Below are 1,153,433 nucleotides of genomic sequence, written 5' to 3' on the forward strand. Positions count from 1 at the left end.
CTCTCTGCCTACTTGTGATCTCTCTCTGTCAAATAAATAAATAAATTCTTTTAAAAAAAATTTTTTTTTCTGAAAAACTTTTTAAGTACCCCAAAATAGACACACAAGAATATTTTCAATTTCCCCATGGGATAGAATATAAGGGAACTTTTCAAACAACAGTTTTGAAGAATTTTCAGTGGCATGGGAAAAATCCTCCTGATACGAACTGAAGAAAGCAGAATATAAATTTATACAGGGTTAAGGCAATTATGAAAATATACACACATACATATATTCTCTGGGTGTTTGGATTACAAATGATTGTATTTCATTGAGACTTTCCTGGGTTTTCTAATTTTCTAAAACAGATATATGTTACTTTCATGTACATGAAAAAATTAGTAAAAATTACAATAAGCCATAGAAGTTTTACAAAAGAATAAAAGTCATAAAAAGAAAATTGATAACCGCACAGGTTAAATTACAAGAATAGAAGCCCCCCACCCCCAAAATACAGCCTTTTCTGGGGGGGTACCGTGGAAGAGGATGGTCTGTCATTGTTCTGTTTCAACTAAAACATGTAGCATGGGGCACCTGGGTGGCTCAGTCATTAAGTGTCTGCCTTCAGCTCAGGTCATGATCCCAGGGTCTGGGGATCGAGCCCCGCATCAGGCTCCCTGCTCATCAGGAAGCCGGCCTCTCCCGCTCCCACTCCCCCTGCTTGTGTTCCCTCTCTAGCTCTCTCTCTCTCTCTCTCTGTATGTATCAAATAAATAAATAAAAATCTTTAAATCTCTAGAAACTCTAAAAAATAAATAAAAATAAAAAATAAAATAAAACAAAACATGTGACACCACATGTGAGCAAGGGGCACAGCCACCAATGGGAAGGGCTCGGTTATCAACCACAGAAGCAGACCTGTGGGAAAGACCACCAGTCACACACCCTCACTGCATTTAGCCACCCCTGTCTTTATCTTTTTAAAAGACTTTATTTATTTATTTATTTATTTATTTATTTGACTTATTGTCAGAGAGAGAGAGAGAGAGAGAGAACACAAACAGAGGGAGCAGCAGGCAGAGGGGGAAGCAGGGTCCTTGCTGAGCAGTGAACCCGATGCGGGACTCGTTCCCAGGACCCTGGGATTAGGACCTGAGTTGAAGTCAGATGCTTAACCTACTGAGCCACCCAGGTGCCCCCTTTCCTGTATATTCTTCTTTTTTTAAAAGATTTTATTAACTTATTTGACAGAGAGAGACACAGGAAGAGAGGAAGCACAAGCAGGGGAAGTGGGAGAAGGAGAAGCAGGCTCCCCACCGAGCAGGGAGCCTGATGTGGGCTTGATCCCAGGACTCCGGGATCATGACCTGAGCCAAAAGCAGAAGCTTAACCAACGAAACACCCAGGCATCCCTTCTCTTTGTATTTGTTTTTGGTTTTGTTTTGTTTTAGTGGCCCCTCTCTTTAGCAAAAGGAAAGGAACAGAATTAATTGTAACATTAGTCGAAATGTTACACTTGCACAGCTAGGTGTCACTGCATTATGGTTTAGGAAATATCTGGTCTAAGAATAAAGAGACTTGGGCTCCTGGACTCTGTGCTAAACTCCTAATATCTTGGGAAAATCAGAACCTCAGTTTTCCTTATCCTTTGAAAAGCACAGTGCTAAAATAAGTGATCTCTAAAACATTTTCCATCCTTAAATACTATGGCTATTTTAAATCCATATTAATTTCATGACAAACCAACCAATAAGTTAACGTGTATACAAAATTCTCAATGAGACCACCTGCCAAATCAAACTGAATTGGAATGTTTTTCTATGTGCCCCTATTCTGGGTGCCATCCTAAATTAAAACAGTGCCCTTTCTCCAGCTTCTAACATTTCCAAAAACAGATCGTAGGTATAAAAGAAAAGTTAGTTGTTAGATTTTTTTTTTTTTTACATTTACAATGGAATTTCTTTCCCCAAAGACTAAAAACAGTCCAGTCAGAGGTGGAAAATGGGAAACACATGTCAACACAAACACACCACAAACAACAACCCTTCGGTGTTACCCACCTTGTTAGATAGGATGAGCTTGTCTTTTTTCTTTTAGATACCATTGTCTTCAAATAAAACATTTAGGGGAACATGAAAATATAAAAGGCGACTTAATTTCATTAAGTAGGGATAGGAGATCTAAAACCAATCCAAATTGCCTGAATTTCCAAATAAAGAACAAAGCCTTCACTTAATACAAAAATATCTTAAAGCAAGATTCAGAAAACTTCTTGAAAAACTAGATGGTAAAAATACGGCTTTGCAGGCCAGAAGACCGTCTCATTCATGACTACTCAACTCTGTCTCTGTAACACAAAAGCAGTCATAGACAATATATGAACGAGTGAGTGTAGTCGCTATGTTCCAATAAAACTTTATTTTAAAAGCAAATGGCCAGCCTGTTTGTCTTTCCCTGTTATAAAGCATATTTCCTAGTCATGCATCCAGTTAAGGTGAGGCAAGAAGGGTGAAAAGAAAGAGGAAGAAAAACGTAAGGAGCTGGAAGACAGGTGAAAGGGAAGAACCAAGGGGAAGGGAGTCAGAGCATGCCAGGAGGGTAGTGATTTGAGCCTGGAGAGGAAATTAAGAAATACCCACACAGAAGAGGACAGTGTAGAAATAGGGAGAAAAAAAAAAAGGGGAGGGAAAACAGAGAAAGAGAGAAAGACAAAGTGGTGAAGAGAAATAGCACAGAAGCTGGAAATCTATTTCTACCATGGGCACTGGGCCACAGAGAAAAATGCCCTGCATCATTTATAATCAAGAAACACATAGAACTAAACTTAGCAGATTTTTTTTTCCCTAAGAGGTAAATTTAAAAAAAAAAGTCTGACTTACAGCTTTAAACTTTTATTAAATAAAACAATTTTAAAAAATAATTTGCAAGAAACACAGACTGAAGGAGAAAAACTAAAAGTGAAGACATGCAAAGAAAAGGGAGGTACGGAAGGGAGTGCCAAGTGGGGACAGGGGCAGGGTGGTGACCACCGGCAGGGAAAAAAAAAAAGGTCAATTTTCCCTGACCTTGGTCTTTGTTCTCTGGAATTCAAAGTGCCAAGTTAGATCTGAAACCTCTGGTCTTTCTGGAGACTTCCTGGGAAAAATATTCTGCTGGAATAGGCCCCGCCATGACATGGTAGCTGTACCTGCTCCCCGGGCCTCCCAACCCATCCCGAGCCCAGTGGTCTCAGCCTACCAACCACTTGTCCTTCCACAAATGGCTCAGTGTCCAATTCCCCACTGGCACACCACGAACTCAGTGTGTACGCTGGTCTTCAATGATAAGGGTGGAAAATTAACCCTGGGTCCGCTTCCTCATAAATTGGCCACACCTTAGCGTTTCCTTCCAATTATAAAATATACCAAAAGGACATCCAGACCTAGGGGTCCCCTGGCATTTTAGTTCTAATGACTGAAGTCTATCTGTTCTTCAGGTCTGACCTTCTAAGCCTCATAACCTGAGATGGGAGTGTGAGAAGAGAATGAAGCCCTCATATCCATTGGGCAGAATTATACTTAAACCATCTTGATTAAGGGGGTTATCTCCCACTCTTCGGCCCCCTTCCATTTCTTTCTCTAGCACGCTCTCTCTCCTCCAGAGACAACTCAGACAGCCTCTTTTCAATCCATACTTGGCTTTCAATCACACTCACATTCAGGAAGTTCTTCTTTACATTTAACCCAAATCCCTTCTGCTACAGTTAAAACCCGTTTCGTCAGTGGAGATTTGGAACAGCTGGTTCCCATTCTCTTTATGGCAACTCTTCTTAAAGATTCATAGTCTTAGGCAGAACGTCCATACCAACTACACCTAAGGCACAAAGCTTCCTTTTCCTTAGCATTTTCCAAGAATATTTTCCTATACAGTTACTGATAACCAATTCCTTAGTTTGCGAAGAGCTGACTCATGGAGCAAATTTCTACAGCTAAAGAAAGACAATAGCTGCTCTCCAATTACTCAAGGGTTTACCTGAATTTTAAATACTTTGGCTTTTGTGAAGACACTGTCAGTTTGAGGTTTGGGACAAAACAAAGACTAAAACTAGGGCAGAATGCTTATGGCTGAGTAGCAAAGCATGTGGGAATGACCAATCTTTGGCCAACTGCCTACAGCTCTGGTCAAGAATATCATCTCTTTTTGTAAGGCGAGGCATTTTAGAATTTTGACAAATGGCGCCCAATGTTGGTCTTTCACTTAAATTTGTAACTCTACCCCTCACCCCACCATCATATCTCTCAAACCATTTCTTCTCTATAGGATTAACAAACAAAACAAACAAACAATCAAAAAACCCTGGAACAAGACAAAAGATCTTCAGCTGACCCTTAGGAGCAAACGACATATGTTCTTGAACATCTGGGCTTTTCCCAAGCTATTTTTTTCCATTATTGTCGAGAGAAAAGAACTTGAGTGGAATGTTTCTCCACAGAGGCACAAGTCTATAATACTCCCTGTTGATTACATATAAAAGACACAAAATATTAGTTTATTAAAAGCAGCTTCAACTGTTGCTGTGCAAAGCAGTTCTCCGATGGAACAGATTTATGAAGTAACAGCTGAAAGGTATGCAGATCACAAGAGACATGACAAATGTACTTTATTACACGGATCAGAAATACCATATGTACTAGCAGTTACTGTACAATGATACACAACACCAAACTAAGACCCTTTAAAGGTTTTGCCGATATTGAAAACTTATAAAGGAACAATGTGAGAGTGAGAAAGTGTTTCATAAGATAGCATAATGCCAAGACAAGTCATCGCTTTAGGAAATTAAATACATTCTGCATATTATAAACAATGTATAATAGAACTATGCCATTCTCAAAATTAAAATGCAAACAACTTTACCCCATTCATTGTTTAAAGCAGATGTTGACAAAGATTTTCCATCCTTTACAGTGGAACTTAAAGGAATAAATACCAGACTTACCAACATTAACAAATTTAAGATCTCAGATTTTGTTATTTTCACCCAAAAGAGACTTAAGCCTGTAATCATGGGGCACCAACAGATTGTAAAGAGTAAAATAAGCACAACACGTTTCAGACGTGACAACTTCCAGCCAGCCATTTCTTAGCCAAAAAGGACTTTTGCAGGTTTCAACCCAATTTCCAAGTACCACGTTTGAATCCATTCTGCTGTGCTCCAGCCAAGTGGCTCTCCAACCTCCCACCCAAGTTTGATAGGATAGGGCCCCGAAGGCTGCCTATTCCATTTTCCATATCAGTTAGAAGATTCTTCCTTAGACTGAATCAAAGTCTGACCCTCTGAACCCACCATCCGGGCATTCATTCCACAGTCTAGGGCAATCTTGCTCACATCTTAATAGGTGCATAACTTGAGGCATGTATACTGACCTCTTCAAAGGTGTTTCCCCTTCCAAAAATCAGGACAAGGGTATTGATCCCACAGTATCATTTTAAAGATTAAATGAAATAATATAGGTAGAGTATTTAACACAACATGCTCTAAATGTTGGTTGTGATCACTACTATTATTCTGCCAAATGAGTCTTATTTGGTAACATATATTTTTCTCTTGCTCTGAAATAGGTGACGACTCTTGGCATTCAACTACATGAATTTAGGGTTTTCTGTAAGCAGACACAAATCTGGCCCTTGCTCTCCTGTTGCCTCATGAGGCTCCGGGAACAGTCGAGTGGCCTTTGACCTGGCCTGAGTCCCTAACAGTTCTCCACGCACACCCCTCCCTATCCAGCATTTCCTTGTAAAATTAGTGTGTGCTGCAGCGGCATTTCAGGGGAAAAGGATCCTTTCTTGTGCCTAGCATGGACTTTAATCACTCTGCCAGGTGGCATCACAAGTTAGTCACTTGGCTAGCAGACTGCTTCACAGCCCAGCATCTGCTTCTTGAATGCAATATTTATAAACTTGGGAATTCCTCAACATGTCTTCAGATGATGCCCATTTATGGTGTGGCCAGGTCTGTGCTGATTAAACTATACACCCCTAACCCTCACAGTCACAAACAATCCATTGCAGGTATTTAAATCAAGGAATTTATAGCCACTTATTTTGAATTTTCCAACTCCCCCAAATCATATCCCAGATATAGGAATTCAAATTTTGAAAATATCTAAATTTCCTAATGAGCAAATATATTCCATGGTGTATCTATTCTAGGCAGCATAGGGGAGGAACAAACATATCTACATCAGTGTGACAATAGGGAAAAAAAAAAAAAAAAAAAGATGTACTCAAAGCCACTCCTTGACTCGGCCTAGAGCTTCGACTGCGGCTCGTGTGACTCTCTGGGCGGTCCCACACCACTGACTCAGGCCCACACCTTTAGAATTGGGGTGGCCCATTCTATAGGAGTACTACCTATGGAGCTCTGGTCTGGGTTAGACTGAAATTTGAGAAAAGGTCTATAAGTCATGAGCCTGCAAACAGATTGAACCCAACAGAGGTGCTGCTGGGAGGATTAAGTGAGTTAATACTTTGACTGAAGAGTTTAGGATTAAGTCATATAGACAAGACCTGTTTAACAGATAACAAATAAATGAAATCAATTTTGAGTCCCCTTATTTTAATTTCTTAAAAACAAAAATGGAATGTTCTAGGAATGTTCTATTCAAGTCCTATTGTGATTTAGGCCCCTCTACTTCCAAAAAGTGATTTGGTGCTTAGCTTGAGCTCCATCTGGTGGTTTTACAGCAATTCTCTGGAACACGGGAGTCAAATGAACAATTTTAAAAAGCTAATTGTATAAAAGACGAAAGGACGATGCTGTACTTAACGTAGGATCCTTAAGAATAAAGCAACAAAGAAAAGAACTTTGGTGGACTATACCCCTGTACAGTACTGATATTTTGGAATGTCAGTCTAAATTTCCTACCAAGCTTTGGAGGTGGGATGAATCTTGCTGGCTATCCAGTTCAGGACGCCTCAGAGGCCCCAGTCAACAGCCTCGTGCAAGACAACTTCTCTCTCAGACCCACCTGTTGAGAAGCCCTAGGATATCCGAGAGCATGTTTCCCAAGTATGTTTTCCAAGAGTGCGTTTTTGATTTATCATCTTAAGTGAAATCCTGAACAGACACATTTGTCATTGGACAAACATCAGTGAATGTCCTAATATCAAGAGGCCCTGGATGAGAGCTCAGAGCTGTTACCACTGGAGTCAAATTAGAAGTTACCCACCACAGAACACATGAACATATCCCGGGCATTGGCCTCTGATGTCAACTTCAGGAATATCCAGGGGCACCTGGGTGGCTCAGTCGTTAAGTGCCTGCCTCCAGCTCAGGTCATAACCCCAGGGTCCTGGGATCAAGCCTGAGCTGCAGGAAGCCTGCTTCTCCCTCTCCCACTCCCCCTCGCTCACTGGCCTCTGTGTTGTGTTCCCTCGCTCACTGGTCTCTGTCAAATAAATAAATAAAATCTTAAGAAAAAAAAAGAAAAAAAGAAAAGAAAAAGAAAAAGAAAAGAAAATCCAGCTACAAAATACCGGACAACACTGCTAAATTTTAAGTAGGCACCAAGTGTGTAACATCATCAATACGGTCAATTCCTATGATAGTGTAACAAATAAATAACTCGGCTAGTATATTTAGGCCGATATTGCCATTGGCTTAGATATTGTTAGCAATTTTTTTTCATGGATACACATGTATTTACTTTTTCCTCACAAACTATTTGTTGTGTGCAACTATACCAAAAGGCAAAAAAAGACCACGGGTAACATTTTCTTCCCAACTCTTTTCTATTAGCTTTGAGAAAAATCTATTTTAAATATTTAAAAACTATCCACTAAACTTTGGTGAACTAGTCACTGAGTAAATTAAGAAGAGTCTATTATATAAGATAATCTATATAATATAATCTACTATATGAGATTTTACTGGCACTGAATTTTATTAATTCAAATCTCCTCAAAGACTTTGGTCTTGTCCTCCTATTCCTCTCTATGATGGTGTCATAACCTAGCAGCGTGCCTGGCATGAATCTGTGTCTTGATGACTAAGTGACTTTATTCTAATAAGTTTTACTTTTAACTTGGTTACCCTCTAAGCTAACAGCCTCTTCTGAGTAGATGCCCAAAACCTCCTCGGTCTCCTTCCCTATGTCCTGAGCACGTGGAAAAGTCCCTAGCACTTGGTAGGCATTCAATCAATGTTATTCCAGTGAACATGTAAGGATGGTTAAAAGGACTACAGTAAAATTTCAGAGGGAATAAAAAGTTTAAATTCCTTAACTAAAACTAAATTTAAATAAGGGTGAGATTAGTAAACTGTAGCAAGACATGACTTAACAAAAGTCATCTCATTTTAACAGCATTTCTGACAGCATATTCTATCCTTCAGAACACTAGTTTGAAAGTCAAAGTTGAACAGTTTTCTCGACTGTTAGATCTCTAGAATACTATACTAATACTTTCTGTGAATCTTCAAATATGTGGCATTTCCCAAACTGATGTGACTATCAAATGTGTTTCTCACCATGCATTCAGAAAAACTGCATCTGAGAAACATACTCTGGGGAATGCTGTGTTATACTAGGATACATAATATAAAAACTGAAGACCATTAAACTAGTTTCCAGGATATTCTATCTCCTGAACAGATGGAGCATACAAATTGTAGATGTTAATACTCTACCCAAAAACTTCAGTTTTTTTTTAAACAATTTAACTGAAGGTGGTCTTCTCTACTACTAGAAAACCTGAAGGATAGGTGAAAGAAAAGTTAAGATCTTGACAAAATATCTTTTACTCTGAATTAAACAAAAGGAAAACTCCAAACAAGAAATGCTTCTACTCACATTGTATTTTAAATTGTATAAAAATTTTCTTTAAACCTGAATCACCTCAAATTTGTCAGTAGGTCTTTTTTTCTTCATCTTTACTGAGACCAAATAGTCACAGCCACAGTAACACTTGAGAGAACTGTGATATCTGAGAATCCCTTCACACTGGACAGCATCCAATTAAAGTACCAGCATAGCTCTCATTTATCAATGAGAATATTTTATTCAAGATCCCAAAACAAAGTTGAGGAGTTAAGGTAGGTTTGAATTGAAGAACAAGGTCAAGTTAATTCTGGAGACAAAGTTTTCACTTGGTGGAAGTTGAAATCCATGTATACATTGTAATCAAAGACCTGTCCCATGTAGGAGTTTTCAAGTTTTTAAGAGTCTACCAGGCCAAACCCTTGGGCGCCTTTGCTGCTTTTGCTTTGCTTTTCCCCTTCCCTTTTTCTCGCTTTGCCTTCAGCCTTTTCCTTTGTCTCTGGTTCATCCATATGGGGTACTGTCCATGCTGGTCTAGAAGACTCTTTTTGTTTCTCTTAATTTCAGTCTCCATTTTCATGTCATCTGAATAAGAGACAGAAAACTATTAATGCTCATCAATGAAGAAACAATCTTATGAAAAAGCATGTTAAGGCAATAACAACATGAGACTTGAAAGTGGTCTGAAACTACAAAAGGAAAAAAAAATCCCTTTTTCTGTGGAGCACTCTTTGACTAACACTGAAAACTTCTCACAGCACATTCAATGGACTGGACATCCTCTGATGTATTCCTACAACTGTGAAAGACATAAAAAGTGCTTATAAGGAACTAGAGATGTCATTTAGTCACTAAGAAACTTTCTGAAGAATGTGTCATGTGTGCCCATCTTTGGAATAGAAAAGTTAAACAGGAAACATGCATTTAGGCAGTGTAGGTTTGTGTCACTGCATGAAAGGTAAGTGTATGGCTGTGAGGATATGTGCATTAGAAGAACATTTCTCAGTGCTTTCCTGAGCTAAATAAGACAGTTGAACCTATTAAGAGCAACCACACTTTCAAAGGACAGGCCTTAGATGCAAATGAACTATCAGGAATGGCTGGCCACTTCCAGAGAAGTGTACGTGGAAGGAGTGGGGTAGGAAGCAACAAGACTGTGATGACAGAGATGGGCAGATGACAAAGAAAAATCTGGATGGGGGGGCTTGGCTAGCTCAGTCAGAGGAGCACGTGACTCCTGACCTCAGGATCCTGAGTGTAGAGATTACTTAAATAAATAAAGACTTAAAAGAAAGAAAGAAGAAAACCTGGATATACGGGCACCTGGCTGGCTCAGTTGGTAGAGCAAGTGATTCTTCATCTTGGGGTCATGAGTTTGACCCCCACAGTGGGGGTAGAATTTACTTAAAAACAAAATTATATGAAAGAAAAGACAGGAAAGAAAGGGAAGGAAGGGACAAAGAGAACGAAAGGAAGACCTGGATATACACTGGGCTGCGTCTCTTTCTTACCCAGAAAACACGCAGAGATCCAGCTCCACTGAATAGAAGACCTGGCAGGAAGCCCAGTGCGGCCACACTACGGTACATCTATCACCAGCCTTATCTGCTGTGAATGGTCTGCCCAGAATGTCCCTCTCTGGGAACTTATCAGGGTATACAGGGTCTTTCATGATCGCCGCTGCCTGACATAACATTAATTCATTTATCTGGTTCACTTTTAGTCTCCTCCGATATAATGTAAATCACATCAGGATGGAGGCCAGTTCCCTTGTATGTATCATGTTTCCTCAGTGCCTAGAATAGTACCTGCTACAGATCAGCCATTCAATAACTAGTTGTTGAGTGATTATTTTACGTACTGCACTAGGTTCTGGGGATACAATGGTCCAAACATGCTGTCATGGAGCTTACAATGCTCTGTAGAAGGGAGTATAACAAAGCAAACTGTAGCCTATGTTAAGTGGATTTAAAAAAAAAAAAAAAGTACCAGAACCAGATTACTTAGGACCCGGTAAGCTCTGATGAGCACATGGAAAGACAATGAGATGTTTTAAGCAAGGGAATGCCATAACTTACGGTAGGTAAAAGAAGTCAGGCACAAAAGGTCACATGTTATATGATTTCTTTTATTTGAAATAGCCAGAACAGGTAAATCCATAGATACAGAAAACACATTAGTGGTTGCCAGAGACTACGGGAAGGAAGGAAGAAAGGTACAAACTGTACAGGTTTTCCTTTTAAGGTGATGAAAATGTTTTGGAAAGACGTGATAGTTGGCCAACATCATCAATGTACTAAATACTACTTACTATATTTTTAAATGGTTAATGTTATTTTATGTGACTTTTACCTCAATGACCAGAGAGCCAATGGGTAGAGGCAGTGTACCTATGAGGAAACACGAGTGTTAAGAAGCTTCAAGGAGAGCTGAATAAAGCAAAAGACTGAGAAATGTGAGATCAAAGGGAGGATTTTTTTTTTCAGAAGGAACATTCCAGAACACAATGGTTGAAGAAACAACCCAAGGGAGAAGAGAGATTGATAAGCAGGATGCATGCATGCCGACAGCCTTTGAGAATGGAGAAGATTCAGAACACAAACAGAGAAACTGGCCTTTGAGAGAGTATCGGCAAGCGGGAAAACGTCTCTGATTGGAGGGCTGAGGATTGCTGCTCCCTTCCTTGGACACCACATAAAATAATTCTATTTTAAGAAACTGATTATCATGCACGCTTATTTCAGTTTGTTGCCAAACTGTTACAGTATGCGAAAACCAATGAGTCTTTTCCCTTGCTGAAACTAATATGCTGATATACATAGCGTCCCTCTGCAGACTATGATTAAGACAGAGATACCTAAAATCTATCAAAATTGAATACAGATTTTGAAAACTCCTGTTTTTTTCAGGAAAATGACATAATGGTGTACAAGGATTCTTGGAATGGGAACCAGATGTTGCAAAGGATAAAATGAAGAAAGATCTCCCACCTTGCCTAGTCCCTGACTGAATAGTGTACCCTTCCAATGAGGATACGTCTACGTCTGTCTACTCGTGTTGTACTTTGTACAACTGAGACACTCAGGCTACTGCATAAGCACCTGAGGCACACTATGAATAATCCAAAACACGCCTATTCACATGAACCAGCTTTAAAATAGTTCAGCATAAACTACCTAGCAGCATTATAAGTCTTCAAAAAATTACACGGGCATGGCAGGAGGCTTGTATGAAGCATGTGCAGCAAAGAACGGAGGGCAGTCAAAAAGGGAAAAAGTCACAAAAGAAAACGGATAGAATTACTATTTGTAAAATGAAGCACATAAACTCACCTTTTTCATCTTGTACCACACACTGAGTTTTCTCTTCACAATGTTTGGGTACCACCACAGTTGCTATCTCTTGAACATCTTTCATTAAAACATCACTATCTATTTTAAGAATACTTTTCAGTCGGCTGAGTTCCTTTGGGGCATTCTTTTTTCTCTTTTCTGCACGCATCTTCCTCTTCCACTTACTCCGTAAGCTTTTAGCCATATTTTACCTGGAAAGCTAACAGAAATACAAATACCAAAGCAAAAATTTGCTATTAAAGAACGGCAAATCCTTGGAAAACCAGGTCAAAAGGTATCTCTACAGAACATGAACAAATGGAAGGTAAAATCACTCTGTTCATGATTTATGATGGCATAATGAATTACGTGAGGGTCAACATGTCATATACAGCCATTAAATAACAAGAGCACCAAGTTAAACTCCCTGTGGCCGCTGGCAAACTCTAAGTCAAGCCAATTTCTGAAAACTCCTGGTATTTCCATACAAGATGCAAAAATTTAATTTCCCCCCAAATGCAAAGAGCATCATCAACTTATATTTACACAACTTACAAATTACAAAATGTTTTTTTTTTTTTGGGGGGGGGCGGTATTTTTAAAGTAGGCTCCATGTGCAGCTTGAACTCAGCAGCCTGAGATCAAGATCTGAGCTAAGATCAAGAGTCTGACTTACCTGACTGAGCCGCCCAGGTGCCCCTAAAATGTTTTTATAAATATTTTTAAACTTGATTTCCTCCAAGCCTATAGGACATCCCACCTGTCTTCCTCATTATCCTCCCCTCAATTCAATGTAGCTATTTTAAGGTTGTCTATTTCCACTCCTGCTGTTCTTCACCCTCAGCCTCAGCCCTGAATCCTCCACAAAGCAATAGTATGAGCTTTTTTGTTTTTTTTTTTCCTTCCTTCCTTCCGTCCTTCCTTCCTTCCTTTGGCAGGGGTAGGGGCAGAGGGCGAGGGAGATACAGAATCTTAACAGGCTCCAATTCACAACCCTGAGATCATGATCTGAGCTGAAATCAAGAGTTGGGACGCTGACCCAACTGAGCACCAAGGCACTCCTAGTGTAAGCTTTTAAACTTTGAGCTTTTCATTTTTTTTTTTAAGATTTTATTTATTTATTTGATGACAGAGATCACAAGTAGGCAGAGAGGCAGGCAGAGAGAGGAGGAAGCAGGCTCCCTGCTGAGCAGAGAGCCCGATGTGGGGCTCAATCCCAGGACCCTGGGATCATGACCTGAGCTCAAGGCAGAGGCCTTAACCCACTGAGCCACCCAGATGCCCCTGAACTTTTCATTCTTTCATGGGATTCTTTACTGATATCCCACCTCATACTCATGATCTACAAGATTATTTTGACCGAGCCCTGCCTCCTTCAACTCTTTTCATGATCCAAGCTCCATCCCATCCCCAAGCAACAATTACACCTGAAAAGAGTTAACTCAATGAAAACCTAGGGACAGGGTGAGGAAGGAAGGAAGTATGGGTATTACAGAGGGCCTGGAGGACGGCTTCTGGGAGTGATGTGCAACATTATCTTGATTGTGCTGATGGATGTTTGTATACATATAGGAAAACTTATATTACATACTTTAAACATGTGTAATTTATTATACACAATCAAGCAATTAAATAAAACATTAAGACATGATTTTAGAAAAAAAGAAAAATTTACAAGTCCCAATCAGGTCCACTTTAGCACCTTTCCAATGTGCTGCCCCTAAGCCTGGGAGTGATCTTCCCAACGCTTGCACCTTCACTTAAGTACCTCAGAGAGAGCTTCTCTGACCCCTACCCCTATAGACTCCCCTCCTTTTATTCTCCACCATATCACCATTTTCTTTCCTTTTAAATGGAATCTGGAGTTACATTCTTTATTTTCTGTCATTCCCTGTGGACTGTGGGCTCCACGAAGGCAGAGGCTAAGTAAATAGACCTTGCTCTCCGTTGGATCCCCCAAAGCAGTGCCCATGTGTTGAATGGCTAACTAATGGGAGTACCAGTTTTTGGACGTCAGCAATCACAACTCACTCTGTTTCCCTGTCCACAACAACCCAAAACTTCGAGGTATAGAAGGGTTCCGGTAAACGACCTCGAGGGCCCAGATTAACCTAAGCGAGACCACCGAAGAAGGAGGGCTCCACCTCGCAAAAAGCACAGGGAAGCCGGGGGCCATCACCAAGACCACGGGAGACCCTCGTCCTGGAAACAGGTCTGCGTCTCTCCCGGACTCAGTCTTGTCCAGAGACGGACCGGGCTTGAGACGCGATTCTCTAGCGGCGACGGGATCCAGCGACAGGTTCCACAGCCCACTACACCGAGAAAGCAGAGAACTCACCGGGAAACTCACCGACGACACTCAGAAGCACGCTGACCGGAAGCTTCCGCACTTCCGCCTTCCGGCAGCCCCGTCCACAAACCGCAGGGAGTCCCGGGCGGGCGCACTGCACGCCGGGAGCCAAGATGCCCCGGAAAGCCTCAAGAGGCGGGGTCTCCCGAGTCCGGCGCTCGCGTACTTCCTTTGATGGGCGGGCGACTCTGGAGCTTGGCTCCTCCCTTGTGGGTTTCCAAGGGGCATTTGGACAATGCGTAAAATAGCGGTGGAGGCTGGGCGTGAGCGAGTTAGCTCGGACCCCAACAGCGATCCTGGCCAGGTGACCCTGCCTGCCCAAGAGTGAACTCAGAGCGGACCTTCGCTGAGCAGGTACTGGGTCAGATAACGTGTTTTTCGAGAAGCGTTATTGAAATCTCTTTTGCTTGAAGCCCTTAAATTTTCCCATCTTGGGTGATGATCTCAGGAATGTGCCATTTGTCAAAACTGATCAGGAGGGCGCCTGGGTGGCTCAGTGGGTTAAGCCGCTGCCTTTGGCTCAGGTCATGATCTCAGGGTCCTGGGATCGAGGCCCGCATCGGGCTCTCTGCTCAGCAGGGAGCCTGCTTCCCTCTCTCTCTCTCTGCCTGCCTCTCTACTTGTGATCTCTCTCTGTCAAATAAATAAATAAAATCTTAAAAAAAAAAAAAAAAAAAAAACTGATCAGGAAACAGAGGGCAAGTTGAGGACAAAGCCTAAGCCGACACCCTGCAATCTCACCTCCACTCCTAGATGGGAAACGTGTGACATTCTTCCAGGAATTTCCCAAATGTTATTAACATTAACATTAGTGTTAATACCTTGCTAGAGGGAACAGAACCTTAACCGACAATGTCAAGACGTTGTTATATTGTGGGTACTTTGGAGGTCCGTCCTCTTTAGCATATCAAAGTTGTTTTGAAACCTCCCTTTTCCTTACTACCCCCAGTCCGGAGTATATACGCTCAAGACATTGTGTGGTGCAGCAGCTCTTTCTGCACACAGGTCCTGTCCCGGTGCTTTAATAAAACCACCGTTTTGTACCAAAGACGTCTCAATAATTCTTTCTTGGTCCTCGGCTCCCAACTCCACCCCACCAAACCTCACTCGTATTGCAAAACCACAGTCAGTATATTTGAAAATCTTTAATTCATTCCCTCATTCCTACATGAGTATGCATTCTGTGATAGGCTCTATGTTGGTTATACAAAGATGACTGAAACTCAACTACGGGTTTCAGGAATCTTTAGCCCCTGAGGGAGGGTCGAGGCTTAAGAGTCACTCAGAGCTCCAGCGGGAAAAATCCCCTGGGACCCCAGGCACAGTGGAGAGCCTGACTGGAAGCACACTGGTTGCTACACAGCAAGCACCAGTCAGTAGGGCCCATGGAACGCCCAATCTGAATAATCACTCAGTGAGGACTACAAAGGCTTCCTGGGATTCAGCTGGTGACCCCATAATCACTCAGTGAGGACTACAAAGGCTTCCTGGGATTCAGCTGGTGACCCCATGATGTCTAGGTTGTGGACATATAGGTGGTGGGGACTTCAAGGCAAAGCTCTGCAAAGATGAACATACCTCTCTGGGAAAAGAGAATTGAGGATGGGTGGTATGTCAGGGCCTGCACAGCTATTTTTTTTTTTTTTAAGATTTACTTTATTTATTTATTTGACAGAGATCACAAGTCGGCAAGAGGCAGGCAGAGAGAGAGGAGGAAGCAGGCTCCCCGCAGAGCAGAGAGCCCATGCGGGGCTCGATCCCAGGACCCTGGGATCATGACCTGAGCTGAAGGCAGCGGCTTAATCCACTGAGCCACCCAGGCGCCCCAATCTATTTCTTATTATAGAGGGAATAGCACTTTTTTTTTTTCTAATTGTATGTTTATTACTTTGATAAAAAACACACTCTGTCATCAACCTGCTCTTCCCTCCTGTACTCACTGGTACCTGTATCTGGACTGGTCTTACCTTTTTCTTCTCACAGAGAAAGTAGTGTTTTCCTGTCTCATTATCTGTGGCCTAGATCAGTAGTTCTCAGACTCTGCTTCACTTTGTAATCACCTGAGCCATTTTAGAAAATCCAACTGTCAGACCTCACCTCAAGTAATGAAATCAAGTATCTGTGGGTGAAGCTTAGGGATTTTTTTAAAGTTCTACAGGGGATTCCAGTGTCCAACAAGTTTGAGAACCAGTAGTCTAGATTCTTGCTAATCTGAGATCTACAGAATAGTGGTATCAGCACCACTTGGGAGCTTGTTAGAAATGCAGAATGTCAGGTTGCACTCCAGACTTACTGAATACATTTTAGTAAGACAACCCAGGGATCCAGGTTGAAGTTTAGGACTCTTTAGTCTACATGTCATCTCATTCCTTCTCTTTTGGATATTTCATCATTGCTCCTTCTGCATCTATCAATTTCTTCAACTGTCTCCACTGATTTCTTCTCCAAACACATTCAATTCCTTTATATAATAAAATAAAACAGAACAACAAAAATACCAAAAAGAACAAAAAAATTTGAAAACAAAAACTCTAGAGTACTCCCTGTATTCCACTTTTTACTAATTACCTATATGCCTCCATTTTCTTCATAATCCATTTTATTGAATATATTATGTACACATTTTCTCCTTTATTTTGGATCCAGTTATTCATTGCAATCTGGAATCTTCTACCATGACATGGAAACTGCTCTTCAAAAACAGCCAGTAAATTTTAATGGACTAAAATATCCTTATTTTCACTATGTGTTACATTTGACTATTGATGTCATTCCATACACAGCCCTTTTAAGCAGTTATCCCTCTAACTTCATGATACTGCTGAAAATACACATAAGCAGGCTCTCATTGATCTTGATTGCTTCTAAATCCTAGGTTTTGTCCTGTTTTCCCTTAAAAAATTAATGTAAAAGGTATATTGTAAATGTTTCAATGAAAATAAAATTATAATACAAAAAAAAAGATGAATAAGCAAAATTCCCAACTGTTCCAAAAAGGCCCACAGCTGGCTGCTGACACTACAAATCTCCCAAAGTGCATCAAGTGGATCAAAGTGTGGTGTGGAGAAGACTGCAGGAAAACATGTAGGCAGCCAAGCAGAGTCTACTGCACCTTTCGCAAAATTACATTCCGTACAAACAGTTCTCAGCACTGCTCTGTCTTCCTCCTACTTCTGGCTATACTTTGTACCTTGCGTGTGGAGTTGATCACTCTGTCCAAGTCCTGCTAATTCCACTTTTTAATATATTTCTGGAGTTTGCATATTTTCACCTTTACTTTTTATTAGAAATTGAAGTTGTATGTACCCTTTATCCAGCAATTCCGCTCTTAGGTATATCCCCGTCTAGGCAAACTAGTATCTGTGCACACTGTGACATATAGGGACAAACACAGCAGCACTGATTTTGCCAGTAAAAAAGAAGGAACCCCATAAAATTCTTCAACAGGATAAAGTACAAATAATTATGTTTCACTGACCGAATATAATAATCTGCATCAGTGGTTTTCAAACTTCTTGGTCTTGTGATCTCTTTACAGTCTTAGAAATTCATCATTTGTCATATCAGAAATTGAAACAATTTTTAAAATTTAACTCCTTTAAAAAGATAACTGAATTACATGTCTAAATTATTTTTGTTTAAAAAAAAACCTATTTTCCAAACCAAAAAAAAAAAAAATTAATGAAAAAGAATGGCATTGTTTTACATTTTTTAAATGTCAAATATGCATTTGCTTATTTACTATCTTTAGTCACAATTCAATGCATTCTGCTTTTGGACTGCCTATAAGAATTAACAGTAGCTGACATTAAGCACTTAGTTTATATGACACATCCATCTCAATTATTCCTTACAGTAGTCCAGTAAGGCAGGTATTATGATTCTCATTATAAAGATGAGGCAAAAGACCTAAGAAAGGATAAGTAACTTGCCAAAAGTCACATCACCAGTTGGTTGCACAGCAAGGATTCCAATTTAAATGCTCTTACCCACTATGCTATGTTAAACTTGAGTATAACACCATGCAACTGAGGATTCAACAATTAATTGATAATGATGGAGCCAAATTTGCATCTAAAATTCACCAAAGGCTAAATCTCTATTATTAATTTACTTCAACTTAATAGCTGGAGAATGATGCTTAGTGAGTGTTATGGACCGAGTTGTGGTCCCCAAAATTCAGATGATGAAGTCTGTCTTAAGTCATTTGGGCTGCCACTACAAAATACTAGAGCTAGTTATAAACAGCAGAAATTTATTTCTCACAGTTCTGGAGGCTAGGAAGTCCAAGATCAAGGTGCTGGCAGATTCAGTGACTAAAGGCCCTTTCCCTGGTTTGAAGACTGTGTCTTTTTACTGTTACCTCATGTGACATGAAGGGTGAGGGATCTCTGTGGGGTCACTTCTATAAGAGCACAAATCCCATTCATGAAAGCTCCATCCTCAGGACCTAGGCATGACCCAGATGACCTACCTCCTCATACTTCTACACTGTCATTAAGTTTCAACATGTGAACTGGTGAGGGGGCAAGGGAAAAGACAACAAACATTCAGACTGTTAAAAGGTCCTAACCTCTAGTATCTCAGAATGTGTCCGTTTTTGGAGACAGGGTATTTAAATAAGTAATTAAGGTAAAATGATGTCATTAGGGTAGGGCCTAATCTAAAATGACTTGTGTCCTTTTAAGAAGAGGAAATTTGATATATGTTTATAAAAAATAAAAAAATAAAAGTTCAAAAACTAAAAAAAAAAAAAAAAAAAAAAAAAAAGAAGAGGAAATTTGGACACAGACAAGTACAGAGAGAAAACCATATAAAAACACATGGAGAAGATGACCATCTACCAGCCAAGAGAGAGATCTCAGAAGAAACCAAACCATGATCTCGGACTTCTAGCTTCCAGAACTGGGAGAAAATAAATTTCTGTTGAAGCCACCCAGTATGTAGTACTTTGTTAATGGCAGCCTAGCAAATTAATACAGTGAAGGAATTCATGAAAGTTTGCTTGGCCACTGGTACACTGCTATAATTTCTATACAGAACCTGTAGTTTAAAAAAACTAACAAAGTCAATTTTATATCAAAATATCTGACTTTCAAGAAGATGTCGCACTTTTAATACATCATTTTATAAAGAAATGTCAATCACATTTTAATATAATGCTGAATAAGTCAATGGAATTTATCTTTTATACGTTTTCCTCTCTAATAAATAAGATCAAAATCTTCTAGTAGAAAGAAATTTATAATTTTTTTTAAGGATTTTATTTATTTATTTGACAGAGAGAGAGATCACAACGAGGCAGAGAGGCAGGCAGAGAGAGAGGGGGGAAGCAGGCTCCCTGCTGAGCAGAGAGCCCGATGCAGGGCTCGATCCCAGGACCTTGAGACCATGACCTGAGCCGAAGGCAGAGACTTAACCCACTGAGCCACCCAGGCACCCCATATACTTTCTAATGGTAAGAACCCCAGTACTTTTAAATCAAAATCAAATCTAACATTAATTAAGGAAAAATTTAGATAAAATCACTAGACACAGATAAACTGACATTCTAATCTACCCAGGAAATTATTTTTCAATTGCAGATAAACAATCTATATATGGCAAATTTTGGATTGAAAAAACTGAAAAACAGAATTTTGATTATCTCCTGAAAATACAAATCAAGGATTCAGAAATAAGACACCATAAAGAATAGTAAGATTTATATTATTAGTATATAATCTAGTAATTGTATCACATATTTAATATATTACACATAATCAGAATTATTATAATCCCTTTTATACAACAGTAATACAGATACTACTACTATACTATATAATAGCTCAGAAGTACATAGCATACGAAGAAAGTCACAGAAGTATTTAATAGTTAGTTTTATCTCAACCTTTATTAATTAATCAGTTTCCACATACTGCTTTCAATCACTTTTTATTAATTGCTTCCAAAAACCGCAACACATGCATGAAGAGGTTGATGACATCCAAGTAGAGGCTGATGGCAGCTAATACATACTCTTCAGGTGACAGCCTATGCATCAATGAGTGTGTGTCATAGATGATGAATCCACAGAAAAGAAGGGCTCCCATAGCAGCCAAGACCAATTCCATTGTTTGACTATAGAAAAATAACTACAGGCAAGAGATTAGTAAGTTTATATTTAAGAACGCTATTAAGAATACTTAAGTTACTTGTTCTTGAGTTACATATAACTATATACATATTTAATAATGCTTTACAGTTTGAAATGCAAATGTTAAAAAGCAGAAAACGACAAGGCAGGTTCATCCTCATTTCTGTTGGATGTAAAGATGAATGGATGAATTCATTACATCCTTTCTATGCCATTACCCACAACTTTGAACAGCAGCATTCCAAATATAAATTATTTAAAAATATATTTCTTTTTCAGAATTTTATGTGCCACATACAACAGTAATTACAAGTGGGGGCCTCTTTCTTTGTAATTTAAGTCACATGTTTATCTTTCTCTCAATCAATAATATTAACATAAGATTTTGATGTTTTTAAGATTATTTTTCACAATTTATACAGAATTTCACAATTCTTTAAATCATAAATCTTTATATAGAATTTCACAATTCTATATAAAAATGTTCCAGATAATCATAACTAAGTGTCCTAGCATAAGAGTACCTCTTACAGTTTTTGAAATTATTTATAGTGACATGGCCAGAATTATATAGTTCAAGTTACCAATTTAAAACAACTTACCTTCAAGATTCCTGACAAGCACAAAATCCATAAAACAGCAAACAGTCTATAAAAACAAAATATTAGTAATTTAGAATATTGTTCCTTTACAAGCTATGTAAATGGATATAACATTTACTGAAAAAATAAATCCATCCTGGTATTTGCCAAAGAATAAGTAAAATATAAGAGTTCATAAACATACAATGAATACTACAAATACTCAGAAACTTAAAAAACAGCCATCCGCTCAACATTTGTTTTTATGGTGAACAAAACTAATTGAAAGTACCATTTTTAAAGTTTTTGACTGGAATACAAAGAAAATATTGATATAAGCAGAAATAACACTAGAAACATTTTAAGACAAGGACCTGCAAGACTTCTAGAAAATATATACATGAACAAATGAAAGATAACTGCATTTTTAAACCAATAACAATAGCAAATTAGTTTGTGAACATGCATATCTGTTAAAGTACCCGATGTACTCCCTATTTTATTTTAATGTATTATGGAAATTAATATACACAAATAATAAATTTGCCACTGGTATAATGAGTTACCACTCATATATATTATATATAATGTATAGTTATTATAATATAAAGTATAAATATATGACAAAGGACACCTACGCAATCAGACCTTTGTTATCAAATATGTCTTAGAAGCCCAAACACACACCTGCTGCTTCAGACCACAAGGAAGTACTGGAGTCAAATTTACCCTCCCTCCTTACATAAAAACCACACAAAACATATGACTGAACAGCAGGCAGCACAGTACAGTAATTCCCGAGATAAGGGAAGCAAGGAAGGTAAGCTCTGCACCTGACCCAGCTACAAAGTGTTTCCAGACCATGAGAACCCATATGAAGCCCCACAGTCTCCCTGAATTGAGATGGTGAGAATTCAGAGGTCAGAGAGGCCACGGGGGCTAGAATTTGTGGAGCAAAGTTCCAGAAAGGGGAAAGCTAGAAAGAGAGCTAGCTAGCTCTGGTGATATGTAGAGAATTCTTTTCAAGTCGTTAGCTGAGCACAGATTAATGCATACATATGAAGAAGTGACAAAGCCTGCAGGAAGAAACACCGTGGAGAAGCAGGCAGAACAATCCTCAAAGCTCATACAGGGCCAGAAATAGTTCATGTTCACCCCAGCCAAAGTGGAAAGACTTCCTAAGACATGGGGCTTTGAATAATTCTTAGAAAGTTACTGTCTCAAGAGAGTGGCCAGATTAGCGATTAGCTCTCACCTAAATGTTGTTCTGGACCCACCTAACAAAGTGTGTAAAAGCAAGTGTCAAAAGGTTCAGACAGTTTCCAAGAAACGTAACAGCTTTCTAGAAGAGTAAAACCAACATATTTAAAGGAAAACAAAAAAACTCACTATCCAACAATATAAAATTTACAATGACCAGCATCTAATAAAACATCATAAGGCATGCAAAAGAACAAGGAAATATGACCTATAACAACAAGAAATATTAGTAAATAGAAACAAATTCAGAAATGACACAATGATAGAATTAGTAAACAATGACATTAAAAAAATATATTCTGTATATTCAGGAAGGTAGAGGAAAGCATCATCATGAGAAGAAAAATGGAAGACATATATTTTTAAAAGACACAAATTAAATTTCCACAAATGAAAAATATGTCAAAAGAAAAATATTCTGGTTGGACTTATAGATGCTGAAAAAGAAAAGATTATCAAACTGAAAACAGCAACAGACATTGACCAAAATGAATCCCAGAGAGAAAACTGGGTGGTGGTGGGGGGGATAAACTGAGCATCCCATGAACCACAGGACAACATCAAGAAGTCTAACATATATGGTGAAGTCTCAATAGAGAGGAGAATGAAGGGGTACATAAAAATGTTTGAAGAAACAATTCTATTGGTGAAAACTTTAAACTGATAAATCCAAGGGCCAGAAGAAACATGAAAAAACCACACCGAGGAATATGATAATCAAACTACTAAAAATGTTAATCAAATTACTTAGAAAATATAAAAGGTGGCTGGAGGATAAAAGATACGGTGTACAAAGAACAAAGATAAAGATAAAAGACTTCTTGTTAGAAAATATATAAACCAGAATACTACGGAATGGCATCTTTAAAATACTAAAAACAGAAAAATAAACAACAACAACAACAACAACAACAAAAGACCTAGAATCCTACACTCAGCAAAAATAACAAATTCAAAAAACAAAGTTGAAATAAAGATTTTTTTCGGACATGCAAAAGCTGAGATCAAGACACCACCCAGCACTATAAGAAATATTAAAAGGGGGCACCTGGGTGGCTTAGTTGGTAAGCGACTGACTCTTGGTTTCAGCTGATGTTGTGATGACCTCAGGGTTAGGAGATCAAGTTTCCCATCAGGCTCCTCACTGGGATGGAGCCTGCTTAAGATTCTATCTTTCCCTCTTCCTCTGCCCCTCCCACCCCCGCCCCCACTTATGTGCATGTGTGCTCTGCCCCACTCTAAAATAAATACATAAATAAAATCTTTTCAAAATAAAATAAACATTAAAAGGAAATCGTTTGGGCAGAAGGAAATACAAGATGGAAATGTGGATTGACACAAAGAAATGGAGAACAGAAATGACAAAGTAGTGGGTGAACATAAAAGTCTTCAACTATTTTTTAATCTCATTAAAAGATAATTTAATGTGGGCATCTGTGTGGCTCAGTGGGTTAAAGCCTCTGCCTTCGGCTCAGGTCATGATCCCGGGGTCCTAGGATCGAGCCCCACATTGGGCTCTCTGCTCAGCAGGGAACCTGCTCCCCCCATCTCTCTCTGCCTGTCTTTCTGCCTACTTGTTATCTCTATCAAATAAATAAATAAAATCTTTAAAAATAAAAAAAAGATAATTTAATGTTTAGAACAAAAATAATATTATGAGGTGTATAATATATGTGAAACTAAAAGTCATAGCCACAATAGCACAAAGGTAGGGGAGAGGAGATGTAACTATGCTCTACAGGAAATGGTATATATTATTTACAGGTAGACTATGGTGATCTAAAGATATATAGGGATGCCTGGGTGGCTTAGTCAATTAAGCATGTGCCTTTGGCTCAGGTTATGATCCTAAGGTCTTGGGATTGAGTTCTGCATCTGGTTCCCTGCTCAGCAGGGAGCCTGCTTCTCCCTCTGCCTGCACATCCCTCTACTTATGCTCTCTCTCTCTCTGACAGATAAATAAAATCTTACATTTATATATGTATTTTTTAAAGATTTTATTTATTTGAGAGAGACAGACACAGAGAGAGAGGGAACAGAAGCAGGGGGAGTGGGAGAGGGAGAAGCAGTCTTCCCACTGAGCAGGGAGCCCAATGTAGGGCTCAATCCCAGGACCCCATGACCATGACCTGAGCCAAAGGCAGATGCTTAATGACTGAGCCACCCAGGTACCCTATATATGTGTGTGTGTGTGTGTGTGTATAAATATAAAATACATTAAAATATATATATATATATATATATATGTAAAAAAATACACATACACACACACACACACTCACACACAGCCCCTGTAGGGGCAGCTGGTTGGCTCAGTCCATCAAGCATGCAACTCATAAGTTCGAGCCCCATGTTGTAGAGACCGTTTAAATAAAAAAGCTTTAAAAATCTGGAGTAAGAAGAAGAAAGGAAGGAAGGCAGGCAGGCAGACAGGCAGGCAGGCAAGCAGTATACTGTTTACAGTATACAGTATAACCTAGAGTAATACTTATTTAAAAAAGCTATAGCTAATGACTAATAAAGGAGATAAATCAAATCAAATAATCCAAAGAGAGGAAAAGAGGTACAAAGAACAGATGGGACATACAGAAAGAAACATAACGGCAAGATCGGAGGCTTAAATCCAACCAGGTCAATAATAACATTAAATGTCAGTGGTCAGGGACGCCTGGGTGGCTCAGTTGGTTGGACGACTGCCTTCGGCTCAGGTCATGATCCTGGAGTCCCGGGATCGTGTCCCGCATCGGGCTCCCAGCTCCATGGGGAGTCTGCTTCTCTCTCTGACCTTCTCCTCATTCATGCTCTCTCTCACTGTCTCTCTCTCAAGTAAATAAATAAAATCTTTAAAAAAAAAAAAATGTCAGTGGTCAAAACATTCTAAGAGCAGAGATGACCAGACTGGATAAGAAAAAAAAAAAAAGCAAGAGCCAACCATATTCTCCCTAGAAGAAAACCATAAAGCTACAAAGAAGCTAAAAATAAAAGGCTGGAAAATGATATACCATGTTAATGCAATCAAAAGAAAGCTAGAGTAGCTGTATTAATAAAGTAAGTTTCAGGGCAAAAACATTAACAGAGACAACTACTTCAAAATGACAAAGGAGTCATCAAAAGGACATAACAATCCTAAATGTTTATGCATCTAAAAACAGAACTTCAAAATAATATGAAGCAAAACTTACAGAAATGGTAAGAGAATCATACTCTAAATCCGTAATTGTAGTTGGAAATTTCAATATTGCTTTGACATTAACTGACACAATGAGCATGCAGGGATTACGAACTGTGCAGGGCACTTAAACAATCCTATCGACCAACTTGACATGATTGACGTTCATCACTTGTCCAACAGCAGCACAATATATGATTCTCTTCAAAAAACATTTACCAAGTACCACAAAATGAATCTCACACTAAATATTACGGGACTGATAATAAGTAAAATATGTTATTTAACAACACAAAAATAAAATCAGAAATTAAGTATACATAGTATTGTAGTCACACACGGCGAACTGAGGGCATAGTGAGGTTCCAGCTGTCAATTCTCATGCTGGAACAGCCACAAAATTTCTCTGGATACATCTGGAATACCTACTTAGAATGAAGTATCATGCCACCACATAGTATAGATCCTTCAGGATTAAAATGGACTCAGGACTTACTTGGACTTACTTACTTACAGGACTTACTTTTTATTTTTATTTTATTTTATTTTTTTAGATTTTATTTGAAAGACAGAGATCACAAGTAGGCAGAGAGGCAGGCAGAGAGAAAGGGGGGAAGCAGGCTCCCCGCTGAGCAGAGAGCCCGATGCGGGGCTCGATTCCAGGACTCTGGAACCATGACCAGAGCCGAAGGCAGAGGCTTTAACCCACTGAGCCACCCAGGTGCCCCCAGGACTTACTTTTTCATACATAAACTGCACCAAGGAGTGTGGGGAAGGTGGTACTAGTAACTATTTATCTGAGGTTTTACCCTACTCTCTGGATGTCTGCACAAGACAGGGGACCACCGGGTCTGAGGAAGAAGTTGATCACAGCAATAGCAGCTCTTAAGGAACAAGCACAACAGAGAGGTATTGTGGGCACAAAGAAATGAGAGAGCTAGTAGAAGGCGTAAGAAAGAAAGTCAGTGACTGGCATTTAAGATTTCTTCAGCGCAACAATCTCTAGTGGCACTGAGTCATGGCAGGGAAATGAAAAGTTGCTCAAGAAGAGCTCCAGACACACTGAGAAGCCAAGGTGACAGATGAGCCTCACATGTAGTTTGATGCTAAAGTCTTTAAAGAATGAGGATGGGCTAGGGCGCCTGGCTGGCTCAGTGGAAAAGCCTGAGACTCTTGATCTTGGGTTGAGAGTTCGAACCCCATACTGGGTGCAGAGGTTACTTAAAATTAAAATTTAAAAAAAAAAAAAAAAGAGGGAGGCTTGAACAAAGGGAATCAGTGGCAATAATGGGGAAGATTGGGAAATGTATACCCAGATACTCAAATGTTAAAACATAAACCTTAAAGCATTGAATTTCCAGCATGCCAAGGAAATAATGAAAGCACAAGGAGACTGGTGCAGTTTTCAATACTAACGCCCCACCTGAAACTATACGGGGTGGGGGAGAATAAGGAGCTAGAGAACAGTGTTCTCAAGGAGGAATCAAGTTTCAGCTGAAATAAGAAGAAAGAATATTATTATTATTAAGATTTTATTTATTTATTTAACAGACGGAGATCACAAGTAGGCAGAGAGGCAGGCAGAGAGAGAGGGAAGCAGGCTCCCTGCTGAGCAGAGAGCCCGATGTGGGGCTTGATCCCATGACCCTGGGATCATGACCTGAGCCGAAGGCAGAGGCTTAACCCACTGAGCCACCCAGGTGCCCCAAGTAAAAACAATATTATTATGAAGAGACTGAAATATGGGCAAGATTGTTTATTAGAATGGGATTTCTAGAAACTATACTAGAATGGATGGGAAGAAGCAAACAGCAAATCTTCCATCATATATACCACATAAACGTGTATCTCCTCCAAAACACGAAAAGCAGGAAGTAAAAAAACTGCTGACTCTCCCGACATCACACTTCATTCTAATATAACTAGTTAAGCATCTTGCACAATTGTTAGTGTTGGCTGACCACTTATACTTTATCGCAATAAAGATTTCTGGTAATCTGGATTACCAGGGGGAAAAGGGGACAAAAAATGTTTTGCAAGAGCTTTTGTAAATTTTTAGTGTTGTAACAGGAAAAAAAAAAACAGAAGATGTTGACTAAGTGTCAACAGGAAGCCACTGTGAGCTTAGAACGGAGTATATACATTCTTACCAGGTGAGGGCAACACTGTATCATTATCCTAACATAAAAAGCTTCACCCTTCATATTTAATAGTTTTAAGAAGGATACAGGTTAATCTACATAGGTCAAGAAGTTTTTGTTTTTTTTTTAAAGATTATTTATTTGACAGACAGAGATCACAAGTAGGCAGAGAGGCAGACAGAGAGAGAGAGAAGGAAACAGGCTCCCTGCTGAGCAGAGTGCTGGATGTGGGGCTCGATCCCAAGACCCTGGGATCATGACTGGAGCCAAAGGCAGAGGTTTTAACCCACTGAGCCACCCAGGCACCCCAGTCAAGAAGTTTTTAAAGTTCATGCAGATATCACCATCACCTGGGTCATTTACCCTGTTTCTGCCAAAGAAGCGGATGGTCTTAGTAACATTTATGTTAAAACAAAGACCTACATAATGTAGGCAAGTTCCATAGAGCATACAAGCCTAGCCTCTCTAGAAAACTGGGGAGATTTTTTTGGGCATTCCCTCTCTTTTCAATATAGAGAGGAAGCAAATGACTCAAAGCCACCTTCCATCTCCTTGTATGTTCTAAAAGCATAGAGCCTGGCTTTAGTTAGTACTCAGAGAGATGTCTTCTCATCACCCTCCATTTTATTTATTTATTTATTTTTAAAGATTTACTTATTAGAGAGTGCACGTGCACAAGAGAGAGAAATGCGAGTGGGGGGGCAGGGCCAAGGGAGAGGGAGAGAGGGAATCCCAAGTAGACTCCCTACTGAGCACAGAGCCCCACTCCCAGGCATTTATCTCAAAACCCATGAGATCATGACCTGAGCAAAAATCAGGAGTTGTACACTTAACCAACTAAGCCACCCAGGTGCTCCTCATCACCTTCCATTTTAAAAGACAATATCCAAAGCTAAAGGTACAGCCATTCTCTTAAGATGACCTATAATATAATGTTAAAAATATTTATCTAACATAGCCATGAATATGTAACTTACCCTGCTCCAAATTTGCTGAAATCTCTCTTAGATTGCAGAGTATACATAGTCAAACCAAGAAATACAGCAGTAGTCAGTATAAACGCTTGCAGAACAATATATACATCATAGAAAGTAACTGTAAAATTAAAAAAACACTGATTAAAAATACATTTAAACATACTCTATATAAAACGGCTTTTTTCCTGGCGTTTAACAGAAATCCTATACTTGCTCCTGTACTACTTGTGAATAAAATTAACTATGAAAATATTCCTTATTCAGCCTTTAATACTGATAGAGTAAAACCACACTCATACTGCAATAAACAGTCATTCACACAAAATAAGGTAGCCACATTATTATGAAGCTAAAGAAATGACTGGAGAGGGAGGACATAGCCAGCAGGTTTGGAGTTTGAGGGATATGTTTGGAGTTTGAGGGATATGACAGAATGACTGTCATCTATCTCTGTCCCTGCTTCATTTTATTACCATCTGTGGTGACTGTTCTTTATGACTTAAATATCAATAGGGATGACTCTGAGTCCTGTGACTGGCTGGGAATTTCTGGGCAGTAGCAGCAATTTTAGCAATCATCTGGTTAATTGCATACCCAATTCATCGATCCAATCAAAGAAACTAGGCAAGGTTGCCATTCACCAACCCTGCAAAGAACAGGAATGAACCACTAATTGCTTTACATCCAAAAATGCATACGATGAATACATAATTGGGGGTTTCTTGAATACATACCAAATTCCCTTCTCAATTTTTAGAATGAACATCTAGATTGACTGTGTCTATTTTAATTGTAATAGAACTGCTTAGCATTTTAAAAAGAGGCTACATCCTAACCCCTTTAAAGGAAGTTAAGTGCTTTGAACCCAAAACCATTTAAATAATTTTTAATCTGCGAAGGTTTAATTTCTATTCCTAAATACTATATTCCTGGACAGGATTAGGAAAGTGAATGCAGAAATGAAAAAACAAGAGATTATTTTGCTTGTCAACAATTTAAGTGTAGGATTAGGTAGAAGGGATATTATAATTAATGAGGAAAACAATGTTCTCAGATTACCCCATCTATGTATTTCTACCCCCAATTCCAATAACTTTGAAATAGCTCTCTCTCCTTTATCTTTTACAAATGGTGGGAGCCAAGGAGGACAGAGATGGACTTGATGATAACATTAATAGATAGTAACCTTAATAAGTAAATATTAATAACACTTCCTTTCTATGCTGAAAATTTCAGTTCTATTTAATAGTTATTATTACATATATTACAGTTCCTTTACAAAAGGAATAAGTGAATTACCAAACAATATATAAATTTAATAAAACTGGCACAGAAAGGTTAAAAGCAGTAATGACAAAAGGAAAAAAATATATTAAACTGAGATACATGCAACTTACTATTATTGACAGTTAACAGTTCATTCTAACCTTTTTTGTATCCCAGGTTAATCATTTTGAGACAATCTGAATCTTTATTTTTAATAAATCATGAAATTTTTTACTTGAGACATTACATATGGTACATCAAACAACTCTAACACACACTTCCTTTCAAATACAAATTTAACATAAAATATACAGTAGAAATTACTAAGTTTCTTATGGGGTCATCTGATGAAATATGAGACTATAAAACAAAGCACAGTTCAGTGCAGCAATTTGAGAGGCTGGGCTCTGTACTGATGATATATGGCTCAAAATATATTTTATCAGGGGCGCCTGGGTGGCTCAGTGGGTTAAGCCGCTGCCTTCGGCTCAGGTCATGATCTCGGGGTCCTGGGATCGAGTCCCGCATCGGGCTCTCTGCTCAGCAGGGAGCCTGCTTCCCTCTCTCTCTCTGCTTGCCTCTCCATCTACTTGTGATTTCTCTCTGTCAAATAAATAAATAAAATATTTAAAAAATATATATATATATATATTTTATCAGTTCCTTTGAGATCCCTCTAAATTAGGGGGAAAAGATTAGCTACAGTTGTCTTGTTTTTATAAATGGATAAACACACATGAATATTATTCTCATTATTTTCCTAGTTCTTTTCCACTTCCTCTAAGCTTAGTTGAACTAAGTATAAACCTTTAATTTTGCATATATTTTAAGAATTCTTCATCTGCTATGTATTTGAAATGTAATATCCCATGATATTAAGCTTTAGTCCTGAACACCTTTCAACTCGAGATTTATCTACATTGAAACATTATTGTAACATACAGAAGCACAAATTATGACTTACCAACAAAGGCCACAGTCAGAGCTTCGAATAGCGTCTAAAAACAAGAAACTAAAATTACATAAATGCACATAACATTTACACTATGTCATGTACATGTTCTAATTTCTAAGAGTTCCATGTGATTCCATATGTATGATCTCTCCTTAGCTTCAAAGCAGCCTTGTGAATTACATGGGACACATGATACGCCTACCACAATGAAAATGAGACCTCAGTGTATTGAGTGAGAAGACTTAGATTCTAAGAGTGATCCTATCACTCTTTAAACCCTAACTAGATTTTTTATATTTGTAGCAGGAAGATACAGAAATAGTATGGGAAATTCTATTTTTCTCACTCTGTGTAAGTAAAAATGAAACTGCAAATGATATGCACGTTCACAAAACTCCAACTTCACACATAAACATAGGAAGAATAAAATATTTATGTAGCCCTTTAGTGTGGCAGTCCTGAAACTGCCTCCCAGTGTTCATTCTCTTTCTTTCCTAGTAACAGAACTTTTACCTGGACACATAGGCATTCAGATTAAACATTACATTTCTCAGTCTTCCTTTTAGCTACCTCTGGTCATAGGACTTTATTCTAGCCAATAGAATGTGCGTGGGGAGGGGTACAAGTGCTAAAAGCACAGTGGCTGGGGCGCCCGGGTGGCTCAGTGAGTTAAATCCTCTGCCATCAGCTCAGGTCATGATCCCAGGGTCCTGGAATGGAGCCCCAACTCAGGCTCTCTGCTCGGCAAGGAGCCTGCTTCCCCCCACCCCTCTCTACCTGCCTCTCTGCCTACTTGTGATCTCTATCAAATAAATAAATAAAATCTTAAAAAAAAAAAACAAAAACAAAGGGGCTTGCTCTCCCTTTTCTCTTCTCATTTTTAAAAATAACTGGATGGCATATGGCTATGGCGGTGAGCTATCTTATGTCATACACTGCTTCAGGAGTCCTTGAACCATAGCAGGTGCCTGAACCCCTAACAACTTCACTACACAATCATGCAGACTTTTACATGAAAGAGAAGCATCTTGTTTCACCCATGTCATATGTAGCTGAACTCATATCCCAAATAAAAGATTTAGGGATGTTGAATTTTTATCCTCTAGCTTTTCTTTAACTACATACCTTTATTTTGCTTTAAATGCTTATTCTAGGGATGCCTGGGTAGCTCAGTCAGTTAAGCGTCCAAGTCTTGATTTCAGCTCAGGTCATGAGCTCAGGGTCCAGAGATCAAGCCTCACTTCAGGCTCCATGCTGAGCATGGAGTCTGCCTGAGATTCTCTCCCTCTCCTTCTGCGCTCCACCCCACTCTCACACATTCTCTCTCTCAAAAAAAAAAAAACATTAATAAATGCTTACTCTAGTTAGATTTTACCAACTACTTAATAGACCATATCATAAAGGCAAATCCAGAAGTAACATCTGTGGCTATGTACTCATACTCTTGGTAGAAGCACTCCTTCTAACTTTCCCCACCTGAAATCAAGAAACCTATCAGAACTAGAGCAAAAATGGCATTAGAAATTGCACATGGATGTGGAGGCAATATTTTGTCATAATGTTGTTGACAGTGTCAGGGAAGTGGTAGCAAAAGACGGCAGAAATATTTCTTTTTTCTGGAAAAATAAAATTAAACCTCATTCTTGGTATTTGTGACATGATTTTAGGTAAGAAATCCTACCCCATACTCAAGTATCCAAAAGAAACAGAAGAGGATGAACAGGAGAAAAGGTAATACTAGGAAAACATACCACCACCCCAAAACAGTACTCAGGAAACAAAAGAACCTAAGATTTAAATGAATAATCTTTCCTATAATTGAAATTTCTGAAATCATAAGCTTTTCTTTCATCATATTAATATAAACTTGTTACCAGAATTCATAATCTTTCTTAAGATTAAAGCAAATGAATCTCGTAAATAGCATTTTCACTCTTATTTGACTATAAATATTATTAATATTAGTTTGAAATATTTTGAAGTAAATTTTTGGTTAGAATCCAAAGTCATACTGGATAAGAGAACAAGAAAAATAATTTAAAAAAACATGTAATTTGAGCTTTACCAACTTATTCTGGTCATATTACAGACTGGGTTTTTAAACACAGTGGTTTGGGTTTTCATTTTCACAAATATCTAAATAGACATGACCTAAAGTGAAGTTCCCCACTCGTGATTTTAAAACATATTAGTAGAGCACATTGATTGAGCAAAGAGGTTCTTTAAAAGAACAGAGTACTGAGGCACCTGGGTGGCTCAGTGGGTTAAGCCTCTGCCTTCAGCTCAGGTCATGATCCCAAGGTCGTGGGATCGAGCCCCGCATTGGGCTCTCTGCTCAGCAGGGAGCCTGCTTCCTCCTCTCTCTGCCTGCTTCTCTGCCTACTTGTGATCTCTGTCTGTCCAATGAATAAATAAAATATTAAAAAAAAAAAAAAAAAGAAAAGAGTACTAAGATAAAAAGTAACACTGAGGGATTAATCATAAAGATTTTACTTTAAGGTCTATGAAACTAAGGTTACAATTTCTTCCCAAGAAAATCACAGAATATTAGGGGTTCCAAGAATCACAGAGATAATCCACTTCAACATGTCCATTGTACATACAAGCAGACTTAGGTACAGAATGGCTAAACATCCTGCCAAATGTCACATAACCAGAAAGTGGCAAAGCCAGGTCATGAGATCCTACTTCACTATTTTTTTCTACTGTACCATTATTCACAGAAAAAAAAACACTGAAACTGACAAATGTTAAAAATTCTAAAATTAATTGTAATTTCCTAAAATATTTGTTTACTAAAAACATTAATTTTGTTATGCTACTATTATATATGTATTTGCATTCAATTAAATAAATAAAGTTAAAATACAGAAATAAATGCTAAAGTAAAAGATATTGTCAAAATACTCACAAATCCAAAAAGCAGGTACAGGTTAAGGGGATGCTTATGTCTGTTTACAGTCAATACTAAAATCAAACTCAAAGATCCAAGGGCAAACACCAAAATTAAGGCAGGACTGAAAGACAAAATTGAAAGCATTTTTAAGTTTAAAAACAGTATAAATAGTGGGGTGTCTGGGCACCTGAGTGGCTCAGTGGGTTAAGCCTCTGCCTTCAGCTCAGCTCATGATCTCAGGGTTCTGGGAAAAAGCCCCACATCGGGCTCTCTGCTCAGAGGGGAACCTGCTTCCCCCTTTCTCTCTCTGCCTGTCTCCCTGCCTACTTGTGATCTCTCTCTCTCTGTGTCAAATAAATAAACAATAAACAATAAACAATAAATAATATAAATAAATGTTATAATATAAATATAAATTAATAAATAATAACCTTTAAAATAATATAAATATTAACAAATTTAATAAAATAGCAATTTAATAAAATATTTTTTAATAAAAAACCAATTTAATAAAATATTTTGTTTGTGAAGGTAAGAAAAGGAAATCTGGAAAGAATGACACTAAACTGTCAAAAAAAAAGATTTCTCCATTCAGGGAATGTGAGGACTGTGAGCTGGGGAGGGGAGCAACACAAAGAAAAGAGCCCACAATGAATGAGGAAGACTTTTCCTTTTTACTTCACGAATTTCTATCATATTTGAATAATATTTACAATTACCATACTGTTTTTAACAGAAAAACAATAAAGAACAACTATTAAACAGTAAGTAAATTTTATATACATTTACTATATAGCTGTAATCTAAATTAAAGAACTTGAGCCCAAAGAGCAAACGCATTTTTTTTGTAGGGGGAGGGATAATAGAAATTGTCTACTTCTAGGAAAATATGCACTCCTTATTTTCCTTTAATATACAAAATCTATATAACTTTTAGCCATGGTAATCATTATTTTGGAGGTCAGATCCTAAACAAATTAGGGATGAACCATACAAAGCTCCTTTTTCTCAGTGAAATTTCTCAGTGAAATTATCTTAGTCATGAGCCAACATTAAGAAAAATTACATATACATTTATTAAGTACCTTTATTTTTCAAGCAGTCTTAGGCTTGGGGGACTAGGCATAAGTGTAATAAAAGCAAAAAACAAATAAATAAATAAAACTTCAAATAGTTGCATACAGTAAAAATTCTTACTACTACCTGGGAGATGAAAGTTTAAACCTACAAAACTATAAGGTAAAAAGTTTAGAGATAAATATCATGTTGTAAGAACATTTTCTCAAAACTAGTCTTCTGTGTAAGAGTTAATAAGTGTTTTTTTACATTCTAACCTCAGGAGTTAATAGAAAAAAGAAAAAAACTTTGCGTATAATATGGCCTTTTGATCATAAGCAGCAGCTAGAAAGGTTTCAGAATCATCAGCTTACTTTTCATGTACAACTGTCCGTATAGACTCAAAGTATAAAAAAAAAGCAGCTGTCACTGTAGTTAAGAGAACTTGCAGAGAAAGGATGCTGTAGACTTTTCTTAGAAAGGCTGAAAAAGAAAAATAATTATACATGATTATTTTCTTAAGCATTTATCATAGAACAGCAAGATCAAATCTCCTCTTAGAAACATTAAACTTTTATATATCATCTTTAAATCCTAATCCAAATAATGTAGTCTATAACTTGAACTAGACAACAACAACAACAACAACAAAAAAAAAAAAAAAACAAGAAAAACACTTCCAAAGAAATCACAAATTGTAAATAAGTGTGAGTTTAAAAAAAATTAATAGCCCTGGGTGGCTCAGTGGGTTAAGCATCTGCCTTCAGCTCAAGTCATGATCCAAGGTCCTGAGATAGAGCCCTGCACCAGGCTCCCCACTCAGCAGAAAGCCTGCTTCTCCCACTCCCTCTACTTACTGTTCCTTCTGCTTGTGCTCTCTATCAAATAAATAAGTAAAATCTTAAAAAAAATTAATAGCCCATAATGAAAATGTTTTCAGCAATGGGGCACCTAGCTGACTCAGTCAGTAGAGCATATGACTCTTGTACTTAGGGTTGTTGTTCAAACCTCCTGTTAGACGCAGAGCTTACTTTAAAAAAAAAAAAAAAGTTTTCATCAAAATAAAAAGTATAAAACACATGTTTGTACACAGCAGCATACAACAAAGAAAAAATATTAAAAATAGAACATTTCTAAATAACAAATCTATCTTGAGACTGAAAACCAGGAAAAGAGGACATATGATTAGACATATATTTTAAAAAGAAATCCAAATTTCCAAGCAGTACAAATGCTTCCTCAAAATGAAAACTTATCCCTAAAAGGCAAATAATATATAAACTTACTTTTACTCACCTCCTTTTATTTCTCACACATAGTACCTCTGCCTCTTAATTTCTTCTACACAAAAGAAATTCTTACCTTCAGTGTATTTTATTACTAACATCCATAAATCAACTCTAAGGCCTAACGATTAAAAAACTTAGTAAAGTCATCTGCCATACAGATGATATAAATATGGTGAACACCCAACTCACCACCATTTTAGAAAAAAAGACATTTTTCCACCTCCTCTATGTACACATACTGATAATAACATCCTTTTCCCCCTCACCCCCTTAGATGCTAATCTTTCAACATTCAGCCTTTCTCATTTCCCCAGTCTGAATTAAATGCTCCTTCTGTTCCCAGGAGACCCTGAACATACATCTAATTGCTTCATTTTATAATTATAAGCCTACTGGCCATTAACTCTCATTAAACTCTAAAGACTAAAAACCTCCCTAATTACAGGGAACACATCTCACTCGTTTTTGTACCCCAAACACCCAGCCAAGTGGATGGCACACAATGCTCAGTACATTTTATTTGCTTTTTAAATAATTTGTATTGAATTTATGAAAGGTAAATTTTGCCACTCGACTGTGTTACTCTAGAACAATAGTGGAGGCACGTAACTTTTGTAGAGCACCGACTGTGCTTAGAGAGGCAGTAAAAACATTGTTGAATGGGGATGCCCAGGTGGCTCAATCGGTTAAGCAGCTGCCTTCAGCTTGAGCCATGATCCCAAGGTCCTGGGATGGAGCCCCACACCAGGCTCCTTGCTCAGCAGAAAGACTGATTCTCCCTGCCACTCTGCCTACTTGTGCTCTTTCTCTGTCAAATAAATAAATAAAATCTTTAAATAAAATCTTTAAAAAAAAATTGTTAAATAACTTTCACCCAACAAACCAGATGAAACATCGATTCTTGCTTGTCATGACAATGCCCATACAATAAAAGTTCTCTTTGAAAAGAATCCCTACTAGACCCGGCTTCCCAAGTGAGGATGAAGTACTTTGATGGCAGGTCAGCTAAATATCAAGTAATAAATATTCTGTGAGAATAAAGGAATTTTCCTAAATGCCAAAGATTTAATCCTTAAAATGACCCCAAATTAAATCTTAATTAATGTTTCCCACTGGTACCTTTTCCAAAATATACGGTCAATTTTTCCTGATGTCTTAAACAGGTTTTACTGAGCATATAAGTTAACCAAAGACTCACAGTAACACTGATTATCATGTGTATTCTGGCCTACATGTAGGTATATGACAGAAAAGAGACCAAAAGGGCTAACTTCCACCATAGATCTATAACTTGCTTTCTTAAAAAGGCCCTGATGTCTGCATGCTGTGGAAGGTCATTTCCACCTTTCTCACAAGAGCAGAGAAAAGCACATATTACTGTCGTGGACAATGTTATTTGGGCTATCTTTCTGCAAATTTAATTACTAAACTAAAGGCCAAATTATTACTCGCTCAAGGGATTTTCCAGACTGCAAAAAAAAATCATACATTTAATTTTGATACCATATTATATACCTCACATAACTCAAACCTATTCCATATATTTTCTCAATTAAGCAGTGAAAGTTAATGTTAATTTTTACCATTTCCTGGAACTGTTCCATAGTTCAAAATACTGTATTTAATGTTTATTTGGATATGGGTGTGTGCACACAAGTGCATATATAATGGAAGTGTGGGAGAATATACACTAAGGTATTAATAATGGTTTTCTCTGAGCACAATGACTGAAGATGATTTGCATGTTCAGTTCTTTGCTAATCTGTGTTCTTTATATATCACCAGTAAATATTTATTACTTTTGCAATAAAAAAACATTTTGAGGAAACCTGTGCTAAGCTGGGGCACCTGGCTGGTAGGTCAAGAGAATGTGACTCTTGATCTTGGGGTTGTAATTTCAAGCCCCACACTGGGTATGCAGATTACTTAAAATCTTTTTTTTTTTTTTTTTTTTTTTTTAATTAAAGAAGGGTGCCTGGGTGGCTCAGACGTTGAGCATCTGCCTTTGGTTCAAGTCATGGTCCTGGAGTCCTGGAGTCCTGGCATTGAGTCCTGCATCAGGCTCTGTGCTCAGTGGTGAGCCTGCTATTCCCGCTCCCTCTGCCTGCCACTCCCCCTGCTTGTGCGCTTGCTCTCTCTGTGTCAAATAAATAGAATCTTTTTTAAAATTAAAAAAGACTTATTGTGCTAAGCCAATAAATTCATATTCATAAAAATAATCCTTATGCCAATAGATTTCTAGTGTCTAGATTTCTAGACACTTTTTAAAAGGGACCTTAGCAGTGCCTAAGTGGCTCAGTTGGTTAAGCTTCTGACTCTTGATTTCAGCTCAGGTCACGATCTCAGCATTGTGAGATCGAGCCCGGCAGGCTCTGCACTCAGTGAAGAGTATACTTGAGATTCTCCCTCTCCCTCTGCCCATTCCCCCATGTGCACATGGGCATGTGCACTCTCTCTCTTTCTAAAATAAATAAATCTTTAAAAAATAAAATGAAAACTTAAAAGGACCTTTAATCAGATCCAAAGGAAAAGCAACATGGGACACCCATTTTGAATAACTAATACAAAACATGGCACAGGCTATTCATACTTAGCTCACAGAGCAAAATAAAAGAGCCGACAGGAAAAGAATATAAACCAAACAGCAATTATCTTTCTTTTTTTTTTGACCCCTGATCTCTCCCCCTGCTACTTTAATTGCCCCCTTTTCTTCTACTCAAACTTAACATGGCCAGAACGGCAGCTCTTCATTTCTACCCAGATCTATCCTTCTCCCAGTCTTCTTATCAGTAACCAGCACCAACATTCCCCACACCAAAACTGTGGGGGCATCATCTCTGATTTGCCTCCCTTCTTCCAACTATCCACAACTACTGAGCCTTCACTCATAAAGTACAACAGGTCCTCCTCGTTGGTCTCTGCTACCTGTTGGCTGTAGGAGCAGTCACCTACTACTAAAGCGGTCCTCTTATGGTCTCCATGCTTCCATTCCTGTCCCACATCCTTCACACAGTGGTCTGAGTGATCTTTTTATAAAATGAACGATGTCATTTGACTCCCTGCTTAAACACTTAGAATAAAATTAAAAGCTCTGAGGTCTACAAGGCCCTACCTGATATACAACTTTTCCAACCGCATCTCACACCAACCACTCCTTCCTTTCCTCACTAGCTTCACCCACACTAACTACCTCTCTGTTCAGCAAGCATGCCAACTCCTTCTTTGTCTGGGCCTTTGCCCTTGCTGCTTCCCCTGCCTGGAATGCCTGTGTTCTTCTTTACATGGAATGGTAGTTTAAAAGGGAGTTTTTGACACTCCCTTCAAGGGACTCACTTCCAACAAAAAGAATAAGGCAGAAGTGACAATGTGTATTATTTCTAATACTAAGTCATAAATGGCAATTTTTTATACCTCAGTTGAAAGAAAAAAGTAATATTTTTTTATTACTTTATTACTATTATATTGTAAGAGTCTTCTTAGAAGACTCACTCTATGGCATTGTTTCTCAACTTTTTTTACTGTGTACCTAAGAAGCCTTCTGGACATTATTTTCCTAATAGTCCTCCAATAAAATTTTAATGGCACAAACATACTGTACATCTGTTTATGTATCATGATTCTTCAGGAGGCTACAAACCATTGTAAAATCTGAAGGTTTTCTGCTCTCCACCTCAAGAACCAGTTTTCACCCTCTTGGCAGCCATTATTGGCCCCACTGAGAATGAATGCTACAGGAGAAGCCAGCTGCCAATGTTGTGAGGAATCTCAAGTAGTACTATGGAAAGATCCACCAAATGGGAAAGTGAGGTCTCCTGCCAACAGCCAGTGAGAAGAAAGTCTGTTGCTAATAGTGATGTGAGTGAGAATTCTTGGAAGTATATCATTCAGTTGACTTCAGCCCCACCCTATATTTTGACTAGAACCTATGACAAATCCTAATCTAGAGTAAGTAAGATGCCTGGCTCTTAAAAAACTGATAAAAAAGATATTTATTCAAGCCATTATATTTTGTGGTAATTTGTCACACAGCAACAGAAAACTCATTTAGACCTTGGTACCTGAAAGTAGGGTGCTGCCACACCAAAAATCTAAAATACGGAAGAGGCTCTGGAATCAGGCAGTGGATGGCAGATGGCAGGTCTTTGAGCTAAAAGCTAAAAAAATCTTGAAAAAACTGTTTATAGAAGGAAGCTGTGGGTCACAGCTTAGAGTAAAGTGAGGAAAACCTTATTGGAAACTGGAGATAAGAAAATCCTTGTTTTGTACTGGCAAAAAAAAATTAGCAACACTGTCACCTGTGGGAACACAGAAAGTAGAAAATGTACCTAACGAGGTGTGGGTTCGAACTAAAGGAGATTTCCAGACAAAATACTGAAGGTACTTGCTGGCCTCTTGCTGCTTATACTAAAATACAAGAGCAAAGACAAAGGATGTGATTGTAAAATCCTTTGTTAAAACTCACAAATATCTAATTTTGCACCTCAGAAAAACCATTCAAACGCAGGGCTTCTGAGAAGCTTGAGGAAGCCATCTCTTCTCTAAGCTGACTCCAAGACATTTCTCGGTGTAGCTTTTATCTACCAGAATGAACCTCAAGAAGAACCACAGGAAATCCAAAAAGGTTCTAAGAAATTTTATTGGAAAAAAATACCACCACATTATGCCTGTCCAACCACCACATACTGGGGGTGTGGGTACAGATCAATTTGTCTCTTTAGTTCCGAAGTCTTCAAAAGGAAATATACTCAGAGGATATACTTAAGAAACTACACCCAAGAGGCCTCATTCACATCTGAAATTTATTTAGATGACAAAAATGCTGGATCTTGCATTGAGGCTATACTCGAATAAGACTTTCTGAGGGTATTAGCCTTTCAAGTGGAAAACAGAAAAATCTGTAACCAGAGAAAAGGCTGTGGTAGTTTAAAACAATTATTTTATTTGGCCCACCAATTATTTGACACTTACCTTCTAAAGGTGAGGCCTAAATCCCCTCCCCTGGAGTGTGGACTGGACTTAGTAACTTGCTTCAAATGAATACAAGAAGGAGATGTGATGGTGCATGAGTACCATGACTTAGTTCAGTAAAGACACTGTGGCTTCCTTGTTGCTCTCTAATGGATCACATGCTCTGGAGGAAGCTAGGTTCCATGCCATAAGGACACACAGGGGCCTATGAAGAAGTTCATGTGGCAAAGAACTGAGGGGCCTTCTGTCAACATCCACATGAGGAAGATTTTCAGGAAGATCCTCCAGTCCACTCATGCCTTCAGCTGACTACAGCCAAAGTCCCCATCTTGGCTAGAATCTCATGAGACACCTTGAGCCAGAACCAAGTCAAACCTCTCCCAGAATCCTGACCCTCAGAAACTGTGAGACAATAACTATATGTTGTTCTAAGTTACTAAGTTTAAGGATAATTCTTTATAAAGCAATAGATCATTAATAAATGTAGCTAGCTGCTTCTCATCACAACCACCATCTCCTTTAAGAGTGCGTTCCCTGACCATTCCTTACTTATACTGCTGCCAAATTACAATTCATAAAGACTGAAATGTTGTCTGGTCACTGCTATATCATAATATCAGTACAAGGCCCAATAGTTTTGTAAATAAAGGAAAATGCTCATCTTTACTTACAGAGCTAAAGAAATGCAAATTAAAACAAGGCAATATTTTTTACCTACCAGGAGAGTCAGTAACCTAAGGCTCCTGGGCTAACTGGAGCCCACCATTGGATTTTGTAAGTAAAATTTTCTTGGGCAAGATAGTGCTCCCAAGTATATATCGTGTATGTATCATCTCCAGCTGCTTCTGCACTCCAAAGGTAGAGCTGATTAGTTGCAACAGAGGCCTCATGGCCCCACAAAGCTGAAAATATTCACCATTTGGCAATTTGTAGAAAATGTTTGCCAACCCCTGATCCAACAGACTGCCAAATAAGAAAAGAGTCTGATGATATTCCGTGTTGGTGAGGGTGCAAAAAAGTACCCTCATATATTGTTTGTCAGGAGTCAACAGGTACAATCTCTTTGGAGACTGATAAAGCTACATGTACTGCTTTTTTTAAATAAAAAAAATTGTAAATGAAAATAAGTTGTAGTAACGTATAATATCATCCCAAAGATTATAATGTTGTGCTTCTGAGTCTATAAAATAGTATGTTTTAGTGTTTCACAAATATACACATAGCTAAAACAGACTAGCTTAATAGACTACTATGCTACATATATATTACAACTAGTTACATAAACTAGGTTAATTGGTACTGTAAAGAGCTCAAGACAGAGACTTACTCAGAAATTCATTCTCACATAACTTTCCTGTAGCTTCACGATTTGTGCTTTCCACCAATGAGTAATGACATTTTAGATATGATGTTCCGAAAGCATTTCCCAGAAAACATACGCATTACATTTTTAAAGGAACCTCTTTTTTACGCATCTAAAGGCAGTGAGGAAGTAAAATTTTGAAGTCACAGTGGTTCTCCTTAAGGCATTAGGTTACCTAACTTATCCTGCTTTAAAAAAATAGAACTTAATTTGCTTTAAGTCAGAGGGAGGGTTCACTTTGTTTTACCATTTATTTAGTAAAGAACCAGAGACAGATGAGAACCAGTTTTTTAATACAGACGTAGTCAGCTTAATTACCAGCTCAATTATCAGAGCTCCTAAGTAAAATGCTCCTGCATTATTTAAATATTCATGAATTATTGAGTTTCTGGTATTTGATCAGCATTGTTATAGTGACGTTGAGACCTACGGAGGTAAATCAAGTATAAGGCTTATTATTTCTTTAAAAACAATCTACATACGTAGACATGTGGAAAGAGCATTCACCTAGGGATTATGAAACCTGGTTTCTAGTTCCCCTGCCTCACTCTCAAGAACTATGCTATTTTAGACAAGTGTTTGGAAACTTAGTTTTCTGTAAAACATATGTGTATATTATGTTAGGGACTGTAATTCCAGAGAAAATAACAATATTGTTATTACAAAATTTTTTCAGCATTTATATATCCAAACCAGCCCTCCACTGGGATTCTACTTCCTCCTTGAAACTTGCCTAGATTATTCTGGTTTACACAACTCTCACTTCCTTCCTTAAATTCCCTCCAGACTTGGCACTTTAGAATTTCATTAAGTTGCTATCACAGATTAGTTTGACCACTGGCTTACCCAACTAATGCCTTAAGGACAGCAACTGAGACTTCCAAAACTTTAATTTCCTCACTTCCTTTACATTCAATAAAATGTACTTTTTTTTTTTTTTTTAAAGATTTTATTTATTTATCTGACAGAGAGAAATCACAAGTAGACAGAGAAGCAGGCAGAGAGAGAGAGGGGGGGAAGCAGGCTCCCCGCCGAGCAGAGAGCCCGACGCGGGACTCGATCCCAGGACCCTGAGATCATGACCCGAGCCAAAGGCAGCGGCTTAACCCACTGAGCCACCCAGGCGCCCCAATAAAATGTACTTTTAAAAAAATGTAGTGTATCTATGAAATGAATATTAATGATTCAAAATTTTCCTAAATGGCAGTATCCTAACTCACTAAGATTTCTCTAATAACTGCCTTCTATTCACACATCTGATACCACCTCCACAGAAATGTAATTTGCCGCACTAGCTGCAGTTGTCTATCCCTGTCCTTCCCTGAAGTAACTGATTCTCTTTCTTTATCATGTTTGGGATCAGCAGAGACCCTCATGTTCCCTCTGGAATCTATGCCATAGCCAGGAGTTCTAATCCCCTGGGTGTTCTTGCAGTAACAATTCTTAATTACTCTAATGTATTACATCGTCACATCATCACTGTGCACTTCACAGATGAATGGAATCTGACAGTGCCTTACTGGTTTAAGCAAACATATAGTAAAAAGCTGAGTTTGAAAACCAATCTTCCACAAACTATCCCAAAAAGCTGAAGAGGAAAGAGTACTCCCAAATTCATTCTATAAACCAGCTTTACCCCAATATCAAAGCCAAAGACACTAGAAGAAAAAACTACAAACCAATATCCTTGGTGAATACTGACTTGAAACTCATCAACAAATACTAGCAAGACAGACATACAGAACAATGGAACAGAAGACCAAAAGTAAACCTGTGCATATATGGTCAAGTGATTTTCAACAAGAATGCCAACACCATTCAATGAAGGAAAGCCCTATCTCTTCAATAAACAGTGCTAGGAAAACTGGATAGCCACATGTGAAAGAATCAAGTTGAACCCTTACCTTATGTCATACCCAAATATTAACTCAAAATAACTTCAAGGCCTAAACATCAGACTTAAAACTGTAAAAACCCCTAGGAAAAAAACACAGGGGAAAAGCTTCATGATATTGGGTTTGGCAATGATTTCTTGAATATGACACTAAAAGCACAGGCAACAAAAGTAAAAATAGATAAATTGTCCTACATCAACATTTAAAACTCTGTACATCAAAGGATGTAATCAACATAGTAAAAAGGCAACCTAGAGAATGGGAGAGAATTTTAAGTCATTATATATAAGAGGTTAATATCTAGAATATATAAGGAATTCTTACAATTCAATAACAAAAAAATAAATAACCCAATTAAAATATGGGCAAAGTCAAGAGAATGAGATGCCACAGACTAACAGAAAACATTTGCAAAGATGCATCTGATAAAACTACTGTTATCCAAAATATACAAACTCAACCATATGAAAATGAACAACTCACTGAAAAAGCAGGCAAAAGACCTAAACAGACACCTCACTGAACAAAATATACAGATAGCAAATAACATATGGAAAGATGCTCAACATCATACATCAGGGAAATGCAAATTAAAACACTACACACCTATTAGAATGGCTGAAATCCAAAACCTGACACCACCAAATGCTGACAAGAATGTCTAGCAACAGGAACTCTCATGCATTGCTGCTGGAATGCAAAGTGGTATAGCTATTTTGGAGGATGGTTTGACAGTTTCTTACAAAACTAATCGCACTCTTACAAGTTCCAGCAACTGTGCTCTAGCAATGTCTTACAGAACTAAACATATTCTCATCATACAATCCAGCAATCATACTCCTTGGCATTTATCCAAATGAGCTGAAAACTTGTGACTACAAAACAATCTACACATGGAGGTTTATATAGTAACTTTAGCCATAATTGCCAAAATTTGGAGGCAACCAAGATGTCCTTCAGTAGAGGAATGAGTAAACTGAAGTACATGCTGACAATAGACTATTATTCAGCACCAAAGAGAAATAAGCCATCAAGCCATGAAAAGATATGATGGAGAAATCTTGAATGCACATTACTAAGTTAAAGAAATCAATCTGAAAAGGCTATATACTGTATGATTCCAACTATACAACATTCTATAAAAGGTAAAACTATGGAGACAGTAGAAAGATCACTGGTTACAGGGGCTGGTGGGAGGGAAGGATGAACAGGCAGAGCATAGAGGGGTTTTAAGGCAATGAAACTATCCCATATAATTCTATAATGGGGGATCTTTGTCATTACGCATTTATCAAAACCCATAGGATGTACAATAGTGAGAGTGAACTCTAATATAAACTATGGACTCTGGGTGATAACGTGTCAGCTTAGGCTCATGGATTATAACAAAGTGGGAAAAGTTATGTACAAGTAGGAACAGGTTATGCAGGAACTCTGTACTTCCCACTCAGTTTGCTGTGAACCTAAACTGCTTAAAAAAATTAAGTCCATCTTAAAAAAGGGCGAAGTATTTAAATAACATTTTTACAAAGAAGATACAAATGTCCCATAAGTATATGAAAAGATGCTGAACATTACTAATTATTAGGGAAATGCAAAGCAAAACCACAATGAGGTATCACCTCATACCCATGTGGATGGCTACCTTCAGAGAAACAGGGAAAAGAACAAGTGTCAGTGAGAATGTAGAGAAACTGCAACACTTATGCAATGTCAGTTAGAATTCGCAATGTAAAACAGTATCTTAATTCCCTAAAACACTAAAAATACAATTACCATACCATGAGATGATACAAAATATATATTGGTTTCTGCCCCAGCTTCCTGGCACTTGAAACCCTTGTAACTTCCGAACTGATAAGAGCAATGAACAAAAAAAATCTTTTGTTCTAACATTTGGTCTTTCACCCCAGTTGCTGACACAGGGTTCCTGAAACCCTTATAATTTTCTGTGTAACAGGTGTGTCTTTTGTTCTACTGAGGTGATCCCACATGAGCTCTTAGATGAGGGCTGGTCACCAGAAAGAACAAGCCATAAGCAAGTGCAGAATTTTCAGCCCTGCCGAAGTGGGGAGAAGAGAAAAGGTTGAATATGGGGCTAATAACTGATATCCCTAAATGAGGAAGCCTCCATAAAATATTATGAGTATGGGGTCTAGAGAGCTTCCAGGTTGGTGAATGCATCCACATGCTGGAAGGATGACACAACTCAACTCTGTGGGGACAGAAGCACCTGTACTTGGTGCAGACCTCCTCCCAGACCTCCCACTATATCTCTCTTCATCTGGCTGTTTACCTGTACCTTTTAATAAACTGCTAAATATAAATGTTTCCTTGAGTTCCGTGAGCTGCTCTAGTAAATTCATCAAAACCAAAAAGGGAGTCATGGGAACCTTCAATGTATAGCCAAGTCTGACAAGTTATGGGTAACCTGGGGACCTATTACTTGCAATAGGCATCTGAAGTGGCGTGAGAGCAGTCTTCAATGGGACTGAGACCTTAACCTGGGGGATCTGATACTATCCACTCAGAGAGAGCATCAGAACTGAGTTCAGACTCATGTCTCACGAGTCTCATGAGTTCATGACACTGAGCGGGTGTCATGGAGACCTGCCTGATATAGGGAAAACATACACACACACACACACACACACACACACACACACACATACTTTTGGTGACCACAAGTATCAAAACTGAAGTGTTCTGTGTAAGTAATAAAGGAGAAACACAGGAGGAAGAACTGGTTCTTACTCTACTCAGGTGGGAAAAAATGGGTTTTTCACTAAAACACATATGATCCAGCAATCCCACTTCTGGGTATACAGACAAAACAACTGAAAGCAGGATCCCACGTGGGTATTATATACACATGTTTATAGCAGTGATTCCTAGTGAGGTGGAAGCTATCCAAGTGTCTACAAGTGGCTAAACAGAAAAACAAAATGTGATTTTGTCACACAATGGAAAATTATTCAGCCTTAAAAAGCAAAGTGTAACACATGCTACAAAATTGATACACCCTGGGGCATCTGGTGCCTCAGTGTGTTAAGTGTCAGACTCTTGAGTTTGGCCTAGGTCAGTTCTCAGGAATCCAGCCCCAAGATGGGCTCTGCCCCAGGCATGGGGCTTAATATTCTCTCTCTCTTCCTCTCCCTCGGCCCCTCCCCCAACCTCCCTCTCTTAAAAAAAAAAAAAAAAATGGATACAACCTAAAAACATGCTATCTGAAATAAACCAGTCACAAAAAGATACACACCGTATGGTTCCACTTACATGAGGTATCTAGTGGAGCCAAATTCATAAAGCAGAAAGTAGAATGATCATTGCCAGGCACTGGGAGAGGGGAAAACAGCAAGTTCTTTGATGATACAGAATTTCAGTTTTAGAAGATTAAAAAGTCCTGGAGACTGGTTGTACAACTAGGTGAATACCTACTGAACTGTACATTTAAATATGGTTAAGAACGTACATTTTTAAGGAAATGTGTTTCACCACAATTAAAAATTTAATTGAAAAAACTATGCTCATATGCCAAAATCATTCCAAAATTCAATTCCAGAAATATCATAGATATCAGGGATCAAGATTCTTAGCGCATCAGATTGTCCTAATTCTTTTTCCAGAATAAGTTCCAGCCACGGGAACAGAATGAAAATATGGGACAACCTCTGTAATGAACTGGCTGAACTAGAACGGACAATGAACTCCACTTACGTGAAACTAAGCATTTTATATTTTTAAAGCATTTTAAATTCAGTCAATACTGCATAATAACTTAAAACTAATACTGCATTTTGATTGGTCTCTAAAGCTTCCATTTCCAGCAACCGCCTCAATTAAATCTCAAACTTATGTTGAGTTCTAGGTCTTGCAGACTCCAAATAGTGAGGAAGAACAGAGAGGGTCCCTGTCCCCACACATCCTACAACCCAGCAAAGGACACACCCGAGTATACAGAAACTTGAAACGCGATCACACCCCTAAACCAAAAACATGTAAGCAAATAACTGCATTCAGGTACATGTCACAATAACCACCTAATAAACTTTTCACCTTAAAAAGTAACCCTGCATTTCTTTTTAATATCAAGATGCCAAATAAAGGCTGCCGAAGTTTTCATGTCCCTTTGTAGGGGGAGTAAGTCAGGATTAAAGCGGGATGGGCTTGGGGCGCCTGGGTGGCGCAGTGGGTTAAGCCTCTGCTTTCAGCTCGGGTCTTGATGTCAGGATCCTGGGATCAAGCCCCACATCGGGCTCTCTGCTCGGTGGTGAGCCTGCTTCCTCTCTCTCTCTCTCTCTCTCTGTCTGCCTCTCTGCCTACTTGTGATCTCTCTCTGTCAAATAAATAAATAAAATCTTTAAAAAAAATAAATAAATAAAATAAATAAATAAATAAAGCGGGATGGGCTTCAGCTCCGGTTCCCGAAGGGAGCGCGCAGCTACCCGACCACCGCGCCTCCCTAGGGCCGCGCTCTCCCCGGGAGCGCTTCTTCCCGACTCCCGGGGGAGGGCGCTCTTCCGCGGAGCCCGGGGGGCGGGACGGGGAGCCGCAAGCAAGGCTTTCCTCTGAACCCCACGGGAGCTGCGCTCAGCCAGCGAGCCGAGCCCCGGGAGGAGCTGCCGGCGGAAGCCGAAAGCCACCCCTAGAGGCCGACAGCGCAGCAGGCTCGGCGCGGAGCCGCCCGCAGGGACCGGGCTGGGGGAAGGGGAGGGGGGAGGGGAATGGGAAGGGACGAGGGGGATAGGAGGACGCACCCATTCGGATGTGCACACTGGCCGAGGCCACGCAGCTGCCGTAGTTGAAATCATCCTCGATGGAGGAGCAGGGGTAGGGGGGGTCGGGGTTGGCCATGTCGGCAGCAGCACCCCAGCGACCCCGCCGAGCTAGGGCAACGACGCCGAACTCAACGGCCTTCAAGCCACTTCCGGGATGAAGCGCTCCAGCCCCAACTAGCCGAGCGCAGCCCGCGCTCATCGATGCGCTCCCCCCCCCCCGCCTCCGCCCCGGCGCTGCGGGAAGGCTGGGAGGGAGGAGGTTGCTTCAGCTTGGGGCGGGAGAGAAAATGAATGACGTTCTCGGCGTCATCTAAAATGCAGCTTTTCTCAGATTTTCCCTCGACAAGCTTTTTTAAATCCTCTGACCTGGAGAGTTGCTGAAAGTGATAGAAGCGAGGTCCCATCCATCTGTTCTTGCAACAAATACTCAGCTCATTCACATGGTCCTTCAGTAATCACACGGGAGATACACTTTTTATTATTTTTAATATTAATAATATTCCCTAAATTTCTTGAGCACTTTCTATTAGCCAGGCTTTCCGAATGAGGTAGTGCCCCATGAGCACAGAAGACAAGCGCCAACCAGAGAAGACTGAAGTGATGCAGGTAGGTTCAGGTGAGGGGCGAAGCTTAGGGTTAAGATACAGGTGACAAAGAATGAGACAGGGATGGGAGGGCACAGACAGTGCGAAGGACTGTTTTACCAATCTCTCCTTACCAATCGGAACTTACTATGAATGCAAAAATAAGGCGGTGGTGTTCTAAGAAGCATGAATGTTCAAGCAATCCTAGCCTATCCTTTTTCACTTGTGTTACTTCCCAATATTAGCCAATTACTAACACTAAAATGAAGCTATTGAGGGAAAGGAAAAGAGGGCCAACCATAATTTCTTTTCCTGTACATCCTTGCCAGTAAGCTGAAGGTAAAGAGTGTTAGTAGAATGTGTACATCTCAAGAAGTAAGATAAAAATATTTTGAGTTTGTTGTATATAGCTGTTCCACAGTTCTAGTAAGAATGAAATGCTTATGTATATACAGGCTAGGAAATACAAACTGATTTTGGTGATCTTTATGAGCTTGCCTTTAAAACTGGTATTATGCCGTATAAGGATCAATGATAAAATTAGTGCTAATAATTTTTTTTAAAGATTTTATTTATGAATTTGACAGAGAGACACACAGCGAGAGAGGGAATACAAGCAAAGGGAGTGGGAGAGGGAGAAGCATGCTTCCTGTTGAGCAGGCTCCACCCCCCCATGTGGGGCTTGATCCCAGGACCCTGGGATCATGACCTGAGCCAAAGGCAGACACTTAACAACTGAGCCACCCAGGCACCCTGTGCTAATAATTTTAAGTGACATTTTTCCTTCACTTAAGCGACATTGAGTAGCAAGGTAAAAAAAAAAAAAAAAAAAAAAAAAAAAAAAATCATGGTAAATGTGGAGACTGCAAAAGAAATGAGAGCTTTGGGAAGATTATAAATGGCTTCACAGTGTTTTAGTTTGCTAGTACTGCTGTAATAAATTAGCACAAACTGGTGGCTTAAAATAACAGAAATGTCTTCATTTACAGTTCTGGAGGCCACAAGTCTGAAATGAAGTTGTCAGGGGCTTAGTTCCTTATGGAGGTTCTCACGGATAATCTGTCCCATGCCTCTCTTCTGGTGTTGGCAGTCCTTGGATTTCCTTGGCTTGTGGTTGCATCACTCCAATCTCTGCCATCATCTTCACCAGGCCTATATTCTGTGTTCCTGTGTCCAAATTTCCCTCTTCTTATAAGGACACCAGTCTTATTCCAGTGCGGCCTCATCTTAACTCGATTACATCTGCAGAGATTTTACAGGCATACCTCATGTTATCGTACTTCAGTTTTGAAGATACTGTGTTTTTTACAAATGGAAGGTTTATGGCATCCCTGCATTGAGCAAGTCTATTGGCATCATTTTTCCAATAGCATTTGCTCACTTCTCATGTGTTTGTCACATTTGGGTAATTTTCATATTTCAAACTTTTTCACTATTAAAATATTTTTTATGGTGATCTACACAGTGAGTACTACCATGTGAAAGCTCATATGATGGTTAGCATTTTTTAGCAATATTTTAAATTAAGAGATATACTTTTTCTCTAGTGATGCTATTGAACACTTAATACACTACAGTAGAGGGTAATACAGTATAGTGTAATATAGTATAAACTTTTATATGCTTTGGAGACCAAAAATTTATTTGACTCACTTTATTGCAGTATTTGCTTTATTGCAGTGGTCTGGAATTGAGTCTGCAATGTGTTCCATGTATGCCTGTTTTTCCAATTGAGGTCATGGTCAAAAAGACATCAGTAGTTAAGCCTTAAATGTATATCATGGGAGCCCACAAGCCAACCTACATCAGAGGTGGTGACTTTTAAATAGGATCTTGAAAGATAATTAGGGGCTCATCAGGTAGGAGATGCTGAAAAAATCCAAACATGAAACAACTAGTTGAAATTGGAAAAGATCCAGACACTCATGAAGGACATTACAGAAAAATAACATTTGGTGATTAATTGTATATAAGCATCAGCAAGCATAATGTCTGACATAGCAGGTGCTCAGTAAATTCTAACTATATCAATTAATCAATCAGTGGAACAAAAGTACAGAGTTCTTTTGGCTCCTGCGACCAGACAAAAAGAAGCTGATTTTCTAGGAAATGATCAGATTGGGGCATGCTGAATTGGGATGAAAGAAAGAAATCAAAATGCAATTATTCAGTAAACATTGGAGGCGGGAGTGAGAAGAAGCCTACAGGGCAGGTTAGGGCTAAGGACATATATATGAGAGTGGCCCACATAGAGATATAGATGTAGAGTGGATTATATGAAATCTTCAAGACCTGGAATAAAAAGATCAATAGAATTCAGCCTATGGGTGCACAGTACAAGCCAAAGGAAGAGTTAGTATTGTCTGAAGAGACCAAAAAAAAAAAAAAAAAAAAAAAAAAAAAGACCAAAATTCACAAAAGATGGTGTGGTGAGGGACTAATGCTGTGAAACTGTCAGAATAAGCCCTAAAGAAAGACCATTTGATCAGAAGTTACTAATAGTTTTAGATCCAAATATGCCGGATACTTTCCTATACAGACATATTACCTTCAATATCAAGGCACCAGATTGGATATCCAAGCTTTTGTTTTTCTTTCAAAAAAACGAATGAATAATGAAACAAATTCAGTACAGAACAAGAGGAACCATGACCACTATGAAAGGCCAGAAGATACAGATAACTAATTACCAAGTATTGTTAGAACGTGTACTATGAAACCCAATGATGTGACATTACTTCTTGAACTTCTGTGCAGAGGGTTTGTTATGGACTGAATGTGTGGCCCCATTTATATGTTGAAGCCCTAACTCCCCTTGTGGCTGAATCTGAAAAGGGACTTGTAAGGAGTCAAGTAAGGTTAAGTGAGGTTATAAAGGTAGGCCCTGATAAGATGGAATCAGTATCCTTATAAGAAGAGACACCAGAATGCTGGTGTGCTCTCTCTCTCTTGCTCATTCTCTTTTTGAATGTGTGTTTGTGTGTGTGTGTGTGTGTGTGTGTGTGTGCGCGCGCGCACACCTCCAGAAAAGGCCATCTACAAGCCAGAAGGAAAGATTTTACCAGAAACTGAACCTTGTGGACACCTTGATCTTGGGATTTGTAGCCTCCAGCACTGTGAAAAAATAAATTTCTCTTACTGAGACCATGCAATCTGTGGTATTTTTAATGCCAGCCTGAACAAACTAATACAGGATTTATTGGGGGGGGATTTACTAAATAACAAGGAAAAGAAAGCCAAATCCTTGAGAGGGAAAAGGCACACGATTTGTGCTGATAACTTGACAAGGAAATTTGGAAATCCTGAATGAGATTTTGTGTGTGTGTTTCTCCAACAAACATTGCATCCAGAGTTCACATAGCCCGCAGCAGTTTTGCTATCTGTAAAATGCAGTACTTGGATTAATATCCCTAAGCCATTTTCCATTATTAAATTGCAAATAGTCTGAGTAGAGTCTTGACTCCAAAAGAAAAAATTTGTGCCATAATCTCAGATTTATGTCACATGTTTGGGGTACTTCTAGAGATAAATAAATGATTGTGTCAAAAATATAACTTTAGCTAATATTGAAATTATCGTGAAAAGCCCTTGACTGAAATCTCTTCAATTAAAAAATCAGATTTTAGAAGTTAGTGGTGACTGGGCAAAAGTTATTATAGCAACACACTCTAGGGTGAACAAATACTTTGAAAATGATTTAAAAAGAAAATGGTGAAACAGGATGAAGCATGAAAATGTTGAAAGAAATTATTTTCTATAGTTGAGGGTTCTCTAGTTGAGACAATACACGTTAACTTTAGAAAGTGTGGAAAACACAAAGTAAGAAAATAAAATCACCAGTTAACATTCCATCAACCCTAAAAGGATAATTGTTAAAATCATAGTATACATCATGTTATAAAATAATAGGGTTTTTTTTTAAGGATTTTTTTTTAAAGATTTTATTTATTTATTTGACAGACAGAGATCACATGTAGGCAGAGAGGCAGGCGGAGAGAGAGACGAGGAAGCAGGCTCCCCACCGAGCAAAGAGCCCAATGCGGGGCTGGATCCCAGGACCCCGGGATCATGACCTGAGCCAAAGACAGAGGCTTTAACCCACTGAGCCACCCAGGCGCCCCAAAATAATAGGTTTTTAGAACAATGTTTTTGATATCTTCGATGGGAAAAAGTTGAGTTACAAGACAATGGAAGCCTAATGTTCTTTATAAATACACACACATACACATACATCAGGGGTGCCTGTACCTGTGTTCAGTCAGTTAAGCATCTGACTCCTAGTTTTAGCTCAGGTTGTGAACTGCTGGGTCCCGATCTCATGGGTCCCGAGATCACCCAGCGTCAGGATCCATGCTCAGCTGAGAGTCTGTTTGTGACCCTCTCCCTCTGCCCCTTACCCCACTCAAATAAATCTTTAAAAATACACACGCAATAAACTGGAGGAGTAACTATTGCATGTTATTATTATTAGGTCATTTTTCTCTTTTTTAAATCTTTTATTTAAGTTAGATTTAATGAACATATACTTTGTTAATAGTTCAGAGGTAGAATTCAGTGATTCAGCAGTTGCATACAACACCCAGTGCTCATTACTTCAAGTGCCCTCCTTAATGCCCATCACCCAATTACCCCATCCTCCCATCCACCCCCCCTCCAGCAACCCTCAGTTTGTTTCCAAGAGTTAAGAGTCTCTTATGGTTTGCCTCCCTGGTTTTGTGTTATTTTATTTTTCTTCCCTTCCCTTATGTCCATCTGCTTTGCTTCTTAAAGTCCACATATGAATGAAATCCTATGGTATTTCTCTTTCTCTTTTTCTGATTCGCTTATTTTGCTTAGCATAAAACCCTTTAGTTCTATCCACGTCATTGCAAATGGCAAGATTTCATATATTTTGATGGCTGAGTAGCATTCCACTATATATATATATATCTCACATCTTCTTTATCCATTCATCTGTAGATGGATATCTGGGTTCTTTCCATATTTTAGTTATTGTAGACATTCCTGCTATAAACATTGGGGTACATGTGCCCTTTGAATCACTGTGTTTGTATCATTTAGGTAAATACCCAGCAGTGCAATTGCTGGGTCATAGGGTAGCTCTATTTTGAACTTTTTGAGGAAACTCCACACCATTTTCCAGAGTGACTGCACCAGTTTGCATTCCCACCAACAGTATTATTAGGTCATTTTTAAAATAAAGTTGTTTTTTAAAAAATTTATTTATTTGACAAAGAGTGAGAGAGCACAAGCAGGCAGAGCAACAGAGGGAGAAGGAGAAGCAGGCTCTGCACTGAGCAGGGAGCCCAATGTGGGGCTCGATCCCAGGACCTTGGGATCATGACCCAAGCTAAAGCCAGTTGCTTAACTAACTGAGCCACTCAGGCACCCCTTATTAGGTCATTTTAATGAAAGCCTAAAACTATCCAACTCTTACTTCTTAAAATTACCAAGTAATATGCCCTACAAACATTCTTACCCCATACTGATCTTTACCTCATCCCGAACCCCAGTGCACCTAGGACCTTCTAAAGCCCAGGGAAGGGATAAAGCTCAAAGATGGCATAGGCTAATGACCTTTATTTTGGAAATTATTTCCCAAACAAAAAAAAAATCTATGTCCCACAGTTGGTTGTCCTTTGAGCATCCATCCTTAGGGATGCTGGGTAAATAGCTTATAGTTTTTCATATACACGAAGTGCTGTTACCTGACTCACCTGATTTTTTATTTCTTAGACTTCAATTCCTGTGCTTAGCTGGGACTTTGTCTCTGATAATACCGTGTATCTGTGCCATTATGCCATCTGTGCTCTGGCCTTCAGGGTTCCCTCAGCATCTCAATTGATTATGATTCTCCAGTGATCATCTCCAGTGATTGTGATCATCTCCAGTGATTCTTTGCAGTTCATTACTCTCTTGCCTCCAGCTGGGGTGGAAACTCTTTCTCTTTCTAGCATCTGAAATTTGGGGCGGGGTTAGGAGGGTAAAAAACAGTGAAAGTGTTTGAGGGTTAACCACAGCCACGTCCTTGCCAGAAGCATGTATGCTAGAAGTGGGTGCATGGATTGCCAGGCTGGTCTGGTTCTGCATGGATTTTCACTGCAGTCTCACGCGCCTCTAGAACTTCATACTGCTTCCATCCATGCTGCCAGGACCATTCCCTACTAACACTTATTTTTTCCAAGACACCCAGTTGTCTCTACAATGCAGTTTTCATACCCATCTGACATTCCAGAGATAGAACTGTATAGATCTGAACTCCAGTTTTGGACAGAGGTTAGTTTCTTTCCCATTCTCTTACAGGCCATCAACAAACCAAGAACTATCACCACATGTCTGTTTGGTGTATCCATTAGGATGCATTTGTCTGTGAATTACAAGATTCCCAGTTTAAAAACTGACTTACTAAGGAATTTGTGTGATATAATTTTAAGTCCAGAAGCAGGACATTCTCTAGGCATAGAACAAAAGAGCTGCTTAATGCCATTATGAAGGATCTGGTTTTCTCCCTCACGAGACCATCCCCAGGGCTCACTTCATTCTAGTATTTATATCCATGTGGCTACAAAATGGTTCCAGAGATGACCAAAGCTGCTGCACGTTCCTATTCAGATTCGGAGAGAAGGAGAAATCTCAATGATATTTGGTCCTCCAAGCCATATATTATTGCCATTTCAGTCATACGCCAGCCTGACTCTCAGTGCATGGACCACTGCAGTTTTAAATATGGAGGTCAGGGTAGACTGTAGCAAGATGGGAAGAGCATCCCTGGCAAGGGAACAGCAAGTGCAAAGCCTTTAATGTGGGACTCTGCCTGGTGTGTTCAAGGACCAGCAAGGAGGCAGTGTGGTTATGCAGGATGAACAAGGAAACAAGATCAGAGGGTAACAGCGGAGTGGGAGAGGGAGAGTGAATGCACATCGGATAAAGAGTTTGACTTTCATTCTGACTGAAATTAGAAGCCATTGTTGGCTTCTAAACAGATGAGAGACATAATCAGATTTGATTTAAAAGGATGAATCTGCCTGCAGTGTTGAGGAAAGTCTATAGGAAGCAACAGTGGAAGCTGCTTTAGTTCTAAGATAAATGTAGCAAAGCAGGCAAGATACGATGATGGCTCAAACCAAGGTGGCAGTAGCGGAGATGGAGAAAAGGATGATTTTAAATATATTTTGAAGAGTCAACAGGGTTTGGTGGTGGATTGAACACGGGCTGGGAAAAAAAAAATAGAGGAGCCTAGAATGACTCTAGATTTTGGTTCAAGCAACTGGAAGCAAGAGTGACTTGGATGGGGGGGAAGAATGTCGAAGAGCAGGTTCAGGAGGCATGATCAAGGGTTCACTTTTGGAGATGAGTCTGAAGTTGAAGGGAGATGTCTGAGCTAACCATATGCATTTGGCAGTCCTTGGTAGGTGGTATTTAAAGCCTTGAAACTGGTTGAGATCATCAAGGGAGTGGGTGTACATAGAGAGAACTATGAACTGAACCCTGAGGCACTCCAGCATTAAGGGAGAAGAGAAAGGACAGCAAGGGAAGGTGACCAGTGAAATAAGTTAAAATGTAAGACAATTTGGAAGACAAAGTGTCACAGAAGGAGGGGGGTGATTACCTGTGTTTCAAAAACTACTGAGAGGTCAAATAAGATGAGACCTAAAAACTGTTATATTCAACAATGATGTGGACATAGATGACCCTGACAGCAGTTTCAGTGGCGTAAAGTAGGAGGGGTGGCTCTAGAGTTGGCTTAAGAGAAGATAACAGAAGAAAAGTTGGGAGACAGTGAGAATATTCAACCCTTTACTATGGAAAGGAGCACAGAAATGGGGAGGGGGTAATAATTATGGCATCAAAGTAGGGGAAATGGCATCAAATAGTTTTTTGGTTTGTTTTAAGGTGGGAAAAATAATATCGTATTTGTATGCCAATAGAATTGATACTGTGAAGAGTGAGAAATTGACGACATAGCTGAAACTGAAAAACACTGCCCTTGATGTCTTTGAGGAAGAGGCAGGAAGGAAATCAGATCTAGTGCAGGGGTGAAGGGATTAGATTCACATAGGAACCTACATAATCTACCTATAGAAAAGGAGGGAGGCATGTATGTCTGTTCAGATACTGGTAGGTAGAAGATGTGATGCTGAGATTCTGTGGAAGGTTTTTAATTTTTTTTCTGATACATCAGTACTCTTAATAAATATTCTCAAGATCATTAGTTGAGCCCAAGGATGGAGGAGAGGGTAATGGGCGTTGAGAAAAGAGAAGGCATAAAACAGTTGTCAAGGGGACCAGCAGGGTAACAGTGTGACAGCCCGGTAGCATAAAGGACCCATTTGAAAGTCATGGTTTTGATTTTAAATTAAGTCCAATCAACGGGTTTTTATTTCCCACCCCACTCCCAGCTACATTCTGGTACACAGGTATGCAGCCCAATATTACAAACTCGTATCTAATCAGGATGGTAGATTTAAAAGAGCTCAACAAAGCCAGAGAGGAGCAAGAGAATGGAAAGCATATGCAAGAGAGGGATTATAAAAATTGAGTGTGGACTTTATGGATAAAGAGAATAGCAAGGGCATCAAGAGGGCAGAGCCAGAGAAGAGGTAGCAAGATTTTGGAATTGGTATCCTGGTAAGGGAGAAGGATTGTTGGGGTCAGAGTACTAGAATGAATGCACTAAAAGGGCAGGAGGTGTGGTCAGAGAGTGGATTCATGAAATAGAAATTACAGAAGGGATGGTCATTGATAACGACAAGATCTAGGGAATTTTCATGGGAATGACTGGCTAAAATAGGGTGGAAGATAGGATTACTGGAGGAGAGGAGAGCCAAAGAACTGGGAGAACGGGTCCTGGAAAGATCATCATTTGCCCAACAAATATTTCAGATCACCAAAGATTAAGATAGGGTTAGTATTGGAGAGGACTGCAGGGAGCAGGAGCTATATAGCCTAAAACAGAGAAGGCAGAATTAAGGTGGAGAACAGTGGATGACAGCAACAGCGAAGCTGTGAGTGATACAACCTGACGATTTAAAATTCAAAAGTCAAAGGCAGTTTTAAGGAATAGGGAGGGAGCATGGTCTGATACTAGCTGCCAACACTGAAAATACAAGAATTGTCGCATAATCCATATAGATTTCACATAATCTGGCTTTCACATAAAATTCTTGCTTCTCTTGAAGTCAAAAGATCTGGAAAAGCAGGCCATGTTGACTGCTTCACTCAGCGACGGTGATTCGCTCGATCACGGTCCAGCGACTGGTTCCTCTTCGTGGGAGAGGTTAAGTTTGGGTCCCCTGTTCTACCAGTTCACCAACTCAACAGCTGTCAAATACTTGGACCCTGCCTCTCTTGCTCAGTTTACTCGGGTAGTCCCTTTGAGAGGTATAGGGCTTCTTAAGCGTGTACAGATCGACAATAAAAGTTTAGCTATTCAAACAAAGGGATATAGAAACCTTTTCCCAAAAAGTATTGTATTTATCAATTTTCAAGTGTATTTTGTGGTATATTCTAGCTGAGAACGACCTGGGACTACAGAGAGTGGTAGGGGTACGAAATGATAATGTAGCATCAATGTTGGTCTCTAGGGGGCACCATAGCCAAAGAGTACAAATCTGGAAGCTTTCAAATAGGGTTGCTATTTTTCAGTTGATGACAATTGTCCACTCTACAGTCATTAAGGTTGGGATTTTTTTCTCACCACTTTCAAAGCATCTCCTCTTTTCATTAGTAACATTTGTATCATGCCTGTGATGGGCTATTACAGCACACACGATAGAATATTTTAAAAACAATACTCAATTTTACTTAAACTCCATGTTGGAAGCAAACGACTCCGTCAAACACTTTGGAGAAAGAAAAAGTAGTGGAACAATGTTTTATCAAGGGGCGCCTGGGTGGCTCAGTGGGTTAAACCTCTGCCTTCAGCTCAGGTCATGATCCCAGAGTCCTGGGATCAAGCCCCGCATGGGGCTCTCTGCTCAGCAGGGAGCCTGCTTCCCCATCTCTCTCTCTGCCTGCCTTTCTGCCTACTTGTGATCTGTCAAATAAATAAATAAAATCTTTATAAAAAAAAAAAAAAAAAAGAAAGAAAGAAAGAAAGAGAAAGGCCAGGGAGGGGGCGCCTGGGTGGCTCAGTCCTTAACCCTCTGCTTTCAGCTCAGGTCATGATCCTGGGGTCCTGGGGCTGCCTTCTCAGCGGGGTGCCTGCTTCTCCCTCCCCCACTCCCCCTGCTTGTGTTTTTTCCTCTCTCTCTGTCAAATAAATAAATAAAATCTTAAAAAGAAAGGAAGAAAGAAAGAAAGGCCAGGGAGAAAAGGATTTAGTAAAACCAAGTAGCAATGTGGAGAATGGGCAGCCTCATGAAGAAAATGAATACAAATTTTCTTCTGCTTTGTTCTCTTTTTTGTTTTCCTGTTGTTGTTTTGTCTTTCCCAACATTAACTTCATATATGCACATTTATCTGTTCAACTTCAGTAAAAGTAACAATGTGCCAAACCTTTTGAATGGTTGTCTTCAGCTAAGTGTTTTCTTCCTTCAGTTTTTCTGGGGTTTCCAAGTGTTCCTCAATAAACATGTGTTGCTTCCTGGCGGGGTAAATAAAAATGCATTTTTCAAAGAAGTCGTGGCAGGTCTCTGTCCATCCCGCCAGGAGCCGGCCCATGCAGAGTGTATGATAGACCCCCGCCTCTGTGAGTTCTGCCCTCCGGGTCTTTCCCCAGCTCTCTGTCTCTCCCGTCGCGCCCCAAACCCAGAGCAACGAAAGGGCCGGCCAAAACTTAAAGCCTGTGACAAGGGCCACACCGAGGCAGGGAGACCCCGCGGGCGCCCTCCCGGGCATCGCTGCCGGGCAGCGCTGTGCGTCATGTGGGGCCCGCCCCTTGCGGGGCTCGGCAAGTTCTGCCGCCTTGGCCGCCGCCGGGGAAGCAGGATTTCCGCGGTTGTGTAATCGCACCTCCCCGGCGCGAAGAGGCCTGCGCTCCGCATCCGTCCTCCGACCGGCCCCTGGTCTCCGGCGGCCGAGCCATGGCCTGGACGGCGGCGGCGGCGGCGGCGAGGAGCTGCGGGGCTCGCGGCGCGCTCACGGCGCACACGCTCCTGTTCGACCTGCCGCCGACGCTGCTGGGCGAGCTCTGCGCGGTGCTGGACAGCTGCGACGGCGCGCTGGGCTGGCGCGGCCTCGGTGAGTGCGGCCCTCGGGGGCGGCGGCGGGCGGCGGGCGGCGGGCGGGGGCGCGGGGGGGGGGGCGGTGCGCTGCGTCGCGACGCGCATGCACAGTCCGACCTGCTTCTCTTTCACAGACGTTTTGGGTCCCTCGGTGGGATTAGGCGGCAGCTACCCTCCTGAAACCATCCCGTGTTTATCAACTGTTCCCGCCTTGCTTGGTTCAGAATATTTTAAGTTAAATCGCCCATGTGATGCCTTCTTATGGCAAAATTACCCTAGAATATAATTTTCATACTAAAACATGTTTATCCCTTTAAATTTATTCTTTGGTGTTTTCAGGGCACTTGCAAGTGCCCTTCTTAATTAAATTCGAGGTGAAATGGTAACGTAAAATACTATTTGTCATCAATGTGGCTCCCAGTTTTCTTAATATTTTTTGCTTAGTTATCATAGTCTGTGGCATGAAGGTTTATGCTAGATGATGTCTTTTTATATCCATGTGGAAAGTTGGCTTTACAACCATTCTCTGCAGTCATTGGGAAGTTGAGCAACTGCCTTTTGGAAGTCTTGAGTGTGATCACTGGAAATAATTCAGGGGGAAAAAAATCTTTGTTTTATTAAGTACAGGCACTTTTGTTAGATTTGATCTTCCATGGTGACACATTTAATGTTAGTTGAAAATAAGCACAATCATGTCAAAACAACTCAGCCTTTATTCTCTGAAACATCTTTTTTTTTTTTTTTAAGCAATACTAGCAAAAGACCTATGAAAAAAAAAGTTTTGTTGTTAATGAACAATATGGTCACACTTTGTGGAATGTGGCCGTGGGCTTCTAGGTATATTTAAGAAGCAAAACAAGATCATAGGGAAAGGGAAAAAAATAAGACGGAATCAGGGAGGGAGACAAACCATAAGAGACTCTTAATCATAGGAAATAAACGGGGTTGCTGGGGGAGGGGGGAGGAAGTTGGGGGATGGGGCAACTGGGTGATAGCACATTAAAAAGGGAACGTGATGTTATGAACACTGGGTATTATATAAGACTGATGAATCTCTGACCTCTACCTCAGATGCCAACAATACATTCTAAGTTAGTTAATTGAATTTAAATTAAAAAGTGAAAAAAAAAAAAACCCTAAAACCATTTGTATATTATAAGGCTCTGTAATTTTAAAGTATGACCCTTATGTAAAAATATCAGAAAATACTTGACTCTTTGACTTCTGGAAAACATAGAGTATGCATTTGGGGGATAAGATCCTTCCCATACCAGATCTTTTGGAAATGGATGACATGGACGTTTTAGGACCCACTGGTTTCCTAGAATGACTACATTCATGAGAGAAGAATGTTTTTGTTGCAGTCCACAGTTAGTCAGTGGGGCCAGGTGGCTATCATAAATGAGTAAAGCACGATGAAGACTGAACATGGAAGAGTGTATGTCCCATCTAGTAGGGGTGGTTAGTTCTCAGTCCCACATCACTGGTGCTTTTCAGGAAGTCCAGCCCAGTATTGCTGCAGTCACTCTCTCTCTCTCTCTCCCTCTCTCTCTCTCTTCTCTGCATTCAAATCCAGACATTCACATTTTACATGGGTTGTCTCATAAAGCATTAACAGTTGCCCTTTGAGGCAGGCGCTATTATCATCACCGATGTGTTAACGGATGAGGAAACTGTGGTACACATTCATTAAATGACACTTGCCCAAACTGACACAGCTAAGGAGTAGCAGAGCCAGGATTTGAACCATGGCAGTTTGGATCACTGCCTGTGCCCTTACCCACAGCCACACTATTCTTCCAGACCATGACTTCCTCAAGTTCACAAGTACTGACTGCTCTGCTCTTTCCGCTCTAAAGTACACTCTCTAAAATAGCCTCTCTAAAGTACACTCATTTCAGCTGTGAAAGAACAATTCAGTGAGCCATTTCAGACATGCAGCCCCATTTTTGTAGTTGTGGAAATAAGTGAAGACCACCCAAATGAGAATAAGCAGAGGCTATTTATTCAAAGCAAGGGAGTTAGCCACCATCACTTGCATTTCACAGAGACCCAAAGGCAAGCAAGGAGTGGAAAAGCTTTGTGGTAGAAAAAAGAGAAGGCTTCAGGTCTTCCACTATTGGAGGAGTTGACATGGAGAAGCTATGGACAGGCTAACTAGCAGAATTGTTTAGGGTGTATATTTGGCTCTTTCAAGATGGTCCTGAATTGGAAGCAGGGGCGAAAATCAGGGAAGTTGACAGTTGTTAATTGAATCGTAACTATTTGGGACTGATTGCTACAGAGATTATCTTTTGGTTTCTTGGACTAGCTGCTACAGATGCTAACATGACTTCTCAGACTAGTTACTGTGTATAGTAGATTGGCATTCTGGACTGGGTAACGCATGTTGTGAGTCACCATTCTATTTTTGTATAGAGTCTGGCCATTGTTCCTTTGTATATTCTTTCATAGGAGAAGAATCTGAAATGCCTATTTCTTGATTCTCTAGCTATAATTTACTGTGCACATAGCTAGACTACGTAGCTCTGAAAGGAGACCTAGTACAGAGCAGCTGCTTCATGAATTATTGGCTCAGCCAGAAGGGAAGCCTGACTCAACTCAGGGTGGTTGAGGGCACTGCCCATGTTAAATAGATGCTGAGTTTCCCTATTGGCATGGGGAAAGGAGAAAGACGGGAAGAGGTAGAGGGAGGGAAAACTTGACCTTAGAGGGTGAAGGCGAGAGTGCTGGAAGACTGAATCAGGGACGCAGTCCCTTTTATGCTCAGGACAGCAAAGAGCCTGAAGATACAGAGTGTCCAAAATTCCATGTAGAAAACAATGCAGTGTAATAGTTAAGACTGTCTCAAGCTGATCATGATGCTTGATGATGGTGAATATCAGATGACATTTACAAAGGCAGCTCTGCCATAGATCATATGGCAGCTTGGTTGTTCACAAACCGGAATCATCTGTGTGATCTTTTAAAGATACAAATGCCAGAGTTCCTGGGTGGCTCAGTCAGTTAAGCATCTGCCTGCAGCTCAGGTCATGATCTCAGAGTCCTGGGATCAAGCCCTGCGTCAGGCTTTCTGCTCAGCATGGAACCTGCCTCTCTCACTCCCTCTGCTTCTCATTCCCACCACCCCCCACTCCAGATTGTGCGCGCTCTCTTGCTCCCTCTCTATCTCTCTCTCTCAAATAAATAAATAAATAAATAAGATAGAAATGCTTAGGTCCCACACCCAGAGCTGTTGATTCAGCATTTGCTTTAAGGATCCAGCATCTTTCTGTTTTTTGCAGAGGTGAGTCTGATGCCCAGCCTGGCTTGGGAGCCATTGCTCTGGCCAAATTCTCTACTTTAGTAGCATCTTAATATAGCAGTTATTTTACCACACTCTTTCACTTCTCCACTTAATTGTTTTTTATCCTTAAACATATTCTTCATATTACTCCTCAAGTCCCTTTTGTCACATATGGTTATTAAGAAGAGGAAATCACAAGGTAATACATTCTCTGGTCGATGATGATTTTATGGCTTTGTAATGAAAGGAGGAGCCCAAGCTGAAAATGTTACTGATCTTATACTCCCTTCCAGACGTGGTAATAGAGCCTCTGGTGACAAGTCATTTCATTACATTATCATAGGGTAGTACTTGAATTAAATTATTTGGAGAAGTGCACACCATGACCCATTTCAACACTTGTGATACCCTGGGAAAGAAACCCTTTTACAGGTAGTCTGGAATGGGTTGTATTCAGTTTTTTTCCCTCTGAAAAAAAGAAATGAAATTATCATAGAAATTATTATTAATCACTTTAAAGCAAATTAAGTATAAAATCACATTAAATGTGTCTTTGAATATTCAACAAAGAATCAAAATAATAGTCCTAATAATAATAAAAGTTGCCATCTATCCAGGGCTTGCTCTTTGCCAGACACTCTCTGCTAAGCACTTCTTGTGGATTATGTCATTTGTCACAAAAATTCTATGAGGTAGGTATTTTTCCTATTTCCACTTCATAGGTAAGAAAACTGACTCTCAGAGAATTTAAGTAACTTAAGTTACGGTCTAGTAAAGTGCAGACTAGGATTCTAATCAGATGGTCAGACTCCAGAGCCTATGTTCTTTAAAAAAAAAAAAAAAAAATTAGATAGATTTTATTATTTAGAACAGTTTTAAATTTACAGAAAAAATTAGGAGATTGTACCAAAAATTCTCATCTTTTATATCTTCTGCTTATACTCTCCATCCAGTTCCCCTGTTATTAACATCTTACATTAGTATGGCACAATTGTTACAATGTCAGTATATTATTATTATCAAAGTCAATATTTTATTCAGATTTCCTTCATTTTTTTCCTAACCCCCCTTCTCTCTCCCAGGATCCCATCCGAGATTACATTTAGTCATCATGTATCCTCGGGCCCCTTTTCACTGTGATCGAGTCTCAGACTTTTCTAGTTTTTGATGACCTTAACGGTTCTGAGGAGTACTGGTCAGTACTGGCCTACCATTTTGTAGAATGTCTTTTGATCAAGATTTTACTGATGTTTTACTCATGATTAGACTGAGGTTACGGGTTTCTGAAAGGCAGGGGCACGTGGGTGGCTCAGTTAGCTAAGCGTCTGCCATTGGCTCAGGTCATGATTCCCAATGTCCTGAATCAGGCTCCCTGCTGAGTGGGGAGCCTGTTTCACTGCCTGCCACTCCCCTCTGCTTCTGTGGTCACGTGCTCGCTCTCTTTTTCTGAGACAAATGTATAAGCAGAATCTTTTTTAAAAAATTTGAAAAACAGATTTTTTGAGAGGCAGACTGCAGAGGTAAAGTACCATTTTCAGGACATCATATCAGGGATACCCACTGTTTACGTGACTTACCCCTGTTGACATTAACCAGAGTTGAGGCCATATCCATCGATTTGCTTTGCTGATACTCTCTCTCTTCCCCTCTTCACATATGCTTTGGAAGGAAGTCACTAAGTGCAGCGTACACTTAAGGAACGAGGAGTGATGCCTCCCCACCTTGAAAGTGGAGTAGAGCCTGTGTTCTTTTGACGACCATGGAATTTCTCCCATCTTACAGTGTTCTTTCTAGATCTTATTTTTAGTCTAAGTTACCACCCCATTTCTCTGTTCCCTTTAAGGTGAAATTCTGTAAAAGGGCTACTTATATTTCAGGCCCTCCATTCTCCCTGGAACCTGCTCCAATATGGCTCTCACCCCCACTCTTCCATTAAAATACCTCTCATCCTGGGACGCCTGGGTGGCTCGGTTGGTTGAGTGACTGCCTTTGGCTCAGGTCGTGATCCCGGAGTCCTGGGATTGGGTCCCGCATCGGGCTCCCAGCTCCATGAGGAGTCTGCTTCTCCCTCTAACCTTCTCCCCTGTCATTCTCTCTCTCACTCTCTAGCAAATAAATAAATAAAATAAAATAAAATAAACACCTTAAAAAAAAAAAAAACCAACAACTCCAAGTCCTAGGGGCTAAAGCCAATGGTCAGTGCTCAGTTTCCTCTGATTTGATACACTTCCTTCCTCCTTGAGGCACTTTCTTTCCTTCTAGAACTTACACTGTTTATTTTCTTCTCATCTTGCAGGTTCCTCTTTATCTCTCTGACATCCCCGAGTACCCATGGAATTAGTCCACAGACCTATGTATCTACCATACCCACGATCTTGCCGGTTCCATCCATATGCTGGTAACTGCCCCGGGTCTAGCTTGCATCTCCCTCTCTGACATCAGCACCATCTCTTCTATTTGCCTACTTGACAGACGTCTCCAATGTAACAGCCCAGAAAAGCTTCGCTCCACCAAAGATTTTCCCCATCTTGGCTAAGGGCAACCCCATCCTTCACTTGTTCAGGCTGAAAATACTGGTCTTCTTGCTTTCTTGCCAAACCACATTCATGTCTCTAAGTCTATGTTGTTAATTTTGCCTTCAGGCTCTATCTAATAATCCGACTGTTTCTTAGGACTGCCGCCACCACCAGCCTGGTCCAAACCACCATCAGGTCCCACTGATGCCAGTGGGCCAGGAGCCTCTTTTAAAGATTATTTATTTATTTATTTATTTGACACACACACACACACACACACACACACACAGAGAGAGAGAGAGAGAGAGAGAGAGAAGGAGGGAGAGAGCAGCAGAGGGAAAAGCAGGATCCCTGCTGAGCAAGTAGCCAGATGCAGGGCTCCATCCCAGGATCCCAGGATCATGACCTGAGCCGAAGGCAGACGCTTAACGACCCACTGAGCCACCCAGACACCCCTTTCAGCAGCCTCTTAACTGGGCTCCCTGCTACTGCCCTTGCCCTCCTGGAGTTCCTTTTCAGCCAGCGGCCAGTGAGCTAAGGTCATTGTCGTATTCAGAACCCTTCAGTAGCTTCCCTTCTCACAGTAAACCCCAAAGTCCTATATGGCTTTTCTCCCTTCCTTCTTGTCTGCCCCATGCCAGCTGCATCGGCCTCTCCTGGCACATGCCAGAAACATTTTCCCTGCAGGTAACCCTGAGGCTTATTTCTTCACTTCCTTTGTATTTTTAACTATTATCTACTCTGACCACTTTATAAAAATTGACACCACTGTGGTCCTTATGCTCCTTTCCTGCTTCGATTGCCTTCACATCACTTATTGTCACTCAAACACTTTATCTCTCTTCATTTGTTTTTTGCCCATCTAGATAACAGGCTTCAAGGGGAAAAGAGATGTTTTGTTTGCCTTGTTTCTTGCTTGCTCCTCCAGCATCTAAAATTGTACCTAGCACAGAGTAGGCATTCCGTAAATATATGTGATTGAATGAATGATGAACAGATGCCTGCTAAACATCCAAAGCTCATGGGGAAGAGTATTAAACAAAGCACTGTACTAGATACAAGTTGTGGTCCCTGCTTGTCGAGATTTTCCAATTTGATTTTGCCAATTGGTAGAGGCAGTAGGCCTATACAGATTCTATAAAGAAGTTGAACAAAGGAAGAAAGTGAGGAGAAACAGTACCAGTCATTACCCAGGTATGGAATCACACAGCTTCTGAGCTTTAGCCTGAAACGCTGGTGTTGAGGGTGAACTGTTCTTAAATTGTTTCCCAGAGGTAGTTAATGTTACATGTGTACCTGAATCTGGGCTTGAGGGAGCAGGGCACATGGAAGGATACCTGAGAAATCACGCACAGCCCTGCCATGGAAAATAAGTCCTGCTCAAGTATGGGTCAAAAGTAAACATAAGCTTAAGTATGGCTCAGAATTACTTCTCATAAAATGTATTAGCTGGTGGGTGTTATTGCGGTAGTCTGGTAAGAGGAGTTGAGCCAACTCACACATTTGACTTTTGTTTGACTTCTTTTGCAATTAAAAATATCTTCAGTTGTGTGTTGTTTTAAAGAAGAAGGCCTTGGGGCGCCTGGGTGGCTCAGTGGGTTAAGTGTCTGCTCGGGTCATGATCCCGGAGTCTGAGGACTGAACTCTGCATTGAGCACTGCGCCAGGCGCTCTGCTCGGTGGGGTGTCTGTTTTCCCTCTCCCATTGCTCTGCCCCCTGCTTGACACTCTCTCTCTCTCTCAAATAAATAAAGTCATAAATGAATGAATGAATGAATAAATAGAAGGCCTGTGTTGTGTGCTTTGTAGAAAGAAAGAACAGAGGCATCTTTTCCTTTTCCCATCATGTTATTTCAAAAACAAACTGTGCAGTCTTAACTTACTAGGGATTTTGGCTTGGGGTTTTATGCAAATACAGATTCCAAACAAGGGTGTGTTGCCTTATTCTAAAAAACCCCTTCAGAGAGCTATTTGCATATGGAGTGATTTCTGCAGTTGAATTCCCCAGTGGTTAGCACCACCTAGATAGTTCTGCCCTCTCAAAACAAAGCCTGAAAGGAACTTTGAACATTAAATGATTATTAAGCAATCAGTGTCTTCAGGTAAACTAATCTCTGAACTTTTCAGGTGGACTTTTTGGCTTCTGTTCTGCCAAGATGCCTTTCAAACGAAAGATTTGCCTTCCAAAAAACAATGTTTGGGGGTGCCTGGGTGGCTTAGGGGGTTAAAACCTCTGCCTTCAGCTCAGGTCATGTTTCCAGGGTCCTGGGATCGAGTCCCACGTCAGACTCTCTGCTCAGCAGGGAGCCCGATTCCCTTCCCCTTCTCCGCCTGCCTCTCTGCCTACTTGTGGTCTCTGTCTGTCAAATAAATAAATAAAATCTTTAAATAAAAACAAAAACACCCCCCCCAGTATTTTAAATAATGCTTAACTGCAGCATATTTTTCTTAATTTATCTTTTCCTTTAGAATGCTCGAGTTTACCAACGCAATTAGTCATTGAGAAGTTTACTTTTTGTTTAGTACTCTGAATAAACAAAGTTCTGTGTTCTGGAAGAAAACAAGGAAGATTAGAGAAAACCATGAATACTGAAGGCTGTAACTAACTTGTCAGGAGTCTGCATTCCTCTCTCATCACTCTGAAGCTCTTGTTTTCTAGAATCTGTTCCAAATGAAGTATACATTTTATGGATGCTAAATAATGCTGTTTCGTGGTGTTTCTGGGCAGAATGCATCATCGCTGAAGAAAAGCTATTAAGATTGCACTGTGAATCCCCAGTTAGAGAAAGAGAAAATGTATTTCATGTCTCATCCTGAAAGTAACCCCACACATGCAGTATCCATTTCAGCTGAGCCTGTATCCGTTTTACACGGTGAACTAGTACTATTGGAAAACACTTTGCTGGGCGCCTGGGTGGCTCAGAGGGTTAAGCCTCTGCCTTTGGCTCTGGTCATGATCTCAGGGTCCTGGGATCGAGCCCCGCATAGGGCTCTCTGCTTAGCAGGGAGCCTCCTTCCCCCCTCTCTCTCTGCCTGCCTCTCTGTCTACTTCTGATTTCTCTTCTCTGTTAAATAAATAAATAAAATCTTAAAAACAAGAAGAAAGGAAGAAAAACACCTTGCTTTATATAGACCTGGGGCAAACCCAGAACCCTCTGACCCTGCTCAGTGTTAGGAAACCCAAACCTCAGCTCTGTTGGCATAGGTGGTGCCTCAAGTAACAGGATGACAGGGCCCAGAATTGTGGCCTGTTGCCCTTTTAAAAGGGAAATTCAGAAAGTTAAAAATGGTAATAGAATTATGTGGGAAATCTGACTTGAAAAGTTAACTCCAGATCTCCTTGGCAGCTGTAAGCTGTTCTTTTCCTACTGTGAGGATTGTGAGCCATAGAGTGTTTTTACCTTTCTGTGTGCGAATATTGTTGGTGACATGCCTGCTAGTATTGCCACCAGATGGATTCTCCCACAACTGGAGCTACTCTCTTGGCGTCACCTCCTCAAAAGTCTACTGACCTCGAGTTTGCTTTCAGGATGTTTTCAGTCTGTATGCTATCACTCAGGGCCTCTGTCTGTCACTCAGCAAATCTGCTATGTGTCGAGTGGTTCGTACCAAGGTAACACAGAAACTCTATGGGGCTTGTTCACCCTTTCTTTAACATGAAGCCTCCGCTGTAAGCCTACCCGCCTCCTCTTGACCCTATCAGGCCCTTTCCTTCCCTTCTGGAACAATTCCCCACCTGACTGATTCTCTTCTTTCAGCCCTTAAACCTTGCCCCAATCTATCCCCATTGTAAAGGGAGCGGATGTTGTAACCGAACCAACACGAGTCCGCCACGCCTTGGTGAGTCAGGCACCAGGTTCAGTTGTCCCACAAAGAAAACTTTCATCTGCAGCAAATAAGAAGATCACAGGGGTGGGGTGGGGGTGGGGTTGGTTTCCAAAGCCAGGACTCCTACAGAGAGGGTGAATGGGTTCCTCTTGTTTAGGGTTAGGAGGAATATTTAGCTAGGGAACTGTGTTGTCCTCAGTAGAGGCAGGCAAGAGGTCACATCCTCTACGGATCTTATGTGCTGTGTTAAAGAGGCTGAAGCTCCCCCTTGGGCAGAGATCTTCATATTATGATGAAGTAAAGGTAACTGTAGATCATTCCAGAGGCCACTCCGTGGTCTACCTGCAGAGACTCATGCCAGGTTTAACTCAAATGGTCTGGGTGGTCTGGACCAACAGGAGGTCTTGTGAGGGCAGAAGCCATACCCTGGAGGAGTGGTTTTGGGGTTTCACTTCTCTGAGTTAAGGGGAAAGCTGGAAAGAAGAGCTTAGGGAAAAATATAAGAAAAAGTGTACAAGCAGGGGGGCAGGCAGTAAAGGCCAGGTCTTGGGGTCTAACTGGTGACAATGTCACTCCCTCACACTCCTCCCTGACTGTGGGACTCCACAAGGGTGTCCTCTCTCCTGTCTATCCCAAAGTCATGTCATGTCTTATGCCAAAGATTCAAGTTGGAGAGGGACCTGGGGTTTTTTTAAGTTTATTTATGGTTTTTTTTTTTAGTGACCTCTACGCCCATGGTGGGGCTTGAACTCACAAATCCTGAGCTCAAGTGTCACATGCTCTTCTGACCAAACCAGCCAGGTCCCCCCAGAGGAAGCTGGTTTTTTTTTTTTTTAAGCCTATTGTATTTTGCATAGATATTAATAACTGATAGAGTTCATTATGCCTATTTTATGCATAATACTCTATAAATAGTAGCCACTAATTTACTAATAGAAAAAGTAGAAACCTAAATTTTCACTTTGCTGAAATTTGATATTTAGTGTTCCCCTGTTGGCATGTTAATTTGGAGACTGGGAAGTGTTCTAAACACTGGGGTATTTTAAGGTCATCCTATAAACAGTAGACTAGAGAAACTTGGTGTCTGTTTTGGGAAGGATTTCAAATGGATTTCAAAGGATATTAATTAATGACAAGTTTGAAACTGCTCAGTGACTTGCCTGGAGTTGCACCATAGGTCAATGGCAGAGCCACCACTAAACCCACATTTTCATGCATATATCCAGAGGCCACAGGGTCCTTGGTCTTGACTGGTGACTTTCTCTTCTGAAGACAATATAACCTCAGAGTTCATTCTTTTATCTTGTTTTCCACTGAAAAGTCTGGTGATTCTCTTTTTCCTCCCCAATGTAGTATATTCCATTTAATAATTCCTTGACAATTGGTCTCTCTTTAGAAAGACTTACAGTTTTCAACTTGGCTTATGCTCCAGAAACTACTCCTGTAAGAAGCCTTCCATAATGGTCTCATCTTTTTTTTTTCTTTCTAAGACTTTATAAGATTTTATTCTTAAGTAATCTCTACACGGAACGTTGGGCTTGAACACACCACCATAAGATCAAGAGTCCCATGTTCCACTGGACAGAGCCAGCCAGGTGCCCCCAGGATGCCTCCATCTTTAGTTAGGGAAACCTCTTCTTACTTCACACATGCTTTTTTCTTTTCCTTTTTCTTTTCTTTCTTTTCTTTTCTTTTTTTTTTTTTAAGATTTACTTATTTACTTGAGAGAGAGAGAGAATGCATGAGCATGGGGAGGGACAGAGGGAGAGAGAGAATTCAAAGCAGACTCCACACTGAGCATGGAGCCTGACATGGGGTATGATCTCATGACCCTGAGATCGTGACCTGAGCTGAAATCAAGAGCCACCTGACAAGAGTCAACTGACAGAGCCACCCAGGCACCCCTCTACTCACACTTGATGTATGCAGTTACTGTACTGCTAGCACATCAAACCAATGTTCCAACTTGTTAAAAAAAAAAAAAAAAGTGAAATTCAATCAAGTAAATCTGAAGATCTAATTGGCTTTCTTTAGTGATTCATGAATCAGTCTGTATCCCATCTAGCAAACAGGGAAGTTCAGGGAGTTGTACAAGATGGAAGGTTTCTATAGGAAAGATGGTGGGTCAAGAAAGTTATTAGCAAAAGAAAAGGATTTGTCCTGGCAAGATCACTTTCCCTTAAGGAGAAGAACAAAGTTTCTTATCATGAAGATGATCTCATCTTCCTTTGGGGATAGAAAGGGCCCATGTAACAGATTACTTCATTGGCCCTGATTAGAAAATTTCTGACTGACTACGATTTATATTTCTGGGGGAGGTTGAAACTCCAGTTAGATTAGATATTAAGCCCTGTTTGGTGACTTGGACTACGTGACGCCCTTTGGGGCCCATGGTTTTCTTTTTAACAAACTATACTGATTTGCACTATTTCCCCTAAGAGCTTCTAGAAATAGTGAAATAAAATGTTTATGAAAATTGTGCCTCAACCAAATAGGCAGACTACGTCATCAAAAAGAAATACATTAAAATAGTTACGATGTCTTGCCAAATAGTCTTGCTTTGAAGGTCCCCTTCCTTTTTTTTTTTTTTTTTTTTTTTTTTTTTTTTTTTTTTGTAGTGATAAGCTATCTAAAATATATATGGACATTTGGATAGTCCTTGTCTCTTGATGAGACATCATCTCTTCTAAGAAAGAAATAATAAAAATATTCTTGCCAGAACTTAAAATATGGAAGAAAGGCAAAGACATTCCAACTTAATGATGTCAGATAATTTATTGTAGCTGTTTTTTCCTCTGCAGCCTAAGCATCCACTCATATGGAATGTCTCAACTTCATCATCCTTTGACATGTAGTCACAAAAGCTGCCACTTCCTTTCACTCTTCTCTGAGTGACTGAAGCAATAGAACACCCAAGATAAAACTTTGTGTGTATTAATGAGGGTGGACCCAAGTGAGACTGCAGGAAAATCACCACTAAAATCACTCAGTGGTTGACATGATAAAAGTGTGCCTTTTGCTCATGGGAAGAGGGTTGAAGGTCCAGGCCTCCATGTGTTGGCCCAGCATTCCAGGCTGCTTTGATCCTGAGGCTCTCCCATATCGGCATGTCCTGCCACAGCAATCTGCTATTGCTGTGGCAGGAATGGGAGCCTGGTGCGTTGTGCCCTGGCTCTTCTGTGTTTCTGGCTGAAAGAGATACACAGACATAACTAACCCAAGCCAGGACCCAAGGTAACTAACCCAAGACCTAATCCTTCCTCTCTGGTGGGGTAGAGGACAGAAAATGTTGGTGGGCACTGGTAATACTTACCACATCATTTTTGGGTTCACAGAAAGAAGGGCAGTTATGATTTCATATTGTGATCTCTGTCAACTTTCAGGATTTACTTATACTGTTAGCAAAAACATAAAGCTAGAGGAAATAGAAGGACCCAGCAAAAGGTGGAGGGATGGAAAATGTGGGGAGAAGGGATGCCATATTGGATCAGAAGATGTTTGCCTTTCTGATATCTTGATTGAGATACTGTAACTGGTGTAGGAGCTTCCTAAGAAATTGTTTTTAAACTTCAGAGTCTGAAATAGAACACAGATAGTTCCCTAGGGAGTTTATTACGTGTCTCCGATCTGAGCCCCTGTTCGTCTTTTAAAAGGACAGCAATATTTGTAGAATATCATTGATGAATAGGTACATCCTTCAATGAGATTACCTTGGTTACTGCTGGAGAGGAGCTTCCAAATTTATGTGCGGCAGAGGAAGAGAAGGCTGATTTCCATGACCAGTTATGGTGAAATATGGGGGTCCCCATGACCACACTCAGATGATGATAGGATTTTATCTACTGATGTGTATCTGACTTCCTAACTTTTTTAGACTTTCCAGAGGATAAAGGTAGGAGAGAATGCTGCCATCACCATCACTGACTCCCAATCACATTGCTAATTTTAGTGCTCAAGATGACTGGGTTAATCTGGGAGCATTGTCCCAGGGGCCAGAAAGACACCCATTTGATCTGTCATTTGGTTTCTTTCCCCCTCCTTTGCCTTAAAATACACTTCAAGATTTGGAAGTTGTGCAGAGAATCCCATTAACTTGGGGTGTCATACAAACTCATATACTCTCAGTAAGTACAGCTTCAAGATATTTATACCAGACCTTAAATAAGTCATATATGCTGTTTTTGAGCAATTGAAATCCTAATATCCCAGTAGAACGTTTCCCCCGATGCTACCCAGATATTAACTTTTAATTGCTCAAAATGTTTCAGCGGCAGGAGAGTATTGAACAAAAATTTAAAACAGCATTCCATTAAAACTGCAACACATGAACCTAACTATGAGTAACCACACCAAAGGGAGTGATGAAGAAAAGAACTAACCTAGTAACTTTGGGAAAATAAGCTCTTACCTGAATATTCTTAAGCTGAGGGCAAATAGAATGATACGTACATAATGTATTTTAGTTAAAGTGTTTCTCAGAGGGACAAAGAACAAAGAAGTAAAGACATTATAAATAATGAGAGCAAAGTTCCTTGCTGTTTGGGAATAAAGTTACAAATGAGAAAGAGCTGAAATATGCCATGTGGTATTGATTTAGAATTACAGGTATCCGTATAAAATCATGGTTTTCAAGATGTATACAGACAGAGAAATATAGGTGTGTGGGCTCATGCACATACCTAAGTTTCTTAGCTCTGTCTGCTTGGATGGCCTAGAAGCAATGGAACTCTGGCAGTCATGAAAGCATTTAGCACCTACATCTTGTCCTCTAAATACATTATCTAATAAAAGCAACCAGGACTCCTGGGAAAAGCAATCAATTCCATGGCTGGGGTGCAAAATGAGCCTGGAGCTTCTCATAGGGTCAGAAAATAAGGAAGTGTTCCAGAAACCATGCGGCTATCGGAAGAACGTGGGATCCAACCTGAATGGACAGAGCTGGAATAATTGTGACACCAAAGTCAATAATAATAATACTGGATTTTAATCTGTAGAATAAAATAAACATTCATGAGTCCCTACTGATTTAAATAAGTTAAATAAAGGGGGGGGGGGGAGAGTGGAGAACACTTTCTTGCAGAAGAATTATAGTAGGAGGAGGAAGGGGAAATAAAAGATCACCATTAAGCAAAGACCACAAAAATTATGATATACACGATCCACTGGTGGATGCAAGTGTTTATGGGTAAAACGTGAGGAGAAACAGCGTATTTCCATAGTCTCAAAGTATCTCCGCCAACATAGTTATTAATTTTACAGGGAAAGGTAATGTCATAGTAGAGAAACCCATTAAGGTAGCAAATACCACCTTAACTAAGCAATCAAGTCAGGATCACTAGTATAGGACTTGGACACCATGAACCTCTTGATACTAAGCCCTGAAGAAGACGTAATCGTATTACGCTGTCCTTAAACTCAAGGAAAGACTGAAGTCCATGAGAATCAGGATTAAGAAGTGCCAACAGGGGCGCCTGGGTGGCTCAGTGGTTGGACCGCTGTCATGATCTCAGGGTCCTGGGATCAAGCCCTACATCGGGCTTTCTGCTCAGCAGGGAGCCTGCTTCCTCCTCTCTCTCTGCCTGCCTCTCTGCCTGCTTGTGATCTCTTTCTGTCAAATAAATAAATAAAATCTTAAAAAAAAAAAAAAAAAAGAAGTGCCAACAAATGGCACTGTGGGAAACTGGGTAGGATCATAGAACAGGAAAAGGACATTTGTAGAAAGAACTGGTGAACATAAAATAAGGTCTGCAGTTGAGTTATGACTGGTTCTGAACATTGTACGAGGTAATGTAAAATGGTAACATGGGAAGTTGGGTGGGAAGTAGATGCTGAAATTAGTTCAAAATCAAAAGTATAAATAATATGAAATAAATAGATAAAATACCCCCAAACAAGTATCCCAATCAAAGTAAAAAAAAATTATTATTATTTATATATATATATATATATATATATTGGTTCTTCCCATTGCAATTTCCACAGCGGAGCGACTTTCAAACAGCTGGCTGGATGTTCGTCATATTGAAAAATATGTAGACCAAGGTAAAAGTGGAACAAGAGAATTACTTTGGTCCTGGGCACAGAAAAACAAGACCATCGGAGACCTTTTAGAGATTCTTCAGGAGATGGGGCATCATCGAGCCATCCATTTGATTGTAAACCATGGTAAACATTTTTGATTCTTAAATGTGGCTCTTGGTCCATTTTTGGGCGATGTAATTTTTAAATATAAATATTGCCTTTTATTCAAGATATTGACTGGTCATGTTGTGTCATTTGATTCCATACCTGAGGCTTTCTCTAAAGGCTTTTATTACTTTTTGTTGTTGTTGTTGTTATTTTCTTTCCTTATTGCCTAAGTTATACAACACATTCCTTTCTACCACTTGTTCAGTTTTTAAAATTTTTTACTTAGAAACTATATGTTTTAAAGTGTAGAATCAGTTCTCCACCCAAAACTCTGAACCTATTTGAATCATAACCAGAATCACAATATTTGAGTAAAATATACTTTTATAATTAGTTTTATTATATGATTAGAAGTCAAAATATAATTGGGTTCCCCTCCCTGTATTTTATTTTATTTTTGAAGATTTATTTATTCATTTGAGAGAGAGAGAGAGAGAGAGCACTCACACACACACGTGTGTGCGAGGTACAAAGGGGGAGAGGGACAGAGAGAGAGGGAGAGAGATAGTCCTTGTGCAGGACCCAGGGCTCCATTCCAGGACCCTGAGACCAGGACCTGAACCAAAACCTAGAGTCAGCAGCTTAGCCCACAGAGCCACCCAGGCATGCCCCACCCACTCCACCCCACCCACTGTATTTTAGGGCAAATGATACCTACAAACTAACCCTGGGATGTATCTTTTATCTTTACTGCTGTGTTTATGCCATGGCCTCTAATTCTACCATACTTATCTGCTATTATTTCACAGTGGCCTAACCTTTCCCTCCTGTCTGTTTCTGATGCTGTGTCTTGCCTTCCATTTAGAGCAACCTGATAAGTAAAGCTCATGAAGCTCTTTCCATTCATCTTTATCAATAAAATAATTTACTAATGTCACCTGTTCTGTTTATTCCCCTTTAGATTTATTGACCTCAACAAGAGTGATCTTGGGTCTTACCTTACAGACTCTGGGCTCTTAGGCTGAAAATTCTTTTGAATCAGCATCCTTATTCTTTTGGCATTTTCATCCAGACATATTTTTAGTCCTTGGTCTCATAGAATGATTTGGGTGTTGTTAACTTCATCTTCTATTTTGGAAGAATTTGTGAAGAACCGATGTTAAATTTTGTTCAAATGTTTGGTAGGATTCACCTGTGCTTTTGTTTGTGGGAAATCATAGATTATTAATTCAATTTCTTTCCTTGCAATACATCCATTCAGATTGTTTCTTCTTGAGTTAGTTTTGGCAGTTCGTGACTTTCTAGGAATCTATCTGTCATTTCAATTATCTGATTTTTTTACATACAGGTATTCATCACCTTCTCTTATAATTCTTTTTATGTCTATGAGGTTGGTGGTTTTGTCTCCTCTTTTGTTTTTGGTTTTAGCAGTTTGAATCTCCTTCTTTCTTTCTTGGTTAGTCTATCTAGAGGATTGTCAATTTTGTGATAATTCCAAAGAACCACTTCGGTTGCATTGATTTTTCCCTTTGCTTTTGTTGTCTATTTCATTTATTTCCACTGTAATCTTAATGCTTTCTTTCCTTCTGCTTCCTTCGGTTTAGCTTACTCTTTCTTTTCTAGTTCCTTAAGGTGAAAATTCAGGTTCTTGATTTAAGATTTTTCTTCTTTTTTAAGGTAGACATTTACAGCTATAAACTTCCCTTTAAGCACTGCTTCTACTGTGTCCCATAAGTTTTGGTATGTTTTGTTTTCATTTTCACTTATCTCAAAGTATTTTCTGATTTCCTTTGTGATTTCATCTGAACTCATTGGTTCATCCTGAACTCATTGCATCTCCCAACCCTTCCAGAAGATTCCACCAGTGGTTGCTTGGTTGGATTTGTTGTTTAATTTGGTTGCTTATGGATTTGTTGTTTAATTTTCATGTATTTGTGAATTTCCCAAATTTCCTTTTGTTATGAATTTCTATTTAGGTCCATCATGGTCGGAGAATATGCTTTGTATGATTTCAATCCTTCCAAATTTATTGAGGCTCATTTTATTGCACAGGATACAGTCTATCCTGAGGCTTGTTCAATGTACAGGTGTGAAATATGTGTATATTCTTCTGGATGGAATGTTCTAGAGAATGTCTGCCAGGTCTATTTGGTTTATAGTTTGCTCAAAAAGTCTGTTATTAACTGATTCCATTTTGTTGTCAGTCTTCTAAGCAAAATAATTTTGAAAACACTAGAATACAATCTAAGAAAAACTAGATGAAATAAAATTTTTCTGAAGTCTAAATAAAAATGTCAGACGTGACAGCGAAATAGTTCAGAGTTTTCATCTTTTGTAGGAAGCTACACAGACTGCCTCAATTCAAACAAAACAAAAATTACAGTGTGTATTCGGGAGGGGGTGGTAGGTATTTGTGGTTGAACACACACGTGTGCATGCACGCACACACGCACACATCTCTAACACCTTAAGGCATAAAATGGGATAAAAAATAAACTAATCTCAGGAGATAAAATCCCATGATTGTAAAACTTCAAAATATATGGGCAAAAAGCTGATACAGTGTTGCTTTTTCCTTTCCGTTTTCTGCTTTATGCTCTAATATATTTAATGATATCTAACAATAATTTAAGGTAGGTCTTTGTGTGTTAAGTGAACAAAAGCATGTTTGTATCATTTTTGATCCTTAGAAAGCTATTCACATATGCATACTTGTTACCATTCAGAGAATGACACTGAATTTTAGAAATTAGCATTACTAGGAAGGTGTTTATTTTCACTGTCTAAGACAGAAAAAAACCCTGCTTATTAGAGACATCAATTTTTTTCTGCATCTAGCTCCCCTTATTTCTCTTTCAGGAGCATCCGTGAATCCTTCAGAACAGAGGCATCAGGGAGATGGATTTCCAAACATGTTACCCAAGGTAGAGTGTATGTGCATAGATAACGAACCTTGAACTCAGTTGCATGTATAATTGAGCATGGGAAATGAAACTGTCAGGCAGAAAAAGGCTGGATTTGCAGGTACTTTCCTAAAGCCAGAAAAGCCTTAGTTCTCTCATTACTCTTTGTTTAGTTGGGGATTGAGGAAATTAGAGATTTGTGAATGTTTAAAGAGTGAAAAGCTTTCTCCTCATGGTGATCTGTCATAGATGAGGCTTGGAACTATTCAGAGCGCCATGAGTTATGCATTTGTCTTAATTCAGTTTTTAATTTTCCTCTTTTAGTTGGCATTTTGCATGTTGCTGTTGGTTTTTATTGGAGCAAATAAATTGGCAGTAATCATCTTTTATAGCATTGGAAGTCATTTAAAATTGACTATAACCATGACATTGAGTTTTTGCAGTGGTATGGAAGGCTTAACTGTGTATGGCAATGAATACTATTGGATTAAATAAAGTAACTTTGCTTTCCACTAGATTTCTTCTAAATTAGATTCTACTCTACTGCACTGTATAGTCCAGGGGGAGCTTTGGATTTCTGTTAAGATTCTGTTCTTTCTAGACTTATGAAATGGAATTACTTCAGTATGTATTTCCTCTCTTAGGAAACAGCCCATGTCACAGTGGATAATGTTAGTATTCCTGAACGTAATGAAAAAGGTAAAAAAAAAAATTTTTTTTTTTTTATTTTAAATCACGTTTTGCTTTAAGTTAACTTACAGGGAGAAATAACCAATAAACCTATTGATTATTCGTTAATATGCAGGTGTAGGGTAAAATTTTCATGGATATTGAAATACTTGCAGTTTTGACTGACACAGAACTCTGATGGATGATATCTTCTGGTGATATTTTTAAAAAATCCATTGGCCAATGGGGAACATAATGGTGGTCTCTTCCCTTAGAGGGGTTTCATATTTTCCATTAGTGAAATTTGCATTTTTATATGTCATTGGAAAACATTTAAAAATTATACTGAGTTTAATATAGTTTTAGAAATTTCCATAGCCCTTGCAGAGATCTTTAGAGACGCCTGTAGAGCAATGCTGAAGGTCACTATGAAAATCCCGTTATTTTCCTTATCAACTTTATTACTGTATTAGCAGGGAGAATCATTCTGATAAACTTTAATGGCTAGTTAAGGCTCTTTGCCTCCTCTTTTACCACTAGATTCGCATCCATTCTTTGGTTCAGAAGAGAATTAGTAAAGATGGATAAGGTTTTGCTCCTTTAAGATTTAACAGTAAGATCTAAATCAAACATCAAATGTGGAAATACAGCCAAAATTGGGCCTGGAAGGATTTAGCTAAGATTTTCCCTGTAGATATGTATTTGATTACCTTTTAAATATTTTCTCCCAATCTCTGCTTTAGAGGATTTTTTGAAAAGCTGAAACATCTTCCTAATTTACTCTGAGGAAGTAAGTTAGGAAGAGAGAGGATTTGGCTCATGAAAAATGTTTCCATCAGTCATGCTTGGAGAAAATTGTTTAGTCATAACAAAATTTCCCTATGGTTTTTGGGTTTTTATGGGTTTTGGGTTTTAGGGTTTTTTTTCTTCATGGTTTTGGGTTCATAGTGAATCAAAAGCAACCCATTGATCTAATGACAAAGAAACCAAATTTTGGAAAACTTTCCCCAGCTACGTTCTTTGGGTGACCTCTTTGGAGGGGTGAGAGAATCACAGTGCTAGTGTTCAGATATCTTAAAAGCCATTTGCTCTCTGGAATGGTGGGTACCAGACCCGAGTAAATGGGCAGAGAGCACATGGTAGGCTTCACTTTTGGTTCCTGGGCCTAGCCCTGCTGGCTCTCTGTTGGACTCTGATGTATTTCTAGTATGGAAGTCCTGGTTCTTTATAATGGCAGCATTGATTCTTAAGAAGAGAAAAAGTAATGGGGCGCCTGGGTGGCTCAATGGGTTAAGCCCCTGCCTTCGGCTCGGGTCGTGATCTCAGGGTCCTGGGATCGAGTCCCGCATCAGGCTCTCTGCTCAGCAGGGAGCCTGCTTCCTCCTCTCTCTCTCTCTCTCTCTCTCTCTGCCTACTTGTGATCTCTCTGTGTCAAATAAATAATAAAATCTTTAAAAAAAAAAAAAAAAGAAGAGAAAAAGTAACTTCTATTCTCCCTCCTTTCCTTCCTAAGGAATATTGTTTAAATCCTCCATCAGCTTTCAAGATATCAGTGACGGAACCAAAAATTTCCACAAAGACTTCCTAATTGGAGAAGGGGAGATTTTTGAGGTCTACAGAGCAGAGATCCAAAACCAAACCTATGCCATTAAATTATTTAAACAGGTATGGAAAGAATTACTATCCCAGGATGCCCATTCCATTTATTTGCTCATATTTCATACTAGAATGTGTCACTTTTCATCAACATTGAAAGGAGGTATATTTGAAAATAAAGTTTCATAAATGGAAAGAAGATCTATGAGCTCAGGTGACTGGAGAAAGACTGTGAAATGAATGCCTGTCTCCTAGGAATGTGGAAGGGAAATTCTTCCCATCCCCAGATGTGTCAAAGGAGGGGGACTTTACTGAAAAGACTTGCAGGACCGTTGGCCGTTTGTGCTGGTCTGCTCTGGTTCTCTTGTTCTTTTTAGGATGGGCGGTGTCCTCTCCAGGTAGCTTCCCAGGTTAAGGCACAGGCCGGTATTTATAAACTGTCATGTATCACGGTTATCACGGTTCAGGAGGGCTGGAAGAAAGAGACTTCGGGTAGGAGGAGCAAGGCAATGATCAGAGTAGGAACTTAAGAGAAAGCTGAGCGGCCACCGGCAGTGAAGCAGAAAGGGTACTGGAAGGTCAAACTCAGGAGTCAGGAGGAGATAGGGGTGCAAACAGACGCCCCAGAGAGCTGCTCTTCATCCTCATTGTTAGTCAATGGTCAGTAAGCCTTTATTAAACTCTTGCTGGGCTGGGTGCTGGGCAGGGACAGTTAAGGCATAATTCTGTCCGCAGGGAGCTCAGTCTTCTGGGGCAAACAACCGGTCAGGTAAAGACAAGGTGAACCTGCAGGGTGAGAAGCAGTTGAGGAGAGATTTGTAGAGAAGGTCATGGGAGCCCAGGAGACAACCAGCCCAGGGTGTACCCAGCACCTGGAAGAGGGGCTGGCCCAGAGGAACTACTCCATACACATTTCTGCAACACACACATGGGAAAGTGGGTGAAAGGAAGTGACCTTTCAGCTGGAGTTTGAAAGATGACTATGGCTTTGGCAGGCAGCGAGGGACGGGAGGTGCTTTCTGGGCGGAAGAAAGAGCAGGTGCAGCCGCATGGAGGTGTGCGCGTGGCGGCATACGTCTTAAAAATAACAGATCATTCGGTGGAGGAGAGCTTGGCGTCGGGGGTGGGAAGCTTGCGGCAGGCGCTCCTGGAATGACCGGTCAAGTGTGACTGGTTTGCTTCTATGTGGGAGAGTGAAAAGACTACGTATTGTGTTTTTGAAATAAAACTTAGATTACAGGTTAGATGATGGGCTGGAAGTTGGTAGAGGCATTGGAGAAGAGATGACAAGGGCTGGATAGGAGATGAAATGAAGAAAAGAGGGATTTTTAAGATGTATAATGAAGACACGAATGGGGCTTAAGCCAATGTCTTCAACCCTATAGCAGAGTCACCTTGGGAGCTTTCTGAAGTGAGCGGCCTCAGGTTAGGTCAGAGTACTGGGGACAGTGGCAGGCATCAGCATTGGTGAAAAGCTCCCCCCATGGTTCAGATGTGCAGCCAGTGTTGAGACCCAGGGCTGGGGAGCCAGGGCAGAGGCAAGGAGAAGGTATGTCTAAGAGCTGAGGTGAAATGGACCAAATCTCATGACCAGTCAGATAGAGCTGCGGAAGTAGAGGAGAGGATGGATCTGAGCCATTCCTCCTCTGCAGCTTGGATTATGGGCCCCCCTTTTTCTTTTATTATTAACCTGATGTTTCCAGTTCCCCAAAGTGCATTTTCGCCCACTAATTCTATATGGGCATCTCAAGATTCCTGAGGAGATGAACGTTCTAATAAAGGAGTGAAACTATTGGGGCATCTGGGTGGCTCAGTCAGTTGAGGGTCTGACTCTTGATTACAGCTCAGGTCGTGATCTTGGGGTCGTGATTTCAGATCCCTGTGTTGGACATGGAGCCTACTTTAAAAAAAAAATTGAAAAGAAAAAAGATATGAAACCATCTATTGGTAAAACCACTCAAGAGGTTGCTCTAGAGGTGGCCTAACTGAAGCCTCTTTCCTAGGGTCACATGTCCCTCCCCCATCTGTATGGTCTTTCAGGGTTGAGCCCCAAGGCCACCTCCCCAAAGGCTCCAGCCATCTGCTTTCCTCTTCTCTCTGCGGCTGCCACAAACTCACACTCCCTTTTGGGAGGTTTTTGGGTTTTAGGTTTTTTTCTTCAAGGAGTCTGGCTTCAGAATGAAATGTCATTGACTTTAGATCTCCTTTGCTTCCTGTCCCAGAATTCCTGTCCCACAACGCTCATTTCCTTGATTGCCTTCCAGTATAGTTTTGGTGACCCACCGACGTGCCCACACAGCATCACAGCATTATCTCCTAATATTGATTCTTCACCCACCTCTCCCAATGAACTTGATGGTTTTCTTGAAAGAGACTCACTTATCTTTGTTCCCTAGAGCCTCGTACAGGGCCTGACCCATGAAAGTTGCTCAATAAATGTTCATTAGGGTGGCTTGGATGAAGCATGTATGTCCTTTTCATGAATTTAGTGGCTAATCTCTAGGGGTAAAGAGACAGGAGCTGACAAAGTTACCAAAGACTGTATAAAGTCCTACACACACATCAGGAAAGATGCGATAATTTAATGAACACTTAGCCACAGAGCATTTGTTTTTAAAGAAACGTGTTTTTGTAAAATTGGGACATTAACTTCAGTAACCTGTCTTCAAGGGACAGAAGTGGGGAAATGTACAAGATGTGTTAGATGGGTGCGCACAGATCACCTGGAGATCCTACAATGCGGATTCTGATTCAGCGCACCTGGGCAGGACCTGAGCGTCAGCATTTCTCACCAGCTCCCAGGGAAGCCTATGTTCCTCACACACAGAAGACCAGACTTTGAGCATTAAGAGTGCTAAATTAGCATGAACACAAAAAAAACTAACCCCTTCATTTTTCAGATTAAGAAAACAACCACCTCAAGGATGTTAAGTGACAAAAAGTCACAAATATTGAGTGTTGGAAATAGGACCGAGACCCAATACACCTGACTCCTGGGACAATGGCTTTTTAAAATGTAAATTCTCATAAAGTGGTCCTGGAAAATGATTTTTTAGCTTAGTTTACTGTTTCTGACTTCCTGGATTAACTTTTGGAAAATAGCTTCCAGAATTCCTATTGGATTTCTCTCCCTTTCTTCCTGAGAACAGAGCTCTAAAAACTCTGGCCAGTCTTAGAAACTTATAGCTGATGGAGCTTAAGAATATTTAATTCTTTTGTGGTAGAAGTTAGGAACTGGAGATGTGGAGACATGGCAGTGACATCAGGTGTAAGCCATCAAGAAAAATGTCCGGTACCAGGAGTAGGTGCTCATACAATAATACTGAATTCATCAATCTGGTCAATAAATACTCATGTGTCAGATACTGAGCTAGCTTCTGAAACTCCTTTGAAGTTCTATTTCTGAATGTCTTGGTAAGACCTTTCCTTTTCTTTCTTTCTTTTTTTTTTTTTTCTCAAAATCAATACAAAGGTAAACAGAGTTGCCATCTCCAAATGACCCAAACCAGAAATGGCAAATTAGTGAAATCACTTCTAACCGGAATATAGCAACAACAAACTGGATTCTTTGTGAGACCAAGTGGGGAATATCTATCCCCAAAATAAATAAATAAATAAAATAAAAATCTGATGAAAGCTAGGGATCCTCTCCCCGGAGATATATTTATATGCATTTACATGAAAAAGGGCAGCTAATTTCCAGGAAGGCTATGGGCCCTGGGTTAAGAATCCCAGAAATAGAGAACCTTTCCTTAATTTTTTTTTCCTCATTTTTCTGTACGATATTTAGGAGAAAAAAATGCAGTGTAAGAAACAATGGAAGAGGTTTTTATCTGAGCTTGAAGTTTTACTACTGTGAGTATATTTTGTCTGGAATTTCTCCGTCTGTGCCTGTTTTTCAGCTTTGTGCATCTTTGATGCTAGAACACCATGTTTGGCATGGTCGGCATGTAATAAATGTGGGTTGGCCGTGAGAACACCGGGTACATTTTTGACATCTGCTTTAGTCTTTTCCTTAGAATACATTTTAAAATAGACCATTCGCGTAATTCACTCGAACATATTTTAACAAGAAACTGTCACAAGGCAGTGGGTGAAATCATGTGTGACTAACGTGGCTCAAGGTCAAGTAACTCCTAAAACATGAGAATTGCATATATTTGACCATTTCCCCCTTCCTTAGAGACATTTTAGTCCAGAAACTGTTTCATCCATATAACTCTCTGCAGGAAGAGAGTTTAGACAAAGAAATCAACTGCTTTTGATGTGCATATTATTTTCTGGGAATTCATTCATGAGCCCGGGAGTCCTCGGAGACAAACTAAAATGACTTCATTTTCATATATATTCATATCTGCAGCTGTGCATCTGCTCAGCGAAGGCCCTTAACCCTATAGAGCTCACTCATCACCCTTTATGAAAAGAAAATGTTCTTTTCAGATGTTTTCTAAAGCAATAAGTGAAGTGGGTGGTGGTGGAGGAGACTTTGTGCTAAATCCTTCTTTTATCCCCAGGACCAGAAATCAACACATTAAAAGTCTGATCATAAAAATTTAATGTGTATCATTTAGTCAACCAAAAACTAAGACCCAAATTGTAATAGCAGAGGGTTTCTATAGTTCAACTTTATTTATTTGCTAATGAATAAGTCATAAGTTGGACGATTTCAAAATTCCAAAATTACCAAAGGGTAAACCAAGAACAGATTTTTTTTTTTCCGCACTATTATCTTTAACTACCCCATCAATTTCCCCAAGGGCAACAGTTGCCTGTTTTCTGTATCTCCTCCCAGAGATACTTTATGCATAAGCATGCATGTATTTTGTTTTCTTATTTTCACACCAGGGGTAGCAAATATATTGTTCACTTTGCTTATTTTAACATTTCATGGTGTGCTGTACTGTGATTTAATTAACCACTCTCATATCGACGGATTTTTAAGGTTTTTTCTAATCTTTTAATATTAGAAAGTAAGATGCTGCAACAAGAAAAGCTCATATATGTTATTTTGTACCTGTTTGAGTTTATCTAAGTTCCCATAATACAATTGCAGGGTCTAATGGTTATATGCATTGCATAATACCAAGCTGTCCTCCAAAAGACATACCAATTTACATATACAAGGGCTCCTGGCTCCCCATGTTTTTGGCAACATAGTGTTTATTCTTAACTTTTTTTTTAAACTTTTTATTTTTTATAAACATATATTTTTATCCCCAGGGGTACAGGTCTGTGAATCGCCAGGTTTACACACTTCACAGCACTCACCAAAGCACATACCCTCCCCAATGTCCATAGCCCCACCCCCCTTGTCCCAAACCCCCTCCCCCCAGCAACCCTCAGTTTGTTTTGTGAGATTAAGAGTCACTTATGGTTTGTCTCCCTCCCAATCCCATCTTGTTTCATTTATTCTTCTCCTACCCACTTAACCCCCATGTTGCATCACCACTTCCTCATATCAGGGAGATCACATGATAGTTGTCTTTCTCCGCTTGACTTATAATTTTTGCCAATGTGCTCAGGGAAAATGGTTTCGCATTTTTTCTATGGTGTGGTTTAAATTTCTTTTTCTATTATGGGTGAATCTTTTCACATATTAAGACACCTTCCAGGATGCCTGGGTGGCTCAGTTGGTTAAGTAGTCGCCTTCGGCTCTGGTCATGATCCCAGGATTCTGGGATCAAGTCCCACGTCAGGCTTCTTACTCAGCGAGGAGCCTGCTTCTCCCTCTCCCTCTGCCCCTGCTCATGTGCACTCGTTCTCTCTTTCTCTCCCTCTCTCTCTGTCAAATAACTAAATTTTTAAAAATCTTTAAAAAAATAGAGACCTTCGTTTTCTATGAAATATCTGATACTATTCTTTGCCCATTTCTTAAAAAAATTAGGCTGTTGGCATTTCTCTTAATGATTTGTAGGAGCATTTTATATATTAGAGAAAATTCACATTATTCCTGTTTTGAGATTATTTTTTTTACCAGATTGACAACTTGTCTTTGCCTTTTCTAGTGTTTGCTATCTGGAAATGGTTTTAATGTAGTGAATTTTTAAATTTAAATTCAATTAATTAATATATAATGTAGTATTGGTTTCAGAGTAATGTAGTGAATTTAATCTATATATTTTTTTTTCAAGACTCTACCCATCTATTTGACAGAGAGAGAGAACAAGAGAGCAGGGGGAGTGGCAAGCAGAGGGAGAGGGAGGCAAAGAGAGAGGGAAAAGCAGGCTCCCTGCTGAGCAAGGAGCCTGATCCCAGGACCCCAAGATCATGACCTGAGCCAAAGGCAGACACTTAGACTAAGCCAGCCAGGCACCCCAGATTCTGAATTTTATATCACAGTTTGAAGGAACTTCCCCAGTGAAAGATCATAAAATAATTCTACCATGGCTTTTTCAAGTCCTTTTATGGTTTTATTTTTTACATGTATACATCTGATCCTTTTGGATTTGTTCTGATGAGGTGTTTATGTATGACTTTAGAGAGAATTGGCAACTCTATGATGGTGAATATTCTTGGTGTGCTATTATTATTACTTATATTGCTAATATTTATTTAGTTTTAGGCTTTATACCAATTACATTACATGCAGTAATTCATTAATCCTCACAACAATCCTGTGAAGTAAATACTGCCCTTATCCCTATTTTGGAGATGAGGAAGATGAAGTAGATCCTACCTTTTTGATCCAACTCATCTCCTAAATCATCTTCAGTCTTCTTCTCAGGTATTTACTTGTGAATAAATCAGGTGCAGCCCTCTCCTTTCAGAGCATGCTGCGTGGTGTGGGGTTAGGAGAGAAGTACATAAGTCAACAGGCAATTTCAGTAAATGAAGGGGTAAGATGGGGACATAGAGGATGCTGAGGGAGGGAACATGGTGACCTGGGGGCTGGGCAATAGAATAGGCTTCTTGGAAAACGTCACATCCAAGCCAAGACCCGAAAGTGAGTTTTTTTTTAGTTCAATATTAAGGGAATCGCTTAACCCCTGTCCCTTAGACAGAATTGTAAACTCCTTGAGATGTGGCTTCTGATTCCTTTTTGCGCTTCTTTCCCAAGGGGAGAGGAAGCGCTAATAATTTTTGAGGATCCGGTACTTGGCTAAATATTTAACTTTTCACTTAATTTAATTAAGAAACTTGGGAAGGGGTATCTTAATTATTGTTTAAGTTGAAGAATGTTCATCTGCTAGGACTGCCGTCACAAAAGAGACAGGGTGACTTGAACAAAATCTATTTTCTCGCATTGCTGGAGACTGAGAAGTCCAAGATCAAGGCTGATCTGGTTCTTGGTGAGGATGGTCGCTTGCAGATGTCTGCCCTCTGATTCTGTCCTGACATGGTGGAGAGAGGGGGAGCAGATTCTCCAGTATTTCTTCTTATAAAGGCTGTAATCCCATTGTGAGGGATCCCATCCTAACCCTGACTAGCTCCCCAAAGCCTCTCCTAACACCTTTACATTGGAGGTTAGGGCTTCGATGTTGGAGCTGGGTGGGAGAGGAGAGGAGGGGTGTGGGGGAGAGACATAATTGCGACCACAGCAAAGATACAGGCTTACAGACACTAATTCACGTGGCCAAGTTCACAGCTTGGTCTTTAAGAAGACCAGAGATTCAAACCCAGGTCTGTCTGCCACTCGAGTGTGCCTGCTCTCCCACCCCGCGGGGCCCTGCATCATGTTTCCTCTGCAGCAGGCACTCACAAATATGTGGCAAAACGATTTTAAAGCTTTTGTATCTGCAGACCTTCGGATCTATGTAATCTAAAATCCCACCAACTTAAAAACTTGCAGTGAAAGGATGGGTGAGAAGCGTCTGTAGATGTGAAGCCAGAAATCTTCTTCTACGGCTGCCCCATCTTCCATACCTCGCTAACTGGTACAGTGTCCAATTTTCTGCTGGATTGGTAATATCTAAAAATAAGCAAATGCAAGCAGGCAGAGCAGGAGAGCAGAGCACCTGGCCGTGGCTGTGTCTGTATGAGGTCTGCTATCCGCTATCCAAAAAGATTTCTGTCTCTTTGAATTATTTTAAGGGGCAGGACTCCCAGATAGTGGTACAGATCCATTGTTTCGGCAGCCAAATATGCCAGCTGAATTCCTTTTCAGTCCCTTGCTTTTCATTGTACAATGATCGTCTGGATTATAGTAGGTGTAGGAATTTTGAGTCACGGGCATTTTTTGCCATATTTAAAAGAAAAATATGTCTGTGTTTGTGTATGTACACACACACACACACCACACAGACACACACACTTCTTTAAGGAGGGAGGAATAAAAGAAATCTGGAGCTGTGTGTGTGTATGTGTGCGTATGTGCGTTTTATAGGGCAGTTTTGCTATTGAAGAAACTAATAATAAGTGTTTATAAATAGAATCTTTAAAAAAAAAAAAAGCTTTATTTTAATATCCCCGAGCATGCCTGGAACATAGTAGGCATCCAGTAAATACTTAAGTTGAACTGAGTTCCCAGTATGGGTGAATTTCACATTTTGTATTTCATAGTTGTTACCTGAGTTCTCCTGGTTTTCACAGTGATGATACAGGCATTCAAGAAATAGTGTTGAGGGGGTCGGTGCCTGAGTGGCTCAGCTCGGGTCATGGGATCAAGCCCTGTGTCCGGGTCCCTGCTCAGTGGGAAGTCTGCTTCTCCCTCCGATCCTGTTCCCTACTTGTGTTCTCTCTATGTCTGTCTCAACCAAATAAATAAAAATGTTAAAAATAAATAAATAAATAGAGTTTTGGGGCACCTGAGTAGCTCAATTGGTTAAGCATCCGTCTCTGGGGCTCTGCTCAAGTCATGATCTCAGAGTTGTGAGATCGAGCCCCACATGTGACTCCATGCTCAGTGGGGAGTCTGCTTGAGATTCTCTTTCTCCCTCTGTCCCTTTCCCTTCTTGCATATTCTCTCTCTCCGTCACTTTCGCGCTCTCTCAAATAAATAAATCTTTAAAAAAAAAAAAAGAAATAGAGTTATAAAAGAAAGGAGTCTGAAAATGTCTGCTACACTGACAGAACTCTGGCATTTACAAATCAGTGACATGTTCTTCAACATCAGACTTTATTAATCACATGAATTTTAGATAACTGTACAGCTTTATGAAGACACTAGATGTCACAGCCTTTAACGGTGTGACTGGTGCCTCGCACAGTATCTGACAGAGTGGATGATTAAATGGACAAATGAAAACAGTATTCTGAACTCTTCTATTTTGGTGACTTACACAGTGTACCTAAAACAATGAAATAAATAATCTCATTTGTACCATATTTCTTTACTTAATAAATAAGTTGCATTGATAAACAATTTTGATAAACATAATTTAATATCAGATAGTGTCGTCTATTTATTATAAAGTTCCTAAGACTGCCAAATCTCCAGAAATCATTACTTTCTTAAATTTTCTCTTATATTTGGGTATTTTATTTATAGTTGCATGGTCACAATGAATCAGAGTGGCTAGTGTTTGTTAGATCTCTTTAGACCAATTTGGGAAACAAATCTGTGCTATGTGTCCAATGAGATTACTTCTCCCTTGGCCAAATTTATGTTTTGCTTTAGACCTATTCCCCATCCCACCTTATCACCCCCAAACCACAGCACTGTTCATTTCCTATTTGCATAAACAATCTGATGGATTTGAATATCTTTTCTTTCGAGGTTTCATCATCCGAACATACTGGAGTTGGCTGCCTATTTTACAGAGAGTGAGAAGTTCTGCCTGGTTTATCCATATATGAGAAATGGATCCCTTTTTGACAGATTACAGTGTGTAGTAAGTCATGCCTATGACTCTCCCTGGCCCTCTGACCCCCTGAAGCCCTGAAGAAGCTGCTGAAACGTTCTGTGGGATCTAGGAGGCCAACATGGATTCGCAGGAAGGGATAGCCTCCAGTGGCTTTCCCAAGGAAGTAGAAGTCTTTTTCATCCATTAATATTTTACTCTTAAAAAAGACTGCCTAAATACCCGAGTTGTGGTGTGTTGTGCAGCACGGTGGCCAAATGATTTGCTGGGCTCTTACTCCTTAGCGCTTCCATATCTCCAAGGAGTTTACATCAACTACCCTTATTTCTTAGATAATTTTTATTTGCATAACTTCACACAAAGTACCATTCAATACAAAGGATAGACATAAATGTGATACAGACTCCTTAAAGAGAAAGCGGTTGAATACATGCCTTGATTTCTCATGTCTTTGAAAGATAAGTTTAAAAATTCATTCTGAATAGGTTACATTTCAGTTAGGATAAGAATAAAAACATTATTCTTGATAATCCACACTATTAGGCCACAGATAATTTTAAGTCTTATTTAATGAACTTTTTTTTTTTTAAAGTTCCACACCCAGTGTGGAGCCCAATGTGGGGCTTGAACTCCTGACCCTGAGATCAAGACCTGAGCTGAGATCAAGAGTCAGATGCTTAACTGACTGAGCCATGTCGTGCCCCTTATTAGTGAACTTTTAAACATAGTTACTGGCCATATTTTGATTAAGCTAATGTTAAAATTATTGGGTATTTCCATTGGCTATAAAAAGGCCTGGTACCGTTGGCAGCAGAGGAAAATGTATCTTGAATTACAAATAGGTTGTGGGAAATCAAAGTGTTCATTGCCTAGCCTTTCCCCGCCTTATCATCTGCTTTTCTTCTGGCACACTCCTATGTAATGAGGACACACGTTTCACTCCCATACCAACTACTGCTGTCTTTTTAGGGTAACACGGCCCCACTCCCTTGGCACATTCGGATCAGTGTTTTAATTGGAACCTCCAAAGCCATTCAGTACTTGCACAACACGGAGCCATGCTTGGTCATCTGCGGCAGTGTATCAAGGTAAATTATCCCAGAGATTTAGGTGGCACCCAAAAGCCCCTTTCATCATCATGGGTGAGTCAGACTTCACACTGTTCTCTATCTGTAGCTTCCCTGGTATGTGTATGTGTGTAAGGATTAAGAATTCTCATCTAAAGGGTGCCTGGGTGGCTCAGTGGGTTAAAGCCTCTGCCTTCGGCTCAGGTCATGATCCCAGTATCCTGGGATCGAGCCCCGCATTGGGCTCTCTGCTCAGCGGGGAGCCTGCTTTCTCCTCTCTCTCTGCCTGCCTCTCTGCCTACTTGTGATCTCTGTCTGTCAAATAAAAAATAAAATCTTAAAAAAAAAAAAAAAGAATTCTCATCTAAGAAGGGTGTCTGGGTGACTCATGGTTTTGGCTTGGGTCATGGTCTTTGGGTGATGGTCCCAGGGTTGTGGGATAGGGTCGTGGGATCAGCCTGTGTCGGGCTCCGCCCTCAGTGTGGAGTCTGCTTGGGATTCTCTCTCTCCCTCTCCCTCTGCCCCTCCCCCACCCACCTCCACAGGTGCATGCGCAACCTCTCAAGATAAATAAAATCTTTTAAAAAAAGAAATTCTCATCTAAGTATTTACAACCTTACTTTTTTTTTAGTGAAGTATAATTGACATATAGTACCCAATTAGTTTCAGGTGTACATTACAGTGATTCACATTTTTTTTATTAATGAAAATTATCTACCCAATTTAAAAAGCCACATTTATATGGCCAAAGGGAGAGTTTATATTATCTTTGGGAATTATTAATGAACAGCGTAGAATAGACACTATTTGTGTAATTATTCCTGACACTAAACTTTGAAATGAACCTTATTACTCTCCCTTTTTCCCTTTTAAGTGAGTTTGAAGGAAAGGTTAAGTGACTTAAACAGAGATTCCAAGCAAGATAACAGCAGTAGACAGTAGACGGTAATTAAAATTCTCTGTCCCTGAGTCTCCAGTGTCTTTATGATTCCACTGAGCCTAAAGGCTCTTAGCTGTACGTATTCATCTGTGACAAGCCAAGCAGCAACTCCCGGTGTTCATTTTTGAGACACGAGAAAATTAGAAGCAACATCTTCCATCCTTTTTTTTCAGGAGACCTAAAGAATCATTCAGACAGAGAGTAGATACTCTGTAGCAAAATCCCCCTGGTAGATTTTTCCTGTGTGCCCTTCATCTCTAATCTGTCCAAAAGTAGGTAAATACATCGTGGCTGAGAAGCGGGGATGACTGAATTTAAAAGGCTTCTGCCTCTTCTGAACCATCTCCTGGTATCTTGAAAAAGCTTTTAGTGTGCTTTTGAGTTGAGCAAAGAGGGACCGATTGCTTACTTCTTTGTTTTTCTGGTGGAATGAACTCTGTATCAAAAGACTAGATTTTTCCTGAGTCCTGGGTGTGTGCGGAAACCACAGACAGGTGTCTGCTCCCATGGTGCTGGGGTAATTCATCAACTCTGCTGAGAATCAGCACAGAGTGGGTGCTCCCTCAGGAGACCTGGGTCAGAGATGCACAGCAACGGAATCAGGGATCTGTCCCAAAGGGCTGAGGTGGTCACCCCCAACCAGAAACGACCCACCTACCTCACCGCCAACTCAGCCTAGTATTTTATCTGATAAATAAATATCTGGAATATTGCTGTGCATATATTCTTTTGGTTTAAACTTAAAGTAAGCCTAGCTTCTTTTCCGTCCCAAGGGGTAACACATTAATGGTATTAATTTTTCTTTTGTGTGACTGAGCTCATCACATCCTTTCCTGAACGTGGAACTTGATGGAAGAGTGTCAAGGTTCTGGTCCTTGACAGACGAGGGAGACAAGGAAGGCCACCAAGGGAGTGTCAGGATGGAGAGCTACACATCCAGTCCCTGCCCATGGCCAAGGTTTTCAGCAGCTGGGGATGTGCCCCGAAGCCTCTTTCTGCAGGGATTAGGTGAGAGCTCAGGCAGTGGTCTGACACCCACTTTTTCATTGTAGATAGGTGTCTTCAGGCACGTTCCCAGGAAGTAGGCTCAGAAAGGAATGACTTGGCCACAGGAGGGTTTTAGAGTGCTCTCAGGAACAACAGGAGCGAGGAAGGGAGGAAGGAAGGCAGAATTGGGCAGTTGGAGAAGCTGAGCTGGGATATGGTGGTAGAGTCTGACCAGCCCTGTGTGGGACTGTGACTTGGACTTTGACTTGGGTGAGGTAGCTCCCCTCAGCCAAGGGCAGGTTCCAGGTAGAGGTTTAGTTGTGCACCGTCAGCAGCTGCTGGAGTTTGTCTCCCTAAGGAGGGATCTGGGCCGTACCCCTGCAGTCACTGTCGTCCCAGGGAGAGAGATGACTGCCTCGTGCTCTGCAGAATGGACCCAGATGAATCTTCTTTTTCATCTGCTTCCCTCCCCACTCACCTTCTTCCCATTCTTTCCTCTTATCTCACTATCCCCTAATGTTTCAGAGACATCTGATTTAAGAAACCGACTTTCTGCTAATTGTGATTCTGAGCAAATTGCTTAATTTCTGTAAGCCTCAGTGTTTCTCTGTGCAAAATGCTAATAAAAGACTAACAGCATCTATCTCTTAGGATTAGGTGACATAAACTACATATGGTGCTTGGCAAAGAGACTGTGCTTATCAAATGGTCAAATGGTGGCTTCTCTTATAATTGGTGGAGATGTGGTAGGAAGCCCGTGGCAAAGGCTAAGAGATACCATGGCCAATCTGTCCTTTTGCTTACGCTCTTAATCCATTCAAGATGCTATAATCAAAATACTAGAAAGTGGATGACTTAAACACACTCTTATTGCTCATGGTTCTGAAGGCTGAAGTCCAAGATCATGGCACCAGCTGATTCTGTGTCTTCTGAAGATCCACTTTCTGACTCATAGGTGCCCATCTTTCCTCTGTCCTCATAGGGTGGAAGGGGAAAGGGATCTCTCTGGGCCTTCTTTTATAGGGTTACTTATCCCAGTCATGAGGGCTCTGCCCTCTTGACCTACTCCCCTCCTGAAAGTCTCACCTCCACATACCATTCCACTGGGGGTTAGGAGTTCAGCTTATGAATTTGGAGAGGAACACAAACATTCTATGCATGGCATTCACTTCCATCATTCGCTTACTGTGTTTGGAAAGTAGGACCCACAAACCAAGCTCTGTTTTAAGAAAAACAACTTCTTATTTATTGAACATCTTGAACATCACTTTATTTTAGGTTACAAATATTTAGGGAACATCTGTTGTATGGAGAGTGTTGTATTAGACCACGTCAGGTAGATGCTGGTGGTCATGATATTGGCCTTGAAGGTTCCACCTGGTGAGCAGAGGGATAACACCAACACAGAAAATAATATGCTACAACGCTAGAGAAGCCCTGCCTGGTCTGAGAAGGGTCATTCTACTTGCAGAGTTCCAAGCCCAGCCTTTGAGGAGATGGGTCATAGCAGTGGATTGGTTGAAAGAACAAGAGAGAATATTCCTAACAGAGGCAATAATTTGTTCAATGGAAAGATCAAATAAAGAGTGTTTAATGAAAGCAAGAAAAATGGGTTGACTGGAGAGGAAGGGATGAGACTGGAGAAGGAAAGGGCTCCTGGGAGGGATGAGGAATGTGGGGGGCAGGGCTACAGTGGGGTTGCATGCTAAACAGGCTGGAGGGACTCTTGAGACGTTCCTGGGACTGTAGGTGAGAACAGAAAGATTCTGGAGTCTCTTACGATGTCTCACCCTTAGAAGGAGGCTATTTCTTCCTGGCTAGTATCTCAGGTACTTGTCTGGATGTGGCCAACTATAAAATAATTACAGAGTGCCCAAGAGAAAGAGCCAGTGGCATAATAGAGTGCCCAACAGTATCACAGATACAGAGCAACCAAAAGAGATCTGGTCAGAGACAGAGAATTTCAGGGAAGAGGCAGAATTCAAACTGGATATGCACTACCAGCACATTTTATGTTTTTTAGGTGGTGAAGGGGCTGCTGAGGGTTGTTGCCTTTCTGGGTTTTCCAAAGGGATCGAGGACTCAAACATAGCCATCAATCAATTATGCCTGCTTGGGCATGTGTCAGGGTGTGGCATTCCGGGGCTGTGGGCATTTTTTTGAGATTATGGTTTCACAGGGCTCATCAGTGTGTCACTGTCTGTTCCAGAGCAAATCAGTCCCTTCTATGGCCAATGAACTCTTGGCCTTTCTGCTGAGCTTGCCAGCGAGAATGTTAATTAGTACCAACTATAACTATGGGTAGACCCTCCCCCTCCCCCTTTCCTTGTGTGCACCTGTTCTCTAGAAGCTGGAATGAGATCAACTTCTTTCATTTGGGGCACTGAACACCTAATGGTAACGACATTCAGCCTCCAGCAGTCTTGACTGAATGTGGATTGGTTGACCCAGATTATCCTCCTGATTCTTTCAAATGAACTCTTCACTTTGCTTTAAATTTCAACATTCCTGATTCTTGGTCCCTGTTAGTGCAGGCTAGTGCTTTGAGGAAGGTCTGAGATTTCTATTCTTCTGCCCGTGTCAAATACATTTTCTCATTCTTTGGAAGGAAAGGCCACTTCTAGGAGAGATGTCATTTTATTGCACGGCCCTGATAATTGGCTCGAAAAAAGACATCTCAAAAGGTGTTCGGCAGTGACCTTTTCTAAGACTAAGTCAGAGCTCTGTTTTTGATGGAGTAAGAAAAGGAAGATATCGTTACCTTTATTTTCTTTTCTTCATTTGGACCTCAGATTGATAAGTCGCAGGAGAGTTTTCTGTATATCATTTGACATCACTAAATAATGTTTTTAATAGTATGAAATAACATGGAACAATGCACGCAAAGTAAAATGAAGTTTAAAAAGCCAAATTGAACTAGTATACAGTGTACAGTTATGACTTTGCAGAACTACAAATTCATGAATTTTTCAAAAGATTAAGGGGTGCCTGGGTGGCTCAGCAGGTTAAGCCACTGGCTCTTTCTCTTGGCTCTCAAGTCTTGATCTCGGGGCCATGAATTCAAACTCTGTGTTGGACTCTGTGCTGGGCGTGGAGCCTAGCTTAAAAAAAAAAAAAAAAAAAAAGCTTAAAACATACCACACTATGAATTTAGATGGAGAGACTATGGCTTTTTCACGAATGGTTTGTTTTTTCCTTTTCTATCATGTTTTAAAATTTTTTTAATTAAGGATTATGTTCTACTGTTATAATAAAGTAATACTCCTTGTCTGGAAATGGGTAGGTGACTTCTGCACTTCTTCCCAGAGTTAGGGGGAGGCAGTGAGGTAATGAGTGTGAAGCCCAGGGCCAAGCTTGGCAGTAAGCTCTCATTCCTCCCACGTCATGGACAGTGTCTCTAAGCATCTCGTCCAGCCTGTCCTTGGACCCTTGCACAGCACGTTATTAGTACTCCATTTGGATGCATCTCTAACCCCCTGGAACTTCATTTATTTTGAGCTAAAATCTGTCTTCCTGTAACTTGCCCATTAACCGTTGTTCTGCCACTATGATTATCTGTATATACTCCAAGGAAACACAAGATGAATTTCATTTTACATTTGCTTGGTAATCAAGAGTTTCTTATCTTTTATGAGTAGCTGTATAAAAAGGTTTTTTTCAGCCAGCTATGGTAAATTGAAAGAGTAGCAAATGGGAAAAAAAAGGAGGGTTAGGCTTTAGTCCTGGCTCTGCCATTAAGAAGCTATTTTGCAAAAAAAAAAAAAAAAAAGACAAATCTTTTTCATCCCACATTCCATCATTGATGGATTAGTAATGACTTCCCACCTGCAGTGTTGAAAGGGAGCCTGGGGTGAACTCAGTTAGTGATGTCTGCCAAGGAACCTGGAAGATGCTTTGGCAACATTTGGGCCATCTATTCGCCATCGAGGGAGTGGTGTGGGTCCGCTTATGGTTTCAAATTCTCTTAATGAACAAATTGATCAGATCAACACATGTTTGCTTGATATCGCCTATGGACTCAGCATTATGCTTATGTAAACAACATAAGCTGGTTTCTGAGTAAGTGCCAAATGGTATCGTTGGGGCAGCACAGTGGGAAGTTGGAGAAAGGAACACCACTGGAATTCAGGGTAGCAGAGTGAAAACTTCAGGGAAGAAGTGAATCTTGGGCTGCAAAGAGGATTTGAAGGAAAATAAGGATTTGAATGAAAAATAAAATTTCATTTGAATGAATATGAAAATAGGTACCTTGCAGGTGAGGGGAACAGTATAAAGAAAGTCCCCAGATGGACAGTACTTAGCACTGCCTACGCAGACTGCCTTGGTGAGTGCTAATGGATTCAGGGGGGCTGATCAACTGCAGACAGATTAAGGAACTCGGTGAAGGTCAGCCTGACTTTAGACATGACATAAAAGCTCATTGAATAATTTACTCCTCCCAACAGCCCTGAGTTTGGGTATCATTGGTCTTATCTCAGTGTGACAGAGGAGAAAGCAGACTTAGAGAGGTTTGTAATCGGCCTCTATCCCGTGTCTGCAGATGGTGAAGGAGGTAGGGTTCCAGGTTTGTGTGGGTCCAACAACCACGGTCTTACTAAGCAATTAAGTGTTCGGAGCCAGGATTCCTGGGAGCATGTTGGTTTTTTGGGCAGATGGAGAAACTGGGCAGGAGAAGAAACCATCACGAGTGCAAACTTGGGAAATGTTGACATTGAGCGCCTAGTGAAAATGGCAGTAGGCAGCAGACTTTTAGGGGAGATTAGGCCTGGAGGTCTATTTTGGGAATCTTCATCTTGTTCAAGCAATGAGAATAACTAGTCTTCTAAGGAGACACTGAGGACATAGCTGTAGAACACCCAAGGAGGAAGCCAAGCCCACATTTCAAAGGTATTTTCAAGAAGTCTGGTGGTTTAGTTAGCCCCAAAATGTCTTCGTAATTTGAACTCTTCAAAGAGAATGTTATAAAAACAAAATTCACTTCCAGATGGTGGAATTTAAGGAGGAAAAGGATTTAAAGAAAAGAATCTTGCAGAGTTGAAGTCTCTGTTCTTGGCAAAGTCTCTGTTCTTCGGGAAACGAAGATGTTTTTGACTTACAGAATCACATGAAAGCATCTGAAAGCAGTAAACCTTCTTGTTATTTCCATCCTATCCCTTAGCCGGCTTAATTGTTTTCACATTTATGAGTGATTTTAAAGTGAAATGCATTTTATCCTCGGCATTTTTCATCCCAGGCATTCATTCCTGTTAATGTTTCCAAAGCCGAGATAATCTCAGTGAACGTTTCTAATGTTTCCTCTAAGATCATGTTCTCTGTCCGTATTGCCATGTGTCTCCTGCCAAGTCAAACAGCATTTCATACAAGGGAGGTGGTTTCGGAAGGAAAGGAGAGGAAAAGCCATATGCTTGAAAAGGAATTCTTTCAAAAGGGAAAATGATCAGAGATGGATGGTGGTAGTTAATGCGTGGAGAATTCCCGTTGTGAGTGACTAGAAACACTGAGCGGCTGGGTGGGAGGCCAGAAGCCACAGATAGGCCCCTTCCTACAACCCTGACACCTTTGCCTGAGGACCCAAGCTCCGCCTACATTTACCCCCCAGACCTGATGTGTGTGGCCAGGACTCTGGCTCAGCTTTGTGTTTGGTAGGGTTGTAAAACCTGCCAGGAATGCAAAGTCCATTTGTTTGGTTGATTGTTTCATTAATGAGTCCTCTTCCCTCTCCTCTCCCTGCACATCCAAAGACGTACTTTTGTTTTTCAGAACCATTTTAGACACGAACAATTGCTTTTCCTCAGATTTCCCTATTTCCCCCGAATGTCTCCCTTCTACTAAAATTTCCAGATAGGTTCATTTTTTTTCTCAGGGCTGCCAGCACAATGAAATAGTACATAAATTTAAATTTGCCCTATTAATTATGTTTGCCATCACTGTCTCTAAACCCCAACATTCACCTATTTACGCACATGTGTACAGATGTGCATGCACACATTTATGCCAAAAATTCTATTTTTCTCTCCACGATCTGGAGTATCTGGAAATGTTACTTTAGTCAGGTCAGAAGGTCTCTGGAAGTCTTCTGGAACTCAACAGATGCCCTGACACTAATTCACCCGAGGATCCTCAGCTCTCCAGGGTCATCGTGCATCCGTCCCTCTGTACTGCGGTGACTTCAGACTGGTGCCTTGAACCTCTAGAGCTACCCAACCAGTTTCCTGGGATTTTAGGGTGGGTGTAAGATGGACAAAGGCCAGCCTACATCCTTCAGAGTATATTTCAGGGCCCTCCCTGTGTAGCAGGACTTCTGATTACATTTTCTCATTTAATACTTACAATAACCCCGAGAGGCGAGCCTTTTCAGATCTTTTACCCAGGAGGAAACTCAGCCTTAGGGAAGTTGTGCTGGTTTGGTTAGAGACAAAATTTCACATTAAAGGTGGGAATATGGGTCACTGGCTGGGCCTTTACATGGAGAGCCTAGGACTCATGAAGTCATCAAAAAGCAATAACCACCTTTAATACTGTCTCTGAGTTCTGCCTGGGTTCAATGGAAAAGAAAGAAAAGGTCATGCAATTGGAGGGAAAAGAAAGGGCTTCAGTTTCGACAGATGTATGGCTTGCTGAAGTGGTGGGGGAGAGGGTGTGTGTGCCCTTTTCCGGTAACCTATAGATTCCCTGAGAAGCTGAATCTTGCCTCATCTGGTGAGGTATCGGTATGGTGTCATAACAGCAGTGACAGATAGCAAGATGTCCTGTTGCCTCAGGCTGTCACGAAGAGGGCAGTGGGTCCTCTATCTCTGCGACCAATTCGTGGGAGACCAGACTTTTCTGGAGAATTACCAGGCACTCAGAGACTGGGCTACTTTGTATCAATAACTCCCCCTAAAATCCCTTAAAAATACATCTTTTTAAAAACCAGTTGTGTGCTTCCCTGTCAAATGTGTATTTGCACTTCCATTCAAAATCTGCATTAAAATCTAGAGGTATCATCATGCTTTAGATTTTAGGCCCAATGGCTTTGACTAAATCAGGAGAAAAACTAGTGTGCAAAGAAAGCAAATCTTGTAGCCTTTGGGAGGTTCAGGTCCCCCAGAAAGAATTGTCCTGAAGACCCCCGGCAATAGAGAGATGGAGTATGTGACTCCCCAGAGGCAAGATACATATTGACCATCTTGTGTAGGATCTTCCCTGTCTCCTCAGTGTACCACCACTGATACTTGTCCTAGGAGAATCAGCTAGAGAGGTGATGGTCTGTGTTATAGTAAGTAGCTTTGTGGGAAAGAATAGAGAAGCAGGTTGTGGAGACACAAAATTGAAGGTGTGGACCATTACCTGTATTTCTCGTCTGCCTCGTTGGTAAGCATGATAGCTAGCAAGCTGCCCTTTTGTTCAATTAATTATAGGGTTATATGATTGCAGTTAGTTTATGTTGTCTTTCTTTTATTAGTCTGTTTTTACACCCATATTATTACTATATTATATATTATATATTATCCCATATTATTATATAATATATAATTATTTATAATTATATGATATTATATGTTATATATTACCCCCATATTCCATTGACCTGCTTGATAGTTGAAGGCATAGCGTGTTCTATTCAAGGCTGCAGTAAGGGAAAGAATTAGGATGGAACTTACTGTTGAAGGGTCTTTTGCAATTCCTACTTTCTTAAAACAGAACCTTCTTCTACGTCAGCTCCTGCTGACTTTTGTTTAGAACGGGGCAAATCACTGCACTCAAAATCCGTGTTACGCACTCAAAAGTGTACTGGTCTTTTCACCAAATATCATCATTAAAAGTGTAAATGCGGTGCCCTAGGACAATTTCACACTCTTACTGTCGGCCTCTCACTGACCCGAAGTCCTCTGTGGGTGATGTTGTGTCACACATTGTGGTTACCCGTTCCCCCAAAGTCTGTTGGAAGCATGAGTCAGTTGCTGACAACTTCCCACTCACTTTGCTGAGGGCCAAACAAAGGGATTAGATTACGATTTTGTTTTTGATGCTTGGTTGTTTTCTTTTCTCCTGTGCGTAGAAAAGACCCATTCTTCAGGAATTCTAAATGTTTTACAGAATCAGCTTTTGCATCCTCGTGGGTCTAGCATTTTAAGTTATGATTTTATTATACCTTCCTTAGAGCTGGAGTTGAGGAGGAAGAGGGCGAGATGTTTGACACTGAAACTCTGGCCTTCGGAGCTTTGCTATCCCTCTGTGCTGAAATCCAGTGTGTGCGTGCAGGGGGAGGGGGTGTGTGCAGAAGAGAGCGAGGCTGTCAGTGCGGCAGAAGCTGGAGAGGCAGAGGATGGGGTCCTGGTAATGGCAGTTAGTGAACCTCTCTGCCCATCTCACCTCCCGGCACATGTGGCAAACTCCTAAATTAAGTATCCTGGTGCTCTGAAATGATCAAGAGATCTCCAGAAGCTGCCTCCTTGGTCAGAACACAGAACACTTGACGTGTACACGTACCTATGGAAGAAGTAATTATGAACTCTATGTCTATTCTTATCTGGAGCTGGAGAGAAGGTAGGGTCTGCCTCTAGGGGGCGCACATCTTCAGAGGTTTGTCAGGATAGTCAACACTGTTTTCCAGAAGAGATAGAAGGTGAGTGACCTAGTTGTACGTAACCCAGGCTGCCCTTGGGAGCTACCAGGTTTGCCACATATGGAGAAGAGACAAGACCAGGAGAAAAATAAGGACTGGGATTGATACAGTTGAGGACTGATCCAAGTCTGGAGGGCTGGACCCTCTCTAACATTTTCATACATGCCTGGGTCCCACAATAGGTGTGGGCGCTGGGACTGACACATGAGGTGGGTTCTTTGGATTTTGCAATTCTCCTGCCACCCTTAAAGGACAGAGAGTGACATCAAGTTGAGAATGTGTTCTTCTGGATCCCTAAAGGGTCCTGTGGAATGTCTTCATGCTGTTGTTGGCAACTCAGTTCTAGACAAAGTCCAGGCTAGAAATCTTTTTTTTTTTCTTCTTTTTTAAATATTTTACCCATTCACATGAGAGAGAGAGAGAGAACAAGCAGTGAGAAGAGGCAGAGGGAGAGAGGGAGAGAGAGAGAGAGAGAGAGAGAGAGAGAGAGAAGTAGACTCCTCACTGAGCAGAGGGCCTGACACAGGGATTAATCCCAGGAACCAGACACCGTGACCTGAGCCGAAGGCTGATGGCCAGCCAACCAACTGAGCCACTCAGGTGTCCCCAGGCTGGAATTCTTAAAGACCCCAGCTTTGAATCCTTGAAACAGAACTAGGACTCTGAGTACTCTCGATTATTAGAACACCTGCAATTCAGACCTGTGAAACTAGATTCTGCCTATCAGCCTACCTGTACAGGGCCAGCAGGGGACTTCTAGAACTTTTGTAAGATGCAATATTTTTTCAGGATTAAGAATTTCTTATTCTTTTCCCATAGCTATTAATACTATTTTTAAAAAAAGATTTATCTATTTATTTTAGAGAGTCAGAGACAGGAGTGGGAGGAGCAGAGGGAGAGGGAGAGAGAATCTCAAGCAGATTCTGCACTGAGTGTGGAGAATCAAGAGTTGGACACTTCACTGATGGGCCACCCCAGGGCCCCGCTGTTACCACCTTTTTTTTTTTTTTAAGATTTTATTTATTTATTTGATAGAGAGAGAGAGAGAGAGATCACAAATAGGCAGAGAGGCAGGCAGAGAGAGAGGAGGAAACAGGCTCCCCGCTGAGCAGAGAGGCTGATGTGGGGCTCGATCCCAGGACTCTGGGATCATGACCTGAGCCAAAGGCAGAGGCTTAACCCACTGAGCCACCCAGGCATCCCATCCACTTTTAATCACAATATGTAACACTGTAACTATACCACTTGTCATTTTTGGATGGGCAGGCCTGGTATTAGAAGCTTTGGTTTCCAGGAACAAAAAGCAAACTCTGAAGACCTCCCCAAGCAAAACAGAGAAACAGAAACTTTCTCTTGGCCCACCCACCCCTTTATCAACATTTATCTGCCCTCTTATGATTCGTTACTAATTTTCATCTTCCTCACCATTTATTGGGCATTATTGTATGCCAGGGAGTGGGCTGTTTGTATTCAGGTCCGTGAGTCCTCTTGTTCGCCTCATTTCACAAGCAAGGAAAACAACAGGGAGGGGAACGGGTCGAAGTAAGCCAGCCACAGTCAAGGAGCCAGGGAAGGGCAGAGCTGGGTCTCCCAGCAGGTGTGGGCTGTGTGAAATGCACGGGCTTACCCTTTCCCATCCCTGCTCAATTACCTTTGAGGGTAAAAGTAAGCTGAGGCTCACTTTACCGTCAGCCACGATGTTAAGTGATTCTTAAGGTTTTTATGGGACAGGTAGCTCAAACTGACTCTAAACACTTCAGCTTTACCGTGGCAGGTGTTTATCTTCTAAATAAGTCTCAAACACATTTTTGTCTTTACTCCATAGAAAGTCCGTAGAGATGGGACAGTGGACTAGGGTTATCCTTAAGGCAGGAGGATTCCTCACCTCACGGCAGGTTAGTGGCTCTCCGCTGATAGGCTGGGCATTCTGTGGCAGGGCTCTAGGCACCTAACAGGTACTTGATTATTAGCTGATTAAAACCCAGTTCATGTCCTCGTTGTGAATCAGAAGAGCACAAGGAAAGCTGCTTTGGTTTAACTTTAGTTTCTCTTGCTGGCAAAGCATCAACTTTTCCCAGCAATTCCCTATATGTATCTATAAATTTGAAAAGCTCACTGTTCCTAAGTCAGGTTTCCAGCATACCTTATGTTTTTAGGATTGACCGATTGATTTGAAAGAGAGAGAGTGAGAGCGTGTGCACAAATGGGGTGAGGGGTGGAGGGAAAAAGAATCCCAAGCAGGTGCCCCACTGAGCATGGAGCTCAAGGGGGCTCAATCCCAGGACCCTGAGATCACGACCTGAGCTGAAATCAAGAATCGGTCGCTCAACTGACGGAGACCTGCAGGCGCCCCTGGTTTTCGTTGTAGAGTCTCATATAATACTTGTATATATACTTTAAGAAAAATGAGAAAATATCCTCTAGTTCATCGAAGACTATGTATGTCTTTGTGTTGTTGGCATTTGGAATTAACTGAGCTTGTCATTTTGTTTTTCACCAGAATGCCTTTATGTTTTTTCTTGTTGGTCCTTGATTATAATTTTAGTGCAAACATACTTCTGGATGATCAGTTCCAACCCAAACTAACTGATTTTGGCATGGCACACTTCCGACCCCACCTGGAACATCAGAGCTCGACCATAAGCATGACCAGCAGCAGCAGTAAACATCTGTGGTATATGCCTGAAGAGTACATCAGACAGGGCAAACTTTCCATTAAGACAGATGTCTACAGCTTTGGGATTGTGAGTACCAGCTCCCAGTCAACCAAGGAGGAAAGCTGATGGCCAGGAATGCTCTAAATTCTAAGAAATTTTTTTTTAAGGGTTTCACTTTTAGACCTATTGATTTCCTGTTGCTCTTGTCTTATATGTTAATGTTATGTAATCAAAGAGTAAAACGTAGTCATTGAGTAGAGTGAACGTTATCTATTGTCAAGGTTAATCACTGCAACTGACTCTATGTAGGTGTTTAACATATGTAACTCATTTTATTTTATGTTTCCCATAGGTAATAATGGAAGTTCTGACAGGTTGTAAAGTGGTGTTAGATGATCCAAAGCATATCCAGCTGGTAAGAATTGTCTTTATTTCTGTTCCTATCTCTCCGTCATTTCGGGGGTAGAGTTCTGAAAGATAAAGTTGTCTTCTTGTCTTCCTAGAGGGACCTCCTTATGGAACTGATGGAGAAGAGAGGCCTCGATTCATGTCTTTCATTTCTAGATAAGAAAGTGCATCCCTGTCCTCGGAATTTCTCTGCCAAGCTCTTCTCTTTGGCAGGCCAGTGTGCTATCTCGCGGGCAAAGTTAAGACCATCAATGGATGAAGTGCGTACACATGGTTTTATTCAAAACCAAGCCCACAGAACAATGGAAAATCTAAGCTGGATAAATTGTGTCTAATTGAATTCTTTATCAGTGGGGCAAATCCAGCCCCTAACAGAGAATTCTAGTCTCATAGTTTTTGCAAGTCACCAAGTCACAGTATTTGGTACTCTGGCAGAGGTCATTGCTAAGTAAGACCAGGGCACCACAAAAATTTAATGAAAACACTTGAGTAGTCCGAAGAGAATTTTATTCAACACTCTTTTAGAGATCTGGCCCATTAAAAACGCATTCTATATTTCCTCTATTGATTTTTTAAATTTACTCATCAATTTAATCATCCATTCACTGATTTGCTTATTTGTTCACCAAATATTTAGCTAGTGCTTACTTGGCATGTGCCAGACTTGGTTCTGGGTGCTGAGGGTACAATAGTAATCAAGAGACAGTTGCTGCCCTCAAACTCACAGTCCAAAGTGAGAGTCAGATTACTTAACATGGCATTCCAAGATGGAGACATAAGCGTGATTGTAGGTGGAAGCCTAGATCAATATGGGAGCGTAGAGTCGGAACACATACCAAATCACAGAAGCCCTTCGATGGAGGTGACGACTGAGCTGTAGTCTAAAGAATGGTGAATTTAGGCAACAGTAAGGACAGAAAGACATGTTAGTCAGGGAGAATCCAGCTCAGAGATGATGGGTTTTATGGCACTAATACCGCAGGCAGTTCATGGATGTGGGATATAGTGATGGAAAAGCTGGGGTGCTTAAAATGATAGAAAGTTTCAGGTGACAGAGGGACATGAATTCCATTCTGGGATTTGGGGTTTTACCCTGAGTCTATCGTGGAGCTATGAAAGGGTTTTAAACAAGAGGTCAACAGAATCTAATGTAAGGAGCACTGGCCTGGGAGTCAGAGCTACATTTTGGGCTTAGCACCACCAGTAAGAGCTATAAGACCTGGAATCTTGGGCCCAAAAAGAGCTGTGAGATATATAGTGGAAGAAACATGGAATTGGGAGCCAGATCTGAGGTCAAACAACAGATCTGCTCCTTACTGGCCAGTGATACTCATTCCCTTTATCTGAGCCTCAGCTTTATTATCTGTGAAATGGGAACAATAATGTTGTTTGTGCGGATTAAATGAGGTGATGTGTATGGAAGCATTTTGTAAGTAGTGAAGTTCTCTAAATGTATTTTAAAAATTACACGTGTGTGTGAAGAGATGTTACATGTTCTTCCAGACAAGGTCAGCAGTTTTCTCAACTTGGACTGCACATCCAAATCAACTGTGAAGCTTTTAAGATACAGATTCCTGGGCCCCTATCTTCATATGTTGTTGGTGATAATCTTTAGGTTGGGGCCAAGGGATCTGTATTTTAAGAAGGCTCCTAAAGCTAATTCTGGCATTTGACAACTACAGATTGTGTCCCCTGGACCCTGACCATTTCTAGTACTCCACATATTAAGGTTGAAGTAGAAAATGTACAGAGACTCACCCCAAGTCACACAGTAGTTGGTGGCAAATCTGAGCCTCAACTCAGGTCTCTTGGTATTTACTTCAGGCAAGTATCTTTTATATTTGGCTTTAAGTCTTTTAATTTACTCATTAAACTGAAGGAGTTTAGCTAATTTTTAATACCCTCCCATTCAGAACTCTATAGTTGAACTTAATTCATGAAAATAAGAGAATATTCCGGAATAGGTAGATAGAAAAAAAGGTAAAAGGAGAGGCTATGGAAGTTTAACGTAAATATTTCTTTGCTTCTTGGTGAACTAGGTCCTAACCACTCTTGAAAGTGCTCAAGCCAGCTTGTATTTTGCCGAGGACCCTCCCACCTCCCTAAAGTCCTTCAGGTGTCCTTCTCCTCTGTTCTTGGAGAATGTACCGAGTATCCCAGTGGAAGATGATGAAAACCAGAATAATCATTCATTGCCTCATGATAAAGGTTTGAGTAATCATTCATTGCCTCATGATAAAGGTTTGAGAAAAGATGGAGTGACTCGAAGAGTTCCATTTGAATGTAGCCAGTCTGAGGTGACATTTCTGGGCCTTGACAGAACAACAGGCAGCAAGAGAAATGAGGATGCTTACAACAGGCCCAGTTCTTCTTGTCCAGAAAGTTGGTCTCCTGAGCACGCAGCTGTATCCCAGGACCCAAGGACCTATGTTACAGATATGGAACCTTCGGCAGAAGCACCAGGCCATTCATACAGGAGCAGGCCAGTGGAGACCAGCAGTTCCTGTGAATTTTCCTGGAACGAATGTGAACCGTGCAAAAAGGAATCGATTTCACCAGAAGATAAAGAAGGAAGCAAGTATTGCTAAGGCACCTGAGTATAGGTACCGTCTTGGGAAAATACTGTCACCATAAGTCATGCTAAGAGGACCATCAATGCTGAGTTTAGGTGATGGAGATCAACTATCTGCACAATGCCATTCCTTTCTTCCCAATCCCTAGGCTTAAACCTAGGCTAAATTAGAGCCATTCAAAATTACTTCAGATCATGAGCTCTGACTTCAGACAAACAAAACCTACCAAAAGGGGACTGGGTTCTACTGGCTTCTTCCTCATCAGCGCCATGAGCCCTCGGAGCCTACAGTCTGCTAAGTGGGTTCAGTTCAGTTAGATCCCATTGTCTGGTGTAGCTTGATAAGGTTGTAGGAAGTGTCTAATTTGTAAATGTTAACAGATGCCTTTTTAAAGAATTACCTTTTGGTTTGTTCTAATTAACTCTTAGTATGTTTTCTGTTCATCCCTGTCAAGCCTGCCTACCTGAAAATGAACCAGATTCGCTCTTGCCTATGACATGTTTGCCATAGAATGGGGATTCTTGCCCAAGATCTGGATTTCTGTATTTAAATTCTTAGGATAGTTTATCATATATCATATGTTGTTGGCTATTACTACTTTTTTGTAAACAAATTTAGAGACCTATTATATCCTGAGAAGAATGTATGAAATTTTACTCAAGTAATTTTTGTTTCTGAGAAAAATGGCTGGTCACAAGGTCTGTGTCAGCTTTTTGTTTGATACTCTACCTGCCAACTCTGTGCCTTTACTCCTCCTGTTTACTGGGTCTCCCCCTATTGAAATCCTACCGAGTCCATCAAGGCCCAGCAGAACTGCCTCTTCCGGGAAGCTTCCCTGATCTCTCCAGCCAGAAGTACACACAGTTCATCAGCATTCCCATAGCATTGTTTTGTGTTTCTATTTTATACTTGTTACTTTCTGAATTGTAGCAAAGCTGCCTGTGCCACCTTCTCTCTCACTAGATTATAAACTACCTGTACTCATGTCCTATTGTTGCTATAATAAATTTTGACAAACTTAGTGGGTTAAAGCAATGTAAGTTGGGGTGCCTGACTGGTTCATTCAGTAGAGCATCTAGCTCCTGACCTCAGGGTCATGAGTTCGAGGCCCACATTGAGTGCAGAGATTACTTAAAAAAAATAGATATATATATATTATTTTTAAGTAATATGTATATAAATTATTTTACAGTTTACAGTTTAAAAATATATATGTATATATTTTGAAGATAATATATATATATATAAGTTGTCCTTGGCATTCTTTCTGGAGGCTCTAGGGGAGAATTTGTTCCCTTGCCTTTTCTAGCTTCTAGAGACTACCTGTATTGTCTTGCTCCATCCTCAAATCCAGCATTGTGGCATCTCTGAATCTAGATTTCTCTTTCTTTCTCTCTTTGATCTTTTATTCATCTCCTCCTTCTCTTACTTTGGCTCTCCTGCCTCTCATAAGGATCCTTGTGATTGCGTTGGGTCCACTCAGATAATCCAGAGAAATCTCTGCTTCTCAAGACCCTTAATTTAATCACATAATTCACAGATTTCTGGGATTAGGACATGGATATCTTGCAAGAGGGGTGGTGGGAGAGGTGGCGGGGGAGAAAGCATTACTCTATTAGATTTCCCGAGTGTGTAGGAGCCAACTCTAAAAGGCCTAGTATGTGAGCCTGTACTGAGCTGTTTTTTCCTTACAAGTGAAGTTGAATTAAATTATCCCTAAGAACCCACATACTAAAAAATTCAGCCACAGTAAACATTGCTGAGTCAAGTGGGGATAAGGACTGTCTTTATGATGATGGATAGAAACATTTCAAGAAAGCCATTACCACGGGTTAATGGAATTTCCCTATCTAGAACATTTATAATAAAAGGGTAGACCTGTAGCCTTCTATGCATCAAAGGAATAGGCTCACACATTTTTTTCTTTTTCTTTTTTTTTTTTTTTTGGTGAGTTATTAGGGTTGGGTTAATCATAGATTGGAGTCCAGATTTAAGAACAAATGATTAAAGAAGGAAGTCATCAGGAATCAGGGTCAAGTGAACAGACCAAGATCAGAAACATGAAGCTACAATTTGGGAAAAGGGCCTCATGGTGAGGTTGAAACACAATAAGCCTTAGTCTCCTTAGTCTGATTGAGTCTGATTGGTGGGCCACATAAAGACCCAGGTAAGCAGTTGGAAGAGGTCATGCTCAGGCTGGTCCTCAGGGACCCTGACTACCCCTTGCTCTCTTCCCCATATGTTCATGGCACCTGTTAACAATGCTCCCAAATTGCCCATGTCCCCAAACCAACAGGGGCAAAAGGGTTGAACTAGACTTTGGATGATTTCAATTCCTGCGACCTGTCCTACTTTGGAAACTCTTGATTATCCATGTTAATGAAAGGAAACATAAAAGCCTTTGATGTTTGGCTTTATTTATGTAAGCCATTACAGACCGATTTAGCTTATCTTAGAAATATAGTCTGAAAATCTTTTGGCTGAACTGGGGAATTAGCCTGGGATTGCGTGCAGTTGCCATTAATAACACAAAAGTGGTAATCAAGACAATCAAGGATTGACTTTATGTTAAACTGCTTTTCACTTTGAATACGGGCCTCCCAGAACCTTCTGTGAGAGGTCATAAAGGAAGCTGGGGTGAACACAAGCCCGCCATGACTCAGCCCATGTGGAGGCTGTTGGAATTATGTTGATCTGAATGTGCTTATTTGACTTAAAGCAGTGTTTCTCAAACTTTAGTGTGCATCCAAATGATGTGGAAGCCTTGTTAAGAACACAGATTGCTGGAGCCTGCCCCTTTCCGGTGCATGAGTTCTGCGGTTAGGAATTGGGCTTTCTGACAAGTTCCCAGCGGCTGCTCATGCTGCTGTTGTGTATACTCTTGGAGAAACACCACTTGAAAGTGTTCTCAAGTCTTTATAAATCAGTAGCTTCTACCTTTCCATTTAGGTGTACGTTTTTTGAGAGAGTAATCATTTTTAAAAATTCTTTTGTATTTACCCTATTACTTAGGATTTTGCTTAATTGGAGGAGGAGCTCTAGAAATATTATTAATCAATAATCTTTTTTGATAAGGTCACCTTGCTAAGGTATGACTACTTTGGAAAACTTAAAGAGCAAGTCAGATTGGCTGGCAATAACCTGATCAGTGATCCAGCAAGCAGATGTCACTATGGCTGGAAATGAAAAGAATCTTCTATTTGAGTGATCTAGTCCTTGATTTGCCTTCTGGTGAGTGTGTCAATAAATGTTAATCGATAGGAATTCAATCTTTCATCCCACTATGGGCAATAAGAATGTACCCTCGTAGCTTCAGGAGGTAGAGATTCAGGTACATGAAGAAACTGAGAATGAGCTTCCAGTGTTCCCTTCGATCAGCAAACATGAATTAATAAGGAATGTCGCTCATTTTCATCCTTATAACATACCATGGGCAATCCCCAAGGCCGATCCCATTTGCTTGTTAGGTTTTTCTTCCATTTTATAAGGCCCCATAGCATAGAGAAAAATACTTTGTTGTTTTTGAAAATAGGTATGGGATTTCTGGCACTGTCACTTTTATTGACTTCTTGAGAATTGTTATAATGATCCGTGACTCACGGCATAATGGTGTAGTTTCATGGGGTGGTACGTTAGCCTGTGTAAAAACAGCTTTTAGGACCTGAGGTGTGGTGAGGGTAGGAAGTGATGGTTATCACGAGTAACATCTATTAAACATCTGCTAGATCAAGGCACTGTATTGGCTCCTGGGATACACCAAAGGAGGAGGAGAAGGCAACTGGCCCACTCAACAGTTTGGTGACATCTGTCTTTCGAACCGCATACCTATGGAACTGAAAGTAAAATGGTGAGGCAGTTACTGTGCACTTTCAAGACGGGAAGGAAGGCTTTCGGAGAAGCTTGCTGGAGAGAGAGAGAGGGAGGAGAAGAAATAGCGAAGGGGGCCCAGGATGGACATCCGGGGATTGGGGGCCCAGCGCTATTGCAGAGTTCTGCACAACACCAGCTCTGAGGCTGGAAGGATAGGGCAGAGGGAGTTGGGTCCAGAGCTTTCTGTATTTTTTCCTGTTTATCCTTCACAGTCACCCCGGAGGTCCAAATCCCACTTTAGGGCAGAGAAGACTAACTTAGGTTAAGGAACGTGAATGGGGTCGTCCCAGATCTGGAAGAGCCACGATTTGAATGCACATCTGTCTGACTTCACGGCCCATGCTCTTTCTCATACTCCACATGGTACATTAGAAGCCCCCGCAGATTCAAGCTCTGATGAAAAGGAATGGATGTGAAAAGTCATTCGTTGATTCCACAGTGTTCGTAAGCACACAGGTCTCGCTGGGTCTTTGGCCTTTTTCACTGTGCTGCTCCTCTGTTAAAGTTACCCACATCTATAGTCATTAGATGTGAGCTAAATATACTCACTGATCCAACCATTCATTCCTTGAATGAATGTTTATAGACTGCTTCCTTTGTGTCAGGGCTGTTCTGGGAGCCGGGGACACAGTGAGGATCACAGCCAACAAAGATCCCTGCCCTCAGGGAGCTTATGTCCCAGTGAATAAATGAATGAATGCGTGAAAGGAAACTATTGTGGGGGAGTTTTAATTTTGGTTCTAATGCTCACTGGTGGCTCTCGGAGAGCAGCTTCACGGAGCTCTGTCAAGGTGTTGTCTGGAATGAGACTCTGGCTTCTTCGCCAGCTCTTTCTAGGGATTCACAGAGGTTCCTCCTTATGCTATCATACAGCTGATGTCTCCATGGTAGCTGGCTGCTTTGCTAATAGTGAGCACGAGGCGCACTCGTGCCTTGTGGCAATCATAACAGACCTGATTCTTCTACTGACATGGGGTTTCTTCAGGACCTTTATTTGGCTTCTAATGGCGTCTTCCACTGGCCTCTTTTAAGAACTCTGAAGTACCTACATGTACCTCGCCTCCCTATAGCTCCATCATGTTAATTGTTGACTTCTCTCTTCTCCACAAAACTGAGACTTCCTTGAAGGCAGGGGCTATATCCTGCTTCTTTTTGTATCTCTAACAACTAGCATGGTACCTGGCACATGATATGGTTCAATTAAGAAGTTGTAAAATGAATGAACCAAACAGTCCTTTAAAACATCTTCAAATCATTGGCATCAAGATATCAAGACTGTCATCTACCCATCATCCAAAGTGCATCTTTCTTTTTTTTTTTTTTTTTAAGATTTTATTTATTTATTTGACAGAATGAGACACACACAGTGAAAGAAAGAACACAAGCAGTGGAGTTGGAGAGGGAGAAGCAGGCTTCCGGCTGAGCTGGGAGCCCAATGTGGGGCTTGATCCCAGAACCCTGGGATCATGACCTGAGCTGAAGGCAGTTGCTTAACCAACTGAGCCCCCAGGTGCCCCCAAAGTGCATCTTTCTAATACCCATACTACCAGCATTCATTAGCCTAGATGGTTCCATCCTGCTATTCGCAGATAGAAAGTTTTTAATGTCAAATAGTAATGTCTGAGATATCTTGGAAAGGAAGAATTAGCCATTGTGTACATTGCTTATAAATTTGCCTCATGGTGGAAAAATTCCCAAACCATTTCTAAGCAATGGTAAACCAACATTTTGACAGAGGATAAACTGGTATTTGTAATAGTTTGTTTCCATCTTTCTGTCATATTATTTATATATATTTGATGGTCTATTGAAATTGACATGCAAGTATTTTCTTGGAAAACATTTTTCCTCCAAAGATCTACATTGCCTACCAAACCTTCACTTCAGAGCCTTCTTATGGATGTCATCTGTCTCATCCAAAACTTTGCGGTTATCTCTATAAATAGCAAGGGAATATTTCCAAAGTTTGTTTTATTGGCTCCTTAATTTTAAAATTTCCTGTAGAGCAACACTGATTGCAATGGAGAGTAAGCAGGTGGAAAGAGCCACTTGTGGGAGATTCAAACTTAGTCAACACTGAGGTGTCTAATAGTGTGGTAGATGCATTCATCACTTATGCTTTGAATGCCTACTATAAGGCATTACTATAAGTTCTGTTACTATAAGATCAAGGAAAATGATATATTTTTTTAAGATTTTATTTATTTATTTGACAGAGAGAGATCACAAGTAGATGGAGAGGCAGGCAGAGAGAGAGAGAGAGAGGGAAGCAGGCTCCCTGCCGAGCAGAGAGCCCGATGCGGGACTCGATCCCAGGACCCTGAGATCATGACCTGAGCCGAAGGCAGCGGCTTAACCCACTGAGCCACCCAGGCGCCCCGGAAAATGATATTTTTAAAAAAATGACTCTTCTCTGGAGACACACCAATATTGGAATGAGGATGCAAACTGAAAAATTTTTATTCAAATCCAGGAAAACATCTGCTCTGAAAAGGGGTGACTTAAAAATTAAAGGTATCCCCCACTTGAAAATAAAAATAGCAACAAATATGTGTTTATTATTTCATTTGTTTTAATTGTATCCTCCCAGGTTGGCAAATATTAAAGTAATTGACAAGAATATGAGCAAAGGGGCATTCTTGTTCATTCTTGGCAGGAGTGAAAATTGATACAACTTTTCTAGAAGACAATATGTATCAAATTTGACAATATGTATCAAAACTTTAAATGATAAACTTTTACCCAGCAGTTTGTTTAGACTTTATCCTAATGAATAAAAATTGCACAAGTATGTAAATATGAGGGTAAAGAAGTACTTTATGATGTTTATGATACTAAAACTTGGGGGGAGCACCTGGGTAGCACAGTCGGTTAAGCATCTGACTCCTGATTTTGGCTGCAGTCATGATCTCAGGGCTGTGAGTTCAATCCCTGTGTCAAGCTCCACGCTCAGTGTGGAGTCTGCTTGAGATTCTCTCTCCCTCTCCCTTTGTCCCTCCTTCTTGTTTTCTCTCTCTCAAATAAATAAATACATCTTAAAACAACAACAACAACAACAACAGCAAACTTTGGAAACAGCCTTTAGAAATATCCTTTAGTAGAAAAAAAAAAATATATATATATATATACCATTGAGTCATATATGACTGTCATTAAAAATTATTTAGATCTTGTTTATTGCTATGGAAATTTGTTCTTGAAATATTATTGAATGAAAAAGCAGGCTATAGGATAATGTGTTCAATATGGGCCCATTTATAATACTGAACATTTTAAAATAGTATATGTTTCATGCAGAGATCTTTTCCAAAAATTGTCTTTTTCCAGGCTATGGTATTTGGTTGACCCTTAGTTTCTTTAGACTTTTATGTATATGAAATTTTTATAGTGAGCATGTATCGTTTTTGTTACCAGGAAATAATACAGCTATTTTTATGTTGGAAAAAATATTCTATACATTTCTACATTTGCCTGGCTCTTCGCTTCATTCCACCTCGATAACAACTGGCAACGACCAGTAATCTTATATTCCATTGCCCTTTATTATTTCTGTGTTCCAATCCTGGTGGCCGAAGCCCCCAGGAAGATCTGTCTGCTAACCCCTGAAAAACAGGTTTTGAGAGGACTTAGAGAAAAGCAATGTGAGATGCAAAAACCAGACAAGCCGAAATACAGAAGAGTGGAGAACAGATCGCAGCGCACAGCTGAGAATGCTTTATAATTAATATTAGTTGATTTTGGTAAAATCTTTCAAAATTACCCTTAAGCTCTATACTTACAAATCAGTACTTCAAGGAATAGCCTATAGTTAAATTTTAAAAACTTTTTTAAAAAGGTCTTTGGAGAAATAGATTTTTATTAACCATCAAATATCCATTCTTCAGACTTGTGTCCCACTATCCCTTTTTAGCCTATGTAAAATTTTTAACTTGATAAATTTAGTAGGCTCGGGGCTGTAGTTATCAGTTGAACATAAAACTTGCCACAGTGCAGAAAACATGTGACGAAATACCACGTTTTTCTCCAGCAGGTAGAGTTGGAACCTATGTAACAAGGCTAATGGGGCCCACAATACATTAATTATTATTTTTTTTAAAGATTTTATTTATTTATTTGACAGAGAGAGATCACAAGTAGATGGAGAGGCAGGCAGAGAGAGAGAGAGAGAGGGAAGCAGGCTCCCTGCCGAGCAGAGAGCCCGATGTGGGACTCGATCCCAGGACCCTGAGATCATGACCCGAGCCGAAGGCAGCGGCTTAACCCACTGAGCCACCCAGGTGCCCCATTTTTCTTTTCTTTTCTTTTTTTTTTTAAGATTTTATTTATTTATTTGACAGAGAGAAATCACAAGTAGATGGAGAGGCAGGCAGAGAGAGAGAGACAATACATTAATTATCCAGGGAAATAGCAAAGTGGACTCCAGGGTAAAATACCAATTCTAATGAGTTCTATCTGGAAGGACTGTTTTGTGGGCACAAGTTACAGAGGTAAACATGATAAAAACACTTCCGAGACAAATCCCGGCTAAAAGATAAATTAGTGCTGGCTTCTTAAGAGCGTAACACGGCCATGAATTTTTTTTCTCTTGGAACCAGATAAATGTGTCACTGCTATTTTCGTGTTTCCTGGAAGAGAAACACCAGGTAATACCATGGTACCATCACTGCAAAGATTTCACAAAAGAGCCGTTAAGGAGCGGTACCTGGGTGGCTTGGTCAGTTAAGCCTCTGACTCTTGATTTTGGCTCAGGTCTTGACCTCAGGGTGGTGCGATGGGGCCTGACATCAGGCTCGGTGCTGGACGTGGAGCCTGCTTGAGAGTTTCTCTTTTCCTCACCCTCAGCCCCTCCTCCTTCTCATGCACATGATTCTCTCTCTCTCTCTCTTAAAAAAAAAAAGAGACAGTGAGAGAGAGAGACATTAGGGAATCTAATACATAAACATAGTGTAAAGCGAAATCATTCCAACAGCACACTTGGGAGAAGCATACCTAACTTCTGGTACTCTTCTTTATCCGATTATTCACTGATGATAATTTCATGTCCTCCTGAAAGTGTATTGGCTAATTATAGTGTACTTGCTGGACCATTAAACATTGGATCTTGTGATATTTCTTTTTATTTTACGTTTGTAGCATGGAATTTTTTTTTTCAGGAATTTTTTTTTTTTTTTTTAAGAGCTGCAGTGGCTTTAGCCAAAGGCAAATATTAAGCTGTGACCTTTATTATTTTTATTTCATGTACCCTGGAGGAAAAATGTAAGATTCTGGTCTGCCTACAGAGCCAAGTATGTGTGTTTATATTAGGTCACTGCCAGCAGCTCTAAGGTGATTGCCTGAGACAGGAGGAAGAGCCATCTATGACATTTTCATTATGCATTTGTCTAGCAGTTTGAAGAGGGGGAAATAATTCATGTGACTACTGGTATCCCATCTCGGCTATGAAAGGGTATTTCCCTAGGGGTGCCTGGGGGCTCATTCTGTTAAGCCTCCAGCTCTTGATTAGGTCATGATCTCAGCATCCTGGGATGGAGCCCTGTGTCTGGCTCCCTGCTCAGCCTGGAGTCCCCTTGAGGATTTCTCTCCGTCTCTCTCTGTGCCTCCCACCACTCATATTCTCTCACTTTCTGAAATAAACAAACAAACAAATAAATAAAAGGTATGTCTCTAATGAAAAAATTATCATATTTTAGAAACCGTGGTCTGACATGTCCTCATCTCTCTCCCTGTGTCATATCCCAGCATCATCGGTCCTTGTGTCAATGCCATTTGAGCGAACCACGTAGTGTCTCTGCATCACAGTTAAATGATCTTATCAATCCCAGTAAAACTACACCTCCACTCTACTTCTGCCACTATTTCCAGGGCACACTCCGGACCCCATTCTTACCCAAGGCTGCTACACATCAGATATCGTAGCACGTTGTCCTGGACTTGATGAAGACATCAAGTCTGACTTCTCCAGTTTTTCCTGGCCTGTCAATGACCATCCTTTTCCTAACCATCTGTTCCATGTTTCTCTTTGCCTAGGTTGAGCCATGGGTTCATCTGTATCAGAGTTTATCCTTATGGAGAAATGGAACCCCTAGTAATGGTTTCAAATGGATGGAATTTAATATTGGGAATTGGTTATCAAGGGCTTGGAAAGGCTAGAAGAGAGAGAGAGAGAGAGAGAGAAGGAAAATGCAGTTATCCAGAGATTAATAACTACGGGAAGCCATCCATTGTCACGGTTCTGGGTGGAGGAGAAAGAAGAGAAAAGGTGTAACTAAGAGCCCATGATCACTGTTCTGCTAAGGTTGCAGTGCGCTTGCTGCTGTTGCTTCCGAAACATGCTGCCATGGAGGAAAGCAGGAACATGGACCACCATGGACCACCACCTGTGCAACTCCTACATGACTGCCAGGGGCCCGACAAGAAGCAGAGAAAGAAAAAGCTTCTCCCGTTCTTCTATGTTCCATAGGGAGGAAGCCAGCTGTTGGGGGCACCCAGGATGTGGTTTTCTCTAAACTACAAAGGAAAGCAGAGAAGGGCAAGAACAGACAAATCCTGCCCTCTGGCTATTCAGCATTTATTTTCACCTTTCTACTTCAGGTTTAAACTTCCAGTAACAGTAACAAATATTCCTTAACTAACTGAGGATGCTGTCACTCTTTCAAAAGGGGAGACACAGGATCTCATCAGTCATGATCTCTGTCTCCAGGTGATTTTAATTTATCTTCTGCCTAAACTTTCTAAGAATAAAGGTAACCATCATCAACACTTCTTATATACTACAAGAGAAGAGAGAGGGAAAATCGGTAATTGGTGAATGTACACGGATACACACAAAGCAAAGGAAACCTGCAGGGCTGCTCTAGTCTTTGTTTCTGTAATTTGTCACAGGCTGCAACGTCACTCTCCTTCCAGGTTCCCTGTGCCCTGGGCCAGCACATTTGTTGTGTAGGGCCCCCTCCCGGAAGGTGTGCACCAAACCTTCATTCCTAAAGGGTGTGAGTCATCTGCGGTCTTTAGGAGCGCTAGGACCACACACTAGCTTTCATCACTGGATGTGGAACTGTTAGTAGGCAGGGTTCCCTGGATGCCAGTCGTAAGCCTTCCTGTCCTGCCTGTGCTCACCAGTCTGATTTCCCTCCTCAAGAGCTACAATCAATACCCAGAATCGGTATAATAACCTGTGTCTTTCTTCTTGGCTCAGTGGCGTACAGAGCCCAAAATGGAAGTCTCGACCTTCAGGCTTGTAAAACCACTATGCCTACATGGGATAACTTCTCACTTCAGATCTGAGAGTTTTAAATTAGCAGAGCTCATGGGGCAGCTGGCTGGCTCAGTTGGTGGAGCATATGACTCTTGAGCTCAAGGTTGTAAGTTTGAGTCCCATGTTGGGGTAGAGTAAGTCCATACATATAAACATAAATACATAAATAGAGGAATAAGCAGAGCTCAGAAATGACAAGATGAGAAGCTGAAAAAAAAATATATGAGTGGGTGTTTCTATTTTTCTCAGCACCCTTGTCATTGAATAATGGGAAACATTTAAAATCATCAATAGCTCTCTCAAAATTTATCATACCAAATCAAATATAATACTTTAAGTATTGTATGTAAAAAGAATATTAGTTTATTCTGTTAATTTGGGTCTATTTCTGTTACTTTAGTCTCAGTTGGTGCTAAGAGTGCATCCCGGTGTGTGTTAAAGCCATCACTTCATACTAGCTCTCACAGAGCTTGTGGGCCTACCAAGGCCTTGAGATCTTTTTCATGTAAACTGCTGATAGCATGTATCTCCTTCATTTTTCCCTTATGCAATGGATTGTCACAAAATAAAACATTGAGTTTATTATATTTTTATTGTCCTAACACTGTCCAACTATTTTTCAATGACTTCATATGGTTGTCTTGTGTGTTTTGAGTCACTGATCCAACATTTTGAGGTAGCCCCTGTCTGACTCCGTTTCTTATCACTCAGCCTGTTGTTCGGCAACCGAAGCCACACTAGCCTTCCTGTGTGCCGACCTTGTTCCCACCTCAGGACTTCTGCACTCGCTGTTCCCCTGCCTGGAACTCTCTTTCCCCAGAATTTCTCTCTCTGCCATTACTCCCCCTCCTCTTTGACAATGTGTCGGTATCCTTCAATTCATTTGTCAGTGCAGGACACTATATTATACACTTAGTTGTTTATTGTCAGTCTTCTTCCCTAGAATATAAGCTCCATGAAACTAAGGCTATTGACATGTTCACCACTAGATCCCCAGCACTTAGAAAATTTCTGGAAACATACTACGTGTTCAATAAACACTTTTAGAATGGTGGAATAGCTAGTTCTTCAAATTTTTAATTCCGTCATCCCAATGATTAGCTCATTTTTTTCAGGTTTGCATTATTGGCCAGTTGGTGAAGTTATCTTCTCCATCCACAAAATTGTTGATAAAAAGTGCTCTACATGATAAAGTCAACTTTGGAACCATGAGGCACTTCACCAAGTATCCTCTTCCAGGTTAATGTCTTTCCAGTAATTAAAAAATCTTTAGGAGGGGTGCCTGGAAGCAGGAGGCCCCCGAAAGGGGTGCCTTGTACAAGCAGACTAGTTCTTAACGTTTTCTTCCTGGTTAAAGTTTTTTTTTTTTCCCCCAGAAGGCTTAAAAGTAATCTTGAAGACATTATTCTTTTTAAGTTTTTATTTAAACTCTAGTCAGTTAACATGCAATGTAATACTAGTTTCATGTGTACAATGTAGTGATTCAACACTTACATACAATATGGGGTGTTCGTCTCAAGCGTACTCTTTAATCTATTTCCCCCATCTCTCCACCCATCTCCCCTCTGGGAAAGATCAGTTTGTTCTCTATAGTTAAGGGTCGGTGTTTCTTGGTTTGTCTCTCTTTTCCCCCCTATGATCATTTGTTTTGTTTCTTAAATTCCACACAAGAATGAAATCATCTGGTATTTATCTTTCTCTGATTGACTTATTTCACTTAGCATTATGCCCTCTAGCTCCAGCCATGCCATTGCAAATGGCAAGATTTCATTCTTTTTTATGGCTGAGTAATATTCCATTGTACATAGATGCGCACCACATCTTCTTTATGCATGCATCAGTTGATGGACACTTGAGCTCTTTCCCTAATTTGGCTCTTGTAGATGCTGCTGCTATAAACATCAGGGTGCATGTATCATTTCAAATTAGTATTTTTATACTCTTTGGGTAAATAACTAGTAGTACAGGGACACATGGCTGGCTCAGTTGGTGGAGCATGTGACTCTTGATCTGGGGTTGTAAGTTCAAATTCCATGTTGGGTGTAGAGAGTACTTAAGAACAAACAAACAAACAAATAAATAAATAAATAAAAATAAAACTTAGTAGTGCAATTGCTGGATCATAAGATGATTCTATTTTTAACTTTTTAAGGAAACTCCATACTGTTTTCCAGAATGGTTGCACCAGTTTGCATTCCCACCAATAGTGTAAGAGTATAAGAGGGTTCCCCTTTCTCCGATTCTCACTTTGAGATGTTATTGACATCTATGAATCAATCCTATGGAAATAATCATAGAGGTGCAAAAATTATTGTTTTAAGGATGTACATTTCTACATTGTTTATAATAGCAAATAGCTGAAATCATCTAAATGTCCAACAATCAGAAATTTTAGTTAAAAAATAAACTTCGGCTAAATGTAGTCCTTGACATAATGTTATACAAGAATGTCTGTCTTAACCATAAGAGACTCTTAATCTCAGGAAACAAACTGAGGGTTGCCGGGGGGAAGGAGGTAGGAAGAGATTGGTTGGGTTATGGACATTGGGGAGGGTATGTGCTATGGTGAGTGCTGTGAAGTGTGTAAGCCTGACAATTCACAGACCTGTACCTCTGGGGCAAATAATACATTATATGTTAATGTTAAAAAATTTTAGAAAAAGATAATATATGAGAAAAAAAAGAATGTCTGTCTTACATTGTTAACGGTAAAAGGCAGATTACTAAACACTGTGTAAAACAGGATCTTACTTTTTGTAAAAAGGAAGTGTATGGACACATAGTTGTAGAAAAAGGACTAGAAAAAATTAACAAATTTATCTAAAAATAAGTGGATGTTAGGATTATAGTGATGCCACCTTTCTTTTCTGCTTATCTATATTTTAAATTTTCTCTACAATGAACATGTGTTATTTTAACTTTTAAAATAATTGTCACTATTTGAATAGTTTTAAAATTACTTTTTTAATCTTCTTTGATGGGGTTTAAATAAAAAAATCATATGCAACAATATGTCCGTATTTTCATGATGCAGCTTTCTGTATAAGAAACTGCTTTTATTTTATTTCACGTGTTATTAACATCCTGAAGTGATATTTCAGTACAGAAGCTCTTTAAACTTATTAATCGCTTGTATTTCTATCCGTATAAATGCAGACAAGGCTTTTTTGTTGTCGTCCTCTGGGAGAGACTAATGTAAGAGCAAGGATAATGACTCAACTGAATATATACAAGGGACTAAGTTTAATTTGTTAGAGCACTACAGTGATGTGATAACAATTATGATTTCGTTTCCAGCGTGGAAGAGTAGGCTGCATAATAAAACTTACTTACTGCATGGACTGGAACCGACACCACAAGAGAGCAAGGGCAGATCAGCATGAAACGTTTTCCCACTGGTCAGTCAGTAACACCGTGATTGTATATGAAGGGCAGCAGCCGGTGGATGGAGGAACGTGAATATTTCATTATAATTCAGTTCCATTTTAATTTAATTTCTAAATTCTGGGAATTAAAAACCAGCGTACTGAAAAGTACTGAAATGTAAAGTCCTCCGTCTCTCTTCACACTCCCATCCCCGTGCGCTTCTCTTCTCGCCAAAGTTTATCTGCTCACTGCTGACCTCCCTCCCAGACGCTTCTCCTCTCTGCGGTGGGATGTTCACTTGTTTGCAAAGAAACTTTTCTTCATCCTCAACCCGCTCAAGGGCGTTTTACACCTTCTTTATTATCTTAACCAAACCTGGTTCTCACCAAGAGCCCAGCTTTGCTTCCTTTACAATCTGTCCAGGGAAGGGTGCTCATTCTGCTAGGAACCTCTAGGTCCGGGTTGGGGGAGGGGGTCCGAACCTTCCAGCTCCACACTGTTGCTCCTGCACCACGCATCTCCCAGTCCAGGGCTGGCTTCATGGGCATGTCCGGTGCCATCACCCAGGGTCCACGCACAGAAGTACCCCCTGCGTGGGGCTCAGCGCTCTGGTGTTGCTATCTAGAAACTTGTTATGGGCTGAATTGTGTCCCCCTAAATTCATATGTTGAAGACCTCACACTTAGTACCTCAGAATGTGACAGTGTTTGAACATAGGGTCTTTATTTTTTATTTTTTTTTTTTAAGATTTTATTTATTTATTCGACAGAGAGAGATCACAAGTAGGCAGAGAGGAAGGCAGAGAGAGAGGAGGAAGCAGGCTCCCCGCAGAGCAGAGAACCCCATGCGGGACTCGATCCCAGGACCCTGAGATCATGACCTGAGCCGAAGGCAGCGGCTTAACCCACTGAGCCACCCAGGCGCCCTGAACATAGGGTCTTTAAAGAGGTAATGAAGGTTACTGAGGTCACCAAGGAGAGCCTTAATCCAATATGGCTGGCATCCTAATACGAAGAAGAGGTGAGGACACAGACAGCACAGAGGAAAGAGCTGGTAAAGACAGAGAAATAAGTTGGCTGTCTACAAGCCGAGGAGGGGGGCCTCAGATGAAACCAAGCCTGCACATGGGACATCTTGAGCCAGGACTTCCAGCCTCCAGAGAAGTGAGGAAATACATTTCTGTTGTTGAAGCCACTCACTCCCTGTTTCTGTGTTCCCGCAGTGTTAGCAAACTAAGAGAACAATTTTACCTTTTAATTTGTGTTTAGCTTGTAAGTGAAGTCTGATGGAACAGTACTCAAGGGGCATGGAGCCATAGCTCACATGGAATCTTGCCTCCACCCGTGTCACCACCTTCCCTAGTCAGATTCTTGGTTGCTGTACTCCCTCTTCCCCACCCCCAGCAATCTCAGTAATGCCCAGTCTACCCCTTCCCGTCCCCTCCCTGGGTCGTTCAGCAGAGCAAGTCCACCTGTGTCCCATCATTTCTCCCTGTCCCTGGTTGAGGGGACATACATGCACCAGTAGGCTTAACGTTGGGGGAACATTCTCTTCCACATACATAGGGAAGGCACAGAAGCACAATCTCTGTTCCAGGAAGACAGTTGGCAAGGGCGAGCATGTTGCCCACCCTGATCCAGGCCCCAAGTAGGTCCTGGGACAGGGACTGGCTGTCCCTCTGCTCTGGGCTGGGGTGGCAGAACTGGGAAGTCAGTGGGCCACACACTGAGTCATGAGGTGGAGCCCCCATAGGGCATCTGTGAGGGTCTGCATTCACTCTCCAAGTATCCCCGTGTCCAAGGAACCATGACACAAAACTGCAAATAAAAACACCATGACAGGTCAAGAGACCGCAGGGGCAAAGAGAGAGTCTTTTATATTTTAGTAATTTTAACAGCTTTATATTCAAATGAAAGCCTTCACAGATTCATTTTTTTAAGATGTATTTATTTTATTAATTTAATTTAATTTATTCATTTAATTAATCCATTCATTTATTATTAATTACATTATAAATTATAAATATATAAATATATCATAAATAATTATTATTTATTAATTACTATTTAATTCAATAATTTAATTTATTTAATTTATTTATTTTAGGCGGAGCTCGGAAGCAGGGGGAGGGACAGAAAAAGAGAGAGAGAGAGAGAACCTCAAGCAGACACTCTACTGAGTGAGGAGCCCCAGGCGGAGCTCAATCTCGTGACCCTGAGATCATGATGTGGGCCAAAATCAAGAGTCAGAAGCTTAACGGCCTGAGCCACCCCACATTTTCATTTTGTACTGGGCCCTACAAATTATAGAGCCAGCTCTGCCCAGGCCCATCCATTAAAAGTACCACTTTTAGAGCTTAAACAACCTGACTTTCAGTATCCCTGCTTCTGTGCTTAACCAAATACTCCCTTTGCTTCTATCTTCATCTCTGCTCCTGGCCTTCAGGGGGTGGTAATGCCTTATTAGTGAGTCAGAGCCAGCTACATCTCGCTCTGTCTCCCCGACCTTGAATCCAGTCTAGGAGAGCAACTCACTCTGTTGGCCATCCTCGTCTTCCTTAGCCAGCCGCCCCACCTCTTGACCTCACGTTGCGATTTGGTGTACGACGTGCTATGGCGGAGAAGAGTGATGTTGACTTTATAGGTTTGCCGTAAGGCTCAATAAAATAATAAATAGGATGGGCTTAGCACGGGGCCTGGCACTTAGGCCTTCTCCCTAGGAGGCTAGCATTTCCCCCTTCGCTCACGACCTCCAATTCTTCAGTTCCTCCCACTCTTTTCCTCCCACCAAAGTGGCCTCCAACACTAAGATCTGAGCTTTCAATTTTCCTCTTTCATGTCAGTCTATCATAATACCTCTCACCATCCCCAGGCTTCATTTTTTTCTTTTCTTCTTCTTTTTATTTTTTAAAGATTTTATTTATTTATTTGAGAGAGCGAGAGAGCACAAGTGGGAAAGGGGGTAGAGGGAGAGGCAGGATTCCTGCTGAGCAGGGAACCCCATGCGGGGCTCTATCTGAGGTGGGGATCGATCCCAGGATCCTGGGATCATGACCTGAGCTGAAGGCACAGGCTGGCTGTGCTTAACTGAGCTAACCAGGCGCCTCCCCCTCCACCATTTTTTTGTCATGTTGGTAGTATTCTCATTTTTTTCTGCCATATCTGATCTGCAAAATATGTGCCCTGTACAAATTTATCTGTTGCCTGAGGTCGGCTATCTATGTTCTGGGACCAAGTCCAGCTGTGTAGGCCTGGGCCAACACACCAGGGCAGCGGCTCCAGCCGGCCCCCTCTGGCCGGTCTCCGTGCTCGTGAGAAGGCTTTTCTTCCGGCTTCTTGTCCTTTCCTATCTGACTCTGAGCCAATGTCCCTGATTTCTACTTCAGAGGGGAAAAGAAAACAAAAAACAGGCATTGGACTTGACTCTTCCTTTCCTCCTCTGCCTAAGGGTGGATACACATGTGGTGGGGTCCACCTTCCTTCCCTCTCTTCCAGCATCTTCTTGCCCGTGTTCCTCTATGCTCTGGATCCCCCTTTTCTCCCAAACTCGGTCAGTCATTCTTTCTACTTACCTTCAACATTTGTCTCCTATGTTTGCTTCTTCTCCATGCAGAAACTGAATTATATCCTCTTCAATATTTATGGGGGAAACGCCTCTATTCTCCTCAGCCAGGCCCTTGATAAAGCAGACTGGCTTGCTCCCCTCCCCCACTTCCAGCACATTCCTCAGTTCCCCTCATAGATGGTTGTCCTCCATGCCACCAACATTTCTCTCTGTGAGACCATCAGTGGGCTCCTAGCTGCCAAACTGTGACCGACATTCAGGCTTGTTTTCTCTGCAGTGTCTGACATTGTTGAATTCTACTTCCTTCTGGAAAAGAATTCTGGAATTCTCATTTCTTTAGGTGCTCTCCCTCTTTCTCTTTCTGCTCTCTTTACCTTCTCCTTTTGCTCCTTCTCTGCCATGCCCTCAGACAGGGCTTCCATACTCCCCTCTTCTCTTTTCCCCTCGCAAGCCTCCCTTGATGAATTCATTTGCTCTGGTGGCTATGTTGGCCCTCTCGCTTCTGATGACCCCGGTAGTGCTTGGGGACAGGCCCTCCAGACTAGCTTAGCACAGTGGCCGTACAGTTGATCTGTCACACTGCTGATCAGCTGAAGGGACTTGGGGCAAATCATTAACCTATGCAAGTTTCACTTGCCCTCCATGGTACAGTGAGACTAATAATATATAGTTCATGGGCTTATTGTGGGGATTAAAATAATGCACATAAAGCCCAGCTCCTGGCACATACAAATGACTTAATAGATAGTAATGACCCTGCTGCTGCTAATGGCAATGATCTTTAAAAGCTGCAGGGACTCGAGCCCTGATGGGTCCTTGTAAGATCTCACCTACACGTGTTAACCTGCCACCTGCTAGTGGTAGTAACGGCAGAATCTGGGTTTGGCCGCTGGCCCCGGCTTCCGTCCACACTCATAGCATTTCCAAGTGTTGCATGGTCTCTGCTCCTCTCCTGTATAACCCACTTCCCCTTTCTGTCTTTACTTCCTGACTTCAATACTCTTCTATTCTAGCTGACCTGATCTTCCCGAGATCTGCAAACTTAAAGAAACCCATTTTTAAACAGTCTCCCATGTCTAGGTAAGGCCTTGTAACATTCTCCATGTGTCTTCCTGCAGGATTTGCTACAAATCTGTTAATAGCCAGCAAAGACAGCATGAGGGACACTATGCAATAGGATGAAGACAGGTTCTTGCCTACTTTTCCACTTTCTCCGGTCTCCTGTAAGGGCACATGCACCAAATGAAACTGCTGACAAATTCTAGAAGGTACCAGGCTGTACTAGCTTCTCTGCTCCAAACAGCTCGTCTCTGTCGCTACCCTCCTCTGCGTACCGACCCCCGACCATCTATCCCCAAGCCCCTTGCCAAATTTGCTACTTCCACCAACTCCTGCAGCTCTGATCAGCTTTTTTTTAGATAAAGGGTTGTCTCTCAGCCATACTGAACTTCGCTTTTGTCATGTCTTTGTCTCCAGAGTCCAGCACAAGGCCTGGCACACCGACCTTTAGTCCCTCTCCATAGGGCCAAGAGGGAAATACAAAGCCCTAGAGAAGTGCTTCATCAGAATTCCACTAGGGGTCACTTTCTTTCCATTTTCGGAAGAAACGGCACAGGCACTTAGTAAATCAATTCTTTATGAAAAATTTAGCTCTGTGTTTAATTTTTAAAGTCATTTATTGTTTACTTAATGGAAACTGAAATTCTGCCGTGTTGTACAAGCCTCGGAGCACTATACAATCTGCAGCTCTTCCAGATTTTATGGATAATGTCAAAATTCATGTTTGGGCAAACAACAAAATTGAACGTGGCATTTAATTTTGCATATGAAGAATTCAGATCTCTGAATTTATATGAGAGTTTCTTCCATATTTTTTAGGTTAATATCTTTAGATAGGGATATTAGTATTTCATTAGTTCCTTTCAAATATGTTTATAGTTTATCCCGAAGACCTAATCTTCTAAAGCTTTATTTCTTTATTCATCTCAGTTGCAAAATTAATGGTGTATTCCTACCGATCATCTTGATGCCTGGCTTGCAGTGGGCACTGTAATTTGTATCATTATCATTATTGTCTCTACGAGAAGTGGCCACACAGAATGAGAAACCTGTCTTCTAGGGAGAGTCAGGGAAGACTGCCTTGAGGAGGTTACACTTGTCCAATGGTCTGGAACAAGAAAGAGCCCAACATTTGGACGAACTGCCCCAAATTCAGTGTGGCTGAAGCTTAGGATGGAAGAGGGCAGTAGTGGGAGAGAAGATAAACTCAGGGGTTACCTAAGTGATCCCAGTAGTTAGCTGGCACCAGCCAGCTCAGAAAGAAGCTTGTAATCACGTTTCATCTGCAATGAGCAATGAGAAACCATTAATGGGGCTCGTTCTAGGATGACTCTGATTGCGTTGTGGAGAAGGGATCAGAGAAGCATAAGAAGGGAGTCAGCAAGACCTTCTAGGAGGCTGTTCACAAAGACATACTGGTGGCTTGGACTGGGGTGGTCCAGAGAAGCGGACACTGGAAGCTTATTCTTGGGAGGTAAAATTTATATGACTTCATGAAAAATTGCAGGGGTAGGTAGGGTGGAGAAAGCCAGGATATGAGGTGGCCTCTAGGATGCTAGCCTGGGCGATCGGGTGGAGGAGAGTACCATTCAAGGAAGGCCAGGTGTAATACACCTGTCATGACACCGCTTCTTGACCCAGCAGCTGATACCCATCACCCATTTCTCTGCTCATCCGGTGTATCATTTCTCTTTTAGCTGGAATACAAGTAACCTGTAGGAGTCTGTGGAGTACATAGACTGTCGGAGCGGGACAGGGTCTCACGGATTAGCAACAATGTCATTTTTTAAAAAAAGATTTTCTTTATCTACTTGTTTGTGAGAGACACAGAGTGAGGGGTTGGGGGTGGGTGGGAAGGAGCGGAGGGAGAGGGACAAGCAGACTCCATGCTGAGCATGGAACCCAGTACAGGGCTCGATCCCACAATCCTGAGATCATGACCTGAGCTGATGCCAAAACACTCAACCGACTGAGCCCCCCACAAGACCCAGCAACAGCCTTGTTTTATATGAGCTTGAAGAATCACAGAATTCATCAGGCCTCTGTGGTCCTCCTATACACATAAAACATATCAGGTCCCTATGCTGTGTAACTCTAGGAAATATAGTGAACATCCAAGTATCTCTAGTTATTTCTAGGAGGATGTTTACACGGCCTCTTGTAGTCTAGAACCACCAATGCTCCATCCTTTCCTTAATCCCCCCCCCGACTGCCTCTTCCTCGGCTCCCCTTCATGTTCTGGCTCTCTCGGAATCCCTTCATTCTAAGTTGGCTATAAAGCTCCAGACATTTATTCCTAGGACCTATGAACCTAGCACTGTTGTCTGTAACTTGCTTTATGAAAGTAGGATTACTAAGCCAATGACGGAACTTTAGACTCGGGTATCAGACTGTCCCTTATTCCTGGGCCCGGCCAGCTGCCATACTTCTAGGCATGCTCTCATTTACAACAGGTGTCTTCACCTGGCTTCTCTCCTCCCTATCTTCTAGGACCCCAACCCCTCGTCTCCAGTCCCATTCCTAAATCAAGGATCATCCAAAGCAGTCCTCTAAGGACAACACCCTTTTCCCTATTATCTACAGCAGTTTGATCCGTTTTATTTACTTGTGTTTAATTTTTCTCATCCTTGTTAGCTCTGGGTCCTGGCTTTGCGTGGCCACGAGTTTCCCCAAAGCTGTTATCTCTAGTTGAACTCTGCTGCGCTTTTCAAATAGTCATGATTTCCTTCCTTCTGTCTGTACTCTATTTTTGTTTTTAAAGATTTTGTTTATTTGACAGAGAGAGAGCCAGAGAGGGAATACAAGTAAGGGGAGTGGGAGAGGGAGAAGCAGGCTTCACGCTGAGCAGGGAGCCCGGCACGGGACTGGATCCCAAAACCCTGGGATCATGACCTGGGCCAAAGGCAGACCCTTAATGACTGAGCCACCCAGACGCCCCTGTCTGTACTCGATTTTAATGAGAAAGCAGAGCCCCCCAAATCCAAGTGCGTAGCTTGTGAGTGATAGGTATTTGAGCAGAACATCTCTTTCTGAGACATCTGACCTTGAATCCAGTGTGCTTTCTGTACAGATCTCTTGTCTTCTAGCCGGGCACTTCCCTGAGGGTGGGGAATTGCTAGCTAGCTCAGCACAGTGCCTGGAAGGAAGGAAGATCATGCTCTGTGAATGTTTGCTGAATGGACATGCTTCGTCCTGGTTCCCTCAGAATTCTTTAAACCCCAGCCAGCCTTTCCGGTGCCAGTGACCAGCTGTGACCATTAGAGGGCAGCAGAGGTACAAAAGCACTCCGCAGGGGACAGCGGAAGTCCCTCAGAAACCTGCAGAACCTAACGTCAGGGGACACAAAGTGCAGGGCTGTCAGGGTTAGGTAAAACCAAAACCAAAACCAAAAACAAGAAATAGGAAACTCTGGGAATACTTAAATTGGAAAATGTTCATTGCTAAAAAGAAGAAGAGGAAGAAGAAGAGGAGGAGGAGGAGGAGGAGGAGGAGAAGAAGAAAATTTTCATTGCTTATCTGAAAGTCGAATGATCCTGGTGTCCTGTATTTTATGTGGCAACTCTAAAAAGTGCTCAAGAGGTGGCTCTGGTTCCTCTCAGGAACCCGTGGGAAGGAATTTAATGGGGAAGGTGTATGGTGAGCTTACAGAAAACAACTGTGGGTGCTCATCACACAGGGGGATTAACTAACGTGTTAGCTTAGCCCAGGCTGATTCTGCCGGGCAGAGAAAACTGTAAGGGGACCTGGAGCAATCAGGATGACACATCCTTCCTCTGTCTCTTCCTGCAGGAGATGAACCAGTGCAAAAGATGGCAACGGCTGAAAGAAGATGGGCGACATGTCCACATGCGGGCTCGGATTGAGCAACCACTGTTGAACTCCACACAGTGACAGCTGTGACTCCTGTTCGCCCTCCTCCTTGATCTTGGCCTCTTTCGACTCACATGACATCGACCGAGTCTCTTATTCCAGAGTCTGCCATTTTACACATAGTTTTCCTGGGACACCTCCTTTCCCCAAGGTTCTTTTTCTTTTTAGAGACCTCATAATTGAAGTTATGCTTTTTAAATGTACCGTTCTCTAATTAAGCAGAGACATCCATTCTTCAGCCAAATGAGAAACATAAACATTGAGTAAGTGGAGACACATTTGTTTCAATACATATTGATGGAGGGCCTACTAGGTAGGAGAAAGACTTCACCATGAAGAAACTTGTAATGTAAATAAAACATGCGAAACCAGAAGAGAACCCTTCTCCCCTGTAAAAAATGATTGATCCAGGTAGGAGAGGACGACTGGTTCCTTTACAAATCACTGTTCTCATAGTCCTGTGAATTTACTTTTGGAAGTAACTTCAGAGTAAGAGAATTTATGATTATGTTATAATTGATCTGTGGAATTAGGGAAGTTATCAGTAGAGGCTTCTTTTTTTTAAAGATTTTATTTATTTACTTGAGAGAGAGAGAGAGAGCAAGAGAAGGGAGCAGAAGGAAAGGGAGAAGCAGACTCCCTGCCAAGCAGGGGCTCAATCCCAGGACCCCAAGATCATGGCCTGACCTAAAGGCAGACACTTAACTGACTAAGCCACCCAGGTGCCCCAGTAGAGTTTTCTTTAATTTCTTCCTTAAGGAGAAGTTGCTTGCATCCTCTTTTCGTGTAGGCAGATCTGTCAAAATCTAGCCTCAGTTATCATTCTATATATAGAAGCAACTGAAACACACACACACACACACACACACACACACACACACAAGCACACACACCTGCATGGCTTCAGGATGAACAGGCAGTAGTGACAACTGGCTGAAGGAGGAGGCTTCTGAGTATTCTAGAATGTTAGTACCTCAAAGACTAGCGATCCATAACCTGGCCCAACTTCCTTATTAACAGATGTAGTAACTGAGGCCCAGATATTAAAAAAAAAAATTGTGTAAGGTCCAACACCAAGTTGGACATGAGCCCAACACTCCCATCTGTGTCTAAGATTAGGTTCTGAAGGACTAGATATGATGCTTGGTGACATCTAGCTACTAACCTTTTCCTCCTTGGAATCTTTAATTTAATCTTTAACCAAGGTCCTTGGCTTATATGACCATTTCTCCCTGGGCAGTCTCCTCCCCCTCCTGGATGTTCATTCTCTGCCTCCTTTGCCAGTCCCTTCCTCTAGTCTGAAAGGAATGTTCTTGAGGGTTCACTCTCCCACCGCCCTCTACGGAGTTTCATCATCTGTCATGGTTTTAGGCACTATAAAAACTACCTCTTCAACTCCCAAGTCTTTCTCTCTTGTTCTGACCATTTCTCCAGGATCCATATGTTCAACGGTTACTTGGATGTCTTTTTTCCAGATGTTCCACAGACATCTCAAACTGTCCAAAATGGAACCCTTAGCTTTTCCACACTGGGTTCTCTTCTTGTGTTCCATGTCTGACACGGTGATGTCATTATCTATCCAAGTCTCCTTGTCCCTACCCCCTTCCTACATGCAAATTGGTCACCAAGTCCTCTCAAGTTTGTCCCCTTAACACCTCTTTAAGAAGTGCTTGCTCTGCATTCACACACCCCTGCCTTAGTTTAGGTCAGGAGTTAGAGAGTCACATGCATACAGGAGGTAAACACGTGAGAGGGGACACTTCTGTCTATGAGGGAATGCAGCCCCAGTATCGCCAGATACTCTAAATTGAGAAGCCTAAAACTTTAATATAAAATATTCCGATTTTTAAGTGGGGCAAGTCATTTAACTCTTAAAAGACACAAATATTGGATGGAAAACAAGCACACCCTCCCTGTCTCCCCACTGCCATCACCGTCACCATCACCAGGCTTTATCTGCCCTAGAGCTCTGCGTCTAGCACAGTGCCTGAAACACACTAGGTGATCAGCAAGCGCTTGATGAATGAAAATGGACTGTGAGGTTGTAGAAGGAAGTTCTTATTGAGTTGTTTGTAGTTAAAACTTAAAAATAATTGTAATTACTGGATCATTATGTGCACATTTTAGTGAATGAAACAATCCAAAAGTATTTCAAGAAAAAGTCGATTATTTTCCTGCTCCATTCCTGTACCCTACAGGTAACTGATATTAATAGTTCAGTGTTTATCCAGTGACACGTTCCCTGTGGCCTTAAGAAAATTATGTAAAATTTTCTTTTTTCTTTTTTTTTTTTTAAAGTGTAAAAGTACTTTACACATTACTCTGCAATGTGCAGTTCCCAGTTAATTATCCAGAATCGACATCTTTTGGCTTGGTAACTATCCACCTAACTTCATTCTTTTTAATAGCTGCAGAATGCTCTTTAATATGATTCGCCATAATTAATTCAACCACTTTTCTATTGATTAACACTCAGATTGCTGCTAGCTTCTTTTTGCTCTCAGAACAATGTATAATAAATATCTCTATAAATTTACACAAGATGCTTCCATGCTTTCTATTTCCATGGGAGATATTTGCCAAAATGGCATCACTATATTAAAGGATGTGTTAATACATTTTAAAAGACACTATGCAATTACTTTCAAAAGGTTGTAGCAATTCACATTCCCATCAAGGCCTTTGGCAGAGCGAACAGAGAAGTTCCCACTGAGAAAATGATGTATGAGCAAAGACTCAAAAGCTGGTGAGGGACCTAGCCACACATATCCCTGGGCAAGACAATTCCAGACAGAGGGAACAGATTGTGCAAGGACCCTGAGACTGATGTGTTCAAGGAACAAGAAAAAGGCTGGTGTAGCGGAAGCAGAATGAACAAAGGGAGAACAGGAGATGATAGAGTCAGTGAGATTGACGGTAGCCCAGAGCAGGTAGAAACTTACAGGCTTTGCCTTTATCATGAGTATGATGGGAAGTCATTGCTGGGTTTTGAGCAAAGGAGTAATACACTAAGACCTGTTTTAAAAGGATCACTATGGATCTTAAATTGAGACATACTCTGTAGGGAGAGCACTGGAAGCAGGAGACCAGTTAGGAGGCCACTGCAATAACCTAGCACAGAAAGGATGGTAGAGATGAGACTAATGGGAAAGTAGTAGAGACGGTGAAATGTGTTGGATTCTGGGCATATTTCAAAGGGAGGGTCAGTGGAATTTGCTGATGGGTTGGTGATGGGATATAGGAACAGTGAGGAGTTGGAGATGAATCCAAAGAGTTCGACTAGAGCAACCAAGAGGATGAAGTTGCCATCCATTGTGATGGGGAAGAGTCTAGGTGGAGCAGATTTGAGGGGAAAAGGTCAAATTCATATTTGGTCATATTAAGTGTTAAATGTGTATTAGTGATGTAAATGGAGGTGTTGAGCAGGCAGTTGGAAATACAAGTCTGTAGTTCAAAAGAGAGGAAGAAGCAGTAATACAAATTTAAGAATTGCAGCATATTAGATGCTGTTTAAAGACAGAAGACCACGAGTGAAGAGACTGTAGAGAGAAGACCAAAGACAGAGAGCGCAGAGAGAATAGGGGGGACCAGGAATGGAAACAACATAGAAGCAGCAGCTACAAGACGGGGGGGAAATCAAGAGCCTGTGGTGTCCCAGAGACCGGGAGCCCCAGATGTATCAAGGCAGAAGGAGAGATCAAGTGTGCCCAATACCACTGGCTGGTAACATGAGAGGACAGCTGGTCAGGGCCCCTCGATTATGTTCACAGCTTAGTCCCCAGAACCTGTGAATATGTGACCTTCTGTGGCAAAAGAGACTTGGTAGACATGATCGTGTTAACAGTCTAGACATGGGGAGACTATTCTGGATTGTCCGAGTGGGATCAATGTCATCACAAGCATCCTTAAAAATGGGAGGCAAGAGGTTTGGGGTCAGGCACAGAGAAGAAGATGGGACAGTGGAAGCAGAGGTTAGAGTGACGTGGCAAGGACCACCAGAAGGAAGGCAGTCCCACTGACCCGGTTTGAATTTCTGATCTCCAGAAGTGTGTGAGGATAAATTTGTGTTGTTTTCAGGCACAAAGTTTGTGATACTTTGTTATAGCAGCAACAGGAAACAAATAAGCCAATCCTTGGATTCACCCATGTGAATGTCACATGGTGACATTGGACCAGAGGAGTTTTAAGGGGAATGATGGGGAAAGTCTGACTGAAGTGGGCTAACGAAGTCCAGGAGGATATGCAGGACCGTTGGGCAAAGCCAGTTTAAAAAAAAAAAAAAAAAAAAAAGCCTGCTTCAGGCTGGCCAATTGGAAATAGTGATGCCTCAAGGCAGATCAATTGCAAATGTTGTTCCTCAAAAATGACAAAGTGCTGTGTCAAGCATTTTGCTTGTCAAACAAAGAACGAGGGAGATTTCAGCCTCTCCCCATCCCTCCTCTACCAAATGCCTTTGTGCAGAGCACAAGTTAGCAAGGGAAGAGAGGAGCCAAGGATTCCTTTTAAGTGGTTTTGCTGCAGGAGAGCCACACAGTGGGCTAGTGGCTGGTCGGGGGAGCAAGGACAAAGAAAGGATTCTAATAAGTTGGCATATTAGTGTGATGATGGAAGTAATTTATGAGACAGAGAGAAATGAATGATACAGGAGAGAGGGGAAGATAGCTGGATTGATATCTTGAGACAATGAGAGGGGCTAGGATCTAGACCATAACCTAAACGAGGACCACAACGGAGGGCTTCATATTTGATAAAATCAGTAAGAAGGAACGTGGTACAAAAGGAGATAGTGGAATATTAATACTATGTTTGCACTATGAGGACAATGCGCACAAAAGGAGGGAAAGGGGAGGGTGTGAGATAAAAAGGAGGGAGTTGTAATGAGTTCGGCGAGGAGGGACAGAGGAAACTGTTGCTGTAGCGTTTACACTTATAACTTAGGGCTCCTAACGAGGGCCCCAGGCATCAGGGGTTCTCACTATCTGAAGGGACTTCCTTTAGTCTTCTTAGACCCTCTCCGGTACCTGGATCTGGCTGAAATTGAATTGGCAACCATCTGGATGGGGTACATCAAGACCGAACTGGGACCCCATATGGGCTCAGTTGGTACCACGTTTTCTTTGGGGGGATGATCTCCCACCTCCTGTTTAATGAATGGACTTGACCAGATCTCTCCAGTTGCTCAATGATTCATGCTTATGCAGTCATCCTGGGGTTCTGTGGCTAGGTCCTCGCTCTGGGAGGCTGACCTGGCAAGCCAAACACACCTGTGGGGAAGTCGGGGGTGCTGGGTTTTGTTTTGGTTTTATTTTTGTTTTTAGGATTGTGGGAAAGTGAGATTGGACTGTCAGAATGACACTGGCATGCTGATTTCGGGTGGCTTCAATTGTTATATAGACAGGGGCCCTGCAAAATGTATTTGCACATGGCTCCATACACCCTAGGAATGGCCCTGAGTGTGGCATAGCAGTAATGAAAAGGCAATCAAAGAACCATTTTAGAGGAGGAGGAAGAGGGGCACCTGGGTGGCTCAGTGGGTTAAGCCTCTGCCTTTGGCTCGGGTCATGATCTTGGGCTCCTGGGATCAAGCCCTGCATTGGGCTTCCTAGTTCTCTCTCTCCTTCCCTCTGTCCCTCCCCATTGCTCATTCTCTATCAAATAAATAAATAAAATCTCTAAAAAAATAAAGGAAGAGGAAGAATAGACACAACTTAGGGATTAATTAGATGTTTTGATATCTGAGTGTCATCTTTTTAGATAAATCCACCCCCCTGACTACACACATAGCTCAAACCCTGTGTTTACCCCCATCATTTGGCAATAATGTGATTTAACACAGAGATAATAGGTGAGGCTTTTTTAAGAGCAGTGTGGGAGCTGTAAGGAAGTAGTTTTTCTCAAAATATGAAGTAGTGGTCAAATATTATGGGGAAGGTATCAGCCAACAATAATCTTTCCCAAACAGAGCTAGCCAGGAAAGAAGGAAAGAACATTCATTTCTCCCATGTGGACCATTGGTCTTAAACCACTGAGTGTGGAGTTGTTATAGGTTGATCCAGCAGCTATGTGAAATTAACAAGCCTCCGTGCAATTTGAGTTATTTATCACGTACGGATGACATCACCGTGTGGCCATCTTTTTATAATTGTTTTATATATACAGTAGGATCACAAAGAAATGTGTGTATGTGTTACAAATCTCAAACACATAAGAGAAGGCAGCACATCAAGGAGTTTTATTTTGCAGTAATGTGCGTCCGCCCCAACGCTGTGTCCTCACTGTGTGTGTAGATGCTGAGAACATAGCGCTGTGTCTGAATGCGTAGCTGCGGAGAACTCAGGCACGGGAGCCAGACTCCCTGGGTTCAAATCCTGGCTGGGCCACTTCCAGGTATTCAACCTCCTCACAGCCGGTTCCTTGTAAGGAAGATGGCCGTTTTATTGATACTTATTTCACAGGGCTGTTGGGAACAGCCAGTGAGTTCACAAATTAGGTATTTTTGTTGTTCATAAATAAGATAAAAATACATAAATGTTCTATTTTTCTCAGTGTGAAAACCTTTTATGCACCCTCTTCAGATTGTTTTCTTCTATTAAAAATGGAATTTCACAGATTTTATATCCCTGAACGAAATAAGCCATTGGGTAAAAGAAGCTGTTGTTAGAGCTTTATAGCCTTTTTTTTTTTTTTTTTTTGCTGGGGGTGGGGGGAGTGGGGGAGAATTTTCAAATTCTTTTTTCTACTGCCCTGCATATGATGGCTTTATCCTCAGTGTACTTCTCCTCCTGTACTACTCATTCCCTCCCTTTTTGCTCCTTATCATTCTAACCTAGTTCTTTGCACCTTATTCTTCTCTCATGCTCCATAAGCTGGGCAATTTTTTTTTCCCTCCCTGTCTTTGGCCAGAGGTATGAGTCATATGTAGAATCTTTTCACAAATGCAGTGGATTTTCCAGTCATTTAAAATGAGCCCAGGAAAACACACCTTCTAATCTGAAGGCAGTTTGACTTCTGCAACTAGGCTGACCCTGTAGAAAGCGCAAAGAGATTTCCATTTCAGGGAGTCAGTCTTATCATCTGCTAATTATGGATTGCATAAGTGCTACATTTTTCACTTGTTCCTCAGTGTGCCTTGCTTCTGTTCAATAATTCATCCCAGAGACAGTATAACACACTCTCTCATCAATGTCAGTTTAATAATATCTCTGCCTCTATTTCCGTCAATCACCACTATCTGAAATAACAAACCTCCAGTCATCCTCTGTCCCCTTGATCTCTTTTATTCTGGCCCCTCATACTCATCACTACTTGGTATTTATATTTACTTGCTTTTTGACTATCTCCTTCCACTAGAATATGCAGGGACTTTTTTTGTTCGCTGTTCTTCTCTACTGCCCACAACAGTTACTGTCCTCGAATAAGTACTGACTGAATAAATGGATTATAACCACTTGCTCTTCTCACTAATACTTTTCAAACTTCTGCTGCTTTTTTTTTTCACTTATACAGAATGAGATTAATAATTTTCATAAAATGCCTAACAAAGACCAAGATGGCCAATGAGGGATCGATCGGGGGCATCATACCTCTGTGGTAGCAGAGCTGATCTGCTTTCACTTTGGGGCTTATCTCATTGGCGGCATATTTCTTAGGAAAGGAGGGCCTAAGAATATATTTAAGAAAGCAGTAATTTTTTTAATCAACAGATTGTCCTATAACTTGAAAACTTATATACTAAAATAGAAACATAAGGGCATGGATTGAGCCCTACAGATATTTTAGCTTGAGTAGACTTACAGAGTAATGCAGACTAAGTGGAACTGTAATTGAGGTAACTGGGGCCATTGCTTTGTAACATTTAGAGAGAAGGGCTTAACATCAATGGCGATTAATTATATCACTATTTCCACTGAGGCACCCATGTGGCAAAGAAGAGGGCATGAAGTCTTCATGGGATCTTGCAGTATTATTAACCTGTCTCCTCAGAGGGAAAATTACTTTTATCTTTTACCTTAAAAATTTGTCACTTTTTCATTCTGTATATCATTTTTTAAAAGATGTACTTACTTGGGAGAGAGAAAAAGAGAAAGAATGCTTGAGAGCCAGGGAAGGGGCGGAAGGAGAGGGAGAAACTCAAGCACTACCACCCCTACCACCACCTAGCCCTGCTGAATGCAGAGCTAGATGCAAGGCTCAATCCCGCATCCCTAAGATCATGACCTGAACAGAAATCAAGTGTTGGTCATTTAATCTACTGAGCCCCCCAGGCACCCCTCTGTATATCATTTAAAAAATATATATGTAGCTATATAGGTGGCTCAGTGGATTAAGCGACTGCCTTTAGCTCAGATCGTGATCTTGGAGTCCCAGGATAGAGTCCCAGCATTGGGCTCCCTGCTCAGCAGTGAGTCTGCTTCTCTCTCTGACCCTCCCCACTCTCATGCTATCCCTCTCTCTCAAATAAATACAATAAATCTTTTAAAAATTAAAAAATATATAAAGACATATCTTACATATTAAACAATATAATATGAGCCAACTACACACTTCCCAAAGCCTTTTAGCTTCAGTCTTTTTGTCCCTTTTTGGTGTATTACTAAACTACTGAGAGTCTGAATTCCTGGTTGGAGAATTATGGAACTAGCTATCAGCTCTTTGTGGGTAGGGCTTTATGCGGCCTTAAATCCATTTCCCTACTGCACAATGCTGTCTCAGTGTTTCAGCATTTAAAACTCCACTGAATCACGTCCCCAGGTCAGTTTTGCAGCCCCGTGGCTCGTTAGCTTCTGATCTACATACCTTAATTAATTTACAGGAACATTTTGGCAAGGGCTATAATTGTTTCTATATGTCTCTCACTGTGCCCACCAGCACGACCACCTAGTGTAGATCAGTCTTAAGTCAGGAAGGGTAGAATAGGTTCTGTTGACAGAGAAACAACTCCGTAATCTTAGTGGATTAACACAACCAAGATTTATTCTTACTCACAGTTGACTGTAAGCCTACAGAACTCTCCTGGGCAGTTGTCCATGATACAAGGGCTCACTGTCACACCTCACACTCCCACAATCATCAAGGTAAGGAATAACCAAGGATAGAGAGCTGAGCATGCCCCATTAAATGTTTCCCCCTTGAAGTGATGTGCTACTCTTAGTTCATTGGCCAAAACAGGTCAGATGGCCATGACTCACCTTAGATTGGTAGGAAAGTACAGTTCTACTGTGTGCCTAGAAGGAGAGGGGAACTAGATATCAGGTGACAATAAGACTTTGTGCCATACACATGCGTATGTACTGACTGAATGAAACTGAACGCATTTTTATTACAATTTCTGCTCTGTATATAATTACCAATCTTTTCTGTCATCCTGTTACTTAAGTCCTTTCTTGTTTTGATTCTACCATTCCCCTTCAGACATTACTTTAATAAACAAAAGGGGCAAATTGCTAATTCAAAAACACTCCTCAGGATAAATGAGTCGGAATCACTTTCATATAGCTGTGAAACCATCATGATCATGACTTCACATTAATTGCATGCTTTCCTTCATCATATTAATTAAACAGGTCACTACATCTCATTCCCTTCCTGCTCTCCTGATAAAATGTTTAAGTTTTACTAATGGTAACTTTACAGTTACCTGCCTTGATACCATCCAGGCATTCGAAAACAAAGACATTTCCAAAATAACCAGAGGACACGATACATATAACATAGAGAAACAACTTCCACAGGAGAAACGGTATGAATGAAATACCAAAAATTCTTTGCTTCATGATTTAGATTGATTTATTTAACAGGCATTTCTTAGGGTAGATTTCAAGGGGACATTGAAATGAGAGCTTGATTAGTATGAGATGAATAGCCTTCGTTTCAGGAGAAAATGGTTAAGCCTTCTAAAACCTTCTACGGCTTCTTGCTACCCTTACTGTGACCTCTCAAAGCACTGCGTGGTCTGGCTCCTGCACTGTTCTAGAGCCTCAGCTTGTACCTAATCCTCATGCTCTGGACTTCGGGCACTGGCCTCATGTGAATCCTGGAATCCCTCTTGTCCTTTCCCACCTTTTCCCCCCATGACACTGACTTTCTGGAAAACCCAGGTCTGTTGTCTTAGAGAATGTCACATATGCCAGATAAAGTTGCCCATATTAGGGCCTGTTTTTGTACAGCACAGAGCTAAGACTAGTTACTATATTTTTAAAGGTTGTGAGAAAGAGGAAGAGGAGAAAGAAGGAAAGGAAGGAGGAGGAGGTGGGAGGAGAATGATGTGATAAAGACCATATGGCCTGCAAAACCTAAAATATTTACTATCTGGCCCTTTACGAAACAGTTTTCTGACTTCTGTCTTCAATCTTTCTGTTTCCTTGTGGTATTAGTAGGTACCTTGGTTTCTTCGATTTCAGACAAGTTGGAAATTAGATCTGGAAATGTGCTGTCCAGTATGGTAGTCAGGTGGGTAGATGTAGTACTGGGCACTTGAAATGTGGCTAGTTCGAGTTAAGATGTGCTATAAAGGTAAAAGACACACCAGATTTCAAAGACTTAACATGAAAACAAGAGTGTAAACTATGTATTTTTAAAAAGATTTTATTTATTTATTTGACAGAGAGAGTGATCACAAGCAGGCAGAGAAGCAGGCGGAGAAAGAGGGGGAAGCAGGCTCCCTGCCAAGCAGAGAGCCTGATATAGGGCATGATCCCAGGACCCTGAAATCATGACCAGAGCCAAAAGCAGAGGCTTAACCCACTGAGCCACCCAGGGGCCCCACAAGTATAAAATAACTCACTAGTGATTTTTATGTTGATTACCATGTGGAAGTAATAGTATTTTGGATATATTAAATTAAATTAAATGCATCATTAAAATTAATGGTAGCTGTTTCTTTTTAAAATATGGCTACTAAATTTTTTAAATTATTTATGTAGTTCACATTGTATTTTTATGGACAATTCTGGTGTAAAGCCTTAACTTAAATCAGATTAAATGTTTCTGGCAAGAATGCTTCTTAGCTGATTTTACATACATCATACCATGAGACATACAATATCAGTTCCTCTCATTAATGACACTAAATTTGACAACCTGATTCAGGGGTGACTGACGAGTATCTTCATTGTAAAAGTAAATTTTTCCCTTTGTCTTTTGTAATCTTTTATAGCCATGAGACTGCTGAGCCGTGGTTCCCCACTGACTTTTCACTTAATGGTTTTAGTAACCTTTGGTGGTCCTCGCTTGAATCAATTATGATGTCAGGGATTGCAAAATGGTGTTTTATACTTTTTGAGTTTCTTTTTAAATGTCTTACCTGGTATTCTTTTCTTCCTTTCCTTTTTTTCCTTCCATTTCTTTCTTTCTTAAAAAGGTTTTATTTTTGTTTTTAGTGAATATCACAATGGACACATCCTTCTAAAAAAAAAGATTTATTTATTTCAGAAAGAGACAGAATGTGGGGGAGGCGGGGCAGAGGGAGAGGGGAAGCAGGCTCCCCGCTGAGCATGGGGAGCCAGTGTTGTGCTAGATCTCTGGACCTGGAGATCATGACCTGAGCCGAAACCAAGAGTCAGATGCTTAACCTCTTAATCAACAGAGTCGCCCAGCTGCCCCCACATCACTTTTTATGTACTCAGTGTGTTACAGTCAAGTGCAGTAATTATTCTTTTTGGTTCCCAAACTTCCCTAAATTTGGCTAGTGGAAGTCCCTTCAAGTTGACTCCTGAATCCTTTCACCATAACCGCATTAGTTTTTGAGGGCTTCCTTGGCATCTGATTCAAGAAGTCCCAGGTCTGCCTTGTATTTTCCTTGTTTTGGAAGTAGAAACAGCTATTCCTCAAGAAGCCTCTGCTTCCTTGAATGAGAGATGGTACTCCAAAGCCAAGATTATGATGGTAGATGTGATCAGAGTTACTGGAGTGACATTACTTTTAGGCCCTCTCAGTAGACAGAACTAGAAAATATATTTTAAGAAATCACAAGATCATACTGATGTTTCTAATTTAAGTTTAATATTATAGGAGTTATTCCTATTTTGTTTGTATTTCTTTTCATGTACATTAAAAAACTTCATTTGATGAAACAAAAAGACATTTACTTATTTGCTTTCTCCTATAATATGTAATTTCAAAATTATAATAACATAATTAAAACTAACATTAAACATAGTGTGCGGTGAAGTTTAAGATTACTTTGTGGATCTTTTGTCCTCAGCGTATACCCTATTAAAGGTATATAATCAGAGTAACTTAAAATATTTATTTGAAGTGTTCAAAAGTTACTTGAAGTAATTATTTTCCCTGAAAGGTTATGTTATACATTTGAGAGACATTTTGATTTGTTTCTGTTTGTGTTCCGTTTTAGGTTTGCTTTTGGTTTATTTATTTTTGAACATATGAACATTCATATGAACATTCACATGGCTCAGAAGTTCAAACCATTACAAAAAGTTAAACTCAGGGCACCTGGGTGGCTCAGTGGGTTAACCCTCTGCCTTCAGCTCAGGTCATGATCTCAGGGTCCTGGGATCGAGCCCCACATCGGGGAGCCTGCTTCCCCCTCTCTCTCTGCCTGCCTCTCTGCCTACTTGTGACCTCTCTCTCTCTCTGTCAAATAAATAAATAAAATCTTTAAAAAAAAAGTTAAATTCAGAAATTTTTTTCCCCATCTTTGTCTCCTCTATCTTGTTTCCATTATACCTGAGGTAACTATTTTCATTAATTTCTGTGTTCATCTCTCCGGTGTTGCTTTTCCTTCCTCCCTTCTTTGCTTCCTTACATCCTTCCTTTTCCCCAAAACAAGCTTACCCACATACACATAAATTAGACTATATGCACTGTTTTTGCTTTTTCTTATTTAATATATCTTAGAAACCACTCCCTATCAGTTAAAAGAGATATCCCTCTTTCTTTCTTTTTTAAAATTACTGAAGACTATTCCCTCGTGGGGATATGCCATATTCTATTCAATAAATCTCTTAAACACGTTTCTGCTGTTTCCAGCCATTTGCCACTCCAAAACTCACTACACCGTGAATAACCTCATGTCTGTGTTGCTTTGTGTTCATGGAAATATACCTTCAGGGGAGAGCCAGGAATCTTATTTTTAGAAACATCCCAAATGATTATAATGCACAGCCAGATTTGAGTACTATTGCTTACTGTGTAAAAAAGGTAAAAATGGTATTCAGGAACATAGAATTGCTAATTTTTTTTTTTTTTTAAGTGAAGAAACAACAGGTAAGGAAACAAAGTTCTCACCATCCTGAATCTTCACCTACACTACTTAGAAGAATGCAGTTGAGTTATATAAACAGCAGCTTAATTTCTGGAGTCTTGTGCCCAAATCACCATGTTGGTATCAAGAACATCCTATGTAGACTACGTACGCTTATGTGTATAAGTGACCTGGGTTTGGGGAGAAAATACCTTTTTGTTTAGATACACTGAGTCTGAAGCAGCCATGGGCCCTCCACGAGTGGCATCTAACAAGCAGTTGTGGGCACCTGTTTGCAGATCAGGTTAGGAGTTATGAGCATGTAGATGACAGAGTAGGTCAAAGATGATCGAGGGAAGGATTACAGAGTGAGAAGGTGCTCAGGATGGAACCCGGGGGAATAGTAGTACTAAAGACAACAGTAGAGGAGTGCAAGGGACTATCCATGGCTAGAGAGGTAGGAAAACCTGAGAACACAAGTCATGAACAATGTATTACAAGAAGAAAATAGTTACTAGTGTCAAAGGTTGTTGAGAATTGAGGTAAGACTCAGGCAAGAAGGTATTCACTGGATTTAGCAACAAGGAGACCAGTAGTGTGACAGAGCAGATTCAGTGTTGCGGAAACAATAGCCATTAGGAGTGTTAAGGAAGGAATTCAAGCTCACATAGTGGATTCTTGGAAACAATGGTGTTTTGTAAGCGGTAACACAGTTTTTCTAAAAGCAACAAAGGGACATACTTGTACCCAAAGGGAAAAATCAATTTTAGTATTTTCTCCCACAATTTTTCTTAAACCTTTCGTGCTGGCTGTTGTTCATGTATATTAGAATCATAAAGTGCTTTAGGATTTAGCAGTGTCTGCTTACTTATTTTGGGTTTATTACTAATAGAGTAATTCCATAATAAACAATACAAAAATAGTGAGAATAATATATGTTATGGTGTTCCTCAAAGAGTAACAGGACTTTCAAACAGTATCCCCAGCAGGCGTGGAAACCATGGCTCCAGAATAAAGTTTTTAAGCCACTGTGCTTCTCTTCTACTTCCCTTCCCCAGTCCTTCTCTAAACTCTTGGCTATAATCAGGTGTTTTTTTTTTTTTTTTTTTTTCCTGTTTTGTTTTGTTTTGTTTTGCCCCCACTGTGAGCAGGTGTAGTCCAGCTTAAAGAAGCTTGGGAGACCAGTTTGTACTCAGAGAAGAAAAGATGAAAAGACTTTGAATGTCAGGTAATCCAGCTGTTCCCAGACCTGGCTGAGCATCAAAATAGACAACCCTGGGACGTAAATTAAAAAGACAGAATCCTGGGGTCCCTGCCCCAGATCTCGACACGGTGTGTATAGAATGGAGCCTTGAGAACTGTACCTTGATTAAGAGCCTTTGCTGACATAAGTTCAAGTCCTTAAGGAAACGGAGGACAAGAGCAGTCCTGAGTAAACGGGTCTCCCATCTGGAGATTCGCGGCTCTGTGCTTTGGGTGGTGGCCGTTTGCTCTGAAGTGCATCTGGGCTTTCGTTCCAGGGTGTTGGGGAGGGCTTCGCTTTTCCGGGCTCTCCAGGCTCTCTAGACACGGCCTTCCCTCTCATTTCTCTCTCCGGAAGTGCGATAAGTTCTGCGGATGCCACACCTGACGCTGCCCAGCGGGCGGTGCAGTCCAGGTACCGCTCGGACCCTCACTTCTGGATGCCGAGTGCGCAGGTTCTTCTCCAAACCCCCAATCGCCCCGCCTTCATCCCGCCCCTCCAGGGTCTTATCCCCGCCTTCCGTGGGAGTTTGGGGAGGAGCTTCGCCACTGCCCCGCCCCTCCGCACATGCTCGCCGCCGTGGGGGCGTTCCCGGAAGTTCTTAATTCGCGGAGCTGATTGGCGGATCCTGGCTGTGTGCCCTGCCCGGGTTTTCCGGAATTTGGGGAAAACTGCAGGGGGAATAATATGGCTTTTTCGAGTCAGCCCTTGCGGGAACTGCAGGGACCTCTGCTCCCACCCAAGGACTTGTTGGCGGAGGACGATGACTGTCTGAAGGAGGACGTGGAGGAGGATGAAGACCTGGAGTTTGTGGATGCCGAGGAGCTCTGCAGTGGGGGCGTCAAGGCTGGTACCCTCCCCGGGCGCCTCCACGGTGAGGAAGCCCCCTACCCCGAGGGGATGGGATTGGTGGGTGGAATGTTTCCCGTTCTGGCCTCATCCTAAGTAAGACGCCCCATTGCTGCTAGCAGACGTGTTTTGGGGATGGCCTAGCTGTTTCCTCCTACTTAGGATAGGATTCGGTAAGTAAGTAACAATAGCCGTGACTTGAGAATACTTGACTTGAGAATACGTGACTTGAGCTTGTGCTCAACGTGTTTGATCTCATTCGATGTTCACAACTCTTTGAAGTAGTTTTATTTTTATAGTCCAGGAAACAGTTGGCTGTCGAGCCTGTATTCATACCCAGAATTAGAGTTTTTTAAACTATTTTCCTATCCTACCCGGAGACAAATATTTATTTACCAGCTACTTAGAAAATACACACACTCACACACACACACACACAAACACCTCAAGGCATTGTGGATTCATTAACTTTGTGTCAGTAACGTTGTGATGAGAGCTTATCTTGCGCCGTTTCCTGTGTTATGAATAATACCTTTTATGTGTATGTTGTGAGTGATAGCTAGGAAAATTTTATGGGTAAGACCAGAAAAGTGTTGTGTGTTGATGGCATTGTTCTGAATTTGCGCTGTCCAGTACAATAGTCACCAGCCTCCCGTGGCTCCTGAGAACTTGAAGTGTAGCTGGTGTAACTGAGCAGGTGAAATTTTAAATTTTGTTTAATTTTAATTAATTTAAATTTAAATAGTCACATGTGAGTGGGCAACACAAGTTTAGACAGAAATTTTTCAAGTATTTGTGGAGGGTTTAGTCATTTATCCTAAAAGTATTAGTGACTGGATACCATGTTCCAAGCAGGGTACTGTTTGTTGCCGGGGGGATACCCAAGAGCGGTAAGATAATAAGGTTTCTGTCTTAATGGGGCTTGTTCTTTGGTGAATAAAATAAGACATTTTAAAAAATAATTACAGAAGTAACTGTAATATTACTTAATGCGTAGAATGAATAATAAGTATTGCTCTGAGAGGTTATAACCTTGAGATTCAAGGAAGACTTTCGTGAGGAAGTGGCCATTAAATTTAGAGGTCAGTAGTAAATGGGGGTAAACAGTAAGGAAGAGAACATTTGAGGCAGATGGAACAACTTACGTAAAGGCCCTGTGGTGGGCCGGGGGAGGGACCATGGGATATTTTAGAAACTGCATGAAGGTCACTTTTGGTTTAGGTCAGAATAGCAGAGAGGTGGCTGTTTTTAGAAGACAAACAGCAGACTTGCCATGTACCATATGTACCTCTTGGAATACAAGGACAAGTGGAACATTATCTTATTCTAGAGAGCTTACAGCACAGTGGAGGGAGACTGATAAATGGGTAAGTGGAATGTATATGTAGATACCCTAATAAACATCTGTACAGGGTGCTGTGGGGAGGAACAGAGTGGTAGATTTGGTAAAGCATTGAAAAAGAGGTTTTAAAATGTCTTAAATTAACTTTTTTTTTTTTTTTAAGTTGTAATTTGTGATGAAAACACTCAAGAGAAATGTGACGTGTTTGGACGTTTTCCAGTAACGGGTCCTTGGTGGCGAGTGAAAGTGCACGTGAAACCTGTGGGATCAAGGAGCTATCAAGTTCAAGGATTTCCATCTTACTTTTTACAGTGTGATATGTCACCGCCAAATCAAGAACATATCTGTTCCCTGTTTCTTAAAGACTGCAATTTCTCCAGTGATTATATAAATAAATTTTTAGCATGGGTAAGTGCTGTATCAAGCTATAAAAACCTCAACTTTGGAAATATTAGGGAAACATTAAGAATGTTCCAAAAGGAAACTGGAAAGAAGGGTCAAAAACAGTCTACACAGAATGAAGAGGAAGAGTCTCTACTGGAAAATGAGATGTGCCTCCCTGTGGAAAACACGAGTAGGTGGGATTTTATCATCCAGTTTTATTGTAATTGAAATACTTAATGGCTAATGTGTTTTAAGATATCACCACTATAGTATGTTGGCACACTATTCTTTTTTAAAATCTGTTTTTGAAAATGTGTTTCTGTTGCTTTTGAGTTTGTCATTGTAATTTCTAGGTTACCTCATCATTAAGGTGGAGAGGTTGGGAGAGAGGATCTTTAAGCTCTTTTCAGTTCCTCCCCAGCCCTAAAGCTATGTTTCTCTCTGACTTTTGTGTGAATTGGATTATCTTGAGTCATTAAGAAAAAGTTCAGTTGTTAACTATTCAGTTCCAGTTATTACTCTGTTTAAGAAGGCAGAAGAGAAAAAGAAGAATACGAGTATTCCATTTTGGAAAGATTTCAGTCCAAAATGGTATAAAATAATTTTTTAGGTGTTTTATCTGGACATTCACCTGAATGCAATATTTCATTTCTTAATTATTTGAAATAAATTTGGCAGGACATCACCGAATGACATCAGTGACAAAAGAATCTTGATAACAGAAAAATGATTATAAAGGTTAATATGTCAATGATTTATTTTTTGTGCTTAGCTTTAAATTTATCTTTATAAATGGAATCACAAATTTTACTCTGATTATATTGTACACAAAAGTAAACAGGAGGCTCAGAAGTGGTTGTCTAAGCATTCGAAGAACATAAATTTTGGAGTTACATACAATGATGAAAACCACTTCAGTGCAAAATCGATTGTTGTAATACAATCAATTTTCTTGCTGGTTCAAGTAAATTTATTTATCTCTCTTTGATTTGGATTTTTGGAACTGGTTGTGCTCCAGAAGGACGTTCATCACATCGTTGTTCTGTGAGCTCATCTGTATGTTTTGATTTGTTCTTTTCTGTTATCCTGTAGTTCCATTTATAAATGTAATGACAGCTTTGCAGTTTCCAAAAGTAATGGAATTCCTTCCAGTTCTTCTGCCTCGACACTTTAAACGGCTCATAAGCTCGGGTTCTACGAAGGTGTTGGAAGACATAGAAGAGATGTTAGGTACGCATCCATGGAAACTTGGATTTAGTAAAGTAAGTAAGACACTCACTTTAGTAATCTTGTGTAAGGGAGGATTTCTCAAACTTTACATCTTTACAACTTTACATTTACAAACTTTACAGTTTTTGCATCTCTTTCAGAGGAAGAAAATTTGTATGGATCTCAATGTTGATTTTTCTTTTAGTGTTAGAACCAACTAGAACTTCTTATACTTGTAGCTCTTATGCAGGAAATTTATGAAGGACAACAAAATAAAAGAATTGATGACATTGAAATTGTCAATAATTTAATTATATAATTTAATTTAATAGAAAACATCTTTTTGGTTACTGGTCATTTGCAATGTGAATATAGATCTCATTGAAGACACAAGTTCTTAGTAATTTGGCAAATCCGTTTAATCCCTCACTTTTCTATTTGAACTTTTGAAAACTTTCATTACTCTTGTGGTACATCATGATATGATTGGAATTTTTATTTGGCACAATAATACCACTTACATATGAATATGAATCCACTTCTGTTCTTACCATTAGAAACCAAGAGGAGGAGTGGCACTATGAGACTTCAGGGGTGTTGGAAACCAAACTCAGCACTAAAATGTTGGCAGTACTTGGTTATGGGTGGTTTTCCAAGTGAAATACAGTTTAAAAATTCTGAGATAATTCTTGGATCCCCAAGAATGCTTTCCAAACCTCTTTCCCCCCAATCTGAGAAATACTGAAATGATGCATTTGTTCCCTATGTCAAATGATGATGACTTCAGTATATCTTGCAAAATGAAATTCTGGAGCATTAGATTACTATATATATCCAGTAGAGAAGAGAGACAGAACAATGCACATACTAAGACTCAAGTGGGAACAGGAGACTTGAAATCCTGCTGTTCAGTATGGAAACCACCATCAAGAATAAAGACCATTAGTGAGGTATTAGATGGCTGAGGCTGCCAACCCTCTAAGTTGGTGCTTCACCCCATGGTCTGGGTTTAAACAATAGAATTTTATTAATAGAAATTTATTTTAAACAATAGAAATTCATTTTCTCATGGTTTTGGAGGTTCTAGGTCCAAAATCAAGTTGTTGGTTGGTTGGTTTCTTCTGAGTCCTTCTTAGCTTATACATGGTTGTGAGAAGACACTTCTCCCCAAGTCCTCATATAATCTTCTTTTTGGGCCTATCTGTTGTAATTGCCCTTCTTGTAAGGATACCAGTCATACTGGATTAGGGCCAGTGACCTCATTTTAACTTAATTACCTATTAAAAGACTGTATCTCCAAATATGGCCACATTTTGACATACTAGCAGGTTAGGATTTCAACATATGAATTTTGCAGGGACACATTTTAGCTCATAAAATGTATAGAGGGCTCCAGGAGGGATGTCTCTGTGGGTGGGGGAGAGAAATGGAGCTGGTGGAGAACCTACTGAGGGGATCATGGTGAAGGAAGTTTCATGCCTCTTCAGCAGAGTTTGGGCAGAATGGTTGAGAGGGATGTCAAAACCTAAACAAGCCAAGAAAGTGAGGCAGTCATGAACTTCACTATATATGCAAGAGTTTGACACAAAAGTTAATATAATTGTAGTATATCCTGTCACTCAGCTGTGAATCCTAAAATCGATTTAACCAAAATTGATTCACAAAATGTATAACTTTTTTTCAGAGATGGGAAGAGGAGAAGCATGTGTGGAGGTGATGGTGTGAAAAATAGAGAGCTTAAAAAAAAGAAAAAGAGAGAGAGCTTCCCTAGAAAAAGACTTACCATAGGAGGGAGTTAATATTAAATAGCAAAAATTAAAAAAAAAAAAAAGGCTAGTATAAACAGTACTTAGAACAGTGTTGACTTTATAAGCCATGGAAAGGGTGAGTCAGGGGATTCCTATCTTTTGTGAGAAGCTGCATAGTGTTATTTGACTTTGAAAACTGCATGTGTATTGCTTTGAGAAAATATAATTTTAATTAAAAATGTATATAGATCTTTAATTACAGTATGGCAAAAACTTGGTAATGTATTATGTACCCAGTTTTTTTCCCCCAAATTTTGTTGATATACATGTCCTCTGGGACTTAACCATTACTAACAAATAATACAGTTTCATGTAATTCTGATAATATTCATCAACATTTGTAATTTTTATAAACCAACTTGAATTTTATTTTCTTAAAGATAACCTACACAGAACTGAAGCTTTTGCAGTGCGAGGCAAGTTGGACATCATTTTGTCAGTGCAAGTCTCTTCTCCGGTTGATGAGTGATTTGGAGAAGAATGCATTAATAATATATTCAAAACTGAGGCACATATGTCGAGACCAAGGGCACACATGCATTGAAGAAGCTGACTTAACTTCTAAGTTGTCAGACCAGATGTCCTTCCAAGAGGCTTGGCAGTCTCTGAAGTTTTTGAAGGACATTGGTGTGGTGACATACGAGAAGGGCTGTGTCTTCCTTTATGACCTCTACCAGGCTGAGCGAGGCATTGCCTCTTCCATATGTGACCTGATGACGAGGCCTCCGTGGCATTTACGGGTGGATGTCAAGAGGGTGCTGGCATTAATTCATACCACGAACCCTGAGAATTCAAGAAGCAACGAGACGCTGAACGAAAGCCAACCGGACGAATCAAGTTTAGAAAACTCTGTGGATGTTCTGGACCCCCAGGACAGTGGTGACCACATTTGGGAAAACGGTGAAAATGATGTGAACGCAGAAATAAATGAAGCTCAGCTGGACCAGGGTCAAGTGGCTGCTTTGGAAATGGTTTGCTCCAATGCCGTGACGGTCATCAGTGGGAAAGGCGGCTGTGGGAAGACCACCATCGTTAGCCAGCTTTTTAAGCATATGGAGCAGTTGGAAGAAAGAGAGGTAAAAAAAGCCTGTGAGGATTTTGAACAGGACCAGGATGTCCCAGAAGAATGGATCACCTTTACCAAGCAAAGTCTTCCGAAGGCCGACAAAGCGCTAGAGGTGTTACTCACTGCCCCGACTGGGAAAGCAGCCGGCTTACTGCGGGAGAAAACTGGTTTTAATGCTTACACACTGTGTCAGGTAAAACTTTGCCCATTTTTAAATTTCTTCCTGATGGCACTCAGTAGGTACTTCTTGGATGTCTTAGGGCTCCCTTCTTTGTAGTAGAACATTTAGATCAGAGCCACTCAGAGCAGCCGGTCTATAAACTGCAACTGGTTTGCAGGGAGGCGGAAGCTGGTGTGGGAAGGTCAGTCAGTAACCTGCTTCTCTCATGGAGAAAGTCTTGCTGTGAAAAGGAAGTTGGCCAAATGGAAGTGTAGGCATCACGTCGTAGTCCGTGTAGATTCTGGTACAAGCTTTATCGGGGTGGGGCTGCTTACAGGCATGTTATTATCCACAGACCTTTTCCGAGAAGCACTTGTGTGGAAAGGACAACGTTTTATCCTATTTTATAGAAGGAAAACTGCATAGAAGTGAATGCTTTGATCATCGGGTTCAGTTCTTTAGCTCCTTGACCCACAACAACGCATGGCCCACAGTCACATAATAAAATTTTCAAATGAATTGATATGCTCAAAAAACATAGTTGGGGCTGTAGTTAGAACTCATGGAATTTTAAACTTGTCAGGAACTGAAAAGGTTTTTCTAGGTCTGACCTGTGATTTTTATAGATCAAGGAACTCAGTTGTTGGAAGATTTCTGAAGGAAATAATCATTGACTTGGACTGTAAAGGACAGAGAGGTTCAGGTGAGAAGGACGTTTTGTTTAGGGGGAAGGCCTTTCCACAGGCATTGAGGAGAATGATCATAGTGTGGATAGATGGTTTTGAGGTGATGGCATTGATTAGAATGAATTGTGTGTGCTGTAAAATAATGGAAATTGAATTTGGTTTAGACTGGGAACTTGAGCTTTAAAGTTTGCAAAGTATCTCATTAAATCCTTGGTAAACCAGTGAAGTGAGTAGGTGGTATCATCTCCATTTTACAGAAGAGCTCAGTTGAAAACTGGGGGTATTAAATGACTTGGCCAAGATCGGAACCAGGTGTAGAGCTACTGGCCCTTGGATTCAGGTTTGTGACCTCCCCTCTCATTGCACTTCCTGTGGTGCCACAATTCCCTCCTTTATTATAGATCTCGTATACCTAACGGAGCTTGGACTTGGTTTACTGGGGAGCCATTTAGGATCCTAAGCAAGAGAATGAAATGAAGAAAGCAGTTTTAAGGAAGATTACATAGAATCATATAGCTATGAGCCACCTCAGAAAGGACATTACACATTACCTTTATTTGTCACATGAGTGAACATAGCCCTAGAGAAGTTCAGTGTAGCTCACTGATGGTAGAGTCTTCTGATTATTTTATGATTTTTCTCATTATGCCTTCACATCTGGTTAGTCTGAAGGGTTGGCTTAGAAGAGGAGAGCTAGAGACGCATTGTTACTAAGTTTCATCTTATGTTCTAACTCTGATCAATGAGTAGTATCTTAATATCTGTCTGGGACGCTGGGAGAACATTTCTGAAGTCACATTTAGGGTCAGGAGAGAGTGTAAGGCCACAGGAAAGGCACGCCATTTATTTATCCCTTGGGCTTCGGGTTGCCAGATGGAGCAGATAAAAAATAAAAGTATTTTTTCAGTATAAGCAAGTAGCAAATACTGCATCAAACATAGTTGTACTAAAATATCATTTATCATTTATCTGAAATTCCTGTATTAATCAGGCAATCCCATTTTGGGTTAGAATATAGGGGAACATGATTGTAAGGCTGTGGGAGTAATCTAGGCTCATAGATGGGGCCTATATTGGCCTATATTGGCAACACCAGAAATATAGTGGAAAATGTCAACCAGGCATTTCTAAGATAACTGATTGAATATATAAAATCAAAGGAAGCAGTTGGCCACGATTCAGATGTTCTTTTGAGACAAGGCCAATTGAGAGAATGGGGGTTTTATTGAAGGGAATTGATGCATTTGGGTGGAAAATATGAAGGCTTTTACTAAATAGTAGACATGTTGAATCTAGCTTCAGTAGAAAAATTAAAGATAGGATACCATTTAAGAAATCTGTGTACATATATAGTTGTACATACTTGCAACGTAGAAACATTTTGAGAATGATGTATACCAATATATGTAATGTTCTCTGGTTTTATTTTCCAGATTTTTCTCCTCATCTGAATTTTAAATTTTTATTTATTTTTTAAAAAAGATTTTGGGGCGCCTGGGTGGCTCAGTGGTTTGGGCTGCTGCCTTCGGCTCAGGTCATGATCTCAGGGTCCTGGGATCGAGCCCCGCATCGGGCTCTCTGCTCCGCAGGAAGCCTGCTTCCCTCTCTCTCTCTCTCTCTGCCTGCCTCTCTGCCTACTTGTGATCTCTGTCTGTCAAATAAATACATAAAATCTTTTTTTTTTTTTTTTAAAGATTTTATGTATTTATTTGACAGAGGGAAATCACAAGTAGATGGAGAGGCAGGCAGAGAGAGAGAGCGAAGCAGGCTCCCTGCTGAGCAGAGAGCCGGATGCGGGACTCGATCCCAGGACCCTGAGATCATGACCTGAGCCGAAGGCAGCGGCCCACCCACTGAGCCACCCAGGCGCCCCGTAAATAAATAAAATCTTAAAAAAAAAAAAAAAGATTTTGTTTATTTTTGCAAGAGAAAGAAAGAGAGAGCACATGCATGAGTGAGCATGAGGGGGCGGGTAGGAGCAGAGGGAGAAGCAGGCTCCCCACTGAGCAAGGAGCCCAATGCAGGACTCTGTCCCAGGACCCCAAGATCATGACCTGAGCCAAAGGCAGACGCTTAACCAACTGAGCCACCCAGGCGTCCTCATCTGTATTTTTAAAATAGTAAATATTATTACATCTTTAATAAATAATTTTAAGTTGTTTTGTTGGCGGTGGTGGGTGGGTTTTTAAATGTTGGGGGCGTAAGGGAACTAAGACTATTAGAAGAAAAATAGTGTTTTCATCATTAGGATGGGAAAGCAACCTTATTTCCAGAAGGGAGAGTTACGATTAGGAGGAAAGGAGGGCTGAAGTGACCGGGCCGTCTCCGAAGGCCAGCAGGTTTATTTGGGAATGGGAAAGAACAGGGAGCTCTGTCTGGTCGAGAGCGACAGGAGAAGGGTTGAGATTCTGCCAGTACTATAGTACCGGGTGTGAAGCTTGTGAAAGTAAACACACGTAGTACTTAGCAGAAAACCCTTTTTAAAACTGTTTGATCTTTTTGTTGTTGTTGTTTTTAGATTTATTTGATCTACTTCTCTGTGTGTCCATCCCTTTAGGGTTTTAAAAAGCTTTAACTTGTGTGTCCTCCAGTTTTTTAGACTGTCTCCCTGTGTGGCTTTACCTACATCCTCCCCCCCACCCCACCCCATTTAAGTTTTGTTTTAAAATTACATGTTGTTAAGATTTTGTTCTGTGAACTTTATAACCTGAACTTAGAAATGCCATACTTTGCTTGTAGGTCAATTACAGCTTTTATTTATGGGAGAAGAAAAGCCCGGACAAGAACCGTCCATGGAAGTTTTCTTCAGTTAGAGTTCTGGTTGTGGACGAAGGGAGTTTGGTATCCGTCAGAATCTTCAAGTCAGTTCTAAAGTTATTGTGTGAGCACTCCAAACTTTCTAAGCTTATTGTCCTTGGTAAGTTAAAGAGTGTTGGAATCCTAATTGTTTAGTTCAAAGCGTTGCAGTTGGTAGCCCGGCTTACACCATTTCACTGTTTCAGTATCCATATCCTACAGGCAGGAAGCCGTTTCTTAGAGCCCACCCCCTCAGCCCACCCTGAGTTCAGTCCGACCTCTCCCTCTATCAGCTCGGGTGGTTCTTCGATTGGGCCGGGATATTAGAAGAGCAAGCTGCAAAATGAAATAGAGTTGTCAGGGGTTTCTGCTAATCACCTGAATGATGACCATTAAAACAGTAAAAATGTCCCGCACTTAGAGCAAATAATGATGTAGATCGTTTGGAAATAATAAGAAGACTGAACTATAGACCACTTAGGAGTGCATTTATGATTTTCGCTAATAACTCAAGTTGGATATCAGTAGCTGCTTAAATCCTTTCCCATTCCAGTGAGATTTAGATTCGGTTGGGTACCACTGGTCTGTAGACAGTATGATTTCTTGGAGAATCCTGCCTTGGAGAATCATACCGTGAGAAGCAAATTGTATGCAAATAATTCTCTTAGGTCTTTGAGGATGTGCTGTAAGCAGTTGATTCTGTTAATGGCTTAAGCATTTCCTCAGTTTCCATTGAGAAAATAGTTGTGGTTTGCTTTTTTCTTTAAACTCCAGGGTTGGTTTGTTTCAAGAGATTTCTAATAAAGCCAAAAATGATTAGTTATATTATGGGAATTTATCTCTTATCAAATACGTAGGGCTTGTTTGTGTTTTATATGTTCACTCTATTTATTTGAGGCCATGGATTCTTCTAGGTCCACTAAGACGTGAGCAAGATTGAGTAAGTGACTGAATACCATATACCTGAGATTCTAAGGCACGTTTTTCTCTAAAATGTATGCCCCTAGACAGTTTGCCCGGGGTTATAGGTATGAAGGAAGTTCAATTCAGATGTTACCTTACTGTGTTATCACTGTTTTTTATATCTCAACTGTTCCTTCTGAATGCTTTGTTGTTAAATGTTTTTAAAGAGTTGATGTTCTTAAGTAAGTTGGGGGACGCTTTTTTTCTTAGAATAACTCTTTATAATTATAGCACATGGCAGTAGGGAGAAATAAAAACAACTTCTAAATTTCAGGAACCCCATTACCGAATACCTACTATATCTTATTCTCCTCTTAGGTGATATTAGACAGTTGCCCAGCATCGAACCTGGTAACTTGCTGACAGATCTTTTTGAGACTCTTAAGTCAAGAAATTGTGCTATTGAACTAAAGAAAAACCATAGAGCAGAATCTGAGCTAATTGTGAACAATGCCACAAGGTATAGTATAATGAAAATTTTGCATTTTCTCTCTGTTGTATTAGAGATTCAAAGTAAGAAAATACCTATTAGCTTTTCTATTAGGGCAGTTCAGTGCGGTACGTTTACTGTGCCCTTCTAGCACACTTATTCTGGCCTTCAGGCATATATGCACTCTTTGCCCCAGAATTAGAAAAACAAGGTAATGTTTTTCATTACTGGTCCGGCATGAATTATTGAAATTTAAGAGCAAATGTATTTTCCCGATTAAAAAAAAAAAAATATATATATATATATATGAATTAAAATTACATCAAGCTTAGAGACTAGAATAAGCCCAAGGGAAACAGAGACTTGGAAATGAGTTCATTAGACTTCAAGGGAGAATGGGAAGAATTATCCCCTAATTTTTGTAAGGGGAGCCCCAAGCCAAAAAAAAAAAAAAGGAATATGGTATTTTCCGTGATGAATCCTGGTGGTACCCATGGCATATTATTCCCCTTAGAGTAGAAGAGAATCCTTCTCTTCCCTTAGTCTTTGCATACACCTTTAGAGTGACCCTCTGTAATTGATGTGATGGGATCCCAGAATACTAAGACTGTTTTATTCATTGGGCCAAGATTTATCTTTGTTTTTTGACACTCTTTTACAAAATGTTGGTTTTGTTGCTTGAACATTTTCATGGTTGGCTTCAGCAGAAATGAGAACATTCAAAACTTCCTTTCTCTATGCCCGTCTGCCCTGGGTAGGACTATGGCAGTATAAGAAGGATTGACAGGGATAGGGCGGATATGGTAGGTTCATATTAATTCATTAAGCACAAGAATGCAGTTGGATGTGTAATATCCTTTTTGTCTAACCGGGGTCCCAGGATCGAGGTCCACATTGGCTCCCTGCTCAGCAGGGAGTCTGCTTCTCCCTTTGACCCTCTTTCCTCTCATGCTCTTTATCTCTCTCTCAAAAAAATAGATAAAATCTTAAAAAAAAAATCTTGGAGGAATCTAAAGCACATTAGATTTCTTAGAAGTTAGTTTATCTGAAACGTAGGAATTCCTTTTATTAACCCTTTTAGTGTCATTTGAGCTGTGCTGCTTTCATCATTCCTTCTTAATTGTCATCACCAAATATTTAATGTCACATAGAATCCCAGTGATAGCAGAGAGGGGCTCATAGAGTTAGAAGTGTTTCAAGTTCTGGGTCAGAAGCAAAACAGGAATTCCATGGTGATTCTCAGCACCCCCAGATTTAGTTCTGGGATATTTATATATCTGGGATATATAACAATAATAGGACATTGCCCATGGAACTGTTGTGAGAGTTGAGGGCATTCATCTGTTTTGAGGCACTGTATAATTTAGTTTTTTGTGAATAACAGATATTAAATGATCTATTGCAAATCAGTTAAACCTTTTGATCTTTGTCTTTTTGATCTTTGATCTTCTTCCTTTTCCTCCCTTTCAACCCTATGAGGAAAGGTTGAAGATGGCAGTAGGGTACCACTAGCTTTGAAGCAAGGTTGCCATTAGGTCTTTTCAGGGAGTTGGTCTTCTTCCAGATAACCAAGGGGAGACCTTGTTATGACAAGGCACCTGCCCCATGCTCTGTTTTCTGATAGGATTTGCTAGTCTTGGGAAATATAAGAACAAAAGAAGGAGGAGGGCATAGAAGCAAAGAGAAGATGTGGATACTTGGTTCAACTGAGAAAATGAGGCCACATGTATGATACACACAAAAGAAAGGTGGAAAAGAGTGTGATGTAAGCCTATGGAAAAGGCCCCAAAGAGTTGGGGAAAGGGCTATGGAGCCAGAAGGGCCCAGATTTACCTCCTAGCCCTCTGCTTTCTACCTCTGTGTCTGGAGGCAGCCCACCGCAGTTGCTTAAGCCTCATGCTACTCATCTGTGAAATGAGGATAATACCTACCCTTGTATTGGTCTGGAGGAGACTAGGTCAAATTCTCAGAATGGTAAATTCCCTGGCAGTTTTAGCTAATGCTTTTAATTTGCTGGGGGTAGGGGACTAACTGATACATGTAACATTACAGTCTTGCTAGTTCTATTTTCAAACTCATTTGCTTTTTATAATGCCTATATGAGTAGCCTTTTCATCTTATTTATTGTCTATTAGCAGATATCAGTTATTGTAATGCCATTATCTCTGATAATATATGAGGACACATTTTTGGATGTTAATGTACTTGCTCTATTATTTTATCTTCACTTAAGAATCTCAAGACGCCAATTTCCAATATTTGATGCAGAGCTGAATATCTCTGATAATCCAACATTCCCTGTGTCAATACAAGATAAAACATTTATTTTTATCAGACTCCCAGAAGAGGATGCCAGCTCTCAATTATCGAAAAATGATCCTCACTCTTGTAAGTATAAACATCTGTATTATGTAGCGTTACGATTTCAGTTTTCTAATATACTTACTAAATGACTAGTTGCAATTTTATCTGGTGGTAAAGATAAATATTGCTAGTAAAACATTTAGGCACTGTTAATAAATAAACTATTTATTCATCATCAAATGCAGAGGACCTTGGATTTTGCAAAGAAGTAAGTTCTCCAGCCCAATATATGTAACCATATATATGTATATTTTATTTATTTATTTATTTATTTTTTACGGTTCCAAAGAAGTTGTTTATTTGCAGATACAAAACAAGGCCCTGGCCATGGGAGGGCTGCCCCTTGGGCTCACCCACAGCAATTTTTCCCTGGCCAGAGAGAATGAGTAAGACTAGAAAAACTTCATCTCTCCCATCCCACCCACCAACTCCTAGTCAAAAATAACTGGGACCCCAGCAGAAGGTCCCGTCTCTCCCGCCCCGGTTAAAACTTAAAACCGAGCCCAGTATATGTAACCAGATCTGCCTTAACAGATCCTATGTGTAACATCTCCTGGTGGAAGGATCTTGGAAGGACTAATGACCCACATATAAATACACACATACCCAAGAAGTAAGCTCTTGACACATACATAGTAAGAGCTCAGTATTTGTTGAGTGAAGAGGTGGATGTAGATGATAAGTTTAAAATGAAGCAAAGCCCCAGGAATCCAAGTTCATTCAGGAGAAAGCATATGCTAATTAATGAAGATTTTCTTTTATAGCAGTTGGAAAAGTAATTACATTTGCTATTGGGTACATTTGAGAATCAAAAATAATGGTTAAACTGTTGCCAAGTTGAGTTCCTACTAGTTCTTTCTGTTTCTTATCAAATGGACAGGGATTGCTTCCAATTATGGGTCTTAGGATGACAACGTAACAGGGTCAAAAAGAGCACAGGATGCGGAGTCTTTTCGCTTACGTGTATGACCTGTGTCACATCACATAAGCATTTGTAAAATGGGATTAATAGGACACTGCCCATGGAGCTATTGTGAGGGTTGAGGGCATTCATCCATTTCAAGGCACTATATAACTTAGTTTTTTGTGAATAATAGATAGTAAATGATCTATTACAAATCGGTTAAACCTTTTGATCTTTATTTGTATTCTGAACATACCTAGCAAGCTTTTTTAAAATAGTGTAACGGTTTCCTCAAAATTGAATTCATGAAGGTTTAAATGATTATTACCGAGCATTTATTGTAGTGTTGTCATCATTCTTCAGGGTATATCCTAACCACTTAGCAACTTTCACTCTGATGTGAAATTCAGGGTTGTACTGCTTTATGTGTAAGCCTCTCCTGCTTTGTGGGTCATAGTCACAGTTCCTTGGGTTGGGTTCCATTCACATGGTATAATAATTTTTTTCTCTTTTGAAATGGGATCATATAATACATAGTATTCTATAAATGCCTTTTTCATTTTTTAAATTATGGAAATAATTTCTATTCCTTAAAAAACGTCAAATAGGGGCGCCTGGGTGGCTCAGTGGGTTAAGCCGCTGCCTTCGGCTCAGGTCATGATCTCGGGGTCCTGGGATCGAGTCCCGCATCGGGCTCTCTGCTTAGCAGGGAGCCTGTTTCCCTCTCTCTCTCTCTCTCTGCCTGCCTCTCCATCTACTTGTGATTTTTCTCTGTCAAAATAAATACATAAAATCTTAAAAAAAAAAAAAAAGTCAAATAATTCAGAAGTGTCTGAAGTAAAAATGAATATTTCCCTGTTGTCTTCCTCTCCATTTCCCCCAAGGCAACCCCCAAAGAGTCACATACTATTTTTCTTCCTCATCCACTACTCTTACTATGCTGTAAGAATTTGGTGTTGATCCTTTAAGCCTTATTATATCCAGACACAAACATATAGTATTTATTTAATCTTATATGAATAGGATGATAAGCTGCATGTTGCTTTGTGATTTTTTATTAAATATATTTGAATCATTAATAGGTAACATTTATTCTCACAACAGCTTAGTTAGGAGTAGGTACTAGTACAGATAAAAAAATGAGACTTAGCTGGTTAAGGAATGTGCCCTCCTTGTCACTCCATTTGAGGCTACCTAAAATAGGATTAGTTTTATTTCCGGTGCCCATTCTTTATGTTAATGAGAATGTACTTTAAGAAAAGAGCGGTCTGCTTCAGAATGACAGCAGAGCTCAGCCGATGCTGTTTTTCCATCTCAATTATAAACTTCAACTGGGAAGTTAGTCCCTTCTTTAAAAGAACTGAATAAATAATATTCTATAGAGAGAGGCATGTTGTGCTTTTCTATTAATAATTAAGTTACTGAGTAAATGATTCCCATTATTACAAAGTAGAGAGATGGAAGACAGGCTTCATAGCTGGGCTAGAACTTCAGAGGTGCTGAAGTGTGAGAAAAATGCGTGTCTTAGAATCAATGAAATACAGTGTACGTATTGATCTGTAAGATGTCGAGAGAATAAAGAAAGCAAGGAGCAGAACAGCGCGATCCTGTATGTGTAGAGGAAAACAATATCCTGTGAGACCTTTGGAAATTCCTGCTCTGGCAGGCCTGGGGTTGGCTGACCCGCTGAGTGGCCATTTGTTAGTCAGAATCTTCCCTTCATCTGAACAACGAAAGGCTCATAAGCAACTAATTTAATCTTCCTCGAGCAGGGCCTCACAAGGCCTGGGTTTTTTCATTCCACGTGATTCATCTGCTACAAGGGGAAGGCACATAAGCCTAGAATGCTCTTACCTAAGTTTTTCTGTCTTCTCTCTCTTGTGAGAAATGTTCACTGTTTTGCACTATTGGTAAGACAGATGAGAGGAAGTCTCCTTCTCAGCGCTTTGAGGGAGGCTCTAATCATTGTCAGTGATCCGAGGTCTAAAAGGGAGGCCGGCCACCTCTGCCATTTGGAAAGTGGCTTTTACTTCCAAGAGCCTCAGCTTCACATTTCTAACTAGAATATAATCGGTGTCTGCGTTCCAGCTATTTCCTAGCTGGCTAGGTTTGGCCCCTCTTGGGATGGACGCCCCGGCTGTCAGGGGTTAACCTTTTAGTTGCTGGCTCCTGGAGGTCTGGGCATCTTAGGGGAGCAAATGAAATCAGTGCCGAGTGGTTATATTACAAATTAGGAGCTGTCCTGGCTAGTGGTTGACGCCTCTGTTGAGGATAGGGCATCTGGGATCTTCATCATCGTTCTCGCTCCTGGTGCTCTGGCTGCTGTTGCAAATGACGTTGGCGTCCCCATGGCCTGCTTGAATTCCATTTCCCAGAGCCCCCTGAGCAGGAATTCTGAGCTGCTCCGTCAAAACAATGTTGTACTTTGGTGCTTTTCTCTATTAACTTTCTTCTCTTGAATTACCAGATTTATATTCTGCAGTTAGAACCCTACTCAAAGAAAATGACCTACAAGATGCACAAACATCACAATTTATTGCATTTAGAAGGTAAAGCATTTACAGCATTTTAATGTTCTCAGCCTTGCCTTTAAATCTCATAACTTATATAGATGCTGTTTAAATGGGAGACTCTCATCATTCATCACTGTGAATTCTCTCTCTAATCTTGAGGTCTTTCTTTGTTAGACATGGCAGAAGGCAGTTTTTAAACAGGGCTCTTTGTGTGGCTCAGTCAGTTAAGCCTCTGACTCTTGGTTTTGGCTCAAGTCATGATCTCAGGGTTGTGGGGTCCAGCCTGCATCAGGCTGTGCACTGAGCGCTGAGCGTGGAGCCTACTTGGGATTCTCTCTCTCTCTCTGCCCCTCTCCCCACTTGCACTATCTTTCTCTCTCTCAAAATAAATAAATAAAATCTTAAAAAAAATAAATAAGGCTCTTGCTACCGAATATTACCTTTGGAAACTCCCATGAAATCTGAGCGGAACAAAGATTTACATTGAGATAAAAATGACAGAGGCCCTTGGCTTGGCTCAGTCAGTGGAATGTGGCGCTCTCGATATCCGGGTTGTGAAGTCAAGCTCCATGTTGGGTGTAGAGATTACTTAAAAATAAAAACTTCAGAAAAAGAAAAGATAAAAATTAAAATGGTTTTTTCTGGACCTCTTCCTAGAAACTTTTAGTCTTGTGTAGTACATTGACATCGTGGATAATAGGAGTAAACACAGAACAGATACCATTATGGTGACCCTCGCTTCTTGCTTGTTCCTGTGTTCCAGGCAAGACTGTGACGTCATCAACGCCTGCTGTTGCAAGCACTACACGGGCCACCTAATCAAGTGAGCACAAAAGATCGGAAAGCTCCAGGACAGTCCTTCCTTTAGTCACTGTTCTTTTATTTGTCTTGACCTTTATCATTGTAGCCACATATTTAAAAATCATTTTTATTCTCACTTGTGAAGTCAGACGATCTCTTCAATTAAATATAATGTGTATGCTTAGGCACTGACTGTTTTGGCAATCCGTGTCATCAGAAAAATAAGGAATACAGTTTTCCTTGTGGTTTTCAAGTTGGCAACCTCCAGCTTCTCCAGGATGAGTGTGGGGAATTCAGAATGGTTTCCAAATACGATATGTGCCTAGGTGTGTCTGGGAACCTTAGCAACTGGATACCTGCAGAGAGCATCTTTGTGGACATCTGTCAGAGAAATATGAGTATGGAAAAGTTGCTCTGTTTACACACCGGAAGAATTAACTCACTTGTCTTGCATTTATCTACACTTACTATTTAATAAGTGTAGAGAACGTAGAGATATGAAAGTTCTAGAAGAAGCTCCCTGTCTGTTGAGGGAAGCCACAATGAAAACCACCTGAGGTAACCTCACAGAGCGTTAGGGAACACCAGCAGGAGGTCATCCAGTCTGTCCCAGTGACTGTGATCTTGGCGGGGGTGGGGGTCAGTTTCATTTTTCCACATATGTAAAAAGAGGATACCGAGCAGCATTTCCCTTGTGCAGTTGTAGTGAGGGTGAAATGAAATAATATCTCTAAAGCACTTAGCCTAGTAACTGGTATATCACCAGTGTTTATTCAATTTGCTGCTGCTGTCCTGATAAAAATCATAATTATTAGACTAGAAGTATGTGTATGTGGGGTTAAGACGTGAAATAGGGTAGTGATAGGAGAGATTGGCGAGGAGAGGATGAGTTTAAAAGGTAGACTCAGTAAGATCTTGGGTAACTTTTAGAGCATAGAGGAAAAGAGAGATGTCAGCATTTATGCCAAGATTTCTAATTTGAAAAAAATTGGCTGGGATGGGTCTTTGGGTTTGCAGTGCTGCGGAGGGGATAGGAGTTCAGACCATGACCGTGGGAGCCCGATTTCTTGTTGGCATTTGGAGAACAAAAGTGAAGTAAAGAGAGTGTGGAAATCATCTTGAAAATTGGATCAGATCTGAGTCGGGATTAATGCTTAAAATGAAATCGAGTTTTTCTAAACCTCAATGACATATTCTCATTTTCTGACCCAGAGACCATCGGAATAGGCTTCAGTTTGGAGTTGGTGATAAAATTTGTTGTACCAGGAATGCATATCTCTCGGAGTTACTCCCTGGAACTGCCTCTCCCAGTCAGGAAAGTAATGAACGCGAGGCCAGTGGTGACGATTTCAATGGTACTCCTCATGGTTTTGCTAAAAATAAGCATGACTTTGAAAGTGATATTCGACTCTGCAATGGAGAAATATTTTTTATAACAAAGGCAAGTGATAACAGAAAAATAGTACCTTTTTACCTATTAGAGATAGGTGTGTGGTTTTTTTTTAAATTACCCTAGGTTTGATTCAGAATCTAATATCAGAGTTGACATTCTTCCATAATTTTTTGCTAAAAAGATTTTTGTATTCACTTTTTTTTTTTTTTTTAAGATTTTCTTTATTTGAGAGAGCACAAGAGAGGGTAGGGTCAGAGGGAGAAGTGGATCCCTGCTGAGCAGGGAACCTGATGTGGGACTCAGACCCGGGACTCCGGGATCATGACCTGAGCCAAAGGCAGTCACTTAACCAACTCAGCCATCCAGGCACCCTGTATTCATGTTTATGAGGGATATTGGTTTGTAGTTATCTAGTAATATCTTGTCTGGTTTTGGTGTCAGAGTAATGCTGGCTTCATAAAATGACTTGGGACATGTTTCTTTCTCTTAAATTTTCTGGAAGACTTTGTGAAGAAACATTTTTAATAAGTTCGAAGAGCTTGGGTAGCAAAAATAAGGGACAAATGACACACTTACTGTATTTTGCAAAGCATCATTTCCTTGGTTGCTGCTTACCTGTAGAAACAAGAAGTTACGTTGAATTTGTTCTCATTGTGTAAATGTCCTCTTAAACTTTGAGGTTATTCTTTACAAGCTGTGAGGAAAAATTAACTTTTTACAAAGAGTATATGCAGACTTACAGTGCAAGAAGTGAAATGTGTAGACTTCAGAGTAAGTCAGACAACACAGACTGTTCTCCAGAGAGTCAAACTGAGGTCAAGTTTTAAGCTGATTAAAATTTGGCTGTATATGTATTCAGTTTGTGCTCAGGTATAGGTTTTCAGCCTTTTGAAAGTTCTTAATAATCGTGAATATACATGCTATTTTATGTTCAACACAAAAATAGAGTATCTCTACAGTGTGCATATTTGAAAACATACAAAATAGTTCTTTTTTTTGGCTATAGGATGTCACTGATGTAACTTTTGGAAAGAGAAGATCTTTGACTATTAATAATGCAGCTGGTTTGGAAATAACTGTGGACTTCGAAAAACTAATGAAATATTGTCACATAAAACATGCATGGGCAAGAACTATCCACACTTTTCAGGTAACAGTGGACATTTATAAAGCTATTTGGACAGGTTTCCAGGCCACAGAGTGCCTTCAGTGATTTTCTTCTTAACCTTTGCTGTCTTTATTTGTTGAATGAGAGACAAGGTTACCAAGGTTTACATAAATGGTACCGGGGTGTTTATTTTTGCAGCTTGCTTTTTTACTGTTGTATAATCAACTTTATTGGGGTATAAGTTGCATAGGCATTTATATTTATAAAGCTGGGTGCATTTTGATAAATTTCTCCTCTTCCTTTGCTCTTGTGAGGCACCTACTTTCTACTTGGGAATTTTAGTTTTCTATAAGAGTTGGAAAGATAGCACAGACTGTCCCCACGTACCCTTCCTCCAACTTTCCCTAATGTTAACATCTTATACAACTATGATGTTTTTGTCAAAACTAAGGAATTACCATTAGAAGAATACTATTAACTAAGCTACATACTTTATTTGGATTTCGCTCGTTTTCTACTAATATCCTTTTTCTGTCCCAGGATCTTATCCTGGATACAACATTGCATTTAGTACAATTTGCATATAAATTCTGTTTTTTTTTGTTTTTTGTTTTTTGTCTTTTTTTTGGTGCTAGGGGAGTACACGATGAAGGGTAGAAGGAGACTGAGAATCTTAAGCAGACTCCAACACTGGGTTTGGAGCCTGACATGGGACTTGATCTCACAATTCCGAGATCATGACCTGACCTGAAATCAAGGGTTGGTTGATTAACTGACTGAGCCACCCAGGTGCCCCTTCGCTCTATTTTAACACTTTTGAATTCTTGTAAGTTTTTTTTGTTATTTAACTCTTTGTTTTGAGCACACCTCTTTGATGTTGGTATGTTGCTTTAATCATGAAGCTGCGTCAGCCTACATTTGCATGGGGAAAAATTTAGGTTAGCCTGTATCCTCCACTGGTAGGCAAAAATTAATTAGCATAGGGATTTTGTTTTTTTTAAGTAGATGGTGTTTTATTTATTAACCTACTCCATCTCAGCTCCAAAAAGAATTTGAAATGACATACAAAAAAGCTCACAATTCAGCCTGATTTTTTTTTTTTTTTTAAATACAAAGTAATGATGTGAAGTGGAAAATAAAGGTAAGGCTGATAAAAGGATTCTTGCCAAGAGTGGGATGGAATGCTGATCTGCGCACTGACCTATTTGCCTGCTAGTGTTGACGGCAGATTTGGCTCTAAATTTTCAAACCAAGAGAGAGGCAATCAGTGGACTGTGTCTGTGGGTTAAAAAACACAAAACAAAACAAAATGAAACAGACAGTTGTTTAGAAGTACAAATGTTCGTGGCTGTGAGGTCCTGGCACAGTTTCTCCCATGGATGTTTATGATGGGCTCTCTATAATTCTGAAAACTTGTATCATGCAATTTTGGGGAATTTTCTTGAATAATTTCATAAGATTTCTCGTCCTCAGTTTTCTCTGTTTCATCTTTGTAGAATTTCTTCTATGTTCAACCTCCAGACTGATTATCCAAATATCCTGTCTCTGTCCTGTTTTCCATCTCGTTATCATTTTGCTGTATTTTCCGAGAGACTTGGTCAAATTTATAATCCAGTCTTTTTTTACATTTCTGGGCAAATGGAGTATGAAGGGGTCTTTTTAGTACTCGATTAAGGTTGTAGTAACTGTCTCTAAATGTTCCTTTTATTGAGTCTGGCTCTTATTTTGTGGTTGAAATAGCATCTCTTACCTCTAAGAACATTCACGATTGCTCTCTTGTATGAGTGTAGTTTGTTTCTTCCAAGTTCAGTTCAGTTCAACAAATACTTATTGAGTCAGACTGTTCTTGGTGCTTGGTTGAGATCAGTCCATGAAACAAAGGTACCTGCCCCTGTGAAGATTACATTTGGTGGGTAGGAGGAAGGAGACAGACACAGTAGTAAAACACTAAGTAAACGGAAGCTAACCCTTGAACACTGTGGGTGTTTGAGGCACCGACCCTGCCTTGTAGTCAGAAATCTATGTACAATTTTTGAATTCCCAAAGATTTAACTACTAGTAGTCTACTGTTGACCATAAGCCTTACCAATAATGTAAAAAGTTGATTAACCACATATCTTGTATGTTCTATGTGTTATATACTGTATTCTTTTTTTTTTTTTTTAAGATTTTATTTATTTATTTGACAGAGACAGCGAGAGAGGGGACATAAGCAGGGGGAGTGGGAGAGGGAGAAGCAGGCTTCCTGTCAAGCAAGGAGCCTGATGCAGGCTTAATCCCAGGACCCTGAGATCATGGCCTTAGCCAAAAGCAGATGCTTAACAGCCGAGCCACTCAGGCACCCCTGTATACTGGTATTCTTAACAATAAAGTACATAAGGAGGTGCATGGCTGGCTCAGTCAGTAGAGCATGTGACTCTTGGTCTCCAGGTTGTAAGTTCGAGCCCCATAATTTTAAAAACAAAGTAAACTACAGAGAAGAAAATGTTATTAAGCGAATCATAAAGAAGAGAAAATACATTTGCAGTACTGTACTGTATTTATCAGAAGGAGAAATTAATATATAAGTGGACCCATGCAGTTTAAACCCATGTTCCACGGTCAGCTGTATGTGTTACGGTAGAGGTTGGCAAATGCTATGGAAATGGGATGGGGATAGTTGTGGGATGAAGCTGTCATTTTAAATAGTAGTTGGGATAGGCCTCATTGAGAAGGTGGCTCTTTTTTTTTTTTTTTAATATAGTCTAAAAGTATTTTGAACTTTATTTTTTTAAAAATTTCATGTTACTATTTATTTTATTGTTTTATTATGTTCAGTTAGTTACTGTGTAGTACATCATTAGTTTGAGAAGGCGGCATTTGAGCAAAGACTTGAAGGAGGTAAGGAAGTTAACTGTGTGGGTGTCTGGGAGAAGAGCATTCTAGGTGGAGAGAATAGCTAAGGCCAGGGTTCTTAGGTGGGAGCCTGCCTGGTATATTTGAAGAACAGGAACAGCAAGGAGGCTGGCACTGGAGAGTGAGAAGAGATGAGGTCAGAGAAGTAACGTGAGGTAAGGGAAGGTAGAAGGATTGGGGACTGGGTCACCTCCTTCATCTTCTAGTATCTAGTATCTAGTATGATATCCATATCTGGCCCACTATCAATTTTTTATAGATAAAGTTCTATTGGAACACAGCAGCACTAGTTCATTTACATATTGGCTATAACTGCTTTTGCATTGCAAAAGAATTGAGTAGTTGTGGTAGAGAACATCTGGCCTGCAGAACCTAACATACTTATTTTTTGACCCTTTGCAGAGAAAGTGGTTTGCCCCCCCCCAACTCCACTCTAAGGTCCATATACACTTTTACATTCTAAGTCTATAAAATCTCAAAAGAAATGAATGTTTTGTGTTTATTTTTCCAAATGTTGAGTTTCGGGTCATATTTAGAGAAGAGAAGTAAATGTATAAAAACTTGCCTCCTTCAAGAAGTTCAATAGTTCTAATGATTCAAGGAAGATATGAAAAGAGGACGAATGATTTCTAGTAGGCGATGGAGGTGAAATTCGGTGTCCCCATCCTGCTTTCCGAGCACATCTTTGGCATGACCATTTCATTTTAGCATCATTCATTCAGTGAGACACTGGATAAAAAAGAGTGAATAAGGAGGAGCTTACAGTCCAGTGAGGAATACAGCCAGGGAGGTGGAGAGTTCTGTTCCGGCTCGGTGAGCATTCTGTGACGGAGGAAGTACAGGGGACTCGAGAGTGCACAGTCCGCAATTGGGTCCGCCCTGGCAGGACCACAGACAGGTTCCTTGTGTCCAGTGGAGCGTGGCTCGGGGGGAAGGAAAGAGGAAAGGGGAAGGGAAGGCAGCAGGCTCAAGGCTGGCCTTTGAAGGAGCAGGTGAGCCATATGATGGAGTCAGGACTTCGTTTTGAGCGCTTGGGAGCTGTTTATCAGCTCTAAGCAGAGTCCGATGCGATTGGATTTACTTTTTACAAGTATCACGAGATGCTGTGTGGACAGAGGGTGGCAGCACGTGTGAGTCTGAGGGAGACTGACTGTGACGCTGTTAAGTTTTTCTGTGTTCGTTGATGATTAGGAACTCAGTGAACTAAGTTTAGGTTAGGCATTTAGCTGCCTAGGAATATGCAGTACGAAGTCCACGGGGGGAAGTGGTGCTGTGTATCTATAAAGTGTATTTAGTATTTGATCAGGTGTCATTTAGGTAGATTTCTGAGACTCAGCGGCACCTGAAGGAAGTGCTTATCACACTTTTATCATCTGAAGACTGGGTACCCGTTCTCTGTATCTAGAGAGCTAGAAGTGCTTGCTGAAAAAGAGGGTTTTAACTGTGGATCTGTATTTTCTGAATGCCCCGTCTTGTCATTCGTCTTCCCACAATTCTTTGGTCTAGGGGGATGTGGGGACACGAGATAATGATTCACAGCACTCCCTGGTTTATGTTGGCACTGAAAATATAGGGACTAAGAATAGCCCTGAAACTTGAAGTTGTTTTCTTACAGTTATGTGGTGACATTGGGCATTTTTCTTGCCTATATAATTCTTGGCTTGCTAAACTTAAAAACCCAATGTTCATTGTTCTTTTGCATTGTTTATCATGATGAAAGCAATAAATGGTTCAACAATGGGAGAATACAGAAAAGTAGAAGAAAAAAGAATCATCCATAGTGCCCTCCATTTTTGGAGACAGACTAGTTAATTTTTTTTTTTTTTTAAAGATTTTATTTATTAGAGCACAACCAGGGGGAATGGCAGGCATGGGGAGAAGCAGGATCCCTGCTGAGCTAGGAGCCTGATGCAGGACTTGATCCCAGGACCCTGGGAGCATGACCTGAGTTGAATGCAGACACTCACTGACTGAGCCACCCAGGTGCCCCTAGTTAAATTTTTTTTTTTAATTAAAAAAAAACTTTTAAAAAAGATTTTATCTATTCATCTAAGAAAGAGCGAGCGAGCAGGGGGAGTAGCAGGCAGGGGGAGAAGGAGAAGCAGACTCTCTACTGAACAGGGACCCTGATGTAGGGCTCAGTCCTAGGACCCTGGGATCCTAACCTGAGCAGAAGGCAACCACCTAACTGACTGAGCCACCCCAGTACCCCATCCCTAGTTAAATATTTGATAGAATTTTTCCTCCTTTTTTGTGACTTGTCTTGTCAGATATTTATGTTCATTTTGTATGTACTTTTTTGGATCAGAGTAATTTTATTTTGTGTTACATAGTTGTGATCATTTTCTACGTGAAAGTATCCAGTTTTTAAAATGTTGTTAGATTTCAAAGCATCTTTGATATTTGCAGAATAGTTTATCAAATGTCTGTATACAGATACTTGATATAAATGTAAACAAAGAAGCAAATTTATCTATGCGCTTATTACTGAATATTTAAGGTGTCTATTTTTTGCTATTTAAGTACCAATGGGTCAACACATTTGTACATAGAGTCCATACGATCACTGAAAATTCTTTTATTAGGGAAGATTTGGCACTTCATACTGTCTTTCAAGTTTATTGTTGGGTTTCTATACTCTAGTTGCGCATCTCTAAGACCTGAACCTAAGCACATAATTAGGAAACATGAGTTTTTGGGTGATGAATAAACTGGAACTGTAAGGTGGATTTATAGGAACATTCTGGCCAGGTAGCACTTTGGGGACTTCTCTCTTTTCTGTCTGGGTAGACTGAGGCTGTGTGAAGACATGAACCAATGACGCAACATTAACTCTTCTTCCTGCATTATCCCCTCCCAGGGGTCCGAGGAGAAGACGGTCGTGTATGTGGTTGGGAAGGCGGGCCGCCAGCACTGGCAGCACGTTTACACTGCGGTGACCAGGGGCCGCTGCCGAGTGTACGTCATTGCAGAAGAGTCTCACCTCCGGGGTGCAATTATGAGAAGCAGCGCTCCCAGAAAAACTCGCTTAAAACATTTTTTGCAAAATGAGCTCTCCAGGAGTTGTGCGCCTCCAGCAGATGTCGCCTCCCCGTCGCGGAGCTCTGGAGAGTGCAGAGGACCGAGCACACAGCCCTCAGGGTCCCCGTTCCCTCCAGTCACAACCAGCAATGTGACCACCGATATCCCCGGAAAGGGAAGCGAGGCCTCTGCGGCTGAGGACCAGACATTTGCCTATCCTGGAGAATGGACAACAGCTTTCTCCGTTCAAGTCGACCCAGAGGAAGATCTAGCAGAACTTCGCGGGTCCAAAAGAGCCTGTGGCCTGAGTGATGCTGAAAGTCCAAGCAAAATGCGGATGGTAGGAGTTTTAAGTTTTTAAAGTTTTTTAAGTTAAGCTCCAGTTTTAAGTGCCACTCACTTCGGTGTGCTCATCCGTGGCTATGTGTTTTTCAGTAGCGTCACCTTGTGCTGAAGCACTTAAAAACAAGGTGTTCTCACCTCTGTCAGCTGTCCTCTGTTCTGTGCTTGTTCGGTTCTAGCACCATCTGTCACTTGGCTGGAGGCCGGCCACTCTAGGCCAAACGTCGGTCTGTTGATGCAAGAGGGTGTGCGGAAGAAACCGGCCACCCTGCACCTTCTTTCTGAAATCTTCCATATCCCCCACCCCTCCCTTCGGTGGCCCCAGCCTCACATTAATCCCCACTTTTCACTGGCGGGCTGGTGAATTATCCGTGGTCTCCAAACCCAGTTTAGATTGTTGCTTAAGGTTGCTGTCTGTGCTGCCGAGTAGACTTGCTCCAGTGTCCTGAAGCTTTCAAGGCCGTGCCAGGGAGAAGGGGCCATGGTGGGAGCCCAGGGGAGGATGTGTTCATGGAACCTGCCAACGCCTCTGACCCCACATGGCATGGAGACAGTGAAACAGTTCTCTAAGTGGGTGCCCAGCCTATGCAGCAGGCGATGTCTTGGTGTCTTAGGCAGCCACAAGGATGGAGTATTGTGGCTGGAGCACAGTGTGAAAATGGAGGTTGAGCGGAGGACCCTGGAGAGTCGGGAAGGCACAAAGGCTCTTCCAAAGAGATTGGACATTCTCCTGAATGCGATGGAGAACACTAGATGCATTTTAAGAGCTCTGCAAATTGAAATTTATGAAGGTCACTTTGGAGTTTAGTAGATTATGTTTTGGGAGACTGTAGGGGCCAAGTTCCTTGCAAAAAGATGATTTCAGTAAGCTTGAACAGAATGATTAGGTTCTGAAGTCAGGTAGTAGTGATGGGGTTGGAGAAGAGATGTTTGGGGGGTGGTGCATGGGATTTAATGGGCATTTATATATTGGGGGGTGAGGTTGGGCCTGAGCGTGAGTCTTTGGCTTCTGGCTTGGGCATCCAGGGGGATCCAGGTACCATCAATCGGGACTGGGAAAAGAGGCTGAGACCCAGGTTTTGTAAGGAAAGTGATAAAAGTAGGCATAGTAAAAGAAAAGTTTTTTTTTTTTCCTTCTTGGAAGTAGTAGGATCCTGCTGATTCTAAGGTCCATTCTTTTTTTGTGTTTAAGGATTTGATTTTTTGGCAGAGAGGGAATACAAGCAGAGGGAGTTGGAGAGGGAGAAGCAGGCTTCCCATTGAATAGGGAGCCCAATGTGGGGCTCGATCCCAGGGTTTCGGGATCATGACCTGAGCCCAAGGCAGACACTTAATGACTGAGCCACCCAGGCATCCCTCTAAAGTCCATTCTCTGCTCCAGATCAACTCTCTGATATGGAATTTCCATCTCAGCACAATGTCTTTTTCTGAAATGGAATGTGTTACCTCTTCCAAAGACCCAGGGATAATAAGGAGTTTGGTGTGGAACAGAAAATTCCAAAGAAAGTCGTTTCCTAAAAGTTTCCTGATTTTTATTTCTTCGCACCAGCATGGGGTGGGCGAGTTGTGGTTTCTGTGGTAGTACAGAGAGACAGTGACAGCATTATCCATCTTACCTGCTGAACTGCCCCAACGTTTGACATTCCGGCCAAGACCAACCCTGTAGAAGGTCTACGAACACAAAAAGGCGAGTGCTGGCTGCTGTCACTGTCCAAAGGCTCCAGTGTGAGCGAAGTTTTCTAACTGAAGAGGATAAGTTTCCTCACAATGCTTGCCAGAAATGTGTGACAGCTACAGAAATCCCTAACAATGAGGAAATTAAGAATTCAAAGCCTCAGGCCTGGTAAATTAGGGACTTCTGTGTCTAGACTTTGTAGTGCATTGAGATGTGTGATTTCTAAAAGCTCAGATACAATGGCCAGGGCTGTCCCCTTTCCTGTCCTTCATATCCTCCACATGGCTACATCAGAGCCAAATCAGCATTTAAATTCTGCAGGTGCTAAATGACAGAGTTCCTCCTAGATGAAAGCTTTTCTTCAGTTCTGTGGGTTAACAGCTTTGGGTCTTGAAAAAAAGTTTTAAAAGAAAATGTCCTGATTTTGTTTTTTGGGGTTGTGGGGTTTTTTTGTTTTGGTTTGATTTTTTTGGCCTCATGTTCCACAACCAAAAAGGGAAACACAAAAATGTCCCTTTAAATAAAAGCGTATGTATAAATATTCGAAAGTTTATCATATAAAGCAGTGATTTCCAGAATTCTTTGAAAGAAAATTACATTTTGTCCTTAAAATAATCTAGGAAGGATATGATCATAAAATCCCAAATAGGGCACCTGGGTGGCTCAGTGGGTTAAACCGCTACCTTCAGCTCGGGTCATGACCTCAGAGTCCTGGGATCGAGCCCCTCATCGGGCTCTCTGCTCAGCAGGGAACCTGCTTCCTCCTCTCTCTCTGCCTGCCTTTCTGCCTGCTTGTGATCTCTCTCTGTCAAATAAATAAATAAAATCTTAAAAAAAAATTTTTTTTTTTTAAATTCCAAATAAAGATAGTTCTTATGTCAGTCAAGGTTCTCTAATGAAACAGAACCAATAGGCTGTGTCTGTATTCCTATCTATCTTTTTACCTGTCTACTTTTTATTTATCATCTGTCATCTATTTAGATTGTTTTTAATTTTAATTTTTAAAATATTTTATTTATTTATTTGACAGAGAGACACAGTGAGAGAGGGAACTCAAGCGGGGGAAGTGGGAGAGGGAGAAGGAGAAGCAGGCTTCCCACGGAGCAGGGAACCCGATATGGGGCTGGATCCCAGGACCCTGGGATCATGCCCTGAGCCAAAGGCAGAGGCTTAACCACCAAGCCACCCAGGTGCCCCTATTTATTTATTTTTAAAGATTTTGTTTATTTATTTGACAAAGAGGGACACAGCAAGAGAGGGAACACAGGCAGGGGCAGAGGGAGAGGGAGAAGCAGGCTTCCTGCTGAGCAGGGAGACTCCTGGCGGGGCTTAATCCCAGGACTCTGGGATCATATGAGCCGAAGGCAGATGCTCAACCCACTGAGCCACCCTGGTGCCCCTATTTAGATTTAGTTAAGACTTGGCTCATACTTGTAAAGGCTGAGAAGTCCAAAATCTCTGCATGGTAGGCTACCAGACTGGAGACCCCGAGTTGATAGTGCAGTTTGGGTCCAAAGGCAGGCAGAATTCTCTTTTTCTAGGAGGTGGCCAGTCTTTTTTTTTCTGTTAAGGCCTTCAAATGATCAAGTGAGGCCCCCTGCATGATGGAGAGTAATCTGCTTTATTCATTGTCTGCTGACTTAAATATTTAGCTCTTCTAAAAATACATTCACAGAAACATCTAGAATGGTGTTTGACCAAATATCTGGGTACCATGGCTTGGCTGAATTGACACATAAAGTTAACCCTTACAAGTGCTCTAAATTGAGCAGATTTAGCATCGTGAAAGATGAATTGTGCTTATTTTTCTCATTTCCCTATGATGGCGAAGCTTTCTTGTGACCATACTGGTCCATTGCCTTGTGCTTGGGAATCACCAATAGCACCAGGGATGCGGGTCTTGCCCTGTCAAGTCTTACCACACCTGATGCTGGCATCATGGGTGTGCATCCTGAGCAGCCAGTATGGGGCTTTGTGCTTCAGACCACTCATACATGTTTTAATGTTCTGTACTTGTCATCTTGAACATCTTTGAACAAAGGGCCCACATTTTAACGTTGAACTGGGCTGCCAAATTATGTAGGGGCCACACCATTAGAAATTATATACATGTACTCATTCAACCAATGGTCACTTCTTCATGCCCGTCCCAGAGCTGAGTTCTGAGGATACCACAGGGAGCTGATAGCTCGGGTCTGCTCAAACCTTCCAAGGGGAGGGTGGGGGAGGGGGAACGTGTTATGCCTTCCATAGAAGTTGTCAGTTGGAATAGAAGTACATAGGGCAAACTATATTTTCACAAAACTATTTTTATTGCTGTCCTTACAGGTGGAAGAATCCTCTCCGCATGTGTCTTCCAGACTACAGAATTTGAGACTAAATCGTTTAACCCCCAAGCAACTTTTCTTACCCACAAATAATCAAGAAACTTAATTTTGTTTCAGATGGCTCAAAGTAATTCTCTGTCTTTTTTCCTACTCCACACGAAATGAACATCATACCTTCAAACTCTCAAGAAACAAAACAGGATGTCTGTAACTGGAGTTTTATTTTAAGGTGTTTGTGTTAGCAGATATTTTAAATTCACTGGATCCGAGAAAACCATAATGATTTCAACATCGGTCATCATGAGAATTGGTAGCCCTGGACATAAATGCAGGCAAAATTTGTTGTCTTTTTTGGTTTTTTAAAAGACTTTACTCAGTAAGTTTTATTTTTATAATAATGCCTTTATTGACTTCCGTGATCATTGTGGGTGATTGCGACCAGCGGTTTGAAGCCATGGTCGAGAGAAACCATAATTACACCTCCTGTGTTTTTGACACACATTTCAGGATGTTGGGTCTCCCGCTGGTTGTTCAACTTGCAACGTGGCTGCTCGCTCCGTCCCTGCTAGCCAGACCCACTTCACGCGGGACTGTTTTCCTGGAAATTGCCTTCCGAGTTGGGAGTACTTCTTTTTCCTTAATTGGAGATATAATTGACATATACCACTGTGTAAGTTGAAGGTGCACACCGTGTTGATTTATTTATGTAGTCCGCATGATTACTGCTGTCACATTACCTAACACCATCATGTCACATGATTGTCATTTCTTCTAGGAATACGTTGTTTTGAAAACATACCACTTGGGAAAATTATTCTCTCTCAGAGTGACTTTTATTATTATTTAGAGTGTTATTTATTGCTAAATGGTAAAAGAAAAAGTTAAGAAAAAAATTTACCTGTGATTCCAATATTTGAAAAATAGCCTCAGTGGGATATAATTTACACACAGTTCACCCATTTAAAGTGTACAACTCCACGGCTTTTAGTATATTCACAGAGTTGTGCTAGTACCACCACAATGGGTTTTGGAACATTTTGATCACCCTCCCCGCTCCCCCCAAGAAACCCTGTACCTCTTGGCTCTGATCCCCTCAACCCCTCCAGCTGTAGGCAACTGCTAATTTGTTTTGTCCCTACTCATTTGCCTGTTCCAGACATTTCGTAACAATGAGATCATACAATACGTGGTCCTTTGTGACTGACTTCTTTAACTTAGCAGAATGATTTCGGACTTTCTGTTGTGGTATTTGTGCTCTACTTCTCTCTCTCTCTCATTATTATTTTTTACTATGTTAGTCACCATACAGTACGTCACTAGTTTTTGATGCAGTGTTTCCAGGTTCATTGTTGACCTGTAACACCCAGTGCTCCATGCAGTACATGCCCTCCTTAATTACCAGGCCAAACCATCTCCCCTCCCCCGGCAAAACCCTGTTTGTCTCTTAGAGTCCACAGTCTCTCATGGTTCGTCCCCCGCTCGGGTCCCCCCCCCCTTTTGTTTTTCCTTTCCTTCTCATGTCCTCCATGCTATTCCTTATTCTCTACAAGTAAGTGGAACCATATGATAATTGACTCTCTCTGCTTGACTTATATCACTCAGCATAACCTCCTCCAGTCCCATCCATGTTGATGCAAAAGTTGGGTATTCATCCTTTCTGATGGCTAATATTCCACTGTGTATATGGACCACATCTTTATCCATTTGTCTGTTGAAAGGCATCTTGGCTCTTTCCACAGTTTGGCTATTATGGACTTTTTAAAGATTACAAAATATTATATAGAAAGAGCCAGCATTGTTCCTTTTATTGGGTAGAGGTCTTGGAGTGTCCAAGCAAGGAAGCTCACTCAGTCAAACCTGATGAAGCCTGTATTCTTTGCGGACTGATGGGGAAACTGGCAGTGTCTATAGAGGCTGTATTTCTGGATGAGACCATGTGGGTTTGAGCTGATGGGGCAGAAATCAGGAACTCTGGCCGAATTCTTGCAGGTAGCCCCAGCATAACTGCCGCTGATCTATCTTGCTGTCATTATTACCATGAGGCAAAAGACCTTCCTCTCCTTTTATTGCCAAATACTACGCTATTGTGTGGATGTAGCACATTGAACTTGTCTGTTCATCAGTTGAAAGACATTTGGGTTGTTTCCACTTTTTGGCTATTATAAAATGCTACTATGAAATCCGTGTACAAGTACAAGTTTTTCTGTGGACGTGTATTTTCATTTCTTTTAATTATATACCTAGGAGTGGAATTGTTTGGTCATATGGTAACTCTGTTTCACCTTTTGAGGAGCTGCCAGATTGTTTTCCAAAGCAGCTGCACCATTTTGTATTTTATTTTCACATTTCTTCACATTCTCTCTAACACCTATTATTATCTGACTTTTTGATTATAGCCATTCAGTGGTTGTGAAGAGATACTTCAATGTGTGTTTTTTTTTTTAAGATTTTATTTTATTTTTTTTTTAAAGTAATCTCTGTATGCACTGTGGGGCTTGAACTCTCAACTCAAGAGTCACGATCTACTGACTGAGTGAGCCAGCCAGGCAGCCTTCCCACAATCTGGTTTTGACTTGCATTTCCCTTATGGCTAATGATGTTAATGATCTTTTCATGTCCTTATTGGTCATTTGTAGGACCTCTTTGGAGAAATGTCTATTCAAATCTTTGACTCATTTTTAAATTGGGTTATTTTTCTTTTTATCAAGATACATGTTCTTTATATATTCTATATACAAGGTCCCTTATTAGAAATGTTATTTGCAAAAAAAAAAAAAAAAAAAATTCCTATTCTGTGGATTTTACTTTCACTTTTATTGATGGTGTCCTTTGATGCAGATTTTTCAGTTCTGATTATGTCCAGTGTATCTCATTTTTGTTGTTGTTGTTTATGCTTTGGTGTTATATCCAAGGAACTTCTGCCAATCCAAAGTCATGAAAGTTTACTCCTGTTTTCCTTCTAAGAATTTAAATAGTTTTAGGTTTTACATTTAGCACTTGGATTCATTTTGAGTTAATTTTTGTGTATGGTGAAGTAACAGTCCAGCTTCGTTCTTTTGCACGTGGATATCCAGTTTTTCTAGCTCCATTTCTTGAAGAAACTATTCCTTCCTCATTCACTTGTCTTGACACCCTTATCAAAAATCAATTGATCATAAATGTGAAGGCTTTTTTCTGGATTCTGAGTTCCTGAGCCTATTCCATTAATGTATACATCTATTGTTATGCCAGCACCATGCCCTTTGTTAGCTTTGTTTTGAGATCAAGAAAAATGAGCCCTCCAATTTGTTCTTTTAAGGATTTGGGACTATTCTGAGTCCCCTGTACTTCCATATGAATTTTAGGATCAGTTTGTCAGTTTCTACAAAACATTCAATTGGGATTTTGAGGGGTGATTGTATTGAATCTATAGATCTGGGGAGAATTGCCATCTTAATATTAAGTCTTCTGAACCATGAACATGGGTTGTCTATGTCTCCTCTTATTTTTTCAACATTTTGTTTTGCATTTTATTTTTATTTTTTTTAATTTTTAAAAAAGATTTTATTTATTTATTTGAGACAGAGCATGTGCGCACAAGTGGGGAGGAGGATCAGAGGGAGAGGGTGAGGCAGATTCCCCATAGAGTAGAGAGCCTGATATGGGGGTCGATCCTGCGACGCTGAGATCATGACCCAAACTGAAGGCAGACATCTAACCAACTGAGCCACCCAGGTGCCCCTGTTTTGCATTTCTTAAACTTATTCCTGGATATTTTATTTTTGATCCTAATGTCAGTGGAATTTTTTTTTTTCTTATTTTTGGTCTGTTAATTGCTACTGTATAGAAATACGATTGATCATGTATCTTTCAATCTTGCTAAACTCATTTATTAGTTTTAAGAGGTTTTTAGTTAATTCCTTGGGATTTTCTATACATAAGGTTATATTATCTGCAGATGGAGATAGTTTTACTTCTTTCGAATCTGGATACCTTTTATTTAATTTTCTTGTCTTAAGGCTCTGGCTAGAACCTGCAATAAATTGTTAAATAGAAGTGGTGAGAATCCTTGGATGGTGGTGAACATCCTTGCCTTTTTCCTGTCAATTTACAAGGCCTGCAAGATAGTTTGCAAAAATGAAAATGTTGGGACTACAGTGTAGATTTCTTTTTAAAGATGGCATACATTAAAATTTGTATATTTCAATAGTTAATGTAAATGTATTTCATAGAATATATATAATGTTCTCTGAGGGCAGGTGCTATTATGATCCTTGAATTAAAACCTGCCTTTGTTACCTAAAATAAATGTATCATTAGTCTGGGAGGGTCTCTGTCTGCAGGCTGTTTTAGGACTTAGACATATATTTTACATCTTGTCCTTACAGCAGTCGTGGGGTGCAGATATGACCTTCAATACCATGGGTGGGGAAACTGACTCACAGAAACTAAATTTTATGAGTGAGTACCAGAGCTGGAATTCAAACTGAGATCTGATTTTAAAAGCCATGCTCTTCCCATTCTTCCATGCTGCTTTTCAAATTGATGGCAAAACCTTTCCTCTTTAGAAAATTCTGTACAGTAAGCATCGTGTAGGGCTCATCTAGAATACCAAAATATAATCAAAGTATTCCAAAAAACCATGTCATAATTTTGACTTTTTAAAATCACTGTTTATTCCATTTGGTAGAGTATTTTTTTCCATACAAATATTTGCAACAATTTTGAATTCCCCAAAACCATACATAGACGATAAATACCATGCTATTAAAGTATTAAATTTGTACAAAAATACTTTACAGCTTAATACTTGTTTGTTACAAATAAAAATACATATTTAAGTGACTCATGATCTTCTTTTTCTCTTAACATGATTCTGCTTTATACTCTCTTGCCCTGGCGGGTTGTGAAATATGTCCGAAATAATATATTTCTCTGCACAAAAAGAAAGGTGAGCTTTCTCCTTAAACAAAGGACACAGTGTTCAAATGCTTTACCTAAGCAGTTGTTGGAACCATTGACCAAAATGAAAATGTTTGGAAAATAATCATTTCAATATGGAGATTCTACAATCAATATACAGATCTATTTTTTTTAAATATTCACCAAATAACAGTTTTTAGCGTAACTATTCAAAAGATCTGAACAAATGAGAACAGTTGCTGACGAACATCTTAAAAGCAACTGTCACAGTTTATTGCTTTGAGGGATGGTGATAATTGGCAATGCATTTTCGTGAAAAATGTATTTACAATTTCAGTAAAGTAGCATGGCTCAGAACAAAAGACAGTCCAGTGTCATCTCAAACGTACATGTGCTGTCCACCCCTCTGTAACCAGTTTTCAAAACATGGCAAGCAAGATGAGTTTGATCTGCCTATCATTAAGATAAACCTCACTGTAATAGACTCTTCATTCTCTCTTAAATTCTTAGTCTGGAGTTTTAAAAATAACTACTTCTCAGTGTTACTAAGCACGCTAATCCATTATCAGAGATTCGCAGCTATTCAAAGTGTGTCCTTAAAAAAAAAAAAAAAACAGGTCACAAGACATATCCTGTTTGTTAATTTGTTGCATAGGGAATAGCATACATCTTAGTTAAAATCATTCCTATATTGGGGCAAAACATTTACCACCACCTATTATGGTCTCCTACGTGCATCGTCGCTGAAACGTTTCAAATAATGTTCCACCTGGACCCTCCCATGGCAGCGGTCCCAGCCGCGTCTCAAACCCCAGATCCCCTAGGAGAGCCAGCTTTGTGACAAGCCTTGTTGGTCAGGTCCTCAACGCTGACGGCTTCATAGTAAGAAACTGTTGATTTCAAAGTGACTTAAGGAAATTGTCATAGAGAATATTTTCAAACAGACATTTCTCTTTTTAAAAAGTGACTGGAAGATGAACTTGTAAAAAACTTCCTCTGATGTTAATTGCGGGGAAGGGGCGGCCTATGTAGTTTTCCTTTTCTCTACCATTGGGCCTGGCAGGGAACCCTCTACCACAGCGGTCACTAAGAAAGAAACCTCTTCAGCTTGAAAGGGGAAGTGAACATGAGCCATGAGAGAGATTTAAAAGACCCCTGTGCTTGCGGTTAATGCCACGTGATATCTGTGCTTTAAATGCCACAGAAATCTCAAAGGGATTTTTTTTTTTAGCACCATGTAGATATTGTCTTTTGTCCTGCTTTATAAAAAGCATTGCTATAATGTGTTAGTGGGTTCTCGTATCTCCAAATTACCACCATGACTAGGCTGTTGGAAAAAAGCACTGTTCTGTTCACTCCATTCTCCTCCCGGTAGAGTCTGTTCTATAGACTTCTGTGAAGCCAGTGGGTTTCTACTAATAACCAAGTCCAGCTTATTACCAGATTCTGCTATGAGGGGCACAACAAGGCAGCAGTCAAAGTCTCTCGTTCGGACATGATTAACCTGAAAAATCAAGAAGAGCCATTTTGAATTACAGCAGTAATTCTCCACACCGAGTAACCCTTCCTGTGTAACAAGTCGAAGGTGCCGAAAGGAGCAGCCTGTGCTGAGAGGTCTCCCTTCTCTGACCACACGCGGAGGTGGCTATTGGCTGACTTATTCTTTGCTACTAAATCATAAAGCCCTTAATTGCTGGGAACAGGGACACCTCCCAACATCCCCATTCTGGGCAGGCTGCCTTGCTCATGCTCCAAGGGCTGAACATTGCCCCCCGTTTCCAGATGAGGTAAGTGAGTCAGAGTGGTGAAGAGATTTGTCTCAGAACAGTAGTTGTTAAGTGGCCCAGCTCGGATGGGCTCCCAGGCAGTCTGACTGACTCCCAAGTTATGCTCTTGACCGTGATGTTGAACTGCCTCTCGCAAGTGAACCCATTCCTGTCCTCAGCTTGCACATGTGCTCGTCTTTCATTTCTCCTTACTCGTCGCCAGCAAGGAGTTTCAACCCATCTACAAGCTGCTTCCACTCTTGGCCTTTCATACTCAATCTTCTCACGTCTGGAACCTGACACTTATACTGTACCACTGACCCCAAATGTCCAATACCCAAATGGTGTCTCCAAGTCTCGTCCACTTTGGCCTTTAGCACCGGCCGTGCTTCACGCCCACTCACCCTGAAAACTCCTTCCTTGGCACTTTGTGACACCGCTTTGTTTTGATCCCCTTACCATTCTGATTCACTTTCAGTTCTTCCCTGCCTTTATCTCTTCCTGTCCTTCAAATTTGTTTTTCTCAGGATTCTAGCCTTGATTCTCTCCTTTTTCTTACGCTAAGCCCACCATAGGTAACTGTATCCAAACACATGCCTTCAGTGTCCTCAATCTCCTAATTCTGCCTCTAACATCTCTGCTGGGCTCTAACAGCTCTGCTGGGCTCTAACATCTATTCTGAGCAACGTCTCCAAACTGCCCCCTGCCCCCAAGGCTGCTCTGCCAGGATGCATTGAAGGAAAAAGAACCCAGGTCTGACACAGGCATCTGGTCTCCTTCCCTGCAGCCTCCCCCCTCCCCATTCTATGCCAATCCACCTATAGTATTATTCTATTGTCGCTCTCAATTACGAACGATGTCATTATTCTGCTTAAGAAGTTGATATCCTTGAGGGTTAAATCCAAGAGCTTTCTCATGGCATTCAAGGCCCTCACAGTCTGAATCTACTTTATAATAGTCTCACATCCCCAATTTAGCGATTGGGAAGAGCCACAGAGTGGTTAAGTAACCATTAATTCAGCAAATATTTATTAATTCAACAAATATTACAGTATCTGTGAAAAATGAAAGCATCCCATAATGCCAAGATAAGACCAAATGTTCTGCTGCCATTGTAAAAGTAACCAGAATTTGTTTTAAAACTACCTAACTGGTCAATGATGACGCGCCTTGGTGAACACGTGTTGGAAAGCCAACCGCCCTTAGTACAGCCTCGTGCTCTGAAAGTCAACTCTTTGGTTCTGGACTCATTCCAGCTAAACACACTGTCAAGACTGATGTCAACCCTCTCCTTTTGCCTACAAAATGCTATTCCTAAAAATTGTGAATAAAATCAGGGATGGGCTTGGTTCACTGAAATTATTCCTGACCGTGACAGCATTCCGCTCACTAAACAAGATCTGGCTTTTCGCTTTCAGAGAAATTGTGTGAGACATTGAGATATCAAGTACTGTATAAGGGGAAATGGGAGCATAAGTTCTCAAGAAGTTTATAATCTGCTGGGGAACATATACAGAGAACCAGACAATTTTGATTAACTGGTAAATTCTACCTAAGGAGAAAGTTTCTACCCCATAGAGGAAGGGCCCCTAATCTCATCTTGAGGCCAAGAAAGATGGGTAGGCATCGATCAAGTAAGACTTTGAGAAGTGAAATTAAGCAAAAAGGTCACCTGCGGTCTTACCTGTAAGAGTCTATCATAGGGCTTTAAGCCACCAAGATCTCCTGGCCCAGCTGGGCGAATATTCTTGACATACACTCCTTTCTCCAGCAAGCCATCTGCGACGCTGAACCCAAAGTCCTCCATGTCAGAGCTCTTGTACAGGGTCACCTGGAAAGTGAGAGCATGCGAAGGACACATTCAGCTTGGCTACAGACTTTTGTGTGTGAAACTTCTTGTCCAGCAATCTTTGCAAATTAATTTATTCAGTAACATCATAGACTTGTAATATATTAGGCAGCTCCTTCTTCCCTTCTCAGAGAACAGGCTTAGAATTTGTAAAGTCCCACCCAGAGCTGAGAAGGAAGGAGAAGGGAAAAAGCTGCCCTCCCCTCTCCCTGCCCCACGCCCACCCGCGCAGGTGCACTTCTCTGTTTCCTTGGAGCGGCACGCTGCTGTCCCAAGCAGCCAGCAGCAGCCCATTGCACCTGCTGGGTGTCAGGACAAAGCCAAAGGCCCTTCCTTCCTGCTCACTCTGCCTGATGCTGCTCTGGGGACAGTGCTCAGCCTATCACCTTCCTTTGAGCAAATGCCAGCCTGGAGCCCATCATTTGATTTGTTCTGGTATTCTAATCAGAATGTCAGTACTGACTGCAAATTGAGTTAAAAGACCTGAAAGTGTTCTTGTAACCAACATGTTACTCTGGGGTCCGGCTTGACTAGCAACCAGGCTTTGGTTTAGCAACTCAAGTCCTTCACCCTTCCTGGCTATGGGTCTCACTGGTGCCCTCCACTCCTACGGCCACCTGCCAGGCAAGGCTTCCCCCGATTCTCGTGCCTCCCATCTGACCACCTGGAAGAGTTAGTCTGAGGCTCAGACATTCAGCCAATCATGCAAACATTCACCAACTGTGGACTGAGTCCCTACCCTGTTCTAAGGACGGCTTTGGGTGCTGGGGGACAGCAGTGAATGAGAGAGAGAGAAGGCTGCCTTCCAGAGGCAAACACATTTCTGTGTAATATTTACAGATCACCTGCTGGCCAGGCCCTGCCAGGAGGCATATGAAGCACTTGGTGCTCATTTAATGTCTTAAGCTGGTCACTGATGTCACTAGGTTTTGCCTGATGCCTTCCATATAAACAGATGCCCTCTTCAAGTACTGATCTGGGCTGATACGTTGTTTTACTCTAATTTCTTTTAAAAATGGATTTTATTTTTACCCAACTACATGAATATTTTCTTGTAAAATAGTAAAAACTTCAGGGCTCCAGAGGGCCAAAGGTAAAGATAAAACAGGTTCATTTTTTATACCCAGCTAGTTTATTTCAGAGAAGTAGAGAATATTGAAGGAACTACAAAAAATGGTGTTAGTGGTGGTTGTTGTTGTTGTTGTTTTAAATTTTGCTATGCTAAGAGCTAAAATATCAAGCTGGCTGAGTCTATACTACTCACCAGGCAGCCCTCGTGGTTATTGCCATATTAGAGGTGAGGAAATTCAGTTTTACAGAGGTTAAGTCATTTGCCCAAGGTCACAAAGATAATGAATAGTGGGGCCCCTGTTTGTCTGATTCCAGACAGTAAACACTTAATCATTCTACACTACTGTCACTCAAAAAGCTTTATTTTCTAGGTTCTAAGATATGCTTTATTTTTTAGCTTTATTTTTCATACTTTAAAATCTCTGAAATCAGGTGTGTTTCATAATCCATGGCCCCTTAGAGCCTATGAATTAAGATATATAAATGTTCTATTGCCACCTGCCTCTTTCCTACAAGGGCACTAGAAGGAAACGGGCCACAAGTCTGCTGCAACTTTGTTTTAAGAGGAAAAAAAAAAATGTGCTTTGCAAGTTCCAGTGAGGTCCAGAAACAACACCATCTCTCAGGAGCATGTTAAAATGCCGAGTCTCAGACCTTGCCCTAACTCACTGACTTAGCCACTGCAGATCTCTGGGTATTCCTGCTGGGTGTGGTTCTGGGCATACAGGGGGGCTATCACACGCTCTGAAAAGACGAATCAAGGGAACTAAGGTTTAATGGGATGATACTCTTTGCAGGCTCATTCCGTCATTGTGTGTGTAAATGTGTGTATGTGTGTGTTGCTTAGTAAAACCCAGCCCCCCATGAGACATGGACTGTGATAATGCACGGGAGAGATGTAGGTTCAAACTGCATGAGTGAGAGCATTCCCTCCCCACCAAACCTCAGGAGGGGAGGGGGAGTCTTTTGGTGATCTGGGCTCAGATGGTCTTAGAGAGTATGTGGAAGAGGCACCCAGATCCCAAGCTCCTTGAGGTGAGGAAAGAATCTTTTTTTAGTTCACTGATACCTTGAATCCCTAAAATGATGTCTGCCACATAGCAGGGTTAGTGCTTGTCAAATAATGAAATGAATAGGTTTTGTTTTTTGTTTTGACAAACTTTTTTTTAAAAAATTAGTTTTGGAGGTAGAGTTTAGTGATTCATCAGTTGTATCTAACACCCAGTGCCTTCCTTAATACCGGTCAACCAGTTACCCTATTCCAGTACCCCCCAACACCGCCACCTCCCCTCCAGCAACCCTGTTTGCTTCCTATAAAGTCCAGCATCTCTTATGGTTTGTGGTTGAAATTATAAGCCAGTTCGAATTGGCCAAGATGTGCTGTGAGCTTGAACCAAGAGGGATTTAATTCAAGCGGCGCCCCACCTTCTCCCGCCCCAGGGCTCTGCCGGGAATTCTCAAGGCTCCCCCAGGAGGGGGGCTGGGGTCCGGGCCAGTTCGAAGTTCCAATGGCGCCACCGTGTGGTCACCCAGGTGAAACATCGCAGCCAAGCCGGCCCTGCCTAAGGGCTGAGGAAGCTCCGGGATATGAAAGCACATGGAGGCTTAGAAACTTCTCCACGGAGAAGTGGTTCAAACCCAAGTGTAGTGGCTGTGACGCTCAGATATCCCCACGGCACACCTTCTCTATACCTAGAAGGTGGCTGATTAATAAGCACTCATTATGGAGAAGAATTTTGAGGTTCCTCTCTAGTTATGATTTGCCCTCAGGCCACGGGATAGGAAGAGTCCTGCCTCTTTCTTAAGGTGGGGCAGGTGGTTATTGGAGAGGACTATTTAGAAAAAATTTTTAACTTCCAGTTTTGCTGTGATATAATTGACGTACAGCTCTGTATAAGCTTAAGGTAGACAGCATCATGATTTGACATATATATATATATATATATATATATATATATATATATATATATATATTTACCACAGTAAGTTTAGTTAGGAGAAAGTTATTTTTTAATGGAAAACATTCAAAATGTCTTCAAGAGCAGAGAGGCTAGAACAAACAACGATTCCCCATGTGCTCATCTCCCAGATCCAAAAACCATCAAGAGCTTGCCCCATGGGCTCCACCCCCCTTCTTTCTTCTTCTTTGGGGGATTATTTTAAGGCAAATGCCAGTCCTTAAGTCATTTCACTCCTACATACCTTAGGATGACTCTCTAAAAAAGAAAGATCACTCTTTTTACATACCCTGGATGTACGAATTCATTCACAAATTCACCCTGATTCCCTGATATCCTCCAATACCTAGTCCATAATGAAACGTCCCTGATCGTCTCAAAAGTGGTTTTTAGAGTTGTTTTTTTTTTCAGATCAGTATCCCAAGATCAACACAGTAGCATGAGGTTTCCATAAGTCCTCTTGTCTAGAGCATGGCACCACACTGCTGATTTATTGCCGGGAACTGTATTTGTCCTGCACTGTGTTCTTCCAGTCTTTGTGTCCCTCTACATGGAAGTGACCCTGGCTGGGTCCTTGACTGGAGTCAGAGTCAGCTTTGTGGGGAGGGATGTGAATGGATCACGGATGCGACAGGGTGCTCCCTACGACATCACGTGATTCAATATCTAGTTGTCCCACTAGGTCCAGGGGAGGACAGCTTAATGCCTTCATTGGAAGGCTCTCCCTCTCATCTAAATGTTTTTGACCATTGATGACCATTGTCTGAATAATTTCATTAGGGGTTACAGAGTGATAGTCTTTTTCTAATTCCATAATATCTTCCGTATTTGTTAGCTAGAATTCTTTCATAAATAACTGTCTTCTCTTCAAACAGTGCTTTTTATTCTGATGTGCACACTGATCTGTCAGAAAGGCAGAATGAATGTTAATTCTTTTCTTTCCTTTTTAGTATAGGGCATTAGTACACTAAACACTTCTAAGACATCTTTTGTTTGTGCGGGGATGACTTTCATTAAGTATCACTATGAACACATGGGTTTCATATAGATGTTTGTATTTCAAGTAATTTTCATCATTATTCTTTTGTGTGCTCAAATTTTCTCATCTTTGGCTAAGGGGAGTCTTTCAGGTTAACCTCTGTGTCCTTTTGATATGACTCATTTGTGGTGATAACTTTTTTGCTTTCTGGCTCAAGATCTCATGACTCATCATGAATATTCCTTGCATTCAGTCTGGAATCAGCCACTCCTCCAAGGCACCTTCATTGGAGGAAACATTTTTAGGTTATATTCCAGTTCCTCCCCGCCCCCCATCCTCATGCTCCTTTCTCAAAGGAAGGGAGGGAGGAATGGGGAAGGTAGGCCAAATTGGGGGCGGAGGAGGAGGAGGAGAAGCAAGAAATAGCTAACAGGATTGGTGATAGCCTGCCATTTGGGGGCCCTCTTTATTGGTAGATGAAATCTCTTTGCTCAAAGTTGCTGCTTCTACGGCCCTCTTTGGCTTTGCCTGTGCCTTCTCTGTGGGATTTCTCGTCCTTCTGCCCCACATGCATTCTTTGTTTCTAGTTGCATGTGTTCTCACCATGTGACAAGCAGCCTGCCTGGGGCAGGGAAAACCACGGCTCCTAGAGGCTGGTGCCTCCTACTTCTCTGTTCCACTTGCTGCTAGATACAGGGGAAGGTGCTAGGGACCCTGTGCTCATGGCTGGATGGGTAAGTGGGTTGGCCCAGCCACTCTCTCTCAGTGCCTCCGAAAGTGAGGGTTCCAAAGCATAGGCTTGTGATGGACATTAAGGAGCCCACTTCTTCAATCTGAGACCGGTTTTCTGACACAGTGAACCAGTAGCCTTGCACGGGGGCGGGGGGGATATTTAGTGTGGGCCTGGAATGACAGTGAAGTTCTTCATTGCTCAACTGGCCTGGTTCTAGGATGTCAGCTCCATCGCCAGAACTCAGGAGGGGCACCAAATACCGCCAACACCAGTCAGGGGGTAATACATTAATGAAAATATTCAGAGCCGGATGTCAGCCGGAGCAGGTTAACAGATTAGCTCCCTGAAGGTCAGAGTTGCTGGCTGAGAGGCTTGGTGTTTCAGAGCCTTAGACCAGATGGCAAACTCTTCAAGATGAGAGCCTAATCAATGGTTTACATTTGAGATGAATCTGTTTCTCTGGAAAGATATCCTAAGGTTAGAGGAAACTGAATTTTCATAGCCAACTCTATTGATCTCCTGGAGAGAGCCAATAACAAAAAAGAAATTATTTTAAAGTGACACAACAGATAAGATTCCTGGAATCAATAATTCACAAAAATGGGGAGTACAGCTGGCCGCTCCCACAGCAGCGACAATAAATTGTGCCGTGTCACTGCTGCCCTCCTGCTTGTGTGGAGACTGGTGGTAGTTACTTCTGATTTATTTCCTATCCAAAAAGAATCCAAAGGATTCCAAGGCTTAAGTCTTTTTTTTTTTTTTTTTTTTGCCACAGATGAATTCCTTACCCAGGCACTTTCTTCTATATGATTGCTTTTGAACTAGTAACTCTGTGCAGCAGAATTATTCCCTTCCTGTTAATGAGAACACGGACTCTTAAAGGTGATGGACGTACTTGTCTAGTTGCAATCAGAAGCTAAGAGGCAGTAGTGGAAAAGTATCTGACCTCATATACTGTGTTCCTTCTACTACATCGTCATTTTTTCCCCCTGGACATAAAATCTCCTAACTGGTCAGGCAGCCTTTATCCATTTCCAACTGCCCAACCAGCTAAAGATGAATAATTGATCATGCCTGCTACATTTCTTCTGATCGGGCCCCTTTGTGGCTTTCCCTGAACGTCTGCATAAACTCCTGCTCTGAGAGCTCTTCGTGGTCCACTCTGGCTCATGGGAATCAAGATTCTTCCCGTGGGGTCTCTGTTTTGTGCTGACCGAAAGATTCAGCTGCAAAACCTGGGCTATGAACCCAAGGCTAGATTTTCCTGTTCTGAAAAGGGCCAGTGAGACTCTTGGAACATTAACTCTGGGCAGGAACGTGGTTCTACAAAGCTCGGTTCAATTTTAACTATTCGCCAGTGCACGGTGCAATTGCTTCTAGCCCTCCTGAGAACAGAAGCTTTAACGGGAGGCGAAAGGGTTCACCGCAATTCAAGCTGTGCCTTGTTTTCTATTTCTAAGCAAGTCTATTCACATGTCTGAACAATGTCCTCAAGGCAAAGAGTAGAATCCTAATGTTTCTGTCTTCGGTTTTGACACACGTGAAAATCTTTAAGTAGCAGAAACAAGTCTCCCTCCTTGGAATTTAAAGGCGATGTGTCTACCGTCTTGAGCAAGTCACAGCAAGTGACGGCTATCGCAGAAGCAGTTTCTAAGCCCTGGCCGCCTTCCTACCATTCAACCCCTGGCCTGATGCCTTAAGGGCCAAACCAACACCTATTTCTCAGAGATGGTACTAGTTTCCCCATAAATCACCAGGCACTTGGGTTTATTCTTACAGACACCACTGGGGCAGCTCTCTTCCTCTAAACCTGCTAATTCAAGGAATGTTAGCCTTGAGGATAATCCTATATTCCTTGTGGGGCTGGGGAAAAAAAAAAAAAAAAGGTATGGCCTTCCCAACTGCATCCTTCCAGCCCAAGAGGAAGTGACTTCAGTTTTTGCCACTCAAAGTGGGCATCAAGACAAGCTGGGTCGGGAAAGGCAGCTGCTGCCCTCCTGTCTGGGGAGCCTCGTTGGCAGAGGAGAGCAAGGGACAGCTGCTTCAAACAGTGCCTCCTGCTGCTTCCTGGCAAGCGTGTGGCACCACAGGCTTGAAAAGTAGAGGCTCAACAAGGACAGATTCAGAAGCTCGGAATCTGGCTCTAAGCAGGAGCAAGTAAGGGCTGACTTGGCCTTTGGAGAGCCGAGTCCTAGGCAAGGGAGTGTCGCAGTTCTTAAGATCTGAGGTGGATTTATGTGCTGCTTCCCCCATTCATGTCAGAGCAACGCCACCTCTCCCATTTCACAGCACATCAAAGAGAAAAGAGCTAGATCTGTCTCCAGGTTCTCTAGGAGATCAAACCGAGCCATGGGCACCTTGGTCCACTAGTTATTGCCAACTCTGTGGTCAGAGAAGGCAGTTAGTTAGGTTCTAACAGGATGTCTGGAGGCCAGCGCCGAGGAAGTCACGGTCAGCTATCAGGAAAGTCAGAGGCCCATCCTGGCAGCCCTCTGCAAGAAGCTGGACCAAACCAGACAAGCCCAAGATGGCGGATGCCATGACAGGAAACCCATGACCAAGGAAGGAAGGAAACACATGAAACTCTGCATCTCCACCCCCTGTTAACAACTGTCAATAAAAAACAAAAACCCAAACTCCAGAGTGCGCAGCAGCGCTCTCTCTCTCTCTCTCTCTCTCTCTCTCTCTCTCTCGCTTGCCCGATCTCCCATCTCCAGAGTATACTTTCACTTTAATACACTTCAATGTTTGTGTCACTTGTCCACCATGTTGTGTGTCATTTATTCTTGAATTCTTCCGTAAGGAGACTAAGAAACTTTGGCACCATCTTTGGGATAAACTGAGTGGAGGCCCCAGGGCCCAGGGTCTCTTTCCCCAGTTCACCCAGCAACCCTGCCCCCGGCCCCTTCCCCTTGCCACAGCCACCACCAAGTTAGTTGGCTGGCAGAGTCTCTGTTCCAGGGTTTTTCTCAGGACTGCCCACTGGTTACTCAGCACCTGCTCCTTCTGCTTCTGCTTTCAGGCTCCCAGCTCTGCCCTGGCCTGGCTCTCCTCCAGTTCTTGACCCTTCCCGATTCCCTCTGCACCCCACCAACCTCTGTTCTCCTCAGATCTATGGGCCTCCTTGCTCCAGGGGCCACCTACTTCGCTGGGTGGGGGGCATGCCTTCCACTCATCCTCTGGCCCTGTGGGAATTCAGGACCAGGATCTCGCGGCCATTCAGGAAGCATGACAAGTTACATAGAACAGACCAGACCCCTGCCGCACTGAGCGCTGACAGTCTCGATTTTATTCCTCGTTCCAGGTGTTGCTGTGGTCAGACACGTCAAAGATCCTCAGAACAAGGAGAGAGCTCTGTGTCTATCTAAGGGAAAGAAAGAGACAAGCCCTAGGCAAGACCATTATCAATGTACTCCTTATGATAGCCAGACAGGTCAGAGGACAGAACAGTGGGGAAGGAAGACGTTGAGCAGGCTACTCTCCAAGGACCAGGGGACCAGAGTGACCCTCAGAGAGCAAGCCATTTGTGAGGGAACATCCTAGATAAAATACAATATCTTACAACCTATAAATGAATATATTTGATCACCACAGAGAGACATAAAAACATGAGGAAGATATGCATGATCTCTGGCCAGAGCTAGACTTAAGGGAAGCTATTAACATTTCTGAAGAGGTCCTTGACCAAGTGCCAAGATGAAGATCAAAAACTAGGAAGTAAGGCACATTGGAGCCCTGACACCGCCTGAGGGTCATCTGGGTCGGGGGGACTGTAACTTTGTTGGGATTTACATTTCTAGTGCTCAGAGCTCAGGCCCAGCCAAGGCGGATGGCAACTTGCTAAAAGGTAGTGAGATGCAGACTGAGTAGGCCAAGTAGAGTTGCAGATGAAAAGACGACCTCAGAGGCTTGGCTTTTATTTCTCTATAAGTCATTGGGCAGCTTTAATCCCAGCTCGGAAATCTTATTCTAGCATTCTTCCTTCCCTCCTCCTCGCTGCTGCCACTGATGGAGACCTATCCATCCCTTTGGACAAGCTTTATCATCTCATGGTCATTCCCCTTCATAGGGGAATAGGAAAATTTTTGACATGAGCTTAGGAAAATTTTTGACATGAGCTTATCATTTCTCTAAGAATTATATTGGGGCCTCTGGGTGACTCAGTGTTAAGTGACTGACTCTTGATTTTGGCTCAGGTCATGATCTCAGGCTTGTAAGGTCGAGTCCTGTGACCAGCCCCAGGCTCAGTTGGGAGTCTGCTTAAGATTCTCACCCTCGGGGCGCCTGGGTGGCTCAGTGGGTTAAGCCGCTGCCTTTGGCTCAGGTCATGATCTCAGGGTCCTGGGATCAAGCCCCGAATCGGGCTCTCTGCTTGGCAGGGAGCCTGCTTCTCCCTCTCTCCCTCCCTCTGCTTCTCTGCCTGCCGCTCTGCCTCCTTGTGATCTCTATGTCAAATAAATAAATAAAATCTTAAAAAAAAAAAAAAGATTCTCACCCTCTGTCCCTGCCCCCTCAAATAATATTTTTTTAAAAAGAACTATATCTTCTACATTGCATTGCCCCTGTATGTTTTAATAAGACCATAGACAAAGGAAGCTGAGGGAATCCATTTCGAGGACTGTCAGGGCTGAATACCGTCACTTATTTAAAGCATATAATGTAGACTCCAACCCTTATTCTACAATTCCACGCTCCCCCAACAACCTTCTGATGATCAGCTGGCCCTGGTTTTACAGGGAGAGCATATGTTCATCAGACTGAGGTAGTGACTGGTAACGAGACACGCATCCACCTGTCTGCACACAGATTTCCATCCTGGTTTACATCTCCATCTCGGGGGCTCTGAGGCTGAATCCGCTCTTTAGGCTGGGAGGCTGTGGAGACCTCATTTTCTGGGTGTCTGCCTGACTGAGGCGAGACTCTGAAGGACGGTGATTTCCCCAGGGGCAATGCTATTTGTGAAGGCTCCTCTCCTGAGCAGGATCCTGCCCCCTCCTTTGCTAAAGGAGAAAACCAAGGTTCCGAGAAGGGACATGGCTGCTGCCTGTCAGACTGTGACCAAACCTCGGTCTGCCTGATGACAAAGTCTGTGTTCTTTCTAATTTACCCCTCTTCACCTGGAGGAAGAGAAACTGGAGGTAGCAAAGAGGGTTAGCAAAAGCAGAAGGTGCATCTATCCAGTGTGTCATTTTTAGCCTCTCGTGACTTCCACAGTAAGACAATTCGACACAAGCTCTTTGGAGAAGGTCGAGGCCTGCCATGAAGACTCATCTGATCTGGAGTACCAACTCCAAATATCTGGTGAAGAAAGACACTTGTGTCTGAATAAGATACGTTCTGCCATTTCTTATTTCCTCCTGGGGCTGAGCCTCTCTTCTCGACTTGGGGAGAATACTGCAGAAGAAGCTGCCATCAGGCACTGCAAGGGACCCTCCTTACAAGGACAAGAACAACTTTCTCATATCAAGAAAAACAAAGCTCCCCTCTCAAAGCATTCAGATACATTGAAAATGCAAGTTGAACTTGGCTGGGGGAAAAGTTGACAGCAGCCAAAGCAGCTATAAGAAATACGGGTGGGTGGGTGGGTGGGGGTTGGCGCCTGGGTGGCTCAGTGGGTTAAAGCTTCTGCCTTCGGCTCAGGTCATGATCTCAGGGTCCTGGGATCGAGCCCTGCATCGGGCTCTCTGCTCAGCGGGGAGTCTGCTTCCCCCTCTCTCTCTCTGCCTGCCTCTCTGCCTACTTGTGATCTCTCTCTGTCCAATAAATAAATAAAATCTTTTTAAAAAATAAATAAATAAAAAATAAAGGGGGTCCTAGCAGGTGATTTCAATATCCCCGGGTGGTGCCACCAGCAGCCATAAATAAATGTAGATGCTGAAAAGGATTTTTAAAAACCTTTTTGTAAAATGTAAATACAAATAACTACATACAGTTACGGAATATGATTTTATTTAAAAACACAAATGACAGGGCAAAAGGAAAAGTTCAAATGACCCCCCCCCCAAAAAAGGGCCAAATGTTCTGAATGTGGGGAACTTTCTACTCTACAGAAGAAAAATCTTTTTTGCTTCAAAGTATGCGAAGAAGTAAGGCAAGACTTCATCTCAGAAATAGATTAAGTGGACATAAAGGATATTTAAGCATCAGAAGGGAAAGCAGGGTTATCAATGAACTATAGCCAAGATCACAGGCTCCTTATCTGTAAAGAGAAAGAATCTGGGATAAACTATAGTACAAACCAGAATTCATTTTGAAGATAAAACCCAGAAGCTGCAGAGCTGAAGATACAACCTCATTTCCTTTTTCCCCTGCCACCCAGCTGCTGCCCATGATTTCACTGAAACAGAATCATCACCTTCTTTAGCAAAACCTAAAGGCGTGATCCTCAGTCCTTAGGGCACAAAAGAATCCACTGCAGTCCCAGAAAATGCTGAGCAGGCAAGTCTGGGTGGGGTTTAGAAAACTGAATTTTAATAAGCATGCCATGTAATCATGGGGGAGATCATCAGAGGTTTTTACTGCGGACTACTGTCTAAGGGAGTAGTCTGCCAACTTTTGATTAAGACCCATTACTAAATTCTGAAATCAGCTTAATACAATAGTATTAAGTATTTGTATTAAGTATTAAGTATTTGACAAAAGAACAAAGAAAAAACAGAAAATGTTTGGCATAAACCATGCAATCAAGTTCTGGATGCATTCATATATGAATGAGGATATTTCCATGTCCTGAATTGGGAGGTAAGGCATGTTTCGGATGGTATCAGCCAACAAATACCAAGGGAACCCGAGTATCAGTTCCCGGTGACCCCCTCTGCCTCCGTCCCCCCACCACCCTACTAAATATCAAATCATCTTCCCAGCTCTAACTTCCTTCCCCATCCAAACAGCTGAAAAAGGAAGTGGGGCTGTGTTTCCACGTTGGTTTCAATGTCATGGAGGACAACTAGCTTTGGGGGTCCAGGAGAGAATGCAGACACTCGCCCAGACCTGAAAGAGCCTCAGATACAGCAGATGATGTGAAATGAAAGCAAACCGTCGAGACCCTGACCCGAGCTTGGGGCTATCTGAAGGTCTGGAGGAGGAGAAGGAATGGAGGCCTGAGCAGAAAGTTCCGGGTAAACCAGGGAAAGGAGCGGAAACTCAAGAAAGTGCAAGAGAAGCCCACACTGAGTTCTTCATGTTTGAAGATGGTGTTAGTAACCCGTCAGCCAGAGAAGGAACTGCCTTTGCTTTTTGGTTTTTTTCTCCCCAGGAATGAGGATGGATACTTGCCCATTTATACACATCCTCTTTTTTTTTTTTTTTTTAAAGATTTTATTTATTTATTTGACAGAGATCATAAGTAGGCAGAGAGGCAGACAGAGAGAGAGGGGGAAGCAGGCTCCCTGCTGAGCAGAGAGCCCGATGCGGGACTTGATCCCAGGACCCTGGAATCATGACCTGAGCCGAAGGCAGAGGCTTTAACCCACTGAGCCACCCAGGCGCCCCTATACACATCCTCTTGATCCAGCTTCTCACGAAACACAGTATGAGTTTGGAGGTGCCGGCTCAGACAGGCACAGATCTGCAACCTGTCCTTGAGGAGACAGGTTTCACCAAGCAGCCAGCAGCCATGTTTCTCATGGCACCCAGCCTGGTGTACCATCAACCTCATCCGGCCCCGCCGCCCTGGTCTTGGCAGTCCCTTGGGAATTCCTCTACCAGATCCATTTGGAAATGTTCACAAAGGGGGCTCAGGGAACTGACAACCAGCCCTCATTCCACCCATCACGCTGTACACCCAGCACGGGATTATCTTCAACTTGAAGAAGGAACGTTTTCGAACTCCCTGGCCCTTCCCCATGCCACCACCCACCAGAGTGCCTTTCCCTCATTTTTCCAAAGGAAAAATAGGCTAAAAAACAAACTCTAGGCTAGGAGCACCCCACAGGGAGGCTAGTTCAAGTCCATCCACAAGTCACTGCCCTTTATCATGGCGTCAGGCAATCCCGCGGTGTTCAAAAGTCACCCCCGTGCAGGGTACAAGCCCGACCAGCGGTCCGAGTGACTTCTCTCACACACTTCAGCACTGGAGAACGTACTTAACCGCCAACACGTGCACGGCCCGACAGAGTAGCCGAATCACTTACAAAAGGAAAAGATACCCGGACGTGAGCAGACGGCCACTCCCAGAATTCCATGCTGCCAGCTCAGACCCCCCCGCTGCCTTCACTTCCCTTGATCTTTTCTTCCTTGTGCCTTAGGATGCCCAGGACACCATCTCCTTTTGAGAGTCCTCTTTGGTTAGGGACTGATTCAGAAGGAAAGTGAAGCTACATGGGAGACACGCTTATTGTCCCCACCGAAGGGACTGTTTGAAGTGAAGGCAAAAAGAAGCATCCCGCAGATTAGGTCTTGGCCCATCTGTGTGTGTGAGCTGGTGGCCTCCTGGTCATCCTCTGCCACACAATGTTCCCCCAGTCCACAAGCTGCCACCCATGCTGTTGGGATGTGGAGGAGGCCTTCTTAAAAACATGACATCGATTTTCAGCACAGGCACTTTTTTAAAAACCTCAGCTCCAACGACTTGCACACCCAATTTCTCATCATTATTCTTGCTAAATGCTTTCCATGCAGGAGGGATGGGCTGACGGGTCTTTGTACCGGTTGCTATCAATATTCTCCCTTTGAGGCAAGTGCCTCACTCTAGAAGGATAAATGACTCTATTTTATGCCTGCTATTTCCTGATCTTATAGATGGAGATAATACATATCTGCTAAGAAGGGCTGTTGTAAGGGCTAAAAACAAAGAATATAGCGTATAATAGGAATTCAATACATGCTGGTGTCCTTTCCCTTTGGGGCTGAAGGAGGGGCCTGGGCAAGAGAATTAGAGAAGAAGGGTGGGTAGTTTTCTTAGACACCTGAGGGAATCGGATGAGGCTCACTTCTTCCTGGTATGGCTGAACTCACACGGACTGGATAGCTTCTGCTACGTAACCCCCAGAGAGGATCTTACGGCCTCCTCGTGGGCTTTGTCAATAGCATCTTAGGTCATTTGGCAGGCAGTGGTGGCTAGTGTGTTTCAAAGAGATGCCCCAATGCAAAGAAACTGGATAAACTAGGTAACCTGTGACATGGGTCTACACCTGCGTCCCCACCCTAAAGTATCTGACATTTCTTTGCTTTTCTGTAAGTCTGTAGTGTCCCTGAAGGCACAAAGCTCTAAATTCCAGGCTCTGGTCACTTTGGGATGTTTGCATTCCCTCAACATGCCACCATCCCTTGGCACAAGCGTCCGTCTGTGCTTGGAATGCCCTCTCATTCTCCACCTTCCTGCAGGGTCCACACCTACTCCTAAAAGCCTTTCCTGTTTCTTCTGTAGTGGGTGAGGGTCTACCCTCTGTCCCCCAAGGCAGCTGAGTCTTGCCTCTCTCATTGTTCCTACCTCACCCTCTTCCTACTGTTTCCCAGACTGTCTCCCCATTAGACTCTGGGCCCCTCAGGGGTGCACAGTACACTGGATCAGTGACTCAATGTGCAGAATATGTATGAAATGAGTGAATGAGTGGTAAAAGAATCAACCCAGAATTGGAACACAGGGTTCAGAACTCAACTTCCTGTTCTAGTCTCTCTTTCACTACATCCTTTGTCAGCTGCAAAATAAATAGCTTCAAGAAGATATAAAGTATCTTTTATAGGGTGCTTGGGGAAATTGAAGACTTCAGAGAAAAAAAGGAGGGGTTGGCCTGTTACCTCCTCTCAATCCAACATTTACTTGCTTTTTCTGGGTAATCATAACTGATTACTCGTTAACAGAGTATCAACTACAGAGAGGGTCTTGGTTCTCAAGAAAAGTGGGGTGAGATTATGGCTGTCTATACATCCTTATGTATTAACTAAAAATAAAACATTAGTTCCATGGAAAAAAATCAGAGACATCCCCTGACCACTGCTCTCCTCACCCCAGGATTCTTACATCTGCCTTGTTTAAACTCGGCAGATTAAAGAGTAAGCACTCCTACACTGAACCCGAAACTCATTTTCAATGAAGCTATGAGTGTAGGACACTTAGAAAATCCTTCTCCCACTTCCAAAGAGATTGGAATGACAAACCAGTTCATCTAAACTCCATAGGATCCTGAAGTCTCCCCCTTTTCGAAGAAGAGTCTGGCCATAAATCAACTTTTAGTAAATTCACTGCCCCAAAGCAAATTGTCCCTGCTCTACCGGACAACCTCCCGAAGATCACATTTGGAGAACAGAGTCTCCGATGATCGGCCTTTAGGCTCTGGCTTCTGTCCCTGGCCGAGCCCTTGGTAGAGCGTCATTCCCATGTTTGCACCCAGGCACTCACACAGGGCAGAATGGCCACTAAAAGGGAAGAAGGAAAGGGAAGACAGCATCCTGACCTTGTGCAGCTCCACAGGAGTCGGGGACATGATCTCCTTGATTTCTTGTTTCATTTTTCTCAGGGGGACAGACTTCCTGCCCACATCTGTGGGTAGGGTGTTGCTCCGAGTTGTTTGGCTATAGTGTGGCCGTGAGCTGCTCCGTTCCTGGAAGCTGGCCTGTCGCCCCAGCTGACTGCGAGGTGATGGGGCCTCATGATTCAGACTCATCGTGCTTCCCGACATGATTGTCGCCTGTGGCATTGACAATTTTCAGAAACAATTAAGCCGTGGACTGAGGAAAGGGTTTGGTTGTTTGACACTAAGCACATTTCTCCTTCTGCCCAGTCAAAATACAGTCTCTTCGGGGCACAACCAAAGGCTGGAGAATGGACGTACTAACTGACCTATGAAAGTCTGGGAAAATGCTTTCCAAGTGACTTTTATAATGCACATCTCAAATCCAATTTAAGTACTTAAGCCACTGGGTTTATTTAATCAAATACCACCCCTGGCAGTTTTGAGGCAAATTGAAAAGCTCTAACATTTGCTTACTGCAAACTACATTTCAAGCATTAACTTTCCACTGAGTGGGCTCTAAAGATGGGATTCATGAAGCAACTTCAATATATCTTACAGAAATGAACCAAGGACTTTTTGAATGAAACTAGGCAGCCTCTTTGGCAATGCTGCCTCTAGCCCCACCTAGAGGTAACAATGGGCTAAAACAGGGCTATTGAGAGAGAGGCAATAGCCAATGAGGATGGCCTACCACTGGTAAAGGGTCTTTCCTTTGGCTACTGGCCTCAGAAGCTTGTAGAACCAGCTAGATCTCCACACCATTTGGTGTAGGTCCCCATTTTTTAGAAATAGTGTTTGTGGGAGATCCTCAAAGGTCAAAGAGTAATCATTCATTGTGCTGCTGGATTCAACCCTTTGCTCAAAAGCTGGGAAACCTGGATTGGATTTTACCAGTGAACTGGGAGGTTTGTTCAGTTTCAAATATGTTCATGTGTGGGACAACTGGGTGGCTCAGTGGGTTAAGTGCCTGCTTTTGGCTCAGGTCAAATAAATTCATATGCAAGGAAAGGCAAGATAAGACCCCAAATAGGACTGAATCTTAGAAGTGAATCTTAAAAAGCATCTGAAATTAATGTCATGTTGAGGATGTTCATTTCTCATGGTTAGGAAATGCTAAAATTCTGAAAACATGTCTGTAAGGCAGCTCCACCCTCCTTGGTAGGATGGTTGAACGATGGCAAACCAGCACTGGTGAGTCCATCTGAGGTCAAAGGACCAGAAAACAAACTCTGCATCTGTGCTGCTGGCTACACTGTGAGCTGATGGTTTACATTCATGCTGATGCTGACAGTAGTAGAGTGTCATTTCTTGAGTCCTTGGGTTCGCTCATTTAAGCCACACAACAACTTTGAGATGGCCACTGTTGTGACTCCCAATTTGTAGGTGCGGAAACTAAGGCTGACTTACCTACCCAAGGTCACCCAGGTAGTAAATGAGCCAAGGGCACCATCTAAAGTTACTGATTAGGAGGGAACACTGCAAAGTGATCGAGTTCTCATTTGTTATCACTCTAAGATTTTGTAATTCCAAGTCACCTGGTGTTTGGCTACACACACATCAGTAATAAGATCTTTGACTTGTAGCCAAGTATGGGCACACATTCACGTATACCTACGACTCCAGTGAGAAAGGAACAAAACCAGTTATTTCATCAATATTCTGACTAGACCAGTTATTGTGCTCAGTACCACATCTATGTGTCTATAAAAGGTCATTTAATACTTGTGATGAGTCTCTAAGATATGAATTAGAGTTATCATACCTCCCCACCTCCATCATGGAAAGGGATGCCTGGAAAAGGTAAGCAAGCTGCCCAGCAGTCCAGGACTGCAGCCCTCACACTCTGATTCCAGAACGCTTATTCTTGCTACCAGGCTGGATTGTTTCTCAGTCAAGTATTCGGTTGAAACATATAAAATTGACTTTTTAGGAGATTAAAAAAAATAAACCAAATGCATTATCCATATTATGGTTTATTTCAGTTAAATCCTTTTTAAGATGGAAAGCTTTTGACTACTGGCTTTGTTTGGGGTCGTGGGACATCCTTTATTTTATGGCACTTAACTCACCGAAAGCATTTCTCTGTCCACTATAAGTGACAGCACCCAGTGACTATTTTCTTGCAGTGGTGACCATTCGTCTATGGTTTTTACCTACTTAGACAAATTATCGGTTTTGTTAACATCTATTTTTTATATTCGTTTGTCATGGGACCAGTGGGAAACATGTTGGAAGTAAAATACTTCATTATTACAGTAGAGAGATGCTGGTGTGAGTCTTGGCCACTACAGAAGTTTCAAACCTAGAAAGAGTTCTGATGGAAGTAAGATTTCAAAGCACAGCTTGATTGCTTTGTTTAAAGTGAACTTCAACTGAGTTACTACAAAGGAGTATAAAAATTAAAACACAAATATAAAAACTAAAATAAAGCTTAAAATAATTATTTTTTAAATTATCTAAGATTTGTTTTCACTTCAGGATTATCTATTGCCTGTTCACATTTTGCACAATTCAAAATTTATAGCTATAATCCTCTCCCCCAAATTATCAGTGAGATAACTGATATACATTAACTTAGCGGGATAAATTCAAGGGCTTTCTATCTGATATTTAGTTAAGCCTTCTCCCTATATTAAACAAAAAAAAATAGTTAAGGCCGTGCTCATTAATAAAAATGGCAAAAATAATAATTTCTTTTGAACAATTATTAAGTGCTATGTTCTATGTTAAGTGCCCTATAATCATTAATCATTATAATCTCCTTATTTTACAGAAGAATAAATATCTGATAAGACAGATTAAGTAACTTGTCCAATGTCTTAGTTTGAAATTTTCTCTTTCATTAAAACTATACATTTTTCAGTGTTAAAGTTGAATCTAAATAATTGCTAGCTAATGGGGAGAATGCCTAGTATAGTTTTCATTTCCATTTCAGTTATAATCATTCTTTATCTCAGCTAATCTTCTACACTTATGATGGTTATAGTACGCTGTAACTTTTAATACCGGACGTAAATTTCATATGCAGGAAACCTGCTCCAATAATATTTTTTGTGTCGTAACATTTACAATCAAGCCATCAGTTCATTTAAACTAGTAAATGAATTGTCTTTGCAATACAAGTATAAGTAAGACTCTAATTTACAGATTTGCCAATCATTCTTCCTTGTTGAGGGCTTTAATTTCCTTTTGGCTTATAAATTCAACCCACTTCCTTTCTGGTGTTATAATTTCAAGGGCCACACCTGCCTGAAGCTATGTTAGAAATAGTTTCTAGGCCATTGCAATGTAACTTCTATGCTCACAGATGTCGTTTTCATTAGATAACTCAACCTCTGGGTGAAAACCCAACCTCGGGTGCCTGGGTGGCTCAGTGGGTTAAGCCGCTGCCTTCAGCTCGGGTCATGATCTCAGGGTCCTGGGATCGAGTCCCGCATCGGGCTCTCTGCTCAGCAGGGAGCCTGCTTCCTCCTCTCTCTCTCTGCCTGCCTCTCTGCCTACTTGTGATCTCTCTGTGTCAAATAAATAAATAAAATCTTAAAAAAAAAAAAAAAAAAAAAAAAAAAAAAAAAAACCCAACCTCACTGTGTTACTTTTTACATCACCTTTGTTTTGCCTGCTGTAAAAGAAGTTATTAGAAGAATGGCTGCTTCTTTAAAAGAGAAATATCAAAATGCAAAGCAAAGAAGGCATATGAGCCAAACATGCTTTCAAAAGCAAGTATATATTCAAGAATTGTGAATTGAGCTCATTATCCAGTTGGGGCCTCTTCTCCTAATCATTCTACATATAGGAAGTGGTAAAAGTTTAAATAAGCCAGCTGATACTTAAGCATTTTACTCGTTTTGAAAGTTGCCTGAATCAATTGCTAATGTCTTTGTTTAAGTTTTATAGCAGTATCCATCTCCAGGCTCTTCAACTGTGCTCTGAAGTTTCAGTTCATGCCAGGTAATACTACGATATTTATAAATTCAAACTAATATTTTCCTTCATAATTCTCTTTGCAGATTCACAAACATTAGAATCACATCAAATATCCACACATGCAATTGAGAAGCAAAATAATATAAAGATGAGTATTCGTTTTAGAATTGCAATTTCACCCACTTATGCCATTCACATTCCTTATGGTGACTCGGGGACCTCAAATGACATCAAAATAAAAATGAGACTTTTGCCACTCTATTTTTTACAGCTCAGAAAATTTAAAAGAACATAAAAGGAAACAGTCCAGGACCTCCTAGACCAAAGAGTGAATATCGTCAGCAAATTCATGGCTTTGATTAAAGAACTCACCAGGAGTCCAGCTATTATGTTCCATCTCGCCACAACTCCTAGAATTCACACTAAGTTAATATGGAGTCAGGATTTGCAATTACCAGCAAAGCACTGTGTAATATTTTGGCTGCTTTTCACACAGACTGGCCTTTTTCACCAGCTGCATTGTCATCTACTTTAAGGGCAAAACAAAACAAAATAAAATAAAATTTCCTCTTATGTTCCTCTTCACGATCAAATTAATTGCTATACCAGGTACAAATGAAAACATGCCAAAGAAACCTTTCTAAAGCAGCTCAGAGAATGAGATGCGCCACGGCTGGGGGGCTTAGCTCCCTCCCCAGTGACTCAGTGGCAAACAGGGACAGTCAAGGTTAGCACGGAGCGATGGCAGAAGCCACAAGTCAGTAAGCTCGGGGTAGGGGGTGGAGATGGGGAAATCAATACTTCCAACTGCACTGAATAAAATCAAATTGCTGTCCAGAAGGCGAGGGGGCAGGGAAGGCAGCTTCACAAGCAAAAATATAAACATAAAAGGTAGCTACCAAGAGAGTCATGTTTCTCAAAGACACACGCCTGTCAGCTTTCTCCTGTGGAAAGGGGTTAAAGCTTTTAAATGAACTGATGTGATAAATGCAAACTCAAAAGGACCAAAAAAAAAAAAAAAATGAATGTAGAAACAATAAAAGTAAGTAGCAGGACCAAGGCTACCTCGAGTTCTCTCAGAATTCCCGACTGTCCACAGGTTTCCAAATCCTCCAGCGCTTGGGACCAGAAGTTCTCCTCTTGCTCAGCCTCTGAACTGTCGGGAGCCCCTGTAAAACTGTCATCAGAAAGCACAGTCCAGGGTGAGAACTTTCCAGATATAATCCCAGAATCTCTCTCTTTCCTCTCTCACACACCCAAAAAGTGGGAGATTCTTTTTGGATCTGGCTTTCTTCAGCCGTCATCTCCAAGTGAGGCTGCTTTCGGAAAGGCAAAGCATCTACACAGAACCGAGGGAAGGACCACGGTCTCACTAACAGAATCTGCGTGTTCCGAGCCACGGCCCCATGAACCACATCAACATGGCGCCCTGGGGGAAGAGCTTCCGGCTGCTCTGCCTGCTGAAAGACAAGCCAAATTTCAACAGAAAAATGTTTTCTCACGTATAAATATCAGTGTAGATCATCCAAGAGCTATCAATTTTTATCAATTTCCTTGATATATTTTGGTAAGGAACAAAATCCTAAAAGAAAAAGAGAGGAGACTAGTCCGAGAGTGAGGACAGGGTTTACAGACACAGATCTTCCCGTGTGCTACTATTGTTTTCATGAAGGGAAACTGAATTCTTGCCGTGCTGTGGGGTGATGCCCAGGCTCCTGTTGGGCAGGCACTGGTCGCGGAACCCTGCCACGGGCTGGTGGGGTGATGACAGGGGTTCCTGTCATGCTTCTGATACTAGCGATAGGTGCCATCAGAAGTGGAGAGAGTCAGGTCTGGGCTAATGGCCACAGTGTGGACAGGCAGCAGTTGATGAAAACCTTACCCACTGACTGTGGACCGGTCCCAGTCTTCATTATTCAGCCCCACGTCTGGGTAGGTCTGGCTTCGCGGCTTAGTGACTGGGGACAGGCTGCCTCTCTGTTTCGGACCCCTCCACTCGTAAGTGTTGAAGTTGTAGCCTGAGGCCTGAAAGCTAGAGCCTGAAACAAAAATCAGGTGTCACCTTCTGTTTGGTAATTTGTCTTTTTCTGCGGTTTCCATTAGCTCACTCAAAGCAGATGACCTTGACTGAATTTGGGCTCAGAAAGGCCATCGAGATAATACTCAAGTCTTACATGCAACACACGTTCACACACGTCCTGTTAGCTGATGCCAACAACAGCTCTAAGGTAAGACCTTCAGACCTACGTGGGAGAGCCCACTGCGCTGGACCTGCCGGGAGCAAGTTCTGGAAAGTCAGAACCCTGAGCTTCTTGCCCAGATACCCTGTGTCCATCTACAGGACATATGAGGGCTTCTTACCCAAGTCTGTCCTTTAGAGAGTGGAATTTGCCACCCAGATGTGAGTTCAGGTCCAACCCACTGGTCCAACCAGTGACTAAGAAGTTGCTGGTTGCAGGGGTGTGGATGGAGCCTGGCTCTGTGGAGCTGAGGCCCACAAATGTTAGGGATGGGCCCGAGGATGACTCACCCCCTGAGAAGTGACACTGTTAGTAGAAAAGGGGTGGAATAAGAATGGTGACAGCAATAACAATAGGGATCACAGAGTGGGTACTGACGCACCTGAAACTTCACTGAGTGCTTGATTTGCATTTATTTATTCTTCCTAACGTCTTCGAAGGTAGTACTATTATTATTTGCCTCTTACATATGAGCGTACTAAAGGCTTGGAACAGTGGTTCAAGTATGTAGGGGTATCTGCAATCTCTCCCCCGTGGGGGGTGGCGGTTTCCAGTCATAACCTTGGGAGCATCAGTTCTTAGACCCTCAAGTTCCTTAAGCACATCTTCCCCAAATCAACCCCACTGAAAAGGACCAGGGTTCTGAGATCTGTTGGCTCTCCCTTCTTACTTCCCCCTTCACAGTTGTTTTTCTGTCACTTTACAAATGAAAGACATATTTCTTTACCATCTCAAACCTTTGGAAGGAGCTTGGCCCTAGGATGCAAAACCCCCCAGTTGTCAAATCGAGGCATAATTTGGGAAAGGCTTGCTCCTGCGAGAAGGCCTCCCGGGAGCAGCACCTTAATTCAACCAGGCACAGACTCCTGGCAAGGCTTTCCCTTTCCATCATCCGCCTGTCTCTCTGCATCTCAGAGTTAGAATTCAAAACAGTTGTTGGGTGGGAGGTGGGCACATTGTTATGTTTATTTGAATTGCAAAATGAGACTGACTTCCTTTCTGACAGGAAGTTAAATCTGATTAGCTGGATGGGTGAGGCAGGGAGGAACGGCTTTGGCAACTGGGTCATATAACGGACATTTTCCATAAATTTGAACTAAATCCGTGGTTCCAGATTTTGACAAATATATAGTCACGGCATATTAACAACCAACTGGAAATTATAGTCTTTGCAAGTATTTAAATTTGGGGAGAAAAAAAATGAGATGACATTGATGGGGTATGTGGTTTTTCAAAATTATTTTGGGAGGTTTAAATAGGAGAGCAGGGGCTTACAAGCAGGTCTGTCTCCACAGTGTGTTCTGTAATTGTGATACACGGCTCCATCCACCATTTTGGGTTGTGACCCACTCTGTGTGTGTGTGTGTTTGTGTGCGCGCGCACGCATACATGTATGTCTGTATGTGTTTACATGTGTGTACTGGGTTTCAATATAATACGTATTTCCTACTGTGTTTAAAAACTGTTAAGACAAAAGACAAACAAGAAACCCACAGAAAAGCCAAAATAGTTAATACAGCGAACAGGCCTTGGCCACCATTTTCACATGAAATGAAACGAGTGGATCACATAAGATGACGGTCACCACGGTATCCCCGTTTCGTCTTACTCACTTTTCCTCCACTAGTTAGAACCTACAATGCCATCCTTACTAACACGGAGCACGGAGGAAACAGGATACCCAAAGGATAACGCTCTGCTCAAAAGGACTTGATCTCAAGAATGCAGAGGAATGCCCACAGCTGCAAGAACCTTCTGTGAACCTTCTGTTTTAGGATCCCAAGCATTAGGAGTTCTTGGCACAGAGAAAATACTTACAGTTTGGCATCTCATTTTCTTCCTGGGTAACGACAGAAGGATGGCTAGCCCTTTGGGAAGAAATTGTGCTGTTTTCTGTCAAAAGTGTTGAATTAAGGAAACACACAGGTCTCTTCTTAAAGAGGAGTGACTACATGTGACACCACTTCTCCTGACTTGTTCTCCACAGGCTATCCATTTTCTCCTTCCCAACCAGATAAACCAACCCATCAAATAAGCGAAGTCTTACATTTTGTGATACGAAAAAAGTTAGGGGAAGACTGCACCTCACTTGCCTTAACTAGCCTTCAACTTGCCAAGGGAGACAAATTGTAAATGGTGGTGTCCTCGGGACAGTACCCTTTTCTGGTAGGCATTAGCCCGTTTGACCGATCAGTTCCCTGGGGAAATTCTAACATGTTTTAAACGGGACAGATTAACTTTTCGATTTTCCTTCCAACTGTTGTTTGCAAGTACTTCTTAGTGGGCAAAAGAGTGGAAGGATGGCCTTGAGCAGATGTGCAGAATTGTTCGTTACTCGGGAAACGCCTGTCTTGAAAAGTCTGTCTGTCTACACCAAGGATGCCTTGTGTTATTAAACAATATTAAATGATTATTGTATTATAACAAAGAAGGGCCTGAAGAGGGGGAAAATTTCAAATATTCTTTGGTTAGGTGTAAGCTCAAAAGACCTGGGTCCGCCCCGGGGCTAATAATACATTATATGTTAATTAAAAAAAAAAAAAAAAAAAACCTGGGTCCCAATCACGCCATGCTGGCACAGGGACTGACTCAGAGACATGAGTTCAAATCCCAGTTTTGCCACTTCTTTGCTCTGTAGCTGTGGCCAACTCACCTCATTGTAAAATGAGGGATAACCACACATACTGACATGAGGATTGAGAATAACATACATAAACTCTCAACACATAAAGAGGTTTTAATAAATACAGGTGCCCATTACTTTTATTTCCTGCTCTTTCCTGCAGTTTCCTGCTCTTTCCTGCTGCCTGGGATGTAGATGAAATAGCTGGTGCTCTGTAGCCACCCTGGGTCATGTGGTAAGCCCGAAGATGGAAGCCAAGTGCTGGGCACAATAAAGAAGAAATATGGAAGAGCATGGGTCTTTGAGGACCCTGGAGAGCTATATGCCAGCTCTGAAATGCCCGGTTTTTTTTTTTGTTTGTTTGTTTGTGTGTGTTTTTTTTTTAAATGATTTAAGTCACTATAATATTAGAGTATTCAGTTCTATTTAGCTAATTCAAACCAACTGATATGTTGGAATACAGTTAGCTGGGAGACAGTTTGTAGATCTGACTTCTTCCTCATTTAAATCCTAGCATCTAGACTTGGATTGGGAGGACAGAGATAAGAACTGATTCTGGCTGCATGTCCAAGCCAGATTTTCCAGAAACAAACAAACAAAAAAAATTAAACAAAAACCCGCCTCTCCAAAAAACAAAAATAGCTGGTCTTTTAATATACAGCCAACTCCATTTGTACTTCTCCACTGATTTAGAATGGGTAAAGGTGGTGAATAAATTGACGAAGATATTAACATACTGATGAACAGACCCAGTGCTGTGTGGTACCAAAGAGTAAAGCTTGCCGGTGAGGAGTGACCAGCTCAGGGTGTGTAGATGCAAAGGTACTGGAAAGAACTATCTGGAAATGAGACTGATAAAGCGATTGGGAACTAGATTACCAAAAAACTCTGATTTAAACTAAGCATCTTTGATGTTATCCTAAAACAACAGAGAACCATCCAGAGGGTTTTGTGTGTTTGTTTTTGAGTGGCAAGATTAAATTTAGGTTTCTTTTTTTTAAGATCATTGATGGTAATATACTCAAAGTAAGGAGCTGGTGAGGAAGTAAATATTTCAGGCCTAATGGAAGTTTTGTATCAAAGGTGTGGTGTCTATGTGGTGTCTCTCCTGATTGGGTGTCGGATGAGGGGCCCCCAAATGTTGCGGGGGACAACTGGGTGGTGTGGGTAGTAAAAGGATTTATACTCGGAACAAATGAGATAGAGGTGTATTGAATACATTGCAAGGGAGAGGCTGTCTGCTCTCCCTGGGGACTGCTGGGGACTTGTGGGTGGGGGCTCCTTTTAAAGGGGGGAAGGTGAGGAGGTTTGGGACACACAGAATTCTCCCTTTATTTTAGTGACTGTGCCTCGTTGGAAGTAGCCCATTGGTCAGTTAGGGCCTACGGATATCTTGAGGCGGGTCCTCTGAGGGGCCAGTCTGTATCCAGCGGGGGGGTCACAGTAGGCCCTTTCTGCCTTCCATTGCTCAAGTCTGTGGGCCTCAAGGCAGCCTGTACAACAGGCAGTGACAGTGAATGGAGAGACAGGAGAGATGTGAAGCTGGAGGCAGGAGAGGCTGGGTCCTGATGACACTGTGGGGACCACCTGCCTCGCCTGCCTCTTTGCTACAGTGGGAGAAAAATAACTAACCCTACTTCGACACCATCATTTGTATTTTCTTTCATATGCAGGTGAACGCCACCCTCCCTGGTGCAGGTGGAGGACGCCGGCATAATGTAAAACAAGACATGTCTGACAGAAATTAAGTGAAGACAAGCTGCTTGCGATAGCTGAGAATTCAGAGTTCAGAAGTTCTGAGGAATATCCTTTTTCACGGGGAATCGAACTTAAAAGCCATGGGAGGAATGGAATCAGTGAGGCAGCCCACATGTAAGAAAAACCAACTGTCAGAAACAGAATGGTTTTTACTGAATGGTGGTGTGAGCACATAAAATTAAAATGCAGGGATGAGCTAGATTTTAAATTCAAAATTTATAAAAGAAACACCTTGAGAGACAGATATAATTTTAAAAAAATGTATTTCCTAAGAAATTACTCCTTTTATTTAGAATTGGAAACCTTTCTGTTTTTCCCTCCCTCTTTCCTTCCTTCCTTCTTTCTTTCAATCTAGGTTTCGATATCTGTTTTTATCCTCATAAGGTGAGGTGTGTTATGGGCTGTATCCATACCTGCACCTAAGTTCATATGTTGATGCCCTAGCCATCAATGTGACTGTATTTAAAGATAGAGCCTTTAAAGAGGTAATTAAGGTTAAATGAGGTTATAAGGTGGGGCCATAGTTCAATCTGACTGGTGTCCTTATAAGAAGAGACAATTTGGACACCCATGAGAGATACCATGGATGAGCACACGCAGAAGAAAGGGCATATGAGGAAGGGAGAAGGCAACCCATGGTTTGCAAACCAAGGAAACAGACCTGAGGAGAAACTACACCGGATACCTTGATCTTGGATTTCTAGCCTTCCAGGCAGTGGAAAATGAATTTCTATTGTTTAGGCCATCCAGTTTCTGGTACTTTGTTATAGTAGCCAAAGCACACTGATACAAGGTATAAAATTCAATCTAGAGTCCTTTCACTGAGAGTAATGGTTAGTTTTGTTTGTTAGTGTTATGGAAAATAGGTCTTCACAAATGTTGGCACTTCTAATAGCATATGGAATCTTGGTACAGTGATTTTTATTTTGAGGGTAACCATACTTCAGATACCTATAAAATTCTCATATTCCAACATTGTACTATTGGGTTTTCAGTACGACAACATTGTGAAAGTTAACATCTTATACTTGTAGCTCTTAATTCACACTCTGTATTAGTTTTAAAAAGCAAACTAAACAATGTTGGTTCATATTCATAAAATTTGGAAATCAGAGAATGGTTTTGGAATTCAGTTGTCAACTCTACAATTTTGGGACTGTAGCTCCTGCCATTACTTTCATTTTTGGAAGCCAATTTTAGTACAGGAAAGCACACCAGATAATTCCCTGCCAAACTTGTTTCCTAAAAATCCAGTTTTGTTAAGAATGAGAAAATCACATCATACATTTATGTTAACTATTTGTAATTGTTCTAGCCAAGAAATACTCAAAGTGTTTAAATGAGAATATTGTTTTAAAAAGGCAGAGCCTTTTTACCTTCTCTAGAAATCACCTCAAAACAGGAAGGGTTGACAAGTAACATAACCTACATTTTTAGCAAAACTAGAAGCTCAAACCATAAATACATAAGAAAAAGTTACCAAATTCCACTAGTCAAAAAGGAGGTGGGAGGCAGTGATAAAAAGCCAAGAGGAGACACCTATAACCAGCAATTTCAGAGAGGGCCCAGTCTTTCAAAGCAGGGGCCATGGCATAAAGCGAAACAACAATGCTTTGTTTGCAACACTGGAATGGATCTTATAGGCTGGTGGCAGCAAGCTCCCAGGACTAGTATATTAGGGTAAAGCCAGGGAGGTGGGCAAAAGACAACACCTACAGATATACCACCACTTCAGGAAGCAATCTGTCAGAGAGGCAGGCTAGCAGAGAAGAATTCTATATTGTTGGCAGCCTACAGTTATGTCTCTGGGCTGAGGAAGAATGCACTCATCACAGGTTACTGTGAGCTGCGGGGTAATTTTTGCTAGTCTGGAGCACAAAGTTAGGCTCTTCTGTCTCAGAACTCCTTTCAAACATCCAATTTAGAAAGAAGTCATCTCATTCAAAGATGAACATTAATTCTAAAAGAACTAGCATAAGATGTATACCAAGTTAATATAAAAAAAAAAAAAAAAAGGAGAGAAGGAACAGGAAAACAAAGCAATAGATGATGGATACTCATGAGCAAAAGACTGCCCCAGAGCAAATGATAAATATGACCAAACAGATCATCACAAAATGTTAAAAATATACACTGAAACTATCATCTCTATAAAGCAAGAGATCAAAGCAGATATATAAGAGCTCATGGAAACCTGGACAAGCCAACATGAAAGAAGGAGATAAAACATGAGCTTGTAGAGATCAGAAGGGAGATTAAGGAGAAAAATAAAAGCCCCCACACCCACCCTGGTCACCAATGGCGAGAATACTGCTCAGGGTCTTGCTCTGTTACTCTCTTTATGTACTATGTTGTATGCCTTAACTACATTAAGGAGAAGTCGGGCTCTTTGTACATATTGATGTCTCTTTTTTTTCTTGTAAGTTCTAATTTAAATTCTAGTGTAATATTAGTTGCAGGTGTACAAATAGTGATTCAACACTTCCATAATGTTGGCCTCTTCTCAGTCATCATTATCTTTATGAAAACTACAAGGAAGCACGGAAATAGATAAATTATGCATCAAATTCTAGTTACAAACAGAAAATCTAAGAAGAAAGTTAGATTTAAAAATTAAAAGCAAAAATTTATTTTAGAAAACAAGAATAGAACTGATAAATACATTCAAGGGTCAGCTCTTTGGAAAAACACTAAATAAAAATAAACTATTACCAGTATACTCATGGGTAAAAAGAATAAAAACACAAATGTACCAAATATGGAACAATATTCAGGATATAATTCTAGAAACTAAGAAAATAAAAAGAAACAAATTCCTTAACTGTGTGCAAATATATTTGAAAACCTGTATGAAATACATTTTTTCCCTGAGAAAATAAAAATGATAAAAATAACCTCAAAATGGATCCAGCAATCCTACTTCTGCATATATATACATTGAAAGGAAATAGAGTAGGTATCTTGAAGAGATAGAACTGTGGCATTATTCACAATAGTCAAGACACAGAAACAACCTAAGTGCCATTGACAGATGAATGAATAAAGAAATGTAGTAATATATACACATCAGAAAATTATTCAGCCAGAAAAGTGAAGGAAATCTTATTTGCAATGACATAGATGAACCTGGACAATATTATGTTAAGTGAAATAAGTGAGAGACAGAAAGACAAATACTAGTATTAACTTAGTTATATGTAAAACCTAAATTAAAAAAAAAAAGTAAAACTCAGCTCTTAGAAACAGAAAGTAGAATGTGTCTGGGGCCGAGGAGTGGGAGAATGTTGGTCTAATGGCGTATAGTTTCATTTAGAAGATGAATGAGTTCTGGTAATCTAAAGTGAGCATGGTGACTATAGATTAAAATAAGATTGTATTGTGTACTTGAAAAGTGCTAAGCAAGTAGTTTTTTTTTTTTTTTTAAGATTTTATTTACTTATTTGACAGACAGAGATCTCAAGCAGGCAGAGAGGCAGGCAGAGAGAGGAGGGGGGGGCAGGACCCTGCTGAGCAGAGAGCCCAATGTGGGGCTCGATCCCAGGACCCTGAGATCATGATCTGAGCTAAAGGCAGAAGCTTCAACCCACTGAGCCACCCAGGCGCCCTTAAACAAGTAGATCTTAAGCATTCTCACCACACACACCCACACACACCCACACACAAATGGCAAGTATGAAGTTGATGGGTGTGTTCATCAACTTGATGGTGGTAATCGTTTCACAATGTGTGTGCATATCATAATCATCACATTGTACACGCTGTCAATTATACCTTAATAAAGCTGAAAAAAGTGAACTGAAAAGAGAGAAATATCTAAAGCTTAATGTGGGATAAGACAGAAAACATAGCTACCTGAGTTGATAGTCAAGAATTACAGACACCAAAAGAGCTACACCATCCATGAGAATGACAGAGTCCAGGTACCAGCAAACTGTCAGTCTCCCTTGTATTGAATGATCTTTGCTAAATCCAAGGAAAGGGTTTTCTGAGTTAAAAAGAGGAATAAAGGGTTGCCTGGATGGCTCAGTCAGTTAAGCGTCTGCCTTCAGCTCAGGTTCTGATCCTGAGGTCCTGGGATTGAGTCCTGTTTTGGGCTCCCTGCTACCTCTGACTCTGCTTCCCTCTCTCTCTCTATCCCCCATAAATAAATAAATAAATAAGTAAATAAGTAAATAAATAAATAAAATCTTAAAAAAATAATAGAGGAATAAGACAGACAGAAGGGGTCCAAAGCATAAGATTTTGATAAAGCAGAAGGGTATAGGTCTAAGGGTCAGGAGAATGGGAAGAGAAGACGCTGACCCAGAGGCAGAGGAGAAATGTTTTGCATCCTAGAGTTGCGCAGTAGAATTGAGAGTCATCCCAGCATGAGACTTCCGTAAACACCCACCATACCCCCCAGCTTGGGTCACTCCATCCTATTTCTCTCTGCATTAACTAATAGTTTGCACTGTAGGTACTTGGTAATTGTCTGGCCCTTCAACTGGCTTATGTCTTCCGTGAGAATAGGGACCACAACTCTTTAGCTGATCTTTGTAGATCCACTGGCCTTCTATTGCGCCAGCCATTACATATTTGTTGAATGAATGAATGGGGCAGATTTGACATTTGGAGAAGCAGCAGAGAACAATAAGGAATGTGGCTACAGAGACATTGGACCCAAGAGGAAGATGAGCATCACAGAGGTGTGATAGCTTGCTGGCAATGGGACAGCTATAGTGGACCACACGGTGTGATAAGAATGGGCAAGATCTTCCTGGTAGATGGTATATGGTAGAGTCCCTGACAGGCTGGAGCCACAGGTTGAAGAGATCATGAACATGTCACAACATAGTATTTGACGAGGAAAAAAGTGTGGTTCTGTGTCTTGCTTTTATTTATTTATTTATAAAAGATTTTATTTATTTAATAGAGAGAGAAAGAGAGAGATCATAAGTAGGCAGAAAGGCAGGTGGAGGTGGAAGCAGGCTCCCTGCTGAGCAGAGATTCCCAGTGTGGGGCTCTATCCCAGGACCCTGAGACCATGACCTGAGCTGAAGGCAGAGGCTTAACCCACTGAGCCACCCAGGCGCCCCACATGCCTTGCTTTTAAAAAAGTCAGTGTTGTTCACGTAATCTGGAAAGACTTGGTTTAACCTAATAACACAAGTTAAAAAAGAAAAAAAGCTGGACTTTGAGAACTTGGTAAGCAATAAGCACAAAATGAGTGACAGGATTCAACCACTACAATTCTGTCAAGGTAGGTAGGCTACTTTCATAGGGTCTGAAATTCTCAGTGATGAAGGTGACAGGCTTGAGTTGCTCTGGGCTGTCAGACTGTTGTATAACCTTTCTTTCTGAGCTCTACATTTTAATAAGTAGGGAGTTAAACTTGAATATACTCAGAAGAGAGGCCTTCAGGATGATAAAGATACTTAAAAGTAAGTTTTATGTGAGGAACTGTTAAGGACCTGGGGCAATTTTGCTTGGAGACGGAATGACTTCAGAGAGGCATGAGGGCTCTCTTTCAGTTACCTGAAGGGCTGTCAAGGGGAAGAGGCTTTAGTCTAGTTCTGAACGACCTTGAGGGTAGAATGGAGACTAATAGGCAGGAGCTACAAGCAGAGAGATTTCCACTCAATACAAGTGAGAACTTTGGGCTCCTGGTGTGGGGTGGGGAGACTGTCTCAGCCTTCAGGGAGCGCCTGGTCCCCGTGGGCGCTGGCGTCCGCAAGCAACTTGACTTCCAAACTCTCTGCTAACACTGAGCTCCTGTGATCAACCAGCCTTTCGACATCCACATTCCATATGAGAACTGAGATGGGTGCTTGGGATGGGCTATTTTACAAATATGAGGTATTGTTACTGGGTTTTCATCGTCCTGGAGGACTTCGATTCTCTTACAATTGCCATCTTTTCTCTTTATCTTCATGAAGATTTCTAACTTATTGATGCCCAATTTAATATTATTATGACTACTATTCTCTGTCTAGGAATTCAAATTTTCAAAAGTCTCATGAATAATAAATGGTTCTTCATTTTATATTCATGTGGGAAAGGCTCTATATTTAGTGTGCTAATCAGGGTTCTCATCCTATGGTATAAAAGGTCAGAGTAGCTAAGTTCTTTCTTTCAAATTATTATTATTATTTTTTTTAGGTTTTAAATGTATTTAGTCATTTTAAGTATTCTCTACACTCCATGTGGGGCTCAAACTCATGACCCCAAGGTCAAGTGTAGCTCGATCCACTGACTGAGTCAGGCAGGCAGCCCTGAGAGTAACTTAAGTTCTTACAGATTACCTTATGGGCAGAACTCATTAAAATCAGTAACATCCTTACAAAAGAAAAATCTTTCTAACAAGAAAGTCTCCAAATTAAGCAGCAATAAATAAGCAAGCACATTAATAAACAAACCTCGGAGTTCTACTCTGATAGAATCTGACTTTTGTCTTTTATCAGAGACCTCTGGTGGCTCCTCAACTCATAGGCAATGAGAAATCAAGAATTTGATCAATGACAAATTGATAGACAAGTTATCTGGTAGCACAGCCAACTTGTCACAAGATATTATGACTTAGAAACACTAATTACCAGATAAACAAGAGCTCTAATTTTATTTTGGGTCTTCAAAATATTTTCTCCAGTATAATAATAAAATGTGTGTGTGTGTGTGTGTGTGTGTGTGTGTGTGTATTCCAGTATCATCTCTAACAAGTAATTACTTGATGGTTTTTGAAATATCATTCCTTTTCCTTGTCCCCTATTCGTGGGACTTGACAAAGACTGACCTAGGCGAAGGCAAGGTGAGAGAAGAAAACTAGCAGAACCAGAAACAGAGTGAACTGGTTACAGAGCCTTCCAAAAAGCGGTTAATTAACCAAGTTGCAAAGCAACCCCCAAACTTCTGGTTTACGTATTTTATTCTCCAACTGACTTAAATCAGAGCAGAAAAGGGATTTGGAGGCTGGGATTTATACCAGGCAAAAAAGAGAAGGTAAACTCTTGTTTTTTTTTTTTTTCTTTTTGTACAGATTCCCTAACTTTAACGTCCTGTCACTTGATATTTTTGGTTCACTAATATTTAGGCATTGCAAGCAACGTGGGAAACAACGTCTTTGTCTGTCTCTGGTATAATTATTTCCTCAGGATAAAGTCCTAGAATGGAATTGCAAGGTCTAAGAGATGATGAGTATTTGGAAGGCTTTATGCTATCGTCTTTATGGTGAATCTGTTATATTTTGCTTCTAAACAAAATCCTCTATGTAGCTCATGCCCCACCCACTTTCGGTACATGTGAAGATGGCCAGGATGCCCCCAGTCAACACTCCTGCCCAGTCCGTCCACCTTCAGGTAGGTAAGCAGCTGTGGCTTGACCTGGAATTCAAATATTCTCTAGGCACACATGGGCAATCTGGAACATCCTTTTCTTGAGGGATATTTTCACTGGAGATCCAGAGGGGGGCAATCACATCTCAATCCCATACAGAAGAAATACAAAGAATTTCTGACACACTTTTCTTTTGATGTCAGGTATCATTGGAAGGAGATAGATGTTTAAAAGAAGCTTTTAGTTTATTAGTCTGCATTCAGTCTAATACTTTTTGTGTGTTTACGTTCTGTGGTGAGGTTTAGCTTTTTTTTTTTTTTTTTTTAATTTATTTATCTGACAGAAATCACAAGTAGGCAGAGAGAGAGGAGGAAGCAGGCTCCCTACTAAGCAGAGAGCCCGACGTGGGGCTCGATCCCAGGACCCCGGGATCATGACCTGAGCCGAAGGCAGAGGCTTTAACGCACTGAGCCACCCAGGCACCCGGTGAGGTTTAACTTCTAATGTAGGTTATACTTCTTCACATGAGGCTGATGCCTGTAAAGAAAAATCTACTCTATACTTTTATGTATTGTGGTCACAACTCTCTCATCGTGGGTACTCAGCAAACCTGTATAAGTTTCTACTAAAAGTCAGGAGGAGGCAGGAATAAATGGGGTCACAGATCATCGGCTCACCTCTCAAAGCACACCTGCGGCACTCCCCAATCCATCTTTGTGGAAAGCCTGCTTACAAAAGTAAGAAAGGGGCCTGTCTTTGGTGAACCACTTTATTGTATGGTTTGCCTCCTATTAATCTAAGCAGGAAGGACAAGCTCTGAATTGAACACTCAGACATCAGCAGACCTAATGCGGGCTCGCTAGTGTTTGATAAATGTTCAGGACTTATCAGTATTAAGGAGGAGAAAATGCAAGGTCACCATATTCAGCAACCCTCCGGTTGCACTGAAGCAGACACAAGTAAAATAAATAAAGAACTTGTTTTCTCCCCAAAGAGCAGAGGGTAGATCTTTGAGGAGCACAGGCTTCAGCTGTAAGCCCTCTCTGTTCCCCGAGGCTCGGACGTACCTTGATTCCCATAGCTGCTGTCTATCCCAGAGCTGTCCCACGAGTCCACCGCACTGTCCACACTGGGCACAGTGGACGGGTATGTGTCAGAGAGCTTGCCTGGCTTCTGCCCTGGAGAGGGGTCCTCCTCCACATCTCCCAGGTCACTCAGGTGGCTAGCCATGGGGAATTTCTTGGGACTGGATGCTGATTGGGCTGCAAAGACAGAGAAGGAGTTTAAGTCTGAGGGTAATAAGAAGATATTCTAATCCTCCCTCTGGAGACTCGTCTTCCCTAGAAAGATACAGAGGGATAGAAATGCACTGAAAATCCATAACTGTGGCTCTCAACCTACTCACCATCTGTCTGTTTCTTAATTTTCAAGGTGACAGTTTCTCCTGCCATCTGTAACAAATGGATGGCTTCACTCAGAGGCTTTCCTTTCAAGCTGCTGCTGTTGATAGCCAGGATTCGGTCTCCTATGTGGATGGCGCCAGTTCTGAAACACCAAATAGTAATAGGAAAGGTAGAAAAATCCCTGTGTGCCACTGAATAGAAATCCCCTGCCATACTTTATACATTCATGATAATAAAGCCTTGGCAAGGGTCTCTAGAAGCCACTTCTTGCTTTCTCCTGGGCAATGTTACAAGATAACTGCATCTTTTGTGAATAACTTTTTAGTTTCAAATAAAATTAGAAAAATTGTTTTAATTAGGGTGTAAAATGGACTTGCTGTGCTTTTTGAATTCTAAGAAATCAGAGGCATTTAGTAACCCTCTTAAAAAATCCCAAGTGGCTCAGTGGGTTAAAGCCTCTGCTTTTGGCTCAAGTCATGGTCCCAGGGTCCTGGGATCCAGCCCTGCATCAGGCTCTCTGCTCAACCGGGAGCCTGTTTCCCCTTCTCTCTCTGCCTGCCTCTCTGCCTACATGTGATCTCCGTCTGTCAAATAAATAAATAAATCTTTTTATAAAATCCCAAGGAAATAAACAATGCTGGACAGTAAATGCAGTGATACTTGGGATGGAGCACTGCTTCTTTGCACAGATTTAACTGTAAATTACGGGTTGAACACAACCATGACCCTAGCTCACCAGAAGTGAGGATCAGAGAGATGGGGACCTCCCTCAGACCCTGGTATGGCAGGGTCCCTCTGTTGGTCATTCTAAGGATTGAAAAGGCTCAGAGAATCAATTCGTGCTACGTTTGAATCCAACTCTGCCCCTCTCGAGTGACCCGGATTTCTTATTTTAACCTCTCTGGGTATCACTTGCCTATGTCACTATAATGGGGGCTTGAGGATTAAATAGGAAAACATATGTAAAGGGCTTGGCCCACTGCTTGAAATGTGGAAAAAGAAAATTTCTTTTTTTTTTTTTTTAAAGATTTTATTTATTTATTTGACAGAGAGAGAGATCACAAATAGGCAGAGAGACAGACAGAGAGAGAGAGATGAGGAGAAGCAGGCTCCCTGCTGAGCAGAGAGCCCGATGCGGGACTCGATCCCAGGCCCCTGGGATCATGACCTGAGCCGAAGGTAGAGGCTTAACCCACTGAGCCACCCAGGCGCCCCGAAAAAGAAAATTTCTTGATCAACGAACTAATAGACCCTTGGCCTTTGCTCTTTTCTTTCCATCCTCACCCAATTCTGAGCAGGCAGGCTGGAATTTATAGCTCTGCTGTTCACCATACCTATCTTTGGGAGCCCTGAGTGGGACATTCGGGCTGGGACACTCAGGGATGGTCTAAAAACTCCGATCTCTCCAGCCGGGTTACAGGCTATCGAAGGGGAGTCCCAAGTACCAGCCTCTTGTCCTGGCTTAGTGCGCAGGACAGTGAGTGAAGGAATGAGGCCACCTCACCGGGCTGCCTGTGGCTGAGTGCGCTGACAGCAGCTTGCCTCTGGGGTAGTGGCAGCAGCACCTGGGGTAACAGGTGACATGGGGTCACAGTGGTTACGAGGGACTGCTGACCACATCCACCCAAGCACCTACTCTCAAAGAATATATTTTCTTCGGGATAAAGGGAAAAGATCACTTCATTTGTTCATAAAGGATCTCCAGTTTAGAAAACTAGGTTGTAAGCCAGGGAATACCTGACCAGTAGGTTGCCAAACTGGATCAACATGAAACTTTTCTTGTTGTCTCCCTGATAGAGATACCTAGGATGGTCTCCCTAACAGAGGAAGCTAGGAGAGGAGGATATCTGAAGAATACCCCATCATAGGTGTCTCTGTTAATATCACAATATGACTCCCCAACAGGGTAACCCTTTCTCAGCTGCCTCAGTGCCCTCTTTCAGCAGATGAAGATCTTGGATGAGCTGATTTCCAGGGGGTCTTGCAGCTCCAAGATTCTGCAGTGCTACAGCTCTGTTTTGCAAACCTGCGTCAGCATGATGTGTGTGCATTCTTGAGCTAGATTACTGAAGGGAAAGTTTGGAATATGCACCACCATGTGTCTCAGAGAGAAAGGCGATTGAATGGGGGTTGGGGGTGGGCGTGCATCTTGGCCAAAAGAACTAATGGACATTTTAAATCACATTATGAAGATGGGTCACTGTGCTTTGTCTCCCCAAATCTTTGAAGACAAAGCCTGTGTCATCCTCTTTGGAAAACAAAGCAGCCAAGCCCAGTACCTGTCAGGTAATACAGGCTCAGTAAATGTTTGCTGAATTGAACTGGACAAGCCTTTTAACCTCCCTGAACTTCAGTCTCCTCCTCTCAAAACGGACATGATATAAATCCACCTCCAGTCCACTGTGGTCAAGCGTAGACATTTCCGGAGAGTAATATCAATGTTAAGCCCATGACATCTTTTACCGCCTGTAGATGCCCCTCGAAGTCAAGTTGGAGCTCTGCCTGACAGTTCTCAAGCTCTAGGATCGATCCTTTGTGCAGATGTGAAAAAGTTAACAGGTAACCAAGCAGGGGAGGGGAGCATGTATTCTCTGAAGCTGTGAGGAAGAAAACCCAGCCCAGACCCAGGTAATTGTAGCAGTTTCTTGAAATCTTACCTTTCAGCTAATCCCCCTTTAGTGAGGCTTGAAATGATTATAGGATCAAAGGGTTCTTCAGTTCCTGAAATTGTGATGCCAAGGGGCCCCCCATAGCGCTTGAGCTCCACAGTGTAAATAATGGCTCCGGAACTTTCTTGCTCATCTGCAATAAATGCCAAGGAGTCATAATTGGTTTCTTTGGAGGGGAATAAAAAGCAAAGTAATAAGACACATATATTCATATATAAAATAAACTCAAGACATCATCATTAAAGCATTATGTCTCAGAAATTATTTGGGGAGGTAGATTCTCCTTCGTAAGATATTACATTCTAAAACAGGGATGTGGCCGTCATTAGTGTTGGGGGAGGGGTCCACTGCCTAATGACCTATGTTTTAAATCAGGGAGTGACCCGCCCAGCTGGACCTCGAGCCCTTTAGCCTGTGTCCATGCCTAGCACAGGGCTTGCCCTGCACTTCCTTAGAGTGCCCTAAATACCTGTGAGAGGAGAGAGTCATGTGATGACAGAGACTGGGACAACCCATTCCTATTTCCAGGCCTTCCCAAGCAAGCTAACTTTGAATACAAAGAAGATCTTACTCAGGGTTGGAGCAAACTTTAACATATCTGTGGTTAAGTGGGGCTTAGAGAAGCTGGCTTGGAAATCTAGAATCCTTTCCACATTATTCCACTGATTGTATCTTAAAACGTCAATCCTGTGGATGAATTCCCAGATACTGAAGTGCAGGTTTCAATGGTTCTCTGTCCTCTGCTCTAGAGAGGAAGAGCCATGTCAAGTACGTTTCAGGAGTACAGACCAGGCTGCTACACGGCCATGAACTGATCTTCCCTGTTTCACACCGGCATGAAGGAAATGGTCTGTTAACAGGGTCTGCCTACAGCACTGGCCCGCACCATGTCATGGGACACCTTTGACACGGCAGGGTGTTTGGACTGTCAGGATTACAAATACGCTGTCTCAGACTTCAAAGTGTTGTATTTGCTTATGACATGCTTAAAGTTCTTGGGCATTTCTTGTTTTATTCCTTGAGCCCGGGAGCTGTGAAGGGTTAGGGAGCAGTTTCATTTCTGTACCTAAGGATACAATGAAATGGTCCAGTAGCTACTTTAACTAAACAGTCAGCTTTTACAGACAGACTGCATCATAGCTAAAGGTTGACACAGTCGCATTTCTGCAATGAGCAGCTGTTCGTTTATGACATGAAACCCTGAAATAAGGAGGAAAAGAAAAGCTTGAGTTAACAATTCAATTATCTGTGTGTACAGTGAACAATTACAAGGAACATAAAATGAAAGGTCTATAAAGTAAGGTACGAAGCGATGTGTCCTCTCCTACCAGCACTTACTTCATTTCTGCCACAGAGCAGGCTTTTGGAATGCACCGGTCACTTCCCCTTCCGCAATCCTCTACATCTAACAGGCTACACACAGAGAATTAAAGACTGTCTACCATACCCTACAATGTTTAAATCAACCTCTTAGGATAGAAAGATACTCAATATTACACTCAAGTGTATATATACGTACATATATAATTTTTAAAGATTTTATATATTTATTTATTTGAGAGAGAGTGAGAGCGAGAGAGAGAGAGAGAGAGAGGGAGTGTGCACATGTGGGTGGGGAAGGAGCACAGAGGCCCCGACACAGGGCCCAATCTCAGGACCCTGAGACATTGATGCTAGCTGAAACCAAGAGTCAGACGCCCGACTGACTGAGCCACCCTGGCTCCTACACTCAAGTTTCTAGTGACAGCTGAGACTCCTCCACATCAAGCTTCAGTAATTTGTTTGATGGTTCACAAACTCCTTATAGGTTTCTATTTGTGGGGGCCACTCAGGTTGTGATAAGCTGCTATCGAGCTGCTAGGAGAGGCCTGAGGATACAGTGCAGGGTGGAGGCTGGGGGGGGCCCAAGGATACGTGCAGGGTGGAGGCTGAGGTCAAAAGTTGAAATTTTTCTACACTATGATCTACCAGCACCCTTCAGAGCTGGCTTTGATAGATAGGGTGTTATTAGATAGATTACATGTGCTTTGTAGACTGTGCCTCCTACTATATTCTGGATAAAATTCTAGATGAGTCCTTTGATTAGTAGACCTTGGCATAGTTAAGTATCAGCTGCCACTGGGCACTCTGCTGGTCGTTCAGGGTGGGTGTTTATACCAGGGGAAAGACCTTGGCCCTTTATTGTTTTCCCTTATAGGGCAAACAGGAGGCCTACCTTGTCAGTGGTCACCAAGCATCCTGGGTTTGGCCATCAGCTCTTCATGGGAGTTGTGGAAAGTAACAACTCTCTAGTACCTGGAACCAGCTGCCCAGAACCCAGGGGACTGTGGGAAGTTTCAGTTGCAACTTCAGTCCAGATGAAAATAAACACTGACCTATAGGATGTCGGAGCAGGTTGAGTCCCACTCAATGCAAGAACATGGAGAAACTGGTTCTAATTTGCTCATTCTTTAGGCAACCCAGAGTGCGTGCCCGGGGTTATTTTTTGACCATTTGGCAACTTACGTCACAAAGATGACACACTAACGTCAGAAATGGAGTAAATGGGTTTAAGTTCGTTTCAGGTGGGGACATTTTAAATTAGGCAGCTGAGGCCTCACAATAACAAGATGGCAATTCTTTTTTTTTTTTTTTTTTTTTTTTAAGATTTTATTTGAGAGAGAGACAGTGAGAGAGAGAGCATGAGCGAGGAGAAGGTCAGAGGGAGAAGCAGACTCCCCGTGGAGCTGGGAGCCTGATGCGGGACTCGATCCCGGGACTCCGGGATCATGACCTGAGCCGAAGGCAGTTGTCCTACCAACTGAGCCACTCAGGCGTCCCAACAAGATGGCAATTCTTAAGGCACTCAATGAGTTTAAATAGTGATGGGGATACAAATAAAAAAAAATAAATAATTTTTAAATGGCAGTATTTTAGTGAGGAAGGACACACTCCTGTTACAACATTGTGATGGAAACAGGAAGTGATGCTGTGTTTAAATTATGACAGGGGCCTCTGGGTGGCTCAGTTGGTTAAGCATCTGCCTTTGGCTCAGGTTATGGTCCCAGGGTCCTGGGATGGAGCCCCATGTCAGGCTCTCTGCTCAGTGGGGAGGCTGCTTCTCCCTCTCCCTCTGCCTGTTGCTCTCCCGGCTTGTGCGCTTTCCCTCTCTCTGTCAAATAAATAAATAAAATCTTTAAAAAAATTATGACAGGAATAGAAACTGATTTCTGATTTCTTCAATAAACAAATTATTAGAACCAAAAATTAGGGAAAATTTAAGGGACATTAAAACCAAAAGCAATGAGTAGATCTTTTCGGACCCAAATTAAAATCAACTTTATAAAATAATCTATCATCTATTTATCTATCCATCCATCTCTATCCACCTGCTACCTAACTATGTATGTATATGAAAATCAGGAAATGGCACAATGAATAAATATTAGGTGAAATAAAGAATTACTGATAATATTTTGAACCATGATGATATGGAGTTATGTATTGTAGAAATCCTTTTAAAAAGTAGCATTTAGGGATACAGTAATATTTACAAGATGGAATGATATGTCTGGAATTTCTTCCATATAATTCAGTGTGTGGGGTGGGGTGGGACAGTTAGGCTGGGAACAGAGCTGAAGCAAGATGGAGCCTAAGTTAATAACTGTTGAAATGAGGTGATGTATGATGGTTCCTTAACAACATTTTTCTCTACTTTAAAAAATATACTTGAAGTATTCCTAATATAATTGTTTTTTAAAGAGAAAACATTGGGGTACCTGGCTGGCTCAATTGGAGGAGCATGATGTGCCTTTTGATCTCGGGATCCTGAGTTCAAGCCCTACCTTGAATGTAGACATTGCTCAAACAAATAAACTTTAAAAAATAAAAGATATTAATTCCCTTAGAAAACCCTAGAGGATGCCTTGAGTAAATGGCTTACTTAATTAGCTTGGCTTCCTTTCTTTCATAAATGATGGTGGTGGCTGTATACCCAGTCTCATCCAGACCCTCCCGGTCCATCTGCCCACCAGGCAAGGTTCCCAGAGCTTCCCACTGCCACTGGCTCTAGAAGAGCCCCCCCGCCCCCCGCCCACCGCCACCGGCTCTGCCCTGTTTTTCACAGCAACAATTTCTTCCTAATTTGTTTTCCTGGTGGGGCCCCAGCCTTTGCCCCTCCTATTTGTACTCTCACCCCCGCCACCCATTTTCACCAGTGCCCGGCAATATACAATTCCTTCTCTTTTCCTCCCAGAATACTTCTAAAGCATAAATCTGAATAGCTTGCTCTCTTACTTGAAGATTTTCAGTAGTTCCCAATTTTTTAAGAATAAAATACAGCCTCTTTGCATGAGCTGAGCTGGAGCCTCTGTGTCTCCAGAGGCCCGGCCGTCCTCTGTCCTGCAGTCCAATCTCCTACCTTCTCTCCTTACCGAACCGCTGCAGTCCCTTAAAAAGCACTTTTCTCACATGGCTAGCCTCGCATGCGTTACTCCCTATGCACAAATATCTTTCTCCTGCGTATTCTTCCAGTGTTTGCAACTTCTCTTAATTCTTGTTTTTGTTCTCCTCGCCAAGGGGGACAATGAAATGAAACAAAGTCTTGTTCCCCTCGCCAAGGAGGAAAATGAAATGAAACTTAAATTCCCCCTAACAAGAGAGATTAAATATGAAGGGAAAGATCCAGTCAGGTAGGGTCGAGCTCTGAAGAGCGACAAACCATCGTCACATAATATCTAGGATTCTTTGCTTCTGGAGAACCAATCTTTCTTTGCCCCACAAGAATGCCTGTTCTAGTGCCTGTTCTAATGGCTGTTCTACTTTTCACTCTATGTTTGAATGATTTCTCTACTTGTCTCCTTCATTGGAACAGGATCACCTTACAACAGACATTTTCTCTTCATGTCCCCAGAGCAATGCTGGCACCACGGAGATTTTGGTAAATGCGTGGATAAATGAGAGAGGGGGTACAGGAGGGTTGTTAGCCCGAGTCCCAGTTCCAAGGGAGGAGGTCTCTGAGCTTTGCGAGTCACCCTCCTTGCTCCTCTGAGGTCTGGTTCCCTCCTGCAAGGTGATGCACACCCAATATGGCTCGCTCAAAGACGGACACTCGGACCTAGGCTGCCACTGTGGGAACCAGCTATGCTAAAGCACTCTCCCTCCACAAGGCCAAGAGCATCTGAGTCAGCTTCAGGCTGCACTTCCAACTCCATCTGCCTTCTCGGGCATTAGCCCAACTGGCAGTGGGAGGGCCTACAGCTTAGGAGGGTGATAACTTCCCTGTATGCTCACACCATTTTGGGGGTGGAAGCACTCCAAGACCCTCTCCCCCTGAAGCTGCTCCAGCTTAGAAAGAAGCAACTGAGAGTGTTTAACCAGAACAAAAACTTTCTGAGACAGAAAAAACGCAGGATCACCACTACGTTTCAAAATGAGCCCAAACAGATGTTAATGATATTATAAGAAGCTTTTGTATCACAACAGAAGGTTTACAACTCTTAGTGAAAGACATGAAAAGGGGCCAGCCTACTTGTTTGCTCTGCTCAGCTCTAGTTAAGAAAATTAATGGGACCACAGAACAGATGCAAAATTGCAGCATTACTTATCTGCAATGTTATTTTCGGGCTTCTTGAGTGCTGCCTGTTTAACAAAATGAACGCTATCTGGCTTGAATCCATAATGGCAGCTGCTTATGTGGACCAAATAGGAGGCTTGGATTTGGGAGCGAGCCTTTGGAATGCATACATGTGCAGGTCAATCAAAGTTCACTTCAACTAAAAGCGATGGACTTCATTTTACGCAGTCCGGCTACATTTCTTGGGGGACAGGCCTGAGAGGATCAACCATTTAGAAGAGCGCCTTTATAGCTTCCCACTACGGGGTGGTCTTTTTATCTGGCCGTGTCACAACAGTGTGCCAACAGAGTTCCAAGGAGTTGCTGAGTGTCTAAGAAGAGAATTTTAATTTCTTTATGTTACTGATTATTTATTATTATTATTATTATTATTATTAATTACTCTCCAAGTTAGGCTGCTTTGTGACAGTGCTTCTCAAAGTGTAGTCTTGGGACCAGGAACTTCAGCATTACCTAAGTACGTGTTGGAAATACACATTCTCAGCTTCACTCAGACCTGTAGGAACCCTTGACACTAGGGGAGGGGCCCAGTCACCCATGTTTTAACAAGCCTTCTGGGTGTTTCTGACTAGACTTTGAAACCATTACTTTGAGATCAAGCATTAAAAAAAAAAAAGAGAGAGAGAAAAAAAGAGAAAAGAGAGAGAGAGAGAGAGAAGATAACCTTTCTTTTCCTTCATTCCTTCCTTCCTTCCTCTCTCTCTCTCCCTTTCCTTTCCTTTTTTTCTTATTTTCTTTTTCTTTCTTTTTTTTCTTTCTTTCTTATTTTAAATCTTTATCATATGTTCTTTTTTGGAGACAGCCTTTTGCCAAAACCATCCCTACTATTGCCCCTAACACAGATAGGATCATTCTTGCTTGCTTACAATGAGGTCTTTCTGCTACTTCAACCTAGATTTAGGGGGTGGGGAGCTGGGGTAAATTGTTCAGCTAGCTTAGCAATGATGAACTGAAAAAAAAAAAATACAAAAGCTGAAATCTTTGAAGGGCAGATTGAACTGGTACTAAGGCTATACATGCCTAAGACTCTATTTGGAAATGTGTAATGGTAATTTGCTTTGGATGGGACAAATTGCAGCCTGTAAATGTTTCTCTGCACAAATTAGAGCCAATGCAGGTAAAATGCTGAATTTAGAGTCTCTAAAACATGCTCTATATTAGAAGCAAGGTGCTCTAAATCAAGAGAGAAATCATTAGCAGCTATGTATTTGATTGGCACAAAGGCAGTCATACAAAGGAGAGAGGTCCGTAGGAATTTTTGGTGACAGGTTTGGAAGGCCCCTCTACTTCTTTCTACAAGTCCCCAAATTCTCGACTGTTTTGCCTCAGGCTACTTCTTAGCTGTTCAATATCTCCCTCTTCATTTACATTGGATCTAGAAGCAATCAAAGAAAAACAATAGATTTTATGTCAAGAGGGTTATTTGCATCTTTGGGACCCATCTTTGGGTTTGGGTAATAGCCTTGTTCTGGAGCCTCAGACCCAGACAAGAACCATCTGGCTTTACTTGACTTGTCTTCCTATGGTAATGAAAGATTACAAATGCAAAAGCTCCTGAAGGCAGAATGGTCACTGAATATTGGGGGGTATAGAGGTGGGAGGCAAATCCCTATAATTCCAAAAGATTTGGAAAGTAAATAAAGCTAAAATTAATTTTAAAAGCACCCTAATAATGGCAGTTAGCATTTTGGATTCACTGGGCCTTATTAGGTGCCAAACATCATCGCTGAGTGCTTAAATATATTACCTCCTTTGGTCCTTCAAACAGCCATGTGAAATAGTCATTAAATGGACATTTATGGACGAGAATTTCATTTTCCCATTTCCCAGCTTGTTGGCTGTGAAGCCAGTTCGTGTTCTTATTCATTTCATCCTACTGCTCCCTAAGCCAAGGCTAGAAACAGAGTGGATTCTGACTCTTGAATGCCTCCTTCTCCAGTAACCGACCACAACCAGTCATCACTGACCAAACACTTTGGCCTCACTCCCTGCTTGATGTCTTTTAATGGTTCCCATTGGCTTCTGGAGTGAAGTTCAAATTTCTTAACACGGTTTAGGACTGTAATGATCTGGCTTCAGTGTATCTTCCTACTCACCTTCTACGAAGTCCTTACACATAATTTTTGCCTCAGCTACATCTGCTACTAGGATGTGCCGTGCTCTCTGATCTGCTTTGGCCCATTCTCTTCTGGTTAATTCTAACACATTTTCAAATGCTTTCAAGACCAAGGTTGACAGAAGCATCTCCTTAGCTCCCCCGGCTCAAATGGATGCCTCTACATTCTCTTAACATTTTGTGCTTATACCTAGAACATTCATCATATTTCTTATTTTCTTCTGTATCTCATATAAGGTGGTGACTTGACTTGGGGGCAGGGATTGTATCTTTTCTCATCCAAGACCTGGTTGACCCTAACACCTTAGAGAACCAAATAAATGCTGGTGGCATGACCGAATGAAAAACAAAGACTTTAACAACTTTGGAGAGTGGTTCTACCATTTCCTCGGGTAAGGGTCAAGGCAGAACAACGCCATTAGTATGACTGGAAGATGAGCTCATGTTCTGAAGTAGCATCTATTAAACCAATTGCAGTATTGCTAGCTTAGGAAACCAAGTTATACTGAGTATGCTTATCAAGTTTCTGTAAGTGATAAGAGAAGCAAGATGGAGAGGGCCAGATGATTAAGGAAAGAACTGGAAAACTCCTGGAGTACAGAAAATCCTATATCAGTATGAACAACATTTTAGGGAGTGAAGACTATATACTGAGTATTGCTGTTTTAAAATATTGAGACAGGGGCGCCTGGGTGGCTCAGTGGGTTAAAGCCTCTGCCTTTAGCTCAGGTCATGATCCCAGGGTCCTGGGATCGAGCCCCACATTGGGCTCTTTGCTCTGCGGGGAACCTGCTTCCTCCTCTCTGCCTGCCTCTCTGCCTACTTGTGATCGCTGTCAAATAAATAAATAAAATATTAAAAAATAAAATAAAATAAAGTATAGAGACAAAGGATGGTAATAATTCAAATCATCAGTTTAATTTCAGATGAAGCACAGTATCAAACTTCGAAAATCAGTGACTGTTGTAATTATTAATGGTTATTTCCCATTCATTTAAATCTTGATGAAGGATAAGAACAATGGTGGGGAAAGGCTTTTTTAGGATGTATTAGTAATAAAAAGAGTTTCCACGTATTGCATGCGAACTGTGCTGGTAAACATTTATATTAGTAAGTTACAGCTGCTCCCTAAGGTGGGTATTACTATGTGTACATGACTGGAAATGGAGCTGGATCTCAGACTGGTTAAGTAACTTTCCCAAACTCACATAGCTCAAATGTGGTAGAGCTGCCTTGAATGCATTCATTTTGAATAATTTCCTCCCCCACTCCTTGCTCTGCTCTGAATAAAAGAGAATTCAGTTACCCAAATTATACTTATATTCTCATTTGGAAGAGGATAGAGAAACCCTCAAATTCTTCCAAATCAATGATCAGATGGTAATTTTCAAATAGTGCTCTGTTATAAAAACATGTCCGCATGAGTATATTATTTTCATATATCAATTTAAGGAAATCTGGTTTGGGTAAGTATGAATCTCACCCCTATTTATTAGTCTTATTTTGGGTAGGTGCATGGTTTTCAATGGAAGGATTTAGGATTTTAAAAATAGCACCTCCTAGAGATTAAAAAAAAAAAAAAACTTAATAAGCAAGAGAATTACCATAGGATTAGGCATCGGGATTGTAGAGGGAAAGGTCTACAGGGGAAAAAATAAGCTGAAAGGAAGAAGCAATTGAAGCAGGACCAGACTCTCCAAGAGCTCGGTTATTGTTTCTGAACTCCTCCCACCTGACATATCTGCAGAGCCTGGCTTCAGTACTGGGAGAATGGCCAACTGTGGGCACCTCCGGCTTGGCTCTTTTGTTCTGCACGAAAGGTAGCTGAGATCTGCGTAGTTTGGCAAATCATGCAAAATGGGTTTCTCCACAGAGCTTTGCCTCTTCACTAGGACAGAACCCAGATTGATGTTTGAGGCTTTATCCTTTTTCGAAATAAATCCCCCAAAGAAAGTGCAATTGAAGCATGCTTGTAAGGAGAAGAATGCAAATGCTGGTACAGAAGATCAGTTGCTTGAGAAATAATGAGTGGAAATTTTTAAGCATTGGTTATAAAATACATTTGGATACAATCATCCTTACCAGCTGTACCAAGGGATGCAACTACCAACTTGTTTTGACGTTGAGCAGGAATCAAAAACACATGGCCTGACATGACCATAAACTTTAGATCTAGATGGCTTAATTATAGAAGATTCCAGAACATTGACAATAATTCGTCATCAGTGGGAATTAAGTTATACACAGTAGAAGTTCTCTTAACCAATCTCTCTTTAGCCATTACTGGATTAATTGTGGTTCTTTATCTTCTTTGTAAAATATATCTACCAATGCCACTGAATACCCCAGAATAATAGGTCTTTCTTTCTAGTACCTCTGTGCACCTCTGTGTCTGCTAACAATTGAATTGCAAGCTTAAAAATTTAGAGTCAATTTTGTTTATTCCAAAGCCTGATTATGTCAGTTTTACTAGTTTTTGTAACAATGTAATTTAATGACTCTTACATAACCTACGAAACAGGAGAATAATGGTTCTATGGAAACAAAATCAAATGCTTTGGAAAAATCAATAAGGAGAGTCATTAGGCAAAAATCTACCAATTCTGTAGAGAGCGAAGTTGAAAACATCGGGCAAATAAAAACCTAACTGGAGTGAACATTCAGATTACTTTAAATTCTTTAAATTTTCACTGTATTAAAACAAAACAATAAAAACTGGGAAATACAAACTGTATATTATATATAAGGTTTGGGCCAACAAACAAGTAAAAAGGCTTGTAACTATAACCAGCAGGATGAAATTCACAGCAAAGAAGTTGGCTTCATGCATAATATTGGCAAAATATTAAATTTTGGATATGCTATCCATATCTATCAATTTCTGTAATTCCCCACATTAGCTGCATCTTTCAATTATGGACTTTTTCCAATTACCTCTAGGTTTTTATTGTAATCAGATAGATTACAATATTATCTACTGCTGGGCTGCTCAGATTGTGTTTCTTGGACCACAGTAGTATCATCAGGAAATCTGTTAGAAATTCAGAATCTCAGGCCTCATCTGGGGGTAGTGGCGAGGAACTGTGTTTTAACAAGCTTTTCAGGTGATTCTGAGGCCTAAGAAAGTTTGAGAAGCCCTGCCCCTCTATATTCATCCATTACTGGAAACCCCACAAATGGATATGGCACTTTTAGAAAGCAACATGGTACAAGACTTGTCAGAAATCCTGAGAAGTTCCTTTTTATTCATACTCAGCAATTCTACTTCTAAAAGTATTTCCTAAGGAAAGAATTCAGAAGAAGAAGAAAAGTTGATTAAAGATATCCATACATAGGGGCGCCTGGGAGACTCAGTGGGTTGGGGCCTCTGCCTTTGGCTCGGGTCATGATCCCAGGGTTCTGGGATTGAGCCCTGCATCGGGCTCTCTGCTCGGTAGGGAGCTTGCTTCCTCTTATCTTTCTCTGCCTGCCTCTTTGCTTAGTTGTGGTCTGTCAAATAAATAAATAAAAATCTTAAAAAAAAAAAAAAAAAAGAGATATCCATACATAAAGATGTCCATGATTACACTATCTGCAATAGTGAAACAATTGGAAGCAATCCAAGAAAGAAGAGAAAAATGATAAATAAGTTACAGGCAGTAAATAAAAAATGTTCGGTATTAAGCGTTTGGAAAGTGGTAATGTCCTTATAAAGTTAAAATGTGCACTATGGCTATAATTATGTAATATAAATATCAACTAGAAAGTGACTGGTTCTGGGGTGCCTGGGTGGCTCAGTCGGTAAAGTGACTAACTTCAGCTCAGGTCATGATCTTGGGGTCCTGGGATAGAGCCCTGTATCAGGCTCTTTGCTCAGCAGGGAGTCTGCTTCTCTCTCTCCCTCTGCCCTTCCCCCCCCCCCTGCTCATTCTCTTTCTCTCTCTCTCAAATAAATAAAATCTCTAAAAAAATGACTGGTTCCATTGTATCAGGGTAGTACTGGATGATGATTTAATTTTCATTTTTGAACATTATTTTGATACAACCATAATCATGCTTTAATTATATCATTAAAAGCATCATTATTTAAAATTCATCCTACACTCTCAACACACAATTTAAAGACCCTCTTTAAACTATGTGAAACACTGCTGCAGTGTCACTAGCCAGCGGTCGTGTGTGAAACATCAAGATCTAACATCTGCGACAGATGGGCAGTTAGAGAAATCAGTCTCAACTAAGGAAGCTTTCCGTACCTGAGTTATCTTCGTCTTTGCGGATTTTGAGCTTCACCAGGTCTTCACACTGCTGGAGGATCTGAACAGCATCTTCCATTGAACAGTTGTCCAGTCGGATGTTATCTATTGCAAGTAATTTATCCCCGAGTTCCAGGGTGCCAGTCCTGTTAGCCAATGCAGAGCAACGCATGATTAATGAGCACTTACTCGGGTCGTTTAAGAGGCATTAAGAATAATGTAGTATTATGGCAGTCTTTAGAGAAGAGACGTTCTTCAACTCTTTTTAAATTGCATTTTATTAACAAATCCCTTTTTTCTAGTCTTAGTTTGGATGGCTGCCATGACATTACATTTCAGAGTATTAAAAACATTTTTTTAAGATTTTTAAAAAATTTTATTTGACAGACAGAGATCACAAGTAGGCAGAGAGGCAGGCAGAGAGAGAGGGGGAAGTAGGCTCCCTGCTGAGCAGAGAGCCTGATGTGGGGTTTGATCCCAGGACCCCGAGATCATGACCTGAGCCAAAGGCAGAGGCTTAACCCACTGAACCACCCAGGTCCCCAACATTTTTTTTAAACTAGTTTCTTGAACTAGTCCAGGACCACTATATAAGCTTCACTCAGGAATTCAAACTTTCCTAGGAAGGGAGGTAATGGCGCAGGGTGTACAGACACTGGGTGTTCTCATGCTTCTCCACACTGTTGCACTACTTGTCAGGTACTAGGAGAGAGTTCGGAGAGTGAGGGGGTCATGGTGGGTTAACTTCGTGGGGGTCTGAATCCTGGCGTCCCTGCCATTTCCACCTGGACCAGGAAACCCAGGGCCTTTGAGAGTCTAACACTGGCACTGGACCTCTGCAGGTCTGTTGAAGATTTTTAAGGTCCATCACGAGATGAGAAAAATAATGAGAATGTGTATGTGTTTGTTTGTGTATATATATGTACACACATACATATTTGTACACCGAAGGTTATGTTTTGGTAAGAACTATCCTTGAGGAATTAAGTCTGTTACAGAGACTGCTAATTACTTTCAGCCTCTGTTCTCCTCGCTTTTCTTCTGGGTCATTCCCTGAAGATGCACAGCCCAGACTCTCTCAGCACCACTCCCACTTCCCTTCTGTGGCTAGAAAATTGCAATGACTGGAGCAAACTGGTGAGGATAACAGAGTTGCCTCCCCAGTCTCGAATTGCCTGCCTACCTCCCAACTGTTACATCAGACACACACTGCAGACTTCTTTGTCCCAGTATATTTATAAATCTCCCTATCGTGGCATCTGAGCTTATAGCTATATACCTAGACTCATACAGTGTCCTTTCTACTTATTGAATATTAAAATATTACTTTAATGAAATGACTATGATAATGGATGGAATATTAAAAAAAAAAAGTCCTTAAATGGACAATAGAAAGTTAATAGTCTTTTATCAGTATTCCCAAAGATTTGAAAATATTTTTGATCTAGGAGCACCTGGGTGGTGCAGTTGGTCAAGTGCCTGATTCGGAACCTAAGGGTTTAGACTCAGGTCATGATCTCCAGGTTGTGAGATCCGGCCCTGAGTCAGGCTCTGCTCCCATGCGCTGGAGATTCTCTCTCTCTCTCTCCCTCTATCCCTCCTGCTCATGTCCTCTCTCTCTCTCTAAAATAAGTGAGCAAATCATTAAAATAAGTATTTTTGATTTGTGAAATCAAAAGTTTGAGACTCTCTGATTTTGATGGTATATGGATCAAACAGAAGGCAAACGTTGTTCAAGGCTCAAGGACCTAGCTTGGCTACGGAGGACATTCTGGCATCTAGAAAAGCTCTTCCACAAGCAATGATCTATTTCCATATGGGGTGTTTCTTATAATTGGGTCATTTCCAGTTTTTCAGCTGGAAAACGAAGGCTGGAAGATGATCAGTGAAGGAGAGTGTGATAGACTCAGGAAGGACCCTAAAAGGTGACTGTCGTCTGCAGTGGGTACAGAAATAAATTGACACGAGGAGAGCTACAAAGTCGTTGCATGAGGAATGTTGAATACAATCGCTTAACAGTGGCTGTCTGGAGAACATTAAGAATACCATGATCCACACTAAGAAGGTCTGCCTTGAGTGTTGAAAGGGTGTCATCTCTACTTTAATTAAGGAATGTCTTAGTAGAGCATGTGACTTTTGATCTTGCGGTTGTGAGTTCAAGCCCCATGTTGTGGGTAGTTACTCTGAGAAAAAGAAATGCCTTGGAATGAACCAGAAAATTCATTTTCCTTACCTGTGTGCCACACTTCCTTTCTTGATATCTGATATGACAAGGGGATCTCCTGGTTTTCTGCTAGATGGTGCTGTAATAATGAAGTTAAAATCTTTATATCCATGATTCACCCACACCGTATAGTACCTATTTTATAGCAATGGTTAATGCAAGTACATATTTGCTTTGTATGCAAAGCAAAGATGCCAGCAAACGAATTAGAAAATGTGCACATTACATTTTCTTAACATAAAAATGTGTTAAAGTATGTATAAGCTTAAAAATGAAAGCAAATTCATTTTAAATTTGTAATTGGAAAAAGCAATCACAGAGCTGACCATCGGGTTTAAATCTATTTCAACCTGTGATTCCAAAAAGAAAGGTGAAGGGTGAGTATCCAAAGAGGAGACTATCAGAAGCGACTGGGGGCTCTTGTTAGTGGTGTCCATAGGTGCTCCCTTCTCCTACTTCTTCCCTTACTTCTTTTTGGTGAGGAGACATCACCTTTTGTGGGACCATGCCGTATTTCTTCAGGTATATGGAATTGGAAAGTGGATGAGATTCAGTGATTTAAAGTTCTTTTTCCCCCAGAAGGAAATCTGTTGCTAGATAGACTGTAAATCTTAATATTTTGCTCACACATTCATACCTAAAAAGCTCTGAAGTGTTCTGGAATATGAATATTTTATTTTATTGACAGCAGTCAATATTTGACTTAATTACATTTTTATACATATTCATATTCTAAATGTGAACATTCAACTTTTATTGAGTTTACAGATTATCCTGTTATCCTGCACAGTGGTCAGTTTTTGGTTTTATAACTTTTCTCAGATATTTCTATTTGATGAGAATGAAAAGCAATTAGTTTTGTGTCTACTGTAGAGTTAATCCTGAAAATGAGCTATAGTTCACACAGCACAAAAATATCATCTTGTCTAGAAAGTGTATATTTAATTTAGGTGTTTGATAATTAAAATAACCCATACTGACATTTATAAAAAAAAAACAATTTTCCTCCAAGAGGAAATTTTTTGCCAGTTTGAAGTCTGTAGTGATTTTCTTTTAAGGATCATTAAAAGGCCCCTAAAGTAAGATTTTATTATAAACAGGCTGATCACCCCATTATAGTCATAGAACCATATCATATCCCATAATCCCACCTGAATCCCAGGAAAATGTTTATGCATAAGAACAGATGGTTTAATATTTCAACATAACATTGAAAGAAAAAGCAAATATATAAACCAATATCTTACCCACTGTCTAAATTAGCCCATAGTAAATGTTAATGGGACTTGATTCAATCATTATTCTTAGCTTCTAGCAAAGTATGCAAAACATTCTATTCACTACAATTAATTCATAATTTAAACCTCCACTCGATTTGATATAATTCCTCCAGAGAAATAGAAATATTTAGCATTTTTATACATGTCAATTTTACAACTACAAATCGTTTTGGACATAGGGCTCAAAGACAAAAACTTTGTTATTACCCCAAAATACAACTTTTTAGCATCTGCCAATGATTTTATACTCTATTTTGCCAAGCTGTAGTAACCATCACAAATCACTCAATGTTTCCCCTGGTTTTTAATAAAATCCATGTTCCACCAAAATGGTCTGAAATGAAACAATAGTAGAGGCAACAAAATACATCAAACCCATCTCTGTCATCTTCGCAACAGAGGAAAATAGCACTGGGGTCTCTTGGACAAACCCACCCAGCTTTACAGAGAGGTTTGAAACTTATTATGGCATATGGACACATATGGTGGCCATTCTCACGTTTGCTAGATTCTTCTCTTTCTCTTTTAACCAAGATCATACCTGAGGCTTGAGAAGCTCATCAGGGTAGATGCCCCTTGGAGTGATGAAGTTAAACCCAGAAGTTGGTCCAAATCTGTATGAGCTCCTGGCACTGTGGCTCCCATGCCTACCAGGCATGTTAAATGTGGTTCTGAGGGCTCAGATATCGTTTGCATACCCCAGGACCTATGTTTTAATTTTCCACTACCCAAGAAGAAGTCATAAACCAAGCATGCTTTGCTTGACTTTTAGGGCTTCAAGAAATTAGGTTAGTTGTCATCATTTGAAAATTAGTAGATTTCATGCACATGTATAGTTTGTTTTAAAAAACTGGACAGGCAATATGGTAGAAGAGCTTGACAGCCATAATGTTTGGGTCCAAAATCCTGGCTCTACCACTTGTCAGCCATGGGCATTTGAGTGCATAGTTTTTAGGCACCTGAGTTGATCTGAAAATAGTGATGAAGAATAGTAAGAGTGCTTACCTCAGCGTTTTTGTGGCAAGGATTGAGATTTACATTAAAGCGATGGGACCAGTGCACAAGCAATGCATAACATAATTGTTTACTGTTATTATTATCCAGCAACACTGGACACTTCCAACTCCCCCTTTGGATGGAGCCTCCAGTTTCCCATTTGCCACTGTCCTCCATGGATGGATCTCATTCACTGACTTGCCTCACCTCTGAGGGCTTCTGAATTTGTGACCCTTTGAGAATACACTAGTGCTTAATGGTTCAAATTTGATTGAAGTTCTCCACAGAATCATTTGTTTAATACATATTTATTGATACTAACTATAAGTCAGGCAGCTCTGCTTTGAGCACCAGCCATGAAACCCCATAGAAGTTGCATAAAATGGTGGGAGTGGAGGGTGGGGCAGGGATGGTTAAATCTTATGAAGTTATTAGCCATGAAACTCTCTCTTCTCCGAAGTGAGTATAGCTGGGAAGGCCATATAAACCATCATATGGCTGGAAGGTTACCCTAAATGGGTCAAGTGTGTGGCCTAGCAAAGAAGGGTAGCACATGGTTACTGAGCTCTGAAAAAGACAAAACAGTTTCACAACCTCTTGAAATCTCAATATAAACTGGTGAAATGTATGGAACTGAAAGGCTGACAAAGGAGAAAGAACAAGACACAAATCCCATGTTATAGGATACATGTTAAATTTAACATACTGCCTTTTTCTTAGTCATAGTTCATAAAATAATTTTAATTCAAACTCTTCTATCTCTGTTAGTTGTTTTTGTCTTACTAGATCTACATTTTGAGTCATCTACAAGTTTTTTTTTTTTTCTAAACTCATCACTTTCATGTCTTTTAAGGCTATTTTGCTGTCTAAGAAGATGATGTCACTAGAAATTGTATCCTAAATCGTAAGTACCCATTCGTATATATCATAATGACTGATTTTTTCATGCTGCTCATAGGTGGACATTCTTGATCCTCACAAGAAAACTACTATATATTTTTAAATTTACTTTTACTCATTTATATCAAAATTACACATGCATACAACTTGAAGAGTCCAATTTCTCCAAGACCAGCCCTTCATTTCTTACTTCTCCAGATGCTACTGCTATATTGCTAAAAAACATACAACTGTTATATTTAATTATTTTTCAGGGCTAATTATTTACCTTCTGTTATGAAAGATGCTATTCCAGCCCTATATTCACATACATGCCTTGTCCTGTGGGCTCCCCACATTCTTCCATCAGAGTTTGGTCTGAATTTTTTATAAGATCGATATTTGGTATTTTCCTCTGTATGACTACATAAACAGTATTCACAGATAAGTCATGTAGCATACCATGACTACTTGCCTTTTCATAGGGTATGTTTTCCCTTTAGTTGTCAATTGCCTTGGTGTCTCTGGATAGTTTTCTTATATTTATCAAGAATTCAACTCCTCAGATCCCAAGCTATATAAATTTTCTCTTAGTATGATAAATCATATCAGGGTTTCTAGCAGAGGTTTACAACTTGTCTGGACTGTTTACTTTCTAGGGTTGCTCCATAGATCTTGGAAACTTCCTTCTCACAGATCCTGGAAAATGTTCTCCTGACTTCTGTTACACTAAAACAAGGAGGCCATTAGACTAAGGTGGCTGTAAAGCCGCGATGGCCTATAGAAGCAACCTAAAATCTAAGCCTGTCAATGCCTCAAAGTTACAAATTCAAAATGCTAAGGAAAACCAATCACGAACAGCCAACTAGGCTTTAAGTTACAGATGATCAATAATTTCCTTTCTCTGTGTCTGTACTTTGTCTACCTGTCTTCTCCCAGGCTCTTGTGGATAGAGCCCTCCTATTTCCTTCCACTTTGGCACTGCCTGATTTGAATCTATTTTTACTTAAATAAATCCTTTACATTTTTAATATGCCTCAGTTCATCTCTTAACCTTCTCTCTTACATCCTTGGAGCCCTCACACTTTTCTCTCCTCTTTCATTCTGTAATGGCTATTATTGGATATTGTATCCTTTGGACTCAGCCTGCATACTTCCTTTCTATCCTGGATTCCTTATTTGTGGTTTTCTTCTAATTTCCGGCACTTTCTCTCACCTTTATTTTCCAATATTTTAATTTCTGCCATGTTCTTAAGTTCTTTGTCCACCCTGGTATGTTATGTTATACTATGTTATGTTATGTTATTTATTTATTTATTTTTGGTATGTTATTTTAGACTAGTATTCATTCACACAATCTCTTAGGTTAGTACTGACGTTAATGAAGCCTTGTTCTTTTTTAAAGTTTTCTTCTTCCTGACTGTGCTGCTTCTGCTTTTCTTCTTTGTTTCTGGTGATAGACTTGCATATCAGATTCTTCCCTCAGGTGTCTGCTTTTTCTTAGCTGTCTGTTCACATGAAAGAGGCAGCCCTACAAAGCTGTTAGAAAGCTTGGTGCATCTGAGAGGGGTCTGTGGACTCTAATCTTCCCTGGACAGTTCAGGCCAGGCTGTTTCTTTGGGTCAGATGGCTCTGATTCTTCCTCTTGGCTTGGAGGGTATTAAGCCGGCTACCTTGCTTCTCTGAGTTTATGGAGGAGAAGACTAGCGGTCTCAACATTCAGTATGTACACTTTTTTTTTTTTTTAAAGGTTTTATTTATTTGACAGACAGAGAGGGAATACAAACTGGGGGAGAGGGACAGGGAGAAGCAGGCTTCCTGCACAGCAGGCAGCCGGATGAGGGGGCTCAATCCCAGGATTCGGGGATCATGACCTGAGCCAGGCAGACTCTTTAAGAACTGAGCCACCCAGGCGGCCCTGCTCATCTGTTTTTGGAGAGCAGTACAGCTGCCCTCCGCTGTGCTCTCCCAGGCCACAGCCCCTCCATTTCCTGTTTTCCAGAGAATGAAACTCCATTCTTCTGTGGAGGGGAGATGTGCCTGGATGTGCTGGCTGGCAGAAGGCATCTAAGGGACTAATTCATTTTTCACGGACTTTCAACCATTCCTCATGTCTCAGCTCTCCCATCACTCTCACTTCCGGAAGGTCGTCATTCCACCAGTTCCTGATGCTGCTGGGACTTTTGGATGCAAATCCGGTTCCCTGTCAGCTTTCCCTTCTGCTTCTTTAAATTCATCTTTCTCCATCTTCTCTGCTACTTCCAAATTTGGTTGCAGCTATCTATATTCCTTTTCTTCTTCTTCTTATGGGTTTGTGCCTTTTGAAAAATCTTACACTGTTGTTTTAAAATGCTCTGGGGTGGGAGCAGCGCTAACACCAAGGTTCACGCTATCATCTTTTGACCCTGAAGTTTAAAATCATTAGTCCAGGGACTCCTGGGTGGTTCAGTCGGTAAACCACTGCCTTTAGCTTGGGTCATGATCCCAGGGTCCTGGGATTGAGTCCTGCATCAGGCTCCATGCTCAGTGAGGAGCTGCTTCTCTTTCTGCCTCTGCTTGCCACTCTGCCTGCTTGTGCTCTCTCTCTGACAAATTCTTTAAAAAAAAAAAAAATCATTAGTTCTCTTTCACTATCAGAAACTGATTATTAAAGTGAACATGGATTCTTTGCTTCTCAAATAATCGTTGAAAAGGTGGAAAGTGATATTCTCTATCTTTTGCTTTAAAAACTTTGTATTAGAAGACAGGTAAAATCTTCTGGATTTTGTAGTAATTAAACTTGAATCAACAAAGTATTCCAAGAACATTCGATAATATCTAGCTATTCATGGATCTTACTCTACTAGTCAGGGTACTTTGATCAAAGGGCTGATAAAGTGTCCAAACTATACTGGACATACACACACACACACACACACACACGCGCACACAGTCATTCAGTTTTGCTTTACTTGTAACCGTATATATGATACTTGGCAAGTAAAACAAGTTATTTGATTTGAAATGGAGCAGTGAGTAGAATTTTTATTGCAAAGTTGGCAAAAAATTTGAACCATTCTCTTATAAATACGCTTAAGACTTAAGGGAAAAAAATGACAGATTTATAGTGCTTGTCATAAAGGCTGCTTTATGATTTTTTACAAAAAAAAAAAAAAAAAAAAGCAAGCCTTTGTTCCTGAAAACAATTCGGTCAAAACTAAAAAGGAAAGCCAACAAATTAACTCCACTCATAAAATGCTGTCTTTTGCTTTTCTGATAAAGGTCATCAATCATGTAGAGGCAGTGATGAGCAGTGATGAGCACTGGCGGGACAGCAAAACCCATGTTAGGTCAGCAGCATGGGTTTAAAACCCATGCAACCTTTATGAGCTCTGGGGCCTGGGCAGGTTACCCAGCCCAGCCTTTCTTTTCTATAAAATGGGTATAGACGCCACAGGGCCGCTCTATGGAGTAAGTGGGAAACACACAAACTGCTTATGGTCATGCCTGTCACAAAGTAGGTAAAAATCCTTGTAGTAAAACAGCAAAAAGAAAACATTAGTATCAAAAAGATTTTACTGACAACTGCGCATGATAGAGTTAAGGGGCGTGGTCTGCAGTGAGGGTGGGTGGGGGGCGCTACGCGGCTGGGCATGCGCTCTGGTTTCCCACTGGCTGAGGTCTTAGAGCTTCAGGACGCTGTTTCCAACACGAGGCCGTTTCACTTTATTTGCTAGAATAGATTGCTCCACATTATAGCAATAACATCAATAAAAGTCATGGCTGATGCTAATGTGCTATGAATGTCTCATCAGGAACTTCAGAAAATTAGTCTAAAACTGCTCACCACATCCCAAATCAGAGAGACTCATTTCTCAGTCAATTAGGTATGAAGAGTGAGTGAGGCTTCAGCCGAGCATGCCAGGCTCTGGCAGAACGTTTCCCGGGATGAAGTCTGCGTCTTACTACTCAGGTTCTCACAGGGTGAAGGAGACAGAAGAGGGCTTTGCACAGGGAGTGGGACAGATCAGTTAGACCCTTGCAGGCCTCAGTTTCACTAACAGTACCTGGGTGCTGGAGAAGAGGATCCCTTGCTTTCCTCCCTAAGTGCTAGAGTTGCAGTTGGCATGAAATTTTGTGGGGGTAGAGCTTGGATTAAGCTATTTCAGGAAGCTCTATATGTAAAATAAATAGCAGTCATCATAATAATGAACACGTGGTTAGGGCTCATAACTGGTCTAGGCACTTTACATACACTAACTCATATAATCTTCTCAATAATGCTACGAAGAAGGGAACAAGCGCACTGTTTTATAGACAAGGAAGTGGTACAGAGAGCTCAAGAGGGTCGAGGAGTGGAGATGTGTGTGCTCTGGGGCCTTGCTTTTTTTCTTTTTTAAAGCTTTTATTTATTTATTTGACAGAGAGGCAAAGAGACACACGCAGAGAGAGAGAAGCAGACTCCCCTGCTGAGCAGAGAGCTGGAAGCAGGGCTCGATCCCAGGACCCTGGGATCATGACCTGAGCCAAAGGCAGCCACTTAATGGACTGAGCCTCCCAGGCGCCTCTGAGGTCTTGCTCTTAATCATTTTCCAAGTTAGTGCTTCTTTAGTTCACCCAAGGGCCTTTGCATAAACATCTGTATTCATCATCACCTTAAAAGGCTCATTTTCTGGAATGCACAGTGGTTAGCAGAAGATTATCAGCAGAAGATTATTTTTTATAGACTCTTTATTCATTCATTCTACAAAGACAGGTATTAAATAAGCACCTTGTATATGCCAGGAACCACTCTAGGCCTCAGGAGTTCATTTCATAACAATATAATTGGATTCTGGCTTTTTTTTTTTTTTTTTAAAGTAAATTCTGTTTTCTCAATTGAGAAAATATTAGTATTTTCCACAAGGAGACACAAATTCAGCATGGTGATGGTTAAGTTGTATAAAGGGAGCTGTAGGTCTGGATGGGCTGACAGACGAATTTGACAAGCTTATGTATCATTCCTCCATCCAGGAACAACAGAACACTTCCAGCTTCCATGAATAGCTTTAGTTTATGCTGGTTGAAAGTCAGGCCATTCTTGTGAGGGTTTGGGGGAAGTTTCTATTGTTGGCATTAAATGTCATACTTAGTTCACACACAAAACCACCATAAAGCATAATTTTAGATGATTGTTCATATGAATAAAATATGTTGTGGTTGTGTATACATGAATACACTTCAAACAAATGGAGCATCTAAATATTGACATCACAGGATCAGTTTTTAAATGGGGACTCTTCTTAATAGTTGTATTTTTAGGTATGTCAATTTTTTCTTTAATTGAAGTTAGTGGACACACAATGTTACATCGGTGTCAGGTGTAAAACATAGCAATTTGACAAGTCTACATGCTAGGCTAGGCTCACCGGCATGTAGCTCTCACCTGTCACCGTGCAATGCTCTTACAATACCACTGACTCCATTCTCCGTGCTGTCCCTTTTATTCCTGTGATTCCCGTGACTTATTCATTCCATAACTAAAGCTGTACCTCCCTCTCCCCTTTATCCATTTTGTCCATCTCCCTACCCTCCTCCCCTTACATATATCAATTTTTAAGAATAAATCTATTTTTTTTAAAAAAGATTATTTTCCCAATTAAAATTTGGGAGGAAAACGATTATGTGGCAATAGGCTTCCCACCTGTGGGTGCCTCCAGCGGACACACTAGCAGTAAGTATCTCTAAGGACAGGGAGTGTGTTTTCAAAACTTAGCATAGGTTCTAGGCATCCTAGGCACTCAGAACGCATTTATTTCATGCAAGCGAAGGGAAGAAAGAATAGAGTGGAAGGCAGGGCACCTGAACGCAGCCGGACGGTTATACACTCCTCGGAGGGAGACTGCTTTCGCAGCCAGTACTGACGGGATCAATCAATGGAGTGGAATAAATAGAATAAATGAAAGCGGTCTTAAAGTAACATGGGGTTTCGGCAGCCACCCTGAGTCCCAAATATTTTTAGAATAGTACGTTCTGATGAGCTCTCCCTTTATTTCAGTAACCACCGCTGTTGACAGAATAATGGCATACTCTCTTTGTTCCAGAATGAACAAACTGAGAGGCTCAGTGATCCGATTAAAGGCACAAATGACTTCAGTAGTACCTAGAATAGGTCTGGAGTCTCCAAAACCCCATCTCATCTTTCTGCTTAGCGGAGAAGACATGGAGACACATCAGTCCTCCTCTTCTCTCAGGAGGCCTGGGAGAACCTCCTGGGTTCAGGAGGTGGGTGTGAGCATTCTCTCATGCATGTGGCTTCTTGCTCTTTACATTTATTCTGTATTGTAGTTCCACTATTTTCGGGGCTGCGCTAGATCTGTCTGATGTATTGGTTATACCCCAAATTTCATTTTCAGTGTTACACTGATATTGTCAAAGTTGAAGTAGACGGCCCCCATTTCATACCAGCCCAGCTGAGAACTATTTTTGCCTTGACCCCTAACATAAGTGGTATCCAATAGTGTGTAATGAGGCACTTCACGTGAGCTCATCGTTCTTTCTTGAAGGGACCACTCCTTGGTCACAAACACTGCCTCTTTGGTGTTTATGCATTAATCATTTGCTTCATTTTGTTGGGGGAATTTGTGGACAAACCCAGTTTATGGATAGTAAAAGCATAAAAAACTTCAATTCACATTCTATAAATGTTTCTCAAAGCCATTTTACCAAAACAGTTATAAATCTAGAGCTCGAGGAAAGGAGGGAATTTAACACATTTATATGTTCTGCTTTTCTTTTTGGTTTGGTTACCCAGACGTCTTGGACCATGCAGGAATTCCAAAGGTTACTAAATAAAGAGACATTATTTTTAGTCTTGCAAAATAGCTTTTAAATGCATAGTGGACAGACAGGAGCATTGTCTTGAAATAAACGTGATTTTTGTTAGTTAAACGGATGATTGTGAAAACTTAACCCATAATATACTAAAATGTAGAGAACGTATATGCACTTCTACACACATCTAATCATTCATGGTGAGGGTGAGACACATTTATTGAGTCCTCATTACCTGCCTTGGACTAAACTAGGTATAAACAATATGTTCTTTTATTTCACACTTCAAATAATCCTTTATCTTGTAGATAGCCTTATTTCCATTTTACAGATGAAGAAACCTAAGATTGGAGGGAATTTAAGTCACTTGCTCTATTCACACAGCTAGTTAAGAGAGGGAGGGGGGAGAGACTCTGCCCATGTGTAATGTGAATTAGAAACTTGGCAATGACACTTCAGAAACTTCTGTCAACTTCTAAGTCATTCAACAACATATTTTCTAATGTCTTTTTAAAAACTCTACATTTTAAAGGGAGTCACATTTACTTACAACTTATGGTTATTCCAAGTTCCACACTGTGCTTCTTAGGGAGCTTCACATGAAATGTCCCACTGCTTGGGATGACAGACTCTGGAATTTCAAAACAGAGAAGAGAGGATGTTTGTAGGTGACCAGGAAGCATGGAGCACCAGTCAATGAAACTGTGTCAGGAATTCTTGTATCATGAACATCTGGAGTTAAAGTTGAAGGAACTAAAGGAAGGCAAATGCCTATAAAATCCTGGTAAGTAATGCTTCTGGTGAAGAAAAGATGTCCTGCCCCAAGGCAGCTGTGTTTTTTTCATGGCAACACCTGAGCTCAGTATTAGTGAGGTGTCATTTGGGCAACCTTTGGGCCAAATTCACCTGGAATGCAAGTTACAGAAACAGATTCCATTCATGCATATCTGCATTCATTCATTTGCCAGAGGGAGAGCACAAGCAGGGGGAGCTGCAGGCAGAAGGAGAAGCAGGCTCTCTGTCTCCCGAGCAGGGAGCCTGATGTGGGGCTCAATCCCAGGACCCTGGGATCACAACCTGAGCTGAAGGCAGACACCTAACCCACTGAGCCACCCAGGTGTCCCACAAATACAGATTCCTGAATCATCCAGATCTACAGGATCAGAATTTCTGAAGATAAAACCTAGAAATGAGCATTTTAAGTATGTTCTCCAGATGATTCTTAGGTACACCACCATTTAAGAACCACAGGTCTGGTTATCTTCTTTTTTCCTCTTCAGCCATGTTTCCCCAGAGTTAACCTATTCTGCAATACTTTGTCTTCAACTGTTGTTTGAAGGTAGTTGGGGAAATAGGTTTGATGTTGTTAGGTCCGTGATCAAAGGAGCGAGACTGATACAAAGGGAAGGTCAAGCAAAGCTATATTTCGTGCCAAGGATCGAGAATCAAACCAACCATTTGGGGCCACCTCTTACAGAGAGAGCGAGCGACCCCCAGCCTCACAAACTAACTTTTATAGAGCAAAGGCCATGTGGTTGAGCCCGGCCACACACAGGTGGCCAATGAGATCGTAACACACAGACAAAGCTGCGCAGTCATGCTAGGCCATGCACGGGTGGCCAACTGAATTACAATTCACCCCATAGAAGCTATTTGAACTAGCCTATCACCTTGGTCAGAATTGGTGCCCAGAAGGTGGGGCCCACACTCCTTGGTAGCTATGTGCTCCCCACTGATTGGATGTCTCCACCTGGCCCGACTCATCCCTGCATTCCGGCTCTGTTATCTCCACCTGACCTGACCCACCCTTGTTTTTGGGCTCTGTTATCAGGGACTGGTCGACCACATTTTACTGGTTTCCTGGACTTGCTTTTAGGGAAGTTCTCCTGGTGGGGGCCAGGGTCAGTTTAAGTTTTACTGCATAAACAACAAAATCACTGTTTAATGATATGAAATTGCTCTGGCTAAGTAAGCACTTACAATGTGATGGTTGTTGATTTGGGGGGCTAGGGAGGTGCCTTAATTTGTACTGTAAATAGTGAAAACAAGAGTGTAGAAACAAGAGGTAGAAACAAGAGTGATGCTCAGAGTATTTCTCAACCTTTCAGACCGGATGCTGCCTTCAGGGTTGGAACACAGGACCCCAGGAGGCCCCAACTGCCCTCTAATTTCTGGATCCTGGGAGCTCCAGGAGGTCCCAGGGAGGAGCAAGAGGGCAGGGGGCACTGGAACAGGGTGAAGGTGGGCTCAGACACTGGCCAAGCACTTCTAGGGTAATAACTAACATTGCTGCAATAGAAAGAGAACCAGCGTGCCCTGGTTGAAACGTGACGGTGGATGGAGCTAAGTTGATTTTACTAAGGCTTGACCAGTATTTGAGAAAAGAAAGAACTGCTACAAATTCTTAAGTATACTCTTCTTCAAATTCCTTTAACAGTCTGGGAAACCTTCAATTAGAGATAAGGTTAAAAAGAAAATATATTCTAAAGAGATAACATCTATTCACACTAAGCTGCTAATGACTGTAACCCTTTCTGGAAGGTTTTGGAAAGGGGTGGAAGGAGCAGACAGGGGAGGCCTGTGGGATGGGAAGCTCAACTATTTTTACTGCTTTATTGTGCTCAATGCTAGCTCCCCAGTCTACACAGCAGGGATTGACTACAACTATGGGGCCCCTGGTTCAATTTACAAATCCCATATTTAACACATTTCCTGTCACTGCAAAGTATGGGTGAAAAGTTGGGTCGGCCTCATGGAAACAGAGCTGGAGTACTCCCTTCTTCTGCCTTAACTTTCTCTTCCAGGCCTTTTATTCTTTCCCGGGCGAAAAGCAGGCAGTAAATCTTACAAGACCAGAATCTCATCTTCCAATTTTGCCACAGGCTATTAAGACTTCCAAGATTTGCCATAGGCTGTTAAACTGGAAAACACAATAAAAATTTGATTTCTCTGGGCCCTCCAGGCTTCTAGAATGCCACCTGTAAAAAAAAAAAAAAAAAAAAAAAAAAGGGAGGGGGGTCCCCAGGCTATCCCTCACAGTCCCAGCTGCTGTGCCCAGTAAAAGCAAATCTACCCTCTTGGGCCTGTTCTTTCCTTCCAGTGTTTTGCCCACTTCCCAAGAAAGCCAGGGGGGTTGCTGCTTCCCCCAGCCCCTCGCACTTGTCTTTCTTTTACTTTTAAAGTTTTTATTTAAGTTCCAGTTAGTTAACATACAGCATAATGTTAGTTTCAGGCGTACAATTTAGTGAGTCAACACCTGGTACTCACGACAAGTGCCCCCCGCCGCCCCAATCCCCTTCACCTACTTCCCTCATCCCCCCCACCCGCCTCCCCTCTGGTAACCATCAGTTTGGCCCCTACAGAGAAGAGGCTGTTTCCTAGTTTCTCTCTCTCTCTCTCTTTCCCACTTTCTTCATTTGTTTTGCTTCTTAAATTCCACACATGAGTGAAATCATATGGTATTTGTCTCTGACTGACTGAATTTCGCTTAGCACCTCCCACTCTTCCTAACTCTTCTGCGAGTGTCACAGACCGTGAGTAGATGTTTTTGGCTTTGCTGTTGTCCTCAGCTAACACTCTGATATACTGGAGAGGATCCATATAGATTTGTTTGTTTATTCATTAATAATTTGTACCCTTAGGCACCTGGGTGGCTCAGTCGGTTAAGCACCTGCTTTCAGCTCAGGTCATGATCCCAGAGTCCTGGGACTGAGTCCCACACAGGGCTTCTTGCTCAGTGGGGAGCCTGTTCTCCCTCTGCCCCTTCCCCTGTGCCCCCCTCCCTGCTTGTGCTCTCCTCCTCTCTCTCACAAAAATAAGTAAATAAAATCTTAAAAAAAAAAAAAATTTGTACCCTTCCATTTCCCAATAGGACTTGAGATAGACAAAATTATTTCCCCTAACAGATGTCAAAAAGACTGGCTAGTTGGCTAGTTTTCTACACTGGTGTAGAAAAAGAAATGAGGTAAGTAACAACATGTAGGTGTGCTTGATTTCCTCATCTTGGAGGCTGCAGGTATCATAAATACTTACTTCCAAAATATTCCTCAAATCTGGGTCTTCCCTCCATCTCACCCCTAAGTCCTCTACATGCCTCCTTCTGGTAATGGAAGGCTAATTGCCCCCTTCTTCCCACCCCTAAAGTAACAGTTTACAAATGTGGAATTAGCATGCAGACCGGGGGCAGAGAGGGCATTTGAAATGGCCCCATTTTGCCCATCTGCACCAACAGCTGCTCTGGGGAGAGAAAGGAAAAACAATGAGAGGAGGAGCATGCTGAGGTCTTGGAGAGCGCCTGGACTTGGCCTTGAAAGCCCTCCGTCTGGTTCTAGGCCTTCCTGGGGGCTATCCTATCCTCCTGGGCTGTGAAACTCCTGTGTGCTTCCAGTAAATGCCCCCTCTCTGTCTCATTTAGCTCGGGGCATGTCTGTTGCTTGCAACTGAACCATCTCTGATGAACACATTGGTCTAGCAGAGGCAACGGGATAGGAGCTAAAAGCAGACCGCCTCCACGGAAGTGTTCATGGGAGTGTTAGGAATTTGATTACCCAGATAAAGCACACAAGTGGCCCATAAGTAAATGCAGAAGAAGCTTTAGAGGCACAAACAGCTTCGCTCGTTATGGAACTCATTTCATGTATGTTTGTTTTAGTGTTATGTGCTTTTTACCAAAATCCTCCGTGAAAGGGGAGGGGAGAATATGCATGCTTGTATGTATGTATACTTGTATTCCTGTAGGTGTGTAACAGCTTGTTCATGATGCTATACAAATAAGATCTTGCAACCCTAAGGGCCAGGAATCATTGATCTAGAAGAGTTACCATAGCAACATTTTGCTTTTATACATTTTTAATGCAGGGAACCTTGACCAAGATTAACATTGTTAATGACACTGGAGGAGATGTTATCACTTCCCGGAAAACAGTAATGAATCATGTTTGACTACATAAGATTTGAAATATTCATAGTGATGAACAAATATCAACAAATGAATCTCTTTGATCAGCTGTGGCTTCATTTTAATCTTTAAATACCAACATGATTTATTTTATATTTGGTAATTTTTTTTGCCTACACAGTTATTTGGTGGGTAAAGCAAAGGCATATGTAATTTGGTGTTTCTTAACGAAATACTAGTAAAGAGGCAAAAAAGATGTTTGGAGAAACAATAGGTTTAGAGTAAGTAAATACAATGTTTACTTTATTAGACTCCCATGTGATTATTTTGTGCTTCCCTCATTTTGCTTTATCTTTGTTAATACTATAATTAAAAACACATTTGGGTAAACAAAGGTGCCCTTCTTTCCAATTGGCCTGCTTTTTCTGCCTGAAGCATTCGTTGTTGGCACAGTAAGATAATCACTGCATCATAATGCATTAACCTGGACATTCTTGTGAGATTCGAAAAATTAAGAGATTTTAACGGGGGACGGTAAATGTAAATGCTTAATCCCTCCCCCAACTCAGAGGAAAACACTGGGGGCTCTAGTAATAATGACAAACATCATTTGATGTTCCAGCATTTTCACTGGAACTTCTTTCCAAAACTAAGCTGCATCTTTTCCAACAAAATAACGTCAAAATGAATGCAGAATCTTCAAGTATTTATGATTTTTTAGACCTGTATTTAAAAGACAGTATTGAAAAAAGGCAAAATGTAAATTGTGCATATATTATGAGTATAGCTTTATAAAATTATATGTATGGTAAAGGAAATATTAATATATATTATTACATATTATTATATTAGACATATATAAATATATATGGTAAATATGTATGGTAAAGAAATATAAACAAATTAAACTTTTGTTTTTTAGAGTGATGAGGCTATGAATCATTCCAGCTTTAAAAAGAATTCCGTAAATGTCATCACAGTGTTGTTTGTACAGTAGTACCCATTTAAAGAGAGATTTAGGCAAGAGTGTACTCGCAGTCAAGCTTTTTAAACATTCTCTGTATCACTTAAAATAGTTATAAAGTAGAAGTGGCTAATCTCTGAGATGAGTAGCTTGGGAATAAATATCTGGGTAAAATATACTTTTGAGGAAGAATTTTAGAAATAGGTAGCCCACGCCTGTACAATGAGGAGTGAATCCAGAAAGATAGGGCAGCCTTGAAATCGCTCATGCCCAGATATTTCCTACCAATGTTCCAAGTTCTCAAATGGCTAAAAAAAACCCTCTTTCTGATTCCAGCAGTTTCCAACAGATGCCAGTAGACTGGTAATGACTAACTAGAGTGTTTTTTTGGAGATTCTGATGTTGTGTCTGGGCTCAGCAGGAGGATACTGAAATCAATTAGTGAGATCAGCCATGAACAAGGGAAGAGAGGATGATAGCACGGGAGCAGATTGTTTTCTGGCCCTAGTCTATATCATTTCCATCCATTTGAAATGGACTGAATTATGGAACAACCAGGGCAGGGGAGAAGACCGTAAGTCCCTTTTTTCCTGTCTCTTATTCAGGCAAGTTTGGTACTGAATAAAGTGAGTTTACTAGACATAGTTTCTATTTCTTAGGAGCCTAAACCAAGGATATTAAAGTATTTAACCAACAAATATTAAAGTATGCATATATATTAAGAATGGGTTAAACAATGAATAAATATTGAGGATATACATAAAACAAAAATGCATTTATAGCATGAGTAAATACTTAGAGACTGCTTATGGAAGAGGTCAGATTGTGCTGGCCATTCATAATGGGAGTGTTTCAAGTAAATGCTACCCAACCTCCTACAGTGGGCAGGATAGCCACCTCCCCTTGACAAACAATGACAGTAGAGCATAGGTTCAGAAACCCTGCTCTTTCATGCTGGAAACTCTGACATCTCTTTGAAGAGGCAGTGTAACATGATATGAAAAAGACAGGTACAAGTCAACAGATCTGGGATCTACTATTCACTTTGTTGTATGACCTTTAGTTTCCCCACCCAAACTTCAATTTCCCCATTTATAAATAAATGAAGGTATTGGATCGGAAGAGTCACTTCACCACTAATGTTGTGTGCTTGTAGAGAGGACATTCTGGGGCTTGCGGACAGCCTCCTTTGAAAACCATATCCTCACCACCATCTGACTGATTCTTACAGGGTCCATCTACCAGATTCCTGCTTGGCTGTGATGAACCAAATCTAAGAATTAGAAATTTGAACTGGCTGGTCTTGGCAAAGATGGGGCAATCAAGTATACTCAAAAGTCAGAAAGAACTTGTGCAGAGACAAATAGAGCAGATATGCAGAAATATGCAGCACAGAGAAACCAGAAACCCCAGAGAAAGAGTGGGTATGGGACGAGTTCTGGATGCAAACTGAAATTCCTGGTTCCAGTCCCTCAGGAGAGGTAACTGTACTTCATTCATTCATTCACCGCCTCTTGGCTGAGAGTCTCCTGCACTCCAAGTGCTATTCTAGGGCCTGGGATACATTCATGAACAGAAGGCACAAAGTCCCTGACAGCATAGATTTTTTTCTGCTGGAGAAGACAAGACAAAAAATAAATCCACAATGTAACATCAGAGCATGAGAAAGGCTAAGAAGAACCATAAATCTGAGAAAGGGGACAAAGTGATAGATGGTGAGGGAATGATTCTCTGAACAAATGATATTTGAGCAAAGACCTGAAGGAAGTGAGCAGACCACCTGAACATGGTGGGGAAGAGCTACAGGTGGGGGAAACTGCAGAGATCCTTTGATAGGATTGCATCTGCCATGTCAAGAGCAGCTAGCTCATATTCCTTTCCTCATTCCAAGTCACGCCCTCCTTGTGGGAGATTCCACAGTATGCAAGGTCTTTCCGTTACACTGCATTTCCAATTCTCAAACCTCTGGTTGACTAATATTCACCTCCACGCTATATCAGTTCAGCAACCTGCTACCCTGAGCCTTTCTTGACCTCTGAAATCCTAAGCTCTAATATGCCACTTTGACTCGGTCTCCTGCCATTGGCTCCCTTCTCAACTTTCTCTTGGTAAGCCCATTTCTCTTCCAGAATACTCCTAGATTCTTCAGTCCTCCCTTTCTTCCCAGTCTATCATGTGGCTCCATTATTGACTTCCCCTCTGCAACCTGTGTCCAGTGGTTAGAGCATGGCCTTTGGAGCCAGAATGCCTGGGTGAAAATCCCAGCCCTACCAGTGACTATGTGGGCCTCAGTTTTCATAGTAATCATAGTAACCTCAGTAAACATAGTAACCTCCACTGCTGTTATAAGTGAGCTAATACACAGTGCTTAGAGGAGTGACATGTTATAGAGCAAGCATTTGATAAATATTATCGTGATTTCTGAGGTTGTCACCGTATTTATTCATGTGCTCTTCCTGGAACAATTTGACCCACTGTGACTTTAGTTTTCTTCCTGTTGAACCTTCTCCAGAAATCTCCATCTCTGGCTCAGTCTAACTGCCCACCACCTCTACTGGTATTCCTCAGTAGCTAAGGTCACATGACCAAGAACTACTTGACCATACAGGTTGACAGGGCTATCCACTTGGAGCTTCTGGACTCTGCCTGGTCCACTGCGCAGCTTGAAAATTCCTTTACAGGAATCTGGCTAGCTTTCTCACTCATTTCCCCATTAGGTATTCTAAACTATCACTCTCTTCAACTCCCCAAGATGCTGATCTTTTTACCTTCCATTGACAGTTCTTACATAAAACCCTAAACACAGATAAAAATGTACTTATATTTTCATATCCTTCTCTTTAAACTCACAAGAGGCAGCTGCCAACCTTCTGTCTTAGGCCTACCTATGTTCAAGATAACTTCTCCTCTCATCCCTTTAGGGGATGAGACCCATAAGGGGACCCATACTCATCAGTTATCTTTTTTCGCCTTCATTTACTTTAGGCCGCAAACATGTTCAGATCTCTCCAGTAGCAACAAAACAAAATACCTCCCCTCCGGACCCTGAAGCCCCCTCTATTGTTTATCCCATCTTTTTTCATCCACAGCTATACTTCCTAACATTGCCACATGTTCCCTAGGGCAAAACTGATTTTGACTTAGAACCACTGGGTGGAGGATTAGGCGGTATAAAGGAGTGTCCAGTATGTAATGAAATGCTGGAGCAGTTCTAAAAAGAGAAGTCCACAGTGGCCTCCATCTTTTTTTATCCATTCACTGCATTTGTCTGGCCATACTCTGTTCCAAAACCCAGCTCCTTGGCAGAAAGCAAGCATAGCTTGTCTGTAGTTCTCTACCCTTTCCAAACCCCTCAGTTTACTAGTCTGACTTGGGCACCTCAGTTCCCTGAAACTACTCTGCAATGTGCTCTTTCCTAATTGCCACATACAGTGGACCCTTCCTGCCTTATACTACTTGAATTCTCTGAAACACCTTTATGCTCTTGACCATGACCTTGAAATTCTTGCTTTGGCTTCCAAAATGCTACCTTTTCTGGTTCTCCTTCCACTTCTCAGACTGCATCTTCGTTATCTCCTTTGCTAGCATCCTTCCTCTTTCAATTTTAGTTTAATTTCTCAGGCAGAATCCCCTCCTTCCTGTCACTCGTTCCTTAGTGCTGGCCTGTATTCCAAAGACTTTATCAATCACTGACAGGTGGTCCCCCCTCAGGGCTGCTCTCTGGCCCAGACACCCCCTCCCATCCTAGGCTACAGGAGGGATTGTTGGAGGTCCCCTGGGCCCATCCTTTTACATTCCAGTGGCAACACACACTCAATAAGTCTGTTCTTATCTTGCAACAGTTCTTGCTCTTGTCTAATTGATTCTGAGCACTTGGAGGATATTAATCCTTTATATTTTCCCTTTAAATGATTTGAAGGTAACACAGTGCCTAGCATTTAGAGACTGGTGCTCGACAATTGCTTTTGAATTCAGGAAAGGATCTGCTTGTACTTTCCCCACCTAGAATTAGCAGTGGATTTACCAATTCAGGTCTAAAATACAATTTGTTGTCATCCTCAAATTTCCATTCTTCAAGTCTTCCTCTCCTTAAAGTCATCACTATTTACTCAATTACTGACCCTTCCACCTCAGGAGTCATCCATGATCTTCCCTTTCTCTCATCTTCCATATTCATTCCATAAGCGAAGTCTGTGAGCCCTGCTTCAAGCCATGTCCTAAATCTCACTCTTTGTCACTATCTCTAGCTCCACCACCTTGTCCAAGCTGCCATCATTGTTTACCTATCCCACCCCTGCAACTTCCTAACTAGGTTTCCTGCTTCTGTTATTGTCCCTTCTCATTTCAGCAGGATCTCTAACACATCCATCAGGATAGCCCACTACTGTCCATAAAACGCTCCATGATATCATTACACTTGGAATATAAATTCTTTATACCAAGGCACTGCATTAATTGGCCCCTTCTAATCTCTCTCACCCCATCTCCAACATCAAATCTAATCCCCATTCCCAACTTCCTTATGCTACAGTAAGCGTCCCTCCTCACCTTTTTAAAGACTCATTTACTTACTTGAGAGAGTGTGTGTGAGCATGCACGCCCATGTGAGTGGGAGAGGGCCAGAGGGAGAGAGAGAATCTCAAGCTGATTCCCCACTAGTGTGGAGCCCAATGTGGGTCTTGATCCCATGACCATAAGATCACGACCTGAACTGAAATCTAGAGTCGGACACTTAACTGACTGAGCTACCCAGGCACCTCGGTAAGAGCCACCCAGCCAAACTTGAGCCATTATTCTGGCTCAAGTCTTTTACACTGGCTGTTCCTTCTACCTGGAGTACTCTGCTCCCATATTTCCACAGAGCTGGCTCCTTTCTAACCGTCAAATCTCGGGTCAAATATAACTTCCTCCAAGAGTCATCTCATGAAAATAGCTCCCCACAGTCATCCTCTAATTCCCCATTCTGCTTTATTTTCCTCAGAGCACTTATTATTGCTTACATTGATATTTGTTAACTTAAAAATCAACTTTCTGTACTACCACAAGCTTCACGAAGAAAGGGATTTTTTTTTCACTCCTTGTCTACTGTTTCATCTCCAGTGGACCCCCAGTGAACACTCAGCAAGTATTTGTTGGGATAACGCAATCTCTATGTCCAAAGGCACATCTTTAGTGATTGGTAAAGATTATTGGCTCTTCAGTGTGTGAAGACAATTTTATTAAATAGAAATTGGCACCCACTTCTATAACCCACACACCTGTTAGCTACTGACAAGGATTCCCTTCCTGACCAAACTTACATCAGGCTCCTCTTCTCAACCAGGCCTTGTCTTTGGCCTAGTCCATGGCCTGCTTAGCCCCGTTTTAGTAAGAATCTTGTTCAGTCAGTTTATTGAGAATCTCTCCACCTTTGAGTAGAGAGTCAAATTCCTTATCTCCACACCCTCGATATCGAAGTAAGTTCCTGTTAGTCAGTTTCCATTCCATGACTCCCTCACCCTTCCCTTGCTTGGTGGCCTTACATTCCCAGCTGTCCTTACTGTTTTTGAACTTAAATTCAATTTCTCTTCCCTATCCAGGTCTTGATTTCTTTTGAAATAGTCCTGAAGAAAGCCTTCCTTGTTTTTAACAAGTGTCTGTTGCAGTTTTCTTTTTAACACTAGAGACCAAATATTTACCAACTGTGCTTGTATAAATCCACCTAATGAATTTTCATTGTTCACTACCAAACTTTCATATGTTCTTTGCAAGGGTCAAAGAGAGGTTTTTCAGTCTGCGTGACAGAAGAATATGGCTTCTCTGGCATATAAGGACAAATCTGGAAGAATACAGGCTATGTGATTTTTTTTTTATCACCCGTATAGTAGCTATTACTTATTCATTTTGTCACATTTATTTTCAAGTGTTCTTATGGTGACACTTTAATGAATAGTACAAAAACAATGCTCAATACAAAATGACACCCCAAAGCTCCTAAACAAAAACGTGTTTGGTATATAAAAAAATAGTTCCACTTCTACCACATAATCCATATAATTCACACGCAGTCCACTGCCAATTCTGCAGCTGACTTGCGATTATATGATCATACCTGCGACATCAAACTCAATTTCCAGTGTGACCTTGCTTGTGATTGAAGAGTCTCGGAGGAGCTGGTTGGCTTCCTCAAAGGTGCTGTCTTCAGTCGGAATCCCATTAATGGCCATCACTCTGTCTCCGATCTGTAGCACCCCACATCTATATTTAGAACCACATGTTAGAGGTTGTAGACAGAGCAGGTAATTATCAGGTGGATGTTGCCAAATCTATTTTGTTTGATCCTTGTGAAATAGCATACCCATTTGGTTTTGTTTATTCAATGCTGTGGGCATCATATGAGGACAACTGCAAGGTCTTGCCCTCTTGCATTTGACGGCTACAAATGTGAGGGAGTCTCAATGTATCCCAGAGAAGTGATTCATAATTTAGCACTGTGGTATTCTTATAATCGGATCTGGACCAATATACAGTAATGGTGAATGTACAGTCCCCGCACAGCAGAGAAATTATTATAATTAAGTCTGAACTTCAGAGATGTTCTTTCCCTTTTAGTTAAGATGGCCACCAGTCCCTGATGGACAAAAATCTGCCAGATAAAGGCATCTGTGCTCATTATTCTTCTCAAACCTTATCAAGAACATAAAATTTTATTGGTCGAACAGAGAGTTCATTACATCCTGCATTTCCTGCATTGAGCACTGTTCCATAATTTATTAGCTAGTCAGAGATAGCCGGCACAAGAAATGCACAGAAAAAGATGCTGCGAAAGAGTGTCTTACCTCTCTGCTGGGCTGTCAGCTTCAATATAGGAAATCAGAGGTGGAGAAGAGAGCGTCTCCGTGGCAAACACACTGCCCTGCAGCTGGATCCCAAATCCTGTGACAGGATCTGCTGTCAGCACAACTTCTGTGGTTTCTGTGTGAACGACCTGCCCAGCCAAGCCCACTGTGCTGGAAGCTAATGACACTAGAGGAACGAACACAAAAAAATGACTTCGGGTTGAGGCAAGCACAAGGAATACTAGCATTTCTTTCTTTTCTTATTATTAGACAGAGAGAGAAAGGAAGGGGGAAGAGAGAGAAAGAATCTCAAGCAGGCTCCATGCCCAGCACAGAGTGGGATGCAGGGCTTGATCTCAAGACCCTGAGATCATGGCCTGAGCTGAAATCAAGAGTTGGATGCTTAGCCAACTGAGCCACCCAGGCATCGCAGAATACCAGCATTTCTGACACAGATCAGGTCTTTGTTTTTTTTTTTAAGATTTTATTTTTTTTATTTTGTTTGACAGAGATTACAAGCAGGCAGAGAGGCAGGCAGAGAGAGAGAGAGAGAGAGGAGGAAGCAGGCTCCCTGCTGAGCAGACAGCCTGATGCGGGGCTCGATCCCAGGACCCTGGGATCATGACCTGAGCCGAAGGCAGAGGCTTTAACCCATTGAGCCACTCAGGCGTCCCACAGATCATGTCTTTGAAGAAAAAAAAAAAAAAAACTCATTGGCAATGGTGGAGGTGATACTTTGGTCTTCTGGACAAAAATTTCATCAGAGCTGAACTAGATAAAGGAACCTCCCAGTATCTATCACATTTTAGTCACAGTGTTACATACTCAGTCACATACTCAGCCCTGGTACCAGAGACAGTTGCAGGAGCTGGAGGCAGAGGACAGCTTTGGGACTGGGTATCTGGCTTTTGATCCTGGCTCCATCAGCAGGCAACCAGCTGTGTAACCTTGGGGGAAGGCATTAATTTCTTTCCTATGAAAAAAGAGTTGAGCTAACTGGTCTAATACGTTTTTCCCTTTATCCATTGGTGCCTAAGCTTTAAGGTTTTTTATAAACAATCTGACCTTCAGCTTTGAAGAAAAAGTCTGGCTCCTGGTGTGGTGAGGACGAGCTCGTCATCAACCTTATTCTAGTATGGGGTTGGCATGATGGAACGGTTGAAACTTTACATTTCTCCTTTCCCCCAGTTTAAGCTCTTCGGTCTTCATTCTATCTCGCGCCATCTCCAGCCTACTTTGTCATCTCTTATTGCATTCATTCTTTTGATACTCATCTAAGCCCCAGGTACCCATCTCTGTCTTGTTCCTATCCCCAGTTTGGGTCATGGAAAGGCCACTCCACTCCTCGATGCCGATCAGCGCTGCCCACTGGGACCCTTGCCTCCTCTACTCTCTATGAGCAAGCTCTCCGAACAGTCCGATGTTGGACCGTCCCTTCCTCCAAAAGAGATCCTTTGGCCTCTTTACTGTAATTGAAACTAGCTGACACCATATACCTCAAAACTCGCGGCAACCAGAAGCCATTTTCTTTTCGCTTTCCCTGCATGAGGCAAGGAGAAAGAAGAGCTCATAACCCTTCTTGCTCCCCACATCCGGTGTTGTTTTTGTTTTTGTTTTTACCATAAGCCACTTCTATTTTAAAGTTCTATATTATGTACTTAGTTCTCCTTTGTCTCACCTTCAAACTCATACTTTTCTACTTTTCCTGTTTCCTCCCATTTCTTCACTGACATCAGGGCTTGACTCTTAATTTGCCTCCTCTGATCTGCAGCTTTTCCATATCCTCAGTATTTTTGACACGATGGCAACACGTAATGCACTATGTTTATGGTTCTTTAGCTCTCCCGGTGCTGATTATTGGCAATCCTACCCAACTTCAGCTCTCCATAAGCAGAGCCCTGGGCATCCTTCAAACTGGAGAGAGCTCTGGGATCTTCCTATCGGAACCCTCCCTATTGATCATGCAACCTTATTAGCCATCTCTCCCAGTCCTTAGGCCCTAACTTTCCCTTCTTGATGACTCCTAGCCCCACTCCCTTTCACTTGTCTTCCAATCTAGTGGTTTTCAAATGGTTTTGGTAGCAATAGCTTTCACCCCTCCCCCCACTTCAAATGAAAGTGTGTAAAGGATGCTTTTGTATTCCAGATAAAAACAGCTACTGAAGGTACTGAAGTAGGAATAGCAGACCCTAGAGGAGGCTTCCCCATCCCTCATGTGTGAATCTGGGGAACCCAGTTTGAAAGCTATCATCTTTACCGATTGCCTTTTACTAGCATCATTTCCCTCCATAATCCACTTGGACCCCTGGTGACCACTTCAATGAGGCATCTGCTGGTATCAGAGATGCTTAAACCTCATGACATTTTCTATAGTCTAATACACTATACTCTTTGATAATATCTGCTCAAGTCCACTGCTCTTACTAGTTTGCTGAAGGGTGCTAGAGAAAGTCACTATGAATTCACACAATTCTCTGTGGGGCCCTGGAATCTTCTGTTATGTAATATTTGATTTCTCATAGATCTGTCTCAAACATTTCTAACATTTCAAGGGCCAAACTTTACTCCTACTTCATTTCTTTCATTGACAAGAGTTCCTTAAAAACATTCTTTTCCACCTCGATTTCTCTATATCATTATCTGCTCTCACTTCCTTTTTCTTCCTGCTTCAGAAGGATGGATCCTTCCTTCCCTTTCAAGGTCAGCTCCTCCTTTCTGAGATTATCTGTTTCCTCTCCTTGTGATTTTGTGCCATAAAAACTTTTCTCACTTACTCCAACTTTCCTCACTTACTCCAACTTTCCTGCTCACTCTCCCTGTAGGTTTTGTACTGATTCCAAAACTGCTTTAAACTTGGCCTCTCCCTTCACCCTTTACAGAATCTACTCTCACTGATGACTTCCTGATTGCCAAAATCAATGGCCTTATCCTTTCAAACTACCCTGCAGCAACTGGCCTTGGGAACCACCCTTTTCTTTCTGAAATTACTCTCTTGGTTTCAGTGAAGCTTTGTTCTGTTTCTGACTTTTCCCACCCCCTCCCAAGTCCCTTTGCCCTGCAGAGAGTTGCCCCTGGTTCTCTTCTTAGCCTTCTCTCCTTTCCTTTCCCTCATTCACTTGTCACACTTCTGTAACATGACCTCTGTGTGTATCTTCTCAAATCTAACCCTCCGGTTTCTCTCAGGCTCCAGTGATGGATTTCCTGACTTGGATAGCCCATCCACAAGAATATCTCACTGACTCTTCAAACTCAAAGTTTTAGAAATTGAGTTAATCATTTTCTCTTTCTCATTCCTGCTATTGTTTCTATGAATAGGACCATCATACTTCTAGTTCACCAGGCTTGAAATCCCGAAGTAGGCTTTGACTTCCAACATCCCCATTGTCTCAAATTCAATCGACTAGTAAGTCCTTTCAAGATGACCACTAAAATATAACCTCTACAAATCCTCTTTTCCCTTCTTACCGTTAATGCTTCAATTCCGGCTTTTACTACTTTTATTTAAAGTATTTGAACATGCATGTTTCTGGTTCTTCTGCGCACAACACTTTCTGCATATTATTGCCAGATTAACTTTCTTTTCATGAGGAGGCCCCCAGTTCATCTACTCTCTGAAGGAGATCTTCACCATTGCTCACAGAGCTCACTGTAGACTTACAACCTGCGTCCTTGCCTCTTGTCTTATGCTAACAGCCTCCAAATTGCTGCCAGAGTGGCTTTTCCCATATATGCAGGTCATCGCCCAATTTAGAATCTTTCAATGCCTCTCTGTTTCCTGTAGAACATCATCTTCAATGCTGGCAGAGCTCACGAGACCCTTCCTAAGTTCATGCTCTTCTGCCTATCCAGTCTTGTGCTCCTTGATGCTCCCTCCATGTGCCATGTCCTGCAGCCCTGTTTTCATCCCTCTGTCCCTTTAGCCCTTCCCCTGGGTTTTCAATGTCCCCTTCCCTGCCTTATCCAGGTACTCATTTTTCACATATCCACACTTCAAACGCACGGTCCTATTTCAGTATTTATCAGGTTTTTATTTGCCTGACTTTCTCTCCACTTGACCCTGAGTTCTCTAAAGACTGGGACAGAGCTCTCTTTCTTTTTGAAATCCCAATGTCTGGAACATTCAAAGAACACTAAATAAACAAAGAACAAACTGGGTCTTGTGACATCATCCACATTTTCCTTTTGGGAATCAATAGTTCAGTTTGGAATCATCAGGTTCTGCTGACTTATGGAACTAGAAGTTGTTCCTCGGACCCCAATTATCTCTACTATATGGTTCATTCCAACATTGTAGCCGACATGGCAGAGGATGGTGAGATGGATCATTTGTCTGGGCAGAGGAAGGAAAATCACCTTCTTCTTAAAAAGCACCATCATTGTCCTCACAACAGAATTCGTACTGTTGAGATTAAAGTAGCTTGCAAGTAGGGGGTAAAGTCAGCTTCCAACTCTGAGCTTTTTATAGGTGGTGGCCTAGATCATTCCCAGATCTGACCCAGGGACTACCTCATATTAATTCACACTTAATCTCAGCCAAAAGGCCGAGAAGCGATATCCCTTATTAATTCAGATCACACTTTCTAGTGTTCCTTTGTTGATGTCAACTGTACTTTGATTGTCCTTCATATCATGCATTTATTGTTGGTGGCAGACAACGACTAGAGGTACTCAGGAATGATCTGGAGAGTTGGGTTTGTACCCGGTCTGTTTCCATTGCAGGCAGGAACACAGTAGTAGAATGTCACCTCTCTGGCACATTACTTTTATTCTGTCTTCCAGGTGATGATTTTCGTACTTCATTAGGAATACTTTACTCCTGTTAATTTTCCTATAGGTTCACATTAATATGTATTTTTTTCTATGTGAGGTCTCGGTTTTGTATAGATTTTTGGATTACTTAATTGGAGTTAAAAGGTTTGAACCCTTAAATCAGCTGATTGGCATTTCCACTAAGACAGAATTAAGAAGAAATAGGTCAATCATAATAGGAAGGGTTAGGCTGGATACAGTAAAGACCTTCTCAAAGGACAGACTTGCTACATTTTTGGAACAGTTAGAGAAGACAGTTGAGAAACTGAAATCTCTGGAAGGTTTTGAAAATAGAAATAAGTGCTCTCTGTGGGCATCGTTAAGTTCGTAAGCTTTATCAGGAGGAAATTCGAGGTAATACAAATTATTAGGGCCTTTAATTTAGGATTAAAAATATGTTAAACGGGGGCACCTGGGTGGCTCAGTGGGTTAAGCCACTGCCTTTGGCTCAGGTCATGATCTCAGAGTCCTGGGATGGAGTCCTGCATCGGGCTCTCTGCTCAGCGGAGAGCCTGCTTCCCTCTCTCTCTCTCTCTGCCTGCCTCTCCATCTACTTGTGATTTCTCTCTGTCAAATAAATAAATAAAAATCTTTAAAAAAATAAAAAAAATATGTTAAATGTTGGTTCTATAATTATATAAATTTATAATTTATCCAATAAATATAGTATTATATTAAATAATCTAGGTTTTTATAATTAACTCTGAAAATCCTTTGATATATTGAAATCTGTTCTCTGAAACAATAAAATTTCATTTGAAATTGTACATACTGATTACTCACAGGTATTAAAGTCTTGCAAATTATTACCAGATATGAAAAAGATAAATTGTACATTTAAAGATGATAAGCCAGAAGAAAAAAAACACCATACTACTTGGAGGAAAAAAGGATGAGCTTGATTACCCTGCTTCATTAATGGGGCCAACCAGCAAGAGAAAAAGGTGATTATAACCCTGTAGTTTACACATTTCTATGATGGATTCTCCCCCAGTAGCAGATACTCCGGGAAGGTACTGGCTCTGGTCTGAAGAGTGCCCACTGCTACTCACAGGTGAAGAAGGGAATGGCTAAGTTGCTGCTGTAATGTACATGCAACTTGCTCATTAGTGTGCGGCAAGGTTGCGTTCAGGCTTCGCATCTGCTCTGTCCTGTTCCTGTTCACACCTGGAGGGTTCCGTTCACAGATAAGACAAGAACTGTCTTGTCTCAGTATAAGTAGGAGGAAAAGGGACCATCACTTGTCAGCTTCTAAAGTTTTAAAAATCTGCCGAATGTTTTCTTCACTTAGAAGTCTGTGAGGTTGACTGTCCGTTACGAAAAGCATTTAAAGGTATCCAGAGCCATGGTCGCAAAGATTTATTAATATACGGTTTTTCTCACTATTCGATCCTGTCCGTACCTCACGACCTCTAGCTCACTGAAGTGTTCCCCATCGGAGTCAGCCTGCTCTGGGTCCAGCACACGTAATCCGGTTCCGGTGTCCAGCAGCTCCGTTCTCCAAATGAGGGTGGGCTTGGTGGTGTGTGGCGGGGGAGTGGGGGGCGCAGCTCAGGAGCCACCTCCTGGAGGGCTCCCTGCATGCTCCCGTCTACAAGCTTACCATTAGCTGCCTTTGCCTTCCGGCCTTTCCTCAGGGGTCGGTGGCAGGGACAGAAGTTGTTCGGCTTCTTCATTCTCTTCCTTTTAGCTCTCTTCAGTGTTGGCCACCCTGCTAGTAAGTGGTGATGGCACAAGAGGCAAACACTGTTCTGGGGACGTGGTCTAGCTTCCACACTTGGCTGCAGGTCAGGTAAACTGCAAACAGACAGAGTCTACACTGGCTCTGTGTGCAGGAGCAGGAAGCCGGGGGAAAGAACCAGGTCCGCCGCTCAGTCATGCTGCCATCACGGAGGGGATGATAGGGTTCTGGAAAAGGCCCTGACCTCCAAGCAGCCCAGACTGGGGGCCAAAGGTCAGTAAGATTCCAAAAGAGGTGACAAGAGGGTTCCCTCTGTGACATGGCCCTGTGACGCTCCCAGAGTTTTGTGACACTTCACCCAGCCCAGTCCTGGGAGACTCCTCATTCTTCCTGTGAAGCAAACACAGCACTTTCTTCTTTTAATTCTTGTCACGTGTTGCTACAGACGTCCTGTATTGTCCCCCTTTGGTCAATGAGACAGAATGTTTTAATATTTAGGGGAGAAGAATTTAATTCTTCTTGGCATGCCCTTCTCTACTAGAAACATATGTGGGGATTTTTTTCTGTTTTGCAAGCTCTGGCCTCACCTCATCACCAATACAGCATAGAAGCTTTTTATCATATTTGTTGTGACTCTGCCATGATTCACCGTCCATACAAATGGACTGGTTGCCATAGAAACGTAAGTATTAGAAAAGGGGAAGCAAACGGCATAGAATAAAGACATAAATAAAGTGGTGGAAGTAAACCATGGTATAGTGAGAGAGTAATCAAACTTTTATTATCCGTTCTTTGGGAAAACCTCTACATCTAATATGACCATAACCAAGAAGCAAGGAGAGACAGGGAGAAGGAGAGGAAGAGGGAGAGAGAGAGAGAGAGAGCGAAAGAGAGAAAGTGGGAGGGAGGGAGAAGAGAAACTAAAAAACAAAACAAAACAGAGGGGTGCCTGGGTGGCTCAGTGGGTTAAAGCCTCTGCCTTCGGCTCGGGTCATGATCCCAGGGTTCTGGGATCGAGCCCCGTGTCGGGCTCTCTGCTCCACGGGGAGCCTGCTTTCTCCCCTCTCTCTCTCTGCCTGCCTCTCTGCCTACTTGTGATTTCTCTCTCTGCCAAATAAATAAAATCTTTAAAAAAAAAAAAAAACCAACAATGACAAAAAAATCCCCAAATCCAAAAAACTTCATTCTTTTTTTTTTCTGACTTCGGAGTACTATCATTATTTTTATAGGTCTCTTTGGAGTAAGAATAAAAGCGTTGGATGTTATTGTTTGATTGCAATACAAAATGTCTGATCTCTTGAGACACATTCAGAAACGTTCTGGTAGGCATATGGTCAAAGACACTTGGTGGCTAATGTGTACCACAAACCCAAGTCGCTTGAGCTTTCCATTTCTGTTTCTCCTATGCTGGAGCATCACTTTCTGGTTCCAAACAGAATTTCTGAGTTGGTTTTGAGTGTCAGGGACAGCCTGGCCTTGGCTTTGTATCCTACTACAAATTCAAGCAATGTCAATGTCACCCCGAGATAGCCAAACATGTTATTACTCATTTGTAGCCAGTAATGTTTTTAATTAATGCAGTGAGTCTTACCTAACACAAATAAATATTTAGCCAGTGAAGCAGAAGTACAAACAGTAATGAATTTGCTTTAATTGCTCTTCCCTGCTGAGGGCTGTGAGCCTGTTGCTGTCAGTGAGGGACGCTGCCCATGGAAGCATTATATCTAAAAAAATTGCATATACAGAAATCCACCACCAACCCTGAAAGTTTATATAGAAGACTCAAAACCTATGTAGTTAGCTAAAGTAACCACTGTGAAAAATGCTTAAATTTGAGAACACTGCCAATAGTTTTTTGCACATGACAATTTAGATACAAGGAATAATAACTAACACTTAAACTATTCAAATGGCTAACAAATGGGTAAGTTAAATAATGTTAACTATTTACCAGGTGTTCTAGTGTCTATCTATCTATCTGTAATTATAGTACTTATTTCATTGGATAATTGTGAAAATTATATATATAATACACATGTGTATAATATGTATATCCATATATGTATATATAGTTACCATATAATTTAGCATATAATTTTATTATGATATGAATAATATATATTTAATCATATATTTTATATATATATATATATATATATATATATATATTCACATCATAGCCTAGAGTGTATTTCTTGTCCCATATGTCCCTTTTGGTGGGAAGAATATATATATATATAGAGAGAGAGAGAGTGAAGATTATATGAAGATTATATGAGAGTCTCTCATATAATCTTCACAATTACCCAATGAAGTAAGCACTACAATTACTCCACAGTTCATAGCTCCGGAAGCCAAGGCATAGGGAGTTCAGGTGACTTGCTGAAGGTCCTACAGGAATGATGCCGGGAGAAGAACACGGGCCTCTGTCCTCATCACCAGTTCATTCTACTGCCCTCAACTAGTTTCTTCCAAGAGGGAATAGTTTACTTTGGTTTCAGCTAAGAAACATATGAGACTCTAGAAGCTGTTTATTCTCATTTTAACCAAACTCAATCTTCCTTCTAGTTTCCCAATTTCAAACTTACTGTCATGTACCTATACTAAAGGTGACAAAGCCCCTTATTCTTGAAGGGATATGCAAGTCCAAATCACGAATATACCACAGTGGTGACCCTATCTTTTGCAATGGTTTTCTTTGTAAGGAAACTGTCAGCTTCCTACAGCAGGAAGAGATGGTTTCCTAGTGTGGGTGATGGCTGGCCTCCTGCACTGATGGTGGCCTGGTGGGTCTACTTGTGAAGATGAATCTCTGGAAAACAATAGGTCCAGACATCCCTTCTCATAAGAACATTCTCTCTTCACTTCCAGCCTTGAAGTACCTGGGTTTCATTCTATTTAGGTAATGTAAGGGTGTTCCTTATATTATTTCTATGGTAAGCACAGGGAGAGAGCCCATCGTCTTGGAGCTTTTCTATAGGAATCATAATTGCAGCCCCCAAAGGGGACAGATAGGACAAGAGACACTCACACCTCTCTGGACTATGATTAGATCTGGCTGGAAAGATAATTGAGTAAATTTATAATCTTATTAAACAAATGCACGGGATTCTTCTATTTATCAGAAGGGGGACATAGTTTTCAAAAAATTGCTTTAGCATGAATAAGAAATTAAGAACAAATGTTTCATGTCCAAAGCTACCCAAAATGGAAGGAGTATCCAAGGGAAAAAAAAATCACCTCTTTGGTTATCTTCTCAATTCAAAAGAGGAAGAAAAAAAAAAAATTGAAGAGACGAAGTTGTAGGCGGAGGCAGTATGAACTAATTCAGTCTGAAATTGTATTCCACGCAGTTGCTTATCATAGAGATAATAGATATCATTTCCCCGATCTCTGGCAGAGAGCTGTGAGCTCCTTAGCAACCACGTGATCATTTAGGCACTGTAAACCACACTGGCCACTGACACCAAGCCGCCCACACGCTTTCTCCAGGCCAGAGACAACGGTTACCATTTCACTTACGTGAGCTTTTGAAGTCTTTCTTTTTCAGTCTCCTCCTCATCATGGTTCCACGAGGGCTAGTAGAGTAGAGGCTTCGAGGTAAAGTCCCCATGTTCAGGGAACTCAGGCTGTATGCACTCATGGAGGTAGGAGAGAAGGAGGACACCAAAGCTGCTGTAAGAGAGTAGACACTTGGCACAGAGCGTTCGCAGGGGGTTGGGAGCCTGCTACCCTTGCCAACCAGCAACGATCCACAAAGACAGAGGATGCACAGGAAGGACCCCAACCAGACAGAGAGCAGGTCTTGGAGGGCAGGGAGACAGCCCTTCGGACTCTCCGAGTTCCCAGAGCCTACAACCACTTGATGGAGTGCCACGACCCTCGGGAGCACAATGAAACACAGAGACGCTCTATCAACGCTGCTTTAGACACACACAAATAAGCATTAAAACAAGATTCCCCATAAATGACAACTCCATGTATCAGGTACATCGTCTCATTTTCATAGATACTTTCTGACATGAATTTCCCAAGTGGTGCCAAACACACAAGAAAACCCTGGGAACATTGTAGTCTCCATAATCTTTGGAACTGTTATCTCCTGACCACCTATTAAAGCCTTCTGAACAGTGACATCCTTCCCTAATGACAAATGCTTTCTGAAGGAAAAAAAAAAAAAAGACTCAGATGTCAGAAATGGTTAAGTCCTTACAAAAAAAAAAAAAAAAAGCTACTACAAAAACTTGCTACTACAAAAAAAAAAAAAAAAAAAAAAAAAGCACATAACACTCATGAAGCCAGATATGGTATGAATTAGATGAAGAAGAGGAAAGACGAAGAATATCATTTCAATAAAAGCAGGAGGAGAAAGTCTGGAACATTACGAGGGCTGTTGGAAGGAGGCGCTTTCGGGCCCGTCAGGGCTGGCACTCTGCAATGGTCAGGGTGGGTCGTATGAGGGTGATGGTAGGTGTGAAGGCTGCAGTGGTTGCCGGCCCAGGAATCCCACGCAAGTTGCCTGTCGCTCCTCTGAATTTTCACTGCCCACATGAAGTGATGATGAGAAATAAGAAAAACAAACAAAGAACCAAAAAAAAAAAAAAAAAAGAAAGAAAGAAAGAAAAAGTAACTGAATTGTACAAATAAAAAGTGTAACCAAAAAAATGAAAGCTACTTACAAAAAAAGAAAAAAAATGTACTGCCTTTGCCCTTTCTCAGTGGTCAGCAAAACAGATGATTAACATCAGGGATGGAAGCCTTTCATCTTCCCAAGAATAATGCATGTCTTTCCCCAGCCCATTTTTTTCTCCCTTTAAAATGACTATTGAATCAATTTCTAATCTCCCCCTATGCTGCAGCAGAGATTAAAAACATTTTTTTTAACACTTAAAAGTCAACCCCATAAAGATCTATGGCACATGACTAGTAATTAAAGATTTGCACATCTTGGACAGTTAGTAGCGCTTGTTTTGACAAAAAGAAAAGAAGGAACAATAAATCACATTGGCTCCTGATTTGAGTGGTTTACCAGCCACACATCACAATTTCCTATTCCAACATTGTAATTACACTCCAATCCATCACTTGGACTTGATTTTTCTTAAAACAACAACAACAACAACAAACAACCCCTCCAAAACCCATTCTCAATCATCAATATCAGAATCTTATTTGTATCCTCATACGGAGAAAATAAGTCTCAATATACTTTAAACTTCTTTGTATTTTTGAAAAAATTTGTTTACATTTGAAAGAAATAATTCTCAAAAAAAGAGCTCACATGTTCTTCTATTTTAAGATGCCATGACTTTTTAAAAATTAACATATAATGTATCATTTGTTCCAGGGGTATGGGTCTGTGATCAATGCCATAATGTTTTAATAAAGCTTATTTCAAAACTTTCCTGTCTCCTTTATTGAAAAAGAAAATGTATTTGTGTTTCTATTCTAATTTTGACATTATTTAGATTTTATTTTCTACCCAGCATTCTGAAGGAGGGTCAAGGTTATGTTTGTTACTAGGTCTGGTATGAGATTTTTTTTCATTGAACAATCTTAAAGAGTTAAAAATAACATATGAACTCATAACTCCTTTCAGTGTCCTGATTCTAAAGTAAAGTAAAAGATGCCTAACGTGTGAATTATTTAACAACATTTATTCATGTAGAGGGTCAAATGCAAGTATTTGAACATGGCTCATTCTGATAATGGCTGAAGTTGTGCCACCTGTGATAATCAGCACCACTGGCCACCTGAAAGCCTTTCTGGAAGAGACTGCTCATGGAACCAAAGCACCAGCGGGGAAGGGCACCTCGGGCGGCAACCCACCCGGCTTTCAGTCCTGGCTGCAGCCCAGCCTTTCTATAGGACCCTGGCCCGTTACTCAGTCTCCCTAAGCCTCAGTTTCCTCACGTGTCAAGGGGAGATTGAGAAGGCATCTCCCCTGCAGGACTATTGTGGTAGTTATGCACATAGTGCTTCGCAAGGTGCTGGTACACACAAGGAAAACAAATGAGCTCTTGCTACATAGCCTGAGTCTGCCTCTTTGCCATCCACTTGGCTACACATAAAGTCTCTATTAAAGGAAAAAGATGTTATCTCTCACTTAACAAATTTCACTCACTGGACACTCAGGTTTAGAGACTATCTCAGGAATCTGCAGAGCACTTGCACAGGCACTGTAATTTTATAGCTCTGTGTCCCTTGGCCCTTTCCTTCTGTTCCACTCCTGTTTCTAGTTTGGGTTCCAGCTCCCTGTCCATATCCTAGCTTCAAGCCATTATCTCCCTGACCCTTGCAACACTGGCAGACTTGGTTCCCCGATGTATCTACTACATATGTCTCTCCCAGTATCTGTAAGACAGGGTAATCTTTTTTTTTTTTTTTTTAATTTTATTTATTTGAGACAGAAACACAGTGAGAGAGCATGAGAGGGGAGGACAGAGGGAGAGGCAGACTCTCCATAGAGCTGGGAGCCTGATGTGGGACTCGATCCCAGGACTCCAGGATCATGACCTGAGCCGAAGGTAGTCGCTTAACCAACTGAGCCACCCAGGCGCCCCAAGACAGGGTAATCTTTTAAACAAGTCCCTCCCATTTAAGCTGCTTCAGTGGGTTATAATTACAAGGAGAATTGAATGTGACCCATACTTATCTTTCTCCAGCTTTCTCCCTATCACTCTCCCCACTGTGTTGGTCTTACAGCTATTCTTAGAACAAGCCAGGGTTCTTCCTGCCACAGGGCATTTGCCTGTGCTCTTCTTTCTTCTCCCAGTTGCCCGCAGAGTTGGCTCCCTCTTATCAAGTAGGTCTCCGCTAAGGGGCTACCTCGCTGCCCTACCCCACGCTGTCCCATTACTACTCTCTAGTCTTCACAGAACTTATCACAGCCTGAAATGGCTTTATTTATTTAACATATTTTAAATGTTTGTGTCTCTATACTAAAATTCCATGAGAATTTACTTGGCTTGTCTGGCTCACTAGATGTAGCAGCTAGAACACTGCCTGGTCCATAATGACGGATGAATGAATGAATGCGTAAGTGAGTAAGAAGGAGCCAGAGTGTATCCGTCCACAGTGCAGCAGCATTTTCCTTGTGATAAAGAGTGTGGCAGGGGAAGTTCATAATGGATTCTCTTTGCCCATCCTCATTCTATTTTGGAGAGTGCAAGAAGATCTCTTAGAAAGATGCAATCATGGCTGTGTCTGGCTAATCCACAGCAACAGCCACTCTAATGAACTTCTTACCCAGGACTGTCTATGTTTCAAATGAAGGCAGAGCATAGAGAATGGGCTTTAGAATCCTATACTCACTTTCTGATCCAGTTCTTTAAGGAGGACTTTGAAAATCACTGGGCATTTTTTTGTGACTGTAGTACCCAATTAACAAATCCGTAAGAAAGATATTATTGACCACTACAGGTGCCCAGCCCTGTGCCAATTGTTACAAACAGATTAAGTGTAGGTTAGTAACCTGTATCTTGACTTTGAGCTTTTCCTGATGACTATAGCTTCACATATATGAAATATTAAGGGGCAAAAATGATGTCAGAGAAATCATGAGATTGTATGCCATGCATAATGAATCCAAAAGGTGTTCAACAAAAATGTGGGTTAGGGAGACCAGCTATTGCCTCTTTTGAACATACACTCCAAATCTGTTCTGTTTTATGGAGGTGGACTTGATGCTCACTTGCTTGTGGGGCAACCATTTCAGGAATTTCAAGATAATATGTTACATTTTGCAAAAACCATTTCTTTACCTTCTCCCATTTAATGGTCCCCATAATAACAGCCAACTCTCACTGAGCACTTGCTAAATACCAGGCATTGTGCTAAATACTTTTTCATGGATTGTCTCAGATAATTCTCACAATACACTTAGGAGGCAGGCACTGCTGTTATTATTACGCCCATCTTACAGATAAAGAAACTGAGGAATAGAAGAGAGGGAGAGCTTGCTTACGGTCCCAAGGGGTGGAGGCAGAATGAAGTCTGCAAGTCTGATTCAAGAGGCCCTGCCTGGAACCACCACACATGGCCTCTTCCCGTGGGTGTTCTTGGATTTGATATAGACACATATGTAGCAAGTTAAAAATAAAATGCTCTTTACATCTCCCATGATGGCATCATTCATGGAGTTTTACGAGGTATCTGACATGGAGGGGACTTTTTTCTGCTCCCCTCTCTTGCTGTACCCTCCTGCCCTGTCCAGAATATCTAACAGGCAACAGCGGCTTTCGTGGTTGCTGCTGGAGCTCACAGATGGAAGGTTCTCACTGAATGTACTGAACCGTGTCACTCTGCTCCCATGTTCTCTTCCAAAGTCTTGCGAACCTCAATCATGATTATGTCTCCCAAAGACCCTCAGTGGGACCAATTTCTAACCTTACTAGAAACTCAACAATAACTCCATCTTGGCATTTTTAGTGCTATTTATCAGCAAAAGGCACAGTTACTCTCATTCTTAGCTGATGGGCCCATTTCTTTATTTCTCTGAAAAAACTGTGGCAGTGAATGCTTTGTTGGGAAGCAAAATTTGGGAACTGTACCTTCATCCACTTTGGGATGGGAGATATGCTGTTCAGGCATCAGAATTCCTGAAAAAAACAAGCTGAACTTTCTTGTGGACAAAGGGTAAAACTATATAAAACTACTCTCCCACATTAAAGACCCTCAGAAGTTTGAGAATATATAAAAATACATAAAATTCTTTAGGTATTTCCCCCCCCCCCCCCTTCTTAACTGTGATTAAATTGTGTTTTAAAGCCAATACTTTTGTCCTCTTGGAAATGCAAGTCTGATTTTAATGTAAAATGCAGGGAGATGCCTGTAGGCTAGATAAGAAAGATGGTACTGTCAGCCAAAGTAGATGATAAGGTCGGAAGTGGAAGCTAGAATTACTTCAACTACCAGCCCCCATCCTCCACCCCTCCAAAAAAATCACAATGACATCAGGTTTTCCACAGGGGAAAAAAATTTTTTTTTGTTCTTGGTCTCCATGTCTCTTAGTATATGAACGCACCCTCTCAAACTGTCTTGACAGGTAAAAATTTTTAATATTTCATGCGTTGGAAACTAGTTGGACTACTTAGGATTTCTACACAGGGCCAATAAAAAGGGGGAAACGGGGCTGCTAAAGATAATGACATTTTGCAAGGGTCTGTTCCCTAGTCTGATTCTCTTGACAGCGGAATTTACCAAAATGAATCTCACGCAGAGAAAGCATGACACTGTGTGTGTTCATGGACCCTCCGCGGTCCAGATCCGGTGACGACTTTGGGCTAATTTAGAAGAAACTTAGTTTTAGAAATCTCTTCCCTCTGCCAGTGTGCCCTATGGGGTCTCCTGAGCGGAAAGGGGGCACAATCCCATGAACCCCTTACCATTTCTAGTCAAAGGAGGCAGAGATTCCTTCCCTAACCTGCCTCTACCACATCACTTCTCTGCTCCATTGTGTCAAATTAAAAGCTGATAAAGGTAATGCTTTTCTAGAGATTTTCATTAGCTCCAGGGCTGTCTAAGCTCCATTTAATTAAAAAAGGTTGCATCCAGCTGACTCATTCAGTATGAAAATGATCTGGTCTGTCTTTTTTTTTTTTTTCATCCCCCAAAGTGCAGTGGGTTTCAGAAGGTGGGAGACACATGATACAAACGATATCCTCACAAGCAAAATTTCAGTTCCAGGGAAAGTTCTTCTCTTTCTTTAAAAATACAAAAAAAAGAAAAAAAGAAAAAAAGAAAAGAAAGCTCTTCTCCAGTCGGGCCCCCTGACAGCACTCTTGAAGCTTCAAGGAATCGATTTCAAGGAATAAAAAAGGAGGCCGCTTGGTGTAAGCAAAAGGAGAAGGAGTTGGAACAAGGACTCCACTAGAGAGACTTTCTTCATGTGATTTGGCGTTCTAAGTCCTTTACCTTGTGCCCGGTTTTATTTAAAGATGCCTAAGGGGTGGGTATATAAACACTGAGCACACATTTCTGTGAGTGTCTGTACAGTACAGATGTGGATCCCCTCAGCTGGCAGCTGTTATTGGATAAATGGAGTCAAATATTCTGATACTCCCAGGAATGGTCCTTGGTCACAGAGGTAGTTCTCCATCCCAAAAAGCTACTCTGGCAAAGAGACAATATATAGAGAAATTTTTCTCATGACTGTTTTTTTGTTTCTTTTCCTCTCCAAATATTTGAAGGGTGTGCCATTAATATCCACTTCTTAATTATTTTTTAAAAAGTGAGAGTTTTATCTTTAGGGTAAATACCCAATAGTGCAATTGCTGGGTCATAGGGCAGTTCTATTTTCAACATTTTGAGGAACCTCCATGCTGTTTTCCAGAGTGGCTGTACCAGCTTGCATTCCCACCAACAGTGTAGGAGGGATCCCCTTTCTCCGCATCCTCGCCTGATATGAGGAAGTGGTGATGCAACATGGGGGCTTAAGTGGGTAGGAGAAGAATCAATGAAACAAGATGGGATTGGGAGGGAGACAAACCATAAGTGACTCTTAATCTCACAAAACAAACTGAGGGTTGCTGGGGGGAGGGGGGTTTGGGAGAAGGGGGTGGGATTATGGACATTGGGGAGGGTATGTGCTTTGGTGAGTGCTGTGAAGTGTGTAAACCTGGTGATTCACAGACCTGTACCCCTGGGGATAAAAAATATATGTTTATAAAAAATAAAAAATTAAAAAACAAGAAAGTGAGAGTTTTACAATTTGCCTTTGTTGTCCTTCAAGTAGAATGGAAATTCAATATGCCTAACAGGAAGTCCAATTATTTCCTTTCTCTCCACATTCAATTCACAACAAAGGCTTAAAATAAAAAAAAAAAAGTACAAGCCTGAAAATTCTGTTTCAAACCCTGTTTCTTTCCTCAGTTCTGAGGTTTCAAATAAATTACGTTTGGCTCAGGGATTGGGATGCGGGGGGGAGGATCTGCAAGATGAAGAAAAGCCAACAAAGATAATCTGCAGCTTTGAAAGAAATAAAGCCAGGAGTAGACTCCCTGTCTCTCGCCTCGAACTCTGCTGGAGAGGCAATAACTATAAGGGGAAGATAAAGAGAATTATCTAGACGGGTCCTCTCACCGTGATCGGGTCCCTTCAGGGCCAGGCGGGTCTGATGATGGGGAAGAATCTCAAGCTTGACCTGGTCCGTGGTGTTTGCCAGGAACTGAGTGGCTTCCGCTAATGTACAGTACTCCATGCTCGTCCCGTCGATAGACAGGATGTGGTCTCCCACGTGCAGGGCACCGCATCTACGGAAAGGGAAAGGACACGTACTCAGTGGAAGCGCCTTCCGCTTTGGAATATGACTTTCCCGTCCTTCACAGTTAACGTTTCACACAGTTTCAATTGACTTAAGAAAGGAAAAGTTTGAGTGTTATAGGAAACACCATCTGTCAAATGTTAAGTACCTCGCGTGTGAATAGGAATGTAGAAAATAACAGAAAAACTCAAGGAAACGTTTTTCTCTCGTGCTTCTTAAAAAAGAAGAGATTATTTCGGGGTGGCGGTGCCCAGAGTTGAAGGGAAGTGAGTGGGAGGGAAGAGAAGAACAGGACAATTTTCCCCCTTGGCTTTATTTTTTTCTTTCCTGTGATTTTTTTTTTCCCCTTTGTTAGTTTTTATATCTGTAAATACGAGCTGGTAAATACTCAGAATGTCAGGATGTGACTCATAAATGGAAGGGGATCATTTACAACTATTTTATGTGTGAATGGGAATAACTGGGGGGTGGGGAGAGTGTCAGCTAATGCTTTCTCAGAACCTCTCACAGGAGCTGCCAAATCACCACTGCTTTAATTATTCTACTTTATTTTGTTATTCTGGAGTTAAACAATGATTAGTACAAAAGCTCTCGATGGTGATGGAAATTATGCAGGAGTCAGAAGAGTCAAAAAGGAGGCCTGCATGGTGAGTGAAGGGGAAAGCTGGGGGGGTGGGGGAGGGGCTAGCTGCTACATCTTGCTGAACTCCAAGAGACTGGCTCCTGGATGAGTTGAGAAAAGCAAACACAGCAGTCAGCATCCCGACATACCAGTCAAGTGGACAGCTCCTTAAACTGGTTACCCCCTGCGGAATGGGAAAAAAACAGGGAGAAAATTAAAGCATCCTGCACCATTGAACTGGAGAACACCCCTGGATCAATGGCCGTCACTGGTAAAGGACCAAATGTAGGGTAAGACCACAGTGGAGCTGTAGACTGATCACTGCAGGAGCTGAAGACTGACCACAGTGCAGCTGCAGACCGATCACTACAGGGTTTGCTGCAGGTTACTGTATCGGAGTGCGAGGCTTCCTAGGGAGGGTGAGGGCATATGGAAAAGAGGCTGGAAACATGCAGGGGAGGTGGGGCCTCTCGGAGTGTATTGAGCAATTTCCACAGTGAGAACAGTCTCCTTCTCAAGACAAAAAAAAAAAAAAAAAAAAAGGCATTTCAAGTTATCCCTTTCATCTAAAAATCAAATTCCGTGCTGATGCCCTTGGAGAGCTTCAGCGATGGAAGCGGGGGTTTTCTTACCGGGAGCTGGGAAATAATTTATTAGGTGGGCAGGTAGTCTTTTTGCCTCCAACCCTTCTTACCTTATAAGTCTAAAACAGTAATTAGGAAGAAAAACTCAGGAAGAAGGGCTTTTGTTTTCATGGTGTCATAGGAACGAGTGCTGTTTCAGGGGCCCTTGAAAACTGTGAAACCTTAAGATGAACATTCTGTGACAGCGTGAGAGCTCTCTTTAAAGACTGCATTGTTTCAAAAATACTGTTTTACTCATTTATGAAAAAAGGAATGAGATTTTTATCAGATTTTGGCAAGATTTATTTGTTAACAGTTCAGGAAAACGTATGACTTCTCTAAAGGGAGCATACTGAAGACCCTAAACCAAAAGCAATCTATCGCCCTAGAACAGTAGGAAAACTAGTTCAGTTGCTTGACTTTCTTTTTTTTTTCTATCTCTAACAGCCACACCAAACATCAGATGAGACAACAGTACATGGTGGGGTGGCTATAAGGTAGGTGAATTTTTAAGCCCTTAGAACCATAACTTGCTTTCTCGATGAAACTCATATAAACGGGCAGGTGAATTGTTTTCTTTAATCATATATGTATGTGTGAGATGCATGTGTACATGTATAAGTATTACATGTGTGTATATACACATAGAAAAACATATATATATTTATATTTTAGCACATGCAGTTTTGAAAAGTAGGCACTTTGTACAACACCCACCTGTCTGCAATACTTGCAGATTTGATTTTGTCTATGACAATGACCTGTTTGTTACAGCACATCGAGGTAGTGAGGGCAACCCCAAGGCTGGCACCAGGAGTTTTGGCAACTTCGACTAGCAGTGGCCCGGATGCCGTTGCCACAGTATCTATGGAAGAACAAATATCAGAAAACAAAACAAAACAAAACCAGTAAGCAAACAGACACATAAAAAATGTGGACAATGTTTAGTCTGATGTTGGTCTGTTAACGTTATCGCTGAAACTTACATTTTCCTCCGGTACCATCCTCCTGGCCAGTGGTAACTCCTTAGAGCACCTTTTAGGACACCTGTTCAGCCCAGCTTGCATATCCAGTAATACGTACACAGGTTTACCTCTTCAATTAAAGTTCAAGCTTCACATTAGTTGGGGTAATGTCTTGTGTGTCCTTATGCCCTCTTTATCACTCGGCACTACCTGAAAGTACTAGGTTTCTCAATAAAAGGTTTTCAAATAGCACCTACTGTGGATGGATGGATGGATGGATGGATGGTTGGTTGGTTGGATGGAAGAGATGGATGAACAGATGAAATCTCTCAGTAACCAAGTACTAGGAATGCACACACTAAGCTGAACTTGTAAATCCTTTGCATCTTTCCCTATTCTGGACCTGATCTGAGGTCACCTCACCCTCTGCAGTGACTTCACACCACACAGATTTTATTTTTGGCTTGGAACACTCTTTCTTCCTTCAACTCCTACTCATCCTGGGGACTCAGTGTAAATATCAGCTCCTCTGAGAAGCCTCTCCTGACTCAGGATTTGGGGAGATCCCTTTCTCACGTGCTCCTACAGCCTGCTACACTCCTTCTGTTGCTGCACACACCCCAGTGTTTTGCAGCGGTCAGGGTGGATTACATGCTTCTGTCCTTCGCCAGACCGCAAGCTGGCTGTGAAGGCAGAGAGGACGTCTTGTCGGTCACAACATCCTCAGTGCCTGGCACAATGATCGGCCCAGAGGAGGTGAGTGACAAACAGTTGTTGAATGAATGCACGAGTACATGAGAAAGCTCATACAGTCCCTTAAAGTTCAGAAGAGGCAGGGGTCCTATGGGTGAGAGCCTTGGACATGGAAATAAAACACCTGTGTTTAACCCTTTTTGTCACACTATTTTCATCACAGCACCTCAGATGAGTTACGAAAACTTTCCAAGTCAGCTTGCTCGCTTACAAAACGGTATCCTTCCCAGAGTGTTTATTTCAATGACATCAACGTCTTGTTAAAGCGTTTTGTAATTTACAAAGTGCTATACATTGATTATTGCTATATTGCGACCCCAACCGTTTTATAAGACTACATTAGAAGACTCTAATATTTCTCCGATTTTCTACTGCTTTCATTAAAGCAAACTCTGTCTTTTCTGCAAGTACATCTTTATCACAGAGGTGACGCTCGGATAGGGCGAGCTAGGAAATCTGTCTTCCTGTTGTTGAAGCTCAGGCAGTATGGACTGGTTCATGAAGCTGAAAGTTCCACTGGAGAGACCTATTTTCAGTTTGCTGTGAAACAAGGTATTTCTTTTCTTTCTTTCTTTCTTTCTTTCTTTTTTTTAAGACTTTATTATTTATTTGACAGAGAGAGAGAGAGATCACAAGTAGGCAGAGAGGAAGGCAGAGTGAGAGGGGGAAGCAGGCTCCCTGCTGAGCAGAGAGCCCAATGCGGGGCTCAATGCCAGGACCCTGAGATCAGGACCCGAGCCGAAGGCAGAGGCTTAACCCACTCAGCCACCCAGGCACCCCACAAGGCATTTCTTGAAAAAGGTAAAGATGAGAACATTCATGCCAGCAACATCCATATTCCAGTGCTAAGGATTCTTGTATATACTATGTTTCCTTCTTTTTTCTTTCTTTCTTTTTTTTTTTTTAGATTTTATTTAAGCGACTGAGACAACACAAATGCGGGGGTGCGGTAGGTAGAGTGGGGAAGGGCAGAGGAAGAGGGAAAAGCAGACTCCCTGCTGAGCAAGGAGCCTAATGTGGGGCTTGATCCTGGGACTCCAGGATCATGACCTGAGCCCAAAGGCAGATGCTTAACCCATTGAGCCATCCAGGCGCCTTATACTTGCTTCTTAAATGGTTGGTGATATTGCAATAATTCAGTCCTAAAAAAGGCTAAGTGACCATTAGGGCCTGTCAGTTCTCTTCCTGTCAATTCCGGTGCAGAATCTCATTAATAATAGCAGGGAGGACTCAAAGCTCTTAGTCTGCTAGCAGGACTTTATGACTCTGGGGTGTTATGACTATAATTTTCTCATGAACCTAACTCTTGTGGCTGTGACTCTCTCTCGTCTTGCTCACCTTGCTGTGTCAGCACCCTGGTCTAGGGCCATCAATAATGTCTGGCTTCTCCTCCTTCTCCCTCACAGCTGCCTTGTTTCTCTCCAGTGCCTCACTCACTTGGTCACGGTGCTGCCCAGGGTCCTGCTCTACTCTCACCTTGCGGTTTACAGTGAGCGGTCCCCTTGGCTATGTGCAACAGTGGTTTGCACCTGATTTGCCTCAACGGGGACCCCCGATAAAGAATTCTGCTCAGTCCTCATAATCTCTGTTTTGGTGGTCCTTACCTCACTAGGGTAGTGGATTCTGCCCACCTCTCAACTCTCACACTCCAAGTTCTGTGATTAAGTACACAAAATCTGGTGCCTCGAGCTTCACCCCCTGAAGTCCGCTGTTCTCCCCTTCCTTGAGCAGGCTCCCCAGCAAGCTCCCTTCTTGCTTAGGTTGACCCTCATGTCAGCTCTGGCCCAGCAGGACCTTTCCTCACACTATCTTTAGAGAACTTTGGAAAGACTTAATTAATTAATCAAAGAATAATTGACGGATTACATTAGTTTTAGGTATACAATGTGATGATCTGATATTCATTCATATATGCTGTGAAATGGTCACCACAAAAATAGAAGGAATAACTTTAGAAGGACAAATTTCCAAAACCACTTCTCACAGATTGGTTGGATTTTAATAGATAGCTTTGTGAGGTGATAATCACATATATTCTTCCACTTGGTTTTCTCATGTCGAAAGATCAATTTCTTTGGCTTAATGGATAAAAGTGATAAAAGTTTCTCTGGTCCTTATAACTTAACCTCTTACAAATGACAGAGACTGGTGGTTGTTCCTTGTTATTCCATCTTTCCTTCTTTCTTCAGTAACAAGCTGCTCAGCTAAGGACATTTCCCAGCCTCCTTTGCAGGGAGGTGCATCCATGTGACCAAGTTCCAGCCAATGCGGAGTGAGTAGAAGTGAGAAGTGAGCCATTTGTTGCTGTTGCAATATGGATCCAGGACTGGTGACCCATCTTCGGCCATGTAGACAAGAGCAGGGAGCCAGGTAGAACAAGCTTAGGCTTCTGAAACCCTATCTCCGGAGTTTGGAGCTCTCCCATTAAATAAACTTCTATCATATTTAAGCTAAGGTATTAGGTTTGAGTCTTTGTTAAAAGCTAAATCTATATCCTGATAAGCCTTTTCACTTGCGTCTGGCCCTCCAAAGTATCCTTCTTGAATTGCTATTCTAAGAGGCAGCTATTTATAACTAGGCAGATGTAAATTTTTTATAAAACCACAATCAACCATTACCCAGTACACATGATGTATTCATTTTTCTTAAAAGCATTACATCATGATTAAAGGTCAGAGTTTTTTTTAAAGAGATTATCAGTGTATGTGGAAATTGTTTAAATGTAAACTCTTATATTGTTATTCTTTTTTCCCTGGCCTATATTTGTCAAGGTCCTAAAAATTATATTCTTGTATGGTTCTAATGTTCCAGTTATAGTGAAGAATGAATGTTAAACTTTTCCTTTAGAAAGAAATGAGAGGAACAGGGGTATCAAGAAACACAGAAAAATACTGGCAGACTTGAAAGGAACTGATTACCCATGAGAAGCGTTTTACTTTCTGTTCTTTAAGGACATAATTAGTGCTTAAGAAAACTTTTAAGATGCATGCAAAGGTCCTATATCAGGCTATAGTGTTCTAGAAGAACAGAACAATTAGGAGAAATCGTTGGTAGGAAAGGGGCGGACAGAAAGTCAAAAGGGAAGAACTACACATTAAATCCATGGAGTAGCTGACAAAATAGGTTTAAGGAGGTCATAGGAGACCTTTGCTCCCATCATCCCTTTAGCTTTGCACTTGGCTATTAGTGCTCTGCTATCACTGAATTATGGCTCCTCCCATGTGGAGGGGGTCTTGGGGTCAGACTGAGGAGAATGGGGTGGGTCTAGAACAAGTGTCAGGTTCTCTTGAGGTAGATGATGTACATACATTTAAAGCGGTTTATGGGGGGAAAAAAGAAGCATAGAGAAAGTACACCAGATCTTCTGCTGCCATTAATTTAGAAGAGAAGAGAGATCATACCCACAGTTTCTCTGGTGCACCTCTTGAGTAAGTATCTCTTTACATAGTACTTTCCCCAATAAGGCTTCAAAGGAACAAGTGCAATATTTCCATTTAGGAGAGCCAAATGTGCCATGAATGAGTTTCTTTTACATTTTAAAGTAGAAAGCTTCAGAGTTCTGAGAAGAGAAATTTAAAGTCCTGGTTAAGGGAAGAAGCAGTGTACTTCTAAGCTGGGCTCAGAGCTGGAAGCTGGGAAGGTGATGCCTAGTTATGCCACCAACTCACCATGAAGCCCAAGCCATCATTTCCTATAAGCCTCATTTTCTTCATTAGTAAAATAAGGGGACTTGAATAAAAGCTCTCTAGCCTTAATAATCTATGACTCTACAAAGAAATAGCAACGTCAGGTAAGGAAAAGCCTAGGGAATCAGTAACTTACAGAAGGTTAATAAATTTTATAAAAATATGCAGTTGCTAAATTTAAATCCCAGTATCCTGCTAATGAGTAGAAGAGGTGAACTCTTCTAGAAAACCCATGCTTACCAAGATGGGTCGTGAAACCTCACGCTTTTAAGTATTTTGAGAACAACAGTAACATCCTTTAAAGATTGAGGTTGAGGGATGGTCTCCCATCTTTATACACTCATTATGTAATATTAAGATTTCACATTAAGACATTTCCAGGGCACAACTTTAACTTTCTAACGAGACTGTCATAATGAGGTCCTAATTTCTGCAGGAAAAAATAAAGATGTGGAAAGGAAAGGTAGGTGCTTATCTCAGGGAAGGATGATGAGGGATTAAAAAAAAAAAACCTTAATTTAAATTCAGTTTAGCTAACATATACTGTATTATTAATCTCAGGGGTAGAATTTAGTGATTCATTCGTTGCTTATAACACCCAGTGCTCATTACATCAAGTGCCCTCCTTAATGCCTGTCACTGAGTTACCCCATCCACCCACCCAACTGCCCTCCAGCAACCCTGAGTTTGTTTCCTAGAGTTAAGAGTCTCTTATGGTTTGCCCCCCTCTCTGTTTTTATCTTATTTTATTTTTTCTTCCCTTCCCCTATGCCCATCTGTTTTGTTTCCTAAATTCCACATATGAGTGAAAGCATATTGTATTTGTCTTTCCCTGACTTATTTCGCTGAGCATACTACTCTCTAGCTCCATCCATGTTGTTGCAAATGGCAAGATTTCATTCTTTTTAATGGCAGAGTAATATTCCATTATATTCGTATCTGTATACACACACACACACACCCACAAGGATGATCAGGGATTGTTGACAACAGTTTACTAAATATGAGCTCAGCCTTCCATTGTCTCTCCTTAGTTGTCCAGTTTCACTTAATCACAATCACTCTTAAATTTATGTGTCCAGCATATATCCTTCTATGCTCCCACTGCTACTACCGCCACCTTGAACAATTCTTGGATGTTTCATGAGCACAACAAACATAATAGGTGCAAAACTGATAGTGAGCCCACCACATTTCATGGTTCTTCTTCATGTTTCCTTCTTCCAGCAACTGACTCCCATTATACACCTTCACACAAACCAGAAACTGAGGAGTCATCTCAATTCCATCTTCTCCCTCATCCTCATAAATTCCTCTTGACTCTAATTCCCAATAACTCTCAACTTCATCCTTTCTTTCCATCTCCACAATCACTCTTTCAGTCTAAGTTACCACCATCTGATAGCCCCTCATCTTCTCATGGCCTCCTCTCTCCCCCAAGCCAGTGATTTTTTTTTTTTTTTAAGATTTTATTTATTTATTTGTCAGAGAGAGCAAGCACAGGCAGACAGAGTGGTAGGCAGAGGCAGAGGGAGAAGCAGGCTTCCCGCTGAGCAGGGAGCCTGATGTGGGACTCGATCCCAGGACACTGGGATCATGACCTGAGCCGAAGGCAGCCGCTTAACCAACTGAGCCACCCAAGTGTCCCACCAGTGTTTAAAAGTATCTCACCATGTTGACGCCATGCTTAAATCCTTTCAATAGCTGTTCATGTGGGGTAAAAAAAAAAAAAAAAATTAACACAATCTACCAGGACCCACATCTGGCTCCTGCTTAACTCACCAGTTCTGTTTTCTACCATTCTGCTCTTGTTCTCTCTTCTCCAGCCCCCTCTTTTTCTTTCAAGTCTTCAAAAATGCCATGTGCCTTCTTGCCTCTGGTCCCTTCTGTCTATGGAACGCTCCAACTCTCCCCCATTCCTCCTTCACCTACTTCTTCACCACTGCCTTGTCAAGTGTCACTTCCTCAGGGATTTGTCCTGCCTCACATCAACCTTCCTGAGAAATGTATTAGCAGAACCCAGTGCTTTTTCTTCACAGCACTTCTAATAAATGCCATTCAACAATTATTTGTTTAATTAGATATTTACTTAATCTTCGGTAAACATGGAAGCTCCACACAGCAGGCATTATATAAGCCCTCCTCATGACTGTGGTTCTCCACAGTCTACAGTGTCTATGTATATAGTAGGTGCTCAGTGATATTTGTTGGTGAAGCAAGCGAAAACACGAACATTTATTATTTTAAGTGCTCTGCAAAATATACTGATGATGCGGGATTAAATCATACCCTTTCGCTTGAAGTAGTCCCTAGTGTAGTTGGGATCATGTTAACCCTATGCTTAAATCCTTTCAATGGCTATTCTTGTAGCAAGGTCCATATGCATGCATAATGTTGATGATGAAGAGTATTTTTCTTTTGTCTAGATTCTAAGCCTGCATAATGAATTTCTTCTAATGCTTCATAATATCAGACTGAGAAGTGTGTGAGTTTATCTAATAGTGAAAGAATTAGGGAACAGTCCATCGGCAGAAAGGTAACCCACCTTCTTCCAGATGGAACTTGAGCTCATTGGTCATTCCACTTCTAAAGTGGGTATTACAGCAGCTGAAAATGGTCAAGTAAATAAGCCTCCTCCAGGATTATGAGCTTTTTAAAAAAGACTGCTGTCATTTAAGGACTGCACAGAGGTCCTATGCCTTAAAACCATGAAGAGATGTGAATGCTCTGGATATCTGGGAGAGGACATTGTCTGGCCCCAGGAGAATCTGCCAGACCAGCTTATCTACACAGGACCTGAGCAAATCATGTTGACCTACAGCTCAAAAGAATCACAGAGTAGAATATGCTTATTTGAGTCAGGGTCCTCGCAAGAGACAGATGATACACTCAAATTGGGATAACAGAAAGATGTGGGCAGGTTAGAGAGAAACTACAGGGATAATGCAATACTCTGGGTCCAGAAGCAAAGAGCACTTTACTACCCTGTCCTGAAGCAGCAAAGGATAGAGCTGTTAGTGAAATGGGGGTTCAGAAAGGACTGTGTGGAAAGGACGCCTGACAGGAGCTGGCACCTTCCGTCAAAGGATGTAGACCGCTCCAGTGAACCCACAGAAAAGCAGCCAAGGAAGAACACTCTCCATCCCTATTCTTCCTCCCTCTCATCCCCTGCTATGATTCCCTCAGCTAAACCCAACTGGCGCCTGAGGTCATGAGAGCCCATTCCGCAGGCCCCTTAGGTCAGAGCACATAGCAGCATGGAGAAGGGTGGCCAGAAGCTCTAAAGGAAAAAAGGAGGATGTCCTTGTTCGTATATATCTCCACTCAATTTCTTTCCACAAAGTCAGGGGGCTGCCCGCTTTAAACTAAATATGTAATACAAAGAAATAATCAGGAAGAAGAAAAGGAGCCTACACTGCCTTGCCCACAAGGGTTAATAGAGGTGCTCTGAACTGCAAAAATGACTCAGGACTACAGGTAAATTGAAGGAGACAGAAAGTAGATTGCTAGTTGCCAGGGCTTGGGGACAGAGGGGAAGAGGAGTGACTGCTTAAGTTTTGCATCTAGACAGAGCTGATGATTGCACAATGTTGTACATGTACTAAATGCTACTATCAGGTTGTACACATTAGCATGGTTAATTATAGATTATGTGAATTTTGCTTCAGTAAAAAAAAAAAAAAAAAAAAAAAAAAAGATTTGGAGTTTCCTGGAAATTGGGACAATAAAGGAAGCATGGTCAATTACGCAGTAATCAATATTGCAAAGGGTGAAGTCTTCTAGTCCCTATATGGGAAGTAAGGATTTTTCTGTCAGAGAGAAAGATATCTCTCCCATGGGATTTCATATATATGATGCTAACTGATATAATGGGGAATATCCTCAACACATTTTTATAATAGGACACAGAACTGATTTCCAATGGCTATTCCTTGACCAAGGCTAAAAAATAAAATTGAAAAACAAATCAATGATAGTGTCTCTATAAAGGAATAAGCTAATGTGGTGGTCAACTTGATCTAAAGGCAGACCCTAGGATAGACAGACTAGATACTTCTCTGGGGAACTTTCCTAGATATCAATCTTTTCCCTCACTTGGGTTTCCAACAGAAGTTGGATATCAGACATTTCAAGAAGGTCCTCTGTGAGAAGACTCTGGTATGTTGGCATTTTATATACGTGACTGAGACCAGATCCATTTGGTTTAGACATCAGGTGAATCAGGGGCAGGACTAATGTACTTTTCAGGAGATGAGAGGCCTAACCAGATCCTTGCCAGGTTAGAAGATCACGTACCTCATATTCCCACAGAACTGAGCTTTCTAAGTCTGTGGCTAACTCATCATTCTTGCAACAAAATGAATTTTAAAAGTACTTTTATTGAGCACTAACTATATGCCACAACACCAGAGAGTACCGGGACTCAAAGATGAAAATGTATTACCTCTTCCTTCTAGTAATCCCTGGGGAACTCTTGCCAAGAAGGTGGGGGGAAGTAGGATAGAACTCCTGGATTCCACTATGGAAAATGATTCTGTTGGACCTCCTTAAGTTTTAGTTATTTTTTTTTTTTTAAACTGTAGGATATACAATGCAATCCCCCCCACCCCGTGAAATTTTTAATATAGTAGGGTCAATGTGCTTTATAAAAAATAATGGGTCATCAAATAGGATGTGATTTCTAGGTTTCTAGGAAAATTACTCAAATAGGTTCGAAAGATCCAGAGAAGGTGACCAAAGTTCCCTGTCCATGAGGACCGTCTGTAGAAAGGCAACTGGTATGACCAAACATCTGTGGTACATTTCTCGGAATGGCAATGACAATGAGACCTATTGGGGTCTGAGGAGTTCCCAGCAGAGTGAGTTGGGATGGTTAGGAGGAGCTTTTTGGATAACAAAGAATTTGATCTGAATGTTTTTCAGCTGCCTTGATTTTAATGGGCTCTAAGAAAACAACAAAACTGTTTCAGCAAGTGAGCTTTCCAGCATTACCCTAGTGGCAGTTACTTTCTGCAACACAGAAGGGGATCTACAAATGCTAACGTTTAATTGATCATTAGCCTTTTCTGGCAATTGCTTTCCATAATAAATGTTTCCCCACAACAACATCAAGAAGCTCATACTGCCTTGTGGTATTAAGCCCATTTCCCTAGTTGCCACCTAATTCCATTTACAGAAGGCCTTATGAAAAGTAGGCGTCCAGAAGCCCTGGCTTTATTCCAACATGTCTAAGAAGATGCATAGCAAAAGTAAAAGCCAGCAGACAGGGTGGATGAATGAGTCACCCTTATTTAAGAAAGTGCAAGAGGGAAAAAATGGAGTGTGTCAAAATGAGAAAAATAAACAGAAGAAAAATCAGGAAGAAATAATCAAGAGCCCATCCCCTGACAGAAGATTAGTTTGTCCTGCCGAAGTGAAGCATGGTTGAGAAAAATGGATCATGCAGATATAAATTATTCATGGTTAAAGACGGCTCAGTCATTAAGATATTTACACTATGGCTGAAGCCCTTGCACGCTGTGTTGATTTATGGGCTACATAATTACATAAGATATGTTGATGACTGTTTGCATGGGAAACACTCTGGATTTTTTATTTTGTTAATCAGTTTTCCCACTCTGAGCCCTGCATTTCAATCAGAGCACAAGGCTTGATTAGAACCTCCCGGGGTGGCAGAAAGACTGCTTGGTATTATTAGCTTTGCCTGCCTTCCATTCATTCTGATAAAAAGTACCTTTGGGGTGCTTTTCCATTTACCCATTAGTTAAAAGTATTTTTATTAGTGATAACCTATTCAAATAATGCTACTAATAATTTCAATCTCCTTCAGATGAACTAAACTCTAAAAAGAATTTTTTTAACTTTCAAAACAATTTCCAGGTTTTTTTTTTTTTTTTCTTACTGAAATACACTGCCTGGGAAATATTCCCAATACAACAGAGTGTACCTTCCATGTCCAAATGAGGTTTATCTTAAATCCTAGGTTTTTTCTAGGGAGTTAAAGGAGATAGCTGGCGTAGTTACTGTGCTGTAAGAAGAGTCCAAAGTAAGTGAAACTCAGTAATAGGTCCCCCGTTAACTTGAGCTTGGCTAAAGCATGGTTGATGATTGACTTGTTTTCTGTAGGAGCTCACCCTGGGAATCTGATTACCTTTGGACTATCTTGGCCCCTTACCCCACACTACATGACTGATTTTTTTTGTACCCTTCTTATTGGCTTATAGTGTCCTATAAACTTTTTATTGAAGTATAACAAACATACAGAGAAATGCATAAATCATAAATCAGCTGCTTGATAACTTTTCATAAACTGAATACATCTGTGTACCATACCCAGATCCACAAATAGAACAGTACCACCATCAAAGAATCCGCCCACTGTATAGTCCTTTAAATCACTCCCTTGTTCCTGGTAACCACGGTCTTGACTTCTACCAGCATTGGTTAGTACTGCTTATTTTTGTAGTTTTAAAAAACAGACCCAGTTCTTACGCTTCTGATTCCGGCTTCTTCTGCTCCATATTATGTTAGTGAGATTCACGTATATTGTTGGGAACAATTTTAGGTAATTCATTCTCATTGCTATATAATATTCCATTGGGTGATTATGCCATAGTTTATCCATTCTACTATTTAGGTTTGGGGCTGTTGTTACAAATATTGTTATGAACACTCTACTGTGTCTTTCGGTGGACACAGAAATGCATTTCTGTGGGAGTCATAACTAGGAGTGAATTGTTGGGCTGTAGGGTATGAATATGTCAACGCAAGTAGATACTGTTAAAGAGTTTGTCAGAAGAGTTGTATGAATTTACCTTCTAATCAGCAGGGAACGAGAGTTCCAGTTGTTCTCCATCTCTGTCACCTCGTGCTATGGTCAGTCTTTTCCACCGTGGCCATTTAGGTAGGTGTGGTAGTGGTATCACATTGTGGTTTCCATTTGCATCTCTGTGATTACTAAGGTGTTGAGCCATCTTTCCTGGCTTATTGGCCACTTTGATAACTCTTTTTTTTAAAGATTGTATTTATTTATTTGACAGACAGAGATCACAAGTAGGCAGAGAGAGAGGAGGAAGCAGGCTCCCCACTGAGCAGAGAGCCCGATGCAGGGCTCGATCCTAGGACCCTGGGATCATGACCTGAGCCGAACACAGAGGCTTTGACCCACTGAGTCACCCAGGCGCCCCTTAATAACTTTTTTTAATAAAGTGCCTGCTCAAGTTTTTCCTTCCAACTTTCCATTAGGTTTTCTGGTTTATTGACTTGTGGGAATTTAAAAATAGCATATTCTGATATGAGTCCTTTATTGGATACATGGTTTGCAAATATATTTTTCCCCTCTGCAACTTACCATTTCAGACTTTCAATGGTGTCTTTTTAGACACCAGACTTTTAATGATGTCTTTTAAGTGAAGAGAAGTTCTTAATTATTCTTTTTTTCTGTTATGGTACTTTCTGTGTTCTTTTAAAAAATCTCTGCTTACTATGAAGTCATGATGATGTTATCCCATACTTTTTCTAAGAGTTTTATTATTTGATTTTCACCTATAGATAAGGAATCTAGCTGAATTGATTTCTATGTATGGTATGGGGCAGTGTCATGGTATACTTTTTCCACATCATGGTATACTTTTTCCACATGGCTATAACCGACCCATCATCATGTGAAAGAAAATAAAACAAAACCATTCTTTTCTCACTGCATTGCAATGTCACCTTTGTCATAAACTAGGAAACTATATATATATATATTTCCGTTTCTGAACACTCTTTTTGTCACATTGGTCAATTTGTCCTTCTTACGCCAGTACCACACTGTCTGAATTATGTTAGCTTTTTCACAGATCCTGATGTATGGTAGGATTAGTACTCTGTTCTTCTTCCAGACTGCCTTGGGTTTTCTTGGCCCATTGCAGAGTGATGTCTTACCATGAATGTAGTTCAGGGGAAGCTAGAACCCAGTAGCTAAATAAATGAAAGCATTTTGGCCCCTGGCTAAGGGAATAATACTATATGAAATAATCATCTTAGGATTGACATGGCAGGTTTCAATATTAAATTTTATAGACTCACATAGTACTTATAGATATTTAAACGTGTTTTGTAGGATACTAACAAAAGTCTTCTAACACTAATTTCTCAGGCTCTAATCTTATCCCATGTAGATTAATAATAAAGAGTTTTTAAATTTTAAAACAGAGGATGAGAAAAATCAGGTCACAACGTTTCTTAAAGAAATTTATGAGTTCAGACAGAGTGAGTTGGAATGCACATTGTAGACAATGCCATGTGTCTAACCGCACAAACTCCAGAAGCTTCCATTTCCACTGCCAGTCCTAATGTGATGACTTTGTAAAAATGGTGTAATTTCACCAGGAGCAAGCTTTCAGGAAACTCACAAAATCTATGTCCTATTTGCTTTAAAAGGTGTAAACAGCCAAATGAATCTGGCATTTAAGTGACCAGCACCAAGGGGAAAGTAGAAATATTTGCCAAAAAGTAAAAAATTCTTTGCCCTGACTGTTAAAAACATTTGGCATTTATGCATGGCTACTGTGTCATCATCATATTCCCTATCATCACTCTCCAGGAAGTCTGATTCCTCCTCAGTCTAAAAATAGTCCCTGTCAGGTTTTCTGAGCTGGGTAAGTGATCCACGCAAAAAATGGGATGAATCTCCATCCGATTCTGCTGAGGCAGAGAAAGTACTTAAGTAGGAATAAGCGTCTGCCAGCCTGAAAAAGAATTCCTACTACTCAGGATTCTTAACCTCTCAGGACTAAGAGGAACGGTAAGTCAGGAAAAGCAAAGGCTTCAATAGCAAGACACAGACTCTCTGGCACCCTGTGCTAGATTTGGCTTTACGTATACAGTTAAAAAAAAGGTATCCTAGCTCCCTAGGAACCAGATCTGAAATAAGACAAATGAATACCAACCATAGACGCATCCTAAAAGCCAACTTTCTTGTACGTTGCCAAAAATATACTTAGAAATACTTAAAGCATCTATATTTCTGACTGACCTTGGGTTTTTATAGGGGGTAAGAAAGTAATGCTGGGCAAATGTATAGACATAAAGATATGGCTAGATAAAAAAAGGAAAAACAACTTGATCATCATGTATTAAAACCATAATGTCTTGTCAATGAAGAAGCAAACGACACCTGACCAAGGCATCAAGAGTGAGAGCTACCACTGCCCAGCCCCCACCCCACACCACAGCTTGGGCCAATGGTGATCACTGGATAGAAATAATAAGCACAGAGTCTACTATTTTGAATCTGGTAGGTCCTCAATAAATATTGATTTATTCATCATAAATAAATACAATTTCTAATTAGAAAAGTTTGACATTGGGGTACCTGGGTCGCTCAGTAGGGTAAGCCTCTGCCTTTGGCTCAGGTCATGATCTCAGGGTCCTGGGATCGAGCCCCGCATTGGGCTCTCTGCTCAGTGGGGAGCCTGCTTCCCCCCTGCCCCCTCCTGCCTCTCTGCCTACTTGTGATCTCTGTCAAATAAATAAATAAAATCTTCAAAATAAAAAAAGAAAAGAGAAAAGTTTGACATAGCTGGAAAAAATAGAAAATAACTTGGATGGCAGATCTGAAAAAGTTTAGATAGGCTGGAACGATGGGTGAATATTTAGAAATTATTGTTCAACAGCACAAACAACGATATGCCTTCCATTTCTGCTGCGAATTATAGTTTACAAAGTGCTTTCCTATATACCATCATGTTCTCTTTGTCACAACCCTCCAGGATGGGATGGTCATTTTAAATGCTCTCCAGGTAATTCCATTGTAGATTAAGCATAGAGGACTCCTGCTTTAGGCTTTGGCAGGAGGTTGTCTGCTGTTAGTACTGAACATTTAAAAAAAGAAAAGAAAAGAAAAGAAGTGGTCAAATAGGGGTGCCTGGGTGGCTCAGTCAGTTAAGTGACTGCTTTTAGCTAGGGTCATGGTCTCCTCTAGGTCCTGGGATCAAGCCCCAGGTCAGATTTCCTGCTTAGTGGGGAGTCTACTTCTCCCTCTCCCTCTGCCCCTCTCACCACTCGTGCTCTCTCTCTCTCTCGCTCTCTCTCTCTCAAAATAAATAAATAAATAAACAAACAAACAAATAAATAAATAAATAAAACGTCTTTAAAAAAAGTGTTCAAATAGAGCTTGGTAAGGAAGGTTCTGAAGGGATTCCTGCATTGGGTAGTGGTCCAAGCAGATGCTGCTGAGATTTAACTGTAGTGTGTTAACTTTAGAGAGTACCATCTCCAGGGAGCCTTCTGGGTCTTCAGAAGTGTCTGTAGAACAACATCTTTTTGTTACAGTTATATATATATATATTCTTGTATTCAAGCCTTCTATAGGCATCTGTCTCTTGACCAGGGAGGGCATTTGAAGATGACAAACAGCCTTTCATGCTACTCTAAGATACTCTACTATTGAAGAGAAATTGAAACAACTCCTGGAATATTTCAAAAGATGAGAGTAGAAAGCCTCCCTAAACCAGTACACACAGCAGAAAGTAGAGCCAAGTAGCTCCGCCGTGAACTTCTGGAGTCCAAGCACCTTTGGCACATGACTGGAGAGTTAAGGAAGGTGAGAGCCTTTGCCGAAGGACAAGAGCTGACAAATGGCTCCAGTGTAAAGCCACCATTACGGAACCCTGACTCAGATGATGGTGCCGTGCTATCTTCATTATGTTAGGAAGTGAACAGAGACCCGACTTTGGGAGTATACTTGTGTTCCTTTTCCTGGACTATCTATTGCTCTCCTGTCTTTGGAGACTAACTAGATCCTAATGCTTTTGGCTCATTATGGCGATCGTGGTCATCATGCAGTGCTTGGGAATCCGCGAAGATGTCTCTGGATGTACATGAGCTATTAAGAGACCAAGGAAAAAAATAGGTAGAAGGATTCCTGGATTCCTATGCCCCACTCCCTTAGTCTGAGTAGCTTTACAAGAATTCGTATTGGTAAAAACGCCTGAATGATTAAACACCAGTAGATAATTAATTCACTGTCTCACTTTCTTCCTCTTACTCAGAACTCTCTTAGGTACTTAATGTTAAATATTTGATGCTCTGGGATTTTTTTTTTTTCCCTCAGTAATGCACTTAGGACTAAAATGATTATATTTTCTTATTTTTTTAAAAGAATTAATTTACCTACTTACTTACTTGAGAGAGAGGCACAGAGAGAGCACAAGCATGGAGAGAGGCAGAGGGAGAGGCAGAGAATCTCAAGCAGATTCCACGCTGAGCACAGAGCCAGACCTGGGGCTCAATTTCATGACCCTGAGATCATGACCTGAGCCAAAACCAAGAGTCAGATGCTTAACCAATGGAGTCGGCCACCCAGGCACACCTCAAGTAGTTATATTTTAAATAGTAAGATTTTACTTTTATATTTAAATATTCCCTGTAAGTCTTTTATTTTTGAAAGATTATTAACTGAGTCTTACATTTCAACTTAAAAATTTTAGGTTTAGAATATATAAAGAGGGCGCCTGGGTGGCTCAGTGGATTAAGCTGCTGCCTTCGGCTCAGGTCATGATCTCAGGGTCTTGGGATCGAGTCCCGCATCGGGCTCTCTGCTCAGCAGGGAGCCCGCTTCCCTCTCTCTCTCTCTCTGGCTGCCTGTCTACTTGTGATTTCTCTCTGTCAAATAAATAAATTAAAAAAAAAAAAGAATATATAAAGATACCTTAAAGAAACAAACGTAGTGATACAAAGGGGCACGTGCACCCGAATATTTATAGCAGCAATGTCCACAATAGCCAAACTGTGGAAAGAACCTAGATGTCCATCAACAGATGAATGGATAAAGAAGAGGTGGTATATATACACAATGGAATACTATGCAGCCATCAAAAGAAATGAGATCTTGCCATTTGCGACAACATGGATGGAACTAGAGCGTATCACGCTTAGCGAAATAAGTCAAGCAGAGAAAGACAACTATCATATGATCTCCCCGATATGAGGAAGTGGTGATGCAACATGGCTTAAGTGGGTAGAAGAAGAATAAATGAAACAAGATGGGATTGGGAGGGAGACAAACCATAAGTGACTCTTAATCTCACAAAACAAATTGAGGGTTGCTGGGGGGAGGGGGTTTGGGAGAAGGGGGTGGGATTATGGACATTGGGGAGGGTATGTGCTTTGGTGAGTGCTGTGAAGTGTGTAAACCTGGTGATTCACAGACCTGTACCCCTGGGGATAAAAATATATGTTTATAAAAAATAAAAAATTAAAAAAAAAAGAATATATAAAGATACATTTCATTAGTTTTTCTGCTGCTTCCAAAGCTTTCATCCATACTTAAAATATTTCCTGTTTCATACATTGGCCATAATGACTGTCAGTCTTCTGTGGGCACATAATCAGATGTGTGAGGGCAATCTGGCTTTAATCTTAGGTTTTACACAATATTATCTGTGTGAACTTGGGCAGTAAATGCCACCTCTTCAAGACAATTTCTTCACTTATGAAAAATAAGGATAACGATTTATATGTCACAAGATTGCTATGACAGTTAGAATTGATGAAACAGGTAAAGTACTTTGCATAATGCTTCACAGAAATTAACCACACACATTAGTACTTCTGTCCTTCTTTGCTACTTCCTGGGATAAACCCAGGACATGCTGATGTCATCTGTGCTGCTTAATTAACTTCCTAGTTGATGTGAACAATTACTTTCTTTACTTAACTACAGAAAGAGAACAAAAGCCTCTTACATCAGTGAATGAAATTATTACTTTATATGCCCCCAGAAGTTTGAATCTTTGCCTAATGTACTATGTAGTGATGTTGTCATTAAGAGAAAGTTTTAACAGAAGAGAAAGGAAGGGCAGGATGACAGAGCTGGACAGTATTCTAGTATATCGTTAGTTAGATTTTCTTGTGTCTTTCCACTTACTTAGCTTTAAGTGCCGTAAATGATCTCAATATTCCTCTCTCTCTGCAATTTCAGATTATCTACATTGCTATGGATTTATTTTATAACCTATAACTAATGAATCCATATCTTGGACAAGGTAGTCAAGAAACACATGTGGGGGCACCTGGGTGGCTCAGTTGGTTGGACAACTGTCTTCGGCTCAGGTCATGATCCTGGAGTCCCAGGATCGAGTCCCACATCGGGCTCCCAGCTCCATGGGGAGTCTGCTTCTCCCTCTGACCTTCTCCTCGCTCATGTTCTCTCTCACTGTCTCTCTCTCAAATAAATAAATAAAATCTTAAAAAAAAAAAAAAGAAAGAAACACATGTGGAGCCTTTGAACGATACAATAATGAAAATTAAATCAATTTTCATTTTTTTTTCCACAGATGGGATATTTAGTATATCTGCCAAATGATATCCTCAGCTTGAATGACCGCACTAAAATCTCAGGCCCCCACATGCCCTCCTGAGTTCAAGAATTCTGCAAGTAAGGCTGCCAAACTTTTGCTGCAATTCTGTTTGGATAGGAAGGCTCAGGTGAAGCAGATTCTGCAAGGCAAATGTCCCCCTCGGCACAGAACTATCCTGTAAGGGCCTCAACAGATGCGTTCAAGTCAGGAAATCATCTCCGAGAAGGAAGATGTCCCAGAGTATCCCAAAGCACTTCTCCTACAGTGTGAGACATCTTAGACAGAGTCTGTGGCAAAATCTGAAAGGGGTCCTAAGAAGCAGGCAACCAACCGCCAGGAACTCATAAGGCAAAAAGGCCGGTGAGATTTCCCTTGCATGCTGCTAAAATATTGCTGGAGTACTCAACCCAGTTCTTGTGCATTAATGATAAGCACTCCTGCCTCTCTCAGAGAGAGAGAATGTGTGTAGCTTAGTAGTATTTTTTTTTAAAACCTCTTGATAGTCGCCAAGTTCAACATGCCAGGATGAAAGGCTCCAATGAGCCCAATATGTCAGGTCTCAAAAACTTGCTTGTTCAAATATCTGATGCTTAGCTGGAATCACAGTTATGAATGTCTAGGAGAATCTCCCTTTTACCAGTATCTATAGGGCTCAGGCCTCCGTGAAAGGCATGGGATATGACAGAGGCCGGACAGAGAGTATGGATGGTACAACACATCAACATTCCCAATGAACAGCAACAGCTATCATTAAACAGAGGCTGAGGATCCTCAAATGATCTCAAATGCAGAACACTGAGCTTTCAACCAGCTAAGACCCCATAGCAGGTCAACTCGCCAAAGCTATGGAATTAGGAACTTTGATCATGAAGACTCAAACTTACTTCTCTGGTAAAACAAGGGTCTTCTAAAATAGGAGATCTGGACACAGGTGATACAGGCCACTTTGAACTCTGACCCCAGCCCTTCCCAATCTTCAAAGAACTATAGAGAAATATTTGTTGCTTGTACGCTAGTGCACCTAATTTGGGGGGAGACTGGTATATTCCCTGAGTCTGGATCTCCAGACTAACGTTTACTGTTAGACTCTAGGGCTATGTGTGGTGTCTTGGAATCACTGAAAATAGCTAATGAAAATTTGGGCAAGAAATCAGCTGCAGGTATGGGTCAGTGAGTCACCGAAAAGCCTTGCAAGTGGCTCTCTGGGTATTAAAGCACCCTGATGGTTTTGTCTGTTACCTGCAGGAAATGCTTCTTGAAGGAAAGAGAAGGGAAGGAGAGGGGGGTGGGGGTGAGAGAAGCGGGGGCAGGAATGAGGAGGGGAGGGGAGAAGAAAGGAGACAACAGGGAAAGAGGAAGGGAGGGGAAGGGAGACAAGAATGAGTAAGAATATTAAACTAGGAATAGGAGTTGGTTACTGAAGACTTTATTGCATCTTTTACTATTACCTTTGGAGTTCTTCAGAGATGAGTAAACATTTATTCTCAATTTAGTGAAATACAGTAGATGCACTGTCCTTAAGCTGTTTGTCTTTCATTCATTCAACAAATATTTAATGTGCACTTTCTTTGGGCTGCACGCATATGCTTTGCATACAGTGGTGAAAATATTTACTGTCCCTATCCCTGCCCTTTTGGTGCTTACAGTGTCCCGAAGGAGACAACAGATAGGTGATAATTACTGCGAAGGAAAAGTAAGGGTTCCCTGGGCAAGTAGAACAGGGAGACCTAACTGAAACAGGGTGCCAGGGAAGTTGTCTCTGAGGAAGTGACACGGAAGTAGAGACATTAAAGGCTATGTACAAAACAGTTGGGTAAAGAATGTGTTTGTGTGCAAGGGCCAGAGAGTCACTTCTGAGGCAATGGGAACAGAACTTGCCAAGTCCCTGAGGATGGGAGCCTGGTATGGGGGAGGGGGTTACAAAAAAGAGCCCTGGGACTCTAAGAGAAGAGAGCTTCTGGGAAACCACGGAAAGTAGAGCGGGGGGCAGCTTTGGGACAGAGCATACAGGGATTCAGGGGCACAGCACAGTTTAACTTTATTGGAAATTTAGTGGGGCCACACTGAGCTAAGGGGCCATAGGCGTTAAAGGTCTCTGGGACTTCTGTGGGAGCTCAGATATGAGTGGGAGGGAGGGGCGAAGAGGAGACAGAGGTAACTGGGAGACGGCTCACGGCATCTGTGAGTGATAGGCAAGGACGAGTGCGTGGAAAGCTAAATGGAACAAGCCAGGTGACGACAGGGAGAAGAACTGGCTGGCTGGAAGGAGAGTGAGGGAAAATGAAGGATGAGCCAGGGCTCCGGTGTGAGAACTCGGATGGAGGCACCACCACCTGGGATGGGGAGGACGAGAGAACAGGTCAGGGGCAGGAGTCAAGTTCAGTTCTCAACACTGAGCTTTAGGAAGTATCATAGAAACGTGGCATTAAGACTGCTCAGGTGGTTAAATGGCTTTGAGCAAAGCTTCTGGAATCAGACATAACGTTTGAATCCTGGCTCTGCTATACTCCACTGAGGCAAATTATTTTATTTTCTCCGCTTCCTGAAACGGGGGATATACACACATTTACCTCAGAAGGTAAGAACACAATGAGATAATGTTTATAAAATGCCTTCAACAGAGTAAGTACTTAGTAAATGGTAGTTAGGACTACTATAATTTGCTAATAGCAGCATTAGCATCATATATGATGTCAAAGGCTGAATTTTAATTTTGACATTTATAAACTATGTCATCTAGGGGAATAATGTATGTTAGATTTCTAATTTTTAAAGCAGCCCAAATCCTTCCTTTTCTTCAATATAAGACATAAAAACAATAACTCGAACATCCTTGATTTTGTCTTGAACCTATAGGACCCACCAATAAGGGATGAGAAACCCGGAATGAACAATTCTTTCTTCGTATCGCAAGGAAGAGAAGATTAACAATATTTAGTCTGTGGCCGTAGGAGCTCTGTAAAAAACAGCAGAGCCCTCAGGGAAAGACCCTATATAAGGTCAGTCTCACGTGTGTTCCCTGAGAAGGAACAAAAAGTTGCTTAAGATATGCAAACATTAACTGCAGAGTTCTTACCTAATATTCTAGAAATGTCAACATTTCTTCAGCATTAACTATCATATGTGAGATGATCATGAAGCAAGCCTATGTTTTGATTTGTTCAAAGTGCAAATGAGTTTACTAGCTTAGTGTGAACTGACCTATAATTGTAGAAGTCGTGTAGATTCTTTTATCAATCAGAAAGCATCAGACTCGAAAGGTCAATATAATCCTTTCAGGCTTTCTCAAAAAACATGGTTTAATAGAGGCAAGAGGAAGATAAAATAGGATAAGGATTGTAAAATGTCCTGTAGACTAAAAGCGTTCTCAACACATGAGAAGTTATTTTGAATATCATTAAATTAAAGGGAAAGGCAGGCTTCTTCACATGAATTACTCCTTGTTTATTTGTTCATTCATCTGTTCGGTCAGCCAAGAGATAAACAGGGCACTGCAGAGGATACAGTATGGGTATGAAGTAGCCTCTGCCCTCAAGGAGTTTTCCATCTCAGAGAAGAGAGAAGTCACACACATAAACAACGACACTCCCATACTCAGTGGCGTAAAGACTATAAAAAGTGTATTAAAGAAGATAGAAGCTAGGATGACAGAGGGACTGCTGCCAACTGGAGTTGCTAGGTCTAGCTTCAAGAAACAGAAGTATGTTTTCTCATTGGCAGGTATTGTCTTCATGTGTTTCTAAGGAAACAGAAGCCAATGGGTCTCTGGTTTATTTCTTTGTTTCCACTCTGACGTTGTTGATGTCAGCAAAAAAATGTAGGTTTGTTTTTTGGAGAGGGTCATGTTTTCTTTTTCCATTTAGCCTAGAAATGGTGGATCCCACCTGCCACGTCCCTCTAAAATAATAAAATATATTTAGAATATGGGGGGAAAAAAAAAAGAAACAGAAGTAAAGCTGGAAGGCCGTAATAGAGTGAGAAAGCTCACAGAACAACAAAAATAATAAGAATAGTAACAGCAGATTTTTTTTATTTCTATGTGCGCTGGGAATATACCAAGTGCTTTAAATGTACTAACAACTTTAATCACCACGGTAACCACAGGAAGGAGCTGCTATGATGAATCCCTATTTTACAGATGGGGAAACTGAGGCCTAGAAGGAAGACACACCTAGAAAGTTGCAGAGCCAGGAATCATACCTGAGTCCTTTAAATACTATACTTGCAGGTGGGATGAACGTCATGAGGAAATACACAAAAATGGTAGGACATCGTTCACAAATTATTAAATGTCCAGTGTGGCTGATGAAGCACAGGATTTTCCAGGGATACAACAAAAAACTAACTTAGAAAAGTAGGTCAGGAAAAGCTTGGGGACGGCCTGAGTCTCAGAATAAAGACTTTGGGTTTTATTTTATAGCTAACAGGTGGGGAGATGTCCAAATAAAGATGGCGGTCGTTGTCAGAATAGACGATAACATTGTGAGAGAGTATGTTCAGAGACAGGAAAGTAAAGAGGTTGGGGGAAGAAGTTTGAAATGGCTCTTTGCATTTTACTTTTGCAAAATAAAATAATTCCGTAGGAGGTTTGGTCTGTTTAGCAGTCATTTGATGTTTGTTGTGAATTACTCCGTTAGATGCTCTAGTGATTTCAAGTGGGATTAACGCAGGGTAGTAGTGCCCTCATAGAGATCAGGTGAAAACTTGCTGGCTTTTCTATTTCCTATTTTATTACCAACATGACCCCTTCAGGTGATGAGAACTAAAATCTGCAGAGAAGATGCTGGATATTTGTGTGTTTCTAAAGGAAATGAGTATGAAAAGTTTGATCTCAATCTGCTTCTGTGAATTCACAGTAGAAAATTCTTCAGTTATCTTCAAGTAAACCAGAGGGTCCTTACAAAAATGCTCTGACCTCCTGACTTTCATGAAGACAGATTCAGGGCAGTTGTTAGCATTATAACTGTGGATCACACAGAACATCCAGGAGGCAGGGGACTACAGTGGTGCAGGCATATTGAACAAACGGACAGTGGCATCAGCATCATAGCCGCAAAGACAAGTAGAAATACTGTTTATTCCCTATATATTTATGACTACTGGCAGTCAACCTGATACTTTAACCCCCACTAGTATTCCATAAATAATGCTAAAAAAATAATAATTTTACTATACACCAGGTACCAAAGTGGCTGCTGTTGAATAAAGGTAACTTAAGTATGGAGAAAGAGGTTTCATGTCTCATAGGAAGTTTGTGGTCTTCTGTTTCTTTGGAAGTTTTCACCCATAGCTAATACATAATGGTTAACAGGAAAGTATAAAGATATGAAAAGACACAAAAAAGAATAAATTTTCCCCAGTAAAAGATGATTTGGTGCTCATCTGAATTAAGAATTAAGCAAGGAATTACAAAACTAGTATCCAATCACAGAGCAAAGTAATCTTGATTAGTACTTGGGTAGTATTCTAAAAAAAAAAATGGCCAAGAACTGACCTTGTGATCGAGAGAAGTTCTTATCTGTTACCCTTCTTAAAAGGAAATACAATTCTGCTCTACCTAATACATGTACATGACCTTAAAGAAACCATGCAAAGAGATTTCCCCTGACAGAATTCAGTCAGTTTTTCATTTTTCTAAAACACACTAAAATTAAAGATCTAATTTTCCCCTTAAGGGACATGTTTAATTTTAGAAGATAATATTCAATCAGAAATTGAGGGAATTTTAGCCCATTTTCCATTAATTTATTAATGTCTCAGAATGCCAAGATGCAGATTCTTGCAGTTAATGGTTTCACAGCAGCAACTTGGCCTGATGCCTATTACAGAACTGCTGGGAAGAAATCTCAGGGAAATTGTAATTGTCAGTGAGATTGCTGGGTTTGTTTTGATTAACAAGGGAAATGACCAACTTTCCTTTTTAGATAGTGTTTTGGCTGTACCATTTTAGTTCACTTTGAACTATAGTTAAATGTTATTTTGAACTATTTTTGTACATAGTATTTTGCTTTGGAGTTACATCATTGAGAAAAGAAGTGGTAATTACTTCTTAAATCTTTCATGAGAAGTTGCTAAATTCAAAGACCCAGAATTTTAGAGCTGGAAGAAATTTTGAGATGATGTGGTCTAGTATCCTCAGGTCCCAAGTGACAACAGTGATCCAAAAGACTTAAAAGACCTTTCTGATTTGATTATAATGGATAGCATCTAATATACAGTAAAATGGGCTCTTGTCAAAAAGGTAGATATTAAATTGCTAACCTATATTACTCCTACATTGGTACCACCACCCATCTTCTTAGTACCTAATATAACACTGAACTCCTAGGAGTGAACTCCTGATTGATATTCTACAGTATTTTATGTTCTTACATTAGTGTTACTGAGTTATTTAAAAATGTGCATGAGTACATCTTACACTAAAATCAGACTATCCACATCACTTTAGAGACCCAGAAACTAAAAACTAACGCACTCAGCGTGGGCTTTCAACGGACATTATCTGCTGCCAAGCCCAAGGAAAGAATCAGGGTGCAATCATCATAAAGAAACAAGCTAGTAGGAAGCAGAATGGGGAGGGGCACCTGGGTGGCTCAGTGGGTTAAGCCTCTGCCTTCAGCTCACGTCATGATCTCAGGGTCCTGGGATCGAGCCCCACATTGGGCTCTCTGCTCGGCAGGGAGTCTGCTTCCCCCTTTCTCTCTGCCTGCTGCTCTGCCTACTTGTGATCTCTCTCTCTCTCTGCCAAATAAATAAATTAAAAAAAAAAAAAGAAAAAAAAAGGAAGCAGAAAGGGGAACCAAGAGAGGCTCATATGAGAGGGACTGAGAGTTGGCCGTTCTGAGTTAGGCTGAGCATCTCTACTACTGTGCCAAACATGTGAGATGACAAATAGTTGTAGCTTTAAGCTCTAGTTTGTGATATTTTGCTCCCAAGCACTAGTTAATACTAACACCTTGCTCATAGCACTGGCTAATAGTTATCGAGGACTAAAATCCAATGACAACACTGGATTTGGTAGATGAAGACGGTAGAACAAACTAGATGGAATTTTACATCTTCCTCTAGGCATCTGTATGTCTAAATCTTAGGACATTTCCAAAAAAGCATGCAAGCAGTTTCGTGAATGTTACAGCTTAAATCTACTAATTCTGGCATTTCTTCTCCATGTCATAGTTAGGGTTAATTGGTAATATATGTAACTAAAATAGGGTTTGTATACATAACGTACAAAGAACTCACATAAATTTATAATGATACGGTGGCCTAACAGAAGGGAAAAAAATATGGATCAAAAGACTTGAACAAACACACAGCAAACGAGAATATCCAGATGGCCAATAATGAAAAGGTTCCCAACATCCTTATTCATCTGGAAATAGATATTAAAGTCACAAAGACATACCATCACACACTCAGAATGGTTAGAATGAAAAGGATTGACAATGCCAAGTGCTGGGGAAGATGTGAAGGAAGCAAAACAGTTGGTGCAAATGAAAATGGGTACATCCACTTTGAAGAATTGTTTAAGACCATATACTAAAGTTGGGCATAAATGTAACTTATGGCCTAGCATTTTCACTCCTAGGGATAACCTCAGAGAAACACATATCCATGTTCACTCAAAGACGTATGACAGAATGTTCACAGCAGTATTACTTAAGAGTCTAAACTGGACAGTACCCAAATGATCCACAGGAAGGGCTAAATTGTGATCTAGTGCTACAGGAGAATACTATGATGACAATGAAAAAGAATGAATTGCTGTTATAAGTAATAGTAGGAGAGCACCTCACAAAAACACTGTTGGACAAGAGAAACCCAAGGCCAAAGAAATACACTATCTGATTCCATTTATATACAGTTCAAAAATCAGGAAAATAATAAATTTATGGTTTAGGAAATCAAGATGGGGTTACACTGAGGAAAGAGATGGAGTAGTGATTGGGTGGAGACAGAGTGGGGTTTTTGGCAATAATAGTTATGTTCTATTTCTTGACCTGAGTGGAGAACATACGAGTGAAAAGTCAACGAGGTGTAAAAGTAAGATTTCAGCACTTTCCTATTTGTGTCTTGGACTATAATACACAAGTAAAGTTAAAAACACATCTATTGTAATCTAGTAATATAAAATAAAAACATACTTTTTCTAATTTAAGGTAGCTCTCTCATCATCCACTCCTTTTGCATCCATAAACATATGACAAGTGGCTCTGAGTTCGAATACGTAAAATAACTATATGAGGAGGAATAAGAGTGTTCTGCAAAAATTAATTTTTAGGTAAAAATGTTATAAGGAAATCTACCTTCTATCTTAGAAAAATAACATTCCAAATAAATGGCTGTTGCCATTTGAAGATTAGACATTTTTGTGTAGAAAACTCTTTCTGAAATTGTCTATGAAGTCGAGGTTATGCTGGTCTCCCACAAAGCATGTATGTTATAAATACTTCTAGGAGCCCTTGAAAAACTCAGTTTCCAGTATATCAAGATCATCCAGAAGAAACGGACTAGAATGTACAAATAGTAGCCAATTTCCTCTTGGTACCTGTGACTCAGAAGTCGCTGGTAGAAGTGTTATATCTAAATCTTGATATTCTGAAAAAATGAAATGCAAAGCATAGCCAAGATCCAGTCGTGACAACACCAATAAACCAACACTTTGATTGCAAAAGGGTTAGTCATCTTTTCTGAAGATTTGTAATGTACAAATCGATCCCTACTGAAATAGTTACTTGAAAACTACTAAGGACTATCCATACATCTGGGCAAACATATAATACACTTGGGCATTTCCAATGAAAGGATAATATTTTTCTTGGCATCCTTGGTTTTGCATGCTGGCTTAGTCCAGGTAAATAAAAGGAAAGGTTTGAAGCTGAGCAGAGAAATTGTTAAGAGGAGAGTCAGAGGCTTACAGGAACACAAAAAAATACCCACAGGCAGATTAAGAGGGTTTTGTGATTTAAAGATTCATAATGTCATTCTGCAATGTAAGAAGATGTCATGAAGTAACTTCATTTTAGACCTACCACATAAGCATCGATATTTCGCTATATTCTATACACATCCACTTAATGGTGATTAGTCATAAGAACAGCTAATCTATAGGTGATTGCATTGTTCAATCTGCCGTTATCATTAAGAGCCTCCTATGTATGTCTAGAGTCTCCATGTGAGATAAAGAAATAAGCAAAGAAGATGATTCAGTCAGTGTTCCCAAGGAGTCTACAGAACCCAGAAGCACAACAGAAAAACTCACAGGTAGCTAAGGCAAGACAAAATGTAAATCCCTCACAAGTTGCCAAAAAAGTACTAGTGGGGTTCAAAAGGGAGAGAAAATGAGAGAAACTAGGTGAACTAAATCAGAGTAGGATCAGGGAAAGAGGTGGAGTTGACTTAGATATATTTATATAGAGAGCGTATATTTTTGAAAGGTCTATGCATGGGAATAGTAGATATTAGAAACAACAGTAGAGGGGTGCCTGGGTGGCTCAGGGGGTTAAGCCTCTGCCTTCGGCTCAGGTCATGATCTCAGGGTCCTGGGACTGAGCCCCACATCAGGCTCTCTGCTCGGAAGCAAGTAGACTGCTTCCCCGGTCTCTCTCTCTGCCTGCTGCTCTGCCTACTTGTGATCTCTGTCAAATAAATAAATAAAATCTTAAAAAAAAAAAAAAAAAAGTAGAAAAATGCACAGTATTTGAGAAAACATTTTAGTACCTTTTCCATCTTAGTATCAATGATAATAACTTGTTGGTTACATTTGATATCTACTAAAATGATTCTGATACTGTTTCTTAGTAAAAAATCTTACTTAAATTATACTACAGTGAGCCTTGTTTAATACGGTCAACAGGAAATCCATATTAACTGATGGCTCTCCACAGGACTTCCCATGGAAGAAAGAGGAAAGTTATAAAATAAATAATTATTAGAGGATCTTAAAATTTTAAAAAAGCCTGAATAAGCTATTTTAGTACAGATTTGGTATAATCTTCTAAACCTCTTGACTCTGCACTGATCTGAAGATTAAATTGTTCAGAACAATGTTCTTGAGATAACTGTGTGTTCCTCTCTCCCAAAGATTCAAGTATCTTTAATATTAAATACATTACCAGAAACATATTTTAGAAATATTTTTAGCAAAGTTTTAAGCAAAGTAAGTGTTTTGATGAATTTTAGAAAATAAAATTATCCAGGACACAAATGTCTCAAATACTCTTTTTATCAGTGACTCAGTATTGTCCAGAATAAAGCTTCAGCTACTTCTTAATTCAAGGTAATAATGGAAGACCTGAGTTCATTTTAGGGAAGTGGAGCATGGAAATAGTTAACTTTAATTTCCCAGAATTCAGTAACACTTTAGTTTAGTGATGGTAAGCATTTTATATGCATTCACTCAATCTTTCCATCAAACCACTGTAGAAGTCCTATTATCATCCCTGGTTTAGAGATAGGAAGGTTGAAGTTTGGAGAGGCTCAGTAACATGTCCAAGATCAACAGAGAGCCAAGACCCAACCAAGTTTGTTTGACTTAAAAGTTTGTTTGACTTAATGAAGTCATTGTTTTCAGATGTTCTTATTCTCCGTGTATTTTATGTTACTTGGTTTCCAGTAGCAGAACTCCCAGACCCAGTTGTTTGGTAATACACTTCTACAATAATAAAGGGGGATGCTTTTCCCTACAAATATTTTAAACAAGTAGTTCATGTTTACTGAGCACATATTTTGTGTCAAATGCCGAGTATGTATTGATTCTCTTGCTTCTCATAGCAACTTGTGAGTTTGATAGTATAATTACCACCATTCTGCAAAGGAAAAATCTGTCCTCTGCGACTCAGCACTTTGCTTTGGTTCTCCATCTCTTCCACTGGATGCTCCTTCTCAACTTACTCCATAGGTTCCACTTTATCCTTCTGACCTGTGACTTGTCACTTTTGGAGAGCCCCAGAGCTCAGTCCTCTCTTCTCTCTCTCACTTCCTTATGGTGCCTCATGGTTTTAAGATCCATCTCTGTGCTGTTGACTCAGTAATTTATATCACCAGGCACCTGGGTGGCTCAGTCATTAAGCGTCTGCCTTTGGCTCAGGTCATGATACCAGGGTCCTGGAATCAAGTCTTGCATCAGGGTCTCTCCTTGGTGGGAAGCCTGTTTCTCCCTCTCCCACTCCCCCTGCTTATGTTCCCTCTCTCGCTGTCTCTCTCTGTCAAATAAATAAATAAAAAATCTTAAAAAAAAATTCATATCACCTACGCTAACTTCTGCAGTAAAATCCAGGCTTAAATACGCAACTGCATACTCTACACATCACTTAGATGATAGATATCTGAAACATAACACATCCAAAATTGAACTCTTAATTTCCTTCTCACAGTCTTCCTTATCTCAATACACTTTCCTTAAAATTTTAACACAGACTAACTTCACTTTGATTAATAAAATCTAGAGTTGCAACCCTTTTCCAAATAGGTTACTGAATTCGCCAACATTTATATTCTGAGATTTGCTGAAAAATATATCTGATTCCAAGGTTGAGATTTATGGTTGTATGCACACGCATGTGCACTCACACACACACACACAACTTACTTAGAAATAATTTGTGTACATTTAATAATGTATAAATTAGATCAATATATCGACGATTATAGATATACTCATCTAAGATACACTGTGTCATATTTTTAATAGTATATGAATAAATAAAAGTACTAAAAGTAAAACCAATGCAACAAGTATGTCCCACTGGCAAATGAAAAGGCACTCCACATGGTTATTCACTGAGGCAATGTACATTAAAGTGGGGTACCGTTACACATCCATCAGAAGAGTTAGCATGAATCAGACTGAGAATACCAAGTGCTAGTGAGGTTGTGAAGGAAAGGAAACTCTCACATTAGAGAAAATATAACTCATGTTAGTGGGAATATAATGTTTACCATTAAAATATGGTCTCAAAAGGGCATCTATTACTCTCATCAAGTCAATACCATCTGCTCTGGGGAAGTGCCATTTTTCTGTCTCATTCTGTTGGGGCTGTTTACCAAACATTCCTGCCTCCCTTACCAAAAGAGCAAAGAGTGTATTATATCTCTGGATATAGTGACTCGTATAATGGTCAGCTTTTGCTTCAAGCTAAGTCACTAAGAATCCTCTAGGGGTGATCCAATCTCATTTCTTTCTCTGACCTCATCAACGTTCAAGGTAATGGATACTTGTGGCTGCTGGGGCCATCTTATCACAAGACAAGGAGAGTCCTACTAGAGAGACAGAGGCCTATGACATTACTGAACTTGTATTTGAAGCTAGGATACACCACAGACTTCTGACTTTTGCAGGCAAATAAATTCCCTCCTGATGCTAGGTTATACTGGGTTTCTGTTATTTGTACTTGATGGTATCCTCGTATACTGTTGAACTACTGCTCTTCATTTTCCCAGTTTAAGCCCTCAAGTTTTCTGTTGCATTTTTTGGCATCTATTTAGCTTTATCTAAGAGTGATAGGAAGGTAACTGAATGGAGGCCTATAAACTTTGAGTTTTATATATTCTTTCATAAATTTATTTCTTTTGTATTTCTAAATAGCTCCTAGTTCCTAGTTTCCTTTAAAAAATGAATGTCTTTTTGTTTTAAATGCTTAATTATTGAGGACTTTAGTATCTTAATGAGCTGAATAGGGTAAATATCATTATTCTTATTTTATAGAAGGAAAACATAATACAAAGAAATGAAGTCATTGAGTCTAACTTCAAGGGAGATTGGCAAAAGTACAAAATAGGAGTCGATATAATCTAATGCCTACCTCAACACATTTTCCCTTAGGAGTTGAGGAATATATTATGTATAAAAAGAATTGATAATCTTTAGGCCAGTACCTGACCTAGAGTCTCAAGCATTATAAAACATGTTTAATACTTATATTCAATAAAGAAAATATCAGTGTCTTTGTTTTATTTTCCCATTAAAAAAATCCTTTTCTGCTCATATCCTGTTAAAAATTTGATAAAGCTAATTTTTCTTGGTTTATCAAATATTAAGTCTATGAATGTTAGATTTTTTTCACAAAAAATAGGGTGGTAAACTATTTTTTAATGGCAATTGACTTACAAAGAGTTTGAAATGCTAATTGGGCCTCTTAGAGTAAATAGGCTGTGTTGTATAAGAACTCATTTCATTCCTTTTGAGGAAGAAAAGTTACAAAAGTTATAAAAGAAAAAGTATTACCAAAAAAGGGAAATGTGTTTTTTGTTAGAAAAAGCTTCCATTAATATCTGATGGGCAGGGACGCCTGGGTGGCTCAGTTGGTTAAGCAGCTGCCTTCGGCTCAGGTCATGATCCCAGCGTCCTGGGATCGAGTCCCACATCGGGCTCCTTGCTCCGCAGGGAGCCTGCTTCTCTCTCTCCCTCTGACTCTGCCTTCCACTCTGTCTGCCTGTGCTCGCTCTTGCTCTCTCTCTGACAAATAAATAAATAAAATCTAAAAAAAAAAAAAAAAAATATCTGATGGGCAATTATAATTTAAAGTATCCCATATTGTAAGGCACCATTTTTACTTCTCTTTTCTCAAACTGTCATTCTCAATCATTTGACCTTGTGGATACTCAACACTATTGTAACCCAATTAGGAGAACAGGAATGGGAAAAAGCAAGAAAGACAAACATCAGGTAAGACAATTAGAATAGAGAAACTGAGAGCAGAATATTAAAAAGAACTGGGTGGCTGGAAAGGAAAGGAGGAAGAACAGAGGATGAAATAAAGGAAGAAAAGAGGAGAGAAGTTGAGAGACAGTAAGCAAGTGGGTACAAGAGAGGCGAAAAAGAAGAAAAGAGAGAAAAAAGAATTTAAAAAGAAATTGAAAAAAAAAAAAAAAAGGAATAACCCAAATCAACGTTTGCTCATTTACTACATAAAGCTAACAAAACTTAGAATAATATAACAGATGTAGTATATATATAAATATTTTTTCCAAATATAAATGTGTGTCCTTTGATATGGTAACAAGAGCTCATATGCTCTAACTTCAGTTTAAAAGTCTGATCCTGAATTCTGGTGTGAAACTAGATACAGAGATCAGAACAACTAGCCCAGATGTAGAGGTTAGTAAATTTAATAATTAAATGTATGATTAAAAAAATTAACAAATAGGGGATATGTGACAGATCTTTCATTAAGTGATTGGGATATTAGGTAACTGTTTAGAAAAAAATAATATTTAAATTCTAAGAAAAAAGTTAATAAAGAAAAAACACTTCAATATGTTAAAAATGGGAAACTACTGACAAAGTTTTTAAAAAAACTGATAAGGATGAATGTCCTTAATATTTAGTTTACACAAACCAATAAAAAATTAAGAGCATATCCAATAGGGAGTGAATAAAGGCAAAAGCATACAATAAAAAATGAAATTGGCTAGTGTTCATATGAAAAAATATTTGTACTAGAAAATTTTAAGAGTAAATTAAAATATAAATGCAATTTTCACTTAACAAATCAGAGGGAGTAAAAGTGATAATTTCTAATATTGACAAGCTCTGGTGAGATAGGTACACTTAAAACATTGCTGGTAGTAATATAAAATAGTATACATTTTCTGGAGGACAATTTAGAATGAATATCTAAATAAGAACTACATACTCTAATGAAATCAGAAATACAGACAAAAAAAGATTTGGGTAAAAGGATATTCATTCCAGTTATTTGTAATAGCACTTCATTGGGAAATGGTTCTGCAAACACAGCATTTATTTTTGAGTGGGTTACGAAGTACGAATTTAACTGAAATTTCCCCATGTGGCTAGTTGACCCAGCATCACACACTGACTAGTTCAAGCTTTCCCCACAGATGTAAGATGATACCTCTGTTTCTGTATCCACAGTGGTTTGTTTGTAGGTATTCCATTCTCTTCCACTGATCTCTTTATTATCCTATGGCTGATATTACACAGACTTAACAGCATCATTTTAGAATGAGTCTTGATATTGGGTAGAACAAGTTTTTCTGCTTTCCTATTGTTTCAAAAACATTTTGGCCTTCCCCCTCCCTTTCTTACTCAAAATACATTTTAGAAGTAGCTTAGTAAGGTCCTCCCAAAGATCCTTTTAAGATTTTGGGTAGAATTGAATTTATGGATGCATTTGAGAGAAATGACATCTCTTAGATATTAAGACTTCCCATTCAATAATGTTACATAGGTCTTCATTGAAGTATTTTTTAAATGTATATGCCTGTATCTATATATTTATATAATGGGCACACACAACTTTTTTATATTTATTCCTTTCTATTGCTATTATAAACGGTCTCCTAAAATTTTAACTTTCTGTTTTTGGCTGATACAAAGAAATACAAATGATTTTTGTATACTGATCTTATATTGAGCAACTCTTATATTTAGCAACCTCTTAATGTGTTTCCTTCCTGATGGCCCACTTTCCCCTATGTTTGGGGCTATTTGAGAACTCTGAGGTGTGGAAACTGTCAAACATCATTCAGAACAAATGAACTGGGGTGAAGGCAGACAGATGGGTCACCTCTTCCCCTACTGATGCTGGTAATAATGGAACATGGAGGAATTTCCTCTGAAGTGGTATCCATCCCCATGCGAGAGTGCTTGCCTCTTTGAGGTAGAGTGCTCAGGCCCTATAGACATATTGTTTCCTTCAGTTTGGGAGCTGGTTCCTTTTAAGCTTTCAGGTTTTAGTCCACACGTCACCTTTCCACTGACCACCCTACTGGCTTCTGAACTCTCCCCTGTCCTTTCCTTTATTCCCTATCACAGAATCTAGTTCATCCCCTTTATAGCAGGTAATGATCCCATATCATGGGTATAAGTTTGATCAAGTTCTTGCTTACTGTCTGTCCTCCCCATCTACTGGAGGCTTCATAACACGCAGGGACCAAATCTGTTTACAGAACTCCTGTATTTTTGTTACCCGCCACTTAGCTCAATAAATATTGGTGGACTGAATGAATGATTAGATATATTAAACATCTGTTTGAATTTTTAATGTTAATAATATATTGTACCATCATTTAAAATATATTTTACTGGATAATTTTATTTTAACTCCATTACCTTTAACATAGGCATCGCTAGTCCCCATTTGACCAATGAGATAACAAAGGCACAGGGAAATAAGTAACACGGTCCAAATCAACAGCTAGAAATCAGTGGAGTGAAAAACAGGGCTCAAGTCACCTAACTCCGAATCCCATTCAAAACTATGTAACAAAAGAGAAAGAAATAGAAAAGAAGGAGGGAGAGGATACAAGAGAAGATAGATGAGGGAGGAAAGTTCACTTATTTCTGAATTTTCCATGTCAAGGGCACACCATTCAGTTTATTCTGCTAAAAACTCCTTAAATCTCATACTTTAAATTTTTTTTTAAAGATTTTATTTATTTATTTGACAGAGAGAGATCACAAGTAGGCAGAGAGGCAGGCAGAGAGAGAGGAGGAAGCAGGCTCCCTGCTGAGCAATTCCCAGGACCCTGAGATCATGACCTGAGCTGAAGGCAGAGGCCTAACCCAGGGAGCCACCCAGGCACCCCTCATACTTTAAGTCTTTTCAGAAGCTTCATACCTCATTAAAACATTTCAGGCCAGTAGATATATTAAGACTTCCAAGCAACACTGTTCTCCATGAATCATACAGAGGTGGGTAAAAAAGGAGTTTGCAGTTACAGAGTAAGTCTCTTTTCCTCCAATACACTTCGCCAGTATAACACTTCCTGGTAAAATCCAGTCAGATAATTATGTCTGATAATTGCAAGAAGTACTTAGAACGTGATTCAATTTCAAGTTCCAATTCATTATTTTATCACTTTTCCTGCCTTAGTTAAAATTACACAAAACTTTGGCTTTCTCGTAACATTTAAAAGCCAGATGAGAATCTCTTCCAAGTTTTACCATAGTTGTGAGGGTAGAAATAGAATTCATTTCCATTGGAAGCATTATTGAAAGAAAGAACAGTACACTACATTTTGCTAGATATGTCTCCTAAGGTGAGGGAAAGAAAAGCAAAAATAAACTGTTGGGACTACATCAAAGTAAAAAGCTTTTACACAGCGAAGGAAACTATCAACAAAACAAAAAGGCTACCTAGTAAATGGGAGAAGATCTGCAAATGGTACATCTGATAAAGGTTAATATCTGAAATGTATAAAGAACTTCTATAATTCAACACTGAAAAACCAAATAATCCCACTAAAAATGGGCAGAAGAACTGAATAGACATTTTTCCACAAAAGACATTCAGATACAAACAGACACATGAGACACATGAGAAGATGCTCGACATCACTAATCACCAATTGGTGAGGATGTGGAAGAGAAGGAACCCTCATGCACTGTGGGTGGGAATGTAAAATGATGCTTCAGTATGGGGGGGGGTTCTTCAAACAATTAAAAATTGCAATACCCTATGTTCCAATAATTCCACGATTGGGTTTTTACCTAAAGAAGACAAAAACACTAACTTGACAAGATACATGAACCTTTATGTTTATGGCATTATTTTCAATAACTAAGATACAGAATCAACCTAAGTGTCCACAGACAGATGAATAGATTAGGAAGGTATGTCATCTGATGCAGCCATAAAAAAGGATGAGACAGTGCCAGTTGAGACAACATGGATGGACCTAGTGGGCATTCTGCTACCTGAAGTGAGTCAGACAAGGCAAATACTGTATGATTTCATTCATATGTGGAATCTTAAAAAAATCAAACAAATGAATAAACAAACAAAAGGCAGAATGAGGCCTATAAATACAGAGAACAAACTGATGGTTACCAGAGGGGAAAAGGGTGGGGGGATGGGCAAAACAGGTGAAGGGGAGTGGGAGATGGAGGTTTCTAGTTACGGAATGAACATGTCATGGGATTGAAAGGCGCAGCAGAGGGGATATAATCAAAGGTACTGTAATAGTGCTGCGTGGGGACGGATGGTAGCTACAGTTGTGGTGGGCATAGCATCACACACAAGCTTGTCAAATCACCATGTGTACACCTGAAATGAATGCTACATTGTGTCAGCTCTATTAAAAAAAAAAATACTACACTCAACAGTATTTGTACTTGAATCAATGATTCTCATTGATTTTAATCAATGATTCCATATGTCCCCTTTTCTTTTTCTGTTCCTAAATCTAATGATAAGGTGCTTGGTAATTTCCACTGATTCTGCTTAGGGAGCTTCACACTGTGAAGTTCCAAGAAGGAGAGAAATCTCCCATTCTTCCCAGTCTCCGGGTAGTAAAAGACAAAATACCAGCCCTTACGTTAATAATACTATTTTTGTGATTTGGCGGGGAAAATACTTTGCTGCCAAAGGGTAATCCACACAGCAGAACTGATAGCTAAGTGAAACACTCTGACGGAATGGGACCTTATTACAGAAGCTATTGACACAAGAACTCTAACTCGCTGAAAAGTACCACTCACCTCTTCCTGAACCCAACAGAGTAATGATACAGTACTGACGAAAATCTGTCTGCTGCAGGAGGACAGAACAGTCCATTCTTAATCCAGAGTGGTTTATCAGGGATGGACAATGACATGACCTAGAGCTTAGTGAGCCCCACGTCAGGACTCAGACATACCCATCACTGAGACATCATATTCTATCAGCAGTGTTGCTTCTTGTCCGCACTGTTTAAGAATACTCATGGCTTCAGCATGTGTGGTTCCGAGAAGCCGAATTCCATCCACACTGAGCAACCTGTCGCCAGGTTTGATCGTGCCCTCTCTGCAGGGAGAACAGAGAAACAGTCTTCATTAGCGGAACATAATGTGGTTTAGCATTAACAGCCGCTTAGCTAAAGCGGTTCTTTCACGTGTTTGACCATCCATCCCATTTGCATTTCCTTTTAAGCATCGTTGTGACCATAAGGGAGGAAAGCCGTAACCCTGAGCAGAAAATTGCTGCAATATGCGTGTCAGTAATAAGGAAATGACTACCCATCAGTCAACCACCAAGTCACCCACACTTAACTCTACGGGTGCAAAAGTATGAAATGCACAGTTTTCTTCCCTTTTCTAGGTTTTTGCCAAAATATCCAAAATTCATTTGCTAGAGCCTGGCTTTGGAAAACTAGGTAAATGCTTTGGAAAACTAGGTAAATCCTACTTTTTAGTAGCATTTACCTAGTTTTCCAAAGCCAGGTGAGCAGAAAAGACAGCTGATTCCATTCAGTTTGTTACCAGTGAACCCAAGTGGGACAGGGAGCACTGGTGAAAAATTTCCCTAGTCTATAAATTTTCTTATTGATTTATCAGGCCATTTTGGTAACCATTAAATGGACTCAGTCTCATATTCCCTATGAGAGAGGGAAATACTATTCTTTCTGCTGTGACCACAGACACTAAGGTACTGGAAAAAGATGCCTCAGATATTAGGGTACACCACTAAAATACAGCCCATGAGCCTCCTAGATCATAACCTCCCTGCCTCAGGGAGGGTCATGGAGATGAGAAAACCAAATGGGGGGATTGCAAGTTTAGGATTTGAAAGGATAAAATTGTCTTAAATATCTTTCACCTAGATAACTCTCGAGAATTTTGACTCTAAATTTTTATCTTAAATTTTTAGATTCCATTTCATCCCAAATTAAGTTGGTTATACATTGCTCACAAACTAGTGGCCTGCTTCTGACATTTTGGTCAACCCCAACCTAAATGTTAATAAGGAATGGAAATGTTATTTACTTCCAGAAAAATCATTGACAAGAGAAAACAACCTCTTTGTAATCTCTTATTTTATATTAAATACAAACTTTTTAGAAAAGTAAGCTAACCGCATGAGTTTTGAAGGAAAAGAAACCTGAATTCCTATCCTGGCTCTTCCATGTATAAGCTAGCTGCCAAGTCACTTAAGCATACCATACCTCAATTTTGTCACCTGTAAGTGTGGATTAAAAAATACTTCATTTCGTAGGCAGCTGTGAGGATGAAATAAAATAATGTCTGCCAAGCACTTAGTACACTTCCTGGCACATGGTTAAGTGCTCAAAAAATAGTATGTATCATTACTGTTTCTATTGCATAAGGGAAGGTTTAAAAACTGTATCCTCGTTTGAAACATAGTGCAAAGTCTGGGGTAATCAGGGGATTTTTTTCCCAACCCCTCAACAGTATTGAATGGCAGGAGTTGTGGTCTCCTGCCTTTATGGAACTGACTTTTGCTGTGGGAAATTAATACAAAGACAAGCATCTCCTGAGACAGCTAAGTTGTGAGTTTACTTAGGACCCCTCCCCGAAGTTTATGACGTGAAAGGAAAGAGAAGCCCTTCCGAATATTCTAATCAGTAAGAAAGAGATAGCTCTAGACACTGACCACCCTCCTTCCCTCTTACTAAAAGTCACTTTCAGGGGCACCTGGATGGCTCAGTCGGTTAAGCGGCTGTCTTCTGCTCAGGTCATGATCTCAGGGTCCTGGGATAGAGTACATTGGGTTCCCTGCTCAGTGGGGAGTCTGCTTCTCCTCCACCCCTCTCCCCAGCTTGTACTCTCTCTCTCAAATAAATAAGTAAAATCTTAAAAAAAAAAAAAGTCCCTTCCATTCTGACATACATAATCGTCATCAAAAGGTAATAACAGTCATAAGAATGTGGATAATAGTAACAACCAAAATGCCACCACCCATCTTTTTGGGTTAGGAGATTAGCAATTGGGGATGATGCATGTAAAGCGCTTGCCAAAAAAACCAGCCACCTTTTCTTAAGTATCTACTGCATGATAGGTCCCCTGCAAGGCACTAAGCAGTCTTTGATAAAACTTTGAAGACCTTGAGGGGCGCTTGGGTGGCTCAGTCATAAAGTGTCTGCCTTCGGCTTAGGTCATGATCCCAGGGTCCTGGGATTGAGTCCCGAGTCAGGCTCCCTGCTCAGCGGGAAGCTTCCTTCTCCGTCTCCCACTCCCCCTGCTTGTGTACCCACTCTTGCTGTGCTCTATCAAATAAATAAATAAAATCTTAAAAAAACAAAAACAAGGGGCACCTGGGTGGCTCAGTGGGTTAAGCCGCTGCCTTCGGCTCAGGTCATGATCTCAGGGTCCTGGGATTGAGTCCCACATCGGGCTCTCTGCTCAGCAGGGAGCCTGCTTCCCTCTCTCTCTCTCTCTGCCTGCCTCTCTGTCTACTGTGATCTCTCTCTGTCAAATAAATAAATAAAATCTTAAAAAAAAAACAAAAAACAAAACCCTGAAGACCTTAAAAGGTAGGTATTGGTGTCTACATTTTACAGTGGAGGAAACTGAGCTCAGAACCATTAAGTCACTTGCCAAATACATAGGGTAATTAAGGGTCGAGTCTGGAGTCAAACCTTCTTTCTTCTGATTCCATAGCCCGAACAATTTCAGTTTTCACGTTCCAACATATTTGCTTGCCCCAGCTTTGTGTAATCTATCTGTACGGCGACACAGAGAGACAAAGTTTACCTGTCAGCAGGTCCTCCAGGACGAACGCATGTTATTACAACTGGACGAGATTTATTTCTATCATCATGTGCTCCTCCTAGCAAAAAAAAAAAAAAAAAAAAAAAAAGAAAGAAAGAAAAATACAGCTTAACAATGTTTTTGTTAAAAAGAATCACTTACAAAATGCCAGCATGGAACTAACGTACATTTTGTTGCTGTGCAGAGGGAAACATGGAAATTTTTTCCAAAAATCTTCATTTTATATAGAATGTGCTTTTGAAGTCACAATGTCTCCGCCTCTCAATAAATATATGACTGGATTCAGGGGTGATACAGAAAATATTTAACAACTAGGGTCACAAGAGCACGAACTATTGGCGAGTACCAGCCTAACGAGAACAACCAGTTGTGAGCAAAGTGCAGGTGGCTATCCTGGGGGCCGATGAACCTGGGCTATGACACAGGTGAGTAGGTCTACAACCTGACACAAAGGAAGCAAAAACTAAAGCAAGAAAGAAAAAATTCAAGAGGCTGAAGTTTGTTCCATTAAAGTTGGGCTGTTCAAAAAATTGGGGGCAAATTTGACAGACTATTTCAAAACAACTGCAATGCTTATATGGAGATTTTAGCTCTGGATAAGGACAATTTCTGCTTAAGAATTCTTGGAAACAGAGAAACTTCAAGACGGAAGATAATTGATTATAAATTCTCTTCTACATCCAGGACCCCTTTGTAAAACTTCCATACTCTGGGCTCCCCCAGCCTTTTCTTGAGAACCCCCAGATGGCCTACTTATTAGATTTGAAGAGCCCATTTTACATTTGGACACATTGTGGTGTTGGAAGCTGCTTTCTAATTATTCATCTGATACTTCTTCCTTTAGCTTTCATCTCCTGGTCCTTGTTCTATTATTTAGAGCAGTGACACAAAAATGGATGCTCTCTACTCTAAGAAACATTTTCTGAAATTAGGAAACAGTGATCATACACCTGTAAAGTCTCATCTTCTTTAGGCTGGACATCTCCGCTTTCTTAACTATTCTGCATCTGACCTGGTTTCTTTATACATTACCATCCGGGCTACCCACCTGGGGGTCCCTGGTTTGCCAGTATCTGAAAAGTATGAATATTAACCATTGAATATTCCATCCCTAACATCTGCATGGTAGAACAGACTGGCATTTCCCAAACTTGGAACAGGTAGAGAGGTCAACTTAAAGAATCTAGCCCCAACGAAAAATCAAAAGGCATTCACTGCTCCTGATGAACGCAAATGCTTCCTTTCTGCTCACTTCTGCTACAAGTGATTTATTCAGTCTGGCTGAATGATACGAGCTCCATTTCAGTATCTCATTCTTTCCCTCAGTTTATTGGCTTCTTTCAAAGTTCCTCTTTACTTACAATAGGAAATTCACAACTTCCTCGGAAAAGCATTTTTAAAATGCAAATCATGACAATAAATTACAGCATATGCTTACCCACATTTATATAAATACTATTATGTAATTTCTCTTTGGCAAGGTGATCGTAAAAAGATAGATCTGTTTTCTCCTGAAGGGATGCTGATTTAGAAAAGGATGGGGGGCCAAAGACAGTACGAGACTTCCCATAATTTTGATCTGGTCTACGTTTAAATCCCTAACAGTGAATGCATGGCAAAGGGTGAGATAGCTCTAAATTTCTTGATATGTGGCATTTTATCAGTATTTGAAATAACAACCAAATTTAGCTTATGATTCTCCTAGTTCTAGACATTTGGAGCTGCAAAGCAAAACAGAGACCACTGAGAAACCAGTAGTATTCTCAATTCTAGCTGTATGTTACTCGTCTGGAATGCTTTTTAAAAATATCCATGCTGTATGATCTCCCTGATATGAGGGAGCAGAGATGCAACGTGGGGAGGTTGGGGGGTAGGAAAAGAATAAATGAAACAAGATGGGATCGGGAGGGAGACAGACCATAAGAGACTCTTAATGTCACAAAACAAACTGAGGGTGGCCAGGGGGAGGGGGTTAGGGAGAGGGTGGTGGGGTTATGGACATTGGGGAGGGTATGTACTATGGTGAGTGCTGTGAAGTGTGTAAACCTGGCGATTCACAGACCTGTACCCCTGGGGCTAATAATACATTATATGTTTATAAAAAATTAAAAATAAAAAAAATGTTCATGCTAGGCCCACAACGCAGACCAAATCTGAATATTGGGCTCCATGTATTAGGCGAGTAGACCCTATCCACAATTTTCTAGCTGAGAATGACGGATAAAGTTTCTTTGCCCAAAGTGAAAAGGAACTTAGTGGCAGTGTGCTTTCCCTATTATTCCAAGCTGTCTTCCGTAGCTTGGTGGCAAGGGCATTAACTCAAATTTAACTCTGCAAATTTCAGACCAGACATCATTTTTCATTCTATAGGTGAAAGGTTCTATTATTTGGGGAGTCAAGGTTTTAGAACCTCTCACAAATAGCATTAGAAATGCAATTCCATTCATCAGGTAGAAGCCCGCTTTATTGTTCTAACACCCATCCTAACTGGTGAAGAAGAAATTCACCAATACGGAATGAAGGTCCTCCATCTGTGATACTGTCCTCCTAATACTGTCCTCTTCATTCCTGAAAGTCCTGGTGTTCTCACCGAAATAAGTTTAGCTCAAAATCCACTGATGCCATGATGTCTTCTCTGCCTTGATAACATCAACCCACAGTACTTTCTCATTCTGTATGTCTTTTGGGGAAGAATCAGGATTCTGAAGGGAGGGGAGGGGGCCACCTTTTGAGCATAGACGTCTGACCCTTCAGGTGGGCCTCGAACTATTCTAAAAATATAAATGCTTCCTTTGATTCTCCTGAAAAATTGTACAAAATTCCACAAGCTTTTACATTCAACTGATGTACTAAGGGAGTGTTTAAAGCCTACAAAAATGTGGTTTTCATAAACTAAAACTGATTCATTGTTACGAAGGTTTTAAAATCAGTGTAACACTAAGAAGTCTATATCTGCACAAATCTAGGCCACATTCAAGTATTTATTCATTTATTTATTAAGCACCTATGGTGAACCAGATAGTATTCGAGGCTCATCCTAGAAAATGCTTATTCTTCATCTATGTACAGATACTTGAAATTCTTGCAAATGGTGGGATGGGTGTTTTATTGACATTATATTGTCGGTTGTCTTGAGGTGGTTATAGATTTCAAATGCTTCCATTCTTTTTTTGTTCCTAATGATAAATTACTGTTGTTTTAGCTCTTTCATTAGCAATTTGATTTGTTATTGATTAACCATATAGCAACTAGTAATGAATATTTGTACCAGCAGTATTTTTTACTGCAGCTTTTCAATAATTAGGGTTGTAGGCATGTAGTTCAAGTGTGTCATTCTATCATACCTATATTGCAAAAACGGATTTGTATCTACCACCCTCTGAGCCAAAATTACTTCTATACTGACTTTTTATTATATTCTTCTAGTTCCTTTGCGCGGCAATGTGGGAATGGTTAAAGGTAAATGATGAAGGTATAACGCTGCATCTAAAAATAGGAGCTGGTCAGAAAAAGGTAATAATTGCTGGTCTAAATCACTCAGTGAGTTCCACATTTTCCATTTTCTCTATCATTCACTTGGGTACTTTATCAACTTATGTCTTAAATTCACTGGATTATAATTCCCTGCAGATAGGGAGCTGTCTTATGACTCCCTAGTACTCGGCCCTCTGCTTACATGCTGACATGCTGACAAGTCCTTAATAAATATATGATTGATTTGCTAGATAACTGGCACGGAATGGAATCTAATGTTTAAAGCTTAGTTATTTAAGACAAGTCTATATAAGTGAACACATTTCTTTTATTCCTTGATGCATGTATGTTTATTAAGATGCTTAGTTAACTTTAACCAATGTTTTAATAATTTGGATAATAATTTGATCTGGTGAAATATAAAATACAATAGGTAAAGACAAAAAAAATCAAGAAATGTGAAATGTTAAAAAAATTCCTTGATGCCTACATAGTTCCCTATTGAAATTTATTGTCACACTAGCAATTACAAGATGTTTATCTGCAGTTTTTAAGGTATGAAACGGCTAATAAGAAAAATAAAATATTGAAAGCCAGAATTACGGCTCAGAATTGATGATTTTATAGACAAGTTGGAGTCACTTGGAATCTTTATTATTAATGTCATTCCATAATAATGTAAATTAAGCTGATGCACATAGGTACTCAGGGATTAGATTATCTTTAATCCACTCTTAGAAAGCTACAATAACAAAATGTATTTCAGGAGAAAATAAAGTTGCTTAATCCTAGTGTATTAAATCAAATCAAGCCATATTCATCAACGTTTTGGACTCGAAGGTAAAAAAAGTATAAAGGAAAAGCAAAACACATGTTGAAATGTGGTTAAATCAGTAGGACGAATGAATTGATAAGGTTTACAAACGGTGACTTCTTGCTCTGTATTAATGGGCTAAAAACAAATCTAGGTTATTTGGATTCCTTGATTCCCACTCATTGTTTTATTTTTTAAAATAATGGTGCAAATATTATAAGGTGACTTTATGCATTAGAAACATCTGTTGTTGTTGTTTGGATGACTTTCTAGTTCACTGCTAATATTTCATTGACAAATCCTCTAAGAATATCAGATAATTCCTATTTTCCAGCCACCACCTACCTCGTATTACAAAACCAAAGGTATTGCCTTCTTTATGTAATGTGACCTCCACCGTTCGGAAAATAACACTTGATCCTTGAACAGCTGAATGCCAGGAAGAGAGAGAGAAATGTAAGTCTTAAGTCATAAGAACACATCCATTTTTTTGATGTGGCATAAGACACTACAGATCCTGTTGCAAATTATTTTTATTATGAGTAATCAAGAGGCAATAATTTCTTTTCAAAGACAACGTTAGAAAAAATACTTGGAGTGTCACACAAATACCATAAAATAGTCTGCACAAGGGATTTAGGCTTAGGCCCAAGTGGAGTCAAAGTCATGGGTACTTACTTCTGTCTTATGTAGCCAGCTTGTAGGTAGAACATACAATAATCACAATGTTAAAACTCATATAACAAGAGAGACGATCTTCATATACTCAGTAGAATTATTTCCCCTTCGTAAAATTTAAAACCAATTTTGATTTTGTAAAACTTGAAATAATGTATTTATATTTATTTTTGCAGCTAATACGGGAATTAAAAGTGCTACTCTCAAATTATCATTAACAAATGATGCTGATGCAGGTAGATTTCCTGACATGATGGAAGCATAGCAATTAACAAGGGTAACCCAAATCAAACTTGGAAGGCAAAAAAAAATTTTAAGTATATTCAGAATATTACTGCTGTCTAATAAAATAAAGATTAACTTAATTTTATGTAATACCATCAGGCATATGTTGTGTTTGTCTGCTTATTGCTTCTATTTCACAAAATAAAATTGCATGATCAAGTTGATATATCTAATTAATAATGTATACAGTATAAGGGTGTAAACACAGGGTATAAGTTGCAGGAAGGTATAGTAAATAAATTCTTCTGTGAGATTGTTTTCAGGCAAGTGGTGAGTATTTCTGGTTATATGGCACACCACTGCTGAATTAATAAAAAACAAATTTCTACAAATGAGTATTTCATCATTATGAATACAGGGATGTTTTTATTTAGAAAGACAAAAGAATCTGCAAATAGTAGAATTTGATGGTCTTGGATCCTAATCTTAAATTTGTATAACGATAACTAATTATCTGATGCTGTGTTTATTATCAATGGCACACTTTTTACATTGCTATTAGATCTTGAGAAGTTTATTACATGAAACTACCAACAAAAGGGGAGCCTGGGTGGCTTAGTCAGTTAGGTCTCCAACTCTTGGTTTCAGCTCAGATCATGATCTCATGGGTCGTGGGAGTGAACCCCATGCTGGGTTGGGCGCTCAGCCTGGAACCTCCTTGAGGGTTTCTCCCTCTGCCTCTCCCCACCACCATGTGTGTGCTCTCTCTCTCTCTCTCAAATAAATAAACCTTTAAAAAATAAAACTATCCACTAGAAATATATGGATAGACTAGATATAGGTATAGAGTCTATAGATAGAATTTAATTGCATCTTTTAAAAGAACATTTCTTACCATTTACAGATTTTAATTTAGCATTAATTACAACTATTTTTAATTATCAGAAATTCTGAATCCTCAAAGGAATAAACATGATTATGAAAAGTACACAGTTAAATTCACAAAACTGCACACAACGGACTGGGATATAAAGTACAACATGAATTTGGATCTGCTGAAAAACAACATAAACCTACAGCTGAACAAATGTTTTGGTATACTGCTGATTTAATTAAATGTCATATTCTTGCTATCAGGGGAATTTTAGTTCATTTTAATCAGCTAGGAACACTACTTTCAAATAGCTAAAACTGTTGAGGTACAGTTTTAATTAAATGAAAAAAAAATTGAGTTCAAACCAAATGTTTTCTTATTTCCATGACCCAATAAGCCACTTGAAGTAATTGGTTAAGAACATGATCTTTTTGTTCTACTGGAACAAATAGAAAGGACAGGAAAAGATGTGGGGAGAAATAATTAATGAGCATCTACTGTGTGCCAGAGAATTTGCAGTATGGTTTACAAATATTATTTCATTTAATCATTAAATCAACTTTCAATTACATACCACCAAATTTTAATTCTGGACCACCTGTCCTTGTTTGCTGGGTGTCTGTTTTGGGAATGAAAGACACCATAATTTAAATTTTGCTTGAGCTAAATCTTGCTGACCACAAAATCTTACAATCAAATCTAGAGTCAATAGAAAGACTTTTAGGATTATCTACAGCTTTAGACTATCCACACTCTTGCTGTTCATCATTTACAAAACTAAATGTGAATGTTGATTATATTTTTATATTTTTATTTTTTATTTATTTTTTTAAAGATTTTATTTATTTATTTGACAGAGAGAAATCACAAGTAGATGGAGAGGCAGGCAGAGAGAGAGAGAGGAGGAAGCAGGCCCCCTGCCGAGCAGAGAGCCCGATGCGGGACTCGATCCCAGAACCCTGAGATCACGACCCGAGCCGAAGGCAGCGGCTTAACCCACTGAGCCACCCAGGCGCCCCTGATTATATTTTTATATACTTCATGAAATAGATTTGGTCTTCATAATTTTTGTTTGCATGGCTAGATCTTGGTGACTGGGTTTGCATATTCAGTAGCTGGACACCCTATATTGCCACATGAATTGTAATCGTTACTTCACATTTGCATATGTGGACATATGGACATATCGATATAATCTAAGTAAGGGTCTTCCCCAAAGAATGAAATCCAGTACATAAAAGGGTTAGATTGAAATGAATTTTGCCATGCAAAAATTGTTGTATTGTTGTCCCTTGTTTCCATCTGTGAAATTGTATTATTTTACTATGGCAGATAAGATTTTTCTAAATTATATACTACTCCCCGCCTCCTCAACCTCTACCTCAACAGCAGAATAGAAGTTGGATACTTTGCCTCCTCATTATCTCACTGTGTTGGCCTTCTGTGTGACTTGCTTTGGGCAATAGGATGTTAAGAGATGTAAAAAAAGGTTGAGAAGGTGCTTGTCCTGTTTTTCCTTCACCATTGTCATATGTGGAGGAAGAGCTTTCCCTGGGTAGCTTCTGCTTCCTCACACTGATTTCTGGGATGAACTACACGGAGGGGACCTGAGACGGCTTCCCCAGCTCCCCATCATCATCTTCATCATCGTTATCATCAATTACCTGTCTCTCTTAGAACTGGAATTGAGAAGTAAGGAGGCCATCTCAGGGGCATGTTTTTTTATTTGTTTGTTTTAAAGATTATTTATTTATTTATTTGACACAGAGAGACACAGCGAAAGAGGGAACACAAGCAGGGGGAGTGGGAGAGGGAGAACTAGGCTCCCCACTGAGCAGGGAGCCCGATGTAGGGCTCCATCCCAGGACCCTGGGATTGTGACCTGAGCTGAAGACAGACACTTAACGAGTGAGCCACCCAGACACCCCTCAGGGACATGTTTTAACACATTTATTTGAATTAAAGAAGTCCCTTTTCTGAGGGAAAGCTAGTCTGATTTAGCAGATGGTGTAACAGTGAGGCCTGCCTTTGCCAGTCAGATGCCGTGGTGGACGTATTCCATAAAATAAATGAAGCAAATGTGTAGCACCAAGTTCTGACTGGAAACACCATTTAAAGACATATAAATATTATGCCAGAAACTACATCCTCTCCAATTATTTAAGCTCATGATAAGGAATGTTAAGTGCCAACTAAAAAAAATGAATGACAATTATGTAATATTTCAAAACCCTTTCAGGGGTTATGTCACTATAAAATATGAAGGCACTGCTCCAGACCACGTTTAATACAAAAATACCTAAGATATGGATTGGTAATAGCCTCTCTAAATACAAAACACCACATAATTTTTAAGTCGAAAAGAACTTCAGAGCTCATGTAGGTCCACCATTCCTTTCTCAGAAAAAATCTGAATTTAAAACAGGTAAGTGGTTTGCACAAGGTCCAACTTCCATTTCTTCTCTGTCAGATCACATACACACAGACACATGCACACGCGTATCCTTCCTCCACTTCCTTCTGGACTCTGGGGGTGGCTGAGCCTCAAATTGCAGATTCCTGAGAGAGCTTCCAGTCTCGGCCTCCAGCGGCTTATCTCTTGGCAATCAGCTCTCTCCCCAGGTTTTCCCGGCAGCGGCCTGCTCCTGCTAGCTGTCTGCGCTCAGTGAAGGGGCTGCTTATTAATCCCTTCAACCTCCCTGAACTCAAAGATCTTATTAATTTATCCAAATATAATAGAGACAGAGATAATCCGCAGAGGATACATCTCCTCCATCTGATTTCTACCATTGTAGTCACACTTCTGTTTTTTTAAAAATATCTTTTCCCCTTTTCTCATCAGCTTTCATGCATGAGGAAGGACAAGCTGGTATCATCACCAAGTTATGATGGTTTTCAATCCCTGCATATGTCTGATCCCTACTCTCTCCTCTTTAACTTTACTAAAGCTGTATTTATTCAGGATGTCACTTCACTTTTGGAAAATTATAACACCCTTTGGGCTTACAGCCTCTTACCTATTCTCCATTTGGCTCCCTAAAATGATAATTCTAAAAACTCACACATGATGATGATGATCATTGGCTTTCAAAGCCGTTAAAGGCTCCTTATCGCCCACCTGCTAGTATCCAAGCTCCACCAATACGGCTTCCAAGGCCCTCCACCATTTTGTTCCCATTTATCTTGCTGGTCTCGTCCTCCTCCTGGTCTTCGCTTTCCCTTTGTGCTTCAGCAACTCCAGTGTGTCGTTCTGTGTTCTTACTTCCTTGCTGTACCCTCTGCCTAAAATGTTCCTTTTCTTGGTGGACCTGCTGAACCTCCTTCAAATCCTCTGAAACTCCTAGTTCTAGATAACCCCTAACTAGGCAAATCTCTATTCCTGGACTTACCCCTGGACAGCTATTCTAAGAGTTCTTTTTAGGAAGAGGTTGTGTTTTATTGATATTTTATATCCCCAATGGAATAAAAATGGTTAATCAAAGAGCATTCGCTCTAGATATCTGGATTCTCTTAACTCCTTGGTGATGGTCTGAGATAGTGATTTCAAAACAAATGGACTCTTTTGAAGTTCAAGAAAACAGTACTTTAGTGTAATCATGGCTAATCATGGTAATGATGGCTGATAGGCACTATGGCTTGCTAAGTGCACGGTGATGATCTAAATACATGATAACAGCCTTGGATTCCTGTCAAAATCCTATATTTACGATAGCCATTTTACAGGTGAGAAACCTAAGGTTAGGAGAACTTAAATAACAAAGCTAGAAAGGGGAAAACTGACATTTAACCAGTGACACAGTCTAAGTTCTCAATGCTCGATTCTACTGCTTATTCTTGCTGAAGATGAAAAATGGTATAGCAAGGTTTCTGAACACAGACTTCAGTGGATTTTATTATAAAAATACCATTGCATTTTATGTTAAGAATAAAAACTCATGATTGGTCATATAATACTCAATCCTCGAGTGCTTTCATCTGGTCCCAAAGCTTCAAATACCTTCTATGTTCCCATTACTCGAAATGTACATTTCCAGCTCAGATCTTCCTTCCAAACTCCTAACCCCAACTCCAGTTCTTTTCCTGACATTGCCTTTCTGCACGTCAAATAGACACCTCCACGGTAACATTTCAAACAATGAACTTCTGATCTCCTCACAAATCAGCTCTGCCCACATTCTTGCCCACCCCCAACTAATGGCAACCCCAGCTTCTCGTTACTCAGGCTTAAAATCTCAGGTGGTCCTTGACTGCTCTATTTCTGCACAACCCACATCAAATCTATCCAGAAATCCTGTTAGCTCTACCTTCAAAGTGATCAAGAATGTACCTGCTTTTTCCCTACCTCTGCCTCCGTCTCTCACCTGGACCACTGTAACAGCCCCCCAACTGGCCTCCCAGGGTCTCCCATTGCCACTGCAGTGTCTTCTCAACACAGCAGCCAGAGGAAGCCCTTGAAAATAGACACCAGATCAGGACCCTCCTTTGCCCCAAATCATACAATGCCTTCCCCTAACACTCAGAGCAAAACTTAAGGTCCTCCCGGTGACCTACAGATACACCCCATCCTTTATATTTCTGATCCCCTCGCCTAACTTTTCTTCTTTCTTCTTTCTTTTGCTCTAGCCCAGTCACGCTTAACGTTTCTACGACAACCCCAATATATTTCTGCCTTGGATCTCAGCGCTGACTGTTCCTCTTCTGCAGTCCTCTTGCCTCAGAAATGCACACAGCTATGTTTCTCACCTCCTTTGAGTCATTGGTTAGTGTCTCTCTCTCTCAGTGACGCTGTTCCTAAGCACCCCATTCAAAATGGCAATCTCACCCCCCTCCCAGCACTCCCAATCCTTCTCCCGACTCTGTAGTGCCGATCATACTCTCTTGTTTCCTTCCTATCGTGATCCTGTTTTGTTATCTGTCTTCCTCCATCAGAATGTACAGAGCGGTGGCTGCATTGTAGCAAATGCTCAAGAAGACACTGCTGAACAAATGAGCTATTATCAGTTATTAGTATTCAACTTGAGTTCTCACCAGGAGAGAAAAGCAAAGAGCTTTCTTAGGGTAGCGTTCGTATTAGTAACATTAACAGGAGAGAAGGTGCTAGAACAGCCCAGCTCAAATGCAGGATGGCAGTAACACAGAGCATATGTATATATATCACTGTGAATAAACGTATGGACTTTGGAGTCAGGGAGCCTGGGTTCACATCATGACTTGGCTGCCTATATATTTGGGAAAGATACTTAAATCTCAGTAAAATGAGAATAATAATAATAACAATGCCTGTCTTGTAGTACTGATTGATTTGTGTATTTGTTATTATTTTTTATGTATTATTTATTTATTTATTTATTTACGTATTTATTACTATTTTTATGGCATCAGGCACTGTTCTCATCGCTTTACAAACACTAACTCACTTAATCCTCACGACAGATCCATGGGTAGTAACGAGTATTATGCCCATTACCCAGATATGGGAACTGTGACACAGAAAGCCTAAGTAACTTTCTCAAAGGCATGCAGTTAGTTAAAGGTGAAGCTGGGGTTTGAGCCTGGCTATTAGACCCCAAAGTTCAGCGCTGCTATGCTGACTCCCCTTATGATGAGGATTAAGGGTATCCGTGCAAGTCAGGTTTCTTATCATGCTGGAGACTTAGTAAGTTCTGAAAATGTGTGGTTCTATTACTATTATTGTTACTGAATAATAATGAGTTTCCAATCTATTTTCATGGTTCAGAAATTAACACAGCTATAGAAGAATCAACATAAAACACACTAAACATGCTTTTCCTAACCCTGGTCACTAAGCACAAAGCCTGGATGGAAATGAATGCACAGAACTTATAAATATGTTGACTGTTCATGAAAGTAGCTTAAATGGCAAATATGATGCACACAGATCACCTTAATGAAACACAAATCCTACATAATTTTATTGTTATTCGTGCTCTTTTTAATTCTTCTGGAGCGGGCTACACATTTATCAATTCAAATAATTTCTAAATACCAAGAAACCCCGTGCTGTCATTCATGTACAGAGACAATGTTGGCCAAAGGAGGGGGGCAGAATGGAGAACCCATTGTTTTAGGCAAAAACGTGGCCCAGCTGTTCTGCCCCGGAGTCACGATTACTTACAGACTGGCGGCAGCTCATACTCGACTTCAAGAACCACTCTTTCGCCAACGTTCTTCAGCAAGCTGATGATCTCATCATGGCGGAATTTGGCCAAGTTGATCCCATTCACTGCTTTGATGTAGTCCCCCACATCCAGCTGGTCACTTCTGCAATACAGGGAATGTCGCTTCAGTGGACCCGTCCTCTCTACAGGCCTATATTTTCCACGTTCCCTTCGTGAAAATGCACCCAAGCCCCCAAGGCCCATGTGGCAGGAGCCCCTGCCTTCTAGGGTGCGGCTGTCCCCTCTCCCCGCCCCCAGCCCCAGGAGTAGGAGTACAGCTAAAGGTGGATGAGAGATTCAGCTATCCCTCGCCTGCTGACCAGGATACTTAGAAAGTCCTCTACAGCATCTGCTGTGGTCTCTAATTTTTTCCTAACCCATTGCATCTTTTATTTTTAAAGAGCACTATGACACAAAATAAAGAGGTTTCTGGTTGCTGTTTGGTTGCTCTGCCTGTAAAGAGTTGGTTCTCTAGGAACAGAGTATCCAGATCCCGGCACACCAGGGATAAAAGGGACTTTTTCTTCCTTTTTTTTTTTTTTTAAAGATTTTATTTATTTATTTGACACAGAGAGATCACAAGTTGACAGAGAGGCAGGCAGAGAGAGAGAGAGGGAAGCAGGCTCCCCGCAGAGCAGAGAACCCCATGCGGGACTCGATCCCAGGACCCTGAGATCATGACCTGAGCCGAAGGCAGCGGCTTAACCCACTGAGCCACCCAGGCCCCCTTTTTCTTCCTTTTTATCTCTATCATTTTGCTGGCAGCCTCCCGGACATTTCCTAGCCCTCAAGATCTTCCCTGGGAGTTTGCTGAGGGCTAAGGAAAGGGTCAGCTTCTTTTGCTACTTATTGCTTACAGCAGGATGAAAGAAAGAAAGAAAGAAAGAAAGAAAGAAAGAAAGAAAGAAAACAAACTACAATGAAAGCATTGGGTTTCAGTACTATTCTTGCCTCTCCCTGGCACCATAATAGGACTGTGGCTAATTTTGGGTTTTAGGCAGACTTTACTCCTAAGGCGAGAGCAGGCAGTAAGACCAAAGACAGTCCTTACAATTTGCATCATGAATGAGGACCTTCAGTAATACTCTGTCCCCAAACAGAAACACCTAAATGCATTTATTTTATATAAGTCCAGCTCTAACCATTCCTCTTGGGCGAGCTCTCCTACCCTGCTCCTGCCTGAGGTCCCTCCACGCTGTCCCTCCTCCCTCGGGTTTACTCACTCTCACTGGACAACTTAGCCACCTAATTCTCCGTGACAATGCTCACCTTGTCGCTTTTTACTATCATGCAATGCTGTTATTGTTCCCACGCTTTTCATGCTTTTTACACCTATCTCCTCTAGTAAATTATAAGCCCTCCTAGGGTAGGGATCTTATCTGTAATTATTTTAGTTTACTACTTGGAAAATGGTAGTGCCTTCAACAATGAATAGTTGGGCACTGATCACACGTGACCGGCACAGCATCACCTTTAATTATGGCATCAATACAAGTGAAGATGGCATTTTCCCTTCTATTTACTCTCGCTTCCAGGCTATGTAGGAAAAAGTTCTGGAGATGTATGAAGCCCTAGCATCACAGATTGGCCACAACGGTTATAAAATAAAGGAGGCTGTGGGGTGCAAAGAAGGCTCTCTTCTCCTGAGAAAAGGAGATTAAGGTGCTTGTGTTGACATCAGCCTACTTTATAAACAATACCCAGATTATGGAGCAATCAATTAGAAGAAGCTCATATATTGTACAAACAAGCTGATCATCCAAAGTAATCACCATTCTCGATGATGCTTTATAAAGCAAGAGCTCTAAAACTTAATTTGTGATTTCATAGACAAGACTATCAGTGTCCAGGATTTAAGACCCATGAACCTCACTTGTAATGAAACCTGATTGTCCCCTCTAAAGTACTTGGTGACTCCGTCTCTAAAGCGAGCCCTCCTGTACCCAGCAAGCAAGACATTCTGCCTTTGGCCACGATTAGGCCAATGTGCCGTTCATCAGAACAAGGACACCATGAGACGTCTTCATCTAAGCTTTCTATCCTTTTGGAAGTTGTGTCTTTGTCTTGATGAAAGGGAAGCTCTCGCAGGTAGAAAAGCAGAGACTATATGGGACAGGGGGAACTGTCATTCAGACACTCGGAGATGGCCTCCTCCTCCTCTCGGCTCACCACTTCCCTCCATTCCAGGCTTACGAGTACCCATTATGTGGATCATCCTTCCCGTTTCTGTGATGGGAGTATCTCAATCCCACAGCAGCCCGTCTGCTGTTCAGAGGCACGTTTGGGGATGACAGCCACACAGGCTTTTTAGATTTTTTTTTTTTAATTTATTTGCCAGAGAGAGAGAGAGAGAGGGAGAGAGAGTGAGCACAGGCAGGTAGAGTGGCAGCAGAGGCAGAGGGAGAAGCAGGCTCCCCGCCGAGCAAGGAGCCCGATGCAGGACTCGATCCCAGGATGCTGGGATCATGACCTGAGCCGAAGGCAGCTGCTTAACCAACTGAGCCACCCAGGCATCCCCACACAGGCTTTTTAAAATGAAAGTCTTCTGAGGGCCTGGTGGCTCCCCGGTGACTCGGTACAGGCCAGAAAAGCTTCTGAAAACACGCCCCAGTACGCTTCTGCCCGGCAGACGGCAGCTGTCATATTTATTTATTAGTGACCTTTTCTGATGGAGCCTCAATTTTTGCATTAATCACCCCCCTGTGTTCCTTTTCCTACATCCCCCTGAGATGCAGTTACCTAGCAGCAATTCCTCCTTGCCGCAGGTTCGAGACTCTGGGCTTGCCGTCCTTGTCAACTCCGCCCGACACGGTCAGCCCTAGGGTGGTGCCCTCCTTCTTCATCAGCTCCACCACGGTGGAGCCTTTGAATTCCTCTGTGAAAAGAAAAGCATTTGCTTTATTAAATGGCAGTCGAATAACGAGATACTGCTGCGCCTGGTGAAGGGACTCCATCCCATAAACTCTCCCTGCTTTTTCTTTTATGAGAAAAGATCTGCAGTCTCTTTTCCACTGCAGTTTGCAGAGTATCTCAGAAAGACGTCCATGCAGGTTAAGCGGAGAAGATATTCCATTAGAGGTTATTAAAATGGGTACCAGTGGGGTAGTTCCATCTAGGGTCACAATTAAGAGGCCAGCATGGGTTATATGCACATGACAGTATCTGCCCTTTGTTTTCTGTTGTTCTCAAGCGACTTTCTCGGGTTTCTCTCCTTGCAACTCCAACGGGAAGAATTGAGAGTTGCAAGATAAGAGCCTAGAACAGAGTTTTAAGTAATGATACAACAAGAATGATTTTAAATAATAATATATATTATGCAGCAGCAAACTCCAAGCTCTTGGGACATTTTGGCTGAATACAGCAATGGACCCAAGAGAAAAGAGCTGTCTATAGGTTCAAGAAAAATGTTCCTTTGAGAGGCAGGGCAGAAGGTCATGGCGGAGAGGGAGGGAAAAAAATGAAACAAGATGGGACCGGGGAGGGAGACAAACCATAAGAGACTCTTAATCTCAGGAAACAAACTGAAGGTTGCTGGGGGGAGGGGGAGGAGGGATAGGGTGGTTGAGTGATGGACACTGGGAGGGTATGTGCTATGGTGAGTGCTGTGAATTGTGTGAGACTGATGATTCACAGACCTGTACCCCTGGAGCAAATAATACATTATGTATTAATAAAAAAAAATAGAAAAAAAGAAAAATATTCCTGACTCTATTGTTTTTCATCTTTTGGGAAATGAAGTATAATGGCTTCAGTTAACAACTCATATCACTTTGTACAGGATGTGTCACAGTATGGGAAGTCAGGGTGGGTCCTCAGAATCCCCAGGTAACTGCCATAAATCCCTCATTCTACACTTTCAAATTTAAGATCTCACAGATCTTGTCCACACAATGTCTCTATACGAAGAGGGGACCCAAATCTTCTGATTTTAGGCACAACAGAAAAGTGAGAAAACTTTGAGCATATCTTTTCTTTCAGAAGTAAAAATAGGTAGTCAACCATGACCTATCCAGAGGTTAATTATGATAAACGCCATTCTCAAGTTCTCTGTTACATTATTCCCCACTCTGGATACACACTTTCTGAATTGGGATGGGGAAATTCAAGTTGCCCAGTTCCTCCTGAATCACATTACGAATTTTAGGAGTTATGATCTTCTAGGACATCAAAGACACTCATATTAAAATGCAAGAATGGGGGGCACCTGGGTGGTTCAGTGGGTTAAAGCCTTTGCCTTTGGCTCAGGTCATGATCTCAGGGTCCTGGGATTGAGCCTCACATCAGGCTCTTTGCTCAGCAGGGAGCCTGCCCCACCCCCCTCCGCCGCCTGCCTCTCTGCCTACTTGTGATCTCTGTCAAATAAATAAATAAAGTCTTTTAAAAAAAAAATGCAAGAATGGATTTTCTTCTTCAAAGTTAAGAAACCCAAAAGGTTACTAGCACACCTCTTCTCCTTCCTTAATTACACATAACAGAGTTAAATGTTATTTCAAAAATCTATAGGAATGCTTACCATAAAGTTTTTAAATTGTTGCTGCTGGTATACTACCTCACTAGCCAATGAAAAAACTCAAATCATGTTCGGGAGGGAAATTTTCACTCATCTGACCTAGTAAGGAGAACAGAGTATTCCAGGAAGGAAGGCGAGGGGCCAGGCCACTGGCATCCTCACCAATGTACTGAGTCACATTCCAGGCAAGGCTTTCAAGATTGCCAGGTCCTGTGACCTTAGCAACCTAGAACACCCACTGTTTCATGATAGACTCATGACCCTGCACATGTGAGTGGTACTATTTTTTAAAGTAGAAAACCAAGGAAGAGTCTATGAGTGTGAATGATATCAGCTTCCTTCTCTACATTTTGTATGAGAGACCAAACCATAATTGAAATTCAAGGATCAAAATTCTTGTCATGCATATACAAGCACACGGCCTTTTCCATCATTTACCAGAAGGGTTTGAAACAAAATTTCATCACTGTATGCATTTAACCTGTATCCCCTCAAATCAGAATAAAACAGCCCCTTCTCCCTCCCATAAAAACATAAATAAGCTCAGCTGTTATTTACAGAGCCTAACTTAACAACCAATCCCTGTAAGTCATTCTTGGCAGGAGGCTAGGTATACATTATGTTCAAAACTAGGTTAAAAAGTTAAAGTAATGAGAATAACATAGCAGATGATGACTAGATACAATATAGAGGCATAATGTGCTCAATGATTTTGCCCAACAGAAGAATTCTTTGCATTTTCTTTAAATACGTAGATTGATCCTGTATATTTAAGCATTTGGTCACAGATCTGTACCTGAAGAATTGGAAGAATAGTTTTTTAAGGGCCTATTTCAAAGGTCAATCAGAAATGGACAAGGAAGCAACTATGAAACACTGATAACTGGTATAGGAGAAATAAGTTTTAACTAAAAGGACCTTCATTCCTACTCAGTTTTTCAAGAACATGTTTCCTGCCTAAAATGGGATACCTACATAGGTGCAGACTTATGGGATGTGGACAACGCAGTTTTCTCCGGAAGGGACCCAGGTCCTTACCAGGCTTCTGGCTGAATCCTGGAAATCTAGAAAAAGCTTAATTCCTTTAGTTTAATTTGTTCTTGTTAAAATATAAATCTACCTGGGCTTCTTTTTAAACTGGTAATAGTCAATTACCTTCTTATTTTAAAATCTTTCCAAACTTTCCCCAAGTGCTAGTTTTAGTAACTTGAAAGAGAAAATATTGACGCGCCAGTTAATTGAGTAATTTGTGCATTCATGGATTCGAGCATTTACTGAGTGCCTACTATGAGCCAGACAATGAAACTCAAGAGATGAAAAAGTCACAGATGCTTGCAGCCTAGTCACAGAGGCAAATGAGTCCCCGGCCACCATGCCAGAGTGTGTTCTGGGGCAAGGTGGCCACAGGAGAGACGGGCTTGTCTACGATGTAAAGTGAAGAGTGGCTGTTCCCAATGCTGCATCTATTTCACAATTTTGTCTCCTGTCTAATCTGTCTGTATTTATCGACAAGGATAAGCTGAGCAGAACAGACTAAAGGAGGAATCTAAATTAGGCAAAACTCAGGAGTAAAGAGAGAATATTGTTGCAAGAAAATGTGCTGAATCACGTGAATGTTAACTGCCAGTAAGCATATCTAGACCCCAAAGGACTGACTAAATCTGTGGGTGTTTCGAAGAAACAGGAGAAAAGCAGCAATTGGGAGAGGGAGGAGCATGCTTCTGGAGTTTACTTCCTGCTAATCTGCACTCTCCATCAGATGAATTGATCATGTTATGTATTTTTTGATGTTTCATGTTTGCATAATGATCTAATGACAAAGAGAAATGATGACAGATGCATTCAGTTGCACAAGTTCATGTACATATCAAAGCTTACTGAACAAAACTCTGCAGCAAAACACTAGAACTTAGGCCAGTCAATATGTAATGACAATTTCTTTCTTTGTGATTTAAATTGTAAACATCCCTTCCTAAATTAAGAGGACCATGTTGAGAAGACTGTAGCTTCCCCAAATTAGCAAGCAGCACAGGGAACAGATGATGCCCAATTGGCAAGGAATGAGATGGTTCTGGATTAGACGTTTTCCTTCATCACCATGTTTAATTATCTTAGCAAAGAAATTGCAGGTTTACATCTGTATGTGTGCTCACTCAACGTAGCCAACAAGAATCACACCGATAAAATGGGATTTAGTTATTTGCTGTTTCCCTTGGATTTGTAATTCAGTCCTCTTGATTACTGAACTCCAGAAAGCTTTAAGGAAAGTAGTAGTGATGCCTGGTGAAAGCAAGAGAATTACAAAAAGTTCTTGCAAACAAGGAAGTTCAATAACATAGTTACAAAATTAATGTGCAGGAAACCATATCCTTTACATAAACAAATAGATGGTTAGAAGTTATCATAGAAGGAAAAAAAAGCCATTTACAATAGCAAAAAAAAAAAAAAAAAAAAAAAAAAAAATCCCAGGAAAAAATTTAATGAAAAGGTACAAGATTTACATGAAGAAAACATCACAAACATTTCTGAGGAACAAAAGATGAGAACAAATGTAAAAGCACTGAATTGATTCATTCAATAAAAAAATGAGCACTTACTACATGCCATGCATCATTCTAGGCTTTGGAGATATAAAACTAAACAAAACCAAGAAAATTCTTGCCATTTAGGAATTAATATTCTAGTAGGTAGCATAATCTAATATCAAAAATATGTCAATTCTCTTTAATCTCTGAAGTTCATAATATCAATAAAAATGCCAATAAGATTTTTTTGGACCCAAGATATATTTAATATTATTGCAAAAATAAAACATGCATCCTTGCAAAGATTCTGCAAATAATTTTTGTCCCAAAGTGGAGCTGTTTAATATTGCTATGAAAGAATATAGAGAGCCTGTCCATGATGCCAACTGGATGAGGTACTGGAGTCATGACTGGAGGTTATGCTACTAATTATAGATACCCAGATACTCTGGAAGCATGAACCTGGAGTGGGAAGGTTGGCAAAGCCTCTGTGTATGCCTTGCAGATGTTGGTCAGAGTCTGGATCTTCTAGGCTTTACCAAAGGAGAGAAGCAGAAAGGAAGGAAGGAAGGAAGGAAGGAAGGAAGGAAGGAAGGAAAGAAAGAAGGAAAAGAGGGAGGGAGGGAGGAAGAAAGAAAGTGAGAGGAAGGAGGGAGGGAGAAAAGAAAAAAGAAAAGAAGTAGCAAAGACATAGGGCATTCAAGACCCATCATCAGACCATCCTAGTGTTTTGTAATACTGATTTGCATAAAAGAAAGGTTTGGCATAAGAATCATATTTTGTTTCATAAAACTCTTTGGCATCTGGACATTCTGGCTTCATGGCTTCTTTTAAAAAAATATAATTGGTGGGTATTATGGAGGGCATGGAGCAATGGGTGCTGTGCATAAACAATGAATTCTGGAACACTGAAAAGAAATTTAAAAAAGAAATAAAAATTTAAAAAATATACTAATAGTTTACTGTGGGAGAAAAAAATCTGCAAACACAAATTATGTGAAATGTGATATACAAAAAAAAAAAAAAAAAAAGTCAAGAAAGGGCTGTCATGGTGTAACCTGCGAGGACCCTTATCAGTCTGGGCAAGTAGTGCTCTGGATGGCTCCTTGGAAGAGTGATCCCCGAGCTTTCTTGACAAGAGCCTCAGTTCAGCAAGTGGAGAAGGGAAGGTACTAGAGGCACAGGAACAGTAAATGATAGGTGATTACATGGGTTCTGGGAAGAGGATATCCATCAGTTTAATCTGCACTTTGTCCATCAGGCTGGGTGTTAGAATCGCCTGGGGAGCTTTTCAAATACCAATGCCTGGGCCAAACCCAGAACAAACCATCAGAGTACCCCCTGATGGTAATTTTTAAAATTAAACTTTAAATTTTGAGATAACTGTAGATGCTCATGGAATTCTAGGAAATATTGTAGAGATCCTGTATACCCTCTGTCTTGTTTTCGCTTGTGGTAACATCATGTGAAACTGTAATACAATATCGCAAGCAGGATATTGACATGATGCTGTCAAGATACAATATAACATGTTCCCACACCCACTTCTCTCTTCCCTGGACACCCTAACCCTAACCCATTCTCTGTGCTCATGACTTTGTCATTTTAAGACAGTTAAATAAATTGCATCATACAGTTTGAAACCTCTGTGGTTGACTTTTTACATTCTGTACAATCTTCTATACAGTAACAATAGTTTGTTCCTTTTTATTGCTGAATAGTCGTCCATGGTATAGATATACCACTGTCTGCTTAACCATTTACCTGTTGAAAGATGTGTAGGTTGTCTGTTGTTTGGGACTGTTATGAATAAAGCTACCGTAAACATTCACGCACAGGTTTTTGTGGGAACCATAATAATTCATTTCTCTGGAATAAATGTCCAGGAGTACAACTGCTGGGTCATATGGTAGTTCTATATTTACTTTTCTTCTTTTTGATTATTTAATTTTATTATGTTATATTAGTCAACACACAGTGCTTCATCAGTTTTTGATGTAGTAGTGTTCCATGATTCATGATTTGCATATAACCCCTGGTGCTCATTGCAAAACGTGCCCTCCTTAATACCCATCACTGGGCTCACCCATCCCTCCATGCCTCCCTCTGAAATCTTCAGTTTGTTTCCTGGAGTCCATAGTCTCTCTTGGTTCATCTCCCCCCCCGATTCCCTCCCCTCATACTTACTTTTCTACTAAATTGCTAAATTGTTTTTCAAGATAGCCATACCATTTTATATCCCCACCAGCAGTGTATGAATGATTCAGTTTTTCTACATCCTGTCCACTACTTGATGTTAGCCATACTGATAGATGTGTCAGTAACATCTAATTATGGTTTTAATTTTTGCATAATTTGAGTCATTTCCCTAATGGAAGGGAAATAGAAATAGAGGGGAATACTGAGTGCCTAGGAGCCAGACAATGAAACTCGAAGATGAAAAAGTCCCAGACGCTTGCAGCCTAGTCAGAGAGGCAAATGAGTCGTAGACCACCATTTGTGGTCTGTGTGTGTATTTATTTGCCATCTGCATATCTGACAGATGACGTATCTTGCCATCTGACATTTCTTTGGTGAAATGTCTCTTTATGTCCTTTGCTTATTTTCTTTAGATCACTTGCTTTTTTACTATTGAGCTTTGAGAATTGTTATATATTTGAGGTAATAATCCCTTGTTGATGATGAGATTTGCAAATATTTTCTCCCAGTCTGTAGGTTTTCTTTTCACTCTTCTGTAGAGCAAATATTTTTAATTTTGATGAAGTGTATGTAATTAATCAATTTTTCCTTTTATGGGTCATGTTCTTGTCAAGTCTAAGAACTCATCACCAAGCCTCAGATCCTGAAAATTTTCTCCTTTCTTCTATAGTTTCTAAAAGTTCTATAATAATATTGTAACATACTATAACCATAATATAGAACTATCCATTTTGAGCTAAATTTTATTTAATGTGTGAGACTCAGTAAAAAATTCATATATTTTTTGAGGGGAAAGTTCTATAGATGACCAATTGCTCCAATACCATTTGTTGAATAAGCGATCTTTCCTCCATTAAATTGCTTTTGCACCCTTTCAAAAATCAAGTATTTTATGTACCATTACTAAGTACTTCTGATTCTTTCAATTTATATGTATTATTTTATTATTTTTTTTCCAAATTGCAAGTAAGTGGTTAGGATACAATATATACTGTGTTTGTCAATTTCCAGATCCTTCATTCTTTATTTTGTTCCATTGATGTATTTATCCCTCCACAGATACCACACAGTCCTTATCACTCTATCTATAAAACAAGTCTTGAAATTGGGGAGGCCGATTCCTCCCTCTTTATTGTTCCTTTAAAAAATTATTTCAATTATTTCTTTGCCTTTCCATATAAATTTTGGAATAGTATTGTCTATATCTACAAAAGCTTTACCTGGGATTTTTATAGGATTTGCATTAAGACTGTATGCCAGTTTAGAAAGAATAGACATCTTTACTATGTTGAATCTTCAAGTCTATGAACCTGTTATGTCTCTCCAGTTACACAGACCTTCTTTGATTCATTCATCGGCATAACGTAATTTTAATTTTGTATCTTGTGGTCTTGCTGAACTCAATACTTCAAGGAGGTTTTTTGCTTGTTTGTTTGTTTTGGCTTTCATAGGGTTTTCTATGTAGACCATCATGTTCTCTGCAAAAAAGGATAGTTTTGTTTCCAATCAGTATGCCTTTTATTTTTCCTTTCTAGCATAAAGCATGAGTTAGAAATCCCAGAACAATGTTGAATGAGTGGTAAGAGTGGATATCCTTGCCTTCTTTCCTGTCTTAAGGGGGAAAGATATCAGGTGCTTCATCATTAAGTATTATGTTAGCTGTAGGTTTTCTTCATCAAGCTGAGGAAGTTCCCCTCTATATCTATTTTTCTGAGAAATTTTATCATGATGAGTATGAATACTGTCAATTTTTTCACCTTGATTAGTTGCGGATCATGTGATTTTTCTTTTTTAAAGTGATAATGTAATGGCTTACACTGATTTTCTAATATTAAACCAATCTTGCAAACTAGAAATCAATCCTACTTGTTCATTATATATAATTCTTTGTATACATTGATGGATTCTATTGCTAATATTTTGGTAAGGATTTTCTTTGCATTTATATTCATGAGGAATATAGTACGTAGTTTCTTTTTGTGCTATCTTTGGTTTTGGTATCAGGGTAATAATACGAGTTTCATAATATGAATTGGAGAATACATTCCTTCCTTTTCTATTTTCTGAAGAGAATATAGAGAATTGGTGTTTACTCTTTTTAAACATTTGGTGTAATTTTTCAATGAAGCCACTTGAATCTGAACTTTTTTTTTTTTTTTTGCAGGTTTTAGATTACAAATTCAATCTCCTTAATAGTTATAGGATTATTTATATTAACTATGTCACATTGTGGTGAGTTGTGGTACATTGTGCTTTTCAAGGAATTGGTCCATTTCAATTATGAAAATCCTTGCAGGTGGGGGAACTGGACATAGGTATTTTTTTTTTTTTTAAGCTCTCCAGGTGATTCTGACATGGAGTCAAATTTGAGAGATACTGATTTAGAAATTGGTGCCATGAGGAAAGATGGGTAGAAAACAGACTGGGAAGCAAACAAAGAAAGTGCTCAGATTTAAGTTTTAGGAAAGGTAAGCCTGTTATTAGGTAAAGTAGTGGACTTGGTAATGATGGTATGAAGTGTTAAGGAGAAAGGTATTAGATTTGGGTCAAGGAGAACCATTAAAAGCCACTGCAGTAAAATAATGTAAGTTAGACTTTGTTGTGACAAAAATTAAAAAATGAACAATTGCTCAACCACAACAGAAGTTTATTCTGCTCACATACAAACCTAAGGTGGGTGTTCCTGATTAACACCCAGCTGCTCTCCACATAATGGTTCAGGCATCTATGCTTTGTTCCATTTTTACGACACTGTCATCTTCCAGGACTCTGGTTTCCAAGTTATGAACTAAGACGCCTCAAGGTTCCCTAGTGAACTCACAGGACCACCATAGACTATTTTAAATTTTTGAGGAACATAGAGCCATTCTTGATATCTGTTGGACACAACACCACCTATTATCTTGAAGTAGTTTTGCTCAACATTGGATAATACTGCATTGCTTCTGTTGATGTCCTACCTTTCCAAAGTTAGGTTTTGAGTTTTATAAGAAGGGAGCTCCATGTGAAAATCAATGCAGAATAGGAAATAAAGCTGTTAATGTTTGATCTGAAAGTCTGAGAAGTTGTGCAGTGCCCAAGAAACAAACATATACCATTCTAAGTACTTCTGATTCTTTCAGTTTGTATGTATTATTTTTTTTCAAATTGCTAGTAAGTGGTTAGGATAATATGTACTATGTTGTTTAAACTTAGCTATTTAATAAATGGAACTATTGATATTTCATTTGACCTGGAGCTCCTGTAAAAAAAAAATAATAATAATTACTGAGACATTAAGGGCTCTACAACCGAGAAAGTTTGGAAACTTCTGCCCTAGGACTTTAACCTGTCTTCTTGCACCTGGGGAAAGCGGAAAAAGAACTTTCTTAAAAGCCACACTGTTCACATTCCAATGGCAAGAACACATTCCATGTCCACACCTAACTGTAAGGGAGGCTAAGAATTGGAATGTAGACAGATGTCAAAGCAATAAGAGTAGGTTGGGGTTTAAGGGACAGGTAGGCAACATATGAGAGACTGAAATCCATCAACAGCTATATGGATGGTATGGATTCCAGAAATATTGAGGAAGAACTGCCCCGAGTCAGAGACAAATCACTGTGTGGGGAGTGAGGAACTGTGAGGGGCTAGAGGATCTCAAGGAGTCCAACTCGTTTGATTGGGGAATATTGATGTCTGTCACTAAGAAAGGGAATCTGGAAAATGAGAGGAAGTTTCTGTGGCTGTGTCTCATTGGAGAGGGGACAGTCACATGATATAATACCATATACAGAGAAGGAAAATGTGACTTAAATATCAGGGGAAAAACCTAGTGCTAGGATAGTTTTTGTCATACCTTAAACCAAGTGAGTGGTCTGTAAGACCCTCACCCTACAGCTGTAAAAAAAAAAAAAGTACATTTTAGAAGCAACCTCCATAGGCACATTCAGCCAAATAAGCATTGGTGAAACTCTTTACTTCTTGAAGTTCCATTAACTACATAGATTTTACAAAAAAGATATAACCAGTGAAATGGAAATACAACTGATGAATACTCTATGCCATAAGTCACAAATTTCCCAACGCTAGTGATAAGGATAGTGTTTCCTCCCCCTCCCCCACATCTCCAGCGCCTAGAACAGTGCCTGGCGTATTAGTAGGTATTTCTGGTAACTGCTGAATGAATGAGCACATCAGTTCCAACAGAGGGAATTATGACTAGGCAATGAGCATTGGCTTGCAGCGAACAGAATTATTGTTGGATGGTGCAGAAGCAAAAATGATAAAGGAGCAGAATTTAAACAGCAGAAGACATGGTTATTTCCCTAAGCTTACTTGGTTGATCATTATCATCATTATTATTTTTACCATTTCTTTAGTGAGGGGGATTGAGGCCCACACCAGAATACCATAGCTATATCTGTGTATTACTTTTGGAGAGAATATTACTGCTCACACTACAGTTTTATCTATATATTAATTTTAGTGGTGCCACTAGAAGTTTATCCCCCTCAGGAAATAAGCAGATGCTTTTTCCAATACTCATTCCAAGTTCCTCCTAACAACCCCTGGTTCAGCAAAGCTGCTGGGATCAAAGCTGGGTTTCTGTGATGAATGGCTGTATTTTCAGTCTCAGTTCTTGCCACCCAGACTTGCGGAGAAAGGTCTTCTGGCACTTTCTACCTCTGTGTAGTGACATGAAGGATGGACCTGAATTTCTCTCATCCCCTGGGAATCTGAGCTTAAGTTAGACTAGTGGCAGAGATGTACAGCACATAAATATTACCCAGCACAAATATTCATGTGAAACAAAATCATGATTGGTATTTATCTTACGCAGTGATAGAGATGGCTGGATTAATATCCATATGTTTCTTAGGGCACCTCAAGAAAAAAAGAATATATAAATATGCAGGACCGAATATAAAAACCTGAGCCTCCTGAAAGTACATGATAGATCCCAGTGTAACTGATTCAGATACAATATGTCTCCTAAAGCATTGGGAAAAGGTGTCACCGATTTTTAAATATGGCAAAACTAGAATTCTTTCAGTTTTCCACTTTTTCAAAATCAATGATTTAATTGTCAAAATTTGGTGTTAAAATTTCCCAGTGGCACAACTTATTAACACATTATTTAATTTCTCTGGGTCTTAGTTTCCTTATCTCTAAAATAGTGGTAATAAGAGTACCTACTCCTAAGGTATTGTGAAAACTAAGTGATAAAATTCTTGTAAGGAACGAACTTATTAAGTGACCTTATTATATGCGGCACATGGTATAATATATATTTATTATGTTAATATGTATTAATTATTATTGTATTTATTATAGCACCTGCTACATGCTGCACATTAAGTGTTCAAAATATATGTTAGTCATAGTATTATTATTATCATCAGGACCTTAAATTCCAGGTGTGCAGATGACCAGTCTTCTACTGTTTCTGATTGTTATGAATAGAAGACAAAACAATGAGCAGTGGCATTTCATCATTTGTAAAGTCATATATTCCTTTGAGAATCTAATGAAAGCGATGGGCTCCCTCTCCAGAGAAGTTTTGTATATAATTTCAGGGGAATTCATGGGCACTCTTGACCACATCCCTGTACTCAAGAAACCATAAGGCTCTTGAGTCACATCAGATTTGAGCAATGTGAAAATCAAAGAACACCAGCTGCTAGGCTGATATTTTCTAATTTGTGCACATAATCAGGTAAGGGTCATGAAACAGCAAATAACACCCAAACCTACCATTCATATGTTCCTATGTAGTCATTTAACAATCGAAAGGAAACCATATCCATGATAGAAGAAATAGGAAGTGATTCACCTCAGTGAAACTTCCCCTCTTCCTGAGCAGAATGGCCTGTGCAGTGGGCATGTATATCTCAGAATCCATAAGGACCAGCAAAAGGCACTGTTCCAGTAATTGCGCTTGTCTTAAGAGCCCCAGGCAACTGTCCTTTGAGAGAACTCTCCCTCTGTGACTTTTTACTTGCGGCTGGTTTTAACCACATTTTCCAAGTTGTTGACACAATCGAAAACTGGATTCTATAAGTGAATCTTAAAGAATTGGCACAGCTAATTTTGAAATTATTTGGATCTTCCGTGGTCTCCTAGAGAAGTTAACTGCATTCTTACAGCTACTTGTGTACCATATAGGTTCAAAAATATTTTTGAGCTCTAGCATTTCAAAGACCAATAATCACTGCCCTTACCCTTTACAGCTTACATTCTACATGTCTAAGGGACAGATGTCTAGGCTAATAAATTCATTTAAGTGTGTTTGGTCCACAGCATGGCCCAGGAGCCTGAAGAATCACAGTTCAACCTGTGGTCCTGGGAAAACCTCCTACAGCCTATAGATGTGCAGTTAGAGATTTAAGTTCATCCTTCAGGTGATAGTTCTTAGGTGATATCTATTAAGATATAAAAACCAGAGCTACTGTGTAGGGCTGGATTAGAATGATCAGATAGTCTGGTCTGGGAGTCTAGTTGAACTAAAGGGATGAAAGATAGGTCTTTTCAATTGAGAGTGAGAAGAGAGAAGCACTCTGGAAGGGAAGGAAGACATTGAGACATACAGATGTCAGGTGAAGCTATCATCAGGGGATTAAACAGCTTAGCTAGTTCCCAGGAGGAGGGCTAACTGCTGCTGAGGCACTGTTGCTTCTTCAACGATAACTGGAAGGACACTGCTTGGGGTCTTATTCTGTGTGAGAAGGAAATGGGTGGATGATGAACTTCAACGAGAAATCAGACTTCTTAAATCATCCGGGCAAAGTGGACTGAGAACTATGCTTGCTCCCATGGCTTCCTCCTTCCCGTGATACCTCAGTACCCAGGAGTCCAGCATGAGGTAGACAGCTTGACTGAATAGAGAAGTTAAAATAAGGAAATATTCTGACACCTTTTAAGATTATCCATCCTTTTAGAGCAATTAATACTTTTCAAAATGTTCTCACATCCACGATCATATTTAACCTTCCGAACAACTCTGTGAAGAGAGTAACCCTCCCATTTTACAGACTAGGAAACTGAGATTTGAAAATTAGTTTGCTGTGCAGAACTTTGTACCTGTTTCAGCACATGAAACTTGCATCCTTGTATAACTGAAAGCCATAAATGTTTAGACTCATCATCAATTAATGGCGAAACAACGGTCATAGAATGTAATGAAATGCTATTGAGAAAGGGGCTGAAAAATAAGGCCCTCCCCAGGTAGAGTCCAAGCCATCAGAGTAACAGTAAGCTAGTGAACTAGTCCCTCTCACGTTGTGACAGATGTCATGGGTATTTATTTGACTTTGTCTTGTTTTACGAGACTTGATCTGTTTCAAATAAAGGAACAGATGGAGAACTAATAGTGCACTCACTGCAGACAAACAAGAAGCAAGGCATCAAGGGAGCCCTGTTGGCTCTCCACGGAGAAGCCAGGCAGCAGGGCTGTAGCGAATATGAGTTTTATTGGAACCCTCTTGAGACCTCACTGGAATTCAGAACAGGGGGAGGCTGTGCTGCCCCCATCAAGGACAGCTCCCACATCCTACCTTTGACTTCCTCTACCCTGACAAGGACAGGAGACGTCTCTCCTAGCCCCTCTCCTGGTCCAACTCTTGTCTTTGGGAAACAACTATATTCTCATCCCAAAGAAAAGGTTTCCCATTAGGGTGAGCAGCAGGGAATGAACAGACAAGCCGGAGTCATTACTGCTTCCTCTCTGTATTAGTACCTCCATCACTGTAGGGAACGCGAACTTACCCAACTATCTTGCAGCTTCACTCTGAATATGAAATGTTTTAGTCCTTTCTGTCCCTCCCTATCTTCCCTCCCTCCATCTTTCCATTGAATAGTTACTGATAATTTGCTAAATGCTGGGCACTTTGATATCTAGCAGTAAACAAGACAGACTCAGCCCCTGCCTTCAAAGAATTTATATCCTAGTAAGAAATATAGATCCTAAACAATTAAAAGTCATAACAAATATGATTAGTAATAATTAGTGAAACAAAGGGTAAGGATTCTAAGTCCAGGGCTAACTAGGAAACTAGGAAACAACTGCTTGAAAAATATTCACAACTGGTTCATTATGTTCACATGGTCAAATGGTTTTGTAAAATTTGAAAAACATATTTTGGAGTTCTTTTTCTTAAACAGTTGCCCCCCCCCCCCCCGACCAACCCAGTTCCAAAAGCTTCAGGTACCACAAAACTTAGATCTTCCTCTGGTAACATCACTTTACATCTAAATAGAGCTTTAAGTGTTGCCTCATACAGTAACATGCATTTTCTCATTTGATTCTCATGGAAACCCAGGATCTAAGAATGAAAACCACTGAAGCTGTCCAAGGTTAGATGATTTGCCTAAGGACACCATATCAAGCAACTCATTTGCTAGAACTTAAAACCAGGTGCTCTAATCCTAAATTCAACCTTCTTTCCACTCTATCATTTTGCTTCACTCAGGCTCTCTTGGCTTGACAAGTTGCCCAAGTGACACTTCACCAAGTGGTCCATATACACCATGGAGTAGGATGCCTTCATCAGAAAGGATGAATACCCAACTTTCATATCAACATGGACAGAACTGGAAGAGATTATGCTGAGTGAAATAAGTCCAGCAGAGAGAGTCAATTATCATATGGTTTCACTTATTTGTGGAACATAACAAATAACATGGAGGGGGGTGCCTGGGTGGCTCAGTGGGTTAAAGCCTCTGCCTCAGATCATTGTCCCAGAGTCCTGGGATCGAGCCCCATATCGGGCTCTCAGCTTGGCGGGGAGCCTGCTTCCTCCTTTCTCTCTCTCTACCTCTCTGCCTACTTGCGATCTCTGTCAAAAAAAAAAAAAAAAAAAAAAAAGAAATAAAAAAGAAAAAAAAAAGAAAAGAAATAACATGGAGGACATGGGGAGATGGAGAGGAGAAGGGAGTTGGGGTAAATTGGAAGGGGAGATGAACCATGAGAGACTATGGACTCTGAAAAACAATCTGAGGGTTTTGAAGGTGCGGGGGGTGGGAAGTTGAGTGAGCCTGGTGGTGGGTATTATGGAGGGCACATATTGCATGGAGCACTGTGTGCCGTGCATAAACAATGAATTCTGGTACACTGAAAAGAAATTAAAAAAATAAATTTTTTTTTAAAGTCCAAAATTCTAATCAATTCTAAGATTATTTTTCTTTTTCTTCTTGAATGTAAGTATGAAACATTAAAACAAATTGTGGTTCAAACTGATTGTGAAGGTCACTTTCACACAACAGATAAAGGAATATTTACTGATTTGTATTAAGTGAGCAACCTGCCAAATCCTCATTTGGAAGGCCACCCCAGTTCCAGAAAATAACACCTTTGTGTTGAATTTCATGAAACATATGCCTTGCTGAGTATCTAAAGAAAAGGCGGACTCTTTTTTTTATTGTTTTAATTTTTGTTCAACTCAGTGATATATATACACATATGAACATATTTTTCTCCTTTCTGAAATCTGGATACACATTTCCTAGAAGAACATCACCACTCTCGTCTTCCTCCCCACCACATACTCTCCGTTAAGAGATTCATCATGCGGTCTGAATACAATACCCGCCTACGTTATCAAGTATGAACAGAGCAAAGGACAGTTTCTTTTTAAAAGCACAATGCCCTACCAACGCCTTTAAAATCCATTAAAGAAATATCTCACCAAGCCCAGGAGAGCATTACAATAATTGCTTCTCTCACCCAGGTGAAAAAGGACATATCTGTCAACTAAAGAAGTGTAGAAGCAATTAACACCTCAACACTCTCCTGGGAAATTGCTTAAATTAAGGAAATAAGAGGGATGCTTTATGGTTATTGTATTTCTCATATTTAGTTACTAGCATGGCTGGAGAGTGCCTCAGTCATTCCCAACTACTCTCCCCCAAGTAACAGGGTCAGGAGCCAGCATGGGCATGACTTGGGGTGTATGTGGATGATTCCATGTGTGGCCCATATGGGTTCTTCATTTACTCCATTTTTCCCGGGCTAGGAGCAGAAATAGGGCTGGTTGATGCACTAATGAAATCTACATCCAAGGCTAGATATGTCTTAAATCAATAGCTTCTCAGGCATACAAAACTCATTTCTGAATTCTGTGCTACCACAATGGAACTGCTTTCTTCTTGCTCTGCTAAAGATGGGCTACCAAAAGTTCATGTTTACCGAGCCTTCTCTACAAATAGCAGAGGCCTGTGATTGAGCTGGGGAATGAATCAGACAGCTAAAAGCCTTTGTTTGTCAGCCACAAGATCTAGAGAGAACCTAGAAACCCAATCTATCATCTCTCCCTCTTCTGGGAAACACCCAGTAATGTTATATGGCCTTTATTGTACAATATAGGTACACAAATCTGCTTAGGGTTTTGAGAGAAGCTGAAAATAGAGCCTGGGATTCTACAAATCTTAGTAAAGGGAAAATATATTTCTTTCCTCCCCACCCCATCCCCAAAGTTGGAATATTGAAGAGGGACCAAAGCCACTCAGAATTCCCAAGGAAAATTACAGAGGATGCTGTAGTTCTCCACCCCCACCCCTTTTTTTTAACAGGTGAGGTCAGGTAAAAATGAAAAAGAAAGCACGCCAGAAGAAAAGCATCAATGAACCCAGAAAGATGCTGGGGGAGATTTTGAAGGAGTAGGGCAGTTCTTCACCCTTCCTGGTGACTGAATTATACTACAGACAGCCTTAGAGTTCAAGACCTACTTTCATTTGTTTGTTTGTTTTTCACTCTGTGCCTATAAACATCATCCAGCACCTGTTTAAATACTCAAAGAGCCATCGATGTCTTCTTCAGACAGTTTCAGTAACTAATAACTGCACTCACTAAACACCTTATGTGGACCAAGACTGACGTAGGCTGTGGCAGACAGATTCTCGTGTGGTCCTCTATGATCCCTAACTCCTGATCACGAGCCCTGGTGTTGCTCCTTTTCTTGAATGTGGGTGTGACTCGTATCTAACCCGCAGAATATGGCAAAGGTGCCGGGATGAATGTGATTCTGGGTATGTGATTTTGCACACACGGCTGGGGTGCTCATCTTGCTGGAGGCTTTCCCACCCTTGTGGGCTTTGAGGAAGCAGACAACTGTGTTGGGGCTGAAGGCAGCATCTGGCTGACAGCCAGCAAGAAACTGAAACCCTGAACTGAATTCGGTCAACAATCTGTGTGAACTCAGAAGCAGATCCTTCCCTGGTCAAGTCTTATGAGACTGCAGCCCTGGCTGATGCCTTGACTGCAGCTGTGTGAGACCCTACAAAGACCAGAGGAGCTGTGCCTAGATTACTGATGCACAGAAATTTTTAAGGTGCTCAGGCTCCGGTAATATGGTTACATCGCAATAGAAAACCGACACAGATGCTCTCTATGCATCAACTTTTTTTCTTAGATTTCATTACTCTCCCATTTCACACAGTGGGAAATGGGATCACACAATGAGACACACAAAGCATGACACTTAAGTAGCCAGCCAAAGTCCCCACAGCAGTAGGTGGCAGGGCTGGAATTCCAAAGGGATAGGCTAACTCCAGAGCTAACTCCAGAGCCTGTGTTCCCAACCAGTGAGGTATACTGCCTTTCTGTAGTCTTACAAAGTTCTACCTTAAGTCGCTTCTAAATCTGATTTCCTATAGCTTACTCTTGTAGTAGCGGTCAAGAACCCAAATGCAGGTACTAATTACAGATAATAAATGAATGAAACAGGCTGTGCGCCACCTGATCCGTAGAGTGGGGTGTGGGCATGAAATATTGTGTAAGGCAATGGCTGCTGTCTCATGGTATTTACCGGCCAAACAAATGCATCTAGAGGCTTCCCTGAACTGGTGGGATGATGCTGGTTGGGGACCTATGACATACATGTTCCAGTTACACCTCTGGGATCATGGAGGACACATTGATCCCTTTTCCATATGACTCAAAATATCTGAAACCAGTGATGGTTTTTGTTTCAAATCTTCTATTTTCTCTTACTTATATGAAAAGTGATGACCTCACCTTTGTGTTGCTCTGCCTTGCGGATCACCTTCTTGACACGCGTGGAAGGGTTTATAAGGTTGCTACCTCTGCGGTGTGAGCTGCAGAGATGCCTCCCTCTCACCTCCATCTGTGGGGTTGGATCTGGTATGCCCACCGAGATAAGGTTCTAATCCACTAATTTTCCTTCTTGTTACCAACTTCAACATAAGATTCAGCAAAGCCCGGGTTGAGGATGCCCTTCCACACTCTGCCTCAACTCCTCCTCTCATCTCAGGAAACCACTGTCAAAATTTGTGTCTAGACTTCCATTCTCTTGTCAGACACTAACATTTAACCTAAACCGGATCAAACAACTCAGTGATAACTTGCTGTTTTCAATGTAACACATATGTCTTGGAGATCTTTTCACCACAGGGACTATATATCCACTTCACGCTTTTTAGAAGTCTTGTGATCTTTCTTTGAAGGATTTGTGTGATCATGCCTCATTTGATAGATACTTGAGGTTGTTTCCAGTATTTACTAATAAGCAATGCTTCAGTGAACATCTCTGTATATATGGATTTGCTGGCACATTTTATTTCCAGTCCTGCCCATTTTCAGCCACACCCCACCTGTCCACTCATGGCTGACTGAAAGCCCTCTCATTCCACTTTTCAACAGTGAAGCAACAGAGCTGGGGGAGGTCTCTTCCTCTCTTCAGAGCCACCCTCCTCCAACGCTAATAATGCTCTATCTCAAAAGCAGGCAGTGATGGTGACAATGGTTGTTGGGAGCCAACTTATACTTTTTGAAAGCATTTCTTTATAGAGTGGGGATGATCCTCAAAAACTACCACATCTCCTAAGTAGGCAACTTATAGTTACGTATTTGTGCATAAGGATGAGGACTGCTGTAGGAGAGATCTCCAGAAAAGTTGGGAAAAGTGGATACGTTTTTAAACATTTGGATGGATGCTACCAATGTGTCTTCTAAGAAATTCATATTCCTACCAACAATATATGTTCTTATTTTCCTATGTCCTTGATATAATTTAAATATTTGCCATTTCATTTTTTTGCAAACTCCTAATATATCCTTCCCTTTATCTCTCGCTCCTGAGAACAGAGGATGAGTTCTTGTTCCCATGGCTACTACACCTTCATGTGGGCTTCTAGAAAGAATAGTTCTTGGATATACTTTATTATAATATGGACAACTTTTTCATGTGAGAACAATAGGAGGTATTAAGGACACCTAGAAGAATGTTTTTGAGTTCTCTAGGCCCGAACAAGAACATGGGAAGAAGTCTAATGCTGGTAGAAGCTGGGCTAATGTTGCTTTCATCTTGGTGAAATGTTGGGTCACTCAATTCTAATGATGCATATCTTGAGCGGCTTCTAAGGAGAATGATCTTAAAACGGAAAAGGTAGAATTTAAAATTAATGCATGAGAAAACTGCTGAAAGTAGGTAAAGTGATAGTAGAACAATTCCTTGACTGTTTAAAAATCTATTTTAAGGAGTTTTCTGGAGTCAGAAAAATAACCTCCCCTAGCATTAAGATAATGTACAGATGTGACCATGAAATGAAGATATGCCAAAAGACTAGGAACGAGTAAGCATCTCAATTTTTACAATGAAGTGCTCTGGAAATCACAGATTTCTAGGATTAAGGGCATGTCCTGGTAAAATCTGAGATAGAATTATCTCACCACTGAAGAATAAGGCATACAAATCAACATTATATATAAAAACAATATAACACTTGAGCCTTTCAGTGGGCTTTGAGAAAGATCTCTCATGATAACCTGTGGACAGAACAGAGTACCAAGAGCTCAAAGCCTGTGGTTTTAAAACTCACTGAGGATGATAACGAAAGGCTGCAAATCAATATTAACAGGGGGAGGGTCAAGATTCCTGGTGGGGTGCTTCAAAGTTCTGTCCTTGGTACTGCTTATGCCCCAAATTCTTAACACTATTAGATGCCTTGAACCATTTGAGAGCTGAGTATGGAGCTGAATGATGAGGAGCTCTGGATTCAGATGATTCTAAACTCAAATACCAGCTCTGTTGTTGCATAACCTTGGACAAGTCAGTCAAGCCTCTGTAAGCCTGCATTTCTTCCCCCATAAAATGGAAATAATTAACTATCTCTTTTGAATAAATAAGGCTGGCCCATGATAGATGCCCAACAATTGTTAGTACCCTTCCCTCCTCTTCTCAAATTTTACTAGCTGAAGACAATAGAAGTGAACATGCAGACAAGAGAACGAAGGGTCCCGTGTTGCCCAGCATTACACACAGTGCTGATGCTTAAGGCAGAAAGGCCGACTCTTAGGAACGGTTCAGGAGAACAACACCCACTGGGTGCCAGGCCAGCACAAACAAACATCTCTATTTCATGTAAAAAAATACAACCTTAATCTGCATTAACCCAATGGAGAGCATCCAGGTCACGGAAGGAGATGGTTTTCTCACACCGTGTTCTCTTCAGTTAGAGGAAGTTTTACTTTTGGCTGCCACCTGGTGAAGAGCATTAACAACCTTAGAAAGACCACTAGGGTGAGGAAAACACATCATGGAAAGCAACGTTGAAAGAATGGACATGCTTTACCTGGTTGAACAACAAGAACAATGACAACTCGGGGAAGAGATGATCAGTGCATGAAAGTACATGAAGAACTTACTTAGGCGAAATTCAGGAGGATTAGAAGAACCAATGGGTGGAGGTACAGGGTGGGAAATTTCAATCCATTGAAATCCACTGAATCCATTATGAAGAACAGTTTCTAATAAGTAGAGATAATAGAAAAAAAAAGTGGGGGCTACCTTGGAAGGTAGTCAGTTTCCTGTCTCTAAAAATATTGAAGCAGAAGTTGGATGTGGAGTTTCCTATATTGAAAGAGGAAAACAGAAAAAAAGGTGCCATGTGTGTGTACGCATGTGCACATGGATATGAGTGTGGTCGGTTTAAGTGTTTATTAGAGAACGAGTTAGAGTATTATGAGTTGTACTCATCATTTCATCCATTATTTTATAATGTTTGATGTATAATAGTGATCAGATCCTAATGTAAGTGGTGAAAGCAGTCTTTATACAACCAACAAGGACTTCACTGAGATATGAACCCTACTAGGCAAAACTTTGTGGGCGGAAATTTTAATAAAGGTATGTTTTCTTGAATTTAAGGGACTCTAACCTCAAATTAGAGATGAGTGTAGAATCCAGAAAAATAATTGTAGAGCAGCTTGAAACAGGATGAGCTAAACTGCAAAAAAATTCAATAAAAACACATGATATTCTGGGTTTGGAAGGGAGAAGTTAGAGGAGAGCTCCCAAGGGAAATGGAATAGAAAGTGGCAACATGGGGTATCAGCATTAGGTGGGTGAGTTCATTTTATCCTGTTTGATTTGAAGAGGTAGGGTTTGTAGGAGACAAGAGGGTTTTATTTAATTAGAGATCTACAGAGCTGCCTGCTGAGCCTTGGAACTTGCCCTAGGAAATCTATTCTCCCAGACTTTGAAATGACACCTCCTCTCTCTACTAGCCTATACCATTCCCTTCACACACACACACACACACACACACACACACACACACACACACAGAAGAGAACTCACACATCTTCTCAGCAGGAAATCTACCACCTGCTTGCCTTTGTGCCTTGGACCGTCTGCCTTGTCTCCTGCTGACACATCCACTGAATGCTGGATAGTCTCTCTCTAGACTCTTCAAAGATTTTGTGTTTGCTTTTACCACCCTCTCCCTCCTGCGTCAATTTCTCCCACTCCACTGGATCAACCATATTAGTATTACCCACAGTTACCTCTCCCATATTATTTTTTTAAATTATGTAATGTTAGGCACCCTACATATTTTTTAAAGAAAAAAGAGTCCCTCACTCCCAGGATCATATGTCCTCTCCAACAACTGCCCCATTTTCCCACTCCTCTTGATAGTTTTCTGTTGAGAGGCTGAAAAGATTGTCTACCTTCTCTGCCTCTGTTTACTTAAGTCCTATTCTTACATCAACCCACTCAAATCAGGCTTTTGCTCATACCATGTTATTGAAACTAGCCAGAGTCACTAAAAACTCCCTGCTTAGGGCATCCTATGTCAATTCTCAGCCCTCATCTTATTCATCTTAACAATATTTGACCCAGTTTTTTCTCCCTCCTCAATGACAGGCGGTTCTCAGCTTGGATTCCTGGTATATTCTCCCGGTTCTCCTCCTACGGCTTCTGTTTTGTTCATGTCTCCCGTTGAAACTTCCCTCACAGCTGACCTCTCCAGGCTCAGGGCTTGGGCCCCATTTTAATCGATCTGCACACCTAAACGATCTCACTCATCCACAGGGGTGAACGTATGGCTGCTGAGCCCACAGTCTGTATCACCAGACTTATGGCTTCTCCTTTGAGTTCCCTACTCCCTCTACTGCTGATCTAGGGCGTCTTCAGTGGCTCTCTATCTTGGTAAAGGGCATCTCTGTTTACCCAGTGAAGAGAAAAAACCATGGACTTATCCTAGACTCCTATTTTCTTCTCACATTCCACATCTCATTTTTAAATAGGTTCTCGGGCATCTTTATTCAAAATTTGACTATTTTTCAACATTTGCACCTACATCATCCTAGCCTGACTTACCACCATTTCTCTTTTCTTTTTTTTAAAAAAGATTTTATTTACTTACATGTATGTGTGTGTGTGTGTGTATGTGTGCACGCGCGAGCAAGTGAGAGAGAGAGAGAGAGAGAACATAAGCAGGAGGAATGGCAGGTAGAGGGAGAAGCAGACTCCCCATTGAGCAAGGAGACTGATGTAGGACTTGATCCCAGGACTCGAGCTGAAGGTAGATGCTTAACTGACTGAGCCATCCATACATCCTGATTCACCATCATTTCTTGTCTGAAATACTGGAATGGCAACTGATCTTCCTGTTTCCACCCTTGTCTCCTTCAAGTCTATTTTCCATATAGAAGCCAGAGAATTTTTAAAAAGAAAATTGTATCGTACCTCAACTGTTTGACCCTGGCAGTGGCTTTGGGTCACACTCAGAATAAATTCCAAACTCTTACCTTGGCTATAAGCTCTACAGAAGCTTTGTCTCTCCTCCAATCTCCTTCCTCACCTCCTTCCTTCCTTCCTTCCTTCCTCCTTCCTTCCTCTCTCCCTCCTTCCCCTTCTTTCTTTCTCTCAAATTTTATTTTTAAATATTCTCTATACTTTTAAGTAATCTCTACGATGTGGGGCTCAAACCTACAGCTCTGAGATCAAGAGTTGCATTCTCTACCAACTGAAACAGCTAAGCATCCCTTGACCTCATTTATTACCACTCTTAGCCTTGCTTCTCCCTTTCTGACCACGTTGGACTTCTCTCAGTTTCTTTAATAAGCCAAGCTTATTCTGACCTCAGGGCCTTTGCACTTGCTATTCTTTTGATCTATACTCTACTTCCTCCAGAACATTATATAGGTTACCCTTCATTTTAGGCTCCCCAAATGCTATTTCCTCCCAGAGGCCATCCTTGACTTTCCTCACAAACCCAGAGCCCCTGTCTTTCTGCATCCACTACTTTCTACCCCTTATACTAGTTTATTCCATGCTATTATACTTAGCACAGTCTGACCTTATGTTAGGTACTTGTTGAATGTATGTCTCCTTGACTAGCAGGCCAACTACTGCTAGTCGGATATTCCTACTACCTGGAATAGTAAATAGGCATATAGCAGGTGCCCAAGAAGTTGTTGGATAATCAAATGTTGAATGACAGTATAAAGGTCACTTTTGATAAAAACTCAGAATAAAAAAATGAGAGATCATGTTAATTATAATGGATATAAGAAGAAAATAAAAGTATGGCTGGAGAAAAAAAAAAATAAAAGCAATGCAGCCAAGTATGCAAGAGTAGAAGGCATGGAATTGATGCACAGTTTACATTCTATGCAGTTACATTCTTTGCAGAAAACAGGAAAGCACCAGAAGTGCAATCAAACTCTTAAAGAGAAAAAGATATTTGGCAGGTGCTGTAAAGTATTTTCTCCCAGTTATGATGCAGAAATCTTATAACATCAGTTTAACATCTAATTCATTAATAGACTCTAGAATGTATAAGAATGTTTAATTAAAAAAACTTTATATATAAAATATATATGTTATATATTTTTATGTGTGTGTGTGTGTGTGTGTGTGTGTGTGTGTGTAGAGAAAGAAAGAGAGAGGGAGGGAGAGAGAGAGAGAGAAAGAGATGGCATGCACATTGCCTAGAGTCAGTCTTTACTCATTTAATCCGATAGTGGGGGATATATATATCCTTATTTTAGAAACCTCTTTGCAAGGTTAAATTCTCGGCCACAAAATGGGGATTGATTCCATTTATTCAGTGTTATCCTAAAGTTCTGTATTATTCTAAGGTTTTAAAAGGGAAACATAGAATATGGTATTACCAGTTTAAGAACAAGTATTTACTAGCCTACTTGGCCAATTTTAATTTTTTCCTTTGAATCGGAAGCCCTGAAAAATCACAAATGTACAGAAGAAAGTATAGCACAGCCTGAAGCATGGCCAGTTTTCTTCCCTGGATTCTCCTAGGCCTTTGTTACTAGAGAAATCATGGTATGATCCCCCTGACTTCAGCCTTCACTCACTGACCCACTCCAACAAAGAGTTCCAGTTGGTTTTGACTAAGATGGATTCCCTACATTTTCCGTATACATCTGAGCAGAGGTTCATGTGGCCCATTGAAGTCAAAGTCTTTATACCTCTTACTCATTAAGGATTGTCTTCACCACCCTCTCCTCTGCATTGTTCAGGATTCTAGTTGAACTTGCGTTTTATCTAGGGTTTGTCCAAGCTCCACAATTCTCCAGGCCCTGTGACCATGGGCAAGTTCTTTTAGCTCTCCAAACTTAAATTTGCCTATCTGTTAGAAAAGAATAAATGAAACTTACTTCCTGAAGGAGTTTTGGGGAAGAGAAAAACAATATTTATCAACATGGTTGTCTAATACTGGAAGCATAGCATGAAATAAATGGCACATAGTATTGTTATAATTTTCTATAGCTTCCCTCGTTTTTTCTTTCTAGATTAGGTTACTCTTAGGATCCATGCATTCTTGTCTATCCCTAAGCTCTGGATTAATATTGCTCAACCTGCTCCTTTCCTTTTAGTATTTCCTCTCATTTCCTAGCAAAAGCCCTAAATGCCTTCTACTGCCATTCCAAAGATCCATGTCTGCGCTATGAATCTACAACTACTTAGCAACATACGAACGAAGCACAAAGCATTGGGGTTCTCGAAGTCATTTCTTTTGAGAAGAACCTCATTCCAACGCAGTGCTTCCTGAAGTATGGTGTATATAAACGTTAACAGATGTATTTGAGAGGACACATAGCCTGTTTTTTAAATTTCTTTTCAGTGTTCCAGAATTCATGGTTTATGCACCACACTCAGTGCTCCATGCAATCCGTGCCCTCCATAATACCCACCACCGGGCTCCCCCAACCCATGACCCTCTTCCCCTCCCAAACCCTCAGTTTGTTTCTCAGAGTCCACAGTCTCTGACACAGAGCCTTTTTAAAAACTTCAGGGTTAGAAATTTTAAAAATCTATGTTAGAAAATAGAATTAGTATCTCAAAGCCCAGATAACAAAGGTTTGGATAAAGCTAAGAAAAAAGTGAATCGATTTAAATTGACTGAAAACCACAGTAATTATGGTATGGACAGAACACAGATATATCGCCAGCATGATGAGGATGGCATGTGAGTGACAGAAATTTGGGAAACTATTCCAAGTCATGTAATAAGAGAATATTGATGGGCCCAACTGCTCTATTCTACCGTAAAGTGTGTAAGACGGTTCTTCACTTTCCCTAAGCGCCGGTCAATCAATACAGCTTTCACCCAGCTTAATTCTCTAAAGTCACTTGATTAAAAAACCCTGATTGAAGGGCTCCCTAACTTGGAAATGGGGAGAATTAATTTTTCTTCAGCGCAAAAGTCTCAAAGGGAAAAGTCTTTCTCCTTATAGTTCTTGTCCACATATCCTTGAGCCTCTTTGTAAAATGGTCTTCAGACGCTGGGGGGCTGTGCTGGCCACCCCGGCCACCCCATCCCATTACTATGTGTATCTGGAGCATGACAGTGACCAAATGCCACCACTCCTGTAGCACGGGGTGGGGGCGGGGGGGTTCAGGAAATATTGAGGCACAGTACTAATTCCCTACAAATAATTTTCCCCTAAATGGCATGCTGGAAGAATTACTGTTTAAAAATTGTTTGCCGCATACATGCCACTTTATTATATTTCACCCATGTTTACTAAGGTGTGAGAGAAGTTCACGCATAATGGACTGTCACTTTTCTGAATTGCTAATGAAAGTGGCAGCATGGAGCACACAAATCAAGCCGGCTCCTCTTGCCCAGCGTTATTTGAGAGCTCACTACGTGTGACCAGCCACACAGCAAAGTGGATCAGTTCTCTGGGGGAAATCTTTAATGTGCACCTGCCATCATAAGTAAGTTCTGCCTTGCATCCATCTATTGATAGACTCTGGCTCTTTTCACATACTTTTTAGCCTTTTTTTTTTTTTCTTCTCCTAGAGCAGAACACTTGAATGTCTCATTCTCATCTTGTCAATTGTATTGTTAAATTGTGCTCCGACTTCCTGTGTCGTGCAGCGTTCTAGGACCGCATGGACATTTTCTGCTCCGAAGGAAACAGGTAAGGCTGGAGGGGGTACCTCTGGCCTTTAAAATACTCTAGTTTCTAGCTGACCTATATTTCACTCATTTGTCTTGGGCCGTAGACGATTTCCTTAGAAATGTATTTGGTGCAGCCTCAAGGCCCACGTGAACAAGGGCTACACAGCATTCCACGAGTCAGAATATATAGGGTAAAGAGACACTGTTAGACTTCTTCTATAAGGAAGCGTACTCATCATAAGGTCACAGATTCTGCCCAGAGCAGAGCTGCCTGCCACTTTCTGCCTGCTCATTCATTCTACAAGGCCTGACTGAATACCTACCATTTGCTTAGCTCTGTTCTATGCACTGGACACACACTTGGCAACAAGACATGGACAGTAACTGCCCTCCATCAGCTTACATTGGGTGGAATGAGAAACAAAAACAAAAACAATAAATCAATGAGTCCATTTCAGAGCATGGGAGATACAGGACTATAGCCAGAACAAATAACCAAGTAAGGGTATGGACAGACTCTCAGACATCTCTGAAGCTACCCATAGTCTCGGCTTGATTGGCTCAGAAATTTTTTGTTAAAGATGTGATTTAGTTTTGTTGATTCCTTAAATATCCAGTCATCAGAATGCTGGTAAACACTGCTATGTTGTGTTCCGAATACTAACTGTGAGGGGTTCCAGGAAGGCACATGACGGACCCGAGCGCCCTTGTCCTTCTCTTGGTCTGCTGTTTGTTTCTGAGGATGTGGGGAGAGCCTGGCTGAGGGGCAGAGGTGCTTGTCTTTTCCTATTCTCCTGCGTGGGTCACTCCCTCACTAACAGCGGAGTTAGACGCAGTATCTTTGGGCAACATTGGTGCACTATGGCACCATTCTTTTTTTTTTACTTTAAATCTTTGAAATAAGTTGAAAATTTGAAAAGAGTGGTAGAAACACTACGCGGGTCTCCTTCACACACACACATGCACACACACACACACACAGAAACAGCAAATTTTCTTTTCTAAATCATTTGAGAATACACTGGAAATAGAATGGTCCTTTACCTCTTTTTCCCCAGCTTGACCAAGATGTAATTGATAAAACCGGAAGATACTTCAAGTGAACAATGTGATGATTTGATACACGTATACATTGTGCAGCACCTTTCTTTGTAGGATATTTACTTGATTCCACTGGCTGCAGTTTGCCACCAATGAGACTCCCCTATTTTTTGGAGGAACTCTGTGGTGGAACTACATACATGCCCCCATACACAATCTTATAGCTAAAAAACCCTAGTGTAAATGTCATATTCTATGGGCCGTAATAATGAAAATGCTGACCGATATAGTGTCACATTGTGTGTTAATGAAGACAGGAAAGTGCTGGACAGAGAAGGCAGAACCTTCCTCCTTGATTTAATGTTGCCAGCTTCTCTGTGGTGCCAAGGTCCCGGTAGTATTCTCCAGACTGATTTTTCCATAGGTGTTGACCCTTTTCTGGATGTATTCTAAACAGCTTGGGTATGTACATCTTGGGCTAATGGACATTTCAGACTCAGCTCCATATTTTTACTCCCCCGGCAAATACCCAAATGTGAGAGGTAAGAAAGATTGATACAAACTTTATTCCATTATGGCCAAACTGATGTGTCTTTTTTTATATTCTAGGAGAAAAAAAATCCTGCATGAACTTTTGTAGCCCATTCTGGCTACAGATAAGATAATTTTTCTGGGGCACTGATGTTTGGAAATACAATAGATGTGAACGCTTGACATCTTGCAATTTTGAACTGCCCAGATATCTTTGCCAAGACTAGCATAATCAAAGAAGCTGTCCTACTTGGAAAGAGGAAGCATGTCAAATAAATAATACACTAACTCTAGGCCTTGAGGTCTACAGTAGTATCCTATCTTTTCCCTTCATTAATATTAGACACATAATTAAATCTTTCATCTCTAAGTTGGTAATGCAACAAACTATTGCAAAATGTGTTAAACTAAGAATCAGTAGAAATTTCCTCTAATTTGGACAGATCCTTGAAGTGGCCAAATTTCAGTTCACCAGTACTCTGTCAAGTAAACGGGAACAGATCAAGTGATTCTTTTTAATAAACATAGATGTGTGGTAGAATCTGTTACTTCAAAATATCTTTGTACTTGGAAATCATCTTCTCTTTGATTAAAAAAAAAAACACAGGCAGAAAAGAGATTGAAAATATGTTTCCTTAATATTTTTTAACATACTTAACAGGTCTTTAATCTAAATTTAAACTTCAGTGTTGTAGAGACACTCATGTCGCTTTTTTACTATCATCATTATTAAAATTTTACAAAACTTTATGAAAGGCTAAAAAAATCTTTTTTTCCTTCACATTTAGTGTCATAAGAGACATGATTAAAATGACAAATTTCCAAATAACATGAATAATGCATTTCCCCTTTATCCAAAGCAAATGTATTTTGTTCCTAAGAGACGTTTAATCCATTCCCTTTTTTGAGAAGAGAATAGGAGGAGGATGAAAGGATTTACAATTTGAATTGTCACTTAAGAAAATCACATATTTGACTTTTGAGTATAAAATAACTGCTGCAGTAATTTTGAGTTTAGACAGGGGTGGTGGATCTTGATGTGAATGAAAAGCAAATTATATTTCTGTTAACATTCAAGGTTTTCTCTTTGGACAGAATTATTACAAGTTGCTCCTTGTTATGCCATGAATACAGTGGAACCCATGTTAAGAAATCTTGGCTATGCATATGCATATAACTATTTACTCCAGGAAGCACCAGGTCTACATTTGTAGAATAAGTTTCAAAGAACTAAGCTTTCATAAAACTTGGATCAAGAAGTGCTTTCCACTACCCTACACCCTCCACTACACTCTAACCCCTTTCATCAGAGAAAGTGCTAATGAGAATGATCAAATTCAGTCACTACCATAGGACTGTTGAGAGTGGAGTCTGGGTGAGAAAAACCATAGCTCCTTTAAGGTTCCAGCTTAAGGGCATCTGCCTTCAGAGCTACCTTTGCACTGAGAAGATCCATGTTCTGCTAGATTAGCCAAGAAAGACCTGTTTAGGCCTTCCTTCAATTCCTTGTTCCATTCCTAGTTACAGCCTTCCTTGCTACCAAGGCGGTAAAACTCATTTGACAGAGGTAAGACAGGGAGTGCAGGAGAAAGGAACAAAGACTATAAGCTTGCATTCTGCTCTTATGGCTTCATGTGGTCCAATGGAGTTCAAAAGGAGAATCTTTTAGGATTTTTTTTTTTTAGCTAAAGATTCTGCAATTAACAAAGAGTATGCACTTCCCCAGACTCTTGCTCTGTGGACTTAGTAGGTACAAATGTTGTAAACATAGTAGGTGACTGGTCAAGTCTTTTGGATGCTGGGTTAGATCTCTCCTTAAGTAACTTCTTGGCCATAGACCAAGGGAGGACCCTCATCTCCCCTTTTTGTTAGAACAAGAATGAATAGGGACTTTAAAGTAAGACAGTAAAGTCAAGTAAGTAAAGGTTCGGAACTCCAAGTGTTGAAAATCAGGAAGCAGTTTCTAAGGAGTTCCTTAATCTTCTCCTTACAATAAAGTAAGTGATAATCAGCTATTAACCACTTTGGTTTCTTAACCACTTTGGTTTCTTTAACCACTTAAACCACTTTGGTTTCTGGCTGGTGAAGTCTCTCTTCTTGGACTGTTCTAAATAAGAAGATTATCAAGACCCCCAACCCTTCTGACTGCTACCTCACCAGAGAGGAAGAGAAAGATGTCTGTCCATGTGTAAACCCTAAGAGAATAACCCATGAAGCCTACAAAAAAGGTTCATGATTCTAATTAAATTGATACTAGGAGGACCAAAGGAAAAAGTTCTGTAATAAAGAATTACTGTGTGTTATGAACTGAGGATTATGATGAAAGGCTTCTGTGTACCTAGCATGCAACTAAAAAAAAACTACTGAATGACTTTAGGGAAGTTTGTCCCTCAAATATGTGTTATAATTTAGTAACACTAGAGAACCCATGAAAAGAAAACACGATTATCATCAGTGCTTTTGTCCAATATCACATAAAGTGTTAAGGACACAAGGACATCTCTTCACTCTTTCCAGCAGAGGAGTAGTGCATACCAGGTAATGTAAAGAAGCCAGCAAGGAATTGGTGGATAATTGGCATTCTTGACCTTCAAACTTTGGGCACTTCCTTACTGCTGACAAGGAGAAAGTAGAGAACACAGCCCATGGCTGATTACAGTAGTTTTTCTAAATGTGACTAGCATTAAGAATGATGTTTTATAGGATGGAATAGAAGAAATCTCGGCACTGGGTGATGCTATCCAATTATAGAATTCAAATTACTTTAGAATCTTCAAAGCACACAAACAAGGATGTATAACACGTTCACAATATGCCTCTTTACAAGCCATGTACTTTCATAACGAATCCAAGCCTTCAGAATAAAAATAAAAATAACCACATGTCATTCTTATAAAAGTAAATAATAATCATGGGCAGGGTTGCTCAGAAACTGGACTCGTATTGCTCTTATTCAAATAGAAAAATTCCTGTTTTCATTGTCAGAGTTTGCCAAACCATTCAATTTAATGTTTGAAATACTGCTTTATTTCTCCTGAATTGTTAAACTACTATGATCTAAAATCCCACAGCTAAGGTTTGGCGGTACTCAATCTACTCATATAAAATACATAAAGATATTATTTTTGATACATGTCTAAATGTATTAATGGTTTTAACCCTTCTTAAGAACAGTTGCTTCCATAAGCGGTTTTCCATGAATTAACTCGTTTACATCAAGCTTGAGTAGTATTTTGAATTTTTTCCCTTCTTTAGAACTTTTGTGTCATCCTCAAAATCAAAGCTTCAAACTATTGAAGTTTTGGAGTAAAGGCATTTTAAGATGTTTGTCCTAAATGTTTTGCTGAAGAAACAGGTATCACTTATTCAAGTATGAGAATCCTAATCACAGCTTCCTAAGGAGACAAAGTCCCAGAATTTTACAAGAGTTGCCCTGGAAGTCAATCCATGTTCAAAGAGCTAAGAAGAAAGGACCAATTTGTTATTCAGCAAATATACGTTCTGCCACAGCAATTTCGAACCCTTTTGTTCTGGCTGGTATGTCTCAGTAAAGAAATAGATGCTGCTGTGAAAGTCACCCCCTGGAAACAGAGAAGAGAGTAAGCAAATGAGTGAGAGCGGACATAACTTCAAGTCATTTTACAAAGGATTTGTACATAGATGATTTCTCACAAGTTGGCAAGCTTTCCCAAAGGCTAGCTGTTATGAATATCCTTTGAACAAGTTGCGTAGAATGCAGTCTACACCCTATGAAATTGCATTGATTTTTATTACCAAGTCAGAACTATTTAGGATCACCAAATAACAGGGTTCAAAAGTAAAACAGCTGAAAAATCCAACAGTCTGGTCTAACCTGGGATGCTCTGTCTCCTCACAGCCAACGCTCCATCAGGCGGCTTTGTCTGGCTGGCGGATTTAGTGTAGGGGCTCTCATCTGCAAAGGTACAATGAAGCGTTTGGTTAATTTCCATCCAGTTTCTAACGCAGTGAAGACCTTTTAATGGATTGCAATCCTTCTGCCAGAGAGAGGTGGTATGGTACGGATAGGAGAAAGAGTTGGGAGATCTGAGTCTTAACCTTGACTTAGTTGTGGGACAAGCCATTTGAAATGCTCTGAACATTCGTTTTCTCACCTATAAAAGAGGGAGATACTCTCTCATTTACCTCTTAGGATTGTCAGGATCAAGCTATTGTGTACATGAAGGCATAAAAATGATAAGAACTATGCAAATATAGTGTACAAATTATTTGCCTTTCACTTAGATGCATTGATCAGAAGTATCAGTGAATATCACTAAGAGGAAGAGAAAGAAGGAATAAAACGGCTCAGGGGGCACTAAGAGTAATCAGGTCAAAGAAATGAGAAGAAAGGTTATATTGCAGATGACAGAGCATTATAAGCAGATGACAGAGCATTAGTATTGCAGGAAAATAAAGACACACAGAATTAGTAGGTTCCTCTTGGAAGTGAGAAATGGTATCCAAGCAAAATGAAGGGATTGGGACATTTAGAGTAAAACCAGAGAAGCTATGTTAAGAACAAGGGAGGAATGATGGTTTGGCAAAAGAAACGTATATTGCAATGGACTAAGCCACCCTCTTTGAGAAAGAGATAAAAAATAACCTACAGAACCATGAGGAGAACAACTGAAAAGACAGAAGGACTAAAGGTCAGCATATCTGTGACAGTTAGGCAAGAAGCTGAACGAACAAAACACTATGTGACAAGATCATAGAAGTGATGGGTCCATGAAAATTTAAGGAAAGTAACTTATATTTAAATACAGAAAATTCTGTATTTTAGAAATATAGAAAATATTCTGGCTTGGAATACAGGAGTAATGATCTAGGATGGCAAATATTAAAGTTAAAAAAGAAAGGAAGTATTCTTCCCAGTTTGCATGGGGCATTTGCATAAAGTAAGAGATGTCTGAGTGACAACCTTAAATATTTTCAAGAATAAGATGTATATGGCCTGAGTAGACATAATGTAAAATAATTATTTAGCAAATCTAGTCAAGCTAGATGATCCAAATGGTACTTCTGGTCACAGTGTAAGGTAGGTTTATTGTGGTTTTTGTTGGAATAGGAAGTCATTAAATGATCGAAAAGAACAACACTGTACATCATAAACTGTTAAATATAACAGTGATTTAATTCAGCAAGTAGGCTTTATCATTTGAAAACATTAGTTCTCCCAACTAAGTGGTCTGTGTTTCAAAATTGAGGAATTGGATTCTGTTCTAGGATGTACTTCGGTTGAAATTATTCACGATTTCTTCATAAAACTAACAAGGCCTTTATAAGCAATGACAAAAAAGAAAGATTAATACTGCTGTAGGCTGCAATTAACTTAAAAAATGGAAATCATACTGTTTCATGTTTATATTCCATTTGTCACACAATTCTTTATGTTCTTCCAACCCTAAATGTAATCTACCAACTTTCAGATACCAATACAATCAACAGCATCATTCTTGTTTATGATACAATATCCTTGGTCTTTGACTCTTCTCCTTGCAAATGCAATTTTGAGTCATAATCAGAAACCACAACACAAAATGTAACCATTGCACTACAGAAGTCTATATCTGCCCCTCTTGAGTATGTCAGTGCTTTTCTCACAGCACTGACTTCATAACCAGGCAATAGGCTTTATACAGCACCTATTAAAACAAATTTACTCTAAGTGAAAACCAGAATTCTTTATAAAACCAATTAAAAATATTTTTTCTTTCATAATCTAAAACTTTGAAACTGTATGAGTATACAACGCTGAGCCAGGGAGATATAGATCATAACCACCAGTTTTAGGAACAGTGTCTTGGAAGCCTAAAGGCTTTCCTCAGTTTTCAATTTGTCAAGAGTCCAGCCAATTAAAGTCTTGGGTTGAATCCAGTATTGGATTTTCTTAAAGGGCAATAAGAGATTTGCCCAGGACACTCTGGGGGATTTTTGCACTCAACACTCTATTTTAAGGAGGTCTTTCTTCTTTCCTTCCTTCCTTTCTTTTTCCATCTCTCTTTCTTCTTTCTTTCTTTTTGAAATTTATCACTTTGCACTACATAAGTAGTCAATCTTGGTAAAATTGTTTTCTTATTTATATTTGAAAACAGTTTCCACATTTAGAGCTGAGATTGTCTAGTTATGCACATCCTTATAAGGTTGGAACCACATTACAGATGATCACCTGGCCAGCCTCTACATATTCATCCCCTGCCCTCCACCCCGACTCCCCATACTACGAGTGTCCTTATTGAGTGTAAACAAAAATCTAGAAGCCAAAAGTTGTATTGGTCAAAATTCCAGACTGAAGTAAATTGGATATTGTCTAAAAATAGTTTGCCAAAGTTAGTCAGGTTGAAAGCAATAATTTCTAATGGAAGGGAGTCAGAATCCTGGCACCATCTATCATGAGAGTTAAGGGGAGCACAGCAACTCTGCAGTATGGCACCATTTAACACCTGCATGTGTGTTTTTATACGTGTCAGAGGTAGAATGTTGTGATTCATCAGTTGCATATAAGACTCAGTGCCCATTATACCAAGTGCCCTCCTTAATGCCCATCACCCAATTACCCCATCCCCCAACCCATTCCCCTCCAGCAACCTTCAGTTTGTTTCCTAGACTACATCATCTCTTATGGTTTGCCTCCCTTTTGATTTTCATCTTATTTTATTTTTCCTCCCCTTCCCCTATGTTCATGTTTTGTTTCTTAAATTCCACATATGAGTGAAATCATATGGTATTTGTCCTTCTCTGACTGACTTATTTCACTTAGCATAATACCTTCTAGTTCCAACCACGTTATTGCATATGGTAAGATTTTATTCTTTCTGATGGCTGAGTAAATTCCATTGTATACATACACTACATCTTCCTTATTCATTCACCTGGCAATGGACATCTGGGTTCTTTCCTTATTTTGGCTATTGTGGACATTGTTGCTATAAACACTGGGGTGGATGTGCCCCTCCATACTGTTTTCCAGAGTGGTTGCACCAGTTTGCATTCCCACCAACTGTGTAAGAGAGCTCCTCTTTCTCCACATCCTTGCCAACAACTGTTGTTTTCTGAGTTGGTAATTTTGGTTATTCTGATCAGTGTGAAGTAGAATCTCATTGTAGTTTTGATTTGGATTTCCCTGATGCTGAGTGAAATTGAGCATTTTTTTCATATGTCAATTTCTAAATAAACCTTTCCTAAGAATATGTTTATTTTAAACCTCTAGGAGGCAACTTTTTTATAAAAAATTACCCATGTCCATAATGGACATGAACTCTTGCTGTGATTTACTCAAAGTCAACTCTTGATTCAAACTTTGCTTGAAAGTAGAAGTGGAGAAAAGAAACTGAATAAATCAGTGGCTGACGGGTCCACAGTAGGATACTAAAGGATAAGAAGGTCTGGGGTACATTTTAATCCTTGAGCATAAAGTCACGGAAAGTTATGGAATCTTCTATTGCGGTTTTCTCATGTGTTCCTTAATGGAGATGGGTTGATGTATCATTAGAATCTCAATGGTTATAAGGGATGATTTAGACCACTCTTTTCATTGATAGTCAGGATTTAGTGTCCAGAGAGGTAAATTTATAGAAAACACAACTAGAGTGAGTCTGGATTGGTTTTCTTTTATTTTTACTCACATGCTCTTTCCTCCTTATGCTATATCCTCATAGGTGAACAATGAGCTTTGATAGGTTCTTAGTCACATGCTTCTGTGTCACACAGGTAAGGTCTGGACACATCACTCCAGTGGGGAGCTTGCACAGTATAAGTTAATTCCTATGGAGAGGGCTATGAAAAAGGAGCAATCATACCTAATTCCTTTTGTGTCTATCTAAATCTCATCCCCCGCCTTCCTCCACATATTTGTTTGCCTGAAAAGAAATATACTTAAATTATACCATGGAACCAGTCTATACTTTTAGTTCATTTTTTTTTTGAAGATACAAATTTAAAATAAAAGCCAATATAATGCACTGTTCCTCAGTAAGGACCTTAAAAGTTTCACTGAATGTAAGATTCATGTTAATACTTCTTTATCTTATCAGGGAGACACTAAATAGACTTTCAAGTTCCACCCAATTACATAAATGAATTTAAAAAATAGGTCAAGGAAAGGAATCAGTAGATAATACCTGTGTTATGTGTCCAGAACAGTGTCTGACACGTAATATGCATTCATTAAACATTTGCTGATAGATGATTGAATGATATTCAACTTTAGATTAGAGCATTTATTATAAATAAGCAACCTGAAGAAAGCCAAACATTTGTTATGAGCTATCCTCCTTCCTACCTCTGATTTTCTTTTTCTAGGTTTATAGTTTATTCCTTTCAATGTCATATCATCACCTGGCAGCTATTAAGTACTGACTTAACATGTATGTTAAAAATTTGTGATCTTTGTAAAACTAGTATTAAAATATATTTCCTTTAATTTTCACTCAGACTACAGAAAGATTTCTCAAACAACCTTTAAAATAATGCCTTTAATAAGCAAAAGACTTCTGATTTATACACAGGACTTCCAGCTTTGATTTTGATGGTGGGTCATTTAAAAAGGGATCGTTATTGAAAGTCATCACAGGGGCAAAGCAGACTTTCAACTGGTGAGCTACTGCTCACTGAAGTGAATGCTATGAGTAATCATTAAGGGCATCACAGGGTGTCAGAACTGTCAGCCTTTCCTAATGACATCTTAGCAGCTAAATAATCACTGTCACACTTGATGGCCACCCACTGTCACAGGAGCATATATTGGTTCTAACAAGGAAGAGCACAGGGCGCCTTTAGAGTGACATCCCATGAGGCTAGGGAAAATACCCTCCATTAAATGGAGAAATGACACTGTGACAGAGGCACAGAAAGGGCTTAGTCAAGCATATACGTAAAACAGAAGTAGAACAATGGGGAAGACCATCTGTCCCTCCCATTCCCTCGAGCTTGGTCAGTCTCCTCATGTACCAAACACAGGAGGAGCAAACACAGATCATTTGTTTTGATTACATATTCCAAGTGAAGCTGGTGTTTATAAGCCTGGAAAGCTAACAGCAGGCACCTAAGGAGTAATGCTTCATTCTGGATCATGACCAAAGCCCATGCTGGAACTGAGAAAACCACATCTTGAGGAACGCACTCAGGTCCCCTCCCGTTCTCATAACCTTGAACGGCTGCCTGACATCAAATAGCATCCATGTATAATCAGGCTGCTGGTTCTCTCTCCATCTTCTGCCTCCCCCATTCCCAGTGTCTGGGCTTCCCAGAGGAAGCAGCTATGAATATTGTTTCAAGAACCCCTAGCTATGTTCATGGCTTTGTTGAAGAAAAAAAAAATTAATGTTCTCGGGCTGAGACTAATCAGCTTATGCTAAACAATTCCTAGCAACTAGTTATGCACAATTGAGGCACCTGCTAAGCCAACGGATCCCTTAATTTCTTGATTAGGAAAAAAAAAGACATTTTGTGCAATTAAACATTATGACCATTTCCTAGCAGCGGAGAGATAGGCAGCTCATGCCACAATGTTCATGCACGTCATTATGAACTCAGAAGTAAACTCTGTTTTTCATGAATGAACAAAATGAAATCCATTGTGAAGGGATTAATCTGTCCCTTGAATTCAATTACATTCCACAAATTTTAGTGCCTACTATGTGCAAACTAGGACTCAAAGTGGATAAAAGATAATAAAACTTTAAGTGGAATGGTGATTGAAGAATCCTTATTGCTTCGTGGATTTGAGACTAGAACATGAGCTTCATTAGCTGAGGGGGGAAATTAGCACAGGCTTAGGGTACTGGTGGGGGAGGGGGCGCACGGGAAAAGAAAGGGAGCTCCACTGCAAAAAAACGTATCCAGAATTCTGCAATCAGAAAAATCAAGAAACAGGCCATTTTAATTTTCAACTAACCTGCAAGTCTTGTGTGATGTGGGACCATAATCTTTTCAGCACCTGGGTCTTGTGAACATTTTATGCCAGGCCAGCATGAATGTATTGTAAATCAGCTGTGCTCTTTTTTAGACACTAGACCACCAGTTGAGTTTGCTGCCTTGGAGGTTTGATGGCACATTCTAAAATTTAAGCAAGATTCCCTATAGGGTAGTTGTAAAAGGGTTTTGACAATAGACACCTTATTAAAATAATGTATAAATGCAAGCACCATGACCCACATAATGTAAAGAAAAACACACTAAAAAATATGGCCCAATATTCCTCTTCAATCCCAAATAGTTCTTAGTCTCTGATAAAATAACCTTTTCTCCCTAGGGCCAAACCAAAAAATGCACCCTCAATTTTTCCTAGAGTCAGAAGCTTCTGAGTCATACATGGGCTTCAGTTCTATAACTGTGGTGTGTTGAAGTGACAATATGGGTAACTGCTGACATCTGACCGTGAGAGTGAATTAGCTTAATCTCTTTGCCTAATGGATGAAGTAGTCCACAAACTAGGTTTAAACCAGAAGGGGTGGGAATGATCTGAGCTCGATGGTAGAAGGCAGAGGTAGCGTGCTCCTCCGGTCCAGTCTTCTTCCTATGAAGAGATGGTTTCCCTCCTCTCTTTTGTTAGTTGTTTTGCATCTGCTGGACATTATTGTCTCTCCTCGATTCTGCAGGCCTCTGTACAGTTTTATAAATCAGACACAGACATGCTTTATGTACTTAAAGGGGACCGGCCCTTTGTTTTTGAACATTAAATAAAGAAATCATCCAGAGAGTGACTTCATTTTAAAAACAAACATACAGTTTCTTCACAACACAATGATACAATGTCCTCTGAAAGAATATTAATCATAATCGCATAACCATTTCAGGGATTAAATACTACAGCTAAAAACAATGCCAAGACAAGAGTTTGTATTGCTGCAAGACCATTTTTCTCCCTTCCTGCTCCATTCTGTAACTCCTTGCTACTCAAAGTGTGGTCCATAGATAAGCAGCCTGGGCATCACCAGGGAGTTAGTCATAAAGGTAGATAATCAGGGCCCACCCCAGACCTACGGAGTTGGATTTAACAAAATCTTCGGGTGATTTGTATGCACATGAAAGTTTGGGAAGCTCTGTCCAATTGATTTGACCAACAGCAAAAGCACAGGTAGTGAGGATGCATCTGTTCTGATTGTCACCTGATTGTGTCACCGGCGGCTCGCAGGAAGCTGTCAGACTGTCAGAAAAGCTTCAATGGTATCCCCCGTTCTCAAATACTATAATTATCAAATTACTTATGGAATTATTTCCTCAAATGGAAATGAAACTGTTGCAATGTCCTCTCTTGATTCACTTTAAACCCTCTGATAATCCTAAAATGACTACTTTATGGAGATAACCGGATACATCTAAGGTTAGATTACCTACAAGAGTTGATTGATTAAGGTGGAGACAGGAAATGGTATGGTGTTACTACCCCTCGAGCCAGTATAAAACAACTGAAAATGAAAAGTTATGTCCTGTCTCATGGTAGGAACATGGGGGAAAGAATCTTCTGTGGTACCATCTCCTTAAACTCTTTTCGTCAGACACAAAGTTGCTTCCTTGCATGCACACAGTTCTTTTTGGAACCAGGAAGTTCTCCAGCACAGAACCTGGCCTATGATCTTCATGCAGGAATGCACGGGACCACTGTGGTCGCCGAGCATCTGGTCAACCTTGTGTAAGTGGCCTGCAGTAACTGTGTTGCTTGATGATGCCTACAGATTTTTTGGAAGAGTAATATCTCCAGCCAGGTTAACTTGTAAATCCTCTCTGAAATTAATGAGCATGAAATTACACATTTTCTGCCTCTGGCATTCCCATTGCTCATGTGTCTGAATCACAAATGATAATTCCTATGTTCTTCTTAGTATTGTTTCCAGTAGGAACAGATGAACAAGAATCACAGCAGTAACAGACTGGCCTCATCACCAAAGAATCGACATTTCTAGAGTGATGGACACTATGCATGAAGCTTATTTTCATTAATATATCTTAGATCCCAATTAAAATGTCTAAAATTTTATTTAAATTCAGTATTCTACATTTTCCATACATAGGGAGGGCTATATGCTTTGATTCTCTGACTAAACCACCAGATCATGCCAGTTAATTATTCCTGATATCTTAACACTATGAAATACATTTAGGTTCAACAAGCTCTTAGTATTAGAATAATAATGTAGTGAAAAATATTAGTTACTTCCGGGTAACAAGTATTGGCTATCTGAAGCCACATTTGCTAATTCTTATTTAAAAAGTGCACCATTGGAGTGCCTAGGTGGCTCAGTCATTAAGCACCTGCTTTCGGCTCGGGTCATGATTCTGGGTCCTGGATCAAGCCTGGATTGGGCTACTTGCTTGGGGGGGGAGCTCGCTTCCCCCTCTCCCACTTGCCCTGCTTCTGTTCCCTCTCTCACTGTGTCTCTCTTTGTCAAATAAATGAATAAAATCTTAAAAAAAAAATTAAAATAAAAAAATTAAAAGTGCACCACTATTCAGGAAAAGTATTTGAGTATAAACAGGCTAGAACATATCTGAATATTATTGGAAGGTCATAAGAATCGATGATTGCATGTAATAGCGACTAGAGCTGGGTGGATCAATAGAAATAAAACATTTGGAGAGATTAAGGTTTCCCCAAATTTTTTTGACCAATAAATAATATGAAATTAATTAGTTACTTTGAGGGGCGCCTGGGTGGCTCAGTGGGTTAAAGCCTCTGCCTTCGGCTTAGGTCATGATCCCAGGGTCCTGGGATCGAGCCCCGCATCGGGCTCTCTGCTCAGCGGGGAGCCTGCTTCCTCCTCTCTCTCTGACTGCCTCTCTGCCTACTTGTGATCTCTGTCTGTCAAATAAATAAATAAAATCTTAAAAAAAAAAAGCTTACATTGATAAATACAGAGCACAAACCGGTGTTTGGGAGAGGGGGTTGGGTCGGGAATGGATAAAACAGGTGAAGGAGATGAAGAGTGCATTCGTTTTGCTGAGCACTGAGCAATGTATGGGATTGTTGAATCATTGCACATCTGAAATGAATATAACACTGTATGTTAATTATACTGGAATAAAAATAATGAAAAGAAGTTATTTGGACACATATTGATCACAATGTCAACTGGAGTACATTTGGGGAACATTTTCTGAAAGTACATGGATTTCCTAGTGATAACTCATGAAACAAAATGCTCAACATGTCTTCATTGAAAGGACTGAGATTTTAAAAAACATTCCAATAACAATGGTCACAGCTTCTAAACCAGATCATTTAAATGATTACATCTTTTGACTACTCAAATCTCTTCATTTTTTGGTCCCTTTGTCTGGGACACTTTTTGCATATCTAGTATAAGCTGCAGAGAAGAAGGTGGACCTTTTTGCAAAAACCAGGGCTCTCCAAGAACTCTTATTTTAAATGATATTACTACAATGCTTTCTATATTTAGAACATTTCAGTATGAAATATCAGTTGCAGGAATGAGATTAAAATTTATGGAAAAAATAAAGAGGAAGCAAAACGCAATCCGGATGACATCATTTTAAGAGGTCTGCATCTTGTGCCAGTGAGTGAATAAACACTGGATATCATTAGATAAAAGAATGATTAGCCTATAGTTGCGGGGTGGAGCATTCTAGTGTAGGTTTGATTATTGAGAAAACAGCCTTTAGAGCCTTCACCTGTTGGTAGCAATCAGTGACAATTTTATAACTAAGGCCACTTTCCAATCTGGTTCAATGGCTCAGTATCTTTCTTTCTTTTTTTTTTTAATTTTTATTTTTTCCTGTTAACCAAGTATAGTGTAAGCTAAACAAATGCCAGCTTCTGCCAAATTACTTTATACAAATAAATGATCAGATAGCCCACGACTGCCACTGAATTTCTAGATGAAACTGAGAAAGTATTATTACCACCATTCAGACTCAGTTTCTAATACATAAGCTAAATCTATATGAAGCATTCTTGAGTAATAGATCGGGAAACATAGTAGAATAAATTTATAAGCTGACATTTTGGAGCTAGGAGTGGAGACTGTTTTCCCCAGCATCTTTGATCTGCCTGAAGCACAAGGACTATACATATTAAACCCTCCTTCGTGGCTCAAGTGTGTGGTGGCCTTAGAAACAATACTCCAAAGGATGTTTCCAATATGCCAAGAAAAACCAAGTCTTTTTCAAGAGTCTACTTTCATTAATAATCAAAACAGTGAAACAGGAAATGAGACTTTGTGGTAATGGGGAAAAGAGATTAAGACAGAAAAAAAAAAGTGAACCTCAGGTTGAACTCCCTGGCTATATGTGAAAGATACAAGATACATGAAGAAAAATTAGGGTTTGACCTTAATCATCTATGATTTTTTAGATGCTTCTGTCCTTATACATCAACGCCATTGATTCCCCCTACAAATAACCCAAATACTTTCTTAGAGACATTTCCTTTACTTCTGACTTTCTGCTCTCTTTAGGAAGTAGTCCAAACTACTTGAGTAGTTTAAAATTTTTTAATTTTTTAAATATTTAAATAATTTTTATTACTTAAAAATGTAAATAATACTAATAATACTGTAAACAATTACAGCTAATCCTTAGGACTTACTGTATGACATCTTGAGTCTTAGTCCTTTTGTGTTTAATTTTATCCTCACAAATCAATAATACTTAGAACTGTGCATGCACACACACACACACACGCATGCACACACCATACAAAAGATAAATTCATTTTACAAAAGAAGTTCTGGTTTAAAGGAAGAATTTGCCATTGTTCGCCCTAAATATTAGATTCCATGGAGAATTTATTTATTTATTTAAAGATTTTGTTTATTCATTTGATGGAGAAAGATACAGGGAGAGAGGGAATACAAGCAGGGGGAGTGGGAGAGGGAGAAGCAGGCTTCCCACTGAGCAAGGAGCCTGATGCAGGGCTCGATCCCAGGATACTGCAATCACGACCTGACCTGAAGGCAGACGCTTAATGACTGAGCCACCCAGGTGCCCCTCCATGGCGTATTTAAAGGCAACTCCTACTATATTAAAACCGAGAGCAGTGTGGAGTATACCACATGCCTAGCACTGTACATAGTACCTCGTATACATTATCAATAGCCACAACAATACGATTGTGCAGATACCATTATACTACTCGAAACACAAGGATATAGAGGCTTATAGAGATGAAAATAACAAGCCTGAATGTTCCCAGGGAGCAAAGTGCAGAAACAAAGCATTAACTTACTCGTCTTTATAGGGTCAGCTCTTTACCACAATGATATGTTATTCACCAAAATTTGATGCACTTCCATTTTTATAATTTCTTGTGTGTGTGTGTGTGTGTGAGAGAGAGAGAGAGACAGAGAGAGAGAGAGAAAAAAGAGAGGCACATTTTCATACACAAATCACCCCTGGGTATATTCTGAGTGACTACATATCACTGATAGAGGATACGACTTACGGCTGCATTTGAAGATTTCCTGGAATTTCAGTTTAGAAAAGAAAATATCTGCTCCCAGTTTTTAGATCTCACTTCCTTGCCATGAATTCTTAGCTTAATTTATGACATAAGATTCAAGTTTTTTCCTGGCACACAAACAAATCACTTGAAAGAATGCCTTTTAGTCAAGAAGCCCCAAGCATTCTAGGAGATGAAATCTGGCTGAATTTCTCTCTCTAACTCTTGCTCTATGCCACCCATTCTCTACTGATAGGGCAGTTATGAACAGGTTCCTACAAGTGGTTTATCATCTTAAAAATGAGTAAATAGTGGGACAGTCTCTACTCTCCTTTCGTATTCCAGACACCATGTTCATACCCTGCTGCTTACAATATTTCAAACCTTTCATTAGTGTTCATGCAGCTAGAAGGGGAAAATAAATCTTGGACCAGGCGACAACTCACAATACAATGAAGAAAATGGTGGCATGCCTCGGGCGGTTGGCAAAGGAGCTCACTGAAGTCTGTCTTTCCTCTTCAGCTGGCTCCCCCAGACCATATCTACAAATAGCCAGGCCCCAGAGCAGGGGTGCTGCAGTCTCACTTCTCAGACTCAGGAGTGGCTCTGGGCAGCAGAGTTACTGGACAGATGGGTGCAGACTCTTTGCCAGACCTAAGAATTTCACAGGGAGCCTACGAAGCCCAGGGACGAACACCTATTAGCTATTCTTTCCAAGATTGTCATCTCTTCTCGCCTTGGCTCATTTCAGGACCTATCTCTGAACTTACTTTTTAATAGCTTATAGTTTTAAAAAATTCCCAGGTTTTAGGTCAATTTGTAAGTGTGAGCTAGTGTCGTTATATACCATTTTAAAGCTAACACCTTTTTGCCCGTTGGGCAAAGGGTGAGAATCACATTGGGATGCCTTGGGAATAAGATACTCCATACACACGCCTTGGATTGCCAATGTTTTTCCTTATTAATTCATTGCTAGGTCAAGCAATAGCAGATGACTGCTTATCAAACAGATGACATGTGTTTTTAATGCGTGATTAAAGCAGGATTTATCATGGCTGTCAGAATCCAGGGTGTGTGTGATTTTTGTTATTTAAAGCCCTATTTTGGATTCTCTCTGGTTTTACAGTGAGAGGCAGTGATTATACAGGCAAAACTTTACAAGGGTGTTAGACCAGAAATAATTTTTGTATGTAAAACATTAAACCCCCTTAATACACTGGAATTTTACTATAATGCAACTTTCGTAGTTCACACGGCTCTGTCATTTACTGTGTTAGTAGGTTACTTACTAACTGTGTAAGTCAGTTACTTACTCTCTTTGAACACCACTCTCCTCGGCCTATAAAATGTAAATAGTACTGTACGTACTTCCTAGGTTTGCTGTGAGGATTGAGTAAACAGGGTAAAGAAAGCACCAGGACTGACCTGTGTTCCATCTCTTTACCTGGTATATTAGGAAGCTGAGGGATAGGCAAGAGTCCGCAGGGACCCTCTGCCACAAATGTTTTCACGATAGCCCTTACCATGCTATCTTGTAATCACCAACCTGTTTTTCTTCATAATATGAACTCCTTTGAGTGAGGATTTACTTTGATAGTTATAGGTATTATTATCCCCATTTTTTATAGATGAGAAAACTACATCTCAGGGAAGCCAAAAATCTTTCTAAGGCTAAACAGCTAGTAAGTGGCAGACCATTCTTTTCCTAATACTGCTGCACGGCCTCAATAAAGAGAGCTTACACAGCAAACAAACTTAAGTGGAGAGGGAAGCATGTTCTCTGTATGTTTAAACCAAAATGAGTGTCGTCCAACCTTCCATTTTCTATCATAATGAAGACGCAGATACTTGACACATCATTTTTTATTTTTTCAAAGCTATGGGACACCATTTGCAGAGTTTTCAGATAGAGAAATTCACTGATATTAAGTGGTCTATAATGATTCAATTTGTCAGTGGCAAAATAAAAATTAAAACCCAAGTACCTAGATTTAATAGTCCAAAGATGATCAAATTACCTTCATTTGCTTCTGAGACAAATTATTCAGACATACAATTTCCTCACGAATTACTTGCTTGTCTAACTCTCCTTGGGTTATGTCTACTTCATCAACTCCACTACTTTTTCACATAAATCTTGCCTGAACAAAGATTCAGCTTTTATAGTTAATTAGGACAAACAAGGAAAATGCAATTCAACTTCACAAAACGTGAATGTTTAATTTTGAACTGATTTGGTAGCATTATACTCACTAGGACTCTTCGAATTTTCCAATTAGCAAGTTACTGACGTGTACAAACATCTAGAATAAAAGAAACCCTTTCTTCCATCACTGTTTGTCAGTTTCATTACTGAATTTGGGTCTGCTTTGGGACACTTCAATCATGAAAGTAATCATGGAAAACTATATTGGATTCTATTAGCAATAATACCTTAGAGGAGGTTCATTTATGATAACTAAAACTTTCTCCAACTGATTCTCATCTGCCATGTAATTTGCCTAAGGTATCATACTGTCAAAGCTTTAGAAGAGTTCTTCTAAGCACTTAACTCTGAGCCACAGTGTATTTTGAAACAGGGATTTTTATGAAATCCAAGGTTGACAAGCAAATCACTAAGCATTTTTTCAATGTGAATATTGTTTAAATTTTCTAGATCAGTGTATATCAATGCCATAGGAGACAACCAGGAAGATCAATATCTATATTTTCATATCTATATATTTGTATCCATAGCTATGTCAACATACACATATACATAAATACACACACAAACTCATACATACATATTTGATAGATGCAGTTATCCATATCTATCTATCTATCTATCTATATATCTATGAGTGCTGGTAAAAAAAAAAAAAAGTATGCATATGAACAGGAGATCTAAAAGGAACTTTGAACCCCAAGACAAGCCTCTTCTCCTATCCTGTAGGGCAGATGCCATGGGCAGAAGTTGGAGGCCATCACCTTTATTCCAGTGACCCCGCCCCCCCACCCTGAGTCCTATAGTAAAATGAGCAACACCTTAGCGCTAATGGCAAGAATCAAGATGGTATGGAGCATCTAGAACATCCAAGACATGCCAACTTCTAGAAAATACATGCAAACTGGAGTTTTGAGTTATAAAAATTTACAGACTTTGGGATTCTATGTTTAGGATTGCTACATTATCACAAGAGATGCTTTCAGAGAAACGGGATTTAGCTTAGAGACAGCCTACCAATACGTAATGCACGTCCCCAAGCATATAGAGGAACAGAACAGTTATGTGAGAAGTTAATTTATCTCAAGGGTCCAGAGTGAATAATTCAAATACAGCACACCAGATGTTGTACAGGTGGGCATGATGACCATTGACACATACTGTCTATATGTGTACTGTGGAAGGACACAAGTTAGCAGAGCATGCATGTGTGTGTAAACCTACTGAAGATTTGGGGTCCTGATTTTAAGTATCATCTACCTTCACATTTCTCCACTGTATGCTGCAGCATTTATTGGCTTCTTTCTTTGCTTAAGACAAGCTTAACAAAACATTTGCTATTTACTGTGGTAGAAAGAGTAAACAACACATAATGGCTATGCTGGGTACAATAAAGCTCAGATATCTGCTTCTTTGACAATTAGGGATGTATTGCTTGAAATAAGTATAAGCGTTTGTACGTTATCTGAAAAAGTCACATTTATGTAAACAGAGATAATAAAACTGAAATATGAAAGCACCGCTGGCACTATTCCCGTCAGCATCTTCCCTCCAGGAAACCAGTTCAAGGGACACTTTTCACAAATTCCAATTATGTGAGATTTGAGCTAAAAATCTATTAGGTTACACAATTCTTTGTTAAACCAAGTAGAAAGCTTTACCACCTTTCTTAAATATCTACACATTAAATTGGGAAAAAAAGATGTTAAATTTGGTGAAGAAATACCAGAAAACCTCGAGCAACCTGCATAATTAAATCCTCTTTTTCAGGGCACCTGGGTGGCTCAGTCGGTTAAGCCTCTGCCTTCAGCTCAGGTCATGATCTCAGGGTCCTGGGATGGAGCCCCACATCGGGCTCTCTGCTCAGCAGTGAGCCTGCTTCCTCCTCTCTCTTCCTGCCTCTCTGCCTACTTGTGATCTCTCTCTCTCTCTCAAATGAATAAATAAAGTCTTTTAAAAAATCATCTTTTCCTTTATCTTTTTTCTTTTTGATCCCAAAACTTCCTGCATCACATATTTGCATGTAACTGAAATGCAGCACGGTGCAGAGGTTGGACCTCTAGGTCTCAATGGGCCCCTAGGCTCAGTGGAGGGCGAGCTGGTCAGTGAGTAATGTTTATCAGACTTAAGACCTGGATGTCCATCCACTAAATGATCTCTTCTGATCTAGACTGCAAATCATGTAGGCCTCTTACAAATTTCATAAATAGAAAGGAGGCAGACATTGGCCACATCTGTAGTTTCTGCCCCCAGCAAAGATAAGCCAACTGGAAGAAGGTGAGAGAAAGCAATTCTTTATTTTTCTTCTACAATTTCTCTCCTTAAAAAAAATAATTTTTAAGTAACTTAAGTAACTTCTGTATCCAATATGGGGCTTGAACCCACAACCCTGAGATCAAGAACCCCATGTTGCACTGACTGAGCCAGCTAGGTGCCTCCTCTCTCTCTCTCTTTTTTTTTAAATTGAAGTATAATTGACCTATAATACCCAATTTGTTTCAGGTATACTTCAAAAGCATTTGATATTTTTATATATTATGAAATGATTCCCACAAGTCTAGTTACCATCTGTCACTATACAAAGTTACTACAATATTATTGACCACCTTCCCCATGCTACACATTACATCCCCATGACCTCTTTCAACCCCCACTCTGGTAACCAACAATGTGTTTCATGTATCTATGAGTCCATTTCTGTTTTTATTTGTTTGTTTATTGTTTTTTAGATTCCACGTATAAGTGAAATCATATTGTATCTGCCTTTCTCTGCCTGATTTATTTCCCTTAGCATAATACCCTCTAGGCCCACCACATTGTCACAAATGGTAAGATTTCATTCTTTTTTAATGGCCAAGCAATACTACATTGTATATATAACACCTCTTCCCAACCATTCATCTATGGACAGACAATTGCTTCCAAATTTGGCTATTGTAAATAATGCTGCAGTAAACATAGGAGGACATGTATCTCTTTGGATTGTGTTTTCATTTTCTTTGGATAAATACTCAGAAGTGGAATTGCTGGGTCATATGGTAGATCTATTTTTAATTTTTTGAGTAATTGGGGCACCTGGGTGGCTCAGTGGGTTAAGCCTCTGCCTTCAGCTCACGTCATGGTCTCAGGTCCTGGGATGGAGCCCTGCATCGGGCTCTGTGCTCTGTGGGGAGCCTGCTTCCCTCTCTTTCTGTGTCAAATAAATAAATAAATAAATAATCTTTAAATTTTTTTGAGAAACCTTCATGCTGTTTTCTAGAGCGGCTACATCAATTTACATTTCTACCAATAGCGTATGAGGGTTCCCTTTTCTCTACACCCTTACCAACACTTATTTTTTTGTCTTTTTGCTAATAGCCAATCTGACAGGTATGAGGTGATATTTCATTGTGGCTTTAATTTGCATTTTCCTGATGATTATTGATGTTGAGCATATTTTCATGTGCCTATTGGCCATCTGTATGAATTCTTTCAAAAAACGTTTCTTGGAGTCCTCTGTTCATTTTTTAAATTGGGTTTTTTTAATTATAGAATTTTTCTTCTTAAGGCTTACAGCAACAGAATGCATGTGTGTACTGTTTTTATATTATATTCACCTGATGCCTAACATTTTTCTCAGCTAATATGACTGCCAAGAATTCAAACATAGAAATGGGGCTTCTTTTGTGGATAGTTAACTTGGTAATGTGGAAGGCATCCAGGCTTTATAGTCTTAAAGTATTTGAAACTTGGTTTCTCCATTTACTTTGGGCACGTTACATAAATCCTCTAAGCCTTTATTTTCTCATCTCTCAAACAGGGATAACAATACCTGTTTTTCAAACTTGTGAGAATTAATTGGGGAATGTGTATAAAGACCCTGGGGTGGGGCACAGGCTCATTAACACCAGCTCCTTCTTGCTACTCTGTCCTGGTAAGGTGTCAGGGACCTCTTGGACACGTGATAAATGTTAACTGATCAAGTTTAGTAGAAATAAAAATCATGCAAATGGGGATTTTTAAGGGCCTAAACTTCTTCTTTTTCATTTGTTTTTATTTTATTATGAGGGAATATCAGAACCCTGACAATGGAGAACAAAGACACTGCTGTTCACACATAATTGAATTACTTAGAGATGAGTTCTAAGAGGGCTAAAATGGCTCCTTAAAAACACAGTTAAATAATCCTAAAAATACACAGGAAACCTATTAAATATCAAACATATCTTTAAAAAAATAATATGGTAAATCCTCCCAGAGCCACAACTCAGTCCCCTAAAACAGACACGTCAGGTAGGCAAATGCCAATTCTTTCATGGTACTAGAATATCATTTATTAAATTACTTCTTTTATGGTGCCCTGGTGGCCCTGGGACTAATGCGCCTCATAAAGGTTTAAGTTAGAATGAGAAAAAGGACTTGCTCATCTGATCCTTTATGGATAATTATCACTAATTGCACAAATCTGGTTTGCGTTTGTTCATTAAGTATCTCCAGTGGTGTTGCTTTGTATACAGCCCAATTCTGGGATGCACACACCATCTACACACAGAACGTTTTTTATGTTATTATTCAGTTCAGAATTTTAATTAAATAAATGAGAATCAGCTGAATAACAAGGCAGCCACAGCTTTTAGTATATGTGCTGCCGAAGCGAGCACTAGCCACAGCTTTTAAATAATGAACATGCACTAGTGTCCTTGCTTTACATGACAAATGATGACAAAGGACAGGCTGGCATCATCATCCAGTCTGGCAACAACTATGAAAAAAAGAACTTTTTAATTTCTTTCTCTAAAATTTTATTTTAAAAAGTGAAATATGGCAAAAGGCAAGTACTCTTGTGTATTATAAATCATCTCCTAGCTAGGGAGAGACATCTGCTGGAAGGCTGCCCAGGGCACACTAATTTGTTCTCTTTTCCTAAATCACTATTAGGGGGCAATTACTTTTCATCAGATTTAAGTTTATTCTCTACAAGCATTACAAAAGTGCTTCTGTATCCTGGAGTTTAAAAATATAAACACAGTACACACTTAAAATGCAGTATAGGTAGCACTGACTTCTGATCAGAAGATTGTCTCATCATTAATGTTATTTTTTTTTTAAAGATTTTATTTATTTATTTGACAGACAGAGATCACAAGTAGGCAGAGAGGCAGGCAGAGAGAGAGAGGAGGAAGCAGGCTCACTGCTGAGCAGAGAGCCCGATGTGGGGCTCAATCCCAGGACTCTGAGATCATGACCTGAGCTGAAGGCAGAGGCTTTAACCCACTGAGCCACCCAGGTGCCCCTCATTAATGTTATTCTAAAACTATTCTGTGATCTCTTCATTCTGGACATCTTGGCAGCATCACAGGAGTCAATCTCTCCGTGTGCATGGGTTTAGGTATACCAGATGGCTCTAGCTTCCCACTTACCTCAACAATCAACATTTTTTTGGCCTCCAAGGATTGATATCTCCCTTCCCTTCTCTCCTCCCTCATTCAGCCTATAAATATGGATAGGCCTCTCCTTTTTGCAGCTACTCACCCTCACCATCTCCACCAGTTCCATGCCTTTAAATGCTAATGACTCCCATATTTATATCTGCAGCCGTGGCCTCCCCCTGAACTCCGGACTCAGGATATACAACTGTCTGTCTATCATTTCACCTGAATATTGAGAAGGCACTTCAATTTTAACGTGTCCAAAGTAGAATGATTGATTCCCCCTACCACCAGTACTTCATGGCATCCCCATTCAGGCAGCTGCTGCAGCCCCAAACCTCTGAATTATCTTGGATTCTCTTTTGCCTTTACATTCTACCTTGAAATCATAAGCATATTCTGCTGGCTCTTCCTTGGAATATTTATCCAGTCCATTCACTTATCACCACCCATACTGCTACCACCCTGACTGAAGTCACCATCAGCTCCCTGCACTACTGAAACAGACCTCAAAACTTGCCCACTTATTGCCCATATGACTTCCAGAGTTTATCTAACTCCCCCAACCCCCAAGCCCCCTGCAGAAGTCATAATACTCTTTGGCTTAAAGTTCTTTAGAGGCTTTCCATTATACTTAGAGTAACATGCAGAAACTTAACCATGGTGTCAGGTACAATCGAACTCTACTCATCTCTCTTACTTCATGTTGTATCTTTCTATCTTTTTCTTCTCCATTCACTATACTCCAGCCACAGTGGCCTTCCTCTGACTCCTTGACCATGGTAAGGTCCTTCTCACCTCAGAGCTCTTACTCCTTCCATTCCTTCAGCCTGGAACATTATTCCCCCAGGCCTTTGCACAACCAGTCTCTTATTATTCTGATCTTGCTGAAATGCCATCTCTTCATCCTTGGGCATTCTTTCCCAATTTGGCCCACTTTTCCCAAGCCACTCTCTATCCATTAACTTATTTTTATTTCTTCTCCAACACCTAGAGCTATCAGCCATATCTGTTTATTTACTTGTCTGGTGTCTATTTCCCCCACTAGAATATGAACTGAATATAGAGCAGGAGCCTTGGATATAATCCATGTGTCTTAGCACATAGTATGTATTTGTTGAATAGATACTTTGAATGCCTTCCTGACCAACATATTTACATAATAATGTATAGACATACAATATAATAGAGTCAAATACAGCAACTAAAATGCTTTATAATAATTTAAAATAATGAAATCATGCATTTGGCCATAGGGCTCAAGAACTGGGAAGGAGGGGCACCTGGGTGGCTCAGTGGGTTAAATCCTCTGCCTTTGGCTCAGGTCATGGTCTCAGGTTCCTGGGATTGAGCCCTGTGTTGGGCTCTCTGCTCAGCAAGGAGCCTGCCTGCCTCTCTGCCTATTTGTGATCTCTCTCTCTCTGTTAAATAAATAAAATCCTTAAAAAAAAAAAAAAAAAGAACTGGGAAGGAACTTAGAAATTATAAGGCAGCCTCCTGACTTTATAATGTCTTGAGGATCTGAGAGGGTCAATGAGCCACCAACAGTTCACAAAGGGAAAGAGGCAGAGTTCGGCCTGGCCGGGTCCCTGGATTTGCAGCATCCAATATAGTGGGCTGCTACTTATTATATATTGCACACAAGCAATTGTACAGAACTCACTGACAACACAAGAAACACAAATTCAGCATCAAAATACACAGACACTATGCACCAGTAAAAGTATAATTTTGAAGCATAAATTTGATTTATCTTAAATGAATATGCTAGTGTTCATAATAAATGGTAACCTTTTAATTAAAGTATGCTTGCGTTAGAATTTAAAATACGTTTCCAGGGACCGCTGAATGACATGTCACTAGAAATGAGACCAGGAAAGTTTTAACTGACACTTAGTTTCTCTCCATAAACATCTATAAATATCACTTCCAGAAATCTTCATAGCTGCATCTCATTGTCTGGGTGTCTTTAGTTAAGAGACAGAATGATGTATATAATTCAGCCCTTTTGAGTACTTAGGGATTTCATAAAATTGAGAGAGGCCTACACTACTTAAAATTTTTGAGACAATTGGTATTTTTTTTAGTAATAAAATAATTGAAATGGGGTTACCCAAATTATGCTATACCTTAAATATTTATATTGAACAAATTGACATATTAACCTCCAAAGAGTGCCTTATAGTTCATTATAGGATTTATAAAATATGTTTATCTCTCATGCATTTAGAGCTCTGTGATCTACTGCAGGGACATACACTGTGAAATTGTAAGAGGAACATCTACGCCGTGCAATGCTGTCCATGAATCTCTGGGACACATATGTACAAATAATGGTAAAAATCTAAGCTTAAAGTTCTTTATAAAAGTGAGGTCTGAGCCAAGTGGCCCTCGTAGCGCCCATGACAGGTCTCGTATATCTGATTTTCTTTGCTTTTTACCTTCATTCCAACCACAAGCAAGAGATGTGGAGAGAGGAGGGTGGAGGATGGGGGAGACGTTAGCCTCAAACGTAAGCTAAAATCGAGCGTACAAAAAAGTGAGGGAAGGATAGAAAGTGTTTGTCTCAGAACTGGAAAACCAACGAACCAAATAAGTAAAAGTGACTGATGTGACTGTCTGCATCTCTCTCAACCCACTCTCTCTCTGATTTTCAGGGGGAAAATGAGTGGCTGTTTGGGATTTAGAGTCACTGTGGCCTAATCCTGAATGAGGACAATCTGCTTTGGCCAAATCCTGACGTGCACATTTCAGCCATGGACTAAAATGACAGCAAAATACCCATTTATTATAAATACCCAATTTATTATAAATCCCCAGAGGCCTTATCAGAGTTGCAGATGGGTGTTCTGAAAGGTCTACTGGGTTCCTGAAGGGTAAGTCACAGAAGAAATGAAACCAGAACTGTCTTCTCAAGAGCTAGGGAACAATTTGACAAGCAATTGTGTGTGTGTGTGTGTGTGTGTGTGTGTGTGTGTGTTAGAGATGCATATTTTGAGGTGTCTTTCGACTTCAGAAACCAGCCCTGCAGGACTGGAAAATAAGCCACCTTTTAATTATTCAAAGAGACCCCATTTCAGATCTGGCTCACTCTTTCACCTAGCCAAAGAAAAAAAATGCTTGGAAATTGCTGCATTGGTGGTCCTATTCATCTTTTTAAAATGACGTTATCCATCTAATAAGCTTTAGTTCTCCACTGTTTTTTACAAGAATGGTGTTTAGTCAAAGCTAATGATATCAGGGTACTTGAAACATCACATGAATTAATTGAGCAATATGAATGCTTCACCACATTCTCTTTTTATGTCTTTCAATATTAATTAGGATCATTTCCCATGGAAAGTAGAGGTCCCAGGGATGACTTGGATATACAACTTTTCTACTCCCAGTGGGCATATTCCACAGAAAGATTGGTTTTGGTTAGAAATCTGTTTCTAAGATTTGCCCAAATCTATGATATTTACATATATTTGATTTTAACACACTATAAGCAAAGGCCAGTAGGAAAAAGAGACTGTGATAGTAATAGAAATTCAAAGAAAAGGAGATAGGAAAAGTAAAAAAAAGTTGTTTAAACTTACTCATAAGAAATGCAAATTAAAGCCATATGAAATACCACTTTTTTTTCACTTCCCAGATTAGCAAAATCCTCTAAGTTGGATAACATACATATTGGTCAGGCTGTGGGGAAACAGAAACTGTCACACACTATAGGTGGAAATATGATCCAGTATAACTTTGGAAGAGGTCATTTGATGATATTTATCAACATCATAAATGCATATGCCCTCTGACCCAGATTTCCACTAAGGTGATTTACCTTACATATACATTTATGCATGTATAAAACAATATATGTAAAAGGATATTCATTATAGTAATTTTATAATAGCAAAATATTGGAAACAATTAAAATGGTCATGAATATAGACTGGAAACAACTTAAATGTTCACAAATGAGGGACTAGTTAAATAAATTAGAATGAACCCATAAAAAAACTACCATCCCAACTATAAATAAAGAATGATAAACCACTTCTTATGCTAAAATGGAAATATTCCCAAGATATATCTTCTCAGTGAAAAATGCAACAAAGAAAACAGTGTGCACAGAATGCTGTTTTGTTTTATAAAGGAAAGTTATGAATATGAATTTATATTTGCTTATGTTTGCATAAAGAACATCTGGAGGAATTCTAAGAAACGAGTAAGAATGATTTTCATTTTGTGCATGTAGTGGTGGGATCTTGTTGGCTGGGGGTTATGGAAGAGAGTGAATTTTTTCACTATATACTTTTTAATATGTTTTTTATTTCAAACCATCTGTTTATCCCAGAATCTACCTATTTATCTGTTAAAAAAATAAAGTACAATTGATTAAAATGTTATAATTTCTGATTTTCCAAATATATACTGCATCTATGTTACTGAATACACTTAAATTTTCTCTGGCAGCTTTCTTTGCCAAGGAAGAGTTTTAAAATACCAGAAGATAAGCATTAAAGACATTTCATGAATGCACGTGCATAATGAAACATTTCTAAAGACCCACTAATGTATTAGTGAGTTAAGTTCCTTGAGAATTAGCATTGATTAAATGTCATACTTGTAAAACAATTAGGAACTAAAGCTTATTAGATGGGGACCAACTGAAAAAAGGCAAGTACCATTAACATCTGGATTAAAGAACAAACATGCAATGTTCATGCAGCTATCATATATCATCTTTGTGAGATAGGTTAAAAATCTGTTTATTTTATTGTTTTTACAGGTTTTTAACACTAGAAAGTTAAAACTCCTATTACTCTAATACTTTTAAAAATGATGTTCAGGCATGTATGAACCAAAGGTATTTAAAATATTCAGATACAAAAGTAAAATAAAGGGCATTTCCTCCAAGTTTGTTGTTGTTGCAGTTATTTGAGGTCTTGCCTGTATAATTAAAATACAGAAAGAGCCCAATGTATCCATATCAAGATAAAAGACAAAATTACATAAGCTAAAATGCGCACCTTCAATTCAAAGGAAACACTGTGAATAGAGAAACAATTTAGGAGCCACAGGACAAGAGGTACTACTATGTAAGAGTCCTATTCCTCTTGTAAGAAGCAAACAAAAAAATTACACAAGATATGTTTAAATGAACTCATAATGGCCACAATTCACAATTTTAAAAGGATACACTGGGGACTAGGTACTGGATCACAGGATCTCATGGGTCAATGTGCAGTAGGAAAAAATGGACCTAAGTAAAGAGAACCGTTCTGGGTGGTTTGCTTTGGTCTCCCTGAATCACGAGTACACATCAAGGATCTTTTGCTTTCTTCCTGGTGGCACCTTTGATGAAAATAGCAGCTTACGGTGTTTGCACTCAAGACCCATTTCAAAAGAACAGAGAGGGAAGCTTCTAGCATTTGCCGTGTATCAGCTAATAAAAATAAGAGCAATAAATGAACACTGAAGGTGAAATCAATAAAGACAATAAAATGGTCAAAATGTTAAACTTTTTCATTTTTACCTGCTCTGTCCAAGAAAATCAACGAAGATTTAAAAAAACAAAGACTTGAGGGTTATCATCAAGCAACAACCTTATCAAAACGGTTATAAAAAGCAGGTGAATAGATAACTATATTCTCCATTGAAAGAGCAAACATCTGAGAAGAGATCTCCACATAGAGAGCAGAGCAAAGAAGGCAATTAAGAAATACTAGTTTACTACTATATGGTTTTGTTTGTTGAAGGAGGAGTAAAAGTAATTCATTGCTTGGGATTGATATTGCTGCCTCTTACAAACCTGCTAACAGAAACAACTCTTATTTAGAAAGCACATTACAATTTTAACTTTACATCCATTCTCCCATTTGGTGAGTTGGTATTATCATGACTGGAGTATACAGAGAGACCAAAGCTCAAAGGCATTAAGTTACCTGCACAAATTTGCACACATAGAAAGTAGTGGGGCAGATTCAAACTCAGTTCATGACTCCACAAATTCTAAGCTCTCTGCTCCACAGATCAAGTAATGATGCCCTAGTAGCCTTCGTGAAATGAGGCTTTCAGTTCCCTTCTAGAGTAACCAGCCAGGGAGGAACAGAATTTTGTTTGTTTGTTTTAGGCATAAATTTTATTTTATTTTAATTTTTCCCACCTTTTTATTTTATTTATTTTTGTTAACATATAATGGTATTATTTGTTTCAGGGATTCATCAGTCTTACACAATTCCCAGCACTCACCATAGCGCATACCCTCCAGCCACCCCAACCCTTCTACATCCCTCCGTTCCAGCAACCTTCAGTTTGTTTCCTGAGATTACGAGTTTCTTACGGTTTGTCTCCCTATCTGGTTTTATCTTGCTTCATTTTTCTCTTTCCCCCCATGATCTTCTGCCCTGTTTCTCAAATTCCACATATCATCAAGATCATATGATAATTGTCTTTCTCTGATTTACTTATTTTGCTTAGCATAATACTTTCTAGTTCCACCCACGTCATTGCAAATGGCAAGATTTCATTTCTTTGATAGCTGCATAATATTCCATTGTATATATACACACACCACATCTTCCTTATCCATTCATCTGTTGATGGATATCTAGGCTTCTTCCATAGTTTGGCTATTGTGGACATTGCTGCTATAAACATTGGGTTGCATGTGGCCCTTCGGATTGCTACATATGTATCTTTGGGGTAAATCCCCAGTAGTGCAATTGCTGGGTCACTGGGTAGCTCTATTTTCAGCTTCTGAGGAACCTCCATGCTGTTTTCCAGAGTGGTTGCACCAGCTTGCATTCCCACCAACAGTGCAGGAGGGTTCCCCTTTCTCCACATCCTCGCCAGCATCTGTCGTTTAATGACTTGTTAATTTTAGCCATTCTGACTGGTGTGAGGTGGTATCTCATTGTGGTTTTGATTTGTATTTCCCTGATGCTGAGTGATGTTTTTTCATGTGTCCATTGGCCATTTGGATGTCTTCTTTGGAGAAATATCTGTTCATGTCTTCTGCCCATTTCTTGATTGGATTATTTGTTCTTTGTGTGTTGAGTTTGATAAGTTCTTTCTAGATTTTGGATACTAGCCCTTCATCTGATATATCATCTGCAAATATCTCCTATGCTGTCGGTTGTCTTTTGGTTTTGTTGATTGTTTCCTTTGCTATGCAAAAGCTTTTTATCCTGATAAAGCCCCAACACTTAATTTTTGCCCTTGCTTCCCTTGCCTTTGGCGATGTCTCTATGAAGAAGTTGCTGCGGCTGAGGTCGATGAGGTTGCTGCCCATGACGAACAGTATTTTGACAGTCTGTGCAAATGGTGTACTGAGGGAACTCTCAAAAACAGGTTCAGTGTTAGTTAGAAAGACACATTGATTCATTGTCATCATCCAGGATCCTCAATTCCCTGCACCCAAAAGGCCAATATAATTTTGAACCATGAGTTGAGCAAGGAATCGATTTCCCTTTGATTCAAATTCCTGAGTAGGCTACTCTGGAAACCTGGGAAAGCTTCGCTCTCATCTTCTGGACATTCTACTTTAATATCAGACAGATGTTAACAATTAGAGATGTTCAAAGAACAATAAACAATTAAGGAGTCAGCATGATTGATCTCATACTGCAGGTAATTGCTCTCTGAGGACATCGTGCCATTCTTGAGAGTGAGAACAACAATCAGCGCTTCACAAAGCTGCAGACCAGGGCTTTGAAAAAATTCTGGCCTTCTCCTGAACTGCTCCTTCCCGCCACCCCTCCTGCAACCACCCACCTAAAGCCTCTTTGCCTCTTCAGCTGGAGAAAGTGGCAGAAGGGGCTTCTTCCTCATCAGAAATTAAGAGTTGGGCTTTAGAAGTTCTTCTGAAGTTTGTAAGCTGGTGCACGAGGTTATTCACTCAGAACATCTGTAACTGGCTCGAATATACACACTCCAAAAGTCCCAAAGGCAGCAAGTAAATAATGAGTGAAATAAAAATCCAAAGAGATTATTGTGTTTAGAAAAGTTTTACCTTTGGGAAAATGTCTTGTAAATTGCTGGACATAGTTATTCCATCAATATTTTTTTGATATTGTGGTAAAATATACATAACATAAAATTTACCACCTTACTCATTTTTAAGTGTACAGTTTAGTGGTCTTAAATACATTTATATCGTGGTACAACTAAAACCACCATCCGCCTCCTGAATCCTTTTCGCCTTATAAAACTGGAAGTCTATAGCCTTTAAACAACACCTTCCATTCCACCCGCCCTTCAGCCCTTGGTAACCTCTATTCTACTCTCTCTCTTCATGAATTTGTCTATTCTAGGTATCTCAGATAAGTGGAACCATACAATATTTAACCCTTTATGTCTAGTTTATTTCATTTAGCATAGTCTTCAAGGTCCACCTGTGTTTTAGCACATTATCATACTTCCATTCCTTTTTATGGTTGAATGATACTTCCTTGTATGTATATACCAAATTTTTTTACCCATTCATCTGTTCATGGACTTTCAGGCTGCCCACCTTTTGGTTATTATGAATAATGCTGCTATGAACATTGGTGTGCAAGTATCTGTTCAAGTCTCTGTTTTCAGTTCTTTTGGGTATATACCTAAGAGTGAAATTGCTGAATCATATGGTAATTCTATGTTTTATTTTTTGAGGAACTCAAATTATTTTCTACAGTGAATGAACCATTTTGTATTCCCACTAATAATGCAAAAGGCTTCCAAGTTCTTCACATCCTTGTCAATATTTGATAGTTGTAATTTTCCACTATTTTTATGTTTGGTTTTGGTTTTGAATAATATCTGTTCTAATGGTTTAGAGGTGGTATCTCACTGTAGTTTTAATTTCACGCCCTTAATGATTAGTGATGTTGAGTATTGTTTCTTTGGCTTATAGGCTATATTTATATTTCCTTTGGAGAAATGTCTACTCAAGTCCTTTGCCCATTTCTCGATTGGGTTGGTTTTTATTTTTGTTGTTGTTGTTGAGTTGTAGGAGCTCCTTCTATATTTTGGAATATAGTAATCCTTTATGAGATATATGATTTGCAAACATTTTCTCCTACTCTGTGAGTTGTCTTATCATCATTCTATTGACAGTGTCCTTTGATGCATGAAAGTTTTTAATTCTGATGGAGTCTAATTTATCTATTTTGCTTTTAATGCCTATGTCTTTGATGTCATACCCAAGAAATCACTGTAGAGATTCCATTTGATCAGTCTCTGAGACCATTTTCAGCAGCATTCTTAGATTACTCTGCAAGCCACCTATAATAAATTTATTTATTTATTCCCAAATAAATTCTAAAGAAATACAATGTGATAGGCTAAAGAACAAAAGATGTATGGGTGACTTCAAATTGGCTCCCAATTGTTTTTAAGGTTCAAACTGGATGGCATTGGTTTTCCTTCATGACCTGACCTGACCCCTGCCTACTTCTTTAGCCTCATCTCACCCTTGCCATCTAACTTTTGTAATCCTGAATTCCCTGTGCTCTGGAATATTCTACGTATGTCCTTTTACCTGCCTAACTTATATTCATCCTTCAAGTCTTAACCCAGTCAGCACTTTTTCCAGGAAGTACCTCATGATCTGTCCCGATTTCCAACCAGCTTCCAGCTGGCCAGGGGGTTGATGTGCTAGCTTTGAGATCCTGCGGCATCCCATGTGGTGTCTATCACAGGATTTGTTCTACAGAGTTATTATCCATTTAGCTCCGTCCCCCTTTAGATCACAAATTCTATGCGGACAGTAACCTTATCTATAATTTATTTTTATCACTATATCCTAAGTATCTAGAACAATTCCTCATACATAGTAGATGCTCAGTAAATATCTGATGAGTGGATGAATAAACCAGACAGACAGCTTTTCCAACCCAGTGTTCTATTTTTAGTTAAAGAAATCTGTTCATGAGGAGACATGGAATTTAAACATTTAACCAAATATCCCTGCTTTTCTCAATAACTGCTTCTCTGTGAAGTTTATCTAACAAACTTTTTAAGTGTTTTAAGTACTTTAAAAACATTAATTCATTTAATCTTCATAACAGCCTGATGAGGCAAGTATTATTTGTTGTTTCCAAGGAATGAAATAAGAGCAGAGAGATGTTTAGTAACTTGCCAGTGGTCATAGAGCTACTAACCGGACTTGTGCCCATTTAGAGTTAGTCACCCTGTACCATCTCTTGGTTGTGGTAAGTTCCAACTAAATGTGAAACAATATATACTGGAACATTTTAGACTTACAAGGATCGTCAAGTTCATGATGTTTATGATATCGTCAACTTGGCTCACATCCTCCTCAGACTTATAGTCTGATTTACTTTGTAGGAACTCTGAGTTTCCCAACTGGTACTCATGCATCTGTCAATCCTTCACTCCTTTAACTTCCTCTGTGAGAAGCTGAGCTCACTTCCTCATCCCTTTTGGAGCTCAGCTCCTGGAAATGTTGCAAGTACAGATGGACCATATTATCTTTAGGATTAAAAACAAAATTTCTTACTTGGTTTCTGCTACCTCTTTGTTTTCAATTTTTAAAGATTTTTATATTTATTTATTTATTTGACAGAGAGAGAGAGAGAACAAGCAGGCAGAGAAAGAGGGGGAAGCAGGCTCTCCGCTGAGCAGACAGCCCAATGTGGGACTCGATCCCAGGACTCTGAGATCATGACCTGAGCCAAAAGGAGAGACTTAACCCACTGAATCACCCAGGCACCCCTTTGTTTTCAATGTTATCAAGATGTTCAAATAACTAGCTAAAATGTCCCTTACATTCTTTCTTCAACCTCAGCTGATAGTACGTCAGCTTACAAGTTTAAGGGATATTTGAAATCTTTTCTCACAAATTTATTATCTTTTGGTTACCGTCAACAAAACTCATTTTCAGCCACATTATTGTTATTATTACACAGCAAGGTATCTCTTTAAATAGAGTTCCTCTGTCCCTCTGTCTCTCCCTCCCTCATTAATTCATCTGTCCAACTAGAGATTTCAGCACTTCCAAGGTGCCAAGCACGGTGTTAGATGATGGAAACGTAACTCTTACCCTGAAGAAGCCAGTGTTTTTCCCCATTTAAAATGGTTTGTTCAAAGCCATGCAAGTTAAATAATCCTTTGATTTTAGATATTAAAATGTAATAATGTAAGAAAATAAATTATAATCACTTCTCTTTTTTCCATATTCATGTTTGTCCTCTCAAAAACTAGAATACAGTTGCATAGAGGTCAGTACCATTACCTTGGTTTGAATAACTCAACAAAACATCTCATTTTGGAAAGTATAAAAATATGTAACAAGGTGATTTACAACTTTAAGTTAAAGTACATAATAGATAGCTAGAGTTAAGAGTTAATCTCCTTAAAGCTGAGAAGAGAGAAAAAAATTAGAAGTAAAGTAACATTTTAGGGCAGGATGGATAGATTAGAAATTTATCATTGGATAGACTGCAAAACATCTCTTGCATCTGAGTAATAAATAAAATTTATTGATTCTCTGACTATTAGAGAAATAAAGCATGTAAAATAATCATTTATGCTAAGGACATAGAGTAAAAAACCAGAATTATTCTCGGCAGCAAGCACTAGGCTGATGGTTAATAGCACATACAGCCACTTTTATACCTCTTGCCCTTTTTAATCTATCTCCAAAGAAAGACAGTGGTTATTATTTGGTTTTCCCCATGTAAAATTTCTCATATAATGCAATAAATCTTTAAAAAGTTACATGAGAAGTACATTTTTCTTTCAGGATTGTCGTTCATAGTTAAGAATGCTTGGAGGTATATTTCATTTACCATGGACAACATTTCCAATTTAACTTGTTCCAGAGAATGTAACATTTGCAGTTAATTTCCAATATAACATTTAGAAATAGCTCAAAGTGAAAACCCATCATTGGCTTTTGCCCCGTTTAAAAGCCAAATGCAAATGAAAACCAAGGCAAGACTGTATTTTGCTTTTGGATCATACATTTTGGTTGCTTTTCCAGAAAACTGGGTTTGGTGTAGGCAGCAAGCTTGCGATGTCATTGTTTGTTTTACATATGAGTCAGGAAGGTCTCAAGGAGGAGAAGACTCATGTTAACAGGTCAGGACCTTATTCTTATGGATCTGCCATTCTTATGAATCCGCCAGATGGGTGGCCATCTTGTCTAAATTACATATATTATATTAGCTTCATTTTTTGCTAACCAATATAGTTCAAATCCCCGCTTTCCTATTTCTATCAGCTTCTCATTATGGATAGCTTACATTATGTTTTGCCCAAACTGAACTGACTCTCTGAGGTGGTTCATGCATCTCACTTGCAAATGGACAGATATTCACAAACGTACTTTCCCAGAAGAACTGATGACCAGTGGGTCTTATGACCTTCTTTTTTGAGTATTTCTAATGTTAAAAATTACTACACTAATTTTCAAAGGGACTTATAAAGTAATAAAATATTTACAAATTTAGATTGAAATACCTTCATTCATACTATTGCATCAAGAAACCATAGTTGGTATTAGTGATTTTTTTTTAAACGTAATTACCCTCTGACAAGATGCATAAAATGAGGAAATTCAAAATGATAGAATTAACCTTGGAGTTTGAGGCAATATGTAGTTTTATAACTGTAAGAGTGTAATGGAAAACGTCACTGAGGTGGAAAAATTTTGCAAACATATATTTTAGATGGGAAGTCTAAAAGGGAATCATTTTAAGATAACCTATCAAATTTGAGGAGTTAGGGATGATATAGATAAGACATTTACCAAAAATATAAATAGCATAAAGCGTATACAGAGAGATTTGCAAGTATCTTTCATATAGGATTCAACAAATATTTATTTTAAGCCTACTAAAAATTTCAGATACTCAAGAGTCCTGAGTGGAAAGAAGGAAGCACCATGGGGTAGGGAATGCCCCTCTGTGAAGGCGACATGTGCTGAGATTCAAATGAGGACCTCTGGGGAGGAGGGCTCCAGGCAAAGGCAAGAGCAGGCATACCAGTCTCAAGTGCACATGAAAAGTGTATTTTCACAAGATGAAACCAGACAGGGAGATAAACCATAACAGACTCTTAATCTCAGGAAAGAAACTGAGGGTTGCTGGAGGGAGGGAGCTGGGAGGGATGGGGTGTGGGTGATGGACTCTGGGGAGGGTATGTGTTATGGTGAGTGCTGTGAAGTGTGTAAGACTGATGAATCACAGACCTGTACCCATGAAGCAAATAATACATTAAACGTTAATTTTAAAAAGTATAATTTCAAAACCAAATGCTGAAAAGAGTCAAACAAAAGTTCAGTTACAAATTAATGTATCCCTAGAGAGCATATATGTTGGACATGACAAAATATATGTATATACATGTACATGTATATACAGACATATATGTATACTAAATATGTGTGCATACATAATTTTCTATAAAGAAAACTGAAAGTAAATTTCTTCAATGTCTTGAACATAAGCCAGCAGAAGCTAGGAATAGCTGGCTAATTCATATCCTGAAAACATTTGTTTACATTTGTCCTAATAAATCTGCCTTGTCCTTATTTCTCTTAGCCTTTCTTTCTGCCAGTGTTTACTTTCTGTCCCCTTATCCTGTGAGCCAGGGAAGCTGAGAAAGCCTACTGTCTCAATTAAGAAGAGGTATAGTCAGTGTCACAAATCCATGTTTCACAGTTCTGGAAATGAGCACAGAATCTTGATGAGACAGTGCACTGCTTTCTTCTATGGAGGTGGCTCTGCAGGTGGCAAAAAGAAAGAGCACTGGGCTGGGACACCCAGGGACTTGGCATGGATGCGATTTTGCCAGGATTCATGCTCTCGTGCTTTCTGACCATCCTGCCTGGTCCAAGTAATTCATTTGCATGGACATTAAGCTCCAAATGTCACTGCACACTGTGCCTTCCCATTTTCTAACCACAGGTGCTTATAGATCAGGCTCTTGCTCAACCTGCTGCTGGCTGCTAAGCCATTATCTGTCCTACAGAGCCTTAGGAGAGCTGTACTCTTTCCTTTGATAAAGGATACTTAGATGTTCTTTGTCATTACTCGGGACAGCTCAACAACTGACACTGTATTACTTTTGGTCTTCATCAGATGGTTTCTTTGTGGCGGGGAGCAGTGTCTAAACTTAGGACTTTATACTTCTGTATTAGGAAGGCGACTGCAACCCAGAAATTTAAGCACAATCACCTAGTCCACCAAATCTTTTATCTTGGACTAACAGACTCCTAACTGGTTTTCCTGACTCTTCTTCAATCATCAGACCTCTATCTGCAGAACAAAATGAAACCATCAGTCCACCTGCTTATTCACTCATTGTCCAAGAAATATCCACAATATCTATTGAATATCTTCCATGTGTCAAGCACATGTCTTACAAGTTTCAAAGTGACTGTCAGGACTCGCAGTAGTCAGAGAGGGATGAATCAGGTAGGTTACTATAGGGAACAAGTGACTTTTTGTCTAATTTAGCAGCTATTTCTTCCTCTATTAGCACCTCCTGATGGATATACAGACAGATGGACATAGATATGCATATAGATACCTCTATCCACCTATCTACCCATCCACATGTGCTAATTCCAACATCTGTGCATTTAGGTTTAATTGTGCCCTGAAGCCTTAAGGCCAATGATGGAAACATTGACAAACCACAAAACGAGTACCGAGGTGGAAACAGCCAGCTCTCTCTGGAGCAGCTGCGTAAACACACACCCACCCAGCACTTGCCAATTCTCCACTATTCTTCAAATGTTACCTCTTCAGGGAACACTTTCTCTCCTTCTCCCCAGAAGGATGACTTCATTTTATTCTGCTCTTCATAGATTATGAGGTCACAGATGCCAGAAAGTATGGCTTGGCCATGTTTGTATCTTCCAGGGCTTACCATTGTGCCTGTTAGACTGGATACAGAGTATTCCTTCAACAGAAATGCCTCGAGTGCCGCTATGTCCCCAGCCCTAAGTGGATGCAGGAGGTTCAGACAAGAGCAAGGCTGGGCCTGTCCTTGAAGAATTCACCAGGATGGCTAATATCTACAGAGAACTGGCCTTCAGAAGGAAACCTGAAATAACTTGTTCCATTTCTCATTTTCCCCTTTTCTCCATGTCCTTTTCTGTCACCGTACTCTCGTTAACTCCCCATCCGAGCCTAATACAAATGTTACCATGTCACTTTTCAGACAGCCTTGCCAGTTTCCTTGTTACATGTTCTCAAAATACCTTGTATTTCTCCTGTATATCAAGGAGTTCTTCTCAACCAGGAATGATTTTGGTCCCCTTTCCTGAGGACATCTGACAATAGCTGGAGACAGTTTTGATTGTTACTACTGGGTGGGGGGGGGAGGTTGCTGTTGACATATAAAGGACAGGGATCCTTCTAAACGTCTCACAAAATACAGGACAGTTCCCTATAACAAAGAATTATCTGGCCCCAAATGTCAAGAGCTTGAGAAACTCTTACAATAAATCATCACAGTTTAGAACTATTGATCTACCTTTGTCATTCTTTGTCCCCATTAAACTTTAAGTTCCAAAAGGGGAGGAGCTAAGTCTGCTTTGCATCATTATATTCCCAAAGACTTTCAAGTAGTAGGGACTCAACAAACACTTGTTGAACACAGTCTTTAAAAATATGTTAAATCTGCTCCCTGAAACAGAATACAGTATTCAAGCAACTTATCCTTTATTGCAAGTATGTATATTAGCATGAAACATTAAATTCTTCCTACTAATTTACCATTTCCTAGAAACAAAAGTTGTTGGTTGCATGGCTGTATTTTGGTCCAAGTGAGGAGGCTCCATTCCAAAATGAAAATATCACATATGGAACTATTTGTTTTAAATTATTAGAAATTCTTGGGAGATTGAAAAGATGCATGAAATGCATGGTTCTAGGTGCAATAATGCTTCATAAAATTTGTAGTATGCAAAACTGACAAGTTTCAATGACACAACTGGCAGGAAGTCTAACGTGCAGGATGCCCAGCATGTCACACAGCGATCAGAGTGGCATCACCAAAATGCCCCTGAAATAAATGATAACACAGATTTCTATACTTCATAACTGCTCCCTCGGAACAATAAACTTGGATTCTACTGAGCTGTGTCTTCAATGAATGGTAGTTCTAAACCCTCTAATTATAATTTCGAGTCAAAATATTTGCCTTAAATTTAACTCAAGTGAACATTAAAATGTGATTTTTATATAAAAGTCAATTTCTGGAAGAGCTATGATGTAAAACCATTTGGAAAAGGACTCAGTTAATTATTAAACTGACTCTGAAACAATGTATTAAAACACACTACTTTATAAAAATAAAAAGTAATTCGTTTATAAAGGACACTGTCCTTAAAAGCATGTTACAATTGCACACTGGACCTACTTTCATCCAGAGATGTTTACCTTCTCCAAGAGGCAGTGAATTATTTAAATATACATAGAACCTTCATTTGAAAGCATGCTAAACCATTCATCTTTTATATTTCCCTGCTGACATTCTGTATGGAAAGAACACTTTAAGATCCTAGTTTCGAAGAATACAAACTTACTTTTGACTTTTAAAAATGGACATTTCCCCCGCCCTGAAAAATCTCGAGGCACTGGTAGTCACTCTGTCAAATATAGGTCATGGCTTTGGGGCTTTTTCAGGCACCTTTTCTGCTTTTGAGTTTGGCAACTACAATGCACAAAGACCTTTTTGCTAGGTTCTGAAGAAGATGTGGAAAATTCCAGAATCCTTATTTTCCAATACCAGCTCAGAGCCTCCCTGGATTTGATTTCTTCTGCTCTCTGCCCTCATGGTGCTTAAACTCTTGTGAGGCAGAAAAATGTGGACTTCAGTCCTCAATTTGTGCAAAAAAGATATTTTAGAGTGAAAGAATGGATCTCATTTGACAAGTGAGAAAAATAAGGCTTAGAGAAATTAGCTGAAAGCGTCTTAAAATAGAGGATGCCTTCCTGCATCTTTTCAGGCTATATGTTCAAGATTTTATTGTTCTATCATGGGACTACATAGCCCATGAGGGCAGGGAGCAGAGACTTTTTGAATGAGTCAGTAACATTTTACGTATCACAGAGCAGTATCTGCTTCTGCATCTCATCATACTTTGAGTGCCATAAAAGATGTTTCCCACTAGAGTAAAGTCACGATTGAAGGAGAAATGTCTATTCTTAGGATTTTATTGGGATTGCCTTGTAGAGAGGAAGGGCCAGAAAACATTCCAGCTAAATCAAATGTCTATATATATGTTGGCTGCATTTATTATAATAATTGGGAATAATAGCATATGAGGAAAGTAAAATTTCCTATTACTCTAGTGATAGTAAGATAATTGGAAAAGCTATTATTTCCTTGGTCATGGACTTGATAGGAAAATCTTAGAGCTGGGCTATTTTATTTTTTTTAAAGATTTTATTTATTGAACGGACAGAGATCACAAATAGGCAGAGAGGCAGGCAGAGAGAGAGGAGGAAGCAGGCTCCCTGCTGAGCAGAGAGCCTGATGCGGGGCTCGATCCCAGGACCCTGAGATCATGACCTGAGCCGAAGGCAGAGGCCTAACCCACAGCCACCCAGGTGCCCCAGAGCTGGGCTATTTTTTATTCATTTTCCCCCCACACACAGTATCTTGTACATTCTAGGTTGCTAAATAAGTATTTGTTCATTGGCTTTGTTTACTATTTGATAAAAGGGATATTAAAAGTGCTATTCAAATAGAACATGAAAACTTATAAGAAAAATAAATACTAGTTATATGCAACTTTTATTTTTATCGCTATAACAGCAATGCTAAAGACCTTTGTAGTGTATCACTGTTTTCGTTGCCATTTTTCTCCATTTATTAAGCATCAGGCAGAAGATTTTACTCTTTGTCTTAATATAATGCCAACCAGTATAGCCACCTAACTTTCTATGTAAAAAGGGAAAAGGGCAAATGAAACTGTCCTTGTCATTATTATGGGAGACTGGTGACAAACTATAGAATGGTGGTCCCACCATGTGAGTCAGTGATAGAGAAATTTCTATCTAAGCAGAAGATTGTCACAAACTCTCTTAAGGTGACAGAACTACAGCAAAAATGGAATGAACAGGTATTAACACTGAATATGGGCCAAGGGCTGGTCCCAAAATGCAAATACACAAAACAAATCCTAGAAACCCATACTGAATCCAAGGTTAAAACCATTGTTTAAGGGGTGCTCAGTGGGTTAAGCCTCTGCCTTGAGCTCAGGTCATGATCTCAGGGTCCTGGGATTGAGCTCCCCATCGGGCTCTCTGTTCAGCGGGGAACCAGCCTCCCCCTCTCTCTCTGCCAGCCACTCTGCCTACTTGTGATCTCTGTCTGTCCAATAAATAAAATCTTTAAAAACAACAACAAAACCCATTGTTTAAGATAAATGTGCATATTCCTGCTCTGAATCATTATGTATTGATCAAATGTAACACTCACAGTCTATGGAAAGCCTATAATCCTTATGAATTGGTATCAATTCCACTTGCTCAAGGGACGGTAAAAGGTAGGATAAGAAACCTATCTGTTTGTATAGCAGACAGAAGCATGTCTGTAATTTGTTTTTAAGTAAGCCCTATGCCCAACATGCGGCTTGAACTCATGACTCTGAGATCAAGAGTTGCACGCTCTACCAACTGAACCAGCCAGGCACCCCAGAATGTCTGCCATTTTTAAAGATGACCCTATATAAGTGAAGACTTCATCTCAAATCTCAAAAATTAAAAAAGGATAAGTGGAAAAAAGAGGGAAATGGGTGTTTTGTAACTTCTGAATACCTAAAGATGACCACAGCTTTTGTCTTTAAATCGGTAAAGACATAGATTAAATTACCACTATCCCCATTTTACTGAAGAGTATTAATTACCTGAAGTTAAATAAGTTGCACAAATTTTCTTAGCTATAAGTAATAGCATTAGAATCTGAATGGAGGAAGTTGGGTTCCAGAGGCCGTGCCATTGTCCACTGTGCTACGTGATGTCTGACCACACCCTTAAGCAATCTCTGGCTTCATCCACCTTTATTATCCTTTATCCTTTACATCCTATCCTGATCCTTTATTAGTCTTTTTTTTTTTTAAAGATTTTATTTATTTGTCAGAGAAAGAGAGGGAGAGAGAGTGAGCACAGGCAGACAGAATGGCAGGCAGAGGCAGAGGGAGAAGCAGGCTCCCCGCCGAGCAAGGAGCCCGATGTGGGACTCGATACCAGGACGCTAGGATCATGACCTGAGCCGAAGGCAGCTGCCCAACCAACTGAACCACCCAGGCGTCCCAATCCTTTTTTAGTCTTAAACTGAAGTTGCCAATGGCAGTCAAATCACATGTTGTAAGTGCACCTGAGAGTAGGATCTTGAAGGAACTCTGCACCTTCAAGTTCAAGAGACCAGAGCCCAGGTAACTAACCCTCAGATAAATGGGAAGATTCATATGTATGAGATTCATAAACTTTCATTCAGTTTTTCAAAGAGGTGTAAAATGGTTTATGTTTTCCTTCAAAAATGGTCCATCTCTGCATTTTCCTTTTGCGTGGTGTTATATTTCATGAGGCAACAAAGGCTTCATGTCTTCCATTCCTGGTAATAAGAAGTGATTAATCACAATCACCTGTCACACTTAATTGAGCATTCATTCCACGAAAAGATTTTCTACAAGCTCCAAAGAGAAATTTACATTTTAATGTCCACAGATAAAAAAGTATAGCAATATGGGTTACTTTTTTTTTCACTATCAAAACCATTTTCGAGAATTTAGACTGTTAAATAATCATTCCTTTTATGAGACTAGTTCCAAAGATACATATAAATTTTGAAGTCTATAGTATTATTTAACAATTTTAGTGCTTTAAGTTTTGCATCCGATCATGGAAGACTTGTTCTTATAGCTTTCTCTGCAGAGTCGTCTTACTTATAGGGAAATCCCTTTACAAATGGTTCTCCATTTACAGTGCTTCAGCTGGAACCTCATATTGGTTTTATTGGAAATGATGAAAAATTACTCTGCCTGGGACACAGCGTTAACAATCAGGATTGGAAGTGAACTACACTCTTTTAGCTTTAGAAAAATTTAGACTTAGCATATTTCCTTTTAAACAGTTTTTCCCAAAGAGGTTTAATAAAGCAAAAACCTTTTAGAACTTCAGAACCTGAATTTTGCAAGGTGAAAGGATTCCTACAGGTTATCTAATTCGATCTGTACATTTAATTGGCAAATAAATTTCACCCAATTTACAGAGTGAAAGAACCAGGACTAAAAGCCCAGGGTATGGGCTGCCATTGTGCCTTCTTCCTGTGCTTTTCATGTAGCTCACATGGGTGGGAGGGTTCTCTGGTCCTAATGACAGTGATTTCTTTCAGTCTTTCTTCATAGCATTTATGACAACCTGGCTGGTGTTGTATACTCACTTGGTTATTGTCTTTCTCCACCAGAGCAAAGAATCTGTGGCTTCTAAGGGTGTGTCACAATGTAGGACTCAATAAACACTTGATAAATTATGTTTAAAATTTAATACTAAACCTTCCCCCATCATTTACATTTTATTTCCTAAAATATCCATGTTTGCTTTAACTAGAATTTTTTTTTTTAACTTATTTATTTGACAGACATAGATCACAGAGAGCGAGGAGGAAGCAGGCTCCCTGCTGAGCACAGAGCCTGATGCGGGACTCCACCCAGGACCCTGGGATCATGACCTGAGCCACCCAGGCACCCCTGCTTTAACTAGAATTTTAAAAATTAAATATCTTAATGTTCTCAAGGTAGAAGCCTTCTTAAATAAGAAAAGTCATAAAAGGAGAAATTAATAAATTCTGCTACATTAAATTAGGGGTTTCTGATTCAACAAAAACCCACCATAAAGAAATTGTAAATAAGAGTCACATATCAAGAGAAGAAAATTGTCACACATATAAGCAGCAAAAGATTAGTGTCCGGAATACACAAGGAAGTGCTAAAAAATAAAAAAGGAAAATAAATCCAAATTACGCATTAGATTAAAAAATGATAAAAGATATGAATGTATATTTTAAAGAAAAGCAAACACAAGTGCTAAGAATGGCCAATAATGACCAATAAAAATAAGATTGATACTCAACCTCTTTAGTAATCAGGGAAATAAAAATTAAAAACCACAGTAATACATACTCAAAAGAATTGAAAGCCAGGGCTCAAGCAGTGCACCGATATTTGAACACTTGTTTGTAAATCCACGTTCATTACAGCATTATTCACGATAGCCAAAAGGTGACAGCAACTCAAGTGTCCATCGACAAATGAATGGATAAACAAAATGTGTTTTGTTTCAAATGGAATACTTACAATGGAATATTATTCAGACTTTAAAAGGAAGGAAATTCTGACAGATGCTATGACATGGATGAAAACGTAAAGGCATTTATGTTAGGTGAAATAAGCCAGGTATGAAAAAGACAAATACTATATGGTTTCACTTATACGAGGTACAAAGAACAGTCAAATTCATAGAAAGTGCAATCGTGGTTGCCAGGGGCTGGCAGGAAGTAAGGATAAAGAGACACTGTGTAATGGGTGTGAAGTTTCATTTTGAGAAGATGAAAAAGTTCTGCGAATGGATTATGGTAATGGCTGCACAATGATAAGACTACTAAATATCACTGAACTGTACACTTAAAATGGTTAGAATAGTAAATTTTAGGTTATATATGGTTTACCACAATAGAAAAACCATAAGATATCATTTATACCCACTAGTTGACAAAACACAAAACAAACCCCCCCCAACTTCTGAAAATATCAAGTATTTATAATTACGATGGACTGAATTGTGTCCCCCCAAAATTCATACATTGAAGCTCTGACCCTCTCCCCACCCCGTGATTGTATGGGAGACAAGCCCTTTCAGGAGCTGATTAAAATTAAATGAGGTCATAAGGGTGGCGTCCTGATCCTATCAAACTTACACCCTTGTAAAAAAGAAGAGATACCAGAGAACTTGTTTCCTCTCTCTCCGCTAGTAAGGACACAGCAGGAAGGCAGCCGTCTACAAGCCAGGAAAAGAGCTCTCACCAGAAACTGAACCCTGGTCTTGGACTTGACAGTCCCCAGAACAGTGAGAAGATAAATTTCTGTTGTTTAAGTCACCTAGTCTTTGGGATGGAAGCCCAAGCCGACTAAGTGATAGTGGAAAAAGGGGAACTCACATGCGGCTGACAGGAGTATATGTGGGGATAGTCTGGTCTAGCCAACGTGAAGGGGGGCACACTCATAACCCAGGGCACGGTGTGCACTCCAGAAAAACTTGAGCATATGTGCAACAGAAGATTAAGTACATGGGAGTTAACTGGGACAGCTTTTGTACTAGCAGAATCTGCAAACAGCCAGAATAGACACTGAGAGCAGAATAGAAACTATAAAGGAAAATAGCTGAGTAATAATTTGAAAAACACAGGATGGTATTACTCCTGGAAAGATAAAGGAACAATGACATCCTTGAGGGGAGGACAGAGGGTCCACATGCTCATCAACATTCTATATTTTAAGCTGGGTGGTAAGTATGTGGATGTCTTACTATTCCTGAAAACCAGCATATCCATTCTGCAGACTCTTATTTTATAGAATATTATTAACAATTAAATAAATGAGGGGTGCCTGGGTGGCTCAGTCAGTTGAACATCACTTTGGCTTAGGTCATGATCTCGGGGTCCTGGATTGGGCCCCGTGCTGGGCTCCCCACTAAGCAGGGAGTCTGCTTGTCCCTCGCCCTCCAAGCCTCCCCCCGTTTGGGCTCCCTTTCTCTCTCCCAAATAAATAAATAAATAAATAAATTTAAAAAATATTCTTAAAAACCAATTAAATAAATGAAATTAATGACAATATTCAATACCAAAGGCATATAGCTTAACTACATTTTATTCATATCGGTCCAAAATTTTGGATTATAATTTTATCTCTCTTCCCATGTTAGGTCCTTATGCTTTTTTTTTTTTTTTTTTTTTTTTTTTTTAATTTACAAAAGATGATAAAGAGTTAAAGAAAGTAACTGTATTCAGTTTAAAGATCTCAACTTTTCATTTTCTCCAATAAGAAAGTGAGCATCCTGGGACCAAATTTTCCTTTAAGACCACAGAATCCTCTACTGATCTCACAGCCCTCCTGGTCTTGCTTAGGTCTATCATACAACTTCCTGGCGCAAGTGTCTATCATAGGCTAATGCAGGAGAGAGAGACATGGAAGGTCAAATAAATAGCATATAAAACTTCAACTTTCAGGGCAAAATGGGGACAGATAACAAAGCAAGCAAAATTCTGATTTAATAAATTACCTGCACTATCTAAAAGAGTTGTCTAAATAAATCACAATTTTACCAGAAGTGCTGTACCATCTACCAAATGCAGTGAGAACAGTAAAGAAAAATCTTCTCTATGTTGTCAACCAAGACTCCGCATCACATATGCAAAGTCCGAGGGCCACTTCGAGATATGCCACAGGCTTATATACACAATTGTCAAAAGCAACTTCCGCCTTCGGGGTGAGAATGTCATTGTTCACATGAAAGCATGCAGTGTTTTGTTTTTGTTTTTGTTATGGCTGGAGGTAGGATTGAGGAGTTAGAGCGAATGAGACAAATGAACAAAGAGTTTAAAAAAAAAAAAAAGAATGTTGAAACCATCAAGAAATGCTATATTTTACAAGTTATCCCGCCAGAGTAAATAAATTATTCTGGGGGCACCAGGAATATGACACAGAACTGTTTCAGGTGCATTCACATTTACCATTTTATTTAATCCTCAATATATCATCTTAGATAGGAATTACTTTTCCCACTTTATATATGAAGAGAGAGACACAGAGATTAAAGAATTTGCCCGCGGTGACAGTGTGGGTAAGTTAAAAGTGTTGGAAGTCAAACCTAGCTCTTACTCAAAGTACAGTACTTTGTCCACTATACTATTTCATTATGACTGCCTTAACAATAATTTTTTTTAAATGACAGCAAATAGGCAGAGGGAATTAAGAGGCACAAACTTCCAGTTTTAAGTCACAGGATGAAATGCACAGCACAGGGAAGGTAGTCAAGATGACTGTAATAACCGTGTGTGGTCTCAGAGGGCAAGTGGACTCACATCACTGTGTGTATAGAATTGTTAGATCATTAAGTTGTATACATAAAACTAATATAACATTGTGCACCAACTATAATGAAAAACAATCAGCAAAAAAAAAAAAAAAAAAGCAAAAATAACAAGTCAAGAAGTAATTAGCCAGATTCTTCTCTCTCCTCTCAGACTCTTCTATCTTTTTGGTCATATTCCTGCTTATTAGTTACTAAGAGGAATCACAGAAATAAGACATGGAACCAACTTTGTCAATTTTGGTCCTTCTTTAAAATTCAGATCATGATGTCCAAGAGGAGTCTTAGGATTTCTTTCTTCTTTTTTCTTTTTTGTCTCAGCCTTATATCCTGTAGTTTTATTTATGGCCCACGTAAAGTGTGTGTGGTGCAGCGTTGGCCCAGAGTGGGAACTCTGGAATGAGAAGGGCTGGGTATAAATCCAGAGGCAACACTTACAACTCTGTGCCCTTGGGCATCTTCTATAACCTCTCTGTGTCTCAGTATTGTTGAAAAATGAGGATTTCATCTCATGGTATGGTTTTGAGAGTCAAATAATATAATGTAGGTAAAGCATTTAATAGTTCCTGACAGATAACAAGAGCTTAATAAATGTAGGCATTACTATAGGCAGCAAATATACATGCACACATACTAATAAATGTTAGGGATTGGTATTATACTATACTAGTAGCACAGCTTATTACTAGTAAAGCAAACTTAGGTGCCGAGGTATGGGGGCAGGAACACAGCAGAAAGGATTAGGCAGAGGCTGAGTTTGAGGTGGGTTTTGAAGAGTGAGCACAAGTCAGATACGAAGAAGGTATGTGTACTGGGGAGCAGGGTCTTTCAGGATGAGGGAATGATGCTAGTGAAATCACAAAGCATGAGCTTGCACAGTGTGTGGGGTGGGTAGGTGGGGTACCACACCCGTGTCGAGGGACCAATCACAGTGAAGTAGTAGGAATGGAGATCACATTGAGGGAGACCCACAGGGATTGGATAGTAAGAGGAAAATGACTCTTCCGGGCAGGTAGGCTGTGAAAAGATGAAATGTTCTAGGAGTTAGAAAGAACCACAGAAAAGACTGATAAATAATCCAGCATAAAATGTCCACTTGAACAGCGATCAAACTCTTATTTCATTTACAAAATTTGCATTTTCTAGTATGAAGATACTAGAGGTATTTCAGAGGTACAGGTGTAGAAAACACCTGCATCAAATATCCTCATTGCTATTTTTTCTATTAAAAATTGCCACACACGAGAATGAGTGAAATCTGTTTTCTCATGACACATATAAGGAGCTAATGACTTTAGTACAAGTGCAGTTATATTACCAGAATTAAAACCGAAGTTGAGACAAACTTGAAGGAAATAGAATTTTAAAAATATCTGTCTGTATCCATCCCTGAACTGTGAGTAACCTCTTAAAAAATGCATGATGTGCCTTTCCACATAGCTATGCCTGTCTCTAGAAAGTTCTCCTTTTTCCTTTTGGTCCTCTATCTTCTACTTTGGCCTTTAAAATTTAACGGAAGCGTCATTTTCTCTGGGAGCCTTTTCCAAGCCCCCAATCTGCTTTAAATACACATCCTTTTGCTCCCAGCTCTCATGCATATACCCATCTGAACAATTAAACTACATCACAACTGTTGGTGTTACATTTATTTGCAAACTGTGAGGTCGGTGAAGGTAGGGACCATGGTTATTCAGAATAGAGTTTGTGCATGACCCTACGCTCCTAATTACAAACATGTTCCTTAGCATACATGTGGCATTAAATAATTGTATGTTTTTCATTACTTCAACATCAGACAAGCACAGACTGAAAAATGAATTCATTACCCTTAGACTAACAGGATGACTTCCAAACAGGTTTCTTGTTTCTCTACCTGAAAAACTACAAATTGAAAACATGGCAAAATGCCCCAAAGGCATCCGAGGCAGTACAGAAGTCTCAGAAAATGTCTCTCGAAGTTGCTTTGGGCCGTGGTATAAACATGAATTCTTTCCTCCTCAGGTGCACTGAAACTCTACTTCGGTTTCCAGATCAGTCCACCTCCAGATCAATAGTTATGATTTTTCATTATTGTGAAAGAAGAACAACTCTCTCATCCACAAAATAGGCTGTTAACAGCATTACTGGATCATTTTCTCCACGTACGAGCATAAAAACGAAAAGGGGAGTATTCAAGGGATTAATGTTTCAAGGTAAAACCATACAGCGTTTTGCCATAATCTTTCAAGAGAATCTCCTCTCTGGTTCTCCCAAAGCACATTTTCTATACCAAGAAAAATCACTTGAATTTCAAGGCAAAAACAGACCAAAAAAAGTGCCTGGAAATATTTTGTAAAACTTCAGTGCGGAAAAGTTCCTTACAGAACAGGAATAGAAGAAGATTACAGTGAGTTAGTGGATAAAAAAAAAAAAAAAATTCAATGCTAAGAGTGTCAATAACTTTTTGAGAGGCTCCTCCAAATTTGAGCTCGATGCCTAAGATATGCCAGAGGGGGCTGCGTGTGGGAGCACACAGTGGGTAGACTCACATTTCCCCCTCATCTTAGATTAAATATAGCTTTATTAGACACATTGAGGTAGTCATTCTTGAGGGTTATTTTTCAGTCTAGCTCAGTTCCTTTAACCATGCCAGGCTCCGCGGAAACAGGAATAACAAGAGCCAGTGCTGGTACCTCACAGAACTCACAGAAACAGACACAGGCAGCCACCTGTGGTGAGTGCGAAGCTCCACGCACGTGATACCACAACAGCTGCTGTGGGCTCTGCAAAAACGGTGTAGCATCTGGGTTGAGTGTGAGCGATGAGCCTAAAAAGCGTCCAATCAAGTGAAGAAGTATGGGCATGGGTCTCTGAGAAGTCGACCCAAAGAAATCATCAGTTGAGAATCTGGTGAAGAAGTGAAAGGATCCCCAAGCGTGGTGGTGACATTATGGGTGATCTCTTTCTCTTTGGGGATGTATCCTGTAAAGGTCTTGGTGTTATCAGCCCTGGCATTGTGTAGAACACGCTCATGTTGGTCCAGTGAGACAGGGAACTAAGTATCACCCCTCTGAGTGAGCAAATCATATACTAGATTAACAATTTTTAAAAAGATGGAGAGGAAGGCAATATTTTCCATAACAATCACACTGCCAATGGAATGAGAGGCCTAGAATGAGAACAACAAATCATAGACACACACAACATGACCATATTGCTTCCTTTGCCACTTCCTTCTTCGATACGAATGGACTGTGTCCCTCAGGGCCAAGTTACAAGGGTAAGTACAACAGGAAATAAGACAGAGACTCAGGTGGCCCTGTCAGTCCAGTGGGAGGACAAACTGGTGAGCAGATTCTTACAATGCAGCGTTACATGGCACCCTAGGGAACGCTACAGGTGGGAAGGGAAGGCACAGTGGAAGCAACCAAACTGGACTTTGTGAGAAGAGGCAGGGAAGTGACATCTAAACTGAGGCCAACCAGGGCGCCTGGGTGACTTAGTGGGTTAAGCCGCTGCCTTCGGCTCAGGTCATGATCTCAGGGTCCTGGGATGGAGTCCCGTATCGGGCTCTCTGCTCAGCGGGGAGCCTGCTTCCCTCTCTCTCTTTCTGCCTGACTCTCCGTCTACTTGTGATTTCTCTCTGTCAAATAAATAAATAAAATCTTTAAACTGAGGCCAAACAGAAAAAAAGGGGGTGGGGAGGAGAGAACTCCAGACTGACGGACCAACATATAAAAAGTAGAAAGGCAACATGTACACACTCCCTGGGCTGGAAGCAGCTCCAGACAGCCGGAACAAGGACCCCACTGGGAGGTGTGTGCACGTGCGCCATAGCAACAGAGAAGAGAAACGGGCTAGGTTCATAAGTAGGATCCAGATCACCACTAGCCCTGAGAACATATTAGGGACTTTAAGCTTTCTTTTTAGACTAGTTGGGGGGAGGGCCATTACAGAACCTGCAGCGCACAAATGACAGAAGTAGATCTGTACTTCCTGAAGATCCTTCTTCTGCAGGGTGGATGACAGGTTGGAGGGGGCCACGCAGGGCCCAGGAGGGCAGTTAGGAATTTAATCTAAGTATTCCAAAGACCAACATTTGGAGATTGTTTAGAGTAATTTTAAAGCCCATTTGGAAGAATAAACGAGTAAGAATAGATATGACTCCTAAGCTCTTTATCCTCTGTCCTAGCTAAGACATTAAATTCACTGTACAACTACTGTCATTGAAATAGAGTGATAATAGTGCAGAAATGGAGCAGACAGGTGGTTGGAACAAAGACTCAAGAAATATATGGGAATTTAGGTCATGACAAAGTGGCAAGTGGAATTGTTTAAAAAACTAATTGAGCTTTAACTGTACCTAACAACAAAATAAATTCTAGAGGAAGTAAAGATTTAAATGTACTAAACAAAAACAGGTAAAAACCAATGTTAGGCAGTTCACAAAAGGAGAAGAGCAAAGGCTCAGTAAACAGGGATACCAACTTTTACCCAGCAGACTGGCAAGAATGTAAAAAGATAATATTCCTGGACAGTGAGATTATAAGGGAATCAGGACACTCCCACTCCCTTGAAGAGAATATCAAATTGGTATGTCCTTTCTGGAAGACAGTTTAGTAATATAAATCAAACTCTTAAAAATGTGCATGTTGTTTGATCTAGAAACCCCATGCCTAGGAATTTATCCTAAGGAAATAACTGGACAGCTACCTAAACATGTATGTACAATGGTGGCAATTGCAACAATTTTTTTTTTTTTTTAAAGATTTTATTTATTTATTTGACAGAGAGAAATCACAAGCAAGCAGAGAGGCAGGCAGAGAGAGGAGGAAGCAGGCTCCCCGCTGAGCAGAGAGCCCGATGCGGGACTCGATCCCAGGACCCCGAGATCATGACCTGAGCCGAAGGCAGCGGCTTAACCCACTGAGCCACCCAGGCGCCCTGCAACAATTTTTTAATTTATTAATAATTTTTAAAAATTATGTTATGTTAGTCACCATATGTTAGTTTTTGATGTAGTGTTCCAGGATTCATTGTTTGTGTATAACATCCAGGGCTCCACATAATACGTGCCCTCCTTAATACCCATCATTGGGCTCACCCATCCCCCCATCTGCCCATCCCCCTAAAACCCTCAGTTTGATTCCTGGAGTCCATAGTCTCTCATGGTTCGTCAACATTTTGAATAGATACTAGTGACAACTAAAATGTCCTGAAACAATGAAGTACTGTAGAACCATTTAATGTAAAGATACAGAATGATTTTAATGACATGAAAAATATTCGCAGCTTATTGATATTGATAAGTGAATAATCAAGATCACAGAACAGAATGGATAGTACCATTCTATCATAGGTATTTGCACTGGAACAAAAGAGGGAAGTTTATATAGAACTGTTGACAGTTTTCTCCATTGAGATTAGAATTGATTTCTGTTTTCTCCTGTGTTTTCTGAAAATTTATTGCCAGAACTACTTTTATAATCAGAAAAAAAAGCCCTCTATTTCCCTTTACAAAGACGTGTCAAGAATATTGTTGATGGCAGAGTTAACTCAAGAGGAGGCAGGAAAGAGCATGTGCCTGTGTCATATTCCAAGCCATTAATAAGGGCCTGCAGTGTCTCCTTTAGATCCACGGGAAAAACTGGACATAGGAAGACTTTCTACAACAAACCTTCAAAAAAAGATATTTATCCCAAAGGTAGAGATGTCATGAAAAGAAGGGGCACCTGCACTCCAATGTTCACAGCAGTAATGTCCACAGTAGTCAAACTGTGGAAGGAGCCGAGATGCCTTCAACAGATGAAGGGATAAAGATGATGTGGTCCATATACACGATGGAATATTACTCAGACATGAGAAAGGATGAATGCCCAATTTTGCACCCATGTGGATGGAACTAGAGGGAATTATGCTAAGTGACCTAAGTCAAGCAGAGAAAGACAATTACCATATGGTTTCACTCCTATGTGGCACATAAGCAATAGCATGCAGGACCACAGGGAAGGGAGGGAAATCCAAAGGGGGAGAAATCAGAGAGGGAGACAAACCATGAAAGACTCTGGACCCTGGGAAACAAACGGAGGGTTTTAGAGAGGAGAGGATATGGGGAGAGGGTAATGGGTATTGGGTGATGGGTATTGAGGAGGGCACGTGTTGTGATGGTCACTGGTTGTTATACTTAAATAAGGAATCACTGAACACATCAAAAACTAATTATGTACTATACAGTGGTTAACTGAACATCATCATAATAAAAAAAGATGAAAATCCTTGTCAGAAAAGCCAACAGTCTTACTGACTAAATTACAATATATTTTACAGTTCGATCGCATGGATAATCTAGACGGCTGAACCGCACTTTCACACTCAATCCCCATTATCATGCTTGCCTATTGATCAAACCATGTCAAATATTTATAATACAACGTGGGTTAAAGAATTATAGTTTTCAGGTGCTTGGGTGGCTCAGCTAAACGTCTGCCTTCAGCTCAGGTCATGATCTCAGAGACATGGGATCGAGTCCCACATTAGGCTTCCTGCTCAGCGGGGAGTCTGCTTCTCCCTCTCCCTCTGCCCCCCCATTCCCTCTCTTGCTCTCTCTCTAACAAATAAATAAAAATACTTAAAAAAAAAAAAAAAAGAAACGTTTTCTCTCGTGTAGGGCATGCCACAGTTGCATGAATTCTCGTGCCATTTTATGTTTTTTCACTTATGAAAAAATAAAAAGCTGTTTGATATACTCTAACTTTGCCTATCAAGCCTAGCATGTATTATTATGGTGAATGTTGTTTTCATAATAATTCAAAATCAATAATACTACATGCCACCTTACTTTTGTAATGTATGGCTTCCCATGTTTAGTGAAGAAACAGGCATTCTTATTATTAGTATCAATATTATTATTCCTACTTATACAGATAAGAGGAGGAGGTGATATCCCCAAAGTTTTCAAGGTCAGTCACAAATGCAGATTCATACCTGATTTTACTTTCCTGGTGGTAAATTTTTTTTTTTTTTCTGCCTTCTACAAATAAGACTTTTTAAATGAGAAATACTAGAGTTGAATAATTTTATTTTCCTGTAATCTACATAATGCAGAATTTTAAAATTACAGAGCTCATAAATTTCAGTCTCCTGATCTTATTGAGAAAGAAACTGAAGCCCAGGGAGAGGAAATGACTTCTCATATCTCAGCTCATTAGCAGAATAGGAACCAGACCTCAAGTCACTTATTTCCATTATAGTGTTCATTGCGCTACAGAGAGAAACTGAGGACCCTACTATAGTCATGACGATTTAAGAGCAGTTCACGTACATTTAGTTCCCACAATAACCCTGTGAGGTGTTACTACTGTTATTCCCATTTTGGAGAATTTAAGTGACTTTGTAACACCTTTAGTCATAGAGCACAAGGCTTTCTAGCTAAGGCCAGAGCTTTTGCACTCTGAAATCAAGGCTCGGGTGTGCTTTCTATAACTAACTCTCAATTCGAAAGGAGCCATTGCTGTAAAGTTTTGGAAACTTAAAACTATATAGCAATCTTATAAAAAGATTCACAAAGTGTAAGATAATTATTTTCCAAGAAAAAAAATCTCTTCGATCATAGATCTTCTCAAAGCATAGGCTTTCTATAGATAATGAAAACTGAACTCAGAGAATAATGAAAGCTTACCACTGTTTAGTTTAGCAAGAAATTCGAGAGGGTTCTGATCCAAGTTAACCTTTGTATCATTAATATCAGGTGGCTTACAGCTTAAATAGAAATCATCAATGTAAGCGTCTAGGGCTTCGGAGGCAGAGAAATACGGCTTTTCTTTATACTGGATGGAACCATCAATATTAAAGGAGATGCTGTTGAAGACTAAAGTTGCTGGAAGAGAAGGTTCAGAAGTGCTAAAGTGATGTTTCTTAACTGACGTTGCCATGACTTTTTCAAACTGGGCTGCAATGTCCATTCATCTTTCAAAAAACCCTAAACACAGAAAAAGGTAGACACGATTTCAGTTAAATAGGGCTGGGTGATGATATAGAATCCTTGCTACTCTGCATCGTGTGTATTTATTTTCTTACAAAAGCAATTGCTTTTTCTCCCCTTCTATGCTTTATGTATATTGAGCTCTCAAGCAATGTTCACCGATTAACAGTTTTACTGACATGGCCAGAAGTAGAAGTTGCACTTGAGAAACAAATTAGGGAACTAGAATATGAGCTTTGCCAGGTAAAGCATAACACAGAGGTTTTACTTTCCTTTGGTTTTAGTTTTACTGCATTGGATGAGTAATTGAGGAGTCTTGAGATATTTTTATTTGCTACAATAAAATAGGACAAGCCTCCAGAATCATGTTGTAGTTTTTATTCCCTATGCCTGTTTCCACTCCATGAATGGGACAGGGGAAGCCATGTAAGAAGACAAGAAAACAGGAACAGAGGACCCTGGTACAAAAATGATGTCAGAGACATCATGTGTTGAAAGGAGTAGATTTAGTAGGACATTGGGTCCTCTGATCTTCTAGTACTCTGGCCTTCAAGCAAGAGTTCAGCTGCCATGAGCCTTTGTAGTCCCACCTTCCATCAACCTCTTCCTCTCCACAGCAACTATGAAAAACAGGTGCTATCAGTAGTCTCATTTCCAGGATAAGAATATGACGGCACAAGGAGATGAAATAGCTTGTCTGAAGGTATAGAGCAAGGAATCAATAGCTAAGGTTGGATTCCAGTGGTAGGATCTGAGCTTGAACTTAACCACTGCACTAGACCACCAGCCCCACCGTCTCAGGTGTGCTGGAACTGCTGGTGTGACCTGTGATCTCTAAACGTCAGCTTCTGGTAACATGCCAGAATTGTCTGCCAAGGTTGGGTGCCTGAGTTCCGTGGTGTCTCATTTCTCCAACATTTAAGAGCATTCACTGGTATGTGCGAGGGGAAATGCCATTTATTTGATAACAACATATAAGTAATGCCAAAGAGAGAGTACTCACTTTTCAGTCCTTTGAAATTCAAATGGATACGTTGTATTTTCAGAATGTTACATTACATGACATCATAATGCCCCAAATTTCCATCTGTGGAGTATTGTTTTGTTTCCTCTAATGTAATGAAGTTATACCGATGCCTCAGAACCTGAAGAAAACTATAGATCCTCTTTCCACAAAAATGCACAATGGCAGACACAAATACAATGGGCTCTAAGATTCTGGTAGCTCATTCACAGTCCTCTTGCAGCTGAACCCTACAGGAAGACTTTCTATCCAAAGGAAATGATAGACACGGGAAGAAAGGAAGGACAAGAAGGCTAATTAGGAAAAGAACAGCAAGAAGATTCTTACCAGGAACGAAACAAACTAACATGGCACCATCTACTCTTGGAAATATGATAAGAATATATATTCTGTTATTTTAAAGGCTTAGCTCAAAACGTACTTTTCGTCTGTAAATCATAATCATGGTCATCTTTGTCGTCCTCCTCTAGATCTGTGAGTATGAACTGTTACTAAAACAGACGAAGGGCTTTAGAACAAAGGAAGAAGTAGGTTCAATTCAGTTCTATCTTTCACTAGCTATGTGCCTCTATCCCCTCCCTAATATGTGATTTCTTCCTTTTTAAATTCTGCTTAATAATACTTCACTCATAGAGTGGCTGCTTTGATCGTCTGCTACTTTGTACCAGAATGGTCACAGAAGGGTTAAAATACTGAAATACTTTCAGGACAGCTGGTAAAAGCTGCTGCCCTTCAGATGTAACCTCCCACCCCATGCCTACCTCCTGTACCAGCGCCTTCTTGCTACCTCAGCCCTGACCCACCTCACCCAGAAGCCCTCAGACCTTCCCACAATCCAGCAAGATAAGGGGTACTTTCTGGCTCTCTAGGACTCTGCACCAGCTCTGGCTGATGTCCCTTCTGTCTGGCCAGTGTCTGGCCATACAGATTATTAAATGTGTTGAATATCTTCCATGAGAAGATAATGGTATGCAGAACCTGTTCATGTTTTTCCTTTCCTCGTCCTTAGGTACTTTGCCTCACCCAATTCATACGAATCATAGCTTGACCTACATGTCAGGTGGATATGTGTCGTATAACCTCTCTAAGTTCAAACAAAATAAGGAGTGGATGAGTATCCCAGGCTTTCCAGCCCATGGCAGTTGCTCGATACAGGTGTGTCGAACTGAATCTCAGTCAAGATGTTCCTTTTGCTATAAAGCATTCCAGCGTGATTCCTGCAACCGTGACAATGTTCAGGAAGATCAAGTTCTTTGGGTTTATGAGTAGCTGCTGAGAGAAACAAAATGGGCAAATAGGATAACGTTATCAAGTCAAGGATTTAATGAGAGGAGGGTTCAATGCACAGAACAAGAAGCTGATGAGGGAGCTGGTGAGATTATCATCCATGGGGGCAATATTTTTGAGGTTCACTTACAGCAAATCCTTAGCACCCGACTGTCCTATGTCCATCTCTAGCTCAAAGTCCAGTTTTAACTGGAAATTTAAAGGTGTTTTCTGTATCACCTAATTACATGAATAACACTGTAAAGGAAACTTGATATTTACGTATTTCTAAAACAATATAGAGGGAAAAATCAATGTGTGAGACATGTTGATAGTCCTGGTGAGTGAACGTTATTTATAAACTTAGGTTTATTTCGTGGCTTCCATTTTATCATACACATGGTGATGTGCAAATTCATTCTCTTGGATTTTCACCTCTTTTTTTTACTTGTAGGGGATAAGCAAAGAAAGGAATGACTACTCTTCTAGTTTAAAAGCAAGATGACCATATGCAATAACTAAGAGAAGAAAAAAAATCAATAATTTCCTAAATAAAAATCAAATAAAATGCAGATTGTCTGGCTATTTCCCCTGGCAATTTCATGTTTGAAGTTGGTCCACCTCTATTCTCTTTGATAGTATTTTAAAAAATGTATTCAATCTATAAAACCTCAGAGACCATCCATCAACCAGGAGGCAACAGATTCCTGAAGAATATAGAAGATTTCAAGTAGGACTAGAGAATATTAGCTCTGTCTTCCTTATTACTTCAGGTCACATCAGACTCAGTCAAAGAAGTGGAGTCCCTCGATCCTGGGCAGGTAGAAAGGTTTAGAGATTTGCACAAAGTTCAGTTTCCTTCTCTCATTCAATTCAATTAAACACAAAATTATTGACTGCCAATGCGTAAGGAATCATGCTAAGTGCTGCATAGGGATACAGTGATGGATTAAACTTTATTTCCTCACAAGAAGCTTATAGTCTAGTAGGAAGGATAAAAGCGGCACATAAATAAGTGCCACCGAGCACCCCCAAGGGTGACTGGAATACAGAGAAGAGAAATTACCTCTGTTTGATGGAATTTGGGAAAGTTTCATTTTAGACAGACTATTTAAACTAGGACTTGCAAAAGAGGTAGGATTTAGAAACATGGAAATGGGGGAAAACACAATCCAGGAAGAAGGAACCACATAATCAAAGGCAGTGAGTGAAATAGAGATACAAAGAGAGACACCTGCTTGCATGTCTAGATGGAGGACTAGATCTGATTTTCTTGGGTTGTCAGGTAGTGAGAGAAGAGGGTAGAAATACAATCTTCTCTACTGGACAGCCAAAGTGGTGAGCTTCAGGGCCAGGTATGATATCTACCTTACAAAAAAGGAAAACTGAGCCGCAGAGAGCTTTGAGAGTGCTCTCAGGGAACAGATCTAGTGAGTAGCAGATCTGAGACTTAGAACGTCAAAGGTCATATTCTTTCCACCGCATCCCCAGGTTCACCATCTACCTGTCTTCCCCCAAGAACAGCTGAGTAAAATAAGCACAGACTTTCCTGGCCATGCCTTCCCTCTGTACCTGGTGATGAACTCCAAATCCAAGCGAGAGTATCCTGCCGTACCTGTGCAGCAATCAGAAGTCTGTACCCCAGTTTAGATCATTGGTGGACTAATGTTTTTGAAAGTCTATTTGGGCGTGGGGGTGGAGGGCACCTGGGTGGCTCAGGTCATGATCTTGGAATCCTGGGATCGAGCCCCACATCAGGTTCTCTGCTCAGTGGGGAGACTGCTTCCCCCTCTATCTCTGCCTGCCTCTCTGCCTATTTGTGTTCTCCACCCCTCTCTCTGTCAAATAAATAAATAAATCTTAAAAAAATAAGAAGAAGTCGAAGAAGAAGAAGAAGAAGAAGAAGAAGAAGAAGAAGAAGAAGAAGAAGAAGAAGAAGAAGAAGAAGAAGAAGAAGAAGAAGAAGAAGAAGAAGAAGAAGGAGAAAAGAAAGTCTACTTGGGTCATCTAGTCAATGGGATATATTACTAGCCAGAGCCCATAGATGCCAGCTATCTCAGGATGCTTGAGGGAGACAAGAAGCATCAGGGCAGAAATATTCCTTAATTTTACGGGTTTTGTCCAAGAAATGTAGTAATCAAATAAAACGTGTTTTACTCGAGAGATTATCTTCTCTGTTGTCATTCTGATTCTGATAAAGTTTTGAGCCTTCAAAGATCAAGCTATAGACACGCTATGCTTCAGAATTTGAATTTTAGTAGAATAAAGTCCCTGCAATGCAACTTTAAGTTTCTCGGTATGGAGGGTCTAATGGAAATACTTCACCCATTACATTAATCGCCAGACACTGTGACAATACCTTGTACCTGTAATACCTTCTTTGAAGGACAGCTTACACATATTGTCACTATTATTAACTATTCAGATTTTAAACCACAGGCTGATTCTTAATTACCAAGAAAGAATTAGAGAGGAAACCAGTGTTTGAAACACGTAGGACTTCACAGATCAAAATGTTCTCTTTGAGGCTTGTTCAGTAGTAATTTGGTACACGGTAGACAATGGGCAATAATGTAAACTGGTGCTACCCTTGTATTTTGCAGTTTGGGGTATGTAATATATTATTTTGTTTATTATTTACAACAGGTGGAGGTGAAGAAGGAGAGAGAGAGAGAGAGAGAGAATCTCAAGCAAATTTCCAGCTGAGCATGGAGCTGAATGTGAGGCTCGTGACCATGAGATCATGACCTGAGCCAAAATAAAAAGTCAGACCCTTAACTGACTGAGCCACCTCGGGTCCCTGGGGTATGTAATATTTTAGGTTAATAGCTTATCACAGTGCTCTGTCACAATCTTTTACAAACCCAAATAGCAACCCTTATAGACACATGTAAAGAATAAATACAGTAAATGCAGAAAGGTAATACAGAGCAGAGTGTCAGGCGTCTGGCCCTGGTAGCACACTGATTAGTTTCACATCTAGCAGCATGATTTGGGGCAAACTACCCAACTTCTCTGTCCCTAAACTTCCTCATCTCTAAAATGGTAATAGGAACCAATTCAGGGGCGCCTGGGTGGCTCAGTGGGTTAAACCTCTGCCTTTGGCTCAGGTCATGATCTCAGGGTCCTGGGATCAAGCCCCGCTTCGGGCTCTCTGCTCAGCAGGAAGCCTGCTTCTCCTCTCTCTCTCTCTGCCTGCCTCTCTGCCTACTGTGATCTCTGTCTGTCAAATAAATAAATAAAATCTTTAAAAAAATTTAAAAAAATTTTAAAAAAGAACCAATTCACAGCCCTGATATAAGGTGATGATATGGTTAACATGTAGAAAAATGCCTTAATATACATGGAAGGTGTTCAGTAAATGGAAGTTGCAGTTGTTATTATGATTGCTTAATATACATTAGTATGTATCACCTACTTGTGATAGGACCTCTTGCTAGAATATTCATTTCCCATGGGGACACATATATTTTGTGATTTCAGGGAATTCTACCCTGCCCAGACAAGCCGTGGTGTAGCAACTTTAGAATATTAAGCACCAAAATAAGAAGCCTAGAATTCCATTCATTGTATCCATTAATCTCCTTAAATTCACATTCCATAGATAAAAGGATTATCCTAAAGCAGGATCGATACTTGATTCATTCCACATTCTAGAATCTTCTGTAGAGCCCAGGAAGCCTGAGGCTGGAGGAGAGGCATCAGCAAAATTTAAATTATTTCCTAAATCTTAAGCTTTAAGAGTTATTGTGTTCTGCTCTAGGGACTGCTTTTCTCTCTATGTCATTTAGCGTTTTTTCCCCCAAAACATATTCAGTTTCTCTTTATTTCCAAATCAGAATACCCACCATTATTGTTCTTCTAATGTAGATGTGAGCACTTCAGCAAAAATAGCTGCCAAAAGGCTTTAAAAGATTTTATTCACTTTAATACGCCATGACTAATTGGGGAAAACAGCAAACAAGCACATTAGGATCCTATCTGTAGGCCTGTAACCACTCACTGGCACATGGGCGACACGTTCAGTGGACTGTATTGGGTAATGAGGAAACAATTCCCTTGCTTGGTGGAAATCTCTGTGAATATAATTGCAAGGAGGAGGCAAGGAGTTTTTACTCAGGGTTTCTAAACTAGAGAATATCATCCATCACCTCTGAATACATTGTTTTTATTATGGAAAAGATATTAGAATCAGAAAGGGAGCACATGCACTCTGCATTTTGAGTTTTCTCAGCAAAGGTGGTGGCATCTGGAAATTATTGTGAAAAAATTAAAACACTAGGAAGTAAAGGGGGTTCCGGGTAAGTTTAATGGAAGAGAAGTAAGGGGGTTCTGTTTAAGTTTAATGGAAGAGAAGTATTCTACTTTTTGGGAAAAATGAACAAAAATTTCTTAATACAAAATCAAATGAGGAAAAACAAATTCTTATTCCACTACTCCTATGTGTAGGCCCTACAGTGGGGGCTACGGAGAAAAACAACTATCAGAGATGCCTTTGCCTTCTTGGAGATTCTAAAACAGTGGGAGACAGAAGCATGATTTTGAGATTTAGCAACTGGCATGGAGCAATTTGTGTTAAGGTGACGAGTAGAGTCAACAAGTAAAGCCTTGCACAGGCGGTGCTGGGCAAAGTATCCCACTTGCAAGCTGAGGCGCCATGTCCTTCTCTCTCCACATGCTTTTCCCTCATTTGACCAAAGCTGATTTGACTAATGAGAAGTCTAGCCTTTCCTCTTAGAATCTGATGAAAGATTTCCACTTCTGGGACTCTGACTTGGGACTTTCATTAGGGCCTATGTATGCCTCACAAATGGCAGAAAGGCACAGATGAGGATTATAAAACAGGCTATAAGCTTTTCATTTCTAGTTCATTTGATCTATGAAGGAGAAATGCCAGTTGCTTGACCTGAAAGATTTGAGATACAAAGAATATTAAAAACAAAACAAAACTCCAACACTGAAGTGTTTTAATTTGGTTGTTCTAGGGTAAACTTTATTGTGCTCACAATTAATTGTGTCAAAGGAGTTGCAGTTGGTGAATGTGTGATGGCTCTGCCACTCTTGATATGGGCTGGGTCCTTGGTTCCTTGATAGTGATTCTAGATCCCAGGTTCTCAGTTTTCACACATAATTTTCACTGAGTTTCCAAATTTACAAAAGAATCAAAACCCCCCATGAATCTCTTTCCCTCAAGTATTAACATGTAATCAATCTAACTACTACTCTATTATAATTTTCCAAATATCTGTTTTGCCAAACACCAAGCTACTAAAACAGGGCACGTTATAAACTTTAGGTACCTTTGTAAAGTGAACAGCTCACATCTTCACACAATTTTAACAATTTTATACTAGCCTACCTATCTCCTAAAAATATCACCTAATATGAATACTCATTTGGGAAACAGAAGAAGCAAACAATCTATCATCTCCAAATTAGCGGTTCCTCCATTTATTAATCTGATGTAGTACAAGCTTTATCCCAGTATTAACTGTTCTTCTGTTTCTTACACGCCTTGGCATGTCAGCATTTATGTCACCAAGATGATATTGAACTCAAGAAATTGTTGACCCACGCTAGACCTAAAAGAAGAAATTATTTGCTATAAGGACATGGCAAATCTACCATAAATCCCATCCAAGAGATTGTTTCTTCTGCTCATACCAAACACATAGCAGTGAAAACTTAAAACAAAACTAAGAGAGCATAGGCACACTTCAAAACAAAATAAGCATCTCTGTGGCCCAAACTTCGAACTGAAATGTACACTATTGGGTGGAAACTGGAGTGGCCTATTGGGATCAGGGTTGGATAGACTGTAGTGGCCTGATGAACACATAGAATCTGAGAGAAACGAGATTAAAAGCCCATAGATGCAGGATGTCAGTGGTTATAGGATCATCACATGAGACAGTGAGGTGGAACAGGCATCCCTGCTAGGGGGCAGAGGTTGAAGATGCTGTGACCACTACCAGGGCTGTGATGGCTACTTGGTTGCAGAGGAGGGAAGGAGCAGAGTTACCAGGCACCAGAGCTAAGCTCCAGATTTAAACCCTCTCAGTCACAGGAAAAGAAGCCCTAGCGGTCTTATAAAAACCTGCTTCCCAATGGTTAAGCCCGGGAGGACAGAAGACAACTATAACAATTTGGGATAAGAAGAAGTGATCTTGAGGAAAGGGGGAAAAAGTAAAAAATCAAAACAACAACAACAACAACCAAACCAAAACTTCCATCAAAGATGAACCTGCAAACAAAAAGCATAATACAGTACCAAAGTGAATATAGTCCATGTCAAAAATATAGTAACAACAGAGAGATAGATCAAGTTCTACAGAAGAGGTGGGATTTGAATCATACTTGCAGGAAGAAGTTTTGGAAAGGTAGAAAAGGAAGGGGCATTTTGTGAAGAAGAAACATCATATGCAAAATCATGGAAGTTGGATGTGGAAAGCTGCTTGCTTTTTAGGAGGCACTGGAAGGTTGATGAGATACTTTGGAAATGCTGGAAAAGGGAGACATGCTTTATAAATTGAGATGGGGCCAATCTATGATGTGCCCAATTGCCATGGAGAAATGCTAAATGTGACTTGTGAACAATGGGAGCAGGCAAAGATGTGATGAGGGAGTAACAGCATGGCAATAGGAGGAAATAGAGGGGGAATGTGGTGGCGGCCAGACATTTCAGGAGGTGCTGAAAGTAGTTAAGATATTAAAGGAGGATGTCTGTGCCATAACGATAAAACAAAAATGGAAAAAAGATGGTTCTAAGGTAGATTTCATAAGTAACAGATTGGGTTAGCCACGGGGGAAAACCAAAGGGGAAATTTTAAGTATTTCAGGTCTGGGAGTCTACTGCCACTCAAACAGTGGTGAAAATTAGAAAAGGCATTCCCTTAGGAATAAATTTTTAATAAAAATCTAATTTAGTGGTGCTAGTATTTTATATTCTTATTTCTTTTATTATTTATTTAAAAAACTGTAAGCAGGAAGACGGAGAAAACATGGGATGGCTTAGCAGCCACCACCAAGACTGAACAAACGTTGACGAAATCGCACCAGATATTTTTAAAGAAATAAAGTGTTGCAGATACAACTATAGACCAACATCTCCAACTCATTTCCCTCTTTCATCCCCCAGAGGCAACAACTATCCTCAACTGGGTGTTGTTATCTTTCAGCTATGGAGGTTTTTGTATTTTTCCTATAATTGGATATTTTTATAATATATACTATTGTTTTGTGTGCCTTAAAAATTCACATAAAATCATGCTGCATTTTTTTTTTGCAATCTTTTTATTTCTTTTTTCCTCACTATTATGCTTTGAATATGTGTTAACGTTGATACAAGTAGACCTAGCTTACGGATACATCATATTTGAAGGAAATTAGATACACTGAAGGTCAGGTGGGAGATTAGAGCTGTAGGTGCTGATTTGAAGCCTATAAACATACAGAGAATAATTGAAATGTGAGTGCAGCCTTGTTTTCCATGCGAGGATGAAGCATCCTCTAGACTCTGAGTTCTTGGAATGCAATGACCCTGCATTACTCATCTTTGAAAGCCCCACAGACCCAGTCATGATGTGAGATTCCATGAAAGTCTGCAAAATGAAGGAATGGACAAATAAATAGCATCCTCCCTCCCCTGCTCTTCTTTTGCTATAAAATATACATTGCACAGTTTGGAAACTGGCAACCAGAGGCAAATTTGAACTATAAGTAAACTTTATTAGCCAACACAGTATTATTTTTTCAATAGAATCAACATTTTAAAACTGTGAGATTTCCCGATAAAAAACCCAGACACCTGGCTTTTATTTCAAAATCTAAATATCTGATAATGACTGGCTTGTACTTCTGCCTGGCACAAATCGAGGTGAGTAGCTGCAGCCACCTTTAAACAGGCCATATGTTTCCAGCATGACACCACCCCTTCCCATGGTGGCTCTGACACCAAGGCCAATTGTCAGTTACAATGGATTTGCTGGCCCTGTTGTTCTCCTGATGGTGGGAGATATTTCATTGTATCCTAGGGGATAAATAGAGATGGACTGATAGGGCCCAGTGCTTCACACCAAATTGGAGAGAACACGGTTCTTTGCAAAAGTGAAGACTATATCCTTAGATGTTTAACGTACAATGGTACACCCTGACAGAGTGTCTAGGTCGGACAGTCTAGGTCGTGGGGAATGGTATTTATTTATTAAATAAATATTAAAAATTTGGATTCTGTTGGCATTTCAATAAGCAATCCAGCCCTCTCTTCTTAAATACTTTTAGAATACAATACCTTTACATGAGCTATAAAGAAAGAAATTTTCTCTTTAGTGTTTTAGTATTTATTTTTGCACAGTTTTTATCCCAATAAAAAATCCTCCCTAATAAGTGGGAAGCCTTCCTAATCTCTGTTTTCTCTTTTAGATTGCCCCAGATGGGAGCAGTCATAACTCTGGTAGAGCTTTTTATCAGCACATATAATAATTCTAAAAATTGAAATGTGTATGGTTTTGATTTAAATAAGAAAATACGGGAGTGGTTCTTTTAACTCTAGCTCTAGCAGATCTGCCTCATCAAATCGCCATCTTTAAACAATGTGAGACAACTCTGGAATAACAACTTCTCAGTCCAGGATGCACCACCAGGAAGGCTCCTGGAGGGAGAAAGATGACAAGCTGTCGGTATACAGTTGATCCCCAAGAAAAGTTACTCTTTGACTATAGGAGGACCCTCAGTAAGGCAGAACACTTCTGTCCTTGGGAGTCACTCTGGGGGCCCAATTCTTACAGCTGGACAGAGTACAGCAGCAGAAAAGGTGGGGGACAAGGAGGCTCAAGGTTCTAGGTGGGGTGTCCTTATGGCTGAAAATGATACTTTGAGCTTTATTCTGATCTTCTGCTCGAATGAATTAAGTCTTTCAGGTGGTCCTTTACCTCAATAGAAGGTTATTTTTATTGAGGAAGAAATGGTGTTTGATTAAAGTAATTTTTTCCCAAGCTTAGGAGTGGAGGAGAAGCAGTTCTAAAAGCTGTACCGTCCCTTATCCCATGTTTATATGGGTTTAAGTGGGTTTATTTCTAGCTACAACAGTTTCTTTTCACTGCATTTTAAGGATTTCCCCCCTACATTTAGCGTGTATCAAGCTAAATGTATTTAAGAGAATTAATAAAATCTTTATTATTGGTTAAGAGAAAGACAATACACAAAGCATGATAGCCATAATGCCTTTGAGACAACAAGAGGCACTCTATTTTAGATGATTTTAAGGATTATTCTTAAATACTGTTTTTTAAATAAGCATTTGTTTTGAAGATCCAACTTAAATTTTGGTTCTTACAGAACCAAAAGATATTTTAAATTTTATAAGTAAATAGTTTACCATCCTCTCTCACCTTAATAAGGTGATTCCTTCCTGGGATGGCAAATTCTCAATTTTAAAATGTACTTACTAATGAAATAAGTGGCACATAATTATTTGAATAATAAATAAACAATATTACAATGAATAGTTTTTATTTGACTGATATGTTGATGCAGAAAAAAACCCCAGAGAGACAAAAGAAATCAATAAGAACAATGGAAACAATGCACATCATTATTGCTACTACCAATTAGTAAATTACTTGAGAACTTAATGCAGCTGAAGCTAACTGTAGATCTGAATGAAGCCTCTCTGAAGCAAGAAATGGTCGTTGTAATATGAAGAAATGCCCAGTAAGTATGGTACTAAATAAATTTGTCATCTTATATTCTTGTAATCCATACCTCTATGGAGCATTTTGGAGGTGTGACTACATTTGGATATGATAAGCAATTAACTTAAAAATCCCTCATTTAAAAAGCAACTCCTGGGGCACCTGGGAAGCTCAGTTAAGTGTCTGACTCTTGTTCTCAATTCTGGTCATGATCTCGGTTGTGGGATTGAGCCCTGTGTTGGGCTCCATGTTTAGCAAGGAGTCTGCTTGAGATTCTGCCCCTCCCCCTCTGCCCCGCCCCCTCAAAAATAAATAAATATTAAAAAAAAAAAAAAAAAAAAGCTAGCTCCTGAACTCTTTGGTTTTCTTACTGAGCTCTAGCAATATTGTCCCCTCGATGAGACATATAAACCAAGTTCATTGTAGTCCCAGGGCCTTTGCATTTGCTATTCCCTCTATGTAGAACACTTTTCCCTTAGATATCCACATGGCTTTCAGGTCTCAGCTTTCAAAAGTCATCTCATCAGCGAGGCCATCCCTGACTATCCTACCACAAATAGTGCCTTTCCCCCACACCCCCCTTTAACTCCCTACACAACAGTATGAGCACGCATTTATTTGCATATTTATTGTCTGACTCCACCATTAGAAGTTAAGCTCCATAAATGTAGGAACAACCCTTGTTTGTTCACTGCTGCGTAAAGCCCCATCACCCAGAGCTTCATCATTTAGTAGGCACTCAGTTAATAATTGTAAATGAAGTTGTCATTGTACATTTCTTTTTAAAAACAACTTTGTTTTATATCCTTCAAAACAAAACATTTAAAAAGCTACACGTCCACACATATGTAATAATACAGTGTCACACAATCCTTGAGGATTTCCATTTCATTCATTCATTCATTTATTTATTTATTTGTTTGTTTATTTTAAGAGACAGAAAGAGCATGTGATCAGGTAGGGAGTGGCAAAGGGAGAGAGAGAATCCCAAGCATGCTCCACACTCAGCGCAGAGTACGACCCAGGGCCCAATCTCACGACCGATCACACCAGAGCCAAAAATCAAGTCGGACACTCAACTGACTGAGCCACCCGGGCTTCCTAATGTACTATTTCCATTTTATAGGCTACTAAAAAGAAATGCACGTACCAATCTCTATATAGATTCTAATTTAACATAAACTGTATATACACACTGAATTCAATCTAAGAAAACAATTCTTTCTCCTTTCAAATGGTTGTTTCTGACGGTATATCTAGTCTGTGCTCTAAACTTGGATATTTAAAAGATATATTCCTTGAAGGACCCAGATTTGTACCTACCATATACTCACTAGAAGCTCAACTGTTAACTCTTGGTGAATTGTTGCTATACAATTTTCCTGTAAAATCTCTCTAGCAGAAAAGAAAATGAAGTTCTATCTTGCTTTTAGATCAGAAAAATGGTCTTATATAGCATAAACTCCCCAAATATCTCTCAGGTTAACACAAAGGTCCTACATACAAAATAAACAAAGGCTTGTCTTTCTATTAAAAAGAATCCAATTGCTTTATAAAGATAGCCATCAAAATAAATCAGTGCTCATGCTTCTCTAAAACTAAACTGTCCAGTCTTTTCTATGATTGTTCTGCAGGTGCCTAACCTGCAGATGATTCAACAGTTGGCCATTTGTGAGGCAAAGCTCTCTTTACTGTGACCTCATTAGAATCGTCCTCATCTATCTTCAAACCTTAATTCTATTACTAAAATGTGCTCAAGCATCCATACACTAAAATAAGATCAATATCATAACACACCATACTACCTTTTTTTTTTTTTTAGATTTTATTTATTTATTTTGAAAGAGAGAGACACATAGGGCAAGCATGAGTGGGGGAGAGGGGCAGAGGGACAAGGAGACTCCCTGCTGGGCATGAGGCCAGACAGGAAGCTTGAGCCCAGGACCCTGAGATCATGACCTGAGCCAAAATCAGACACTTAACCCAATGAGCCACCCAGGTGCCCCTACCACACCACCTGTTATAATGATGTGCTTATCTAGTCAAATGAGTGGCAATATTCTAGTATTAGAATATTTATCAAATTGTTCCTATGTCACAGATAAACATTTAATGGTGTTTGAGGCGAGGAAGAAAAATAATAAAATTTATGAATTATCCTCATTGATATTTTAAATCAAGAACTTATTCCTCAGCTAACAACTTATTAATGAAAACTGTTTATTATTAATCCAGGTTCTGCTACTAAAAATATGTTTATATTATACAACTATAATACTTAAAATCTTTTTATTTCATAGGAACATAACACTATACAATACTTATGTAAAATTTTACAAAGCACTCTCACATATATTTCCCATAAGCCATTTTTAGTTCAGTATTTCATACAATTTCACATTCTAACACACTTCTATTTTCTGCAGAGATGTGTGAATAGAGGCTAAGTTATTAATTATAAATTCAATTTTATGTATTTATATATTTATATTTACTGATTGCCTGATATCTTCCAGGCATTTTGCTAGGTGCTAAAGATACTGAGAGGAGTAAGATATGGGCCATGACCTTTATAGTAGTGGCTGTTTAGACATGGAGAAAGTAAATGTATTTTTGTAAGGCATCCAATAAATTTGCATGTACATGTTTGTATGTATATATATATGTGTATATTCACAAATATACATAAATCACATACATATATATTATGTATATACATATAATTATCATATGTATATCATCTGATCTCCCCACATAAGTCAATAGTTACTTATACTCTGAACACAGATAAATATTGAAGTTGGAGTAAATGTTATAATTTTTAGGAAAATCAAAGCTTAATATGCAGATATATGGTGACTTTCCTAGAAACAGAAATATGCTCAAGGTTCCAGCTGTGATGAAAGGTTCATGGCCTTATAGAAACTGAGTAATATTTTGGGGGGAAAAATGGCTCCTTCACAGTAATCTGAAAGCAGTTGCCCTTCAGAGTCAGAAGCAACCTATGTAGCTGATTTGAACTTCCTGGGCTGAGTAACCGCTGGGCAGAGAGGTTAAAGATCTGTCTCTGGAGATTTTGGATCTTGGGGAGATTTTACTCATCTGGAATTCCCAATGAAAAAGGTCAAGTGCTGAAGCAGTGAAACAACCAAAGTCCCTAGGAGTTGATTTCTCAAAGTAGAGATGACTTCTCTCACAAACCACCACCACCACAAGAAAAGCCCCACTAGCTCTGAGGGCCAGGTCCTGTGGAAGTGAAACCCTAGTTAGCCTCTGGAAAAAACAGGAGAGGTGGGAAAGAGACCCAGTGCAAACTGTTTTCAGTTTAACTTCAGGACTGTCTAGAATAAATTCATCATCATCTTGATCAGAATCCCAGACAATCTTTATTTCAGTATCACATGCTACATAACATATTCTACACTCAGTTTTGCCTAAAATTTCACTGAAGTGATAGAAAAGATGAGATCACATTTTCCCCCCAAACTAATGTTTTTCTGAGTTCTCACTGAGTTTTACCTTAAGCATTAGCCAAGGACCAACCCAAGCCTTTACAATGGCCAGTGCCCTATTTATTTATATAACTACCAACCTATGTTTCTTTCCATCTCTGCCCTTAAGAAAATTTAAATAAAATTTATCCTAAATTTAATCTTCAGCACTCAATATAATTATTCTAAGATTTCACCATATGTATCAGTTGAACAGTGAAATTTCGGGCAGGTAGGATTTAGATAAAGCAATGATCTCTTCCTTCCCATAAATCACACTGCACCTTTCTTACTCTAGATTCAGAGGAAGATTTAAGACCTAATATTCTAAGACAGTCGTACTCCTGTGCATGTAGGGTGACATTAATTGTGTCTCATCCTTGGAAGATTTAAGAAAACAAACACTCCAAACATGTTCACTGTCCTGTGTTTCAAATGAGGAACCACCAGGCAGAGAAAGCAAAATGTCCTTCTAAAGAGGTTTTCCTTTTAACTATGAATAACTAATATCTACTAATCTTGATGGACTGTTCTTTTCCATTTCACTGTCTGCTGGAGCCAGGAGGCCTGCTTCCTCCCCTCCCCCCCTCCAGGTTCCTTCCCCATTTCCCCATCTACTCTCCCACTGTACAAGTTCAACAAGTATGAAGGAAATCATGCGTAATCCCTTTAACTTCCCATCTTTGCAGAGTAACATATTCCTTTGGAGCCGGGGAAGGGTTCTAATAAATTGCTGCTAGCAACTTTTGGCTCACAAGAGGTTCTTGTGCACTGTAATCCGAGTGATAAGGTCTCCAGGAGGGAGAGCAGATGCACACATTTCTTTAGGTGACTGGGTGATTACTTCGTGATGCTTTTCCCACATTTTATGGCTTACAGGTCTGCCTTTTCCTAGGATTTGATGAAAACAAAACTAAAACAAACCAAAAAACCACAAACTCTTTAAAAAATTTCTATCACTTACCAAAATGTTGAAAAAGATCTCAGGAAAACACCCCTTCCTCCAAGAACTGCTAAATTTCTGTCCCAGGAGGCTGTGACTTTTGTGTCAGACCACTTACTGTAATGACTTTCTTTGGCATAAATCCTTTGTGGTGGGCTGTCCTTTCAAAGTGGGAAACCACCTTACCTTTCATTTAAAGTGCAAATCGACGACTCATTTTCTTCATTAAAAAGAAAAAGAAAAGGGAAGCCTGGGTCCCTCAATCTATTGTCCTACATTAAGGAGCCAGTTTTCCACTGTTAATTACTGCTCTACCCTTGTTTTATCACACTAAGAGGAGGTAAGACTTTTTGTCATGTTTATTGATCTTTTTTGCCTTTGATTCTATAAACAGGAACTATCTGTAAGTCAAGCTGTACACTCTTGGATTAAAGCCCAGGCTATTAACACTTTTTCAAAGGGTATGCCATAATACTACAGTGAGAATCATTGTGGATAAGAATGCTTGTTTGACAGATCAAGTTCTAATTCTAAATGGAGCAGCATCCCCTTTCTTGTTAACCTTCATCAAGATAACTTGATAACGTTTTGTGCTCAACTGGAATTCTGCCCATAGGTTCTAACAAATTGAAAGATGACAGTATGCCATTATTTTATTACCAGGATATATCAATTAATTATTGCTATAAAGAATTTAGCATAATATATACTTACAATAAAGTACTTATATTTGGCAGACATTCTCTTATATACAAATGAAAAACGAAACCTCTCCCCCCCTAAATTTACTTATTCAGCTCTCTAGGATGAGGGGAGCTTACTTTGTAGAGAACATAAGTTGCCAGACTCCTCAGGAAGTAGTTATATTGGAAACGAGACAGTATAGAGGGGTCTGCTTCTTTCCTTGTCTGGGTTGGCCAGTTTGTAAGCGTTGCCTTTTAAATGTTATGGATTCAAATCACCTCTTTTGTGCTTCACGGCACAGAACTTAGATGTTTCATGGAATTGACTTGAAATGATTTGACAGGTTCAAAATGCAGAAGCTCTGCACTGTGGAGGTGTCAGGGGTAGAGGAGGGAATTTAATCTAGAAGCAGACATCCCTGTAGTTATTTTTGTGTGAAAGTGGGAGGCTTGTGTCTAGGATAGAATATGTCAGACTCCCAAGTTTCTGTAATAGGACATAAACTATGCTTTCTGCACTTCTAAACTCTAAATCACATGACTCTAATTTTATAAACAATACCAGAGAATACTGGCACTTGAAGCAATTCTTAGAAAATTCACCTTACATATTTGCCTAGACTATGTTTGAAACAACTAGTTTTGAAAGCTACTATCTAAGGCTTTACTGACGACTAGGGCTTCTATGTTGGCTATGTTCCAGTCTGTATTGAGGTAAACTAATGTGTCCCCAAATCTGGTTTCTGCAGTTGAGTATTTAATTGAAAAAAGGTCCCATCATCAAATAAATTGGGAAAATACTGGATTAAGCAAAATTAATTAGCTTTATTTCTTACTGGATTTCTAAGAATCTTTAATAGGCTAATATAGTTCTACAAAAAGGAGATCAGAGTTTGTTGCATTTTTCCATTTCTTGAACCCATTTTTGATGGAGTGACTATTAACATCTAGCATAATTAGTTTTCCAAAGAACAAGGGTTGGGAAATGCTCCAGAAATCATTATGTCCAGATTCTACTACAAGCATTTTCTGAGAAATCACTTCTCTGCATTATGATATCATACCATGACTTTGGGTTTTACAGTGAGTCAGTAAAGGAAAGAAGTTTTTTACTTTTTTTTGTTGTTGTTGTTTTGTTTTTCTTTCTTTATTTGAGAGTGAGAGAGCATGAGTGTGAGCGTAAGAGCAAGCGGGGGAAGAGGCAGAGGGAGAGAATATCCAAGCAGACAACCACTGAGATTGGAGCCTGATGTGGGGCTTGATCTCATGTCAGTAGGATTAGTCTTGCAATGATTGTTCTTGTGCAAATTTTTGAGTCATATATTATTCATTTTTGCATTCTCTTTCCTAGATTATAGGAAATATACATATATGTATATATAATATATATTAATTAATAAATATTAATATTATGTTATATTATATATATTATGTTATGTTATGTTAATTAATATATATAACATACATATATATGTAGTTTTTTCTTTTTTTAAAGATTTTATTTATTTATTTGATAGAAAGCGAGATCACAAGTAGGCAGAGAGGCAGGCAGAGAGAGAGCGCGGGAAGCAGGCTCCCCGCTGAGCAGAAAGCCCGATGCGGGGCTCCATCCCAGGACCCTGAGATCATGACCTGAGCCGAAGGTAGAGGCTTAATCTGCTGAGCCGCCCAGGCGTCCCTGAGGTAGTTTTTTCTAAAAGTGCATGTTGGATATAAATTGTCTAAATCATTGCATGTCTAAAGATGTCTTTATTTTACGCTCACCTTTGATTAATAGCTCAAGGTTTAAAAGCATACCTTTTCAGAACTTTCAAAGTGCCCAAAATCTTTTTCTAGGATCTAGTGTTATAAAAAGTCTGATACCAAGTGCATTCTCATTCTTTCATAGGAAACTTATTTTTATTTCTCTTGATAAGCTCTTAGGAGCTTCTATATTTTTTTCATAATGTCCTAGGATTTTAAGAGAATTTGTCTAAATCTTTTTATAGTCATCTTGTTTAGGGCTCAATGGGCCCTTTCAATCTGAAAATATTCTTTAATTTCAGTAATTTACATCAATCATTTCATTATAATTCCTCTTTTTTTCTTCTGCTCATGTCTTTTTAGGTTGCTGCTGTGTCTTTCTCATTGATCTTCTTCCTATGTATTTACTTTCTTCAAATATGTACCTTTATTTTGTCAACTTTTTCTTTTAATGAATATTTATTTCAGGAGTCCTATTTTTATATTTTAAGAATTCCATGTATTTCCCTTTTATCCCCTTATCATTATAGCTGAGCTTGTGTCGTGTCTTCCTAAATGTTTCTGAGGCTGGTAATCAGAATTTTTAAAAATGTATCTTTATACCCAAATTGCCTCCTCTTTCTTCCTGACATTTGCTAGCCCTCAAACATCAGCAGTTATCAATTTACATTTATTAATGAAGAACTAGGTTGCTTAATACAAGTAGCTAGTGTGAGTTAAATAGGTATGTTTTCGGAACCAAATTTATCTCAGAATGACAGAGCATGGTAACTGGAAGGATTTACGTGAAGGACTGGAATTGAGATCAGACAGCAAAGCAAAAGAGCATGTTATAGCTGCCTATTCCTCACTAACTCCTTCTGAAAATGGGGAGGGCTTTCCTCTGAGGGTCATCATTGCAGAGTCATAAATTCCTTAAAAGACTGGTTTTCTAGTTTTAGATGAGGAATAATACTATAATGGAAGGTGGGTGAAGGGGAGGGGACTGACTTTCTCAGCTGCTCCATCCTTCAAAAATATCACCTTATTTTCTAAATCCCTTCTTCTTCCTCACGTCCCAAACCACAGAAAGTTTGGAGCCTGTTTGTGCCCCATTGCCAGGAAGCATGTGTTCCTCCTCTATTGTTCTTATATTTGCTCTGGACTGTAATATCTGCTTTGGTTTATCTATTTCCATCTTTCAGAAATTTCTGAAAAATCTCTGGTCTCTTGATACCATTCCTCCCATTTTTAGAACTGTCCTATTTATTTTCATGCTGACATTTGGGATGTAGCTGAGGGAAAAGTTTTTGGCCAATGTGCCTTGAGCCCCTAATTCTTACACAAAACTTAACACTTGGGAGGCGTACATTTAAAACAAATATCATCTACATAAGAATATCATTAGGAATTAATATTCTTGGAAATTGTCTTGATTCTGAGCTTTATAACTAACTTTTCACAGTTTATGAACCAAATTTACTAAGAAATCATTTAGAAAACAAAGGCAATAAATGAAATTCATTTTTGATCTGTATGAGGTGACCTAGCTTTAGAGAACGGGAGAGACTCAATTCAATCAGAAACTCTGTGGGGTCCTAGATAGTCCCCAGATTGAATCAATTGGGAATTCTGTCATGCAGAATTTAACAACAGTTTGTCCTTCAGCCTCCAGCTCCCTGGTGCTATTCCTGGATGCCTGCCAGTATCTTCCCCTAGTCTGTCCTTCCCCTAGACTGCAGGCTTCAGGCGGAGGAGGGAGAGAAGGTGGGCATGGAACACCCCTCTTGTTAAAAGAGAAATTGGGAAATTAACAGGTGTGAGAGAATGCTGAACCTCCTTGGAATAGACCTGGGGCTTACTTCCTGATGTAATATTAAAATGTGAAAAAATATTTTAAAAAATCAAGACCTCTGGTGAAAGGAAAGGGGTTATCTGAAACATTTCAGGTCCAAAGTAAACATGCAAGATTGATTAATCCAGATCATTAGAAACTAACATTATCCATTGTGGGGCGCCTGGGTGGCTCAGTCGGTTAAGAGTCTGGTTTTGGCCCAGGTCATGATCTCAGGATCCTGGAATAGAGTCCCGCTTCGGGCTCCCTACACAGGGAGGAGCCTGCTGCTCCCCCACTTGTGCTCCATTTGTCAAACAAATAAATAAATCCTTAAAATAAATAAATAAATAAATAAACAGCATCCATTCAATGTGGTATTTTCTTTGCACCAAATACTGTGTACTTGCGGTTGATAAAATGATCAGTAAAGCACTATATATTAACTGCAAAGAATTAATAGTCTGATGGTTGTATGCAGATTAACATATAATCACTATTCCATATAGAAAGTATAATGAAAGACATCCATACAGTTTTTATGAACACCAAGAGCAGAGGTATCTATCCAATGGCGTGCTGGTAAATGTTCAACAACCGGCTTTCTGGGGCATAGGCTTTGCCCATTTCTATGGGATAAATACTCATGACCAGTTTCAAGTTGATGTGCAGTAGCACACCTTCATATAGCGTTTCTGCCATACTGAAACACCAGACTTCAAGAGTACAATTAATAAAATGCAGTAAAATAATAACTAGCTAATAGTCAAAAGGTGATGAATTTAGAGTATTTATTACCTTTCTTTTTGATATAATTTATTTAATTGTAAGTTCATATAAAATCATGCTTAGTAATAAATGTGCTTCACAACCAGCTCACAAAACTCTTGAAAAACTAGCTATTGGTTTGTAAGCCAGTACAAGTGGGCTCCAGCAAACTGCTACCCACAACTAAGGGATGGGGAGGCAGACATCCTGCAGGATACACGTGAGGGTGCAACACTTTACCGTAAACAGGTTTATGTCCATTAGGATTGGAAGAAGAACAGTAAAAAAAGGGAAGAGGGAGTAGGAAGAAGAGCTGATGATGCCCAGAAGAACAGTGCACTTCATGTAGCCAAAGCAACACAACTTTATAACCCTGATTTTTAAAGTATGCTCTTGTGTTTTTTTTTTTGTTTGTTTGTTTTGTTTTTTTGGTTTTTTCTTAAGAGAGAGAGAGAGAGAGCATGAGAGGAGAGAGGTCAGTGGGAGAAGCAGACTCCATGGTGAGCAGGGAGCCTGATGTGGGACTTGATCCCATGACTCCAGGATCATGACCTGAGGCGAAGGCAGTCGCTTAACCAACTGAGCCACCCAGGTGCCCCTAAAGTATGCTCTTGTTAAACAATCACCTTCTGCTTAGCAGGGAGAGGATGGGAGGCGTCAGTTGGCCCTCAGTGCCTGGAATGGTAAGGACAGGAAAATAACATGGAAATGAAACATGCTTTCCATCCCTACTGGAACATTCCTTCTAGTTTATGATACGGTGTTCCATCATGGGGGCAGTGGCAGGGGTGGGGGATGTTTCAGGGAGGACTTACAATGGATCACTAAAAGGAAGACCCAGTGAAAAATCGTAAGTTAGCAGTGGTGCTCATTACTTAACACAGAGCAGGGCGGCAGGTGGGCGGGGGGGGAGGGTGCGGCGTGACAAGGTTTGCTGAGGCTCTGGTGGTGTTCTATGGAATATGGGTGATCCAGGAGTCCACAAGTGGTTGAGTCAACTGTCACTTTTAAGCTATATTTTAAAAACTCTTATCAATATATATATATACTCAAATATGTTATAACCCATATAGGGCGTTTTTTATTGCAACTGACAGAAAACCTGTCTCTAGTTTAATTTAGATGTTGGGGAAAACTATCAGCTAATGTCACTAAAGAAGTCTAGGGGTAGAGCTCAAGTTCACTCAAGGTAGTTTTGACCAGAGGCTCAAGTAATGGCACTGGGACCCACTGTCTTTTTCTCTTGGCTCCATTCCCATTCTCAGAAGGGCTCTGCCTATGGTCACAGGAAGGCTAGTCTATTCAATTTCTCCCTCCCAGGCTACTAAAATTCCTGGGCTTGTCTCTGGCCAAAACACATCTGATTCCAAAGGACCAGTTTGGGGTCTCTATGAAGCTGCCTAAATGGTTAAGTCCCCAGCTCCCAAACTCAACTGCACAACACAATCACCCAGGGTATTTTTCAAAAATTCCTATGCACAACACTCACTCCCAGTCGATTAAATCACAGTCTCTGGGGTTGATGCAGGTGTCACCATTTTTTTTAAGCTCTTCAGGTGATTCCAATGCAGAGACAAATTTAGAAACCACTGGATTAGGAACTCCTAAGAATATGAGTTTTTAGAATCTCCTTCTCATTCACTAAGAAAGTCGGTTAGGTTAATTTCCTTAATTCCTTCCTCAAAATCTTTCTTCCTATGCTTTCCCATCTCTGTGATAAAATGTTCCTCTGTTTGCCCAGCTTGGCATCCATCTGTATCCTCTATTTGCATTCTTTTCCCCTCCTCTCGCCCTGCCTTGCCTGACTCCAGGAACAATCCTTTGTCTGCTTTGTATCTTGAAGTTCATCTCTCTGCTGGCTTTTTCCTGGAGACCTTGAAAGACATGCTCCTATCTCTCTTATTCCATAATACCCTTCCCTATTCCCTGTGGCCTCACCCTCTACTCCTAGGGGCTACTGCCCAGCTGGCCTCCCCTCTACTGTCCACCTTACAAGAGTGGGCTGCACTCTCAGCCTTATCATCTGGCTGTGGACATCACTATTCTCCTGAAACTGTTCTCTCAGAGGTTAGCAATGACCCACTTACAAAAGTGAATGCCTGTTTCTTTTTCTCTCTTTCTCACTGAAGGCTGCTCTCTGTCCCCTTTTTGAAATACTGTCCTAGCTTTGCTTTTTTGGCCATTACAGCATCCAAATGTTCCTTCCCTCCTTGTTTTTCTTTCTGCCACCTTAGTTAGCTTAAGAAAGCCTTGGAGAAAATGGATATGTGTCCCAAACACATTTTTATAGGAAATATGTATCAGGAGACTTTAAAGCAACTAAGGCAACAATTTGGAACACAAAAGAAATTCTATAAAGATGCTCAACACCACCATTTATCAGAGTGAAAATCTGGAAACAAACTGGGGAGATATGCTAATTATGGTAATCCACACAATAGAATACTATCAATCTACTGTAAATTTTCCTACCACAACTGTGTGTGTTAACGTGCACAAATGGGTAAAATTTTAAGAAGAGAACAGAGGGGCAAAAGGATGTATTACACACACAACAGAACTTCAAGTCTTATTAAAAACCATGCAGAATAAGTTGTAAATCAACTTGGTTGATTTCCCCAAGGTATCCATTTTAACACTGGCAGCATATCTTTAGTGACATTAGATTTCACCTTATTTTATTTTATTTTTTTAAAAGATTATGTATTTATTTATTTGATAGACAGATCACAAGTAGGCAGAGAGGCAGGCAGAGAGAGGAGGAAGCAGGCTCCCTGCTGAACAGAGGGCCCGATGTGGGGCTCAATCCCAGGACCCTGAGATCATGACCTGGGTTGAAGGCAGAGGCTTTAACCCACTGAGCCACCCAGGTGCCCCGAGATGTCACCTTATTTTAAAAGGAATTCAGTTTTGTTTTGAAAATCGAACAGAAAGTTTCCTTGGCACAAATTTTAATTACTGTGCTTTTTAAACAACTGAGTCTGAATTATTTTAATAAGAAGTGTTTTCTCATTTTCTCATTGCCCAAAAGCTTGGTCTGAACTGAGGTGGTCACCACTGCCTAAGAAATATGAGACCATTTTGTTTTTATTGCTTTTATAATGGCAAGGTCAAGGTGTCTCTTTCCATTTGAAAGGTGAAGTAACATCCCTCAAGAAACTAAATGTGACAAACATTGGTTTCGTGACTTTTCCTTTGAATATATGTGGTATTGAAACTGTAATAAAGTAATTACGAAAGAAATGGTGCGAAAATATCTTTTTCTGTAGATTCATAAGCATAGATTATTAAATTTTAGTTGAACATATCATTCTCATGTGTATGTGCAAAATAGTGCCAAGAGACTTCATAAAAGAGAGAAAGAGTGAAAGAAGGATCTAAACATTGACTGCTACCTTATATTCTGAGAAATTTTCAGAATACTATATTTTATCTATTCTCCAATAGTAGGAGATAACTAGAAATATGTTTTCTGCCAGAACAAATGGAATTTACTAAGATAAAAAAATTTTGAGGGGCGCCTGGGTGGCTCAGTGGGTTAAGCCGCTGTCTTTGGCTCAGGTCGTGATCTCAGGGTCCTGGGATCGGGTCCCGCGTCGGGCTCTTTGCTCAGTGGGGAGCCTGCTTCCTTCTCTCTCTCTGCCTGCCTCTCTGCCTACTTGTGATCTCTCTCTGTCAAATAAATAAATAAAATATTTTTAAAAATTTTTGAATAAATCAATTGCTGTAGTCAATTAAAATTAAATTATTTTGTTATGGCTAACATGAACATAAACCGTACAAAAGTCTTCACATAGGATTTTTAACGTGTAGATGGGGAAACCGACATTCAGTGAGGGCGTTCTCATTTCCGCCACACCAGTGAAAAAAGAAGAGCTGGGGCAGGATCATGTATCTTCTTTCTTCCATATCAATTCTATTTCCCCTATACCAAATGGAATGCCAAGGGATCAGAGATGCATTGCTTTAGTTGGTTCTGTCTCATGTCTAGATGGACACGTATATATGGTTCCCATCCACTCCTACTACTCTAGAAAAATCTGGTGGCAAAAATGAATCACTGAGTCTCATTTTCCCCAAATGTACAAGTTAACACATTAGCATGACTGTCTGAAATCGGCCTTCCTTTTCCCAGCAACCAACCAGCTTTTTCTTCCTGATCAGCCACAATTACGTTAGAAGGGGATGGACTCCCTCTAGTTCATTGGAGGTTATGTGCGGGATAGCCAAATTGTCCCTCGGCAGGACAGGAGCCTCTCGCAAGGAGATAAAGCATTTCTAGTATGCAATGCCTATGCAGAAGATGGGGAGTGGGGGTGGGAAATAAACCTGGAACTACGAGAAGTCTAGCCAGTTTACAAAAGAAAAGGCTGAGACGACTAGGAGTAATCTGGTACAAGCCACTGTTCAATGTAAACACTCCAGAGCGCTGGGCCAGGAGGACGGGAAGAATTCCATCACACTCACCACCACTCGCAGCACCTGGGGGAGAAGGACACACCCCAGAGATCTGTTTCCAGAATTCACCCTTTCCGACTGTTTCTGTGTTTGTGAGAGAAAGTGCTTTAGCAACACTTCAAACTCCAACAAAATAAGCAATTTTATTGTGTGAAACAACTTTTAAGTGCATGGGGTATTTTTAAAAATTTTATAGACTGGAATGATAAACTAGCCTTGATAGGGTGAAATGGAGTGGTAGAGGCAAAGGAGAAAGGATATGTTTTCAGGTGAGGTTTGAAAAGGGATGGAAAGTTAATGAGGTGAGGAGATACAGTCAAACTGTTCCAGATGGCAGGATCTGACAGAGGAGGCCAGCGAGGGTTAGCAAAAGAAATGAGGATGGGGAGATGGGAGACTGGGGTCCAGCAGAGAGAGGGCATTCTCAACCTAGATGATAATCAATTCTGAATCACGTCACGGAGTGGATGAGGAGCCGTTCGAGGAGAATGCTGGCGCAGCTGGGAGACCAGACACAGACAGATGGGCAAGTGCAGAGGGACCTAAACAGAAAATCTGAGCCTATCAGAAGATGAGCAATCATGTCCAGAACAATGACATGAGCCCGAGGAATTCCTTGGATTAAAAGAACGTAGCAGAAAGGGAAGGGATAAGAAGTCTTTTTCCTTTTCTGTCAAACAAAAAAATTAAATGCATTATTGCAGTTGATTGAGATTGCATATGGGAAATGAATTTCTGAATAGGAAAAAAATTCAACACTGGATGAGGGTCAAAGTATCTTGGAGTTTAGAGGGACTCAGAGGTCACTTGAATAATCCTTTGGAAGACTGTCAGACACGTTGTGAGATTGTTCTTGTTGGGGAGAATTAAGAATGAGATTGCTGGCTGTCTAAGATAGTTGAGTTTCAGTTCTCTCAGGAGACAAGTCCTAGATTAATGTCTGACCTTCCTTTTCAAGCACGATGAGTCTGTGATCGGGGGAAGCGTAAGGAGCAAAGACTGAAGGGAAGAGACTGCGGGTATGATTGGAACAAAGCCTTTTAGTCCTGCTCGGTGTCAGTGGCTAAAGTCATGCCCATGGATGCTCAGGCAGTGGATGAGAAGAAAGGATACTGAGGTTGGGAGGAGAAATAAGGAAGGAGAAAGAGGCAGAGAAAAAGAAAAGAGGCACAGCAGGGAACAGTTGGATGCCAGCCACAAATGTCTCACTCAGATACCCCACTGGGATGCAGGTCAACAGGGCTGCCTGTCTAGGAAGCTAATGGGACAGGCCAGAGACAGTTAATTCTAATTCCAGGCCACTTGTGTGTTTGGGAAGAGAGAGGAAGGGAAGGCAGGTAGGAAATAAAATGACCCTGAGGCCATCTATGATTTTGGAATTTGTAGTAAAATGAAAGCAGAGAATTTTGGACATGAGGTTTGAGCCAGTAGAGAGAAGACGGGAAGACAAACTGAATGGTGACAAAACACAAAGGGTGAAGAGAGCCATGGTCCCCATGGAATGTCAGTAAACATTCATTGGCTGCTGTTGACTTTGGTAGACAGAGGGAAACTGGTGAAAGGAAAATGCCACTGCCAGCGGGACATGGAAGTTCAGGTTCCTGGGCCCCAAACAGCGGTCCCTGAGGAGGGAGTAGAGTCACACCCATCACCACCACAGAAAGTGATGCTGAGCACATGAGGCCAACCAGCCTCAAGGAAAAAGAAATGATGAAACCATGACAGGAGAGAGCGCACAAAGCCTGTCAAAGCTGTGAAAATATATTCCCTTCTCAGAGAACATATTCACTTCTCTCAAGGCCCGTAGCCCCTGGAGGAGAAAGCAGGACTCCCAGATGTAGCAGCTGTGAAGGTAGACGCCAAGAAGCCTTCCTTTACTCACTCAAGAAACTTCCTCTGTCAGATGTGGCTAGAAAGCTGAGAAAATGTTATTTTTGAATTTGGCTCCAAGGCCAGGTAATCAGCAGACAGTCTCATTCTGCAGGAGAGGACAGGCCTAGTGGCAGAAGACTCCACTAGGCCTGTCTCCAGATTTCAGTGCTAGGTGGAAAAGAATGCTTTTGACAATATTTGGTCTATGGGGGGCTCAAAGTTCCTGTCCTAATGGTAGGGGCAGGCCTTTCAAGTTAAAGTTATTTTCTTCTGGTTCTACCTTTGTAGGGGACCAAGAAGGCAAACAGATTGGAAGTTGTTTGAAGGCTTCATAAGAAAAGAAGACTCGATGCCCAAATCTGAGAAGTGTTAAGTTTGCCTAAAACATACTCTGATATAATACTGTGGGCCATGCTTCTGTGTGGGATGATCCTTGAAAATTATTCTCAAATAAAGAACTACTCACTTATTGTTAAAAATATATTGATTAAAAAAATGCTTGATACAAACAACACCCAAAGAACAAATAATCCAATCAAGAAATGGGCAGAGGACATGAACAGACATTTCTGCAAAGAAGACATCCAGATGGCCAACAGACACATGAAAAAGTGTTCCACATCACTCAGCATCAGGGAAATAAAAATCAAAACAACAGTGAGATACCACCTCACACCAGTCAGAATGGCTAAAATTAACAAGTCAGGAAACGACAGATGCTGGCGAGGATGTGGAGAAAGGGGAACCCTCCTACACTGTTGGTGGGAATGCAAGCTGGTACAACCACTCTGGAAAACAGCATGGAGGATCCTCAAAAAGTTGAAAATAGAGCTACCTTATGACCCAGCAATTGCACTACTGGGTATTTACCCTAAAGATACAAACATAGTAATCCGAAGGGGCACGCGCACCCGCATGTTTATAGCAGCAATGTCCACAATAGCCAAACTATAGAAGAAGCCTAGATGCCCATCAACAGATGAATGGATAAAGAAGACGAGGTATATAATGTCTACAATGGAATACTATGCAGCCATCAAAAAGAAATGAAACTTGCCATTTGCAATGACATGGATGGGACTAGAGGGTATTATGCCTAGCGAAATAAGTCAATCAGAGAAAGACAACTAGCATATGATCTCCCTGATATGAGGAAGTAGAGATGCAATGTGAGGGGTTTGGGGGGGGTAGGAAAAGAATAAATGAAACAAGATGGGATCGGGAGGGAGACAAACCATAAGAGACTCTTACTGTCACAAAACAAACTGAGGGTGACTGTGGGGAGGAGGGTTAGGGAGAGGGTGGTAGGGTTATGGACATTGGGGAGGGTATGTGATATGGTGAGTGCTGTGAAGCTGTGAAGTGTGTAAACCTGGAGATTCACAGACCTGTACCCCTGGGGCTAATAATACATTATATGTTTATAAAAAAATTAAAAATTTTTAAAAAATGCTTGATACACCTATAAAAATGCCCGCCTAGGATTCTAGCGCAAAAAAAAATCACAGTCCCTGGCACACACAGGCATCTGCTACATAGAGAGGTGAATGAAGAAGCTAAAAAACAAGTCACCTACAAAGAGTGTAGGTATATGTAGAAAACAGTTTTCCTTTTATTGCACCCTTTTCTCCTTAAGAGAATTAAAAAAGATAACTGCAATTGCCATTGCAATTGTGGGCTACATGAAGCAAGGTTGTTTTGGAAACATGAAGCTCATCTCCCCTCCCCCGCCCAAGATCTGGATAAGGTTCTAGCCACCAGGGGTCTAGTAAAGAACTTGAAACATTTGCTAAACTTTCATGGATAATTCACCAGTCCCACCCATTTCAACTATGCAAATCCTATTCATTTTACCAAACATTACTCTGAGCCTACTACACTGTGCTAAGTATCTGGAGGAGGTGTATTAGTGGCAGTCCTCAGTGAGTATAAACAATATACAGGTTTTTGGGGTGGAGGTTGAGGGTGTGGGAATTGTGTGGCCAGCAAAGAAGGAAACTTCATCCCAGTGCAAATCCACAATCATATCTGCACCACCCCCACCCCCAAGAAAACCTGAAGGAGGACCATTAAGATGACAATTCCTTATATTTCTTGGTTTTATTAGAGTAGCCTAAGAAAAAGAGCACCACAGGTAGGGGTGGCGTTCAAAGAACTAATGAACAACAGGTAGCTTTGGTGGGCCTTGAACCTGGTGTGACTGAACTGTGAGTGGATAGCAAGGAAAGGCACTGCCCCACTCAGGCATACCCCTGCCAATGCTCCAACATCCAGTCCGACATGCAGAGGAGTCAAATTATGGTAAATTGTTTCCATATACAGATTTTATTTTAGTCATCAATTGACAGTATTAAGCTACGTACTGAATAGAAAACAGCAGATACAAAGATTTTGGGGGGAAACAAAATGGCAACTACAAAGAAGGCGTTAATACTTTCTTCATTTTTCCAGATTTTTAGCAACTGCCTTAATAAACATTTAAATCCCCTTCCACTGCAGGCGACCAATGCTTCCAAAAGACTCAGAAAACTGGTAAAAGTTTAAAAAAATATTTGTAATAACATTGTTTGGGTCCACTCTCATTTTTAATATGTAGGACTTATGAAAGAATTTCTGATACACATGAGTAAAAATTATTGTTCCATGATGTATCGTGTAAGAAGAGCATCAACTTCTCAACATCAAGATAGGTAAATGCTAAAATCAGCTAAGAAAAGAACTTTTCAGAATAAGAGTCCTTTCTTTAAAAATCTTAGCCAAAACCAAAACATGAAGGATAGTCTTTTAATAGTGATTCATAAACAGAAATTATGCATTTATTCCAATTGCCAAGGATACCACCAAAACAGAATTTACAACCCCATGCTAACAGCCTAATTTAAAATGGATAGTCTTTCCTATATTTTCCCCAAAGTACCTTTTAAAAGACTTGTTCTGCTATCCAAACAACTTGCAAATGCATTGGGTAAGTTGGGCTATAGTATTTATTCTCTTTCCTGTTATTGACTCAAGATCTATTTCTCACTATTTGCTTTGTGCTTATTCTTCTGCCAAATAAAATATTAATTGCATTTTTAGCTGCACTGCTGGTGATCAAAGAACTCTGATATGTCAAGCTAAACTGATAGAAATAGCATCCATTACCATATTTATAGGTTCAGAGCTCCTAGAGCATAATTACACCCATTAATTACTTGACAGTACTCTATATTACAAGCTAAAAAAGAAAGACATTTGCAGGTACACCAATGAGTAAAGTTTTTTTTTTTTTAAATAATAAATTCTAAGGAAGATCCTATCTAAAGGAAAGAAAGCAAGAGGGCTCTCATATCTATACGTAGCTAAGGGAGAATTTTTAAGCATTCACTAACTTTGGAACAGAAGGCACACAAAGTAAAATGAGATGGCACAGATCGAGGGATTTCCAAGAAAAGCATAATTTAAATGTTTCAGAGAGATTTAATTAATATTTTAGAGTTCTAAGAGAGATAATCTCGAGCCAGCAATTCATGATGATGAGCTACAGAGCAATGATTTTTACTTTCAAATAAACTTCTTCAAATATCACCTAGGACCAGAGCATTTCAAATTACCTACACTTCTGAATGTGCACTGCTAACACATCAAACCAAAATAAAGCTATCCTCCGATAAAGCTCATGAGATGTTGGAAATTAATCAAATAAACAATGATTCTGTAGATTCCCCAGCTGTGCGAGTCCTGAAGCTGCCAGCTGCGTTTAGCACATGTATGAGGCAAAGGATGGTAACACACACTTGACTTCTCTTGACCAGTTAATCAGTATGCAAAATGACGGTTTCTCATGATAACTTCAGTACCGGACCCCAACACGTTTTCTTTTCAGCAATGACTGAAGTCGTTAAGAAGAAAAAAAAAAAAAAAAAAAAAAAAGAAAGCAAGAAAGAAAGAAAAGAAAAGGAAAAGAAAAAAAAAACCCCACACAAGCCAGGTTTCTTCCTGATCTCAGCATGAACACAACCAGGATGGAAGGACAAAAAGCAATGCCGACTCTACCTGTACGTCTATTTATGCATATTTCACGGAATTCTTTGTTGCCTGACAATAAATCGTAAAGGCAGTCATATCTGAAAGTAAAAACCGTTAAACTGTGTTTCTAGGCGACTGCCACAGACGCGAAGAGTGAATAACAAGGAAATCACAGTACCTTTAGTAAGTCGTCTCAGAATTTGGCAACGGCATTTAAAAGAGACAGCTATCATTCTTGCTCACTGCTTTCTGTGGCAAAGTGTACTCAGGGCTCTGCTCTGGTGGCCGCAGAGGCAGCAGCATATGAATTCCTTGCGCACATACCAGGAGAAAGGTAGTCCCAGTGGGGAGTGACAAAGCTTAATTCCTCTTGGCTGATGCAGAGGTCCGCTACATGTCATCTGGCAAAGCTGTGTCATTCACAACTACTACCACCCCTGCCCGCCACAGCCTCCTCCCCCTGCACAATCACAATGGCTTAGAAAGTGAGGCTGTTTCGATAGCAACAAAGCACCAAATTGTGGAAAACAGGGACAACGCTGGGAGAGGAGCCGTTCCATAAATCTAATACTAAGCGCCGAGCAATGCATTCAGTTTGAGGCAAAGGGCTACGTATTCCAGCCGTTTCACTGACCCCCGCTCCCTCTCAGCTCAGTACCAAGTCAGCGTGCTTTATGTGTCTCATTTAACTGGAAATGGTAGTGAAATGCTTGCACCCACACTTCACAAAGAAACGCATATATCATCTACTATGTTTTCGCAACAAGAATGGAAAGCACAAGGGAGGGAGGCAATTTATCTCTGGGATTCAGAACAAAATAGAAGGGAAACAGCCCTATCACAGAGTCAGAAAGACCTATTTGGCACTTTGCAAATCTGTGAGGGGCCCAGGCAGTCTAGGTTTGGAGACGAAATGCAAGAAGAGGTAAGGGAAAGGGCTCAGGCAAGGGGACCATCAGACAGAGGGAGACCCGGTCCCCTTAACTACTCTTTCAAAAAAAAAAAAAAAAAATGGCTGGAAAACAACATAGTCAAGACTGTTCCTAAAGATACCAGGAATAAATATAAACAAGGCCAAGTACTTCTATTTTTAATGTACTTTATTTAACAGCCCTCCCCCAAACCATTCTTCTCATTATGCAAATAAAACAGTCTTGCGACATTGCAGATATCTGTCAGTATCTCTGCTTCAGTGGAATGAAGAGGAAATTAACAAACCCTTCACAATCCATTCACAAAATGACAAGAAGGCGGAGCACATTTCTTCATCTGCTTACACCAGCCTACTCACCAGTCAATACAAACTAACATTTGCTATGGAATTTTCATAAAAATCCAAGAAGCTCCTGCAGGAGTTAATACAAACATTCAGAACCCCTCCAGAAAAATCACAGTTGGACAGGAACTTTAAAAACAACAACAACAACAATTAGTCAAAATAAAAAGATATACCACTGTCCAAACTATTTAACTAATATTTCTAGGACTAAATGAATTATTCATACAGTGTTATTTTCTACCCCCAAGGCTGGGGAAAAAAAAAAAAACCAAACCCTATCAAACTGGTTTCTAAAATAACTTCCAATAACCCAAATTTAGTCAAAGAGCTTTCTCCTCTTCATTCATAAATTCCATATTAAGTCAAACAATTTCAACTTACTGATATTGAAATGAATATGCTTTCTATTTGGGGTCTAATAGGAAAATAATTTGTGTAAAAAGTAGCTGAATATCATAAGCATTTACTTTAAAGGTTTTGAAAAGAACACAATTCCCTGACCAAAGACAGCCTCGCTAAAGCAGTCAGCTGCCACTAATCAATAGGAAAGTACATTAAATAGATTGTATTACAGAATCGAATTTTTATAACTGCTCCAATTAGCATAAATCTGTTTTTGCATTTCAACCCATCTCATTTTCATCTTTATTAGGTCATTCCTAGTAATCTTCTAGCTTCCTTGATTTTTTTTTTTTTTTGCTTTAATAGAAATGTACCTTAGTGCTAGAGAATTGGGTTATTAACCAAAGTGAGATAAATATTTATAGTTAGCTCTTTAAAAGATCCTCTCTTAATTTCACCTCTTTCTTTAAATCAGTACTCAGAATATGCCGTCGTCAAATAGCATTAGTAAAATCTTGCCTGTGGACTAGCACCACTCCAGCCCATTTTATTAATGTCTATTCAAATAAAACTCAGAATCATACAGGAATCTCTTGCCCCCTGCTGTTATGCTTACTCAGATCTAATTTGCTTCTTCCTTAAGGCTAAAGTGATCAAATATTTCCTCTTTTACTAGAATGCTCATTCTTTTTTCAAGGCTCTGTCTTCTGGTCCTAAGAAAGATCCTCAGAACTGCTAAAATACCCTACTTTCCTGGCAGTAGAAAAAACCCTACCCTGGAGCCGCTTGAAAGGTTCCTGGAGGCTCAAATTAGGGGAATTTTTTTTTTTTCTCTTTGGAAATTATGGCTGCTAATCCATATATATCCTATTAGCCAGCTCAGGCTGAGCTCCAGGAATCTTACAGAAATAGAACCATCTTGGAGTGACCCTTTTCTAGGAAATGAAGGAATCTGCCACGTGTTCCTACCTCCTTCCATTTTTGGTCTCTCTGGTCCTGAGAGATTTCCTCAGGAGCCATTCCCAGCTCTTCCTCCTTATCCGAAACCCTTTCTCCTCTCTTCACCTGACTCCAGCCTCGCCTACATCCTGGACTCTAATGCTGACAGAACGGCTTCTAGCAGGCAAGCTTTTTCTATCTCACAGCTCACGGGCCCATAGGACAGAGGTCCCAAGAAGGCGAGGCAACGGAACCACAGCCTACTAACGTAAGCCGCCCTTGGACCAAGTAACCTACATTTCTCAGCCACCAGTTTAATATAAGTATTTGTTGGTGGAACCCTATAATCAACTGTGTCGATTACGGTGGCTCGGTGGGGGTCTAGATAACACAAACTTAACAGCATGCTCTTGGAGGGTCACCAAGTGGGTGGGGGCTGTAGAGATACAAAGCAGGCAAAATGGTAGAAACTATTTTTCTGACTAAGATCCAAAGTGTTCGGGAAATTGATGAAGTTTCACCTTTTTTTTTTTTTAAAATCTCAGTATATGAAAACATGTGCTTACTGGATTCAGGGCTGATTACTCCTTTAAAATGATAATTCTTATTTCACCATTTCTTTATAATACTAGTTTTCCAGGCCCCCTAGGTGGCTCAGTCAGTTAAGTGTCTGACTCCTGATTTTGGCTCAGGTCATGATCTCAGGGTTTCAAGATCCAGGCCCATGTGGGTCTCCACACCCATTGGGGAATCTGCTTGAGATTCTCCCTCTCTATCAGCTCTTCCCTGCCCCCTCCCTCTCTAAATAAATAAATAAGACTTCCTGTGTGTGTGTGTTTACAAAGCACTGTCATACACAATGTTTCACTGGCATGACTCTGGTGTGGGGTTTTGTTTCTGGTAAGAAACCTGGTTCTCAGAGAGAGAATTCTTCATCAAAGTCACTCAGCCAGTAAGTTGCAAAGAACAGGAAAAGAGTCCAAGGCCTCTCACCTGGGCGGAATATTCTTTCTACTCTTTATCTTTTCACTGTGTCCCTTCTCCACTGATAGAAACGGTTATCTTGATTACAAGGGGTGAATCCAATGAACAAAGAACCTTTCTGTGCAGTTACATTTTACAGTCTACCACTTCGAGCTCCCCTTCTCCCCTGCCCCTACCCACGCCCCTCTTAGGTCCTGCTAGTGTGTGTCCACAACCACCGTGACTGAAAGGACCCAGAAACTGGAGGTGGTTAAGACCACTTCCTCCAGGTTCCAGATCATTATGACCCAAGTGTTTACCAGAAGAGTCCATTCTGACTGGGTGGTATCTTTGTTATATTTGATTTTAAATAGTTTCATATTACTGCCAGTGACAGTATGGTACAAATTTCATCATGGGATGGAGAATGGAAGTGTGGACCAAAACCAAACCAAACCAAACCAAACCAAAACAACATTTCAGACTGGCTTAGGATTCATATATACATATATAAAATTTATATCATATATATCATATATTTATAAAATTTATTTATATATAAATATATAAAATAAATAGAAATATACTTATAAACATAAATATATGATAAATATATAATAATAATATATATTCATATATAACATATTGTATATTATAAATATAAAATATATATTATATATAACACATACTTATATATTATATATAAAATAATAAATATAAATATAATGTATATAATTTATGTATATATAATAACATTTATATACATAAATTATATATATAATTATACATAAATATAATAATGTATATAATAAATATAAATATAAATGTATATAATTTATTTTTAAGTAGGCTTCGTGCCTAACATGGGGCTTGAACTCATGACCCTGAGATCAAGAGTTGCATGCTCCACTGACTGAGCCAGCCAGGTACACCTCCAGCATATTTCCAAAACTATTCTGCAGCACCATCAACAATGGGAACAACCCCCTCTGCCACACAGATGATCTACTCTGCTAATTCTCATCTCCTTGATGCTTCTCTATTGGACTCTTTCTTTGTAAAATCTCCAGCCCCCAAAATAAACACTGCTGCTTATGATTCTTCTGATTCATAATAAATCATAAGCCACAGGTTTTCTGCCATATACCTCTACCTGGGAAATTCATTTATTTTATTTATTTTTAGGATTTTATTTATTTATTTGAGGGGTGGGGAGAGAGCATGAACAGGGGGAGGGGCAGAGAGACAGGGACAAGCAGACTCCCTGCTGACTGGGGAGCATCATGTAGGACCTCAGGACCCGGGATGAAAACCTGAACCGAAGTCAGATGCTTAACTTACAGAGCCACCCACGTGCCCTAGGAAGTTCATTAAACACACACATACACACACACACACACACACACACAATGGGGTCAACTCCACAAATAAATACCCCGCTATTTTATATCATTAGAATCAATTTGATTAAAGTACTAACGTAATGTGTACCTTCTTCTTCATGTCAGCTGATTTTGTAAATCTGTTACAAAATATACTTGATAGATCCCACTGGCTTGAGTATTGGGCTCTTACCTTTCTTTTTCATCGAATGCAGTTGATTCTAAATGTTTAGCATGGCGAGGTCATTATTTGGATAGCACAGGATATCTTGAATTTGCTAGTATTGAATCAGTATACTGACTTTTCCCCCCTCACACTTGGTAATTGTTAGGCATCTCCCAAGTCTTGAGGGGATTTTAGAAAATGGTGTTCTTGGAGGTTTCAAAATGTGAGGAGAACCTCCTATTCAGCTACTTATGGACAATCTCACTAGTTCATGCTTAGCTTATGACAATCAGTTGTTTTTCATTTCCTTTTCAACAGTGTTTAAAGTAACTATGATCCTCACACACATTCTAATTCTGGTGACCACCATCTACCACTGAATTCATGAAGTGTGTCGGCGTGAGACCAAACTCTCGGATGGGGCTCCGCACGGAACCCGTCCATGCCGAGCTGCCGCTGAGGACCATTGAGAAGCCGGCAAAGCCAGACCTTATGTGCAGAGAGAGGTTCCAAGGGTGTGGAGATTTGGTGTAATTGCCCAAGACAGAATTTATTAGGCATTTTTTACAAATATTTTATGAGAAAACATTTGTGTGGAAGTAATGATGCCCTTTAGGAGGTGTCATTAGGATATACTGTGGCAAATCCAGGGTGATTAAGAAGCACTTAGTGGCTGTGAGCCTCTGGGGGGCCTGCCTTCAGAGGGAGGGTGTAATGCACACTGTGTGTGGGATTTGCTGATCTGCTCATGGCTCTAATGCTCTTCACGGGGCCAAGGCAAGAAGTTTGCCTCCACCTCACATGAGAAGGCCAGAAAAGCTCCCACCAAGAAAACAACCTTAGAAATTTGTCAGCTGAAAGCATCAGGTGGGAAATGGTAAAGAATGGAGTGTGGAGAGAATGAGAAATAGAGCACACAAGAAAACGTGCCAGAAATCAGCCCCATAAGAGACTAGGTTAAACTGACTAGTTACTGCGGCCCCACGGAGAGAGAAGATGGTATAGTGGTCAGAAGCCCAGGCTTTAGGGGGCGCCTGGGTGGCTCAGTGGGTTAAAGCCTCTGCCTTCGGCTCAGGTCATGATCTCAGGGTCCTGGGGTCGAGCCCTGCATCAGGCTCCCTGCTTAGCAGAGAGCCCGCTTCTCCCCTGCCCCTCTCTGGCTGCCTTCTCTGCCTACTTGTGATCTCTGTATGTCAAATAAATAAATAAATATCTTTTAAAAACAAAAACAAAACCCAGCCTTTAGAATTAAATTGACCGGCTTTCATCCTGCTTTTCCCACTAAATGGCTGTGTCACCTTGAGCAAGTTAGCGAATCTCTCTGCTCTTCATTTGTAAAATGGTGAAAATCCTTTCTTGGCTTGTTTTCATAATTCACTGAATTATTTGTGTAAAGTGCCTAGAACAGAGAATGGGAAAACAATTTCACTAATCACTCTGTTTTTGGTAGGGAATACAATCATATCATCTGGCATTTGGTTATAGGGCCCAGACTCTTGAGGTAGAGCTAGGATTAAGAATCAAAATGATTTGTTTTCCATGAAGTCTTCCATGATTGCAATGGCATGAGATAATCTCCCCTCAACTCCTCAAATGTTTCCTGCCCTCATGTATTTTCCTCTCCTGTTCCTGAATGATGGCATTGCCTCAAATACCGTCAGAGCACCTTACCCGCTTCTGCTGCACTGAATTTACTCCAGGTTCCAGCAGCCTCAAATCTTGGGTCTATGACTCAATCTTGCTCTCATTCCAAACCACATTCCCTGGTCCTTGATTCCCAGATCTGTGTCATACCCATGGCCATCTCAGATTAGCCAGGAACCCAATCTAGCCCCTCACTTTGTCCCCAGCAAGATGCCTTTTCCTCCTTCATGCTCTTGCTGACATCAACACCCTTTTCCTCAGCAGTCAGTTCCTTTCAAGTCCTTCTTTAAAACCCCTCTCAACACTCTCCCATTCTGACCATGAGCATCTAGTTGAAAGCTCCATAGTTTTGAGGGTTTTTTAGGGCAAAATTAAAGGGTACTTAATATAAATCATCTCATGCATTAGGACAACAGATAGCCCAGGATATTCAAATACTTTGACTATACTGTGAAGATCACCTAGAGGTAAGCCTGTTATCTGAACAATGAAGAAAGGTGGACTATGTCATACAAAAAACCTTCTGCCCAGCAAAGGAAACCACCCAGAAAATGAGAAGGCAAACTACTGAATGAGAGAAAATATTTGTAAATCATATATCTGATAAGGGGATAATACCCAAAATATATAAAGAGCTCATACAACTCAATAGCAAAAAAAAAAAAAAAAAAAAAAAATCTGACTAAGAGTAAGTAGAGGATCTGAATAGACATTTGCAAAGAAGATATACATGCCCACCAAGTACGAGACAACATCACCAACTGTCAAGAAATTAACAATCAAATCTACAATGAACTATCGTCTCCCACCTGTAAGACCAGCTATTATTTAAAAAAAAAAAAGGCAAGAAATAACAGGTGTTGGTGAGGACATGGAGAAATAGGGGACCCTTGCCTCCTGTTGGTGGGAATGAAACTAGTGCAGCTACTGTGGAAAACAGTACGGAAGGTCCTCAAAAAATTTAAAATAGAACTACTATATGATCCAGCAATTCCACTTCTGGTATTTATCCAAAACAAAAACAAAACAGAACAAACAAACAAACAAAAAAAACGACACAAAAAAACCCAAGATATAACCAAACCAAACCACTAATTCGAAAATAAATTTGCACCTCCAGGTTCCTGCAGCATTATTTACAATAGCCAAGATAAGAAAACTACCTAAGTGTGTGTCAATGGATAAAGAAAATGTATGTTTATATTATATGTGTGTGTGTGTATATAGTATCATATACATATAAGTATATAATGGAACATTATTCAGCTATAAAAAGACTGAAATCTTGCCCTTGTGACAACATGGATGGACCCTGAGGATATTATGCTACACGAAATGTCATACTGAGAAAGACACATATACTGTGTCTTATATGTGAAATCTAAAAAAACCAAACCCAAGCTTATAGATAGAGAAAACAGATTGGAGGGTAGCCAGAAGCAAGACATGGGGAGCAAGCAAAATGGGTGAAGGTGGTCAGCAGGTATGAACTTCTAGTTATGAATTAAATAAGTCATGGGGATACAATGTACAGCATAGTGACTACTGTACTCCATATCTGAAAATTGCTGAGAGTAAATCTTTTTTTTTTTTTTTTTGTACAAACTCTTTTTTTTCCCCCTAGGAGAGTAAATCTTAAAAATTCTCATCACACACACAAAAATTCTGTTAGTTACGTATGGTGACTGATGTTAACAGGAATTACTGGTATCAGTATGGTGATGCTTTTGCAATGTATTCAAATAATGAATCATATTGTGTACAAGAAACAAATACAATGTTATATGTCAATGATACCTCAATTTTTTTTTAAAAAGGGAAATCTAACAGGAGAGGCTCTATAGATATTAAAAAGACTAACTTACAGGAGCAGGGACTAAAGCTGACTTACGGGACTGCTAATTTTCCACACCTCCAGGATGTGTGCAGGGGTTTATGTGCTAGTAAGAAGGCAAGAAACAAAACTAATTCAAAAGCCTAATCATAAGGAGTGTGTGCATGGGAACAAGATCAGATAAAGGGCAGAAATAGAATTTCCCAAGGGGTTTGGCTAAAGTTCTTATACAGCCCACCTCCATACTTAATCTATTATAACCTATTGATTTATTTTTCCCGAGGTCACTAAACACTATCTAACATACTATTTTATTATTTGTTTATTGTCTGCCTTCTGCCACCTAGAGCTTTTTCTTTTTCCAAATTAGAGATTTTTTTTTGGGGGGGGGAGTCTGTGTTCATTGCCTAGCACTGTACCTAGCACATGGGCAATATTCAATAAAATTTTTGGCAAATAAATAAGTTGGGCATGGGGACTCCCTTCTAGTAGACTTCTTTTATAAGCAATACTATTTCTAAAGCTCTTCTACAAAAGATGAAGTTAACAACTTTAGGATGAAAAAAAAAAAGGTTCTGCCACGTTAAGAGCAAATTCTTCCAAATAACAACATGTTTCTTGAAGACTGTCTGTTTGTGGAGGGGGGAGGGCAGAAAGATGCCATGTACCTTCCTTTCCAGAACACACCTCAGATTTATTCCTGGCGCTTCTGACAAGATGATTCATAAGGATCCTGTTGTTCTCCAAATATGAAGAAACACACAACACAGCTAGTTTTTCACTGAAGTCAGAGGCAGCAAGAGCAACCAAGAAAAACCCAAAGTAAAAGATGCTAAAATTAAAAAGAATTCTCTCTGGCTTGGCGAGAAAAAAGAAAGTAGCAAATGCGAATTATCTTGATAGCAGATTCTGGTCTAACGCCCATAATTACAGGCTGTCAAGGATATTATGTATCTCTAAAATAGCAGATGTGTCTGTTTTTAAAACTTTCTAAATCCAGTAGTACACAGCTAAATAACTTTGTAATTCCATCTTCAGCAGGACTTTGTACTATAACAATTAACCTCCAAACTCACCTTGTTGCTTGTTTTAGCTGCTATTTTGACAGTTTTCATTTTGTTGACACAGAAGTTACACCTTCCGTGGTAAGAAAGGCAGGCATTAAAAACAAACTACACCTCCAAGCCACCTCAGTTCTAAGACAATTTACTCATTCAAATAAAGTTGAGCTGACAATATTTTAAGATATCCCAGAGAGACATAACCATCTAAAGAATTTGAATGCAATGAGGGAAAAGGAAGTCTTGATATTATTACCATATCAGACACAATGAAATTGACAGACTCCATCAGTCCTCCAAGCCACGTGCAATACAATTGGAGGACTAATGCCATCATCCACTATAATATTATAACCAAATGACACGGAAATGATGGTGGAAAGTATGAAAAAGGAAAAGTATATATGGGAAATAGGATGGCAGAAGGGAAAGATGTCCTAAGGACACAGAAATCTCAGGTTAAATTTGGATGTGGTACAGATTGGCTGTTTGATCTTGGGTAAGAGTTCCTGAGCAACAACTTTATGCTCACCACCACCATGGGTCCTGCAAGTACGAAGGTAAAAAAGATGACACTCTTTTTTGCCAAAAAAGGATACCAGTGGGGGAATTTCAACACAGAACACTCTCTACACTCTACACCAGAATTCCAAACAACAAACTACAGAACCACTTTACATAAGACGACATAAAGCCATATGAACTGCTTATCTGTGCAGCATCAAGGCTCACCTCCCCTTTGAAGAAGAGTAACACTTTACTCTTTTACTCTTTGAGGAGCCACTGTCAGTCCATGCAGTGTGGGTGGAGTGGGCACTCCCCTCATCACCCCTCCAGGGCATTAGGTCTGACCAAATGAGCACATGATCCACTTAATCACATGGATTGGTGCAGAAATAGGCAGTCATACAAGCCTGTCTGATGAGCTGCAATCCTAGGATTTTTGTTAGAATGACTACAAAGGAAATATTCTTCTAGCAAGAATTAGGTTAGAAGCCTGGGGCCGCCATCTTATCACCACTTTGGGAGAAGTGACCTTTGACCCGTGCTAAGGCAGAGGAAAATAGTAAGTGATGGAAGATGTTGTTGGAATATCTGGATCCATCCATTCTTGAAGCCATAACAGACTGGACTTTTTGGTTATATTTGTCAGTATTGTCCCCTGTTTGCTAATCCAGCTTGAACTGAGTTTCTGTCACTTGGAATTGGAAGTGTTTTGGTTACTGCTCTTTCTATTTTCTTTTTATAGATTTCTTTATTTTAGAGAGGGGAGGAGGGAAGAGGGGGAGAATCTCAAGCAGACCCCCACTGAATGCAGATCCCGACACAGGGCTCATCTCAGACCCTGAGATCATGACCTGAGCCAAAACCAAGAGTTGGATGCTTAACCAAATGAGCCACCCAGGCATCCTGATGGTCTCTCTAAACTCCCCTACAGTTCTGCCATTTTATTACAATACTGATATTTTATCAGCATTATACTGCAAATGAGATAACAAGAAGGCACTTTGTTGATTTTAAAGTGCTCTACAAGGAATAGGAGGGTTACGAAAATAACTATTCAAATTCAAATAGATACGTATGTGTGTAAATGTGTGTGTGTGTGTGTGTGTGTACTGAAAAAAAGTTAAGAGGCTCCAGGGTGCACACCATTTGTAATAATATAGTGATATAAGAAGTACAGATGCAGAAAACAAGGAAGAGAAAGGTCTTGCTCCTTCTGTGCTTCCTTCATAGGAAATCCCCTTTTTAGCAAATCTCAAAGGTTTCAGCTAACCATTACCTAAGCTGTGTTCCTAAACTCATTATCACACCCCTGAAGGACTCTTTTCACTCTGTTAAAAAAAAAAATAGTAGCCATTATTTTTCACTTTTTTCCCCATAAAAATAACATTAAGGGCTCCTTGGAGACATCTTACAAACACTTTCACTCACTGATCACTGATTTGAGGAGGAAAAAAACCACGTCAAGTTGTTTCTTTTATTTTCCTCTAAAAGAGGACCAACATTTTAATAATGCCTAGATGGGGACAAGGCTCGATAAAGGCGGAAGGAGAGCAGAAACGAGGAATAAGAGAAAACAAGCTGGTGTGGAGGGATAGTCTACGTTCGGTCTCTCTCTCTTATCGGGCATCTTCTTAAGATCCAGGTAGGTGAGCCCCTGACATCCAGCAAGAGCCAAGTGGGTTTTGGATTCCGGCTGTGCAGTGGGGTGGATAGCTACTAGAGGGTGGCAAAGGATCAGAAGTGAGAACACAGGGTTCAGGTAGGCTGCAGGAACAGATGGGGTGACTGGGAAACTAAGTCCAGCTGTGAGGATTAACTTGCAAAGGGCCCCTTGGAGTTCTCATGAGCTCTTATGCAGCTCAGTCTGCGTTCACAGCAATGCAAGGACTCACTGAGTATCCATGATAGGATCACAGGTAGACAGGTACCAGGAAACCAGGAGTGTAGGGGAAAACCAAGAGAGAGCCCAAATGAAGGAAAGGTGGTGGGGAGATTAGAGAGACCCGCATTCTGACTAGAATTCGGGGATGAGGTCCACGGGTTATGATGACTATTGTCATGTTTTCCATCATCACTGTCATTGCCAGCAGCAGCAATGGCCTGGTTAGCACTTATGTGAAGCTCCCTGGGTACTGGGCACGGTCTAAGCATTGACATACATTGATTTTCTCAGTGAATTTTCAAAAAAAGTCCATGCAGGAGAAACTATTATTGCCCCCTTTTGGCAGTTGAGGGGGTTCCTTCTACTCGCTCACCACACTTTGGAGCAATGATTGTAATTTGTCCAGTCAACTCTTCAGGGAACTGAAAGTTTCCGGGGGAGGGGGGAGTGGGAGGGAGAGACAAAGGCAAGTCTTTGCATCTTGAGGGTCTCGGCACCTAAGACTTGGAGAACAGTCAGTTCTTTTTTTTTTTTTTTTTTTTTTTTTTTTTTTTTTTTTTTTTTAAAGATTTTATTTATTTATTTGACAGAGAGAAATCACAAGTAGATGGAGAGGCAGGCAGAGAGAGAGAGAGGGAAGCAGGCTCCCCGCTGAGCAGAGAGCCCGATGCGGGACTCGATCCCAGGACCCTGAGATCATGACCTGAGCCGAAGGCAGCAGCTTAACCCACTGAGCCACCCAGGCGCCCCAGAACAGTCAGTTCTTAATGAGTTTCTTTTTCTTGAATGAAAGAAAGCATGAATGAAGAGGAAAGGACTAGGGGAACAAGGATGTCCTATTCCAAAGTGTACAGTCAGTGTATGCTGGGGTGTAAAAGGCTGAAGACTAACCACACAAGAGCTGTACCTCTCCGATTCATGTGCCCAGAAGGCAGCCCTAATGGAGGCACCTCAGCTCCAGGTAGTGGGGTCCTACCATAGCTTTCACTTGCAGAAGGTCCTTACTATCTCTGGATTTCTCTTCCTTAGCCCTTTTCTTTTTTGTTTTTTTTTTTATTTAAATTTTTTATTTTTTTTATAAACATATATTTTTATCCCCAGGGGTACAGGTCTGTGAATCACCAGGTTTACACACTTCACAGCACTCACCAAAGCACATACCCTCCCCAATGTCCATAATCCCACCCCCTTCTCCCAAACCCCCTCCCCCCAGCAACCCTCAGTTTGTTTTGTGAGATTAAGAGTCACTTATGGTTTGTCTCCCTCCCAATCCCATCTTCTTTCATTGATTCTTCTCCTACCCACTTAAGCCCCCATGTTGCATCACCACTTCCTCATATCAGGGAGATCATATGATAGTTGTCTTTCTCTGCTTGACTTATTTCGCTAAGCATGACACACTCTAGTTCCATCCATGTTGTCGCAAATGGCAAGATTTCACTTCTTTTGATGGCTGCATAGTATTCCATTGTGTATATATACCACATCTTCTTGATCCATTCATCTGTTGATGGACATCTAGGTTCTTTCCATAGTTTGGCTATTGTGGACATTGCTGCTATAAATATTCGGGTGCACGTGCCCCTTTGGATCACTACGTTTGTATCTTTAGGGTAAATGCCCAATAGTGCAATTGCTGGGTCATAGGGCAGTTCTATTTTCAACATTTTGAGGAACCTCCATGCTGTTTTCCAGAGTGGCTGCACCAGCTTGCATTCCCACCAACAGTGTAGGAGGGTTCCCCTTTCTCCGCATCCTCGCCAGCATCTGTCAATTCCTGACTTGTTGATTTTAGCCATTCTGACTGGTGTGAGGTGATATCTCATTGTGGTTTTGATTTGTATTTCCCTGATGCCGAGTGATATGGAGCACTTTTTCATGTGTCTGTTGGCCATCTGGATGTCTTCTTTGCAGAAATGTCTGTTCATGTCCTCTGCCCATTTCTTGATTGGATTATTTGTTCTTTGGGTGTTGAGTTTGCTAAGTTCTTTATAGATTCTGGACACTAGTCCTTTATCTGATATGTCGTTTGCAAATATCTTCTCCCATTCTGTCAGTTGTCTTTTGATTTTGTTAACTGTTTCCTTTGCTGTGCAAAAGCTTTTGATCTTGATGAAATCCCAATAGTTCATTTTTTCCCTTGCTTCCCTTGCCTTTTGCGTTGTTCCTAGGAAGATGTTGCTGCGGCAGAGGTCGAAGAGGTTGCTGCCTGTGTTCTCCTCAAGGATTTTGATGGATTCCTTTCGCACATTGAGGTCCTTCATCCATTTTGAGTCTATTTTTGTGTCCTTAGCCCTTTTCTTATAGAAGAGGAGTTGATCGCTTCTCGGCCTTTTGGCTAAGATCAACTATAGAATAGAAGCTGAATATATAGACATTCTAGGAAGCATTATATTAACCACGGGCTGGCAGTAGGCACTGCACATGTCTGGCATATGCATTCTGGAACAGTCTGGGGCTTTCTAGTGTGAGGTCACCTGAGGGGTCTGGATGCTTCTGGGGGTGTTGGCTAAGGAAGCTCTAATAAGAAGTGTCAGGTTCTGGAGCCTCTGTTCATTTCTGAATCCTCTCTGGGTTCCCAGAGGCTCCCCTAGATCTTTGGCTTCTCCCTGAGCATCCATCTTGGACGTAGGATCCCAGTCTCTTGGGAGTTTTCCTAGAAGGTTTTAGAAACTCCCTGGCTTCAAAATATATAGGAGAACTACCTCAATGGCCAGCAGACTCCAAATATACCCAACCATTTTCATCACAGAGGGCTCGTAAAAAGATCCTGAGGGACACTGGGAAGCCAGCTTCACATATGAGGCACAGAGGGGAGAGTCTGTGGTCCTGCTCCCAAATCCTTGATGGCCTAAGCCTCTTAAATATCTATTATCTATGGATTTTTAAGGCAGTGTTATTTAATACAATACGAGCTGCAAATGTAAGACCATATATAATTTACTGTTTTCTAGGAGTCACTTTAAAAAATGTTAAAAAAAAAAACAACCCAGATAAAATTAATGAGATAGTTCTCAATTTATTTTATCCAGTAGATCTATATTTTCATTTATCATGTGATTGATGTAAAAAATTATAAACGCGGGTCCCTGGGTGGCTCAGAGGGTTAAGCCTCTGCCTTCACTCAGGTCATGATCTCAGGGTCCTGGATCAAGCCCCACGTCAGGCTCTCCGCTCAGCAGGGAGCCTGCTTCCCCCTTCTCTCTATGCCTGTCTCTCTACCTATCTATGATCTCTGTCTGTCAAATAAATAAATAAAATATTTTAAAAAATTATCAACACAATTTTTACTATTTTTCCCTCATACTAAGTCCTTGCAATCTGGTGAGTATTTTATATTTATAGCACATCTCAGTTTGGAAAAGCTGTATTTCGAGGGCTCACTAGGCACACGCAGCTACCATATTGAATGGTACAGGCCTAGGACAACTCTATAACAATTATGAAAAGAACTCTCGCTATGAGACAGCATTTTCTTGTAGGACAAATTCTGCTTCCTGTCCTACCCTTTATTTCCTGTCCAGACAAATGACATATCATTCATCTAGTTTCCCCAGGTCCAGACACCTGGCTGTCATCCTGGCCTCCCTCTTCATTCCCATACCCAACTGTCTACCAGGTCCTTCATCCCCCAGCAGCTACTACCTTGCTTTAAAACCACACCCTGTATTGCATTAGTCTTACCATTAAGGTTGCATGAATTTTCCCTATGCTCATCTCAGACCCCTTTGAGTTATCCTTCTGACTTTTGCTATTTTTTTTTTTTTTAAAAAGGTTGATTATCCCTGTCTGAAACCCTTTCGGTCTCCGTGGTAATGCCTTCAAGGATCTTCAAGAAATGGTCCCTACCTTCTTCTCCAGTCTCTCCACTGCTGTTTGTAAAGATCCAGCCACACAGAATGATAAGGAACACCCAGAACACACAAGCCTACTCCAAAATCCATGCTTTCACTTGCTGTCCCACCCTTGCCTGGGATTCTGGGAAAGGCACTTACTACTTACCCTCTTATCTCTGCTACTGGGCTCCCTATGGAAGAGGTGGGTCTCGTTTGCCCTTGACTCTGGAACACTGAACATGTAACTGGAACACTGAAGGCACGTGATGCATGAATGGATGAATAAATAGTAAAATTCAACAGACCTTAGTTTGAGATGTGACTTCATCAATTTCTAGCTACATAGCCTCAGAGAAGTCAACCTCTCTAAACACCAGATTCCTCACCTATAAATTGTGAATTGTAATACTTGTCCTGTCCATCTCACAGGCTTGTAAAATTGTTACATAAATTATTATAGAAAATTTATAAAATATTTACAAAATTTATATATACTAGCGTATAAAATATACAGTTATACACATACACATAGATTTGCCTGGAGATACATGTATATGTCTTCAGGCAAATCTCTCAAGCCATTCCCTTCCTCCCCAATACCCCACCCAAAAGGCTCAGATATTACAATACAATTAATCAACACCAGTTATGAGAAGCATTAACAATCTGAAACATTTATCTGTTACAGATCATTTTCTTCAGGTCAAGAGATTTCTCAATATAATTTTCAGCTGTGAACTATGAATTATAAGTCAATGAGAAGTTTTCAGGTACAGAATTTAGTCTCCATGAAAATACTAATTAAAGCAGGAGAGGGAGGTAGCTAGCTTTACAAACACGCCCAAAACTAAAGTAGTAAACAGTCTTATAAACGACTTCATTCCGTGATGCATAACCCCTTGTGATAACCATGTTTTGGATACTGTTAGAGATATGAGAAGGCAGCCCTGGGTACCTGCCTTGAGGAGCTTAAGCTCTGGTTAAACGAATTATGACATAGTTCTCAGCAGTACATGTGCTGTAGTCATTCAGAGTGAAAAAAATGTGATTAGGGGTTCAGGTCTTTTAGGCAGCCTTCATGGAAGAAACAAGTCTTGGAAGAAAGGCCAAAATTTTTGGTAAGAAAAAAACCACATCACATTCTGTATCAAAAACGCAAAGGAACAGAGTCAAGCCATATACATTATATTTATGTGATTTCAGTCCTTTGGGCCTTTCTCTCGGCTCACTCTCTCTTTACACACACACACACACACACACACACACACACAATGCTATATTTTATATAATATATTCTCTGTATTTTCCTATTCCACAAGCATTCTCAGTTCTTGGTTGACTCTCATTAGATGAGCATTTTGCCATGTTGAAAATGATTCTTTGACTCAGCATCTACATTTTGGCTGGCTGTTTTATCTGCTTGACCCAAGAAATACAAGGATTGGTCAAGGATAATTCTGACTTTATGAGATTTTTGATTCATTTAACTTTAGAACTACCCACAGCATGCTCAACTCCAATGCTACTAAACTCACAGACTTTCTAGATCAATTCTGATGAAGTCATTTCTCATAGTAAAGATGTTCTTTAAGGGCTGTGCCTTTAGTCATTTATGTCCATGGTCCTCACTGAGGACAAGAACACAAACGGTTAGAAACATTACATTTGTGCAAATCCTGTGATGTATATTCGGGCCAATAAGGATAAACTATCAAATGGACACAGCAGAGATTTCTTCTGTAGTACCAGAAAAGAGTCAAAACATTTAATTAAAAATAAAACAGAGAAGAGCTTACTTTCAAGTTTTAAGGGATATTTAAAAATGCATATTTTTTTTAATTTTATTTTTTGAGAGAGAGAGTGTGTGAGTGTGGTGGGGAGAGGCAGAGAGAGAGAGAGAGAGAGAGAGCGAGCATCTTCAGCAGCCTCCATGCCCAGGGCAGAGTCTGACTCTGTCTGATGACCCTGAGATCATGACCTGAGCCTAAACCAAGAGTAAAAAATGCCGAACCAACTGAGCCACCCAGGCGCCCCTAAAAAGTGCATGGACCTTTTTCAAAGGTAGTTAGCTCCCTTAGCTTTTATCTTTCCCATTTTATAGCTCTTTAAGGGTCTTTAAATGGTTGGCTGTATTATCAAGTCCAGAATTCTACAATGCTCCCAGAATGCCCTTGGCCACTCATTCTTCCATATTTTTGGTTGTGAGTCCCTGTGGTCAATAAAAAATTTCTTTTTACAGGCATTTTTTATTCCAAAGCTACCTTTCATTTGGCTTCATATCTAATGTTTTATTTTCAGGACTGACATTAAAACTAGTCCCCAGGAAGAAAGGTCTTCCACAAATCTTCTCTGCACTTGTTTAGGGAGGGAGATACAGGAGCTGAATTGATCAAAAGGGAGTCACGGAAGGATGAAATATTTTGCAGAGGCATATGCTAATGGAAGTACACCAACTGCTAAGACCCACAGCTTACAGGGAGCCTCATAAACTGGTGAGCTGATGGAAATGCAAAGTTGTAAAGGAATAGCCAAATCTACTCCCCACCCCACCCCACCCCCTAAATGAGGGGCATCTTCTAAATAAGAAATTAGAGTACCATTTGATATAATTCATGGCACAAGACAGCTTTGGAGTAAATTCCCACCCTGTCCCCTCCTCTCCGTTTTTCCTTATCAATCTCTCAGCAGGGTTTAGGTTTCAGCATTGGCACTGGCAGACAGAATTGTGAACAAGTGCTTTCTGCAATTTACTGCAAGCTCCCATATTGTAATTCCATCCTTGTCCATCAGACACAGACTCCCGGTTGCTGCTACCCTTAAAGTCAATTCTCTGTCATTACAACTGTAATTTTTCACTTATTTCAGGAGTTCATTTTGTGCAAGCCTTTGGGAAGCCTCCCTCCTCGGATGTGGCTCAGACAGAACAGGAATCTGCGTGGAGAACCAAGCGGTCACTCTCTTTCTCAGCACTGTCATCGTATTCTAATAGCAACCCTTAGACTGCCATGATGACGTCAGGGCCAAACTTGTTAAGAGACAAGGCCATCTATCACCATTATTTGGAAATCTCATCTAGCAAAGGATTTATGATCTGATTTAAGAGGAGATTAAAAAAATACCAAAGATTGGAAAAAGCATGTGTGATGGTGCATGAAAATGAGATGGATTTCCCAAGGGACCTGGGGCTGGCGACACTCCGTTGTCAGCCACATCACCTTGCCAGTGTGGAGTGGGCTTGTCCGAGACCACTAAGCGCCACAGCTTAGAGGTACTGGAAGGGTGATGGGTACCCAGAGCACCACAAAGCAGTCAGAACAGCGCAGCAGCTGAGAATGTGGGCTCTGGAGCTAAACCGCCTGGGCTTGCATGTAGGATACAGGCTAAGGCAAGTGACTAAACAGCTTTGTGCCTCGGTTTCCCTAGCTCTTTTTAAGATTGTTATAAGGATTAAATGAGTCAGGACTTGTGCCCGAAGTCTAGAAGTCTCTAGAACAGTACCTGAGGTACAGCAAATGCTACCTAAATGCCTGCAAAGCCAGTAGTCACCTACCTCACAGGGTTATTGAGACGCTCAAAGGACCTACCATAAATAAAGTACTCGGAATAGTGTGTGGGACAGGGTAGGTCCTGGAGTGTCAGCCGCTGCTATTGTGACTGTTGCTATCACTGTAATAACATTCGTCAGTAGGGATGCCAGTACTAGGATTCCCTAACACGGTCTGTGTCCCCATCTCAAGAGAGCCAGGTCTTGAGCTTATGATCCATCAGAGGCTGACGTCTTAACTCAGGTTGTCAAACCGGCAGCTCAAGGGTCACATAGGGATTAGAGGTGCCTCCATTTTGCCTGCGCTGTTTAAAATGTTAACTCGTTGCGCCTTCTAGAAATTTCTTTTTTTTAAATTTTATTTATTTATTTGAGAGAGAGAGAGAGCATGAGAGGGGAGGGTAAGAGGGAGAAGCAGATTCCTTGCCGAGCAGGGAGTTGGATGTGGGACTCTGTCTTAGGACTCTGAGATCCTGACCTGAGCCGAAGGCAGTTGCTTAACCCCCTGAGCCACCCAGGTATCCCCTTCTAGAAATTTCTGCAGTGCATTTACAATTATGGACTTGTGGGTTCTTTGGAAAGACTCCAGAGGTCATGCCACTCTGGGCCTGCATTCCCATATGGCAACTCTCAGCAGGGGGTGAGCAACCGGATGCCTGTTTAGGTATTTGGGGAACAGCTTCAGCAGCTCACCCCACTCCCCACCAGGTTTAGTCCCTTCATACTGCTATCTGCCCAGCCCTTGCAGGCACTTGTGTTTGCTGTTTCCACCTCCACCAGCATCTATTCTAGGCCTCTGTGGGGGGTATGCCCTCATATAGAATGTGTTTTTAATGGCCCGGACCCCAACTGAAACTCTGATGAATGTTAGGGAAACTCCCCTGTAACAAACACACAAACTCCTATGCTTATGACACGTGATAATCCAGGGGGGGGTTCTGTGGAGGCCCTGAATCCCACTCACGGAGAAATTATTCCCAGATTTAAGGGTTTATTCACGAACAAGAAAATTCTATTAATCTTTATCCTCACTTGGGTTCCTATTTTATCTCACAATGTTGCAAGGATGAGGACATGATTAAAATAAGGGAATCATGCAGGTGCCCAAACTGAAGGACAAGGCAAAATGCTTTGAAAGGACACCTTCGGTGGTTGATCTGGTCTCAGTGAAATTTTGCAACTTTCAAAGAAAACTAGCCTATGGGCTTGCTATCTCATTTCACTTCCTAAGCGCTTCTCAACTCCACCTTTCCTCTACATTCTCAGCCAGGGTCAACGCCGCCCAGAGAGAAAAAAAAGCAGCCCCTTCTCAAAACACCTTACTGCCATCTGCTGGTAGAAAAATGCCATACTAAGTATGTGTAGTCCTCATGTCTGTGAGAATGCCTCCCCCCACCCCTGCCACGGCCCCCTCATACCAGGGGTCCTTGAGTAGTGAGTGTCTACAGCTGCACAACGGTTTCCAGCATGATTTGGTTTGTAAGCCTCCCAGACATGGGCTGACTGTTCCTACAAGAGGCTGGAATCCAGATGAGGCAGCAGAGAGCAGCGCTTACAAACTTGGCTGTTTTGAGTTTTTAAAAGCTTTCTATTTCAACTACCCTTAGACTTCATGGAAAGCTGCAAAAATAGAAGAGAGAGAGTTTCCACATATTCCTGACTCACACTCCTCCAAAGAGTTTTGTTTTTGTAGCCCTAAAAACCACGGTTTCGATTAGGATTCTGACCAGATCTTGGAAGATGGGCACAGTGCCAGCACACAAAAAATGCTCCATATGTATTATAGGTTGTTGCTACTATCTGCTAGCATGGCTCTCCTCAACTGTAAATGGAAATGATAAAAACACTGAGTGAAAGGACTCTTTTAGGTTATATATAAACTATTAAGCATGATGCTTGACATAGAGTAACATTAATTTTTGCTGATATCGGTGGTGATATTAATGTTTATTATTTCTGAGGTTTAATGTCTCCCTCAACCAGTTATCTAGTATCCTGTCACCCCAGTCCCTAGTAGTCACTCCTAAGGAGATCCTTCCATATCTCAGGAGGTAGATAATGGAGGCCAAGTCCAAGAAGACCACACTAGGCATCCTAGAAGTTTAGGACAGAACCAACTCCAAGATGAGTATATGACTAATGGGGACGTTCTTTTTTTGTATCTTTTCTGAGACTTGACACCTCTGCTTCCTGGTTGTTGTGTTGTTATTTAATGTCATAAAAGAAAAGCAACTTTTTTTAAAAATAAGGGAGACAGGCTTTCCTACCCCACTTCCAGACCATCTGTGTCTAACCAAGTAGTGAAGACCATTGGCTCCTGGTGCAGTGAGCTGTGTTAGATTTTCAACAGGAAAAAATAGGCAATCTAAAAGGTCTTGGTTCCTAGAACAGGCTCTGACTTTTTAGCACGGAGGAGGTGGGCAGGGCATGTGTGAGGAGGAACCTTGCTCTTAGAAGTGAAAACGCTTTGCTTGAAGCACACTTAAGCTGCTGACACAGCATGCGATGGAAGATTTTCTTTACAGCATCTGTTTATATAAATTCTAACCGGGTGGCAAACTCTTCCCCTCTGCTCTCAGCAGCAGTGTGGTGGACAGAGAACACCTGTTCTAAAAATGGACTGATTAGCTCGAGGTTGGCATACACAGCACGGGCTTGGGGCCACACGTGGGGAGGAGATCCTGCCACCTTGTCAGCAGTTGGCTCTGCTTCTCCTCTTGGCACTAGTCCATGTCTACTGCTAATGGGATTGATCCATGGGCATAAATCTGAAAGACCTTGCTAGACATGTGGGAGGTTATTCTATCCCAAACTGCTACTATGTGCAGTTAGGAGTGTAAAAGCAAATGTTTCAAGCGTAGGGTAGGGTACTGGAGGTACAAAATCTACATGATGATCCTTGTCTCTAAGGAGCTTCTTGGGGGGTTAATGACTACAATAGAATGGAATGGAAATACCATTAAATGAATGTCATTTCTGGAATGGAATTTACAAGGATCACTTTAAACAAGTAACAATAATTCAACAGGATAGAGGTTCTATTAGTGCTATCAAGAGAATGCTGTAGAAGCATTCTACAGAATTCTCCAGAAGCATTCCTTCCTGTTTGGGAACAAAAGGTGAATGGATAAGTGAGGGAGTAAGGAAAGTGTCGGTAAGTTTTCCAGAGGAGATGGCACTGAAGCTCGATCTTGAAGGGATACGCAGAAGCTTGTCTGTGGACGAGAAGGCAAATAGTCCAGCGTGCAGTGTGGGGCAGGATGGGAACAAAGCTTGAAAGAAATTGAAAGAACTAAGTGAGGAGAAAAGCAAATTCCAATTTAGCTAATGAATCTGGGGAAGCTAATCGTGAGCAAAGCTACTATTATCTCAAACACCATTTTCTTATGAGGATATCACATCACCACACTTCCCATATAGGGGGCTCTGTTCAAATATAGGGTTCTTCCGTGCTCAGGAAGGGTCCTTCCAACGAGGGGGCATACAGAAATACAAGGGAACCCAGTCAGCTTTCTAAATCTACAGAAAGCTATAGCTTTGCACGTTCCTTGTCATTTTTAAAAATTTGTTTTCCGATGAGTAAGATGCAAGCCTAAAGTCAAATACTAATCTAAACATATTATGGATGAAGTAACAAGAAATTCTACCAGTTCTCTAATCCCAATAGCCAGAAAGGGCAGAGGACAAAAAAATATCATAACTTAGACAAATGTACAATATACTTGAAAAGGACATTTAAAAATAATTCCAGTTATAAAAATTTAGATATGGGGGGGATGTTAGGCAGCCTGCTTTAATAGAACATCGCGGATGCTCAAGAAATATTTGTTAAATAAATAACTGAACAATTTTCTACTTCAGTGGTTTAGAAACTGTGCTTCCTGGAGGTGGCTCTGGGTCCTGTAAATCCCAAAGTTAATTTCTGCATGCGATGGAGGTTTAAACTGGTATAGAGACAAGTTTGACGTAGTACTTGACATATAATGGTGCCTTATGAAAATACGACAGTGAATAAATAAAGGAATAAGAAAATACATTAATAACCAGAAGGATGGGGTTATCTGAACATTACCAACCGTGAAATAAGAGTAAAATCCAAATGAAGAAGATAAAGACTAAGTTCCATTCTCTACTGACCTGCTTCAGACTTCACCTCTGCCCTATGTTACTCTCCTCGGATCAAGAGAAGCATAAAAATGACATTTCCTCCCTTCAGAGGGATATGGGAAAGATAAATGGATTAATATGTGCAAAGCTTCTGGAGTTCATTGGACAGGGACGCTACTGGTATTAATTGCATTATTAGGAGCCTCTTGTGAAAACACACCTCTTGCACCTTTAAACAAACCATTTTTGATGATATCTCAGATACCTTCATTTAGGAGAGGGACCAGACGATGTTGCAATAGGAAAAATTGCCAACAAAACCAACCTTCCTGGTCCTCAGTCTTGGACTCACCCAGGGCTCAGTTTGGGTGCAATCACAAATTTAAGGTGAAGGGCTGGTGGGTGCACAGTCAGCCCGCATGGAGGAGGTGGGAGGCAATGATAAGATAAATGCCTCTTTCTCTGTCCACTGAAAGCCTTGATTTTGAACTAAGTTTCAGGAAATTAAGTGTGAAGAAGATGGAAAACAGTGGATTTGAAGGTATTTTAAATAGTGCTGTTTTTTAAAAATTTTAATTTATAGGGAGTACTGACCCTATTCAAGCTATATTTCTCATGTCAACGTGACAGACAGATTGATCTAATCAGCAAACGCAAACCAAGACCTCTTCGGTAAAGGGAAATGGAATAAAAATAAAAGCCTATTGATCTTTAAATAAAAGCATGAGAAAGAATGAGACTCATCACTGAACAAACTCAACGAGAAATGCCATCAGTTACACAGGCTCATGAGGGCTGTCTCAAAATTCTTCTCGATCACTGTGCTATCAATACATACATGGACTTGAATATATGCTGAAAGAATCGACAAATCAAAAACATAACCAGGAATGAGCAAAGATCGTTAAGGATCACAATTAATTGCAAGTGATTTAGAACAAAAATTTTACTTTCTTTATTTTACTCACATTCTTTATGAGAATGCCTGATATTTTAAAAGACACAAATCATGACTGAACAATGAGAACTGTATTTGTACTTGTGCTGTATTTTCAACACAGGCCATCAAACTTGAAAATTCCATGATTCTCTCAATTCCACATAAGCAAAGCAGACCTTAACCTATCCCCCTGCTCCCAAAACAGTTCCATTTCAACGCTCTCCTTTCTGTCAGTTTGACCGCCAGTCTTCTAGTCTCCTAGCCTAGAAATCTAAGCATAAACATTCTCTCTTGCTTCCATCCTCTGGAGCCTTGCCATCATGAGAATCACAGAAAGAAAATCTTTGGATTTGTACTGGGAGGGCATTTTTTCATTGCTGAGTCTTTGTTTCATCATTTGTTCAGGGAAGATGATAACCGTCGCCCTCTTACTCCCTGCCCTGCTTGCTGGCTCCAGACCGGTCTTCCACCCTCTCTCCTTTCCGGGGGCTTAGGAGAGCCTGTTGAAGTTATCTGGTTTCTCAGGAAGTCCAAGAGAGGCTTAATAAATGCCAACTGTCCCCATGATCATCACCTTCATCATCACCATCATCATCATCACCTTCATCATTCAGGATTTGCTCACCATTGTCACCAGTCGGTCCTAGTGCAGGCCCACTGCATGAAGCCTTACCACATGCATCCAACAAGCAAGCACTCAGGGACTGTGTCCACCTGGCACCATAAGTACCAGGCTCTGTGCATGCAAACGTAAGGTAAGCAGCAGTCCCTAGTCTTATGAAGATAAATCCAGTCCGTGCCCAAGACAGACACATAGAGAGGACCAAAGTACAAAAATGTAGTAGGATGGTTCCAATGGGTCCTGCATGGCTCAATAGCTAACACTTCTTTATCCCTTTCCGAGGTCAGACACAAGAGAGATGCCCAATAGAGTCAGGCAGATGGAAAGCAGAGCATCTCCGTTGTAACTAATAAACCTCCTATTGGAGAATGCGGCTTAGTGTGAGAATCCAAAGGGCTGGCCAGCCCGTTGTGAGTCAGGCCGACTAACACAGTCCATGTCACAAACACTGCTGAAGAACGACAGCCCCCCATAGGAGGCCCATGCCTGAAGAATGTAAAGCATGAAGTCAAGGCTCCAAAGACAGGGGAGAGGGAGGGGCTCAAGACAGTATGCTCGATTTCCTACCGGAGCTAACCCCCTCCATCAGTCTCCCCACTGTGAGGAAGCAAGCTGGGGGGAGAGTCATGCAGGAAGGGGGTAGAAACTTCCCACCTCCTGCCAGAGAAATAATAGAGACATGCATAGAATATGCAGTGGCAGTGGGAATGAGAACATCACCCAGGCTGTGTGGGACTCGGAGGAAACCGGAGCAAGACTCCTGGAGGAGTTTCAAAGACTAAGGAGGAGATAGGGAAAGGAGGGGAGAAGGGAGAAAGATGCACCACCAGTGGGAAGATCATCAGTGAAGGCAGGGACCCAAAAGCCTGATGGCGGCTGAGACAACAAGCAGTTTCTGCAGTTTCTGTTGCTAGAGCTCTAAGCTCAGCCTGGGGATGTCAAGGTGTGAGGCTGGGGAGATGGACGGGAAAGGGCAGGGCTCTGGAGGGCTCGGTGTGGCGTGTTATGGGGAGCGGACTTCATCCCGGGTGGGAGGAGCTGTTGTAGGCTTTCCATCAAGACATGGCATGGCCAGATTTGTGTGTTTTAGGCAAACTACTCTGGTGATTGCTGAGGATGGACCGGAGGGGGAAATCTCAGTTCATGATGAAGGGTATTCAAATATTTCTAGGAGCCTGAAGTCGGAGAATGCTGTCAGGGTCCGAGAGAAGATGGATCTGAGAACCTCCAAGCTGCCTCCAAGCTGCCCTTTTTCCAACTCACTTGGGATCTTTTCACAGGCTGTGTGAGGTCCCACCATGTGCCAGGCACTGTACTGTGTGACTGACCTTCCTGTTCATCCTCAGACTACCCCCATGATGTGTGTATGAGTAGCTCCTGTCGGGCGGAAGAGGAAGCCGAGATTCAGAGAGATGAACTCTAATAAGACCCAGTGAATCAATGGGATTCACATCTAGGCACTCTAATTCCAAAACGTGTGCAATGAACCGAAATGACTCTCCCCCTTTTGACACACATTCATGGTGTCCTGCTCTAGGGCTGATACTCCCCAATGCCCTCCACGTACCAGAGTGTTCTCCCTGGTCTCCTCTGCCTTGCCTCATCCGATCCTCCTCCTTCAGAGCTGCCTCACAGCATTCCCTACTCTGCTGCTTTTCCACTGAAGAGCTCCTTGAGCTACCCACTTTAATTATTCACCATTTTATTTTGGGAATAGGAAATATATGCACAAGGTAAGAAATTCAAACAATCTAATTAGAACACCATAAAAAGTAAGACTTCTACCAGATCGTTTCTCCAGAAGCAACTACTGTCTGTTACCAATCTAAGGAACACTTCTGAAAAGACAGATAAAAGCAACAGAACCATAAATAGACACATGCTCTTCAGGCTGCCCATAGGAAGGTTTCTCCAAATCCCGTCTTCACTGCTGTCTTCCTCCTATGGATGCTTCCTATTTATCCATAACACAGTGCCCCAGACTTCACACAATTAACCTCAAGTTGTTTCATACATATTAGTCTTGTCTCCTTGAGGGCAATGGCTGTTACACACACATCAGAATGTTAGACACACAGTAGTTGTTCAATAAATAACCTGCTGATTAATTAAACCTCCTTGAATTAACTTCACGCTAGCTTAAATGGTGTATTTCACGCAAACCTTTCACAGAACCCATTCACAGGCTTTTTACATGGTTACTTCTGCAACAGCTATCTACTTAATTGGTCATCAATCTCTTTTTAGAATTCCAACTGTACTAGTAGCCAGAAAAAAAAAAGAAAAACATTATTATGGACGCTAACATTACAGTGAATGCAGTCATTTAAAAACCTAAATCTCAAGACGTTCAAGTATCATAGAGCGGTCATGCAACACGAATTCCAGTTCCACCCTGAGAAGTCTGGGCTGTAAATGCTGGGGAAGAGGGAGCAAGGACTTCTTCCGTAGTAACAGGGGTGTTATTTCTGCCATTTCACCCATTAACATGAGGTGAAATTTTAGATTTTAGACACCGGCTCTATTGCTTTCATTGATACTGCATCAAAAGGAAACCGCCAGGCTCATTTAATTTACTCTTCAAGGGAGTGAATCTCAGATAATCTGTCAAAGAAAGACCAAATGCTTCTTTTCACTGTGATTCAAAGATGTTTTCATTTAATAACGCTCTCGAATTACACTTCCCTCCCTTAATTTGGGATGTCTTATGCTAAATTCATGTCTTTTATTCTCTTGACAGTTTCCAGTCATGGTTCAGATTCTGCTTTCAAGGTAGTAATTTTTGATCCTTATTTTTAATGACAGCAAAAATTCTATGAATGGGTTCATGTGGATGGCTTGCGCTCTGCATTTTACAAGCCCAAAGAAAATTACATTTCAGAGGAGGTACATATCCAATTACTAGGAAATGAGTTACAACAAAGTGGCCATACGAGGCAGTGTAATAAAGACAATCTCAATTAAAAGTCACCATAGCAGAGCAAAAAAGAGAGACACAATGCAGTGCACATTAATAGCTTATTCAGAAGCTAAATACAGAGTAGGTTGTGGAAACATGAAGTTTCCTACATGTGCAAGTTAATGAATCATCCTATTTAACAAGAGGTAGAGTGGGAAAGGGTGAGGGTCCCTTCTGAGATCAGTAGAAAACAGTAGTTAGAATTCAAGGAATAAATCAATTCTCAGTGGGGCGCCTGGGTGACTCAGAGAGTTAAGTATCTGCCTTCTGCTCAGGTCATGATTCCAGAGTCCTGGGATTAAGCCCCACATCAGGCTCCCTGCTCAGTGGTAAGCCTGCTCTTCCCTCTCCCACCCCCCCTGCCAGTGTTCCCTTTTTCGCTGTCTCTCTCTGTCAAATAAATACATAAAATCTTCTTAAAAAAAAAATTCTCAGTAACCTTGTGAAAAATTATTTCAGACAAATCTTGTTAACTTCAGTCTGTTTTAAAGAAAGACCACGAGACAAATGATGTGCAAGTGAGCACAGGCTCATACTCATCTCCTCATTTTGCTCCCATAAATATTATCGTGCCCTAAACTGCGCTGGAGAAAGACGGAGGTCCCGCCTTCATGGAACCTTTCTTTCACTGCAGGGCTGTGACCTCCACGGAAGGGCGGGCAGCAGTCCTCCAAGCCCCGCGGAGGAGACTAACAGTCTGGGGGCAGTGGTGGAAATGGAAAGGGGAGGACACTGGGAGAAAGAGGAGCAGGTGAGGCTTCTGGGCAGGAGCAAGAATATGGAACCTTGACAGAGACCGGCCTTCCCGGAGCGCTAAAGCCATTCCACGAGGCTGAAGCTTGCTGGCTCTGCGAGTGTGCGCGCGAGTGTGCGCACCTGGGAGAGCATGGCTGTGCGCACACAGCTGGGAGCGCAGAGCTCAGGGGAACAGTGGTGGATGTCTATGGTCCTGCAAGATCCTTAAATCCTTCAAAGAATCTGAACTTGACCCTGAAAGTCAGGAACTTCAGGAGAACCTAAAGGCAGCGCCGTGGTGGGATTGTACTTGTACTGGAAAGACAATCGGATGGCACCAGTGTGCGCGAGGAGTGGGAGAAGGCAAAGGAAGAGGAAGGAGGGTGGGCTGGGAGGCTGAGACAATAAGCCCCGTGGCGGGGGAGGAGCCTGAATGAGGCACACAGGCCAGGACAGAGGAGAAGTAAGAGAGCAGGGGCGCCTGGGTAGCTCAGTGGGTTAAAGCCTCTGCCTTCAGCTCAGGTCATGGTCCCAGGGTTCTGGGATCGAGCCCCACATCGGGCTCTCTGCTCAACGGGGAGCCTGCTTCCTCCTCTCTCTCTCTGCCTATCTCCTCTGCCTACTTGTAATCTGTCAAATAAATAAAAATCTTAAAAAAAAAAAAAAAGAAGTAAGAGAGCAAGCAAGGAATACTGATGATAGAGGCCAGCAGGATGAGTGATGGATGTGAGGAGAGAGGAGGAAAGAAGCTCCCAGAATCCCGAGCCCACGTGCCGGCTGGAGAACCGGAGCCACCCACGGGAGAGGAGATCAACTAGGAGGAGCCCGTGAAACAACACGAAGCACAGGCAAAATGAAGAGTATCACCTTTAAAGAAGAATGGGCTGGGTGCTTTTATGCCTATCAGACTCTAAAATATATTGCAAATCTGTAATAATTAGAACCATGTGCAGGGAGAGAGGAAAGGAGGAGTTGTTGTTTCACAGGGACCAGAGTTTCTATTGCGGACAAATAAAAAAGATCTGGAAGAGGACAGTGATGATGGCAGCACAATACTGTGAATGTACTTAATGGCACTGAAACAGACACCTAAATATGGTGAGAGTGATCAAAAAACTTAAAAATCATGTAACAAGGGTGTGAGGAGCACACATGCGTCAACGAGAAGGAACAGACAGATCTAAAGCTGATCTCAGTGTACAGAAGAATTCAGATGACAAAAAGAGGCTAGATCCACAGAGGTGGTAGGGGGTAAAATTAGCTAACTCCTCCGAAAGATTCAATTTAGATACATTGCACAAATATCAAAATAAACTCCAGTATGATGCCCATAACATGTAAATAAAGAGTATAAAATATCTAGAAAAACATTTTATGTGAACATTTGATCTGTGGATAGGGAAGAACATGCCAAGCATAAAAGCAACAGAAGAAAGAAATGATAAAGAAATGTCTATTAAGAAAGGATGATTAAAAAAATCAAGAAATTTTCATATTAAAAAATCTTACTATTAAAAGAATTAAAAGGCAAGTCAGAACTATAATGAATTTGACAAGAATACAAAAAAGGTTAGTATTATTCCATGAAGAACACATAGAAATGAATAAAAAGGTCACTAAGATCAAATAAAAAAATAGACAAAAGCTTCAGTACCGTAAGGGACAAATGCAAATGTCCAATAAATATATGAAAAATTTTTCAGCATCACACATAATCACAGAACTGTAAAATTGAACAATGAGATATGATTGCCATCTATTAATTTAGGAATTCTGCAATGGTCATAAGCAGTCTGTACTACATGTACACACCTTGGTACCACAGGCACGAGGTCAGCTGAGTACCACTTCTCCAGAGAGCTCCCTGATGACTTGTAGCAATAGCCTTAAAAATATTCCTTTCCCGGGAACCCTCCTACACTGTTGGTGGGAATGCAAGCTGGAGCAACCACTCTGGAAAACAGCATGGAGGTTCCTCAAAAAGTTGAAAATAGAGCTACCCTATGACCCAGCAATCACACTACTGGGTATTTACCCTAAAGATACAAATGTAGTGGGGCGCCTGAGTGGCTCAGTGGGTTGGGCCTCTGCCTTCGGCTCAGGTCATGATCTCAGAGTCTTGGGATCAAGCCCTGCATCGGGCTCTCTGCTGAGCAGGGAGCCTGCTTCCCCCCTCTCTCTCTGCCTGCCTCTCTGCCTACTTGTGATCTCTCTGTGTCAAATAAATAAATAAAATCTAAAAAAAAAAAAAAAAAAAGATACAAACGTAGTGATCCAAAGGGGCATGTGCACCCGAATGTTTATAGCAACAATGTCCACAAAAGCCAAACTGTGGAAGAAGCGTAGATGTCCATCAACAGATGAATGGATAAAGAAGATGTGATATATACACACAATGGAATACTATGCAGCCATCAAGAGAAATGAAATCTTGTCATTCGCAACTACGTGGATGGAACTAGAGGATATTATGTTTAGCAAAATAAGTCAATCAGAGAAAAACAATATCATATGATCTCCCTGCTATGAAAAAATTGAGAAGCAACAAGGGGAGTTTGGGAGGCAGGAAAAGAATAAATGAAACAAGATGGGATCAGGAGGAAGAAAAACCATAACAGACTCTTACTGTCACAAAACATACTGAGGGTGACCGGGGGAGGGGGGTCGGGAGAGGGTGGTGGGGTTATGGACATTGGGGAGGGTATGTGATATGGTGAATGCTGTGAAGTGTGTAAACCTGGCAATTCACAGACCTGCACCCTGGGGCTAATAATACATTATATGTTAATTTAAAAAAATATAATCCTTTCCCTCCATCCACTAATTGCATTGTTGGGATCACACCTAAAGAAGTATTCTGAAATATAGCCAAGATTTTTGCATATCATCATAGTCTCTCTCTTTTTTCCTACTTAAAAATTAAGGACGTGTTGCTAATCCTTTTGTTTGTAATACTTTTCCCCATTATTCCTCTAGATCATTTCTTCTTTCCCTTTGGGTCTCCTTGGCCCCTGACCACACCGCTATTCCTGCTATACACGACGTCGGCATCCCAAACCTCCTTTATGCCATTCGTCATGCTCATCTTGTTCGTCTTCCCCTCTTTGGATGTCTAGATGATTAGCTCCATGAAGGTCTTCTTCTCTGTCATATAACCATCACCTAAAGAGAACCCGAAATACAAATACTTTCTGAATGAAAGCATCAATGAATGATCGATGGCTGAGAAAGAGGACTGTGATCAGTTTTTCCTTTTTTCTTGATGTTTCCACAATTGTCTCCCATGACTTTTCAATTCAGACTAACTACAATCAAAGCTATTTAAAATGGCATCTTCATTCAGTTCACCTAGTACCCTCTAAGTCAACAGAAGTAAATCGTGAAAACCGATATACGATTTAAAACTAATAAAACCACCTGCTTCCTACTTGTTCTTAATTTTTCAGCAGGGGGAAAATTGAAAACAAACTGAACCACCGTGCAGCATGGGAGGTGGCTCCCTGTGAGTTAAGCTGTTCAAGTTGTGTCCTCCCCGTGACCTCTGCTCCATCCCCACGGCCCACACATCCTTAGAAATGGCCAACATCAGAACCTTTGTGCCACCTCTGCCAGGCAGAACTGCTGCTCTGAGAGTTTCCCAGCTATGCCTCGTAGATCGTGAGATCTAAGGAATTATTTATGACTACTGCAGAGGTACACACTTACTTTGACAAGTTAAAACACACCATGTAAATAAGCAATGTGGATAAAAAATATGTTTATACTCTGTCTCTGAAGTCTGATTCAAAAGAGTAAACCCCATCTTTCTTCTTGGAACAGGAGCATGAGGCTTTATGATTTTACTGCCTGAACCAATCCCGATGTAAAAAAAAAAAAAAATTGTGAATGCGCTGGTCTAATTAGAGGCTCTGAAAATGTCTTTAACAACCCTCTCTGAGCACTAATACTTCTTTTTTAAAAAAGGGGGCTTTTTTGAAAGTGGCAAGAAAAATGGTGGCATGCCCCTTCCTCCACCTTCTTCCTGCTTATTCCTCCTAAACGCAGTTGGAACTTGGTGAATGTCCCCAGATTTCAACCATTCCTAAAGTACCTTTTAGTGCCCTGCAATGCTGGTTATTGAAAACCCATGCATGATGGCTAAAACAAGGCTCCATTAGTTTTAACACGTTACATATTAATGTTATATTTCAGAAGATTGTGCTAAGCAGAATTAGTCATAACCATACAATTTCACTCATATGTGGAATTTAAGAAACAAAGTAAATGATCACAGGGGAGAAAAGAGAGAGGCAAATCAAGATACAGACTCTTAACATAGAGAACAAACTGATGGTTACCAGAGGGAACATGGGTGGGGGATGGGTGAAATAGATGATGGGGATGAAGGGGGGCACTTGTGATGAGCAAGTGTTGTATCGAAGTGTTGAATCGCTGAATTGTGCACCTGAAACTAACTAACTGGAATTACATTAACTAACTGGATTTAAATAAAAACTAAAAAAAAAAAAAGTGCTAGCATCAATAAAAGTAACTTTGACACAGTCTACTCTGCTAGTTTTTTTTTTTTTTCCTTTTTAAATAGAACTGCTCTATTCCAATATGTGTAATATGTGGAATACTGGATGTTAATTGAGGGTCCATCTTGCCTGAGAGAGGTTATTAACAATGTTTTAAAAAGAAAAAGAGAGAAGCAATGTGTATTTACAGAACCATCCCTATTCCAAGAATACTGTGAAGAGTCAAAAAGGGAATATTTTCAAGTTCCCTTACTACTATCTTTTGAATGTTTAAATTGATCTGGTCCATAAAGTCTCTGAAGCCCACAGCAGCCGGGTGTGTCCTGGGACACAGAGCACACATAGCACATGCACCCCATGGTAAGAAGGCACGGGGGATGGGGGGTTCACAACACTTTTTTTATATCAATACTTGATAAACAGAATTAAGCACAGCCTCCCCACCGAATCGAGTGCAGCAAATTAAAGGTAATTTTGAAAAGAAAAATGATGAAGAAACAATCTAACCCCTAGCTAAAGTTTTATTTGTTTGGATGCTGGGTATCTGCAATGAAAGGAGTGTCTTTTAAGACTCGTTCAAGGTGATGCTGACAGTCTACAACCGCAGAGCTGATTTGTTAGTTCACTTTTAAGTTCTTTAAGGAAGTTTTAATTTGTAATGCTTAATGCTTATTTTCTTAGTTCAAGATCAGGGAGATCGAAGTCAATCCAGTGTTTCCAAGGGACAGTAAAACAAATTATTTTGAAAATAGAATAAAAAATAAAACCCACTCTCACGGAGTAAAGTTCTCACTGAGTAAAGTTCTCAGACTTCTTTTTCTCCTCAAAACTAAGCAATAGCAGCCACAAATTTAAAAGTACATCAGGGAGAACAGCAGCCCCTGGTTGGGGAATCACAACCACACTCACACCCCAGGATCAAGAGATGGAGAAAGCGGGCGCTGGAATCCATATTTAATGGCGCTCCCCTTGTACAATCCTATGGAATGGATGGACTTGACACTGTCTCAGGGATGTGTCCCTAGACCGTCCTGATCACCAGATTTGCCAATGCAACTTCTACATATACTTCCCCATCAATGCTAATCTTGAGGAGGGCTCTGATGTGATGAGGCAGAATGGGGAGTAGCTGAGGAACAGTGAGAAAAAGGCTGAGGGGCTGGCTTTTCTCACTGATGAGATATGTAAGCAGGTGCTTGCAGGAGCAGCCTGTGCTCACCACTCATAGTCTGTGACTGGTTTCTCAAAGCAGTGATGGTAACGTACTTATTCATCGTAAAATTCCGTAAATTTTAGAAGTTCTTTTCATAATGATAAACCACAGGTTCAAAGATATAATGTGGCTTAATTATACTTTAGGGCTATAGTATTTTTACTTCATTAGAATATTAAAGGAAATTTGTTTTTTTACAGCTCTTAAATACAAACACATGTCTTATGTGTTCAAATAACACTAATTTTCTTTTTAGACTTTGCATTAAAAGAGAATTAAAACAATATGTCAAGTAGAAGAAAGAAGAATAGAGATGAGTATGTTTACAGAACTGAAAAGACAAGTAAATGTGTGGTCTATCCACAATGAAAATACATTATGTTAAATTATATTTGTTTAGATTATATGTATATACTTTAAAAATATATGATACTACATTTTAAAATCCACAAATGAAAGCTTATACTCTTTTTCTTTGTCATAAACTACATTTAGTTGTAGCTGACTCCCTCTACTGGCTAAAAATGATACTTTTTGTGAAAATATTTTTGTCAAGATTTTGACACATGAAATAAACATGGTTTGTAGAATCTGACAACTAATAACATTACCATGAGACATGATTTTTAGGACCAGAGGGAAATTAATATAAAAGAAAAGATAACATACCATCGTGAATTAGAACAGAATGAAAAATAAGAAAAATGTTCCCACAGTATTCACTAAAAAGAAAGGGAAATATTAAAAAAAAAAAGAAGAAGAAAGAAAGAAAGAAAAGAAAAGCAGCATTTGAAACCAATTTTAGAGCTTATCCAAATATTTAATAATCATATTGAAGGACAAATAACTTTTTTAAATGAACAAAAAAGAAAACATCTCAGGATCTGATCAGATCTTTTACTTTTTTTTTTAATTAATTACTTGAAAGATTTTTCAAGTATATTTACAAAATTGTCGGTACTCAGGATCAGGTACTACTTACTGGTGAACTGACTCAAGACTCAAAATGATCTTAATGGGGTGGCTCCGTGAATTGACTTCCTTATCTACAGTCCCTGCACCAAACACACTGAAAATGGAAAGTTGCTGAATTTGCTCTTTTGATGGCAAAATCAGACCTGAGTTAATAAGAGGTTATAAAAATCTTTATTAGCCCTACTTCCTATGAATACCCACACTTTTCACTGCAGAAGTATTAGCATGCTTGGTAACCGGGAGCTGTTCCAGGATAATCCTGGGCGGTGGGCATATTCTGTAACCTATAGGTCATACAAGAACCACCGCATTATCTTCCGAAGGCTGAGCGTCCAAAAACACAGCAGCTCTATGGATTTGTGATAAGAGACTGTGAATAGATAGCAAAACTGAACCAAAAGGGGTAAATGCCCATAGGCCCATAGAACCAAAAATTCAACAGCACACAGGCAGGAGAGACACTTAATTAAACAGCATATTTAGTAAAAGGAGATGGGTTAGCTTATAGTGAGTGTATTTTTTGAACACCTACGATTTGCCCAGCCCTTTGTTAGTCATTTTATATAAATTATCTCTAATTTTACAACATGTGTATAAAGTAAAAATATTACTCTCGTTTGACATAAGAAAATTGAGGCGAAGTGAGGCCAAATGATGTCACCCAGACCACAGCAATTACAGGGCCGACCCAGGAACTGACTCCTGTTCTTCCTGACTTCTAAGGCAGCAGCCTTAGGACAGCGCTGCCCTCCAGAACTGGACAGGGAAGGGACTTGAATCTAAATCATGTTGACAATATTGGAAGGAACTGGGAAAGTGCTGCCAGGAAACAGTATTTGTTGGGATTGGAGTGGGTGTGGAAGTTAAAGACACAACAGCTATCCTCAAACATGAGACTTTTATGTGGAAAAAAAATGAACCTTTCTTTCCCCTTAATGCAAGCTATAGGGATTCAGATTTTGGCTCAAGATAAGGAGAGATTTTGTAATCTTCAGAGACTGTAAATTTCAGAGCTTCACAGGGGTAGGGATATTGCTCTGTGTTGTTTACTAATGCACTGAAGTGACTAGAACACAGCCTGTTAAATAGTTGTTATTCAAAAATATCTGTAGAATGAATGGATGAACTGACAGAAACAAGGAGTTGTGAGTCTGTTAGCAGCAGTGATGGCCTTCCAAGGGTAGCTATAGTGCCACTAGTTACTTGCCTAACCTTCCAGTCTTTATTTTGACCACCACCACCAGGGGGGGCTCTTTACACCAAAGTTTCTTTTCTTCTCGGTCTCTAGGCCATGGCTAGCTCAGAACAGATGTTCAAGAAATACTGGTAGGAAGGGGAAGGGAGGGAAATCCAAAGGGGGAGAAATCAGAGAGTGAGATGAACCATGAGAGACTACGGACCCCAAGAAACAATCTGTAGGTTTCAGAAGGGAGTAGGGTGGGTTAGAGGGTAACAGGGTGATGGGTATTGAGGGCACGTGCTATGATGAGCACTGGGCGTTATACTTAACTAATGAATTATTGAACACTGAATCAAGGACTAATTATGTACTATACAATGGCTAACTGAACATAATAAAAAAAAACTTAAAAAACTTAGTAATCATGATCAATAATATTTTAATGCACTATTTTCAAAATAATCAAAATTTATGCAGAAAATCAGGCAAATGATAAACAAAATTTTAAATTAAAAAGAAAAAAAGAAATGCCAGTTGAGTTGACACATATAAATGAATGATAGGTCATGGTTATCCAGACTTGCTATATAACACATTGCATTTCAATAATAAAATCTTGCCTTAGAACATGCATGTAATACCATTTCTTTACATACAACAGAAGGGCTAATGCCTGACACCACAAGATAAGTAGAGCTGGTGTCAACTCTAAGCCCTAAGATTTTACCTCTTGGTCTAGAAATATAAACTCGGATAATCCAAGGCTCAGAAACGACAGCATCACCGTCTAAAGATGATGCTGGTAATGTTACACAGAGTACTAATTCTAAACAGAATCAGACATGGCTCTTTCAGAATGAGAGGAAAATCCAATAAACCCTATACAAATATTATTCTTCTGAGTAGATAATGGCTACAATGCAAATCGTGCATGTACATAACTTTCTAGGTTTTTGTTTTTGGTTTTTTTGTTTTTTGTATAAGATGTTAAATTTAGAATAGTTTTAGATTTATTAAAAAATATGAAGACAGTACCTCAAGTTCCAATATACTCCAAACCCGCTTTCCCCTTTTAACAACATCTCACATTCACGTGGTATGTTTGTCACAATTAGTGAATAAATACTGACACATTATTCTTAACTAAAGTGTGCATTTTATTCTGTTTTCTGTGGTTTCTACCCACTGTCCTTTAACTGTTCAGGACCTAAACCAAGATAACACTGCATTTAGTTTTCATGACTCTCCAGCCTGTTCCTGGCTGTGATATTTTCTCTGACTTTCCTTGGTTTTGATAAACTTGACAGTTTCGCAGAGTACTGGACAGGTATTTAATAGAATGTCCCCTGATTGGAATTAACCTGATGTTTTTCTCATAATTAGATTGGGGGGGATGTATTACTGGGAGGAAGATCAAAGCACAGCGTATCAGCATATCGTGTGAAGGACGGACATCCGATGTCCTAGCCACCTGACTGGTCCCTGCAGAGCGTCACCTTCCTGAGGAGTCATTTGCCAGGTTTCTCTCCCATGAACTTATCCTTTTCTCTCGTTCCCACACTGTGGTCTTTGGAAGGCAGTCACTCTATGTCTTAGGAGAGAAAAGAAACAGTAGATCAACAAAATGCTCTCTATTCTTTGGGGGATGATAAGCCAGCTGTGGGAACTCTTGGGATAATAAAGAGTCTCTTAAAGAAATAAGTGGAGCTTCATTGTTGAAGACTTCTCCAGCAGAGCAGTACTCCGATTTTCCTTTTAATGCTAAACATGTAGGTCGGCCATTATGCTTTCCTCATCTTTTGTGAGTCTATCTTATTCTTGAAGGAGGCTCATATTTGTTTGTTAAAACATATGACCACGGTACATGGGTGTGGTATTTCCAAACCCAATCAATTGGTTTCCAAACCTTTATATGAGCTTCCTCACATCTATAAACAAGATGCAGAGAAACCAAGGCACTAAACTTGAAAATTTACTGTTGCTATAACCCCTGAGTTAATGATCCCAAACACAGAGAAGAAATTCAACCCCGTCCCTCTGTCATATACTTTGCGAGGCCTTACGATTAAAGAGAATCTTAACATAAATAATGCACGATCAATAACATAGTACACCAAATTGCATTTAAAATATTCATGCAATTCTTTTAAAAAATAAAACCACAAATTGCAATTCAGATCAAGACTTCTGAAGGGGAAGGGAACAATGTATAAATAAGTCTGAATATCTCTGAAATGAATCTATAGAAGAATCTTCCATAGGTTTCTACCTTTCTGGATCAATGCAGCATGTTTTATGACAGTCGCACAAAGCACAAGAGTTTCTGAAAATACTAGATAATAAGGTGTGTTTAGCTCAGATATGGTACATTTGTCTTCAAGTAATCTGTTGTGACTTTATAGAGGATATCTTTTCCTTCATTCTTCAAATTCAGTAGACCAATATAGAAATAGCTTTGGGTATTGATTTAAGGCTCAGATGGATAACGTGCTTTGGGGTGTGTTTGCTCTGATTCCTGCCTTACGGAAAAGCATTTTCAAAATGTTTGGTTAAAAATGTTTTTAATAGGAAAATAATGAGAACACAGGATTTTAATCAAGGGTACTCTTAAAAGCTTCCATTTAGAAACAAAAAGTAAACCGTCTAAAAATGGATTTAAGGAGGTGGAAAGGATGGGGTGGCTGGATGACAGACATCAAGGAGGGTATGTGCTATGGTGAGTGCTGTGAATTGTGTAAGACATGATTCACAGACATGTACCCCTGAAACAAACAATACATTATATGTTAACAAAAAAAATTTATTATAAATGGATTTAAAACTGATGCAGCTCAGTTGTCACTAAATGTATGTGCCTGGGACATATTATTTTGTAAATGTTTATACAAAACACCTAGAGAATGCTATGAATTTATAAGCATACTTAAATCATCAAGAAAGTTTTCTGAGAATGGTAAATTTTATCTCACTGTGTATCAACAAAAGGTCTTGGCATTAAGAAAATTAAATTTTGTCTAAGTCTTGAAATATATTGATAAAACAAAATTCGCTCTACCCTTAGATATTAAAAAGGCTAAAATATGATAGATATAATACATATTTATATTCACATATTTCTATTCACTTATATGTATATTGAGATCTTTCTTAGTAGAATAATTGAGTTCACACTGATCCAAACCTTGGTAAATTTATATATCTTATAAACTGAACAACTGTAAATCCGAGGGCATGAATACACAAATAATGGGATAACTAAAAAATCTACCTACCAAAAATAACCTTTTGGAACTCAGAATTGGCCTGTTTAGGTCTGCCATAATGAGTTCTATGTGCGAATGCATGACTAATAGCATAACTAGTTTACAGACTGATTTTGAGAACACCCAAACAGTTATTCGTCAAGTTATGCAAATACTGAGTCATAGCTCCTCAATGGGTAAATCAAGCCTGTCCCAGTAGTTGGCATGAACAAAAAGAATCCCAAGTGGTTTAGGGCTTGTATCATCTTTAAAAATAAATATTCGTGTAAAACTGCCATATCATTAAAAAACAGTTGAATTCAGTTATCTCACAATTGTGTGTTACTTTTTATGTTAGTGACAAGTGTTTTTTTTTTTTTAAGAAGTTTTTTTTGGGGGTGGGCACATGAGTGGATGGCGGAAGGGCAGAAGGAGAGGGAAAGAGAGAATCTCAAGCAGGTTCTACGCTCAGCATGGAGCCCTACGCAGGACTCGATCTCACAACCCTGAGATCATGACCTGAGCCAAGATCAAGAGTCTGATGATTAAATGAATGAGCCACTCACTGCCCTACTCACATTTTTTTTTTTTTAAAGAGCAGATGCATTTAAGCCTTGAAATTTAATACAATTAAATTTAATAAATTAAACTACCTTGGGATATCTTCCAATTTTGAACTTGAATTTTGAGGGAACTTAAGATGTCAGTGCATATTTTATACACACACACACACACACATGTATATGTATATAAATTATACTTCATGACAGGCATGAGCAAACAGCCGAGGGCAGGCAAAAGGACAGTACAGTGATTGGGAAATGCAGTGAGTAATAATAACATGTTTTTACAGACATTGAGTTCAAATTATAGTTTACCACTTGCTACTATGTGAGCTGGGGTAAATCACTTAACTGAAACACAATTCACCATCTGTAAAATATTTGTCTGATACAGTTCGTAGGATTAAGTGATATGATCATGTATGCCAAGTCTCTGACCACGTACTTGACACTCATTCTGCAGTCCTACCACTTACAACTCTGTATCGTAACTGAGTTTTGTTTGTTTGTCTTCACCTCCACGTTGAGCGCTCACTGGGCGCATGCTGCCTTTTTCATCCCTATACAGTCCTTGGACTCGATCAGCAGATTAGTAAATCCAAAAATTGGTGGCTAAAGCATGACGAGTGATCACTGCATATCCAAAGAGTTGAAAGCACATTCATAGACCTTTTCTCTTATCTTTATGTTTAGCTTCAGAGGCAGAAAAGACAGAAAATAAAGCAGGAGCCTTTACTTTATATTTATTATACATATTTACTTATATAAATATACATTTATTATATATCCTGTTTTTCCTTCCACCGAATAATGTAACACCTATCAGAAATTTCCTTCGCTAATTATTGTCTTTATCACAATCAACCCTTTATTCATTCATTCATGCATTCGTTCATTCATTATCTATTTTTAGAGAGGGAGGGAAAAGAAGAGAGGGATGGGGTAAGAGCAGAGGGAGAGGGAGAGATGAAATCCTAAGCAGTGTGGAGTCGGACGTGGGGTCTGATCTCACAACTCCGAGATCACAACCCCAGCCAAAATCAACAGTCGGGTGCTTAACTGACTTAGCCACCCAAGTACCCCTCATAGTCAATCCTTTTACTTTCTCAAAGTGGGATGTGGCAGGAGTAAACTCATCTACTCACAGTTAAAGCCGAAAGTGGCTACGAAATTGACCAGGAATTATTTCTTATGATTCAAATGTCTAGCAAGTGGTCTCATTCCTCAAAACACATTCATTGATCAACTACCACATAGCATGTAGTGTGCTAGGTACTGAGGATATAGTGATAAGTAAAACAATCTCTACTCATGGAATTTAAAATTTAAGAATGATTGCACTAAGCCACTCTGGAAGACAGTAGGGAATTTCCTCAAAAAGTTAAAAATAGGGTGCCTGGGTGGCTCAGTGGGTTAAAGCTTCTGCCTTCGGCTCAGGTCATGATCCCAGGGTCCTGGGATCAAGCCCCGCATCACGCTCTCTGCTCAGCAGGGAGCCTGCTTCCCCCTCTCTCTCTGCCTGCTTCTCTGCCTACTTGTGATCTCTACCTGTCAAATAAATAAATAAAATATTTTAAAAAAAAGGTTAAAAATAGACCTGCCCTATGGTCCAGCAATTGCACTACTAGGTATTTACCCAAAGGATACAAACAGTGATTTTGAAGGGGCACCTGCACCCCAAAGTTTATAGCAACAATGTCCACCAATAGCCAAACTACGGAAAGAACCCAGATATCTGTCAAGAGATGAATGGTTAAAGACATTACACACACACACACACACACACACACACACACACACACACACACACGATGGAATATTACTCAGCCATCAAAACGAATGAAATCTTACCATTTGCAATGACGTGGGTGGAGCTAGAAGGTATTATGCTAAGTGAAGCAAGTCAGTCAGAGAAAGACAATTATCATATGATTTCACTCACATATGGAATTTAAGAAACAAAACAGAAGATCATAGGGGAGGGGAAGGAAAAATAAGATGAAAACAGAGAGGGAGACCAATAATAAGAGACTCAACTCGAGGAAACAAACTTAAGGTTGTTGGAGGGGAGGTGGGGGGGAGGATGGGGTCACTGGGTGATAGTCATTAAGGAGGGCACTTGATGTAATGAGCACTGGGTGTTATATGCAAATGATGAATCACTGAACTCTACCTCTGAAATAAGTAATATGCTCTCTGTTAAGAAATTGAATTGAAATAAAAATTCAAGTTAAAAAAAATACTGACTGCACTAAGATGAACAGTAGTTTGCCTGAGAGTCACCTGAGAGTACTTGTCAAAAACATAGGCTCTTGGATTCCCCCTCAGAACAATGGAACTGAAATTTCTGGATGTCAGGCCTAGGAGGCAACAGGCTTACCTCCCGAACCCCACCCCCCCACCCTCAGAGCACTGCCCAGGCTCTACTACTGCTCGTCTGAATTATCTTCGATTCATCATTATCCTCCCTACTCACCCTTCAAATTCCACTCCAAAGCTACATCCCATAGGAACCTCGCCTGATGACCCCTGTCACCCATAGAGTGAATTCCTTCTTTCTTTGTTTACTGGCACCCACTTCTATCAATGACACACTTATACGCTGCTCTGTGACTTACTGGTTTCTGTCTGCTTCCTTATTGGTCTAGGTGCTCTGTCAACAGAAACTAGCCCCATTCACCTCTATATTTCAGTCCTTAGCACAGAGCCTATATGGGGAGGATGGGCAGGAAAATTTTGCTAAATCATAAACAGTGCCCTGATAGATAAAATGAAGAATATCTTTAGTCAGAGATAGGTAGGTTTAAAAAATTCATTTAAATTCACCCTATTGTCAGTTCAGTGACCCAACACAGTCAAATTCCCCAAACTGTAGGACTGTTTTGACAAGACACCGAATTTTACTTTTTTTTTTTTTTTTTTAATTTCCTACAAGATGTCTTCAATTGTGATTTTTAAGCTCAGGACTTAGAATTCTAAACCAATGTGAAAAAAAATTTTTTTTTGTTTTAATCTATAAATCTACCCGTCAGTTCAGTTTGGTCTGACTGATTTAATGAAGACTTTTTTAGACCCAATTAATAAAAAAGATTTGGTGATATGAGATGTGAAATATTTGAAGTAAATGTTTTCTATTTTCTATGCACACTGTATTTACTGAAAATAAGAGTTTAACTCTTTAAAATACTATGAACATAAGAGACTAGAATAATGAAGGGAAATACAGAGGAAGAGAAGATCAGTAAAGAATATAAACTGACCTGGGGCGTCTGGGTGGCTCAGTGGGTTAAAGCCTCTGCCTTCAGCTCAGTTATGATCCCAGGGTCCTGGGATCCAGCCCCCATCTCTTTGCGCTCTCTGCTCAGCGGGGAACCTGCTTCCCCCCTCCCCCCACCGCCTGCCTCTCTGCCTACTTGCAATCTCTGTCTGCCAAATAAATAAATAAAATCTTAAAAAAAAAAAAAGAATATGAACTGATTTAATCATTAATTTTATTGTGAAATGCATCTTTTAAGTCTTTCATTTTCTATTCTATTACCATGAAAGCTTGTATCAGGATCTATCTAAAATAAATATATCACCTAATCTTAATTTGTATGTAATTATACTGAATCTCCTCAAAGGAGATCAGTATAAAATGTTTACTCCTTGTATAGTTTTGAACTATCAAAAATATTTATTAACTAATCACTGCATTTGCATGCATGGTTTACAACGAATATGACTTTATTCAGTAAACCACACAAAAAAACTGTATGTTATTTGGTGAGTATTTGTGAACACGACCTCTCCAAAAGTGTTACCCCTTCTAGACACTTGGTTAATGGTGTTCCCAATCTTCCGGGTGGTCAGTCCAGATAAAAGGGAGTCAGCCTAGATTCTTCCCTCACCATTCATCCAGCCATCCATTCACACAACCATCCATCCATCCATTGGGAAAATGAAGATCCTGTAGACTGGATTCCATACTTGTCTCTTGTAACCCCCTCCTCTTGCCTGTGCCCACTTCTACTTTTCTAGTGCAGGCCTTTGATTCTGTTTGCCCTCCTTCCTTCTTTGCTATAGCCAGTGATCCTTCTAACTCCCCAGCTGAAGAGCTTTCAACTACTTTCTACCACCAAGGGCATTAACACTCTGAAATCTCAAGCAAGGGACACAGGGACTTTCATGATCTGCCTTCCAGGACAAATATGAATCTGGCCCTCAGACAATACTTGCTATACTGTGTATACTTTCTGGAAATTGTCATGTGGTCTGTCTCCTCCTGAGACAGTGCTCATGCTATCCCTGTCCCTAGAACCTTCTCCTTACTTACTGGACCCATAAACTCCCATTTTGTCTATTAGACCTGATTTTAGCCATCATTCCTCCATAGACACCTTCTGACTGTAGTTTGATTTTTGTTCAGTTGGTTGTTTTTGTGTGTGTCTCCCCTCTGGGTTAAACATCTTGTGAACAGGAGTTCTTTTGTTCATCTTCGTTGCCCTGGTGACCCGAGGAGTGCCTGGCATCAGGAAAACAGTAAGTATGTTCAATAGTGACTAGTCGAATCAATGAATAGTTGATTCATTGATTCATTCACCTACGCCAAGACTGGTCCTGCTCAGAGTCGTGCAAAAAACGATGCAAACATTAAAACATGGACTACGTGGACAGAGGAAGATATACAAATTTCTGCTGCCCCTCTCACCCACTTCTCATTGTCTCTCTCCTTCTCTCTTGTCTTCACGGATTCTGCTGTGGGAACGAAAACACTTTTGATCTAGAAGTTTAAGGAGAGAAACGGTGACTATTCAGAAAAACCTCAGGGAGTTTTCCTGGAGAACTTTCCACCCAGCCCAGCTGGTCTCCAGGTGCCCCTGGACCAGGAGAAGCCTTGCTCAGCTGCCGCAAAGATTCACTTGCTCATCCTAGCCCTCTCCTTGGACATGCTTCTGAGGCTCTTTTATACCCATTCTGTGCTAAGGAGGAATGGCGGAAGCTGATGCATAAGATCAGTTTCCTTATTAAAAACTGATCACCACCTTCCCTTTTTCTCCACTCTGAAGTTCAAACACAATGAAGTGAAACTTTGAGAAGTATTTAAAAAAAAATCAAATAAATTTAACTTTTTATTCTCAGCTTATGCAAATTTATTTAATTTGTATTTCTTTTTCCTTTAGAGCCAACTGCCTTGTGGAAACAAGTTTTGATTAGGAGGGAAGGGATTCCAACTGTTTTGATTATTGGTTCCCTGGCCTGGCTGTTCACTGGAGGCTCCTGGGAACGTACAGATGCCCAGGCCCATCTCTGACCCAGAAGCAGGGGCTCCAGAAACCTGGGAATCTCCACAATAATAAAAGTGCCCTCGAGGACTGCAAGAATTGGCTAGGTGGAAATCCAGCATTTCAGGCTTACATCCTTTAAGAAGGTATTCCTCAAAGTGGAATCGTGCGTTAAGAATGCAGACATGTGGGCCCTGGACAGACTGAACTAAAATCTCGATGCTAACCATGCCTCCCTGACTTCTGGCCTCCGTAATCACAGGCGTTTGAAGGGAGCGATGCATTTAAGAGAGAAGCATTTAAGCATGGAAGATGAGTGACAGCCACAGAAACTCTACGGTCCCAGCTCTCATGATAGGAAACTCAGCTTGCCCTGGACGTTCTAATTCAGCTATGTCAAAAGTCTCCTCTCCTGACCCTTCTCAAACCAAATGCAGCCAAGGCAAGAAATGGGCAAAACTGCTCAGAACCTGATTACTCTTCATATAACTCTGTTTTTAATGACAGAGTCTGTTCAGGTTCCCAAAATCTTAGTCACAAGAGATCTCTAGAGACACAACTTATTCTTAGATCAGAAACTGTCTCTCTTACCTGAGAAAGTTACAGAATGCACATATTTATAATAGACTGTTCTTACTACTAGACAATTTATGACAAAAATTTATTTTACTTGCATTTGGTAGACAGAGGGCAGCATGCACAAACCAACTGTACGATCACAAGCTGAAGCGCCAATTTTACGGAAAATGCTTTTTAAGCATCTTTGTGTAATGGTCCTTTTAAACTTCAAAATACTGCTTAGTTGTTTATAGTGGGCTGGCATTTTTGCTCACTATAAAAAAAAGCGGTGGGGGGGGCAAGAAGGTGTTTATTTCTTTGGCTCAGAACATGGATACCTGTGAGGTCACCATGGCTCGGAAAGGGGATACGCACAGATGTGGTAACAAGCATTGTGCCAGAAAACCCAGTAGTTAAAGATGATTACTGATCTTGCCACGCTATGTCATTATGCAAATCCAATAAATGGATTGCCCAAGTGATTTATATTAGTGCAGTTGAAAGACAATTAAAAACATTATCTTCGGCAGATCATTTTAGGACTGACTCTCCATGGCTGCCTATGCCTTATCATGGTGATGCATTTTGAACAGTAATTGTATTGGTCTTTTTTGTAAGTATAAATAGTAATGGACTTAAATCCAATGTATCCAGCTGAGAAAATTAAGTTAGTGGACTTTAAAAGCCTCTTTCCCAATTTTGTGTTTTGGTTAACAGCTCTTCTTGGACTAAATGATAGCATATATGTAAGTCTCTTGTGTAGGACATAGCTGGTGGATGAGACCCTGTGTCCTGGGAATGTTTCTGGAGTGGGCAGTGCCAGTAGGGTCATCACAAAACAGTTCCCATGGAGATCTGTCTCTGACCTCATACTTCAGTGATCACGCTTCAATTTTCTTCAGATCCCCTGATAAGTTTCTAGATGTTTCCAGCTACGATTGACAGAATAGCTAGTCAGTCTTCCCAGGCTGCGGTGATATCTTTCATTATTGCCAAAGGATCCCCACCACTCCTGCTGACTCTGGGTTACCGTGATTTACTGACACTAGAAATAGGAGGGAGGTTCATCTAAGGTGGTTGCCAAGATGTTTTTCCAATGTGTTGAGCCTCAGAGCCCCTTCTAATTCTCTCATTTTACAGATAGAAAACAGAAAACTCTGTGGTTAATATTCAGGGTAATCAATCCTTCTAATAATTTGGAAGAATATCATAAAATAGGTGGAATTAAAGTTAAAATTTACACAAGCTATTTTTCTAAAAGAGGGACTTTCAAGCTGTATTTCTTGGAATATTAAGTATTTCCATGATTAAATAAGTTTTAGAAATAGTAGGGTCAATAAAGTAGAGCAGATTTTCTTCCTACAGAAATTCTCATGAACGTTCTTGGTGAATCTATATGAAGACTGTTCCCTAAACTTTTTTCCCCCCTCTTTTCTCATAGAACACCGTTACAATCTAGAAATCTGCAGAATAAATTTGGTAGACACGATTATGGAAACATAGAGTGACTGCATGTTTTATTGACCTCAGGAAAATTGAGAGTGAAAAGAGGTGCCATTACTATTTATGCGGGGAAGACGGGCATAAACTGCAATTGTCTTGGATAGCTGTAGGGTTGCCACATAGAGGTATAAAACAAAACATTTTGAGGGATAACAATAATAGGAAGACAGGCATAATCCTGACCCCCAACTTGACTGCTATAACATATAAAAGGATGAGTACTATTCTGTGTTTTTAGAAGGCAATAGTAATATCAACAACAATAATATGAGGGAGAAATTGCATGGGGGAAGATTTTTACACAATATAAAAAGGAAACTTCTAGCAATTTGATCTGTCCAAAAAGGGAATGGCTTCTGTTAGGAAGATGTGGTTCCTCCTTCCCTGCCAAGAAGTGTTCAGACAGAGGCAAGCTGTTGACCAGTGAGGGAGGCCAGTTGACCTAGGGGTACATGACTTCTAAGAAACAGCTCATATTTCTATGATTCTTTGATTACACTAATAGGAACTCATTTCCAAGCCCTGAGACATGACTGTAATTCAATCCAAGTAAAGTGCTTGTTTCAAGGGAGAACTCAAAGTGTCTTATAATCCAGCTTTTTCCAATTAACCATTTGCCCAGAAGCCCATGAAGAAGACACTGCTGAACAAATGAAACGTCATCAAACTTGAGTGATTTAGCTTCACACAACTTAAACCACACTGAACACTGCCACGAGCCCTGGTCTCAAAGAGGTCATTGCATTTATGTAAAAATTAATGCCCTGGAAATTCCCGGGGCAGTGCCATTAAAACTAAAGAACTAGGAGGTTGAGACTTAGATACAATTTATAGATGAACAAAATGTAGAGAGTAAGGAAACTTGCAGATCATTCTAATTTGGTTTATTCATTTCCTCATAAGAACATAGGCCTGGGGATATAAAATGTATTGCCCCAAATCACGTAATAAGTTAAAAGCAGTTAAAATGATAATCTAGGTATGAATTCTGAGTAAGACATGTACAGAAGGTTAAAGTTATTTTAACTATTCTCACACAAGAAAAGAGCACATACTAACAAATTAAGATGAATTTTCAGGCATTGTAAGGTGCTGAGTTCCCTCATTTTATCAAAATAGGTTTGAAATAAATCTCTAATCCTTCTAGTTCCCAGAATAGGAAATTCAAAATAAGGGTTATACAGAAGTAGTTAATCTTTTCAGCTCTAATTAATGTTCCTTACTAATAATTATATACATATTATATACTAATATGTATTATATGCCAATATAATATTATATGCCAATATAATATTATATACTAATATATAATCTATTTATATGTTATAATAAGCATATTATTTAATATATATTAGTATGTAATATTATATTAATATATGATATATTAATATATGCTATATATTAATATATGCTATATATTAATATATATTTAATCTACATATTTATATATAATAATATAGGCTCAAACTGTCCCATTTTAGAAAAGGTAAATGGTACGGCCAAAGTCAAATAGCTAAAGTGGGAAGAACTAGAATTCCAACTCCAGTCCTATCACTGGAAAACAAGTTCAGTAGTATTTCCATTATGCTTGCCTGCCCGCTATAATAGTTTTGGTTTTGCCAAGGCTAATTTTTTTTTCATTGTATTACAGCATCGTAATCAAAAACTCTCTACAAAACAGAAACCCTACCTTTAGAGGACCCATTCGTCCTCAGGCCTTCACTCACCCCAAATCAGGCCACTGGAGCCAGAGCCTTGGGCAGCTTTCAGTAAGTATCTTTTGGAAAACAAATGAACAAATGAAAGAACATAAAGGGTTGGATTCCCGTACATGGGGATCCTCCACCAAAGACGTGTTTCCCATTTTCATCCTGGCTTGAGACTGCAAACAAGGCATCCCGCACACACACCTGGCTTCACCATGAAGCTTCCTAAGGTTTGCTAAGACCACACGACTGCAAGGTGTCTATGTGCAAAACAGTCTGAGAGTCTTTTTAGGGGAGGTGGTGACCTCCCCTAAAAAGGGGAGGGGTAGGAGAAACAGAAAATTAGAAATGATCTGAGGTAGCCTCAACACAAGAATCCAAGCACAATTACCAAACAGGGGGTAGGAGGGTCATTTTTCAAAACACACATGTGAGAATAAAACACAGTGGTTCGATGAAATGAGCATTTTTTTTAACTGGGTCAATGAGTTATAGATTAAGCCAGGAAGGGGCAGGAAAAAAAAGACGGGTTAGTTAGGAGATAGAAACAAAGTAATGGCCCATTATAGAAATGATGGGGGTAGGAATATCATCAAGCTCTCAGGCTGTAACAGCTTGATATTCCTCTGGCCTGAAACCAGAGGCTGGGTGTTGAATTAGTACACAGGGATTTTTAGTTAGGAGACTCTGGGAATTCACACTTGAGTAGTGAGAGAGGATGGGCTGAGGTAGCTCTGTAAGGGTGTTTTCAAAGAGCTTCCTCTGGTTCTTCTGCAGTGAGAAGTTTCTGACAGATCTGAGCGGAGTGCTGGCAGTCATTTCTGGACACCTATCAGCACTCTTAGCAAACTGCCTCTATACTTCTCACATGAAAAACGAGCAGATGGGGTGCCCCTGTTAACCTCAAAGAACAGAATGCTAGCAGGACCCTTTCTGAGGCTGGGCAGAAAGCTCAGAGGTGATGAGCTGCCCCAAGCCTGTGTGTTTTCGGTAACTGAGGTAGAGGAAATTCACAGCTCCTGATCTCTTAATTATCCAACATCACACTTGCCATGTAAGCACATGGCATCTTAGTGCAAAGTTAGCCTGTCTTTGGCTCTGTTTACCTTGAAAATGGATCTCTTGATTCACCCAGGGAGCTTTGGTCATCGGGAGTCTAAAATGGACTCCAGAGACAATGCCAACAACAGGTAGCCTCATTGTGATTGGTGGCTAAGTGGTGTTCTGTATCCTAAAACCTTTCCTTTAGGAGTTATTTCTTGTACTGTATGGATAAATAAAGCTACTGCTACCTGAGATTCTCACCTCACTAGAAGCCTCCAAAGAAAACTCTGGGGAGTTCAGAGAACCTTTGCCTGCAGAAGTGGAAGGGAATGTTGTCAAAGCAGAGTCTGTCTGAGAGCTGATCCTGTGTCAGAAATGCTGTGTAGAAATGCTCATCCATGGCCAACAGAAATATGAAAAACTTCTCAACACCCCTTGGTATCAGGGAAATACAAATCAAGACCACAATGAGATACCACCTTGCACCAGTCAGAGTGGCTAAAATTGATAAGACAGGAAAAGACAGGTGTTGGCGAGGATGTGGAGAAAGAGGAACCCTCCTACACTGTTGGTGGGAATGCAAGCTGGTACAGCCACTTTGGAAAACAGCATGGAGATTCCTCAAAAAGTTGAAAGTAGAGATACCCTATAACCCAGGAATCACACTACTGGTTATTTACCCAAAGGGTACAAACATAGTGATTTGAAGGGGCACCTGTACCCCAATGTTTATAGCAGCAATGTCCACAATAGCCAAATTATGGAAAGAGCCCAGATGTCTATTGATAGATGAATGGATAAAGAAGATGTGGTATATATACACAATGGAATATTACTCAACCATCAAAATATGAAATCTCACCATTTGCATGTGGATAGAACTAGAGGGTATTAATGCTAAGTGAAATAAGTCAATCAGAGAAAGACTATCATATGATCTCACTCATATGTGGAATTTAAGAAACAAAACAGAGGATGATAGGGGAATGGAGAGAAAAATAAAACAAGAGGAAATCAGAGAGGGAGACAAGCCACAAGAGACTCTTAACTAGGGGAGCCCCGGTGGCTCAGTCATTAAGCATCTGTCTTTGGCTCATGTCATGATCCTAGGGTCCTGGGATCCAGCCCTGCATCAGGTTCCCTGCTCACCGGGGAATTTGTTTCTCCCTCTCTCTTTGCCTTTTCCCTAGCTTGTGTGTGTGCTTCCCCCCACCTCTCAAATAAATAAATAAATAAACCCCACAAAATACCTCTTAACTATAGGAAACAAACTGATGCCTACTGGAGGGGAGGTGAGTGGGGGGAAGGGGCAAAGGGGTGATGGGCATTAAGGAGAGCACTTGATGAACCAGCACTCGGTTTTATATGCAACTGATGAGCCACTAAACTATCTCTGAAACTGATAATTCAGTGTATATTAATTAATTGAATTTGAATAAAAAATATAAAAATTTAAACATTAAAAAAAAAAAGAAATGCTGCGTGACAGCAGGCAAGTCTAGCTCCTGACTGTAAAAGATTTTTCCCCATATAGGCCACCTTATTTCTCTCCACTTTGTCACCCAAATGGAAAGCTCACCACTTAGGGATTCTCTTTAAAATGATAGAATCTTGTTAAAGTACATTTTAAAAAGTAAAATACATGATCATTATATAATATAAAAGCAAACTAAAAAAAAAATTTTTTTTTTAATTTTTAAAAAAAAATTTTAAACCTCATCCCGAGCTGATCTTGGTATTAACTTTACAGTTTTTTCCTATTATACACACACACACACACACACACACACAATTATATATGCATTTAGATGGTATATATGCACACATAAAATAGATATGTATATGTATTGCTTTTACAAATGCTTTTCCTTAGTAAAGTATGACAATCTTTAAAAGTCACTAAATATAGTGTGTGAGTGTATGTGTGTGTGTGTGTGTGTGTGCAAAAATTTGTAGAATCATAGACTATAAGAGCTGGAAAAGATATAAGACACCATCTATTCAAGCTTTGACTACAATCCCACACTAAAAATACATTTTATATTGCAATTCAGTACACACATTCATATTTGTTATACACACACACCAGAAGAAACAAGAGTTTCATGTAACAACACTTATCCTTACTATAAGAAGCACTCTAATAATTTCTATTTTCCTTTTATTATAATTCAAAAGTGCCACTGATAATACCAAATACTGGCAAGGATGTGGAGCAGCAGGAAATGCAAAACGGTACAGCCACTTTAGAAGACAGTTTGACGGTTTCTCACAAAACTAAACTTATCACACGATCCAGTAATTTAACTAAACCCAGCACTCCTTGGTATTTACCCAAAGGAGTAAAAACTTACATCCACACAAAAATCTGCACTCCAATGTTCACAGCAGCTTTATTCATAGAGCCAAAACTTGGAATTAACTAAGATATCATTCAGTAGGTGAACAGATAATAAACCACAGTATATTCAGACAGTGGGATATTATTTAGCATTTTATTTCATAAAATGAAAAAAAGGTATTCAGCCAGGAAGAAACATGGATGGACCTTAAGTGCATATTACTAAGTGAAAGAAGCCAGTGTGAAAAGGCTACATGGTATATGATTCCAACTATAACATTCTGGAAAAGGCAGAACTATGGAGACGGTAAAAAGGGGTTGGGTGGGAAAGGGATGAAAAAGCAGAGCACAGAGGATTTTTGGGGTAGGAAAAGTATTCTGTATGACACTCTACTGATGGATTCATGCCATTGTACATTTGTCCATAGAATGTAACCACCAAACGAAGAAAATGGACTTTGGATGAATATGATGTGTCAATGAAAGTTCATCAATTGTAACAAACGCCTCACTCTGGCATGGGGTGTTGATAGTAGGCGAGGCCATGCATGTGTGGGGAAGGAACTCTATGAGATATCTTTGCATCTTCCTCTTAATTTTACTGGGAACCTAAAACTGCTCTAAAAAAATAAAGCCTCAATTCCAAACACCTCCAAACCCAACAGGAGATCGAAGAGAAGAAGAGCAGCAATTCTAGAAACAGAAAATCAACCACTTTCTGAAAGGCAGACATGCGGAGAAGTGAATCCCAAGCTGGGAAGACAGACCACGGGGGAAGGGGCCAGCTCCCAGTAAGTGATGGAGCAAAGGAGCACAAAATTTGAACTTTTAAAAATCTGCTCCACTGAGGGACATCACCCCAGAGGCTAAGCGGGGGTGGTGCTCTTGTGGGGGCAGTGTGGTCTCAGGTCCCATGGGATCACAGAAGGATTGGGGGTATCTGAATGTAGCAGAGTTTGCAGGTATTTGAGCGGGGAAGCTGGCTACAGAGTTGGAGCTGAGGAGTGAGCTCTCGGCTCGGGGTTACCTTAAACTGTGATCCGAGGCAGGGACAGTCAGACCACTGCTCTTTGAGCAGGGACCTCACAAGCGGCAGATCCAGGGAGACTCACTTTTCTCCTCCAGAGGACATGTTGCAGGAATCTGCTGGGTTTGGAGACTCCAAAACAGGGTTGTGTGCCAGAGACAGAAACACTCGATCACAGGCCAGATGAGCCCAAGTGCAGCCAGAGACCAGGGAGATGGGAGGGATTGAGAGCTTTTCTCCGAGGCTACACTGAGGAGTGGGAACCCGAGCTCTTGGCTCCCTAGGCTGCAGATTGGGAGGTTGCCATTTTCATCCCTGCCCTCCAGAGCTCTACAGAAAGTGCTCAGGAACAAGAGCTCCTGAGAGCCAGAGCAAACCAGAGCAGATTACTTAGCCTGGCCCCTGGCAAGGATGGCACAATTCTGCCTGGGGCAAAGACATGTGAGAATCACTCCAACAGGCCCCTCCCCCAGCAGATCAGCAAGAACATCCAGCCAAGACCAAGTTCACTGATCAAGAACAGCAGAATTCCAGAGAAGGGGAAAGCAAAGCATGGAATTCATGGCTTTCTCCCCATGATTCTTTAATCTTGCAAAGTTAATTAAATTTTTTAAATTTTATTTTTTTCTTATTCTAAATTTTTCTTAACTTTTCCTCTTTTTGCTTTTAATGTTTTTTAACTAGTTTATCTTAACAATACCTGTCTCTAAAAAAATCTTTTTAAACCTTCATTATTATAGTCATATTTTATCCTTCATTGTATCTAACACTATTTTCTGTATACATATAGGGTTGTTTCTTAAAAAATTTTGGGATACAACTTCTTCTAATGAATCAAAATAAACCCTAAATCTAGCACAGGGCTTTGTTCTAGTCTCCAGCCTGAACAAATTCTCTCCACTTTCTTTTTCCGACCAACTTATTAATTCCTTTTTTAGAATTTTTAAAAAATTTTCATCTTCACAGTCATATTCTATCCCTTCATGTCTTTACCCTTATTTTTGTATAAATACAAGTTTTTCTTTCTTTAAAATTTTGGAAGGTAATTTCTTCTAAGAGACCAAAATATACCCAAAATCAAATGGGTGGCTCTGTTCTACTCATCAGTCTAATATATATATATATATACACTATTTAAATTAAAAAAAAAAAATTTCTAACTTCTTTTTACCCCCTTTCTTCTCCCTCTAATTTGGGGTCTGTTCTGATTTGGTTAGTGTACATTTTTCTGGGGTCTTTGCCACTCTTTTTGTATTTTATTCTCTTATTCATATATATATTTTTAAAGACTTTATTTATTTATTTGACAGAGAACACAAGTAGGCAGAGAGGCAGGCAGAGAGAGAGAGAGAGAGAGAAGCAGGCTCTGCACTGAGCAGAGAGCCCGATGCGGGGCTCGATCCCAGGACCCTGGGATCATGACCTGGGCTGAAGGCAGAGGCTTTAACCCGCTGAGCCACCCAGGCGCCCCTCTTATTCATATATTTTTAACTGGGTAAAATGACAAGGCAGAAAAACTCACCACAAAAAAAATAAATAAATAAAAAAGAAAAACTCACAAAACAAGAGGCAGCACTGAAGGCTAGGAACCTAATCAATATGGACATTGGTGATATGTCAGATTTAGAGTTCAGAATGACAATTCTCAAGGTGCTAGCTGGACTCAAAAAAGGCAGGGAAGATATTAGAGAAACACTACCAGGAGAAATAAAAGCCCTTTCTGAAGACGTAAAAGAACTAAAATCTAATCAAGCTGAAATTTAAAAAGCTATTAATGAGGTGTAATAAAAAATGGAGGCTCTTACTGCTAGGATAAATGAGGAAGAAGAGAGAATTAGTGATATAGAAGACCAAATGACAGAGAATAAAGAAGCCGAGCAAAAGAGAGACAAACAACTAACAGGACCACGAGGGGAAAATTCGAGATATAAGTGATACCATAAGACAAAACAGTATTAGAATAATTGGGATAGCAGTGGTGAAGTACTAGCCTCAGCAATCAGTCCTAGCCTCAGCAATCAGACAACAAGAAGAAATTAAAGGCACCAAATCAGCAAAGAAGAAGTCAAGCTATCACTCTTTGCAGATGATATGATACTTTATGTGGAAAACCCAAAAAAGACTCCACTCCATATCTGCTAGAACTTGTACAGGAATTCAGTAAAATGTCAGGATATAAATTCAATGCACACAAATCAGTTGCATTTCTATACACCAACAACAAGACAGAAGAAAGAGAAATTAAAAAGTCAATCCCATTTACAATTGTACCCCAAACTGTAAGATACCTAGCACTAAACCTAACCAAAGAGGCAAAGAATCTGTACTCAGAAAACTACAAAGTACTCATGAAAGAAATTGAGGAGGACACAAAGAAATGGAAAAACATTCCATGCTCATGGATTGGAAGAACAAATATTGTGAAAATGTCTATGCTACCTAATGCAATCTTCATCCCTATCAAAATACCATTAATTTTTTTCAATGAAATGGAACAAATAATCCTAAAATTTATATGGAACCAGAAAAGACCTCAAATAGCCAGGGGAATATTGAAAAAGAAAGGCAAAGCTGGTGTCATCACAATTCCGGACTTAGGTTCTATTACAAAGCTGTCATCATCAAGACAGTATGGTACTGGCACAAAAACAGAAACATAGATCAATGGAACTGAACTGAGAGCCCAGAAGTAGATCCTCAACTCTATGGTCAATTAATCTTTGACAAAGCAAGAAAGAATGTCCAATGGAAAAAAGATAGTCTGGACAGCCACATGCAGAAAAATGAAACTGGACCACTTCCTTACACCATAGAAAAATAGACTCCAAATGGATGAAAAACCTCAATGTGAGAAAGGAATCCATCAAAATCCTTGAGAAGAACACAGGTAGCAACCTCTTTGACCTCAGCTGCAGCAACTTCTTCCTAGAAACATTGCCAAAGTCAAGGGAAGCAAGGGCAAAAATTACCTATTGGGACTTCATCAAGATCAAAAGCTTTTGCACAGCAAAGGAAAACAGTCAACAAAACCAAAAGACAACCAACAGAATGGGAGAAGATATTTGTAAATGACAGATCAAGGGCTAGTATCCAAAATCTATAAAGAACTTATCAAACTCAACACCCAAAGAACCAATAATCCAATCAAGAAATGGGCAGAGGACGTGAAAAGACATTTTAGCAAAGAAGACATTGAGATGACCAACAGACACGTGAAAAAGTGCTCCACATCACTTGGCATCAGGGAAATACAAATCAAAACCACAATGAGATATCACCTCACACCAGTCAGAATAGCTAAAATTAAGAAGTCAGGAAACGACAGATGCTGGTGAGGACGCGGAGAAAGGGGAACACTCCTACACTGTTGGTGGGAATGCAAGCTGGTGCAGCCACTCTGGAAAACAGCATGGAGGATCCTCAAAAAGTTGAAAACAGAGCTACCCTACAACCTAGCAATTGCACTACTGGCTATTTTCCCTAAAGATACAAATGTGATCCAAAGGAGCATATGCACCCAAATGTTTATAGCAGCAATGTCCACAATAGCCAAACTATGGAAAGAACCTAGATGTCCATCAACAGATGAATGTATAAAGAAGATGTGATATATACACACAATGGAATACTATGCAGCCATCAAAAAAATGAAATCTTGCTATTTGCAACAATGTGAATGGAACTAGAGGGTATTATGCTGAGCGAAATAAGTCAATCAGAGAAAGACAATTATCATATGATCTCCCTGATATGAGGAATTTGAGAGGCAAAGTGGGGGGTTTGGGGAGTAGGGAAGGAAAAAAATGAAACAAGATGGGATCGACAGGCAGACAAACCATAAGAGACTTCTAATCTCACAAGACATACTGGAGGGTTGCCAGGGAGAGGGGGATAGGGAGAGGGTGTTTGGGTTATGGACATCGGGGAGGGTATATGCTATGGTGAGTGCTGTGAAGTGTGTAAGCCTGATTCACAGACCTGTAGCCCTGGGGCTACTAATACATTATATGGTAATAAAAAGAAATAAAATCTCAAGAAAAAAATGCTGGTGAAAATCTTCTGTGGATTTATAACTTACTACTGGGTTGTGATCCAATGTCTGAAAAAACTCATCTCACTAAACCTCTTCTTTTAAGAAGAAAACTGGTTTCAGAGAAAGTATGTGATTTCCGAAGATCACACAGTGAATGGCCTTGTCAAAACTAGGATCAGATCTGGAAGTCAGAAGAGCGTGTGTGTGTGTGTGTGTGTGTGTGTGTGTGTGTTGCACATAGTAGATTATTTTTCCATGAGAAAAATAAAATTAATATATTAGCTAATTTATGATTCACAAGTTAACATCCTCCTATTGTTTCATAATTTTCTAAGGCCAGCAGGTCCGGTCAACTGAATACAGATCAAGCTATTACAGATACAAACCAGTAGGTAGGAAAGGTGTCAGCCACAGCACTGTGGAGTGTATGAGGTTATCACTCTGTGGGTTGGCAGAGGGATCTGGACTTCATGAACTTCAATTACTTTCTTTAACTGTAAAGTGGAAATGACTGCCCCATACAAATGAAAGAATGTCAGACAGGGCTCCAAAAAGCTTTAGTTCGTTTGCCAATCCCAGCACAGGCTGAGGAAGTGTCCAAGCTGGTAACTCCATGACCCTGGCTGCTTCAGTCTGGTGCCACCACCACACCCCCACCAACTCCCGGTGCCTTCCAAGCCAGCAGAGTAGGAGAGAAAGAGCCAGAGGCTGCCTTGATGACTCTTAAATGCGCTGGCCCAGAAACAAAACAGTAATATCTAAGCACAGCTCATTGTCTAGATCCAGGGACTGGCCCTACCTACAAGCAAAGGGACCCGGAAAATGTGGAGGAGCCCAAGTATATTTCACGAGCAGTAAATGTTGCTCCTTCCTCAGGGAATTAGACCAAAATGGATAGAAACCAACTAACTATAATGAGCTACATTAGTGCACATTCTTCAGCTTCAATGTGTACAACTGGAGTGTCCAACCTATCATCATGATTAGTGTTTCTGTTTTTCAAATTGTGATCTAGGGGCACGAACAATAAATTTTTAAAAGCTTACGTGCCTATTATAATTGGCCGGACCTCTAATAACCAATGAAGCAGCCTGTCAAGGAGCTATAATGTTTTATGTCCATTGAGGCCTCAAACTATATTACAATCATATATAGAAACTACACTCCGTTGAGCAGGGTATTTTTAGCATGGTTCTCAAAGCATCATTGAGCTGGAAGAATTTGAGGCAGTAAAGTTAGCCACTATCTTCATTTTGTCCATTAAGTAAAATCAGCTGGATCCTAAAAGGAAGTGATACCAGTTAACAGAAGCAAGCAAGGTTCCTCAAGAGACCTGATGTGTGTTTCAGGATATGGGCTGACAGCATTGGCATTTAAAATTGAATAATACAGTTTGGTTAACTTGCCAACCCATTTATACTGTAATACTAGAAAAGGTAAAAATCTCTTTAAAGACGATGGATATAAAGAATTCTCTAGGGGCCCCTGGATGGCTCAGTGGGTTAAGCCTCTACCTTTGGCTCAGGTCATGATCTCAGGGTCCTGGGATGGAGCCCAGCATTGGGCTCTTTGCTCAGTGGGGAGCCTGCTTCCCCCTCTCTCTTTGCCTGCCTCTCTGCCTACTTGTGATCTCTCTCTCTCTGTCAAATGAATGAATAAAAACCTCCCAAAAAATTTCTAAAAAAACTAAAAAAATAAAAAGAATTCTCTAACGTACTGCTTAAACCTCCCAAAGTACAGAAACTCCTTTCACCTTTTTGGACTTTACTCATCTAGACTTTAAAGTCAGAATTAGATGATCCTGTACTTGTGTGTGTATGCACGAAAACACGTATGTGTGTGCCAATGTGTGGATGGGGAGCACCAAGAGAAAGAATATGTTCATCATTATGGTACACTAGAATGAAGTATTGCTTCAAATATTTCATTTTCCTGTAAGGGGATTATAGATTTGCCCCCTCCGCCATGTAACTTTGCCATGCTTCTAGAAGGAACAGGTGGAGTTGTTATTCCTGCCTCACTAACTCTGGCCAATGTAATCTGGCAGAAGTGACAGAACAATAGTTCTGAGATGATGTCCTAAGAGACTCAGTCCTCTTGCTCTTCTACCACCTGCCAGGAATGATTGTTAGCTGTTGGTTGTAGAATGAGAGACACATGGGGCAGACCGGAGTCCAATCCACATTAGAGGCAAAGCTGACCCAGTCATCCCATAGACCCAGGAGAGAAAAAAAATTAATGGAGGTTGTTATAAGCACTGAGATTTGGGGCTGTCTATTATGCTGTATTAATGGGGAAAACCAAATGGATACAAATGTGGAAAACATAGAAACAGCATCTTTTTCTTAAGTAATTTATTTCCAAAATTCCTTCTATAAATTCCCATCTGGAGACACAAGGCCCTTTGAAAGAAGGTAAAAAAGAATAGAAAGAAATGTCATGGAAATTAGGGAGAGCTGTCCTATGAGGATCTATAAAATAAGATGTAGAAGCTGAACTAGATTAAATGGGTATAGATGCATGCATATAAATTCTTAGGAGCTGGGGCACCTGGGTGGTTCAGTTGGTTAAGTATCTGCCTTCAGCTCAGGGTCCTGGGATTGAGCTACACGTTGGGCTCCCTGCTCAGCAGGAAGTCTGCTTTTCCCTCTCCCTTTGCCCCTCCCCCTGCTTGTGCTCTATTTCTCTCTCTCTCTCTCTCTCTAAAATAAGTAAATAAAATATTTAAAAAATTCTTAGAGGCTGCTGATATACTCAGAGAAAGCTGGAAAAATTATAAAATAATGAGAGAAGGATTTTAGCTTACACAAGAACATAGGCAAGAAAAATCTCAATTTTTTAAACAGTGTTGTCCTTGATGATGACAAATCTTGATTTAAGTTTTCAAATTCAGAAAGGCTAATTAATACTTAACAGGTTTTACAGAAGAGACAAGGCACTTGAGAAAGAAAAACATAACAGAGACACTGCCAAGACACAAGTTCCACCTTGAAGGCGAATCTGTTATAATGAAAAAAAATGGATGAGGATAATTGAGAATTTAGTGTATTACAAATTCTATAATCTATAAAAATTCCCTTATGTTACTATTAATTTTTAGGAATACGTCTGGCTAGGGGTTACAGATAATCTGAAGTAATAGTGGCTTAAACATAGTAGGATTTCCTCTCTCTTATAAAAAAACATTCCAGGGCAATCCCTACAAGGGCTGAAATGGCTCATTATTATGCCGTAGGCCCAGCATCTTCCTCTTTGCTTGCTCCACAGTTTTAGTACACGGGTTTCCCTTTTAGCTCTAAGAAGACTTCCTGATCTCCAGCCATCACATCCATATTCAGGAAGCAGAACAGAGGAAAAGATAAAGGAAGTTAGGTCCCTTCTTTGTAGGATGCGTCCCAGATGTACCATGTGACATTTTAGCTTTTATCATATTGCCTAGAACTTAGAGTCGTAGGCAGCTTTAAAGGGATGCATCCTGGTGAGAAAAATGGGGGTTCTATTATTAAAGAAAAAGGGAATAATGGATATAGAAGATGAGTAGCCTTTGGTACAATTTTTATTGTGTTGAGAGTGTAACATACAAGCAAAAAACAAGCAGTCCTTCCAACAGCCTGCCCTCAATCACTATGGCAAGCAAGACAAGAAATAGAGAAAAAAAACAATAGCATTTCACCTCAAGAGCTAAACAAAACACTAACAACATTAACTCACAGAATCCCAGCGTACATCAAACTGAGGTGAAATCTACAAATGTTTCTCCCTTTCTTCTTTCCTTCCTTGGTGCTGATTAAAATCCAAAATTCAGTAATCTTTAACATTATCCAAAACACCTTACCAGTCAGATCAAAAAGGGTTGGTGGGGTACATGAATTAAGGAAGCTTGTTTCAGACAAAACATGTTAATCTTCATCACTAGCATTAATGGCCTAATTTGGGGGAAAGAGGCACATTGTCTTTTTCCTTCTGGCAATTAACTTTATCCCAAAGGTTTGGCTAATATATTTTTTTTAAGATTTATTTATTTATTTGACAGACAGAGATCTCAAGTAGGCAGAGAGGCAGAGAGAGAGAGGAGGAAGCAGGCTCCCTGTTGAGCAGAGAGCCCAATGCGGGACTCGATCCCAGGACCCTGGGATTATGACCTGAACCGAAAGCAGAGGCTTTAACCCACTGAGCCACCCAGGCACCCCAGGTTTGGCTAATATTATGATAAATCATGTTGACATTAATCTTTTCCTGGATATATAGTATATATTTTGAATATGCATAATTGTTTATGTATATTATATGCATGTTACTTCCAATTAAAAGTATATGGCTTATCAATGACAATACAAATAGTATTTGTACATTGTATATCATACAGTGAACACAGGCGACATGCCAGGCATCCTACTATGTACCTGACATTATCATTTTGTTTAATTCCTTTTTCAAAAATAAACCTAGAAGCAGAGACTATTATATCTTCCAAATTGCAAAAGAGAAACCCAAATGGATAATCAGCTCTTGGTCACACATTACTCAGTGATGGATGTGAAACCAGGATATAAATTTAAGTCCCTGGGAGAAGACTCATGCTTACCCCCTGCTTTATTGCAGCACATATCTTAAGGAAAATGGAACATATTTTGGAGATAGTTAGCTAATCACATATTTGCCTTTATTTTTATACTACCTCTTCATCTTATCAACATCTTGAAGGTAAATGAATATTCAGAAAATTCTGTCTCTGATTCATCACAAAACCAGTCTCCAGCAGAGCGATTTATACGTAACAGCCAGTTGAGAGCTGTGGAATAACTGAATGAAATGTGAAATTATTATACTTATTAGTTCTTTTTCATCCATTTTTCCAATACCTATATACCATCTTAGTGGGCTCTCTTTTTACCATAACACTTCAGAAGTCACAAACATTTACCACATCATGTTCAATTCCAGCACTCTGAATTTTTGTTATAAAATATCATCCATCACAAACAGCTAGTAGTAGTTTTAGAATACTGCAAATAATTGCATAAGTCATTTTAATGTAAATGTTTTACTATTAGAACTATGTGTGTACAGTTTACTGAAACATTCTGGAGCAGGAGCGATGATTTGAAAATGCATCATTAATTGCTTATGATTATGTATTTAATTTCCTTTACTAAATTAAGATCAATAGCAACCTCCTGATTTTTATAACACTTATAATTATCCAACCAAAAAAAAAGGTTCCAGTTTCAAAAATATATGAGAATTACACAAAAGCAGGTTACCCAAAGAAGACACAAATTGAAACCTAAATATGCTTGTTCTAAACAGTCAGACCCAGACCCTAAATGGATGCAATAGCAGAATAAGACACCAGGACAGTCAAAACAAAGAAAAAAATTCGCCTCATTTGAAGTATTTCCTGAGGAAAAGGCGCCAGAACACAGCACTGAGCTGGTATGCAGAGGAAGTGGCTTCTTATTTCAGATTTTCAAAAACAGTATACCTAACTTCCATTTCTTACTATGTCCCTTGGGTTGTGTCAAAATACAATATTTTGTACTCTTGGAATAAAAACCACTAAGTAGGTGTGGAAAGCATAATTATTAATGATAATATTCCAATCGGTTTTATCTTCTTTGCTGGTTAAATAATAGAGATTGTGAGCCCACTGTTCTTGCTCTGGGGTCATAAAGAGCCCATGAGATCTTCTAACCACATACTATTTTTTCCCCAAGCAAAACAAAATCAAATTTAATGGTCTTAAATGCAGAAGGTAAAAACAAACAAGGAAAAAAAAAAACTACAAAAAAAAAAAAACCAAAAGAAAATTAAGAGAGTAACCCCAAATGTCAAGGCAGTTATGAAGAGAACCCAGAGGGTTAACCTTTAAAACTACAGATCAAAGGATTTTGCTGTTGTTGTTGTTGTTAATAGATAACTGGCAAGAAGTAAATACATTTTTGTTGAATTTTCATACAGAAGCAAAGTTGTAAAACAAAATCCAACAGGAAAATCTAAATAGAAAAAAAAAAGTCTAGCACTTACAAGAAGGGATGCAAGAAACACAATGCTCAAATCTTGGGGTTTATTATTAAAATACAGAGCTATCAGGGTGCCTGGATGGCTAGTCGGTTGACTGCCTTTGGCTCAGATCATGATCTCAGGGTCCTGGGATTGAGCCCCACATCAGGCTCCCTGTTCATCGGGGAACCTGCTTCTCCCTCTGCCACTCCCCCTGCTTGTGCTCTCTCTGACAAATAAATAAATAAAATCTTAAAAAATATAAATAAAACATAGAGCTATCTCATGCATTAGAGTTATGTCAAATGCTCTTGGAAACTGGAAAAATGGGAACAACTGTGCCTGATGGGTAGGGCACTGTGCATGCAATGCATAAACAAAAATTTGGAATGTCAGAGTAGCAACACATCTTTAGGCATGCCTGAAGCTTAGGTCCAACTCTGGAATATACTGGAGTTCCTCTGGAACTCTTTGGACAGTCCCCACTGGCATCTCTGGGGACATATCATTCGATATTTTCTCTGCTGGTGGATTTCATTATTTTAAGGATAACCACTAAATTGCCAAAGAAGAAAAGAATAAATTCTACAGATGAAACCAAAACAGAATGAAATAGAATACAAACACAAAAGAGATCTTTATTATAACTGTCACTAAAAAGATTAAAAATGAGAAATATTTTTGGATTATCATTAAGCCAGTATTGTAACATACTGGACTCAGAGACTTTAATTTACTCATGTCATAAAAATTATCTTAGCCATTTGGAATTTTATGTGCCCTACCTTTAGTTTTAGGGACTGTGGGATGACAGTCCCATACTGTAGAAAATCACTTGGAGTGCTTTGGATAAAAAGTTCACTGGTTAGATAGTGTGTGATCCAACTAGACCCGTTTATGCCCATTTGCAAAGTACTTGCTTTATTTAATTCCTGGAATTCCAAATAAATATGGTGAAGACACGACTTCTCTGAAAAATTCACCTGCATTGGGTGCCTGGGTGGTTCAGCTTGTTAGGCGACTGCCTTTGGCTCAGGTCATGATCCCAGGGTCCTGGGATCCAGTCCCGCCGCATCAGGCTCCCTGCTCAGCAGGGAGTCTGCTTCTCTCTCTGCCCCTCCCCCTTCCTGTTCTCTCTCTCTCTCTCTCTCTCTCTCTCTCTCTCATTCTCTCTCTCTCAAATAAATAAAATCTTCAAAAAATTCATCTACATGGATAAACTTTGTGCCAGATACTATGGTAGACAAGAAAATAATTAGATCATAATAAAGAAATAAAAACACAATGGAGAGTTCTACAACAATGTCAATGTACTTAATGACACTGAAATGTACACTTAAAATGGTTAAAATTGCAAATTTTATGTTACATTTTTCTGTATATTTTACCATGATTTTAAAAAAAAATGTCTTGAGAGAATTATTCATGTCAGAGTACTAGTACTTCAAGTGGACTATGGTGGGCTAGTAACAGAGGCAGACCCATTCATATTTGGGCACGAAATGTGTTGAGGACCCCGCTTTTAACTTTCTAAAAAGGTGTACTGGATTTTAGGTTCATAAGAAACTTGCTTTAATTCAAAGGATTGAGAAATGTAATATGGATGAGAATTAGACATTCTTTTTTATCTGGGACCCAAAGGGTCATATCCAAAAGGCCCACTACCAAATAATTTAAAATGCTAAAGTAACACGAAGTGATACTTAAAAAATAGGATTTTGATGATTCAGAAAAGTCACTAAGGACTGTGTTGATACTAAATTTTATTGTGATAAAGAGTAATTTTTCTAAAAGCAGAAAAATAGTCCTGGTAATTTATATGCTGAATAAATAAGTATTTTCTGCAGATAAATAACAACATAGAAAGAGGGGAATCTGCTGTTTATGTTTGGTTTTATACATTGCCACTTGTGGCAAAGACTGCTAATTACCAAACCGATACCCCTTCTCTCCTTTTTCCAGTATGGAACACTGCTTTTTTTGGGAGAGAAGGCAGTATATTCAGCTGATAAACTATATATTTTCCAAGTGACTACATTCTGGTTAATAAGATGTGGGTGGAAGTTTTTAGATGGGACTTCTGGGAGAAACTCCTTAAAAAAGAAGACTGACACCTTAAAAAAGAGAAATGTGACCTTTTCCCCTTATCCCTCATCCTCCTTGGGACTTCAGTGAGATGAATGGAGATCTGGCAGCTGTGATGTTGTCATATGTGGATGGTCGACCTCGAACATTCTCATCCAGGAGATAAAGAATCAACTAATTTTTTAAGACCACTAGCTCTGGGGCTTACTAAGTAGTAGCTGTATGCAATTTCTTTTATTATTTCTTTTTTTTATTTAAGATTTTCATGTATTTATTTGTCAGAGAGAAAAAAGAGCACAAACAGGGGAGCAGCAGAGGGAGAAGGAGAAGCAGGCTCCCCACTGAGCAGGGAGCCCGATGCAGGACTCGATCCCATGACCCTGAGATAATGACCTGAGCCAAAGGCAGACGCTTAACCCCCTGAGCCACCCAGGCACCCCTACAATGTCTAACTAATCTATCAGTTAATAGGAATACAATGGATATGACATCCACTGAAAGAGGAGGGCCCTTTTCAAATTTCTTTTTTTTTTAACTTTTTTTTTAAATGATTTCATTTATTTATTTGAGAGAGAGAGAGCGAGCGAGCAAGCATGAGCGGAGAGAGATCAGCAGAAGAAGCAGACTCCCTGCTGAGCAAGGAGTCCGATGTGGGACTCGATCCCAGGACTCCAGGATCATGACCTGAGCCGAAGTCGCTTAACCAACTGAGCCACCCAGGCGCCCCACCCTTTTCAAATTTCAACCACAATGTCTTGTAGGATTTTTAACCTCACAGCATGATATGTATACATTTTATTCCAGGAGAAATCAAAGAAGAAAGAGTAGTTCCTTTTATGATATTTCTGAGTTGAGTATGTTGAAAGTCACGGCAGCATCCCTGCAGGGCGTCATTCTAAACACAGATGCTCATTGCCGTTCACCAGGAGAGAGCCAGTTTTCCACGTAAGCTGCAATGAGGTGAGGCACAAAGGAAGCGTGTGGCCCACACAGCAAAAGCAGCAGGAATCAAAGTTGCTGGCTTTGTAAATCCTGAGATCTGAATGGCATATACACTAGGCTCTCAGAGGTCTAGTATAATAAAATCCCTATTTTAATTACAGCAGCATACTCAAAGTGCTGTCATTAAGGTGGTGTCAGCAATTACTTTTTTACAACCTTATTTTCCAGAGAATAATAATAATGTGTTTGGGACCAATACCTTGGCCTGAAAGGTGGCACTCAGCTCTCCACCTACATGCCTTTCCTTGTTTCTAATAGACTGGAAGAGAGCCAGAGCTGTGCTCCCTTGGAATTGTGGAAGAGAAAATTCTAAATGAACAGACATCCAAATTATTTTGCCTTTGACTGTCTGAAATTCAGGTCTGTGAACTGTCAGGGACGATCACTGCTGTCATGTTTCAGGATGAGAATGGGGGTTTCTACGGTAACAAAGACTCAAAATGATTAGTGCTTAAAAATTAAAATCACCTCTCTGAACTGTACTTTAAGGAGGGGAAACCAGAGTCACAATACAGAAGTGTTAATTTTCTTGACACATAGATGGAATGATCTGCAAGGAACAAAATAAGCAAGAGATTTAAAGAGATCGATTCAGATGACTGTGAGAATATGATTTTATTTCAGATATGGAAATCTCCAATGATGGATGAAAATAAACACCTAAGTTTGTGACTAGTGAAAAGAAAGCTGTAAAAACAGAGCACAAAAGGCAATATTAGAACAGTCATTATGAGAAAGAATTATCATTGAAAGAAGAGTAAAATCTCTTAGTAAGATTGATACTGCATTAAAGGCTGCAGATGATTTCAAGCTTCAGTTATAATAACATAATTAATATAATAACCAACATTTATTGAGCATTAATTATGGACAGGCCTCTAGGTAACATTTTAACATGTATGAACTCATTTGACACTAATGGCCATCCTACGAAGTACATAATTTTATTATTCCCATTTCACAGATGTGCAAACTGATGGAAAGAAGCGTGATGGGCCAGAAGAGGCAGATCAACGTGTGTTCTTCTTGGGACTATTTACAGGAGCATGTCTTGCCCTGGGTGGTGTGCATATCTATTGAGTAGTCAGCTTTACAATAACGGACTTGCATGGCTTTATGAAAGAAGGTTAAGCAGCTTTTAAGATACTTATACAGAAATTAAAACTTTGTTGGTAATGATGAACTGATAATAGGAATTTTCCAAGGCAAAGGAAAAAGACTGGGAAGGAGACCAAACTCTGAAGTAAAGAAAAGCTATGGAAACAAAGTCCCCAAAAGGGACCACGGAGGCAATAATAAAAACCTCCAGTGGCCCAGCAGCAGGGTGACAGGAGAGCCCAGCAGGCTAACAAGCCCGGGGACCAGACGTGAATTTCTGACTCACTCCATAGCACCTGGAGTCATTCTAAGACTCCTTTATGAAAAAAGGGAAAGCCTGATCAAATTTGGTAAAAAGATAAAAAGTTTAAGTGGCAGCAGGAGGAAAGGGGGAGGGGGGAAGCAACAGAGGTGACGGGAGTGGAGAAAACCTAAGAACAAAGGCGGTGGGAAGGGTGAAAGGGTGGGTCAGGGGAAGGAAACCATCAAGAAGGTGTCTGAGAAAATAGGCCAAGCAAGGAAGGCAGAAGAAAGAGATGGCCATCGACCCTACGTGGCGGGACTTCCAGATCCAAAAGCTGCCGTTACTAAGGCAAATGTTTTCATAATCCTGTTTCTTATCAATTTCAGCTTGAATGCCTCCTCCGGGGAATATGCTTTCAGAACTGAACAGGAAGTACAGGCTTCCCTCTCCACTCCATGCTTACCAGTAAGTAAAGATGGCCCTGAGGATGTGACACGGTTAAATGAGAAGAGGAATCTTGAGACAGACATGCGATGCAGCACGCAGGAAAGGGACAGAGAAAGTGAACATGTATTTTAAGTATTTGAATTGATACTTATCTGCTGCTAAAAATCCGGGGGGGTGGGGGGAAGAAAAGCTATATGAAGAATGTAAAGAGATCTGGGAAAGAGGTTTGTCAGGGAGATATACTGGGGTCATAAAGAAGCATTGAAATTAGACGAGATTCACTATGGCATTTTGGGAGAAAGAAGTCTTCAGATCGAATACACATCTGTGCTTTTTTTTGCCATTTGATTGCTTTGCAAGTCTTTTTGTTGATGTTAATACACATCCTAGTATTTGTGGAGCCTTGCCAAGTGCCAACTAGTACTCAGAAATTCGCAGGTATGGCTGCAAAGCAGCAAGGAAGACTAATCTTTGAAAAGTTGACCACGATCATGCATGCATCTCCATCAGTTAAATAAAGCACAGAGCTAAACAATGGTCAGTTTCCTTCTCCTGGGTACCGGAAGATTCCCAAGTCATTACCCTAAGCTGCACAAGGTGCTTGCCTGCTTAGGCTGCAGTTCACCGTGACTGACTGCTTTTTCCCCCGTAGGTTCTGCAAATCGTCCTCTATTTCACCTTTAGCGATTCCCAGGATACTCTCTGCCTGTTTCTTTTACACACTCTCACCTCATAAAATCACCTCATTATTCCTTATCTCTCTAGTCTTTCCAGCATAATTTCTATCTCCCTCTTGCTCTCCCTTCAACCTAGTATCCCTTCTGAGATTATCTTTAAAAGCTAACAGTATTGCCCCAACTCTTTGTTCAGTCTTGTACCTGTTTCTTTACTCTTTTGTCCTTCCTTTCACAAATATTTAATCCTCACCCACCACATGTCAGATGCCCCCTTTAGACATTCAGGACACCACAATGAACAAGGCAGACTGATTTATGTTCCCATGATGTTTAAATTCTCGCCGAGGAGGCAGACAACAAACAGGTGATTATTTCATAAAGTTGCGATGGTGTACTACAAAGGAAGGAAGGGCAGAGTGCAAAGATAGCACCTAGCAACGGGAGCTGACCAGCTTCAGGAAGGAGAAGGGGAGGGTTTTCGGGGAAATCCACCTCTGGTGCGCAGGGCCCCCTGACTGCAAAGTCTCATGCCAGAGACAAAAGAGTTGTTTGAGCACTAGAAAGAGGTAGAGAGACAATGAAAGGGAGAAGATCAAGAAAAGAGTTGGTGAGGCAGGCAGAGGTCAGAACCTGAGAGCCTTGCAAGTTCAAGATTTGATTTTTTTTTTTTTTAATTCCAAGAGCGATGTGAGGCCACTGAATGATTTTGAGCAGGAATAAAAGGAAAGGTCCATTGCACATGTTGAGAAAGATCATTCCTATGACATGGAAGATGAATCAGAATGAGGAAGGAGAGACATAGGGAGACCACTAGGAGGCAGTGGTGGCAAGTTCAGGGGAGATATAAGGGTGTTACTGGTGAGAATGAATGGAAATGGGTGGGAGTAAGTTATATTAATTATGGGAATAAATATGACGGATAAATACCTTTGATGTTTCTTCTATTGCAATAATATGAAGGTGTTAAATTGTTAAGAAGGAAGCTTTCTTTTCCACATTGCCTTCTCCACTCCTGCTAGACACTCATCCCGCCCTATTTCTCCTTTACTTATTCAGTGTTCTTCTCTCCTTTATTTCATTAAGAAGTTCCTTGGGAACTTTGATCCTTGATAAAAAGAGCCTTAGGTATTTATTCACAGACTGACATGATTAGCAAGTTGGTTATGTCCTCGTGACTACAAATTCCCACTCCACAATTTGCTTGGGTCTTGATACATTTCTGGGCTAAAGGACTCATGATATTGAAGTCACCGAAGAAACACATCATCTACTTGTAACACCCAACCAAAGGAAAACTAAGATTAGTAAGCAGATAATAATAATCATTATTAACATCTATTGAGTACTTAGAAGTAGGTTAGGTGTTCAAGGCTGATTATCTAATTTAAACCTCACAGAAATCCTACGAGGTTGGTCATGTAATTTATCTCCATTGTACATACTGAGGCTCAGAAAAGCAAAGTAATTTGCACAAAGAAACAGTGGATGATGGAGCCGGCAGTCCGACTCTACCACTAATTCACCTAGCTACTAAGGTACTACACATCTCACAAGAAGAGGCTTGATCTTCTAAAGATATCATAGCTTCCAAGTCCCATACACCAGTTAAGGGTATTACTGAGATTTTCCACAGTCTCAGTGGAACGCATATTTATCAAACTGACTATTGGCATTATCATAACTTGACTACTTCTCTGTATTGGTTCTCTTCCTGGGTCAGGGGTCATTGAATAGTCACTAATTTCCACTTCTGGTCTATAAACTCAGACCCATCACTTTCTAGAACTGAGGCAAGAGAGATTTACAGAACAGTATTGGATTGATTTTGTTCTTCAAGGAAAAGCCAGCATCAAGTCAATCTTACTCCAAGTCGGCTAAGTCTCAGTGCTCAGAAACTAGCCTCTCTGTGTTATTGGAGCCCTATCTTCTTCACACATGAATTCTTATAACTGATTCTTTCCCGAGCCTCTATCCTAAGAAAGCTCAGTATTTCTGGGATTTCTTTTCCTGCTCTCCTCTACAGTCCCGAGTCCTGGCACATTACCCAGGTTCTTCTAACAGATACCCTGGATGTGACTTGAGTAGATCCTCAAACATGGCTATGCCAAGAAAGCCGGTGCACAGGCACGGTCTGGCAGTCTGATGATCTTGTTACAATGTCACTCATGTTGGACCCAGAGATGATTATGTTTGTTGCCCTAATCTCTGATGTGTGTTATGCTTGCCCTTCCTATCCCTACCACCACCCTATAATAGGAAAAACGTAATCCCAGGCCATTTTTTCTCACTTTGCTTTTGTCATCTGAGTTTAACTGGGTCATCCATAGCCCTGTCAGTGCCTGTGAAATAGAAGGGATACAAATGATCGAGTCAGGATCCATGTAATGTTCCTGACTTCAACAAAGGGATGTCAGGACTGTAGTCATCCAGCTTCCCTCCCAGAACCTGAACTGTGGCCAGCAAAAATTTCTGGCTCCTGGCCCAGAACAGGGAAAGGTTGAAACTTGAGTTCTAATGCCAAGTGTGCTTTTAACTCATTAAAGATGTCAGAAAAATCACTTAGTCTTGTGTTGATTCATCCCATTAGAAGGATATCGGGCCAAAATATGGGGAGGTAAATGAGGACTCTATTTTCACCCCAAAGTTATACTTATAAGACCCATATCTATAAGACCCACTAATGTGTCAGACGTTGTGCTAAATGCTTTGGGTAATTATCTCATTTAATTCACACAACAATACAATGACTAGCTTTTATAATCACCTTGATGTGACGTGAGAAAAACTAAACATGGAGAGCTGAACTAACTTGCCTGAGATCAAGAACTGGGGACACGAAGAACTCAGGATCCAGCAAGAGCCATCATTCCCAAACTGGTATAAGGGCTCATATGTTCTCTTAGCACAGCCAGACGCACTAAAGACACAGATATGGACACTTGTGTTTTAAATGTACGTAAATTTAAATTCCAAAGCTAGAAATGTAAAGAAATCTGTTTGTTAAAAAGTCCAAACTTGGGGGTGCCTGGGTGGCTCAGTGGGTTATGCCTCTGCCTTCAGCTCAGGTCACAATCTCAGGGTCCTGGGATTGAGTCCCACATCAGGCTCTCTGCTCGGCGGGGAGCTTGCTTCCCCCTCTCTCTCTCTGCCTGCCTCTCTGCCTACTTGTAATCTCTGTCTGTCAAAAAAGTAAATAAAATCTTAAAAAAAAAAAAAGTCCCAACTTGACCAAGGCATCTCAAATCTGTAAGAAGACGGTTGGATGATGAAAAATGATGCTCAGAAAAACAGCATCCCCCTCTTGATAAACTGTTCACAGTTTTCTTTTTTTAAAGAAGATGCAACATCTATTCCTCTAGTAGGAATAAAAGAGGATTATTCTGAATCAATTTATTCTCTTAGATGCTTTTTGTGTAGTATATCTATCAATAATGAAAATGTGACAAGACTCTTTACTTAAGAAGTACTTAAAAATCCTTTACTTCACAGGAGTGTCTCCAGAGCCTGTCCATAAAAAGAATTCTCTGATTGTGTGACTTATTTTCTTTATTCCTTTCGACTTCCTATCTTAAAAAATAGAATTTGCAAAACAAATAAAACAACTACAAAAAGAATGAGCAAATTCATAGGAAAATGTGAGGAGAAAATCAATCACATAAGAAATTTAACCATGAATAAAAATGCCAAAGATATAAGATTGTCATACTAACAGTGAATGGCTAGACCACCACTGTCCAGTAGAAATGTGAGCCACATGTATAATTTTAAATATTCTGTAGTCCTATTTATAAAAATTTATAAGTGAGTGAAATTAATTTTAATAACACTTTATTTAATTCAATAACAAAAAAGTTATTTCAACATGTAATCAGTCTAAAAGCTGTTTTGATGAGGTATTTTGTGTCTTATTAGAGATGATTAAAATTACATATATATAATATATCTGCCATATATTATATGATATATATATATATGCGAAGACTTGGAATCTAGTAAGTATTTTTCACTTATAGCACATCTCAATTTGGACTAACCACATTTCGGGTACTGTTATAGCCCCATGTGGTTAGTGGCTATGGTATCGGATAGCAAAAAGCTCGACTATCACAAAGCTGAACATTCTTTCAGTTTCTAAAACATCACGGCTCCCTGTCTTCAGAGAATAGCTAGCTCCTGCCTCAACCTCTTCTTTCCTGCCACTTTTCCCTTTCATCGCTTCCCATCCTCTCTATCAATTCTTTACTAAACTCACACTAAAAACTCACAGAAAAAACGATTTTCTGTCAACAGACCACAACACAGAAGAAATTATATACCATGGCACCCTTCTCCTCTGCTTCATACCGTGCCTAGGTTATTTCCTTGCTCTTGAATTATTTTATTTTCAGATATCTTGCCTCTGATTTATAAGGGCTGCCAGTTTTTTACAGGTTTACTACTGAAAACTCCAGAGTTTCTTCTATAAGAGGGATGAATTTTCTTTCTGATATTAACTGCGTCCATTTGCATTTTTTTTTCTGGAAGCCCCCTTGAGTCCTCTTTTTCTTTCAAAGAAGTTGGGGTGTTTCTTACAAATGAACTGTTAATGGAACAGCTTCCGTGGGGCACCTGTATGGCTCAGTAGGTTAAGCTTCTGACTTTGGCTCAGGTCCTGGGATTGGGCCCCACGTCAGGCTCCCTGCTCTGCTTCTCTCTCTCTCCCTCTATCCCTCCCCTTGCTCCTTCTCTCTTGCTTACTCTTTCTCAGATAAATAAATACAATTAAAAAAAAAAAAAGAGTTTTTGAGGAAAATCTGCAGTGCAGCGGGGGGTGGGGTGGGGGGGTAAGAGAACAACAGGAAGAGACAGTGAGCAGAGTCAGAGTAAAAAACAGACACCAGACAGACACGTTGGCTTGTAATCATCAAGGCACTGATATGAAGTTGCCTAAAAGGAGCTATACTGCCCAGAGGGGTCCCGACCAAACCACCAACCCCTCTGCGAGGAGAATCTATTATTATGGGAAGATAATTAGAAAATCAAGAAAAAACAACCGTAGCATATCCCAGATCAGACTGAAGAAAGGTTAACTGCAAATGAGGCGCTGAAAAGATTTACACTATTTGGATAAAACCGACCCGCGGTCATGTCTGGTGTTTCACGCCATACACATCTGACCCAGAAAAATACAAAAACATTACATTATAAGTGCGAGATGGCATGGGAAATGGAAAACAGTAACACTGGGAGAAACGGCTGCCTTTCCCCGGATGATAACAGGAGGAGACTGCAAGCCAAGAGCCGAAAAGGGCAAGGGAACCATGACAAGGTGATAAAATATAAGAAGAGAATGTCAGCCCAGTTTATTATCTATATTTTGACAATTAAAAATAATAGCTCATTCAGGGCGGTTAAGGACTAGCAGAAATAGGCGGTGAGACAGTCAACTCAAGAATTAAATTCGGATTGAGAAAAGAGCAGTATACACCTCTCTGAACGAAACAGTTAATGTCCAGGTAACAAAGAACCTATGCAGCATACAGCCTTCCCCAATTAGACTTTGCAAATAAACAGGCCAATAAGAGAGGTCTACTTCTGCAGGCAAACAAGCAGCCCTTGAAAGCATACTGTACAAAAAAGAGGAAGGAGCAAGAGAGCTGGTCTGAAGCCAGGTCTCAGGGACTGCATTTACCCACCTAATATGCACCCTTGGGTGTCTGGCACCCGGTATCATGCCTAGCACACAGCAGGTGTTCATTAAATATCTGTCCAGAATACTTTGGGGGCAATGGCCACAGCTGTAGGCTACTACCAGGTATTTTTCTGTCCCCAAATATGCTGGGGTAAAAAAAAGATTGAGAACCACTGGCTTAGTGTCAACTTCCCCAAAGGTGGAAGGGTGAAGACTTAGTAGCGACAGGAGTCCTACTATTATGGGAGCTGGAGGAGAGACCAAACAAAACAAAACAAAACAAAACAAAAAACAAACAAAAAACCCTTTATCAGAGTAGAAGTCATGAGGAAGAATGCCATCCAAAGCTGAGGTATGGCTGATACAACCAGATGTGTGGGTCAGGAGCCAGGGACCCAGGAGAAGACAGTATCTCAGCCTCTGAGGAACATGGCCATGCTCTCCATGGGTAAAGTAGAGTAAACGATACCCATAATATGCCCTTTTTATTTTATGTAAATCAGGCATTTGACCTTTACCGGGACTTAGAAGGATCGTGTCCTAGAGTATCTAGGCTGTTGTGCAAGCTCCCCCCACCCCAAAGCATGGGATAACAAGGAGGGGAAAGAAAGCGAACACTCTGTGACAAAACCAGACAAAGTAAATGGTGGAAAAATCCGTGTGCTAACAAATGAATCTATCTTCTATTCAAAATCATCAGTTCCCAGTGATTACCACAAGAGCCACGGGTATGGGAAGACTGAACCACTGTGGAGGGCCTCTTCTCCTTTACATGTTTAGGTGGAAAGAGGTAAATTCTTATTACCAGGAATTTCTTTACCTTCCAGGAAAAAAAATATAGACACTATAGCTGTGTAGAATTTCTTGCCCTTACCTATTATAACAGTGATTTCCTTCTCAGGTGCCTTTAGTGCTTTTCCATTGCTTTCTATGTCATAATTAGAATATTATCTTCATTTCATCCTCATGCTCCCTAGAGATCCATCTAGCTCCCATTCTTTCAGGCGTGGCAGTGGAAAGTTACCGAAGTAAGCCCCATAGTAAAGTAATATACGAACAAATTCATAGAGACATTAAAAACGAAATAGATTAAATACTGCTTAGTTCCATTCTTACCTCATGTCCCTCTTTCCCGTTCATTTCTCACCAATGTATTTATCAAGATGGTCCTCTATTTCTGGAAAAAAGAAATGGTCCATTCTATAAGACTTTAAGATTCTATAAGACTATAAGAATAGCCTTCCCCTTCCTCTCCAGTCTTTCTCCAGTCATTTAATTCTTTCTGCAATACAGAGCTTACCCCTTTCTTGGGGACTGGTGCCCAAAAGATAACAAAGAATGTGGGGCCCCAGACATCTGCCCCAGACAGAACTGCTTTGTTGAATTTCTGGTTCTTGTGATGCTTCTCTGCAGATTCCTTCTCTACAGATTCCTATGGTCGTACCTGTCTCCTGGGTTCAGGGTCCTCTTTTATGTTCTGACCTCCAAGACTGATCTGGATGAGCGTCCCTGATTGTGAATCAGTCTGCCCTGGATTGTTAAACTCACTGCGGACTGCCACACTGACCCTTCCTCGAAGCCCCTTCCCCTCCCAGGGGAGGCTGGCCCCGTGCTCTCCCCCAACCTGACCCTATGCATCTCCTGTTTTTGCCTCAGCATTTCCTTCCGTGTAGACAACTCAGTACCACCCAGACGCTGATACTACTGAAAGGTAATTTCCCCTCACCCTTGAGTAACACATCCATCATAATTTAGTTTCATACACAGGAATCCTACCCAATTAGATTATAAACAGTTCTCTTAGTGCTGCTGACAATTACTAAATTCATAGTACTGCACAGCTATATATCACCAGCAGGAGATTAATGAATGGGGCTTCCAGTTCTAACAGAGTCATTTTGGTCCCATAAAAGGCAAAAGTAGGAAGCACTGCATCGCAGGGACTACTTCAATGTCAGGGACAAAGCATTCCACGCACCACCTGACAGCTGCATCTGAAAGGGTCACTCCATCACATGAGGTTCCTAGATAGTGAGGAACACTGAAAGCTTCTATTGCTCCCAGGTGGCCGAGCTACCAAATTACTTCTACAGGAAATCTGACCAGAGCATATATAAGCTAGTCTGTAAGAAGGATCGCAGTGTTACAGAATCAGCATTCAGGGATAGTCCACAAAACCCAGCAGAAAATATACAAATGACTTCCAGACGATTTATATAGAGAACAGAAAGACCTCATTGGTTTGGCCAAGACCAGAGATCAATCAAAGCTGAGGAAAGGCAAGTTATGTGGGAGCAAATGATCCAATTAGGAATTGTATAGAGGGAAGGCGAAGGAAAAACAGGCTGATCAACAAACGCATTCACCTGACATTTATTTTGAGCCCAGTTAGGTCCCAGATATTCACTAGGAATTACAGAGATAAAAATGAACAAGATGGTATTTTTCTTCTTAAGAAGCTCACGCTCCAGCGCTGGAGACAAACACATAAACAAAGCATTGTAATGGGTGGGGGAGGGGGTGCTGCCGCGTGATTATGCCAAGTCCTTACAGAGCAGAGGGAAGGGACTTCCCACATGGAGCAAGTGGAAGAAACCTTTGAGCATATCTTAAAAAGGAGTAAGACTTGACAAGCGCAGGCATGGGGACATTTCAAGGTATCAGCAAGGTTGAAAACACCAAAGGAAAGAGGTACAGATAAGTGCACTGGAAAGGGCCAGTTGGGCGTGGGACACAGAGGTGTCCCAGAAGCCTAGGAGAGGAGATGGTCAGTGATCCCAGTGTGGGCAGCAGTGCTGAGCCACTGTGATACTGGGCTCTGTGGGCCAACCACACCCAGAGACAAGTAGGACTTTGCTGCTGTAGAGTGAGCTGAACGCTTAAGTTTGAAGAAGCGTGCATCTCTTCACTTGAACTGAGTTCTCAAATGTATGAACTTAGACTAGCTCACAAAATAACCATCATACAAAGGACCAGTGCAGCCGGAAGAAAAGACAAGTCCCGTCACGTGTCCCAAATTGACAACGAAGATAAAAGGGACAGAAACATCAGCAATCTTCTTGCTTGAAAAGTAAATGATGCTATTGAGAGTAGAGCTCAGAAGAGAAAGGATCTCTGTAAAAAGAGCTAGAGGTAAATTTAGAAATGGACAAACATCCCCACAGTGGATCCATCACTTTGATGGATACATTGGGTATTTTGTAACTTTGCCACTCAAAGGATGTTCTCGGACCAAAAGGATCAGCATCCCCCGGAAGCCTGGTCAGGGATGCGCACTCTTGGGCTGCACCCCAGAGCTGTAGAATCAGAATCTGGAGTTTATTAAGATCCCTATATGAATCAGGTGTTCACTGACGTTTGAAAAGCATTGCTCTGTAGAACTGGGGAAACTGTCCACGATGCAGAGAGGGCAGGGAAGCTACTGCTAAGGCCATCAGGAGAAACAAGCCTTTCTTCACCTTCTGCCCTCAGCGCCATCTTGTGGTTCTCTCCATTTGAAATCCCGCAGGTCTGTCAGCCGTCTCCCAGGAGTGCCTCAGAATACCAACATCACCTCTATGCATACACCACTGATGCTGAGCTTAATTAGGTACTAAAAGAAAAAGAATATGATTAGCTCCTTAAGGTAACATCTCACTAAGGTGTAAAAGGCTGATTGGATTAACATCCTCAGCAAGCATTGATATTTGAGGGTATTTGTTAATCCAAATGGATTTCTAATTGGTAGTCTGCGGGAAAGAGTTACTCTTGAGCTGGGAAGACTTCCAGGTATGTATCGTTCCTGCTTGCTGCAGACTACTGCTAGCACAACGATAAATTATTAGAATCCACTTAGGGGCCAAATAGTGTTACAGTAAATTAAACTATGCTCATCTGAGTTATGGAAATGATGATGTTGACAGGCTAAGCAGACGAGCTAACATTGTTTGAGCCTGAGTGCCAGCGGAGGAAATCCGCTCCTCTGTGTATCTCCATGTTGTAAGGCAAGAATAGGAAGCGGCCCCATCAATGCTCAGAGCCAGGCAGCCACAATCTAGGGTGTCGACTGTTTACATGAACTGCCCAAGAAAGCCAAGCATCTGGATGCTATAGTCCTCTCAGCAAGGGGAGCCACAGGTCCTGCAGACAAATGAGCTTAGGTATAACCTCACCTCTGGGAGGAGAAGGCAGCCCCTCCCCCTCTGTCCTAGCGGGCTTATTGTCCAGTCAGCCCAGACTCAACTGGGTCTACCCAGGTCTGACACTCCCTGAACAGCTCAAAATGGATAGCTGCTTCTGAATAAAAACTTCAAATAAGTCTGTTAAATCATATGCGAGTGCCCAGATACCTACAGATGGTAAAGGGATGACAATCCTAAAATCAGTTTTAAATGATACATACTAACAGCAAGAGCGGTTCATAGAATAAGCAAACGACTTGTGAAATAGGGGTTAAGTCACCTAACTACAGATATCAAAGAGAATTTAAAATAAACTCTTTACATGTGATCATTAAAAGAGCATAGGCAATGAGCTTGTAATTCATCTAAAGTAATCGGAAGATTGATTTAAACCAATAAAGAATAAAATATTCTAAGGTTGCTATAACTTTATTCTCTTTCATCTTCATATATTTATGACAGCAGTCTGCTTTTGAGGGGATAGCATTAATTTAAAAAAGATTTTAAGTTAAAATAGAAATACTATCTAGGTGAGAAATTGAGAAAGAATTATAGATACAGCTTGTGGAACCCTCCAGAATTCTTGTTATTCGATTTTAAGGGAGGCGCATTGAACTGGTTGCCCCCTAACAGTGCTACTCATTCTACCATGGAACGGTTTTGCCTCTATCAGCTCTACCAGTAATGGAGACCAAAAGAAGAACTGGAAAATGAAAGATTAAGAAAACTAATGCACATAGAGGAACAAGGTAAGGAAGGAACTAGTTGAGATGTGACTATCTACGGATGTGCTGAAATAGGAACAGAAAAAGTAAACTGCATTAACTGGCAAACTATTCTCTCCCTCCATATTCTGTACCCTTCACCCATCCAACCCCCCAATCAGTCCACACACTTTGGAAATCAAAGATAAAGGAATATACAGGATCATCTTCCATCAGGGCAGGGTGAAGCCCATGGAGCAATTACTGAGTGCTTGGTTTAGTGTACTTTAATTCTATTTTTTTATTAAAAAAAAGATTTTATTTATTTATTTATTAGAGAGATGGAGAGAGAGCATAAGTAGGCAGAGAAGCAGGCAGAGGGAGAGGGAGAAACAGGCTCTCCACTGATCGGGGAGCCCTATGTGGGTCTTGATCCCAGGACCCTGGGATCATGACCTGAGCCGCAGGCAGCTGCTTAACCGACTGAACCACCCAGGTGCCCCAGTGTACATTAATTCTAACCTGGCTCAAGAGTCACCTTCTCCCTGAGGTCTTCTCTGCCCGCAGGAGCAGGAGCCAGGAGCTATCCTTGGCATTCAGGACTGGCTCTTGGGCTAAGGCGCCATGAAATTGAATTATATAAGAATGTAGATTTAGAGTGGTGCTTTCATTAACCCCAATGAGAAACAATTCACAGTTTGTTTAGCTAAAGTGAATAGATTTAGATTTCTTACCAAACTGACCTCACTTACAGACTTGGCAAATTTGCTTTTAAGTTACATGTATAATCAAAAAGTGCTGACAACACGTGTCACCAACATAAAATTTACATTGTGATCCAGTAGTGGGAGGTGACCTCTAAGGTGACTTAGATGCAATTTCAAATAAAAGCAAACCACAGAGCTATAATGAGTATAATGAGTAACTATAACACAAGGATGTCACTAATCCAAGAGACCAATGCAACACATGCAGAGAGAGAGAACACTGGATTATCATTCTCGTGGGTAGGATCTTGAGTTTTCAACAAATCACTAATGAGTACTAGTGGAAATATCTGAATATAGAGGAAATACTTCTCCATATTATAAGCCACAACAAAGTCTGATATTAGAATTTATTATTACAAAGATAAACTCGAAATGGATAAAAGACCTCAACGTGAGGCAGGAATCCCTCAGAATCCTAGAGGAGAACATAGGCAGTAACCTCTTTGACACTGGCCATAGCAATTTCGTTCAAGATATGTCCCTAAAGGCAAAGAAAACAAAAGCAAAAATGAGCTTTTGGGATTTTGTCAAGATCAAAAACTTCAGCACAGCAAAGGAAACAGTCAACAAAACAAAGAGGCAACCCACGGAATGGGAGAAGATATTCGCAAATGACAGTATAGACAAAAGGCTTATATCCAAGATCTAGAAAGATCTCAACGCACACAAAACAGATAATCAGCGCACACAAAACAGATAATCACATCAAAAAATGGGCAAAAGACATGAACAGACACTTCTCCAAAGAAGACATGCAAATGGCTAACAGACATGTGAAAAAATGTTTATCATCACTAGCCATCAGGGAGATTCAAATCAAAACCACATTGAGATACCACCTTACACCAGTCAGAATGGCCAAAATTAACAAGAATAAACAAGTGTTGGAGAGGATGTGGAGAAAGGGGAACCCTCTTACACTGTTGGTGGGAATGCAAGTTGGGGCAGCCACTTTGGAAAATAGTGTGGAGATTCCTTAAGAAATTACAAATAGAGTTATCTTATGATCCCGCAATTGCACTACCGGGTATTTCCCCCAAAGATATTGACGTAGTGAAAAGAAGGACCATCTGTACCCCTATGTTCATAGCAGCAGTGGCCACAGTCACCGAACTGTGGAAAGAACCAAGATGCCCTTCAACAGACAAATGGATAAAGAAGATATGGTCTATATATACAATGAGTATTATGCCTCCATCAGAAAGGATGAATACCCAACCTTTGTATCAACATGGACAGGACTGGAGGAGATTATGCTGAGTGAAATAAGTCAAGCAGAGAGAGTCAATTATTGTATGGTTTCACTTACTTGTGGAGCATAAGGAATAACACGGAGGACATTGGGAAATGGACAGGAGAAGTCAGTTGGGAGAAATCGGAGGGGGAGACAAACCATGAGAGACTATGAACTCTGAGAAACAAACTGAGGGTTTTGGAGGGGAGATGGGTAGGGGATTGAGTGAGCCTGGTGGCAGGTATTATGGAGGGCACGTATTACATGGAGCACTGGGTGTGGTGCATAAACAATGAATTTTGGAACACTGAAAAAATAAAATAAAAGCAAAGAAGAGAAAAGATTAGAAAAGAATTTATTACGGTTAGAAATTTCCATTTCAGAGACAAGGAGGTGTTGACTCTAAGGACCATGGAACAGAATGAACAAAGGAAACTGGCTGGAATGCGGAATATTTTTATCAAACACCTGAATAGTCCTTCATCTGAGAGTTCCCCTGATTTACTATTCTCAGGGAGACTAAATTCACATATCTCCCTGAAATGGTTTTCAGTTTGAAACAAGATGGCATTGAGTTTTTTTATTTATAGTAAATTAAACCAAACATGTTTTGATATAGGATTAGAGTACTCCTGAAAAAAATCAAAGATTTTCCCAGGATAGTCACACTTGTTTTTTTTTTTTTTTCATTTGAAGACTTAAATGTCTACAGGACTTATCTTATTATGTCCAAAGTCTTATACATATGGGCAATTAACATATGTGATTTAATGATAAAACACAGAGGCCCCTTAGTTGCTCTTAAGTATGAACTCCTGATTTATTTAGATATAGCCCCATGGGCTGGTGACATTGCTTTTTTATACCTTTAAAAATAAAAGTCATTCTTGTGAGGCTGTTATTAAGCAATAAGCTAATCAATTAAATACTCATTAGGTACCTTTGTACCTCAGTGATCCTGGGAAACTATCAGGAAATATATGAAGTATAAATGTGGCCCTTAACCTACAAGAAGGTTATAATCTTATTGAAAAACAAAAATTTTTAAAATGCATTATTAAAATACAATACCTCAGATCTGATGCAGTAAATGAAACATCTATTTCAAAAGTTAATTTAGGTCCAGGAAATCAGTCAATTAATATTTGCTTATATTAAGACAGCAATGAAGAACTTTTCAACAAGTGGAAACTTCTCAGTAAACTATTTATGATCTTTTATAATCTGGCCCTGAATTACCTTTCTAGTATTATTTCTCACTGAGCCTTCCCTGCCTCCCATGCTGTGCACTCTAGACAGAACAGAATATTCCCTCCTCTTTCATTTGACTATGTATTTTCCTTGGTCCTTTCTTCTACTTATATTGCAATCTACCCTTCTAAAATATCTAAAAAAAAAAAAAAAGAAAACAAAACGAAACAAAAGGGGAAAAAAAAACCAAACTCTTTAAGTAGCAAGATTACTTCTAAAGTCTGTTTTCCACCTTCCTCACCATTAGACGTGGCCATATATGTCTGAGTCCCAGGGAACAGAATGTGAATGGAAGTGATGGGGGTTACTTCCTGGTCTGGACCAGAATAACTTCCTCCTGTAGACCTCTTATTCCAAAGTTCTGGAAGAAGGGAAAGCAGCAAGTGGGAATGATCAATGGCCTCCAAATCACGCTGCGGAGCAGAGCCCCCCTTTCCACCACTGCTGATCCACTTTGGGCTGCTGGCCTGAGACATGAGGACGTTGTGGGAGTGGACATGTCATAACAGCTAGCATTACTCACTTTAACCAATACACCTACCTCTCTTCTAGTCATGGATCAAAGATTCCTCCTTTGTACAATCTTTTCCACCTCCTCAGGCAGAATGAATCACCTTCTGCACTATGTTCCCACAGCATTTATTATGAATATTTACTATTTATTGCTGCCTAATTCATCAACTAGCCTGTGAGCTCCCTGAGGGTAGCTACTGTTTTATTCATCTGGGAATCCGTACCCTAGCCCACAGTAGGTCAATGCATGTCTATTGAAAGTTCTTGAATGATTGATGGCATCTAAGAAAGTTACATTAAATTACTAGAATGTTTATATATGAACTTGATTTAGAACACAAGAGAAAGCACTTTTTTTCTTTTACTGAGAAAACACCACTTTGGATCCAGCAACGCATTCAACTTACACGCTTAAACAGTAACATCTCTTTGGATAAACATGGTTCATTTATGCTTTTCCACTGTGGTTCTTAGCATTGTGAATCATCAAACTCAACTACCATAAATGCATTTCCTCTTACTCTTTTAATCACCCTTAGGGTTTAAGTGACTACATGCTGGTAAATAAGTATGATCTGTTGTGATTTTTTAGAATAGTTTTGACCAAAAAAAAAAAAAAAAAAAATTGATGGAAGGATATCTCTGGTATTCATTCAAGAATAATCCAGCCCGGGGCGCCTGGGTGGCTCAGTGGGTTAAAGCCTCTGCCTTGGGATCGAGCCCCGCGTTGGGCTCTCTGCTCAGCAGGGAGCCTGCTTCCTCCTCTCTCTCTCTCTCTCTGCCTGCCTCTCTACCTACTTGTGATCTCTGTCTGTCAAATAAATAAATAAAAATCTTAAAAAAAAAAAAAAGAATAATCCAGCCCGAAGTAATTAAAAAGGGTCTGCAACATGGATGTTAATGTAAAACTGAAAATATGCAAAGGATCAATTTGTAGTCTCTAATATCAAACACTGAAACAAAACCCATACATTTCTGAGTTTATAAGTATTGTGTCTGCTTCTCTCCCCAGGCTGCATTACCACATTAGGGGATATCTTGAGGATTGTATATGGGATGGAGCAACCGTACATGCACACCCAGACAGATGAACACAGAGAATACGACTAGATTGAATCCTTCACTTTATTAATGAAAAGACACAATATCATTTCCATGTAGCTTCTCCTAGCCCTTAGTACCCTTAGCAAGGGCAGATAGCTGTCTCTACATTGCCACCCAGGGTCTCACAGGATCTAAGAGCACAATTCCTCCTTGTATTATTATTATTATTATTATTATTATATCATTATTCCAGAAGAAGTAAGACTAACACAGAGTTCTCTTGATTCTCAAACCAACACTGGCCTGAGAGAATCCCCATCTTCCTAGAGGAGCAGAGGGAAAAGGAGGATTGAAAGTAATGGAGGGTGGGATGCCTGGGTAGCTCAGGTGGTTAAGCGGCCGACTCCTGGTTTCAGCTCAGGTCATGATCTCAGGGTGTTGAGATCAAGGCCCGTATCAGGGTTCACCCAAAGCACAGAGTCTGCTTGAGAGTCTCTCCCCGTCCCCCTCCCTCTGCTGTGCATGTTCTCTCTCTCTCAAATAGATAAACAGATCTAAGAAAGAAGGAAAGAAGAAAAGAAAAAGAAAAGGAAGGAAGGAAGAAAGGTAGGTAGGTAGGTAGACAGTAGCCCAAATGCCCCTAAAAATAACTCTACATTTCACACTTTGGGGAGCCCATCTCCCAGAGTTTTACCAACCTCATTCTGACTTTTTGGGAGGAAGGTTTTAAGAAATCATCTAAATCTTCACTCTGACCCAAAAGCAACGCACCTCTATTCAACAGTTGTGTTGTTGTTGTTGTTGTTTGTTTTATATTATGAATCCCCTAATGAGGCAAAAGGAAACGCTGGGAATGAAAGCTTCAGTTTTTTTATTTTTCTCCAGAAGGAATTACCTAACATTCAATAAAGAAAAGGAGGATGTGAGATGTTCCTACAGTCACGCACAGGTGGATGGCCATTAGGAGGACCACAAAGTGCCGGTATTTCTTCACACCTACAGGTGGAAAGAGACAGGGGTCAGGGGATCCAGAACCACCTTCCTGCCTTGGAACAGCACTGAGGTTGTGCGGGGAAAGCCCCGGGCATTCCCAGAGGGTCTGTGGAGTGGCGTCCTCCTCCTTCCCTGACCGGGGACTATCAGCCACTGAGCACAACAGCAGACCCACCCGTCCCCTCTGTGCGCAGGGACAGCAGGCTCTCTCCCAGATGGAAGAGGAGAGGCGCCAGAACAGAACATCATGGCGGCTTGCCTTTCCTCCAGAATCTCTCTGTGAGAACAGATGGGGAAAGACCCCAGCTTCTGAGGATGAAATGTACTATTTAGACTCTTGAGTATTTTAATTTTGTAATTTTCCAGTTGCTTCTACCTTGCATTTCTCCTTGCAGCACTACTGAGAATGTCAAAATAATTGTTCCTCCAAGAACAGAAGTCAGCCATCAGATCTACCCAGAAAGGAGACCCTAAGTATCATCTAGAAGGGACGTCCTCAAATCTTCTTAGTGGGATGCAGTCCGAAGACTCAACTAGCCTGGATTATCCATGAACTAGGAAACTGCCCCCTTCCAGGGGCATAAGGGACCCAAAGCAGGTTGCCAGCCACCCAGACAATGAAAAGGGAGGGTAGGAAAACACAGTTGAATCATTGGTGTTTTCCTGTTAGAAAGATGGCAGAAAAGAGATGGACGAGAATTGTCAAGGAAGATTCATAACGAAGTAAGCTTTGCTAAGAGAGCCACTCGGAAACTAGCGTGTGAAGGACAATAAGGAAGGAAACCATAGGCACATCTCCTGTTTCAATTATCCGAGCACCATGAACTTTTGACTTCTGGCACATGGACCTGCTCAGTGGCAAACCCACCACCACCGGGCACACATTCTTCTACTCTGGACTGAAGGAGAGACAGGCCTTCTTCTCATGTGATCTCTAATAACACACAATGATGAAAATAAAGAAAAGTAACAATAAAGGCAGCCCTTTTTTAACACACTTTTATCTAGTTGGCAGTCACAGGACTTTACCTCCCTCCCCCCTTGAAACACTGGGGTAAAAAACACATGACATAAAACTGAAAAAAAAAAAAGATGTTAAACAAAATAAAACAAAAAGCAAACAAACAAAACTGGCCATCTTAACCATATTTACATGTTCCATCCGCCAATGTTAAATATATTCACACCCTCCTGAAACACATCTCTAGAACATTTTCCCCTTTCATTGGAAACACTGGACCCACTGAACAGCTCCCCAGTTCCCTCCTCACCACCTCGGCACCTGCAAACACCATTCTACTTTCTGTTTCTAGGACTACGATGGATTGAAATGCCTCACTTGTCCACTGGTGACTTCCTTCCCTTTTTCTTCACCTCGCTGGCTGGGTTTGTATATCCCAAATAAAGTATTAGTATTTTGATCTTTTTCTCAGGTGAGTCTCTAGAAAATTCCAGCTAGAACACAGCGTTCTTGGGATGCCTGGGTAACTCAGTTGGTTAAGCATCTGCCTTCAGTTCAGGTCATAATCCCAGAGTCCTGGGATGGAGTCCCATATCAGGCACCTTGCTCGGTGGGGAAACTGCTTCTCCCTCTGCCTCCCGCTCCCCCGGGTTGTGCTCTCTCTTTCTCTGACAAATACATAAATAAAATCTTTAAAAAAAAAAAAAGAATACAGTGTTCTGCACAACTGAGAATCAACTCATCAGAGCAATACACCTGTCTCTTTAAAACAGATCCTTGGTTTGCGTATCAGGACTAGTCTAGAAACATCTATCATATAATAACACTTCATGTCATAAGTACCCTTTTGGGTAGACACCTAGTTTTTACCTTAATTTATACTGTAGATATTAACTACGAGAGCCCCAACAATGGTGGTTGGCAGGGAGTCAGTGAACCATTGCTGAGCACCTCTGGCTTGGCACTGTGTACCGTCCCATTAAATCCTATCTGCTATGAGGCAAGTCTCATCATCTCATCATCGCATGACAGATGGAGAACCCAGGTCTCAGATGAACTGAGAACTCATCTTGGGCCACAGAGCCAGTAAGTGGCAGCACTGCAGTTTGCATGGAAGCTTCTGCCCTCAGAGCCCAGCCCTGAATCATGTGTGCTATAGACGCAGCCTCCCCTGCAAGCCGTCAAATCAACCTGAGTCCTATTATGTGCCAGGAAATTTGCTAATGCTTTACATGTATCTTCTTCTTCTTGTGAAATCCCCAAAAAGATCCCATGAAATGAAAAAGCCTCGCTGATGCATAAAATCCTCTCCATTATTTCTCCCCAAACAAATCCAGGAAGAAAATAAAACTTTCCTGTATGTTTTAATATAGGAATAAAACAAAATTTATGGAATCTGTGAAAACTAATACACACTTACCAAATCTAGTTAGTTCAGAAGAACAAAAACTGAGAAATATTTCTGAAGACCAAGAAGTACTGTGAAATTTATTTGTGATGAAAATGCACTCACAACAAAGATGGCACATTGTCAATATTTTGTATAGCCTCAATTTGATGAGGAACTTGTTTCCATGTGAATGCCCCACCCCGTTAGCGAGCATCCTTTCTTGCCCCTTGCCCCCTCCCCCAAAGTAGTCTGGGGCACCTTTCCATGATTCTGGATGCCAGGCAGAAAGCATAATTCAATGAAAGTTTTGAGCTCTATGAATTCCCTCAAATTACCAGCCAGTGCAAGAAGACGTGGTATGCCAATTCTAATGGCTTCAGATAAGTCCCTCCCCTTCAACCAACCTGGCAAAAGACCCATCCTGTCCTGCTTTTGTCCCCCAGGAGTACAATCAGTCAATGGCTTTCATGTCTCTCTTTTCTGTTGCTCACAACTTACTGCTTCCTGTTTGCAGCCATGGGATAGACCCTCACACCAATCCCGCCTTTGCTGCAACCCAAATGTCATGTCACCACAGATACATTTTCCTGAAGCACAAGTCATCTCTCTACCCCAAATGTCCACAGACTCTCCCTCCCGTCTTCCAAATTAAGCACTTGCCATCTCATCTGTCCCCCAAGGCCATGCGTGTCTTGTCCCCTAGCCAGAGCTGGGGGCATGTTCTTCTGCACCTGCATTGTGCTTTCTGCTCTGTTTCTGCATCTCTCTTTTCTTTGCACCGAAAATGAACCCCCCCCAGCCTCACCCCCAAGCTTTTATTAACCGTTCTCCAACATTCCAGCCTCCCATTACCCTTCCTCAGCTACATGTGATCTCTTTTTCCTTTGATCCCCATCACAGTGGGGGTCGGACCTCACCTATGTCACCCAGTTAACTCTGCCACATACCCTCCCTCTACTCTACTAAAAGCTTTCTTTCTTTTTCTTTTTGTTAGAGAAAGGGAGTGAGCACAAGCGGGGAGAGGGAGAGAGTATCTGAAGCAGACCGGGCGCTGAGTGCCGAGGTCACCCGGGCCTCGAACTCCCCACAGGAGATCATGACCTGAGCTGAAACCAAGCATCTGATGCTTAACCCACTAAGCCACCCAGGTACCCTGACTAAAAGCTTTCTTAAGGAAAGGTATGTCATATATATCTCGGCTTTTCCTTTGGAGTGTAGCACATTGCAAGGCCCATTAAGTATGTTTTTAAAGGAAGTAGGAGCTTTAAGGCATCAGTCGCAGAGGCTGTTGGTGTTTATAAGCTGAGTTTTGAAGGAATCCGAGAACTAGAAGAGTCAGACCTCAGCTTCAAGTCGGCGTTTCACTTCTACTGAAGGAGAGTGGGGCGAGTAAGTGGAACAGGGAAGGGCTTCAACTACAGCTGGATGGCCTGGGGTTGAGTCCTGGCTCTACCACATGCTAGCTAGCACGTGACCTTGACAGCTTGCGTTCTTTCCCTCTGCCTCAGTTTCCTCCTCTACAAAATAAAGAGAATTATGTGGCCTAAATGGAGGCTCAGGAAGAAAAATACATGGGTTAATATTTGTAGAAAACTTAGCTGAGTGCCTGACACATAATAAATAAGAATAATAGTAAACTGGGTCTCCATGTTTTTGCTCCTTCTGTGATAGTCACCTTCTGTTCTGAGAGAATGGTTTTGTGACCTTGGAGAAACTTGCGGCCATTTATATTTATTTAGTTTGAGCTTTACTTAACATTAAATATCAAGGCCTAATTGTCGACAAGGAGATTCTTGACATGCAGGCAGCTTAGCTGGCCTGGAGGAAGCTTTCTGCTACACAGTGGTGGTTGTCAACAGTCTCATTTCCCTCTGGTCAGAGAAGGCTGTTGGGCGAACCCAGCCCTCAGTCCCCGTTGCCGTGGCGGGCAGTGAAGGAAAGGGACGGGGGCTGCAAGCATGTCTGTGCTCCTCCTCTCCCAGTTTCATTTTCCTGTGTCCCACTGTCAATACCCTTCTTAATTCCCCATGGCTGTGCCACTTGAAATTTGTAGCTAAACGTATGCTCCAATCTTTCAGCAAATAGACGCAGTATTTAGTTCGCTACGTGGCTCAATTCAATTCCCCAAACACCACCAGCACCATTCTGTGCGAGGCACTGGGCTTATGATGAAGAATCAAAGAGAAACGAGGCAAGGTCCTCACCCTCCAGGAACTCATATTTATTTGAAGGAGAGCCAGTAAAAACACACAACTGTAAGGTAATGTGAGGAGCCAAGACAAGGTATAGCGTTTACACCGGTTGATTCTGCCCTGGGGATTGGCTTTATTAAAACCTCTAGCCAATTAATAAACAATACTGGTCTATTTCATTTCGTCATTCCCTGTGTTTAATGTGTTTTGTATATGTGGCTGTTACCAGGGTTTACTGAGCTGAAGTACAGAGAAGTGTCACTATCATCATATTCTTGAATATTCTGTTTACAGAAGCCATGATCATAGTTTGTTCTGTTACTACAAAATGCAAATAAAAGTGATACGATGTACTTAAAAAAAAATCATAGCTTTGGGATGAGTGGATGGCTCAGTCGGTTAAGAGTCATGATCAGGTCATGATCCCAGGGTCCGTGGATGGAGCCCCACATTGAGCTCCTTGCTCAGTGGGGAGTCTGCTTCTCCCTGTGCCCCTCCCCCTACTTGTGCTCTCTCTCTCTCTGACAAATAAATGAAATCTTAAAAAAAAAAAATCTTAGCTTTAAAACTAGATCACTAGATCTCTACTGCTAAACTAATCCTTGCTATCCTCGAAACAGGTCCTGGAGAATTTGTTTCTCGGTGCTTCTATCCCCAGATTTAGAAGTGGACCCCTGACCTATTAAGGCCACTGACAACATCCATGACTATGGGTGGTCCTGCCAAATCGGCCCCCACTGGTGACCCATTCTTTTTTTCCAAGCTTTCTGCAAATCAGCTTGTCCTTTGCAGGCTCCAATGGCTGTCCCACCCAGGCTCCCCCTAGGCAAGCTATCCAGCCCTTTAGAAACAAGCTCTACCTCAGAAATATGATCCAACATAAAATTACAAACAACTATGGGTCTGACCACAGTCAAAGATAATTCCCCAGGACTCAGCTTGACAAGGAAGAAGAATGAAGTGGAAGAAAATGAGATGCTTGCCAGCATGACTGTTAAATGTCAGCTATTTTGGAGTTTATCCCCACATGAGAGATTTCCTTTGTACTGGGAGGGCGATCAATGAAAAAACATGACAACATAATAAAGCCACCGAAGACAACCCCATCATTACTGCTGCAGGAAATAAAACACAGATTAGTGTCACCAAAGCACACGTCAGGAGGGATAATGATGATGTATACAAATGAATCTTCTCATCCTGGACAAAGGGCTTAAGTACCACCTAAAACTGAGTAATAATTATATACAAATCACCAGTGACAATGCTATCTGCTAAGCATGCATTATGGTCTCGCATTTTCAAAGAGTTTGTTTTATTATTTTTCTCTGAAAATTCTCTAAAAGTCTTCCCACTTGTATTCAAATGACACAAATTACAAAGCGGTGCGGCGAGCACTTACATTGCCTAACAAGGCAAATACAGCCTGCCAGGGACAGCTAGGGGCCGCCATGCTTCCCCACGCGCTTCAGCGTGCCAAGAGAACTGTACAGCTGTGAGCGGGCGAGGCAAGAGTGCCGTGGACCATGCAGAGAGGCCATTTGGCTGTCCCAATCAAAACGAGATAAACAATCATCTGGAAAAGAGCTTCCATTTGTATTTCTGGCCCCAGAACAATGGGGCGGAGAGTAAAACATAAATGGCAAAGAAGCTGAGGCCAACAGCTGACCGATTTAAGGAATGCAAGATCTAGTGTGAATATCAAAGAGGAAAGGGGTTAGAATTCCTTTATCTTGGCTCCTGGCTACAGTCATTTCACTATTAATTAGTAGTCTAAATGCGGTTGGCTAGAACATCATAATACTCACATCAGCCCACTGCAATCTCAGGCTAGGCCTTAGGAAAACATAATCAATGACAAAACCATTTTGCTCATAGCTATGGCCTTATTTACACTGAAATCCTCGACCAAAATTTAACCGAAGCTCAACTTTTCAGGGATATGCTTTATTCCATAACCAGAAGCATACCTACACTGGAGAAAAAATGAAAGGGTTCTAATTCCTAAAGCTGTATCTCATCATGAATACATTCTAGCTAGTTTATATATTTATTAAAGCCTATTAACACTCAGTTATTTAAAAGGTTGAGGGATAGAAAAGGACACTGTGGGTTTTTTTCTTTATATTGGTCCCTTTGGGGATTAAAGCACAGCGAGGCACACACAAAAAGAAAAATGTCACTCGGACTTGAGCAAAGCTCTCCAACTGTTGCCTGGCCTATGGAACCACTACTATGGTCCCCTACCTTTGAGAAGGAGTGCAGCTTATGTAGACTGCAAAATATAACCATAAGAACAATATTACTAATAGCATCCTTCTTAGCGCTTCCTATGTTCCAGACATTGCTCTCTTAGTGATTTATGTGAAGCCACTGACCCAATCCTTACAAAACATTATGAAAGAAACTATACTATCATCCTTATTTGATATAGAAGGAAACTGAAGTACACTTATAAATATTAACATAAATAGTAATATACAATAATAATATGAATACCTTTATATTATTTTATATTTTCTCATAAAGAAGGTTATCTTCTTGCAACCTCAATAGAGTACATAGCTAAAATTGCTCTTACCAGATATAGAATACACAACTATACCATAACTTATCCTACTTCACAGAAACCACATTTGGTCTTCCTTGTTTATGGGACAGGCCACGGGCACAGCCTATTCATCTGATGCAATAATGACATTTTGAAGACTCAAATAGCCTTCAAGACGAAGAAGACCTTGGAATCATTTAGGGCAATGTTCAGCCTACTGTAGGAAGCATCCTTTCTGAATGTATTTCCGGCCATTATCTCAATGTCTCCGACCTATCTTATTAATGGAAAACTCTGGGTACCAAAGCTATCATATTGATTCACACTCATGACAGTCTTTGAAACGGTTCTTTTTTAGTCAACTAAGAACTTCTTCCTTTTCAGTGTTTCTCTATGTGAGTGAAATAGTCTGGAAAAATGTCACTATGGGTTTTTTTGTTTGTTTGTTTGTTTTTAATAGATATGAGCCAAAAATCAAGTGTGTGGTATTAGAGAATTCTGCATAAGGCAATGAAGGAGTCTGGTCCTCAGCTGTGCTTTGGGAGATCTGGTCCTCAGTCCTAGTGGTCACACCCCTTATTTCAAACCCTCCGTGGTTTCATCTGGCTTCTCTACTGTTGAACATACTAAGACCCCTTCACACCACCTTGAAGAAAACACACCAGAAATCAATAATATGTGAAAATCACATTGAGTGGGAAGTTCTAGATGGGTAAAGCTGAAGCAGTATTTTAAAATCTCTTAAAAATGGTATGAAAACTTACTTAATTTCAATGAAAGAATAATACATTAAATTTGAAGGAAGAGGAGGAGAAAAGGGAGAGTAGGGGAGGAGGGGAACAAGGAAGAGGAAATGAGTGCTGATGCCTCCATCAGCAATGCCATACTTGGGAAGAGAATGATCTTCAGACTTTCAGACCATCCAACACAATTCTGATCCCGGCTCCACCATCCATCTTTCTGAGCCCCTTTCTCCATCCCCCTCCAGGACTCTCTACACTGAGGCACTGGCTTTTCTTCCTTTAAACTATGAAAATGTACTTGGGAAAAAAAAATCACCTGAAGCTTATACACACTGACTATAAATGACAGATGACAACTGGATGTTAACATCATCAAAAGTACATTTTTTAAAAAGATTATTTATTTATTTATTTGATAGATCACTAGTAGGCAGAGAGGCAGGCAGAGAGAGAGAGGAAGGGAAACAGACTCCTTGCTGAGCAGAAAGCCTGATGCGGGGCTCGATCCCAGGACCCTGGGATCATGACCTGAGCTGAAGGCAGAGGCTTTAACCCACTGAGCCACCCAGGCGCCCCCAAAAGTACATTTTTAACAGGAATTAAAATCTTATATTAGAAAGCTGAAGCTGTAGGTCTTGAATTTAGTATATAAATCAGCAAGTGGCAGAGATATTTGGGGGGTGGGGTGGGGATGTTCAGTGGACCTTTCAAGGACCAACCTCAATTCTTGGGACCCCCTTGGAGTTGTATAAAAGCTCATTAAGGTTTTTCAGATCTCTGCACATAGCATCTCTTTTGAGAAGGTGGTGTTACAGGCAGAATTGTCATCCCTTCTATAAGCTTTACAAGCCCACAACACACATCTCCATTAAAGCATCTGCCTATTGTACTTTAACTCCAAGTTCACACATCTGTCTCCTCCACCAGACTGTGAACTCCTTGAGGACAGATACTGTATCTTGATCATTTTTTTATTCTCGGCATTGTGTATCAGGCCTGCACTGTCACCCATTCCTCTCAGACGACTGTCTGTGAGGAATTAAACACACAAGGAACACCTCTGCCTGGGACAGTCTTATATTTAGGGAGATGCAGTCAGGTTCTCCAGGTATTGACAAGAACTTGAGTAAAGGGATCAAGGTCAAGTCTAGTTAATCTTTCCGTTAAATTATAAACCTGCTGATAGCATACTTGTAATTTTTATTTAATAGAGTTCCAACTTGCTCTTTCTAATTCAGTGCCTATGAGCATAATCTCAGCAACTAAGGTTTTGAGTGATACATACTGAAAAACAGATCCACTATAGCAACAACTATGAAGGAACAGAGAATGAATAAATGGATAAGGAAATCACTCTGACTTCCTTTTTTCCAGTGGAATTTCTAACAAGGAAAAGTAGGTTGGAGGGCACCTGGGTGGCTTGGTGGGTTAAGCCTCTGCCTCTGGCTCAGGTCGTGATCTCAGGGTCCTGGGATCGAGCCCCATATCAGGCTCTCAGCTCAGCAGAGCTTCCCCCTCTCTCTCTCTGCCTACTTGTGATCTCTCTCTGTCAAATAAATAAATAATCTTAAAAATAAATAAATAAATAAAAACTGAAATGATTTCAAGGTGAACCAGATACTATTAACTAAACAAAGGTAAGCCTGATGACAGAGGAGTAGATCAGGGGACCTAAATGCTTTGGTAATTACCCCAAAAATGGCTAGCAAATACTCAGATACTAAAGACTGGAAGCCAGTTTACATGTCTGTGTGTAGGTAACAGAAAGTGGAGAAATGGAATTAGGCCTTTTTAATCCTTGCCCCAAATTTGACAAAATAAAATCATTACTTTAAAATGAAATAATGCTCAAAATGTATAGTTTATCTAACAATAAGAACCCAAAATGCATTTGTATAATTAATCAGTGGTACAATACACTAATTATAGCAAATGCATTTCCCTTGGCAAAAGGAATGCTGATTTTTAATAGAATGACATCATGAGAAATGCATCTATAAAAGTAAAGCTAACAAGTTAGTCTTAAAACTCTTATATTCCTTGAGGAATAAAGAAGCCCCCCAAAAACCTGTAAGTTAGAAATCATTGTTTCATAGGCAGATCAAAACACACCTTTATCAAATAGATAAAGAAGATGTGATATATATATAGATATATATATATATATATCCATACATACAGTGGAATACTATGCAGCCATCAAAAATGATAGCTTGTCATCTGCAACAATGTAGATGGAACTAGAGGGTATTATTCTAAGTGAAATAAGTCAATCAGAGAAAGACAATTATCATATGATCTCTCTGATATGAGGAATTTGAGAATAAGACAGAGGATCATAGGGGAAGGGAAGGGAAAATGAAACAAGATGAAACCAGAGAGGGAGACAAACCATAAGAGACTCTTAATAGGAGACAAACTGAAGGTCGCTGAAGTGCAGGGGGCTGGGAGGGATGGGGTGGCTGGGTGATGGACATCAAGGAGGGTATGTGCTGTGGTGAGTGCTGTGAATTATGTAGGACTGATGAATCACAGACCTGTTCCCCTGAAATAAATAATACATTATATGTCAATAATAATAATAAAAAAAACCCCACACATCTTTACCTGTTTCTTCATCCATGACACGGGGAATATTTTGACAAAACAATTACCAGGTGAGGTATAAATTAATATGCAACTGCTTTCAGTGTGCTTGCATAGACATCCTTCGCTAACACTTTTTTGTGTTTCTAGGTAATATTCACTAAGCAGAAGTTTCCAAAATGCTCCCTAATTTTCTGGATCGGTGCCTTTAATCCTGCTACCAATCTAATCAGCTTCAAATTTCAGAAGGTCATTGTATACTTTTTGAATATAAATGCTTTCATTTGATTTACTCCTACAATTCAGTTTAAAATACTCTTTTTGCTACTTAGAGACACCGTTAAGTCCAGATTGCTTTCACATTCAAAACACTTCACCTTAACAAGCTGTCTCCAGAAACACTCCCAGTCAGAAGAAGCCAGTTACCTCAGGGGATGAGAACTGAGAAGGAGCAGAAGATGGGTGGAGGGAAGGAATTCTCAGGAGCATCTAAGGCTAAGGGACTGAGGGAAAAACAAACAAACAAAACTACTTTCATTATTTATACCCTCCACACTTAGATGTTGAAGGAGTTACTTCAACTGAAAGGTCTGGGACAGGATTAATGGCACTAGAGTTTTCTGATACATCTAATTAAACAGTAGAAGCTAACAAAGAATGCTATATATCGTCATTTTTGCTTTCCCAGCAAGTGCCTGCCTCTATGTTTAAAAAAAAAAAAATAGCTTTAATCAGTATGATTGACCTTTGACGGGATTAATAGGCTACCAGGCACGATTTCTCACAGTAGGCTGAAAAACTGCAGCTAACATGAGAGAAAATTACATAATCACTGAAACAGAAGACAAGCAAATGATTTATACATGAGTCAACTGAGATGGAGCATCCCTGCCAGGATGTCCGCTCGCCTCTCCTCGGCTGAGACACAACACACACGTTTTGGTGCCCCAGTGAGGTAATGTCTTATAACAAGACAATAGCCTTGAGTTTTCCCCCTTCGCAACACTGCTGAGGTCCAATGACTCATTTGTGATGGACCTCGTTAAAGCAACCACAGGGCTTGTAACAGGAAGAAGAGAGAGTTAAAAATCAACACAGTTCTTGTCAAAATGTTTGTATCCACAGGCTTGTAAAAGGTAGATTCAATTTGCTTCAGGCGTGAGTAATCCCTCCTCTATGTCCTTGAAGAAGCACTTTAAGAAATGCTAGAGTCATAGAACTATACATCCAGTGACACTGATTAAATGCTCTATTTGCTATATATTTTATTGAAGGTGGAGGTGGGGAGGCACATTAATATTGCTTGCTTGTACTGAGAGGACCAACACTGAGAAAGCTGGGTAAGGAATCCAGGAATGCCGTTTGCAAGCTGCTGGCATTTTCTGACAAACGTCACTGGAATTCCTAATCTATATAACCTCAGTTTAACAGGCACCCACTTCCCCAATTACATTTCTTACTGTCACCAGGCCCCATGTTTGTCTACAAATGCAAGCATGCATACAGTTGGGGATGCTACAGATCTTGTAGGTTGGGACCTGCAACCTTGCCAATTGTTTCCGTGGCAATAAAAATGAGAATTTCCCAGCACAGGGGCTGATACACCTCGGGGAAGTGAGGAAGTGAGTGATGTGACAGTTAGTGTGGCCCAGTGGTTGGCCAACAGGCCGAAGGAATGAGAGCAGGAGCACTGTGTTCTCATCTCAACTTTGCCAATGGCTTGGAGGAAACTATTTATCTTTTCCAAGCTCGGGTGATAGTGTAAAGGTATATGATGGAAAATAAACATGTCAGCTAGACACTGTTTATACATAATAACATTTATCCTTTCCTTGATTCAGTGGCATTTCATTATTGGTGATTGGGAACAAAAGCAATGCTTGTATTAAAGTTTTCACATTATGGAGTGAATGAGAAAAAAAAAAACTCGGGTAACCAAAGCTAAAGACAGTGGTTCTTAAACTTTGCTGCATATATGAGTAGCCTGGGGACCTTTGAAAAAATTCCAGTACTCACCCCATATCCCAGACTAACTCAGTCAGAATCTCTGGGAGTGTGACCCAGTTTCTAAACCTCCCCAGGTAATTCCAATGTGCGGCCACATCTGAGAACCAATGATATGGGATTGTACAACAGTGCTTTGCTTCCCCTACTCCAGCTGGCCTTGCTCTTGAGGTTGCCTCAGAATTTCCTGAAGCTCTTGTCGAAACATAGATTGCTAGGACCCGCCTCCAGAGTTTCTGGCTTGGTCCGTCTGAACTGGCACTTCTAACAAGTTCCCAGTGATGCTGAGGCTGTCCAGGGACCAAATTTGAGGATCACTGCCTCAATCAAATGTTTTCAGCTGCATGAATAATTCTCTGCCTAGAAATGTTCTTTAACAGTAGCCTTTCTGAGGTATGGTTTTCAAACCACTGGCATCGCCAACCCCTGGCATGCCTGCTGAAAATGCAGATTCTCAGTCCCTACTTCAGAGAGACTATTTAAGAATCACTACAGATGGGGCCCCCTTTCTTTTCGACTCTGTCTACACTTGTGATTATGCGCAAAAAAGTTTGAGGACCTCTTCTTTACTTCTTCCAGTATGTGTTTGAAATGGTTCTCCCCTAATCACCAAAATGACTCCAGCATGAAAAGGCCACCTGGCCCTGACCTGAGAAGCAAAAGAGAGCGAATTCCCTGTGGTGCAGCTTCTTCACTGCATTATTCTATGGGGCAGGGGTCAAGGACACAAGTGCCATTTTCAGAATACAGTGGCTGAGAAACTGACTTTGTCATACAGAAAAGTCTCCAGTATACTGAGCACAAACTCTTTATCTTTCTTACTGCTGCAAACCCTTGAATGTAGGAGGAAAAAAAAAAAAAAAAAAAACTTCCTTTCCAGAAAGTTCTCTGTAACAACCAATGATTTTTTCTTTTATTTGTAATATCTGTTTTATATTTTTCTGGCTGTATCCATCCCTATCTCTGTGTCCACTCCTGACTGTAAGTATTAGGGAGTCTTACGAAAGGAGGATATTTTGTTCCCCATTCCACCTTGCTAAGACTCTCAGATTTAACTAATGAAAAATAAGGGAACTGGTCGATAGAATAGCTTAATTGTTTATCATTTAAAACTACTATGGTAACTTGTTTGAAGGATGGATGTTGGAACCATTCAAATATGGGATGATATCTCAAATCTGCCACTCACCAGCTGGTGGCCCTGGGGGAAATTATTTAACCAGTTCCTTGCCTATAAAATTGAGGTAATAATAATGCCTAATTCATGGAGTGATTGAAATGAACTAAAGTATATAAAGCATTTAGCACAGTGTCTTTAGCACATAGTAAGTGCTCAATAAATGTGAGATTTTGTTTTTATTATGACATAATGGACACTCTATGAATGCTGAAGAGAGCATGGAATAAATGAATAAACAAATGACCAACCCAATTAACAACAGGAAAGGCTGTCCTTTAGGTCTGCCAAATTTCAGACTCAGACTACGTTATTGCTCGGGGCATCTACAATTTCAGAATGCCTGGGTAGACATCATGATTCAGTACAAAGTTCATTAAGAGAAGTGTTATGAAATTTATTTTTTATAGCTGGGTCAGGCCCAAGTTTAATCTCTGAAAGTTACTTTTGCCAAGACAAAGAAGAGGGACTTGGGCCTTATAAACGATGGAGCAGACAGCTAGCTAACACAGAATGACAACTAGCAGGGCTGGAGGCAAAGCCCCGAGGTTGACCCACTGGCTCAGTTCGTGAGAAACTAAGGCAGGGCAATGCAATAGGCCCATCAGATGGTCAGAAAGAACCTGGGGACTGAGCAGTATATGGCCAACGAAGCTTGACAGGGGGAGCTGGATGGATCAGGAAACTTTTTTAAATTTTACTATGTCTTATGGATTTTCTCCTATTTATATTGATAAATATAATAAGCTATGCTCTCTATCTCATGGTACCAGCAACTCCAATTTACTTTATCAGTTGAACCCATAATAAAAACTCAGCAGTTAGCCTCTGTGTTGTGGTTTATTATTTAGAGACACGCCAAAGACTCAACATCGCAGTCCATTTCATCTTTTGGAGTCCTAATCTCCCACTTAAATTCAGAAAATACTTTATTTAAAGGAAATCCATTTTTAATGATAAGACTTTTATTCCCATCATTACGTTATTCCAACCTGATACTCAAAAGTAATACAGTAATGCACCATTAAGTTTCAACTATATTTATATGTATATATTAAGCCATAAGCATACAAGATCTTATACACATATGGTACACATAGATGTTGCCACCCCTATCAAAACATATCATCAAAGCATAGAGCATATCATAAAATAAGGCCCACTCACTTTCTGTTGCTATAGATATGGGGACTGTATGTTAAGGCTGAGTTAAATTTGGGGTTCGCTTTGGTGTAAGGAGTCTTAGATACAACCTACCTTCAGCCAGTCCCAGGCTAGAGAGTTCCCAAAGAACAGGTCAATTCTAAGATTCGCTGAACTTTGCTCAGAGGGTTATACAACAGACCTGGCTTTTGAAGGGGCTGTTGTGACAAAAGGCCACCTCAGAGTCAGAGCGTCTCCTTGTGTTGGTTTTGAAAAAATGTAATTCCTTTAAGCCTAAATTAAATAAGAAAAATTATTTCATTAGTTCTGAAAAGAGCCTAAATCCTTGGATTGGGGTAACATAGAGCCAGGTTTAGGATCTACCGTGGAAGGTAAATCCGTGGAAGCTCACTGGAAATGTCACAATTGGCAGAAGAGACTTCAACTTACTGGAATAGGACCTACACATATAAGTGACACATAAAAATGAATGGCATAAGAAAAACTGTAATAAAAATGGCAATAATAATTATTGAGAACCGAACAAATTCTAGATGCATATAGATATTTCACATAAGTATCTTATTTGATGCTCTAACAGCCCCATGAAATAGGTATCATATTATATCTATTTTATAATTTAGGGAACTATGGCTTAGTGATACCAAGTAAGTTGCTCCAAGTCATGTGCAGAGCTCACATGTACACACACTTAGGCCTGTGACCTCCAGAGCTGAAGCCCTCAACCCTACTTGTCTGCCTCTCAATACAGAGCACCAAGCAGAGAATTCCTCAATGGTTTTAGATCTTAAATGGGAAATTAACCAACATGGAAGAATTGGCACATAGTCAAGAAGGAATACTACGGGGTGATCCCAAAGGGTGAGCTAAAACCCCAAAAGAAGACAGATCTTTTGGAATATTACTGGAAATCACACACTCTCTCTCTCTCACACACACACACACACACACACACACACACAACATTTTATTGATGGAATTTAAGATTAAAAGCATAAATCCACAGCTGGTCAGTCTGAAGGACTAATGGGATATGTCTTTTAACAGAGAAGTGAGAAATCACCAAGGGAATAATATACCCTATGAGAAAAGTCTGCTGCCACATGAAAGCTTGGTTTAAAAGGATAATGGCATCAAGTTAGAGGGGTGCCTAATTCCCAGTCATTAGTGTATGCTACCCTTACTCCCTAAGCTCACGGCAGAGATCTGGGGATTGGAGATAGAAAAACATTGCCTCTTTAAAACCCCTTTGGCTTTCGAGAGCACAAGGCAGTCTGCTCTGAGATCCACATAACAGAGTGTAGCATGAGTGAGAGGGAAAGAGCTTTTCCCATCTGGGTGGGAAGGCCAGTGGAGACTCCGATGGGGGCTGCGTACCACCTGGCAAGGGGCCATGCCCCAGAGCATTAGGAGTGGGAAAAGACACATAAAGACACAAGAGAGGCAGCCTCAGCACATGGCAGCTGGGAAAACAGATCAAGTGAAAACCTAGACCAAGTGAACAAAAGACTTGCAAAATAGGCTGGAGAGCTGTTATGTTGAAAAGACTGAAGAGGAGAAGTAATTCTTGCCTTTCTCTTCATAGGGACACCCAATGGAATTGATGGTGGAAGGCAGAGCCAAGAAAAGACATTTTAATAGTTACTCATTTACCTTTAGGTCAGTAGGACCTTCAGAAGCTGAGGTTGGTTATATTAGGTCTGCTTTTGGAAAGAAGAAAGAAAGGGACAAATTCATTCTTGGTCATTATTTTTGTTCTTGTTGGTGAGATGTTTTTGTTGGAGTAATGAGAAGAAAACATTAAATACACACAGAAGTTTTGAGCTGCTTTTTCACATTTGTACTATGTTCAAGTTTACCATGACTGTGGACAGGTGTGCCACAGTAGCTCCTGAATCCAGGAGTTACTAGATCAGTGATCCAAAAACTAGTGTCACTGACAGAAGAACTACTGTGGTTAATCTCTGCATAATCTTGGTAAGCTTGAATGATGCTAGAAGACAAGGGTAAAAAAGAATCTATGTCAAGGTTCTAAAAAGAACAACATATTTGAGAACAAATTTAATAAGATATTGTCATATAGTAGAAAAAGGACAAAACTAAATGCACAGAATATGGTTCAGAGTCATCGTTCACAAATAGCCTTGTTGTCTCTGTTTTGTCGTCCGTAGAAATGGAAATTTTTAAGATCATTAGCTCAGTTCCCGATTTGAGGGGATCCTCAACTGAGACAATGGTTTCTTGGGAAAAATGCTCTGAAAGCTGAAGCTCTTGAAGCTGTGATGCCCCACATTTCTTTCCGCAGTTTGTATAAAGGTACAGAAATAAAACTAACCCAATATGAAAATGACACGACTGGGTTAAAACTAAGGTGTTGAAGACTGACCGAATGAGGATGGATTAAACACTCCACTTGCATAAACAGAGGGATAAACCCGAATGAGATGGAATGTAACAGGCAGGTACTCTCATTAATACAAAACATTTTAACTGCACGGGTATAAAAAGTGAGGAAGGTATAGCCCCACCCATTTGACATGAAGCATTTGACATGAAGAAGCCTTGGAGGTTTCATATTATCATAAGGTGCGGAGGAGCCGCCAAGAAGATCTGGACACTAAAAGGGAATGCAAAGCTACACTGACCCAAACATCACTCTGGCAGAATAGAGTAGGACTGTTACTCCTTTTCCACTGGAAATACACTTACTTGTACTACTGCAGCTCCCATGATGTAGCTATTTGTAGCACGTATTAGATACCCTAGGGGCTAATGGCCTTTTGAGGGCTGGCTTGGGATCATAATAACCATAATAATCATAATAACCATTGAACAGTATTTTTCAATAGAAAGGGGAAAAGTGTTCAATGTTCCAATCAGTCAGTTTACAAATATACTTTGGAACACAGCTCATTCACAAAGCGGCTGGGGCGTAAGAGCCCAAGGATTGGGGGCTGGTCTCACGGAGCCACCCCCTCCCGATGGTAAGCCTCCCATTTCATGGGAGGTGCTTGCTCTCTCTCTAAGATGATTTGGAACGATGGAAGTAAATTAACATATTGATTTCCCAGCACTCTGAAGGCCCTAAGCTGTACACATGCGGTCGTGTTTCAGATGATGGAATGCAAAATTAAATTAAAGGATGCATCTGTGCTCAGTCCCTAATTGCCAGCTTCGTGGATGTTTTTAAGGAGTACAGAGAGGGAAGGGAGAGAAATGAGAAGAGCGAGAAGCAAGGTGAGGACATGAGAGAGCCTGAAAAACACAGGCTGTAACAGAAGGAAAGGGGAAGGGCATTTAGGAATTTCTACACACAGATTGAAGGTTCCCAGTGCCTGTTAAATAAATCTGCACAATTTAAAATGCAAGCAACAGCAGTTATCAATTGGTATCTTTGATAATACAGATAGAAGTTTTAGAAGCATTCCTCTGACAGCATTTCCAGTATCTAAAAATATTATGTCATTAGGGGAAACGAATAGCTAGGTTTGTTTCTGGAAATCAACACTTTCTTTAATATATCAGTTTTCAGACTTACACTTGATCCTAAACTTTCAGGTTAGCTTTAATGTTTCTAATTAATCCTAGGATGGCATCTGTTTAAAAAAACAAAAACAAAAACAAAAAACAGATCCTTAAATGAAAATGTTCAGTTCATCTGTGGCCTATTTCTGTGGTCAACCAGCTATTATCCAGCCAAACTAGATAAGCAACTCTTCATTTCATAAATACATGTGAGGTACTTAAGATACACATGCTGCATGATTATTTCTAAATTTATATAATTAACCTCTCTTGGTACAAAAAGAAAAGCAACAGCTCTTTGTTTTTTTTCCCGTCTTCTGTGGAAAACGTGTATTCTGTGATACACTGATAGGGGTTGCTAGGAAAGAAATAGTTTTCTGTGGTCAAATCAATTTGAGAAACACTAGCAAAGAGCTTTCTTTACTGCAGGGCTTCTCAGAACCTTTAATAGGCTTATGTGCATGGAGGGGGAAGAGTCAGTATAACGTTTCCAAAATGGAGCATTTGTTATTCTCTCCAGGGACTCGAGTGCACGGAGGAAACCCAGCGCAGGAAATGCTGCTCGTCTTCCTGACCCAGAACACACTCCTCTGTCCAAGCCCATTTTCAAAATCACATTTCCAAGATTCTCAAAACTAAGTGACGGTATAGCCATTGGCCTAATGACCTCAGCAGCCAGATGCCCAAGGCTTCATGCCAGAAACTGCTGCTCAGTTTCACGGTGACAAACCCCACAGAAACAGACGAATCTATAGCAATCTGGCTAAACTATACTTACCGTCACTTACACAGGTATCCAATTTAGTCCTACTCAGGTTTTTGTACATTTAAAGAAATGCTTACTTTCAGGATCGGAAATAAGATAACAAATTGACTATTTCCACGCTGAACACTACAGACAGGATACAGAACTATTCTCAGCTCGCAGTCAAAAACATGTAATCCAATAAATCCAATGGTTTCAGTGACAGTTCTTACTGGCATTTTAATTATTACACTGATAACCCAAGTATAAGATTAGATAGCATAATTCAAACAGAATTAAGTCATTCACTCATTAACCAGCAAAGACACGACTGTTTATTACATGTTGAGCAAAGTTCCAGGCACTGAGGGAAGGCATAAAAAATAAGAGCTTAACTCTGTTCTTGAGAAGCTTGTAATAAGGAGTGGGGTATAAGGACATAAACAGTGAAAAGACAATTAAAAGACAGTACATGTTACAATAGATGTAAAGTGCACAGCAGTTTAGGAGCCCTGAGAAAAGAAAGAGGAGTGGAACAGAACCCACATGATTATACGATTTAGAGTGGAGGAGGGATCCCCCTGAAATTACGCCAGTAAGAGAACATATTCACTTACAGAACTGGCAAAAAATAAAACTATTGATTAACTGCTCCGTGGGAACAGGAAAACAAGCAGTCTCACGTATCACGGATGGGAGTATAAACTTGTATAACCGCTTTAGAGGGTAATTTGGCAATGTCTAAGAAAATTAAAAATAAGCACTCCTTCATCTAGCTATCCCATTATGAGGAATCTATTCTCTATGTAATTTCACACACATGAGCACGAGCAAAAAAAGATGCAGATTCAAGGATCGGTAACCTGTTAGTGTTTAGACTATAAAACAGACCAGAAACAACTTAAGCGTCCCTCTCAATAAGGACACTGGTAAATAAATCACGGTACATCCATATATCATAATGCTCTACTACTGCTAATGAGAACACAGCAGACCTCCTCATACTACAGCAAGATCCCCAGTGGCTACGGTGGCCTACAGAGCAGGCAAGAGCCAGTGCCCTCCGAATCTGACCTCACCCACACCCATGCTCCCCTCTCCCACTTCACTCCAGTCCCACTGGTCTTCTCACAGCTCCTCAAATGTACCAGGACCCTCCCACCTGGGCCTCTGCACAGACCTCCTTCTGCTTAGGACACCCTCCAGCCAGGTTTACCCACAAATTTACGCACTTCCTTAAAGTAAACAAGTCTCTTAATGAGGTGGACCCTGAGCACCCTATTTGAAATGGAAGCTCCTGCCCCCGCAATTCTTCCTTTTCTTTGTTTCCATAGTACTACTAGCTTCCGACACACTATATAGTTTATTAAGGTATTTACTGTCTCTCTCACTCCTTTAAATGGAAAATCCAATGGCAGGGGTGTTTATCAATTTTGTCCGCTTATGCAATCCAAGTGCCTAGCAAAGTGTGTAGAATATAGTAGTTTGTCAATAAATGTTTGTTAAATTTAATTAACACACACACACACACACACACACGTATACCCACACATACACATAACCATACACACTGAAACCACTACGGAAATATCTTCAAAATATAGTATTTAGTGAAAAAGAACACTAAATATAGAAGTATGCACAGGGTGCCTCAATTTATGTAAAAAAAAATAAGGAAAAATATACCTATGTATAGGATAATTGAAAAGTCCGGGACACCTGGGTGGCTCAGTTGGTTAAGCAGCTGCCTTCGGCTCAGGTCATGATCCCAGCATCCTGGGATCGAGTCCCACATTGGGCTCCTTGCTCGGCAGGGAGCCTGCTTCTCCCTCTGCCTCTGCCTGCCATTCTGTCTGCCTGTGCTTGCTCTCTCCCCCTCTCTCTCTGTGATAAATAAATAAAATCTTAAAAAAAAAAAAAAAAGGATAATTGAAAAGTGCATCAGAAATTTTATTTCCCTTTGAAGAAGACTGAGGAGTTGAGAATTAGAAGCGTAGGGAGTGGGGTTTCCCAGTGTATACCATTTTATACATGATTACCTCCTTCCTCCTCCCTTCCCTTCCTCTGCACAATACAATGCAGTAACCACTGATAGCTGATGAGCACTTGAAATGTTGCTAGTTCTCATGGACATATATTGTCAGTGAAAAATACATTCCAAATTTGGAAGGACTGCCCCCAAAACGGAATGGAAAATACCTCATCAACAATTTTTATATTGATTACATGTTGAGATGATAGTATTTTGGATACATTGGTGTAATAAGCTATACCACTGAAGTCATTTTCACCTGTTTCTTTGGGATTCTAAAAATGTAGCTACGATGAAATATACAATTATGAATGTGACTTGCCTTTGTAGCTCATATTGGATTTCTATTAGCTAGTGCAGCTCCTGCCCCAAAACAAATCAGATCAATAAATAGACACCCACTCCCCCAAACCTCCCCCTACCACCCCACACAAACACACACATTAACAGGAGTCATAAGGAGGCTTAGAGTTAGACATAACAGACCTGGGAAAAAACCAATTTTGTTTTTACTTAACTTTTCTGAGCCTTTTTGGATCATCAACACTGATCATCTACACTGCAGGATTAGAGTGGAAAATAAATGAGATCAATGGGATACAAAGGACTTGGTACACAAAAGCGTGCCACAAATTGGTAGTGATGACATTTTTCCCCCAGAGCAAAGAGGTCATAAGGCTAGTATGAAACCATGAGCCCAACCACCCAGAAGTGGGGCAAAACTATTTTTTGCATTGTTGTGCAAACTGTATTAACTGCGAGAATGGAAAAGAAAGGAAAGTCACCCAATAAAGATATGCATCCTTTGCAGAGAAACATAAGCCAGGAGACAAATGAAGGAACAAAAAGCTGAATTTTCTATGCAGGGCTGCTACCATACTTCTAGAAGTAGTTTCACAATGTTTGCTAGGTGCCAAATTGCTCATCAGTGAAAACTTTAATTGAGAGAAGGAAAGGAAATGCCATTCCATGGACAGCTGCAGGGTGGGTGCCAACACCCTCCAAGACAGGAGGGCAGGGTCTGAACAGACCTCACCTCCAGACAGAGTCAGGTTGGGAATGTGAGGAGCAGCTCTATCCGGTGAGAGGTTGGAAGGGAGCACACCAGCTGACCCTGCCGCTCTGGAAGCAAAGGAATTCAGAGAGGAGAAGGAGGAGAGACCGGAACACCTGTCCAGTAAAGATCAAGTGGTGTATTTGAAGGAAATGCCTTGGCTCACAATCTCAGAGAAAAAGTGACACCGGATTTAAGGTGCCCAAGGACAGTGTGTCTTTCCCATTCCCGGTCAGTGCAGGAGGTTTTCAAATGGGGCCGGACTATCGGTCAAATCATAGCACCAAGGGGAAGAGTAAGGACCCCTTGAAAATAAAAAGCTTGTGTAATGTAGTGTAGCATTTATTTTAGTGGCTGAATTTATTTGAAAGGCTTTAGAAATGATTTTAGAGCTGCATTCAAAGAAACATTAAGAGGTCACTTAAATTTTTCAGTTACACTTTACTGCATTTTATGGCAGAAATTTTGCATTACGGTATTTGTGAATCTGTGGAAACAGGAAGGCCCCCTGGCTGTATGCCTCTCGAATGTCACAGGTTTACTGACTCAAAGACTACCAGAAAGGGGAAGGCTTTTCAGGAGACTGTGGCCCCCAAGACAAAGCAGCTCAGAGATCATAATTTCAGTTACCATATAATCAGGAAACCTGGATCAGCCATTCCCAAGCAGAGACAACAGAGGAGTGGCAGCGAGGGCACAGCGGGGCCAGTAAGAACCTGACATGCCCAGTGCGTGGGGGGAGACATTTGCATTTTATTCTGGTTGCGGTGGGATGCTGCTGGAGGATTTTCCATTTTTTAAAGATTATTCTAGGGGAGTTCTGGTAAAATGGTTGTAATGGGGCAGCACAATTTTGGGTCTTGCCAAATCCTCATATCAGAATGGACAGAGTAATGAACATCCAAGACAAAACCCAAGGGACAATATTTATACAAAATTAGGAAAGAAGGTAGCTGAGAAACCGCAGATTCCAAGCTGGTGACAAAGCACTGACAGGCGCTGTAACGGTGTCTGTGCCAGAGAAGCAGAGCTAAGCCTAAAGGTCTCTGACCAGTCGGAGAACAAGAAAACCCACAAAGAGCCAACAGGCAGCTATTTACTACAGAGGACTGCAGTAGCAGTGGCTGAAGTCACCCAATCCAAAAGCCAGTGAGGGCAAGGGCAAGGCCTCAATGGTCTGGAACAGTCTCGCCTCTGTGAACTTCTGCACCCAATGCAGCCAGACTTCTCTGCCTGGACAGGACCCATACTGAGAAGAAATTTCTGGGGGTGAAATGCAAATTGGCTGGGACAGGAACAACTGCTGTGAAGGAAACAGAAGATCCAGAGAAGAGGGAGGCCTGCTTTCCAAAGCTGCACCCACAGTACCTCCCATTCTACATGTTCTCAATACACTGTGACCTTGACACCACTCCCATCAGGTAAGGAGGTCTTTATCCTCTGCCCCCTGGAATCTGGGCAGAATTTTGTGACAAACTTAATCAACAGGGTATGGCCAAAGTGACTCCAGGTGATTTCTGAGACCAAATCCTACAATGCCAAACACCACCACCTTGCCTTCTAGAGACACGTCCTGTTGGAACCCAGCTGCCACACTATGAGAAAGTCCAAATTCACCCACAGGGAGAGGCCATGTGTGTGTCTTCTAGTTGACAGCTGAGCCGAGGTCCCAGCCAACAACGAGCTGAGGTCTCGCACAGCGGAGTACACAAGCCATCTCTGCTGGGCTCCATCTGAATCCAGACCCACGGAATCCAGGAGTGTGGTAAGACAGCAGTTTTTACCACAGATTCCTGGGGTGTTTTGTTACTCACCAATAGTGACAGAGATGCGATGGTTTTGATCAAAATTTTTGATCTTCTGGGAAAAACTTATGAGGCATGTTTATTTCAAAAGTTTCCTTTATTTTTGATAAATCACAAAACAAATTCAATACTAGTGAAGGACTCCTCTTTCAAAAGGGTAGCTTAGTGGACTAGTGTAATTTTCCTTCCCTTTGGATGACACCTCTTGCTAGCAAATGCTTCAAAAGCCATGCCAGGGTGGTTTCTTATGTATGTATGTATGTATGTATGTATGTATGTATGTATTTATGTATTTATGTATTTATTTATTTATTTATTTATTTATTTATTTGACAGAGAGAGATCACAAGTAGGCAGAGAGGCAAGCAAAGAGAGAGGTGGAAGCAGTCTCCCCGCTGAGCAGAAAGCCCGATGCAGGGCTCCATCCCAGGACCCTGAGATCATGACCTGAGCCGAAGGCAGAGGCTTAACCCACTGAGCCACCCAGGTGCCCCGTTTTGTTTTGTTCTTTTCCCCTAAAAGAAGCAGCCAGGATTATTCTGGTTTTTTCCTTCCTTTTTCTCTCTTTTTAAAGAGAGAAAATGGGGAAAATGGGATCAAACCAGATGACCACCTAATTTACCATCCAAACTGGGACAATTTTTCAAAACAGGTTTACTGAGATAGAGTTCATAAACCATAAAACCTGTCCATATAATGTTTACAGTTCAATGATTATTTATTTTAAATTATAGTCACAAGATTCTGCAACCAATCACTACAACCTAATTTTAGAATGTTTTCATCCCTCCATAACCCTGGGCAATTTGCAAGTAAAGAGAGCACTAATAATAAGTGGGCAAAGACAGCAGGTATAAATCTGGCACCACTGAGGTCTGTCCAGGACAAACCAGAGTGTATCATCACCTGAAGCTGAGGGCACAGGTGTTAGGGCGAAATCCATACAACCTAATTCAAAACAGTAGCCTCCTTTAAGAAATGTGGTTTTAAAATCGATAATCAGAAATGGAATTCTCATTTCCTGCCAGGACTAAGGGATGAGTGTATAAATTAGTGGAACTGTTTTTGAAGACTGGCAGGATTGGATAAAGCTGAACATAGGCAGACATAACACATGTGCAGTTCAACCAAGCTGTGTATCCAACAGAAATGACTACTTGTCATTTGATTTCATTTACACCAACTTCAAAAACATGCAGCTGTCGCCTACAGTGGTGCAGATCAGGATAGTGGTTAATCCTGAACAGGAGTTAGTGACTGGAAAGGGCACACGGGAAGGAAATCTTGAGGGGCTGGTAGTACTCTGTTTTTTGATCTCGGTGCTGGTTACAAGGGTGTTCATTTCATAAATGTTCAGCAAGTTGTGAGTTTTTAATTGGTATACTTTTCTATACAAATGTTCGACTTTAATAAAAAGCTTACTTTAAGAATGGATAGGTTTAGGTTTGCTAGAGGAGTATGAAGAAACTGGACTGAGACAGTATTTCCAAGCCCCATTAACAGTGAGCTATTTTAAAGTGAGTAATTAACAGCAGTTAGTGTTCACACTTTAACAAGGTGTTGATTTTCTTTCTTAACACCTTTCCCTTGAACTAGAGGCATGAAATTCCTAGGGAAGATAGAGGTGGGGAAAAGCAAAATGTCTTTCCCTTACAAAAGGAAATTTCTACGATGGGAAAAATCAATCACCGCTTCGGAATAGTGGAGGCTTTTTTACTTGGAATTTTTAAGTGCTTTTGCTCACCAGGATAGTATTTTAGAATTGGAAGTACTATTCAAAAGAATTCCATCAATTTCTTTAAGGAAAATTAAGGAAGCAGAAGTCCAGAAACTGATAAAAGTTTTCCCAAATTACACAGCTAGTTAGTATTTAGATGAGTTCAGAACCCATGGCTCTTGACTCTTCAACCACTATTAACTATTAATAATGAGAGTCGGGGCACATGGGTGGTTCAGTGCGTTAAAGCCTCTGCCTTTGGCTCAGGTCATGATCCCAGGGTCCTGGGATGGAGCCCGACATTGGGCTCTCTGCTCAGGGGGGAGCCTGCTTCCCCCCAACCCCCCGCCTGTCTCTCTGCCTCCATGTGATCTCTGTCAAATTAAAAATAATAATAATAATGAGAGTCACTCTAACAGCTTCCCACACAGCAGTCTCTGTAATAACGACATGGCTATGATCTCATATAATTTCTACAAGAGATAACAGGTATGGACTCTTGTCCCCATTTCACTGAGGGGTAAGCTAGAGATGTTCAGACAAGTTCACATGCTTTAACAAGGTTAAAGTTAAGTACAGGATCCAGAATTCTGATCAGTTCTAGAGTCTAAGATTTAATCAAAGGATAATATGACTTCTTTGAATTAACAGTACTTGTCATGTTTCTAAGCTGAAGGGTAAGTAAATAAATAGATGTGCTGTTTCTTGATCATTACGCTATGGGGGAAGAGTGGGTAATTTATTTCTACGTTATAATCCAGCTATTCTCACTTATTCATATCTTAGATATCAATGATTAGATTAGATAAGATTCATATCTTACGTCCATCCCCTGGACCAATGCTATCTTCGGTAGCAGTAACACTTTCCTCTTGGCAGCCATCTATCTATGAAGTGGCTATGCTTAGCTCTCTAGGAGTTATTCAACACCCAGGGAGATAACCTGGAAACATCACCTCTTTTAATGATACATCTTTATTTCCTTAGTAATGTTCTTGACAACATACAATAGGTAGTGTTAAAGATTCATGACTGACACATCAATTGTACAGTTTTCTTCTTAACTATCCATGGAGATATAAGTTACTCTAAGAAGAGTCTAAGGAACGATTCATATCCTAAAGTATGAACAAAACACTGTTTTGAGTTCAATACAAATACAAGAAAAGTACATTCGGATAAGACATATTAGATTTGATAAAAGATAGCTTGCTTTAACATTTGATTTTCCTCAGATTCTTTCCAAATATCTAATCTACAGAACTAAGACACTTAGGAAGCACAGGTTCATTTGTTGTGCATTGTAAAGTGTATTTCTTTCCACTTCATCCACACTGCAAGACTAGCAAGGTTAATACAATAGTTGAAAAATGTATTTTCTTTCTATATAATTGTCTTATTTTTCAACTTAGGATACACAAGAAAAGATGGAAGGAACGAAAGGAAAGATGCATGGCAGAAGCTCCCTGATTTAAGCTAATGTTCCCTCTAATTTATTTATTTATTAAAAGATTTTTATTTATTTATTTGACAGAGAGAGATCACAAGTAGGCAGAGAGGCAGGCAGAGAGAGAGGAGGAAGCAGCCTCCCTGCTGAGCAGAGAGCCCGATGCGGGGCTCGATCCCAGGATCCTGGGATCATGACCTGAGCCGAAGGCAGAGGCTTTAACCCACTGAGCCACCCAGGCATCCCCCTCTAATTTATTTTTTAAGTAGATAATTATGTATCATAAGAAATAAAATACAAGGACTGAGTAGAAATGACCCTGTCATTAGAGTTTACCCCACAGATGAAAAATATAGGGCCTATTTTCCTTCACTCCCATGACAGACATCACTAATCAATCAGCTTTGCTTTCCCACCTAACATGATCTCGGAATCCTTCTTTGACGCCACAATCTTTCTCAATGCTAACATTTATCACTTCCCATGTGTAAGGCATGGTACCAACTGCTTTCTATGCCTTATCTCCTCTCATAGCCTCACAATATCCCCAGGGAGGTAGGTACCTACTATTAATCCCCTTTTAGAGAGGTCCATGCTGAGAATCAGCTGTTAAGTCATAGTGCTGGAAGGGGCTGAGCTGGCATGTAAAGCCAGGGTTATTTTACTTCTGTGTCTGTGCTCAAAATCACTACACTGTTGGAAAAAATCTTCTAGCAACTGAAAGGAGTTAGCGCATTATAGATCAGCTACTTTCCATCCAGCTTGTCTACGCAGACATTCCTTCTATCACATTGCTAACAGTAGTCACAGAAAAGAAGTGTTAATACTTTCAGAAAAAAACAAAAAACAAACAAAATAACACAAAATCAACCAACCAACAAACTTTCCTCAAATCTACTCACTGATTTTAGCCTTGTTTTTCATTAAAGACCATGCAGAGCAAATTCGTGGGTTCCTCCAGCCTCCTCTCTGCTATTTTCCTGCAAAGTCTCTTCTTGACTAAGGTCAACACATTCTGTTCTTTTAGCCACTCCGCAAGCATTTCATGTCATTCTTCTCTGGCGGGGCTCCAATTTCCCCACATTTCTCTGAAGCAAATGGAATGTTTCTAGTGAAGTCTAACCAGCCCAGCATAGGGGGGCTATCTCTACCTTGCATGTTCTGACTGTCTTTATTATCACATCTGAAGGCTGATTTTAATGCCAACTTCATATCTCTATTGACTTATGCTGACTATTTAATATCCTACTAAGTCAATATAGGCCTCAAACTCCAATGGCAGCAGTTAGATATAAGAAAAGGAAAGTAGAAGAAAGCTAAGTATAGGGGGAAGAAGAAGAAGGGTTAGGAAATGGGACTATTTCTGATAGGAGAGGCTGCAAATCCCCGTATCAGAGTAGATACCAAAATGGGATTTCTTCTTCTCTAAATAGGATATGCTTAGAAGCAAAATCAGTAAAAGCAATCCAGCCCAAAATGTACTCTCTTACTTTGCCTGAAATCCCACCATTTAAAGGCTTATTGTGGTTAATAAGCAAAAACAAACAAACAAAAACCCAAACCAAAACAGAAACTCATCCTTAATACTGTGGGTTACCAGAAAATCATACATCTTGTGAGTTTTATTTTTCTAAGATTTTATTTTTATTTATTTATTTATTTATTTATTTATTTATTTGACAGAGAGAGAGATATACAAGTAGGCAGAGAGGCAGGCAGAGAGAGGGGGAAGCAGGCTCCCTGCCGATCAGAGAGCCTGATGTGGGGCTTGATCCCAGGACCCTGAGATCATGACCTGAGCAGAAGGTAGAGGCCCAACCCACTGAGCCACCCAAGTGCCCCTTACCTCTTGAGCTTTAAAAAGAAAGTAATTTGGTTCAGCAAATGATCTAAGTTTTGGTATTGAGATGATAACTTTTTGACTGGGACAAGAGTTGGGAAGAAGGTGAACAAAACAGAATTTGGGGATGGGTGTTGTGAGGGAGAAACCAAAATCCATTCCGGAGGAGAGATATGATAACCATGTTTTGCAAAATAAAAATTAGGACTCATGGATGAATAGAGGCCAGAGGATTTGGAACTGGCAGTAACCAAACCTGAGACACATGGAGGCTATAAGACCTTCACTGATGGGCAGGCCTGGAAAACACATCACCACATGAACCAGGTAGTTAACTAGCAGGCAGCAGGAGGGCTGTGGATAGTTTCAGATGCCAAGTTCACTCTCGTGGCTTTTCAACCCAGGGCCAGTAAAGCCGCTGCTTTCTTCTCCCCCCAAACCCAAGCCCAGATGTCATTTATCTCTAAATCACACATGGACATGGACCATGTTCTGTTTTTCTTAGGATCCCCCATGCCTCACGCAATGTCTAGAAATGAGAACTTCAGAATGAATGTTGTTGGAACAGTCTCCCCACCAAATGTCCAGCCTGCAAGGTGCCGCTGCTGGAAGGAGCATGGTGAGGACCTTAGCTGGTGGCTCTGCAGGACATACTGACTCCCAGGGGTCCTCCTGGCGCTAGGAAGAGGGGAAGCCCACAGTCATGTGTATGCTGGGAAGGGCCCCTTTTTCCTGGAACCATAGGTGGAAACTGCACCGGGTCTGGCAAATGAGCTTTGGTTTTGCTAACGACCTCAAAAACATTTATTTAAAATAAGCCTGCTTCTTCAAGTATTTGACTTTCTTTTAAAACTTCCTAGTTAAAACTCTAAAGTCAAAGGCTCCAGGGTGGCTCAGTCAGTTAGGCGTCTGACTCTTGATTTCGTCTCAAGTAATGATGTCAAGGTCCTGGGATTGAGCCCCACATCAGGGTCCTTGCTCAGTGGAGATTCTGTTTTTCCCTCACCCCTGCTCCACCCACTGCTCATGCTCACTCTCTTTCAAATAAATAAATAAAATCTTCCTTTTTTTAAAAAAAATGAAGGGGGAATAACTGCAGCCAGTTTGAGTTGGGTTTCCATAACTTTTTCCTTAAAAAGTTTGCACAAGGTGGAAGTCAGTCTGCTGCAATTTTATTTCTTCTGATTTATTCTATTAGAGCAACAACATTAAATATAAATGTCATACCCAGCCCTCAGATGGCCACCATGATTCTGACCTCTTAGTACTCACAGGCTGCTGTAATCCCATCCCTTAGGTTTGGGCTGATCTAGTGACTCTCTTCTAATAAACAGAAAGCAAGAGTGATGGGTTGTTAGTTCCAAGATTAAGTTACAGTGAGACTGTGGGCTTTTGTCTTGCTTGCCCTCTCTCACTCTCTCCATCTCTCTCTCTCTCTCTCTCGGCTCACTTGCTCTGAGGGAAACCAGCTGCCATGTTTGAGCTAGTGGAGAGACCCACATGGGAAAAACTGATGTCTCCAACCAATAGCCGGCAAGGACCTGAGACCATCACATAAGTAAGCTTAGAAGCGGGGGGAGCCCTCCCCCAACCCAGCCTTGAGATGACTACCACTCAGGTCTAAATCTTGATCACAGCCTCATGAGACAGTGAGCCCAAGCAATGAGCTAAGCTGCATCAAGACTTCCATCTTACAGGAACTATAATATAATAAATATTTTCTGTTTTAAGCTGCTGTATTTTGGGGTAATTTGTCATGCTGCAAAAAATAACTAATAGAAAGGAATTAACCCCAGATAGATTAACAATAAAATACTTTTCCTTTGCCTCTTTGTTATGTTTCCCATGACAACCCTCAATTTATAAAAAGTACTTTATAGGACATTAAAAATTCACTGTCAATATTTTCAAGTGCACAGCCTAATTCTCTTAAGTTGATACAATACTGTATTTGAGTAGTAAGATTCTTTAAGGGACTGACAGTTGAAATTCCATTCTAACACAGGCTAATCTATTCGACAAATACACTACACACCTGCTATGTTCCAAGTACAGGAAGATAAATAGGACAGGGCAGCCTGTTTCAAAGAGCTCAAGTCCATTCAGGACAGTAGAAATGCCCAAAAGATTTGGAAACAGATGAATCAAGAGGAGTACAGCAACTCACTGACTGTGTGACAGTGAACAAGCCATTTAATTTTCCAGTGCTTTCCCCCCTCATTTCTAAAATGAGGAATAACAATAATAACAGCTGATTTATCAACTTACAAGATTACCAGAAGGGCCACAAAGTAAAGTGTGTATAAAAGCATTATAAAATTCCAAAATAAAATAAAGCTATTATTATTGCAATGTTTATTACCAAACTAAGGCGTACAGGTTGTACTACAGAAATAGCTAAAAGATTCATAATTAATTTGCTATTTACTGGCATGTGACATTTCTTTCCTATTAGCCATTTAAATATGTCCTTAAATTTGAAATTTGCACTCCAAAGGTTGTTCAGTCTTCATTCCTTTCAAAACCATGCAATCTAAATTACTCCTCCTCCGAATTTAAACCTCTCATCATTTCATTTTAATTTGCTTTCTGTGAGAAAATAATTATTGTAATGGCTTAAAGAAAAACTGAATGAAAATTACAAAGAACATGAAAACTCTAATCATTTTGGTCAATTAAAAACTGTTGTAAGCAAAAAAGTTTCTGTCCTATAAAAAAGAATTTTCTTTGATGTTAAATTTTAACAATGTTTAGAGCGAACATTTAGAATCAATGAAATGTTCTCATTACCTCATTGCCTTTCTTCATTAACTTCCTCTGATACACACACTTCGTGATTTATTAGATCAACTTTAAAAGTGAAAAACAGTTAATTTTTCATATTTTCCATGTGCCACTATACTTCAATTCATTATTCTAATCCAAATAGCCAGTCCATTAATAAAAATGTATAGGCAAAAATAATTGATTCCATTTTAGGGAAAGATATCAACAATAAACTGCTTTGGACTGAACAATCAATGGTTATTGAATTCTAGACCCCGAGCTAATATTTCTAGCTATACAGGTCCTGAGACTTGAGCTGTTCACTTTGATTTTAATGAACAAGGTCAAAATCATGAACTGAAAATACTATGACACTAATAAAATACTTTACTTCAGAAAAATTTTAGCCTCGAGGTATCACAGACTCTCAAGTATCTTTCTAGTAGCCCTATATATTAATACATACATCAAAGTTGAAGACAGATATGTCCCTTGGAATCCACTATTCTAGTTGTCTACAGTGTGGTGTGAAATAAAATAAAATTAAACATTTATTAAGTTCCAACTATGGGCTAGCCTAAGTGGAGAGGGAATACAAAGATGAAGTACAAAGTGGATGAAGTAGATAAAATATAATTGAATAATTCAGAGAAGCTCAAATGAGGAATGATGTGAGCTTCCTATTTTGGACAACTTTTTAGAGGACATTGCCTTTAAAAGAGAGAAGGAAGCTGGATCATCTGTTTGAAGTGGGAGATGCGGTACTGACTTCAGTTTAGGAAACTCTGAAATCTGAGATGATAGAACATCCAGAAGAGAATCCACAAAATGGATCTAGAGCTTATTCGTGAGCTCTAAATTGCAAAGAAGAAGGAGCCAAAGGTTTCCTGGGAAGAATTTACAGATGGAGAAGGCAAAAAGCCAGGATTGAACTGTAGGGAATTCAAGAGCAGAAGGGGGACAAGTAGAAGGTGATCAAAGAAAGGGAAGAAGAACCAGGAAGAAGACGGGTCATAGAAGCCAAGAAAAGAAAGACTCAAATACCAAAATGATGACCAATGTTACAGAAAGATCAGCAATATTAACACCATTTTAAAGACGACTAAGTCATGACGTACTATATTTTGGCTAACTGAACATAATACAAAAAATAAATAAAAATGTTTAAAAAGACCACTAAATCTACATTCAGGAGGTCACTGGTGATCTTAACTGTATCACTTTGAGTGGGGTGGCCGGTGTGGAATTTGGAGGATCATGAGACACTGTTCTATCAGTCTAATATTAACTGAGCACCTTGTTTGTACTTTGGGATGGCAAAGTACAGGCTGTATAAATAGAACTCTCTATAAAAGACACTTGGAGGGGATGTGGGGAGCAGAGATCTTGGAAAGAGTCGGTATACTCAGTTGAGAATCTGTTTAGGAGGGGAAGAGCAGGTTTGGTGTTCAGAAGACAGGTACAATTTGGGAGAAGCTGCTCAGGGAAAGGGAATGAGAGCAATTAGGGATAAAAGCTGAGACGGATGACTAGTGTTGAAAGCCCAGCTGAGGCTGGAACTCCTCAGTTTGTAATACCGTCACCCTCCACTGTTGTATGGTCTTTTCTTCCATGAATGTCAGTAGCCTAGGAGCAGGAGTAAAGACCACAGATGGTTTGGTGGTACTAAGGCCCAGCACTGGTAGGCACGTGAGGCAGAAGTCCAGGGGACTTGAGAGGTCTGGAGATTAAGTAGGGAAGTGGACCCTTCCTGAAAGAATGAGAAGTCAGCAACATTCTGACAAGTGGAAAGGACAAGTAGGAATTGAAGGCCATGGTGAGCCTAACATTCAGATTCGCTGGTGAGGGAGAGGTTGGAAAATGGGATTTTATGAGATTTCCGAAAAGGAAAAGATACAAAAATAGAGAAAACCTGCTGAAACTAAAAATTACCAAATGTCTTAACAGAGCAAGAGAACGGATTCTACATTTTGAAAAATGATACATATCACTATTTTTCTCTATGCAACTTAAAATTTGTGCTTTGCTCCTGACATTACATAATTCCAGGTAGTATCAGGTCATTTCTGAAGCTTGACATTACATTTCAAATCAAGAGACCCCTGTCAGGTTAATAAAGTATTGTGATTTCTAATTATTAGGAAAACTTGCAACTTTAAGAAGAAAAAATAAAAATAAAAATAAAAAACAGAGATTTTCCAAATGAAAATAATAAACCAATAATCATCTGAGACAATTACAAAATCCAAGTAAGACACTTTGTAACTGAAGTCCAAACTGGATAATATAAATGACATAACCTGCACTGAGTTCCTTGATCACTGCTGCCGAGAATCAGAATAATATTCACTCTTCAAATTTATACTTTACAGTAAATAATCTCACTCTACTTGAGAAATATTTCCCATCAGCCAATTATTTTATTTGGCGGGGGGGAAATGATTCATGTGTGACTTGGTAATAGAGAACATAAATAAAACTAATTCCTATATCCTTTTCCAATGCTCATGAATTCAAGGATTTATTTGGAACCTCTATGAGAACTCTTACTTTTTATGACAGATTTACGCCTGTATTCACATTGTTGCTCCTATAGCTGCACTGGTTTTGTGCAGTTTAACTTCTAATAATCTGAGCTTTCGGTATCATAGACACAACATGCATTCACATTCAGATATTCAAATGGCCAGATATTCACACTCCTCCTGCTCTACTTCTACGTTGCTGAAGGACAGTGAACAAGGCTTCATCTAGGTTCTCACCCTAGACTGGATTTGTTTGCTCATCTTGGTGGTAATAAATTTTCTTCCAACCTAAATGTGCTGTGAATATACACTAGTTCCTAATTTCAAATTTAGTGGGGAAACACACATACGCCTGCCACAATGTTATGCCAGAACACAAAGCAAATTGTTCTGTTCAAAGTGCAACTGGGTCCAAAATAATTCAATGAAGAGGATGGAGAAGAAAGTTTATTTCATTACAAAAATGGTTAGTCATAACAGCAGTGGCTTCTGCTGCTGCTTCTACCTTTGCAGACATGGAATTATATCCAAGATGACTCAGGAGTTCAACAAACTGTCTGGGGAGCCGAGGTTCCCATCCTGACAGCACCCCTGAATTGCAGAGTGAGGGAGGAAGGCACACAGCACTGCAGTTGGGAGATATGATTCACTTATAGCTCTCAGCATATAGTATGTGCTTAATGAATATTTGGTAATACGATCTAACAGCTCCAATAATTGTATGACACTGGGAAATTTAATTAAGCTCATTTGGAACCAGTTTTATGGAAAATAAGGATGATAATATTTGTCTCACAGAGTTGTGAGAATTAAACGAGCTAATGCATGTAAAGTACTTAGCACAGATCTCAGCATGCACTAAACTCAGAAAACCACACATTAACAAGTGTGCTGAGAAAAACAAGGTAGGTCTATACAATATTATAAAATAAAAACACTTCCTTTCCACTTCTCTTTTCTTTGCATTTAGATTCTCTAAAAAATCTGTTGTTAGAGCTGTGTTCTCTTAGGCTACTGGGGTAGCTGTAGGGAGAGGGACAGTATCAGAGCTATGGATATGGCAAACGCCAATTGTTATAGCCAAAGAGCACCGTTTGCTAAACCTCCTACTTATTTCAGATACATGAATAGTGGCTATAGAGTAATGAGGCAGGTTTCTGTGCGTGGCTCGTGAGAATCAGTCTCCACAGATTTTTAAGCAAGAAACAACTGTGGAAGGCGCAGAGTCTATCAAGGCAGCCAGGCACTGTCCTAGGTGCTGGAATATAAAGATGCCTGTGTGGCAGCAGCAGAAGAGACAGACATAACAGCAATCATGAAACAAGAGACTAAGTGAGGCATCATCCACACGCAAAGCACTCCGGATCTGACCCTTGGGATTGGGGTAGGGAGCAAAGCTTCCCATGGAAGCAGTCTTTGAAGCAAGGAAAAGGGTTTGAGGGAAAGTAAGATTAAAAATACACCAAGCTCAGAGTTAAATACTTATGCCAGTATTCTTAACTGACTGCAATCCTGAGTTAGATTTTTTCCTCTCTCTTTAAGCCTTAGAAAAAGAATTACTGAGCAAATTATGATGTTCTTAAGGATAATAATTACACTCAAAATCAGACAGCTGGACTGGAAGATCCCAATAGTTTTTCTTAGCTGTAAGATTCCTTTTATGCCTGACCATCTTCCAAATGGTCCTAAAACACCATTACACAAAAGCTTGGGATTTTTAAGAATGAAAGAGGTATTTGTCCCTACACAAAATGAAAATTTGGTCCTGAGAGATAAAACGAGCCATAAACAACAGTTCTCAGGTGCTGGGAATTCCCCAACTCTATGTCAACAATGAAAGGCCACTGTAAATCCCTAAAGTGGACATTTACAACCAACTGCTGAACACCTGTATTTCTCACACTAAATTTTGACAGCTGCTCCCTTAAAAAGTGATCATGACTCCAGGCAGGATGACATGTGCTGAGCGAAGTATTTTCAAAGTGTAATTTTGTGTTTACGTCTTCAAAGTACTTACAGAAATGAATTTCTCCATATGCCAATTACAGTTTACAAACACAAGTGTTAACCCAACTGTAATTGTTCATAAAATTTTCCACTGCAGCTATTTTGTTAACCTACATCCAATTTTTAGAATCACCAAGATGGCCACTGTTGGCTTCACATTCTATACTGGTTACATGTGACATGTGCCTAGTCTGATTTCAAAAATGGGGCTTCACAAATCAAATGTTATTTCCACACCTGCAAATTCATGAGTCACACACCAACACCAGCAGAAGAGCAACAGTGAAAACTAAGACCAACTCAGCAGTACTCAGAAGCACCTGTTTTCACATAACGCAAACTACTGCACTGAAATTAGGCATGCATTTTAAAAGTTTATTAGTTAGATGCATCTCCTGAAAAGCAATCCAGGCATTCATCAGAAAGCAGAAAGTTTTTTTAATCTCACACTGAATTTATTTCTAAATATAAAAAATAAACCCTGAATCATATTTTACAAGCAGTAACTGATCTAGAAAATAGCTTGACATCACAACAAGCAATATAAAATTTCCCCTGTTATCTATTGCTAGTGAAATCATAAACAACAGAATTGCAAGGGGTCCAATTATCCATAAAGCACAGAAAATGGCAATGCTAGGGGCTATAACCTGAAATATCATGGACAACTTTGTTCATTCTCTGGAAAAGAATTTCTTTGACATGTAACCTTTCCCCCCAAATGTACAAGCCATTGACAGTCTCTATAATGTAGTGATTTTCAAAGTATATTTTTGTCCCACAGAAAATGGACAAAAAGCCACAAAACAATCATACATTTTAGTATCCTCTGATTACGTGGCAAGCACATTTTAGCTTAACAGCTATGCTCAATGGATATCTGGAATCCAAGTTTAAAAAAGACCACAACATATTCTACTAACCTACAGTAAAATAAACCATTTTCTCGTTCCTCCAAAATACCACTGCCATTCAAGCAACCCATGGCAGTATTTGACTAAGAGAAGAGACCTATAAAAGAAGGGCAACTGCATCTCTATCTTTTTCAGCAAAATAAAAGTTTTCTCCAATAACTATGCCTCCTTTAGACACAGCTACATTTTACCTGTTAGTGAAATATTGCAAAGACTTTGTTGGTCAGGTCTAGCTTGAAACCTACATTTTCCTAAAAAGAAATGCATTTGAAATTCCAAATAACTGATTTTGCAAATGACCTTTCAGGGAACAGCCCACTCATAAGATGTCAAACACGTATTATATTAAAAAGAGTAAGGGCGCCTGGGTGGCTCAGTGGGTTAAGCCGCTGCCTTCGGCTCAGGTCATGATCTCAGGGTCCTGGGATCGAGTTCCGCATCGGGCTCTCTGCTCAGCAGGGAGCCTGCTTCCCTTCCTCTCTCTCTGCCTGCCTCTCCGTCTACTTGTGATTTCTCTCTGTCAAATAAATAAATAAAATCTTTTAAAAAAAAAAAAAAGAGTAAGTACATTTCCAACTCCAGAGGGTTTTATGCCCAGCCTTCTATCCAGATTGCCACACAGTAGCTCTGTCTCTTCAGTCAGATTCAGCTCAAACATTAAGTTTTCTTTTTTTTTTTTTAAATATTTTATTTATTTATTTGTCAGAGAGAGAACGAGCAAGAGCGAGCATAGGCAGACAGAGTGGAAGGCAGAGTCAGAGGGAGAAGCAGGCTCCCTGCAGAGCAAGAAGCCCGATGTGGGACTCGATCCCAGGACGCTGGGATCATGACCTGAGCCGAAGGCAGCTGCTTAACCAACTGAGCCACCCAGGCGTCCCAACATTAAGTTTTCAACGAAGGATCACTTTAGCTAAAACACTCACCCCTCTCACCACCTTCAATACTTTCTTCTGTAACTCTGACCTGACTTTCTTCATTGCACTTAGCACTATTTTTTATATTTTTATATTTTTTATATTCTACTTCCCTATTGGATTTTTTGATCACTGCTAATATATATATATACATATATATGTATACATATATGTATTTTTTTTAGTATTCTGTTTCCCTGTTAGATTCCTGGTTGCCAAGGGCAAAGATCATCTGTGTCTTCTGTACCACTCTACATCCAGCACCTAGAATGATGCCTGACATGTGATGAATATCGTCAAGTATTTGCTGAATGAATTAAAAGTGTGAAATGCTTACCTAAATGTAATCTTCCTAAACTTGATAGGGTATAAAAATAAAGAAGGAAATGTGAGCATTATATCTTATATTTTAAATATTACTAATTATGAATAATTTACTTAGCCATAACCTCATAATATTTTGGAGTCAGTTCAAAACAGTTTCTAGAATAGAGATCTTTGAAGGTTTATAATATTAACCGAAATTCAACTCAATTTCTACATTTCTATAGGCCTAATTAGAAATATTTAATTTAAATCCACAGACTCAAAAAACTCAGTTCTATGGTTCAATGTTTCAGAAAAATTTTTGGCTTTAAACTTGTATAATAGTTGAGATACTGGGGTACAATTCTAATACTTCAAATAAAAAAGCACAGAATCAATTCAATTATAATTCTAAAATATCACTGGGAATATTTCCCTCTGGCATCATGGTGAATCATTCTGTATTCCACTTTTTATCTGACCTGGTAGTTACATACTTCTTGACTGAGCTAATGCATAGACATCTCATAGTGGAGGGAAAAACCTCTGATTGCCCATTTGGGAAGCTGTTAAACAACAACAAAAATTTTTGAGGTTCTTCCACGTTGTGGCATATACCGGCCTCCTATCTTTCTAAGCTCATTTTGAAATAGCATTATCTGAATGTACACTAATAAAAATCCCCCTTTTGAATCCTAAAACTTACTCTGAGTTTCATTTCCCTTTGCAAGATCACCTTTCATTTAATCTTTCGTATCATCATTATAAGAAATTAATCAAATGTGTAATCAATCTAGTACTCATTACAAATTCCCTAAGGTATCCTCTATCTGTTGAAACACTCTTACATCATCAGAACCATGTGTTTAATCAGTTTTCCTGGTTTGGTCCCAAGAAGAGTCAGCATAAAGTTGAGTCAAAAGACCCCTCTTTCCTAGTCCCCTGATTCACCCATCAAATCTACATACACGAGTTCCAAGTCTCTGAGCCTTATCCCCGCTCTGTAACCCTGACTCCCACATTTCAAGTTACCTCCTAAGAACTCTCCTCGGACATCTTTTTGGCAACTCAAACTCAGCATGTCGAATATATTCCTTCTGTTCATACTGATGTTTTCCCACAACTGCTATATCTGCTCTTTTATTTATGTCTCTCCCTCTAATCCTTTTTATACACTAATACCACACTAATCTTCCTAAAGTACAGTTCTTTCCTAGTTATACCTCTACCAAAAAACCTACAATATGGCCCCAGTGCCTACACAATGAATTTAAGCTTCTTGGCCCACCATTCATAACTATTCAACATGCTTTACTTAGTATCTTTATGAATAAGGTTTTCTTCCACTAACATTTACTAAGTGCTTACTATGTGTCAAGCACTAAGTGTTGTATTTAATGTCATTTAATTCCCAGTAACCCTAAGAGTTGTGTAGTTACTGACTCAATTTCACAGATGAGGAAACTCAGGCACAGACAGATTTACTTGTCAAGGTCACATACCTATTAAGAGAGTGAGCCAGGATTCCAACTTAGGTATTCTCATCCACATCCTTAACCAGCAGGATACAGCTGTCTCTATAGAAACAGAGATCACCTTAAAGAAAGGTGTCATTTTGGACCTCACAAATAACTATATAAGTGCTGTGTGTGTGCACATGCATGTGCACATGTACACACACACATACGCATACACAAACCTGTAATTTCAGGGGGTCTCACTCTCTGGTACTTGATATTCTAAAGCACTTTGTTTCAGGGCACATGCTGATAAAGAATTGTCTTGTATGTAACAAATTTTCTCTTATGCAGCTCTAGATACTGGAGGAAGAACTCTGGTAAGATGTGGATGGGGAAGTTGTATGAATCTCTAAAGCAAGATTAAATTCAGAACTGGAAGCAAGGGCAGAGAATGTTAAAGACAGAGTGGTTATACTTCTAAGAAGTCTGCTCAGATTTGCCCACAGGCTTTTTCCTTCCTCTACCTGCTTTGGCTGTGCCCTGCACAAGAGATACAGCTCTACAGACTAGACCTGTCATCAATTCCTTCTATGGGGGCATTGGTGTGTAATGCCCTCATTTTACAAGTAAGAAACTGATGAAGCACAGAGTTCCAAATGATTCATCTAAAGTCACACAGCTCCTCAGCCCCCTTAAGAAAATTACATTTTTGGTGGGTAGGAATTTTAAAAATACGGGGCGCCTGGGTGGCTCAGTTGGTTGGACGACTGCCTTCAGCTCAGGTCATGATCCTGGAGTCCTGGGATTGAGTCCCACATCAGGTTCCCAGCTCCATGGGAAGTCTGCTTTTCTCTCTGACCTTCTCCTTGCTCATGTTCTCTCTCACTGTCTCTCTCTCAAATAAATAAATAAAATCTTTTTAAAAAAATAAAAATAAAAATAAAAATATAGTTTCCATCTCTGGCACTTATTTCTATCTAATAAAAATAACCAAATGATCATATTTTCCAAATTAAAAAACTAGAAACTAGCCCATCTGAACTTCAGTCCCGGTTCTGGTCCTTTCTAGCTACGTAAACTTGGATCTGAGTAGCCTTAGGAACCTCAAGGACTGGGATTAGTAACCACGGAACTCTGAGGGGTCTCTTTCTACATCCATCTCCTTCGCATGTTGACTTGATTCTCTCCTATTCCTGACTGTTTTTCATTTTGTGGTAGAAGGTATTGTCTTGAATTTTGCAAACTCCCGGAGGAGTACCGATTGGTCTAGTTGGTTTACATGTCCACTGTCACAACAAACACCACAGCCAAGGAAATGGTTTAATATGTCAGTTTTGATCCATCAGTAATGACTGAATTAGAGTGGAACAGAGGTATATTAAATATGAGGATTATTCTTCTCAGAATAAAAAAAGAAGAGTTTCGGGGCATACAAATAATGTGCACAGAATCATGCAAACAGAAAACACTAGAATGTGTTTTTCATTAAATGAATGGCAGGTTTGGTGATGTTTCAGAAATAAACAAAACAAAACAAAACAAAAAAAGAAGAAAGGAAAAAAGAAAAGAAAAGAAAAGAAAAGAAAACTTACAACATGGATGTGAGCCCAACAGAGAGTTCTTCTGGGTTTGTATAGTTAAAATAAAAATAGCATTGAAGGAATTCCTCACCTCCACATACCATATGTTATATCGATGAAAAACTAATATGAATAGAGAGGAGGCATGAAATCTTATTGCACATCAAATCTAATAGAATCTATATTTATTTGGGTCATATAAAATTTTAACCATATATTGCAGTTGTTGAAGTATGTAAACAACATATAATTCAGAATTTGTTTGAAAGAGACACAGGTTGGGGTGCCTGTGTGGCTCAGTTCTTAAGCATCTGCATTTGCCTCAAGTCATGATCCCAGGGTCCTGGAATCAAGCCCCACATCAGGCTCCCTGCTCAGGGGGAAGCCTGCTTCTCCCTCTCTAACTCCCCTTGCTTATGTTGCCTCTCTCACTATGTCTCTCTCTGCCAACTAAATAAATAAAAATATTTAAAAAAGAAAAAAAGAGGAGGAGAGAAAAAGAGAGAGAGACATAGGTTTATTCAGTGACCTTTCTGGAAGTGAATGAGTTCATACAGAAAGATTTAAACAAAAGCTGGAGATCCTCACAGTAGGGACATTGAGAAAGGACTTCTTGTGTTGAATAGTTGGCTTCCCTCACTGAACACCAAGATTCCTCTAATACTTCCTGATAGAGTTATGCTATTTTAGTTCTTCCAAAGGGATAATAATTAATAAAAGTGACTGTGTTTGCAAACCACAGAGCAAAAGGGAGGTGATATAGTATATACTTTGCTTTGGTTTTTGAATCACTGGCAATCACTATCAATAACATCATCTAGAAATACAACATCATGTTAATTTGACTTGCATTACTGGAGTTTCTGTTCACGAGTTTAGTTTAAGATAAGGTGACCCATTGCTCAAAAGAATAAATCTACCTATGTGGGAAATTAACAGTTCTAATTCATATACAGATGAATCCCAGCCCTTAAATATCAGGGAAGAGTCATCAGAGAACTAAAAGATGAATGCGGAATAATGAACGGAGGACTAGACCCTAACAGGAGGTCCACCTCCTGATACCACTTCTAAAGGATCACTGGGGCTTGCATATTTGTGCACCATGCTTGGACCCTGGTTTATTCATCTAAAAACACACTTGAGGTCAACAAAAGTGCATTCCAAAGTCCCTTTCAACTTTATTTATTCCTTTAAATTATTCCATGTGGGAAACAACACAGCTGGAGATAATAAAGCAGATGACACAGGATACCCCAGAAAAATGGAACATGGTAGCCAATCAATTTTCAACAAAACAACTACACTAGGGATGGAAAGCAATTCTTAGCAAAGAAAAATAAGCAGCAGAGTCATAAAACAAGCAAGTTTGTCTTGTTTCTATATGATCCATGTTTCTTCCAATTCACTGGGGATTTCTTGAGTCAAACTGAGCACAGCCAAGGTTTGAATCATCCAGTATCTCACATCCAAGACCTGTCAGTTGGGCAATCACTGTTTTTAACATAGAAATAAACGGCTTTTATGCTTGTGAACCTTGGCAAAGTAAGGATGACCTATGAAGTGTGCTGCATTCTCTCCTTTCCTTTCCCCAGCTCCTCTTTTCTCCCTTCCTCCAGATCCCCTGGCTGAGGAAGATGACTTTCCCTTTGATTATGTGTTCAGTTTTTATATGCATTACAGTGGGGATCAGCTATCTTTCTAATGTACCTATAAAAGTTCTTACTCTATCCTTTTGGCACACTTACCACCCCCTCGTCCCCCAAATCCTAATTAGGCATCAATTCCAGAAGAAAAGAGGATGTGGTTATTGAAAAAAAAAAAATTCTAACCAAAGGAACTAGTGAGAAAAAAGTACTTGTACTAATTACTCACACAAATTCCTAAAAATTCTCACACTACAAACATGCATTATCAATGTTGTTTTGTATCCAAGAAGAACAGTGCAGGGCATTTTTCAATGAAGCAAAAAAAAAAAAAAAAAAAAAAGTAAGCACCCCTCTTAAAATACGGTTTGAACATCTAGACACTTGAAAGTCTGAATTCCCTAACTAGAGATTTTAGATGCACATACTGCTTAATAAAGTAATTTAGCCAACAATGTTTTTATATACCCACAGCACAATTTTTGCTCACTCTCTATTAGAATAGGCAAAATAAAATAAAATAAAATAATGCGTCAATACAAATGATCTTTTATCAAAAGGTCTAAACCATAACTCTTGTTTCCCCCTTCCTCGACTTTCTCTGAACTGACTTCAGTAGGAAAGGTGAGTAAACCACTAATGACTGCCCTGAGCAGCTTCCCCACATAGATTTTCTCCTGCCTGGGTGAGTCAGGATGAAAACCTTGGTTACCATGGAGGAGCTCCTTGCCTAATTCAATGCCATTACCCATGTGCAAAAGGTGCTAGGGCCAGAAGGGAAAGTGACTCACATACCTTTCATATGCATAAGAGAGAAACAAATTCCTCCTTCTTAAGTAATTCAGAAACCCTCCCCACTTCCCTGAATATTTCATGGCAAGTCAGGCTTTCTGTCCTGGATATGAGCGGTGCTAAAAGCATGCATAAAAAATGTACATTATCAGTTTTATAATTTGAATATTATTTAGAGTGGTTGAATAAAAATATATATTATGACAGGGCCAAAGGGTTTATTTTTTCTGTGTGACAGAGTAATCAAAATATGATATGCCAGAGTGGTTTTTTTTTTAAGATTTTATTTATTTATTTTGAAAGAGAAAGAGAATGAGAGAGAGAGAGCATGAGAAGGGGGAGGGTCAGAGGGAGAAGCAGACTCCCTGACAAGCAGGAAGCCTGATTTGGGACTTGATCATCATGACCTGAGCCAAAGGCAGTTGCTTAACCAACTGAGCTACCTAGGCATCCTGCCAGAGTGTTCAAAAGGGCACTACTGTAAGAGTATTTGGTGAAAAACAAATACAAGCACCAAATGCAATAAAATTTAATTTCAGGATCCTTTTCTAGCTTTTTATTACATGCAGGTTTATGAATCAGTTTTGGGATCAATGCAAGTTTTTCTTGAGGAAAAAATACCAAATGAGTCATCTATGTGAGATTTTCAGAGCAAATGGTGTTTCTTGGCAGATAAGATAAAAGATGAAGTCTAAGATTTACCAATATGTTCAGAATTTCATAGATATAAACATTCTCCATAACTGCTTAATATTCAATGATAGATTACTGTCTTAAAGGAATAGGAATCTCCCTACTGACAATTCCTCTCAGAAAAATAATTCCCTCCGGACACCCACGTGTAATTTTTTTTTTCATTGAAATCCCAGTTAAAATCCTTCAGCCAATACTTTTATGTAAATTGTTTCAGAACTAAAATAGTCTAAAATCATAGTTTCAAACCTGAAAAATCTTAAGAAATAAAGCTACCTCTTATCACATTTTAGGAAACAAAAACCCATGAAAGTTTGGTGATTTCCCCAAAGCATCTGTCTAGATTATTTAAACTCTAACTCTAGAATTCTGAAAAGATAGATGAGTTGAAAGCAGAATTTAAAAAATCAAATATAGTCTTTCCATGCACAGTGATATGCATCAAGTCCATAAAAAAAAAATTGGGGAAGGGACGCCTGGGTGGCTCAGTTGGTTAAGCCGCTGCCTTCGGCTCAGGTCATGATCCCGGCGTCCTGGGATCGAGTCCCACATCGGGCTCCTTGCTCGGCGGGGAGCCTGCTTCTCCCTCTGCCTCTGCCTGCCATTCTGTCTGCCTGTGCTCGCTCTCTCCCCCTCTCTCTCTCTGAAAAATAAATAAAATCTTTAAAAAAAATTAAAAAAAAAATTGGGGAAGATATAAAATCAGTTTTTCCTCATTGCCATCATTGCTAAAACTCAGTTTTGATAGAGTTACAGATACAGAAAAATTACCCATTTTTAGAATAACTTGTCTTCTGTAGCATCAGACCCTACTGACATTTTAATTCAGGCTTTGACATTTCATGAGATTATAAACTGTGTTATATTCAAGATGAAGGAAAGGATGGAGAGATTCTAACCCAAACCCACAACAGAAGAGACATTATTTAGGATAAAGTTAAAAATATCAGTGAGCACTTGAGAATGTAGTAAAGGAAAAGCAGACTTATTGGAGAGCTTTCTGAGAAGGTTTTCCTAGCTCAGACTTCCATTATTATATGTCTAGAGTCTTGATGTTAATCTGAACCACTAGATAAACTGACAAGGCAGAGAGTTAAGTTAATTTCAAGGAAAAAAAAAAAAGAAAGAAAATTACAGGGAGAAATATAAGAAGGACACATCTGGTTTATCAAGAGCACCATTAACTAAGATGTGAATGTCCTTAGTAAATTCCACCAAGCTTTGAGCCTTAATGTAAATAGTTTTTCTAAGCCATCTAGGGAAACAGGGCATGCACTTTCAAATTAAGCCAAAGACTAATTAAAATAGATACGCTGTAGATGTAATTGAATTCAACCGTATTACCCATTTAAGAGGATTAGTTTTAAGGATCAGTCTTACCCTTTAATACATTTCTACAGCTGTAAAATATAAGTGGATGTCTTCCCTACCCAATTGAAATAGGCCCCTGAAACTGAAGCCAAAAGAGGCACTGAGAGGTCATTATATTACATGACATGTCCTCTCTAAAAGCCCTAGCTCTCTGACATTTGACGAAATGTCAAATCCCAAGTGCCCAAGACCACTGAGACACATGCAGTTTATTATGTAGCAGTTGGAAGTTGGGGAACCTCAACATGCATCTCACTCCACAAAGTTAAATATTACATAATGGGTGTTTTCAGGTAAAGCACGGGGAAAAACACGTTGGTTATGTATCTAAAGCAAATGCGTTTTGATGTTTAGCATCTTTTCCTTAGCATGACCTTCACCAATCAGATCAGTTAAGACATCATTCTCTGTAAGTTACTGCATTGATGTATAAAGACTAATGCCTTCATCTAATACATCATTCTCCTAACTCTAATTTGAGGATCTTTCTTAGATACCTTCATAAATACTTCTCCTTACAGGCATATTTTGTAAGCTTATAAAACAGTTATTTTGTTTTTAAATTCAATCCAAAACTAAGATGCAGGCATTTAAGAGAGATTATTTGATTCTATTTGTACAAGCACATCCCAGTACAAACTTGGGAAAGTGTGAATTTGACTCAACATATATTGGTTGTAAGAAATTTGTACAACAGACACTGACATAATTGAAAGTTCCCAAGTTTTTCTTTCTTTTTTTTTAATCTCTAATCTTCAGAATTATGCATGCAAGCAGATAGTATTTTTTGATCTAACATGAATATTAAATTTGTAAGTATATTATGGAACCTAAGTTTAGGAAACACATACTGTCACTACATTAGAATGAATTGTTAATGTAGAAGCATTAGAAAAGAGAGACAGCACTAAAACTCAGAGATTACTCTGTAAAAGCAACATAGCCATATCATTCAAGCAAATGTCAAAGAATTATATTTTTTTCATTATTATGTTATTGCCACCACATGACTTTTCAACCCTCAACTTTCATCAATCACAACGGAATTTCTGGCATTAAAGCTAATGCTCATGGATTTCAATTATCACAGAAATAGAATCTAAATTATTTATTAGTCAACACTCAGAGACTGTAAATGAGATATATTCATAATTAGACATCAAAAGGCCAGAAAGAATTAGAATTGAAATACGAGTTTATAAAAATCCTTATTCAAGAAGATAAAATAATTTTTAATTTTGTAAATGTAGCGTATATGTAACTGTCAGTTTCCCACATTTAGGGCACTTCATAAACCCAGTGATCTCTGCATGTAGCTGCTCTCTCTCTGTACCCTTAGGCATTTCTGGGCATTATGAATCTATTGGGACAAGTCTAAATCTCACCAGAAATTTAAAGCAGTAATAAGTACAAGAATGATTCTAGTTCTCTGCTGTTTATCAGCTCATTTACAAATATCTTAATATGGGTATATTGTTTTATTCTATAGGTACCACTGATTCCAGTTGACAGCAAGTAAGTGTTCCCTTAATTTAAAAATGAAATGATGAACATGCATCAGAGAAAATAATTTGAACCTCCTTCTACAAACAACACCTCAGATTAATCACAGATAACTGTCTAGAAGTCTGTGTCAGGAACATTAATCATCAACATCAACTTGAACATGAACAACTATCAACTATTTGTTCCAAATAAGCCAGTCTTCTCTATTCAAATGAAAAAAAAAAAAGAAAAAGAAAGAAAGAAAGAAAAGAAAACAACTACAACAGAGCATATTCTAACCATCATATTGTCTTGCAAGCTACTTTTTTGAATGGTTCGTTAAAATAAAATAACCCTTTAATTGCACTTAAAATACTAACAAGGCATAGCAGGAGCCAGTTATAAGGTCTAGAGGCTATCTGAGAGCTGTTCTTGCAACCAATCAAGCAAAATGTAGCACTTCAGTACTTACAGACTGCTCATAGAGAACACCATCTGGGAAACCTTTTGCATTTAAGATTAAAGCTCCATACAAGGTTTATTGTTAGCCCAGCACGCGAGAAGGAACAGGAGGGTGGAGGGAAGTGCTTACTTCGAAAATGCTCTGAAGCGTAATAATAGACATCCTCATAGCCCTCGTGGTAATCCTCTTCTGGTCGGTACTTTTTCCCCTTTCTTCTCCTAGATCTTCTTATCTGCTTGACAAAACCCAGGAAGCGGTCCATCTCTCACTCTCCGTGCAGCCTGGTTCAGCCAGCACCAGAGCGGAGCGACAGTCCAGTGGCTTGGGGCGCTGGTGGAGCATGAAAGCTGGACACTGAGCCTGGGGATGGGGACACGCTACCCTTCCATCTGCCTCTGCGCTACCACCACCACCCGGACTTTAGCCATGGGTGGGAGAAAAAAGAGCAGCGAAATGGGGTTACTGTAGTAAGATTTCCTACTTTGCTCAAGAAACTGTCAAATGTGCGATTTTAAAAGAAATAAATAAATAAAGGGAAAGAGAGAGAAAGTGAAATAATGAAGGACTAGGAGGAAAAAAAAACAGGGAAGCTTTGGACTTCAAACAGCTTCAGAATAGAAACTACAAAGTTCAACAAGAGATTCAGCTGAAGCGAGAGTAGTCCCAGCACTAGAATTTCACTATCCAACATCTCCCTCGTCAGGGGCGGGGGAGCAGAGATGAGAGGGGCGGGGAGACACGTTAGTCAATGGACTGAACCAAAGCTGGGGACTGAACCGGCTTTTTCTTACCTGCTAATCCCACCACCTAATCCTAGCACCCTTTACCGCAGAAGCACAGGCTTGGGAAACTTCTCAGAAAGCTATTGTTTGGCCAGGAGCATATTCATTAACCCTTTCTGCTCTTGCACATATCATATTAATGAGCCCTAGAGTGGTTTCATCCATATGCACAGCCTCTTGCTGACAAAAGTGTGCTCTATGCGTTAATTGGAGCAGCAGGGAGAAGGCTCAGCAGCTGCTTTCAAATGACACATTTACCCACTGGGCATTAATGTATTCCAATCACTGTTTGATCTAAATATTAAAAGGCACTTCACAGAGAGCCTTCTCATAGGCTTAGGAACTGCATACCATGATCAGCAAATAAAAGAAACTGCATGGTTTGGGGGAAAAAAAACCACAAATAATGCCACTGCTTACACTCAACTCAAATATAAATCTGAGTTGTTACACTTAAAAAAAAATAGGAAAACAGATGAGCTAAATAGCAAACAAAATTAAGTTCTTGGTGAAGATGGAGAGAGGGGGATAAATATTAAAAAATGCTGACACCCTATTCATTCTTTGTCTCTAAAATCACAACACTTTTTTCTTCTTTTTTCTTTTTTTAAGTATGACAATCAGAGACACTTCAGACTAGACGAAAGAGGTACTCTAAAGTCTAGACAGGTCAGCGTTAATCATGGGTAATCTTTCTCCCTAGCTTCTTTCTTCTGGTCTTTAAATGAATGTTATTTTTCTAACACCAGGAAAAACTCAATTTTTTTATAATATAATTAATAAACATGCCAGCATATCACCTATGAAACTAATAATATTCTTCAGTTCCACATTCCTAGAAAGGTAATTTTTTAAAAATTTTTACTTAGTTAGGGGTTTTTTATATTTAATTTTTTATTTTATTTTATTTTTTCAGTGTTTCCAGATACATTGTTTATGCACCACACCCAATGTTCCATGCATTTTTTAAAAAGCTCCTTACTGTACAGAGGTTGTTCAATATCTATGTAATATCAGTTTGTAGGACCATCCTAGAGGAAAGTGACTGTACTCTGCATTATCTGTTGCTAGATTCACAGGAATGCTACTGTACAGAGGTTGTTCAATATCTATGTAATATCAGTTTGTAGGACCATCCTAGAGGAAAGTGATTGTACTCTGCATTATCTGTTGCTAGATTGACAGATTTAGACAATTCTTTATTTGCAGATATTAATTGCTAATGATAGGGTGGGGAGACACTCACAGAGGTAAATATTCATCAACCAAGAACATTTCAACTCTAAAATATATAAAGTGAGATACAATGGTTATATAAATTTCCCCTATTCCTCAAAATTTCCCATTCTTTTATGCTTTATAAGTGAGTTTGTGAAGAGAAACACAAACTTAATGATGCTAACATAAAGATGCTATAAAATGTTTTATGAACATCTTTACACAAAAAAATCACTTGTCCTTAGGTTCCAAATCCATTCTTTATTATTCTGACTCCTTCAACCAAAAGTAATGACCAGTTAAAAAACAGTGAACTAGAAACTTGAAGATCTGGAGTCTAGACCTGGAACAGGTCACTAGATAAATGATGATGATATGTCATCTGCTGGGGTGCTTTGGTGGCTCGGTGTATTAAGTGACCAAAGCCTGATTTTGGCACAAGTCATGATCTCAGGGTTCTGAGATGGAGCCCTGCATGGGGTCCTGAGCTCAGTGCGAGTCTACTTGAGATTCTCTCCATCTCTCTTTACCCCTCCCCCCACCCACACATGTATGCACGTTCTCTCTTTCAATACATAAATTTAAAAATATACAATATCTGTTCATTTAATTCCTGTAACAACGTTGATATGGAGGTGATAACTCCATGAGTGAGGAAAGAAGTTTCAAAGATGTTTTAGTGGTTTGTCCAAGGTCACAAAAGTAACAGTGCCAAGTACTAGCTAGTACCATGCATTTTTTCATACAGATTCAGAGATTATCTCGTCTATTTAGGAATTATTTGCATTCAGCGAGTCATTGTTTTCTATGCAAGTTTGCTATTGAAAATAGTTGTTGACTTTCATTTTTAATTGGGATAAACATAAAATCTGGTTTATATGTGACTAATTTGTCAAGTACACTTGTCCCTGGAGATTATTCAGGCAACAAATTTTACCCAAATACTCCTGAATTATTATAACTCCTAAGTTGGTGGAGACCACATTATTTAAGTTTTGTAGTTATAAGCTCCTAGTTGAATCTAAAAGGACTGATGTTATAGGACAGATGATGTTTTAAAAGAGAGAAAATCCTTTATGCATAGGACAGATGATGTTTTAAGAGAGAGAAAATCCTTTTTGCATAGACCAACTTCAAACATTCCACTACATTTTACTGATGCAGTGGTAAGCAACCATTTCTGAACAAGAACCAATACAAAGTAAAATTACCTATACACCAAAGAGAAAATGTGCTTTACCTTTCTACTATTTTTATAGGTTTCAAAGGAATTTATTTGGAAGGTTAGCATTTTTGCATCTGATTATAACAAAATGTTTATAGAAGATGAATTTTGGTGGTGTTTGGAAAGAGTTTATAATTCAGCCATATATTTGGAGGGGTACGGCAGAAGAAGGAACAGCCCTATTAAAATAATCATTGATGAGTGGGAGGCAGGAATAGGGAACCTGCCACTTCAAGGAGGTGTACTTGGGTCATAAAAAACAAAAGAATGTGGCAGTGTACTATGTGAGGTCAGGGAGCATGTGTGTATGTGTCCCAAAACAAAAGACAGAGGGTAAGACACTTGACTCCCTGCCTGATGGGTGGTCCAGGAAAGGACAGGATCCTTTCATCCATCTTCCTGGGTCCATCCTCTGAATTTTTCCCATCTGCTATCCTAACTCTTCCATGGTTAGCCATGGAGGATCAACCTAAAATCTGTAAGGACTTGTTATGACACAGTAAGCTAATACCCTACCACAACTGACAAATTAGTGGAGTGAAGTTCAAGTCCATTCAGTTGGGTGTACTACTGTTTCTGTAGAGAATTCCCCATTCTCCCCATAGCACAAACACTGCTGAGTGGCGCTATTCACCAACTGCTGCACTCCATAGTTTAAGCCCATGGAATACTTTAGAAGTTGCAAAGGGCAGTTCACAGAATAAGTATGGGTTTTCTTTGGCTCACATGGGTGTATCTTTTGTTTCATTTGTTTTGTTTTGTTTTTAAACTGGGTCAATAAAAGTCAGGAATTTCACAAATAAATGCAACCCTTTTTTTTTCTTGAAAACTCAAAGGATCTGGCAATTCTGGGCCCAATTCCAACATGGTAACTATTGATTAGAGCTGAGAGGTGGCTGCCACCCATAAATAAACCTGGGCTTTCCACTTAGCCACAGTCTCCTCCCCTGGGCCCAATTCTCTCTTTCAGTTACCACCTGGTCCCTGGGGGCACTTACACTCATCAACTATGTTTGAGGTATTATCCTGACTAGCCAGCTCCAAAACACCAATTTCTTTCCATTACAGCTCCCCTACAATTTCATGTAAAGAAAGCAGATTATTATCATAAATCGGTTTTAATTGAGCTAAATGTTCACTAAACTACAAAATTAAAATTCTTAGAAAAAAAAATTATTCACAAGAGAAAATAAAGCAGGTTGAATTACTCAACAAAATGTGCTTCAACAAACAATGGCAAATATGTTGGGGGGAAAAATCTAATTCTGGGTTTTTTGTTTTGTTTTTTTTTAAAGTAGATAATTGCCTGAACAGCAATTATGTGGCTTCCATACTCTTCTTTTTTTTTTTTTTTTTTTTTTTTTTTTTAAAGATTTTATTTATTTATTTGACAGAGAGAAATCACAAGTAGATGGAGAGGCAGGCAGAGAGAGAGAGAGGGAAGCAGGCTCTCCGCCGAGCAGAGAGCCCGATGCGGGACTCGATCCCAGGACTCTGAGATCATGACCTGAGCCGAAGGCAGCGGCTTAACCCACTGAGCCACCCAGGCGCCCTTCCATACTCTTCTGAATTAGATTCTCCAACCCCCTTTTAAAAAATTATTTATTTTTTTTAATTTTTAATTTTTAATTTTTTTTAATAAACATATAATGTATTATTAGCCTCAGGGGTACAGGTCTGTGAATCACCAGGGTTACACACTTCACAGCACTCACCAAAGCACATATCCTCCCCAATGTCCATAACCCCACCTCCCTCTCCCAAACCCCCTGCCCCCAGCAACCCTTAGTCTGTTTTGTGAGATTAAGAGTCTCTTATGGTTTGTCTCCCTCCCTTCCTATCCCCCAAACCCCCAACACTGCATCTCCACTTCCTCATATCAGGGAGATCATATGATGGTTGTCTTTCTCCGATTGACTTATTTCGCTAAGCATGATACCCTCTAGTTCCATCCCCTTTTAGGAAAAGAGAAATAGACCCACAACTGAGATTAAATCTTCAATTTACAACCTTCCCAGATCACTGATTAAGTAGTATCCTTCCATGTTTATTTAGACTGAGTATTGTTTATAGTAATTTCTGAGTTGTACTATGGAAAATCTTTGTCAATCCGGCTTTTTTAGATGCCATGCTGTTTGCAGATGATGCCAAGAACTATGGCCAACTCCCTGTGACCTCAAGGAAGACATTCCAATATACTATATTGAAGATGGCAGAAGAGGAAGGAAAAAAACTCTGGGTCCTAGAAATGGCCCCTGGTATTCCTAATCAGACCCTATCAGACCCAACACTACTATGTTGCAACAAATGATTTATCATATCCCCCTTTACTGGTCTAAATGAAATTAATGTATCATGTGATACATGCACACATAATTTAAACATAAAATAACACCATCATATATTTAAATATATGTTTAATAATATGTATTTAAATTAGTAAATTGGAGGATACAGTCACACCAGAAGATGCTGCTGGTTCCTTGTACCTACTTCTTTTTATTTATTTATTTTTAACTGAGGTATAGTTGGCACAAATGTTAGATTAGTTTCACGTATACAACATAGTGCTTTCATGGGTTTACAGGTTATGCTATGCTTCCGACAAGTAGAGCTCCCATCTATTGCCCATGTATAAAGCTGTTACATGTTATAACTATGTTCCCTGTGCTCCACATTATATCCCTGTGCCTTATTTATTTTATAAGGGGAAGTTTGTACTTCTTACCCTCCACCTATTTCTACCTTCCCCTGCGCTCTCCATCCCCTACCACCCTCTGGCAGCCATCAGTTTGTTCTTTGTATTTATGGGTCTGCTTCTGCTTTTTATTTGTTTATTCATTTGTTTTGTTTTGGTTTTTTTTTTTTTTTTTAGATTTCACATATAAATGAATTAATGTGGTATTTCTCTACCTGACTTTTTCACTTGCCATAATACCCTCTAGATCCATCCATCCATGTTGTTACAAATGTCAAGATCTCATCCTTTCTGAGTGATATATGAAATTGTTGAACCACTGTATTGCATACCAGAAGCTAACATAACTCTATATGTTAACTACACTGGAGTTAAAATAAAATTGAAAAAACAAACCTCATCCTTTTTTTATGGCTGAGTAACATTCCTGTGTGTATGTACCTTGCCACATCTTCTTTATCCATTTACCTACTGATGGACATCTTGGCTATTGTAAATAATGCTGCAATAAACATAGGGGTATACAAATCTTTTTGAATTGGTGTTTTTGCCTTCTTTGGGTAAATACCCAGTAGTAGAAATATTGGATCATATGGTAATCCTATTTTTAATTTTATGAGGAACCTCCATACTGTTTCCTGTGATAGCTCCGCCAGCTTACCTCCCCAACAATGGTGCACAATGGGTCCTTTTTCTCCACATCCTTGCCGATACCTGCTATTTCTTGTCTTTTATTCTAGCCATTCTGACAGCTCTAAGGTCACTGTGGTTTTGATTTGCATTTCCCTGATGATTAGTGACACTGAGCATCTTTTCATGTGTCTATGGACCATCTGCATGCCTTCTTTGGGAGAATATCTATTCAGATTTGCTGCCCATTTTAATTGGGTTATTTAGGGGTTTGAGTGTTCAGTTTTGTAAGTTCTTTATGTATTTTGGATACTAACCCCTTATTGCTCATATCACTTAAAAATGTCTTCTCTCATTTAATAGGCTGCTTTTTCGCTTTGTTTATGGTTTCCTTCCTTCTTGCACCTACTTTTAATGAATAATTTTAAATTCAGGAGATGACCAGCAGCCATTCCATACAATGTACAGAATATAAAAGGGTAGAGTCACAGGCAGACACCAGAGCAAAAATTAGTAGGTCTGTGGTATATTAAAACTGTGAAATACTTCATGTAAAGAGAATGATGAGATGATGAGATAGACTTGGGAGAATATTTACAAAAGACCCATCGACAAATGACTTGTCCAAAACACACAAAGACCTCTTAAAACAATAAGAAAATAAACTACCAGATTGAAAAATGGGCCAAAGACATTAACAGACACTTCACCAAAGAAGATATACAGATGGCAAAGACTCATATGTAAAAATGTTCCACGTTGTAGGTCATCGGGAACATATAGATTTTTTTTTTAAAGATTTTATTTATTTATTTAACAGAGAGAAAGATCACAAGTAGGCAGAGAGGCAGGCAGAGGAGAGGGAGAAGCATGCTCCCCACTGAGCAGAGAGCCCAATGCAGGACTCGATCCCAGGACCCTGAGATCATGACCTGAGCTGAAGGCAGAGGCACAACCCACTCAACCACCCAGGTGCCCCAGGAACATATAAATTAAAGCAGCAACAAGATACCGTGACACACCTATTAGGACACACCCAAAATCCAGAACAATGACAATACCAACGCTGGTGAGGATGGCAAGCAACAGGAACTTTCCCTCATTGCTGATGGGCACACAAAATGATACAGATGTTTTGGAGGACAGTTTGGCAGTTGTTACAAAGCTAACCCCAAGATTACCATACAATTCATCAATCGCACACCTTGGAATTTACCCAAAGTTGTTGAAAACTTATGTCCACACAAAAGCCTGCACTCAGATTATTTGCGGTAGCTTTATTCATAATTGCCGAAATTTGGAAGCAGCCAAGAGATCCTTCAGAATGTTAATTGATAAATAGCTGTGCTACATCCAGATAATGGAATATTATTTATCACTGAAGAGAAGTGAGCTATCAAGTCCTGGAAAGACATGAGGGAAACTAAATTCACCTTATTAACTGAAGAAGCCAATAAGAAGAGGATACATGCTGTAGAATTCCAACTATATGACACTCTGGAAAGTGCAAAACTATGGAGACAGTAGAAAGATCAACAGTTGCCAAGGAGTTAGGGAGGAATGAAGGACAAGTAGGCAGAGCACATAGGTTTTTAGGGGTGAGACTACGCTGTAGGATACTGTAATGGTGGAAACATGTCAATTGTCCATTTGTCCAAACTCATAGAAAATAGAGTACCAAGAGTGAACCCTGATGTAAACCAAGGATTCAGAGTAATAATGACATGTCAGTGTAGGTTCATGGATACAACAAATGTACCACTCTGGTGGGGGATGTTGGTAATGTCTACCCACGGTAGGGGTAGAGGTAATATGGGAAATATTTGTACATTCTGCTCAACTTTGAGATGAACCTAAAACTACTCTAAAAATTGAGGTCTATTAAAAACTGCTTCATGCCTCAGTGTATAACAGTATTATCTTCTAGGTTCAAAGAATTATAAATAAGTGTTCGCTTACAGGAATATTTAGTCATATGAAATATTTGGAAGTTGTACAAATGCAGGACAAATTTTTAGCTTTGTAGGGTTTTCCCCTTATTTAAATACTTCTAACACCCCGGTCCCCCTTTCACAAAATGCTGCTAGCCCCCTTTTCTCTTCCAACTTGCTTATTAGCATTGTGGCCATCCAAAATGACTCTATAAGTTTCTAATAGGAGCATCTGAGGTTGTTCCAGCTGATGACCCCTGAGCTAAATTAACCAAGCAAATGCTGCCCTTCCCCTGAAATTCTTCCTCTATACTCTCATAGCTCCCACTCCTCTTTGTTCTCCTTATTTAAGACACTCTGTAGTGTGAAGACTAAATGTATTATTCAGCTATTTCAGTAGCTGATATTCAAAAACAAGTAATATCCTAAGAATCTAAATTGTATAATCCTAACATTTTCTGTCTTCTTGTTCCTATGAATTTGGACAACATGTAAGGAAAACTAAGTTCCGAAATAAATACTTTGAATTAAATGTAAGTGCTTCACACCAAGTCCAAGGCTTTGAAATTATTGTTCTGCCAGTAACCGCACTTAGATTTACTAGAGGAAAAACACTGCCTGTCTTTCTAAAAATGAACAAATGCTCCAATTCTTACATTCATTTAAATAATGAAAACACTTGTTTTCATTCTTAAAATAAATAAATAAATAAAAGTAAGGCACAAGCTCATGGTCCAAACTTGGCTCATCAGAGTCTAAAGTAATGTTTCAAGTAAAATCATATCTTTCTAAATTCTCCTAAGGCAGCCATATCTGTTGGTAAGTAAATATAATCTGTGGGTAAGTAAATATCATCATACAGAGATGCATTCATTGTCCCTGGCAGAGAGTAGATGTTCAATAAATCTTTTTGTTTTGTTTTGTTTTGCCTTCATATGTTAGCAATGCCAACATACCTTAGTCAGCAAAATAGATAAAATCTAATGCCATATTTTTTAATAAATTAGATTCACAAAATAATGATATTAGAAGAGGTTTCAGAGACCATTCTCATCTCTCTAGTCCCCTCTCTCCACCAATGTGGAAAGCCTAGGTTCCCACTATGTTCACTTTAGCAATCCTACAAGACCCAGACTTAGAGCTATGTTTGTTTGAGGCATCCTGGCTTTCCTCTGGAGCAGAATGGATTTTTCCTATGCACACTAATGGTACTTTGCTTCTGCCTCTTTTAAAACAATAGTTCTTTCCCCCATCACAGTGCCCCTTGACTCAAACATCTACTTAGTTAATGTACATTAGACATCATTACTAATTTGAGATATGCAAATGGTATGCATATTTTTAAAAGATTTTATTTATTTATTTGTCAGACAGAGGGAAATAGCAAGAGAGAGAACACAAGCAGGGAGAATGAGAGAGGGAGAACAGGCTTCCTGCAGAGCAGGGAGCCTGATGTGGGGCTCCATCCCAGGACCCTGGGATCATGACCTGAGCCACCCCAGGTGCCCCCAAATGGTATGCATATTTTTGTTTGATGTGCTGTCTTTGTTTTATTTCAGGGGAAATTATAAATATCTTTTTTTTTCAAAGATTTTATTTATTTATTCACTTTACAGAGAGAGAGCACAAGTGAGCGGAGGGGCTGAAGGGGAGGCACAGGGACAGGCAAATGCCCTGCTGAGCATAGAGACTAATGCCTGGGGCTTGATCTCACAACCCTAAGATCATGGCCTGAGCTGAAATCAAAAGCTGGATGCTTAACCTACTTACTGAGCCACCCAGGTGCCCTATAAATACATGCTTTGTATACTCTCTTTGCTATTTTCTCATAGAAGGCTCTTTTCAGTAAGTGAACTGATGATGATAACAATAGTAGCAAAAACAGATTTAAATACTTCTTGCTATGTCTCAGTCTTCAGAAGTCTCGTGTACTCAATTAATCTTCATGGCAATCCTATGAAGTTGGTACTATCACTCATCTTCATTTGCACGTGAAGAAAAGGGATACAGAAAAGTGAAGTAACTTGCTATAAGCCATACAGCTAAGAGTGGCACATTTACCAGTCTGAAATGAAATTCGTAGATTATATGATCTACATATCTATAATTTAAAATACATATGACCTCCTAACAATGAACCAGACAGTTTAGAGTTTGTGCTCTTAATCTTCATGTTATACTGCTGCTCAAGATTTATTGTATTTATTCTACTCCAGCAGTATTTATAAAATGATGATTATAAAAAACGGCTGCTCTCAGAATCACTGTATACCTTCAAATGAATGATCTCATGGATTTATTTAAAATGTATAATATGCTAGCAATGATATATTTTGCAAATATATAAATGATAAAAAGTATGATGAAAAACTTTAGACGTGAAGTTAAAAAATCTGTGAGGGGAATGCATTTGTTTTTCAAATTCTCTTAAGGCAAAAAATTTGGAGACCGCTGACTAAATGTGCGGTGGTTCCTTGTCACCTTTGTAGCCTGAGCTGGGAGAACTTATTACACGCTCCATGTCTGAGCAGCAGAAAGACAGAATAAAGAGTGAACAAATGCATGAATGAATCATTGATTGAATGATGGCTGAAGAGACAAGATTTGCTTAAGACTGCTCACTAAGATTAGGAGATCTATCTGGAAATAGAGCTGTTCCCTGTCCCACTGGACTAAAAGGTCATGGAGACAACTAGACAGTGAGAGAAGACTAGGAAGACAGAAGATGAGGCTGTGATGTCCCAAAAGACCACACCAGGCAGATTTCTTTCCGTTCTAACTACAGCTGCTTGAGCACCCTGAGCACCTGGCCCCAGGTACTATGTGGGCCCATGCACAGCAGGGGAGCCACAGAAAACAGACTAGTGACTACATACGAAGTAACTAGAAAACAGTCCCAGAACGTGACTGGCACGTCACGTCACTGTTCCTATTGTTCCAAAAACATGTAACTTGACACACAATGGGCCCATGAAGAGGATTCTAGCTGGGTCCTTCAGAAATTGAGTTCAGGATGTGTAAGAGTCTGTTTAGTTTGACGATCAATAATGGCTACTTGTGGGGCACCTGGGTGGCTCAGTGGCTTAAGCCTCTGCCTTCGGCTCAGGTCATGATCTCAGGATCCTGGGATCGAGCCCCACATCGGGCTCTCTGTTCAGCAGGGAGCCTGCTTCCTCCTCTCTCTCTGCCTGCTTCTCTGACTACTTGTGATCTCTCCCTCTGTTAAATAAATAAAATATTTTTTTTAAATATTTTATTTATTTATTTGACAGAGAGAGATCACAAGTAGGCAGAGAGGCAGACAGAGAGAGAGAGGAGGAAGCAGGCTCCCCGCAGAGCAGAGAGCCCGATGCGGGACTCGATCCCAGGACCCCGAGATCATGACCTGAGCCGAAGGCAGCGGCCTAACCCACTGAGCCACCCAGGTGCCCCTAAATAAAATATTTTTAAAAAAATAATAATAATGGCTACTTGTTAGAAAATCTAAATCAGGCTTGTCCTTAACTCATTTTTTTTAAAGATTTAATTTATTTATTTGACAGACAGAGACCACAAATAGGTAGAGAGAGAAAGAGCAAGAGGAAGAAGCAGGCTCCCTGCTAAGCAGAGAGCCCGATGTAGGGCTCGATCCCAGGATCCTGGGATCATGACCTGAGCCGAAAGCAGAGGTTTTAACCCACTGAGCCACCCAGGGGCCCCAAAGGCTTGTCCTTAACTCTTAAGGGGGGGAAAACCAACTCCTTCCTTTGTTTAGACATTAAAAACCCCATTTCTTCCTTTCTCTGTGTTATTAATCTTTAAGCCCTGGTAGATATATTTTTAAAATTGGATGTTTCCAAAATCTTGGATTATGGGAGCATAATCCAATAATCCATGTAGCCCAAAGGCCAAACCAAAGCAAAAAATCTGTTCTGCGTAATTTAAGTTTCATTGATTCTTTTTTTTTTTCCTTTTTAAAAAACTTCTGTTTAATTCAGGTTCAATTAGGCAATACATAGTACATTATTAGCTTCCGATGTAGTTAGTGTTCAACAATTCATCAGTTGATTCTGTTTCATGTCAGGAAATCTAGTCTCATGATGAGAACAAAATGTAAAATGCTATCAGGAAAGACTGGAATTTGGAGAGTTATCCTCAACTGGGCAACTTTAACTTCTATTATTCTGGTTTTGTACAATGATTAAATACACATGAAAAATGAATATAAACTACTGGATTATTTTTTCAACAAGAATGACATGAAGGATTGAATTTATTGTCAAGTCTTTCAAAATATCCACATTAGTTTTACAAATGTGCATAATATCCAATATTTGCCTATATTGAATTTTTTCATGCACTTATTTTTCACATTATGCCTTGTAAGTATTTCATTGTGGGAGATGACAGGAGGCTAAATAAACACAGAGGAGTATCTTAGTCCAATTTATAATTGGTGCTATGTATTTAACAGAAAGAATGTTATTCTGTTTCTATTCTCACTATGCCTATACCAGCTCTAGATTCACAGAAACACATCCAGCTCCCCATTAAGATACATAAGAGGCCTCTCCAGGATCACTAGATCAGAATCCAGCACAGCCGTCAAATTTGTGCCTCCCACCATAGTTCCCATCTCAGTAAGTAGCATTATCCTTATAGTCGCTCAATTAAAAAACCAAAGTCATCCTTGACTCCTTTCCTTTAGACTACTCACATACCATTTGTTGGCTCTACCTTCAAATGAATCCCTAATCTACCCAATTTTTCATCTTCCACCGTCACCCCCAAAGCCAGTCTTCTTTCTAACAAGGCACCCTATTTCTACTCTCATTCTATTTTCCATACATCAACCAGAAGGATCATATAAACAAACATTAGGTCATGTCATTTCCCTGCTTTTAACTCTGCAATGACTTCTGTACATTCCACAATCCTTACTAGGGCTTTTAAAACCCCAGACCCTGCTTACATCTTTAGCTTCTTTTCTTTTTCTTTTTCTTTCTTTCTTTCTTTCTTTCTTTTTTTTTTTTTTAAGATCTTATTTATTTATTTGACAGACAGAGATCACAAGTAGGCAGAGAAGCAGGCAGAGAGAAGAAGGGAAGCAGGCTCCCCGCTGAGCAGAGAGCCCGATGCAGGGCTCGATCCCAGGACTCTGGGATCATGACCTGAGTGGAAGGCAGAGGCTTAACCCACTGAGCCACCCAGGCGCCCCTCTTTAGCTTCTTTTCGTATTATTCCCCATCATGACCTTCTTCTTGTCCTTGTCAAGCTCAGAGCCTTTGTTCTTCCTGTTCACTCTGCACCAAACATACTGTCCCCAAATCTTTGCACAGATGGATCTTTTTTGTATTCTTTAGGTCTTAGCTTAAATTTTGCCTCCTTCTGGTGAGGGCTTTCCAGATGCCCCCATAATAATATAGCACCCACAGTCATTTTGCCTCATAACTCCCTGTCACATCTCACTGTCAGAAATTACTTGGTTTGATAATGTGCTTACTTGTATGTTACCTGTTTCTTCTCTTCTAGAATATGACGTCCCTGAGAGCTGGGACATTTACCCTCGTGCATGTTGTTCTAACTCTGGGCCAGGAAAGGTACCTGGCAATACAGGCAAACAATAAGCACTTGTTGAATGAATGAATCAGATTTCATAAGCCCATATTGTTCAGAGTTTATTTAAATATACTATTTAAATTATACAATGGCCTTTAATGTTTCCTTCCTAAAAAGTATATTAAACATTAGAATCAGCCAGCAAGGATAAGACATGGGACCAGTTCTAAAGATTGTCAGCGCTGGCATGGATTAAGCAGGTAAAATGTCACTGGTGTTAAATACATTTTACAGAGTGAATAGATGATTCCTTAAAGCCACGGACATTCCCCAAACTCCTTTCATGCTGATGGTTTTAAACTCTTCACTACTCTTGTAACTAAAGTAGAAAGATGGCTTAGAATTCTCCCCATGGCCTTATGGTTTTTTAAAGATTTTATTGATTTGACGGAGAGAGAGAGCACAAGCAGGGGGCGCAGCAGACAGAGGGAGAGGGAGAAGCAGGCTCCCCATGAGCAGGGACCCTGATGTGAGGCTTGATCTCAGGACCCTGGGATCATGACCAGAGCCGACAGCAGACACTTAACCGACTGACCCACCAGGCCCCTCTTCTCCCCATCTCCTGGTATATACCCACTGCTTAATGAATACTGAGTGTGTGGTATGTACACAGGGAACAACTGAGTGAAAAAATGCACAAATGAATGAACCAAAGTTCAATAGTAGAGAGGCAAGAACATAATTTAATCAAAATTAGATAAAGAGCCTCTAAAAAGTCAACAGCTCATAGATTCTTTGATGGAAAACCAGACAACAAGTGTGCCTGTAAGTGACAGTAAGAATTGGAAACTAAGAAATGGCTTTACGACAAAAAGGTTAAGAAGGTAAGATGAATCATATGGCAAAGCACTTAGAGGAAGGAAAAGAAGAGAAATTTAAATTAGATTACTCATCACAACTCAAAAAAGAAGTGAGACTATAGGAAACTATTCTAAATGCCAAGCAAATGTTCCTGTAGCCAAATGAATCAATTAAAAAACCCCACAACAACAACAACAACAAAAATAAGCTTTTTGAAATGCAGTGCTTTGGTAAAATGAATCAACCAACCAAGACACATAAATAAATAAGTGTGTGTCATTTAAAAATAGATTTCCTTTGCTCTCTAGTAGCCTGGAAGGACAAGGTGGGGGTAAGGAGAGAGCAGAGGAAACAGGAAGAAGTATGAATGAATTCCCAGGCAATACAACCATTAGGCAGTACATTGGTCAGAACCATCAATAAGAAACTTAAATGAATCCTGTGACGTCTCACATTTATCTAAAAGAACTTCATAATCAGAACGGTTTTGTCCACCATCACTTGAAAGCGTCTAGCTACAAAAAAATAATAATCTCTTGCAGCTAGAAGAGACTTTCTATCTTGATCATTCTATGACATATCTTCAGGAAAAACATGAATTATGATACTTCCCATGTTTTTCAAATCTCTATAATATTCAGATGGTACATTTAGCATTTCAGATTTGGAAGTAATTTTTGTTTTTATTTTTAAGTCTCGTATGCTCATTCGACACACAGTCTTGATGGAATATATTAATTAATTTTACATGGCGACAAAAATAGAAAATATCTTTAAAAACAGAATCATCTCAGTTCTTCAAGCTCTTTGAAGCCTGGTGTATTTGGGCTCTCAGAATGCTGGCCTGACATTCCATTTTGCAAGAAGTGTAAACAACTACAATAAATTTACAAATGTAGACATGCCACAGTTAAATTTCATTTCACGCTCGGTAAGCAAACATTATCAAACTATAAGCACTGTCCTCCACTGTCTTTTTAACTAAAAATCTTGTAGCCAATGGATGGCCGACCTTGAAATCTTTCACAGATGGATGAATTGGCTTAGTTTATTCGTGAATTTGCAGACTAGCAAACTTGGGCTACATGTATTACTATTGGGCAGACAGGTGCTCTATAATGTATTGAATAAACACCACAAATAATCAGCGATCAGACAGAATCAAATTAGAGGCCCAATTAGGAATTATTCAGGGAACAAAATCTACTAAAAATAATGAATATCTTTTTTCTGCCTTCAAATTTCTTTAGAAACTTGACGTCACTTGAATCTCTGAAGGGCAAATTTCTTTAAATAGCTTGCATCAATTTCAATGAAAGCAGGAAAAGAAGTTCATTGAAGAAACCATCAGATTATACAGGGGTTTGGGAAACCAAAGGAAGGCTGAGTGCTATAGAGGGCTTGGTAATTTCTTATGTATCAGTATTTACCTGCAGTTTTATATATATATATATATATATATATATATATAAAGAGGAAGCTCTCTTTGAAGCTCTCTTTACTTAAACATGTTTGGTTTTGTAATACTGCCAATTCCTTTGTCATTCTGCATTTATCAGTTACTCAGTAAATGTAATAAAGATACAACATGAAAATATATAGGGGGGAAAAATCCTCATAATGTACTTAATAATTTTGATGCCAAAATCCTGTATGTGAGAATCTTCTGTCCAGTTTTTATTTATTCAGTTTAAAAATTAGTTCGGAGTGCCTGGGTGGCTCAGTCAATTAAGCATCTGACTCTTGATTTCAGCTCAGGTCATGATCTAAGAGTCGTGGGATCAAGTCCCTTGTTAGGCTTGAGCTCAGCTGAAAGTTTGAGATTTTCTCTCTCTCCCTTTCCTTCTTCCCCTCCCCCCTGCTCACTCGCTCTCTCTCTCTCAAATAAATAAAACCTTAAAAAAATTATTTCACAGTATCAACTTCTAATTACAAATTACTGGAGAGGCAAATTATTGATGCAGATTTACATTGTTGAAAATTTCTTTGACTAATCTATCATTAAAACTGACACATGGGGCACCTGGGTAGCTCAGTGGGTTAAGCATCTGTCTTTAGCTCAGGTCATGATTCCAGGGTTCTGGGATCAAGCCCCACATCCGGCTCCCTGTTCAGCAGGGAGTCTGCTTCTCCTTCTCCCTCTGTCTACTGCTTTGCCTACTTGTCCTCTCTCTCCCTCTCTGCCAAATAAACAAATAAAACCTCAAAAAACAAACAAACAAAAAAACCCCTGACATATGAATTAAAGACATATTCTTTAAAGTTGTGGTACATGCTGTTCACCAGTATGGAAGCTTCATGCTATAGCGCCCACGATGTTAGCATTAGTCATTGTTTGCCTCTAATGCTAGAGGGCAATGCAAGTCAATTATCTACATCCTTACTGACTTTTTCTTTTATATCACTGGTGCATCACTGAGTAAATTTCTTTCTGTAAGCAGTACCCCCAGTTGACTTCAAACTCTCAAGAAGTGATGTAGTTGGGGCGCCTGGGTGGCTCAGTGGGTTGAACCGCTGCCTTTGGCTCAGGTCATGATCTCAGGGTCCTGGGATCGAGTCCCGCGTCGGGCTCTCTGCTCGGCGGGGAGCCTGCTTCCCTCTCTCTCTCTCTGCCTGCCTCTCCGACTACTTGTGATTTCTCTCTGTCAAATAAATAAATAAAATCTTTAAAAAAAAAAAAAAAAAAAAAAAAAAAAAAAAGAAGTGATGTAGTTACTTTAGCGATGAGTCAAAATTGAATTCTTCAAAGCCCACCTCCAGATAAAGATACCTAAGCACTCTTTTTGTAATGCATTTCTGAAGAAATAAAATTAAATTATTTTTGTGCTGTGATGACTGTCAAAGTTTAACTTGCAGAATATATTTATTAACCCTATCATCGCTGCTCTAATAGCCTTTTCAACATCTGCTTTCTTACCTGGGAATACAAGGGCAAAACTGTCCTTTCCACTGTTGTAGGCTGAGTGTCTAAGCATACAGTTTTCCCTTTATTTATTGGTTCTTTCAGCAAAGAATTTATTGAATGCTTACTATGTGACCAACTGCATTGAGTACTCATGATAAAAACACAAAAAGCATACAGTAATTATCTGAATGATGCTTATACTCTGGATAGAGGAGAATGACAGTTTATAGAAAAAGTAAAGAAAATGAGTAAGAAAGACCTAGGACCTATATTGGATATTTATTTTCTTTATTTACATGTATTAAGTGTTCCAGGTAAGTTACTATACGAAGCAGTTATGAATGAAGCAATTACTACTTAATTCGATTTCCCATTGGATTATTAACAAAGGAAAAGTCAAATCTCATTGTAAGGCATCACATCAGTGACCCTCCTGGGGTGGAGTTCTTAAGAGGGGAGGATCAGAATTACCCAAGGAAGAGGTTTCCCCAACTCATGGCGACTTTTCAAAATGCAAGCCAGGGACCTCCTCCTACAGCAAGCCTTGCTGTAGGAGACTTTCCCATCTCTTGCAAGGAGTCTAGACTGGGGAGTTCCAGCATCCTGAGCTTACCCTACTAGTTAGGATATGGGTTCAGGCTCTTTAACAATTCACTAAATGTGCCTAACCAAGATGAGAGGTTTCTTTCTTTCTCACTTTAAGGTCTGAGCTGGCAATCTGGCCGGGAGAGATTGGGAGAGAGTAGGTGGTGTTGCTGTGCAATCATCCAAGGATATGGGCTCCTTCTATTTGAAATGTTATGAAGTTGAAGCGCTGTCCTTCTACTCCTGAGTGTGACTCACCACCACTATAGCTCAACGCTAGCCTGAAGAAAGAGGAAAAGAGATAGTAAAGTTTCCTTTTAAGAACAGAAGCAGTGGGGCGCCTGGGTGGCTCAAAGGGTTGAAGCCTCTGCCTTCGGCTCGGGTCATGATCCCAGGGTCCTGGGATCAAGCCCCGCATTGGGCTCTCTGCTCAGCGGGGAGCCTGCTTCCCTTCCTCTCTCTCTGCCTGCCTGTCTACTTGTGATCTCTGCCTGTTAAATAAAAAAAAAAAAGAACAGAAGCAGTAAGTTGTACATATTACTTTCAGTCGGTACCATTGTTAACATGGCTGCTCCTCACTAACCAAGGAAGGGAAATGTGGTTTCGCTAGTTGGGAGGCCAGGTAGCTAGCTAAAATAAGGAAGTTTCTATTACTAAAGAATGGGTCAGTAACTACTGGAGGATAACCAATTTGTCTCCCCTCACTTACTTAACTATGGCATTATCATTCTCTGTAATAAGTGTGATTATCTGGTTTTCCTTGGGGTTGATCTCAAGGTTTGTTCAGCAAAGAGCCAGCATTCTATTCATTTTTGTTTCCCTGGTACCTGGCACAGAGCTATGGCCCTGAGTGGGCACTCACATCCTGTGTGTACTGACTATACTGATTGCTCTAACGAAATTGCAGTTTTTTGTACAATAACCTAGTAACATAGGTGTAATAATTTCATTTGATAGGTGCTGATATTTATATACTTACCAATTAAAGATTCAATAAATTATGGATTCAGTATTTAAAACCAAATTTGTATGGGTCTTCAAATACCTTGCTCGTTATAACAAATCATACTGTTATGTTTTAAGTACACAACAAAACTTGAGGTGACTATTTTAAAACGTAGTCTCAAAATCTTAAAATAGACATGTGCTAGAATTTTCAGGTAATATTCCAACACCAACAGCCTTATTTTTAATCCTACATTAGTGGGAATTTTCTGAATGACAGGAAACAAGAATTCTGACGGTAAAGACTTTGAACTTCTTATAGAACCCTGAAAACATTTGGAATAAAGCAAAAACTAGATCCTCATCACTTGAGTTCATTAAATAGTGTGATATCATTTGCTTCATGACTAAGGTTGTCAACCTTTATATCCTACACTAGAAATCTGGAGGGTTTATATTAACTTTTAAAAAATTTTATTTTTATTTTACTGTAGTAAAAGCACTTCGCATGTAATCTACACCACTCCGAACAGATTTTTATATGCACAATAGAATATTGTTAACTAGAGGCACAATGTTATGCAGCAGATCTCTACAACTGATTCACCTTGCAGAACTAAAACTTGGTGGGAATGAAAACCAGTTCTGCTGCTATGGAAAATAGTATGGAGGTTCCTCAAAGAATTAAAAATAAAACTGCCATATGATGCAATCCAGCAATCCCACTTCTGGGTCTTTATCCAAAAGAACTGAAATGAGTATCTCAAAGAGATATTAGTATATTCACTGCAGCACTACTCACAATGGCCAAAGGTTCACTGGCGGGTGAATGAAAAAAACAAAATGCAGTATATACATACAACGTGGTATTATTCAGCCTTAAAAAGGAATGAAACTCGGCAATGTAATAACATCTTAACCTATGGTTAAGATCTTTGAAGCAAGATGTAATTGAAGGAATGTTTGCAAAACATTATTCCTCAAACATCCCCTCTTCAGAAAACAAACAGGATTTTATCCAAGAGCCTGAGAAACACCAAGTTAAAATCACATGTTTCTCAACTGTATGACCACCTTAGTACTTTGGTATATAACAGAAGTCCTCTAAGACTACTTCTCATCTCATAACATAGAATATTAAAACAGTATTTACTACCTAATCAAAGACATTCTTAAGTGAGGGGCACCTGGGTGGCTCAGTTGGGTAAGCAACAAGACTCTTGATTTCAGCTCATGTCGTGAACTCGGGGTCCTGAGATGGAGTCCTGTGTGGGACTCTCTGCTCAGTGGACAGTCTGCCTGGGATTCTCTCCCTCTTCCTCTGCCCCTCCCCCAACTTGCACACATGCACGCTCTCTCTCTCTCTCTCTAAAATAAATAAATCTTTAAAAAAAAAAAAAAAAGACACCCTTAAGTCCTGTTTTTTAAGCTTTTCATTTTAAGTGTGTGATAGTGAAGAATATAAATGACTATTAGTCCACTTTGGTGCCACTGCCCTGATGCTTAAGTTGTTCAAGTTGTTATCTGCCATTCTATGACTCTACAGAATCACTTCTGAGCACACAAGAGCCTCGGTCCTCTGTTACTTGCTCCAAGTCCTCCAAGTCCTCACAAAAGGTTTCTCAAAACTCTTAGTGCATTTTAAGGCTTTAGTAACTTCAGAGGTATAAATGATACCAATTTAGTTAAATGTCTTTTACACAGATTTAGTTTAGTGTGTTGGAAAGAATTAATTTTTAATTTTTAATTTTTGCCTGCTGTTTCCAGATGGATTGGTAGAGAAAGCTCGAGGCTTGGCTACCTCAGTCACCACATCTATCTGCCTCCGTTAGATTTTTGGGTTTTGTAGGCAACACCCAAACTGTTATATATATAACAAAACTGTGTTTTAGTAATTTTAAAGCTAGGATTACAAATGTAATCCTTTCAATCAATGAGCTTAGCTGGTGAAAGTTTTTACAAAAATCAACTACAGCAATGTATAACATAAGGTGGTAATTATGTCAAATTTTAATAAGAAACATCAATATTTTTAAATGTTAAGGAATCAACCTTTCAAATGTTTCTTTTAAGTAATTATACTATATAATTCTTAGGTTATTTGTTTCACAGAGCAATTATGGTAAAACAACAACAAAAACACGAATTAGGGGCACCTTCAGCTCACGTCATGATCTCAAGGTTCTGGGATCAAGCCCCACATTGGGCTGGGCACTGCAAAACACTTAGTAAAGGAAGCTTTTAAATAACACACACTGCTATATTGAAACTGTTCTTTAGAATGCCAGTGTAAGGTAGTTTTCGAGATTTATGTGCAAAAAATTGTCAAACTGATAATCTTTAATATTCACTGTCAAAATTCAACCTAATCTTATTCTAGCACTTAGAGTTAACATTCTGAACCTGGTAGAGGTGGAGTAAAATGAACTTTTACTTGACACTGCTTTTAAAATTTATCATAAGATAATGAGTACTATAAAAATAGGGCTAAAGATTTTGCATCTCAGCCAGAATATAGAAAGTTAAAGGTAAATAAAGGTCAGTGATTTTTTTTTTCTTCATAGGTACTGTAAATCCTTACTTCAGAAGCACCATGACATGAATTATGTGCTTTTCCCTTGATTTCTTGCTTTATGACATAAGAAACCAGGAGTATTTCTTTAGATTACATTTGTAATTTTCTAACATAGGTTGAGAAAAAAGTGAAACAACTATCGGCATACAGAAATAAAAATATTACCCTTGTCAATACAATTTAGCCTACGTTATGTTTTAATTTTTATTGGTGCTAACCAGTCTCCCTAGGGGAATGAAGACAATGGTAATTAGAAAAACCTCTCACACCTATTCATTCTGCTGGGCTTTGGGAAAAAAACACTGAGATCATTCCCGTCACCTCTCTTCCAAAGTAGTCTTGTGGAAATAGATGACTTCTCATGGAAATGAGTCAGACTGAACATGGGACGTAGATCCCCATGGGAATGAGGGGAACTTCCACGGACATTCCATCATGGAACCAAAAAGGGAGGTTCTGTTGCGATCCATTGTGATCTAAGAGGAGTTGTGAACCCATCACATCCTGGGCCAAGCACATTCACTCCAGGAAGAACTCCCGGACACTGCGCATGCTTTACCTCACATAAGAGAGGGAACTTGACAAAGTGATGGTGCCACTTTCAAGACTTTTACATATATGCACACAGCATCTAGTTAATGGGCTCCTTTTCTTTTCCGATACTTCATGTTCACAGAGCATCATACAGTTGAAATAACATCTAGGTGGGCCAGGAAGAAATTAATTTGACTGTAAGTGATGTAACAAAAGTCCAGAAGCAATACTGCGACATAATTGTCTTATTTTCACCCATAATGCTTTATGGCTAACAAAATATTTCACTTTTTCAGCATACCTGTGAAAGGTTCCAAAGGACTATATGCCATTTCACTTGTAAAGCCAAAGCTAGTGATGCAAAAAGAGGTCTATTGAAAATAGACCTGTTCCAGCAGAACCTTCTGACCCAGCGCATGACCTTGGGCAAATGACTTCAGCTCTCTAGACTTGTTTTGTCAACGGTAACATGAGGGGACTGAACAATATGAAGGTATACACATTTGGCAGCTCTAAAATTCTACAACTATCTCATTCTATACCCTCAGACATGTAAATACTGCAAATATAAAAATTTCTAAGGAAATCAAGAGAGTATCACCAAGACTTGTTTACAATTATGTGTTCTTTGGTATGTGTTGGTAAATGGTTCTCAAGTTGCTGCCTTTGTTTTCATTTGGGGTAATTAAAATTCCTTGAAGATGGAGATCTCTTGATTTCTATTTGGTTAATTACCTAATAATGTCTAGTGAAGTGCTCTGCACATTAACGTACTCACGATAAAAATGATCAATGATCATTTAAAGCTGCTCTTGCTAAAGTATTGGTTTATAAGAAAATTATACCTCCATTAAGGTTCATTTTTTCCCCCATCAGTATTTAGTACATACACAGGCATCTAACAACCATATCTATCTATCTGGGCAGCAGACAAATTAAGATTGTGTTCTTTGACCAAAAAATTAGAGATGTTTAAAAGCAACAGCACTGGAAATCAACTATTTACTGAGTAAGCAGCACCTTAACACTGGGGAACCATCTCTCTGTACAAATGCTCTCCTGTATCTAAGACTCAGAATACCAACTTACAGCCTTAATGGGGTGCCGGACTCTGGGGAAAGAGTTCTGAAAGGATTTTGGGGAGACAGCACAAGCCACCCTCCCTTCCTGGCCTTCTATGTGCTTTTTACTGCCATGTGTGAATGAAATTTCTCATCAGTTGGACAATACATAAACAAGAAAATGCAATTCCATCCTTTGCTCTGAAACGGGGAGTCTGATAATTCCCCGGTAGAACCAGCTCTCATTCTGCTGAAAGGTCTGTTCTTGCCAGGAGAGTAGACAGAAGTGGGCTCCAGCTGTCATAAGAACCTAATGTTTCATTCTGGGTGCAAGCCTGACAAGTTTGCAAATCTTAATCACATTAGCAATGATTTCCATAATGTAACCATGGCAGAGGTGCCTGGAGTCTGCCAGGATTTTAAAAAAGATGGGTGGGACACAATTCCTAAATGCAGGAATAAGGTATTTTCATCATCACCCAAAAAAATCAGACGCACACAAACACACACACACACACACTCCACCCTGAGGCAGGAAGTAAAGAGCAAGAGCTACTGGTTGAAAGGTGCTCTCAAAGAGGTGGTTTTGGGTTTGAAAAAGGCAATGTAAAATAGTGAACAGAAAGATGAATGCAGCACAGCATGTGCTGTTGGAGCTCCAGACCCAGGTAACCAGGCCTCTGCGACACGAGAACTGCCTCCCATGAATGACGGCCAGCACTTAGGGCACGCCTCTGAGTTTTTAGGGAGCCTTTTTGATCTGATGGACCTCAGAGGATTCCACCAGTCTTCAGCATTGCAAGTGGCCTCCAAGGTCATGAAGTCCACACACTACCCCCTCCCCAGCACGCTGGATCCCCCTTGCATAATCTGGACAAGCGGTTGTCCAGGTCCCCCTTCAACTCATCAGAATAAAGTAACTGTGCATTGTCTCCAGGAAGCACAAGGGGACTCATTATTCAAAGATAATTGGTACTAAGAAAAGGCCACCCAAAGAGAACCCACTTAACAAGCTAAATTTCATAGTCTAGAGTAGAAATAAGAAGGCTCGAAAAATGAAACCCCCCCCCCAAAAAAAAGTACCAAGTGTTGACTTTAATTGTTTGGGGAGGATGCATAACTTAAAACATTTTACGGGGAATTTGTATGACAGTACATTATACGACACTGAATTTAAAACCTTCACTTCAAATTGGATTTTCACAGCCCAGCCTGAAAAAAAAAAAAAAAAAGAAGACTTTTTTTTTTTTTTTTTTTTTTTTTTTGAGAGAGAGAGAGAGGGCACCTGAGTAAGGGGAGAGGGGGGTGAGATAGGTGCAGAGGGAGAGGGAGAGAGAAAATCTCAAGCGGGCTCCATGCCCAGGCCTCACAACCCAGAGCTCATGATCTGAGCTGAAATCAAGTCAGACGGCTAACCAGCTGAGCCACCCGCATGCCCCTGAAGAAAGGTCATTTTTTTGTAAAAGTTTTTAAGATCTTTATTAGTGTTCCCAAAGGCCTCTCTTAATCTCTCGATACAGAAATCAGTATTTTTAGAAGCACCCACATTGATGCTATTGTCTATTTTTCATCTTCAGTTTTTAACTAGTCCAAGTCTATCTTTAGGTTTGAGCCACATCCCCCTAGCAGTCTCAAGAAACTGAGTTTTTGGCACGATTTTGAAATTTACATTACTCTTCATTGTCAAGAAGAGTCAGCAGTAACCGCATGTATTTGTGGATCCTTAAAAAGGAAGGGAGGCTGACTGAAAGACTAGAAGACGGAGGTGAAGGGTCAGTGCAGGAGGAAGAGTGCTCCTCAGGACAAACTTGAAAGGGGTCAGTTCGGAAGTGAATGTTTTCCACGTTATCACAATTTTTGCTTTATAAGTCATTGAACGAAGATCTGTTACACATAATTATTGTCTCTCTCTGTGGGACTTTACACACAACGCAGAAGAAGTTAAACACAGAGTCTGCTTATACTATGCATGATCATACTATTGAGTTCAAAGGGCACTAGCTGCCTTTTCTCCTGGGGAGCTCCTGGCTGGAGAAGGGCCTCCATCCTTATTTTTCGGGATTCGTAAGGAGGAAGATCTTTGGTTCTGACATTCGTCCGGTTGCTATTCCGCTCTTCTAATTGCTACCTCTGAGACCTTCGGGAAGGCATTTACCGTCTTTACCCTCTGTTTCCTCATCTGCAAAATGGACACAATACTGGCATCGACGTCCCCAGTTGCCTGGGAGGACTGTTGCCAGGAATCAGCAGGCAGCCCATGTCAGCCGTCACTCTCCTGCCGGGGCTGCTGTTGCAATAAAGAGATGAGGAGGCCCTCCGGACGACTCACACATGGCCTTTTTTCCCCTTTTCAAGGAACAAAACTGTATTTTAAAATGTGAAAAAAGCATCCTGGGTCTATGGGATAAAAATCCTGATTAGGAATTAAGGAATTAAGCCTTCCACTAATATACAGAGCATATATAATCCCCAAGTACTTGTCGAGAATGTGGCTGATGAAAATGAAAACTTAGCAAAATGTTGTTTTATGGTAATTGCACCTGAGTCCTCCGTTCTTCTATTTCTGATGCTTCTGGGGTTGGAGATTTAAAATGCCAACCAGAGAACTCTATGCCCTGCCTCTATTCAATGAAAATAAAGTCGCTGAAAAGAAAAAACCAAAATGTATTAAATTCTATCCAGCAGCAGCAACAACAAAAAACCCTTAAAGTGAGGAAGGAATGGCTTTCCTCCAAAGGTCAGCTCCAATGATTCCCCAGGGAGGAAGCCTTCCAGGAAGGAGAGTCTTCTGCACCCTGCTAGTGTATCCTTCTGCCTCGAAGGGCTTCTCTGCATGGAAGAGCTCAGTGTTACTTGTCTCCTACTCAGAAATTCGGGTTGTTGTCAGGGTGCGTTTTATATTTCATTTGCTAGATGGGAACCTCATCGAGGAAAGGGATTTCACTTGTTTTTATTTTTGTTTGCGGTTGCTCCTATAATGCCTCTTAGAAGTGTCCTTGCCCATGGTGGTGGTCAACAAAGGGTCTGATGTTCAGCCACTGATTGAACAATCTTTACCATTTCAGAGAGGGCTGTCCCCCACTTTCCCCATACCTGTGCAGTAGGCTGGAAATAATGACCACCTTTGTTCACCACTACTTACTAGTACTCACTTTATAAACCTATTTGAAGTACTTTATACAGACTCTAAAGCATGATTTTCAAACTTTAAAAAAAATAGAATTATTTTTCAAAATCTTACATGGAATCGTCAATATACAAAAGAAATCAAAGGAATTTTGCTCTGCTGAAATGTGACCGGGGGCGGCAGGTGGAAGCAGGTCTGCCCTGCTTTCCCTCTTGCCCTCCCACCGCCATCCCAGGTCCCTGGTCAGCAGCCTCAGAAACCACCCGAAACTCTCTGTCCAAGGAAGTAACCTGGGAATCTTGGTCCCACCAGCCACATGGGAGCTGCCCACTTCATCAGGTTCCTACAAGCACAGTGAACTGCGGCTTTCCCCTCTACAAGGTGACACTTGGCTCTATTTTTCCAGGAATGCTGATTAGTTCATGTTGATTTATTCACACTAGCATTATGTTAATGCTATTGATATTTTCAAGGACTTACAGATATCTTACACTAGCAATTTCTCTCAAGAATGAGAAGAGGAAGAATGAGTTGACTTGGTCATCCTAAGTTTAAAGGTAGAACTGACCAAGGTCCTTTCAAAATGTCATACGCTGACCCAACCAGGTTCCCTGGACATGTTTCAAAGTTATAACGGCTAAGAGTTTATGCTCTATGCGTGTACTTACAAATAACATTTCAAAGCAGGCATTTTATCCTCCATTTGCAGTTTTATAAACCAAGACTTCGAGAAGCCAAAGAACTGAGGTCACACAGCTGGAAAATAGCAGCACTGAGGTCTGCACGTAGGTCAGTCTTTCTAGATTTTTGCACCAAGGAGGCCTTGCTCTTGGAAGGAGCATGCTATAAAATCTATCTTTACCTCTTACTTACCAAGTTACCTCTTGCAGCCTCAGTTTCCTTCCCTGTGAAACCAGGACAACAGCACCTATCACACTGGCCACAGTGAAAACGAAAAGAGCTAACATAGGTCTACTGCTTGGCAAAGTCTCTGAACTAAAGTACATATTTTTAACCATTATTATTATCTATTAATGACTTTGAGTTACAATTTAGACTTTCCTCAGTCTTTCTGTATCACTCCTTGTTTTACCGGAGTCATAGCTGGAGAAAACGTTAGCCTCTGCAGAAGATCAGGACAAGTTGTGAATTGAGACAAGTTACCTCCGAGACCTGCTTTGTGTACACTTAAGACCCAGACATTCCTACTGAATAAGTTTCATGCTTAGAAAATATCAAGAGGTCATGGAGTTCATCTTCAAGCTGTGGCCCAGTCCCTTCTGAAATTATTCACCTCAGTTTGAAATATCTCCAGAGAAAGAGATTTTACAGTTTCCTGTGGTAATTGATTCAAATGTCAGACACGGATAGACCCAAAGTCAGGAGCACAGTGCCTCATGCTTCACTTTGGGCTCGAGGTCAGGAATACATAAAATGCAATCTAGAATTTCCTACAGAGACCCGGGCTATTTTACAAAGAGGCTTCTTGAACTTTACCTGATATCCTTGCTTCCAGATGAACACTTACTACATTCTTCCTTCTAGCTTTCCTTGAAACTAATGAATATTTCAGTTTAAAAACTGTATCATCTGTTGATGGAAAATTTTTATTTTCCTTGTAGAACTGCAGAACTCAATAAGAACACGATTTGCTGCAAACTGAGCTCTGTTAATAGAGCAAATTGGAGCCAGGGGCAGTGAGTACTTAACTAGTTGTGGCAAAGTGTCCAAGAAAATCTCTAGCCCAGAAATAAGGAGAGAGATTCTACACAAGCCGTCTTTCATTTACTGTTTATCTGCTCTTAGGCAAACCCAGAGCCTTACACTGCAGTGCCACCGTAAAATCAGGATGCAGTGGCCTTTCACTCCTTACCAACAGTTTCATATGTGCATGAGGAGATAGTGACTCTGAATTAATATGGATACAAGATAAAGCAAGATAAGGGCTCACAATCCCAAGGGGAAAATGAAATTAAAGAACTTCCTGAGGATCAAGGAAAAATTAAGGTTGAGTTAAGTAGCAATTAGTGATAGCCAAGTTAGCAGCCAGCAGTGTTTATATCTTATTCTCCATTGTATTTGCCTCAAAAAAGTATTTGAAGAATGTGGATGATTTATACCAGTTTAGAAGAAGCATGCAATCGGCTGGACTGTATGTATGGAGACAAACAGGCCTTTTATCTAAGTCTGCCACTACTACTAGTAAGGGGTTAAGGCCCTTCATGTAATAACAAATATGACATGATTGTTTTAGCATCCTGATGTGCCTAAGATCTCTGCATCCATCTAGGATATTATGAATAAGTGTTTCTTATAGACAACGTCACACAAAACCCAACCTTTCTAAATGCTTAGAAGAGCCCCACAACCTCACTTCCTCCCAGAAGACACCTGCGCCCCTCCCCACCATGCCAGACTTCTTGGGTCTTTATTCACGGCCCTATAAGCCTGCTACTAGTTAATGGGAGCTTTCAGGCAGTGACGCAGTGGCAATTACATTAGCGTGCTCTTCAATACATTTTTAAAATAGGCCATAGTTCCTGGAATAGAAATGTCGTTAGAAGAATTCCCCCCCCCATCACCCTCCCCCACATTGATTTCCCTAAATACGGAGAGAAAATACAGCAAATACAACATTTTTGTTTCTGCTCGTGAATCTCTGTTTTTAAACACACATACCTTTTCACTTGTAAACAATGAAATAGTGAGAACCCTTTCACTAGAAGGATGAGAGACTAGCATTGATAAGAATGCCTCCATTAATAATATGGATTCATGGCCAGCACCAGTACTTGGGGTCCTCCTTCCCTTGTGTTTACATTTACAGACTTGGAATTAGTGATATCATTAATAGGCCTCATTTGTCAGCGGGCAGCAGGTTACCCCGCCTGGAGGATGAGCGATGATTAGCTCATTTGAAGAGGAGAATGTTTATCCCTCACAGTTAGGAAGCTCAGCCATCAAACAGCACACTGCTTTTGCAAAAGAGAAAAAAAAAAAAAAGAAGAAGAAGAAGAAAAGGAATAAAGAAAGGGTGCATTCAGGCTGTTTTTCTCTTCAAAGCCCATCTTTCAAATGGAGGTGACAGAGGAGGAAATGTATGCTTTTATCCAAATGATAATTGCTGTCAAACAACCTACTATAAGATACTTTCCATTGTGCACTGAATCACTCCTCTGTCATTTCCATTTACCTCTCCAGAGTCACTACTCATGCCTCTTCCCTTTCCCAGAAGAAGTTAGTAATGCCTTTATTCTCTCATTCAAATTAATTTAACACATATTTACTGAGTACCTACCATGAGCCATACCAAGCCAGCAGAGTGCAAAGGTAAATGGGACGTTGTTCTAATCTTTAAAATCTCACACTAGGTAAAAAGCTGAAGGCTCTTCCTCTACAATCACGAATGCGACCACAAGGCCCACTCTCAGAACTTTCACTCAACACAGTATTGGAAGACCAGCCACAGCAATCAGACAAGAAAAAGAAGAAGGAAAAGGCAGCCAAACTAGAAAAGGAGAAGTAAAGCTGTCACTATTTGCCGATGACACGATACTGTAGACAGGAAACCTTAATGAAAAACCACCGAAAAACTGTTAGGATACAAACTAGTATTCATAAATCTGTTGCATTTCTATATGCTAATAACCAAGTAAAGAAAAAGAAATTATGAAAATAATTCCATTTACAAGTGTAGCAAAAAACAAAAACAAAAGCACAGGAATAAATTTAACCGAGAGGATGAAAGACGTGCACACTGAAAATTATGACACTGATGAAATTGACTGGAAGAATGAATATTGTTAAAATGTCCATACTTAAAGAAATCTGCAGATTTAAGGCAACCCCTATCGAAATACCAGTGGCATTTTTCACAGAACTAAAACGAATAATTCTAAAATTAGTATGGAGCCACAAAAGATCCCAAGTCGCCAAAACAACATTGAGAAAGAACAAAGCCGAAGGTATCAAGCTCCCTGATTTAAAACTACAGAACAATGTTACAGTAATCAAAACACTATGGTACTGGCGCAAAAACAGACACACATATCAACAGAGCAGAACAGAGGGTCCAGAAATAAACCCACATTTGCACGGTCTTCAACAAAGAAGTCAGAAACATATTGGGGAAGAGAGTCTGCTTAGTAAGTGGTGTTGGGGAAACTGGACAACAAGCAAAAGAACGAAATGGGATTATATACAAAATGAACTCAAAATGGATTCAGCACTTACATATAAGACCGGACACCATAAAATCCCTAGAACTAAATACAAACAGTAAGCTCTTGGACATCAGCCTCAGCCATATTTTGCTGGTGCTGTCTTCTCAGGCAAGGGAAACAAAAGCAAAACTGAATAATTGGGACTATACAAAACTGAAGAGCTTGCACATGTTAAGGAACAATCAAGAGGTTAATATCCAAGATACATAAGAACTCACATAATACAATATTTTTTTAAAAAACTATGTAATTAAAAATGAGCAGAGGGAGGGCCATGTCAGGGTAGTATATTAGACTCTTGGTTTTGGCTCAGGTCATGATCCCAGGGTCATGAGATCAAGCCCTGCATCTGGCAGACTCAGGGCAGAGTCTACATAAGTCCGGCAGACTCAGGGCAGACTCAGTCTACATAAGACTCTCTCTTCCCTTCCCTCAGCCCCTCCACCTTGTTCATGCATGCTTTTTCTCTCTCTCTCAAATGAATAAATAAATCTTTTTTTAAAAATGGGCAGAGGACTTGAATAGACATTTGTCCAAAGAAGACATACAGATGACTAACAGATATGTGAAAAGATGTTCATCATCATTAATCTTCAAGAAAATGCAAATCAAAACTACAATGAGTGGGAGAAGGGGGTGGTATTATGGACATTGGGGAGGGTATGTGTTTTGGTGAGTGCTGTGAAGTGTGTAAACCTGGTGATTCACAGACCTGTACCCCTGGGGATAAAAATATATGTTTATAAAAAATAAAAAATTATATTAAAAAAAAACTACAATGAGATATTACCTCATGCCTGTGAGAACAACTAGAATTTAAAAAGAACAAGAAATAACAACTGTTGGCAAGGATGTGGAGAAAAGAGACCACTTGTGCACTACTGGAGTGAAAAACAGTGTAGCTGCTATGGAAAGCAGTATGAGGTTTTCTCAAAAAATTAAAAACAGAACTACCATATGATCCAGGAATTCTACTTCGGGGTATTTACCCAAAGAAAATAAAAACACGAATTCAAAAAGATCTATGTACCTCTATATTCATTGTAGCATTATTTATAATAGCCAAGATATGGAAGCAACATAAGGTGTGTGTGTGTGTGTGTGTGTGTATTAAATGGAATACTATTCAGCCATAAAAGGGATGGGATTTTGCCATTTGTAGCAACCTTGATGGACCTAGAGGGTATTATGCTTAGCAAAATAAGTCAGACAGAGAAAGACAAATTGCATGATTTCACTTATATGTGGAAGGTGAGAAATAAAACAAATGAACAAAAAGAAACAGACTCACAGATACAGAAAACAATCTGGTGATTGCCAGAAGGTGGAGAGAAGGGGATTAGACAGCAAGGGTGAGACAGATGAAGGAGTTTAAAAGGTACAAACTTCCAGCTCTAGTATAAATAAGACACAAGGATATAATGTGCAGCATAGGAAATATTGTTAATATGCAATGGTTTTGCACAGTGACAGATGGTAGCTACTTGTATCACGGTGATCTCTTCATAATCCATATAAATATTGAATCACTATGTTGTCTACCTGAAACTAATACAACATTGCATGTCAACTACACTTCAATAAAAAATTCTTTTTAATTTTAGAATCTCACACTAAAAAGTAAGGCAGAGGGAGATTCAGAGAGGAGTTACATTAATTTAGGTATTTAAGACCTAAGGAGAATAAACAAAAAGGAAGTATTTGACCCTACTTCAGTGGGTCAAGCAAGGCTTCAGAAAGAAGATGGCTAAGCCCATCACTGATGTGCACTTGGTATACTTTCAGAAAAGAAAAGCTTTCCCACAGCAGAAGCAACCAGCACCAATGCCCAGAAGCCTCCGGTCATTAGTTCAGTGTGGTACATGTGCAAAACAAGTGAGATGAGAACGGAGAAGTTGGCAAGGACAAAGCAACAGAAGGGCAGTTTAAGGAGTTAGTATTTGATCTTGTAACCAATGAATGGCCACAGACTGGAGTTTTAGAAAAATCATCATGTTGCCATATAAAGAGAAGACGGAAGGAGGGTGGGGGGAGATTGTTAGAAACCTATTGTAACAGTCCAGGCAAGGGGAAGTGAAGGTGTGAATCATGGCCCTAGGGGAGGGGTAAAGAATGGTCGAAGGTTTAGGATTTGAAGACAGACTTGAAAGCATCGGGGATGAAGATCCAGTTTTAATCTTGGTTCTCTGAGAAAGAGGGTATGGAATCCAGTTGGTTTGGGGAGAAAGACAGTGAGTTAGTCCTCCCCACGACAGTGATAGCTGAGGTGTAAGAAACACTATTCTTCATTCCTTCATCTGTTACCGGGTACCATTAACACGTCCCTGTATTTTAGAGCACTCATTCTGAAAACCTTAAATACTTCAAGTGTTTCAGAGTGAGAGAGCTTAGTGAGCACTGGCTGAAATCATTAACAGATAGAGGAGAGACGAGGTGGGAACATCAGAATTGCATTAATAAGAGCAGACTGTCTGCCTGGAGGGAACACGGCAGATGCAAAACTCTGATCAGACAAGAATGCCGCCAGGAGCAGAGGTGTGACACACTCACTCGTGCATGGGGACAAATTGACTTAGACATTATAAAGCCAAAGAATTTGATTAGGAATGTTTGGGATCAGCGACTGGGTTAAACTAACAGTAAAAGGAAGCCCAAGGACAGAACGTTGGCTGATCAGGTGGCCTGGAGTGCTTTGGTTTGGGCTGATAAAAGTAAGGGAGTGACTCAGGTGATTCTTTCTGGTTTGGTAACAGCGGTGATTGGGTAAATGAGAAAATAGAAGAGGTTAAAAAAAGAGAGGGAGAGAGAAGAGACCCACCGAATAAGAAAAGGATGACAGACGAGGCATTAGGATAACAGAATTGTCGGAGTAAAATACTGGGGTCACAGATAAGGGCAGCTTCCTTAAACTTAGCAGGGAATAAGACATTTTAAAGGGCAAGTCAGAGTGGAGGCAAACGGTGAGCTGCCTTGGTCCCAAATGTTACAAGAACTCTACCGCCGATGTGAGCGTTCAGTAGCAAACAGCAGTGAAAGCTGGACATTAAGTGCTGGCCGCTGCCATAATGAGCATTACTGTAAAATGATTATTGCTTCGAGAGAAAAGTAGACTAATTTGGATTTATTTTGCAATATTTGGGGTAAAAATACAAAAAGAAATACAGAGAAAAATGGAAAAAAAAAAAAAACACCCTGCATTTACTGAACAGAAAGAATCCTCCCATTCACTGCCAGGAGATCATGGACAGGTGGAATAAGTTAGCAAGCAAAATTGCCAGATGTGATTCCAGGGTCCCTAATGAATGTATTAGAGGCCACTGTGGGCACGTAACGTAAGTACAGACACCCGATGACTCTCCCCCATGTAACTTGCTTATGAAGTCAAACCATAATAGAAACAATTCGATGGGATGAGAATTTCCCAAAGCATTTAATTTAATTCTGCAAGCTAATTGCAGTAATATTCATGTGTGAGCTTGCTTTAAGTACATATTTAAGTATATATATGCAGTGCGTGCATATATGTATGAAGCTATAGGAAAACCCACAATCATATAGGAAACATCTGAAAAATTCAACTCTGTTTCAGCAGCTGTGTAATGTGAGAAGCGATGAAGAAATGGATCCCCAAAGGGACAAGCTTGGGCTTCAAAGGCCAAGAAGAAAACAAGGGTCCAGGGCACACAGGATTCCTGAAACACGTGGGGAGCCAAGTGACAGCTGACTTACGGAGAATGGGTATCCTACCCAGTCTGATTGGGAGGGGGACGTGGCATTGACCATTTTGCACTTAACTCTGTGCAAGGAGTTCACAGACAGTTGGGTGAAGTCCCATTCAAGGGCCCCCTGTACCAGTCTCTTCCCTGACCCTTGTATTACCACCACTTGTATTTGACAGTGTGTTCAATAGACACTCTAGCTAGCAAATATAATCCATAAGGTTGCAAATTCAATACAATTCAATCCAGGACCAAAATGGGAAATTACTTTAATTTAAATATTGGTATTTCTAGGCTTTGGTCCCGCACGGCTGTTTCATAGTTTAGGCATACAAATTCTCTCCCAATAAATGCCTCAGTCTTTAGCAACCTAAAGCACAAGGACAAAACAACCCCTCAATGTGTAATTAAAGGAAAATCTCTATTTTTTAGGAATTTAAAATAATAACAATAGTCATAGTCATAATAATAGGCTCCTGGTCTTGACTGTCAACTAAAACAACATTGAGGGGCTTTTAATCTCCAGGCTATCATTTCAAATATAAAGCAATGGAGGTTATTCTTAGCAAGAAACAATAATAAACTACAAGTTTGGGGTGGTAGCTTTGAGCCGCTAATGAAATTGTGAAAACTTAACATTTTCCTAATGTTAATCTGCCAGGAAAATGACTAGGAAACAATGTAAGAGGCAGCTTTAAAAGCAGAATGTTTGTCCTAGACATGAGCAGGGAAGAAATACCCTCATTAGACAATGACTGCGAGGGCTGCTTGTTAATGAGGCGTACGTACAATTTTTCCTAGCTGATTGGCTGGCATTTTCCTTGCCAGTGATGCTATTATTCACCTTGCAAAGTGAAGTCATTTTACAACATCAGGGCACAGTATTAACTCTGAAATATACAAGATTTTTCATACTACTGAATAACCTATGGTTCAAACTGAAATGTACTGACCTCCTACTGTGTGCCCACAGCTCTAACTGGTCATATGGGCTGCCTGAGAGGCACGAAGGGGTAGGAGTTACGTCAGCTTCTGGTCCTCTAGTGCCTGATCCACAACCTGACTATCAAATGTTCATAGACAAGCCTGATGAGTCTTTTTAGATTTTAACTGGCTAGTCATTCAGCAATTTTTTTCTAATTGGATGAAGTATTTTTTAATCTTTTTAAAATTTAAAAGAGGTGACAGGTAAAATACAGGAGAGCCATTTAAATTTGAACTTCAGAGGGCAATGAATAACATTTTAGTATAAGTATATCCCAAACACTATGTGGGATATACTTCCATTTAAAAAAAAAAGTATTTGCTGCTTTTCTGAAATCTAAGTTTAACTGAGCAACCTGTATTTTAGCTGCAAAATCTGACACAGATGAGTGGTCAAAGACATAACGGACATTCCTAGGGTGCGAGTGGGAAGCAAAAAGGAACCAAAACTGAAGATCTGATTGACTGACACATAGTGTGTGTTTCCCATAGTTTTGTTCCTTTCTCCTTTCCTCTTCTCCTTTCCTTGCTCCTCTTCTCGGCTTTAAAAGAATACCAAGAGGCTGATGTTCCTGTCCTCACTGAGCATACAAGTGAAAACAAAACACATAGTCGTGTAAGAAAATAAGGCCAGTGCTAGTGCCAAAGAGGTAGCCAGGAGCAACTTCCTATGAAGAAGAGAGAGCAAGTCTAGTTAAATGCATATTCTTACCTAAGAAGCAAACACCCTTTAAAAGTCTTCAAAAACAGGGGCGCCTGGGTGGCTCAGTGGGTTGAAGCCTCTGCCTTCCACTCAGGTCATGATCTCAGGGTCCTGGGATCGAGCCCCCGCATCGGGCTCTCTGCTCAGCAGGTAGCCTGCTTCCCCCCTCTCTCTCTACCTGCCTCTCTGCCTACTTGTGATCTCACTCTGTCAAATAAATAAATTAAATCTTTAAAAAAAAAAAAGTCTTCAAAAACACAAAGACATGAAATGCAGCGGGATGCTCCTAGGGCTCTTGCACTATTGTCACATTCCTTAACACACACTTTTGAGACATACCCTTCCATTCCCTCAATTATTTCCTACAGGTCCCAGCTCAGTCTCCTGACTTTGGAAGCTGGGTTCAAATCTTCAGTCTCAACTGGGTCATAAAGGTGACCATAGTTACTTAACGTGACAAAACAACCAGACCAGAGAAATGGGGAAGTCACGCCAACAGCCCAAAGAAGCCATTAGTACTTCTGAGAACATCTGGTGTAAACCTGCTCCTTTCACAAATGCCAAGCACAAGGGTCATATTTCCCTCTCCTGCAAATTAGATTTACAAAGGTAGAGCAGGCAAAGTGATCAAACACACACATACTTACAGATTTTATTTTTAAAATATATACAGGACCAAAATCTTCGATGACCTTCATAGCCCTGGTTATAAAATGCCAAAATAAGATCGGCAGTGATTTCTCTCATTGCCCCTGGCTATGCCACTCCCAACATGGAGTTTAATTTCAATTGCTTTAATATCAGTCCACCCATTAAGAAGAGGCATATTTTTAAATCATTTTCCTAACAATTAAAATGCATTCCCACTATAGAAAAAAAAAAAACCCTCTAAGTGCCCCTCAGCCCCATTAGGATGGCTACTATAAAAACAACAGCAATGAACATACCAAGTGTCGTTTAGGACACAGAGAAACTGGAACCCTTATGCACTGGTGGGCAGCAATGTCAAATGATCCAACCACTGCACAAAGCAATATGGCATTTCCACAAAAAAAATTAAAAATAGAATTACCACATGAGGGGCGCCTGGGTGGCTCAGTGGGTTAAAGCTTCTGCCTTTAGCTCAGGTCATGATCCCAGGGTCCTGGGATGGAGCCCCGTATCCGGCTCTCTGCTCAGCAGGGAGCCTGCTTCCCTTCCTCTCTCTCTGCCTGCTTCTTTGCCTACCTATGATCTCAGTCTGTCAAATAAACAAATAATATCTTAAAAAAAAAAAAAAAAGCATTACCACATGACCCAGTCATTCCATTCTGGGTATCTGCCCAAAAGAATTGAAACGGGATCTTGAAGAGCTCTCTGTACACTCATGTTCATAGCAGCATCATCCACAAGGGCCCAAAGATGGAAGCAGCCCAAATGTCCATCAGTGGATGAATGGAGAAGCCAAAGGTAGTAAATACATATAATGGAGTATTAGTTGGCCTTAAAGAAAAGGAAATTCTGAACCACACTACAACACGGATGAACCCTGAGGACATTATACTAAGTTCAACAAGCCACTCACAAAAACCCAAGTACTGTATGATTCCACTTACATGAGGTACTTAGAGTAGTTAAATTATAGAGAGAGAAAAGAGAATGGCGGTTGCCAGGGACTGGTGAGGGAAGGGGGAATGGAGAGGCATTGTGTTAAATGGGCACAGAATTTCGGTTTTGCCAGGTGAAAAGAATTCTGGAGATTGGTCACATAACCGTGTGAATATACATAACACTACTAAGCTGTATACTTAAAAAAAAGGTTAAGACAGTAAAATGCACATTGTGTATATTTTACCACAATTAAAACGAAATACACAATAAAAATGTTTAAGGATAAATGCAGGAATGTTTCATGATATATTCTTTCTCGCATTAGTTTTTAGGTTCCACGTCTCTCTTTTTAAGTCTCTTTTTAAAATATAAATTCTGGGGGCACCTGGGTGGCTCAGTGGGTTAAAGCCTCTGCCTTCGGCTCGGGTCATGATTCCAGGGTCCTGGGATCGAGCCCCACTTCGGGCTCTCTGCTCATCAGGGAGACTGCTTCCTCCTCTCTCTCTGCCTGCCTCTCTGCCTACTTGTGATCTCTCTGTCAAATAAATAAATAAAATCTTTAAAAAAAAAAAAAAAAAAAATATATATATATATATACACATATATGTATATATTCTGTCTCCCCAACATAATTCGAATTTCCACAAGACCATGGGCTGAGTCTCATGATTTAGGTACACAAGTAGACTTATAATAATCCTCAGTAGTTGACTGAAATAAAATTAACATAATAATGTTTTGGTTAATCTTCTTTAGAGCCTCAAACACTAATACTCTCTACTTGAGCTGAGCATGATCAGCAGGAAAAGGAGAATCTCTACCCTGTAGAAACATCTATTCTAAAAGACAGAAAAGCCTAACAATAGGAGCTCTATTTAATTCTCTTAATTAAGCACCCAGAGGGCTACTGGAACTTAATAAACTCCTTACCTTCAAGACTTTTGAGGACTGAATGATTTAGTATCTAGGTACTCTACACATTTGCTCCCAACAGCCTCCCCCACCCCAATACAAATCACCTGCTTTTGTTAAACTGGACTACCCATTGTTCAAACTTGCAACACACATTTTGCTTCTGAACCTTCATTCACACTCTTTATTTCTCCTGCTTAGAATTCTTCTGTATTAACCCAGCAACACTCACAACTGACCCCCTGCAGGAGGTGATTCCTCATGAATAGCCCTTGGAGACTACCATCTTTGTTTGCGATGTGCTACCATCTGTAATTCTCACTTGCTGGGATTTTTTAAAAGTCTATTATTCATCTGTCCTCCTTTCTCAATGAGACTTAGTCACCAGCTCTAAACTGTAGATCTGCCTGTCCCCTTGACATTTCCACTTGAATATCTCAGAGTTACACCAATATCAAAATACCCCCCCCCCCCCAAAACTCAAGACTATCACACAGTCAGAGCCTTTTCCAGTTTTCTCAGTCTGGATGAATGGCCCCTATTACCCAAGCCAGAGATCTAGGAGTTATCTTCATCACCTACTTTTCTCCCATCCTCAGTAGGGACCTATCATGGAATTCTGTTCATGTTATTTCTTAAATATCTCTGTATTCACCAGCATCTTCAGCATCTTGCAGTCTCTACCACTGACCTAGACTGGCCCTGTTTTAATAGGTTTTACTGTTATTTAGGTACGTATGGTAAGGCCAACGAGATCAGGAGACAATGCCATTGAAAAGACAGGTTATTCTACTCACAGTTCTGAAAGGAGGGAGTACACCTCACAACACAGAGAGTCACCCAGGGAATCACTGGGGTCTGTGATGGGGTAGAGGGGCAGGGAGGAACTATGGGCAAGTCTTTATTGAGATTTTTATGAGAAGAAATGGCAAAGCTGAGTAAGCCAGCTTAGGATTGGCTAGTTTGAATAATTTCTGTGGGCTCTGGGGTACGGGGCTACCCCGGTTGTCTAGTATCTGTCTCTGGAGTGGTGAGAGCAGGTAAATCATGGCCCAGAGCATGAGAGCCCAATAAAGAAGGTGGTTGGTGGGCAACTGTGTGGCTCAGTTGGTTAAGCGACTGCCTTCGGCTCAGGTCATGATCCTGGAGTCCCACATTGGGCTCCCTGCTCAGCGGAGAGTCTCCCTCTGACCTTCTCCCCTCTCATGTTCTCTCTCTCTCATTCTCTCTCTCACATAAATAAATAAAATCTTTAAAAAAGAAGAAGGTGGTTGGTGCTGAGGACTTAATCAGCTTTTCCAGAAGAGGAATAGTTTGGCCTCCAGCCAAGACCTCAAAACAGGGGCAAAACAGCATTTAAACAACTATGTTACAAGCAACCCCCCCATACTGTTCACTTCAGTAGCTTCCCACAGGTCTCCATCAGTCACTCTGATCCACCCCTAACTCCTCCTCTCTCTCCTCCAGAAGCCTTCAGTTTTCCTGTTTCCTTAGAATAAAGACCAACGTCACTGACATGGTTTGTGAACCCCTGAATACTCTGTTCCCTGCTTACTTCCCGGGCACAGCTGCACCTTGTTTCCTGTAACTATATACTCAGTTCTTGTCTCCTTGTATAAGTAATTTGCCATTTGCTCCACAAAAAGGTATTTCCTGCTAAGAAGACACCAGTTGCAAGATCTCTGATAAACATCTTAAATTAAAACCATTTATAGGATTTATTTTTACTTGGCAAATTACATAATATCATTTAACTTTCATTACTCAGATGTTGCTACCCATTACACATATTTACCTGCATCATTAATACAAACCCCGAAGTTAAACAGGCTGAATTTATTGCCCTATGAAGGGTATGTTTCAGGTAGACATGCTAAATTTGGTTGTTGAATCTTGTGATGAAAATATTCTCTTCAGAAAATCCTTGTTTCTAGGAACTTTATGAGCTAATATAGCCACAAATTTTGCTTTAGAATGTGCCTGACAATTCCATCAGTCTCATAAACATCTTCAGGATCTGATGGTAACATGTTAAAAACACACTTAAAAAATCATTTCAGGATAAAATGTTTTCCTAAAGCATTTAGATTGCAGAAATAGGATATGAGAATGTGTTTTAGTTTCTTTTTTTAATGATGCATTATCATCATTTTAAATAAAAAATGTCTTTGCGGTAGCAAGTACGTTTATTGGATCCTTGGATTTGTTATGATTTCCCTAACCTGAAATTTTTTGCTCATTTTCCTTGGAGGCACAATCAGACGTAAGAGCTGCATCATATAAGGCTTTCAAAGATCATGATGCGAACATCACATTAAATCAATATTAATGGGATTTGTGGAAAGATACATGAAGCCTAGTTGAAGCAAAGTTCTTTTGTAAACATTAAATTAGTTCTTTTATCTCTAAATCTTGAATCCTTTCTCCTCCTTCTTGCATCTCTCTTCCTCCCTCCCTCTGTCCCTCCCTCCCTTGCTGACTCTGTTTCTCTCTCTCTCCACACTTCCCTCAATCCTCCCCTCTCCCTTAATATGACTCTATTGTTCCAGCTGGTCAGTCACTAGTCGTTCAGCGAGAACCTACCTAGCACCTTCTACATGACGGGCACTGTACCAGGCCTTAAGGATGAAACAGCAAACAAGACAGAAAAGACAGAAAGCAGTCCTGTTGTTGGGAAGCCCACAGTCCAAAAAAGTGCCCAACCGTCAGGCAATCACAACGCGGCCTGGAGGACACTGTGGTACGTCAGGGTAAGGTGCTATGAAAGCATGTGGGAAAAAGCATAACCTGAACCCAGGGATCACAGAAGGCTTTCTGGAAGAAGTGACATGTAAACTATAGCAAAAAAAAAAAAAAAAAAAAAAAAGCCAGATGGAGGGTGAAATTTCAATTCAAATGGAAAGACTGAAACAGACGGATTGAAAGTCTAACTATAAGGATTCTGGTTGTACCCAGTTCCTGCACTAACCTCAGTCACACTAAGGAAGTCACCTCCACTTCCCAGGCCTCACCCCAAATCTATGAACGAGGGGATGGCCCTTGGTAAACTCTGTCCAGGCCAAGATTCTCATGTTCAGTGTCTGAGTCTTCCTAGCCTGGGTCTTCTTTATCTCCTGTCTCTTGCCTGCCTGGTTCCCTTCAACTCCAACCCATCATGCACTCTGCTGCCACATTTGTCTTCTGAAAGCACTGCTTTATGCCAGCTCTCTACCTCCAGGATATTTAGTGGCTCTCAAGAGAACATCCTGTCTCACCTCTGTTACCAGTCCTACCTCATCTCTCCAGGATGAGCCCTCCACCGTGAACAGGTAACAACGCACAGCCAGCAATGGGGTCGCTCATGGCCTCTCCTTCCTGCTGAGGAGTCCCTGGTCTCTTCTCCCCTCTGTTCATTTTGTACACATCCTGGGAAGCTCGCCCCACATACCTTCTCTGTGAAACCTGCCCAGGTTACTCCAGCCCGCACTCACTCTATTATCTCGGAACATTTGCCATGCATTTATTCTGAAATCTCTGTTTCATGACCCAATATTACAGTCTGTGTTGTTTCTCTTTCCCTGATGATACTGAAAATTTTTTTAGCTCTTAAAATCCTTTCATTCACCTCCCCTCCTTATCACCTTCCATGGTCATGTTAATAAGCCCAGACCACATACAGAACTGAATGAAAATGAAAGACCTAAATTTTTACCTACTTCCTAAAAGCCATGTGCACTGGTCCTAGAATAAGAAATAGAACATTCGTACCTCTTCAAGGACCAGCCACCTTCAGCTCGCAGACACAGTCCAGTGTGGGGAACACTGAGCTGGAAGCCCAGAAATTCCAAGTTCAATTTCTGGCTCAGCTGCTAACCAGCTGGCTAACTCTGGCCAAGTTTTCCTGTCTCTCTGTGCCACAGTTTTCTCACCTACAGACTGAAGGACATTGGTCCGGGTAAGTCTCAGCCTCGTGGAGACACTGAGACTCTACTCCAGGACACACAGTTAAGCAGAGGGGTACCAGGGAGCCACTTGTCAGTGTGAGGGAGTCTGAGACAAGAGAGGAAATGAATTATATTACAAATTCAAGAGGCAAAAAGAATTTGTAAAACCATTGTGCAGAGGAGCCAACAGTCCATCCTTTGAGCACATCATCTCTCCAGGGAGTTAGCTAACAACACCGATTGATCAAGATCAATCGTCAGCAGTTCACACATTCATTCTTTCTTCAGGCCTTGCTTCCAAACGCAGATCTGAGTTCTTGATGTGGCTGCACAGTTTTCACCTTGAAAACAGCTCCTTGGAACAGCTCCTGATTCACAGTTAGAACGGCTCTCTGTTGAAGGACAAAACTGTATTACCAGAATTAGGAAGCTACCATCAGGTTGCAAAGGTTTTATGTTGTTTTTTGTTTGTTTGGTTGGTTGGTTTTGTTTTAATATGTCCTAAGAATGGATTTTAAACTTTGCATCTTGGAATCACAGAGCGGGATGCAATATTAGCCTGGAGCAGGAAGACAAGGCAAGGAAAATGAAGGCAACACTTTCAGTGACGCTGCAGACTCTTCCTGGGAACACCTAGATGTACCTGTTGGGTGTGTAGGACACCAGCAACACTACTCCTGCAGGAGTTAACGCAGAGAGGGAAGAACAGCTGAAGAAATTCAGAGCCCATTTTCTAAAAGTACATCTTTCTTTCTATTTTTTTTTTAAAGATTTATTTATTTATTTCATGGGGTTGGGGGGACACAAGCAAGAGGGAGTGGGAAAGGGAGAAGAAGTCTTCCCACTGAGCAGGGAGCCCGATGTGGGGCTCGATCCCAGGACCCCAGGATAATGAGCAGAGCTGAAGGCAGATGCTTAACAACTGAGCCACCCAGGTGCCCCTTTCTGATACAAAAATTATTTAGGTGTATTTATTTATTATTTCCAGGTAAGCAGGACCCAGCAGGTAATCATATTCCTTCCTTCCTTTGCCTCTTCCTTCCTTTTCTTTCTTTCTTCTTTATTTTTGTTTAGCACTCTTTTTATTAATGAAGAAAGGGAAACGTGACCTGTTTCTTGGCAGTGTCTCTCCTTTTGGACTTACTGGCATTTTAACTCCTCTCTCTGGCTTTTTTTTAACATCTCTGAGCCTTGATTTATTCAGTAGTTAATAATGTAGGCAAGGTATCGAGCATGATCAGATCTTTTATTGATTTATTTATTCATACTGACCTCATTCGAAAAGCAATTTGAGGTGAATACTTGGCAAATAGTAGGTGCTGAATAAATGTTAGTTTTCTTCTCCTCTTTCCTCTCTTTAAATTACCCCTGGTTTTTCTTGAGAGGGAAGGATTAACTGAAAATCAAGAGGAATTTAGAAATAGAGGCTATGGGTGGAAAATAATAATAAGTGGTATAGCTCAGCTTTTAAAAAAGCTCCCGCATCTGAAAGAATGACATTCTTTCACAAGACACAGGACACCTAGATGTGGAAATGGGAGGCTGTCCACGAAAAGCAGGGACACAGGCACATGCCTCTGTCTATAATAAAAGAAGTTGTAGGCAGGAGAATGTTTCTGTGGCTAGAGCAGGTGTCCGTCTGAGGACTTAGCTGCCCAAAGCCAAAATACAGGGTTTTATTATAATTACATACGAAATTTCTATAACCTTTTCACACTGCAAACAGCTACCAAATCGTTGTGTAGGCCTCGCAGACATCCCGTAACAGACATTCCTAGCTGAGCCTTTCCAGAAGCAAATACAATGCACTAGGAATCAAAAGCTGACGCTGAAGTGTGCTTGGACACACCACCTTCCCCTCTCTGGACTCAGCTTCTCCATCTGTAAAATGGGCTGATATAAGTTCCCTTTCAGTTCTAAAATCCTGCAATTCTACCTTCCTAGCCATGGAAAGCGCGCAATTTCACCAAGCCTGGGAGAGCACTCAGCCGAGCAAGGTCTTGGATCCTCTGTTCTCTAAAACTCCCTCTCTTTTTGTAAAATTTTTCATATTAAACGAGCAACGTGTTAAAAGACGGAGCACTTCTTCAATGCCAAATCACTTGCGATTTTTAGGTTAACTCCGTCTTGACAGATACGTATGTACTCGTAAAATTCTTTCAAAAGCTCACCGATCTGTCACGCCCGTTCACACCATTTACAATTCAGACTTTGCCATGATTAGTATCCCTTTTCCTCATCACATCATCATGCATTAAAGTCATAATCTAAAAATACAGGGTATACAATTTCAAATAAAAATTCAATTTGCATTTCAAGTCTTTCATAAATAGAGCCAGTAAATTCAGAAGAGAAGGCCTGGGTCAAGACCGTGAGGAGGGCTGCCTGTACAAACACAAGCCCTTTCTCCCATTTTTGGACACCTTCTTGTACCTCCTTCAGTCATGAAAATTATACCTCACGTGAGCCGTGCCAGGGAATTTTCTTTCCAAAAATGGTTTGATGCCTTCCCCAAACGGCATATGGTTTGCCTTAAATCAGTAAGGTTGGCTCTCTGATCAACTAGCAGCCCTCCCAAGGAGTTAAATTTGAGGTCAAATAAAAAGTATCAGGTAGGATGAACTCACGGCAGAAAGCGATCTCTTAGTGCCCCCTGAGTTCAGTTTCGATTTTTAATCACCCCAAACAATAAACAAATTTAAAAAAGGCTTTTCCCCACAGATAAACATCACATAGTATATATGCCACATTGTATCCGTTAAGATAAACTTGGGCATTGTTCCAGATCAGTCTAAGTTGACATAAATCTTATAAATCTATATTTTGATAAATAAAATGTATTTTCCAAATACCAATTAAATAAAGATATCAGCTCTAATGATTTTGAAACATTTACTTGCTTTATTATTAATGGGAAATCTGGGCCAATTCCCATGTATTTCAACTAATGCCAAAAGATATAAAATGATTCCATTTATAATTCAAAGCCTGGAATCATTGCAAGTAAAACAGTTTTACTGTTAAATATTGCAAATCATTAGCACTATCACCATATATGTCTTTGGAGAATAGACTCCCATCCTAACACAGAAGAACCTCCATTTATTGCAAGTGTACAAGTAAGTAAAACACGCTAGGTTAGCAGAATGTGTCCTACCCTCCCAGGCTACCACTCTCCTTGTTAAAGTTTCCCTTGATATATACAAAAAGTAACAGACAACTGAGATGCTATAAGCTCAGAGCTCACGTCTCATGGATCAAATGGCGGGGGGTGCTTTTTCCTCCAGTCGGGAGAATTCTCAAGCCACCAGGAGAGAGGTCTTTATATGAGTAACAGGAAAAGGAGATTGTCAATCTTGTAGTTGCTACAAAGCTCACCTATTTTGAAAAGACTTGACTTCTTCTGTAAATAGCCCCCAATCTTTCTTATGGGAGACAAGTCTTGTTTTTTTTTGTTGTTTTTTGTTTTTGTTTTTTTCTTTTTTCTTGAGACTTTATCATTACCTGTCAGCAGCCAGAGATGCCTTTGATGTTTGGCTTCACTCCTAGACCACAGAGAGGAGTCATCCCCAAAATGAATTATAGAGTAACTGGCGGGCAGACTGTTGGACTGAGGTTTATTTTTGAAATTTATCTTTTTTTCTCCTTACATAATCAAAAGCTCAAGTATCTCGGGGAGCCACTGTAACAACCCTTCTCTTAAGTAATAATTAAAGCTGCGGCCACACAGAAGTTCTATGTCTTTATAAATGCCAGTCCAATTCTAACAAATCTGAGCTTCTTTCTGCAGCTCTAATGCCACACCTACGGAGAAACACAATTTTCAAATGCCTTTCTGCCATGGAGGCATCTATAAATCAGGGGCCCAAGTTAAAACCCAAATCACGTGTGTCCCTCTCACTGATACTTGAGCCAACAGTTACAGACCCACATGCTAGAAGCAGAACTCCACCCAGATTCCTGAGAGCAAGCGGACGCCGAGGCCCGAGGCCCGTGGGAAGACTACATACCTACGGCTGGATTACCTCTGTTCCGCAAGAGTACCATTTGAGAATTCATGAATACAATTGGTTCCTGTCATTAGAGTGTTTTTTTTTTTTAATACACATACAAATTCACTTTTTTTTTTTTCTAAGTAGAGACTAAAAATAAGTTCTTTTTTTGGTTCACTGAAATACTGTAGCTCTATTAGGATTAATAATGATGAGTCTTTTCATTCTCTTGGGGTTGATCGGCGTAGAGGGAAAAATAAGGTGAGAGAATCCATGAAGCCAAGATTTACTGAGCAATTGCTGTATGTTGGATATTGTGCACTGGGAATATAAATATGAATCAGGTCCAAGTTGCACCCTTCACGTGCCAGCTTATGAGGGAACAGATACACAGACTGGATTAAGATGAAAAAATGCAACAAGATGAAGAGCACAGAAGGGAGACACTCATGCTAGATGGGTTGGGGGTGGGGGGCGAAGGGAAGGGCCTCCTAGGGAGGAAAAGACATGCATGACCGTGACAGAACCTACAATCCCTAAGGGTCAGAGGAGAGCAGACAAGTTTAGGGTCACTGGTCATAAAGCATGAAGGTAAGAAGGATGGGAAATGGGTTTGGAAATAAGCCAGCTCAGGGGGCCTTCAGTGACTGGTGAGGAATCTCAGGTTGATCCTGAGAGCACTGGGCACTACTGAACGTTGTAAACAGATGAATTCAGCTTCATATTTCATATTGGTAACTCTAGGCGTGGTAGGAAGGAGGGCTTTGTGGGAACGGCATTTAGGGAGCAGCTAGTAGCCACCAGGTCTTTACTTCTAGGATCACCGAACGCTCACGACAACCCTAGGTAACATTATCTCCGTGTCACTGCTCAGGTGAGGAGACGAAGAAAAATGAAAGGCTTTGGTTAAGATCATATAGGTGGTAAGTGGTAAGACTGGAATTAAAATGTCCCGTAGGACAATCCACAGTTTTCCCAATGACATCAACACTTGGCGCAAAATCCAAAAGGCAACGGGAACAACCAGTGTGCAACCTAGGTTTCAGGACCGGTACAAGGACACTGCTGTAATTTAACACAGAGTGTCAACGCAGGGGGAGAATCTGTGGAATGAGGCCCAGGGTAGGAACACAGCTATCCACACTGTCCAATACGGAAGATAATGGGGAGAAACTCCCAAATGATTTCCCTATGGACTTTATACGCCACGATGCTTTATTAAGAGAAACTACTTATTCTTAAGACATAGTTTCAAGCTTTGTCAACATCATCCCTAATCAAAGTGATATTTCAGACTATGGGTCCATCCCCATCTGCTTTGTTTGCGGGGTGTATGTGAGGGCTGGAGGGGGACCTGGGGACAAGACGACTGGTAAACAAATGCCTCACACTATGTTACTCAGTCATGAAGAATGAGTTGAAAGTGCTCCCTAAGCAAACTGGCTTAAAAAAATATCCTAAAGAGTGTCCCATATGGAAGCAGGCAGAGAGCAAACACTGTCTCCGCGTTGTTTGTTTGTTCTGTGCTGTAGTCACACTTCAGGGATTCAATATTCCCCCCTCTGTCGGCAAGGAAACGAAGGGTCATGGAGAGAAATGACAATACTTTCAATGCGTCTGTGAATGTCAGTCTTGTGGGGGGACTTTGAGTCTGTATCTGTGGACTCCTCTCACTACTTTAACTTGATGCTTCCAAAAGAAAAATTAAGAATATATTTTCAAAGGTCAAAGCATTTAGACATCAACAGGAAAACAGAGGGAGCCATAGGTCCCCACTATTTCTACAAGGATATTATAGATGGTATCATTCAAAAACAGGAAAAATGGAAGCCTGTGGTTCTCATTATTCCCAATACTGGTAACTAAATATAAATACCTAAATAACCCAGGATGGGGAAGACATGAACAGAACTTTCTAGAATCCACTACAGAGTGGGTCCTGGGGAACACTCGTCCCATAATACACTCCATTGTTGGAATATGTCCGTGAAACACTAAGTATTTTATTCTCTTCATGCAGATTCCTGATGCGCTCTGGCAGAAAAGGGATTTGGGAAGTCCTGTGAGGTAAAGGAGGTGTTTCGCTTTACTTAACTCAGAGCACTTTAAAATAATGGAAGTACAACACAATGACTGAACACCAGTGATTAAAGTACCTGCAAGTTTTGTAACATTTCTAGACTCCACCCATCAGAATACTTAACCCATGCGTTGGCTTCTGTATGATTTCCATTTATGGAATGCTTACAGCGAATGCTTGCATTATGCTTACAATGAGACAGGTGTTTGGCTAGACCAGCTGTGGCGAGGAAGCTAAAACTAGCGTCAGTCACAATGAAGTTGTGGAAAGTAGAGGCCTGAAGCGCGGTGTTCAGAAGCCCTCGGCTGGACGGAGTCTCAGAGAGGACGAGTACCAGGACTGACGTGTACGATCTGCCATAGATGCGGAGCTGAAGAGTGGAGGCCTGTGAGCCACCCATTTTCCATCATGAATGAGGCACTGAAGAAAATGAATCAAATGTGGTTCTTGCCTTCAAGCGGCTCCTCTGGGAATGGGAGGAGGGCGAGGCATCTCATCCTACGATCTCAACACACTGAGACAAGAGCAAAAGAAGGAGGTCCTAACGGAAAGCAGAAGAAAAGAGTGATCCACTCAAAGGTGAGAGGATACTTGGTCTGAGTCTTGAAGGACACACCAGCGCATCACACGTGCAGAGAGGTGAGGTATCAAAGCTGGCACTACAGGTTAACAGCACAGCACAGTCCTGGGGCTCCCAGTAACACAGCCTGGCTGGACCATGGGACTGTGGCAAAAACACTAGGCACCTCTGCTTGATTATATTTTCCAGGGCAACCCTCCCAACAGTCTTCATTATGCCTTTTTACTTGTTTGGGGGTTTCTTTCAGTCTCAGGACTGTTCAGTTATTTAGCATATTAAAGGAATGGATGTTCTCTTTAATCAAATAATATGGTTAGTAGTGGATTCTTATACATACAATACATTGTATTCTAATTTTCAACAGGACCCGTATGCTCCTACCTAAAACAAAGCCCAACACACCTTATAATACATACAGCATTCATGTTGCTTTTTTGTGATAATTTACTATCACCGCCATGACATGCTGCATTAACTCTGAGCTTTGTATGTTTAAGAAACTAAGGTAAATATGAATTGATTTTACAGTATAATCCAGATGACCATTTAAAAATAGAAACATGAAATATTCTTAAAAATAATTCAAAATCACTCCAGTTGACTTGTTTTTCCTCTTTTGTGTATCGTAACTACTACAGCTTTCCTGTGGAGGGGATATTGGGTAACCATGTCTACTGTTCTCTGGGCAGCATTTCATCTTCTCACAGGGAAAGGTAAGGACAAAATGACATGCTCAAGAGCCCACTTTCGAAAGTGTCTCGAGACAATAAGCAGTCACAATTCCTAACAGGCTTTCTTTCAGAGGTGCTTCCCTCACCTCTATCCTTTTTACATTTAAAACAATTAAAACCTCTATTCCAAGAAGACACAGAGTTGAAGCAAGATTAAGAGTGAAAGACGAGCTAGTGGTGTTGAGGGGCACTTGAGGGGAGGACCAATGAGAGGAAGGAAAACCTCACCCTTGGACAAAAAGCAGGTTCACATTAACTCCGTGTCTTTTGTGTTGTTGATTATGGAGACATTTGGGCACATCAGAGTTATTCCTTCCATGAATGAGATAACTGTGCTCATTGACAAATTATCATGGTGGCCATCATGGTTGACCATTCTGACCTAGTTACGCGATCATGCCCAATCCCATGAACCAGCACAGATGTGTATTCCCTGACAATTTCTATGACATCCTACACCACTTTGTATGTGGAAATATGCACCATATTAGGAATGCGTGTTCACCACTACTAGCCAACTAATCTAGAAAGAAAACCATCTCTGACTCTAGGATACTAAATGCAACAAATTGCCTGGAAATAACAAGCTGGGGTCTAAGACATTTGGAAAAACACTCCCAGAAAATACTAATACTGGTTTTCTGAAAAAGACCAGTATTAGCCATCAAAGACTTAGAGGCCAGTCAGTCCTTTGGCATCACTACATGATCCAGAGGTCTTCGTGAGAGGCAGATTTTATTTTTGCCAACGATGTAGGATTCTGTTTCTAAACCATTATTTAAATTTCATATTCAGTTTTGCTTACAGGTGTATATATAAGACATGAATTAGTAAATGATAATACAAAAGGGAAAAAAGGCTCTGAATGAAACAATTTTGCTCAGACTGAGCAACAGTCCTCCCACATACAGTGACAAAAAATAGATATAATTTCCTTATCTTACTGAGATATCTAATTCCATTCTCTGTGGGAGACTCATCAATGAACTTAGATAAAACAACCAGGCTCCTATAAGTGCAGGTAATTACATCTAGGTTTACCCCTGAAAATGGTTTTTAAGAGATTAGTGTCAATCTGGCCAACTCCTAAAAATAGTGCTTGGGGCAGGGAGACAGGAGGTGGGGGTGAGTGGGCTAGGCAGGGCTCCAGGTTACCCGACAGACATCCTGATGAATGCTGACTTGCAAGCAGCCTCCAGCAGGCTGTGGGAGAGAATACCTGTGGGAGAGAATCTCCTGAGCTCCGCTTCCCTAAGCCCACTATGTTACAAATTCTCCATCTAAAGGTCCCCAGGGCCACCCATCTGCAGCCAGCCCCTACCTCCTCAAGATGGCAGGGCTCCATTAGATCTCCCGATGTGCTGATGGAGGAACCTAGATGACCCACGTGGGAGGTATTAGGTCGCCTCTGCTCTCATTTGAAGGAAGTCACTCCTAGGTCCTTCACTTACAAACTTTCCAAAATTTACATTTTATTGCATTGCATGCAAGGTCCTCAGATCCTTGGTCTGGAAAGAACTAACTTCTGTTGTAATCTATAACAGAGGTGATACAGATAATTTACTGAAAAGGCCTGTGTTTCCAGGATGCAGTGGATTAAAAACACTTGGGCTTTGGAGCCTGACAGACCTGGGTCTAAACTTGAAGCTCATTGCTGACTGGCTGTGTGAATGACTTTGCATCGTCTCCTCTTCTAAAGCAATTTCCATCTCTCAGAGCTGTTAGAAAGACAAAATGCCAAGCTCAGCTGGATGCCCACCAAACACACACCTGCAATTCGGACATACCCATTTTAACACCTCTGTCACTATATTGGCTTCCTTGTTTGGGTTCGTTTCTTTAACGTGCTATCTATGTCCTGTCAGTTTCCTTGATGGCCGGTATCCAGACTTGGCCATCTCTGTGGCCCCAGCCCAGGATGCCCTCTTGACACAGCATGGGCTCTCATCATTGCTTTACATTAAAAAGAAGAGGAAACACTCCATAGTCAATGGTTGTCAAACTTGAATGTGCTTATGATTCATCGGGAATCTTGTTCAAAAGCATATTCTGATTCATTACATCTAGGGTGGGCCACAAGACCCTACATTTCTGCCAAGCACCCAGGTAGACCCATGCTTGCAGGACACACTTAGAGGAATGGGTGCTAGTTTCCTTTCATTTCCCTCCTTGTGGCCACCACAATATTCCATGAAGTGGTAAAGCGAGTTGTTTGTGAGCAGCTCTTTGAGGACTTTTACCCTTAGCCCAACCACATCCCTTCTTTGACTCTAACACAAGGAAAGGGCACCCAGGATGATATTAATGAGGGCATTATTTGCTGATGTAGCTCTACCCTATTAGGACAAGCTATTAAGTGAACTCTAATGTTAATAATCAGAAAAATAAAAAGCTCCTTAAGGAACAATGAACAGTTTGATTATATTTGTAGAGAGCAATGCTACAATATTACAATAATGATGTGCCAGTATTAAGATACAAATTTACAAATCACAGACACTTAATACCTTGTATTTCAAAAAAGTGTCACACTCTCCACTGCAGTGTTAACAAAACGAGTATTTATAAATATATACAAGGTAGAAATGCACACTGCCCCATTTGCAAAAGGAAGCTGTCCTCCTATTACTACACAGTGCCATCTGCTGGACCGTGGCTGAACAGCAGGAAAAAAGCAAGATAACCGTTGGGAATAATAACCTGAATTTTTTTTTTTTGCAGTTTTCAAGAAGATTTATGCAAACTAAGGCAACGTCCTACAGTTCTGCACTGGCTTATTTGTTGAGAATACCACATAGTATCTATGCCCTTTGTGCTTAGAGAGTAGAACAGTTTTATAGCGATGTGCATATTGATGCAGGACTCAAGGCTGAACACAGAAATTCCACATACCGTGAGGGGGAAAAAAAACCTGTTTCTTTCTCCCAAAGAAAAACCTTGGACCCCAGTGGAGTTTACATGAGTTTTAATTGATAAAATGCTAGTGCACGTTATTCTGTAGCTCCCCTCACAAACAAAAAATAGATAAGACTATGTAGAAATACAAATCCCTAACCTAGTTCACTGAACACAGCTTCCTCTTGAACCCTAAAATTAGTCGTAACTCGTCAGTGCAAATGGCAGGAACAGAGTAAGTGGGAAAAACGTACGGCTTATGTAAGTCTTTCCTGCCAACTTCCTTCAAGGAAAACGCAACTTGTTCTCTGACAGAAGCGGTGTAATTTTGAAAGTGATTTAACAGTTTCCTACCTGAATATGCGTTCTTTCTAGTGGCAATTAAGCAGATGTGTGAGTTAACTGGACTTTTACAGAATAATGATTGGTGCTATGAAATATCTACTTGGCAATGTTAAAAGATATATATGTAGCCACGCCCTTTTAAGCAATTTTCTGTGTAGGATCTCAAAGGAGAGTACTGGCTTTCGCTCAACGACCCTTTGGATGGCTCTACTGAGGTTTTTGGAGATTCAGAAGTGAAAAGTATGAATAAAATATGGACCAATAAACTACCTTACAGGTACTTTAGAGAACATTAAGTGAATTGCCTGAGGTCACTAAGCCCTAATGGTGAGGGAAAAAAGAACCTGGGACTCTGACTCCGGATCCTGGCTTAAAAAAAGAAGGGCAATGCCTTCCATGGTACACTTCTTGGGGGGACAATACCATAATTAATTTAAACAGCTTTCTGGGGCATATTAATCATGCATGTTATCTGTACTCCAGGCCACTATGAAAGCACAAAATGGCTTCCCTGCTACTCATAAATGGATTGCTTCCTTCTCAGTGATACCAAGGTGCTCTGCAAGGCTCCTGGAAGGAAACAGCAGCAATGCCAAAAGGGCTGGAAGCACCTTTCTTTCCAGCTGGGAAGCCTCACCCCAACCCCAATCCCCACCCCCCCCAACAGGCCCTCATCACCCTCCTCAGGATGAATCCCAACTGTCAATTTTCATGAACCGTAAGCGACGCCTAAAGGCCCAACTGTAGAAAACCAGAGCGCTCCATGGGTTTTACCCCCACCTCTACAAACAGTAATTTCTCTCCTCTGCCCGCTCCAAATATGTTGCAATTTCAGGAGAGTTAAATCACAGTTTGGGGAGTAAACTCTTACATGGCAAGATGACGAACATCAAAATATGAAGCACTAAGATTGAAATATGAAAACAAAACAAAGGCATCTTTGTTTGGTTAGGGAAAGGATCCTGGATGGTAACGGGGCATCTGGTACGGCTCAGGAAAAAAAGACTGTTCTTTTATTATACGTGCTGTAGTCTAGAACCAAAATATGACTTCACCCACTGGAACTGAAACTAGAGCTGACTGAAACTCCATTTCTCTTCTCCCCTTTTCTAGCTAAATTAAATTACTCACTGTTCCCTAAAGTACACCAGCAGTTCTGAGCCCCACCGCAATTGATCCTGCCATTCATTCACGAGCAAATATTGATCGAGGCCAAGTACATGTCACCTAGCTGTAAGAATGTAACACTGCACACTATAGTCGTCCCTCCTCATCCCTGGGGACTTTATTCCAAGACCTCTAGTGGATGCCTAAGATCACAGATAGTACCAAATCCTGATTATATATACCATCATGTTGTTTTCCTAGACATACATACCGATAGTATGTATAATTAGTAAGTATAAATTAGACACAAGAAGAAATTTTAAATAACTACTAATAAAATAGAACAGTTATAACAATACTGTGACAAAGGTTATGTGAGATGGGCTCTCTCTCTCTCTCTCTCTCTCAAACTATCTTGTTGCACTGCACTCTCCCTTGCTCTAAGGATGGGAGATGATACAATGCCTACATGGTGAGACGAAGTAAGGCGAATGACACAGGCATTGTGATAACAGCGTTAGGCCACCACGGACCCAACAGTGTGTTAGAAGAAGGGTCATCTGCTTCCTAGCAGTGGTTGGCATGAATGGGGAAACCTCAGATAAAGGGGAACTGGTGTTCCAGGAAAAACCAGTCCCCATTCTTACACACTTGACTTCTAGTAGGGCATCAACCAATAAATAGACACAAGGAGTTAAGAACTTCCAGGAAGAGAGATAAGCAAGGCAAGGAGACAGAATGACAAGGCAGGGATGTTGAAGTCATCAGGGAAAGCACTTCTGCGAAGGTGACACCTGGAGGAGGGGAAAAGAGAAAACAGAAGGGTGACAAGTGTCTTGGCTTGGCATACTCAGGGACTACCTAGGAGCCCTGCTGATGCCCCAGCGAGAAGATCATACAGCCTGATGCTCCTCAAACTCTCTGCGGTAAAAAATCACTTCTCTGTTTTTCTTTTTCTTTTTCTTTTTTTTTTTTAAGATTTTATTTATTTATTTGACAGACAAAGATCACAAGTAGGCAGAGAGGCAGACAGAGAGAGAGGAGGAAGCAGGCTCCTTGCTGAGCAGAGAGCCGATGCAGGGCTCAATCTCAGGACCCTGGGATCATGACCTGAGCCGAAGGCAGAGGCTTAACCCACTGAGCCACCCAGGCACCCCCCCCTTCACTGTTTTTCACCATCCATGGCAACTGTTTTATAAAAAAGCAATTTAAATATCATAGTACTATCCACTACTAGGAAAGCTACTGGATTGATCTCCTTACAGACCTATGGCCATTCTGAGACTGGCAGCGATCCAGGAGCCACACTGCCCAGCAGGGAGACAGGGTCAGGGAGGTCAGGGTCGGCACTCTGAATCTCATGCTGAGGACGCTGCTCCACCACTTGAAAGTCTTGATCAGAGAGAACTTTGTTCCTTTGGATTGAAATGCTCTTCCCTCACCACCATGTGGAAGATCTCACCAATTACTTGAACTATATTCCCCATATACAGAGAATCCTTCAGTGGGGGACCTCTGAGCACTTCATGTTCTTATATACTGACCTGATCCCGGGGCTCCTCCGCTACCCCCACTGAAAGTAATCACTTTAAGTGAAAATGTCTCTTTTTTCTGTCTTGTTTCCATGACATTTATGTACACTGTATTGTGATTTCTGAGAATAAGCCACATCTTTCCAAAAAGTCTGTAAACTCCTAGATATCAGAGACTATTCATCAATCGTATACTTATTATTTTAACCTGACACTAAGTGCCTGCTCTTGAATTGAGTTCTAAACTAGATCTATAAAGTTCAGTCATCAATAATGTGATATGAGTAGATGAAACAATTTTTTAAAGGCCTGTTTATGGCATTTTTGGAAAGTGTGGACATTTTTTCAAGCTCCCTGTTGCTCTATAGATAAAATCCAGAACATGGTTACTAGCTAAAACTTTCGTAGTTCTAATCTTTTGTCGATGGCGTATTTCTTGGGATACATGGCCCATTGGCTGGAACTTGTGACCATTTCAGTGCTATAGAGATCTCTTTTCTAATGAAATGGGTTATACTACAAGTTTGACCTGTAAAGCTGAAGAATTTAAGGGCTCCCTGAAAAAAATCAGCAGGAAACAGCACCGTTTATATATGTCTCAGACCTATAGTTAATTTTCAAATCGAAAGTAATGATCTGCTATGTTAAATGAGTAAGAGAGTAATTAAACATCTGGATAAGGGAACTATAAGATAAAACCCAGCAGCAAGTTGAAAATTTAGCTTTCAAGACTTTAGCTCAAAGAAACATGGCAAGAAGATCATTGCTCCAAAATCCAATATGAAAATGTTCATGGTGATCCCAACTTTATTTTTACTAGTACAAACACATTTGGCTGCACATTCTTCAGTGTTTGTGTCTTTGGACTGAATCATGATTTGTGATGAAATTCTTGGTTAAAAAACAAAACAAAACAAAGTGCTCATTCAAATCACAGAATGGTATTATTTTTTTCTCAAAATTACTACTTTCTCTTTTATAAAAGAGGAAAATCTCTTAAGAGTAAGTAGGCAATCAGAAGGACTACCTAAATAGAGCAGATCTTCGCTGTAGCTTTTTTTTTTAAAAAAAGATTTATTTATTTTTTATTTTAGAGAGAGAGGGCTGAGAGGAGCGGGGGCAGAGGGAGAGAAAGCATCTTAAGCAGGCTTTCCGCTAACTGTGGAGCCCGACGTGGGGCTTGAGATCCCAGGACCCTGAGATCATGACCTGAACCGAAATTAAGAATCGTAGGCTTAACTGACTAGGCCATCCAGCTGCCAAGGGCCCTTCCTAATTTGATACATATAGCCTAAAAGGTAGTAGTTCTTTCAGGTTGCTATAACAAAACACAACTGGTGGGTGGCGTATAAACAATAAAAATTTATTTCCCATAGTTTTGAAGGCTGAAAAGTCTAAGATTAAGGCACAGGCAGATTCTGTGTCTGGTGAGAGTCTACTTCCTGGTTTATAAATGGCAACTTTTTTCTGTGTCCACATATTGCAAGAAGGACTGGGGGATCTCTCTGGGCCTCATTTATTAGGGTACTGATCCCACGTATGAGGGTTCCTCCCTAATGAGCTAATTACCTACCAAAGGCCTCACCTCATAATACCATCACCTTGGGGGTTAGGATTTCAACAGAAGAATTTCAGGAAGACAAGCGTTCAATCTACAGTGATCATCACTTCAGTCTAGTCATTACTACATCCATCCACCCAATCATCCATCCATCCATCCTGTTCGTTATGATACACATCTCTCTGTCTATGAGTCTATCCACCTATCTGCTCACCCATCCACTCACCCAGGTAGATCTATCAATCAACTGATCAATCTCTCTCTCCCTTTTGTAAATGTCATTGTGAAACACAATATCTTCTTCCTCAAAATCACAAGATTTAAAACTAAGCACAAGGCATATCCTTACGCTTATCTTTGTATCTCCTTGGTTAATCATCTTTCTTCAGCAATTTTCCTATTTCTGCCGTTTTCCCCAACCCACTTTTCTCCTTTACCTAAATTGAATCTTTTCTCTTCTATATGTAATTCTCCATTTCTTTCTGTCAATATGCAGAGGAAAATTTCAATGAATCTCAAACATTTTGCTCAGGGATCCATGTAAAGCAAGAAAAGAACAAAGAGCCAGGGACTTCCTTTGCCCGGCCTTCTCTCTGGATCCCCTCCTGGGGTTATGAGTTTATTTGCTGCTCCCAACATATTTCTCACTCAGTAGACTTTGTGCTAACACTTTGCGCTAACACTTTGCCCAGAGAAAACTCATGAAATAACCTATGACTCTATGGAAAAATCTAAAACAAATAAGAGAAAGACCTGCTCCTAAATAATTTAAAAATTATTTTAAAAATAAAAAGCAGTTAGGGGCACCTGGGTGGCTCAGTGGGTTAAGCCTCTGCCTTCAGCTCAGGTCATGATCTCAGGGTCCTGGGATCAAGCCCCACATCGGACTCTTTGCTCAGCAGGCTTGTTTCCCACTCTCTCTGCCTGTCTCTCTCCCTATTTGTGATCTCTCTCTGTCAAATAAATAAATAAAATCTTAAAAAAAAAAAGGCAGTTATTTTGCACTATACATTTAAAAACCTATGAACAAAATCTGATCTTCCTAGACAAACGCTGGTACTCACTGGCTGAAATGATATGATATCTGAGCAGATGGAAGTACTCAATTAGCTTCATTTTTTCCCCTACAAATTACAAAATATAAAGTTTAAGCATTTGGAGATTATCTTTAGACAGGTTTGGAATGGGCAAAGGGTTGGCATGGGGCAAAGAGCTTTCACATGGACTTCTGTGTGTTTCTTAAACTGGTTGGTGGATATACAATGTGACCTTATTCTTTATACATACAATTATCTTGTCTACATTCATTATATAATAAAATTATTAAAGCCCATCCCTTGGAAAAAATTGTGATTTATAATTTTATCGGTTTAGAAAATGGCAGAAACAACACCTATTTTCTGTAGGTGTACACTTTTAAATAAAAATATATGCACCAGAAAACCACAGTTGGTGCTAAAGATATGTGGCATGATAAAGATGTCTCACATCTTTTTGTAGAGTTGTGAGATAATGAATATAAAAGTACTTAATACATTGGTTCATACATAGCAGGTGTTCAAAGAAAGTCCTTGAAGTCAAATACAGATTGCTAAACAAAACAAAAACCGTCCACAGAAAGACATACATAAGTTGCCATTTAGCAATGCTAAATTTTCAACCCCACATGAAAAGAAAAATCTGATTCTTTATTAAAAAAATATTTATTACAGATGTAGTGAAAAGAAGGGCCATCTGTACCCCAATGTTTATAGCAACAATGGCCATGGTCGCCAAGCTGTGGAAAGAACCAAGATGCCCTTCAACGGACGAATGGATAAGGAAGATATGGCCCATATACACTATGGAGAATTGTGCCTCCATCAGAAAGGATGAATACCCAACTTTTGTAGCAACATGGGCGGGACTGGAGGAGATTATGCTGAGTGAAATAAGTCAAGCAGAGAGAGTCAACTATCATATGGTTTCACTTATTTGTGGAGCATAACAAATAACATGGAGGACAAGGGGAGATGGAAAGGAGAAGGGAGTTGAGGGAAATTGGAAGGGGAGGTGAACCATGAGAGACTATGGACTCTGAAAAACAATCTGAGGGTTTTGAAGGGTCGGGGGGTGGGAGGTTGGGGGAACCAGGTGGTGGGTATTAGAGAGGGCACGGATTGCTTGGAGCACTGGGTGTGGTGCAAAAAACAATGAATACTGTTACACTGAAAAGAAATAAAAAATTTTAAAAGAAGGAAAAAAAATATATTTATTTATTCCAGAGAGAGAAAAGGAGAGAAAGAGTGCATGAGTAGTTGGGAGGGGCAGAAGAGAGAGGATCTCAGCCAGATTCCCTGCTGAGCAGAGAGCCCGAAGAGGGGCTCGATCCCAGGACCCTGAGATCATGACCTGAACTGAAATCAAGAGTGGGCCCCTTCACCGACTGAGCCACCCAGACACCCCAAGAAAAATATGAGTCTTTATTTTTAAAGTAAGTTACATGCCCAACACGGGGCTGAAACTCATGACCCTGAGATCAAAAGTCCCATGCTCTACCAGCTAAGCCAGCCAGCTGCCCTGTGATTCTCTGTTTGAATACAAATACAGGAATAGAAAAAAGGAAGCAGTGACTGGTGAGGCACAGGATAACAGTAAGAATCGCATAATCAATCTCAACATATGTGCAACAGAAGGCAAACTGCTTAAAAACCCAACCTGTGGTTCACTTAACTTAAACAAAGAAACTATGGCTGTCTTAGTCCCTTCGAGCTGCTATCACAAAACACCATAGGTAGGGTAGTTTATCAACAACACAAACTTATTTCTAACGGCTCTGGAGGCTGGAAGTCTCCGATCAAGGTGCCAGTATGCTTTGGGTCTGGTGAGGATGCAAACTGCCCACTTCTTGGTGGGTGTTCACACAGTGGACTGGGGCAAGGAAGCTCTGCAGGATGACTTTGATAAGGACATTAATCCCATCCATAAAGGCTCCAGCCTACACGACTTGAGCACCTCCTAAAGGCCCTGCCTCCTAATGCCACTACCTTCGGGAGTCAGGATTTCAACATGTGAATGCGGGGAAATGGGAGGCGAGGCACAAATATTTGGACAATAGCAATGGTAAGATATGGAATGACTTAGAATTTCACAAGAGAAGATGGGATGGGGGTAATGTCGATTGCATTGTCAATGAGAATGATCAGGAAGCGACGGGGCAAATCTGTGCTGGTAAAACTGTGACCCAACAGAAGCCATTACTAAAATAAAGGACAAGGAAAGAGAGATCCCTCTAGAAACACTACAGAAGTGAGGGAGATAAACATGGGGGTAGACGGCTCGCGGAGGCATTTTTGTGGCAAGCATTTTTTATGTTATTGCAACCAATCTTCCCCAAACCATGAAACGCAGATGTTATTAACCCTGTCTCCGAATGTGAGGAAATCGTACTTTTGTCAAGTTGGAAAAGTCACCCCAAAAGAGACACAACGTTATAGCAAAGACTTAAGTCCAGATAAATTTGACCCAAAACTTGTAATTTTTCTACCACACCCAAGTAAAGTCCACAACATATAGTCAGAGTGAAGGGAAGAGAATCATCATCTATGCAAAAAAAAAAAAAAAAAACCAAAAACGGTAAAACTAAAAAATACAGAAATTAAACAAAATTGTTGAGTCCCCATTGCGGCAGTTATTAGGAACACCTGCAAGCAAACATCATCTTTTGAAGCACAGAGGTCAAACTAATGTTAAGAATACATGATGTCCTGCATCTAATTGACACACCAGACATAAATAAATCACCAGGAGTGGTTGTAATACACTTCAGAGGTTTCAAGGAACTTCAGGACCGAGCAGGGAAACAGCAGGCCAAAATGTACAACCCGTCACTTATAAAAATCATCCTTATGCGAGGAGTCGGGAAGGCTGCCAGAGTAATTCTCATCCAGGGTATGGGTTCCGGAGGTCTACATCAGTTCCTTGAACTTTCATGCATGACGGGCAGGTAGGCTCTGCAAGTCTGATGCTTCAGGCACAGAAGTGTGGCTCTCACACATCTCTATTACTGCAGTTACTTATGTACATATCTTCCCCTCCTAACAAGGTTTCTAAATGTTCAGCAAGGGCTTTTTCTTTTTTTTTTTTTTTTTTTTTTTTTCGGTAGGAAACGTCTCGTTGACAGCTCAGAGCTTAAAAAAATATATATATACACATATATAAAAAACACTTCTGCCCCCTCCCCCCATGAGTGGGTATGGGCAGCTCCTTCCTGCAGAGGGCAGGGGAGAGGGCTAGGGGGCGGCGCCTATTTTCTGAGGCTCCTGAGCAAGGGCTTTTTCTTATTCATCTTCTATGCCTTGACAGCCTGGCATACTAACCAGTACGTAATAGCCACTCAATACTCAGACAAGTCAACCCCTGCCCACATCAGGAAGCACCACTGCTGGGTGGAGAAGCCACTGTGAGTTCTGTTGGAGGAAATACTACGTCCCTGATCTACTAGAATTCATTAAGAAGTTGACATCATCAGCTTGAGGCTAAGAAGAACCCATGGATAGACTTTTCCAACTGAATTCCACAGTAACTGGGAAAATGTTTTGTCAAGGGAAGAAAACGGTTTTGAAAATATAAACAAGAAGGAAGGATAAATGTGTAAGTTCTCTAAATGAAAAGGCATTAGCAACAAAGAGTCTGCTGCAGCTGACCTTAATTAACATTTTAAAAAATATAACTCATCCGGCTGATGAAGCCATGAAACGTTCCAGATTGCAGATAAGAAGTCAAGCATAAATGGCAAAGAAACTGGCAAGAGTCGAGTGGAATGAAAAGTGACAGATGTGCTTCATGGACAAGTACAAACTAATGATTAAAATAGAAAAGGATCATATAGGATGAAAGACTCCAAGCATTAGTAACAACTGAGGAAAGCAACGAGGCCCTAAACTCGGGCATTTACTAAACACACAGATCCCACATTTCCAAGGCAGGGTTTGGAAGAGCAAAAGGTATTATTTTCCTTTTGCACCGATCCTGGATTCTGCGACTATGCCTGAAAACAGACCTACAGGGTAGAAAAGGCTCCAGAGAGATACATCGAAAGCAGGGTTCTCAACGTTGTAGGAGGACAATTCTTCGTTACGGGGTGTTGTCCTGTGTGCACAACACAATGCCGAGCAGCGTCCCTGAGCTCTAGCTACTAGACACCAGGAGCACAGTCCTGGTTAGGACAGCCAAAAAATACCTCCAGATGTCACCAAATGTCTCCTAGGGGGCAAACCTGTCTGGCTTCAGGACCACTGCTCTGAAGGGATCAGGAGACTCCCCAGGCTACAGATGAAATCCGATATGCACATGACAGAAATAAACATTCCACGAAAGAGCTGTTGCAAATATGCCTATGTTGGCCAAATCCCAGGACGGAGGATGGGGTTGAAAGGAGGCACTCTCAAGTGCCTTTTAAAACCACAGAAGGATTACTAAATGGAATGCAAACTTACAAATTTCACCTCACCAAGTGGACCGAGTTGAAAAATATGGGTTGAAGAAACCTCTGGCAAAGTCACGTGAGGACAGATCCCAGATCTTTTTTTATGTTAATCTTTTACAGGGCAATGCTGCTCCTCCCCGAAACTAAAACACTCTGTGGTTCTAATTTTCAAGTATTTTTCCCCCAGTTATTCCTGGGTTGGTATTTCCACCCCCAATTTTTTCCCAGGTTTTTTTTTCCAGTTATTTCTGGGCTTCACCAAAGGCACCTCGTCGAACTGCATAAGTTACTTCTTGTGAGGGGTTAGCTACATGTGAGCACGGTTGTGGAAATGAAAGGAACAGCGCTCGATTTCGTGCTTCCAATAGGATTACCGGCCAATGCTATCGACTGGAAAGACTGGTTCATGACCACCAGGAGGTAAACTGTCCGTGAATGCTGGAATTTAAAGTCGGGGACTTGGTATGTTACATTTCATAAACACCCACCCCATTTCCCCATACAGCTCCCTTTTCACTGTGGCTTTTTGGCCTTGTCTTGCTGTGCTAAATGGTGGTCTGCACTTATCTGGGACTTTGTTTTCCTTGGTTAATCTACCCACGGTCAACTGTCGTCTAGAATCAGATGATCCTCCTTCCTCTGTATCATCAGAAGGTCCGTAGTAGCCTAACACTGCATCACAAGCCTGGGTCACTCACCTCACTTCACCTCACCATGTGGCATTAGATCCTCTCACCGCATCACAAGAATGGTGGGGACAGTGCCATCAGATATTCTGAGAGAGAGACCACACCCACAAAACTTTTATTAAGGTATATTGCTATAATTGTACTATTTTATTGTTGGTTATTGTCGTTAATCTCTTACTGTGTGTAATTTATAAATTAAACTTTGGCATAGGTATGGATGTATAAGAAAAAAAACAGCCTATGTGGGGCGTCTGGGTGGCTCAGTCATTAAGGGTCTGCCTTTGGCTCAGGTCATGATCCCTGGGTGCTGGAATCAAACCCCATATCAGGCTCACAGCTCAGCGGGGAGCCTATTTCTCCCTCTCCCACTCCCCCTGCTCGTGTTTCCTCTCTCACTGACTCTGTCAAATAAATAAAATCTTTAAAAAGAAAAGAAAAAAACATAGCATAGGTAGAGGTCAGTACTATCCACAGTTTCAGGCACACACTGAGGGTCCTGGAATGTCCCCCCCCACAGATAAGGAGGAACCACTATATTGCATTTTACAGAGGAACTTAACAGGATAGCTTCCACAGTATTTGAGAATGTGGGATTTGCATTGAAAGCCTAGCTTTTACCATCTATGGTCTACATAATCTCAACTGTAACACAACCTTCAAGACTCACTTTTTCATGTATAAAAAGGAAGTATTAATAACCAATCTCTCAGCACGGATGTGAGCATTAACAAAGGCATATGTTTGGAAAGCCACCACTGAAATTGTTGTTAAGTGGAGGAAGAAGGGTTTCTAGGACATGGGAGTCCAGACTGAAGACTCTTGAAAAATTAGACAGTGTTGCAGTTTCTTAACTGTTTCTCCTTTTATTAAACAGAACCACCTAAGGAGAACCCGTTATTATCATTTCAGAACACTTTTCACTTTTTACCCTAGTTAACATAGCAGCACTATATTAGCACTGAATTTCACTCAGAAATTCACTCAGAAAAAAAGGGGAAAGCCCAACCCCCAAGCTATCTAGTAAAATCCCTATCTTTCTATGGTCAGCACACCTGAGTCCAGAGAACAGCACTATGCTTACGAGCGGTCCCTTTGTGCAGTTTCCTCATCTGTAAAAATCAGATAATAACTGTACCTGCCTCATAGGATTGTTCCAAGGATTGAAAGTAACTGATACCTGTAAAGTACTTCCAGGAGTGGCTGGCACATAGTAAGTATCCGTAAGTGTTGGAATCATCACCATCTTCATCAACGTCATCATCATTTGTCCTCAGGATCACACTATGCCAAGAGACAGAGGCAGATAGGGAGGGGATCCCCCCCCCCAATCCCAGCCTAAACCATAAAGATGGCCGAGTTAAGCTTATTTATTCATCTCCTCTGATAATAAACCCCTTATCCCCCTAACATCTCAGGTAGAGATTTTGCTGAGAAACTTGAAATTAAAATAAGATTGGATAGTTGTGCTGGGGCAGGGGATTTTTCTTGAACTCTTTATATTGGTATGAAATTTAACACCAGACTGCCGGTACACCTGACTCCTCTGTCAGCAGTCTCTAGTTCTGCTTTTTGGTGCCGCCAGAATGAAGCAATCTTCTGAGTTGTGGTCAGCAGGACGTCTGCTTATCTTCTTTTAATGTGTCCCATCTGTGCGTAGCTGTCATGTTTTCCAGACACCCAGCACCTGCCAAACACTTCGACTGTGTTTGAGAAATCAGCGGCCCTATGGGTCTGGCTTCAGCAGAGCAGAATCCAGAAGTCAAATTCTCAGACTCCCTTGTAGCTAAGATACAAGCACCTGTACTCGAGTTTGCTGGCTAGTTGCATGCTCCCTAATCTTTGGTTGAAAACAAGCAATTTAAGGAAACAAACTTTCGAAGGAGTCCATTTTATGGGCTTTGGTGGCAGCAGAGGCATCCAATAATCAGGAACAGCAGCTCACACCGGGGTTTCCTCTTGGATTCAGTGGGCAGCAGTTTCAGCTGACTCCTCAGGCCAGTGTTGATGCATGCTTTAGGATTGGTCCGATATGTTTAAATTCAACTATTCTTGTGTGTTTGCACTCTAGCTATCGCCACAATTCTAGGAGCTACCTACTATCTTTACCCTAAAATCCTTTTCTGGTTGATTAGTCAAAGTTGGTTTGTGTTGCTTATACACACACACACACACACACACCATGCACACACATATATGTACATGTATATATGATTAATAGATAGATACACTTCCTGTTACAAGACCTGTTATTTAAAAATGACAGCTGATACAATTATGTCTACCCTAAATGTACAAATTCCTTCTTCTCCAAATTTTTCAATAACTACTGCTTCTACAGAGAAGAAAAGAATTCATTTAGGCCTTTGAAGTTGACAATAATACTTGGTTATTTTAATGTCAAGTTTACCTTACCAGTGATTTTTCTAGTTAACTACAAAATAAACTGCCCCGAACCTTAGCAACTTAAAACAACAACAGTTTTGCTATGTTCACAGATACAGTGGGTCAAGAATTTGGGTAGGGCTCAGAGATGTCTTTTTTTCTGTTCCAAGATCTGAGAGCTCAGCTGGGAAGGACTGAAGGGTGACACATGGCTGAGAGTTGGAATCCTCTGGAAACCCCCTTTTCCTTGATCATCTCCGTTGCTTAGCCTGATCTACTCAAAGACTAGGACTACTGACTGGAGCTCCTGCAGGTTTCCTGACTTCCTCACAATACAGCAGCCTCAGGGTAATCAGACCTGTCACTTGTCATCTCAACTATAAACAAAGGAAACAGTGCATTGCCTTTCATGACCCAGACACACACCCTATTATTAATTCCTGCATACTCTATTGGCCAAAGCAATCACAAGCTTGCCCAGAATCGAGGAGAGGAGAATTGGGCTCCATCTCCTGATGGGGAAGTGGCAAAGGCGAAAAGCTTGTGGGAGAAGATATGTTGTGGCATGCACTTTTGGAAAATAAAATCTGCCACAGTGATGCTAGAAAAATGGATTTAGAATCTAAGTATTAATTTAAGGATGTCTAGGAGCCATAGACATTTAAACAACTGGGGTACTTTGCATCTGGTATAGGTCCCAAAAGGATAAGCTAACTTTCTCAATTCTGCTTTCTTTTTTCATCCATCAGTACATCATTTGACTATGGAATACTCATCTGGAAGAATCTGGTGACTACCTATATTCTGAATACTAAAACAGCTCAGTAATATTCCAAATTAACATAGGTTTGTGTTTTCTTCCAGCTTCTCCTAAGTCCCTGGTGCTATGGTTCCTCTGCAAAATAGTTAAAGATCCCTTGAAAAATCTTGTTTTCCTTTCACAGCAATGTCATGAATATAAAGTCCTTTAGATGATAAAAGGATTTTTATGATGCTCATGTATTTCCTCCAGTTTTATAGATAGAAGATGGTGTTGATAACAGCATGATAATTTATATCATACTCACCGAGCAGATCATTACAACTGAGATTTTCATTGAAAAATTCAATGACATTTCTCTACGTTTTAACACCATCGCCAAAGGATGCAGTGAAATCTTTCCTAACTCCCTTCTAGGCCAAAAAAAAAAAAAAAAGGTTCCGCTACAAAGAGTCTCTTAAGATTCTTGAAGGCCCTGTCTTCTTGTCACTATGTGTTCTGGGGGAGATATATGCTGTTTCAAGATAGAGGCTCATCAGTTATTCTCTTGGTAAATGTAAAAGCTTTGACTATCTGATTGCAAAGGTAATACCTGAGAGCTATTGCTCTTAAGGTACCCCAAGCCCTTCCAGAAGAAAACAGATCCAACATTCTTTAAATGTAATGTACACGTGTTCCTCAAAGCTAGAGCTCGAGTCTTACCCATTGATGCCCAGTTCAGTACATTTATGTAATGGTTGTTCAACAAATGTCTGTTGGCAAGAATTTTGTTATTATACATTACCTCCATGAATATATGGTTCACGTACCACAATACTGACTTTTCCATAATTTTTTTAAAGATTTTATGTATTTATTTGACAGACAAGATCACAAGTAGGCAGAGAGGCAGGCAGAGAGAGGAGGAAGCAGGCTCCCTGCAAGCAGAGAACCTGATGTGGGGCTCGATCCCAGGACCCTGAGATCATGACCTGAGCTGAAGGCAGAGGCTTTAACCCACTGAGCCACCCAGGCACCACTGACTTTTCCATATTTTGCTAGAATTTTAGATTTTTAACTTCTGATGGCTGGCATTCTATGAGATGGCCATTATATTCACATTTGAAGATATGTTACACTTCATACATATAAACTTTATCTGTATGCTACAAGGAAAAATCCATCAGAATTGGTAGTAAGATCCACAGAGATAAGAACCATGTCTATCCTACGTATTTCCTGCACCTAGCACCATGCCTCATCCAAAGTAAGTGTTCAATAAACATTTGTGAAATGATGCAGTGATTGATTGAGTGAATAAAAGGATGGCATGTTTGGAGCTTAGGTTTCCCTGTCTTGTCTATACATTATCTCATGAACCATTCTCATCCTAAAAATTCAGTTGGTAATCTCCACATTGTTCCTAATTGGGACCTCAGCTTCTTTAGAAAATAACTGGCTCAAATCCTAGACTGTCATCACCAGAAAAGGTTTTAATTTCTATCAGCAAACTGTGCAAATTGAGCTAGATCTCCAGGAATGGTTCCTGATGGGACTGAACAATTGGGAGTGCTGCACTGATGTGTTAAGTGAACAGGAAGTGACCAGAATGTAGTTAGCTAGATGCAAAATTCCATGGTCATATGAGTTCCTCTGATTACTAGGATTCACCCATCCCATAGACTACTTTATAAACATTACACATCCACTATAAAAATAAAATCCTGGGGACGCCTGGGTGGCTCAGTTGGTTAAGCAGCTGCCTTCGGCTCAGGTCATGATCCCAGCGTCCTGGGATCGAGTCCCACATCGGGCTCCTTGCTCCGCGGGGAGCCTGCTTCTCCCTCTGACTCTGCCTTCCACTCTGTCTGCCTGTGCTCGCTCTCACTCGCTCTCTCTCTGACAAATAAATAAATAAAATCTTTAAAAAAAATAAAAAATAAAAAAAAAAATAAAATCCTGGCATTGTTGCTAGTCACTAATTAAATTCAATGCACATCCAAAATTTTGTTCGTATGTACATTTTAATAATGAGGTTGTCTTAAAGGCTTTTGAAAGGTAGTGGAAGACTTCATTGCTTAACCAAAGTCTGCCAATTATCCCTGAACTTTACAGTTTTACTAGGATCAATCATCCATCATACTGTGGTGCTTTAAATGGTTACAAATTAAACAGAAAAAGTAATAAGAAAAGAAAACTAATTTTCCTAGACTACCCTAATCTTGCCAAGCATAAAAATGCACTTAACTGAGAAAACTGCTGAGATTAATATAGAATTTGTGTGCTACTAAAGAAATCATTACAGCAGCTAAGTTCTGGGAATATAGCCTCTGCAAAAATGAAGGGAAATATCTTTTTCAAAAATAGTGGTGCAATAACATTAGACATTTATTCTCTACCAATGTAAAAGGGATTTTTATTAGTATAACTTCACTTAAAGTCACGTATGCAAATCTCCAGCATGCCAGTGAAGAAAATGTTTCAATGGCCAGGCAATTTAAATGATAATATTAGCTAAAAGGAAAAAGAACAAAGGAATCTGCAAAAGTGAAAAATCAAGCTGACCTAAAAGAAAGAAAGAAAAAAAAAACAGGCTATCTAGCTGCTTAAAGAAAACAATTCTAGTTAACTTAGAAAGAAAATCAAGGATAAAGAAACTTTTTATCTCAAATATCATTCTTTATCACTGTCCTTATTGTCATCATTGTCACCATCACTACCACTGCCACCACCATAGCTATCCTTTACCAAATGTTTATTCTATGACAAGCACCTTATATAAATTTTCTAATTTAATCCTTAAAACAACTGAGTTCAGTTTTATTATTCCTGTGCTTGACTCTTAAAGAAACTGAGTCCCAAACAGGCTAACCAGCACAAACCTAAACCTTGTAAGTGGTAGGTTCATATTCCAAGCAGTCTGATTTCACATGTCCTAATAATTATCATCTGTCTAGATATTTCTGACAATATGTCTGACAGCAAAGCCGTCCAGCTGCTCCTGAGCTACATGAAGCTGAGCAGGGTATGTGACTAGTTTTGAGGAAAGGAAACTTTTTGGTTCCTGTTCCCGTGTTCCTAAAGGAGGCAGCAGGACTAAACTAGAGATTTGCAACTGACCAGTACCAACTGTGGGGAACAATCCAGACAATGATGGGGAGGTGTGATCACAATGATTATGGGCCACTCTTGTGGGCATTTGGTGGGCAACAGTAGGTCACAGAGTTTGTAATGGGAGGAAATTCCACTAAAGAAAAAACTGTCCTATATTCTGCATGATTTTCCAAATGTTCCACCAGACACTCAGATATGAGATAAACCCTTTTTATAACTATTTAAGCCTGCACATTTACTCGTTTTTCACATGTAAACACAAAGTATTTCCCTATTTTAATACATAGCAATTTTTCCAGGTATGCAGCTATAAGGTATGTGTATATGTAAGTGGACTGTGTGTGTGTGAAAGAATATTGCTTCATTTTAAACTTTATCAATAATATTTCACCATTGGGGAAAATTATACCATTGACATAATGCCCATTACAGTTTTGAATTGCCAAAAAACACACCTATATCTGAAAGTATCTGTGGTTCTTCAATTTACGGTGCTTCCATGACATACATGCAAATGTGTGACTACTTTATACATCTGGAGAAGTCATGCTCAAGCATTTACATATTGATATGATGCTATAATTTTATATATTATAAATATAATATATGTAAATTATATATAATTTAAGTATACAAATGTAATTTTATATACATTTAATTTTATTATACATTATTTCCTTTTTATTTTTCCTTTACATCTCAGAGCGTGTTATTGATTTTTTAACGTATAGGCGTGTTGATTATATTATTGGTGAAATTTATTTTAAGTCACAAAATGATTGTTACTAAATATTTGTCCCAAAAAGAATGAACTGGTTGTGAGAGGATAAAGGAATTCCAGACAAAGTGGAATCTAGGGTCTGACCCCACTTTAAATTCTATTTCCTCCTATTAAATAAAGCCATAAGAAGTGATTTTTTCTCCACAAAAGTGACTATAGTCAAAATCAGAAGTAAATCACACACTCCCGCTTACTTAGCACTACTGTTCAAAGAGCACACGCTTGTGTATTTCTGGAAATTCCCTAATTTGCAAATTTATATAATGGGAAATGCCTTTCTTAGTCTGAGACAGAAAATGGCATTCCACATACCTCCCTGTATTCCTCTTAACCCACACATAAAACACACCTGGCAGAGAGTCAGGTGAATTAGAAAACAAAATGAGACTATGTTTATAAAATAATTTTTAATGAAAAAATATTAAAAAGTGAGTGAAAGGAATAACAACAGAAACAATGAATGGCAAGTGAGAGAAATGGTGTGGAATGAAAGTAATTTGATTACTCTGCACTGTGGGCCAACATAATGGAAATAGAGGATTACAAAGAAGTATCATATTTTAAATAATGGAGAGTTTAAAGTTTCCCCAGGGCCTTGCCATCTGGAAGGTTCCCTTAGTCAAACAAACATTAAATAGGAGTTCAGAACTCTTTCCAGAGGGATATGAACAGCACTTTTGAAGTCTCTTCACACCCTCTGACTAAACAAAGATTTACTGAACACCCACTGAGCACAGGGGCAGAGCACTGGGTTGGGTGCAAGGGAGGACAGTGGAAATCAGGAGATCCTATAATCCAGATTCTGGCCGGACACACCCACATATGTAAATCTGAAGGAAGGAAAACTATGACAAAAGTTATGAAAGGCACCAAGTGCTAAAGGAGCCTGGGACAGAGAAAGATTCATTTCCCTGGGGAAATCTGAGAAGGCTTCTTGGACAGGGAAGGATCTGAACTGAGCCTGAGGGAGAAGAAAAGCTTTGAAAAGCAGAAATGAGCAGGAGAGGGGAGGTAGCCCAAACACAGGAGACAGTTTGAACCAAGGCCTGGGAGAGGAGAGGACACAGGGCAAAATGGAATGATGGTATTGGGGTGGAAAAGTAACACTGGAGAGGGCCAAAATAAAGATGTATTTGAAGTCTGGGTTAGGTGTTGAGACGATAGTCTGTACATTCAACATTCATTAAACAAACATTACAGCACACCTACTGTGTGTCTGACTCTGTTTTAAGTAGTAGAGACAGAGTTGACAAGGCAGATGGAAATTTCATGGAGCTTACATATTTAGTTGGAGAAATATGTAAGATAAATAAAGAGGATACAGAATGTCACAGGAGGAGCAATCCTGGGGAGACAGAGGAAGAAGGGAAGAGGACTTGAGAGCATCCAATTTAGACCACCCAGGAGAGAGTGCCCTGAGAGGGTGGCATTCTAACAGCAGCTTGTAGGAAGTGAGAATATATGGAATGGGGATTTGAGCATAGATCGTGACCACCGCCGACTATTAGAATGGCCAAAATCTGGAACGCTGACAATACCAAATGTTGACGAGGATGTGGAGACAGGAACCACTGCTGGTGGAAATGCAAAATGGTGCTGCCACTTTGGAGACAGTTTGGCATTTTCTGACAGAATGAAACATACTCTGAACCATAGACCCCAACAATCACACGTGCCTTGGTATTTACTCATGGGGGTAAAAACTTATGTCCACACGGAAACCTGCACCCAGATGTTTTAGAGCAGCTTTATTCATAGTTGCCCAAATGTGGAAGCAACCAAGACATCCTTCATTCCGTATCTGAATGGATAATCTGTGATGCATCAGATAGCGGAATATTATTCAGCACCAAAAAAGAAATGAGCTACTGAGACACGAAAAGCCATGAAGTTACATTAAATGCATATTACTAAGTGAAAGGAGCCAATCAGAAAGGCTACTGACTCTATGATTCCAGCTCCATGACATGATGGAGAGAACATGAAGGCACAACTATGGAGACAGTAAAGAGATCTGTGGTTACTGGGTGGGGGGTAGAGGGAGAGAGATCAATAGGCAGAGCGCAGAGGATTTTTTAGGGCAGTAAAAATAATGTGTGTTATATTATAATGATTGACATGGCAGTATACAGTTGTCCAAGCCCACAGAATGTGCTACAGCAAGAGTAAACTCTATGACAAACTACTGACTTTAGGTGATTATGATACTGAATGCAGGTTCAAGGTTGGTTTTTAAAAAAAGGACCATTCTAGTGAGCGAGCGATATTGATAACAGGAGAAGCTCGGCATGGGTGGGAGCAGGAAGTATATGGGAAATCTCTGTACCTTCATCTCACTTCTGCTGTCCAATAAAACTGCTCTAAAACGAGTCTTTAAAAAAGAGAGATTGTGAACACTTCAGAGAATCAGATTTCTGTTTTGGGGTGATAATTCCAGAAGCAACACGGATCACCGAGTTGAGGAGTGCATTGCGGGGTGGGTAACTGACGAAGCAGCAGAATGCATCGTACCTCATCTCGTCTTCATGGTTTCCAGTCACAGAGCAACGTGCAAAAACAGACCTACAAATGATAAACGCCACATATTGATCAGTGGTTATCTTTGAGATGGAGGGAGGGAGGGAGAAAAAGGAGCAGAGGGAGGAAGGTGATTAAGGGAAGGGTCTTCAAGTAGCTTTTACTGTGTTTATTGTTTCCTTTCTTAAACCAGTGAGGGGTACGCAGGTGTTTGCTGTATTCACCTCTATTCCTATTTGTATGCTTGAAATCGTTCACAAGAGTTTTTTTTAAAAAGACAATTGTAAATGTGGAGGCTAGGAATAATTAAAATAATTCTTATGTGAGTAAATGACTATGATTACCATTTATTATCTCACCAGGCACTAAGTGATACACAGAAACTACCTCAATTTACCCACATAACAACCCTGTGGAAGGGGGTCTTGTGATTATCCTTCTTTTACAGGTAACAAAACATAAAGGCACAGAGACCAGGTAATTCAGACAAAGCCATACACCTAGCAAACCAAGCCACACCGTCCCCAGCCAACTTCCAAAGACTGTACTTAACAGCACTGAACTAAATAGCCTCTCCAAAAACAAATAAAAGGTTGAGCTGGATGAAACTGATCAGTGAGGGAAGGTTGACAAAAATGGCAACAGAGTTAGAAGAGGCACTGTCAAGGCAAAACGGATTGGACAGCAACTAGTGATAAGATTCATGGGACGCCTGGGTGGCTCAGTTGGTTGGGCAGCTGCCTTCGGCTCAGGTCATGATCCTAGCGTCCTGGGATCGAGTCCCGCATCGGGCTCCTTGCTCCGCAGGGAGCCTGCTTCTCCCTCTGACTCTGCCTGCCTCTCTGCCTGTGCTCGCTCTTGCGCTCTCTCTCTCTCTGACAAATAAATAAATAAATAAATAATCTTAAAAAAAAAAAAAAAAAAAAAAAAAAGATTCATTCATTCATCCATTCCTTCATTTTTTTCAGTGTTCAACTTTCAATGCATATTTCTTGAAGCTTATGTGCCAGGCTCTATTCCAGATGCAGGAGTCTAAGAGTAGGGAGGGAGTCTGGGTGGCTCGTCAGTTAAGTGTCTGCCTTTGGCTCAGGTCATGATCCCAGGGTCCTGGAATCGAGCCCCAATTCGGGCTCTACACTTGGTGGGAAGCCTGCTTCTCCCTCTCCCTCTGCCTGCTGCTCCCCCTGCCTATGTGCGCTCACTCTCTCTCTCTCTCTCTCTGTCAAATAAATAAATAAAATCTTTCTTAAAAAGTAAAAAATAAATAAATAAGTAAAAGTAGATAAGGCAATTTTGGGCAACTGGAATATGGCATGATTCATGCTATAATAAAGATATGCACAGACGGCATGGGAGCCTGTAGCAGGCCTGTCTAAAACCCAAACCTCGGAGACAATTTCAGATGAATAAGGGGGACACCAATTGAGCAAAGGCTGAGGCAACCGTTTGTGGTACGGGAGGTATTTACACCAAGGCTCACTTGAAGAAATGCAAATGGTTAATATGGGGAGAAAATGGGGGCTCTAAGTATTTGCAAAATAGGAAGCTGGAGCAGTGAGCAGAAGCCAGCTCCGAAGGCATGGTCAGCCATGCAAAGGTAGGAAGGAGCTAAGGGTAGGTGAAACGGAGAGCAAATTTAGTGTGCAAGAGAGGGAGAAGACAAAGCACGAGAACCGCACATTTTCTAGAACTGTGGGTGTAACATCATCGGGGGAGAGAAAGGGAAGTGGGGGTGGGTGAAGGCTTTAGGTTAGAGAAGGTCAGAAATATTCATGTTCATTAAACTGACAGGAAATTAACAGGGGATCCAGAATAAATGCATCCTGACAAAACAGAGAATGCACTGAAGGTAAAGAGCCTTGACGTTGAATTTGTCGGTCAGCGCACACATCGATCAACATCACAGTTGGGAGATCCCGATCCGTTCTCAACCATTTAGGGCTGGAAACAAACAACCATTTAGGGAAAACCAGGGAATAAAGACAACCAGGATGTGCATGATTGACTCTTGGACCTAATTTTTACATCATTTATAAGGATTCAGTGGCTAATAGTAATAAGAAACATAGACTATACTGCTTCCAACTCAAAGAGTTTACATTACAACTGGAATAGAGCAAAAGTAACAGGAAGAAAATGCCATCTGTGGACAGTAAGTAGTGGGAACATGGCAGAATGCACACAACAAATTTACAGTAGCCCAAGCTTAACCAAAAGAGTCCCAAAAAAACGTTGTGTCAATTAACTGACCTATACCATTACATAGGCAAATCCTTAAAAATTAAATAGCCTTTTTGTTAATGTTTCTTAAGGTTCATCCAATATGTGTCTCCTACAAGCATCATTTCCAAGTACGTGGGGAGTGCGGTGAGAAAAACATCTTCAATTCGCACCTGTGGCTCAATACAAGAAGTCAGGTTTTTAAGCACATTCTGCTGCTCTTCTGTTCCTTTCCCTTCCTGCAAATTACAGGTGTCTCATTTAAGTGAGAAAAGGAAAACGAAAGGGAGCTTTCACTCCCATTCTCTGCATTTATTAATTCTTACAGATATTGCTCCAAATAGGCTATCTGATGAATGGTAAATAGACTTGCTTTAAAAAAAAAAGAAAAAAAAAGCAGCAGCAGCCACAGCAGCAGCAAAAGCTTTCGTGTATGGTAGGGGGCAAGAGAGCCACAGTTCAGAACTCCCTTTTTCTGAACGCTAATACCAGTGGACAGTTTTGAGCCTTAGTCTGTAAAGACAGACTCTAGGCTTCACAAGGAAAGTAAAGGGTAAACTTCTTTAAAGCATAGATGGAGAAGCTGAAGCTGCTAATTAGCTCTAATGATGTGAATGCAAATTAATAAATCTCTATGCTAAAAATTACACGCATATATAATTGTGACTTTTATAACTTAAGAGCTCTATTAACCCATCATTCACTTTTTCCTTCATAGGGCCCAGTAGGGATGGAGAACTTTTCTTCTTCTGTGTTCACTTTTTTAAAATTATTTTATTTTTTTTTTTAAAGATTTTATTTATTATTTATTTGACAGAGAGAGAGAAATCACAAGTAGGCGGAGAGTCAGGCAGAGAGAGAGAGAGAAGCAGGCTCCCGCTGAGCAAAGAGCCCGATGCGGGGCTCGATCCCAGGACACTGAGATCATGACCTGAGCCGAAGGCAGTGGCTTAATCCACTGAGCCACCCAGGCACCCACTTTTTTAAAATTATTGAAGCAAAGTTGACAACAGACCATATTTTACTAGTTTCAGATATGTAACACACCTGTATTCACTTTAATTTTTATTTATTTATTTATTTATTTGAGTGTAGTTGACACACAATGTTACATTAGCTTCAGGGATACAGCGTAGTGATTCAACATCTCTATAGGTCAGGCTATGCTCATCGTTAAGGGTAGATCCTGTCTGTCCCCCTACAACACTGTTACAATGCCATACACTACATTCCCTACACTGTGCCTTTTATCCCGGTGACTTATTTGTTCCCTAACTGGAGGCCTGTATCGATGGTGAACATTTTTTACTACCTCTCCTGCACCATCCATCACATGTACCATTGAGTTTTACAGCTTTCGAAGGTCTTGTTAAAAGAATCCAAGGATTGCAGAAATGAAAGCCCCAGACATTTTTACAAAGGAGCGGGGAAAGGGTCAGGCACAAAGCTGTGGAAGACTGAGCAGCTTGAAAACTGCCTGGCAAAGTTGTCTCCCCAAGAACTGATGGACCCAGCAAGAAGAAAGACTTGACATTGCAATATGTGTGGCTGTTGGTTGTCAGAAAGGGAAGGCTTGTGTAAGAACACAGCTATCGAAAAATGGACAGACATCAGCATTTTCGTCAACAAAGACCGTAATAGTTGTCAGATTAACTGAGATAATTGATGTGAAAAAGCCTGTGTGCCTGACACACAGCGGGTTCTCAAAAAAAGGTCCTTTCATTCATTCCTCCACTTGACCGGTCAGGGAGCATCTAATTCCTATTTCCAGTCCCCATTAATTCAGTTTTTGCTTGTCTTCCTCTGGGTGTTTCTTCTTTCCTATGTACACTTGGCCCCTCTTCCCCCTTTTCTCCCTTCTTCTTCTCATGCCTTCCATCGCCCGCATGGACACCCTTCTCTTAAGTTCCTTTGGGGACATGCTGAAAGGATAGGTATTGAACCTCAACAACAAACACTCACCAGAGACCTGGACCTTGGGCCCCATGGCCTGCACTCCCCATGGAAACATAGTCTGCCATCGCTTCCCAAGCCACTCTTCTCTCAACATGGACGTCAGAGCACCTGAGCCAATGGCATGTTAAAAAAAAAAAATGGAGAAGGGAACCATGCCTGGAAAGCTGGCAGGTGGGGCAGAGTCTACAGGCAGGAGACCTCATATTCACCAGAGAAACCCTGCTTACAGATGAAATCCTGCACTGTACTCGGGGTCTGACAATAGTGGTGTAGGCGGAGACCGTAAGAGGAGCCAGCAGACCCGAACCCAAATCCATTTTAGGTCATTGAGCAGCTGTAATCTTGAATAACTGCCTAAGTTCTCTGTGCCTCAGTTTCCTGATCTGTAAACTTAGGTTATCAAATGCTGCTGGTAAGAGTAGTTAATATTTATTTTAATATTAATTATTATATAATATATAATATCAGTTAATATTTATTTTAATATTAATTATTATATAATATCAGTTAATGTTTGTTTTAATATTAATTTTTATATAATATATAATATTAGTTAATATTTATTTTAATATTAACTACTCTTACCAGAGGCATTTTCTTTCAAGGTAAACCCAGAATGAATGCTAGAATTATTAGTACTAATCATAGCGATTTTCTGCTTATTTTATATTTTGCTTTTCAGTCCCCAAAGCACCTTCCTTCCGCATGCTCTCATTTTGGCTGTTTTAAACACTTGCTCTACCCTGCTGCTCTCTGCGAGGGTCGTAACTGCAGAAACACTTACACTGGATTCTGGCTCCAGGAAGCAGGGACAGAAACACACAAGAACGTAAGCAGCGAGAACTGGGAGGAAGGATTTTCCCTCTCTCCCCTCACATGCCACCAGGCACCAAGTTCTGTGTGACCTTCATTTTCCCCCTCTGCGTCCTTCCTTTCTCTGCTCTCCATTCCACCCTCACTGGCCTGGCCTTTGTCATGTTACTCGGATAACTGAAACCACCATTGCCAGTCCCTGCTGTCCGTCCTGTCTCTGGCCCTCACAGCATTCTCCACACGAAAAGCCATCACATCCCTCCCCTCCAGGGGCTCTCCTCACCAGCCCCAAGGATGCCTCTACTCTCGGGGGGGCCCCCCCCGCACGTGTGCTCCCCTGCTCCCCTCCTCCCCTTCACGGCTCTGCTCGCTCCTTTCCATCGTTGTTGGCTTTCACCGTGGACATTGTCATTCTCAGTACCCATCAGAATACCCCACCCACGGTCAGTGCTCAATAGACGGACGTTGGGCACAGAATCTGAGATTCTATAATGCAAACCGGGAGGGACAGGGGAGCGGCCCTGACCACACTTACATGGGATTGCGTCGGTGGGCACATTCCTGGAAGGCTGCCTCCTTGGAGCCAAAACTGATCTGTTGAGAGACGAAGGGCTTTCCCATCTTGGGGGAAGGAAGTTGGAAAGGGCTCGCTCCGGAGTCTCCATTTACTGTCTCAATAATTAAAAGCTCCCCACCAGGAGGGTTTTACACTTCAGGTAAATATACGTCTGGCCTGCACGGAAAAGCTCTGGTTTGTGACTTTCATTCGCTGTAGATGGCAATGATCTCCCATTTCACTCTGAAAGATGTCCCGATTCAGATACCATCTCCCATGGTGGGGAAAAAGCGTAGACTGGGTTTGAGCTCCGTCACCTTCCAGCTTGATGACCTGGGTCAACTTCTCTAAATTTCTCATTCTCTACCTACAAAATGGGTATCTCCTTTATGAGACTGGAAAAATTAAATGAGACAAACCATGCCAAGCCATGAGCATAGCAGCTGGCACATTGCTCAGAGATGGTAGCTATTATTGTGATCACTGACATTGGTCACTCTGATATGCCTGTGTGAACAGGGAAAAATGGCAATTACTAAATGTTAACTCTCCAACATATTCTGGCAACAAACTGATCAGGTTTTTGACTCAAACCACGTAGGAGTACCCTTTGGGCAACCTGACAATAGCACTTTTCAGAGTCAAGAAATGGGGAAAAGCAGGACAAAAGGCTGCATGCTTGACCTGTGTATTTTGTTAATAATTTAGTGAGACCACTTAGTGCTTTTGCTTACAAGAGGGAGCAGAGATCCGCACCTTCCACTGACATATAGGAACTTGTCAGCCACAAGGGAGTAGAGAGTTGTTTGAGAAATTGCCTCTCTCCAGCCTCTAATAATAACATTATATCCGTGAGGATTTATCATTGGTAAATAAGGCTAAGACTAGAAAGTAAGACTCCAATTTTCTAGAATCTTCTTATGATAAGTAATAAATTTCTTTTAGAGGAATCAGAATCAAAATACATAGAAATAAGAAGAAAAGGAGCTACCTGGGTGGCACCGTTAGTTAAGTGTCTGACTCTTGACTGTGGCCCAGGTCATGATCTCAGAGTCCTAAGACTAAGCCCTGCGTTGGGCTCCACACTCAGTGGGGAGTCTGCTTAGGATCCTCTTCCTCTGTTCCTCCCCCCTCCCCCGGCCCTCACTCACATGCTCTCTCTCTCATTCTCCTTCCCCCTCCAAAAATAAATAAATCTTACAAAAATAAAAAATAACAATAATAATAAAATCCTCCAATATGTACATTATATGTCCAACCTATAAAGACTTAAACTGATAACAACTTTGTTACCAAACTGAAGATGGGAAAGATGCCTGGCGATGCCTACAAACCAGAGCAAAATCTAATTCCTCCTGATTCCCTGGGAAAACCCCCCATTTTAAAGTAAGAAACCCAGGGTGCCTGGGTGGCTCAATTGTTAAGCGTTTGCCTTTGGCTCAGGCCATGATCCCAGGTCCTGGGATCGAGCCTTGCTTGGCGGGAAGCCTGCTTCTCCCTCTCCTACTCACCCTGCTGTGTTCCCTCTCTTGAGTGTCTCTCTCTGTCAAATAAATAAATCTTTAGAAAGAAAGAAAAAAAGGAAGGAAGGATAGAAGGAAGGAAGAAAGAAAAGAAGGAAGGAAGGAAGAAGCCCCAGAGACAACACTGGGGTTGGGAAGGCCTTTTACAATACACTCTTGTGTATTGTACAGGAAGGCCTTTTACAATACACTCTTGATGCAATCCTCCCAACAAATTCCTGACATGACGTGGCTACGGTCATTCGCACTTCATGAAAAAGTCCGAGGTTCACAGAGGCCAAGGAGCTTGTACAAGGTCACGCAGCCTAAAGGTGGCAAAACTGGGATTCAAACCCTGCTGTCCCCAACTCCCCAAAGGCCAGGCCCTCTCTTGGTCAAAAGCAGAATCAAACGTGCTGATATCAGCATGTGAAAATCAGAGGGGAAAAGGCTGAGCAACAGAATTCTGGGAGCTGCTTCGCCGCGTTAGGAACACGCATGACACTAATTTAGATCTCATAATATCTAAAAATGGAATTTTCTGAATCATAATGAAGCAATATCGGAAATAAGATTATTTTTATTTGCAAGGTTTAGAGTTTGTTTGCTACCTCCTCTAAGCAAATATTGAGCGTGTGTCGTAGTGCCACACAGTATTATTAATATTTTAGTGTGGATTCTTTCAAACTCAAGTGAGAATACTCACTTGGAAGTAAATTATTAAGCTGAGAGCTAATTTCATAACCTAATATGGGCCTTGATATAAAATAAGGGTGGAAAGAAAAGATTATCTTTACATCATATAATAGAGGTTTTTAAGGCGACAGTGCTCATAATAAATAGAATGAAATCACTAGTTTTAAAAGTGAAAATTTGTGCATTTGGACTGACAAATTAATAATGACTGATAATCTTGAATGGCTTCTAGTTTTTATTTTTTTATTTTTTTAAATTTATTTATTTGATAGATGGAGATCACAAGTAGGCAGAGATGCAGGCAGAGAGAGAGAGAGGAAAGCAGCTTCCTGCGAGCAGAGAGCCCGATGTAGGGCTTGATCCCAGGACCCTGGATCATGACCTGAGCCAAAGGCAGAGGCTTTAACCCACTGAGCCACCAGGCACCTGCTTCTAGTTTTTTAATTTCCACTTACTCCTCAAGCCCAGTTATGATCTCCCCCATCTCTACTCCCCCTCCAGTAAAAATTCTCTATTTTGAAAGCAAATTAAGAGATTTCCCTACTGAAAATGCGTTCATGTTCCTAAGCTTAAAATCTCCCACCAGTCTTACAAGGGTAGACGCCTGAGCCTGGCTCCTGTCCCCGGCAATCTCTCATCCTCTCCTCTGTCTGCTCAGAAAGGCAGGATCATTTTGGGTTTGTGGCAATAATAAGCATAAATAATAAGATAATAATAGGAACAATAAAAACAAGATAATCATAATAAGAAAACCTAGTATCTATATATCATTATATAGCCAAGAGCACTCTGACAAATAATCTCATTTGACCGTGACAATAAGACTGTTAAGAGCCACAGCGGGTAGTGGTGTCCTTGTTAATTACAGCTGTTCCCACTACTTTCCTTCTATTTGACAGCACAGACATGAAGCCTCAACAGGTTCAGGGAGTTTTGCAAGATAACACCCCACAGTGAGAGTTGGAATAAGAAGTTCAAGTTCCCCTGTGTTCTTTCCACTTACTTCACTATCATCCAGTATCACTTGTTAGATATGAAATGAATTTCAAATCCTGAAAGTTGGGGAATTGAGAATGCAAAGCAATTAAAATTGTGGTGTATGATCCACTTGATCTTACCTTCTGTTTCTCTGGTTTTGTTAACTATGTCGGCATAGGAGATTAAACTGCTTTGAAGTCTTGGCCTTAGAGTACGACATGTTTTTAATAAAGGTTGCATTTCAAGTCTACCAGTATTCAGAAATAATAAGGACTACTAAGGCTTAGAAATTTTTGAGAAAGAAGGCTTAGAATTCTAATTGTAATTACTAATGATAATGTTTATATAGCATTTGTCAATGTAAAATTGCTCCTTGTGGTCTCAATGTTCTCATTGGTAAAATGTGATAAGATGGTACCTACTTCATAGATAGGATCGAATGAGATCCTTCCGTAAGGTGCTTAAAATACTAACATACCAGGAGTCCATCACTGTTAGCTGGCAGCTCATCATTTTAATGATGAGCTTATGATGAGTTTCTTATTTAATGAATAAGAAACCATGGGTATCTTCCTCCTGGTCTTACTTGATCTTACCTTCTGTTTCTCTGGTTTTGTTAACTATGTCGGCATAGGAGATTAAACTGCTTTGAAGTCTTGGCCTTAGAGTACGACATGTTTTTAATAAAGGTTGCATTTCAAGTCTACCAGTATTCAGAAATAATAAGGACTACTAAGGCTTAGAAATTTTCCTAGGTGTCAATGATACGTACATCTGATATTTAGTTGCCTTTAACTGCCTTGAAAATTCGGTACACTTTATTATAGACTGAATGTTTGTGTTCCCCCAAAATTTATATGTTGAAATCTTAACCCCCAAGGTGATGATACCTAGAGGTGACTAGGTCATGAGAGTGGAGTCTGCACGCATGGGAGAGAAATCCTTTGATCCTACCACCACATGAGGACACAGTGGGAAGACCACCATCTGTGAAAAATGAGCCCTCACCAAGACATTAAATCTGCCGGTGACTTGACCTTGAACTTCCCAGAGTCGAGAGCAGTGAGAACTAAACTTCTGTTTTTTATAAACCACTCAGGGTATGGTATTTTTGTTATAGCACTTGAATGAACTAGGACATATATCTGATAGTGTGTTTGCATTACCCTATTCTATGTATTGTTATTCTAAGATACAAATTTTTTAAGAAATTAACCATTAAGATGTGATGATGGTAATTATAAACATTTGTTTATAAACTTTAAAGCTCCCTTTACTAAAAGAAACAGAGAGGTGACTCCCAATTACATTGCTTCTCCTTAACCAAAGATTTTTACTGTGTGAAGATATTTCTTCCTCAGTGCCTCCTTATCAAAAAAGTGCTACTTTAATTAAGAGTAAATTTAATTTAGATAAGGACAGGCCTAAATCAGCAGTTCTCTGTCCTCTGTGTACAGGAGAATCATCTGGGTTCTGGAGAGTTTGTTTTTTTTTTTTTTTTTAACTGAAATGTGGTTGACATATAATATCATATTAGTTTCAGATGTATAATACACAGTGATTCAACATTTATATACATGATGAGATGATCATCCACAATAAGTGTTTACCATCTGTCCCATACAAAGTTACTACAATATTATTGACTATATTCCTTACGTTTTTAATAAAACCAGAGCCCAGGCCCCACCCCCGGTAACTCTGATTCTATTGGCCAAGGGTGGGTTCCAAGAACTGAGAATTTTAAAGCCTATTCAGGTTATAGGAATGTGTACTCAGGGTTGAGAACCATGGATCAAAACTAGATTCCCAAGTTCCTATTTTACTAATAGGAATAAAAATCTTGTTTCTGTGATGTTTTTCTACTGAGCAACACAATCCTTCTCATCAGACTTGAAAAGCCACATTTAAACAAATCAAGCCATATTTTGATCTGAGGAATAGTACCCTAAAAGCTTTGAAGACTACATTTGAATAAACATTTGAGTCTTATATAACTGCAGTGGGATGTTAATGAAGAAGTAGTGCTAGAAAACACAGTCGATCTAGAGAAAAGAGAAGTTCTAAGAAGGAACAGGATTCACCCATGGGAATAAAGCAGACTTTTGTATCAAACCTATTTGTTCCAACCCTGCCATACTTGTTCTATTGGAAGTCTACTCGTTTCAAGTATACAGAATGCACGCAATAATTTTTTTTTAACAATGTCACAGATTTTGAAGAACTGTGATCCAATACTAAACCTTACCTATTCTATGTTACATGTTGAATATTTTAAAATATATGTTATGTTAAAATATATGTTTATATAAAATATATGTTTAAAATATATGTTATATGTTGAATATTTTAAAATATAGCTGTAAAAGTCAAAGTGACTATGCTACATCGTCAGTTATGTAAGCAAAGGCATATATCCTTTATATATATCTGACCAGAATAGAGTTAACTGACCTCCAAATTTTAATATGCTACATAATACTAATTTTCTCAAGTTTAATTTTATGCTATTTGTATGATATTTTAACCACAAATGTGTGACACCTATGGGGCCTGAGCTATGCTCCTGGGTAGAGAATGACGGCAAGTGCCACCATATATTATGATGGGTGCTAACCTAATTTCATATCATTGAATTAGGAACCACGTTTGCAAAAGTAACAAGAGTATACTAAAACAGTATTATTGTAACAATAATCACAGTCATTTATTGAGGGCCTATCATATACCATGCATTGTATTAAGTATTTTACATATACAGCCCTTGATATTATTATATAAATTTCATAGATGCGTCATCTGAGGCTTAGTGCTCACAAGAACAGCCATTTGGTGGCAAAATGAGGATTCCAGTGCAGACCAGTTTTGTTTGAAAGCCAATGCTCGATCTACAAATTTATTCTGCCTTAAAATAGTTACTTCGAGACCATTCAAAATTCAATTTTGTTGGATGCAAAATTACATTAAAATTTTTGGATAAATTTGAATTTAGGTATAATTGAGGTTGAAAAAACTCTAATTGTTTGAGAAAATACTGATGATGGAGAAGATTAACACTGATAAAACTGGAATGTAATAATGTTAAAGAACCTCCTTATTAGTCTGAGTGACAGAGAAAGATGACACGGGGTTCAGCGGTGATACACCTGTAACTAGATACTATTATCTGCTCTGTACCTGAGAGTGAGCACCAGGGAATTTAAAATTAGAAAAGCAGGCATAGAGAAAAAATTTTAAATGCAAATAATTCAGATGATTGTAACTAGAATACAAATAAGTTTATTATACATGTTAATGGCTCGACCATCTTTAGATCTGAAAAATAAATTATCTGACTAAAGATAAATTTTTGCAGGAGGGCAGGGGATGGAACAGGGTAACAGAAGTGCCACGTCTAGAAAGAACTGCATCAGGGTGGGAATTAGAACTAAGACTGTGGGTCTATCGTCTTGTAGGATTACCAGTGAATGCTCCATGACTTTATGCTGTGTTTCTTAAAGACTTCAGTAACATCACAGAGAACATATGGATTTCAAGGGTAAATGGGGAAACAAAGTGTTGCTATATTTTAATGCTGCTCTAAAAACTATAGAGTTGGTTTTCTAGTAGCTATTGTGGGATTGTTATAAGGAGCCTACAAGTCATGCTGACTTTAGATAAAGAGTTTGTTTTAATGGAATAGAAGTTGAGGGATCTCAAAGCAAGCCAAAGCTTTTTTATTTCTGCATAAAGGTTGAATCTATGTTTGGAAAGCAACTGGCAAAAGTCCCAATTTTTTTTTTTATATAATGCCAATGATGATTCAAAATTCATACAAGGCTTCCCATAACCTTACTAAGAAATGGGCTGCAGTTACAATTCACTGGTCCAGAACCGCTCAAGGATTTAATGTAAATTTTGTGTATCAAGGACCTGGCAGGACTGTCAGCCCTAGAAAAGTGTTCATATCTGAGTGGTCACAGAACCTTCAGCATATGCTTCTAGGAGGCTGGGAAGGCGGAGGGCCTGGCTGCAGCCAGAAATAACGAGAAGGCATTTATCTCCCAGCAGAAAACCAGAAGGGCCTGGGGTAGTGTGTTGATAGTAAAATGATGTCTGAAGAATTGGCTGCCAAGAATACAAGTGGGGCAACTACATCCTCCACATCATAGGGAATGGAAATGAGAAGAACTGAGCCTCTAAAGATCACTGAGTTAGCCATAATCCTAAGAGAGGATACCTACCATAACACTAGATGAGTAGGAAGGACAATGCTTTAACACAGAGGGTTTCCTTCCTTCTCTCACTTGGGAATGTGTCTTGGAAAGAGCTGAGAGATGAGGACCCTCATTGGAAAATATACCCAAGGTGAACTCTTCTCCATGGATGTGGAAAGGGAATTAGAAGCTCCCAAGAAAGAGGAAGAGGCAAGAGCAAAATACGATCCACCTCCTGTGGAGAACAGTCCAGCGCAGACACTATGGGGCAGGTAGATGAGCAGAGAAAATAGAGCTCAAAAGACAAAAGTCAAGCACCTGGGAAGGCTCAGGCAATTCTGGCACAGTAAGGCAAGAATCAGTGGCATCATCAAGGGCAGGAGCACTCACTCTGGCTGGGATCAGCAATGGGCAGAAGACTGGATCCGGAGATGACAGCAAAAATGGATGGGAGTCTGGCAATTCTAAAAGCTGCTCCTTTGCACAGCCCAGGAGGGACGGGTAGGAGCTTCACCACCGATTCCACGCCAGCCCCAGCCACCGTCATCCTTCATGTGGGTGGTCTCCTTGCTGCCCCTTCTTCCTTCAGTGTGGACTCAACGTAATTGCCAGGGAGTCCTTTTTTAACTTTAGTTAGAAATCATTCTAGACTCAGAAGGAAGTGGCCAAAACAGTACAGAGAGACTGTGTACCCTCCACCCAGCTCTACCAATAATACCACCTTACATGTCCACAGTATATTATCAAACGAGAGAAGTTGTTGATATCGGTGCGATACTATTCATTCAACTATAAAGCTCATTAGAACTTCACCACTGTCTTCATTTTTTACTCTATAGCTCTTTGAAATATTGCCACATGTACCGATGTGTGCAAACACAATCACAATCGATACAAAACTGTGCTACTGTTGACAGTCACGGGCGACCCCAAACCTCACCCTCGACAACCACTCGCCCATTCTCCACCTCCATAATTTTGCCATTTTGAACATGTCATATAAATGGGATTATGCAGTACAAACCTTTTGAGGTTAGCCTTTTTCACAGCAATGTCCTTGAGCTCCATCCAAACTGTCGTAGGTGAATTGTTCTTTCTTTTTAATCATGAGCAGTATTTCCTGCCCTCGATGTGCCAAAGTTTGTTTTTCCATTCACCCACTGAGCAATGAGCGACATTTAGGCTGTTTCCAATGTTTTACTTTTACAAATAAAGCTGCTATGAGCATGAACACATAGGATTTTGTGCAAACATACCTCCCATTTCCCTAGGAGGAACACTCCGGAGTGTGAATGCAGGGTTGTATGGTCAAGAGTATGTTGAACTGCACCGGGAATTGCCAACTATTGTGAGGATCATTTCAAACCAAAGGTCATGTTATATCACTCCTTGCTTAAACCCTCCAGTGGCTTCTTGTCTTAGCCCATTTGCTCACCCGACCTTAGGCAATCGGTACCCCCTGCTGACCTCTCTAACCTCTCCTTACTTGACTAGTTGCTTATTCTGCTGTGGCCACACCAGCCTCCTCTCTATTCAGCTCACCAAGTAAGCCACTCCCAACTCTGGGCCTTTGGATCTACTGTCCCCTCAGCCCCAACTACTCAGCCCTTAGAAGTCTTTGCACCTTGCTTCCTCATTTCCAAGGCAAAATTAGAGTACCTCCCTTTCCTGCTTTATTTTATCCAGAGAGGAGACTTTTAAGATTCTTTCTCCATCTTTTCTGTGAGTGTCCACTCAAGCTCCTGGAGAAAAACCATTAAAAGAGCGTGTACTTCCCCAATTTCTGCCACCCTTCAAGGGAGGCGTTCTTGCAGTTTAATGGGCTTTTTGATTTTTTCACTGTAAGGACTGGCACAGTGTTCTTTCCAGCTGTCTACAAGCCAGAAGGAAAGCTAGGTTCTCCTGCATCCTACGATGTGTTCTAAATGGCATTCTGTGATCACTGGCCCTGCCGCCTTTCCATGTCCTTCACCTCCCTGGTCCTCACACTCCAAGCCTTCCCTGGTTCCTGAGCTCATCACGAAAGTGGCCAGATTTAGATCAGAAGACACAGACCTGGTAATTCAATTAAACTGTCAGACCTCGCAAGGGACAAGCAGTATGCATCCATGAAGCCTCCCAGCAGCAATTCTTCTAGCTACTGTGATCATTTTTTTTTTCATAATCATGGTTCTATACTGACCAATAAAGCAAGGTTCCCACTAGGACTGGAATCCTAGGCTCTGGGCTCAGATACTGTACCCTATGGAACCCCTTCCCCGCTTCAGGGTCGTGCTGCTCTCCTGCAGTCCATGGCTGTGATTCTCCTGGAAGGAACAGGGTCCTCACATGTAGTTCTGCCATGCCTGACTGTGCCCTTGGTGCTTGCCCTTGAGCCCCAGCACGCGTGTGCGTGCGCGCACACACACACACACACACATACACACTCCACCCCACCGAGGTGTACTTTGGCTTCGGCTGCCAGACCGTTGACTTCCAGGACCACAGACTGCCTAGACACATCCATTCTGGGCACACATCTTCCGATTGCTCAGATGCCAAGACAGCCATCGGCTATCACAGCCTCCCTTGGTTTGAATCCATTCTCTCTCCTGTTTCTGCCCGAGACCTATATGCCTCAAGCTCCCTGCATGCTCTACTGAGCACTGTTAATAAGCAAAAATGAGATTCGATTATCAACCATTGCCTAATTCAAGGATCTGTCCTCAAAGGGAACAGTAGCCCCAGACCTCCCACTACCTCCTGCGGTTAATGGAAGTAGGCTACTGGTTTCCTTTCACATTAGCGTTGGTTTATCAGAAAGAAGGGAGGCTCCACATGTCTTGTAGTACCCTGTGGTTCCTATTATGTCTCTTAATTATAACGTTAATAGTCCTTTGTTGCTAGTTTAGCCCAAAGAATAAATGTATTTAAAACTCAAACTGACTGTAGTCAGTTTCTGCCAACTAATGGGAAAGTCAAAATCCAGATCATTGAAAAAAATGTGTTTTCTCCTCCGATCTTTTCCATGTTCAGAGACGAAGCAGAGGTGAAGAGAAGGGATGGAGGAGGGAGAGACGGGATGAAACTCCAAAGTCACGGTCATCTCTCCTATCCTGATAGAGACTCAGTGGGCGTTCTGTTCAGCGAGATAGTAATGAGCCCTTAGACAGACAAAGATAGGCCTGGAGCTGAAGTGTGGGCTGTGAGAGAACTGAATTTGAAGTATAGAGGGAACTGGAGGGTGGGGAGGCTGAGCGAGATTCTGGAGTCTCTGACAAGGGAGGTTGGTGAAAAAATTTTCTGGGATGGAGTGTGGCTGAGGGACATTGAGGGAAAGGAAGGTCTAAATTCAATTCTAGGTTATTTGTGCTGTGATGATAGAACCGCTATCTGTCTCCCATAGCTCCCAAACATTCAAAGGAGTCTGTTGTGCCTAAAAATGCCTTGTATGAGGAATCAGCCAAATACAGAGTTGAAAAGCTGGGTATAGGTTAACGTGGAGCACAGTGAAGAAAATATCTGGGGAGACCAAGACGTCAATGGGAGCTAAAGCTCCAAGCCAGAAGTGACTGGGAGAATACTACCTCTCAGGAATGTGCCTCCCCTCCCCAGAAAAAAAAGTCTTTGGTGGGCCTGGATTCCCCACCACACACAGAAGAAACCGCATCAGTCCCTGTTCTGTGACTCCTAGCAAAAGCGGGCTCCTACATTGTCATCTGGGACACCTGTGTGCATGAGCATGGACACTCCTCAAACAGATAGCTGTGGAATGAGGTCCCGGTAACATAAAGGCAGGAAGGGGTTAAAAGACAGCCAGGAAAAACAGTTTCCACAGACTGAAGAAAGTCCACTAAGTCTGGACGCTGTGTTCAGAATCGAGAGAGTTCCAAGTTAGCCATCCATAATAAACTCTGTCTTCTAAGTTAAGTGTCATGAAACAAGGATTAGGAAGGTAGGCTGGCAGTTTTCTGGTTCCAGAATTTCAAAAACATTCCCATGATAAAGGAACAAATAATTAGAATGTGTCAGGATATGTTTCACACACTTCCAAATGCCAGCTTCCCCAGCAACGGTGAGCGAGCAGTTCACATAGAGCGGCCGGGGAGCTGAGGCTTGGCGAGCAGGCTCAAGATCCTGGCTTGCAGCTTGTATTCTCTGCCTGCATATTCTTATCTATAAAATGGGAATGATAATCATTAGGACAAATTCACACTGCTTTGGGGAAGATGACATGAATCAATGCACATACAGCACATAGATAGATACCTGGTACCTAGAAGACACTCAATAGGTATTTGCTCTCTTTATTATACGAAGGAAACGGCTCACTGAAAGTACTCCGAAACCCTGCCCTCAGAGCTAGGAATCGCGCTCCACAACGGAGCCAGGAAACCGTCCCAGTCTAAGACTCTTGGGGGTCAAGGCAGTTCCGCCCCTTCTTTATTCGCCTCTGGCAATGCAGTGAACTGACACTAGCTTTGCATCTGCACATACTTAAATATCATTTAGGAAAGAAAAACCTACTCTGTTCCACTGATTAGGACCCAGAGACTACAGCCACAGCAGGCAATCAGCAGCTTGGGAATGCCTGCCGAGAAGACAACATACAAATAAACAGGAAGGCGTTGGCAACGATGGTACACTGAGATCAGAGAGACCAGTGCTTCCACGACTGAGAGAATTTTACCAGGAGTTGATAAAGCGACAATAATCCTGGTAACATGAAAAGATCTAGTATGGCAAAACAGGGGAAATTAATACTGAGCCTCAGGCACGTAGTGTTCCTTTCACACCCGTGATTTCTTTTTGAGACATATACTTCCTAATTCTCTTGACACTGATTTTGAAGTACCTTTCTTCTATTGCTTTGTTCACGGAGTATGAATCCAAACACATACACACAGCAGCATGGCTTTGTAAAACCAAGTAATAATAATCACCTGCCACAAAATGTGAGGATCTATTTTTCTATAAAAGCCAGATCCTTGAAAAATGAAGAAAAATAATCAAAACTGACAAGAACACATGGGCTAACCCTTGAGCTATAAAATCTTAAATGATAGTTCAGAAGTTAAGGGGGGAAATCATGTTTCTCTATCACCTTTATCACCTCCATGCTTGTCCAAATACTATATTCCATAATGCCCCCAAATCCTGCAAAGTGTAGAAACTTTAAAGATCATCTTAAAGCATGTCAGCTAAGGCAAGAACAGAGACTCAAAACCAGCTCTGAGTCTACCGTCTGCGTTCCGAGCAGCACACTAGTGTCTTGAGACAGAGTCCCCATACGTCCTCAATAACAGTTTATAGTTTGCAACATTTTTTTTCCTTTAATGATGCTTTCAACAGATGCTTCCCAATACTTAATCTAAATCCCTGTGTTCTCCTCTATTTTAAACAATTCCTTTTATTTATGTTCTCTATGGGGAGAGAGTGCATGGGTCAGTGATGCCTTTAATAACAGTTCTTTAACAATTAATTTTTTTTTTAAGATTTTATTTATTTGACAGACAGAGAGACAGCCATAGGGGAACAAGGGAACACAAGCAGGGGGAGTGGGAGAGGGAGAAGCAGGCTCCCCGCTGAGCAGAGAGCCGGATATGGGGCTGGATCCCAGGACCCTGGGATCATGACCCGAGCCAAAGGCAGACACTTAACAACTGAGGCACACAGGCGCCCTCTTTAACAATTATTAAATCATCTTTCTTTCAGGCTAAATACATTTGACTCCTTCAACCTTGTGTGGACGTCCCAATTTTTTGATAATTGCATCTGCTTTTCTCTGGACCTCTTGCAAGCTCTTGATGCTGCCTCCCAAATGTATACATGTAACATTTATACTCTGTCTTATAATGAAGTCTATGACAAATAAGGCCAACTTTATCCTATCCCCAACCCCATTCTTTTATGTGTGGGGGAGAGACTCATAATTTTAATGTTGGGATGTTCATTTAATGTTAGGATGTTCGTTATCAACTTACCACCCACTATCATCACAGATTTCCTTTTATGATACTCTTTCCTAGTCCAGCTTGTGCCCAATGTAGTGTGTTTATTATCAACAAAAATAATCTACCTTGAAATTACTCTAGACAAGCAAGCCAAGTGCTTCAGCGCCTAGAGGAGTAACAGACTGTGCTTACAGAGATCGGGCTGCTGAGACCGGAAGTACAGGCGAGGCCTCAACATCAAGGATCCTGACAGCGGCGGGAGGAGACAGCGGGATGACTTCATACCATGCATGTGACAGCGTCATCCTTTCCGCCACGGAATGTGGCACAGAAAGGCATGGGGTCGTCTTGTTTCTCCACGTGGCATCCATGGCCTTCCCTTCGTGTGTGGGCCCAAGTAACTCGCTCCAACCCCCACCCCACCCCCACCCCACCGCCAACGTTTAAGTCCCTCCTGCTTCTTTGGGAGGTTTTATTTTCCATTCACCAAATAACTCCTTTAACTTACCCAGGCTGAATCGGGGCTGAATCAGGGCTGAATGGATGTCTGTTCTCTGTGACATCGGCAACCCCACAGAAAGCTGCAGGAAGGCCTTTCTGTACCTGGGGTCTCTTATCCAAGAGTAAGGGGTCTCTTGGGTAAGAGACCCCAGGTACGGAAAGGTAGGGGTAAAGTGGGCTGTCTCGCTCGCTAGTCCATGAAGCACTCACCCAGGGAAGACACACTGGACTTCCCGGAGACCTTCTTGGAAACAAACTGTGCCCCGGACCTGCGTGCAACTCTGACCCTGTCCAGCTATAGGGTAGCTTTTACTACAGGGAAGATTCTAGACCTCAAGGGCTCGTGCACCCCAAACAACCGGCCTGTCCTGCACGGCCCACCCACAAGGACTGCAGTGAGTTCACTTTGCAGTTTGTGTCGCTGTGAAATCTTTGTGCTCCGAGGAGAACAAAGGAGGGAACCGCACAAAGAGCTGCGCAGATGTTCTTGGGCAGGACCCATCTGGGGACGTGACTCTCAGACAGGCACTTCCTGACTGAGACCGTCCTCTCAAATGCCAGTAGAGATGGTGAGAAGAAAGAGAGGGGATGGGAGTTAGGAGAAGAGAAGAGGTGGGTGCACGGTGACCTGATCTTTCTGCATGACACCTCCAGAGAAGCTAGAGAAACAGTATCAGCTATGACTAGGTCTGCCGGCACAGAACAGGGATTCCCCAGGGCGCCTGGAGGACTGAGTCATTTAGCATCTGCCTTTGGCTCAGGTCATGATCCCAGGGTCGTGGGATCAAGCCCCCTATGGGGCTTTCTGTTTAGCACCTGGGGTGGGGGAAGGGGGGGTTGGGGGGGGATTTCACCTGCTTCTCCCTCTCCCACTTCCTGCTCTAGTGTTCCTTCCCTCGCGGTCTGTCAAATAATTAAATAAAATCTTAAAAAAAAAAAAAAAAGGAGACTCTCCCCCCCAAATCCCCAAATCTGTGCCTTCAACAAGACAGTTGATTTCCCGTGCAGATGAAGGAAATGCTGTGGGCAATATTCGCTTGTTCCAAGTCAGCTCCCAAGTCACCTGTGACTCTGAGCCCGATCTTTCCGCGTGGCTTTCATCCTTGATGCCCGTGGTGGCCCGGGAGATCCAGACATGGCATTTCAGGCAGAAAGGGGACGAAGAAGGAAAGAACCAAAACGCAAGCCTCTCTGGCGCTTAGTTGAGTCCGATGACCTTAGCGTCTTCCCCGAAGCCCACCCGCAGCAGTGGCCATCCACATAATCTCACTGACCAAGATAAGCTGGGAAAGAAGGGTGTTTATCTTCTGGGCCTATTGCCAACTGGGGAGGGGGCAGGTCTCTGGGAGTAAAGTAGAATGGATATTTGGTAGATAACTACCCGTTTCTAAAAGCTAAAACAAAATACTTTTGGTCTTGGTTCTTAAACCCTGCCTGTTTGGGTTTTTTTTTTTTTTTTTTTTTTTTTTTTGCTTTTTTTTTTTAAAGCAGGGAGGACAACGCCCCATCATTTCCCCAACTCCCCACACTTTGCCCCCAGGGCAGTGGAGAGACACGGGAGGAAAGCAGACCAGGATATTTATATACGTTGCATGGAAATTTTGTCTTTTAGATCATTTTTTTAACGTTTAAAATGAATGGAAATCTTGGTTATGTAAGTAAAACAACAGAACTTTATCGTATCAGAGGGAGCCATTCAAATTGAAATGTAGAGCTTTGTTTTGAAAACAAAACACATCCATTAGAGGGGGAGTTAGTTCAACAAAGGAAAGAATGAAACGAGTAAACATCTGCAATTTCACACAATGAGCTAAAATAAAAGAAAGCTCAGTTATTTTAAGCAATAGGCAAAAAAAAAAAAAAAAGAAGAAGAAGAAAACAAAATGGAGCCTAAGACTTGTCATTCTTGCTGACAGGAGGAATGGCTTCATTCAACCCTGTGTGTGACATTTGGTGGAAAGGGAGGTCCTACGTGATTCCCTTGGTTGTCCTTATGATGCCTGAGACCCTGTGGATTACAGCAAACATAATCTCTCAGTGGAAAATTCCGATTTTAGGGGGGACAGGGGAGTCAAGCTGTGGGAGAGCCTCACAAAGGTAAGATAATGCACATTCAAGAGCTTGCCTTGAGGGCAAAGAACAAAAGCACTTGAACTCAGGGCTACTTCAGGACGGCTGGGCTGGAGGCTAGACTTAATAAATCTGGATTGACCTTTCAAATGAGCCACTGAAACGCTCTCCCGGGAGGAGTAATTGCCCTGCCAATAATACCTATACCACAGGTCCAAACCTTATCGCTGGCCTAAGGGAAAACCAGTATTGGACAAGAGACAGGGAACAACAGGAAGGTGGAAACCTTCTTACTTCTTTGCTACCTTATCACAACATTAATGAGGGGAAGGTTCAGATAATGTTCCACAATTGTACTCAGATAATGTTCCACAAATGTTTGGGGATCGCTGCTGTGCACAAAGTCTTCTCAAGACTGTAGTGCATTCAACAAAAGTAAAGATTTCTTCCTGAGATAAACTTCCTGAACACGTGCGTAGGTGGGGAAAACAGGAGATTTAGAGCCAAAAATACCTGTCTGGCCATCCAAGATCTATGATTCACTGGTCAAGAGTAACACTAGGAAAGCAATTAACATTTTTCACTCGCAAAACTGGGGAACCGGTTCTTTACCTCCTTACAATGATGCTGCGATGATTCAGTGAAATAATACATACCAAACATCCAAGGGACACTGAATAGGTAGGGTTAGACTCCTTCCCTCTCTCCCACCTCCCTACTCCATCCCTTTGCCCACTCTCAACAGTTCCCTGTTTTGGATTTAGGTTCCACTACTTAGCACAATTTGATCATAATAATAGTTTGTGAGCTTAAATAAGGATACCAGTATGGACAAAAACTTCTCCCTGGCAATGTGACATTAGGCACAGACCTCTGAGAACTAGCTGGCCTGAGCAGTGATTTTGGCAAAGACCCTAGGAAGGCACAGGGATACAGGAAGGTCACTTGAACAGGCTCCCAGACATCATTCAGGGATGTACATCCTATGCCCAGTCCTTTGTTCCAGGACTAGGCAGTGGCACGTAAAAATTGCCAGGTTAATTTACCAGCCCAAAGTTAAAGTCACCAGGTAAGGCTATTTGGAGACACCGCAAAGGACATGTCTGCAGAAAGTGAGAGTGAACTGCAGTTTTTGGCCCCAATGACCTAATGTAGGAATAGTGACAGTCTTCTGGGAAAATTCATTTAGAAATCATTTAATATATTTGGAGACAGACACAGAAATAGTGTTGGTGTTTTAAGAGCTTATACATCAACATGAAATATAAAGACCCTAAATGTATATCGTTTTTACTGCTTTTGAATTATTTAATAGTAAAGATGCATGTCCTGTCTGAAATCCTCATTTCTTCAATGCTCACAATCGAGCACTAGGGAAAGCGTCCTGTCTATGTGAAAAATTAATTTCTCAAGCCATGGAGTTCTGATCTGTTCACCTTTAAATACTCATTATTTATACAATTATTTATATTTTTCTTCCTGCTATTTTTCAGAGCAAATGCAAGAGAAAAGTATAGAATTAAATAACTGGCTAAAATCTGAAATGAGCCCAAAATACCCATTAAAAACCTTTCTTGTTAATTCGCATTTAATGACTGGGAAGTCCTTTGCCTATTACTATGCTATGCAAATGAATAAACAAAAAATGAAAAAGAATTAAGAGCACCATACCACAATCCGTAGTTAACTATTTGTTTTGACAATTCTAGTTCTATTTTAATTATTCATCGTAGTACTTTATGGAAGAGTGTAAATGTACTACGATTTATTTCTTTAAGTTAAAAATTGTATGTACTGCAAACCTCAGGGAAAATGTTTTTTCCCATTAAATGTTTTCTATAATTGGGAAAGAGACTGCCTTTCTAGAAAACTTCCAAGGTTATGCAGTGACAGAGCAGAATAAATTATGTTCTACTGTTCATCTACTTCTACAATTTAGAGATTTTAGAGATAAATTTAGAGATTTTTTTTTTTAAAGTCTGAAGAAAATATGTATTGTGGACCTCACTTAGTGAAATTCTTAGGGTTAAAGTTTTCGTTTTTCAAGGTTTCTCTTTGAAGGGGAGGTGAGGAAGAAACCATAGAAACGAGTAATCAAAGAGAGATCCTAGGAAATACTAAAATTTTCTCTTTAAAGTCTATTTATTGAACTTAAATCAACATAGACAGGAAGGCTTAAACCTATAGATTTCTTTTTCTCTCCCGAAATAATATGAAGGAGGAGACGGTGAGTAATAAACAATAATGAATTAGGGATCAATGATAATTAGATAGTGCCAAGCATGCCTGTCATTGCCACACTCAAGGACACAGTTTATGGGTTGCTGCTTTCCCTTGGGGGCCGGGAGGGAAGGTGGGACAGGACGAAAGGTATGGGGGTGACACTCTTCCTCTCCTTTTCCTCAGTCAAGCAAACAGCTCGAAGGATGGAGCCCCCTACACACTGTAGTTCTACGGTTCTTCACCTGTTGACACTTAAGAGTATTGGATACTCCTTCTGAAGAAGGCTGTGGCTCTTTAAGAAAGTGAATTGATGTCTGCTATATATATTTTTAAAAAAAAACATTTAGGGGGTACTTAACAGAAAATTAGTATCCTTTACCTAACAAATATATTTAGTCTGCCTACAGCAAAAGGTTGTTGCTAAAGAATGTACCTCCAGAAATGAACAGCAGAAAGGGGAAACATTTTTCTTCCTGCTATATAGGCTAGAGGGCACTGTGGTATAATCTTAATAGACATGTCTTCAACCTCTCCATAACCCAGACTTTTGTACATCAGTTATGGAACAAATATTTCAAACCACTATATAACGATGCTGCCTGCTGGCCAAGACTTCAGTTTGGACAGTGGGTCCAATCTTGGAGTGAGCAGCAGGGCACATTTGCAGATTTCTTCAGATTTTCTCTCTTTGGTCATAATAAATAGCATAGAAAACCAGAAGTCGTGAAAAAAAAAATCGGTCCTAATGATAAGGAGCACAGACCTCAGATGGAAAACCAGTGGACCTGAGCTGCTGACTGATGTCATGAATTAAAACAACAAAAAGCAGGAACTGTACGAAATGCTGGGAATTTAAATTCTAAGATTGTATATAAAAATATTATCTCATGAAGGATTTTATCATCTATTTAGGTCTTTGGGTAAGGACACCCCACACCTTGAAATACAGAAAACTCATTAAAATGTAAAAGATCAGAAAGATGTAAAATGTAAAGTACAGTGTTTTGATCATCTTTTTAATAGGAAAACGAAAGAAGCAAGTGGCCCATGTCTGCAGGGTAGTCAGGAATGGCGATGCCACCATTACAGTCCTTAGATACGGCCAATGTCACGGAGTCCCTATACCTGCTGACCTTACAGAAACACTTGTGTTTCTCACAAAGTGGGTACCATTTGGGTTTTCAGTCAATGTTTCAAAATGACCATGTATATGAAAATGGGGGCTGTTTCATTTTTCCTTTTGAACTCTGGTTGGCATTGCCCCCAACTCAGTTGCCAGGATTTTACACTAGAGGGGCAAGCTGCATTTGTCTCATTGTAAAAAAAGAAAAGAAAAGAAAAAAAAAAAGGTTCTTTGTAGGAAGCCTCTCCTCCAAGCGCCATGCTTTCCACCTGTGTGTGGATGTTTGTGTTTGCGAGGTGTGAATGCCTAGATACAGAGATGGTACAGATGCCACAGAAAGACACAGGTAGGCAGCGGTGCAAAGCAGAAAGCCCCAGGGGAGGATGCTGAGAAACAGACAAGAGGGAGTCTGCTACGACAACTTGTAGCTCTGTCATTGGCAGTGCACAGCTGAAGAGAGCAAATGGCAGTTCCATGGTGGTGGGAATGGAATGTCACGTGACTTGAATAGGACCCGCTGCATGTCCGAAGTTTTATAAGCAGGAGGAAAAGAATTACACATTCACCCTAAATTTCTATAAATGATGGAATCTTTAGAAGATCCTACTTAATTTCCAGCTGATGAGAATGTTTTCTTCTAGCCTGTATTAATTACATGTGCTATTATATAGTCATTTTGAAGAAATGGGCTAAGTTTAGAGTGTTCTTGGGGATGCTCAGGGATGTTCTCACAGGATTTCTGAGGTGTTAAACATTTTGTCAATCTTTACAGGTGATCTTAATAATCAAAGTGTTTGGATTTCTATTGCGATCGATGTATAAGCATGAAGATTTTCTTTAGTAGCTTTCAAATATTTTAGAGGGACATTTTCTTCACAGAATTTGGGATGAGATGCTATTAGTGAAAAGGCAGTCAATCCTCAATGTGTAAAATAAAATAAGAATGTTCTAAATCATAAAAAAAGAAAAGAAAAAAAGTTCAGTTGGGAATCTCACTGGAGTATCTTGGCATTCAGTATGAATAGCAATCTTGAATTCAAAGGTGAAACATATACAATTTAAAATCAAGGTACAAAGAGACCAGATTCCCCATTTTTATTTTGGTTTTCCTCCAGCACAACTCTTCTTTCTTACCCTCAGTCCTGATGGAAGCAAATTACCAATACGTGGGATAAATGTAGCACAACCTCATTGCCACCAAAAGGCAGGATTCTGGCCTCTCAAGCACATTCACTCTGGGACCAGGTCCTCCCTAAAGGCACCAAGCTGTTGCTAGGTAGAGCAGGAAGGGCAAGGAGAAGACACAGACTGCAAATTACCAAAGTAGGAGCAAGTAACAGTAAATCAATTTGGTATTTACTGAGCACCTACTAGGCTGGGCCATGCTAGGGGTTAGAAACCTAGTTTCTGTCTACTGAAAATTCCTAGTTGATTTTTCTCTTAACTTTTTTATTTTAAGATAATTTTTGATTTTGTGAAGAGTCTGAAGAATTGTACAGAGTCCCCACATATATTTCACCAGCTTGCCCTAACATTAGTATCTTCCATAATCTTCATGCCAGTTATCAAAACTAAAAATCTGACCCTGGTAGAATCCTATTAACTAATCTACACACCTTCTTTGTACCCCACCGGTATTTCCACGACTGTATGTCTCTTCTGGGATTCACTACAGGATCCCACACTATATTTAGTCATCACGACACATTAGTCACCATGGTGCGTGAGTCTCCTATACTCTCTGACAGCTCCTCAGCTTTTCCTTGTCTGACATTGGACTGACATCTGACTTCTGAGCAATCATAATGAAAAGTGTACACTGCGTGAGAGAACTATGTTTTTGCCCGGGGAAGGAGAGGCTTCATAGAAAGACGACATTTGAACTGGGTCTGGAAAAATGAAGTGGGTCTTTGCCAATTCATTATTACATCTCATCTGTTCAATTCAACATATATTTATAGTAATGAGAAAAATAGTAGGCATTGTGAATGTAGCCTCCAACAAGACAAAAATGGTCTCTGCCTCAGACAGCCAAGGACGTCTCTGCCCCACACAGGGTAACTCTACCCCAACAACTTAGCCTAGCAGTAAATACCTTCCTTCCTTTTTAGCACATTCCTTGATATTTTTACCATTTTCCTTTACTTGTTTATTTTTTGCTAATACTGTCCACTGCATTATTTTAAAATTTGTTCTTGCCGACAATGTTTTTAATCATCTTTAATTCATTTCTTTTCTCTGTCCTTGCTATCAATCTGTACATGCTAACAGGGCATGTTAACAGGTAACATGCCCTGTTAGCATGTTACCATGCATTAGCTTCTGGTACTTCTGTCCTCCTCCTCAAATGGCCTCTCCACCACCAGCAACCATACCCTTCTGATATTCTTCTCTATGAGGTCTGAGAGAAGGTTATCTGCTGAGGGATGGGGAGGTGATGTGCAGGACACCGCTTGCAGTGAATCCTAAATAAGAACGGTTCAGACAAATAGGTTATTCACCTGGTTGGTACTGATAAGGATTTTGAAAATTGCTCCATATGCAAAACCAGTTTCAACTTAAAACCTGCTTACAGAACATTTCAACAGGGATGTTTCATCGTCAGCTCACAAGGTCATTTTAAGGCTTCTTATCGTCCCCAACCTTGTTGCCACTAGCCCGTTATGTCTTTTACTTCTTTCCTACTTAAACCCAACTAGGATTTGCTGAGTGCCTACTGAATGCGTTCCTTTGGTCATTCAAGTAATTATATGTGAAATCTGCTATACTGGGAGCAGCTCCAGGGTGCACGGGAACGAGGTTTATGATGTTCTTCCAAACATCTTCTGGCTCCCTTTGTTTCTCTTGAGCCCTTTCTCTACCTTCTCCTTCTCCTTCTCCTTACTCCATACTAGTTCTCTTCTAGTATTTCTAAAAATACCATCTCCAGTTAGCTGACCAAACACAACAAAATGGCTCCAGGTTATTTTCATAATGGTGTCAAATCTTTTAAAAATAGAATAAAAAGCCTTCTATAAACTGAGAGCCTCAAAAATAGCTCATTCCCATCACTTCAATTTCTTCCCTCATCTAAGCAAATCATATGCAATCGTAGTATTCTCCTATCTCTGGTCAATGCATTTAGTCAAAGTATTTGTGTAATGGACACTCCAGGTTGAAAAGCACTGTCATAGGATGACTAGTAGAGGTAGGACATGGAATTCCACACATAGAAGCACTTGGAGCATGAATATCCCTTGCTGAGAAGTAACACCCAGGCCATGGACCCATCTCTCTTCTTGCCATTCATTCTCCCCCTTTCCTGTTTCCTTGACCAGTTTGCTGACAGAGCTCATCATTAGCATGAGTCCTTAGTTCTCACTCTCTCTCTGGCTAAGTGCAAAGGAGGTAGCAAGGCTGTGGCCATTATGACACCTGTTTCCATCTGCAGGGTTGGGCCACCCCTGTCCTTTATTTTCTCAGCTTCTATGAAATGTAATTTCATGTCTGAGTAACGACCATAAGCTTACCAAGCTCCCAGTTCATCCACAGTCAGAGGCAGGGGCCAGAACACAAAAGACAGGATATTACCACCCAAAATGTATGGAAACCAAAAGTCCATAGCAAAAATGCTTAAACAAGAACTACAGAATGTGTCATGTAGCCTTCCCAGCCTAAGAACCTATGAAATTATGGCAGGAGGTGAAGACATGCACAACACACCGCATCTATTTAACATCTGGCTCTTTACATTCCAAGGACAAGAAAAAGCTTAAAAATGAAATGCAGAAAATTTGAAATGAAGGGATTAAGAATAAAAAAACTAGAGGTCAAGGGGCACCTGGGTGGCTCAGTGGGTTGAGCCGCTGCCTTCGGCTCAGGTCATGATCTCGGGGTCCTGGGATCGAGTCCCGCATCGGGCTCTCTGCTTGGCAGGGAGCCTGCTTCCCTCTCTCTCTCTCTCTCTCTGCCTGCCTGTCTGTCTACTTGTGATCTCTGTCAAATAAATAAATAAAATCTTTAAAAAAAAAATTTTTTTTTTTTTTTAAAAAACTAGAGGTCAAAATGTGAACTACAGAAGTCTTCTAAGCTCGAGTTTGCCCATCAGTGGTTCTGAACTTGTATTCTTCAGAGGTGCTTTAAGGGCAGGTCTCCAAGCCCTAGAACTCCACTTAACCAGAACAGATCCATTTTTTATCTCTTCCACACACTAGATCTCCATGTCCTTCAATTTGAAGGACAGGTTTTTAAAAGTTTAAAAATCATTATTTCAAACTACAGCCATTTGGCAAACATTTATTGAGCATCTATTATGTGCCAAGCACTTGTTTTGGGATGGAGATACCAAAATAGGTAATGCATGGTGGTTACTTTCAAGGGGTTCTTCCTGGAGATGGGGAGACAGATAAATGACACAAAACACAAAGCAGAGTGTATCAGGTGCTGACACGTGTAAGAACAAGGAGCTTTGAGATTCCAGAAACAAATGTTTTAACATTTGGAAATTGGCTTTGAAGCTCTGCTTAAACATATCCAGTAATTCTACAAGGTAATTCCACAAGGAAGCCAATCCTATTTTAAACATGGTAATTATTAAAAATTTTTCTGTTTTGGGCTTGAAATCTATGTTCTTGCAGCTTCGGTGCATTGGCTCTAGCTCTGGCTCTACATCTACACAGGCTAGATCCATTAGCCTTTCCCAAAAGATTGCACTTTAAGATTTGAGCTCAGTCACCACCCCCTTCCCTTGACTTTCTAGTCCCTAGGCATACAGCCTTTATTTATACCAATTATATTATGGATTCGCATAATCAAGACAAAAAGGGAGAGAATTTTTTGAGAACAGACCATTGAAGGAATGGCTCCTTCTGTGTGAGACCTTTGTTTTATTTGGGATAATTGTAAGAACAATCCTGTGCTCTCCTGGAATCAAGAAAAAATAAGTAAATGAAATTAGACTCAGGTCATGATTTCATGGGTTGTGGGATTGAGCCCCCTGTCAGGTTCTGAACTTACTGGGGAGTCTCTCCTTCTGCCTCCCCACTCCCTCTAGCTCTCTCTCTCTCTGACTCTCTCTCTAAAATAAATAAATAAATCTTAAAAAAAATAAAAATAAAATGCATGGGTCAACATACTCTTTAAAATTGGAATGAAGAATTCCCATTAATACCTTCACAAACATCTAAGAAATGTTGCCTGAGATATAATACCTCTGATTTTCACTGACTAAGCCTACATCTTTAGCATCCTTTAGAAGTAACCAAGGAAGATTAATTTTCAAAAACAAAGTAACATTACCTACATTTGTAGATTTCATGGCCAGCATCTATTTTTCATTATATTTTACTATTTCTCTTATTAGTTACTGCTTAACTACTGAAATCTTTAGAAAATTATTATGCTTAAATAATATTTCAAAATGTTTCATATACCTAATTTTATAAAGCATTTCAGTATTTCTTTTTTTTAATCACAATTCCTATACGCAGGAATTTTGCTATATAATGAATTACAGAGCTTCGAAAGCCGGTGTGAAACCTAACACACAAAACATTTATCTCTATAAAAAATTATCAGTTAAAATGATTTGAAGGTAAATATTCTCAACACAGGCTTTGCATAAAAAGTATGTTTCACTGTTACTATAAAATTTAAGTACTACCTCCTTCTAAAGGGAATTGAAGCAATATATATAAGCCTGATTTTTCTTTTCTTTTTTTTTTTTAAGATTTTATTTATTGATTTGAGAGAGAGAGAGAGAGAGCATGAGAGGGGAGAAGGTCAGAGGGAGAAGAAGACACCCCATGGAGCTGAGAGCCCGACGCGGGGCTGAATCCCGGGACTCCGGGATCATGACCTGAGCCGAAGGCAGTCGTTTAACCAACTGACACACCCAGGCACCCCAAGCCTGATTTTTCTTATTTATTTTTGATAAGCCTGTTTCTTAAAGAAAAACATATGTAGATATTACTATGGTGTATATCAAATTTGACTTTGATCTTCCTAGCAGCCTAGGCAAAAAGGAAAACATGAAAGAATATTTAATTATATTTGATGCATCTGATAAAATAAAATAACCACTGTGGATTTTTCTTTGTTTTGTTTGTTTGTTTGTTTGTTTGTTAAGGAAAAAACAAACACTCCCCACTAAATTCAAAACAGAATTCATCAAGAAGTACTAATCAAGGTAATTTAAACCAAGGACATAGAGCAATGTCCATATCTTCAACAAAGATACACAACAGAAGACTGGAAAATGATCCTAATAATGTCAGACATTACACAGATCTATAGAATTTGAGGGCACAGTACTAACATAATTTAGTAAGGGTGTTTTATGGAGAACTATCCTGAAGAAGCCAAGGAATGCAGCTCTCTCGTGAACTGTGACCAGCAATTCACGAGTGAAACAAATTAATAGAAAAGTAGACTGGTATCTTCTTGTATTTCTCTCTTCCCTCCTGCAACTATTACAGATTGTTACAGAGGGAAGCTACCTCAAGTGTAAACTCTGAGGAAAAAGCCTGGAGGCCAGGTACCTTGTGTTCTTACCCAAAGGAAGAACTCAGGATATCAAACATGAAAGCTCCAAGTTAACATTCCATTACAGAAGCTGAAAAACTGTTTCTAATCCTTGCCTGATTAAAGGATCACCCTATGGCCACACAAGTCAGCAGCATGTTGGGCCAAAACTGACCTCAAGACACAGCTTTGGTGCCATTCAAGTACTTGAGAAGAAACAACAATAACAACGCTTGTTTAAAATTCCAAAGTACTGTACCAAAGATAATTGTTTCTCCAAGTGTCTCTTTGGTCCAAGACTTCTCAGAGCTTTTAAGTAGCTAACATGCAGTGTGGACCTCCCAAAGTGGGCATAGAATAAACAGGACTCTTGTCTGACCGCAGAGATACCCTTGCTCAGAGCATCTTGAAATACCACCAGAAATGCCATAAGCCATATTTGAGAAAACAGGTCTCCCTCCACTCCAGTCCCTCCCTGCCCCCAAAAGACCCTCGGTCCTGTTTCAATAAAATGTTCGGTCTTCAGCATAACTGACTGCTCAAAGAACTTCCACACAACAGTTCAACTGAACAATTTGTTCAGTTGCCCCCACGCAACTGAACAAATGAGATTTCAGGAAGACACTGCTTATCGTTATTGGAGAATTATTAACAAAACAACAATAACTTCGGCATAGTTTATATAAAGCTTCTCCTTTAGAGAATAATGTGACAAGGAGATCAAATGTTTTCTAGGGCTAGAGAAGGAAATCCAATGTCCTCAGCCTAAAGAGGATGTTTTCCCATTCAATTATGTCAGGAGATCATTTAAATAATAAATCTGAAAGTTGTAATAGGAAGATAAATTACACTGGTAGGACATTTATGTTTTATACTGCCTGTATCATTTGGTATTGAAATCTGGTCCATTAAATAGTAGATAATTCCTTTTCATTCCTGCCATCAAAAGAAAGTATAAAAATACTGATTTTGAAGAATCATCACTAGCCTGGGCTTGAGACTGGTTAAGAGCCAACATAGATCATGGTATACTCAAGTTATTAAATTCTTAATACCAGTCCTATGAGATGGGGACGATGGCCATCCTTCTTTAACTAATGACAGAAAAGATTCACATACAACATACTGTAAAACCCAATCTGCTTTTTGATAAAACCAAACTGTGATGAAGTCAACTGAGAGACAGAATTTTTGCCATAGTATTTTTTAAAGATTCATTTGTTTGAGAAAGAGAGAGTAGGAAGAGAGGCAGAAGCGAGGAAGAAAATCTCGAAGCAGACTCCCCACCAAGCATGGAGCCTGACACAGGAATGGACACGGGGTTCGATCTCACGACCCTGAGATCATGACCTGAGTGGAAATCAAGAGTCAGACATTTAACCGACTGAGCTACCCAGGCATGCCACGCCATAGTATTTATAAAAGTATTTCATAGGCATGTGGGTCAGGAAGCCTCAATTTAAAAGTCCTCATATTTTTGTAATTTTTTGTGGGGAAAAAAAAAGAATAAATATAGTTATTTTTATCTCAAATATTTTTTTTTTAAATGTGAGTCTCTGCCCAAATGTTATTCCACAGGTAAGGTTAATTAAGCAAAAGACATGCATTGCTGAAGAACAAGCATAAGAATATATTAGTTCATTGTTGCAAATTACAGTATATAGAATTTATATTTTTAAATTATAATAAATGTTAACCATGTTATTGAAAATTTTATTTGCATCATCATCTTTTCTGCTGATTTGCTAATGGCTCTGATGTAGATATTAATATAATTGGCAATTATTATTTTTTTAAAGATTTTATTTATTTATTTGACAGGCAGAGATCACAAGTAGGCAGAGACAGGCAGAGAGAGAGAGGAGGAAGAAGAAGCAGGCTCCCCGCTGAGCAGAGAGCCTGATGCAGGGCTCAATCCCAGGACCCTGGGATCATGACCTGAGTCGAAGGCAGAGGCTTTTACCCACTGAGCCACCCAGGTGCCCCTAGTTGGCAATTATTAAAACTTTTACTATCACATCAACAATGACCACAGCAGATTCACTATTCCTACTTCTCTTCCATCTGAGAAAGGATATCATAAAGCAATGAACAGAATTATAGGAATAAATCAAAGTCTACTTTAAACTACTTGAAAAAGGAAATCATTATCAAATCTGGGGATTTGTTATTGTGTCCAGCAAACACACAAATGATCAATTAGTATATCATGACACAGTATGTAAAAACTGACTGTATTAAGAACTGCCCTTGAGAGAGGCCTGTCCATCCCAAATTTTCCCTGATAAGAGGATTGGAAGGTCACAGAGGAAATACAGATCATGACCCAGAGCCCAGGAAACCAAATAATCTGAAGGCACCTTGGCAGAAGAAAAACAAATATAAAGATACTACAGGAGGGTCTGATCAGAAAGCTGAATTAAAATCAGACTAAAGCTGAGAAAGAAAGAAGCTCTCTTATTTTATGAGACATGACAATACTTCTGGATGGCCCAGTTCTGTACCCTCTCCATTTACCTGATCTTGAGGGAATTCTAAAATGCAGGGTCCCTGTGGGCAAGCAACAAAAACAAAACAAAACAAAACAACAAAAACAAAACCAAAACAAACCTGAGGGGAACTTCAGCTCACCAGAAAATCGTTTTTGAGACGCCCATCCTGACAGATTCCAAATAGAGTCTTAACCACCGAAAAGAATAAACATCCCAAACAATTCACTAAAGGAGGAAAAAAAGTCATTTTCATTTTGGCAAAGGCTTACTTATTTGGCAAATGCCTACTAGCAGGAGTAACACCTCGAGAGTTAGACTAGCTTAATTACCGATGCATCCTGGGGACGTTCTTGGTAGAAAGAAAGTCCGTGGGCTTCCCACACAAAGCCATCTGCAGATGGAAGGGGGTTGTCTAGACAAGGAGAGAGCTAGCTTTAGAAAAGAAAAAGAGTATGTTTTGACAACAGAGAGTAAGACACAAGGGTAAGAATCAACACAGGGTCTCGGGCGCCCATGTGGCTTGGTTGAGCTTCTGACTCTTGATTTCAGCTCAGGTCATGATCTCAAGGTTGTGAGACAGAGCCTAGCACTGGGCTCCCTGCTCAGTGTCTGAGATTTTTGTCCCCTCCCTCCCCCACTGTTCCTCCCCCTGACCCCCTCCTCTGCCCTTTCTTAAAAAAGAATTAAAAAAGAACCATACAGATTCCATGTTCTCAGCAGACATTAGACATGGATAGGCCACCCGCAGTGGGACAGAATGAATGAAGGAATGGTGCTTTTTGTCCTCAGTCACTGAGAACATCACCGAGACAGTTCTGGAAATGGTACGATCATCCAACTGGGAAGCTTTTCCATGTAGGGTTAGATTAATGAGATTCATATCTTATTAAGTGGACTGAATGGGGGTGGGGAGCCTATGTCTTGCATGCCGCCAGGCCTCAAGCCTGACTCTTCCTTGGGACCATTTCCTCATGCTCACTAGACAAATCAGAGGGTGAGGCACTGGGTTGAGATGAAGAAAAAAACACAGTTATCTCATCAGATGGCTCCGCACCTATGAACATTCCATAGAAACTGGAAACAAAGTGAGAGGAAGGGTTCAGAACCCTCCTTACAGGAGCTGCTTGTGAGCGAGCACCAGACCATACCAGAGGCACCTGGCAAGTTCTGTGCAGGAAGGGTAGGGGGGTTATGCCCTCCCTGAGCTTTGGCCAAACACTATGGTACCTGAGGCATGTGTGCCTTCAGGACAGTGCAGCATGGCCCTTAGAAGTCCACCTGTGCTCACCAGATCAAATGGTTTTGTAAGAAATCCTAGTAAATGGAAAAACAGTAAAGGAAATGATAGTTCAAATTTACAATTAAAAGATGGCATCCTCCCTGATCTATAAGTTTTTGGCTCCTACAAAGAATAAGGAGATATCTGTGCATCTGCTCTCTGGGCTGGAGTCCATAGCATGGGGCTCTAAGGGGCTGAGATGCTCCTGTTTGGAGCCTTGTGAGAGAAGCCTTGTGTTCATGCTCCCCTCCACCCACACACAGTTTCTAACCATTCGGGTTTGGACATGTATAGTTCCACTCTCCTGGGAAGTCCTGATTTTGTACAGATAACAGTCAGCCCTTCACCTTCCAGCAACCCCCCTTCAGAGGCAGCCAACGTGCCATAAAGTGCCTTTCATGTTTAAAAAAGAAAAAAAAAAAGACCCTTCACATAAAAAGTATTAGAAGCACTATGTTTTTTAAAAAAACAAAATGCACATACTTCAAAAATCTTATATTCCAACAAGTTTCGTAGGAAATTAAAGAAAATGTATCTAAATCTTCACTTTTGTTTTTGTACAAATGTTAAAGGAGCCAGCCTCAGGAAAAAACAGTCAAGAATATCTAGGAATGGAAGATTTGGGTAGAAAAATAAAATCTTAACATAAAATACTTACAGTTTCTGATACAATGCCCTTTTGCCTAGGATTGAAAGACAACTACTTTACACAGAGGCCTAATATTCTAAAGAAGTCACTTGTATTTCCATTGACGGGTTAATACTGTTTGGTACCACATACACATCACACAATGCCAGTAATATATCTTTATGTAATAAATCACAATGGATTTTTGTTTGTCTGTTAAAACTAGAAAGCAGTTTCCCCCCCAACAAATGTTCAAAATTTTAAGACCTATTTTGAAGTCATCTGTAACACATTTAGAATATTTACAAAATTCAATGTGGAAAGGGTTTTCTCAGTCTACCATAATCTTAAAATTGGATCCCAGACATTTAAAGAATATTTTCAGGTTCTTCAAGTCATGTTTTATCTCTGCTTATTTTCAACCTTTTTATATTTTTATCATCATAGTTCTAATTTAGAACTAGTCACACATTGCCTCCCAATCAATTACAAAAACAACAAAACCCAGTAACCAATGATCTCTACACTTTTCTGAAACATTATTTCAAACATAGTCCATTCTGCATAGCAAAATGTTGTTTTCCAAAAATGGTGAAACCACTTTCCTTAATCTAGAAAAACCATTGCTGAGCAACAGAAGAACTAGGAAGGGAAAAATATCTTATCAAAGAAGACCTATTCTTAATTATGTATGGTGAAACTATGCCATGATGCGTATCAAGCATAAATTAGGGTTTATAGCTGTATATTTTCATGAAAATATAATTAAAGCATGAATTAATTGATAATCAAAAGGTAAAGACATGACTTCCTTTTATCACACGCCAAATGTAATGCTTCATTTTAATCATTATTTATCCCATACTTAAAATATGCCAGAGGGAAAATTTACTGCAATAATTTCAAACACCAGACATTTTAAAGAATGCTCTGAACTACTTTTAAAACGTTCTTTTTTTTTTTTAAAGATTTTTTTTTTATTTTATTTCCTTGAGAGAGAGACAGTGAGAGAGAGCATGAACGAGGAGAAGGTCAGAGAGAGAAGCAGACTCCCCATGGAGCTGGGAGCCCGATGCGGGACTCGATTGCTCAGCATCATTCTTTTTATTTTTATTTTTAATTTTTTTTTATTTTTTAATATATATTATTTGCTTCAGGAGAGCATCATTCTTTTTAAGTAGGACATTCTAGAAAACCATGAAACTGGACAAATTAAGTCATTTTTGTGTAATGTTCCCTTTAGTTTTTATAATTTTCAAATTATTTTGAAATTTTATAATTTAAATTTATAATTTTAATAATAATTTTCAAAATAATTACATTTTTATAATTTTCAAAATAATTATATTCCATCATAAAATTATTACATTCCATCATCTCTGTTTTAATATCTATGAATCAAAACTACGTAGTCCAACTGCATTAGTCACAGTTCTCCAGAGAAACAGAACCAAAGAACCAACAGGATGTGGAAAAAGATGTAAGTAGATAGACAGACAGGAAGACAGGACATCTAGATATAGAGAACAAGAAATTTTTTTATTTTAATGCCAGTATAGATTACATACAGTGCTTTATTAGTTTTGGGTGTACCATATAGTGAGTCTATAATTCTATGCATTACTCAGTGTTCCTCATAATAAGGCTACTCTTAATCCCCTTCACCTATTCACCCTCCCTCTTTTTCTTTGTTCATTTGTTTTGTTTCTTAAGTTCCACATATGAGTGAAGTTCATATGGTATTTGTTCTTCTCTGACTGACTTGCTTCACTTTGCGATATACCCACTAGTTCCATCCACATTGTTGCAAATGGCAAGATTCCATGCCTTTTTGTGGCTGGACACTATTCCATTACAAATATATACCACTTCTTTATCCATTCATCTATTGATGGGCACTTGGGCTGCTTCCATAATTTGGCTATTACAAATAATGCTACAATAAACACAGAGGTGCATGTGTCATTTTTAACTAGTATTTTCATAATTTGGGTCAACACACGGTAGTAGAATTACTGAATCACATGGTAATTCCATTTTTAATTTTTTGAGGAACCTCCATACTGTTTTCTCTAGTAGCTGCAACAGTTTGCATTCCCACCAGCAGTGTACCAGGATTCCTTTTCCTCCACATCCTCACCAGCACTTGTTTCTTGGGTTGTTGATGTCAGCCATTGTGATTTTGATTTGCATTTCCTGATGAAAAGTGATAATGACTATCTTTTCATGTGTCTGTTGGCCATCTGCATGTCTTCTTTGGAAAAATATCTCTTCATGTATTCTGCCCATTTTGTAATTGGATTATTTGGTTTTTGCCTGTTGAGTTGTGTAAGTTCTTCATATATTTTGGAAACTAACCCTTTATCAGGTAAGTCATTTGTAAAAATCTTCCATTCAGGAAGTCTTCTAGGTTTGTTGGTCGTTTCCTTTGCTGTGGGAAAGTTTTTTATTTTGATGTAGTCCCAGTAATTTATTTTTCCCAAGCCTCTGAAGACATGTTCTAGAAAGATGTTGCTATGACTAATGTCAGAGAAATTACAGCCCGAGCTCTCTTCTAGGATTTTTATGGATTCAGGTCTCACATTTAGGTCTTTAATTCATTTTGAGTTCATTCTTGTGTATGGTGTAATAAGGTGGTCCAATTTCATTCTTTTGCATGCAGCTTTCCAGTTTCCTCAACATCATTTATTAAAGAGACTGTCTTTTTCCCATTACATATTCTTGCCTCCTTTGCTGGAGATTAATTGACCATATAATCATTTGAGTTTATTTCTGGGCTCTCTATTCTGTTGAATTGATCTATGTGTCTGTTTTTGTGTTGGTACCATACTGTTTTGATTACTACAGCTTTGTAGTATATCTTGATATCTGGGAGTGTGAAAAGTTCAGTTTTCTTCTTCTTTTTCATGATCATTTTGGCTATTTGGGCTCTTTTGTGGTTCCATACAAATTGTAGAAGTCTTTGTTATAGTTCTGTGAAAAATTTTGTTGTATTTTTGTAGGGATTGCTTTATATCTGTAGATTGCTTTGTGTAGTATGGACACTTTAACAGTATTTGTTATTTCAACCTATGATTATAGAATATCTTTCCATTTGATTGTAGTGCTTCAATAACTTTCATTAATGTTTCCTAGTTCTCAAAATATGGGTCCTTCACTTCCCTGTTTGTTTATTATTGGGTATTTTACTATTTTGAATGCAACTGTAAATGGAATCATTTTCTTAATTTCTCTTACTGCTACTTTATCATTAGTGCATAGAAATGTACTGAGTTTCTATATAGATTTTGTATGCTGCAATCTTACTGAATTCACTTATCAGTTCTAGTAGTTTTTTGGTGGAGTCTTTAGAGTTTTCTATGTATAGTATCATGTCATCTGCAAACAGTGAAAGTTTGACTTCTTCCTTACCAATCTGAATGCTTTTTTTTTTTCTTTTTCTTATCTGTTGCTGTGGCTAGGACTTTCAATACTCTATTGAATAATAGTGGTGAGAGCAGACATCCTTGTCTTATTCCTGATCTTAAGGGAAAATCTTGACTATGATGTGAGCTGTGGGTTTTTCATATATGGTCTTTATTATATTGAGGTATGTTCTCTCTACTTTGTTGAGAGTTTTTATCATGAATCAATGCTGTATTTTGTCAAATGCTTTTCCTACATCTAATGAAATGATCATTTGGTTTTTATAATTTCTCTTATTGATGTGATGTATCACGTTAATTGATTTCTGAATATTGAATCACCCTTGCATCTCAGGAATAAATCCTACTTGACCGAGGTGAATGATTTTTTAAATGTATTGCTATGTGCTCTGCTAAAGTTCTGTTGAGGATTTTTCATCTCTGCTCATCAGAGATAATGGCCTATAGTCCTCTTTTTTGTAGTGTCTGTGTCTGGTTTTAATACTGGGGTAATTTTGGCCTCATAGAATGAATTTGGAAGCTTTCTTTCCTCTTCTATTTTTTTGAATAGTTTGAGAAGAAGATACATTAATTCTTCTTTAAATGTTTGATAGAATTCATCTGGTCTTGGACTTTTGGTTGTTGGGAGTTTGGTTTGTTTGTGTGTTTTTTAAGATTTTTATTTATTTATTTGACAGGGAGAGAGAGATCACAAGTAGACGGAGAGGCAGGCAGAGAGAGGAGGGGAAGGCAAGCTCCCTGCCAAGCAGAGAGCCCGATGCAGGGCTTGATCCCAGGACCCTGAGATCAAAGGCAGAGGCTTAGCCCACTGAGCCACCCAGGCACCCCTGTTGGAAGTTTTTTGATTACTGATTCAATTTCACTGCTGGTAACTGGTCTGTTCAAATTTTCTATTTCTTCCTAATTCAGTTTTGGGAGGTTATATGTTTCCCAGAATTTATTCATTTCTTTTAGGTTATCCAATCTGTTGGCATGTAATTTTTCCCAATAATCTCATAGTCCTTTGTATTTCTTTGGTGTTGGTTGTTTACTGTCTTCTTTCATTTCTGGTTTTATCTATTTGAGTCCTCTCTCTTTCTTTCTTTCTCTGTTTTTTGGATGAGTCTGGCTAAAGAGCTACCAATTTTGTTGATCTTTTCATGAACCAGCTCCTGGTTTCATTCATCTGTTCTACTGTTTTCTTCGTTTGTTTGTTTCTTTCTTTCTTTCTTTTTTTAAGATTTTATTTATCTTTATATGTATCTCAGAGAGAGACACAGCAAGAGAGAGAACACAAGCAGGGGGAGTGGGAGAGGAAGAAGCAGGCTTCCCACTGAGCAGGGAGCCCAGGAACCTGGGATCATGACCTGAGCTAAAGGCAGACACTTAACGATTGAGCCACCCAGGTGCCCCAGTTTTATTTATTTCTGCTTTAATCTTCATCATTCCCTTCCTTCTACTGGTTGGAGGGGGAGGATTGTTCTTTTTCTAGCTCCTTTAGGTATAAGGATACGTTGTTTACTTGAGATTTTTCTTGCTTCTTGAAGAGAAGTACACCTGTATTACTATAAACTTCCATCCTAAAACAGCTTTTACTGTATCCCAGAGATCGTGGACTATTGTATTTTCATTTTTCATTTGTCTCCCAGTATTTTTTATTTCCTCTTTGATTTCTTGGTTGACCTACTCATTGTTTAGTAGCACGTTACTAAATTTCCATGTACTTGTGCTCTTTCCAAATTTTTTCTACTGGTTGATTTCTGGTTTCACAGAATTGTGGTCAGAAAAGATGAATGGTATAACTTTAAACTTTCTGAATTTGTTGAGACTTGTTTTGTGGCCTGACATGTGATCTATTCTAGAGAATGTTGCAAGTGCATTTGAAAGGAATGTGTATTCTGCTGTTTTATGATGGAATTTTCTGAATATATCTCTTAGATCCATCTAGTCCAATGTGTCATTCAAAGTCACTGTTTCCTTATTGATTTTCTGTTTGGATGATCTACCCATTGATATAAGCAGAATGTTAACATCCCCTACTATTATTGTATTACTATTTTTTTTAAAAGATTTTATTTATTTATTTGACAGAGAGAAATCACAAGTAGATGGAGAGGCAGGCAGAGAGAGAGAGAGGAAAGCAGGCTCCCTGCCGAGCAGAGAGCCCGATGCGGGACTCGATCCCAGGACCCCGAGATCATGACCCGAGCCGAAGGCAGCGGCTTAATCCACTGAGCCACCCAGGCGCCCCTTCTTGTATTACTATTAAGTACTTCCTTTGTTATTGGCTACTTTATATATTTGGGTGTTTCCATCTTGGGTACCTAAATATTTATAATTTTTTTATCTTCCTGCTGGGTTGGTCCGTTTATGATTGTATAGTGTCTTTCCTTGTCTCTTGTTACAATCTTTGTTTCAAAGTCTATTTCATCCAATAAAACAATAGCCATCCAGCCTTTTTTTTTTTTTTTCCACTTCTATTTGCATGATAAATGCTTTCCCATCCCTTCATTTTCAATCTGCATGTGTCTTTAGGTCTGAAATGAGACAGCTGTAGGTAGCATAGGTCTTGCTTTTTTATCCACTGCATCACCCTATGTCTTTTGATTGGAGCATTTAGCCCATTGACATTCAAGGTAATTACTGATAGATAAGTACTTATTGCCATTTTGTCACTTGTTTTGTGGCTGTTTTTGTAGTTCTTCTCTATTCCTTTCTTGACCTGCTCTCTTAAATCATGACTTCCTGGCTTTCTTTAGTGATACATTTTATTCCTTTCTCTTTATTTTTTGCATATCTTTTACCGGTATTTAATTTGTGGCTACCATTAGGCTTACATATACAACTTGTGCATAGAACAGTCTATATTATGTTTACAGTCACTTAAGTTTGAACTCATTCCTTACTTTCTCCCCCATCATGTTTTAAATATATGGTGTCATTTTTTACATCCTTTTATTTTGTGAACCCCCTGGCCGATTTTTACAGATAGACTTAATTTTACTGCTTTTGTGCTTCCTACTTTCCTTACTCCTACTTACGGTCTTTCCTTTGCCTCAAAAGTTCCCTTTAAGATTTTTTTGTAGGGTTGGTGTAGTGCTCATGTATTTCTTTAACTTCTGTTTGTCAGGAAACTCTTTATCTCTCCTATTCTGAATGACACCCTTAGCTGGATAGAATATTCCTCACTATAGATTTTTTTTCTTTCAGCACTTGGAATATGTCATGCCACTCTCTTCTAGCCTACAAAGTTTCTGCTGAAAAATCGGCTGATAGCATTATTAGGTTTCCTTGTATATAACAGTTTTCTAGCCTACAAAGTTTCTGCTGAAAAATCGGCTGATAGCATTATTAGGTTTCCTTGTATATAACAGTTTTCTTCTTGGGGCTTTTAAAATCCTCTTTATCACTACATTTTTGTATTTTAATTCCTATATGTGTCTGATATGGATCTGCTTTTGTTGATTTTGCTGGGGGCTCTCTGTGCCTTCTGGATATGGATTTCTGTCTCCTATCGAGCTTCAAAAACTTTTCAGCTATTATTTCTTCAAATAAATGTTCTGCCTTTTCTTTCTCTTCTCGCAGCATCCTTACAACATGAATGTTCTTACATTTGATAGTGTTGCTGAGTTCCCTTAGCTTATTTTCACCCATTATTATTATTATTATCATTATTACTTCTCTCTCCTGTTCGGTTTGATTGCTTTACACTATTCTGTCTTCCAGATCACTGATCTATTCTTCCACTTCCTCTAGTCTACTATTTATTCCCATCTAGCATATTTTAAATTTCAGTTATTGAGGTCTTCATCTCTAATTGGTTCTTTTTTATGTTTTCTGTCTCCTCATTGATGTCTCACTGAGGTCATCCTTTTCTCAAGTCCAGTGAATATCCTTCTGATCATTACTTTAAATTCTCTATAGGGCATATTACTTATCTCCATTTCATTTAGCTCTCCTGCTGTGATTTTATCCCATTTCTTCATTTGGGACATATTCATCTGACTCCTCATTTTGTCTCACTCTCTGTGTCTGTTTCTATGTGTTAGGAAAGTCAGCTACATCTCCTGCTCTTAAAAGGAGTGGCCTTCTGAAGAAGAAGTCCTATAGTGCCCTGCAGTGCAATGTTCCCTGTTTACCTTCAGGGGTGTCACCTATGTGTGTTGCCTATGAACTACTACCGTTCCACAGTCATGTTTTCCTTCTGTCCAGTAATCTGCGATGCTTCTTTTTACCTACTGTGGGCAGGGTTTGGTCCCTGTGTTGTTAGTGGGTCAGTTCAGGGCCAACCTTGGGCTTGAGCTGAGTCAGAACAAGTGTTTGTCAGGGATGTAGTAGCACTGAACTGCAGGGTGCCTTCCCTGGGTTGTCTCCTGAAAAGCTTTCATCTGTGGGCAGCCTCTGCAGTCAGACCCAATGTCTGCCCTTAGCCCACTGCTGGAGCCGCAGCCAGACTGGTCTGTATGAGCATCTTCCTCTCCCTCCAGAGCAGGAGTTACTTTGGAGTGGTACTGGACCTTGTTGGGGCTGCTGCACACTGCCAGGCTGGTGGCACTGCTTTGGATGGGCTTTAGCCAAGGCCATACTGGAGGAGGCAGGTCCATACAATGTGGGGCCAGGGTGCCAGCAAGGTCCATGCCAGTCCACTTTGAGAGGGGACTTGTAGCCATGCCTGGGAAAACTCTTGCTGAGGCTGGCCAGGTGGGAGGGGGCAAATCCACAGAAGTGCTTGAGGGAAGGGCTTGCTGTTAATGAATTAGGTAGAGTCTTAGTGCTGAGCTGGTTCCCACAGGTGTCCATGTATCTAGGCTGGGGTCAGGGGAGGGAAGTGGTACCTGCCAACCCTTTTGTTCTTGGAGAGGTGTCTCAAAGATCCCTGCCCCTCCAGCACATGCTCTGAGATTAGTGTATAAATCTCCTTCCCATATACCCCAGGTGTTTTTCAAACTGCTGCTTCTATGTTGTATCCCACTGTTTGTTGTGCTATCTCTTCAAAGGCAAGGACTCACCTTCTGGGTTCTCCCAGAGCCCAGCCCTCTGATTTTTAAAGTTCCAGGTGTTAAGCCCCACTGATGATTAGGCCCCAGTGGTTTTCAAAGCTAAATGTTATAGGGTTTCATCTTTCCTGCATGGGTCCCATGTGCTGGGGTGTGATCTCCTCCTCTCCCTCTCCATTTTCTTTTCTTTCTTTCTTTCTTTTTCTTTTTTTGGACTTTCCATCACTGCATGTTTTATTGATTTCAGCTAGAGGATGCCAGCTGGTCCTTCCCTCCCAAGGCTACTCCTACAGATTCATTTGGCTCCCAGCGACATGTCTGCCCTTCCCGCCCTCTTCAGTAGGGCCTCTTCTCTACATTTAGCTGTGGAGTCTGTTCTGCCAGTCTTCAGGTCATTTTCTAGGCTATTTACACTGATGTGGGTGTTATCAGGTTGCATCTATGGGACAAAGTGAGCTCAGGATCCTCCTACTCTGCCATCTCCCCCAGAAGTCCCAAGAGAAAAATATTTATTATAAGGAAGTAGTGCACACAAATATGGAAGCTGACAATTCCCAAGATCTGCAGGGTGGGTTGGGAAAGCTGAAACCCAGGAGAGCCAATGGTATAGTTCTAGTCCAAGTCCCAAAGCCTGAGAACCAGTAGAGCTGATGGTATAGTTCCAGTCCAAAGGCCAGCAGGCTCAAGACCTGATAGCTGAAGTTTCTGTTTGAGTCCAAGGCAGGAAAAAGTTGATGTCCCACTTCAAAGGCAGACAAGTGGAAAGTGCCTGGGTAGCACTCTTAATTTCAGCTCAGATCATAATCTTAGAGTTGTCAGATTAAGCCCATGTCTGGCTCTGTGCAGGGCACAGTGCCTACTTAAGATTCTCTCTCTTGCTTTCCTTCTGTCTCACCCCTTCAACTCTGCCCATGAGTACACTCTCTCTCAAAAAAGGGGGGGGGGAGCAGTTAAGTGCAAAGGGCTCCCTCTTTCTTTTCGGAGGGAGCCTTTTTGTTTTATTCAGGTCTTCAAGTTATTTGATTGAGGCCCACCCACAACAGGAAAGGCAACCTGCTTTACTTCGATTTAAATATTAATCTCATCCAAAACATCCTCACAGAAACATCCAGAATAATACTTGGTCAAATACCTGGGCACCCCATGGCTCAGTCAAATAAAATTAGCCATCACATCAATCAATGATATTGCCAAATGTACTCCCTTTTATTCTGTACTTTCCCTTTCTCTCAAAGTTCAGGGGTTTAGAGGGTTAATATGTTTCCAAACAACAATTAAATTCTAAATTATTCAGAAAAACCTCATCAACAGGAATAAGTTCTCTTATTCAGAAAAATGATCAGATATTCATTTTCAAACGTTCAGAAAAATGATCCTTTCTTTATCATATTTTGCAAGAGTTGCATATTTCCCAATAAAAGAGTGCTATCACCAAGATAAACTAAAAGAAAATGTTAACCCTCAATTCAAATATCAGTCTTCATTTGGCAATTTCTCTTCCAAATTCCCAGAATGTCATTAATGCTACAAGGTAAAGATGTTTTATAAAAATGTAAAATGAAAAGTAAGAATACATGAATAAATTAAAACAAATGTCACAGAATCTAATTTAAATTTCTTCAAGGTTTTCAGAATAACCTTAAAACATTTATGAAAAAATAATGCACGATATTGAACATCCATCATGGGTGGTTCGGAAATGGGTAAGACCAGAAGCTGCAGGCTCACAGGGGGCAGCGCCTTTGTCATCACCGAAATTTAGCATCTGACTTTTCTGCAGTTTCAGAAAAATAGTTTTATTTGGTTCTCCAAGGCTATAACAGATATAATGGATTCACAATAATCTAAAGAAAAAGAAACCTATTTAAATCTAAATTATTAATTCTTTAAGTGGATGATTTGACATCAAGAACTAGGGACATGTCTGTATGGAATGTGTCCTTCCTGGGGGCTGAGGACTGGGGTGGCAGGAGGGAGGATGTTCACATTCTAAGCAAACTTAGCAGCTGACAGCTGGCTTGGTGACAACAGAAGAGAGCAAAGATTGTGATACTCCTTAGGGAATCCGAATGGTGTAGTTCAATGAGCTACCCTTCTCTACCTTGGGGATACTTTTGGATACAGAGCAAGATGACTCATTAACAATCAGAACATTTGTCCTCTGGGCAGTCCTGGAGAAAAATTATAAATTTTTTCTCTGCAATTCCTTTTTTCTTTTCCAGACTACACAGGAACTGGTTTGCACTTATCATTACATCATTCTTTTATTTTAGCTTACATAATAGACTGTTGTCTGTTTCCTAATGATATAAAGGGAGGCACCTCAATGACACCAGTGAAATAAAGCAAGAATTTGGTTTTGGGCTTGAATTGTACCCAAATATTTACCTCAATTATCCATTCCAATGAGAGACAGGAAGTGAAGAAATGTGTGTCACAGTGTATAATGTTGACTCACCTGTCCACTAAAATAATACAGTAGACATGTGAATAAACAAAAGAGCTGTCAATGTGTTAAAAAGATATCGGGCATCTGGGTGGCTCAGTCAGTTAAGCCTCTGCCTTTGGCTAAAGTCATGATCCCAGAGTCCTGGGATTGAGTCCCACATTGGGCTCTCTGCTCAGTGGGGAGCCTGCTTCCCCCTCTCCCTCTGCCTACTTGTGCTCTTTGTCTCTCTGTCAAATAAATAAATTAAAATCTTAAAAACAAAAACAAAAGAAGAAGATATTACAGATTCTCTTTTAGGTCTTATATACAAAAACTTTACCTTAAGTAAGTTTTTACCTTGGTGAAGCTAAAATACTTCTAGGTGGGAATATTTATCTGCATACTGAATATAATACATAAGTTGATCAAGAAATGCAGATTACCTAGAAATACTAGAAAAGCTAACAATTATCAATATATAGATACAAAGGAGATGATATTTTATAGGTATATCAAGAACATTTATAGAAAGAAGAGGTTGTTGATTCATCTAACTGTGGTAATTATAAATCAATTTGAATCATAAAACCCTTAAAGGTTATTAATAATTAGGATAAGGCAAGAAAAAAAAACAAACTACGAAAAATGTCAGAGTTTGACTAACTTGTACTAAATATTAAAATCTCCCTTGCCCCGCATTGTTGGGCAGCATTCTCTCCCAACTATACTCATGGAATATGTCAAGCTTTACTTTTCCTCTCCGTCCTACCTTCAACCTCCTGCTTACTCAGCTTCATGTCTCAGATACTACTGCAACCATTCCTTTGCACTCATTCTATCCTTCTTCCTCAAAAGCAGTGACCACTTGATTTTGCCCAAACATGTGCCTTCTCTCTATCTCCCCCAAGCAGCTGAATGTATTTTGAACAAACAACAACAAAAAGCCACACTCACAATGACAAAGCACATATTACATCTGTGTCCCCAAAGCTCAAATGAGCACTCAGCACTACCCAGTGACTCTCAAAGGTACCAAGAAAAGTTGTCCAGAGTGGAAAGTATCATCAGGGAAATGATGGAAGAAACACAGGGACTAGGAAGACATTTTAGAGTCTAGTTCAGAATCACCTCCCTGGCACTTACCATTCCTAGTCATATGTCCATGATTCCAGAAAAAAAAAGAAGTTATGCAATTTATACATATTTTACTTGCTAGTAGACATGATGAGCCTTAATCAGGCCCAGACCACAAAATGCTTTCCTTAGAATTTCATAACCTTGGAGGATCTCTATTCAACTTCCTTCCTCTTCTTTTCTTTATTTAAGCATTAACTTCTGGACATTCTGATCCATTCAACTCCTCTTCACACCTTATCACCTTACCATGAAGACCTTATCTGCTGGCCTGCTAAGAGTCCCACTGATTTTGAATGTAACAAGTCTCTACCTCCCCAGCACATCTATTTCACCACCAAATAATGAAAGTGCCACAGTGAAATCCATTCATTTGGGGTAAGGCATAAAAGGACTTCTGAGTACCTTTCTGGCAAACTGTAACATGAGGAGAGAATGCCTCCTGTCACTCCCTTTCACTTGGGATGGGACAACCCACCCTCTGAATACAGGTATCCAGATGACAGGAAATTAAAGTTGCACTCCTAGGAAATGAGAGGCCCTGATGTTACCGTTAAAGACAGGTGATACGTGAGCCTTTGTTACCCATCATTCCACATCACTCCCCACCCAGAGGGAAATAATAGATGTGCTCAGAAGCCTTTCAGCTCAGACAACTGTTTATAACAGCAAAGAAAATGCTGTGATAGTCTCTGACCTGATATGCCATCCTGGGACACAAATGAAATATCCAAGGAAACTCTTCTTCATAAACCCAGGGTGTGTCAACTGCTCAAAGCCCCATGCAAATTCCACACAAGGTCCTGAGAAAGGAGATTGCTCCTGGCTCCTAAGTACTGACTTATCAATACATAATAACAGAAACAACCATCTGGATCACCTGAAGGCATCTGAGCTACCTTCCAGCCAGCCTCCTGAACGATTCCTTCACCCTGCTCTTTATTTCTAATTCCCAGCTGAACTCACCTTTCCCACCCATTATACCCTCCCATCCCTGCGCTGCAGACCCCGGCTAATCAGCCCAGCACACTGTAGACCACCCTACAGGTACCTCATTTGTACCTTCACTCATTTGTACTCTAGGGGCAAGACACTGAAGCAAACATCAACCAGCAAAGAACTGGTTGATGAAAATACAAATCATTAATCTGAATCTGTTTAAAACCACCCAATGAAACTGGAAGCTTGATCTGGAGACACTTAAATGTTGAAAGAAATCAATTCTATAGATTTGAAGGTATTATCTTTTGCTAAGCTCTGAAATTTCCTCTTCTCCAGATCCTTATAATTTCAGGCCATCTTGAATCTCTTCACTTTGTTACCATCAAGTAGCTCCAGCTAATTTCTCCACTTGCTTACCATCCGAAAAGAAAGAGAATTAGGAAAAAGCTTCGCTGCTTCCAAGAACAGAAATACAGAAAGTTATTAATATGAAACAAATCGTGTTTGTTTCAAAAATGTTCCTTTGACTTTATCTTTTTAAAGAGGATGTAGCTGATTTATATTTCATTTAGAAACCAACTGTTTATAAGAAGAACCAACTACTGTGAAATCTCTTTGGGAAAGAATGAAGAAAACCAATTAATAAATACATAGAACAATCAGCAGTAAACACTTTTTTAATATATCCAACTTCCTGCCTCGAGAACACACCAGCAACCCAAAACAATTTACATGATGCAAGCCTTGCCCTGGGGGGAAAAAGGAGGAAGTGTCTTTTTTTTTTTTTTTTTTTTTTTTTTGCCTTCCCCCCCTTTTAAAATCCTGATTTCCATGTTCTTAAGTCATCTTAAAGTATAAAACAATGGTGGTTATTTACATTCTAACCTTGGGAGAGAATTCCACAACGTACTCATCTGATGTCTAATTTTCATCTTAGATTTCCAAATATAAGGGTACAACAGAAGCTTCAGGTATAGAAAGGTATTGCAGAGACTGCACTGTCTATTTAATATCCAGTTTTATTTTATTTTCTTTAAAAGCAGGTCCCCATACTGTATAGGCAGCTATGTGCCTGGGCTTAAAACAAACAAATGAACAACAACAAAAAAATAAATAAATAAACACTGTAATTTTCAGACTCCCCTGCATTTAAGAGTATCTAAAGATTTGAGCACAAGTCATTGACAGGCTTCTGGGAGAATGCTACAAAGGATCTGACTCAGCTGACAGCCTTTGTCCTTCTCCCATCTCGAATATGGGCATGATGGCCGGAACTCCAGCAGTTATTTTGTGAAGATGAGATAGAAAGCCTGGCCTGGGAAGAGTGGTGCAAAAGAAACAGCTGAGCCACTGATGACTGTAGAGATATCATACAAGCCCTTGACTACCTACCTTAAGATTTATTTTGCATGAAAGAAAAATGAACCTGTGTCTTAAAAGCCTAGAGAGTTTCAGATTTCTATTACTAGCAACTGAAATGAACCCTAACTGATACAAATAACTATTAGATTGTTTGACTCCCTTTTTAAAAATGTGTCTTGCAACACTGTACATTATTTGCCACATTGATTGTACCACTAAATCATGGGCCACAGCATCAGCTGACTCCTGGGGAATGCCTACTATTCCAGCTCAGTGTCCACCATCCCCTAACCCTCCTACTCAATGAGAGTTCTGCCAAATCTCTCCAGCTCTCCACAAACCCCTATCCTCTTCCTCATACTACTCAATACTCAGCAGATCTTACTTTTTAAGATACTTCAGGATAAAAAGTAGAAATCATCAGGTAAGGGCCATCACTGTTCCCTCTATCAAATCCTCAACCCTCCTTGCATTTTTGTGAGTCCATACAGGTTAAAAGCTCAGGTCTGGATTGAGAAAGACCTGGCTGGAATCTCAGATACTTGCTGAGAAATGTTGGGCAGATCCCTGACCCTAGGTTTCAATTCCTTATCTAGAAAATGGGAATAATTATTGTATCTGCAATTCATGAGCTTTTGAAAGTTAATTAAATGAGATAAACATTAAATGAGATAAACATTTAACATACTTTAACACAATGCCAGGAACGTAGAAGACATGGAGAAACATTGCTAGTTCTTAATGTAATTAAGTCTACCCCAGGTATGTCACAGTCACCACAACGCAAAGAGCCTGACACACAGCAGGCACGTAACATATTTTTGCTGAATGCGCTATACATTAAACAAATTCCATTTAAAATCTAGTGAAAATCTCTGAAAAATAAATTGAGCCCATGTTGCAGGTAGAGATAACATACCCAGAGTTGCACCATCAGCAGACAAAGTGGATCACATTCTCTGAATTCCTTTTCTCTTCTCTGGGCAAAATACACACACATACACACACAAAAAACTTGCTATGAAATGAATTGGGCTGATTTGAACAGTGATCTTGTATTGGACCAACTAATTGAGAGAACATTGGGCAGTATCACAAAACAGAAGTTTAGTTCATAAGAGTAACCAGATAAAAATTAATATGCAAGATAAGAAATATTTTCATTCAAAATATGAAAATAATTATGTTACTAGTGACATTGTACTTTTTAAAAAATGATGAGACTCTTACTTTTCTAACAGATTTTGGGCAGTTGAGATTTGGGGCAGCATGGGGCAGATGAGATTCATAGGAAGAGGAAATAAGGAAATAAGCCCACAGGACTAAAAGATGAGTAAAGAAACAATGCCAAAAGAATTTTTAAATATCTAAGTCAGAGACATTTTTTTTTAATAGCTAAGTAAAGATCTCTGCATACACACTGGTGCCTACAAGTGAAACAGGATGCAGGAGTAATAATGAAACGGGGTTAGCGCAGATGGCCAAGCAGCAAGCAAAGGACCCAAAACTTTCTTGAGTCAGGCCAGCAGTGGTAACCAGAATATAAAAAGTCTGTTGAGGGGCGCCTGGGTGGCTCAGTGGGTTAGGCCACTGCCTTTGGCTCGGGTCATGGTCTCAGGGTCCTGGGATCGAGTCGCGCGCGGGCTCTCTGCTCGGCAGGGGGTCTGCTTCCCTTCCTCTCTCTCTGCCTGCCTCTCTGCCTACTTGTGATCTCTGTCTGTCAAATAAATAAATAAAATCTTAAAAAAAAAAAAAGTCTGTTGAAAAAGACAAAAGGAGAGGCGCCTGGGTGGCTCAGTCAGTTAAGCGCCTGCCTTGGGCTCAGATCATGTTCCCGGGGTCCTGGGATGGAGTCCCTCCGGCTCCCTGCTCAGCAGGGAGTCTGCTTCTCCCTCCCCCTGCTCGTTTCCTGGCTTGCTCTCCCTCTGTCTCTCTCTCTCTCTTCCTCCCTCTCAAATAAATAAATAAAATCTTTTTTTTTAAAAAAGACAAAAGGAAGTAAAAATACATTCTCAAGTATGAGAAGCATAGTACAATACCCCTCTTACATTATACAGAAGAGTGAATGAACACACAGTCTGTTTTCATTTGTCTGAAGTCAGAGGTGGAAAATACAGAATGTCAGAATTTCTAAACCCGGAAGGTATCGTAAACACCATACACATTGCAGTCTGTTACAAGAAATTTTCTGAATGATAAGGAGAAATAGCGTGAAAGTATGAATTATGATAAATTAATAGGCTAAGTTTATTAGACATGTTAATATAAGAATAATGAAAAGGTGCGAATTGACAGATTCTCCTCATACATGGGAAGGAAAACAGCATTCTCAAAGGAATGGCTCCTTTCTCAATGTTAGCAAAATCATTACCTCGCAATGTTCTTCAGAAGGAGTCACTGAGGAGTTTTTGTTGAAATTTCTCAGTGTTTTACAGTCAATGTTACCAGTTCCTCTGATAATAACTGCAGTCTTTTACATGTAATAATGTTCTCCACCACCTAAGGAGACTGTTACTTTTTTTTTTTTATCCTATTCCAAATGGTCCATTAGCAAAAGAAAGGTCTATTCAGGACTTTCAAGACCCCCATAGCTCGAAGCCAGCTACTGCAGAAAATCAAACACTCAAAAATAAGCCTACTGCTCTCAATTAACCCTTAGTTCCTCTCTCGGCCACACTAGAGCAGTTCGGCTGAGAAACCCGAGTTCGATTTCTACCTCTACCACTGACCCAGCCCTGAAATAGCAGGCCATCACCCTGCTTGGCTAAGCTCAGGTTTTCCATCTACAAAATGGGACAGCTGAATTAGATGGCCTTTCCAGACTTTTCCAAATATGCCAGCAAACTATCCTTCACGACTTCAGACATCAGTTTGCATTCTTGGGGGGTAGGCCCTGAGGTTATTTGCTGTCAGACCCTAAGAAGGCAATTTGGTGGGGTGGAAAATCTATGCACCTGTGCTCCAAATAATCAGACTTTTGTTTGATGTGGAATACCGAGTCAAAGAGTCAAAGCACATTTCACTGAGCTACCGTTTTCCGTCAGAAATACAGCGTTCCATTAAAATTACAAAGCTAATATTACTACAAATCACACCACTATAAGCAAAGAAAAAAATAAATGCATGAAGGCACATTTAACTATATGAACATTTAACTATTTAATCTAATCATAATATTTTCCCAAATCTAATTAGAAGGCTCACCATTCTTTCATTCATTATTTATTTATTTATTGAGTATGAGCTATGTGTCAGGTGTTGTGCTAAATAGTCTTGTCAAGTAGAAAGCTTCCTTCCACATAGACATCACCCAACTTGTTCCATTGTGTCAATGTCTCAGAACTTCTTTCTCCAAAGCCCTCCATTACATGCTAACACCCTCCAAGGGGGGAAGAATTAATTTCCCTCCTCAGACTTCTTACCTTACAGAACCTTCCACCCCTTCAAGCATGCGACCGAGCTTCTGTTGTACATGCTCTATTATTGCATTATCTTTTCAGAAATCACTAGTGATTTTGGCTCCGATAAACATTATTTCAATAAATATGTGCAGCATGTTCAGTGTATGTCAAGCAGCATGTTAGGGGTTGGAGAGCACAGGGAGAAAAGGAGTAGGAAAGTTCCCACTCTCACAGAGCTTATCCTGGAGCAGATACTGATTAAAGGCAAATAAGATCAGTAAGACATGTCCCTGTGCTCTTGGCCATTCCTGTCACTATTATTAAGTGTTATGTGACTACCTTATGGATTTCAGTTCTTAAAGCACAGTACAAACCCAGTAAATATTTTCTAAATGAAACATTTCAGTCCCATTCTTTTTCTGCTCACAAGAAGGAAACCGGCTCCTTAGAACTTGGCTGCTACCAGTCAAGAACAAACAGAAGTGCTTACTAAAAGATCTTTCGTCATTTCTATAGACTCCTACCTTATAGGAATGGTCGTCACCCAGTATCTATCCTCCTCCTTCCTCTTCTCTAATGGAGCCACAACTTAGGTCAGGATTTTGCCCTCTCAGGACAGCCATTGTTCTCAAGGGACCTCATGGGATCCCAAGATCCAAGGCTAAGTCCAGACAGCCTATATGCTCATCTCATTAGCCTTGGTATTGATGGCTCAGGGGTGGTCACATGACCTAGGTTAACCAATCATACTGGAAGAAAGAATTTTCAGTCAATGGCTGGAGAACAAGCCCTTTCTTTCACCCCGATTCGGGACAACTGCTACCAGAATTGGTGATTATCTTGGGACAGCGGTGGAAGCCAGCTTGAGAAAAAAGGAGACACATGGAAGAGAGCAGAGCTGAGATCCTAGAAAGATGGAGTGGGGACAACTCAACTTCTGGCTGCCAGTTATGTGTGATCATATCTCTGCTTATTGCTTATGCCAGTTTAAGCAGGATTATCTGCTACTTAGAATTAAAAATATCCTGACACGATCGATCTTCTGGAAGCTACTGGTTGAACCCCAAACCACGAGAGAAGAAAATGTGCTTTTGAATACATGATATTTTAAAATGTAAATTCCAATCATAAGGACTGGGTCTTCTGAGACCCAGTTGGGAAGTGAAGCATCTGTGAAATCGTTGTGAAGTAAAAACAATATTTACAACAAATAATTTATGTGATGATTTTCCCTCTCTCCAAACTTGGTATTTATTGCCCTCCAGAACTCTTAGAAATATTTTGGTTTTAGAGTTCCTTCTCTGAGTTGAAAGGAGTTCCCTTAAAAGCCATAGGAAACAATCTACATTGGATTATTCATTCAGTCATAGAGGAAAAGAGGTTAACAATAAATAACCCAATGATGAAGAACTTCTAAAAGGATAGTGGATAACAGAATTGTTCAGTGTCTAGATTAATGCTTTCTAAACTTTTCCACTGAAATTCATTATGAGGACAGAAATAGAGTGGCCTATCAAAAACATGAAGTATCCTTGACATTTGATATTTTAATCTTAAAAATGCAAGGGAATTTTGTGTTTTAGTGTATAATATTATTTATATATAATTTCCCCTTGACTTTTAGTGAAATTAATAGCCCAGAAAGTTGCCAAGTGTCTATACTGCGGTTATGGGTTGACCTGACACACTACTGTGTATCTCCAGGGGTAGATGGTATGTTTACCCAAATGTAAGCATATAGCTACTGACCATTCCCCTCATGTCACAGAGCAGAGAACTGAGATCAAGACAGGTTAAATAAGTTGCCCAAAGTTCTGAAGATAGTTATTGGCAGATCTAAGAACAGAATCAAACTCATTCTAATTCTCAAGACCAGTAATCTTTCCAAATGCTTCTTCCAATCCTTGTATGAAAATAAGAACAACCCAGCTACAATTCTAATCAAATTCATCATTTCCTGAACAAGCCTTGCTCCAGTGCCTTTGCATTTGCTATGTCTTTCTTCTAGAAGGCTCTTCAACTCTCTGTATGGATGGTTCCATCCCAGCATTCCTGTCTCAGCTCAAATGTTACCACTCGAGAGCAGAGGCTTTCCATAGCCACCCTATCTCCCACCACGAGTTAAGCTCTACCTTATCAATCTGATTTGGTTCCTTCATAGACTATATCACTATATGAAATTATTTTATTGATATATTTGTTTCTTTGTACATTGTTTGGTTTCCTCCCTCTTGAATATAAACTCCACAGATGACCAGACCTTTTTTGTCTTGTTCATTGCTCTCACCACAAGTGGGGGTTCACACATGGAAGATGTCTGAAAGATATTGTTTAACAATAAATGAATACCCTATGCTCTCCTACCTCTCTACCTTTACCCAAGCCGCCACTCTCCTAGATGCCTTTCCTCCTTCACACTTGCCTGTTCAAGTATTATCCATTCTAAGAACAACTCAAATCATACATCTTTCAGGAAGCCCCCCCAGGTCTATTTCCTGACTTGCTTGTGAGGACACTGAGGACAGGAAACCTGTCTTATGCACATTTGTATTCCCAGATCCTAATGTAGGGTGGACCTCTGAACCCAGTCCTTGCCTTCAGTCACCTGCTCATTTGCCTTTCTCATCTCAGTGCACTTTTTCTCCATGTTCTAGAAGACCATTGTAAGGTTATCCTTCTTGTGATTGGCTATATTTTCCCTTATGTCAATTCTGTTCCTTAAATACTCCAAAGTAAATTTTAATTTTTCCATATCATTTGTGGTTTTTTTCTCCCTTGTTATCTTTTGCTCATGTCATCCAGGCTCTCTTTCACCTCAAAGCATTATTTCCTCTGAGCTTTATGGTCTTTCATTGAGATTCTGCCTCTTTGTAGCCAACGTAGGATACCTAAGTTATTCAAAATAGTAGGCATTTCCTGTAATAAGTCATATTCAAAAGTACTCTCTTCCTCTGATCCTTCAGCTTGATGCTTCTTTCCTGTAGTCTGCACAGTTATGTCATGGGCTATAGACCTAGAGGTCCCTCTGTTTTCAACCTAGAAGGAGGGGAAGTTCTATCCAGATACTGTATTGACCATATAGGTAATTCAGAGAGCTCTTGGCCCTACTCATTGTCTGCCAGGGAGCAGGTCTAATCCCAGATGTAAAGCAAAGGGAAGATGGATGTGTCAGATCTATCTTGGCTCTAAGAATCTAGGCTAATTCAGAGCAGCTCTAGTGGATGGTGGAATCTTCTCCCAGATCTGTCAAATGGTAGAGCTCAGAAGCTTAGGAAAAACCACAGCCACCAGCATGCACAGGGTAAAGGAATTCCTAAAATGCGATGCATTCCTTCCCCAACCCCCTCTATGCTATATTCTGTTCTGTTGTTTCTTGAATTCATTGCCTTCAAGTGGACATTGAAAGTAGAGGGAACAGAATTAAAGTCTCTTAAGGGGAACAAAGGAAAAGGCAAAGGAACAGGAACCCTTAAATACTGCTAAATTGAAGGACCGAGAAAGAGAGAGAAAGAAGAAGCAGTACAAGTGCTAAACAGTATATCATGTCGCAGAGATGATTTGAGGCGAAGGGAACGTTGAAATACTGCAGAGGGGTGACCAACAACATCAACGATTCCATCAAGAAAAAAGAATGAATATTGCACAATTAGGAGGTTCCTGATGTCCTTGAAATTTTCAGAAGGATAACAAAGAACATCACTCTGGCAGGTGATTAAGCAATGAGTAGAATGATGATGAAAACCAGGGCTTATTGTAGAGGAAGACTGACAGTGAAATCCAGGGGAGTAATAGGGAGTAGTCATCTATTTTAATATTTTAGGAGAGATGCTAAAATCTCAAAGAACTATTTAAATCTGTAAGTAAAAGTAATTGTCATAATTTCCTTTTTTGAATTTAGGAAGACTATCTCAGGTTTCGAAAATAATGAGCATAACCATTATGCACATCCTTTTTTAAATAAAAGGGCACAGAAGAATGAGGGGGAGAATTCAATCCCAGAAATGAGAAATCAGAGAATATTAGATAAAATACCAGTGACGAAGGCTCCATGAGTTTTCTAACACTGCGTCCCAAAATTTTTTCCTTAAATCTGCTAAATCATCATGGAATTTTCAGATTCTTTTTAATATTTTGTTAAATTGTTACATGACCCCAATATCAACTATAGGTTATGTGCCAAATTCTGAAGGCTACTTATAACTAAATAAAACAGTGAATTTGTATAGTTTGCTACCTAGACATTACTAAATCCATTGACTATGAAGATTGCTGGAAAAGAAAATATATGTATTTTTATAGATAAAGAAAGGTCATTTAATATTTCCTTTCATATATTACAGTCTGAAAACATCAAAAAGCTATTCTTCTCAACCACAACCCAGCAAGACTAAGTGAAAACATAAAGGCTCTTGGCCACAGGCAAATCTGGTAAAGGTAGTGGAAGCCAAGAATGAGAAGTATTATATATCTCAGTTAAAATCTACAACTACAAAGAGAGCCTCACAAGGATTCTATCCATCCAGGAGTAACGAAAGCAAAACCAGCAGACATACACCCCATCAGTCTAACCATCATAATTGTTTTTACTTCACTAGTCATTTGAGAAAGAGACGAAATTAGAAACTCTACCACTCTAAGAATTAATTCCCACCCTAGAAATGAATCATCAAAATCATCCAGCAACTGCTTAAATACTTCAACTTTTAAAGAGATTCACTCAGAGCCACTTGCATAGCTCGGTCTTTTAAGCATCTGACTCTTGATTTTGTCTCAGGTCATGATCTCAGGGTTGTGAGATCAAGCCCCACATCAGGCTCTGCTCTGGGTATGGAGCCTGCTTAACATTATCTCTCTCCCTCTCCACCTCCCATCTCTCCCTCCCTCCCTCTCACTCTTAAAAGAAAGGGGGGTACCTGGGTGGCTCAGTGGGTTAAAGCCTCTGCCTTCTGCTCAGGTCATGATCTCAGGGTCCTGGGATTGAGTCCCACATCGGGCTCCCTGCTGAACAGAGAGCCCGCTTCCCCCTCTCTCTCTGCCTACTTGTGATCTCTCTCTCTGTGTCAAACAAATAAATAAAATCTTTTTAAAAAGTGGGGGAAAGAGTCACTCAACAAGTACTTATTGAGGACCCCTATATACCAGGTTCTGAGACTTAATCAAATAGGTCCCTTAGCTGGACACTGAACTGAATCTTAGTCAACTGAGCAGAAGAATAAAGATTACACATACTAAAGACACAACACCCAAGACGTTAGCTCAAGGGGCTGAACTTGGAGAGAAAGACTCTTAGATTACCTGTGTGGTTTAGGGGCAGTGAGCCTAGCAAGGGGTGATTATTATTCCTATAGGCAGCAACTTTCATTTTTATTAATAATCTTCCCTACATGTGGGATCTTTTAGCCTTTAGACTAATTTTCCTTCTGGACACTGGACTTGTTGGCTGAACATAAGTTTCCAAAGCAAATAAGCTTTTGGTGAACTGACCTAACCTTTGTCTTAAATAGTCAATAAAAACGGAGGTGGGTAGCACTTTTCCAATATCAAGGCATGACCGAGATAGTAGCTCTTCCCAGAGGAGCTTCACAAGGGTTTGGGATCATCAACATGTTAATTCCCCAGAGAAATCTACAATAAAAGATGAGATCACTGTGTGTAATTAAACTAAAAATAAATTCTGTCTTATGTTATATGGAAATGACTGCTGACATTTTCCCCCAACATAACTCTAGTCGTAGGAGACCTCAGCTCAGCTTGCCATTTTGTTGATTTTAAAATTCACTTATCATATTAAACACATAATATCTGTTATTTGCTTCTTCCTCCACACAGTTTCATCAGGGTATACATCTTAGTTTCTGTATATTTGTATATTTGGTGCATTCAACAAAAATTAATTGGGGCCCTCCTATGTACCAGACACCATCATAGGCTCCGAGGAAATCATAATGAGATGAAATGAAGAAAGTGACATCTCTGACCTCTCAAATCTCACATTTCCATGGATGGATATATCATTGGGGCAATATTTATTCATCAAAGCGAACTCCGCTTTCCTTCTTAATTCTGGAAGTATTTGAATAGTGTCAGGGGTCTATACATGTCACTGAGCAACTGTATTCAACAATAGCCCAGGACTAAATCTTAGCAGATTCCCATCATATTCCTTGGGCTTGTTTTTCTCCTTACGGCACTTTATTCCTTTGCAGACCTTCTTGCCTTCAACAGCCATTTCATTCAACAGTCTTTCTCCATTCTTGACCCCACCAAACTTCTCCCAGCAGCCTTACTCCCTGTCCCAAGGTGAATGAGTATGTCCTCATTGAGCTTGCCTTCTCATAAAACAGCACCTTAATCGGAATGGTACTTTCTTGCCCTTGGACTAAAAGATGTCCAAGATCTACTTACTGCAGCATACGATGTGATCACTTGTCACCTTTCCAGGTCATTTCTCACAGCTCAGTCTCTAGTTCACAGCATTGTTTCTGAGTCTCCACTGCAGTTCCATCTCCCCTCCAAGGCCTTTGTTCACCTAGCATCGGCCACACTCTGGCAGGCAGAGCACTTACTCATCCTTTCATACTTAGTTCAGGCACTACCTCCTCCAGGAAACTTTCTCTGACCTTTGCATGTCTGCTCCCTGGAGGCCTTTCAGCTCTCCGCTTCTCTACTTGCATGATACAGAAGAAAGAATTCCACTCATTCAATGTACACCGTATCATAATCATCTGGCAGGAGACTTGAAAGGGGCAACAGGGTTCTGGTCATGTTTGGGGACCGGTGCCTCACACAGTGCCCTGCACATGACAGATACCAAAAACAAAACAAAAAAAACTGTGTTCACCGAGTGAACCTTCGATACATTTTTATAGTAAAAATAGCAAGTGACAAATTACCAAGCTCCCCCGACACCAAGGAATGTTTCTTCCCTCCATCTAATGTTTTTCTTCTTCTTTTTATAATTTGCAATAAAGTTTTACTGTCGGTGTAGAAGAAGAGCAGGGAAAACAATTCAGTAGCTTTCAGTGAGTAAAATTTATAATGTTTTCCTTCTTTTTCAATACAAGCCGCCTGTTTATGTAGCTTTTTGTTCTAACTAGATATTAAACACTAGTTGAATGCTTGTTTAAACTTGAAAAATCCTACAGGGATCATGGAAGTTGATAGAGGAAACACAGTAAGCAACTGAACAAATATTTGTTATGAGATTCACTCTCTGCCCAGGAGACACCAGAAAGAACTTCATTAGCAAAGACTTCCTTCACCTATGAGGTAATGAAAGGGGAATTGCCAACACCCTCAAGCCAAGGAGTAGGTGACATCAACTTTATCCTGAGCAATTTAAATCCATCTACATGCCCTGTTCTCCAGAGGAGGCCCAGACGAAAGAGATGAGCTAAATACATTTTCATTTACCATGACTTTATGCCCCTCTAACAAAGAGATGAACTTCAGCTTTGATTGTGGATATCCCCCTCAGAGTCAGGATGTTTCTCCCCGCAGTTACTGCTTCCTTCTTATCTCTGAGCCAGCTACAGCGTGGAAAGATTCAGAGGCCAAATTATTTTCGTATTTCTGTCTGTTATATTATAAAGCATGTGTCTGGTCTCTGTCCCAGGTTCCTGCAGCCAAGTTTCTAAATTCGGAATTGAGAGACAGGAATGTCTTTGTTATTCACAGTAGGTCCTCGGACCACATCAGAGTTTATGTTAATGAAGCGGCTCCGGAGGGCCCCAGGCCCACTGCAGGAGAGGTGCCAGTGGTGCTAGAAAGACCAACCAAGTGATGAGAGGGTTGGGACTTGGAGCCAAGGCTCTGAGGAGCTTCCTGACCACATTGATGTGTCTGGAGGGCAAGGTGTCCTGATTCCAAAGGGAGAGCACATGAAAGTTTTGAGTCCAAGACACTTCCAGACCTTGCCCTGTATGTATTTTCATTTGGCTAGTTCTGATTTGTATCCTTTATAACAAAAATATAACTGTAGGCATAATGCCTTCCTGTTTTCTGTGGGCTGTTCTAGTGAATTATCGAATTTGAGGTGATTGAAGATACCCTGACTTTGTCGCCAGCTGGACAGAAGTGCCAGTGGCCTGGGGACCCCCAAGACTGTAGCTGGCCTCAAAAGCAAGGGCAGCCTTGTGGGGAATTTGGCCCTTAAGCTGGGGAATCTCCTTGGGATGGTCAGCATCACGAATGTATTGCAATATCAAACTGTTCTACTATGGAGACCACAGGACCGCCATGTTGATTCAGCAGGAATGACCAAATGCCAGGCCTGGTATTCAGGGGACCTGGGTCCAGAATCAAACTTGCTATTTAACAGCCCTGTGATCTTGAGCAAGCCACAGAACTGATCTGACTGTCAATGCTCCCGTCAGTAAATGAGAGAGGTTGGACTCAGTAGCTTCTGCCATTTCCCATCTCTATGCTGCTCCTAGTAGGTCTCAATCTGCAGAAGCCAATGATCACGTTTTCCTATGAATGATCTTCATTCATAGGCTCCTCTTAGCAGCAATGGCTTACAGGTGGGTTTAAGGCCTTTGTATTTGCTGTTCCCTCTACCCAAACATCCCAGATACCTGCATGTCTAACTGCTAACTTTCTCCAATGCTTTCCTGCACAGACATAGTGTTTCTGCTCACCCTCACTGGCCACACGATCTATAATTTCAACACCCATCCATGACACTCGGCCACTCCCTTCTCTGCTTTATCTTACTGCGTGACATCATTAGCTAACATATTATATATGACAATGGCTTTTTCTTTCTTCTCATATCACTCCAGCTTCTATTGCATCTTTAAAACATCACAAATAAACCTGAAAAATCATCCGGCATCTTGCTGTTTCTATAGCTGGACAACTTAGATCTTACTCGTCAGCCTGTTGAATTGTTCCTTTTTCAGTAACACAGATACCATCCCCAAATTTTCTGATGTCCTTGATTTTAACTGTTGTGGCTTGCTGAATCAAAGCAGCTGAGTTTGATAGATTTCCTTCAAGAATTAACTTATCTTTCTGGGCCTGAGATACTGAACAAGCAACATCTGGCCTCATCCAAACCCTGCGGAAGTATTTTTGTATTTTTCTTCCCAAGAAATTTCGGATTTCAACAAGAGAACCATTCTGAATAACAACACTGCTGGGGAAGTGCGCACACGCAGACGTCATCTTGCAACAGATGCCCAGTGTAACACCCTTGATGGTGTTATATACGTGACTGTAAGACAGTGCAAACAGTAGCTAGTTCTTTTCTGTTTCCCCCCATTTGTCACCTCGAAGCCTCTTCTCTTTCTTTCCAAGGAGACTGAGTTCTATATTGATATGACAGAAGTCCATCTGCAGAGTTCCTCTGGGGCCCTTCACGGTAATGGTGCATCCCTTCTGAGTGATGTCGACATTTGGGGGAATGTCAATCATCTGACTGATGAAAATGGTTTTCATTTTTGCAGCAGATGTGGCAAAGAGAGGACAAAGCCTTATTTTTCATCTATTTCTTCAGTAGAATGGAAGCTCCATGAGGGCAAGGACCTCTACTGTTTGTCCACAGCTTTATACTGAATATCTAGAAAACTGCATGACAAACAAATGACTTGAAGTGAATATTAATAAATATTTCACAAATGAATCAAACATCAGCTTTATTGAGACCAGGTAGGCACAGCAGTTTAATAACGCAATCCATATGCTCATACCTGAAATAACTGAAATTACTTCCACAGTTTGGAATGACTAGGAGCAAGGGTATGGCGACAGGTAATAACAGAATGCTTGGAACTGTGGCCAGAGAGAGGAGCTTTGGAGGTTAAGAGATTTGGGGGATGATAAGGATCAAAGAATGGAAATGATGATGAGTGAAGTGGAAGTGACATAAGACACTGAGAGAGAGAGTAAGATCATAGATATTAGAATCTACAAAGGTGGCAATAGGGAAAGAAATGGGGAAATGATACAGCAACTGATTCTACTACAACTTTGAAAAGTAAGAAGTTATCTTCTCAGTCCCAGAAAAGGTTATGGGAAACAGATGGTATAAAACAAAGGCTCTGAAATATTGAGAAATTTCAAGGGAACAATAGTTTAAACTGCACAATACAGTAGCCACTAGACACAAGAAGCTCGTAAGCACTTGAAATGTGGCCTGTCTGAATTGAGAGGTGCTGTATAAGTGTAAAATGAATGCCAGACTTGGAACAAGAAAAGTAACACATATCATTAAAAATGTTTATGTTGGGGGTGGCCTGTGTAGCTCAGTGATTTAAACATCCAACTCCTGATTTCAGCTCAGATTGTGAACTCAGGGTCCTTGGATAGAGCCCCACATGAAGCTCTGCACTGGGCATGGAGCCTGCTTGGGATTCTCTCTCTCCCTGTCCCTCTGCCCCACCCCCTACTTGTGTGCACAAGTGCCTCTCTGTCAGACACGTGTGCTTTCTCTCTCTCCAGGGGGAAAATGTTTAGTTAGCTACATGTTAAAATGGTAACTTTTGGATGTATTAGACTAAATAAAATGTATAATTAAAATTAATTTCATCTATTTCTTTTTTCTTTTTTTAATGTGGCCAATAGAACATTTAAAATTACATATGAATGCCAGTGTTATAGTTCTACAGGTAGCGCTGGTCTAGAAGTGTCCAAGGGGTGTATGAAGAAGTCTGCAGGCTTGATATCAGCCTCTATGAATCTGGAGAAATGAAAGAAGGCGTGACCCCCAGTAGAGAAGTTTGCTAAAGTGTTGTCTTCAAAGGAAGGCAAGGTTTTAACCTCAGGGAAGAATTAAAGATTTATTTATTTATTATTTATTTGAGAAAGAGAGAGAGAGAGAAGGACTGAGCTGGGAAAAGGAGAGAGGGAATACAGACTCCTAGATAATTTGGAGCCTGGCGCAGGGCTAGATTCCCGAACCCTGAGATCATGACCTGAGCCAAAATCAAGAGTGGCTGCTCAATCAACTGAGGCACCCAGGTGCCCCATCTCAGGGAGGATATAAAATGATTATTTTAAAGAAAGGACATGCTAACAGGGGCCATAATCATATTGCAAAATATAAATGTATCAAATTGACACATGGTACACCTTGAACTTCACAGTGTTTTATGTCGATTATAGCCCAATTTTTTAAAAAAGAAGAAAAAAAGGTATAGTTCATGTGTCAGATGCAGACTGGCATATCTCAGTCACAGGAGAGGTAGAGACTTTGAACTTCACCTATTCCATGCTGGTTCCAAAGCCAAGAGCACTTCCTTTAGTCAAGACCAACTTCCATTTGGGAGATGGAGTGGATGAATAAGTCATCCACTTATTACCCACTTATATCCACTTATTATATGCAGTATATCCAATTATAATGCAGTCAATCAACAAACATTTATTAAAGACTTAATACATCTTGGGCTCTAGAGATCTATAAAATGAATAAGTTCCTGGCTTCAAATTGTTCTCAGGCCAATACGAGAGACAGGTATGTAAAAATCGATAAATTCCAATACGTATCCTGGCAAATACAGTAATTGAGTATAAATTAGGCCTTGAGGTCAGAGCCAGGAATGAGATATACACAGTTTACATCTTGTGTAGCTATTTCAACTAGGGCAAAGAATGTAGAAATAGCCCATTCAGCACAATTCTAACTCTAGCTACAAAAGGGTCATGTCTTCTTTCACTTAAAAACATTAAAGCTTTTGTCTGGGGAAAAAAGTAAGACTTTTGCAGATATAAAGGAAAATAACAGAGTTTACAAATGTATTTCACTCTCTCCATTTAAAGTATAACCATAAAAACTTCAAAAGTTTAATATATAATACAAAAACTTTAAAAAGACCCAGGTGCCTGGGTGGCTCAGTCAGTTGGGCATCTGCCCTTGGCTCAGGTCATGATTTTGGGGTCTTGGAGTCGAGCCCCTCATTGGGCTCGTTGCTTGGCAGGGAGCCTGCTTCTCCCTCTCCTTCTGCCCCTCCCCCTGCTGTGGGCTCTCTCTCTTTCTTTCAAATAAACAAAGCCTTTAAAAAAAAAAAAAACAACTTTAAAAATACCAGCTTATATTCTGCAATATCATTTTCAGATGTCTTTATATAAAACAAAAAGTGCATACAACTGCTACCTGCTTTTACTATCTTAAGATGCCAGATGGTTACAAAAGAGAGTAATATTCCTTCTATTTTCTTGATTTCCTTCAAAAATTATAAAATAGTTTGGTATAGTTTCCCAAAGGTATATATAAAAAGGTATAATAAGAAACACCAAAACCTCATTTGTAGAAACAAATCAGCCTACGTGTACCTTTTTGGTTCTTCTCGTTTTCTCAAAGTCACCACAGGAAAGGTGAAGATAATTGCTGGTAACAACGTGTGTGTGTTTGTGTGTGTGTGTGTGTGTGTGTGTGGTTCGACAGGGGTGTTGCCCATTCATGTTTGGGGCAAGAACCCAACATCTCTGGAACTTATCCTGGTTAGAACAGACCCATGGCAGAAGGAGAGGCACTGGGCATTAGAATCAGAGAAATCTAAATCCAAATCTCATCACCATGAGTTATCAAATTTAAAATCTTGGGATTTTATTGGATTGGGATTAACTGGAATGTTAATCACCTTCTCAGAATTTTAATTTTATCACCAAAATAATGGAAGCAATGTGTTACGTACCCCCAACACTGTGAAAATAGTATGAACATTCTTGTACATGGTAGGTGCATAAAAAGTGTTAGTTCTCCAATCCTTTTCTTTCCCTCCTGTTTGTGGTCACATACTCCCGAAAGAAGGACAAAATTACATCAATTGGAGCAGTAAGCTTTGTTCTCCTAGAGGTGCCAGTGCCTCAGTGAAGGCAGCCAACCATATCCTGTGTATTAAAATGGAAGAACTTGTTTTCAGAATAAAAATGTCATTAATTTCTGATAAAAACTAACTGCTCTAGCAAAATTAATCCAAGCTAATTGAATAGTCCTTAAAAAGCAGGTAAATTATCATGGCCATCACAGACGACTGACTCTGTTTCTACAAAGTTAAAAAGCAAATTATAGAAAGTTGTGATGAGAATCTGCTCCTTATCAACATGAAAAAAGGCTCATAAATGTCACCCACTAAATTCCAACGATCTAAAATCCAAAAGAAGAAAAATGTCTTAAAATAACCCTAGGAGGCTATGTTTTTATCAGGAACATAACTTCCCTTAAATCTGCTATGGAAAGAAGACACAAACTTATTTTTATTTAGTAACACTTTGTTTTTTATATCAAAGTCTCCTTTTTTATTTGAATAAGTACAATCCCCACAAAAAAAGTTCCTAAGGAAGACAGAATCATGCATTTGATTAAAGCACAATGCTGAGTACAATCTTCAGTAAATAGAACCTTCAATGAATGAATAGCAAATGACCCAAAAAAAGCAGTAAAAGCAATCACCCCTTTATAACATGTTACAACAAGATGGCACATGAATTCCTTTTTTTTTTTTTTTTTTTTTAAATCCATTCAGGACAGGTAGAGCCAGTTTTCTGGCTGAGGAGATTCAGAGAGGATGACTTGCCCAAACTCATACTTTCTAAGTGAACTAAAAACCAAATCAGCTGATTCATCTGCCCACCTTTAAAATCTTAGTGTTGAAACACCCCATGGAGGTTATTTGGTCTCAGTCTCTCTGGTGACACAAAAATCCTATCAATAACATTCTTGACACATGGTTATTTGGCCTCGGTTAACAGTTCCAATGACTCATTCCTTTTATAAGGTCACGATTGCCATTTCTGAAATGTCTTCTTTACGAAGAATCTAAATCTTCTCCCTAGTTATTTTTATTCCCAGGTCCTGAGCTACAGCCATAACTTTCATTAAAAAGCTGGTCCCCCAAAACTCTTTGGATTTCAAAGCTAAATATACCTTTCACCCATATGGTTTTACCATGAGGTACTGCTACGGGCATCATCAAGGTACCATGTCTGAAAACCCTTGTTCATTTCTATCTTCCCATCTTTTCCCACCTTTTGATTTTCATTTCATCCCTGAGGTATTTAAGACAGAATAAAAAATAGGCTGATAAATAAAAGAATGTACAATTAAATGAAACCCGACCACATAACCATGACCTTCCTTAGTTGTTGATCTTTCTGAAATATCTAGCACTCTTCAGTAGAGAATTATTTATCTAGAGACTCTAGATCTATAAGGATCAACAGAGTCATCAAATCTCTTCATCTTTTAGATTAAAAGAATTCATTCAACTACCTATACAACAAGCATTTAATGAGCACCAACTACACACCATACTCAATACTAGGCTCTATGGCAAGTTCTACCAACACAAAAATCGATAAGACAGAGTTTCTACGCTGAGAAGGTGTATCATATTATTATTACCAAATAACTTTCAGTGAGCCTTTACTCTGTGTCAAGCACAGTTCTAAATGGATTAATTCACTTAATCTTCACAATAACCACAGCTAGATGTTATTGTGATAATTATCTTCTGATGAGGAAACCAAGTCCCAGAATGGTTGGGTGTGAGGTAGTAGGGTGGGAATTTATCCAAGATCTCCTAGCCAATAGAAGTGCAACCAGAGCCTCAGGGAAGAATTTCAAAGTAAGTAGTTCCTTTCTTTTTCCAGGCTGCTGCTGCTGCTTCTTTTTTTTTTTTTTTTTTTTTTTTTTTAACTTTTCTTTCAGCTTTTCTATTACTTCCAGGCTACCCCAATGTCTTTATTAATGCTAAGTAATGTGAGGTTTTCTTCAGTTACAAATTTATATTAGTATGTAGATAATTACCAGCCATAACACTACTACTTTTGCTCTTCCTGCTTTCTTTGGCCCAATTCTTCTCCCTGTACACAAATGACCAAGGTCAGCAGAAGGGCACTCCAACTTGGACTTGGCACTTGAACTGAACAGTGACATTTATTTTTTTTTTTTTGAAAATTTTATTTATTTATTTGTCAGAGAGAGAGTACAAGCAGGGGGAATGGCAGGCAGAGGGAGAAGCTGGTTTCCCACTGAGCAGAGAGCCCGATGTGGGACTCGATCCCAGGACCTGGGATCATGACTTGAGCTGAAGGCAGATGCTTAACTGACTGAGCCACCCAGGCATCCCCAACTTAAACATAGTCTGGGGAAGAAGGGAATATATTATTTCAGAGTACCTGTTATTAACTGTGCCTGACATTCTTCATTTGATGCAATTCCTGGTAAGAAAGGCAGATCCGCAGAATAAGCAGTGTGTGCTGTGACACCGAAAACGTCTAAGATTAATCTGTTGATAATTTTGTCCTCTAATCTTACCCTGAATCTTTCCATCTTCCTTGTTGTCGCATCTACAATGAACTAATCCTGGATTTCCCTGCTTAACACCCCAACCGAAGGTCATCTAAGGGTTAAGCTGGAGAGGGGAAGGGCAGAGTAGAGAGGGCACAGCATATACAAAGTCCCCAAGATGGGGATTCCCGGAACAAGTGCCAGGCTAGGAAGGAAAGGGAGAGAACATGGTCAAGGAAGAACTTTCTGATGAGAGGACCTTGAAGTGACATGAGAAACCCCAGTACATATAAACACATATCTGATATTCATAAATTGATTTCCTCTATTAAGTGTTACAGGCATTGGAAACGTCTTTACGAAAATGGTGGCATTACAAATATTCGGAGTTTAATATTATCCATATTCCCCTTTTCTGTGAAATTGCTTCATCACAAATGCAAAAGAAAGGCCATATGCATGTCTCTGACTTTTTTTTTTTTAAAAGATTTTACTTATTTATTTATTTGACAGAGAGAAAGATCACAAGCAGGCAGAGAGGCAGGCAGAGAGAAGGGGGGAAGCAGGCTCCCCACTGAGTGGAGAGCCAGATTCGGGCTTGATCCCAGGGCCCTGGGATCATGACCGGAGCTGAAAGCAGAGGCTTAACCCACTGAGCCACCCAAGCGCCCCTGTCTCTGATTTTTTAAAAGGGAAGCAGCATTTCAGCAAGTACATTTACAAATCGTTGTGTTTGTGAATTTTCATTTGATGGATATCATAATCATCTCTTTAATTTTTGAGCCACAGTACATTTTACAAGGTGTTCTGGTTTGTGTGTTTTGTTTTGTTTTCATTTAAAAGGATCTTGGGGTGCATGGGTGGCTCAGAGGGTTAAAGCCTCTGCCTTCAGGCTCTCTGCTCAGCAGGGAGCCTGCTTCCTCCTCTCTCTGCTTGCCTCTCTGCCTACTTGTGATCTCTGTCCAAAAAAAAAAAAAAAAAAAGTCTTAGAAAAATAAAAGGATCTTCAACGGACTCTAAAAATGTCATGTAACTAAAAATCTACTGAAACAGTGGGAGAATCTAATTCAATATATGCATTCTTCAAGTTTCTTTTGTCTCCATTTGAAGCAGGCTAACTGGGTCCTATCTAACATTCTCATAGGTTAAGCATTTGTTAAGATTCACCTTGACCCAGGTAACATGAAAGAAAAAACAAATACGGCTGAAATCTACCATCTTCAGTCTTTCTGTAATACCCTGAGATGATTAATAATTCCAACCCCCAGGCTTTCAGGGGTTAATGTGATGTTCCCATGGATTGTTCTACTTCGAGCTTCAGTGCCAAAGGTGATCAAATGTCCTTCTTGGCACTGTGGACAGAAAGGCTGTAGAGAAGCTACTGTGCTTGGAAGAGTACTCCCTCCTTAGCCCAGGCAACTCATTCACCCCTCGGCTTTTGATCTGTTAGATAAAGAGGCTGGACTCTATAATCTCCAAGGCCCTCAAATGCTAGGCGTCTGTGAATTGTGAAAAGACTTGCTTTTCCCATTTATAGAGTTTTAGCATGACAGAGAGCCTAACCTCAGGCAACTATAAAAAGTCTATCTTTCTCGAGTAAAAGGCTGTGTCCTTTTAAGAAAATGTGATATACAGCTGGAAATTCGCATCCATAAAGTGAGCACTGATCCATTTTAGTGAGACTGTCATACAGTTTCAATGGGGCACTCCCCTGCATGGGGGCCTGCGCATCTACTCGGAATTGTTGAACAGGAAGGAGGGGCGTGACTCTGCAAGGAAGGGCACAATTAGAGAACTCCAGGACATGCAAGAAAATCCTGTGAACTCAGGAGCTGATGGGAGGGTGGGGGGAATGGCGAGAGAGTGACTCTGAGGGTCACAAAGGGAAAGGTAACTGTGGACAGCAGGGCCCAGATGTCCCTCAAAAGGCTGCCACCGAGACATTCTGTCCTCGTGCCTTATCAATGGTTTTTAAATCAAATTATGTGAGAGGTTTTTACTACAGAATTGCCATTCTCTTTCACGGGATAAGAAGACTGACTATAGAAACACTCATCCAACTGATAAAATAGAAATGGAGCCCAAATGTCATGATACCCTTTAAAATCCAAAAATAATGGGTATTAAAGGAGGGCACGTGTTGTGATGAGCACAAGGGGTTTTACACGACCAATGGATTGTTGAACACTGCATCAAAAACTAATGATACACTACATGCTGGCTAACTGAACATAATAATAATTTAAAAAATCTAAAAACGTTTGGCTCAAACATCCATGAGATTAATTCACCAGATTAACGGGTTAATTAACCAATTATTTCTGACTGTTCTAGGAATGAATCCCATATCTTCCTCTGTATTCAGAGGAGATTTGTGTGCTCAGGCTCTGATTTTCTACTCCAGCTGAATTCTCATCCACCCCCCCATACCTTCTGCCATTTCTTTTCCCCGACCTCTCCAAAGAGCCAGATGTGGAACTCCCTGGGGTCCCACCCTTCTTCCTACTATAGAATTATTTAGAATTCTTGCACTTAGCAGAGCATTTCCACAAAGATGGTGGGTCCTGGGCAGGTATTACTGCATGGAACTGTCCAGTCAACAATTTAACCTTTTGCTAAAAAAAAACTTTCTACTTTCTTCCCCATAAACATTTCATGGGGCCCTTCTATCCTTCTATCTAGGTCCCTCATTTTTGCTTACTCTTCTCTACCCCTCTACTTCCCACAATGTCCAATAAAATTCTACATAACCTCCCTTTATTATTTAGAGCAATGCAATCCTCTCCACTCCCATTTTATAAATTTAATTTCAGGCCTACCTTTGGATAATCCAAACCAGAAGAGAGCCTGAGATTACCGCCTTTCCGTGAAAATGACTGGCAGTTCATAGGTAGTTGTTATGGTTTTAAATAATAACATTTTCCACTATGAAGGGTGGATATCAATTCTAAACAAGACTTAGTCAAAGAATATTATCCATATTATCAAAGAATATCAAAGAATATATTTCACTTCTGAAACTTAATCAAGACTGTATCATTCTTTATCTACTTAAATACAGTTATTCTCAAATTTCAGCATGCATCGGAATCAGCTGGAGGGCTTGGTACACCACAGATTGCTGGGCCTCATCTCCAGGGTCTTAGGTTTCTGCATATTTGGAACTTCGGCATGTTCCAGGTGTGACTAATACACTGTCCCTTTAAGCACCACTGCTTTACCTGAAGTTCTCATGCCCTCCACTCCAGGAGGGCAGGAAGAGCAATAGAATGCTTTTACTAACATAATGGCTAGAGCTTGCTGCTGAAGGTGTAGGGAGGCAATATGCTCACCTGTCCCCTTTCAGCCCACATATGGTGATGAATCATCCTGTTCCCATGGATTCTATTTCCTGTAAGATCTGCTGTGCGAGGGCTGGTGTGGTCTGCATATTAATCATTGCTCCCAGAGCCCTGTCATCACAGTAGCGAGAAGGATATGCTCAGGCCTTACGTTACAAATGTGGAAGTGTTTAAAAGATGATGCTCATTTTCCATCACCATAGTTTCCCCTTAATCATGGTGATTGTTGCTGATTACTCCTGAATGCTGGCGGCAGAGAATATGTAAAGAGCAAGAAGTTTCAAGGAGATGAAAACAGTTGACATGGTACGCAATGCTTCATGTGTTTAGCTTCTAGAAGCGGCAATAATTTCCGCACTCTTCTGAGCAGGTGACAGATGGGTGACTTCTGGCGTCAAAAGGACCGAGCTCTGATTTGATGGCTGCTCCCACGACATCACTGACAAAGCATTATGAACAAGAGCTGTAACCACAATTCAAGCCACGGTTCAGCATCACTATTCAACATCTTCTCACCAGAGAGATTTCTCCTGAGCTAGACTAAGTCTGCAGGATTCTTGAAATTTACCAGCCTAATCAATAACCAAGCATAAGACATAAAGCCACACAGTGGTCCGCTCTGTAAGCAACATTTGCAGCTGAAATTAAAGAACCACCTTCACGCTTCACTGTAGTAAGGGGAGTTGCTCCTATGGCCGTATTCCTTTGCAGAGTGATCTTGAAGGACTCAGGACCTCATTGTTTATAAAAGAATGACCAACAAAACCCCTTTGTAAAGTGAGTTGGCTTACAAACTTCAGATCACATCAAGATATACAAACCACTCTCACTACAGCAAAGAAAGCTTAAAGCTGAAAATCTGGCGATGTGTTTATTCCCCAGGCTGGGTTTAAAGGTTTACATTAAAAAACCGACTTACAAAATTGATGTTTCTATACATTAGAAATATTTTAATACTTTAAATTGTCATTGTGGATCCTTGTGGGAGAGGGCAGACTTTAAGATTTGCCCTTAGATAGTATTTAGTCAATTTCTCAGACACTGGGCCTGTTATATATGCATTTGTTCTTTGTCCTCTTCATTCTTCTCCACTTCACTTAGCTGAATAATCTGGGGCATGACTATGTAAAGGACTCTTGACATTCATGACATTCATTGATTTATTAGTCAATCATCAAACTTTACTGAGCAGATCCTATCTTAAGGACAGTGTCACACAAAGGATACCCAAGACAAATAAGTGATGGTACCTGTCCTAAGGAAGCCCATAGCCTGGGGTGGGGGTGGGGGCATGTCCTTAGATGAACTACTATCAAATCAGGTGTGGGGGGCGCCTGGGTGGCTCAGTGGGTTAAGCCTCTGCCTTCCGCTCAGATCATGAGCTCAGGGTCCTAGGATCGAGCCCCGCATCAGGCTCTCTGCTCAGCAGGGAGCCTGCTTCACCCCCTCTCTCTGCCTGCCTCTCTGCCTACTTGTGATCTCTGTCTGTCAAATAAATAAATAAAATCTTAAAAAAAAAAAATCGGGTGTGGAAACAGATGAGTAAGTACAGCACTCTGGGAACAGCAGGTAAGGAGAGACGAAATTCTTAGTGATGTGAAGAAGGCTTCAGATGGAGGCTTTGTCTGAGCTGGGTTTCAGAGAATATAGCCATAACTGGAAGAAGACAAAGGGAGAGAAAGGAAAGATATCCATACAGGTTCTATCTATTCTTCAATTTGCATCAAGAACAAAGTCTTAAATTCCTACAATATAAAGCTGGAATTGTAGAATTTTATTTTGTGTCTCCTTTCACTTCCGTCTTTAGCCAATGTCAGGGAATCTCTCTTATAAATTACTAAAGATATGTTACAACTAAAAGCATAAACTAGAAGCACATAGCTGACCTGAAAGGGAGAGGGAATTCAGAAAAGAAGCAGAACTTTTCCTCCCATTCAGCATTATTTCCTACTTTTTCAACTAAATAATCTGATTAATCTAGTTTAACCAAAAACCAAGTGCTTAAATTTAGTTAAAAATGTTTTACAATGGGGACTTTGGCTCGCTAACAAAATGATGTAAGACATGACTATGGGCACCCAATACTATAATTTTCATTTATTGATTATTTAAAAAGCTGTTAGGAAAAGATGTATATTAACCTAGTTGTATCTGGTTCTTAGAGGAAAAGTCCTGAGACTTTTCTATAAAGGGAACTAAATCACAAAATAAACAAACAAACAAAAACAAGTAGAAACATCCTTCTAATTGGCGGAAGAGTCATGAACCATTTTCTACCAGTTTAACTCTGATCATCGAGACTAAGAAGTTAAATGAAAGGTCTGTTTACAATTAACTAATAGTCTACATGACATGAATGCAAATCTTGGCTCCGATGGGACTTAGCATGCACAATGGCTAATGGTCACAGCAACCTGATAAAGAATAAAAGATGAATGGAAAATATATCTTTCTCTTTTAAAAACTCTTCTAAAAGAATGTTTATCTTACTAAAGTTGAGCTGTCTTAATGACAAATTGTGTACCTTATTCTAAAAAGTGGATGTGAAAGAACATTAGCGCTAACCATTCTTACTTCTCTATCAACCTGGTGTTTTAAGCACCCTCGAAAGTTAGCTCTACAAATCTGAGGTCATGAACTAATCACAGATGTAAGAATTCTATTTCCTTTAAACTTTCCTTCTTACGTGTTTGTCTTTCCCATCTAAAACTTCATCAAAAGGCACCCGGGTGGTTCAGTTGGTTGAGTGTCTACCTTCAGCTCAGGTCATGATCCCGGGGTCCTGGGATCAGCCCATGGCAGGGCGGGTGGGTGGGTAGGAATAAGGGAGGAATGGAGGACACGGGACACTCCCTGCTCAGCGGGGGAGCCTGCTTCTCCCTCTTCCTCTGCCCATTTCCCCACCCCACCCCCAAGCTTGTGCTCAGGTAATGCTCTCTCTAGCTCTCTCTCTCTGAAATGAATAAATAAAATCTTAAAAAAAAAAAAAAAACTTTTCATCAAAATAGTATCAAAACCTTCCTGACCCTTCTGATTTCTGAACTCAAAACCAAATTTAATGTCAATATTGTACTACATGTTTTTAGATACAAAAATAAAGGGAATTCCAAAACAGCTAATAGTTCTCAAAAGTAGTATTTCAAAGTGCCCGCCAGAAAACAATTTTGGTATATTAACTCTCCTGTACTTTAAGTGAGATTGTGTCCTCAAACCTCAAAAATATTTTCCTTTCTTCAGCCAAACTAATTTTCTTGAATTAGGGGCGCCTGGCTGGCTCGGTCAATAGAGCATGCAACTCTTGATCTAGGGATTGTAAATTCAAACCCCACACTGGATGTAGAGATTACTTAAAAACAAAATTTTAAAAATCTAAAAAAGAAATATCTAATCTTAATCAATTCACTATTCAATTTTAATATTTAGCCATAATAGCCATTAAAAGGCCATAGCTTTAAAAATTAAAGTCTCTAAAAATCTTTTCTCACTGTGAAATCAATTAAGTTCTAACTAATATTGATAAATAAATAAGATAGGTTAGCATAAAATAGAAAAGAATAGAAGAAAAATTAATAGACTATACTGCTGGTAGCAATAGAAAATACTGATTTCTTAAGTTTTATTTCAGTTTCGTGTGGGTGCATGTATATCTATACTAGATCATGAGGTAAACTGAGTCATGGCCAAAAATTTTGAAAAAACACTGTTCTAAAATATGCTGCAAATTTTATCACATTTATTAAGAAAAAGCATTGCAAGTTGATGACTGGACAGTCATTCATTTTTTTTTTTAAGATTTTATTTATTTGACAGAGACAGACACAGCAAGAGAGGGAACACAAGGAGAGGTAGTGGGAGAGAGAGAGAAGGAGGCTTCCTGCTGAGAGGGCTCCAGGGAGCCCAGGACCCTGGGATCATGACCTGAGATGAAGGCAGACGCTTAACGACTGAGCCAGGTGCCCTGACAGTCATTCATTTCTATATCCTAGAGACCACGTGCAATGTGTAGGCTGGCATTATGCTCAGCCTGCAAGATGAAGGAAGCCACTTCTATAGGATTTGCTTACAGTATGTTGAATATAAAAATTGTCCAGCTGAACACTTGGCAATTTGCTAGAGCAATTTGCAAATATCTGAATATCTTTAGCTTTCATTCGGCCATGTGGCTTGCATTTATAAAGACTAATTTATAAAGACACCATGATAGGCACCCAGAGAAAAATGGTGAGCAAAAAAGTCACGAGCCCTGCTGTCCTGGGGCTTATAGACTAGCAAATGTTAATCAAATAAACACACAATTAGGGTTTAATTGTAGCTGTTACATGCTATGAAGTATGACAAAATATTCAATTAACAATATTTAAGTGATATTAACTTTTGTGAAGAAATGATATTTTAACAGAGATCTTAAGGATGAGAAGTAATTAATGACATAAAGTAGTGGGTACTGAGGGCTGGGGAATGAAAATAACATTCCAGGCAGAGGAAATAGTAGGTACAAAGGTCCTGGGACAGGAGACAACAGGGCATATTTCTAGCTACTGAAGAGTTGACAAGCTGGCTGTAGCAGAGACCACAACAGGAAGCAGCTTCCTATTGTGAAATGAGGTTGCAGGGGTGAGTGAGAGCAAGACCATGCAGGAACTTGTGGCCTTGTTAAAGATTTTCATTCTAACAAAGGGGACAATACATAATCAAATTTCTGTTTTGAAAAGATTACTCTGGCTGCAGTGTGAATAAAGCTTAAATGAAGAAAAAGAAGACTGGATGTGAGAAAATAAATCTGAAGATTATCCTAGCCTGTAATAGCAATCCCTAGTGTAGCCTGGAAGATACTGCTGGCTTGGCCTGGTGTGCCGGGTCAGGTGCACTCGTGAAGAAGAGGAGCTATTAAGGGGGGAAAATAGGTCGACAAGCAGACTTGAAAGGTTAAGGAAAAGACAAACACTGTCAGGATATGACCCAAGTCTCCCGCTTATATAGACTTGGAGGGAAAGTGAAGATGTGGAAGTAGGTTTTATTTTATTTTATTTTCAAAAAATAATGTATTGTCTCTTTTTTTTGTTGTTTTAAGATTTTATTTATTTATTTGACAGACAGAGATCACAAGTAGGCAGAGAGGCAGGCAGAGAGAGAAAAAAGGGGAAGCATGCTCGCCGCTGAGCAGAGAGAGCCCGATGTGTAGCTCGATCCCAGGACCGTGGGATCATGACCTAAGCCGAAGGCAGAGGCCCCAACCCACTGAGCCACTCAGGCACCCCTGGAAGCAGGTTTTAAATTGAGCAATGGATGTGTCCTAGAGGCAAAGGGGAGATTTTTGGATAGCAGGTCTGGTGTTCAGAGGAAAGGTATGGGTTGAAGATTCTGATGTTTGAGTCAGCAGCACTGTTGCAGGTAACTGACAATAGGGCAATATGAGATTACTTAGGGGACAAAAGTATAAAGTGACAAGAGGTGAGAGGGAAACAGAGGATCAGGGAGAGAAAGAGAAGTCAGGGGAGTAAGAGGAGGAAGGAAGAACAAGCAGAGAGACTAACTGAGCCCACAGGATGAATGGCTCAGCAAACCAGATAAGGAGCACACAGAAAGTATGAAGGAAAACCACGTGCCAAAGTCAAAGGAAGAGAGCATTTTAAGGAGGCAGTGGCCATCGGGTGGAACAGTGTTTAGAGGTTAAACAAGGTAAGGACTAAAAAGTATTCTTTAGATCTTGGACACTGAGGGCACCAGAGATCCTAGTGATCACAAAAGAGAGTTTTTCCTATATAAATATTGAGAGTTTCAAAGCTCAAGATTATGAATGAAAATCACAAATATTATTCTGTATCAATGGCCTATTACTGGTACCCAATGAAAAGGTAAACACCAATCTCCTCTTGTAACAAAAAAATAAACAACAATGCCAACATTTGTTCATCTTTTTCTCCATGATTGATCACATTCTCTTGCCCTTAGTTATGGTAAACAGGACTTAAAAACAAAATATGAATGGCAGATAAACATTTACTTTTCATCTTAATACAAAACACAATGTTTCATCTCAATAGAGTTCAAATTTCTCTGACTCAATATATTCTACGTCTTTCATGACCACAATTCGGTGTGATTTGACAGCTCATTAAAAACATTCTCTATTTGCTGCTGGATGAATGATTTCATAAATTGCATACATGATCCAGACCCTAGAAAACTGAAAAGGCCATGATTCTGATGAGCAAACATATGCCATTTTTAGTTCATTTTTATTGTGCATACTTGCAAACTTATTCAAGTTTACGACTAGAGTTACATGAGGACTTTTATAAATATTCTGTAGAGCTCGACTATGTCACACATAGAAATTTAAATTCCAAAGTTGGTTGAGCATAGCTGCAACCCAAATCAGAAGAGGAAATGTTTATTGGAGTACATTATCCAAGCCCAGAAATTACACCACATCTCAAAAGAAATCATTCAGCCAACAACAAATGGAAATGACTTTTTTGGAGAATGCTCTTTAATCTTAAAAAAAAAAAAATCTAAAATAGTCATGTATTCATTGATTCCTTTTGTCAATATTTATGGAGTGTCTACCTTTTGTAGGGCCGTAGGTCACAGGTGTGAACAGACAGACATGCTTTGTGTGCGAGGAAAACTACAACCATGCCAAAACTATGAAAGAAAACACCAGGAGGTAGGCAGTGTGATCTGACTCAGACTTGGGGGCTGGAGAATGGTGATTTGGGACCTACTACTGTGCCCAACCCTTTGGAAGCACCATGAGGATTATCTCATTTGATCCTCATAGCAATTATCTGAATTGGATAATAATAACATTATTCCCATTTTAAGACAAGAATACTTAGAGTGGTGGCTGGTTTTGCTTGTTTTTAGCATAAGTTAAAATGCTCATCAAAGAAAATGTAAACTCTGCTCAACAAAATAAGAGAAGAGGCTATCACAAAAGTAGTGGGTTATGATTTTGTTACTGTGTTGGTGCTCAGAGGTACCACAGCTTCTGGTGAAGACTCTATTCCCTCCTAGGAGGATGGATGAAGGAGCTAGTACTATAAAAGATTAGAAAAAGGTGAAAAAGAAAGAGAGAAACAAGAATAAAAGTAGACAAAACTGAGTAACACTGCATCACCCTGCACCAGCTACTCCATGACAGACCAAAGAGAAAGTGTGATGCACACGTCCGCAACAACCTAAATAACGAGGATCTGGCCTTCCTCACCTCCTACAAAAAAACTTCACATTCCAAATCTGGTCTTTTGCTCAACAGATTACACAGTACTTCTTCCCGACTCCCAAATCTGTGAAAAAAATATTGTCAAAACTCATCTTATTTGCAGCTGTCACAACACTTCTCTCTCAGAATCCTCCGCTGATTCCCCTGAACAAAGTTCACATTTCTCCTACTGGGTTTCAAAGCTTCCTCTTCATGTTGGCTTTGCCTTTATCACCTCTCTGGCTTTATTTACCAGTATCGGTGCATCTGCCCTGTCCATCTAAATCCCCTCTGTCTCATTTCTTCCCTTCTCCTAATTCTTTCCCCATGACATCTCAACTCAGTTCCTTCTGCCAGGAACAACTTCATAGTTCTTAACTGCCACTCTCACCCATAAAAAATGACTGTCAAGTTCAGCAGTACTTGGGAACGCAAACTTGTTCCAACTTAATAGTATAGAGAAGAGAGTTTTGAACTCTTTTAGCTATATAGTCCTCTTGTCAGTGAAATCGTTTCCAGAATCCAGCCACTCAAGGACTCCTAGGGGAAGGGTGAGTGTTTGGGGCAGCCAAGTGGACTGGGACCCCTCTCCTGCCCCAACCACAGAAGCTCCCCAAGTTGATGCATTCCCAGTGGATGGTTGAGACCATCAACCAGTCCCAAAAGAACGACCTAATTAGGGAAGCTTTTCATAAGTCAAATCACACATGCAGAACACCTAAAGTGCTTGAAGAGTGCTTGGATACCCAATTTTATAGAACAAGAGTACTGACCATTGAAACAAATACTAAAGCACTTAACTTACGTGCCGGGCACTGATTTAAGCACTTGGACTACCTCAGTGAGAAAAAAGGTCCCCTGCCTTGAGGAGATGCAAGTAAGCATGGAAAAGATAAATATTTTTTAAATGTGCATAATGAATACATACACTATATAATTTATGAGGTGATAAGTGCTCCTGGGCAATGGGAAAACTGGGGAGGAGGAAAGAAGACTGGGAGTTCTGGGTAGTGGGGCAAGAGGCATAGGTATGTTGCAATTATAAAGGGCAAACAAAGAAGGCCTCCTTGATAAAATGCCATGTAAGCGAATCCCTAGGGGAGGTAAAGGGTTTAGGCATGAAGCTATGTGAAGGCAGGGTGGTGCTATCTGGCTTTAATTGGTACTTTTTCCTGAACCACTGACAATGTTCCAGGCAAACTGCCTAATTGTCTTGCACTACACACACACTCCCATTATATGTACAACGGTAAGAGGCTGGATTACTATTGTTTGCATTTTACAGACAAGGGAGCTGGGATATGGAGCAGTGGAATCACCTGGAGGGCTTGTTAAAAAGCAAGACTGCTGAACCTCATCCCCAAAGTTTCTAATCTGGTAGACTGAGGTTCAGCCTGAGACTTAGCCTTTCTAACGCATTCTCAGGCCATGCTGAGGCTCCTGAGTCCCAGGGCACACTCGGAGAACCAGTGCCTTAATAGAACACGGTAATTGCAGCAAAACATTTCTGTCTTCAAACCCACATATTCTCGTCTCTGTTTTATAATTCTTCTTTCAAATAACAGCACCTTCTTCCAGATGTTTCCATTTACCATCTCGATAAGCCCTAAAAGCAAAATGTATATCATATATAGATATATATTTATAAACAAATGTGCAGTTCTTTTAAAAAAGGATCAACTGATAATAAAATGAAAGCATTACCAGGGTAAGAATACTATCTGTATTATTCACTGCAGAATTCTTAGCACCTGGCAGAGTACCCGGAAGAGTACTTAGTAAATAGCTTCTGCATGAATACTATCACCTACCTTACATTTAACCTTTAATCTCACAATAATTTCAGGTTTACAGAAGAGTTGTAAAGACAGCATAAAGAATCCCTAGATACTCTCCAAGCAGCTTCTCCTATCACTAACATCTTCAAAAACATTCACCCAAACTGAGAAATTAACATTGATTCAATACTATTAACTAACATCTGGACTTCATTCAGATGACGCAGCTTTCCCGCAAATGTTCCTTTCCGGTCCAGACGAGCCTACTGCACTTGGTCATGGTGCCCATTTCCTCTCCTCTGCTCTGTGACAGTCTCTCTGTCATTCCTGGTTTTTCATGACCTTGACACTTTTGAAGCAACCTATTCAGGTATTTTGTAGAATGTCCTTCAATTTGAGTTTTTTTCCTATTTGCTTTTGGCTCTCCCCCATGAATAAACCAGAATTCTGAATCTGGGGGAGAATGTGTTGGAGGTGATGTCCTTATTTCATCCCATCAGTGACAGGTGATACGCATTGGACTCAGCACTGGTGATACTGAACCTGATGACTTGGTTAAGGAGGTGTGGGCCAGGTTTCTCCACTGTGAAGTTCCTATTTCCCTCTTTCCATAACTTCAGAAGGTGGGTCACTGAGTCCACACTTCAGGAAGAGAGAACTGAACTCCACTTCTCAAAGGGAGGCATGCAAAGGAGTTTGTGGACATAGGTTAAAACCCCTGCGGTACTTACTAAATATTTGGGTGGGGATGTAGTTTGAAGTTATGTACATAATCTTATTTCTCCTTAAATTTTCTGAGACTAATCTTGTATTTTTGCTGTATGAGTCCCAGAATTAGCTGTTCCTCCTCTACAAGAGAATGGTATTTAGAAACTATCTGGGAGCTGCGTATGCTCATTGCTGCTGGAATGTCCCTGCAGCAAATGAGCTACTTAACACATGCATATATACTACATATCTCCGTATTTATTTCTGTATCCATATGCATATCGATTAATGTCAACACAAGTTCTCACTAAGATTGTTTACTTCAATCTATTACCACGGAGTTCATTATAGACCTTCTCTCTTGTTTATTTGTAACTTCTTTCTCTGAGAGTGAGAAACCTGGTATTGGGGGTTGAATTGTATCCCCACAAAAACTCATATGTCGAAATCCAAATCCCCAAAACTTCAGATTAAAACCCTATTTGAAGATAAGGTCTTTAAAGAGGTAACTAAAATGAGGTCACTAAATGAATTAGAATGAAGTCATTAGGATGGGGGCCCTGATCCAATAGAACTAGAGTCCTTAAAGGAAGAGGACATCTGGACACAGGTCCACACTGGAGGAGGACAATGTGAAGACACAGGGAGAAGAGCTCCATCCACAAGCCAAGTAAGAGAGGCCTAGAACAGACCCTTGCCTTGTGGCCCTAGAGAGGCACCAGCTCTGCAGACACCATGATCTCAGACTTTCAGCAGTTACAATTAAATAACCAATATTGATCCATTATTATTAGGTAAAATCTGTACTTGAAGATTTCCTTCACTTAAACCTCATGTCCTTTTGCTGTTTCAGAATTCTATTCAGGTTAACACACTGAATTTAGTCATTATGTCTCCTAAGGCCACTCGTGGTTGTGAGGGTTTTTTAGACTGCCCTTGCTTTTGATGACCATGACAATTTTGAAGATTGCTAACCAAGATATGTGGGTTTTTTTTAAGATTTTATTTATTTATTTGACACACAGAGATCTCAAGTAGGCAGAGAGGCAGGCAGAGAGAGAGAGAGGAGGAAGCAGGCTCCCTGTGGAGCAGAGAACCCGACATGGGGCTCAATCCCAGGACTCTGGGATCATAACCCGAGCCAAAGGCAGAGGCTTTAACCCACTGAGCCACCCAGGGGCCCCCTAACCAAGATATGTTATAGAATGTCCTTAAATTGGGATTTGTCTGTTGTTTTTCTCATGATGAAAAGGTTATGGGTTTGAGGGAGGAAGATAAAAGAGGTACATTTTCATCACATTATATCAAGAGTACCTACAATCAGCATGACTTATCACTACCGATATCTACCTCAATCACATGGCTGAGGTAATGCTTCCTGTATTTCTCCATCATGAAGCTATCCTTTTCTTATTTATTTATTTATTTTTTATTTTTTTTTAAGATTTTTTTTTATTTATTTATTTGACAGAGAGAGAGAGAGAGAGATCCCAAGCAGGCAGAGAGGCAGGCTGAGAGAGAGGAGGAAGCAGGCTCCCTGCTGAGCAGAGAGCCCGACGCGGGCCTCGATCCCAGGACCCTGAGATCATGACCTGAGCCGAAGGCAGCGGCTTAACCCACTGAGCCACCCAGGCGCCCGCTATCCTTTTCTTTTAATTGAAGTATAATTAACACACAATATCCTATCAGTTTCAAGTGTACATCACAGTGATTCGATGTTTTTATATGTTATGAAATGATCCCCATGATAAGTCTAAGTTACCATCTGTCACCATACAAAGTTATTACAATATTACTGACTATATTCCCTACGCTGTACTTTTCATCCCCATAACTTATTTATTTCATAACTGGAATTTTGTACTTCTCATGTTGTAAACTATTCTTTTTTCCCTTCCTGTACTCTTTGGAAGGAAGTCACTATGTAGACCACACTTAAGGATCTGAGAGTTACACTCCACCTCCTTGAGGGTGGAATAAAGTATTCAGAATTTTTCTGCATGGGAGACTTGTCTCTTGTTCTCCATTTATTGATTTATTCTATCATTTATTTATATTAGCGTACTCATGAGTGTTTGTTTTGTACTTTAGATTATAATCCAATACTTCTATATTTCTTTGTACAAATCTTCCAGCTTTGCTATTGGAGCTCTCTTTTTCAGCTGCTTCTTGCATCCCTTTAAAGATGCCATCACTGCAGGGTTTATGTTTTGGAATCTGGGTAGAGTTCTTCTGTTTGCTTTTGTAAATACTTCCTTATTTGCTGGCTCTAGAAGATGCTCCAGGCCCATTTTATACATTTGCTGACACAGTCCTAGAAGTGGCTGTTTCTCCAAGGAGCCCTGGTTTCTTTAACTGGAGAATGGTATTAGGAACCAAGATCAGGGTGCTAGATGTATTCTGCACTTTTGACCTAACAATTCATCATAAATATTTTCTGTGTAAATAAGTAGTTTATCATTTTTGGAACTGCATAATATTCCACTGTTAGAATAAATCATAATATCATCTATTGATGGATATTTACATTGGATCTAGCTGTCTTGGTATTAAAAACAATGCTGGAATAAAGTTTCTTCTATCAAAATCATCATGCTTATGACTATTTCCTTAGGATAAAATCCTCAAATTGAAAACTGTGAGTGTGGGGCTTTTGATGCATATTCTAAGTCTTTCAAAGTCCCACTTACAGAGAATGACTGCCCTTCCCCCAACATATTCTCCAACATCAAATATCTATCATTGTTGGTTTTATATACTTTTTATTATTTCTTGATAAAACTTACTTTGTCATTATACTTGATCCCTAACTAAAATGAAAAATTATTTGCCACCTGAATTTCTTTTCAAAGGAATTATCTGTTTTTTCTATTCTGTTTTTTTTTTAATTAATATACAATAGTGCTTGTGTACTAATGAAATGAACCCTTTGTCTATATACATATGTACATATTTAACTATCTTTCACTGTTTGTCATTTGTCATCTAACTGGGCTCATGGTCTCTTCTTCTAACCAATAACTTTCCATATTCCTTATTCTACAGTTAAACTAACTTATAAAATATTCCCCTAAGCCACATTTACATTTTATAATTTTGCTCACAGACTTTTTAAAAAATGTGTTTACTTTCAGATTTTTGCATCATGTGAGCCAATCTAAAAAAGAGCTGATGATGTATTATTGGTTCTGACACAGTCATGAAAGCACAGATTATGCTTCTATTAAAACTTACATTTTATGACAGGTTTGTCAGGTTTAATTTATGACTCATACACATTTCTGGCTCAGTAGCCACAAATTACCTCCCTTTGAATCTTCATGATATAGTACATTTTCTTGCCAGATCATTTTTTCAAAAATCTTAATATTTAACCTAAATAAATAAATAAATACAAAAAGCAGAAAATACACACCAACAAGTGATAAATAAGAATCACCATTTTTCAAAGCAATTCTAAATACAGTTGACCCTTACGCAATATGGCTTTGAACGGCACAGGTCGACTTACATGTAACTGTATTTCCTCTTCTTTATCATTTTTAAAATATTTTCTTTTCTCTGTTGTAAGGATATGGTACATAATACACATGTCATACAAAATATCTGTTAATTATGTTCTCACTAAGGCTTGCAGTCAATAGTAGACTATTGGTAGTGACATTTTGGGGAAGTCAAAAGTTACATGCTAATTACTGCATGGGGGGTTAGCCCCCCCCAATTCCCATATGGCTCAGTGGTCAACTGACTTAAATATATATCATTTAATCTCTACTTATTTATCTCTCATTCTAGTTTCATATCTTTATAAATATACTTTTCTCATTTTTAGAGCAGGGTATAATATAGACATTCATGTAGACATGTTATTGTGTTCATTCCTAACACATTGGAACTTTCTGAATATAAAAAACATGAACAACCAAATAGAAAGAAGAAACTCATGAAATCATCTTCCTTACAATGACATTAGTGAAAGGAGAGAAAAAACACATATCATTCTAATATGAGGAATTAGAATGGTGGGATTGAGGGGAAGCGGGATAAGAATATTCAAGTCACATGCAGAGACATGGCAGTGGGAAGATACATGGTATTTTCAGGAAATGAAAAGAAGGTAGACAGGGGCCAGATCACACAAGCCATCTAGTCTTATAAGGGATTTAGATCTTCAACCTAAAAGTAGGTGAAAGCACATGTAAGTGATATTCAAGTTTATTGTCTTACTCTTATTCTAGCCTCTGAGTGAAACACAGAATGGATTGAAGGGAAGGACAAAGTCCTGAAGTCCAGAGCTGAGCTTTGGCAGTGGTCCAGGCAACAGATAGATGACGGTGACTTAATGTGCAGCAGTGAGGGTGTAGAGAGAAGGGAATGGATCTGAGGTAGATCTGGACAACTCTTGTGGATTGACTAGAAATAGGAAATGAGGGAGATGAATGGATGGTCCTACTTATAAGATAGGAAACCACAAGAGAGGAAGTGTGGTAAGAAGAGTAGCATTTTTTACTTTCAGCTTTGCAATCTCTTTGAAATATCCAAAAAGACATGCTGTCACTGGAGCTCAGGCACAAAGTCTAAACTGAGGTTATATAATGAGTGTGATTAACATGTAGATCATAACTGAATCCAAGTGTGTTGGTGGGGTTGCTTAAGGACAGAATATAAAGTGGTGGTTCTCAACCAGGGGGAGGGGAATTATTATTTTGCTCCTTGGGGGATATTTGAAAATGTCTGAAGACATTTTTGGTTGCCACAAATGGGGCATCTCATGAAGGGAAGACAGGGATGCTGCAAAAAATCCTACAAGACATAAGATAGGACCCTGCAACAAAGGTTACCTAGACCAATATGTCAGTAGTGCCAAGGCTGAGAAACCCTGACATGCAGGAACTCTGCCTGAAAATGAAGATGGGTCAAGAATGGAGACTAAGAAGGAGCAAAAAACAGGAGGAGAAACACCAGGGGTGCCTGGTGCCAGGAACATCAGGGCAAGAGAATTCTCGAAGACACGGGCAACAGAGTCCAGTGCTGTGATTGCAAAATGAAGTACTGTCCTGGCTCAGAGTCTAATTCATGCAGAAAATACTTTTAAAATAATTTCCCCTAGAGAATGTTCAGATCTGTACTATTTTTTTCAGCAGGCCACAATATAGCCATCCATTTATAGAAAGAGCAATGGAATTTTGCATCACTTCTCATTAATGCCCGACCTTGGTCCCCTTTCCTGGATGTCTCTAGGTCTCGGACGCTGACCTCCCGGAGGAGGGAGCAACTACTGTTTTAGAAGGAACAAGACTGGGGACGGAAGGAGGGGGCAGGGAATGGGGAGGAGAAAGGATGAACCACTACAGGTTTTCCAAGCAAGCCACACTTACAAATATGAAGCATTCCAAATGACCACTCCAAGTTTTATTTGGAATTCCCATCCATCTTCCCACAGACACAATGTTAGAGAAGTCAAATTTAAGGGGGAACTCCAAAAGACTATTTCGCCTGTGTTATCTGCTACCACTGATGACAGCCCAAGGGATAGAAGGATAGAAAGCCAGGAGTTCAAGGAGGATCAGGAGGATCTGGGGGGGAAAAATCTCCTGTCTTGTCTTTTCTTGGAACACCCCCAATCGCGGTATTTCAAAAGCTCATGTATTCATCAAATATTAACTGAAAACTTACATAGTTATTTGAGTGCCTGCATCCCCCACTGAACGCTGAGCTCCATGACAGCAAGCACAAGGTCTACTCTATTCACAACTGTAGGCTAAGAAAATGCTCTTAATCCCTGCCATCCACAAAATAATAATTGAGGAAGGAATAAGAAACAAATGAATGAATATATTTCTATTTTTAAGATGATGTTTGGTTAATGCTAATGTATTTCAAAAGGGCAAATTTTTAGGCAGAATCATCACATAAACATTTTAAAAGCAGCCCGGTAGTGTGAAGAATGCTATTTTGATGCAGAAAGGTCACCCATAAACAGGCCAGTCCTGACTGAGAGCCTACCCTTGAGGTCGGCCTTGTTCAAAAGGTACATATATATTTATAGTTATATTCCACCCCCCTTTTCAAGTATTAAAACAACTATTTTTGACCTGGCTGTGGAAGTGATGAGGCATGCATAGCTCAAACTAACAAACAGCTTTAAAATTGAGGGAGAAACAGTGTATTCCTTTAATAATAGAAGGAAATCTTCAGGAGAGGCAAGTTTTTGAAATGTACAAAACCTACTAACAGGATTAATGTATTATCGTAAACAATTTTATGCAAAGAAACTTTCAAAGTTTGGACTTCAAAGGGGAATGGAATTAAGACAAGAAAAGTGGGTCAGGTGGAGAGGACTTTTCTGATTAGGAAAAGATAGTCATAGGAGAGCATTTTACAGTGAACTCAAGCACAAGGTCTTTGTAATGTGCTTTTCTTATAGCTAAACAGCGCCATTTAGACCAAAGCATGATATTAGAGAGTGAAAGCCACTTTTCTACAGAAACCAGGCAGGTAGCAGGAAGAACTGAGTACTCCATAGGAAGTCACACCATCAAGACATCAGTTAAAGAAGAAAACCAATTTCAAAAAAGAAAACTGCAAACACACACTTGAATGAGCCCATAAATGTGTAGGGTTCCAGGACTTTCAGATATTCAAGGAACTAATATAAAGGTCCATCTGAAAACAAAAAGAAAACAGTAAGACCCTGATTACACAACCATGAATAAGGTTTAGTCAATAACACAATTTTATTCTGGAGTCTGTATTTTATTCAAAGTTGCTTACATTGAATATCATTTAGTTTACAATGTGATTAGTAGTTGGTAGGTATACGGCATATTTTAATTATTCACATACACACACATCCACAAACATAACATAAAGGAGTGCTCCGTCAGCTCCACCTACACAACAATCCACCTGGAGAGATCTTCCGTGATCGATCTTAGAAGCTATAGGCACTGATGTTCCAAACTGGAAACATAGTAATATAATTTTAAATGGTACTGATAAGAGCTAACATTCACGGACTACACACTATACGCTAGAGGCTATACATCCATCTTCTCTAGTCCTCAAAACAGCCTATGATGGAGTTAGGTATTAAACTTGGACTCCTTCTGCACATGAGGAAGAATAAGGTATGAAGGGGTTAAGAAATTTACCAAGATTGTACCTTCAGAGCTAGAATCTGGACTGTGCATTTTTAAAGTTCTATAAAGTTACAACAAACACAGCAATAAGGATTTCATGGAAATTTTTAGAAGAGCAGTAACCTGCTCAACACCTGCTTTGATTTCCTGTTTCCATTTCACTCTCAATACGCCATGTTCCTATTGTCAGTGTCTACACACTCTTCTGAAATAACCTCATCCATTTCCATGGCTTTAGTTTGGCCTCTAAGTTGATTCTAACTCTAGAGTCAGCCCAGAGAGCCCTTCTCTATGCCCACAGATGAGTAGACAGGTTGGTATCACTCCTCCACCTAAAAAGCTAGACACAAAACCGAACTATCTCCAACCAACCTGCTCCCCAATCTCCTCTGTTTCCTGACTCAGGAAATGACCCTGTCTTTCAATGCCACAGTCAGAAACAAGGGCGTGATCCTGGAACTCCCTTCTTATCCCTCAAGCCTTACGACTTGCTGAAGTATAAGTTCTTGAAATTCATGTGCCAAGTGACTCCCGCAACAGTCTATCTTCTGTCCACAACGCCCCCATCCACTTTGGCAGGACCATTCCAACAGCCTCCTCACTGTTATCCCTGCTTGGGGCCACAGACATTCTTCACTGTGCTGCCAAAGTAATTTTTTTTTTAAAGAAAACATCATGATTTTACTCATTCGTGTATTTAGTGATTCTGTTTTGTTAACACCTTCTATGTGCCAAGTACTAGTCTAGCTAATGAAAATATAACAGGGAGGGGTGTCTGCGTGGCTCAGTCGTCAGGCTTCTGCCTTTGGCTCAGGTCAAGATCCCAAGGTCCTGGGATTGAGCCCTGCATCAGGCTTCCTGCTCAGCGGAAAGCCTGCTTCTCTCTATCTCCCACTCCTCCTGCTTATGTTCCTCTCTCACACTGTATGTCTCTCTGTCAAATAGGTAAAATTAAAAAAAAAAAAAAAAAACAGTGAGCAAGGGACAAAAAGGCATCATGGAGCTAACCTTCTAATGGGGAGAGATGGACTAACATTAAAACAAAATGAGAGAGAGTATGTGTATGTATATGTGTGTGTTTGTTAGAAAAGAGCTTAATACTCTAGTGCCTAATCTTCCCAATCCCTCATTCACACACACCCTAGACTTCATTCCTTTTGAACTACTTTTGATTTCCCAAATATGCCACGGTCCCATACCCAGGCAACTGCCCATGCTGTTCAACTTAAACTTCTCTTCCCCTGCCGTTTTCCCCAGGCTAACCCTACCTACCTTTAGCAAGTCTTCCCTGATCTCCCTAGCTCTGGTTTTGTCATCCATCGTTGGGCTCCCAAAGCAACTTCAGCTTCCCCTTTATCAATTGTTGTATTCTACGGTCATTGCATAGTTACTTACCTGTCTTCCCTTCTACTTTTTTAGTGCTGGGAGAGCAGAGAACGTGTGTTCTGATGACGTCATAGGTATTTGTATCAGAGCTGCCATAAGAAAATACCACAGACTGGGTCACTTAAACAACAGAAATTTATTTCTCACAGTTCTGAAGGCTACAAGTTCAAGATCAAAGTGTCAGTTGGCTTGATTTCTTCTGCAGCTTCTCCTTGGTTTGTAGAACAGCATCTTCTTGGTATACCCTTGGATGGTCTTTCCCCTGCATGCACATCCCTGGTGTTAAATTATATTAGGGCACATTTTAACTTACCCACTTCGTCAAAGGTCCTATCTTCAAATACAGTGCTACTGTGGGGTAGTGGAGGTTGAGGCTTCAACAAATGCATTTGAGAAATGGATTTGAGGGCAACATAATTCAGCCTGTAACAGTTTCTGTAATCAACTCATGGCCAATCTTGTTTTGCTTATAGCCCTAGCCACTTCCCCCATTCCTGTATTATTTTGAAGCAAATGCAAGATATCTCTCTTTAATCAGTAAATATCCCTTCAATGTATTTAGATAAGACAATATAGTCTTCTCTTGGGGATAAAAGAGATGAGTCCTACTTAGCTCTCTGATGACTCCCTAACAACTTTTCAGATTTGGAGGAACAATGATATTTCAACAAAAATTCTCTCTTCCTGAAAAAGTTTTCCCTTTAAGTAAATCATGGACAAAACAAAAAAACAAAAAAAAACAAAAAACAAAAAACAAAAAAAGATGTTTTAAATCTTCAGCACGGTAGATCTCAGTCTATGTTCTCATGATGGAGGAGGAACTATGTACGGGTGGTTTTAGTTGAGATTTAGTTTTTCTACCTGCTGCTTTAGGCTACCAAGAAGTGAACTATGTGTATACGTACGTTGAGTGTGTCCCTAAAATATTGTGCCTAAAATGAAGGTAACAAATGTTCAAGGTACATTTTTAGAATCCATGCATGCTGTTCCTTGCATCCAGTGAGATCCAAGAAACGAGGCTGTTTTCTCTTTTCATTATGGATTGCTCTTTACAGCATCTCCACTCTCTGAACAGCTGTCATGGCAACATTCTCCTCTGTCAGGATGAGAAAGCGGCAAGGCTCATCCTCTTAATGCATGAATGAACCAGGGAGACTTCTGAATAACAGAACTCCCCAGAGTTTGGATGACACCATTGCAAAATGCAGCTTCTGCCATGCAGGCTGCTTTCAAAGCAAAGCCTTCTCCATCCCGGCACTTCATAACGCGATGACAACATAAGGAAGAGATGAGAGAGACGGACTTCATTTCTCATTTGTGACTTGACATATTTTGTCCTTAAATAGTAAGCTGTGAAGTGACAATGAATAACATGAACCCTGGAAAACATTTGGAAGACACAGGATTTTTAATAGCTGAAAGACAATTCTGTCCTTGCAAACCTTCATAAGGGAAAATAAAAGAACTGCTGCATTCCAGAAATAAGCTGAATATCATAGATACCAAAAGTTTTATCAACAGAAACTCTTCAACGTGGAACAAATGGCCTCCAATAAGAGTTCTACAAATGAAACAGGTGTAGGTATACTTACATTGTTTGTTTCTTTGTTTTTTAACTAAAATGTATTCTTATAACAGTTTAGACTTACAGAAAAATTATGAAGTTAGGGAGCTTCTATAACCCCAGATTATTAACATCCTACATGTACATTAGCTATAAAGAATGAGCCAATACTGATACATTATTATTAACCAAAGTCCCTACTTGATTTGGATTTTCTGTTTTTACCCAACACTTTTTTCTGTTCAGGATTCCACCCAAGATAAAACATTTCATTTAGTTGTCAAGTCTCAGGCTCGTTCAGGCTCTAACAATTTCTTAATTTCCCCTGTTTTTGTAGAATATCCCTCAACCAAGATTTGTCTGATGATAAGATGAGGGTTGTAGGTTTTGGGGGAGGAAACCGCAGGAGTAAAGTACATTTTCATCACATGTCAACAGTAGATAATACTGACACCACTTATCACTGCTACTGTCAATCTTGATTGCCTGGCTAAGAAAGGTTCGTAACTACCGCAACCACTGTAAAGTGACTTCTGCCTCCTCTTTGGAACAAAGCCACTGTGCACATCCTACCCTTAAGGAGTGGGGAGTCACGTTTCACCTTCTTGAAGATAAAGTATCCATATACATATCTCCAATTCTGCAGAGCAGATGGTCTCTTCTGTCCCATGATTTCATTTTTTGCATGACTGTGCCACCGATTGTTGTCCATTTATCTGCTGAGAGACATCTTTGTTTCAAACAGACAACAGAGAGTGGGGTCTGTGTTTTTAAGCTACTCTGATAATCTCCGTCTTTTAATTAGATAATTAGTATATTTAAACTATTCACATGTAAAGTTGATTATACAGTTGAATTAATATCTACCATGTTTTTGTCTGCTTTCTATTCATTATATATTTTTCTCTTTGTTCCTTTCTCCCCTCTCATTCTGCCTTCCATTATTTTAATAAGCACTTTCTATGACACTTATCCCCTCTCTCAGCATATCAATTATAATCCTTTTTAAACTTTTTTTTTCTTTTTAAGTGGTTGCCGTAGAGTTTGTAATATGCATTTTAGACTATTCCAAGCCCACCTTCCAATGACACTACACCATTCCACGTGTGGCAACTGGACCCTATAATAAAGTCCCATCAGTACCTGCCTCAGGTTTCTATGACACTGCTGTTATTCCTTCCACTTCCCCACATGCTGTAATCATCTAATACATCATGACTAGTGCTAAGCAAACAGTTTCCTTAATTTTTAAAAATAAAAGATTTCCTTTTACCTTCATTTATTCCTTCTCTGTGGTACTTCCCTTCTTTATATAGATTCCAATTTCCAAATTACAACATTTTCCTTTGCTCTAAAAAATTTAACATTTCATGAAGGGCAGTTTTGCTGGTAATAAAATCCCTTAGTTTTGCTTGTCTGAGAAGGTATTTCTCCTTTACTTTTGAAGGATGAGTTCTCCAGATACAGAATTCAAGGTTGGTGGGGGCTTTTTATTTCAACATTTTAAATATTTTACTCCACCTATGAGGTTTCTGATGAGAGATCCACTGTAAGTCTTGTTCTTTTTCCTTTGTTTTTTGTTTTGTTTTTTTTTTTTTTGGACAGAGTGAGAGATCACAAGCAGGCAGAAAGGCAGATAGAGAGGGGGAAGCAGGCTCCCTTCTGAACAGAGAGCCCGATGCGGGGCTCAATCCCAGGACCCTGAGATCATAACCTGAGCCAAAGGCAGAGGCTTAACCCAATGAGCCACCTAGGTGTCCCTATTCCTGTTCTTCTAAAGGTAAAGTCCCCCTATTCCTACCCATGTAGGATCCCCTGGTTTCTTTCAAAATTTTCTCTTTGACTTTGGTTTTCTGTAGTTTAAATATATACCTAGGTATAGATTTCTGGCATTTACACTGCTTGGTGTTTTCTGAGCTTCCTGGATTTGAGATGAGGTATCTGTCATTAGTTCTAGAAAATTATCAGTCATAATTACTTCAAAGATTTCTTTTGTTCCATTTTCTCTTTTTTCTACCTCTGATGTTCTTATTACATGTATGTTTCACCTTCTGAAATTGTAGCAGAGTTCTTGGGTATTCTGTTCTGGGTTATCTTCATTATCTGTTTGTATTTCAGTGTGAGAAGTTTCTATTGACCTATCTTCAAGCTCACTGAGACTTTCTCAGTCTCAATCCAGTCTACCGATGAGCCTATCAGAAATAGTCTCCATTTCTGCTATTGTGTTTCTTATTTCTGGCATTTCTTTTGATTCTTTCTTATATTTCCCATATCTCTGCTTTATATCATCTATCTGTTCTTTCACATTGTATACAATATACATTTGCAGACAAATTAGTTAATAACCTATGAATCACAGTTCTTTTAACTTCCCTGTCTGATCATTCCAAAATCTGTGTCATGTCTAAGTCTGGTTCTCATGCTTGCTTTGTCCCTTCAGATGATGTGTTTCCTTGCCTTTTAGCACAGCTTATAACTTTATGTTGAAAGCCAGGACATGATATATTGGATAATAGGACTTGAGATAAATAGGACTTTCATGTGGACCTGGCTAGGAGCTACTATGTTTAATGTTCGCTGTAAATATGGGTGCCCAAAGCTTAAAATTCATCTAGGGTCCTTATTTTATGTCTCCTATTATCTTTGGGCTTTCCTAGGAACACCTCCTAGGACAGAGTCTGAATTCTGCATCTCTTTCAGCTGTGACCTACTGTCACAGGAGAGCTCTGTTGGTATGATAAGAAGTAGAAAAAGGAAAGCATTCTAGAATCTTATTATTACATTTGTCTTTTAGTGGGCTTGTGTTGCTGTGTCGTGACCTTTACAAGTGTTTCTTAGCTTGTTTCTTTTCCCTCTTAGGGGCTACAAAAAATCTAGAGAGGGCTTGAGTCAGAGAAATGTCCTTTTACCAGGTGGTATAAGAGTGATGAAAGTCATGTCCCCTGGAGAGTGGACCTTTATTCTAGAGAATGCTCTGGGAGTATTTCACAATGGTTATTTTTTTTTCCCTCTCCTTGCCAAAGCCAAGAGAGAATCTTTCTCGGCTCTTTATTGAGAGAACTTGATGGGGTTTCTAGAAGCAAATCCATGTAAGTGTGATACCCCTTCTGAAACTGCTGATCAGGGATTTCTCACTCTCAAGCTAAACTACACTCAGCCTCCAGCAATTCCTCAAAATCACTATTTAAGTAATCCTCCCACCCCCACCCCAGGTTGTGACTTCTGCTTCAGCTTCAGGCAAGCAAATCTTATTTGTGACTGTCTGGATTTACATTTCTCCACATTTCAGTGGCATTTATTCTTTGACTACTCATGGATCTAAGAAAAGTCATTGATCTTGGTTTGTTCAGCTTTTTCTGATTGTAAGGACAGGAGTGAGGACTTCCAAGCTCTTTATGTGTTGGAGTTCCTTACATTCTTTTCATAATCATATTTTAACATTTTATTAGAGAACATAAATCTTTGGCTTGAAAGTACTTATTGAAGACTTATCACAAGTATAGCACAGTACCAGGTACTCTGGAAGACAAAAATTCATTCATTTGGGGGGCGTGGGTGGTACAGTTGGTTAAGCTTCTAACTCCTAGTTTTAGCTCAGGTCATGATCTCAGGGTCATGAGACCCAGTCCTGTGTCAAGCTCCACTTAGCACAGAGTCTGCTTATGACTCTCTCTCCCTCTCCTTTAGTCCCTCCCCTGCTTTCTCTCTAAAATGAACAAATAAATCTTTCCCAAAAATCCATTCATTCAATAAATATTAAGCACCTATTACGATAATAAGCCATATGCCGAACAGTAGGGATATGGTGATGAAGAAAGCTATGGTCTCAACTCTCCGAGAACTTACATTCCTGTTAGAGACACAGGAAAAGTACATACACTCAAAAATAGTAACCTCAGCCTTTAAGAAACTACTCAGTGACAAAACAAAATGTAATAGTCATAAAGAATGTCTGTGTTTGAGTACACTGTCATAAGGTGGTCCAGCAAAGAAAAGGAACGGTGTGAGCTCAAGTATTCTGGGGCTTGAGCAGAAGTTAGAGAATGAGTAGAATTCAGGTTGTGAAGAAATGTCCCTTTGATTAAGGGCACAGCAAGGGCACATACTTGAAAGCAGTAATGAGGAGAACATGTTGTAGTATGGCTAGTACAACACAATAGTGTGTCCCAATACAGCTTGGCTGCCGTGTAGCTTTTGGTGCAGAGTAGTGCAAAAGAGCAGCCAAGAAGAAGGCTAACATCAAAGTCAGACATGTGTGGTTCGACAAGCTCCATGAGGACCTTGTTATTACACAACATAAGACAGCAAGTGGAATGAAAACAAGCACTGTACTGGGACTCATGAGGACACCTAGCCTCTGCCATCAACCAGGTGTGAGTCCCTGGGCAAAATAACTTGGCGCTGAGTCCACTGTCCCATCCTTATCACCAAAAAAAAAAAAAAAAAAAAAAAAAAAGTTCCATCAGTGAGTCGCCTTCCCATCTCAATGCCCTAAGAGTCTGTGTGGGAATCTCTTCTACATCACTCCCGGTAAGTAGTAATCTAGGCTCCAGACAAGTCCATCAAATGACAGGAGGCTCACTGTTCTCTGAGGCAGCCAGTTCAACAGAACCAACACTGGACAGTTACATTGATAGAATGCTTCTTTCATAAGGAGCTGAAGTCTACCTTTCCATAATCCACTCTGTCTAAAGCTTAAAATGAGAGCAGCTCTGTCCCACTCATCTCTCTGCGATGTTGAAATATTCCACATCTGCTCTGCTCGATTCAGGAGCCAGTCTCCCCATGCAGCCACTGCTCACTTGAAATGTGGCTGCTACGACTGGAGAGTTGAAATGTTTATTTTATTTATTTTTTATTTAGTTTTTGCTTTATTTTAATTGAATTTAAATGGCCACATGTGGCCAGGGGCCACAGTACTGGACTGCCTAGCTCTAGAGCAACCCGAATAAACCCATTTCTTCTACATGACAGCTCCTCAAAATACGTGTGATAGCCCATTGTTGGCCTGTCTGCTAAGCTTTTATTTTCTAGTTAATCAAACTGTGAGGCTCTAACCATTGCTCACATGGCATATTTTGTGGCCCTGAGTCCTTACTGACACATTCTAATTCACTCACATTCATTTGATGTCCACAGATGGTTTCCAGAAACCGTGAAACACGCCTGAATTTACATGTAAATCTGCCATGGATGTATGTGCATTTTTGATGGGAGAATGTCCATGGCTGCCTTCAGAGTCTCAGAGGAAACCCTGACCCCGAAAGGGGGCTACAGGGAGAGGGGAAGATAAAAGAAAATGAGACACAATAGTATTATTAAAGCTGGCTCTGAAACATCACATAACTATTAAGAGTGAAAGCAGATCTTAGGACCCCCAGAGCCCAGTCTTATTTCTATTTCAATACCACCTATGTATTTTCACACTACTTCAATTTCTTCCTAAAAACATAGCCCATCATTCTTCTTCTATAAACACAGTAACATGTATTTTTTATAAACCTATATGTCATGTAAAACTATGTTATTTTCAGGAGAACTATGGTTGGAAGTGTTTTTTAAGGCACTCTTTAACACCACTAATACATACATACATACATACATACCCTTCTCCAGTTTATTCAGTCTTGGGATACTTTTTTTTTTTTTTTTCCGACTGAGATGACAACTTTTTTAAAAAGGAAAATGCACTTCAAAACCCTTCCTGCAGTCTGCCGAAGACATCTGCCAATTCCCCAGGTTCAGATCCTGCTGCCTCCACATTAGAAGAGCATATATTAAAAAAAATGTTTGATGGGGTGCCTGGGTGGCTCAGTGGGTTAAAGCCTCTGCCTTCGGCTCAAGTCATGATCCCAGGGTCCTGGGATCAAGCCCCACATCGGACTCTGCCCAGCCAGGAGCCTGCTTCCTCCTCTTTCTCTCTCTGCCTGCCTCTCTGCCTACTTGTGATCTCTATCTGTCAAATAAATAAATAAATAATCTTAAAAAAATAAATATAAAAAGATGCTTGAATTCATCTTACTAAATCAAAGGACCTACAGGTCCTTTGTCAGGTCATCTGACCTCCATTGACCTAAATCAAAACATCACAGCTATGCCGGGATTTATCCTACTTTCAAAGAACTCCAGAAAAGATCATCTTATTACCTTGAATGGCAATTCATTCCAATGCCATTCAATAAAAGACCTGGTGCAACATAACACTAAACTAATTTTACAGACAGCACATTGCCTTTTCCCAGGGTATGTATCAAGGAAAAGTACATCATCTATTCGGACAGCTGGGACTCTTCTTTGCTATCATCCAAATTGAATTTAGGCATTAGAATTATGTAAGAAGACCCTATGGCATAGTGAATATTCAAGTCTAGAGTTTTCCTAGATTCCAGGGTTTGCGAGCATTCTTTTTTTCTTTCTCTTCATTTCTTTTCCTCTCTTGTTTAAATATTAAACAAGCAGCTGCACTGGCTACAATATAAAAATTTTAAACAAACAAGCAAAAAAGAATACCCCCTCCTGACATGACTCCTTACCTGGAGGTTACTTTTTAATAATAATTGACTAAAAGAGCATGCAAGATCTGAATCTACCTTCTTGCAATTAGATCTTTCTGCACAAGCTTTAGAGCATTTATTTTTGTCTTTCCAGTTCTGAAGAAAGAAATAACCATGAGATATGAGCAGAAGTCCTTCTAAATCATCATGAGTGGTAGAACCCAGAGTCCGTCTGACCACTGGAGTCTAGAGCTGGCTCTTGAGCACTGTGCTGTGACTGCCTTAGGAGCTCCCGCTCCATCTATTAATACTAATAGATGTCTATTCTACTATATTAAAGACCAAACACAGAATGTGGCTCCATCTCACCACCTGTAACACTGCCTCCCTGGACCATATCTCCATGACCCCCATCAGATCCAAGCTAGCCCATCTCCCTATTCTGCTCTCGACCTCCTTTATTCTCAACTCAGCAGCCAGAGAAATGCTTTCAAAACACTGGTCAGTTCATGTTATTCCACATCATGTCCCAAATGCTTCCCACTGCACTCAAAGAAGCCAAAATCCTCACTATGCCCCACAAAGCTGCCCAATTCCTTTAAGTCTTTACTTGAACGTCACCTCCTCCATACACTGACCCATTTAACTCTCAACCTTTACCCCCAAGACACATACATATCTTACCTCCTCACCTGCTATACTGCTTTTCTGTAGCACTTCAAACTATTTAACGTATTTGAGATTGTACTTATTCATCATATTTGTTGACTTATGTATCTCCCTCAGCCAACTTATAAGCTTCATGAAGGTAGAAATTTGAAGATCTAGATCACCACTTAGCATTTAATAAGTAGTTGGTGGGTTCATACACAGGATGAAGAAAAAAGTAAAGCAAAAATGATCATAATTTCCATACTGTCTAAATGCAAATCCTCATTTAAATACTAGTATTATCCTCTGGAATTTTTTAAAAATAGAGATCTAATTTTTGTTATAAAGTAGTCAAATGCTCATTACAAAAAATCAAAATGAAGTCTTAGCAAAGTCTGGTACATAATAAGAACTCAACAATTCTGGGGGCACCTGAGTGGCACAGTCAGTTAAGCACCCAACTCTTGGTTTCAACTCAGGTGGAGATCTCAGGGTCGTGGTTCTGCACTGGGCATAGAGTCTGCTTGGGATTTTCTCTCTCCCTCTGCCCCTCCCCACCCCCCTCTCATGGGTGTGCTTTCCTCTCTCTCTCTCTCTCTTTCTTCCCACAAAAAAGAGAAGAAAAAAAAAAAGGGAACTCAGTGATTGTTTTCTGTTATTGATTCTTAGTACAGATTTTCCTTAGGATAAACTCTTGACAAGTGCTATCACTGGTCATAGAGAGAGATGTACAGATTAAGTTCCTAATAAAGTGTCATCTTCAAGGGCCATCCTTGCTAGAGCCTCTTCCAAGACATGAAAGAGTCCTCAAATTATATTCACATGACCATGTATTGTTGTAAAGTTTGTAAAAATAAGATCTTTAACTGCATCTGCTGTGACTGATGTTGCCTTCCACTCCACTCTCCCTTTCATCAGGCTTTCCCTATGTTGAGTGGCTCTGGAGTAGCCATGGGCATTCTGGGATTCCAGCAAGGGCAAACTGAGCTGGGAATTATATTTTAGTTTACAGTTTACACATGGACTTTGAGGTCCCTTCCAAAGGTAGGTAGTGACAGCTACTCCCGGCTAGAAATGGCCACAAATATTCCTACTGCCCATCATTCCAACTCACCCTCCAAAACTAGAGGTCACAGCATAAGAACTCCTCTTGCCAAGCCCAGCACCAGAAGTATGTGGAGAGCAGACAACAATTAAGATTGGAAATGCACAGAACCAAGAGCTAATACATAGCGAATTCTTCCAGTCATCAGGTGTCTGAAATTGTAAGCAAGGGATTCGATTCTGTTTTCATCAGTGCTTAGACTAAATGGAAGGAATCCTGTGTCTGGGCTATATTCAGTAACAGAGTTTATTCAGTTACAAACACAACAAACCTACAGCTGTACTACAAACAGCAAATACATGTGTGAACTTTCAACTTCTATGAATTCCAGTTGCCAAAGATGTAAAGAAATTTCCATCTACCGTGTGAGAAAACGTTGGTCTTTCTTGTGCCTTTGTTGAAAATAACACAAAATCAGTATCACATGAAAAGATAATCAAAGAGTAACCAAAATAATGTGAAGGATAAAATATGACAGAAGAATGTCAGAAAGTTAATTACTAAAAATGTGTATAAATGTAATATGTACATTCTGTTCAAGGGCAAAACACAGAGACCAGTTAGGAGGCTATGCCCATGATTTGAGAGAGAAAGAGAGCCAAGATGGAGGTTTAGGCCAGGGCACCAGCAGGGGAGGTGGCAAAAAGCAAAAACGTTTCAGTCATTAGCAGTCAGCAGATGTATATAGTGTTACATTCAGAGGCAGTCACAGCAAAGCTGTCGCGAGCTAAGCCCAGGACCCAGACTGACTCAAGTTTGCCACATTGAGATGGTGTATGATCCTTATGGTATTTACCAATTTCATAAAATATTGTTACTAGGTTTTCCTCATTAAAACTATTTACTTCCATATCCAATTTTATATTCATAACGTTAGAATCTTTTTTGAAAAGAACCCCACTCCCCTCCAAAAAAAAAAAAAAATGCAATACAAAATACCACCCCACCTCAGGCTCCACAAATCTTACAACTGCCTTTGCTCACAGAGTAGGTACACTTTAAATTTCAATACTGGCTGCTTCATTTCCCACTGGAAAGATTACAGCAAGTGACGCTCCAGTTTCATAAAACATCATCAACATTAGCTATTATTATTCCTTCTAAACTTGGCCACTCTGATAGATGACATTTCAATTTGAGATTCTTTGATTACAAGTAACTCTGAACATATTTCCATATATGTACTGCTTACGTGTAAATCTTTGGTTAAAGACAAGCCCTTTGCATTTTTCTACCAGAAAGGTAATCTCTGTCCCTTGACTGGTACACAATGCTTGGTAAATGTCAAATACTGTTACCATGTGTATTTGCCCCACTTATCTGGCACATATATTTCATTTAAACATTTTAACTCTAAATGTCTTGTTTTTCCCACTACGGAATAAGTTCTTAGTAGGCAGATAAAGTCCTTGGTGAGCAGATACATCCTTACTATATTGTATATTTTATTTAATATAATATTGCTTACCTAGCACAGAACCAATGTATTTTTTAAATTTCAGTATGGTTGACACATAACATTATATAACTGCAGATGAGCAACGTAGTGACTTGACCTCTCTGTATGGTATGCAACGTTCCCCACAAATGTGGCTCCCATCTGTCACCATGTAACACTACAATACCACTGACTATATTCCCTATGATGTAACTTTCATGCTAACATCCTATTAGCTCCACAACAGGAAGTTTATACTTCCCACCACGCCTTCAACCAAAGTTCTTTAAATGAGTAGTGTTTGAAAGAAAATCGAAATCCCTTAAACGACTCCACCACCACCACCATTACCATCACCACAACCACCACTGTCGCCACTATGATCATCGCATCTGTAGTCTGAACAGCTAAATCCATTCACTCAGTAGGAGTTAAAATGTCTCACTGTCTGGCTAAAAGAGGATTCCAATGTCATGCTTTCAAATGAACATCAGAAGAGTTGTGTCTTCATTATTTCCAATCACCCCCCACTCTTCTTGCGCTCTTCCAAACCTTCTCCATGTCCTCATAGTTCTCTTTTGTCCAAACCTCAGATTCCTAAAACACACACACACACACATGCACAAACACACAGATACATTCATGGTTTATAAACCACCAGTTAATGAGAAATCTGAGAAACAAATTCTATGTTTTGAACTGAACATGAATTGTAGCTAATTCTGACCCCCACTGAGGCCTCTGAATACACTTAGATGACGATTAAAAATATAATTTCAGAAACAGAAGCAGGTTGCTAATTACAAGAACATCAATGGACAGCTCCCAGAGAAAGATTCCTCAATTTTGATGCAATTATGAAAATACAAAATATAAACACGAGCATTCCCAAATCTCCCATGCTTAGGATCGGGTCAAATTTTCATCAAGATACATCAGTAAGCCTATAAAATTTAAATTTCTTCAGAAGAAAATTATCTCAAGAAAAGTTCTGAAAGTCCATTAAGTTCTATAACATATCATTTTAATTTTATGTGTAACATAAATGTAGCAGAAAAGTACACAAGTGATTAAGTATAGAGTTTGATGAATTTTCATAAAATGAACACTCTCAGATCATCAGTCCCCAAATTATGAGACAGAGCACTACCAGAAGCTGGGGAGCCCTCATGGTGCCCATTCCACACCGCATTTCCCCAAAGTACACCACTGTTCTCACCTTTAACATTATAGGTTAATTTTTTCTATGTTTGAACTTTATATAAATGGTAGTTAATCAATATACACTTTTTTGTGTCCAGCTTCCCTCTTCTCCTAATTATGTTTTTGCAAATAATAATAATAGTGCAAACATTCAAGTTGTGTAATACATCAATAAAGAATGCTTTCCTTTAGTCACTATAGTTATTTCCAGCAATGTGGCTTTGTTTTTCAATAAAGTTTTATATTTTAGGGGCACCTGGGTGGCTCAGTGGGTTAAGCCTCTGCCTTCGGCACAGGTCGTGGTCCCAGGGTACTGGGATTGAGCCCCATATTGGGCTCTCTGTTCAGCAGGGAGCCTGCTTCTCCCTCTCTCTGCCTGCCTCTCTGCCTACTTGGGATCTCAGTCTGTCAAATAGATAAAATCTAAAAAAGTAAAAAATAAATAAAGTTTTATATTTTAGACTTTAAATCCAGACTCAAAAACTACCTCAACAGGAGTTAATAAATAGATTCAACTGCGGAAGGGAGAAAGGAGTGATTAGGATGATTTTTTGGTAAAGTACCTATTCACACATACCAAAAAATAACTATCTTTTACTACCCTAAAAAAGTAATAATAAAGCCCTATACTCTAAGATTTCTGAAAGTCTGGGATGCCTGGGTAGCTCGGTCAGTTGAGTGTCTAACACTTGGTTTCAACTCAGGTCCTGATCTCAGGGTCATGGGATGGAGCCCCATGTTGTTGGGCTCCATGCTCAATGGGGAGTCTGCCTGAGATTCTCTCCCTTTCCCTCTTCCCCATCCCCCCAAAATAAATACATCTTTAACATTTTTGAAAATTTGATTGAAAAGCAATTCTATACTACCCTATGACCCAGCAAGTGCACTACTAGGTATTTATCCAAAGGATACAAACATAGTCATCCAAAAGGGCACTTGTACCCCAATATTTGTAGCAGCAATGTCCACAACAGCCAAACTGTGGAAACAGCCCTGATGTATAACAACAGACAAATGGATAAAGAAGATGTGATATACACATGCACGTGTGCGTGCACAGGTATATTACTCAGCCATCAAAAAGAATGAAATCTTCCAATTTGCAGCAACATGGATGGAGCTAGAGTACATGATGCTAAACGAAAGAAGTCAGTCAGAGAAAGACAAATACCATATGATTCCACTGATATGTGGAACTGCAGAAACAAAACAGATGAATGTAGGAGAAGGAATGGAAAGATAAAATACAGTGAAAATTGAAAGGGAGACAAACCATAAAGAGGCTCTTGACCAGAGAGAACAAACTGAGGGTTGCTGGAAGGGAGGTGGGCAGGGGATGGGCTGGATGGGGGATGGGCACTAAGGATACTTGTTGGGATGAGCACTGGGGTTATATGTTAAGTGATGAATCGCTGACCTCTACTCCTGAAACTAATACTCCACTATGTGTTAACTAACCAGAATTTAAATAAAATCTTGGAAGACAGGTAGATAGATATATGGAATTCTACAGAAATGCACTGTAGAAACTTCTGAATTATAGATCAAATCAATACACATATAGCAAAATCACATCACTTTGACTTACCTATTTTTAGTTACATAATTTGAAACAACTATTCCTTGTCCCCCATCCACCTCTGTCTTGGGTAATTCTGTTAACAGCTCCAATCTCCCTCACACTGGTCATACTTTTCTCGAAAAGGCAATGTTTCTGTAAGAGTTTCCAGGCTCCGCGCTTCACACTTCAACACCCCTTTCTTTCATCTGTCTCAGACCAGCTGTTTTCTATTTTCCCCCAACCATTAAATGTTACTTGTTTAAAGCCAAAAAGCGTTTGCCTCAAAAGCTAAGATAAAAAATAAACAATAACAACGAAAGAAAAACAAAAACCTCTATCTTTAAAATACCGCATTTCCACCAGATGGCTCATTTTTCTCTTGTGCAATGACATTTTCATTTTCTTTAACTTGATTTGACTTCTAACCAAGTTCATTCTTAAATTACAGGCAGCTAAGCCTTTGAAAATTTTATCTGCAGCTTTCAGGATCCACGGGGACAAATGGCAAAGTGGTAGACCGTGACAGGGCCACAGCTCAGCCCACAGAAGCCGGCCAAGCTTTCTGCCTTCGGCAGCATGCCTCCACTCTTCTGTGCTAGGTCAGTAGCTTTACACCATCTGGGTTGCTGCCCCGAGATATATGATTTACTAAACCCGCTGTGATCCCATGTGTGACTCTTCCCAAGGAATTAAATAGAAAATGCATTGCTCTCCCTAAACAGCAATAAATCCCAAACATTTTGATCCCCATTACGCCACCTGAAGATTCACATAAAACCCTAAAGCCACCAAGCTTCTCTTCTATTAAAAAAAAAAAAAAATAAGGAAGCAGACAACGAAAGAAAAATGTGTCATCTTACAGGTACCATCGCTACTAGATAATTCTGAAATTAATTTTGCTTTTCTATGAACTCAAACACTTTGGGGAAGGTGGAAGGAAATTGAATGAGTGGAACCAGGGGTGAAAGTGACTTGCTAACCTGGTTTACGTGGCAAGAGCCTACACCAGGCAGCACTAAAAAGTTAGTCAGAGCTCTACACTCCAGTGTTCATGAACCCCTAAAAACATGTTCTAAGGCTCCACATCTCAACTTTGAGATACCATGTTATGGGCTGATTGGTGTCCCCAAAGAGATCTCCCTGTACCCATGAATGTGACTACGACTTTATTAGGATCCAGGTCTTTGTATATGTAAATCAAGTTAGTTAGAATGAAGTCATAAGGGTAAGCCTTACCCCAATAGGACTTACATGAGAAAAATGCCATGTGAGACACAGAGATGGCCATGTAAACACAGAGACAGAGACCAGAGTGATACAGTACAAACCAGAGCTCAGGGCGGTCAGCTTAAGTCTCTCTCCCTCTCCCTTTGTTCCTCCCCACCCCAAACTCTCTCTCTCTCTCTCAAATAAATGAATAAATTTTAAAAATATGTGTATGTAATGCCACTTCTTTTATAAGAATCCAGACTCCCATCAGAATATTCACAATCCACCATCATGCATTAAATTTGCTCAACTCTGAGTTCTCCATGATGAGATGAAATACTGAAAGTAGACTTATTTGCTTTTGCATTTTGTACTTATATTTGAATGTGAGCAACTGGCATTCTAAAAATTCACTGTACTTCAAAAATAACAGCTACTGTATACTGAATGGTCTACCACGGACCAGGCACTCCTCTAAGAATTCACAAGCATTACCTCATTTAATTAGTACAACCCCATGAAATGGTAATACTATTATCCTTCTTACATAAAGGAGGAAACTGAGGCAAAAAGCAATATGCTCACTCAAGGTCACCCAATTAGAAAGCAGCACAGCCACAGTTCGATCCCTACCAGTCTGACTGCAGAGTAGTGACCAGCTTGCAACAGTCCCTATTAAAAATGCACACTGGAAGAAGTTTTGACTTCTTAGCTTACCTATGTTACTGTTTCTACTCAGTGTCTTTTGTCTTTCCCCATTCTTCCTGCCTTGCTTCCATTATCCCATTTTGGTCATTGGCCAAATTACCACTAGGCAGTGTAAAGGGCCTATGCATTGCAAAGCTGAGGCCTTCCTGCAAATGTGCAGTTTCCTGCTTTTCCTAGGGCAGAGAGGTTAAGTATTTTGATTTAAAAGGCCTTCTCTCCCGACTGAATTATAGTCAACAAAACTCCTATTTATGTCATCTAAGCACTTAAGCAGAGAAGGTGATAATGTCAGCAAGTCTTCTTTCCAGCGCTTAATGTAGGGAATGCCTGATCAGGAGTCGGCCATACTCAACAGTGGTTTCCCAAACCCATAAGCTGGAAAAGGTCCCCTCCTCTCTCTAAATCCCCTTAACCTTTAACCTTTAGTGCTTCCTTTTTCTTTTTTCTTTTCTTTTTTTTTTTTTTTAAGATTTTATTTATTTATTTGAGAGAGGTTTTGGAGATGGTAGAGGAAAAAGGAGAGGGAAAGAGAATAATCTCAAGCAAACTCCACTCCGAGCACAGAGCTGGGTGGGGCAGGGGGACTTGATCTCATGACCCTAAGGTCATGAACTGAACCCAAGCCAAGAGTCGGAAGCCTGAGCCACTGAGGCCACCTGGGTGCCCCAAATTTTAGTGCTTCTTATAATGTTTATCAGAAACTACCTTCTACTATAACTACTTGTGTTCATGTGTTACTTCCCTTTTTGCACTAAAAATTCCTAAACATCAAAACTACATTTTATGTTTGTCTCCCCAACAGCAATTTCCTTGGTGTTTTGCATTAAGCCTGGGCTCAAAATACATTTGTTGAATGAATAACTGGATAAATAGATAACAACCATAATGATCCTACTAATCCTATTAGTAGGATCCAACCAAGTGATCCTACTAATAATATGCTGAATTCTAGACACAGATTATTCAATCCACTGAAAGTAATATAAAGGAATTTCACTTGAAGAATCAGGTCCCTATCTATTATAAAAACTATAAATTAGATTTAATGTTGAAAAGCAGAGAAGACAGAAATTTAGCTTTGCAGCCAGCAAGGTCCTGAGATACCCTTACTAACCCAAAGACAAGTTGAAAAGATAAAGAGTCTATTTAAAAAGACAAACAAAAAATTATATTTTTTCAAAGATAAAGGAAGCATACACTTTGATTGATACAGGTATTCCAGTGGCTAAGCCTCTGTCCTGAGCCACAGAAACTAGGAGATAATAAATGTTTGTGGTTTCAGCTTCTACAGTAGGATAATTTGTTAGGCAACAATAGATAACACCATCCCTTTGAAATTGGTAGGGACTATACCACCTCTGAGATGTACTCAGAAGTCTAATGAATGGGACTACTGGAAAAGCTCGTGTGCGCTTGATAAAAAAAGGCAAACAGCTGTCATGAGCTTTTGGCATTTTTCTCTTTCCCTTCATTCTTCCTGGATTATGAATGTGATGCCTGAAGTTGCGGCCATCATCCTGTAACCAGGAGCACAAAACCTACGTGCTAAGAAAGGCAGAGAAGAAAGAGAGAAAGAACTGGGTCCTTGGTGGCAGCATAGGGAGGCTATCCCCTTGACATTTTGTTACAAAAGAAAAAGAAACCTTGTTTGAGTCTTGTTATTATTGAGAGTCAAATGTGATTCTAATGTATTCCTTTTCCAGCTTTGGCTAGATCTTCTGTTTTCTCTATAAAATTGCAAGTGAATAACATCTCTCTCTTCCTATATAGACAGGTGTGTTGAACTGCTCAGTTCTCATGAAAGGCAACATAAATATAAGGTATTACTCAAAATATTATTAAGGACTCAAAACATTACTAATATTTAATGACAAAACCAGGTATAATATTACTGATGATATGTAGATAATGTCTAATTCTAATTCTTAGTGATATTTTAAAAAACAACATACTAATAAGTTTCTGAAAACTAAAGTTTTATATCCCTCCCTTATGCAACATATGGATTTGATGAAGTTGTGTCTATGCTTTCTAAATGACTCACAAAAAAATCTGAAATATAAGCCCAATAAGTAGCAAACTAAATTCAATACCTATAGCTCGTCAGCCAGTATCATCAATGTAACATACAGGTTACTGCACATGAAGTACTTAAACAGTACTGCCCTTGACTGCTGCTGTCAAGGGTATGCTTAATGGTGTTACCCAGGAAGTCTCATGGTGTCTGTGTTTTTGCACAATGGGGTATCTATTTTCAAATCAGACTCCAGGCAGGAAGCACCACTTCCCACCAAGGGAGATTTAAAACCCGCCTCTATCTTTGCAGCACACAGAAGACATCGATTACAGCAAAGAAAACACAGATGGGGATGTTCAGGTTAGAGATACAGCATTATGTGACCACAGCCAGCAATCTGCAGAACAAACTCAAGAGAAGCAAAGCCACACTTAGGAAAACCACAGATAAATCAAATCTCTAGTCTATACTTAAAGACTGTATTTCAAGACCGTAAGAAAAGAGAAAGACGTAGTTATAATGAGCCTACAGCAAAAAGCAGACATCTCAGCAGATTCAAAAGCACGAGGTCCAGACTAGTCTGGACCAAATGATTTCCAGGTCCCCACTGGTTAAAGGCTCTCGCCTGGGCTCTCTACTAAGGAGAAATCTGGGACTTACATCAAAAGCCATTAGATGGCATAGACAATTTATCATATGTAAGAACATGTAGAAAAATATGAGATGATCATAATCAGTTGTAGGTTCAACTGTTAACAAATCTTCGAACTGCCTTCATAAACTCTTGGAATGATAAGAATGCTGACATCTATGGAGTGCTTTCTAAGTGCCCCGTGTTATTCTAAGTGCTTTCCATGTACAAACTCCTTTCAGCCTCACAACTCTATGAGTCAAGTGTATTAGTATCATTCCAAATTAGCAGATGACAAAATCAAGTAGCCTGCCCACAAACTAGGAGCTGATAGAGCTGTGGAGACGGGCTCGCTCTCAGCCATCACACTAAGAACACACTGATGTTGTTAGCTATTAGCTACGTCACATGGGCTCGAGCTAGCTGTTAGAATCAAGATACTGTTGTAGAGTATAGGCAGACTAAGATCTATCAGACTCTGTCAGAAATTAGATTAGTAGGACTTATTTAAGTCTGGGTAGGCCAGTCCTGTATTCTGGTCCTCTACTGCCCATGAAATAGACTATGTCAGACTACCCCAAAGTTAGTGGCTGAAGCCAATCACTTCATGTTGCTCCTGAATCTGCAGTCTGGACAGGCTATTTCTCTGCTCCACAGAGTGTCACCTGAGGGGGCTGAACGGCTGCTGGGGCAGAGCAGGACTCTATGCCGGCAGGCTGGCATCATCTGAAAACTCACTCACTCATTTAGCTGATGGCCAGCTGTCACACAGGACCTCAGCTAGTCAGCCAGCATCTCTACTTACATGTCTCCTCACAGCATGATAGTTAGACTCCAAGAGTAAGGACCCTAAGAAAATAAGGTGGAAGTCGATGGCATTTTTATGACTTAGCTTCAGACATCACACGGTATCACTTCCAACTACCAGCCAAGGCAATAATAAAGTTGGCTCAGGCTCAAAGAGAAGAGACATAAATCCCACCACTCAATGGAAAAAGGCAACAACAGCGTGCAATATGAGATCCACTGTGGCAGCCATCTTTGGAAAGTGTAATCTGTCATAACAAGGCAATTACAGCTTCTCAAAAGCTAAATATGATGGATGTACATGATAAATAAAATAAATAAGTGATACCAACATAGAGGGCCAAAAGATACATGAAAAGATGCTTAACGTATCATCAGGGAAATGCAAATCAAAACTATAATGAGAGGGGTACCTGGGTGGCTCAGTAGGTTAAAGCCTCTGCCTCCGGCTCAAGTCATGATGCCAGAGTGCTGGGATCGAGCCCCACATCGGGCTCTCTGCTCAGCAGGGAGCCTGCTTCTCCCTCTCTGCCTGCCTCTCTGCCTACTTGTGATCTCTGTCAAATAAATAAATAAAAATCTTTAAAACAAATTAAAAATTTAAAAATTTAAAAAAATTTTTTTAACTACAATGAGACATCATTTCACACCAGTCAGAATGGCTAAAATCAACAACACAGGAAACAACAGTTGTTGGCAAGGATGCAGAGAAAAGGGAACCCTCCTGTATTGTTGGTGGGTATGCAGACTGGTGCAGCCACTCTGGAAAACAGTATGGAGGTTCCTCAAAAAGTTAAAAATAGAGGGGTGCCTGGGTGGCTCAGTCGGTTAAGCACCTGCCTCTCGATTTCAGCTCAGATCATGATCTCAGGGTCATGAGATCAAGCCCAGTGTCAGGCTCTGTACTAGGTGTGGAGCCTGCTTAATGATCTTTCTCTCCCTCTCCATCTGCCCCGCTCCCAATCTCTCTCTTTCTCTCAAAACAATAATAATAATAATAGTAGTAATAAAGTTAAAAACGGAACTACCTTATGAGCTAGCAATCGCACTACTACTACTTACCTAAAGAATATAAAAATACTAATTTGAAATGATACGTGTACCCTGATGTTTATATCAGCATTATCTATGAGAGCCAAATTAGGGAAACAGCCCAAGTGTCCATCAATTGATGGATGGATAAAGAAGAGTGGGTATACTAAGCACCTGGGTGGCTCATGGGTTAAGCATCCAACTCTCTTTTTTTTTTTTTTTTAAAGATTTTATTTATTTATTTGACAGACAGAGATCACAAGCAGGCAGAGAGGCAGGCAGAGAGAGACGGGGGAGGAAGCAGGCTCCCTGCCAAGCAGAGAGCCCGATATGGGGCTCAGCTCAGATCATTCTCAGGGACATAAGACTGAGTCCCAGGTCAGGCTCAAACTCAGTGGGAGTCTGCTTGAGATATGCTCTACTCCTTCTCCCTCTGTACCTCTTGCCATTACTCTCTCTCTAAAATAATAAACAAATAAAACTTTAAAAAAATAAAAATAAATAACAAGTAAAAAAATTTTTTAACAAATAAAAAATAAATAACAAATCTTTAAAAAAATAAAAATAGAGGTGATACACACACACGCCCCAGCGCATGCACACACACACACACACACACACACACACACAGAAATACTATTCAGCCATCAAAAAGAATGAAATCTTACCATTTGCAACAACATGGATGGAGCTAGAAACTATTATGCTAAGCAAAATAGGTCAGTCATAGAAAGACAAATACTATATGATTTCACTTACGGAATTTAAGGGGGAAAAAATAAGTAAAGAGAAAAGGAGAGAGAGAGAGGTAAACCAAGAAACAGACTCTTAATAATAGAGAACAAACTGATGGTTACCAAAGAGGAAGTGGGTAGGGGGATGGGTTAATAGGTGATGGGGATTAAGGAGTACACTTATGACAAGCACCAGGTGGTACATGGAAGTGTTGAACCACTATAATGTACACTTGAATCTAATATGCACATTATTAACTAACTGGAATTTAAATAAACTTAAAACATTTTTTTAAAAGTGAATGCTGTGGAGGCCAAGAAAAACAAGGCTGTACCCATCTCGAGTCTAGCCCTGACATAAGTGCAGCCATCTTGATGTTCCAGATTATCAAAAAATATTTCTTGGGTGCTGAACTACTCAGGTTAGCAGTTTAAACTGTCCCTCTCTCCTTTAATAATTGATTTAAACCCCTGGATTCAGCTGCCTTTGTCTTTCATAACTCCCCTATACATTCCCAAACTGATCAATGTTGACCCGAGTAGGTAGGGACAACTCTACACCCCTACTCAGCATGAAGAAGTTACAGAAGATGAGACCTTCCACCTTCAACAACCTTAAAGATTTAAGGGTCAAAATTGTTCAGGGGAAAATGTGGAGGCCGAGAAAATTAATGCCATCCCACCTCAGGTTTAGCTTTAGCATAAGTACAGCCTCTTAGCTCTGGCAGCCATCTCAGACCCCTATGCCCAAGGGCTGAACTTTCCCCTACTTTGCTGTAGTAAGCCCCACCCTGCTTTGGTTCCAGGAATCCCCACCCTGCTTTAGTAACAGGAACCCATAAATACCCCTGCCTTAACTCTGCTCAGGGTCCAAGTCCCTACTCCATTGTGCTGGGTATACTTGGGCCCAAGCTTAAGCTTGTCGAATAAACCCTTGTGTGATTGCATCAGTGTTGGCTCCTTGGTGGTCTCTCAGATACAAAAACTCGGGCATAACAAATGCAACAACATCCTAATTAAATACCTTATGAATTAATTTAAAAATAAAAATTTTAGTTTAAATTTCCTTCTATTATAAAGCTTCATTTCACTTTACAACTTAATTGTAGGTGAACAATTTCAACTTCCTGGGGACCGAATGGGAGTAGGTAGGGAAATGAGGACCGATATCACGAAAGAATGGGATATTTCTTTCCTGTTAAACTGGAAAAATAAGCACTGCTCCTCAGGTTTTCCAGGATAAAATGTCATTTTCAGTAACACCTTACCACCTCTGAAACATTTCATCCTACCTTAAAAAAGCACTGTAAATCAAAATCTCAATTTGCTTTACCAAGATGGCATGTCATTTGTAGATCCTTCAGTGAGGACACTAGAGAACAACTCCATCACTGTAACTCATGGGCCTCCGGTCAACCGTCGGCAACAGCTATTGATTTCAGTCTAACTATAAGTGTTCAGTATTTTTTTGTGTCTAAAATTCAGGGTCATCTCGTTAAATGTGCCGCTTACTTTTTCTCTTCATCATCACTTTCACCCTTGAGATACACAGTTTTCCAACCTTAGATGCCCCTCTCCCAGCTGACCTAAATCTCATGTATCACGTAATTCTCACATAATTCATAATTTGATCACAAATCTTGATCAAAATACTCCTGAACACACAGCCACAATCCATGCATGAGGCACACTTGTATTAGAAACATTCTAATCTGAAGATAAGATATTGGAGACCTATAGAAATTCCAAGAAGCTCAGAGATGCATGTAAATGCAAAGTGACAATATACAGGGCTTTCCCTATTTAGAGTTTGTTAGGCAAATTACTAAAGGGATCAGCAAGAGTATTTGAGCCTTACGGCTTCACACTGTAAAGCTTAACAAGGGCAGAAGGAGGTAAAATAAATTGGAATATTGGGACGCCTGGGTGGCTCAGTTGGTTAAGCGGCTGCCTTCGGCTCAGGTCATGATCCCAGCGTCCTGGGATCGAGTCCCACATCGGGCTCCTTGCTCGGCAGGGAGCCTGCTTCTCCCCTGCCTCTGCCTGCCATTCTGTCTGCCTGTGCTCGCTCGCTCTCTCTCCCTCCATCACTGACAAATAAGTAAATAAATAATCTTTAAAAAAAATAAATAAATAAAATAAATTGGAATATTGCTGAATTCCTGAATTTCCAGGAAAGAAGGAGGAGTAAGAACCTATGGAGCAGGGTATCAAGGGGAACCGCTCGGGGAGAGGAGAACTATATTGATTGTTTCTCTCAACCAGGATGTAAGTTCTGTGAGGACAAGGGTGGTGGTTGTTTTGCTGTCTGGGAGGTCTGCAGCACCAAGAAGAGGACCTGACAAGTAGCAGATACTCAACCGGGATTTGTTGAATGAATAAATGACATTGTAGATAGTAGTTGTCCTCGAGAAAAATGCAGTGAGAGATGAGAATCCAGGCCTTCCCTCTTCTGATAGCTAACTCTGTTCTTTAGACCGCTGCCTTCTTACCAACCTCCCCATTCCCTTTCCCCCCTCACAAGTCTCAACCAAATAGAATGCTGACCTCCTCCCCTGCCTGGAGAGCTGGAGTATAGGGTTGTGTCTCCCCAGTAGGATGCAAGGAAATATTTGTCCACATCAACGTAACTGGTCATCGTTGCAGCTCCACTGCAAGCTTTCCCACTGGAAAGAAGCATTACCTGAAGCTTGGTCTTTTAAGCGGATTTTACAAGGTCAAAAAGTCACAGAGTGGTCACCAAAGAATGATACTTGCACATATTCCACTCTCCCTGGACCCACTAACAAGAAGAAGAGGTTTCTCCTTCACGTAAAGTCTTCTTAGAAAATTCCTCTTCCTGGGGCGCCTGGATGGCTCAGTGGGTTAAAGCCTCTGCCTTCGGCTCAGGTCCTGATCTGGGATCGAGCCCTGCGTCGGGCTCTCTGCTCAGCAGGGAGCCTGCATCTTCCTCTCTCTGCCTGCCTGTCTGCCTACTTGTGATTTCTGTCTGTCAAATAAATAAATAAAATCTTTAAAAATAATAATAATAATAAAATTCCTCTTCCTTTCAGCTCCCCTTTTCTCTGCCCGTCCTGACGACCATTACTGCTTTCAGAAATGCCCAGTCAATAGCACTAAAGGTGTGGTAGGCAACGAGACAGGCTTTTCTCTACCTTTATGCTCTTGGTAAATGGATCCTGATTTCCAAGCCAGACTCAAGCACTAGGTAGCTACGTATGGCCAGGTCATTTAACTCCCAAGATCTCTGTTTCTTCATTTATAAAACTAGAGGTTGGGAAGAGGTAAACTTAATTGTCTTTTCTAGACACAAATTCTTTGAATCAATAAGTAATTAATAAAACACTCCAAATGATAATCTTTCTGATGGTATAAAGCAATGGCATAAGTTAATTCTGTTCTGTAATCTAATGGTACCATTTACTTTTCTGACCAAAAAATAACTAGTCACTCACTATATAAGTAGCACTATAGTTTTGTGCTACTTCCCTGTTATTCCAGAACCTGCATTTATGAATGATATCTGCTTGAGTTTTGATCCATGTTTTGGAAATCTAGTTCTTGTTCCAAATTCTGATAAACTGTATGGTTTGTTCACTCATCTAGTTATGAGACAGTTAAAAAGCTCTGTGCTTACTGATTAACTCCGAATAAAGAATGATTGATTTGACTTCCTTATAATGAAAGATGCTTCATTTTTGAGATTTGCTTAACTCTATGAATTAGAGAAATGGATAGGCAAGCTAATCTGTGATCAGAAGCTCCATTTATAAATGCATAAGCTAAATGCTGTGACTACCACCTGATGGGCAGTTTACTGTGGGTCACTGCTTTATAGTCCACCTTCAAAACAGCCCTCTGAGAAAGGTATTATTCGTCCCACAGAACCAACTACACAAGAGACAAGAGACTGCAGAAGATTATACCGTGAATCACAAATTCCTAACTGTAAAGCTCTCATTCCCAAGAGTCATAAGCAATTTCTAACCAATGTTCTAACATTTCTAAGTTTTTGTTCATCTGATATTCCTATATGAAAACTTGCTGCTGCTTCACAATTAAAATGCAAACTTATTCACTGGAGACTTCTTTGTTGCTACTCTTGAGTACCCGCTTGTGGCATGGTATAGAAAATTTTTTAGAGTAAATGCTGTGAGATTTTTCGCCTTGTTGAAAATGATCAAATTTGAGAGTTATCACAGTGAAGATCAGTGTGTCCTTGGGAGGGAGCCATGGCCATGGAAATCTTCCCCAAGCAATAAGCAATTAAAGGGGTGTCTGATCTGTCTGCCTTCAGGGTTCAGAATAAAATCCATCTGTTTGTGCCCTTATACAAATGGCCTAATGGCAAAATTATCTTCAGTTCCTCAGATGAATACATCTAAATAGGTTATTAATCATCATTAAACAGAGAACTTTTATCTCCTGCTTAGAGAACTTTTTGGTCTATTATGGTCAGATTAAAATACAATGTTTCTAAAGTTAAGCTTCAAGGTTGCTTTGGAACAATAATAAACACTGTCACTACACAAGGCAGAAAAATAATGGAAGGTATCAGTTTGTGAATGAAAAATGGGATCTCCGGCTCCAGCATGATCTGGATGGCAGCACCCAAACTTTTCATGGGATTTTTTTTTTAAGAGTTTATTTAGAAAGTATCATAGTGTAAACAAACTATACCACTTAGATTTTCTTTTAATACAAGACTCATGATGCAAAGTTGAAGCCACTCATGAGGGTTGTGCTTCTCCTGAAAGTTAGGGTTTTTAAAAGAACATCTGTGAACCATACATAATTAATAAAGATTTCCTTTAAGGCAAAGTCTGGCCGAGATCCTGCTCTGTTGACTTCTGCCACAAACAGCAGAAGTAGTCTTGTTTCTCAGATTTCCACCACCAGTGAAATCCGTGTGTCCACTGACCGTGCCCACCCCGAGCATGGGAAGTGGGGCGAAGAGTGTTGGAAACAGAGGGATTATGATGAGAAGTAACTTGACGGCAAAGAACATTCAGGTACATATCTTAAGGGAGCCCAGTAAACGGGTGCTTATTTTCAAGTGTGACAGTAAAAATGCTGAACAACCAGGATGGCACAGCTTACGAGGGTGCCAGAGTGGGCGGTACTGTGGCCCTGAGTCAACCCTGACCCAGCCCTGCCTACCTCAGTCTTTGGCCTTGAGGCCAGCTGAGTCCCGCTCTTCAGGCACAGAATTTTAGTTACAAGTAGAGAAGGAAATACAATCAGTTCTACTGATTTGTGGCAATGTGGGAGGCAGGGTAGAAAAGTGTAAATGATTTAAAAGAAACTACAAATTCCAGGGAAAATGATAAAACAGCAAATATACAGTTAGATTTTTTTTTGTTAAGTTTTCATAGAACTAAAATAAATGAAAATATCGCTGCTAGTTCTAAATGCGTGATATTGTGCTTATTCCTGACTAGCAGCATTTCGAATATATTTCATTAAGAGGCACAGCCCATAACAAGGATGAGGGAAACGCTGCTTCAAATTCTGAAAAATTAGAAACCTAGGGAGAGGCAGATTTGTTTTGAATATCTGGAGAAATGCTGTTAAAGTTATAAAAATAATGTATTTAACACAAGTTTCTTCTAGCCCCGGGCCAGGTTTGAAAAATACAGAGGTAATTAATATAAACCTCCCAACATAAAGGACTTTATCTACTACTAGAAAGGAGAAACAGGAAGGAAAAGGAAGCTAATGAGTGTTGAGTATTCTGTATATCATGCATTATAATAGGCACTTCGAAGACATGAGCTCGTTTAACACTTACAACAACTTAGACCATTATTCCCATGTTACTATAAGGGCCTATTTAGCCAGAGCGATTCCATCTTGGATTAAACAGTGATTTTGTTGTTTATGCAGTTAAACTTAAACTGACCCTGCTGCACACACCCCCCCCCAAAGGGACTTACTGAAAAGCAAGCTGGGGAAACCAGTCCCAGGTAACAAAGCCCAAATACAAGAGTAGGTCAGGCCAGCTGGAGGTATCCAATCAGTGGGGGTGCATACTGTCTCCCTAGCTACCAAGGAGTGTGGGTCCCGCCTTTTGGGTGCCAATTCTGATTAAGGCGATAGGCTAGTTCAAATATCCACTAGGGTAAATTGTAATTCAATTGGCCACCTGTGTGTGACCTAGCATGACTGTGCAGCTTTCTCTGTGTGTTACAGAGAAACCTGTGTGTGGCCAGGCCCAACCACACGGCCTTTGCCCTTAAAAGCTAGTCTGTAAAGCAGAGAGGGGCCCCACTCTCTGTAAGAGGCATGGCCCTGGCCGGGTGGTTAGATTCTTGATGCTTGGCGCTAAATAAAGCTTTGCTTGACTTCTCTTTGTATCAGTCTTGCTCCTTTAATCAAGGACTCATTATTGGGGGACCTTTCATTACATTATTTTCCAAGGATAATTCCCAGGCTCACAAAAGCTCAGAAAAATTGACTATCTTGCCCAGGATCATGTAGCAATGTGGTTAAGCTGCAATTTAAAACCACTGTATCTGTATCTATATACCACTACTCAAACAAATGTATCTAAGTACAACATACAACAGACTGGGAGGTAAGTGTTGCTCATAAGACAAACCATGCTCAGGAATAATTAGCTTTTCATTTATTTGAACTCTACAAAACATCTGCAATAGACAAAAATCAATTAGTAATTATTAGAGCTGTGGTTTCATTTCCAAATTAGGGAGAATAAGACATTGGCGCAGTAGGCAGGGGAGGAAAAGAAATATTTCTTCCATATAGCTGAGTAAAGGGAAATCAAGATGTTATCCAAGATAACCTCAAGTGTCGAAGTAAACTACGGAATTATTAGCTACAATACTTTATTCATTTCTATAAATAATTACTATTTCTGAATGGAAGAGTAAAGGAAAACATGAAGGCACTTGAAGAAAGCTTGGGCACAACCAACTTTTTCAATAATGGGCAGCATATTCACAGTCATATTGTGAGAGCCAAATGATATATTAATAGCAATGTTGAAAAAGAGCCAGTTTGATTTTTTAATGGTGATATAAAAGCTGTGCCAAGCAATTTAATTCATCCAAAATATACTTAGTGATAATAATAAGTATATTTTAATCGATACTAACTACATCAATAAGAACACTGGAATTTGTCAAAGTGAACCATTTTTCTGACTCTCTAGGGTGTATTTAGCCAGAGCCCATCTCAATTTGGATTCCAAATTAACAACAGTAATGGGAGTTCTTGGCCTCAATTTCAGTAGTTTCATGAAAGAGAAAATGCTTTCACTGAACAGGACACATTCAAACACAACTCAAAATATCACTGAAATAAATAGAAATCTCATGGTAGTACTAAGATACTTTTAGCCCTATTCAAATTTCCAAGAATGTTGTGGGTACATTATCTTAGGCATAGATTGAACTCAGTTGAATTTTTTTTTTTAAGAGAGAGAGGGAAAAAGGGGCATCTTAAGCAGGCTCCGTGCCCAGCACGGAGCGTAACATGGGGCTAGATCTCACAACCTTAAGATCATGACCTGAGCCAAAATCAAGAGCTGGAACCTTAAGCAACTAAGCAACCCAGACACCCCAAAAACTCAGCTGAATCATAAATCCCATGCACACTAAGGGCTATAGTCTGCTAATACAGATATTCAGGGACAACGGCAGGAACTTAAAACATGATTCATATTCATCAAAATCTGTGAATTTCCTCTAGAACTATGAGTATATTTTCATCATGTTGCACAATTCTTAAAGGATCAGTAATTCTAATAATTTTAAGATAATTCAGTAAAAGAACATGAATAAGCAGGTTGCACTTGGCAACCAAGGCTTCACGGAAAGCACAATGCCTACATCCTAGAACAATAATTTTTGAGATTTGTTTTAAATCTTTCCTTTTGTTTGGCTTTTAAATATAATTTCAAATTCAGTGTGTTTGGATATATGTCAATTTAGCAAAAAAGTGCAACCAAACAGGCAGTTGGCTCTTCCAGAGATATTTAAATACCAAGAAGTCCTAAGTAAAAGCTTGGTATATCTATTCAACAAATACTTAAGATGAGACATGTGCTGTAAACTAATGACACCTAGCATACATCTATAGAACACTTCACTCAATAAACAGTAGAATACAGTCTTCTCAAGTACACATGAAATACTCCCCATGATAGACCATGTGATAGGCCATAAAACAAGCCTACAAATACACTTAAAGGAATAGAAGTTATACAAATTATGTTTTCTGGCCCCAACAGAATGAAACTAAAATTCAGTAACACAAAGAAATTTGGAAAATTCAAAAATATGTGGAAATTAAAGAAAAAAATACCCACCTCTAATTAACCAATGGATCAAAGAAGAAATCACAAGAGAAATTAGAAAATACTTTAAAAAGAAAGAAAATGAAAATAAACATACCAAACTTATAGGGTACAGCAAGAGGAGTGCAAAGAAGGAAATTTAATGCTAGAAACATTTATATCAAAAAGAGGGGCACCTGGGGGCACCTGGGTGGGTTAAGCCTCTGCTTTCAGCTCAGGTCATGATCCCAGGGTCCTGGGATGGAGCCCCACATCGGGCTCTCTGCTCAGGAGGGAGCCTGCATCCCCCTCTCTCTCTGCCTGCCTCTCTGCCTACTTGTGCTCTCTGTCTGTCAAATAAATAAAATGTTTAAAAAACAAACAAACAAACAAACAAACAAAAGAGGGGCACCTGGGTGGCTCCGTGGGTTAAGTAAGGCCTCTGCCTTCGGCTCAGGTCATGATTCCAGGGTCCTGGGATCGAGTCTTACATTGGGCTCTCTGCTCAGAAGGGAGCCTGCTTTTTCCTCTCTCTCTCTTTCTCTGCCTGCCTCTCTGCCTACTTGTGATCTCTGTCAAATAAATAAATAAAATATTTTTTAAAAATAAAATAAAAAAGAAAAAACATCTGCAATCAATAACCTAACCTTCCACTTTAAGATACTGGGTAAAAAAAAAGCAAACCACACTGAAAACAAGCAGAAGGAAGGAAATAAAGATCTGAGCAAAAATTAGTGAAATAAAAAAAGTAAAAAAGAGAGACAAAGAAAACCAATTAAGCCTAAAGTTGGGTCTTTGAAAAGATCGATACAATTTACAAACTTTAGCTAGACTAACCAAGAGAAAAAAGAGAAAAGACACAAATTACTAAAATCAAGAATGAAAGCAGGGACATCATTTAACAATCTTACAGAAACAAAAAGGATTATAAAGGAATACTGCAAAAAAAAAAATATATATGCCAACAAATTAGAAAATCTAGATGAAATAGATGAATTGTTGGAAATATATAAACTACCAAAACTGATTCAAGACATAAAACAAACAAACAAAAACTGAATAGACCTATACCAATACTGAATTAGTCATTTAAAAACCACCCAAAGGAAAGAAAGCACAGGTCCAAATGTCTAGAGTTAGTATACAGAATGTCTAAGTTAGTAACCTAGAGTTAATATACAGAAAAACTTGCACACAAATGTCTAAACTAGCATTATTCATAATAGCTAAAGTGAAGAAACAAGCCAAATGTCCATCAACTGATGAGAGGATAAATAAAATGTGGTATATCCATACAATGGAATATTTTATTTGGCAATAATAATGATTAAAATGCTGATACATCTTACAATATGGATGAACCTTGAAAACATTATACTAAGTCCAAGAAGTCAGTTACCAAAGACAACATACTGGATGATTCAATATAAAGTGTCCAGAATAGGCAAATCTATAAAGACAGGAAGTAGATGAGGGGCTGCCTAGGGCTGGGAACTTGGTGGGGAGGCAAGTGACTCATGGCTACTGAATGAGGATGGGATTTTTCTTTTGGGGCAATGAAAATGTTCTCAAATGGACTGTGGTGACAACTCTATAAATACAGTTAAAGCTGCTGAATTGTACACTTAACTTTTTTTTTTTTTAAGATTTGTTATTTATTTATTTGAGAGGAGAGAGACAGAGCACACAAACAGGGGAAGGGGGTGCACTGAAGGAGCAGAGCCACCCAGGCACCCTTATACACGTTAATTGAGTGAATTGGTGAACTGTATGAATTATACCTCAAAAAAACTGTTAAAAAGTGAATTAGTAATCTGGAACATTTTCACAAGTGAAAAAAAAAAACAAAAACAAAAAAAAAAGAGACTTCTGACTATAAAGTTAGAAAGTCAGAGGCCAGTTGCCACCTAAGCCAAGATAGTAGGGCTAAGATACCCTGACGGCACCTATGTTACCTAATGGCCTTGGAGTCTCAAGAGCAGCCCAGGGAAAACATCCCCTCTGCACCAACATTACCTCCACCTCACCAATAGCTCCCTTGGTACATGGATGAATAGAAAAGCCCAGACCAACTCACTGATTCCCCACCCCATGACCACAGTGGGGGTGAAGGGGAAGGCATGATGTAGAAGAACAAGTTCCTGGTACATAGAGATTGGCCCATCCTGGAAGATACAGCAGAGTGAAATTAGGGGATCACCAAAAATTATATTCTCACAGTATCTATTATCCCCTCTGTATTTTGGAACTCTGGATTTCTCTCACTTTCCCGCTCCTTTGAGTAAAACTCTGCCTACTGAAAGAGGCTCTTCCATCCTCACATCTCACTCCTAACCTGAGAAAAACCTTCATCCCAGAAAGATCTGCTAATGCCTGCCCACATAAAAAGAAGGAAGAACCAGCACTAACTTGTCACACCCCAAGAACTGTGGTGATAATTTCACCACACAGTTTCCAGCTGCAGACCTAAGAAGATACACTTGGCAATCCCTGAACAGAGAGACTGACAAGGGGTGGGGGGTGGGGAAGCGTATCCTTAAATCTTGACTATTCTCCAATACTGAAGTTTGGCCTTTACTCAAAAACTTTTAAAAATGGAACCTTTGCTGGAGTGCCTGGGTGGCTCAGTCATTCAACATCTGCCTTCAGCTCAGGTCATGACCTTGGGGTTCTGGGGTTAAGCCCCACATTGGGCTCTCTGCTCAGCAGGGAGTCTGCTTCTCCCTCCCACTCTAACTCTGTGTGTGCACTCTCTCTCTCAAATAAATAAGTAAAATCTTTAAAAAACAAGAAATGGAACCTTTGAAAAAATCTGCAGCACAAGAGTGACATTTAAGAATTGAATGCAAAATCCTCTTCTTGAGTATTTTTACCACCAGCATATACTCCATGAAGCATATGTAATACATGGAGCTGCTACCACCAATATTTAAGAAGATATTTCGTTAAATAAGAGTAGGCAGAATAAGAAAAGTAAGCAGCAAAATAAAAAGTAGCTCAGAAGTAAAATTCATACCGCAAGCAATGTAAAACAGACTTGACACAACAGAAAATGGAATAAGGATGAAGAACAAACTTGAGCAAGTATCCAAAAGAAGAAATAAAAAGATGAAAAGGATGAATCTGAAGGTAACCATTAGCAAGGTCTGATCACAAAGCCTGCCTGTGAAAAATGATAAGTATTCTTGAAGCAGAAACCAGAGCAAATGAGTTTATCAGAATGTGGGGGAAAGAAGTGACTCCTCTATCTTAGCCTGATTTTCCCTTGCAGGAAAATAATTCCAAAAAAAGTTAAGGCATTTTCAGCTGGGATACAAAGCCAGATTTGAATGGCCCCTAAATGTATGTTTTAGTCAGTTCACAGCTTCCAAAAGATATACTAAAAGAAAACTTTCAAAACCTGGAAAAGAACCGGCAAACCACAGTGCACTCAGCAAGTTAGAGTTTTGTTTTGGTTTGGTTTTTTAATAAAGATTTTATTTAATTATTTGACAGACAGAGATCACGAGTAGGCAGAGAGGCAGACAGAGAGAGAGGGGGAAGCAGGCTCCCCGCTGAGCAGAGAGCCCAATGCGGGGCTCAATCCCAGGACCCTGGAATCATGACCTGAGCTGAAGGCAGAGGCTTAACCCAATAAGCCACCCAGGCGCCCCTGCAAGTTACAGTTTTAAAATATCTAAAAGCCATATCTATCAGTTATGAAATTCCAATTTCCTGAAAAAACGATAGACTTGAGTTTGGATTCTCTCTACAATAGTAAATGCGAGAAGGCTATGGAGTAGTGTCTGCAAGGAGGCTGTAACTGCTAGCCATAGGTGGCTATTTAAACTAATGGAAAGCAAATAAAATGCAAATTTTAGTCCTCCACCGGCATATTTCAAGCATTCAAGAGTCACATGTGGCTAGTGGCGGCCATCTTGGACAGCAGAGATGCCTACCCCTTCTATTGCTGCAGACAGTTCTACTGAACAGGCTGGACCACCACATTGTGAAGGAAAGTTCTTGACCAAATAATTGCATGGGGAAGTTGGAATTTCTGTTTGAAGGTTAGAGAAAACATTTTTTTTTATCTGATTTTTTCGATCTCAGAAATATATAACCCCTGCTCCTTTCTGAGAAAAATGATTGTTTATGCATGCCATCCTGCTTACTAGTCTCATTTTAAATTCATGACCACAAATCCCAAAGGGACGGTAAGAACTGTCTGGAACTCCACTACATACCCCTGAAAAGTTCATTTTACAAATTCTTCTTTCAAAATCCCCCTCCCCACTCCCTTCTTTGCTCATCCTGCTTCTCCTAATTTCCACAGGTCCCTCTCAACCAAAGCGTTCTCCAAAGAGAAAATACAGCAACTGCATAGGAACCCCCTTCATCCAGTCCACGTTCATGTACAATAAAGAAGAGCCCCAGCTTCTAATAGAGACCTTGGCCTTCCATCCATTTCAGGGATGGCACTTCTGCCATTATTCCTCTCTCCCCAGCAGCATGAATGTCCTCTCTACTGGGTTTTGCCAACCAGCATTAAACCATGCTCCAAAATTTCCTTTAAAAAAGAAAAAAATGGTGTTTACGAGTTCACATATACAAAAAACAGATTGGTGGTTGTCAGGGGCAGGGGTTGGGGGGGTGAGTAAAATGGGTGAAGACAGTCAAAAGGTACAAATTTTCAGTTATAAAATAAATCAGTCCTAGAGACATAAACCCCAGCATGGCGACCACAGTTAATAATACCATATATCTGAAAGTTGCTCAAAGAGTAAATCTTAAAAGTTTTCACCACACACACAAGAAGTCTGTAACTCTATATGGTAACAAACGTTAGCTAGACATTGTGGTGATCACTTTGCAATAGATACAAATATCAAATTATTATGTTGTACACTTAAAACTAATCAATGCTGTATATCAGGTATATCTCAGGGATTTAAAAAAAAAAAAAAGAAAAGAAAAGAAAGAAAGAAATGAAAACAAACACAGTGTTTGAACACCAAGTGCCCTTCAGCTGTAACATCATTTTTTCTGCTCCCCTCACTCAGGTCGCAGCTCAAACGAAGCCTCCTCGAGGTGCCCTTCACTGACCATCCTATGCAAAACTGCCCCCACCTCATATGGCCAGAGTCTCTGTCACATTAGGATGTTTTCTTCATAACACTCACATCAGGAGGAAAAAATAGTTCCAATACCACAGACCTTGTCTACTGATTTATAACCCACATATCCAAGGGAGCAAATAATAACCATAATAAAAGAACAATCCTTAGTGTGCCATGGTCCAAGCATGGCTTCTTATTAAATTTTCACAGCTTTAAGGAACATACTATTAATACCTTATTTTATAGCCCAAAAGGCTAAGGCCCAGGAAGGTTGTGTAGCTTGCCCAAGGCCACACAGATAAGGGGACAAACCAAGTTGAAGCCCGAGCAGGCTTTCCTCACAGCGCATGCTCTCAACCACTATATTTTGCTGCCTGTCCCTATGATAGGTACACAAATACACATTTTGTTTCTTTACTGAATGAAGTTTTTGACCAAGTCATCACAAAACAAAGTTTTAATTCAAGAAGGAGAAGATTAAGGAAGTGAACTTTGAAACCAACTAAGGGTGTACGATAATGGTAAGTGGCATTACCCACCAATAAGGAAAAATATAGTGCAGAACCACCTAAATAATTAATCCACATATAGGAGCAAAAAAGAGAAAGCTTTTTAAAAGGAAAAAAAAAAGTGCAAAAGAAAATTCATAGTAAAAAGAGCAAGAAATAAAAATATAGACAATCAAGACAAAGTTACATAATATGGGTCCATCTGCTCACAATTTTTGTTAATTTTTGGTAGCAGTGTGAGCTGTTCTGATAATAACAGGTGACCACACGTGCTCCATGGAACTCTCACCACCCTGCATTTCTGTCCTATCTCTCCCTCCACCCATAACTGTTGTCATTCCATTTTCACTCAGCATAATACCCTGTAGTTCCATCCACATTGTTGCAAATGGCAAGATTTCATTTCTTTTGATGGTTGCATAGTATTCCATTGTGTATAAAGCCCCAATTTTTTTTTGTATGAGCTAAAATTATTTTTTTTAATTTTTTATTAATTTTTTTATTAGCATATAAATATTATTTGCCCCAGGAGTACAGGTCTGTGAATCATCAGGCTTATACAGTTCACAGCACTCACCATATCACATACCCTCCCCAATGTCCATAACCCAATCACTCTCTCCATACCACCCCCCCGCAACCCAGAGTTTGTTTTGTGAGATTAAGAGTCTCTTATGGTTTGTCTCCCTCCCGATCCCATCTTGTTTCATTTTTTGCTTCCTTACCCCCCAAACCCCCCATGTTGCCTCTCAACTTCCTCATATCAGGGAGGTCATATGATAATTGTCTTTCTCTGACTTATTTCACTCAGCATAATACCCTCTAGTTCCATCCACATTGTTGCAAATGGCAAGATTTCATTTCTTTTGATGGTTGCATAGTATTCCATTGTGTATATATACCATATCTTCTTTATCCATTCCTCTGTTAATGGACATCTAGATTCTTTCCATAGGTCAGCTATTGTGGACATTGCTGCTATAAACATTTGGGTGCACATGCCCCTTCGGATCACTGCGTTCGTATCTTTAGGGTAAATACCCAGTAGTGTGATTGATGGGTCATAGGGTAGCTCTATCTTCAACTTTGGAAGAACTTCCATGCTGTTTTCAAGAGTGGCTGCACCAGCTTGCATTCCCACCAACCCTGTAGGAGGGTTTCCCTTTCTCCACATCCTCTCCAACATCTGTCACTTTTTGACTTGCTAATTTTAGCCATTTTGACCCATGTGAAGTGCTATCTCATTGTGGTTTTGATTTGTATTTCCCTGATGCCAAGTGATGTGGAGCACTTTTTCACGTGTCTGTTAGCCATCTGGATGTCTTCTTTGCAGAAATGTCTGTTCATGTCCTCTGCCCATTTCTTGATTGGATTATTTGTTCTTTGGGTGCTGAGCTTGATAAGCTCTTTATAGATTTTGGATACTAGCCCTTTATCTGATATGTCCTTTGCAAATATCTTCTCCCATTCTTTCGGTTGTCTTCTGGTTTTGTTAACTGTTTCCTTTGCTGTGCAAAAGCTTTTAATCTTGATGAAGTCCCAATAGTTCATTTTTGCCCTTGCTTCCCTTTCCTTTGGTGATGTTTCTGGGAAGAAGTTGCTGGGGCTGAGGTCAAAAAGGTTGCTGTCTGTGTTCTCCTCAAGGATTTTGATGGATTCCTGTCTCATATTGAGGTCTTTCATCCATTTGGAGTCTATTTTTGTGTGTGGTTTAAGGAAGTGGTCCAGTTTCATTTTCCTGCATGTGGCTGTCCAATTTTCCCAACATGATTTGTTGAAGAGACTGTCTTTTTTCCATTGGACATTCTTCCTGCTTTTTCAAAGATTAGTTGACCATGGAGTTGAGGGTCTATTCCTAGGCTCTCTATTCTGTTCCATTGATCTATGTGTCTGTTTTTGTGCCAATACCATACTGTCTTAATGATTACTGCTTTGTAATAGAGCTTAAAGTCTGGAATTGTGATGCCTCCAACTCTGGCTCTTCAGGGTCTTTTCTGGTTCCGTATAAATTTTAGGATTATTTTTTCCATTTCTTTGGAAAAAATGGATGGGTTTTTGATAGAGATTGCACTAAATGTGTAGATTGCTTTAGGTAGCATAGAAATATTCACAATATTTGTTCTTCCAATCCATAAGCATGGAATGTTTTTCCATTTCTTTGTATCTTCCTCAATTTCTTTCATGAGTACTTAATAGTTTTCAGAGTACAGATTCTTTGCCTCTTTGGTTAGGTTTATTCCTAGGTATCTTGTGGTTTGGGGTACAATTGTAAATGGGATTGACTCCTTAATTTCTCTTCCTTCTGTCTTGTTGTTGGTGTGTAGAGATTGCAACTGATTTCAGTGCATTGATTTTATATCCTGACACTTTACTGAATTTCTGTACAAGTTCTAGCAGTTTTGGAGTGGAGTCTTTTGGTTTCCAAATAAAGTATCATATCATCTGTAAAGAGTGAGAGTTTGACTTCTTCTTTGCCAATTCAGATGACTTTAATTTCTTTTTGTTGTCTGATTGCTGAGGCTAGGACTTCTAGTACTATGCTGAATAGCAGTGGTGATAGTGGACAACCCTGCCATGTTCCTGACCTTAGCAGAAAAGCTGTTAGTTTTCCCCCGTTCAGGATGATTGCTGTGGGTTTTTCAAAGATGATGATATTGAGATATGTACCCTCCCCTACATTTTGAAGAGTTTTGATCAAGAAAGGATGCTGTACTTTGTCAAATACAAAGCCCCGACTTTTTTTTTTTTAATTTTTTATTTTTTATAAACATATATTTTTTATAAACATATATTTTTATCCCCAGGTCTGTGAATCACCAGGTTTACACACTTCACAGCACTCACCAAATCACATACCCTCCCCAATGTCCATAATCCCACCCCCTTCTCCCCAACCCCCTCCCCCCGGCAACCCTCAGTTTGTTTTGTGAGATTAAGAGTCACTTATGGTTTGTCTCCCTCCCAATCCCATCTTGTTTCATTTATTCTTCTACCCATTTAAGCCCCGACTTTTATTTCTTTCCCTCCCATTATGTTTTTTTTCCGCATTTAGGAACTCCAAGATTTCTCTCCTTCTTGACTTCAAACACTTGCCACTACTCGCAGGGTTTCAAGCCATGTGACAGCACACACTTCTATCCTGTTTACTCTATCTTTTCCCAAGGTGGTTGTCACCTTAAACTAAACTGGAACCAAATCAAGCCATGTGACAGCACACACTTCTATCCTGTTTACTCTATCTTTTCCCAAGGTGGTTGTCACCTTAAACTAAACTGGAACCAAATTTGGGATGAGGCAGCCCTGTCATCCACACCTGTTTTTTCCCTCAGGGCCTCTCCCAGTATTTTACACATAAATTGGGTAAATAGTGCAAGGCAAGGAGAGTACCATACATGTCCCATTACCTAATACTTAGGACAGTATTAGTAAAAAAAAAAAAAAAAAATTAAACAATACATGTTTCTATAGAGCACATAATACACAGGAATTAGCTATATTCCTCTAAATCTTTTATTTCTTTCATAACCAAATAACAGGCATTAGATATTAGCCATTACTAATACCTAATCATTTCCCATCATTGTGTGTCTGCTAACATATCTAACCAATGATTTCTATCAACCTCCAAAGCATCTTTCAAAGTGTCACCTCTGGAGAGTATTTGACCAATGACAAACCAACATCTGAACTGTTTCCTCCCATAAACCTCCACGTTAGCCCCACACACATAGCTCTGTCTACCCCCTCACCTGCAGCAGTTCTAGTAAGGTCACTCTAAAAAACCAGCAAGTTCAGCTAATGATGTACTACATGCTGGCTGACTGAACATAATAATGAAAAAAAAAAAATAATTAATTAAAACTTGTAGTTAAAAAAAAAATAGCAAGTCACAAGGACACATCAACATCAGATAATCAGTCCTAATACTCTTGGAAGAATTTGTTACAATTCTTCACTATATTCCAGCTCGTGAAGTTTGGATATTCTGGCCCAGACTTTGAATTTTGCCCTGGCTTGCAGCATAGGATTGCCAGATGGAGCAAACACGAACATACACAAACAAGATGCTAGGTTCAATTTGAATTTTACATAAAACAACAAAAAATATTTTAGTACAAGGACGCCCCTTGCAGTGTTTGGGGGGATACTCACACTTCTTAAATATTGCATAGGACATATTTAGACCAAAACAGTATTTGTTGTTTATCTGAAATTCAAATTTAACCAGGTGTCCTGTATTTTGTCTGGCAACTCTACCCTGGAAGACAGAAATCAAACTTCCCATATTTCTGGAACCATCTTCACTTAGCATTGATGTCACATTCCCTAAACTGGTATTTTTGTAAAATGCTTCCTGGCTAATCCAATCTATCCCTCTCTTACTCTACTTGCTTACCCTAGCTCTGTTCCTACTGGAAGATTTTTAAAATCAGTTCTGATTATCTCTTCAGACTTTGCTCTAGCTCAGCTGTTTGCTTTAAAAGAGCCAAGTCTCCCCCAGTGTTTCCCAACATAAATTACACTGTGAGCTTATAAGCTACCTCAATTCTCTTCCATAGACTCCAGGGGTAAAAGAGAGAGGGAGAAAATAAGATACATCCTCGGTCACAGAGAAGAAGTAGGCAGCAGATTTGAGATCCTGTAGTGTTTTTTAGAATTTTCTTTTTTTTTTTTTTTTTTTTTTTTTTTTTTTTTTTTTTAAAGATTTATTTATTTATTTATTTGACAGAGAGAGAGATCACAAGTTAGGCAGAGAGAGAGGAGGAAGCAGGCTCCCTGCTGAGCAGAGAGCCCGATGTGGGACTCGATCCCAGGACTCTGAGACCATGACCTGAGCTGAAGGCAGCGGCTTAACCCACTGAGCCACCCAGGCGTCCCTAGAATTTTCAATTAATAACCAGATTTAAAAATCAAGATAGTACCTAAAAATTCTCACTGTGGTTTCTCTTGGGGCGGGGAGAAGACCCAGCAACTCTGAGCCTGCGTTGCTGTCTGATAACCAGAGACTGGAAGTGAAGAGGTGCTCAAGATCCCTAAACCAAAGACCCCACCCCCCCAACTGTCTCACCTGCATCCCAGCATGCACATGACCACATCTGATACTCTCTCACACAAACCCTTCGCTTTCCACAGGTCCACATGACCAACCACCCTGGTTTCTACCTTCCATCTTCTGAAGCTTCAGGAGCTACGCAGGCATGTCACACCCAGCAGGTCCCAGCCTTCCACTGTCCCTACTAGTCATCTGTACAATGTCTGCCTGGACAGAAGAGTGGATTTGCCTAGTTGTAAAATAAAACTGAATTCGATCCAAGAGAGAGTTTTTGCACAAGCCATGAGGGAAAAAAATATCCTGAGGAAAATACGTGCCAAGTTATAAATCAAGAAAGCAGTGTAAATCCTGCAAGCACTGCACAGGAAATGAACTGATTCAAACCCACTGGAACAAATGCAGGACTTTCCCTATTATTAGAGCAGTGATAAATGCAGCCAATGTGCCCCATTCAGAAGAATGGGAGCACAACCCATTTTCCTGCTCAAAAACACAGCGTTTGGGAGTTGTACAATCTGTCAAGAAGTGAAGACGACCTAAAGCAAAGCACTGAAATCAGCAAATCTTCATGTTGAAAATCACTGACCTAAATCTTACAAAGAATGTAAATGAGACACTGCCAGAGAATACACCAAGAGAACTGGTAAACACTGCACACCAGTCACAGAACAGACTGAAACACAGAATTCCCACTGCATAGCCCATAATCTCACGTTTATCTAGCAACCTTCCTCAGCTTGCAACCTCACAAAAGTTCTGTTATCCAACGTGCTACACAGGGGGTGATACTGGCTTTTATCACAGGGCAGTGCATGCAACAAACTAAATCACAATTCTCTAATCAGTTTCAAGAAGCAATTTGATTTTATTATAACAACCATATATAATTAATAAGGTTCATGATTCAAGACCCAGTCTGTAGATCTACCTTCTTTTCTCATTTTTAGCCATGAAGTCATTTTTAAGAGAACTCAGACATACCTTTTTCCTTTTCCAGTAGAACGGAACCAGACTCGTGGTTTTCTACTCGTCTTTTTCTTTGTTAGTTTCCTTGCCCTCCCTTTCTTTCTTTGCCTCTCCTTTTTCATCTTTATCTTTAGACACTTTCCTAAAGCAAAAGTCCTTTGTCCCTATCAGGGTTGAATTGCAGTCATAGTTGGCTTTTTGCCATCAGGAAAAATAATATATGGGGCAAAGAAAATCAGTGACCTCCCAGGCCCCCCCCGCCCACCAGCACCTTGCTTTCTCCCTGCTGCTTGCTTTTTCCCCCTCTTTTCACCATCTGTTTTAGAATAAAATTATCAAGAGAGAGAGAATAGATGTGTATTAGTTTCCTGAAGCTACTGTAACAAATTACCACAAATGTGGTGGCTTAAAATGACAGACATTTACTCTCTCCCAGTTGTGGAGACCAGAAGTCTGGCTCCAGCAGGGCCATGCTTCCTCCAGGGACCCCAGTGGAACACTCTTCCTTGCCTCTCCCAGCTCACAGGGGCTGCCCTGGTGGTCCTGGGCTGTGGCTGCCTCATTCTACTCTCTGCCTTCATCCTCCCATCACCCTCTCCTTCGTTCATGTGATCCCTCTCTTATGGGGACACTGGTGATGTCATTTATGGTTTACCTGGTTAATCCAGGGTAATCTCCTTCTCAAAATCTTTGACTACATCTCCAAAGACCTTTTATCTAAATAGAGTAAGAGTTTAAAATCACAGGAATTAGTATTTGATTTCTTTGTGCGACCATCACTCAACCCGTTACAAGGTGAGTACTGTACCACATGCAGAATATCACCATGGGCTGAAGAGCATTAGCCAGCGACATGGTCTGTTTCAATTACACAGCATATTATGAACATTCTTATCAAACAAGCCCCACTGGTAGCAGTCAACCTTAGCACTTTGTAGCTGAAAGATTCAAGATTCTTAATCAGGAAAATTACTGGATGACAGAGGGAATTGGGTTAAATGAAGAAATTATTCAATGGGTAAAACTACACCTCTCATAACTTGATGAAGACCCAATTTAGCAGGCACTCCATGAACAGGATAACATTCTATTAATACAAAACCAATGAGCCTGGCTATGGAGAGGAGAATATAATATGTCGAAATGTGATCCACCCATGACTCCCCCAATTATAGTTGGGCGGGTATGAAGAAGAAGAGAAGCAACAAAATATCCTTCCTGGGACACCACAGAAAACCCATGAGTTAAATGTTGAGCACTGCATGACAGCAGATAATAATATTCTGAGCTTAAAGGGAATGAAAAAAGTATAATAGAATTGGGAATGGAATTCACTTTTAAGAAAAATGAACAGAGTATATGACTAATTTCACCAAGCTTTATCTCAGATAGGGAACAAACTGTAGGCCTACAAAATGTGTACATAGTGAAAAGAGAGGAATTTAAATTATTATCAAAGGATTAAAAGCAATGAAAAAAAAAGCCATCTTCAAGTGAAGCTATGAGACCATTTTTTAAAGGTCAACAGCTGGCCTTGTTGCATTAACTTTAAAAGAAGATAGGGGTACCTGGGTGGCTCAGTCATTAAGCATCTGCCTTTGGCTCAGGTCATGATCCCAGGGTCCTGGGATGGAGCCCCACGTCGGGCTCCCTGCTCAGTGGAGACCCTGTTTTCTCCCTCTGCTTGCCCCTCCCCCCATTTATGCTCACACTCTCTCCCTCAAATAAATAAATAAAATCTTTTAAAAATTAAAATAAAATAAAGTAAGATAAATGGGGCACCTGGTGGCTCAGCCGGGTAAGTGTCCAACTCTTGATTTCAGCTCAGATCATGATCTCAGGGTCATGAGATTGAGCTCCACATGGGGCTCTGCACTAGGCATGGAACCTGCTTAAGATTCTCTCTCTTTCCCTCTTCCTCTGCCCCTCCCCACCTTCTCTCTCTATAAATGAAGCAGCAGCAGCAACAGCAATGGCAACAGCAGGAGGAGGAGAAGAAGGAGGAGGGGGAGAAGACGACGACGACAACAAATAAAATATCAATTTATTTTCTTCACTCTGGACAGAAATGTGAGAACAAAAATGTTTAATTTTTTACAAAGGGCTGACCAAAGCAGTCTTGTCATAACTACAAGACAGGGAGACAGTGTTCAGCCCACGTGGATAGTCTCCATAAGACCCTGCCGCTCTCCTTCACAAAATTCAAGTACCTCAGAAAACAAAGTCAAATATTTTAGAAGCTCCGTCCATCCCATCTCCTGTATCTAATCTGAATCTGCAACCTAGAAAGAAAGCAGTCTGGTGATAACATCTTCCAGCCATGACACACATAGCGTTGACAACTCAAAACCTACGAACAGGGGGCACCTGGGTGGCTCAGTGGGCTAAAGCCTCTGCTTTCGGCTCGGGTCATGATCCCAGGGTCCTGGGATTGAGCCCCACATCGGGCTCTCTGCTCAGTGGGGAACCTGCTTCCCCCTCTCTCTCTGCCTGCCTCTCTGCCTACTTGTGATCTCTCTCTGTCAAATAAATACATAAAATCTTTAAAAAAAAAAAAAAAAAAAAAAACCTACAAACAGTCCTGAAATACGAAGACAGTAAAGGACCTACCAAAAATTCACTACAATGATAATATTAGCTAACATTCATTGATAGCTTGCTACCAGTCAGGCACTGCTCTAAGCACTTACCTTGAATGATTTCTTTAAGTTCTCATAAAAAATGTTATAAGGAAAATACCGTTTGCACAGAAATTTTACAGCAAAGGAATATAAAGTCAAGATTCCAAAACCAAAAGTAGCTGAGCCAGGATTCAAACCCAGAGAGCTAAAATCAGAGTGAGACTCTCACCTATGGCCTCTGCTGTGCATTAGCTCCAGTCACTTACTGAATGCCTACTGGGTGCCGGGCATTGCCTAAACTACCCCCCCCAGCACACACACATGAAGACATGCCTCCCAACCTCCCTGAGAGGGAGGAACTATTATTAAACTCAGTGAAGGAAACTGCCACACAAAAAGATTATGTAATAGTTAGATTAGCATTTAAACACAGCAAGAAGAATTCAAAAGGCAGCATATTTGATAAGTACTCTAATAATAAAGACTAGTGACTTAAGCTGGATTTAATAAGACTTTCTCTGACCAAGCACAAGAAGGGAATCCAGTCATCTAATCTGCCTGCTGAGGGCTGACTACCTAACATCCTTCCCCCTTGACTCCTCTGCATAATATCAAGATGCCAGTCCCTCAGTTTTCAAAGGTAAGGATTAGGTAGCATCATCACTTTCAATACATTTTAATGGGAAAAACAGTGCCAGGTTTTCCAATGACTTGATACTACAGAGGTAAGTATATATGAGGAGAGGACTAGGAAGAGGCATCCATAAACAAGGCAGAAAAAAATACAAGTACCAAGAGCAAGTCAAAAATCACTTTTCCACTGCTGCCTATATCTAGTCACACAGGTACCAGCATTTCCCCCAAAACAGGAAAAAGTAAATAAAGAAAGCCACATGGCCAGCGCTCAGCTGAGGGGACTTCCAGGTGCATTTAAGAAGCTGCTGGCTGGGGCACCTGGGTGGCTCAGTAGGTTAAGCCTCTGCCTTTGGCTCAGGTCATGAAATCAGTGTCCTGGGATCGAGCCCCACATGGGGCTCTCTGCTCAGCAGGGAGCCTGCTTTCCTCTCTCTCTCTGCCTGCCTCTCTGACTACTTGTGATCTCTGTCTGTCAAATAAATAAATAAAAATATTTAAAAAAAAAAGAAGAAGAAGAAGTTGCTGGCTGACACAAACCTGAGACAGAAGGAAACAGTCTCCAAAAGGTGGGAGAGAGGAAATAATTGGGTCCAAAGCAAAGATAAGCAACAAGTAAACCAAAAAAGGGCTCTGTGTCTGTGTGTGTGTTGTGTTCTTAATTACCATGAGAAACTTGATAAAGATAATCCGCTGTCCTGGTTTGCAGAGTCAAGTACATGCAAGGGGAATGTTTCTCTAATTCCTATGAATTCGGAGCTAGGATCAAGGTAGGACAACCACGGCTCCCCTTTTCAGTTTTCCTTTAATGTCTAGAAGGAGCAACAGAACCTTAGTGAGGAGAGCACAGTGGTGATAGGCAGGAAGAGGGAAAAATGCCTTAAATTGCTAAGTAATTATGATTTCCTTCCCACTGTCTCACATACACACACACACACACACACACACACAATATACCAAAGGTGGGGGGTGGTGCCTGGATGGCTCTGTCGGTTTAGCATCCAATTCTTCGTTTCAGCTCAAGTCGTGATTCAGGGTCATGAGATCAAACCCCATACCAGGCTCTGCACTCATGACAGAGTCTGCTTGGGTTTCTCTCTCCCTCTGCCCCTCCTGCTTGTGCTCTCCTTCCTCTCTCTAAATAAATCAATAAATCTTTAAAAAAAAAAAAATAAAAAAGAAAGGAAAGAAAGAAATACAAAAGGACACTCCATACCAGAGTTCAACATGATTATCTGCCAAAATTCAGGGCAACAAGATTCATATGAGAGAAGAAAAGGAATCTACTCAGCATTTATACAGAAAAGTAATATCCAAAATATGTGTGCCCAGCAGACGCAACTTATCTTCTTCTTTCATAATTTTTCATGACCTATTGCATTTCTTCTATGAGCAGAAAGCCATGCAAAGCGGTACCCCTTCCCCCACCAAAAAAAAAAAAAAAAAGAAGAGTAAGGCCAATGAATGAACAATAGGCAAATATGATAACTGGTTTCCAGATGCAGACATGTGAATATACGATATTTAAAAACTTATTAGGGGGCGCCTGGGTGGCTCAGTGGGTTAAAGCCTCTGCCTTCAGCTCAGGTCATGATCCCAGGGTCCTGGGATCAAGCCCCACATCGGGCTCTCTGCTCAGCATGGAGCCTGCTTCCTCCTCTCTCTCTCTCTCTGCCTGCCTGCCTCTCTGCCTACTTGTGATCTGTCCATCAAATAAATAAATAAAATCTTTTAAAAAAATAAAATAAAAAAAAAACTTATTAGACAGATAAGTTCACTCACATACCTTATTCCATTTGTCACTGTTACAAGCGACATCTTTTATTTCCAGTGCCATCCCCACCAACATCTCCGCCACCACAGGAAAATTAGGGTCATGGTATGATAGTGGTCTTGCCACATAAATCAAAGATAAGATTTTCTTACACAATCAATGCCTTTGATATCTATACTATAAACTTAGGGAGATTTAACTGCAGTCAACAGTCATTAAGTTTTACAAACAGCTGTGTCCCAACCCTACAACGTGCCTGAACATCTCGGAAATAACACTGCCTATATAAGGAAAAATTTAACAAAAAAACAAATCATGGCATATTCAGCCAAGGAAAATGAATAGGAACCCATAGAGTTTTTGCAGAAATAACAATTCATGAATAAAACATCTGCATAGTATATGGCTTCAGAAAGAATCAATCATAATAAAAGCTTCTATGACATAGGATAATATGCATGTATTTAAACTTTTCTTTCTGACAAATGACAGAGTATCATCAAACCCTTCTGTCTCCAATGAAAAGATACTGCCAGTCTAAATGCTGACAACATCTACTGCCTCTTCATATGTGTGGTAGGGGGTGGGGGAATGCTAGGGGTCCTGCCCCACTAATGTTCCAAGTACAGTTTTACACATACACATACGTGAAATTTTAAAAGTAAAAAAAATATATATTTTTTTAATCTGCAGAGGTAGCCACTCTTTGAGGAAAAATGCAGAGTTTGGATAAGCAAGTCTTACATTCATTCACCATATTGCATATAAAAATTTATCTTAAAGACTTCCCAAATTAAGGCTGTAAGTTCATTTTAACAGAAGGCCACTCAATACGTTATTATTTACATTCTGCTTACTTTCAAAAAGGAATTCGATTTAATGTACAATAAAAGACACATCAAATCAAAGATGGTAGGAACAGCAGTTTGGCACAGCGGTTCTGAGTCCAGACTGTGGAGGGAGTGAGGACAGAATCACTACACCTTAGTGGCTGTGTGACCTTGAGCAAGTTACTTCACATTCCTAGTCCTCAATCTCCTCACCTGCAAAACTAGCATGAAATTACCTACCTCTTAGGAGACTACGTAAAGTAACGCAGGTAACATAACAAGGCAGCAGCACTGTGCTGTGTTCAAACAGCGAGAAATCGAGAACTATAGATGCTGTTAATTGTAATTAATAAGTACAGTAGAAGATTTTAGAAGGCCTCTCCAAACTGCCAGGTCATGCTTATTAGCTTTTTTATTTTTTTTTAAGATTTTTATCCATTTATTTGAGAGAGAGAGAGCGAGGGAGAGAACAAGTGGGAGGGATGAGCAGACCCCACTGAGCAGGGAGCCTGATGGGGAGCTGGATCCCAGGATCCCAGGAGCATGACCCAAGGTGAAGGCAGGCGCTTAAGTGAGTGAGCCACCCAGGTGCCCAGTTATTATCTATTTTAAAAAAGAAAAAAATCCATATGCTTCCACTAACACAAAGGTGCATGTCATATAGTTATAAAAATGACAGAACCTGGGGCGGCTGGGTGGCTCAGTGGGTTAAAGCCTTTGCCTTCGGCTCAGGTCAGGATCCCAGGGTCCTGGGATGGAGCCCCACATTGGGCTCTTTGCTCAGCAGAGAGCCTGCTTCCCCCTTTCTCTCTGCCTACCTCTCTGCCTACTTGTGATCTCTGTCAAATAAATAAATAAAATCTTTAAAAAAAAAAATGACAGAACCTGACCCCTTCCCATCTCCAGAAAAAAAGTCATATCATCTTGACAAAAAGTTGGCCAATAAGTAAACCTGTAAATGTGAGAGAAAATGTGACTCAAGAAATAGTTTTGCATTAGTTTCAAGGGCCCAGTAAAGGAGACACATAGTTTTACATCATAAAACAGACAGCAGTGACTTTGGTTTAGAATATTTTAAGAGAAGGAACTACCAGCTGGCTACTTTAATTATGATTTCTATTTTTAAAAACTGCATCCTCTTGTGTCCCCATACTGAATTAGCTACAAACCGTTTCCCCTGAGAATTAAACAAAAAAAGTAATTTATTTGATATTGTACATCTGATCGCTAAAGACTCTGACAGAGAGGATTATTTCGCTTTCTCTTCGAGAGTAATTAGCCACTGCATTCACCTGCCTTGCTAACAACACGGAAGTAGACGCTTATCTTCCAAACTTGGACAGGAGGGCCTGCGTACAGCTCATCTAAAAGCCACAGTGACTTATTTGATGCTGTTGGAAGTCATCAAGATGGCTAAAAGAGAATTCTGTTTCATATTATTTAGGACTGGAATCTGATCTACAAAGAGCATATGCTTACCTACTACCATTCTCAGAATGTCTTTATATCCACAGACTCTGCGGAAGCCGTAACCGCTCATAATTCACGTGGAATTACAGATCTGCTCGTGGATTCAAGCCTGACCATGGACAGAGCAATCGGTCTGGGGAGAGTCCTGCATTACTCCGGAACATCCAACTGAAAGAGACGACAGCCTACTAATCCTCATCCAAGAAAGATGGTAAGACTCAGTGAGTGGTACTGAGAAGGCTGTACATTTGGAATGGGCACTTAGCCTAGGGGCAGGTCTATAAATGGGGGAACTGAACCTACCGAAGTACTTTAGTCTCCATCCGAGTCCATCCTAAAGAGACTGTGGCTGAAGAAGGAACATCAGGATCTATCACCCAGAATAGGATTTCAACACATTCTCGTGATAACCTCACATAGTGGTGACTTCTCCTTCGACTTTGTTATTTTGACAAATAACATCTCCATACTGAGTTCTGACTAAAGGGAGATGTATGAGGCATGCAAGGAGGTATTTCTAGGCTGAGGGATCACCACCTCACAGCGTGTTTTTGGGTGGTTTCGTGTCAACCCAAGTTTCCATGGATATACCACAGGAATGTCTCCAAACCTTCCCTTTCCATGGTTTTCATATGTGATTCAGATGAAGATAAATACATATATATACTTACCAAACTTGTGGATTGCAAAGATAATATAAAAGAAAAAAAATACAGGATTCAAAATGGGGACAGGGGATTAAATAAATGAGCCAAAACATAGAGATTAAATTTAATTATCCCTGGGGCGCCTGGGTGGCTCAGTGGGTTAAGCCGCTGCCTTCGGCTCAGGTCATGATCTCAGAGTCCTGGGATCGAGTCCCACATCGGGCTCTCTGCTCAGCAGGGTGCCTGCTTCCTCCTCTCTCTCTGCCTGCCTCTCTGCCTACTTGTGATCTCTCTCTGTCAAATAAATAAATAAAATCTTTAAAAAAAAATAAAATAAAATAAAATAAAATAAATTTAATTATCCCTTCTTAGTCTCAAAAAATTGATCACGCAAGTATAGGATTTGACTTAATTGTAATTTGTGTTTAAAAAGAGAAAAGATACAGGCATTTTAGTCGCCTTCAAGCTAAATGTGAGACAACAGCATTACAGCTGCCCAAAAAGCTAAAGCAATCTGAAATTAAATTTTAAAAGAATAGTGCCTAAAGTAAAAAAACCACAATAGTCCTTTTCTATTATGAACAGCTACAACCACACCAGTAACTTATGAGTTCAGTTCTGGTGCTACTCTTAAGGTCACTGACAAGCTGGAACATTCCTTCAGAAGGTGATAAGAAAGTTAAGGACTCTCAAAACCAGATATGACAAAGGACTAAAGAAAATTAAGATATTAACCAGAAGAAAACACTCTAGAAGAAAGCTGGTGGTGGCGTGTTCACCTCCTCATTGTAGCTAACCCAAGGGCTATCAATGAGAGCTGAGTGCAGAAATAGGGAATGTAGGACCCCATACCCCAACTCCTGAATTTTCAGCCCAGGCCAAAGATGAATGAGTCATTTTATGTCCTAGGGAATAAGGACTTCTGGGGTCTATCAAAACCAAATCCACCGAGATGCCTTTTATTTTCTGCTTTCCTTGGTTACCTCCTACCATGCACGCCTCTCTTCCCAAATAGCACTCCAGTTACCTCTTGTTGCTAACAAACCACCACAAGATTTAGGGGTTAAAATAATCGTTTTTTTCTTTTCCTTTTTCTAATCATGATTATGCAATTTGGGCTAAGCTCAGCTGGACAGTTTTTCTATTGACCTTGCCCTTGGTCACTTGGGGGCTGTATTCAGCTGGCAGATTGGCTGGGGACTGAGCTCAGCTAACATGACTTGGGCTCCTCCCTCTCTCCCTCTCTCTTTCTCTCTCTCTCATTCTCGCTCTCACTCTCTCGCTCTCTCCTTCTGTCTCTGGGTGTGTAAGGTGATCTCCCTCTCCATATGCTGTCTCCAGGTGGTCTCCCCACGTACTCTCTCCAGCAGGTAATCAGACTTCTTGAATGGTATCTGAGGACTTACAGAGAGTAAAAGCTTAGTTCTAGAACTGGTGTTACTTCCCTATTGCCGCATTCTACTGGTTAAAGCAAGTCTAGACTCAGATCAAATTCCAGCGAAGGGGATCATACAAGGACATGACTCAAGGAGATGTGGTCATCAGGACCATGGACGGTGCAGTCAACCCCAACTGTTATCTCCCCAACTACTCAATAAAGCTCTCTGCTCTGCCAACCACCTCTTGTCCCATCCTCCTATGCCCTCAACTGTGGCCTCTGGAACTCCAGAGAACACTGTTTTCCCCCATATCCTCAGCCTCTTTTCTGAACTTTTTGCTGCCATGCCTTTGTCTCCTTACCTGAGCAGAAACCTGGCTATCTCCAGAAGATTCAGGTCTGTTGCTGCTCTCTAGTATCTCGAATCTTGCTTGCTTTAGGACCTGTATTGGGAGTCTGGTCAGCTAAGGCCACCTGTGGACAACTGCTCCACTAAGATGCATATTGACTTTCCCCTCTTTGTTTTTTTCTATCAAATCTTAGACTTCACCATCACCAAAACTAAAGGCACTAATGCACACATCCCATTCTCTGCCTATAGTCACTATTCTCCCAGATTGCTAGCTCAAGTGCCAACACAGGGTGTGTGTGTATGTGTATGCATGCATATTGGGGTACAGGCATGCATCTTGCAGGCACCTTTAATCCACTGATTCCTGTTCCCCTCTCCATGAGACCCCTCATGTATGCATTATTCTCCCTATCCATCTTACACTCCACAGTCCATCATTACACGAACTCTCTTCGGGACACCATAAATAGTCTTATCCTTTGCCCTTCCGTCTCACCCTTCTGCCTAACCTTCCTGTTTGCTCCTCAGTTCACAAATTCAAGTAGAAAAATCACAGAACCACAGACTAGTTCACGATAAAGTCATAATCATTGCTCTCAACCAACTAGCAATTCTACTTCTTTCTCGGAGTAACCGGCTCTCCTTCTCTCAGTGGCAAGTACCAACTATGTCATATGTTCTGCATTTTCATGTTATTTCCTTTCTGATTTCTGCCCTCCCACTTTTAGCAGGTGACTTTGTTTCATATTTCACCGAGAACTAGAAGACACCCATAGACATCCTCCTATCTCCGCTAGCGTATAGGCAAACCGGCCTGTCTACGCTCCTTCCTGCCGTAACGGAGAAAGAGTGCTTCCTACCATCCAAAGCCTGCTAAGTAGACTCCAGCTTCCTTCCCCTCTAGTAATATCACAGACGTCACCTATTATCCTTTAGCTCTCTGCCTCTTCACTCCTCCCACCCTGCTCTTTCCTATTCTTTCCACTGAGGTCCAGCATCTTATAAACAAATAAAACTTCTTCTCTACCTTTCCTCTCCAGTTCTAGCAGCTGCCTCTCTCCTGTCCTTCCTGGCCAGACTGCTTGAAATAATATCTCTTTATCCTTAATTTCTACTCATGTACCTCTCAACCTTCCTAATCTGGTTTCTGTGCTCATCACTTGACTGAATCCATTCTTGCTAAGCTTCCCAGGGCGCTGCATGTTCCCATCCTAATGGCCACTCAGTCTTCACCTTATATCAGCAGCAACATGTGGCATATGAAACCCGCCCTCCTTGACCCTACTTTCCATAAGGATACCAATTCTCCCAGGTTTCTTCCTACTTCTATAACTGCTCCTTCTCAGTATCCCTTGGAGGCCCTCTCTCCAACTCCACCCAAACTATAAATGTTGGCACCCTCAGGACTTGAACCTGGTACTCATCTGTACCCATCTCCCTAGGCAATCTCCCCAGCTGTCATGGCCTCAGGGAACCCTAAATGCCAATGACCTCCTGGTTATAACTACCATACCCATCTCTTTCCTCTCCGCTCCACATCTGCACATCCACTGTCCTCTTGACGTATCTACTTAGGGATGTCACTGGCATCTCAAAGTAAACAGCTCCAAAATTCAAATCATTATTTTCTCCCACTAAGCCCACTTCTCCTCCAGGGTTCCCCATATATGACTACTTCATTCACCCAGTTGCTTAAATTAGATAACTAGGATTCACCCCAGACTCCTTACTCACCTCACACATCAAAGCAACTGGTTCACCAAATAGTTAATCCAATGATTTCTCTCCATCTCCATGTAATTGCTTTAAAATGCAAATCTACTTAAAACCCTTCAGTAACGTCCTGGTGCCCTTGGGAAAATAACAGCATCTTTAAAACGTTCTGCCTGATTTGGCTCTTGATTACCTCTCCGGACCTCAAACCACCCACCTTGTCTCCTCACCTGGCTCCAGCCACACTGGCCTTCTTTCAGTTCTTCAGATAAGCCAAGCTCTTTTCCTTCCGCAGGACTTTGTACAAGGTGTCCCTCTGCCTCTTTGTTCCTCACACCCTCAGAATCTTCTAGTTCTTTTGTTTGTCCTCCAGGGCCCACCTGAAATATCCCTTTCTCAAGGAGGACTTACTTGCCGCCCACCCTAAATTAGGTTTTGCCTGTTAGCTCATACATAGCACCCTGCACCGCAGACATTTAAAATGACATATTTTATTGACAGATTCAAGAACTGAATATCTACCTTACACTACCAGGCCAGGAGTCAGCAAAATCTTTCTAGAAAGTGCCAAAAAGTAAAGATTTGAGGCTTTACAGGCCACGGGGTCTCTGTTGTGGTGCAAAAACAGCCAGAGATGTTATGTAAGAGAATGGTGAGGCTGTGTCCCAGCAGAACTTGATTTACAAAGCCAGGCAGCGGGCTGAATTGGAATGAGAGGCTGTGGCTAGCCACTCCTGCACTAACTACCCTCCCAGGGTGGTGGGGCCATCCCCATGTCATTCTTACCACGGTGGCTCTGTCGCCCAGTGAGTGCCTGGCAGACAGGTGCTGCACAGAACCAGGTGTTTAAAGGACCTGCCATGAAAGACGATCACAAGAAAATTTGCTCCATGGAGCTCTATGGATCAATAAGGACAAGTTATAGGAGTTATAGGATGGCACATTTGGGTTCAATATGAGGAAAAACTTTCTACAGGTTCCACCAACTATACAGCATTACCATACAGATTAGCTAAAATAATGGATCTGAAAGCATTTTGTAAATTACAAACAAAATGGGTGCTGTTATCAATAATAATTAGCAATATCCATAAACATGTGGAGGCTATCTTCTGAGGAAACAGGTCCTCGGGTTATTTAATGAGCGCCTAAAGACCCATTTTCCAGCCGCCCTCCAGGACAGATTTTTTTGCATTGACAGGAGGTTAGACCAGAAGACCTCTAAGATACCTTCCAACTTAAAGAGCCTAGGCCACCACTCAGGACCTGCTCATTAAGAGCAACGATGTACTGCCTGAGTCCCTACTTTGTGACAAGAGCTCTATATGCCATGATTTATATGACTCCTAAAACAAACCTTCAGGTTCAAGTGGCATTATCCTCAGGCTAGAGAGAAGCTGAGACTCTAAGATGTTCAAGTAAAAGGGTAGAACCAGGACTAGGAGCTCGGGCCACACAGGTGTAGCCTCTCCCAGCCACACCAGTCCCTTCTCAAGCACCACACTTAAGACCCCCAAATTACAGGCATGTAATTCCTAACATGCCCCTCTGTATTTAGGGCTGAAAGATAAGGCCTTCAAAAAGCAGCCTCCGTCAAATTCATGATAGGGCTCTGAGGGAATGAGGAAGAAATGTGTGTCTCAAAAGTCATTTTTGAAAACAATTTTCCTTTAAGATACGCTGAATAAAGGTAACAGCTTTGTAAATAGAAAATAATTTATGTCTAAGAGAAACGTTTTCACCTTTGTGAGAGAAGTATTATTTTTCAATCTACTTTTCACAGAAAGGAAAACAGATAGCTAAAGTATTAGGAAATACTATAAATTACTACATCGCGTAATTTGGGTAACATTTGTTGGGAAAAGAAAATAGCAGGTACAGAGCAGAATAAATACTGCTTTTTTCTGATGTTCAAAGACAGAACAGACTTTCCATTTCCATATACAAGTGCCTGTATAAAAACAGGCCACTTTTATTTCAGAAGGAGGTCAAAAACTAATCTGGTTTTGAAGTCAAAACAATGGGATTACAAATACTCCTTATTATGTTCAATAGCTTATCTATATTTTTCTATATTTTTAATGATGAACATATATTACTTGGTCATAAAATGGCCAAAACCAATCTGATCAGGAGATGTCTTTCTTAATATTTTCTGCATAATTTTATTGCCCAAATCCTTCTTAATCACTCCATCTACTCATTTACTTGACCTCATCTACCCGGAACACAACTGAGAATGAAGAAGGGAGCCAAAACATCTCTGAAGAGCCCAAACAGATGTGACAAACCCAGTGTTCATGCACAGTTACTACAGAGGGACCTTTGAGCCCTTCTTAACTCACAGGGATTCTCATAAACATAGATAGCTTGTTGCCAAACCTCTCACAGAGTGGGGGAAACCAATAAAAAGGGATGTGGAGTAGACAACACAGCTATCTCCCCAGCATCCACTCTGATCTCTGCCTGGGTGGGATTGAGTCCCTCCTGCTGGAATATTCTCTGATTACCATGGTAATATCAGAGTATTCCCATCTCCTTTTCACCCTGATCGCTGCCTCATATCTCAACCAATAAGTTGTTCAAATTCCTTGGGGGCTGGTTCAGGAGTTTGACCAGTCAGTGCAAAGCTCAGACTTTCTACTAACAATTCTCAGAAAAGAGGTTCTTCTACTCTGTTGGCAAACAGCATCATTTGCAAATGACAAAATGCAAAACCTTAAGATACTGCAATTATTTTGCACCATGACACAGGCCAGCCTGAGGACAAACCTCACACATGAATCAGGCTAATGAAGCCACATCTCTGATCAAGCCACATCAGAGACCAGCTCAAGGCTCTGAGGTTTACAGGTACATGAGCCATTAAACCCCTCTATTGCTGAATTAAATTAGTTTGTACTGGATTTTGTGTGAGCCATAACAGTCTGTTTTGCCTTATAATTTATAGCTATTGAGAGTTCACTCTCCCTTCCAAACGTATCCTGATTTCAATGACCAATTATATGGACACCCAGATTTCAACTGATGTGGGATGAGTAGAGAGTGTTAGGCAGTTAGGGGAAGTCAAAACACTCATAGTGATACCCGAAAACAGTAAAAAATAAGAATGCACATAAATGTCTTTTAAAAGGAAACATAAAAATTCAGCAGCAGTCTGGGGCCATTCGATGTTAGAGTCAAATAATCCCATATATATTGACAGCCCTATTTAGAGGCTATCACACTCAAACAGCACTTTTCCCCAGAAGTTCTAAAGATTTTCTCCAGGAACTAAAACAAATGTAACACATATGAGGTTTTCTGGTCCACTGTAATTGAGAAAAGCTCCATTCTACTACTCCCCATGGAGACTTAAAATACATGAGAAAGTGCTAAGGGCTCTGAGTACTCTTGGAAAAAAGAAAAGAAAAGAAAATGACTTATTTTGTTTACCCAGTACTTACCCAATTTATCTGATCACAGAGAATTGTTTTTCTAAGATACCTACTAATATGCAGTAGATAACTTTTCTGCTGATACCAATTTGAGAAAAGCTATAGTCAGTAATTAATGACTGAGTCATCCAAAAAAAAATCACCAAATTACATTCACTGTTTTTTATTTTAAAAGTTGAAAACTTCATAAATTCAAGAAAGATTTCCTTTCAAAATGATTAAAATTTTAAGCATGAATAAATAAATAAATAAATAAATGGGAAAAACTCACCCCTCCTCATGACTAATTAAATAAGAATGGGAAAAAGGGAATCCAGAGCATTAGCAAAAGAGCACCTTCTAAGGTGCTAGAACTTCACAAAAGTTACCGGTCCTATTACCTAGGAGAGACAAAAAAGCTAGGAAAACGCGCACACATACCCATCAGTAATTGGTCTAACTAGAGAGTTCTACGCTGATCAAGAAATGTATAAACCTATATGCTCCAACATTTTAAGATGTGTATTATCTCAGAGGTCATATCAACCACAATGACTTTATAGGGACTTGGGAAATTGCAATCTTTGCTAGATAAAGTCTCAGCAAGCTTCGGGGGCTCTTTCACGCTGAGACATAACCAAGTGCTAAGGAGAAATGTGCCAGAGCATATTTCATTGTCCCCAAGAGGGCTTCTCTTGACTCGAAGTCAAATAAAACAGAAAGCTTCAGAGTTGCCTCAACATAAATCCTGCTTATAGCAGATAAACCAGCATCTTCACAATACCTTGAGCCTGGTGAATTCTTTTCTTTCTTTCTTTTTTTTTTTTTTTTAATAACTGGAACCTGGTGAATTCCTATAATTCAGGAAGTCTGAAGAGCTTTCGAGAATCACTCTAGAAAGACTTCTTGACAGATATTCCATATGTTGGGCATCTGAAATGCAGAGACGGAAGGAAGACAGAGGGAGAATGCACGGCTTGGCAAGAACATCAAATACCCAAAGCTGGGCAAGGAGGGAAACACAGGAGCCTCCGTGAACACTGCGGGGCAACAACCTGGCTTAAGGGCTTCAACCAAGTTGTGATGGTCAGAGAGCAATTTGCCTTGGATTTCTACTGAAGGGATCATGATCTAACCTTCAGGTGATCTTAGCCACTGACAATACCACCATTAGCATAAAAACTGGAAAATTCACTGCTGGGCCTCAGAAGTAATTATCATCCCCACATGAGATGCAACAACAAAGTTCTGTCGGAACAGGGCATGAAATAGAAGTGACCCCGATTGTTATTTACAGTGAGTTCCGGCCACCAAGAATCCCAGCTGTGGCTCACCACTGCCCTCACCACCAGCACCACTGCTGCATCATCTATTGCTGGGGGCCTCTCAGGAGGCTGGAGTGAGGATTTAAGGGCACGAGACTTTATTCCTTAATCCTGGAACCAAGTAGTTCTGGGTTGCCAGGAGGTCTAAGGTCCTCTGCCCAACTTGTACCCACAGTAGTTTTAATTGTCTGTATGTTTGTTTAAGAGGCACATGAGACTATCCCTTGAAAGAGAGAGGAAATTAACACTTTGCTCCAGTTTGCGTTTGTATAAATGTAAGAAATTAGGTTAAAATAGTTCCTTTCTCTAAAGAAGATAGAAGAAATTCCAAGTACTTCAGATATTAAAGCATGTAAGACACTCAAAAGTTCCAAATATCTGATAACCCCAAATTCACAGATACACACATAAGGAAGGATGGATGGATGGATGGATGGTTGGATAGATGGAAAGATGGATGGATGGATAGATAGATACAGAACGAAAGCTAGAGAACTAGCTTAGAAAGACAGAATGATAGCGATAGATACATCGATATAGAGATAGATAAATAGATAATCAAACATAAGGCAGCAAGCCATAAAATAAAGGAGTATTCTGAAACAATCTCTAGTACTCTGATCCTTTATTTACACTTAATTTCAGGAAGATTTTCACATACATTTATTTTGAGCCTGTCACACTCCCCGTGGACAGAATAGGTATTATTTCATTTTAAATATCTGGAAGAGACTCAAAGAAGCTGAGTGGCTTGCTCACATGCACAACAGCAGACGGAATGGCCAAGCTAAGACTTGTATTGGTGACCCCAACCTGCCTTTTGCTCCCTTTCACCTTATTTTAACCATAGTTAATAATCAAACTTCCACTGGAAAGAACAACTCAACAACTGAGGAAGAGGTTCTCTGCACCTCTCAACGGGAAACAAACAAACGGACTGGAGTAAGAGTATCGCCTTGTATCTATGCAGGCACTTTCCCAGAGTCCTTCAAAGTGCTCTTGCATACAGCCTTCCCTTTGCCCTCACAATACACCCAGAAGGTATATAGCACAGGTGTGATTTCCCTCACTTCTGAGAAGAAAAATATAGATACCTAGATCTTTAAACCCCTCACCCAGGGTCATATGCAAGGTTAGTGAAGAGGGTAGAATTCCTAGAACTTAGATCTAATGGTGGCTACTCAATTCTGTAAGACATTTTTAGGGACCTGTGAACATCAGTGTGGCTATTTTTCTGTCTCCCGCTCTCTTCAGTTCACAACCAAGTACTCCCTATATGCACAGCACCGTGCCAAATGCTCTGGGAAAGGCAAATAAATAAGACAGTGAATCCATGTTCTAGGAATTTACAATTTAAGAGAGCACTGATACTGACTTGCCTCAAAATACCAGGAAGAATGAAATGTATCCCATCAGAGATACAAACTAGTTCATCAGAAGGGAAAGATCATTCATGAATGGAAAATTAAAGGAGAGGCTCATGAATAGTTACTGTACGTCCCAATCTGCCAGGCACAATCCCAGTTTATGCCTGCTCTCCTTTTAGTGTCTCTTCCTCTCCAAGGTGCCCCAATTTGCTCGATAGATTATATGATCCGGCTTTTTGAGAAGGTAGTGAAATTTAGATTGGGCCTTAAGGAATGGGGTATACTTTAATGAGTGGAGATCTGGGAAGAGAATATTAATAGAAAGAAGGGAACAAGAAAACCAAAGATGGAGGCAGGCACAAAAAAATGGCAAATTTAGGATAGTGTATAATCTACAGAGCTGGCTGCCATCAATTCTTTCCCTCCCCACCCATACTGCTCTATCCATCAAGAGGGGGCCTGTCTTTCCCCTGAATCTAGGCTGCCCCCCTAACTTGCCCTCACCAGAATGCACTGGAAGTCCCATGGTGTCCGCTCCAGGTCTAGCCTTCAGGAGGCTAGGCCCTTCTGCTGCTTTGCTATTGCAAACAGCAACCAAGAAAGCCAAAGACAAAGGCAGGGGGAGAGTGCATGCCCAGACCAACTGCAGAAGTTTCAGCAACCCCACAGAGGGGTCAGCTTATGAATGGGGAAGCCACTGTGGCTATTTCAGGGCCAGCAGACCCCACACGGAGCAGAAGAACTGCTCAGAATGCCTGGGTTGCAGAATTCTGAGAGATAATAAATTGCTCCTGTGTTAGGCCGTTACACTTTAAGGTGGTCTATTATGATAGACCCCGGGAACATGGTATAAGTAGACCATCAGGGTCTGAACTCGGCAAAGGCATGCTTGGTGAGGTAGGTGTTCTCTGTTGTCCTGTGCAACCTCCAGGTTAAAAAAGCCCCCTGTCCCTGCGTCTCAGGGGTGGTCTTTCTCAGTGATTCTGATCCTCTTCCAGCGGTGCAAGGTCCCCTTCTAAGTCTTTGGCCCAAGACAGTTTCCTCTCATCCTCCAGGGCTACACACCACCAAGAGATATCTCAGGCCTCCTGCTCTGTCTTCAAAGGTTTTCCTATGAGCACCAGGAAGGCCTGTGGAGGAAAGCCTTCAAAGGGCTGTCAACTCCCCTAGTGTCTAAGACTTCCATGGGCTCCCTATTGTCACAGTTCAGCTTCTCGAAATTCAACAGCTATAGCTGAATTTGGTTTACCTGCTTCCCATGGCAGACGGGCCTTCTTCCTTCCTGGGTTCTGTAACAGATAAGCCAAAGTCTGCGCCCAGTCTCTCCTAGGACATACCTGCTTATCCTTGGATTTTACACTAGTTGTTGACCTGCAACCTCAGATCTCCAATGGGCTCAAGAAAGGTTATAATTTGGGATGTCACTTCTCAGGTCATGCAGAAGCTAGAAGCTCATAGTTGCTTTTTATATGATGATCCAGTGAACTCTGGGAGGATCCACAGAAGAGCCTCAGGGCAACCCCCAGGAATAGGGGAGGGTGAATCTGTTGCCTCCCAAGCTTCCATTTCTGGCTCCGCCAGTCAGCTCTATGTTTTTTTCAATTCCAGTATCCCTAACATACAGTTTTACATTAGTTTCAGGTGTACAAGATGGCGATTCAACAATTCTCTACTGGTACCCTTAATCTCCTTCACCTATTTCCCCGTTGTCCCCACCCACCTCCCCTCTGCAAACCATGTGTTTGCTCTCTAGAGTTAAGAGTCTATTTGGGGGGTTGTCTCTTTAGTTCTTTGTTCATTTGTTTTGTTTCTTAAATTCCACATATGAGTAAAATCGTGTGGTATTTGTCATAATCTGACTTATTTTCACTTAGCATTATACCCCCTAGATCTATCCATGTTGTTGTGAATGGCAAGATTTTGTTCTTTCTTATGGCTAGTGAGCTTCCATTTCTAAAAACCAAGTTATACTAAGCTTCAGTAGAAAGGGATGTGTGACTAAAAACACCTGGAAAACCCATGAAACTGACCCATGGCCAATTTCAGATGCACCAAGCAAGCTGTCCCTTCCCCAAACCTCCTTCTCTCTACTTCTTCCCCAAAGCCTGAATGCTCCTCAGGGGAGCAAAACCTGCACCTCACACTCACAGATAAAGTTTACAGTGCAAAGACTTCAAGAGAAAGTTGACTTAAATTCATATGGAATGGAGTTGATGATAGGATTTTTCCCCTAAAAGCAGGTATTACAAGGCCAACAAAGCCTGCGAGCCTGAAAAGAAGTAAAAAGGGCCCTGAGTTAGGGACACAGAAATGATTTCAAAAATGATGGTTTAGGTACAAAAGGCAAACTTTCTACTTCACAATTTTGCCCGCAGCTAGCATGCCTACATATGTCTCTCTGACTCTCTATCTCTCTCTGTCTCTCTCTCTCTCTCCCCATCAGGAGAAGCAGGTGAGTCAGGAATCTGTTTAGCTGTCGTGCAACAGGACCAGCCATAGTCGGCACCTCAGGACACCCTAAGCGATGACTAGCTGTGAATACAGACTCTCCCCTCTTGGCCACCTTGCCTCAGAGCCTGGAATGAGCACACAACAGCTCCACACCTCCCTGACCTCGAGGACAGAGAGCTGTAATAGTAGAGAATGAAATACAAAGAAAGGAAGGGAGATGCATTCACGATGTACAACATGAAACGTGGTCATGGTAAAGCCACCCAAAATAAGGGCAATCGAAAATGTAGGCGCTTCTCCAGAAAGTACCTTCAACGTCCAAGCTTTACGTGGATCAAAGAAGGCAAATCTTCACATCTGGAGAAGTAATGTCTGCAAAAATGCTCATATTAATGAATAGCACCGCAGCCATTTCCAATGAGGATGACTAAGCCAGCAACGGCATGAGCAATTTTCAAATTAGTTCTTGGGTAAATATATTAAAAAGGAAAATAAATGTAGAATTAAATTCTCTTCTAATCTTCAGCTATAATTATTAAAGACAAGTGGTTCATGATAAAATATATATGCATGGAAGATTAATGTAAAGACCTGAAACATGAGAAAGTGTCATGATTTTCTGCAGAAGACATCTGGTCTCTGAATCAATACCTGAAGAGGTAAGAATTACAGGAAATGAATGTCAACCACTCTACTCTAAATCTCAGTGAAAATCTTCCTTTAATGTTGCTTACTTTGTTATGTGCCTAAATCTCATCTTTGCAACCCTCTAGTGGGGATGAATCCCTCTAGCTCAGCTTTTTTTTTTGGGGGGGGGGTGACTTGGGTTTTTTTGCACCTTGTATATAAAATGAATATAAGGAACGTAATAGAGAAATACCTGAGAAATGACTACACTGTGCTTCCTATAATGTTATATGGAGAAAGCTTTGATTTAATAAATGATTAATGTTGCTTTATTTCAGTTTCTCTCATGAAATTTTGGTCCTTCAACGTTTGTCACTTTGAGGTTGTGCATAACATTTAAAATCTAAAAACATTTATATATCACTAACACTAAAGGAACTGTCAACTTCAACTGCCAGAAAGCATCAACCTAAGAACACACTTACACCATTAAGTATAAACCCACATTAGTGGATTAAACTTAAGAGAATTCTTTTCTTTTTTTATCAACTTTTCTAAAGTTTAACTGAAATACAATATGCCGCATATAACACAATCTGATATGTTTTGACTTATTTATATATCCAAGAAATCCTTACCACAGTCATAATAATGTCACCTCTGAAATTTTCCTCAAAACGTTTTTGTTAGTGCCTTCTTCCCACTTGACCCTGTCTTCCTCCCACTTGATCTGTCCCTGTGCGGACAATGATCTGCTTGCACTTTTTTTTTTTTTTTTTTACATTTATACAAATGACATCACACATTATATACCATCTGGGGGCAAAGGAGCAGGGATGCCTGGCTTCTTTTATTCAACATTAATTATTTTGAAATTCATCCATATTGTAGCGCGTATCAAGAGTGTATTCCTTTTTTGTTGCTGAGTAGTCTTTCTTGTATGGATTTACCACAGTTTATCCATTCATGTGTTGATAAATATTCCAGTAGTTTGCCATCTGGACTACTCTAAATAAAGCTGATGCGAAGATTCATGTACAAGTCTTTGAATGTATAGCCCTACTTCATCGATCTACAGAATATCACAATAAAGTTAATCAAAGGAAGTTTTTGGTTTCCCTGTGCATCTAAAAGTTGTTTACACTGTACTGTATAGTTTATAAACACATAACAGCATTAGATCTAAAAAACAATGTACATACATTAATTTAAAATTTCTTTATTGCTAAAACATACTAACCAACAATGCTTTGAGCTTTCACCAAGTCTAATCTTTCCATTGGAGGAGGGTCTTGCTTCAGTGTTGCAGTGTTGATGACTGCTGACTGACCAGAGTGGTGGTTGCTTAAACTTGGGGTAGATATGGCAGTTTCTTTCTTTCTTTCTTTCTTTTTTTTTTTTTTTTAAAGATTTTATGTATTTGACAGAGAGAGAGAGAGAAAAGCACAAGTGAGGGGAGGAGCAAAGGCAGAGGGAGAAAGAGTGGGAGAGAATTTCCAGCTGACTCTGCTGAGCTCAAGCCCTACATGGCTTGATTTCACCTCCCAAGATCAATACCCAAAATCATGACCTGAGCTGAAACCAAGAGGCAATCACTCAATGACTGGACCACCCAGGTGCCCCCACTGTGGCAACTTCTTAAAATAAAACAACAGTGAAGTCTGCTGCACAGGTTGAAGATTCCTTCCAACCTGATAGTATTTTACCCACTACAGATTTTGTTTTTTTAATTGCAGTCATCCTCTCAAACCCTGCCACTGTTTTATCAACTAAATATATATAACGTTCTAAATCTTCCGTTGTCATTTCAACAATCCTCACAGTATATTCAGCCAGAGTAGATATCATCTCAAGAAAGCACTTTCTTTGCTCATCCATAAGAAGCAATTCCTCATCCATTCAAGTTTTATGACAAGTTGGCAGCAAGTCGGTTCCATTTTCAGGCTCCACTACTAATTCTAGTTCTCTTGCTTTTCACACCACATCTGCAGTTACTTCCACCACTGAAGTCTTGAACCCCTCAAAGTCAAACATGAAGGTTGTACTCAACTTCTTCCAAATTCCTGTTACTGTGGATATTTTGACCTCTTCCCATGAATCATGAATGTTAGTAGCATCTAGAGCAGTGAATCTTTTCCAGAAGCTTTTTTATTTACTTTGCCCAGATCCACCAGAGGAATTGCTACCTATGGCAGCTACAGCCTTATGGAAGGTATTTCTTAAATCATGAAACTTGAAAGTTGAATTCTCCCTTGATCCATAAGCCACCGAATGGATTTTGTGTTAGCAGGCATGAAAACAACATTAACTTCATTTTACATCTCCATCAGAGCTGTTGGTTGACCAGGCACACTGTCACTTAAGAGTGATCTTTTGAAAAGAATCTTTTTTCTAAACAACGGGTCTCAAAGGTGGGCTTAAAATATTTAGTAAAACATGTTGTAAACAGATGTGTCATCTGGATTTTGTTGTCTTGTTTATCGAGCACAGGCAGAGTAGATTTCGCATAATTCTTCAGGACCTTGGAATTTCCAGAATGGTAGATGAGCACTGGCTTCAACTGAAAGTCACCAGCTGCATTAGCCCCTAACAAGAGACTCAGCCCACCCTTTGAAGCTTTAAATCCAGGCATTGACATCCCCATCTCTAATTAAGGTCCTACCTGGAATCTCTTTCCAATAGAAGGCTGTTTCATCTACACTGAAAATCTGTTGTTTGGTGTAGCCACCTTCATGAATGATCCAGAGCTTCTAGATAACTTGCTGCAGCTTCTGCGGCAGCCCTAGCTGCTTCACCTTCCTGTCCAGTGTTAAATAAATGGTTTCTTTCCTTAAACCTCTTGAACCAACCTCTGCTACCTTCTAACTTTTCTTCTGCAGCTTTCTCATCTTTTTCAGCCTTCACTGAAGTGAAGAGATAAAGCTTTGATCTAGACAAAGCTTTGGCTTAAAGAAGTGTTGTGGCTAGATTGATCTTTGATTCAGACTATTCAAACTTTCTCCAAATGGTCAATAAGGCTGTTTTGCTTTCTTACCACTCATGTGTCCACTGGAGTGGCACTTCTAATTTCCTTCGGGATCTTGTCCTTTTCATTCACAACATGGCCACCTCTTCAGCACAAGAGGCCCAGCCTTTCAACATCCTTCTTCACTAAGCTGAATCATTTCTAGTTTTTTGATTGAAAGTGAGAGACTGGGGCGTCTGGGTGGCTCAATGGGTTAAAACCTCTGCTTTCAGCTCAGGTCATGATCCTGGAGTTCCGGGATCCAGCCCCACACTGGGCTCTCTGCTCGGCGGGGAGCCTGCTTCCTCCTCTCTCTCTGCCTGCCTCTCTGCCTATTGTGATCTCTTTCTATCAAATAAATAAATAAAATCTTAAAAAAAAAAAAAAAGTGAGAGACATACAACTCTTCCTTTCACCTGAACACTTAGAGGCCATTGTAAGGTTATCACCTGGTGTAATTTTAATAATGTTGTGTCTCAGGAATAGGGAAGCCCAAGGAGAGACAGATGGGAGAATGGCCAATCAGTGGTGTAGTTAGAACACATGCAAACATATATCAACTACATTTACCATCTTACATGGGCATGGTCTGTGGTGCCCCCAAGACAATGACAATAGTAACACCAAAGTTCACTGATCACAGATCAATATAATAAATGTAATAATAATTAAGAAGTCTGTAATATTGAGAAAATTACAAAAATGTGACACAGAGACATGAAGTAAGCAAATGCTGTTTGAAAAAATGATGCCCATAGGCTTGCTCGATACAGGGTTGACACAAACCTTCAATTTGTAAAAAAGGCAGTATCTGGAAAGTACAATAAAATGAAATGCAAGAAGACAAGGTATGCCTATACACGTTTTTATTTCTCTTATACAAGCACCTAGGGGTAGAATGGCTTGATTTGGTAGGTGAAATTTTAACTTCTTAAGAAACTGCCCAACTGCTGTCCACAGTGATTGTACCATTTTGCATTCTCATCAGAAGTATATGAGGGTTCCAACTCCTTTTCTCCCTTGGCACCACTTGGTATGGTCAGTCTTCTCATTTCTAATAGGTGGATATGAATAAATCCCTGTGGGTTTAGTTTGCATTTCTCTAGTGATTATGTTGAGCATCTTTGTATGTGCTTAACTGCAATCCATTTATCTTCCTTAGGTTTCTGTTCAAATTTTTTGCCGATATTTTAAAAAATTGGATTGTTTTCTTATTATTGAGCTTTGGAAGTTCTGTATATTCTAGATACAAGATCAGACATATGCCTCACAAATATTTCCCCCAGTCTTTTCATTTATTAATGATGTCTTTCAAGAGCAGACATTTTACATAAAGTTCATTTTACCAACTTGTTTTTGGATTGTGCTTTTGGTGATGTATCTAAGAAATTTTTATCTAAACTGAAGTCATAAATGATTTCTCCTGTGTTTTCTTACAGAAGTATTATAGTTTTAGGTTTGCATTTAGGACTATGACACACTTTGAGCTGCCTTTTTTTAATATTATATAAGGTATGGACTGAAGCGCATTATTTTACATGTAGATATCCAATTTTTTTCTGCATCATTTGTTGAAGACTCTCCTTTCTATACATAATTGCCTTTGCATCTTCATCAAAAAGAAGCTGCCCATATATGTGTAGATCTATTTCTGGATGCTCCATTCTCTTCCACTGATTTATCCATCTAACTTGATATCAATACCACACTGCCTTAATTACCGTAGCATTATGATAAATGCTAAAATCAGTTAACTAATCATATAACCTTATTCTTTTTTATTTTTGATTGTTTTGGGCTATACTAAGTCCTATGCATTTCCAAAGGGATTTCAGAATCAGTTTTTCAATTTCTATTTTAAAAACTGTCAAAAAAAAAACCCAAAACTGTCTACTAGGATTTTGATTGAAATTCCATTGAATCTATAGCTCAGTCCGGGGAGAAGTAATCTAAGGTGGAGGAATCTTGAACTTCTGCCTTCATCCTTTCCTCCCTCCCTCCCTTTCAGCCTCCCATCCATGGGGGCCTAGGTGTAGAGGGTAAGAACAGAGATCCACCATAGGAAAGGTGTCTCCTACTAGTATGTCTCCATGGGGACCCAAAGGCTAGATCCCTCTTCTGCCTTTTCTCCCCTTTTCCTTTACTTTCATTTCTTTAATTTTTTCTCTTTTTCCCTTCCCTCCCTCCTTCTCCCCCAATTCCTTCCTTCAATAGATTAGCTCCCCTGCTTCCCTTCCCATTGTTAATACCAGCACCTTCCAATCAAAGCTGGCAACAAGCTTCACAACATTTCCCAACTCTAGGGTCCCTGAAGCAAGCAAGTGGCCCTTTTGAGAATAGCCACATTTGGAGATCTGTGGGTCCTTTCTAAATAATCCCTCATCACTGCCCCCCCCTTTTTTTTTACTTGCCATGATTCTAGAGAAAGATGAAATACAAAGAATGTGGCCATGATGGCCTGAAGAACTGAAGAGTCATGCACATTTCTAAGGAGGAAACTGTCTCAAAGGAATTCTGGCTGGGGCAACATTGGGTCAAACACAAGAAAGAATAGAAGGAAGAAAGACAGACTTACAGCCTAGACACTAGAAGGGGAAAGCAATAAAACAACTGGGGAAGACAAAGAAGAGTGTTTTAACCCAGAACAATAAAGGGAAAGTGAAGGAGTAAGGGAGGAAGTCCTGGCAGAGGCAATGTATCTGAAACAGGACGTACTGGGGCACCGGGGCACCGCTCCTAGAGATCCTTTGGCTGACACAAGACTTATCCCTAGGTCAGGGGCTGCCTTTATAAGAAAACAACCATTACAGAGAAAAGCTCACTGCTTTATTTACTTTGTGTTCTAAATGCAAACTCTAAATTATAAATCGTAGAGAAGAAAAGTATTATAACCCTGATCACACCACATATGGAATTTTTCTCTATATCGCCTTTTTAATTTTTATTCAAATTTTAGTTAATTAACATACATTATAATATTGGTTTCAGGAGTAGAATTCAGTGATTCATCACAACAACTGCCCTCTTTAATACCCATCACCCATCTAGTCCATCCCCTGCCCACCTGCCTCCAGCAACCCTCAGTCTGCTCTGTATCATTAAGAGTCTTTCACGGTTTGTTTCTCTCTTTCCTTTTTTTATTCCCTCCCTTCCCCTACATTCATCTGTTTTGTTTCTTAAATTCCACACATGAGTGAAATCATATGCTATTTGTCTTTCTCTGACTGCTTTATCTCACTTAGCATAATACACTCTAGCTCCATCCATGTCGTTGCAAATGACAAGATTTCATTCTTTTTGATGACTGAGTAATATTCTAGTGTGGGGGAGTGTACGGGGGGGGTGTTGTGTGCATACCACCTCTTCTTTATTCATTCGTTAGTCATGGACATTTGGGATCTCTCCACAGTTTGGCTATTGTTGATAATGCTGCTATGAACATCGGGGTACATGTACACCTTCGAATCTGTGGAACTCTATATCTCTTAGAAACTTACATAAGATCAGAAATACAAATGGCTACTCTTCCACATTTAATTTTACGTCATTCCTGAGATAATAAAAAAATGATTAATTGCTACACATGTATTTTAATCAACAGTTCTTTAGAATAATGTTTGTCATGATTATTTTTAGCCAGTGGTTCTCCTACCAAGACTATTCATAAACTCGTTTCAATTTGAAGCCATCATAACATTCTCACTGCCAGTTTTTTTATTAAATTTAGTCCAGGGTATTCCTCCAAAAGGTGTAGTTGAGAACTGATGTCAATTTCTGATAGATTCGCATGTGCTTAATTGCAATAGAGCCCATCTCTACTTGACTAGTAGAAAGCATAAAATTACCTCTATAACAATATGTGAAAAGAGCCATCACAGGGCCTGCAGAAAAGAAAGTTCTTAAAATCAAAAAACAGAAGACTACTAAGAGAAACAGAAACTAAGGAATTCTAAATCCCATATCTATTTGTTATAATTATTTTTTCTTTCAGGCAAGCTTACACTTTAGCCTCCTATTTCCACAGAAATATGGGACAGAAACAAATAAATGCACATTACAAAGACAGTCCTAGCACTTCCCTCACCTTTAGGTGCACTTCATGGGTTTGCATTTCTAAGGCCAGCCCCTCCCAGCTTTAAGTTCCCCCAGGGCTTTACTTTGCAATTTCTACACCTGCCACCAGGTGGTATCATGGGTCATGATGACAAGGGTCAGTGTGGGAGGTTTCTACCCCAGGTGTGGGTAAGTGAAGGAATATAATCCAGGCAATTATGCATTCTATTTTTAAAAATAAATAAATTATTAAAATTGCAGACATAAATTATTAACCAGCTTCTAATTATCATGTGCAGCAGTGCCTTCTCAGCACTCTAATCTGAATTCTCAAAATACTCTTAACTAGCCAGCGCTGGGCTTTTCCTTGTTTGTTCAGTTGGAAGAACAAGAGCCACACTCACGGTGCAACCTTGGCAGGAGGAATCTCTGGTTTCCTTCCCCAGTTAGGACGTTCACTTCCTACCTGGGCTGCTTCACTCTTGCTTAACTCCCTCAACACTGCCTCGAATGACATTTAATTTTCATTGAATTACTTAAGTTTATTTATTGAAAGCCTTAGATGCGTTCTGCCAACTCTGCTCTGTGTTAAAAGAACAGTGTCTTTTTTAAAGTTCCTGCTTAAAAAAAAATACTGAAAAGTATAAGGGAGGGGAAAAAACAACAACCCATCCCTACTTTCATCAACCAAGGAGAACACCATAAAAAGCGACTGCAGATGTCCCTACACTTCTCACATTCTGTATTTCCGTCCCTTCCCCCTTATGTCTGACATTTTTTTCTCAAGGTTGTTTTCTACCTCGCTGCTTGTGATATTCCTACTGATTCCCGTACAAAGGTTTTCCAGGTGGGCTTAATAACTGCATGTCAGTCATAGGGCTGCTGCAAGGATTAAATGAGATATAACATGTAGGCCCTTAGACCAATGCCTGGCCCCTAGCAAGTGCTCAGTAAATGCTAGCTCTTGTCATTATTTCCATTGAGACTGGCTTTTACATCTTGCAACTCTGTGTAACCCTGCCTCTTCTTCCTTTACCTGACAGCCCGCTGAGCGGTCATTTCGCACATGTCGCATCCTCTCAAGTGTTGCTGAGGCAAAAAATATATTTTCTAAGATTGTCTCATATCTCATGGTCAATCTGTTACAGAGAAAATAATTCCTCTGCAGCCTAAGGAAAACAGCAATTACTTTCTTTTGAATAACAGAAACAATAATCTCTTTTTTAAAGATTTTATTTATTTGATACAGCTATCACAAGTAGGCAGAGAGGCAGGCAGACGGGGTTGGGGGGAGTAGGCTCCCTGCTGAGCAGAGAGCCTGATGTGGGGCTCGATCCCCGGACCATAAGATCATGAGCTGAGCTGAAGGCAGAGGCTTAACCCACTAAGCCACCCAGGCACCCCAGAAATAATAATCTCTTAAGAGAATCCATGAGAGACCTCATTTTCTGATAAAATCATCTTCTATTAGTTCTGACAAAATTTGTTATGGATTCCCACTCATATCTTTCTTAGAGATACATCTTTGTCTGGATTGAAGGAAAATGGTCTGGAACAGGTGAAGGAGGAAGAAGACAGTGTTTTGTCAGTAAGAACATCCAGCAATCCCTGCAAAGGGACAGTAAAGTAAACATCTCTGGACCTACAGTATGGATTTTATTCCGTAGGAAACACCCCATTTTCTAAAACTACTGCCTGATGTGTCAGCCACACCAACAGAAACCAGAAAAGCTTTTATATCAACATGCCTGGTCCTTTGCTCTGTGTAAGGAGCAAAGGACAGGGGTATCCTGGAAAGCTGCTGAAATCAATCCACCAATCCAACCATCCATTCGTTCATTCCATAAATAGTTACTGAATAACACGTGCTGCTAAGTGCTGAGCTAAACACCAGAGATGCAATGGTGTATGAAACCAGATACCTCCTGCGCCCTCATGGAGCTCATAGTCTAATGGGGTTATGAAAATGACTCTACAATTAGAATCACAAAGTGCCATGAGAGCACAGATCTTTCATGATCCCTAAGGAATAACAACAGAGGGGCAACTGACTGGCTCAGTGGGTTAAGTCTCTGCCTTCGGCTCAGGTCATGATCTCAGGGTCCTGGGATGAAGCCCTGCATCAGGGTTCTCTGCTCAGCAGGGAGCCATCTTTCCGTTCTCTCTCTCTGCCTGCCTCTCTGCCTACTTGTGATCTCCCTCTCTCTCTCTGTCAAATAAATAAAATAAAAATCTTTAAAAAAAAAAAAAAAAAGGAATAACAATGGAGAAGTCCTGAAGGATGATTAGCAATGGACTAGGAAAGAGGAGCAAAAATGATGTTGAAGCAATGGAACTAGTTAAGGGTCAGTGCAAAGACCCAGGGCCAGTGAACCGAAGAGGTCAGTGTGGCTGCAGCACAAAGCACGGTGGTCATGAGCCTGGATGGCCGGAGAGATCCATGTTCCGCATGTTTTGCCTTCATCCTAAAAACAGGCCAAACTGGATCACATGACAGACCTGCCTCTTGAAGGAACATGTATGTCTAGTAAGAAAAAGAAATTGGAAGAGGGCGAGATGGCTGCAGGGAGATAAGCAGTGGCCATTTCGATCTCAAGATGCTTCGGCCACCTGTTCACCAGTCGTCCCCCAACCTGCCCTCACTCCTAAACACCTGCTCACTCAGGTCACCTGGTTCTTTTCTCAACCCAGTGTGGGGAAGGGGCTCTGGAATACCCTTCAATCCAGATCCACTGAGGAACCCCAAGCAAAAATTCCCCTTACTTTCTGCCACAGGGACTGTGTCCTTTACTGGTTTATCTTGTTAACGCTGATGTTCCCCTTATTTCTTCATATCCTCAGCCTTCCCACTAGGAATCTGGGGAGAACTGGGGTCTGTACCTACATCAACCCACCAAACACAGAGGTTTCAAATATTATCTTCTACAAACTCAACGTTCCAGTTAAAGAACTGTGTTTGAAAGGAACCACTTTTAAATAGATGTATTTTTAGTAGCCTCTTCACAAGCATATTTTGGATCAAATGGATAGCTGTAATTATATCAGCAATTTTCAGCACTCATATAAGTAGAAATTGTTGGAAAAGATTGCTGAAAAGGGAAACATCACCCATATCCCTATTATCTGGTATCACAGAGTATACAGCTCACGTGCCTGATGGATATTTATGAATAATTGTTAAGAACTCTTTTTATTCAATATTCTCCACTTCTTTCACATCTTTTACCAAGAAGATTAAATGCCATAACTCCCTCTTCCTTTTTTTTCCATACCATGTTTTTAATGTCAATAGTTTAGGAAGCAATATATCCCAAATGTAGAGAGTGAGGAGTTCTGGGAGTAATCCCCAGGGTGTTTACTACAGTCCTAGTAAATGAACTTTAAAAATTTTACAGTACCAGTACTTTGCAAGCTAATTTTTCAAATTAGTTAGCCAATACCATTTGTGAAAAACACTGATTAAAGAATTTCTCAAATTATCGTAATTGTTATTTTTTGCATTACCTAAGATAGCGCTGTAGACTTTCCGCATGGGGGGACCTCATAACGAGATTCACTGGTACTCTCATTTTTATAAACATGGAATCTTGGGCTTAAATATTAAATAGGTTCACATAAAATTCAATCAAGGCCTCATAACGAACCCTTAGCAAATCCAGAGTTAAATCTGATATATTGTGATTACCAAACTGAAATTCTGGCAACCACATAATGTTGCTTTGACTTTTCCGTCTATTTTTAGAATAAAAGCTCCTCAAAAGCAGTCACTGACGTGTGCCAGTCATGCTGACTGAAACCTGGACTATACTCGCAGCAACCGTGTTTCTATTCTTGTATTTTTCTGTAGTTTTGTACTTTAGGACATTCAAGCTCTTCAAATGTGAATTACTTACATTTTTATCTGCTGGTTCCCAATAAAAATAATAAAGAAACCAACCTCTCACCTGAAGTTTTACTCTAAGCTTTCCTTAAGACATCAAGATTATTGCTGTGGGGAGGAGGTACATGCCGGCCACACGCGCAGCTGTAAACCTGAAGACAAGGTTCAGATGCACCCCTGCCCAGCCCAGATGGAGAAACACCCATCTCTTCGCACTGCCTTAAATGACGTTCATGTAGAAAAGCACAAAATTAGCCATGTAATGTGGTTTGTTTATATATATGTATGTATGTGTGTGTATACACACACACACACACATATTTCCCCCCCCAAATGGCAAAAAGCTCCCCATTTGGAACAATACTATTATTTTCTCTCTCTGATTCATAAAAATCTGTTCCTCTATCTCCTATATCCCCCTCAGTAATAACGAGTACAATGAAGCAGTCAGGCCTCAATTTTCATCAAACCTGAGAACAACAGATAAAAGTAAGTCCAATTACTTCTAACTAGGTAAAGGCAATCCAGGCTGGGGTAAGTTTACCTATTTTTAAATGCTCCCCTGCGCCCCTCTCACCACCAGCTAATCATTTCAATTTTATATGAAACATTCTTCTTAGCCATAGCTGCATAAGGGCAAGTAGAATTAGACATCTTATTATTATTAGATCTCTTATTTAGGATGTCAACTCCTAAGACAGTCAAGAGCTTTCATAGAGAAGAATATGGACAACTACAAAGTTCTGGGACTTAAGAGGCTAATTACTAAAAATTTCCTTCTGTCCTTTTTCCTCAAGCAAAGACGTTGTTCACTCTGTTTTCTTGAGCCCAGAGGTGGAGACTATAGAGATTACTTATAGAGATTACCCAGAGGTGGAGACTATAGAGATTACATCTATAGAGATTTCTTTATATATACTACTCCCACTCCCCATGGTAGGTCAAAGAATGAGTACATGCTCGATGAAAATCTGCTGAAGGCATGAATGACCCAAGGGGAAAAAATATCACAAAACTAGCATGTGTCTTTCTCCCAGCAGAGGCCCTGGGACAGTCTAGACCCACAAACGCAATGTGCCCCCTCCCTCCTTCATTCCATACCATCTCCTTCCTGTCCCCCTGTCCCATTACTAGAAGGCTACCGACAGCCTTCTGATGGTGAAACCCAAGTCCTAAACGTGTTTTCAGCCTCGTCCTCCATGCTCTGTCAGTACGGTCCAATACTGTGGAACATCGCCATTTGAAACTTCTCTTAACTTCTGTGATGCTAAATTACACAACATCCTTCTTCTGTGTCTTCTGCCTCATCCTTTATGTCCTCCACTGACTTCTCTTCCTCGTTTCATCACCTCAAGACAGTCCCACCGAAAAGTGTGTCATGTCCTTGTCACTGGACACTACCTTCCTCGAGTACTCGTATCCATCCTCAAAACCTCAGGGATCTCTCTACTTGCGATGACTCTAAAATCTCTCTTTCTAGTCCTTATTACTCTCGCAGCCTCCAGATCTGATTTCCGGGGAGGGGGGCGGGTCCTCAATCTCTCCACCATCTGATAAATGTACTATTACCTCAAACTCAGCAAGGTGATTCTGAAATCATCATCCTTCCATTCCAACCTCCTGGCCTCTATTCCAACCAAAGTCCCCAGACACCCAAGCTTAAAACCCCAGGATCATTTTTGACTCTTCCTCTCCCTCACCTACAGCCGGTCAATCGCCTACTCCCATACATTGTACCTCTATTTGCCTCTCTCAGCTGCCTGTTTTTTCACCTTCCCAATCTGTTAGACACAACCTCACTCTCATTTGTGCCTGTTTCCTCTATTGAGGGTTTTCTTTTTTTTTTTTTTTTTTTTTTTTTTGTCTTACTTCCAACTGCTTCCACCTGGGATTCTGAGTCAACCTGACAACTGAATACTCCCCCAAACATACAGCATCCCTTCCCCCTAGCCGTGGACCGTGCTGTTCCCTCTGCGGCGTATGCCTTTCCACCCCTCCGTGGTTATCCTGCCCACTAAAGGCACATTTCAAATAGAACCTTTTCCATGAAGCTTTGCCTGATTTCTCCAACGAAACATGGTATATTTTCCTTTGAAACCCATAATTTGTCTTGTTGTTATTTTTCCCATCTCTCTTCCGACATCATATGCTGCCTTAAAGAGAGTGTACTTTTCATGCCACTCCCTATTAATCTAAAGGCTTTTTTATTTATTTTTTTTTTAAGTTTTACTTATTTGTCAGAGAGAGAGAGTGTGTGTGTGTACACACAAGCAGGGGGTGAGGCAGGCAGAGTTAGAGCTCCTTCCCCCCTGAGCCAGGAACCCAATACGGGACTCAGTCCCAAGACCCTGGGATCATGACCAAAAATCAAGAGTCAGATGCCTAATGGACTAAGCCACCCAGGCATCCCTAATATAAAGGCTTTTTAAAGGCAGGAATCATAACTTTAACTTCACTTTCTCTGTAGAAGTTTTGGAAACAAACAAAATACAATATTTGTATATGTTTGTATATCTGTATTGAGTCTTCCCTCATCTTCTTCCTAAAGCAATTTGTATTCATGCAATAAATATTTGTTGAAATAATTTTAAAAACCTGTTGCTTTTCTGCTTACACTCTATTTCCAATTTCTTTACTCTTTCCTACAATAGTAATCCTTCTTTAATGCTGCTATGTACGTATTCATTATAATATTTTTAATTAAATTAACCTAAAAGCAGTTTTGGTTCCCAATCTTTTTTTTTCTACTTCTCCTTTCTGAATCCTCTATACCAGAAGTTCTTAACCCCAGCACTATTGATATTTTTGATCAGATAATCCTTACTGGAGGATGGGAAGAGGGTCTGTCCTTTATACCACTAGACATTTAGCTGCATCTCCGGCCAGTACTCACTCACTAGGTGAAACAGCAGGCCCAGTTTTGACAACCAATAGTGTCTCTAAATATTGCTGAACATACCCTGGATGGGGGGCTGGTGTGAGTAGAGGAGGATTCTCAGTGGTTGAGAATCTCCAGTCTCTTGGCTCAGTCATTAAGTGTCTGCCTTTGGCTCAGGTCATGGTCCCAGAGTCTTAGAATCCGCCCTCATCAGGCTCCCTGCTCAGCAGGAAGCCTGCTTCTCCCTCTCCCACTACCCCTGTTTGTGTTCTGTCTCCCACTGTGCCTCCCACTGTCAAATAAATAAACAAAATCTTTAAAAAAAAAGAGAGAGAGAGAGAGAGAATCCCAACCAGTACTATCATATAAAAATATAATCAAAGTTCTAAATGCAAACTATATATGCAATTCCAAATATTCTAGGAGCTACATTTAAAAATGAAAATGAACAGGGTGCCTGAGTGGCTCAGTCCATTAAAGTGTCCGACTCCTGATTTTGTCTCGGGTCATGATCTCAGGGTTGGGAGGTCGAGATCGAGATGGAAATCCAGGTTGGGCTCTGCTCTGTGCATGAATCCTGCTTAATATCCTCCTTCTCCTTCTCCCCCACCCAAATGTCCCTCGCTCTTTCTCTCCCTCTGTGTCTCCCTCTCTCAAAAAATAAAGATATTTTAAAAAATGAAAAGAAACAGATTTAATTTGTTTTCATGATACATCTTACTTAACCCAACATAATCAAAATACTATCATTGTAACATGTAATCAATATTAAAAAGTTATTGATAAAACATTCGATGTTCTTTTTTCTTACTAGACTTCAAGACGCAATATGTCTCTTATATTTACAGCACATTTTAGTTCAGACTAGTCATACTTCATTTACTTCACAGCCATATTTGCCTAGTGACTAGTGTGTGAGCTCAGATCTAGACAGTTTTCTCTACACTGAGACTCATTTCTCAAGAACAAAGAAATCTTCTCTTTGCTTGCCTCCTAATTATTCATAGCTATAATTGACTATAGCATAGTTCAGGATCCATCATCAACTCAGAAAATTTCAAAGGAGATAGATGCTAGGGGGCCTGGGGAAGGAAAGTAGATGTGAAAAAAGAAAAGGAAAATCAAGAAATGACTGTAAGAGAATTCTCCTCCACTAAGCTCAGAATTTGATCGTTAGGTCACAGAGAGATGCCAGTTTCTTTGTGCCTTCCACACCCCAAATTCCCAGCCCAGAAGTAATATCTTTATTATTATATAACATACATCTCTGCTCTACACAAGATGCTCTCAGAGTGCTTGTGAAAACCTGTTCATTAAGTATTGATCTCTCTCCTTTCCCCCAGGCCATACATTACAGAAGTGGGAAACTTATTCCAAATCTTCTCATCCCAACCCCTTCGCTCTACAAATAAAGAAACAAGGGTGTATATAGGCCTAGAAATTGACCTGAGATCTCAGAGCTCATTAATGGAAGTGTAAGACAGAACCCAAGTTCACAGCCCTCGTTCTAAGTCCTTCCCCCACCCTCTCCTAGATGTGCAGTTTTTAATGAGTGACTTCACCGCTTAGACCATTGGTTTCGTTACATCTACAAAGGAAACAGTGATATTTACTTTGCCTGTTTTTGTGAGCATTACCTCAAATGAATTAATATAAGCAAAAATATCAGGCACAGTGTTCCTATGAGCCCAAGTACTTGTTGAATCCAAAAAGGATCGCACATAATAGAATCAGAAGGTAAGAAGCCACTTGGAGATTAATTTTGATCCATTCTTACCCTTCAGGAGTATTATGCCTAATCTGTCAAGGCTGATGAAAATTTAAATTGTTCTTTAACAGCTTTAAGAAAAGGTTTTAAGACCTCTCTCAACAATACATTCCAATGAGGGACAACTCTTAACATCTGGAAGTCTTCCTAGACGCCTACATTTTTCAGTCAATGTTTCAAGAACCAAAAAGGAGCTTCATCATTAGCTTCAATCCACCTGGTCAAAGGAACCCTGCCAAAGGACACCAGTCAGCCCTGGAGGAAGAGTCCCCTAGCACCTGATGGTAGCAGGATACTGCGCTGAAACTTACCATGAAAGGACTGATCTCTATTTCCTAAATACTCTGCCTTTATTTGGTTTGCTAATAGGAAGTTTTACTGTGCCAGTATACATAGAACCAAATTTCCTCTCTCTTCATACAAACATAAACCCAGTTCACTCATGGAAAAGAGAGCTTAACTCCTTTAAATATCTGAAAAGCGTGGGACGCCTGGGTGGCTCAGTTGGTTAAGCAGCTGCCTTCAGCTCAGGTCATGATCCCAGCGTCCTGGGATCGAGTCCCACATCGAGTCCCACATCGGGCTCCCACATCGGGCTCCCACATCGGGCTCCTTGCTCGGCGGGGAGCCTGTTTCTCCCTCTGCCTCTGCCTGACATTCTGTCTGCCTGTGCTCGCTCTCTCCCCCTCTCTCTCTCTCTGATAAATAAATAAAATCTTTTAAAAAAAAATATATATATATATATCTGAAAAGCGTGATTAAATCATCCCTCAGCTGCCCTTCCTCAGAAATTTTAAATATTAACTCTCTGGGTCTGCAGAAAGGTGGGCACACGAATAACACCTTATACCAATACTCCGTTGTGTTTTGGTCCAATTTGAACTTGGTTGCAGTCCTCATCTGGCTACAAGGAAAGAAGGCCCCTTTTTCCCTCCACGCAGTTTCAGAAAGCTCCGGTTCCGAGCAGGCTCTTTCATCTAAAGACATCCCTTTGAATTCGATACTTCCTGCCTAAGCCTTCCCCCAGCAGGGTGTTCTGAACGAGGGCTTGCAGATTGGAATTCAGGCCCTCCAGTTAGGGAACAAAGTCTGAATGTGCCTGTCCTTCAGGACACAATGAAACTGCCAGCTGTTTGCTTAGACATTTGTCTGAGTAGTATTTTATCAGGCTATTATTAGTTTTAATGTTGTAATTAGATGTGCAAATGTACCCTGAGGTATGTTGGGATGGGAACATCCTACAAATCTGAATGGACAATGATGAACACAGCTGCATCGCTGCCAGTGATTAGGCATTTAAATAAGTGCTCATGGTGTGTCTGCTGGAAAATGCGACCCCAGGGAGCGGAGAGGTTAGCAATGACGTGAGGCTGTCAAGGGGACATCAAAATATCATAAAAACAAGCAAGAGCGAATAAATTGGATACCATGTGGAAACTGGAAACTAACTTCCCTAACCACCTTGTCTAAAATAGCTCACTTCTCTCACCCCGACACGTTATATACAAGTGGGTTCCTCGTCTGCCAATAGAATGTAAGTTCTAAAACAGTAGGGACAAGGTTAGAGCCTCAGCACAAGTACAGTGCCCCCATTCTCCACATAGGAGAGCCTCAAAAATATTTAAATAAATAAAAATAAAGCATGTGCTGAAGAAATAAGTGGATAGAAATAAATAAGTGACAACATACACTGACAAAAGCTGGAGTAAATGTCTTTTCTTCATGTTAGATTTTCATAAAAATCATTTAATGTTTAAATATGTAGGAATGATATCAAATTCCACTCCAGCCCTAGAACTGGAGGCTGGGTTGGCTAAGTGACTTGTCCAAAGGCTATAATTAATTAGCCTGGACTCGGCCTAAAAATTAAGAAGCCAAATTTGTACTTGAACTTTATAGTTCTAACAGAGTAATCATCATGAGAACAGACGAGTGTTCTCTCCTGCTTACCTTATATTCTACTAAATGAGTATAATCACAAGAGATTATACAAGAGAATAAGGAGGTCAGCCCTTCTGTACCTTCACAGCACTCAGCAGTGGCATCATAATTAAATTTCTTCCATAAACTGCTGGTCTCTAAATCCATGGACCCCAATATATTTTCTACTTATCATTTCAAGTCCTAAAGCCTTGACTTCTTTCAACAAGATATCCTAGTTATCTACCTACCACCTTCTGCCCTATTTTTCTTAACCCCACAAGAGTATGATCGCAAAGATATAAACACACAAAATAAACATTATATCTATTTCTGGAGGGACAGAAGCCCTGCAGTCTTTAATAAGCATGTAAGCCAGTTTGGTGGAGGACATGAACACACAGTTAAATACTGTACCAATGTTCTATGAATAAGAATAAAATATCCTAAAGCTGATGCTATACCAAATAATGTAATCGTCCTTTGGAGACTCGGAAGCCAATTCTGGCACTGCCTGGAGGGTACTATTCTGAACCTCGATTCTCTTTATACATCGCTGTAGAAAGAAAATATGATTATTTGAGCTCTCGGATGCTGAATAAATGGAACTTTATAGCATTCTGACAAAGAGGAATTATGATGTTCTTCATATGAAGCAAAAGCAAACATAAAGAAAATGAGCTATATTTCAAACAAAAATAGGCAAAATAGATACTTATCATTTCTTTATATGTGAAAGACTAAATCTAGGTCCTAAATTATTAAAGTATAATTGTATTTACCATGGGTTATGACCAGAAAATTCTACTCTAACTTTTGTCCTTAAGCAAAATGTTAAAATTACAGATTTCATGTCATATTAGATTTCTGCCTGGTAGTGGGATTTTGTCCTACACTCTAGCATATTTGATCTAGAATGCTAAACATCGGGTCATCTACAACTTCATGCAGGTTTTTCTTTAAATAACTTTTCAAAGAGGGGATTTAATATGACTAAAGCTACTTATGCAATATCCTCAATATACTGAAATTGGCAAAAGCTACTTATCAACTTTAACTATTCAAGTTTATGAGAAACATAAACTCATCAACACAATTCACGGTGACTATTTGTATCTGTCACTATTGTGTAACTACCCAGTACGAACCTAGCTAATTAAAGACTAATCAATGACTTTTTTAAAGCTTCCTACATTGTTTTAAAAGCAGAAGGACTGGGGCCTTCTGCCTTCGGCCCAGGTCATAATCTCAGGGTCCTGGGATCGAGCCCCACGTCAGGCTCTTTGCTCAGCAGGGAGCCTGTATCCCCCCCACCCCGTGCCTGCCTCTCTGCCTACTTGTGATCTCTGTCAAATAAATAAATAAAATCTTAAAAAAAAAAAAAAAGGCAGAAGGACTTCTAAGGAAAGTACCTACAGATAGCTAACAATAGAGAAAGGGAAGAAATACAGCAGAGGCGTTAAAAGAAGCAAAAATAGGGGCGCCTGGGTGGCTCGGGTCATGGTCCCGGGGTTCTGGGACCGAGCCCCGCGTCAGGCTCTCTGTTCGGCGGGGAGCCTGCTTCCTCCTCTCTCTCTCTCTCTCTGCCTGCCTCTCTGCCTACTTGTGATCTCTGTCTGTCAAATAAACAAATAAAATATTTTAAAAAAAGAAGAAGAAGAAGCAAAAATAAGGACATGGGGAGAGGCTCCTGAAGGTTTTCCAGATCATTCTTGTGATCCAGTTCTATGCCCACCTTCACATCCCATGAGACATCTCTGAGTCCTTATGATAAATTTTCTCTTTTTCTTTTTTTTAACACCTTTAAAAAAATATTTATTTATTTGACAGAGAGAGAGAGATCACAGGTAGGTAGAGAGGCAGGCAGAGAGAGCAGGAGAAGCAGGCTCCCTGCCGAGCAGAGAGCCCGATGTAGGGCTCTATCCCAGGACCCCAAGATCATGACCTGAGCCAAAGGCAAAGGCTTAACCGGTTGAGACACCCAGGCGCCCCAATTCTCTCTCTTTAAGATTTCATTCCAGTTGGTGTCTATGGCTTGGGATAAATATCTTTAGCTATTAAAAGAGTATATGCCCTTCTTAGAGTTTTAAAATGTCCATTAATATAAAGCATCCGAGAATGCCCACAGTATTTCTGAAACTTAGTACACCAGTAAAACTTTTTTTCATAATATCTACTAACAACCTTTGAACTCATACAATCTATTTTGAAAAACAATGACATGGGGCTCCTGGGTGGCTCAGTCAGTTAAGTGTCTGCCTTGGGCTCAGGTCACAATACCAGTGTCCTGGAACCAAGCCCCGCAACAGGCTCCCTGCTCAGCGGGGAGTCTGCTTCTCCCTCTGCCCCTCACCTCACTTGTGCTCTTTCACTCTTGTGTCTCTCTCAAATAAATAAATAAAATCTTTTAAAAAAGAAAAACAATGACATATACGTTAGTATAAACTTGTATAATGTGTTTTCTCAACTAAGGCTTTTCAAATTAAACATCAAACTATGGTTGTAAAAGGGAAGGTTTGAGAAAGAAATCCCAGAAATAATATCACACAGGCATCTGCCTATTCCATCTCAGCAAAGGCAAATTCTGTACAAATCAAAAGGGCATTTCTCCTTTCAGAATTAGCTCAATTACCACAAATACATATTTTAACTTAGATAATCCATTATTGATTTTTAAAAATATAATCAATCAACACTTTAACATAGCATGACTCTATACTTGCTTCAGATCAATATTCACATATATCCTGAAGTCCTAGGCAAGGCCTTAATATGCACAAAAGTAATATAATCAAACTCATCTCCAAATCTCTATAAATACGTAACAAGAAAAAGCCACAAACCACATACACATACATACGCTCTTGGCCTTTATCCCCAAAACAATTTTACAATGAAAAATCGAGGTCTTGAAAACTTAAAGTTATAAACAGCCTTACTGAAAATCAAGAGTTAGATAAGATTTACATTTGGGTCAGGTGGGTCATTTTATTTTTAACTGTTTGGGAGGTTCCCCCAAAGCACAACTGTTAAACACCATCACAATTTAATTACTGCCTAAACACCATGCTTATTCTCAGACATCTGAAAACATGTTCCGATAAAAGGAAGCAGGACCTGGGTCTTTTTTACATGCCACATTCTACCAGGCATGGGCAGAAAAAAATAAATTCTGAATAGTGACTCTTCTATTATAAGCATATAAAACGAAAATAAATTTGATTCAGACAGGCTAAAAGGCAGTCAGGCTAGCCGCACAGTCAGTAGGAATTTGAGATCTAACACTGGAAAAGAATTCTGCACAGCTGGGCTCTCTAACTCTATTCAAACTATAGCCAACACGGGTGCTAGTCAAAAGTCAATTAAGGCTGAGAGCTCCATTTCCAAAAAAGCATTACAACACTGGTTCTGGACCAGTAGTTGGAATTCAAAGGAGTCTCATAAAAATGATTATCATTTCATAAAGATATCTATTCAGAATCCTAGGAGCATGAAATATTATGGAGAAACTTCTTTCTAGATAATTGAAGCTTGCTCCTTCCTTTAAGCACTAAAACATCTTACCAATTTTCCAAAGGATCCTTCTAGAATATACTGCACCCTTGGAGGCCTTCTAAATGAGAGTGCTGGAAAACCTGATATGAACTCCTAGAGACACACTATGACTGACAATTAGTATCAATGGTCTTTGGTGTAAAAGGATGTTATAATTTAGCTACCTGGCCCCTGGTTGTGGTTTCAGGTTTATGTTTGTTTGTTTTTTTTTTTTTCCTTAGGATTTATTTTCTTTATTTCAGAGAAAGCAGTGGGGCAATGGGGAGTACCGGGAGGTACAGACGAAGAAGGAGAGAGAGTCTCAAGCAGACTCCCTGCTGATCACAGAGCCCATGACCTGAGCTGAAATTAAGAGCCAGACGCTTAACCAACCGAGCCACCCAAGTGCCCCATTTGCTTTCATTAAGCTTTCCTCCTCTGCTCAGTTTACTCAACCAGCTATTTGTTTCTCCCCACTCTCCAGCTGTTTGCCCACTGCAAAGCCCCTCCTCCCTCCTTTCTGACGAGCAAAGCAGGCTAAGTCAAGGCCCAGGTTAAAATCCATGATTTTTATGGCATCTATGAGCCTTTTTCACATGTTCTCTGGCTATTAGCCAAGTTCCAGATAATTGCAAAGTAATTACAGCCAAGGTGGATTCAAGCCCACACACAGCATCCCTCTCCAGCAAGGTGTAATGCTTGAGCTCCTATAGTGCATGGTGAGTCCCTACTTCAGCAAGCTGAAATAATTCTTGTCTCATATAACTAGAGAAAGGACCTGCCTCAACCCCAGACATAAAATACACCCTAACTTGTGCTCCTCAGTCTGTCAATAACATTTTCAAATGACCTTTCTGGGTTTTGCCCTAGACTCCATTCCACAAAGTCAGAAATCCCTATTTTCTTTTTTTTTTTTTTTTTTTTTTTTTTTTTAAAGATTTTATTTTATTTATTTGACAGAGAGAAATCAAATCACAAGTAGACGGAGAGGCAGACAGAGAGAGAGAGAGAGGGAAGCAGGCTCCCTGCCGAGCAGAGAGCCCGATGCGGGACTCGATCCCAGGACCCTGAGATCATGACCTGAGCCGAAGGCAGCGGCTTAACCACTGAGCCACCCAGGCACCCAGAAATCCCTATTTTCAATTGCTCTTGTAGAAACAAGTCACAATCTCAGTAAGCGAACAGACAATTTGAACAGAATGCTCTTTGTACCTCAATTCAGATGTCCTTTCACAGGACACCCCAAAAGTTCTCAGCCCACCTCTCATGTTCACGTTGAAACTGAGATGAAAACATGGACTCCAAATCCATCACCACTGCCTGCATGACCTTGAGCAGGTAATGGGCCCACTTCATCGCTAAGGCTTCCTCAGCTGTGAAATGGAGACACCAGATTGATAGAGCTAATAAAATACCTCAACAAGGTAATGTTTGGAAAGAGGTGGCACTCAAATGTGTTCAGTAGTTATTGTGATGGTTAACTTTACATGTCAGCTTGGCTTGGCCATGGGGCCCAGATATGTGGTCAAACAATATTCTGGATGTTTCTATGAAGTTGTTTTTTTGACTGATAAAATAATAAATTGGTGGACTTTGAGTAAAGCAGGCTGCCCTCCATAATGGGGATGGGCCTCATCCAATCAGTTGAAGATCTTCAGAGAACAAAGACTGACCTCCCCCAAGCAAAAGGAAGTTCTGCCAGCCGACTTCCTTTGGGCTCAAACTGTGGTTCTTCCCTGTCTGCAGCCTGCCAGACAACAATGGACTCACCATACTTCCAAAATTTCACAACCCAATTCCTTCAAATCTCTCCTTCCCCCCACCAATCAATCAACCTCTCTCTATCTCTCTCTACATATATGGAAAACCCTGACAAATACAGTTGCTATTATAATAGGTATAATCACCCTGATTATTATGTTATTAAACTAAACACACTGGATATCCTCCAGTTTCAACTCTAAAGGAGATCAAAAGAAAAGCACAATGTCCTCAAACTTCTTCAAATCGAAAAAGGATGAGATAATCCTCAGCAAACCCAGACTGCCCCAAAGTAGTTCATCTAGTATAGGAGCATGTCTTGGTACCAGAATATCACTTTAAACACATTTGCAAATAAATCTAACAACTTTAATATTTCTGTCTCTTTTTTACAAGAAATTTTAAAGAGGAAAAGCCACAGCAAAAGATTTTCAATTGGTAAATTAATCATTTTATGTTTTACTGTTGTACTCATGTGACACTGTAAGCCCCTTAAGAACACATACAATGCCTATATCTTTCTAGCAAAAAATGTTAACATGATTAGCTAGAAATGTTAACGTGATTATTCACTTAGTGCCTACTGATTTTGCAGGCATAGGCTTCTATGACCTAGGTTTTGCTCAAGAAACCATCATAAAATGAAACCCCTTTGTCTATGAAAGGTAATCAAATAAACTGGCTTCATGTCTTTGAAGTATGAAATTTTTCACAATCTCTTTTCATATTTTTTCTTTAGCAGAGGGTCAGAAGATATCTCAAAACCCTGTAATTTCATTCCATTGCAACTCACAGGATATAAATATCTTTATTTCTCTGCCAGGCATTTCATTTCTTCACTTGTTCATTTCTCATGTGTCCTAAATCTCTAGTCTCCTACTTGGTTTTTGGCTTTAAGTACCTATACTTCTTTAATCATCAGAAACACAACTCTGTGAGAGAGCAGGTTGCGAGTGCTCAGGAGTCCAGGACTGAGGCCAAGTTAATGGTGAAAGCAATTAGGAAGGTGCCAGGCTGGAAGACTGAAGTGTCCCAGACAGTTCTGATGGGCAGAGGTGTGTCATACTATGAATCATGGGAGTGAGAGAAGTCAGAGCAATGGAGCAGAGACAGAGTGAAGACAGGGTTAGACTCTAAGTATGAGTGAGAAGGAAAGGATCAATGTCCAGGGCACAACCTGGACAGGAACAGAATACATCTTTCAGGCAAGTTGCAAGGAAACAGGCAGAGAAGAGCCTCGCATGGGACAAATGGACTTGTCCACATGACAGCACGATTTGGAATGACAAAGGATCCCAGGGCAGAGCCATCTGCCTGCTGTCTTGGCTTTAAATGGCCTTGCTCGTATGGGGAGATAAAGGCTAGCAGGTGTGTGCTGTTCCAGGACAGAGGCCAAGGCTGGCTCCGCAGGTGCCAATGAGTGCAGCTGAGATTGAGGTCCTCTGGGGAGCTCTGGCAGTTCCACTGCCAACCCTGAAATTGATAAAGCAAAGATTCTTCCTTTGGCTTTCATCCTCTTAAAAGCCAAGAATTACATATTCATTTTTATTACGTAGTTATCTCCTGGAGCCGGCGGAAAGGAGGAATGGCTCACCCCTGGAAAAAGTCCCAAAAGCTGCAAGGAGAACCTGGAAAGAATCTGAAAATCTTCCCACTTTCCTTAAAACCATTACTGTTCAATACCCAAATATCTTCTTTCCTTTCAAAGAACAAGAGACTGATCCCAAGCTCTTAATCAAAAGCAAATTATATCAGCCCCTCTTAAAGATACAACTAAAAGGGCTGAGACACGAAGTTAGAGATTTTTGTTACTCAAAGATCAAAACAGAAGGCATAGCCCAGAGCAAAAGGAGAGAGCAGGTGACATATGGCTTCCTGTCACCTAGCTTTTATGTGCCCCAGCTCTCGTTCTCACATTGGGTGGTGGAGGCATCACCCTCTTACTCTCTCACTCCTTCCCCCAACAACCAAGAATCATGATGCTCTCTCCCTATGATGCTTTCTCCCTACTCACTACTAGTTAAGGCCAAACAAAACACCCAGAATCCAGAAAAGAGGTTTGGGTTGTTTTTGTTGTTGTCACAACCCCGGGATCATTGACCTGAGCCAAAATCAAGAAGAATCAGACACTTCACTGACTGAGCCACCCAAGCACCCCCAGAATAGAGTTTCTAGGGGCACCTGGATGGCTCAGGTCAGGATCCCAGGTCCTGGGATGGAGCCCTACATCAGCGGGGCGGTTGGCGGCGGGGGGGAGAGGGGGGTCCTTGCTCAGTGGGGAGTCTGCTTCTGCCTCTGCCTGCCGCTCCCTCTGCTTGTGCTGTCCATCTGTCTGTCTCTCTGTAAAATAAATAAATAAAATCTTTTTTAAAAAGTCTCTAAAGTCACAAGTCTATTACTATAAGGCTGAGCATGTTATTCCTTAGATACATCTGCAATATCTGCATTTCCAGAAGACATAAAACTTGACGTTAGGGGGGAAAGAAAAAGCAAAGAAGAATCTCTAATGTGGAATTTCAAACAGTGAATAGATAAGCTATTTGGAGGGAATTCAAAGGCATTTCTCAGCCTGAAATGAAACAACTTACTTAGGGCCCACTCCACCCACGGGTAAGACTGACCCTCTGAGAACCCTTTATAATACAGCAATGAGTTTTTAATCTTAAGGGATTTGCCCATAAATTCTGAAGAGTCAACTCTAAAAGAACTAGAAATTTCCCCCAGATCTATTTCTGTCAGTTCATTCCTGAGGGGTTGTGGGTTTTGGGGGTGGGGTGGAGGGGTGGTAGGGCATTTCTTCCACCAGTTAAATATCTCTGCTGAAGGAAACCATGTTGCATTCTTTTAAGAAATGTAATCCAAAGAACTTTTCTCCTAAATTTCACATGCAAATTGCTCCCATCTTGAGAGAACCAGGATTTGTAGATACTAAAGAAGTAAATCAGAATTTAAGCTGCTTGGATTTACCCCTGATCGATCTGGTATTATTCCTCAGGGAAACCACTCAACCATTTTCTTGCTCAGTTCACCTTCTATAGAAAATTAAAGTGATTAAAAATTTTTTTCATACAGATTTTTCTAAGTGGCTGTACATTTCCCTTGAAAATCTTTGAAATAAAAAGCTACTGTGAAAATCTAGTAAAACTGTTGTCATAATCATAATGACTGTAAAATTCCCGTTGATTCCCAGGATGTGTTATGTATCACGACTGCTCTTTATCTCATTCTGCTGTGTGCAAGCTGACACTAGCTACTTCTAATTCTCCTCTAGTGACTGTCATAATGTTTCTGTTTTAGAATTTAAACAGATTCCAATCCAGAGTCATGTAATATACTATTCTGCAGAAAAAAATTTTAAAACTCAAAGAATTCAACAACAAAATCTACGTCCTAAAGGCATATTGTTAAACACATTTTGCATTGTATTAATCCCGAAGGAGATACTGAGGTGTTCAGCACCATATAATTCTGGGTACTTAGTATGTGCTAAGTGTTTTCTGTATGTTAGTTCATTTAGTCCTCATAATAACCAAATGAGAAAGAAATCATAATTATCTCCATTTTAACTATTCATAAAACTGAGGCACGGAGGCATTCAGAGACTGACCTCTATGATCATACACTTAACAAATGGCAAAGGCAGGATTTGAACGGAAGTGGACCATCATCAGGGTCCATGCTCTCAACCCTACTTTAGCTCTGCCGATGGAGAACATCAAACAGCATGGAGGGGACCGAATTTAAAAAGTCTTGTTTCAGGGGAAAAAATCGATTCTCCGGTTTTTGTTGCTGTTGTTTTTTAATAAGCAAGAAAAACACTGCACCAAGGAACAAAGAGAGGAATAAGGATAAGGATGGGGAGGGAGAACATGAGGGACAGAGAAAGACCGAGAACCTACATCAACTTTTGCATGGATTTGAGGAAGCAGGGAAATCCTGATCACTCTACCGCTTAGATCCCAAATAAGAGAGGAGGAAAGGATGTCTTCTTTGAGACCCTTTTCTTTCTGCTGTGCTGCTCTTCCAACCCCACAGAAAGTCTGTTGCAGGTTGTCGCTTTCCAGTAAGGGCCATTGTGAATGTCATCCTTGTATTTTAGTTCCCTTCATGAAGGGAAAGGGAGGCACCTGCACACATCTGGGTCCAGGACGGCAAACCCTACACTGCGAGCAGGCTGCTGAGGAAGCCAGTGTGAGACTAAGAGGATTTTGAACACACTGAGGAATCAGTCTCACGTTTCAGTGCACCGTTGTAGCTACATTAAGGGAAAGGGTAAAATGATGTCTCTAGTGGTGGTGGGTCAGTCTGGACTACTCTGTTTGGAGGCTGGGCTCGAACACGTGACCTTTGCACGAGGTGAGGGCTTTGACCGTGATCACCAGCACCATCAAACGCTGGTGGCTGTCAACACTTCAATCACAGCCAAGACAGCCATCAGACCTGCACCACTGAGGGGGTAACTGTGCTCACACTGGCCAGCCTGAGTAGGTGGGCTCCTTAGAAGGTGGACATTCACCTGAAACACAGACAACCAACTTTGCAATTCTAGGATACATATTTTCCTTCTGAAGTGCATCCCTGTGGTGAGGCTGTCTTTACTAAGCTCTTCAGGAAGAAAAGCGGTCCACAGAGAAGACATGCAGGTAGGGGGCAGCTGCCATTTTATTTCCTGATAAGACTGGGGGAAAAAAAAAAACAACTTGAGCCCCCTCTAGTTGAACTCCTTCTCCCAAAGGAGGTCAGCCTCATAAAAGCTGGGAACTCTTCACCTCCTGTCACAGGAGAAGGGGTAGGAAGGAGTGCAGGATGGTGGTGTGAAGAGCAGGGGCTGCGGTGAGGGGCTGTCTCCTCCAAAGCTGCACCACCTTGCGAAAATCCAAGAACAGAATCTCCATGATGGAATCTCATGTGAAGAAACGATGCTGTTGTACCGAATTCACAGGCATCTGGTCTACCCCAGATTCTGAATACCGCCTAACTCTCTGGCAAGAGTTTTTGGTTTACCACTAACTCTTACCTGACTGAATTTCATGCTAATTTTAATAATTTTGAGCCCTGAATTATATTTTAATTATTTATTTAAATTCAATTTAATTAACATATAGCATATTATTAGTTTCAGAGGTAGAATTTAGTGATTCATCAGATGTGTATAACACCCAGCGCTCATTACATCACATGCTCTCCTAACTGCCTATCACCCAGGTGCCTCATCCCCCTACCCACCTCCCCTCTAGCAACCCTCAGTTTGTTTCCTAGAATTAGAGTCTCTCATGGTTTATTTCCCTCTCAGTGTTCATCTTTTTTATCCTGTGCCTCCCCATGTTCATCTGTTTTGTTTCTTAAATTCCACGTATGAGTGAAATCATGTGGTATTTGTCTTTCTCTGACATTTCACTTAGCATAATACCCTCTAGGTTCCATCCATGTCGTTGCAAATGTGAGCCCTGGACTTTAAATCTTTTTTTTTTTTTTTTTGAAGACTTTATTTGTTTATTTGACAGACAGAGATCACAAGTAGGCAGAGAGGCAGGCAGAGGAGAGGAGGAAGCAGGCTCCCTGCTGAGCAGAGAGCCGATGTGGGGCTCGATCCCAGGACCCTGGGATCATGGCCTGAGCGGAAGGCAGAGGATTTAACCAACTGAGCCACCCAGGCACCCCTGGATTTTAAATCTTACTGTATGTTTATATAAGACATAAAAAATTCTGGTACAACCAAATACGGAGTTTTCTGATCTATGTTCAACATCTTGAGCTATTGGTAAACTCTTTCATCACTTTAAATTAGATTTAAAATATCTTTATTTTTAATTCAAGGCAATGTTCAAACACAAAGTACAAAAACAACCCCTAAACTTAAGGGAATCTATCTAAAACATTTCAAAACACAAACCAATTACACAAAATAAATTTACACGTAAGTATGGGACATAATTAAAGTTTACTTAGAACCACAGTAGCAGAATCCTTCACTATAGGAAATAATGCTTGAGCGGACATGTAAATTCCCTCATCTTACTTTAAAAGAGGAAAAGGGAAAAACACACCATTATCCTAAACATTTTCAGAATTTTAATTATATTATCCCACTCTTTATGGCATGTAAAATAAGAAGACTAAAAAATTACTAGGCTTTTAAATTTGCATTTACCTAATCAAATTGACATTGTGTTGGACTTTCTGATCTGTTGAATGTAAGTTTTTATCTATTCGATACACAATAACCATTTACTGCAGAAGTGTTTTAATGAAAGTAGCATCTTAAAGGCTTTAAACATATCAGTAAAATCAAAGATGTTTTAGGAGCTCAATAAAATCACAAGTTCTGGTAGTTTTAATTAGATCTATTAAATCCCCATCATTGCTCAGATACAAGTTCCTATTTTCCTATTTAAAAAGGATATTACAAACATATATAAATAATGGCAATTAAATTTTTTGTCTATTTTGTTAATTTTAAAATGTGTTTTTATTGTAAAAATATTGGGACACACTGAAAAGTATTTTTTGAAAAATTCATCCACAATCCAATTACAAAATAACTGTCAATATTTTCATGCACCTTTTTTTTCTGTTTATTTTTCATACCATTGAGGTCAATCCATTTATAATTTAATCTTACTTTTTATACCTAACATTTTAAAATGTTATGGAAAATCTCTTTTTAAAAATTATTGGGGGAAGAAATTTTGTTCCCTGCTGTGTCCTTGGCACAGGGTGTCCTGAAGACAGTGGCTGGCATATTATAGGCAACCAATGGTTATTTGTTAAATAAGTTAATCAATAAATAATTTTCCTACCCTTTGCTACCCCTGACTGTAGTGCTACACGTTTTGGTTGTTTCCCATTTTTCCCTATTCTGGGTAATGCCATATATCTTGGTACACAAAGATTTTTCAGTATTTAGGATTATTTACTTAAGATCAAATTTCAGGAGCTGATCACTGACTGGGTCAAGGTTTATATCAACAATTTTCAGACTACTTCTTTCAACACATCGCTTTCTCCAAAGCAGTACCTTTGCAGTGGCTGTTTCAGCAGTCTTTGAAAAAGCTGTCCTGCCCTCACCTTGAAAATAGTGAGTGATCTCACAATGGTTTTATGTAGGTCTTTAATTACTAATATTGACTATTTCTCCAAATATATAGCAGACATCTGTGCTTCCTATTCTCTGAGTTGTTAGTCACACCATTTATCAATTTACTCATTCACTCTGTACCTACATATTCTTCCATTCCCTGGTTATGCTTCCCTTTATTCTTTTTTTGGGGAAAAAGTTGGGTCTGGTAACTCTTTCTTATTAACTTCAAAAATATATTGTCAGGTTCACACACAGACACAGACACACACACACCCAGAGAACACACACAAACACACACAAATTTGATAAGGCTTTTAAACTACGGTTGCTTATAACACAATATATATACACACTGTAGAAAAATTAGAAAATATAAGCAAAAAGAAAGTAAAGGTCACAGATAGGCACTATTCACAATTTATTACATACTTTTTCAAATTTTGCTTTATATGATATCATTCTTAAAAGAACAAATGTGGAATCATAGGTGCAAACTTTTATAATTATTTTTTTACTTAACTCTTTCATAAACAGCTTTCTACATTATCAAATACCCTTGATGATACTATTAATGCCAACAGAATACTATGGTAAATAAGAACATGGACTTTAGACACATACAGGTATGAGTTCAAGTGTTGCCTCCAAAATCCTAACTATCCTACAAGACTTAACTTCTTTAAGCCCTTCGCTCATTGGTACAAAGAGGTTAACAATACCTATTTCAGATGAACTCTTGTCTAAATTAAATGAAATAATATAACTTACAAAGCAATTTAATGATATGGTGATAACAGGTACTTAATAAGCACTATCAAATTAATGAGGGATGGATTAAAAGGTTACTTTGTTTTAATTTGCATTTCTTATTTTTGATACTTGAATTTGTACTTTTGCGTGTAATATGCACGTGTGCCTTATGTGTGCGTGCGAGCGCGCATGTATGTATGTGTGTGTTTGTGTATGTGTGAGAGAGACAGAGAGAAAGTGACAGAGAGAGAGAAAGAGTGGTGCTATGACCACCCTTCACATATTTTTCCTGTTTCTATTAAGGTGATTTTTTTCCTTACTGCTTCTCATTCATTCATTCCCTCATTCATTCCTTTATTCAACAATGACTTTAAAAATTATGTGCGCATTTGGGCACCTGGGTGGCTCAGTGGGTTAAGCCGCTGCCTTTGGCTCAGGTCATGATCTCAGGGTCCTGGGATCGAGTCCCCCATCGGGCTCTCTGCTCAGCGGAGAGCCTGCTTCCCTCTCTCTCTCTGCCTGCCTCTCCATCTACTTGTGATTTCTGTCAAATAAATAAATAAAATCTTTAAAAAAAAAAAATTATGTGCGCATTTTACGAGGGATAGTAAATTTGTGTCTTTTAATTTGCAAATGTCTTCCTACTTTACTATTTGCCTCTTAATTTTGTTTATAGTAGGTTCTGACGTATAGAAATATTAAATTTTCATGCAACTCACTCTCCTATTTTTTGTAACATGCTCAGAAATTCCTTTTCTGCCCTAAGGGGATCCTTTATCATCTGGAGTAGAAAGAGAATAAAGCCCTGTTAAATAAGTCTTGGGCCTGAAAGAAAGAAAAACAAAATAATTGGCTTAATGTAGAACCAGATTTATAAAATGTTCATTTTACACTGTAATTTGTTTTTTAAGGGCAGACTGAACTTACTATATTTGTGTTTCTGGCAACTAGTACAACATATGACACACAGTGAGTTCTCAACAAATGCTGAATTTGCTCATTTAGAGAGAAAAGAGCAATCAGTAAGGGCAAACTCAGTAACCAAACATCAAAATTGAGAAGACAGCTTTTAATCAGAGTGACACTGCACAACTACACAGAAAACACCAAGAAAGTTCAAAATGAAATATTCTACAGCACTGATATTCTTCTGTGGTTGAGGAAATAACACTTGCTCTTAACATTTTTTTCAAGTCCAACATATCTCTACCTACTGTGTTTGGTAGCCTTTCTCTAAGTATGTTCTGAACTATACCCACCAAGATGCTTCAACAGCAAGTGTCCCACGATCAATCAAATTTGGCAACCAATGCACACAGCTTTACCCCTTCTCAGCTCACCCCACACCAGAGGCACAATGGACTTTTGCACAAATAAACACTCTGGGAAATTTCTGCAGGTACTAGTTTCCAAAGAATACAAGAGGAAACTAATTTCAGAGTTAGTCTGGAGTGCTCAGACAGGAAGAAGAGAATGAGGGAAACATCGGGTTCTATCTAATAAGAAGCTAAAATCAGTATTCTGGGATTCCGGAAGATCCTGGACAACACATACACTTAAAACCCAGGACTAGAGGAGACACAAACCAGGCAGGAGTCCTTCAGGGATACTGGCAGGACTCAGGCCATGTGGTGGTGTGGGGAATAAGGAAGCATCATGCAACTGGGACCCTGGAAGAGCCTAAAGATGGAATTAAGGGATCTGGCAGTCATGTCAAGCCCAGTCACCAAGAGCTGGGCTGGACCACAACATGGGGTGGGACTCCTATGGAAGCCAATCATTTGCTTCCCAGGCAGGCTGGTTTTTCAACGTCCTTTACTAGGGGTGGGGCCAATACACCTCTACAGAGAGATTTTTAAAGACCTCCACTCTAAGGTTTGTCTTCTGTGGTAGGAGTTATGTGTGAAGGCTTGAGCTAAGTTACACCATGCTCCTTATTTAGTCCAGTGATGTACTGCATCCATTCAGACTTGTACTTTTGCAGCAGATCCCTTACACCTCCTATCCCTACCACAGAGCACCAAGTGAGCAGAGCCCTCAGCATTGATTTCAGTAACAAACCAAGTTCCCCCAGGCAGCAGTTCCCCTGGAAGACTAGACCTGTGCTAGATAATGAACAAAGCAGAATCAGTCAACAGTGGAAAGGCAGGCCCTTCAGAGTAGCTACAAATAATGCAGGGTTGGGGGTAGAAGAGTCCTGAGCTGGCAAAAGGCATTCCCTCAGCTCCCAGGTTAGGCTGGACACAACCTCAAGCCAAAGAGCATCTCTGCAGGGGTTTTTTGCTTGGTTTTGTTCTGTATTTATCTGTAAGTCATTAACTGAAGTGTTGAAACAAAATCCAAATCATCCTATCTTTGTAGGTTCCCTACACTGAAAGATAATACTCTGGTTGGTACGCTTATTTTATCGCCTTGGTTTAACATGTATCAAAAGCCTTACACTGAACAAAGCTATTGTTCAAATGAAGTCACCGTCAGGAAGAGAACTGAAAAATTGTGATTCAAGAGCCTGATGTCTCTCTGAACCACCTATCAGCCACAGAATAAACAGAGGCAGGTGATTTTATAATCAATCCTTTTATCCAGATATGTAGAATTCCACAGTGACGTTGGAGCCCTTAAATCTGATTCAGATTAGCCTAGTTAAGTTTGTAGGCTATGTTGATCATTGTTTTTTCAAATATTTGTAACCAATTGTTAACATTAGCAAATATTTATTTTAGCATGAGAAATCTGTGAACATTTGTGAACTCTTCTCCTCCTGAGATACAGGGATGTCCAGACATCCTGGAACCCCCACCTTCTAAAACAATCCCCGGCTAACTGCCTCTCGCACAATAACCTGGAAAGCGCAACTTCTCTTGTATGTGATCTTGCAATTAGTATACTCACCTAGATTTCACATTCTAAATATAGCTGCCATCACAGTTCTATATATAGACGACAGTTACTTCTACAGAAACTCTTAAAATCTACTATCACCATGCCAAGTAGGTGTTATTATGGGTCCTTTTACAAAAGAAGAAACTGAGAGGTCATTGAGTTTGCCTCAAACTGAGGAGCCATTCAAGGTGGGAGAGTTAGCGTTTAAATCCATTTCTGATTCTAGAAGCTCACATCTCTAATTATCCTGCAGCAAAATCAAGTTGCCCAAATTGCTTTCCCATAATAGAAAGCATTATTTTGATCACCAAATGTTTTTCCCATATCTGCTGCATACATTCCAAACCTGAAAAGATAAGGAATCCATGGGGGGCCTTTGATTCATTCAGAGTCTTCCTTAGGTTAAACTCCAGGAGGAGTAGGGGTTTAGATCAATCAGTCAACAAGTGTTTACTGAATACATGCGATTTATCATACCAGGCATTATAGAAAACATCTTGGAGTATCAGAATTTATTGTTATTTTGATATTCCATCATAGGGGGAGAAGGGAGGAAACCAAGCAGATACCTTGGGAATGTAGGAAGAAATAGAGAATGGGTCTTAGAATGACAAGAAGCACTGAAGAGCAGTCAAATGACAGTTTACATGAAATAGGAGCCTGGGAAAATTGGTTGTTTAAGAGATGCTTTGGGGGCGGGGGGGTGGGAGGGACTATTGCATTAAACCAATAGCCTTAATCTAAGTATGATTCATGATTATGCTGAAATTTGAGATTATCTACCATGCAATCAACTGTATCTAAAGAAAAAAATGTAGTAAAGAATGCATGTATATATGAAATGCAGCCTTAGAACAAAGCACAATGCTATATAATAACATTATAAATGTTTTCCTAAAAAATATATAAGCATTCCCTAATAGGGTTGCCATCTAACTATGCAGCCTTTCGGTTTCAGTAGTAAACAAGGAAGTTGATTAAGTACTACTTCCTGTATTTGATAATAAGGAAAAACAAATGGCATAATAAATTATTCAATTAAAGGCCATTTTTTTATTTCATTCCATCAGAGGGCAATGAATTGGCTTAGGAAAAAACTGAGTAAAATATACTAATCTTCATTTTAGTGGCATGTTATTACACACTAGTAAAACCAACTGGACTCATCTAGGGCCAGAAAGAGGCTGTTAAAAGGATGTTGCCTTCAGTACTTTTTTAAGAATCAAGAACAACAACAACAACAAAAAATAGTATAGATAAGAAAATGTGTAAACTATTCATATTTACTTTAAAAAACCACCTTGTCTTTGGCACAACTTCTTCAAATACCATACATAACGAAAAAGTTTTGCTCTGTTTTGTTTACTTAAAGCAACTGTAAAATATAATCCAGTGGTATGACCTGGAACTAAGTTCTAATATACTCTACTCTAGGTCTATCTCTTTCCCATCATGATTTTTCATAATGCCAACCCATTGGTTCCCATTATTCATTCAAGAAATATTAAGTATCCACCCAGTGCCTGCACGATGGTAGGCAGTATGGACAGTAGGCAGTATGGACACAAATAAGAAGACAACCACACAGGTGATGATACAACAACCACCGTATTTCAAAATATCAAGAAAAAGATTTTCACAGTAAAACATTCCTCTATCATTTCTGCTTTAAAACCATCTACTAGGGGTGCCTGGGTGGCTCAGTGGTTTAAGCCTCTGCCTTCGGCTCAGGTCATGATCTCAGGGTCCTGGGATTGAGGCCCACATCGGGCTCTCTGCTCAGTGGGGAGCCTGCTTCCCCCTGCCTCTCTGCCTACTTGTGATCTCTCTCTGTCTATCAAATAGATAAATAAAAAAAAATCTTTAATAAAAAAAAAAAAACCATCTACTATATCATCAACAGGGGCATATTTAAGCAGAAAATATTTGTAGCCTTAGACGTGAAAGGGCACTTTTCAAGGGCCAGCCCACAGATTGCCAATGACAGAAGAGAAGCTCCCTGGTCATCTGCCAGCTACCTTTCTCAGGGTAGGAGTAGTCTCTTTAAGTCTCCAATTCTTCTTCAACTCCACAGCAGAGACCAGGAATAACATGGTACCAAAATGGTTCCTGGTTCTTCTTCCCCTAGAGTCAAAATCCTTACGTTCAAACCTAAGCCCTGAAAAGCAATGGAAAATCTCCATGTGAACACAACTACTCTCATCTGAAAATCATTTATCTTGCTGTCAATTCACCAAACCTACTATGAGCCAAGCACTCTTCTGCGTGTTAGGGATACAGCAGTAACCAAACAGACAAAAATCCCTGCCTTCTTATTATTTAACAATAAACAATAGGAATATACAGTATACAAATAAGTAAGCCCAGTGAATAGTTTGTCATATCATCCTATGGAAAAAATTAAAGCAAGAAAGAGGAGTGTTGAAGAGGTTGCAATTTCAAGTAAGGTAGTAAGGGAAGGCTTCACTAGGAAAATGACCTTATGCAAAGACTTGAAGAAGGTGAGAGAGGAAGTTGTACAAGCAGAGGGAAGAGCAGGTGCAAAGAAAGACCCTGAGACAGGAACAAATTGGGTGTTTCTAAGGCCAGTGTGACTGCAATAGATGAGAGGAGGGAGCTGGAACAGGGCAATAAGGACAAATGGGTAACAGAGACTATGCAGAGCCTGGTGATGGAGGCCTTCTCCCTCGATTCTCACTCTGGGTGAGACAGAGTGCCACGAAAGTTTTTTGAGCAGATCTGACACCTTTTGAAAGTATCACTCTGGCTGTTTGGCAGTGACTTGTTAGAAGAACAAAGGACAAGGGGGCAAACAGAAATCCAGTTAGGAGGAAAATGCAATGATCTAGGTAAACACAGGTGATGGTGGCTAACGGAGTTGGACATGGTAGAGGTAGGTGATGATGATCACATTATAGACACGTCCTGTAGGTGGAGTCAACAGGATGTTCTCACACACTAGATGTGAAGTATGAAGAGGTGGAGAAATCCAAGAGATACGTGAGGCTTTGTTGTGAGCAGGCAGCAAGATGGACCTGCCACGTACAAAATGAGCAAAAACCAGAGAGGAGCAGGCTTGAGGGAACATGTCGGAAGCTTGATTTTGGACATTTTAGGTGTAAGATGCCAGCCTGTGAGACATTCGAATGGAGATGTTGAGAGTCAAGGGAATCTGGAAGCCTGGGGTTAAGAGAAAGGAGTAGGTTGAAGATGCAAATTGGGGAAGTGCCAGCATCATCAATGAGACTGGATAAAAGCACAAAAGAACAGGAGGTACAAGGGCCAAATGCTGGTGCACTCCACTATTTAGACATCAAGGAAAAAACAGTAAAAGAGACCAAAAAGGAGGAGCTAAGGAGGGAAGAGGAAAAGTAGGACAATGTGAAAGTCCAACAACCCCGTGAATAAAGTGTTTGCAGAACGGGAGTAGTTCATTATCTCAGATTCTGCCGACTGGCCCAGTGATACATGATTGAGAACTGACTACTAGATGTAACAACATGGAGGTCATTGCTTATCTTGGTAGAAGATGGCGTAGGGCACAAAAACTAGCTTGGACTTGGTTCAAGAAAGAATAAAGAACTATTACAGAGTGAAAATAGGGACATCTCTCAAGGGATTTTGCTATTAAGAGGAGGAGAAAATTGTAGTGGTAACTGGAGGGACTGAGAAAGAGGGAAAAGAACATCATGGATCTATGCAGAGTGACAATAATCCAGCAGAGGGGGACACGGATGACACTGGAAAGAGGGGAGGATATGCTGGAGCCATGTCCTGGAGAAGGAATGGGATCCTGAGCACCAGGAGAGCCCTGGCCTTGCATAGGAGCAGAGAGTTCGACCACAGTAACAGGAGTGAAGACGGAATATATGAGCAGAGACACAGATAGAAATTCTCTTCTAATTGCTTCTATTTTCTACGTGAAATGGAAATAGGAAGCAAAGTTTTCAGCAGAGGGTGAGAATGGAAGAGGAGGTGTTGAAGGCTCGAGGAAACAGGGAAGAGTGGGAGGCATTAGTCATCTAAGAGGGCAGCAGCATGAATGAACTGACCAAGAAAGTGCAGCCTGATAAGCCGGCAGCGTGATCAGTGATTCCACTGGGGATCAGTGATTCCAAAACTCAAGAGAAACCAGTCAGCTTGACGCAATGCTTCTCTCCAACCACATTAATTGGCACAGGAAGAAACCAGAGTGGTAGCAAGTGGAGTTCAACCAGGAGGAGCTCTACAAAATGAGAGAGGGATGAGGAAACGAAGAATCCACCTAAGAGACTGCTTATATGATGGAAGAGGAATTTAAGTTAGGTAGAAGGTAGACGAAGACATGGGAAGCACGTGGCTAGTACGTCTAAGGAGGGGAGAGTCAACAGGTTTTGGGCTCTCCTGGGATTGAAGGTCACTGGAGTTCAGGGTAACAGGAAGACAGGTGCCATGTGGACAGCAGAAGGCCTGAAAATGAGGTAATGGGGGGCAGCAGTCACAGTTCATGACACATTTCAGGGCAGCTAGTCTCCAACATACTGGTCTCAGGATGGCTTTACATTCTGAGAAATGAGTGAGGGTCCCCAAAAGTTACTGGTTATGCGAGTTATGTCCACTTGTACTTACCTATCACTATGCAAACAGGAAAGTTTTAAACACAAGAGTATGCAAGCATGCATTCCAGGCGGCTTCTGGAAAAGAACACTGTACACTCCCAAGACAAGGAAACTAAAAAGGTAAACAACGTCTTCGTATTATCATGGAAACACACCTCACAGACCGTCTAAAAGTGTCTCCCAGACCCAAGAGGCCACTGGACCTCATTCTGGTAACAGCGAGGGCCACTGAAGATGTGGTCCCAGGAGCAGGAAACGGAGGTACCGTGGTGGCTACAACCCCTGAAAGAGAGAAAGACACAGGACGGAGAAACCAAGAAACCAGAGGGATGATTTATAGGAATAGTGAACTCACAAGAACGGTGACAGAAAGAGTATGGTACAAGTGGCAGAGAGCCAGGAGGGAAATCGGCCACACACGGCAGGGAAGTGCCAAGAGAGGGGAGAAGCGGCTTGTAGAGGGCAAGGGCATGAGATTCAAAAGGAGGCATTTTCTGAAAGGGGGGGGGGGGAGGACAACAGCCGGGAAATAGCAGAGAAGAACAAAAAAGACCTCCTATCCTCCTCCAGCAGAAGATGAAAGAATACAAAGGAAGAAATGCCCTGACGGCAAGCCACAGGTCAGACCCAGCAAGTGAAGGGGAAGTTCACGGAGGAGACTGAGGATATAAAGGGTTTTGCTGATGATAAACAAGGAGTTCCAGAGTGTGCAATAGAACAGGAGGTAAGGGATCCAAAAAGGGGCCACACAGCATCTGTTCCACTTACTACTGCCACGTCACAAATGACCCTGAAACTTAGCTGCTTTTTAAGAACCATTTAATTATGCTAATAGCGTCTGTAGGTCTGGAATTCGGACACGACACAGAGAGAATGGCCTGTATCGATTCCATGATGGTCTGGGGCCCCCGCTAGGAAGATTTGAAGGCCAGAGCACTTAATGACTGTGGGCTCAAATTTTCCAAAGGCTCATTTATGCACCTGTCCATGGCCTACACTGGGAAGACTGAGGAGCAGGACTGCCAGCGAGAGCACCTACATGTGCCCTCTACAACAGAACCCACTTGCTCGTCAGAAGCAGGAGAGCCAGCCGGTAGCTCAGGGCTCCAAACATAAGTGTTCCAGCCAACAAGGCGGCAGCTGCATTGTCTGCTGAACCCCAGCCTCAGCAGGCACATGGCATCCAGTCCAGGAGACCCTGTTGGTTAAAGCAGCCACACGCCTGCCCAGATTCAAATGGAGGGGACACAGATACTCAGTGGGAAACCTGCCAAAAAGCTGGGAGGCTGTATTTTAAACCATCTTCGAAGTACATCTTCTGTCCCAAAGGAGCAGTTTCCAGACGCTGAAGGAGGAAATGTACAGGAACGTGATATAAACCATGGACTAATTTTCTCTTCCTGTGTGTTGTGGACTGAATATTTGTATCCCTATGTTGAGGCCCTTACTCCCAGCATGGCTATACCTGGAGATGGGCCTCTAAGGAAGTAATTAAGGTTAAATGGCATCATGAGAGTGGGGCCCCAGTCCCACAGGATTAGTGTCCCTATATGAAGACAGTCTTCTCCACCCCTTCCACCTCCACACTCATGCATACTCCAAGGAAAGGCTATGTGAGCACACATGGTGAGAAGACACTGTTGGCAACCCAAGGACAGAGCTGCCACCGGAAACTGACATGACACCTTGATCAAGGATTTCCAGCCTCCAGAACAGTGAGAAAATAAATTTCTCTTGTTTAAGCCACTCAGTCTGTGGTATTTTATGAAATCCCAAGAAGACTAGGACACCGTCCCCCTTCCTTTTTCAGTATGATGTGTAGAGACTGAAAGGGTAGGGTTTTGAGTAAATGAAGTCATTAAATGGAGAACCCGGGTCACACCCAATAATATTATGTACTGTTGATGAGAAAACAAAACTACTCTTCATTGGTAGGGCTTTTACACACACACGCATCATATCAGTTCAAGTTCATGAACAAAGCCAGATGAGGTGTTTTCTCAACAGATACAGCAACCCTACAGGTGTCTGATTCTAGCCTGGCAAATTTTCATTCTCCTAACTAAAATTATAGGGGGGAAAAAAGTGAAACATTAACAAAAAAACTAAATTTACATTGCCTTGTTCAAGGTTTTCATTTAATGAAAATGTGCTCTGCACATACTAGAAAATTATACATTTAAAAAGAAACACTTGAATTCATCTGAGAAATCTAATTTTAGATGCCATTCACTTTTGGTCAACAATCTTGACACTTCTGAAGTGGGCAGGGTAGAAATCCTTCTGACTGTCGAAGTGTGACTTCACAAGCATAGTCGCATACTCTGCTCAGTCTTTGTCATGGAATTTATGAATATCAGTAGTAAGTTATAAATACTTGATGCTAGAAGATATCAAGAAGGAAAATTATTCACAGATTATATATCCCAATAAAATAAACAAACCAATAAATACTACTGTGTTATCTAACACATAAAATCTATGTTCCTTAACTTTTTCTCAAGTGATGAACTGTACCAAAAAACCACACAGACTGCTTATTTATGCTGTCAAACTCTGTATCCAATTTGCATATTGTCTGTTATATTCGACAACTGTGAAAACAAAATGAACACTTAGTAAAATAATGATTCTAACATCAATTCACATGAGAAGTCTTAGGAATATAGGGATCTCTTTTAAACATCTTTACTCAAAATACAAGGTAAACCTTTAAAACACATCAGTATCTAACAGTTAATGCACATTGCAATTATGCAGTCGTGAGAAGAAATATGTCAGTTCTCATGGTCACACATTTGCTGATGCAACATAAAGGACGGATTTCTAGTAAATAGTAATAGTAAAGCTATTAAGCTATTAAGTGAGAGAGGTGTGCATACCAGGGAGACCAATAGAAGGTACTGGTCAAAATGACTCTCCAGCTTCAAGCTACATCATCTCTGGGTTGCTTTGTTTCTTTTCTCTGTGACATTCAGATCTTAGGGAAAGACACCCATCTGAAATGGGAACAGAACTCTTCCCTGTAATCAATCACTCACTCACCCTTCTGACTCTTGTCCCTTCTAGTTTTAAGTTTTCAAGTCACTGAAGCCACTCCAGACAGCTGGTACAGCAGAAAATTGGGCGGGGGGGGGGGGGGGAGGGGGACACACAGGAAGGGGCACGGGAACAAATGATCAGATATAAGTGTCCAATACCTGCAAGGGCTCCACACTCCCTGACAAGTACAAATGGAAAGAATATCTAACACCTGTGGAGTTTTGCAGGTGTTGGTGCAGATTTTGACCAAAGACCCTCATCAATGGTTATTTGCCACAGGCAGCACTCAACACACTTAACATCAGAACAATACAATGGTGGTATCCACAGAAGATGCTGTAGGACAGAGGCAGATGAGGGTGCCTCCCCAGATCCCACAAACTCCATCATGATTCAAGGAAAAGAGTTAAGTGCTTACTGGCTCCCAGGAGGGATGCAGAAACCCCTGCAGGACTGGTACCTAGAAAAGGCCTAGTTTTGACAAGAAGGTCACAGGCTACAAGGATCTCACAAGTAGAGACAATGGCAAGGTCCAGGAAGTCCAAATCAGCTGCCAAGATGACATTCAAAGACGAAACAGGAACAGTCTCATTTCAGTGGAGACCAGGGCACAACGCCCGGTCACTAAGCATGCCAAGTCTAGAGCAGAGGACGCAGTGAGGGTCACACAATGAATAAAGAGAAGGAGGGAAGAGAAAACCCTTGAGAAATGAGAGCAATGACCAAAGAGTTTTTAAACTGAAGACTTATTAATTAATAAGACCAGATGTCTTCCATCTACAATATGAATGGGATCTCAAAGGAAAGGTGGGAGCCACTAGAGAAAATAAATGGTTTCATTTGTATATCTTAAAACTAGTGTGCACATTTTAACACACACCTCTCTTCCATCCTTCTGAACCTTCTTCCCTACCCCCAACTACATAAACTTATTTAAAACCGGTACTCTTCAAAGAATAGTCTGTGGTGAGTGTCATCAGGAAACTGTTTATTACTTGTCCATGGTTACATAAATACTGAAAATGAAGACAGGTGTTCAGAAATTCATATAGGAAGATGGGATTGCCCCAACATCCAAGTCTAGGATTAATGAGCTCATTTGTCTATAAACGGGGTAGGGACAAATACAGGTGTGGCCAGACTCAGATGACTCCGGTGAGACACAGTACACTCACTGGGCTATATAGGACCACATATCAGACTGGGATAAAAAAAGAGCCCTTCACCAGGTGTAGTGTAAGGAGCACTAATGTAGGGAGTGCCTGGATGGCTCAGGGGAATCAAGTCTATGATTCTTGGCTTCAGATCACGATGTGATTTCAGGGTCATGAGATTAGCTCTGTCCATTTCCCCCTCTGCCCTTCCACTCACTTGCGTGTAGGCACTCTCTCTCTCTCAAATAAACAAATAAATCTTAAAAAAAGAAGAAGGAGAAGCAGCAGCAGCAGCACTAAGGTAGATCAGCACGCAGCCTAACATTGCTACTAACTGCATTGCCAATACTGGGTTTTGTATTTAGGATTACTTTGATGCAAAACAGACCAGTAAGAATGGAGGACTTCACATGTAAATGATGTGTTCATGCCCAGGAAAGACCAAGTGACAACAGATTGTTAAAACCAAGGTTCCAAAGGAGTTCAGCCAGGAAAAAAAGAAAAAAAAAAGTGACAATATAACTTTCCAAAGCAACACGTGACAATTTGCTTTCCACAGCGGCAAGGACCACATTCACACTCCAAGAGCGAATTTAGTCTCAGGCAAATAATATCCAGTCACATAAAAATAAATGTCATTAATTTGAAAGTTATTGATTTTTCACGAGTTTCTTTTTGTATTTCATCTGTAAAATCTGTTTTGGTTCTGTGGTTGTACCAGAGCAATAAGCATCAGGAGTTTAGGCCCAGTTTTATGTTAGTACATATTTAAGTGGCAAAATAAAAATGAACTCAGCAGTAAAGATCTGCAAGACATTTTTTCTCCAGTAAAAAGGTTCTATACATGATTTCAATGTGAGAGGTAATGGTCCCTTGGACACTGGGTTGAGATCAGAAGCCGGGACTGGAGGGAGGCAGAAACTCAACAACAGGGCACAGGTGGCCTGGTGCACCTGGAGTCTGAGCCGGATTATCAGGGAAGAGGCTGTCTTGACTGTGCAGCTTTGTAGGTGTTGTCATTTAGTTGCATCATTTGAGTTGTTTTGTAACAAATGGAAGCCTAATGGAGAAACCTCACAACAGCCGAACTTCATTTTGGAAGACTGAATTAAGATTTTTTTAAAGATACTTTTTTAAGTAATCTCTATATCCAACTTGGGGCTCGAATTTCCAGCCCAAAGATCAAAAGTCATATACTCTACCAACTAAGCCAACAAGGTGCCCTGAAAATTAGATTTTTACTTTTTACTTCTCCCCTTTGTAATATAACAGCTTTTACCCCATAACATAACCCCAGGGTGTCAGTATGCCAAGAATCATCCTAGTTTTACAGATGAGAAAAAGGAGGTTCAGAGGGGAGTCTGTGGCTAGGCCAAACAACCAGGAATATGGCTAAGAGAGGACCTGAACCGCAGTTTTCTAATTTTGAGTCCCGTATAAGAAGCATTTTTAAACTTAATTCACAGAGTACTTAGCTGTTTTCAGAAAACAATATTAAAAACTCCACCCAATTCTATTATGAGGGGAAAAAAAGTGGTAGTCACATGACTACCACTTTTCTCTTTCAATTAAAAAAAAAAAAACCACTTAAAATTCCATATTAGTTATAGAAGGTTAATGCATAGAATTATTTTTCCTTTAGAATTAGACAGTATATGAATTTTACATAATTAAAAAAAAAGAAAAACTAGTGCACATTAAGCTACCACCATGGTCCAATCACTTTAGTGGCCCTCTATTTTCACATTGTTCTATCAGATGATGTTTACATTTTTTCCCCTACATAAAATTGGTGAAGACAAAATAAAGGCAATATGAGGTAGAAAGAATACCAGTCTCTATATCAAGGCACTGGGATTTATGATACAACTCTGACTCTAACTGCGAGCTAAAGCAGAGACCTACATGGCCCCTCACCACCACCACCACCCCCTCTACCCCCTGCCGCCATGTTTCCCACATTCACCTGTGTACCAAGTCCTCCTCCTGAGGACATCCGCATGGCCTGAAACAGGGCATAGCCTCCCGGTGACCCCACCCCTCCAGTGCTTCCCTTTTTGAATATTTTCTCCTTGCCTCTAGGGTGACCCTTCCAAGATATAAATCTGATCCCTTCACTTTTTTATCAGAAAACTTTCATTTAACCCAACGCCTGATGGAGAAAATGGGAACTCTTCAATCTGACATATGAAGTCCTTCCAAATCTGGCCCTCTCTGGTCTCATCTTCTCCACCTAGCCTCCCCACCTCATGGGGAAATGCATATTCATATCCTACATTCCATATGTATGGTCCTATTCTACACCTCAGCCCCTTAAGAAACCAACAGTGGTTCCTGGCATATTTTATTCTACAATGCTTTGCAGTACACCACGCCCATTGCCTGAAATTTCTACCCTCACCTCCCCGCCTAACCTTCTAAGTTCCTCTCCTTCCTTCAAGTCTTTTAACACTTCCTCTGTACCACCTCCTCAGACAGGTAATCCCTATTCTCTGCTCCCCCGGCACTAATCTTTACAGAAGAGAGGCTGTACTGAGTTATTTGTCAGATCCATGACTCTCTAACTGTACATAATAATAATCTCTTTGAACATGGGAACCATGATTTTCTCATCCCCAGTACCCAACATGGCAGTTAGTGGTTAATAAAAGTTTGCTGAATGTATGAAAAAAGTGGCTTTAAGAGTTTCTTCATCTTCATGTCAGCCAGACTAGAATGTATCAATGACCTCGCCTCCATATCATTCTGTGTTTTAGTACGGCTTTTCACAAAACACTCGATTTTTTTTTTTACTGGTTTATGAAGTTTTTAAAGAATAAAAATTCATCATTTCATCATTTCATCAGCAGGACACCTTGAGGCGTTAAGTTTACAGATCTATATCAAGATGTCATAAAAATAATGAGTTGCTCTTACGGAGCCCAGAACTATATCAAAGATACTGTCATAAATTCCACATTTGTTAATTTCATTGAATCCTCCCGTGAGGCCGATGTGATTTGTCCTCATCTTCAAGAAGAGAATACAAGGGCTTAGAGGATTTAAGAGACCACAGAGCTAGGGAGTGCTGAAGGGATTTAAACCCACTGTTACTTGACTTCCAGTACCTTGTCCACCACGATGCTGGGTGGAGCTAAGGAACCCAGCTGGGATACTAACCCCGTCTTCACATTATTTTCAACACCTGATTTGCTGCCTAAAGTTTAATCACTGTCGAAATGAGAGGCAGTAAGAAAGTCAATCAGGTGCATTTTAATTGGCAAATATATTTCAAGAACATTAACATTCCCATAAAACTGACTGTACCCTTTGGTCACTGACATGCCTAAACAAGTAGGTTTCTTGACTAAGGAAATTCGTATTGGTAGGTGTTTATATGTATATTTAGACAAACTTTGAATTTATAAAGAAATACAATTTATTTTTTTAAATATTTTATTTATTTGATAGAGAAAGACACAGGGAGAGAGGGAACGCAAGCAGGGGGAGTGGGAGAGGGAGAAGAAGGCTTCCTGGCCAGCAGGGATCATGAAGCCTGGGATCATGACCTGAGCCGAAGGCAGATGCTTAACCAATGAGCCACCCAGGACCCCCAACAAATAAACTTTAAAACTTCAAATAAACTTCAAACCCAGCTTTTGCTTTTGCATTTGAATGTTGTTCCGTTAGACATGTTACTTTGTATCACTATTACTATTGTATTTTGTATTACTAAACTACAATTATAATTTAACTGAAAATAAGCTGATCGGATCCTAAGTGCCTTAAGGCATCAGCCATCCTGCAACATTTAATATAACAGTTTTTAAAACAATGATATTCAATTCTCAATATCCTTTACCAGCTTAAGTTGATACTTCTTTTTCTTGGTGAAAAAAACCAATCAGGTTACTGCAGAAGAAAGTATTATCTGAAGTCCCTTTGTTTGGCTACTGAGCCTTCTGATAGCTAGGCTGAGAGTTCGGATGGATGGCTTTAATTAAATAAAATGTTGGCAAAAAAGCAAATGCACAATGGCTATTAACAATACAGTAGTTTCCCAGTTTGTCACAGGGAGGAAAAATAACTAATTCTTGTTAATTCTTGCCTTCATGGCAAATACTCTTTGGAAAGAAGGAAAACTATGGAATTATCAAATCTTTGGTGGAAGAGCCATTCTCTTAAATGATTATCTTTAAGTGTAGTCAAATAATTCTCCTCAAAAATATGTTGATACCTTAATCCTTATTGTTAGAGTTAATAAACCTAGCTGGTCAGTTTGTCAAAAGCCCAAAATATACTTTGGAAGTTTTGTCTCACTATATGTAACTAAAAACCTTTTGATGAATTCTTGATGAAAGATTTAGTGTTAGTTTATTTGGTCTAAAAAAATGCATGTTTTATCTGTGTGTGTATCTGTAGATAATTATGCTAAAAATTTCATCTCAAGAAATGTAACTTAACTTCTTTTTTTGCATTATTTCTTTAGAAACTGGTGCCCTGAGTCGTGGATTTTTAACTTTAAGCATTCTTCCCCCCCCCCCCCCCATTCTGTGAGCATCAGTTGCTTCATCTGTCAGGGGAAATAATAATACCTACCTTACAGGCATGTGGTAAGATTTATACCAAATAATGCATGTGAAGTGTCCAACACCATGCCCAACGCATAGCTGACTTCCCATGCATTTTGACTTCTTCTCTTTTCCCCACAGCACTCCCCAGTCAAATGTCAAATTTCAAACTGAAATTTTTGATAAGTAGGTTGTATAGAATAGAGACCAGATCTCCTTGAGGTGCAGAAAATGAAATGAACCAAAGATATAATAAAAGCACACTACTTAAACCACCTGTGCTTTCTCATAGGTACTTCATAAAAACTAAATTCTTTGTATCTACAGAGATCCAAATATTCTCAGTTAACAGAACGGAAGCAAAACCCCAGACATGATAATTTCTGCAGAAGTCCAAAGGGAAGTTCTCAAGTTTACTTGTATGCCTCCAAAACTCAAGAACAGAAACACGAAGAGAAAGAGAGCTATACAAAATGCATATATTTTCCCCTGACGAATACACACACACACACACACACACACACACACACAATTTACTAACCAAAGCCACAGAAATCAGAAGGGAAGCTACAAGGCAAAGGAAGCATCCTTAATTACTGAGACTTTCCTTAACAGCTGTATTTCTATTACACATGATAAACTAATAAGCAGATTAAAACAACTAATACATTACTTAATTTAATTCGAGTGGTATATTAAACAGTTTTCAGAATCATTTCTCTTCTCCTAAAACATTTACCCAGAAGCGCAGTAGGTGACTTTTCAATGGATTGGGTTTATCAGCTCCAGCAGAAAGGGATGGGGGCAGATAAAAGTGTCCTGAATTTTAATAGTATGTCATTGTATGTGGGTGAATCTTAATAGGTCATTGTGGAAGTGACTGCATTAACTGCAACAACCTATCTGTTACAGTTGCTCTGCTCAGCACTGCAGGCAGTAGCAACAGTTCACTCAATATGATCTTGACAGAAGCCTTCGAGATGAACCCAAGTTATGAACGGTGTGTAGGTATGGGAAGAAATGATACAACTCTCTCTTTGTATGCGATAATACCAAGAAGGCAGTTTCCCTAAATCTTTGCGTTGAGATTAACATTTTTTTTTTAAAGAATAATGCTAAGAAATACTTGTTCAAATATGTGGTCCTTAATGAAGCTAGCAGTCTGTATTAATTTGCATTAAGTTTCAGGAAGAGATTTAGCTAAACAAAATCTACATGAAAAAATGTTATGCTAGAGTAGTCTCCATAATGGGTTTTAGAATGTTTAAATGGAAATTGCAGTTGGGGGTGGGGGGGAGGATGTGGAAAAAAGCAATGGTTGTATGAGCACAACCAACCTTAGAATTTAATAATATTTGAAATTGGCATTTTGGCCAATGTTATCCCCAGACAAAATTTAAAACGTACTTATTCTCTCTATGTTCATTACTTTCCTGACCAACCTGATAGTTCAATATTTTTGTTTATATTTAACAAGAACTAATTCAAAACTGTTTGAATCATTTAAAGTTATAAATTCCAAGGGGAAAAAAAAAGCTAAATACAAGCTGATTACAAATGCAAATAGAAAACATTGCTCATTACAATAATATTCACCAAAAAAAATTAGCCAATTACAAGAAGTGTCCTTTGACATATGCATTAAAAATCAAGCAGGCAGCTCAGTTAATTTAAAAATGTGTGTTTCTATGTGCATACACACACACACACACACACACACACAACCAAAACACAAACAGCAGGTAGGAGATTTTAAAAGAAACAAACCACATATATTTGTACATTTCCAATAGATCAGGACCTCAAAAAGAAATGTGACAATCAAATTGGAAACAATACTAATTAGAAAAGCATCACATGATATAAGCAAGAAGAAACCCTTAAGGTGTAAAAAGACACCAAGTAACAAACATCCCTGCTTCTCCTATTGTTAAAGATAAAGTAGAATACCCAATTTCTGACTCAGATTTTTATGTTCTGGAGGAAATTCAGTCTTATCTCCACCAAGCAGATTAGGTGATCATCTTTCAAAGTTACATATACTTCTAAAAGACGTACAAGTACATTTTGTTGCAACCTCAAAATCTACCCATTTCAGCATTCAGATAAAACTTGTTGGCAGAACTGCAATTTTTTTTAGCAAACAGATCCATTTAGCACCAAGTTCATTGTGACATTTAGTTGATAGGACAGACACTCCATGCTTGACAGAATGCTTTCATTTAGTGCTTTTACCTGGTTATAAATTATTGGTACCACCATTTGCAGCTTTAAAGATATGATTTACTAAAGGGAAAAGCAGGAGCATTTCTAAAGCAAGGGTGCCTTTTGAGTGGGTAAACATAAGGTCACCTGCCAGAAAGAGTGCTAGAAAATGAATTCACATATCTTATAAGGAAGTGGTTAAAAAGGGATGAATTCCCTGAGTCATTAAACAGGATATAAACCAAAGACAGGTTGTGCCACCTAGAGAAAAACTGGAAATCAGTACATTGGCTCTTCAGCAGTAAGCATTATTTCAAAAGCCTGAAACTTTTGGCATGCCCAGTAACCAAACCACCCTCCATATCAGCCCATCAAGCTGCTGAAATTTAAGCTCTGCCTTCTCCACACACCAGATTTGCCGCCTCCTGCTTTCCTCACTCACCCACCCACACAGCACCATTTAACCTCAGCACCGACTGTTGCCACAGCCCATGCGGACCCAGCATCCTGAAACACATCCAATTCTAAAGCGTTTTCCTCGAAGCCAGGGCCGGCAGGGGTGGGAGGAGCAGGGGAATAAAGCCTGACGGACCTTGCCAGCCAGGGTCCCTCTGGATGCTAGCCCAGACACGGCGCACACCTCTTTGGCCCAGGGATGGGGGCGGGGGGAGGGGGTGGATAGGAAATTCTGGTGCACTCGGTACATCATATCCAGGTTACCGAGCTGAACTCCCTGGCCAACCTCTGCCCAATCCAAACAGCATGCAATGACCTCAACAGAATTAAGCCTTTTAAGTGCAAAGGGCCTTCAACTTTCCTCTCCTCGACTCACTGAGAAGCAACGTGCCCAGCACACTTTGTCGGGCAGAAGCACAAAAGGTCTACAAGCAACCTGGCACGCACAGCCGCCTTTACAAAAGAAAATAGACAGTAATTATGAAAAGCCCGCAGTCCTGCGGTATTAACTTGACAGCGGGCACTGCGCTAGGGCATAACTCATCTCCTAGGCATCACTCCGGGCCCCAGACCCTCAGCCTAGGGACAGCATTCCCCTCCTCCCCACCCCCTCCAGAGACCTGCGGCAGCGCCCACTTCCCGCCCCCAAGCTCTTCCTCCTCCTGCTCCTCCTCCTCACTCAATCTCCAGCAACTTTGGGCACCGTAGCACCATCGAAGCCCAGCCAGAGGCGGGGACACCGCGAAGGCGGCCGCGGGAGAAGGAAAGTTTGAAAAGTCACTTAAAACACTGCAGGACTCCCCGCCCCCCCAGCACCCACCCCATAGACAGGCGCGCGGGGCTCCACGTGCGAGCGGGCCCTGGAGAAGCTAGAGTAACCCCTACGTGCTCCAACCCCCCTCCCCCGGCAAAATCTTTCCCTAAGCGAAAAGTTCCCTGCTGCTGCCCCCTCCCTCTTTCCCCTTCTTCCCTCCCCCCACCCCCTCCCCACCAAAGAAATCTCGTCCAGTTCGCAAGGCACCGCCTCTCTCCGCCCGCGGCCCGGGAGGGCGCGGCGCCCCTCCCCCGTCGGCCGGTGGACAGGTCGGGGGGAGCTGGGGGAGAGGGAGGCACCGGGGGCGGCCCCTGGCCCGGACCCCCCTTCCCTGCCTTCCCCCGCCCCGTCGCCTCACTCACCTCTCTCCTGCTCTTCCGCCTGCAAGCAGATGGGGATATTCTTCTTCCAGCCCGGCATGGTGTCTGCTCCCTGCGCTCGCTCTCGGGCTCGCTCTTCCTCGCTCGCTCGCCCCCTCTCTCCGGGGCTCGCCGCGCCTCCCCGCTCGCCCTCTCGAGCCGGCCGCGGCGCGCTCGGGGCTGCTCAGCGGGGCTGGGGCGCCGAGGCGGCTCCCGGGCACATCGAGGCGGCGCCGCGCGCCCCGCGCTCGCCTCAAACTCGCCGGCGGCTCCCGGTGGCGGCGGCCGGGCCAGGCGGGCCGGGCCGGGCCGGGCTGCCTGGGCTGCAGCAGCGGCCGCCGCGGCGTGGACGACAGGCCGTGCGGGGCCGGGGGCGGGGGCCGCGTGCAGGCCGAGAGCTGGGGACTGCGGAGCCCCCCCGGGAGGTGGGCGCCGGCGGGAGGAGTGGGCTCGCGCCGCCGCCTCCTGCCCCTCCTCCTTCTTCTTCTTCCCCTTCCTTGTCTCTCCGCCGCCAGCAGGTGGGACTCGTAGCAGCCGCCGCCGCACAAAGCTCCGCGGGCGGCAGGACTGAGGCTGCGGGCTCCCCGGGCGCCTCTCGGCGGAGCCTCCCCCGAGACGCGCGCGAGGCTGAGCGGGCACGGAGGGGGCGCGCGCGCTCACACCCTCCGCGCCCCGGGCGGCCGGCCTGCGAGGCGCGCCCGGCCCGCCAGGTACCGAGCTGGCACCGAGCCGCGGGTGCGGAGCCCACGCCGCTCGGCCGCGGCCGCCACTCCTCCCTCCCAAAACCCCAACCCGCGGCTCCGGCGGCTTAGGCAACGACCTCGATGAAGTAGGGGGCAGTGTCCTTCCCTCTAGTCCCTCCTCCTCCTCGCCGCTCTCCCCCGCCCTGGCCGTCGCCCCCTCCCCCGAGTGGAGACTTCGCAGCCACGGATTCGCTAACTTCGCCCTCAACTAAGGGAAATAGCAACTTTCGGGATGGCCAGCGCCGGTTCCAGAAATACGTCTTCTGGTGGAGTGGGAAGGGCGTGAGTGGAGAACCTCTTTTGTTTTCAATGAAGCAAGGAGACCGTGGTTAAGTGAATATTTAATCGCTGTCTTCAAGTAGGAGAAGGCTTTTATGATCAGGTTTTACGATTAGTTTCTCTCCCTTGTCATAGGCTCATAGAATATCCGTGGAAGAATGGGTATGGGGGAAGGGGACAGCTTTACTGTAGCCTGGAAGATTCTGCCCAGACATGGGGGCGCTTGCTTGTGATTTCGAAAGGATAATGCTAGGAAGAGCTCCTGACAGTCTTCCAAATGACACTTGGCAACTGTCTGCCCTGTGGGGTTAGGACATCCATCTGCCTCAAAGCTGGGGGCCCGGCTAGATAATACCTATGTCTTCACCTCCTGAGTGCCTGGTGTGGACTGAAGAATTTCGCCCCTGAGGCTGTAACTACTGGTTTGTAGTTGTTGGGGACCAACCACCGCACTGTAATGACTCTCTCTGTCCTGCAGTTTATTTTGGCCTCAGAAGGAATTGCAGTTTCTCTCCCAAACTGAGGACATTGGTTCTTGCCAGCCCATTCTCTCTCTTCTGTTGGAAACATAATTGCACAGCCGGAGAAATACACCAATTACCAAAAAAAAAAAAAAAAAAAACCAGAAAGATAGGATTTTTTTTTTCGTTGCCACTGCATAATCAGTCTTATCAGTCTGGGATGTTTGCTCCTGCCACTGTCACTTAGCTGGGTGGCCAGCTGTCATTCCAGGGCTGTCCAGCTGCCATTCCAGAACTGTCCAGCTGCCAAAGACAAGTGGCATTCTCTTGCCTAAGGCAAGGAGAGGCCCAGGTCTAGAAGCTTCAAAGGTAAAGGAATTGAGGGCTGAAGGGAGGGCAAAGTCAAGTCATCCCTGCGGGTTATCAATAGAAATCCAGTCTGAGCTGCTCAAATCTTCTTTCCAGACTCTTTGAGAAGTAAAATCCAGAAAATCAATATAAATGTAGCACCTGTTACTCTTAAATGGTTCACCCTCCATCCTGAAATAAACAAGACTGCTTGATACGTTTGTCTTGACTTCATCTTATTTCAGGATCTGGTCCCACCAATCTTATGTAGAGAAAGGCATTTGTCATTGATTCCCTCAAAGGAACAGGGCAAACCCAGCTATAACCAGGATAGCTGGTATATGTATACAGGCAAAGATCTAGGATTTGATGACATAGAAATCACCACAACATTGGCTATACTTTTTGTTTTAAAGGTAACTTATATAGCATTTTATATGTATGTGGTGGTTCTAACAGGCATAATCCAGACCTATACACAAAGGTGTGGATTGAATCATGTCCATATAATTACATCACAGTCAGTGGTGCAATTGTCCTTCTAGGATGAGTGAGAGATTATAGTTGATAAGGTATTCCAGCTCACAACTGTTAAAATGATAGTATTTTAACTCAGGGAGACAAAATTACTACGATGTGTTAGACTTCGGGCTAAGGCTAGAGATACAAAAAGGAAATTATATTTTAGTAGTGGAAGATCAGTTTAGTAGAATGTATTTCTACTGTATGTTGGAGTCAGATATTCTTTACAGATTCTACAACTGAGACTAGTTAAAACAAAACAAAACAAAAACTCTTAAGGATGGATTCATGTCTATCCCACCTCAAAGTACTTATAGTCCAAACAGTTGTTCATCAATATCCAGTGTCTGGTATCATCTTGATATGTACATATAAGTCACCAGTGGGGCTCTAAGCTCTGTCAGGGGTACATGTGGCTTATCTCTTTGCATCCCCAGATTCAGGGACAGTAATCGCTTTTCAGTGATGGTTGGTTGATGATGATGGTATTTAACCTTACTTGGGCTATGTCCAGCACATTATCCCACACCCCCTAATGAATCCTTTTCATGACACTATGAGATCACTTGCTAATATCAAACCAGAAAAAAAAAACCTAAATCATTTTAAACTTAGTTCCATTGCCTGAAGTCATCTCATATTCCAAGCATTATGTATAAAAATCTATTCCAAGTAAACTATAGTGCTATTTGGACCTTTATGAGGAAGATATCTACCAGCCAGTAGGATATGAACTATAGTAATTTTTCTCCTTCATTAAATTTGAAAATCAATGCCTCTTAAAGACTGCAACTACAATGCAATGTCTGTTTCTAGACAGCAATTCACTTACATTAAGAATTTGTGGGAGTGCATGGCCAGCTCCATCAGTAGAGCACATGACTCATCTCCAGTCTTGAGTTCAAGCCCCACATTGGGTGTGGAGCCTACTTTAAAAAAAGAATCTGTGCTCCTTTTGGAACATAAATTTTTCCAACCAAGTTATCTGTGCAGTTTGAATGGTTTTACAGTCTGGGTTTATTTTTTTCAAAAATTTTATCTATTTATTGAGAGACACAGAAAGAAAATGCACACATGCCCAAGAAGAGGGGAGGGGCAGAGGGAGAAAGAGGATCCCCAGCAGACTTCACACTGAGTGGGGAGCCCAATAAGGGGCTCGATCCCACAACCCTGAGATCATGACCTGAGCTGAAACCAAGAGCCAGATGGTCAAGCGACTGAGTCACCCAAGGTCCCCCAGAATTCAGTTTAATTGTTTAACTAGTTAATGTGCATAGTTGATGATACTGGCCATAGGACTCACTTCTAAAGGTGGTCTCGCTTTATCTACTCTTCTATTTATCATCTTCAAGATAATTTGAAGAAAAGACATGTCCTCTTACTACTCCCCTGATAGAAAAGGGGGGAAAAAACCTGTAAACCCAAAGCTTTAATTTTAGCATTTGATCACCTTTCAAGCTTAGGTGGATCCACCCAGGCCTTTAAAGAATTGAAAGTGTGTGTGACAGAAAGAGCAGCTTCCTTTTCATTTCCTTTGTGCTCTGACAAGTGAGCTACCAGTCTCCTGGGCCTTCACTCTAACAGAGTGTTATGACTTCTTGGGACTGAATTTCATGAGTTTGAGGAGTCCCCTGGGAGATATAAAATCCCAGATGTTATTTTGGATTTGCTCCAGGGCCTAAAAACATCCACAATATATTTCTTTTAATCGTGCATTGACTTTTACGAACACATACCCTGCATACTAAGCAGACACCTGAAAGTTTCAATCCTGCTACCAAAAGCCAGCACTTCTTTTCTATTGCATGCAGTGAATTTGAAAACTCTTTCAACACCTGATATGCACCTCTAGTGGGTACCCATGGAGTCTTTTAGATGTTGTTAACTCACTTTTAGCAGCAAAAAAACCTTTTTGAACCTTTAAAATGAAAGAAGAAGCTTCCTTGGATGGTTTATCTTCTTGGGGGAAGAAAAGAGCAGAGAGCAAACAGAATGAATCCAAACGTTTTTTCCTTTAAAATCTTCAGTTAGGGGAACGTAACTGGGTGAAGAGAAAACGGAGAAGAAGCTCTAACATGAATAATTTAAGTAAGGCATGTGTGAAAGCAAAAACAAAAAAAGAGAGAGAGAGAGAGTGTGTGTGTGTGTGTTCATTGAAGAAAAAGTATATTTTTAAATGACAAAGTAGTTGGAGTCATAGATACAACAACAGTTTTTATGTTTCAATTTAACTGTGCTACTAGGTGCCCAGGTACTTTGATCAAACATTACTCCAGGCATTTCTGGGTGTTCTTGGATGAGACTAACATGTATATCAGTAGACTGAGTAAAGCAGATTGTTCCCCCTAATGTGGTGACCCTCACCCAGCCCGTTGAAGGTCTGAATAGAACAAAAAAGCTGACTGAGTCTCAGAGTAAGAGAGAATTCCTCCTGCCTGGCTGCCTTTGAACCAGGACATCAGCTTTTTCCTGCCTTTGGACTTAAACTGAAAAATCACCCCACTCTATGTCTCAAGGCTGTCAGCCTTCGAACAGGAACCCCGCCACTGGATCTCCTGGGTCTCAGGCCTTTGGACTCAGACTGGAACTGAAACAGCAGCTCTCCTCGGTGACCAGCCTTCTGACTGCAAATCGTGGGGCTCATCAGCCTCCGAAATCACATGAGCCACGTGAATAGAACAAAGCTCTTCATACACACATGCCCTATTGGTTCTGATTCTCCTAGAAACCTGACTAATACACAGACCTATCCAAACCCTGCCTTCACCACATACTACCTTTGTAACTCTGGGCAATTTATTTAACCTAATCCTGTATTCCCCTTGTTTGAAATGTAATACCTATATGGAGATATATGAGACAACATAGGTTAAGGCCCTTAGCACAATACCTGACCTGTGGTTAATTATAGTTGGAAAAAATATGAATGCTTTGGTTAAAAAAAAAAAAAAAAAAGTTATGCAGAGCAAACTCTTGGGTTTCTGGAGTTGGACCTCAAAAAATATAAGAACCCCCTAAAGCTGTATGCAACACTGTGTATGTATGTTTATGATTGTCCCCTTCACATCCCCCTGCCCCCCGCCATGCACATACACTCTTGGGGATACAAGAAGGTCTACAGTCTTCATTAAGTTCTCAAAGGAATGCCTCATCCAAAAAGAGAAGAAAAGTCCCCGATAAGAATGAAAATAAGACTCCATAATATATCATTAATTTTTGGTTTTGCTAAATGAAAGTTTTAATCCAAAAGAGATTTACCTTCCTAAATTAGCTTTAGGGTTACTGGCACTCAAAGTTCCCACTTTCTCCTTCCCTTTGCATTCAGGCTCTGCAAAGTCGTCTATACTGCTGACACCCAAGTTTTCGACTCTGATTCATTCCTAAACTAACTGCAATTTCTTGCTGTAAAAGGCATTATCATCATTTCAGGCCCCTGGGGTGAAAATCTGAGGAACATTTTGACTCAATCCCATATCCCCAATTGGTTACCTCGTTCTTTCAAATCTACCTTTGAAATTATTCTGGAATCTCTCTTCTTCTTTTCCATGAAACTCGCCTTGACTCATGCCTTTATTATCTCTCACCCAGGCAATACCAATAGCGTCCTCTGGATTCACTTCCTCAGCCTCTCCTTCCTCCAAACCACACCACCGTCAACCTTGTTGTAAAATGATGACAAGTTATCTTTCTTCTGTCTCAAATCTTCCGATAATTCCTCATGCCTATTTCATTTGTCCTCAGCTACAACTGCTCCCCACAAATGCCATGCCTACCCTTCCCTCCCTCACTCATTGAACTGTCCCAAGACCCCATTGAACTCCGTCACTATTTTCATACTCTAAACAAATCATATGCTTCCAAATATATACTTTCACTCATTAAACAAAAACAAATTGAGTGCCTGAGGCTAGGAGAAGTTGCCTTACAACTAATAGATATTGTAATCAGAATTTGAATCCAGGGGTATAGGATTCTAGAGTGTATCTTTCCACCCCATGTGAAACTATCCACTTCTATTTCTATCCCAGACCCTACTTGTTTCCATCATTCAAGGCCCGTTCATATCCTCCCCCTTCTTTGCATCCTCCCAACCCCCTGCATTACCATATCTTCTTGTTTATAGTATTTTATTGCAACTGATGTGTGAGTCTGATCTATCTTACTATACTCAAGTTTTTATAGGAAAGCATGTGCTAAACAAGCCAATACTGACGAAAAATATTTTAGGTTCAAATCCATCTGTCTGATCCTGAGCAATCAAATGCTTCTTCCTGCTTTGTTTCCTCATCTATAAAATACAGATATTAATAAGACCAATCTCATATCATTGTTGAGTGGATTAAATGTATTAGTGCACATCAAGCACTGAGGCCAGTGCCTGGCACACAGGAAGACTAATAGATTTTATATATTATTTGTGTGTGTGTGTGTGTGTGTCACAGGCCCTGGAAGGTGTCATATGGTTCTTGGCATTGCCACAGACATCAAGGACTGCATGTTCTAGTGTGTATTCGATGGAGGCTTTCTGAAAGGATGAATATTAAGAACAGTTTTCATTTCTGAATAAATATCCAGTGATCATGAAGACATGGCCTATCTAGCTTATTTCAAGAAGGTTTGACAATGCTTCATAAAGTAACCTTTTAGGTCAGGATAGAGAGCAATGATTTTTATTGTGGTATTAATATTAGTATTATGAACAAGAGCAAAAATGACTAATTGAATAGAGTTCTAGACATAAATAAATATTTCATCAAGAAATTAAATAGATGGTTCCTACCTTCATAAAAAAAAGTTTCTAATAATAAATTCAGGTTTGGCCCCTTGAGTATCTAAAAAATTAGAGCAGTGAAGTGATTAAGGAAGCTGACTTTGGAGGGAAAATTAAGGTAGCTAGCTACCTTTAGTATAGATTGGCTAAGCAATGACTAAGAGGTTTCTGGTTGAGACGATCAGTAAAGGTATAAATACTAAAAAGGGAAAGGAATTATTTATCATGCTGGCAGGTGATAAATAAAAATAAACGAAAAGGGGCGCCTGAGTGGCTCAGTGGGTTAAAGCTTCTGCCTTCGGCTCAGGTCATGATCCCAGGGTCCTGCGATCAAGCCCCACATCGCGCTCTCTGCTCAACAGGGAGCCTGCTTCTCTGTCTACATGTGATCTCTGTCGGTCAAATAAACAAAATTTTTTTTAATATCTTAAAAAAAAAATAAAGGAAGAAATGAAACAGAAGTGTAGTCAGTCAAGAGGCAAGACATAACCTATATGTACCATTGGTGAATAGTGAAAACCACTGGTTAGGTAACACTGTGCTCACTTGTAGTACTGGTTAGCACACAGATTGTTACAACCATTTTGGAAAGCAATTTGGCAATATATACGGAAAGCAAACTGCATAAACTTTACCTAGTTATATTATTTTTAGAATTCTTAAGGAAATTATCAAAGACATAGGCTAAGCTTTATACTTGAAGATGTTTGGCACATCTTTATTTATGATGGCAAAAAATTGAAAAGGTCCTAAATGTCCAATAATAAGGAATTGTTTATATAAATTATACCAACTATTGTAAAGCCTTTAAATATCGTGAATTTAAAAGACAAGGTGGGGCGCCTGGGTGGCTCAGTGGGTTAATGCCTCTGCCTTCAGCTCCGGTCCTGATATCGGGGTCCTGGGATCGAGCCCCGCATCGGACTCCCTGCTCACTGGGGAGCCTGCTTCCCTTCCTCTCTCTCTGCCTGCCTCTCTGCCTCCTTGTGATCTCTGTCAAAGAAATAAATAAAGTCTTTTTAAAAAATTAAATAAATAAATAAAAGACCAGGTAAATTCTCATGATGCAAAGTTCAGGGGGAAAAAAGGATTCATAGATTCTAAGATGCATAGTTTTTCATATTTTTACATATCTAAAATCCCATTTCTTGTAGTTTCACATGTATTAAAACTTTCCAATGGGGGAAATCAACTTCAAGGCAAGTTCTGGAGACAATAGAATAGTTTCAAGAAATGCTGCATCACCAACACCTTAGTGGAGATAGAAGATAACTATGTAGAAGAACATACACATTGAAAAATCTGAATCACAGAGTAAATTATAATTGTTGAAGTTTGAATAAAAAAGAATTTTAGGAATGCCTAACCAATTAGTGTTACTTAATTTTTATTTATATAAACTCAACAGATTTGATAAACCTATGTTTAAAGAATTTCTTTCAACAAGTATAAGATAATGATTCTAAATTGTTAAGCATTGTGTCATAGTATTAGCAGTTTTTTTTTCTTGTTTCCTAATGGTACATAAAATAATGTAGAAGTTAACATAGATGGTCTACTAGGTTAATGAAAAGCAATATATATATATATATATTGCTTTTATGCTATATATATGCTTTATATGCCATATATATATATATAAAATGAATCCAATATTTTTAGAAGGAAAGTTACAACAAAATGAGTTCTATCTGGGTATTAACATTATCTATGAACTTTGTTCTTGTTTTTTCATACATTTTTATATTTTTCAATTTTCCTAAAAAGTAGTATTTTATTTTTAATTGGAAATCTTAGTGAATATTATTTTTAAAAACAATAATGAGGGGCGCCTGGGTGGCTCAGTGGGTTAAGCTGCTGCCTTCGGCTCAGGTCATGATCTCAGGGTCCTGGGATCGAGTCCCGCATCGGGCTCTCTGCTCAGCAGGGAGCCTGCTTCCCTCTCTCTCTCTGCCTGCCTCTCCATCTACTTGTGATTTCTCTCTGTCAAATAAATAAATAAAATCTTTAAAAAAAAAAAAATAAATAAATAAAAAAAAAAAAATAAAAACAATAATGAAAACAAATGTTTGAAGACGTGAGTTTTTTTTCTCCAGCTACTCTAGACTTAGAATATCTATCAGCAATCGTGAAGTAAAAGGCTGAGAAATTAAATTTGAGAAGTTTGAGTTCCATTTTTGCTTCCGCCAGCCTAGCTATTCGTGAGTGATTTGAGTTTTCTAAAATTTTCGCATTCCCATGTGGAAGAAATACATGATAATGCTCACTTGCCTACTTCAACAGAACGGTAAGTGAACATCTGAGATGAAATAAATAGATTATGTCATAATTGCAGGGAGTCCCAGCAAAGGGTATGAATGAAGCATTTTGTGAAGGCAAATCTCCCCCTTTAAATTATCACTAAGCAGCATTCATTTCTACATAGCTGTGGAGGCCAGGCTGCCGATCCTTCAAAATCTCAGGAATACCCTTAAAGCAGTTTCTGTCCGATATACCAAAAGATTAAAAAAAAAAAAAAGTTCCTTTAGGATTTGTAAGTTTATTTATTTTTACAGACTGAAACAGCATTGAACACAAAGTGCCTGACACATATGTATTATGCATGTATGAGCATGTTTATATTCTCTTTGACTTTAAAAAATCTGTTCAATGAGCCTTTTTATTCCACACTTACTATATATGATGTTTCATTAAGATCCACGGATAGAGTCACTCCTGGTTTATATTTACATTACTTAAGCACTATAGTGATATTTGCTATTGGTAATGTAAATGGAAAATAACTTAAAAGATTTATGATCTGATTTTCCTTCTTGCACTCGGTGACTGGGTTGCCTCCTGATTTTTATTTATGCCCTGAATGATAAGCAGCACCTTCGATTTGCCCACCCACATAGTAGCTTCAGCTTTAAGAAACTTTGTGGCTGGTCATCAAGGTGCAGAGAAATAACCATACTTATTTCAGAATGACAATAGCTCCCTCCTCTTCGAAACCCTGAGGCAGGTCAGCTTCCAAGAAGAAATACCAACCCACTTTCTGTAACCAGGAAGCAGGAAGTGCTTCCTAGAATCTAACCTCACGCCGAGGAAACCTGTACTCCAGAAGTCCTAGAGATGATTAACAGGTGGACGAAGGGATTACTTCGAAGTTTTAATACGTAATGGACTAGATGATCAACAAGAACTGTGACCATCCACAGCCACCCTGAAATCTAACCGGAAGCAGGCCAAATTGCAAATTAGTCTGTCTAATGGTTGTGTGTGAGAGAAAGTGCCTCCTCCTTGTGAAGGAACTGTAGCAGAGCCAGTCTCCTGAAAAGAGGAAATTATAAATCAATTAGTCTTCTCAAAACAGCTTCCCTATATTCACCAAGTTTTTAAATGAGATTTACATTGTAGCCCAACTGAAAAAGGAAACAAACAAGAAAGAAGAAGAACAAAAAAGCCCGCACAGCCCCCACATGAAACACCCTGATGACATCGTCTTGGATCACAAAAGACGTCCTCACGCCCAAAACAAAGTGAATTTTGTCTAGCAATCAACATCACTGCCCTTTTACTCTAGCAAAGTACAGTCCATATTCTCCTAATGAAACAGGCTAGGATGTCCTATCAACCTGTAATTTAGTCCTATTTTTAACTCATTTCACAATTCCAATGACTGTTTTAGTGTTTTTATTTTCATAGTCATAGTCGGAGCAGCCTGACAGAGATTGGACTCTGAGGCGGCCCACAGCCTTTCCAAATCCTGACCCTTCTCCACATCACCCTCGTTTCCATCACTACTCGTGGTTGTCATTTGCCCAGGGAGCTGCCCACCTTGGCCCGTCAAGACAGAGACCCGCCCACCTCCTCTCCACCATCCTCACCCTGCACCTGACTCCATTTCTGTAATCTCTGCTTTCTCAGTGACACTTACTTAATCTGATAAATAAGTCCACGCTGATGTCCTGTTGGTCACCGTTTTGCCAATGAAAGCATGTTAGCTCCCTCACCTCCTTTCCTTCCAGGAATTTTTACCATGGCCTTGAAAAAAATGCCTCATGTCCTAGAGGTGGTGTTAGTGGTGGGAACTGGAGGTAAGAAAGTAGGACAGCCCCTTTTGTTATTTTTCAAATCACAACACAGAGGAATGGAGTCCCAGGGGTAGTAGCTAATGTATTTGATTATTATATTATGGATGGTTCTGCAATAGTTCTGTTTGGAGCTGCTGCGGACTCAGTATTAGGTTAAACCCTAGAACAATGCCATGTAAAGCAACTTGCATTTTCGTGTCTATAATAAAGGTTAAAACATTTGAACTCTCTATTTAATTGGTATATATTTAAACTTTTCTTGCCATGGTAAAAGAAAGCCTTTTTGGCATTAAGCTGCTGCTGTGTAGATCCTAAATGTCTGGAAAATTCATTAAAATAGCACTTTAATTTTGACAGAGTTGAACTACTGGGAAAATTAATTGATTGTTTCTCACTTGAGCTTTGGAGAAGCCATTAAGGTTTTTATGGTTTATGGAAAATTGAGAATTGAAGTACACTAAAATCAATATGCTATCTGATGTAGAGAGAAAATGGCTCTTCAGATGAAAGAAAGCATAAACAACTCCTCCGAGCCTTTTCTTTCTTTCTCCTGATTCGACAAGCGTATTTACATAGAGCTTCTATATTTACTTGTATTCAAAGTCCTTAGTCAGTCATTTCATTGTGATGCACATCGTGAGGACAGAATAATGAGGTCTGAGAGATGAACCACTGCGTTTTAGAATCTATTCTTTCCTGGTAATTTCAAAAAAATATTAAGGACATAAAACTAAACCCCAAGCATATTGATCAAGGTCTGCGGATTTCGTAATGACTTTTAACAAGAAATTAGTAATTGGGCTTACATGTTAGGGACAATGGAAAATACTTCTGTATTATGTATTGTGCCTACAGGTATGCTGGAGAAAACCATCACGCCTTGAGGAAATAATGGACAGTGAATTAGGTCCTGGCTGATACCACCAGCAAGATTTAGGAGCCTATCCTGTCAGATTAAATGAGGCTGAAGAGATGGGGGGTGGGAAAGAAGAACTGGTAAGAGAAAAGATCACAGTGCAATTTGCCTTTAGTCTTCTGAATATGTCCCCTCTGATATATACATCATTAATCCTGGGGAGATTTGGCTGTGTCCAGTTTTTGCAAACACTGACTGGATTGGGATTTTAAGAGTAACCACTTGTGCATTTATTTACTCCCACCACCTCTATTCCAGAAAGTGATATTTTCCTTTTTGAGCATTCATTCATTGTTGCTTCCAAGCTCCTATAGCCTCAGACTGACCCTTTCCTTCCTCAGCTGGTTAAAATCACTTCCAATTCACCATCCTCCTAAACAGTTACATCCATGAAGCATGGGATATGGGGCGATCAGTAGAAGGGGGTTAGTGATAAAATATTTGCTAGCATAAGCCTTATCTCAGAAGCACTCAGTAAATAAAGCAGCCTTATATGGGTAGCGGGTGGGTTATCTTGGAAATCGCTGCATACTTGAAACCTGGGATGACCGTCTAGTAAGAATTTACTCCAGAACAGGTATTTTGGGTAATTAAGTGATTGCATAAGGAAACAAGAGTGTGCCCATTAAGTTTGCATTTGATACTTGATATCGTCACTATTCACTTCCTGTAGTCTCAGACTTTATCCAAAGGAGTTAATCATTGTTTCCTTCTTTGGGAAATTAATAATTCCTAAGGAATGTGCCATGAATAGAAAACTCTTTAAAGTCTCCCTTTTAAATTATATTTTAAAGTTCTTTCTTCTGCAGCTTCATTAACAAAGTCTATGGAAAACTCATTAATTCATGAAGGAATAAGTGCCCACCCAAGCCAGGGCAGGGTGCCAGTTCCCCTCCTGATTGTCAGGTTGGTATGCAGTTCTTTACCTGGTCTTTATGCTGCCAACTTGTGAGTGACTAATCCCTGCCTTCTTCTCCCACAGTCAATTTATCCTATTATATGTTCCCATGATAGACATCTCTGAACGTGTTCTAACAACTTGCTCAGAGGAAGGCTTTCAGTTGGAATGGAAGACTAGCAATTTTTCCTGCTTCAAGGGGCACTCATCAGAACACAATTTATTAAGCTAAATCTACTAAACCAAGAGTAAGAGTTTCTTGTTCATGATTATACTATACCTACAGATTTATTGAGATACCAAAAGGGAATTTTTTTTTTTTCCCAAAAGACTCACTATAGCATCCATTTTTTAGAGGGGGGAAATTGTTAAAGAAAGTATAGTTGGGGTCAGGAGATTTAAGTGTTATTACTGCTTTCCACCCGTTCTGTCCAATGGTCCCAATCATTTGACATATGTACCCCACAGTGCACTTTTCTGAGCAATAATTCTTTTTTTCTGCCTCTAAATTTAATCCTACAGGCTGTGCGACCTGCAGTGTTATTCTGTTTTCTATTACTGAGATTACACTTCCCACTCCTAGAAAGAGAATCTTTGGGTCAAGTCATGGTCTCATGAAGTCCACATTGAAATGTACCTGGGGTGTGCCACACATTAACTTATTAGTAGCAATCATGACATAATCAAAGATTGATTCATGGCATTTTTCACCAACTAACAACCAGCTGAGCAGGTAAAAATTGCCAGGAGACTAGGGACACAGCAGAAACCAGACCTGGAATTGTTCTTCAACAGGCAAATTTACAGCGAAGGGTTGGAGAAGGTTCCTGAAGAGGCAGCAGGGGGAAGCCGCCCAACAAGGGAATACAGGATCAGCTAATATTGAAAGGGCCCCACAGAGACTAACCCCACAGTCCTTCTGAGGCTGCTGTTTTCTAATCCATTCTTGAAGTAAAATGTTCAAAGTCTGCGGCAAAAAGGACAAAACTTTATCAGCTACAACTTTACAAGCTCTATTTACAAGTATGGAATTGCATCAAATTCTGATATCAATTTATCAGTAGACCGTCAGACTTCGAATCCTGTAAAAATCATCGGTATTTACGAGGCTCCCGATCATGTTGAAAAGTCTGCAGCATGATCTTTCTCGGTACATTCAGATGTCACTGATGACTAGGCTTTATATTCTTGGCTCCTTTAAAGTACAGATAGTCACAAAGGTGGAAAACACTTCAAACATGATCAGATAAAATTCAGGGACCACTCATAGCCACTTCACTCCTTCGCCATATGAAATCATTTCCCACAACAGTTCGTCCTTTATTTATTTATTTTTATTTGGAAAAACTTAAAGTTGAGAAATAGAACCATGTTAAATGTGTAAACATGGAGGAAAGAAAGCTTAACAGTATAGAATCCAACAGAACTGTATTGGAGTTCCAGCCCCCTCACTTACTATCTGTGTGAACCTGAGCAACATTGTTGAGGCTCAGTTTCTCTGTCTGTAAAATGGGAATAATAATAGTACTTCATGGAACATTGTAAGTTCTACATAAGTTAGCTGCTACCCACTTTTTAAAAATTAAATACTGTTCTACCGGAAGTTACTTCTGTGATATAAATGTTTTATACATTATAATTATAGAGATAGTTACCACTAAAATTTCTAAACAGATAAATTGCAATCAAGGAACCATAAGGTATTTAGTGCTGGGGCAGGAGCTTTATGAATACAAAAGATATACAAGCCCTAGTCTTTTCCCTAAAGTCATAGACCTCAAAATTAGGGAGATAAGAGTAATTTAGGACTACGTAATTGTTAGTAAACATATGCAGTATTAGTAAATAAAACATTATAGTATTTATTAAAAAGTTCGGTTTGGGTAAATATTATCATAATATCACATCTAAATCAGTCATGTAACATAGTCTCTAGTCTTCAAGTGCCTCAAGACAATGATATATAGTGATAAAATAGAGTAGCAACCATGGAAATAAATTCAGAAGCTGCAGTGAAATAGTAACCCATTCAATTTTGCATTTCCCGATTTTACCTTCATTGCAATGGTGGGTACCGTTCTCACCTCTGCAATGGGTATTACACAGTGCTCTCCCTATTGTACAGTGAATACAGACTGAAAGCGGTTGGGGGGAGGCTCATTTCCAGGCTTTGTATATCAGCTACATCCGCATTGCTGGATGGAGACCCAAGGAGGAGCCAGGATAGGGAATTTGATGCTGCTAGCCAATCAGGATTCAAATGTGCAACTGGACCAGACGACATGCTCTGTTTATAAAGTAGGCAACAAAAGATATTTCCGAAACCCCTCTTCCTTACACATCCCTCAGACTAAACATTGCTACACGATGATACTCAAGATCTATTTAGAAATGATTGTGACCGCATTAAAACAACAGATATCGGGAAAGGCGTCTTCTGGGCTTTACTGGCATCTAGAACCATCTGGGGATATCACGCTATTCCTAAAGTGAAGAGGGAAAGGAGGTGTTGGAAGTCAGATGCGGACACTGGCTTGCTTCAGTGCAAACATTTTCTGTTTTTCCAAAATGAAGGCTAGAATTGCCTGACTCTAGGAGGCACAGCCTGGGAGTTATTTATGTTTCCTGGTTCAAAAGTTTGTTTACTGTGCCTTTTTCTGATAATGATCTGAAAGTCAGTTTTACTTTAGAATGAATGGCAAGTCTAACTTGAATTTTTTATTATTTGAGCTGTGCTGCAAGAGGTCAGAAATGACCATATCACTGATCCATGGAAAAGCACAGAGCTGTTTTCTGTAAAATCACTAACCTTATCTCCAGTTTTAACCTTTCAGGAACACACACACACACACACACTCAGTACACACACCGCTACACATTTTGCTTCTCTCCACACGAGAAGGTGGGCAGTTTGAAGCAATCAATTCTTATCTAAATTGGGTCAGTCAATTTTTACACACCTTTTTTTTCCTTTTTCTTTTTTTTTTTTTTACTTTAACCAAGAGTGTGACAATCATTCCCAAGAGCAAACAGTTTCTAATGAGTGCTAGCTCCTTTGGTTAGAACAGTGTTGGGTGGTGGTCAGTGGTTACAGAGTAACTCAAGTCTTGGGAAGAAATGCCACTAGAAGACTAAGACATGTTTTCAAGCCTGGCTGTATTTTATGTAACTATTTTGTGATCATATCTTCCACAAATATGTCTTATCTTCTTTAAGAGATTTCATATCCCAATAAGTCATACCTTACTTAGATGTGAAAACTACTTCAAAATTATTGACTATTGGAGTTTACTAACCCCATGATGTAGGTAAAATATATTATCATTTCGGTTAAAATAAGAACAGTGAGGCATTCAGAGTCTGTCTTATTTCTATTTTTTTTTTAAGATTTTATTTAAAAAAATTTTTTTTATTTATTTGAAAGAGAGAACATGCGTGTGCAAGAGAGCATGTGTGGAATGGGCAAAGGGGGAGACTCTTGATGTGGACTCCCCTCTGAGCGGGAAGCCCAATGTGAAGTCAGGGCTTGATCCCACGACCCATCAGATCATGACCTGAGTGGAAACCACCAGTTGGTCGCTCAACCACTCAACCCACTGAGCTAACCAGGCACCCTTTATTTCTATTTGAAGATTTTATTTATTTATTTATTTGACAGAGAGAGACACAGTGAGAGAGGGAACACAATCAGGCTTCCTGGGGAGCAGTGAGTCTGATGTGTGGCTCGATCCCAGAACCCTGGGATCATGACCTGAGCCGAAGGCAGATGCTTAACGACTGAGCCACCCAGAGGTCCCTATTTCTATTTGAATAGAACATTCAATATTTGTGGCTTAGTCTGACACACAGGCAAGAACAACATTTGGTTCATTTAATGTCACAAGTGTCTGCACAGCATAATTAAAATTGTATTTTAAAGCTATTGTAGGGGAGAATTTTGTTGAGGCTGGCTGTAGAATTCTTCCTTTGTATTCTCAAAATAATACCCCTTAATATTGTAATGGTTATTCTGGTTATCATCTGAGGACACACACCCATAGACACACATACACAAAATTTGAAGAGGTAATATTGCCCTACGAGAGATCCATTAAAATGGCTGTCCCAAATACATTCTTTTGATTCCTATGTGTTATGTTCAAATATTTTCAGATTAATGTATGCATTTATTTATGTTCATCCAGGCTTTCCCTAACAATAGATTGCATATCTAGGGAGGAATGTTGGTGAAGAGTGAGCTGTGACTTCATGTGTGAACCTGCCCTGAAATACTCAATATTAATGAGGATCTGTCTTTCTGAGAAAGTGAAAATACTTTCAAAAGTAAGGTTATTTTTTTTTAACCATTAAATATGATTTTAGGGAGGCAGTTTTGAAAAAGTCACTTCCTTTCGCTGCTATAAAGTAGATAAAACAGGCTGAAGTTAAGGCTGTGACCATTCTGTCATATTACATGTTACAAATGATCACATTTATGTGAAAATATACTATGTCTGGTAAGCTTTTTTTCTCAGTGGCCTTAGTATTATATTTCAAATAAAAGAATGGATCAAAATGGCCAAAAAATAAACATCTTCTAAAAACTTAAAATTTCTCAAAAGAAAAAAAAAAAACTGGGGATCGGGGTGTGTCTGGCTGACTCAGTCAGTAGAATATGCAACTCTCAATCTCAGGGTAGTAACATCAAGCCCCCCGTTGGGCATGGAACCTACTTTTAAAATAATGATAAAAATAATAAAAACATAACATTTCTCTCTCCTAATTAAGGGTAGATTATTGAACCTAAGTTTAATACAAAGAAAAATATCAAGTAGTTGTAATCTTACCCAGATTCATGTTTGCTTTTCAATTTCAGATCAAAATTCTTCTGTATTCATGCTAAATCCTGGACTCAATATTAGTATTTTGCAGAATGGCTTGAAACTGAATCTAAAACGCAAATCATGTAGGCAATCTGCAATTTCATAAAATATGAGACTACCTCTTGCAAAAAGTGTACAATAGTTGTGAGTTATGTTTGTTTTTCCTGTTACCTTTTATTATTAAAACTCTTTCATAAAGCTGGTATTTCTTCTATGCCCAGAAGGCAAGAGCTTGGCCCTCTGTTGAATTAGTTCATCTAAATGTCAACTGTTGTTATTTTTTCATAGAATGAGAATTTTGTCTTAATATTCTCATTTAGGACTACAACTATCTGACATTTAAGATCCTTTCCAACAGTATGATTTCTGATAATTTTATTATAGCTTTCCTTAAAATTAATGGTAAAGATTTTTATCATGATTGTTAAGGATAATTCACTGTGATATTAGCTTAAGGCAGAATATGAAAATATTTATGTCAACTATGGCTTTCTGTTGGGATTAATATAGATCCTAAGCAATCTCTAAAAAATTTTCCTAGCATCTTTGGGTGGCTGCCTGAGAAAAAGGAAGCATTGAAAATTTTATCTTCCAAAGACTGTATTCTTAAACTCAGGTCCTTTCTCTTTCCCCTTCCTCCCCTTTGTGTTGCTTGCCTCCCCTCCCCCACTTTAATATCTCTGAGGTATGACACATGCCCAGCAAGACTGCATAATGACAAAAGCGAACACATCTTCGCTCACACGCTATATGTGGTTGGGCGATGTACAGATGCACAATTGCTGTTACATAAATTAGGTTTTGTAATTTAACCCCTTGCTCTCATTCAAAAGCTCCCTCTCAAGATTTCCTGCAGGGTTTGCTGGCTCACACTCTTCCCTTTGATCCCACATTTACTCAAGACTTACTCACTGGCTCCCAGCCCTCACTGTTGAGTTCCAGTTTCAAAGTACTCTACCTGCAGTCACTCCTAGGGGTGACCTTCTCTCTCTCTCTCTCTCTTTTTTTTTTTTAGGATTATTTATTTATTGGGCGCCTGGGTGGCTCAGTGGGTTAAGCCGCTGCCTTCGGCTCAGGTCATGATCTCAGGGTCCTGGGATCGAGCCCCGAATCGGGCTCTCTGCTCATGAGGGAGCCTGCTTCCTCCTCTCTCTCTCTCTCTGCCTGCCTCTCTGCCTACTTGTAATCTCTCTCTGTCAAATAAATAAATAAAATATTTTAAAAAAAAAAGATTGTTTATTTATTTGACAGAGAATACAAGTAAGCAGAGAGGCAGGCAGAGAGAGAGGAGGAAGCAGGCTCCTGGCTGAGGAGAGAGCCCGATGTGTGCTCAATCCCAGGACCTGGGATCATGACCTGAGCTGAAGGCAGAGGCTTTAACCCCCTGAGCCACCCAGGTGCCCCAAGGGGTGACCTTCTCTTTAGTTTGCTCCTCTCCTGTCAGATCTCCCCTGCTCCCTGGACCCATTTCCTTGCTTTCTGGGATTGTGGCCTCAGAGAATTCTCCACAGTCCTGTCTGTTCTGCCTCAGTTCTTTCAAGGTTTGGTTGTTGTTGTTGTTGAGCACTTTCCATAGCTGGATCACGTTTCTGCCAGCAGTCCTTCTCACAGAGTTTCCCAACTCAGATTAACATATAGCCCTTGCCTTTCCATGGTCTGTAGTGGAAAGAATTGATGAGGTAAAATTTGTTTGTTTTGTTTTAACACACCGCAGCTAATATATGCAGAAAGGACAATAATATCCAAATATTGCCATTGTGCAATCTGTAATAAAATAAAGAATCTGGGCAATGACCATCAGTATCTTCTAAACCATGAAGTGAAAAACTAATGGGGAACTTTAAAGATTGAATCAAGTTGACAATACCAGAATACACTGATCGAGGTTAACATTACAAAAAGGAAAACAACCACACACTCTGTGCCTCCTCAGATCACACACACACACACACACACACACACACACAATATAGACACAGCTCTCTTCTTTCCTGGCTGCTTGAAGCTTGGCCACCATCATGAATGACACAGTAACTACCCAGACCAGGAAGTTCATGACCAACTGACTACTTCAGCAGAAACAAATGATCTTTGATGTTCTTCACCCTGGAAAGGCAACAGTACCTAAGACAGAAATTTCAGAAAAATTAGCCAAAATGGACAAGACCATACCAGTTGTCATCTTTATATTTGGATTCAGAACCAATTTTGGTGGTGGCAAGACAACTGGCTTTGGTATGATTTATGATTCCTTGGATAATATAAAGAAAAATGAATGCATACATAGGTATGAGAAAAAAAAATACCTCAAGTAAACAGTGAAAGAGCACAAGAGCAAGTGAAGAAAGTCAGGGAGACTGCAAAAGCCAATGATAGTATCAGCAAGGAGTGAGCTAGACACTGGAGAACAGAAGGAGTAAATATTCTCAGTGACTTTACCTGTAGTGGTTATGCAGATTTTCGGGAGAGGATTAATAAACTGAGAACATCTACACACACACACACACACACACACACACACACACACACACACCACTAGTAAAGTATTCTTATAAAAATTTGGAAGAGATTCTTATCAAGGTCTCTAGATCTAACTGCCAATTTTATAGGAAACACAGGAGAGAGAATATCACACAAAGGCAATCAGTAAAACCCAGAATGTGAAAAATTCCATGGGGAAAATCATCTGCTTTCTTCAATAAATTGCAAGAGAAACAAAAAAGGAAAGGAAATACATACATTACAAAAAGCTTGAGAGACATACTGACATGTATACATTTTGCCTCCTGATTTGAACAAAGCCAGGCAATTGTAAACAAATGATCTATTAGGAAACAATCAGAGAAATAAATCCAAAGATTGGATATTTAATAATATTAGGGAACTTCTATTAACTTTTAGGCATAATAAGAGTAGTTTTTTTTTAAAGAGAATCCTTATCTTTAAAAGATATACTATAAAACATTCATGATAGAGTGATATAAACTCTCAGATTTGTATAAAAATAATCCAGGAGATGGAAGATCTGGCCAGGATAAAGATGAAAGAGATTGGCCACGAATTGACATGTATTGAAACTGGTGATGGTAGTTCATCATTCTATTTTTATATATGTTAGTATATGCTTAAAATTTTTCATAATAAAAACGTTTTAAAAGATTCAGCAAACAATACATTTCTCTGCAGATGCAATAGGATCTCTAGTGTCAGGAGAGAAGCTTATTCTAGAAATTATAGCCTATCAAATGGAATCTATTCTGTAGGAGTGTAGTGATACTCTCAACCCACTTTCTTCTCCTTTTCCTCCAGAAAGCTTAGAAAAGATATTGTCTGTTAAAATGTAGATGTTGAGTGACTGGTGGGTGGAAAGAAAGGTGTTCACTAGGGAAGTAGCAGGTTTATCTGTTAATTTTGGAGTGTCTCTGCTTTGCTCTTACCACGGTAGAAAAGAATGTGGTGATCCAGGCTCCAGACAAATTGTGCAAATCCCCGAGTGCAAGTCCCCTTAAATGCCCAGTGCAACCCAGTGTGTATCCTGGGGCTACCTTGGATATGATCTGGGGAGTCACAGCCTTGTAGCTGGTAGTTCCTTGCTGGAGCTGGTAGGAGAGAGAAAGCTGCTGCGAAAGTAGCAGGGTTTGAGAAAACCAAGAACAAAGTCCTAGGGAGGAAATCTAAGTCCAAATCAGGACTTTCAAGCCACGACAAGTCCAGTCCTAATTCTGGCTAAAAATTAAAGGCTGAAAACTAGGGAGGTTGGGTTTAAGGTGTCACCACAAAGACTTGTCAAGCCTGGAAGGAGTAGGAAAGAGGCATTGGAGTCTTCTGGTTACCAACCTAGTATGTAGAAGAGGCTCAGCCTTAAGGTTGAATTCGAGTGGAGACCAGGAGTCGGGAACACACCTTTTGGAGGGACAGGTTGACGAAGTAGATTTGGTTGGAGAGGCTGTGGTCCATTGATTATGTGGTCTCCCAGGAGTCTAGTGTCACATGTAACTGATGCCAGGAAGGAGCTATCATTCAGTAGTAGCAGAAAAGGAATTAAACCCTGGTCTGAGTTCAAAGAACCTGGTTGTTTCCCCATTGCACACTCTGCCTCTCAGCTCAAGGAAAAGCCTGAGCATCCTGGAGAGACCTCCAACGAGCAGCTCTGTTCTATCCGCTAGGTGTTGTTCTTGTTGGCATCCTTCCCAACCCCTTAGTAGATAGCAGCCCCCTGCTTAGGCAGTAGTAGAGGAGAGAGCCAACAGGACATAAAAGGAGGAAGATGGAAGAGTCAAGGGGAAAGCTTGGGATGCTAGAGGCAAACCCACCTGGATCAAGTCCTGGTTTTCCTTCTTTCCAGATCGCTAGCCTCCGGCAAGTTTCTTGTCCTTTAGTGCTTGCTTTATCATCTGGAAGATGAGCAGAGTATTATCTATTTTGAAGGATTATTGTGAAAATGAAATTTAAAATGGACCATAAAGTATAACATTAAAGTAGTCAAGAGCCCCTCTTTCCCTTTTAAAACTGTTTTTGATGCTTCAGGGGTCCTGGGATAAATGGAAACCAGACAGACTGTGGGACAGCAGAAACTCAGGAAGTTTTATTAGCCTGTGGCAGCCCTACATCAAGAAAGTCACACACTCAACCTGTCCAAACTTGTTTGAGAAAGAGTTGCTTTTGTGAAAATTTTATGAGTCAAAATAGTACAATACCTTGCCCAGTGTCTTGCCAGTAGCAGCCCATCCCATCATCACAGAAGTAAAGGAAGGAGCTGGAAGGGAGTTTCCTGCTAGTGTCATTTTGTCCAAAAGATTTATGTCTTTTTCTATTTCATGATTTTCAACATTGCCAGTAGATGCCAAGTGATGCATATCAAACGGTTGATTCCCTTCGTCGGCAGGGCAAGGCTATCATCCTAAAGCAATTAGCTAGAATATTGCATCAGGTAATGTGTAAGACGCTTTTTCAAAGAGATCCAAAAACACAGAGGATTAGGAGCACCTGGCTGACTCAGTCAGTGGCATGCACAACTCTTGATCTCAGGGTTGTGAGTTCAAGCCCCACATTGGGTGTAAAGCTCAGACACACACACACAAATAGAGGATTAGAGGACTCTAACGTGTGAGGAGTTTATTTCCCTCATACATTGTAATCCTTAAAAGAGAAAGTCAGGTTGAGGAGTAGCTCTGCTCTGCGTGGGCTACAGTATGCAAAAATAGTGGCAGATAATGGAGGAAGAGAATAGATTGCAAATTTTTTGCTTATGTGTTATAAAGGTCTTTATCCTTTTTAATATTCTTTCTCAATATATTGCTATTGCTCACTAAATGTTAACTCCTTTCTTCTTTCCATATGATTTATATCAAGTATGTTGGAGATGGCCAAATCTTCCACAGATCATTTTAATGAGAAAATTTTTTAAAATATTTATTTATTTATTTTGAGAGAGAGACAGAGACAGAGTATGTGATGGGGAGGGGCAGACGCAGAGGGAAAGAGAGAATCTCAAGCAGACTCCCACTGAACATGGAGCCAGACGTGACCACGAGTTCATGAACTGAGCCAAAACCAGGAGTCAGATGCTTAACTGACTGAGTCACCCAGGTACCCCATAATTAAATTTTAATTAAATTTGTAAATAATGTTCTACTTTGACACTGTAAAGAAATAGCCCTATTTTTCACAAGGAAATTCTCTAGAATTGTTATGACTTTGGCTCATGAGCTTTTATGCTTATTTTTAAAAGGATCATTTGACTAATGTTTAATAGAAAAAAAACCTTAATTTTTGTATTTAATTTTTAATGTCTTACTAGGTTAGCTGTTGACAACTCTGAATTTTGGCTGATTTTTTTTTTTTAAAGGCATCGATCATAAGGATACAAAGTTTAAGAAACGGGGAAGATAAATGTTTAACACAGGAACCCCTTTAACACTTTTTCAAGATCTTCTTTGATCCATAGCCATCTAATCAAGACCAAGTCTCCAGGAGAATGCTATAATTTTGTTCATTTCAAGCTAAGTCATCAAAGATGTTTCTACTGTATTTGTCTCCATTTTATAAATCCTTTTGGGTTGCCAGAAGACCATTATAGAACCTTCCCTAACATTAATCTTCTAAAGCCATTCTTTGGCACAAATAATTAAAACTTTTCTTTTTTCTAGACTCATGGGACTTATTTTAGATCTGCTGAACAACTTTTATTACGATTAGATTGGGTTTATACTACTATTCTTTAACTGGTGATAAAACCTTAACAAACATATTTTTTCTGCTGTTTACATGATCCCAAAATACCTAAATGAATAAAGAAATTCATCAATTAGCTAGGCTTCTTGTTTCACACACACACACACACACACACACACACACACACAGAGTAAAACCAGGTAAAGACTGTCATCTGGAACACAAAAATTTTTTCCTCACCTCTAACCTGGTAGTTTATGCCTATAGACAGAATTTTAGACAATAGGTAGAATGAAAAGCCAGACTGGAAAGATCACGCTCATTTTCTTGAATTCCGGGCAATATCCCAAAATTAAAATGAATTGTTCTCAGAGCTATGGGGAGTGGATATCTGAAATCACTCCTTTACAAGCTGCAGGAGGCTTGGGAACTATGAAATGGTAGAATGTCAGCTGGAAGGAAATTAAAGGTTTCAAATCCTGAACTTGACCTTAGAGAAAAAGTTGACTCTTGAGTAACCACAGGGGGAAACACAGCCACAATGGATCTAAGTGAAAATTATCTAGAGCACAAACCTCAGGGGTCCCCAAACCAGTAGAATGCTGACATAAGAAAGAAGCCGATCAAATAGGTCTTGGTTCCAGTGCTGCTGGTTACTGGTTGCTTGTGTTCTCTAAAAGTCAAAGAGTTGTTGGTGCAAGTGATTTAGCATCTGAGCCTTGGAGCCGGACTGTCTAGGTTCACAGAGCTGATCCTTTCCCTTACCAAAGGATGAACTTTGGGAATCTCAACCTCTCTAAGCCGCTTCTGTAAAATGGGACTAATGATAGAACCTAACTCTGAAAAGTGTCGTAAAGAGTCCCTGAATGAAGGTTAATACACTTGGCACCCAGTCAAGGCTCAGCTGTAGAGCTCTGCTTATTATTACTCCCGTGAGCTGCTGAAAGGAGCATCTGCGAGAAAGCATGTGAAATTCTGCCAAGACTGCAAATGGCTAAGCTAGTTCAAGGTGTTGTTAGTCCATCAGTTCTCCCTCAGACCTGCCTCAGTAACTCACCAGGGCTGGATGAAATCTCAAACCGTAATGGGAATGAGTACTCCTTCTATGTCCAGCTAAGGACCTACAGCTTGTGTTTGCAGGAACTTGGAAAAGAAAATCTTTTCTGTTTTGTATGTGTCTGGTCAAGTAGAGACCTAATACTGCTGGCCGCCATGTCCTTACCTGGGTGATGGCCTCTTATTTAATAAAGTACAGGTCCATTCCTTGCCCCTGGACTTGAGAAATGCTGGGAAAGAGATGGTAATAGGAGTCAGACTCCTCCCTTCTTTATCCTGCTCTAGACAGCTCCCTTCTTAGGTTTTCTGGCCAGTAGATTCACCATACTTTAAGTTATCCCATAGGTTCACAATCTCCCTTCGTATATCAGACTGCCCTAGTCAGGAATTACAAGGTCCAGCTTTCTGCCTCCGCACAGATTGAATTTAGTGTTTGGAGAATTGAACCATTAATTGGGATGAGTTACCTTGAAATGAAATATATTCTGCTGCTTGAGAAATATTCTTGGAAGAAAAAAAATGATTAAATACTGCTAGGCCAATGCTCCTATGAGGTGCCTGGTTAGCTCAGTCAGTTAAATGTGCCTTTGGCTCAGGTCATGATCCTGGGGTCCTGGGATCAGGGCCCTCTTTGGCACCCTGCTCAGGAAGACGTCTCCTTCTTCTACCTCTCCCTCTGAACTTTCCCCTTGCTCTTGCTCTCTTTCTCTCCGAAACAAATAAATACAAAATCTTTTTTAAAAAAGTGTTGCTGGGGCGCCTGGGTGGCTCAGTGGATTAAGCCGCTGCCTTCGGCTCAGGTCATGATCTCAGTGTCCTGGGATCGAGCCCCGCATCGGGCTCTCTGCTCAGCAGGGAGCCTGCTTCCCTCTCTGTCTCTGTCTGCCTCTCTGCCTACTTGTGATCTCTCTCTCTGTCAAATAAAATAAATAAAATCTTTTAAAAAATAAATAAATAAAAATAAATAAATAAAAAAGTGTTGCTAATACCTAAATTGCCTGTTTGCTGTGGGAGCATAGAACAGACTGAGAGAAGGGGCTTATCATTTGGGGAGATGCTTTGAGTTCCTTTATAAAAGATGTTATCAGAATCCTAGAACTTTTGCTAGCTGATAACAATCCTATCAGAAGTCCGACCTTTCCTCAAGGCCTGGTGTATCATCGACTTAGAGCCCAGAGAAAAAACCATCAGAAACAAGTTTTATGGATGAAATAACACAGGGAGCTCTATACGGTTAGCAAAATACATGGTATTTTGAAAAATAACACTGAAGCCATGCTCCGGCTTCAGAAAAAAAGGAGATCAACCATTAATAAGATTCTGTGATAGGAATTCTGAAAATCTGTGAGACAATTTCCCCTTTCCTTTAAAATGAATGACATTGGTATATACACTATGATGGATATCATTAACATTTATTGGGTGACTCTCCAGTCAACAGAATAAAATTTACTCTCTCCATCTCCCTGCAAAACACATATCTTCTTGCTGTGCCTGGGGGAGTCTCAGGAAAGGGGTATTTTGATCAGCCTAATCCTCAAAGAAAATCTGAAGCTGCCTTCATGGTCTTTTTCGCCACAAGGGAAAAACTGTCCAGCAGTGCACACCCTCTTAGCCCATTGACTAAATCACAGCAAAATGGCCCGAATCTTGTATAATTCCTCTTCCTATAATCCTCTAAAAGGAGAATAGAAGAGGGGCAGGGGAATGCCAGGCTATGGCAGGGGCTATCCGCATTCTGTTCTTTAATCACCGCCGCCCCTAGCACCACGACACAGATGAGGAAGGGAAGGTAGATAAAGCCTATTGATTGGAATGTGTCTGGTTCCGTTTGCAAAGCACCAGGAAAAGTACATTTGATTGTCAATTGCTACAATGAGAGGTGAGCAGTGCAGTCATTGTTCATGTTCGCGCTATGGCTCTTCCAGGCAGAGGCAGAGGTCAACGTTGCCACATGAATGAGTGACTCAGCATTCCCAAACTGGGAGGTATCTCCTCTGCAATCAAAACTGGCTCTCTCTGAAGTAATCAAAACTAAGTGCCCAGCAGGAGCAAGGCTGGAGAGGAGTTTGGCGGTGTAGTGTCGTGATTTCTATTCTTTCATCATAATTGTGGTGGAAACTCTTCATTGGTACTGACCAAAACTCACGCTCCTCTTCTCTGGGCATAGCCCCATCCAACCCCAAGATTTCATTTCCCGGTCTCCCTTGACATGAGGTGTGGCCACAGGACTAAATTCTCAAAAATGTAATGGAAGTGTGAGTGATGTGTATGACACGTGCATCGTTTGCTTAAAACGAAATCGATGCTCTCAGCACTTCCCATGTGCCCAGGACTTATCTCTGACCTGGTGATGAGGACAGAGCTCTTTCTGGGGGGTCGCTGCGGGGAACAGGATGAGAGAAACACAAGCACCTGAAGGCAGGTGCAGAGCAGAGCCACCCAGGACCGGCACAGCTCACTCAGGACTGTCACATGTGAGGACAACAAACTCCTATGTCCTCGAATCCTCTTTCTGGATCTCTTTGAAAAGGCCTCTGACACTTTATCCTGATGCAACATATAATGCAATACAACCTCCTAGAAAATATATGTATATTTATATTCATTTTCTGTAGCTACAGAACCAATTGTCATAAACTTAGTGCCATAAAACAAGAGAAATGTATTATGTCACACATCTTGCATAGGGTCTCCGCTCAGGATCTCTCCAGGCTGAAATGCAGGTGTTGGCTGGGGTTGCTGTCTTATCGAAGCTTCAGGTTCCTCTTCCAAGCATGTGTGTTGTTGACAGAATGCATTTCCTTTCTGCTATAAACTGAGGTTTCTGTTTTCTTGCTGGCTATTGGACAGTGACCCTCCCAGTTCCTAGAGCTGGCCACGGTTTCTTGCCATGTGGGCCCCATAGGTAGTTATAGATAATTGTCACTGTGGCTTTCAGGCCATTGGGAAAACTTCTTTCTGATTTCTTGTTCAGACATTTGCAATCTGGAGAAAACTCGGCTAGAGAAGGGCTTGCCTGATTAGGTCAGGCCCACCCTAATAACCTTCAGTTATTAAGATTGTATTAGATAATACAATTACAGGAATGATACATCATAAATTCACAAGTTCTGTCCAAACTCAGGAGGGTACTATATAGGGCTTGTACATCAAGGAGTAGGGCATTTAAAAATTCTGCCTACCACAATCATATTTAATATACATATATAATAACATGTATGTGATATGTAATAATAAAACATAATATAATAATGATTACTTATACTACTAATTATGCTTACTATGTGTCGGGAACTTACAAACCAGCGTATGTGCATTTTATCATTTAATCCTCACAACAAACTTACGAGAGAGAATATTGTATTCACCATTCCACAGATGATGGAAGGAACTGTGGTTTAGGAAGGTTAAGTAACTTACCCAACGTTACATAGCTAGTAAGCAGCAGAATCTACAATATACCCCATTCTGTTCCCTGATGACATACACTCTAGAAATGGACAGACCTGTTATACTTGCTCTGAGTGCCCTATAACTCTCCTTCATAGCACTTGTCACAATGCCAATTAAATAATTATTGTGGTATAGATTGGTTATGTCTGTCTCTCCAGATAGAGCATAAACTTCATCAAGGAAGTTGTATCTGTTTTGGAGTACATTCAGGGTCATGTAACAGAAAACCTAACAGTGGATTAAACAAATAGAGATTGACCTTCTTTGTCTGAAAAGAGGTACAGAGGTAATAGCTGCTGGTAATGTTCAAGAGGCTCAACAGTATCAGCACATCTCTGACTTTTTTGGTCTTTACTCCATGGGCTCAAAATGGCTGTTGCTGCTCCAGCCATCACATTCAAACTAAGGCTGGAAGGAAGGGAAAGAGAAGAAGATAATCACATCAGTCTCATTTCAGTGGGAAAGCAAACTTTGCATTCTTGAGCTTGGTCATAACTGGGTGCTTAGAACTCTAAATTGCAAGGAAGGCTGGGAAAACAGGTTTTGCATAGTCTAAACTGGGGCAGAAATATACACTAAACTAGTGTATATTTGGTAAGCAAAAAATCGTGTCTGCCATAGGCAGGGACTGAATTGGTCTTATTCATCATTTTATCTCCGGCAACCAGTTTAATGATCGGCACATAGTCTCTTAGTCACTGTTGAATGAATGTTTGCTAAATAATGCGAGCAAAATTCTTAGCACAGTCTTAGCATACACTAGGTAATGGATAAACGATACCATTAGTAACTACATTGTTTAGAAATCCCAAGGGTGTGTGTGTGTGTGTGTGTGTGTGTGTCTGCAAGTGTGTGTGTGTGTGCATGTGTGTGTGTGTACACACACTCATGCACACACGTGGCAGATGGATGGTTTCCAACACTACTTTGGTTGATTAAGAATAAGCACCAGCAGCTGAGGATTCTGCTAGGCGCATTAGCCAAAGAATGGCCCTGGATGGGGTGGGGGAAATGGGGAGTGTTGAATCTCCTTCTAGCCCTCTGGGTGCTTTAGAGGCTAAGACTGGCCTGTAAGGAATCGTCCGGCAGCAATCCCTCAGCTGCTGCTGGGGCAGCTCAGTTTACGCCGCTGGCTCCTGCAAAGAAGTGAATGCTTCAAGCTTGCTTTCTTTTGGTAAAGAGAAAAAAAAAAAAAAAAAAAAATCCCCCGCCTTCATGGTGGCAAGATTTCTCTGCCTGAAGGCAAGGCCAGGAAAGAACTTTAAGAGGTCTGTGCCTCCACCCTCTTCTTGGCAACTTTACAACGGCCTTGCTGGTCTTCAACCTAACTTCCTTTGCTCCCAGCTAGAGGCCAGGCAACAAGGTAAATGTAGATTGTCAGATGAAATGTAAAGCCCGTGCTTCGCTCAGCCTCCCAGAACCAGCAGGTGAGCACATTGCTGTAGCAACAGTGCAGAGAATGGCACCCAAGCTACCTCCCTCTTCCCTCCCCAGCTACTGTGTGATGTGATCTGGGGGACTAGATCAGCTTGCGGGGGGGGGGGGGGGCAGTGTTGGAGAGTGGGGAGGGCTGCTACCATTACAAGGTACCAGGAGCCTGTGACTTCAAAAACAGAAATTTAGTATCCTTGTTCTGGAGGCTAGAAATCAGAGAATGTCAGTAGAGTTGTTCCTTTCTGGGCTGTGAGCGAGACCCTATGGCAGGCACCTCCCCGGCTTCTGGCATTTTGTTGGCAGTCTCTGGCATTCCTTGGCTTGTCTCCTTCCTTGGCTTGTAGAAGCATCGCCCTGATCTCTGCCTTCATTTTCACATGGTGTTCTCCCTGTGGGCCTCTGTCCCTGGATCCAAATTTCCCCTTTCTATAAGGACACAGTCATATTGAATTAGGCCTATCCTAATGACCTCATCTTCACTTGATTGTCTGCAAAGGCTGTTTCCAAATAAGGTCGCATTCACAGGTACTGGGGTTTAGAACTTGAACATCTTCGGTGGGACGTAATTCAAGGCATAACAGTGAGGCACTGGTACAGATATATGTCCCTTTGTTTAAACAAAGACAAATAGTGATCTCTGGGCCTCCTAAAATGCTGAAATAATTTCCAGGGTCCTATAAAGACAGTAATTCTACAGCCTGGATTTTTAGGATAACACTGACTCTGTGTAATGTTTTCAACGAAGACAAGTGGTGAAGCATACTTAAAGGAGATTTATGTTTTGTGCCTTTGTAAAATTTCTCAAATACTTAGACAAGTTCGGACAAATTAATGATTATTATAATTCATGGCACATAGCCTCCACGTCCAGACACTACTGGAAGTTTAACCTTAGTAATACGGCAAAGTGGGTGTGAGTAGACTCATTTTATGGATGAAGAAAGGGAGTCTCACAACAGAACGAGAACCTGCAGAGGGTCAGGCCCAGCTTGGAAGGTGGTAAATCCAGAAGACTAATCAATGTGTGTTTGATTCCCCAAACTGTGACAGCCTGTTTCTGTTTCAGAAAATATGGTGTCCTTACATTAGTGGCTCAAATCACCTGTACAAATTATAATGGCCGAACATGAAAAAATTAGTCGAGACAAACTCAACTTTTAATAAAAAGAGAAAATTGTGACCAGCAGTGCTGAAATGGCCCCTCATTGATTTACTAATATAATTCCATCAGATAGATCATGGTTAGATCTAAAGTGAGCAGGCAGGGGTATGTTTCTAATGTTGTTAAGAAAAATGTGGATTGCTGTTTAAGTAACTCTTCAAAATCTTTAGAAATATTTTTACCCTTTGGGGGTACGGGCGGGTGAAAATTGAGGTAAACATTCAACTCTTGCCTATGTCACTACCAAGAACACTCCAGAAAGAGACAGGCATGGTTGAGAGTTTCCTAAGAACAGAGTTTAAGAAGTGCCATTTGTTTAAATTTTTTGGTTTCAAGTCTTTATTTAAATTCCAGTCAGTTAACATACAGTATATGAGTTTCAGGTGTACACTATAGTGGTGTGTCACTTACATTCAACACCCGAAGCTCTCTCGTGGCAACAAGTGCCCTCCTTAATCCCCATCACCCATTTCACCCATGCCCCTCCCCCCTCCCTCCACCAACCCTCAGTTTGTTCTATGTAGTTAAGAGCCTCTGGTTTGCCTCCCTCTCTTAGTGCCATTTGTTTTAAATTACTCTTATGGTCTATAAAATGTAGATTCCTCATCAAACTATTTAATTGAAGTCTTCTTAATACCCAGGTTAAGTTACATTAAAGAGAAGATGAAGAATCTCTTTAAATCACTTTCCATAATAGGATTTTGTGGATAAGAACCTAATTTAAAATAAATGGGCCACTGGCTAGATTTAGACATTTCTGTCGTACAAATTTCTGTTCCAAATATATTTGCAGTAATGGGTTTTGATCTACTATAAAAATGGTCAATTGTTTTGGACATTGTACCTCATTTCCCAGGCATGTAGCAACGGAGGAGCAACTTCTGGAAATTTTGCTAATTACCAGTGGCCTGTTTTTATGGTGATAAAGTTAAAGAATTGAGCAGAGCACAGATGGAAGACCTGCATTAAGCCAATAAGTACCCCTCTAACTATTTCTGCCTGGGGAACTCAGAGGTAGAATCCTCACATTCTCGTTTAGCATATTCATTAAACACTGTGGGCCAGCCGCTGGTCTATGTGATTGGGAGACATCGGTGGACACACTGAGAAAGATCCTCCTAGTGGTGGGGTGGTGGGGGGAGTGGGAAGGCAGGCAACAAACAGTAGGATGCTAAGAGAGTCAGGGTATCAGAATAAAAGTCAGAATCAAAGAGCCAGAATAAAAAAGTGAGAAAGTGATAGTGCCATGAAATAAAAGGAAAAACAACAGTGAGGCAAGAGGCAGGGAGAATGTTGACAAGCCACCTCCCCGTTTCATTTTTTTAAAAAATGATTTTATGTATTTATTAGAGTGAGAGAGTGCATGAGAACAGGGGTGGGTGGGGAGCAGAAGAAGCTGACTCCCCACTGAGCACGGAGCCTGATTTGGGGCTCCATCCCAGGACCCTGGGATCATGACCCAAGCCAAAGGCAGAAGCTTAACCCACTGAGTCACCCAGATGCCCCCAAATCCCATTTTTAATAGCTTGCTGAGGGCAAGCCTCACAGCAAAAGTGATACCAGAGTCTTAGATTGGGGAAATTGGAATCAGAGTTTCCATTCAATGAAATTCAGCAGGAACATGCAGAATATAGTGCATAGATATTATAAACAACGGCCCAGGTTGAGGTGGCGGAACCAAGGCCTGGCTGAGGAGAGTTCTCGAGACAAATCACATTCCACTCCCACCCTCTCTCCCTCCAACTTAGCCTCCTATTTTCAACCAAGTGTCTGGAACAGAGAAGAGAGATCACAGGTTTTCCCTTTGAAGTGATGGGAGCGGGATGGAGGTAAACAGAACGAAATGATTGTATGCTGGAATAGCGAATTACTCCGGTGGCATTCTAAAATCAGCTCAAGACCTGATGGAAATGTTGAAAATTATCCTTGAAAATTCCTGTGTGCCCACTGGAGACCAGCATACCATCTCTCATGAAGTCGGCACGGCTAGGTTTTCTCCTGACCTTCAAGCAGATTTCTGTTTCTTTAGTTGAACTACAGATGAAATGATTGACTTGCATCCTGAATACCAGAAGTATTTAAACATGGTGAGAGGAGCACAAGGGAACGGAGTTGACGATGGCAGGTTCACGTCTCTTGTCTCACTCTGGCGAGGATGATCACGGAGGAGGCAGCAGGTAAGTGCTATTTTCACATCTCTCTCTTCTAAGCAAGCAGGGTTGGATTTGCATAAATTATTTAAAAATAATTATTTAACGTAGCAACAGCTTACCTTTCAGCCTCAGGTCTGGTGTCCATCAGCTGTTATCAGCGTGCCTGTATCTCTCTCTGCCTCCCTGAAAGAATGACTTTCATTTGCCCATTTTCTACAGGTTACGAAGCCATCAGAGTTCACAGCCATGTGGCATTTACCCTTTTTTACTGTCCAGCAGGATTATCTTTACTGAACTACTGAAACAAACACATCACCTTATATTTTTCTCTTTGTTTCATTCTGTTCAATAACAGCATGAGAGAAAAAACTCGGGTGAAATGCCATAATTCGCTTCTATGCACTTACTTCATACAGACAAGATCCAAATTAAGAGAGCTGCTGGAGACAGCGAAATAATTTAGGACAAGTTCACAATATCATGAAGCTTGAAGACCCTTCATTTAATTATTAGTCAGGATTATTCTGATTACATATGCATAAACTTCTCCTTGGGGATAAGAAATAAGAAGATTAAGTTGTCTTTTTCTAAGCAACACATTACAAGCTTAACCAAGATTAGCCACATTATAACAACTGAGATTATCCACTCAAGATTCCAGTTACATAATTTAAATATTTCAAAAATTGAAGTTAACTCCTCAAAATGACCAAACTAAAGAGGTAGAAGGAGGAAGGAATTGGGCGGGGGGGGGGGGGGTTGTGTGTGTGTGTGTGTGTGTGGTTGTTGTTTAATCCATTAAACCCAATTCTAAATAAGTTTTCTCATCTTATGGGGGAAGGTGTGGGAAGGAATATTACAGTTATAGAAGAAGCAATTGAAATGTAGTTTTCTTTTCGGTAGTGTCCCTAATGTGGAGACTTTTTCAGAGTTCTCCAAGATAATTACACTTCTCCAATTTTCATCTTGGCCGCAACGGGAATACCATTAATTCCTTTTAGAAGACTTTTGAGAACTTTGAACTTACACCCTATTCCAAAAGAAAAGAAGTAAAGGCTTGAAGTGTAGTACTCCCTCCTGGGTGACTGCCAAGTTCCTAGTTTTCAAGAACTTTTTTCATAGATGGCACAACCCTTACTAATATCAAATTTCACAGGTATTTAGGATAAAATACTTAAACAAGTCCAGTGAACTTAGTATCAAGAATCCGTTGCTTAAATCATTCAGGGACTACTTTTTAAAATAAAAATTTAGGAATGACATCGTTTTCTAAATGTGAGTTCTATGAAAGAACCTGAAGAAATTCCAAACCCACTTCTAATTCTCACACAGGCAGAGGGAATGAGGAGTGATCTTTGAGAGAGAAGCACCCCTGGGCACACAGAAACCTTTAGAATTCACCATTCAAACGGCCAAAGGGACCTGACATCTAGCAGAGTTCCAGAGTGAGACCTAGGGTCTGGGAAGCCCCTGCAAATCCTGCTCTTTCACAACTAGGCCTGGAGGGTCCATAGGGCGGCCCTGCCTCCCAGGGAGTTATTAACAAGAGGAAGCCTGGAGCCTTGGGGGAAGGATTTCACCCAGAGAAGGTAGAGGTGCTCAAGCTCGATCCAAGGACAATGAATCATTGTCAGAGGGGCGGAGCCGTCTGAGGTTTCCAACGTTTGTGTGGTTTTTTATTTCCCTCTGGCCCTCTTTGCACCTGGAGACCAGTGCCCACGTCCCCGGAGGAAGAGTGTCTTCTAAGTGGATCAGCAACATCACTGTAACATACAGGTCAGGCAGCAGGGCTCTGCGACATGTAGCAGACGATTACAGGTGAAGGGTGTGGTGAATTCCTCAGTTTAGTGAAAAGGCAGTGGGCACGGGTTGCAGCAGCTATGTGCTGGGAATGCCATTCAGATCAGGCAGCTGGGATCCCCTTGGCCATGTTGTCTGACTGGAAGAGCAAGGACCACAGTCACTTGGCTGCCAGATAGGGGGGACACAACAACCTGACACTTAAGTGAGTTCTCCTGGGGAAGAGGAGGGCAGAGTCTCCTGCATCCCAGCCAGGAGGACTCACCCTGGGAGTCCACGAAGTGACACAAATTCTAAGAATTTCCTTGGCCTCTCCAGCAGATGTGAGGTGGGGCTGGGGCTTCCTGGGAGTCAGCTGGTCAGACCACAAGGACATTTTGGGTGAAAGATCTCTTGATCCTGTCACCTTACTAGACTGCCCACGGCTGGTGGGACCTGGGCAGATGCGGGTTCTGTATGGAAGTGGCTTCTATTAAAAAATCCCAGCTCCTCTCACTGCGTGCTCCCGTCCATCCCCCACTGCACCCTCCACACGCGCACAGAGCTCTGAAGCACTGATATTTAATGAGCACCTACAGAATTCATTCTGGATACCAACAAACCTGAAAAACGACTTTGACTTCAAGAGCTGTTGAATCTAGTCTGGGAGTCGCCATATGTTTAAAAATACAAAGCAGAATGAAACAAGGAGCACAAATGAAGATTAAAGCATTCCACGGGGCCAAGGAAATGAACGACCTGGTGGCTTCACTCGGGACAAGTTGCTTGGAAAAACCGAGGGGATAAAGACATTGGAAAGGAATATTGTTTCTACTTGTGATTGTGATATCCCAGTCCCCTTGGTGCCATGTTAGTTCAGGCAGTAGTACACACACACACACACACACACACACACAGGACTTAGCCAGAGTGAAGCAAGGTCATGGAGCAGCACTTTGAACAATTCTCCACGGTACAATCCACAGTTCCATGGCCCTCCTCCGATGAAGTAATAATAGTCATGAAAACTTTAAGTGCTCATATTTGAATCTCTAGGGCATTGCAAAGAGGGAGGCAGGCCCAAGATTCATTCAAAATGCGCACCATAAAAACCTACAAGGGAGCGAGAAGCAGCCTGACTGTGGGAGTCAGAGTTCAGGTAGAAATCTGACATCTCCCATGTGTGATCATGGAAAAGGCCCTTATCTTCTCTCTGAGCTTGGGCTTCTCATCTGTAAAATGGGCATAACACTCACCTGAAAGAGTTGTGAAGATGGAATAGACATATATAAAATCTAGTAAGATGTCTGGCATGTAGAAAGCAAGCCCTCAATATATTAGGATCATGGTTCTGCCCATGGGAGCAGACCTCTTCTCAGCCCCCAAACTGGGGGAAAACAGTGGGGTGCAGGTATCAGAATATAAGAACTTAGTGCAACTAATAGTGCCTGACAATGCCCAAAGAATCCTACTGGCCTCCAGCTATCGTCCTGTACCCCTAATCCTAGACCCCTTTGTCTCCTTCTGAACCAAGAACCAGCTCATCGGCTCTGCCTGCTGCAGCTGAGAGCTGACGTCCAGGTCATGCTCGTGCTCACTGCACTGGGTGTTGGAGGCTGGGATCCGAGGAATGCTGCTCTGTGTTCAGAATCTTCAGGACTTGGCTGTTGTCAGCAGTACGGAAGCTGCGGGCAGCTCTCACTGCTCGTCTTTGATGCTTCTCCCTATCACAGTCACTGACAAGTGCTAGCCTCAGCTGCTAGCTCTGGGCCTGCAGTCTGACGTGGGGAAGGAGGTGGAAGGAATAGGACTGTGTTTCCTCCCAGTGCTGGGCTGGGTTCTGGCACTGGCACTACTTCCCTTGTCTTCCGCACTGTTGAGTAGCTGCTTTTCATTTCCTGCAAAGGGAAAAGGTGTGTTTCCAACTGAAACAGAGAAAACCCTGGGATGTTGGCATGCTCTCACCTCCCCTTCCCGAATCCACCATTCAGTGATGCTTTGAAAATTATATCATTCAATCCAAACAACAACCAGAGAGAACATAGATATTGTTTTCCCATTTTACATTTGAAAAGCAGGAGAAACTTCAGGTAAACCCCTTCACAGTTGGTTGGAGATAGAGCCGGAATCCAAACCCAACTTTCCTGGCTCAAAGCCCCCCTGCTTTCCATAGCTCTATAATTCACACAGAACTGTTGGTCAGGAAAGACCCAATCCTATAAATTGTACCTCCAGGATCTTAATAGTCCCTAATACCTATGAAGTACTCCACTGCCGTCTGTTGAATAAATGAATGCATAAATGCATATTGAAGGCAAGCACAACGCTATATTCAAACAACTCGCTCGGTGATAATAGACTGCCTTCATTTCAATAAACAGTGTTCAGAGATATAGAACACGGAGAGTATTATATGAATGATGGAGGCTCCAGCTAATTTCACAGTGCACAGCAGATGGTGATGGACAGGCAATTTCTGGGCATAGTGGTGCATCCATTCTGGGACACAATGTACATCAAAGGCCTGAGCAAAGGCAGGTATGGGTTTGTGCAAGTCCTCTCAGAACCAAGGAGTAGGACAACTAGGAGTAACAGCAGCAAGCAGGCCTGAGAAGTGACATCTGCACTTAGGCACATGGACACTAAGCAGCGCAAGGAGAGTAAAACTTCGAGAAAGCACTCATGTGCTAAATATGAGAGAGGAAATGAAACAGGCCATGGAGGGAGGGCAAAAAGGCAGTAAAAAAGCTCACTGTGTATGAAGGAAAGGAAGTTAATAGATTGCTGAATAGATCAGGAAATGAAATTTTTTTTTTTCCAGATACGATTCCTTTATCCACAATACAAAGAAATGAAAAGATTCCCCTGAGCATTGTGGACCCAACATTCTCTTCTTCTTTTCTCCCTCCCCTAATAAGTTACTTGTTCGTGAAAGATACCTTAACAACAGCTTAAGAAAATAAAAGTGTTTCTCCACCAACTGAAGGCCTGCCATACAAACTGGATTACAGGCACAAAAGAGCTCAGGAAAAGGCTCAGAAATCTAAGTAACAAGATAAAAGAGAGGAAGCACCATACTTTCTCTGGTTATTGGCAACTATACGTCTTAAAATGTTACCATATTGTGTGACACTGCAGCTCATTCACAGAGTCATCGGTCACCTAATATTTACTAAATCGCCCTGAGTAACAGGTATAAAAGGCTGGGAGCTGGGGACAATGTGACACCCTCTTGCCTTCAAAGAGCTCATTTCTATTAGGGGATATAATTATCTGTCTTACTACAAATGAGATACATAAACATTCTCTGAAAGCACTCTGCCTGGGAGATGGCTAGGAGTGGAGGCTGAAGGGTTTCAGAGTAGGTTATGTGTAAGTTATATCTTGAATAATAAGTAACCAAAGGAGGTGGAGGCAGGCCCAGGCACAAGAAACAGCATGAGCTCAGGCTTGGAAGCCTGCTTGAAATTAAATTCTAGAAGGCGCAGATCTAGACTAAGTAGGACCTGGGGATTACTTATTTGGGAAATCCCCTTTAATAAAAATAATAAAACTTATGAATATGAAATAAAATATTAGAATGCAGATTTATTTAGAATGAGAGGTAGATAACAACAAGTTACATAAGAGCTGGCAAATATCACTAACATCACAAAACTTGGAAAAATAAAGTAATATTGAATTAATTCATGTAACTCTGTAATACTTTTCACTATCATTTAGTGAGGGGTGGGGTGTTTATAATCTTCGACAGTCACTTCGTATGGCAATGATTTTACAGTATAGTATGTATGGAAAAAAGAAAGATGTTTCATTACTTTTTCTAAGGTGGTTGATAAAATTGAATTTTATTGTTACCAATTTAGAAAAAAAATGTTTTAATTTCATAAGTCTTTGTTGTCAATACCCTGTTAACTTTTTTTTTTAAAGTTTTATTTATTGGGGCGCCTGGGTGGCTCAGTGGGTTAAGCCTCTGCCTTCGGCTCGGGTCATGGTCTCGGGGTCCTGGGATCGAGCCCCGCATCGGGCTCTCTGCTCAGAGGGGAGACTGCTTCCTCCTCTCTCTCTGCCTGCCTCTCTGCCTACTTGTGATCTCTGTCTGTCAAATAAATAAATAAATCTTTAAAAAAAAAAAAGAAAAGTTTTATTTATTTAATAAATCTTAAAAAAAAAGAAAAGTTTTATTTATTTAATAAATCTTTAAAAAAAAGTTTTATTTAAAATAAATCTTAAAAAAAAGAAAAGTTTTATTTATTTAATAAATCTTTAAAAAAAAAAGAAAAGTTTTATTTATTTATTTGACAGACAGAGAGCACAAGTAGGCAGAGAGGCAGGCAGAGAGAGAGGGGGAAGCAGGCTCCCTGCTGAGCAGAGAGCCCGATGCGGGGCTCCATCCCAGGACCCCGAGATCATGACCCGACCTGAAGGCAGAGGCTTAACCCACTGAGCAACCCAGGTACACCCATGTTAACTTTCTGAGGCTGTTACTGAATTTGGGAAAACACTATCCAGTTTCTTTTATACATGAGCTGTAAGATTTTAGGGTATTTCAATTTCCTTTTCTCAGTGATTTGTCTTTAATTCTTTTTGAATCAATGACATTATCATCCTATTGTCATTAACGTCTTCATTATGGTGGTATATCATGGGTTTTATTTTATCTTCCTTGATGCCAGTTATTTTATGTCAAATCAGCAAGAAATGTAACATTTTTTTCACTGTATTCGCATGCCTCTTCCGCTTCATTAATTGGATTATCAAACAATTATCCATGAGGTTTTTTGGTTACTTTTATTCAAAATTTATTTCTTCCTATGAATGACTTAACAGTGTCAAAAGAATTTCTATAGATTTTTATCACTGATCTTTATCACTTTTCATATTTTATTAATCTCATATAAATTTAAACTTTTATAAATAAACTTACATATAAAAAGAGGTACGGTTCACATACATTTAAATCAGGAATCTATCAATTCTTACTAGTTCTATTGAGATGTTCATAAAACGACTACCAAATTACAGTTAAGTCGCATTTTTGAGTCTTACTTTTATTTTATTTATTTTTTAAAGATTTTACATTTGGGGGCACCTGGGTGGCTCAGTGGGTTAAGCCTCTGCTTTCAGGTCGGGTCCTGATCTCAGGGTCCTGGGATGGAGCCCCACATCAGGCTCTTTGCTCAGTGGGGAGCCTGCTTCCCCCCTCTTCTCTGCCTGCTGCTCTGCCTTCTTGTGATCTCTCTCTCTGTCAAATAAACAAATAAAATCTTAAATTTTTTTTTTTAACTTTTTATTTAGTGAGAAAGAATGTGCATTTGAGCATAGGGGAGGAGCAAAGGGAGAGAGAGAATCCCAAGCAGACTCCCTGCTGAGCACAGAGCACCACCCCGAGTTCATGACCTGCCCCCCAATCCAGTAAAAGCTCAACGATCTGAGCCATCCAGGCGCCCTGGTTACTACTAACTTTTAAATAAACCTTTTGCATCTTCTTTGGGTCCGTGTTACAAGTCTTGAGCAGCTTTTTAAGGGGCAGGTCAAATTGTTACATGGAGACTAAAGAAAAAAGCCCAATTGGTATGTGGGTTTAAATACTCTATGTAAGAGATAAACCCGAAAACACAGAACTTTTATCAAATATCAGAGCAATCACCAACCTTGGGAACTGTGGGGTCAGTATTGTTTTATTCCAACAAGCACAGGGTGTGAACTGCATGAGGCGCGAATCCCACAAACTTACTAACGACCAACAAGGAGATCTTTCCGCTCACCTTTTATTGCAGGTCACCATGCTGGTAAATGTTGCCTCGAGAGGGTTACAATCAGACCGACTTGTTTCACTTTGTTAAAGTCACACACAAACGCTTTTCAGGTGGCAAAATAAAGGTAAATATAAATATATAATATTTATTCCACACAAATATATTCTGCTATATCCAAACTAAATATAACTCCAGGATTTGCTAAATCCCAAAAATGCTTACGCCTGCTCCGGTATCACGCTGCACTGGGGGTCACGTGCCAGAGGAAAGCTGCAGGAGGAAGACATGGTGTTCATAACTGAGAGCGGTTAAAAATACCTTTTCCAAATTTATGAAAGGCCATTTATAAAATATCCTTATTTTCTAAAAACATTGGAGATCCTCCCCCCTTCCACCCTTCTTTTCTGAACAATTGCATCCAAAAAGGATTAATTGGGACCAAAGTTGGTTTCTGTTGGAAGCTGTAGGGACGGTGGGGGAGCATGAGGTATGGAAGACCACAGGGTGGGGGGTGGGGGTGGGAAAGTGACATCTCTGTGGGAGGGAATGGGTAGAGTGAGCTCTCAGAGCCCCAGAAGACCGAAGAGGTTGTTCATGAGCCCATGGAGGATTTTGAAGTTCAATAGTGGCAAAGAGGAAATCTGACCTCAGGGTGAGGTAGGATGGACGGGTAGAAGCAGTCCCAGAGAAGAGCTTATTTTGGGTGAGGAGAAAGCCAGGGCACAGTCAGGTGGGGTGTGGTATGGGGTGACCTGGGGGAAGGGGCATCCATGTGGCAGCTATTGGGAAGAAGATTGGTTATAGAAAAGGGAAATGGATCCAATAAGTAAATAAACTGAGGTTTTGGTAGCCAGGCTTCTCACTTTCAGAGAACAGAGTTCTAAATATGCTAACGTTTGTATCATGGGTTTCATTTGATCTTCCCTGATGTCAGTTATTTTATGTCAAACCAGCAAGAAATGTGACATTTTTTTTCACTGTATTCACATGCTTCATTCCACTTCATTAATTGGCATATCACACCATTATCCTTGGGGTTTTTAAAAAATTGCTTTTATTCAAAATTTATCTTTTCCTATGAACGACTTTTTGGTGTCAAAATAATTTCTATAGATTTTTATCACTCATCTTTATCACATTTCATTTTTTATTCATCTTATCTAAATTTTTACTTTTCTTTCATAAATAAACTTAAATATAAAAGGAGTACTGTTCACATACATTTAAATCAGGAATCTATTAATTCTTACTTGTTCATTAAGATGTTTATAAAACGACTACCAAATTACGGTTAAGTCGTAAAATGAACCTTGTGTTGGATTGTTATAGGAGGTATCAGCGTGAATTCATATACAGGAAGATATAAAAATAGGGGCCCCATGGGTGGTCATGATTCCAGGATCCTGGAATTTCAAGCCCCACATTGGGTGGGACGGCTCAGCAGGGAGTCTGCTTCTCCTTCTCCCTCTGCCCCTTCTCCCCGACCCCTGTGCTCTCTCTCATTCTCACTCTCTCTCTCTCTCAAATAAATAAATAAAAAGTAAAAAGTAAAATTCTAATAGAAAGGTATACAAATAAATACAGATGCTTGGATATAGCAATACCCCAAAGCAGCAAGCACCCCTAGCGTTCAGATCTTGGTCTGCCAATACTATTGCAGGTTTGGAAAAAGGAAATTATAAGATAAGCTTGGAAATATTGCTCTTTTAGAAAGCAAGAGATACCCAAAAGAATGATGGCAGTGTGTCAAAATTCACAGTAGGCAGCTTAAAAGGGTTCCCACTGGCCAAATCAGGGACAACTTGAGGTCAAAATAAAGGATGCTAATAATAGAGTATTGCTCATTGAATAAAATAACAACCATGAATTCACACAACTCTAAGTAATTTGTGAATAATAAATGGGGGAAGAAAAAGCTTTTACTTACAGGAGAATGCCAAATAATTAACATAGAAGGAATGAGAGAATTAGAAAATCATCTGTTGGCAACCATTATAGTAATAATTCAAGTCATTAATGCATGCTAAGACTAGTGAGTGAAATTCACAAAGTCTCAACATACCTCCCCCAAATACCTTCATTACAAAGGGAAAAGATAACATTAGAGAAACCCAGCCAATGCCACTTCAATGCACGACTGAAGTTAACACCGCCGCTAACTGAACAAATGGAAATCCTGTCCCACCTGAAGAGATACAATGAGAGCAGAGAGTTACTTCTGTGATGTTCTTGCTAGAGATGGATAAACTGAATCTAACTATGAGGAAACATCAGATGAACTCGAACTGAGAGACATTTTACAAAATACCTGGCCTATAATTTTCAAAAGCATCCTGGTCATGAATGTCAAGGAAAAACTAAGGAAGAGCTCCAGACTGAAGGAGTCTAATGGAATATATAATCATAGAATCACTCTTCTATAAGGCACATGACTGGGGCAATTAGCAAAACTCAGATTGGGTGTCTGGATAGTAGTGATGCATCTATCTTTGCAATTTTCTTGTCACTTTCAAATTATTTAAAAAAATACTGACACAGCCCCATGAACATATTGCTGTGGCCCTGTCACGGAACCTCAGAAATGACCTGTCATGGTGGAGGTCCTTTTACTTAAGCTTCATGGGCTTCAGGATAAATCTGAAGGATCTGAAAATGGGATGCATTCCTAGAAATAAAATCATATTTTTATTGCCTAAATTTGGGAAAATGTTTTTTTCCAGTATCATTCACCAACTATTTCTCTTTGTCTTCGATTCCCTGGAGTCGTGATGTCTCCAACCTAAGTGTCTTCCAACTTAAATAATAGATGGTTATAGTTAATCCTTTTGGTCTGCAGTAATAATGATAGTGCTTCTGCGATGTCAAAGAACTTTCATCCCTCCCTAATTATCTGATGATTGCTACTATTTTTTTTTTCATTATCTCTTTCTTCAGAGAGTGTCTTGACCCTCCTTGGAATCTGCGTGTATACCATATGATCTCACATATTGAATCTAAAATAAATGAATGAACTCATTGAAAGATAGTAGGTTGGCGGTTGCCAGGGGCTGGAGGGTGGGGGAACTGGGGAGCATTTGCTCAAAGGGTAAAAATTTCCCATTATAAGAAGAGTGAGTTTTGAGGATTTAACATAAAACAAGGTGACTATAGTTAACAATACTGTATTGTATACCTGAACATTGTTGAGAGGTTTTAAATCTCAGCACAACAGCAAAATAATAATTAAAAAATACTTTAAAAATACTGTATTATATACTTGAAATTTTCTAAGAGTAGATCTTAAGTGTTCTCACCACAAAACTTATAATGACATGAAGTGATGGATATGTTCATTAGCTTGAGTATGGTAATCATATCACAATGTATACAAATATCAAAACATTATATGGTATACCTTAAATATATGTGTAGTTTTTACTTGTCAATAAAGCTGGGAAAAAAAACTTTAAAAAAGGAACCTACATTTTCAGTGCAGGTTGTTGTTTTTCCTTTGCTCCATTACAATCTGTTCAAGAATATAACATGCATACCTTTAGTTAGCCACTGTGGATCAAAACGTTTTGCTATATCACGAAAATAGATGACAGAGAGCCCATGTGGAATAAACCATACACGTCATAGAATAGATAAAACTTGGGAGAGCACGTTGGAATCTCATTGGTGGGAAGGATTTGGCAGCCAATGAAGCAAGAGGAAAATGAAAGCTATGTGTTAACCACATATTGTAATATGTTGGCAAGACAAATATCACTAAACGAAATCAGCAACACGTGGATGGCTCTGAAAAGATTTGATCTGGTTTGATGAAAGTGCAGGGAGTAGTGGGAGATTGGCTGGGGCCACTGTATTGAGTTTTGCTTGACATACTAGGCAATTCAACTTCATTCGGTAAGGAATAGAGTGCTATTGGAGTTATTTTTAGTAAATCAGAGTTGTGCTCAGGGAGAATCTGAAGATAGCATTAGCGATAGACTGAAAGAAGAAGTCTGGATACAGATGAGGGTGGAAGGAGGCCATCACAAGAGTCCAGACATCGTGAAGCTCTGATCTAACACAGAGGGAGTAGAATTGAGAAAAAAAAGAAAAGGTTTGTTAAGTCTGTGGCACACAGAATCATCCTGACTCATATTGTATGTCAGATGATGCAAGACAATTAAAGAAGGTGCTTGGTTTCCAGGTTGGATGACTTGAGGGAAAGAATGGTGACAGTAACAGACACCTGTATGAACACTCCCCCTGTAACAGATTTGCTGGTTGTGTCCCACTAGACCAGTTTCCTTCCTTAGTAACAAAGCCCTGGACAATGTATCAAGCTCAAAATGACATTTACCATCTTCCTTTGCAACATAAGAATAAATCTTATCTGAGAAGTCTCCTTAGAAGAGAGAGAGAGAGAGATGGGGCTCTTCTCTTTCATTTGTGGAACACTACTACCTAGACTCAAGAGGCCAGCCGGACTCTGCCATGGCAACCTCATCTGGAAAAGCAGAAAGCTTACAAGGAGCCTGGATCCCTCATCCCTTCATGGAGCTAAGACAACTGTCCTGGATTTTCTGCCTCTGGATTTCTTTATATATGTAAACCACTGTTGAATTGGATGTTTGTTGATAACAATCAGACCTAGTTATAACTGGGGCATCTGGGTGGCACAGTCGGCTCAAGGTCTGACTTTTAGTTTCAGCTCAGGTCTGATCTCAGAATCATGAGCCTGGGTCCGTGCTCAGTGAGGAGTCCACTTGAGTTCCTCTCTCCCTCTTCCTATGCCCCTCCCACCATGCTCGCTCTCTCAAGGAAATAAATAAATAAATCACTAAAAAAAACCAATTGTAATTGATTCAACTATCTTCTCTCTTTTCTTATTTTTAAAAGATTTTTATTTATTTATTTGTCAGAGAGAGAGAGAGAGAGAGAGAGCACAAGCAGAGTGGCAGAATGGCAGGCAGAGGCAGAGAGAGAAGAAGTCTCCCCAGCAAGCAAGGAGCCCGAAGTGGGACATGATCCCAGGGTCCTGGGATCAAGTCCCAAGCCAAAGGCAGCAACTCAACTGATTGAGCCACCCAGGCATCCCTTCTCTCTTTTCTAACAGAACTCTGTCTAATCACATACCCACCACTCTCAAGGCAACATTATGGTACAAGAGAGGTGGGCCTACCACAGTGGCCCCTCTCCATCCATTTTACAGTGGATGATTTTGGAAAGGGCATATAGCACAATTCTGGCCAATGAGAAGAGGAGAAGTCTTCTACAGGGCTTCTGGTCAGGGTTTTCTTTGCTGATATGAAGACCCACAGGAAAAGAAATAGTCCTTGTCTTCTTCCAACAGATCTAAATTGTCTTGATGTGATGTCTAACACCACAGCCGTGATCTCAATGAGAGACTAGCCTGAGGATTAACCAATGGGCTGAAAATGGCAGGAAGTAAAAATAGGAGTTGGGTCTCGCTTGATGTCATTTAGCCTCTGAGTAAACCAATAAAGGGACTGACCTATCTTTAGAATTCTCATTATGTGAAACAACACATTTTCCTTATTAATCAAGCCAACTGAGTCTGAGTTTTCTGGTACTTAAATTTGAAAGCATCTTTAAGGATATTAAGTCAAAAGTGGAGAAATGGTTTTGAGGAGAGGGAGACTATGAAGAGGATTCTATTTTTTAAATGGTGACTTTTATGATTCACTATGACTACTAGAAGACTGAAATAGAGGCGGAGCTGAATATGGATATTAGAGACCACATATAGTTGGTCCTTGGAGCCATGATTTAGAAAAATTCATCAGGGAGTAAGTACATGTACAGTGAGAAAGGGGTCATGGCTGAACATCTGAGAAACAACTCCATTTACCACATGAGCGAAGAGAGTCCAGGGACTCAAGAGACTGGGAATATTGGCTTCTTCAGTGGTTCTCTAGTGTTAGAACAGCTTTATTTTAAAAGAAAAAAAAAAAAACGGGGTGTCTGGGTGGTTCAGTCGTTGATCGTCTGCCTTTAGTTCGGGTCATGATCTCAGGGTCCTGAGATCGAGCCCCACATTGGGCTTCCTGCTCGGTGGGAAGCCTGCTTCTCCCTCTCCCACTCGCCCTGCTTGTGTTTCCTCTCTCGCTGTGTCTCTCTCTGTCAAATAAATAAATAAAATGTTTAAAAAAAATAAAAAGAAAAGAAAAAAACCCCAGTAGGTTGCTGTACAGATTTTGATTCATTACTTCTGGAGTCAGAGCCTGGAAGACTGCATTTTAAACAAGGACTTGGGTGACTCTGGTTTGAGTTGTTCATGAACCACATCTTAAGGAACATTGGGCTACTCTCACAACGAATTACTTGGAAGGAAGAAGATGGGTAGAAACTTGAAGCTAGGCAGGGTCGATGGAAGGCATTTCCACTGGGGAAGACTCAAATATTATTTTTTAAAAAGATTTTGTTTATTTAAGGGAAAGAGAAGGAGCATGAACAGGAGGAAGGGCAGAGGGGGAGGCAGAAGCAGGCTCCCTGCCGAGCAGGGAGCCCGATGTGGGACTCGATCCTAGGACCCTGGGATCATGACCTGAGCCAAAGGCAGATGTTTAACTGACTGAGCCACCCAGGTGTCCCTTGAACATTATTGAAAGGCTGTGAGAGAGACAAAGATACCAAAGAAAAAGAGATGGCATCTGGTAGTACAAGGTCCTGGAGAGAGAGGCAGTCACAAAGAATACTTTAAGACCTAGAAGAAATAGATAAAGAGATGAAGAAGATGGTAAAGCCATCTGCCCCCAGATTGCTTGCAGCTTGGCTCCTTATACTTTTTCACATACTACTTTCTGCTTTCTCTGTCCACTTGGAGGGATGGGCTCCCTCTTCGTCTGGAAGCCCTTAGAGTTACCTGTAAAGATTCTGCCCCATTGTCCTCTCCTCAATATATCAGTGAATGAATAAAATGCTGCAAGTAGAAGCTAACAGAGGATTTGGGGTTCAATGGGAAACTTGTTAAATCTTTTACAACGAAAGGGGCTACTACCTTCTCATTTTAGGAGAACTTAAGCAGAGGCTGGAAAACATGCTGGCAAACTTTATAGGTAGGATTGATGCACTAGACAGAGGTGTGAACCAGAGAAGTTGGTATTCTTTTCTATCACTGAGATTCTAAGATTCTAGGTGATATTGGAACAGAAGAGCCTTCTTGGGGAAAGAGAAAAACAAACAAACAAACAAATGGGGCATAGAGCTGGGAGGAAATCAGGAACTTTGGACAGCATGAGAATGTTGAGATAGAATAAACCCAGAAGGTCGGAGGGCAGCATTCAAAGGTTTTATCTTCTATATGATTTTTGGCTCCATCTTTCCCTGGCCCCCAACTAAGCGATAGTGCCAACATTTGATGTAAATTCCAAGTTCAAAATTTGAAACTGCTCAGGCTGTGTCTATGTCTCAGCCTTGCGCTGAAGAGTATTTTCAGTCCATCACTGAGGCCAACCCTAAGGTTTTCAGGGCAAATGAGCAGGGCATAAAGCATGAAAAAGGTGACTGAATGCTGTTGGCTTTCAGACTCACAGCTTTTTGTGGGCATAAATGACAAGAACAATGATCAACATCCATGGTGCTGAAGCATGGCAGAGAATAGAGATTGTTTGGGGGTGTGTGGATTTTTTTTCCTCAAAAATCAAGGAATTTATTCAATGACTGGTGATGACTAATGTGTTGCTTTTTCTGTGAGTGAAGTATATATGGTTGATTACTGCCAAGTAAAAGGTTAAATGCAAATCAGAAAACAAAGAATAAGGACAAAAGAGGTGCTGTGCTCATCGTGAAAGACAAAGTTGAGTCCTACTTATTATATTAATTAATGGACATGAATAATGCAACAAGAAAAGAGGCTGATTAATATCAGTAGTGATGAACTTCATTTATGTAACAGTCTCTTCAAAGCATTCCATGGATTTCACTGACGCTCTTTTAGGCACATACCTCCCTCAAGCCATCAATTTCTAGATCATGAAGGTGTGGGTGGTCAGGTGTCTTGGGATAGTCACACAGCAAATGGCTGGCAGAACCCAGAGTTCAACCACTGTCCTGTCTAATCCTTCAAATGTCAATTTGTATCTTAAACTCTTTCCAGAAAGGCTTGGAAGAATTTCAGATGTTTGGCTGAAATGGGGCAGTGGAAGTACTTGAAACGACTTCACAGCGCCTGATTGACTGAAGGAAATGATTTCCTGGTGAAATGGCTTGTTGAGGTAGCTCTGGAAATGCTCCGTTTGATTTTTTGCCCATCATTAATGGTGTGAAGCCCAAGTACATAATGGGCACAGTAGGACTCAATCTATTTTATGCACCCATGCCTGACATTACAACAAGGGACCTAGATGCTATTATTAGAATATGTTTCTAAGTCTTCAGGATACTTCTCTCTCTCTCTCTCTCTCTCATTGGATTTCAGAGGTCCTCAGAATCCTTTAGGGAGCCATTGATGAACTTCCTTGTAGCAAATGATTGTACACTAGAACAACAAGTCCAGTAAGTTATTTTGTAGATTATAGACTGCTGTGCAGTGGTAGCTTAACAGCAGAGTCTGAAGTGAGTTTTAAAAAGACAAGCTAGTTATAAAATCAGCCCAGAAAAATATGGCCCCAAAACTTTGTTGCTAGGCTAGAATGAAAAGCTCCCTGTGTCTGAAATATTGCTAGGAAATACCGATGGCTCAGTAATAGGAAGGAGAAAGGGATTCCAAGATATGTTTTGTTCTCATCTAGAAGAAGACAGAGGTTTTATAATCTTATACATTTCGGTTAGAGCAGAGGGTGTGTAAGGGGGAGTAGTAAATATACAGTAAAACAAAACAAAATGAAAACAAAAATAAATGTGGATGGGGTTTGAACATGGGAAGTTTGGGAGAAAAGAAGTTTGGATTTTATTTCCTTTCATAATTTTTCTTTGATCTCCCCAGGCCAGGTAAATGATCCCATTAACTGTGAGGCTGGGCAGCTCCCAGTTAGCCAGCCTTCATGAGTGTGGACAACTGATCACTTAGAACCAGTCTGTACCTATACAACCATGCTGTTTTTCTCTTCCGGTATGGTATTCAATCAATTACGTGAGCTAGTCAACACTTTATTATGAAATAGGCTTTGTGTTAGATGATTTTGCCCAACTGTAGGCTAATGTCAGTGTTTCGAACATGTTTAAGGTGGGCTGGGCTAACCTGTCATGTTTACCTGAACACAACCCCATTGTAAGTTGAGGAAAATCTATATATGTGACCATGTTTTGCTTAATGCAATTTTGTGGTAGGCAGTTTTTAAAATGGTCCATAAGCATCCCTTTTGCAATGGCCTCGTCTCAAGAATGAGCTGGACCTTCTAATGAATGGAGTATGACAAAAGTGAAAAGATTAGGTTTCAAAGAGACTATGGCTTCCATCTTGTGGTATCCTCTCACACTCTTTTGTTCTGAGGGAAGCCAGTTGCCATATTATAATCTGCTCTACAGAGAGAATGTATGTCCCCAGCCAACAGCCAGCAAGTACTTGAAGCCAGTCAACAGCTTCACAAGAGATCTCAGAAGCATATCCTTCCCAGGTAAGCCTTCAAATGACTCAGACCCAGCCAACACTTTGACTGCAGCCTTGTGAGAAGTACTGAGCCAGAAGTACTCAGCTCAATTGCATGTGGGTTCCTGCCCCACAGAAACTGTGAGACAATACATGTATGTTGTTTCAACCTGTGAAGTTTGGGCATGATTTGCTACAAGAGAAAAGTTAAGTAACACAGGTATTAAGGAAGTGCCATGCGGTATGCATAGAAAGTCTCCTAAAAGGAAGAAGCATAGCCATCATATGTCATGCTGCTCGGAAGGGGACTGTGCTGGTCAGAGCTCCACCAGCTGTCTTGGATCACTAGTCAAGGATACTCTAGGAGTGCTGAGAACACTGACTCCATCTTTGGTGCTCCATCTTATTCATGCCTGCGCAGTGACCCCCCTTGGGGCTCCCTTTAAGGCTCTGTGGAGGTGAACGTGTGCCCTGACTGGAATGTGGGAAGGTTTGTTCTGGTTTTCCCTGAAGTGGTGCACAGAAGATGCCACTTGAGGTAACTAGTAGAGATCATTGTTGCACAGATGACATTGCTTCAGATACTAGGAGAAAGGATGGTGCACAGACGGTACCGCTTTAGATAACTATCCTCTGACCTCACCACGCACGATGCCTCCCGCCCTTTTAAAGCTGTGGATCAAGGTTGGGTGTGGAGGCTAGGTGATAGCCGCATGGTACCGGCGTCTTCCACTCGCCCTCTGGCCCCCATTGGTAAGTTACCCTGAATGAAACTGTAAATGTATGGAGTGGCTTGCTTCATTTTTCTGTCTCAAGGTGCTTTCCCAGTCTGGAGGACCCTTCACTGTCCCTCCTCCACCTTCTGATAGACACCCTCCAGGGATGGCACCATGTTGAGTTGGACGAACCTTGTGAAAGTCTCTGAAGACACCGCGAGACTCCCTTACTGGTCACAGACTGCCTACTTTTAGTTTTCTAAACTTAAACTTCCCTAAAATAGGCAGTGAGGCTTTGTGTTGTGTTTCCTGTTATACTGAACCAAACCTAATCCTGATTCATGTAGGTGGATAGTAATAAGAATAGGTACTAGATCAGTGATAAGGAATATGAGCCAAGGGGCACCTGGGTGGCTCAGTGGGTTAAGCCTCTGCCTTCGGCTCGGGTCGTGGTCTCAGGGTTCTGGGATTGTGTCCCCTGTCAGGTTCTCTGCTGAGCAGAGAGCCTGCTTCCCCCCATTCTCTCTGCCTGCCTCTCTGCCTGCTTGTGATCTCTCTCTGTCAAATTAATTAATTAATTAATTGATGAAAAGAAATATGAGCCAAGACTAAGTGAGTAAGTGGTGGAGACAGGAGTTTTTGTACCATGAGCAGAAAATGCAGGGATAGTTATTATAAAGGGGAGAAATAGTGTCAGTAACTGCTATTGTCAAGGATCTCTTAACACCAACCCAGTGGCAGTATTAAAGTATAGGTCCCCAAGTCCCCTAGGTGAAAGTTTCACAGAAGTCGTCTGTCAAATCTCTAAAAGTTAAGGACAATTTAACAAGCTCAATACGAATATTATGTAAGTGGCTGGTACCTATTTTGGTTCTATTTTATTAAACACATTTGTTGATCATATATTATGTGCCTGGCATTTAAAATATTATCATTTTATTATTATTAACACTATTTTATATTTATTGTTTAGACAACTTAGTTAACATTAAAATGTGCAAGAAGATGCTGTGTTGGATTTATTTTTAACAAAGGAAAAAAAATTCTCCTGAGTATTGGCAAATCAACAGTGTCTTTATACCCTTAATCCTATCAGAGTACAAAGGGAAAAAAAAAATTAAAACACCACTTTAAATCAGCTATTACCAGGAATATACATTCTTGACATGCCTTCCTGATAATTCTATCTGCCAAACGACAAGGAAAGCAGTGAAGGGAAAACGCTACTTTGGATCTAATCATAGCCTACAAGAAAGAATTTGTTGATAAAGTGTAAGTGTTAGAACTTCAGAAGAATAAAATGATGTTGCCTAACATTTTGTGATTGTCAAGGAGGAGAAAGCTGGACATATTCAGCCATGTATCAGATTACATTTTTATTTATGATTATTTTTATTACAAGATACGTGTTCATTGCAGAGGAATGTAGAAAATTACCAAGGGAAAAGTAATGTAGTAACCTAGAGATAACACTGTTAACATTCTGATGTATATTCCCAGCTTTTTAATACCTGTATTATGCTTCTGTTGTTATACAATTTGTATTAGAGTTTATATAAAATTTTATATTCTTCTTTCTTCCATTAACAATTCATCATAGACTTCCCCATTTTATTACAAGGCCAACTGAGACATTATTTTTATGTCTACATGATAATCTATTAAGAGAAAATATGAAATTAATTTTCACTGGTATTTTGTGCTAAACACTATATAAAGGGTGCATTGCTGGGTTATCTCATTTAATGCTCTTTTCAATCATTATGTTAAGCACTTTTAGGATCCCTCTTTATACTGACATTTAGGGAAAATAAATATCTTGTTAAAGGCTCTAAAGGTAAGAATTATAAAATTCAGATTTGAATCCCACTAATTTAAAACTAGAGTCTGTGCCCTTAACTACTACATTATATTTCTTTTATTGTAGGGATTTATCAAAAATGGTTTAACCCCCATCCTCTGTTGTTGGATTCTAAAGAGTTTACCTTTTTCGGCTATTATAGATAATGCTGTCATTAACAACCTTGGCCATATACTTTTATGAATATTTATTTTTACTGCCTTAAGATGAAGTTATAGAATTGAAATAGCTGAATTAAAGAGTATACAATGATTCTAAGATATTAAATAGTTAAAATATTTGCCAATTTGGCAAAAAATAATTTTTTATTTAAATTTATATTTCTTAGATTACTAATGAGGTAATAAATTTGTCAGCTACTTAGATTTATTTTTTAAATACCTGATACTATTTTTAGCATAATTTCTTCTGACTTTAAAATTTTTTCTATTGATTTATAAGAATTTTTTCTTCATATGTTCAGTGATAGTCAAAATTTATCCTGAATTTTTCAAATTTTTCTTCTAAAATATGGCCTTAAAATTCTCTTCATGCTGTCTTTATGAGATTTAAAATTTTAGTTAATAAATCAATATTTTCTTTTTTAAAATTTGCTGTTATGTTAAGATACTCTTCTCTGAGTTCAGATAAATATTTAGCCTTGATTTTGAGTAAATTTAAAAGACTTTTTTTCAAAATAAAATTCATTTTTCAGCTATGTATATCTTACATATACTTAAGTATTATAGACCCTTGAACAACACAACTGTGAACTGTGTGGGCCCATTTATACATGGATTTTTTGGGGTACAAAAAATAGAGTACAGTACTGTAAATGTATTTTCTTCTCCTTATGATTTTATTTCTTAAAATATTTTATTTATTTATTTGAGAGAGAGACAGTGAGAGAGAGCATGAGCAAGGAGAAGGTCAGGTAGAGAAGCAGATTCCGCATGGAGCTGGGAGCCCGATGTGGGACTCGATCCCCGGACTCTAGGTCAGCTCAGGATGAAAGCAGTCGCTTAACCAACTGAGCCACCCAGGCGTCCTCCTTATGATTTTCTTAATAACATTTTCTTTTCCCTAGTTCACTTTATTGTAAGAATATAGTATATAACACATATAACATATAAAAGATGTGTTAATTGACCGTTTATAAGTCTTCCAGCCCACAGTAGACTATTGGTAGTTACGCTATGGGGAAGCCAAAGTTCTACATAGATTTTCGGCTGCACAGGGTATCAGTGCCCTTTATCCTGTGTTGTTCAAGGTCAATTGCAAATGCCCTACAGATCAAATCCTACACAGCAGTCTAGGCAAGAAAAGAAATGACTTGTTTGTTCTGACCTCGCTGTAACTTTGAATTTTTTTTTTTTTAATTTTTATTTATTTGAGAAAGAGCACACCCATGAGCAGGGGGAAGTGCAGAGGGAGAGGAAGCAGCAGGCTTTCGCTGAGGAGAGACCCTGATGTAGGACTTGATCCCAGGACCCCAGGATCATGGCCTGAGGTGACGGCAGCTGCTTAACAGACTGAGCCACCTGGGTGTCCCATCCTTTGAACTTTTTATTAGTGGTTGGTGAAATACAATCAAGTTTATAATATTGTTTAGGTTTATAAGGTTATTTCATTTGTTTCTGAGCAACACCATGGAATATCCCTAGAAAGATTGTTTGTAAGATGACTCTAACTTTGTGCTGTTCAGAATGGATGACTCCATGAGTGACCCACCATTTTCTTTAGCAAAATCTCTTGCTTCCTCTATTGGGACTGTCTGGAGAGGAAGTAAATAATTCCTGTTCCTCACACCCATTATGATATTTCCATTGTAATAATCTTTTCATTCTTTCAGCTACCGTTCCACATTTTTATATATGATACGTTTTGCATTACTCTAAACCACAAGGCATGTGTTTTCCCGGGGTGCTACGCTGATGTCCTAGACCAGCAGTGTTGTTATCCTCCTGCATGTTCTTATCTGTGCCTTTAATGTTTTCCCCTGAACCTGGATGTGCCTTGATGAAACTGTCTTCTGGTGGAGCTCTCAATTCCCATAGTAAGCTCCTTCAAATGAGTTGAAAGAGGACTCTTCCCTCTGTAAGAGTCTTGCTTGTTGTCCGAAATACTAGCAAGTGGGATGATGCTGGGGGCTGTGTCGCCTTGGTGGCACCAGGAAGAATTGATGTAATAATAAATAAAGGACCAAGCTTCCCTAACTTTAATCTTTTACTACATCTGCATTTATTTTTGTATGCTGTGTGAAACAGAAATCTAACCTTATGCTAATTTTCTTAATGCTAATTGCCCCCAATGATTTGAAATGCTACCTGTTTTATACATTAAATGTATATATTTATGTATTGCACGTAACTGTTTCTGAGCCTTTTACTCCCTTAGTCTCTTCCATTAATTAGTTTCTTAGTCTTATGCTCTCATATTGTTTGTTTTGTTTTGTTTTGTTTATTTATTTCACAGAGAAAGAGACAGGGATAGAGGGTACACAAGCTGGGAGAGTAGGAGAGGGAGAAGCAGGCTGAGGTGGGAACCCGATGAGGAACCGATCCAGGACACTGGGATCATGACCTGAGCCAAAAGGCAGACGCTTAACGACTGAGCCACCCAGGCGCCCTTGTTTTTATTATTACATTTTTAAAGCATACTTTAATATCAAGCAGTGATAATTGATAACTCCTGCCAGTTATCAATTACTGCTTCTCAGCTGCAAATTCACCCTTCATTGAATGCTTTGGGAAAATAGGGTCGAGCCCTTTAAATATTTCCCTTTGCCAGCAGGCATGACGTTAATCTCCCATCAGTAGAGGGCGGTAAAGAGACATTGCAAGAGAAAGAGGCCCTCCTCTGTGCTGGAAAGCTGCTTAGCTCAGTTTGCAGCAGGCATGGGCTTTCTTTTTATTTATTTATTTATTTTAAAGATTTTATTTATTTATTTGACAGAGAGAGATTACAAGTAGGCAGAGAGAGAGAGGAGGAAGCAGGCTCCCTGCTGAGCAGAGAGCCCGATGTGGGACTCGATCCCAGGACCCTGAGATCATGACCCGAGCCGAAGGCAGCGGCTTAACCCACTGAGCCACCCAGGCGCCCAGGCATGGGCTTTCTAGTGCCTACTTCCCCCGGGCACACAGGAGTGTGGAGGACCCAGCAACCAATAAATGCCTCCAGAACTCTCCTTGGGCAGTTTTGTGGTAAAATGCTTTTAGCAGGCCAGCTTTCCCCAATACTCTAGAAAGCAAATTTCAAGCAAGTTCCGTTGAAACTTCTTTGCCATCGACTGAGCCATAGCTGGGCCTCAACAAAGTCTAGATCTCCGCCCTTAGGAAAGGTCCTTTCTTCTGCAGCTCTGTTATTAGTGGCTATATGCTATTATATTCTTTAGCTCTCTTTACTTCTTACTAACTAGACCCTCACTCATTACTCCAATCCTCTCTCATACTTAATAATAATAATTATTAAACCTTCCCTATTTGAATTATTGCTTTGTTTCTGTCTCCTGATTGAACCCTGAATGATACCATTCTTTTTCAACATTTTTCAATTTTATAAATCCTCTTTATTTTTCCAGATGAATTTTAGAATTAATACGTAAAATTTAGGAAAAACACTTTGAGATTTGCCATTATAATTACATTAATCCTATATATTAATTGGTGAACATTAACATATTTTCACCATTAAATGTTTCCTTCAAGATAAACTGGTCTCCATGTTTTTCAGAAGAAAACTTGTTTTCTTTGTTTAGGCCCTACAGATATCTTGCTATTTTCTAGATATTTTGTTGCTGTTAATATGAATGTAATCTTTTCCCATTATATTTTCTACCTGGCTCGGAGGTCATGGTTATCTTGACTGATACCCTGAAATTTGGCTCCCAGGAAATTGTCCTTCTACAGAACTCCATGGAACCTAAAGGACACTGAGTGTTAAAGCAATCAATTCTGGTATAATATCCAGGAGGCAGATCAGGTCACACTGGTCATGTAAGCTACAGATGTAAGAATTAAACTTTTGTGGCTCTTCTAGTTCCTATGGTTGTATGACAAATAACCCCAACATTTAGTGGCACAAAGCAACCATTTATTACACTTAGGGGTTAGAAATTTGGGCATGGCACAGTGAGTACAACTTTCCTCTGCTCTTGACGTCTGAGGCTCAGAGGTAATACTTGAAGATTAGACCTGAAAGCATCTGAAGGCTTGTTAACTGCCATGTCTGGTAGTTAGCGATTCTGTTGGTTGTAGAGTGTGGGGCTCTGCTCTTCTCCATGCTGGCCTCTCCACATGATCATTCCTTGAGGCTGGTTTGGACTTTCTCATGGTGTAGTGGCTGGTTTCCCCAACACAATCTTCTCAGAGAGAAAGCGCCAGTTGGAAGACATGTCCTACAGTTGCACCAGCCTTGAAAGTCACATAACGTCACTTCCTCCTTATTCTATGGGTCAGAGAAGTCATATGCATACTCTAGCTCAAGGAGATGCTGGATAGACCCTCCCTACACTTGATGGAGTGTGGCAAGTTTCCAGAAGAGCATCTAGAATCAGAAATACTGCTGTGGCTATTTTTGGATAACAGATTCCGCCACGGTCCCCAAATAATATCAAAGGAAGGACTGGTGCTTTCCAAATAGTGACAGCTACAGTGGCAGCGTGGTGATAGGGAATAAACTTCTGTCAGCATCTTGGCCATGCTTGCCAAGGGTTTGGGGTTTCCCCAAGTAAGCAATTTATAAGCCTCCTATCCCTAGGGCCAGGATCCCTCTCCTACTATCTGACACCTGACCCCGTTGGATCTCTTGGCACTTTCTCAGAATGTGAAGAGCAATGTTAAGTCCACAGACCATGCTACTGCTTCCATCTCTTTGAGTTTCCTCAATAAATGTTGTTGCACAGGCCTGTTTGTGTACTTTCTGGCAATCCGCCTTTGTTCAGAGTTGGATTTTGCTGGCATATAAAAATCCAATTTTTATTTATTTATAGTCATATTGCTAAACTTTTTCATTGCTTCTAAAATCTCTTCAGTTGATTCTCTTGAGTTTTCTAGGTAACAGGTTCTGACAGTTTTGTTTTCTTGCTTTTATTGTTTTATAATGGCGAGCATTTGCAGAAGAATGGTAAATAGGAGTGCTGATAGAGGAAGCCTTTGACTTTCATAATTTCAGAATAAGAAATGTCTGTGTTTAGTCACTAAGCATAATATTGGTAGTTGGTTTGGGATAGAATTTTCATTATAATTTTAAAGAACCACCTTCCTAATCCTCACTTGCTGACAGTTTTTTTTAGATAAAATTAGAGTTTTCTATTTAGCACTTTTGAGATTATTTTTCTTCTTTAACCTTTTGGTGTAGATGCTTTATATTTCCTATTATTCGTCATGCTTGGAATGAACTTACTGAGTTATTTGCATTTTTTAGTATTAAATTGAATCAGCTATCAATAATTCTTTGCATATAGGATTTATTAGAAGTTCTCATAGTCATTATTTCCTAGGTAGCTTGAAATAACATTTTCTTTGCTCCAAGATTATTTTGGAGGGGCTTAAAAATATCTATTATTGCTATTTCCAAGTAATTGAGATTTGTCTGAAATTCTGTTATAACAACTTAGATATTATTAAGAAAATACATTTGTTTGTAGAAAAGATGTATATTATTTTAGAGTGTGCTATTTACTGTGTTAGCAAATTAACTCTCAGATCCTAGTGCTTTTACCCAACAAACATTCATTCTTAGTCACACTACATGTTGAATGGCAGTTTGGTAGGGAGCTCTACTCCAGGAACTCAGGTTGATGGATGTTGGTCTCTTGGTGCTGCTGTCTTAACTTGTGTTCTCAGCCTTTCCTGTACCATTGAAGAGAGTGAACAGAGAACTCACTCTTTCTTTTGAAATCTTTAACTGAAAACAACGCATGCCACTTTCAGTTATCACCCATTCACTGGAAGTAGTCTCATGACCCACCCTAACTACAAAGTTTTGTGGCCAAGCAAGTGGAAATTCAGAGGACAGTAAATGTCTGTCAAAATATCTATGACCCTAAATGGAAGATTGTCTCAGGCTATCATACTGAAATTCTAATGAAGTTACATTAAATGTTAGAGTGAGTATTTGCAGAAATATTTTACTGAACATGAGGAAGACAGGTGGGAGTCCTCTAAAAGGCCAATGTGACTACAAAAAAAGGTCCCTTGTGAGTTATCAGACATTTTAAAATATGAAAGAAAGGATGGCATAACAAGGACTGGAATTGTTCTATTACCTGAAACAACCAAATGGACAAAATATATGAAAAAGCGATTTTTAAGAAATTGGACATCAGGCAACTAAAGATGGAGTTGATTTTTCTTTTTTTGAAGGGAAGAAATGAGAAGAAAGCTTTATTTTTTTTACTTTTTAAAAAAAATTTAATTAACATGTAATGTATTATCTGTTTCAAGGGTACTGGTCTGTGAATCATCAGTTTTACGCAATTCATAACACTCACTATAACATATATCCTCCCCAGTGTCCATCACCTGGCCACCCCGTCCCTCCCACCCTCCTCCACTCCAGCAAACCTCAGTTTATTTCCTGAGATTAAGACTCTCTTATGGTGTTTCTCCCTCCCTCGTCCCACCTTGTTTCATTTTTCCCTCCCTTCCCCGCATGGCTCCCTGCCCTGCCTCTCAAATTCCTCATATCAGGGAGATCATATGATAATTTTCTTTCTCTGACTGACTTATTTTGCTTAGCATAATACCTTCTATTTCCATCCACATCGTTGCAAATGATAAGATTTTGGTTTTTTGATGGTTTCATAGTATTCCACTGTGTATATATACCCTATCTTCTTTATCCATTCATCTATTGATGGACATCTAGGTTTTTTCCATAGTTTGGCGATCATGGACATTGTTGCTATAAACGTTTGTGTGCACATACCCCTTCAGATCACTACATTTGTATCTTTAGGGTAAATACCCAGTAGTGTGATTGCTGGATTATAGGGTAGCCCTATTTTCAACTTCTTGAAGGACCTCCATACAGTTTTCCAGAGTGGCTGCACCAGCTTACATTCCCACCAACAGTGTAGGAGGGTTTCCCTTTCTCCACATCCTTACTGACTTGTTAATTTTAGCCATTCTCACTGGTGTGAGGTGGTATCTCATTGTGGTTTTGATTTGTATTTCCCTGATGCTGAGTGATGTGGAACACTTTTTCATGTGTCTATTGGCCATCTGAAAATCTTCTTTGCAGAAATGTCTGTTCATGTCTTCTGCCCATTTCTTGACTGGATTATTTGTTCTTTGTGTGTTGAATTTGATAAGTTCTTTGTAGATTTTGGATACTAGCCCTTTGACTGATATGTCATATGCAAATATCTTCTCCCATTCTGCTGGTTGTCTTTTGGTTTTGTTGACTATTTCCTTTGCTGTGCAAAAGCTTTTGATCCGATGAAATCCCAATAGCTCATGTTTGCCCTTGCTTCCCTTGCCTTTGGCAATGTTTCTGGGAAGAAGTTGATGTGGCTGAGGTCAAAGAGGTTGCTGCCTGTGTTCTGCTCAAGGATTTTGATGGATTCCTGTCTCATATTGAGGTCTTTCATCCATTTTCAGTCTATTCTTGTGTGTAGTATAAGAAAATAGTCCAGTTTCATTCTTTTGCATGTGACTGTCCAATTTTTCCAACAGCATCTTTTGTTCCATTGGACATTCTTTCCTGCTTTGTCAAAGATTAGTTGGCCATAGAGTTGAAGGTCCATTTCTGGGCTCTCTATTCTGTTCCATTAATCTATGTGTCTGTTTTTGTGCCAGTACCATGCTGTCTTGATAATGACAGCTCTGTGATAGAGCTTGAAGTCTGGAATTGTGATGCCGCCAACTTTGGTTTTCTTTTTCAACATTCCTCTGGCTCTTTGGGGTCTTTTCTGGTTCCATATAAATTTTAGGATTATTTTTTCCCTTTCTTTGAAAAAAAGTTGATGGTATTTGGATAGGGATTGCATTAAATGTGTAGATTGCTCTAGGTAGCATATACGTTTTCACAATATTTGTTCTTCCAATCCATGAGCATGGAATGTTTTTCCATTTCTTTGTGTCTTCCTCAATTTCCTTTTATGAGTACTTTTTAGTTTTCTGAGTCCAGATTCTTTGCCTCTTTGGTTAGATTTATTCCTAGGTATCTTATAGGTTTTGGTGCAATTGTAAATGCACCTTAATTTCTCTTCCTTCTGTCTTATTTTTTGTGTATAGAATGCAACTGATTTTTGTGCATTGATTTTATATACTGGTACTTTACTGAATTCCTGTATGAGTTCTAGTAGTTTTGGAGTAGAGTCTTTTGGGTTTTCCAAATAAAGTAGGATAGAGTTGATTTTACATTATATTCTCTGTGATTATAGAGAATTGATTGATGGCCTAACCAGAAGTGTAGATTAAACATTGGTAGGAAAGAACTGAAATCCTATTGAGATTATCAGAGTTCACTTTCAAGTAAGTTTAATCTTTTGGGACTCATTGAATTAATTGTCAAAGTACTAGTACTATGGATTAGAACTGATCTTTAAAAAATCTTATAGTACTATGGATTAGAACTGATCTTTAAAAAATCTTATAGAATAGGAGAGATTCTGGTTACTGGAAACTGGTAAATGTTTCCTTGAGTTTTACAAAAGCAAAAAAAAAGGTAGAATTTGCATGATATACTAGTGATAAAGGAGGTATGTAGATTCCCACCTGATTAAATGAGTGTCCCCAAATTTTCATGGTGTAATGGTGATAAAGGGATACGTGGATTCCCATATGATTAAATGAGTGATCCCAAGTGTTGGTCTCTGGTGGACTGGTATAGGACTCAGTCTTCAATTTATCCTGTTCAAAATATGAGCTACAAGCTAAGATAATGAAATTTAATGAGAATATATGTGCTAATGGAAAGAAATCCTCTAAATAATATAAATTACTTATGTACAGGACTGGGGATGGAGGTATAAGCTACAAAATGCTTTAGAAAAATTAGTGTTTCTTATTCAAACTTAAGTGTGATAGGGCAGAGATTGTTTAAGTAGCAAGAAAAATCATTTTAGAAATCTATCTGAGAGTTACAAATAAACAACTCCAACTTAGAATGGGAAAGGTACTGCAAGAATATCTTGTCTAAGCCTTCATTGTACAGTTGTCAAAACAGACATCAAGAGAGGTGATGTGCCTTCCAAGCCTCCCAGCAAGTGAGCTGCATGATTTAATTTTACATCATCTGTCATTGCCCCCCACCCCACCATCTCTCACGATCTACCTACCCTTCAGGGAAAGGCTGAGGTTTCCTCTGCTAAACATAATGTGTTCTTCAGAGGAAAAATACAGTGAACATCTTAGATTGAAGCATGGATTTCTACCTTTGGATTTCCAGTTGAATTTAGGATTTCTGTAAGAGACCTAAATCAAAGACTGGCCCTGTTGGTCTGACAGTTGGTGTTACTTGATCCTACATTTGTGACACTTTTGGCTCTTCCAAAGGAGAAAGACCATTATTCCTGCCTCATGTGGAAAAGGTGTTTCCCTTTCCAGATAGACTCATCATCTGCCCAACTCACTTCTTTTACCTCAGGTCCAATAAGTCTCCCATGAGTCATTACAATGACTCGAGGCCATCAATGACTCTGGCCTTCCACCTCTTCCTCCAACATGCTAAACCATCTTGGAAATCCTTTTTTTATACATGCTACTCCCTTTGCCTGGAAGCACTGCAGCCAAATCCTTGTATGACTAGCCAAAAGACTCAGTTTAGCTGTGAGCTCCCCAAAGAAGCCTTGTTCGATCATTCATTTTTTTAAAAAAGATTTTTACTTATTTATTTGACAGAGAGATCACAAGTAGGCAGAGAGGCAGGCGGGGCAGGGGAGGCAGACTCCCTGCTGAGTGGAGAGCCTGATGCGGGACTCAATCCCAGGAACCTGAGATCATGACCCGAACCGAAGCAGAGCCTTAACCCACTGAGCCACCCAGGTGCCCTCAATATTTTTTTTTTTTTTTTTATGATTTTAACTTAATTTATATGACAGGGAGAGATGCAGTGAGAGAACACAAGCAGGGGAATTGAGAGATGGAGAAGCAGATATCCCGCCAAGCAGGGAAACTGATACAGGCCTCAATCCCAGGACCCCAGGATCATGACTTGAGCTGAAGGCAGAGGCTTAACGACTGAGCCACCCAGTCGCCCCCCATCATTCATTTTCAAGTACCTGGTCATCGGCACCTGGGTGGCTCAGATGTTTGAACATCTGCCTTCAGCTTAGGTCATGATCCCATGGTCCTGGGATCGAATCCCACATGGGGCTCCCTGCTCAGTGGGAAGCCTGCTTCTCCCTCTGCTTCTGACTCTCCCTCTCTTTCTGTCTCTCATGAATAAATAGATAAAATATAATAATAATAATAATGCCTACTCATTTTCCTGGCTCCTTTCCATCCCATTTTTCTGTTTTTTTTTCATTTTTAAGATTTTATTTATTTATTGGACAGAGAGAGATCACAAGTAGGCAGAGAGGCAGGCAGAGAGAGAGGGAGGGAAGCAGGTTCCCTACTGAGCAGAGAGCCCGTTGTGGGGCTCAATCTCAGGACCCTGAGATCGTGAACTGAGCTAAAGACAGAGGTTTAGCCCATTGAGCCACCCAGGCACCCCATCATTTTTCTGGGTTTTTTTCTTCATTGTATTTGTCACCATTTGCAATTGTGTTTTTCCTTCCATTTTCTAGAATGGAAGCTTCTGTAGAATAGTGTCCTTGAACATTCTTGTTGTTAGCTGTTGGATCTGCAATGCCTAGAAGAATAATTGACTCATGGAAATATCTCAATAAATACATGATGAATGAGTGAATGAAGTTCCCATGTGGATTCCCTGTCCCACTTCCTAAATGGGAATCAGAATATTCAGCTTTATTTGGACACCATATTTATGTGTATACAGATGTATATCAGAATCAGGCAGAATGGGCTGATTCCTCATATTAAACTGATAACTGTTAAACTAGTATGTACCTTTATACTTGAAACAGAAACCAGAATTTCAGAGCTTGAGTAACTTCAAGGATAATGGTGATGATGATGATGATGGTGGTGGTGATGGTGGTGGTGGAGGATAATTGAAACCCAGAGAAGTGACTGCCACAAAGTGACACAGATATTTCTAGATAAAGTGGAAATACAATCCAGGTTCTTCTGTCTCCCAATACTATGCTTTTCCTATTGAACTATATTCCTTCTATAAACTACGATACTGTACATGAACTAAGAATGGGGAGGAAGGGTGTTTGGGAAGGATGATGAATAGTAGGAAAAAGTCAGAAAACACAATTAACAATGGCTGCCACAGAATCAGAAGTAGGGATATACATTACCTATAGTCTAAATGGGGGGAATAATAGTCAATGGCTCATAATACCATAAACCAGGAAATCCTAAAAGAGCACAGCTATTTCATTTATAAAGGATATGAGGTGGTTTTTTTCCCCTCAGAGGAGGGCTATCAGTCTCCTCTAAGCTGAGCTACTCTATATAAGAACCTCTGCGGTGTTTTGCAGTTGCCCCATTATTTAAGTAAATCAAATCAATTTTCTACACTCATGGAAGATCTCCTCTTAGGAGAAATGTACTGCAGGCATAAGGCGTAATGATTTTTCACAATTGTCATATAAAATTCTATCTTTCATATACATACCAAGGTTATAGAAGTAAACATGGATATAGGACCAATTTAATTCAACATGATTCGTGTAGAGATGATGACATTAGATAAGAGATGCAAGTTTTTTCTATAATGACATGATGCTCTAAAATTATTATTTCTAAATATCTGGGATTATCCTTAAAAAGGAATACTTTTATAAGTTGGATTTTTGGCTGAGATTCCTTAAGTTCATAAATGATTCAACATGGAATGTTTCTGAAAAGATTTAGTAAAGATGTAGATGGCGTTTTCATTCATGCTATATTTTCATTAGCTCTAGAGTGGTTTAACTGTCTTCAAAATGATAGACTTACTTGTTTACCACTTCATTTTGCACAGAAACTAAGGAGGAAAAACTATATTATTCAATACAAGCTTAGAGATAAAACAGCTGTTTTCTCACTCATCACATGTGAAGGTGTAGGTTAAGCTGGGAATTGAGTAGTCATGTAGATGTGAGGGAGTTCCTTGTACATTACCTGTACTGAAGCAATATCTTGCCATGTTCAAGGACCCATGAACTTTCCTGTGTGTGAAGAGATGTGTAAAGTAAACAGCATTAGACTTGGGATTCTAGCCCTTATTAACAGTGTGATGTGATGTAGTCACTTAACTTTTAAGATATTTAATTTTCACATCTATAAATTGATGATAATGATATTTCCCTGGCTCTATCAGAGGGTAGTTATGAGGATCAAAGGAGATAATGTCCATGAAAGTACCTAAAGTACAAAGAACTACATAATTGCATTTGTGTTTGATGGGAAGACCTAGCTGGATGTACTAGGGGCGAGGTTGGGAATTCAGAAGTGAACTGACTGGAAGCCCTGTTTGTTTATTCCGTTATGCTCTCTCACCTTCAAGTGTCTGTTGATGTGTGTGTGCGCACGTGTGTGTATACATCTTTATCTTATCCTCAAAAGGGCCAGAAGTAAGGCATCCTAGTAACAATCACCACACTTGGGACCCAAATTTTGGCTTCTATTCCCATTTTTCCAGTGAAAGCAGCCAAAGTACCTTGGAGAAAGACTGATTTCAGGACTGGGGTAGGGAAAATAACCTATGCGCCTAGTACATCTTGTGTGAGAAGTTAAGTGGTGTTCAAAAATTATGGAGTGGGGAAAAAGACACAAAAGCAGTTTAAAGGACTTCCACTGGCCTAATCTGGGGAAACTGAGCATCGAAATAATTATGGATAATGATGAATTATTTGTCACTGAAAACTCATGAGTTCATACAGCTAATAGGTAAATAGAAAAATGGAGAAGAAGGAAGGAAAATGGAATAAAGCCCTTTATTGAGAAAATCAATAAAATATAAATTGTGGCTCAATAAAAATCTTGTATTCATGTTAAATTTCTAGAATTTGATAACTGCGCTGTGGTTTATATAAGAATCTATTCTGTTAGAAAAAACACATGGGAGTAGGGAGGGAGTAGGGAGTCCAGAAACATATATAAGAGGGAGTAGGGAGTCCAGAAAAAACACACGGGAGTAGGGAGGGAGTAGGGAGTCCAGAAAAAACACACGGGAGTAGGGAGGGAGTAGGGAGTCCAGAAACATATATAAGAGGGAGTAGGGAGTCCAGAAACATATATAAGAGCCTGGAGTCTTATATTAGACAACTATGGGACATGGATTTGCTTCCTGGGTTTAGTACTTATTATCTGTTTTAATTTTTTCCCTACCGCTGTCTTCTTTTATATCCTAAGTACAAAAGGACAGGTGAGTTGGTTCTAACCATAAAAGGTTTAGAGAGGCTATATAGACAAAATATTATCTTTAAGTAAACTTTTTAAAGTATAACATTCACACAGAAAAAAAGGACACACATAATGTGTAACTCAGTGAATTACTACAAAATGAACACATTCATGTATCACAGTGTCTGTATCAAGGAATAGAATATTGTTGGCTCCAGGAAGCACATCTCATGTTCCTTCTAATTTCTACCACCACCAGAAAAATCACTACACTGATTTCTAGTAGTGTAGTTTAGTGTTGTCTGTTCTTGAAATATATATAAACAATCAGATTTTTTTCCCTTTCCACATTATGTTTGCAATTTCCATGTTGTGTGTATTTGTAGTTCATTTATTTTCATTGTTATAGAGCATTCTATTTAAGAGCAAGCCACAATTCATTTTCCTGAGCATGGATATCTGGATTGTTTCCAGTTTGAGGATGTTAGAAATAATGTGACTAAAGACATTATTGTACATGTCTTTTGGTAAACATGCATGCATTTATTTATCTAGGAATGAAATTGCTGAGTCATAGGATACATATATATTTAGTTTTAAGAGAAGCTGCCAAACAGTTTTCTAAAGTAGCTGAACCAATTTACACTCTTCTCTAGTAGGATATGAAAATTCCAATTGCTCCAAATCCTTATCAATACTTGGCATCTTCTATATTATGCTTTTGTCATTTTGGTGGGTGTATTACTTTTCCATAACTGTGTAACAAATTATCACAAACTTAGTTCCTTAAAACAATCCAAATTTATTATATCACAGTTTCTGTGCATTCAGAGTACAATTTAACTGAGTGCTCAGAGTTTCACAAGGTTGCAACCGAGACATCAGTCAAGCTGCATTCTCATCTGGAGGCTTGACTAGACCAGAATCTGCTTCCAAGCTTATTCAAGTTACTGGAAGAATTCCTTTCCTTCCTGCAATATGACTGAGAGCCCTAATTTTTTTGTTGGCTGTGGTCTGGGGGCTGCTTTCAAACCCTAGAAGTTGTTCACAATAACTAGATGCCTCCCTCAGTTCCCTGCTACATAGGCTTCTCTAACTCAGCTACTTACTTTATTAAGTTCCCAACATGACTTCCAGTATTCTAACACAGGCATGCATTGAAGATATTGTAGGATCAGTCCCAGACCACTGAAATAAAGGGAATATTGCAATAAAGGGAGTCAAAGGAATTTTTGGTTTTCCAGTGCATATAAAACTTACGTTTTTACTATAGTGTAGGTGATTAAGTATGCAATAGCATTAGGTCTAAAAAATGTACAAATCTTAATTAGGAAATACTTTGTTACTAAAAAATGCTAACAATTATCTGAGCTTTCAGCAAGATATAATCTTTTTGGTGGTGGAAGTTCTTCCCTTCATGTTGGTGGCTGCTGATCGATCAGGATGCTGAAGGTTGGGGTGGCTATGGCAATTTCTTAGAATAAGACAATGAAACTTGCTGCATTGACTGACTCTTTCACAATTTCTCTGTAACCTGTCATGCTGTTTGACAGCATTTTATCCACTGTAGATCTTCTCAAACCCTGCCTCTGCTTTATCAACTAAGCTTATGTAATATCTTAAATTGTTTGTTGTCATTTTGACAATCTTCACAGCATTTCACCAGGTGTAGAATGCATCTCAGGGAACCACTTTCTTTTCTCATCCATGAGAAGCAATTCCTCATCCATTCAAGTTTTGTCATGAAATTGTAGCAATTCAGTCACATCTTCAAGCCCCACTTCTAATTCCAGTTCTCCCATCTCTGCCAAATCTGCAGTTATTTCCTCCGCTGAGGTCTTAAACCCCCAAAGTCATCCAACTTTTTCAAAGCTCCTATTCATGTGGATATTTTGACCTCTTCCCGTGAATCAGAAATGTTCTTGCTGGCATGTAGACTGCTGAGTCTTTTCCAGAAGGTTTTCAGTTTCCCCAGATCCATCAGAGGAATCACTCTCTATGGCAGTGATAGCCTTACCAAATGTATTTCTTCAATAACAAGACTTGGAAGTTGAACCACTCCTTGGTCCATGGGCTATAGGATGTTGTGTTAGCAGCATGAAAACAGGAGTCATCTTTTCCCCTCTCCATCAAAGCTCTTGGGTGACCACGTATATTGTCCATGAACAGTAATCTTTTGAAAGCAATCTTTTTATTCTGAGCAGTAGTTCTCAACAGTAGGCTTAAAATATTCAGCAAATCATGCTATAAACATATGTGCTCTTTGAGGCTTTGTTCCATTTACAGACCATAGAAAGAATATATTTAACATAATTCTTAAGAGCCCTAGGATCTTTAGAATGGTAAATGAACATTGGCTTCAGCTTAGAGTCATTAGTTGGATTGACCCCTAAAAGAGACTCAGCCTGTCCTTTGAAGCTTTGACGCCAGGCACTGACTTTGCCTCTCTAGCTATGAAAGTCCTAGATGGCATCTCCTTCCAATAGAAACCTGTTTCATCTACATTGAAAATCTGTTGTGTAGTGTAGCCACCTTCGTTGATTATCCTAGCTAGAGCTTCTAGATAACTCCAGAAGCTTCTACAGCAGCCCTTGCTGCTTCACCTTGCCTTTTTGTGTTATACACATGGTTTCTTTCTTTAAAGCTCATGAACAACCTCTGCTAGCTTCAAACTTTTCTTCTGCAGCTTCCTTGTCTCTCTCAACCTTCGTTGAATTGAAGAGAGTTAGAGTCTTGTTCTGGATTAGGTTTTGGCTTAAGGGAGTGTTGTGCCTGGCTTGATCTTCTATTCAGATCGCTCAAACTTTCTCCAGATCATCAATAAGGCTATTTTACTATCTTATCACTCATGTGTTCATTGGAGTAGCACTTTTAATTTCCTTGAGGAACTTGTCCTTTGCATTCACAATTTGGCTAACTCTTCAGCAGAGGAGGTCCAGCTTTTAACCTATCTCAGTCTTGCCAAAATGTGACACAAAGATACAAATTGAGCAAATGCTGTTGGAAAAATAGTGTTGACCTGCTTGACACAGGGTTGCCATAAATCTTCAATTTGTGGAAAAAAAATGCAATATGTGTAAAGCACAACAAAATGAAATAATAAAATGAGGCATGTCTACAAAGGGTCTTATAAAACATGGTGTAATAACAGGGATGATTTCCACCATCTTTGCCATATTCTATCAGTTAGAAGTATATCACGAGTCCTCTTTGCAGTCAAGGGGAAAGAGCTTTACAAAGGTGTACACGGCAGGAGGTCAGAATCATTGGGGGCATCTTAGAGTCCATCAGCCACAGTGAGTATATTGTGGTATTACACTACAATTTCATTTTTTAAAAAAATATTTATTTATTTATAACAGATAGAGAGAGAGAGAGAGAGGCAGAGGGAGAAGCAGAGCTTGATGCCGGACTCCATCCCAGGATCCTGGGATCATGACCTGAGCCAAAGGCAGACACTTAACCAACTGAGCCACCCAGGCCCCCTAGAATTTCATTTTCATTCATTCTTTTTCTTTTTTTAAAAAAGATTTTATTCATTTATTTGACAGACAGAGATCACAAGTAGGCAGAGAGGCAGGCAGAGAGAGAGGTGGAAGCAGGCTCCCTGCTGAGCAGAGAGCCCAATGTGGGGCTCAATCCCGGGATCCTGGGATCATGACCTGAGCTGAAGGCAGAGGCTTTAACCCACTGAGCCACCCAGGCACCCCCTTTCTTGTCCATCTTATGAATTAAATTTTCCATCTGACTCTACAGATTAGAAATGGGTTCAAAGCATAGATTCAGCTTTCCTGTCTTAGGTAAAGCCTAACTTTAATATAGTTTTGGCATTCTGCCGGCTCTGATATCCATACCATTTCTATTGGACACAAAGGACAGAAACCTGAGTCATAGCCTGAGACACAGCAGAGATTTTGGATACATCACTGAAGTATAAGGAATTCTTATTCAGTTGTCTGGAAATAGGACTTGGCCTCTTCTTTCTTGCTTGCTTCCTCTAAACAGCATGAAACATCACTCTGCACTATTAAGCAGTGGCAATTTCACTCTAGGGGAGGCATTTCAGGAGTGAATGCTGTGATCTCTGAGATTTGCTTATCCCTTCTTTTAACTTTATAAAGTGGTTGGAACTTCCCCCAGGAGGAAGATACTGATTAACTATCAAATGTCATTATAGTTAATATGCTTGTCGAATCACATATAACAGAATCATCAACACTGACCACAAAGAAAAAAAAAAGGGATCATTACACCTTCAAGATTAAGAATTTATAAATCACCCAGCTGATGAGAACTGCATTTTTGAATGTTTTATTCACTGTAGAGAACAGTCACAGATGAATTTTTGAATGAAATTATACCAAAGAGATTTGAGAAAATAATTGAATGAGCTTAAAGACTCAATACTTTCTTCAATCCAGAAAGAACAGAAGCTCCTCTATCTTAGTGATTTTTTTTTTTTTTTTACTCCAATGATCTTTTAATCTTTTGGAAACTCACTAACTGAAATGTGTAGAATGGAAATGGATAGAAGGAACTTGTTGGGAAAAATCCCCCCCAAAATAGCAATATACCCATAGGAGAGCAATTGCATCTAACACAGAAAATGTTACAAAGATAATTCTACTGGGATCTGTCTCTGAGTCATCTTCATAAGACTAAAGAGAAATACATTCAGATTTGAATTCCCTTGCAAGGAAGTAGAAAATGTATGCCAAAATATTCAGAACTCTGAAAACAACACCTGAAAATTATTTATAATGAATAAAATTCAACTATCATGAGCACTGAATTAGAATTTCTGCTGAACAGAGAAATTTTTATTCTTTAAATCTAATTTTATAAGTAAAAGGCAATGGTTTATCCATGCAACAAGCTGGAGGAGTGGCAGGAGAGATAGAAGTTCTAGTCTATTTATTATAAAACTCATGCAGCCAGTCCATTCTGGATTGTGTATTTTTAGCATTTTACTTTTCTAAAAAACTTTTTTGAAGAAAGATCCTTGGAAATAATTTTTTAAATGCATTTATTCTGTTCTGTTAGGATATGCAAAAGCTAAAATTTCCCCTTGAAATAAAACTCTCAAGCAAGACTACAGTGGTAAAACAAACAATTTTGACTTGACTGGAAAAAAAATCACATGTCTAGGGAATAAGGTAAATACTAAATAACCAAATATAAGCATCTCTTTTAAAATAATGATGATTTTTATTAACCCTGGCATAATATACTAGGCATTCTGCTCTGATATGGTGTTGGAAAACAGAGCCTGGGAATTTGAAATCACTTGTTTTCTCATTGACGGCAAACTAATGTTGTAGATGACCCAATATGCCAGGATTATATATATTCTCACCTGTTTAAAAAAATATATATATAATAAATTTATTTCTAAAGTATATATATATAATATATACTCATCTAATCTTATCAATAATCTTGCAAGATAAATATTATCACCATTTGCCAGAGGAAGAAACCAAGACTTGTGAAGTTCCAGAGTCACAGTCAATGTTAGAGCTAGAATTCAAACCCAGCTGTGAATGATTCTAAAGCATGTTGCATTCTCCTGCTCAGAAAAGTCTTTATTTTATTGGCGTGCATCAGGTGAGGCTCCTGTAGAGGTAATCTTCCCCCAGAAACCTGTCGATCATCACCCTATTACCAGAAGCCCTTGAGATTGGCTTAAACCAATGAGTTTAAATTCCAACATTGTTACTGAAGTGTACTCAGGGTGAGGTCAAGTTTGCAAGGTCCCTGAGGCTGGGCTATGGCAGAAGATATGTGCCAACCTGGCTTTGAGAAGACTCTCTGCATTCTGCTCCAATTTCTCTTACCCCTCTTTAAACATGGTGTGAGATAATGGAAAATATATATTTTTGTCTTTGCCCCAGTTTGCTGGCACAGTGCTCCTGAAACCCTTGTAATTTCCTGGATGATAGGATTGTCTTTTGTTTTAAAGAGGCTCCTGAACATCTCCTGGATGATGACTCATCACCAGAATGACCAAGCCATGATTAGCAGCTTGGAGTTTTTTAACCACCCCCCTCCTCCAACTTCAGCCACATTCTCTTGAGAAAGGAAAAGGCCGGAAAATTGAGTTAATGACTGATCATGCCTCCATAAAGACCTCCATAAAATGATCATGCCTCCATGAAGCCTCCATAAAATCCCCAAAGTCTAGGATTTGAGAGCTTCCAGGTGGGTAAATATATGATGCACACTGGAATTGTGATGTACCCCAACTCCATGGGGACAGAAGCTCTTGGGCTCAGGACCCTCCCAGACCTCATTCTTGGTATTTCTTCATCTGGCTATTTATCTGTATCCTTTAATAAGCTGGTAAACGTGTTTCCCTGAGTTTATGAGTGACTCTAGCAAATTAATCAAACCTGAGGAGGGGGGTGTCATTGGAATACCCCATTTATAGTCTGGTGGTCAAGAAGCACAAGTGATCACCGGGGCTTTCAAGTGGGCATTTGAAGTGGGGATTAGAAGACCATCTTGTGAGTCTGAGCCTGTACCTTTGACACAATCCAAGTAGATTGTGTCAGAATTGAGTTGAATTGTAGGACAACCAGCAGCTTGTGCTGTGTGTGTGGGGGGGAACCCACATGTTTGGTGACCAGAATGCCAGAGGTGAAGTGTTCTGTGTGAATTGTAAAGGGGACACACAGAATAAAGAAACACAGTAGGGAAGAACTTGGCTTCTCCTACAAAGAAGGTGGAAAACTGGGGGCGCCTGGGTGGCTCAGGGGGTTAAAGCCTCTGCCTTCATTCAGCTCAGGTCATGATCTCAGGGTCCTGGGATTGAACCCTGCATCGGGCTCTCTACTCAGCCGGGAGCCTGCTTCCTCCTCTCTCTCCCTGCCTGCCTCTCTGCCTACTTGTAGTCTCTATCAAATAAATAAATAAAAATCTTAAAAAAAAAATAAAAGAAGGTGGAAAACTGTAGGTTTTCCTTTATACCAGGTTCTTTATCAGTCATGAGAAGAATGTCCTCACTTGGTCCGGCCTCTCTCAACACTTGCCTCTTTTGCTTCCACTTCTTCTAGAACTAATGAGTGAAATTCAGGTAAGAGAGTTTCCAAGATCGTTAAGTATTTTTTTATCTTTGGATTTAGCAGTTTATGATGTGTCAAGAGGTAGTTTTCTTTGTGTTGTTTTGGATTTGCTGAAATTCTTGAGTCTGCGGATTAATATTTTTAACAGTTTTACAAAATGCACAAATATTTCTCCAAATATTGCTACTGTCACCTTCTCCTTGTTAGATCTTCTGGCCTACTCCTGCCTATCTCTTTTACTCTCTTTGTTATCTTTTTAAAAAAATTGCTCTTTGTATTCAATTTTGCACATGTTCAATCGACTGGTCTTTTTGAGTTTGCAAATCTCATCTTTTGCTGTATACAATATGCTTATTTAAAAAAAAATCTTTATGGATCTGTAATTCACATGCCACAAAACTCATCCATTTAAAGATTAGCTAGGGAGAGAATGTCATTTGGGAAGAGTGTCCAGGATCAAGTCATGTTCATGGGCATAATTGGAGGCCTAGATCAGCAAGTGAGTCATGCCCAGCGCCCCAACCCTGTTCTCATGTACAGAGTTGACATGGTTTTTGTGCCTTTCCTAGTACCTTTACCTTTATGGTCCACCAAATTTCTCCTTTCCAGACAATGCCTGCTTTACACTCTAAATTGATACCTACACCTGCCTTTCGCTTCAACAAAAGGTATTTTCCCAGATCCTTTTCTACCAAGGATCTTAAATAACTAGCAAAGCTGATAACTGCTTGATATTTACGTATACTGTGTTACTCTGCTCTGGAGTGTTGAGAACTCAACAGGAGATTCCCTAGAGATGAAATAACATAACATACATTTTCTCAACGAGAGGTTCTTGGACCATTTTCACTAGGAGTGAGTGTAAAAATGCAGATGCCTGGCTCTCATTCTTACCCTACTGAATTAGACCCTTTACTTTTATAAGGTCTCCAGCTGTTTCTTATGGACCCTAGAAACTGAAAATGAATGCCTTCCCCCATTAGTATGAATCTCAAATATCAGGATGGACTTCAAGTCCAGAGCAGACTGGCACAATGTTCCGGCCAGTGTTTCCAAGTGTCTCAGCTGTGCCTTTTCAGTGAAGGTACCCTGACCAATTTCAGCTTTAAGCAAAACCAACCTAGTTTTAAGTAGGAGAATATTTGTATAGAATGCACACAAAATCCAACTTGGTGTGGACTCCTGAGTGACAGATATGGAAACAAATGAAGATAGTCATGTTTATTTGAGAGGTAGAAGGAATCTGCAACACCAGACTTCTATTCTGGGCCAAAACAGATATGGAAAGAAGCTTAGAAGTGATTAATTTAAAATGACACAATCCATTCCAAGCCTGAGTCAAGAGCACTGATGCAGCGGCTAGAGGACATCATGCTCTCGGTGAGTAGAGTGGGAGCAAGGCTGTTGGCGGCTTTGGGCCTCCAAAGATTTTTCTGTGCTGCTCCTTCATGCTGCTCTTCACCCGCAGCCTGGAATTCCCTTAGGAGAAATGAAAATGAATCTTAGCATGACATAAGCACTATCTCCTGATTTGCTGACCTCTAGTGAGATGTATCTAAAACATGTGTGAGGTATGCTTGCCTGTAATTAGAAGGGCTTTTAAAAAGATAAGGCCTAAAAAAACGACTCTCATCAGCTCATACGATCAGCCTTCCCTATTACTCTGCCTCTTTGCTTCCTGTGTCTTAAAGATGCAATTTCTGAACAGACAAATCTGCTGCGCTCCTTGATAAAGCTAGTAGCTGAGAAATAATGGAAAGTTATTATTGCTATAACCTTTTTCATAATTTATTTTTAAAAATTGTGGTCATTATAGTATAAACACTGAAACATTAAAAAAATAGAGAATGCTTTCAACCTCTTAGGAAAAAATAAGATAATATATTTATGACCCCAGGATAGGAAAGAATTTCAATGAGGCACAAAAAGCCTAACTGATAAAAGAAAAGCCTAATAAATTGGATCATATCAAAATTTAAAACTTCAGCATGATAAAAGACACAATAAACAAAGTTAAAGGCAAGTGACAGACTGGAGATGATGTTTGCAATACATAAACTTTTGCCTATGCAAAAGTTTAGTATCCAGGATATATGAAAACAGCCTACAATTCAATAAGAAAAAGAAAAAGAATCCAGTAGAAAATGCACAAAAACTACTCACAGGCAATTCACAGAAGATGAAATTCAAATGACCAATAAACACGAGGAAAAGAAAAAAACAGCTTAGATCCACTGGCATTGAAGAAAATGAGATAAAATCCATAATATGTGATTTTTCATCTATCAAATTAGAAAAAATAAAAACATCTGAATAGATCACACGTGATTTTGTAATTATAAACTATAGAAATGAGCACAGTTAGTATAAGCAGAAAAAGAATGTATTAGAGTAGCTGACAGTTGCTGATTGTTCACTATATGCAAACACGATTCTCAATGACTTCTATGTATTTACTCATGAAATCCTCACAACAACTCTTTAAGGTAGGTACAAGTACTTCACACCTGTTCTGAAACAGGAAGCAGGGACTCTGAGAGGTTCATTTACCTCATGTTCCACAGATCATCTAAAAAGAATGGCTTTTGCATAGGCAGTCTGTTTCCAAGGCCTACCCTATTTGGAGATGCATTCAATTACCCATTTAAAAACTCAGAGTCTGAGGGAGGACCAGGAGTCATGACCCAGATCACACTGCTCTGGGCCACTGAAACTCCACAACTGTTTAGAAATCTTAATTACTGACCACTGTTTGTGTCACCAGTACCAGTACAGAATGTTGCTTCTAGAACCTCTGTTTCTGAGGAGTCTTGAAAATGGATGTAGCTGCTTCCAATAAGAGTGACATTAAAAGGAAACAGATCCAAAATGGAGTCACTTACGCTAAACCCCAGCAACACTGATACCTAACCTGACTACAGTTTACACTTTACCTGGAAGTGGGGTTTCAAATCAATCAGTCTGGAATTTGCTGGTCAGCATTGTGAGGTAATCTACATGATAAGGCCTCTAGCCCTTCCTTCTAAGGGAAAGAGATTGTGCCTGAAACCATTTTTTTCTTTTTGTTTGCTAATAATTTCCTTACCCCACCCCACCCCACCATTTTTGCCTGTAAAAGTCTCTCATTTTGCACAACTCAGAACACGCTTCTATTTGTTAGATGCTGCCTAATTCATGAATCATGAATAAAGCCAACTGGATCTTTAAATTTACTCAGTAGAGTAAATTTATTTACTTTCTTCTTTAACAGCAGATTCCAAGGAGCACCTATTTCCTGTTAAGTCCCTGGCTTTCCATTCCATTCCTGATCTGGTGTGGGTGAGTCTGAATGGCAAAGTCTAGGAAGGATGTAAAAGAGAGTATTGATGTCTATTGTGGGAGGTAGAGACTCGTGATTGGAGAGTCTCCAAATATAGAAGCATGTTCAGGGTGCTGGTTAGCCAAAAATTATGATACATGTTCACTGCATTGACAATACCATCTGCCGGAGGGTATGCAGAGAAACAAGAATTCTGGGGTGGAGCTATAATTTGTACCATTGGTATGGAGTTCATTTTGGTAATTGCACCCACCTAACAGTATATTTTTTTGGAGAGACTTCAGCACATGTGCACAAGAAGGCATGTAAAAGATGTCACATGCAGCAGTGCTTAAAATAGCAACGTATTAGAAATGTCCTAAGTTCTCATTAGTGAATAAGTGAATTGTGTGAGGAAATGAAATGCTACACAGCACTAATAGTGAATGACCTGTGGGTTCCTGGATGGCTCAGTTGTTTAAGCCTCTACCTTCAGCTAGGTCATAGTCCCGGGGTCCTGGGATCGAGCCCCACATCAGACTTTCTGCTTGGCGGGAAGCCTGCTCCCCCCCTCCCCCCCGCCTGCCTCTCTGCCTACTTGTGATCTCTGTCTGTCAAATAAATAAATCTAAAAAAATAAAAATAAAAAGACTATATAAATGTAGTATAAATGTAGTGAGTATAAAAACATGGACTAAAGGATACACATCACATTCTTGATCAGTGAGGTAGAAGTTGACTCTGGAAAGGAAAAGTGGAGATTTGGAACTTGGGGAGGGGAAGGGAGAGACAAAGGGAATTTTAACTTCATTTGAAATACTTTATTTCCTTTATCAATGTTTATAATCTGAAACAAAAATGTGTTTTTTAAAAATATATATATATTTTATTTGACAGAGAGAGATCACAAGTAGGCAGAGAGGCAGGCAGGAAGGAGGCTCCCTGCTGAGCAGAGAGCCTCATGTGGGGCTCGATCTCAAGACCCTGAGATCATGACCTCAGCTGAAGGCAGAGGCTTAACCCCCTGAGCCACCTAAGCACACCTGAAACAAAAAATGTTTAAATGTTAATAGCACCTGTTAATTTTTCAGTGATAAATACATAGAGGTTGGTTTTTTCCCCCCCTATTTCTTAAAAGATTTTATTCATTCTGGAGACCTAGAGCAAGCAGGTGGGCTGCTGAGGGGAACCAGAGGGAGAGGGACAAGCAGACTCCACTCTGAGCACAGAGCCCAGTGTGAGGCTCCATCCAAGGACCCTGAGATCATGACCAAGAGGTTGAACACTTAAACCGACTGAGCCACACAGGTGCCCCATGTTTTTTCTATATTTTAATAACCTCCAAAGAAAAATAGGAAAATCATGGTTATTCAACTATATTATTTGAGTTTTGGGGTCCTACAAATCTGATCCATTTTTCCAGAAATTTTTTATTCTCTTTCATAGGCTTCTCTTTTGGACAAATAAAGGACACATCTTTATTAGTAATGCTGAAGCTATATAATTCGTTTGATTAGCATTTCACTTTGATAACTACAGAGATTTGTACATTTTCCAGGTTATTTAATATTAAAGGTTCAGATATAATCTTTCTCAAGGGTATAAACTATATTTAACTCCTTTCTTTTTGTATAATCTGCCAAAAGTGATTTGTCTGCTGCCTTCTAGCTAATGAAGATAGAATCCATTTGGTAACAGAAACTAAAGCCATTTTTCTTTAATATGGAAAAAATACTTCCTGGAATTAGTTTTATTTCAATTGCAACAGCATCTAAATCAAATGTATCATTGAAGAGTCTATTTTAAACAGCAGAAAGTAGATAATATTTTTTTCTAAAATATATATTCAGAACGTCCTTGAAGCTACAGCATTAAAGACAGATCTTGAGCTGTTTATCTCCTCCGAAGCGATTCTGTTTTATTGACTAATTCCTTTGAAGAATGTGAGATTTTTAGTATAATCAAAAGTCTCCAAATATAGAGAAATTTAGTCAATTGCTACTAGCTTTGGAACAGACAATATGTTATACATGCAATCACTTAAGTTCTTTCAGGAAACTCACAAATATCTGCTAGAACCAGCTTGAAGATTAACCTATTGATGACTCACAGGACCACAGAGATAGAGGAGAAAATCTAATCTTCCCAAGAGAGGCTCAGACTACCAAACTAATATCACCTTGATAACAGGAAGAGATTGCAGTTTTCATGGCTTAAACTTTCTGAGAAGAAAACACAAAGTGGCCTTATTTAGGACCTACTCAGATTTGCTAACAGACTTTTGTACAGAAGATTTGAAACATGTCTTCAAATGATATGAAAAGATTACATCAAAAGATGGAGAACAAGTGTTCTCCATTTCTGCTGTTTTCAGTTCTAGATTTAATTGTTTTAACTGATAATAGTAAGAATTTAAGTTGAACACTAAAAAAAACATTGGGAGGAATGATAATGAAAAGCTGGGAACACAGATAAAGAGCTATTGGTTATACTAACTCTCTTCTGGAAGGTTTATAAAAACAAGATTGATAGTTATTATTTTGAGATGTCATGAGCCACAGAAAGGATAATTTAAAATGATTTTTGGCATAAAAAATGCATTGGAGGGGCACCTGGGTGGCTCAGTGGGTTGAGCCTCTGCCTTCAGCTCAGGTCATGATCTAGGGGTACTGGGATTGAGCCCTGCATCGGGCTCACTGCTCGGCATGGAGCCTGTTTCCCCATCTCTCTCTGCCTGCCTCTCTGCCTACTTGTGATCTCTCTGTGTGTGTGTGTGTCAAATAAATAAATAAAATCTTTTAAAAAATGCATTGAATTGGTAAACAGTGATTATCATTCCACTTATGATAACGGTGATATCCTCCAATGATTACCTCTGGAGGATGAGAGGAGGTTGAAGGGAAGGTTATATAGGAGGCGTCTTCTATTCAATAATATTCTGTTTAAACCTGATGATAATACACAGGTGCTATTTATAATATTCTTTACGCATTTTTTTCCTTTACGCATTTTGTCTCAAATGTTTCATAATCACATTTAAAAGAAAGTTGGGTTTCAAGGTCCCGGAGAATCATGTGCTATTCTAGATGCCATACTTGAAGAGAGATTTAGACAAACCAGAGAGTAGTTAGAAGGTAATGACCCAAATAGTGATGAGAGCAGAGACCTGATATACGGAAAAGTTGAATGGACTGGGAAGGTTTAGCCAAATTGAGAAGACTTAGAGGTGGGAAGAGTAGGACTTGGCACAACAAGGAACCTGACAGATGATAAAAAATATTTGAGTAACAGCACTATGCAAAAAGGAATAGACGTGTTCTGTACAACAACAAGGAGTTAAAAACAACAACAGCGGCAGCAGCAACAACCACATTAATATCATAGAACAGATTTAGTAGAATCCCAGTATACATTAGAGTTGTCTACAAATGGAGTGGCCCACATCTCCACATTGGTCATGTAAAACATGTCTTGGAGGACAACGTAAGATGATCGTCATCATATTAAATGCAAGCAAAGTTGAACGACTCCAGAGTTTTCCAATATAATTAGGTTTTTTAAATGGTAAGTTATGTAGGTTTCTCATCTGATCAGTACCTTTCCTGGTGGCGAAACTATTCAGAGTTGGCCAGGCTAGTCATTTCCACAGTACTGAGGGTCTAGAAATATGAATTACCCACGAGGTGCTAGGTGCCTGAGGACAAATGCAAAATCTGAGCGAATATGCTGGTCTAGCCAAATCAGATTATTCACAGGAGTTGATGTAGAATCAAACAGAAGCTGGGGAATAAAATTAGTTGAGTTGTTGATCCAAGTAGACGACATAAGACTAAGTCTAAAAAGTTCCATTCGTATTAGTCAATGAGCTCTTCTTGCTCATCTAATACTTAGACAGCTAACTCAAATTCATTTAAAGGGTTCATGATAGGAAGAAGTAACCATTCTGGAGAGAGAAGCTGAACTAATTCACTAAATCATTAAAAAGTGGAATGACTTTATAAAAGCAACCAATATAGTATTTTATGGTATTTATGAGTCTTAACCTCAGCTCAAATCAAAGTACCCCAATTATCAGCTGTTTGACCTTGGGAACATTATTTTACTCATCTGGGCATTAACTGCCCTATCTGTAAAATAAAGATAGGTTCTTTGAGAAAATGTATATAATCCATCTGCCTAGTGTCTGGTACATAGTAAGGTCTCAATAAATGGATTCAAAACTAAGGTAGGGGGCGCCTGGGTGGCTCAGTGGGTTAAGCCGCTGCCTTCGGCTCAGGTCATGATCTCAGAGTCCTGGGATCGAGTCCTGCATCGGGCTCTCTGCTCAGCAGGGAGCCTGCTTCCCTCTCTTTCTCTCTCTCTCTGCCTGCCTCTCCATCTACTTGTGATCTCTGTCAAATAAATAAATAAAATCTTAAAAAAAAAAACTAAGGTAGGGCAAGAAGGCATAATCAACTTTATTTATTATTCTCAATGCCAGGCAAATACTAGGTGTTTAACCAATATTGGTACAATAAATTAGCAAGGGGCATCTGGGTGGCTCAGATGGTTAAGCATCGACTTTGGCTCAGGTCATGATCTCAGGAGCCCCGCATAGGCTCCCTGCTCAGTGAGGAGTCTACTTCTCCCTCTCTGCTCCTCCCCCCCAACTCATGTATGCTCTCTCTCGCTCTCACCCTCTCTCAAATAAATAAAATATTAATGAAAATAACACAGAGAAGGCAGAGAGCTACAGATACACCCAAATATCTGAGCACCAAGAGATAGAAAATAAGCAAAATGACAATAGTGTTCTGTAAAGCCAGGGGTATCAGGTAGGGGAGGTAATGCAGGCAAAAAAAGTAACATTTTTATAGAAGGGTATCCCATCTATAGGATAGAGTGTGGCTAGGGAAAAAGCCTAAAGTTGAAAATGAAGAATGATAATGATGCGGGAGTATTTGTGTTTGTGAGCAAGTCCAATGGTCCCATGACTCATGGCAGATATGGCAGGGAGAGAAATGCTGGAGGGTTTCAGATCAAGTGAGAGGTCACCAAACATCCTGGTGGGCTGCATCATAAATTTTAAGTTGTTTTGATGTACTAGATATATTTGGTCTGGATGTAGGGGTTTACCAATACTCCATGGCCTAAGGACCATCCCAGTGTACAACTGGATCTTTGCCTCCTTAGTCACATTATCTTCACTGATTGCCCTGGGGTCAGAGGACTGACTGGCGTTGGGTCTTTCTTCTGTCCCCTGATACTCTGGCTTTCATAGTGAAGTCAGGCAAGCGTATGTGTATAGCATGTAATGCAGATATAGCAAAAAGTGTTCCATTTGAATTGGCATGAACTGGGTTTACAGGTGTGCCTCAATTATTTGTGTTTGTCTAGGAGCATCATTCAGGGTCCCTTAGAAGAAGGTGTGCACATTTCAAAAGTGGCCATGACCCCTAACACCACCTGTTCTCACCCATAGTAATTGGCTCAGGCTGGGGTAAATGTCTAGAAGAATCATAGAGCCGAGGCCAGCAGAGCTTGGATCTGCTTCTGAAATGATATGCTTTCCTCCAAATAATGTTTGGTGTATGATGAAGGTAAAGAGTGAAAAACAAGAGTAGGTAATTTTTAAAGCTGAGATGAATAAGATTTTAAATGACCCTGAGATCATGACCACCTCTAGGTACCAAGAAAACCCTTTTCCCCATGTAAAGAATTCCCAAGTATATTCAGGTTAGAGTGGTGGTTCTCAAATTTGAGCATCTACCTGGATCATCTGTAGGACTTGTTAAACACAGATTGGTAGGCCCTGACCACCAGTTTTTGATTAAATAAGTCCGAGGTGGGGCCTATGAATGTGAATTTCTAACAGGTTCCTAAATAATGGTGTTAGTATGGGAATACACTTTGACAACCACTGGATTCAAGAAATGAGAGCTAAATGACCAGGAAACCCTAGAAATCATGAATAACCAGAAAAAAAATTGAAATAACCTGGAGTTCTTGATTTTGTAGAGGACCCACGTATTAAATTGGTATTCATGTTCTCTGGTATCACTGGATGCCAAATATGATCTAGCCACAACACTAGACCAAGACTCCTTTGAAAGTCATATTCATAACTTTAGACCAAATATGACCTAATATGACCTAGCCACAACACTAAATCAAGGGTTCTTTGAAAGTCATATTCATAAAGAAAACTTCTCATCCAGAAACTCATGGAATATCCCTTTTATGACTCATTGGAAAGCAGGGCTGTCATAACAGCTCAACAGTATCACCAAATACATGAACTGGTTTAGATGTTCCTGCAAAACTCTCATCACTTATTCTTTCTGTTTTGCTCAAACCTGTAGATTCCATAAATTCTTGTTTTGTCAAGCCCAAGGTTTCACAGAACTGGTCTATGGTAGGGATTAGTAAGAATAATACCTACCTCAAATGGTATTGTTAGGCATTAGTAATCCTAACAGAAGCCCAGTGCTTATAGAAGTTGAACTGAGGGACCACTATAAGAATCAGTGCCTCAGAACTTGCAGATGTTCTTCATTTTGAACAATAAGAGTAAATCTGTCTGCTTTGCTGGAACCCAGGTGCTAGATCTATTGTTCTTACTGTACATTAGAACTCACTACACACACACACACACACAAAAAAAAAAAAAAAAAAAAAAAAAAAAAAAAAAAAACTCACTATACAAGAGCAGGTGCCCTGCATCTTAGTTTGTACAAACTTAGACAATGTTAATGAATAGGGAGGAAGTGAAGTTGAGACTTAATAAAGGTATTACAAGGCCTGGTGGCAGAGTTTCAAGGTAAAGAAAAGGATGTACGGGGCCACAAGACATGGGTGTTTAGTTACTTATTTAACAAATATTTACATGCTAAACTCTTTTCTAGGAATTTACAACGCAGGAGCAAACAAGGCAAAGTTCCTGTCCTCAATTGGCTAACATCTTTAAGCATGAGAGGGTAGAGATAAAGGAGAATTTTGGTAATGGATAAAGGACCCCATTAGTTTCCTGATATCTTGACAGGCTTTCCAGTACACAGCTCATGTTGGGGGATGGCATTTGGTAATGCACAGTAATAGCATTTAGTCAAGTGTGCTTCTTAGCTTCCTGGGTAAGGACATGATTCATGAAGCTACATAAAATCCTTGAATCTATCAGTCTTCAACTAAATGAAAGAGGAAGCCACTTTTAAATCCATGAAACACAAAAATCTCATTTTCTAGAAGGGTTCACTGTGGATATGGAGAGTGGGTCTAGAGGGTTGGGCAGAGCCAGAAGAGCAAGTGAATGGTGCAGGGGGCAAATATCATTGCTGTGTCCAACAGACTGAATGTATATCCAGCAAGAAAGATCAGAATTTGAACTAAAAATCAAGAATGGGCAGCAAAGTACCCAGTGGGGGTTATATGATGAGGGACTGTGAAAATAAATATTTATGCATAGGAGTGAATATGCTAGGATATGTTCTGGATGAATTCCAGAGACCAAAGATAATACCCAAGATTAGCTTTTATAAGCTTTTAGTGTGTTCTTACACGGGCAGGGAAGATTCCTTTAAATAGGTTGAAATGGAACAAGTATTCTCTGCCATATACACTAGGAATAAAAGCAAACAGAACCAAGGTAGCAGAAAAGAAAATAGGGTTTAATTGCTGCATTTAGAAATAGAATGAATATGTATTTATTGAACAATTAATATGTGCAATAGGATTCTCCAGAGAAACCGAAACCAAGAAGATGTGTACACACACACACACACACACACACACACAAAGGGATTTAATGATTCACACAATTATGGAAACGGGGAAGTCTCAAGATCTGCAGTCAGCAAGCTGAAGATCCAGGAGAGCCAATGGTTCAAGCCCAAAGGTTTGAGATGAGGAGAGCTGGTGGTATAGCTCCAGTCCAAAGCCAACCAGCCTGAGATCCAAGAAAAACCAATGTTTCAGTTCAAGTCCAAAGGCAGGAGAAGACCAATTTGCCAGTTAGGTATGTAGGCAGGTTGAGTTCTGCCTTACTGCTGGGAGGGCCAGCCCTTTTCTTCTCTTCAGATCTTCACCTGATTGGATGAGACCTATACACATTTAGGGAGAACAATCTGCTTTACTTGGTCTACCAGTTCAAATATTAATCTCCTTTACAGACAGACCCAGAATAACATATCTCACAAATATCTAGGCACCCTGTGGCCCAGTCAAGTTGACACATAAGGTTAACCATCATATTATACTAGGATGATTTTGTGTCATTAAATCCTCCCAATATATAGACTATTAGATTTACTACAATTTCTGTAATAGAGTAACACCAGGTATCATAAGAAATAGACTTAAAATTTTAAAATAGCTTAATACTATAGAATTTAGTTTCTCACTCATGTATTAATACAGGCAGAGCTCCTAATCAGCAGGCTGTTTTCCCTATTTGTGGTTCTGTTACCCTCTAAATCCTCGTTGTTATTATCTGCATCTAGACAACAGAAGGGGAAAAGAAGGTACATCTACTTCTTAGAAGCCCTGGCCCAGAATGATCCTTATCATTTTCATAATTATTTCTTTGGGGATAACTAGTCATCTACCCATACTTTGATGTAAGAGGGACAGAGAAATGCTGTCCCTCTCTAGGACCAACTCCATGCTCCAAAAAGGGGAAGCTCAAACTTGTGTGCACCTAGATTTTGGCACAGTCTGCCCCTCTAGCACTAAATATGCTCATGTTTCTTTGTAGCCAGAGGACATGGTTAGTCTTCCCCAAGGAAATTGTGAATCAGTACCATGTACTTTCTGCAACAAGCTCAAACTCCATGATCTCTTGGTGATATATAGTCCTCTTCCCTAGGTCTAATAATGGTCTTCTTTTGGTCTGGCAATCTATAAACTGGAAAAGAAAATATGCAATGGTAGAGTGGAGGTGGAATACATGCAACTGAAGTTCTCATTTGGATAAAGAAAGAATGGGAAACACAGCAGTGTTAGACCCATAGCAGGTATATAATCCTACTGGGGAGGCAACTGTGAAGAGCTCCTACCTTGGGAATGGGGAAAGTTCCTTAATTAGATCTTAGATCTACTCTCAAGAAACAGAGGCTTTCACCTTTGGCTCTTTTTCTTTCTTTCTTTTTTTTTTTTTAATTTAATTTATTTATTTGACAGAGAGAAATCACAAGTAGATGGAGAGGCAGGCAGAGAGAGAGAGAGGGGGAAGCAGGCTCCCTGCTGAGCAGAGAGCCCGATGCAGGACTCGATCCCAGGACTCTGAGATCATGACCTGAGCTGAAGGCAGCAGCTTAACCCACTGAGCCACCCAGGCGCCCTTGGCTCCTTTTCTTATGGAGGCTCTTCCCTGTTTATTATCCTCTATGCCCACATCTGAAATAAATGTTGGGGAATGTGCCATCTTGGGAGTTGGGGAGTTGTCCAGATTTCCTAGTCTTCTTCCTGTCCACACAATTCATGCCCATGGCATTCTTTTTTTTTTTTTTTTTTAAGATTTTATTTATTTATTTGACAGAGATCACAAATAGGCAGAGAGGCAGGCAGAGTGAGAGTGGAAAGCAGGCTCCCCGCTGAGCAGAGAGCCCAATGTGGGGCTCCATCCCAGGACCCTGGGATCATGACCTGAGCTGAAGGTAGAGGCTCAACCCACTGAGCCACCCAGGCGCCCCTGGCATTCATTTTTAAAGCTCAAATGGTCTTAGATGTGGGGGTAAGATTACCATTGCTTTCTTTTTTTCTTTTCTTTTTAAAAAATTTTATTTATTTATTTGAGAGAGAAAGAGAGCACAAGCAGGAGGAGGGGAAGAGGAAGAAGGAGAGGGAAAGGGAGAAGCAGACTCCCCACTGACCAAGGAGCCTGATGTGGGGCTTGATCCCAGGACCCAGAGACCATGGCCTGAGCCAAAGTCAGATGCTTAATCAACTGAGCCATAGGGCTACCATTTCTTTACATGAAAGTCAGCTATTGCTAAGTTTTGTTGTGGTAATAAGCATTACTGGGTTTTGCTTATTACCACAACAAAACTTAGCAATAGCTGACTTTCATGTAAAGAAATGGTAGCCCTATGGCTCAGTTGATTAAGCATCTGACTTTGGCTCAGGCCATGGTCTCTCATGTCAACAATAAAAATTTATTTTTTGCCGATATTGTCAACTCTAGTTTGGCAGAATTTTGTTCTGTGTTACTTCTTTCTAGGATCCAGGTTAGGGGATCAGCTCTTATCTGGAATTAGCAGAATCATATAATGATTCCTAAGGCATATGATAGAACATGCTGACTTTCATTATTTCTTTTTACATTCCAATGGCCAAAGTCTGATATTGATGAGATAGGGAAATGTATTTTTCCCTCAAGGAGGTACTGCCAGTCTTAAGGCAGTGGAAATCGCCATAAAATCTTATTAGATGGTAGAAATAATACAATCTAGCAAGTCCCCCAGAAACTTTGTAGGCTTCAATCTATTTGCTTCCAGTTAGTTCCAAGTGTAACCACACCCAAGTTCTTTCCCGCACATAGCTCTCAACTCTGTTTATTTCTTTGCTCCCTTTTCCGGAAAACTTCCTCACTTAATTTGATGAGATAATCTTGAGGCCTCTGAAGCCATAGGCTTAAGTAAGGGTCAGTACACTCACTGGTAGCTTTGCTGTAGAGCTAGTTACTATTAGACTGAGGAACTTTTGTCATTCGAGATCTATTTCCAATTTACTTCCTTTTAAGGTCTAGAAACATTCTTTAACATTGGAAAGCCTTATATTTTATCTTTTACTTCTTGCTCTCTAATCAGACATTCTTTGCTGGAGCTCATAAGTTTCTTGCAATATCTTACCAAAGGTAGCAATCAAGCAACTAATGCAACTGTCAATTCACACTAAGATTCTGGCTTTTTCCAATCCTTTCCCTTCCCTGCCACCCACCCACACACTGAGAGCTGCAGACTCAGAAGGCACTTCATCTTCTTTCCAAGCTATTGCAAATGACAGTTTTACCAAATGCTTTGCCACTTCATATCTCCATTATTCATCCTAGTATTAGGCATCTGTTTCCTCAGTGCCCACCACCTGCCCTTTAAGCTCATACCATACATTTTTAGGGTTTTGTTATTGGGTTTGGGTTTTGGCTATGGTAACCTTGCACTTGATTTTATCAGTTTTTCTTTGATAGGAGGACGGGTGCTGCTACAAATAGAACCCTCTAAAAAATATATCAACTCAAACTAAATAGAAATTTATTTTTCATTTAAGTATTTCTCTCTCAAATCCAAAGTGGGTTTCCTATTAGGAGACTGTCTTCCATGCAGGGATATAGGGATTTAAATTCCTTCAATATCGTGACTCCATAATCCTCTGGGACAGGAGTTAGCAAACTTTAGCCAGTGGACCAAGTGTGAACTACTGCCTGTGTTTGTAAATAAAATGTTATTGGAACACAGCCACGCCCATTCATTTCCATGTTGTCTATGGTTGCTTTCCCATTGTAATGTTAGAGTTGAATAGTTGTCACAGAAATATTATGGCCTGTAAAGCTCTGATTATTTACTATCTGGTCTTCAAGAGATATAGTTTGCTGACACCTGCCTTAAGATTTAATCACCATCACCCGGATCTAGCTGGGAGAAGGTATAGTGCTTCTTAAAGCCCTGGCCCAGAAGTGCCACCCAAATCTTGCTCTCATGGACCACTCTCACATAGCCTCATAGCATTGTAAATGGGACTGAGAAATGTCCTCTCTGTCTGGCCAGTCCCTTTGCCACTTTCCAGCAACTCCATATGATGCAAAGGGGCATCAGAATTTTGGTAGACAGCTGGTCAACTCCACCATAATGCCCACCTTGTGGATTTTTTAAAAATTAGGCATTTATAAGTTAGTAACTTGACTAATGTCTTTTAAAACCTGTTTTGAGGTACAATATCAAAATGGTTAACAATTCTGTCTCTAAAATCAGGAACACTTGGGTTTGAAGAGTAAATGCTCCATGAATATTATCAAATATTCTTGCCTCCTGCCTCCATAGTACAGCAGAAGATTTTGCTAGACAAGTAAAAATTTCCCTCCTGATCTGTAACTTGAAAGTTGTGGAACACTGACCTAGGAGTCTTTGAGGTTTCTTCTAATGCAGAAATTCTTTCATTCCATATGTTTTACTTGAGCTCTACTGTGTACCTGGAAGTGAGGTAGTGAAGGAACAGAGATGAATAAGGCTGTGTTTCAGGTCTTGAGGAGCTAACAGTTTAAGCAGGGAGACAGACATGGTATCAGTGCCTATCTTTAGTACTTGGGGGTGGAAATACTGAACTAGAAATGTCCACAGAGATCTTAGAGCCCTGCTGACTCCTTGTCTGACAGCATTCCAGATGAACTCCTAAGCACCTAGACTCTGCTGGTTTATATCTTAATTCCTCCATCAGTTGGGTCTTTCCTTTGGAACATATTATTGGTCTTTAGCTCTTGACTCCCTCTTTGTTTATAGTCTTTGCCCTAGGAATCTGTCTTTTCCTATATTTTTATTTTCTGTGCTTATTTTACCCCAATTTTTTTCCCTACCCCCCGCCAGCATTTGAAAGTGATTGACAATGGATGCCTTATTCTAGAAAGTTTGTGAATACCTGAAATCCTTTTAATTTCACTGGTCTTCTTCCCTTCAGTATGCCATGGACCACAGTTTTGAAAACTGCTCTTTGGAACTCTGGGAAATCATATATATGTTCTGTGGAATCTCAGTTTTTAGCAAAAGATTTTTAACTTTATGTTTTTGTTTCACTGATAAATTTTAAATTAAGCTTTATTCTGGCTTATCAAAATGCTAGCATCCTAACCAACTAATGCCTTGTAATTCTAATGCCTGAGCTTGTGTTTGTATTTATGATTGTGTTTGTATCAAATGGTATCAGAATGCTGACTTTCTGAAGGTTTCAAAGGCATAAAAATAGAGAGAAGTAGTGGAATTTGGTCACTGCATGGAATATGATGGTGTAGCCATGCAGAATTAAAAACAAACAAACAAACAAACAAACTATATTGTAGCATCTGGTGTCATGCTTATTTTACAAGTGGGTATATTGAGATACTAACTAGGAAAATTTCATTAACAATAAATATGCTATGAAGTATTCATTATTTCCATAGGTGGATTAAAGACCCACATACAGATTTTTAAATGTCACAATGTTTAAATTATCTTAAACAATTTACAGAATTGACATATTATGAAAATTATTCTAGGACCATTCTTCCCTGGCAGAGTTTTGGTCCTACAGGAAGACTGTTTATCTTAAACTAAGAAACAAAATCATATTAAGGAAAACTCACATTTTTTCTTGCACTAGTGTTTTTGAAATCAAAATATAATAATTGACTATATGTAAAATCTGACCTGAGACTACATCCTTGTATATTAAAGCCTATATCAGCAATGCATTTCCAATAAGACAACATCATGTATTATATTAACTTAGTACTTAATTTGAATTTTAACTATCTTGTGATTTTGTTAATATTTAATTACTAAACTTGCTTCTGATTTGTAGGTGGGTAGGAGTAAGTGCATATTTCTTTTACATTCTCATTAAATATGTGCATATTTATTTTACATTATAATAAAATAATGTAAGGCAACATGGGGAGGGGAGTGTCCTATGAGCTTGCCTTTCCCTTTTACAAGAGAAAACACTACTTTAAAACTACATTCTCAGGAGCTAAACTTCTGGTCTTTGAATCAGTGTGGATTGCAAAAGAAAGTTTGATGTAGGTGGGGCAAAATAGAAAAGAGAAGGGCAATGTAGTAAGGTTTGAATGATACTAAGTAACACTTTACATTTAAATGAATGTTCATTGGCTGATGTTTCAACTTTTTTGGATGATTAAAATGGTCCTATAAAATATTGGTAATGACACATGGTGGGCTTCTTTAATGCTTTCACTTGACAAAGTGCTACTAAGATTTTACCAGCTCATGACGTTCCAAAGCTATGAACCTTGCTTGTCTTGGTCTACGGCAGCCCACTGGAATCTGTGATCTTCTGTCTCCAGCGTTGTCCAAGTAGGATCACTCATTCAAGTCAGAACTTTTGACCTCCGGGGGGCTGCCTCAACCACGTAGGAGCTTAAGAACCAAACATCACAAGATAGTAGATTCCTTATTTGAAAGGAAAATAGAAAAAAGTGGATTAATAAAAAAAAGTTAATAGAAAAAAGTGAATTGAACCTGGGGTACTTAAAGTATGATACACACATAGTACAATTATTTTTTCTCAATACAATGAATATATCTTAATTCACCAATATTTTGATGTGGGGTCATAAAAGTATGGGCTCATCACTTGGTGTATAAGTTACCTTTAATTTCAAATTCTTTCAAGTGGTGCAGAAATTTAAAGGCAGATGCCCTCAATCTGAGTGCAGAATCATGCCTGATCCCTTCACCCAGGTTTTCATGGTTGTTACCACTTATATCTATGCTAACAGGATTTTTTTAGTGGCTTGCCTTTATCAATAGTTTTTAAATCATTTTTTTTTCATAGAAATGGCACCTTTTGTATCTATATTTTATTAGTGCCTATTTTTTTCATTTTTTCATAGAAATGGCTCCCTTTGTATCTATATTTTATTAGTGCCTATTAGTGTATTTAAAATACATAATTGCAACAATAAGTAGAGTTAGATTAAAGAGCTTTGGGAACTGGCCTACCTAACTGTTGATAAGCAAGCAGCTCAACTGCTGTGAGTAGGTGAGGGCATTTTGAAGAGTAGACTCTTGAAGCCCTGAGTGTTGTAAGCATCTATCAGCATGTTTTATAGACAGAATGGAGAGCATCTTCTACTTTGGCAACCTGACTGAAGTCAGTTAAAAAAACAAAAAACAAAAAACAAACTTCTGCACAATATAATTCATGTGAATAAGATTTAAGTACAAAATACTATGGAAGCCCAAAGGAGGGAGCAACTAACTATCTATGATTCTAGATCTTTACAACACTTCAAAAAACAAATTTTTTAAAAAAAATTAACATTTTTTTCTTTAGAAATTTATTTATTTGTCAGAGAGAGAGAGTGAGAGAGAGCATTAACAGGTGAAACAGCAGGCAGAGGGAGCAGCAGGCTCCCCATTGACCAGGGAGTCCCATACAGGACTGGATCCCAGGACCCTGGGATCATGACCTGAGCCACAGGCAGACCCTTAACTGACTGAGCCACCCAGGCATCCCTTTTCAACCTTTTATCAAACAGCAGCAGAGACCAAAAATAACTTTTTAAAAATTTATTTTAACATCTTCACTAATTAAGATATTAATAAGCTATTCTAACACAAAAATTTAATCTGAATTTGTATTTACCCTTAAATTTGGAGGACAATACACACATGTTATAATTTCTCTTATTGTTTTGAATTATCAATAAATAAATGTCAATTATTATTTTTAATGATCTGACATCCTGTGTTGTGAAGAACCAGAATTCTCAGTGAAAGTATTTTATTCTCATAGAAAGGGCAAATTCTGGGCTCCAACCACATGCGTCTCATTGTGATTGGTTTCTCTTGCTGGAGTATCCAGCTACAATTCTTTTTAGCCATCTTAGTCATCGATCAACTCTTTTCACTTTGTTCTCCCCTTCTGGCTCCAGTCATTGCTGTTCTCCTTCCTTATCAGAACTCCTAGGACACTATGATATTTAATATTATCCTGTCTTGGATCACTCTCTGCCCATTCCATGTGTTTGCCTTTCTTTTTAGAGCTAACCACAAGTGTCTTGGCAGAGGACCTAATCTCCCCCTTTTACCGTTCACAGCATCCTTACATCACAGGTACAAAAAATTGCTTGTTGAGTTGAATTGAAACAGCAAACAGGCTGCCAAAGAAAGTGTAGGTATAGTTAATAAAGTGACTAGAATTTTCTAAGCAGTTATTAAATATTTATTCTTTAGTAAATGCTGTGAAAGGTTAAGTGTAAATCGTCAACCCCTCCCACAATTGAATAAACCAATTCTCAATAGGACCACAGAGAAGTGGACTTCACAGTGGACTTACTGAAATAGAAAATAAGATAGTTCACTTGTCTACCTACTGGGTTAAGTGTCAAGAACAATTTGTATACTGCTTCTACTGCATAAGCAAATGTGTGGAAAGCCATTGTGTGATTGTTTATTTGGTTAAAATATAGTACATTAAAAAGTGTTTGTTATCAGAAAAATGTTTATCATTGTTATCACCACCACAACAACCATAATCAGAATATTAGAACATGAGATGATTATTTGCTTCCAATCCACAGCAGCAATACTTGAGCTTGGATTTAGGATTTGCAACAATCAAAACTCTAAGTAAAATTTTTGCAGTGAAAAATTCTCTATACAAATTCCTCCTCCATCTGTTTCACTTGATTGCTGAAATGAAAAGGATTTTCCTCTAAAATTTTCTTTTGCTTCCTCTTCTTTCTTTCAGAAGCAATTTTCTCCTAGTGGGAACACTGTGTAATATAGCCTAACATATCTTCGATGCAAACTCCAGAATTTAATTAGACTTTTTGATGAAAAGTTCATTTCTTCCCTTCTCTCTGTCACTCTGCAAAGCCTTCCTGTTTCTTAAGCCATTTCTAAGATGGCTGTCTTTTCAATATTTGAGTGTTCTAGCTCAAGGTCACTGGGCATGCTAATATACAAGGAGGACAAACATGCATTGTTCTTTTGGTTTTCCGTGTTCCATGTGGTAGGACTCAGAAACCAGCATGAGAATTTTATTTCCTGTTTCAGACCAAAGCTATGTGTTTTTTTTTTCCTCCGGATAGAAGCACCTCTGGGGGAAACATTAGTATTAGTCTTTGGAGCAAGTGCACCATTGATTCTGTGATAGAGATGTCTTAATAAAGACACATGTGTTAGCATCCAGGAGGTTAATTTCCTCCCTGTGAGTCCCCCTCATGCCACTGCTTTTGAGAAACCTTCTCTGATGGGGAGAACTTATTGGAGATTTGGGCAATCGGAAAGGGAGTACCTACAGGTGAGTACACAAGATGGTCCAATGCAACCAGAAATAAAGCTAACAAGACTCCTATACAGAGGAGAGATCGGAGAATTACTCAAAGACAACATCAGTGGTTTGCAGGCTGGATTCTTCTTCACTTGACTTCCTGGTGCTGACCCAGTGGGGCTTGGGAATCTGGATATTGACTTCTGAGATACTGCACCTTATAAGAAAAATATTCATTTGCTCATTCAGATAACTTTTATGTATTTCTCACATATAGTTGGTCTTTGTCTACAATTCCTGGCTCACAGCTCCTAAAACACTTAAAATTCTCTGGGAAAAGAGCGATAATGATGTCTTTTGTTATGGTAATGAGACTTTTTAGAAAGCCCTTTGGTAACTTAGGGATGAGGGACTGGTTGACAGCAGAATGAACCAAGTCCCTCTCCCCTACCTCCAGGAGGGAAGAGGGGCTGGAGATTGAGTTTGATTACCAATGGCCAGTGATTTAGTCAAAGCCTCCATAAACAGGATTTGGAGAACTTCTGGATTGGTAAACATGTGGAGATTTGGGGAGTGTGGCGCACGGAGGAGGATGTGGAAACTCCTTGCCCTTTCCCTATACCTTGTGCTTTGCATCTCTTCTGTTCCTAAGTTACATCCTTTTTATAGTAAAGAAGTGATCTAGTACCGTGAGCCATTCTAGTAAGTTAATGAAACCTAAGGAGGGAATCTTGGGAACTTATGGCCAGTTTGGTCTGAAGAACAGGTAACGATCTGGACTTTTGACTGGCATCTGAAGTGGGGCAGGGTGGGGGGATAGTCTCCTAAACCTTAGCCTATGGAATCTGATACTATCTCCAAGTAGATAATGTCATAATTGAGTTGAATTCTTGGACATCCTGCTGATATCCTAGAATTGCTTCATGTTGTAGGGGAAGCTCCCTCCATCCTCCTCACACACACTTACATGTGTTTACACCATGCTTTCTTCTCTTTCCCTGACCAAGAAATTCTAATCAGAAAATTTCAGAGACAATATCATCCACTCTTCACTTCTGTTTTCCAATGGTTCTGTAATTGTTGCAGGTTGGGGTACTACACCTGAGTTAGTGTGCAGAATATTTTTACATGGGTCCTCTTAGGATCTATACTCGTGGCAAAAAGGGAAAGAAGTGGGATTTGGGCAGAAAGTGAAGTAGAGCTCTGATGAAGCTTGATGATCAGCTAGGCTGATATTTGGGTCTAAAATGGCTGGTCTTGGCGATCCTGCAATGGGGCAAAAGGACCAGGTCTCTATATTCCCACCTTTAGCAGTCTTTGGATGTGGACTGTCTCACAAAGTTGTGACCTTAGGTAGGTAGCTCTCTGCAGCTGTGCAATTCCTGAAGGAGCTGACAGTTGAAGGCTTCTGCCAATGGTGCTTCTTGCTGCTAGGTCAAGTCCATTTTTGGAGGGAGATCTGGGACCCATCCCGTGTCCACCACAATGATTATCATTTTCATGCTATGTCCTGCTTTCCTTAGGAACTTCTCATTTGATTCTTAAAAGTCTTTTCTTTTGAAAGTAAAAGAAAACTGAACATTATAATTTTTCTCTTTATAGTCATGTCATAACAAAATTTTTTTCAAAGCAGTATTAACATCTGTTAATAGCCAGAAGAACATCTCTATAAGAATATGCTTAACAAGGCAAAACTTGACTGAAGATCAGTATTTCAAGATATTATAAAGAAACATGCTTTTTTACAGTCAAAATGATTTGACTTAATTTGAGTCTCAAATTTTTTATTTTGTTTACTTGCTGTTTTGCTAATCCCAAGGTCCCTATTTGGCTTAATTTTCATTCCAAACCATGAAAACGTCCAGTTTTTGTGAGTTTGCCCTCACAAAATCTATGACAGAGCTGAGAGTCATGGTAAAATAATCTTCAGCCCAGGGAAAAAAAAAAAATCTAATCTCCCCAAACAAGAACCTCAGATCTTTAGTTTAAAAGAATCACCTCACCCAATATCATGTCTGACCTGATTGTGAGCAGATTCAATGTAGGTTTCAATTCCAGATGTCCTGCTTGGTAGCAAAAAGAAGAGATTAGCCAATTGAATTACATTTTAATATTTTCTATCCATATGGAATACTTTGGGTCTAATAGCAGAGCATAAAAGCCCAACTCAGCTGAAATAGGAACTACCATTTGTTATTATCAATCCTGTGTGTCATCATTACCAGCCTCATATTTCAAGAGGACAGCTGGTACTTGCAAGGTCAATGACAGTTTTATATAAAAACCCCAAATGAAAGGACTACAGACATCAAAGATTTGGGACAATCATATAGAGAAAGACTGCCATATGCTAAGTCATCCATTCCAAAAATCGGGTTTTTATTTTTGGTACCTACGATGGTGAGAAGCAAGGAAATTGAAAAGGCAGATTTAGTAAAAGCTATCAATATGAGACCGTACTCTGCAACGTAAGTCGAACATTCCATAAGAGAAGTTGCTAAGGAAAAATATGCCCAGATGATTGTTACTACTGAATATTCACTCCCTGTTGGTGAACTCATTTTGAGAAAGCTTGATGCTAATACAGAACCATTCAATTATACAGCAGGACAATAATGATCTCACAGACTGATGAAAACAAATCAAAATCAGCTCAGTGGTACCAAGAAATAGATGTGGACATGCTGTGCTAGGCTTTCAATGACCTTGGTGTATTTACATTAATGAAAGATACCAAGTGTTCAAAGCTTTTTGATTTTCAGAACTAAACAGGAATCAGCATTATGACAGCTATGACTGCTCGGCCTCTCTTCTTCTGGCTTCAGACAAAGAGTGGAGTTATTGTGAGAAATTATCCAAATCCAGGATATTCAGCCCAGATATTGATAGCATTACTTCAAAGACCTTGATCCTGTTCATGAATGAAATGCAGAGATGCAGGCATTTGGAAGCAGTAGGAGGAGCCACGGGATCTTACCAATTATTTCAACTTTCCATGCTGCCCACCCCACATGTTTACCTCCATTTTGAAATCATGAGTTGAAGCTGGTTGGAGAATATTGTAGAAGGAAAAGAGTGACTAAGCGAGGAGAATGGAGGACATTGCCAGGACCTATATTTGTACACAGAAAAAAAGATGTAGTAAGCAAAATTTTATTTCAAGCCTCTCAACTTTCTCTACGGAATGTTTTCTTGCCTGGATAATATCTGGTCCCTACTTCTAGGCTTCATTTGTTATCCAACTCTATGCTTTGCTAGGAAATTGAAAGGACACACATACACAGAAGTCTGTTTTATTGGCAAAAGCAGTATTTTATATAAAACATTGAACAAACAAAGTGAAAATTGAGTTATTCCCAACTCATGTCAGAGATTCAGCAGTCTGAAACTCAACTGATCCGGCTTTGGATTATGGCTACTTTATTGTTCACATTATGATTACCTCAGTCCCAAGTCATCACAGGATATGTGAACTCATGGTAGAAGAGCGTTTTCCTGTGTGTGCTAGTGGGCAGGCCTCAGTTACTGCAGATAGTTCCTCCTACCTGGCAATTTCTTTCCACAGACCCCTTTTACATTCTCATCTCAAATTATCTTAGAGTAAATTTGGATGCCCTGCTTTGACATCTAACTCAAATCCAGCCCCAGCATGCACACCACACATTCCCAGCCATGAGATAGATACCCACTTATTAGCTGAATATCTAGAAATTGTAAGATAAATTGCAGGATCATTTGTTTCTACAGCCCTCCTATCTATCCAACACCAGAAATCAGTTTTACTTGCGTCTCCTTATAAATTCTCAGGAAAAAGAAATTCTAAGATTGGTAATTGGAAATTAAATGTAAATTTGATACCATGTTATCTCTCTAAGGCATCTTTGCATTTTATTTTTTTTAAGATTTTATTTATTTATTTGATAGATCACAAGTAGGCAGAGAGGCAGGCAGAGAGAGAAGGGGGGAAGCAGGCTCCCCGCTGAGCAAAGAGCTGGACGTGGGGCTCCATCCCAGGACCCTGAGATCATGACCCAAGCCAAAGGCAGTGACTTAACCCACTGAGCCACCCAGGCGCCCCGCATCTTTGCATTTTAAAAGCTTTGTTTCTTTTTAAGGAGTTACCTACAACCACAAGCAGGGAGCGAAGTTTGTATGTGTGTGCACTTGGCAAGGTGTGGCTACATGTACAGGGGAGGGTGGAGGAGGGGAGGAGAGGGAAGGGGTGCAGATGGAAAACCCTCCCCAAGTTCATGCAGATCTTACAGATGGCCCCGCTTATCCCAGACTTGGAACATTCATCTGTGAATGAATGACAGTGTAAGTGTATGTTTACCGACAACAAAGATGATGCCCATTTGTTGTTTTTCTTTTTTTCCTTAGGCATCGATGACTGTTTAACACATTACATACATATTATCTACTTTATTGCCTCTGTTCCTGCTTGAGTATATTCTCATCACCTAGACAAGTACCTGATGTGTAGTAGATACTCAAAATTTTTTAATGAATTATTTATATGAATACTACACTCTTGTGTATATCTCCGCCAGTTGTATGTGTTGTAATTATATTTTCCTCCTATGCGTTCATCTTTTCACTGTTTCCATAACTTTTTGGCATATAGAAGTCCTTAATTTTAATATAGTTGTATTCAATTATTTTCCTTTATGATTATTGTTATGTGCGCATAGTTAAATAATTCCTTCTCTCTTCCCAAACCATCAAATGAAGATATTCTCCTATGTTGCCCCTTTAAAGTATCATTAGTTTCCACCCACCCCCCAACCATAGGTCTTTGATTCTGTGTATGATGTGAAGTAGTAGTTAAATTTTCCTTTTGGCCCATATTTATTACTGTTGTTTTAGCATCAATTTATTGAATATTCCAAACATACCCACTGATTCACAGTGCTTCTTGCCATATATGAAGCATTTCTATATATACATTTTTGTGGGTGTTTGGACTCTATTTTGTACTACTGGACTAAGTCTCTTTCCTACCCTTCTAATTATATTTTCAAGTATTCTTTCTATCTATCTATCATCTATCTAAGAGAGAATGTTGGGTCGCGGGGGAGGCACAGAGGAAGAGGTTGGGGGGAGGGAGAGAGAATCCTAAGCAGACTGTGTGCTGAGCCTGAAGTGAACTTGGGACTTAATCCCATGACCCTGAGATCATGCACAAGCCAAAACCAAGAGTCCGAGGCTTAACCACTGAGCCACCCAGGCACCTGTCCTCCTTCTATATTAATTGTTGCTCTTTGATAGAACAAATTCTCATCCTTTCTTTTTCTTTTCTTTTTGTGAGATTTTATTCATTTATTTTAGAGAGAGAGAGACAGGGGGTAAGGAGCACAAGGGGAATAGAGGGACAAGCAGATTCCATGCCGAACGTGGAGCCCAACAGGGGGGCTCCATCTCCTGACCCTGAGATCATGACCTGAGCCAAAAACAAAAGTTGGTCGCTTTACCCATTGAGCCACCCAGGCGCCCCTTTATTTTCCTTTTTCAAGAGCTCATGACAGCTTTAGCCCTTCGCATTTTTATATAAATGTAACATGAGCTACTAAATTTTCCCCTTATATACATACACACAAACATCCGTTGGGGTTTTATGAGAAATACTTTGAATCTGTAAATCACTTAAGGGAAGATTGAAATCTTAATACTGAGCTCTGTCAGTGTTTGAACATGGCATACTTCTAATTTTATTTAGATCTGTAATGTTTCTCACTTAGATTTTAGCTTTCCTTTTAAAAGCATGAGCATCTTTTAGATTTATTCCTGGGTACTTCATATTTTTGATGCTTTTGAAAAACTGTTTTTGTTCTTGATATCAATCATAAATATTGCTTATATGTGAAACAGTAATTTAGTTTTCCATGTTGTGTTTATAGTGAACTTGTTAAACTCTACTATTAATTCCTAATAATTTGTGAGTGGATGCTTTGGTATCCTCTACACGTATAGTCATATCTGTGAAAATTGCCATTTTGCAATTTCTTTTTTTTTTAGTTTTTTTTTTAAATTTATCAGAGAGAGAGAGGGGGAGAGAGCGAGCACAGGCAGACAGAATGGCAGGCAGAGGCAGAGGGAGAAGCAGGCTCCCCACTGAGCAAGGAGCCTGATGTGGGACTCGATCCCAGGATGCTGGGATCATGACCTGAGCCGAAGGCAGCTGCTTAACCAACTGAGCCACCCAGGTGTCCCCATTTTGTAATTTCTTGCCTGATCTCTCCACCATTTATATAACTTCATTTTTTTTTTAAAGATTTTATTTGTTTGTCATAGAGAGAGAGAGATCACAGCAGGGGGAGCGGCAGGCGGAGAGAAAAGAAGGCTGTCCCTGAACAAGGAGCCCAATGCAGGACTCGATCCCAAGAAGCTGGGATCAAGGACCTGAGCTGAAGGCAGTTGCTTAACCAACTGAGCGACCCAGGTGTCCCTGTATAACTTGATTCTTCACAACGATATTGAAGACCTTCACTGCAACGTGGGATAGTAGTGATAGAAATAATCTCTGCTGACTCATTTCTATTAGCAAAGCAAGACTTTTAATATGTTGGTATTAACTATGATGTGTACAGTAGGTATTTTTTTTCAAAGATTTTTTTATTTATTTGACACAGAGAGAGAGAGGGAGGGAGCAAGAGCACAAGCAAGGAGAACTGCAGAGAGAGAAGGAGAAGCAGGCTCCCCCTGAGCAGGAAGCCTGATGTGGGCATCAAACCCAGGACCCCGGGATCATGACCTGAACCAAAGGCAGATGCTGAACTTACTGAGCGACGTACCCTGCAGTAGGTATTTTGTAGATACTCTCAGTGGATTAACAAAACACCCTTTTATTTATAGATTGCTAAGAATTTTTATCATGAAATGATCCTAAATTTTATTAAATACTGTTTCTGCTTTTTGGTTTGATGGATTATATTTTTGCATATTGCTGGATTTGGTTTGCAAATATTTTGTTTAGGAGTTTTGTATATGTTCTTGTGAATGAAATTAGTCTATATATTTTTTCATTATCCTTTTGGATTCTGGTGTCAAGGTTTTGCTGACACCATGAGTTGGGAAGTGTTCCCTCTATTTTAATTTCTTTCTAAGAGTTTATATAAGATTGGACTATTTCTTCTTTAAGTTTGTGGGAGAACTCAACTTAGAAGCTATTTGGTCCTAGACCCTTCTTGGGTCGATAATTTTGACTATAAGGTCGATTTATTTAATAGTTATAGTTAAATCCTACTCAGGATATCTGTCTTCTTTTTCCTCCAGCTTTACTGAGATATATCTGTGCATAACATTGTGTAAGTTGACAGTGTACAACATGATGATTTGATACACGTGTGCTATAGAGTGATTACCACAATAAGGGTAGTTAACACATACATCATCTGAAATAGTTACTATTGTTTTTTTGTGTGTGATGAGAGCATTAAAGATCTACTCTCAGCATTTTGAAGTATATATGACAGTATTGTCAATTACATTCACCCTGCTGTACATTAGAGTCTCAGACTCCATTCATCTTGTAACTGGAAGTTTGTGCCCTTTGAGCAGCATCTCCCTAATCTCCCCCACCCCAAGCCCCTGGTAATCACCATTCTACTCTATTTTTATGAGTTCAACTTTTTATTTTATTTTAAGATTTTATTTATTTATTTTTGAGAGAGAGAGTGAGAGAGGGCATGAACAGGGAGCAGGGGCAGAGGGAGAAGCAGACTTCCCATTGAGTAGGGAGCCCAATGCCAGACTTCATTTAGGACCCTGGGATCATGATCTGAGCTGAAGGCAGATGCTTGACTGACTGAGCCATCCCGGCATCCTTACTAGTCTAGCTTTTTAAAGCAAGATCATGCGGTATTTGTCTTTCTCTATCTAACTTATTTCACTTGGCATGATACCCTCAAGGTCCATTCATAGGGTCACAAATGACAGAATTTCCTTCTTTTTATGGCTGAATACTATTCCTCTCTCTCTCTGTGTGTGTGTGTGTGTGTGTGTGTGTGTGTGTGTGTGTGTGTGTGTGTGTGTATACCATATTTTCTTTTCCCATTCATCCATTAGTGGACACTTAGATTATTTCCATAAGGTGGATATTATGAACAGTGCTGCAAGTAACATGTGGGTGTACATATCTCTTTGCTATGCTGTTTTCATGACTTTTGGATATATACCCAGATATACCCATACCTTTGAATATATACACTATCCTGTGTCATTGTTTTTGAACCTAGGGATTGCTGGATCATGTTGTAGCTCTATTTTTAATTTTTTGAAACTCCTTCATAATGTTTCATATAGTAGATGTAACTATATTCCTACCGACAGTATCCAAGGGTTCTCTTTCCTCCATATCCTTGCCTGCACTTTTTGGTAAAAGTCCATTCTTGACAGGTGTGAGGTGATACCTCATTGTGGTCTTGACCTGTCTTTCCTTGTTGATTAGTGATGCTGACCACCTTTTCAGGTACCTATTGGCCATTTGTATGTCTTGTTTGGAAAGAAAAATACCTATTCAGGTTCTCTGCCCTTTTTAAAAATCAATTATTTTTTTTAAGATTTTTAAAATTTATTTATTTGACAGACAGAGGTCACAAGTAGGCAGAGAGACAGGCAGAGAGAGGGGAGGAAGCAGGCTCCCTGCTGAGCAGAAAGCCCGATGCGGGGCTTGATCCCAGGACCCTGGGACCATGACCTGAGCCGAAGGTAGAGGCTTTAACCCACTGAGCCACCCAGGTGCCCTAAAATCAATTATTTGTTTTCTTACTATTGAGTTGTATGAACTTCTTATACATTTTGCACATTAACCTTTTATCAGATGTAGGATTTGCAAATATTTTCTCACGTTTGGTAAGTTGCCTTTTCATCTTGTTGAAGGTTTCCTTTGCTTTGAGAAAGCTTTTTAGTTTCACGTAGTCCCGTTTGTTTATTTTTGCTTTTGTTGCTTATGTTTTGCTGTCCTGTCATAAAAATAACTTATTACCAAGACCAATGTTAAGGAAGTTTTCCTCTCGGTTTTCTTCTAGGAGTTTTATGGTTTCAGGTCTTACATTTAAGTCTTTTATTTTTTTCCAATATGCATCTATACTTATGTTTTTTTTTAAAGTTTTTATTTAAATTCCAGTTAGGTAACATACAGTGTAATATTAGTTTCAGGTGTACAGTTTAGTGATTCAATACTTATATACAATGCGCAGTGATCATCATGTCTTTTTTTTTTTTTTTAGATTTTATTCATTTATTTGACAGACAGAGATCACAAGTAGGCAGAGAGGCAGGCAGAGAGAGAGGGGGAAGCAGGCTCCCTGCTGAGCAGAGAGCTCGATGTGGGGCTCCATCCCAGGACCCTGAGATCATGACCTGATCCGAAGGCAGGTCATGATCTGAACCACCCAGGTGCCCCGATCATCACGTCTTTAATCTATTTTGAGTTCATTTTGTGAGTGGTGTAAGATAGGAGTCCAATTCTATTCTTTTGCATGTGACTGTCCAGTTTTCTTGACACCATTTATTCAAGACATAATCCTCTCCCTATTGAGTAGTCTTGGCTTTCGTCTTTCCAATATTCGTTGACTATGTATGTATGAGCTTATTTCTGGGCTTTTGATTCTGTTGCATTGATCTATGTATCTGCTTTTATACCAGTACCATACTGTTTTTATTACTATAGCCTTATTATATAGTTTGAAATCAGAAAATGTGGTATCTCCAATTTTTTTCTTTTTTCTCAGGTTGCTGTGTCTATTTAGGCTGTTTTGTAGTTCCACATGAATTTTAGGATATTTTTCTATTTCTGTAAAAAAAAATCATTGGGAATTTGATAGGGATTGTATTGAATCTATAGATGCTCTTGGGTAGTATAGAAATCTTAACAATATTAATTCTTCCAATCCATAAACATGGGATGTCTTTCCATTTATTTGTGTTTTCTTCAATTTCTTTTATCAATGTCATAATTTTCAGTATGCAGATCTTTACCTGCTTGGTTAAGTTTATTCCTAAGTATTTTATTGTTTTTGATATTATTTATAAATGGGATTATTTTCTTTATTTCTTTTACAGGTGGTTCATTGTTGATGTATAGAAACAAAACTAATAGTGCCTTCTTGAATGATTTCTATATCAACATCTTCTTGAACCTCTTTTGATGAGTTCTAATTTTATCTGATAATTTATCAATTTTATCATAAAGTTTTTTGTTAAATCAAATTTATTATCTTTTAAGTATCTGAGAGGCATCTGTAATTATACTCACTTTTTTCATTCCTGATAATTGGTTAGTAGCACCTTTTCTCTTAATTTCTTGATCATTTTCATTATGGTTTGTAATCTTAATAATTATTATTTTCAGAAAACCAATTTGGGCTTTGTTGATTCTCTCTCATATATTTATTTACTTATTTTTTTAAAAAGATTTTATTTATTTATTTGATGGAGAGAGAGATCACAAGTAGGCAGAGAGGCAGGCAGGGGGGTGGGGAAAGCAGGCTCCCTGCTGAGCAGAGAGCCCGATACGGGGCTTGATCCCAGGACCCTGAGATCATGACCTGACCCGAAGGCAGAGGCTTAACCCACTGAGCCACCCAGGCACCCCTCATATATTTATTTTTATTTTTAATCTCATAGATTTCTACTTATCATTTTACTCTTGCTTTCTTCTTTCTTTGGTTCATTTTGGTGTTTTTAATTTCTTCAGATGTATGCATAGCTCATTATCAGCCTGTTTTCTTTACTAATATTTTCACTTAACATTACACATCTTTCTCCTGTATTGCTTTTTTTACATCCTATATAGTATTTTTTTTAAACATGACTTGCACTTTTTTTTTTTAAGATTTTATTTATTTACTTGACAGAGAGAGATCACAAGTAGGCAGAGAGGCAGACAGAGAGAGAGGGGGAAGCAGGCTCCCCGCTGAGCAGAGAGCCCAATGTGGGGCTCAATCCCAGGACCCTGGGATCATGACCTGAGCCGAAGGCAGAGGCTTTAACCCACTGAGCCACTCAGGCGCCCCATCCTATATAGTATTTTTATTATCATTTAGTTCAAAATATTTTCCAATTTGTATCATGATTTCCTTTAAACAATATCGTTGCTTTAGAAACATTTTTAAAATCTCCAAACGTAAGAGGATTTTCTAGTCCTCTCCCTCATTTTCATTTCTAGTTGAAATGTGGTCAGATATAATGTATGATTTCAACTCTTTGAAAACTGATGGGTCAGTAATAAATTTCATAAACTTTTCTGTGTCTTTAAAAATAATATATATTCAGTAGATGTTGATTATTGTCTTCTATATATGCCATTAGAACAAGTACGTTAATTATGCTGTTCAAATATTTTCTATGCTGAACTCTTGTCTGTTTGTTGAAAAAAATAACTAAGAAAAGTGTTTTTAAAGGCTTCTGCTATGATCATAAATTTTTTTCTGTATTAGTTTCTGATTCATAAATTTTGATGATATTAAATATTTTATATCAATTTTAAAAAGCAATGTTTCTGATATATCATTCTCTTAATCTCTAGTAATTTTTTTGTCTTGAAATACATCCTTTGTAATACTAATCTGTTATGTCAGCCTTTTTAGTGGGGATGAATTGTAGTATTTATATGTTTATATATATATTTTTACTTTTAACCTTTCTGTGTTTTTATATTTTAGACATATCCCTAGTAAATAGCATATAATTAGAATTTTTCAGGCCATCTTTATCCTTTACTCAGGGCATTTACTGATAATTTAGCTTTTCATCTATTTTTTTATTTAAAAAGAATTTGTCCTGCCTATGTCTATTTTATTTTTCTCTCTATAGTGCCTCATTTGGACTTTCTTCTACAAGTTGTAATATTATTTGCTTTACTTTTATTCACTTAATTGTTGCTCTAGAGTTACAACATATGTACTTTAACTTATAAATGCATAAAATTTTAATAAATACCTTTACTTTTTACATTAACCTTAAAATACTTTGGGGCACCTGGGTGGCTCAGTCGGTTAAGCAGCTGCCTTTAGCTCAGGTCAGTCCCAGAGTCCTGGGATTGAGTCCTGTATCAGCCTTTCTGCTCAGCAGAGAGTCGGCCTCTCCCTCTCTCTCTCTCTCTCCCTCTGTTTGCTGCTCTACCTACTCGTGCTCGCTCTCTGTCAAATAAATAAATAAAATCTTTAAAAAAGTACTTTAACTTTATTTAGTTCCCATATGATCTTATTTTGTTTTCTTAATGTATTTTAATGATGTCATCGTATTAACCCTCAAACACATTATTATTGTGGCTTATAACATTCAATGGTCATTTAGATTTACTCCTATTTAACATTTTCTTTGTTCCTCATTTTTCTTGCATCTCAGACCTTTCTCTGGAAATATTTTCTTTCTTCCTGAAGTACTCCTTGAGAATTTTCCTTTGAGAGGCCTAATAGTCAGACATTCTGTCAGTTTTTGTTGAACTGAAAGTATTTGAAAAATCATTTTGTGTGTGGAATCTGTTGAGTTTTTTTCCAAACATATTCCATACATCATTATCCTGTCTTCTGGTTTCCAATATTACTCTTGAGAAGATTTTTAGCATATCTGATGCTGTTATAAATGTAATTTTGCTTAAAAAATTTTGTCTGTTTTAAGGTTTACTTTGCTTGGTTTTCTGTAATTTTATTCTAATGTGCTTAGGTCTGAATTTCTTTTTATTTATCACACTCTAGGATTCACTGGGCATTGAGAATGGGTTGATTAGTGGCTTCCATCTCTAGAAAAATTTCAGCCTCTGTCTCATTCTCTCTCCTTTAACTCCAATTAAATATATATTCAATTTAAACTTTATTTCCCATGACTTTTAACATTTTTTCCACATTTTTCATCTTTTGCTGTGTTCTGCATTTTGAATAGCTTCTTTCCACTTATCTTCTAGTTCACTAATTTCTCCTCGACTGTATCTAATCTGCTATTAGAGCACCTGGGTGGCTCTCAACTCTTTTTTTTTGTTTGTTTTAAAGATTTTATTTATTTATCAGAGAGAGAGAGGGAAGAGAGCGAGCACAGGCAGACAGAACGGCAGGCAGAGGCAGAGGGAGAAGCAGGCTCTCTGCTGAGCAAGGAGCCTGATGTGGGACTCGATCCCAGGATGCTGGGATCATGACCTGAGCCGAAGGCAGCTGCTTAACCAACTGAGCCACCCAGGCGTCCCACTCAACTCTTGATCTTGGTTCAAGTCATGATCTCAGTGTCCTGAGCCCTGCATCAGGCTCCAAACTCAGTGGGGAGTCTGCTTGAGATTCTCTCTCTCCTTCTCCCTCTGCTACTCCCCCCTGTACTCTTTCTCTCTAAAAAAATTAATAATATTAAAAAAATAAACACACTCACTTTTTCTCAAATCTGCTAGATTTCTTCTTATAATCATCTGTTTCTTGCAGATATTTTCAAGTTTATTTTTTATTTCTGTAAAGGTGATAGACACAGTTGTTTGAAAATCTCTTATGATCCATCTTTACACTAAGTGTGTAGCAGTTTTACAGAGGTTTTGGGGCCTACTGCTTTCCTGTGCCATCTAGGCAGTGAAAACCATACTTATTTTCTTCTGCTTTAAGCAAATATCCTTAAGATAAGAGGGGACTTTGTCTTTGGCTTACCATTCTGAGTTGTTTCTTGTACTTAAGTTTTAATCCTGTAATCATTTACATTTTGCTCTTAAGATTAAAAAAATTTTTAAACTTTATTCATTGTTTTTAATTGTTTTCAAAAGGAGAGTTGGCATGAACTTAGTCCTACATATTAGCAGAATACACACACACACACACACACACACAGAGGCTTATTGAGAATTTGAAGTTTATTGGGGCAAAAATATGTGCAGTGCTGCTCCTTCCATAACCTTTCAGTCACTTTTAGTTTCTAGAAAGATCTTATTTTTGTATTTAAGATGTAATTCTTAATTCTCAGTTCAAAGCTCAACCTCTTCGCGTTAACCTGTTTGCTTAAAGCAGAGATTGGAGGGTATGAGAGTATGCTTAGATTCTAAGACATCTTTTTTTCCCCTTCCTCTCCCAAGCAAAAATTCCTTCAGTGTTGGTGGTACAGAGAAGAGTGGTCAGAGGTTTCCTCACCCAAATGTTAACTAGACCCTGTCTTTGCTCTGGATCAGTCTGGTTTGATCTGATATGGAGGACCTCTACTGTTGTGAAGAGCTCCTCACAGGCTGTGAGTGTGATTTTCTTGAGGAAACCTTAGACTTCACTTGACACTTTCCACTGCTCAAGAACCTCCTTCACAGAGCAGGAATGTCCCTTATTGGCCCATGTGCTTTATGTATTCCCAATGCCTCCTCAAACTTGAATACCTCATTATGTGACCCTCAAAATACACACCTGAGCAGTGCATGCTCCTTTGTGTGGAGCCAGGTGCCTATAGGACACCTAGAAAACAGACTGGGGTAGGATATGGACTGTTCTTCTGTCTGTCTTATACCCAAGGACCGCTGACTGATGAGACTTCCAAAAACAGTCGCTCCAAAAATGGTTCTCTTTGAGAACACTCCAAACTGAGTGCACCTCTAATCCTTAAGGGACATCTGGCAAGCAAACCATCTTTTCCCCAAAGATGGAAAGAATTGCTAAATCACAATACCATATTCCTAGATCCTCAGAGCCCCCCAAATACCAACAATTCTCTCACCATGTTCTGCTCCTAAACAGGACGCATGTTTAGGGGTCTGTTCCTGAATCATCATCCAGCTGGAGAATAAGATGCTAGTGCCTCACATTACAGACACCCCTATTGTTCAGCGATGATCCTTTTGGAGTTCCCCTCACTGAATTTCAGAGAGGAGAGGGGAAATTCAGAGGAATTTCACTAAATTTCTTCTCTCTTCATGTGAGAGAAGAAGGATCCGTCTGCCTTTTCTCTTCATCTTATATAAATGGTCAGTGGGAAGGAAATGACGTTGGTACTAGGTGTTGAAAATACCAGCAAGGCAGCAGGGGGGGAAGCTGTCCCCAAAGGCTGATGGTTAAATTGTGAGGTGATGACTTACTTTCATCCTCAACTACCTTTGACCTCAATTATGGGAGAACAGGAAGAATCTAACTGACCTTGTTAATAGTGCACATCTTCTTAATAGGTATACCCCCAGATGTCAAAAATTGCTGTTCTCTCCTAGGTGGGCTCCTGGATGATTTAAAATGGTTTCTTTCTGTTTTACTTTTTATTAATCTGTATTTTCTCTTTTTTCCTAATGAGCATACATTCATTGTGTAATAAAAATAAAGTTTTTCTGCATGCTCCACCTGTATTTATTAAAGGACAATTGCCAGACTTCCTTAAAAATATTCATCAAATTATTACTAGTTGCATTTTAGTTTACTGCCAACTTTCTTTAATTCTCAGATGTGGAAATGAATTCCTTGCCTTTTGACTCTTCTTTCTATATACTCGAATTGAAAATTCTGCCACCACATTTTGTTTTGACTTTCAACTCATACTTTAATAAAAGTAATTTCTGTTTCAAAGCTGTAAAGGAAATGGAAAACTGAAGATTAAATTAAATGTTATACTTAATCTCTGACTAAGCATGAAAACACCTCCTCCAAACAGGAGATAGGTGGAAATGATAATTGTTCTGTGCCAGACATTCTAAGAGAAAATTTTAAATATGCACATGTATGCTGCTTCTAAGATGGCAAGTTCAGCCTTTTGCCTCCTCCAGGTAGAAAGAAGCCCATTGGCATTCAACTGAAGTACTTCTTTGACTGGATTGAATAAATTCTTTGGTCAGTGAGGGAGACAGAGAACTTGGAAATGGTTCTTGATTAGCCTGATATTTTTCCATTTTGTCTCTGGCTACCTATGTGGTCTTTTCAGTTGCACTTGTCTGTTCTAGTACATCATGCTCATTGAGATATACTTAGAATTTTTAGATGAAAAAAATTCTTTTTTTAAAATTTTAATTTTATTTATTTTTAAAATTAACATATAATGTGTTATTTGTCCAGGAATACAGGTATGTGAATCATCTTAACACATTTCACAGCACTCACTATAGCACATACCCTCCCCAATGTCCATAACCCAGCCATGCTATCCCTACTCCCCTACCCCAGCAACTCTCAGTTTGTTTTGTGAGATTAAAATTCTCTTATGGTTTGTCTCCCTCCCAATCCTATCTATCAAAATACCATCAATTTTTTCAAAGAAGTGGAACAAATAATCTTAAAATTTATATGGAACCAGAAAAGACCCCGAAGAGCCAGAGGAGCATTGAAAAAGAAAACCAAAGTTGGCGACATCACAATTCCAGACTTCAAGCTCTATCACAAGACTGTAATCATCAAGACAGTATGGTACTGGCACAGAAACAGACATATAGATTAATGAAACAGAATAGAGAGCCCAGAAATGGACTCTCAACTCTCTGGTCAACTAATCTTCGACAAAGTAGGAAAGAATGTCCAATGGAATAAAGACAGTCTCTTCAACAAATGGTATTGAGATAATTGGACAGCCACATGCAAAAGAATGAAACTGGACCATTTCCTTATACCACACACAAAAATAGACTCAAAATGGATGAAAGACCTCAATATGAGACAGGAATCCATCAAAATCCTTGAGCAGAACACAGGCAGCAACCTCTTTGACCTCACAACAACTTCTTTCTGGAAACATCACCAAAGACAAAGGAAGCAAGGGCAAATATGAACTCTTGGGACTTCATCAAGATCAAAAGCTTTTGCACAGCAAAGGAAATAGTTAACAAAACCAAAAGACAATTGGCAGAATGGGAGAAAATATTTGCAAATGACATATCAGATAAGGGCTAGTATCCAAAATCCATAAAGAACTTATCAAACTCAACAGCCAAAGAACAAATAATCCAATCAAGAAATGGGCAGAAGACATGAACAGACATTTTCTGCAGAGAAGATATCCAGATGGCCAATAGACACATGAAAAAGTGCTCCACATCACTCGACATCAGGGAAATACAAATCAAAACCACAGTGAGAAACCACCTCACACCAGTCAGAACAGCTAAAATTAACAAGTCAGGAAACAACAGATGTTGGCAAGGATGCAGAGAAAGGGGAACCCTCCTACACTGCTGGTGGGAATGCAAGCTGGTGTAGCCACTCTGGAAAACCGTATGGAGGTTCCTCAAAATGTTGAAAATAGAGCTACCCTACAACCTAGCAATTGCACTACTGGGTATTTACCTTAAAGATACAAAGGTAGTGGTCCAAAGGGACATGTACATCCCAGTGTTAATAGCAGCAATGTCCACAAGGGCCAAATATGTACAAATATGTATATATTTATGTATATATATATACTTATATAAGTATATATATATATATATACATATATAAGTATATATATATATATATATATATATATATATACACACACACACACATACACAATGGAATACTACGTGGCCATCAAAAGAAATGAAATCTTGCCATTTGCAACAAAGTGGATGGAACTAGAGGGTATTACGCTGAGTGAAATAAGTCAATCAGATGATCATATGATCTCTCTGATATGATCTCTCTGATACGATCTCTCTGATATGATCTCTCTGAGAGGCAGGGCGGGGGGTCATAAAGGGTAGGGAGGAAAATGAAACAGATGAAAATTCTTGATTGAATATCATTTGAATGGTTTATTTTTTTGTTCCAGCATCATAACCTAAACGAGGCAAAGAGTTTTCAATTCAATTAATCATGTGTTTATTAGGCTTCTTCTTGTACCATGTTCTGTGCTAGACACTATTAGAGATTGGAAGATGGGAGAAGCAACGTTACTGTGCTTGGTCTAAAACAACAAAAATTATATTTTTGTGTGTGTGATGTATATTGATCTTATTTGAACATTCCTTAAAAATGAGGTTTCTTGGGGCGCCCGGCTGGCTCAGTGGGCTAAAGCCTCTGCCTTCAGCTCAGGTCATGATCCCAGGATCCTGGGATCGAGCCCCATGTTGGGCTCTCTGTGCAGCAGGGAGCCTGCTTCCTCCTCTCTCTCTGCCTGCCTCTCTGCCTGCTTGTGATCTCTGTCTGTCAAATAAATAAATAAAAACTTTTTAAAAAATGGGGTTTCTTCTTTCAGGGGCAAATAATTTAGTGCAGAGGATGAGAATTCCACATATTAAGCAACTAAAAGGCAAGATAAGGAGGAAATTATTCAGTATTGAATAGTTTGGTGTGGTTAATTGATAAAGGAGCACAGATATGGAAGAATCCGTGAGCAACGTTGATGGCGGATGGACACTACGGACTGGGGAAATTAGATGAACTTTAAGAATGAGCATGCACTGGGTAGGCAGAGTTAGGCAAGGACTTTCTGTGTGTAGGAAGTAACAAGAAAAAAATAAATAGAGTAGGGCAAGAGTGAGTCCACACTTTGATCAGAACAGAGTGGATGATAACTAGAAATAAGTACTGTGACCCCATGTACCTGTTCACAAATGCCAACCAAAAAAGAAAGAAAGAAAGAAAGAAAAGGGAAAAAAGAAAAAAAGGAAGAAAAAGAGAAAAAGAACAGAGAGGCAGTCGACAAGTAGAAGAGGAGAGTTTGCAATTTTTCATAATAAGCATTTGTGAATTAATAACTTCTGTGAAGTAGGAATTGCTTTGGTTACTACTAAAAGAGATAGGAAAAATAGTGACTGAAAAAAGAAAGGGTTTTTTCCCCCACCTCACATCAAAACCTCCAAAGATAGTCCTGATTCAGCTTCATGGCCATCAGAGACACAGGCTTCTTTCATCACTGTGTTCATCAGACTTAGGCAGTGGCTTCTAGTCTCATGATTGCCTCATGATTATAAGATGGCCACTAGAGCTCCCATCATCACATCCATGTTCCAAGTGGGAGAAGGAAGAAAGGAAGCTGAAAGGCATAAGGGCATACTTCACCTAGCTCTTTCTAAAAAATGATTCCAAGTTTTAAGTTCTCTTTAAAGAGATTTCCAAAAAGCCCAGTTCAGTGATTTCTGAACCATGATCTCAACCCTCTCTGCCAGGGAGGATGGGAAATGTACTTGTTGCTGATCATATTCTGCCCCCAATAATAAGAGTTTCTACTAGTAAGGAAGAGAGAAAAATATATATTGCTAGGCTGCTAGCAATGTCTGTCACAGAAATCTTATTGCCATTTTACCCCCGAGGAGCCAAGCCTCCAAAGTGTTAAGTAAACTACCTCAGTCACATAACCATGCCCCAAGTACAGCTCTTTGATCAGACTTTTCTCATGTACATATTGAATTGTGATTCTCCTCCTAGGATTTATCACTTTCCAGCAAGGAGATGCCTCAGTATCATTAAGAGAAGAGAAACCTTGGGCTAAACAATTTCTGACGTGTATACATTGGTACAGTTGAGGTTTGTGTAGGTGTGGTTTGTGGATGTCTTGGAAATCAAGCTTCTACACAGATAACATATCTGATATGATAGATATTTAATTTCAACTTCACTGACCAGGTCTTTCCCTTCACCCCCTTTCATTTAACACTTACCCATTTGTCATTCTTTCCCAAATATCCACATTTCTGCCTCTTTCAGATCTGATATCCAGCTACTTACATCATTCTTTAAAATTATTAATTAATTAATTGGCAGAGAGAGAGAACACAAGCCGGGGGAGTTGGAGAGGAAGAAGCAGGTCTCCCGCAGAGCAGGGAGCTTGAGGCGGGGCTCCACATGGGCTCGATCCCAGGACTCTGGGATCAGGACCTGGGCTGAAGGCAGATGCTTTACGACTGAGCCACCCAGGCACCCCTACTTACACCATTTTTTTTTTTTTTTGTAGCTGAATGTTTACTGAATTTTTTGTGAACTCTTGTGAATGAATTTAAATTGTATACAATTGATTCTCATTATTTGCAGTAGTTATAGTCTACAAAGTTTCTACAAACACTAAATTAACAAATACTGAACCACTGCTTCTAGGGGAAAATGGAGTTAGGGTTCTATGAGTCTTTGGTTATATACTTACACCATTTTTAAGAGAAATTGTGAGCAAAAACTTATAGAGGGAAGAATTTTACTCAACCTTAACCTCAATCCTCAACCTACAAACTATTTTTTTTTTTAAGTTGGGTATTCATCTTTTTTTTTTTTTTTAAAGATTTTATTTATTTACTTGAGAGAAAGATAGTGAGAGAGAGCATGAACGAGGAGAAGGTCAGAGAGAGAAGCAGACTCCCCATGGAGCTGGGAGTCCGATGCGGGACTCGATCCCGGGACTCCAGGATCATGACCTGAGCCGAAGGCAGTCGTCTAACCAACTGAGCCACCCAGGCGTCCCTACAAACTATTTTTTGAACATTTACTCTGTACATATCACTGTGACAGGTAATACCATGTTTTATATGAAACATAAGTTACAATCATGCTTGATCTCAAGAAGTAAGCACTCTACTTGGGGAAATAAAATGTATTCACATTAAATGACTGTTAATAGTGTAAGGTCGTATATATCAGTACAGGTCAAATGAGAGATAGGAAATGAATACTCTAAGTGTTGAGAGAAAGGAAAAATCCTTTGGCTTCATGAGATCAAAGGGCATTGATTTGATCCTTGTGGATTTTAGAAAATTCAAAAGGAGATGAGAAGTTTCCTTAAATGGAAACATCAAAGTCAGAGCAATGGGAGACTAATGGATGTGTTCAAGTGATGGGAGTGGGTGGGTCTGGCTAAGACAGCTGGTTAGTATGGGAAAGAAGGGAGGAGTAAGGCTGGAGAAGTAATTTAGGGTCAGATAATGGAGAGCTTTAATAGCCACGTGAAGGAATGTGGAATGGATATATATTTGGATTTTATCCAAACCATATATAGGATCTATTTTTTAATTTAAATTTAATTAGCCAACATACAGAACATCATTAGTTCTGGATGTAGAGTTCAGTAATTCATCAGTTGCATATAACACCCAGTGCTTATCATACAGGATTTAGAAAGCACCTAATGAAAGTCTTGATTTAAAGGTACTACTAACTCCAAGTCTATGTAAACAGTGTTCTGTACAAGCAATTTCCTCCACACTGGTGTTCTTTTTCTGATCCCATGGCCTCTCTTCTCCTTCAGCCTGCTTTGCATTTGAACTGGCCTCTTCATCGGCACTTTTACAGGATGAGAGTAAGGGAAAAAATACCAGTCCATTTTAGGCACAGGTTTTTCCAATTTTACTAAAACTTTAAAGAAAAGAAATCTGAAAGCAATCTCTAGAATATGGTCTTTGATTATTACACAATTGTGTCAGAAAACAAACAAGTGGTGACCCTGGGAGCAATGTAGGTACAGACTGTCCACGCTTTGGAACTAGGGGAGATGCTGTTGTTCTTTTCTTTGTGCCTGACTTCGTGTCATTGGTGGTTGCAAATGAGGTATCTTGCAAAATGATAGTGGTAGTCTTGGTTCTGTCCAGTCCTAGGAAGAGAACTAGGTGAGGAAATTGTAGTAGTTTCTCAACAGACATTCCTTCAAGCAATCCAGTAACATTATCTTATTTAAAGCTATTGAGAATATTTGTGGGTTGCAAGTAACAGACAATCTAACCCAAATAGGCTTAAGCAAGAAAGGAACTCATTAGTTCACAGAAGTTACCATGGACGGTATGTTTTTCACTCTCCCACCCTAGTTCATATACTGAAATTCTAATTAAAAGGTGGAGCCTTTGGGAGGTGACTAGGTCATAGGGTGGAACCCTCATGAATGAGATTAGTTTTCTTACAGAAGAGCTCCAGAGATCTCTCTCTTCTAACATGTGAAGATACAGGGAGAAATCTGTAACACGGAAGAGATCCTTACCAGAACCCAACCATGCTGGCACTCTGATCTCAGAATTCCAGGCTTCGGAAATATGAGGAATACATTTCTGCATTTATATGCTACTCAGTCTATGGTTTTTTGCGATAGCTGTCTGAGCCAAGGAGTCATGCATGGCTTTAGTGTAACCGGATCCACTGGAGGGACTGAAGTGATGCCTTCAGGGCACTGTGCCCATCAGTCTCTCAATCCTGTTTTCTAGTGCATTGTGTTATTTCTTACACTCATGCTAGCAAGATGACTACCAGTTTCTTTAGGTGTCAAGGTTCAAATCCAATGGGAAAGAGCATATGCTTCCTCTCAACAGTTGCAACAAAGCTTTCCAGATTGTATCTCTTCAGATCTGATGAGATACTTGATTTTCCAAGTCTGAGTCTCATGCCCCTCCACAGAGTAGGTGTTCAGTCACTCCATTCAAGCACTTGGACTTAGAATGAAAAACAACAGTGATTCCCATGGCACTATCACCAGAAGAAGGGGAAATGGACACTTGCGATGTTTGTAGATCGCAAACATCTACAATTGTCACATTCTAAAATGGCATTTTTAAATAATACATTGCACATTTTCCGCATCCTTTTCAACTTTCCCATACCATTGTCATATGACATTTATAAAAAGAGAATATGTGTATCCCCAAAATATCCACTGCCAGACCCTAGACTATAATTTTATTTTAGACCAATTTTTTGAGTGTATAGGGAACTAGCCTTCATGAAGCAAATGTTCCATGTTTAGGGATTCACTTTTATTATAATAGTTCACCTTCACAACAATGCTTCGATGCAGGCATATTCTTATTTTTTCTATTTAAAGAGGCTAATCATCTTGCCCAGTATCACATAGGTAAAGGAGAATAGGTACTGGTTCTAGAAATCAGTCCTTCTGGCTCAAAAGCCATCGTGCTTCTACCATGCTATGCTACCCCAAAGTCTGAGTTATGTCCCAGAGCCCATTCTCATTTCCATGATCATAAAATTATGCTGTGTGTGATCACAGTTTTTTTCCCCCCTCATTAAATTCCAAACCACTGCCTATTTGTAAAGATAAAGAATCCAAGATGTGAGAGCTTAAAGGGACCTTAGAAAGAATCTAGTTCAAAACTAAAAATCCTGCCTCAAAAGACAAGGAGCCTGGGCACAGAGGAACATTGGTAGTTCAAGATCATAAACATAGACAGTGGCCCTGGTCGGGGCACCTAATTTTCAGATTCATGCCCTAGCTCCTTCACTTTCTTTCTTTGCTTGAATATGACCTTGGGAAATTTACAATAGCTTTTCTGGCTTTAGTTTGTTCCTCTTTAAAATAAGGGCCAAAGTACTGAACTTCATTGATTCCCAAGTGTGTATTATCTTAAATTTTAAAATCTAAAAGTGGGTCAAATGGAAAGAAAATCATAGTTTAATTGTTTTTACTTTCTTAATAGTGTATATATAAAACAATGTCATGTGTCACAGTCAATGATGTCTTAGATTCTATGAAATATGGAAATACAACCTTCATGGGGTTATTGTGCAGGTATAATAAAATAATAAAGTCATATCATTTAGAATAAGTGCTGGCACATAGCAAATGTTGAGTAAATGTTAGCGTGGTGATGATGGTAACAATATATATAAATCAGAACATGTGTATGGCTTAACTCAAGTATTCTTTTTAGGCTATAAAATTATCCCTAAGTTTTGTCACCATTTATAATTTTGTCTCTTCGACTTTGGGTAGGATTCCCTCTTATTCTTCATTTCTGAGTGTTGTACTCTAGAACTAAACTACTGCCCCCAAATTCCATTTGAACTAAATTATCTAGATTAGTTTTTCCCTTGTGCAAATCATGTGGCGAAGTGACAAATTGTCACTCATGTTTGTATTATATAGATACAGGGCATAGCTTGTGCTTCTTTCCTTATTCTTTATAGTCAGTTAATAAAAGTGGTTTTTTGGAGGGGGGGGATTGCTTTTTTTTGTTTTGCTTTTTTCTTTCTTTCTTTTTTTTAATGAATAGTTGCATTCAGAACTCTCAACCTCACCTTTTTATGACACAAAGATGCATCACAGCAGGTAAATTGGCATGAGGTGTTTTTTTTTTTTTTTTTTTTTTTGGAGTAGAGATTTATTTTTGCTTAGGCTAGTAATGATGGTTTTCTCTATTAAGAAGGGAAGTCTGACAGAATTCAGATGTAAGCTCAAACTGGCACAATATCAATATAAGTCAAGTTTTATTGATTTCTGTGACAAGTTTCTGTTTTGTTCATTGTAGTTCAAGACATAACTTGGAAAGGCACAATAATCTTTAAAAGACGGAACATTCATGAAAAGACATTGTGTTTCTTTCCTTTAGTTCTCAAAATTTCACTGTCTATAGATTTGAGATCAAAATAGGTGATATCTTTACTGATCCTGTAATTCAAAATTCACAGCTCTTCATATTATTCTTCCATTCCTCATTTTCCCCCTTGTCTTTCAGAAAGTCTATAAAATGATGGGTTATTATTTCCGCTACTTCAGTTAGTGTTTATGCCAGCAGAGGGAACATTATTTTATTATTTTTAGAGAATAAAAGCTATTTCTTGAACCAGGAAATTGAACTTGCTATTTTAAAGAAATAAAGCAATGACATCCTTTTCATCAATCTCTCCTTGATTTCCTCTAGGGGACCTCCCTTATTCCCTAAAACTAACCCCTCCACGAGTAACAAGCCTTTTCAACATATATGTGCATATTTCTAGTTATTGCCATGTTACATTATAATGTCTATTTTATTTTTCTGTCTTCTCTCCAAACAGGGCACTCCTCAAGCCCAGGAACTGTGACCATTTCATTGTTGTATGTATATCCTAGAGCACTAAATTAAAAAGTGCATTAAATGAAGAAAGGTCTAACTTGAAATCACTCTTAGAGCTTTGAGGATAACTGTGTACTCAGTTTCAAACTGATGTTTGTCCATTGGGTGGTAAGATACATTTACCAAAGTAGATTTTAGTTTCTCAGAGCTACACCTGCAGAGTTGCATGCACCACTTTAGGTAATAATCTGCTAGAGACACTTATAGGCACATATTTACTTAATATTAAGCTGGACTAGAAAAGAAACCAATTTGAAATTGCTTCCTCAGCTGAAAGCTCTATGCTAACAATAAAGTTTAATTTCAGCAGCTGTAGTTCTCAAATCAATAGACTGCAAAGAGGGTGGCAGAATTTCAGTTTTTGGTTTTGAATACTAAGCAGGTCAGAAGTTGCATTATTTAGGAATGAATTTACTGGATTTTAAAAACAGCTTTTGTAAAATTGGCCAAGTTGATTTATATTATTTTCAGTAATAATCTAATTCTCCAGCATAAAAAAATAGTGTCCAACTTATAAATTATATTTATTACCAATACGAGGGGTTTTCAAACATTTATGATTTCAAGAGTCAACTTACAGATAAATTTATAAATAATACTATTTTTAAAGATTTATTTATTCATTTGAGAGAGGAGAGCAAATATAAGCAGGAGGGACAGCCAGAGGGAGAGAGAATCTCATGCAGACTCTTCTCTGAGCACAAAGCCTGAGGCAGGCTCAATCTCAGAACCCTGAGATCACTACCTGAGCCAAAACGGAGTTAGATGCTTAACCGACTGTGCCACCCAGATGCTCCATATAAATAATAGACATTAAACCATGTTATGTAATTGGCTATTCTTACCTGACAAAGAGTTTCAGGACATTTCTTAGGTCTCTCCTGTCCTTCCTTTATACAGAAAATATTACAATAATACCTCCTGGTAACTAGACTGTGTTAGATGAATATCCGACTGTTTTTTTCCCTTTTAGCAGCATTTGCTCCTGCATGGAGACATTTTTGTAATGAATGGGGACCATGGCTATATTAGCCTTTTTACATTGATCTTGTTTCTGTGAGTATGTTATCTCACCTTGTCTTTTAATAACTAATTATCCTTGTTCAGTGGGACACAAGAGTATCAAATCATGGATATTTTCATAACCAAGAAGTCCAATTTGGGAAATAAATTTAAAATGCAAATAAATCACTTTGTCTTTAGGAAAAAATTGGGAATGGTCCTGTATCTCCCCAGTGTCATCAAACCTGCCCTTACACCAGAAGTTTCCCTACCCTGGATATTCATAGTTTGAGCAGGAAGGAAAGCCAAATTTACTCAGATTTTCTAAGGTCAGGTTGTATGGGAAAGTCTTGAAGTGTTCTGAAGAAGCAGGCAAGAGGTGTCAGTGTTTCTGAAGGAATGTGGAAGGTTAAGATGATTAGTGTTCAAAACAGAGAAAGGGCAGGAGACAGCCACAGATGGTGCAGAATGGTGTCAGTACCCTGGACAGCGCCACCAATCTTAACCAGGTTTTCGAACCATGGAGCCATCTCGTCATAGGCTTTAACTCTGGCTAAGCTGTGGAATGTTAATGTTATGGTCTTTATAATTTTAAGCTCTTCCCTTATTGAGGTGGGGAGGTGGATGTGGATAGAAAATGAACTTCATCTACTTTCATACCTCTGTCGGTTTTCTGGCGTGACTAAAGCTTCAGCGACATAGAAAAAAATTACTGTGTTAACTGTACAGTGGAATAGGGGTGGAGTTGGAGGCTACCCTCATACTTTATCATATTTCTCACCATGTATTTTCTATCCTAAGAGGTAGAAATTTATATGAGCAGAGCCCAAAACTATATAAGTAAAAATATTCCAAACTTAGTTTGTGGAAGACCCTGAAGGTATCCAGTTAAGCATGTATTTTTCTATCTCATTGAAAGGAAGAGAAACACAAGTTTTCTTTCTTTAATAATTTTGTGTAATTAAACTTCAGGCTTTTAGATGTGATGCATACTAATAATTCTCCACGGAATCTTTTAGAAGTAAAGCACAGCTGTTCAATTCATGAATTTATTTTGCAGTGTCTTAATAAAATGTTTTCCTCAAAAAGAATTTCATCTTTAGATGGCCCAAATGAACTTCTGTTTTTTATCTTCCCTGTTGTCTCTTAATTTTGGCCTGATTCTTGATTAAAAATGCATGTTAGCTTTAGTACATTATACTGGTGTCAGGTCAGTTATTCCTGTGAGCTGCATGCCTGTGTTCATTTCATTTCACCCTCCTCTTTACCAAAGAGTTTACCTGCTACAGGAGCTTTAAATTCAGTAAGGTTAATTGGGATTTTATTAAAGTGTATGATTCTGATTCTTTTCTTAACTTAGATGCTTTACAGGTTAAGTTGTAATCTGGGTTCATGAAATATTCAATAAGAGGAATTCTGATTTTAAAAATATGGCTAAAAACAAGGAAAGATAAAAATCACAATTATATGCAATCTGAATCCATGAAGAGAAATTTTCTCTCCCTTATTCAATATTTGACTAACTTAAAGTATGTCACATTGATAATAAAGTGGCCACTGAAAAACTGTAAGAGACCCCCTCCTCCTCTAGGATGTACCAAACATTGGATTGATTGAAAACAACATTGGATTGATTGAAAAGCTTGAAGACTTTCTCTCACATCTCACTTCTACAACCTTAAAGTGCCCACTCCTCTTTCTCCATCAAGTATTCCTCCTAACCACTTTCAATCCTGACCCCCTCTACCAACACGAAAGAAGATCTAGGACAGAGAAAATGGGAGTAGTGAAAGGATAGTGGGAAATAGAAATGGAAGGGAGACTGCTAGTGTGCTTTGAAACAGGGCCACTATGTGGTCTTCATTACATTCTATATATTCTATGTGAATTTCCCTTAGTAGCTTTTTTTGGGATCATTACCAAAAAATGTGTTCAGATAAACTTTAGAGCATGAAAAAAAGTCTCTCACCAAATACCATCCTGCTTTATTGTTCTTTCAGAGAAATATCTCTCTTCCTATGGCTGATCAACCCTAGTAGTTGAGTTCATCTGACCAAGACAAATGGAGATAGCTCCAATATCTTGTCAGAAAATCTAAGAATGTTCTATCAAGGCATTTCTAGGCTTTAAAAAATATAAAACACCGTTTGATATATTCTGATCAAAAATCATTCCTTATAATATTCAGGTGACTTTCATTCAGGGACATTTCAAATAAAACTTTTTGAAGTAATCACTAGGAAAGGGAATGTCAAAAGGATAAATAAAAGTGTCCACTATTCAGAAGGTAATATACAAAGTACGAGCATCAAAGATTTGAGAAATTGAAAAATCTTTAAATAGACAAAGTCCATACCTTTGTCAGTTCAAGAGATTTAAAATTTTTTTTTTAAATCCTACAGAATCTACTTAGAAGCAGTTTGAGTCACAGCAGTACTTGTTTCAATCATCTATACTATTTCTTGACTTCTTTACTCTTCTGTTTCTCTCTTTTTTGGTTAAGATAGTGCCCTTTTTCATAAGCACCTAAAATGGGTGCACATTCCCAGTCTTTGAAGCATCTATGGGAGGTAATCAAAGGACAAATACTCCTAATTTGCACATACCAAATCAAGAGATATTTGTTATTTGTTTAACAGACATGTATCAATAGTACTCTGCTAGGGTAAGCAAGGTAGCTAAATCCTGGCCTCAAGGCATTTATAATTTAGAGCCATCAATAAGGATAAACATGCTGAAGCATGTGTCGACAAGCAAGGAACTCCATAATAAATCTAGAGGTAGAAGCCAGAGACAAGCTTCTGAAGAAAGCAATACCTATATTTCAGAATGAAAAAGAGACGTTGCTTTCACTCTTTACAAAATGTGGGGAGAAGAAATTATAGGCATTTAGCTCTCTAAGGGAAACTTTTTTTTTTTTTTAAAGATTTTATTTATTTATTTGACAGACAGAGATCACAAGTAGGGAGAGATGCAGGCAGAGAGAGAGGAGGAAGTAGGCTCCCTGCTGAGCAGAGAGCCCGATGTGTGGCTCAACCCCAGGACCCTGGGATCATGACCTGAGCTGAAGGCAGAGGTTTAACCCACTGAGCCACCCAGGTGCCCATAAGGGATACTTTTAAGCAAAGTTATAAAGCTACACATTTTGGTCATTTTAGGCTCCCATTTTCCCCCCTTTTGTGGCATCCTCTAACTCCTGATACTTCAGTCATAAAATGACTTCTGTTCTCTACCTATTGCCTGCCATCCAGATCTTATTAGAATAGTAACTTATACCTTAGAGATATTTTATTCATCAAATTTTCTTCTTTCAAAGGTTTTTTGTCCTTAAGTCTCATCTCTCATAAGATGAAAGGTTTTATTGTTACTAGAATTTTAAACAATAAAGTTAATAGAAACTTAAACATCAGCACATACACATATAGATGGGAGTGATATTTAAGAAATAAACATGCCCGGGACGCCTGGGTGGCTCAGTTGGTTAAGCAGCTGCCTTCGGCTCAGGTCATGATCCCAGCGTCCTGGGATCGAGTCCCACATCGGGCTCCTTGCTCGGCAGGGAACCTGCTTCTCCCTCTGCCTCTGCCTGCCATTCTGTCTGCCTGTGCTCACTCTCTCCCCCCCTCTCTCTGATAAATAAATAAAATCTAAAAAAAAAAAAAAAAAAAAAAAAGAAATAAACATGCCCTCTTGAACCACTGAGATTATAAAACATAACTACTTATTCTTCTATATAAGCATGACCTTAATCATCCTTTTTTATTTTTAAGCCACTTCATAAGGTCTTTACAATTGGTGTCTGAGTAAACTGCCATTGTGAAAGTACAGTGATGATGGTGGTGGTAACAATAAGGACTATCTGAATTGCTTAGAATGTCATCAGGTAAAGAACTCTGACATTCATTTTCTTTTAGAGCAGCATTTACATGCAAATATTTTTGATCTAGTTATTTGGGCAGTATTGGAATGAATAAATATTAACAAAAACCTTATTAGGAGGAAAAAATGGGAAGCTTGCCAGCATTTTAGTGACAACTTTCCCAAAATATGAAGAATGACAAAGGGAAGAGAGCATAGTCAACTATGTTAGAAAGAGTTAGGCTCCGAGATTCAGCTTCTCCAACTATAAAATGGGAACAGCAAAGCCTACCCTACGAAGGTATGATGGGAGTAAGATTTCTAGCTCAGTAAATCTTATTTACATATTCTTCCCCAGTGGAGGAAACAAAACAAAGCAAGAACCTCAAGTTTGAACACAACATACAAAATGAAACCAACAGTGACCATAGGGAGAAAACTCTTGCATATTATATGTCAGTGAATCTGAAGTGTCACAAATATGATATATAGCTGCTATAAAATTGCCACAGTTTTGAAACTTACCTTGAACACATGAAATATGTCAGGAGAATTCAGAACAATCCCACAAAACTTTACAGAAACAGAATCGATTTTCCATTTCTCCTGTGGGAGGATCTTCTACAAAGCCAAATGTCTCCCTCTTATAAAACCTTGTTTAAATTCTATTTTTAAGACTTTCAATAATAATTATGCAGAATGTGACTCAGACTATTTTAATTCTTATGTATATACATGCTCACGGCATAATTTACATGTTCTTATGTTTCTAGTCTCTTCAGTCTCTTTCCATGTTTTACCACTTCCCTCCAATCCCAGCTAAATTGGATAAAACTTGAAGGCCAGGGCTATAGTCTAATGGCTGTTGTAAATGCTCCTTTTAGTCCTCACCTTACTTGACCTCTCTCAGAAGTGTCTGTCATTGGCTCCCACTTCCTCCTTCTTGAAATGCTGTCCTTGGTATCTGTGATCATATACTCAGCTAGTTCTTTGTTCTCAAGCCGCGCCTTCTCAGTTTCCTTCATAGCTTTTTTTTCCCCTGACAACTGCTTACAAGTTCATATTCCTTGAGGATCTATCCCCTACTTTCTTTTCTTTTCATCCTATAGATGCTCTCTCTATGACTTCATCTGCTCCATGGGCTCCAACTAACATTCGTATATACTGATAACTTCTGTATCTAGAGTTCTAACACATTCTCTCTTTAGACCTCCAGGTACGTATTTTCAAGTGCTAGTAGACATTTCCACCTATATGTCACACAGGCACTTCAAACTCAGCATGTCCAAAACTAAACATTTTATCTTTGTCTTCCCAACCCCAAACTTGCCCTCCCTTCCTATATTCTCCTATTTGTGAAGAACCTTCCATCTATATCACTGCCCAAGACACCAGGAGGTCATCTTTGTTCTATCTCTTCCTCATCAAAAAAATCAAACTAAACTCCTATTCCTATGAGTTCTAACTTTTAAATAGTTCCTTAATTCTCTTCACTTCTTTGTGTCACCACTACCACTCAATTTGGAGGCAGTATCCACCAAATTTTGCTGAATTATTGGAACAACTTTCTGATCTCTTTGGTCTCCTTACTGTGATGCTGGCTTGCCCAGTACTATCCCATTCTCCATATTGTAAGGAAAGTGGGCTTTCTAAACTGTAGATCTGAATTAGGATACTCACCTGCTTAAAGCACCTGCTTAAAATAGCCTTCATAGCCCTCAGGATAAGAATCCATTTTCCTTAGCAAGGCCAATGAGCTCTTTAAGACTATCCCCCTTTTACTCAGCCAATCGGCTTCATAGCTTGTCCTTACTTTCTTATCACCCCCCATTCTGAACTGTTTGAGATTCTCCAGGTGTGACTTTCTCTTTCACCTCTTTGGCCTCTGTGACACAATTTCCTCTGCTTGAAAAAACTCCCCTCTCCTCACCTTCAGCTAACTTACAGAGAGTACCATTTAAGAATGATGCAGTTGCAAACAACTTCTCCCCTTCTAAAGCTGAACAGTTCACCTTGGAAAAGGTCAGTTTTAATAGAGGAGAGCCAGTAAATTGTTTCCTTGTGATCTAACCATGTTAACTCTGGTAGAAGTTAACTCTGTAGAAGGCTATGAACTAAGCTTATTTAGATCACTGATTCTGTATACAAATAGCATTTATTTATTATTAGTTTTTCAGCTATATTGAGGTGATGTGGTGATTTGATATACATGTACATTGTAAAAAGATTGCCTGTGTTGGGTTAATTAACACATCTATCACCTCACATATTTGCCCTTTTTTTTCAGTGAGAACATTTAAATTCTACTCTCTCAGCAAATTTAAACTGTACAATAACAGTGTTACCAACTATAGTCACCATGTTATACATTAGATTCTGACCCTATTTGTGTTATTACTAAGTTTTTACATTTTACCACTTCTCCCCCCCCCCTCTCCCCAGCTTCTGGCAACCCCTTTCCTATACTATTTCTGTGAATTTGACTTTTTTTTTTTTTAAGATTCCATATAGAATCATGCGAATTTGTCTTGCTCCATCTGGCTTATTTTCTTAGCATAGCAGCTTCTGGATTCACCCATATTTCCCCAGTGTCCAGGGAGTATCACAGGCAGCCCCTAGATGTGTGCTAAATTAGAAGCCTGACCCTCAGGCAGAAGCTTCAAACTATGTAGATAGATCCCTTTCAGGAAAGACTAGGGGATGAGTGAATTTGCCTGCTCTTCCTTTGCTGAACCCTGGGAGGAGTACCTTGGCTAGTGCTTCTGCACCCATTAACAACTTCTCCTTTGTTTGCTATAGCCTGTGGGAATTTTCTTTGTAGTCACTGGGAATGACTAAGCCTGCTTGTCCTAAATCTTCTCAAAAGATGGTGGTATAGCTCTGAGTTACTTTCCTGATGCTGCTGAGTCACCTTAATTTGTCTTCAGTTTTCTTCCTGGAGGACCTGCAACATATAAAGTAAGCAACAGACACACAAGGCAAATAACTCTTCACTGCTTCTGTGGGATATCTTATCTTCTCTCCCAAGCTAAAACCTCCAAATCTAGAAACAAATAATCAAACTTACCATTTTTAATAGAAGATGTATGATGGTTTTGACAAACATTTGGACATAAATTATTTAACACAATGCAGCCCTAGAATTCCCCCATATAAACTGGAAAACATCAGCTAGAAAGGTCAATAGGTTCAGCATCTGTAATATATCACTTTGATATTCCCATTTGGTTTCCATCATAATAAGCATAATAAACACAATATTGTTTATTTTGCATCCATGAGATCTGAAGGCCTAACCAGAACACTAAAAATTACCTTCCTTTCAGTCAGAAACTTATTTACAGTCCTCCGCTCTACCAACTGAGCTATCGAAGGCTCCGCTCAGTCAGAAACTTATTTAATGTTACTTGAAAAAGACATTTCATTGTGAGATAAATTTCCATCTGTAATTTGCAATTGGATTTTCATAAACCCACTTTCTGTGGCTAGAATCTTCTTCCAATGTTATTTTACTTTTCTTTTTTTTTTTTTTTTAACTAGAATTTGGTACTACTAGTTCTTGGTTGACAGGACACAAGCATACCTTATGAAAATTAAATGTGCCATGGAAGTGACCAAGAACACCAGCCAGAAAAATTAATTACATGAAAACCTGGCTACCAGAACTATATACAATGATTCAGATGTCATATGATTACTGCAAAGTGAAATCCACTCTTAACCATACTCTTCTTGGACACCAGGCTTCTCATAATGCAGCAGAAGTTTGACCTATAGTCAACAAAACCCACAGCCTTGCATGAATTATTGTTAGATCAGTTCTCCCACATTCTGTACTTTCACCATTAATTTTTTAAACCCACCCTGAATAGTTTTTTTTTTTTCCCCCAAATCCATTTTGTCTTATTAGTTTTAAGCACTTTTTCTGGCCCATTTATCTTTGATGACTTCACTGGGAAGAAGAATCACCACTCATTGATTCAGGCTTCCTTCAGAATATTTTACCTCAGGACGTTTACATCAGGCTAAATTAGGACATTCTGAACTGATGTTATACTAAATGCTTTTAACAGCTTTGCAATCAATTCCTAGCAGTGGAGTGGGGATGGGGAAAGGGAACTGATGGAGGGTAAGAGATAAGAATAAAACTTGGGAAGATGAGTGAATTTTTTTAAACATTGGAATCAAGATTTCATTATAAATATGAAAAACACAGCTGTAACTGGCATAGGGAGTGATTCAGCCTTCCATCCTGGCAGTCTTTTAACTTTGGCAGCATGAATTGGACCTGAAAGGCATCTACTGCTTTGGGTTTTGATTTTCATTTAGTCTTACCAGCAAGAAAAATCACCCTGGAGCAATGAGCATGCTGATTTTGTTAATTCTTTCAGATATGTCCCTTGTTTAAATCACTGCTGATTAAACATTCTTGACATCTTTCCTTTCTCTATATGCCATGACTCATCAGGTGATCACAGTGGAAGCCAAAAGCCGAACCTGTTTCTTTAGAATGTTTACTGAACGTGAGCTGTGGAAAAAAACAATAGCGGCTAAGATGATGACCGGTTTTGGTGGGCTGTGTGTCTTTTACCTGTTGATGCCTTCAGGAAGCAAAATAATAGCTGTAAGGCAAAGTCACCAAGAGCTGAGTCAGACCAAAGATTGGAACTACTGCAAGCCTAGGTTTCTGTGCCAAATAAGCATTTCCCAAATGGGGTTGATTACTCTGCTACAATTGAAGGTCACTTAGAGGTGCTAATTTTGGCTATAATCATGGATTTTCTCTTTGCCTTAACAGAAACAGTGTTCAAATTTGCTTCAGTATTTGATTCCTTATTTCCCTAACAGTCTGAGTTTTAAGATAGAAAAATTACTTGCCACAAAGAAACCAGGCATGTGTAGAATGTTTACCGAAAGTTAATTTGTATTATGCTCCTTTTAGCATAACAAAAATTAGGCTTTCTGTTCCACATGATAATAACAGGAAAAGGATGACTACCACAGCAAATTACTCACTCTTACCTGCCTAATAATCCATCAGGCCCTGTCACTTGTGTTAAGGGAGGCCATCATCATATTCAGTGTGATACAATAGGAGGAGCACTGCTCCAGAAGTGGGAACAGGTTTTCTGATTTTTGGCTCTGTCCACACATTGTGAGGCCTTGGATAAATCATTTAAACTCTCCGATCTTTTTCTTTTTTTTTTAAATTTCTTTTTAATTTATTTTCAGCATAACAGTATCATTATTTTTTCACCACACCCAGTGCTCCATGCATTCCGTGCCCTCTACAATACCCAACACCTGGCACCCCAACCTCCCACCCTCCGCCCCTTCAATTTCTATTCTATATCAACATTAAACGAGAATAAGATCTTGGGTTTTATATTTTTTTCCAGACTTCCCCCATCCTAACAAGAATTATTTTCCTAGAATATTACTAGATTTTATATGTGTACCTTATTCAATGCAGCCTGAGACATTAATTAAATTTAATTATCCCTTGGGAAATAATCTGAAGAAAAGACCAGATAACGAATTCTGTATTTTTTTCTTCTGCCAAGAAAGATCCTGCTTTAGGAGTTTGGCTTTGTTGACTTCAGGGGTCATTTGAAAAATGTATTTAGGTATAATGATTAATGTTGCGTATAGAACTGCTCTCTCAGGATTGGGGAATGAGGAACATTTAAGCGTTGTGAGGCTCATTCTGAGGTATGTCACTGACTTCTCTCTGGGATTCAGGCCAGTCATCTCACTGCTTTGTATCTGAATGTCTTTATTTCTGTCTGAGATTTACTCAGTTATTTAAGCTTGCCTCAGATAACAGTGGCAGATACAAATAAAAATCCTTTGGGAGCACAATGCCCATGGGATAATGTCAGTAGAATGTTAAAATTTTAGAAGTAAGTAAAAAACTAAAAGTTGTTTCCTTTAGGCTTTGTTATTTGCAATATAAGTGCCTCATGATTTGGAGAACTCTAACATCATCTGTAGGTTGTCATGGCAACACCTATTGCTATTACTAGCCTACCTGGAATGATACAAATGTAAGGTAATAATTCAAAAGTCTTTTTCCTGGCTATGGCTTATGATGTGGCAAGCATTTTCCTCCTCTGGCCTATGAATCTTTCTCATTTCTCACTTTCTGCTGCATCAAAGGGCATTCCTTCCTCTTTGTTTCTCTTCTGCAGAGCAACATGATTCTATTGGCCATTGGCCTCAGATCGTTCTCTTTTTTTCCTTGGCAGATCTAGAAGGGATATGAATTGCAGGGGAAATAGGATTTGAGTGATGAAAATATTTTCCTTGGGGAAAATTAGAAGGAAGATGTTCTCTTTTTCTTCAATTAGGAGTAAATAATTGAGGGCTATGGAATTACCCGTTGTAACTCTGTAGTAACTCTTAGAGTGACTTATTCAAATTTTTTTAAAAGACTTTTTAAAAATTTATTTGATAGAAATCACAAGTAGGCAGAGAGGCATGAAGAGAGAGAGAGAGAAAGGAAGGGGAGCAGGCTCCCCGCCAAGCAGAGAGCCCAATGCAGGGCTCGATCCCAGAATCCTGGGATCACAACCTGAGCTGAAGGCAGAGGCTTTAACCCACTAAGCCACCCAGGTGCCCCTTGTTCAAAATTGAATCTTATGTTACGAAAGAGGGAGAAATATTGATTGGAGTTAAGTAAGTGGTTACATAAGTTCAGCACAGTGTATTTTCATGTATCCATTGTATGCTGTTTCTTTTTATTTTTTCTTTTCAATAAGTTCTGATAACTTCTCAGTCAGGACAGTGAATGGAAGCAAAGCTAAAATTCCCATCTTCAGCTCAAATACAGACATAAATTATAGGTAAAAGATATTTTATGAATTGAAAAGCACATGGCCACACTCAAAAATACAAATAAAAAAATACATATGGTGGCAGAAACCAAGATATTACCATAATAGTAATAGAAACAAACAAAATCAAACAGAAACCTATAGCTGTAAGCAACTGAAGCCATGGGCCTGGCATAATCTAACAGGAACCCCAAAAGGAGGAAGAGAGAAAATGGGTACAAAGCAATACTATAAGAGCTAATGGCTAGAATTTCTCAGAACCAAACAAAGACGAGACTGCTCTGACTGATATATTCTACCACATAACAAATGGGATAACTATACTTTAAAAATTCATATCTAGACCCATCACAGGAAAATTGCATAATAGTAAGATAAGTGAAAATTCTATAAAATAAAAATAAAAATCAGATGAGCTGTAGTGTTTTCTCAGTGAAAAGATATTTGCGGAAATAGATGGGTATCTACAAGGTTTCTGAAGGAAAAATAGAGCTGTACTATAATTCTACAGCCAAACTATACAAAGATATTTAAAGCATTCATACACCTCTAAAATAAAAACCATCATTAGAAGAACTTTGAAAGTCTATTTTCCAGCTAAATAAATTTCTAGAATTTCTAGAATTAGAAGGAGTATGATATACAAGAATCACAAGTGAGGAAAAACTCAGGAAACTAATGGAAATGCAAGTGAATGTTTATAAACAAAACCAAAATAATATGTGTTGTGTTTAGTAACAAGCTGTATCTAAGATTTTAGGCAAAAAATTATATAGGAGTTGGGGAACAGTTTGAAGAAAAGTAGAGTGTACTAAGATAGATTTCAGAAGGAGGAGTGAGATACTAATTAACTTCAGACTTTGTTAAGAGAATAAGAATGTATTTATGAATGTTAAAATTTTTAAGGGTCAACCTTAAAAAGGAAGAAAGGAAGAAATAGAATACACAGTTTCCAAATGAATAGAGGGGAAAGGGAAAACAAAATCCTGATCAGCTGAAGAAAACACAGGGAAAAAGAAGAAAAAATAAAGTGTGATAAATAATGTAACATAATATGGCAGATACGAGAACAAGTGTATCAGTAATCACAAAATATTTAAAGGATCAAACTTGTCTTCTGAAACTCTGAGAGTTAGCAATATAAGTCCATCTGTGTGTTGTTCCCAGAATTACCCCAAAATAGGTAAAATGGATAAATATTTTAATAAATATCAACATAAACTGGTATAACAACATTCAAATTATAAACATAAAGTTAGCTTGGTGAACAACATTAAAAGGGCCAGAGAAAGAAAGTTAATACTAGTAAAAGGAACAATCCCCCTCCTGCAACCAAAAAACAAAAATATATTCCAGAATGTATTCTGCTAGCTGTCCATCCTGTGATCTCAAAACTTCATTATGTGATTTAATTTGTTAGATCTTCAGTATTCAATTTCTGAGCACTGGGTGTTATATGTAACTGATGACTCACTGAACTTTTACCTCTGAAGCTAATAATGTACTTTATGTTAATTAATTGATTTTAAATTAAAAAAAGAATAACACATTAACACTTAGTTTTTAATGATGATAATTAAAATCCATAACTCACTTCTTAGCGCAATGTCTATGCATCTTAGTAAAATTAAACAGAAAAGATGCTACCTGAGAAACCTTCACATTTGAAACTTTGATCATATACACTTCAGAGTTTGCATTCTTGATTCTCTATTAACCCATTGAGTTATGTATATTGAAGCTAAATTTGGCTGCATAATTCTGAAATAGAAGTATTTAAATGGTATTTCAGTACATTTGTCCAAAAGTAAATCTATTTTTGTATGTAGACATCTCTTGCCCTGTATTCCTTCTTCTCAACAGGAAAATATTAGAGTCACCTTGAATGACAATTTTATTGAAATATTACATTTTATTTAATAATGGTTGTATGTAATTAATGAATTATTTCTTAATTCATACATTTAAAAATGTGAATTAAACATTCAAGATAGTTCTCCCAGTATTTATATTTCCCCTTATAATCAGAATATAGAAAAAAATCAAGGTGATATATACAGCTGACTTTTGAGCAACAGAGAGTTTAGAGGCACTCACCTTCTGTGTAGTTGAAAATCTGTATACAACTAATGACTCCCCCAAAACTCACCTCTTAATAACCTACTGTTGACCAGAGGCCTTACTGATAATATATACAATAGATTAACATGTATTGTGTATGTATTATATACTGTATTCTTAAATTAAGCTTGAGAAAAGAAAATGGTATTAAGAAAATCATAAGTACAGGGGCGCCTGGGTGGCTCAGTGTGTTAAGCCGCTGCCTTTGGCTCAGGTCATGATCTCAGGGTCCTGGGATCGAGTCCCGCAACGGGCTCTCTGCTCAGCGGGGAGCCTGCTTCCCTTCCTCTCTCTCTGCCTGCCTCTCTGCCTACTTGTGATCTCTCTCTGTCAAATAAATAAATAAAATCCTAAAAAAAAAAGAAAATCATAAGTACAGTACTGTATTTATTTAAAAATCTGCATATAAATGTACCCATGCAGTTCAAACTTATGTTATTCAAAGTCAACTGTAGTTAGAAGAAAACAAAAACTATTTGTCCTTTGAATAATTTTTTTAAAGATTTTATTTATTTATTTATTTGACTGACAAGTAGATAGAGAAGCAGGCAGAGACAAAGAAAGGAGGAAGCAGGCTCCCCGCTGAGCAGAGAGCCCGATGCAGGGCTTGATCCCAGGACCCTGGGATCAGGACTGAGCTGAAGGCAGAGGCTTTAACCCACTGAGCCACCCAGGTGCCCCTGTCCTTTGAATAATTTTAAAAGCACACACACCTGATATAAAAGGAATTAAAAAAATTTTTTTTAAAGACTTTATTTAATTGAGAGATGTAGAAAGAGCACAAGTAGGCAGAGCAGCAGGCAGAGGGAGAGGGAGAAGCAGGCTCCCCACTGAGCAAAGAGCCCGCTGCAGGGCTCGATCCCAGGACCCTGAGATCATGACCTGACCTGAGGGCAGACACCCAACCGACTGAGCCACCCAGGCGCCCCTAAAAGGAATTCTTGATTGAAATGTCTTGTTCATTAATGTTTCAAAAGGAACAATGAATACTGAGCTTAGTACACAGAGAACACTCAATAAAAATTGTTGATGGATCAGCTAAATATTCCGTAGCATGTAAATATCTGGCTCTTCTTTGATTTCTTATGAAATCTTAACCATAAAACTTCCTTATGACTTCCTTATAAAAATATGATTTTTCCTCAAAACTGAGACTCTTCTGAGAGTAAAAGAAGGAGTTCTTAATAATTACACCAAAAAACATGCATAAACTGAGATTTTGCTGTGGAAAACCTGGGCATATATTTTCTCTACGTGTAAATAAAGATTTTTGATGCAAGCTCCTATAAAAAAAAAAAAAAAAAAAGAAATGTCTTGTTCATTAATTTTTGTGTTGTTCTCTATGATTGAAATTACATAGGAATCTTAGAAAAAGAAAGAAAAGAAAGAAATATGCCTTGAGAAACATCTACAGTAAGAAGTTAGTGATTATTTGGAGACAGTATACAGATTTGGATCAAATATTGTTTTATAACTATTACAGTTCTACATTGTTTACCAGGCCTGGAGAGTGGTTTTCTCTTGATCTTTTGCCCTCCTCTATTAATTAAGGCATCCGATCTCCTGAGATTAGTGTTGTACAGCAAAATTTACTCTGTAGCTTAACACGAAGAAGGAGAATGTTAATTTATTGTCATTCCCTTAACACCTCAGGTAAAGAAAACATGCCCTTTAACAACAAATATGCTTCCATAGTGCCTATTCCTTGTCAACAGACACGGTTTAATCTTTGAGAGGCAGATGCACACATCTTTTGGCCAAAAATACAGAGAGCAATTTTACACCAAATCGGGAACACTTGCAACACTTTATTGCTTAGTTTTGGAAACCCTTTCACAGTTCTGGGCAAAAGCTGGCCTCGCACCGCCTCCCCAAATTCCCCCATTGGAGTGTAATCTCTTGAGAGATTTTTCACTATTGTCTTTACTGCTTAGATCAACACCAGGCAGATTGAATGAAAATGGCCTTCTAAACACATTTTTAATCTTTCAAACAAGCAAATTATTTGTAAATTATTTATCAAGAACATCCAGGTGGATGCTAATACAGTTAAATCAGCTTTCTACATTCCTGCAACGTGGAGCTGCTGAGCCTTGGAAAATACTGACGTCACTCCTATTTCTTCTACCAATTTTCAATTTGTTTTCTAAAAATAACTTGACACAGGATCAGAGAATACTGAAAGATGTTTATTTCTTTGTCCTAAAGTGTTGTCGCCAAATGGCTAAGAAAAATCAAATGGTACCTGGATGAACAAATGTTTAGGATTTACAGAGACACGCAAAGAGAGAACTGGGAAATTGACGGAAGAAAGTATTTTGTTTAAAGGAAGGTTAAGGTTATAGTAACACTTTCTGGGCTAGGAAAGATGAATGTTAATCAGCTCACCAGTCAGTCAGCTTGTTTTAAAGAATGGAAAGCCAACACAAATTCCTTGATTTGCAACTTTATGAACGCAACATGAATTCCCTTTCTGTTGCTGTCTAAATCTTTAGACAACCCAAATATTGTCACCTTATTTCATAGTGCACAGGCTTATAGACAACATCAAGCCTTGTGTTCCTTTTACTTCTAATACACAAACAAATATCCTGGATTCTTTACAACCTAAAGGTTATAAAATCCAGGACAAAATTATAGAATTGACTTAAGCAAAACAGAGGCATACTTGAAAACAAAGAATACTCTATTAATGGAATAATTATTTGTGTAGTTAGAAAGATTATGATGCTGTTAAGTATCAAGACCACTCTTAAAAGATGAATATAAATTTAAAAATTTTTAAATGAGTTTTAAAGAATTACAAAAGCTCCCATTGAACACTTATTATAAACCACAGTAAGTCTCATAAAAATGAAGAGGGTTAATGGGGCACCTGGGTGGCTCAGTGGGTTAAGCCTCTGCCTTCAGCTCAGGTCATGATCTCAGGGTCCTAGGATCAAGCCCCGCATCGGGCTCTCTGCTCTGCAGGGAGCCTGCTTCCCCCTTTCTGCCTGCCTCTCTGCCTACTTGTGATCTCTATCAAATAAGTAAATAAATAAAATCTTAAAAAAAAAAATGAAAAGGGTTAAGAGTTAGCAATGTTCCCATCAATGAGGAAACCCAAATGTAGAGAGACCAACAGCTTGTCCAAAGTTCCAAAGCTAACAAGTGGGGCAAGGGAAGGACTTGAACATGGGCATTCTGTTTCCAGATCACACCATTTTAACTACTTGGCCTCTCTTGCATTCACTATACCTGATAATACTAAAACTATTATCATCAAGCATGACCCTTCACCAAAATAACAAAAATTCCTTTAGTGTCTTGTAAAAATTTTACACAAAACACTTGAACTCTTTGCGGCACTGATACCCAAACCAAAACTGAGGACTGTGCTTTTTAAATAGTTTTCCATCCGCTGTGTGTGCCTTCTGCTCAAGCTGGCGTTGAGTAATGTTACTTAGGTCAGAGGAGGAGGCAGACTGAGAAAAGTCAGTGGGGGTAATGGAGAACTGGAAGGACATGAGTTAAAAATATTGCACACTTTTTAGTCAACTGGAGATAAACAACATTAAACTTAAAATAGATAAATGAAGAAAAAAACTCAGCACTTAAGCTATGCCACATACTTTATTATGTTAAAACTCATTTAATATTCCTACCTACCCTGCAACATAAAATCAATATTCTTTTCAGAGGTGGAAGACCTGAGGTGAACCGATGCAGAGAAAGAATTCAAATCCAAATTGTTTCTTGCCAAATTCTTTGCTCTAACTTCTATGGTTCTGCTAATCTAGAAGCTTTGAGATGCAGTGGTAAACAACAGGTCTGGAGTCCACCCAAAATTCTTGATTCAAAGATTATGACACTCTTGCTTATTAGCTGTGTAATCTTTTTTTATCAAGTTTTTATGTTAATTCCAGTGTAATTAATATCCAGTGTTATATTAGTTTTAGGTGTGAATATACTGACTCCACACTCCATATACACTTGGTGCTCATCATGGAAAGTGCCCTCCTTCATCCCTATGTCTTGTTTCATCCCCCACTCACCTCCCCTCTGGTAACTGTCCATTTGTTCTCGATGGTTAAGAGTCTATTTCTTGGTTTATCTCTCTTTTTTTCCCTTTGCTTATTTGTTCTGTTTCTTAAATTCTGCATATGGGTGAAATCATAGGATATTTGTCTTTTCCTAACTGACTTATTTTGTACAGCATTATACTTTCTAGTTCCATCCATGTCATTACAAATGGCAAGATTTATTCTTTTTATGGCTGAATAATCCTCCATACCATATATATACATATATATATATATATATATATATATATATATGTATATATATAATGGACACGAGCTACTTCCATATCCTGGCTATTATAAATAATGCTATTAAACATGGGCTGCATGTATTCCTTTAAATTAGCATTTTTGTATTTTGGGGTTAAACACCCAGTAGTGCGATTGCTGGATAATAGGGTAGTTCTATTTTTTTTTTTAAGATTTTATTTATTTATTTGACAGAGAGAGATCACAAGTAGGCAGAGAGGCAGGCAGAGAGAGGAGGAAGCAGGCTCCCCGCTGAGCAGAGAGCCCGATGCGGGACTCGATTCCAGGATCATTCCAGGATCATGACCTGAGCCGAAGGCAGCGGCTTAACCCACTGAGCCACCCAGGCACCCAGTAGTTCCCAGTAGTTCTATTTTTAATTTTGTGAGGAACATCTATAGTATTTTCCTCAGTGGCTGCACCACTTTGCCTTCCCACCAACAGTGCTTGGGGATTCCTTTTTCTCCACATCCTCACCAACACTTGTTTCTTGTGTTTTGATTTTAGCCATTCTGACAGGTGTGAGGTGGTATCTCATTATAGTTTACATTTAAATTTCCCTAATGATGAGTGATGTCGAGTATCTTTTCATGCATCCATTGGCCATCTGGAGGTCTTCTTTAGAGAAATGTCTGTTCATGTCTTCTGCCCAGTTTTTGATTGGATTACTTGCTTTTTGGGTGTTGAATTTGTATGTTCTTTCTGTATTTTGATTACTGTTTATCAGATAAGTTATTTGCAAATATCTTCTCCCATCTAGTAGGTTGCCTTTGTTGATCGTTTCCTTCTCTGTGCAGAAACTTTTTATTTTATTGTTGTCCCAATAGTTTCTTTGCTTTTACTCCCCTTGCCTCAGGAGACATAGCTAGAAAAATGTTGCTATGGCTGATGTCAGAGAAATTACTGCCTGTGCTCTCTTCTAGGATTTCTATGGTTTCAGATCTCACATTTGGGTCTCTAATCCATTTTTAATCTATTTTGTGTATGGTGAAAGAAAGAAAGTGGACCAGTTTCTTTCTTTTGCATGTAGCTGTCCAGTTTTCCCAACATCATTTGTTGAAGAGACCTTTTCCATTGTGTACCCTTTCCTTCTTTGTAAGATTAATTGACCATATAGTTGTTAAGTTTATTTCTGGGTCTTGATTTTGTTCCACTGATTTATGTGTCTATTTTTGTACCAGTACAATACTGCTTTGATTACTATAGCTTTGTAGTATAACTTGAGGTCTGGAATTGTAATACCTCCAGTTTTGTTTTTCTTTTTCAAGATTGCTTTGGCTATTTGAGATCCTTTCTGGCTCCATACAAATTTTAGGATTTTTTGTTCCAATTCTGAAAAAATACTACTGGTATTTTGACAGCAATTGCATTAAATCTGTAGATTACTTTGAGGAATATAGACATTTGCACAATATGTGTTCTTCCAATCCATGAGCAAGGAATGTCTTTCCATTTGTGTCATCTCATTTTTTTCATCAATATTTTATGGTTTAAAAGCACAGGTCTTTCACCTTTTTGGTTAAGTTTATTGCTAGTACTTTATTATTTTTGGTGCAATTGTAAATGGAATCATTTTCTTAATTTTCTTTCTGGTACTTCACTATTATCATTTAGAAATGCAAGAGATTCCTGTACATCGATTTTGTATTCTGCGACTTTATTGAATTAGTTTATCAGATTAGTAGTTTTTTGGTAAAGTCTTTAGGGTTTTCTACATAGTAACATGTCATCTGCCAAAAATGACAGTTTTATTTTTTACTTCCTCCTTCTAATTCGGGTGCCTTTTATTTATTTTTCTTGTCTGATTGCTGTTGCTGATTACAGTACTACGTTAAATAGTGATGAGAGCAGACATTCTTTTCATGTTCCTGATGTTAGAAGAGCTCTCAGATTTCTCCCACTGAGTATGATATTTGCTGTGGGTTTTTCATAGAAGGCCTTTATTTTGTTGAAGTGCATTCCCTCTAAACCTACTTTGTTGAGGGTTTTTGCCTTGAGCAGAAGTTGTACTTTGTTAAATGCTTCTTCTACAATCTGTTGAAATGATCATGTTTTTTATCTTTTCTCTTATTGATGTGATTATCTCATTGATTGATTTGTGAATATTGAAGCATCTTTGCATCCCAGAAATAAATCTCATTTAATCATGGTGAATGATTTTCTTTAATGTATGGTTGGATTCAGTTTGCCAGTATTTTGTTGAGAATTTTTGCATCTATATTCATCAAAGAGAGATGTTGGTCTGTAGTTCTCTTTTTTTGTGGTGTCTTTCTCTGGTTTTGTTATCTGGGTATTGCTGGCCTCATTAAAAGAATTTGGAAATTTTCCTTCCTCTTCTATTTTTTAGAATATTTTGAGAAAAGTAACTCTTCTTTCTTTCCTTTCCTATTTTATCTTATTCTTCTTTAAATGCTTAGTAGAATTCACCTGTGAAGCCATCTGGTCCTGAACTTTTGTTTTTTGGGAGTTTTTTGATTGCTGATTCAATTTCCATGCTAGTGACTGGTCTGTTTAAATTTTCTATTTCTTCCTGATTCAGTTTTTGTAGGTTATATGCTTCTAGGAAATTATCTATTTTTTGCTAGGTTGTTCAATTTGTTGACATGGAATTTTTCGTAATATTGTCTCACAACTGGTGTTGGTTGTTATTTCTTCTCTCTCATTTGTGATTTTGAGTCTTCTCTCTCTCTCTCAGTCTGGTTAGAGGTTTAACAATTTTGTTAATTTTTTCAAAGAACTAGCTCTGGATTTCATTGATCTATTCTATTGTTTTTTAAGTTTCTATATAATGTATTTCTGCTCTAATCTTTATTATTTTCTTCCTTCTGCTGGTTTTGGATTTTGTTTGTTCTTTTTCAGGCTCATTTATGTGTAAGGTTAGATTGCTTATTTGAGATTTTTCTTGCTTCTTGAAATAGGCCTGTATTACTATAAACTTCCTTCTTCAAACTGCACGTACTGCATCCCAATGATTTTGGATCATTATGTTTTCATTTTCATTTGTTTCCATGTTATTTTTTATTTCTTCTTTGAATTCTTGGTTGATCCATTCATTCATTTAATATCCATGTATTTGTGTGCTATCCAGATTTTTTTCTTGTGGTTGATTTCTAGTTTTATAGCATTATGGTCAGAAAAGATGCATGGTATGACTCCAATCTTTTTGAATTTGTTGAGACTTGTTTTGTGGCCTAATGTGTGAATTATTCTGAAAATCTTTCATGCACTTGAAAAGAATGTGTATTCTGCTATTTTAGGATGGAATGTCCTCAATATATTTCTTAAATTCATCTGCTCTAGTGTGTCATTCAAAGCCACTGTTTCTTTGTTGATACTCTGTTTGGATGGTTTGTTCATTGATGTCTATGGGACGTTAAAGTACCCTACTATTATTGTTTTAGTATCGATAAATTCTTTTATGTTTGTTACTAGTTGTTTTATATATTTGGGTCCTCCTATGTTTGGTGCATAAATATTTACAATTGTTACATCTTCTCATTGGATTGTTCCCTTTACTATTATATAGTGCCTTACTTTGTCTCTTTTCACAGTCTTTGTTTTAAAAAGTCTATTTTGTCTGAAACAAGTGTTGTCACCCTGGCTTTCTTTTGACATTTATTTGCATGATAAATATTTCCCCATTCCCTCAATTTTTATCTACAGGTGTCTTTAGGTCTGAAAGGAGTTTCTTATAGGCTACATATAGATGGGTCTTTTTAAAATCGATTCTGTCATCCTATATCTTTAAAAAAAAAGATTTATTTATGTGAGACAGAGATTGAGAGACAGAGAGAGAGAGAGAGCATAAGTGGGGGGGTAGGGGCAGAGGGAGAGGGAGAGGCAGACTCCTTGCTGACCAGGGCCTGATGTGGGGTTTGATCCCAGGACCCTGGGATCGTGACCTGAGCCAAAGGCAGATGCTTAACTGACTGAACAATCCAGCCACACTTGTCATCCTATATCTTTTGATTGGAGTACTCAGTCCATTTACATCCAAAGATAGATACCTACTTGTTGCCATTTTGTTACTTGTTTTGTGGTTATTTCTTTAACTTTTCTCTGATTCTTCTTTTGCTCTCTTTCATGGTTTGGTGGTTTTCTTTAGTGATATACTTGGATTCCTGTCTCTTTAGTCTTCGGATATCTATTATCCAAAATAGATATTTATTTGTGACCATTAAGTTTGTGAATAACATCTTCTGCATATAGCAGTCTATAATAGGTTGATAGTTACTTAAGCTTGAACCCATTTTTAACTCCTCTTCTCCCCATGTTTTAGGTATATGGTGTCATATTTTACATCCTATCATTTTGTGGAACCCTTGACTGACTTTTACAGATATAGTTATTTTTCATACTATCTTTTATAGTTTTTCCTTTCCACTCAAAGAGTTCCCTTTAATATTTCTTGTAGAATTGGTTTTGTGGTCATGAACTCCTTTAGTTTTTGTTTTTCTGAGAAACTTTATATCCCTTCTATTCTGAATGATAGCCTTGGTGGATAGAATATTCTTGGCTGCAGATTTTTCCCTTTTAGCTCTTTGAATATATCATGCCACTCCCTTCCGACCTGCAAAGTTTCTGCTAAAATTCCAGCTGATGACCTTATGGGGTTTCCTTTGTATGTAATTAATTGTCTTCTTTTCTCTTGCTGCTTTAAAATTCTTTTCTCTATCACTACTTTTTCTATTTTAATTACTATGTATGTGGCTTGGTGTGAACCTCGTTAGGTTGGTTTTTGGAGGGGATCTCTGTGCCTCCTGGATCAAGATATCTGTTTCTATCACCAGATTAGGGAAGTTTTCAGCTATCATTTAATCACATAAATTTTCTGCCCCCCTTTTCTCACTTCTTCTTCTGGGATTCCCATAATGTAAATGTTATTTGTTTGATGGAGTCGCTGAGTTCCCTAAGTCTATTCTTGTTTTGCATAATTCTTTTGTTCTCTCATTTGCTTAGCTTGATTAATTTCTATTACTCTGTCTTCTAGATAATTAGTTCATTCTTCTGCTTCTTCTACCTTTCTTTTATTCTGTCAAGTGTATTTTTAATTTCATTTATTGTGTTCTTTATTTCTAGTTCTTTTTTTTAATATATTTTTCATCTCTTTGTTAAAGATCTTACTAATTGGAGCAACTGGGTGGCTCAGTCATTAGCCACCTGCCTTTGGCTCAGGTCATGATCCCAGGGTCTTGGGATGGAGCCCCTGCTGAGCTGGAAGCCTGGTTCTCCATCTCCCACTGCCCTGCTTGTGTTCCCTCTCTTGCTGTGTCTCTCTGTCAAATAAATAAATAAAAATCTTTAAATTAAAAAAAGAAAAGGTCTTACTAATGTCCTCCACTCTTCTCTCAAGTTATTTAAGTCTCTTTATGATTGTTACTTTAAATTCTCTAGCAGGCATATTACTTATATCTGTTTCACTTTGGTCTCTCACTGTGGTTTTGTTCTGTTCTTTCATTTGGAACATATTTCTCTGTCTCCTCATTTCGCCTGACTCTGTCTGTTTCTCTGTGTTAGGAAGGTCAGCTATGTCTTCTACTCTTGAAGGTAATGGTCTTATGAAGAAGAGGTCCTGTTTTGCCTTGCAGTGCAGTGTTCCCTATCACCAGAACCTGGAGCTTCAGAGATGTCTCCTGTGTGTGCTAGGTATACTCTGCTGCTATGCCTTGGTTGCTTTTTCCTTTAGTCCAGTTGTCTGTGTTGGCTCTCTCTGCCTATTGTGAGCAGTGTTTGGACCCTCTGGTGTTAGTGGACCAGTCTGGAGGTGTCTTGGGGTTGAGCTGAGTCAGACCAGGCTTTTGCCAGAAATGCAGTGGCACCAAACTACAGAGTTCTTTCCCTGTGCTGTCTGCCAGGCTTTCGTTGGTAGGTGGGACCTGCAGTCAGACCAGTTGTCTATGGCCTCCTTCTAACTAGTATGTGGGGTTACTGTTCCCTCTCTCTGGGGGTAGGAATCACTTTGAAGTGATACTGGCACTGAAGGGGCTGCTTGCACTCTGCCAGGCCCAAGGCACTGATCGTTTTGGGCTCTGGCCAAAAGCACATTTGAAAGGGTCATGACTGAAGCACAGTGCAGGGGGCCATGGGACAGGGTGAGGTGCTAGCAAATTTTGTGCATCAAGAAAGAGACCCTGTAGCACTGGGACTGAAATGGCCACTAGGCTCACAGAAGCATAGTGCACAGTGAGGTGCAGCAAGGCCATGGTGCTAGTAAGCTTTGCATGCCTCCTGTCCTCTGCCAGAGCGGCCCGGCAGCACCAGGACTGAAGTGGCCATCAGGATCCATGGAACCATAGAGATGGGGATGGAGGGATGGGAGTTGCATAATGTTGGTGCCTTAGGCTATGTGTTCAGTGGCTCTTCTGAGGGAGTGGCCTCACCATTCTGGACTGAAGCAGGCCATCCAGAGGAGTGGATTGGCAGAAGCTCAGCATGTGGGAGCAGAGTGGCAGTGCTAGCAAGTTAGGTAGTCTCTCCCTCAGTTGCCCGTGTGTTTATGCTAGAGGGGAGAGGAGGGAAATGGCACCTACTAGTTCCTTTGTTCCTGGATGAGTTCCTTAGTGATTTCACCAGCTCCAAGACAGGCTCTGATATGAGTAAATAACTCTCCCTACCATATGCCCCAGGCACCTTTCAAACTGCTGCTTGTATGTTATATCTCCATGGGCTATTGTGTTGTCTCTTTAAGGTCTGGGACTCAGTTTCCTTGGTTTTCCTCCTGGCTCTCCTAAAGCCATGTCTGCTGTTTTTTTGTTTGTTTGTTTGTTTGTTTAACTCCAGGTTTGAAGAACTGGTTGTAAGGGCTCACAAAATTCAGCCCCTCTGGTTTTCAAAGTCAAATATTATGGGGATTCATCTTCCCCTTGTGGGTACCCTGGCATGGGAGGGGGGTCTGTTTCTTTCCCCATTCCATGGCTGCAGCATACCTCTCCCCCACAAACAGATCTGAGAGTCCATTCAGCTCCCCACCTCGTCTCTGCCCTTCTTAACCTTTGCAAAGTGGCTTCTTCTGTATATTTACTTGTGGAGTTTATTCTGCCAGTCTTTGGGTCATTTTCTAAGTTATTTATACAGCTGTGAGTGTTCTCTAGTTGTATCTGTGGGAAGATGTGAACCTAGGATTCACCTAGTCTGCCATCTTGCCTGGAAATCGTAGATGCGCATTCTTGAGCATATTAGCTAAACTTGCTGCAGCTTGATTTCTTCACATAAAGAGTTGTGAGGACCAATGAGCTGATATATACAAAAGTGAAGAGAAGATTGTCTGCTGAGCACATTGCAAAGACTCAGTAAAATTTTGGAAACATAATCATTGTTTTTGCTTATGTTATTATGAGCCAGTGCTACAGTAGTGCCCTTGGAACAAGACAAGTAATCCATTTTCACCATATCAATTTCTTCATTTCATCCATTTCTCTTCAACATTGTACTTGAGATCTTAGCCAGTGCTATAAAGCAAGAGAAAGAAAAAAAAAGTAATTCATATTAGAAAGGAAGATGTATAATTATCTTTATTCACAGATGGTATAATAATGTTGAAAATCTATGGAATAGACAGAAAAGTTACTAGAGGTAATAAGTGTACTTAGCATAACCACAGATACAAGGTCAATATTTAAAAATTAATTGTACTTTTTACAATAGCAACAAAAATTCAAATTAGAAAATAGTTATATCTTCAAAAAATGTGAAATAGTTGGCAATAATATTAACAATATAAGTGAAAACTTTATATACTCAAAACTATAAAACATCAAAAGGTAATATTAAGTAGAACAAAATAGATGGAAATACTATATACTTGGAACAGAAGATTCACTATTGTTAAGAAGTCCTCACCTCCTTAACTGATCAGAGCAATTTCAATAAAAATCCAAGCAAGTTTTTACATAGAACTTAACAAGCTAATGTTAAAATTTATATAAAAAATGCAAAGAACATGGAAGAGCCAGAATAATTTTGAAAAAGAAAGAAAGAAAAAAAAAGGGCTTACATTACATAATTTCAAAACTTAATGTAAAGCAATATTAATCAAGATGGTGTAGTAAGAATATAAGGATAGACATATCCTTGGATTTATAGGAAATAATTAAGAATACACAAATAGCCTCACATATATAATTAACTGATTTTCAACTAATATGTTAAGGTAATTCATTAAGGGAAAGGGCGGGTTTTTCCCCCCCAAGTAATGGTGTTAAAAGAAATAGATATCCATGTGGAAAAGATAGGTTTTGGTTCTTCATCAAATCATGCTAAAAAATTAATTCAGAATGAATCACAGGGGGATCTTTTGTGATATTAGGGCAGAAAAAAGATTTTTTATAAAAAGTGATAAACTACTTAAAAATTCACAAATTGGGGGCACCTGGGTGGTTCAGTAAGTTAAGTGTCATGACTCTTGATTTCAGCTCAGGTCATAGTCTCAGGGTTGTGAGATCGAGCCCTCAGTCAGGCTCCATGCTTAAGATTTTATCTTTCCCTTTTCCTCTGCCCACCCCCACTGCTTGCATTTGCTCTCTTTAAAAAATGAAATAAAAAATAAAATAAAAACTCATAAATTGGTTTATAAAAATTTAAAACTTTGTTGTTTAAAAGACTATTTAAAAAGGAAAAGGTAAACTATAAACTGGGAGAAAATATTTACTATACACGTATCTGCTATAGAATATATAAAGAATTCTTACAACACTCTAATAAGAAGATAAAAAACTTAGTGGAAGTGGGTAAAAATTTGTGAACACTTCAAAGAAGGTATACAAATGACAATTAAACAGATGAAAAGATGTTCAACATCATTAGCCATCAAAGAACTGCAAATTAAAATAACAATGTGATGAGTATAATTTAAAATGCTGACTATATTAAGTGTCAGCAATGATGTAGAACAATTAGAACTCTCATATAGTCATGGTGGGAATGGAAAATAGTACAACCACTTGGAAAAACACTTCACAGTTTCTTGTAAAATTAAACATACACTTACCATGTGACCTGGTAATTCCACTCTTATATTTTCCACTCTTATATATTCACACACACAAAAAAAATGTGTTCATGAGTGTTCGTAGCAACTATTCACAGTAGTCCCAAACTGAAAACAATAAAAGTGTTCTTAATTGGTGAATGGACAAAAAAGATTGTGTATTTGTACAATATAGTACTTTTCAACAATTAAGAAGAATTAACTACTGATATTCTCAGGAACATGGAACACTCTTTTAGATGAAGTTAGGCACAAAAATATACATAATATATTGTTCCATATATATGAAATTCTAGAAAAATTAAACCTAATCTCTAGGTCCTGCATGTCAGGGATTGCCTAGGACCAGGAGTACAGGCTGAGGATTGATCAAGAAGGGGCATAAGGGTCTTTTAGGATGGTAGTAATGTTGTATGTATCTTGATTGTGATAGTGTATACATGAATATCTATATTTGTCAAAATTCTTTAATCTGTACTTTTTAAAAAAGATTATTTGTTTATTTATTTATTTGACAGAGAGAGAGAGAGAGAGCAAGAGAGGGAACACAAGCAGGGGGAATGGGAGAGGGAGAAACAGGCTTCCTGCTAAGCAAGGAGCCCGATGTAGGGCTTGACCCCAGGGCCCTGGGATCATGACCTGAGCCGAAGGCAGACGTTTAACGACTGAGTCACCCAGGCACCCCTAATCTGTACATTTTTAAAAGATTTTATTTGAGAGAGAGAGAGAGAGCATAGGGGAGGGGAGGGGCAGAGGAAGAGAGAGAAACAGGGGTTCAATCCCAGGACCCCTGGATCATGACCTAAAATGAAGGCAGATGTTTAACCAACTGAGCTACCCAGGCACCGTAATCTGTACATTTTTTAATGGTTGCATTTTGTTGTATGTAAATTATACCACAATAACATTAATTAAAAAAATAAAATGTGTATTATAAGGTTTCATTCTTGTATGAGAGTATTGTTCCTAGTTTGAAAGAGCACTTACAAGAACGTGTACCAATTCTGTTATAAAAGAGTCAACACAAATTGGGGGAAGAAAAGATGATTCAATAAAAATGTCATGAACGATTGACAAGCTATTTGGGAGAATATCAAGTTTAGCCTGATTTCATTCCACATACCAAAATAAATTCCAGGAGTGGCAAAGTGGAAAAAAAAAAATACACACACACACACACACACACACATACATACATATATAAATATATATATATATATATAAACATAAATTTTAAAGCAGTAGAAAGTATAGATAAATATTTATCTGATCCTCTAGGTGCAGAAGACTTCCAAACTTGAAGTCAATGGAAAAAAATCATAAACAAGATCAAACTTACATGTACCTTAATATTGACCATTGTTTTTTCAAGAATACCATAAACCAAATTAAATGTTAAATACCATATTTTTTAAAAATCTGCAGTATTTGACATAAATTTAACAAATGACATATAAAGAATTTAAGACATAATCAAAATAGCTAAGGAAAATACAAGAATAAGCAAAATAAAAACATTAACATGTAAAGCAAATAAATTAACAAAAATGCAAATGTAGGCAAAAGTAAGGAACTTTTTGTCCATCAATTAGCAAACATTTTCAAGATTATAATATTAGTAAAGTTACAATAAAATCTGCAATTTTATATACCACAGGTAGTAGAGTAAGTTGGTATAAATTCTGAAAGAATTAAAAACACCTAACATGAGAATAGTTACATCAATTATAATATCATGCTATGGAATATTATATAGGTGTGATATATTATTAAATATATGTTATATTTATATATATATAATTATACTATATAGTTGTAATTATTAAAATCATTTACATGAAGATTTTTTAATTACAGAAGAATAATATTATGCCAAAGTCATACAATATTAATATATGTGAGCTCATCTATGAAAAGGGAAAAATACTGGGGCATCTGGGTGACCTATTTGGCTAAGTGTCTGGCTCTTGGTTTTGGCTCAGATCATGATCTCATGGGTCATGGGATGGAGCCCCATGTCAGGATCCCTGCTCAGAGAGGAGTCTGCTTGAAGATTCTCTCCTTCTGTCCCTGCCTGTACTCATGGGCACATACAGGTGCTCTCTCTCCCTCTCTCTCTCAAATAAATAAATCTTAAAAAAAAAAAAAAAAAGAAAGAAAATACAGAGTTAAGTTAGTTGAAAGAAATAGGTCAATGGGTACCTGGCTTGCTCAGGCAGTAGAGCACGCAACTCTCGATCTCAGGGTCCTGAGTTCAAGCCCCATTACAAGTACACATTTGGAGTAGAGCCTACTTCAAAAAAAAAAAAAAAAAGGTAAAAAAAGTAAGTATGTCAATATGTTAAAATAATGGTTATCCCAGGATGTAATCAGGTAGGATTATGAATTTTTTTCTTTGCTTCTGTACCTTTCCAATTTTCTATTATAATGGGCAGATGAATAGGAAAACAAATTTAAACTTAGGTCAGTGGTTATAAACCTAAGGCAATATTGCTCTTGAGGAACATTTGGCAATGGCTGGAGACATTTCTAGTTGTCACTACTCAGAGGAAAGGTTCTATAGGCAACAAGTATGTAGAAGCCATTGCTGCTGCTAAATATCCCACAATGCACAGGACAGCTCTCCCCCTAGTCCCCATCCCCCAGCCTCTTACTATCCATAACAAAGAATTGTCTGGCTCCGAATATCACTGGGGCAGAGGTTGAGAAGTTCTGAGTTGGAAGATCTGTCTATGTGCTTGCAAAGCCACCTTCACACACCCCTATAAAACTTATAATATAATATTAATTGTTAATATTTACTGTTAATATTTAACATTTAATGTTAAATTTGTTAATTAATATTGTTAATATTTGTTATTATTTGTTATTGTTAATATTTATTATTTAAAAACCTGTCTTACCTATAAGACCTTGAGTAAATTGAGGACACTTAGGTAAATGATACACAGTAAGAGCTCACTGTTTTACTCAGATGACTTACCCAACTACATTTTACTGATACTATCCTAGGTACTGGACTCTGTGGTAGACTCTAGATCACAGTGATGAACAAGATGAAAAAAAAAAGAAGAAGAAGAAGAAGAAGAAGGAGAAGAAAGAAATCCCTGACCTCATAAAGCTCAGCTGTTGTTGTTGAGAAGATCATTATAGACTGTAATGAATCTTAAAACAGGTAAAGTGATAAAGAGTAACCAGGGGAGGCTACTTTAGATAGGATGATAAGGGAAGGTCTTTCTAAGTAGGTGGGCTTCAAGCTGACAACTGAAGGATAAAAATGCTGGAGAAAGAAAGCAAGTGTTCTCGATGAAAGTGTGGTTTATAGGTGAGTCAATTAATAGTATATGTTGATTTAACAATATTTCAATGATAATTCATTTGGCAATCTACATTACAGTTTTTTAAATATTTCCCTTTGAGATACATTTCTCCACTTACCAAGCATGTAAGAATATAAGATTCAAAGTGCATTTTCATTTTTTAAAGAAATTGTGTTATGTATTTGTCATTTGTACACATAAATTCATAACCAAGCAAACAGGCCTTGGCAGTCCTATTAAATTGTATACATAGCGAATTATGAATGAGTTTGTTTACGAGGTCCAAGAATTACACATATCCCCAGGGCTAAGAAATTCTCAGGGAGTCTCTGCCAATGCCACAAAATTATAGCCTTATATGGATCCCACAGGATGGAAAGGGATTATCTTATCCCTGTACTTTTTTTCTAGCATATAGTAAGCAATTGCTGCTAGAGCTACAAATAGCAGAGAAGAAGAAAATTGACATAAATAACATTCTTACCTAACACAGCCCTCCCACCCTAGAAGCTTAGAGAACCACATTCAAAATGAAAATGTAGAGGTGACATTGAGAAGTTGAATAAATAAAGGGTTTGTAAATGGGAGACATACTGTATAATACTTGTGTTTCTACCTGCTGTGATTGGTTACATGTAAATGATTTAACTGGGCATGGCTGTCTGGTCAACTGAATCTATGCGCTGGAACATAGGTGCTTTTCAGAGCAGATGAGAGAAAGAGAGAGAGAGAGAGAGACTATGGCCATGATACATGTCAAAATTCTGTAGTACAGTTTCAGAGAAGATAAGTAATGGAATCTCTCTCAAATACATTATTCTCTGGTTCTGAATTCAAGATGGAGGCAGGTTGATGAGCCAATTGTTTTTACGGACCAAGATGGCTATCATAGCTCCAGTCATTCTGTTGAGTTTTAATCAGCAGGATGGGGAACGAAACAAATTAAGGAGAATCCCAGAAGTTCTAAACATTACTGTTAACAACTTTATGAAACACTTGGTCAAATATTTACCCCCAGATACAAGGAAGAATGAGAACTGTGTCTTTTAGCTAGGCGTGTCTTTACTTAATCTGTGTTTTATTACTGAAAAGGAAAGGGATTTTGGATGTGGAAGAAGGCAACTAACAGATGCTACCACTTTAGAGTATATGAAAATCCTTAAGCTATAAGACACTTATCAATCTCAGATAAAATGTAATGTATTCTTAAAATTCATTTCTGAGACTTCCATTTCCATCCAAGATAGGGTAATGGAATTTAGATTTGCCCCCCTAACCAAAGTAATCCCCCCAAAATCAAAAGCAAAATAAATGAACCAATGGTTTTCAAGGATATTAAGCAATGAAAAACAGCAATTCTGAGAAAATAAAAATGAGGTGAGCCCAATGATTACCCCAATTTATTATCCTGAGTTTCCAGGCCATAGCACCAGAAGAGGGACCCAGGCAAATCTTAGTGGACGCTCTGGGTTGAGGAGATAAAGCTGAGAGTCTGAGTGGATCAAGATGGCCAGTTTGCAGACCCGAGTCCTAGAGATGAGAAAGTTTCACAGAGAGAGAATTCTAACATCTGCAGAATCCCCCTTAAGTAGTCAACAGAGTATTCATTAGTTCATCAATGTGAAGAAATTATCTAATGTTAGGACAAAACCCAAGTAAAAGCATTAGAGAATAGTGCTTGGTACTCACAAAAGGCTGGTAATAGCACCTATTCCCACGAGTCAGACTGGACAAAACCATAATTCACAGGGCAATGACTAATCTCAGAAAGTTGCCTCAATAGGTGAAAATAATTCCATTGAGCAATACTGTGAACCTGTGAACCAAATCATGAAAAGATCAGATTGTTTGTATTTTTGTATCTAAACAAATGATCCCAGAACAAATCTCAAAAATATTTTAGGAATACAAAAGTATACACATAACAAGGTAACATTTTAATATATGGCATCCAGTCAACTGATGAGTGAGTTTAGCAAGGTTCCTGAGTATAATGTAATATGTGAAACTAAATTGTATTTCTATATACCAGCAGTATACAACTGAAAATTGAAATAAAAACGCCATTTCAAATAACATAAAAAATATGAAATACTTAGGGATAAATCTGTAAGAAGATGTGAAAACCTTGTATACTGAAAACATAATGGCTGGTTTATGTGACCTGAGTGGCAAAGAAGCTTGCATTCTATCTGGACCTATTGCAAACCCTTCTCTTACTCTGGGTCTCTTAGAAAATGGAAACCTGCCAAGTCATTCAACAAATGGATCAATGCAGTATTCTGTATTACAGTACCAACATACTCCAAAATCCAGAAGCCCACCAAACACAGTGCTCCTTTTCTTGTGGCAGTCAAGTGTGAGTTGCAACAATATGTTCCTCATCTTAAAAGGGGATATCCCAGTACTGTTCATTGACCCCAGAAAACTTTACCAATATGGCATGTTCCTGAATCTCCACAAGGGCTTTCCTTACACTTTCTAGTACTAGGGCATTATTCAGGGTGGCATTATTCAGGGTACTTGCCACTTCTTGCTTATAAGATTCAATAGCATGATGTCATCAATATAGTGGACCAGTGATGTTGTTCCATGAGATATCAAAATGACGAGTAGTATGTAGACACATTACGACAGTAAGAAAGTTAGTGTAGGTGCAGATCAAGACAATAAGTTTGTCCTTGCTAACATACATCCTTGTTATGACTTGGATCCTTTCTACTAATTGAGATGAAGCAAAGCACATTTATTTACCAAATCAACGGTCAGATGCTGAATGCCAGTACTGTGTTGATCTGCTTCATTATAACTACCATATTGTCATGGCAGCTGCAATTGGGACTACAAATTTGTCTACGTTTATGGTATTCTGGTAACATCCCCCATTACCCATGTTTTTTAAAGGAGCAAGAATCAAGCCTTGAGATTGTAGGGACTGCTATTCCTGAATCCTTTCAGTCTTTTATAGTGCCACTAAACTGTGAAGTCCTCTTGGATGGTATTACTTCTGATTTACTCTCTTTGCCTAGGGTTGGTGGCAGTTTCACGGACTTTCCTTTGGGTTCTTAACAGCACTGTGGTCCTTATTTCACAAATCTACAGTCAAATGTAAAAATTCTGTTTATGCCAAGAATATTTATTCCAATTACATATTCAGGCTCAGGAAAATGACTGCAATATGAATTTGTGGGCTCACTGATCAGCTGTATGGTGGACTTGGGCCAGGACTCTATTATCAACCAGACTGCATAAATTTTACCTTATCCTTGGCCCTCAAAAAGTCTGAATATTCTCCTTCCTTCAGCAGACAGTTATCCTGGAAAAAAAAACATCACAAGTCTCTTGAGGGGAGGATTGGAAAAAATATATACTTGTGACGACATTGCAGGGTACTTCCTCAAGGGTACACATTCTCTGCTTCAATCCGTTGGCTCTGGGTCTATGAACAGGCTTAGTTCTGGAAACTGAATGAGAAATTGTGATTTCCTCTAACTGACATCAGCCTACTGCTCACCAGCTCTCATGTTTAAAAATTGTTTTTGTTATTCTACAACAAAATGTGGTCCATTGTCCTTCTCTTTTGACACCAAAAACGTGATCTAATTGCCATCACCCTCGATCTCAATGGATCAAGGCATCCTGCTGGTCATTCCACTCTAGGGTAACCAAAGATTTATTGTCAAAACCAGGCACTTTCAAGAGTGAAACATGGCACTATTAGTAATTATACTGGGACAACTGGCAAAAACTACCCTGAGCAAACCGTGAAATATGTTGACCTTACTCATCATGGTAATTAGGTCCACTTTGCCTCTGATGATTCAGTGCTGCCACCTGGCTTCTGCCATTTTTTTTTTTTTTTTGGTCATCCATTGTCCATTTTATTTTATTTTATTTTTTTTCTTTTCAGTGTAGCAGAATTCATTGTTTATGCACCACACCCAGTGCTCCATGCAATACCTGCTCTGCATAATACCCACCACCTGGTTCCCCCCTCCCACCCCCCACCGCCCCTTCAAACCCTCAGATTGTTTTTCAGAGTCCATAGTCTCTCATGGTTCACCTCCCCTTTCAATTTCCCTCAGCTCCCTTCTCCTCTCTAACTCCCCATGTCCTCCATGCTATTTGTTATGCTCCACAAATAAGTGAAACCATATGATAATTGACTCTCTCTGCTTGACTTATTTCACTCGGCATAATCTCTTCCAGTCCCGTCCATGTTGCTACAAAAGTTGGGTATTCATCCTTTCAGATGGAGGCCTAATACTCCATAGTGTATATGGACCACATCTTCCTTATCCATTCGTCCGTTGAAGGGCATCTTGGTTCTTTCCACAGTTTGGTGACCGTGGCTATTGCTGCTATAAACATTGGGGTACAGATGGCCCTTCTTTTCACTACATCTTTGGGGTAAATACCCAGTAGTGCAATTGCAGGGTCATAGGGAAGCTCTATTTTTAATTACTTAAAGAATCTCCACACTGTTCTCCAAAGTGGCTGCACAAACTTGCATTCCCACCAACAGTGTAAGAGGGTTACCCTTTCTCCACATCCTTTCCAACACACGTTGTTTCCTGTCTGGCTAATTTGGGCCATTCTAATCGGCCATTTGTTAATCCCTTTATCCTCCTAAATTCCATGGATCACAACTTCAGTGCAGCGTCTCACATCTTCAGTTCCAGCCTGTATAAGACAGCAACCGTTACACTTTTCAAAGATACTGTTGATGCCTTAACAAGTACATTTTGTTGCCTTTAAAAAGAGGCTGCCATTCAAGAACTCTCCTAAACTGTTAGGTGGCAGGTCCTCAGGTATTAGTAGTGAATCCATTCTAACATTCCTGTATCTTTGAGCCCCCTTTCCCAATCTCATGCAAGGAAATTCTGGCATCTCCACTTCACTTACGTAGGCTATTGCTGTATCCAAACCTCAGAGAAGCATCCCAGCAGATTGGGAGATCTGGGTCCAGATGCCTTTGCCAAAACACTGAATCGCAAGTGATGGATGTCAATAAATAGCCCTATCCAGCCTTATATGTCATGCTCCTACCCAGTCCAATGCTCTAAAGATCTGTTCTCTCACATGTTCCCCTAGTTTATACTTGTATATGTGATTCATGTTATTCAATTCCCTTGATACATAAGCTGTTTCTTCCTAGAGCAGACTACTTCCACATTCAACTAGCACTAAAGTCTGACCCTAGATTTCAGCGTGTTGTAATGACGTGGGGTGTGTGTGCTAATAACTTGCATCACCTTATGTGGTACTAGGTGAATTCACTGCATGGTCTCTGGGTAGAAGAAAGTCTCTCTCCCCAATAAATGGGAAGGTCTGCTTTTGTCAGTCTAGAGGGTTTAGAAGTATTTAGGTATTTCAGGACTTTCAGGCTAACCTATCTAAATGCCCTAATTCCAAATCTCAGGACCCTATTCTTTTTCTGCCAAGGTCCTATCTTTCACATAAGAAATCTGTCAAGGGGCACCTGGATGGCTCAGCTGATTGGGTGTCTGCCTTTGGCTCAGGTCATGATCCCAGAGTCCTGAGATAGAGTCCCAAGTCAGGCTCCTAGCTCAGGAGGAGCCTGCTTCTCCCTCTGCTTCTTACCCAACTTGTGTTCTCTCTCTCTCTCTCAAATAAATAAATACAATCTTTTCTTTTTTTTTTTTTTTTTTTTTTAAGATATCTATCAAGTTTGCAGTCAGTCTCCTTTGTTCCATTGCAGATGCAGGGCCTGATTTTAAGCATAGTCTACGTTGTGATGTAGAAGTTGAGGGTTTTCTTATAAACTACTCCAGAAGTTGTATGAGCCAAGATCTGAGTATTTCCTTTCATTTAGTGCACAATCATGATAGTAAATAATGACAGCAGTGTCTCAATGAGGGAAACTTTGAAGATTTACAGTATATACCTGTGGCCAAGTTTCTCAAGAACCCATCCACTTCTTTTTTTTTTTTTTCCCTTCTTTTAAGTAATCTCTACACCCAGCATGAGGCTCAAACACACAACATCAAGATCAAGAGTTGCATGTTCTGCTGACTGAGCTGGTGAGGTGTTCGAGACTCGCTCTTCTTTTCAGTCAGAGTTTGTGAACTGGCTTGGGTCTGCAAGTCCAGCTGAGAGGTTTTGAGTCTCCATTGCAGTGTCAAGTCAGCTTTCTGGTTATGAGACCCAGATTATTATTTTTTTTCCTGTATTGCAGATCATGTAACATTTTATTTTATTTTATTTTGAAGGTTTTTATTTATTTAACAGAGAGATAGAGAACACAAGTAGGCAGAGGGGCAGCTATAGGGATAGGGAGAAGCAGGCTCTCCACAGAGCAGGGAACCCAATGTGGGGCTCGATACCAGGACCCTGGGATCATGACCTGAGCTGAAAGCAGCCACTTAACCCACTGAGCACCCAGGCGCCCCTCAAGTAACATTTTAATAGTATGTCTTTCTGTTTCATTTCTGTGGCAGGTGGCCACACGTTTTGATTATCCCTTTATCTGGGATGCTCATCACTGGAAATGTGTACTCACTATTTCTAAGTTAAGTGCTGCCACTTAACTCTACTATGTCAGGATTCTAGCACTCTCATTGAAATCAGGGACCCATTGTAATGACAGCATCTCCAGACATCCTGCCTGGCCTACAGATGACAAGGACGACAGAGCTTTTCTAGAATACTTGTGCTCCCCTCACTAACATATTGCTTAAAACCCCAGTGAAGTAAGTGTCCTCTGAGGCATCTAAGATGATGTCATGAGGATAGATCAAGTTAGTGCACAGATCAGTGATGATAAATCCATTCCCATGTCTCTATCCTCCAAACCCTTACATACCTACCCCTGCCTTCAATGGGGGAAAGTTCTGCATCTCCGTCTCAATGAATACAGATCATCATTGAAACCCAGTTCTGTCAACCAACCAAGTAAACTATAAGAACCACTTTCAGATGTGCAAAATATCACATTACATCCATAATGTCTGAAAAGGGTACACCTTTCGATTTATTTGACTCAGTCCAGCTATAGAACAGAGGCAGTGTATCATAAGGCATTTGTTAGATACTGAAAGGCAAAAGGATAATATTGAGATAGCACAGAAGTAATAGGATAGAAGGAAGCTGCCATTCTAAGGGTTGGGGATCAAAGGAAAGAGGTTGGATTTATTAAAACCCCAAAGCTTGGAGAACCTCCCTGTAACAGGAACTCGGCCTCTGAGGAGGGGTCTGGAAGCTGGGACATCTGAGGAGGTGAGGTTGACAGGCACAGAACACAAAACGGGAAGGAGCTGGTTCTTTCTTCTCCTCCAGGTTTTCAGTCTCCCTCTAGTGTTTCCTTTTGGAAAAACCTAACAGGGAGCCCACTGCTAAACCGGAAACAAGGAGAGCATCACAAAGCAACGTGCACTGAACATTATAACAAAAAGTAATGGTGGGGCCTCCTTGGTGGCTCTGTCGGTTGAGTGTCTGTCTTCAGCTCCGGTCATGAGCTCAGAGATGTGGAATCAAGCCCCACATCAGGCTTCCTGCTCAGTGGAGAGTTGGTTCCTCCTCCTGCTTGTGTTCTCTCTTTCTCTCTCAAATAAATAAATAAAATCTTAAAAAAAAAATTACTAATGATGTACTATACCTTGGCTAATTGAATTTAAATTAAAAATAAAAAATAAACAAAGCAAAGTATAGACAAGTGGGTTTGAAGCTGAAAAGCTGTAGTTTAATACCTATCAAGGTGCTCTTCAGAGTCTTACGGTGGCAATGGGGTCTCTGTGACCTTACTTGAATTGCCTAATGCCATGAACAGGATCCAATCTCCTCCATAATCCTTATGTCTGTAATTGTTGCCATATCCTTTGAGACATGAGATGAGCTATAGCCACAGCATAGGCCAGAGCCTCAGTTTCCCCTGTATCTCATCCCAGTTAACCTGGATGAAAGTCTTAGTGATTCTGACACTATGGCAAACAGGAGTTACTGCCACCTCCGCTGGCCACCAGCAATAGGGACCTATGGCATCAAACAGGAGAGAAACACAACTCCAAATTCCAGTCCTGAGAGGGCTGCTATCCCAGGTTCTAGAGTCTTAGTTCTTAAGTACAGAGCTTGGGCCAGCCTTCCCACATTGCTACTTTCCTGGAGAATGCAAGCTTAGGAGTGAAGGGCAAGATGAAAGAGACAAGGAAGTAGAAAAAAACAGTACAAGGTGTATTACTGAGCAGACTATCCACCTGTTTTTAAGGAAAACTCACTGCTTGATCTTGTAAGATCCTCAGAGCCTAGGAACTGCTATGCTTCACGCAGTCCTGGGAGGGAGAAAGGATGGATCACTTCTCTGCTGGCTCCCATCGCCCTTTCTTCTAGGATTCACTCTTTTCCATTCTCTTGAAGATTTATTATCCTGAAATTCTGCTTTAAAGGCATGAGGGCTGAGTCTGTCCTAGCACGTCTCATGCCTCAGTTTTAACTGGGCTCCCTGGAACAGAAGGTGAAAGACACATCTTGGACAAGGGACAAGGCACCGTCTGGTTGGAGTTGAGCCACAGCTCGTGTGAGATGGGTCATCACAGGAGTAAATAGGGGAAACAAAATAGTGAAAAATGATCCTGGTGAGGCTGAAAAGATACAAGTGATGTCTGTGACAAACATCATTTATACCAAAAATGACAACAAACAATCTGAAAGTATATCAATAGGAGAATGATTGAATGAAATACAAATAATATGTAGCTCTAAAAAATAATTAGAAAATATTTTATGTACTATTATGGAAAATCTATAAAATATATTAGGTGAAACGAAAGGTACAGATGAGCATTTATAATATGCAACCTTTAATTAAAAAGTGGGAAAATGAGACTCTATATTTATATTGACTGGTATGTGCATAAACTCTGGAATGACACAGAGAAACTCACCTGTGGGTATCATGGGAAGTATTGAGCATATGGGCGTTAGTATGGAAAGTTGGGTTCCCAGTGTAAAATATTTTGTACTTTTGAGCTTTTGAACCATGAGACTATATTAGCTAAGCTTTCAATATAAGTTGGGAGCTAGGGTGTGAAGTCAGGGAAAGCATTAGAGAACACCTAGAAAAACAAAAAATACTACTTATCTTCTCACAGTCATAAAACTCTGAAATAGACAAAAACGACAATGATAGTAAAAATCAGTGAGGATTTTTGAAAACTGCAGACCTTGCTCTTCAAAAAAAATTTATTAAGAGGGGCACCTGGATAGCTCAGTCAGTTAAGCATCTAATTCTTGGTGTTGGCTCAGGTCATGATCTCAGTGTCCTGAGACTGAGCATTAGACTCTGAGCTCAGGACGCAGTCTGCTTGTCCCTCTCCCTCTGCTCCCTACCTGCACACACTGTCTCTCTCAAAAATGAAGAAAATAAGTTTAATAAGAACCATGCAAGACTAGGGCGCATGGGTGCCTCAGTGGTTAAATAGCAGACTCTTGACTTCCGCTCAGGTCAAGATCTCAGGTTTGTGAGATTGAGCCCCACTTCAGGCTCAACGCTGGGCATAGAGCCTGTTTAAGATTCTCTTAAAGGGATCTCCCTCTGCTCCTTTCCCTCCTCCCCCAATTTTTATCTTTTTTTTTCTTTTCTTTTTCTTTTTTTTTTTTTTTTTGAGAGAGAGCCTGAAAGTTGGGTGGGGGGGAGAGTAGGAGAGCTGAGCCTTTGGCTCAGGTCATGATCTCAGGGATCCATCATCAAGCCCCGCATCAGGCTTTCTGCTCAGCAGGGAGCCTGCCTCCCCCTCTCTCTCCCTGCCTCTCGGCCTACTTGTGATATCTTTGTCTGTCAAATAAATAAATAAAATATTTAAAAAAAAAAAGAATTTGAAGAAAACATTAATTAAGGAAATTAAAATCGTAGTCAAAGACCTCCACCCCACCCCATCCCACCTGCAAATTTTATCCCAGGCTGAATTGGTTTACAGTTACTTCTACCAGTACTTCATGGAAAAGTTAGTTTCTAATTGATACAAATTTCCCTAAAGATGGAACAAAAGCTGCCAAGATTATTTTATGAGGCTAATATAATCCTGATTCTAAAAACATATGGATAAATTTTTTAAAATTACAGAGCATTTCTCTTATAAATGCTACCTTCAAAATACAAGCAAAATCTGACCACTTATAACCTCCTCAACCATCAAAGCCATCATTATCTCTTACTTGAACTGTTCCCACTCTTGGCTCATTGCCATCTATTCTCCACTGTGACAAGATTTTTTTTTTTTTAATATAAGACATCGCTCTCTTATTTCTTTCAGATATCTCCTCAAATATCTCATGATAAAAGAGAACTTTATCTTGCTCCACAGTCTCATCATTCTTTATCCCTTACTATGCATTATTTTTTTTTTACTGATTACTGCCAGATATATTATATGTTGCTTTGTTTATGCTTTATTGTCTGTCTTCTGACTCCAAAATTAAATCTCACGAGGGCAGGGATTTTGTTCTGTCACTACTATATTCTCCGTTCTTAAAAGAGTGCTTGGCAGAGAGTGGATGCTTAAATATTTGCTGAGAAATGTCACTTATGTAAGTATACCAATGTGGAAACTAATATTATATATTATACAATATTTTCACACACACACACATCTATATCTATATGTCTATATCTTTATTCATCATCTATCCATCTATTCATAATCTATCTATCAATCTATAAACTAAAGCTATGTAAACAAATGAAAGCCACCAAATACAGGAGAATGTGATCAGTACATGGGGATAATGTTTTCCTATGTTGAGAAATAGGTACACAAGTATTTGTTACATTGGTTTTCTTACCTTTTTTAGGTACCTAAATAGTCAGTATATTTATTAATGACCAGGAAGATAGATCCTCCTGGGTCTGGATTCTGTCTCTGGCATTTAGAAGCTGTGCGACCTGAGAAGTTGCACTTCACCTCTCTGGGCTTCAGTGACTTACCCTGTAGCATGATGATAATGATACCTGTCCTATCAGTGAATGTGTGTCAAGTGCTTGGCACATAGTGCTATGGAAGGCTCCTCCTTATTGTCTAATATTGAGTTTAAATTCAACAGAGGATCCAACTCTAAACAACAAAATAACAAAAGCCCCTCTAGGCATGAAGCATCCTTGTTTCTTAAAAGCACAGAATAGAGAAAAGAAACATAATCTATGTTTAAATTTTGACCATTCCACTTACCGGGTATGTGACCAGTAAATTATTTTCCCTTTGTGATCCTCGCTACTTCTCCTGAAAAATGGTAATAACAATTTGCTGTTTCATCAGTAAACGCTGGCAAAACATCTACTATATTCAAATACATGAAACAATGTCTAGAATATAAGTTAGCTATTATTGTTGTTGCCTAGAACAAGCACTGCAGAGTGGAGATAATAAATACATAGACCCTATTCTTAAAGAAGTTATATCCTAGTAGTGGAAGCAGTCTGACACCCAGATAAGTTAGAAAGCAATGTGAAAATTTCAACACCAGAAACGGCATGGAAAAGGAAGTCGTTAAAATATGAAAGAGCCCCTGCGAAGCTTCCTTCTAAGTGCCAGAGGAAGCTGTCTAAGGGGGGATGTTACATGTTTTTGACCTCTGTATTCTCCTTCATTCTGTATCCAGTGGCTTCACCTGATGAAGCTAAAATCATGCCAGCTGTCAAAAGAAAAAGGTTTCAATATCACAAGCACAGCAATGAAGGGTGGATTTGGACCAAAGGAGGCAATAGATCAATAATGATAGAAACTAATGAGTCCTTAATTGCATGAAATGCAAGTAAACAAGATGATCTAGTCAAGAGACAGATTTTCAGACAATTACAACTAGGAGCTGTTTTTAAGAAACACATTTAAGAAATAAAGATGTGAAAGATAGGAAAATAAAATTTTTAATTTCAATTACTAGAAATAAAGGATACTTCTTTATGGTAAGACATTTAATTCATGAATGTATAACCAATTTTAAAGTGTATACATCTAATAACTTAGCCTCCAAATATAGAAAACAAAAATTGATACAAGGTCCAAAGGTAAAATGGAAAAATAGACATTCATATTGAAAAATTATAACATAATTTTTCAGTAACTGTTTAAATAAATAGATAAAGATTAGTAAAGACATATATCTGTGGGATTGTTACAATATAGATACATGCATCGAGGGGACAATAAAGAGAACACACAAACAGAACTACGTGTATATGGACACTTGATTTATCACAGAAGTAGCGCTGGAGTACAGGAAGGGAAATGAACTTTTCAAAAAACATTGTTAGGACCCCCCCAAAAAAAGGACACTTAAACAAAAAGATTGATACAGTGGACTAATTAAAATTAAGAGCCTTTGTTCATCAAAAGACATCAGTAAAAGGTGAAAAGGCAAGGTACAAAATGGGAAAATTCATTTGCATAACATTTATATTACATATATAACCAAGAGATCATATTCAGAGCATTATGAAATAGGGACAACTCGCTTTTAAAAAAGGGCCAAAATCTTAAACAGGCACTTTACGTAAAAGGAAATCCAAAGGGCTGATAAATGGTTCATCTTATTAGCAATCAGGAATGTGAGATTTAAACTGAAATGAAATCTGCATACCCTAGCTGCAATTAAAAATCTGATAGTACTAAAAGTTGGTGAGAGAGTGGTGGAAAAGCAGCTCTCATGCACTGCTGATTAGATTGTAAATTGGTGCACTTTTGAGAATAGTACATGTTATCTAGCAGGAATGAAGACACATACGTCCCATGACCAGCAATTCTTCTCCTAAGTATATACTCTACAGAAATGCAAACTTAGATGTGTCAAAAGACATGTCCAAGAAATTTCATCATAAATTTTGTGTAATAGCCAAGTAGTGGAAAAAAACCAAGCATCTATCAAAGATAAAGTGGATTAGAAAGGAAACGGTGGCATATTTGTTGAATTGAATGTTATACAGCAATATAAATGAATTAGCTGCAACTCACATTTATAGTGTCAGTGAATGTAAAAAATAATGTGATCGCTAAAAAATCCAGCTAGAGCACATTGCATATTAAGTTCAAAATCAGGCTTAATCAAACTGCAATGTTTAGGATGTATACTTATCTGGTTTCTTAAAAAGTATGTGCATACAGAGAAAACCAAGATAGTGATAACTGTAAAAATCAAGCAAATGGTTACTTTTAGCAAGAGTGAGGGGTTGTGATTGGGGGGAGAAAGTAGAGATTTCTGGAATAATAGCAGTATTCTATTTCTGTATCAGGGTAACAGTTACAAGAATGTTTGCTTTTTAAAAATTCTGTGAGCTGAACATACCTGTTTTTGCACTTTTCTAAACGCGGGTTATATTTCACAATAAGATGATTCCAATTAAAAAGGAAATGATAATCCTAAATAATCCTAAAATGGGTAAAACATTGTACAGGGTATTTTCTGTTTGTTCTCTCTAATTCTGATAATAAGTAAGAATAGTATTACATTATTGTCATCTCTGTTTTAGGGATATGTCCTATATTTTAGTTATCTTTGTCAAAATCTAGGACCATGCCTGGCATATGATAAGCACCCTACATGTTTATGATCTTGGGGCTTAGAGAAGGTGAATGCTTTTTTTTTCCCCCTAAGACAGTATAATTCATCAAGGAGTGGAATCTGCAAACCCCAGTTTTCTGAATCCAACCTCCATCCAACTGCCACATCTGCCTCTTCTCACTCTGCTGTAGCAGACAGAAGCTCTCCCTGATTCTGGTCGACAGCTGCACACACAGCTATATGAAAAACCTATTTCTAACCATGGACTACAAATAGATTGCAAATTAATGGTATCTAGAAAGTGAGGGGGTGGGGGGAAGCCTTGACTACAGATCTTGCCCATGGTGGGACAAAATGGGAATGTACACCATTTACTGCTGCGTTAAATTGACATCAGACAAGGAGCTAGCATCCCTTCCTTTTGCCCTAAGCAAAATATTTGCAGGTGTCATTCTGCAAGCAGCGGAGGTAATGCTAAATTTTTATTTTAAAGTACTTTGTATTTTTCCCTATTCCCCCCCACCCCCCTGTAGCTCACAGTATGTTTAACAAGTTCATCAGAATGTAGTCAAGAAGTATTGGTGTAAAGATTATTTGGTTATAGTTAAATAGACCATAGGCCTACATCTCTAGGCTTATTTGCCATTGAGTAGATAAAAATCTGTTTCCTACTGGTTTCTGACATACAGAAATTATACAAATGCCTAGCAGAAGGGAAGGTTTTTACCCCTGTGCTCTAACAGTGACGAACTCAGCAGATTCTCAGCAGAAGCAGCAAGTTCTAGGGACTCTCCTGAGAAGGGGTTTTTTCAAACTTCAGGTCACAATCTATCAGCGGATCCCAACCATTTAGAAAAAATAGAACAGATGAGAAAATTTTAAAGTGTGTTGTCTATGGTAAGTGTAAGTACTGTTTCATGAAGCTTTAGTTTCACATCGTGTGTGTGTGTGTGTGTGTGTGTATCTATGTTCTTTTTGACTTCCTAGACCTAGCTCCTAGAAGGAAGGAATAGATTTCCCCCATAAACCACCAAGTAATTCTCTGAACACCATCTGGGCATCCAAAGCGTAACTTGATTTTGATACTATCTATCCTGAGATAGCATCAGACCCCCTAGGTAGGGGGGCAGTTCTATAAGACTGCCTCCTAACTTCTTCAGATGCCACTTATAAGCCTAGGTTATCACCTGTGCTTCCAACCAACTAGTCATAATTTGGAGAATTCAACAACTCAGGGCGTCGATCATAAATCCAGGTTGTTAACCTGCACTTCTCTGACCACCTGGCAATAGATCAGATGTTCCCAAGAACCCCTCCCTGGGTACAATTAGTTTGCTAGAGTAGTTCATAGAACTCAAAGACACATTTGCATGGCTAGATAACTGGTTTATTATAAAAAGATATAACTCAGGAGCAGCCAGATGGAACAGATGCATAGAGTAAGGTATGGGAAAAGAGCAAGAAGTTTCCACGCATTCTCCAGGGCACCTCTCTCTCTGAATGTTCACTTGTTTGCCAACTCAGAAGCTCTCAGAATCCTGTCTTCTTGGGTTTTGTTTTGTTTTGTTTTGTTTGAGTATAGCTGACACACAATGTTACATTAATTTCAGGTGTACCAAAGGGGCACCTGGGTGGTTCAGTCAGTTAAGCAGCTGACTCTTGATTTTAGCTCAGGCCATGATCTCAAGGTTGTAAGATCGAGCCCCACATCCGTTTCTGCACTGGACATGGAGCCCACTTAAGATTCTTTCTCTCCTTCTGCTCCTCCCTCCTGCTTGCATGTGCACTATCTCTCTAAAAAAAAAAAAAAAAAAAAAAAAAATCAGGTGTACAACATAGTGATTTGACAAGTTTATACATTATGCCATGTTCATCACAAGTGTAACTATCATCTGTCCCCATAAATTGCCATTTAATCCTATTGACCATATTCCTTATGCTGTGCCTTTTATTCCCATGATCTATTTGTTCCATAACTGGAAGCTGTATCTTCCAGTTCTCTTCACCCATTTTGCCCAACTCCCACCCATCTTCTCTCTGGTAGCCATCAGTTTGTTCTCTGTATTTATAGTTCTGATTCTGCTTTTTGTCGTTTATTTATTTGTTGTTGGGTTTTGGGTTTGTTTTTTTTTTATTCCACATATGATTGAAATCATATGATATTTGTCTTTCTCAGTCTGACTAACTTCACTTAGCAGCTGACTTAATACCTTCTAGGTCCATCCATGTTGTCTAATACCTTCTAGGTCCATCCATGTTGTCTCAAATGGCACAATCGCATCCTTTTCATGGCTGTGTAATATTCTTCTGTGTGTGTGTGTGTGTGTGTGTGTGTGTGTGTGTGTAATATATATCATGCCATATTTCCATGCCCCTTCATCTACTGATGAATACTTGGGTTGCTTCCGTATCTCGGCTATTTTAATAATGCTACAATAAGCCTATATCTTTTCAGATTAGTGGGTTTTTTTTGGGGTGGATATGTAAATACCCAATATTGGAAATATTAGTATGGTATTAAGTGATATTTCTATTTTTGATTTTTGAAGTAACTCCATACAGTTTTGCATAGTGGCTATACCAATTTATATTCCCACCAACAGTGTATGAGAATTCCTTTCTTTCCACATCCTCACTAGCACTCATTTCTTGTCTATTTGATTTTAGCCATTCTGGCAGGTATAAGGTGATATCTCATTGTGGTTTTGATTTGAATTTCCCTGATGATTAGTGATAATGAGCATCTTTTCATTGTCTGTTGGCTATTTGTATGTCTTCTTTGGAAAAATGTCTATTTAGTTTCTCTGCCCATTTTTTAATTGGATTGTTTGTCTTTTTGGTGTTGATTTGTATGCATTCTCTCCATATTTTAAATATTAACCCCTTATCAGATATAACTTTTGCAAACATCTTCTCCCATTCAACCATTCAATGCGTTGCTTTTTTGTTTTATTTGTTGTTTCTTTCACTGTGCAAGAGCTTTTTTATCTTGATGCAGTCCCAATAGTTAGCTTTTGTTTCCCTTGCCTTGGTAGACACATTTAGAAGAATGTTGCTATGGTCTGTGTCAGAGAAATTACTGTCTGTGTTTTTTTTTCCTAGGATTTTTAGGGGTTCAGGGCTCACATCTAGGTCTCTAATCCATTTTGAGTTCACATTTGTGCATGGTGTTAAAAAGTGGTCCAGTTTCATTCTTTCAAATGTTGTTGTTCAGTTTCCCAGCAGGATTTATTGAAGATACTGTCTTTTCTACATTGCATATTCTTGCTTCCTTTGTCCTAGATTAATTGACTGTTTAACCATGGGTTTATTTCTGGGCTCTCTATTTTGTTCTACTGATTTATATGCCTTTTATTGTACCAGTACCATACTACTTTGATTATTAAAACTTTGAAGTATATCTTGAGCCCTAGGATTGTGACACCTCCAGTCTTGCTCTTTTTCAAGATTACTTTAACTACTTGGGGTCTTTTTTAAAAAAAAGATTTTATTTATTGATTTGAGAGAGAGAGAGTGAGAGAACTAGTTGGGGCAGGGGAGAGAGAGAGAGAAGCAGACTCCCCACTGAGCAGGAAACCCAACATGTGGCTCTTTCCCAGCTCACTGAGATCATGATCTGAGCCAAAGGCAAATATTTAAGTGTCTGAAGCACCCAGCTGCCCCTGACTACTTGGGGTCTTTTTTTTGTTCCATGCAAATTTTAATATTATTTGCTTTAGTTCTGTGAAAAATGCTCTTGGTATTTTGATAGGGAATTGAATCTATAGATTGCTTTGTGCAAAGTGGACATTTTAACAATATCAATTCTTCTAATTCATGAGTATGGAATATCTTTCCATTTGTTTGTATCATCTTTAATTTCTTTCATCAATGTTCTATAATTTTTAAAATGCAGGTCTTTAATCTCCTTGGTTCAGTTTATTCCTAGGTATTGTATTCTTTTCAGTACAATTGTAGATGGTGTCGTTTTCTTAATTTTTCTTTCTGTTCCTTCATTATTAGTGTATAGGAATGCAACCAATGTCTGCATATTAATTTTGTATCCTGTAACCTTACTGAATTCATTTATTGCTTCTAGTAGTTTTTTGGTAGAGTCTTTAAGATTGATTATGTATAGTATCATGTCATCTGCAAATAGTGACTATTTAATTTATTTTTTACCAATACAGATGTCTCTAATTTCTTTTTCTTGTCTGATTGTTGTGGCTGGGACCTCTAGTACTATGTTGAATAAAAGTAGTGAGACTGGGTACCCTTGTCTTTTTCCTGATATTAGAGGAAAAGCTCTGTTTTTAACCATTAGTATGATGTTAGCTGTAGGTTTTTCATATATTTCCCTTACTATGTTGAGGTATGTTCTTTTTAGACTCACTTTGTTGAGTTTTATCATGAGTGGAAGTTAAATTTTGTCAAATACCTTTTCTGTGTCTATTGAGATAGTCATATGATTTTTATCCTTTGTTTTGTTGATGTGGTGTATCACATTGATTGATATCCAAATATTTACCCATCCTTGTATCCCCAGAATAATCCCACTTGATTGTGATGAATGATTTTTTTAATGTATTGTTGTGTATGGTTTGTTAATATTTTATTGAGAATTTTTGCATATATTTTTATCAAGGATATTGGCCTGTAGTTTTCTTTTTTTATGGTGTCTTTGGTTTTGATGTCAGGGTAATGTTGGCCTTATTGAATATATTTGGAATATTTCCTCCTTCTATTTTTTTTTTTTTTTTGAGTGGTTTCTGAAGTATAAGTAGTAACTCTTCTGTGAATGTTTGGTAGCATTCACCTGTAAATCAGTCTGGTACTGGACTACTATTTTTTGGTGCTTTTTTGATTACTAATTCAATTTCATTACTTGTGATCAGTCTGTTTAGATTTTCTATTTCTTCCTTATTCAGTTTTGGAAGATTGCATATTTCTAGGAATTTATATATTTCTTCTAACTTGTCCAATTTGTTGGCATATAATTTTTTTTAGTATTTTCTTATAATCCTTTGTATATTTTTGTGGTGTCAGTTGTTACTTCTCTTTTGTTTCTGATTTTATTTACTTGGGTTTCCTCTCTTTTGTTCTTGATGAGTCTGGCTAAGGGTGCCAAGATACTTAAAATTGCTTTAGCCTCTTATTGGATTGATCCCTTTATCATTATGTAATGATCTCTTTTGTGTCTTGTTACAGTCTTTAAAGTCTATTTTTTCTGATATAAGTATTACTACTCCAACTTCTTTTTTTTTTCCATTTCCATTTGCATGGTAAATGTTTTTACATCTCTTCACTTTCAGTTGCTATTTATCTTTAGATCTGAGGTGAGTCTCTTCTAGGGAGCATATAGATGGGTCTTGATTTTTTTTTTTGACCCATTCTGCCACCCTCAGTTTTCTGATTGAAGGATTAAATAATTTAAAGTAATTACTAATATGTAATTGCTTATTGTCATTTTGTTACTTGTTTTTTGGTTGTTTTTTTAGTTCATCTCTGTTCCTTTCTTCTCTTGCTCTCTTTATTTGTGATTAGTGAGTTTCTATAGGTTGTGTTTGATTTTCTTTCTCTTTACTCTTGTTTATCTATCATAGATTTCAGGTTTGTGGTTACCATGAGGTTCATCTATAACATCCAAAGTAAACAACAGTCTATACTAATTTTGGTCATTTAAGTTGAAACATTCTAAAAAAAAGAAAGACAGACAGACAGAAAGAAAGAAAGAAACCTTCTTTTCTCTTTTCCTTTCTCTTTTTTTTTTAAACTCCTGTCTCCACATTTTATGCATATGCTATCATATTTTACATCTTTATATTCACAATTTTCTTATGTCTCATTACAACCATTTCTTTTCCACTTAAAAAAGTCCCCTTAACATTTCTTATAAGGCTGCTTTAGTGGTGATAAACTCCTTTATCTTTTGTTTCTCTGTGAAACTCTTTATCTCTCCTTCAAATCTGAGTGATAACCTTGCAGGATAGAATATTCTTGGTTGTGGGTTTTTTTTTTTTCCTCAGTACTTTGACTATATCATGCCACTCCTATATGGCCTGCAAAATTTCTGCTGAAAAAATTAGCTGATGCATGTAGATTTTCCCTTGTAGGTAACTTTGTGCTTCTCTCTTGCTGCTTTTAAATTTCTCTCTTTATATTTAAACTTTGACGTTATATTTAGTAGGTATCATGATGTGGACCTCTTGGGTTCCTCTTGTTTGGAACCCTGTGCTTCTTGGGCCTGGGTGTCTAGTTCCTTCCCTAGGTTAGGAAAGCTTTCAGCTATTATTTCTTCAAACACATGTTTTGCCCCTTTTTCTCTCTCTTCTTCTGGGATCCCTACAATGTGAATGTTTGTTCACTTGATGTTGTCCAAGAGATCCCTTAACCTATTCTCATTTTTAAAAATTCTCTTTTTGCTATTCAGCTTATGTGTTTCCCATTGACCCATGGGAATAGCCATGTGGCTAGCTCAGGCTGGGGGTCTTGGGGTTTTTCACATAGTAAGCACACTGTCAGGCCTGCTAATGCTGAAGGGAATGCAGACCAAGTGTCCTGAGTTTCTATATGTTGAGGACATATAGAACATACAGCTGAAGCTGAAACTGGTGCAAGCCTGAGTGTCCCAGGATCCTCTGTGCAGGATGCCTTGGTGGGGATCCTAGAGCTGAGATGGTGTGTGGACCAGGAGGTCCCTGAAGTCTCTGTGCAGAGGGCGCCCTGGCAGGATAACTGAAACTAAAGTGGGTACAAACCAGAGGGACCTGGGGCTCTACACACAGAGGGCACCTTGGCAGGAGAGCTGAAGTTGAAGTGTATGTAAACCAGGGTATTCCAGGACTCTCCGCACAGGTAATAAGCCAAAGGGGAGGCTGGAGCCAAGGCAGAGAACAGGTTGGGAGGTCCTGGGCACTCTGTGCAGCGAGTATCCTGGCAGGACAGCTAAAGCTAAAATGGACATGGGCTGGTGTGGTCCTTGGGCTCTCCCAGCAAATGCACCCTGAACAACCAAAGTTGAAGGGGCCGCAAGCTGGGCTGTCCTGGGGCTCTCCAAACTGAGGATCATCTGGCAAGATAGCAAAGCAGAATTAGGTACAAACCTAGGTGTCAGAAGGTGTGCAGCACAGGGGTTGCCTAGGCTAGGTGTCTGGAGTCCAGGTCAGCCTGGGCAGGAGTGTCCCAGAGCTCTCCAGGTAGGGGGTACCCTGGCAGGGTGACTGGATCTGAAGCAGTTGTCAGCTGAGAGGTTCCAGAGTGCTCTGCACCGTGGTGCTTTCACAAGCCATCTGAAGCTAATGTTATGGAGGCCTGGAATGTTCTAGGGTGCTTTGTGCCTATGTCACCTTGACACAAAGCCTGGGGCTGCAGTGAGCCCTAATTAGGGGAGCTCTGGTGTGCACTGCTTGGTGGCCACCTTGGTAGTCTTGGGCTAGTGAGGGCTAGAAGCAACAGGCCAGTTACAGCATCCAGATGGTACACGGGGTCGGGGTCGGTGCTTTCAAGGTGGAGAGTACGTATACTCCATCAGACAGCCCCTCCCACCCAGAGAGCATTTCAATAACATGCTCCCTCCCCCCAGCACACACACACACATACCTGTTGGCAGAGTTCTAGGGCTGGCTCTTTCATATGCTAGTTGCCCTTTTAAACCATGGCTTTTTAAAGAAAAAAGAAAGAGAGAGAGAATAAACAAAGAAAATAGAAGAAAAGAAAAGGAATGACAAGCAGTAACATACAAAACAAAACAAAATGTGCATGGTTTAAATTCTGTGCCCCAGGGCAACCAGGGCTGGTGTGGACTTGTGAACCTGGCACTTGCTGAGGCAGCTGGCTCCCTGTGTAGACCAGACCCGACAGGTGATGTGGTCCTGACCCTGCTCCACCAGTAGGCTTCTAAGGTGAAGTAGGAATGTAAATCATGTCTTTCTCCAGTCCCTCTACAACAGAGAGCATTCTTGTAGCACCTCTACTGCTTTTGGCGAAGTTCTGGGGCTTTCTCTTTTCTATGCTAGTTGCATTTTTCTAAACTATGGCTTTGTTTCTGTGCCCAAAAATCAAGGCAGCTGTTCCTGGTCCCTCAGTACTATCCCAACCCTCAGCAATTTGCAGCAGAGTGTGTTGGGGGGGGGGGTGTGGGCAGAGGAGGGGAGGTATGAGGGTGGGGTGGGAGTTAGGGGGTGGGCATTCCCTTTGTTACCATGTTTCTGGCTCTCACTATTCTCTTTGGCCATTCTCTCTGTCTTTTGTGTTGCAGACACTGTTCAGCTGGCTCTCAATTCTTCTTTAGGAGGAATTGTTCTATGTATAGGTGTAATTTGGTGTGTTTTGTGAGGAAGTGAATTTGAGGTCTTCCTATGTCACCATCTTGGACCCGAACTTCTTTTGGGTTTTTATGGAGGCTTTATTATACAGGCATGAATGATGAACTCATTGGCTGTTGGTATTGATTCAACCTCTAGTCCCTCTCCTCTTCCTAGAGGCTGGGCTGTAGGAGTAGGGTAGTTCCAACGGTCTAATCACATGGTTGGTTCCACTGGCAACCAACCCCCATCCTTAGGAATGTTCCAAAAGTCACCTCATCAAAATAACAAAAGATACCTTTATCACCCTTCTCTCATAAAATAAAATAAAATATCACATATGCATATGTGGGTATAAATATCTATAAATTTGCATGTATTGAGTATGGGGTGCCTGGTGGCTCAGTTGGTTAAGCATCTGCCTTCAGCTCAGGTCATAATCTCAGGGTCCTGGAATGAAGCCCTGAGTCCTACTTCTCCAGAAGGAGTCTGCTTCTCACTGCCCACCCGCCACCCTTCATGCTCTCTCTTGCTCTCTCTCTCTCTAATAAATAAATAAATAAATAAAATTTTAAAAACAAATAAATAAAATAAAATGTTTTTCTTAATGCATGTCTTGGTAAAAATATATCTGAAAACCCCCGCTTTAGATGATAGTTTTCTTCTCTATGAGTTATGTTAAGGGCCTACAGTTATGTGTTCACTTTTGTAATAATTCAGATTGAGAAAAGAACTACTGGAGTCAATGGTGTGTAGTAGCATGTATCACAGCACCTAATTCATCTGAATCAGGAACTTGATAGCAGCCCAGGAGCAAGTAGAGAGCTAGCTGACCAACATGAGCTAGAAAACTCTGTGATGTCATTGAACTCAAGCAAGGAACAACTATTCCACAATATTATATAATCTTGTTCAACAGCAACAAAGGAAAACACAGCTGAGTACAAGATTTGGGCCAAGGCGTACTGAAGACTAATCCTCTAACCGGTCCTAACTACCACCAGACTTTAGAACCACTCAGGTTACTGAACTTCAGTTATAGATGTCTTTTGAAAAGCCTAATGAAGCAGAAGCTTCAGCATGTCTTTTAAATATTTCTCTTTATTAACAACTCTAGTTTTTTCAGTGATTTATGTTTATCTTTGTTCCTAATGAGACAGAGGTTAGTTTCATTTCATACATGAGAAACATTATAAATATATCTAAACTTGGAATCGTGTTTCTCTTTTTGGCATAATGATCTTATTTATATATTGAATTATTTGGGGTATATTTTAAAAAGCTAATATTAAAACAAATAAACAAATAGACCCAAGAGTATCCAGATGTAAATCTTCCCTGGTAGGCTATATATAAATAAAATTTGGTAAACTGATGATTTTTTCATTGCTTCATTGCTCAAGAGCCCCTAACATTTTTGCTTCATGCTTCTCTGCCAGCCCTTGGTTTTCTTCAAGGAGCCAATGATAAAGAAATTCTGATATAAATAAACACTTCATAAGCAATCCGTGTGATACATTTCAATTTTCTTTTATTGCGATTGCTGAAAATAAAGACAAAACTATATTCACTATTACATTGGAGGTAAGAACTGGTTATCTATTGGCCCAAATTTTTACAAATGTGAAAACGTGTGCGCGTTATGAAGAAAATTTGTGAAATGATTTGGTAGAGATAAAAAGGAAGAAAGATTTTTCTGCTTGTGAACATAATGGGTTTGGTATCTTCCTAATTTCTTGAGTTCTGCCAGACCATGCAAGGGCCTGGCTGAGTCCCAAATGGGTGTAAAGGCACAGGCATACATTGAAATGTAGCGAGAGCTGAATTTTGTATCTGACTCTAATATAATCAATTACCCTTGATCAGCATGACTTCTTTCCTGCAGAAGTTTCCATGGGGATGACATTAATAAAGTGCTTTAACTGCTGAGAATAGTTTGCTCCATTTCTGAATGATAGGCTGGTTACGGCTGATGAAGACAGTAAACATTTGGAGGGAGAGGAACTGCCTTGTTCCAAGACACAAACACAATTGCTAATTTCCCACAATCTTTCTCAGTCTCTGGGAGGAATGTACAGTCGTTTTAAGACCTCCGAAAAATTAGCACAACATCATTAATAATAGCCCCCTCTAGGTGAGGACCTTCCCATGTGCCAGAGACTTCTACCTGCTTGTTTCCATTTGGGCTTCAAAACCCACCCTGGACTAGAGGTCGTTGTTCTTGTATAAAATAAGGCTGATTAAGCACCAGATTCTGTTTTCTAACTCATGCATTTCTATCCAATTCCAGAGCCTTATCACTGCCATCGGCTACAATTTGACCGCTTTTTACTTCTGTGCCTTCAGATGTTCTTGCCACAAAATAAATAAGTAAACAAATAAATAAATAAATACATATTGGGGAACTTCAAGTAACGTAAAGGTAAGAGGACACTTATATCTAAGAAATCGTACAATGCTCATATATAATTATGTAGTTGTTCAAAAAGCATCGTGTACACAATAGCTATTGTTTATAAACTAAAACGAATAAGTGCAATATTTTATATTATCACTCAAAAATTTTATTAAGCACCTTGTATTCTAACAATTTGTGGTACTAGGGCCCACCCTTGGAAAAAAAATATTAGGTGATGTTTTTCATGCTGAAATTTAGCTGACTCTTCCAGAAATAATTTTAGGAGAGACTGGTGTTAGATAACACTCAAACAATACCACAACTAGGATGGAAATTACATTCTTTGGGTTCACCTTTTAAGGCCTCGATGCTTCTTTCTGAAAAGACCGGAAGCAAGTGTCATGGCTCACCTCTATTGAGGGCCCAACCTAAACAAATGTGGTGTGTCTTATCTCTTATAGAGTGGATAATAAACTCTCTCATCTCAGATTATGTGTACTCAGGCAGTGGGCTCATCATGTAAAACAAACGATAGTGTGTGTTGGTAGAAATTGAAAAGCAAGAAGAAAATTAGTTTCCTTTATACCTAGGATTTCCAAATGTTTGTGGCTGTAAGATCTTTCTCTATTTTTTTTTTTAATCCCAGAGAATTCCTACCCTTTCTGGTGAAAAGAATATGTAAAATAGTCTCAAAGTCCTCATAAAAAAGACTCAAAGCACTTTTGTTTTTGTTGTTGTCCTTTCAGGGAAAAGTCAGAATACAGGATCAGAGGGGCACCTGGCTGGCTCAGTCAATGGAAAGTGTGGCTGTGATCTAGGAGTTGAGAGTATCTCTAAACAGCCTGTGTGTGTGTGTAGCAGGGAAGTTAGGGAGTGCGGGGGTAGGTTTTCCATAAGGAAAGTTAACAAATAATTTCCATGCTTCAGATTAAAGTCCTCCTCTTCTGAAACCAAGGCAGGTAAAAGAACCCAGTTACCATTACCCATTATATTTTCTTTGAGGTCTAAAATTATTCAATAAATGATAGCACTGTAGTAATTATGGAGTTACTATTAATTATTTGCTATTGCCAATGGCAAGCCGATCAATCAAAACAGTACAATGATATTTACTAAAACTAGGGCCAAGGGATATGGAGCACTTTTGTTTTTGTTGTTGTTGTTTAAGAAAACAACCCCACCAACAATGGTGAAGCAAGTATGAAAGTCCACATCTGGCTCATAAGCCCACCACCTAGAGTCTAAATGATGTAGGTTCGGGTTATTTCTGCTGTGTGACCAGCCCTGACATTCAAAGGGAAGTGCTTCAATTTTTCCGTTTCCTATCGCTAATAGTTAAAAATAACAGCACGTCCTCCCAACACAGGTAAATGTCTCCATTTACAAATTGTATACGTATATATTATTATGTTAATAAAATATGCACACGATAAAAATTATACAAGTTGAATTAAAAAAAAAAAAAATGTACCTGAACCTAAGTTCTCCTGTTTTCCAGCTGGAGCTCAGCCGGTGGTTTTGAGCACTCCCTGGAGTGCACACGCCCTCCCTCCTCCTCCCACTTAGCACACTGCTGGTCTGGACTAGACAAGTACAGGCTGGCCTGTCCTTTCTTTTGAACCCACGGGTCCCCTAATCAGCAATTATCTTAATGTATTTAATTTTTAGGAACAAGATTAAGGAACATTTGAAAAAAAAAAGATGACAATTAGGAACAGCATTTCTAGAGAGAGTGTGTGCAATAGTGAATAGGAACTTCTCTAGTATCTCAGCTATTTGTTGAATTGTGAAGCATTCCGCTTGAAATAGAGTTAACCTTGTTTGAAAGAAGCCAGGTGAATAGATTTGGAGCAATGCAAAATTATTTGTTTACTTATAAGATTTTATTTCCTTATTTGAGAGAGAGAGCGTGCTCAAGCTGTGGGGAGGAACAGAGGGAGAGAGAAACAAACAGACTTTCTGCTGAGGAGGGAGCCCCATGCAGGGCTCGATCCCAGGACCCTGGGATCATGACCTGAGCTGAAGGCAGAGGCTTAACAGAATGAGCCACCCGGGTGCTCCTGGATTTTAATACAAAGTTAGTAAAAAGAACTTACTGGATAAAAGTAGGACTAGTGTATAGAATTCCTTAATTATTTACTTTAAAGATCACTTTTGGTTAATTATATATAACAGCAAGTCAAAAAATGTATGTACTTTGGGTTTTATAATATCATAACATTTTCACAGTGTATTCACTTGGATATCTCACAAAAATACAAACAATAAAATGGCACTTTTATATATAGTCATAAAACAATACTTATATTAATTTAATGGTTGAGTCAAATAATAAGACACACCTACTTTTAAACTTCGGGTGTTTTATTTATAAACCAAAGAATATTCTTTTTCTCTTGGCCCCACCCCAGTTTCACCCTTGGCAATCCTACCTATGTTTCAAAGTTCTCCTCTGAGTACATTTCTTTACGAAGTATTTATTTATTTATTTATTATTTTTTTAAAGATTTTATTTATCTACTTGACAGACAGAGATCACAAGCAGGCTGAGGGGCAGGCAGAGAGAGAGAGAGGAGGAAGCAGGCTCCCTGAGCAGAGAGCCCGATACAGGGCTCGATCTCAGGACCCTGGGATCATGACCAGAGCCGAAGGCAGAGGCTTTAACCCACTGAACCACCCAGGCGCCCCATCTTTGCCAAGTATTTTAAATCCCTCCTTACTATAGTCAGAACTTGTCACTTCCCTTCAGTTCACACATTGAACATTGTGGGACTTTTCATCCTCTGATTGAATAATAATAACAGCTATTTTGTCCAAGATCACAGTTTGTGAACAGCAGATCTAGGAAGAGTTCAAATGCATCTGACTTCCAAGTCCATGCTCCTCTGTCATACCATACCTTATGAATTATAATAACCAGATTGGGATTCTTAAAGGGCTGGTATGGTCTTGCAGATGTAACACAGCACCTTATGCAAAATGGGGAATCATGAATGTTTGGTAATTTGAATCAATAAATGCAAAACAGCTGCCCTGAATATATGCATTCAAATCATACACATATAATTTAACAAGTCCTTTCACTGGCACTTAAAATTCATATTGTTCTTTAAGTATATTTTTATCTTCTGAAGGAAAAGAATATGGAAAGGAATAATGAAAGAAAATCACTGGACTACCATAATGTCCTATGCTAATGAAAAATACTAGAAAACAAGTGATTACAATTTAAGTGGGAAAATACTTAAACTCATTGCTTGAGTGAATGGGCTCATTTTGTGATGTACATTGAAAATTTTTGTTCATCTTTGACTTTTCCCAATTCACAGTAGATGGTTAATGATGCACATAAAAAATATGGAAGAATTCTACCGAGAAAATTCACCACCATGTAGTAGTATTTGCATACCCTTCTCAAGAATTCTGGGGGGTCAGAATAGGCCATCAGAAATTCTCTTTGACTGAGGCTTCCCAGGAGAAACAATGGAGATTCCTTTGTTGCGACCCTTGGGAATACCAGTGGAGGAGATTGCAGGATACCAGCGGATGCCCAGGAAGACAGAGATTCCCTCCAGAGACAGGAGAAAGTATGTCATGGAAGATGAGTCTGGCCTTGGGATTTCAGCTTAGATAGAAAAGGGCTTTTTTGAGAATGCCTCTGAAGAGTTTCTCAATGCGCCCAGGGTAGCTCTTGAGAACTTGTTCTAAAAGGCTTAGAGAGAAGCTTCTAAAACTGAAAGAGTAAGGCTAACTCATAGGAGGAGCCCAAATAGCTGTAATCATCAGGTAAAGTCAATTCAAGGTCGTCTAAGAGAAGCAAAGAAGCAAAACCAAAACAAAACAATTCTTGCACTTTAAAGAGACAAAGCTCAACAGGTTAGGGAAGCTCTCAAAAAAATACAATTTTGACAATAAAGTCATGAGTGACTCTCATGTAGACCTGTTTTAAAATATCACCTGGGATATTTTCCTTTTTCAACAATTTAGCTTTACCTTCCATAGTCCTTCTGCCAGGTAGAGTTGGCCTGCCCATGGGCACATTGTCTCTGGGAAAAGGAGAAAGTAGAGTTTCAAAAAAAGAAGTCGTTGATTAGCCATGAGTTCCAAATCTGACTTTTAAAAAATTTCTAGTCTTGAAATATGGCTTTCAAGAGAGAAAAAAGGATTTTCTCACCATTGTCAAAGCTTAGATTTTATTCCAGAAGCAAAGCTTAAAGGATTGACTGTAAGTTGAATATACAGAATATACAGAAGAAACAATGAGAATGTAATGTGGAAAAGTTCCTGCCACCCTGGGAAGGAAATGGTCTGCCTGCTACTGAGGGGTGGGACCAGGAGAGGGGTGGCTTTCTTCATCCCCAGCCTAGAGGTGAATTTCAGAGGAAAACACAACAGCAGACATACCCAGATATGTTTAGGAGAATTCCAGGTCTGAAGTCTATAACCGACTTCCTCAGATGCAGGCTGAATATACTTCTAATGCCTCTCAGGGGAAACCATGGTTAATGTAGCACCACACACATCAGGCTAGATGTCAGGTGAAAGGCTGAGAAAGGGGCCTAGCTTGGTGGACCTAAAGGCAGCCTCCCAAAGTCTAGCACAGTCCCGCTTAGTACAGAGAAAGTAACTGAGAGGTCCTGAGCCTACAAGGGGATAGTGTAAATAGTGAGGAGACCATGATAACACAACAGGCCTCATTGGGGGCAGGCCATAGAGAATAGGCCCTTTGGAATAAGAGTCAGGGGAAAGGTTTTGTTCATCAGCAGTGGGTGCAGGTAGAAGGCCCAAAACACCAGGTAGGACCAACTATACCTCAGTCAATGCTAAGGAAGACACCCAGAAATGAGAAGACCAAGCTGCACCAAAATGAATGCTGTGAGACTGGGTTAAGAAACCTTAGTTGGGTGGAGAAATCAACCATAGGTTCTAGAAGACCAGCCCCTCCTTTCCTAATGCAGCCATGACATATAAATGTTTCTTGTATGGCCAGATGCCATCTTGGGAAGCAGGAGAGGATAGAAGAGAGAGAATCCCTGAGGAGCTGAACAGAAGAGAGATAAACCAAGAAGAAACCTTTATAAACCCTGAGGCTGAGACATCATCATTTGCAGGATGAATTTTTATCTGCCTCTGTTTTAGTTTTCTAGGGCTGCTATAACAATGTAAAACAAACTGGGTGGCTCAAAACAACAACAATCTATTCTCCCATAGTTCTGGCTAGAAGTTCAAAATCAACCTGTCAGTAGTACCATGTTCTCTGAAGGCTCTGGGGAAGGATCTGTTCTATGCCATTCCCTTAGCTTCTAGTGCTGCCAGTAATCCTTGGTGTTTCTTGAGAAGGGTATACAAATGCTACTATTTGGCAGTGAATTTCCTCTGCAGAATTCTTCTCTATTTTTAATATACATCATTGACTGTCTACTGTGAATTGGAAAAAGTCAACGAACAGAAGTTTTTAGTATACATCACAGAATGAGCCCATTTTTCTCTCAAGTAATGAATTTCTTTTCTCTTTTTAAAAAAGATTTATTTATTTATTTAAATGAGGGGATGGGCAGAGGGAGAGAATTTCAAGCCAACTCCCTGTGGAGCATGGAGCCTGATTCAGGGTTCTACCACACGACCCATGAGATCATGACCTGAACTGAACTCAAGAGTCTCACACTTAACCTGACTGAGCCACCATGCTTCCCTCAAGCAATGAATTTATTTTCTTTCAAGTATTTTTCCACTTAAATTGTATTCTCTTGTTTTCCAGTACTTTTCTTTAGAATAGTACATTATTGTAGTCCTTTGATATTTTTTCCTATATTTTTTCCATATTCTTTTCCTTCAAAAGATAACACACATATATTAAAGAACAATCTGAATTTTAAATGCCAATGAAAGGACTTATTAAATTATATGAATATATATAAATTTTAAAAAGTGGACTCCATGCCCAGCACAGAACCTAACACAGGGTACAAACCCATGACCTGAGATTAAGACCCGAGCTAAGATGAAGAGTCAGAGGCTCAACTGCCTGAGCCACCCAGGTGCCCCATGAATACTGATGCTTTGAATGCATATACTCTAAGTGGCTGTTTTGCATTTATTAATTCTAATTACCAAACATTTGTGATTCCCCATTTCGTACAAGGCATTGTGCTATATGCTACAGGACCATGCCTGCCCAATCTAGTCATCATATATTATTAATACCGAAGATGCATATTTGAATGAGCCTTCTGAGGGGACACAACTCAACCCGTAGCAGCTCCCAATGGAAATGTGGATTTAAGAGCTAGTTGAGTTTATTTATGCGATTAGTTCTATTATCACGTTTTCCTTGTTGATGTAGGGTATATGGTACATTTTGACCCTCTCTGGCTGGAACTGGCACACTCCAGCCTACATGAGAATTCTGTAAAATTACCTGTTATAAGGCTCAGTGGCTAAAAATATAGATTTTACATTTTTAAGTGGATTTAAATAAATCAAAAGAAGAATATTTTATAACATGTGAAATATATGTAGAATTCATAAGTAGATGTCCATAAACAGAGTTTTATCTCTGTCACACTTGTTACTGTGCTACCATGACAGAGTTGAGCGGATACAATGCGGATTGTAGGCAAACAAAGCCTAAAATATTCACTCTGTGCTTCTTTACAGAAAAAGTTTTCTGCCTCTGATCTACATTGATGGAGGGAAGGGGAGAAATATAAAGCGATGGATGTGAATCCATGAAGAATTCTCCAGCAAGTTCATATTTAAAGGACGCTTGAAAAAAAATGAAAAGGAAATATGATGGAAAGGCAAGAAGAAGAAGAGCGAAAATAACAACGGAAATGAGAGGAGAAGCAGCAAGAGGGAGAGTGGAGGTGGCCGGGGGAGAGGGAGAAAGGGGAATTCACTGAGGAGGAGGGAGGAGAAATAGTTCGGAGAAGTAGGAGGGAATATATGGGAATGATGTCAGTGAGGCTAAAAGTTCACAAGATGCTGAGGCTTGCGAAAATTACTAAAAAAAAAAAAAAAAAAGACTTGTTTTTGAGTTAGGGAAACAAGAATGGGGTACAAGGCCACCCCTTGGGGTGAATGACATAATGCTACTGAATAGAAACAATTAAATTGTTAACTGTCTTTATTAACTCCTTAAGCATATTTCTGTGTTTGTTTGTTTGTTTTTTTCCTGTGAAACTTTATCATCATGTGGAAAGAACAAATTAAGTAGTAATAAGAAGAAAGGGAGATCAAGAGAGTCAAATAGCAAAGAAATACCCACGGGGTCTAGTTCATCCCCAGTGCTGGGTGAACAATAGCTCAATATATTAAAAAGATACCATCATGCAACCACTCTGGAAAACAGCATGGAGGTTCCTCAAAAAGTTGAAAATAGAGCTACCTTACGACCCAGCAATTGCACTACTGGGTATTTACCCTAAAGATACAAACGTAGTGATCCGAAGGGGCATGTGCACCCGAAAGTTTATAGCAGCAACGTCCACAATAGCCAAACTATGGAAAGAACCTAGATGTCCATCAACAGATGAAAGGATAAAGAAGATGTGGGGTGTGTGTGTGTGTGTGTGTGTGTATTGCATCCATCCAAAGAAATGAAATCTTGCCATTTGCGACGGCGTGGATGGAACCAGAGGGTATTATTCTTAGCGAAGTAATTCAATCAGAGAAAGACAACTATCATATCCCCCTGATATGAGGAAGTGGAGATGCAACGTGGGGGGCTTGGGGGGTAGGAAAAGAATAAATGAAACAAGATGGTTCGGGAGGGAGACAAACCATAAGAGACTCTTACTGTCACAAAACAAATTGAGGGTGACTGGGTGGGGGTAGGGAGAGGGTGGTGGGGTTATGGACCTTGGGGAGGGTATGTGATATGGTGAGTGCTGTGAAGTGTGTAAACCTGGCTATTCACAGACCTGTACCCCTGGGGCTAATAATACATTATATGTTTATTAAAAATTTTTTTAAAAACCAAAAAAAAAAAAAAAAAGAAAAATGATACCATCATCTCAATCTATCAAAAAGCTGTAGATGACTACTAAGTGGCTATTGATAATCTTCAGGAATTTGGAGAGAACTGAAAGGGCCTTAAACTATAGAGTTAGAAAAATAAAGCCTCAGATTAAAAAGAAAAAAAAAGATGCTGCCAACTATCAGACTGAGAACTTGCTAGGACTTCCAATGAGACTCTAGGATGAATTATTGAATCTTTAAGAACCGAGAAAGGAGGGGCACCTGGGTGGCTCAGTGGGTTAAAGCCTCTGCCTTTGGCTCAAGTCATGATCCTGGGGTCCTCAGATCAAGCCCCACATTGGGCTCTCTGCCCTGTGGGCAGCCTGCTTCCTCCTGCCTCTCTGCCTACTTGTGATCTCTGTCAAATCAATAAATAAAATCTTAAAAAAAAAAAAAAAGAACTGAGAAAGGACTTGTGATCAGGAAGAGAACAGGTTTACTAGAAAAATCAGGCCTGATAAAAACCGCATATCATTTTTAGATAGGATCATAATACACATCTGTATTTTAGAGAGTCCTTTGACAGGCTCTCTTATAGTATCCTTAGAAGTAAAACATTTGGAAGGAGTGATGTTTGCAGATCAAGAAATATTATCAGTGAAGTTATGCAAGTTCATAACTGGGGTACTCGATTGATGATATTCCCCAAAGTGCTGACTAATGAATTGATGCCATGTTATGGTGAATTCTCCAGGAAAATGTTACTGTCTTATTCTCTAATTTTTACAAGTGATTTGGTTAAGGATCTGGCTGACACGATTCCTAAATTTGCAGAAACTCAGGAGCAACGAGAGGTAAAATCAAGACCCAAAAACATCTGCAGAAACAGAAGCAAAATTGTACAGATCCCAAACAAAACAAAGCAAAATGTGAACAACAAAACCAAACCTAAACCAGGAAAACAAAGTTGTGCTCCTCAACAGCAGTTGCAGGTTAGAATTACCTGGGGAGAGTTTGATTTAACGGGTCTTAGAGTGGCCTGCGCATTGGTATTTTTTTAAGGGGCTTTTCGGTTGATTCTAAGTTGAGCCAGCTGAGAATAGTGGTTCTAGGCAGTAGAGGAGGGAGGTACATGGAATAACCAGAGCCCGGCACATGTGTGGAAGGGTTTGGAGGCTTTGTGGATGCAAGATCAGCGAACAGTGAACAGTGAGATGTGACAGTTTAAAAAGCTAAAATGCTCTTAAGTTATAAATATCAAAGAACTAGGAAATGGTAAAAGTAACCCCCTTTGGCAGGCATTTACTCTTACATCAGGCACAGTAAAAAGGATTTTTAGTGCATTATATAGTTTAATCCTCACATTAACTCTATGAGGTCGATATTACCACCCCCAGTGTGCGGTGGAGAACACTGAAGCTTACTGAAGCTAAGCAACTTGCCTAAATCACCCAGCTAATATCTAGTGTGGCCAGGGTTTACTGAAAGATGAGACAGTAATGAGCTGAAGAATTCCTGGAGAGACCAAGTGTACTGAGAGCTTATTAGAAAGGAAAGACCTAAGTGATATTTTCTTGAAGAGTTGGTGTTAAAGTGGATATAGATAATGAAGGAAATAAAAAATTCAAATATTTTCCCAAGATTTTCAGGCTAATGGATATTTGTGGGAGCTATGAAAAGCTGTATGTGTATACACACACACACACACACACACACAGAGAGAGAAGAATGAAACCTCACCATTCTCTTACACCATACACAAAAATAAACTCTAAGTGGATGAAAGACCTCAGCGTGAGGCAGGAATCCATCAAAATCCTAGAGGAGAACATAGGCAGTAACCTCTTTGACATCAGCCATGGCAACTTCTTTCAAGACATGTCTCCAAAGTCAAGGGAAACAATAGTGAAAATGAAATTTTAGGACTTCTTCAAGGTAAAAATCTTCTGCCAGCAAAGGAAACAGTCAACAAAACGAAGAGGCAACTCTCGGAATGGGAGAAGATATTTGTGAATGTCACCAGAGATAAAGGACTAGTATCCAAGATCTATAAACAACCTCTCAAACTCAACACCTAAAAAACAAATAATAAGTCAAAAAATGGGCAGAAGATATGAACAGACACTTCTCCAAAAAAGACTTACAAGTGGCTAACAGACATATGAAAAACGGTCAACATTATTAGCATCAGGGAAATTTAAATCAAAATGACATTGAGATACCACCTTAAACCAGTTAGAATGGCCAAAATTGACAAGGCAGGAAACAAAAAGTGTTGGAGAGGATGTGGAGAAAGGGGAACCATCTTACACTATTGATGGGAATACAAGTTGGTACAGCCACTTTGGAAAACAGTATGGAGTTTCCTCAAAAAGTTAAAAATGGAGCTACCCTATGACCCAGCAACTACACTACTGGGTATTTACCCCAAAGATACAAATGTAGTGAAAAGAAGGGGCACATGCACCCCAATGTTCAATACAGTAATGTCCACAACAGCCAAACTGTGGAAGGAGCTGAGATGCCCTTGAACAGATGAATGGATAAAGAAGATGTGATCCATATATATGCAATGGACTATTACTCAGCCATCATAAAGAATGAATACTAACCATTTGCATTGACACAGATGGAACTGGAGGGGATTATGCTAAGTGAAATAAGCCAGGAAGATATGTGGAACATAAGGAATGGTATGGAGGACATTAGGAGAAGGAAGGGAAAAATGAAGGGTGGGGGGGAGTCAGAGAGGGAGAAAAACCATGAGAGACTATAGACTATGGGAAGCAAATTGAGGGTTTTAGAGGGGAGGGGATGGGAGGGAGTGATCCCAGTGATGGGCATTAAGGAGGGCAGTTTTCATGGAGCACTGCTTATTATATGCAAACAATGAATTATGGAACACTACATCAAAAACTAACAATGTACGGTATGGTAACTAACATAACATAAGAAAAAAAAAAAGAAAAAAAAGAAATATGGTGGGGCACCTGGGTATAGTCGGTTAAGCATCCAACTCCTGGTTTCAGCTCACATCCCAGTCTCAGGGTCATAGGATTGAGCCCCATGTTAGGCTCTGTGCTTGGTGCAGAGTCTGCTTGAGATTCTTTCTCCCTCACTCTACCCTTCCCACTCATGCTCTCTCTCTCTCTCAAATTAATTAAAAAATGGTGATAGGGAAGAGGGTTAAATTTTTGGAGAAAATAAATTTTGTTTTTAAATAGTAATAGTTAATATTTATAAAGTAGCTATAGTTGGCATCTTATTTTTCATTTTTTTTTAATTAATTTATTTGAGAGAGAGAGAGAGCATGCAAAGGAGGAAGATCAGCGGGAGAAGAAGACTCCCTGCTGAGCAGGGAACCCAATATGGGACTCAATCCTGGGACTTCAAGATCATGACCTGAGCCAAAGGCAGTTGCTTAACCAACTGAGCCATCCAGGCACCCTGTAACAGGCATTTTATATTCATCTTGTTTAAGCTTTGTATGACCCTGGATACTAAGTTGCCCAAGATCACAGAATAAGGGGTTATAGCCAGAGTTTGAACCCAGGTCTCTGAGTTAGAGCCTGTATTCTGAATCACCCCACTATATGATATGGCAAATTGGGTTTAAGGTGGCTGTGCAGTATCTCAGCAGAAATGTACCAGAACAGTTGGACATATAGGACTAGAGCACAGGCAAAATGATTGGATTTATGTTTGTCGTTAACAGTTTATAAATATATATGCTAAGTTATTTCAAATGAGGCATTAGCACATCAACATTTTTAAGTGTCATAAACATAGTATCACTACTTTCTAAAAATTCTTATCAAGTCTGTAAACATGTATATGGTCATTACATACTCTTTTTTATACAAATCCTTTGTAGTAAATATCTCTTGCTCTCCAGTGGTGACTGAGTTTGTTCGTTCGTTCTTTCTTTCTTTAAAGATTTTATTTATTTGTCAGAGACAGAGAGAACTTTTGAGCACAAGTAGGTGGACCAGCAGGCAGAGGGAGAAGCCTGGGCTCAGCAGGGAGCCTGATGCAGGGCTCTGGGATCATGACCTGAACCAACGGCAAATACTTAACTGACTGAGCCACACAGGCATCCTGATTCTTTTACCTCAGAGCAAATGCTCTCTTTGGGGGAAAATCCATGAAAGAAACTAACTCTATTCTGACTATATTTCTAAAAAGTGGTCTATTTTTAGGTAACTTGGCTTCTTTTTTTATCATCATTTTGGCATCTTTATTGAGGTATAATTGACATCCAATAAACAGCATGCATTTAAAGAGTACAGGTTAATGAATGTTGACATATGTATACACTCCTGAAGTCATTACACAATGAAAATAAACATTTCCATCAATTCCAAACCTATCTTGGAGCCTCGATCTGTCCTCCACCCTCATCCCTTGGCAACCACTGATCTGCTTTGTGTCTTTACAGATTAGTTTGCAATTTCTAAAATTATATATAAATAGACTCAGAATCTGTACTCTTTTTTCCTCTGACTTCTTTCACTCATGATGATGCTTTTGAAATTCATCCATGCTGGTGTGCTTATCAATAGCTCATCCCACTTTTGCTAAGAAGTATCTCATTATGTACATATATTACAAAGTGTGTATCTGTTGACCTGTTGGCAGACATTTGGGTCGTTTCCAGTTTGGCTCTACTAGGAATTGATCTGGTGAGAACACTAACATCATTTGTCTTTTGTGTAGAAACTAGGAATGGAGTGGCTGGGATGTATGGAAGATGTAGGCTTAGACTTTGAGAAACTGCCAAATTGATTTCCAGCAGCAGTATATGAGTGTGCCATATCCTTACCAATACTTAGTATGATCAACCTCTTTGATTTTAATATTCTAAAAACTCTGTAGCGGTGTCTCTTTGTCGCTTTAATTTGTCCTTTGATGCTAATGATATTGAGCACAAACTCATGTGTTTGTCATCCTGTAGCTTCTTTTGTGATGGTCAAATCTTTGTCCATTTTAAAATGGGAATTTCTGTTTTCTTCTTGAGCTGTATGAGTTCAGAATACAAATCCTTTGTATATATATCTTCCGCGAGTATTTTCTCCTGTTTCTCCCATTTTTAAGCCTTTATCGTACTGTTAAAAGCAAGAGTTAGCCCCAATCAATAAACATTTTCCTTTAAACCAATTCTAGATTGTGACACATTTTAAGTGTTAACAACTACATCTATTATAACAAAACTCTCACACTTGTTAGGAAATTATGCAAATTTTTTATGGAGGTTTCCATGAAATGCAAAGAGAGTTTGAGTTTCCTTACTTGGACCCTAATAAAAAGCAGGTATTTTATAAAACCAGCAGTTGCTTTTTCTAGAATGCAATAATTCTACCACTTCACCTATTAATATAAATAATAATGGACTGATTTCATTGCATAAATATCCACGGCTGAAAGAATCCCAGGACTATTTCATTCAGTTTATTTTCATTAAAATTATTTTTCCAGCTTCATTTTACTGTACTTTCTTTTTTAATCTCTGAAGTTGTTGGCTCATGATTTCCCTTTAATTACCCTTTCACACCATTTCTCAAAAGTCAAAACTTGTACCTGGTAGTGAGCAGAATACATTTTTTTAAGCAATGGGATAAGACCCCATTGGCAGAGCATCTATATTTAAAGCAAAAAGTAGCATTTGCTTAATGCTAGAATTTTCTTCTATAAAAACGGATAACCAGTTTTATATTTATAAAGTTATATTTTCAGTTTTCTGAAAATCCTGGCTAGTCCTCTTAAAAATATATATCAGAAGGTGTTATATTAAAATGACACACAATGGTTAATATTATTATAAAAGTCAAAAGTATGAATGAAATGGTAGATGTTCCAAAAGAAGCACCTTTGTGATATAAATAATCTTTGTAATTTTCTCTAATATGCTGCAAATGTATTTCTAACTCTTAAAGAATAATCCCTTCATGGAATAACAATTAGGTTTGATTTAGAGTGCCACTAAAAATTAACCAAGAGCTTCCAGCAGTTGTTTAGAAGAGAGTAGATCATTGGAAAAACTCTAGCTGTTGAATCGTTTCCGAACAATCAGAAATAAATCTTCTTAAGATCAATCTTATACAGCCTTTACTTCCTTTTGCATCTAAGATGAATTCATTATTAACGAATGTTCTCTAACAGGCACATTTTATTTGTGTGCAAAGCTGTCTCTGCTGAAACACGAATCACAGCTGCCCTTTTCCTCCACTATTAACATAGCAGCTTTGACATTCGACAGAGAATTCTATTTCAGAAATTAGTAACTGGTTGAATAAGTGCAGCTCTATTTTCTTTATGTCCTTTAACTCAGTTCATGGCAAATCTATGACTTAAGCACGATCCACATTTACTTGGCAGAAGGTTGTTTTAAAATGAATGTTGAATGAACTTATTTTCTGCCAAGACTCTCTTCCTCCCTGTCACCCATTCAGCATGCAACGCAGGAGAAGAAAAAGTCCCCCATGGAACAATGATTTCCAATGTTTCATCGTACTCTCATTCTTTGAGAGGGTAATGGGTAGGACTTTAAAAACCTGTACACTTGAATGTGTCAGGTACCTACACACTTGTATTAGTTAGCTCAGGTTACCATAACAAAATGCCATGGACTGGGGTGGCTTAAAACAACAGAAAGTTATTTCCCCAATTCGGGATGCTGGAAGTCCCAGATTAGGGAGCCAGCATGATTGGGTGCTGGTGAGAGCGCTCTTCTTGGCTTGCAGATGGCTGCATTCTTTCCATGTCCTCACATGGCCCAGAAATAAAGAGAGAAAGAACTCTTTGGTGTTTCTTTTCATAAGGGCACTAATTCCATCAGAAGGCCCCATCCTTATGACCTTTGTCTAAACCAAAATACTTCCCAAAGGCCCTATCTCCGAATACATACCATTGGAATTTGGCTTTTCAACATATGAATCTATCTTTGTAAAGGAGGAGAGGGAATGAAACACACAGGGTCAGTCCAGAGGGCTTCTAAATATTCCTCTTGGGTATTCACAGCACATCAGCATGTGAAATGTCCTGAGATTTTTCTGGAGTTTAAGAAAAACTGTTTTCTAAATGTTTTTTAAACTAAAACTCTACTCTCCATCACATAAACCCCAATAGTATCTGCTTCTATTGATATCTTATGGAAAGTGTTTGTTAGCGTTTGGGACCAGTATGCAGTTTGGGAAATGCTATGGTAAAAGCCTTCTTGTAATAATGGGGCGAAGGGTGGAAACTGAGATCAAGCCCTCAAGCATCTTTTAGGAAAATAATCGGAACTAAATAGCATTCCTCTCAAATCACTGGGAAATTGCACGTTTCTTATTTAGGTTTCAATAGCTATAAAAGATACAAAGATAACTTCATTTTTTGTCATATCCCTCCAGACCTTTCACTTCTCTATACAAGAGTCATTGTCATTTTAAACTTGTCTTTGTTGCCGTTCCACATTCTTAGAGGTCCCCTTCCACACATTCCCTCCACACATGTATAAAATGAGACGTTTCTATTGTCTTAGAAGCCCTCGAGTTGAAAACATTAGGCATAAAATACCCTATTTTTATTTATTTTATTTTTTAAAATTTTAAAAAGATTTTATTTATTTGACAGAAAGAGACACAACAAGAGAGGGAACACACGTGGGGGAGTGGAAGAGGGAAATGCAACAAGCAATTCACCTCAGTCTTACCATATTAACATATTAAAGACAATTTCAGGATCTGCTCCATTAGGCAAAAACATACAAAAAAATCATGTGAAATTTAAGATTTGGTTAATAAGAATGTCCCCTCAAATTAAGGACAATGTCTTGCCCATCTTTGCCTCCCCAGTAACTAGTACACTGCCTGGAACAGTGCAATCACTCAATCAATGTTGGTGACTTCAGCTAAGTTACTGGTTGGTATCTGAAGAAACTTCCAAGAGCTGAAGGACTCCATTTTTCTTCTTTTCTTGTCTCAGTTTTCCATTATGACCATTGACTAAAGAAAACTATTGGGTGGGCGGCCTTATGTAGGCTTATTTTCTTTTGTACTTAAAATTAATTTAGCATTTACAGACCCTTAAAGGAAAGCATTTCCGCACTGTTTGGTAACCAGCTATATTCAGTGATACATAGATCAAATCTCTAAGAGGTCAAGAATACAGAATAAAATTAAGTACTTTTGAGTGCCTATTATGAATTTGGCATGGGCTAAGTACTTGAAAGAAGCAGAAGTGGTTTAAAGTTGGTTTATGCTCTTAAGGAATTTACAGTCTAATTGGAAGCTAGAATATAAATACTATTGTTGGTTCAAGATCCTAGAAAGAGATAGGGGACGTGACCAGCACCGCAGGTGGGGACAAGCACTTTAGTACAGAGATTTGGAGCATAGGCTCTGAAACCACATTGCCTGGGTTTTCATCCTGACTGCCCCTTTAGCAAGTTACTTAGGTCTTCTGTGCCTCTCATACTTAAAATGTGGATTAAATGAATCAGCGTAACACCTGACCTAGAAGTAAGGGCTTATTATTATAATAGTGAATACACAAAAATTTGGAGTTGGGGTCTTTGAGAGACTCAAAAAAATTGATGGGAGCAATTTCTATATTAGAATAGTGGGAGAAAGGTCAGAAAAAAAGGGCTAGGGACAGATGAAGGTGCACACTGATTGCCAAAAGGGAGGACTACTTCATTCAGTACTAGAGAGCCATTGAACTTTTTAAATTGCTGAGGAGCACTATAAAAACAATGTTTTAAAAAACTCTAAACAGAAAGGTCTGGGATAGGGACAAGGGAAAGACTGAGGGAATATACTACCACCAATAGCTGACTTTTGTTAGATGTTTCCCATGACCTCTGTAACTACCAGAAATATGGTTATTTATAAAGATTATTACATTCCAGGTAATATGCTGAACACTTCATATGGGATGTTGTTATAGAATGAACTGTATCTCCCCCCAAATTCACATGTTGAAGACATAACCTCCAATATGACAATACTTGAAGAGAGGTCCTTTAAAGAGATATATGAGGTGAAATGAGGACACAATTAAGGTCGAATGAAGTTAAGAGAAGGGCGTCCTAATCCAATCGGACTGGTATCCTTAGAAGAATAAGAAATACTAGTGTGTATGCACACAGGAAAGACTACACAAAGACATAATGAGAAGGCCACCATCTGTAAGCTAAGGTCTTAGGATAAATCAGCCTTGCTATTACATTGATTTTGGATTTTCAGCCTCCAGAACTATGAGAAATTAAATTCTTGTTGTTTCAGCCACCCAATCAAAGGAGTTTAGTTATAGCACTACTGGCAGACTCAGGCAATAGCTCATTTGACTCTTAAAACAGCCAGATGGGGTAATACTGTACTCTGATGATCATAGTGTTATCCATAAAGAAACCGAAGCGCAGAGACCTTGAAGTGAATTGCCTAAGACAGCTAATAAGTGGCAGTAAATAGGATTTATATTAAGCTGTCTGACTACAAATATTCTAGTTCAGCTGAAAACTGATAAATGGAAGGATTTACACACAAATGGAAAAAACATGACTTGGGTGTCTGACTGGATTCAGGCTAAAAAAAAAAAAAAAAAAAGTTATCACCAGATGACTGAGACTTTAAGCCTTACGGTCCACACAAGATAAATGACCGGCTTGTGTGTGACGTATATGTGCGTAGTTCTTATTAAATATTGCGGAAAGGTTGTTCTGAGCAGAAGGGAGTTAATTGTGGATGAAGTGCGCTGGGAACCTAACAATGGCTGATTTGGGTAAAATGAGTAAAGAACTATGGTACTACTGGGGAGAAATAGCATTAAGTAAAAGGATACATTGGGGTAAGGGTAATGAGGGGGGAAATTCAGGTATGAATCATGAGGTCAGATCACATTTTATCCGTTTAAACTCTTATTGATTATAACAGTGTCTGGCTTTTAGAAGACACACAATAACATTTGCGAACTATGGGAAAGAACAGTGGAGAAACGTCAGATTTAATAACTGGAAGAAAGTAGCTATTTAGGTGTTTTGTTTAAAGGAGCAGTAACAGATTGAGACACAATTTTCCTTGACTCTTGACTGGGCTTTCTCTTTCTTTTAGAAAGGCTTTTGAGCTAGCTCCAATTCCAATTAAACACAGAAAACGTGGGCACTGAAACAAATGATGTGGTATCTGATTTCCCACTGCTGTGTGTGTATGTCTCTGGGAACAAACACAGGTGCAGGATTAACAGATCCACAGGAGCTAACTACAGAGGGTAGTCCTTTAGCTACTCTGAATAAAACGAAAAGGTCTGAACACCATCAACAGTCATGGCCTTTCTTGCTTTAGGGAGCTCTTAAATGCAAAGAGGGACTGTCCCTAGCAGAGACTCATCTGCCTTGAGGATGAAGCTACCATCATTCTCCAGGATCGGCGCTAGAAGTCTCTACTATATCTCTGCCAAGAACACTAACTGATCCGCATTGCGCTTGCCCAACCCGCAGCAGCCTAGTTCTGCAGACATCCCACAACTGCAAAAGGGGTTCTAAGAGGAAATCCGAATACGCGGCCGAAACCAATTGCGCGGGGAGCCAAAGATTTTATCCACCACAACTCACGGTCTGGACTACAAATCCCAGCATTCACTTCTCGCGCGGAGCCAATGAGGAAGCTCCAAGTTCCTTCGGCCAATCACACCCTGACCCAGGGACATGCCCCGACTGAATTCTGGGATTTGTGGTTTTCACGTGGCAACATTATTTCACCGTGGTGAAGGCAAAGTAGGCCACGCGTCCGATTCGAATGAAAGCTCTTTTTGATAATTCTTATGTTGGTCCCCACGCTACCCCTTAACTAGCATTACTCCTGGCGCTCTACCCCTTAAAAATCGTAAACCTTTCCTTGACTGTCATACGGGAAAAAAAGCAAGTTATTCTCAGATTACAGCACGCTTGTTTCCCCCACCCCCCCGTCCTTTAACCGTCGCTTTCAAGTCTCGCGAGAACAAATCCTTTTGGTCGTTGTCATGCCTCCTGAAAGGCGGTTCACGCGAAGACTGACGGAGGCCTCAGCCAACAGCATTACCTTTTAACTAGCGTCTCAATCGCGTGCGTGGGGAGACCTCCATGAACCCTGACCTCGGCTCTCCGTGGCGTCCCGCGTTTGTCGCCCCCGCCCCCGGAGCTAAGGAGGCGGGTTTTGGCCTCTTGCCCGAGGGAGCGAGTGCGGTGAGAGTGGCAGCGAGACCGACCCGAGTGGAGGTGTCTGGCTCCCCGGAGAGGCCCTGCTGTACTCCTCGCTGCCCATGAGCTCGGTTCCCGGCGAGCGGCGCCGTCGTTAGGCCGACCCCGTAGCCTCTGCTTCCTCCAGGACAGGCCCACGCCTCTCCGAGGAGGGGGCAGCCCGTCCAGGCGCCTCCCTAGTCAGCGTCGGCGTCGCGCTGCGACCCTGGAAGCGGGAGCCGCCGCGAGCGAGAGGAGGAGCGCCAGCAACAGCGGCGGCGGCAGCGGGCAGCAGCACCAGCAACGCCAGCGGGCGGGATCGAGGCCGTCAACATGGCGAGCGCCTCGTACCACATTTCCAATTTGCTGGAAAAAATGACATCCAGCGACAAGGACTTCAGGTGAGGCCGAAATCCGACCGTAAACCCACCTTGGGGTCCCCTCTCCGCGGCCCTGGCCCTCACACGGGCCTTGCCCCACCCCTTTGGCCTTGGCCGGTGTGTGCGCTTTCCCGAGCTCTCCGGCCCACCCCCCCGTTCCCTGATCCCGCAGGTTCCTTTTTCTCCCACCTTCCAACCCCCTCCCCCCCATTCGTTCCTCTAGGCCGTTGCCCGCTGCGGGTCCGAGGCGCCTTCTGCGTCCCCAGACGCCTCCACTGCATTCTCTGCTCCCCACCCCCAGTCCCGAGACGTGGTTTTCGCGTCCCAGGTGTGTGAAGGGGCAGAATCACCCACCCTTGTGGGGAAGGGAGTTGCTCTGGGCTCGGAGACCGGGAGGCCCGGGCCTACCGGCCAGCCCGCCTTGAACGCTAGGCCGCCCTCCTGGCTAGGGCTGAGGCTTGCTGCCCTCTCCGGGCCCCAGCGGCCGCCTCTTTTCCCGCAGAGGGAGTGGGCCTAGGTGCATTCAGCTTGAATGATCTGCTTTATTTGAGCTGTCCACGGATTGTGTTCTAAACTTTTTCTTTGGACAATTCCTTTCGAGAAGGTGGGAAGAAGGGGGTGGGGTGGGGAGGGAGCCAGGATGAGGGAACTTGACTCGCAGGGTTTTCCCGCCAGCATCTCTTGTCATTTTTCCTTGTCAGGTGAAAACTAAGCAGAAATTCGGGGTTTCATTCTCATTTCCTTATATCCAAAACTACGGCCAGAAAGGTGAATTCCTGGACCTTAAACGTAAAGCAAGCAAATGGGTCTTCCTGATGGAAGTTTGTGTGTGTGTGTGTGTGTGTGTGTGTGAATATGAGGCTTTATTATGGCAGTTCTGTTCTAGGAGACAAGTACTGACTGTTCCAAACCTTGGTAATATGTATACTGAACAATTGTTATATTTTTACGGATTATCTTGGCCTCTCTCCCCCCCCCTCTTTTTTTTTTTTTGGTGCTACAGTGGTGGTTACATTTCTTTCCAACCTCCTGTCCCATCACAAAATAAATAAGCTCCCAGTCTAAAAAAGCTTTTTTATTTCTTTGATATTCGTTTTGTTCTCTAAGGCTTGGTGGTTGTATTTTGTGAGCATTTTAAAGGAAAGAACAGATGTCTTCAATTAAAATTGAAGCTGAAGCCTATTTTGTTTTATTTGTGTATATATGCACAGTACCCTTTAATATCTGAATACCTGAAAATGCCCAGACCACATCTGCCAGGAAGGGATTTTCTATTTGTGAAAGGAGAAGCGTGAAAACTGTAATGATCATATTCCCAACTAAATTGATGTGTCAGTGTATTCACATGGTCAGTGAAACACAGTTTTGGTTCTGTGACTTCAAAGCCAGAAATGATTTTTAAAAAGTTTTGCTACCTAGGAGGTTATTAATTATTGCATTTGAAAATTTTAAAATCCAATTTGCTAATATGAAAAATTTTAGTGTTGTGACTTTTTGGAAGAGACATGTCTCTCTTTGGTTATTTTGGTATTTTAGATTTCTGTAGATCAAAATCATGGCTTATTGGAGGAAATAAAAGTTTTGCTTTTATTTTTGTTTGTGTGTTTTTTAAGGATTAGAATGCCATTTATTTTGGAGCTTCGCTTGCTCCCAGTGCAAGACACTGAAATTTAAATACACATTTGAGTGGAATATATATACACATATATATGAACTTTCAGCTATGTAGAATGTGTGGTGTGATTCCCCGTCTCCCCCACCCCCACCATTTCTGTCAATTTGGCTCATTCTGTAAAAGTACTAAATATCGTTCTGATTGTATTCAATTTCATACTAAAGATACCACTTTGCTGTAATACTGTAATAGCATGATTTTGTTCAACTGGGTAGACTTGTGTATGGGTAATATGCTTAGAATAAACAAATTAAGCCCTGTTTATACTGCATATGTGATTTTTGACTCAAGCTACTTAATTTCTTGTAAAGATGATCTATATATGATTTTGTTTTCTTTTTTAAATAAATTATATGAAAGAAATAATGCTTTTATGTTAAGCTGTAGTCAGTGTTGAACTTGATAAGAATTATCTACCAAGTTCAGCTAGAGTAAATCAAAACATTGCTGGGAAGGTTGTTATAAAAGTGTAATATTGATATATTTCTAATAGTTGATAAAGAAGTTAATTGTATGAACTGTGACTTCCAGCTATTTGGCATTTTTAAGGTATGTTTATTAACTATGTTTTAAAGACTTGTAAAATATCCTGAAGCCATCCAGTTACAGACAAGTCTTTCAAACTAAAGTACTCTGTATATTAAGTTACAGATAGAGAGTAACTAAAATAGTGAGCATTTAAAATCAAGTATTTTGAATATTTTTCTGTATAATTTTAGTATAGGCATTTATTTGTATATATGTGTTCTATTTTAAAATTATCCCTTCTACTTTCTCATTTGGAATTTGTTTATTTTGGTGTAAATATCAGTTAGTTGCTAGGTGTTTTAAAATAGCTAGTAACAAAGATCTTGAGGACAGAGTTAATATTATAGGATATCTAGTGCAAACCACTCTACTTATGCTAAGGGGAGACAAAAACAGTAATATATCTAAAAGGAAAAAAAAAATTACTCCCCTCATGCTAGACTCCAAAGAGACTATGACCTACCGGTCACAAAATATGGGCTCTAGTCATATGTTCTAGCCTAGTAGGATTTTTTCTTGGGAACTGTCTATGAGATCTTGGGGAGACTACTTAATCTGGGACTAAATTTTTACTTTGAGAAACTTGTTCTTGGGTGATTACAAAAGGTCCCTTAGAGACCTGAAATTTTAGGTGTCTGAATAACTAAATAGTCCATTCACATGAAGAAAGTAAAGAAATGGGTACAGGCTAAAAATTTTTCAGATGTTAGCATTTTTAAAAGAATCATTTTGTAGGGTTTAAATCATGGGTTCAATTTATTGGTGAGGGACATCTGATGTCCTTTTTCTTTCATGTTTTAGTATTATGTACTCTTTGAAGGCAGTATTTTAAGGTTTACTACTAGTAGGTAGGTCATTCTGTAGATACCAGAATGAAAACTTAAATGTGCATAAACCATGTGAATGCTCTGTTTATGAATATTAATATTGAAAATTGGGTTGCGATAACTTAAGTTTTACTCATATGTTTCACCACCAATTGAATTTAAGTATTCCAAGGACTAAGGAGCTGAAGAAAATTTATCACTGTTCTATCTTTATCTACATAGTAGTTAACATTAATGCTTACTGTCAGCTTTATATACTGGATCCTGTTTATCCTTATAACTCTAGTAAAGTGGATACTAACAATCTCTATTCCAGTCCAGGAAACTCAGGTGTGATGGTGTTCATTAAATACTTGTCCAGGGTGAGTTAGACATTAGATCTGGGGTTTCCAGACCACCCCCAACTCCAACCCCAACTCCCAGAGCATGAACTCCTTTTTTTTTTAAGATTTTATTTATTTATTTGACAGAGATCGTAGGCAGAGGCAGGCAGAGAGAAAAAGGGGGAAGCAGGCTCCTCACTGATCAGGGAGCCATATGTGGGGCTGGATCCCAGGGCCCTGAGATCATGACCTGAGCCAAAGGCGAAGGCTTAACCCACTGAGCCATATAGGTGCCCCCAGAGCTTGAACTCTTAGCTACTATGTTATGTTACTTCTCCAGGGTTTTGACTAGGGGACATTAAGACTAAACTTAAATTTCATTTCCCTCTCAGGCTTATGGAGTATTTTGTGCTAGAAGACACTTTAAGTAATTCCCTGAGAGGGACTGCAAAATGTTTTAAGATCTAGTGCTTGCCCTCAGTAATATTTACATACTTGTTGAATGGTTTAAGACACTTTTACAAAAAGATAACCCAGAGCAATATGTAGTTCTCAGCCTTAAGTGGTAGAGAAGATAATAGCAAGGAGATTCCTGTTGGTGGAATCATGTGAGTTAGGTCTTGAAATTGTAGGTAGAGAAAATGAGCACAAGTGTGAAGTGTGAAAGGTCACTATACAAGTAGATAATCTTGACTGGAGCTGGTTGTAAGGGTAGGGAACTTGTTTTACCAAACTGAGTCTCCACTGTTTTGGATTTGTGGGTTCTCAGGTGATAGTTTTAGTTGGATTTTAATTACAGAGTTAAAGAGAAAAACATGTAACGATTTTGAGAAATTTCTTCCAGAAACCATTGTAAAAATCTGTCAGTCAATTTTTTAAAATATCATTTGATACAATCTTAAAATAATTACTACATTGCAGAATTTCCTAGCTTGATAATGGTTTATGTTACCAAATTTATGTATGTATGTCTTTTGGATATTAGCAGGTATTTTCTTCTTGGAAACTGTAAATGCTAATAAAAAAAAAAACTCAGGCCTCATATGGACCTCACTTTCAGAGCTGGAAGGGACTTCAGGATCCTATAACATAGCTGAAAATAATGTATGGGTATTTATAATAATGTAACAATAAATACTAGCGAAGTTCTCTGTACTACCTGTACTTGAAGAAAAGTAAGTTTTAATCAGAGGAAATTGATTTGTAGAGTTTTTAAGAAGGTGATTTCTGGGCACCCTTTAGGTACTTTGCAGGGTGATGGCGGTAAGTTACTGGATTTCACTTACGTGATTTTTCTTGATAAAGCTGTACTGCTAACACGGATTATCAGCAATGACGAAAGCTCACCACTGAAAAATAGACTTCATTGAGGAAACTGGAAGGAAGAGGACTAAAAATTTTACTTACATGAACAATATTAAGACCCTCCTAAATTAATACTCCAAGGGAATAAATTAGAAAAAATGAGATAGTAGTGGTGTGTGTATGAGTTCCTTGAAAGATCATGAACTCACTGGATGGTGCAGTTGACTCTTAATCACATAGATTTCTGTTAGTAACGGGTGAAATTGTTCTTGTATATGTATGAGGGGAAGGGTTGTGAGACTGCTCATTGTGCAATACAAGGTATCTATTTCTGCCATTGTTTCTGCACATCTCTGCATTGGATTTACTAAAGATGAATAAGTTCTCCCCTCGAGGAACTTTCAGTCCAGTGGAATAAGCCAGGTGTATAGATTCTATCCTGTGACTATCTTGTTCATAACTGTGTGTGCAGAGCCTAGCATAGTTCCTTATGATGGTACTCCTGGACTATTTATTGAATACGTGAGATGGCATTGTCTATAGGTTATGCCCACCTGGGACTGCCTTAGAAGCTTGAAAGTTAGCATTTTAACTTTCCGCTCTCCCACCTTAAGCCTTTTTTTTTTTTTTTTTCCCCTATTTTGTCCCATTGTATTACCAGGTACCAGATGTCCCAGTTGGAAAAAATCTCGATGTCACCTTTCTACCTTTTTCTCTCTCATTTAATTTCCTGATGAGTATTTCTCAAAATGAGTCTTCCTGTCTCAGGCTTCTTTCTAATCCAGTCTTTTGGTAACTCTTCCGTTAGAATTTTCTTTCTAAATACCTCAGCTGATGATTGCCCTCCTCACTAATTCCCGTTGACTACGAGATAAACTCTAAACTTCTTAGCTGTTGCCCACTAAGATCATTGAAATTACTCTTCCCCAAGTTTCTAACAAGCTCTGTGTAAATAATTTAATAGATATTTTCTTTGCGTACCTATTTGATAGACAAGCATTGTTTATCACTCTTTCCTTCTTGAAATTCTCTAAAATAGGCATCCTTGTCACAGATCGGGTTTATTACCATAGAGGGAGAGAGAACACACACTATGGGCAGTCTCAGTTAAAGAGTGTAAGGCCCCATTCATTTGGGTAATTTTGGGAAGGTTCTAAGGAAGTAGAGTTCTAAACTGGATTGTTGGAATGTTGGGACAATTCCATCGTTTGATATCTTAATATGAGGAGGGCAAGACTAAAGCAGAGGAGAAGCTGTAATTGGTGAAGAAGTAGCAGTCACTTAATGAGTTAGAGAGGAAGATGTGTTTGGTATTTTGTGTTAAGTGAACTTGTCTGAAATGGCTGTTCTGTGAGGTTGTTGATGTCTAGGAAAACAATACACTTTCTTTGTAAGCATCAGATCTGTTTGGAATAACATTCAGATATAGGTATGAGCCTCATATCAGTTCCTGGACTGTAGGGCTACTTTCTTTTGTTTTTGTTTTTGTTTTTTCCCTTTTCTTAGTCCTCCCTTTTGACCAGCAGCCGATGGAGTTAGGCTGCAGGTCATGATTGATTTATGATGTCTGCATCTTCACTGTTGCTGAGACTTTGTTGAATAGGATCAGAGGAATGGCCATTCTGTGTAGTCTGTAGTTGAGCCAGCTTTATTAATCCTTTCTCTTGTGAGTGGTTGAACCATCTGATATGACAATGGCAGCTCGGTAACAGTAAGACTCTGGAAGGGATATATACATACCTGACTATAACACCCAAGTCCCGTGGTTTTCCTCCTACTTATTTGTCCATTTTCTAGCTCATCCCATTCCATCCCCATATCTAATCCATTTCAAAGACTTATTTTAACCTTTTAAAACTCAAATAGTTGGTTCTTATTATTGTCTGTAGATAGTACTATCAAGTTACCATGAACATTGAATTAGTGATACTGAGCCATTACTTCTAGGGGAAATATAGTGGTAGGTTCCTGTGAGCCTCTAGTCACAGTTGATCAGTTCATAACCTTGTTTTATGTTTATTTCTCTTTAAAGACAACCTTATTTAATATATGTTGTTGATTCATTCACATTGTGCTCACAGCCAGTAGTGCTGTCACTTCATGCCTGAGAAAAGCTTATCTAATACATGTATTTTTTTTTCTGAAAGACACAGCTTTCTTGTACCTAGGAATACTAGACAGCACTACACTATGCTTGGGGCTCATTTTAAACAGCAAAATTAACCAGCAACAAAAAAGCACAAAGGCGAAAGATGTGGCACTAGGTAGAGGGTACTTTTTATGGTATATGAGCTGAAACAAGAAGGCATTTACTCTGCTAGTAATGTAAGAATTGATTGTATGTCCATATTTCTCCCTCCATAGATTGTCATAATCCTAATTGTAGCTGCCATCATTTCTCACTTAGACTGCTACAGTAATTCTCTTAACTTTCTCCATTCATTTTGAGTAAATGAGGATTGGTTCCTTCTACATTCTGAGGATCGTGTAGCTGGAGTAATGTTTCTGAAATACACATTTGATCATTTCAGTATCCTGCCCATCTCTGACCTAGATGCCTTTCAGTAGCCTCCCATAGCTCTTAGAATAAAACAAATCCTAATAAGACCCCCAGCTCTCTTCAGTCTCTTGGCCCCTGCTTACATGTCTGTCGTCCCCCCCCTTCCCGCAAATTCCTGCCTATGCTTCAGAGTTCAGTCTTTCCTGATGCACGACACTTAGTGCAACCTACATCAGGTTACTTTATTAAACCTTTGAGTATTCTTTGTGCCCTATTCCTTTCCTTCCCTTCCTAGCATTTGTCTCTGTTCATAATTACATATATCATTAACCCATATATGTAGTTTTTAAAACCAGTATGTCTCTGTGATTGTATTGTAAGCTCCAAGACAATAGGAACTGTTTGCTTTTGCCATCTCTTGTTCATACAGGGTTGAGCATAGTACCTGATACATAGATAATAGGTTCTCATTACATAGTCAGTGAGTATATCAGATCTTTCTTATCTTGACGTCAGCCTCCATTTCCATCTTCTTGTTAGATTTCTTTGTACCTGCCTCTGTCGCAGCCACACTTGCTTCTTAGCCTTTCACTCGAAAGTGTTAGTCCCTCAGTACTGTTGCTGCTGCCACCACCCCCACCCCAACACAGACAATAAAAATTTAAAATTCCAAACCAGCTTTCCCCAGGCACACCCCTGTTAATCTTTTGAAATCCAGACTAACTGTCAGTTCTTTGGTGTGATCAGTGTCAAATGTCCTTGAGTATTTTTAAAAATCTGTAAGGTTGAGATTTGTCCATGTACCTGCCTGTCTGCCACAGTAAGGGAAAAGATGAGGAGGAAGGGGCTGGGTCTGCCTTATCATCTTAGGTCTTACACCATGCCTAGAGAAAAGATGAGGAGGAAGGGGCTGCGTCTGCCTTATCATCTTAGGTCTTACACCATGCCTAGACCATTATTACATGCTTAAGAGACATTTTACAAATTGGCTTTTGAATCTGCCATGAACAGCTTTTTATCTGGTTAAACAACTTCTTTTTTTTTTTTTTTTAAGATTTTATTTATTTATTTGACAGAGAGAAATCACAAGTAGATGGAGAGGCAGGCAGAGAGAGAGAGAGGGAAGCAGGCTCTCTGCTGAGCAGAGAGCCCGATGCGGGACTCGATCCCAGGACTCTGAGATCATGACCTGAGCTGAAGGCAGCGGCTTCAGGCGCCCCTGGTTAAACAACTTCTTAACAGGATGATTTATAATGCAAATTTTTATATCAAATTAAAGAAGGAAGAAATTCTTAGAACTTTCTGGTTGGGGGTCACCGTTAAAAATTAACTCTTAGTATAACTTCCTATTGCTGACATTACTGGGATTCATTTCAACTTTCAAAAATGTTTAACTGTTAGTCATCCAATTTGTTAAATTAAAAACATGGAAGTATAGTTGATATACAATGTTCTATTAGTTTCAGGTGTACCACAAAGTAATTTGACAGTTCTAATTCTCTACATTACACAGTCCTCACCAAGCTAAGTATAGTCCCCATACAAAATTATTACAGTATTAGTGGCTATATTCCTGTGCTTTACTTTTCATCCCTGCCATTTATTTTATAGCTGGAAGTTTGTGCCTCTTAATCCCCTTGAATACCCTCTAGGCCCATACATACATGTTATTGAGAGTGGCAATATTTCATCTTGTTTTGGTGGCTATTTCATAAAATATTCCATTGTTCTTTAATCCATTTATCTGTTAGAGGACACTTGGGTTGCTTCCATATATTGGCTGTTGTAAACATAGGGGTGCATGTATCTTTTTAAATTAGTGTTTTGGTTTTGGTAGATACTTAGCAGTGGAATTACTACATCGTATGGTATTCCTATTTTTAATTTTTTGAGGAACATCCATGCCATTTTCCACAGTGGCTGCACCATTTTGCATCCTACCCACAGAGAACAGGGTTTCCCCTTTGTCCGCATCCTTGCCAGTGCTTGTTATTTCTTGTATTTTTGATACTAGCCAATCTGACTGGTGTGAGGTGATATCCTGTGGTTTTGTATTAATCCTAGATTTTTGAAAATCAGTAGACTTCTCTGAGGTCAGCAGCCACGGTTTATTTACTTTATATCTATCCTTTGCTCACTCATAGTCCAGCCTTTGTAGCATAATAGGCAATGAATAAGTAAGTGGCAAATAAAGGAAAGAATCTGTTTACCAGTAGACTCCCTTCAGAACCTTAAAACAACTTTTTGCATTGGGATTCTTTGCCTTTTTACCTAAATTAATGGCCATGTTCTCTTCAACCAGATGATGAGCATTTCAGGGGTGTTTAGAGGTCCTAACTACTCTGGTTTTATTTCATGATTTTATGGAAGTAAAATGGCTATTTTTAATGCTTTGTATGTAGAATTCCTGCATTAGTATGCTATTACTCAGTTTTTTGTGTTTTTTCTAGAATATTATGTGGTTTTAATTTCATTTGTCATATAAAATGGGGAGGGGCTATCAATTACAACTGTGTTCATTTTAAAAAAAGTACATGCTTACTTTACCTTGTATAATCCCAATTTGAACACAGACTTTTTAAGCTGTTTCACAAAACTTGGTAGGAATTGTGCCTGCATTGTAGTTTAAAACTTCTTTAAATTAACCTTAAATGAACATACTAACTCTTTAAATAACAAATAGTGAATTGCTAAGTTAATAAATTGTTTTGCCAATCCTTACCACATAGTTTATTGCCTGTATTGCCAGACTATCTGCATAGCTGTTTATCATTTCAGTTCCAATAGTTAGTGATTTTTAATTGATTGATTTAATTGAAGACATGGATTTTGACATTATAAATAGTATACTTTTACTCAAACTTTGATCTAGTTCAGATACATGAAAAAGGCATTTAAGTATTTGTTACTGCAGTTAGGTTATTTCAATAGGTAGAGAAGAGCCAGAATTAGGGGAAAAATTCAGTTGGCCTTCAGACAGATTGGGGGGCTTTATTTCAGTGTGATTATCTGTTACTCTTGAGAAATTACTTTTAAAACAATGAATCGGCTAGTGAGGTTTATGAGAAAAAAATGAGAGTCTACTTACTTTATTTTTGTTTCCTATTCAACCCTTTCATTTAAAGCTGAGATTAGACAGTTGTTCACTCTGGGGTTTTTTGTTAGGCTATTTATTCAGTATGAAACTTGTCTTTGGCAGTAATTCTTAAGGGGAGGGGGCTGAATGTCAGATGGAACAACATTCTAGAATTGCCTCCTCACCATTTTGAAAATAGACCTGATAAACCTTGTGATGGGAGTTGGAGTGGAAGTGAGAATTTGTATTTTGGAAATTTCCCAGTAATTTTTTAATATGTGATCCCCGCCCTTCAATCCAATAGAGAATACTATATAGGAAGGTATTATGTTTGTAGTTAAAGACTTCCTAGATAAAATTCAAATCACATGCAAAGGAAAAGGTAAAGAGGAGTTTTTCTCCTCTTAAAAGCAGTGATACAATTAATTATGAAAATGAAAATTATGAAAATGAAAGAGCACTCATGGTAGATCCTATCAGTAACTTAAAATAGAACTGAACTGGGGAAGATAATTTAAAGTGATGGTACCTTATTTAAAAGAGTTTGTTAGGACTTAAGGTAGTTAGGTAAGGATGATAGCATTAGATTTGAAAGAGATGATCTTTGTGCTTAAAAAATTTAAATTATCAACAAATTTAATTTTTTGATAGGTTTATGGCTACAAATGATTTGATGACAGAACTGCAGAAAGATTCCATCAAGTTGGATGATGACAGTGAAAGGAAAGTAGTGAAAATGATTTTGAAGTTACTGGAAGATAAAAATGGAGAGGTACAGAATTTAGCTGTCAAATGGTAAGTGTTTTTTACTTGCTTCCTACCCCTACCATAAAAGACTCAATGTAATAGTTGCTAACTTATTTTAGTCTTGTACTATGTCTTTCCGGAATTTTCTTTACAATTTATGGATGAGTGGTGAATGTTTAATGTTTGTATATGGTACATATGATGCACTTCTTAAAGTTTCTTTTTTTTTCTTTAAAGATTTTATTTATTTATCTGATGGAGCGAGAGAGCACAGCAGGTGAAATAGTAGAGGGAGAAAGGGAACAGTAGAGGGAGAGGGAGAAGCAGGCTCCCCACTGAGGAAGGAGCCTGATGCAAGACTTCCCAGGATGCTGGGATCATGACCTAAGCCAAAGGCAGATGCTTTCACCATCTGAGCCACCCAGATGTCCCATACATTTCTTCAAGTCTTTTATGGTGTTTTGATTCATACGAAATACATAATGAAAACTGCAGACAGAGTGATTATCTCACTTGTTTGACCTGGTTTTTTTTAGCCCAGTTTAGAAGGCCTACCTGCCTCTGTCCATTTCTGTATGAGAATTTAAGAACCAGTGATCAAGGGAAGTAAGAAATAATAAGAATTTATAAAGAACAGCAGCATTTAAGATCATAGTTAGCACAAATTCAGACTGATGATACAGCAGTTACAAAGAATTTTTCCTAAAAATGGTGGGAATTCAGTTGTCTTTGTGTACAGTGCAGTAGGAGCATATTATTAGACATGGTATTGACAGACTATTTTTAGTAATAGGGTACAGAATTTGAGCTCTCAATAAATTATGTTAATGGATTATTTCATTTATATGTATCAAATACTAGAAAACCTTAACAATATTCATAGTAAGTTATTAGAAAGTATAGCCTTTAGTTTCATATAACACACACTGGAATTTTATATCATTTTGTATGTCCTATAAAATTAGGCAACAATTTAATTAAAACATTGCCTCATTATGACTCCTTTATTGCACTTACAAAAATTTTTTTTTAAAGATTTTATTTATGAGAGAGAGAGCACGCATGTGCATGCACACACACCAGGAGGAGTGGGGAAGGGTGGAGGGAGAGGGAGAATCAGATTCCCCACTGAGCAGAGAGTTTTCTGGGATCCTGACCTGAGCAGAAGGCAGATACTCAACTGACTGAGCCACCCAGACACCCAACATTGCATTTTATTACAAAGGTTTTAAGTTTGTTTTAGGCTTAGGTTTTATATACCTGCTATAAAAATGTGAGAAATCATTGGTCAGCATAGAGTTTCTAGACATGCAGTACAATTTTCTTTAACTTGGGACATTTGCAAGTTTAAAATAAGTCTTAAAAAGGTAAGTTGGAGAATAATGCAGTGAATATAATTTTACTTTAGTTATTTTTCATTTTTAAATTTTGTTGCCTGTGCTTAATAAAATAAAATATTGTTCAAAATATATGATGAACATATACCAGCTTTTAAAAGTGGTTGATATAAGGTAGTCTTTGTCCGAAATTGAGAGTTGAGAGATACATAGCTCTTAACTCGCTTACATAGGAATCTTCTCATTAGGAACCTGAGCTTTTGGGTCTTTCGAAGACCTTTTATTCTTAAAACGTAACAGATTGGGGGGAAGAAATGGCATATATTCAAGAAAAAAAAAAGAATGAAGGTAAAAAACAAAAGTAATATAGGAGGAGATAAAAACCCAAGAACTGATTTTTAGAGGAGGGAAAATCACAATAGATAAAATTACTAACTAGCCTTATCAGGAAATAGGGAAAATTGTCAAAGAACTCATCACCCAAAAGAAACTCAGGCCCAGACGTCTTTAACACACGTCTTTGAAACCTCAAAGAACAGATAGTTCCAGTACAGAGAGTTCTAATACTATTCCAGTACATAAAACTTCCCAAACTTTTATTTAAACTGATAACATATTCTGACTGAGGATAACACTGAAAAAGAAAACTACAGACCGTTTAAATGTTCAGATATAATCCAGCAATACAGAAAGTGTGATACACCATGACCAAGTGAGATTAATTCCAGGAATGAGGGCGGTTCAGTATTATGTGCTTTGTTAATATATTTCAATATGTTAGTAGATAAGAGGAAGAAAAAAACAGTTGTCCAGGCACTGTTAAGATTCAACATTGATGCTTGATTAAAACAAAGACACCAAAACACAGCACTTACTTAGGCTACTTAGTGTAATTAGGAGTGAAACACCTTCCAAAGACCATCATCATATTCAGTATGTCACTGGAGTGAAGAACGGATCAGGGAACACTTTATCAGGAACGGAATGCTTTATCTCACTTGGGAGAATTCACTACCTGTTTCTAGGGAAACATTTAATAACGGAGTTGAAAAGATTTTTTTTAACATCAGGCGCACACATACATACACATACCTTAACCCAAAAGCCAGATACCTTTACACTAATTAACAGATACCTTTACACTAATGTCAGGAACAAATCAAAGTTGGTTTTCTGTCTCCACTACATTCTTTATTTTTTTTTTTTTAAGATTTTATTTTTTTATTTATTAGAGAGACTGAGACAGCGAGAGGGGGAACACAAGCAGGGGGAATGGGAGAGGGAGAAGCAGGGTTCCTGCCGAGCAGGGGAGAACAATGCTGGGCTCGATCCCAGGACCTTGGGACCATGGCCTGAGCTGAAGGCAGATGCTTAATGACGGAACCACCCAGGCGCCCCTCCACTACTTTCTTTTTGAAGGTCTTAGCCATTATAGGACAAGGGAGAATAAAATGATATGCATAAGAATTGGAAAAGGTACATGAAAGTAAGTCAAGAAAAAAGTTTCATGTGGACAGTAAGAAGTCAGTGAAGTAATGGGAAGTCAGGGAAGGTAATGAAGAAAAATGTGTAGTTCTCATATAAACAATAACCAATTGGAAGATCTCATGGAATCAAGTGTCCATCTGTTACAGCAATGCCTAGGAATTAAATGTAACAAGAAATGTTACAATGGTGACCTTGAGTGAGGGTATTGAATAGTGTAGGTAAGGTTACAATTTTATCTTTTTCAAAACTTAAGAAGAACTTTAAAATATTCTTGACCCCTAAAAAAATGTACTTGGAACAAATGGAAATACATTCCATGTCCTTAGATTGGATAAATCAACAAAGTTATTGACTCTCTTCAAGCAAATTCAATGCTAACTTAATTGTAAAAAATTATTTCACAAGCTAGACAAGTTGATTTTAAGGTACATTTTGGTGGGAGGGAGAAGGGCAGGTGTTTGTTTGCTCAAGATAGTCAAGAAAATTGAAGAAGTGTAACAGTTGCGGAATTAGGAGTTGTTGCTTAGCCCTACTAGGTATGAAAATAGGCTATTATGTTTCTCTAATCAAAGCAGTGCAGTAGTGAGGCATTAATGGACAAGTGGAGTAAAATAGAAAGTATGTGATAGAAAGTTGGACCCCGGGATCATGATCCAAGTTGAAGGCAGAGACTTTAACCCATTGAGCCACCAGGCGCCCCAGAGGTGGTTTTCTTATTATCAAATTGTAGGAGTTCTTCATACAGTCCAGATAGGCTCTTTGATACATACATTTTATAAATATTTTCTCCCAATTTGATGAGCTTAAGTTTTTAAATTTAGTTTTAAATTTAGTTTCATTTGATTATCTTATAAATTAATTTCAGCTTTTCTTTTATGGTAATTGCTTTCATGTCCTAAGAAGCCTTTGTTTATCTTACATTGGAACAATTTCCTCCCTTTTTTTTTTTTTTTCTAAAAGCTGTACAGTTTCAGCTTTTACTTTTAGTCTTGTGATCTGTCTTGAATTAATTTTTGTGAAATAGGAATTGAGTTCAGTTTTTTCATGGGGACATCTCATTGTTGAAGCACTGCTTTTCCCATTGAATTGCACTGATACCAGAGATCAGTAGCCTGAAAGTGTGGATTTATTTCTTCACTCTCTTGTGTTTCATTGGTGTTTTGTGTATTATTATACCAGTACAAAACTGTTATATTAGTGTAGTGTATTAGACAACCTTGCCACTGTTGACTTTTTGGGGTGATAATTCCTTGTGAGGAGCTTACCTGTGTATTTTGTGTATTGTAGGATATTTAGTAGGATCTTGCCTTTAGCTACTATTTGCTAGAAGCATTCCTTCTTTCCCTGGGAGTGTCAACCCAGAATGTTTCCAGACATTGCCAGCTATCTACTGGAGGTTAATAATTGCCCTTTGTTGAAAACCCCTGGTATAGATGTATACAAGTCTGTTGTAAGGTGTTGTAAGTTCTCTAGCTTCCTTCTTCCTTTCCCAAGAGAATTTTGTTTTTTTAGGGTTTTTTGTTTTTTTAATTTCCATTGTAAATTTCAGAATCGGTTTGTCAATTTCATTTTTTTTTTTAATCTTGCTCAAATTTTGATTGGGATTGTGTTGAAGCTATAGAGATTTTTGAAGAGAACATCTTAACAATATTGTCTTTTAACAGTGAACCGTAGTATCTCATACTTACTTCTTAGTCACAGTAGTTTTTGTAGATTCCTTGGGATTTTCTACCTAAATAGGGGTCATCAGTGAATATCCCCCTCTTTCAGTCCTGATTTTGGTAATTTCTGTTTTCTTTCCTTTTCCCCTCAAGTCATCTAATTAGGGATTTACCAGTTTATCAAAGAACTGTTTTTTCTCTGTTGTTTGTTGCCTTATTTCATTGATTTCTCTTTTATTGTAATGCTCACTTTCTTCCTTTCTAATTCTTAAACAATTAAAGATATGTATTTTTTTCTAACTGCTTCTTGAGCTACATTCTACAAATTCTGCTGGTATCATTCAGGTAATCTCTACACCCAGTGTGGGCTTGAATTTAGAACCCCAATATCAGGATTTGCATGCTCCACCCACTGAGTGAGCCAGCCAGGTGCCCCTGGATTGAAATAGTTCTAATTCTGTTGTGATTTTCCTTTGATCCTTGGGTTATTTAGAAGTAATTTTCAAATATTTGGAAGTTATCTAGATGTTTTTTTTTTATTGCTGTCTAATCTAATTCCATTTTGTTCAGAGAACCATATTCTTTAAAATTTCAGGATGTTTGTTTTGGTTTGTTTTGTCTACTTGGATTTTTTTTATGGTTTAGCATTGTGATACATCTTGGTGAATGAATGCCCCATGTATACTTGGAAGAAAGTATATTCTGTGGTAGAGGGGCGTAATATTTTAGAAATGTCAAGTCAAGGTAGTTGATAAAGTTTAGATTTTATATTCTTCGTGATTTTTTTGTTTTTGGCATTAAATACCCAGAAGAGTGGAGTGTTTAAGTTTTCCAACTATGATTGTCAAATTATCTGTTTTTCTCTTTGATGATGTCAGATTTTGTTCCATGTATTTTAAAACCTAATGACTAAATGCATACACATTTATGTCTTCCTGATGTTTGACCTTTTTAGGAGTATAAAATGTTTCTCTTTAAATATACCTTATCTTCAAATGTATTTTCTTCTTTGTTAATATGGAAAAGTCACCCCAACTTTTTTAAGATTAGTGTTCGCATAGTGTACATTTTTTAATTTTTCAGTTTAGTCTGTGTGTTTATTTTTAAATGATGTTTCTTAGAGACAGTGAATAGTTAATTCTTGCTTTGATTCAGTCTCATAATTTTTGCCCTTTAATAAGAGTGCTTATATAGTTCATTGGCATTTATTACAAATATTTGGCACGGTTGGATTTAGGTGTGTCATTCTTATTTTCATTTTGCTTCTGTTGCTCTTGATGTGTTCCCCACCCCCACCTGCCTTCTTTTGGGTTAATCAACTCTTGTAGCAACAGTTCTCAAAGTTTGATTCGGGGGACCCTGGAACATCATGTGACCCTGAAAGTGTCAAAGTTTATCATGTGAATAATTATTTTCCCTTTGACTCTCGTTTTCTTCTAAGTGCACAGTGAAATTTTCCAGAGGCCGCATGATGTGATCATCACAACAGATCGAATACAAAGTCAAATATGAGAATCTAGTTTTTTTTTTTTGAAGTGCAAACATATAGATATTGGTGCTATTTTTCTCACTTAGGTTAATTTTTTAAAAAATTTTTAATTTTCTCACAAGGTTAATTTTTAAAAAAATGTTTATGTTAACATGTGATAGGTTTATTTTTGTCACTTTTAATTTTTAATATGGTAAGTAGTGACAGAACCCACAAAGAAAAGTTTTTGGGGTCTTCATTGATTTTTAAAGTGTTAAAAGGGTTCCTGAAACCAAAAGGTTGTGCATCTGTTTATATTTAATTTTGATATCCTCTGTTGACTTTTTAGATACTATCTCCTAGTCTTTTTTGAATTGTCATTCTAGGCGGGATTATAAATTGCATCTTAAAATTACTGAAGGCTAATACTGTACCACTTGATACAAGTTATATAAACCTTGCACCATTTTTTTTTTTTTGTATATTTGTGTGTATATTTATTTATTTATTTATTTTAAAGATTTTATTTATTTATTTGACAGAGAGAAATCACAAGTAGGCAGAGAGGCAGGCAGAGAGAGAGAGGGAAGCAGGCTCCCTGCTGAGCAGAGAACCCGATGCAGGACTCGATCCTAGGACCCTGAGATCATGACCTGAGCCGAAGGCAGTGGCCTAACCCACTGAGCCACCCAGGCGCCCCATATAGTCTTTTATTTTTTTAAATGTACTTATTTACTTATTAGTAATCTCTAAATCCAGTGTGGGGCTTAAACTTAACAACCGTGAGATCAAGAGTCGCATGCCCTGCCATTGAATCAGCCAGGCACTCCTTGTAGTCTCTTAAATAAAGCCTTTTATGTACACATATTTATGTTTCTGGTGATCTTTGTAAATCCGAATAACCATCTAGTTTACTTTTTCTTTAGCTGAAAGAACTTTCTTTGGCAATTCTTGCAGTATAGATTTAGTAGTGATACAGTTTCAGTTTTTATCATGAATTGTCTTTATTTTTTTTTTTTAAGATTTTATTCATTTGTTTGAGAGAGAGAGAGAGAGAGAGAGCGCATGAGAAGGGGGAGAGTCAGAGGGGGGAGTAAACTCCTTGCTGAGCAGGGAGCCTGATGCAGGACTCGTTCCCGGGACTCCAGGATCACGACATGAGCCAAAGGCAGTTGTTTAACCAACTGAGCCACCCAGGTGCCCTTTATTTTCATTTTCTAGGGATAATTTCACTGGATTTGGAATTCTAGGTAGACCTTTTTCTTTTTATAGTTAACATCATTATTTGGCATTCAAATTGTTGTTTTTCTAAAATACAGTTTTAGAGAGTTTACAGTCTTTATCTGCAGAAGGGTTGGTCCAACAGAGCTGTTTTGCCATTACCAGAAGCTAGAACTCTTCACATTCATTTTTAGAATCCCCTTTATTTTCACTCCAATTTCTTCATTGTTTCATGTTAGGTTTTTACACATATGCCATGTCTTTTGTCACTGCTGTATTTTGGATTGAATTGTTCTTGGATTTCTCCAACCTTTTTATTTTTCTTTCTTCTCTTAATTTCCCAAATTGCACTCCCTATGGCTTCTCCAGTCAAGCAGTTAGTTTATTGAACATCTGTATTTGATAAATATTGATCTGACATTTATCCAGTTAAACTATTTTTATCATGTCACTTATGCTTGACAAAATGCATTGGCTCCCAGTTTTACCACATCACATTTAAATTTGCCATCCTAACTTTAAAGGTTCTCCATAATGTCCCAGGGGCCTACCTTTCCTATTGTCCTTTATATGCCTTTTGTGTCAGACAGTTCTTTTCATCCTCATTTTTTAGACTTATTTTATTTAAATTCAGTTAACATACAGTGTATCATTAGTTTGAGATATAGAGTTCAGTAATTCATCAGTTGCATATAACACCCAGTGCTCATTAACATTCCCCCACCCACTTCCCCTCTAGCAACGCTGTTTGTTTCTTATAGTTAAGAGTCTCTTATGGTTTGTCTCCCTCTCTGATTTTGTCTTATTTAATTTTTGCCTCCCTTCCCCTATGATCCTCTGTTTTGTTTCTTAAGTTCCACATATGAGTAAAACCATGATAATTGTTTCTGATTGACTTATTTCACTTACCATGATACCCTCTGTTTCCATTCACATTAGTGTAAATGGTGCCATTTCATGCTTTTTGATGGCTGAGTAATATTCGTGTGTGTGCGTGCACACACACACACATCTTTATCCAGTCATCTGTTGGTGGACATTTGGGCTCTTTATATAGTTTGGCTGTTGTGGACATTGCTGCTATAAATATTGGGGTGCCGGTCTCCCTTTGGATATCAATGTTTGTATCCTTTGGGTAAATACCTAGTAGTTCAATTATGGGATTGTAGTGTAGCTCTATTTTTAACTTCTTGAAGAACCCCCATACTGTTTTCCATAGTGGCTGTACCAGCTTGCATTCCCACCAACAGTGTAGGAGGGTTCCCCTTTCTCCACATCCTTGCCAACATTTGTTGTTTCCTGACTTGTTAATTTTAGCCATTCTGACTGGTGTGATATGGCATCTGATTGTGGTTTTGATTTGTATTTCCCTGATGTCAAGTGATGTTGAGCATTTTTTCATGTGTCTGTTGGGCATTTGTAGGTCTTCTTTGCAGAAATGTCTGTTCATGTCTTTTGCCCAGTTCTTGACAGAATTATTTGGCTTTTGGGGTGTTGAGTATGTTAAGTTCTTTTACCTTCTCCCATTCCTTGAGTTGTCTTTTGGTTTTGTCGACTGCTTCCTTTGTTGTACAAAACCTTTTTATCTTCATGAAGACCCAGTAATTCATTTTTGCTGTTGCTTCCCACTCCTTGTTTTTTTAATATGAATTCCATTCATTCTGGTCCCTGATCTTTCCATTTAAAATGCTCTTTTCTAACAATATCCTATAAACTAAGTACCTAAAAATATGTCCTTAGGTGCAGTCTTCTGTCCTGTAAATACTAATATAGAATTTAAGAGTTTTTAAAAAGAAATTGTGCAGAGTGGTGTCTGTCTTCATTTCATTTCTAAAATAGCTTTGTGAATTTCTTAACCTTATCAACCAGTGGTAAATATTTGGAGATAGGGACATTACTTTTCTTATTCAGTATAGTCTTAAATATAAGGGCTCTTCAATGAAAATTGATGTACCAAGCATCTGTGTGCTAAATTCTTTGGGAAGGGCACTAAGGAAGAACTTTTCTCCGTCGACAATCAGTGGACCTTCACGCAAACCTATAATAATAATAATATAAAACACTAATATGAACAGAATATCCAAGGTTCTTTGGGAACACAGAGTAGTACTAACTTGTTCGCTTTTTGTAACCAGTGGTTTGATGCTTTTTAAAATTTAAACAGGAAAATAGAAGGAATGTGAATTCTTTTGGTTCACAAGGTGGAGTTGGTGATAGATGAGAGGAGGAAGGCAGGATCAGAGTTGGCAAAGTGATGTATTGGATGAAATTGCTGTTTCCGGTAAACCATAGGATCTTTGTTAGGAGCAGACTCCTAATTAGCTTTTTTAGTAGTAAAAAATGTTTTGTATATATGAAGGATTGGGAGAGGTAAAAGCATCTTTAAGTTTCATGAAACCATGGTGGATATCAGTGGGAAAACTGGAAACCAACTGCAAGGAACTTATCAGTCCAAATTTGTTTTACACCCTTATTCATATACAATGGGATGATACAGGCATAGTGTCTTTACTTTGTGTTAATAGTTGCTAGGCAGAAAAAATTAATGCTTTTGTCTATTTTTGTTTTTGTATTTAATGTAAATTAATTTTTTTTCTATTTTATATTACAGTCTTGGTCCCTTAGTGAGTAAAGTGAAAGAATACCAAGTAGAGACAATTGTAGATACCCTCTGCACTAACATGCTTTCTGATAAGGAACAACTTCGAGATATTTCAAGTATTGGCCTTAAAACAGTAATTGGAGAACTTCCTCCAGCTTCCAGTGGTAAGCAAGAGCACTTTTTTCTTCCTAGTTCCTTTTTACCTGGAGCTGTTCTTCCTTTCATTTGTTTTTTCCTCCTGGCCAGGGAAGGGGAGTAATGTCTATCAGAGGATTTTTATAAGGATCTCTTTGAACAAGTAAGAGGAAAAATGTCCAGAGTCTTATTTTTGCTTAAAATCAATTTTCACTTTTAAATGAATAATATTTTGACTGAATTTAAGTATTTTGTAGGAATAGCAAGATTTTTTATTGTTGTATTTACCATGGCTACAGAACAGAGTTAATGCTAACCTGTGCATTAAGGGAAAAGGTTAGCTATCTATTTTCAATATTAATATTGCTTTGCATCAGAATTTGTGATGTGTGAAACATAATACTGTTTTAAGACAGTTGTGAAATAGTACAGTTTACTAGTATCTTTATTAGGGCTGACTCTGTAGCTACTTTGGTAATTTAAAAAATTTAAAATGACAATGAATTTGTTAATTAATTAGACTTTGGCCTCTGACACAAATATTTAGGTAATGCAAATTTTAGAATTGATCTTGACTACCAAGCTGTTGGCTAAAATCAGCAGGCTGAAGTTGTTGATGGTCTTATCTACAGGTTAAGTAAAATTATTATCTACTTCATGGAGAGATGTAGACTGGTAATAGTGTAGTCTAAGTATGTAGTTTTTACTCATTTACTTAACAAATATTTAATCTTTTGCTGTGCTAGCCATCATGCTAGATTGGTTTGTATTATTTCAGTAAGTCTAAACATCAGCCATATGGGTCATAATATTCCTAGTTTATTGACGAGGGAACTGAAACACAGAGAGATGAGGTTAATGCACCCAAAGTTGTGATTACCTATTTGGGTGAAGATTCAAATCCTCCATTATCTTTTAATCGAAAGATGATGCTTTTTCAGCTGTTTCTTATCAGTGTGACTTTACTCTTATTTCTGTAAAATATTTCTTATATTAGTTATATTGATGTTTTCCTCATTTCTTTTCATTGAAACATGTTTGTTTTTAGCTGATTTCTGGTTCTAACGAATTCTGTTAACCGTTTAGATTAATTTCTTGTTCTTTTTTTCTCCCACCTGCCAGTAATAAGACAAATCTGCTTCAAAATAGAATAACCTTGATTTATGAGTTCTCTGGAACAGCATTTCTAGTTCATCATAATGAAGTTTTGGAGTCTTTGGATTGGAATAGGAAGGATCTTACAGGTTTACAGCTCTCTCTTTTTTAAGAGATCATGTTGTTAGAGCTCAGAATATATTTGGTTTTTAATTTACTGAAATTTTAAAAAGTCTAGGTTGCTAGTAAAGAGTATTCAAATAGAAGAAAATTCATTTCTGTTCTCCAGTCTAGAGGTGCAAACACTACAGCTCCTATTGGCTCCATCGTCGGCAGTCATGTCAGTATATAGAATACTTGTCCAGTAGAGTCTGTTGAATTGTTACTGTTTTGCCTGTGTCATATACTCCTTCTGCAGTTATTATCTCTTATTTCTGCTTATATCTAATAAATTACTTGGCTAAAAACAACCCGTTTTGAAATACTTACTTTTCTGACATGGATCTCTTAAGTCCGTCTCAATTATAATCATTTAAAGTTGTTGATTATCTAGTAAGCACCATGAATATAAGGTAGAGTCATTATACTTGCCTTGAAATTATTCTTGGTTTATTATTCATTCAGGCTCTGCATTAGCTGCTAATGTATGTAAAAAGATTACTGGACGTCTTACCAGTGCAATAGCAAAGCAGGAAGATGTTTCTGTTCAGCTAGAAGCCTTGGATATTATGGCTGATATGTTGAGCAGGTAAACATGCCTATTATTTGTATTATTTGTAATACAAAAACTATGTGCATTTATTAAAAACACCTTTTGATAAATATAATTTGGTCTGAAATTGTCCATGTTTAAATTGTGGTGGTTCATAAATATGTGGGAGGGGAGAAATAAGCTAATTATATTTACCACATCATATTGCATAGCAGGCATTTTTTGTAGTTTTGAAAAGTAATAAAATTTGTGATTTGAATATGTCAGCATAGTTTTTATGTTTTACATAAAACATAAAACATTTAATGTTTTAGATCTTGATAACAGGGATTTCTCTGTTAAATAAGAGATGTGCTGCTAGGAGTAGCAAATTTTCCAGTTAAAATAATGGCATAAATTTCAGCAACCATGATATTGTATGTTTGGGGAGAATGGAGCTTGGCTTTATAATTTGTTTCTTGTTTGCTTTCTTCTGGAAGTCCTCTGTTTGCTTTTCCTTTCTCTCTGAAAGATAGGAAGATATAATCAATTCCAAGGGGGGAAATACCTTAAAAGACCTATCAGTTATAGTGTATCCCTAATTCTCAAAATCATTATGTCTTCATTGTTGTGCCTTCACTTGTGCCCGAGTCACTGCAGCTTGGAAATAGTTAAGTGCCTTTCTATGGTACATATTTACAGTAGAAGGTGAGCGCTACCATCCTGGTACACATAAGAACTATATTTTGCTATAGGAGAGAAGAACAAAAGTGGAACTAAATACTGAGACTCTTGGTATGTTTCAGGATTTAAAATATGAGAAGTTTGTTATGGCAAGAATGACATTTGAATTTAGTTTTGAAGAATGGGTAGGGCACAGGTGTATACATGCTCAGGTTTAGAATATATCAGCATAAGTCATTTTGGAGTTGGGAAACATTGTATTCTCGTTTTCCAGAATACATAGAATGAATAGAAAAGTAGTAGGAAATCATTTTCATAGGTTGTGGTCATGTTGAAGAAGGTGAGGAATTTATACTTAATTTCGTAAGTAGTAGGTAGTAAATACTCAGACTTTTTGTTTTGTGTGTTACTGGATCAGTTGCAGGGTCCTGGCACACAGGTGTTTAACTACAATTGACTGCCTAAACTGCACATGTGAAATGATTTGGAAGAGGGTTGGACCAGTAGGATCAATGCAACTTAGTACATAGATACGTTGAGGAAAGACCATAGGAAGAGGGGGTAGTCAAGAGGTTCTGAGATTTGAGATGTTGATTATAAACCCCCAGAATAGCTTTAGAGAAAAAGCTATTAATAGGGAAAACACTATACAGATCTTGGAAAAGTGCCAAGATTGTTGATTTTTTTTGTGAATTCTTAAGCTTGTTGGTTGGATATCTTATAGAAGGGGGTATGGTTCTGGATTCTGGAATTGAATTTTGGGATACAGATTTCAAAGCTGCATTTACTTATTAACTCAGCTTCCCAGTTGGGTTGGTAGAGAAAGTATTGTTTTAATCTAATTCTGAATTTGGATTAGCGTCATCTAAGTTTTTACTCTTTGAATACATTGAGGTCAGAGGCCGGACATTTCAGTAGTGCTCAGACCTCTTGAATTTATTTATGGTTTTCTTTCTTTTTTATTTTATTTTAAGGCAAGGAGGACTTCTTGTTAATTTCCATCCTTCAATTCTGACCTGTCTGCTCCCCCAGTTGACCAGCCCTAGACTTGCAGTGAGGAAAAGAACCATTATTGCTCTTGGCCATCTGGTTATGAGCTGTGGAAATATAGTTTTTGTAGATCTTATTGAACATCTGTTGTCAGAATTGTCCAAAAATGATTCAATGTCAACAACGAGAACCTATATACAATGTATTGCTGCAATTAGTAGACAAGCTGGTCATAGAATAGGTAAGAAATGTTTAAATACTTCAAAATTTTCTTCAATTTAAAAAAAAAAAAGAATGTTTTTAAGAATGAATATGCTTTTCTTAGGTGAATACCTTGAGAAGATAATTCCTTTGGTGGTAAAATTTTGTAATGTAGATGATGATGAATTAAGAGAGTACTGCATTCAAGCCTTTGAGTCATTTGTGAGAAGGTAAGTTTTTAGGATCTCTCTATATTCAAGTAAAATTTTCCATTGAGAATAGAGTAATTAAGATCTAGAGTAGGTGGGTGAGGAGAAATGGGTTATTTTATTGACAGCCAGGATGAGTTTTGGTTTCAGATGTTTGATTAGAATAAATTCTTATTAAACAGTAACTGATAACCAGTGCAGTATTTGAAGTAGATGTGATCTTATATTTCAAAATATGGTCCTTATATTTGATATGTTTCCTTTTTATTGTTAGTACTTGAAAGAATTTGGAAAAGTATTTATGGTTGTCTTTTGGTTTAATTTAATAATGTAGTCTTAAAGAGCAGCAGGGTAAAAATTACCGGTCCAAAAATGCGTAGTGAATTTTTTATCTTTCCAACATTTTTTGAAGTTTGTCACATCCATTTTGCTAGGGTAGTGAGTCTTCATTTGGAAACTTTAGTTCTAATACTAAAATCTTCAGTTATGTGCTAGAAAACCATACTCGCTGAGGAGCAGAATTTTTTGCCTTTGGCTAGAATTGACAGTTTGGGATATAGCATAGTGTCTTGAGACTTCACTGGTTGTTATCTGCAGTAATCCCTTGCCCACTCATGGTTTTTTAAGAAGTAGCTTATGGGGGCGCCTGGGTGGCTCAGTGGGTTAAGCCTCTGCCTTCAGCTCAGGTCATGATCTCAGGGTCCTGAGATCAAGCCCCGCATTGGGCTCTCTGCTGAGCAGGGAGCCTGCTTCTCCCATCTCTGCCAGCCTCTCCGCCTACTTGTGATCTCTCTCTCTCTGTGTCAAGTAAATAAAATCTTTTTTAAAAAAGTAGCTTATGGTTATACCAAATTTTTAAAGACAGAAATTGTGGGATTTGTTTATGTTGTTTTAATTGAGAAACATAAATTTTTCTTTTATTGTGGGGCATGTCTATATTCTGTCTCTCAGCATATAGCTGGGAGACCAAGCCTAGAAGTATATGCACTGGCATTTTCACAAACAGTCCTAGTTGCTGAAGAGCATATTCCCTTGGGCTTAGTCTTCTAGTCTTATGTTGAGAAGATAGAGCATATACAGATTTTTCTCTATACTCACCACATTAACATTAACCATTATATATATCAGTTACTTGTAAGAATCATCCTGATTTCAGAGATATTAGAATGGGAAAAGTTCATCTTAAAATTAAGTGTAATTTGAAAAGTAAATATTTTAAAATATGCAAAGTCATTGGTATTGAAAGACTGGGAACCACTTTCCTATGCTGTGTTGTAAGGAAGAAAAAAATCTGGTAATAGAAGGTGTCAGTGAATCAAGGAGAAGAGTACAGTTATTCAAGGCAGCTTTTATTTTTTTCTTCAGATGTCCTAAGGAAGTATATCCTCATGTTTCTACCATTATAAATATTTGTCTTAAATATCTTACCTATGATCCAAATTATAATTATGATGATGAAGATGAAGATGAAAATGCTATGGATGCAGATGGTGGTGACGATGACGACCAAGGTAGTTCAAATTAAATAGAAGGAATTTGTTAAATTTTCATTTAAGACCCAGTGTTATAGATGGAGATGATCCTTACTTAGTGAAAGGGAAAATGACCTCAGTATTCAACAAGAGCAGATTGATTAAATAAATTATGGGGCATCCATGTACTTAACTGCTGTGCAGTATTTTCAGAATCTAGAAGAATATTAAAGCAGTTACTAATACGTTGAGTGAAAAGGTGGGTAATGGAAGTTATGTTCCAGTTTTATTTTTTTAAATACACAGAAAAAAACCTTACTAGTACATTTATAATTGCTAGCCAAGAGAATTGTGTTCTTTATTCATATTTTCTACAAGGGGTATTTGTGAGGAGGAAAATGAATGTTATTTTAAAACTGTATTGTAGATACACATATTCAGCAGTTATGGTTGGTTTTATATGTTACTTTCTTGAAAACTCCTAAATGTTATTTGAGGCCCCATTTAACTTTCATGAATCATCTAAACATTTCTGAGGCTCCGGAGATTGATGTCATTGTGCTATGATTTGTAGTATTTACTCTGGAAAGGAATAGCACTTTCAAGGACATAGGGGTTGCTCATGTTTAGTTGTTTCTACTAGGATTAAAAGAATCATAGTGGAGATGATTAAATGGGTAAGTGATGAGGTATGTGAGTTGGTGGATTTCCTGATAATTTTTCATATTTTAAAATTTGATTCTTTGAATAAATTTATATTCCTCCAAAGTCAATAATTTATTTTTTAAAAAGAAAACAGAAACAGCTATAAAAAAATCCCTCCTAACCTGGTATTACACTCTGGTGGCTGCTGCCCAGTTTCTCTTAAAACAGGACTCAAAAGAATGCTCTTCAGTTCCTTTTTGTCCTTCTCTCTTGAATCCAGTCTTTAAGTGATGGACAGGATCACCAGTGACCTTAGATGTTTGCCTATTTCTCATACCAGCAGCATTTCATTTAATTTCCAGGATACCACACTCTCCTGATACTAGTCCTATTTTTGTAATGATGTTAGTCCTGTTTTTGTGATTACTCTTTCTCAGTCCTTGTGCTGGTTGCTCTTCATAACCCTGATCACCAAACTTTGGAGTGTTCCAGGGCTTAGACTTCTCTGTGATACTCTAATATTCTTGTCAATCTCAACTAGTGTCCTGCGTTTAATATCAGTATACTGAAAACTAAAATTTTTCTTTATTCCAGATCTTTCCTGTGAATTTCAAGTTTGTATATACATCTGCTTAATTGATTTACTGGTTAGGTGTCTAAAATAATCTCTCCACATCCCCCTCCTCCCCCCAATCTGCCTAACCTGTTTATTTAGCCTTTTCTATCTCAGAATGGTCCCTTGTTTTAGTTTCTCATGCCAAAAGCTTTGGGGTGACACGTGATTACTTTCACACCCTCTTCATTCAGTCTCCCGTCTCAGGGCTTTCCCCTTACTTATTTTCTTCCTTCTCAACATTTTTATTTTCTTTCTTACAACTAATTGCTTTTGACATATTGTAATTATTTTCTACCCACTAGGATGTAAATTTCTTGAAGTCAGAGACTTTCAGCCCCTTTATGGACTACTTAATTCCAGTGCTTAGGATAGTGCTTGACACACAGAAGACACTCAGTAAATGTGCTGTATTACTGAAGGGATTGTAATAGAGAGTATCCTTTGAAACACCATTAGGCAGTATAGGTTTCCTGTTTTTGATTGTTGGTTTTTCGTGTGCCAAGTACTTTTGTTGAATAACTAACCAAGTCCTTCAGCTGTTTTATCTGTTTGCATGGATTATACCTAATAACTACCTTTCTGCCATACTGTTATTGTAACATAAAAGCAACATAATTTCAGTAATTGGGTATTTAATGTTTTAATAACCCTTTTTCAACAAAGTATATTTCTGCAAAATAATTCCCATAGTTGGGTTGTTGTGGGAAAAACTTCATTTATTAATTTGCTTTTAAATAGTCCATTTTGATACAGTACCTTCTAATTGTTATTCACATATGTATTGGTGAATAAGTCAAATGCCTTGGGTTTAGTTAGTATTTTGTTATGTAATCCTAGGGTTTTCTAAGGCATAGCTGGCTACATTTAACTGTCACTAAGCTCATTGGAATATAAGCCAATGCAAAGGCAACATCTTTTTCCCCCAGTGAGGAATCAGCATTTCAGGGCTATTGTTTGATTAATTTTAGACTGTCCTGAGAACAGCTGGTGTTTTTACCATCCTTCTGACTTTGTTATCCAATTGATTCAGCCTTAGAGTGTTAGAAGGAAATAATTTTCAGAGATTTCACACAACATGAAAGTTAATGAAGTATACATAAGTGAAATGGAGTTGATAGCATTGAAACATTGTTTTAAGGTTTAACAGGAATTTGGAGAAGATGGTGTTCAGTTTTTACATGGTGCTTTGTTCTTAGCAGAATTTTCTTGTTGCGGAAGTATAGTTTCTTTAAACTACCTTAAAAGAATATGTTGAAACGTTGGAAATACACATATTTTTTCCTAATAGCCCATCATCAAATTTAGTGAAAAGCCTTAGAGCTACAAAGAAAGTGGATGTCAAGATTTCCTTTTCTCCCCAGCATGTCCTGGGATTGGTAACCATGATTTTTTTTTTTTTTAACACCTCATCTACAGTCATCAATCTTATATCCTGGTTTATTTATTAATTCTTTGATTGTTTGATTTTCCTATAGTGTCAGGTGAGTCCTTTGAGCTTCTTTTCATACTGTTTTAAAGGCTGATTTTACAAATACTTATGTTGTAAAGAAGTTTCACATGTTAGAATCACCATAAAGATTGATAAGCTGCTCATTACGCACAATAAGTAAGAAGATGATTAACAAGTTTAAAACAGGATTCTTTAAGGTTGATTTATTTGTAAATTTTTGTAATCTTAAGTACTTGTTCTTTTAAAGCTTCTCTATTTAAAAAAAATAAAAATAAAACTTCTCTGTTGCTGTATGTCAGTGAAAAGTTATAAAACTTAGTAACAGCTTACTTTCTGTATTAAATGATAAACTTTTCTTATAATTAATAGCCTGTTAACATTAAAACTTCTTTTAGGGAGCGATGATGAATATAGTGATGACGATGACATGAGTTGGAAAGTGAGACGTGCAGCTGCCAAGTGCTTGGATGCTGTAGTTAGCACAAGGCATGAAATGCTTCCAGAATTCTACAAGACTGTCTCTCCTGCACTGATATCCAGATTTAAGGAGCGTGAAGAGAATGTAAAGGCAGATGTTTTCCATGCATACCTTTCTCTTTTAAAGCAAACTCGTCCTGTTCAGAGTTGGCTCTGTGACCCTGATGCAATGGAGCAGGGAGAAACACCTTTAACAATGCTTCAGAGTCAGGTCAGTTTAAGTATGGTTGAAAATCGTCCTTGGAAATACAAAATTAAATTTTTTTTAATATACGGAAATCTGAGTCCTAGAACATCTTCAGAAGAGTGAGCAGACTTCTGGGATATGTTTATGTAGTAGTTTATATACATTAATATTATGGTATTTATAGTTTATTCTGATTTGAGGTGTTCTTGATTTTACTAGATAATTTTACTGAATCTTAAAATTATTTTAATATTATCTTTGATGATATTAGAGTTATGGAGTCATACTACTTGTGACTGAGAAGTACTTGTAACAGAGAAATCTTAGAGTTATGGAGTCACACTACTTGTGTTCGTACCTCACTTTGCTCCTGATTCAGCTGTGTGATCCTGGACAAGTTAGTCCAGTTTATTAAACCTCATTTTTCTCATTTGTAATAAGTTTATTTACTTAGAATGCACTATCCACGGTAGTGAGAAATGACGTGGCCTATGTAAATGGTCTAGTGCCTAGTACATTGTAAGGACTTAATTTACTAATAACAACTGGTATAGATATTTTTTACTTCAGGACCTCTTCTCTAAGATTCTAAAGATTAGAGCTGTATTCTACTTACTGAGTAATGCATGCTAGGCATTTTCCTATCTTATATCTAATCCCTACAGCAGCCCCATGGCATACATATTTGTTCATTTTTATAACATACAAAAACAGTTGTGAGACTGAGTATAAATTAACAAAAAAATCATGGTGAACCTAAAAGTGAACACTGAAGGTTAATTGCAGAAGGAAATGAGAAAAAGTGTATAGAAGTCAGATGAAAATGTGGGAAATCCTGATGATGTAATGAATTAGGTGGTTTTCTTTTATCTCTAGCTCTCAGATCACTGTTCGATTTGGCATGTGTCTATATATATCCTCTTACCTGTAGGATTAGTAAATAATCTGTTTAGGTTTTTACCAACTAAGAAAATATTACAAAGTTTAGAAGCAGATGTTTTTGAATCATAACCTTGCTGCTTGGAGCTATATTTTGAAGTGAGGTCTGTTTCATTGTCAGAGCAAAGACAAAGACCCATTTAATGGTTTCTTTTCCATGATTTGTCCTTTTTCTTTTAATGCAGTATCTGTGTTATTTTTGTTCAAAAGCCATTTATAATTTATTCCTTAAAGTTTGGTTGAAAATTTATTACTTGGTTTGATTTCTAGTTTTGTGCATTTCATAATCAAGGAAGACTTTTCTTGCTCTGTAGAAAGCTAATGATAGCTTTTCTCTATTACGAGTATAAAACAAATAGTTCCAAGAGACCATATGTAATAGGTACAACAAAATTTGTACGAAACAGTCTTGTTAAATTCTTCCCTCTCTCCCCAACTCTGATAATTTGTGTTAAGTGTACTGAGGAAATACCACTAGCTGAAACCAGCTAATGAGTGTGTAATAATTACAGGTTCCCAACATTGTTAAAGCTCTGCACAAACAGATGAAAGAAAAAAGTGTGAAGACCCGACAGTGTTGTTTTAACATGTTAACTGAACTGGTAAATGTATTACCTGGGGCCCTAACACAGCACATTCCTGTACTCGTACCAGGTATGAAAAGAATAAAAGAATAACAAATCACTTTGGGGACTAATTAGAGATTTTCTTAAGTCTTCAATAAGTTTAAACGTTGTTTCCTTCAAAAGGTAATTTGTGACAACTTAATTTATACATAGACCCATTTCAAATGCATAAAGTTAGAAATTTTCAAGTTAAAAATCTTACCTGTAATGTTTATCGTAGATTGTGGAATTTCTACTACTTTAGAGATACAGTATGATGAAGTAGAAACTTTACTAATATTTTAGGGATTAGTTTTTAATTTTTCTTAAGACTACATAAAAATTATTTTTCTGTTGGCTTTTTAGGAATCATTTTCTCACTGAATGATAAATCAAGCTCATCAAATTTGAAGATTGATGCTTTGTCGTGTCTCTATGTAATCCTCTGTAACCACTCGCCTCAAGTCTTCCATCCTCATGTTCAGGCTTTGGTCCCTCCAGTCGTGGCTTGTGTCGGAGACCCATTTTACAAGATTACATCTGAAGCACTTCTTGTTACCCAACAACTTGTGAAAGTAATTCGTCCTTTAGATCAGCATTCCTCGTTTGATGCAACTCCTTATATCAAAGATCTATTTACCTGTACTATTAAGAGGTTAAAAGCAGCTGACATTGATCAGGAGGTCAAAGAAAGGGCTATTTCCTGTATGGGACAAATTATTTGCAACCTTGGAGACAATTTGGGTTCTGATTTACCTAATACACTCCAGATATTCTTGGAGAGACTAAAGAATGAAATTACCCGGTTAACTACAGTGAAGGCGTTGACACTGATTGCTGGGTCACCTTTGAAGATAGATTTGAGGCCTGTCCTGGGAGAAGGGGTTCCTATCCTTGCATCGTTTCTCAGGAAAAACCAGAGAGCTTTGAAACTGGGTACCCTTTCTGCCCTAGATATTCTAATTAAAAACTATAGTGACAGCTTGACAGCTGCCATGATTGATGCAGTTCTAGATGAGCTCCCACCTCTTATCAGTGAAAGTGATATGCATGTTTCACAGATGGCTATCAGTTTCCTTACCACACTGGCAAAAGTGTATCCCTCCTCCCTTTCAAAGATAAGTGGATCCATTCTCAATGAACTTATTGGACTTGTGAGATCACCTTTGTTACAGGGGGGAGCTCTTAGCGCCATGCTAGACTTTTTCCAAGCTCTGGTTGTCACTGGAACAAATAATCTAGGATACATGGATTTGTTGCGCATGCTAACTGGTCCAGTTTATTCACAGAGCACCGCTCTTACTCACAAGCAGTCTTACTATTCTATTGCCAAATGTGTAGCTGCCCTTACTCGAGCATGCCCTAAAGAAGGACCAGCCGTAGTAGGTCAATTTATTCAAGATGTCAAAAACTCAAGGTCTACAGATTCCATTCGTCTCTTAGCTCTGCTTTCTCTCGGAGAAGTTGGGCATCATATTGACTTAAGTGGGCAGCTGGAACTAAAATCTGTAATATTAGAAGCCTTCTCATCTCCTAGCGAAGAAGTTAAATCAGCCGCCTCCTATGCTTTAGGCAGCATTAGTGTGGGCAACCTTCCTGAGTATTTACCGTTTGTCTTACAAGAAATAACCAGTCAGCCCAAAAGGCAGTATCTTCTGCTTCATTCCTTGAAGGAAATTATTAGCTCTGCGTCAGTAGTGGGCCTTAAACCATATGTTGAAAACATCTGGGCCTTACTGCTAAAGCACTGTGAGTGTGCAGAAGAAGGAACCAGAAATGTTGTTGCTGAATGTCTAGGGAAACTCACTCTAATTGATCCAGAAACTCTCCTTCCACGGCTTAAGGGGTATTTGATATCAGGTGGGTACCTAGATTTTCTTAAAATTTAATCGGCAGTTGGTAACCTTGAAAGATGCCTAATGCAGAAGTAAACCCTTTTTGTATTGTGTTACATGTAGAACCTCTTGCCTTATGTTGCAGTGTGGAGCCATATTCAAATGACATTTTGTTGTTTAAAAAGGATAGAGTAATAGGATCATGGTTAAATCTGTTGTAGTTCCTTTTGTTCATTATATTTTAATGTTACTCTTATCTTGAAATGTGGAAAAGAGAGATGTCTCTTGAATTAATACATACCAAGGAGCCTTGGTAGTACTAATTTTATTTTTTATTTTTATTTTATTTATTTTTTTTTTTTAAAGATTTATTTATTTATTTGACAGAGAGAGAGAGAGATCACAAGTAGGCAGAGAGGCAGGCAGAGAGAGATGAAGGGAAGCAGGCTCCCTGCTGAGCAGAGAGCCCGATGTGGGACTCGATCCCAGGACCCTGAGATCATGACCTGAGCCGAAGGCAGCGGCTTAACCCACTGAGCCACCCAGGCGCCCCGGTAGTACTAATTTTAATACTAAAATTAGTGAACATAGTTCAAATGAAGGATCCTAGAAGACTTCGGATTTACTAGTGTCAATTCCTTTAGACCAAGTAGTGGGTAAGAAAAGCGAGTGCTTTCTTTAGAAACTGCTTTTTAAGAAAACATTTGAAGATCTTATAAGCTATTTATGGGTTTAAACACTTCCCTTTTGTGAGAGCTAGAATCTCCACTGTTGCTCTTCTAGGTCTTTTCCTTCCCAGGAGACATTATTTCTTTTGAAATCTAATGGGATTATATTTTATGGGTAAATTTTACCTCCCCTGCGAGCAGTGAGTACCTCCCCCTTTTTTTTTTTTTTTTAAAGGTTTTACTTATTTATTTGATGGAAGGATCATAAGTGGAGAGGCAGGGGGAGGGGGAGGCAGGCTCCCTGCTGAGCAGAGAGCCCAATGCGGGCTGGATCCCAGGACTCCGAGATCATGACCTGAGCTGCAGAGGCCTAACCGATTGAGCCACCCAGGTGCCCCAGTACCTCCCCTCTTGACCAGAGAGAATTTTTTTTTTTAAGATTTTCAAAATTTATTTATTTATTTATTTATTTGACAGAGAGAGAGAGAGAGATCATAAGTAGAGAGGCAGGCAGAGAGAGAAGGAAGCAGGCTCCCCGCTGAGCAGAGCGCCCAATGTGGGCCCCAATCCCAGGACCCTGAGATCATGACCCCAGCCGAAGGCAGCGGCTTAACACACTGAGCCACCCAGGCACCCGACCAGAGAGAATTTTAAGAAATTGAGGACACTGATGTCAGTTGAAGTGGTTTGAAAATGCTGAAGCTGTCTATGGATTTTAGTGAATTTACATACCAGTAGACTTAAAATTTCTTTTTAATTAGGTTCATCATATGCCCGAAGCTCAGTGGTTACAGCTGTGAAGTTTACTATTTCTGATCATCCACAACCTATTGACCCCCTGTTAAAGAACTGCATAGGTAAGTGGAAACAAAGTTAAACATACTGAGTAATAATTTCAGTAACTAAATATTACCAGGGAACTAAAATAAAATGTGTGTAAAGGCCCGATAATTGATAATGTTTGATCTTACATACTTAAATCTATCAACCTTTAGTTTGAAGTTATCAGATAATTTTGCAAATAAATATACTGGGATGTCTTCAGAGTGAACTACATTTTTGGTCTGTCTGGCCAGATATGAATCAATCTTGATTTGATCTGTTAGAGCCCCAATTTTCTGTTCTTACCTATAAGCCCTCCAGCTCCCAAGGAGATCTGTGGAGACAATGTAAGAATAAAAAACAGTAGAATTAAGAGAGAGCCAGAAGAGACTAGAGCTGTCTCTGTATCTACAAAGACAAGAATTAGTTTTTAGGGTTATTTTTAATGATTTTATACTTCACTGTGTTGTTTTCATAATCAGTTTTCCTAGAGTGGGTAATACTAAAAACCTTGGTGTATTCCTAAAGACAGAGCAACAGAGATACCAGCAAAGTGGATAGACGGATATGGCAAAGAGGCTTTGTAGTTTTGGGCCATTCTGCAGTAGGCCAGAAAGGGAAAAAAAAAATTGTAAAGAATTACAGAAATGGGTTATTAGTTCAGAATAAGAGGCACATAGGGATAAATGGATGCTATTGTTGGGGCCTGGAAATAAAGAAGGTCTGAATTGGAAGATTTTTGCCGTCTATTCTCCTCACCTGTTTTTGGTTTGACTTCTTTATTTTGAGAATAAGGCATCATGAGTAGGAGGGGCAGAAGGAGAATGAATCCCAAGCAGACTCTTCCCTGAGTGTATAGCCCAACAGAGGGCTTGACCCCACAACCCTGAGATCACAACCCAAGCCAAAACTAAGCATCAGCTTCTCAACCAACTCTGCCACCCAGGTGCCCCACTTTGATGTATTTGACATTTTTTGTGTTGTACAAGATAGGACAAAGGTGAAGAGTCCTGTGCCACATCTCCAGAGACAGATCCAGGTTGACAGGTCAACCTTTGTGAGTCATTGATATAGTTATTTGATCAAATGATGGTCATTCTCATTGAATTCTGATCTTGTTTTGTATTATTTGTGACTACAGTAACATCAGAATCACCTAGGAGGCTTTTTAAACATTGTAATAACTAAACCAAAGAGTTGGGGATAGGTAATCCTAGTGCATATCACCATTTGTCCATAATAGTAGCAATATTATAGATGCTTTCTGAAAACAAATACTTTATTCTAATTTATGTCTTAGTAATTGTAAGCAAACAGAGGGGTAAGAAGGTTTAGTCTGGTATATTTAAATTTTTTTGATTACAAGGTATCTCCTGAACACTTCTTGTAATCAGAAGTTTCTTGGGTGGTCAGCCTTGAATTTACCAGTATATGGTGTCTAAAGTATTATTTCCTTCCCATTCATTCAAATTGCTGTTGTGATTGATATATTCAAGTCTTGACACCTCTTTTCTTCCTGTGTATTCCAAAGGACTGCTGACTGTAGGGTTGAGATTCTATAATGATGAACAGTAACTCCATGTGAATATTAGGGATGTCCCAAATACTATTTGGTAGTATACATGCAATTTAGTCTACTTGTGTAGCCTAGCAGGTTTACAATTCTCATTTTGTAAACTGAGAAACTGAGGCTCTTGCCTAAAATAACTTGCCAAAAGTCATATAGTTGGTGAGTGAAGCAGTTTGGATCACCATCTGTGTGACTCCAAACATCTGTGCACTGTAATTTGTTCCCATTTGCAAGATAAACCAGACTTATTTCTGCTTTTTTTGGTCCTGTGTTAGGTTTCAGTTTTCTCCTTTTGTATTTTTAACCCTCTTACAAATTCATATATTCTTCATTAATGATAGAAATAAATTTTGAAGGCACGTTTCTCTTTATCATCTGATAAATTATAAACTTGTTAATTGTATTCAGTTTATCAAGCAATGGATCTAGTCCTAATCCTGTTTATCTTCTTTTGAACTCAATGTTTTTAATTCAGTTTTTGTTGCTTTCAGTGAAAATACTAATTTTGAACTCTGAGTAGAATCATTTATGTTATTTTTATAGCTGCTGGCTCCACCACTTCTCTGTGTCACCTATCTTTTTTCATATATCTATAGAAATAATTAGGGAACTTTTGGGGCTCTCTCATGCCATATCCTCTGCAATATAGAATGCTGCTGTGAGTCGATTATCATGTCTGAATGTAATTGTGTTTAATTGGTAGCTTACCTGTTGCCAAAGGCAGCTCTGTGGTTCACTTAATCTAATCTATCTTCATGTTCTTATTCTGTCGTCACGTTCTTCTGTGACCTGCATTGAAGAAATGACAATAATATAAACAATAAATTTATCCGTTTAGAAAAAACATACCTATTTCGTTTTAAGGCTACAGTGACTGTATATTGCTTCTTAACGATTTTCAGGTGATTTCCTAAAAACGTTGGAAGACCCAGATTTGAATGTAAGAAGAGTAGCCTTGGTCACATTCAATTCAGCAGCACATAATAAACCATCATTAATAAGGGATCTTCTAGATACTGTTCTGCCACATCTTTATAATGAAACAAAAGTTAGAAAGGAGCTTATAAGAGAGGTAAGCTAGTTACATTACTGTTTATCTAAGCTTGTCTTTTACTTTTAAGTATACCCACACATTCTTTTTTGTTTCAACAGGTAGAAATGGGTCCATTTAAGCATACAGTTGATGATGGACTGGATATTAGAAAGGCAGCTTTTGAGTGTATGTACACACTTTTAGACAGTTGTCTTGATAGACTAGATATCTTTGAATTTCTAAATCATGTTGAAGATGGTTTGAAGGACCATTATGATATTAAGGTAAGATGTTTGTGGCTATTTATAGATTGTTTTAGAAGAAGACTTCTATAGTGACTTTCTGTAGTGGAGAAGAAGGCTGTATGACTTTCACCCTTGTAATTTACTTGTTTATTTAAAAAAAAATCGGTTTGCTTGTCATGAACTTAGTAAGTTTGTTGTAAACTATAATATGCAAACGTAATAGTGATGCAATGTAATACCAGTTGCCATACAGGAAAAATCCAGAAACCTCATTGGAGGAGCAGGTCAAGCCTAAGAAATACTCTGTGCCAGCTTGCTTTAGTGCATAGTTTCTAAAGCTTTCCCTTACTCAAGAGTCCAGACAAGTTTTGCTCTTTAGAGTATAATGTGTGATGATTTTGTCCTGTCTTAATATTGGATAGTAGTCTTCCATCATGGTCTTAGCTAATTCTTCAGACTGTTCTTAGCACTGTTCTACACGAACCATTTTATTTACTGTAATGAAGGATTTTCATTTTCCAATATGATACTGTTGGTTTAGTATCAAGAGTTTTTTTAAAAGATAACACAGAAGGACTGTTTGCATATACAGAAAGCAATCTGTAGAAGCAACTAGAGAGAAATCACTGCTTCTTAGGTTTAGAGTATAAACTTTGCTCATAACTGTTTTATTGTTCATGTTGGTTTTAAATATGAACTATAAAAGGGTGATTTTAAAAATAAGTGCATTGTGTTTGTTCTGCTCTTTGGGGCCTTCCTTTAGTCAAGCCGGGCAAAGGGGGCAGCTGAACAGTAATAGCATACTGTCAGAATCCCAACTGCTATGTTTCCATATGTGCATAACCTGATCCTCTAAGAATTCAATGAACAAATCTCCAAAAGAAGTAATAGAATCCTCCTGTTTCATTCTACAGTTTATAGTCTAAAGAGAAAAAAAGACTATGGGTTACTGGATTGACTGAATAACCAGTATTTTTTGATATTTGCTAAGACACGAGAAACTTACTTTGAAGCTTTTCTCCTAATTCAGTTATTTTCTTGTTCAATGATTTTCCATTCTGGTATACACGTGCTTCTTAAAAAATAATGTAGAAATGGCCGTATCCTGACAGGTAAAAATCTCTGGGAAAGGGACTGAGGACTTGGGCATATTTCTGAAGCTCTGCAGTGCTGATGTGCAGCCAAACCTGAGAACCACTGTTAGTTCTGTACTCTAGGACCACATTATAGGTTAGATCTGGCTAATGCTTTTAACTAATATTCCTCAGATAAGATTTGAAACTTTAGTCATTCCTCTTAAAAACTTTGTCAGAGTTTGGAATATTATCTTTAGAAAACAGTGCAAAGTCTAAACTTTTTGTTTTAATTTCTAATAGATGCTAACATTTTTAATGTTGGTGAGACTCTCCACTCTTTGTCCAAGTGCAGTACTGCAGAGGTTGGACCGACTTGTTGAGCCATTACGTGCCACATGCACAACTAAGGTAATCATTGATTGACATCGCCTGCGGCCAGACTGGGCATATTCAAAATTCCTAGTTGATTCTGTACTCTAGTTTTCCAAATTTAACCATGCTAACCCCCTATGTAGCAGTTGGTTTTAAAAGTTAACCTGTTGGATGTTTGAGAAAACTTAGCACTGTTAAATGCTGTTTCTAAAAGCTTTTATGTAATGTTATAACAGTATGATACATATGTTGGAATACTGATACAGGATAAAGAGTGATAGGACCATGAAAGAGGAAATAGTGAATTCTGGTGGAGGTGGGTAGAGGTGGGAGTCATAGAAAGCTTCCTATGAGAATGATGACATTTAAAGTGGACCTTGAAAATGAAAATCAGGATTTTTAGATTCAGAAGGTAAAACAGGACTTTTCATACAAAAATAATTATATATATTAAGACACAAGATTGGTCAATACATGATGAAGAATAATGAATAAACAGGGTAGCCAGAGTTTTCTTCTCCAGAGTAGGACTTGATAAGCAGGTAAGGCTCTGTGTCCCACTCTTTGTTTCAACCTGATGGCTCTGGATTTTGTTTTTTAAGGGGCTTGGTATAAAATGTTCCCTCAAAGGAAGAACAGCTACTGCTAAAACGTTTAAAAAAATAACTGTGTTTAGAGTAGAAGAATGTACCTTTTGGACCTATAAAACAATGGTTTTGCTTTATTTACCAGAAATTTCTACATGCTTAAATTTTGTTCAAGAGTTGTCTTTATAACACACAGTATAAATTTACTCAATATTACAGGTGAAGGCAAACTCAGTAAAGCAGGAGTTTGAAAAGCAAGATGAACTAAAGCGATCTGCCATGAGAGCAGTAGCGGCACTGCTAACCATTCCAGAAGCAGAGAAGAGTCCACTGATGAGTGAATTCCAGTCACAGATCAGTTCTAACCCTGAGCTGGCGGCCATCTTTGAAAGTATCCAAAAAGATTCATCATCTACTAACTTGGAATCAATGGACACTAGTTAGATGTTTGTTCAACATGGGGACCATTATATTGACCATATGATGCACTGAATTGACAGGTTAATCATAAGACATGGAAAGAAGTATTTAAGGCTTCAAAATGTTCCATTTTTTTTTTTTTTCCTTCATGGAGACAGTTTGGCTCTCTTCCATTGTTGTTTTTGTAGCATTTCTTTCAGAGACATGTATTTCCACAATCTCCAGAGGTTGTAAAACCACTAATGTCTTAGTGGTTAGGGCAACATTTAAAAAATGGAAACTAAAAGTTAGGATTTATGGAGATAGGGTCCAGTATCTATTTGCCCTGTAATGTTTAGGATTAAAATGTTAAAATTTTGTGACCATGAATTTCTTTCTTTTATAAATTTTCTTTTAAAAATCAAAAATTCTACAAGATGAAAACCATGTTTTTCTTGTATAATTTTTTGTTTCGGCAACATAAATTGATTTTTAGCTGGCAGACAAGAATATCTGTGTAAGATTTGTTACATTTCAAAGGGTTTGGCAGTTTAAAAAAGAAAATAAGGTTTATCATTTTTTAGTATGGGGATTAATGATATCCCTGTTGCGCACACTAATTTTGCATGAACAAGTTTACAAATATGTATTGTCTGTAAAGCAGCATGTGCAGATTATTCATAATATCAAAAGTTAAAATAAGTATTATTGTATTAGTGCAATTTTCAGATATTTATTTTTGCACAGAAAACATATCTGGAGAGAGAGAGAGAGGGGGGAGTAAATTTTTGAAACTTTGGTTTTCTTAATGCCAGTGTGAATTTGCAGATGTTTTCAGCAAATCAAGTCACAATAACAATTTGCCACTTTTTCTATTATAAATTTTCTTACACATTTAAAATTTGAATATTTAAGTACTCAGTTTTTCTCAGTTACCCATTTGTGTGTGTGTGTTTCCACTTAGAAATTTTTAAAACCATATGTTTTCTTTCATTCCCTTTGGATCCCTGCATTCCTTATCAAAGGATACAAATACTGTGTATGCTTTTGAATTTTATTTTTAGGAAAATTCTGAAGCTGACTATCACAGGTTTGTTAGCTAATATAGTATTTTCTTTTAGTTGAGTTAGACCCCCCCCACTTCTTGTAGAGCTAATTTACATATTGTATTTAGTAAGTGTTGACTACTTTTCCTGATTAAGGGGTCTGTGCTGGGGGGAAACAAAGCTTTGCAGTACCTTATATTGTAGTTAAAATTTTATTTAACATATCCTTCAGTGAGCTCATTTCACACTGTAGCCTCTTCCTTCAAATTTGTGGTGCTCCTGTAACAGTAAGAACTAATTTCTGAAATAAAAGACATCTCCTAATGCTGTGCAAACATAGTTTACATGTATTGAAGGAGGCAGTTGTTAAATTGACCAATTTAAGCAATCAGATATTTGAAAACTGCACCCTTTATTTTTGAAACTGTGAATTAGAAATACTTTCCTGCTGTGTAACTTCCTGCTTTGACATCCAAATATGCAGTGATTTTAATTGATAACATACTGTGGTTATTAGATTAACAGCTTGATTTCAAATGTTCAGATGATAATGCATAAGACATCATTACCAGTAAGGATTTTAGTACATTAACATAGAACGTTACATGAAGTTGGTGCCATTTCAAAAATGTGGCAGGTGATACTCTTATACCATAATTTGCATAAAACTGTAATAGAAATTTATTTTGAGATGTCAGTATATTATGTACTATGCATTACCGTGGTATAGATGTTGTGGATATATTTAAGTATTTGGTTACATGGTTTCACAATAAATTACAATACTGCAGGCTCTAGGACCATATAGGAGACTGACATGCATATGTTGTGTGAATGTCTTAGTTAATTGTCTAAAGTTAAATCCAGATACTTTTCATGTATTGGATTTTTTTTTTCTTTTTTAACTTCCAAGATGGTGTGGTTTTTAAGTCTTGGAAGTTGGCAAATTTTTCTAACATAGCTGAAAGTATCTTTTAATACTAGTAGTAGATACGGTTTTAGTGGTTTTTAAGAGAGATGTATATATTTACATATATATATTTGACAAAATTAGAATTTGACAAAATTAAGAAAACTCATTTTAAATGCTGAGTCCTGCTGATTACCACTGTACTTGTAGTGGTCATGTTAATACTAGAATGGAGGTTGCAAGGTACGGAGTCCGGTCATAGTCTGCCACTCACACTATTACCTGTCATACACATATTATTAGGACCTTCTGATTAGGTTTCCATATGCAGGTCTCTCAGGAGAGCTAAAGGTTACTAGAAAAAAGCTGTTTGCTGATTTTTCTTGAGGACACATCAACTATTCAGAACTTTTTTTTTTTTTTTTTTTGCTTTAAGGTTAGTTTGCACTTTGAGGTTATTTTATGAAACTAAAGTGGAAAGGAAATTTAGTATGACAAGGCCGATATCTAAAAATTTGCATATAAAATCAGTAGCAGTGAATGATAATTATTAAGAAGGTGGTCAGGTCTTCACATTAGTGATGGCTGAAGCTTCCTAACCACTGGGAATTAGAATGTTTAATAAAAGATAGAGGAGTATGATTTCATGAAATTTTTGAATATTTACCAAAAAAATTTATGAATCCATAATTAACCAAATCAGGTTTTTTTCCTAACACTTTTGTTGGGTAAATGGTAAATAATAGGGGCATATCTAATTTAACCAGTTCTAAGGGATGTTTTGGTATCTTTATATATAGATCACTCTTGGACAGCAAATACATAGGCATGATCGAAGTTCATAAATACTCAAAATCCCTGGTCATTGAAACATTCAGTTAATGAGCCATGTAAACTTCAGCCACATGACAAAGAAGATGGCAATACTTCACAATTAAAAATTTGAAGTAACATTTTCTGCCCACATTAAATTTTACCAAAAATTATAAATTAATTTTAACTGCCATTCTCTGCATATATTATGCTTAGTAAATGTTTTGATATTAAGGAGCTCAAAAGTTTTCCGCAAATTTTGGGTTCTAGCTTCTTAAATTGAATCTTACTTTTCAAATTACTGTGACCCCAGAGTCCTATCTTTTTTAAAATCTTATTTAATCCTTTGTAGAATGGAAAAATGGATAGTACAAGACCACTTCGTACTACTGTTTGGAAAAAGGATATTCTGGTTTTAACTGACTATTCCAGTTAATTAAATACAAAACTCCTTTGATACCTTTGGTTGGTTAAAATGGAACACAGAAGTATTTGGTGGCAGGCTTCCAAAAGCTTAAAAATTAGGCCATTTTCTTAAGAGATACAGAGTGAAATTGCTGCTTAGTACTAGAAAAATAAGATTTCGTTAATACCTACTGCAAGTTAGAGCAAGATTTATCAGCAATGTGTTTGTGTGCTTACAAATTGTGATTTTTCATTGGACATCATAAAAGCCAACTTCAATTAAAACTACTGGAGGGGAAAAAAAAAAAAAAAAAAAAAAAAACTACTGGAGGGAATATTGCAGGTAATTTTACTTTGTTAGATCCTGTGATGTCAGTGTGTGTCAGGTTTCAGAATAAAATTTTTAGTAGAGGGAGTCTTAATACCATGACCTCTTCATACCTTTTTATTCTGATCTTAAATGATTATCAGTCGTGATTTTGGCAAATTGTTTTACTTAGGCCTTGGAGGAAAAGCTTACATCCTGTGAACTAAAAATTTTCCAGATTAGGAAAATGAGTGTATATTTAGCCATTACCAGTAACTAATGGTTGATGCACATTGATTGTATTCCAGAATGCTCTCTCTCTCCCCCACACACATAAATCTAAAGAACTGTACTCCAGAACTGGGTAATGTATGGTACCATAATAACCTCCTGTTTTTAATAGCCTGTATTAACCCTATTACTCTGTTACATACTCTGTACTTACCCTATTCATAGCTGTTTTACTTGTTCTGCAGATACTCCGCTTTTAGTATAAACCCCACTGCTTCCTTAACTACCTTAATATGATGGTAGTAGCTTACTATATTCCTAGTGTCATATTTTTAGAAGACTTGGAAATGTGTATTTTGTTTGGAATCATTATGATCTATGAACTAAGGCTTTCCTAAAACGGCTGGGAAAAAAAACAAAACTCCTGGATCCTTATTCTAGATATAAAACCCATGCTTTCCTCCGGAATTTAGACTTCAGAGGAAAAATACATGTTCTTCTTAGATCAGGATTACTTACCCTTGGCACAGTTGATATTTTGGACTAGATAATTCTGTGTCATGGAGGGCCGCCCTGTGCATTGTTAAGATACTCCCTTATCTCTACCCACTTAGATACCAGTAGTAGTGTAACAACCAGAATTGTCTAGATACTGTCAAAATGTCCCCCACAGTGGACATTGGTGGGGAGGGAGTTAATGCAAAATAGCCCCCAATTAAAAACCACTGTTTCAGAGATTTCTTTATTACAGCTATAACCAACAGAACTGTACACGTAAAACCTCAGACCTTCTTGTGTCCATTTTCTTAAATACTACTTCTAATGAACCTATTTTCTTCCTAATCATTAAGTATATGATTTAGTGGAAATAGGTTTCTGCTCTATAACCTCTGATGGAATGGTCTTAAATCCCTTGAGGCACTGTTTTTCTCTGGCTATCAAATACTTTGTGCACACTTGGCGGGAGTATAAAGGGGCTGCTACTGGACAGGAGAGTATGAAGCAGTTGGGAGTGCTTTGGGATCAACGCGCTATGTAAAATGAAGTTTAGGTACAGTAGCCTTGTGCAACTAGTATATTTTCCCTGAGTTCTTCATGCATAGATTTCCAAAATTGTTCATACTCTATTCAAGCGTGTAGTCTATTAATTTACTTGATTGAACTAACGACTTGTTTCCAGTACAGGTAGTTTCCTGTTTAGTTACAATATGTGAAGTCCTGCCAAATGGGGGTCTTTTGAATTTTGAAATCCCCTCTTAAACTCAAGCTGACTATAGCAGATTTTTGCTGTTTTTCTAGGAGTAGTTGATGTAAGGAGACAAAATGCTTCTGTATGAATTTTGATACCCACACATAGGATTTTAAAGACTGATGATGGTAGGCATGTGACCGAAGAATGACCACAAAACTGCCTCTTCTTTAAAAGCAGACAGTGGAGCAAGTAGTCTGTGAAGCTTCCTAACCATCTCAGTACCACTGGGAGAACTGGCATAGACCCAAAAAAGGTTTCTTTTCCTTTTACATGATGTTATTGAAATACTAATGAGCTTGATTGGCCCACCGTGTAAATCCAGAATAACCTTGAAAATCATTCAGCCCTTAAAATTTACATTTAAAGGATTCCAAAATTAGTTCCAGCCTCCATCACCCTCTAAAGTAGTCAAGTCTTAGCTGATGACCACATGCTGCTGGTGAGATAAGAAGCCTCACTGCCGATCTGTGTACCTGCTCACGTGTTCGTCAGTCAAGATTGATCTAATCCCATGCTTCCATTTCTGTAAATGAATCCAAGGCAGAGCTAATTACCTTTTCCTCTCCTTCCACTTGGTACCTCCTACTCTTTACTACTATGTGCTTGATACTGGGGAAGACACACTGCATAATTACTATGAAATAGTGTTGTAATAGGGAAAACAGAACATTCTGTACGATTTGTATCAGAGAGGTTCTTCGTCTGGGGTTCAGAACAAACCTAAGCCAAAGAAGCTGTATACCCCAGTGGGAACAGATCTGGTGAAAGCATAGAGACACGGGGTCATGGTGTATTTAGAACTGAGTGGCGGTGGTTTGCAATAGAGTGAGGCGAGGGAAGGTAGATGATAGGGGGCTTTGTAAACAGTTTGGCTTGCCAGCATCCCTGAAATTAAATCCATAGAAAGACTTAAAAGCTAGGAAGTCATATAATCAGATTTGTATTTTTGAAAAATTAGCTGTGGTTTAGAGAATGGATTAAATGGGAGGTAAGACATTTGTTGATGAATTGGGACAGAGTAATGCAGTGAGGGAAGGTTTTGCTGAAGAAGTACAGTTTGGAGAGAAGTCCGGATGTTTGAAATAAAAACTGACAGGAGAGCCATTTCCTGGGTATTGGAAGTATATACAATTAATACTGCAATATGAACGTTCTCCAAAATAGAGGTTTTACGACAACTTGTTTTTTATTATACATGTCTGTTGTGGGTAGCATGGGGGGCTGGCTTCCCATCTCAATGGGACCCAGTAGGACCAGGATACCACTTGGAATGCTGTCCCTTGCTGTGGCAGAGGGAAAGTGAATGAATCTCTCCCTCCTATTGCCTGTGCCTGACAATGACATCACTTCTGATCACATTTTGGTGGATATGAAGTTATGGCCGTATATAACGACTGAACACTCACAAGACATTTGTGAAAACAGTAAGCTCAGCTGAGTTCTGATTTTTTTTTTTTTTAAGAGGCAAGGGAGGTAGAGGAGGTATGTCACTTTGCATGTCCACCACAACGCAAAATTAGATGTTCCTACCTCTATTACAAGTTGTTTTCAAACACCCTGCCACCAAGTTTTTCTCAAGCTTTTCCTTCACTTGGTGTCAGTGACTGACTCCTCTCTTCTTTATCATCCATAGCTACCCTCAACCTTTCCAGAATAACAAATTTTGTTGGCCACTTCTAACACTGGCACTCAGGCCAATGAGAAATAGATCACCTACCTCAAGTGCCTATCCCCACCTCTGCCATTTCAAGTGTATTTTTCCAGACAACTACTCTAAAAGTGCCAGCTATGTTGGTGTCTTCTAACATATGTACATAGATACTTTTATTCCATATTCCAACCCTATGATTCTTACTTTTATCAACTTCTTTATTTCAACCAACCACTCTGATGGCTACGGCTAAGATAATTGGATTCAGAGCTACTCAAACTTAACCTCTGGTAACCTACTCTTAACTACAACTTCCTGTTCAAATTCTGTGCTCACTGGCCCTAAACTGATCTTTGACTTGATGGAGTCCTGCAGTCAGGATTTTCCACTACTTTTTCTGAGTCCGTCCTAGCCTTCTGTTTTCCACCTAGCATTGACCTGGTTTATAAAATTACTTGTCCTCTTAAGGCATTTAAGGATGCTTACTCTTCCATTCCCTAAATCTTTCTTTTTTAAGTTTTACACTTCGCTTTCTTCTCCATACCCAGCGGACTACCATTAATCTCATTTTATCGGTAAAATTAAGGTCGTCCCTCCACCTAAAATACTCACATCCATCCTTGTCTTCACTCATGTCCTTATCTCAGAGATTGTGTTGCTGCCCTTAGCTCAAGACCAACCTCTCCCAGGTTTTGTTTTTGTTAAATTGGTTCCTCTTTTCTTCCCTTTATTCTCAATGCCACTTCCAGTGGTTCCATCTGCTCGACTCCAATGTACACTGAGGTCTCATCTAAAAAGTTTTTTATTGCATTGTCCACAGATGTCCTGTAACTGTAGAGGCAGAGATTTGCTTTCCCAATTTCTTGCCTTCTTTTCACTGAACATTCTAATCTGGCTTTCTTCCATCTGTTGGTGATCATCACAACAACCAACTTTAGTGACGTCTAAGATGCCAAAATGGCCTCCAGTCTTTTCCTTACTTGAATTCATTGATGCTAATACTGTTCATCACTCCCTTCACGAGACTACCTGTTCCCTTGGCTTCTAGGACTCTATGGTCTCCTAGAATTTCCTTATACCTGTGAGGCCACTGCATCCTCCGTTTCCTCAAATAACCGTTCCCCTGCCCTTTCAGTCCTCAGGCTCATGTAGAACGGCCCTTTCAGTCCTCAGGCTCATGTAGACCGGTTTCCCATTCTATCTGAAAGCAAGCTTCCTGTGAAATCTTTTGTTAAGTCGATGGGGTAAAATGAAGACACAACTCTTGTGAACTTGTACGGAAACATTTGTGAGTGTCCCGAGACCCAAAAATAAACTCTTAGGCTTTTTTTTTTTAAGATTTTATTTATTTATTTGACAGACAGAGATCACAAGTAGGCAGAGAGGGAGAGAGGAGGAAGCAGGCTCTCCACGGAGCAGACAGCCCTATGCAGGGCTCGATCCCAGGACCCTGGGATCATGACCTGAGCCGAAGGCAGAGGCTTTAACCCACTGAGCCACCCAGGCGCCCCCTCTTGGGCTTTTCTAATAGTTTAGGACACATCTTGCTAACAGTTAAAAAAAGGAGTGGAGAGAAAGCACAGTTACCCCAGGACATGGGTCAAAGCTATGGCAGCCTGACCAGAGGTGCCGAGCATGGGTACCGGGGAGGGAGTTGGTGACAGTGTGCACTGCCCTAGAACTGCTCCTGTGAAACTACCACTGAAGGCTATTATTCGCTTTTCCACAAATGCAAAAGTCCTCTTTGGGTTTCTCTGGTTAGTGAGAACAGGTACTAATGTAGGTCTTTCAGATAAGCACAGTTGTGTAACATGAACTTTTGAAAAAGTAGGAATACCTACAATAAATAAGTCCTAGGTCAACTCATCCATTCTTCATTGTTTGCAAGTTGATTTTAGAATCTGCACGCCTAGGGGCCCCATGGTGGCTCGGTTAAGTGTCTGCCTTCGGGTCAGGTCATGATTCCAGGGTCCTGGGACACACACAGACTCAAGTGTGTCCATTTGAGCCCCCTGCTCAGCAGGGAGTCTGGTTCTCCTCCCTCTGCCCCTTCCCCCACTTGTGCTCTCTCTCAAATAAATAAAACCTTAAAAAAAAAAATCTGTATACCTAGCCCAGTCCATAATCCTATATTTCAGACTGTTACATCAAGTCATTGCTAGACACCTTGTAAAGGCATCTCAGACACCACATATCTAAAGCTGGACTCAGCTTCTTCCCCTGGCTTTTCCTGTCTTTATGTCTTCGCTGAAGGCACTACCTCTACCCAACCACTGAGACATCTCAGCACAAGTCGGGAGGCAGAATAATGCAAAGAATGAGGATTCTGCTGCCAAATGTCGCCTGGGTTTGAATGTCAGCTGATTATTAGTTTGATTCAGGTAAATTACTTAGCCTCAGTTTCCTCATTGATAAAAATAGTAGCTACCTCATGGGATTATTGTGAGGATTAACTAGAAATACTCGTGAAGCCCTTAAAACTGCTAGGTACCCAGTAAGTGCTAGATAATTGTTAGCACTTATTAGCATCCTGCCCATTTTATTTCCTAAATATTTCTCAGTTTCATCCCAACTGCTCCTGATTCAAGACTCCGGTTCCTCCTTATCTACTGACCAGATTACTGCAAAGGCCTCCTAATAAGTATTTTTGTGTTCATTCACTCAGCAAGCTAAGTTACGAAGTACTTTGTTAGGTCCTGCTGAACTGCAAGGGCAGGTGAGAGACAGAAGCTGGTAGAGGGTGTGCTGGTTGCCATGGCGAAACTGACATAAAGAAGCACCATAAAATTCTGTGTATAAATAGCCGTAGGAGACAGAGGAGATGACAAGGGAGGAAACAATCCATTCTACGTGGGTGGGGCAGAAAAGGTTCATGTACAAGATGGAATGTCTTGAGATAAGAGGTGTTCCTTAGAAGAGTGGTTTCAAATAAGGATGCATCACAATCACTTGGAGGGCTTCTTAAAACAGATTGTTGGGCCTTACCTCCAGAGGTTCAGGTCCAGCAGGTAGGTATGGGGCCCAGTAATTTGCATTTCTTTGGAAACAGCTATATTAAGATACCCAGAGAGCCTTCAGTCCCAACTCCCTTTTTCTACCCAATTGCCGAAAGAATGGTCTTGACCATTTTGCAACCTTGGGGTACATCCTTCAGTTGTCCCTTTTTGCCTATAGGGCAAGTCCAATCTCCAGATCTGGCTACGTCTGACCTTCTAGCTTTAGCATCTGTCACACCTAGGGCTCACCTTTATCTCTGGCAAGAAATACTTCCTGAGCAACCACTTTGTTCCTGACCTTCACAGCTTTGCTCAAGTTTAAAATACGCCTTTGACTGGAATATCTTGCTTTTTTCCTTCCCTCTATATGACTGGATGCTGTCTTGTAGGCTGAGTCAAGGCCTCCAGGATGTTTTCCTTACTGCCAAGTGACAAAGAGGGCATAATCTAGGGGCCAGCTCCCATGTTTAGAGCCTTCCCATTATTATACCTGTAATACCGTCCAATTTCTTTAAAAAGCACCTATTAACACTGAAAATATTGCTATTCTTCATGCCAGTGCCTATGATTGCTGAATAGGGGAGGGTAAGGGAAGAGCCGACTGAAACAACTGTTGGCATTTAGGACCTTATGTAAAACCAAATACTGTCAGCATCCCAGGCCCACTCTATACTTAATGCCTCACTGCCTAGAGTCCTCTCTGGAGTTGGCTGGCTTGAAAGGATTCCTGTTTTGTCTAGTTTGTGACTTCTTTTATTCTGATGCCCTGTGCTTATTGTCTTCTAGAAATTTGCCAGAATTGCTGAAATACTTGGACATTTCCTTTTATATTTTATACTTTTTTTAAATATATTATACTTATATATTAATATAATTATAAATATAAATAAATATATAAAATATCTATAAAATAAATACTTTATATATTTATATTTTACAAATGTTTGCTGTCATCTCAGTAGAATTTTGAAACTGATTAAATAGTATGTGACATTTGTCTGCCATCTTGCAGCTACTGTTCTCTCTTGTTCTTTTCTAATGCATTAAAGAGAAACATTGTAACAGTTGTTGAAAGCTCAGCCTGTAAACCCGAGTTTACAGATTCTACCACTACTTAGTTGTGACACTTTGGCCAAATTACTAATGTCCTTAGGTCTGTTTCTTCATCAGTAAAATAGAATTGTGTAGACCAGCCTCAAAAGATTGTAAGAAGGTTTAACACACACACATACACGCCCACCCACACCATAGAGTACCTATTTAGAACTCAAATATATTTTGAAAATTACATTTATTCATAAATGAATGGCTTACAGAAGCTTAATAGTCCACTTACAGATTTTCCTTATATTACTCCCATTGCTAACTAGTTGAGCTTTTTCCCAAGGGGATGGGAGGGATGCACTTTGAGGAGAACATTTTACAGCTGATTTTCAGATTTCTAGGATGATTCAATATTTAAACTATTAAAGCATAAATTATGATACTAGAAAACTAAAATAATAAAACTATTGCGCTATGGGTAGTTATCAGAAATGATAACAAATAGTATCCTAAATGATGAAACATGTGATCTAGAGCAAGGTACTAGACCATCAGCATTATAATATATCATTGTTTTAGAGGTTCAAGAAAAATGAAACAAAGCAAAAAAAGGTAACGAATGCTGCTATTTAGAAAAGAGAGAGAAGGGGGTGGTTCAAGATGGCAATGAAGGAAGGTCCTACACCCACCTCCTCCCATACACACATCAGATTTACACCTACATATGAAAAAATTTGCTCTGAATAAGGCCTTAAGGCTAGCTGAGCAGCTCATTCACGGTGGCCAACAAGGAGAAGGGACCACATCCAGGTGGGTGTTAGAGGCTGACACGTGGTCTCACCATAACCCCCAACCCAGGTGCAACAACCCACAATTAGGAGGGAAAGCATAAATAAGGAGCATCTCCTTGAGGAGTGAAGAATTTGTACCCAACATCAGACACCCAAACTTTTATCACCTGCACATGAGGGATGACCAACCCCCCACCAATATCGGGCTTTAAAAACCAATAGCACATTATGTTGATGAGATCCAAAGGAGAAAGTATAGAAATGCCTTTTAAAAGGCTAACACATGAATTACTCATCCTAAAGCTCAGCACAAAAGCAGCCATTTGAAGGGTCCCCAGACATTATTATGTGAAAGAGATTCATTGGCTAATCTTAAAGCATAACTGGTAGGAGCAGAGACCTGTTGAGATACTCTAGGAAAAACAAAGGAACTAGTAAGAGCCAGTTTCTTTTTTATCTTAGGTGGTGTCATCTTCATGGTCCAGTTCTGCCACTATCAACAGAGTCGGGAAAGATTTCCACAAAACTGATGCCTTGGTTTTTATGGCTAGGACCAGAATATGCTATTTGTTAGCTGATTCTGAAGGCCAGGGAGGTTAAAATTCAAAATAGATTTAAAAAAGCATACAACTCAACACCAAACACCCTAATAGCTTAAGTGAAAACAAAAATGGGCAGGGGACCTGAATAGGCATTTTTCCAAAGACAACATACAAACCGCCAACAGACATATGAAAATGCTGAACATCACTAATCATCAGGGAGCTGCCAATTAAACCCACGACATGTCAACTTCACACCTGTCAGAATGGCTAAACTTAAAAAGCACAGGAAATGAGTGTTGGGCAAGGATGTGGAGAAAAAGTAACCTTCATGTGCTGTTGGTGGCAATGTCAATTGTGGAGCCACCGCAGAAGGTCTCTCAGAAACTTAAAAGTGGAATTACTGTAGGCTGCAATAATTCGACTACTAGGTATCGACCCAAAGGAGATGAAAATTCTAAAACTAAGAGATACATGAACCTATATGTTTTTTGCAGCATTATTTACAATAGCCCAGATATGACAGCAACCCAAGTATCCAATCAGAGATGAATGGATCGGGAAGATGTGGTATCTACGGACAATAGAATCGCGTGCAGCCACAAAAAGGAATGAAATCTTGTCATCTGCATGATGTGGATGGACCTAGAGGGCATAAGGCTAAGTGAAATAAGTCAGCCAGAGAAAGACAAATACCATATTTCATTCAAATGTGGCATTTAAGACAAAATGGGAACATACAAAGAAAAAAGAGACAAATACACAAAACATAAATTCTTAAATACAGAGAATGGACTGATAGTTGCCAGATGGAGATGGCAGGGGGAGAGGGTGGTGGAGAGCGAATGGGTGAAAGAGATGAAAAACATTAAGAGTACACTTATCTTGAGGAGCACAGCAAAATGCGTAGGACTTTTTGATTATCACATTGCACATCTGCAACTACTAGAACACTGTACATTAATTGTACTTCAATTTAAAAAAACCATCAGGAGGAGAAAATACACTCAGAGCACCATATTTACCAAAAACAAAAACCCAAGTATTAATAAACCCACACAGTTCAAACTGGTGTTAAGGATTCATTGTATCAGCACAACACTAAAGAAATTCATCAGATCACGAAGGAACAGAGCAAGGCAGAAGAAAAAGAACAGAGAGGTATTACAAAAACAGCCAGAAAATAGTTAATCACAAAATGGCAATACGCACATACCTCTTGATAATTCCTTAAAATGTGAATGGACTAAATGCTCCAATGAAAAGACAGAGTGGCTGAATGGTTGGCCAAAACCAGACTCATTTGTCTGTGGCCCAAGAGAGACTCACATCAGATGTGAGGACACAAACTGAATGTGCATGGATGCAAAAATATATTCCATGCAAATGGAAACCAAAAGAAACCTGAAAGATATATACTTCTATCAGACAAAATAGATCTGAATGGGAAGGCTCTAAGAAGAGACAACAAAGTGCATTATATAATAATAAGGGGTCAATCCCACAAGAAGATATGATATTTGTAAACATTTGTGTACCCAATATCTTACATATCTTAAGCCAAATTTAAAGGGCAAAAGGTTGAAACAGAATGACAGAACAGCAGCAGGGGACACTAATACCCCACTTACATCAAGAGATAGGTCATTCATCAGACAATCAATAGGGAAACACATCAGCCTTAAATGACACATAGGCCAGATGGATTTCGTGGACATGTGTAGATCACCTCATCCCAAAGCAGCAGAGTACACACTTGCTCATAAGCACAATGAATATCCTCCAGGACAGACCCTATGTTGGCTCACACCACAATCCTCACTACACTTAAGAAAACTGAAATCATGTCAAGCATGTTTCCCAACCACGGACCCGGGACATTCAAAATGAAGTACAAGAAGGAAACTAAGAAATTCACAACTACGTAGTGATTAAACTGTGTGCTCCTGAGCAACCAATGGGTCAAGGAAGAAATCAAGAGGAAAACTAAACAAAACAATACAAACCCTGACATAAGTGAGAATGGACTGGCATCATACTAAAACTGATGGGTACTGATGAGGCAGTTCTAGGAAGGAAGTTCTGAGCAGTATGTGCCTACCACAAGAAACCAGGAAGATCCCAAACACCCAAAGTTTACAACACCTCAAAGAATTAGAAAGAGAAGTACAAAAATGAACCCCAAAGTCAGGCAAAGGAGGAAATAATGAAGAATCCCATGGAAATAAAGGCAACGGAGTCTTAACAAGGCAGGAGGAAAGATCAATGAAACTAAAAGCTGGTTCTTTGAAAACAGAAATAAAATCGACACAACCTTTAGCTAGACTTACCAAGAAAAAAAAAGAGGGGCCTCGAATAACATCAGAAATGAAAGGGGAGACATTCCAACTGATACCACAGAAATGCAAGGAATCATAAGAGACTTTTACAAGCAATTGTTTTCAGAAAACATGGGACACCATGGAAATGGATGAATTCCTGGAAACCTATAATCTCCCAAGACCAAATCCTCTAGAAATAGAAAATTAGAATAGACAGAGTACCAGTACCAGCCTGACTCAGTAATCAGAAGCCTCCCAACAAAAATCCAGGACAGGTGGCTTCACTGGGCGGTTCTACTTAGTGCTCAAAGAAAACAACTTCTCACACTTGTCCCCAGAGAAGAGGTGAGGAAACTTTCAAACTTATAAGGCCAGCATCACCCTGGTAGCAAAACCAAGGCACCCCCTAGAGAGAAAAATAGAGACCAATATGCCCAGCAAACAGCGCTGTAACAAACAAAACAACAAAATACTGGCAAAGCAAATTCAACAGTACATTACAATAGTTGTACATCATGATCCATGGGGATTTCTTCCTGTGATGCAGAGACTGTTGAACATCCATAAATCAGCATATGTGATACACCACATTAATAAAACAAAGCACAAAAATCATATGTTCCTTTCAACAGATTCAGAAAAAACATCTGAAAGCAAACCTCTACATCTGGTTATAACCAAATCTCTCAACAAATTGGGCGGAGAGGGAATGTATTTCAGTGTACTAAAGGCCACCCACGGCAATGCCAGTGATTACATCACACTCAAAAGTGCAAAGTGCAATGTTTTTCCTGTAAGGCCATATAAACCCACAATAAACACCATAGTCAATAATTCAACTGAAAACAAAAATGAGCAGAGGACTGGAATAGAAATTTTTCCAAAGATGACACCCACATGGTCAACACACACATGAAAGATGTTCTAGGTCACTGATCATCAGCGAAATGCAAATCTAAATAAAAAACCACAATGAGATATCGCCTCACACCAATCAGAATAGCTAATATAAGAAACTCCAGAAATAAGAGTTGGCAAGGATGTAGAGAAAAAGGAACCCTTATGGACTGTTGATGGGAATGCAAGCTGGTGTAACCGCTATGAAAAATGCTATGGAGGTGCCTCAAAAAATAAAAAAATAGAAATACTATAGGACCCAGTAATTCCTCCTCTGGGTATTTTCAGAAGACAATTACAACACTATTTCAAAAAGACATGCGCTCCTGTTTACTGCAGGATTATTTACAACAGTCAAGACACTGAAGTAGCTGCTGAAGTATCTATCAAGGGATGAATGGGTAAAGAAGAGACAGTATGCGCATGTACATTATACATAAAATGGGCTATTACTCAGCCTCAAAAAAGTAGGACATCTTGTTATTTGGGACAACATGGATGAACCTAGAGGGTATTAGGCTAAGTGAAATCAGTTGGGCAGACAAAGACAAATGCCATATGATTTCAATTATATCTTGAATCTAAAAAGCAAAGCTGGGGCGCATGGGTGCCTCAGTCCATTGAGTGTCTGACTCTTGATTTGGGCTTAGGTCATGATCGCCATTGGGGTCATGGGAACAAGGCCATGGGAGCAAAGCATTTGGCTCTGTGTTCAGTGGGGAGTCTGCTTGAGATTCTCTCCCTTCCCCTGCCCCTCCCCCATGGTCACACTCTCTCCCAACTAAATCTTTAATAATAGAAACCAAACAAGTGAACCACAGAAGAACCAGACTTATAAATACAGTGGGCAAATGGTGGTTCTCACAGTAGAGGGGTGTGGTGGCGCAGGTGAAATAAGCAAAGGGTATTAAGAAGGATAAACTTCCAGTTATAAAATAAATAAAAGTACAGCACAGGGAATATAGCCAATAATACTGACATCAATTTGTACAATGACACTGGGTAATTGTGAACATTTCATAATGTGCGTATTTGTTGACTTCCTATGCTGTACATCTGAAACTAACATAATGCTGGGAATGGCCAGCAACCCCTATACCGATGGATGAAAGATTACTCCAAACTTTGCTGTAAAGAGAGAAGGCAAGGGGGTCAATGCTCAGAGACAAAGACATTTTGCTCTCCTTTGCTCCTGCTTTTATGGGTCCTTCAGGATAATCACAAATCCTTATCACTGTTTCTCTAGCACGTGATGTGTGACACAGGGTCTTACGGGAACTGGGGGGGATCTGTTTACGGGAAAGATACGATATGCTAATCTGGGTTCCAAGAGTTCTGCTGAACATAGCCTACGGGACAATGCATACTTTGCTTAGATCACAGGGTGGCTGTTTGGGCTAAGAAAGCTTTGGGGGAACTCTCTGCAGCATTCCAAAGGCCTGCACCCTTCTTGGAAACCTTCCCTACCCTCAAATGCCCCTATGTTACATTTTAGCAAGCCAGATATTATGCTGAGTTCATGTTCTACATTAACCCCAGCAACATTATATGTCAACTATACTCCAATTAAAAAAGAACATTCTAGAAGGAAACAGGCAGAAAGCTCCTTGACATCATCTTGACAGTGATTTTTTTTTAATCTGACAACAAAAGCAAAAGCAACAAAAGCAAATAAGCAAAAGTGGGACTACATCAAATTAAAGACTTTTGCACAGCAAAGAAATGCATCAACAAATGAAAAGGCCATTTGCTGAATGAGAGAAAATATTTTCGAATCATGTATCTGATAAGGGGTTAGTATGCAAATTATATAAAGAACTTGTACAACTCAATAGAAAAGAAAAATAATCCAGTTTAAAAATGGGCAGAACCTCTGAATAGACATTTTCCAAAGAAGACATACAGATGGCCAACAGGTACATGAAAAGACTCTACATCTTTCGTCATCAGGGAAATGCAGATCAAACCACATTAAGATACAACCTCATACCCATTAGAATGACTATTATCAAAAGACTAGAAGTAACAAGTGTCAGTGAGGCTGTGGAGAAAAGGGAACTTCTGTGCACTGTTGCTGGGAATGTAAATTGGTACAGTCACTACAGAAAACAGTTTGGAAGTTTCTAAAAGAATTAAAACTAGAACTCCCTTATGATCTATCAATTCTTACTTCTGGGCATTTATCTAGAGAAAAGGGAATATGAACCCCATGTTCACCGCAACATTATTTACAATAGTCAAAATAGGGTAACTTAGGTTGGACGGAAGGATAAATGGATAAAGAAATCATGAGACACACACACACACACACACACACACACACACACACTCTGAAATATTATTCAGCTTAAAAAAGAAATAAAATCTTGCCATTTGCAACACCATGTATGACTCTCAAGAGCATCATGCTCAGTGAAATAAGCCAGACAAAGACATATACTGTGAGATCTCTATTACAGGTGGAATCTAAAAAGAAAGAAAAAGAAAAAAAGGCAAGCAGATAGATACAGGGAACACCTTGGTGCTTGCCATAGGTAGGCAGGCAAATGGGTGACTTGTTTTTTATTTTTAGTTTAAATAAAGTGATTAAAAACATTTTTAAGTAATTTGTAAGCCAATTGTTCTTTTCTTCCCTTTTTGGTTTTGACCACATTAAAATGTTCCTATTATAAGTTCGATATATTTAGCCTTACTGCATCATCAGCTACTGTTCCTAGGGTGTGAATGGGGATCAATACGGGTCAGGTGGTCTCTGCAGTTTCCCTGTTAATGAACTTCATCCTCAGTCTGGCCCCATGGGCGCCGCCTCACGAGGGAGCCATGCTGCAGACCAGCTGGACATCCAGGAGGCTACTGCACTGTTGTCCAGGTTTCAAGGCACATTGCCTGTCATTTCCTTTTGCCTAGAAAATTTTTTATGTAAATTATGTTTCTTTTAATATTATTAATGTATATTTCTACGAATAAGTTATTGCTTAAAGAAACATTGTTTTCAATCTGAAAATCACGAGACTGCACTCTAGACCCTCTAAGTCATGATTATGCTGTCATTGACCTTTCCTGAGGGTGAGAAGGTGGGGGCTGGATATGCAGCAAAACAGGACCCCTTATTCTCAAGTCCAGATGGCACAGGCAATCTTCGGATTCTTAACAGATACCTTATTTGTCTAAGTTATAAACATGTTTCATATCTGGGATTGAAAAACTCCTTTAAGACAGTGTTTTGGGAGAGAGGATTAGGATCGCCCTACAGGTTAAGTCAGTTGTAACGGGCTTCAAAAAATTATATATAATTTTAAAATATTTTAAATTTTATAATTTTATATTTAAAATTTATATATAATATATATTTTATAATTTATTTATATTTACATTTATATAAATATAAATTTATATTTATAATTTTATATTTTAAAATATATTTTAATAACACCTACAATGGGAAAAATATCCAAACAATATAGAACTTAATAAAAAGTCTCCTGTAGTCAGGATTAGGTTAGTAAATGCAGTGAAAGTCAGTTACATCTGTTTTGCCTATTATTTTTGAAATAAAGCATAAAACCTCAGAGGTTTATGAGATTTTGATACTGTGCCCAAATGACCTGTCTTGTCATTTTGGCTCTCTTTTTTGGAGACTACCTCTGTGTCTTCCTTTCTCTTATTTTGCTCTTTCCTTTCTAACCAAAATATACCCCGGGCCACCCCACTGGCCCAGCTGGCCCCCTGTCCTTCACCACAACTCCCCAGTATCTTTCTCCGATTTGCTCTTTATGTGACTTTTCTATCCTTAACAACCAAAACAAGGATAAAGGACTTGTGATCTATTTTTGAGTAAATTAATTTTTTTTAGAGGTAGTTGAATGTTATTACATATCTTTGGTGGTGAGAGGGGTGGTGGTGGAAATTATTTTCCTCTTGATTCTTTGGTCTCTGTAGATCTGACGCCCTGATAGAAAAGAATTACCAGTATTTGATGCTCACTGAGTATTGGCTGTAACATTTCTGAATGCTTCAGACAAATAATTATAAAAATGAGTTTGTCAGCATTTTTTATTTTGATGACTGTTGTAATAGTCTTAGGTGTGGGAATATAAGTACATATCACTAACCACTTCTAATTAACTATGAAGGAACTGAGGTGATTAATGGGGATCAAAAGGAATTTTTTCTAAAAATAAATATCAAAATAGTTTATGCCATCCATTGTGATATTAAGCTGTTGGACTTTTATACTGTAATAAAAAATGGGAAAATATTTAATATATGATATTTAAAAGTCAAATAAAGTATTTTCTAGATTAAGAAATTTTAGAACATGATATTAGTATGTTTCAAAATCTAGAAAAATTGAGGGCTTTTCCAGAATGCTTATAGACTTATTTTATAGATCTCTATAGTTTTTGCTTATTGAAGTTAATTTTTTCCTTCAAGTATATATTTACTATAAGGCGTTTAAATACTTTCAAGAAAAGAAATGATTTAAAATTCCATGATTCTGTAAGATAAATAGGGCTAAAAATAGCTAACTGAAATGAAACCATAGAAGGTGATATCCTAGTTTGTTCCATTAAAAAGTATAAATGGAGTTTGGAAATTATCATCCACAATTTATTAGAAGTTGCATAAAAATTCATTTTCAATTGGTAACACTATGAAGTTAAATATTCTATTATAACAAAACATCTTTATTATCACAATGCTCAGAAGCACCTTTTATTTCATTTTTATTTTTAAAAATACTTTATTTTTTAAATAAAATAAGATTTTATTTATTTAAAGATTTTTAAAAAGATCTTATTTATTTATTTGTCAGAGAGAGGGGGAGAATGAGTGAGCATAAGCAGGGGGAGTGGCATGCAAAGGGTGAAGTAGGCTCCACTGAGGAAGGAGCCCAATGCAGGACTTGATCCCAAAACCCTGGGATCACGACCAGAGCAGAAAGCAGATGATGAACTAACTGAGACACCCACACATTCCTTGCTTTTGTTTTTTTTAAAGTAGGCTCCACCACCCAGCATGGAACCCAACATGGGGCTCAAACTCATGACCCTGAAATTAAGACCTGAGCTGAGCTCAAAAGTCAGATACTTAACCAACTGAGTTACCAAGCCACCCTTCAGAAGTGTCTTTTAATGGTTAGAAGCAAGCTTACATATGATGTCCAAAGTAATGTTTTATTCTCAATATAATAATGTCATCAAAATTTTGGAAATACAAAGAAAAAAATTATGATTCATTCCTTTAAAATACAGTATTGTGATTTTTTTCCCAGAATTTTCTATGCGTAGATTTTTCTTATACAATCGTCAACAAGCAATACATATAATTTTAAACTATGCTGTCTATAGTTACTGTTATATAGTAATCAATTTCCCATTCATTAAACCTTATTTCTAGGGACACCTGAGTGGCTCAGTGATTAAGTGTCTGCCTTCACAGGTGGTGATCTCGGGGTCTTGGGGTTGAGCCCCACATCGGGCTCTTTGCTGGGGTTGGGGGAGTTGCTTCTCCCTTTCCCTGCTGCTTCCCCTGCTTGTACTTTCACTCTCCCTCTCTCTCTGCCAACTAAATACATTTAATTTAAAAAACCTTATTCCTAATTTAGTTTTAGTAGTTCATGGAGTGGATGTACCATAACTTGGTTATTGATCCTTTTATTTTATTGTTTCAATTTCTTCTTGTATAAATTTTTAAAAATCTATCATTTATCTATCTAGTTACAGTTAAAATGTTCATGTTTTGAGGTTGCTGTTAGAATAAACTTCCAAGAGTAAAATTACTAGATCAAATGGTTATTCAAGATTTTTATGTAAGTTTTGTAAGTTGATACTACCAAAAACAGTCCAGTAATTCCAACCATAGATCAAATGCTGCAAAATTTGGTACACAGAGACTACAACTCATAAGCAAAGACTAAATCTTCAATTTCCCAATCCATACTTCAATTTCTAATAGATGTCTTCAGTGCAAAGAATAAAAATTATATTGCTGCCCTACACAAAAGCAGGTACTCATTTGCTACTATTGTTTTTTTTTTAATATATATGTTTAGTTTTCCATATTTTACTTGCTAAATCCCTTTCATTGCTTCTGGAACATTTTATAATTTCTTTGTAAATACTGCAAGTTTTTCAAAAGTACCAGGATTAAAGCTGTAGGAGAAACCAGACATTTGTGCTCTTTCCACAGTGTGGAAGGGACAATGGAAAGCTGCAACCCAGCTGTGTGCTACCCTTGCAAACCTCTCTCCATCTCTGTGTGTCTGCAGATTAGTTCCTGCCGAGGGGGAAGGTTGGGGGTAGGCAGGTGAGCAGAAGTGAGCTATGTCGCCTTGAACCCTTTAGGTCTGTAAGAAGAAGATATGCCTTCTGTCTGTTGCTTTCTTCACCCTCCATGAGAAATCTGAGTAGCTCTAGCTGCGAGGTCACTGAACCCTAGTTGGGGACCCCTCACTCCACCACCTCTTTGTGTTTAGGAACCCTTCCAAGTCCTGGCAGTAAGACCACACGCAGACCCACCGACCTTTTTTTCAACTCTCTGGGGCCAAAAAGGATACACTCACTGGAGTCCTTGGGTGCCTTCTGGGATACTCCTGTAATGAGGGGGAACTTGGGAGGGGAAGGTTGTCCCACCAGTGACTACCCTCATACAATTGTCCTCTTCTTGCCTGTGTGAGGCAGAACTCCTGTCAACCTGGACATGGAGGACTTACTTCCCAAAATTCGGATGGGAAGATGAGCACCGGTCACTCTCCAGTGGGATCTCCAAATGGGGGAGGGAGTCCACCTGCAAATTCAGCCCAAAGAGGAGGGGCAGTGTGCTGTGTAGTCTGCTTTTCCAGTTTACTAGAATCTTCTCTCCCTCCCCTCAGCTTGAGGGCTTTTCTTAAAGGGACAGGATGAAACTGGTTTGGCCATCTCAGATCCATTTTCAAATCTTCACTTTCTCATACTTAAACTTGTCACTCTTGAACTTGGGAGTCAAGCATTTCTTATATATTTTTTGGTTTCTTTCTTAATTTATTCTAAAATCCCTCCTAGTATATTGGGGTCCCTGCATTTCAAAGTTTAAGTGGGAGGTAATCACAGGGGTGGGGGTGAAGAAAATAATTAATACTTCCAAGTAGTATTCTAGTTCACTTTTTTTCTTTCAAAAAATAGCACTAGATTTTGGTGAGTGCTGTGAAATGTGTAAACCTGGCGATTCACAAACCTGTACCCCTGGGGCTAATAATACATTATATGTTAATAAAAAATAAAAAAAATTAAAATAAAGCCCTAGATGATAGCCTCTGTTATGTATGTATTGTAGTTTCTAAAATGTCAAGAATTTGTCACATCAATACATATACATTTGAACTTTCACTTTAATATCATTACTGAAATTCATTGTCTGAAGTCCATTATTTAAAAAAAAATCTAAATGTCCTTATTGTTAGATATTTAAGGTATTTCTAATCTTTATGATTAAAAGAACACCCTGACATACTTGTAGTAAGTTTCTGCACATATGCATAAATACTTCCTGAAAATGGAATTGCTGGAGAAAAGCTTATACACACAGGAAGATGACTTCTTAATATGCGGTGTCCAAATGGCCAGCAAAACTCCACACACTTACACCTGAACCAGCAGGCTGAACATGTCCATTGCCCCCACTCCCACTAATACTGGGTATTATCATCATGGCCAACTCCTGAACAGCAGGATGCTATTAGCTATAAACTGGATAAGCAGGCAGATCCTGCTGTCAGTAGAACATTTAGTCCTACTTTTCCAGAAGTGTGATGCCGTCGTGTGTACAGGGAATTGGTCTTCACAGACTCCAAAAAGGAAGTTAATTTTTCTACTAAAGGTGCTTTAAAATTCTTTCCATAGATTTAGTACCCAGACTGACCTGTCAAAGAGTCCTGAGACACAATACTCTAACCATAGCAAAAGGCAGTTAGTTACTGGCAGGAAATGTAGGATTAGACCTCGTCTTTGCTGCTTTCCCTCATTACCTTCTCCTTTGCAAGGACTTGGTCCTGCGCTCAGATTTCTCCAACTCTCTATTTCCCATCATGCTCTCTTGGGAAAAATGATAATCTATGCAGAATTTTCACCAAGACTCCTCTTCACGGGTTTCGAGAAACATTACCCCATATTTGTCCTTAGAGTTGTGGCAAAATATTCATCAATTTGGGGGAGATACTGCTGAATTGTGATGCCAATGGTATGGATCAAAGGTATTCTTGGATTGAAAAGCAAAACAAAACAGCCTGGGACAAAAAAGCGAAGAGAAAGAAGAGGCAGATTTCAGAATGCCTTTTCTTTTTTCTGTATTCTTTATCTTTGCTCATAGCATCGTCTCCTACCTGGTCAATCTGATGATCTGATAATCTCCCACATTCTCTCATGCATCCATCTCTGAATGGCTGTGATCACTATCAGTTCTTAGTTCTACCTCCTAAAAATACTTCTTTTGATGTCGCTCATATTCTCTGCCCTGATTTGGTAACAGTCTTCTAATTGGTTTTCTGACTGTCCCAGTAGCGGGGAGGACAGATTGGAAGAAGAAAGAAATCAATGTTGTTTTTCTAAAGTAAAATATTTGATTATATTCATCCCTCACTTAAAATCTCATGGTAATGTCCCATTGCTTAGAGATAAATATAAATCTTGAGCTTTTTATTGTTTTCTGGTCTTTTACAAGCTTCCTCCAATCTTCCTGTCCTGTCCCATGTCCACGCCCTTTATCTCCCACTTCCCCTAATCGAGATGATTTAGGTGTAAACATCCCCTGCTTAGTCCATGCAATTTCATAAGCTATGACTCTTTTTTGGATGCCCTTTTTGCTATTTCCCCCACTCCCGGTGCAGCCAGACTGCTCTGCCAGCTTGTCTGAGTGATGCATTCTCTTTGAAACCTTCCCCAACTCCCCCTGGCAGTTAGTTGTTACCCCTGCTGTTTTCCTGTAGGTGTGTTTTTCATTAGCACATACTTATTGACTGCTTAATAGGTTTAAGGCATTAAGGCTCAAGGATGAAAAAGATATAACCTCTGACCTCAAAGAGGGTCCTCAGGTTATTGGGCATGCTTAAGCTGAGTCTTAAGAATATAAAATAAGTGGGGGCACCTGGGTGACTCCATCAGTTAAGTGACTCTTGGTTCAGTTCAGGTCTTAATCTCAGGTTAGATCTAGTACACTGATGGGCTCCATGCTTAGTACGGAGTCAGCTGAGGTTCTTTCTTCCTCCCTCTCTATACCTTCTCCTTGCTCTCTCTCCCTCTCTCTCTCAATAAATAAATCTTAAAATAAAATAGTGGATGACCACATTTTAGTTGTCTAACAGCCATTTACCCTACCTTGGGTAACAGCCCCTGGCATTAGCGGGAGATCTATCCCTATGCCATTCTTAGTCCTTGGGGTCTGGTGGAATAATGGGATAGGCTCACGGGCAACAAATGGGGCAACCCAGATCTAAGCCAACAAATGCTTTCTGTTTGTCCAGGCTTAGCAATTGGGTCAGGGGTGGTCACATGACTGGAGTCAATTAGGGCTGCTTAGATGCCTGGAAAGAGAGATTCTCTCATTCTAGCTGAACTTCAGCCTCAAGAATAGGAGGCTGGAATTATCACAGCCACTTGCCAGGGCAGCAGCGTCACTGAGAATTAAATCAACACATATCAAAAAGCAGGAATGGGCAGAGGGAAGGAGAAAAACAGAATCCCAACGACAAATTTTGAGCCCTTAAGCCAGTTATTCCTGAAACCAGCAAACCCTGCAAAGTCAGCTCCATAAGCAAACAATTCCCTTTCTATATTAACGTCAGCTTGGTTTCTCTTTACTTCCACAGGTCACCACTAGAATCTCTACTCACACAGTAGGATTTAGATAGGTGGATAAAGGAAGTAACGGCAATGAAAATCGTAAATGCAGGGGGCATAGAGGAATGAAAGAGAAAGCTCAACTGCAGGATGTGGAAAGATGGGTAGAAAAAAAAAGAATGTGGGAGACAGGGAAAATAGGATCAATTTTAATAGACCAGATGAAAACTGACAAGCGCCTGAAGAGCTAAAGAGACTGAAGAATTAACTCTTCTGGGATCTGTAAGAAAGATGAGGACACAGGACCAACAGCTGCCCCTAAGACTGGAGAGAGGCAAACCCCAGGAGTCACAGCTAACCTGGACAGAGACAAGTGGAAGCCATCTTGGAAGGAGTGCCAAGTCGGGAAATGCGCAAGGTAACTGCAGATGGCTGGGAGCTTGGTGTAGACAAGTCCGACAGGTAAGATTTCCGGGTGAACTTGGTCACAGGGGGGACCCCATGCTCCCTCCATCCAGGAATTTGGCCAGGTTCTTACAGTAAATATCGGAGAAAACTCTTGTGCTTCCAGCAGGGTGAAGAGAAAAGGAGCCATGTTGAAATACACAGGAGCAATCTGTTCTTCTGAAGGCTTGCCTTCAGGGGAAACTAATTAACCAGACCCTAACCTGCTGGGGTCATTAGGAGCACCTACCCAACCTGGGAGAATGGAAATATACAGTTCCTGCTGCCTCTAGCCTTCTGTGTGGGAGAAGGAACATACCCAACTACAGCCCAGTCCAGCTGTCCTGTCCCACCTGAGGGGGGCGGAACTGAGAAACACTTGTCAAGTTCACATTCCCTAGGCTCACCGAAGACTGAGACCTAATCATAGGAGGACAAAATGCTTCTCTCCTCACTCCACCCCACCTGAAAACCACATTACTAAAACCGTCTTTACTGCAGTTCATCATGTGCAGCTATTGAGAAAAAATTATAAGGCATCCAGAAAGGCAGAAAACACAATCTGAAGAGACAGGGCAGGCATCAGAACCAGACTTGTCAAGGATGTTGGAATTATCAGGCAGGGCATTTTTTTTTAAGTGAACTATGGTTATAATGTTATATTAATTACAACATAGCGGTTGACAATTCCATACATTACACAACACTTACCAGAAGTACAATCACCATATAAAATTACTACAATATTATTGATTATATTCCCTATGTTAAACTCTTCATTCCCTTTACCTATTTATTTCATACCTGGAAGTTTGTACCTGTTAATGCTTTTAACCTATTTCATCTGTTTCCTACCCCCTCTCCTCTGGCAATCACAAGTTCTGTGTATTTGTGAGTCTGTTTCTATTTTTCATTTGTTTCTTATTTGTTTTTGTTGTTGTTTAGATTCCACATATAAATGAAGTCATACAGTATTTTTCTTTCTCTGACAGGGAATTTAAAACAGCCATAATTAGTATGCCAGGAGCACTCATGGATAAAGTAGACAGCACCCAAGGATGGGCAACAGAAGCAGAGGACTGGGAATCCTAAGAACCAAAAAGAAATACTAGAGATCAAAAACACAAAAGGAATGAAGAATGCCTTTGATGGGCTGATTGGTAGATTGGATACAGCTGAGGGAAGAAACTCAGGATATCTCAATAAAAACCTTTACAACTGAAAAGCAGAGAGAACAAAGATCGAAAAGAACAGAGTAGACTATCCAAGGGCTGTGGACGACTACAAATGATGTAACATATGCATAATGGGAACACCACTGGACAATAAAGAGAAAAAGGAACAGAAGAAATATTTGAAACAAGGAAAACTGAGAATTCCCCCAAGATAACATCTAACACTTAACTCCAGGAAGGTGAGAGGACATCAAGCAGGATAAATGCCAAGACAACAACAAAACAAACTACACTTGGGTATGTCATTTTCAAATTAAAGTAAATCAAGGATAAAGAAAACCAGAGGGGGAAAGAAAACCACCTTAAGTATAGAGGAACAAAGATAAAAATTATAGCTGACTTCTGCTCAGAAACATGTCAACAAAAGAGAGTGGAGTGAAATATTTTATGCCTTGAGAGAAAAAAATGCTAACAACCTAGCATTCTGTACTCTGAAAAATTAAACAACTTGAATCCAAAGGTTGGCCAAAGAGCTTAACTGGCATCTCAGCCAAGAAGAGATACAGAAGGCATATGAGAAGATGTCCCACTTCAAATGTCATTTGGAAAATGCAAATTGAAACAACAGTGAGATACCACTGTCCGTCCATTAGAATGGCTAAAACCGAGCACACCACCACCAAAGGCTAGTGAGGATGGGGAACACCGGGAACTCGCATTTGTTGCTGAGGGAATGCAACATGGGACAGCCAGTTTGGAGGAAACTTGGATGGTTTCTCACAAAACTAAGCATACCTTACTACATGATCTAGCAGTCATGCTCTTTGGCAATTACCTAAAGGAGTTGAAAAACTTAATTATATACAAAAACCTGCACATGAATATTTATATATATATAGAAGCTTTATTCATAGTTACCCAAACTTGGAAGCAACCAAGATGTATTTTAGTAGGTGAATGGAAAAATGAACTGTGGTACATTTAGACAGCACAATATTATTCAGTGCTAAAAGGAAATGAACTATCAAGCCATGAAAATACCTAGAGAAAGCTTCAATACATATTACAAGATGAAAGAAATCAGCCTGAAAATTCTGTATGTTGTATGATTCCAACGAGATGGTATTTTGGAAAAGGCAAAATTATTTGATTCGCTGTTCGCCAGGGTTTGTAGGGGCAGGGGCTTATGACTAGGCAGAGTACAGAGGATTCTTCAGAGCAGTGAAAATACCCTTTATGATCCCGTAATGATGAATATGTGTCACCAGACATTGGTCCAAACCCATAGAATGTACACCCCAAAAATGAACTGTAGTGTAATCTGTGGGTTTAGGGTGATTATAATGTGGCAGTGCAGGCTCATTAATTTTGATAAATGTACCACTCTGGTGGGGGATGTTGATCGTGGCGAAGACTGCGTCTGTGTGGGGGCAGGGGAAATATGGGGTCTCTCTGTGCCTTCCTCTCACTTTTGCTGTGAACCTAATCTGCCCTGTCTAAATAAAGTCTTAAAGAAATGCTAAGGGCCTAGAGTTACGTTAGTGAAGATGGAGATGGGAGGTCATGTATGGAACTTTTTAGAGGGTGGACTTTATGGGACTTAGTGTCCTACAGGGGAATGGGTGAGAATTGTTGTAGAGGTTAATTCTCAGGTTTCTGGCATGAATGAATAGATGGACAGCATGCTGGAGAAGGGACGGTTTTTGCAAGTAAACACACATTATACTTGATGGGTTTGTGGGACATGCAGTCAAGAATGCGGGGACTGGAAAAGAGAACATTGGGAGTCACCGTGGAGTTATTTGAAGTGCTTGGATGGCCGTGAAGTCACCTGAGAGAGGCGTAAGGTGAGCCCGGGTAGGAAACTTCCGGAAACCTTAGCATTTCATGAGCTGGTAGAAGAGTTAGTGGCCAGAGATTTCAAAGGCAAAGCTTTGGAAATTTTGGGAAAGAGTGTGTCATTGAAACCACAAGGAAAGTAAGTTTTAAGAGTAAATATTCAATGGTAGCAGAGTTGTCAATGAAAACAAACAAACAAACAAACAAATGAGAGGTCTGAAAAGCACTGAGATTTGAAGATACGGTGAATGGTTTTTATTTAGGGATTCCATACTGCGTTCCTCATTGCACTGGAAAGCTGAATGCAGTAAGAAAAAAAAATGGGTATAGGAAGTGTGGACCACCCTGTAAAAACCCATCGAAAGTTGGCTTAGAAAGAGAGGAGAGTGAGGTAAGATGTCAGGGGTCTCTGTGAGATAGCAAAGAGTTAAGCAGTTTCTTATGATAGGGGAAAAAAAGGAGAATATCTTAGAATTTCAAGTAACTACATACAGTTTTATGTCTATCCCATTAAACTACTATTCTTTGTGTTTATTTCTCTTGTTGCTTGAGGACACAACCATTTTCTTCATCTTCATCTCCATGGTGTCCCATGTACAGGAGGTAAATACATAGTAACTAGCATGTCCATTACTTCAGTAGTAAGTAACTTTCAACATCATAATGGTTTTTGAGATGCTTAAAATAAATGTAGGTGGATATCTCTTCCTATTCTTACCTGTGGCAATGTTCTCATATTTTCTTTGTATAATGTTTTCCTTTTTATGTCTCAGATATTTTAAAAATTACATATATATATATATATATATATATATATATATATATATATAACCAAAGGGATGCATGTAAATAGTTTTAAAAAGGCAAAGAAAACTTAAAACTTATAATAAAAATGTCAGCCCTTGGCTGCACCTTTGTCAACCCCTGAATTTCCAGAGGTGGTAACTTTGATCTCTCTTTCTTCTATTTACTTCTAGATTTCTCATTAACATGCTTAAACTGTGGTCTCCTTATGATCCAATTTTGGCCATTCTTTACCAACTTTTTATTAAAGAATATGTGGATTTAACAAATTTAGGCCACCCCCTTTCCCACGTTTTTCCCTATTATCTTCCCCCAAATGGTTACATCACAACTTTCGGTTGAATTAATATTCTGTGTTTACCTGATTAGGATATATGAATATTGTTCACTCCTGAACCCTGAAGTACTCTGTGATGACACTTTTTTCCTTCACAACTTTGGATTTCCTTGAATTTAATAATGGCTTAGTTCCTTTTGTTTGCTTAGATCTCTCTGTGCCTATCATTGTTAGAACCACAGAAGCGCATTCCGTGCAGTCTAGCGTGTCATGTCGTCCATTTGCCCGATGCTGGCTCCTTCCTTGTCTCCCTGGATCAGTCTGGCTGCTCTTCCACAGGCTTGGTCCTAGGACTTCTGTCATTGTCATTCTAGGAAAACCCTTCTGCCTCTTTCCCATGTTAGATCTTCTATTTCCTCAGCTTCATTTTGGTAGAGCATCTCCTCCTTTTAAAGACATGGCTTGCTATAAAAATACCTTTATTTTATCTGTTATGAACTGGACTGTATTCGTCAAAATTCATATATCTAAGTCCTGACCCTCAGTACTTCAGAACGGGACCGTATCGAAGAGCGAGGCTGCAAAGCGGTAATGAAGTTAAAATGAGATTTGTAGGATGGGCCCTAACCCAAATCTGACAGGTGTCCTTATAAGAAGAGCAAATTTGGACACACAGGGGGAGATAAGACACACACACATAAAGAGGGAAAACGATCTGAGGACACAGTGAAAAGTGTAAGCCAAGGAGCTGCCTCAGGAGAAATCCGACTTGGAGACACCTTGATCATGGACTTCTAGTCTCCAGAACAGTGAGAAAATAAATTTTTGTTGTTTAAGCCATCCAGTCTATGGGATTTTGTTCTGGAAACCCCAGAAAACTAATAGACTACCCCTAGAATTGGTCGATAGGTTGGCTGAGTGAAGAATTTTAGGATGAAGTATTCTCAGAATTTTGAAAACATTGGGGAAGGTAACTGGGGTGAGACATCTTAATTAAAACAATGTATAAAATGTCACTTAGTTTCTCTGCTGTGCTTGAATCCAGAATCTCTTGTGGGCATTGTAAATGTTGTTTTGCTACATGGAGTGAGGGGCGGAGATGTAAGGGTATAACTGTTCTTCATATAGATGACAGCCACCTCTTCATTCTTTAACCTGCTCCCAGCTATATGGGCCCTCTGATCCCTGGGTTTTTCTGGGGTTCTCTTTGTTGGTATCGGCCTCTGGGAGCACCTGAGTTCAGCTTTTTCTCTTCTACTAGGGCCATTTACCATGTCTCTATCCATTTCCATCTTCCAAATGCTTGTCAACATCTTCGTTCACGCTCCCTTATTCTCCTTGTCCTGGAGGCTTTACACTGTTTGATTCTTTTATTGTCATTCAAGTGTATTTTGGGTAGATGGAAGAGGTAAGTGAACGTGTTCACCCCACTGTGTTTATTCCAGTCTATTATTTCTCAGTTTCTATCTTTATTTAAAAAAATATAATTTTTTTTTTTTACTCAATCTGAGAATAAGTCAGTCTGTGAATTCTGCTTTATGGTTGTAGTATCTGATTTCAGATTGTGGTGGGTATAATTCTAAATTAGCCCCATGTTTCCTGTCTCCTAGTACACATGGTCCACTCCCTTCCCCTTGAGTGTGGGTAAGAACTACAAAAGTGTTGGCTATCACAGTGATCCATGGTTGGGCTATATTGTATGACAAAGGTGAAGGGATTTTTGCAATGTAATTAAGACCTCTAATCAGTTGACTGAGTTAACTGAAAGGGAGATTGTGCTGGGCTAATCAGGAGAGCCCTTTAAAGGGGGGAAGATCTATAGGCCAGGGAAATTCCAGGTAGGAGAGATGCTCTCCTGCTGCCTTGAAGAAGCAAACAGTCATGTGTACTATTCCTGGAGGGCACCACGTGGCAGAGGCCCAAGAAGGCGGCATCTAGTAATGGCGAGTAATTCCCAGCCAACAGTCAGTGAGAAAAATGAAGATTCAGTCCTATGATCACAAGGAACTGATTCTACTAACAACCAGTGAACTTGGAAGAGGACCCGGGCCACTGATGAGATTGTGGCCGCGACATTTTAGCCACAGGATGAGTTTGTGGCCTGACATTTTAGCCACAGGAGACCCAGGGAAGAGTACCAAGCTAACCTGGACACTTAACCCAGGTGACATAATCCTTTGAATTGTTTCAAGGCATTAAATTGGGGTAATTTATTGTACCGCAATAGAAAACTAACAGGTTTGCCAGGCTTTGTATTCTTTTGCTTTGAGATGAATTTTTTTTTCCCCCTCTCTGAGACTTCAGGACATGACATTGGGATTATGGAGGCACGTTGTGATGATTGGTTGGTTGTTTTATTCAGTATATACGCTATTTCTGCTAATAAAACTATAAGATCGCTTTACTTTTAGGTGTCTTTTAAGATGTGATAATAATTTCAAGAACATTATTAAGTGAGTCTTCATCATTTCTGTATTTGCTGAGACTAATTCATTTGGTAATGAGACAACAATAGCAATCTCTCCTAACTTTTACTGAGTGCTTGCTACATGGCAAACGTTGTACAAAATGCTTATTGTTTAATCCTCAGAAAAACCCCATCAAGTAAGTATTATTAGCCCCTTTTTAGAGTTAAGGAAACAAAGTCCTAAGGAATATCCTCAAGGTCACATACCTTGGGATGGCAGATTGAGAATTCTATCTCAGGCTGCCTACCTCCTAGTACATTTTGTGCCTACATAATACTGTGTGCAGGAATCTACAGAATGTTGATATTACTGAAAATAAAAAGTAGACACAGCATTCTTGCATTTCACATAGATGGTTTTGATTGCTCACAAGAAGCTGTACGGGGGGCACCTGGGTGGCTCAGTGGGTTAAGCCTCTGCCTTCGGCTCAGGTCATCATCTTAGGGTTCTGGGATCAAGCCCCACATTGGGCTCTCTGCTCAGCGGGGAGCATTCTCCCCCACTCTCTGCCTGCCTCTCTACCTACTTGTGATCTCTCTCTCTCTGTGTCAAATAAAAAAGTAAAATCTTAAAAGAAGAAGAAGAAGAAGAAGAAGAAGAAGAAGAAGAAGAAGAAGCAGCAGCAGCCCTACAGTTTCATGTGATTTTGCTGTAATGTAATTTTTGTCATTTAAATTAAGGAGAGTGGAGTAACTGGTGAGGGAACCCTGCCAATGGCCAGGTGGTTCTCAGCCAATGGCTACTGTCCTCTTGATACTCATTAAGGAACCCAAGGGATCAGGTCAGAGTTGGTACATTCCTTTTACACTGAAGGCGGGGAGGACTGTATGTAGAGTGGAATAAAAGGCAGAGTTCTAATAGTGTTTGGCAAGAGGGAGATAGATGTAAGGACCAATAACAGATGGGAAGCAAAGGGGTCACCTCACGGTTGGGGAGAGGGGAGACTAGGCCAATACAGTATCCTAGTGGTATATACGGAGGGAGCTTTTAGCTTAAGTTTGAGACCTAAATGGGACCTCTGAGTTCCCCTCAAGCCTACATCAAAGTTTGGAATCTTACCACCTCTTCTTGGCCTCCCAATAAAGGAACTCTCATCAGTGACCAACAGGTGTGGGCATGTGATGGGAAAGAATGAGACTGCTGGGCCCCAGGGGCAGCCCGGAATCAGGGATGATTGCTGTTCTAGAGCATGAATAGGAGCCAAAGACTCACACAGGACAAACAGCTATTTGAAATACATTAATAAACGCGTTGTATTCTGACCAATCAGATAAGCTCCTCCTCTTCCTTTGAGAATATCTAGGAAGGACAGAATGATGCCTTTTCCTAAACGGCAATTACAGATTTGGGGATTTGAGGAGTCTAGAAGGATCCTTCCAGATGTGAGATGAATTTATTCTATGCCATGTTCTGGATTGATGTATGTCCAGCAGTGATAAGCAATGGAAGACATTTTGTTTAAGCTTGTTTAGAAATGGACACATCCATTCTTTCCTTTGCTTATGTTTGGCTTTGTAAGTCCTAAGCCTATGATACAAATATGCACGATGATATAAATAAACAACAGTGATTTTATGGCTAAAACAAAAGTGCTTATATCTTCTCCTGTATTCAGATGAGGAGCCTGATCTGACTTCTAAGTGAAATGGAAAAAGATTGTGAGAGTGTGGGATTGAGCAGCAATTTCCTTTTGAGCTGCACTCCCCAGCCTGTCTTCCCACATTATCACTCTCAATGCGAGTCTGCCTATGTTGTCACCTCAGTCACAACCAATTAAGTAAAATTTAAAGTTGGAAATGGGAGAACTTTTGGAAAACTATGATTAATTTTGAATACCTTATAAACAGCTCAAACCTACCCCGTTTTATTGATGCATTAAAAATGTTTTAGTGCATTAATATTTTAACATCTAGTTCCAAACCCAGGCTTAATTGCCTAGCCAACCTTTTGAGATTAATTATAAGTCCAGGGCTGTCATTACATCTGACTGGTCTCTCTGGTCAGGAGCGGTCAGCTCTTGACTATCTGGTTTGAAAAATTCTGAAGTTTCGCAGGAAAGCTGAGCTTTCCTCCTGAGTTCATCTTCCGGTTTATTTTGATGAGGGTCACATGGAGTGAGCATATTGGATTTATGACCCTAGAAGCTATGGTTTCATTGTTTATATGCTCAAAGACAAAAATACTGAAAACAGTTTAAATGGAAAGAACTTCAGAGGCAGAAGACAGCAGCAGTTTGAATTCACCCAAACAAGAACGATGTGTTGAATGCTTCCTAGGTGCCTGGCCCTGTTCTAGGCAGTAGGGACACAGGACTGATTCCAACAACTCCCTGCTCTCAAGGTGCTTATGTTTTAATGGAAGCCAAGGGAGAAGATGGTCACAATGAACAAGTGAATAACATGTCAAATGATGATAAATGCTAAGAAAAATAAAGCAGAGAAAGGAGATAGTGTTATTTTCTATAGAATGTGGAAGGAAGGCCTCTCTGAGAAGGTGACATATGGAAGTAAGGGAGCGTGAGGGGAGGAGGAGCATTTCAGTCAGAGGAAGCAGCAAATGCAAAGGTCCTGGGGTGAGTGAGCATGGGTGTTCAAAGAACTGCAAGGAGGCCAGGGGGTCTGGGACAGAGGGAGTGATGGGAAGAGAAGGGGGGGATTAAATCAGAAAGGGAGGCTTAGGTTGGAAGATGGTAATCTATGGTGATGACTTTAGATTTTAGGACTTCTGATGGGGAAACCTTGGAGAAAGGATGAGTTTCCTATTGCTGTTACAACAAATTACTACAAATTTTGTGGCTTAGAGCAATACAAATTAATTATGTTATAGCTCTGGAGGTGAGGCCAGATATCCCAAATGAGTCTTTGGTGTATACTAGTTTGTCAAGGCTATGGCAACAAAATTCCAGAACTGGGTGTCTGAAACAGAAGAAGTGTATAACTCACCCTTCTGGAGGCTCCAAGTCTTAGGTCAGGGTCTGGGCAGGGCTGGTTACTCCAGGGGGCTGTGAAGAAGAGTTTGTTCCCTGCCTCTACCTTAACTCCTGGCATTTTGCTATCAATCTTTGGAGTTCTTTCTTTGGCTTGTAGAAGCATTCCCTTGATGTCCGCCTTCGTCTTCATAGGGCATTCTCCCGGTGGGCATATGGGTTTCCAAATTTCCCCTTTTTATAAACACGCCAGGCCTTTTAGAATAGAACCTACCCTGATGACCTCATTCTCACGCAATTACCTCTGTAAAGGTTCTGTCTCCAAACAAAGTCACATCTTGAGGTAGTAGGCTTTGGGGCTCCAACATACTCCTGTGTGGAGCCCCAATTCAGTCTGTAACATGGGGCTGAAGTCACAGCAAAGGCAAGCCTGCTTTTCTTCTGGGAACTTCAGGGGAGAACCTGTTTCTTAACTTTTTTACCTTCTTAACCTTTTTTACCTTCTAAAACCTTGGCTCTTTGTCCCTTCCAGCAACGGCATGGTTCCAACCTCTCCATCCATTGTCACTTCCTCTCTGACACTCCTGCCTCCTTCCTTATAAGCACACTTGCAGGGGCGCCTGGGTGGCTCAGTGGATTAAGCCACTGCCTTTGGCTCAGGTCATGATCTCAGGGTCCTGGGATGGAGCCCCGCATCGGGCTCTCTGCTCAGCAGGGAGCCTGCTTCCCTCTCTCTCTCTCTGCCTGCCTCTCTGCTTACTTGTGATCTCTCTGTCAAGTAAATAAATAAAATCTTTAAAAAAATAAGCACACTTGCAATTATATCTGGAAAATCAAGAATAATCCATCCCTACCTCAGGATCCTTACCTTAGTCACATCTGCAAAGACCTTGTTGCCATCTGCAAAGACCTGGGGATGAGGACTGAGGCATGTCTGAGGGGTCAATATTCTGTCTGCCTCAGAAGGTTTAAAGCATCTCCTCACCTGCTTTGTGCAAAGGGGACAGAATGGGAAGGAGCAGGTATGGCAGCGATGATGGTACGAGCTGATGCTGTCCTGGGCCAGGGCAGCGGTGCTGAGAAGTGATCATATTCTGGAAGCATTGTGAAGAGCTTTTTGCCGGGGTAGCCCATGAGAGGTGTAAAACAGTAACAAAGAATTCTTTATTGTATTTTTCTCAGAATAACAATAACCGGCATTTGTTTGCCACATTGAAATCTTCAACTTGACTTTGCATTAGTTTTCTCACTGGAACTCCCTACATCCTTGTTAAGTATCATTTTTGTACTTATTTTACCTAAGAGGGAATTGGAGATCAGAGAGGCAACTCCTAGTGATCCTCTTTAGTTCACAGAAGTTATTTTTCAGAAGTTGGCTATTTCCACACTTCATGGGTTTTAAGCACAGAAATGATTAGTTAAGCTTATTTTGGTGATAAAGAGAAACAGAGGGCCTTGATATCACTGATGTTTTATAAATACATTCACTAATCCCAAAGCCAGAGAGAATTTCAAATTTAGTTCTGGTGAGAATAAATGAGTTAATATGTATATAAAAAGAGTCTAGACCATTGTCTGGCATGCGTAGGCCCGATATAACATTAGCAATCTTTACAGTGGTTACTTACCATTTAGATTGCCTACTTCCAAAAGATGTCAAAAACAACAATTTAGGGGGAAAAGGCAAAACAAAGAAACAGAGTAGAGGAAAAATTTGTATTGCAAGTAGCTAGAATAAATTAGTTGTTACAGTCAAACATTAAATTTAGTTCTGAGCATCCAGGCAGCTAGATCAAAAAAAAGGAAACACATTATGTAACATAGTTCTTGTTGATTTGTATCTGACATCCAATTAGGTCGTCTGCAGAAACAGAACTTTTCTTTTCATGGAATTCTAATCATAATTTAATGTGTAGATCTCACATTAGAGGCTTTAGAAAAACACACACACATGCTCACACACACATACATATGTGTGTGTGTGTGTGTGTGTGTGTGTGTGTGTATAATTGGCAAAGCCAAGGGCATAACATTAACAAAACCTTAGCGCAGTGCTAAACCCACATAGCCCACTGTTTACTTTTTATAAGTGCCCATCCTCCCTTTTATTGCCAGAGTGATGTTTAAATATGCAAACCTGATCATGTTACTCCCTTGATTAAAATTCATTCCTGACATTGCACTGCTCACACCAGTGTTCTCAGGTTTATTTTTAGTCGGACAACCATTTCTTTAAATCAGAGTTTACATGGAAATCCAATAGGTCAAATGGATACAGGCTCAGCTGCCTGGTGTGCTTGCCTGGCTTCCCTGCTCGCTGCTCTGGCATCCTCTCTGGTCCTCCGAACTGTTAGGATACAGTCAGAGCCAAGGGACGCCTTTCCTCCCTCAGGTGTTTCCACCCTCAAGTGTTGCAACTTGGACTGAGCTGAGATGAAAATCTGATTCATTAACCAAACTATTTTGAGAGTAAGTGATTATTTTAAAAAGAATTAAAATCACGTGACTTTGACAAGGTTTACTTCTGGATCGACAAATTGGTTTTATGTTTATTGGTGGACCTAGAAAACAATTCTATTAAAATTAGGTTTTATAAGTCTCTCTAAAAAGTATTAAAGCAGACATATTGATTTATTTAAATGTTTAAAATACACAAACATAATTATTCTGGAAACACTACTATATTGTCTTTAGTTTCTTAGTTGCATCTGTCTATATGTCTATGATATTGTGTTTCTCCCTTTTCTTTCATTTTTTTCAATATGGTTCTAAAATTTTCATAAAGTTGGCTATAGTGTTCAAAATTGGATTTATGGTATATAGCTTGGAAGCTTTTGACATTTTATTGGCTTTTCTCTTAAGACCCTATTTTTAAAAAAATATTTTACTTATTGATTTAACAGACAGAGTTCACAATTAGGCAGAGAGGCAGGCAGAGGGAGAGGAGGAAGCAGGCTCCCCACCAAGCAGAGAGCCCGATGTGGGGCTCAATCCCAGGGATCTTGGGATCATGACCCAAGCTGAAGGCAAAGGCTTTAACCCACTGAGCCACCCAGGCCCCCAAGACCCTATTTTTAATGAGAATATATTCTCCAGGTGCTGGGCTACTTACTAAGCTCAGAGCAAATTCCACTAAGTTGAGCATCTTCTCAATTCTATTTTTTTAATATATTAAAATGAGTAAAAATTTTAGCCCAGATATTTTCCTTTCAATTCGGAACACCTTTCTTTGACATACATTTTTATAAGCGGTTGTCTTTATGATTATTTGAAATGTTTCACAAATTTTTTTTTTTTTTTTTTTTTTTTTTGAGACAAGTGGAGAGTGAGAGTGACCAGGGGAGGGACAGAGGGAGAGAGAGAATCTTAAGCAGGACCCAACTCAGCATGGAGCCCAATTCCAGGCTTGACTTCATGACTCTGAGATCATGACTTTAGTCAAAATCAAGAGTGGGATGTTTAACTGACTGAATACCTAGGCAGCCCAGTGTTTCACCAATTTTAATTGTTGCAAAAATAAAAGCTTCTCAACTATATTCCATTGTATTCTGGAACAGAATGTAATTCCTCCAATTAAAAATAGGGACCCATCAAAAGATTTTCCCCAGGTCAAGACATTTTGAAATGCAATTATGGAATTTCAAAATTTAATCCTGTATACCGCTTTAATGCTTATTTTTACATTTGTTCATTTCCTTGCTTTTGTATGGACTAAATTCATTGCTTCTCTGTTTGCTGTCTTTGTTTTAGCAAACTTAGCCTTAATTTCTTAAAGCATTTGGCAAGCTGAAGTTTTTTTGGTCCTCCATTTGTTGAATGCTTTGATTAGAGATTCTAATACTGTCACATAAAATGTACCCAAAATCCAGAAAATGTATTTACAAAAATGTCTCATGCTATTGTACACTCCTTACATTGATTTAAAAAGTAATTTTTAAAGAAACATTTAAAAAATCCAATTGATAAAAGGTAGCAGAGAAAGCATAGAGCTTTGCTAAAATATCATTTTTTCTTCAACATCAGCTTCATCACATCAACTTTTTAATTTGGTTATTTTAATTATGTATGGTGATACAAAATATATAAAAAATCATTGTATTTTGATTGGCAGATTATAGAAACTTATTTGGACAGATTTTTATATGACTTGTGAATTATCTGTTAGTGCATGGATTTCTTGATTTAGTAAATATTGTTTTTTTAAAAATTTTTTATTTTTTATAAACATATATTTTTATCCCCAGGGTACAGGTCTGTGAATCACCAGGTTTACACACTTCACAGCACTCACCAAAGCACATACCCTCCCCAATGTCCATAACCCCACCCCCTTTCTCCTAATCCCCCTCCCCCCAGCAACCCTCAGTTTGTTTTGTGAGATTAAGAGTCACTTAGGGTTTGTCTCCCTCCCAATCCCATTTTGTTTCATTTATTCTTCTCCTACCCACTTAAGTCCCCATGTTGCATCACCACTTCCTCATATCAGGGAGATCATATGATAGTTGTCTTTCTCTGCTTGACTTATTTCACTAAGCATGATACGCTCTAGTTCCATCCATGTTGTTGCAAATGGCAAGATTTCATTTCTTTTGATGGCTGCATAGTATTCCATTGTGTATATATACCACATCTTCTTGATCCATTCATCTGTTGATGGACATCTAGGTTCTTTCCATAGTTTGGCTATTGTGGACATTGCTGCTATAAACATTCGGGTGCACGTGCCCCTTCGGATCACTACGTTTGTATCTTTAGGGTAAATACCCAGTAGTGCAATTGCTGGGTCATAGGGCAGTTCTATTTTCAACATTTTGAGGAACCTCCATGCTGTTTTCCAGAGTGGTTGCACCAGCTTGCATTCCCACCAACAGTGTAGGAGGGTTCCCCTTTCTCTGCATCCTCGCCAGCATCTGTCATTTCCTGACTTGTTGATTTTAGCCATTCTGACTGGTGTGAGGTGATATCTCATTGTGGTTTTGATTTGTATTTCCCTGATGCCGAGTGATATGGAGCACTTTTTCATGTGTCTGTTGGCCACCTGGATGTCTTCTTTGCAGAAATGTCTGTTCATATCCTCTGCCCATTTCTTGATTGGATTATTTGTTCTTTGGGTGTTGAGTTTGCTAAGTGCTTTATAGATTTTGGACACTAGTCCTTTATCTGATATGTTGTTTGCAAATATCTTCTCCCATTCTGTCAGTTGTCTTTTGATTTTGTTAACTGTTTCCTTTGCTGTGCAAAAGCTTTTGGTCTTGATGAAATCCCAATAGTTCATTTTTGCCCTTGCTTCCCTTGCCTTTGGCGATGTTCCTAGGAAGATGTTGCTGTGGCTGAGGTCGAAGAGGTTGCTGCCTGTGTTCTCCTCAAGGATTTTGATGGATTCCTTTCTCACATTGAGGTCCTTCATCCATTTTGAGTCTATTTTCGTGTGTGGTGTAAGGAAATGGTCCAATTTCATTTTTCTGCATGTGGCTGTCCAATTTTACCAAAACCATTTATTGAAGAGGCTGTCTTTTTTCCATTGGACATTCTTTTCTGCTTTGTCGAAGATGAGTTGACCATAGAGTTGAGGGTCTATTTCTGGGCTCTCTATTCTGTTCCATTGATCTATGTGTCTGTTTTTGTGCCAGTACCATGCTGTCTTGATGATGACAGCTTTGTAATAGAGCGTGAAGTCCGGAATTGTGATGCCACCAACTTTGGCTTTCTTTTTCAATATTCCTTTGGCTATTCGAGGTCTTTTCTGGTTCTATATAAGTAAATATTGTTTTTAACTAAACTTTTCATTCTAGACTCTGGCCTCCAAAATGGTGAGAGAATGAATGTTTATTACTTTAAGTCACCAAGTTGGGGGCAATTTGTTATAGTAGTCTCAGAAAACAAATACACATGTCTTTATATAATACTTCTCACATGTCATTATCGGGTCTCCTGAGCTAAATAAATTATAAATTTCTTAAAGACATCTTATTCACCTTTTTATTGCCAGCTTTCATTACAGTGCCTGGAATATTCAATTTTTGGTTGAATGAATAAATGATGTTAATGCATTTTCATTTTTATAGATTAAGGACTTCAAAAAGGTATAAATATACTTATAAGTATATTTAAAGATTCTACTTGAGAAAGTATAAATCTATTGTATTAAAACTAAAATTAATGTAAGTCCAAGTCTCCCTTTCTACTGAGTAATGGAAAGCCTAATCTTTCTTGATCTGTTCTGGTGTAAGGCTCTGTCTCTTTCAAAGGAAGCTCAGGTGGTCTACATTCCTAGGGGTTTGTTACAGACTGAATGTTGGTGGCTCCACAAAATTCATATGTTGAAACCAAATCACCCTCCAATATGATGGAATTAGGAGATGGGGGCTTTGGGAGGTGATTAGGTCATGAGGGTGGAGACTTCAGGGAATGAAATTAGTGACCTTACAAAAGAAGCCCCAGAGAGCCCTCTCATTCCTCTTGCCACTTGAGGACACAGTGAAAAGACAGACATTCACCATGAATAGCTCTCTTACCAGCCACTGAATCTATAGGTGTCTTGTTCTTGGACACCCCAGCTTCCAGAACTGTGAGAAATAAATTTCTGTCGATTATAAGCCACCCAGTCTACAACATTTGTTCTAGCAGCCCAAATGAATAATGATAGGGCCTCATACATCCTCCTGGCATTGGACGTCAGTCCAGTCTCTCTGGAGATGTGGTTCTCTGCCTGTTCCTTGGGCTTCAGTCCTAACTGCCATTACATGCCTTGAGTTGGCTCTGATCCTACTGAGGCCTCTGCTTTGCACCACTGCTCCCTTCACTCTACATTCCTTAGAAGCTCTGGGTTGCTGCTGGCTCTGTTCTCAGCCACTTCTGTACACTTCCCAGTGAGGAGGGGGGCGACTAGGTGGGACTTCTGCCACACCCACCAGCCTCCATATCTTCTCTGTCCATTGCTGCCAGATTAAATGTGGCCTTCTTCGTAAGACTTGTGCCCTTCTGGACAACACTCTGAGAAGCTTCTGCTCTGGGATCCCCACACATTTTCCTAGGATTTCTATTGCAGTGTGTGTAGTCCTGTTACCTCCTTGCTTCCAGGATTAAGTCTATGCCCTGGAGGGCTAGGCTTTTTCTCAAGGACCCCTGACTTAATTTATGCTAACAAGGCCCTTCTGATTCTCCCCTTTCCACTCTCTAGTCAAACTCTTATTTGATTTTGGAAGTAATGTAGCAACTCATGCCGTAACCCTGTAGGGTTTATTGTGTAAAGTCTGTGCTCTGGGTCCACCGAGATTTGGCTTAGGATATTTAAGTCCTAGTGTTTTTGTAGTTAAAATCAAGACAGAGAATCAACTCCCCTCGTGCCAAAACAAAACAAAACAAAACAAAACAAACAAAAAGCAAAGCAAAACAAAACAAAAACAAAAACAGAGAAGCCATTCTTTCCCAATGTCCTGACTTTTATAATTGAGATGCCAGGCTTTTGCAATCAAGGGCAGCAGGTAGAAAGGACTCCAGCTGCTACTCGTTTGGAGCTGGAAGCAGTGGTGGGGAGGACAGGAAATGGAAACATATAGAGAGCAATATTAAAATATTACTCTATTATTATAACATGGCAAAAATGTACTGGAAGTAAAATAATTACTTGGAGACTGAAAAAAGGCTTTCCTGAAAGGGAATATTTGAGCAAAGTGTTAGTGATGAATAAACAGAAAAACTGACATTTTGAATATTGTGCATTCTGACCTTTATGTCTCTCCAGTCTCTGCAGATCCTCAAATTGGTAAAAGGAGTAAGCTAAGAGTTCATAATGTGGAATACTGATATCATAAATAATACCGAAAACTATATATCAAGTCTTTATTCTAACAAGCTTGGAATTTTCTGACATTGACACCAAAGCATGTTAATTTGGGGAGCTGTCATTTCCCATGGTTACATGCTCTTTAGAAGTTAAGAGATCTGCTTGAATATCCTTCTTCTCTGGATATAGAAATGGTGCTATTCCAGCATCAGTGACAAATTTTAAATATGGACTGATGAATTAATTTCTACCCTGGAAAGAGACAAAGTTGACTTCAGAAGAAAAAATAATGAAGTCTAGATTTTTAATGAGTAGTAATGGGAGAAGAGGGAAAGTTCTGATGTTTGTTCTGGGTCTATGACTAAAAAATTTGGATTCGTATAATACCCAAGGGTCAACGGTATGCCTGGCATAGCACCATGTGCCTGTATGTATATTAGAGGGACTGGTCACATGGGTGTGGGTGGCCCATTCATTGGTGGGCTTCAGAGAGATCCAGTAGCTCTCCAGGGAGGCCTGGAAAAGCTGAGGATTTGTAACTACTTCAATGAAAGATTTACTCCCGTGGGTCCAAAACTTTAGCTGATGTGGAAATGGGACTGTTTAGAACCCCAAATAGATGGTAAGAGGGCGAAGGAGGAAAGAAAGTCGTCTGAGTTGGCAGGTTGTCCATAGTGCTCTGTGTGCCCTAGACACAGTCCCGAATGCTCAGGTAGTCAGACCCGGTCCTTGCCTATGGCTGGTGGTGGAGGTGGGGGCTGGGGCAGGGGGAAGCAAACAGCTTTACTAGCTTGCAAAGGTACCATGATGGAAGTGTCAACAGGGCCTCCTTGTAGGAGCATGGAGGTGAGTGGCTCCACACTCCCTAGAGGAGATAAAGGGAAAGCAACTTCTGAGCTGCAGTTTAAAGGACAAGCAAGTATTATCCAGATGTCAAGGGGAAGCTACTTGAAGCAGAAGCAAGAGTACAGGAGAAGCACAGAGACCCGAGGGAGCCTGGGCACGTTGAGTAGCTCTGTGTGCTAGCAGTTGAGTTTGTTGTGACACTGGAAGATGAGAAATGGTCTAAAATCAACCCATGAGGGTGCCTGGGTAGTTCAGATGGCTAAACATCTGCCTCCAGCTCAGGTTGTCTTAATCCCAGGGTCCTGGGACCAAGCCCTGCATGGGGGGAAAAAAAAAAAAATCCCTGCTCAGCAGGGAGTCTCCTCTTCCTCTGCCTCCCACCCTGTCCATGCTCACTCTCTCTCTGGCTCTACTGTCTCTCTCAAATAAATAAGTAAAATCATCAAAATCAACCCGCAGGACTGGTGAAATCTTGGAAAGGGTCAGTGGCAAGGGAGATATATTTGTGAAATGTCTGAAATGAATTTTATGAAGGTAGCCAGCCTCTCAGTTTGCTTTTGCATAGTCTTACTGACGGGTTAGTGTGTGGCTAGCTCACATCCAGGAGGAGCTGCAGGAAGTTAAAAGATAATTGTTGAATGGATAGTATCAAAACCTTGTGTATCTTGGTCACATGTCTCAACTCTATGGATTTACAAATGCAAACTGCAAACATTCAGCTGGAAGGGAGCTGAAAGATGAACAGGAAATTTATCCCAAACTTCTTGAGTGTCGCAGCAATCCAGATTCCACCATGTGAGAGAGGAAGAGGAATAAAGAGGAGGACAGGGTGGGTTGAAACGTGTCCGAGAACTTGGCTGTGTGCCAGTGAAGCATTTCAATTTTTTTGGTTATTTATGAAAACTGAACTTCTGACCCCAAATGTGGATTCAAGGAGGTTGGGAAGCTGAAACGTTGTTATTGATGATGTGTGAGGAGAGCTCCTGCCATAAGAAGAAGCTTGGCAGTCACAAAGGTTAATTCTCTTCCTGGCCATCAGCTTCGGGAAGAGTTCCCATGGGGTGACCGGCTCTGTCAAGTAACCCTGTAACCCTAGGGACTCAAAGTGTCGAGTTGCATGAAACACACTGTTAAGAGGCAGAGCACAGGGAAGGAAGAGGCTTCTTTCTATCTGTCTTTCTACTGGACCGCCATACTTTTTTTCTTTCAGTTTATGGGTGGCTTGGGAAGTCAAATTCAGACAACACAGTCAAATTCAGACAAATTTTTGGGACTACGAATGAAATCTTTTAGAGGTTCCTCACAGTGCTTTTTAGGGGGTAACCCCTCAAGAGAAGCTGAATTAAAAAAAAAAAAACAAAAAAAGCCTGACATAGTTCAATGTTGTGTTCATAGTTCAAACCTGCCCCCTTTCAAAATAGGCCATCAGGTATCCCCAGAAAATCACGTTCATCAGTTACAAAGGAGAGGTCCCTTCCAGCTCTAAAACCCTAAGCCTGTGTTGCATAGTCCATGTTTTGTGAATCCACATAATGTCTATTCAGAAAAGAAATCAGCAATCCCTGGAAATCAGCGACTTCAGTATGTTGGTGAGTTGTATAAGCTGTAAAACTTCTCGAAAGTCAGGATAGTGGGGCAGGATGGAAGAACAATTTCAGAAATAACAGATGAATCATGGGAATTGACAGCAAAGTTCCTCTCATTGTGTGAACGGAGCTTGTAATTTGGGACTATGAAGTGGCTGGACTAAAACGCATCTTCTAAAGTCTTGATGACTTTTTTCTACTCATTGCACAAGGATATTGATGGAGAAGACATAACGACCAGAAGAAAGTTGTGTTTTAAAACAATATTTTAAAGCATTGCACTATGTGCCTCTGTTATTATGTAAACGAAACTTTGAGATATAAAGACTGATGGGATCTTGCGGAGAGAGAGTCAAACACTCCAATTCATTTGGTTGTGTTTGTGCCATATGCGTAAATAACTTCAATCAAAACTAGCCTGGGAAAAAGAGTTAATCTGGAAAAATGCTTAGTCCTATTAATAACATCTTAAAATCCTTAAAACAGTTTTGCCAAATTCTGAGACTTAAAAAGCAAAGATAAGGATGATGACTTCCAAAGCCAAGTGTGGAAATCATTCTTTTCCTATTCTCTGTGCTCCTGCGGTGCAACTGACTCTTGCAAAATGAGATCGCGTATCTTTTTCCTAATGAGAACTCAGACCTTCTCTGGGGACTGGCGGCTGGAAGGGCTCATCACTCTCAGGTTTGATGTCATCTCTCGTTCTCAAATAACTCACGCTGGAGTTCTGAACATTTGCCTTTTAGCTTTCCTGGTTGCCCAACATTATGTTAATTCATCTGGAATATGACGTAAGCCTGTACCTTGAGTGAATGCAGTCTTTACCTTTCTTGAGAAAGGAAGAAAAATTAACTTCCCTGAAGCCTGAAATCCTAGCATTCTGTTTTGTGTTCTTGGTCTTTCCTTCCAGGAGATGGCGATAGAACATCATAAATAGCAAATTACACTCTGCCAGGGTTTTGCCCCTCAAGGCCTCCCCTTGCAAAGCCTACCCCAGCGTGGGTAATTATTCAAGACTTGAGCCACGTGTGAGCTATCCCGTTGCAAAATGAGATCTCATATTTTTTTACTAGTGAGAACTCGGATCTTCTCTTGGGATGGGCAACTCTCAAGGCTCTTCCAGTTGGTATCTGGCAGTCCTCCCTGCAAGGAAGGGCAAGAAAAAGAAACAAAAGGATATTTGCCAAATGATTTCACATGACCTTGGTTGGGCAATGGAAATTTTGTACCCTGTTCGTCCGTCTACCGGTTGACTTCTGATGTCCTTATTAGGGGAGAGAAATTATCCCCAGGTCGATCATTGGTAGCTGCCTGTCTAAAATTAGCTCCTTTTCAGAGTGACCTAATTTGAAAATATCAATTTTTTGATTACCTTGGAGATTTTATTAAAATAAAAAGCTCCTGATTTCACAAAAACAATGCCAAGAAAAATCGGAATAGGTGACCAAAAGGGAACTGAATGGACTGTCAGGTACAAGAGTCTAGAGGAAGAGAGAGGATGAATAATGTAGAGGCCAGCTTGGGCCAAGGGCAGCTTGGCCACTAAGGAGGAGGACTTTTTCTTTATTCACAAAAAATGTAACCGTACTGCAGGACTTCACAACTGAAAAGTGGAAGAGAAATGCTTCTTTCTAGGCCAATACTTTTCTAAGTGCACTTTCACTGACAAGAAGGTCCTAAGAATGATGGGTTTCTTTTCAAGTATGTATAAGTGATCAACAAGTATGTATTATTCATAATACAAACACTTCTAAAAGATTTTATTCATTTATTTGAGAGAGTGAGAGAGCATAAGCGGGGCGAGGGTCAGATGGAGAAGCAGACTCCTTGCTCAGCAGGGAGCCCGATGCGGGGCTTGATCCCAGGACCCTGGGATCATGACCTGAGCCAAAGGCAGACACTTAACCGACTGAGCCACCCAGGTGCCCCATAATACATACATTTTTGAGCTCCCACTATATGCTGGGTCCTGTGTTAGGTAGTGGGAATGCACACCTAATTAAACCTGGATATGTACATAGTTCTGCTCTCTCAAGATGTTTGCTGTCTAGGAGATGGAGATAGGTGAACAAAACTAGGGTAAATAATACTTTCTAAAGTATCTGGGTTTTTCAGCTTTTAGTGACCACAGTGTGAAAGAAAGTCATCTCGGGCAGCTGTATACTAGCCTGCGAGAATATCGTAACAGCAAATCCCTGGTTTTAAAATCCGGTCTTCTCACTCACTAACAATGTGACCTTGGTCAGATCATTTAAACTCCCTAAATGTCAGTTTTCTCATGTCGAGTGGAAATAATAAAACTTGCTGGTGGGTCTGCTGTGGGAATTGGATGAAATAACTTAAGCCAAGTATTTGGCATGGTACTTGGTTCAGATTCATCACGGGGTAGCTACGGTGATCATTTCTGTTCGTTTACCTTTGGTTGACTTCCCTCCTACTGCCGCGTGCTCAGTGCCCTCTGCTTACTTGCTGCTGTGATCCTAGGGGTACATCCTCTCTACCTCTTGAAAGCTGCATGCCTCCTGGGATTCTTCCTACAGGCCTGGTGTCTCCAGGGGCACAAGTTTCTATTTCAAGAACTTAATCTCAGATTCTTAGTCCCTGTCTGATAACATCCAGTTAATCTGATGAACCAGCCTGAGCTGAAGAGGTCATGGATAAATGCACCTTTTACCTTATATGAAGGATAGCTGCAGAGACAACCTGTTAGTGTGTGTTCTTAGGCCTTGTGCCTTTTTACCTGAAGAGAGATTTGTGTGGTCCTATAACTGTCGCATTTCTGGTTCCGGTGGTCGTCCTTGTGTTCATTGTAACATGCTTATGGGGTGACTCTTCATTTCTAGATGCTGGGTATGTAGTGGTGAACAAAACAGACACTGATGTCTCACTGAGCTTGGGAAAAAAATAGGATGCAGACGTTACACACAGAGACACACCTAAAAAAAAAATCTACAAATTTAATAACTAGCACGAAGGAAGCAAGATGAGAAAGAACTGGGAATCTCATTTAGACTGAGAGAGCATATTAATTTGCTAGGGCTTCGGTAACAAAGCGCCGGGAACTGGGTGACTGAAACAACAGAAAGTTATTATTGTGCACTTCTGGAAGCTACAAGTCTGAGATCAAGGTTTCAGTAGGATTGGTTCCCTTTGAGGACCACGAGGGAGACTCTGCTCAGCGCTCCTCTCCCAGCTCCTGGGGGTGTGCTGGCAATATTTGATGTTACTGGGCTTGGAGAAGCATCACCCTGTCCCCTGCCTTGCCCTTCACAGGGTATGCATTCAAGTCCAAATTTCCCCCTTCTTAAAAAGACACCAGTCATATTGGATTAGGAACCCACCCTACTCCACCAGGACCTCACCTGAATTAATTCTGTCTATCATAACCCCTATCCCAAATACAGTCACATTCTGAGCCACAAGGGGAGAGGAGGGCAAGATATACATTTTGGGGGGTGTGGAAAATCCTGCCCCATAACAGGGAGTCAGCAGGGAAGAGCTCTCTGTGGAAGGAAAGAAAGGGAGACGTTTGAGACCTCGAAGTTTCTCCTGGAACTTGCCAGTCGTGCTGTCTAAATCACCGCTGTTCAGACCCTGTCACTGGAGCCTCACTTATCTCCACTTGTGGGAGTGAAGTCAAGTCAACTCCTGTGCACTGTGCAGATGGGTCCTGCCCTCATCTGATACCACATTTGAAAGCAGAAATTAAATCTCTCACCCGAGAGATAGGGCAGCAGGCGTTTTTACCATCTGTGTTCTGACATTAACGTAACACTCTAGCTTAGTCTTCCCAGTCACAGGGCAGGGAATGGAAATCTGGTCAGTGTGGTGGATTTATGTATTTTTCAGCCATGTCAGAGTGGCATGATAATTTTAGAAACGGATGGAAGTACCCTCTGAGTATTTATGTATTCATTCCTTCAACGAGTGCTATACGACAGTGCAGAGCTAGCCAGTGGCCGTCCAATCAAGGGACTGGAAATGTATTTAGTCACATTTGATGGCAGTCACTGACCCAAACTGACAGCATCAGCAAACCGCTGGGACAGGCACTCTGTGCAAGCGCGTGGATACCAGTCATGAGTACAAGAGTCAAGAAGTAGCTACCACCCTAAGTTTCGTGAAGCTGGCAACTGACTAACAGACATACGCCCTGCGTTCCTGTGGAATTTAAAACTTTCTAAGAGCTACATTTAAAAAGTAAAAAGAAGCCAGTGAAGTTAATCTTAATAACGTATTTTATGAATCCCTGTGTATCCACACTGTCATGACAGCACGTAATCGATATAAAAATTAATAATGCAATATATTACATTCTTTTTTCACACTCTGGTATGCAATTTAATCCACTCGGGGCACATCTTAAATGGGACGAGCCATATTTCAAGGGCTCAATAGTCACATGAGCTCATGGCCGCCATACTGAACGGCATAACCCCCCCACCCCCAACCCCAGGGGTAAATGAAGAGGTCTAGCTCTCAAAGACTCACAAAGAGAGGAGACCTAGATAAGAGTAAATGTCCTTTGAGGGGCACAAAGATATACTAGAGGGAGCAAGTAGTAGGAGTAAAATGTTAAAATATTAAATAAACATGTTTCTCATTTCTCTTTCTTTCAACTTGAAACCCCATTTTCTGCAGCCTCCTTTCTGTCGGTATGATTCCCTGGAAAGTGGGGAATATAAATAACACTTTGGGGAGAAGGAAATAATCCTGGGCAAGTTTCTGTCGACTTAGACAAAGAAGTAAAAGAGACTGTTTCTGATCTAAGGAGGAGACACACAGGAGGGAGGAGGAGAGGAAGGGGGAGAATGAGACACAGAGTCCTTGCTTCCTCCTGCTCTCTTAGCACTGAAGGTTGAGGTAGGCAAACACCCATGTAAGACTGAGGGAACTTAATGACGTGGCAGGTTGTGGCCCACTTCCATGGAAATAGCCTAGAGAAGGCTGCAAGCTTCTAGACGCTCTGTATTTAAATTGACACGATATCCAAAAAGAGGAAAAAAGGCAGTAAAGTGGAATGGGGGAGAGAGAGAGCACGCGAGCCTGAGGCCACGGGGGACCACAGCCTGCAGGAGACCTCAGAGCCCCCGTGTGCCCCGATGAAGGGACTTGGAGGTGCTCAGAGGCCAGAGAATCACAGAGGTTTGGGGTCAGAGAAACAAGGCAGAATCTGAGGACCTGTCAGCTGCAGGCAAACGGTTGAGATCATAGACAGTAGTAGCTGACATCAGCTCAATGCCCCTTCTAAGGCCAGAAGGGACACAAGAGACCTCAGAAGATGTTGTGGAGGCCCACAACAGACCATCCATTCTTCAAACACCAGCAAATTCCTGGAGCACATGCAAATAGTCATTGCTGAGGTCAGGGTCTAGTCTAGTCTAGTCGAGGTCAGGGTGCAGGGTCTAGTTTGCACTGGTCAGTGTCTAGTCAGGAAAACAGAACCCACAATAGATGATGGGGATTATTTATTAGGGAGTATATCCCTATTTTTTTATAGGGAGTATGTCCAAGTCAGGACCCCCCAAAATCCTTTTACTCCAGTTGGAGACGTGTTGGGAGAGTTCACAAGGGGGGAAAGGGGAGGCAACCCTGCAATTCACAAAGGCAGGAAGCCTCCCCTCTTTCAGGGCCTCACTAGCTTCCTTTAGGGAAGATTGTACAACACAACTACTCAGTGTTTCTCTGGCTGTTTGGCAAGTAGCAGGGGAAGGAGAATGGAGGAGTTTGAAGACTAGAAGCAGCTGATAAAGAAGTGATAGTGAATGCCAGGTCTGACCTAATAGTGAAATCAGGGGTGGTTCTAGCAGCCAACAGAAACTCCTCAGAAGGGCAGCCAAGAGGGCGTGGCCTTGGAGCAGGCTCTGGACTGGCTTAGGTGTGGGGTGGTCCTGCCCCTGAGGGGCTGCTGTACCCCAGTGAGATGAGGACTTGGGCTCAGTGCTCTCTGCTTATCTCAAGTGTGAAGGAGAACCAGCTGTGTTTTTTCACGTTTCTAGGGGACCAAGCTATCTGGGAGGCCATTCCCGCCATTCAGACTACCAAGGGGGTCTGGCACCAGCGTTTCCGAAGATGCTGTTGATGTTGGCAATTCTCATTCCTCTAAAACCCTTGTTCCCAGAGGGTATAGGCGAGGCCCTAACTGAGGTAGGGTGTGAAGAAGCTTTGAGGAAATTCTCTCCCTGTGCTGCAGGGAAGTCAGTGCATATATCACTGGGAAATATCACTGGGAGTGGTATTTCAAGAAGTAATGCCAGAGTCTAAGAAAAAGTTCTGGTTTCCCCGATAGCCTCACCTGGTTTCAACTAAAGGGAAAACAAGTCTGAGCAAAGGTCATCGGGTACTTTTGGAGGGAACTTATGATCGTTTTATTTTCTGCTCTGAGCTATAGGAATTAGAAGGAAAAAAACCATTAGAGACAAGAGAAAAGAAAGGAAGCAGTAGTTTTATAAGTGGTAATAGATATTTCCTACCACACTGATAAGAAAATATACTGTCTCTTGCTTTGCCAAAGCCAAGGTCAAGGGTTTTATTTCAAGGAAAAACTGTAAATGATTAATCATTCAGAAATCGTGCAGTTAATAGATTCTTTAGGTCTTTCCATTTCCTCCTCTATCTGTGCTTTTCCTTTTCTCATTAAGATCCCCACCAGCATTCAGAGTCATAATAATTATGGTCTAGTACCTGTAAAACTGGTTGGCTTTCTTGTTTATCAGTATCTTTGATAAAATATTTGAGGTAAGACAAGTAATGACACAGAGAACAAAGGCAAAAGAAAAAGAAATTTAGAAAAATTTAGACTTCCTTGCAACATGAAGCCCACTGACAAGTCCTTGAGATAGGCAGAGTGACCTTCCTCAAGGAACTCAGCTGCCTCAATGTTAATACTCTGCTAGAAGCAAAAAGCAACCTTAGCTTGACATTAGCTCCACTTCCAAGATCCTGCAAAAATCCCTTTGGAAACATTTTTTTTTTTTTTTTTAATCTCTGTCCCCCCCAAGATATCCGTTAGCAATCATCCTCTAAGCATGTAACTCCCAATATATATCTGAAGGGTCTCATGACTAAGGTTTTATTGGAGAGTAGTAAATGACCTTAACCTAGCAACAGCTAGCCCCTCAAGGTCCTGGAAACCTTGCTCCCAAATCCCTAACCCTGTCCCAACATGCAAGTATATAATTAGCCACTCCTCACAACCCCAGTGCAGCTCTTTCTGCCCAAGGGTCCTGTCCCTATGCTTTAATAAAACCACTCCTTGTGCACCAAACACACCTCAAGAATTCCTTCTTGACCTTTTGCTCCCAAACCCTAACATTTTTACATCAGTAACATCTAGGATTATTTGTAGATTTCGCCATTCGGTGCCTAGTCTCCATCATAGATGATCTGTGATTATAATGCAAATAATTCCCAGTTTCTGGAAGTCAAATTACTTTTGCAGTTTTTTTTTTTTTAACTTTTGCAGTTTTTAACTCAATAATTTTTTACCTGAAGAAAAAATATTCTTTTATCACAAATTCCTACTTTAGGGGGAAAAAAAAGTTCAAGTTATTAAACTATTGAAGTTGGTACATTTTCCTGTGAAATAAAACTTTGACTCTTGTACTTCTTAATGGCATTTCGTAGAGTCTGAGTGATGGTGCTGGGGGAAGAAAAAGTATAGCCAAAGGGTCTCCAGAAGAAAAAAGCCCCCACAGCATAAGACTCACCTTCCTGCAAAGGAAGCCACACTAAGGAATGATCGATCACCTTGCCCCTTGTGCCAGTAAGGGCTTCCCTTAATTTAATAATTTAAAGGGTACGGGTACTAAGTCTGTTCTCACCCCAGATGCCTCTCTTATACAAAAGATTTCTTCTCTTTGGTTTGCTGCCTGAAATTCTGCCCATTGGTTCTTTTGAACGAATATCCTGGGCTTCCTTTTAAAATGCAAATATTTCTAGGTGGGTTAGACAGTCATTGCCAAATAAGAACGGATTTAACCAGAATGGTTTCCAGCGATCTAAAACTTCTTGGGGCTTATGATGCACATCAACGAAGGACAGGATTTCTGGAGCTTTTGTGGAGTTGGGGAGAGACTGCCAAAATACATTTAGGCATCATGGAATAGCAAGGAAGTCAGTTGGTTTATTAAATATTTTGCCCAGAATTTAGCCTGTTGTCTATTCAAACTTTTCTTCTAGAAAGAATATCTATGATTTGTAGAACCAGTAAAAACTTCTTTGGAACTCCCATTTTCAATTGACTGAATATTTATTAAAACATTATCATGGGTTAGATGTTGAGTAAGGTGATACTGGCATTTAATAAGCACCTATTATGTGACATAAATTTTGCATACATTATTTTGCTTGATTGCCTCAGCAATCCATGTTACAGGTGAGAATATTAAGCCACTAGGTAGGCTATGGCAGAGCTGGAATTCAAATCTAGCTCCTCGTGTCCTCCATGGGCCCTGAAGTTTTAGATTTCAAATTTCTAAATTTTTGTTTGGTTTCTGTGTCTAGAAGAGAGCTAATATTGGGGTATAATGGGATCATCTTTTTGTTTTTGTTTTTTTTTTTTTGGCTTGGTCATAGGACATGTGTATATCTATTTTTATTAAATATACTATCAAACAGCTTTCTATAGTGTTTAAACTAATTTTCACTCCTACCAGCAAAGTATGAGCGTTCCAGTTTCTCCACAGCCTTGCAAATATATGGTATTGTCAATCTTTTTCTTAAACTGAGATATCATTTACTTATTTGTTACATTATATTTGTTTCATTATATTTCTTAATATACAGCAAGAAATATTGCAAAATGATCACCACAATAAGTCTAATTAACCCTCGTCACCACACATAGTTACAATTGTTTTTTTTTTCTGGAATCTTCTTTTTATAGAATGCATAGAGCTCTTTAAAAAGCACTGGGTAATCACATGATGAAGAGATATGAAAGGAAATCTGATGCCAGGTCTTCTGTGTCTCCCTAGAGTGAAATTATCTTTTATAATAATGTCAGGAGAATATTTAGATGCAAATAACATGAGCCTGGGATATGAGGCCTCACAGCTGATGGACATACGTGCTACTACTTAAACACACTGAGGGACATTTTGTTAAAATATTGAAGACTATATATTTTTTACAAGCAAAGATATTTAATGTAGTCGTAATTCCATTAAGTGGAATGTGAAGAACCCATATTTCAGAACAAGTTTGACAGAAAAGTAATCCTTTCATGTAATTGAAGTAATTTTTTACTTTTTCCAGAATAATTTTAATGTGCCAGGACACAATAGGAATAATTTTATTCTCTGGCTAATTGGAATGTGTAATTCTGAAAGAGGCATAGATCATCTTAATTAGAAAATAGGTTTATGATGTTGAGATAATGGTCTTTGGTTTCATAATTTGGAGCAAGTTAATTTAGAACGGGAAACAGAAGCTTGACCCTGGCTTGTTTCTGGTTCAGGTCTATTAGAGCACAGAGTTTATTCACATTCCAAAGGAAGCTCTGTCTGCAGGAAGGTGAGAGCCTGGGCCAGCCCAAGGTAAGACCTTGCAGGAAAGAGGTGGTGGTCATGTTGCCGAGCCCTTCTTCCTTCTCTGGCCTATGCTTCCACCTCTTGGCATCCCCTCTAACCTGCTTCACAAGTCACCAGTGCCTTCGAGGAACACATGATTTTGGCCATCATTGCCATTTGGGGTACCCTCCTCCTCCTATGTTCCACCCCACTTAAATTCTTCCTCAGGTTTACTGCTTCCACCTAATTAGGAGGGCAAGATTGGATACCACCTAGAACCACAGAGGAAGGGTGGGGTTTTGTGCACCAAGTCAGAACACCAAGCCTGGGCAGAGGTCCCGCTGGCATCACCCACCATGCTCTGCACTTTTCTTTGCCAAGAGGTGTCACCGCTCCCACGGTGGGGACTGTACATTGTGGGGACTCTGGCGGCCTAAGTGGGCCTCTGTGTAATTTATCCACCTGGAGGAAGTTTTCCCTTTCTGCTCTGCACAAAAGCACCATGTAGTGGTGAAGTGGCTCTGCCTAAATTAATAAATTAATTTTTTAAAAAGGATTTTATTTTTTATTTGACAGAGAGAGATCACAAGTAGGCAGAGAGGCAGGCAGAGAGAGGGAGAAGCAGGCTCCCTGCTGAGCAGAGAGCCCGATGTGGGGCTCGATCCCAGGACCCTGAGATCATGACCTGAGCCAAAGGCAGAGGCTTAACCCACAAGCCACTCAGGCACCCCTCTGTCTAAATTAATTATTATTGCAGTGATGTAGACCTTTAAAGCTTTTATTTTAAAGTGTCCTTATAGACATACTCTCACTTGAAAATTACAATAACCCAGTGGCTTGAAATGGGTCAGGGACTGTTTATTTCTATGGAGCAGATGAAGAAGATGAGGTTTGGATTGAGTGAGTTTTCAAAGGTGTTAGACCCTGATCTTGAACCCCACACTCGTGGGGTTCCTCATTGTTCTTTCTGCTACTTCTGTTGGAGTCTATTCATACAGAAATGTGAAGGACTAACAGTATTTTTTAATTATAAAACTGTGTCGAAATTACAGAGAATAGAATAAATGAACTCTCACATATCTGTTATCCAAATTCAACAGTTACTCGATTTGGCCACATCTGTAACTACGTCTCAGGCATTGTGTCTTCTTATATGCATATTTCAGTTTTTACATCTTAAAAAAAGCACATATTCTTGTATAGCCACAATGTCATGATCCTACCTAACAAAATAAGTAATAACTCCTTGGCATCACCTAATAGCCCATTCATATTCAAATTACCCCATTAAATTTATTTTATAGGGAGTATGTCCAAGTCAGGACCCCCAAATCCTTTTTCTCTATCTATTATCCCTTCTTTCTTTCCTTATTTTCAACCTCTTTGCTGCTGCCTTCTCTATCATTTAGGAACCTACTGAAATATGTACCTTCTTTAAACACACACACACACACACACACACACACACACCAATATATATATATATTTACTTTGAGTTTTTATCCTACGATTTCCTTTACCTTCTCAACCAAGGTCTATGAAAAATAGCCTGAACTTGTTTGTTTATTAATTTTTCTAGGCAATACACATTGATTGGTGAAAGCATTTGAGAATACAGAACTAAAAGTTAATTTTTATCACTACCACAAATTTTTTGTTGTCTTTTTTATCATTCCTATCACTCGGCTCTCCCTGTCTCTTCCTTCTCCCTCATACCTATCCCTAGGCAACCAATGACCTGCTTTCTGTCACTGTAGATAAGTTTGCACTTAAAATTTTATATAAATGGAATCACATAATTTGTGTTCTTTTTTTGTTCAGTCTCTGCTACTCAGTATCACTGTTTTGAGATTTATCCATATTGTGCGGGGTATATTTTATTGTATAGGTATATCACAATTCAATTATCCATTCTTCTATTAATGGGCATTTGGCTTGTCTTCAGTTTTCAGCTATTATAAATAAAACCACCATGAACATTGATGGGCAATTTATGGACATTTATGTCTGTGTAGGGACATACACCTTCCTTTCTCGTGGGTTAATACCAAAGAGCAGAATGGCTGGGTTCAGAGAAGTTACTACGGGATAAATCACTCCACCTGCCTAATGGAAGAAAAACAAAACCCTCTGGTGAAGACATCATGCATAGACTGTAGTGTGCCCAGGTTTTGGTGATGAGTCTATCTCTTTAGCCCAAAAGTTTTGCTCTTGGAAGGTGCTGAGGTGTGAAGTCTTTAATTTTCTGACATATGATAGCTATCTTCAGTGGGAGACCAGTGGTATTGTTGCAGGCTCAGTCTTGCCCATAGGATTTTACCTTCCATGCAACAAATGACTGAGAGCAGCAAATGATCAATAGTAACACCTGGCCCTGCCTTTTGGTCTCCTCCAGTTTTCAATCTGTCAGATTTGTGTGAGCACAAAGAGCTCTGCTGGTTTCACTCTGTTTGGGCCAAGCTCAATCACTGATCTCTTAGCAATGGTATCTATCCCTTGGCAAGTGACCCAAAGGAAGGAAACAGGGGGTTATGGTCAACTTACCTAGGAAGAGTTTCCTCTACCCTGGGTGGGATTTTGGAGTTAATCCAAACCTCACTGCCTCAGAAAACTTAAATATCTTAAAATGTATTTCTTTTGTTTTGTTTTTGCTTTTGTTTTTGCAGTTTGTTTTTCTTTATTGCAGTGGGAATGCTGGCCCTCTGTAACCTATGACATCCTAGCTCACTGTTAATGGTGCTGATGTTGGTGACTGGAGGCCCCAACTTCAACCCCACCATAGTTTATACCAGAAAAGGCAACAGACTTTCTTAGACTATATAAACTGTGTATCAATCTACAATGGAGAATTTAAGGTCTAAATATGTTATCAGAGAATGTACAGGAAGACATAATCTTCATTTAATCAGTGGCTGAGAATGAAAAATACTCTACTCTAAATTCACTTTACCATTGGTCATAAAAATGCATACACATTTAAATCAAGTTTTGTACAATTCCCAAAGTGTGATTTTTATGAGGACCTTTTTTCAAAAACATAAGGGAGGAGAGGCATGGTCTCTGGTCGCTCTCTATTAGATGTGAAATTTTAAAAAAGGAAAGACAAAAGGATTAATGTTGAAGAAACTCATTCCCTGCTGATTTAACTTTTTTTAATTAAAAAATCAGTTATCTTTTCAAAATATTTTCTATCAGGGTATACCTTATGTTTACAAAGTTACCCCTATTTAACGTTTCTGTTTCAATGAGCTCTGACAAATGTATTCACCTAGGTAACCATTGTTCCCACGTTTTGTTGTTACTCTCCTACAGACCTTCTACTGTAGCTGATACTTAATTCCCTTCCCTTCTCACACAAGTCGCTGGTTTCTGACCCAAGCATTTATATATCACCATTACTGCATTTGGGTTGTCTTCATTTGTGCTCCTTTTGTTTTTTGGTTATTACTCACCCCTCCCCTCCAAATACTTTCCTCACTGAGTCCTCTGATCTCCATTTCCATCTTCTGACTGGAGCCCTCTAAATTCTTATGAAAAAAGACAGAACTATTTCTGCGGAAGCACGGGGATACCTTGTGTTGTAAAGCTGGTCTCCATGGGATTCACACTCCTCTGCCCTCGATGGTCCTCTCAGAACCAGAGGTTCTCTGTCTCTTGAAATCCCAAGAGCGCTCTTTACTATATTTTGTTCTTTAGATGCTATTAATAGAAACCATTTGCAGAATGTAAATGAACTTCATTTTCTGAAGTCCTAGACTTACCCAGGGAGCCTCTGTGGGCTTTATTCTGTGCTTCCTGTGCTAAGAGTCCTGAGCACACACACCCACAGCACACGGTGCCATTAGCTAAATTCAACCTTTCAACGTAATTTCATACCTGACTAGTATGAGATTGTTTTTTACAAAAGCATTGACCCATGGCAATGGCAGCATCTGTCTGCTGGTGGGTTGAACACTAAATTGGAATTTTAATGCTAATAATTAACTAGAATAATATCTCACTTGGACAGAAGCCATTTAATTCTCTCCTGTGAGCTCAAATACTATTTGAGCAACTATCAAGGCCATGGCAGTCCAAGGAAAATTTTATTACGATGTTTCAAGAAAGGTAAAATAAGAAATTAAGGTTTTCTGAAAATATTTCTTAAAAATAACTATTTTTGAAATAGTGTTAATTAACGCAAACTGCTTATGCTCTTGAAATACTATCCCCACTTTCTGCTTTTCTGAAGCCAAGTGAGTCCTGAAAGAATAATATTGGCTCTTATATCTATATTGCTAATATAGATTTAGGTGAGTTTTTAATAGGTTTCAAGGACAATCTAGAAAATAAAATTCATAAGTTTTATTTTAGACTAGTACCAATAACTTTCTTTTGTAATATTTTGTAAGAATGCTTGCTAAGTCCCCTCTTTGGTTTCCCCTTCTAGTAGGGATAACCTTAAATGAAAAGTCTAGAAATTATGGAAATGACAAAAAGAAAGAGAAAGATAGTGAGAAAAGATCTGGGTAATGCCTGATCAACATAATCAGTTGATGAACCATCAAAGTAATTGGTTGATGAGGTCAGAGTAGGACTTAAAGCAGGGCATGAAGATTGGTTATGTTGCCAAACTGTGGAAAGAGCCAGGATGCCCTTCAATGTATTTGTGCCAATGGATAAAGAAGTCCATTTATACAACGGAGTATTATGCCTCCAACAGAAAGGAGGAATACCCAACTTTTGTATCAACATGGACGGGACTGGAGGAGATTATGCTGAGTGAAATAAGTCAAGCAGAGAGTCAAATATCATACGGTTTCACTTACTTGTGGAGTGTAAGGAATAACACGGAGGATATTGGGTGAAGGAGAGAAGGGATTTGGGGGAAATTGGAGGGGGAGACGAACCATGAGAGACTGCGGACTCTGAGAAACAAACTGAGGGTTTTGGAGGGAAAGAGGGGTCAGGGGTTGGGTAAGCCTGGTGGTGGGTATTGTGGAGGGCACGTATTGCATGGAGCACTGGGAGTGGTGCATAAACAATGAATCTTGGAACACTGAAAAAATAAAATTAAATATAGAAAAAAGAGAACATCCTAAAGTCATGGGTTTTACATGTGAGGTCTCATTGAATTCTTTACCACTTTATATATATAGGATCTATAGAATGGGATATAAAACGGGGCCTATCGGTATCTGTATCTTTATTTATATCTACCCATCTTGATTATTTTGATGGGTAGATATAAATAAAGATACAGATACCGATAGGCCCCATTTTATATCTCATTCTATAGATCCTATATATCAGGGACTGAGATGCAGGGGCACCTGGGTGGCTCAGTGGCTTAAGCCTCTGCCTTCAGCTTGGATCATGACCTCAGGGTCCTGGGGTTGTGCCCTGCATCGGGCTCTCTGCTCGGTGGGGAGCCTGCTTCCCCCTCTCTCTCTACCTGCCTCTCTGCCTACTTGTGATCTCTCTCTCTCTGCCGAATAAATAAATGAAATCTTAAAAAGAAAAAAAAGTAAGCAAGCAACAGAGACTCAGAGAAGTTTGATTGACTAGATAATGCCACAAAGACCAGAGTCCAAACACTTAATTTGTTACTCTGAGGTTCTGTAACCACTGCCCATATCTGTGTCTAGCTCCCATAATCAGGGAATGATGGCCAAGAAGCAAATGAGGCTTATTTAGTGCATCGCTCCACCAGCATATGTGTGGGCAGCAAACCCAGACATGCGAAGCTCCCTTTTTTGATATTTCCATTTGTTTGACGAGTTTACTTCTCTGAAACATTTCTTGATTGATGCAAAGAGAATGTGTCAGTCTTCTGAGAGTAGGCACCGTTGCTCGCTTCCCTGGGCGCTCGCAGGGACTGTCCCCTCGCTGTGACACCTCACAAGCCTTCCTAGTTGTGGCTTTGAGAAAGCTTCCATCCTCAAGGGAAGCATCGAGACTCCAGAGCTCAACCTTGCCTTGAGATTGACAGCAGTGGACTTTGTAGGTGACAGAAACCCAATTAATAAGCCGAACATACAAAAATGGGCTCTGAGCTCCGGAAACAGGGCCAGGTGGCAATGACAGAGACAAATGGGCTTTGTTCGCCCTCTGCGTGTCTGCTTTGCCCTGTCCTAACAGCTTCCTTCTCATCCTGTCCCTCTCTCTCTCTTTTCTTTTCCAAGCGGCGTTATTTGAAATCACACAGTAAAATGCAGTTTCACGGGTTAGGCGTGTCAGGAATACAAAGTTGTAGAGGTGAAACCTGTGAGCCCAGTGAGATTTACTTTTTTGAAAGAGATAATGTGAAGCAATTTATTTGGCAGTCATTTGGTTCTGAGGATGTAAAGCTATAGACAAATGTGAAATTAGGAGTGCCTGATGAAGACAGGTTGCCTGGGTTACCTGAAGGGATCCAGTGGTCCTATTTAATAGTTGTAATAATACTAATAGTTCAAACTTGTGAGGGCTCCCTCTGGACAAGAAATTGGGCTACCCTTACTATGTTATTTTGTTATAACACCATCTTTATGAGGTAGTTATTGTTATACTCACTTAAAGGTAAAGAAACTGAAACTTGGAGAGCTTAAGTAACTTGGAGAGCTGAAGTAACGTGGAGGCCCATAAGCCCTAAGGGGCAGAGCTGGGATGAGAAACCTGGGCTGTCTGACTTGGATGTCTGTGCCCTGAGGCTCCGTGTTATTTGTCTGCCATTTTATGGGAGAAAGCGTAGGCTGAAGGCCCCTAAGCCTGCAAGTTGTTTAATTTTCTCATTTCAGATCACCGGCAGAAACAAAAATGGAATCCAGATTTTCAGAGTCTTGGTTCATTGAAAGCTAGTTGGCTACTTTTGCTTCTTTGGAATCCATTTTCTTTTTCACTGTTTCAGAAAATAAGATTGGACGTAAAACATAAGCCGAAAGAAATTTTTTTTTAATCGCACGCAAAATGCACACTGTGCGTCTGGTGACTGTAGAGTCCACTCTGCTGAGCAGAAATGCAGAATGCCCAAACCCTCAGCAGCGGGGTAAGGCTACTCACTCCTTTTGTGCTTGCTGCTGTTCCAAAGGCAGAGGCATGTGCATGAATTCCAATAAACCGAATCCTGTTAAACTGTGTTACTATCAGGCCAGCTCTTTCAAATTGCACTTAGGAACTATGGTATGGTTAAGAGACATTAAAACAAACAAACAAACAAACAAACAAAAAATATATATATATATATATATATATATATAAAATTTGTCATCATACTTGTTATAAATGGTTTATAAATGGCTTATGGTTTATAAATTGTTATAAATGGTTTATAAATGGCTCCAAATAAAATGGTTGAAGGCTATAAACTGCAGCTTCCTTCAGGTCTACCGTAACTGTGTGTTGGCATTTTGGACTGAATTCTCTCAATGTCCACTGTGAGGCTTTATAAAAAATGATATTGTGTTTATTCCTGGGACTTTTAGAGGGCATTTGAGACTTTCCAACATTCAATTTAGGTACCAAATGGTTACTTTCAGAAGTGGGTCTCTTTTCTATAAAAGCACTGTGTAAACTGAGGTCAAATGTGTTTGACAGAAGTTTTAAAACTTTCTTTTGCCTACCCAAACTGGTACGTTAAATAAGCATGCATTTCTATAACACAAGGACTCCCCCATACTCTAACAGTGAGGAAATGGCAGG

The 1,153,433-nt window shown here is 39.8% G+C and overlaps 6 protein-coding genes, 3 long non-coding RNA genes and 1 pseudogene across 16 annotated transcripts; 4 read left to right on the forward strand and 6 right to left on the reverse strand.

Annotated features, from left to right (window-relative positions):
• Positions 1-9,001: 9,001 nt before the first annotated feature.
• LLPH (LLP homolog, long-term synaptic facilitation factor) lies at positions 9,002-14,587 on the reverse strand. 2 transcript variants are annotated; one of them, XM_059186246.1, is made up of 3 exons: positions 14,451-14,587; positions 12,113-12,332; positions 9,002-9,365 (listed from the first exon to the last, which is right to left on the reverse strand). In XM_059186246.1, the coding sequence occupies exons 2-3, from the start codon at positions 12,315-12,317 to the stop codon at positions 9,187-9,189; spliced, it is 384 nt and encodes a 127-aa protein (XP_059042229.1). In that variant the 5' UTR covers positions 12,318-12,332; positions 14,451-14,587; the 3' UTR covers positions 9,002-9,186. The 2 variants fall into 2 exon arrangements, with proteins under 2 accessions (XP_059042229.1, XP_059042228.1); XM_059186245.1 differs by having other exon boundaries at positions 14,463-14,547.
• A 43-nt stretch (positions 14,588-14,630) lies between these two features.
• Positions 14,631-40,651, forward strand: LOC131839114 (uncharacterized). The gene is made up of 3 exons (XR_009356798.1): positions 14,631-14,816; positions 32,615-32,678; positions 38,156-40,651. It is a non-coding gene; the product is annotated as an uncharacterized LOC131839114 (long non-coding RNA).
• Positions 20,337-49,366, reverse strand: TMBIM4 (transmembrane BAX inhibitor motif containing 4). Its single transcript, XM_059186247.1, has 7 exons — positions 49,172-49,366; positions 35,274-35,382; positions 33,859-33,964; positions 30,957-30,990; positions 28,727-28,844; positions 21,201-21,246; positions 20,337-20,596 (listed from the first exon to the last, which is right to left on the reverse strand). The coding sequence occupies exons 1-7, from the start codon at positions 49,266-49,268 to the stop codon at positions 20,390-20,392; spliced, it is 717 nt and encodes a 238-aa protein (XP_059042230.1). The 5' UTR covers positions 49,269-49,366; the 3' UTR covers positions 20,337-20,389.
• Positions 49,367-50,366: 1,000 nt separating this feature from the next.
• Positions 50,367-60,594, reverse strand: LOC131839116 (uncharacterized). The gene is made up of 3 exons (XR_009356799.1): positions 60,274-60,594; positions 55,494-55,733; positions 50,367-51,018 (listed from the first exon to the last, which is right to left on the reverse strand). It is a non-coding gene; the product is annotated as an uncharacterized LOC131839116 (long non-coding RNA).
• Positions 60,586-109,887, forward strand: IRAK3 (interleukin 1 receptor associated kinase 3). Its single transcript, XM_059186249.1, has 12 exons — positions 60,586-60,957; positions 76,553-76,735; positions 79,559-79,623; positions 80,247-80,301; positions 81,785-81,936; positions 85,658-85,722; positions 91,523-91,637; positions 92,577-92,695; positions 105,755-105,953; positions 106,219-106,281; positions 106,370-106,534; positions 108,314-109,887. Exons 1-12 carry the CDS (start codon positions 60,801-60,803, stop codon positions 108,860-108,862), a joined length of 1,887 nt encoding a protein of 628 aa, XP_059042232.1. The 5' UTR covers positions 60,586-60,800; the 3' UTR covers positions 108,863-109,887.
• A 30,698-nt stretch (positions 109,888-140,585) lies between these two features.
• LOC131839120 (uncharacterized) lies at positions 140,586-146,785 on the reverse strand. Its single transcript, XR_009356800.1, has 3 exons — positions 146,400-146,785; positions 143,134-143,234; positions 140,586-142,335 (listed from the first exon to the last, which is right to left on the reverse strand). It is a non-coding gene; the product is annotated as an uncharacterized LOC131839120 (long non-coding RNA).
• A 103-nt stretch (positions 146,786-146,888) lies between these two features.
• HELB (DNA helicase B) lies at positions 146,889-182,138 on the forward strand. 3 transcript variants are annotated; one of them, XM_059186257.1, is made up of 14 exons: positions 147,040-147,152; positions 148,349-148,494; positions 148,633-149,043; positions 149,946-150,115; positions 152,251-153,129; positions 156,522-156,699; positions 157,860-158,001; positions 160,205-160,359; positions 163,707-163,788; positions 164,516-164,575; positions 165,766-165,994; positions 166,953-167,096; positions 172,810-173,310; positions 177,316-182,138. In XM_059186257.1, exons 2-14 carry the CDS (start codon positions 148,491-148,493, stop codon positions 177,418-177,420), a joined length of 3,060 nt encoding a protein of 1,019 aa, XP_059042240.1. In that variant the 5' UTR covers positions 147,040-147,152; positions 148,349-148,490; the 3' UTR covers positions 177,421-182,138. The 3 variants fall into 3 exon arrangements, with proteins under 3 accessions (XP_059042238.1, XP_059042240.1, XP_059042241.1); XM_059186255.1 differs by lacking the exon at positions 148,349-148,494 and having other exon boundaries at positions 146,889-147,152; XM_059186258.1 differs by lacking the exons at positions 147,040-147,152; positions 148,349-148,494 and having other exon boundaries at positions 148,741-148,877.
• Positions 182,139-182,274: 136 nt separating this feature from the next.
• Positions 182,275-859,534, reverse strand: GRIP1 (glutamate receptor interacting protein 1). 5 transcript variants are annotated; one of them, XM_059186254.1, is made up of 25 exons: positions 858,874-859,534; positions 366,533-366,613; positions 333,958-334,093; positions 331,176-331,321; positions 323,608-323,691; positions 318,957-319,032; positions 316,124-316,269; positions 279,482-279,629; positions 277,339-277,508; positions 270,642-270,797; positions 269,779-269,931; positions 259,767-259,953; positions 259,040-259,185; positions 247,638-247,718; positions 237,150-237,219; positions 234,917-235,062; positions 222,940-223,084; positions 220,285-220,424; positions 219,947-220,141; positions 206,833-206,989; positions 206,016-206,127; positions 205,850-205,894; positions 200,967-201,200; positions 185,667-185,813; positions 182,275-183,720 (listed from the first exon to the last, which is right to left on the reverse strand). In XM_059186254.1, exons 1-25 carry the CDS (start codon positions 858,929-858,931, stop codon positions 183,493-183,495), a joined length of 3,387 nt encoding a protein of 1,128 aa, XP_059042237.1. In that variant the 5' UTR covers positions 858,932-859,534; the 3' UTR covers positions 182,275-183,492. The 5 variants fall into 5 exon arrangements, with proteins under 5 accessions (XP_059042237.1, XP_059042233.1, XP_059042235.1 ...); XM_059186250.1 differs by lacking the exon at positions 858,874-859,534 and adding an exon at positions 417,464-417,757; XM_059186252.1 differs by lacking the exons at positions 270,642-270,797; positions 858,874-859,534 and adding an exon at positions 417,464-417,757.
• LOC131839119 (large ribosomal subunit protein uL6-like) lies at positions 718,571-719,143 on the reverse strand (annotated as a pseudogene).
• Positions 859,535-1,050,835: 191,301 nt separating the features above from the next.
• Positions 1,050,836-1,092,955, forward strand: CAND1 (cullin associated and neddylation dissociated 1). The gene is made up of 15 exons (XM_059186259.1): positions 1,050,836-1,051,353; positions 1,062,218-1,062,361; positions 1,072,100-1,072,254; positions 1,073,945-1,074,068; positions 1,075,670-1,075,926; positions 1,076,011-1,076,116; positions 1,077,461-1,077,606; positions 1,080,674-1,080,966; positions 1,082,394-1,082,535; positions 1,082,853-1,084,346; positions 1,085,751-1,085,846; positions 1,088,284-1,088,453; positions 1,088,534-1,088,698; positions 1,090,036-1,090,143; positions 1,090,914-1,092,955. Exons 1-15 carry the CDS (start codon positions 1,051,286-1,051,288, stop codon positions 1,091,136-1,091,138), a joined length of 3,693 nt encoding a protein of 1,230 aa, XP_059042242.1. The 5' UTR covers positions 1,050,836-1,051,285; the 3' UTR covers positions 1,091,139-1,092,955.
• Positions 1,092,956-1,153,433: the final 60,478 nt, after the last annotated feature.

This window comes from Mustela lutreola, chromosome 8 (assembly GCF_030435805.1).
Source record: "Mustela lutreola isolate mMusLut2 chromosome 8, mMusLut2.pri, whole genome shotgun sequence".
Lineage (NCBI taxonomy): Eukaryota > Metazoa > Chordata > Mammalia > Carnivora > Mustelidae > Mustela > Mustela lutreola.

What these genes read in the sequence shown, in the direction of transcription:
- TMBIM4 (XM_059186247.1), bottom strand. Translation starts at nt 49,268, where the DNA reads ATGGCCAACCCCGACCCCCCCTACCCCTGCTCCTCCATCGAGGATGAT. An exon ending in CAGTGTGCACATCCGAATGG is followed by an intron (nt 35,383 to 49,171) that starts GTGCGTCCTCCT and finishes TTTCTTTTTCAG; the next exon opens with CCTTTCTAAGAAAAGTCTAC. An exon ending in TGTACCTGCTTTTTGGATTT is followed by an intron (nt 30,991 to 33,858) that starts GTGAGTATTTTG and finishes TCTTGTTTTTAG; the next exon opens with ACGCTATTCGAAGCTCTGAC.
- LLPH (XM_059186246.1), bottom strand. Translation starts at nt 12,317, where the DNA reads ATGGCTAAAAGCTTACGGAGTAAGTGGAAGAGGAAGATGCGTGCAGAA. An exon ending in TGTGGTACAAGATGAAAAAG is followed by an intron (nt 9,366 to 12,112) that starts GTGAGTTTATGT and finishes TCTCTTATTCAG; the next exon opens with ATGACATGAAAATGGAGACT.
- HELB (XM_059186255.1), top strand. Translation starts at nt 146,966, where the DNA reads ATGGCTTTTTCGAGTCAGCCCTTGCGGGAACTGCAGGGACCTCTGCTC. An exon ending in CCTCCCCGGGCGCCTCCACG is followed by an intron (nt 147,153 to 148,632) that starts GTGAGGAAGCCC and finishes TTTTTTTTTAAG; the next exon opens with TTGTAATTTGTGATGAAAAC. An exon ending in AAATATTTTTTATAACAAAG is followed by an intron (nt 165,995 to 166,952) that starts GCAAGTGATAAC and finishes TTTTGGCTATAG; the next exon opens with GATGTCACTGATGTAACTTT.
- CAND1 (XM_059186259.1), top strand. Translation starts at nt 1,051,286, where the DNA reads ATGGCGAGCGCCTCGTACCACATTTCCAATTTGCTGGAAAAAATGACA. An exon ending in CAGAATTTAGCTGTCAAATG is followed by an intron (nt 1,062,362 to 1,072,099) that starts GTAAGTGTTTTT and finishes TTTATATTACAG; the next exon opens with TCTTGGTCCCTTAGTGAGTA. An exon ending in ATGGCTGATATGTTGAGCAG is followed by an intron (nt 1,074,069 to 1,075,669) that starts GTAAACATGCCT and finishes TTTTATTTTAAG; the next exon opens with GCAAGGAGGACTTCTTGTTA.
- IRAK3 (XM_059186249.1), top strand. Translation starts at nt 60,801, where the DNA reads ATGGCCTGGACGGCGGCGGCGGCGGCGGCGAGGAGCTGCGGGGCTCGC. An exon ending in TTCCAAACATGTTACCCAAG is followed by an intron (nt 79,624 to 80,246) that starts GTAGAGTGTATG and finishes TTCCTCTCTTAG; the next exon opens with GAAACAGCCCATGTCACAGT. An exon ending in TCCTGAACGTAATGAAAAAG is followed by an intron (nt 80,302 to 81,784) that starts GTAAAAAAAAAA and finishes TTCCTTCCTAAG; the next exon opens with GAATATTGTTTAAATCCTCC.
- GRIP1 (XM_059186250.1), bottom strand. Translation starts at nt 417,746, where the DNA reads ATGGACATTGCAGCCCAGTTTGAAAAAGTCATGGCAACGTCAGTTAAG. An exon ending in AAAGGGGGATTAGCTGAAAG is followed by an intron (nt 220,425 to 222,939) that starts GTAAGATTTCAA and finishes TTGGTGTTTCAG; the next exon opens with AACTGGCGCCATCCACATAG. An exon ending in GAATTCTGAGAGAACTCGAG is followed by an intron (nt 205,895 to 206,015) that starts GTAGCCTTGGTC and finishes CCCTTTCCACAG; the next exon opens with GAGAAAGCTGACAGGCGTGT.